Source organism: Carettochelys insculpta, chromosome 7 (assembly GCF_033958435.1).
Source record: "Carettochelys insculpta isolate YL-2023 chromosome 7, ASM3395843v1, whole genome shotgun sequence".
Taxonomy (NCBI): domain Eukaryota; kingdom Metazoa; phylum Chordata; order Testudines; family Carettochelyidae; genus Carettochelys; species Carettochelys insculpta.
The window spans coordinates 31,237,792-32,391,224 of record NC_134143.1 but is presented as its reverse complement, the minus strand read 5'-3'; the positions used below and the strand labels follow the sequence as shown (position 1 = coordinate 32,391,224).

At 46.1% G+C, this 1,153,433-nt stretch overlaps 10 protein-coding genes and 1 long non-coding RNA gene across 24 annotated transcripts; 6 read left to right on the top strand and 5 right to left on the bottom strand.

Annotated features, from left to right (window-relative positions):
• Positions 1 to 33,170: 33,170 nt before the first annotated feature.
• On the top strand, positions 33,171 to 189,284 carry UNC5B (unc-5 netrin receptor B). Of its 4 annotated transcripts, XM_074999486.1 has the most exons (18): positions 33,496 to 33,590; positions 108,602 to 108,675; positions 144,720 to 144,941; positions 155,100 to 155,243; positions 158,260 to 158,363; positions 163,332 to 163,512; positions 164,999 to 165,166; positions 165,831 to 165,995; positions 170,273 to 170,305; positions 172,129 to 172,323; positions 174,353 to 174,742; positions 175,591 to 175,678; positions 177,357 to 177,525; positions 177,894 to 178,127; positions 180,874 to 181,023; positions 182,690 to 182,854; positions 186,260 to 186,438; positions 187,755 to 189,284. In XM_074999486.1, the coding sequence occupies exons 2-18, from the start codon at positions 108,624 to 108,626 to the stop codon at positions 187,918 to 187,920; spliced, it is 2,805 nt and encodes a 934-aa protein (XP_074855587.1). In that variant the 5' UTR covers positions 33,496 to 33,590; positions 108,602 to 108,623; the 3' UTR covers positions 187,921 to 189,284. The 4 variants fall into 4 exon arrangements, with proteins under 4 accessions (XP_074855586.1, XP_074855585.1, XP_074855588.1 ...); XM_074999485.1 differs by lacking the exon at positions 108,602 to 108,675 and having other exon boundaries at positions 33,171 to 33,590; positions 165,834 to 165,995; XM_074999484.1 differs by lacking the exon at positions 108,602 to 108,675 and having other exon boundaries at positions 33,171 to 33,590.
• Positions 189,285 to 209,303: 20,019 nt separating this feature from the next.
• Positions 209,304 to 243,714, top strand: SLC29A3 (solute carrier family 29 member 3). 2 transcript variants are annotated; one of them, XM_075000262.1, is made up of 6 exons: positions 209,304 to 209,535; positions 210,905 to 211,203; positions 231,709 to 231,791; positions 236,297 to 236,484; positions 238,246 to 238,408; positions 239,963 to 243,714. In XM_075000262.1, coding segments are annotated over exons 1-6 (1,389 nt in total). In that variant the 5' UTR covers positions 209,304 to 209,534; the 3' UTR covers positions 240,618 to 243,714. The 2 variants fall into 2 exon arrangements, with proteins under 2 accessions (XP_074856363.1, XP_074856362.1); XM_075000261.1 differs by having other exon boundaries at positions 236,297 to 236,523; positions 239,963 to 243,713.
• A 27,042-nt stretch (positions 243,715 to 270,756) lies between these two features.
• Positions 270,757 to 820,427, top strand: CDH23 (cadherin related 23). Of its 2 annotated transcripts, XM_074999481.1 has the most exons (70): positions 270,757 to 270,847; positions 297,775 to 297,846; positions 310,779 to 310,856; positions 368,039 to 368,181; positions 396,805 to 396,852; positions 397,377 to 397,469; positions 494,556 to 494,750; positions 498,828 to 498,956; positions 505,589 to 505,597; positions 516,138 to 516,216; positions 549,982 to 550,094; positions 553,734 to 553,922; positions 574,331 to 574,480; positions 576,849 to 577,007; positions 626,682 to 626,746; positions 628,524 to 628,761; positions 631,391 to 631,496; positions 632,581 to 632,708; positions 641,732 to 641,804; positions 643,830 to 643,946; positions 646,316 to 646,428; positions 652,949 to 653,056; positions 657,397 to 657,586; positions 659,543 to 659,688; positions 660,529 to 660,748; positions 661,935 to 662,087; positions 664,613 to 664,726; positions 666,177 to 666,325; positions 681,217 to 681,277; positions 682,769 to 682,917; positions 684,446 to 684,581; positions 685,205 to 685,593; positions 685,694 to 685,795; positions 687,293 to 687,295; positions 689,915 to 690,064; positions 692,786 to 692,914; positions 693,859 to 693,987; positions 695,923 to 696,150; positions 775,682 to 775,903; positions 776,008 to 776,127; positions 780,777 to 780,957; positions 783,852 to 783,985; positions 785,249 to 785,458; positions 785,682 to 785,789; positions 787,426 to 787,528; positions 788,689 to 788,814; positions 789,029 to 789,232; positions 790,244 to 790,702; positions 791,844 to 791,960; positions 793,586 to 793,810; positions 794,585 to 794,754; positions 795,705 to 795,842; positions 796,186 to 796,305; positions 798,223 to 798,400; positions 799,575 to 799,786; positions 803,213 to 803,407; positions 806,089 to 806,199; positions 806,882 to 807,011; positions 808,997 to 809,260; positions 809,906 to 810,067; positions 811,097 to 811,353; positions 812,317 to 812,414; positions 813,143 to 813,263; positions 813,708 to 813,787; positions 814,321 to 814,361; positions 814,797 to 814,857; positions 815,509 to 815,638; positions 816,318 to 816,440; positions 816,969 to 817,082; positions 819,356 to 820,427. In XM_074999481.1, exons 2-70 carry the CDS (start codon positions 297,780 to 297,782, stop codon positions 819,677 to 819,679), a joined length of 10,086 nt encoding a protein of 3,361 aa, XP_074855582.1. In that variant the 5' UTR covers positions 270,757 to 270,847; positions 297,775 to 297,779; the 3' UTR covers positions 819,680 to 820,427. The 2 variants fall into 2 exon arrangements, with proteins under 2 accessions (XP_074855582.1, XP_074855584.1); XM_074999483.1 differs by lacking the exons at positions 270,757 to 270,847; positions 297,775 to 297,846; positions 310,779 to 310,856; ... (43 more) ...; positions 789,029 to 789,232; positions 816,969 to 817,082 and having other exon boundaries at positions 789,950 to 790,702.
• On the bottom strand, positions 673,969 to 677,787 carry C7H10orf105 (chromosome 7 C10orf105 homolog). The gene is made up of 2 exons (XM_075000130.1): positions 677,567 to 677,787; positions 673,969 to 674,574 (listed from the first exon to the last, which is right to left on the bottom strand). Exon 2 carries the CDS (start codon positions 674,567 to 674,569, stop codon positions 674,150 to 674,152), a length of 420 nt encoding a protein of 139 aa, XP_074856231.1. The 5' UTR covers positions 674,570 to 674,574; positions 677,567 to 677,787; the 3' UTR covers positions 673,969 to 674,149.
• On the bottom strand, positions 704,131 to 770,641 carry VSIR (V-set immunoregulatory receptor). Its single transcript, XM_075000260.1, has 7 exons — positions 770,453 to 770,641; positions 749,245 to 749,700; positions 747,830 to 747,886; positions 742,181 to 742,288; positions 723,980 to 724,007; positions 710,992 to 711,173; positions 704,131 to 709,863 (listed from the first exon to the last, which is right to left on the bottom strand). Exons 1-7 carry the CDS (start codon positions 770,535 to 770,537, stop codon positions 709,826 to 709,828), a joined length of 954 nt encoding a protein of 317 aa, XP_074856361.1. The 5' UTR covers positions 770,538 to 770,641; the 3' UTR covers positions 704,131 to 709,825.
• A 15,564-nt stretch (positions 820,428 to 835,991) lies between the features above and the next one.
• On the bottom strand, positions 835,992 to 876,884 carry LOC142015831 (prosaposin-like). The gene is made up of 15 exons (XM_074999684.1): positions 876,783 to 876,884; positions 875,826 to 875,947; positions 853,581 to 853,718; positions 851,376 to 851,446; positions 850,149 to 850,274; positions 847,916 to 848,110; positions 845,417 to 845,560; positions 844,345 to 844,401; positions 842,836 to 842,952; positions 841,150 to 841,245; positions 840,563 to 840,746; positions 840,162 to 840,331; positions 838,400 to 838,480; positions 837,744 to 837,851; positions 835,992 to 836,085 (listed from the first exon to the last, which is right to left on the bottom strand). Exons 3-15 carry the CDS (start codon positions 853,714 to 853,716, stop codon positions 836,050 to 836,052), a joined length of 1,521 nt encoding a protein of 506 aa, XP_074855785.1. The 5' UTR covers positions 853,717 to 853,718; positions 875,826 to 875,947; positions 876,783 to 876,884; the 3' UTR covers positions 835,992 to 836,049.
• A 10,139-nt stretch (positions 876,885 to 887,023) lies between these two features.
• On the bottom strand, positions 887,024 to 917,112 carry PSAP (prosaposin). Of its 2 annotated transcripts, none has more exons than XM_075000259.1 (14): positions 916,995 to 917,112; positions 904,750 to 904,883; positions 903,378 to 903,452; positions 902,960 to 903,085; positions 902,210 to 902,404; positions 900,992 to 901,135; positions 900,343 to 900,399; positions 895,246 to 895,359; positions 895,008 to 895,106; positions 893,854 to 894,037; positions 893,491 to 893,654; positions 890,594 to 890,674; positions 889,832 to 889,939; positions 887,024 to 888,385 (listed from the first exon to the last, which is right to left on the bottom strand). In XM_075000259.1, exons 1-14 carry the CDS (start codon positions 917,032 to 917,034, stop codon positions 888,350 to 888,352), a joined length of 1,557 nt encoding a protein of 518 aa, XP_074856360.1. In that variant the 5' UTR covers positions 917,035 to 917,112; the 3' UTR covers positions 887,024 to 888,349. The 2 variants fall into 2 exon arrangements, with proteins under 2 accessions (XP_074856360.1, XP_074856359.1); XM_075000258.1 differs by having other exon boundaries at positions 904,750 to 904,886; positions 916,995 to 917,091.
• Positions 917,113 to 968,084: 50,972 nt separating this feature from the next.
• On the top strand, positions 968,085 to 1,010,491 carry CHST3 (carbohydrate sulfotransferase 3). Of its 6 annotated transcripts, XM_075000246.1 has the most exons (5): positions 968,085 to 970,145; positions 976,231 to 976,353; positions 978,946 to 979,023; positions 1,002,821 to 1,003,112; positions 1,004,543 to 1,010,491. In XM_075000246.1, the coding sequence occupies exons 4-5, from the start codon at positions 1,002,976 to 1,002,978 to the stop codon at positions 1,005,783 to 1,005,785; spliced, it is 1,380 nt and encodes a 459-aa protein (XP_074856347.1). In that variant the 5' UTR covers positions 968,085 to 970,145; positions 976,231 to 976,353; positions 978,946 to 979,023; positions 1,002,821 to 1,002,975; the 3' UTR covers positions 1,005,786 to 1,010,491. The 6 variants fall into 6 exon arrangements, with proteins under 6 accessions (XP_074856347.1, XP_074856348.1, XP_074856351.1 ...); XM_075000247.1 differs by lacking the exons at positions 976,231 to 976,353; positions 978,946 to 979,023; XM_075000250.1 differs by lacking the exons at positions 978,946 to 979,023; positions 1,002,821 to 1,003,112.
• A 34,525-nt stretch (positions 1,010,492 to 1,045,016) lies between these two features.
• Positions 1,045,017 to 1,049,000, top strand: LOC142015789 (uncharacterized). The gene is made up of 2 exons (XR_012646226.1): positions 1,045,017 to 1,045,092; positions 1,048,010 to 1,049,000. It is a non-coding gene; the product is annotated as an uncharacterized LOC142015789 (long non-coding RNA).
• Positions 1,049,001 to 1,059,417: 10,417 nt separating this feature from the next.
• Positions 1,059,418 to 1,085,414, top strand: AIFM2 (AIF family member 2). Of its 3 annotated transcripts, none has more exons than XM_075000254.1 (9): positions 1,059,418 to 1,059,620; positions 1,062,330 to 1,062,521; positions 1,065,268 to 1,065,383; positions 1,068,463 to 1,068,582; positions 1,075,787 to 1,075,879; positions 1,076,321 to 1,076,429; positions 1,080,369 to 1,080,521; positions 1,083,337 to 1,083,537; positions 1,085,260 to 1,085,414. In XM_075000254.1, exons 2-9 carry the CDS (start codon positions 1,062,347 to 1,062,349, stop codon positions 1,085,412 to 1,085,414), a joined length of 1,122 nt encoding a protein of 373 aa, XP_074856355.1. In that variant the 5' UTR covers positions 1,059,418 to 1,059,620; positions 1,062,330 to 1,062,346. The 3 variants fall into 3 exon arrangements, with proteins under 3 accessions (XP_074856355.1, XP_074856356.1, XP_074856354.1); XM_075000255.1 differs by having other exon boundaries at positions 1,059,418 to 1,059,735; XM_075000253.1 differs by lacking the exon at positions 1,059,418 to 1,059,620 and adding an exon at positions 1,060,159 to 1,060,328.
• A 1,320-nt stretch (positions 1,085,415 to 1,086,734) lies between these two features.
• On the bottom strand, positions 1,086,735 to 1,137,703 carry MACROH2A2 (macroH2A.2 histone). The gene is made up of 9 exons (XM_075000256.1): positions 1,137,557 to 1,137,703; positions 1,123,195 to 1,123,431; positions 1,114,390 to 1,114,496; positions 1,113,486 to 1,113,683; positions 1,109,699 to 1,109,809; positions 1,107,770 to 1,107,869; positions 1,101,351 to 1,101,440; positions 1,091,308 to 1,091,482; positions 1,086,735 to 1,086,913 (listed from the first exon to the last, which is right to left on the bottom strand). Exons 2-9 carry the CDS (start codon positions 1,123,364 to 1,123,366, stop codon positions 1,086,748 to 1,086,750), a joined length of 1,119 nt encoding a protein of 372 aa, XP_074856357.1. The 5' UTR covers positions 1,123,367 to 1,123,431; positions 1,137,557 to 1,137,703; the 3' UTR covers positions 1,086,735 to 1,086,747.
• Positions 1,137,704 to 1,153,433: the final 15,730 nt, after the last annotated feature.

Below are 1,153,433 nucleotides of genomic sequence, written 5' to 3'. Positions count from 1 at the left end.
CTATATACCACCCTCCCTTCCACATTATCATCAACCAACAGGCACACATCCCAGTAAAAATAGCGGTGAGGGGAATGTTGATTTGGTCTTAAGACGATTGCCTTAGGCTAACACTAGGACTAAGTGCTAGACCAAAAGCCCTTGTCATCCTAGACTTGCATGCCTTGTTTTAGCCAGCAGAGTTCTGATTCTGCCTTGCAGGGGACTCTTGAGGCTGCATAAAGGAAAGCTTGAAGGGGAAAAACAATGGAGAGAAACAAGATGAAAAACTAGCACTTGGAGCAAGGAGAGACAATTTTGTTAAAAAGCTGGAATTCGAAGGCACAGAAACCTAAGGAGTTAACATGTTCATCTTCTGTTTTCTCATCAACCCTGTGTAAGGCTGTAGATGAAAATGAGTTCAGTTTCTCAGCCTATTTCCTAGGGGATGTTGGCTCCCAGGGTAAAACACCACTAAATGGGCACAACTATTAGCTTCCTCTCAGGAGAAACTCATGGATGGAATATTAGGGAAATGCTGGATCAGGGCTATGTGTATCGGCTAGGTTAGGTGGAAATCCAGGCTTGGAGGGGAACAAGGGAATGCTTTACAGTGGTGGAACAGTTGCATTGGCAGAGCTGGACAGGAGCCAGCACTAGAACAGCATGGAAGGCTGCAGCTCAGTCAATCTTACAAGAGATTCCTACTTTTCTCTATTTGACTTTGCCACCCATTCAGTCCAAGGCTCCTGAGTCTATGTCAGTGTCCAGCAGCCAAAGGCTATGTGGCCATCCGTTGCTTCATGCAGCAAGCAGAAAGGAACTAGTTTCTACACAAGATGAGACTTTTGTAAGGGTAAAAGTGCAGTGCCTTGACAGTGGCTAGGGAAGCAGATGTGGTATAATAGCTCCTCCCTGACAAGTGTAATATCTGTCCAGGGCCTCTAGCTTCTCCTGGCTGAGTGCCAAGGTTTTAAAGCAGATTTGCTTGTGATGATCAGCTTTGCTCATTAACACCCATTTAAAATAAAACCAACCCAACGCTTTAACTACTTCTAGTCAGCTCTTGGTTCTTGAAAAAGAAAATTCTGCATTCATTTATAGATAGAAATAATCACCTCGTGTATGGCACAAAGACTGTTTTTTGTGCTGAAGAAGAGGGAACACTGCACCTACAAAGGGAATTTCAGAGGGAAGGGGAACAATATTGGCATTTTTGTTCTTCAGGTAAAAATGAAAAGACACCCCTGGTGCTGAGGGTTTCTCCCTCCTGCTCCCCCACATAAAATGAGATTGGGTGAAGGCTAAGATCAGGCAATTTATGGCCGCGTCTACACGTGCATGCTACTTCGAAGTAGCGGCGCCAACTTTGAAATAGCGCCCGTCACGGCTACACGTGTTGGGCGCTATTTCGAAGTTGAAATCGACGTTAGGTGGCGAGACATCGAAGTCGCTAACCCCGTGAGGGGATGGGAATAGCACCCTACTTCGAAGATGAATGTCGAAGTAGGGCACGTGTAGACGATCCGTGTCCTGCAACATCGAAATAGTGGGGTCCGCCATGGCGGCCATCAGCTGAGGGGTTGAGAGATGCTCTCTCTCCAGCCCGTGCGGGGCTCTATGGTCACTGTGTGCAGCAGCCCTTAGCCCAGGGCTTCTGGCTGCTGCTGCTGCAGCTGGGGATCCGTGCTGCATGCACAGGGTCTGCAACCAGTTGTCGGCTCTGTGGATCTTGTGTTGTTTAGTGCAACTGTGTCTGGGAGGGGCCCTTTAAGGGAGCGGCTTGCTGTTGAGTCCGCCCTGTGACCCTGTCTGCAGCTGTTCCTGGCACCCTTATTTCGATGTGTGCAACTTTGGCATGTAGATGTTCCCTCGCAGCGCCTATTTCGATGTGGTGCTGCCCAACATCGAAGTTGAACGTCGACGTTGCCAGCCCTGGAGGACGTGTAGACGTTATTCATCGAAATAGACTATTTTGATGTCGCTACATCGAAATAAGCTATTTCGATGTAGCGTGCACGTGTAGACATAGCCTATATGTGTTAAATCGATGGGTATTAGCAGCAGTTGCATGTATAAATGAGCCAGAAGTCCTGTTTGCACCTTTCAACCATTGGGCCATATCTGAAATCCAGTCTCAAACAGGCTCAAGATCTAACCGGGCATTTCTAGGTAGCTGCCATAGGAGCCCAGGGCCACATAATGGAATCTCCACCAGTATTCTGAGCATGTTAATCCATTTAGAATGAGGAGGAAGAGAACGGCACATGGATTTTTTTTTAAAGTTCTTTATGTGCATTAGCATCTGGGAACAGCCTGTGCCCTCCTGGAAGCACCTCTTGATCCCAATTTTCGGTTATAACCTTGACTCCTGACAGTCTAGAGAGGAGCTATGCCAGAGGTCCAGGATGGAGACAGCATAGGGGTACTCTGGCCAGACACCTTTCCCACCCACACCGCCTAAGTGGGGTGCCATGGAAGGACTGGCACAGAGCTATTGTGCTGGGTCTCTGCCACCCAGGAATCCCAAGTAAGCCAGTTAAGTTGCCTTTGTGGTTCCTAGCAGGGATGAGTTTCATGCCTTTACTTTCTTCCAGTGTTTGCCAGCTCTGCAGTATGAATATTCCTCATTACCTCATGAGGGAACTGCCATGGTTTTGATACAGCAGATAGTAGCTCTAGCACATAGGCTAACAGAGGGTTTTTTCTGCATAGCTCATCTGCTAGAAGCTCTGCCTCAGACGAGTAAGTCAGAGCTATGTAATGAACTTTTCTCATTTGAAAGCAGTCTATACTGCTATCCAGGGGGAAGGAAACTCTGGTTCATTTTAGTCTTCTCCGGACACTGTCTTTAGCAAGAGGTCCCCATCCCAGCAGCTCCCACCTGTTCTCCTGGTAGATTAGCCAAGGGAAAATGGAGTAGGTGCTGGTTCCACCACATGCTAAATCTGAACCTGTGTGAGGAATCAGTGGTGCCCTCCAGGAGCAGTGGTGCAATCGGTTTAGGGAGTGTGGGGAAGGTTAGATTTGAACAAGATAATTGATATTAAATTAAATGGAAAAGAAGAAATTGTAGACAGGCGAGTTGGTAAACACATCTATTTTTCATCATCTGCACCAAAATGATTGAAGTCAGTGGCAAGGATGATATGTGACAGAAAATGGATAAAACATTGATGACAGAGGATTAATATTTCAGCAGGGGTCATATAGATTGTGTGCCACCCTTGGTAAATCTATAGCCAATGTTGGATAACCTTGAGAGATGCATTTATACATTCTTATTTATTTAGTGGCAAGGCAGGGGTGGGTGTTTAGAGGACAGTGACCAGGGAGGGTTTAGGCACTTTTGTTATCCCACTGGGGAAGTCCAACTGGTGAAAAAGAAATGTGAAATAATTGTTTAGGCTCAAAGCAACAGTTTGCAGAAGAGTTACTGATTAAGTAGCATTGCAATGCAACTCTGCCAAAATACCCCTTTCTGTGCAACTGGCCTGTTCCACAGGCAGATGCAGGAACCTGGACTCAGGGGCGGGCCTGTCTCTACCTCCCTTCCTCCTTATCCATTTGAGATGTCATAACCCTTGACAACACACCAGTGGAATGATGTCTATGCCCAGGCAAGTGCAGAGACTGCAGCTGTGACAGACCCTTAACCTATTCATGTGAGAGAGAGCAGCTACTTGCATGCTTCTCCTATGCCAGCCATGGTCAGGGTTTCTGACAATCAGCAAGGTGACAGCCACCCCAGGCCCTGGGACAAGGTGGGAGGGGAGCCTGGCTCCACACCCTCAGAAGGGGCAGTGCCTTGGACAGTCAGCAGAGCTGGGCTCCCCCACTCCCAGAGCCATGCAGACTGGCACAGCAGCACTGCCACAGCATATCAAAACGGCTCGAGGCAAGTGCCCCCTTAGCCTCCCCCTCCCCATCAGTAGGCCTGATGACAATTTGACCTTCATGTGGAAATGGGCCTGAACCACTCTTCCCCTCCCTTCCCCCAGACTTTGTGGGATTACAGTGACACACCAAGCCTGTCAGTGTGGTAGAGAGACTGCGAGGGCTGGACCATACAGCGACACTCAGCTTTCAGGTTTGTTTAAATAATTGAGAAGATCCCAGAATAGTGGCAGGCAGCCCACAACTCAAGGCCTGCACGTGGCCCACTGGGGTTCTATGTGTGGCCCACAAGACATTTTGGTTACCATTGCCCATGCCCAGGGTTGCCAGATGCCGCTGGTTTTCATATGCATATGTTTTTTCCTACTGGTATTATAACAGGGACACACATTTAAAGCAAGGGCATGTGAAGAGAGGTGCGTGCTGATTGCACACAACGTTGTGAGAGCTGCGTGCTCCTTCTGCATCCAAAGTGCCGCTACGGTTCATTTGGCACACCCTACGTATTCTAGCAGGTAGCAAAACTAGCCTGTCCTGGGAAACTGTCTGGGTAATGACAATCTTGTAGTCCACTGGGATGGAGGAGAGCCACTCATATGGCCCATTCACTTGCCTACATTGCCCCTCACTGCCCCAGGAAGAGTTCTGGGTAATTGCTTCTCTGCGGTGTGGGTCCTTTCATGCAGAGTTGTACATGGTTCTCCCTCATTTCCCACTTCTTTTCCACTCATCTCTTATCCTGTGGGACTGACACCATCACGTACTTACTGGTGTCTGAGTGGAATGTTTGGTGTTGATTTTGCACTATAAATATCTGAATAGCCTGGGACCTGCCTAGCTATGTTTCTGTCTCTCTCCAAGTCCCTTGCCAATGCAGCTGCAGTCAGTAGGAGCACTCAACCACAGGGATGAGCTGGGAGCAGAGCACTATCCCAGAGGGAGCTTCAGCTGTAGAATCCAGGCTCATCCCCCTGGATCTGGAGAAGTGGGTCTACCCCACGAAAGCTCATCACCTAATAAATTACTTCCTCAGTCTTTAAAGTGCTCCATGACTGCTGGTTTGTTTTTTTAGAATACAGACTAACACAGCTGCCTTTCTGTTAGTAGTCATCCCCCTTGATGACCACTCTACAAAGACCACCTCTGTAGTCTAGGTTTCAAGGACAGGCTAAGCTGAGGAGACCTGGTGTTTGGGAGGTATTGTTTTGTGAGGGGTTTGAGTTGGGTTGGGTTTTTTTTAAGTTTAATAGTAATAAATAAAATTACAATTGGGGGGTGGAGGGCATAAACTGAGACATTCATAACAATCTAGAGGTTTGGATGCCCATTTTCCATTAGTTTTAATGAAAGTCGGGCATTCAGATCCCTTTGGCAAGTTTGAAAGTCTCAAAGGCTATGCTTATGGTTTTTCTGTTGGACTTATCTCAAAGCATGAATATAAATGCAGCCCCTGGAGAAATAAATGCTGCTAACAGCTAGAGCAGTGGTCCCAGCATTTTCAGTACACGGCACACTTCAACGAGACAAACAATTCCATGGCACACCCACTTTTTTCAGCTGAATCGATTGCTCACAAGCATCACATTTACTTACGTTTACTATGGTTACAGTCTTACTAGAGAGGCTTGCAACATAGTAGTGCCTACGACAAGCTAAACTAGGACCAAAGGGGATGTTGAGTAATCGTGTAACTGCTGGGGCTACTCGATTACTCCAGGTGGTTGTGGGGAAGGAGGCAGCTCCAGAGAACAAGCTCCCTCCTTGCCACCCTGTCAGAGCTGGGACATGGTATTTAAACCACATTCCAGCTTCAGCAGTGTCCCTCCCTCTCTCCCTCCCCACTTACCACAGCACAGAGGGAGAGGGGGGCTCCCCACCAGCTCATTCATCTGCCTCCCAGCGTGAATGGGATCCTGCAGGGTCAGCATTTCCCCCCACAGCAGCTCTGCAAACAGCCGCAGTGAGAGGAAACTGACAAATTTCACGGCACACTTGGACACTGCTCCTGGCACACCAGCTGAGCTACAAAACAGCATCAGGGATAGGATGTTAGGTTTGCCAACTTTCCCAACTGGATAGTATTGCCACAAAAGGCATCTGGTCCATCCAGTCGGGAAAAGCAGCAATCCCCTAGATGGCTTTATTGTCAAAATCTTTCTAAGTCTGCACCCACTGAACGCCATGGCTTATGCTGAGTGCTTTCCAACTTCCCACTCCTAATGTGTGGAATTAATACTGGAATAAAATTCTTTTGAAACTAGCTTAGAGACAGGAAGAAGATATTAGATCACAGATGCACAGGCCAGTCAGAGAGAGGAGAGGAAGGCATGAGGCTGTAACAAGGAGACTTGGGTTTTCAGTCTGCCCCAGCTAGAACTCAGGGGGTGTTACTGAAGGATTTAGGAAAAGCTTGCCAGCAATCATCAAAACACAAAGTATGAGGGAAGAAATGATGAGTAACATGGGAAATCTGGGGCAATGGAGATAACTCTGATGTCCTAAATGCTGATGAGTAGAAAAGTCTTGCTGATTTGTAGCTATTTGTGGGTAAAGAATGCATTTAGGATTACAGGGAGAACACCAAAGTTGTCTCAGAAACTGAAGCCATTGAAAAGTTATTGCTAGGCTAAGTATATAGAGTCACAGACCCAATCTTTTTGCCTCTGAATTCAGAATTTCCATTGATGTCAGTGAGAGCAGAAGCAGGCCTCATGTTTGTACTGCTTATGTGGGGTGCATTTGGGCCAAATTTGTTACTTTCAGAAATAGTCTCCCTAAGTACAAGGCACCAGCGTTTGCATGGAACCCACGTTAATCTCCAACATACCGTACAATGTGCCCTTGCAGGCATTAGGCCTCATTCTCTTCAGTGACATTTAGACATAGCCTAAGGGGTCCTCTGTATTTGCTGCTCCATATGTTTTCCTGTTTACCTGGAAATTTCCACTGCCCTAAACTTCTTTGCTTTAATAAAACCTTTCAGAAAGTTTCTCCCTCAGATGAGGTTGTCTTGGAATGTAGGAGATTCTCTGCTGTTGTCGGGCTGTTTCATGAACGCAAATTATTATATCGTCATCATTATTATTTGTTTGTGTTGTGGTAATGCCAAGCAGAGGCAGTCGTGGAGAAGGGCTTATTTTGCTAGGCCCTCTGTCCCATAATTGTGAATTAAACACCCAGAGGCCCATTAAAGGAGTACAGTGACATCTTTCCTCTCATGACCTATGCAGATGCCAGAACTCCAACATGGAATTATAACCTATCAAAACAAAAAGCAGTCAAGTAGCACTTTAAAGACTAGCAAAATAGTTTATTAGGTGAGCTTTCGTGGGACAGACCCACTTCTTCAGACCATATCCAGACCAGAACAGACTCAATATTTGGTCTGGTCTGGTCTGCATATGGTCTGAAGAAGTGGGTCTGTCCCACAAAAGCTCACCTAATAAACTATTTTGCTAGTCTTTAAAGTGCTACTTGACTGCTTTTTGTTTTGATAGTGTATAGACTAGCACGGCTTACTTTCTGGAATTATAACCCATTATCTTACACCCACCCCGCCAAAATATAATTATAAAAAAAGCAGGATGAGCTCTTTTGAAAGAGAAGACACATGGAAAAAGAATACCCTGCAAGCAAAAGAGAAACACAGGGAACCTTCTCTTGATTCCGGCAATCATGCCAGTTATCTCCTTGTCACTAGCTTTCCCTTTTTAGAGAAGGCAGTTCAGATGGTAACCAGGTAGCTCTATAGGAGATGTCTGGAATCTTCACATTTCCTCAATTCCATTTCAGTCTAGCATGTGGCTAAGGTGTATAGTTCCAGAGAATTTGCTAGTCTCACTGACTGTTGATCCAACAATGGAGAAAGGTAATTTGTCCATCATGCTGATTCTCTTAAATCTATCAACAGACTCTTCTCTCATTCGCCATGAGGTTTTCTTTAATTTTTTGGGCTTACTATTGGTAGAAAATAATACATCTCCTAAGGGGTTAGGTTCTTTCCTAAGGGCACTGAGGGAAGCCCTATCAGTAGATTTTTCACCCTCTTTTTGAAATAAAACCAGGCTACATGTTAGAAAATGTGTTTCATCTATTTATCTGTGTATCTATATTGTGCCCATTACTGGGATTTCTGATTCCTTAAAGGACTATACTTCAGTGATTAGCTGGATTATCTAATAGTTCTTTCAGCTATGTCTACAAGACAGCCAACACTCAGCTGAGTAGCTTATTTCGAGTCAATTTTGAAATAAAGTGCTATTTTGAGGCATCCCTTACTCCTCCTGTGATGAGGTGTACAGGGATGTTGAAATAGCATGCCACTTATTAAAAAAAAATTCAAAATTATGGGAGCATTGTGTAGAAGCGAGACAGCTATTTCCTGATGTGTAGTCATAGCCTTCATGTCTCATTTTAGACTTCTATAAGGTTCTCCCCATGCCAATTTCTACAGTAGCACCCACTGGAATTTCCCATAGCAATGCTGAACTCCCAGATAACACAGAAGGAATTCTGGATAAGAAGAGCTACTGGTACTGTAATTCCAAAAATTACCTCTGTGCTTGCTTCCTTCACACAGGTAGAAAAATGGAACAGAAGACCGGGTGGGGCAACAGTTGTCTCTTTGTAAAGAATAGATTTTTGCTTGCATCACTCATATGTCAGAGGTTATTTTGAACAGAATCAGTGTCACAGAAAAAGACCATAGACCAGGAAACATTTTTGAAACATAAACGCAACAGCTGTTTAAAATTATTTTTAATAATAGCATTGAATTCAGAAAAGAATCACATCATTTGAGAAGATCCGACGTTGATTTAAAAGACATCACATATCTGTGCATGGAAGCAGCACTTCTTAATTTGTGACAATGATATTCTTCAACAGAATCCAGATGTTTCATTTCTCACCTAGGTGTCAAACGTTTAGCAAAAGACAAGTGCTCCATTATGGTGCCATGTTAACTCTCTTGAACTTCTTGGTGAGGTTACATGTGTATATGAACATATGGACCCAGATTCAGCAAAGCACATATGTGCCTGCTTCACTTTAAGCAAGTGTCTCAGTCCCAAATAGGACTTGACAATATGTTTAAAGTTTGTCGTGTATTTAGGTAACTTTTTGATTAAGGGTTAATTTAAGCACATGCTTAAGTAGTTTGCTCATCCTGGGCCATAATCACATTGCCTTTATGCATCAGTTTAGACTTGCAAAATCTAGATATAGCAAAATCGTTTGCTGTGAAAAGAGAAATCTAGTACCTTTGGTGTCCTGTGCTGAAGGAGAGCAAGACCTATCAGCTGTGACTTGCATGATTTGCAGAAGTGTACAGCTTTGAGAAGTTACAACATCATTTCAGGAAAAGACAGTAGGATGCACTTAGGAAAATACAATGAAACTAGACAACCTTCCAGTCCATTCCCTAGTGCATTTGCAGTGTCCATTTCAAGGTTAGTGAACCAATAAAAATACTGAGCAAAGAAAGTTAACCTGTGGTCCAAAGCACTTAAACAAATACAGTATGTATAAAATAACTACAGTGGGCCCATTGCCACTCTCCCACGTCTTGTAGCAGCGTCACTGAAATGCAATGACTAACGCAGCCTGCTCACTTATTATTTCAACATTAATTTAATATCTTATTTCTAGCCAACACCTTTTTAATTCTAGATCTTTTAATTTATGTCAGGCCAAGTACACCCAATGCCCCAATTATGCAAAAGACAAAGAGCACATACTGCAAAGAGCAGGCCTATACTTCTGGCTTAGCATCATCCTCTTCCCACCAAACCTTTCACATTGCTGGCTGGGACAGATTGTGGAAGTCGCCTAGTGGTTAGTAGGGTTGCATGACACAAGATCCAATATACTCCTGAGATGAAAGATTTCCAGCCTGTAGCCAAGTGTGGGGAAGCAAATGATCCTTTGCTGTTAGTGCTTCTTGCAATATTACCAACAAGAAAATCCGCTGTGTTTTCATGAGTTAATGAGCATCCTCCTTGGAGTTCTGTAGCTATAGCCCTCAGAGATTTTCCCATGGTGTGTGTCTGACTAATAGTCTGTGGCACATGACAGCATTTTACAAGTGTTGAAAAAGTGATGTCTTACATTTTGGACTTTTCCCAAATGTTGCTACATATTTCCAGTTGATGGTTTTAAAAGGTGTGGACCTGTGTTCTCTCTGATCTTTTTCTTCGTTGTGGGGATTTTTTCCAGTCATGTGCAGAATAAATTTTATGTGCACTGGGGCATATGGGAATATGCACCACCAGTAGGAAAAAAAACCCACTAGTTGTTGGCGCTCTGCTAATCACCTGGGCTGCATTGTAATCTCTCCTGAGTGGCCACACAAGTGCCCAGCTTACAGGAAACACTGGCACGGACACAGGAATTCTATTCTCCTAACTCCTAGACCTAGGCTCCCTCCTTCCTCTTCTCTAGACAGCTCTCAGAACATACCTTCTCTCTATTTAACTGTCTTAACAGATATCATCAGTGGCATGTTGTTCAGTCTCTGATATAGAACTGTTACTACACGCCCTAGTTTATAACACACTTTATAAATGCATATACCTGTCATTGGCATATGCCCCACTGCACAAAATGTTCTATAACTGTGGTCACAATGTACTGATCTACTGCAACTGTTATAAGATGGGCTGGCTTTTGAACACCAGATGGCAGTGAAACCCCCACAGATGTCACACCTACATCACCGCTCCCTCTCTGTTACTATTCTACATCAAATAACCTTCTCTGTTTGTCTCTTGCTGAAATGACCAAGTGCCCTTGTTCATCGATTGAGTGATGGCAAGTACCATGAATCGCAGTTCATCGGTTCTTCAAACTGTGCAAACAGAAAGCAAGAACGCTTCGTAATTTCTGAAATAGGCAGGCAGGAGTGCCCTTGTAAATCAGCTCTGCACAGAAACACAAAGCTACTGTAAGAGGTCACAGGTGCTCCCTTTTCCTCCATGTGCCTTTGTTCAATGTTGTAACTGTGCATGCCACACCCACTTGTCCTATGATATATTTACAGTACAAGATAACACCTCTTATGGAGAGAAGAAAGGGAGCTGAAACTGTTGTTATGTGTTACCTTGTGTTTGGTCGAAAGGGTTTCAGTAGCGTGCAATGGTCAGTAAATGTACAGTTTTAATTGCCTTATTTAACTTTACACACAGATTCCATTTCAGAACAACACAAAGCTACTTGAGGAACACGCATTGCAGAGTGATAATGGTATTTCACAGAGGATTTAAACTGACTTGGCTTTGTGTCTTGGAACACCCCAAATGGGGCATGCTATAACTGCCCAGAAATTGACTCCTGTAATGTTTGCCTGTAATGGGTTGCTTATGAATCTTTGTTAGATCCACTCCTAGATAAAAAACCTGCTTGTGTGAGATGAAAGCTGTCAGTGGGAGAAAACCTTCCATACAAGGATTTCAATGAGCTGTGAAAGCATCCAGGAATTGTGGCTCATAACACCCATATGAAGTACCCTGCTGAAGTGTTATGCTAATTTGACATCTTGGAAAACAGACAGAGGGAGGTTAATCGACATGCCCTATACCACTTGGTAAATCAGTAGCAGAGCTGGAACTAGCATTCAGGTGTTCTTGATTTCCCCTGCTCTCCCCCAAAACCAAGCTGACAGACTGCCTTTTGGTGCCTGGAGTGCAGTAGTGAACTACGAGCCTGATTCTGGCAGCACCCAAGAAAGCGGCATACATTCACAATCACACAATGCTCAGTTTGAACTTGTGGAACATTATTGCCCATTAATTATTGATAGTTATTGTACCCTCTGGACATTAAATGATTGAGGTTACACAGTGAATGGAGAATGAGAAGCAGATTGCGTTCTGTTTACAGCACAGCAAAGCTCTACTCTTTTTTCCTCTTTGCCTTTCCTTCTGCACAGGAGATTCCCAGCTGAAGTTAGATAAATGCCAAGTCTCTGACCACAGTCAATGACAGAAGTCATTGGGCCAGACAGTCCGCCTGCTGGAGTGCCCAAAGAAATCCTGTGCATCTGATGAAGTGAGTCTGTGCTCACGAAAGCTCATGCTCAAAACCTTCCTGTTAGTCTATAAGGTGCCACAGGACCCTTCGTTGCTGTTACAGATCCAGACTAACACGGCTACCCCTCCGATACAAAGAAATCCTGGTTGAGGAAGCTGGGGAGCCCTGAATCTTGTGATGAGTTACCTTCTGCAATACAGTGTGCATGTAGGTTTGAGCAAGTGGTCAAGAGGTGGAGAGGCCACGTCACATACCCACACCCCCAGTTCTGCAGCTCATCTTCACAGCAATTAAAGTCCATGGTTGAAAGTCCCAAATGCAATGTCTGTGGTAACAGAGATTTGAGACACTCTTATTAATAACTGCTTCTTCCCTTTGTCAGTGCTGAAGGAGAGGACCTGGTTAGCCCTGCTAACATGTTCATCCTCTCTGGGTGCATGTGCATGACAGAGGGTATTACATTTTGCACATATAGCATTTGTTATCTGAAGCACTTAAGGCACTTGATGTTCCTTAGGAAAATTGTTGCCCAGACAAAAATCTGTGCATTTTCAGTGAAGTGGGTTGGGGGGTTCAGGAGGGGGCAGAGTCAGGAGAGGAATCTTCATGTTTCCTGCCTGTTCATTTCACTTTTTTTGTCCTTATTGACTGGGAAAAACCAAACATTTTCTGTGTTTAGACCCACTCCCCACTTTCCACCAGTCCTCTTGCTTAGGGAAAGATCCCTGATGCTCCATTGCTTCTCTCCATTTACATCTGTGCAAAATGAGTGCACCATTGTTGGAGATGTGTGTTGCAGAGACAAATATGTTTTCTTGTCACAGTCATCTAGCCATGTTCAGCAAAGACCTTACTGGGCCTGGTTCTGATGAAAGCCCAGGCTAAGACTTTTATCGAGGCTCTCTGATTAATGTATATTATAAATATTAATCCTACGGCACCTGTATGGAAGAAGAGATGGTTTTACACTCTTTTTTGTGTTGGTAAACAGAAGCACAAAGAACTCATGTAAATTTGCCTGAATCAGACAGTGAAAATGTTCCAGAAATGGAAGCAGAACCCTGGTGTAGCGACACCTATGTCCCATTAGAAACTGTTCTCACTTCTTAGGAGGGATCTCAGACTTTGCATAGTCTTATATGCAGCCAGATTTATACAAAATACATAAATACTTCCTGCTGCATATTAATACTAAAAAAGGACCAATTCTGCTAACATCATTTCAGGAAAACACAGCATTTTAAATATTTGTATACATATAGATATACATGGCTCTACTTTTAGATGTATCAAGGTTTCATCAGATATCAAGGAGAAGGACTTGGATGGGAAGCACCTTGTGCTTGGTCAGCTTTGAATTGATACAGCAGCTAAATTCTCCACATTGACCTTAAACTAACCACAGGGAGACTAAGCTCATGCAGCATTTCCTGGGAGTTTTCTGTTAGACTGCTTGCCTCTTTGGCCAAGTTTCTATTACAAAGGCTTTGCCTGCATAGCCATGCCAGCAACTGGAGGCACAGCATATATCAGCATAATCCACTCTTCATTTGGTACAGTTAACCCACCTTCTCAAATGACAGGAACTGTTGCCAGCACAAGGACTCCTTTGCTGTTATGAGCCTGAATCTCTGCTAGACTTTTTTGCCAGCATAGCTACATTGGTCAGGGGACTGACTGATTTTTTTTCACACTCACATGGCTATGCCAGCAAACTTTGTGGTATAGATCTGACCTCATGCAAAGACTGCAAGGTGGTGTTTATTATGTGGGGTTGATAAAGCTGGTTCTATTCCTTCTCCATCTGTAGCCCACTTTTAAATGATTTTGCTGCCGTCTGGTCTCCTGCAATCATGCAGTCACAGTATAACAAAATGCCCCTGCTTCCTGTATTCCCTCCACATAGCCCTGAAGCATAGAGCTGAGGTGAGGATCCATTCTGTCTCCTCACCCAAAGCTTTGTTTGGAGCTTGTTTCTACATCCCTGCCATATCTTTCCGCTGCAGCTTGTTGATATGCTTGGCTGAGACAGAGATTTGGCACACCAGGAAGATGATAATTAATCATCTCTGACATCCATTTACAGTTTGGCCTCACCATAGTTAGGAAGAGCCAGGTTCAGGAGCACCATCACTTCCATTTCTGCCTCTAACTCCATTGACACTATTCAGACCTAGCCCGGTTACTGGAGACGGAGAATGAGGAATGGGAGGCCATGGGTATAAGTGTTCTCTCTGGTGCTCCATTGCTTTTCTCCATTTACACCTGTGCAAAATGAGTGTAAAATGATTCCACTTTGATTAGGTAGCACTTTCACTCAACTTCACACAGGTGCCATTAACAATTTAAGGTGAAAGCCAGGGGGGAATCAAGCCCACATTACACACTTTACCCTCTGCAACCGAAGTACTGCCTTTGGCAGCATGCAGCCAGCTGTACTGAGATGGCAGCAATATTCTGCACCTGTCTGTGCCTGGAGACTCTCCATCCCCTTTCCTTGGAGGATTTGGGGAGCACTCTGTTCACATGACAGAACAAGGGAGAAAGAGAAGGAGGAGAATCCTAGGACCATTATCGTGAGACATAAAAAAAATACCTATTTGATCATAGAGACTATTTCCCTGCTGTAGTGAAATCTGATTTCTTCATGTGACAGATGTTAAGCTGAGTTTTAGACAAGTGAATCACTCGTCCATCATCATCTGTGAGCAAAATAGGATTCATCCCATGCACTAAGCAAAGTTTAGTAACAAAACTTCTTGGTTATTTTTTCCCCATAGATTGCTAAGAGGTACAATGATGTCACCTGGAATAATCCTCAAGAACTATATACTTAAGACGTGGGAAACAATAGTAACTACATGATAAATGGTTACACTACCCAGTTACGCCTATATTAATGCAGTTCTTTAAATAGCTTGTATCATCACTTTTATGATGTTGCTAACCTTCTCTTTTCTTTTCTTTTTTCTTTTGCCTTTATCCATATGTGCAATTTTCCACACTCCTCCTACAAGCCTGACCTGTAGCAAATGGATGCATGAGTCAGAAAGTTCTTTCACTTGTTCTTCCATTGTTCCATTTTTCTCCATTCTCCTTGCTGATTCTTTATTGTTTATAGGTAAGGGGATAGAATCTCTGCAAATACTGCTTCCAGACAGCACCATGTCCTGGCTTGTGTGCGATGAAGGCTCCAAAGGTGGGAAAGATTTTCAGGGGCTGGCTGTCACCAGGGAGGAAGTTTCCCCCACAGCAAAGTTTTTGAGGGTCTGGCTGTTGCTGGGAGGAAGTCTCTCCCCATGGCAAAGATCTAGAAGGGCTGGCTGTCACCACAGGGAAGTTTGGTGACTGTACCATGCTAACAGGAGCCTTTCTGGGGCTGGATGGCCCCTCATAGGCAACATGAGCTGGGGAACTTGGTCTTCAATACGTTTTTGGTGGGGCAACACGCCCCTGGGAGTTGGCAGAAAATCCCTGAAGGGACCATGTCAACGGTCCCTCAGCTACAACCCCCATCCATCAATGTATGTAGGGTGGCGGTCCTCACAGTCAATGATATTCGGGGCTGGCCTCGCCACCGGAGAAAGACTCTGAAGGAACCTGTCCCCTGCAGGGACCATGTTAACTGGTCCCTCAGCTTCCCCACCCTCTAGAGTGAACCATCATACCAAAACAAGCTTCAGAAAGTTGGCTTCCATTCAAGAAAGCACTTTTTGTTTTCAGTGAACTGAATTGTTTCCATTATTGTCTGCAATTCAACCAGTGAATCTACAGCATGTGATTTTCAGTTGGATTAACAGTTAGTCCATAGCTTTCTTTCAACCAGTAACTCTCAGAAAACCAAGAGATGTTTAAATGACCCCCTCTGCTTTTCTTCCAAAGCTTTAACAAATGACAGAAGAAAGATATCATATCACAAAGCTGTAATTTATTCCCATAATATTTTCAGAGATGATGTTTCATATGCTTTTTGTAAAAATTTTTGATAATTCAGTAATAAAAGCAAGAGATTTCAGTTAATTTGGTGATCTTTTTTGATGCTGTCTTTCCAATCTTCATTCCTTTTGGCAAATTCCTTATCAAATGGCTTCTTTAGGGCAGGTTATACTATACCGTGGTTTCAAGGGGGAAAAAGTAGCTGAGGGACCAGTTGATATGGCAGTCACCTGGGTGATCCCAGAGCACATACACATTGTGATTCCCTACATTACTTTCTTTCCTTCTGGAAAAATGGCTGTTTTTTTTTTCACAGGAGGGGAATGAGGGCAAAGCAATGTGGGAATTTGACATCACATACCCACAACCACCTGTGGGGCATTTTTTTCACATACTACACCAAAGAAAAAAACCCAGAATGCTATAGCGCTGAGGAAACTGTGGGATAGGTTCCCACAATGCACTGCTGCAGCAGTTGATTTTTGGCAATTTAGTGTAGTGACACTAACTCAGCTTTGTGGGGACTTTGTGGGGAGGTGACAATACTCAAATTCAAATTTATAAAACCCAGCATTACAAAATCAAATGTAATAAAATCGAATTTACCTTGTAGTGTAGATGTAGCAGTAGTATCAAGTGAAATTAATTTAGAGCTCTCATTTTCATCCTTTCTGGATGTTTGATATTTGTCATCCTGCCCACACAAAGTTGGTGCATACCTGGAATGCCTGCTTATGTCCTGTACTCCTGCAAAAAAGCAAGAAGTCCGGTAGCACCTTAAAGACTAACAATTTTATTTATTAGGTTACGAGCTTTTGCGGATAAGACCCACTTCTTCAGATTATCCTTATTATTGTTATTCAGATTATCCACTTGTGGAGTTATTTACAAAGAAATGGTATGAGACGAACTCAGTCACCACGGTTTCAGCTGTGTTGTTTTCATGCATTGTCCTGGGGCATTTCTAAACTACCTGACCCACTGGTTGGCTCTTAATCACCTCAAATGACAGAGATGAAAAGAGGAAAGGGACAGAGGAATAGGGTATTCAGAACTTCTCTATACTTCAGAAGTGAGAATATAGGTAACCCATTCAGTTGACAATGGAATCACTTCTAGCAATCTGAGATCAAAATCTGGCATGGCTGTGTTACCTCAGCTGATTAGAGTTGGGTTGCATTGACCAAATTGCAACCTATGCAGTTGCAGTGGGGGGCCAGCACTGAAGTAGTAAGAATATTGCAGATCTGGTTTGGAGATGCATTTCATGGAGGAGCTTGCAAAAATGTGTACTTGACTCTATGGATTGGATTACCTCCACCTCCTGAAGTTCTCAAAGAAGAGTCTCTGGAAAGTAAAATGTTGGTGAGGTTCTCCTAGCAAGGTTTCACCAAAGTCATTCCCAGGGAGGAGATGGGATTTGCTTCACTACCATGCAATGAGATGGTTTCTCTACCGAGCCCAGAGGTGTTCTTGGGACCACCCCTCTTGCTTTGTGCTGGCTGTCACAATCCCAGCACCACCTGCCTCCATGGTTCCAGTGACTATCAAGGCTTCTTTAGGATGCAGCTGCCCTGAGCTCCTTGTTTAAAGGGGTTTCCTCAGTGTGGAGGACTCTGCACACAGGGCAGTGCATCCCTCCATGGCAGAAATGGAGGGAGTGCTGTGCAGCTGGCTGACCCTTCTCCTTTCACTCAGGGCAGACCAAGGGAAGCCAGCATGTGATAGGCCATGTCCATGTGCAGATCGAGGGCACAGGAGCTGTGCGTCCATTTGGCTCTAACCAGAACAACCAGACTGACTTTCATTGCACCAAAATTCAAATTAAACAAACCACTGCCCCAGAAGCGCTAGTAAGTCATTGCTCCCTGAGGCAGTGATGCATTACTTCACATGCAATTGCTCTTCACTGCCTCTTTTCCCTCACACATGTACAGTACACTTGTTCCCCTTCTTCTGGCCCCCCAAGCCGCATGCAGGGAGTGGTTGCAGCAACTGCATGGGGCCGAGAGGGAGGAAATGAGGTAGGGAGAAAGTGAATACAAAAACTGGGCCTTTCCTCTTTCTCCTCTGCTGCCAGCTGTTGAAGTGGATTTACATCACAATTCCAATGAAAGCCAAGTAGACTCTGGAATCAGTAGAAAGTGAAGCGCTTTCCCTAATCAAATCACACGCCGGTGTCACTTGTGAAGCTCTACAAAGCAGAAAGAACTCTGAAGCCACTGAACCGCAAACGCCGCCCCCTCCACTTCATCAACATGTGCCTTTCTTTTCCTTGTCTCTCTCCCTTCGCCATGGGCAAGCTTGTAGGGAGGGGCAGCAGTAATGCCACGTTACAGACCTGGCCTCATGCTCCATGCCCCTCCCTCCTCTGTGGTGCTGCTTCTTGCCCCTCTCCACACCACTCACTCACCCACAGCTGAGGGAAAGCGAGAGACCAAAAACACTGCACTGTCTGTCTTGCGCTCCCTCCTTATTGCTTCTATTAGACCAGGGCACCTCCTTTAATTCCTGTGTTTGGGCACATCCTGTAAAGCAAAGGGCCCGAGCTCGATCACACGCCAGTGTAAAGCAGGAGCAATGCCAGACAGCAGACTTCCATTGCATATGAACACACATAAGAGAGACTGGGCCCCATGGGTGCTGGGGAGTTAATGGGGTTACAGCCTCCAGGAAATATAAATGGCGTTTTTGCTAATCCATCATGCTCTGCTGCCCCTCATTTAGTATGTGATGGTGCCTCATTCTGTAGGGATTTTTGCCCAATCCTGGGAAGTGCTGAGTGTCTCTCAGGATCATATCCTGATCAATACAATGGACTCCCTGTCCTAATGCGCCTTCCTCACCTCAGTCTTCTATGCCTCGTCTTGTCTTCTCCTCTCACTCACCCACTCATTTCCAGGCAACTACCAAGCACGGCACAGGATGAGTTCGCTCCTGCCACAGGTCCACCGGTGGAGATGAGTTGCTATCAGTCTGTTTGAAGCTGGTGGAGTGGGATCTGGGACTGGTACATCACCTGCACCAGCCATGGACCAAAGACCATGGGCCTCCAAACAAAACCTAAACTGGGGTTGCTGTACAGTTCCCCTAGTGCCCTCTGGCCCCTTTGCTTTATTTGGGAAATGCAGAGCAACCATAACCTTCAGCACTGTGGAATCCTGCACTGGTGAAGAACTGCTGTAGTAATTCCTGTGGCACTCTTCTGCTCAGTGCCAAGACCAGAGGATGTATCCAGGTGAGCAGAGGAGGGTAGGGTGGGGGCACTGCTATACTTAGCTTGGGGGTGGGTGCAGCATATCCCTTGGGTGAGTTATAAGCCATTTTTGCTCCCCTGGCTCCTTCCCCTGGGCTTGTGCTGAGAGTCTCTCAATTAGTGCAGGGAATCTGGGCCCAAGGGCCCCTAATAACTTACATGGGTCAGCCAACAGCATCTTGTCACTCAAGTACTCTGCCAGCCACCACTGCTGGCATGAGGTTCAGCTGTCAGCTAAGGTAGCCATGAGGGAACTGGGGAGATAGATGAATGAATCATGTTCTGGAGACAGCTACATTCAGATGCTTGGGATGAGAGAGTTGTTCAGTCTCCAGGCTCAGTCACTGCTCAGCCTCTCTGCTGAGGCTGCTAATAAGGGTACCTATTGCCCTGGGCAGTGGGTATAAGATGCAGGGGAAGTAGAAACTTGTCTACCAGGACTGGACTGCTACACCAACTAACTCATATCACACAGTTTACTTAGGAAAATGGATCTCACTGATTTCTTCTTATCTTTAGGCCATTGCTTCATTCTCATCTTCTCTGTTCAAGAAAAGGAAGGGCAATTAACTTAAGATAACCTGTCATCCCAGCAAGTGTCCCTCCCACACAAATTCTATGGCTTCTCAGAGACAATAAACAGCATCATTTCATCAGTCTGTCAATGGCTGGCATGGCAAAAGAGGGGATGTGAGGATAGAAAATAGGTTGAGACTGGTTCTCAGTCCTGCCATTCCAGCAGTTCCCTTTCCAGCCTGGTTTGAAAGCAGCAGGTCACCATGTGCTTCCAGGTCCTGTCCCATCAATCAGCCAGGGGTGTAATTCCTCTCCTACAGCCAGTTCCCTGACAATAGCACAGCTAAGGGAAAGAAGAGGGGGAGATATTGCTAATACCAGGTGTCTGCCAACTGCAACACAGAGGAAAAAAACATTACTAATATTTGAATGTCACTGTGTTTATTTTTACATTTATCTTGTGTTCAGATTTGTCAGTAACATCCTTTTTATAACTTATCTCTACAAAAACAAAATCCACGTCAGCACTTATCAAACCCAGGAGACTGAACTCGTGACAGGGTTAGTCTTCTCACACAGGCCAATCTGTGTGTATTCTTACCTGCTCAGGAGGGACCACTTTTAAGTGTGATATTCCCAGGTCCATTCAGCTTTTCTGGTGAAACTGTAGAAAAGGATGCAAGTGATTTTACAACACGGACAACTAGAAACAGAGAGGGAGTGAGTCTGTTCTGGTCTGACTATGGTCTGAAGAAATGGGTCTGTCCCACGAAAGCTCACCTAATAAATTATTTTGCTAGTCTTTAAAGTGCCGCTTGACTGCTTTCACAGACAACTAGGAATTAAAAATTGAAAAGACCACAAAATCATTTGACACTGGCCTCCAATCAACTACCAGCTGGTAACACTTTCTTGTCTACCAACTCGGGCTGATCCAATGACCACTTTCCTGAATCACCATTCCCCTATTGTCAAAACAATACATTATTAAAAGGGAGAAAACAGTTATCAGGCATGGCCCTGGGAAGTACAAATGAATACTTCACACTCCGCACACCCACCCCACAGCATTCATCATGCAGTGTTTTGACACATTTCCCCATTAACCTTTCAGGCAAAGCTATAAACCTTCCCCCAGCCATTTCCAGGGGTAGCTGTGAGATATACATACACCTCCACAACTATCATAACATTCCACGCCACTGGTTTGAGTGTATTCCACCACAGCTGACACAAGTACACCTGCTTCTTTCACACAGTATTTATTTGGGAAGTGGGTGACGTGGGGAAATGGTAAAAGAATAATGAGCTTCTTGCCTGGTAGTTGACTGGTATGAGCCTGGCTCCAACTGCCATTTAATGTATGTGTCATCACTGAAGCCATGGCGGTCACAGGATATTAGGCAGACCAGTTGCTTCAGTGAAATGAATTGTGGGATTCAGTCCACAACTGGATACTGCTCCACATCACAATAGTCACAAATCGCAAGCAGACTACTAGTTGGCAACCCCAGCAGAGGCCGAAGAATGACTGACACAAAGAGCTGTGCTATCTTCTCACCTCAGAAGGTGACTCCCCCAAGTCAGACATCAGTCACATTGGCAGGGCAATGGATTGACCTAGTGCTGCTCATGCTATATTGGTTGTGTAATGAAATGGCTTTGGAGTCTAGGGCTTTCCTCTTGGCAGCTTTTCCCCAGTGCTGTAATTTATCCTCCGAAAAAAGGAGAAAAACAAGACAGCTATTTTTGTAAGGGAAGCCACAGCCTACGGAACAAGTTGCTGTGGAATAATTTCCCTTATGCAGGCAATCTCCAGCATAGCTTTGTCTACAGTAGTTCTTGGTTTGTCCTCTTCGTATATTGTATCCAGCATTATCAATATCTCTACCTCACATTCCTTTTTCTTCTTCTCTGTGTTAATTTCTCTACGTTCCTTCACCTCACTAGTGCCTAATTAAGTTGGAGGGACTGTCAGACATGATAGCGTAGTTGCACATAATATATGCAAATTGTCTTGAAGTCCAGAGAGATCCCGAAATAGAATGGACAAAGGCCTACAGCTAACCCAATACATAGCCATTAAAGGGTCTTTTCAGCTGACCAAGGCTGAAGATAACAAGCATGGTGTAATCTTCCTCTGAAATCTTGAATTGATAAACTGAGTGAAGGCAGGGAGACTGCTAAAAAGAAACAATGGTTTAAAAGAGAAATTGAAAAGTATATTTAAAAAAATCTTTCTCCATTATAATCATATCTGTATACTAAATATACCAACCAGATCTCTCCTGGTGTCTCAGGGCACTCATTTCTGCACAGACTTAATTTCCGGGAGGAAGATCAGCTGTGGTAAAGTTGAAGTGTTGGAGTAAGCTTTTCCAACTGACTGCTGACCCTGCTCTCCTGGCAGGCAGGATGTGATGTGCATGTACAACCATGAGTGTATAAGTACATATGGCAAGACACTCTTGCAGTTAGGATGGGAAAAAATAAACTTAATTTCTTCTCTAGGGGATGCAGTGGTATGATCATGTAACTGGGGTTGGGAAACAGGCTCCATGGTAGAAATGAACAAGAAGAAGTCCTGTGGCATCTTGCAGACTAACAGATGTTTTGGAGCATAAGCTTTCATGGGCAAAGACCTGCTTCATCAGATGCATGAGTCGGGGGGAGGGTTTCATGGTAGAAATGACCTTCATGAATGCTTTGCTTTTCCTACAGGTTAGGCCTCAGAGGAGCTGTTGTTTCTTCGCCTCCCTTTTCTTCATTTACATTTTTCTTTTGATTTTTAAATAATACTTAAACGATATTTTAAGAGCACTGGCCCGTCACTATAAGTAACATGTGGAATAAGGAGCTGAACAGCTGAGTCATGCAGGCTTTAAACTGGGAGTGCATCACTGGTGAGATGTGATTTCTGACCTCTTTGGAAAGACGAAAGGTAGGATGCATTCTATAGGGCTGTTCCAAGTGGAGTGATCAGCATTAAAGAAGGAACAAACTCCAAAGTGGTAAAAGGAAATTGTCAGAAGAGAAGGCTGGCTGAACCACAGGGAAAGAGCAGGAGTATGATGAAATATGAGGTTGGAGCTGTGGGCAGGGATTAAGTTAAGGAGGCTATGTGGAATAACATAAGCTTTCGTGGGCAAAGACCCACTTCAACAAAGTCAGACGAAGCAGGTCTTTGCCCAAAATAGCTTATGCTCCAAAATATCTGTTAGTCTATAAGGTGCCACGGGACTTCTCGTTGTTCTCGAAGATACAGACTAACATGGGTACCTCTCTGATACATGAAATAAGATATACAGTGGGCAAAGAGGGGAAGACAGGTTCAGATCAGGCAAAGAAAATAATCTGGGCAGAGGCACTTTGGACAGATTGGTAGGGAGACTGAGAGAGGTCATGGACAGGCAGAGAATAAGATGTGGAGCCATAAGAGGAAGACCCACTATAGGATGTGGAGTGACTAGCAGGTCTCAGATGGCAGTGAACAAAGCCAGAGAAGCCCCAGGATGGCCAAGACAGTATTTCAAAAGAGCTTTTTATTTTCTTCCCTGGAGGGGTGTGCTCAGTAACAAAATCCAGTAGATGAATTCTGGTAAAATCCAGTTGGTAAACACTGGTACTTGGAAGATAACTGTGATGCTTCTTGGGGCAGCAAGGGATGTGAGCCACCTATTGCCACCTAGTTCTAGCATGAGGGAGTCTTACTGGTGCTAGTTGGTGTTCGCTCCTGAGCACAACCGGCCTGTCAGCCATTCAATGGCTCTCTTCTGGGCTATAGCCAGCCCAGCCTTTGTCCTGAAGATTCACAATAGATGTACAGTCCCAATCACTGAGTCCCTTCACAGTGTCCTCCTGCGGTATCTAGCCTGTGATAACTGGACAGCCACAGAAATCCAACACCCTTTGTCCCAGTTTGGTAGTTTTGCTTTTGCTCATTCCTCCTATATCACACGCAGCACTTGAGTTCAGTTATAGTAAACCACATGATGGATTTAAGAAAGACTGGAGATTCCGTGAGAAACACATGCCATGGTAGATGCAAATTGCTGCATGTAAAACAATCATAAAATGAGCACTAAAGGCTACACTTACTAACAGTTACCTTTTCTTCCTAGAAACATAGATTCTCACCCTCAAAGGTCAGTCTTTTGCACCACTGCTAGTCCCAAGGAGCTAAGCCCCAGTTTTTCATGAAGCATTTTCAATCATCACAGTACCCCTGGGAATGCAAAATCAATCCATACTGGCCTTCTGCAGACTAAATCAGTCTTGTGTCTTTATTCACAGACATGGCTATCCCCTGTGTGGTGTCATGCTCCTTTTCACCTCCAAGGGGTGTTGAGGATTGTAGTTTGTTTCTGATGGTTTCCTTGTTGACCTTTCCCCCGGGGCGTGGGGGTGGAGGGTGGTGTACAAAGGTAGACTACAGAGCAATACATTATGTAATTGGCTAGCCAGAGAAGTGTGACTGACAGCTGCCTCCTACTTGAATGAGCCATTACAGATATTTGGGATTCCCTGGTGATGCCATCTCATTATAAGATCATAGTGCCATCTTTTCCAATATAGTTTATACTTGCCTTACATATCACCTGTACACATATCTCACAAATATTATAAGTTACAAGCTGTCAGGAGAGACCTCATGTACTATCCTTTATCGATAAATCCCATGAAAGCACTGTAATATTAGAAGTAGTGAGTTTGTTGAGTCTGAAGAAGGGGCTGCTTGTAGAGAGCAGTGAAACCTTTGTCAGCTGGCACTAATACAGTGTCACAACACACAACACCTTCCTTATTCAGTCCCCATTGGAGGTTGGAATCAAATCGACAGCTTTCCCTTATACAGTAGACCACCTTACTGAGCTTCACTGCCATAGGTACAAGTGGTGGGGTGGAGCAGAACATTTGTGATCTTTGTTTGAGCTCATAGTCCCTCCCAGTCAGGTGTAGAAGTCATGGAAGTACTAAAGGCAGAATAAGGCTCCTTGGTTTAGATAATATTTGTGTTGTCAGTGGGATCTGAACTAGTCAGGACGATGGAATTCTGACTTTTGACCTGCAGCCACCAGGCTTTGGGCCTGCTTCCAGCCAAACAGTGAACTGCAGCACACCATTTCTACAGAGGTAAAGGCCATACAACATTGTTGGACAGGGAACTGCTTTGTGCATTGAGCATCCTTTAAGCAATGCTGTGCCTCTTCCTGTGCTACAATCATATTCCTACTCCCTGAAACTGGCTCTCATTCCCGTACTAATACCATCCTCTGGGACAAATCCTAGTTCCAAGGAGGACAGTGGGAGTTTTGGCAGTGATTTCAGACCAATAATTACCTCCTTTTCCACATCCCCTGGAAAGGGCTATGAACGAGGGGCTTCATTTCTTTTTACACAGAATGCTCATGGTTTGAACATCCTGAGTGAGGACACTGGGGATTTGGGTCTCTGTCAGCTTAGTACCTCTGCTGTTCAGTCCTTCAGCTAGTTATGGGCAGGGAGTCAAAATAAGTCTTCTGCACTGAGAAGCACGGTCCTGGTGAGCTACTCAGATGAGGCTGGTGAGGGTGGCTTGGAAGCTGCAGTGGGGAGGCCTGCTGTGACTGGGAGTGGCTGTCTGTCAGTGTATGATATACAGAAACAATCAAGCACGGGGATTTTCCGAGTTGCTGCTGGCAGCTGTCCCCTGTGCAAACTACCACTGCGTAGCAAAGGTCTCGAATAATATGTTGCACGAGCCAGGTTAGTCCCCACATTGGCAGGGCAAGCCCTAGATAGGGACTGGGAAGCACGACCAGTGTGGCCTCAAGTAATATAGCACTGGGAAAGCTTCAGGAATGCCCTGTAGGAAGAAGAAAGTCCTGAACTTACCAGGTTTTCAACCATTTTGCCTGGGGCTGAAGCAAAGCCGTCCCTGGGGGGGGGGAGGGGGGCTGCAGGGCCCAGGCCAAATCCCCTCTCCTCCTCAGACTCCACCCCTGCACTGCCTCTTTACCTCACAGTGCTCTGCTCCCACTTCACATGTCCTCCAAGCCCTGCCCCTCCTCCACCCCTTTCCGGCCTCTTCCCACCCCGCTCGGCTCTGCCCTGCTCCCACTGCACCCCTTCCCCCAAGCCCTGCCCACCCCTCTCGATTCTTCCAACCCCTGATCTGCTCCCTCCCACCCCCATTGCACCTCTTCCCCTAAATCCTATCCCTCAAGCGATGCTGCCCAGGGAATTAGTAGGGGGCCTGGCACCAGAAGGAGGCATCAGGCCACCTACACACTTACTGCAGCAGTGGGGAATGAAGCAACCTGGCCCCAGTCCACTGCATTCCCCTGAGTCTGGCTGCCAGATGCATCACTGTGCAGAGCGGAGTGGAGCCAGCTGGTGCTGAGTTGCTCTTCCTCCTGTGGCTGCCACTGTCACTGGCAGGTCCAGGCCCTGCTGTTGGGGAAAGTGTCCACCTGGCAGCCACCAGGCCTCCCTGGAGCCCACAGGTCTCCCCAAAGCATGGGGCTCAAGGTAGCTGCATTGAACTGGCCTATGGATGGGATGGCAGTACAGAAGCTAGGCTTACTAGCCTGCAATTGCCAAGATCAGCTTTGGAGCCTTATTTTAAAAACCAATGTTATATTAGCTATCCTCCAGTCCTCTGGTACTGAGGCTAATTTAAGCAATAGGTTACATGTCACAGTCAGTAGTTCTGAAATTTTACATTTGAGTTCTTTCGGAATTCTTGGGTGAATACTATCTGGGGCTGGTGACTTATTACTGTCACAGGTTCTTTCTTTTCACCTCAGCTGCAGCATTCATCTTTAGGGAATTACTTTCTCCCGTTCCTTGGCTGCTTTTGCCTGTTTGGCCAAATCTTGCTTCTCCTCTACTCTGATATCAGTCAGCTTTGCTTCATTTTCAATCCTCTTTTCATCTGCTTGCGTCTGCAGATGGACAGCTTCTGCTATTGCCTTTTGTTTTTGTGCCAGACTCACGGTCACTGAGCTTTAATCTTTCAAACGCTCAATATCAAATTTAAATTTGGAAAAGTGTGGGGTTTAGTTCCAAAGCCCAACTGACCTGATTCAGTGCAACCTGTCCAGACTACACCAGTGTGACCTTGCTGGTGTGGGTCACAGCTAAAAATGACAAATTCAGGACAGATTGATAACAAAACAGGCAAACCCCAAACCACTGGTTATTTTAACATCAGAGTTCACTAGGCCCTTAACAAAAGAGAGATGCAGCATCACCACACTGGTTAATACCACATCCCGGATCTCTAGTCTTTATGATGAAAGGTTATTGAAAGCCACATACACCCTACGTAAAATTATTCCAATAGAGGGCTGAAAGTAACTTAAATGTTTTACTGCTATGCAGGGATGCTGGGCCCCTTTGCAAGGTGGGAGTAGCTCTGGGCCCTTGGAAGGGGCGGGGCCTCAGACAGAAAGGGCAGGGCTGGAGGAAGCCACCACCAGTCCACCCTTGACCAGGGCCCAGCCTGCACCACCCAGAGCTCCAGCTGCAAGCCTAAGGGCCTGGGGCTCCAGCTGCTGCCACTGCTGCAATAATGGCTGGGAGTCCCAGGGCCTTTTAAATCACTGGGACCTGGGGCACCTGCCTCTTCTGCTCCCCCATTGCCAGTCTTGCTAGTACAGCCTTTAAAGCATTTCCATGGCCCCTCCTTAACATCAGCTGTGTACCAGCCTGTACCAGTGGCCCCTTTGTTACTGGTAGTTGTACCAGCTCATTTGCACTCTGTTCTAATCCCAGAGGACCTGCCACTTCCCCCAGAGTTTTAGATCTTACCAGATATTATATATGTGCCCAGTCCTTTGGTAACTAAAAACTAAAGGTTTATTAACAAAAAGAAAAGAATTATTAAATATTTCAGGAATCATAGACTTTACAAGTGATTTCATTGTCTAAAGCTCTGATTCATAGGAGTGATGGCAGTCTGCTGGCATGTAACAAGTCTATCACCTTCACCCAAACTGATTTAAAAGTCATGATCAATCACTCATTCAATGTTCTCCTTGTTAGAAATCATGTGCTGAGATGTAGCACAGAAATGAAGACAATGATTTCACAGTCTCCATTTATGCTTTCATTCAGAGTGCGTGCAAGCTACTAGAAAACGTCCTTACACATCGTACTGCCATTGTTTCAGCACTCTTTGCAATGTTTCCAGGAGAGGCTCTCTAGGGCCATGTCTAAACGGCAGCCCTATTTTGAAAAAAGATATTGTGAAACTGTTATTTTGAAATCTCTTATTTCGAAATAACATGACTACACACAAAATGCATTTCGAAATAGCATATCCCGGTTCATAGCGCTATTTTGAAATAATGACAATGGTGCCCATTATGGCTTATTTTGAAATAGTGCTATTCTGTGGCTTTATAGCTTCTATTTCAAAATAGCAATTTCAAAGTAGGAGTTATTCCTTGTGAAATGAGGTGTGCTAAAATTGGAATAATGCACCTGCTATTTAAATTTTATTTGAAAATAGCGTCTGCATCATTTAGACATTGCCAAAGTTATATTGAAATAACAACAGTTATAACTTTGCCATATAGACCAGAATGAGCGATCTGATTGCCCTTAATGGGCTAGCAAGCAGGCTGGCTAGTTTAGATGCAAATCTAGCTTGGGGAATCATCCAAAACCACAACATGTTTGAGATACAAATACAGACAATATTCATACCATTGGATACAATGATGACACATGGATTCAGACAGGACAATCTAATTTAACAGATTATAACATGTCCCTTAATATTTTACATGGCATATTTTGTACAAGCCTAATTGCAAATTTGTCAGACTGGTGACTATTAGCATACCTAGTTATAAAATATTGTTCTCCAAGCTCTGCCCCCAAGCACTTTGGCAGACACGACAGCTTCGTCTACACTAGACACATTTGTCTACAGAAGATACTGGCAGAAGAGATGTTCCATCAAAACTTCTGTAGACAGATTGCATCTACACATAAAAGCAGACCAATCTTTTGATCCACTGTTGACAGAAGGGACCCCCGCAGCGTCTACACAGCTTTACTGCAAACAGTTTGTGTTGAACAAACTCATTTTTTGTGTAGACACTCTTGTGTAAACACAAAACCCCAGTTTTGTCTACAAAACTCTCTAATGTAGATGTAAGCAACAGGAAAACACCTCCCAGCACCAGGGGACTCCCTGGTCCAGCTGACATAACTCTTACAAGAAGACTTTGCTGGGGAAAAGAATCTTTTAGTCATTGCAATTGTCAGGGGGAGGTGCTGCATTCCCATGTCAGCAATGGCCAAAGGCACGGTGGGCTGGAGATTTGCAAGCACAGCCCAAACACTGGGATGGGCACAGGCATTTTCCACAGGCCAGCTCACTTCAGGGCCTGTTGGAAAGCTGGCTGCCTTTTTCCACCTCCTTTTGGGTCTTTGCCCAAAAAAGCTTATGCTCCAAAACATCTGTTAGTCTATAGGGTGCCACAGGGCTTCTTGTTGTTTTTGAAGATACAGACTAACTCTCCTACCTGTCCAATACTTCCAGAGAATGCAGCCTGAGGCCACCACAATGACGCCTATTGCGTCTCCTCCCAGTGTGGGAGAAACTACATGCGTTGCAAGTACAAATCTACGGGAGGGAAAGGAAAATCCCCCCTCCTCCCCCCCCCCCCACAGGCGTCCCACCGCCAGATACACTGCCGTGCAGAAAGTTGGAGAGCTCCCCCTGGAGCTGATGTTTCGCTATTGCACATGAGCAGTAGAGGAGTTTTTAAACCAGGGAGCGCTTACTTTTCAGTGATTCTACTTAAAGGAGCAAGTGCCGTTTCTTTTAGCGGAGACCAGCCCCAAGTGGAGGACCAAGAGAACTGCCGGCCCCGTGCCCCCACCCACTGATCACTCCGGCCCCGCGTTGTTCTGCGTTCGGGCGGCGCCTGATTGCCGCTTTCTCTCGGTGTGACTGCAACAGGGCAGAGCTTTACAGCGCCCCCACCCCCCCGGGCCAAACTCCTCATTACCGCTAGCGGAGCTGACGCAGCGCTGGAAGCCGGTCTGCGGCAATACCCCCTTAGCTCTTCTCTGTGCACCAAGTTACTGGCCCACAAGGCGAGGGCAGCGGCTGCTTCTTCACACGGCGCTTCCCAGCGCGGGTGGCGGGGGTCCCAGGGCGCGCCAGGGTCGGGGGAACCGGGCTGGTCCGAGCCGCTGCTGTAGTGCCCTGGCGGGGAGGGGGTTGGAGCAGTTACACATCAGTGAGGACGTGCGGCTCCTAACTAAGAATTGAAGACCCAGATGTTCGGGCCGCGTTAAATGATCGCGGAGGCTCCACATCGGGAGAGCTGCCCCCCCCCCGCCCCCGCAGACTTGGCGCTCCGCTGCTCACGAGCGAGTCGGAGCGCCCGTGTCCCGCCGCTTATCCCGGGGCAGCGAGCCCGGCCTGCCCGCGTAGGTAGCGCCGGGAGGAGAGGCGGGTACCCGGCGCCGCGCGGCCCAGCAGGGGCAGAAGAGGGAAGGCTGCAGAAGCTCCCGAGCGGCGTGCGGTGTACGGTCCAGTCCGGTCCCGCCGCGGGCTGCCCGAGCGCTGCCGCCTCTGCTGGGACCAGCTCGTGGGGGGACTGCGCCGGGGCAGGGACGTGGGGCGGGCGTGTCGGGCTGCGGGTCAGAAAAACTGTTCCCCTTCCCCCAGTGGTTGCTTGCGCTCCCGGCTCGTGTGTGCGTGTGTGCGTGTGCGTGTGTACAAACACCCCCCTTTGAACTATGCTCCCCCTGACCCAACGCGTAACGGAAGCTCGTCGCCCCCGACCAGCCCGCAGGCTCACACAGACACACACACGAGGTGGGGGGTGGCGGGTAGGTGGCGGGGAACGAAGCCGCCGCACCAAGTTGCAAGTAATTGTCTAGTTTCTCCTGTCCTAACCTGCCCTGCGCGGCGCCAGCGCCATCGCGTCGTTGTGCACTAGGACGACGCCAAGGGCAGGCACTGGATCGCTGCGCTGGTAACCAGCGGGCACCCTGCCGGCCGGGAAGAGCCGTTCAGGCCCAGGGGGAACGTGGCGATCTGATGTGGACGGGCGGGTTGGGGTCTGGGGACGTACACCTAGCGGGCCGGGCCAGCTGCTCCTGTCGCGTCTGACAGCACACGCTGGAGACTGAAGAACCAGGCCAAGGCCTGGCCTTTTGCTGCCCCCCACTCCCCCAGTCTCGGGTGGCGCCGAGGGATTGTGGTGTGTCGCGGGGAGGTGCAAGGGAACTTGCTCGCCAGTCCGCTGGTGGCTGGGAGGGTCCAGTTCAGAGATGTTATGAGAGAGAACTTCAATCCAAGGGGAGCCGAGGAAAGATGCCCCTCGCCCCCTTCTCATCAAACCACAGAGGCTTTAGAATCATACAATACGAGGGCTGGAAGGGACCTCAGGAGGTCATGGAGTCCAGCCCCCTGCCCAAAGCAGGATCGCCCCTAAGTCATCCCAGCCAGGACATAAAATCCTCTAGGGAAGGAGATTCGGGTGGAATCTCCGTCCCTAGAGGATTTTATGTCCTGGTGAAATAGTTTTTCCTAATATCCAGCCTACACCTCTGTAACTTTAGATCACTGCTCCTTGTTCTGCCATCTATCACTACTGAGAACAGCCTCTCTCCACCCTCTCTAGAGCCGCCCTGCAGGAAGTTGAAGGCTGCTATGAAATGGACCCAAGCCTTTCCTTGGGTGGCGCTCCAGCTCCTCTTCCCCTGAGCACTAAGCCGCAGAAGACGCCCCCTATCCGCTGCATTATCTCTGGCCGGGGAACTGGAAGAACTAAAAGTAACAGCTCAGCAGAGCTTCTCAAGCATTCAGAACAGCTCCCTGCGGATGCTCACTCCGGCCACTGCTGCTGCCTCTCCCCGCCCCGAATCCCCTCACAGAGGGCAACAAGCCCACTCGCAACCTAATACACTTCCATAAAGCCATCAGCGGAGCAAGCGGCCCTCAGCTCACCCCAACGGCCCTTTTCGGGTAGGGGCTGCGGGGCGGGAGATGCTTAGCTCTTCGCTTCGCTCTCTACGTAAACGAATAAATGGACATAAATCAGACATCAGGAACGGTAACATAGGTAAACCTGTAGGAGAACATTTCCGTCTCCCTGGACTCTCAGTAGCAGATTTCAAAGCAGCAGTCCTACAGCAAAAAAATTCAAAAATAAAATGGAGAGAGAAATCTCTGAGCTGCAATTCATTGGCAAGTTTGACTCCATCAACGAAGGATGAAACAGAGGCTGGGAATGGTTGGCCCATTATAAAAGCAGCTTCTCTGCTCTTAATGTTCACACCTCCACATTACAATCTGTCAGTGGGCCACATCCCCCCTGTTTTTCCCCTCTCTTGATGTATACTACCTATAAATGGCCATTTCCACCCTGACTGAACAGACCACGTCAGTTCTGGCCCTCCCCTTTACTGAGACTCCCTCTTTAAAACCGCCTCTGAACCCCCCTCTCCCATCTGATGAAGCGGGTCTTTGCCCCCAAAAGCTTATGCTCCAATGTATCTGTCAGTCTACAAGGCGCCACCGGACTTCTTGTTTTTTTTCAGCTCTCCCCAAAGTTGACTTTCAGAGGCTGCAGCCCAAGCAACAGAGGCACTTGGGAAAGCTGAGCTGGGATGCAAGGCTCTGAAACCCTGGTGACTTCGGAATCAGTGCAGCGTGTTTCAGACCTACCAGGAAAGGGAGGGAGACCACGTAGGCCAAAACAGTGCTCCCCAGCTTCTCCAGTACAAAGGGAAGGAAGGGCACCTCCAGTGGATGCACAAGGTTATTTCCCTCCCTCACTCCCTCCTTGCCGGAAGTTCCCCTCCTTGTTTCTCCTCTCCATTGGAAGTCTCCTGGAGACAGAACAATTTATGTCACTTTCCAGGTGCTGCACTCACCTGCCCCCCACTGAACAGACACGGGGCCCGCGGGGGGGGGGTTTGGGGAGCAGCCGAACGGCTAAAAGGAGCAGGAAACAATCGCACGACAAGGGAAGTTTGGACTCAAGACAAGGAGGGCCCAGGCCGCCGGGAAGAGCGGCGGGGGTGCCGGGGCCCTCGGCTAAGGGAAGGACCCAGCGGTCCCGAGTGGGGCAAGCCGGTTGCTCAGGTGCGGGGTTCAGCCCTGCTCCACCCGGGACGGGAGGACGGCGCAGCTGTCGGGGAGATTTGCTCGCAGGTGCCCCGAGCCCGAGGCGGGGAGGGGCCCCAGCGGCCGGCCGGGAGCGGTGCTAGGCGCAGGCTGCCGAGCTGGGAGCGGGCTTGAGGGAAGCTGCGGGCCTCGGAGCGACGGGACAAGCGGGAGGCAGCCCACAGGCTGACGGGCGAATAGGCTCCACGCGCAGGGAAGCGCCGAGCGGCTCCAGCTCCGGTTCAGCCTGCGGATCCAGCCGGCCGGGTTTTCCGCCGGCTTCGGCGCTGCGCGTTGCTGCGGGAGAGGTGTGGGCCGTTCCGAACTCCCTGCCGCCCCCCCGCGCCCTGCCCACGCCGCTCCTGCGGCTGGCGGCTCCCCCTCGCGGCCCCCCGCCCGCCCCCTGCGCCTGGGCTCCGGCGTGCGGGACACCTTGGCAGTGTGGCAGGAGCCAGGCTGCGGGCAGGATGCGAGCGCCGTGCTAGAGGAGCGGGGGCGCCCGGGCAGGAGGAGCCTGCAGGGATGCGCGCCCAGCGGCCGCTCCGCTGACGCGCTTTCCTCGGCCCCCAACTTCGGAGCAGCTGCTGAGCCTGGCACCCGCGGGCTCCCGCGGCAAGGGCGGGACCATTCCCCGGGCTCGCCAGGCCGAGCGCCGCGTCCCCCCGGCGCGTCGGGTGGAGGCGATCCCGGGCCGGGAAAGTGGCGGGGGGCTGGGGCGCGGAGCAGGCAGCCGCGGAGAAGGAGCCCCGAGGGGACGGGCAGGGGCGCTCAGCCGGGGCGCGATGCCTTCCGCGCCCGGGCTGCTGCTCCTGGCCCTGGCGCTGCACTGCAACTTCGGGCGCTGCCGAGCAGGTAAGGAAGCCGGAGCAACGCGACGTGGGGGTGAGCGAGCCGCGGCCGGCGGCCTGGGCGGGGGCCCGGGGAAGGGCCCCCTGGAGGCCGCCGAAGTTTGCCCTGGCGGGGCTGCTGGCTCTCGGAGCGCCCGCTTGGTGTGCGCCGCGCCGCGCCGGGGGAAGACCAGCCGGGCTTTGGTGCCAGGCTGAGCGCTGCCCGGCCGGGCACTTGGTAAGTCCTTGCAACCCCGAGGGACGTGGCAGTTCCGTTTGAAGCGCGGGGCGGATTATTCCCCGGCTGCCCCGGGCGGCTTCCCCCGGCTCCCCAGGGGGCGATCTAGGGGGCGGCAGGACCCTGGCCGTTCAGTGCGCGGGGCCGCGGAGCCATCGACTCCCACCGCGCTTCGCTCCCTGCTCCTAGCTGCTGACTGTACTTCGCCGCAGGGGTCGGTGCGCGCCCGGGCCGGAGGGGCTGGGCTGGGCTGGGGCTCGGGAGGGGTGGGCTTCTTTGCGGGTCTGTAGGGAGTTGGAATCGGTTGGCAGAAGAGACAAGCCGATGTCGGGCGGGAAGGGGGGGCACAGCCAAAGAACCACAACGTTAAGTGCAGCTGTAAGCGGCTCGCAAAGGTGGATCAGCCCCTCAGTTCCTGGAGTGCTGGGAATAAGGCCCTGCCAGTGCATTTCCAGTCTCTCACACTAGTCCGCGTCTAAATCGACAAGCGTCTCATTGAAACCCTGGAAGCGGTCCGCTGTGAGCGCAGGTATTAGAAGGGGTCTCTGCAAGGGAAGCGGGAGTACTGTATGCTCTTCTCTGCAGTAACCCAGTGCAACTTTAGTAGCTGGCTCTGCTACTCCTTTCTTTTGTTGAATAGCATCTTACTTTAGGATTAGTTCCATGTCTAGTTATGGAATATGATCATCAAGGGCTCTTGTTTATGTAGTATCTTTCAAATAAAGCCCATAACCTCAGAGACTTTCCACTAAGGTAGATAATCAATTACAGTGGAAAGAATTGGAAGGTCTAGGGAAGGGAGCAAATGAGTATTTTCAGAGAGGAAAGGAGAAAGGGGTTGGAGGACAAATGAGCAGAATTAGTTTTGCCTTGTTAGGTGCATTATTTACTGCGGAAGGCCTCACCTTTCAGGGGAAAGAGGGGAGCAGAGTTTAACTCTTTCACACTGTACTTTTGCATTAGGGAGCAGTGGAGGAGTTTTGACCCTCTGGTATCAGGAGGGTGAATCAAAGTCCTGCATCCGTGGATCCTTGACATTTTTGCCTGTCTGATTGCTGGTTGCTGTGTGTTTTCTTCTGTGTGTATGTTAAAGAGAGGTTTCTGTGGTGGAAGGGAAGAAGACAGTACATTATCTAATTAGGGAGTGTTTTTCTGCTTCTTAATCTTTTTGTACTGTGTGCTGTAGAAAAATGTAAACTATTCTAGCTTGCTGGTACATAGGGGAAAAGGGTTCTCTCAGCCCCCCCCCCCCATGCATAATCCGCTGCTAGAGTACTAGTCCTATTTGATGTATCTGGGACCTGCTTTGTGGAGGAGCTTTAGAACCACAGATGGCATATTTTGTACGTCAGGCACTTTTGAAATATAAGGCTAAATCAAAGGACAGATATGTACAGACTATGCTAGTAACAGTTTGGGTCTGGTTAAATATTCATAATTGACAATAGCTGCTGCACTGTGCAACAGCAACTAGCTGACTAGTCTCACAGGCTGAGTGCCTTTTCTTTTCTAGTACAGTATTTGATACAATTCTAAAAAGTTGCAACACTTCTAATTTGATCTGGGCTAATTATAATTTGTGCAGAGTGTGGTATTTAAAGATGTATTTTGAAGTTGCAGTTACTGATGGGGGGAAGGTTCAGTACTGAATGGAGAGCATTGTTTAAAGGGATTCAGGAATGGGAAATAGGAGCACTGGTTTAAAAACATTCAGAGTATGTTTATGAATGTGCAGTGCTACAAAATAGAAGTAAAGCGGTAGAGCAGATACGCAAACTCAGAGGCCCAATTCTGCATTCTTTGTGCACTTGAAGCACCCACTGAAATCAATGGGAAGCATGGGTATGCAAGGAGCATGGGGTTGGTCCCCAGCACAGTATGGAGACACTGCATGTAGAGAGTGGGCCTGTTTTTACTTAATATGAATAGTGTTGCATTCCCTTGAAAATGATGATTTGGGGACTGCCAATGGAGGAGAGGAAAGGGGACAAGGAAGACCAGCTGAGTGAGTTGCAAGCTACCCCTGCTATTATCTCCAACTTTATGATTCATTTGATTCTTACCGATGCTTCTTTTTAGTTTTGTTGGCAGGGAAAATCTACATCCATGCTTACCATTTCATTCTCTTTAATAATCTGGATATCTAGAAGTGCAGTTCAGTTATAAGCATCTGGGCTTCTTACTGTGGGAATGAAGACAGGCTATGGTAGTAATCATTGTGATCACTGAGCTCTAAGAATTACATTTTAATTGCGGATTCTGATCTCTTACTGATTTAGATGTGGTATTGAATCATGTTCTTCTCATACTTTGTCTTAATTTTATAAATCAGGTGTCGTGGTCAGACTTAAGTCTTTTCCAAACAGCTCCAGAATTTCCTAGGGGCATTCAAATCTGGTGATCATGAGTCATTGAAAGTCAGCCCATCAAGTTGTTTCTGTTTGTGATTTCTCCCCTCTCCTGACACCCAAATAACTAAGGAGCATGCATCCTGCTTCCTACTTCCATCTCTCTTTCCCACAATAAAATTCAGCAGTGTGCTGCCTAGAATGACTTTACTGTTGATGAAAAGTCTGGTCACCCTCATTTACCATGAGTAGGAACTTTTTTGCGGTAATTTTCTTGCGTATATATCAGGCCTTTTTATTTCCTCTCCATTCCATCTGATGAAGTGGGTTTTACCCACAAAAAGCTTATGCCCTAATCTGTTGTTTTTACTTTTGATGCCTAGTCTCTCATTTCTCTTGATTCTGCGCCACTTATCCTTTGTCACCCTCTAGCAAAAGGAAATAAAGGCATGAGTGTTTTCCCTTTAAGTGCAGATATAAAAAGACGTCTTCAGCTGTAGATCTCAGAAGTGAGGATCTATAAAGTTTGATGGCTGTGGAGTTGGGAAGAGACTGTAACTATAAATGTCAGACCTTTGGAGTGGCCTGTCAACCGGTGACAAGCAGACAGCTTGTAATCTTTGTTGAAACTTAAAAGTCTAACTAACATAGCTGGTCATTTCCCTCCCATACTGTGAAGAAGGAGGATGGCTGTGGAATGTGGTAGGTGTGTGTCACCAGAACTCGATGTTGCACAGATTTGTCTTCTTGTTAAAAGCTTTTTTTTTTTTTGGCAATGTGATCTTGCAGGAAAATGAACCCAGATTTCATTTTAAAGGGTAATTAAAGATGAGTTGGAATTTTGAGCATGTTTCTCAACTGGAAGATTTAACCCCCTCTCCCACCAGCATACTTCACTTAGGAAGAAGATTTATCTTTTGCAAAGGTACAGTTTGAAAAGAGGGGAGAGTGGTGGAATTGAGGGAGGGGCAGGTCTAGTCTTTGTGCACTGGACCTTTAGTTTTGCAGGCTGACATCAGATTTCAGTACTGGGTGAGCATAAGTGAAAACAAGTTGGTTAATTGCAAGCTGACCCATATGGCGAATGTCTGTCCATTTAGAGGATACAATGAAAAGGTAAAAAACCATGCACACATTCTGGCTCAGTTAGCACTGTGCGCTTTAGGGCGATTCACCATGTTGGAATATAATAGGAAAGTGGCGCAAGTCAGGATTTCAGCATGATGGCAAAGGTGAACAGAGGGAAGGAGAACTGGATTAGCAAGAATGTTGCAGGTCTGGATTTAGGCACACTGGCAGAGCCACAGGGCTCAGGCTGGGATTAGAACAGGGTGCTGCAGGTCAGGATTGAAATGTGTTGGCAGGACTGTGTGGGCTCCCAAGACTGGAATAGCAAACTGTGCTCAGGTTAAGGAAGAAAAGCACTGGATTAGCTCTAGATGTGTGGGAAGGTTGTGCAGCTCGGGTGCTGCTCTGTCTGTTGCGGCTAGCTGTCCTCCAGTTTTGTGAGCACTAATATTAAAATGTAATTGAAGGAGGGAAAGGAATTAAAGGCAGAGAGTGGCAACTCTCTTCCTTTTAATGACAGAGAGCTGACAGAAAGGATTTTTAAGGTTTTACCTTTTGAAAGCTTTCAATTGAGAAACAGTAGGAGCATTTGGCCCCTTGAGATTTTGTTGGTGCTCCAGAAAATGTTTCTCCACCCTCCTGATTGTAGTTTGCTCGGTGGGATTTTGTTGCTGTTCTCTGACCTGGGACTGGTTTTCTTGGGCCTTGGATATTTGTTAGAATTGGCATGTTCAACTTGGAACAAGGATCACAAGCTCTCTAGGGTATTATTTCCCTTTCCCTCTTCCCCCCCCCCTCACCTCTAGGTGGGTTGTGTAGTGGCTGTGAGGGGAAAAAAAAAGGAGTGTGATGCCATAACACTGACTATCTATTGTACCAGAAACAGCAGGCACCTCTCATTGTTTATTGCAAAGTAACACCTTTGCTTCTGTTTGACTAAGACATGGGCCAACACACAGATGGCTGTAAAGAAATAGATATGCTGGTGTTTATCCCCCATAAGGGAGATGCACTCTCTGGGAGCCTAAGATTAAAACAACAGTAAGTAGAAGGAGCCGCAGGTCAAGACTGGGGTGCATGAGCAGAACCATATGACAAAAGTTTCACAGCATTGCTTGTGTGATGCTAGGTTTACTCCAGTACTGTCAGTTTTGCACTTTCATCACATTTCAAAGGGATTTGTCCCTCGGTCTTTTGTCCATCAATATATGGAAAAGTTACCAGGAAAGAAAAGGAAACTTCTTGTACCCAGCCAGGGTTGCAGGCCCTTGCCTAGCTGATATGGGTACACTGGTGTCGACTTCTTCAGGCAGAATGGTCCCTAGTACGCAGCCAGGTGTATTTTTGGATCCCCTGAGCTAGCAAGCCTTCATTGAGGATCTGTGATTTTTCAGTTTGGCCCTTCATAGGCTCCAAGCAAACTATTGGGAGTACAAGGCAGCACCATTATCGCAAGCTGACTGAAAAGTGGATGCCTATGGAATTCTACAGGCTGTTCATGTGAATCCCAATGGAATTCCTTCCAAGTGATGTCAAAGCAACTGCAGTATATTGGAACTCTCACATAACTGGCATTTTAACCATATGTAAATTTTAGTTATGTTTTCCATAAGCACAGTATAGTGAAAGTAAATACTAATAAATACAGTAAATACAGTATGTTTACAGTGTACAGTACTACTGTTGTTGTTAAATACAGTACTCTGCATACATTTTATTTGTTTCTTAATATCTAATCTTGTTTTTCTTTAGTTTTATGCACTGCTAGGTATACCTCTCTATTATCCGGAATATTTGAATATTTGTCAGCCTCCCAGTCACATGGCCGACGGATATGAAAGAGTTTACAATGTATGGTGAAGGGAGAGACATTAGACAGACCAGTCAGTGAAGCCAGAAACTGCATAAGACAGAGACGTGATTCCATGATTCTATGTTTGTCTGGTGTTTGAAATGCTCCTGTGTTGTCTGTTTTTTTTTTTCCTGATTCTTGGAATGGGTCCCTTTCTGAAAATAGAAAACAAGTTCCCTCTTGCCATGTTGTTTTACTAAATGTTTCTAATAAGAACAGTGACACTGTGAAAATGACACCCTGGCATTCTGTGTTTGGGAGTCCAGGAGCCATTTTCTCTGCTTGCAAATCTAAAGTCATTTTTCACCAACAACTCTGAAACACAACCTGAAAAGTCAAGTTGTGTCCTGCATGGGGGGAGATAAGCATAGGGGACAGCGTCCATAGTTAGACTGTGTCCGGCAGTGCAGCTACAAACCAGGTTGGAATCCATCTCCCTTTCCTTTGGTTGCATGAGCCATGTGATGGTAACCAGAATGTAAGTTTGCAAGTAAAGTGAGATGATATGACTGGACGACTGCAAGGAACAGATCCATATTGAATTACTAGGTCTCTTTACTTAATTTTTTCTGTGATTGTAATGACATTTTAAAGTTACTAGTCCAGTATCTTTCCTCTTTATGGTGTACTTGACATGAGTTGATCAGGACGTAACACAGCGTGCAGCGTGATCGCTGTAGGTTAACGGGAGCGCCACGCTCTGAGTTACTTTTTTCTCTTTGTTAAAAAGACACCCAGGCCTGGTTGAGTGGCTTGACAGTGTCCGCAAAAGGGCACCCGCCCTGCTAATATTTGGGTTGCTGGATTTGCTGGCAGTGTGTGTGGAGAGCAGGCAGGAAGTGGCAAGCACTGAGCTGATGATGGAAGGGGATGTATGGAGTCTGGAAGGAGTTCATTACAGCAGATGTTAGTGCCATAAAGCCACAGGTTCCTGCTGTTTCTTATTGGCTTATGTCCTTTTGGTTTTAGCAATGCTGATGTTAGTGAAAACATTTGCTGAAGCGGAGGCATAAATTACAGATCTCTTCCCACTTCCCATCCTAATCCCCCTCCCCGTTTTGTCTTTCCTATCCTCTGCATCTTTTGCTCAGTTGTTTGCCTCTTTCCTTCTCTTCTACATAACTGCATCAAAGTCGGCTGAAACTTGCACATTTCCCCTCTGCAACAAAGAACGTGTATTAGCATCTGTTTAGTGATGGGGATTTAATTCAGTGCCATTCAGCAAACTCTACTCTGTTATTGTGTACATACTGCCTCCTTCCCTCCCCCTAAGTGTGCCGACACTCTTACACATGTATCCTGCACAAAACAGCACCATGACACTCTCTTCTTCACCAGCTCACAGGCAGGGATCCTGGCCCCTTTGCTTGCCTTCTCCCAGTCTTACATAGTGATTTATCCAAGGAGCTGTGATGTTATAATGATGCATGGCCCGGAAATAATTCTCACCTTGTGCGATCTGGCTCCACTAATCTCACTGTAACTCTTTATCTCTTTCATGACAGAAACACGTTTCTCCTTTGAGAGAGTATGCATGTGATGTGAGTGCATGAAAAAATAAGCAGGGAAAGCTTTTCTCTGTGGATGGGCAGGGTTGGAGTGAGGAGGGACCCAAGTGCCGTAGCTGGTGTTTGATGTGGACCTTCCATCAGAGGATACTTACATCCCAGATCCCTTGGCTGTTCTTCCAGGTGCTCAGGGTTTAAGATTTCTACAGAAGGTGACTGCTCCGAGACTAAAGTTGCAATTTGTTTTCTCATTTTTTTTCTATGTTGTCCTGAGAAGATTGTTGAAGAAAACCTGCTTTATGCTTCCCCAAAAAGGTAGTTTTCCCCTGGTGGCCTTTCTAGGCCCCATTGTGATTGAAGGGACCCCTCTCTTCTTGGGCAGAGAGGCACATGTGCACAGGCACACAAGTACCTGTTGGAGAGGAAGCAGCAAGGCTAACACCCTTCTTTATCAGCTGGATGCTATACGTATTCCTATTTAAATGAGGGTCAGCAAGAGAGTCTATGGAAGTGAGTGAGGGTAACTGGCATTACTGAACCCCAAGAAGCCCGGTTTGTTCTCCTGGCTTCCACAGTCTCTGCTATATTTTCAGCCACAGCACACTTTACACCCTCCATGTGGTTATTTTTAATTATGCCTGTCCTTTTTTTGTATCTGCAGAGGGTTTGAGCTCCCATCAGAATTTGCTGTGAGCAAGGGTCTGGATTCTAGGGATGCCATTTACAGCTAAGATTTTATCAAAGGCTTTCATAGTCCCTCATGTAAGTGGGAACACTTTCAAGTGCACTTAAATTGCTTCTGTTTAATCTTTTTTTAAGCCTTGCTCTTTTCAGTCTGGAGTAAGGTAGAGTTTTGTCACTTCTGCAGTGTTGGGAATCCAGACACAATAGCTCTGTTGTGCTTGAGAACTAGAAAAGGGCTCAATGCAAGTAAGTGAAGCTGGCTAAGTGCATTGTGATTGCCTGTACTGAGTGACATGCAGAAAGTAAACAGCACGCATTGCACTTCTAAATTCCCTTTTGTTCTAGTAATCAAAGGTAGTGCGAGGGGAAAGGAAAGAACCTGTCTTTTTTAAATCTGACAATTTATCTGGCTTTGACTGGAGTTAAAACTTATTTTCCCTCTGCAATGATGTTTAAACATAGTCTTTTTGTTTGTGTGAGAAAAGAGAAGGAGCTTGGGGAAAGAAACAACTGGAAAGCAGTTGAAAGCCAGGGAAATTTTTTGAGTAGAATTCATCCTTTTTGTCGAAATCTCAAACTTCATCACAGTTTGGAAATTCAGAAAATGTTGCTCGGCTCTAGGCCTCCCAGAAATAGGTCTTTCTTTTGTGAAAAATTCTTCCCATATTTTAATCAAATTTTCATTCCAAAATCAAAATTTGGAAAAATTCATCTACTCTAGAAATAGGTCTACATAAAATTAAGTCCTTTTTTATTTCAGCAAATGAAGTGTAGTATTTCTTTGTCCCATGGAGTAGCCCAACTCTCTTTCCAGGTAAGAAAGATTGTTTGGAGCTCCTTTCCATAGTGCTGTTGACTTGACCAGTGTACATGGAGCTAATGGCTGACTTAGGGACCTCTCTTCCACACCACACAGAGGCTACTGATGCTGGATGAATCCTGGCCTCGATGAAGTCAGAGGGTCCAGGATTCTACTTGTTCTTTTGACAAGATTTCTAGTCCTTTGAGCTTGAGGAGCACAAAATTGCCTATGACACAAATTTGGGTCTCTTCCTGAGTGAAGAAGGCTAGTTTGTATTTCCTCTGGGTGGGTCTGTTACACCACAACCATGTTTAGGCTGTGAAAAAATGGAAAATGATTTTATTTTTAACCAGCAGGGCCTATTTCCTAGTTAACAACTCTAGATCCCCCTTCCCACCATGCATCATTCCTGCATGAGCACTCCAGAGAGAAGGAAATTCAGAATGCACTCACTGTCTGTCTCCCTGCCTGACCTAGAGCTCTTTCCTGTGATGACCTCATTCAGTTCCCATAAAAGTCAATAGGAGTCTTTCCACTAATTCAGTGAAATGTGGATCAGGCTCTCACAACACTGCTGCTATAAAGATAGGTAGATTGATATGTCATCGTCATCAACAACCATAGGCTCAGCACCTGTTGGTGTCTGATGCCTGCCTCACTGTTTCCTTCTGTCTTTCCCTGTTGAGTGCTAAGTGGTTTAGTTTCTGTAGACTAGTTTGCACCAATCTACTATACCATTTACCCATTCTCTGCAAGGTCTGCCTCTCCTATTCAAACCGTTTATTATGTGGAATACCAGGGTCTTGACTTTTTGCTCATCATTTATTCTGCAGATATACCCAAACAGCTGTAGGTTCTGCAGTAGGTTCTCTCTCCTCTGTATCTTCCTATATAATTCCTCTTTGGTGACCTTCTGAATCCATCCTATTCTCATGATCTTTCCATAACAGCTCCTCTTGAACGCCAAAATCCTTCTCTTTGAATCTTTCATTATCACCCGTGTTTCACATCCGTACAACATGCTGTTGACTACACGCATTTTCAAGACACTCATCTTCATTTCTAAGGTAATCACTTTGCTTTTCCAAATCTTATCCATAGCTTTCAAACTCGGTCTTGCTTTCGCTATTCTAGTCGCTATGTCCTTCTTACAATCTAGATCAAGTCATGTTGCTCCCCGGATAAGTGAACTTCTCTACGTTCTCTGGTTTGATCCCATCTACACTGATCTTCCTTCCTATTTCTTTATCTTCAAATACCATTGTCTACATTTTATCAATGTTCATAATCAGTCCATATCTCTTTCCTTCCTCATTTAACACCTGCACCAATCTTGCTAGCTTCTCTTCCTCTTCCTCGATGATAGCTATTTCATCTGTGAACCTCAAGTTGTTAATTCTCATGCTGTGCACTGATTTTCCTTCTACTTCTTCCTTCATCTTGTCCATCACTCTCTCTAGGTGTGTGATGAAGATACTCGGCAGTATTTGTTCTCCTTGTCTCAGACCTCTACTCATTCTAAACCAATTTCCCAACTCTCCGCATGTTATCACTGTTGCCTCCGCATTGTTGATATCCTTCAACAACCATATCAGTCTGCTATCTACTCTGTATAACTCCAGCACTGCCCAAGTCACTTTTTAATCTATACTGTCAAATGACTTTTGAAAGCTGACAAAGCAAATGTAGATGTTCTTGTTCATTTGTCAAGCTTTCTCTGCTATCAATCTTAGTGCCAATATCTGCTGTGTGGTACTTCTGTCTTTCCTGAATCCCGCCTGCTCATCCACTAGATGTTCTTCTGTCTGCGATCTTAGTCTCTGCGTCAGTATCATCTTTAGCGCCATGCATAGCTAACTACTTAGGACGAACATTCTGTATACTTCTTGCATTCCAATGCTCTTCCTTTTTTGTGTATTGTCGCTAGCATGGACCTTGTCCATTCCTTAGGTGCCTTCCCTTCTTTTCACATTATATTACATAGTCAGTATATTTCCTGAATCATACTTGCTCCATCATATTTGATCATCTCTCCTGTGATCTCATCATTTCCAGGGCTCTTGTTCTTTAGTCATTTCACTGTGCTTTCTGCTTCCACCTTCAAAATATCAAGTCTCGCTCTCCATGCTTAGACGTGATGTCTCTTTCAGTTCTTCTGTCAGTCTCTCTGAGACACTCCGGTCCCACTGTGCTTTGTGTGGATCTGTGCACTACCTTGTCCATTGCTGCACAGCCTTCTCCCTTGTTCATGAGCACCTCGTTGTTCTCATCTATGATCGCCATTTGCTTCAGCTGCCACTTCCTATTAATATTCCTGATCAATTTATACGCCTCCGTGGTCTTATGTTTGCCATAATACGTCTCTATATCTTCACACTGCTCCTCTCACCATTTTGCTTTTTTCCATTCTGGTCAATATATTGGATTAATATGTGCACCATGTGATCTGTATGCCCTTGCTTCAAAATCTATCTGCAATCCACTTATTACTGCAGTGCAGATGTAAAATAAACCCTAACATGGCAGATGCATTTGGATGGATGCAGCTGAAAGTCAATATACCTGTGGCTGAAGAATGAAAGACATGCCTGTTGGCATAAGAAATGTTTTGTCATGAAGATGAAAGTATTTGCTCTCTCTCTTAAAGCCCTAGCTCCTGTTGTTCTTTCATGAGAATCTAATTGTTTTTGGAAGTTCCTGGCACTCACAGTTGTGCAGAGAAGCTTAAAAGCATAACATCCAAGTATTCCAATGTTTCGGAAAATGGAAAACACATAAGATGAACCCACAGTATGTTATGTGTCAAGTCTTATGACTTTGAGGGGACCTGACTCATGGCTTTGAAATGCCTGTGGTTGGCAGGACTGCTGTATGTATGGGCGGTGGAAAGCTCTCTTGCTCTGAAACCACTTCTCCTTTTCAAGTGCCAGACGGGGTGCAAGCACCACAGCTGTTGTGTTCTGTGTGCCACACAGTGGCAATTGCAAGAAGCCACTTCTTTGTTCTCTTTGTCTGCTTGCTGGGGCCCTCTTGACAGGGTCTTCTATCGTGTTGCTGCTCATGGCACACTGGAGCTTGTTTGGCTCCCGGGAAGCTTGACTGGCTGTGAAATAGGTTGAGGCAGGCTGCACGTGGACACTCTCCCTCCCCAGTCATATGCTGTGCACCTCTTTGTCAGTGGGAATGGGAGAGCTGGGGGAAGTGGGCATGAGCTCTGACTCTGAGGATTTGCCTGCTGGCTTGAGTCTGTGGATTTAGAAAAGCAAAAGTCCTAGCACAAACTCCAACAGTTCAAACAAGAATTCACCTGGGAAAGGCTGTAGGAAGCAACTCTTAAAATGGAGAAGGAATATAAACAAAGTATTTAATGTGAGATCTGCTCCAGTGTGTCCCACATGGCTCTCACCCTTCATTAGGTCACTTAGACTATGGTTACACTAGTGAGCTTTGCCGGCAAAACCCCGATTTTGTTGACAAAACTAGTGGAGCATCCACACACAAAATGGGATTTGTCTCCAGTATCTCGACAAAACCTGGCACATTCCTGACAACCTTTTGCCTCTCCAAGTTGAGGAAGAGCGCCTTTGTTGACAGGTTCTGTCAACCAAAAAGATGTGTGGGCACTCTGGGGGTCTTCTCTCAACAGCCAGGGTGTCGAGAACAATGGGTGGCCCTGTCTGCTGTTCTTCCGCATGCCTGTTTCATCACACGAGTGGCAGGGCAGCCTGGCTGCTCCCAATAGAGTGGAGGGCTCTTTCAGCTGGATTTTGTGTGTGGCCGCACTCTGTCAACAGAAGTTTTGTCGGGAAATCTCCTCTTCTGACAGAGAATTCTGTTGACAGATCTCTGTAGTGTAACCGTACCCAGTCTGTGGGTGCTTCCTTCCCCATTCCAGCCTATCATGCGTAGCTCACAGTCCTATTAGGTGCACCCTGTACTGTACTGTGCTTTTGCAATCATTCCATTCCATTCCTCTGGACCTACACCCTCTCCCAGGAGGACATTCAAATTTCCTGTGTTGTTTGGTTTTGGTTCCAGGAAGTCCTGGATCTGCTCCCCTTTCATCAGGTCTCTTTGCTTCCTGTTGCTCTTGTTTATGAGAAAACAGATATGGCTGTAAATACAGGATGCTTTACAAACCTGTATTAAGATGCTTCCTCTACTGCGGAGGGTTTAGAAAATAAATAAAACGAGGACAGCTCTTCGGGGATGGGCTAGTCAGTGATAAGAAGGCAGCGGAGGTTGAATAAGGAGCCTGCTCTGTTTTGAGGAGAAAGGTGTGTTTTACAGGTAAGGACAGACAGACAGTAGAGGGCAACACCTAAGAAGGAAAGCAGCCAAGAAAGAGAGGAGGAGCCAAATGGAGGGGTAAGGCTAGCGGGTGGAGGAAGAGGTAGGTGAAGGGAAAGGGGATAGGGCAGAGCCATAGGGGAGGGCAAGAGGACATAGAGCCTTGCAGGTGGCACAGAGGAGTTTGTTTTCCTGTCTCTTACAGCATCAGATTCAATAGAGAATTTCAAACAGGAAGAAAGAGGTGATTTTAAAGGTGGGATTTTAAACAGACTCTGTGACGAGAGAGCTGCAGTGATCAAGGCAAGAGGTAACCAAGGTGTTGCAAGGGGGCATGTGAGGAAAGGGCAGATTTTGTCTGCTACCTATTTTATTTCCCCTCCCAGATTTCCCTATAGGACCCACACCCTGTCATTAGGTCACTTAAAGAATCTGTGTGCTTCTTTCCTCAGACCAGCGTGCCCTGCGGGACTCGCACCCATTTTTTACTACCAGTAGGTCAGTGTGACTCCCTTTGCAATGCTGACTCCCCAGCTCCCTTGCTGATGTCTCTTTAGTGGGCCCATAATCACCTTTTTAGACCCTGGAAAATAACAGGAGAAGAGATAATAAATTGCTGATTTTGTTCCTTGCCATCATTTGAATATTAATATGGTCTTGTGGGAGAGAATATCAATTCTCAAATGCCCTGTGAGAAATCCTTGAAGTTGCTGGATGTCCATGTGAGATGCATGTCACCCCTGTGCCTGTGTGTGAATATCTGCGGCTCCACCTGAAGGCCTGGATTATACTTTGCTCTTTTATGGCTCTTTCCACCTGAGTCTCTTCAGATGCTTTACCATCCTTCTCCCCTAGTAAACATCATCATTTTCATTCTACAGCTGGGGAAACTGAGGTCAAATAACTTCTTTAGAGTCCTGTGGAAAGCCTGTGACAGAGCCAGAAATAGAACCCAAGTGCTGGTTCTGTGCCTTCCCCTTAAGATCGTGCTTCTTCCTGGAGTTCCATTTCTGCAGATGAACTATTTCCTGTGAGGTGGTGGGGGAACCTTTACTGTCATTGAAATGTTGGGCTCCATTCATATAGTCATGAGAATTTCCTCATGACTGCAGAGAAGCATTCTTCCTTCCAGTCCTGGCCCCTCCTCCCCTCCAGCTTAGTTAGCAGTGCATGTTAAAAGTACAAAAAGAAAAGACCCAAATCTGATGAGGAAGTGGGACTTAGACGGCAAAGTACAGAGTGAATGGAAGCCCATCTAAAGAACATGTATCTGGTTATACAGTAGGTAGACTTGGAAGGGTTCCAGAGGATCTGAACCCGTAAGCATTGATTGAACAGCTATACTCTCCCTTCTCTTTGGACAAGTAGGGTTTCTTTTGTTAGTGAATAACAATGCCACAGATTGTAAAGCTTCTTTCTCAGTCCTTCTCCCTCCAAGTCTAGTCTGATGCAGTCCATGAGTCATTCACAAAAAAGCGAGACGTATAATTAATGAACCCTAACCACCCAGGCGTGTTTCCATTTTCTTTTCAATGAAGTCAAATGAGAGCTGGGGAGGGGCGCTGGTTTCAAATCATGGCAGCTTCAGCTAAAATGCAACATAAAGGAAATTGCCTCTCTTCCCTGCAGCCAGCATGCCTCACCCTCCAGTGCAAGAACTCACAGGGAGATTCCCCTGCCTGCACTTTTGTTCCCCGTGTATTTTCTAACCCGGAGACTTCTTTGCAGCAGAGAGGGCTCTTTGCCAGCTGGAGCTGGGGGTGTTACTGCAGGCCACAGAAGGGATGGATTGCCTTCCTAATCACTATGAAACTTTCATCGATCCAGATTCCATAATTGCCAGTGTTCCCAGGGGGTCTCACTAGTGTGATTTCTTCAAGGGCCCTTTGAGCGACCTTTCTTTCCCCAGTTCCCCTTCCTCACACACATGCAGTGAGCTCCAAAGTGAAGGGATTGTTTTCCTTTGAAAGAGCGTGGCAAATCTCATTTTGGGACGTTTAATGCTTGTTATATCCATCTGCCTCTGGGGTGAGCTCCCTTTCTCTCATTTGGAGGCCACCAAAGAGATGAGCCAGAGACCCTTAAGCATAAAGCACAGCTGGATGCAGAGTGCTGGGTTGGGGAGGTCTTTTTTAAGGAAGCAGAACTGTGGGCAAAACCTGTTAGCAGCAACTAACAGCAGTTAATGCACATTCACTTTGGCCGTGTCTACACTAGCCAAAAACTTCGAAATGGCCATGCAAATGGCCATTTTGAAGTTTACTAATGAAGCGCTGAAATTGCTTCATTAGCATGCGGGCGGCCGCGGCACTTAGAAATTGATGCGGCTCGCCACCGCGCGGCTCGACCAGACAGGGTTCTTTTTCGAAAGGACCCCACTTACTTCGAAGTCCCCTTATTCCCATCTGCTCATAGGAATAAGGGGACTTCGAAGTAGGCGGGGTCCTTTTGAAAAGGAGCCCCGCCTGGACAAGCCGCACGGCCACGAGCTGCGTCAATTTCGAAGTGCCGCGGCCATCTGCAGGCTAATGAAGCACTGAATATGTATTTCAGCACTTCACTAGTAAACTTCAAAATGGCCATTTGCATGGCCATTTCGAAGTTTTTGGCTAGTGTAGACATAACCATTGGTAGTTAGAGAGTTGGCATGCCAATATCAAAAGGAGAGATTTCTTTTTTCTGCACAGGTACGTGAATATTTGGAAAAAGTACAGAAATGCTGCAATTGCTAAACATAATCACATGGTTTAGCTAAATAACCATGTGTGCACATACATGTGCATGTTCACGCTCTCTCTCTCTCTCTCACACACACACACACACACACACCCCCATCCAACACTTCCTGGGGTGACTTGGCTATTTTATATAGGTTATCTTAATATACTGGGCTATATCATGCAGCTTTTTCACGGACAAAACTTCCACTGACTTTTCTGGGAGATGTTGTGAGGACAGAAGGATTTGGCCCATTGACTAGAATTTCTTTATATGTGTTGTTAGAATTGGGCTGCTTCTAAAGCTATTTTCCCCCATTAAAGGTATATGATTTTGCTTAAGGTGCAGCTGCTACCATTGTTTCCGATCGCCGCAGGAGGAAGGAATGCACCAGCACTGGAGAATGGATGCTGCTGCCTGGCTACTCTCCACCACTGGCTTTGTATTACACTTCTAAGCATTTGCATATTTGCTGGCCTGTGTGATCCAAGTGGCTAGCCTCATAGTTCTGAGCTGTGCTAGGGACACTGCCTACGTGGACGTGCCAGCCAGGGTGCCATCTTTGATAACGCGGTTGTGGTCCCATCTTATTCCATTGCCAATGGGCAGTAACACTAGACCTCTCTAACTGCCCTTCCCTAAATCCTGCTTCAAAAGCCACACTTCATTCCATCTTCTGGCTTCCCAGACTTTCTAACACTCCCTCACAGGACCTGCCTCACACACGCAGGTGGTAGTTTGGGCTGGCAGGAGGTGGCCAATATGGGTTCCATGAGTCCAGGAAGGCAAGAGGACCTGGATGTAAGTGGAGAAGCTGCAGGATGGTGTTGTCCATGAAAACTTTTGCAGGGTCCCACAAGACCCGGAACTGGGCTTTGCTTTTCATCCTGTTGGCTGACAACCCAGGCCCCAAAATAGTCTTGTCACATGGAAACAGGTCCATTGGTACGTTCTGTTTGGTATATTCTTCTTTGGCAATAGGTTAGGCTTGATACTTGTTAGTAACGATTTAAAAAAAAACATAGAAAGCATTGGGCAGATAGCGTACCCTTTGGGGAGTGGGGTGGGTAAATTCATCTGTGACTCAAGATGTTGTCAGCTGATGTCCCAAAAGCAGGAGAGTTGAACAGCCTTACTGCTTTGTAACCTAGCGAATTGTGACTGAATGGGATATGGGACATACAGGGTAAGGACAGCATTGGTCGGTGCTCGTTGAGAGCAATATGAATGCAGCCCATTCTGTTCCCAGGGAGAGAACCCTGGCTTTGTGGAAGTACTCTGACTGAGACAGAGTCCTACCTAGTATTGTGGTACAGTGATGGTGACTTCAATAAAAAGGAGGAGACTTAAAGTAAGCACAATGATGGGAGGGTGACCTGAGGACTCTGTACAGAGGTTGGAAGGTGCTGGGGAAAGGGAGAGGGTGGAAAAATCTTTTTCCACACCTAACTTGACCACCTTGGATTTTCCGTTCCTTTTCCTGACTTGCTTTTCTTTCAGTACCAGCTTTTCTTAGTTCAGCTGGACTCAAGTCTTCCCTTTTCTGCAGACCCTCTATTAGGTGCTCTGAAGGTGGGAGGGAGGGGCAAGAGGGTAGAAATCTGCTTGTGCTTTTTTCTCCACTTGGCTACTTTCTATTCTGATACCAGTCCTTCTCATTAAGCCTATTGTCGTGGCTCAGCAGCACATGAGTCAAATTCCCAGACTTGCTAAACGGATGTCATCTTTCTTGTGGTTTGATTGTGTAATACATTATAATCATTTTGAAATACAGGTAATCAAAAACAAACATTGAAATGGCAGCAAGAGACTTCTGTTGTCCCCACAGGAGACACTCAACCTGTGGTATTGTTCTGACCCAAGACTTTATTTGTTATAACCCATGGAAACTTACTCATTGCATCGGATTTAGGAAAACAGTGAACTTTGCTGTACTTTTGACATGCTGTATTTTCTGTACCACTGACTTGCTATATTTTCATTGGCTTACAGAACAGACTTGTCTTTCAACCAACTAGAGAGTGGTTTATCCATAACATTACAAAGTAAAACCCTGTGTTTATCCACAGAGTGGATACAGCACAGGCAAATGTTAGGGTAAGCTTCCCTACTCTGATTGGTAGGCACAACCTCTTGGGGCAAGGAGGTAGGCCATCCTCTGCAGAACCTGGCAGTTAGACTGCTAATTAGTGCCAATTATGGTGGTGGTTCCTGTCATGTGGACATTCTGTGCGTGGGGATTTGGCCTAAAGCCACCAGCTCGTTTCACACAGGCCACTACCCTGTCCTAGATACAAGCTACTTTGTCATTTCCTCCACCCTGTTTACCCTAAATAGTGATTTGGCTGATTTATTTTTAAATCCCTTCAGATGCTGCTGTAGTGTTTTGCTTTTGGTTTATATTTTGCAGGGATTTTTGTTCTGCAAACACAAGGTCCAGAGACTCTTTTTAAATGAATGCTGAGACTCCCAGCACAAGTATGCATTAGTAATGTGGCTGCATAATCCTTCTATGGAGGCCCTGTCTTCAGTATTTCCTCCCTTGAATTTGGTCCCCTGGACCCATTCTCAGCAGGGCTCACCTAGACTTTTTGTCTTTTCAATCTTAAAATCAAGCCAGAGAGCAGTCTCCTGTGGTGAGTTGGTCTTGAATGATATAAAATCCAAATCCACTGCAAACAAGCTGTCTTGTTATGGCTGTGAGGTGTCCTCTAACCAGCATACTCTGTCTCCAATATTTACATCAGGCGTCCCACATTCCGTCTTCCTTCAAGGGGTGTCTTGAAAGCAGGTAGTGCTAAGTAACAACTTGAAATGGCCACTCACTAGGTAGTGAGTGGGGAAGTGAGAAGTTAGTTAGGAAGAGACTAAGTGCTGTCTTTAAACCTCTTTTGCTGGTGGATGTTATCACTTCTTCCTTTCTTTCAGCCAGGGAGAGAGAGATCAGACTGTAAGGTCACTAACTGTGTGAGAGAACATGAGGTAGAAGACCCTGGTCAGTTTTGGAGCTAATGTTTGCTTTTCAGGACTGCTGAAATCCCATTAGACCCACCCAGTGGATGCCTGGAGAATGTGTTTTTTGCAGTTGTTTCTGTTAAACCATTTACAAAGGGCTTTGTCCTTTTATGGGAAGTCAGGTGATACATATACTAGGCTGTTAAGTGCCTGTCCCTGCCATCATTTTGTGGAACTCTTTCCTGGAATTTTACATGTTTTGGGGGAAGGATTCTCTTCTTAGTTCCTTGTTCACTGGAATTGAAACAAACAGCTTTAACGCAGTGCCAGCCTGCACTGCAGGGGGAGGGGAAGATGCAAGAGAGGGGGAAAAGGTATGTAAAGAAGAAGAGGAGTTAAAACTGAGAGGAAATGACACTTCTGTTCTTGTTTTTTTTCTTTAATTTTATTTTCCAAAAATATTCCCAGCAGCTCCTCCTCCTTCCTCCCCATTCCGAATGGTTTGACTGTTAAGATTATGTCAAGAACAATTAGTGTACGTGATGGATTTAGTGCCATTAGAACAAACCCACCATCTGCTGTTGCCCCCAGAAATTTCATAATCTTACAAGAGATTGAGCATCCTGGTGGATTAGGGGGACAGGAGAGTGGGAAACAGAGGGAATTCTGCTGGCAGAGTCTTCCCAGGATGCCCCTGGGTGATCACACTGTTACATAGGATATGGCCCCCATTGAACCCCTTCCGTGGCTTGTTGGTTTTTACTGTAGTATAAGTTCAGAGATAAGCATTAAGTGACCATTGGTAAATCTTGCCGTTCTGTATGGTCATGTGTTCCAGCTTGATTTGCGTTTATGAAAACAAGGAACCACTTGCACTACCAAGAGCGGATCATAGCCCAAGCCATGTGTCAGCTACCTACTCGCTGTCAGGCCACCTCGGTCCTGGCCTGCAATACCCAGGGCATTCCAGTCCTAGGGCCCTGCAGTTTAATTTGTGGTCCTCTATGTTGTATTCTAATGGGGACAAACTGTCACTAGGCAACATCAGATTCCTCTGACCTTTTAACACAAATCAGGTTTGAACCCTGGGCTGTAGAAGGAAAGTCCTTATTTATCTTATGTTTTTATATAGCATCTGCTAATGTGTACCCTGTTAGTAACCGCCCAGTGAGCCTCTCCTGAAGTCCCACTATTTTGGATGTTTCCTTTTTTTTTTTTTTGGCTGAGGAATCTTGTGTGATTTGTGTCTACCTGCTCACAAGCTCATCTCTAGTATGTCTTGTGAGTGAAATGAAAATGGCCGCCAGTAAGTGTTTGGAAATGGCTTATGTTGAATTTGGGTCCTGACACTGGTCTACACTACCAACTCGTGTCATCGGTCTGGCTATGTTGGCAAATCCATACCTCTAAGCAGCTCAGTTCCACTGAGTGAACTCCTGGCAGAATGAACTATGTTGATGGGCAGTCCTCTCCCATCAGTATAGTTATGGCCCCAGAGGAGGGGGACGAGTACCTCCTGTACTAATGGAAGAAGTTCTGCCATCGGCATAGGTGGTGCTCTCACTAAGTACTACTGTGGCACAGCTGCAAGAGCAAGCTAGTGCAGAACTAGAACTCATGGAGCTGATGGTCACCTTAAAGAGTTTGAGGATGAATAATCCATGTTTCCAGGCTGGTCTGAGACTGCCACCACCTGGTGGCCCTAAGCCACACACAGTCTAACTTTGATAAGCACCAGGCTTTGTTTGTCCAGCTTAACTGATGCCTTTAATTGAAGCTTGGCACAGATAGTAACAAGCTGTGCTCTTCTGTGCTGCGTGAATGTGTGTTCCTGAAGCACTGTTCTGATTACACTGTCCTAGCACCCCATGTGGATACCCACATGGTCAGAACCTTCATTAGCCAATCAGATTCCTGCTTTCATGGACCAGATCTTGACAATAATAGAATTTCGGATATAAAGAAGTGGGTCTGTCCCACAAAAGCTCATTTTGTTAATTTTTGTTTTGTGATAACAGAAGGACGTATTTCAGACTGGGGGGTTTTACTGAACAGACATCACAACATTTAGCTCCTGCAGTGCCACTTTGGGACAGTTCATAGCGCTTTCTCTGATGTGGAGACGGAGCATCTATTATAGTGTTAGACTCCAGTAAAAATGCTGGCATCAGGCCCTAGGGGTGTGTAAGACAACTGCACACACATTTTTGCTTCTCTGGTGGAAAGAGCAGAGCAGACAAAGAGCTACTACTTAGCCCAGAGCCTAGTGCCCAGTGAAGCAGGCTGGGAGAAGTATTTTGAAGGTGATTTATCCAAAGGACAAGGCTGGTCTGAGAGTTGGTCCTCTGTCAAAAAACTGCGATTGTCACAATTCTTTTGAATCATGAAATTAGTCTTGTCCTTGCTGCTTCAGTTGCAACTGTGAAAGCTAGAGGGTGGATTGAGCAATATGGCAGACCTAGTGAGCGTACCATCCATTCCTTTTGCTGTTCACTGGGTTTGCAAGAAAACCAAAGCAGGCGGTCCACATTTTCATTTTTAGCCTAGGTAAAAATCTTCCAGGTACCTCATCATGATTTTTAAGTCACATCCTCCATCTCCTGTGGTAGACATTAAAGTGAACTCATATCCCCCTTCCATAGCCTAAAGGACAGAACTACTCTATGGCTCCCTTTGCTGAGTCTTCCTCAGGCTGATTTGCTGACTAGAAGGGGAGGAGGGTTTCCAGGCACCTGGTATTTGACAAGAAAAGCAGGGCTAAAAGGGATCCTGGTGGATCGGGCAGCTAGGAGTCCAGCTCCACAATGGGTGACTCTTAGTGGCTCCTGGAATTGGCCCTGCAGCTTCCAGGTGCAGAGGCAACCAGGAGGCTCCACATACTGCCTCTGCCACAGGCACCACCCTGAGCACCAGCTCCCATTGGCTGCAACATGAGGCCAATAGGAGCTGTGGGGTTGGCACCTGCAGACAGGAGAAGCATGTGGAGACCCTTGGCCAACTCTGCACCTAGGATCAGAGGGACATATAACTACCACACAGCACCTACACCCGGAATTCCCTCCTGCATCCCAACCTCCTGCCCCAGCACAGAACCCTCACCTGTGCCCAAATTTCCTCCTTGAGTCCGCACCTCCTCCTGCACCCACACCCACTGCTCCAACCTGGGTTCCCCTCCCACATCGACATCGCTTAGCCTCAGTCCCAAGGCCCCTCTTGCACTCCAGAATCTGCATCCCCTGCTGGAGTCATCATCTGAGCCTCCCAAACTCCAACCTCCTGCCCAAGCCTGGTGAGAGTGAGCGAGTGAAGGAGGATGGACAGACTCAATGGGTATTGGATTAGGCATTTATTTCCAGTGGCCTTTGATTCACTTGGAGCAACAAAGCATGTTGGAGTCCTACTTACAGAGTAGATTTTCTGTGTAGCACTCATTTATTGCCTCTCTCTCTGTCTCTCCCTCTCTCCACACACACACACACAGACAGACACACATGACTTATTGGAGAGGTTTTCATTAGTATTTATGTACTAGCTGTAAGGGAATGCAGCAGCTCCAGCCTGACTGTTAATGACCCTTTCATGCAATAGCAAAGACCACTTAGCTGACTCAGTTGGAAGAGTTTTACTGCCTGCCTGTCCATCCCGTTTTGCTTATGGCTGTCTTATTCTTATAGAGAGTGATATAAAAATGCCTGATTTTCATTTAGAACAAGTGTGTGTGTTTAGAGAGCGAGTGCAAAATTTGTGCCTACGCAAGTTAAGATGTACAGTTAAAACAAAACAATCAGGAATTGGAAGAAGTTACGGTTCCTACACTTTAGATGCGCTGTACTGTTTTGTGAGCATTGCATTCTGCCTTTAGTCCCCATGAAAGTGGGGATGCAGAACCGGGGCCCTAATTATGCAACTTAATAGGTTGAGGAGCATTTACCCATGCTAGGGTCCACTAAATGTAAATGATACTTGTATGAATTAGTGATATTGAGTGTGAGTGAAGGTTGCAGACTTGGTCTCTTAAGGAAAACAGAAATGTAAATAACCGTGCATTATGCTGATTCAGTGTGATAGGATGTTAACTGTGTAGCCTTCATATCACAGATGCATAATTGCATTTATTTAATTTGCCAGATATATTTACAAAAAGAGACTGCAGCAAAGGACTGTGTGGGCCTTTTGCTAATCAGGGACTGGTGGAGCCAAGAAATGCTAAGAAGCAGCAATGGAAACCAAGGATGAAATCAACATTCCTGAAGGCCAACATTTAACTCCAAGTCTCCAGCTATTCATCTTATATGTCCCCAGAGAATGTCCAGGCACTACCAGCACTCTGGGACATAGTTCTTTAGGGTTAGGGAAGTTAGAACTGAATGTGTATTCCAGCGAGTGGATATTTAGATAGATAGATGATAAATATTAACACTTGTACCATGAAAGATGGACTTGTCCTTATTGCACTCTAATTCTATTGATGGAGTTTATATTAGCTCAAAACACTGTTGAGAGGCATAGGTTTTGGGCACCTCCCTGTCATCCACTTAGCCTCTGCACAGCTTTTATCTGGCTTTCCCCAAAAAAAAAAAAAAAGATGCATTTAGTACAATCTGCTGTGATGTGATAACTGATTGAAGTTCAATAAGAGGAGAAACAGCTGGGGACAGCTGCCTTGCAAGTTGCAAAGTGATACAAGTTTTATCATCCCTGGGTGGTTATTTTTAAACTCAGTTGACCATACTTTTTGCTATAAATTAAGATCTCTGTTGTTCATGTGTTACTGATGTTCTTCCTTCCTTCACGTGTGCATAGCATGGCATGGGAATAGGATTCACCACTGCACTTGGTTCTGTGCTTGGATCATTAATTTCCCTGGCCTGGCCTGGGTTTTGACAGGGAGTGTGACATAAACTCTCTTCCATGCTCCCTCACTCCTTTCAGTGATGAAGAACAAAGTACTCTAGTCTTTCCTTTTCCCTTTGTGCCTGCCTACTTCAGCGGCTTGCGTCTCTCCATTCGGTGTTACTTGGATGTTACCCCTTCTCCAAAGCCTCTGCCAGGTTTTTAGAAAAGTTCTATTTCTCTTCCCTTTCCTAATCCTTTGTTTATCTGCCTTTCCAAGTAGGTTTTCACTGAACTGTGATTTATTCCTGAGCCTAGACTGAGTCCCACGATTCTTGGGTGGAGGCAGAATCTCCTCTAAAGAGTTTTGGTGACTGGTACCACAGCAGATTGGGGAAGTGAGAACACACTTCCAAAGAGGAGGCTGAGGACCAAGGGCATTTTTGTAGGCTGGAAAATGCTTTTTTTCTTAGAGGAGAGAGAATATGGCATACACAGTAAGTGGAAGGCTCTCTTTGGTATGATGCACAGTGATGATGTCCTTCTGATCCATATGTTGTGTAAAGGTCTAAGACTTGTGTTACGTGTGTGTGGGCCCTGCCCTTGTAAGTTCTGGTACTCCCTGAGCTGGCAGAACTCAGTTACAGGTTGAACCTCTCTTGTCTGGCATCCTTGGGACCTGATTGGTGCCAAATGAGATAATTTGCCAGCCCATGGGAGGTCAATAGTTTCTAACTTATTACCAACACTTCCACTGCTTACTGGGCTCTTAGAAGACATTTTTGGGAAATTACAGCTAAATAGCAGCACAGAACTCTGAGAGCCAGGACGGGTGGCTGTAAACAGGCTTCGTGGGACCACAGGAAACTCGGACACTACCATAGTAAGTGGTCATCCAGCTAACTGAAAATATGCCAGACTACAGATGTTGCTGGATGAGAGATTTGCGGATTAGAGAGGTTCGATCTCTAGTGCAAAGCAGTTCCTGCTGGAACTGTTTGGGCACACTTCTCTATAACAGTGTTTCATAAAATATGTTCTGTGGAACACTGGTGTTTCATGAACAACTCGCAGCTGTGCCGCAATCATCTGACATTTTTTTGATGTTGTGCACGGCTGGTGTATATTTTCTGTTATTAACACCAAATAAAATGTTACTTATTCATTGCTATGGTATCAGATTAAATTACTTCATTTTGGTTTTGCTCTGTATGTTGCTGTTTGTTTGGATTTTTTTCTTGGGGAGCAGGGTCTGACAAATAAGCATTCCACATTAAAATATTGTTTGGTGTTCTGTGGTTTCAAACAGTTTAAGAAACACTGCTCTAGAACATACAGTGGCTGGATTCAGCTTATGAACACGAACAGTGTCATGCTGTTCTTGATTATTTTGTTGTTGCTTTATTGATTTATTTTCTTGTTTTGTTCCAGGTAAAATCCTTGAGGTTAATTTAAGGGCATGGCTGGGTAGATTGGTTTTTGAGGGACATAAGAAAAACAAATGGCAAAGATGAAGTATTTTTTGGAAACAGCAATCTGATGTGTGATGCAGCATTGAAGAAGGACAAGAAAGTAAAATAATAGTGAAAGTTACTATATATGGGGTGAGGGGGGATATATGGTTTCCACTGTAATAAAAAAGTGGGTTTGTTTTGTTTTTTCACCACAAAAGGTGTAGATTTTTATGCCAGTAACACAGGAGATAGTCACATGAAAACATCCACTATGTGTGGCTGAAAAAGAGGTATTTGCAGTCCTGACATATATATGTGTTTCCCAAAGTGAGTATTGTGAACTTGACTAAATGCTTAAGAACAAAATCCCGAACAGCAAGTTCTCCAAGCAAATGTCCCAACTATGAGAGACCTTTTATTTAAGAAAAGGGTAGAACCAGTGGGATGAGGGAAAATATTTCATTTTCCTGGTGTGTCCTCAAAGGCTTTCAGCCCTGTCATCTTGGTAGCCATCTACTTCCACTACAAGACCTCAGGAATCGTTCTGCATCTGGGAACTGAGTCCAGAATTAAGAGAGAGGCTGTGGAATATTTTCACAGAAAGAAGCTGAACCTGGAAACAGTGGTGGATATTGCCTTTCTGGTTACCTCCCTCAGATAGATGTATTACAGTTCAAGAGAGCTTTTATGTGTCACATAAAGCAATGGCTCTCAGTCTTTCCAGAGTACTGTACCCCTTTTTAGGAGTCTGATTTGTCTCGCGTAGCTCCAAGTTTCACTTCACTTAAAAAACTACCTGTTTACAGGATCAGACAAAAGTACAAAAGTGTCACAGTACACTATTACTGATAAATTGCAGACTTTCTGAGACTTACCATAAAATAAACCAATTGGAATATAGTACAATAGTCCCCAGGGAAACACAAGGGTTGCGTTCCATGCAACCCTTACATATTCCGAATTATGGGTAAGTCAGGGGTGGGGGGCTTGGGCTGAGGGGTTAAGCCCGGGGTGGGTTAGGACTGCGGGGGGGGGGGGAGGAGGGAAGAGGAAAGTGGAGTTGAGCTGGGTCGGTGGAGGGCAGGGGGCTGGAACCCAAGCCCTGTGTGCCGTGCCAGGGGCTGGCACCTGAGCCCCATGTGGGGCTGTAGTATGCAGGGGACTGGGAACCCTGTGTGCAGGTTGGGGCTGAGCTGGGACCGCAGGGGCTGATTCTGGGGGGAGAAGAGGGTTTTAGCCCTGCTAGCTGCCTGCAGCAGTGGGCAGCTAGGAGGGCTAAAACACTTCTCCCTACCTTGCCAGAGTGGCACCACTGTCAGCTTGACAGCAGCGCCGCTCTGGGAAGGGGGTGTTAGCCTGCCTGGCTTCCTGCAGCGGCAGGGAGCTAGTCAAGCTAAAAGCCTTCCCCCTACCTTTCCAGAGCAGAGCGGTGCCTAGTGTCGCTCTGGGAAGGGAGGGGGAAGGGGCTCTTAGCCTGCCTAGCTTCCAGCAGCTGCAGGAAGCTAGGCAGGCTGACAGCCACAAGTCTTCAAGTTGTGTGAAACTCACATTAAAGCAAGTTTTGTGCAAACTGAAGACACGTAAAGCAAGGGTTTACGGTACTTACATTTCAGTGTGTAGAGTAGCATAAACATTTAATTGTATGAAATTTTAGTTTGTATTGACTTGACAAGTGCTTTTATGTAGCCTGTTTGTAAGACCAGGCAAACACCTAGATGAGTTGATGTATCAGGTGGAAGAACTCTGTGTACCCGCTGGGGTATACATACCCATGTTTGAGAAACAGTGACATAAAAGAAGGAAGCCCAGGGGCAAGGAGGGGACCAGATCCCCAAGAAAACATCAGCAAGCTGGAGGAATCTATTTTTCTATTGTTTGGATACAGCACATCATCCAGAGCAGTGATTTTTTTTTCTATAAGCTAATGTCCAGGTTCTGTGATAAAAGGCTATACAGCCTATACAGGGACTGGAATAAAACCAATTCTTGCATATTATTGCATATGTGAATACAGCATCACGCCAGCTATGGCAATCTGAAGGCAAAACCTATGCCGGTGCATAATGGGATGAGTTGTGATTTATACCACTTCTGAGAATTGTTTGTGGTACAGGATCAATGGGATGCTAATGTTCCATATTGGGTTAATGTAAATATAAATAATGTAAATACAAGGATGGATATTGACATAAGTGCTTGTATAGCTGTAATTTCTAAAGAAATGCATGCACCAAAATTTCCTATTATTAAAATACGAACTGAAGTCATATTGAAAAACTATAGTCAAGGTGAGATGAACACTGTAGAATGCTTTCCAGGTCAGTGTAAAATACAATAATACTTGGGTTTTGTTTGATACCATTAGTTATTACAGAGGCAAATGGTCCTTTACTAACTAGCAGAAACTGGCTTCACAAGATAAATGTGAAGTGGAGCCCAATACACATGTTTTAGATCTAGTAAAGAAATGAAGCAAAAAAAGGTGAATCTGTTTTTATAAAAATAGAAATGGGGTCAGTGCGATGATATCACCCCCCCCACTGGCTTTAAGAAAATTGGCTTATGAATATGCCTAACTCAGAGATACTTATAACCACTTAAATTCTACTTTTTGTGCGTAATAAAAACTCTTTTGTTTATGATCAAGCCCAGTGTAAATAACTGTTACTGTGGGCGGGGCACCACTGCATATCTCCATTTTATTGATAACGGGGAGTTTACCTGAATAGCCTTCTCTGTATCAAAATTTTGCAGAGAGAGAGAGAGAGAGAGATGTATCTGGGGTTTTGATCCCTTTGGGGGGGTTGGTTTCCTGGGTGCATCCTCTCAAAGCTGAAGTGGATCAGTGTCTGCATTGTTCTGCAGAGGGATCAGTAACCCCAACTCTGTTCCTTGTCTGGAGGAAACCGGAGGATCTGGCCTAGAAAGACAGGGTGGTGGGGAGCCTCAGTGAACACGAAGGCAGGTGACAGTGATGTGATCAGCACAGTGGGGAATAATCCCAAGGTATTTTCTGTGACCACAGCCCATCACAGTTACAGAAGAGGTAACAAAGAAACTGTTCCTTACATTGCCATCCCAAAACTATGTAAGGTTCATCCCATGCTCTGTGTTTAGTGAGTGTATGTAAAATGGCAATTAGAATTGGAGAACCATGGAAAAAATTCACCTGCAACTCAGTGAATGAGTTACGCTGATTGTGTGTTTCTACTACAAATGGAAATGCAAGTTGGAGTGGCTATTAAAGCCACACAATTTATTAGGTTTAGATAATAAACTCTTAGGGACAGAAGTTATCTATTATTTATTTACTTACCTACTTACAATGTCTACATTGGTGGGTCCTTGTTCTTGGCTGGTCCATGGGTGCTACCATAAAACAATTAATTATGATAAACTGGCAGAAAAAATGAAGTTAATAAACTTGACCTATCTCAAGCATTTTGACAGGTGGTAGTAGAATCAGTGCCTTAAAAAAGCTTACAGTGAATGTATACAAAAGGGTTACTCAGATAGAAAAGTGTAGCTAAAGCCTTGCCATATTTCAGAAAATAATGGAGTGAGTTCCTCAATCTTTGAACCATGTTGTTGGTTGAGATGGCATTAAGAACACTTGAGAAACCTTGAAGAGGTTCTAAAAACATCACAAAAATATGCCTTTAAAAGTAAGGAAGTGTGCTTTCTTCCAGCAGCAAGCTGATTATTTGGGGGTATAGCATATATAGTACAGAGGAGCTCAATCTCTTAAAAGAAAACAAAAACAAGAGGCTTCTGAGAATCTGACTGTATTCCATACTGTTTCAGAGTTGAGATTATTGTTGGCTATGTTAAACGATTCTGAAGAATTAATACTGAAATTCTCTGCCATAGTAAGCTCAAAGACTTAATTTTTATAGAAAAATGCAAAGTGGGCTTGGACTGAAAAGTAAAACTTTTGAGGAATCAACAGCAAAATAGAATAGGTGACATGTTTTTGTTAAACTTTCATGCAGAGTATCCCTGCTGATACATGTAATATTTCTCCAGTAGAGTAGAAACTCTTAATTTCCAACAAATGCAAAAATAGAACAAGAAACCCACAGCATTTACTAAAAGAGCATTACGGAAAGCTGGAAAGAATTCACTCAAAGGGAGGGTTAATAGATACTATTTTTAAAGTAATTCTAAATAAATGTTCATTAAATTTAAATAAAGTTATCGTGTTCACTGATCATGAGCTTTGGGAAAAGATGATAGGCCTGAAGAAAGCATTCTGTCTTTCGTAGTAGCAAGGATTCAGAGGAAGGCTTTAATTTCAGTGACATGTTAGTACAGAGCAGAGTATAAACGTTCAGTACAACTTAAAACCAATGATTTATTAACCCACTTGTTTCTAAAAGAGCTAGATACATAATAATTATATAACAGCAGCTCTCTCTTAGGCTGCGTCTAGACTATCCCCCAATTTCAAAGGGGGAATGGTAATTAGGGTGTTGGGAGATTACTAATGAAGTGCAGCAGTGCATATGGCTAAATCTCCCCCGTGGCAACCTCGAAGTGTAAAACTTCGAAGTGGCAACTTGCGTGTAGCTGCGGGTCAGCCGTGGGTGCTTCGACAGGCTCGTGCTACTGCGAAGTCCCTTTACTCCTCAGAGTTTTCCAAGTACCCACAGCTGACCCAAGGCTTCACGCAAGCCAGCAATTCAAAGCTTCACACTTCGAAGTTGCTGCGTGGGTGGGGGGTGGGGGATTTAGCCTAATGAAGTGCTGCATATGCACCTTAGCACTTCATTAGTAATCTCCCAACACCCTAATTACCATGTCCCCTTCGAAGTTGGGGGCTAGTCTAGGCACAGCCTTAGAGGAGCTTCTCATTACTGCAAAAGAATCTGTCGACAGAACGCAGCAGTTTTCCCGGCAGAGTTTTGTCTTGACCATACACGGCATAGTGCCTCTGTCAACAGATTCTGTATATGAAAAAATACTGTAGACGTTCTCGGGGGGCCCTCTGTCGACACAGAAGGATTCTGGTTCAGCAGGCTGCCCTGTTGGCAGAGCTCCCGGTTGGCTGTCGTGTCGACAGAGGGTTGGACAGTGTGGCTGCTCTCTGTTGACAGAGAGTGTTGAGAGGGGGAGCCCGTGTGAGGTGTGGATGTATTCTGTAGAGAGAGGTTCTGTCGGGAGATATCTGTTGACGGTGACTTCTGTCACCAGAACCCTGTAGCATAGACACAGCTATCGTGAAAGACAAATTTTATCTTTGCTCTTCTAGGAAAAATTGAGTGTTCAGAGAACCATTGTTTATGACGAGGTACAAGTGTGATGATGGCAGAAAGCTTTCGCAACAAGATACTGTTCTAATTTTCTGACTGTCCCCAAGGCATGCTGGAAAGAGAAGGGTTTTCTGGATGTTTTTTTTTTTTTTTGGAGGTGAAACTTAGATCAAGATATTGAAGTAAAAATGAAGCAATGTGACCTCTCTCTAGTCATCACTGAAATGTGTCTCAAACTGTTTAATGAAACTGCATAAGTGGGCCACTAAGCCTTGGCAGAGAAAACGTGCTGATTTTGGTAGAGAAGAATAACCAAAAGGTATCTATGGCAGTTGCTATTCATACAAGGTGGCCAGAAGTGGTAGTGTTGGGGATAAGAGGAAACTTTACTTGGCAACGTATTATATCATAACTGCGTACTGCAGAGTTTCTTGTGTCTCTTCTAGAACATTTGCTTGTGGTCACTGTTGGAAACAGGAAGAAGACAAGATACAGCACTCCTCTGATCTTGTATGGCAGTTTGTGTGTAACGTTAGCTTCTGCTACCAAGATTATGGAGACATTGTCCACTGTGTCTGCTGCACATGATTTCCTGAACAAACAGTTTGGAATAACAGATCGAATTGTTTCACAGAGATTTCAGATTTTCCTCATAAAGAATGTAGTAAAACATTCTATCTAGATCATCTACTTCTCAGTTAGCATCTTATGGGCTAACAGACTGCTTTGTGTAGACATTTAAAGTTATTAGAGAAAAGCAAGGGTGGAACCCTCTGAAACAGTACTGCAGCCTGTGTTTTATTGTACAGGTCAGCACCGCAGACCACTGCACAGAAAGCTCCAACAGAGTTTTTTAAACATCATTTACAAGTCAGATTCAATTTACTTGGACCAGACATAGCAACAGAACTCGATGGAAAAACAACACAGAGCAAGGAACCCACAACATAAGCCTCATAGATTTTTATCTAGAGCAACAGATACTTATTTTTAATTACAAGGAAGTAAAGAAATGTGGATGAAAAAGGTTAGAAAGGTGTTGTAAGAAAGGTATTGAGATCAGATAGGTTAAGGTAAATGGGGCCATAAGGAAGAAGTGTATTGCTACTGAAGGCTCGGAAAAAAGAAGAGGAATTTAAACGGCAGCTTACCATATAATTACTATGAAAGAAAGTTTTTCTCCTCATCATTGGCCTTATGATGGTATAAATGCCAATATTAATGCAGAAAATGGATCTACAAATGCAACTATTACCGTAGAAATGAATCTGAAAATGTTAGTGAGGAACTAGAAAAGCAAGTGACAATTACTTTTCCAGATGTACCGTTCCAAACAAAACAAACTCCAAACCCTTCCAAAAGGCTCAACCTATAATTTAAAAATGATGAGGGCAGAGAGTGGTATGTGAAGCTCTAAGAACTGTGGTTACTGCACCTTTAAGGCTTGGAAGATTCTGGCTGCAGAGCTCAAACCAAGAAGAGTGCCAACTGGAAACAATTGTAGCGGGGGTTAGTTAAACCCAAACCCAAGAATGAAGCAAGGAGGGATGCAAGCAATGGCCATCTCACTGGGCTGACTGAATCAGAGGAAGAAAGTAAATAAAGTCCTGGTAGTTGAATTAATGCTGTAGTTGGCTGAGTGTTTTTGGGAGGAAATAACAGCTAAGTGGGACAGCAGGAAAGGAAGTCATGATAAAAGGCCACTGTGGTAAGGGTTGGAGCAAGCCAGACATTTCTTTCGGGTCTTGTCCACGTGGGGAGATGTTACCAATTGTACACAGGATTACTCCCACCCTGTGTGAGAACTTTTTCTCCATGAGAGTGAGTTTTTTTTTTTTGTGGCTTCACTTAAACTCCTTCCCAAGAAACATAAACTGACCTGAAAAAAGAGGCTTTACACCAGAAGAAGTGTATCTGCATGGGATGTGCGATGCCTGCCTGTGCATTTATACCTATATGGCTGCTTCAAGTCGCACTCTTAAGTTCTGACAAAAAATCTTCCTTGTGTAGACAAGGCCTTAGAAGATCCTTACTGTACCGTGGGCGTGGTGGGAATGAGGTAGCCTCACTGTCTGGCCGTGCCTGCGGAGAAGAGGAGGCCACAGAGGTCAGACAGCAGCCTGTGGAGCTCTTGAGGTGGGGAGCAGGCCACACAGCCAGAGCTGAAGGAGTTTGGAGTGAAATGGGAGCACAACTCTCCAACTTCCTCTACTCCTCTCAAAGACAAATAGGAAAGCAGGCTATTTACAAATTTTCTAAACCTGTGTGAACTTTGCATTGGTGGAAGATTGACAGTCCTGGAGTCTTGAATCCTCTACCTAAACATGAAATAGGTGGTGCATGGATAGTAATGGTGCAAGCTGTCCTACCTTTAAGTCTAGCTACCAGCCAGGAGGGGTCTCTGGTCTCCAGCCCCCCTTAGCTGACATTTCTCATATTTGTTTTTTAAAGTCAGTGGAGTCGCTCAGTAGGACTTACTTATGCACTTACTTAACTTCCTGGTACAAATGCTGAAGGAACCGACCAGGGGCCACGTGCAGCTTGACCAGCTGCTCGCAAACCAAGAAGAGCTAGTAGGAGAAATAGAAGTGGGTGGCAACCTGGGCTGCAGCCATTATGAGATGGTAGATTTCAGGATCCTGACAAAAGGAAGAAAGGTGAGCTGTAAAATACAGACCCTTGATTTCAAAAGAGCGGACTTCAACTCCCTGAGAGAGCCCATGGGCAGGATCCCTTGGGAAATGAAGATGAAGGGGAAAAAGGTTCAGGAGAACTGTCAGTATTTTAAAGAAATCTTACTGGTCAAACCATCCCGCTGCATAATAAGAAATGCAAGTGTGGTAGGCAACCAGCATGGTTGAACAGAGAAATCCTGGGTCAGCTTAAACTAAAAAAGGATGAGTATAAGACGTAGAAATGAGGACAGTTGACTAAGGAGGTGTATGAATATATGGCTGGAGAATGCTGGGCAGTAATCAGGAAAACAAAAGCACAATTGGAACTGCAGCTGGTAAGGGATGTGAAGAGTAACAAGGCTTTCTACAGGCATGTTAACAATAAGAGGGTTATCAGGGAAGGTGTGGGACCATTGCTGGATGAGAAAGGTAACCTAGTGACAGTTGATATAAGAAAAGCTGAAATACTCAATGCTTTTTTTTTCCCCCTCAGTCTTCACAGACAAGGACCGGTCCCACACTATGGTGCTAGACAGTGAAGTATGAGAAGGTGGAGGGCAGCCATTGGTAAGGAAGGAACAAGTTAAGAGCTTTCTAGAAAAACTAGATGTACACAAATCCACAAGCCTGGATTTAATGCACCCAAGGGTACTGAGGGAATTGTCCAACGTCATTGCCAAGCCTTTGGCCATTATCTTTGAAGACTCTTGGAGATTGTGAGGGATACCAGATGACTGGAAAAAGGGAAATGAAGTGCCCATCTTTAAAAAAGGAAAGAAGGACAATCTGGGGAACTATAGACCAGTCAGCCGTACCTCAGTCCCTGGGAAAGTAATGGAGGGGATCCTCAAGAAATCCATGTTGGAGCACTTTGAACAGGAGAAAGCAATCAAAAGTAGTCAACATGAATTCACCAAGGGTAAGTCGTGCCTGACCAATCTGATTAGCTTCTGTGGTGAGGTACCAGGCTCTGTGGACCTGGGAAAGTCTGTGGATGTGATATACCTTGACATCAGCAAAGCTTTTGATAAACAATAGTCTCCTGCAAAATTCATGCTCATAAGTTAAGGAAGTATGGATTGGATACATGTACTATAGGATAGATAGAAAGCTGTCTTGACGGCCGAGCCCAACAAGTAGTGGTCAATGCTCAGTATCTGAATGGTGGTTGGTTTCAAGTGGAGCACCCCAAGTCTCAGTTCTGGGGCCAGTGTTGTTCAACATCTTTATTAATGATCTAGACGAAGGACTGGATTACATCCTCAGCAAATTAGTGGATAACACTAAGATAGGAGTAGATATGTTGGAGGGTACAGATGAGATCTAGAATGACCTGAATAAATTGGAAGATTGGGCCAAAAGAAATCTCATGTGGTTCAACAAGGAGAAAAGTGGAGTCCTGCACTTGGGTCAGAAGAATCCCAAGCATTGTTATAGTCTGGGGACCAGCTGGATAAGCAGCAGACCGGCAGAAAGAGACCTAGGGATTATTGTGGATGAAAGGCTGGATATGGGTCAACAGTGTGCCCTTGTAGCCAAGAAGGCTAATGGCATATTGGGGTATATTAGGAGAAGCATTTCAAGCAGATCTAGAGAAGTTGTTGTTCCCCTCTATTCGACACTGGTGGGGCCACATCTGGAATATTGTGTACAGTTTTGCCCCCCCCCTCAGTATAGAAAGGATGGGGATGTGCTTGAGCAGGTTTAGCAGAGGGCAACAAAAATGATTAAGGGGCTGGAGCACATGACCTATGAAGAGAGGCTGAGGGATCTGGGCTTATTTAGTTTACAGAAGAGAAGACTGAGGGTGATTTAATATCAGCCTTCAACTTCTTGAAGGGGAGTTCTATAGAGGATGGAGAGAAACTGTTCTCGATGACAGACGGCAGAACAAGAAACAATTGTCTGAAGTTACAGAAAGAGAAGAGTAGGTTAGATGTTAGCAAAAACTACTTCACCAGGACGGTGGTGAAGCACTGGAAAGTGTTCCCTAGAGAGGTGGTGGAATCTCCATCCCTAGAGGTTTTTAAGTCCTGGGTGGACAAGGTCCTGGCTGGGATGACTTCATGGGGATTGATCCTGCATGAAGCAGGGGGCTGGACTAGATGACCTCCTGGGGTCCCTTCCAGCCCTAGAATTCTATGCATCTTGCGTGCATGCTGAACATTTTGGCTCAGCTGACATGCACTGTCAGCATAGTATCTGATAGGTCCTATGCCACAGAGTCTGTGAAGCCCTTATGTGAGGTTAGGTTAGTAGGTTTTTGTCCCTACAACTGCATGAACATGCTCTATTCTTATCCCTCAGATAAAGAACTTCACAGATATTGATATACATTCTGCCACTGTACTTACAGGTTTATGGTGTTTTATTCTGTTTTAAATGTCCACAGAGTGGTTGCATGGTCTTTTTTTGGCAGAGGGCAGCAAGGACATAATATGCATGTGGTTGCATGCTGCTATTACATTATATGCCTCTAAACATGTATCAGCATTAGCCTGTGACAATTAAACATCCACAGCGTAGCAATGGAAGATTTGCCTTCATGGACTGAGGAATTGTTGCTCCTCTTCAGGGAAGAATGACTTTCCCTGGGGAGATAACTGGAAAGGGCAGTGCTGGGAGTCATTGTGGTTTTACATACATATGCATTAAACTCCAGCTGGGAAACTGGAGACCACAAGTAAATAGCGTGGGCCAGGAGAGAAAGGTTTTGAGGACAGTTGGTGAAGCTTGAACAGGTCATGGAAAATTCTTTGTGTGTTCTGTGAGCAAAATGGAAGGTTGCAGTATTGGGAGACCAGTGTTGTGGATTGGCAGAAGTTTGGATGATTTTTCTTCCATTGTTTAGTTGTGGAGCTAGCAGAGCTGAAATATCTTAGCCTAAAGAAGGTGCAGGTACTTCTTGGGCAGGAGCATTGGGCTCTGGCCTGTAATAAGGGTCTTATAGGTTTGTGGACAGGAACTCGTGATTTCCAACTGTTGCATTCTCCCCACCCACAACCCTGTCAAGACGAGGACTATATAACCTCACATTTCAATGGCCCTTAGGTTGCTGTTGGCCTGGGCACTTTGTTCCCTTATGGCTTTGCATGGAAGGCTCAAGTAGCAGTACCTCAAAGAAAACCGTATCGCAACAAAAGAGAGAGTATAGCAAAAGATGAAAGAGAATTCCCCTTTAATAATGTGTTCTAGCTCTCCTGATCCCAGCTATCTCATGTCTCTCTGAGCTTCCCATTCTCTCCATTGTGGCATGTCCCTACTACCACCCTGAGCCTTTGGCTCAGATAAGAAGGTTCTGATGCTCCTCCAAATGTGGTGGTATATTGTGCCGATGATGGACAGGCAGGCCTGGCAAACCTTTTTGAGCTGTACTTAGAGTTATTAGACTTCCCTCTACTGATGTAGATGGAGAGAGTCTTGATGGCACAGCCATTTGCTTCATTGAGGTATTTCTGCTGCATAGAGGGAGGAGACAAATCACCTTTCTGGTACTCATGTATCACTAGCAGTTTGAAATTTGTACAACTCTGGCCCTTGCTGCACTACACCTACATTCTCCCAAGGATCTTTGTGTGATCCCACTGGATCTCTCAAGCTGGGTGTGGCAGCAGCAGATGAGTGCTGTGGTAGGAGGTTTTGAAGGGAATATCTACAAGCTGTAGAAACAGGACTGATGGTTCTGCAGGTGGGATGCTTGTGTTTTAGTGCTGGCCTGCTGAGCTGGTTTGGTGCTAGGGAGTGTTCAGTGCTGCTGGAGGTGTCCCCTTTCAGAGGAGATGTAGAATTGAAGTTCTGATGAAGTGTGCTGTTTTAAAAATCCCCCAAGTTACTTTCCACAGGGCAAGGGGTGGCTAGCTCTGATTTAGCAGTGTCACCTGCCTCCCATCATCACCGCAGCACTTTCATCTGAAGAAAAAATATGTTCCCTTTCTTGCCTAGAATTGTTGGAGTGTGTTGCATTGTTAAACTGCTGTCATGCTCCACCCTGGAGGGGACTGAAGTGACTTTTGTGTACAGTGTTCATAGCACCCAGTTTTGGGGGATTCTTTGAGATGAAGGGAACAGAGAAAATGTAAGCTGGTAGTAGTGTTAAGCTGGTATCTAAAGGCCCCAAACCAGGTAGGGGTCCCTTTTTGTTAGGCATCACACGAGCAAATTACAAAATTAAGAGGGAGTCACAAAGAGCTTACAATATAAGGAGCTGTACAAAGTCCACTGCTGGTAAAGGAAGAGCGTCTTGCTGTGGATTTGAGTGGGCTGTGGATTTGGCCCTAAGGGAGGAAGGCTGACCAAGTTTGGGTGAAGATAAAAATTATACTTCATAAGACAGCTGGCTGTGTGTTTCTAAAGGTTTGAACACAACCACTGCCTACGACAAAAAAAAAAAGCCCCCAGAAGATTTAAAAGAATATGTCTTGGGAGTCATGGCATCTATTGGACTGTCACATGACTGAGTGCCCTGTTGTTGTAGGAGATGTAGGGGATAGCTGTTGTGTTTTAAGTATTCCCCCAAGAAGAGACAAAAAAGCATTGGATGCCAAGGCAGCTGTAGTGAAATAAAGCAAACTTCCATTTCCTTAATTAAAGTGTCTGTAGCTCCCATTTCAAGAGGGGTGAAACTATAAAAAAAATGCAGAGCAAAACCAGTCAATCTGTATGTATCCCAAGCACTGTAATATACAGAGGTGCAAAAATACAACCACTGTGCCCCTGTTGTCTCCCCCAGTTCTTGGTTTTTATTTGCTTTTGGATGCCCCTTAACACAAGGAATGGGAAGAAATGGCAGCTATCAAAATCCAAATTGTGTTTGCGTGAGGTATTTCAAGATACCTGACACTCGAAAGCTGCAGAGCCAGTCCCACCTTCTACCAACACTGGCACCTCTGGTGGGAACCAACCCCTTCTTGCAGACGGTATATTCTTTAATCAGCCCAATGACAGCGGGGGTGGGAGTACAGTTTATAAAAGGCATTCCCCCTTCTTCCCCAATGTGAAGGAAGTTAAAAGTATCTTACTTGCTCTGTGTGTGTTGGATTATTTTTTAATAAAATGATCAAATCTTTGTGACATTGGGGCGACCTCACAAATGGACTGAGCTGCAAAAGCAGAAACAGTCTTTGCCCCTCTTTGTAAGGTGAATGGGAAGCTGCACGTCTGCTCTTTGAAGGTGAACTAGGGAATCCTGGTTGAAGTACCAAACTGAAGGAAGCCCAGGGCAGTTTGTTTTGAGAACATCGATTGGAGTTTGCTTTCACATCATGCTGGAGGGAACTGCACTGCTACAATCAGCATATAAATAAAATAGGAGCTTTGTTTTAAATTAGACTCTTTCTTCTGTTGGTTAATTAGATGAGCTCCTACCTGCAGATGAACTACCTAGAAACCAACTGTACTATGCATATTCGAGGCATATGGCTGATGCCTATTGCTTCCAAACTTCATCAGCCCCCTATTATTCTTTTAAATGCCCCTTTTAATTGAATGCAAATTCCTTGGGGTCTGCTAGCATAAACAGAGCCCTTTGTAGATAGCGGCACATGAAACCATCCAACATTTCTACACAATCTCTTGCAAAGATTAAGCAGCGGGTTGTTACCACAGATTGGGACACGGTGGCAGATACTGTTGTTAATGGGAACAGCATATCTAAATAGCCATGCACGGTGCTGGAAGTGAATTCATCACTGGCATGAATTTACTGTCTGTGCTGGAGCGAGGAGTTCTGGCCAGCGGGTAATGGTGTAGGTTTCTAATTACAAGAGCAATTGCTTAGAGTTTTCAAGTTTGTTAAAACGTGGCTGTACTTGCACCAGAAGGATTGCACAGAACGGAGGAGGGTAAGATGAGGCCAGACTCCAAGAAATTGTTTGTATCTTCACTTCCCTGCTTCTCCCCCACAAGAAATCTTTAACCACGTGGCCAGTCAGACATTTTGGAGTTCACCATGCTGGTTTCAGGGCTCTGACTTTCTTGTGTGTGCCTTCAAAGCACTCTGCCTCTCTCCTTCAGACTTGCACTGGCCTGTAAAACTCTCCATGGACTTTTTCACCTCTACCTCTGACCTCATACCCACCTGCTCCTTGCCAGCTCATTCCACTTCTGAGTTCAATTCTCTGACTTCTGCCACTGCTGGGAATTTTCTCACCCAACCTACTCTATTGCCTTTTCTCTTTAAACTGCTATTGGACCCTGTCGGGCATTTTGTAGAAGTCTTTGAGTGATGCCGTTTCAAAGTACTGTTCATTCTCTGTACTAAGTGTGTTACAGGCTGGGCTCAGCTGAGGTTCAGAGGTGGCTGAGAGGCAGCCAGCCCCCAGGAGGAAAACCCTTGGACTCTCTCCACGTCTAGGGTGTGCGTGTGGGCGGAGGAGAGAGGGGTAAATGGTGTCCCACAGGATTTCAGGAGGAGAGTTACTATGCTAGCAAGAACCTATGTGTGTGCGTGAGAGAGGAGTTCATGTAGTCATGGATGGACTCACTATTCGTGACCCTGTTTCTCTGTTCTGGCTGAGCTGTTCTTGTTAAAGGAATAAAGGGACACAGAAGGCAAAACTGTCTTTCTTTCACCATTGCACTCTCCTGTTATGGGGCAGGCTGTGTGTCCATCCAGTCCCAGGCATTCATTAGATCAGCATCAAGGCAGCTCGAGCTAGTGCCCAATGCCAGTAGTTCCCAGCGCTGTTTTTTTCAGCCAGGAGTAACTGATGCAAGGCAGCGCTCCACCCCTGCCCTGTCTCCCCAGGCCCTGACTCCCCACATTTTCCCTATCCCAGGGTAATGATGGTGGCCCAATATTATGGCCCCTTGGAGCCACAGGAGCAAGGCCATTTGTCTGGTTTGGGATCCAAGTGCAGCACAGGCCCCTCCAGTACTGCTGGATGCATCTGGGATATGCTAATAGCTGTTGTACTAAAAACCTGCTATGGGGCCAACACACCGTCTGTCCGGTGGTGAAGGAGTTAACTTCTGTCCTGTGGTGGCTGCTGCCATGGTGACTCCAATAGACCTAACCTAACCTCTTTGGACTTTTTATTTCCTGGGCATTAAACTGACCCTTCCTAAAGCAAGCAAGGAGCAGGGCATGCTCCTAAGTGAAACTCCTCCTCTTCGCCCCCACCGCTTCCTCAAGAAACCCAGTTTCTGGGAGGAGCTGAGGAAAACTCTCTGGACTGTCACCCTGGGCTCCCTACGTCCTGCCAACAAAAATAAAAACCGTCAGCGGTTGCCCCTGCTTTTCCAAAAGAGTTAAACTTTTGCATCCTGCTGGCGCGTGAGGCACCTGAGCTGCTTTCCCCACGTTTCCTCCCTCTTGCACCCTGGCCAGCTCCAGGAGCGTGAAGATGAGGAAGGGAGGGCTTAACTCCATAGGAAAATGTAGCAGACTAATGGTTCCAGTTTAATGATACGGCTACAGTTGTTCTACTGGTAAAACACCTTCTGTGGGTACTCCTACTCTAGAATTAGAGCACCTTCTTCCAGTTTGTGCAGCTTTAGGAGCATGGGGGGAGGGAGGGAGAGCTGTTACTCTGGTATAACTATACTGGTATAATTACACAGCTTATAATTATGCCAGTAAACTCTCCCATGTATAAAAGGAGCCTCTCCCCTGCTTCTGCTAAGAGCAGCTCCCTTCCTCTCTCCTTTGTATGTGTGTGGTTTTCCCCCTCTCTGAAAATGTTGTACTAGTTTCCCTGATCCAACATTCCTCTTTACAAGGAGATAAGGATCCTGTCTGGCGCCTGGATTTCAAAACTGCTCCCTGATTATCTGCAGACACCCTGGTATGAGAGCCCCAGGCAGCAGATAGAGAGAAGGGAAGGCATTCTTCTGACCACAGCAGCAGTCTGTCCCCCAGCCTGTCTGCTCTGTTAGCTGCAACAAAACAAAACCCACTGGACTATTGCTTAATGCCACCATTGTGCTGAGGAAATTGTTAGCCCTGGTAAAAAGGGCATTTTAGCCGATTGGCTTTGTGAGAGGCAATGGAAGGAAAACCAAAAAATAAAATGAACCCAGGAGGAAGAGCTTGACTGGAACTCCTTCCTGCTAGCAAAAGGACAGGAGATACCAGGTGGTTGAATGTAACTTTGGGAGTGAAAAGACTGAACGTCATCACCACTGAACCACAGAAATAATTAGATGAAATCTTGTTAAGGAAAACTACGCTGGCCAGCGGCCCTCCGCCCCCCACTCCTGTGAGAAACTCCTTCTACAGCTGGAAGTGAGGAAACCAAAGCCTTAATGAAAGTCAGCTGTTAGAATTCTTTGTGTTTGGCATGAGGCTTTGATCTCTACCTGCCAGGCTGGGAGCTGGCAAATCCAGGGCTGGAGAGAGAGTGTATTCCTCCTGGTAGGCAACTTGGGAACGGAGGAGGGAGGAGTGGGATTGCCTGTGCGTTTCAAGCTGGGGGTGGCAGAGGAGAGAGATTCTGTGGTCATTGCATTAGTTAATCATCACCACTACAATCCAGAAAGAAAATGCAGGGAAACCTACAATCAAATGGTTGGCATCTAGCAAAACTCTGTTTTCCAGGAGCCAAACCAAAGCGATGTAAGCCTTTCGGAGAGCTAGTGCTTCTCTCATCCCTCTCCAAAAGCAAACAGTTGAGTGGTGTGTTTCTTAGGATTTTTTGTTTTTTGTCTGCTTCCTGCAGTCTTTACCTCAATCGTAAATTTCCGTTACCTAACTAGCAAGACAGGTTAAAAAAGCTCTGCCTTTATTTTAGGCCTGATGACACTGAAATGCAGTGGCACAAGGTTGCATCTCAGGATCAGCATGCAATGCCACAAAACCTTAGCTGGGCAAAAATATATGTCGTGTTCAGGCACCTGACCTAGTAAAATTTCTACTGCTCCATTTAAAACCCAGATGTCCCCTCTGTGCTTTGCTAGGGAATTCAGCAGCAACTGAAGAAGCTGGCTCTACTCATTTGCATGCTGATAACTGGAACATTATTTCGGCTCACAGTTATTTCACAACTGTGGTAAGATCTGAGCTTTGGGAGCAAACCAAAGAGTTATTTCCTCCCACTCTAATGGAATTTGTAAATACTTAGTATAACATTCCATTGTTTATATTTCTTATTATTTTCCCTCTCCGTGATCTTCTCCACACCCATCTCTGTACTCCTAAAAATTCCCCACACCGCCAACTTCCTCTGCAAGAGGGGTGCTGCTCCAGCTGGAAATGGAACTCTTTCTGACATTGGCCTCATGAGGAATGTGGTGAGCTGCTTCCCCATTCAAGTAGAGAAAAACGTCCCCTCTTCCTGCTGGGTCAGGAGGAAGAAATTCAGCTTGGATTGATCCCCTACTCTGTGTCTGTGTGTCTGTGCCTTGTCTGCAAGTCTCATGATTTCATCATGAATCTTGCAGTACATGGTTTTTTCCTTAAAGCCCTAGCTCTGAAGTGTCAGGTGATCTCAGCTTTCCTTTAAGAAAAGAAGGTTTCAGGTCCTCATTGTTGTGAAGAAAAGAGTGGAAAAGTGACCTGTAGTGGCTCAAATTCCAGAAGATATGTAAAAGGAAGCCAAAATGTGTTGTTTACAAAGAACCTCATTGCTGGCCATTTAACAGTTGTACATTTCATGATTTCAACTGTTTTGATTATAGGGGTCTTGTCCCCACAGGGAGTTGTGCAAGGGTTACAAGGTTATTGTGGGGTAGGGATGTGGTACTGCTACCCTTACTACATACATATCTCATAGAGCTGGAAGGGACTTCAGGAAGTCATCCAGTTCAGTCCCTTGCCCTCTTGGTAGGGCCAAGCACTATCTTCCCCCTCCCCCCCTTCCATATTTATTTATTTGCTCCAGATCCCTAAATGGCCCCCTCAAGGATTGCGCTCATAGCCCTGTGTTTAGCAGGCCACTGCTCAAACCACTGAGCTATCCCTCCCCCCTTGGGCAGTGCTGTTGCCTTCAGAGCTGAGCAGCTGGAGAGCAGTGGCGGTTGACTGGGAGCCCAGCACTGAAGGCAGAGCCACTGCCAGCAGCATCATATGGTATTGCCGCCTTGACTTCTGCTGCTTGTGAGGCGCTGCCTTCAGAGTTGAGTACCTGGCTAAATGCTGCTGCTCTCTTGCTTCCCAGCTCTGAAGGCAGCACAGAAGTAAGGGTGGCAGTACCGCGCCTCCCTCTCCACCACTCCTGTAACTCCCTTTTGGGTCACGATCCCCAGTTTGAGAAACGCTGGTCTCCCTCTGTGAAATCTGTCGTATAGGATAAAAGCACACAAAGACCAGATTTCACCGTCCGTGACACATTTCTCATGGCATCGACTTTGGTAGGGCTCTACTCATTACAGTTAAGCCAATCTTATTTTTGAAAGCTTGGGTTTGATCTGAGTGTGTATGTCCACAGATAAGGAGGGAAGCTCTTTATAGAAATACTGGCTCTCTGAGAAGGTAGCAGGTGATAAACAAACCATCTCTTTTCACCTCCTTCTGTCTGTAGCATGAACTAAGCTAAAAAGAAGTTTCTCCCACCTTAGTTATGAAATTTGTTTGCCAAGGGAGATTCCATGAAATACGTCCTCCTCTGTTACAGAGCAACACTGAGTCTTCTATGGGCATTTTTTAATATTGGTTATTATTGACTGTTTGATATCAATACATATTTATAGCTACAACACTTACGAGAAAAAAAATCTGAGGGTGTCTCTTAACCTGCTGCACTGCATTGTTCAACAGCATCTTTGGATACCTCACAAACTATTGATGTGCTGTAGATATATTTTTAATCTAATTCCCTGTAGTAAAACCGTAAACACTTGTTCTGACACAGCAGCACTTCCTACATATGTGGCTTGCCCGGTTCATGGGGTGTTGGCAACATAACGTTTCAGCGGAGAAGTAGAAAAGGGAGCAGCCCACTGTGACAACACCTGTTCTTTGAGGGAAGACCATCTGAGGGTGATGAGATAGCCTTGTAGGGGTGGACACGTTGTGGTGGGGTAAACTCTCTCTCTCTCGCTCTCTCTCTCTCTCTCTCTCTCTCTCTTTTTAATGGCCAGATTTCCAGATACTTGGTTCCCATTGTGACCTGTTGAGACCAGAGCATTTAGCAAAATATGATCAAGTAATTTGGTAGCTAATTGGGAGCTGAGCTCCTTTGAAAATCTGAGAGGACTGGAGTGAGGGTCAGACCACTTTTTCCAAGGTCTCCTGTCTGGCAGTGCAAGGAGGAGGGAAGCTATTGTGAGAACCCGCATGCAATTTTGTTGTATGCTTGAGACCAAAAATAACTCTATTGATTTTTGTTTGTAGTTTTTGAAAGAGGTTATCTTCCTTTGTAGCACCAAGCCCGGCATCATAGCCTTCATGTTAACTTTCATCCCAGACTGTGGCCTCAGTCCATCAGTAACCCTCCTCCCAACCCTCTTTTTTTAGCCAATCAACCATAAAATAACTACTCTGAGATAACAATGAAGATGAGCTCTCCTGTACTATGCATTGGGGAGGGTCTGGAATGCACACATGCTCTTGTTTCCGGCGTGGTTTCTCTGAAGCTTCCCAGCATTAATATTTGATGTCTTTCCTTGGGGCAAACATTAAAAAGAAATGGCCATTCTCCCTCCCCCACCCAAAAAAAAAGTTTTGAAAGAAAATTAACTGAAATGAAATCGTTTTTTATAGCTTCCCGGAGCTGCTTGGATGTGGGTGGGATGGCAGTAGGTCAGGAACAGGAGGCCTGATAGCCCTGTGATTGTCTGCCTCCTTGCATCTTTCCTTTTCAGGTCGTAAATATCAAACCACTGTTTGGAAAACAAAAAGGTCATTAAGCTGTCAGCGGGCTCCTTAGAAGGCAGTAAATGTTTCTTTTAGCAGGGCCTCTCCCTTCTCTCCCAGCTGAGGCCTTAGGAGCCTTCTCTTGCCTGAAGAAGCTGTAGGATGCTGAGGAGCTTGGTTTGAGCCTGTAATAAACAAGGAAGGAGGATTCAGATCCTATTTACATGTTCACCCCAACCCCCAATTCTCTGAGGAGACAGAGGACTGTTCTGCCTCCTGCTCCCCTGAAATCTTCAGGTGTCAATTCTAAGAAGTGCTTCTGTATTCCCCCAGTCTATGTCCCCTGACCACAAGCATGGCTGCCCCCTCTTTGAACCTTTCCTGTGGGGGTTGTGCCTTCACTCTGTGCACAGCCTTTCCAAGCACCGAAACAGCATCCGTCCACATGCAGACAGCACAGTGGAGTCATGACTTGCCATCCTAGCAGGCTGAGACTTGAAATGAAAGTGAAACTTGCTCCTCAGCATACAAACTGAGCTTCAGTGGCTAGATGGGTGTCTACTCATTGCTGCAGTCTTATTGCCCTGAGGAGTTGCTGCTGAGCCATGCAGGGCATTCTGCATGCTTGTGCTGGGCCAGAACCAGACAGAGCTGTGAACTCTACAGGGCTGTCTCCTTTCTGGATAAACGTTCACTGAGGATGGCACAGTACCCCCTCCAGTTTGTGTTTCTTTAGGGTAAACATGGAGTGGGCCTTGCACGTAAGGGCAGCGCAGGTACCTTACGCATTCATAGAATGTGCATCTTTAAAGCGTCTTCCGCCCACAGCTGCCCTGATGGGGCTGCTTCAGAATTTTCTGCGGCTGCTGTCTCCTTGGATTGCACAGTGATGGCGTTCTGAATAAAGCTTTTAATGCCTGTGTTGATGAAGATAATAACATCTGATATTCAGTTAGCTTTCCTTAATTATAGGGAGTTGGAAAGTGTGTGTGTTGGTGGGGGAGTGGGGTAGAAAAGGAAGAAGGAATGTTAATGGGAACCTGATTTCTGAGCCAGTTGAAGTTTACAGCCTTGCAGGTAATTACGACAGGCAGCTTTCATTTGCTTTCCTGTGTGGGGGGAGGAAGTCGGAGGGGGGGGCGCAAAGCAAGGACACGGAATCTTGGCAGTGTACCACCTCAGTAAGTTAATTACAAATAACTTGACTCTGGTGCTTATTACTTGCTAAGGCCAGAATGAGGGACAATTCAAATAAATACATAAACATGGTAAGTCCCAGTGAGAAGGAAGAGATTGTGACAGAGGTCACTACAGGAAAGAGCGTGCGTGGCTAACAATAAAGCCTCACTTACTGATGTGTGGGAAAGCTGAGAGGTGGTATATTGTCTGAGGATCCTGGCTGCTGGTTCCACTCCTGGCCCCACTTGTGTGCTCCCAGCCTTGGCTCCCTCACCCGTCTGGGTCTCCCTTTCATCCACAGACCTGCTCCTGGCCCCAGCTTGGAGGGAGGTGAACTCAGACAGGGCCCACCTGTGGGGGGTGTCAAAGAAGGCAGTTTCCTCAGGCTGTTGTGTGGATTGGGGAGCAAATTCCGTGCCTGCTGGACACTTGCAGTTCTGCCAAACTGAACTGAACTGGCCAGGGCCCAGGTCAGATCACTCCCAGGCACAGGTATCTCATTGACCCTGTCTGAGCTACAGCTTGCCCTGCCACTTAGTTTGTGCAAAAGTGCTGCATGCGCCTGAAGCTTCCTAAAGCCTCCGAGTGTTTGGGTTTACCTACACTGCTGTTAAAAGTCAGTGGCTGGCCTGTCGGCTGATTTGGACCTGCAAGACCCGCCCCCCCCCCGGGCTAGTTATGCCTAATGATAAATTTGCTGCATGGAAATAAAAAGAGGGACATTGTGCAGGACTTATTTATGCAAGGGGCAGTTTCTTAACAGCTCTTGTTCAAGTGTGCTGCCTCAGCAAACTCCCCCCAACCACAGTGGGACTTTTTAATGCTTTCTCTCGGGGTTCTGAGAATACAGCACTGACACCTGCACTCCTCACTCTTAGCTAGGCATCTCAAGCTTGTCTGGTTGCATCCCTTAACTCTAGGCTCTACTTATGCACTGCCTTTGCTCACAAAGCTGCTTCCAGCTCTTATTCCCACCAGACTCTCAACCCTAACTCTGGCATCAAGCTAGACATCCTCATGTTTAGCTGAGTCCTCACTAGTCGACGCATTCACTTGTTGCTGTTCTGGCACACTGCTGTAGGCAGAAAGGCTTCCTTTTATTAATAGGTAGACATGGGTCTGATGGAGATTGATGCACTTGAATCTTGAAGGATGTGCCATGATGAGGGAGGAGAGAGAAGCAGTCGTAATGGAAAGTAGAACCAGGCAGCGGAAAAGGATTTGCTGGGGAAAAGGAGGAAAGAGGAGGAGAACAGAGGGGAGGGAGAGAGTAAACGGACTGTACACACAGTAATTTCTTCATTCTTTTATCCAAAAACACTCACTGATCTCAAAAAATACATAAATATTTCCCTAATGTTACTTTGCCATGTAAGCAATTGCTTTTGGCTCAGGGATGAATAGCAGTTGACAGGGGACTGTCCACTCAGCAGGGCGTAAGAAAAAAGGTGTCTCTAGCAGACAATCCATGCAATATTTTTTGTCTCTTATGATCCTGATTCTTTTCCTTAATTGCAAACTCCTCAGATTGGCTACATGCCACATACTGGGGCGGCGGGGGCGGGGGAATCTCCTGTCATGTCAGTGACTGTATTTAACAGCAGCTACAAAGCCATGTTTGAAATAGGAGAAGGAAAGGAAAGGAGTGAGAAATTAAAGAAGGAAAACACCTATTAGATCATCTAGGCCCTGCTCTAGGACTTTTTCTATTGCTTTGTCCAGTCTTTGTTTTAAAAGTCCCTTGGGTTTCCACTACTTCCCTTGGTGACGATTCATTGTGTATTGAAAGAGACCTGAGCTCTGATAAATTTAAAAGCTTTGTACAATAGAGTTAAAAGAAACTGTGTGTGTCACTGCTGTTGCATTGTTTTTTTGTAGCCAGTTCTGCTTTTCCCTTTTTGTAAAACCTATTTATCTGGAATTTTCAAAGGAGGCTGAGGAAGTCAGATGTCCCGTTCCCATTGAAATTCACCGGGAGTTGCATTCTCACTAGAGAGGTTCAGGCCTGGAACACATGCTGGCAAACTATATTTTGGCTTCTAGTTATCCTAAAGAAGCTTCTGAATTAAGCTGAGCAATGTGGGAAAGGTGCTTCCCACCGTGTTGTCTGTTTTTCTGTAACCTTGCAGCGTTTTGGAGAAGATAGAATTTGTGTGTGTGCGTGTTGCGTGTGCGTGCAGGGCGGGGGGCGGTGTCCCTGTCCTCCTTTCTCCCTCTTTGGTCCCCAGGTGGTGGTTTAGTATGGCATTCCTGGGTAGTCCTTGAGAGTCTCCTGAGGACCACTCTGCTGATTAAAGACAGTGGCTGTGTGAAGAAATCCCAAAAGCTGTTTCTTGGTAGTCTGTCTCACTGTCTAGTGGTCCTGGCCATGAGCAGTGTTCCCTCTAATATTTATATGTTATGGCCATGTGTGGAATGAATTTTATTATGCACCATCATGGAAATGATGTGCACCACATCACATCCCTCTTGGTGCACATAACAAAATTCATTCTGCGTGTGGATGATCTGTGGTGGGGGGGTGAGGGGTTTAGCGTGTGTGAGGGGGCTGTGGGTTGGAGGAGATGAGGGCTCTGGCTGCCAGTGCAGGCTCTGGGGTGGGACTACGGATGAATGTTTAGAGTGGAAGGAGCTCTGGGCTGTAGTCAAGGGCTTTGGAGTGCAGGGGCAAGCTTGGGGCAGGGGGTTGGGGTGGGAGTGCAGGGTGTGAGCAAGCGCTATGGGGTTGCAGGGGACTGAGGGTTGGAGTGTGGGGTTTAGGAGGAGCTAGGGTGATGGAGGGGGCTCAGGGCTGGGCCAGGGTTTTTGGTGCAGGGAGCTTAACCTGGAGTAGCTCCAGTTTCATGGTGTCGGGGAGAGAAACAGGTAGCTCCTTGCTGCTGCTCACTGACCTGCAGGCACTGCCCTGCATGTTTCCCTGGTTCCTGCCCAAGGAGAGCTGCAGGGGCAGAGCTTCCCTGCACTAGCAGTGATGTGGCTGCAGCTGGGGGGAAAGTAATGGAGCACAGCTTTCCTCCCCGACTAGCACTAAGCCCAGAACACAGGGCTTTTACACAGGGTTGCAGCCCCCAAATCCTGCCTCTCCCCCATCCCCAGCAGCTTTATGTGCAGCACCCTGGAGCCCCTGCAAAAGGTTTATTAGGCAGCTGTGCAGCCGCTCAGCTTTGAGAGAGCTTTAGTCCTGAATATTGTCATGAATCAGCTTGTCCCTGTAAGCGTGGCATCTCGCATGCCCTCTCAGAGCCGGCACCTCACCCCTTTCTGCCCTGAAACTCTCTCCCAGATCCTCCACCCCAACCCCACACCCTTCCTCACCTTTTGGAATGACTCTGGATCCTTGCCTGCAGAGGAGGGCGGGAGCGGCAATTGTGCTTTGGTCAGGGAACCAGTGCGTGGCTCACAGGTTGAGGGAAATGGCTTTTTAACTATAAACGGCTGAAGCAGAGCTGTTCCATAGCGCCCGACTCCATCCAGCACCTGCTATTTTTCTTAACTGAAATCGTCTATTTGCCCTCCTGCTGTACGTGTTCAGATGTCTCCAAGAGACAGTCTGCCTGCTTGTCTAGCCAAATATAGCTGTGGTGTCAAGTGCATGTAACATCTTCAGTGCTGTTTTACCTCCTTGGCCAGGGCTGAGCTTGTCAGATTTCTCCAAAAGAGAAAATGGCCTGTGGGGAGAGAGCATAGTCTTAAGTTCAGTTTATCTTACAACTAGAGCCGGTCTTCAGATCCTCCTCGTGGGCCAGCGGGTACACCTCTCTGGCACGGCTCCGTGCATTTCTTTACCACAGCTCCCTGCATGCAGCTCCCATCCGCTCCTGCTGGCCCATGTGTTCCCCCTCGCACGTCCCTCAACCCCGCTTGCTGTGCCCCCCCCCAATTTAACCCTCCCCTTCCTCCTGGAGACCCTGCTGCTTGTCTCAGTGGCCCAGGGGAGGTGCATATAGAGCCAACCCACCTGTAGGTGTAAGCTGTGAAATTATGAACTGATTTTCGTGCCAACACTTCTGATTGGATCACAAGCCTCCTGATAATTGGCCCCACGCACACCCCCTGCCCTCCCGGGAAAGCCCCAGCCACATTATTAGAATTAAGCCAGATCTGGGAATTTCACTGCCAGATGCCTCATGCCTCGCTCTCAGCTGTGACTGCTCGGACTTAGGTTAATACTCAGGGGACCTGACCTGGGGGACACGGCAGAAGAGAGCAGGGAGAGTAGCTCTCCTCACAGGCCTGCTGCACTGCCCCCTGTGAAAGGGATCCTCTCTCTGTGCAACACCCCAGCCAAGCAAAGCCAGGGGAGTTACTACTGAGTGCTTTGGCCTGAAGTAACAACCAGCTAGAGCAGTCGTTTCCCATAGGAAGTGTTGTTTCAGAAGGGAGAAAAGTCTCCCAGTGGCTGGACAGAGCTGCTGCAACTTAGTGATAAGTGTGTGTGTGTGTGTGTGTGTGTGAGTGAGAGAGTGAGAGAGAGATTTCTGTGTGTGTCTCAGCAGGACAATCAAGGAAGATGAAATAATACAAAATGCCACTTGATTCACCTCATATGATTTTGCTGTTTTAATGTCTCTCCCTAATTAATTCCAACTCATTGTTTAAAGCTCCCCCACAGAGCCAAGGCATCACCCTGTGGCTCACATTCTCCTCTCTTGTTCTTAAACCTACAGCAGGGAAACAGTTAAGGAGTCACTGAACCCCACCCCACCCCGCCGGCTGTGCATCCACATGGGGATGTCCTGCCCTTGCCCCAGATAAAGAAAAGCAAAGTCCCAGCAGGTGTGTAACTGCAAGTGGGATTTACCCAACTGAAGTAAATGAAAATGAAACATAGCTCAGAAGCATGTCAGCTGGGGCGGCTCCCTGGCCAGTGTGCTTTGCACCCCAGCAGAAGTAGCCAGCGTGGCTTCCCAGACCCAGCAGTGCCCTCTGTGGTGGAGAGTATGAAAATGTCTGGGGGCCTGGATGCTGCTGCAAGCCGCGTGCATCAGCGGGTCCCTGCATGCCATCTGCCCCCCTCCACACTACCACCCTCTCCCCAACCCGCAGTTGCACAGGCCTGAGGGAAAACTTTTTCTAGAGTTTCTGTGGCTGGACTGGGGAGGTTCTGTGGCTGGAGACGGCTGGCAGGCCAGGACTTTGAGACCCCGCTTTCCTCCTTTTTCAGGAAGAAGGGTTCTTTTGGAAGCGGTCTTTGTTTGCCAAGGAACTCCATCTACGCTGGGTTTTTTTTTTCTTCCGTGAAAACAGCACTTCCGGAACAGCGAGTGGCTGCCATTGTGCCATATGTAAATCAGCAGCTGCATCTGCATTCCCATTCCAAATGTGGAACTTAGTATAGACACACCCCTAGAGAGGGAGTTGTATTTCTGTACAGCAAAAGGCTGTTTTGGGAGCGTCTTTCGGTGGGGAGGGCTCCCAGCCACAGCCCACCATCATCAAACCCTGGATTCAGAATCTCTTCCTCCTTCTATATCTGTGTCCCTGTTTTCTCCCCAGTCTCTGTCCCCGTTTCCACTTCCCCCAACACCAAACCATAATTCTTGCCACTGTTACCTCCTAAAACATCTCTCCTCTTTTTGTGAGCCCCTCACCCCCCATTTTTATCTTCAGGGATTTTTTCTCCTCCCAGCTCTTATCTCTTCCCTTCCTGTTCTCTATTTTTCCTGCTTCTCTTGAGGCCCTCTTGGATCCTACCTGCCCTTCAAACGAGGGTAGATTAGAGAGAGCCACTCTTAACACAGGCAAGCTGTCAGGACTGAGCTTGTAGTGACTCAAGTGAATGCAACAGTGTTTCCTTCTCAGCATCTTCTGTACCTGTGGGATGCCACAGTGCTTTGCAGAGCAGGGAGTCCGAGCTAGTGAGTTAGTGTAGTGGGCCAGTGCTGTAGCCATTATGCACTTGTTGCATACAACCGTGAACTCTAGAAGCTGGTGCATTAAGAGAAGGAATGTTGGTCGGGTGGAACACCAAGGTTATCCCTTGGCACCTCATAGGTAGCATCTGAGAGCTCAGGTGAAGGGATCTTGGTTTAATCTATCGTCTGGAGGATGGCCTGTGCCCCAGTTGCCATGTTCCCAAGGGCATCAGCTGCAGTGTCCTCAGGAGCCTCAGTCCTGAATGGTGTATAGCCTTGGCTTCTCTTGTTCTGTAGCTTCTGAGAGTTTACTTGCAGTAGTGATGTGCTGAGCTTTGCACACAGAAATTCAAAGCAGCCGCTGTCTGCATACGCATGTACAGCATTGACAAATGAACAACCGTACACCAGATGTTCCGCAACTTGGCAGCATGTCTATCACTTTGACACCTGTTTGGTCCAGCAAAGGTTTGGCTGTGAGATCAGGGAGCTATGTTTAATCCTCGCTGACAGAAAACACAAGCCACTAATTCTGGGACTTTTCACAGAATGAGTGGGAACCTTCTCTTCCTGCTTGGACAGAAAGCATGCTAACAGCAAACATGAGAACCATGACTTGCTCTGAGCATCTTGGGCAGCTTCTCTCCCAAATGGTCTGCAAAAATATCCCACTCTTATGTTAGCTGCTGACTTGCTTCTGATCTCACCTTGTACCTAAATTACACATAATTCACTGAAAGTTCTACTTCTGTGTACAGCACCTTTGGCCAAACTCCTGCTGTTTAGTACAGCAGCTCCACTCATGGCAGGTTTAGTTTTCCTCTCAATTGCACCTCTGTAAATCAAGCATAGATTTTCTGAAGTCAGGGAACTGGTGTAAAATGAGCTTCCAATGAGCATCCCTTGTGGGATAAGTGTCCCTAAACAAAAAGGATTAGAACCTCAACTGTAGTTGAAATATATTCAGCAGATTTGGAGCAACCTTGGGGCTGCTCTATGTAATACATAGCTGCTTGCAGCTCTCGGGGGACCTGCTAAGCATTAAGGGGAGAGGGTGGTTTGCCAGGGTGTTAAAATACCTATCCATACTCCCCTTCTCCCAGGAACACCCTTTTTGCCTGGGAGCGGAGACAATGCAGAATTCCTACACTGGGTCTCTAGCACAGAGGTACACCCTCTCAAAATGAATCCACAGGGAGATGATTAAGCCTCCTTTCTGACTGGCTTGCTCCACTGGAGTGGACTCAGGAATCAGGTCCATGTCAGCATCTAGAGGTTTCTGATTGTGCATCTGAATTTATGTTTAATGGGCAGTGAGGTGAAGAAAGAAAATACACACTGCCCCCAGACCCTCTGGGTAGGATCCTCTCAAACCCCCATAGAGGGAAACAGGGAGCATCAGGGCAATGTGTGGCACTTCCATGTGTCGGCTTCGTGGGGGGGACATACGTGCTTGGAGAAGCTGAGGGTTCCATGAAGCTCACAGGTGCTATACCACTGGGGGAGGCTGATTTCCCCTCCATCCTCCACTTGCTGTTGAGGCCCGAACCTAGTATGCCTCGTCTCAAGGGTTGTTGGAAGTGGAAAAAGCTGGATGTGCAGTTGCTGCTGTGTTGCTCACCAAGGATTAGCCCATGGGGTGGGGTTTTACCCCTGTCTGTTTCTGAAGATCTTTCCTGGTTATCAGAGACATATCACATGCTCCCCCCATCTCAGTACGATGTAATAGCAAGGCTGTCACGGCTGCTGCCAACACAGTGTGCCACTAGTCCCCTTGCTGCCTCTGCGGGGCCGTACACAACAAAGCTGTTGCAATTGTCTGAAATACACCATGCACCTTCCGTTATTCCAGAGGGTCAGTCTGCTTGCTGCAGATATACCACGAGCCCTTCATCTCATTCTCCTGTGGGCTGTAATCATGGTAAGTTATTTTAGACTCAGACCCATTGTTACTGATTGACTTGGCAAGACAGATGCTGCAAAAAGAGATGTCACTGTGCACAGCTCTCTCTGGCCTGGTGCGTGTATGGAAATGTTTAAGCAGATGAGTGTGTATGAGTGTGGGGGACAGAGCACTTACTGCTTGGCAGGGCGAAGGGAAGGATTTAGAGAGGGTGAGGGGCCTCTGGACAGAAGGAAAGATCTGATCTGGTGTGTAGGAGCTGCTGCATAGTCACCCCTACCCAGTGGGTGTATATCCTATGAGATGGATCGATCCAGACCCTGTGATGGGTGACAGGTATCATGGGGTAGGGGAGGCTGAGTATCCCCAAACAGCCCGGCATGGCCCCGTCCACATTCTGTTCACAGGCACCCTCTCTCTCCTGGCCCAGGGCAGACTTGGGCTGGGCTGGGATGGGCTGGGCTGGCCTGCCGCTGAAATTTGGAGCAGCTAGAGCTGGTACCCTGAGTGCCTGGTGCTCAGATCAGGAGCACTCTAGAGATGCCAGCTGCCCGGTGCTCCAGGGCTGTGGGCTTGGTGGCTGCACGGCCCACCTCATGTTCCAGACTGGGACTGGGGGAGTTGTGGCCACATTGCCCACCTTATGCTGTGGGGCTGAGGTTAGAGGCACTGCAGGTCCTGCCTACCCCATGCCCTGGGGTTGGATGTGCTCTGGCAGCTGTGCCTACACCATGTTCCAGTTGGGGCTGGGGGTCTAGGCTGTGTGCTCTGAAGTTAGAGTCAGAGGTGCTGTGGCCATGCAGCCCTCCTGGAGCTCTGAGGCTGCAGGGGTGGGGCCAGCAGCACTGGGAGTGGTCCTCTGGCCTCCAGCAGGGAGAAGAGGGGTCAGAGGATGGGGAAGGGGCTAGCCTGCTGTAACTGCTGGTTCACCTGCAACCCACAGACCTTTTGAACAGCAAGGGCCCCACACATTCTGTGGTGCCCTTCAGAATCCAAAGGGGGAAGGGTGGGAGTTTAGGGAAGAAGGAACAAGAGGAAACAGAGACCTATTATTTATTTATTTACCCTTTCATTAGTTTTGGTACATGGCACCAGGTACCCTGAGAACTCACGCCGCTGTAGGCTTGCAGTGCAACAATGGCCAGATGTTTTCCAGACGGTTTTCTCTTCCTGTCTGGCTCCTCCACAGTTAGCTTTTCAACTATGTATTTGTTTTGGACCACAAACAAAATTTAAAAGGCTTTTCTAACCCTGTTCCCATGCAGGGGACAAGTTCAGGATATAATCTGAAATCTATTCACTATTGTCTTGAGGGATTTTCATCCCTCCCGCGCCTTCTAACACCATACACGCTTCTTTTGTTAAAAGAGTTTTTTTTCCTATATGACTTTTTTTCTCAGAGGGCCCATGGGACATTTTGTGTTACTCTTCCAGCTACCACGAAAATGGTGGGAATATCTCGAGGTGGTTGAGAATGAAGCATGTTTCCCATGTAGGCCAAATATTTCATTAACCTGGTTCTGGCTGTTAAATAGGAACTGTGGCAATTAAACATACACACACAATACTTTTAGTAACAAAGAGGAAGCCGTGCTAGTCTATACACTATCAAAACAGAAAGCAGTCAAGTAGCACTTTAAAGACTAGCAAAATGGTTTATTAGGTGAGCTTTCGTGGGACAGACCCAATTCTTCAGAAGTGGGTCTGTCCCACGAAAGCTCACCTAATAACCCATTTTGCTAGTCTTTAAAGTGCTACTTGACTGCTTTTTGTTTTGACAATACTTTTAGGTAGGATTCTCCTTCCATATGGGTAGGGAAAGCTCCATCAAAATGTAGCAGGAGTATTTTTTGCTGTTCTTCATATGCAATGTATTTTGTGCGTGAAGGTGTATTGTGTGCAATTATGAATGAATGTATACAGTATTTAGAACAACTCCTCTTATCCGAAATGCTTCAGTGACATCCAAACCAAGTAGGAAAATAGGATAATTAATGTTGTTTACAGTCCCCACCATATGCAATGCAGTTTGAGACACTGAGGGACAGAGAAATAAGATAGCCCTGGAGAGAGGGTGAGTGAGAAGAATAGCACGTTAAACCATTTTAAATAGGATCTGTGGCCGAAGTATTTTGATTTATTTGTTTATGTGAATAAAGAGGCTGCTGAATAAGATACCAAGTAGGAAAGGAAGAATGAAATGGAAATATCGAAGGGGCTACCACCAACTTGAAAAAAAGAATTGTCTGAAAATATTGTGCCTACAATCATTACAAATCATCCATAAAGTTACTATAAATATTGGCTAATTCCTTTCAGTTATCGTAATTATAGGGGCTACTTGTAATAATTGTGAGTTCTCATTCTCTCTGTCTCAGTTTTTAGTTTGACAGCACTTTGTGTCTAGTCAGCTTCACTGTTGCTCTGCATACTGAACTGAGTGGTAATTTTTTCCATGCTGAAAAAACTCTGATAATGATCAGCAAAAAGGAGAGGAGCCTTTTAACATTTAAAAATAATCTCAACTATTCTGAGACATTTTACTTAAAAGATACCCTGGCTGAATCTGGGGAAAACAAAATTGACACTATCCCTGTTTGTAAATGATTGTCAGCTGGTTCTTGTGCCCAAGTTAGCCTTTTCTACTGTGTGGAGTGAATCTTGCTTCTGTCCCCTCCCTCTGCCTCCCTTAATTGCCTGTTAAATAATTTAAATATTTAGGACTAAAGGGCTTCAATTATCCATTAATTTACATTAGTAATTTATATATCAGACTGAATGGACACACTGTTAGTATAATGGGCCCCAGCGGACTGGCAGAATCCACACTGCAATGCATTTTCCTGGAATATGATCTGTTTCTTTACACCTCCAGGCCTTTATTTTAAACACATGTGGGCACATGTATTTGGCTCCACGCAGTCACACCCCGTTTGCATCTGCATGCACACGCAGAGTTGTGAATGCCTGCTCTTTTAATCCCCCGCCCCACTCCATGCCCCACCCCCACACGTGTACAGAAATTTTCATTTCCACAAACACACAGGTACTGACAGCTCACTTGCACCCATACAATTTTTACATGCACACGCATCCACTTGTGTTAGGCTACAGAATGCCCTTCCATGCATCTCTTGAGCAATTCCAGGCCGTCTTTTCCAGAGAACTGGTGCTTTCCTGACCTGTATAATTCGTGCAGGTTTGCCTCAGTGTCTGTTAATCAGCATCTCACAGGCCTGATATCACTCTCTTGGCAGCAGGATAGCAAAGTAGGGAGTATTTATTGTCTATTTAATAGTAAAGGGGACCTAAATCATAGTGAAGGTGGGAGGGTATTTTTAACCCTTCAGTGGCACAAGCCACTTCTAATGCCTTGAGGGTTGCACACACCCCTGCTCCCCCTTCCCTCTTTGCACTGTTTCTTGCAGTTCCTCCCTTGGAGTCCACACATCATGACCACCCTCTGTGCCATCCCTCTAAGGATAGCTGTAGTTCAGTGTAAGGCATTTATTACTCCACCTTTCCTGTCATTCGCTCTGCTATCCCCACTCTTCTGGGTGAGAACTGCTTGTCCCCACCCAAGTGACTGTATGGCTATAACTTGATTGCCGTTTGTCTGTCCTGACATGACTTTCTCTACAGTCTTACAATTCACAGCTGTTATACCAAGCCAGTGACCTCTAATGCATCTTTTGCACTGTATGCTGAAGAGCTGTGGCCGGACTCTCTGTCCATCTCTGCAGCAAAGAGAAATCTGGTTTTGAAGGCAGAAGCTTGGTCTTGGCAATGGTTCTGAGAGGAAAGCTGGGCTCTAAAGCCAAAAGATTCGCTGTCAAAGATCTGACTCTGTCTTTGGAGATAGAGTTCCCCATTGCAGCTGTAAAGAGGTGTGTGTGTTGGGGAGAGGGGAGTAATAATCATAGATTCATAGAATCATAGAGTACTAGGACTGGAAGGGACCTTGAGAGGCCATCGAGTCCAGCCCCCTGCCCTCATGGCACGACCAAATACTGTCTAGACCATCCCTGATAGACATTTATCTAACCTGTTCTTAAGTATCTCCACAGATGGAGATTCCACAAGCTCCCTCGGCAATTCATTACAGTTTTTGATCACCCTGACAGCTAAGAACTTTTTCCTAATGTCCAACCTAAACCCCCCTTGCTGCATTTTAAGCCCATTGCTTATTGTTCTATCCTCAGAAGCCAAGAACAAGTTTTCTCCCTCCTCCTTATGACCCTCTTTTAGATACTTGAAAACCGCTATCATGTTCCCCACTCAGTCTTCTTTTTTCCAAACTAAACAAGCCCAATTCTTTCAGCCTTTCTTCATAGGTCACATTCTCTAGTCCTTTGATAATTCTCGTTGCTCTTTTCTGGGCCCTTTCCAATTTCTCCACAGCTTTCTTGAAATGCAATGCCCAGAACTGGACACAATACTCCAACTGAGGCTTAACCAGTGCAGAGGTAGAGCGGAAGAATGACTTCTTGTGTCATGCTCACAACACACCTGTTAATGTATCCCAGAATCATGCTTGCTTTTTTTGCAACAGCATCACACTATTGACTCCTATTTAGCTTGTGGTCCACTACAACCCCTAGATCCCTTTCTGCCATACTCCTTCCTAGACAGTCACTTCCCATTCTGTAAGTGTGAAACTGATTGTTCCTTCCTAAGTGGAGCACTTTGCATTTGTCTTTATTAAACTTCATCCTGTTTATAATATGGAGATTCAGAATCTTTCCACTCTAGTACCTTAAATTGTTCAGTGTCCACTCCCCTCTGAGTGCCAGGAATGAAATCTTCTACACGATTCACACAGCTCATTCAGTGTATCGCTTGTTCCGTCATATAGATACATCAGTCCTCCCCTGCCCCCCAATTACTCTTTATCATATAGGTTGTGTCTTCACTGTACCATTAATTCAGGTGATTGGCAGCTGGGTCTGAGTGCCTGGTTAGCCTAGTGCTCATGCAACAGCCACATTGCAAAGTCACACTTGAGTTTTTGTGTCTTCATGGTGCTGTACTCCCCTATGTGTGTAATTAGGCCTTTGGGGTGGGGGGAAAGGTATGGCCCTCAGGTCTCTGTGCTGCAGTGATGTTATCTATATTGCAGGACCCCATTGTGCTAGGTGCTGTACAAACAGAACAAAAAAGTGGTCCTTACCCCCAAAGAGCTTACCACGTAGTGGCTCCATGACTCCTTCCCAGTGAATTGTGGGGAAACTTGTCTGTCCTGCTGGGCATGTGGGAGAGGGGAATTGTGGGAAGGGATCAGAGGTATCTCAGGGCTTGAGTGGTTGACCTTATGCTCTCACTCCAAAGGGGGGCAACTTCCTAATCCAGGTGAAAGCCTCACTCAAGCCAGGGGTGCCCTTGAAGGCAGCAATGAAGAGAGCATTCAAGAAGAGGTTTAAATCCTAAAGTCAATATTTTCAGAAGTGGCTAATGTCTCGGTTAGCCTGAGTTTACAGCACACCCACATTCAGGTTAGAGGGTTTTGTGTGCAGAAATGAGGCGATGGTAGCACCCCAGTAAGAACCTGCCTCAATCAGCAATGAATATATAGCCTCAGGGCTCCTTGGTAGCCAAAGTCTTGATTGTGGTGTGGTGTGGTGAAAAGGAAGGCACGGGTACTGTAGCAGGATGGCTGGGGGTGAGCAGGAATCTCCTCAGCTGACTATTCTGCAGAGCAGGACTCAGAGCTTCTTTGCTGGATGAAGAACAATCGCCAGGCCTAATGAGCACCACAGAAAACAATGTGATAGAAAGCAAAGCCATTGTGAGTATTATCTAATGTTGGCAGTAGGGATGTAAAATCTCATTTAATTAGTTAAATGGTTAAACATCAGCTTTAACTGGTTGACTAATAGAAAGTGGGGAAGCGGGTGGCTTGGGAGGCTGCAGACGGGCTGCGCTGGCCTGGCTGAAGCATCCCTGCCCACAGTGCTCTCACAGGTGGTGATGTGGGGAGGATACTCCAACCTGGCCCTCCAACCTGGCCATCGCAGCCCCGGTCCTCAACGACACTCCAGCCTGGCTGTTGTAGCCACTGTCCATGGTAAAGGGGGCTACTCCAGCCAACTGGGGCTAGAGTGGCCTCTGCAGCCACACACACGTGGTGGGGACCAACACAGACAGGGACAGTTCCAGCCCAGTGGTAGCACCCCTGCCCAAGGTGCTCCCAGTCTGGTCCGGTATGGATGGGGGCTGCTCCAGCCATGTTGGAATGCCTCCCACCTGCGGTAGCCCCCACAGAACTTGAGCAACCCCCTGACCATGGTGCTTCCAGTCCAGTTAGCTATGGACAGGGACTGCTCTGGCTGCGATGGGGTGCCCCCCACCCACGGCAGCCCCTACTGGTTAACCATAACAGGAGAGCCTCATCCATAAAGAGGGAGGGTTACCAGTTAACTGGTTAATCTTTAACATCCTGAGCTTACAAAGAACTTGTACTCTGTCTCCATGTTTATGGCAGGCTTTGCAGCTCTGGAACAGTGGCAGCCATTCAGTGTCTGAGATGGGTAGACAGAGAGATTACTCTGATAAGCCCTTCTCACAGAGAAGTCCCAGTGCCGTGACATGTCCATTGGTTTGGGCAAGCGCACGAGGCCTTGGGCTCTCTGAGGTTCCATTCTTCTAGTTTACCAACCAGGAACTACTTATACTTTCACTTACACAAACACATAAATGTCATCTTCCTTTGTACTTTGTTTCCTGCTTGTCCACTGCCCTGTGGTGTTCAGGAGCAGGAACTTCACAAGCATACTGCAACAGTGGGATGAAGAAGCAAACTCCCTATGGCAGCACTCCTGCTGGCGGTGATTGGATTGGCACTTGAGGCATTCAGTACTGAAAGGCTTTTGATAGGCTCTTTATGCACTTGGGTGTCTCATCTGTAATGCACGCGTAATCGGCTGCTTTGAGCATTCCATCATGCACTTGGCTTTATTAGCAGTACTCTTGATAGCAGTTGTTCTCCACTATAAAACTCAGCTCCAGCCATTCTGGGTTATACTTGCAAAGAAACTTCATGTTCTGTATTAGGACTAGAGCTATGACTACTGTTATACAGGTGTGTCTGTGCAGCAAAAGGGGAAAAACAGATGCTAACTCAAGTTAGCTAAGTCTGCCTCAACTGGCAGTAAAAACACAATTCTCTCCTGACCTTGGGTTGGCAGGAAGACTTCAGAAGGCAGCCTGGGATTAAACTCACTCTTGTAAACCAGGTTAAAAGCAGAGCTGCAGTGTGTTCACTGCCATTTTTAGTCTGAAACAACAAGAAGTCCTGTGGTACCTTATAGACTACCAGCTATTTTGGAGCATAAGCTTTCATGGGCAACGATGTGCTTTTAGTCTAAATTAGTTAAGAATATCCCTTTCTGGACAGCCTAGTTAGAGGTGTATTAGTTAGCACTAGTTTAGGAAACAGGCCAACATAGACTCAGGAGGGTACTGGAATGGAACGGATAGCACTCTGGTAGAGTAGATCCCTTCAGGGCCTTTTATACGAGGGATCGAGATATGGCTTTACAGTCTCAGGAGTTCTAGACAGCGCTGTGGCTGGATAGACGAGTACAGCAGCCATCATGAGTTCAGTGACAGCTCACACACAGCATTAGAAATCTGTTTCAAATGGAGAGGTGTCAGCAGTATTTTTTATTCCCTCTGTTGTTGTCAGAGGGTTGTTAGCTTGCCCCAGAGACAAGCAGGAGGAGTCTGTTTGCTCTCCTGTCCAGTTACTACAGGTTGAACCTACCTGGTGGAGCACCCTGCGGACCCGAATGGTCCTAAAGGAGGGAATATGCCAGACCAGAAGAGATCAGGCCTCCACGCTTACCTGGGGAGGAGGAGCCCTCGTGGCAGCCACTGGCTCCTTGCTCCCAGGTTGCCTGGGGGACTCCTCTCCTGGTGGAACTTCTTGCCCCTGGGCTTGCCCCTGGCCTGGCTCCCTGCCACCACAGGGTCTGGCAGGGCTCCCAGGCCCCAGCCTGGCTTCCACTGCTGTGGGACTACCTGACATTTACATCCACGCCTCATTAGCATTTTCTGGGCTGCTCATTATGTGTAGAAGCGGCCAAGATGACCAGTATGTCCCCAGTTCCAATCAGATAACTGAGGTTACTCTGTGTCTGATGAAAAGTCTCTAACGACACGTCTATACTGCAGTAAAACACTCGCAGTTGGCCTGGTCCTGGGCTATGAGGCTGTGAAATTGCAAAGTAGATGTCTCGGGTCCCGTAGCCCCATTTCCATTCTGAGTTCGGATGTCTTACAGTTTTATAACCAAGCAGCCTTAGCCCATCCGCCTGTGCCAGCTGCTAGATATTTACTGCAGTATAGACATTCCTGAGCAACCATCTCACTTGTTTATGGCTATTCTTTCCCAATTAGTGGGAGCACATTGCTCTGATGCAGATTTTCTTAGCTGAGTTGAATGCAGGTATTCTGTAAAGTGCTGGTATAATGTAGACAAACAAGTACAGGGATCTGTGCTGGCCAAACTTTTCCTGAACAAACCAGATTTCAGCTCGGGTCACTAGAAGTGAAAGGCCAGCATGTTTACTCCCTTTACTGCAGCAGGATATTACTTAACTTGTCAGGCTGGGTTTAGCATTGCTGTGTTTCTTACCCGCTCAGCAGGCTTCTCTGCTGCAGAATCCCTGAGATGAAATTCAGAGATGTCAGCCTCCTTCCCGTCACAAATGAACGCCAGATAATGTGAAGTGCAGGTCACCCATTAGTTCATTGTTACAGAGATGCTGGCTTCTGATGAGGAAGATTCAGGCTGGCAAATTGCCTTGCATTTAAATCGTAACGGCTAATGTCCACTGGACACTGACAGCCATTGCTCTTGTCTGCTGTCATAGAAATCCAGCTCAGCACGTCCTGAGCACAGCGTTCAGACTCCACTCTGGGAGGGCAGGTTTCCTCCTGGAGGTGGCACACAGATTCCACTCCAGATGAGCACAGAAATCCAGGTCTTGTAGTGACTCATGAAATCCAGTTTGGCTCTCTTGTCGTTCCCAACCCCACAAAGGCTTCCTGGTCTATCAGTAGCTATATTTTTTTGCTTTTCAACTGGGGACCCGCTAAGCAAAACTCTGGATTAAATTTTAATGACTTCTTGGAATGGATTTTGTATCTGCTTCTGGAAGTAGTAGGAGTAAACTAAGGGAGGACGTATCTCCAATTATTTAAAAAAAAAGAATGGAAAAAGTACCTTTATGGGACAGATGAGCAAGACTGTGATCAGCAGATGGATTTGAAAGAAAATGGTGGAGCAAAATCTCTTAAATTAGCTCATCTGGTGTCAAGGGAGATGGGGGTATGTGGGAAAATGAAGCTTTGGATAGAGAGAACAGTACCCACAGTTGTGTTGTGGTTATCTGGACAACCAGCTGAATTTGGACATACCCAGACTGAACCGCTACAAATGTCAGAAGTAGTTGTTTGTACTCCTGCTGGGTTGTCGTAATTATTTCCATTTGTACAGTCTTGCTACCACTAACCCATCCATTATGGCAGAATCTCTTCTCTCAGCCCAAAAGGCACCAGACCAAAGGTCTTAAAGGACATCTGCTGATTAGCAGTTGGTGGCTTATTCACATCTCTGGGCTTCATACCATCTAGGTTGCTCATGCCCTCTGTGAGTACCCGCCCTCCGGCTATCCACAGAAGAAGCAGCAGAGCAACCAGGGTGTGATTACACAGCAACTAGAGTTGTGACTGCCTCACGCTTAGCCATAGCTGAGCTCGCTTTGATCTAGTTAGTTTGAAAGACAACGGTAGTAGTGAAACCCTGGCAGCATGGAGGGCATCATAGCTGTACAACCCCACAGGGGAGGGTGTGTAATCAAACAGCTGTTGCGTAATCCACGCTGCGGCAGCTTCAATGTTGTTGTCTGAGCTAACTGGAGCAAAGCTAGTTTAAAGTATGTCTACAGTGGCTGCAGCCACACCTCTGGCTGGAGTACAGATACCCCCTAGAACAGGAGCAGTCCATTACTCTTCCGTTAGGTCCAAATATCTTGCTTAAAATAATGATGATCATAATAAGTAAATAAAATGACTTGGGGATCCATTCAAAAGGCCGGCTGGTCTGGATTTAGCCCACAGTCTGCCTGTTGACTACCTCTGTCGTAGAAGGTGGTGGAAAGTCAGCAATACCAATGACGTTTGTGTTTATAGTCGTGCTCGTGTCTGTCTTTCTGTAGATTCAGTGGAGCTTTGACAAGTACCTGTCTTGAGGCGTTATGGGAAAACAAAGCATTTTCCTCTACACCTTGTCCTGCCAATGCACCTCCTCCTTTTCTGATTAGTAAATTACCATGAAGTGCTGACGGGAAGGACATGGAATGAACTGTCGGGGCCAGAGCGGCAATCATGGCTCATGTGTCAACATGAGTTGATCATTATCATTCCAAAATGCTTAGCAGTTCTCATTTTGACTCTCCTAAGCAAACTGACCAGGCAGGTGAGGAGGGCGTAATTTGCTGAATGGGCAGATGCAGGGATGGAAGTGGTAGAGAGTTATTCCCTGGAAAACCTCAAATGGCAAAACTGTCCAAACATGAAATATGAAGTGTTCTGTGTTCTGTACTTTCTTTCCCACCATGGTTGATTAGAGATATGTGCTCTCCTTGTTAATTAGTCTGCTCCCTGACTGCTTTGCTGATGTCATAGTCTAGTATCTGTGACCTCACAGTTGTTACCGTGGTGACACATGGCAATTGACTAGGAGAAGGAGAGGTGAAGTAGAAGACAATGTCAGTTGGTCTTTATTGTGGATTTGGACTGCAAGTGTTGGGTTGGGCCTGGCTGGAGGTGTATTACTTGCCTTTTTTCAGCCTTGACTGTAAATTAGTCAGCATTTCCACCATTCTCTGAGATACAAAGCAACATACTTACGCTAATTATTACTTAAAATCCCAGTTAAGTAAAAAGGAACCAATCCAGTAACACTGGGTGAAGCCCCTTGCCTCTGTCTTGTCCTTCTCAGGGAAGCAGTACATCCTTCCTGTGCAGGATCCCTCTCTGAGGGAGAATCTATGAGCAGCCTGTACTCCCCAGCACCACATAAAGAACGCTTCTAGATCAGCAGTCACTTCATGATCTCAGGTACGTGAAGTATGGCCTTACTTAAGGCAGTTCACTGTTGCCTTCTGCTTCTACTCCTGTGATGACAGCTCTTGCGGTTCAAAATTGTGCGTCCTTTGTCCGTCCTCTTTCCTGAAATACTTTGGATGCATTCTAATGTAGGGGAAAGTTAGTGGCTACGGGCATCATGGAGAAGCTGGAATATGCAGATTAGGCACTACACAAGCTGCTGGCACATAGGTACACTGGAAATTGCATCTCTCAGCACTGGCTTGCAGCACACTGTGCTCTACCAGTTGTGGCGGTGGGGGAGGGGGAGAAAGGTGGGGCAACACAGCTACATTAATGCCCTTCTGTTTTGAATAAAGCCATTTCCTGCCATTCCAGCCCAGGGATTTAGCAAATCTCTGCTGGTTTTCAACAGTCCTGACCTGCAGCACCTCCATCCCTCCCTCCGCTGTCTGTGCTTAGCTTTGATTTTTGAAAGTAAACACAGCACCCTGGGAAAAATCCCTTGGATCAAACTTGCAAGGGTTTGGCAGTGTAGGAAGGTCCCTTTTGGGAGATGCTGATACTGATGCAATGTGCAGTAACTGTGGGAGAAAGTGGCCTGGAAGCTTTTCCTTTGCACTGGGATACCTGTGCCAGTAATGTAAGGTTTTCAGTGCAGTTCTCAGGAGTGGGAACCTGATGTAACTGGCTCCTGGCTTTCTTTTTGTTTTGGTTCCAGCTGTTGCCTGTAAAACACAAACATATTCCCCACTAGCTTTTGAGTTTTGAGAATGTTGTGAGATGCTTGATTTTATTTCAGCAGGCTGCAGTGCTTGTGGCTAGCCAGAGTTCTAGCCAAATGACAATACTGTACAGTAAACGCCTTCATATCTGGCAGCCCCAGGACCAGAAGGTTGCCAGATATTCACATATTCTGGATAATAGAGAGGTATACCTAGCAATGCATAATACTAAAGAAAAACAAGATTAGATATTAAGAAACAAACAAAAATGTCTGCAGAGTACTATATTTATCAACAACAGTAGTATTGTACACTGTAAACTTTTACTGTATTTGCTCAATTTAGTTGTATTTACTTTCACTGTAGGGTACTTATGGAAAACGTAACTGAACTTTACTTATGGTTAAAATACCGCTTATTTGAGAGTTCCAGATGATGGAATGCCGGATACAAAAGAGTTTACCGTATTACTAATCCGAGGCTACCTGGAAGGTACAAGGGTATCATGTAACCTTGGCTTCAGACTCTGGGGATGGTGAGCGTTACCTGTGTTGTCATGTTCAGAAGCTGAGTTTGTCGGCGGATAAGTGTGAGGGGCAGTGCTCCTTGACAAGTGGTACATTCAGTGGTATTTGTCACTGGTGAGTGCGAAGCAGAGAAGCAGGGCCTGCTGATGACAGTTTCCCAGCATGTGGGATGCTGTAATTGACTGAACTGTACCAGTGTCCAAATAGCACACGAAAAGGCTCTTAAAGTGACCTTTGGCTTCCTCTTCTCAGTTCTGCTGAATGCCCCTCAGCTGCAGTTGTGGACCTCACCCAAAGATTAGCTGTGGATCCATGCCAGGCTGGTTTAGATCTGGAGTTCCAATGTACAGAACAAGGCACTAAGCGTGTGCGTACCTCTGTGCATTTGTAATAATAAAGTGATTAACGTTTCTGGAGTCTCCGTACCAAACTTTTGTTTCGCTTTCTTCTCTTTTCGCCTAGCCAGAAACGTCCCTCACTTTCTTCTGAAGTTTTAACTGGTAACTTGAGAGTCTGTAGTTCACAGAGAAGGTGGCTACAGCACTCTTAGAGCACTTTAGTGGGAGGGACAAGCAGAGCTGTCCCACCCTTAGGGCAAGGGGAGGCAGCCTCCCCAGACCCTGTGGTGGCCCAGCAGTCCTATGGATGGGACTGGGAGGCTTGCCTGGGGTAGGGCATGGCAGCGGGTGGTTTCAGCAGCAGGGAGTTGCCTTTCCTCAGCCCCCCTGCACTCACAACATGGGCAGCCACAGCCTGCTCTACTTCTCTTTGCTGCATTGTGCCCTCCCTGCTCACTGAGCCCCACTTTTCTGAAACAGCGAGAGGAGGTGATCCCCTGAGAAAGCTGCCACCACCTGCTAACACCCTGCCCCAGTATTCTCCAGCCCAGTTGGCTGGGGAGCATGTAAGGGGGCAGGATGGCTCTGGAGAGTTGCTGGGGTCCCTTGCCTGGGGCACAGGGGAGTTGCCTCAGGTCGTCCCCCCCCACCTTGGGATGGCCCTGTAGAGTGAATGGTCCTTGGTCAATGTATTCACGAATGCATCCATGTCACAACCTCCTGGAGGTTGGTGTGAATTTGTGCACAGCTCAATGATATCGTATGGCCCAGCGGTAATTGTACAGGTAACTTGCTGTAGTGGGCCCTCTCCTAACATGAGTGGGATTCCCTGCCACAGTTGTGTGGTGGCGTAGTGCTGCTCATGCAGGTCATAGTCATTCAGGGCGTGAGAGCCCTGGATGCCACTGACCATCATGAAAATGAAAAATGTTTCCATGGAAATAGGGGGTGCTAGTTAGGCTTGGTGTGCAAATGGGAGCTGTTGTATGACAAGATTTACTCTTGTATTGATATGGGTAAGAGCCAGAGTATGTATTTCCGCTCTCACTCATTCTCAGGAGTGCCATCCTCCGTAATGACTGCCTGCAAAGTGCCTTTGGCCAGCAGGCATTATGTGCTAAAAGCTTCATTACCTGCAGTCACCACCGTTCCATGTGCAGTGTGTTCCATCAAACAGGTCTTTATTCTTGAGTGGCACGTGGAGGTGGAGGGCATTGGGCCTGAGCAGTGTGGGGCTAGAATGACTTTATACAGATGAGGTGTATGTAGGTAGCCTGCTGCTGCTGCTGCCCATCTGGTCTTCAAAGGCCTGCGTGGGGCCTGTGGTGCTAGCAACATCGGCATTACGCATGGAAATCCGTGCAGTTAGAACGGGGGCTCTCATGCTTTGGCTGTGTTTTGAGTGGAGGCTGAACACCAAGCATTCCCAGGTGTGCGTGGAGTGCCCACGTGGCCTGGATCTTCATCAGCAAATCAGCCACCTGTTTTCTTTCTTCTCCACGTCAGTTCTGTTTTGTGGAACCTGAATTTGGCACTCCTGGACAGGGAGGGACCGGTGGCGCTAGTTAAAAACAGGCAGGTGCTGCCCAAACTTCTGCAGCACAACCCTGCCAAAGCACCACAGTGCTCATTAGAGCCCTCCTGCTGTCCTGGCTTTGGACCCACCCTGTGCAGAGACTGTCAGTCTGAATTACATTTTTCTCCCATACTGCTGAGCAGCTATTGGCCTGATCTCAGAATTACAGGGAGTGAAGATGCTGCTTACTTGGTGTTGGGCTCTGAGGGTGCCGTCTCCTCTTAACATATCTCACTGGCATGTTTCTTTTGATTCAGGGTCTCTTTTTCCAGTGTGATGCTAACTGCCGTGTTAGCACTCAGTTCATTTCTCCCAGGTGTCTGGGAGTGCTGCCACCATATCCTGTCCCATGGAGGTGCTCTTTGCCATTTCACCTTTTGGAAAAAGTGACCGTGCATTCTGAAAAAATGGACCGTTGAGAAAACTCTGTGTGTGGGGAGGGAAACAGGTTTCTGCAGTGACCGTGTGTGAACCTAGGAATATTGAGAGACTATGGGAGGGAATTGTTTATTCTGTGAAAGCCTCTTCCAAAAAAGTAACACAGAGTGCCACAAGGTGAAAATGAATTTACAATAATGAAAACAGGAAAGAAATAACATTACGACCGGCTGCAGGATCTGTGTTTTGAATATGTATTTTTGAAAGAGTGTTTCTTTGGTATATTTTGGAACATCATCCATTAAAAAACTTACCTGGCTCCCTGTTTCCAAAGTGGCAAAGGCCAGGCATGCACACAGGGAGAGTGTCTCTTTATAGCTCTTATTAGGAAGTAATCCAGTGGCACATGAAGTGTCTGGAGCCAGTTCCTGTTTTGTAAGTGTTAATAATACATGGTGAAAGCATAGATGCCACATATCGCCCAGCTGCTTCTAGTGTGACTGTGGGGCTGGGAGGGAGGGAGCCAGCTGCAAGAAAAAAACCTGAACAATTCAAGGAAACTCCCAAAGGAAACCCACAGTCTGCAGGCAAAGAGGGTGAGGAGCTAACTATGAATGGTGGAGCTTCCCACAAATGGTGTGAGCAAGCAGGCACTTTAAGATCAGTTGCAATAGTGGGAATGGAAGTGGAGGGAAAGGACTTTTTTTTCAGTATAGATTTCCTTTCTTTCAGTACCATTTTTTCCTCCCCCTTCCGTGTCTAGCCAACAAACAACATGAATGAATGAGCTTTCAGGAGCAGGTGCCATTAGGAGGTATGCTGCAGTGAAGTACCTGCTCTCAGAGGAGCCATCACAAAGCCCAAGAACAGAGAGCTATGGGAAGAGTAACCAAAGGACACACCACTGGATAGTGTTCTAGAGCAATAGTGATGTTGAGTGACTTGTAACACACACCCAAGTGTGCGTGGAGTGGTGAGGTGGCAAGAAGGCTTGAGCAGCGTGACTTTGGGATGGGCCTGTTACTTGTAGCTCAAAATGCCACCAGTGCACAAAGCAGTTCTGATATCATCTGTATAGCACCTTGCATCATAACAAAAGATGTGTCAGACTTCCTCTCTCACATAAGTCTTCAGGAGCTTTTAGACTGGGATTTTCAAAGGCATGTCCAAATTGCTTGAGACTCCTTGAAAACAACAGTTATAAAGCACTGTGTGTGTCTTGTGCATCCTCTGATGCCTGGCACAGGTTCCATAGACCACATGTGCAGGGCTTAAAGGGAAAGGGAAGAATGGAACTAATAACTAAATACCTCTGCCAGTGCCCTAAAATTGCTTTTCTGTACACAATCAAGGTGAGTATAATACTGACTGGAGGTGAGGTTTATATCTGAAAAACTGTTCCTCCCACAGGTGTAATAATTGACTGACAGCGGGAGAAAATGTCCTGGACTTCATGCTGACTAATACATTCATACTCAGATTGTAAACCCTATGGGGCTGTATATTTTGTATTACAAGTGAGCACAATGGAGCCCTGCTCCATGGCTGGGGCTCCTAGGACTACTGCGATATAAGTAATAATGGTATTTGTGTACACAAGATATCCAAAAGTCGAGGAGGTCATTGTGCAGCTGTGTTTTCAATTCCCATCGTGTTCCATATAGTTGAGAACCTTCATTCTCTATGGATGTTATCACAGCTCCAGCAATAGCAGCAGCAGCCATTTTGGATACACTCACAGGAAATTGTGAGCAATTTTCAGTTTGTTTCCCTTATAGAAACGGTGAAATTTTAGTTTTGTTCAGAATTTCTTGGTACCCCGGGAAGGTTGAAAAGTGGATTTACTTAGGGTGAGTTTTCCCACAATATTCTTCTTTATGATCTTTCTAAGAGACCCGAATGGATATGGTAGAGTTAAGGTATGTGTCCCCAAGTACTTTATTTAGAGTAGTCAGATCATTGGCAGCTGTAATTATTTCTAGGAGTGGGACCTTTGGGTGAAATAAGTTTATTTCTCAAATACACAGGGGCTTTCCCCTTCAATGCACTGCAAAGTTGCCATACGCTGCAGATAGCCATTCAAAAATATGTGTAGATGTGTCCATATATTTATTTCTTTTGAAACTTTTTTTAAACTAAAAGCTGAAAAGTCTTTTGGTTTTCAAAAAACAAAATTTTGAAATATTTTTGGTGGGTTTACAGTTTTTTAACCTTTTTCTCTTTCTTTTTCCCTTTCCTCCCTCCTTCCATGCCACACGTTTGCATATTTATTTTTTCTTCTAATTTGCCATTGGGAAAAAGAGAGAGAGTGTGGGAAGAAAACAGACAACAGGAAACTGAAAATGGAAATTAAATATTTTCAGCTTTCATTTTTAGTTTCTTAACTAAAATTTCAGCTTTCTGAAAAGAAGTGTCAAATTTCCAGCAACAAACAAACAAACAAAAACAACAATAGGCATTTTCCAATGAGCTCTACCTTTGATATTGCTCTTTGAGAGATGAAGGGTCTTTGTCAGGAGATCAGTTTTGGGCACCAGATCTAGTTTTGTTTCTAGGATACTATTGCTGCTAGTTGTTTCCCAACATCTAGCTGTAATGTTTCCCATAGCCGGAAGGGGAATCACCCTGCTTAGCATATGTGTGTTTTCTTTCCACATTTTAGGAGAGGCTGTATAAATCTCCGGCAATGGTGGAGCGGAATGAAGTATGTCACGCTGGCCATTCCTACACGTTCTCTTTATACCACACCAGAGAGGACGGCTGCAGAGCAGCACTAGAGGATAAGGCTTTTGCCATCAGTGTAGTTGTTCACGTTATCAATGTAGTTTCTAGTAGAAATGTAGAATTCCTATGATTTATTGATAGCTTTTATTCCCTGCTGGTGCTGTTTAGTTGTATATTTATGCTATAATGGACAGGCTGCACTGAGCCACAAGAAGATAATTCTGTCACGAGCTCTGGTGACAGCAAAAATCATGAGAGGTAGAAAAAGGAGCCTGGGAAGCTCTGAGTGTGTTGGGCGGGAGAGCGTCATCCCCAGCATACCAAAGTAAAATGGAGTATCTCTGCAACACTCTCCAAGGGTAAGAAACTGTTGTGGAGCTGGGACCAGGCATCCAAAGCCTTGCAGGGACTTTAGGGACCAGGTCACTCTTAACATGTTGGCAGTGTGAGCGGAAAAAACGGGCAGGAGGCAATGAGAAGAGATAAGTAAGGTGGCAAAAAGCAGCGATTGCCTTTCTTTAGTGACGGTTCTAACACTTCTCTTCCCACCCTTGGACTAGAGGAAATGCACGCACTTACCTTGCCCATGCTGCATGGAGTCTGTAGCACGTGGTGGTTGTGCCTCTTGTACCGTTCTCTGAATGTGGTGCTCAAATGCAGATTGTCTCTAGGCCTCACTTCCTAAATGTGAATGACTGTCCTTCTCCTTCAGAGTGTAACGCTGTCCTTGGGGAGCTAACGGACAAGCCTGCAAGACCTTTTATAAAAAGGTGGTTTTAATGGGGCTGACTTGTGTGATTAGATGCTGAGGTAGAGCAAGTAGTCCTGCCTCAGGGGGATGATAGAACTTCAAGACTTGTGTGACACAGAGAGCAATTACCCAGTGTCTGGTTATTGTGCTGTACAACAGCAGAGGCCTTGTCTCAGTGGCTATTGGTACATGGTAAATGCCATGCAAGTGAGCAGAGTCAGGAAGAGAGGTAGAGACTGAACCTCTGAAAAGGAATCACTTGAAGTCAGTAGGGCTCTGCATGGAGCCTATGGGAAGGGTTTGTTTGCTCAGATCACTTTGTAGAATAAGGATGAGGTAGATGTTCAGGCTTGGTTATAGTCATGGTATATCAGTTTGTGTTAGCGAGACAATCAGTATGTTTGCATGCAATGAATGAAAAGAAAGGATCCTCGTGATGGCACCTCTTCTCTAGCACAGCACTAGTCTGCTGCACAAGTATACAGCTGGGGCCAACAGCATTTAAAAGGGAGCGGGCTAAAGTACATCATTTATAGAGTTTGCAGTTGAACCAGGCATATTATTAGGGCTGGTCAAGTTAGTGCGAGCCACATACGTTTCTAGGCAGACAGGAAGAACCTTGTGTCTAGAATATTCTGGCAGTTACACAAAATTCAGAATTGCTCCAGGTTGTATTGGGTTGTCCAGAGCTGTTAGAATACTTCTAGAGAGCTAAAAGAAAAAAAAAACTCTCTCTCCCTCCTTCCTAGAGCTCAGAGGGCTTTAGATTACCGTTTGCAGGTTGCCCCTTATTTTTATAAGTCACCAGCTTCATTTGCTGTTGGATAGGATACAGCCCACTTTGCCCTCTGTGGTACAGTGATGCAGTCTGATCCTTTGCCATTTGGCTCTCCTGAGCCACTTTCAGTGGAATGAAGGACCCTGGCAAGTCCTGAAGCTGTGGGCAAGGCAGGAAGCAGCACTGAAATTCCTGGGTAAGTATTGCTAACTTTAGTCTCCTTTAGTTTTTCAGTTGAGATCTCCTCAGTTAGAAGTGACATTTACAGTGCGGTATCCATTCCTTTTACACATAGAGCATTTTTGGCTCAGCTGGTTTAAAAACATCAGTTGCAGCATTTCAAAGTCACCTGACGTGCCTGAAACAAAACATGATTACTGCCTCTTTTCCATGTGAAGACAATTCATTGCAAAATCATTTCTTTGAATTATAAATTCAATTGAATATATGGGCATTTAATTTTTTTAAATATACATGTAATTTCCATTACTGTAAGACCACTTTGTGTATGCAGAATGGCTCCATTGTTTCTCATGTAGTGTTTTTAAGAGTGTTGCTCTTTAAAAAGAGAACATTGTTTTTTGTCTGAATAATTTGTTTCAATGGTGTGCTGGATGATAATTAACAATGTTTTGGACCTTCTGACATCAAGTTGAGCAGTCACTTCTCTTTATTCTGTCATTCATTTCACAACAGAGTACAATATCAATGGTGCAAGTGAAGAAGACAGGGTATTACTGCATTAGCTACTGCTGGATTTTTTATATGGTATCATGCCCATATAATTATTGTAGCCATTAAAATAATACTGGGGCTCGATAAATGGAACAAATTATAAATGAGTAACATGATGGTGGAATTAAAACAGCACAAAGAGAAGGTACTTTGCCCATAAGAATCGGCACCAGATGAAATTTTGAGATAGTTTTCAAACATTACTGCTTCCCTGAAGGAAATGTGTACAATAGTACAAAAGACTCTAGCACAATAACAGAGTATAATATGGATAAACTAGATAGTTTAGTCTCCCTTCCCTTGGTTTTTATGGAGACTCACATAGCTTGTGGATATGTGGTGTTAAAACCAGAAATAAGGAGTAATTTGCTCCAATCTGCCTGAGATACATTATAAATCTGTGTAATAAAAACGAGCAGGTTCATACCAGGACAAATCTCATTTGTTTACACTTCTCTGTTGGTTTCTGCTTTGACTATCATAATCACAAAGATAAACCAAAGAATAGTACTACAGGTTCTACCTCCTTGGTCCAGCCTGGCTGGGACCTGACCAATCCCAGACTGCCAATGCTGGGCACACAGCTCCAGCTCTGCCCAGATGCTTCCGCCGCTGCTGAGCTTCTGGGGGAAGCTGGACGCAGGGCTGGCAGGGAGAGCTGGCTCCATCACAGTGGGACTCCCAGCGGACCCCGGCCCCAGCCCCAGCCCCAGCCCCAGCCCCCGCACCTGCCTTCCCACCCGGGTTGCTGGGGGGAGGCAGGCTCCACTGCAGCTTCCCCCTCCCCTAGGCTTCCAGAAGATGTGGACTGCACCCTCCTGCCCGGCTCTCTGGTCCACTGACATCCTTCCAGACAAGGGACGTTGCTGGACCAGAGTGATGGATTTTGGAGTTCCAATCTGTAACGGATCCATAAATACTAAGACCTAATGCATTATAAACCATTACTCTTCCCCTAACTCTGAACGGGGCCCAGTGCTGCCAGTCTCTTGTTTTTGTCCTCACTGGGGGTGGTTTTTCCTGATCCCTGTTCTTGTGCGAACTACCTTGTAGTTGTGGTAGAGTTGTTTCCTTTTTCATGGATGAAGTTTTGACTTGTATACTGGGAGCTTTTGGTACTGTTCGTTGTGGTTTGAAAGCCCAGAACAAGAAGTTGCAGACCCTGTGTTGGCAAGGGGTTACCAAAGAGATGAGTTTCTCCATAGGTAATGTAGCTGCTCTTTTGGGCCACACACTGAGAGGTCAGTAAATCCAACCACAGAAACTTCAAAGCAGAAGTAAGTTCTGTCAGTTCAGCCTTTAGGAAGAGTTGGAGTGTTAGATATATCAAGTAGAACCCTCAGCATGTCTGAGTCCCAAGATACTGTTTAAATTCTTGTCAGGATCTCGCCTAAGGAACTTACTGTGGAAACTGGAGGGGAACTTAAGCTCATGTCCCCTCAGAACCCAGAGTGTCGTGTAAGAACGGGACCTCAGAATATGCTGAGGTGCTTAGATGCTGTTTTTGCAATGACAATAAGGGAATTTTTAGGACAAGCCTGTTAGCAAGTCCCATATCTGTTGTAATGTCTGCTAGTGGAATCCTTGAGCAGCTGAAAGCACCCTAAAGCATCCTGGTTGGGCCAAGCCTGGAAAGGAGCCGGGTACTTGCAGTTCTACTTGCTTTCCAAGAGAGTTGCAGATGCTCACCATCTCTCAGGGTTTGGTCCTGTGTGAACAGGTACTGAACTACGTTCTGGAGCAGGTTCCTCTGGACCTGCCAACTGATGCCCCTTGCTATAAAATACCTGGCCTATGTGCTCAGTGCAGGGCATCTGTCATGCCCACAGTGAATGGTGAGCTCCCATCTCATGGTAGCCATTTTGTCATTCCTGCTGCAGCTGAATATTTATTTATGCTCTTTGCCAGGGTTTAATGAGCCAAAGGGCACCAGGTTATAGGTCTGTCAGTGGTGTGTGTTGGACCAGAGCTCCAGTATGATGGGTGGTACCATCTCAAACCTTTAAGTTATAAAGTAAAATGAATGTGGACTCCCCCATTCCTCTAGTGCTCCCTGAAGAGATGGTGTGATGCTCAAAGAGGATGCTGGGACCAGACTGGAGCCCCAGTGGAAATTTCCAGGTAGGTGGGTGTGGTGTATCCCCATTGGTGTCAGTCTGAGGTGTAGATTTCTTGCTAGAAAGGCTAATAGCTAATGACTTGAGCTGTGAGGGGGAAGGTGAGAGGAAAGGGCATGGTGTATGATACCTAATCGATATACACCCTTCATTAACACAGAGGCTCTCAGGCTGTTTGTACTCATTCTTTCCGCCTCCGAGAGCAATACAAGGTCAGTTTCAGCAGACACAATACACCTATTTTACTTTAGTTGTGTGTTTTAAGGTGAATGTAGAACTCGTGAAACTAAGAGAATAACTTTGTTGCTGGATGCATTGGAGCAGGTCCAGCGGAGGGCAACAAAAATGATTAGGTGGCTGGAGCACATGACGTGTGGGAAGAGGCTGAGGGATGTGGGCTTATTCAGTTTGCAGAAGAGAAGAGTGAGAGGGGATTTGATAGCAGCCTTCAACTTCCAAGGGGGTGGGGGGGGGCTCTAAAGAGGAGGGAGAAAGGCTGTTCTCAGTGGTGACGGATGGCAGAACAAGGAGCAATGGTCTAAACTTACAAAGGGGGAGGTGTAGGCTGGGTATTAGGAAAAACTATTTTACCAGGAGGGTGGTGAAGCACTGGAACGCGTTACCTAGAGAGGTGGTAGAATCTCCTTCCCTAGAGGTTTTTAAGTCCTGGATTGACAAAATCCTGGCTGGGATGATTTAGATGAGGTTGATCCTGCTCTGGGCAGGGGGTTGGACTTGCTGACCTCCTGAGGTCACTTCCAGCTCTAGGTTGCTATGATTCTATGAGTGTTGGCACACTCCTTTACAGATTCCTGTGCATACAACTCTCCTCTCCCTCTGCCGCCGAACAGCATCTTTAGTTCATCCAGTCCTGGAAGTCCCACTCCTACCTGGGTTTGTGCTTTTTATGGTCACATCATTCTGGGCTGCTCATGGCCCAGGTTTCTTCCACGCAGAATGGTGTTGATCCCAAATTTTGCAATGGTTTCTGATATTCTTGTGACAATGTTGCCTAGACCACAGCTGAAAGCAGACTCGTTTTGTGCTGTATGAACACGGCAAGAGGAGTCCCTTCCCAAAGTGCTTATACTCTGTAGATGACTGGAGAAAGGTGGGGAAGAGGGCGTAAATATTATGAACCCCCTTTCACAGAGGGCACAAGGCCCAGTCACACAGATGTCCATACTAGAACCGTTAATTGAACGCAGATCACCTGAGCCCCTTTCCAGTGCCTTAACCACAAATCCGTCCTTCTTCAGTAAGAAGCTAGTGTATATTAACTGTTCTGGATGACCGTCAAAACCATTTTATTTATGTCCCGAGGCAGTATTTGCATCCAGGCATCCAAAGGTGAATGACCCTTGCTGTAACTCTTCTCCCAGAAGCAGGAATAGAGCTCTGAGCCCGTCAAAGAAGCAGGGGGCTTTGTGTGGAATCTACGTTTATCCTAGGGCCTGACAGCTGCAGATAGAGCAGTGGCAACATAATGTGTTTTATTTTGTGCTTTATCTTGAAACTGTTAGATTTTAAGCTGTTCAGGGCCGAGACTGTTGAGGCATCATGGGCATGTCTGTTGTGGACATTTACAGTGCTCTAGCAAGTATCAGAGGGGTAGCCGTATTAGTCTGTATCCACGAAACCAAGGAGAAGTCCTGTGGCACCTGGTAGACTAATAGATTTATCAGAGCATAAGCTTTCGAGGGCAAAGACCCACTTCGTCAGCTGCATGACGTAGCTACAGCCTACATCTATGCTATTGCTGGCAGCGACGCTCTGAGATCAGACCACCAATGGCCGATTTAGTGGGCCTACGCTATTAGTCTACTCTGGATGAGAAGAGTAAGGGAAATTTAATGGCAGAGACCAGCCTAGACCCTCTGATAACTTGAAGAGAAAGGGACTGCAACAAGCTTTCAGCCAGAGCCCTCAGCTCATCCTTGAACTCTCAAAGTGAAAGAAACCAGTGCGGGGAAGAACTCACCCTGATTAAAGAACCAGCCACTCCAGCCAGCACAGCTGAGCGTCAGCTCTCCCTATTTGGTTGGCAAACTTTTTTTCTCTTCCTTTCTACAGGCGTCCCTCTCCTTTTTTCTCAGCGTCCAATCCACATTTAATAAAGGTGCACAGCAAGGGAGTTCATCTGCAGACTTTTAATTTTGCTTGGAGAAGAATCTGCTTATTTTAAAACTGTATAATTACTGCTGGCTTAGAGTACCCCCTCATTACCGCAGTCTGGAAGGAATGCTCTGTAATTACAGCATTCATCTACTGCAGGGAGGGAGGAAGGGGGAAGGCGGGATCTGCTAACAGGTCGCAGAAGCTGGATACAATTCATGTGTGAAAAGTGTGTTAAAGCACACTCAGTTCTTGGCCAATTGGATCCAGGAAGTAAAAAGGAGAGATTCTGCTAGCTATGCCTATGGGCTTGTCGGGTCGATTGGGTGGGTCAGTCCAGACAACCAATCGTTCTCCGGTTGACTCTGGTACTCCACCAAAACAAGATGAATAAAGGGAGTCCATGAGAGAGGTTTTCCTGTTGACCCAGCACAAGGTGGGCTCCACAATAAGTAGGTCTAAGCTATGCTGATTTGAGTTACGCTTCTAGCATAACTCAAATTGCATAGCTTAAATCGGCCTGTCCCCATAGTGTTGACCTGCCCTAATACAAGGAGAGCATGCAAAGGTTCAGGATTGCTGGAGGTCCTTGTTGCTCATGAAGGTGGAATGAAATCCTGGCCCTGTTGAAGTTCAGTGGAAGTTTTGTCATTGACTCCAGTGGGGTCAGGATTTCCCCTTTGAAAGCATAAAAAACCCTTGGCGTCAAATGGTAGTAACAACAGTTGGATACTTAACAGTCATCTGATGCTTTCACCTGCCTATCTCAAATTACCTTCAAAAGGAGAGCGAGCATTCTAATACTTGTTACTGGAGCACGGCGGAGTGGAGTGTCCTGCGCCCATTGAAAGTGGTTCAGAGACAGTGCTGCAAATAAAAACCAGGCCTCGTGTGGAGGTAGTTGCAAGGCAGTGAAAGTGAAGGAATTGGGAAGGGAGGATGTTTCTAAGAGAGCTTCTCAGGGTGGAGCTTCTTCATAGTGTAGCAGGGGACAAGTCAAGACATCCTGAGGAAATGGAGCGATATGACTGGTGTCGTCCTCAAGAAGAAGCCCATGTAGGTGAGGTTCTACAGCAGCCAGCTGATGAACCCGCTGCTGGCTGGCATCACCTGCTTAATGCTGGAGTTTAAATAGGCTCTAGCCCAGGAGTAGCCAACCCATGGCTCTCGAGCTGCATGTGGCTCTTTGAGCCTTTAAATGTGACTCCTCAGAGCCCCGTGCTGGGAGTGCTGCTCACCTCCTCCAGGCACATGCCCCAGCGTTTAGGGGGAAAAGCACATGCTCCAGTGATGGCAGCTTCAGTGGTGGCTCAGGTGTTGCCTAGCTGTGGGGGTGCTGGGTTCCTGGGGAGCCTGGCTCTCGGGGATGGGGAGGACATTCATTTAGAGTGAGGTGGGAATGGGAGTGCCTGTTTTGGGGGGAGGGCGTTCATTGCGGGAAGGCTGGGGGTGTCTGGCTCTGGGGGAGGACATTCATTTAGAGCAGGGGATGGAGGAGGCTGGGCGTGCCTGGCTCTGGGGGGTGAGATGGGAGGGTGAAGGCATTCAGTTAGAGCGGGAAGGCTGGGGGTGCCTGGCTCTGGGGGAGGGGGAAGGCATTGAGCCACTTACTATATATTTATTTTTATCGCTCTATAGCTATATATATAGATATATACAATATAAATATAAATAAATATATTATACATGGCTCTTTGCACTCTATTCACTGCTATTTTTGGTCTGTTTTGGCTAACTGGTTGACCCACCTCTGTGCTAGCCAAAGGAAGAGGTTAGGCAAAGCCAGCTGTGAGGTGATACGCATCAGGAAACAGAATCTCCTGCTTCTCTTCCCCCCACCCCGGATCAGGAGAGAGACTGTATGGCCCTTTGCTTAAAGGAAATAGAGATTAGGTCAGCTGCAGGGGGATTTCACACAACAAGTGATTCTAGGTTTGACAGGAAGGGACACAAAAGGGACCATGAAACTCCAGGAAAAGTGCAATTGATGGAGGAAAATGAGCCTGTTAGTCAGACACAAAACCTTCTGGGAAATAGTTAAGTGTTTTTCTAAAATTAGTTATTAAAGAAAAGATTATGTAGAATAGAAGACGTTGTCCATTGTTTTGTGTGAGCTAACCTGAGGGAGGAGGGGAAAACGATATTTTTGGAAGGCGCACTTAAATGTAACAGTGGCTCAGACCACAATGCCAAGTGTGCTATCAGGAGCTATTCGTGCTTACAACTAGAACCACCTTCCCCAGTACTAGGTGTTCTTCACTGTATTTAGTGTGCGCACAGTCAAATGCAAACTGAATTATGTGTTGAAGGCAGGCTGACGGGACATTGGTGTAAAGCTGAGGGTGTTCGAGTGCTATCATAACCGTGTGTGCCACAAGCCAGCCCTGACAGAAATGGGTTGGATGCCTAGGTCTTGAAATATGAAGGTTGTTGCTGGCAAAGAGGGAGATGTGCTGGGGGTGGGGTGCGGAAAGAATCTGCAGGTATACACGAAGCTAATAATTGTAACAGCTTTGCCTTTGTATAACACCAGAGCCATTGCGCCTGCAGGAGGGCTTAAAGGGGACAGATGACCTGGGGCCCAGTGATTCAAGGGGCAGGGGCTCCTGACCTTAGGTTGTTGAAATTGCCGCTGGAGCATCATGGTGTGCAGTCAGGTGGAGGCAAGCCACATTCTGGTAGTGTTCAGGTTCAGGGCTGCCTGGGGACCTGCATGGTGTGTTCCAGGGGACCGGAGGGCTGGCCGCAATGTTCCCTGTATTTTTTTTCCATCCCTGTGTGGTATATATTTTGTTCTGTGCATCAAGGCACACGCAGATGTGCCGCACCCGTAGAAACACACACTGCCGGCTCTGGGTGGCTGCGAGCGCTCTGCTAATCAGCCAGGCGGCACCTGAATCTCAACTGGGCAGCCGCCCAAGTGCTCAGCTTACAGGGAACGCCGGCTAGCTAAGCTCGAGGGCCTGCCTTTTCCGGGAGCATGGAGCCAGGGCCCTCCTCCCCACCTTGCCCAGGGGGGCCGTCAACTCTCCTCCATAGCACCTTTCACGTTCAGCCATCAAAGCTTTCGAAACAGTTCCCCTTGCAGTTCTGCTTTGGTCTGTGCAGGCCAGGAGTCGCCAGGGTGTCAGGAGCGCTGCAGAGCAGGGCTGAGGTGTGTTGGCAACGCGATGCATGCTGCATTAGCACTCGCTCTGCCTAATGCTACTCATCTTTTATTTCTTAAGCCCTGAACCTTCCCTCTTCCCCCTGCCAGAAAAGTCAGTCTAGGCAGAGAACACATTCTCAGGGGTTTAAATCTATTTGGCTTCCTGGTGTAATTGGTGTGTTGCACAGCCTTTGGTGTTCCTCGCGGTCCGCTTAGATGTGTTTAAAACACCGGTCACTGGGGAGGTTTGGAGGGATACACAAGAGGATCATGCCCTGCTGCAAGGCATGAGACCTCACTCCAGTGATGTTCCCTGGGCCTCTGCCAGCCTGAGAACAAAGATACAGTGGTGTGTTTATGTTGTCGTTTCCTGGTCTTATGGGGCTAGGTTGTGATCAGGAGGAAAAGGGGCCACAGAAAAAGGTTCCTGCACCATGAATGATTAAGCAACGTCTGACCACACTGGCAGCCCCTTAGCAGAGACTGCCCAGCCATTGTGCCCAGAATCTGGTGTGGATAATACTCTGCCCGATTCCATACAAATGACTCTATTGATTCCATAGAAATTCAGGTTTGGCGGTGAATTGAGCTGGAGAAATGGATCCCTTTTCTGGATGTGTGGGTGTGGTGGTGCTGTAGCCCAGGCTAGCAGGGAGAGGGGGTTACAGAGGAGCCAGAGGAGGCTTATACAACCATGGTGGGAAGCACAATCAAGGCGGGGAGCAGTCAGCCAGTTAGGGCCAGGCTGGGCCCTATAAAAGACCGTGGGGCTGAGAGGATCTCTTACTCTGTCCAGGAAGGGAAAGAGAATTGGCAAGTTCAGGGGAGCTGGAGAGAGGCTCCAGCCTGTTACCTTGATACAAAGGCTAAGAAAGTACAAGAGTCATGGGGAAGTATCCCAGAGAACAGGAGTAGAAAAGGGGAGAGGAGAAGGAAGGCAGGATAAGACTGCCACCATAGGGTCCCTGGTCTGGAAGCTAAAGTAGTGGATGGGCAGCGGGTCCCTCTCCCCAGTCTTCCTCCTTGCACCACACCTTACCACCCAGGAGCCTGGCCTCTGCTGATGGTGACTTGGCCCTGAGGCAAGGGGCTGGACTTCGGGGCTGCAGTTGGCCACCGTGGCAGGTGAAGGACTGAGGACTGCTGATGCCCCCACCCCACCCCACCCGCGTGAGAGAGCAGAGCACAGGACTGTGTTGTTCAAAGTACACCGTGGTCTAGGGAGCAACACAGGCCCACAAAGAGAGATCAGCATGGAACACAACGATGTGTGAGACACAGCCAGAAGAGGGCGCCCTGCTGAGGAACAGTGCTAGTTGCTGGGGAGACCAGCAGGAGGTGCTGCATTGGTGAGCTCCATCACCACCACAGTGGGGTCATTGGCTCCAAGCTCAGCGGCTTGAGACACACTGTTCTCCCTTGGTGCCCATTCATACATGCTAATATTAGAACAACAGAAACTGATGCTCCATGTAGGTTGAGCCTTTAATCAGAGAGCAGTATGGCCCAGCCACATCCGAGAAGCCAAAAATCACAAGTCCGTCCCCAGAAATCAATAAGAACTTCAGTAATAATAAATGTAGGGGTTCTCTTTCTTTCCCGTCTGGTCTTCAAGTCTTTCAGGTGCTTGCAGCCCCGAGGACTCAAAACTTGAGGTGTTTGGGGGAAAGTAGTGAGGGCGGTTAGTTAAAAGTGGCGATTCCCATGTTATAAGAGGGCAGCAGAAGTTGGTGCATCAGGGAAGACACCAAATATCCTGAGACTTGGCAACAGTGGTGTGCAGAGCAGTACGTTGTAAGACTGACCTTTTCAGTCTGAGGAGCAGCTCATGATCTCAGGTAAAGGCCCAGTAACTATACTGCAGTTGGGAGCACTACTCTGCATTTACACCAGGTGAGAATGTGGTGTTTAGAGCAGAGTGTCTCATGTCTTTGTTGCAGTTGAGATCACAAACTCATCTTATCTCCCTAACATGGAGATCGCCATGTCTCTGATTTACTTCCTCTCGGCCCTTACTTCCTCCCTCTCCTCTGCTTCTCTTGTGTCCTTGAGAGAGAGAACTGTCCTGGGGAATGCACGCCTGGGCCAGTCTCCACTGAGCCACCACTCACTGACACTGGGGTGGTGTGGTGAGCGCTGGGAATGTGATTGGCACTACCAGGTCTCTTACGCTCAATTTCAGTCAGTAGCTGGGAGGGAAGGTATATATTGTTCCTCCTTCCCACCTGTCCTTCCTCCTCCAACTTCTCCTCTACCGAAACTGTCTCTCCTCCCCAGATTCTCTCCCTCACAGCTCCTTCCTCCCCAGGCAGTCTCACATCCCCCACTTGTAATCACATCCCTTTTTTTCCTGTCACACAGACACATTTGTTTACCCTGTTGCACTGTCAAGTCCTCCATGTCCTCCCACTCCTCACTTAGAAGAAGAGGTTAATGTACTTAGCACTGAGTTAATGAGGGCTAGGGATTACATCAGCAAAACTGCAAACAATGGTGAGAAGGTAACAGCAGCTCTCCCAGGAGAGCGGTGACAAGGCCCCATTATATCCTCTGTATCTCTATTTCATCGACTCTTTCCAGCTTGCATCAGCCTTTTGCAGCTCCTTTTCATCAGTGGGCAGGGGCAAGCGCAAGCACATTGCTCACAAATGCTGCTGTATAGCCATGTCTTAGAAGCTGGGTGCAGTCACAGACCCTAAACTTTGCCAGGCAGGATTTCTTAGTACCCAGGCATGGCCTTCCTTACACATAAGCAATCCTGGCATTCGAGTGAAGCTGCCCTCTCAGGTGGTACCATGGTCCTGCCTTCTCCGCTCACAGACCAACTCTCCACACACTTTCACTGAATCACAGGGAAGTGGGATCACAGGCGGAGACATTTTCCAGGCCATTACTCCCCCCTGGCATCTTAGATGCTCTGCTCTTGCTTGGAGCCCTGCAAATTGCAAAGCCTTCCCTGAGGAGTCTGCAGGTCTGCTGTGCTGAGGGGTAACAGGCTAGACAAGCAATCCCTGAGCTGGTGCTGTGGTGCACAGACTAGGAGCGTGTATGTATTTACTGGAAGAGCAATATGCTGGCGGTCAATCTTCTGGGGTTGGATTCAGTGCAGCTAGTGGGATCGTGCTAAATTGAATGATAGCGCTGCTATGGACCCCAGCACTCCTTACAGTCACAAGGAGTAAGGGAAGTCGACTGGAGAGTTTCTTCTGTTGATCTCCCGCTGTGGGGACAGCAGAAAAAAATCGATTTCAGATGTGTCAGGTAGCTGGAGTTTCTTATCTTAAATCGATTTTTTTTCTCCTAGTGCAGACCTGGCCTAGCTAATGCTGGGGGATCCCCACTGAATTCTGCTCTGGGGACATAGGAGATCTTGTCTTATGAAGAGTTTCAGGACTCCGTGGAGCATCGAAGCAGCATTGGAAATGGGCACTGAAGGAGGAATTAGTTTAGCTGACACTTGAGGTATCCAAAATAACCACATGCCTTACACAGACCTTGACAGAGAAACCAAAGTGGGAGAGACTCATGCTCCTGCTGACTCCCTGCTTGTTCAGTTACGGCAGCATGGTATAATTGGGGATTGTCAGAGCAGCATCTTGCATCTATGTCTTTGCTTGTTGCACGTGAATATATATACTTCCAATGTGGAGATGATAGCCAGATGGTAACCTGGAGAGCCGTTCATCATGCACTGCTGGGCCCCTCTCCTGCCTTATGCCCATTAATCCATCTTCCCCTAACATCCCAAAATCTGACTCACTCCCCATCCTTTCTCTCCCCCAGATGAGTCACTTTTTTCCCAGAATGAGCATCAAGGCCAAGGACCATCAGCTAGAAAAAGGTGCTTCTAAGATTGGGAAGGAGAGAGTCCCAACATCCATATGGGATCCAGCATTCACTCAGAGTCCTGGGAGGTCCAGTGGGATCTGTTGTTAAAGTCATGGCATACATAGGAAAGCTATTCTTAGTCTATTTTTGGAAACATTTTACATGCATTAGGAACCCAGGTGGCTGGATTCATATTCAGAGAGATACAAAAATGTCCTCTCTAGCTCAGTGGTAAGAGGTTTTACTATAGCACATGAGACATATTCATGGGGATGCCGTGTGGTATGAAATTTTTAATTACACAGACTTGGGAGAACTGCAGAACTCACCTGTAACTTTGTCACATAAGGTTAATGTGACCATCCCAAATTCATGACCTTTTTACTATGCCATATCCTCACGCATTTTCTCTCTGTGTGCCAAGATGTATTAAATCAGCCTTGCAAAGTTGTCACAAGAATTTACCAGCTTATGAACAAAACCTATTTATTTTTCCATACAATTTGATATTGATATTAATGGGGAAAATGGTTACCATAAAGTGGATAAGTAGAACTTTACCAGGTTGATATTGTAGGTATGTAGGGTTAAGGACTTGTGGCACAGAAGTTTTCTGTTTGTCCCACTGAATCACTCAGATACAAGGTGTTAACTAACTCATGCTCTGTAACTATTTCCTTTAAAGTTGACTTCAATTTCATTCTCACATCCTCTTACTTCCTCCCCTTTCTCTTTCTCTTTCTCTGTTTCTGCAAGTGAGAAGTCCTGGACACCCACCTTATTTGCCAGCAGACACTTGTGATTCCTCAGAAAGAAAAGTGATCGCTGCTAGAATGTATACTGCTCTGTCTGCTTGTGGTTATAAAACACTACTTGTTAAGGGCACGATTTCCCTTGACACTTGTAGTTCACTCAAGAAGGAAAGGACAGCTGAGGGCAACCGGATCTGAAAAGAATAGAAATTAATGGAATAATTACAGCTGTAATAGTTCCATGCAACCAAACACAGCAATCAATGATCCTGGAACTGTGAAACCTGACACAGAGAGCATTATGGCCTGAAGTATTTGAGCATCGTGCAATTCTAAATCGCCTGTTTTTATTTATCCGTATTATTCTGGTGTTCAGTTCAGAGCAGTGAGGGGCTGTCTTGGCGTTTGCCCTGCAACCTTTGGTGCCTCACCATGTTGCAGTGCTCTGGTCCATGGAGCAAAAGGGCTTTTTCCTGTCCACACATGTACCTTCACCCCACAAAACGGTGAAGATTGGGTAAGAGTGTAGTTCAAAGCCCATGAGTTGTACTTGGTCAGAGAAGAAATTCACATGTCCAGACCATGAAACTGAGGAAGACAGGGAGAGAAGTTCTGTGGCTTGTGCTGTGCAGGAGGTCAGACCAGATGATCACAACTATCCTTTCTGGCTTTGGAATCTATGACTCTTCTAGGTTTCATGGAGCAGACTCAGGGGACTTTCTGTCGATACTGTAGGCCTCTGACTGTGTGTGCTTTCGTGTCTGATAGAACCCCATGCCTTGGAGATGCTGTGAGTCACAAGGTCCAAAGAGGTAGCTGTGTTAATCTGTAGCTTTGAGAACAACAACAAAAAGTCTTGTGGCACCTTATAAACTAACAGATATTTTGGAGCATAAGCTTTCATGGGCAAAGACCCGCTTCATCAGATGAATGGGTCGGGGGGTGGTTTCAGAGAGGGTATTTAAAGAGTGGGATCCCAGTAAGAGGGAGGGCCAGAGCTGACAAGACCCTCCCTCTTACTGGGACCCCACTCTTTAAATATCCCTCTGAAACGCCTCCCCCCACACTCATGCATCTGATGAAGCAGGTCTTTGCCCACGAAAGCTTGTGCTCCAAAATATCTGTTAGTCTATAAGGTGCCACAGGACTTTTTCTTGTTGTTCTCAAGGTCCAAAGAGTTTGCTTCTGTTGTCCACTCATGTTGATGACAGAGACATGATATGGGGGTGTTCCATGTGCAACTTCATTTTCAAAGTCGGGCAAGTAAGTGAGATCAGTTGCATCAAGTGATATGCTACAGAAATAGCAACAGAAGGGCAACAATGACGAGCCGCCCAGCACAGGGGAGACAACAGCTGAGGCACTCCCAAAAGCTGCTACCCTTTCCCTATTCCCTCCTCTTTACATTTCCATCTAAAACAAGGAATTATTTGTAGTGGGGATTCTGAAACAGCCAGTCCACCAGAGACTAGATTGTGCTGTGGCATCACAGTAGGTACCACCCACAGAGCATCTAATGAGAACACTATGCAATTAAATAAGGCTTTTCATCTGAGGATTTCAAAGCACAGCTTTACTAAGTAAGCCTCATAACATCCAAGTGAGCTAATATGAGATAAGGAGGGTTAATGAGTTACTGTTTGTAAAGCACTGTAAAGGGGAAAATGTGAGTGCTAAGGAGAGATGTGGACCAGAAACAGAGTTTCAAACATAAACATCATCCCATAACGGGGAAGTTCACACTGGGATCCAATCTTAAAAGTTAGCTGCCAAGTCTCAGATCTTCAAAGACATGTAGGTGCCCATCTCTCAATATGAGTTGGGTGCCTAACTGCTTTTTAGGATCTGAGCCCCCTAGCTCTTAAATGAGCCAAATCAAAACTCAAAGAGCCAAAAAGCAACCCCAGGCTTTGAGTAAAGCAGAAGGCTAGTGTCTTCTTTTTGTGTTGAAGAGGAAAATTGTTTTTTTCACTCTCAAATGAAATTCAGCTATCCTTCAGGTGAGATGTGGTGATGTACGTAGGAGTACATGGTAATATTACAATAACATAACATTGGGCGAAAGGAAGGAAATTATAGTCTTTAAAACTTCAAGTAAAATTTAGGTTGACAAATGTGTGGGTGATTTAGCAGAGTTAGAATTTGGACATTACACCAAGAGTTAGATCTCTGCTCTTGTAAAGAGTACCAGGAGATTTAAATAGGCCCAGGGGAGCCAGATCCTCTCTCCAGAAGACTATATGTCTAAAAGAAATGGAGCTTTGATTGAGTACTGAATCCTAGTGAACAGACCCTCCGCAACTCTTTCCACAGCACCTAGGTGACTCTTGGAGGGGCCCAAGTATGTCCGAGTGCTAAGCTGGCCAGAGTTTGCTTAATGTGTGGGAGCTGATAGGTCAGCAGGGCTAATAGGCACTGTGGGCCTGGGGACCTGGCTTTGCACCCTTGGAAGGGGCGGGACCGAGGGCAGAAGGGGTTGGGCTTAGGACAGTGAGACCTAAGCCCCGCCTGAACCCCAGCACTGAGGCCCCCTCCCCATTCCTCAAAGGGGTCTGGAGTAACTGCACTCCCCTCATTGGTGGGCCTGCGACAGGCTCATGGCAAAAGACAGTGTGACAAGAGGTTGAGATTCTCTGGAATGGACAAACAGAATGGAGCATGCCAGAAAGGGCCAATGCGTTTAGTACAATGTCTGCTGCTAAAGCAAATTGATTTGAATAAACATCTTGCACAAATGGACCGAAATATGAAATGTCTGAAGTGTGTCAGAACACCAGCCTTCAAACACATTCAAGTCGGGCAGTCTAACACTGCCAGTATAGATTTGTCAATCAGAGTATCTGATGGTCACCTACGTGTCATGTAACACAACCTGGTGTGATACAGAGCTGGTTGTCGGTGACCGTTTTGTTGCCACGTGGTTCACGTCCCACATGCGTTCCATCACCTTACACTACTTTGCATCCATCGTCATCCATTTTTCTTTTAAAGGTAACCCTTGACTTTGGAAGGTGCAAATTATGTGTCTCCTTCAAGAGTCGTGCTGGAGCACCACTTCAAATTCCAGTCCAGTCATGCGGCCGTAAAAGGCTGCATTCAAAGTGGGCTGGATCAGCATATGGCCAGCCATCCTAACCACCCCCTGTCCTAAAACCATGCACTGTTGTGGCTGTGATAGCTAAATCAGAGACTGTTTGGAGAGGGAAGTACATTGGCAGGGAGGAGGTAATGGTGGTCCTCTGTCCTCTGGTAACGGTGGCCTTACTTATAGAGGGAGAGGATTGTTTGTAAGATGTGTTGTTTTTGCACTGCAGTTTGCTTGAGCTGAAATGCCAGCAGTGGTAATCTCTAAATAAGTGTTTGCTTCTCCAAAGGTAAGAAGGATGGTGCAGGTGGAGAGAGGATGGGGGTGGGTAGTGTTCTGCTGCAGACTTTCCACTGATACCGTGAAGAATCTTTGAAAATAAAACCAATATTTGGCATGTTTGGCCCTGAAGAGAACAAACCTATCACCTGTTTTTGAGAGCAAGGTGCATCATGCTCAAATTAAATAAATTACAACAATACTGTCAATTTCTATAGGGATTCTGTTTGAAAAGCTCAGAGTGTTTTACCACAAAGAGTAACTTTAGCCACAGCCTCACGGGGTGCGGTGAGGAATATTGCTATGGTTCATATGGGGAAATTGAGACACAGAAGTTGTGTCCAAGGCCACATAGGAGATTTAGCAGAGCTGGCCAGAGGTTTAATGCTTAGAGTATGTTTGATGTTCCTTTTCTCCCTGTGGTGCAGTTGGGGGGTCGGGGGAGGGCAGGGAGAAGAAGTGGGGGATGGGCATTAATGCTCTCATAATCTCCCAAATATTTTGATGGATAACAATTGCAGAAAAGAGGGTTTTAACGCTTTACTGCTGATGTTTTTATGTGGCAGAGAGACAATTGCTGTGAACAGTCGGACAAGCAAACAGGTGTGGGGAAGTTGCTTTTCTGAATCGGTCTCTTGTTTTTGTTTAAACTGCTTCCCCTCCAGACCCTTCCCCAAAGGCTCCCCTCCTCCACCCCCAGCAAAGACTCATCGTGCTATCTCTCATTGTATGAGACCGTCAATCTTGGAACAAGTTGAGAGAGCTGGCTGCAAACATTGTCAGATAAGTCAGTGAGGAACAGATGTTGGGGCTAATCCGGATCAAGTCCATGAGATTAAAACGTGTGACATGCCTCCCATCAAATGTACTGTGCGCCTACATTTCACCTGCTGTCAGAGAGAGAAGTCTTCCCAGCCAAAGGAGAAATCTGTGCTCCTCCCCCTCTCAGTCTCTGACTGGGCCGTGTAAGAAAGGGGAGCCAGACAAGGTGATTTGGACCGAGCAGAGCCAGGGGGCTCTCTGTGCACTGTGTGAAGGAGGCCTTGGATGGGTCCCTGGTGCTGCTGGTAAACCCAGACTTTGACACGCTCTGCAGGGTGTTCACTGATGCGTCAGACCCAGGACTGGGTGTGGTGCTAATGCAGGTGGATGAAGAGGGGAGAGATGTGATGAAGTGGGATTTGTGAGGGTTTTGTTCCCCTGGTTGGGTTGCATGTGTTTCCTGCTATCCTGTAGTTATGTCAGGTGGGTGCCTCCGTTTCCCTAGACGCAGTCTCAATGCGTAGTTGGCGATGGGCATTTCAGTATGATGACTTCTCACATGCGCACAGTAGATTGTTTGTTTATTCTCTGGGCTGTGCTTTGGTGTATCAGACACTCAGCAGCACGCAGCCGCTTATGTCTACAATTCCATCCCCGATCATCCCTTTACATGCAGTAATTTCGGCTGACAAGACAGCAGCAAAATGTGTGAGAGGGAGGTAGTGTTGTCAGCCTGAGTTTGCCTCCTGTTGGTCCAATAGCAAAGCAGAGCACATCAAGTAAAGGGTGGGGTGTCTCAATGCACACCATGCCCCTGACAGGTGACAGCAGTCGGATTGATACAGTGGCCACAGGAAATAGAACGTCTGTGGCAAACCGGGCAAAGAGTGACAGAGAACATGTGGCCATGAGTGTTTAAGGAGCCTTCAGAGTGCGGTATGGTGTTGGCACACAGTAAGGTGCCAACGTCAGCAGGTAAACCAATTCCCATTTGAATATGGGCCATGTACTGTTATGCAGCTGTGAGGAAATGGCACCTTTTGTGCGTGTTGTGATTGGATAGCGGCACACAACCGCTGGTGCAGGAGAAGCATGCTTGCCAGAATCAGAGGTGGATTAGAATTTTGTGGTGCCATGAGCCAGAGCAAATGGGGGTCCCTCTCCACCACTTCTGCCTGCAGGCCTCCCCTGCCCCCAGCACTCCTTCGGGGGAGCTGGTTGGGATGTGGGGACTTCCTCTTCTCCCTGGTAGGTGTGCTAGACAGAACAGGGTAAGCCTTTGCACCCTGACCCACTGGGTAGGAGAGGGGGTCCAGGCATGGGGTGTTCATTTGTCTGGATCCCCCCAGTTGGCTGAAGCTCCAGGCATGGTCCCTGTTGGCTCAGTGGCTAATGGTCAAAATAGTTCTCTGTTGGCCTTTTTGCAGCTGCCATGTGCTAACCATAACGTCCGTGCAGCCCTTTGTCATTGCAGGGATGGACAGGGTGAGGTGGCCTGTGTACAAGCCATCTTTTGTCTGATATGTCCCTGGCCACCTATGACATAGTGTTGTTGCAGAGGTAGGTCCCATGTTTAATGACCGCATGAGTTCTGTGTTGACTTGTATGTGTTTGTATTTACCCTGATCAGTGTCCTCATTAGGCTGAGGGTGGCAAGGGGCCTGCCTGTAGCTATACATATTCCAAAATATGTCTATTCATATGTTGCCTGACTGTCATAGTCTGAGCAGCATTAGCAAAGTTGTGTGGAGGACCAAGGCTGGTGTAGAGTTGGGGTACATTGGTCAGTTTTAAGCTCCTGAACAGAGCAGTACAGTGGAATTTGCTCACACTGTTTCTGACATCAGTTCCTCATTTTCGATACCACCAACCAAAGACTGTTAATGAATTGTATAAACTTTTGCAGTGACCCCTTTCTCAGGCTATGGCTACACTACGAGATAAATTCAGATTTATTAAAATTGATTTTGTAACGCGGGGTTTTATAAATACGAATTTGAATATCTTCATCTCCCCACAAATTCTCCACAAACTCCACTTATTGCTGCCACACTCAATTGCCAGACACCAGCTGTTGCAGCAGTGCATTGTAGGAACTTATCCCACAGTTCCCTCAGCCTTGTAGCATTCTGGGCAGCATGGAAAGAAATGCCCTGCAAGTGACTGTGGGTACAGGATGTCATCTTCCCACACTGCATTTCACTGCCCTCATTTCCCTCCCATTGGAAGCAAATGGCCATTTTTCCAGAAGGAAAGAAGGAAAAGTAGGGCATCAACAAAGATCCCAAATGAACTGCAGTCTTACTTCTGTAACTGAATTGCTTTTTATAACTGATTGATCAAAGATTTTACAAACAGCAGGAGGTGTCTGTGTCTTCTTAACTGGTCCTCCAGCCACTGTCCTCCCTCCCTTGATTACAGAAACATGATCCCTGAAAATAAAACAGGAACAGTGCAAAGCTTGAAGAAAGAGGAGGATAGAAAAGGCTGGAAAAAAGATTTTTGGCTTCCCACTTTGCCAAATTTCAGCAAGCAGTGTTGCTCAGGCGGGGAGGGCCATCTCTGACTGACTGTTAGGGGGCCAGCCCCTATCATCCCATAGGGTGGGGAGGTTTCTGGGATTGGAAGATTGCTTAAGTGGGGGTGGGTGAAGCCCCCACAAATCTTTCCCACTGGGAGAGACTTCTCCCTGGTGGCAGCAAGCCCCTGTAAATCATTGAGGCAGGGGCATGTGGGTTCTGTGGCTACAGAGCCAGTTGACATGGTCCCCCGCCATGGCAGCAAGCCCCTGAAAATCTTTCCCACCTTCGGAGCCATCACAGCACGCAAACCAGGACATGGTGCTGCCTGGCAGCATTGTCCACACTAAACAGGGGAAAGACCCCGACTTCATGGCACCTGGGGGGGAGAGGCAGAGGGCCCTGCACAAATGTTAACCGCAGAAAAGAAGTTTCTTGTGCAAGCATGACCACCCCGCTCCTCAGCAGCCTAGCTGCCACATGGTGCAGCAGGGCAGAGGCTGGCACCAGCACTGAAAAAAAAAAACCCCAAGTGGTCAGCTTGCAGAGATAGAGACAGAACCACGAACTCCGTGTTGGGGCTATTTTTAATGGGTAGATACACTCACAGCACTGATAGCAAAGGAGGAAGTTCCTCAGCCTTTCATACAAGCATGAACCCTCAGCCACGGGCCTCCTGGTGCCGAATTCAAACTCGTGGGCTTCCTGTTACTTAATTCCTGCACACCTGGAGAGCAGCAGAGATGGAAGAGGCCAGATCGGAGGACTGTGGGGCATTGTGGAATGCTACTAAAGTCAATTAATGGACATGATGTCTCTAATTTGAACTTTTAAAGTTGAACTTGACGCTACACCCAGCCACTTTTGACGATGCTATGATACCAACCTTAGCGCTCCCGAAAGTTGAGCTAATGGTATTTACAGTGGCGTTGTAAAATGGAACGAATGGTCTTAAATTCAACTTATCATGTAGTGTAGACATAGCTTCAGTCTCACCTCCTGCTGCTGGTCAGGCCATCTGCTGGAGCTGCTTGGCCATGCTGCTACGGGCTTGTTCCCTTCTGTACAGGAGGCCATGTGGCATGGTTCTCAATCTACTCATGGTGTAGACATAATGCCCATTGGGTGGGGGCAGGAACAGTATTGCCTGTACAATGAGCACTTGAGTAGCCCCTAGGGGAGAGTCACATGCCGCCCAGCCGATTAGCAACGCATCTACAGCCTCCCACAGCCAGCAGTCTGTGTTTCTATTGGGGGTGTACATCTGCACACGCCTTGGTGCACATAACAAAATTTATTCTGCATCTGGATGGAAAAATTGTCGGGTGCATTGGGCAGGAGTACGGGGAAGTTGCTGTGGCATGTGAGCTTTTGCTGTCCATCTAGAGCTCTTGAGGGTTGCGTGCTTGAGTGAGGCCAGCATGGTAAAAAGACTTTGTTTACAGAAGCCAGACGGCCTTTTGTTGGCACTCTGTAAAAAACCCCAAATTGCTAAATGTAGCAGAAAGTGCTGAGCAGTGTCTATGGATACGTGTCACGTTCTGAACCCTTTTCTTCTTCCCTCGCTCCCTGCCTTCCAATTCTTTTCTTTCCTTTATTTTGGTCTTTCTCCTCCCCTCTCCTCAAAAACATCCCATGACAGGACAAAACCCAGTCCTTTTCCTTTTCTCAGTGCCCCTTGCTGAGGGGATTGTCCTGTGGGTTGAATAGGCTGATGGCAGGCAGAGGAGGAAGGAGGCCTTGACCTGCTGGTACTAGCAAAGCAAAAACACAGCGTAGGGCAAAACAATCAAAACTCCACCAATACAGAGGACCTTTGTAATCTCTGGTCCCAGCTGAATAGCTTGTGTGTGTGTTTTCCTTTCAGAAAGGAGGGTGGAAAGACTCTTCCTTTCTATTAAACTCACTACCCCCTCACAAAATAAATAACCCTGAAACAGAGGGAGTGCAATAATTTAACCTATTCGCAAACTTGAAGAAAGGAAGTCACTCGGCCCGGGTTTTGTGACTGCTGCAAACTGACTCCTCACAATGGAGAGCAGAACATCATTAAGGCCTTGTCAGGGAGACTGTAATTGTTGTGCGTTTTGAAGGAGGACATCAGGCAAGAACAGTCACCCTTTGATTTAGTTTAACACTTTATTGTCTTGTCAGCTGTGATGATTAGCCCGGACATACCTTAGTTCAGCACAGATGTAGGAGCAAGCTCCTTTGAAGCATAAGGTGCTGAATTCAACCTTTTGACTGATTTTTTCTGATATTGATTTTTTGCTGGTAAAAGATATGTTGTTGTCAGAATTCTAAAGTGGGAAATCTTTGTCCAAACAAGGACGGGGAAGGGCCTTTTCCACTTTCTAGCCCCATTTACTGTAACTGCTTCAAGTCAGCGTCATGCTTGGAAACGTGTATTCATAGCTTGGAAAAATGCTGTCTTCAAAGTTCTTCTCGCTCCTGCCCCCTTACAAATGTAGGTGCAGTAGCAGGAAATCTGTGTATTGGAAATGCACCCTGTTTCCTACCTACTGGGTCATTTTGGCTTATCGTGCTGGCTGACATTTCTGTAGTACCTTCCATCGAGATCCCAAAGCACTTTGTACACATGGCTCTTCCCTCTGAGTGCTCAGTTCAGCCTGACAAAATGTTTTTTGGTGGGGAGGATCAGAGAGATCATTTAAAATCCCGCGGCTCGTAGAAGGCACTGCAAATGGAACCCTTTCGCGTTATGCCCGTGCCCCTCCAGTAATCAGCAGTGGGCTTGAGTCTCCACTGCCTTGTGTGACGGCCACCCATGTGGGTGGCAAGTGAATGCGGGGCTGAGGGAGGCTAGCTCCTAGTCCTGCCCTTCTGCCTGAGGTCTCGCCCCTGCCATCCAGGGCCTGGTGGGACACAAGTGCTCCTCCCCCTTCCAGTGTAAGGGGATGCCACTTCTCCCCTGGCAGGTGGCAGCTAGCACAAGCCTTTCTGGCCCTGGCCGGAGCATGGGGGAGAGGGAGGGCCGGCAGCACACAGCCCCAGTCTTCCCCAGCCCTGATGGGAGCATGGGGGGGATAGTGAGAGGAGAGGACAAGCAGCACGTGGCTCCGGCCCCCGTGGTGGCATGTGGGAGAGGGAGGGCCCACAGCCCCAGCCTTCGCCCGGGCATGGGAGGGGCTGACCCCAGCCCTAGAGGGTGTGCAGTGGGCAGCTCCTCTAACCCCAGAACATGGACGGTGCCCAGCTCCAGCCTCACCAGCCCCAGGAGGGCTGATCGCATGGTGCCAGCCTGTGCGAGGCTGAAGCCCAGACAGCCCCAGGAGACAGGGGGAGATGTGCTGGAGGGGGGCAGGGGCTGGAGCGCTGTGTACCTCTTATATGTGCCACCAGTGGCCATCAGTACACTGGAGTCTCCCCAGTTTGAGCTGAAGAGCCAGACTGTGTCTTGCACTGCAGGGCTGGTCCTAACTAATTGGCAGCCTGGGCAAATGGGGGCCACCGGGGTGGGGCAGGGGCAGGGGCAGCAGGTGCACCCTCCTGCTGGGGGGGATGGCAGGGGGCCAGTGGGTGTGCCCTCCCAGCTGCTGTGCCTGCACATGGGTGGGAAGGGCGGGGGGTAGATGCACCCTCCCAGCTTCTGCACCCCCAGCTGCCCGCAGCGCCCCCTGGCTGTCAGTCCGCACGGCTGCAGCCGTGCCCCTCCCCTGTCCCCCCACTTCAAGCACCTGCTGGCTCCAGCCCCATGCGGGCTGGTCCATTTTGGCAGCGCCTTGAAATTGGCGGCCCTGGGCAACGGCCAGGATCACCTGCCCCTAGGACCGTCTCTGTTGCAGTGTTACGGGCTCTCATCCTCTGTGGATAGGGAAGGAAGAAGAAGGTGTGTAACTGAGCAGGGGGTAACACTTGGACCATCTGTAATCTCCGAGATGTGCACTCATGTGTAACAGCCTGGGGAGGGGAGCGGGGCATGGAGTAGAGTGGCCTGGCTGTCTACTAGCCACATTCATTGTCTTGTATTTCTGGACTTTTGTGGGCTGGATTTATACCTGGTGTCACACTTCTGACTTCAGTGTAATGACACCAGCATTAACTTGGACCTGTGTTCACAGCAAACCTCTCTTTTCTAGAGACAGAAACGAGGGAGTCAGGAGCCCTCAGGAGTTCAGATACGGAGAAGCAGGGGCTTTCCGGCATTACCCTCTTCATCCCTTTCCAGCCATCATTCGGGGAGTCCCCCCAGCCGCAGAGGGAAAGGCCCTGTCCTCACCTCTGCTTCAGTATTGTGCAATAGGGACACCTGGCTGCCCAGCAGCAAACGGAGCTTTGCTCAGGATTCCAGCAGGGGAAGTAAGGGCAAAGAGAAAAATGCTGGGCTTGTCCTCCAGCCACACTCCCCACGCCCCCCAGCTCCACATAATATTTTGGCTTCCAGGGCAGGGGGAGATAGGAATCCCCGTCAGTGGAGGTTTTTAAAAACAAATTGTACAAATGGTCTCTGATTACTGTGCCCTGCTTCAGCACATCCCCTTGAGGTCCCTTCCAGCCCAATATTTCTATAATTCTGCGGCTTCTTTGCATGCCTCTGTGGCTGGGCCCTTGTTCCCTTTTCCCCGTTCCCTCTGTAATCCTCCCTGCTTCTTTACCCTCCTGTTTCTGTCAAACATCTCCTTTTGTTTGACATTTCTTGAAAGGCAGGAAACTGACTAAATCCTGCTGTGCCAGGTGGAGGTGACAGATCAGGTAAAGGAGCTACAGAAAACTTCCCCTAGGGAATCTGCCTGTCCCAGGAAGAGGGTGCTTCTTTGCAAATAGGCCTGCTTGTTCCATATCAGTCAGCTTCCACTTAACATGAGTGGTCTTTGTTAAACTAATTCTTAGTGTTTCCAGTTTTATATTAAGAGGAGCCAGGAACATCAAACTATTCAACCACTATGAAGCTGGTGTAAAAGGAAAGTGCTTGTTTTGTGTGTTTGCTTCCCCCCATCCCAAATCTAAAGGGACTTTTTTCCCCTGTGGAGAGAGTGTAAGAGATTTCCCATGCGGTGGGTGGCCAGGCTGGCTAGAATTAGCAAGTGTCAGGAGTGGGTATGAAAGGCTGTTTTGATTGCTTATGATAAATGTGCCCAGCATGGTATTCTTCCTTCTTTCCAACAACATCCCGCCGCGCCCCCGTCCCAAATCTCAAGCTCCCGGTCTCCCCCTCATCATAGCTCAGTGAAACACCAACTTATGCAACCAGCTGAGAAAGCAAATGTGCTCTGTCCAGCTGTGGGGTCTTTCTTCTCTTTCATGCACACTGTTTGGGCCGCATCCACAGATGTAGCAGAGTTGTGGTTGGCAGAGCTGGGCGGCGGGGGGGGGATGGATGGTGGGGGGATGGAAGGGGGTAGGTGGCCTGCAGCACTTTCCCGGTAGCTGGGGCTTACCAGAACCAGTTTGACAACTGTTGTAAATCAAGGCTGCTAAATTTCACCAGCTGCAATGGCTTTCAAGGGCCTGTAACTCAGGCTGAAAAAACAGTGAGAAGTCCCATGGCACCTTATAGACTAATAGATTTATTGGAGCCTAAGCTTTCATGGGCAAAGACGCGCTTAGTCAGATGCATGACTGAGGCTGGACATCCACTGGAGTGTGGTCCCTTTCAACCCTACTCCTGTGCTGGCAGTGGGAGACCATAGCTTTATGGTCTGTGCGTGCTGCTGGAGTGAAACAACGGGGCAGGAGCCAAGGGAGCACTCTGGGGTCTTGTTTCAACAGAAAAATCCGATGCAGATATTTCACCCAGATCCTGTGCTGCTCATTGGGCAGCATCCTGAGCCCAATCCCCATGGCCTTCTTTGGTCTCCATAGGATTCTTCCAACTTACCCTCTCCCACTGGGGCAAATTCCCAGGTTTGAAACCTGCCTGCCTGAGCCCCTGCTAGGTGTTACCCAGTTTTGATAGTCACCTTTTAAAAGTGTTTTTGGCTCTTTGAAGACAACTGTAAAACCAAACCAGATTTGAAAGCAAAAGTCTGTTGCTCACCACTGCTGTCGGGGTTCAGAGTTCTACCTAAGAATCATGCTCAGTTCTCTCAGGAGGACTCCCAGTGCTTAACGATCAGAATGGTAGTTGTCACCTGATTGCAATGAAAGGGGTTCTATTAGGGAAAAAGTAGGGAGTCAATGGTCCAGAAAGGACCTTGTGGACCACAGCCACCCTATCCATAGCAAAGAACAAATTTCAACAGGGACCAAACAGTTGATGGTAACATCCCACCAATTACTGGTGGAATGCAAGACCAAGAGAACCCTTCCACAGCTGCAGCTTGTTGTTTCACATTCTTTGGTGCTGCAATGAAATGAGAGAGAACTGGAAGTCTCGCGTCTGTGCTAGGCTGGAACAGCCTATTAGATTTGTGGCAGTGAAAGAAGAAAGGTGGAGGTTAATGACAACACACTCTCCCTTCCCCTGAATTGTGAGGTGGCTGGGGGCTGGAGCATTCTGCTCTTTGCTAGCAATCTTTATTACCGTCAGTTATTTCTTTTCTTTTTTTGCCTGGCCCCCTGCCTGGTTCACTTTAAGTCCTAGAGAAATAAGAGGCACATTACATGGGCCAGGGAATCTGGCTTGAGCTGCCACTTCTGCATATTCAGTCTTCTTGCAACTGGCTGCAAGCAGCAGCGGAAATGGAGAGGGAAAGGGAGCTGTCTACCTGGAAGCGGAGCTGATGGTTTATTTTCTCTTCCTTTCTTCATCTTCTGAGGAAAGAGAGGACTCCCCTCTTAGAGCAAAGTTCTCACCCTGTGTAAGATGACACTTCAGTGGACTGGGATGATGTGAGGGATCCACAGGGAACCCCATGTAACATCCACTATCCGTGCCCCACGCACCCACACACTCACCATCACCATCAATGCTGCACCAGAGTGGCATGGCCGGAGTGCAGTGTGAGCTTCCTAGCTCACACTGCTCTTGGGACATGCTGCTCCACAGGAAGAGGGGACTGCCCTGCAATAACCGGAAGCGGTGAAGGGCTTCTGGAGGAAGGGGGCAGAGCAGGGGTGGGGAAAGGGAGAGACATAGGAGGAGCATGGGAGGGGAGGGTAAAGCTGTTCTGTGCTGTCACCATGGCTGCAGATGTTCCTCAGACTTAGGTGGTCTCTTGCATGCAGGGGTATATTAAAAACAGGTGGGGCCATGGGACAACACAGTCACAGGGGACTCCCCAGTGTATTAAAATATTAATGTAACACCATTATTTATGCTTTAAAATCTATTCATGCTTATTATTACTTCTGATGCGTAATAAAATTACACTTAATTTTAAAATAAGAATGACGTGACACATTTCTTTTGTTCCACCAAAGCGAATTTTTCAAACAAGATGGAGTTATGGAGCCTTGGGGCTCCTCATGCCTGGGGGCCCTAGGGCAACTTCTCCTTTTGCCCGTATGTTAATCCGCCATTGCTTGCATGAAGATTTAGTTTGCTGGGTTTAGTGCTGTGCAGGTATCTTAATTAACCGAGGCTGGGAGGAGTGAACACTGCCCAGCTCCAGATGCTAGAGATACTTGGTGCAAAATTGCTCTTTGCCCCTTTGCATGAATGATGTGTACAAGCTTTGCATAAGGAATGGAGCAATAGCTGCTCTCCTGTTGTCACATCCCAAAGAGATACCGAGCACGTGAGGGCACATATCCCATTACCCAGAGAGGGATGTGAAAGAATATGCTATTGTGCAAATCCCCAGCATCAGCAGCCTCCTTATTCCCTTGCAGACATAAAGGAAGGCCGGCCACTTTGGCAGCATAGCTACAGGCTGGGTCACGGAAGCAAAAAGGGATTGATCATGTGATCAGACAATTAAAACAAAAGGCAAATACAGAGGTGGACCTGTGTTCTAATCCCAGCTGAGCTGCTAGCTCCCTGTGTGACTACACTTGGCATGTCCTGCAGATTCTGTCTGTGCTGAGTAACTGGGATGTGAAGAGCCTCCCAGAAAATGCTTCATCTCGGTGGAGCTGCCTGGAGGATGTATTTCTTACACCCCCATATGTGAAAACACACAGGGCCAGGCTGAAGTGCAGGAGACAGTATGTGTATTTGGTACTATGTGTCCTTTATGGAGCAGACTATTGCTGCGCTTCTCAGTTCATGCCCAAGGAGGGGGCTAGATGGGAAATGGTTCTTGTGTATTAGGCACTAGTGGAATTCGGTAAGTACATCAGAAAACAAAATATGTGTTTTGGACTATGAGTGGGGTGTGGTTTTGTTACAGGCGGTCCAGGGAGTCACAGACTTTGACTTTCCGGTTTTACGGGCTCTTCTTGCTGTTGAGCCCGGTGCAGAGCCTGATGGACTGTCTGTGCTCTGCTCCTGGGCGGGGACAGTTCAGATAATTTTGCAGATAATCAAGGGTGAGTCAAATCTGTGACATGTGTATCCACTTTTGTCATTACTCATATGTAAATTCCACCCCCGCCCTCCCGCACAAAAAAATCCTATCTGATGACCCAAAGCCCCAAATACAATCAACAGAGAAGCAAGGTATCTACTACGGTAGGAAACGTGTCTGGATTTTGTTTTGATTAATGATGTGCCCTCTCACGCACACCAGAAGGCTTTGCATGGTTCCCCACAGCATGGAGGTGAGCCTGCTGTCTTAGCTAGCCTGAGCCCTGGGACAAAGCAATCACACGCAGTGCCACAACAGAACGTAGAGATGTTTGCTTTCGGAGTATTGCCTTGGCATTTAGTGACGTGAGGTAGCACCATCTTGTGAGCACGCAGAGTCTCAGTGTAAAAGGTCTCCAAGTTGTGATGTGTCTCAGCCCCCAGTACTGGAAGTCAATTTGTCGTTGCATGAGCTGGGTTAATACCACACGGGGAAGGCTGGAGACACTCAGGATCTTCCCATGAATTTTGGGTGGGAAGTGATCCTGTTCATAAGCTGATGAGGAAAGAATATTGCAAACTAGAAGGCCAAGGTCCCTTTCCAAGCCAGTCAGTGCCCTCCTTGGCGGAAGTTGGTACATGTACAGTTTGTAAATTGCAGTGCTGTTAGCCTATAGTGCAGGGTTTTAAATCTGACTTTAAAATAAAGTGAAATAAAAAACTAACTGGCACATACGCAGTGGAGAGAAACTTAATCGGTAGCTTCGGGCCTGCATTACAACTCTGGCCAGGGATAATATATCTTTAAGTACTTGTAATCCTCTGAAATTCCCTTCAGCCATGCCTGGGAGAGGACTGGAGATTACCAGGAGGGCTAGGGTGGGGGAGAACTCTGCCAGACGCACTTTAAGAGCCTAATGGATTTCTAATGTTTACATTTGGTATATACAAACCTACTTTATAAATGATCCTGGCATTAGAGTTGTAAAACAAAGTCATAAAAACAGCCGGCAGCAGCGCAAACGGCTCTTTCCACAGGCAGAGGAAGGGGAAGCTGATCACGACACAGTCAGTATTTATGTGTATATCCATGTTTCTGCAGTACAGCAGGGAGGTGGAGCATGTGCACAACATACGCCACGAGCCATTACGGTGGGGCAGGGGGATTGCTTTTCCCCTGCGTGAACGTTGGTCCTCGGGAAAATGAGGGACAGGAAATGCTGTGGGTGGGAGCAGTCAGGTGCTGTTCAAGCTTCCCCCACAATACTCTGACAGTGCGGCCTCTGCTTGACCTTCAAACTCTTCCAGCCCCTAGGTGTCCCAGTGTTGGTCCAGCTTTATCGGTGTGCCTCACTCATGACCTGAAACGCAGCCAGACGCTCCAGTCTCTTGCTTCTCCAAGGCAGTGGCTGCTCATGGGCATGGATCGTGCCATACTTTGTAATATTTTTGAGATAGCAGGAGCTGCCCTGTAATGACTTGATTGAAACCACCATAGACTTTGTGAGTGGACAGCCAGTGCATCCATCCTGGGATCATCTACTTTGAGCATAGATTATTTAGCAGTGGAGACTGGGAGTCTGGAAACCCGGATTCTGTTCATCCCTCTGCTCACAAGCCAGCTGCTCTGACGCCACAGCCAAGTTACTCTTCCATTGTGAGCCTCAGTTTCCCCATCAGTGCAAGGGAGGGATAACAAAGCGGTATCATTGCAAAGACAGAGATTTTCTTAATTATTTGAAAGACAGTTTGGAACCCTGGTAGGAAAGGTGCTGTTGACAGGCAAAGTACTATTTTAAGACAGGTTTTCACACCATCCACCAAAATAGCTTCACTGGCAGATGCTAGAAAGATACTCTTAACTCAGTCTCTTTTGCCAGGAAATCTAGGTTATGTTGTTTTGCAATAAAGCCTAGTGATTGAACCACTAGTGAAATAGGTGGGACTCCAGGAGCGCGTGACATATCTGACAGCAGTCCGTGTAAGAAGAAGTGATCTAATACCATGGCAGCCACTGTATTGCTGCCGCAGAGTTCTTGGAGGAAGGAATAACTAGAGGCAATGGAAGCTGAGCGCTTAGGCCTGGGAGAGCCTCCTATGACCTAATTAGTGGCAATGGCACCTAAATAACGGTGTTGGTGACACAGTGATACACAATGGCATGTTTACTGCATGCATTGGCTTTTTAAGCATGTGCATGTGGTTAAGAATGTGTTGATTTATGGCACATATGGAAAGTACCCAGGAGTCACTGGGAATTCAGTCATGAGTAACCTGGCACTTTCCATCTGTTGTATCAGCTGCTATTACCTGCTGTTCTGTGAAGATCTCTGCAGTGCTGTGCCTGACCATCTCTTTGAATCTGCCATGCTCAGCTAAAGGCAGGGTACAAGCCACTGCAACACTGTGCTAACCCACCCTGTTGCTTGTAGGTGTGGTATCTTACTCCATGATTCTCATCAGCCCAGGTTAGAGAACAGAATATGGTTAGGCCAGTGCCTAGATGGGAGATCTCCAAGAAACGTGCATGTTCTGCAATAGGTAGTTTTGGCCATTGAGTGAGAAAATGATGCTGCTCCCCCTTGCAAGGGTGCTGAATCAATAACACAGCACGGTCCACGGTGTGCTGCGGTTTTCACATACGAGGTATTGACCACTTAGAGCTGATAAGAATTCCACACCACAAAGTATCAAATTGTGAGAACATGTGAATTTTACACTCAAAGCCAAGTTCACAGACCTGCTCTTCTACAGCATGTTCCCAGCAGCACCTGGTCTGGAGAGCATTGAATGTGGTGACTAGGGAGAGTGGTTATAGCCAGGTAAATGGATTGTAACATGGCCTTTAATTTTTGACCTTGAGCATGTGTCTTAGGTGCAGTATGTATTCCATTTCACCCTGTTTCTGTTGATCTAATGGACTTCAGAAATTCCTATAATACTTTTTGGGTATGTCTACACTAGCCAGCTACTTCAAAGTAGCCGGCACAACATCAAAATAGCACGCGTCACGTCTACACGCGCCATGTGCTATTTCGACGTTGAAATCGATGTTAGACGGTGAGACATCGAAATCGCTATTCCTGTCCGAAGATGGGAATAGCGCCCTACTTCGACATTCAACGTTGAACTAGGGCGTGTGTAGATGATCCGCATCCTGCTACTTCGAAATAGCGGGGTCCTCCAGGCAGCCATCAGCTGAGGGGTTGAGAGACGCTCTGTCCAGCCCCTGCGGGGCTCTATGATCACCAAGTGCAGCAGCCCTTAGCCCAGGGCTTCTGGCAGCTGCTGCTGCAGCTGGGGGTGCATGCTGCGTGCACAGGGTCTGCAACTGGTTATCGGCTCTGTGGATCTCATGCTGTTCAGGGCAAGTGTGTCTGGGAGGGGCCCTTTAAGGGAGCGGCTTGGGGCTTTGCTGGCCCCTTATTTCTACAGGGAGCACTTGTGTGTGTGGACGCTCCACATTTCCTTCCGGGGCGGCTCCTTTCGACGTGGAACGTCGACGGCACCAGCTCTGGAGGACGTGTAGACGATACATGTCGAAGTAGCCTATTTCGATGTCCTTACTTCGAAATAGGCTACTTCGACGTAATGTGCTAGTGTAGACGTAGCCTTTACGATCTGAACAGTTTTTAGGCATAGTGTCTTGGCAAAATTTTCAGTTCTAATAGCGTCTGCTGTTGTGTGGCTGTGTGGTTGTTTTGTTTCATCCCAGAGGTAGCAGCATTTCAGTGATGTGATGTATAAGATGATGTCTACCTGATGAAAGGTGAAGGTTTCTTCTTCTGTGCTTTTCCTTTCCATGCAATTGTATCAGTTGGGCTCTACTCGCAGCAGGTCAAAAGCCATTTTTGGTCTTGTCCTATCCTTCATGCTCCGTTGTCAGCCAGAACCTTGCTATACCTCTCAGCTGTGCATTATCCAGAGATGGGTGTTAGCAAAAGACCGTGGTCTAATGTCAGGCCCAGCAGTGAAATCATGTACTCCATAGATAATGTTGCATGCCTATTTGCCTGTATTCTGACAGGCTCTCCCCATCCCGCTTCCTTGCTCTTTATCTTTATAACTAGTGGGGTGCTTTTGTCACCCCGCAGCATTAGTTGTCCTCTCAAGATGCTGCTGAGCTTTGTACTTTGGCTTCTTTTTAAAGGCCAAAACAGAAAGCTGTGAAAATGCTTGTTCCTGAGTCATCACTCCCCTCTGATTAACTGGGATCTGCACTAAAGAAAACTTAGTCATTAAATCCTTCAGTCCTCCAGTATTTGCATTTTCCCTGTGCTGTGTTGTGTTCTTCACAAAAACATAACGCTTTTCTGTCCGCTTCTTCCCTTCCTACCCAATGAGGGCATGGGGCACCAGCCGGCAGCCTGGTGTGTGAGTTGGGCAGCAGCTCGCAATAGCTCACTAGGGAGGGCATTGTACCTCCTAATTATTCTGTGTCCCAGTGCAATTGGTAGGGTGCTGAGAAAATTACAGACCTGCAAATGAAATCGGGGAGAGAATGGCGGATGGCAGCAGCCGAGAGGGGAAGAGCTGGAAAAAGAGAGAGAGGGAAACTAGCCTGGAGTTTAATTCATTGTTTCCAAAAGAGCAGTTAATGGATTATGACAAATGTCCTACTGTTCTTTCTTAGTGTTGTGTTAAAATGGAAATGGAAGGTCAATTTTCCTAAATGGATTTTAAATGATTGACCTTGTGTGTTTTTTCACTCACTGATTTTCGCTCAGGAGGCAGCTTGGTCATTTTGCTTTCTTGGTCTGCTTAGTTTTTGTTTGCTTTTTACTCCCTATAACGCTTTCAGTGTTCTGTGGCCCTCTTTTGTACCATAGCTTTATGCTGGGGTGACAGGAGTGGGCTCACTTCAGCATGGCCAGCACTCAAGATTTTATCACCAATCAGGCAACATTTATTGTGAAAGCCCCATACCTGCAGCTAAGAACCTCAACTTTAACTGACCAGTTGGAAAAGCATAAGCTTATAACTCTCAGGGTTGCAGAGAAAAGGCTGAAAAACTGACTCGAGTGTTGCCTAAGGCTCTGAAACCTGGAAGTCAAATGAAAGAACCTTCACATTTTAAAATTTCATGATTTTTGCAGGGCCTGACTCATAATTTTATGACTCATGAGTGCTTGGGATTTAGTGATTCTTGGTTTAAATTTACAGCTCATGAAGCTGACGGAGTGGACAGCATTGGTCAGACCTGTACATTGGGTACCCTCACCCACATGCAATTCTGTTCAAGCATCTCAAGCTGGGCCTGCAGCATCCTCTGCTGTTTCCTACGCATGCAACAGCTGGGCGCTTACCCACATCGCATCTATTCCATGTCACTACGTAGCCTGAACACAAGCCACTAATTGTCCCTTTGTGTCAGCTTTTTAAATTGTATTTGTGTGTAAATATTCACGCAGGTCAAATCTGTCAAACTCCCTACAGTTGGGACCAAAATGGCATGTCTGAACTCGGGTTTGTAGAGAGGAATCTAGTGTTTTAAATCCTCACTCGACTGGCGATGACTCTAGGATCTTGCTTTCTTTGTAGCTCTTGATTCCTAAAGCAAATGGCCGGCTGGAAGTGGTCACGTTTTTGTGCCAGGGAGATTGTGAGTGTAGCGTCCAAGTCCATTACCAATTCAATGGTTTTAGTAATGGAAAAAAGTCAGTGGTGCTTTTGATTTTATATGCAGCTGCCACAAAACCTCTGTTGTTGATCATTTGTGAAATACTGTGAGCTCTGTGTTGGAGTGTCTAATCTTCTGAGAGGGATGAGCAGAGCACGGGTAGAGGTAGTGGAATGTGAGTGTTATGCAAAAGAAGCAGAAGAATTGGGTGGTGTGGGGACCCGGGAATCCAAGACAGAGCAGTGCCTGAAACCTGAAAAGACAGGTCAGTGTGATTTATGCTGTAGTCCTAGTCAGCTTCTCCGATGCAAGCCCTTCTGGGGTTTTGTTTGGATCATACCAATGCATTCCTTTAGCCTGTGGGATTGGCGGCCCTGGGGCAATGCCAAACCCTCTGCTTATTGTAACGGAAAAGAACCTGGGAAAAGAGTTGACATGGAGTAGCAGGCTGGGAAGAAGATGGTGTGAACAGCTTCCTTTTCATTTTAGTGGCTTCATTTTCTTTAACCCCTTTGATTCTGATCCAGGTTTTGAAGGTACATTTTCCAAGCAGTTAAGAGAAGTCTCAGGTGTCTTGTGTGTCCTGATTCACGTTGCTGTTTAGGGCAATCATGAGGCAACTCTTGGATTTATCGTGTGTTTTCCCTACTGCAAGACACTCCATCCAGCCAGAACTACAGTATTGGTATGACTTTGGAGTGGCGGGATGCCAGTCACACACTGTGTATCAGGGTGGATTGATTTACATCAGGTTTCCAAAGAAGCTAAAATGGCTTGTGCTCAGAGCGCACTTAATTTTGGAGTATGCCCGGCTGAACTCACTGGCACTTTTTTGAAAATAAAAAGTAAAGGATGGGTTTCCCTTAGAAAACCTGAAGTATGCTGAAATAGAATAGGGATCACCTATTGTGGCATCACCATTATGGTCTGTGTCCATGATGTTCCAAAATAAGGGGCATATATTTTTTATGTAATATAAAATAAGAAAATGACATTGTCAACTCTAGGTTTCTCTTACTGTAGTTTTCTGTACTGTATACTTGAGTGACAGATTCTAAGCGTAGTGACTAATTAAGCAAGCCATAAGGATTAGCTAAACTAACTTTTTTTTCTTAGCAACATCCAACACAGCAAACAGCTTGGGAATTTACTTGTCAAATCACACTTATGCAGTGAAAACAGTGTTATCCAGCACCTGGATAGCTGGCAAGTTCTGTTATCTGGCATGGGGGTCCGTTAGGCTGGTGGCTGCAGGGGGACTGCCCTGCCAGCAGCAGCAGGGCTGGATTCCCTGCTGGGGCCAGCGTTCAAATAACTGGAAGATTTGATTACCTGTTCCCTGTGGATGCCAGATAATCAACCGCTTACTGAAGAAGTGGGTCTGTCCCATGAAAGCTCACCTAATATATTATTTTGTTAGTCTTTAAAGTGCTACTTGACTGCTGTTTTGTTTTGTACTAAAGAGCTTAGACTAGAGAGAGTCTTGAAGAATGAAGCATTACAAGATGAAGCATTTAAGTTAGTACTCCGTTGACTCACTCAGCCATATCCAGAGGTCTGCAACCAAAATAGGGAGAAGAGCCATTTTTTTCCCGAATTTGGTTACAAAACCAATACTTAGAGAGCCTCAATGCATGTGTATACAAGGCAGTCCTTAATAAATGTCAAGCCGTACTTTTTATCACCCTATTTTAAGAACATTACACACAACGTTTTGTTCCAGTTAGAAATTTTAAGTTATTTTCACCCCTGGATTGGAGAGCAAATGAGGACAAGGAAAACACTGCACCTGGGGATAGCCTGTTAAGCAGGAAAGAACAATGTTCACATCACCCCTCCTTGATGAGGAGAAGGAACTGGGCAGCAAATTCCCTGCAGGTGGTGCTCTGTGTCACACCTGCTTTCCTGGCCAGAGCCGAAGTGCTGGCCCAGCTTGGTGTCCCAGGAACTAACGCTGCTGCTGGTTCAAGGCAGCCCAAGTTCCTGCTCTCTCAGCTGGAGGAGCAGGGAATCCGCCCTGAGGTGAGCGCTGCGGCTGGGCCTTGCCTGGGGGGCATTTTTCACCCATGGCAGAGGCAGGCAGAGGGGCCAATTCCTCCTCTGTCCCCCAACATCTGTCCCACCTTCCCCTCCCTTCTCAGACCCCAGATCCGCTGACCTGCACTTGCCAGGGGCAGAGAGGGAGCCAGCCAAGGCGGACGATGCAGGTGGGCGGGAGAGGGAGGAGCTAGAACCGCCCCCTCCAGTTCTCTCCTCCAGGGCCAGAGGAGTCTCTCCCAGGGCTGAGTGGAGTCATTGCAGGTCTGGATGCTGCTGTCACTGACTGCTCTGCAGCTCCCTGCCCTGCTGCCTCCCTGCCGGCCGCTAAACCCGCTGAATTTAGTTCTAGTGTTTCAGTAGTGGCAGGGCTGGGAGCTGTAGAGGAGTCAGCAGTGGCAGCCTCCGGAGCCGCCAATGACAACTCAAAGAGCCGTGGGTTGCTGAGCTCTGGCCATATCTGTATCTTCATCCAGATCATTTTCTCCCAATAAGAAGTTTCCCTCATGACATTTCACTCTTGGAACTTGGCCCTACATCATCTTCTTTCACTGCTTACACTTGACACATTTTCCTTTTCTACCCAGAGAATGAATGTCTTCCAAATGTTCCCAGCAAAGGGCTTTCTTGTGCCCAGAAAGCGTGACAGTTTTTTTGTGGCTGTAGTGTGGGGGTATACAGGAACCTGTGTGTGTGTGTGTGTGTGTGCGTGCGTGCGCGCGCGCACGCGCGCCGCTGAATAATGTCTTCTTCCCTCTTCCTTTCAGTCCGCTCCACTGTTCCTTTCTATGCTGCCTACTTCCTTTCCTGGGTAAATTGTCTGTCTATCTCTAAGACAATGTCTTAACTAACTCCTCAGCTGTATTTGGCCAAGGTCCACCACCACATGAGCACAGAAGAAAAACAATTCCATCCAGCTTGTGCCTTTTTATACACGTTACTGTTTAGTCTGCTGAGAAACAGAAATTGAGAGCCTAGAACTTTCAAGAAGCACAAGTTAATAGTTAGGCTGGACAGACTAGAGCCATTAATTCATTTTTACGAGACTGTAAGTGTATGTGCAGCATGTTTGTGATGAGATTTAATGGTAAGTGTTATTTTTAAAAGAGGAATTTAGTTTTTTATTGATTTAAAAGATAAAAATCTGATATAAGTAAAAAAAAAAAATCTGATGGGGGGTGTTATTTTTAAATTCATTGATTTTTATCCACCCTGCTATAGATGCCATCAAGCTGGTTAGCAGCAGCGTGATGGAATGTCACAGGCACATGGTTGAGGTGGAGGTTTCTCATGGCTCCAGTGAAGGGTGGGAGAGCACAGGGCACGTCATAAGTAGATTTAATTTATAATCTAATGAAAAAATGTTCTCTGGATTCTTAATATATGCTTTTTGTTCTCAGAAGGCCTCCAAACCCTTCCCTTCAGGTCTTACACTGTAGCAGCTTTGCTCCCAGTGGATGAGGTCAACACACACAACTGCTTTTGAGCTACTATCAGCCAGAGAACATCACAGTAGAGTGATGAACGAAGCTCACTTCCACTACAGCCTGACCACACACCCTCTGTAGGGCTCACAGCCTTGAATTGATCCAGCAGCAAGGCATCCGTACCTGGGTTTCCTCTGTTGTCTCAAGTCTGATAGGCTGACCCCTGCTGGATTCTGTTTCAACTACTTGTGTGTGATGCGTTGAACGTTATTGAGTACTGGCTGTGTTGTCAACAGCGAGAATGGACATTTCCCTGCTCCTCGCATTGCAGATGAAGGTGTCTGAGAGAGAAGGAACGAAAGGGCAGGTACAAAACAGTGGCACATGAGGGATAAAAGGAGAGGAAGGACAAACTCTGGGACAAAGTAATCTTTTTCAGCTCCTAAGTGCATTTGGCAAGTGTTTTGGAGTGGAAGTAATGGTCATGAGGTAGTTAGCAGTGAAATTTTACATAAGAGCAGCCACATTGTGTCTCACTAATGGTCCATCTAGTCCAGTAGCCTGTCTTCTGGCAGTGGCTGGTACCACATGAGTTCTACAGGTTGACTGTACATTATAGGAAGTAGTACTTCCTCATGTCTGTTCTAAACCTAATGCCTATTAATGTCCTTTAGTGACACCCAGTTTTTATGTTATGTGATGGGGCAGATAACACTTCCTTATTCACTTGTTCTAAATTTTATTGACCACTATCAGATCCTACCCACCTTCCTTCAAGACATCTCATTTCTAAGGCAAAGCATCCCAGTCCTTGTAATCTCTTCTTCTGTGGAACCTGATCCAACCCCCTGATCATTTTTGTTGCCCTTCTCTGTAGTTTTTCCAGTTCAAGAATAGTATGTGGCATTCAGATGTAGGCATGTTATGTATTTACCTACTGGCATTATGATATTTTCTGTCTTCCTATGTAGTCTTTTTGGTTCCTAATGTTCTGGGGGTTTTTTGTTTTGTTTGTTTGTTTTTACTGCTGCTATGCAATGAGTGGATGTTTTCAGAGATCTATCTGCAATCACTCCAAGATCTTCCTTGAGTGGAAACAGCTAATTTAGAACCCATCATTTTGTGTGTGTAGTTGAGACTTTCCGGTGTGCAATACTTTCCATTTATAAACATTGAATTTTATCTGCCATTTTGTTGCCTGATCAGCCAGTTTTGCGACATCCTTTTAAAACTCTTTGCAGTCTGCTTTGAGCTTCTCTACCTTTAGTAATTTTGTATCATATGCAAACATTGCTGCCTTCCTGTTTGCCTCTTTCACCAGATCCTTTATGAATATGATGAACAGCACTTGTCCCAGTACGGATCTTGGGGGCAGAGCCATCCCATCCTTGGTTTTCAGGGCTCTGCACTTCAGGGGGATGTGGGGCCTGGGTGGCATGGGAGCTAGTGGCAGCATCACCAGCCTCACTCCACTGTTCCCACTGGCATTACCCAGGAGAGGAGGGGTCGAGGGCTTTGGAGAAGGAAGAGGGCAGGGGCAGGTGTGAGGGGGGGTTAGGGAAGGGGCAGAGTGGGATGAGACAAAGCAGGGCCCGGAAGGAGGTGGAGCAAGGGCAGGAAGAGACAGGGAGGGACAGGGCTTGGTGGGTGAGAGGTTGCCCTGCGCTCTGCAACTCCCTAGGGATGGTCCTACTTGGGGGACCCCACTATTTAACACACTCATTGTGAAAACTGAGGATACATTCCTACCTATTGTTTCCTGTCTTTTAAGCAGTTACTGATCCATGAGACAATCTTCCCTCTTATCCCATGATAAGTTCACTTTGCCTAAGAACCTGTGGTGTGGGATCTTGCCTTTCTGAAAGTCCAAGTACACTATGTTCACTGAATCTCCATTATCCACATGCTTGTTCAGACCTTTAATGAATTCTAATAGATCGGTGAGGCATGATTTTCCTTTACAAAAGGTGTGTTAACTCTTCCCAACATACGGTGCTCATGTGTGTGTCTGACAACTCTTAAATAAAGAGCTGGTTGGTGTAGACTCTGGTTACACTTGCAGAAGTTTTTGCAGTGTATGCGCAACAGGAGTAACTGTTTTCCTCATTCTTTCTTTTTCCTTTCAGAAATTGAGTACAGCGATGTGCTTCCAGATTCCTTCCCATCAACCCCTGCAGAGACGCTTCCCCATTTCCTACTGGAGCCACAAGATGCATACATTGTAAAGAACAAGCCTGTGGAGCTGATTTGCAGAGCCAACCCAGCCACTCAGATTTACTTCAAGTGCAATGGCGAGTGGGTCAACCAGAACGACCATCTCACTAAAGAGAGCTTGGATGAGGTGACTGGTAAGAAACCATTGCAGATCTGACTCTCTTTTTAACTTCTTTCCACTATCCATCCTGCCTTCTCATTTCTTTCTGACTTTCTCCTCTGCTGCTTCGTCCGTCCACACTCTCTCTCTCTTTTGATGGCTCTATAGTACAGAACACAGGGGTATTTAAAGTATGTTACTTTGCAGACATGCTTGAAATGGAGAAATAATTGGATCCTTTTCCACTTAGGATGAGGAATGGTATGACTGCCTTTTTTCATCCTTGCCTGACAGGATGGGTCCTCTTTAATACCATTTTGTAAGCCCTGTCTCTGGCGCTGTTGTAACATTTTGCGAGTTCAAGGAAAAATAGGAATGAATTTCCTCTGCCTTCTTGTTGCCTCCCCCATATAAATATTTGTAGACGGATAAAATGCCTCTCCAGTACGCCTTGCCTGCTAAAGCTACGTGTATTTATCTTTGTTTAATTTTCCTTCAAGCCGCAGTTGATTTTTGTTGGCCTTTGCTGAAGTCTGAGACCAAGTGCCCATGTGGGGAAGCAATATCGAAGGGGCATTGACGCCAGAGCCAAGGAAAACAAGAGTCTCAGCACCCTTCCCTCTGTTGTGAAGTGTCTGCATGTACCACCCAAAATTGAATTAATCTTTTCTTTTGCCTGATCTTTCTGCCAACTCATGGCTAATTTGTTGCCCACTATTGCCCAGAACTCTGTTTCAGAATATATCACTTTCTAGTTTTCCTCCTCCCATTGTATGTCTGTGTTTGGGATTATTTTCCCCCAAGGAAATTAGTTTGATGTTTCCAGTTTATTTGGTTATTTCTGTTACTTCTTGGAACAGCTAGTTCTAGACAACACACAAGGAGACAATGTTCTAAATTTACTCATAAGTAAACAATAGAGTCTAGTCAAGATGTAGTGCTAGTTGAGACGCTTAATGACAGTGACCACAACGTAATTAAATTCAGTACCCTTTTGGAAGGAAACATACATGACCTTTTTAGATGGAAATTACTCCTCTCCAAGCTACAGAATAGTGTTGATAGAGAAGAACTATAAGATGTGATCAAGATGGACTTTCCAAAAGCACTTCACAGGAGGTGGCCGAGAAAGGGAGGTACTTCAGGTAAGGCATACAATATCGATATGGATTAGAAAGTGGCTGAGAATGAACACCAAGAACAGGAATAAATGGCCAGTTTTTAGCACTGCAAAAGGTTAACAGTGAAGTGTACAAAGGAGGCCTACTAGAACCCGTTCTACTTGATCCGAGAAGGTGGGAAGTTTGGGGTTTGGGATTTTTCAATGAGCCTCAGGAAGGCCTGCAATTCCTATTTGGTTTCAGTGGGATTTGAGTGCCTAACTCCATGAGGCTCTTTTGAAAATTTCAGCCCTCAGCAAAATAGTTTTCTGAAGGAAAAGCAGTGCAAATTTTCCAGCACAGATGTTTTTACAAATGGTTCCTTTTTTTTCCAGCTCTGTTTAGTGTCTATGTTAGGTGCTTGTTTCACCCCATTTCTGTGGTATCGGAGACCCATTCAATCTTTCGTGTGCTTATCCTCTCACTAGCCTCTAAAGAGTGAAGTGCTATTAATCCCATTTGACAGATGGAGAAGTGAGGTACTAAGAGACTTTCTAAAGTCCATGGCAGAGCAGGGAACTGAGCCTGGGTTTCCTAAGTCCCTGCCTCGTGCCCTAAGTACCGGACAGTCCATCCTCTCCAATTGAATATATTCACTAGTTAGCAAATTGTCCCAGCATTGCTTGGGTCCTTAAGTCAATAATGATGTGTGCGGATGTGGGGTGGTGGGTTTTTTCTTTTTGAAAATGCGTGTAAATGATTGTGCTTTTCAAAACCTCCGGTCCCCTGTCCTGAGCCTGACTCCTGCACTCACCCACCCTTGGCCCTGAGTGCACACACACCCCAGCCCTGCCTTGACTGCTGCTATCCTTCACACACACACACACACCAGTTCCCTTCTCAGAGGACCTCCTCATGCCCAGCTGCTTGTTGTTCCCCTTCCTGTCCCTGTGAGAGAGCAAGAGCAAAGTGCCCAGCTTGCCTGCCCCTGCCTCCCCAGCCAGAGGGAGGAATGCAGCAAACTGTGCACCTTTCCCTTGCTCCCTAGCAGTGAGGGAAGGGGAACAATAATCAATGAACCTGGTGGTGGGGAAGCTTCAGCCTCCCTCCCCTCACCACCATCCCACCAGGCACAACCAGACCCTTACCTTGCTTTAAGTTCTGAGAAGAGGAGGCTGTACGCCAAATGTGGTGAGCCTGACTCTTACCATTTAGGAGGAGTTCTTGAATAGACAGATGTACAGACAGACTGACTCACAGACAAACTCTCTCCAATGTATGGTAGATGGTGTGGAAAAGGGCTGAACAAGTAGGTGGCAAAGTTTGCCGGTGACACAACTTTATTAGCAATAGTCAATCTAGAGAGCCCTGAGGAGCGTCAGAGGGACCTAACAAATGAGTGAATGAGTGCCATGATGTCAGATGAAAGTCATTGTTGTCAAAGACAAGGTAATACGCATTGGAAGCCGCAATGTGAATTACTCTCACATTTTGCTGAGTTCTAATTTAAGTGGAATCACACAGGAAAAAGAACTAGGGGTCAGTTTATTGAAAAGCTTTGTTCAGTGTGCAGCGGCAACCAAAATAGCAAACAGGATGCCTGCAGAATAGGGTAGAAAAGAATATTGAAACTTTCATAATGTCGTTATATAAATCCTTGATGTCATCCTTACTTGGAATACTCTATTCCGTTTAGCCAACTGAAAAAAGCAAAGCAGAAGTGCAAAGGGGTTCAGAGACTGGCAATGAAAGTGATTATAGGCAGGAAAAAATAGATGAGGTAATACTGGAAATACCAAGATTCTTGTTTAGAGAGAGAACAGATGAGAAGGGGAGATTATATAAAATAATGTCTGGTCGAAAGAAGGCAGAACAGGCACTGGCATTTCTGTTTCTCATAATCCTGCAATAAGGGGACATTTAACGAAAATGAAGGTCATCTGAAACTGATAAAAAGAAAATACACAACACATGATCAGTCCATAGGTCTAATGGATAAAGGGAATGAGAGGCAGGGGCGATACATACCAGGGGCATGAGGAAGGGCACGTGTTCTTGCCCCGAAATGCTGTAGGTGGGAGGGGCTAGCCAGCAGCCTGCAGGGGGACCGGCAGGGCTGGAGCACTGGCAGTGGCGTCAGGGATCTACCCTGCCCCACCCCACACTTAGTGGCAGCAGCGAAGTAAGTGGAGCCAGGCAGCCCCAGCTCCCTCTGCTCTCCAGCTGCAGTGCTCCTGAGGAACTGGCCCTCCCCAGCAGAAAGCAGTCGCACAGCCCGTGAGCATGGAGAGCTGGGGCTGCCTTGCTCCGCTCACTTGCTGCTGCCAGTGATATGGGGTGAGGCGCAGACCCCTGCTGCCAGTGTTGGCTTCCCAGCCCCACTGTTCCCCCAGGCTGCCTTGGGTGGGGAAGATATGGGGTAGGGATGAAGAGAGGCAGGGTTTGGGGCAGGGTCTGGCGCAGAGGGGGGTTGTCCCTGCCCTGGGCTGCTGGGGCAGACATACATGGCCACCTCCACCCACCCCCTACCAGTCACTGGTGGCTGGGAGCTTAGTTCGATTCGAAAAGCAATTTGTTATTTAATGGACAGTGAGAAGGTTCACAACTAGGATTTAGAATGTATGTAAGTAATATCAAGGCTCTTGTGCTCAGAGCATAAATCAACCAGTCGCTGCCCGGACTAGGAAGAGTATCTCTTATGGGCATATTGTTCCATAATTGTCCATCACAGGATTTTTTGTGCTTTCCTCTGAAACCCACATGGTTCTGGTCAGTGTTTGAGACAGGATAATGCCTTGATGTGACCTAATTAAATGATTTGCTAAATGTAAAGATTATACACCCACTCCCCATCACTTACTTTGTAACTATGTCCTGGAAAAAAAAAAAGCAATCAAATTTCTCTTGTAAAATATTCTGGAATAAGCCCATGAATGAAGTGAATTGGTCATCACTTGAGGTCTTTAAATCAACAGGGAGTATCTTTGAAAATAGATGCTGTAGCTCAAACAGAAGTTAAGGGCTCGATGCAGAACTTATAGGATGGGATTCTTTGACCTGTATTGTGCAGGGTGTCAGACTAGATAACCATTATGGTCCCTTGTGTCCTTGAATCTGTGAACAATGCTTGTTGTTCATGATCCCATTAGCCCCTAGATAATGATTCTCTCCCCTCCCAGTGTTTTTAAGCACTTTACTAACAGCACAGTAATTAACAGGCTCACTCTTCTTGACTTTTTAAAGTGTTAGCATTACAGCTTCTCTTCTCCAGTCAGTCAGGACCTCCCAAGGTATCCATTGCTTTTCATAATCAAAAGTCAATGGTACATGACATTTGGGTCAGCTGATTTGTACATGTTCACAGTCTCCCAAGTATTCATTCACCTGCTGTTATGAAGAGCTTCCCAGTTTTCTTGTTCCACCATCCTCATATCACCTTGTAGTTTTAACTAGGGAGTTCATGCCATTCTGTGAGTTCTAGCTTGTTTGCCTTTCCAAACCTGCTCTGTAGAGGAATAATACTTATTTTAACCTGAGATATTTGAGCAGTTCACCTGGAAGCCATTTTCCCTAGTATGTACCTTTTTATTCCCAGAGGATTTGCTGTCTACTATTCCCTACTTGTGCTCTGCCTTCAGGATTTCCCAACTTTCTAGTGAATTTGAATACTCCTTCCAGTCCCAGCTAGTTTACTGTGTCCCACATTTTAAAAGGTACCTAGGTACTGCTGCACTCCATGTTGTGGGGCCTAGCTAACTTAAGAGCCAAAAATCTAATTTTAGTCAATGGTTTTAGACAATGGAATTAAAGTACCCAAGGATGTAAATCACTTCTGAAAAGTGTGATTTAGGGTCCTAAATCTGTTAGGCACTCAGAGTGCTGAGAGTCGGAGTGAGCAAATACCTTTAAAAATCTGGTCCTATATTTTTCTAACAAATACACTCAAGATTCCTTATTTACTTTGCATCCCGAGTTTACAAGTTGCAGGACAGACCCATAAAAGTTAGAATAGATGTGCCAGTTTTGGGGTGAGCAGCTACTTTGAGGGGGATGGGCTACGTCAGAAGGCAGACATCTCATTTAACCTCCTCTCCTTCTGAATTCATGCAGGGCAGCTGTCTGAGGAGAGGGGCATGTGAGGGTGAAGCAGAGTAGTTGTTCTATCATGAATGAGTGATTGTAGGAAGGAAAAGTGTATGTTTGTTTTGATCTTGTTTGCTGGGTTCAGTTTTCTATCTAGAATGAATGTATAACTTTAATTAAAGCATCCTTTAAAGAAATCGTGCACTGTTGAACTTCTGCAAAAGTCCATATGAAATGGCTAAATTATTTAATTGATGTCTAAATTACCAGTATGAATATCAAATGAATTCAGAATGGCAAGAAGAGTTATGTTTCCAGGGGGTTAGTTGCTACGTACTGTTCTTAATCACAGCTGTGGGACCAACATACCAGCTAAAGGAGCTAAATGTCCAGTGTGATTCAGAGATGGTAGAGCCAAGAGGCATGGAAAGGAATTTAGTGAAGCTTAGGTTAAAATGAGCAATTTGTATGAATATGAGATGGAGTGACAACAAATTAAACCTTCTAATGAAGGTAGCAATGCATGGGGCTGTAGGCAATATCACAGAACGTCTAATCCTGTCGTGTTTTACTGTAGCTGGCTGGCAGTGTATTGTGGGGTTTATAATTCCATCATGGGTCTTTGCTCAGGATTGGAGCTCTACATACTACAGAAAACAGAAGAAGCTGATTGTGTACCCAGTGTTTCTTCTATGCTCTGCAGTTCAAACTGGGCTTTGTTTTCTCCTGAGCGAATGTGCAGAATCTTTAGTTTGGAACATGGGAAACATGCACCTAAAAAGCCCATTGAGAGTTATTTCATTGTAGCAAAGCAATGACTTCTAGAGTCTTCTCTCCTCTTGGAGGCATTGACATGGGGTGACCGCTTTCAATAGGGGCACACCCCATATGTAGTGGTCACCTTCACTGGGGACATGAATTTATTGGGCAGATTGCACCTTTGGCCACTCTTAGTCTTTCCAAGTGCACTTGTAACCCCCACACCAACATGTGGTTCACTCCGTCCCACTAAGCGTCAGGTCTGTAGTTTTCATCCCTCTCTGGGAGAGGAATCAGTTCAGGGGATTGGACTAGAGCTCGCGAGGTCCTGTCCACGCCGCTGCTTCTGTGAGGCTCCCACTCTAACTGGGCCCTGCGTTGCATTCCTCCAGGCATCCAAGCCTGACTTATGTCCAGACCCTGCAGCTCTGGTCCCGCCAAAGCAAGAAGAGTGGTAACCAGTGACCAAACAACCTCTTTACCTCCAAGTATTTATTTAGAACAAAAACACTTAGGAGAAAATATACCTTAAAAACACTAAATGGACTACACGCCTGTATAACTGCCCTGAAGCAGACTCAAACCTGGGAAGTCCGGAGCTTAGTGCAGGCACCGCTACAGCTTGAGCTAAAACCCAGGTGGCTCTCAGCCTAGGCTGTAGAGGACAATTATTTTTTTCTCTGTGAAGTGGTCTCGGTACCCCTACGTGGGATAGTTAACCACACACAGCTGTGTGGGTTACACCTGTCCTGAGCTTAGCAGCTGTACAACCATTTTGCACAGGGGGCTCTTGGGTGAATTAACTGTGCGCACTTTTCCTTAGGGCTGCTCTGTTTCAGCCCTGTACCTGGTCAGTGTTCACTGACAACTCCCTGGACAGCTCCTGGAAACTTACCTGCCCATTCCACACTTAATAGGAATCAAGTTCACTTTTTAACTCTTCCCCAGGGAATCCTCCCTGAAATGAGTGGTGGGGCACTCCCTGGAGCACCCCAGCCACTGATGGTAGCAGGAGACCACACAGATCCCAGCAAACAGTAGGAGACCCCAGTTGCCAGTTGCAGCAAGTGCTACCCTACTCTTACTTCCTACTCCCAGTTCTGCAGGGCCACAGGGAATTCGCCTCACCCTCTCCTGGCTCCCAGACTCCGGTCAGGGGTCCCTCCCAGCCAGTGGGGTGGGGGGGGGATTCAGCTACCTACCACTCCAATCAGAGGGACAGGATGCTGCACCCTCTTCCCTGACAAAATGGGGACAGGTCACAGCTTCCATGATTTTTTGTTGATTGTCCTGGACCTGTCCATGACTTTTACTAAAATGATCCAGGATGGAATTGTAGTCTGGGTTGTCAGTGCCTGGTACTGCCGGGCAACAAAACAGATTCCGTATCCCCACAGACAGTAACTTGGGCTTTATTTTAGACAAGACTGAGTCCAGGTAGGAACTCCCCACATAACCTGTCACACTCTGGGATGGCTCAGAGCAGTCCAGCAGGCTAAGGCAAGTTCATGTGACCAGAAATCGCCTCGGAAGCTGACTCCCTTGACCACTTGCCACGACCCTGTTGAAATCAGATGGATTGTGTCAGCCTCCTTCTTTCGTCTCTTCTCAGCAGCACCTGCTCTCTCCCAGACCAAGGGGCTGACACACTGTTCTGGCCACTTCTCCACACTCCCAAATACGAGCAGTCACACAATTTATTTCTAAGCCCTGTTGTGTCTTCAGTTCCTCTTTGCTGTGTGCAACGGGACACATGCGCCATTGAATCTTTAGTATGTCTAAGGGTTCTTGTCAGCTGCACACAGGCACTTTAAAAGGACATTGTCGTGGATGAAGGCTAGGCCCTCGTCCTTGCCAGTTCTGCCCCAGGCCCACTGCTTCCCTGCCTGCCAGAGCCCAGTCCCCACAGCTGGCTGCTGCTGCACACCTCTAAGTCCCCTTTGCCCTAGATTAGTGCCCCAAATCCCCTCAGCCACTCAGCACTGGGATGCTGGGCAGTGTGACCCCAGCAGCATCCCCAACCCCACAGCATCAGGAGGCCCAGCCTACTCTCCCAAGCCATGAAACATCAGGGCTACGTCTACACGTGAAGCCTACTTCGAAGTAGCTTATTTCGATGTAGTGACATCGAAATAGGCTATTTCGATGAATAACGTCTACACGTCCTCCAGGGCTGGCAACGTCGATGTTCAACTTCGACGTTGCGCAGCACCACATCGAAATAGGCGCTGCGAGGGAACGTCTACACACCAAAGTAGCACACATTGAAATAAGGGTGCCAGGCACAGCTGCAGACAAGGTCACAGGGCGGACTCAACAGCAAGCCGCTCCCTTAAAGGGCCCCTCCCAGACACAGTTGCACTAAACAACACAAGATCCACAGAGCCTACAACTGGTTGCAGACCCTGTGCATGCAGCATGGATCCCCAGCCTCCGCAGCAGCAGCCAGAAGCCCTGGGCTAAGGGCTGCTGCACACAATGACCATAGAGCCCCGCAGGGGCTGGAGAGAGAGCGTCTCTCAACCCCTCAGCTGATGGCCGCCATGGCGGACCCCGCAATTTCGATGTTGCGGGACGCGCAATGACTACACGGTCCCTACTTCGACGTTGAACGTCGAAGTAGGGCGCTATTCCTATCCCCTCATGGGGTTAGCGACTTCGACGTCTCGCCGCCTAACGTCGATGTTAACTTTGAAATAGCGCCCGACACGTGTAGCTGCGACGGGCGCTATTTTGAAGTTAGTGCCGCTACTTCGAAGTAGCGTGCACGTGTAGACACGGCTCAGGAGGGCAGGCAGTGTGGAGCCAGGAGCACCTGTGGGGGCATGATGGCACAGGGGCAAAGCCAGCCACTGGCAGAGCAGGAGGGGGCTGTGATAGAGCGTGGGTGGGACCACACCTGGATGTTTGGGCAGACTCAGCCTCCATCAACCTGTGACACCCACCGCCCATGGACATTGTGAACCTGAGATACATTTAGTTTCTGCAAAAACAGGGTTTAATGGGGGCTAAAACAAGATCAGTAGAAATGTGTGTGTAAATTAAAAACCATTCCAAAGGAGAAAGCTTTTTTAGTTTGGATTTAGACCTTCTCCTGTGTTGTTTTGGAACCCAACCCTCTTGGCATTGTGGTAGTATGTAAAATCCCGTAAAGGAACCTGACGAGCTTTGCTGGAAACAAAAGTAAAACCAGCTACTTCTCTTTTATTGCCGTGCCTGAACAAAATGTAAAAAACAAGCAAGCAAAAATCAACGTTAAAAGGCAAAGGGATTACAGTGGATGAGAGGCTGGATATGAGTCAGCAGTGTGCTCTTGTAACCAGGAAAGCTAATGATATATTGGGGTGCATTAGGAAAAGCATTTCCAGCAGATCTAGAGAAGTTATTATTACCCTCTATTTGGCACTGGTGAGGCCACATCTGGAGTACTACATCCAGTTCTGGGTTCCTGAGTATAGAAAGGATGTGGATGCATTGGAGAGGGTTCAGTGGAGGGCAGTGAAAATGATTAGGGGTCTGGAGCGCAAGACCTATGAGGAGAGGCTGAGGGAACTGGGTTTGTTTGGTTTGCAGAAGAGAAGAGTGAGGGGTGATTTAATAGCAGTCTTCAACTTCATGCAGAGGGGCTCTAGAGAGGATGGAGAAAGGCTGTTCTCAGTAGGGACAAATGGCAGAACAAGGCGCAATGGTCTAGAGGGGAGGAGTAGGTTGGATATTAGGAAAAACTATTTCACTCAGAGAGTGGTGGAGCTCTGGATGTGTTACCTAGAGAGGTGGTGGAATCTCCATCTTTAGAGGTTTTTAAGTCCCGGCTTGACAAAGTCCTGGCTGGGATGATTTAGATGGGGTTGATCCTGCTTTGGGCAGGGGGCTGGACACAATGACCTCCTGAGGTCCCTTCCAGCCCTAGGATTCTATGAAATTAGATGTTTATAAATCTTTCACTTGTAATAGGATACAGTGGTGTTAAGATCTCAGGATGCTCAGGGATGACATTTAACAAAAAAAAAAAAGGTGGAACAAAAGAAGTGGGTGCACGGGGGGGAGGGACTGACATCAAATGCATCCCTTTGTCAAGCTCCTTTTTTGAGTTGTAGGGCCATCATTGTCCTCCCCTTCAGTCAGCGTGTGCGCGCGTGTGTGTGAATACACATGTGCACACACAATGTGTCCATACGCATAAAGATTCAGCAGTCTGGGCTTCTCTGTCCCTACCCTCTGTTACCCTCTGTTTTGTTTTCTTCTTCCAGGGATGCTGGTGCGGGAGGTCCAGATCGAGGTCTCTAGGCAGCAGGTGGAGGAGCTTTTTGGTTTAGAAGATTACTGGTGCCAGTGCGTGGCGTGGAGCTCTGCTGGAACCACAAAAAGCCGAAGGGCCTACGTCCGAATAGCATGTAGGTGTAATACACACTCATCGTTCATCACTGTCCCAGTCCCTGCCTCTCACTTCCTTCTTCTTGCCAGCTTGTTCCCACAACCTGCATGGGAAATTCTTTTCATCTGCCTTTGCGAGGATTCTTTTGGTGGGGGAAGAGTTCTTAACAGGGGCTTATCCATTTGACAAGCTGTGTGAACTGGCAGAGGCCCCCACCTCCGTTTCAGGATTCCAAACAGGGACAAAAAATCTCCTCCCTTATTTATTGGCTGGTTTCCTCCCAATATAGTCCCATGACTTCATCTTTCCCACTGGCTACCACCATAATCAAGTTTATCCATGACTACCAGTGAGGTAGTTTAATGAGCCAGTGGGGTTCACAGAATGTGGAAGAGCCAAATTCCCCCATCACACCATCTCTGCCCTGCCTCTTGGGCTTAGTCAATTGAATCAGTATTGTCTAATGGCTACAGTCAAGCATTAGTGCCAGGAACTAACTCCTGAGAACTGCTCTCAGCTCTATCACTGACTCACTGGATAAGTCATGTACTCCCTTTGTGTTCCCATCTGTACATGGGAATAATTTACCTTTTCTCACCAGGGTGTTGTGGTAATTAAATAGTTAATGTTTGTGTGGCACTTTCAACATGCTGTGCACTTACAAGGTGCTTCATTATTTTTAGCAGCCTGACAGGTTCACACCTCATCCTCAGAGGCGATGTGCCTGATTCAGCAACTTTAAATCCTCCATCCTGGGTTGTTCTCCTGGTTTGTTTCCTTTTCCAAGTGAATAGTTTGAGTTCTTAGGGTGTGAGCAGTCCACAACTGGGCTATTCTGCCACCCAAAGGATATTCAGGGTGATTCTGTTGACAAGGTGATAGCTGGGGAAACAGTGTCTTGCAGCGTGGAAATACCAGTTCTGCCAATAGGGAAGTTGTGATTAAAGATGCTTCACTATAGAAGCATCATGCTGAACACTGAAAGCCCATGTGGAATGTGCTTTAAGAACATGTGACACTTGCATTCTGTACAGCTTGCATGAGGGGGCCCATTCCCTGTGTGCCCGAGCTGCTCAGCAGAGCAAGGCCATATGCACCTTCCCTTTCTGCATAGCTCCGTGCTGCGTCTTAGAGCATATGTCCACTGTAGGACTATAATGACATAGCAATAGTGCCATAGGTCTACCCATATAGACACTGCCTGGTGTGTTGGAAGGGGATTTTCTGTTGCTGTGGGCACAGCATCTCCTCGAGCACTGGGAGCTAGGTTGGTGGAAGAATTCTTCCATCTCACCACATCTCTGCTGTGATTAGGTCGGCCTAACTACCTTGCTCAGCGGTGTGGATATTTCATCCCCTGAGTGCCACATATATGTTGACCCAAGTTTTACATTTGGACCAGTCTTAGTGGGCCTCCTCTGGCACACTTTGTAAAGGCCATTGCAGTCCTTTTGTACCTTTCCAGGAAGCAGCTGCATTAGCTGTGCGGGCACCTGCAGTGCTGCCTGTCTTCAGAAGACTCGGGGGACCTGAAAATAGGGCTGTTTATGGTGGAAACTGTTATGTCGCTTTATTTATAGCAGATGCTTCTCTCCAGCTAAAGCCACTGAAGTGTTCTCAGCCTTCAGGGCATCTTTGACACAAAGCCAAGCTTCTTGCACTCCGTTGACAGTGCAAGGCCACAGCTGGGAGCAGAGCCCTCTAAGCCCTCTGTTATCTTGTTTTGTTTTTCTTTAACTTGCCTCATTGAGGCTACAGAAAAGCCTTCTCTTGTGTCCTTTCCAAAGTGGACCCCAGCTCAGTTAGATTTGCTAATGGACCTCCGAGTGTCACAAAGAAGTCCTGTCGCACAACTACAGAAAAGCCGTGGGGGGGATGGGAGGGGATACCGAAAAGTCGGTTCCCGGTCACATTTAGCTCAAGTTGGAGCGATGCTTGTTGGAAGCAATTCTATGGATTGCAGTGCCATCTAGTGAGGAAGGGAAGGACTAGTATTTTTTGCTTCTTTTTCACTGCTGAGCTTGGTCCATGAATGGTCAGTATTTCCTCATGTGCTGTTGTATTGGGCTGTCTGTCCTCTTTCCTCTACCATCCCATGTGATCAGGAGTAAGGACATTTCTGTTCCATATACATAAGGCCCATTTCTCCTGTCCTTATTCACAGTGAGTGGTTCCTTAGTATGCAAGGGTGCCATTGACTTCAGTGGATTTACTCCTGAAGTAAGGAGCTGTTCAACGTAAGAATGGGGAATTAGGCCCATGGATAGCAGGTTACATAGAGTAATAAATGGCCACTTTTATATTAGCCATATAGGTATGTAACCCACTATGTGATTGTATATTGTGTAATGGCAAATGTTAACTTGTACAATAGTTATGCATAATCCACTTCAGATAAAATAAATGCAGTTTAAATGTGGAGAAGGCAAAAGACCTGTCCGGATTTGCAAAAGTGCCCAGCTTCCGGGACTGACTGGGATATGGGCCCTTTTGAAAATTCTACCTCTTCATTTGGGGGCCTGAATGGAAGCAAAGGTCTACTGAAAATATTGTGTCTCATTTAAGTGCTTTAGTTGGAGCTTTTGGGGGCTGAGAATCTGGCTTGGAGATTTCCATGAAGCGCATAGTGCCAACCAATTGCCTCCATTGGTTCTGCTCTGCATGCACTGCCAAATATCCAGTCCCTCTTTTCACCAGTGCTGAGACATCCTTTGGAAGACTTGGCCTTTTTCTGCTGGAATATGACTTCATCCAGAAGATCAGAAAGCACCTCGGAAGCAATGATCCTTACATTGCCAAGGCAAAGTGAGGGTACAAAGAGCCCAGCAGTTAGTAGTACCAGGAAGGATGGCTGGAGGTGGTAAATAGGAAGTCCCTGGGACTTTTGAATGACTGGTGAACAGGTTATGTTACATTGAATTCCAAAGAGATTTTCTCTCCCTTCAGGCTCCTCTGTCTGTACATGTCACTATATTGTGAGTTGCTCCATTTGTGTCACTGGCTGATGACGCTTGGGGCTCATTTTTCTTTCCCAGACTTGAGAAAGAACTTTGACCAGGAGCCCCTCGGGAAGGAGGTTCCCCTGGAACACGAGGTGTTACTGCAGTGCCGCCCCCCAGAGGGAGTGCCAACAGCAGAGGTAAGATGTACTCTCTTGCTCATCTCTCAACAGCAGGGTGGGCCTGAGTGGCCACACCAGGTGGAAGGCGTCAGCATATGTTGGGGGTTATATTTTACTCCTGCAAAAAAAACGCCATTCACCAGAGTTCTTGTGCATTTCAGAGCAGCTGTTCTCCCCCCATCTACACCATCCTGTCCTCTCCCCTGCATCTTTGGCCAGTTAGACCAGATTTTCCATCCACACCCACCTTGGCAGGTGACCCTCAGCAGCAGCACAAAGCCCTCTTCCTAATGAGGGATTACTACCAATGTTCCCTCTGTTTTTAACATCCATGTGTAGAATAAATTTTCTTACATGTGCTGAGACATAGGTGAATGTACACCAACCGTAGAAAAACGTATTGCCCGCCAAGGGCCTTCTGCTAATCAACTGGGTAGCATTTGAATCTTTCCTGGTGACTGCCCAAGCATTCAGCTTAGAGGGAACACTGATTACTACCGGGGAAGGCTGTACCTTCTCCATCCCTTGGGGGCCTTCAGTGGCATGCCCAGAATGAGCAGCACTGAGAGCAGGAGGAGCATGGACCTATCAGAAGAGGGAAGTGCTAATTTACCCCAGCCTGTGGTGGTCTGGCTCTTCAGCATCTCTTAACAGATGACTAGAACTGTCCTCCCTTGGCAGAAAACCCTAGGGAATGCTGCCTCCCTTCAGTTGGCTGCATACCCCGAAAATGCAGTGGGCTAGATTGGGCCAATAAACCCAATTTCCCTGCCCCAGCAGGACTGACACCTTTCAGAGCCCTAGTCCCAGCTCCTCACCCCCCGCTATACAGGCTGATGCATGAATACACTCCTGCAGTCAAGTGGGAGGCACTGAATGTTAAGCACATTTCCTCTTCCACCTGCAGTCTCTGACTGTGGCTGTCTTGGTGGGTGTTAGTCTGTGGGAGCTCTGGTTTGTGCCTGAGAGCACCTGTAATTGCCAGAAGTATCTTTCTATGTGCTGAAGGCAGATGTTGGAACAGCTTTACAAGGCTCCTGGCACTGCTTTTATTTTGCCAGTTTTAGCAGGCACACAGCTTTCTGTTGTTGATTTCCTGCTGTGGTTTTGTTTGTCTTTAACCAGAGGGTCTGGGAATTTATTGGTAACCAGCCCAGCCCACCTGTCCTCCCTGCCCCCTCAACTGGATGCAGTGTGGTTTCAGTGAGGTGTTTACACATGTGAACAATTGCTAGCCAACCTGCTACATTCTCCATTGTGATCCCTTAGTAAAACAGCACAAGGTAATTCCAAGTCACCCTAGGGGATGTGACTTAACTTGATTTAAGCCCTTTTACTCCAAGTGGAGCATAGGTCATCTATAAGTCTCCTCCACTTCACTCTGCCTCCGAACAAAACATCTAGCTGACCGCAGAGGTACCCAGTTTTTGTCCTTCAGTCTCAGTAGATCATCTCCATGTTGTCTGAGGTCTTCCTCTTCTGCGTTTTCCTTGCGGGTTCCAATTGAGAATTTGATGGACTATGCTGGGTGATGATTTTCTGAAAATGTGGCCTGGCCATCCCCACTTACTTATCTTGATTTAAACATGAGGTGGTTCTTGTCCTGCTCTGTTCCAAAGCTCCTCATTTGTGAGAGAAGTCTTGCCATTTGATGCAAAGAATGTACCTCAGGGATCTGTTTACGAATGTCTGTAGCCTGTGATTTGAAGACTTTTTAGTACGCCCGTTCTCGCATCCATACCAGAGCACACTCTTCATGTTTGTGTTGAAGATCCACAGTTTCTTCTCCGCAGATATTATTTGTGGGCTCCATATGGAACGAAGAGTCTTGAGTCCAAGCTGTTGCTTTCCCTAGCCTAACACTGATATCTTTGTCTGTTCCTCTGTCTCTGCCCACAATACTCCCCAAGTAGGTGAACCACTCCACATCTTCCAGGTTACCCACTGCCAGTGTGATGGTGGTGTTGGTGGACTGGCTGATCCTCATTGTCTCGGCTTTTCCCTTGTTAATGTTCAGTCCAGTCACTGAGGCAGTTTTATCAGTGTTGTGATCTTTTCTTTCATGCTTTCATGTCAGTGTGAAAGGAGGGTGATATCATCAGCAAATCAGTGTCCCCTAGCTATTTGAAAAGTGTCCACTGGATGCCCCACTGATGACCATCTCTTATCCTGCTCATAATTCAGTCCACTGTGCTTAAGGAAGGGTGATAATGGGCACCCTGAGAGTATGCTGAAGGATTCTCTCACGACTCCACTGTGAACAACTTTGCATATTGAAGACTTGTACGGTGAACGGATCAGATAATAATTTTGGGTGGGATGCCATGGTGTTGCAGCGGTTTGCACAAGGTGTCTCTAACAGTGCCATCGAAGGCTTTTTCGAAGGTGATGTGAGCTCCCGCAAATTCCATTCAACTCCCTGCACTCGCATCTTCCCCATTGTTCTTTGCACCACCTTTACCACTCTAGCTGGGGTTGCCAACAGCTTGGCTGTATGCAAGTTAAACTGTAGTGAGGAGCAAGGGAGAGAATGTATGAGGTAGATTGGGCACATCTTTGCAGGGGGTTTGGGGCCATGATGGATGGTCTCATGTAGGCCATCAGCATCCTTTATTCTGCAATGCTGTTTATTTTAGGTAGTGGATCTGTTATTCTGACATCTAATAACACACTTAACCTCAACACCTGTTCAGCTTATGCCTCCCCCCGAACATGCTCATCTGTCATTAACCCCTTGCAGGACGGATCTGAAAGAAAAGCGAGTACAGAAAGATTTGTTTCAACACTTTGGGTAAAAATGAGTTAGTGGAGCCTGGAAAGAGCAAAGTTCGTGGTCTCTCTCCCCAAAGCCAGTCACCTTTCCCCCCCTTGTTCCAGTAACCAGAGCAGTACAATTAGCATCACCATGAGCACTCTTGGTGTGTAATAAGCTTATGGCCTGTCATCTCTCATATTAAAAGCAATTAGTTGGACAAACCAGGTTAGTGCCAGTCCCGTATGCCGTGGAGGTGAGAACAGCTGAGGATGGGGTAGGATTCTGCCCCGGTTCTCAAGTGGTAAACGAAACACTCCTGCCTTGTGCTGTCAGCATCTTACTCCAGGTTACACAAGACTTATTCTTGTATGGAATTTGTTGGCCGTTGCAACCTTTTTGATAATGTGTAAATAAGTGACACCTAAAAGGCCTAGGAAATGTTATTGTAATTTTTTATTTTTATTTCTCTTTCACACCTGCATGTACTGAAACACACAGATCAACACAGAACTGTGTACACGCTTTAGAGAGGCAGCGTGCTCCACTGGGAGGAGCACTGGAGTGGGACTTGGGGGGCTGCGTTCCATTCCTGTCTCCATCACCATGCCTGTGAGCTGATGCATGGCTGTGAGCAGGTCACTCTACCTCTCCATGTCTATCTTTTCCCTCCAGCTCTGTTTCATTGGCTTAAATTGCAAGATCTTTTCAGAGGGGACAAATCGCTCGTGATATGTTTGTACGGTGCCTGGCACAATGGAGTTCCAGTTTCTTGTCGCAGCCTTCAGGTGCTACTGCAATATAAACAGTGAATAACTAACCCTCTCTGAGCCCACACTCCTGCTTGTACAAATGATCTCAGAGAAAAACACACACACAGGCACACTCTCCATCACACACAGTTGATACAGACCCCTCCCAAATAGCCTGCACTAATGCACAGCAGAAAAGAATCAGCCACACTACAACCCAGGTGGGATATATGCTGTGTAATCAGTTGTCTCCTCCACCCTGCTGGTGTGAGGATGAGCTAAGTGAGTGCAGACTGCCTAGACATGGCACTGCAAATGCTCATGCAAACAAGGCTCAGGGCAGCAACTGGGCAAAGCAAGCAAAAGCACCTGTAGTTATCGGGACACTCTTGCTGCAGCAAACAGAGCAAGCTTACCTCTCGTGATTGGCAGGACACCTGAGTACAGAGAGATGTGCCAGTTCGTGCTCAGGAGTGTGACCACCATGGACACCTGGGCCTGGCATTGGACACGTGGAGGAGCTGCGTGGTGACACACGCCACACAGAACTGTAACTTGCTCACTCCTAGTCATAGATTTCATAGATTTCAAGGCCAGAAGGGGCCATTGTGATCATCTGCTCTGACCTCCTGTACAGCACAGGCCACAGAACTTCCTAAAAATTAGCCAAGCGTCCAGTCCTGGTGTACAAATGGGCAGCGATGGAGAATCCACAGTGACCCTTGGTGACTGGGTCTAGTGGTTAATTACACTGTTAAAAATGTAGCTCTTATTTCCAGTCTGAATTTGTCTAGCTTCATCTTCAGCATGCGTTTCCCCCTCTCCTTCGAGTCCTCTTCCGGCTCATCTTCTGTGTGTCAATCAAATTCCCTTCTACTTTGCAGTTTTCCTTACCACCCCAGTGTGAGTTCTCCCTGTATATTTAAAGCAGCAGGGCCCTGATTTGGCTTACACCTTTCTTCCACTCTTTGTAAGCCAGCATTAAGGTGGGTACCGTATGGCATTCAGATTTCTTTGCTAGCCCTTGCCCCCGCCCTGTGTTAATCGCCCATTCATCCCTGCACACACTGCTCAGCATTCCTGGTGTGCTGGGGAGAACTGTAGCTCAGGTAAGAGCCAGTGTACTTCCCAACTTCTGGGCCACCTGTCAGAACAACTGCCCCTTCTCTCATCCTCTGCAAGGAGCGGCATGGCAGAGGTGACCTGCTTATGCATCTGCCCAGCTACTTATCATTTCTTTTCCTGGATATGCAGTGATGGATTGGAATGGTGTTCTCAGAGATTTAGCAAGGAATTTTCTATAGCACGCACTGGGTTTTTAACTACGAGGCGTTGCTTTCTACCAATGAGACCTGAGTGCCTCTGGTTCCCTTTCTCTTTTTATCTTCTTCCTCCGTTTTCTTTTACTCACTCTCCCAACCCTTTAATCTCTTTTGTTCCTCTCTGTCGTTTCCACCCCTTCTTTCTCCCCTTCTTTTGTAGGTGGAGTGGCTGAGGAATGAGGATGTAATTGACACCAGCCAAGACACCAACTTCCTGATAACCATAGATCATAACCTCATAATCAAGCAGGCCAGGCTTTCAGACACTGCCAACTACACCTGCGTGGCCAAGAACATTGTGGCTAAGCGCCGGAGCACCACAGCCACTGTCATTGTCTATGGTACCAGCGCTTTGCTCTTAAGGGAGGTTGGGAATAGCCATTATGTGTGTCCACATGTCGAGGAGAATCTAATGTGATTGTCTGTGTCTGCATCCTTAGAAGTGCCAGAGTGGTCAGCTACCACACATGCATGAGTTTAGGTGCAGAACTTGTACCGCTCTGCACCAGAAACACAAACCTTTTGAGCTGAAGGAGGATCTTCTTCGGCTTATTACAGTAGTAAAGTTTAGTCTTAAGTTTTTCAAGCAAACCTGAAACTAGGGCGAGGGGGAAAAACCAATCTTGCCTGATTGCTAGTTTTGGTACAAATCTGTCTGTTTCACTGATGTACACACTTGGGCTGTGTCTACACTAGCAAGTTCTTTCAATTTTTTTTTCAAAAGAAGGGGCTATTTTGAAATTTCCAGCGGAGCGTCTCCACACGAAAAGCGTTCTTTCGAATTAAATTGGAAAGCATGTGGCGCTCCTTGCAAAAGCCCTCTTCCACTCCCGTTTCAGGAGGAGCACCTTCTTTCAAAACCTTCTTTTGAAAGAATGTGTGTGTAGATGCTCTGTGGTCCCTTTTGTTTGAAAGAGCATTCCTCATGGTGCCTGATTTTTCAATCTCTTGCCCGTTCTTTCAAAAAAGCGTGGGCTGGGTGGATGCTCTCTTTCAAAAGAGCAGGTCACTCTTTTGATTCACTTTTTTGTGTGTGGATGCACTCTTGCAAAAGTTCTTTTGGAAGAGATCTTCTGGAATGACTTCTTTCGAAAGATTGCTGTAGTGTAGACATAGCCATGGTGTTTCAAGTGAAGTTGGGCTGTATTGCTTGAGCAAATCTAGACAAGTTTTGGAGGGAATCCAGATGAAATGCAGGATTTGGCTGAGTTTTGCTTTGAGTTTCACATATGGAAGCCAGAAGAAAAACTCAGAGGCTGTAAATCACAGAGAATCAAAATGGAAGGATAAAAGTCCAACCAAAACCCACAAAACTGTCTCCATTCAATCTCTGGAGCAAAATAGCAGCTCTTTTCTGCTCTGACCCACTGAAAACCTCTCTGAGTCAAAAGTACTTGTGTATTTGCAGCTCTTGGGCCAGTAGAGCTGGGGTGAGGTGAGAAACCAGGAACATTTCAAAAATGTTCACTGCTCTTCAGCCAGTTGGAGTTGAGGCGCACTTGTATAGAAGGTGCATGTTTATTTGTTGGAGGGCATTGTGAATGGGGTAGGTGAGATTAAGGTGCCTGGTGAAAAGTGGGTGTGGGTCAGTCTAGGAAGCTGGAAAAGCGTAGCTACAATCTTCAGCTTGTTTAGTGACCACTCCCAGCAGGTCTGTGAAACTAGAGTTCACTCCTCCAGCAGCTTTCTTTGTTGGCTGTAGTGACTGCCACGATGGTAGAGGATGAAAGTGACTGGGCGGGTGCTGGGCCATGAGAATGAGTGTTGCTCCAGGGCTCTGAGTTTTTAAGCAGCGTGTTTGTTACTATTTAACGTCTCTGTATACAGTGAATGGTGGCTGGTCCACCTGGTCGGAATGGTCTCAGTGCAACAATCGCTGTGGCCGTGGCTGGCAGAAGCGCACCCGGACCTGCACCAACCCAGCACCGCTCAATGGTGGCTCATTCTGCGAGGGCCAGGCCTTCCAGAAAATCACCTGTACCACCATGTGCCCAGGTAAGGGCGATTTGCTGGAGAACGTGAGGCCAACTGGAATCATGGGTGTGTGGACTGTATAGCGCCAGGCAGGGGTTTTGTGGGGATGGCGAGTGTTCTAGAGGGGGATCTGAAGGAGGTGAGGGGAACTGTGTGTCAGAGCAACCGCCTTCCAAATAGTTTGATGTGACTTTCGCCTGGGGGAAAACTCTCATTATGGGCTGTGAAACTGAAGCCCTTAGACCTGAGAGCGCCATGCACCTTACATTTCCCAGGCCGCTGCTGGACTGACTAAGCCAGGCAATGGGCCACCACAAGGACCCCCTGAAATACCCAGGCTGGTGGAGCTATCTCTTTTTCTAGTGTGCTCTTCTCCCAAATCGCCTGGTGAAGCCTGCCCTGCCATTTAGAGAACAAGCCGCTAGTGAGATGGGCTTCCAGTTCTCAGCTGCCTGGGCCAGTTCAGATCTCCGTTTCTGTAACGCCTTACCCTCCCAGCTGAGAGGTTGTGCAGCAGCTGCCTCATCCCAAGGTTGCTTTTGATTGGTCTCTTAGGATTAGAGAAGCCGAGTGACTTTTGTACGTACAGTGCTGATTCGAATCTCTCTGCTCCTTCCTCCAAGCCTTTAATGAATTGTTTTCTCTCTGTATCTGTGTGTGTGGCTGTGCTTTTCCTGGAACGCAGTAGATGGAGCCTGGACAGAGTGGAGCAAGTGGTCAGCCTGCAACACGGAGTGCACCCATTGGAGGAGCCGGGAGTGCACTGCCCCTTCCCCGAAAAATGGAGGCAAGGACTGCAGTGGCATGTTACTGGACTCCAAAAACTGCACCGATGGGCTGTGCATGCAAAGTGAGTGAGTGCGCTAGTCAGGGGACAGCATAGGAAGGAGGGTGAGGGAGGAAAGGGATAACCTGGGGGCAAAAATAATGCTCGAAAGGTTTATAAGAAGGGAGGACATTGCAAGCAGGCGAGTATATTCTGCCTTTTTCTAGGTCTCCCCTAGATACTTGGTCTTCCCCTCTGGGTGGATACAGAACTCCAGCTCAAATCCACCTCAGCCGCTCCCAAAGCTCCTTGCAGGTGGCCCCAGAAACCCAACCCCCGTAGAGCTCCTCTTACGGCAAGTGAATAATAGAGCAGAATTGCTCTCTGTTTGTCCAGCGGTATTGCCAACTTCATAAGCTTTTCACATTGAACAGCCACTGGTAAATTCCAGACTGGATGTCCAAGCCTGACTGGAATGGATTCTGGTTCCAGTGCTGCATAGCACACAGCTGAGGAGAGGCAGTGACAGCAAGATGCACAAAGCCCTTTGATGAAGGAAATGATGGTTATTCACAGGGTTGGATATGCTCATTTAGGTGGAAGTGGGATATTTTCTTAAGCTCATACTGACTCCCCACTTCTTGCCTGTGCTAGCACAGCGTTCTGACACAGCCCCTTCTAGTTCAGTCGGAGCCTTGCTAGACTACTTGCGAACCTGAAGATTCAACATGGTTAGTGTGGGCAACTCAGTCCGTCTTCTAAACATTGATGGCGAGTGGGCTGCCTGGGTCCCTGGATGAAGCACCAGCTTGTGGCATCTGGCTTCAGATCTCATTGAGATGAGTGCATTGGGCCTTAGCTTAGGCCTCCTAAACCTCACGGTACACATTATCATTCAGAACACTTGGCGTGCTCCCTGCTGTGGAAAGACCTAGGAATGAGCTGCTAAAATAAAGGCGAATGTTTGTCATTCCTGGCCGAGGTGACTTTGCCATGGCAGGGTGGAGGTCACTGTCTGTACCAAGAGGGTGAACGTACCCTGCAGCTTCCTGGCCCGTGCATGTAAATGCAAGGCATCAATTTCCATCGCTATGGAGTCCATTAACCTTAAAAAAGCATGCGTGCGCTGTGTTTGTTGCCAGAGGAAAGGAAACTGTGTTTAGAGGGATAAAGGGAGGGGAACAGATACCAAATTGCCTTTTTAAATATGTCCCTTCCAGGGTGGTTATAGTCCAACATTTCCCTTGTGGCTCCTGGGTGTATTTTTCCAATCTGCATACCCGCACACCACCTCTGGAAGTAGAAGGGTTAAACACAGGCTTCTCCCGGACAGACTTGAGTGCTTCCTGGCCCTCCCAGGCCCGGGGAAGTCCCCACAGGAAGGACGTTCCATTTTGGGCTACAGAGTAGGGGACCATTTAGCAGCAACAAGAGGCTTATTTCACCTCCGATGTACTTCACTGATGTGACAGGTCATGGCAGAGCTCCTGGGCGTTCCCATCTGGAACTGGCCTTTGGTTCTAGCAGAAATTGTCTTCCACTCCCCACGCTGTTCCAGCCCCACGCAGTGGGAGCGGTGAGCACCTGCGCCTCTCTTCAGAATTCATTAAGGCTGCACAGGCTCTGTACCTTGCTGGATCCTGCTCTGTGCAATGTTTGTGTTGTGATGGTGAATGAGACCCAACAAACTCATTGTAGTCATGACCTAAATCCACCAGTGAGAAAAGACTGTAATCATTGTCTTGGGTTTTTTTTCTTTCAGTCAAGTGTTATTAGTCTACGTCCTAGGCCCTGGCATGAAGCCCAAAACCTGAAGTCTTTAAGATGCTCCTGCTTTAAACCTTTTCCCAGAACCACGATGGTGTGGAGAGGGCCTTGAATGCCCACTGGGCCCCATTTGGGATCTAAATGGATCTAATGATTATTCTGAAATACTAAGTCCCCTGTGTGGAAACAGTCTGGCACTTTTCATGAGGCAGTCCAGGTGGAATTCCTTGGACTCCCTGGATTCCTTCGCATCACTCCTGACCAGCAGCCACAGAACAGTCCCAGCTACAAAATGGGGGAGGCGCTCCAAGAAAAACTCACTTTCCAGAGCACTAAAGTGTCCTCATGAGTCTGTTTAGCTGCCGGGAATAGTGCGAGTGCCGCCACCTACTTGTTCTATAGCACTGTCTGCCCTCGTACCTTGCGGCTTGCTTGCTTCGAATAACCCCGAATGCCCCCTGTGCTGTAATCTGCTTTCAGGAATGAGTTAGGAGACGAGCACACCATAGCACCTCCCCTGCTGTACGACTGCCTTCGTGTCATCTTAAATAAACTCACTGTGTCATTCCATGTTGGCAGTGAGCAAGTGGGGGGCGGTGGTTTGAACCACAGATGTGGTTTCAGAAAAGCATCTTGCAAGCCAGTGCCCTCTGGGGTTGGTAGAAGCTCATGGTTGGGAAAATTAAGGCATCATGACAGCAGCGGTCGGGTCTAGCTTGCAGGCAGAATCAGGCTATGTGTGGTGCCAACCTGGTGTTGGCTGTTAACTCTTAGCAGGCGGAAAGCACCTCGCAGAGAAAAAAGAAAGAGCCGAGTATGGAGCAGGGAATTGGCAGGGTGCAGAAGGGCGTGGAGAGGATTATTGTATGTCGATGGCTACCAGTTATTGTTCCCGTGCAGGGGACTTCATGCTTTAGACCACAAGCAAAGGGGTGACCTTGGAAGGGGTTTCCCTCTTGCATCGGACTTGGATAATCTGAACATGAAGGGGAAGGATCTGCTGGGTTCCAGTGTGAATTTGGAATGTGATTATTTGCCCGTCATATGCCTGAATAAGAGTCCTTCCTCCTGACACAGAGCCAGCTTGATTCTGGCTGTAGTTGTCTGCATCTGCTGGACCTATTGTTCTGTACCATTTTGTGTCTCAAGGCTTCAGTCCAACTGGAGTTAAATGGGGGCTGGGCCAGGAGGGAGAAAGCTATTGTTATATAAGGCTAATAGCTTTGATAATCAGCGAACAAGACGCAGGGTAATTTTGACAAAGCCCAGCATGGAAAAGGACAATGATTTTGTTTCAACCACTGATTTCTAGTGGCCGGGGGTGGGCACAGGCCTGGTGGGGGAGAGAGGAGGGAAGGAGAGCAGTGAAGCTGGGGGGCAGAGGGGGAAAGAGGTTTTAAGAATCCAGATCCTCACCACTGCAGATGTTCTATAAGTTTCTCTCACCTCCCGCACACTCCTTGGGGGGTCCCTAATGCAGATTCCATGAGAGAAGCTCACATGTACTGGCTCAGACAGTAGCTTGGCAACCAAGCTTCAGTCTTCATCAGCGCAGCCCTGAAAGGTAACATGTGGGCTCCTCTGTGCTGCTGGGAGTATGTAGCCATCTGAGGAGAGAGGAGCAGGTACACTGGGGATAAATACTCCCTGTCTCTCCCCCACACACACCAAGAACATGCAGAAGAGTTAGAGTAGAAAGCAGACAAAGGGGGAAAATGGGGTGGGAGAGAGAATGGGTATAGGAGAGAAGAGGAGGAATGGAGAGCGAAAGAGAGGTGGCAAAACTGGGAAAGGGGCATGGTAAGTGGGAAGATGAGTGGAGAATGGGTCACTCACCTGTCAGTACACCACAAGGGATTGCCAGCTGAAAGAACAACCAAAGGATGGGAATCACTGGCTTTAACAGAATGCATGGTTCTCCCTGGGGTGCCGAACTCATGCAAATATCTCTGAAACCCACTGGGACTTTCTCGAAGCTGGGTTGAGCCTAGGAGACCCCTCACACTCTCCACTACACCTAAAAGAGACACTTTGTCACTAGGGCCCAAAGTGCTTCGGGCGTTTTTTCTGTTCAACCCCTTGGGAAGCGAATTAATTTCATTAGGTCAGACGAGGAAGCCGGGCAGAGGAGAGCTATGGTCTGCTCCCCTGAAAGCTCAGGTGAGCACTGGGTGGAAGGGCTTGGGAAGGTGTCCCCCACTCACCACTTTGAAGTGAACAATTTAGTGGTAAGGGGTTATTGTGCTCTCAGTCTCCTGCAGCCTGTTGGGAGTGGAGGTCAAAATTCACTATTCTGGTTGTGCAGCGTAGGCCCCTTTGGCAGGGCAGCAAATCCAGCCAGTCTGCTGGGTGGGGGAGTGGTCACATACTTGCTTCCCTGAAACCACTGCATGAGCAGGGCTTCTGCATGGCTTCATAGAGCTGCAAGGAGCCCAGGGCTCTTTGTTCTCTCTAAACCATTCCCTGGTTTGTGTGTCTCCAGGAACCCTTCTCTTTGGTGTGCTAGGACTGATGATTGTCATTTGTTTCCTTCCATTAGTATCATCACCATCGTCATTTTCACCTTTTGTTTTTAACTTTGTATTTCCTAACAGATAAAAGAGTTCTAAGCGAACCCAAAAATCACTGTAAGTCCTCATTTCATGGCCATTTTACTTCACTGTGGTACATCAATTTGTTTTTCCTGTTGTTGGGTTCTTGGCGCCATTGAGCGCTTCTTGGTATCAGGCTGGGACTAGACAGCTCCATCTCCAAGGGCTTCTCTGTGGCGTTCTCCAGCGAGCAGAAGAGCAGAAAGCAGCTGAAATACACCGCGGAGGGTTAGCGGGTGGTAAAGGGACAATTACTCCATCAAACTTGAGAGACCTAATTGTAATTTCCATTCTACCCACCCACTTCTCTATTTATCCAGACTAAACTTTATGCTTAGTTGCAACAAAGTCCTTGAAGTTATTCCAAAATGAATAAAAACAAAATTTGTCTGCAAATACACCCCAGGTATAAAAACAATCATAACAAAGTGGTTTTGGTTCTGATCCACATATGTGGCTCAGGTCCTGGGCAGGTTAGAAACTGTGAAACTAAACAAAAATAATCAAAGAGCTCCTGGAAATCAGGAAAGGAAGAAAGAAAAGAGAAGATGAGTGTTCAGGCGAAGCTGCTTGATGCATCTTGAGTAATTTTTCTGGAGGCAATGTTCAAATAAGACATGTGTATGTCTCAGAGACTGCAGCATCTGATTCTCTAATCTGGCATGTTACCAAGCACTTGACACCAGGCAATGGTGCGTGCACATCCTGGCTTTGACACTAAAATATGCTGGAGGTGAGAGACTGATGCTGCAGGATCCTTGGGGAGCTGGAATTCCTTCCCTTGGCAAAGGCGTGTAATCTGAGATCATTTAAAATCAATGGACCAAATGCCCTGGATAAAATAGGTTTAATTTGCTATTGAAGGATGAAAGGAAGTGGGTCAGTGACAGAGGCAGAGATTCACAGGCCTGGTTCAAGCTTTTTCAAGCCTACCAGTCTACATTCTGAGGCTAACATGACGCAGATTGGCTGATGTAACCCTGCCCCGACCAAATCACCAGAGCAGCCGTTCTGGAGTGGCTAGCACTTACTTTCTGTGAGGAAGAAAATTCATCTACTAATTTGAGATGGGAGTAGATAGAAGAATGCCTAGTGGTCATTTTGTGGCCTCTCTTCATGCACTATCCTAGCTCATTATCATCTTTTCCATGTACATGTGCATTATCTTTCAAGGCAGATTTCTTCCTTCTCTCTAGACCAGGGACCATGGGAGTCACATTGCAACTGAGGTGAAGATTTACATATCTTGCACTCATTTGCATACTCTTCTTTGAAATAAGAAATGCAGTAGAGACATGGCTCTTTCAAAAATAAACCCCATCTTCAAAAGAACCCTTCTTCCTGAAACAAAATAGGAAGAAGGTTTCTTTCACTAATGGGGTTTACTTTCGAAAGAGCCATGTTTACACTGCTTTTCTTCTTTCAAAAGAAGATGTTTTGAAAGAACAACATGCAAATGAGGTGCCCGATATGTAAATATGCACCTCATTTGCATTTTCAATTTCCCTCATTTGCATGCCTCTTGAAAGAGGAATGCAAGTGTAGACACAGCCATTGGGTGTGGGTGTGACTGTGGCTGTATATGTACATGAACTGTGACTCTTGATTTTAGGGATACAGTATATATATCCAACATGTTACTCTCACTTTTGGACTCCATTTTGAACCTGCCTGTTACCTCCTTGTTCCAGCCCATCCTCCCCCACTTAGCATTTCCTAAAATTTTGGGAAAATCCTGGAAATAGCAGTGTTTTTTGCACACAGACAATGGGTAGACCAGGCAGGGATCCAGCTCTGACTGCAGATTTCTGCAAAGCCCCCCTTTCCTCAGGTTTCCCTTTCTCATTTCTCTCTCCTAGCATTGGAAACCACAGGGGATGTGGCCCTGTACGCTGGCCTAGTTGTCGCCATTTTTGTTCTCATCGTCATCCTGATGGCCATTGGAGTGGTTGTGTACCGACGCACCTGCCGGGATTTTGACACTGACATCACAGACTCCTCAGCTGCTCTGACTGGAGGCTTTCACCCAGTCAACTTCAAGGCCTCTAGGCATGGTAAGAAGAAAACATCTGACCTGCCCCTTTAGAGTATGCCCAACGGTATCTTTGAATCCCCAGAGAAAGGAGGCTGCGGCAGGAAGGTTAAAACAAACAGGCTCAGACTTAGGGGGAGAATGTTACTGAACTGAGAGAGGTACATTGAAGTTCTCCTTGTCTCACATTGCCTTCCTGTGTGACAGCCACAGTCAGTGCTCCCAGTGTGAGAGAATCCATGTTTATGTTATTTATAATTTTGCTCCTGCTGTGCCTAGAGGCCCCAGTCAACATCAAGGCCCTACTGTACTGTACAGTCATGAGCTCATTATCTTGCTTGATTTGTTTCCTTATTTTTAAAATATGTGATGGTTTCAGTTGCTCACGTCACCAAAGCCGCCACTGCAGCTGAAATCTATCAATACCTATACACCGGGCCCCTGAGTTACGCCAGGGTTGCACTCCTGGGCAACCTTGCGTAACTCAAATTTTGCGCAAGTCAGGAAACTGACCAGCACACCAGCACCAGTCAGTTTGCTGACTCCCAGAGTGTCAGGGAGCTGGGAACCAGGCAGCAGCCTGGCTCCTGGCTCCCGTTCACTGGTGGGAGCCAGGAAACTGACCACTCTGGGAGCCAGGAAACTGACCAGCACTGGTACTCCCACAAGCCCAGCTGGGGGAAGCCAGGTAGAAGCCACGCCACCGCATCTGTCCTCCTGCTCCCACAGCTGGGGGAAGCCAAGGGCTGGACAGGGAGCTGGCAGAGGAGCTGTGCTCACATCAGTCCCCAGTCCTGGGACCCCCAGGATTTCAACTCACATTAACGCAAGTTAAGCGCAAGTTTTCTATTTCTATTTGAAATAGGCAACAGGTCCTTTTGGCGTCAAGCTGTCGGAAGCATTTTCTCCTGTCCATCCCTTTGTCCATAAATACAGCAGTACCCATGGGAGAGGGATTTCTGTCTGCCCTGCACACTGACCTGACAGATCAGATTCCATTTCATTCCTGCCCACTAACTCTCCTTGGAGACAGAACATAGGGCAAGAGCTCATGGTTCTGGAGGCTGAGAACTAAAATAACAGGCAAGGTCATAGGTGAAGTTGGCCGGATGAAATTGTGAGAAAACAGTTTTTCATTGGAATTTGCTGAATTGTTGAAATCTGAACCACCCCCACAGAACACTTCCTTTCAGAGAAGTGCTTTTGGGAACAAGGAGGTGTTTGAAACCTGCCTGATTTCTTGCTGGCTTGCCAGCCCCACCTGCATGTTCAGGGCAGCCAGCCAAGTGCCCCAGTTGGTGAACTCAGGGCTTCCAAAGTCCATGGTTCTGGGGCAGCTCTCCTGCCTCTGTATGTGGACTGTACCACTTGCCTTTCCATGGAGATCTTTGAATGTTTGGGGTTAAATTCACAATCAGAAAATAAATTCAAAGTATTGCAATCCTCTGTAAAACGGAGTTACCCAACTTTGCCCAGATTTGCTGACAGGTCTTTTTTCCTCTTGGTTTGAAAATAAGGGAAAAAGCAAGATAATGAGCTTGTGTTTATATAGTACCTAGCACAGGCACAGGAGGGCCTTGATCTTGATTGGGACCTTGAGGCACAACAGCAACACATACACACAAATAATAAATAAGGAAAGAGAACTGGTACAAAGTCTAGAGAACGCAAAGGGTTTCAGCTGTGTGGCATGGGATGAAGTAGTGGCTCCTTTGTGTGAGTTACAGGAGAGGCCAAGTACTTTCAGATTTGTGTTAAACTTTCTGCACATACACAATGATGCAGTTTTTCCTTCATTCTTAAGGGAATTTTTATTCTGATTTTTAGTCCAGGCAGTTTCCTTTCAAGTAATTGATAAAAGGGAGAGAGATGTGTTCAAAGCCTGGGCTCACGCCTCTTGCTTTTATAAATTTCTCCCAAGGAAATGTCTTGCACATCCTTCGCCTGTTGTTTCACTGAGGATAGGTTTCCAGTCAGGTCTCCTTTGATTTAAGGTACATTTACATTCACATGTTACTAAAGTTTCTGCCTTTTTCATCTTTGTCTTGCAGACAATCCCCAGTTGTTGCACCCTTCAGTGCAGCCTGACCTGACAGCCAATGCCAGCATATATCGCGGCCCGATGTATGCCCTGCAGGACTCCTCTGATAAGATACCAATGACCAACTCCCCTCTGCTTGACCCACTCCCAAACCTAAAGATCAAAGTGTACAACTCCTCCATAGCATCCTCCTCCCCTAGGCTGAATGACGGGACAGATCTGCTTGGGACAGTGCCTACGGGCACCTACCCAGGGGACAGTGCCAGGGACAATCACTTTATGAATATAAGGAACAAGGCCCCGGGCTCTCAGCATCTCCTCACCCTGCCCCGGGAACATGGGAACAGTGCCACGGGCACATTTGGCTGCTTGGGAGGAAGGCTTACAATCCCAGATACAGGTAAGTGCAGGAGTGGGAGGTGTAGCTGAGGCTGGTGCTGTCCCAGTTGTTCTGGGTAACATCAGCTGCTTTTAGTTGAGTGGTGTGGCCTTGTGATGTTGGCCTTTGGCTTTGAAGACAGTCTGCTGCTGATTAGGAATGAAAGATGCATGTAAATATCCCTTTCTACACTGCATCCCTGTTAGGCTGCCTGCCTAAGTATCTCCTTAAGATAGAGCTGTTGGGAATCGGTCACCATCGTGTGGTGACTGTCACATATTTTTATTACTCCAGATGTAACCTGGGGGACAGCAATGGAGAGCACACTTCCTGTGCCCAGGGTAATCCTGTCTCTGAATGCTGCTTGGCTGCACAGAGTCTGGAGTGATTTCTGTCTTGGAAGGCCAGAAAGTCACTTACATCCTGCCAGAAATTCTAGTGTGGCTGCTTTCACATCACCTTGGTGAAGGCGACTGTGCCAGAAGCTGAACCCCCTCTCCCCTGTCCCAAACCTGGTCATTTCACTGCCTTTGCCAGCTCCCATGCCTTATCCAGCTGCCAGGCTCCACAAAGGCACCCACTTCTGACACAGACAGGTAACACAGTGATATCTGACTTTCAGCAGCAGCAGTCCCAGGTCCCGGTCCACTTTGGCTTAGAACAGCAGAGGGCTTCAAGCTCTCATGCCATCGTTTTTCTCCCACGCAAGGCCCTCAGTTCAATTTGCAGCATTCCCACTATTTGCAATTAATCCATGAGGAAACTGGCTAGTCCTGGGGAGGGGCAAGGGGAAGGGAAGGTTCAGGCATCATTTCCTCCCTGTAAAGAATCCTATCTTCCCTTCCCTCTTTTGGTTTTCCTTTCCCCAGGCGTCAGTCTGCTGGTGCCTCATGGAGCAATCCCACAGGGGAAGTTCTATGAAATGTACCTGATCATCAACAAGGCGGAAAACACCCTGTAAGTAGAATGTGCCGTACATTGGGCTCCAGTGGGCCATCACTGTAACTATTACCTGAAGGTGATAGCATACCTTCATCCCTCCGCACTTTCCTGCATCTGAGCTCTCATTTCTTGCTACTGTCTCCCTTGCTCTTACTCAGACCAGGCCTCATGCCCATTCACACTCCTGCTGGTCTTTCCTATCCTCTTCACAGCTTCTTCAACTGTACCTCTTATGCCTGGAGCACCCATCCTTCCTTTCTCAGACAAGCATCTACCTTTTCTTCATTCAAATGTGTCCCTGAAGTATTTTCTCCACTAAGCTTCTCTCTTCTAGCTGCCAAACAAAGCTGCATTTATTTTACTCATCGCTAACAAAAACAAAGCTGTACTTCCTCGTGGTAAATTTCACGAGGGATGTTCTCCTTCTGAATTGCATTGGTTTGTATGTGTGATTGTGGGCACTCTGAGTCACAGTCTCCCTCTGTGCTTTATGCATCATTGATCATTGTCTCTGGTGCTCAGTAAATAACGACTGCAGCAGTGGTGTCCTATAGTAGCTCAAGGCTTGCCACGCTTGTGGTTGTTGTCCTTCTGTATTCGCCATGCCTCCCCCCACCACTCTAAATAAATTCTCTCCCCCTCCCCCAGAGCCAGGCTCCTCCAGCCTCCTCCCCCTGCTCCAAATAAATGCCCTCCCCCAGAACCAGGATTCTCCAGCCCCCTCAGCTGAATGCCCTTCCCTAGAGAAAGGTCCCCTCCAGGCCCCCCCCCACTCTAACTGAATGCCCTCCCCCTCCCCCAGAGCCAGGCACCCTCAGAGCTACACACACACACGCACACGGTGACTCACCAGAGCTACCGCTGCAGGAGCTGCACCGGGGCCACATTAGGGCCAAAGCCACAGCAGCAGGATGCCCGACCACACGGCGGCATGAGCCATGACAGCAGGAGGCCAGAGCCATGTGGGGCCTCAAGGCAGGAGCCGCTGTGGAGGGGCCCAAGCTGCCTGGTGGCCCGAGTCACAACCTGTGGAGGGGCCCAGCCACACAGTAGCAGGAGGCAGGAGCCGCATGGGGTCCTGAGCTGTGTGGCAGTAGGAGGTGCAGGAGCTGCTGCCACCACCCACTTGTCCCACCAAGTGGCGGGGCGCATGCGCGGAGCCATGTTTAAAGGCTTGCTGTGCAGTTCGCTAACGCAGGGCAGAGCGAGGCCTTTTCCTGCCTGTGTTTTTTGGTGACCCATTGTTGGGGGTTTCTGTGCAGCACCCAGGCTTCTCATTAGGGCAGCGAAAGTTCCAGAAGCAATGGCTGCATAGGGAACTTGGCATCTTTTGTCCTCTCTTCAGCAAGTGCCCTCTGCCAAACAACTCCCTGGCTAGCTCGTCTGGAGTATTTCCCTAGGCCAGCAGAACTCCTGGTAGTAAACCCAGTAGTTCGCTTGCCAGTAAGTGTCACTGGTGTCTGCAGGGGAACCCCAGTGCCTTTGAACACAGTAGAGCTGGTCCTCCACTCTAGGATGTGTTCGAACACCACTGGTTTCTCAGTGTGGGAATTAGGCCCCTTAAGTGTAGAGGATGTCCTCAGCTGTGAGCAGCACATGTCAGCACTATGCAGGCTCATCTTCCTTCCCTCTTCGGGTGCATGATGTGGCTGGCATCAGCAAGTCATTTGCTGTGTTTATTCGTCCCCCGCAGCTTACCATCAGAAGGCACGCAGACAATACTGAGTCCCATGGTGACCTGCGGACCCACTGGGTTACTCTTGTGTCGCCCAGTCATTCTCACCATCCCCCATTGTGCGGATATCAGCTCTTCAGACTGGATTTTCCAGCTGAAGACACAATCCCACCAGGGAAACTGGGAGGTAATGTGCACTTTATTGATAAATGGGAACAAAAGGTCATTGCATTGCTCTGCCTCGGTCGGCAGGAGACACTGGAGGGGATGTGGGGAGTGCAGGCTGCAGGGCAGGTCACAGCAGTTCCTATTACAGCTTCCTGAGGACCGTTCACTGTCCTGGAAAAGGCAGCTTGGGTGGGGGATGGGCAGACTTCGGCGGGGTGCCAGAGGGGCACTGGTGTTCTCAGAGCTGTTCTTGTGCTCGCATGCTGTAGTGTTATGGAAAGCACCAAAGTGAATGCCAGGTAGAAGCTTTTCAATGCCTGTGCTGGACAAATTACTTGGGAGTGAAAGGTCTGACCAGGAGCCTTCCTTTTTAATCCCTCCCTTTAGGAGGTTGTGACTTTGGACGAGGAGACCCTGAGCACTCCCTGCTACTGCCAGCTGGAGCCTAAGTCTTGCCATGTTTTACTGGACCAGCTTGGCACCTATGTTTTTGTGGGAGAGTCCTACTCCAGGTCAGCCGTCAAGAGACTCCAGTTGGCTCTCTTTGCACCTACCATCTGCACATCCCTAGAATACAACCTCAAAGTGTACTGCTTGGAGGACACACCAGATGCACTGAAGGTAACACTGCCTGAGTTTGTGGGTCATGAATAAGCAACCCCCCACTGTCACATTTCCCCATCTCCAGTCCCCTTTTAGGGCCTGGGGACTCACTAGATCATTTCACCGTACAGCGAATAATGAATAATCACTAAGCTATAGAAGCGCTTCTTTGGGTCGTTGTACGGAGAGTGTACGTTGTATCACTCTCCAGCTCACCCCTCCTAAGACTGCAGGGAAAAACACTGATTAACAGTGAGCGTGTCCTGCTCCATGACAGGGGAAAGCAAACTAGCTCAGAGCCTGCCAGTCCCAATGGGCTGGAGACATAAATCTGTTCTCGTTAGTCCGGCACTCACATTAATCAGTATATACAGCAGAGATTTTTCAGGTAAGTGTTTCTGTTGCACTTGATCCAGATCTGGTATAATCCCAAGGGCTTTGGAATCTTTCCATGATCGTGTTCAGGGTCCATCACCAGCACACAGGTTTGTTTGTCCTTGCCCATTCCTAAATGGATAGAGCCAGACCACCAGCTGGTGTAAATCAGCACAGCTCTGTTGGTGATGGTTTATAGCCGTTGTGAATCTGGCTCACAAGAGCTGCTTAACATCAACCATGTTGTGCATATACGTTTATTTATGAATACTGCTCTTCCAGCTGCCTCAGTCTCTCTGTTTGGGCTGCAAAGTGCTTCAACCTGCTCCTGCAGTTGCTTCTAAATGTGGTCACACTGGCACACAAGATGCTGTGTGGTGTCTCTCGGAAAGGTCTGGCTCTAGGGAGCAAACAGCCTGATGCAACCTCATGAAAAATGGCCAAAGTTAAATAATAAGCGTGTTTACTGTGTTCCCTAGAGATCAGCCTTAACATTTTCCATGGCCCTTGGAGGAAATATCAAGGGGAAAGGGGAATGTCTCAGAGCCTGTACTGTGTGCCTTCTTTCTGCAGAGATTGCACAAGGGCTTTTGTTGTTGTCACTGCTGAAAGATTTTTCTCTCCTTCCTGTGCTAGTCAAACCTAACTAGAGAAACCAGGATCATATTTTGTTCACCAATTTGTCCCTAGCTTAGACACAGTCTGTTATTTCTACTCAAGTATTCCTTGTCTGTCTGCAGTATAATAATAATAACAATTAATAATATTAAACTTAGTTGTTATAAGCCATGGGACCTTAGTGATTGTTCTGTTTATTTCCTGTGTAACTTTTGTGCTCTTGTTGTGATCTCTCTTGAACTTCTAGATGGTGTTCCATGCTTGGCAAATTTATTGGGTCTTATTTTCCTTATAAAAAAAAACATTATCTTACATTGGTAAACGAAAGTTTAAAGTGGAAATGGAAAAAAGAATATGCTAGAAACCAGCTAGTTCTCTTGAACTGTGAACAACTGCTGTGTTTTGGGTTATTACTGAAGCACAGCAGCGTGAAGCACAGCAGTGGTGTTAACACTGACAGGCGCACGTGCTTGATAAAATGCCCCACCTGTACATGTTAATGAAAGACGGACTTTCAGGTTTCCTGAAAAATGTGACAGATTCCACTGTCCAAAACCAAAAACAATATTTCTGGCTTCACTGTGTTGTGTGCTGTCTTGTTCACTTTTGTATCACAATCAGCATTGTTCTGTTTTCAGATTCCAAAATATCTGTGGGCTGACCTATGAGGATGCACAGACTTCCACATCTCTTCTCAGAGGGATAGCTGTGTTAGTCTGCATCTCTAGAAACAATGAAGAGTCCTGTAGCACTTTAGAGCCTAATGTATTTATTCAGGCATAAGCTTTTGTGGGTACAGGTTCATCTGACGAAGTGGTTTTGCCCATGAAAGCTTATGTCCTAATACATCTGTTAGTCTCTAAGTTGCTACAGGACTCCTCATTGTTTATCCACATCTAGCGATTCAGCTCTAACTCAGGATGATAGTTACTGATGACTTTTTGATAATCTCTATGAAATGAGTTGGTGGACTCTGGCCAGTTTCTGGTGAAGGTGTTAACATCACACCATGCACTGTAAACGCTTCTTAGCAGAGAGGCCAAGAATGGAATGAGTGAGAAAAGTGAATTCCTGTCTCCCTCTTAGAGGTGATGGTTTGAGTCAGGGGTTCAGTTATATTGCCCAGGCAGTGTTGGGAATATTGCACTGTTTTGCCTCTTCTTTCAATAAGTGGAAGACCTTATTCTCCTAGACTATCAATATGGCATGTTTCCCCAGCAAAGAATTTATTTCTGAAAACTGTTTGTTCATTGTGGAATAGATTAGAGAGAGGGTATTCTGTAGCATTAGAGAAACTTCCAAATGATGAGCCCTTTATCAGGGAAGTAACTGACCCTGAAGAAGGCCATATGGAAGCACAGGGACTGTAAGTATTGTCTAGTGTGTTGTGTATTAAAGTATCACTTTAGTGCAGGATGCTGTATTCTTGCTTTTTCTTTGCAACTGTTGTAATTCTTAAGTTCTATGCCACGCTACAGATTTGAATTTCCCTGGGTTTTGCTGATTACTGGGGCTAAATTTGGTGTCTATCTTGTTATTTCTTTTCTGTGGGGGTGGGTTGCATGTGGCACCAACCACTAGCCACTATGTAATATCATCTGCGCAGACTGAACTCAAACATAGTTTTTGTTCCTGTTTTTTGTATGTTGTGGCATTATTTTGGGCAGAGTTTATTGAACAGCGTGGGCCCTGCATTGACACAGAGCTGCATTAAAACCTCCTGTGCTCCACTTCAATGCCAGGGCTTCCCCCTTCTCTGTCTGCCCCACAGGAAGTGCTGGAGTTGGAAAAGACTCTGGGTGGCTACTTGATAGAGGAACCCAAGCCACTACTCTTTAAGGACAGTTATCACAACCTGCGCCTCTCCATCCACGATATCCCCCACTCGCTGTGGAAGAGCAAGCTGCTGGCTAAATACCAGGTGGGTGGCCAAGTGGTAACATGAGTCACGTGTAAGTGCACTGGAACTTTAGTTAGTATGCACAGATGGGGGAGACCAGGGCAGAGTGATCCGAAGGTGCCCCTCGAAGGGAACTTTCACTACAAATGTCCCTGTAGAAGCAATAACTATGAAGCAATTATTCATTCATCTCTTTGTAGCAAAGGACACAGGGGCACATACATCATGCTCACTTGTATATTATTAAACAATAACATAAAAGACAGTGTATATATGCTGGGTTAAGGGTGAGGTGGGGCTCAAGGCAGGGGGCCTTAGGGTAGGGTGTGGGGCAGGCAGAGTCAGGGCAGATTGTGAGGCATGCAAAGTCAGGGCAGGAATTGGGCGGTATGGGGGGGTGTTGATGGCAAGGCATGGAGCATGCAGGAGTCAGGGCAGGAGGCCAAAAGGTATGGAGGGGCTCCCTGGAGCTGGCAGGTCCACTTAGGTATTCTGGGGTTTAACTGTCCTTACTATTAGAGCCCTCCCTTTCTGTTTGATGAGAAACAATCAGATTCCAGGCACATCCCATTGTCCTGGCACAACCAAACCTGACCTTGCTTTAAGTTTGATAAGAGAAAGCTGTGTATCGAATTTGGTGTTCTTAGCACGAACCATTTTAGGAGGCGTTACTGAACAAACAGACGCACGGACAGTTGGACAGACACACTCGCAAATTCTCTAAATATATGTGGTAGGTAGAGCAGTATAAACAAGCAGTTGTCTGTATGAATTTTGAGTTTGTACTAGTGCTTTTTATGTAGCTGCCTGTAAAACTAGGCAAATGTCTAGATGAGTTGATTTACCCACAAAAGATCCCTGCATTTAATATTCAAATGTTCGCCAAGCTTAACAATTTTAATTACAAATGTTTTGTTACTAAATGAAGTAACATTATCAGTGCCTAGTGAGAGATCCTCTAAAACCGGTCTTTATATAGTCCTTTTACATAGTCCTAATCAATGATTAGTTCTTAAATGGTTACTCATGCCTTCCAATTTAAAGCGATTGCCAGTGACCACATTCTCATTCGTTGTTCTTCTTCTGTTGATCTCATGGGTTCAAACACCGGGTCCAAGTCAACATGCCAGTTAATTGCATCGTTTCCAGAAAACCGTGCCTCCAAAAATTCTCTTCCCTGGCTAGATCCAACTTGTCCTACAACCTTCACATTATGAAAGTCAATTTTATCCCTGCATGTTTCCCATGGTTCATGTACCTTGGGCTGAGAACCACTGTTCTGAGTGAAGTAAACAACAGCGAAATTTTCACCTACTATATTTGACTCAGGGTCCCACCGTGGCAGCTGGGTCACTGTCTGTCAGCTTTCCCTGTTCCCCAGCCTGCTGTCAGCACAGAATGACCACCCTCTCCTGCCACTGGAAGCAGAAGCTGGGAAACCTAGAATATAACTTAAAAGTAAATTGGTCAGGTCACCTGTGTGGTCATTATTATGGCTGTTGTGCAGTTAATTATCAGGCACCTAGCACCTTTTTGGGAGGTGTATGAAAAAATTGCCACTTAAATAATAAAATAAATTATTTCAAATTGAAAAACCGCAGTGGGCGTATGCAGGAATCCCTTCCTGCACTTATGAGGGGTTGTTGAGGTTTGGCTAACATTCTACTGAATTAATCTGCTGCTACAGGAAATTCCCTTTTACCACATCTGGAGTGGCAGCCAGAGGGCTCTGCACTGCACCTTCTCCCTGGAGAGATACAGCCTGGCTTCCACAGAGCTCACCTGCAAGATCTGTGTCCGTCAGGTGGAAGGAGAAGGGCAGATCTTCCAGCTGCACACAATGCTTGGAGAGGTAAGTGAATAGAGCAGTGAGGCTGTGCATGCTCAGCAGAAGAGAGGAAGGTTGATCTGATAATCTCTCTTCTGAGGCTCCCAGGGCCTGACTCTAATCTGAGTTTTACACCAGTGTAATTCTTTTGACAGCAGTGGAGTGAGTCCTGATCTGTGTGGTACAGGTGAGTTTGGAATCAGGTTCTCAGCTAGCTCAGAGAATGACGATGCTGTTGCCTCAGGGATACAATTCTTTTTTTGCCACTCTTGTTAAATAGAAGAATAACAAGAGTCTGTTTCTTTATACATCCATTGCTGTGTTGCAACTTTTGCTATAGATACTAGCCTCGGGGTCCCCATGGCTCAGCTACAGCCCCCTCGCATGTGTCCATTATGCTAGTTACTAAGGAGGAAGTCCCCTATCCACTTAAGTTGCAGAAACGACTGGAAATAGCCTTCAGATGTCCTCAAGGAAGTCCTGGGAAGGGAGCTTTTTTCCATCTAACCTGTCTAATATATCTATTGTAGAGGTTGCCCATCACCAGAGCCTCTGAGCCCCTCCCAGTACTCCTCAGTGTTTTATCTGCATGGATGCCAAGCTACATTAACACCTGTGTTGGCCATGACCCCATGTTTCTTTCGAAAGATCCTGTAGAGGATCTATACACAAAATGCGTTCTTTCTAAAGTAAATCGAAAGAACACAGTGCTGCTTTCGGAAGCACTCTTCTGGTCCCAAATCAGAAAGGCCGCCATCTTCTGAAAGAATCTTTAGAAGGAAAACGTGTGTAGACATTCTGCTCGCTCTTCTTTTGAAAGAGATACCTTGGCCAACACAACTGGAGCTCTGTGCTCCCTGCATCCAGACACATTTAAAGCCTCAAGGTCCCAGAAACCCTATGGCAAGAAGATGAGAGCAAGCTGGCAGTAAAGGCACAAGCTTCCTGCTGCATGCCTTCGTGGCCACCCCTTGCAGCTGCAAAGACAGCTATGGCCACCAGCTAGCCCCCACATGAGCCCCTGAGGCCTCCCAGAGCCCTCACGAGGCTCGCAGGAGCCCACACAGTCTCCAAAAAAATGGGCACTTTCATGGACAGAGCCAGAGCCCCAGGACCTCCTTGGCCTGTGGCAGGATGAGGAAGTACTCTGGGAAATGGCCAGGAAGTGGCAGAATGCATCTGCCTTTGCCTGGCTGGCCACCATCTTGGCCGCCTGGGGACACCCTGCTCACGCACATGACCAAGTGCAGTTAAAAGTAAAGGAGCTCCGTCAGGGGGACACCTGGGCTCATGATGCAGCTGGACGGTCGGGGCAGGACCAGCCACCTGCCCTATTACCAGGTGCTCCAGAGCATCCTTGGCCCCAGAACACCTATCCACCACCCACAACCCTGGACACCTCAGTGGATGAGACACACCCAGAGGAGGAGATGGAGGCAGTGCCAGGACCCTGCTGGGCACTGAGCCGGAGCCACCCTCAGAGGACTTGAAGGAGGGGGACCTTGTCACTGAGATGGTGGGGCACCTGGGGGGTTGGTTTCCAGTGGGGCCCTGGGGAATAGCACTCCATGGCCCTGGCAGCAGGGCTTGCCCACCAGATGAGATGGAGGGCGGCCACGACCACCGTGGCCAGCAGGCCGACCATGGTGTCGGTGATGTCCAGGTCAGGCAGCTGCTGGGAATCCATATCCCTATAGGCTAGGCCTCTGGTCCCTGCACAAGATCTGCACTGCTGTCTGCAGGATGTGTGGGGCGAGGGTGTTTGGGAGGGACACTTTAAAGGAGCGGTTGGCTGAGGCCCCCGAAGGGCTTGGCAGCCTGTGGCCCCATCCATGGCATTTCCTGCTCTGCTCTTTCAAAAGAGTGGCCTGGGCTGTGTGGCTGCTCTCTTTCCAAAGTGCAGCTCGGTGTTCCAATCCATTTTTTGTATGTTGACGTGCTCTTTCGAAAGACACTGTTCCGGAGGGTCTCCCCCACATGTGTCTTCCATAGGAGCGCTGAAGTGCAGACGTAGCCGGGCTGTTTTGGGGGTGGCACTAAAAAAACAGCTGGTATTTCCCCCCTCAAAGCCAGGTGCAAATGTGTGCTACCCAGTGAGATGGGAGTGACAGGACAGGCTGAGGGCTGGCTTTAGGAGCCAGTGCACTTAGAAGAGTCACTGGGAATTTCAGGGCTTTAATATTTATGCAGCCCTGAAAATGTGCTTGGATGCTGCTGGCTCGGCTCCAAATTGTTCAGCCACACGCACTGATATTTGGAGGTTGCTTCCGACTGGGTTCACTGAAGCGACCCTTGGGGAAAAAAACGTGGTGTCACTAAGAACTAGCTGCTTTACTGTAATTCTTTGTGGCATGTTATCTACCTCTCTTTTATTGTTTCTCTTCCTAGACATCCATATCTACTGCAGTTTAGAGAACGTTACCATCTTACATCTCACTCTCTGGCTACGTCTACACGTGCACCCAACTTCGAAATAGCTTATTTCGATGTTGCGACATCGAAATAGCCTATTTCGATGAATAACGTCTACACGTCCTCCAGGGCCGGCAACGTCGATGTTCAACTTCGACGTTGCTCAGCCCAACATCGAAATAGGCACAGCGAGGGAACGTCTACACGGCAAAGTAGCACACATCGAAATAAGGGAGCCAGCCACAGCTGCAGACAGGGTCACGGGGCGGACTCAACAGCAAGTCGCTCCCTTAAAGGGCCCCTCCCAGACACACTTTCATTAAACAGTGCAAGATACACAGAGCCAACAACTAGTTGCAGACCCTGTATATGCAGCACGGACCCCCAGCTGCAGCAGCAGCAGCCAGAAGCCCTGGGCTAAGGGCTGCTGCCCACGGTGACCACAGAGCCCCGCAAGGGCTGGAGAGAGAGTATCTCTCAACCCCCCAGCTGATGGCCGCCATGGAGGACCCCGCTATTTCGATGTTGCGGGACGCGGATCGTCTACACGTCCCTACTTCGATGTTGAACGTCGAAGTAGGGCGCTATTCCCATCCGCTCATGGGGTTAGCGACTTCGACGTCTCGCCGCCTAACGTCGATTTCAACTTCGAAATAGCGCCCAACACGTGTAGACGTGACGGGCGCTATTTCGAAGTTACTGCCGCTACTTCGAAGTAGCGTGCACGTGTAGACGCAGCCTCTCTGTCCTGATCACTGCCCTCTTTTGGTTTTCTTTTGGTCTGCCTGAGTGTCTGGATGATCCCTGCTTATCTGGGCTGCTGGGTCATTTGTGAAAGCACTTCTGAAATCCCACATAAAGAAACACAGGCATCTCTGCTCTTGGGCAGGAATGCACTGACCCTGAATTGTGAGCTGGGTGAAGTAACACGGGGTCACACCAGTGCAAGCTGATAAGGGAAGCGTCCCCCACTGGAAACTTTTTGCTGAAAACATTCTGAAATGTTTTTTCTCCCAGAGTGCCAGCTCCTTTGATGCCTTCTGCTTGCACCAGGGCAGTGCTGTGACTACCCAGCTGGGTCCCTATGCCTTCAAGATCCCGCTATCCATCCGGCAGAAAATCTGCAACAGTCTTGACGCTCCCAATTCAAGGGGAAATGACTGGAGACTTCTTGCTCAGAAACTTTCCATGGATCGGTGGGTTTCAATTCACTGTGTGGCATGAGATGTCCTGCTCTCACCTCCCTGCCTCAAGCCTGTCATTTGGGAAAAGGGAGTTTTGTCTTTCCTTGTTGCCTTGCTGTCTCCCCACATTCTCCTCTGAGAAGGTGCAGGGAGCTGGGTCGGGGTGACCTACGTGTAACACACTTATGTGCTGCACATTTAGTGCCCACTGGTTTACATTTGTCGGAAATAACCGGAGAGGGGATTTGCCCCAGCGCCCCAAAGGTGCTCTGGCAGCATTGCTGAGCCAGAAAGGGCAGTTAGTGACTCACAGGCAATGTTCCCTGTAATCTGAGCACTGGGGAAGCTGCCTGGGAGAAATGCAGGTATCGCCCAGCTGATTAGCAGAGTACCCACAGCTGGCAGCACCTTTCCATTGGTGGTGCACATCCGCACATGCCTGGGTGCACATAACAAAATGCATTCTGCCCTGGATGTTAAAAATTCGAAGCAGCACTGCTCACAAGGCCAACCGTGGGAAGTGTTCAGTTTGCACATAATGCAAAGCCTCGGCAAGGGTGTCTAAGCAGCAACACCAGGGGCAGGCAAGATCTGGCCCCTCGTGCAGAGGGGGCCTCAGCCAGGCTCCCTGCCAGCCCCCCGCCCCGCATGCTGCTCAGAGCGGCTGTCTGAATGCTGTGAGCCTGGGGAGGCTTCACGCGCTGTCCCCATCCCCAGCACAATCTTCCCGCTCCCATTGGCTGGAAACCTGTTGGGTCCCCCCTTCTCCCCACTCTGAAGGATGTGCATTCCATTAGGCCCAGTGTTCCTTCTAATTTGTCCACCCATGAGCAGAATAAATGTTATGTGCATCAAGGCATGCGTAGATGTTCATCACCGGCTGTGGGTCACTGTGTCTGCTCTGCTAATCAGCTGGGCAGCACCTGAATCTCACCTGGATGGCCACCCAAGTGATCAGTTTACAGGGAACGTTGGTTAGGTCATAATGTGCAAAGGAAGTGTCTCAGACTGAGCTTCCTGGTTTAGGAACTCACTTTGGGGGCAGGGTACAGAGAAGATTTAAATAAACTGTCTTGTTTTTCCATGAATGTTTGCTGCATCAGTGTAGTATAATACTTCAAAGGATGCCTTACGGGGCCCTGCACTTCTGTTCTGGCACTTCCACTTCAGTGCACATCGAGAAAATTACTCAGATTTCCTCCTGTGTCTCTGGCCTCCTTTTCCAACACCATCTTCTGCTGCCCCCAGACCATACCAGTTGGGATACCTGCCTAACAAGTAAACGTGTAAAGCTAGACACTACTCATACTCATTCATCTCCTTCACAGGTATCTGAACTACTTTGCCACCAAAGCCAGCCCAACAGGGGTGATCCTGGACTTATGGGAAGCCCAGCACCAGGATGATGGTGATCTCAACACCCTGGCTAGTGCCTTGGAAGAGATGGGCAAGAGTGAGATGCTGGTTGTTATGGCAACAGAGGGGGACTGCTGATGTAACTTTCGAACAGCCAGTAGTCTTCAGGCAATGGATGAGGAGGATCGGAAGGAAAGGGTAGACGAGGAGGAGGAAGAAGAAGATAGGGAACAGCCTTTCCTGAACTGGTGGGGAAGGGTTGTAGGGACAAGGCCAATTTCTGCTTTGTGATCTGTAGCTCCTTCTCCCACTCCTCCCTCACCAAGTCACCATCCGCCTTAGCGACCCAACCACACCGTTTATAAGCAATCCAAGTGTTAAACAGGCTCCCTCCTCCTTTTGGCCATCCTCTGGAGTGCGGCGCAAGAGCAATGCATCTTTGGTGACCATGATGACAGCCATTGGTGGAAGTGGGCAGCTGCTTCTGCCACAGCATGCGGAAATTAGGACTTCTAGAGTCTGGGTTGAGGTTTATTTTTGTTTCATTTATTTGGGTTTCCTCTTCCACCCTCCCTTCATTTCTCTTCTGTAATGGCATTTATGCTTAGAAGACGTGAGTACAATCTAGACAACCTGCTTTCTTCTAAGTGCTTCAGACAGTTTATTAAGGGGAAAAAAGAAAAACAGAAAAAACCAGTTTCTTAGGAAACGCAAATAATTTATTATCCAGATCTTTGGATGAGTCCTTTTTTAAAAAAACAAAACCATTGTCTTTTGTGCGTGAGCAAGAGCATCGATCCACTTTGTGTGAGAGTGAGAGAGAGAGAGAGAGAGAGAACTTTAAAGTAAAACACTTTGAGAATTAGTAATGAAAACACACACACACACGAAGTCAAGAACAACTTGTTTCCAAGTCTCTGGACCTTTGCTGAAGTCAAATTGGTTAAGTGCCTAGAGACCTACATGGCACAGAAAGGACAAGCTGAGCCCTCCCTTAACATGTTGCTTGCAAATTCTCCTTTATGGCTGTAGCACAATGCAGAGGAGGCCACTCAAGCAGCCAGCACACAGAAGAACAAACCCATAACATAACTCTATTGGCTTCAATAAAGCTACACCAGTAGAAGATCTGGCCCATCATATGTAACACTTGACCAAAGAATGCATACGCCAGGGCATGTTTGAGGAGTATAATCACCAAGGAGGGGAAGATGAGCTGTTTATGGTGGCTCAAGTGGCTATAAGTAGAAGTAAAGAAGAAATAGGAAAGGTGAGGAAAATTCCTAACTGAGATCTATTAGGCTGGGGGACTTGAGGACCATTTAAAACTACAGTGGACAAATACTAGAACAGGTGTTGGCAACCTGCGGCGCCGGAGCCACATGTGGCTCTTTAAGGAGCCGACTCCAAGCACTGCCGCCCTGACTCTTCTTGCGGCTCTGGAGGTTGCCGCCACTTAAATGGAATTTAGGTTTTTTGTGTAAGTGGCGGCAGCCTCCAGAGCCACTGATCGGTCAGCTGCAGCAGGGGGAAGCCGGCAGGTCAGGGAGCCACTCCACATGGGGGGAAGTCAGCCTGCAGGAAGCTGAGGGGAGAGGTAGCTGAGCCTGCCCTGCAGGGATGAGCAGCAGAGGGGAAATGGGGTTGTGGAGGAGCAATGGCAGCACATGGAGCTCTGGTGAGGCAGGTAAATCCAGGGGCTGAAATGGTTAACCCTTGGGTTGGGAGGGCAGGGTTGGGGCTGAGAGGGGTTTAGCCTGGGGCAGTTTGTGGGATGGGAGGTAAAGCTGGGGATGGGGGAACGGATTTGGGGGTTGAGGCAGATAAAGCCTGCAGATGGGGGTAACTTAACTTTCTAACTGATGCACATAATTGTCTGTGTACTGTTCTTAAAATAGGGGTGACCAAAATTACCATTTGACGTTATTTATTAAGGACTGTCTCGTATTCACGACTCTCTCGCCACTCTTGAAGGATTGATTTTTTAACTGAATTTGAAAAAACAGCTCTTCTCGCTATAATGGTTGCAGACCCCTGTACTAGTATATGTATAGTAGGGGGCAATCTCTCACTGATCTGTCTGGGTAACCTAATTTGTCAGGGAGGGATGGCATGATGGATCTCAGTGGCTCTCCCTCCCTCTTCGATCTTAGCAGTTCTTTTCTTCTTTAAAAGTGCTCTTTTGAAGTGAAGGTTGGCTACACACCAAAGCTGATTTTAATTAAGGGGTATCCATGAATATAGCCTTAGTTTCACTCCAGGATGTGGTATTGCAATGAAGGAAAAAATTCTGAAGAGTACTTTGAATAGCCACAAATGGAAATATTTTACTCTGGTGCTGCCTCGTAAAAGTTTGTCCTCCAGGAGAAACACATTATTACACAAAGAACACCACGGCATCATTTGGCAATGCTCCTGCATCTGCTCTTCAACCTCCAATGCACTTACCACAAATCTTTGTGGCCAACAATTTAAAACTTTACAGCATACAGTAAGCTTCCCATCATGCATTACTGCATACTGCTCCCTCCAGTCTACCCTCTGTGGTATGATTATAAAGCTAAAGAAAAGTAACCACAAAACTCAGGGAGCAAGCACATACATTGCCTTTACAGGGTAATTTGGTATTTCCTCATCAGCTGCATGTCCAGTCACATAATTATTTGGCACACGGGAAGTCTTTTTCCATGTCTTAACACTTCTAAATTGGCAGCAGACAATAGCAGAAAGGATCCTCCGGGGAGAACCCTGGCAATACTTGTTCCTCTACTTAACCACAATGGGAGTGGATGGATTCATTGTAGAGAGGTACCATACAGCAGCAGAACAAACCAACCCAGTCTTGAAACGTAACTGAAAAGGATATTTTCCAAACTTGAGGCCTGGACGTGTAGAAGAGACTGTAGCTATTGCTTGATTAGTCAGATGGAAGCAATACTGGGGTTTGGATTTTTTTTTTTTTTTTTTTTTTAATACTTGGACTATTTTTATGGTGCAAAACACAATGGACTTCCCTACACTACCACCTTCCTTCGAAGGAAGGATGGTAAGTAGGGTGTTGAGAGTTTACAAATGAAGTGCTGTGGTGCATACGCATCACTTCATTAAGCAAATTTCCCACCCCCACCCCCCACAGCAACATCAAAGTTTTAAATGTCTAAGTACCAGCTTCCGTCTAGCCGCGGCTCACCCACCAGTACTTCGAAGAGCCAGGGCAACTTCATAGTCCCTTTACTCCTCAAATGTCTGAAAATACTTTTGTATAGCTGAGTTTTGTTTGCTTGTTTGTTTGTAAAGATTCTCTTAAGGGCAAACACTGTGCCAAGAAGTTTGTCCAACATGACTTTATTTCACAATTCCAGACACTGCATTGGGAGGAGAGCTGCAAGTTTATCTGACCTTTCATTGTGGCTGCATCTACACTAGCAAGGGCTTTCAAAAGAGTTTTTGAAAGAAGGGGGCTCCTTCGAAAGATCCCATGGAGCGTCTACACACAAAAATTGTTCTTTCAAAAATAAATGGCAAGAACATTGCACTCCTTTAGAAAGCACTCGTCCACTCTCGTTTCAGTCTTCTTTTGAAAGAAAATGTGTGTAGACCATCCTTGGGACCTTTTTTTTCACAAGAGCCATCCTCATGGCACCTGTTTTTTAGATCCCTGGCCTGTCCTTTCAAAAAAGTGGGGGCTGTGTGAACACTTTCTTTCCAAAGAGCAGATCACTCTTCTGATCCACTTTTTTGTGTGCGGATGCACTCTTTCAGAAGAACTTCTTTTGGAAGAGATCTTTCAGAAGGGCTGCTTTTGAAAGATTTCTGTAGTGTGGACGTAGCCTGTGTTATTATGTCAGGTGGTTTTCAACATGTGTAGACTTGGCTAGAAACTGAGGGCCTAATCCAGTTCCCCTTAAAGCCAGTGAACAGACTAACAGGGATTTTTTTGGTGGGAGATGAATAGGGCTGTACTACAGGGTGGGTTTTACCTGTGTGACTCCATGTCATAATCCGATTTGTTGAAATCTTGCTTGTAATCTGAATAATTAAGCACAGGCAGTAATGTAGGAAGTGATAAAGCACTGAACAGATAGATATATGAAAAGCCACCATAAATAACCTGCTATTGCTTATTTTCTTAGACATACAGCGGTGTCCATTAAATTTATCCTAACTACACTTCTCTTGGAACATAGGGTTAGATTGTCAACATATGTAACCCTCTCTCTCTCTCTCTCTCTCTCTCTCTCTCTCTCTCTCTCTCTCTCTCTCTCTCTGGTTAAGGGATCATTGTGTGTCTGTCTCACTCTCAGATCAGTGTGTTTGTGTCCCCTTTTCTCTTGACTACAAACCCAGAATGTCTGTGTATGTGCTTTTCTCTCTCTCTCTCTCAGATCACTGTGTGTTTGTGCATATGCACATACACATTTCCTAGAATAAGGGAGGGGGGGGTGCGTGTGAGGGAAGATGCTTGCTTCTCTCCGATCAGTGTGCATCCCTCTCTCTCGCTCTCTATCTGTCCGTCTTGGATCATGGGATTATAGTGTATGGGTGCTCGGATCTGGGCCAGAGCATCCAGGCCTTCTCCTTTGGTCGTATGTGTGTGGATCTCTGCCTCATGGAGATGCACTACACTGTGGTCACACAAAGTGGGGCAGCAGCTTTGCGATGCTGCTCAGGCATTTCAGAGGGTCATTGAAAAAACTCAGCTGTTGTTTCTCTTGTTGAGAGCGTCCATTCTCTCGCTCTGCATTCTGTTTGCGTATTTATATGTCCAGGGGATGAGTCTCGCAGCATCCTCCAACCACACATCTGTTTATTCTGTAAACTAAGAACTGTAAATAAAGTTTAGCATTCCTATTGTAACAAAGTAATTTTTATGCAATAAATTATATTTCCTAGTCTAATAAAAATGAAATGTTGTTTTGCCACTTTTTTCCTGTTTCAATTCCAGGTGACATTGGCTCCAGCAGGTCTTATTTCTGAGAACATTTAATCATGGTTTCACTGCCCAGAATTCTCTTTCTGCTGTCTCTGAAAGCCCTTTCCAGCCCGCCACTAAGCAATGGCCTTCCAACTCCTCCTGCCCATCCCCTCTGCACCTGTCAATCACTGCTGTAAGATTATCTCCTCAGTGTCATTCCAGCCATGAGATGGACGGGAAGGGTGGACTAGAACTCAACTGAGAGTGGTCAGTGGGGTGGTGGGACCCTGTGACCGCAACACCAGTCTAACTCCTTCCCATATCTTCTCTTGCCACTGAAGCTCTGAGGGGCTGGCTTCACCAGTCTCACTCTAGTTGTCTTCTCTTGACTCTGGTTCCAGAGATCCCCTTGCCATCATCACACTCTGCAACCAGGCCCTGGACACCTGACCAACCATCCCACTCTCAGGTAACTCCCAGCTTCCCTTTAGAGGTCAAGGACAAGTGCTGCTCAGTAGCTGCTTGCACCGTGTTTCCTTTGCCCAGGCTGTATTGCACTCCAGACTTGGCACACAAAGCGTCTGGTTCATGGTGACTTAGGTGCATGGGTGCAACTTGCTGCTCACATGGGGGGAAACACATGCAAAATATGACTTTGGGCCCCCTCTCACTGCTCACCTTTTGAGCATTACTGCTCAAATAATTATTTTAACCCATGTTCTTAGTGTATTACAGAGCAATTAAATAAGTGTCTGTAGTTTTAATTGTGCCTCGTATTTCCCTGGGGTGAAGTAAGATACAAAACTGTCATATTGCACCCCTGTGGAGGTGTGTGCAGGGCTGGGGCTTGGAGGGGTGCAATAAGACAGTCCCTATAAAAATTTGAGTTGGGGGGGTTCAGGGCAGAGAGATTTGGAGGTTCTGGAGTAAGGGCAGGAAGCTGGAGTTGAGGGGGCTCAGAGAATGTGGGGTATAGGGTTGTGTGCAGGCATTGGGGCTGGGGCAAAGGGGTCAGCAGGAGGGTTTAGGGTGTTCAGGAATAAGGGCAGGGGACTGGGAGGTTTGGGGATCAGGCAAGGGATATGAGGGTGCAGGAATTGGGGTTGGGTAGGGACTAAGGGAGAGGGTGTAAGTGTGAGGACAAGGGTGTCATATTGGTAGGCCGGGGGCGGGGGGGGCTGCAGACACACACACTGGGTTGTGCTGCTCTTCCACTGAGGATCAGGGAGAGAGCGGAAAGTGCACAGCTTGTGTGTAAAGTCTGCTCTTCCTCTACCTGAGCAACCAGGAGGCAGGGGAAGGCACGTGCGCTGTGCAATTTGCCGTCACTCCCTAGTCAAGCGAAGAAGAACAGCAGAGTTCCAGATACTTGGAGCTGCAGCCCCTAAGAGACGGGGCTGGTCTAGGGGCTGGGGCAGTGCAGGAGAGGGGTGATGCACACTCCCAGCCAGCCCCTTTCACCGGCCTGCTTCTTAGCAAGATAGCATAAAGGAGAGCCCCAGCCCCCTGGCTTCTGGATTGCCCTCCCGGCCCCCCCACCAATGGCCATGGGCCTCTGAAAAGGGAAGTGGCCTGTGGAGACTGAGAAAGTAAGGGTTAGCACTAGAGCTGGTCTAGATTTTGTGGATTATTTTTCACCAGAAAATGTCTGAAACCCAAACTGTTAATGAAACAGGGTCAACTATGACAATTTCGTAACTCAGAAAAGATGTCAGAACCATTTTAAAATTGTTAAGGTTATAGCATTTTGTCTGACATTTTACAAATGAAAAATAATTTTCTGGTTTGAAATTAGTTTGTTTTAATTGTAAGCAAATTACACAAATATGTTTTAAAATCAAAACAAAACATTTCAAAAATATACTTATTTATTTATGAATATTTTACTGACCAGGCTGAAAAGGGTTTTGATTTGTGAGTACTTTTGAGATTTTGGCTTTCTGCTGATTTAGGAGGGGAAAAAACTATTTCTAACTCTCAAAATATTTGCATGGAATAAAACTGGAAATCAGAAAAACCAACTTCATTTTTTACAAAAGCACTGGCTAAAAGTCTGGAGTAGACACAGCTCCTGAGCCAATATGCTGTTCATAACTTTACTAACAGTGTTAATGCACCCATCTCCAAGGTGGGAAGTGGCAGCTGTTCAACAGTGAGGAGAAATACCATGACTTGTTTGGGGCAGGAAGTGAAGGAAGGATTGCCCAGTTGTGGAGGTGTGTGGAATTCCAATCACTGGATACTTTTAAGAACAAATTAGACAAGTATCTGTCAGGAATGATGCCAGGTAAGTGCAGGGGGGTGGGCAACCCCTGCTGCTGCATCCTTGAGGGAGGGTGCTTGAGGGGGTGGGCAGAGCCAGGGCAGGAAGAGGTGGGGTGGGGTGGGGGCAGAGCAGGGGCTGGGCTTGGGGGAAGGGTACAGACACGCACCTCCCATGGCCACAGGGACTCACATTCTGGCAGCTGCATGCAGGCCAAATTGCGAAGCTATGTGGGCCATAGATGGCCTGCAGGCCATGCATATGAGACCCCTGCTGTACCTGACTGAAGGTAAAGGAGGAGGTGCAGGCAGGTAGGAAGCATTTAATGGAACTAAAACGTAACTAGGCCATCAAGGGCAACAGCCCTGGCAGCGGGATCTCCATGCAAAGTTACTGCTTTGCCTAGACACTTTGCTTGTTTGTTTGTTTAAAAGAAAAATAATGGGATTGTTCTGCATCTCTTGTCAGGGAGAATGCAATGACCAGCAAAACTCCCAAGGAAAGAGTCCTACATAAGACCCACAGTGACCTGCTTGCCCTTGGAAATGTGCGCCCAACTTCATGGGCATCGTTTTAAATGGCTTATACTGGAACAGGATTCCTCAATTGTCTAACGAAGCTGCACCCCCGGCTTCCTCTGGGCAGGTACTTCAGAGGCTGGATCTTTTCAGAATGTTTTCCTCTCCACCTGCCATGAGACGTGTGTGTCTCATATTAAAGCTGCCTGGGCGCTCGTGAGGAGGGGAGCACAGTGATTGTGCTGGGTGCGCTGGTAAGTGTGCTTTTTCTCAACATGAGCTTTTCAGTTTGAAAGATCCCAGCCTCCAAAGAGAGAGTGAGAGAACTGGAAACAGGTGACCCCTTGTTACCTTTACTACCTCCTATCTTGTGTGGATCCATTTTCTTAATGGAACCGTGGGAGTTCAGTCTGGTGGCTGCTTACTGCCCTGCGCAGCCTTTTTGAGTCGTATTTAAAAGCAAAAAGGCTGGATCCCAAAGCCTTTCGGAGTGGCCAAATGCAATGCATTTTTAAAAGCGGTTTTCAGGTTGCAGCATTTTATTCTTTCCAGGCTGCAGTAATGAGGCTAGTTCTGCTCCTTGCTTGCCTCTGTCTTCATGTTCACTTCAGGCTGTCAGTCACTGAAAATCCTGTTCCTCCATCCCACTCTCCAGGTCTTCCTCTTCCCTTAGTCCCGGACTCTCGAGCCTTCAAGAATATTTAAGTGCACTCTTGCTTCTTGTAAACATCACCTCTGCTTTCTTTGGAGAAGAATCTCATGCTGTTTCACCAGCTGGACGGTACAAGAACAAACAGAATGTCCTGATGGGCCTCCATTCTCTGGAAGGGTACAGATGTCCTGCTTGCACTGCTGTGACTGGTCCATTAGATGGCAACATTGTTCCTCCAACCTGGAGCTGGCATCTGAAACAGCGAGCCTGATGTTTAGTTAGCTGGACAGGGCGATGTAGGTATTTTCCATCACTCTTATACACCTGATGAAATGTCACTATGACTGTAAACAACATAGTAACTACACCAAGATCGCCTCATGATACAGTTAGTTAAGAGATGAACTGATCATTGTTACTGCCTGATCAGGCAGTTGTTGCAAGTTATTGTCTCAAAGGCAGATGCTGAGAATAGTGCTCTTTTTCTCCTTCTATTAAATCAACTCAAACAACCCCAGATGGCCTGGAGCTGAGCAGAAGACCTGCTCATATTCAGGCAGGTGTTCCAGTACCATGAGTCTAATAGCCCAGGCTTCTGAGGGAGAGGAAAACAATAAGTCATATATTTAGAAAGCTCCAGATGTGACCTAAACCATTTTTTTCTAAACATAAGCATGCCTGGCTTTAGAGGTCTGATGTCCTGGGGTCTCCCAGGGCTAGTGCCATTTGCCCAGTGGCAGTCTGGGGCTCTGCTCTTTCCAGCAGTATACAGCTCTTGCTTTTCATGCTTAAGGCTCATAAAATGTCCAGCTTAAACCTGATGCTGTTTGAGTTCTGTACATGGCCTGTGTAAGATTTCAGGGCGGTGTGATTTTAGATGGGTACCTTGCCTGGGAGAAGTGACTGGGTGTCACTCATGTAGAGGACTTAAAGTCATGTTGTGCTGTAGGATTAACAGACATACACCTTGAGCCTCTCTTTTTCCCAGCCCACCATTCTCTGCCTTCCCATGGGCTGGTGGTCTTTTTTTAGAGGTTGACAGGTACGTCAGTCCCCCCATGCTCCTGAGCAGAGTTGCGTATTGGGTGCCTCCCAGCAAATCACCTGAGGGTTGTCCTGGTTTCCACCTATAGTCTTGTGTGGAACCCCCCTGCTCCAGGACATTAGACTGCCCTCTCCCAGGAACTCTTCCTAGGGGTGGGTTGATGGCTCCTCTCTCCAGATGACAGGTGGTAGCCCTTGACTCTCCTCCTCTCCTTTCCTGACCACACATGGAGAATCACAGCGGCAACCAGCAAGTCCCCATCTGTCCTTATTTGAGCACTTGCTTAGGTGGGGCTTCCCCCTGCAGATCAAACTGCCCATGATGCAGGCAGTCTGCTCAACCCGTGCTCCTCGGCTGCACAAGTGACATTTGAGCCCATTATCAAGGCTTGTCGTGATAAACAAAAGCAGCAGTCGTATTCTGAGCTCCACCCACAAACCAGGCCCCACCCACTGGAGGAAGCCAAAATGAGACACTGCTCATAGAAGATGTGCAGGTGTACGGACTTGGTGCCATCTTTTCTGCTGACTTTCTCTCACTTGGCTTCCTTTCAGGGGTGGTGCCAAACACACCCCGGGGCAATTTGGGTTTGCATCCCTCTTGCTGGTATCTGGAAACTTCCCTTTATACCTTTCCTTTTGCTCTTTATTTCTTGGCTCTGTGGCTCATTTGGGGAGGAAGGGGAGGAAGGAAACTTGGTGGTGTTCCCCCATGTGTCACCTGCTCTCAGCACCCAGATGAATCATTTGATAGTTTATGCAGCTCTCCAGAACATGATTCTCCCTTACATGCTGTGTTCAGAGGTGAAACAGTTCATGTTGACATCATAATTGGACACCTGAGTGTATAACCCATTTAGAACTTCATTTGTCTCAAAGCTATTTTTTTCCAGGTGTTTGCAAACTCAGGTAGACATCACTCCATCAGCTTATACATGGCTGTGATAGGACGGACCAGCCCCCACACTGGCACTGAAAGGACTAGCCCCACTCTATGGGCTGAGAAAGCCACACCCCCATTGCCCTGCTGGGTATTCTCCGCTAAGAAGGCAGAGGAAATGGATTGGGGGAGGGCTTGCAGACTGGTGTGGAACCTTTGGGTGACCATCCATCCTGTATTAGGCAGGACAGTCCTGTATTTGGGATGCCAAAAAGGCATCCTGACTTATCTTTAAAAAGGGACTAATTGTCCCATATTTGGGCCCTCTGCTGCTGACCTTTTCTGCCAGCAGCTGCTGGCGGAAATCACTTCCCCTAGCCCTGGGGAAGCACGGGCGGCTTCCGCATCCCTGCCATTTCCCCAGGGCTCTGGGAGAGGGCCGGCAGCTGCCGCTTCCCCAGGGCTTCTGGGGAGCACTGGGGGCTGCCACTTCCCCAGGGCTCCCAGGGTGTGCTGGGGGCTGCTGCTTCCCTGGGCTCTGTGGGAGAACCAGCAGCTGCTGCTTCCCCAGGGCACACTGGGGACTGCTGGCTCCCTCCCAGCTCCCTGGGAATTGGTGGAGCTGGGAGGCACCACCTTCCCCCATATGTCCCTGTCCCCTATTTGGGAGAGGGAGGTACGGTCGCCCTAGGAACCACAGGTACCAGAATGGGAAGACCCCTTGGGCCCAGAGGCCCCAGAACTTGGGGAGGCCCAAAGGGTTCATTTCCCAGATGAAGCCAATGACCCCTGCAGCCACTGACCCCAGGTACCAGGGTAGGAATGGGCCCAGACGAGGGGAGGTAGCGGTACCCTCCCTCTGGTTGTCTCAGTGCGTTGTGGTTGGATTCCCCCCTGAACCAGGGCAGGGAGACACCCCCCCTGCTTGCAAGGCTATAGGGTTGGCCTGAAGCGGTATTTGCTGTAGAATTTGCCTGTTAGATCTCTGCCCTGACTGCAGGGGTGCTTGCGACTGCTCAGGACCAAAGGCCACACAGGACCCCCAGGAGGGCTGAACGAGAGAGGGGAAAGGCCAGGGACCATTGGACTCCTCAACCCATGACAGTGGCTCAAGCTTTTTTTCTTTGCAAGGATAAAGGACAGGGACTTAACCTTGGAAAAGAGAGCTTATTTTCTGGAGTACAAGATAAGCCCCCCAAACTGGGGACTAGATACACTGTTGCAGTGGTTAAGATTGCCCTTCCAATATTGTATCCCAATTCCCGAATCACTAACCCTATTAAAGTGCTCAAGTAATTATCCTCCGAGTTGAGCATGTAATCCTGTCCAACAGTACACATAGCAGTGATAGCCACATGCTAAATTCTTTTATCATGCACCTTTGACCATTTCACTTCTTTTGTGTCCCCTAATCCATCTTTCTCGGAGCTTAGTGCAAAAATCCCAATTGTCTGATCAGCTTGAAATGCCTGGCTCTTAATTTCAGTTTCAGTTTGATACTCAAATACCTCCCAGATAAATGTTTCCATATCATAGAACAGGAAGGGACCTCAAGAGGTCATCAAGTCCAGTCCCCTGCCCTCACAGCAGGGCCTATCACCATTCCTGATTGATTTTTTTTCTTTTAAATCTAACCTGCCCCAGGCCCTTGAAAGGTTTCCCCTGACCCCAAGAACTGGGCTCACAACCCTGGGTTTACAAGACCAATGATCTGCTACTCAGGTATTCCATTTGCCCTCTGAGGGCCTACACAAGGAACATACAGAATTCAAACATCAGCATGAAGTGGGACATTTTATGAGCCTGAAGTACTAAAAGCAATAGATTTATGCCACTGCAAAGAAGACACTCCCAGACGTCCAACAGGCTAAATGTACTGGCCCTGGGAGCCCCCCACCCACCCACCCCAGGACAGTAGACCTTTGAGCAAGGCACACATGTTTAGAACAAGTGTGTTAGCTCCCTTCTAGAGGTTTTTAAATGTGTGAGGTACTGTTTTTCTTTCCCTCAGTAGCCTGGACAATTAGGTGCGAGGTGCTCAGGCACCTGCCTGCGTAAGCACCACAGGGATTGGGGGGAAAAAAAAGCCACAGTAAATTTTAATTGCTTAAATATTATTCATATTTTATATGACATTTATAGCACATACATAATAACCATGTGTCATACAAAGGCTTTACCAACATGAGTTTGGGGTGGCTGAACTGCAAATGGTACAGCAGTTATGGACGTTATCCTACTGAAATACCAATAAAAACTTTATACCACATCACATAGCAATGCACATCCGAATGGCCATGTGGCGTCAGACCAATGGCTCATCCAGACAATATCTTGTCTTCCAATAGTGGCCAATGCCAGATGCTTCACAGGGAATGAACAGAACAGGTAATTATGAAGTGATCCATCCACTGTCAGCCCTTCCCAGTTTCAGGCAAAATGTCATTTCTATTCCATTTTTTATTTTACTTTTTATTGGTATTGGGGTAGCACCTAAGATTCCCAGGACCCCATTGCAGTTGGTGCTGTACAAACAACAAAAACAGTAATGCCACAATCAAAACAAAAAGCAGTCAAGTAGCACTTTAAAGACTAGCAAAATAGTTTATTAGGTGAGCTTTCGTGGGACAGACCCACTTCTTCAGACCATAGCCAGACCAGAACAGACTCAATATTTAAGACACAGAGAACCAAAAACAGTAAGCAAGGAGGACAATGCCACAATAATCCTTTAACTGCGCTCATCTGCTCTTTGCTCAGATCAGAGCAATATTTATTCAGCTCTTAGAATCATAGAATTCTAGGGCTGGAAGGTACCTCAGAATGTCATCTAGTCCAGCCACCTGCCTAAAGCAGGATCAACCCCAGCTAAATCATCCCAGCCATGATTATGTCAAGCCGGGACGTAAAAACCTCTAGGGATGGAGAACCTACCACCTCTCTTGGTAATGCATTCCAGTCCTTCACCATCCTCCTGGTGAAATAGTTTTTCCTAATATCCAACCTACACCTCTCCCTCTGTAACTTCAGACCATTACTCCTTGTTCTGCCATCTGTCATCATTGAGAACACTCTCCATCCTCTTTACAGCCCCGTTTTAGAAAGTTGAAGTCTGCTATCTAATCGCTCCTCACTCTTCTTTCTGCAAACTAAATAAGCCCAAATCCTTCAGCGTCTTCTCATAGGTCATGTGCTCCAGCCCCCTAATCATTTTTGCTGCCCTCCACTGAACCTTCTCCAATACATCCACACACTTTCTATAATGGGGGGCTCAGAACTGGTCTCAATACTCCAGATGAATCCCAAGCATTGTTATAGCTGGGGACCCACTGGCTAAGCAGTAGTACAGCGGAAAGGGACCTAGGGATTATGGTGGATGAAAGTCTGGATATGAGTAAACAGTGTGCCTTGTATCCAAGAAGGCTAAAGGCATATTAGGGTGCATTAGGAGGAGCATTTCGAGGAGACCTAGAGAAGTGGTTGTTCCCCTTTATTCGGCACTGGAAATGCCACATCTAAAATATTGTGTCCAGTTTTGGGCCCCCCAGTATAAAAAGTATGTAGATGTGCTGGAGCAGGTTCAGCAGAGGGCAACAAAAATGATTAAGGGGCTGGAGCACATGACCTAAGAGCAGAGGCTGAGGGATTTGTGCTTGTTTAGTTTACTGAAGAGAAGACTGAGGGGTGATTTAATAGCAGCCTTCAACTTCCTGAAGGGGAGCTCTAAAGAGCATGGAGAAAAACTCTTCGCAGTGGTGTCAGATGGCAGAACAAGGAGTAATGGTCTGAAGTTACAGAAGGAGAGAAATAGGTTGGATATTAGGAAAAACTACTTCACCAGGAGCGTGGTGAAGCACTGGAATGTGTTGCTTAGAGAGGTAGTGGATTCTCTATCCCCAGATGTTTGTGAGTCCCAGCTTGACAAGGTCCTAGCTGGGATGACTTAGTTGGGGTTGATCCTGCTTGAAGCAGGGAGATGAACTAGATGACCTCCTGAGGTCCCTTCCAGCCCTGTGATTCTATGACTGTATGATTCTATGTGTACTCCTGCCTTCAGTTTATTTTGCCATCACCAAAAGGGGAGGGAAAGAAGATAGAATTGGCTGAATTTGGCAGAAAATCCAACAGAAGCTCCTTATACAGGTGCTGATCCACCATTCACTGAGGCTGGTGGAAAGACTCCCTACTCCCTAGACTCTGAAATGGGGCCATAACTCCCACAGAAGGAGAGAAATGGGACTGGGGAACAGCAGGAGAAAAAACAAATCACAAATGCAAGAGAGTCTGCAAAATCTCTTCTAATCCAACATGTAACTGTTGTACTGAATAAACATGCCCATCTTTTAAGACTGACAACATGATTTATTTGGTGATAAGCTTGAAGAGGGTCTGTCCCACGAAAACTCATCACCGAATAAATCATTTTGTTGAAGTGCTACATTTCTGCTGTTTTGTTTTTTTGGGATACAGACTAACACCACTACCTCTCTGTTATGATGCCCATCTTTTGGCTTTTTAAATATTTTAATAGGTACTACTTACCTGATAGACCATGACAGCTTCAGTTTAATACAGACTTTCTTACCAATACTAATTGTATTGTTTACTCTAGTAGGCTGTCATTGTCTCTTATGCTAATGTGCTCAGAGGCACTTTTTAAAGAGTGGGGTTTTTGACATTATAGACCATAGCAGCTCAGAAATATCAGGCAAATGCTTCTGAGCTGATGGATTACAGACCCAGATAGGCTGTAAAAGCTCCTCGGGTGCTTTCATGGTCTGATATGTCAATGCAGATGAAAATCCCCAGGAAAACCAGGGAGTGAAAGAACAACACTCATACAGAGTCATTCAGTCTTAGGTACATTCCATTTGATACTGTACCTCAAGGGTGGTCACGTTTCCTTTTTGTTTGCTAAAAAAAAAAAAATAGAGCCCAGGGTTGATTTTACATCTGGATGACCAAGCCAGTCAGATTTAGCTCCCTAAAGGGCTATGAAGAAGGCATTGCAGTTGTGTTAGGGACAACATGCTTGTTTCCAGATGGCGGTGGAGTTTTTTATGTATGCATGCAGTGCCGCTGTGAGTAGCTGAGATGTTTGCATAATGTCAATTCTGCAGTGAATGTTTTATCGCTGGGAAAAAAAATAAGCTAGACTTTCTCAACTCTTTCTGCATGTATGCATCCCAGCGGAGAGCTCTGCCATTTCTTTGTCAGTTTTGATGCATGTTGACTTTCAAAATCTGTAGACAGGTAAGAAGTGGCAGGAGCCACTCGGACCTAGAGACAAGGCAGTCTTGTGCAGGCAGGCTCCCATACTCCATTAGAAACAAGATACTGAACAAGATGGAAAATAGGTCTGAGCAAAGTTAATTCCTGTGTTCCTCTCCATCTTTACCTGTTTCCATACAGAGACACTCCCAGGTGCTGGGGAAAGAAAGCATAGTCTCTCCCTGCACCTCTCCTTCCCTCCCAGCCTGAATGGAGATACCCAGATACGCTTTCTCCTCAAGCCTGAAACCAGAGGACACACAGCCCGTGCTCATTTGGTGCAAACTGATGTATCTCTGTTGAAGTCAAGGAAGGTATGGGTTTGATACTTCAGAGGTGCTGCTGAGAAAAACATTCCACAGTGAATTCTGTGGGAACTGTAGGTTCCCAGCACCTATGAAAACCAAGCCCTTTAGAACGGGAAAGGTTACATGTGATCAGCTGCAACTTGTACTTTCAGACTAGGGCTTTGGTGGGCCAGGGAGCAGCAGGGGACAAAAAGTGCCTGGGGCGAAAAGACAGTGGATTAACACATCAACAGTTGGAATGGAAGTTGCGCCTAGTCTGAATTTAAATTAATTCAGTTTGTTAAAAATGAACCTGACAGCAATAAGGTGGAGAAGCAGGTGGACATAGGTCTTGATTTGCTTTTTTTAAAGCAGGCCTAGTCTTTAATCTCAAATATTTTAACAGGCTAGGCAGTATTTTCTATACAAATAGAAAGAGGGCAGTAGTAAAACATGTATTTTAAACTGTATGGCAAAGGTCAACTCATGAAAAAGATCATGTTAACTATCAAGAAAAATTGGATTTGAGATGAACACAAACATATTCAGTAAAAAAATCAAGGTTTAAATTATTTTAGAAATTAAAATATAGGAAATTATCACTACTAATATTTAAACAGAAAAATAGGGAATAAGATATGTGCCTGATCACTTTGGGCCTGATATTGCAAATATTGGTAAAGTTGCTCACCTGTGTAGTCCCATTAATTTCAGTAGGACTACTCATGCTTAAAATTATGTTGTAAAGAGCTTTGAAGAATCAGGGCTCTGAGTAATCCTCTGGATTTCATATAGGCAAACTCATTCAAGTGCTCATATCTTTGCAAAATTGCCCCCCAGACTCTAAAGTGTTTGGCTACAGCTACACAGGCAGCCTCTGTCAACAAAGATCACTATCATCAAAGAAACCTCAGCAGTACCTCTGTTAACAGATTGTTTCTCCGTGTAAAAGTGGCTTGAAAGAGCAAGCCTCTCTGCTGACAAAGAGCAGCCGGATCGCCCTGTCCTCTGTCGACAGAATGTCTGATCGGGAGCTCTGCAAATAGGGCTGCCCGAGAAACTGGAAGCGCTGTCTACTGACGTAAGTGTCTACATGGGCACTCTGTCAACAAACTACTGTCAACAGAGGCGTTATACCTGATGAGGGAGAGGTATAACACTGCCAGCTGAACTGTTCAGTTTTGTCAACGAACTCTTGATAGAGCACTTTAACCACGTAGATGCTCAGCAAGTTTTGTCGACAAAGGCCCAGGTTTGTCAACAGAGGCTGACCGTGTAGCCATAGGCTTTGAGGCAGGAACCTTTTCCTGTGTGTTTATTCAGTACCTTGTACAATGGGGCCCCATTCTTGACAGAGGCACTACCAAATGTAAAGTCATGATAGTAATACAAATAAATTATCTTTGACCTTTTTTCTTTACGATAGGAGTGATCTCCTAGAAATCACAATCCATTTTTATTGTGAAGAATGAGAAACAGATATGACAATGCTATTGTGACAGAATATACCCTGTGCTGACATGTTACACACTGCTGTAATAATGTTTGCATACTGTAATGTCATTTAAACACTCATAATTTGCTGCTCAGTAATAACATGGCAAAACGCACATAGCACAGTTATAAGCTGAGATTGTGACCAAACATATGTTTGCTGGATAAGTCTGGTGAGTGGCCAAGCCATTATTTTACAGGCAATGGCAAGAATATGCCTCAGTTGGTTGTTAACAAGGCTGATGGACCATTACTGGCTAAGTGGCCACTTTTTGGCAGGACAGGGGCAAAACATCCCTATTTTAGCCAAATAACAGCATGATGTTTGCTTACACACCTACTACCTGTCTGCCACCTTGCTTCCAGATGGAAATGCTTCTTAATAGGCAGGGCCACCCCTAGCGGGGGTGTGGGCTTGGTACAACCGCACCCCCACCCCCCTATCAGCTCCAGACTCCATGCCTCCTTTGTGGCCCTGTTTCTCCTTGCCCCCCCCACTTCACTATTCCTCCAAACCTGCTCTGCAGCCACCCTGCCCTTTTCTGCCCACATTGCACCCTTTCCCAAATCCCCCTCTCCCGAATGACACAACCTGGGGGATTAGTGGGGGGCAGGTCATTCCATTTGCCATCACTAGGGTGAAGCAGAGCAGCCCACCTGGGAGATGGTGGTAGAGTGCAGCACACTGCTGCATCTCTCCACTTCCTGTGGCTCCTGCCACCAAGGCGAGTGCTGGCCCCAGATCCCCCAGGTAATCTCTTAGGCTGCCCTTGGCCCTGTGGGCTAACCTCTATAGAGGGGACTGTCCTGTCCATAGGCCAGTTGGAGCAGCTGACATGACCCCTCCCCACAAAGCACGGGGCCCAGGACAGCTGCCCAAGCCCTTCTATGGATGGCATGGCACTGTCAACAGGGGGCCAGGACTACAAAGTGGAGAGGGCAACATTCCAGGACTTCTTCCACACTCCCTCCCCATCACAGGGTCTGCACCTGAACAGACAAAGGAAGCTACTGTTAGCGTGACATAGTGTGTGATCAGTAAGACTGCTGCAAGCTCATGGTGCGAAAACTTTGCTTTGAATGTAATAAAGTTTGTTGAGACAGGCAGCTGTATGCATTTTATTTTTATTTCTCTTGTTACCATTTCTGACTTCTATGCTCCATTATTCCACTCGCTCAAAGTCTCTCTCTTTGTAGTTAATCAACCTGTTTTACTATTTTGCCTAATCCAGTGTGTTTAAGCTGAAGTGTCTGGATAACTTCAAAACAATAAACTGGCATATTATTCCCTTGAAAGGTAGGGTCATCATTGTGGCGGGGGAAGGGTGCAGGGCTCAGGACAACCACCCCTCTGCCCCAGGCCTCTTCCACACCATTGCATCCTTTCTCAAAACCCCTTGCCCCAATCAATTTAATATATCTGTATTGTTCAGAAGCAGGTGAGGCAGCGCAGGACATACATTTCTGTGGGAACGTGTAGGATGGGGATGTGTTGGGGTCACCCTGCAACTAAGGCAGGCTTGGCTGCAGCGCGCACACATAGACTAGTCCTGGAGGAATTCTGCAGTTTTACTATGGCTCCAAATGTTGCTTCCTGGCCCAAACGAGCTTGTGGGGTGCCTGCCGCCACTCCCTGCTATGGCCAGTGGGGCAGGGAGGGAGGGATGGCGGGAGCTTGTTGGAGACGGGATATGGTTTACATGCTGAGTCCTGGCTCCTACAGGCTGGCAGGGAGGGGAGCCTGCTTTCTGGAGCCACCTGCCTTACCCACAAGAAATCGAGTAGCCTCTGAAATTTCCGGTGGGTTCTTGTTTACTCAGCATCCCTAGCATGGCTTTGAGCAGATTTTGAAAATATGTTTGTGCTCACTAAGAGAATGCATTTGATCCTTGCTTAGCTTATTGTATGTTGCAAACCTCTCTAGTAAGACTGTAACCATAGTAAATGTAAGTAAATGTGACATTTGTGAGCAATTGATTCAGATGAAAAAAGAGGGTGTGCCATGGCCTTTGTTTGTCTCATTGAAGTGTACTGTGTACTGACAAGTTGGGAACCACTGCTCCAGTGGCACCCACCCTTACCTGTTTCCAGAGTTCGGGTGTAACCCTTTCAATATATGCATCCACACCCACCCTGCCACGGGCTCAGTCACAACCCTCTCATACAGGCATTCATCCTTTGAGCTCAGGCATACCTGCTGTGGGTTTTACCAGTGAGGGAATCTTATACAGTAATATTCTACTTAACTTCTATCGATTAACAATCACCAAAACCAGAAATACACACGTTCACCACACCCAAATAAGACAGATGAGCTTTCTCTTGCGCCAGTCAGGATCAGGTCCATATGGGGGACTCCAGTTCTACACACTGTCATCGGCAGAGTGTTGAGATCTGGCAGCTCAGATCTTGGAGCTGTGTCCTGGTGGTGGTTCCCAAAGGACTTCTCTTTTGGATCCCAATTAATATACTGAAATTTGAATCCTGCTTAGCTATACCTTAACCAGTTATTTTACTAAGCAATCCTAATGTGACATAATTCTCTAATAAGTTATATTCCACCACCTTACATGATTTATACCTAGCAAAATTAATTATACGACAGACCTATAAAGAAATTAAGACTGGTTTTGTATGAGAAATTAAGACTGGTTTTGTTTCACTCCTCTATGGTTCTGTTTTGTTTCCTGTTCTTTGTTGGTCTTGTGTGTGAGTAATCACAGTAAGTAAAGGCAAATGTGTGTATCTTTGCAACCTCAGCTGTGCAACATGTAAGATTTTTGAGACAGAGGACTTTCTCATGCTCTATGTCTGTATAATGCTCAGCACACAGGGGGCCTCTGGGTGTTGAAATAAATAACGCTTTATGCTACAAGCAGGGGGGCAGTTCTGCAGTGGGCAATTACCTTCCTGCATTTCCCAGCTGTGTGGACAGCAAGTGAACTTTGAAAGGAATACAACTCTTTCCCTGAAAGGGGAAGAAGTAGAAAACTAAAGTAGCAACAGTAAACAATAACTGGAAAATGGGACTATTGTTTTGCAAATAATGTTTTTATGTTTGTACTTCTCTATGCTTGAACAATTCTAAAGAGTATTGCATATTGATGTACAGACTGGAGAATGGGATCGCTTTGTCTTCCAACCTGTGGTGGAATGTAGAATTTCAATGGTTGTGAATAAGCAACACCGCACTTGGTTAAGACAGGAAGTGTCTAATACTGTATCTAACTGAAATTTCAGGGTATTCAGAGAGCTGAATGTTGTAACACATGCACTGGTATTTGGTCAGGATGTCAAGGTGAATACTACTGTCTTTGCACACATATCCCAAGACTTTTGATGACCACAGGCAATCAGAATTCTGGTTTCCCCTTTCCCCTGTAAGAAGGTGCTTTGAGCATCCCTACCATTGGTTCAGTACCAATGCAACTGTCTACTTCTCATCCTTATTAAGGACCACTATGAAAAACATAGGGCATCACTTAATTTTAAAGGCCAGCACCACAGCATGCTTTATTTGTGTCAGCCAGGGAAACAAGTATGTCTGATTCTCGGCTTATGAATGGCTCTTCAGTGGATGGTGGGTGTCTGGTACCAGCTACAAGCATTAAAATCCAGGATGGGTAGAGACTCTGTTTGGGGCTGTGTCTGAGAGGTGCCAGTCACCTGGGGTGTATTACGCATGGACTTATTCAGGAATAAGTATCCCTGCATAGCGCCCCGTGGTTGCTCCTACTTGGGCTGATAAGTTCCCAGTGGCTTTAATCCAGTAGGTTTTTTTTGTTTTGTTTTTGACTACCCTCAAAAACTGCCCCATGCCCTTCCAACAGCTACCACCACCTGCCTCTTCCGTGGTAAGACCTGCAGCTCCAGAACTGGGCTGACCAGCCGGCAAGGGACTCACACCTAGGTGGGTGACATGAAGACATCCTACTTGTTATTGAGTGACCGTCAAGAATCCGGCGGATGGCGCCTGACTACACAAACTGCCCCCAATGTGCGGGGGGGGGGGGGTGGCGGCGAGGGGGCACCACGGATCCAGGGTAGGTGGGCAGCGCCCCGGCAGCGGCGCCAGGACGGGGGTGGGCTGAAACAGGGGGCGGGGGCTCAGCTCCCTTTTTAAAAGCGTCGCCTGCTGCCCCACAACCCATGTTAAAAAGTGGGGCCCTGATCCCCGGCCGGTGCTCCCGTCGCCTCCACTGCCTGCGAGCGGGCGGGAGGCGACAGCCGGCCCGGCACAGAGGGAGGAAGCGGGCCCAGCCCGCCCCCGGGCATGGCCCAGCGCCACATCCCTGCCCGGGGCGGCGCGGGAGGCCGGGCCTGGAAAGCCGGAGGGGCGGGCTGGGCGGTGCTGCCCCGGCGCGGCCAGGCCCTGCCGCGCTCCTGGAGTCGGTGGTGCCCGCGCGGGGCTGGAGCCTCGGCGGCAACAGTGAGTGGCTGCTGCGGCCGCGGGGGGTGGGGTGGGCTCTGGCTGGCGGCAGCGGCGGTGGCCGCCGTGCGGAGCGGAGCTCGGAGAGGGGCTGGCGGGCGCGGGGCCGAAGGCGGCGTTTGCTCGCGGCCTTGCGGGAGCTGAGCCGGCCCCGACTCCGGGCCCCAGTGGCCTTGTGCGGGGCCGGCGGCTGCTCAGAGCTGCCTCGCAGAGCCGGCCCGCCCGAAGGGGCCTGCGAGTGCTAAGGGCCGCTCTACCGCAGCGCTCGCTTCAGAGCGGCGTCAGGCCGCGGCCCGGGGTGTGAACCCCTCGACAGCGCCGTGGAGTGGGCGAGCACCTCCCAGCCCCATAGCGAGCGTCTCGCAGGGAGGCGGGTTAACTGTGCTCCTGGGAGAGCTCTCCCCCTCCAGCAGGAGTCCCTCCGTGAGAGCGCTGCGGCCCCACTCATGCGGCTGGGCTGGCGCGGGCCTGCCCCCAGCGACTCGCTTTGTTGGCCTGTAACTCAGAAGGGCCCATCAGCTTCCATTGTGCACTTGGTTCTGGGAACAGATGATGCCCCTTGTATGGGTCACGGAAGATGTTTGCGTCCTAGTCAACGTGGTGGTTTGTGATGGAAACACTGACATTAAAATAATATTGGGCCACACCCCGGGTAGAACAAGCTCAGTGACTGACAGTGAGACATGCCCTCCCTGCTGCAATGGGTAGACCTGCCTGACTGGATGAGGGTTGTTTAGATAATTCTGTTTGGGGTTAGTGTAGTTGACCCAGTGCTTCCTTAGCCCTAGGGGGGATCTACCTACTATTGAACCTTTAACCCCTCATGCATTGGTTTACATCCTTCAATGTATCACCTGGTTCTTTGTTCCATTGTTTCTATCCCTATGTTAAACCCTTCTAGGATGTATTGTCTCCATCTTTTATTGTAGCTCCTGGTGGCTGTGTGGTGTTAGTGATCATGTCTCCTGTTTGTCTTACTACCCAACTCTGGAATAACACCTTTGTTCTTTGCCAGCAACCTACAAACAAACTCATTAATCCTCAGTGTATCTGTGACATACGCTTCCCCACTGTATGGGTAGAGAACTGAGCACAGAAATCAAGTGTTTTGCCCAAGGTTGCAATTAATTGTTGGCTAAACTGGGATTAGTACATAAGTGTTCTTTATTCCCAATCTCTTTCTGCTTTTCTTTGGACCACGCTGTTCCTCTTTTATCTAAGGGGTGAAAGAGAATACTAGCATGTGTTCCTCTACACGCTGACAGGAAATGTGTGTTTCTTGGCTTCCTGAGGTATCTCATCCAGCTGGCATATAATTTGATCATATGTAATAATCTCTCCCCTTTTTTTTTTTGCTTTCATCTGAAAGTGGCTGTTGACCTGGAAGATGGAGATGATGGATTTCAGCACAGTGCTGACTCCATATATAAATCAGTGAATACCTCTTTCCAAGAAGAACCTCTGATAGACGAGCCTGTGGGGAACAGATACAGCCTCCAAAAGCCTAAGGATCGCTTAAATGGTGCCTATGTTATTTTCTTCATCCTGGGTATTGGCTCTCTGTTGCCTTGGAACTTTTTCATCACAGCAAAACAATACTGGATTTATAAACTTCAGAACTGCTCCAGTCGTCAGGATCCGGAGGGAAATGGAGTCTCTGATCTCCGTGTGAGTATGATAGGTTCCCACTTAATATCAATGTGCTAATGTCCACATCAGCCACTAAACCCAGTGTGACTGGGTTCCCTGTACTTTAATTATAATAATGGTTAATAGGAATATTAGGTATGGGGGTCCTCAATATATGTCAGGGATAAGGACTGTAAAGGTGCGACTTAAAGCGAAATTACATATAATGAGGAATTTTTCCACTTAAGAAATAATCTAAATAATTTTGCCTGTGAGACCATTTAAACCCTGATGTACCACTCACTTACTGGACCATACATTTAAAGCATTTTAAGCAACATTTAATGAAATGATCCTAGACCCAAATACATTTTAAACCAGGTGTGTCCAACCTGCGGCCCGCGGGCCACATGCGGCCCCACAAGATCGTAAGCTTTTAACATTATTATGTGATTTATATACCTTAACTATATTATATATTTGTACGCGGCCCAAGACTATCTTCACTCAATGCGGCCCAGGCAAGCCAAAAGGTTGGACACCCATGTTTTAAACCATTTTTCCCTATGTGCAGTATGAGACAGAGCAAAGTCACAGAGGCTGCTGGGAGGTTATGCTAATCTAATGTTTTCTGAATGATTTAATGCCTTAAGTGTGAGGAATTTTTGTGTTGTGTTCCTTAAAGTGTGAATGGTGTAAGTGCAAAACAGCTTATATTGGAGTAACTTGTGTGGAGGACTGACTGTGGAGGGAGAGGCAGAAGAGTTCTGCTTTCATGTGGTTTTTAATTGCAGTTGTGTTCTCTAAAATGGGCCTGTTAGTCGTCCAGAACTAGGGAATGGCAATTGCTTAGCTTCCTGCATTTCTTAAATTCTGGACTTAGGAATGCTTGTAACAATCTCATCCCTGCTTACGTTGTCACCACAAAATAATGGCACTTAAAGCTGGGAGTATACCTCTCAGGAAGCCCACTGACGGAGGGCAAAGGGACCACTGCCCCAGGGCATGGTGATTCAAAAGGGCCCAAAGCTGCCCACCGCTGTCACTGCTGCTGTGATAGTCAGACCCTTGGGACCTTTAAATTGCTGCCAGAGCCCCACACAGTATGTTTCAGAGGGCTGTGAGGGCTGGGGAACAATGGCATGCTGAGAGCTGGCTGCCCAAGGCCCTGCCCATTCTGGGACCTCCGAACTGGATCCCCCCAACCTTGCCCAGGGGTCAAGCAAGAGTGTCAGCCCCTGCTTCCCGCTTCACCCCTACAATTGTCACATTTACTGACTATGCAGCTTACTTTGTAATGGTCAGTTTCTATTAAAAATGAAAAGCAGTCCTGTAGCACCTTAAAGCCTAACAAATTTATTTATAAGGCAGTTTCTATTTATGGGACCAAAATCTTTTTCTTCAGGCCTTCCATACCTTGAGAAATGCAAAGCCAGCCAGCCTTCCTCAGATCACCTTCATCAGATAAAATTAACACGTTTGAGCTATAGTTTGGAGCTGGATTGCTGCTGCACTGTGGCTTCTGCCTGCATTCAGAATAGACACTTTACAGTCAGACTGACTGTATCAGATGCTTCACTGTGCATGGGAAAGACAAGAGGCACAAAGTATCTGTCTGCTTTTCTGAAGACAAGATGGCTACGTCTACACTAGCCCCAAACTTCGAAATGGCCGCACAAATGGCCATTTCGAAGTTTACTAATGAAGCACTGAAATGCACATTCAGCGCTTCATTAGCATGTGGGCGTCCACGGCACTTTGAAATTGACGCGGCTCGCCGCCGCACGGCTCATCCCAAGGGGGCTCCTTTTCGAAAGGACCCCGCCTACTTCGAAGTCCCCTTATTCCCATCTGCTCATGGGAATAAGGGGACTTCGAAGTAGGGGGGGTCCTTTCGAAAAGGAGCCCCGTTGGGACAAGCTGTGCGGCGGCGAGCCGCATCAATTTCGAAGTGCCGTGGACGCCCGCATGCTAATGAAGCGCTGAATGTGCATTTCAGCGCTTCATTAGGAAGCTTCAAAATGGCCATTTGCGTGGCCATTTCGACTTTTGGGGCTAGTGTAGACACGGCCGATAAGTACTAACATGGTCCTATAAAGAGGCATTATGCTGTTTTCTTCATCTTCTCTGCTCCTTGTGATGAAGCATGTACCTTGGGGCAAAAGGAATCATGACAGCAGGATTCTGAAAATGTCAGTTACAGCTCAACTTCTGTGATGCTAAGCCTATTCCAGGGCCTGTTTTTTTACAATTCCTGCAGACCACCTTCTGATGCAGTACAGCTTTTTTCCAGATGCTGGCAGGTGTGACCGTAGTACCTGCTACAGCATTAAGCCTTTGGCTTTAGGCACGTGAGATGAGAAATGTGTTACCTCTCAACTCATGGTCCAAACCTTCAGAAGCAAAGTTACCCCTGGAGGACGACTGCTTTTTGTCTTTTGTATTGCATTTTTCTTCTTAATTCCTTGGTCTTTTCACTTCTCATTGCTGTTGGATTTTGAGGTCCTTAGAAGTGCTGTTGCTGTGATGCCCCTATATGAAAGCTCCTATGGGTGAACACAAACATATGTGGCACCAGAAACAGAAGTACTTGCAGTCAGATCGCTTCTTCGCTCTAAAATGAATTCATGCCAATTTTGTTTTTGAGTGTAGCTTTCCAAAAGCAATGTTGGCAAGAGAAGCTCCCCTGAGACAGAGCACTCCTGAGAGTTTGGAAGTCTTTGTAACCCACCTACGCAGTACAGCTGGCAATGACTGGTGAACTCCTAGTCTGGATGTAGTCTGCTCCTTCTTGCTTTCTTCAGGAAGAACACATTTTTGCCTACTCTTTTTAGCATGTCCATCAATAGCTAAATGTCTCTTAATCATAATGATTTATATGACTTCCATCCCAAAAGGTCACAAACTGCTGCCTAAATTTAGTAAACTGACACAAAAATTATACGTGGATCTCCTCACTAAGTACTCAAAGGTAGCATCTGTAGTTAGAAACATCCAGGCCCTCCTCTTGCGCCATCTTGATTACTGTAAACTCCTCTGGCACCCACATCACTCCAGCCTAGTTCTTACAAAACACAGCTGCTGAGATCTTCTTTGCCCATTACCCTGAATATATCATCACTTTCTTCAACTCCTCCACTAGCTTCTTATTTTCTACCATATCAAACTCAGGCTTCTTATTTCATCCTTTGAGGCCCTTCTCAACTCTGCACCTCCTTACTAATCTGTTACAGTATCCCATTGCCTTCTGCTCCTCCAAAGCCTTGAACACCTCTTTGCCCATTTCTTCTTCTGCCTTCTTCCCTGCCATCTGACATGTAGGGAAAATTTTTCTTGAGTTAGGTATCAGAGGGGTAGCTGTGTTAGTCTGTATCTGCAAAAACAAAAAGAAGTCCTGTGGCATCTTATAGACTAACAGGTACCACCGGACTTGTCGTTGGTTCTCCTTGAGTTAGTTCTGAAGTGAGTTTTCATCACCAATATTGACATGACTGCAGTGCAGTAAGGATAGCTGCTTTGTTCATAGGGAACAAAACAATCAAATACAGTAGTCCCTCAAGTTATGCAAGGGTTGTGCACATTTCAGGGGATTACTGTAGATGATTTTAAGCCATGCCATTGTGTATGCAAGAGGTCTTGGTAAATGCGTGTTCTAGTTATTACCCAAATCATTCCTCTATTCTTCATATTCTTCTGTTTAAATTAGGCCCTGATTCTGCAATCTGATCTGTGTAGCCAAAGCCATATTGACTTCATTGGGATTCTATGCAGGATGGACATTACTGTCTTCACATACAAAACAAAGACCTAGCTCTTTGTCATGATTTTCTCACAGTAGTGTCGTTCGTTTGTTCGTTCGTTTGTTCGTTCGTTCGTTTTAAAACACCCTAAGCTTGCTTCTTAGTGGCAGGGGAGTGTGGAGGAACTTAAGTAATGAGGCATTTGGTAACTGGTGGTGAGGGCTACAGAAGTATCCATGTACATAGGGAGATCAGAGGATGCCTGTGTAAATCAGATTGCAGATCAGAACCTTGGATTATAAACTCTGAAGCAGGGGTTGTAGCTTCCTATGTGGTTGCACAGCACCTAGCACAAAGGGGCACCATGTGGCAGATATATTAGCCTGCATTTCCCCAGATAAAACCCCATTCAGTTATTTTCTTCCCATATTTCTAATCTAAAGCCTCCTTTGCACTCTCTCTCCACAGTCATATTGGCAACATCTTCCAGCTCTGTATTATCTGTGAATTTCATCAACGTGATGTTTACTCTCGTCTTTCAGTGTATTAATCAAGATGTTAAAAAAAGATATGATGTAATATGATTACTAGTGTGGCACACTATACACCTCCCCCAAACTTTTCTCATTGCCAGTTTATTAATAATCTTTGACTATAGTCACTTAGCCAGTTTTCATTCAACATGAGAGTTCTTATCCAAGCCAATTTTAATTATTTTTCCAAGTAAAAGAAATTGCTAGATGTTGCGTCTGCCTTTGCTCCAGAGTTTAACATTGTGCTAACACATTAGGCTGTAGCACATTCCTATCACTTTGAGAGAGAGGAAATGGATAGAGTAGGTGAGCCATTCCAGAAAGTTGATGACAGGACTTATCCAAAGGAGGAAAAATTGCTCTGTGTATTTGCAGCATGGCTCAGAACTTTTCAGCTAAACTTTTGTGAGCTCCTTTTGTGATACACACGCTGTCTTACTGGCTATTTTCTCATTTTGTGTGGGCTAGGACAGTGGTTCACAAAAGTAGAGGTCTTCCGGGGACATCAACTCATCTAGATCAATTTCTCAGCTTGGGGGTCACAAGTAGTGGACTGGCAGTAGGCAACGGCATGCATGCTTGGGGGCTCCGCAAAACTGAAGTTACTTGTTTCAAACTTAGGCATCGGGGCTCAGACTTCAGACACTGGAAGGGGGTACAGTAGCCTGTGAAGGTTGAGAACCACTGGGTTAGGATTTCTCTTAGACTGATCTTCGCTGCTTTTAAGTCAAGACTCATCCCTAGAGCACTATTGATTTACTGGTGTCATTTAGTCTCACTTTGAATTATCTTTCTCTCTCTTTTATAAATAATTTAGTATTCATGAAGCTGCCTTGCCAAGCCTGAAGCCTCTACTTATCCACACACCAGGTACAGCAAAGACAAGAGCAGTGGAAGCTTCCCCAGTCAGTGCCCCCACCCATAAGATCATGTCTAAACTCCTAATTTGGAGGGACCAACCTTCTAGGGGTGAAGTCATTACATCCGTCTGACCCCAGTCCCTCTGCCAGTGAGAGAATAGTTGCATTTTTTCTGAAGTGGACATCTGTCCACTAGGAAGTTGACTGAAATCAACAACTTATTATTTAGGCCTCGAAATATCTCTTAAGTGCAGTCTGGCCACTGTTCCTTAGGTGGCTTTGGAAGGTGGCGACTGTATTTACGTTTTTAAGATCCAGGCTACTTACTTATCCATTACTTAACTCAGTGTCGTTCACAGCTTCTCCAGCAGAGTTCCCTGTGAATGCCTTCTGGTGCAGGTGCTGATTCAGTGACCTCTTGTGATAAGGCTTTCTCATGGAGAGCAGAGAGGGTGTGTGAGCAGAAGCTGAGAGGGAAAAGTAAAATTGCCTTTGGCTTCCTTAAAGTTATCAATTCATTGCAACTATAAAGAAGATAATCTGTCAAAATGAGGAAAGGTCTGTATGTTTTCTTCTTTCTGAAAACTTACCCCACACTTTAAAGGACCAGAGTATTCTTAATTGAAGGACACAGCTTGCTAGTTTAGCTTGAATGTCATGAAGCTTTTTGTTTCATACTTTATTCTTCACATAGGAAATCTTGAGTTTCTTCCTCACTCCTCCGTATTAACTGGCATAGCAATGGACCTGGTTTTGTTTTATTTAATTCTTTGGTGATGCACTAATATTAGAATTTATACAGTAGAACCCTGAGATACACGCACCCAAGTTGTGTGTATCTTGGTTTAACGTGACTCAGGGTGTTAGGGAGCTGGTGCCTGGCTGCTGGCTGCCCACCACTCAAGGGAGCCAGGAAACTGATCAGTGTTTGTGTAACTCCTGTGCAGTGGAGAGTTGGGTTTCCAAGCCTTCAAATCACAAAATTGTGCTACTCCATCTCCATGAGATGGTAAATGAGGCTAGTCAAAAATGAATTTTGGACTCATTTCACTTTCTGTGGTGTGGAGTGTGACACTGACTTTGAGAATTGTGATGAGATTTAGCTCGGATGTCTTCATCTTTCAGATTAACTTTAAATGGTATTTAAATCCATAATCTAAATTTCCAGAAAAGCAAATGCATTTGTTAGTTTCATTCATCCATTACAGTGAAATGACTTAACATGTTTATGCCAGAATAGCAACATTCTTCTCCATTTTTACGCTGTGAACCCACTGTGCTCGTACATTGTGGGATTAGTGCTATGGATATGCCTATAAGTAAATAAATTAATGTTCAGTCATTTGCAACTGGCTTTCTGCAAATTGTCCCAAGAATAGTGTGCAGAAGTCCTTGCAACACTTCAGGAAATGGTGCATCAGTTTCTGGGGAGCTCTTTGTGTGTGGGGGGGAGGGAGGACTGGTTGCAAAGTGGCTGAGCAAATCCATCTCAACAGATGCCTGTGGACAAGGAATGGAGAGCAAGTTTGAGCTTATCAGTGATGGCTGAGCTTGGAAAAGAGCAGAAAAGGTTTGCATCAGTTCTCACAAAAATCTAGCTCTTCCCCATCAACTAACTTAATTTTGGTTTAACTCCCTAGCCGTGTCTACACGTGCACGCTACTTCGAAGTAGTGGCACTAACTTAGAAATAGCGCCCGTCACGGCTACACGTGTCGGGCGCTATTTCGAAGTTAACTTCGACGTTAGGCGGCGAGACGTCGAAGTCGCTAACCCCATGAAGGGATAGGAATGGCGCCCTACTTCGACGTTCAACGTCGAAGTAGGGACCGTGTAGTCGTTGCGCGTCCCGCAACGTCGAAATTGCCGGGTCCTCCATGGCGGCCATCAGCTGAGGGGTTGAGAGACGCTCTCTCCAGCCCCTCAGCTCAATGGTGGCCTCATGGAGCGGCCCCTTAAAGGTCCCCTCCCCCTCCCTTCCCGTGCAGGAAGCTGAGGGAACGTGCAGGCGGCAGCCCAGACACGCGGCCAGCCTGCACGTCCCTCAGTCACCCACCCAGCTGCGATGGCTGCCCGGCAGCGCCCACAGGGGCCCCCCCCCCAAGGGGAGCCAGGGCAGCCAGCCCAGCCAGAAGGGCAGCCAGGCTGGCAAGCGGCAGCGGGGCCCCTCCTGGACGGAGGCCGAGCTGCGGGACCTGCTGGGGCTCTGGAGTGAGGAGGAGGTGCTCCAAGTAATGGGGAGCAAGAGGCGGAACGCGGATGCGTTCGCTCGGCTGGCCGACGGCCTGGCTGCCCGGGGTCACCCTGCCCGCACTCCTGATCACGTCAGGAGTAAGGTGAAGGAGCTGCGGCAGGGTTACTCCCGGGCCCGGGATGCGGCCAGCCGATCTGGGGCCGCCCCCGTCACTTGCCCCTTTTACAGGGAGCTCAGGGACATCCTGGGCCCCCGGCACACCTCCTCCCCTCCGGCCACCCTTGATACCTCGGCCGACGAGCCCCAGCAGGCCCTGCAGCCGGAGTCCGACCCGGAGGTAAGCCCCGCACCCCGGGGGCCCCCCCCGGAGCCCACCCCCGGGACATCACGGCAGGAGGAGGAGGAGGGGGGCTCCTTCTCCGCAGAATCCGGGCTGCAGATCCTCCTCCTGCCATCCCGGAGCAGCAGCCGGGCCTCCACCCCCCGGGGATCTCCGGACCGTGGGAGCTGACCGACAGGTAGGTACCCCCCTCTGGTGTACACCCCTGGGCTTTTGGGGCGGGGGGTAATAGATATGTGTCCAGGGCCCCCCACATGCTCACATGGCCATGGCCCCAAGGACAGCAGGGCCATGGCCCTCACAGCAGTGCATCAGACCCTGCCCCCGCCCACCCCGCACGACAGTGCCATGCCCCATCCCCGGGTCAGGGGGGAGCGGAACCTCGAGGGGCCCCCGGGAGGAGGGGGTGGGACACCCTGCAGCAGCAGCATGTGATGGAGTGGGGGGAGTGCAAAAGGGAGACTCAGGCTAGATATGAGCAACAAGAGCCGAATAGCTCCCAGGGGCAAAGAATGATCCTGGGGCTACAGCTGGCAGGTGACACCTCTGCCCTGAACAAAGAGGAGGGAGGAGCCGAGCTGGCTTGGAATTTGGGGGGGAGGGCGGGGGCCACAGGTAGAGGCTAGGGGAAGGGAGAGCTGGAAGGCAGCCAGCCTGAGGAGGGGGAAAGCTGCATCCCAGAGGGGCCCCCCTTGGGGTCTTCTCCCCATGACGGGTTGGAAGGACTGTCTCTTCCGACAGCTGGTGCTGTCACTCCTGGGAGAAACTGGGCATCTGTGGCCTAAGAAACCTCTCCTGCTGTCAGACCCTGCGGGGTGAAGTGAGAGTCGCTCCCACCAGGGGACAGGGTGCAGGGCAGGGGGACCCCTGAACCCCATCCATCACAGCAGCATCTCCCAGGGACGGGGATGGGGAACCTGCAGCACAGGGCTGGGGGGACAAAGGCCACGGCTCGGGGCCCACACTAACGCCTGTCTCCATTCTTCTTCCCCCCCTCCTCTCCTGTGTCCCGCACCTGCACCCTCAGAAGGACCGGAAGAGAGCGTCGGCGAGGCCTCAGTGGTCCCGGAGAGCCCTCCGGGACCATCGCTCCAGGCCAGCCCCTCGGCCGAGGACCGACCGGCCCCACAGCGGGGTAGACGGTGGACCCCGCACCACCACCAGCCGACGGCGACGGACCCCCAGCTGCTGGCCATCCACCGACGGCAGCTGGAGGTCGCGGAGCAGCAGCTGCAGCTGCAGGAGCGGGCGCTGGCCTGGCACCAAGAGGCATGGGGAGCCTACATGGAGACTTTTAACCGCCTGGTGGACTACCTGGCCCCCCATGCTGCGCCGGCCGCTGCAGCGCCCGCCCTGCCTGCTCCACCAGCCGCACCACCAGCTGCTCCGCCTGTTGCCGTCCCGTGCGCCGTCGCCCCGCCACCCACCGCCGAGGGCCGGAGCGCCGAGGGACCCCTGGAGCCACCTGAGATTCGCCGGGCATCATATCTTCCGGTCCGGCCCGCCCCCAGCCAGCCCCGGACAGGGCTGCGACCGTGGCGGGGCTCCCGGCCGACCACGCCCAGTGCCGGACTATAGGGGCGAGGGGCCCGGGACGTGGCCCCCCCCTTGTATATAGTTTAAACTTATTATTTGGTGCCCCCCATTTGCCCCGTCCCCCCCATGTAAATAGTTCTCCCCTTTATCCTCCCTGGTTTTCTTTTTATTAATGAGGACACTTGCTTCTTAGTATTGTTTTATTTGTACATATTAGTTTGTTTCCACATGTTTGTATATAGTTTGTTCTTGTTTCATATATTTACAGTTAAAAAAAAAAGTTCTGAAAGAAAAAGAAGTTTAAGTTCAGCCACAAGTGCATGCTGTCATTTGTCCAGGAAAAGTGGGAGCGGGGTGCGGTGGGGTGCTCCATGGTGTGGGCGTTGGGGCAGGAGTGTGGTGGAGGAAGGGGCGGGCAGTGGGGGGCCTGGGCAGAGTTCACCCCGCGGCCTCATCATGGAAGTGGGCCCGCAGGGCCTCCCGGACCCGGGTCCCTTCGGGGTCCACCTGCCGACTGGGGGCAGCAGGTGGCTGGACGTCTGCCCTGCTGGCCTCCGCAGCCCAGCCCTGGAAAAAGGTCTCCCCCTTGCTCTCCACCAAATTGTGCAGGGCGCAGCAGGCACCCACAATCTGGGGGATGTTGTTGGGGCCCGCATCCAGGCGGGTCAGGAGACATCTCCAGCATCCCTTCAGGCGGCCAAATGAGCGCTCCACCACCTGGCGCGCATGGTTCAGGTGCTGGTTGAAGCGCTCCTGGCTAGCGGAGAGATGGCCCGTGTACGGGTGCATGAGCCACGGGCGGAGGGGGTATGCTGCATCTGCGATGACGCAGAAGGGCATGGTGGTGTCCCCCAGAGGGATCTCCCGCTGGGGGATGTAGGTCCCCGCCTCCAGCCGGCGGCACAGGCCCGAGTTCCGGAAAACCCGGGCGTCGTGGGTGCTGCCAGGCCAGCCCACATAAATGTCCTGGAAACATCCCCGGCTGTCCACCAAGGCCTGGAGGGCGACAGAATGGTAGCCCTTGCGATTCAGGTATCGTCCTCCACTGTGATGCGGGGCGCGGATGGGGATGTGAGTCCCATCCAGAGCCCCGAAGCAGTTGGGGAAGCCCAGGGTGGCAAAGGCCGCGATGGTGGCATCTGGGTCCCCCAGCCTCACGAGCCTGTGCAGGAGCATGGCGTTGATGGCACGCACAGCCTGCAGAGAAAGCACAGGGGACAGCACCAATGAGGGGTGAGCAGGGTGGGCGTGGCCCTGCCCTGCCCTGCTCTCCCCTCCTCTGCCCGGGCCCCCCTCCCCTGCCCTGCCCTCCCCCCGTGGGTTCTCTTACCTCCATGAGGACAGCCGTGACGGTGGCCTTGCCGACACCAAACTGCTGTCCCACGAATCGGTAGTTGTCGGGAGTGGCCAGCTTCCAGACAGCGATGCCGACCTGTTTCTGCACTGTGAGGGCACGCCACATGGCCGTGTCCTGGTGCCTGAGTGCGGGGGTGAGCCACTGGCACAGCTCCATAAATGTCTGCTGGCTCATCCTGAAGTTCCTGAGCCAGCAGTCGTCGTCCCACTCCCCAAGCACCAGCCGCTCCCATCAGTCGGTGCTGGTGGGGTAGCTCCACAGCCGCCAGCGTGTGAGGCGGGGGGGTGGGGGGCGGGGTGCTGCAGGGTTAGGGGTTGAACCCTGCTGCCCTGGGGGCAGCTCCTCCTCCTGTGTAGCAAGGAGGTGCTCAGCTGCCTCCCGCATGGCATGGAGCAGGGCGGGAGGGCTGGGTGGACCTCTGGCTGCTGCTGCTGCTGCTGCTGGGGGTCCATGACTGCGGCGCCCGGGGTCTGTGTGCCTATGGCTCCTCAGACCGCGTGCTGTGCAGGCTGAGTGTGTCTGGGAGGGGCCCTTTAAGGGAGCGGCTAGCTGTTGCCCCGGAAGCGCTAGTCTGCCCTGTGACCCTGTCTGCACCTGTGCCTGGCATCCCTATTTCGATGTGTGCTACTTTGGCGTGTAGACGTTCCCTCGCTGCGCCTATTTCGATGTTGGGCTGCGCAACATCGAAGTTGAACATCGACGTTGCCAGCCCTGGAGGACGTGTAGACGCTATTCATCTAAATAGCCTATTTCGATGTCGCTACATCGAAATAAGCTATTTCGATGTAGGCTTCACGTGTAGACGTAGCCCCTGTGTAGTAAATATTTCAGTTTGTAAAGCTCCTTAAATAAAAAACCCTGAGTTTCGGAGTAAGTGCTTATGTCATGATTTATTAGAAGCTCGTGGGTGACTAACTCGTTCATGTGGGCAAAGTTTAAACAAGGAGAAATCACTAGGGTCAGGTGATTGCAGTATTATTGCTGATGGCTTCATATTTGCCTGGAAAACTTTCCTGTCTGCTGCATTCAACCGCCAGTCTGTAGGAGAATCTAAATCGAAAAAGGAAATGGATTTTCTTTTTGAATTCTAGGGAGATTTCCAGAACCTGCTAAGTGAATTTGGAGTACAGATCCCCTTTGCTCATGCACCTAAATAATTGGCCCCATTAAGAAGCAACTGAATGTGCTTCTTTGTCACTTTTGAAAAGCCCACTTGGAATGAATTTTGTTGACTGACAGGTGGTGGCTTGCCAGACTGGAAGGATGAAATCCTCTATCTACAGAATAAGTGCGCCATGGTCAGCAGCAATGCTGGCTTCCAGTACCTTGGCTTGGGATGTCATGAGTTGGAAAAGAAGATGGGGGTGGTCCATTTTCTGTGCCCATTCTGTTCTTGTGTGTCTGCTAAGACTGTAATGAGTGCAGAATGTGGTTGCCGCCCCTTATTGACTATAGAGCTAGATTAAGACGACAAGATATACCTCACAATACCACCAACCATCGTCAGATACAGTAAACCCTCGAGTGACACGGGTTGCATTCCTGCAACCCCATGTAACTCAAATTTTCACACAAGTCAAGGGGAGACAGAAACCAGGTGGCAGTTTCCTGGCTCCCAGAGTGGTGGGGAGGCGGGAGCCAGGAACCAGGGAGCAACCTGGTTCCTGTCTCCCTGCTGCTTGTGGGACCTGGAAAACTGACCAGCCATGTGCTGGTCAGTTTCCTGGGTCCTGTAAGCAGTGGGGAGGCCGGAACCAAGCAGCAGTCATGACCTGCTCACTTTCCTGGGTCCCACAAGGGCTAGGATCTGGGAACCAAGCAGCAGCCTGGCTCCTGGCTCCCCTCCCCTTGAAGAGCTGGGAAGCTGACCAGGGCAGCAGCTTTGGTCAGTGTCCTGGCTCCAGCCACTGAAGGGGAGGGGGGAACCAGGGGCAGCCCTGGTGTGTTTGCCAGCTCTGCAGGTGGAGGGGAGCTGGGAGCCAGGCTGCTGCCTGGTTCCCAGCTCCCAGCCACTCTGGGGACTGGTAAATCACTCCTCTCAGGGAGAGCAGCCAAGCATCGGGACTCCTGGCTGCAGCCCCTGACAAGAGTGGTTTTCCGCTCCTGCCAGGGGCAGCAGTCGCATTAACCAAGGGTTTACTGCAGTTGGTTTCTGCCAGTATTCTACCATGGAGCCTTAAAATCCCACCTTTCTTGCGTGAAGATGCCTTTTTACAATTGTAAGGGAGGAATCCCCTTTCTGGACATGTAGGCCAACATTTTCAGAACATAGGTGCCTAAAGCCAGGCTGCTAAATTTCTATGTAGTCACCTAAATAAAATGGACTGGATTTTTTCAAAGCACTGAGAAACTAACAATTGCTATAGTTATCATTCAGACATTGTTAAGAAACTCTTGGCTGTTGAATTTTAAGGTATCAGGGTTATGGGCTGGAGTCAAGTCTGTAACCCAGAGATAAAAGTTTCTGTCTGGTATTTAGCTAAAATGTGATTCATTACACTGACTTCTGTCTGAAGGTTTTAAAGCAGCATATAAGCCTAAATTAACCTTTCCCTTTGCCTGTCAGAGAAAAAGGTATTGTTTTCTAGGGAGTACAGCACAGAGAGGTTAACTTGACAGGAGGTGAACCCTAGTTTCCTTGACTCCAGTCCTTCGCTTTAGTCCTAGGACCATCATTGCTTTTTTGGTTGGATATTCATTTCTGTGTGCCCCATTTGAACAGAGCCTGGCTTAGAGCGCTGGAGGTATGAGTCCTCCTGTGAGACAAGTGGCATGGTGTTTGATCCCTTGCTACAATGTGTCCCAGTGTTGCCTGATATTACGCAGGCTTTTGGGGGTGGGGATCATGTGCTACCCCTGCAGAGGCATCAGAAGCAGGACTGCTATCAAAAGATGAGTCTACAACTGCAAACCATTCTTGGCTCTAACCTGTTTGCTGCTGCTAATTTCATGCCCTGTGATCCAGGTAACGCTCTAGTGCCTTGAGCCGCCACCCTGGGCCTGAATTGCTTTTCTAGCCCAGCAGGAGCCAGATGCTTCTGCTGCCGAGTTTAGGCTGTAGCTGCATAAAAAGTACTTTTGCAGAAGCATTTTGGCAGCACAGAACAGAGTCTGTTGAAGCTGGTGACTCATATGCTACTGTAGTGTTGTGTTGTATTTTAAAGTACCCAGTATGGTGTTCGATTAACGTCACACCTATGCAAAGATCACAGTCTTGTGTGTGAAGATGCTGTGTTAATATAGGTCATCCTCTCCATTATAAACTCAGTGCTCATAGATTAGAGAATGCTGATGATTGAATTCCTTCTGGGTTGATGTGTACTATATGGGAGATTGGAGAAAAGTGTTTTGTTTTTGTTTTCATTTTTTTTCACCCTTTTGTAAATGTGATTGAAATCAGCCCAGCTGGCTGCTTGGCATTCTCATTTTGTTTTGAAGAGGAAAAAGCTTGTTTTCTGCTGCTTACGTAATCATTTCATCACTCAGTGGAGAGGTGACTGCCCTCCACTCCCCTCTTTCTTGTGACACCAGGACTGGAATATTGTATTGGGCTCTGGGCTAGGCAAACTAAAGGAAGCTTAGAGAAGAGAAGCACATGTATGTGGCTAACTAGGAAACAGTCAGAATTAAATGTATACGCTGTAGCTAAACTATGGAACTGAGAACGGGTAGAGGAATAGAATGGCTATGGTACAATCTTTTGAAAGAAATTTTCTGGCAGATCTCTTCCAAAAAAGCTTCTTTTGAACGAGTGCATCCACACACAAAAAAGTAGATTGCAAAAGCGATCCGCTTTTTCAATAGCGAGCCCACACAGCCCTTGCTCTTTCAGAAGAATCAGCCATGGATTGAAAAATCCAGTGCCAATGGGGACTGCTCTTCTGAAAAAAGGGGCCTGCGGCACATCTACACAGGCTTTCTTTCAAAAGAAGGCACTCTTCCTGATCCAGGAGTAGAAGAGGGCTTCTGAAAGGAGAGCCACGTTCTTCCAATTTCGGATCAAAAGAGCGCATTTTGTGTGTAGACGCTCTGCATGTTCTTTTGAAAAACGGACAGATTTTCTGAAAGAACTTGCTAGTGTAGACGCAGCCAATGAGTCTGCACATATGTGAAGAACATAAACGCTAATGCTGGTGAAAGTTTATTTAGCTATAAGAAGGGGTTATGACTAGAAGGAAGTCTGACATTCAGAAAAGGAAGCTGTTTGGCTGATTTCTGGGTCATAGAGGACAATTATTTTTCTACAGCAAAATTTAATAGTCTGGGGAATAGTCTTCTCTGGAAAAGTCACTAGGCTGATCGGGGTCCTAGCAAATGTTCTGAGAGGTGCCATCCTTATTCAAGGAGCATGGATTTGTTGATGTAATGCTGTAGATGTTTTGTCTCTCTAAGTTCTGTGATGTTATCACTTATTATAATATATTATGTTTTAAATTAAAACCATCAACTGTTATGTTAATAACTTCTTAGATTATTCAGAGTGAAAGAATTTGAAGAATTCAATGCACAGTACCTGGTAGTGTTATATATTCACTTCATGCAGGTTTTTGACAGGGATGCTAGCAATCAAATTTCTTTTACTATCAGGTTTTAGGACCTTAAAAGGCTGGATCTGGCTCTTAGTGAGATAGAGTAAAATTTTCAAAAGCATCTAAGTCAGTGGCACTGAAGATCCTAAGACACTTAGGCACATTGAAAATTTTACTCTGTGTGTATATAAAACAGGTGTGTCCTTTACTATTGTGTTTTGAAATCCAGGTAGATTTTCTAAAATGTATAAATATTTTTCTGGTCTAGAGTTTAATAAAGGGTTTGTTTTTACAAAGCTGAATGTGAGCATGATAGTTATGGTGACAGCATCCCTTCAAAAATCTACAAACAAGGCTTAATTTTAACAATTAAGTTGACATTTTTCTTGTAGCTGTACTCTCGTGTGTCACCTCCCATTTCCACAGCATTGTGTTCGGGGTCTGTTCTTTCATCCTGCAGCTGTAGTAGGTTCTTGTATTTGTTGAATAGTCTCACTCTTTTGCTGTATCTATCTCCATATGATGACCAACGTATAAGACAACCTATTAGCTGAGCTGTCAAAGCTACATAAAGCAAAATAATTAATTCTGCACTCTAAAACAGGGAGAAGTAATGATTGTTTTAACAACGTAATGACATACAAAATGAATTCAGATATAAATGTTGGTCTGTTTTGGCACAAAAATCATGGCCTTCATTTAGTCCTTGCTCTCCATGCCTCTTCTCATTGCATTTGTTCCCAGGTATGATTTCTCTGTCAGACCTGCAAATAATGACCCAACATGTCAATCAAGTTGCTCAGGGAGTGTCTATACAAACAACATATGTCCACCTATTTGCTGCAGAAGTTCATGTCTGCACTACCCTTCTTTGATCAGTGGCTTGCATCCTCACTAGGAGCACTTCCAGCAAGGGGTAGTGTGGAAGCTGCCTTTATCAACCCATCTGTATAATGTAGATGAGGTTCAGATCAGGCATTCTCAGACTTCATTGCACTATGACCCCTTTATGACAACAACAAATTTCTACATGACCCAAGGAGAGTGGAGCAAAGCCTGACCCTGGGCAGGAGGACCAAACCATCCTCAGCTCCAGGAAGGGAGCCTGTAATCTGGGCCTCGGCACTCAGGACTGACACCAAAGCCCTGAATATTGCCATGGAGGGCTGAAGACCTTGGTCTTAAGTCCTGTGTGGTGTGGCTTTGGCTCTGAGCAGCTGGGCTCAGGCTTCTTTCTGGGGTCCCTGCAAGTCTAAGCCAGTGCTGGCAATCCCATTATAACCACTTGGGAACTACTTACTTAAGTGACACCTGAGCAAATTCAATAAAAGTACATTTGAGTCTGAGTCTTTGGCCCTTTCATGTAGTGCATGTGTTGCACAGGTACTTTGTATAACAATGTGTGTCCTCTGGAGGTCCTGAATAACAGTGGGTGAAGAGGGAAGAAACAAGTTTGATTAATCATTGAAAACTTTCGGTTTAGTTATTTAACAATAATGTTTTTGTATGGTTTTTTCGTATAAACAAATCCTCCAACACGCCTGTGAATCAGGTAAGTGTCGTTGTTCCCATTTGTTAGGTGGGAAAACTTAGGCAAAGTAGTTAAACGATTTGCCCATGGTCCAGGAGAAATTATATATCAGAGGATTAGAAACTGCAGATTGTGGCTACCAGTTATGTGCTCCAGACAAAATACTATCTATGTCCTCAGTTGCATCAGTGTCCATGAAAGGAAGGAAGTTAGGTCCAATGATTAGTCTAAGACTAAGGTTACCCACATATCTCTCTGCCTCAGTTCTCATCTACAAAATAAGGATAATAGTACTTCCCTACTCACAGGGATTTTATGAAGATGAATGCATTAAAGATGGTGAGGTGCTCAGGTACTAAGGTAGTGGGAACCACGTATGTATCTGAGATAGATGTTGGATTAGTTCTCAGTGGGGCATATGGAGATGTGTGTAAACAGGTATAGTGCTTTTAAAGGAGATGATCTTTTGATAACAACCACAATTCTTCTGGGGATGAAACCAAAAGGGACACAACCTAGTGTTGGGTGAAGAGGCTTCTTAAATAGGCAAGGTATAAAAAATGAAGGAATTCTAACAAAAGGCTTCCACTCTTCTAGGAGAGCGGGGAGAAGGAAGGGCAACAAGAAATGAACTGGGGTTCTGTGTCTTTTCTTACAGTCTTCATTCTGCCATGGAAATTCAAAGGTCTGCAGTTAAAAGCTTCAGTTTCTTTCCTAGCCACTTTGTTCATCTTTCTGTCTTTGGTAAATAATACACTCACAGATTAATAGTTGCTAATTTTCATGGATGTGGAAATATACTATGGTAGACAACACTGGCCTTTAACAAACAAATTGACTTCTGAGAGCCTGGCATATAACAACAGTTCTGTAAATTGTTCCATACCAGAGCATTACCAGATGAAGTGGAGTGAAAGGAAAGTGCTTATTGTCCAGTGTTGGATAAAATCAAATATTTAAAAATAGATTTTAAATTAAATATAGTTTTTAAATATACCTATTTAAAATTGTATGTGAAACGATGACAAAGTATGTTAAGACTGTGATCTGTGAAAATCCATTTCAATTAAACTCAACAAATAATATTAGTAATAATATATAATAATATAATAAATATAATAGTAATAATATATAAAGCAGTATTATATTTAAAAGAAAATCCCAGCACCTAAGTGATGGAAGTCACCGGCTAAGCGCTTAAAACCAGGGTTTCAAGTGCTAAACCAGCTGTGGACAGCAGTAGCCTCTTTTGCAAGAGGAGAGAGAATAATTTCTTCATTGCAATATGTTCAACTGGTTCAGTTCACTGACTAATTAGTTTAAAGTTGAGGAAGCCAACTGGAAGTCAAAAAAACAGGAAAGCTTGTTTTCTTTTCCAAATCTGTGAATAAAAACTAGGAGTGAGAGGATGATATCTGTATTAGCTGACTTACAGATAATACTTTCTTTGTTTAATACATCAGTTAGTTTTAAGTGTACAGCACATTTTGGTAAATTTTCTGATAAATGTTTTGGACTTATCTGCCACATTTAAGGTACTTTTGTTCAACTAATCAAAATAACTGTTTTTGTGCAGTTTAGAATGAATTTAAATTTCTATCCAAAGAGAGTTTGTGGCAAATCAGAGGGGAGAAAAAGCTAGTCACCTTGTCACTTGGGAAATGCATCAGTTGCCATTTTCTTATATGATACAAATGAAAAATTAAAAATTGGAATCAATGTATGATAAGCTCCATAATTTCTTAAGTTAATGTGTATAGCTATAGTGTTGTAGCTATTGTGTATCATCCTGTCTAGCAAAAAGAAGCACCATAGGTCATGTAGAAGCCACGTTTATTTGCAAATCAGCATGTTTTACTGGTTTGCAATTAAAGAGATGTAACTTCTGGGGGGAAAAACTAGAAGTACCAGTGCAAAGCATGCCTAAAATCAATTATTTAATTCAAGGTTTCTTGCTTTGGTGATTTTTAAACATTGTTAAAGTTAGTGATTTAAAGCACTTTGATTTAATCAATCTACCTTGTCATTGTCAGTCCTATTTATGCTCCTGGCCATGGGATTTGAGGACCTGACAAATCTACTGACTAATTGTATACAGACACAGAGGCTTTCCACGCAAATACAGATGTGCTCTAAATCGCTAAGATTTCTTGGTGAGGTGCTCAGTCATTCTGTTTGCAGTGCAGGAGCATATGGAAATTCCCATACTGTATCAGAACAATAGTCCACCTAATACAGTGTCCTGTTCCTGCCACGGGGAAGAGTACAGGAAACTGTTATTATCAGATACGGGATTAATTGCCCAGTAAAACTGAGTTTCCTCTTAACCCTTTGTAGTTAGAGGTTGGGGTAAACCCTGCAGCTTGAGGAGTTACAACCCTTTCACAACTCGTTTACTTTTATGCTGAATATTTTTGTTAGTCACCTAAATGTCTTCTTGTTTTCTGAATCCTACTGAACTCTTGGTATTCATGACAGTTTGTGGCAATGAGTCCCACAACCTCACTATGTATGTATGTTCTGTTTTTAAAAAAAAAAAAGCTTTTGAATTTGACATCTTTCAGTTTCATTAAAGCCGTGTATACACATGCACGCTACTTCGAAGTAGCGGCACTAACTTCGAAATAGCGCCCGTCACGGCTACACGTGTTGGGCGCTATTTCGACATTAACATCGACGTTAGGCGGCGAGATGTCGAAGCCGCTAACCCCATGAGGGGATGGGAATAGCGCCCTACTTCGAAGTTGAACATCGAAGTAGGGCACGTATAGACAATCCGTGTCCCACAACATCGAAATAACAGGGTCCGCCATGGTGGCCATCAGCTGAGGGGTTGAGAGACGCTCTCTCTCCAGCCCCGGCAGGGCTCTATGGTCACCATGTGCAGCAGCCCTTAGCCCAGGGCTTCTGGCTGCTGCTGCTGCAGCTGGGGATCCATGCTGCATGCACAGGGTCTGCAACCAGTTGTAGGCTCTGTGGATCTTGTGTTGTTTAGTGCAACTGTGTCTGGGAGGGGCCCTTTAAGGGAGCGGCTTGCTGTTGAGTCCGCCCTGTGACCGTGTCTGCAGCTGTGCCTGGCACCCTTATTTCGATGTGTGCTACTTTGGCGTGTAGACGTTCCCTCGCAGCGCCTATTTCGATGTGGTGCTGTGCAACGTCGATGTTGAACATCGACGTTGCCAGCCCCGGAGGACGTGTAGACGTTATTCATCGAAATAGCCTACTTCGAAGTAGGCTTCACGTGTAGACGTAGCTTAAATGTCCCCTTGCTCTCTTGTTATGAGCTCAGGCAGAGTTTCCAGTCTGCCTTCACCTCTACTTTATAAAGAGCTTTGGAGCATGCACCCTCACAAAGAGTGGACTGTGTTTGGTGGTTACCTTTCATGCCATGTTATAAGTAATAGAGAGGACAGCTTTGTTGGGCAGTATATAGTGATAAAGCTGCAGTGGGTCAGGAAATAACCAGAACAGCCATTGCTTGGCCTATCAGTCTACCCAGGCTAATACACTAGAGATCAGTTTAACCACTCTGTAATTAAACCCTTGGTAGATTAGGGGGGGCTGACCTGTTGTGTTTCACTTCCTCAGATGTGCATTCTTACTCTGCCCTGCTGCCAGGGTTGAATGAATCACTATACAACACACATTACAGAGGGAAACTCATGCAGTCAATATTTTAGTAGCTCATAACTACTTACTGTAATGGCCACTGGAACTGGAAGATTAAGGCATATGTTAGAAATAATTTTTGTAGATTACAGCTCGGTCTGTAGGCCCATAGAAAATGAAACCTGATGGTGGGATGGCAGCTGTCTTGGGGTTCTTGGAGTCACTCACTGTTATTTGTATGAGAAGTTTCTGAGGTTGTGTGTAGCTAGATTTGTTTCAGATTTTAATTTTTACATGCTTTTATTGCTTTTTCCAGGACTTCTTTGAAAGTTACATTTCCATTGCCTCGACAGTGCCTTCGGTGCTCTGCCTGATTGGAAACTTCCTGCTAGTCAACAGGTAAATGGAATTACATCTCCAGTCCAGGCTGCATTAAACATCATCCTTTCCAGGCTTTTCTGCTGCCTCTGTAATCCAACCACTCCACCCTTTTCTGTAGTCTTTAATAATGGTAGAGCAGTGGGTTTAAAGTCAAGCTGAAACATGTATAACCAGAAAAAAAGATGTTAGCTAAACTGCTTAAGAAAGTGACTTTGTCTGTTGTTCTGTCTCCACAGCAAAGCCCACTCAAGACACCTCTGAGGGGTTTGATCTAAATACATTTCTGTGCTCAAACCCATGTGTATGTTTTTTGGTGTGATGCGAGTTTTTTTCAGAGAAATATAGCCTGTCATAGTAAAAGATCAAATACATTATTAAGTTCATCGTTACATTTCCCTGTAAAAGCTGTGTTCGGAATGCTACTGTTGTTTATAATGTAGTACAGGTCTCTGGAATCAATGATGCTTTTTGAGTGATGGTCCCTACATGTATTCCAATCATGGGGTGTGCATGCGCCAGAAGGTTTACCTACCAGTAAGGGTGCTGACAGCCATGCTGAGCCCCTGGGCAATATGGGGAAGGGGACGGTTCTGTGCTCCTGGAAGGGGCGGGACCTCAGGCAGAAGAGGTGGGGCTGGCAGCAGCAAGCACAGCATGCTGGCACCCACCACAGCCCTCAGCACCATCTGGAGCATGGTACAGCCCCATCCCCAGCCTTTAGAACCACCTGACACATCCTGTGTGGTGCTCCTCCAGAGATTTAAAGGGCCTGAGGCTCCGGCTGCTGATACTACTGCAGTAGCAGTGATGGTGGCGACAGCCCCTGGCCCTTTAGAATCACCAGCCCCTAGAGCAGTTGCTTCCTTGTTCCTCTGTGCTCTTCAACTAAATCTGTGATCTGAATGCTACTGTAGTTTGTAACTAGGCCCTTACCAAATTCACAATCCATCCTGATCTATCTCACAACCATAGGATTTGAAAATTAATCAGGTTCACATGCTCAGATGTTTACAGCTGAAATTTTAGTGTTGTAACCATGTGTCCTGACCAAAAAGAAGCTATAGGAAGGTTGTTGCAAAGTAGTTGTAGGCGGGCTTGGCGATTGCCATCCTCAGTTCTGTGCTGCATTCACTCCCACCTCTGGGTACCTTCTCCTGCTGCAGGAAGCTTCACAGCAGTCCCCGAGCTTCCTGCAACTTCAGGAGGTTCCTGGAGATGGAGCGTGAGTCTTATCTCTCCCCAAGAGCAGCTGTGCAGAAGAAGAGCAAGTTCCAGCCCTCCTAAGCCTGCACACTAGCAGCTGGAGCTGGTGGAATAGTAGGACACCCCCAGTTCTGTCCCTCTCCATTCACTTCAGTAGCTGGATTTTACAGGAGAAGGCTTGTGACATGGTCTATGACATGTTTTTCATGGCCCTGAGTTTCATAAGGCCCTAACTTAGAGGTCCCTAGAATCAGTGATTGTTAGATACATAGTATGTTCATATTATGCTTATCACGATAAATTGCCTGTCTTTGATCTTAGAAACTGCCCATCCTAGTAAGAACAAGGGGTCAAACATATGAAACATTACATAGGTATGCTACATAAATTGGCATATGTGTAAACTAAATTGAGTCAAAGGATTTCCCCCCTCCCCCAAGCAGACTTGAAAATGACCTACCCTTGAAGCCTGGAGATACTTGAACTAACAGTCAATAAAATTGTGTTCCCCTTAGCATTTGCCTATGTAGGAAGTTGGTCCCATATGTGGGTTTTTTATTTTTCTGCCCCATTCTGTAAATTGAGATCAGAATTTGAGGGCAGAGAGTTGCGGGAATACTCTTTTGTACCCATTGACCAGTTTGCCCCCTGCCAGGAGATTGTGAGATACAAGGGGAAGGTTTTCCCACCCAGTCGGTGAAAATCTTTTAACAGGAACCAAAGCACTGTACTTGTCCTGACTCCCTGGTGACTGGCAACTACAGTTCTATTTTCTATACTTGTGGTGTTTGCCAGGGTGCCAGTCCTTCTTGCCTGCCTTATTTGGCAAGTTCTAATCATGGAAATAAGAGTGGAAATTAGTTTGAAGATGGAGTGTTTGTAAGTATAGTATATTTCATACTGAGTAGGCATTTAATGTTCACCATAGAAATTATTAGCTGAGAGAGAAATTCCTAAAATAGGTGCTCATTTGTTACTGATATTTGCACATTGTATGCAAATAGGAGAAAAGGGAAAGAAAGCAAAGGAAAACTTCAGAAGATAGCTCACATTTTTCTTGCATATCCTCCAGATTGCTAATATATCCATTTCACTAAACTAGTTTGTATTTTAATGCATTACATTTAAATGTAGCATCTATTGCCAGCATATCACAGAGTTTTCTGACTGGCACATCTATAATCAATAAGTGTTTTATTATGGTAAATTTACATTATCATAAATACTCATGAGGAAGATTACCATTATGAGGAATTTGGAGCAAATCAGTTCCTGGAGTTCAGATACAATGCAGATTGTCTGGCTAGCATATGCTCCACCCTCTGGATAACAGCATCTTTTAGACCTAACTCTTATGGTTGTATTAAAGTGGAGGCATTGTCTGTAGCAACACACATGAGATCATGGAAGTTTTTATTGTACATCATTTGGAAGAAAAAAAATCAGTTAATGCTTGAGAGGGTGCATGAATATGCTTGTATTCATATTGGTGCTCCTGTTCAACCAGAGTTCATTTTCAGAATGGTGTTCTATGCACACAAGACACGTTTCTCGGGAGTCCTTTCTTCTCCTAGAAACAGGCCAGTCAGACTACTGTATTTTCAATTAAGGTAACAATGTAGCATGATGCACTGTATTGTGGTCCTCAGGGCTACAGCCACACGGCCAAGTTATTCTGAGATGATAGCTGTTAGTTCAAATAAATTTGGTCTCATCTACACTATGCACATGCTATTTCAATAAAAAAAATTGAAATAGTGGGTGTGTTGTTTTGAAATTGGTCAATGTCATTGCAGGAGGAATGCCTAACTCAAAATAGCTACTGTTAGGACGTGGCATAGTGCTTATTTTGAAATAGTTATTTGCAAATAGGCTCTATGTTTGTAGACTATATATTTCAAAATAGCAAATTGCTGTTCTGAAATACATTTTTGTGTGTAGCTATTTCAGAATCTATTATTCTGAAATAGGGCTGCTGTGTAGACTTAGCATGGGAGACCTGCATAGGGAAATGAGGTTTAGTGCAGGAAACCTTGTGTCTGAGGATAAAGGGAATATATTTCAACACTCCACCTCCAGATCTTGGTGCTAGCTTAGCTTTTCTTTTTCTTACTTTCTTTCACCCTTCTCTGCCCCAAAGAAGAGCTGATTAAAAGTATTCCATCTCTATAATAAGTAATGTTCCTGTTCAGGTAACTAATTACAAACATGTGATTTCTTTCACCCAACCTGCAGTATTCCTCATGCAGGCTTTGCTGCTGCTGTTGGTGTGGCATTTGCTCTTCTGAGAGGAGTACCTCCTATTTCTGATAGAAATAGATATTTGAAGGTTGGTTGGGTTTATAGATTGACTGACTGAACTGAATCAGCACTGATGGAAGATGTGGAAGTCATAAGCTTGATATCAAAACTCTTTAAAATAATTACATTTTACTTCCCCTATTTTTCTTGGTTCTTCCTGCCTCACAGGAATTAATTCATAGCTTCTTCTTCACTGGCTCTCTTATTCTAGCCACCTGACTTTCTTGGTGCTCTTGTATTACCTTCTAGTTGGCTGGCACATCAGCAGCTGGCCTTAGCCAGAACAAGCATTGCAAGGCTGTCACTTGTGCTTCCAAAGCAACTACATTGTCAGTCCCCAAGTTCCCATGTGTCGTGTGACATCTTGAGTGTCTGCTCTAAAAAGTAAGACGGCAGCAGCTACCCACTAGCACACTACCTTCTGGCGGCAGTCATCACTGCACATGGTGCTTCTTAGCTACTTTGAAGCAAAGGTCCTTAGTATGGGTTGTGAAATATTTTTTGTGTTGTACTTGGAAATTCTTGAATGGGAATGGGTATAGAAAACCAAGGCTACAAAACTTACTTGTATGTGTCTGGAAACTTTTTGATGACTGTCAGGTTTTTAAAAATGAAATATATAGAACCAAGTAGATCATTGCTAGACTGTGAACATTTGATGAAGAATTTAGTGTAAGGAGAGGCAGGCTGGTCTAATGCATATATAGTGTACTACGCTGTACTCAGAGCCAGGAGACCTGGTTTGTTCTCTCAGTTTGTCAACTTGGGGCAAATCACTTCACCTTCCCCAGCTCTGTTTCCCCTTCCCCTTGTCTGTCTAATAAGACTGAGCTCCTCGGGAATTGCCCCTTACCATCTGTGTATTCAGGGCTTGGCATACTAGGAACCATATGTCAGCTGGGGAATCTAAGCACTACTGTCATAGAAATACTGAATAATAATAGCTTTTGGGATTAAAGTAGGAAGGTGAGGTGGGCCTCCTTTTTGAAAAAAGCCAAACCATTGCCTTTCTTCTCTAGGGTATCTGCCAGCATCCGCATTCTGTCCTCCTTGGCTGTGATGCTGGCTGTCTTCGTGGTGATCACATTGCTGGTGAAAACTGACACCTCCTCATGGACACAGCATTTTTTTGTCATGACCATATTTTGTGTGGTTATAGTCAGCAGCGCCTCGACCATCTTCTCCAGCAGCATCTTTGGCCTTACAGGTTGTTTCCCCATGAAGAATTCACAGGCATTGATTTCAGGTTAATCTTCCTCTGATACTTCAAAATGCAATTGGTAGAAGTAAGTAAATGATTCACTTTACAATGGAAAACTGCCCATGTGGAGAGAATCAGATGGATGAGAGTTTAGAAGCTGCTTAGAGACATGCATTTTAGTTTTTTAACCCATTTAGTGTTGTGCTGGGTTCTGCAGCACGTGCTCCATCTTGGTGGAGGTTTTGCTGCATCTAGCAATTATGCATGTGATAATGAGTTCTGCATGTTGGCTGAAGTAGCTTGTTTCCTTTTTTTATTAATTTTTTTTAAACTGTGGACTATGACAAAGGGAAGTTGCCAAGGAAGAAGCAGCCAGTCATGTGAGCTGACTCTCTAGTTTCTGTAAAAGTGTTGTACACAGCTGTACTTCATTGTGTAAAATACCATTTGTTCTCTCAAGAGAGGCAAGAAGACTCGCAGACCTTTGGTATCCGTATATTTTAGGTGAATTCCCACTAAGGCAATCTGAGTCAATGGACCACAGAGCTGATTTTTCCACAGAGGGAAAAGAACAACTCTTAGTTCCACCTTTGTTTATATCTCAGAAAATATTAAGCTTTGCATTGTCTCTCTTTCAAGATTCCACATGTACACTCATTACCATAACTGATGAGGGACATGCTGAGAGTCATAAGTGATGAGGTCCCTGGAGGTTTGGCTGTGGTTGATAGCAATTCTAAATGCACTTCAGGGTAGGTAAGAGAGAGGTGAGGGCAAGAAATCAAGACAGAAATGCTTCCTTGAGCCCAGGCAGAAATGTTTTTAATGATTTTTTTTCCCTGATAAGTGAGATCAGCTTGTCTCAAAGGTGCCTGATCGTTTTGTAAAAATATACATGTGGTCATTGGCAATTTGATTCACCTTTGTGGAGGCAAAAGAGAGAAACTATCCAACTCCCAAAGTAGGCATAGGAAATGCACATTAGAGTCCAGCACACCAGACCACCTGGGCCTTGCAGTATGCATTTGTGTACCCTTGCTGGAGAGGGGGAGAAGGATGGATGGAAAGCAGGGCTCCCATTGCATTGTACAACAGTATATAGCAGGGACTGTGATCCAGTAATTAACTGGTTTATATAATAGCCAAGGAGAATAGGCAGTACCAAACACGCCAGTCGATGGCTTACCTTCTCGAGGCTGCTGGCGTTGAAGCCTCATATCTGGGGTAAGTAGATGATCCAGTACAACAATGCACTAGTTTTACACCTCTGGAGGCCTATACTACAGTAAGTACTGACCCTACTTGAGTCAGAGACGAGAGGAGTTTAGAGGTTTACACCTAGGCAAATATATGTCCCTTCCTGCCCCCCATCACAAAACTACCATCCAGAATACAACAACTGGCTGCCTTGTGTTGAGAGACCTGGAGCTAGAATTCAAGCTGGCTTATAGGTTAGGTTTATAGTGCATTTGCAAAGCTATGTGGGAGCACTTGCACAACACATGCCATATCCGTGTCTGGCTCTGGCCAGAGCGATCAGTGGTTGTGTTCCAAGAACACTGACACTTGCCCAAAATTGCAGTTAAAAATTATTTCTGAAATTCCAAGGTGCAATCCTCTTATCCTCACCTCTCTAATTCCTGTCCCTGTATTTTTGATTTTGGAGCTACTGTCTACCCAAGTGTCTGGGTCTGTCTGACCCAGCATAAGTTGCCCATCCCTGCATGCTTCTGTGACTGAATTCTTGCTTTTTCTCACACCTTGTAGGTCAGGCTATGGGGGGCACGGTCAGTGCCGTGGCATCAGTGATAGATCTGGCGGCAGCAGCTGATGTTACAGACAGTGCCCTGGCCTACTTCCTGACAGCAGATGTCTTCATCATCATTTGCATTGTGGTATACCTGATTCTTCCCAGGTTGGAATACTCCAGGTAAAGCTAGTCAAGCCACCAGGCCATTGACTCTACAGCTACCTTAAGCAGGGTTCACCTGATGTAGTCTTTGCATGTGGTGAATATACCTCACGTGCAGGTAGAGAGGTATTTTTCAGCAATAGTAAGAGTTACAAAGTACATGACTGTGGCAGGGTGAGGAGTGACAAGCCAGCAGTAAGAAGAGTGGTATAAATGGCCTAGCTGGGGACCCACTTTCACTGCATAGCATAAAGGGTGAGAAGATCACTCTATGATGCCCTTTTCTCCCTTTTCTTGCCATTTGCAGTCTCTGCTCATGTGTTTGTCTGATTGTTGCAAGAATCCAGCTTGCCTCCTACCATGCTCAGTGGGCCATGCCGCACACCCTCTGCTTTGCTCTTCTGCTACTTGTGTTCAGTTCCTTTGCTGGCTCTTTCATCGTAACTTCCCGATTTAACAGAAACCACAGACAGAAACTGTGGGATTTGCAGTTTGTCTTGAGTTTCTGAAAAGCTAACTTTGTGGGAAAGGGGGGAGGTGGGTGACTGAAACCACATATTCAGATCTCGAATTGCTTCACCAGAAGTAGCTAAACTAGCTTTTATTCAGATTAACCTCTGAAACATACAGATAACAACTAGGCAGGTCTTGTTGGTTCATGCTGTAACCAGTGGGACATACCAATGTTTTGGACTCCCACATGCCTGGATTCTCCAAGCCCGATTGGTTTGGAAGTGTCTGGCGAGCCCTCCTGTGAATAGCTGGGCATCGGTGACATCACTTGTTTAATAACGACATATTCAGGGTGGGGAAAAAGGAGTTTGCAAGTTGACAGGATTTCAATAAATCCTGTAGGAGGCCATAGCAAGAGTATGATTGAGGTGATGTGGGTAGGCTCATATGGGAGCAGGAGATTATGTTTGTGTTTTGTTCACAGCCATCTTGTTGTGCAATGAAGAGTTTAGGAAACTCAAATGACGTGTTTTAAATCCTGAGGTTGTTGAAGTAATCTCTGTCTGTGGCTCTTTATTAAAGTAGAATTCACTGACAGAAACTGTGGGGCTCGCCACAGCCTGTGCTGAATTTTTGTCCTCTTTCTCTGTTGACCAGGGTTCTGGGAGTTTGTGTACATCAATCTCCTCCCTGGATTTTGGGTTGTGGGGGATCAATTTCTGATGAGGTGGGCATCACAAGCAATATAATCTAAATCAAGGTTTTTCAAAGTCTGGGTCATGGCTTGTTAAGGGTAAGCAACTGGCTTGGTGCGAGAGGCTTTGTTTATCTTAGCATCTGTAGGCATGTCCATTCACAGCTCACAAATTGTGGCCGCTGGGAGCTGTGAGCAGCTAAGCCTGTGGATGCCGAAGGGAAGAAAGCGTTCCTCTGTGGGCCAGCGGCTAAGCCTAAGAAGCCACAATCAAGATTTTGAAAATCCCAACTCTAAATACTGAATTTCTTATTTATTGTATGCCAGCAATTTTTCCTGTCAGCCAAGTTCTGTTCTCATTGCAGCTGTCTGCCTTGATTTCACTGGGTTGTTGATTTTTTTTTCCTTCCTCATTTTTTTTTCAGGTACTACATGAGATTTCAGAAGGGTAGCACACAGCCAGCTGGTGCATTTCCTAGCAGATGTTTAGAGGAAGTGGATGAGTCACAAGACATGGCCAATAGCGACCAATCCATCCCACCCCTACGTCCTATCCTGAAGACTACTGCTGTCCTGGGCTTCTGTGTCTTCTGTGTTTTTTTCATCTCTATCATCATATTTCCTTCCATCTCCTCCAGCATAGAATCTGTTAACAAGGACTCGGGGAGCTTATGGACTAATAAGTATTTCATCCCCCTCACCAGTTTTCTTTTGTACAATTTTGCTGACTGGTGTGGACGGCAAATCACTGCCTGGATCCAGGTCCCTGGCCCAAAGAGCAAACTGCTCCCTGCTCTGGTCCTCCTGAGGACTGTGTCACTACCTGTTTTCATGTTATGTAACTATCAGCCTCGGAGCCATATCAAAATTGTAGTTTTCAACAAAGATGTCTACCCAGCTGTTTTCATTGCACTCTTAGGACTCAGCAATGGTTACCTTGGCACCTTAGCCATCATCTATGGCCCCAAGATTATGCCAAAAGAGCTGGCAGAGGCAACAGGGGTGGTAATGACATTTTACATGACATTAGGTTTGGCGCTGGGATCTGCCTGCTCAATTCTTGTAGTGCATCTCATATAGAAGAGCCATTAGGGAGGATGAACTGTCACTCCCGTCACTTAATCACCTTTGGAAGTTTCCAAAAGAAGGCAGAGTACAGTTGTATGACCAGCACCCACATTTCTTCAAAGGGCATAAGAGCCCTATCCAGCATTGAAGGAAATGCCTCTGTGGCCTGCTGACCAATGATTTGCTGCGTATTCAGGGCAGGGGACTATCTGGCTTCAGTTACAGTGTTCTGATGCTGTCTGGCTGCTCTGTTTCTGGGTCCTCGTTAAAAGGTCCAAGCGTCTGGGTAAAGGCAGAGCTAACACCAAATTGTGTTTCATCAATATGAGAGAGAAGTCCTAGATCTCAAATATTCTTTTAGTTCATCGTTCCGTTGCTGGCCTTTTAAGAAGTAGTCATTGTTTTAGAGGGATGCTCTGAAGGAACATCGAATTTGCCACATTTGTAGACCTATGCTGACTCATTTTAGGGCACACAAACAAGGAAGTAAACGAATAAGCCAGGTTAAAATCCAAGCTCCCTAAAAAGAGGATGAAAATTAATGTTTACTCATTTAATATTGGATGATCTCAATGGGGAAAGAATTATTTCCAAGCAGAAAAGTTTGCAGAGTGAAAACTTAATTAACTATTGACAATGTCCTTTACAGCAACAAAACTCAATGAGTAGGATATTTCTTGGGATTGTCTTAGGTAAATTATAAGGCTGAAGGCCAAAGGACCTCAGATATCAGAAAATAAAAATGTGAATGTTATGATGAATTAAAGGAGTGGGATGGGGTGGCAGGTGGGATACTCATGCCTGTGTAGTTGTAGAGGTTAGTCACAGTGTTTACTGTCTGGAAGCGATTGTGTTTACTGTCAGTAACCCAAGAAATTAACTCAGGGTTGTGTTTAAAATATGTCCTTTTTTATCAGCTGCCAGGGGCCTTGCTATAGCACCATGCAGCCAATACCTACCACCTCAGGGCATGGGCTCTTAATTTCTTGAAGAGTCATGCTATGCGGTATTGCAAAATGTGACTGCCAGTGTTTGAGACTTCCACTGTATGTCTCCAGTGCTCCTCTAATGTACTATTGACGCTGTAGCTGATGACAGAGCAAAGGAAGGCATGCAGGGGCACAGGTACATAAGTCTAACAGGAGTGGCCTCTTGTCCATGATATGCCGCACTCCCACTCCAGTTTTCCTTTTAGGGTAAGAGTTTTCCTTCTGTTTGGGCAACACCAGTTTGAGGCCACCAGCAATTAAAGAACCACCTCCTTTCTCCAGGGAATCTTTGAAGTGATGTTCCTGAACCTCTGATCTGGGTTAGGTCTAGCGGGGTTCAGAAGTCAAGCTCCTGAAAAGCCGGTGGACAGGAAGGGTCAAGGGAAAGCAACAGAGTTACTTGTTGAACCTGAAAGTCAGATGAAGTGAATCCCTCATGAAGAAACTTGTACAACAGGTGCCTTTCTGGTGTGGGAAGAACCAAAGCATTTGCAAAGATTGTCTAGGGCTAGGCAAAAAAGGAGCTTGATATGTACCCTATTGCAGAGGTGAGCAAACATTTTAGGTTGAGCTGCACTTTTTGTCCCTGCATTTAGCAGTTCCTCATCCCAGCCCCAAACTGACTGTTGTAATCCAAACTGGAGGAAATTGCAGTTATGTTCAGAGGAAAAAAAACATTTTCGGCATGTGTAAGAAGATAAGCCTGTCAAATGTAAAAACCTTGTTAATCGGTATATAAATGTGAATACCCCAACATAAAAACAGTAACGCATTTCAACATTTTATTGAGATGAGTGACCCTAAGACCCAGCAGCCGATCGTGCTGTGCCCTCCTGGTGAAATTTCACGCTCCCCCATCCTCAAGGGGCCTGCCCTCTTCTGTGCAAACCCCTGCTGTATTCATTGCTATAGCCATGCCTGTTATTGTTTTGCTCTTATATGAACTATTTGCTGGCCTCCCAAGAAAACCTCTGTCTAAACTGCTTCAAGTTACTGCTCACACTAGAAGTGAACCCATAATGAATTTTGTTAAACAAACAAGCCCCTTCCCCACTCCCCATCCTGTGGTTTGTGGGCGTTAGTCCAGAATGCCAGTTTTGATGGTGTGAAAGTTTCATCTCCAGGAACAGCTCAGTAGGTCAGGTGGATGTGCATAAATGTTGCTCTCTGTCTTCTATTCATCACTATGCCTTCTTTCGTACATCTGCTGAACTAGGAGGTGGTTCCTTTTGCTTTGGGGTCAGTAATCTACAGAGTTTTAGGGTGTAACATTTTCAGGTGCTTCAGTTAGCCCTACTCTTTTCTGCTGGACCACTTAAAAGGACACTCTGGGAGCATTTGGTGGTGTTACGTTACTGAATTTATGCTGAGGGACCTTGAAACTGAAATGTCTTTCCCCTTGGAACATTTCTCTCATATATATACATAAATATTGGTTTGATGTTTAGGATTGTTTATTAAAGTTGACATTGGGTACATGTGTAACTTTTAATGTTGTTTGTATATAAGTGATGTGGAACAGAGCACTGAATTTTACTCCTAGGGAGGCGGGGAAAGGAAATTGGATTTCATACACTCTAAGAAAAGGAAAAACTTTGAATGCTGGACATAATGTCTGAACACTCTGAGATCTACCAGACTGTAAAATGGTTTTCTTAGGGATGGAGTGGAAGTTACCACTGCCTTCATTCCGAATTAGACTGGACAAAGCACAGGCAAAGGGATGTTGTAGATCTCATCATACGTGGATCTGTTGGAGAATGGGTAATACTTTGTGCCATATTAAACTTGACGACATTCCTTTACTGTGACTAGCATAGTAGATCAATGAGTGGCTTAATGTTTATTTAAAAAAAAGAAAAAAACTTTCCCTGCTCTTGTCTTAACTGAATCTTTGCACTGGTTCATGTTGTGATAACTTTCCCACATTCACGTGAATGGCTGCTAAATTTTTTCTCAGACCTACAAAATGGGGACCTAATTAAATCTTAAATTGAAAAGGATCTAGTGATAATAAAATTTGCTGATATTTTAAAAAGTTCTATAGTGTGTATTGGAAAGAAGGAAATGTTATGAAAAATAGATTTATTAGAGAGCATCAGTTAATTCATGTCACTTTTTACCTCTGGGTGCATATCCATTTACTGGAAGATAGACTGCCACTGCTTTGATCTTCCGGGGTTCAGTTTAACATGTGTAGTGGGGCCACGTTAAAGCAAACCATCAGGTCTCCACCATTAACCTCAGGAAGTCGATGGCAGAGTCTTTCCCATTGACCTCCCTCTGTGGTGGGATGGCAGGGAAAATCAGTTAAGGATAAGTCGACTCCAACTACGTAATTCACATAGGTGGAGTTGCGTATCTTAAATAGATTTTTTTCCCTCACAGTACAGTATAGACCTGGGCTCAGTTAAATCATGACTGGCTGTGAGGGAAGATAGCGATTACCCTGGTAATCGGGTATTGGGTAAATTTGGCCTGTATTGCTATCCAAATGAGACGTTATAAAGCATAAAATGGTCTCCAAATGGGATGGCTTCTAAAAATGTCAGTATGAAACTGAGATGATACACAAACCAAGCTGAATAGGGTTCTGATTATATTTTTAGTCTTCAAATTGAATGGATTTATGCTTTGAAAGGAGATTAAGTAGCAGGTAAAAGTCTAATTTTATAATTTGTCATTACAGAGGAATGCATTTGGGGAAAATAACCAAAGAAAATATTTCCTTCAGGATTTGATGTCTCAAAGAATTGAAAGAGGGATATCAAACCTTTGGCTTCTAGGTCACAGTTTCAAATTCTCCCTCAACTGATTTCTTAGATTTTAGTCTTTGTATGCAAAGAAAGTGCCACAACAACTGGTACTCGTGGCAGAGATGCTAAGGGGAGAAGAGTCTTGGGAGTCAGAACTCGCCTAGTTATTGCCAGTCATTCAACAGAGTTTGTCAGTGTGGTGTGACCAGATGCGGAGCTGCTGCCAATGCAGTGCCATTTCTCTGATGGTTGTTTAAAGGATTTCAGGCTTTGGTGTGGACAGTTAGGAATTAAAACATGAAAGATTTAGTTTTTTACAGTGTAACATTTGATAGAACATTAATTGGAAAGTAATCTGGTGTGTGCTGTCATGGGCTGTAAAATAGACGACAAGATTTTAAAAACAGCAGTTCAGTTTTGATAGCTGTGAGTTTCTCAAAGTGTCTACCCACTGCTGACTTTCATTACTTTACAGAGAATAATACATGGGTAACATGTAAGCGACCATGATTGACAACAGTTACAGAGACTGAACTAAATGGTTTTTTTTTTCACTATTTAGTTTGGGATTATTGGTAATACACACAGGCTAAGACTAGAGTATTGTTTCCATTTGTATCCTGAAATAGAAACCGTGCAGTTGTTTCATTCCCGGTAACCCTCGTCCTACAAGGGTTGCTGGGAAGCTCAAAATAAGCACTTACAGTCTTTTTTTTTTTTTTTTGTAAAAACAGACGCTGCTATGGCTCCGAGCCCTACAGCAGCCTGCCAGCCCACACACTGCTGCGGGGCTGGCAGGGGATCCAGCAACCCCGCAGCTGGGAGATGTCTTGGGCGCTGAATCTGGATGGCAGCTCCAGCTGCGGGAGCCCTGGCAAGGAGGTGCCAGTATGCAGTACCAACACATACCACCACAAAAAAAAAGCCCTGACCACTTATTTCGAACTCCAGTGCAGTGTAGCAGGTTTGAAATAAGATGCCTCAAAATAAGTTATGCAATTTGTACAACAGAGATTGCGTAACGTATTTTGAGGTAGAGCTACAAAATAGCCCTAGCCACACAGTTCAGCTTTGTAGGTAGTTTTCAAACATAAAATCCAGACATGAGTGGAAAATGTGCAGGGCGTGTGATGCTGAACGAGAAGGTTTGCAGCATGTGACTGTGTATGACCCAGGCTTTAAAAAACTGAAGTGAATACTGTCATTTCACTCGGAACTATTTCTTTGGCCTTCATTGCCTGGAAATATAGCATGGCCTGGCCAAGGCTGATACATGTTGAATTTCTTGCCTGCTTAGATTGTAAAGGGTAGCTAAATGACTAAGTGGCGCAGTTTAAAGGCACTGCTGCCACTGCCAGCCATTCTGCAAAACGTGTGGGTGTATACTTGTTTTAAACTGCAGTGTGACTTGGTTTAATCTGATTCCTGTCCCTACAATGTTGTGAAGATACAGGCCTTGTCTACACTTACCATCAATCTAATTCAGCTACACAAATTGCAGAGTAGCTGAAGTCGGCATACCTACTGCGGCGTGGGCCACATGGTAAAGTTGGTGGGGCTGCTCTCCTGCTGATGCTGGCTACTCTTCTGGTTTTTCTGGAGTATTTCGGTCGATGGGGGCCTGTTCAGGAATCGATTTTTATTGCATCTTCAGTGACCTAATAAATCAAAGCCTGGTGGATCGATCCCTCCCGGGTCAGTCCTTGGCATAGTGTAGACATACACTTGGGAGCCTTTGTGAGGTGTAGCAGGGTACTCCACTAGTCTCATCAGTGGAGTGTGCTGCATTCAAAGTTAGATTGTTTTTTTTGTTTGTTTAAGGCTTAAATTCAGTACAAAACTAGTTTTATACCTGCAGTCAGTTGTACAGACACAAACAATGGCATTAGCATTTCTAATTAGCTGATTGCAACTGCAAATCTGGGAGATGCCTAAATAGAATCCCTTGTGTCTGCAAATTTAGAGCCATAGTTAAAATATGGCCTGTTGATAGCTCTGGGCGGGATCTGAACCTAAGAGACTGTTTCTAATGCTGAAATTTACTCTCAAATACCCTTTCAGATGCTTAAGGACTTGAGCTGAAGGGTTGCTCTGCAGTTTTCTAGTACTCTTGCTGTGGGTGTTGGAAAGTGTACTCTGTGGGCTTCTAAAATATGAATCTGTGCTCAATGTTCCTTCTTTTAGGTCTCCCTAATTGTGAGGAGGGTTCCCAGTATTAAGAGACAACATGATCGGTGAGAGGAATTGCTCATCAACTATTTTATACTTAGAGTCTGTCCTCCATGAAAAAGGGAAATGAGTTATTATGTCTTGAAACAGAACCCTAATTGTCTCACACTGTTGCTAATAACATTAATTTGGTACTGAACAAATGCCAGAGTCTGAAGTTTGTAAGTTTTATTTTGACATAATCAGATTCTAAGCAAGCTTTCTGCTTCCAAGGCTGATCAACAAGGAATGCAGTTTTAGCCACATCTTGGGATTAGTTTCTTGCATTACTGGTTATGCATTTGGTGATGTCTTTACTGAACCAGAAGCTCAGAAGCCTAGAATGAGGGCTTATATACATACACAGCCCAAATACGTACTGAACTCTGATTTGAACCCAAATCCTCTGTTTGGTCTTGACAGAGCTTTTAACATGTGACCTTTGACCTCAAGTAAAGTGTTGGCACTTTCTTACCGTGATTCTCTCCTGTATCCACTCTCAATTTATCCTCCGCTACTGTGTGTTTGTTTTATACCTCCCACTTCTGTAATACCTTTTGTATAGAAGGCTCTCTACGATAGAGAGGAGCGAGAGTCTATGATGACTCAGTTTCCTTACAAGCATGTACAGTATGGTGCCAATCGTATATCACAGAGAGATGGTGAAAAGAAATAATTAAACCTGGCCCCTGATTTTATGCCAACCGTTAATGGTTAGAGCAGCTGACATCATTTGCCTGATTGTTGCAGTCAAAACTGCCCACAGAACTTAAAGGCAAAGTCTGATGGAGCAAGAGAACAGTAAGTAGTAACTAGAGACCCAGTTGCAGCTGCGCTTGCAAGCAGAACTTGGGCTGGAAGAACGTTCCAGATGAACTTCTTGTAATACACATCCAAAGTGTATGGGCCAGCCCCACACTGGGTGGGGGAGGGTCTGGCAGTGTGTGGGGGCTTGTTTTGGGGGCCTGGGCTGGGACCCACACTGGGTGGGGGTGGGGGCTGGGCTGGGTCCAACACTGGCAAGGGGGTGGGCTGAGGCTGGCACAGTGCAGGGGGGGTTTCTCTTGCGGGGGAGGAGGGATAGGCTGGGCCCTGCAGTGGCCAGGGAAGGTAATGCTGCTGGCATGGTTTGGGGGAGGTTGTGTCAGGGGGGCTTGGGGAGGAGCTGGGTGGGACGTGGGGAGCATTTTGTTGGGTGGTGGAGCTGGAGCTGGGACCAGTGGGGGGTGTTCCGTTAGGTGACTGGGCTCGGGCTGGCTGGGGGAGAGGCTGGGACCTGCACAGTGGCAGGGAGGGAACATAGCAGAAGACCCTTGCCCAGACAGAAAAATGGACAGACACAGCAAAAATAATACGTATGATGCAACACACAACTGCTCACTGTGCTAATCCCCTTCAGATTATTACACCAGACTGCATCTTCCATAAAAACATTATTGAAGGTTTAGAGTAATTTCAGGAAAAGTAGTGAGGTAGGCTCAGAAAGAGATTTGGTGGCAGGTATAATGTAATGCATTCACATGACATGGAGGAGGATACAGACTGCTTACTGAACTTACAGGTGACGCAAACAAGCAGGTATTTCATTCTTTTTTATGGTGCTATTAATCTAAGGACATTAGATAAATGAGGGGAGAAGGGAAATCAATAGAGGCTCTGTTTAGGAGACAGACTCAGACATAAAATGGAAGAATCCTGTTCAGAATACTGCACCACAGAAGATCTAAGGCAATGACAATTTGAGCCATGTGATGCAGCTGCAAAGAGAGACAGATAATTTATAGGGTATTGCATACAACAGCCGGGAAATAATTCTGAATATGGCACGGGCAAAACCACATGTGCTGCATTGTGTGCATTGTTTTGCAGTCTAAGAGGGGTCAAACTGAAGCATATAGAAGAATGGTAACAATAAGCACAGTGTCTTTGAAGACAGGTGGCTTTGCAGAGCAATGCATGGAACTGGCAAGCAAGTTTATACATCCACTGTTGTTGGAGGTACTCCATGTTAACCTTGACACCCACCTATCAAGAAGGATAATTAGTTGGGGGAGGGCTGAAATATTATTTAATAGCAACCTAGAAGTTCCTTTCAACCCAATGGAGCCAGTGTTGGTAGCACAAATCAAAAGGCTACAGTTCACTTTGTTTCCTTTACGTGCCCTGAGATGGAGAAAAAGGAATTCCAGTTTGCCAAGCTGAGGTACCTAGATTATTTTCAAGCTTCTTAGAGTAAACTGCAAATAACTGAGCATGAAAGCATTACAGAAGGAAGCTTGTCTTCTAAACAGAAATAGAGGAAAGCTCTGTTGAAGAACCCAAGCAAAACCCAAAGCACTAGCCTAGAATGGGGGGGGACTCAAATTTAATTCACTGTTCTGACATAGATTTACCATTTTAAGGCAAGCAAGGCAGTTAATCATTCTGTGCCTCAGTTCCTCACCTGTAAATAGGATAACAGCAGTTCCTCACCTTGAAAGGATGTTTTGTATCTTAAAGATCAGGAGGTATTCAGATACCATTGTGATGGGGAAGTAGGGAGGCTGTAGGTACTGAATATAGAATAATTTATATTTTGTAATGCCAGACAAACCCATTGTTGCAGATGTCATTGTGGAAACAGTAGTAACAATGACAAGTGTAGTCTTGATTTTGTTTAAACAACATTTTTGGCACTTCTAAAACTATATAAATGTTCTATGTGGAGTTAAGTTGTTAAGCCCCATTTTCCCAGTAAATCTAAGTCTACAACTAATCAGTAGACTAGCATCCTTCCAATTAAAAACAAGCAGTCCTGTAACACCTCAAGACTTAACAGTGTTATTTATTAGGTTTCAGCTTTCATGAGTAAGACCTGCTCCATCACAGTTGGAACAAAAATAAGAATTTGTGCGTGTGTGTATTTGTGTATGTATGTATCTCAGGGAATGGAGGAGTGGGGAGGAAGAAAGAGGGGAAAATAAAGGTGGGGGAGACACCTGCCACTAATGGGATCTATGGAAAGGACTAGATTAGGTAAAGCTTGTTTGCGGTAAATACCATGCCAGTACAAGTGTCCCTATCATGGACAAACAAGGAAATCTACTTATAAGAGAGAGGGAACAAGAGGCTCATTGGGCAGAATGCTTTCAGGAAGTTCTAAACAGTCTACCACCAGAAGAAGAAGCCAATATTCTAGAAATGGAAATGCACCCGACATAAAACAGATCCACCAAAAATGGAAGAAATTAGCATAGCAATAAGATCCTCAAAGAATGGTAAAGCTTCAGGACAGAGCAACCTCAATGCTGAATTGTTCAAGGCAGACCCAGAACTTGCAGCCACTATTCTCCAACCGCTCTTTACAGAAATATGGGGAGGGAGGCAGGTGCCAGAAGAATGGAGGAATGGAATTATTGTTGATACTCAAGAAAGGAGCACGTAATGACTGTAACAACTGATGTGCCGTTACTCTCCTCTCAGTGCTAAGCAAGATTCTCACTAAGGTCATTATTCAGTGGATACCAGATGCTGTTGAAAAATCACTGAGGAAAGAACAAACTAGCTTTCACAAAGAAAGGAGATGTGTAGATCAAATTTTTGAACTGCATAACATCACTGAACAATGCATTGAATGTCAGAAGCCGTTGTTCATCAGCTTTATTGATTTTGAGAAAGCCTTTGACAACATTCATAGGGATAGTCTTTGGAGCATTTTGAGAGCATATGGAATACCACAACAAGTAGTGCAGCTCATTGAGAGTTTTTATATCAATTTGCCATGCACCGTGGGAAACAATGATTTTCGCTTCAGAGTTAAGACTGGAGTAAGGCAGGGATGTGTCATGTCTCCAGTGCTTTTTTAATTTAGTCATGGACTGGGTTATATGACATACAGTAGACGATGAGCCAAGAGGCATCAGATGGTCCATCTTCTCCACACTGGAGGACCTTGATTTTGCTGATGACCTCACACTGCTGTCCCATACACATCGCCATATGCAAGAGAAGACAATTCGACTCTGTGCTTTTGGAAAACAGGTCGGACTAAGAGTTAGCCTGAAGAAGACAGAAATCATGACCCTAAACATTGAGGCACGAGCATCAGGCAAGGTTGATGGCCAAGACCTACCTGCCACAGAGAGCTTTACATACTTGGGTAGTATCAGACAAAATGGAGGTGTCAGAAGTGATATTCAGAGCAGACTCAGTAGAGCCAGAAATGTCTTCATGAGCCTGAATGCTGTATGGAAGTCATCACGGGACAGCATCCATACCAAACTGAAATTTTATCAGAGCTATGTCTTATCAATATTACATTGAATATTATTATAATGGATCAAAATGCTGGTGGATGACAGAGTACAACCTTTCCCACCAGAAGCCTTCAGAGGATCCTCCATATTTTTTGGCCAAGAATAATTTCAAATCAGCACCTTCTTGCTCAGTGCAAGCAAGATGACATGGCCACCATCATTATGAAAAGACACTGGAGATGGATTGGGCACATGGTCAGGAAAGATGGAAGCTCCAACGTGAAGACTGTGGTGCACTGCACTCCTCAAGGGAAGCAGAGACTAGGACAGCCCAAGACAACATGGCACTGGACTGTTGAAGTTGAAATGGAGAATGTGAATCACACTTGGGGCACTGTTGAGAGGCTGTCCAGTGACAGACAAAAGTGGGGGACCTTTGTTGGTGCCCTACACACCAATAAGGTAAAGGAAAATGATGATGATGAAAGGTGGGGAAATTGTCCTTGTAATGCTCAAGATAATTGAAGTCTCTGTTAAGCCCCAGGTTAAATGTGTCAAGTTTGCAAATTAATTCTCCCAGTGAACATTCATCATATGGACCCATGGTAAGAAGATCTTTGAAAAATTCCACAGGGATTTCAACAGTTTTCGCTCTACCATCAATCTCAGCCTGGACCATTCCACCCAAGAGATTCATTTCTTGGGCATTGCAGCACAAATCAATGGCAGTCAAATTAATGCCACTCTATACCGGAAACTCCCTGACCACTACGCTTAACTACATGCCTCCAGCTTCCATCCAAGACACATTGCACTATCCACTGTTTACATCCAAGCCCTAAGATACAACCATATCTGCCCCAATCCTACCAACAGAGACAAAAAACTACAAGATCTTTACCAAGAATTTGTAGAACCTAATTATCCAGTGGGAAAAGTAAAGAAACAGATTGACAGGGCCAGAGGAGTACTTAGAAGCCAGCTACTTCATGATAGGTCCAAGAAGGTAAACAACAGAACACCATTTGTCACCACCTAGAGGCCTCATCTTAAACCCCTCCTGCCCATTGTTGACAATCTACAAGCTTGTACTTGAACATGATCTCTCACTCTCACAGCCCTGGATGACAGGCCAGTTCTTTCCTCAGACAGCCACCCAACCTCAAGAAAATAGTCACTCACAGCCAACGTCATACCACAGAAACACTAACCCAGGATCCTATCCCTGCAACAAACCCCATTGCCTGTTCTGTCCATACATTTATACTATTGACACCATCGCTGGACCTAACCACATCAGCCACACTATGAGGGGCTCGTACACTTGCATGTCCCATAATGTGCTGTATGCCATCATGTGCCAGCAATGCCCCTTTGCCATGTGCATTGGACAAACTGGACAGTCCCTGCACCAAAGGATGAATGGATATAAATCAGACACCAGGAACTGGAATACACATAAATCTGTAGGGGAACACTTTAACCTTCCAGGGCATATAAGAATGGACCTTAAAGAGGTCATCCTGTTACAAAAGAATTTTACCACTAATTACAAAGGGAGACATCTGAATTGGAATTCATCTGCAAGTTTAACACATTAAACCTGGGGTTTAACAGAGATCTCACTTATCTTATGCATTACAAGGGCAATTTCCCCATCTTTGATAGTCACAGGAATGACACACACAACCTAATTTACTTCTTCCACAGCTCCTATTAATGTCAGGTGATGCCTCCCCATTTTTTTATGCCCTTTCTTTTTCATCTTCCTTTCTCCACCCCACTACATATAAACCCCAGATTCTTATTTTTTGCTCCAGCTGTGATGCAGTAGGTCTTACCCCTGAAAACTTATCACCTAATAAATAAAATTGTTAATCTTTAAGGTGATCACCTTAAAAATACAGGACTGCTTGTTTTTGTTTGTTTGATCTGTGACGCTACAGTGTAACATGGCTGCCCCTCTGAGATTATCTTTCTAATTATCATCCTTTATTCTTTAATCATTTAACAAAGACTAGCAGGGGACTTTATTGTCTGTTGGTTAATCTTCTTTTGTTCACTGACCTCCTCTGATGCTAGGCTTGTAATGGGATTTGTGCAAACTTTTGTCACAATATCCAAAAATGGAGATGGTGGAATTTTTTTAAATTTCCAAAATTCCATTGAAGTTTTTTTCCATGAACCCTGCCCCTACCCCCACCACAAATACTCACTTTTTGACCAGCTGTATCCCAAATCATGGGATGTTATTCAAGTCTTGTATTTCTTTGTCATCTGTGAGCTCAGCCTACGTTCTTTGTGAGGATCCGAGCTCATGACCCTGTTTCAATTTGTGATTTCACACTGCATCTGGCAAAAGCTTGTCCTTTCACATCATTCTAGGCAAACCCAGCTGAAACATTGCAGAGTTTCCATTTGTTTCATGATGGATGTAAAAGTGGGAATGATTTGTATAACATTTATGAGTGTGAACGCATGTGAACTGAAACCAAATAAAAGATTCGCATGAACCCTTGCAAACTTCCAGCTGATATAGTCCAATTTTGCACAGCATTCATACATAGTGTGGCCTGTGGCCAGAGGATTCAAGTCACTGACCCCCCACGCCTCTCAAAAAAGAGAGAGAGAGAGAGAGAGAGAGGTATACCTGAATCTGCTTCTTCTCTGGCAAGGACCAGCATGGAGTGGAAAGAACGCTGAGGTGTAAATGGCCTGTATTTTCAGTTGTCCCCAGCCAGGCAAAACTAGACTTTTTCTCAGAAAAGTGAAAAGGCTGGAGGGGAGGGTGACTGCACTGGGAAGGAAGTTAGCTGAGAAGTGGGTAGGGTGTGGAGGAGACATGTCCACTTGCAGAACAAAATGCGTGCCCGTGGCCCCAAGCAGTATGACCCTGTTCCCCTCCCCCACCAGTTCCTTACCAGCATATTGCCTTGTCCAAATGTTCAGAAGTCTCAAATCCCCCCTCCCCTGCATGCAAGGAAGGTAGTAAAAATAATTCAGGGATTTTAAAAATAAAAAAGTCATCTGGTTTTTGAGGTGGTTTCGGTCCTGCTTTGCTCATATATTCAAATTTTTCTGTCTATGGGTTGTACCTCCCTGGTCCAGATTCCCTGCCTCCATCCCCAGTGGCCCCCTTACCTCTGGCCTCAACTCCTGGCCCAGGGGCCTTACTAGGCTGATGCTGGCCCTGGATGATGCTGGCAGCCCTCATGGGCTTCTGAACTTAGCCCTTGTCACCGGCCCCATGGTTGCTGGCTCCTGGCTGGACACAGCCCTGGCCCCACAGACACTAGCTCTAGCACAGGCTGGGCTGCTGCCTCTGGCCTTAGCCCTGTGGACCCCAGCCCCAGGAACACAAGCCCACTGAACTCCCCTGCATGGGGCCCCCTGTCACCATGCACTTGCTTCCAGCTGCCAGCCTTCCTGCTACTAGCCTCCCAGCCCAGAGCTCTTTGGTACAGTAACCTCCATGTTCCTGCTGCTGGGGATGTTGCTGGGGCCAGAGAACCCCAGCCAGTTTTAAGAGATGCAACCTGTACAGCCATGAGAACTAAAAGATGTCAGGTAATCACATGACTCCAGAAGATGGGGAGCCACCTACCATAAAAGTGGGCCCCTCTGTTTTAATGGAGTAGTGGGGCCATTTGCCAGAGTTATTCCTGTAACTTTTTAGAATGAGGCAAACGAGCAGCGTTGTGCATGCTGGTGGCAATCTTTGTTCTGGCTGTGCAGGCTACTTGCAAAGTTCACATACTCTCTAACGAGCTGTATGCATATTTCTTTCCATGCAGGTCCACAGGCCAGCCAGTATGAGCTCACTCCTAATTACCACTCTCCTGTCAGCTTGATTCATATGGGACGAGAGCCCCAGGGAAGTGTCAGTGTTTTTCATCACCACGCTGATTCCAGCAGAATGTTAAGAGATCTCCCTGTTACAGGTGGGTGTCTCAAGTCATTGTTCTCTGACCTTCCTGCAGCAGCTGCACTTCAAGACTTTGCTACCTTGACCTCTGCAGTCAAGGGCAGTACATGCACCTGGGACACTTCTGTTTGTTTCAAACACTGGCCCCCAGGGTTTCTTGGTTCCACTTTTTAAAAGCTGTAGTTGCTTGGCAGTTGCATGCCCCCATTGCCATGCCTCAGATTAGTTACCTGCCTCCCACATCCATATATAAATGTGCACCTAAGCCAATGTTCTAAAGTGCTAATGGTCTCTTACATGGACTGAGGGGGTGCAAGACCTGGAGTGGAGCTCCAGCTGTGAAATTAGGCTAACTCAAGGCCTGATCCAAAGCCCATTAAAGTCTATGGAAAGACTCCTAATGTCTTGAATGGGCTCTGCGTCAGCTCCCAGTGATGGAGCATTCCAGAGCAGCTGGTCTGATCCCATATCACTCAGACAGGACTGTACTAGCGTCTCACTCTGCAGAAATAACCGTGCTTTGAAATGTAGACAGCCAGCTGCAAGCTCACCCTCTGACTCTCTGCTCCTGCCCTCCTTCTGAAAGTTTTATGGAGTGATTTGTACTATATTTACACAATGGTGATAAACAGTTTTTAAAATGAAACTGAAGAAAATGCAGTTGAATGAATTGCTACAAAAAAGCCCTGCTTACCATTTAAAAAAAAAAAGGTATAAAAATCACCATTATGGGACATTCTGTTAGTCAGATGTTGGTGCTTTTCCATTGATTTGTGTCTCTAATGTGAGGAGAAGAAGCCACAGATGCATGTTGAATTCTGCAGGGAACATATGCATGCATTTAAATCATTTACAGCTTTTTACTGGTGCAATTGTAAAGCACAGTATTTTTTTTTTGCATTTGTAATTAGGTTCTAAACAGATGGTGAAGGACTGTAGCTCCCAGTAAGATAGGTTTGTGCTCTGTTGGATTGCATTGGACAAACTAACTGAGTTAGGAAAGTTTTCTAATTTATTACACCATATTGAGATATAACAATGTAACAGGTTGGCTAAGTATGAATTTCAGTGTGTGTCTATCTATCTGGGCAAAATTGAACTAGTCCATTCATTTGTTTATAATGTAATCAGTACATTTCTATGAATACAAAGTCTTCACCCCCCAAAACTTAGCGTAGATTCCAGATTTTATAAAAATGAGTGATACCCACTAGCTACCGCGTGATTTGCTCTGCACAGCATAGCTTTTATTATGCACCATCATAAGACATAATATCTGCTTTGACAAATGTTTTTAATATAAAGCAGAAGGTTTTGATTTGAAAAGAGACTTTAGAGTTAGAGCAAACTTGAAACACGAGATCACATACAAAGGCCCACTGTTCTGTTTATGGTTTTCACTTGGCTTTTCAGCAGTGCCCATGCTGTTTGAAGACATGGTGTAGACGTCTTTTAATCCTCTTCTGAGTACAGCCCTTGTAAGCTGCAGCAATGTCACAGACTGGGGCTGGGGCTACACAAGAATAGAAAGTCGATCCCAGATATGCAATTCTAGCTGCGCTATTACCGTAGGTAGAACCGACATATGAGGATTGACTTCCCGTCCCTTTGTACATCCGGGCTCTTTGGGCTCATGCTGACATCCCTTGCTCCTTGCTTCCACAAGAGCATGGAATACCAACATCGATAGCCGAGCCCAGAGAGATCGATTTTGCTGTGTCTTCAGAGACACAGCAAAATCGAACCCCAGAGTATCAATTGAGGTGCACCGTCCCTCGCCCCACATAAGTGTAGAGTTTACTTCCTCCATTGCAGGATTAAGAACAAGTCACTCAGTGAGCCATGAGGGAGAAAACCCTGCTTTAAGCTTCTCTTGCTACAGGCTGGCAAAGATGTTCTGAAGAACGCATCACATGGATGGTTAACTAATTATATGTATAAGCATGCTCCATGTCAACCACCCCCATATAACTGTCCGGTACAGGGGATCCTCATTATAAGTCACATTGCTGTAAGTCGTTTGCATATGTCATTAATTAATTCAGGAAAGCAGATGCATTATAAGTCGCACTGATCGGCACTTGCGTCGTTTAGGGGCTGAAGTACCAAAAGCCAGGAACACAGCAGAGCTTTGTGGTGGCTGGGCGGCAGGTGCTGTAGTGCAGGGCCCTGGAAGTGAGCCCTGAAGTCATGGGGGACTGCTGGGGAGCTGGCAGGTAGCCGGGGGAGTGGCAGGAGGCTTCAGAGATTGGCAGGGAGCTGTGGAGAGCTGGTGAGGACTGACGGGGAGCTGGCTTATCTTTTTCTATTTAGTTATTTATCTTATTGTTTATGTATCTACTTATTTATTTCTATTTATTGATTTTTGTGGGTTATAGGTACATTATATGTACCACGAATGTGTGAACTGTGTGTGTTGGGATCGTATCTCAAGCTAATTACATTATTCCTTACGGATGTTAATTCCCCTTTCTAAGTTGTTTCACCGTAAGTTGCATTATTTAGGAATGTAAGGTAGACTTATAACTAGGACCCCCTGTACTCCGTTAATCACAAAGGATATGTCTGCACAGGGATGATAAAGCTGCTGCTAGCTCAGGTTAGCTAGATCAGGCTCGTGCCCTGGCCCACCAACTGGGGAGGCAAAGGGGATAGTTGACCCAGGGCTTGGAGATTCAAAGAGGCCTTGGGCTCTGGACCCTTTAAACTGCTGCTGGAGTGCTGTGCCAAGCGCTCCAGGCAGCGCTAAGGGCTGGGGAGGGGAGGGATCAGAGTGGTGGGCTCCACCGCTTCGAGGAGGCACGCATCCTTGCCCAGGTGCCCATGGAGTCAGTTGGCTCCCTTGCTCGTGAAGGTCAGACTCTGGAGCTTAAAAACTGCTATGGAGATGTTCTGGCTCGGGCTGAAGCCCAAGTTCTGGGCCTCTGTGAAGGTGCAGGTTTCAGAGTTTGGGCTGTAGCCTGAGCCTGAATATCTACACAGTGATGTTTAGCTCTGGCTCCGCTCCCACCTTGCCCCTGGGCCCACAGTGGCTGTTGGCCCTGCTGCAGTGATGCTCTGGTTACAGGCAAAGGAACATCTTGGAGAATTCTGTCTGGGTCTTGGAGTTCTTATTGCTCTCAGAGGCACATCCAAGTGAGGGCTATGAGAGGGGAGCAAAAGAGCTCCCTTCTACACCAGGCTCGCTGGGATGAGGAGACCAGGGGCCACTTCTCCAACTCTCCCAGGTTTGGGCAACAGGGGAGCAATGGGGTGGAGAGGTGAGCAGTGCGGATTGAGACGAGTCCTGGCGTCATCCTCTTACTTTCAGCCACAGTGGTTGGCTGGGCACACAAAGGGAGGGGAGTAATTTACTTCCCTACCCAGCCCCAAAGGAAGCGGGGGGAGGAGATGAACTGAGACAGACCATTCTCTGCATGGTTCCTTAGCATCATGGGAAACAAATATTTGTTAATGGGCTCTTCAGTCTCACAGAAAAATATATAACATGATCCGGTGGCTGGAAGATGAAGCCAGATGATTCAGACTGTAAATAAGGTGTAATTTTTTTAATGAGGAGAGTAATTGACCATTGGAACAATTCACCAAGACCTGTGGTAGATCCTCCATCGCTGGCAATTTTTTAATTGGGTTGGATATTTGTCTGAAAACATCTGCTCTAGGAATTATTCTGGGAAAGTTCTTTGGCCTGGGTTACACAGGCTCTCAGACTAGATGATCACAAAAGATGGAGCGCAGGTTGTCGAGTTCCCCCGTCTCACAGCCATCATCTCTGCAGCAGTTCCTGACTGTTTTCGGGACGCAAGTGCCAAGTGCCAGTCTCTCTCCCTGTCTGCCTGACACATCCAGGACAGAGGGATGGCATCAAATAAGTGAATGATCATTACTTTATTATCCAATGCTCCTTTTGGATTTACACTCCCACCCAGAGAGAGAAAAGGAAGTAGGGACCATGTTCCTGGAGTTTATGACAGACGGCTCAGCTTACTGCATAGAACACAGGCCATAATTTTGCTCCAGTTAGGCACATACTAAGCAGAGCCTGACCTCTCCCTGGCAGGGAGTGCTTCCTGCATAACGCCCACAATTTTAGAAATAAGTCACAGAAATCCTGTGTAGCCAATCCCTACGGTGCAGGTTTATTGTTGCTATGCAGTTTAAACTGCAGCAAGCGAAGTTTAGGTTGGACATTAGGAAAAAGTTCCTAACTGTTGGGGTGGTCAAACACTGGAATAAATTGCCAAGGGAGGTTGTGGAATCTCCATCGCTGGAGATATTTAAGAACAGGTTCGATAGATGTCTACCAGGGATGGTTTAGCCAGTACGTGGTCCTGCCCTTGGGGCAGGGGGCTGGACTCGATGGCCTCTCGAGGTCCCTTCCAGTCCTAGTGTTCTATGAGGCTATGGAACTAATCTACCCCTCAACTGCTTATTCCAGTCACTTAGTGCCTGACTATGCAGACAAGTCGTTACCTGGTGAGCTCTTTGGGACAGGGACCATCTCTTTGTTGTTTGTGCAGCATCCAGCACAATGGTTTGGGGCTGCTAGGTGCTACCACAATATAAATACTAATGTAAGCATCATCTCAGCATACCTAGCTACCCCAAAAATGCTTCTCTAAATCCCTTTAAGCACACACATTTATTATTAAAACAAAAAAGCAGTAAAGTAACACTTTAAGTATATAGACTAGCATGGCTTTCTCTCTGTTACTACCTTTATTATTGGTTAATACCTACATTATCATGACATGCAGAGAACCCAGTCAGGGTTAGGGCTCTGCAGTGATAGGCACTGTACAAACACAGGGCCATGACTTACAAAGAGTTTCTCTGCAGTAGAAGGTGCCTCCAACCTCTAACATTAGTGTCCTTAGCCAAGAGGCCAGCTCATAGGACACACACCTTGTTACAGGAGGGGAAAGGAGCTTCTTCTGGGAAGCTGGAGAGCCAAAAGGCTGTAGTGTTTATGGTCGGCCTGTAGATGGCACCTTTTACTGTGTGTGGGACGGTGCTGGACCTAAATGGTGAGAAAAGTAGAGCTCTTGCAATGCAGGGCTAGAAATAGAGGGAGACGGGGAATGCTGGGGCTCCCCTAAAGCATCCTAAGAGGCATCTAATCTAATTGGGAGTAATGGCCCCAGGGTGCTGTGATCCAGAGCCAAGTGAAGGGACCTGGACTCCAGCTCTACCTTTCCCTGCCCATGAATCCTTCCTGACTTGCAACTTTTATTCACTGCAGAGTTGCCTTTGGGGTCAATCTCCTAACGGTCCCCTTTATAAGACGTTATTACACCAGCTACTTCAGAGGCCAAATGTTCCCTGCTGTCTAGTTGGACACAAACACTTTCAGGCTTTGGAGTAAAGTTATGCTTTTGAGTCGGCAGTAGCAGCATTTTCAAAGCTGTTGTTGCAAGCGCATTCCATGTGCGCTCAGAGCTGCTGTCCTAAGCAGGTGACATCTCTGGGTATGTCTACACTTACCACAGCCTTGACACCGCAGAGATCGATCTTCTGGGGTTCGATCTGGTGCATCTAGTAGGGACGTGCTAAATCGAGGGTGACCATATCTCCCTATCCCAAAGATGGGACAGGGGGACATGGGGGGCAGCTCCCAGGCTGCGGTGGCCAAGGGCTGCCCCATGCCTTGGGCACTGGGAAGGAGGCGGCAGTCATGCTGGTGCTCTTCACGGTTTCCCCAAGGCACAGGGAGCTGGGAACTGGGCAGCAGATGTGTGGGTGGGCTCCTGGCTCCCCACATCTCAGGGAGCCGAGAAGGAAGTGACAGTGGCGCCCATGCTTCTCCCGGCTTCCCTGAGCCTCAGGGAGCCAGGAAGGAGGGAGCAGCCATCCCCAACATACTGCTCCCTCTGCAGGGCCGCCTGCAGGCTCCCTCTGTGTGGCCAGACGGCAAGTGAGTACATACACTCCATGTGCTCTCCAGCCAGCAGCTGCACCTGTGCCCTTTGTTAAAATAAGTCGCCTTTCTGGCACCCAAAATACGGGGCTGTCCTGCCACAAACGGGACAGATGGTCACCTTAGCTAAATCGAATGCTGAGGGTGTCCCCATTGACTCTGGTGTCTCTCACAGGCCTGAGGAGTAAGGAAAGTCAACAAGAGAATTTCTCCCATCAACCTCCTGCTGTGGGAATGGCAGAGAAATTCGACCTAAGATACGTGACTTCAGTCCAGCTATTCCCATAGCTGGAGTTGCATATCTTAGGTCAACTTTCTCCCTAATGTAGAGCTGCTCTCTGTACCTCTGGTTGCATGGTACCATGCTCTGTTGCTGATAATGAGGCATGTTACAGAACATCTAGCTCCCATTACCAAGGGACTCTGAAGGCTCCCAAAAGCAGTGTAACAGAGATTGTACCAGCTGCATGTGGAATGCAAGCTGTCTAACTGCTGGCCAAGAATTACAGGATCCATTGGAATACATAGTTACCACAGCATGAAGGTCTAACAAGCCTTAGTCTTTCCATCATGTTTAAATAGGTGCGATTTTTACAATGGGCTCTTTATTACATTTTAAAGACAACTACCTTCCTAAAGAATAAAAATATTACGTTTTCCAGAGCAGAAAGTTCAGTTTATATCTAGTATCCCTTTAAGCACCAGAGTGGACTCTGCCTTGTACAGGCTTCTTTGCCTCACTCATTTATAATTTCCCAAATAAATAGTGTGATGTTAATATTGGTCTTAAAATGCTGCATAAAATTAACCTAGAAATTAATTTCATGCAGGAAGAATGGGTCACTGTCAACCATAACATTCAGATGTGTTGCATGGACTATCAAATCAAGAAAGTTCAACACAAATCAGTTTGCAGCATTTAGTGAACCTGACTTGATAGTACCAAATGGGCTGTTTCAGATAGGAGGGGCTGAAGCAGCATACCACCCCCTTTTGAAGGTGCTGTTGTATGAAGAATATCATTAATTCTGGGAATGTCTATTGCCATTGCTCTAGCCACTTTTTGGGTAATGCCAGGTCTGCATTTCTTGCTAAGTTGGGGAAGATGTAACTTCCTGGTGCTCAGGGTGATCTTCAGCTAACAGCGCTGATGAACCTGGATGGGTAAACTGACCATTTGTATAGAAGCAAAGAACAATGCACAATTTCTTCTTGCTCAAGCCAGTACCCTCCTTTTGTCACCAAAATGAGGGGTTATGATGATTACAGATGGTGGAATTATTAATAGCAAATAATTAGCTGATCAGTTTAGCTCTTTTTTCTGCTCCTAGTCAAAAAATTCATTCATACAGTTTTTCATCTGTTTTTCTTTCCTAGTTGATTTCTTATGAATTATTATTGTTGGAATTGCAGTAGTAACTAAAAGCCCCAGTCAGGACCAAGACCCACTTAGTACACTGAAGTGTTTGCATTCTACAGAGACAAAAATATGGACGGAAGTTAGAGGAAAGGGCTACAACATAAAAGAAAAGGAATCTGGGAAATGGCAAGACATGACATGTGTCCCTAGTTGCTTGGCTTTAGTTGAATAGGTTATTGATTTTACAAAAACATTTTTGAGGGTATGGAGAGTTGACTGCTCTGGGCTGGAAGGGGTTGAGTAAGAGATTATTGGACTAAGAGAACAGAGTTGGCAAAAGAAAGGTAAGACAAATAAGGGAAAAGTGTAGTTGCAGCATTATTCAGCAAATAGATGTCTCTGGATACTGCATGGGGTTCCAGACAAGGTGCACAGAAACAACAAAGACAAAGCTGGATCTCAAGCTGTGTGGGAGTGTGTTGGTATTTGCAGCTGTTTTCTTTAATACATTCTTCCTGTTAAATACAGGTTCTACATGGTATGACAGGAAGATGGATGAGAAGCATCATGGACAGGGATAATGAATTTGGACACCTAAAGGACTGCAATAGTAGGAGAAATATTATATGAAATGGGTGTGGGGGGTGGGAAATGAATTTCAATGGCCAGGCAGCAAATGAGAAAAATATAGAGTTCAAATTTCAGGGTTGACTGATTTCAGGAGGCTGTGAAGGGTTTGGGTTTTGTTTTGTTTTTCATTAAACTGCTGCTGTTCTCCATTGTGAAGGGAAGTTACTGGGACCATTGCTACCAGGATCCAGAATGGGGTAGGTGAGAGATTAGGGACATTTGGAAGGTTAGGGTCTATCCCCCACATACCTTTGGCTGTACCTCATGCTAGCTGCTTTGATTATTTGTGTAATAGTAAGATGGTCACCTGAGTCTCATGGTATCGATTCTGTTCACAGTTTGAATGATTCAACCAGATGGCATTTATTATTTACAAGTTTTCTACAAAGATTAATTCATTTCAGTGTCTCTCTCATGCCAAAGATAGTTTTTGAAAATAGCCACAATGGCACATCCTCTACAAATATTTTGGTGGACATTTTTTCATTATAACATTCACAACACCTTTTGTGTTTTTTTGAAAACCAGAGGTCATGAACCCATCAACAAAGAAATATTGTCAAAAATTCCCTGCCCCTTTTATTCATATTGCTTGAAGACTTAATTTAAGGTCCATGATGAGCACTGAGCTATGACTATTTCAACCTGGGCCCATACGGCCACCTTGATTGCAGTGCTGTCGCCTGGAACTATATTAGGTCTGAATTTGCTTTTATATATAGCAATGAGTTTTTAACCAAGTCCAAGCGTATGACTGTTTGGGAACAGGCGGCTTCCTGCAAACAAATGAGGTAAAGGAGCTGTTCATATGATACAATATTTAGTCACACCATAGTATCATGACGATCCTTAAGACTGTTTCCCAAACAGTGGGTTGCAGTCCGGCAGTGGATCATGGGAAGGTTCTGGGTGGTCTGTGGAACAGTGTGGATGAGAAGCCTTGGGGAAGGATGGAGAGCAGCTCTCCAGGCCTGGGCCAACATCCCCCATCCACCCACTGTGATGTGACCTATGCAAGGGATCACACCACCCCATCATGATGAATGGCCAGCCAGGCCAAATTTGAATGAGTATTGTTGTAACCTCTTGCCGGACTTGATTGGCACCATGAACCTGTGCATCTGTTCAAAATGTGTAGAGCGGAGAGGTGGGCTCAACCCCTCCCTCACTGCACTGTGTCTTTGGGTTTGCTTTCCAAAACCTCCACCTCTGTCTTCCCCTCCACATTCAGCCACAAATAGGGTGTGGTGCCAGGGTGGATGGTGCTGCTGCAGGTGGTTGATGGCCCTGTAGTGGGGCGAGGAGGAGGGAGTGATGAAGAAAGGACACTGCTCTGATTTGTAACTCCCCTCAAATTTCAGAGAGGAAGCCGAGTTAGTCTGTATCTTCAAAAACAACAAGAAGTCCTGTGGCACCCCTCAGATTTGGATCCAGGGGACCATTGACTTAGGAGGATACTTAATAAAAAGACCAGCTGGCTGGCTTAAATTGACCACAGCTGTGCAAACTGGTGTGTATATGACCTAAAACAAGTCAGTCAAGGTTACAGGTTGAATGTGTTCTGTGGCACTGTAGCATATGAGCGAGAGGAATAGGACAGTGATTCTTAAGTGTAAGAGAGCTGCACTTTAAATAGAAACTCTGGCCTGAATTTATCATGGCAAGTCATTAAGTGAGCCATCATCTGTGTGAAGTCAGAATGACTGCAAATGACCAATCAGGAGCCTTGTCTGCAAACAGCTTTTCTTTTTTTGCCTAATTATTTTGTCTCTTCTTGTCTCTACTTTAATTATTTGTCTGTGTTTTATGGATGTGACTGGAATCCATTTGTATGGTTTATTTGTATATTCCAGCAACACTTAACTTACATTAAAGGCTGTACAAGACACCACTCCTGCACCACAGGGATCCAACCTAAGAGAACAAGCAATATGTGAAGGATGCAGGAAATGGTCACAACCTAGCATGCAATTCAAGTCAGTATCAGCAAGGCTTAACTGCCCCTTATCACATGTATTATTAGCTGGTGTTTCAGTTTAGACTCCCTCCTGAGTCTGGGTGTCCAACTGAAGGGTAAGGAGATGCTATGCTCTTGATCCAACCCTTGAAAAGGCTTTGGGTGACCACTTGTCTGCAGTCCCTTCTGCAGAAAGGGGCTTTTCACTCGCTGGACACCTGCTGGACACCCATGAACATAGCATTGCTCACTCCAAGATGGGCAGTGCTCCCTATGACAAACGACCTTCTCTCTGCACTGCAGGTGTGTAGTCTGCTGCTGCAGTACACCAGTTTCTACCGAGGGAGTGATCACTTCTTCCTGCACTATGATTGTTCTCCCAGTCCGGCACAGTGAGGATTGATGTGGGGAAGGAAGTGTTCCCTGTACACTGAGTGGCTGCCCAGGAGAGAATCAGATGCTGCCTAGATGATTAGCACAGTGCCCACAGCTGCCCACAGCCAACAGCATGTGTTTCTATTGGCATTGCACCTCTGCACATAACTGAATTTACTCCACACATAGATGGGGAAAAAATTAGAGGAAACATTGAGGGTGGAGGCTTGAATAATGCTAAGAACTCCCTTTACCTTCTTCATAAGTAAGAGGGGAAAGGACAGTCTCCATCCTATTCAGATTGCCCAGTGCTCCTGTAGCCACTGTGAGGGCTAGTCTACACTTGAAACACTACAGTGGTGCTTCAGGGTTAGCCACTCACTACAGCAATGGGAGGGGCTTTCCCCTCAGCATAGGAGATCCATCTCCCTGAGGTGCAGCGTTTCCCTAGGATGATACTGCAAGTATTTAAGCCTTGAAACCACTGCTCAGGGCTGGATCTGTGGTATTTGTTTTGCCCACTAAAGCCAGATCAGATTATTGTATAGTTCTGATTGTTGGAGAGGTTCACAAGGGAGGCATGAAGCTGGATGCAAAGAGCCAGGAGGTCTTGCCCAACTTTGTCTCCACTCCTTATCACTGGAGCTCTGAGGAATCTTCTTGCTGCAGGCAGCTGTTCTTGAGAGGATGTTTATAATGCTGGTTTCACAATTCAAGGTTTAACAGGTCTGGTAACCGAGAAGCTTAGCTTTTCAGTGTGGTTTGCTGGAGGTACAACACTGTGGTATGAAGCCCTAGAAAGGAAGGTTCTATACAGGCTCCCCTGCTCATGCCTCCTCCTCCTGGACTAGGAACACTAGCCACAGTGTCTGAACCTGCAAAGTGAACATCTGCGTCACAGCACAGAAGCAGATTAACCTGAGGCCGTTATAAACAATGACTTGTGTGATTTCCCTACAGGAGCAAGTATTGCACATGTGCACTGTGGAGAGTAGACTGCGCAGTTACAGATTATCGAGAGAAATCACCTCTGATATTTTATACCGGAGTTGTTTGGAGGGTTGTTGGTGATGTATCATTTGCAGGGTTTTTTTTTGGGGGGGGGGTGGCGGGAGAAGAGGGGCAGAATAGGTTTTCTTCTATGCAGATTACCAAAAGCAAACCAGCTTGTGGATGTTAGCAAATATTTGATGACATCTAGTTAGATGAAATGTTATTTTGTGCTTTTGAAAAGCCTGTGTATTCAAAATGCTTAATTAAAGAGATCTCCATGGTGCAGCAAATGAGGGCTCTAGCCTTTCACCTTCAGTTCAAACTGCTCACAGGCAAAACCATTTACTAACTTCAGTTTAAGCCACTCCAAATCAATGAGCACCACCCCGTTTGGTAATGATATAATTGTCCACAGATGTTCAGGAGAGTCCCAGGATTAATCAATGCTATCAGACCCTGACTTCAATAATCTGTATGAGTCACTCATCCAAAGATGTTCTTAAAGGAGGAGGGAGCATTGAGTAACAAAGCATGCAGGATGAATTCTGTAACAGTCCAAAGCTGAATGCAGATATAAATTCACCAAAATGACTAGGGTTTATTGGGGGCTCAGCTAAAAACCTTTTCCATGGGCTGGTGCTCACTGCTTTCTGAAAATCAGTCCTCTTCAAGCTGGGCATCCAAAATTCACTATTGACTTTTGAAAATTAGGGTATAATTTTTAGAAAGAGAAATATAATTCTTCTGAATCTGATGGGCTACTACAGCAATTACAGACCGGTAAGTTTAAAGTCACTATTGGGCAAACTAGTTGAAACCATAGTAAAGAATATAATTGTCAGACACGCAAAAGAACATAATTTATTGGGCAAAAGTCAACATGGTTTTTGTAAAAGGAAATCATGTCTTACTAATCTGTTAGAGTTCTTTGAAGGGGTCAAGAAACATGTGGACAAGGGAGATCCAGCAGATATAGTGAACACAGATTTCCAGAAACACTTTGACAAGGTCCCTCACCAAAGCTTCTTAAGTAAATTAAGTTGCCATGGGATAAGAAGGAAGACCTGCTCATGGACTGAGAATTGGTTAAAAGACAGGCAACAAAGGGAAGGAATAAATGATAAATTTTCAGAATGGAAAAGGGTAACTAGCGGTGTTCTCCAAGGGCCAGTCCTAGCACCAATCTTAGTCAACTTATTCACAAATCGTCTGGAGAAATAGGTAAACTGTGAGATGGCAAAGTCTGCAGATAATAACTGCTCAGGATAGTTAAGACCAAAGCACACTGTGAAAAACTTAAAAAAACCAAAACAAACAAAACTCACAAAACAGAGTGATTGGGCAACAAAATGGCAAATGAAATTTAATGTGTCTAAATGTAAAGTAATGCACATTGGAAAAAATAACCCCAACTATACATACAATACCATGGGAGCTAATTTAGCTATACCTAATGAGGAAAGAGATCTTGCGGTCATTGCAGATAGTTCTCTGAAAACATCCACGCAGTGTGCAGTGGCAGTCAAACAAACAAACAAAAACCCACACAAACAGGACGTTAGGAATCATTAAAAAAGGGATAGAGAGTAAGATGGAAAATATCTTATTGCCCTTATATAAACCCATGGTACACCCACATCCTGAATACTGCGTACAGATGTCACCTCATCTCAAAACAGATATATTGGCTGTGTCTACACTAGCTGAAAACTTCGAAATGGCCATGCTAATGGCCATTTCTAAGTTTACTACTGAAGTGCTGAAATACATATTCAGCGCCTCATTAGCATGCGGGCGGCCTCAGCACTTTGAAATTGACGCGGCTCGCCGCTGCGCGTCTCGTCCAGACGGGGCTCCTTTTCGAAAGGACCCCGCCTACTTCAAAGTCCCCTTATTCCTATGAGCAGATGGGAATAAGGGGACTTCAAAGCTGCCGGGATCCTTTCGAAAAGGAGCCCCATCTGGATGAGCTGTGCGGCGGTGAGCCGTGTCAATTTCGAAGTGCCGCAGCTGCCCACATGCTAATGAGGCGCTGAACATGTATTTCAGCACTTCATTAGTAAACTTCAAAATGGCCATTTGCGTGGCCATTTCTAAGTTTTTGGCTAGTGTAGATGTAGCCATTGGCATTAGAAAAGGTTCAGAAAAGGACAGCTAAAATGATTTGGGGTTTGGAACTGGTCCCATATGAAGAGAGATTAGAGAATAGGGCTTTTCATCCTAGAAAAGAGGAGACTAATGGGGGATAAGATAGAGGTACATAAAATTATGAGTGGTGTGGAAAAAGAGAACAAGGGAAAATTGACTTGTTTCCATAAGAACTAAGGGACACCAAATGAAATTAATGGGCAGCAGGTTTAAAACAGAAGGAAGCTGTGGAACTCCTTGCCAGAGGAGGCTGTAAAGGTTAGGACTATAACAGGGTTTAAAAAAGAGCTAGATAAATTCATGGATGTTAGGTCCGTTAATGGCTGTTAGCCAGATGGGTAAGGAATGATGTCCCTAGCCTCCGTTTGTCAGGCTGGAGATGGATGGCAGCAGGGAGATTGTAACCTGTTCAGTTCACTCCCTCTGGGTCACCTGGCATTGGCCCCTGCTGGCAGACAGGATAGTAGGCTGGATGGACCATTGGTCTGACCCAGTATGGCCATTCTTATGTACCATGCTATTCCAGATTTGTATCCATCATTCCTCTGCTGACACCAAACGTGGGATCAAAGGGACAGACAGACTTGGCAGTCTCTACTGAAAAGGAACTGAGGGCTAGCACAGTGAGGCTATTAAAGCTTAGGAGTAAAGTTTGTTAAAGCTGCCATGTGCAAGAATTCAATACTGGAACAAGAGAAGTAATACAGAGGTGATAGCAGGTTTAGCTGTTGTGTAAAATGTAAACTTTTAAGATAGAGGTGCATCCTCAGAATGGAGTGGGGAAGGCTGCCCAGTGAATAGAGATTTTATCATGGGAAACAAATGAGTCCTCAGCTGCATTAATTGCATCCTGAAATGCTCCTTCCAGCTTGATTCCCTCTAGTCACCTGTTGCTTTTGCTCATGTGATTAAACTTGGTTCTTAGGCGCAAGCAGACTGACTCCTATTGTCACGTTGTATCCTCGCTGTGCCAGCATGCACGAAAACACATTGACTGAGATGGTTTCACTGTACGTCTGGCTAGTCCTCAGACAAGCCATGTTTAGTGGATGCAATTTAGCATCATTAAGGGAGTAACTTGTCATTAAATGTAAAACTAAATCTCCATTACTTGGATTGAGAGTTACAGGAAATAACTTGCTTTGTAGTATTCATGAAGCAAAACAGGTGCAGAGAAGATTTAATTGCCCTCTTCCTTAGTGGAAATCAGGTGCCAAGACCATAAACTGCCAGTACCAGGGAAGATAGAAATAACAGCCCCACACCAAGAAGGGTGGCCTTGTCCAGGCAGGTCAGAACCTCAGGCACCAGAGCCCAAGGAAGAGGCAAACGTTGAACTATTCCAGCCCTGTGCCACGCTCTGCTAACCACTGCTAGTCCATGCCAGGGTTTGCTATTTCATGTTCATCTATGATTCATGCCAGTCCTGGTAATCCAAGTCATTCTGTGCCCATTTTCATTTGCTTTTAATATCGTGGTTGGCGCAGGGAGTATAAATAGATAATGGAGCAGCGGCCAAGGGGCCCTTTATGTCTGTGCACAATGACTAGTTTGCAATTGTGAGAAGAGAGGTTGGGGGGAGGTCGCCAGAGCGATTGTTTTCCTATGCTGCGAACAAAGCCCAGCCCTTTGCTAGGGGGTTTCTGTTTCGAATGCCGAGCGAGGCGCCGGCAGCCGATCCCGAGGCTCTTGCCAAGAAGCCGCTGGCCGCTTTGGCTGTGCCAGGCTCCACAACTCAAGGCCCGCTCCCGCTGCTACTCGGCTGACTGAGGCCGGGGCAGCTCGGGGTTAGGCCAGGGCCCGAGGTTTAGGCTTAGGCTGCGCGGGAGCAGGGCCGGGCCCCCGAGGAGCGCCGCGAGGGAGCTGGGCTGTCACACACGTGGCGCTCCCGGAAACTGCGCACCCTGGCGGCCGGGCGGCGGCCTGTCCCGGGTGATTGCCCCGGCTCAGCGGGGGTTTGCAGCCCGCGCTCCCTCCCGGCCGTGGGCAGGAGGTCCAGCGCTGGAAGCGCATCGCTTCGCCGCGCGCGTCGCTCGGGGACCTGCCTGCGGCTCCGGGCTGCGCGCTGCACCGGGGCGATCGCTTCCAGCCAGCGGCCTTATTGCACCCTCCCCCCCGCTGCTCCTTGCCGGGGGTGGGGGAGCAGCGGTGAGCTGCCAGCCCACAGCCCCAGCGGCTGCCACGCTCCCGGGGGAGCCGGGCTCGCCGCCGCAGCGGGGGCCGTGACATCAGCCGAGGGCAGCGCTGAAATATTCATCACCTGGCAAGGAGGCGCCGCCGCCGCTGCTGTGCAAAGTGAGCAGCAGCAGCTGGGCTGCCCGCGTCTCTCCTACCCGGCTCCGCTGCCTCCCGTTGTTTCCCGGCCGGGGCGCCGGCCCCACCCCCCGTGGCACTGTCCCGGGGAAGCGCGCAGCGCAGCACAACGCCCCGGGGAGCTGCTCTAGGCGGCGGTGGCGGCAAGAGGCTGAAGTTGCCGGCTGACGCCCTGGCCTGGGGCGGAGCAGGCAGCGGGACTCGCCCGGGCAGCGCTGGCCCCTGAGGGCGTCGCCTGGTGCTGAACCACGCCGCGTGGCCGCCCCAGGAGCGCGGCGCAGCGCCGGGCGATGGAGCGGGGCTGGCAGCGGCGCGGCCGGGCGCCCGGCGGGAGCTGATGCCGGATCTCGCCCTGCCCCGTCCACCGCTTGCCAGGGACTCGCCAGCCCGGAGGAGGGAGCGGCGGGGCCCCGCGCGGGGCGCTCCCGGGCCTCAGGTAAGCAAAGTTGTACAGCCGCCGCCGCCGCCCGGCGGGATCCGGCCCGGGGACACTTGTTGCGCGCAGCCGGGCCCTGCGGCAGGAGGGTCTCCGCCGCCGCGGGAGGAGCGCCCCGGGGCGCTGTCCGGCCCGGGAGAGCGATGCGGGGTTTACAATGGGACGCGGAGGCGCCAATCGCCGGAGCCAGCAGCCCCGCGGGGAAACTTTGCGGGGCCGCTGCCGCCGCGGCCGGGCCCCGCGCTGGGCAGCGGCATCTCCCGGGGCAGCCCCGCGCCGGAGCTACCGGCGAGTTGGGAGAAACTTGCAGCGCGCGGGCGGCCCCGGCTCAGAGGGTCCGACCCCCGCTCGGCCCTCGCCCCCCCACACTCCGGGAGCCTGGCAGTGCGGGGGCTGCCCCGGCCGGACACCGGGGTCCCTGGCCAGGCGGCCTGCTGCGGCGCTGGCTGCGCGCCCGAGCGAGGGGAGAGCGGCCAGCCCGGCGCGGCCGCAGCGCAGAGCCGGCCGGCGGGGTAGCCTGGCTCGCGACCCCTGGTGCCGCCCGGCGGCGGGCGGGGATCCGCTCTCCCAGCCCTGCCCTGGCCGGCCGGGCGCTGCGCACGGGGCAGGAGCGGTACCAGCTCGGCCCCGCTCCTCCTCCAGCGCAGCCGGCGAGGACCCAAGGGCGGCTTCGGAGCTGTGAGCCGCAGGGGAGAGGGCGGTTGGCGGGGCTAGCGTGGGAGCCGGGCTTCGCTCCCGGGCTTGCCGCTAGTTCAGGGTGAGTCGCTCTGGTAACAAGAGTCCCGGTTGCTCTAGTGCCTCAGGGCCGCGTCTACGCTAGAGAGTTTTGGCAGGGGGTCTGCACACACAATGCGTGTTGTCGACACTAACTGTTAACAATAAAGCTGCGTAGGCGCGCCCGGGGTCTCTTTTGTCGACAGAGCGGATCAAGAGATGGATCTACTTTAAAGCCTCAACGCCATCTGTTGACAGAAGTTATGTCGGGACATCTGTTCCCACAGTAACTTCTGTAGAGAGGTATTTCTAGTGCGGAGGTAGCCTTAGGGATACCTGATGTTCTAGGGACAAACTGCCCCAAGACTGTGTGCACGTGGGCCCTGATTCTTCAGTGGGAACCAGGAAGTGGTACCCTGCCTGCATAGTACTTGTGACAGGATCAGGACCTTGGGTGGTTTGTGGTTGTTTGGAGTATCTTGTTTGCCTGGGGGAAGTGAATTTGAATTAATAACTCAACATACTATCCGATTGTGAACTCCTAGGAAATAGGAGGACAATAAGTAATAGCCAATCTGGGTTTATCAAGAATAAGTTTAGCCAAGTCAACCCACTTTCCTTATTTGATTGGGTTAATGACCAACTGCATAAGTGGGAAGCCATAGCTGTGGTGTACCTTGGTTTTTAGTGAGCCTTTGCATGCAGTCCTAGATGATATTCTCAGCAGCAAATGAGGGAAATGCAGCCTAGATGAAATGACTATAAAGAAGGTGTATAATGGTTGAAGGAGCACAGTCCAAACCGTTTCTGTCAATGTTACTGTCTGACTGGGAGGATGCAGCTAATGGGGGCCAGAGGGCTCTTTCCTGTGTCCACTATTTACCAGTATTTTCATTAGTGACTCAGATCATGGGAGATAGAGGGTGATTAAATTTCTCAGATTACTCCAAAGTGGCAGGGTGGCAAGCATTTTGGAAGACAGGCTTAGACTTCAAAATGATCTTGACAAATTGGTAAGATTGTCTGAAATCAACAAGATGAAATTCAGCATAAAAAACAAAACAAAACTCACAAAGAACTCCAGTTCAGAAGAAAAAATGTCAGCTGCATAACTACCAAACAGGGAATGACTGGCCAGGTAGTGGTACTATGGAAAGGGAGCTGGGAGTTAGAGTGGGTCACAGATTGAATATCAGCCAGCACAGTTGTGCAAAAGTATAATTCCGGGGTGTATAATGGGAATGCCATTGGTGAGATATGCGGGAGCTGCTCTGCTCTCCTAGGCACTGGTGGAATGTTTGCTGCAATTCTGCATCCAGGTGTAGAAGCTGCAGTTTAAGGAAGATAAGGGCAAAGCAGAGAGACTCCAGAGGAGAGCAACAAAAATGATGAGAGTTATAAAAGATTTACAAACCTGGGCATGTTCCATCCTGAGTAAAGAAAGCTGAAGGAGAGGACAGGCAGTGGGAGGGGAATGGGACCTAATATGTCCTCAACCATGTCAAGAGCTGTTTATAAAGACAACAGTGATGGAATGATTTCCATAGCCACTGGAGGTAGGCCAAGAAGGAGTGAGTTTAACCTGTGGCACGGTAGACTGAAGTTAGATAGTTGGAAAACCTTTCAAACTGTAAGGATAATCAAGTTCTGGAATGGGGTTCCCAGGGAGATGGTGGAATCCCATCATTTGGTGCTTTTTTAAAAACAGGTTAGATAACTAGCAGTCAGGGATGAGCGAAGTGTGTTTTGGTGCTGCCTTAGAGCAGGGGCCTGGGTTATCTGACCACAAAATTCCTTTCAGTCCAAAATGTCTGCTACTGTTTTTGCTTATATATTGTATCCACAACCTCCATCCTTCACTGGTTTGCACCTTTGATTTTGTAAATCCTCCAGGACAGGGATTTCCTCTTCTATGTTTTTGCAGCACAATGGGGTCTTGCTCCTCCTCTGAATCTTTGAGCACTACCATAAGTTAAGTATTTACTGCTAATAATTAATATTTGAGAGGGAAACAGGGTCTGGCAAGAAGTCAGCCAAGGAAGGATAACTGAATGAAAGACCTGTTTAAAGGCTACATGGTACATAGAATCTTGGAGGTTATGCCAACTCGGAGGGCAAGTGGTGCAGTCTGCCAGTAGCAGTTTCCAGAAAGAACTGCCCAGTGCCCCAGGGTCCAATTGAAATGGAGATATCATTATTTGTAGGTGCATCCAGCATAGCTGTACCATTATGTGAAAAATGCATGGGGGCCAAAACAATCACAAGACAGAGAAGAGTGTTTCCTCTTGCCTGAGCTCACCGAGACAAAGATGAAGCCATTAAAGCACCTGGAGAAGTTTTAAATCGCAGTGCAGAATAGAAACGTGAAAGAGTTCTTGCCTCAGGCAGTGGTCGTAATGGAATAATCAATCTATTGTTACTATTGCATGAGGCAACTTCTTGTTTCCTTTAGAAAAATATCAGAAAGTTGATTCACTCAAACGGAGGTCCCAGAGAGCCCAATGTTGTCCCACAACTGAAGATCTCTGGTTGGGTGCCAAAAGCCATAGCTATAGATTTTTATCTTCAACTGTGAGCCTTTCTTGGGGATTTTTCCTTGTAATGATAAAGGCTAAGTAAAGAAGTCTCTCCTAGTGAGACAGGGTAAGTGCTACCCTCAGTCCTTCCTGCACTAGGTGTGTATAAGCCACCACTGCAGCTATGACAACCAAAGGCTTACACCCACTTTGCACTGTGGTCAATGACCATACAAAGTGCAGATAGACTGGCAAATCAGGCTGGTAATGTTCGGCTGTGGAATATGAGATGGCAAGCTGAAGCATCCAGGAGGTGCTTGAGGGAGAGGACAGACTAGAATCTGGCATATCTATTGACATGCTGAGGTACAGTGGTACCTGCTTAGTGAAAACCTTCACAGGGAAGAGTGTGGGACAGACTTGGAAGAATACACCTATCCCAAGCCTGCAGCAAGCTGCTTGGGCCACCCCCAAGCAATGGTGCTGTATTGATAAGTGGAAGAAATGCTCAGGAAGTACAAGAACATGAATAACTTAGTGAAAATGTCAGTGTGAGGACTGCTCAGCATACCAAGAAGGCTACTGTTCTGGTCCTGCAGTGCGTGTGTGTGGCTTAACATTGTGTTTTTAAAACACACATTTGCTGCCATGATATGTGTTGGGAGTGTAAGTTCCTTCTGGAGTGAGAACTGAGGTGAACAGAGCTGCCACAGGAGTAAATGACCAAGACCTAGATGAAGGGGAAGATATACAGTGATTGCAGAAGAATTACATGGTGGTTTTGATTTTGACAAATGTCATTGTCACGTCAATTTCCCTGCAGCCAGCTCATTGTGAATCAAAGGCCAAATGCTTCCTAGTTTTGATTGTGGGTGCCAGGCAGGAAGCAGCCGAAGGCTCCAACCTTTTAAGGGCAGAAAAGGGAAGATGGCTGAACTTCCAGAAAGTACCAGGTTGATGTGCATGTACGCCGGGAGCCAGGCTTTGAATTAGGCCTCCTCTGCAATGACTCCTAAGAGCTGGTCAAACAAAACTGCTTTAAAGCTATAGTTAAAGGAAATAACATACTTTATTGAAATAGAAAATGGCTTTTTTGGCAAATGAGTTTTTACCAAAAATTGTTGGCCTTCAGGTTGTGATCTGAAGAATAAGAGTTTCTTTATTGCCATTCAGTTGCCAAATAAAGATAATTTGTGGCAGTGTCAGTTTTATTTTGCGTAAGCATGAAGCAAGAAGTCAGTGGGCGGAGGTGGCCCTCCTGATGAGAAGAACGCAGAGCTGTGAAATGCCATACTGCCTCTGTTGGATTAACACCTGAACCACGTGAGGGAAAACCAGCAACTTAGAAGCTCTGTTGCAGGCAAAGAGGAGAGGAACAGGTGACTGAAAGTCAGCTCTGTGGATACCCAGAGTAGAAAGCTGGAGAGGGGAGGGGGGTGGCAAAAGCCCCATGTTTAATTAGCGGCAAAGGCCCCATGTTTAATTAGCTCCATCTAGAGTCCCTGGGAGTCTGGTGCTGAACAGTAAAGAAGGGACAACATAGTTGAACTAAAAACCGTGTGCAGAGCCTGGTGACTCCTCTATGTAACTCTTGGGTTCTCTGGCATAGTGCAGGTCCCTTCTGTAATGGGAGAGTTGACAGTTAGAGCCAGATTTCTCTATGCAAAATGACAGATTGACTCTTCAGAGAAGTCTGGGGTAAGTGGAGAGGAGAGTCCCCTTCCTTCTTTCTCTCTGCTTATTCCCATCTGTCTCCAGTTTGTCTGGCACTGCTCCTCACTACAGCTAAGTGGGGCTGCAGATTTCATCAGTTGTCAGACCCATGTAAATGAGCTGTTTCTAATTTTTTTGAATACAGCTATGGCTCCAGAAGAGGGCACTTTGGTTCTGGGTTCCTCGGGATTAGGGTGAGGGAGGGTTTGGCGGCCCCCATCTCTAGCAGTGCTGCAGGCAGAGCTTGAGAGACCGTGTGTGTCAGGGAGCAGCCTTGCTTTTACTGGAAGTATGAAACAGGGTGAATGTCATCAGGGCCTCTAGCTCCCTAGCACTTGCTCTGGTCCTCAGTTATTCTGGCAGAAGATGTTACCTGCTCCGTTCCTTCCCGGCCGATCCCACTTGACATGTTGCCCAGTAACCAGGAGTCTGTGAAGGCAGCATAGTGTAATGAGCAATTACAGCTGACTGAACGTCTCCCAGTGGAACATTTTCCCATCAGAAAATGCCTATTCATCTAAATCAGAGTGCTGCTGCATAACAGTGTTGTCCTGTCCCTGGAAGGGCTAGGAGGCCTTGGGTCAGCCAGTCTAGTCTAGTTAGCCCTGCCCCGCTAGCAGTGTTCCCTCTAATTTTTTCCATCCATACGCAGGGGGAATATGTGCCCCAAGGCATGTGAGAGTGTGCACCACCAATAGAAACATAACCCCAGCTGTGAGCGCACGGCTGGTCAGCTGGGGGCATTGGAATCTCTCCTGAGCGGCCGCACAAGCACCCAGCTTACAGGGAACACTGCCCACTAGACCTGTGTTGGGTGTGGGAATTAAAGAGGTCCAGAGTGAGAGCCAGGGAGACTCTAGCTTGGAGCCATCAGGAGTTCCACACCAGGCTGATGCCTGACAGGCTGCAGCTGGGCTCAGGGGGCAGCTGTAGGTAAGTACTTCATGGGTCAAGAATGGCACCTGAATGGAGGAAAGGAACTGAAATCTGCTCTGATAAGAGCAACTGGGGTCTCCAGACTCAGGTGGGTGGGGCAGGGGCTTGAGTGTAAGCACTAAAGAGTTTTAAGTACCATTGGACTCTGAGGTAGCCTTCTTGAGGAGCTGTGTGAGAAGATACTGGGGTGAGGTGCTGATGTGCTGCCTCTGGCAAGAAGGGGCTGTGTGGGAGGAGCCTGTGGGAATGGGCTGGTTTAGAAGAAACTTTGTTTTAAAATATCAAAACATCACATGCTGGAATCTTTAACAAAGTTTTCATTCTGTAAAAGTTTTTATAAAGGTAACATAGAAATGAAATGGTTTTATTGTGATGAAATGGTCTCTCTTCAATGATCTCTCCCCACCTCCCCCAAAATCTCATTTAATGGGAAATGTCAAAATTTAACATTTCATTCCTTTTGGAATTAAAACAAATTTCAAAAACATGGAATTTGCTATGAAATGGGCATTCCAATTTCCACACAGCCCAGAGACTCAGTGTGAGGCTTGCTGCTATTGCCTCTGCATGCCACTAGGCCTGACTGGTTTGAGGGAGAGAACCTTGCTCCTTTGATTAACGAGGGACCCAATCACCAGGTGCATTCAATCACCCCTTTCTGCATGGGAAGCCCATGGAAGGTCAAGGTTGCTCCACAACAGTACATGAACGCTATATGTATGTTGCTTTTTAAACAAAACAGCAGCAACGAAAACAATATGTTTGTTCACATCCCCATAGCCTCCAACAAGTACTGAGAATTGTACATTAAAATTGATTTAATTTGTCAAGTTTCATAAATGTTTTGGCTGCCCTTTGTGCAGCTGACATTAAAGGCTGATCTCTTTTCAATTCAAATAGTTTAGGTACAAGATTTCCTTGACGTGGGAGTGTCCCTTTCTCTTTTTTTAGAACAGAGTCCCAGGGCATGCGTATGTGGAGGGGCAACAGATGTCTTCACCTCATCCGTGTAGAATCTCAAATGTATGGTTTGGTCTCATTTCATGCCCTTTGAGAAAATTGTTCTCAACAGCCACTGGAATTTTCTTGTGTAAAATTCCCTTCACTGTAATCATAGCAACTTATGGTGTGCACAGGCCCTGGGTTTGCGAACAGGCAGGTTCCCACTTAACTTCAAACAGTTGTGCAGCCCCTAGCACAAGGGAACACTGGGCCATCACTAGGGCTCCTGTGCTCTTTGGTAATGCAAACAATAAAGAGTAGTTCTGCTGACTTTCATAGGACTATTCAAATGCTGAAAGTAAGAGTCTGTGTTTTTGCAATAGGGAGCCCCTCCCTATAGGCTTCCCAATGGGAATTTCAGTGCACTGCAGAATTCCATTGATGCTCTATGAACTCATGCAGTTTCCTTGACTTTCTTTTCTTCCCGAGCTTTGCATTTTTCCTTTTCCCCATCACTGGGGAGGGAGCAGTACACTTCTGACCAGTCAGAGTATTTGTATGAACCCGTGGTTCTGGGTGAGGGAGAAAGTTACATTCCTCATGCTGATTCCACACCCCCAAGGGACACTGGTGTCCAGACTGCAATGAAATCACACAGGAGAACAAAGGGGACCCCTAGACATTACCAAGGGGGGGCAATGAGCCATGGGGTGCAACCCTACCAAGGGGGAGTAGGCTGGACTCAACTTTGTGTGGGGGCTGCACCATCACAGTATGTGAGGCTTGATGTGGAAGTCTTTGTGTTCCCTGAGCAAAGTAGCTTCTCTGACCATGGTGAGCTAGTGGGAACTGTACTGGGCATCTATTACAGCCATCCTGTTTTTTCCCCCAATACTTTTCCAGAAGAGAGAGACACAGAGACATTGGCACATTTGCTGCTCTTTCCTAGATGGCATATATTGGAGGCTGCAGCAAATTCCTTGGCTGGATGTTGGGAGAAGGGTGGAGGGGGAGTTCTGAACAGGCTGATCTTGTACAGTGTCTGTGCTGGACTAAAGGGACAGAAGCAAGGATCTGAGAGTCACTGAACTGATACAGAAACACTCATGTTTCTGGTATATCTGAAGTACTGGGTTCTGGAGCTGCTGGGTGGGCAGATGTGTGCCAGAGCTGCCTTAACATGGGATCACTTTCACAGAAGTAGTAAAAGCCATCCAGTGAAACATTTAACTAAAAGTACAAGCCCAGCCTCAGAAGCAACCTGCTCCTGAAGGTAGGTTTCTTCCACAGACGCTGCAGCCAGTGCCAAACATTGACAACTCTTTTTAATGAAAACCCATGGATCCTTCCTGCTGGGTGGGTGTGATGGCTCGTTAGCCACTGAACATTTAATAAGTTGCCCAATAGTTTGTTTCATGGCAGGTATTTGATTTTTTTTTTCCATTTTATCTCTCTCCTCCTTTGAGCGAGCAATGGGTTTGCCTGGGTGTGACTGTCCTAAGGAGCCCTTCCTATCCTCCCTCTCGCTACCCCCACCTTTTCGAAGGTTTCAACAAACAAGTGATTAGTCTCAGCGTGTCCTCAGTGGTATGGTATCAGGCAGCGTCAGTTTCATTAGCGTGAACAGCTAGTGGGCCCTGGAAAGGTCTGCAGCAGAAAAGTGCCACTCCCTGGAGTTAAGTGAGCTTTGGGCAAAACCAGCAAGGACACTCAGGTGCGCTCCTACTTGATTGGGATGATGCAAAAAATGGGTTGAAAAAGCTTTTGCCTTTGAGACTGCCAGAGAGACTTTTGCTGCTGGAGCAACCTTGCAGGGTTGCTGAGATTTGCCTCTTCGGCTGCTGGCTCCACTGCTGGAGGAATGGACAGTTGGCACAGTACTTGTTTATGTAGCAATGCAAACGCCAAGTAGCTGGAGATGGTAAAGAGTGATGACATCCGTGGAGTCCCTCCCCCTGCAACATCTGCCCATGTCTGGTTAGTATACTGATACTGAAATGCATTTCGGTGTAGTCTGGTTATTCTGGGGAGAAGAGGAACAAAAATTTGGAAGGGCTTTAAAATGTAGCTGATTTTTGGTATTTGTGAATTTCCTTCTTTGAAATCAACAAAGGTTGTTACTGAATTTGCTGGTTTTAGCTTTTGCATCCGGACTTCTGCTGAGGGGTAAAGCACAACATAAGGAAAGTAAGAGAGGCTGTTCTTTTTGTTGGGAAAGAAGAAATATTGGTGTTTGGATACGTGTACTCTAGGCTAATGTTGCCTAACAACCAGTGTGTGGGCCTGTGTCAGTCCCCAGGATCTTCCTTGCACAGTTAAAAAAGGCAGCAAGCCAGCTGCTGGTATCTAAAAGATTGAGGAACAATACTTAAGGCAAATCTCCCCCACCCCTGCTGCCAGTGGACAGCAGTCCTGGCCTTCAGTTTTCCCTGCTGCTGTGCATGCCAGTAACCGGCAGACTACAACTCTGTGCAGTAATGAGTGATCAGACTCATGTGCATTTGAAATTAAAGCAACATTCTTATTCATTACCTAAATGAAGTTGCTGTCTCTGAATCAAACTCCCAACTGCAGATAAAAGTTGCAAAATAATTGTTGTGTGTTTCCTATTCAAATGTGGAGTACCCAGAATTTCTCACCATAGACAGCTTTCAGGCTGGGTGCATGCATAGAAATGCTCTGCACCACGGTGGCAAATTCTAGGCCAATCTATGTGCATTCAGGTCTCCACTTCGAGTCATTCTGATGATAGCTGCTTGAAACCAGTATGAAAGTGCAGTGTGATTACTGATGCAAGCATGTGGAACTTGTTATATCCTGAGGAACCTAAGAGGGAAGGATGTAGGGTCTGGAACAGAGAAGTTCTGCAGGGGTAATGCTAGGAACAGCTATATATATATAAATAGGGAGAAAACTCAGTCTGAAGTCTGTATTCTGGAAGTGGTGGTGTGATCTAGTTGACAAGACACTGGGGTGCAACTGGAAGTCTGAGTGACAGTGGTGCTTCCATTTCTCCAGCTGATGACATTGAATTCTTTGGTAACCCTTAGATCTGTGGCTGCAAAGCTGACTGTTGTGATTTCTCTCCCCCACCCCTCTGCGTATACTACCAGAAGAAGCCAAATCTAACTCTTGAATCAGTTGTGTCTGTCTATTACACAACTTTGGATCACTTCATTTGATCAGTTCTAAACTTTCAAGCAACAATGACAAAAGTTCAGTTGCTTTAGCAGAATCAGCCCCTTCAGCCCCCTGCCCTTATAGGTCAAAGAGCCGGATGATGGCAGCTATTAACATCTTCTAATGTAGTACTATGCCTATCTCTGCCCTTCCTCCCAATGCAGCTTTAGAATGCTGATACCCTGAATGTGGGGTGGGTTGCACACAGTGCCCCTGGCAGATGTGAGAATTGGGGTTTCTTGATATGGGGGGTTGGGTGGTAGAGTGGGGTGCATAGAGTCCCAGGCATGGGTCGGGGGGGGAGAGTGAAGGGAATGGTATGGAGGTGGAAGGGACATGGGAAACACAGAGCCTTGAAGTGAAGGGGAGGGCACAGATGGGGGTGTAGAAAGGCCCTGAAGCAGAGAGGGATGGGAGGGAGAGGCACAGGGAACTTGTGAGGGGAATGGAGGTTTGCAAAAAATGTGTGCGAAGAACTTGGCTGATATATGCTACCGTGTGTGTGACACTGCAATGAAGCCAAAGCTCAGGAAGTGAGAGTTGGGACTCCCTGCAGTGCCTGTGAGTGTCCAATTCAGAGCAAGCAGGGCATCGACCTGTGGTCTGGTAGGATTGGATCCTTCATGCCGCAAATAATGAAACCTCCACTAACTGCCTTTAATCAGCACAGGTTTAAGTTCTAAGAGCCTGGAAAGTCTCCCATTGATTTTCCTGTAGCCGTCTGCCTCTCTCTGCCAGCAGCACAGTGCCTGCTTGATGTTTGTTTTAACAACGGCCTCCTTTACTGAGTAGGGTCTGCCCACCATCCAAAGTGCAAACAGATGCAAGCTGCACGCACTGACTTCATGTGTGTGTTCATCTTTGGAGGGAAATGTTTGCCTTCCCCAGCAACGGAGGTTTCCCAACTGGAGGGTGATTGCTAATGACAGTAGAATTAGATGGTAATTAGCAGATGAACTGCAGACACACTGTTGGCAACTTTGAGAAGGAATTGATCTTCTTTCCTTTCTGTATTGTGTTGCATTCGCAGCTTATGCACAAAGACATTAGGGAAAGTCAGGAATGCTCTTGCTGGAAGCTGCAACATGACATACATATCTCTTAGGGTTCAGAATTGCACAAGAGCCCGAAAACAAAGAGAGGGAAAAACTGGCTGGTCCCTCAAGAGTGAGGCACTATTCATACCTCCTTGCTTGAAGATGGCCATTTAGAGGTAGTCTCTATGGGGCCCTATTACCTGGAAAGCAGCACCAAGACCAGGAGTCCCTCCCATTTCTTCTGTTGCCTCCCTTCCCTGCCCCCAGCCTCTGCTCTCACAATCAGTGGGTCGGACAGCCACCATGAGCCCAGGGCAAGGTGTGAGGGGGGCCCAGCCCCATGACCCCAGGAGGGGTGGGGCCAAGGGTGGAAGGAGTAGGGCCTAAGTCAGTCAGCTTTAGCCCTGCAGACAGTGGTGCTGGCTTCCCTCCCACCTCAGAGCCTCTGAGTGGCAGAGCTGTGCTCCTGCAATGTTTCAAAGGGACCCAGAGCTCTGGCTACTGCTACTTTGGCAGTGGCTGGAGCTCTGGACCTCTTTGAAACACTGGGCCCCAGGGCAACTGCTGCCTTTGAACCCCCTCTCCCCAGTGTTCCTCCTGTCCCTGTCAGCAGGCTTGCTTATGGTAGCTTACAAATCCATCACAGTGGCATTGCGGGTGTATTCACATTTAGCCAAAGATTAATCTCTGGTTCCTGGAGGAATGGCATCCTTAGCACAGTATTCAGTACACCGCATACTGGGACAGGGCTGGTCTTTTCTCATTCTGTGTATATGTACAGCACCTGACACAGTGCTGCTCAGACCCCTGAGTGGGGCCTCTAGGCACTGTCCCAGTCCAGATAATGAGAAGTAGTCCTGCCAATGTGGCTGACTGGAATCCTGTTGCCAGCCATCTAGCACAGCAAGGAGGTGGCTCTTTCTTACTTCCCTCAGTCTCCGTTTGTAAGTAGTGCAGTGATTGGGGCGGGGGCGTGGAAGGGGGAGGAGAGGATAAATCTTACATTTAGCAACTGAGCATTGCAGAGAGATGGCTGTCTGGAAAGAGACTGCTTCTCAGTCTTAGCACAGTGGTGCAGCCGATTTCGGGTCCAGCGCTGTGGCAGGAGGTCATACGCTGCAGATTATACCAGTCTCTTCTGCCACAAGGGGCAGGGAAAGGTGTCTCTGTGTATGTTCTCTCTGCCCACCGTAGAGTGCTGATGGGAAGAGGCAGCAAGGGAGCTGAGTTTATAAGACATTTTCAAAGGTACATTTCTCCCATGATGCGTGGGACTGTCTGCCACAGCCGCATGCCCTGACTCTGTTTGGAAAGACCAATCTTGGCAGGTGTGCTCTGTTGGGAGAGTGAAGGGAAGATTGCTGCTGCTCTGTTTTGCCAGGTGCTACTGAGGAGAGGACCTGTTGCTGTGTCACCCCCTGGACTAGCTGCTGTTCCCTCCTTGCTTCCCTAGTGGCTTGGCCAAGTTGGGACAATTTTAGAAGTGGCTATATCGTGGTTGGTCAGCTGCTGGGGATCCCAAGTCTTTTATGAAACTGTTTTTTTTTTCTACCCAAGAGAGATGTCGCAGTGAATTGTTCATAGATGAGACTGACTCTGTCTGTATTAAACATTCCCTCGCCATGACATTAACCAAAAATCATTGCATTCTGCCTCCTAAAACACACTGCTCATATTCATGATCCTCACAACCCTGTGCCTGGCATCCCCAACAAATAGCTACAGATAGGTTGGCCCCTGAGTATTTCACAAATAAAGGTTCCCCCCCGCCCATCATGGGGTGGGAGTGGAGGAAGAGGGCAAAATTCTTCACTGGGAACAAATCTCATTTTCAAGAGTCCTGACAAAATGAGCCATAAAATTACAATATTTCAAAGCGCTTGGTAATTCCAGTGCAGATGGCTCTTCATCATGGAATCTGAAAGCTCAGAAAATCTAAAACTCATTAGATTAAAATAAACCACCTACTGCGGGGAAGAAAAGCTTATTTATCAATATCAATTTACTTCTGATTACCCTGCTCCACAATTTGTTATTTTCAGGAATTATGATTTGTGTATTGCTTATGCCACCGTAATTTTTTTAAAACTTTAGTTTACTTTTCTGTTAAACGTATTTATTTTAAACATCTATCTAGGAACTACTGGTAGATTCCAGAGCAGCAGAAGCTACTAACAAATCATGACAACAAGTGAGCCATTAGTGTTGTAAAAATCAACAAGTTATTGGAGGAAGTGCCAGGGGACTTTGTGTGTGTGTTAGTAAGACCTGCCTTTGGAAAATTGACCAAACGCTTGTGGAATGACCATGGTATTAAACTCCATACCAGCGTAGAAGTTTATCAGGCAGTTGTCCTGAATATCCTGTTGTGTGGCTCGGAGACAATATATCTCCACCATATTTTGAAACTCAGTTCCACATGCACTGTCTGAGGCAGATAATCCACGTGAATTGATGGGACAAAACTCCTAACATGGAGGTTCTTAAGTTGTGTGGTGCCATGGGCATGGAAGAATGCTCATGAACAGACAGTTTATCTGGATTGATCATGTTCTGAGGAGGGAGGATACGCAGATACCAAAGATGGTCTTCTATGGCCAGCACACTCCTGGAAGGTGCCCTATTTATAGTCAGTATAAGAACTATAAAGTCGCCTTAATGGCCAATGTGAAGTCATGAAGCATGTTTCCCAATGATCTGGAAATTCTAGTTTGCGACAGATTGTCCTGGTGGCAAACTACTGTACATGCTCTTAATTGCTTTGAGAGTCAGAGTACCCAGGCACTAGAGGAAAAGCATTGGATCTGAGAAGAATGTGCAATGCTTGTAGTTGGTGGCTTTTTATGTGACATCTGTAATGGGTTCTGCCAATCAAGGATTGGTTTCATTGCTCACCAACAACATCATAGAAGATGATCCATTGATTGATGGCTCAGTCCAAGAAGAAGTAGTAGTAGTAGTAAGAGCTGGGGCTCTGATTCAACAATAATATAATGGGGCAGGGATTTGATTAGGGAATCATGATGGGTGCAAAGTAGAGGTGTGAGAAACATTCAGCTTGTAGAATCATCTTTGGTTGGAAATGGACTTGCATTTATGCAGTGGCAGTGTTTTGTAAGAACTTTGCCCAAGTTGGAAGCTATCATTTGCTGGTGCTAGGAATACAGCTTGAGTTTACAGCTAGAGGTCATGTGGAAACTGGTGCCTCTCAGAGAGACCACTTTGTAGTTCTCTCAGTTGACCCTTTCCCTGTATACTCTCAACAGGTTTCAAGGTGAGGTTAATTCAAAGATTAATAGTTTGAGCAAAGCAATGTCCAGTTGGACTTGATCGTGATTGCATGGCTTTAGTGTGAACTGACATTCTTTATGTGTCTGTATCTATACTGCATAACTACACTGGCATAGAGATGTCTACACTATAGCAGTTGCAGCAGCAGAGCTAAGATACTGCAGTTGTGTTACTGCAGCCTATATGCATTCCACATTGATGGAGGGGTTCTTTCCAGCAGGGCAGACAATTCACCTCCCTGATGGAAAGTAGCTAGGTCAATAGAAGAATTTTTCTATCAGCCTGGCTGCATTTATAATGGGGGTTAAATTGACCTGACTAAATTATGTACACAGCATGGAATTGTTCACTGCCTTCAGCCATGTGGTGAGGTTGAGCTGAATTTTAGATGTAGACTAGAGATTTGATGAATCCATCAGGAAGATGAGTTCTGCCATTGTAGTTACACCACCTCCCCTATGCACTGTTAAACATGCTGACAGAAGCACCCCCTGTTGGGATAGTTGTGCCTGTGGTGGGATTTTGTGGGCATAGCTATTCAGCTGGCATGGAAGAGTTTGTGTGCTAACATAGCTACGCTGGCTTAACTCTGTGGTCTAGATATGGCCTGAGGTGCATCACTTCAAGTTTCCAAGTTTATCTCTTCCTCAGTTAAACCTGGCAGCGTATAAAGTTGCTGTCTGAAAGTACTTGATTTCCCAGTGGTCATCAAAGCATTGGGCAAACATTAACTGAGGCAAATGTCTACAGAATTGTTAAAGATCAAGTGATGTCCTTCCTTTAGGTCTGAAAGAGGTGCTTGCAGTTCAAATCTGGATTCAGATCCGATTCCAAACTTCTCCCAAGTGTGAGGATGTTTAGGGTTGTTGCTTTGACTCAGCCCATTCTAGAGAAGCTTGAGTAGCAAGGGAGACCCAAAACATGGGGACCAAGGGAGGGGAAGAAGCTGGAAGAATAGTGCATGCCTAGAGGAGAGCAAAATCTGACCATAAATATTAAAATATAGACTAGAAAGTGTTAAAAGCCCAATTCAAAATTGTCTTTTGTCCATCTGTCCCTGAGTTCTGTATGTGGCTGTGTAATATAACCGAGTTTTACAAAGGAAGTTCTTCTCTCTTAGCCTCAAGCTGACTGATACTCTGCCTCTTTTGTGTTTAAATCCCTGCATCATGCCATGATTCCATGGCGGGTATTTTGTTGTTGTCATTGTCAATGTGTTTCCCTGCGTGGGGGTCTTTCTGTCTACCTTTTCCCATCATCATGTTGAACTCTCCATGGGTTAGGAAGAGGGAGAGAGATGTTTTCACTCCCTTTGTTCTTGAATAAAGGGGAGCAGAAGGGGGAGAGAGAGAGCCAGGTGTGACGGGAACATCATTGCGATGGTGGCAGTCAGAATGCCACCACAGAAGAAGCCTCCTTGACAGGTGGATGAATGCCACATGCACACGCACAGATCCCTATTGGGTTGCCAGTGATCTTTTTTTGTCTTTTTCTAAAAGGAAGCAAATACCATTAGTGGTAGCCCCAGCTGTTGTTTCCCAGCTGCAATTATTGTGTGAATGGGAGGTGGAGGACAGGGTGTGGGGCCATAGCTCGTTAATTACTTGATGTGTGCGCAGAGAGGGCTTATGTAGCAAGCCGTTCCTCGCACAAAAGCCATTTGAGAGATGCTTTGATTTATACTTTCATTTCTTCTTTATGCTCTTGGAACAGCATGAAGCAAGCAGCAAGACTGACACTGTAAATTAAAGACACAAATATTGTGGTGGTGTTTGGGAAAGAGAAGACCAGGTGGGGGAAAGGGAGGATGGGATCATATGGTTGGGATTATAAAATGCCAGCAGCAGCCCAAATGTTTCTGCATGGCTGCCAACAGGGCCCAAGCAATGTAGAAACTGCTGATGTTCTGATGGAGGCAATTAAGGGTACTTTGTATGTACAACACCTCTTCTCCCTCAGAAGTGTCCCAACAGTGCATTTAAAATAACCAATACAGGTGCACAGCCCTATAAACTGCCACTTCCCAGCCTGATAGCAACACACAGAACAGCAAATCCAAACGTGGTGAAAGCGAGTGTATCAAGTCCATCATTTTTCTAGATGAAATGCTGGCAGCTTCACCGCCACTTGTTGCCAATTTCACCTTGATTAATTTTTAGGGAGTGCATGGAGTGGGGAACTGGAGCATGTACCCCTGGGGTGACTGCAACTCAGTGCAACAAAGTTTAACTTTTGTGCCAGGAAAGATAATGGAGCAAATAATTAAGGAATTCATCTGTAAACATCTGGAAGAAAATAAGGTCATAGGTAACAGCCAGCATGGACTTGTAAAGAAGAAATCATGCCAGACCAATCTGATAGCTTTTTCTGACAGGATAACAAGTCTTATGGATGAGAGAAGTGGTGGATATGATATACCTAGACTTTAGTAAGCATTTGACATGGTCTTGCATGATGTTCTTATCAATAAACTAAGCAAATACAACTTACATGGGGCTACTATAAGGTGGGTGCATAACTGGCTGGATAACAGTTCTCAAAGAGTAGTTATTCATGGTTTGCAGTCATGCTGGAAGGACGTAAGTGGGGTTCCATAGAGATCTGTGTTGGGGCCAGTGCTATTCAATATCTATTTAGGTATTGGCATGGAGAGTACACTTATTTAGTTTGCAGATGATACCAAGCTGGGAGGGGTTGCAACTGCTTTGGAGATAGGGTCGTAATTCAAAATGATCTGGACAAACTGAAGAAATGCTCTGAGGTAAACAGGATGAAGTTTAATAAAGACAAGTGCAAAGTAATCCAGAAGGAACAATCAGCTTCCTACATATAGAATGGGAAACTACTATCTAGGAAGGAGGACTGCGGTGAGAGATTTAGGGGAGATAGTGGACCATGAGGTAAATGAGTCAACAGTGTGATGCTGTTGCAAAAGGAGCAAACAAGATTCTGGGATGTATTAACAGAAGTGTAGTGAGCAAGACATGAGAGGTTATTCTTCCACTGTACTCTGCACTGATTAGGCCTCAATTGGACTACTGTGTCCAGTTCTGGGCACCACATTTCAAGAAAGATGTTGAGAAATTGGAGAAGGTCCAGAGAAGAGCAACAGGAATGATTAAAGGTCTGGAGAACATAGGGTATGAGGAAAGACTGAAAGAGCTGGGCTTGTTTACTTTAGAAAAGAGAGGACTTAGTGGGGACTTTCAAGTGCCTTAAAGAGGGTTACAAGGAGGAAGGAGAAAAACTGTTCTCCTTGGTTTCTGAGGATAGGACAAGGAGCAATGGGCTTAAACTGCAGCAAGGGAGGTTTAGGTTAGACATTAGGAAAAAATTCCTAACTGTCAGGGTGGTTAAACACTGGAATAAATAGCCTAGGGGATTGTGGAATCTTCATTAATGGAGATTTTTAAGAGCAGGTTAGATAGGTACTTATCCAGGATGGTCTAGATGGTGCTTGGTCCTAGTGAGAGGGCAGGGGGCTGGACTCTATGACCTCTCGAGGTCCCTTCCAGTTCTACTGTTTTGTGATTCTATGAAAATGGAGATCCCTGAAAGAGTGTTTATATCATTTGGTTTTCTACACTCTCTGTCCCAGACAAAGGTTTCTGAACCAAAGGTGATTTCTAGGTAGGTGTGAAGGCAAGACCATAAACCCAGAGGATGCACTACTATTAATTGCAGCCACAGTCCTGCCAGTGGCCCACGCAGACAGAAAATTTAAGGGTCTACATGTGAATGCAGATCTGATTGCAGGGTTGGAGCCTGTTCTCTAAAGCTGCTTCTAGCCCAGGGAAACAGGGTGCTGCACATGTCACAATAAAACACTCGGGTTTCTTTGACTATTATCCCATGCTTTATGAAAATTGGCTTATAAATATAAATAGGCATAACTTGTGGACAAAATACCTCATGTAACCTATCAATTTTAATGTTACACTCTCTGGATCTGTATATTATATTTTGGTGCATGTATCATTCTTCTATGTGATGTTAGAAATGTGACATGTCTGTTTATAGTTTTAAATTAGTTAATGAGCCATAACTGGTGCTCCTTCCCCCAGAGCCTTAATGATTGGTGGAGCAGCTTAATGACTTGTAAATACCCTTGTTTGTCCTGTAAATCTAGAAGGTGGTTCGTGCTAGAAAGATGTGACCATACCACATGGTACTGAAAACCATTTTGATCCTTTGTTTTTCCATGGGGCTGGGCAGTTTTAGAACAAAGGTTTCCCACTGTATGGGAAAGTCTGTCTAAGCAATAGGTTTCGGTCTTCAGCGTGCCTTGGCATAGGCTTGACAAACCCTAAGATGAAACGAAGGATTTTGAAAGGTCATTGACCCAAATCAGAGCAATGAACAGCTCTGCTTTGAAGATTTTTACCTGACACGAGAGTAGCTATCTGTGTAAGAATTTACGTGTGATCGGTTTCTTAGGAAAATTAGAATTTGCTATGTTCTCTTTTAATTTCAATTTAACAAATTACATTGATCTGTCTGTTTTTACTTATAACCACTTACATTCTCCTGTTTATGCTTAATAAAAACTCTTTTGTTTTTGATCAAGCCCAATGTAAATGTTACCTGAGGGGGATGTGAGGGGAGGCATCGCTGTGCAGCTCTCTCTTGCATTGATAAAGGTGGCTTAACTGATCAGTTCTCACCATGCAAAACTTCTGCACAGAGAGAGGTGGATTTATTGGGGGGTTTGGTCCCTTTTGGGGGTTAATTTGCTGGGTGCTCTGCTCCAAAACTCTGTCCTCCCAGAGCTGAAGTGGATCAGTGTCTGCATGTTTCTCCAGGAGGCAGTAATCCCAACTCTGTGCCTTGTTCGGAAAAGACAAGAGGACCTGGCCCAGCAGGACAGGGTGGTGGAGAGCCCTAGAGTGCAAGAAGACGGATGTCAGTGGCATCATCAGCACAAAGGGGAACAATCCCGTCTGTGATCGCACCCATCACTGTTTCTCTATTAAAATATGCAGCACAGATATGCCACTTGAGACTTAGGAATGACTAGAGGAAAAAGGATGTGAGTAAGAGGATGATATTGTCTCACTAAAAGTCTTTGTGGGAGCCCAGATTGATGAGTGTAGAGAAAGGGTGTCACTAGGCAGTGAGCTGCACATCCTTGGAGCATACCAGCGTTGGGTGGCCAGAGCACCAAAGTCTGAGCAGTGTCAAGTAACAAGCTGAGCAGGTAGGTATATGTCGCCCCCCAGTGGCTGGATCCTTAGTGGCTCAAGTCTCCTCTTGCCCATTAGCTAATGGAACTTGTCACTAACTTAAATAGTAGCACCTCAAAGGGGTCCCAGATTCAGTTTTCTCACATGACCCATCTAGTGCCCTTATTAGGCTTACATGTATAAGAACTATATTTCTGCAATGAATCCTTTTAGCAAAGAATAATAATTGGAGATGCCCATCTCCTAGAACTGGAAGGTCATCTAGTCCAGCCCCCTGCCCTCTTAGCAGGCCCAAGTACCATTCCTGACATCTATTTGCCTCAATCCCTAAATGGCCTCCTCAAGGAGTAAACTCACAACCCCAGGTTTAGCAGGCCAGTGCTCAAGCCACTGAGCTATCCCTCTCTCTAGCACTGAATTTTAAAGTTTTCCCTTGAAATTCCTAAATCTGCAATAGCAAAACAAAGTCATCTCTGGAAACCAGGGTGGAGAAGTACAGTATTAATGAAGACAGACAATCAAAATGGCATTTCAAGTAATTGCTTGTGTAATGAAAATGTGACATGGGATATATAGCACTCAGACGATTATTCAGTTTAGAAAGGAGGCTGTCAACTGTATTTATGTCTAAATAATTTGAATGGTTTTTCCATTGCTAGTTGTTTCAGAGGAATGCTCTGAGAAGCTGGAAAATAACATTTCACCCTTTCTGGTTGTCGTGGCCCTGGTTCAAAACCACAAGCTTGGCTTTCTCCTCCTACAAGTCTTGTACAACAGCAAGATGGAATGTTTTGTTGGTGTCTCCATTTGGGCCACAGCTGCATCCTTACGGAGCCAGCAGAATGTGCACTCTTCTGGGATTAGTGACTTGGCCGTGTTCTGGAAAGGGGCACACATGCTTTGGTTAGGATGTGTCACATCAGAATAGCTATGCTTTAAAGTGGACCTTCAGTGGAAGAAAATGGGCTTTGGGGCTTCCTTCAGCCCAGCCATGGATAAGCCTGGTAGGGTGTGTTGGTGAGGAAGGGAGTAGGAAGGCAAGGGGTGGGGTGTGTGACAGAGTGCTGGGCAACAGCAGCTGAGCCAGCACTCTGGTCACTGCAGCGCTAATTAATTACTGCAGAGCAGGCCTCATTCAGGAGAGCTGTGCCTACGTGAGGGGTGAGGAGAACTGACTGACTAGACCATCAGGCAGATGGTACAAAAGGCACAGGAATGAAATGGGATGGGAGGAAGCAGATTGTTTTCCCTGCTTGTCTGAGGGTGGTAGATGTAAGGCTCCTAGTGTACCAGGGTTATGGGAACCCACATGGTAAACTGCATGGGGTATTTTACTAGCACAAGGGTTTTTGAGCCCTGTGGGGATGTGAGCACGGACAGGAGCAAGCAGGTTGTGCTACATGGTTTGGTGTGTGTTGATTGTCTACTCTGTTATCTTTGTTGACTCCATGAGGGACTGAGCTGGTAAGAAACAGCACGTAAGTGAAACCTGATGAATTGAGAGAAGGAATTTGTTTTTATTAGAACTTTACAGACATTATTGGAAATCTGAAACTCAAAGGACTGAAGCTTTTGGGGAAAATATTTGATTCAACATCCCTGCTCCTTCCGTTAGAGGCAGAGGCCTTCACTTTTGAGGCATCCACTGAGGTTCATCATTTCCAAAGATTACATTTTAGAAAATAAACAAAAAGGCAGGATTGCTCCCAGATTTTTCCTGAAGAAACTTTTCAGACCCACTTTGACTCTCATACCTAAGCGCCGGAAACTGCCCCCACCAAAACAAGTGGGCACACACATTCGCCTACACCTCCCTACGTAGATCTATAATTTCTTTTTTTTTATAGATCACTTTTGAGTACTTCAGCAAGATCTAGAGCGCCTCTCCACAGAGTACAACAGTGTTAATTTCAAAATCACTCGTACACCTCTAGTCAGGGATTATTGTGATGAAATAGTTACCTTGTTACCATGAAAATGAATGATCTCCCCCCTCTGTCCCCTCACTGCAGAGGTAGGTTAAACATTTTAGCTTTATCCCCCCAAGCAAAGAGCAAGGCTTTGTGCATGCTGCCACGTACGCTGATCTAGCTTACATTGCTCAGGGTATTAAAAAGCCACCTCCGCCAAACTCCTGAGCATTGTCAGCCACAACAACTTAAGCACCAGTGTAGACAGTGCTTTGTTGGCAAGAGAGCTTCTTCCATGGACATTGCTGCAGCTGCTTGCGGGGGCTGGAGTAATTAAATCGAAAGGATATCTCTTTCCTTTCAGTTTCCAGCACAGACTCTGGTGCAGCTGAGCTGCTGTAAGCTCTGTAGTGTAACCACAGCCTAAGTGAGCCACCCTGGAGGAATCCCCTGTTCTTTTGTATTCCTGAGGCTAAGGGCTTGATCCCAGTAGGGTCAGGGAAATTAATAGATGTCTTTCCATTGGTTTGGAAGGGCTTTGGATTAGGCCATATTTCTCTTGGGTCATCTTGTCCTTTGCCCAGGAGCCAGTGTTACTCCATGACTGAGAGGTTATACCGCAACTGAGAGAGTCCCCTGTATTGCTACCTGTGGAATATCTTTGAGTGCTCTAGTTTATGAATCAGATAATGGTGTCCCAGTCACTTCCCTTGGAGGGAGCTGTTGCACATCTTTGTCTGATAGTGGTGAGTGAGCATCATAAATTTTTGGCTTTTCAGATTAGCTCAGATCCTTTACCAAGCTCACTGGACCCTTTTAGTTCTGTTCTGCTGGGCTGTAAATCTCCAAAGAATTAACCTCCCAATGGGTTCTGAGTTTCCACTCCCAGCTGAAGAGGTGAATGGAAAATGGGAAATATGTCAATGAATTCTGACATACCTTTCCATTTTTAAATTACTGCTGGTAATGACTGGACTGAGCATTAACAAGGGAAAGACCAAGACGATGAGGATCAATGAGGCTAATAACCACACCATCACACTGGAAGGGGATGACCTGGAAGATGTGGAGCAGTTCACCTACGTGGGGAGTATTATGGGCAGAGATGGAGGAACAAATGAGGTTAAAACTGCCAGGACAGGGAAAGCAACAGCAGCATTCAAGACTCTTCATTCCATATGAATATCACAATATCTGTGAAGACAAAACTGTGGATCTTCAGTACAAATGTATATAGTGTGATCTTGTATGGATGCAAGACCTGGCGTACTAAAAAGTCTTCAAATCACAAGCTATACACATTCATAAACAGATGCCTGAGGGACATCCTTCCCATCAAATGGCAAGACTTGGTCACAAACGAGGAGCTTTGGAACAGAGCAGGACAAGAACCAATGGACATTGAAATCAAGAGAAGAAAGTGGGGATGGCTAGCCCACACTCCCAGAAAACCATCATCCAGCATAATCTGTCATGCTCTCAGTTGGAATCCACATGGAAAACACAAAAGAGGAAGACCTCTGACAACATGGAGAAGGTTTACTGAGATTGAAGGACAATAACTGGGGTACTTCTGGAGTCAGTCAGACCTTTTGTCCCAAGACAGAGTGAAGTGGAGGAGACTTGTAGATGACCTATGCTCCACACAGAGTACAAGGGATTAGTAGTAGTAGTAGGTGGTGCCCAAACCTGTCTTGAAACTGGGCACAAGTTATCTTTTGCTCATTTTCATTGTGTTATTTCTTATCATCTTTGGTCTGTGCTGTGTTGTGATTTTATTAAAGGAGAAAGGTGGGAGGCTTTTTGGCTGAGGATGTATGAATATTATCCTGGTAACTTACAACACAGTTGCGGGAGAAGATCATACAGGTTACTCCATGAACGGAGAGTCCCTTGTATGTTCATAACTCTGGGTCCCTAGGACCTGGGTTGAAGGTGTTGACAGTGAAGCTATTCCTGGCTGCCCTTTCAAAGGATCATAACAGAAGGCTCCCTTGTTGCATTGTGATCACACTCTACCTCTCCCGCCCCAAGCTGCTAGTTAGAAGCACACAAGCTCACCCTGCTCCTTGGTCACAACAGTGGCAGTTTTGGAAAAGCTACAATAAGGAGGTAAAGGATTCAGGTGCACAGGTTAGCCAGAGTGGGGAAATTTGTACCTTGCATTCCCCTGATCTTCTATTCGTAAAGACCAGGCATGATGAGAAGTAGTTGTTGTTTGGCCTGTGATAGGCTCACACACATGGAATAGCTGTGGAAGTTGCTGAACTCTTTGGCAGCAGTTGAGAACACACTGAACTTTTCAGCACATATATGTGTGTGCTTAAGTGATATACTGTATCAAGCAGGATTCAGTTCAGTGTATTTTTATGGAGGTATGAACATCTTTCCAGAATTATACAGCTCTCATTGCTTGAGGCACAAGTTACGGCAATTTTGGCAAGCTGGTGGCACCCTCCATAGCAAGTAACTTCTTAATATTAGTAGAGATTCATTTGCATGTACACTGAGCTGCTGTTACGAGGTGAAGAGGTGCAAACCAGATATGGATATGCAGTCCTGGAGCTAAGCAGAAAGTGAGGATGGGAAAAGAGGCTTTATATGATGAAAAGCCATTTCACAGAAATGTCATTAAAAGAAGGTCCTATCTGTCTGTTTGTGGGGGTTGCAGTCCAAGTGGGAGCTCCACATACCCAAGCACTTCCTCCAGGATCCCTGCTTTATTAATCAACCTATTGAGTACAGCAGGGGCTACATGAAGTGCAGTGTGGTGCATATTTGTAGCTTTATGCATATTTTTATGTCAGACTCCAATTATTGCCCCGGGTCGCATAAGCCAGTGTAGCTCTGTTGGAGACTGCAGGCCAGTGCTGATTTACAGCAGCTGAGGACCTTGGCCTTAATTTGACAGTGTCCAGAAACATGGTCAGTAGTTTGCAGACAGATCAACCAGACATGGGGTATATTCCCGAACACTTAAACTAAGTCCCTGGTCCCTCAAAAGTGAATCCTTACCCATGCTGAGATAGCGAGACTGAATCTGCCTGATCAGATTGTTCTGAGGGATCTAAAATACTAGACAAGATAGAGCAAGTGCTCGTAAGAAATGAAGGAGTGGTAGTCTGGGATGGAGATTAAGAATGGTTACAAACAAGATCACCTGCTGATTATATGCACATTTTGATTTTTTTTTCTGTTTATACATACTCTGTGTGCACATACTTGCTTCCAGGACAGTACATATTTTACTATCCATCATATAATTTAATTTCATTTTGATCTCATTTTTAAAATATACTTTTTCTGTGGTTTGGAGGTTTTTCGTTTTCTTAACCATCTAGAAATAATGTGAGCATCTGACCATTCTAACCATTTGTTTTCTTTTTTAATCCTGTGGCTTCATTGTAGAAAGCCATGTGCTCTGTTAATGCTAGCTTGGGAAATTCTAGAAGCTAAGTGGGGTGTTGGAGTGTTCATTTGCATGCTAATGTACTCAGAATGTTCTTCCAGCTCATAACTATTTCACAGCAGTGCTGGTGTTGGAAAGCTTTGGATGTGCTTATATGTTCTCGGTTATTTTCTGCATTGTACTTCTCAATTCCTAGTGAATTTTTAGTTATTCCAACCCTGGTCTCCACACAGCTCTGCCAGTACAACTAGATAATTTGCTTCTATAGCAATACTGAGCTCCAGTATCACATCACCTACACAACTTTAATCCTGACTGTCAGTGTTTCACTGCTGTCCTGATTCACTGCCTCTTAACAGCTTGTCCTGTGCATCTCAGGTCAGATGTCTCCCAAGCAGACATTGCCAATCATGCCGACCTGTGTAATGATTCTTACGATGGGAGCAAACATCCACTGGATAAAGAAGAATAAAAACATTGATAAGCATAAAACATTGATCTTGTTTTCATTTGTGACATCAGCAGTCATTTGACCTAGGTTTCTAGATACAGTGGGACAACTTCATCCTTGGTGTAACTCCAAGGACTTCATGGAATTAAACCAGGGATGAATCTAACCTAATAATTTTAATTGTTTGATTCCCACACCTGGTTTGCCCATTGGAGTGAGAGGTGGGGGTGAGGGAAAGAATGGGATCTTTTATAGAGCACAAAGTTATATGCCATACAATTGTAAGGTTCCATGACTGTCATACTTCTAGGCATACCTGGATCAAGACAGATAAGGGTTATAAAAACAACAAGAAGTCCTGTGGCACCTTATAGACTAACAGATATTTTGGAGCATAAGCTTTCATGGGCAAAGACCCACTTCATCAGATGCATGAGTGGGGGTGGGTCTTTGCCCACAAAAGCTTATGCTCCAAAATATCTGTTAGTCTATAAGGTGCCACAGGACTTCTTATTGTTTTTAAAGATACAGACTAACTTGGCTACTCCTCTGACAAGGGTAATAAAGACGTTCTTTTTGTAGTACTGCTATTCAGATGGACCTAATTGATGAAAAGCAATGACTTGCCAATCATAGTGGAATTTTGTAAAGATGGCAGGTTTTGGACTACCTGAGCAAGGAAGGTGGTAATTGTTCTATTTGGCTCTAGCAAACCTGTTCTTGGAATACAGGGTTTCATTTGGGTTACAGTAAACACTAGACCAATTCCAGTAAGTATTGTAGAATAACCAATGAAGCGAAGTTTAAATTACTAAATATAGGTGGAGATACTTGAGAAACATGATGGCTGTATGGGAAGTATTTAAAGACAAAGAGGGAGAGGAGTTGTTTAGAATAATCCAAACTTCTATAAATAGGAGTAATGAAATTTAAAACAAACAAAAGAAAATTATTTGGGCATCAGCAAAGATTTCCCTAACAGTGAGCTCGCTTGGCATTTGCTTTAAGAGATTTTTTTCCCCACAGTGTGTAAATCCCATCATTTTAAACATGTAGAGTTGCTTTTAACATATTTAACTCTAGGGTCCAATCCTATGTAGTCACAATTATGGGCAAGATAATCTGGTATAGGTCTCTTGTATCTCTAAATTCCATTAAGCTGTGTAATTTTGTATCATGGACCTGATCAGTACTACTTGGGGTTTATAGAGACTTTTGCTCGCCATCTTCTGAATGTCCACCAAGAGACATCTTTCTGTTTCTTGTGCCCAGCATATGCCCATACTCTGCTAGCTGTAATCCATATGTTGGGTGAGGTTGATGATGATTGCAAGATGGGCAGCAGAAACTGTCAGTTGGTATTTTCCCTGGACTGTGTTTCTCTCTGTCTCTCTTCACTTATGTGGGGTGGAGGTTAAGGCTTTCAGGGGTTTCCCCTCTCCTAACAAAATGACCTTGGTTTGTTCACTTCAGCCAATATGTTCTGGGCTTCCTGCATGGATGCATGGTAACTGCGTTTGCAATGTTATTGCTGTAACCCAGCCTGGGAAGGGATTTTGCCTCCCAACCCTCCGTATGCAAGTGTGCACTGGGAGAAGGATGTCCTTTAGAAAACTCACTTACATTTGCCTCTTTTCTTTGTTAGGAACCATGAAGTGTCACATTGCTGCCAGCAACTTTCTGCTCTCCCTCTTGCTCTTGGATTTTGTCTGCTTGGGTAAGTAAAGTTTTTCTCTCTGTTCAGTTATCCTTCCTCCTCTTCCATGACCCATCTTTGAGTCAAGTTTTGTGGTAGCACTTAAACAGCTTAACACTTGCATGTCTGTGGGTTTCTCTCTCAGGGCAGAAAGGTTTCAGCCTTCTACTGAGTACATGATCTCTTGCCACTTGTGCTGTGATTGAGCCTATTGTTAGTTAGATGCCTTTGAGAAAAGGCAAAAAGGAACCAGTCTCCACTCCAGAAAATGAAGGCTGGGCAGTACAAGATGCTAAGCACTAAAGGGCTGGGACTGTCTTTATGGGTTTAGATGCAGAGGACGACGGGGCCCTGCTCTGTGACTGGGGTCCCTAGGCACTACTGCAAAAAATAATGGCTATAGTGGGGGCCATCAGTTCTGATCGAGTTTGTCAGTTATTGGTGATGCTTGTCTGTCAACAGAGTTTTTTGTCACAATACTCCTTTAAAAGAATCAGGACACGCAGCGTTAAGTCAGTTTCATGCTGTATATGTAAGACAGAGAGGGAAATATGTTCCCTTATGAAAATAAGAGCTATTGAAAAACTACATGCGGCAAGTAGCTTATTTGTTGCCTATTGTTCTGCTGGAAGGTATTGAATGAGGAGTTGCAATCCTTGCTGACTTTTGCTGGTTAGATACCTGGAGCCCTGTGCAGGTATGGAATTTATATCCACATCTGATCTGCAAAAATGGTCTGCAGCTATCTAGTGGTTATTCATGGATTTGCAGGGTTTGGTAGATATATGCCAAGCCAGCTGTGATCTCCTGGAGGCAGCTTTTGTACCAGTGTTGATGGCAAGTGTTTACTCTCTGTTGATGCACTATGGACTAGCTTCAGAGAGGGAGCTGTGTTAGTCTGTATCTTCAAGAACAACAAGAAGTCCTGTGGCACCTTATACACTAACAGATATTTTGGAGTGTGAGCTTTCGTGGGCAAAGACCTGCTTCATCAGATGCATGAATGGCGGGGTGGGCAGGGTGTTTCAGAGGGATATTTAAAGAGTGGGGTCCTGGTAAAAGAGAGGGCCAGAGCTGACAAGGTCTATTCAGTCAGGGTGGAAGTGGCCCATTATCAGTAGTATGAATCAAAAGAGGAGAAAGCAAGTCAGATGTGTCAGGGGAGATGTGGCCCATTGTCAGAATCTAATGTAGAGGTGTTAACACCCAAAACAGAGAAGCAGCTTTTGTAAGGGGCCAGCCACTCCCAGTCTCTGACAATGCCCCCCCCTATCCCACCGACTTGTTTTTTCCTCTTTTGATACATACTACTGATAATGGGCGATTTCCACCCTGACTGAATAGACCGTGTCAGCCTGGCCCTCCCTTTTACAGGGACCCAACTCTTTAAATACCCCTCTGAACTGCCCCCCGAATCATGCATCTGATGAAGTGGGTCTTTGCCCATGAAAGCTTATGCTCCAAAATATCTGTTAGTCTACAAGGCACCCCAGGACTTCCTATGGACTAGCTGCATCCCACCTTCCATGCGCTCGTCTGTCACATCTCTCCCACTGACCAGCTTTCAGATTTAGAGAGCATGTTTCCTTTTCCCTAGGCTGCCATGTGACTTCTGCATTAAATCACTAAGGATATGTCTACATTGGGATAAAGATCCAGCTTGGCCAGCAGAAGCCAAACCCAGAAGCAAGACTTGTTCTTGGAGGCTGGACCAGAGTGCAGGCAGACAGGGAGAGGCACCAAGGCCATGACAGTACAACCGTGAAGGAGGGGGGCCTTCTGGGTGAACTGCTGAGTGGGGAGCTGTGGGAAGGGCCCAGGAACAAGGGCTGGGTCCCCTCGGGAAGTTCCCCGAGCAGGGCGGCGTGGGGAGTGGAACACTACAGGGAACCCACTGCAAGGAGATGGTGGCAAAAAAGACGTGTGGTTGGAGCCCTGGAGCCAAGTACAGTACAGTGCAGTGCTGCTGTGACTCTTGGCTGGGTGATTTGGAGGCCGTGTCCCTGGGGTGAGGAATGGAAAACGTGCCATGTTTGTGTCTGCTTCCTGTGGGAACTGGAGAGTAGCTTTACCGTAAGGGAATTACTGTATTGGTGTCTGAACAGATCATGCCCAGCAGCAGGTAGACAGTGAGCGATTCAGTTCTTTCTGTCAACAGGCAGAAAGGGAAACTAAGGCTGGGTGCACCTGTCATCCTGCTGCCTGACCCTCTAGGGTGCCCCAGCAGGTCTGTCCTCCTTAAGTAACTAGAGGGTACAGTCATGTCCTGCTGACTGCTGCCTCGTTTTAATCCTGCACTTTAATTCCAGCACGTCGGCAGCTCCTACCCTAGAGTTAGGATTATAGAGATTGCAAACATCCTGATGGCACGCAGCATTCGTTCTCGCTCCGGGTTCTCAAAACAGCACTCGCTGCAAAGCTGCTGAGACCCGAAGGAGCAGGGAGCCAAGGGATGTGGAGGAGGAAGTGCCAGAAACACAGGCCTCCCTGTGGTGGCAGAAAGGAGCTGATCCCCAGCCTCAACCAGTTCGAAGAATCTGGAGCTGCACTTCAGGGAGCCTCTCATTCTGTCCGGTAGAGGGCAGTGGGGGACACACACACAGACCTAGGGACAGGGCTTTCACTGTACTGGGATTAAACAGAGGACTGGACAGTTGTGCTAGAACTACTGTCCCTATGATAAGGGTCCCATTAGCCTCATGTATCTCAAAAATTAATTTCACTGAATGGGTAGTGCGTATCTAATACTAAAGCAATATTGCTTGAGGGGGTGGAGGGGAGGGAGATGTGGCAATACCACTGGCTGTGAAAACTGATTTTGTTTTTGCTTTTGTGTTTAGTCCCTGAATCTTTTACCTTTCTGAACACATCAGCTACCTGTACGCTCCTGCATCACAGGCTTTAACAGTACTGTAAAGAACTTGCCTTAGAAGGGAGCAAGCACAATATGGGCGATTCCCCCATTTACTCCCCCGCCCCCAAATTAAATTCAGAGCCATTAATGTTCCCCTACCCTGCCTTTTGGAAGGAGGTTGGTGGGAGTGCACAGAGATTTAAGGACCAGGAGAGACTTGTAGCCGAAGTCAGCAATGGCAGAAATCTCTAACATGCTTGAGGTTTTTGAAAGGTTAGCTCAAAATTTTTCAAATGTGGGCTGCATATACTCATGTAGCTCACCTATAGCTACAAATCTGAATATGTGGGATGATTGTCAGAGGTGCATGCCCAGCCCCACAAATTGTCCTAGCACACAAGCATTCACACCACAAAAGGACACACTCCTAAAAGAACCAGAACCCAGGTTTCTGTCTAGTGAAACTCACAGCTCCCTTTCCCAGCTTTCTCCTATGACAGCCTCCACCTTAATCATACCTGGGAACTTCCAAAGAAACAGGCAGAAGCCTCTATAGACAAGAGTAAAGCACTAAATCCCAGAATTGGGACTCTGACAGACTCTTGTCCTCTGCAGCTCAGACGCAGATGGGATTGTATGATGCCCAGTGACCATTAACATGCCTAATTCCACACTTACCTAATTGTGCTGACTGTGCCCCTTAATAGGGTAGGAAAGGGAGAAATTTGGGGATAGCATTAGCTTTCTCACCTCTTTATCACTTCTGGTCCTGACCGAAAGCTTCTAGCCAGGAAACCTTTCTTTAATGGTGTTAGAAATGGCTTTGTCCATCTAGTCTAGGAAATGATCTTCAACCGGGGGGAGGAGTGGTCGGGGGTAATGCTTTCAAGTAACATATCTTCTGCTCCCCCTCAATGGATACGGGTTCAGTGGTGAACTTTAAGTGGCTGAGGAGCCATGCAGATTTTCTTATAGCAGTGACAGGTGTAATCTTGGAGGAGTCATGGCTGTAGGCTGGACTCTTGTGCCTTTTCTTTCCTCCTGTGTTGCTGCTTTGTCTCGTGAGCTTGCCCGTTCTCCTGTGTACTGTTCTGTGGCAAGTCCTCCCTATCTGTTGGGTTGATGGCTCCCTTTTAAAGGCATACAGGCAGTATGGCTTTGAAATGCTTCTGCTGCCCTGGGAGCCCTTCTTACCTGACTTAACTGAGAGAAGAGTATTTGTTTCATGAGGCAAGCCAGGTCTACATAAAGAGCAGCCAGCCCAGCAGAGTTGGTATTTCATGACCTGGGCTTCTGTACTGTTAATGTTGGCTGCACCGAGGACACTGATGTTAGTGTTGGTCTTCCTGTCTGATCCTGAGAGTCCTTCCTGGGGCAATATGGTTGGAACAGCTCCAGCTGTCTGTAGGTTACCCAAATCTCACACCCAGAGAGAAGGCTGGGGTGACAACTACCTTGTGAGCCAAGACATTGGTACCTGTTTTCAGATCCCTATCATTGAAGTCTCATCTTCCAAAAGATGTGCTAGCTCAGGGGTCCTGTATTCAATTTGTGTGTCAGTGCTGGCTGTTTAGGAGTTGGGGTCATTGAAGTACGGAAAATGGTCCACATTTTCTACGGGTTCTCTGCTGAGGGTAGTTTGTGCAGGTGAAGGCTGCTACAGTACTTTGGTTTTCCCCATGTTGAGAGGAGGACCGCGGTAGGGTACTTTGTAGGTTGGCCTCTGTGCATGCAAGTCATTTACATAGTGAAGGCCAGTGCCGCCAATTCTGATTATCTTAAATTTCATGTGGAGATGTGAAGACTGAGGAGTTGGCCATCCATACCATTCTCAACCTGGATCCCATTAGGAAGGTGATTGCAGATGAGAATCAGAATCAGGGCAAAGTACATGGCAAAGAGTGTTGGAGCAATGCCATAGCCCTGCTTGACACTGGTGCAAATGGTGGCTATCCACAGAAATTCATTTCCATCACCAGATTCCTCCGTGATGGGATGTCTGCCACCATTTTGTGTGACAGCTCTCAAGTCACAACACTTGGTAGCAACAGGTGATCATTTTCCTTGGGGAGATAGTCAAAAGTCCTTTTCCAGTAAGAGAGTAAGGCACAGAGTCCCCCTGATGACCCTGTGGTAGGTAAGTCCTATGCTGAGGGAGTGTGGGTGGGAGGGAAAATAGTTTCTTCCTTATGCAGTTTATTTGTCTGTGTGGCAGCGTCACCACCATCCTATCCATAGAATGAACTGGGGCGGTTGCCCGGGGCCCTGTGGCGGTTGCCCGGGGCCCTGTGGCAGTTGCCCCAACCATTCTATGGATGGCGGGGGGAAGGGGAGGTTACCTGCGGCTGAGGGTCAGGTGTAATGTAGGCAGCAGGGTTGCCTCGCCTCCCTCCTGCACTCACCATGGTGGGAGCGGCTGCCTGCTCTGCCCTGCGCGTCGCTGACCTCCTGAGAGAACATCTCCAGTTCCCGCTGCCTGCGGACAAGCAAGATGCAGCAATCTGGGAGGGTAGCCAGGAGGAGCAGGGTGGTACAGGCTGCTGCTCCTGATGATCATGTGGTGAGTGCTGAGGTGAAGGGCAGGTGACCTCTACTGCATTCACCATGCCCAGCTCTTGGCCCCAAGTAATCTCTGGGCCCCATTGCTGGAGAAGTTGGGGGCAAAGGGGCAGGGCTGGAGCAGGAGTGGAGCAGGGTCTGTGGTGGTGGCAGGGGTGGGGTTGCCCCAGGCTGTGGCCCTCTCAGGATGGCATTGGGCAGAATTGAAGAGTGAGTAAACAAAACCTACAAGAAATTAAAACAAGCAGACAAAAGGCCAATATTTAGAGTGGAAGGCAACGGTGTCCCTGTGAGAGTGGGACCATTACCTCAGCATGTGGCAGCACTTTCTCCTCACTCTTAAGCAGACTTCAGCAAGAAGATTATTAAGCTAATTGTTTAATATATTCCATGCATTAACACCCATTCCTCAACTGTGAACCAGCTTTATAGTCCCAGTGGGATATTTGCAGGTACGTGTAAACCTCGCAGCAAGGAAAGGAAAGAATTCTTCTCTAGCTCCCCCCCGAAATCACCCACTTTCCTGCGAAGCTAATGATGTTAGCAGCGGTTTGGCTCATTTCTCACAGGCACAAACAAGGTTAGTGACACAGTGTCGACAAGATCAGCAGCCCTCTGAAACACCCACCTGGCAAAACGCCCACATGGGAAGGTAACAGTCTAACGCAACACAGATCCCAGGCAAGGTGAGAAGGCTCGCAAGCTTTGCAAGCAAGTTATTTCTGCCTGCACTTAAACAGGGTCCATGTGATAGCCATAAGAACACAGTGGTAGTAGCCAGCTCCTGAGAATAGCAGAGACATAGGTCTCATTCTTCCCCTGGCGTATTGTGTCAAGAAGCACAATGGCTGTGACGTTGCTTCCTAGCGTAAGCTTATGATCTCTGCGTTGTCCTGTCTGGAGCCTGCTGCAAATGCTATTGTGTCCTATTAGACTCAGATAAGATGGCTTATTTGAGGTGGCTTGTTTACTGTTGTATAAGTGTATGGAAAAGGCTCATGACAACTGGAATAGACGCATAAATTGGTGGAGTGGAAACTCCTAGCGTGGGGGTTCGTTTCCCTTTATGTGACACACTCTGAGAAACAACAGTGAGCCTGTCTCTCTTTGGTACCGCTGGACACTCCCTTCATGTGTGGTTACCCCACAAAGACATCATAGCAAAAATATGCGCTATATATTTGGCTTAGATTAAGTCTCCTTTGCGCCACTCCAGTGAGGTTTTAAAGCCAACCTAAAGGGAAAGACCAGATTTCCCCCACAGTAGCATAAAGTCTGACTAGTTTTCTGACACTGGCTGTCCTTCAGGCTGCGGCCAGGAGAGGGTATGACCTGAGAGCGAGAGAGGACTATGAGTGCAGCCCCAGCCAGACCCCCCTACTCAGTAGAATGCTCTGCAGATCAGGGGTTCTCCACCTGTTTTCTTTCTGAAACACCCCCACCTTCCCACCAACAGGCTAGAAAACCTCCACAGCCCACCAGTGCCACAACAACTGTTTTTCTGCAGCTAAAAGCCAGCACGGGCACTCCAAGTAGCAGACAGGGCAATTACCTGGGGCTCCATACTACAGGGACCCCTGAGAAGCTCAGTTGGTGAGGTGGGGCTCAGGACTCCAGGCTTCTGCTCAGAAGTGAGACTCTGACTTTTTGCCCTCGGTCCCAGCAAATCCAGTGCTGATCTCGCTTGGTGAACCCCCTGAAACCTGATTGCAGCCCCCCCCAGGGGCTCCGGACCCCAGTTGAGAATTGCTGCCCTGAGTGAATCTAACATGCGCTGGGGGCCAGTTTTACTCCTGGCTGACCCCTGTATTTAGGGGAGTGGAAAGGTGCTTTTCAGCCACCTTTGCTGCCTTCTCCTGCCTATGGTGAGTTGGGCATCAGAGCTTCAAGCCCATATGTATGCATTTAAACAGCTTTGAAGTGCTTTCCAGATGATTCCTGTTCTTCAGACCCTTTATCTTTGATTTATATCTTTGTGCATCCCAAGTTTCTTTTCCTCCCCCTCAGCACTTGTTTTTCTTCCTCTTCTGAATTTTGACAGCCCATCTTCTTGGTGACAGCCGTCTTTATACTGCTATGCACAGAAGAAGAGACAAGTCCTATTTCAGGACCCAATTTCTTGCCCTGTCCTAGCTCTGTCTCTCACAGGTGCCTTCCTGTGGGCATCTGAGCAGTGTAGCTGGATCATGTAAATTCTGTGATTTGACAGCTCAAACATCCTGATACAGCTGCTGTAGGAGCAGCAACCATTATTTCTAATTGACTGTATAATACAAATACGGACATCACGTGAATCAAGATGAATCTCCTCTACAGAGACAAGGCCATTCAGCCTTTAGAAAAAACTGCCCACTAGGGGCTTGAAATGAAATGCCTGTTACTCAGAGGTCTGCTTTGTATGTGGCAGGTAATCTCAGAGAGCTGCTGCCCAGCAGGGCGTACAGAGACTTCAGTGGTCGATTATCGGCAAGTACTTTAAACTACAATTTTAAAAAATTGCATGCCACGCACACAGTGTTTTGGGTCTTGTGAATCTGATCTGACTCTCCCATCTCTCCCCCCTAAAATGCCTACCCTGGAACACCAATCAGTGTACACTGACTGCTAACCCTCCAGACAAGTAATTAGCATAGAACAAATCATTTTGTCTGTGCAAGTTATTTTTCCAAGTGCTTATCACTGGAATCCTCAAGGCACTTCACAAATACTATTGGTGTAACTGTCCCAACGTCCCTGCGTGAGGTCGTCACGGGAAAAGCGTTGCCCCTATCCTAGGGGGAATGTAAAGGACCCAGGAGATAGCTGTGGGGGCTGAGATGTGTAGGTAGGTTTCCTGACTCCATGTCTGTACCCTGAGTGCCTGATGCCCCTTAGTTTGCTTTCGGTTCTGTATTCCTAGAGGTGAATTTTGGCATTTCAGAAAGTGTGCATGCCAAAGCATCAGCTAGAGCCAGGCACATCGCAGCTTCCAACACTGCTTTCTCTGGGCTGCTGGCACAGCCTGGATAGTGGAGGTGTTGAGAGCCATTGAACCCCAATCTGTAACTCCTGTGTACCCTGGAAACACTTCCAGCCAGAGGATGTGGCAGCACCCTTTCCGCCTGCCAGCACCTCTAGTTCCATCACCTATCTAAACTCTGCCACTTCACTGGGAGCCTCTCCCAAGCAGGGTGTCTGCTGTGCTTGCTTGTGTAGTGATGTCAGACGCTTGAAAATAGACTGAAACCACCATACTTGTTTTGGCTGGTGTGGTGACAGCCTGAATTTGAATCCAGTCTTCAGAGAGGTACAGTGTTTGATATTAACTGTTGCCACCAATCCCCTCTCCACTCTGTATCTTTGAGTGCTAATCTGTGAGTGCTAAAGCCTCCTCTTTGGCCTTTTTCCTTCCCTATTATAAGTTTGTCACCTTAAGGCAGCTGAAGCTTTTTGTTTTCCTGCTTGTTCTTTCTCCCTACATGTTTTGGCAGCTTGGCTATCCATCACTCTGCTGCAGACCCTTGACTGTGAACTTTCTCCCTCCAGTTGCCCCTTTTGCCCTTTACCTCCAGTGCTAGCAATTCACCACCCGCCCTTATTAAACACCCCAAGCTCAGAAGCTGAAATCCATGCACCTTGTCCAAGCTAGTGGGTCCCCTGCAGAAATGTTATTTCTGCCTTTCTTTTCCGTCTAGTTTTTGCTGTGTGCACCTTTTAGTAATGAAATTAGTGCTGCATTTCTGCCCATCCTTTCTGCCAGGGTAAGACCAGCACCAGTGTTAGCCAGCCAGCCAGCGTGGAGTACTCCATATTATTCCTCCTACTCCCATTAATACTTCATGGACATTGTTTTGTTGAAAGCTCACAAACTGACCTCACAACTGAGTAACCAATGGAAAGACTAGGGCTAGGGTAGCCACTTGGCCTGGATCTGCTTGTATAGGTAATTTTGATTTTTGAGGGGCTGCTCACATCCTGCGGAGTAGGTAGTAGCACTCTTAAAATAGACTGGAAAACTGTCAGGTTTAGGCAAGCTGAGAATGTTATATTGTGAAATCCAGGCTAATGTAATTAACACTCCCTAGATACGTTCCCCTCACTCCCAGCTTATGTGAATTACTCCCCTGTCCCTTTCCCTCATGAGTGAGAAACTCACACAAGCTGTGCACTTTCCCCTCACTCCACAATAGGGGAGTGGGAAGACGAGTAAGCAGCTTCCCAGTGCACGTGGCTGTAGCCTCCACTTTGGCCCTCTCAAAATGGCCCCCTTCCAGGGACAGTGTGTAGCATGACCCCAGGGGCCGGCACGGGCAGCAGGACCTGTGGCTGGTGGGGCAGGCAGTGGGGCTGGCCCCTGGATTCAGAGAAGCCAGGTGTGAATCCTGGGGATGCTGCAACACCCCTGCTTCCCATGCCTGTGCACAGCCAGGATTTGATGGGCTCAGCATGACGGACAGGGCACCTTTCTGTTGGCTTCTCTTTAACCAGCTTGCCACGTGCCCTTCTGAATGCAGACTCCTGCCTGTGGGGCCCTCCTTGGGACAGCCCAGAGAGCTTGTATTTAACACTATTCTTTTTATTTAATCCCGATATAAGTTGAACAAATGGCAGCCATCACGGCCTGGTGCTTATTGCAGAGCCCTGTCTTGCAGCTCTGTCTTTGTGGCCACACCCTGACTCCCAGTTGCCAGCCCTCATGATTTTGTCACAAGGCTTGATTTCCTCTAAAGCGTGAGGTCCTGGAGTCCTGGCACTATTGAGAATCTCAGCTTGCCTTTTTCAAAGCCCACTCCCTGCTAAAAAAGCTTTCTAGTCCCCACAGTTAAGAAGAGCCTGAAAATGTGACCCCAGAAGGCATATAAAGCATCCTTCAGTGTATTATTTACAAAAAAAAAAAAAAAAGCCTCCTGATTTTTGGGGTGTCTGACTCATGGTTTTTGAACACCTGCTGTTAGCAATACTGCTTACGCCATGTGGCCGCTTCCCACAATCCCCAGTTCATATTTCAGCATGCAAAGCTAATGGGCCATAGGACAGAGGATGCTGTGAGAAATCCAGAGGCAGTCAGTATTCCAAGGCACTGTAGCCCATCCCCCTTAGGTCCTCTCCAGCTTTTTGCTACTTGCAGAATAAACGGCCAGTAGAAGAATGGAAGTATAATTATTCCCATTTGTAAGGGTGGGGGGGTTGAGGCACAGAGAGGGGGTGGGTATCAGGTCATTCAGGTGGTCTGGGCACAGCCCAGAAATTCAACACAGACTTCTTCAGTCTGAAGCTGGGCCATGCTCATCATTCCCCCACAGGGCATCTGTGGCACTTCCTTGGCTTTGCCAGTGGGCAGCTGGGTTAATGATGGAGGCAATGATCTGAACTGGCTGAGCTGACCCCAACTGGTTTGCTAATTGGTTTTGGGTCTGACTGCTCTGTGTTCCCAGAGGCAGCCAGGCACTTATTCAGAACCCACCACCGCTTTCCAGGTGAGCCAGAAACTGGCACCCCAGAATTCGGATGCAAAACACATCTGACAAGCCAATTAAACTCTCCACTTCCCTTGTTCAGTAATGTTTGGTGTCTGGCAGTTAAACTGCGTCTCTTAATAAGTGAGTGAATGGCTATATCAGCCCTGGCTGGAAAACCCATCTGTCAAATGCAGTACCGCCAACACTAGGCCCTCTTGGAAACTGGCTGCACGTCTCTCCTTCCCCCTTCCATCCCATCCTGCCCCTGCACCCACGACAAATCCCTAGTAGTTAATTTCTCCCATGCCTCCAGCTGCAGTTTTTGGTCCATGTGGTCTGGCCTGACCTGTCTCAGAACTAATGAGCCTCAGCCCTGGGGTAGTAACTGCTGCAGTTCTGGGGAGGGGCATGCACACCTCCAGCCCCACTCTCATGACATAAACAGGGAGCTGAAATAACTGAGCCTGGTTACTGACGGCGAAAGGAGGCAATTAGAAGGGAATGTGATAGTGCGACGGGGAAAAAGCGACGCTTTGGCAGAATTAAGGCTGACGAGGCAAAAGGCTCTCAGCCATGGGAACAATGTGAGATATTAATCATGTGCTAAAACAATAATTGCTGTCTCCTGTTCCTGAGCTGCTACTCCCACTGCCATCACCCCCCTGAGTAAAATAATAAAACGGCACTGGTCACCGGCTGCACTCTGAATCCCTGTCTCTGTGCCCTGTGGAAATCCACCTGCTCTGAGTCAGCAGCCGCACGGTGACGGTTTGGGGTACTTGGGTGTTCGCTCCTCTTTCTCATCATGGGCTGCTATGGCTGCTCTGCTCTGCATCTGAGCCACGGGGGCAGGAAAGAGACATAAATGGCTCAGAAGACTCCTGGCCCACTTCTTGTCCCCACCAACCTTCCTCTCCTGTCATCAGTTTCCTTCATGTGTTGTCTTGGGCTATTTCTGCACTACAACAGCTGCAGCGACATGGCTGTAGTAGAGACCTACAGCAATGGAAGGGTTTTCTCTGGGGTTGGAGTAAAGCCATGGTCCTCTCCATGACAATGGCAACTAAGTCTAAGGAAGAATTCTTCCATTGAGGTAGCTGCGTCTACCGTGGGAGTTGGGTCAACCTGAGTACATTGCACTGGGCATGGCATTTTTATAAGCTCTGAGCAATGTAGCTAGGTCAGCTTCAGTTATAAGTGTAGACCAGGCTCAAGTATTGCTGCAGTTCTCACTGGTACATCTGAATGTCCACTGTGTAAAATGGAACTTCCCCCCCGGTTCAGCAGCTTCAGAATTGATTAGCAGCCGTTTTTGTTTCTCAGGAATGAGACAGTGCAACCCAAGAGACCTGGTGGGTGAGGCATTTGTTGGACCAATTGCTGTTGGTCAAGATTATGTAGTCAGAGTGCTCTGTTAATATCTTGGCAGTTCTAGGGCAAACCCCATAAATCCAGTTTGTCTGTTCAGCCCATGTGTTTTAGTCACACAGGAGTAACACGTGTGCAATTCCAGTAATACGTGTGCATTACCAGCGTTGTGCAGGTTCCCTTGGAGGCTGGAGACTGATAGGTCAGGTATGGAATGATCTGTGTACTAGGATCACAGTGGTGTTAATGGGTCACTCAATCATGAATGGCTCCTTATGATATGTGCCAAATGTTTATGGAAGACCATCTGCTGCCCCTTGCACTTAGCTGTGATGCTGGGAATCCCTTTCCCAGATCCACCATAGAGCTCTGTGTAAGCTCGTCTCTCACCAGCACCTTTTGATCCAATACAAGTGATCACCTCACCCATCTGGTCCCCCTCTCTACTGTCCTGGGACCAACATGGCTACAGCTACATTGCATACATTGTGACCCTGTCTGCTATCACAGGCAGTCTGGAGAGGGAATGGGACCAGCTGGCTCCCTCAAGCTGTATTGATTTAAGGCACAGGAAGACTGAGTGGCTTGCTGCCGGCCCTGCACAGAGTGAGGGCTGACCCCAGGGCACTGCCAGCTGTTCATTCCAAGCACTCTTTGTCAATAATCTCCTACCTGCCAAATGAAATGGGATAAACCTACATTTAAAACCTTATTTTTCTCCTTCATCCTTCCAGGTCTGAGCAATCGGCTGCCATACTTCATCAACTATTTCTTTGACACGTACCTGCTGATCAACGAGGATACCCCCGTGGGTAAGTGCGCCTCACTCGTGTGAATGAACAGAGTGCACTGTGTTCCCAGGCCTGTTTGGGGCGCCTGGCGGAAGTGGGGAGGAGGAAGAGCACAGCATGGCTAGCAGGCTCCCATCATGAGGGCTGTGAATGGAGTTGCCTACTGTTGGTAAACTCACTGACAGGTCATAAAAAAAGAGGTGAAATTGGACCGGTCATTTAAAATCTAAAAAATAGATATCAGTAACCCCTCCCCTCCCCTTTTCCCCTGGGGTTTGCAGTGGAACTCAGAACTCTTTCCCACTTGGCCCCAGGGTGAAGCCTGCGCCACGGGGAGCTCCAGGGAGTCTGCGGTTCCCAGGGCAGGGGTGGACAGGGGAAGCCTCTTGGCAGTCTCCCTCCAACCTGCTGCTGGTTGGCAGGAGCTGCTCTTCTCCACTGCTGGCTTTGAACGCTTCTTCATCACTAATGTCAGCACAGCAGCAACGTGTGGTAGGGGTGCATGCAGCGCACACCCCTGCCAGACTCCCCGGGGAGAGAGGGGTGGTGCAGAGGCCTGGGTGTAGCAGACTCCCTCAGGCTCTCAGCTAGTAAGTCACAGTGGGGTGGTCACTGGTGGCAGCCCTTGGTCCCAGCTGTGTGAGCGGCTCCTGGGCGTCCACTCCCAGGGTGGGAGGAGGGCTGGAAGGGCGGATAGCTTGGACTGGGGCAGTGTTCCCTGTAAGTGGAGTACTTGGCCAGCCTCCCAGGAGAGATTCAGGTGCTGCCCAGCCAATTACCATAGCGTCCATAGCCAGCAGCAGTGTTTCTATTGGTGGTGTGCATCCATACATGCCTTGGTGCACATAACAAAATTTATTCTGCTTAAGGATGGGAAAAGTTAGAGGGGACAATGGCCAGGAGGGCTGTAATAGTAGCTGGATTGTGTACACCTACCTGGCCAATGTGCTGCAGATCCAGCTGCCTGTGCTGTGGGCTCCCCTTTCCCCTTAGCCAATTGCCTGCTCTTTGGCTTGGCTCATGGCAGCTCAGCTGAGAGGCAGGAGTGATGTGATCTGTGGATAAAAACACTAAATATGTTTCACTTTTGTCCTTTTGAGCCACCTTTATATTATGTAAGAACATGTCCATAAAACAGTTTTTGTCCTATACTGTCCATAGAAATCATTCTCAGCAGTTGGCAATCCTTGCTGTGAAGTGAGCTGGGAAGTGTCTGACTGGGAAAAAGATCCAGACCACCTGGAACAGTGGAACTTTTTTCCAAAGAAAAGAAGTGGAAAAATATTCAGCTTTCCCTTGGGAAGTGTGTGTGTGTGTGTGTGTGTGTGTGTGTGTGTGTGTGAGAGAGAGAGAGAGAGAGAGAGATGAGGATGGCAGACTAACTAGTTTATCCTGCATTGTGTGTGTGTGTGTGTGTGTGTGTGAGAGAGAGAGAGAGAGAGAGAGATGAAGATATCAGTTCAGGATGGCAGACTGACTGGTTTATCCTACATCAGAGCTTGTGTGCCTCCTCTTCTGAAGAGATGCTAGATTGGCTGGACATGCAAACAAGGCAGGAGGGGGAGTGTCTTTCTGCCCTGACATCTTCCAGAGCAAGGAGCTGATGGAAAAAGTGCTGCATGCCCTCTGCTGTCAGAGTAGCACAGCCCAGGGAGAGCTCAGAGCAGCATAGCACTTGGAACTATCAAGCTTCAGGAGAACTCCCTGGGGAGCCCAGTTCTCCATTGCCCAGCAACATGTTTCATCACTCACCCCAGTGCACAGTGTAAACTGTTACAAGACTAGAATGGTAGTGCCTGGCACCCACTTTGCACCAGTTTCACTCACTACCTACACGAGGTGCAAGATAACAGAGATTCAGGGTCCTGGGTGTTAAAGGGTATTGTCTAAATACATTACAGGGTGGAAAGGGGCTGTCATATAAAACTGTAGCTCACACCTTCCACTTGCTCCGAGAGAGCCAGTGGAGGAAGAATTGCGCGCGGAAATGGATTGGAGCCCAATTGCGCTTGATACTAAGATAATGTTCTGTAATAGACAAACTGCATGTTTGCGCTGGGGTTTCCTCAGTCCCTCTTTAATTCTGGCTGACTTTTTCCATGGATAGTATAGTCAAATAAATGTGTGTTTACAGTGCTTAGCACAGTTGGGTCTGGACACAAGTAAGGTGTCTAGGTGCTGTGGTAATGCAATAAATACTAATAAGCAAACACTTCCCCTTGGCTTCTTGTAACTTTTGCCTGTTTTCTTCTCCTTTCCTGCTTCTCACTGGAGCAATTATACAAGTCCTAGAAGCATTCACAGGAGCAGTTACAAGAAATCAAGGGTGGGAGGGAGTGTGGGACAGAGAAATTAGTTACATCAGGGTGGGTTACGAGTTTAGATTTGGAGAGGGGCTCTTGTTGGAGAGTCGTAACTTCCCCCTCTTCTCAAACGTGTGTGCACACACAGCCGCTCAGGCCAGCTGCTAGAGTCAGGCACCGAAGAGCTGAGGGTTGAGTAGAGAAGCAGTTTTTTTTTTGTACAGTGCCCTTCCAGGAAAAAGGCAATCTTTGATTGACAGATGTGGCTTTTTATTTTATTTATTTGTTTTGCTAGTGATCAGTTTTAGTAAATGTAGAAATTGATCGGGTCTCTCTCGCCTCTTTCCAGTCTCTCAGTCCATTAAACTTGTGCTCTTCAATCAGGGCTGGTGGCTGACTTTTAATGCTGAAGGAATTGATTGTAAGTGGAGTGTGGGCCTGGGCCTCCATCTGCAGGCTAATAGCTGTGATCTTATCAAGGCCCCATTTACACTGGTTTCCTTCACCTGCTTCTTCCACCCTTCCTCACATTTATACGTTACAGATCCACACAGCAGGGACCTAGCAGCTACTGAAACTTCAGCAGGACTTTCAAAATGTATCTGGGGCCCCAGAGAAGGGAGCTTCTGTGAAGAGATTGAAGAGCACAGGTTATCAGAATCAGGTCTTCACAGCCACCTCAGGGAGGGACCTCAGTTTTGCATTCAGATAGTCTGAGGACCAGTCACAAAGTGGGAATTTTCTGTGATTGTTTTTATGAATCTGGTGTACCTCAGTTTCCCTCTGTGCTTTGCACAATTAAGAGTGACGTGTGCTCTTTGGGGGCAAAGCACGACATGAGGCAATGCTGTCGCTTTGCTCCCTTGGTTGCAGTGAATCAGGATGTGAAGAAACTGGCTGGAATATGCTGGAAGCTACCCATACCAGAGCAGAATCTCCAAAAGACAATGGAAAAGCTCACTCAGTGCCAAGGAAAGCCACTGAGGGCCCAGGGCAAGGTGGGAAGGGAGCCTGGCTCTGCACCCTGGCAGGGGCGGATCCACCGACAGAAGGGGCAGGGCCCTGGGCATTCTGCGGCACTGCCCCCTCACTCTGCAATTCAAAGGGGCCCAGGGGCAGCTGCCCCCTTTGCCCTCCCCTGTATGCGGGGCTGGCCCCACTGATTAAACACAGACACATGGGCCGTACTGAGCAAGAGGAAGGAGGTTCTCCCTCAACTCCTCTGCAGGAAGGTTTAGCGGAGACCCCCGAGCTCAAGTGCAAACAGCTGAGGTGCGTCAGGCAGGGAATAAGCGGTTGGCTCCCGAAGGAAGCAGGCTGCAAAGGAATCTGAGAGATGCGATCCACTGTTGCCTGTCTGGTAGTCTGTGCTGGTTTGGCCAGACTGGACTGTGCTTTCACCTTTATTTCTCTGTGCTAACCTAAGGAGTTCCAGTGCTGTGTGCCAGCTGCCTACGAAATGCTGCTGTGTTTTGAAAATGCTGCTGGAGTGCCACTGTAAATACCTGCTGAGGTGCATTGGTCACAGAAGAGTTTACAAGTCTCTGTCAAGAGTCTGTTTTATCTGGGCACTCTGGGCAGAGCTCACCGCATGACAGTGGAGTGCTGGAGCCTGGATGCTCCTCTGCAAAGAGGTGAGGCCGCATGGCCTATACTGAATAAAGGAGTGGGACCCCTTGGAGGTCTGCACCACTAAAGGGGTTGTCCCAAAATACTGCTTAAAAGGTGGGGCATAGCCAGATCCTGTGAATCCATGACAGGCCCCCAAACTGAGTCCTGCACATGGCCTGTGGTGTTGCACTTGATTTACAAGTGGTCTGGGACAGTGAAGTGGCCCAGCCCTCCTCCTGGAGTACAGCCTGGGAAGCCCACGGACCTGTGACCCCTTGCGAACCACTGTCTTAGAACTTCTCCTGTGAACTTTTCCAGCTGCACTCCTGTTATTACCAGAATCTGTTCCCACCCCCCACCATTAGGGTACAGTTGCCACTTCTCAGCAGCTGGCCTTGGGTTGCAGGTGGAGCAGGACTGAGGCCACCAAAGGAGATTGGAGTCACAGCTGGCCTGAGGGTGGCACAAAGCTGGAAACTGGAAGTTCTCCCCTGCCCCACCAAGGGGCTGGCCCAGGTACAGAGGCAGAGCTGGGCTGGTGGCAGAATGGGGCTGAGAGCATGGTGCTCCTTCCCTGTCCTCCAGGGGGGCTGGACTACATCTGGAGAGTAGAGCAGGGCTGGAGGCTGAATGAGGTTGGGGCAGAGCAGGGCTGGAAGCATGGTGCTTCTTCCTTGCCCCTTCTCTCTCCTTGGGAGGGTTAGCCTGGGCCCTGCTGCGAGCCTCCTCCTGGAGTTCCTTTTTGCCTCCCACAGCCTGGAGTCCACTGCTCTAAGATAATCCATCCCCAAATTCATAGAGGACTGACTGGAAGAGTCCAAGGAAAAATGGTTGCCTGACTCTTAGGGAATCAGAGCTTTCTATTTTAGCACCAGTTTTAACTTGGTGACTGTGCTGACCAAAAGAGAGGGTGCTTTGGTTGTGTGGGCTACCTGAAAAATAGCATCTCATGAAGCTGAAGAGCCCCCTGGTCCCACTGAATGAGTCAGTACCATGGTGGAATGTGAGCATTAGGTGTGATGGATAGTGGTGTCCACATCAGTGCCTATCAGTGGTTTAGTAGTGCAGTGAAATAGAACAGAATTGGGTCCTTGTGATTCTTGGTCTGCTGGGAATCTCAAACTTTTCCACGTGGTAGATGACCTCGTAAGAGATCTTAATGGGCATTCCATTTCACCACCAAAAGAAATTAAGATAAATTTTAATATGATCTGTTGTTTTGTACCTGTGCTACTGTTCTTGTTTTCCTTGTATAGGACTTAGTTTGCAAAATTGTGTAGATTTTTCCACAATTTTGTAAGAAGTATTTTCACATTTTTCCTAATGTCAAAATGGGATGTCCTGATAGCAAACTAAAACATACTGACTTCTTTTCTTCATTTTGGAATTATTTTTCATGTCTACATTTTTTGTTGTGCATTAAAGGCAATCAGTCGAGAATAACAATTTTTTGGAATTTTTTTATGGAGAATTTTGAAAATTTCAAGTTTCATTCCTGACCAGAATAATAAAGACAAGCATCAAAATCCTTCGCAAAACAGAGTATCAGTCACTCTTGCTGGTATACTTGATATTTTTTTTACTGCATACATTTCTCAATTTTTTAAAACGTAGTCTGGACGTCATAAAAATCCTGGACTGGGGCACAGCCAGGTAGTGAAGCACTGATAAAGTGCATATCATACTCCTGGAGCCCAACTGTTCTATAAAAAGGTACATATAGAGGGATGTACTGACTGTAGACAACACAGCTGTCATTATGTGCTTGGCAATGGAAGCCAGGTTTCCTGAGGGAGTTTTGATCATGGTTACCACCACTGCTGCTTGCTCCGCTTTGCCAGTCTATCTCTAAATTCTCCCCGTTGTAGGCCTGAGGAACATTGCTTGAGCATCACATACAGAGGACAGTCTAGCAGGTCAGTACCCCCTTCTCCCGCATTGAGGTGTCACTAATGGACATGCAGTTGTTAAGTGGGGGGTTAGAACCTGTGCTATTTTGACATGGAGGCAAGAATGCTACTGATGGAGACTTAGTGAAGAATGCAGTAATCATTCCTATAGTTGCACTTGTGCAACAGAAACTGACCTGCAGGCTGCATCCTGGCATGGTACCTTCTAAGATGTTCAGTTGATTCAAAAGGTCAGTGAAGTCAGTCATCCTAGCCACAACAAACCCTCTCCAAACTGCACCCATCTTGGAATACCCTAAAGAGGGTGAGTGGAAGCACCAAAATATCTGCAACATTAATTTCTCTGTCAATCCTCTCCCTCCCAAGACCCCCCTACCCGGTATTTTCACTTACCTGACCAGAAGCTGTCAGTCTCGTCTTCCATGTGATACCTAAAAGAGTGTTAAGCAACAATTAAAGAGATCATTCCCTCTCTAATCACTTACATGAGCAAATTAGTCTTGTCACGAGCTATTAAGACAGAGCCCTTGGAATTCATTAGGCTAGATTGGGCCTATGGTGCTCCTGGCACTGCCACCAGTCCAGGATGATTAATTTCTCTGAAAACACCATCAATGCCCATCTGTTTCATTTAAGTCCAGGGAGAGCAATTTTCAGGTGGAGTGATCCCCCTCATCAGTTATTTCACCCAGCTAGTAATGAAACACACACACACACACACACACAGAGCAGAATTGGGGAGGGGGAGAACTGGAAGGGGAATATAAAACACAAATATGAAGAATACAAAAGCAATTGAATTTGCTAGGCAGCAGAGAAGAAATTGAAGAACAATAAAGAAATGAGTGAAGTAAAGGAATATTAGATACTCTATGATGTACATGACGCAAGGGGCTGGTTTAAAGTGAGGAAAGGAGGAGGGGATCACCAAGCCACACAGAGCCATTGTAGAGACTTCTTACTTGCAAACAAGAAGTGGATTGAAGGCACACAGGGACCAACGAAGGTCTGTTTTGAAGTACTGTATGTGCAGTGGGTGAAGTTACAGAAGCTCTGAGCTAGATGGCAGGGAGTGTTTGCAGATGCTTAGACTTTCTGGAAGACAAAGTAAGAGACCAAACTATGGGGTGTAAACCTGGACCCAGATGTTTAATCCAGGACTCATTTGGTTTTACCTTGTGGGAGGCAAGTTATAGAGACCCAGAATATCCTATTGACCATTCTTGTACCCTTTAATGCAAAGTCAATAGCTAATGAATGATGGGCATGGCCCCTGACTTTGCATGTATGATGGAGACCAATTAGTTGAAGATGCATAGGACAAATATTTGTGTAGCTGTCTGTGGCAAAGTATACGGTTGATCATGAGATTAGGGAGGATTGGGTTGGGGGTGCTGCTGTGTTTGCCTCTGCCTCAAAGTGAAATGGAATTTGCCATACTATGGGCATCCACACATATAGTGAGAATAGGTGGTAGCTGCTTTTACTCTTCAAATTACATAAAACACTTGACAAGAAGTAGGAAAGTGGTGTAATCCCTCTTTTGTAAAAGGGAACACTGGAGGAGAAGACCAGGACAGATTATTAAAGATATTTAGGTGCTTAAAGTTCCACATCAGTCCCTCTGAAAGTCTTTTCGGTAACTAGCTGCATCTTTATTTGCCTTTAACACCCCCAAAATGCTCCTGGCTGCAAAACAAAAGCCTCACCTTTAAGTGTTGTGCTCAGAACTACAAAGGGAGTCAATGTTATGATGGGATTAGAATCTGGTAGATCTTGCCTCATCTTTCTCCCATGCTATCAAAACAATCAAAAACAAAACAAATCTCCCCCCCCCCCCAAATCAAAAACTTTCCTTCACTGTAAGAAAGGGGGAACATCGCCCCTGGTGTGACATTTGTGGGACAAAATAATCCCATGATGCTGGTGCACAATTACATGATTTTTTTTTTTCCACATTGCCCTGGAATTTCGTCACACACTCTTGTGGCCTAGTTACAATGTCATTGCTGAAAATCTGGCCATGACTCTCTAATTTCCTTGCAGGGCAGGTTTACAGGATGTGGGGCAGACATGTGAAAGCAGAGATTTCCTTGCAAATTTCAGAAGAGCAGCCTTGTAATTAGCTGTATTGGCTGTGCAAAAGTTTCAGGGAAAGTTGCATTCTTTGGCGACTTGCAGAAAAGGTAATTTAGGAAAGAAATATGATGGTAATACTTTAAATGAGTCTGGTCCTGAGTTCCCTTCATCTTAGCTGCTGCACTTGAACATAATTGGGAATAATGACATCTCCAAATAGCAGTAACGGATTATGCTGTCAGGATGAATGCCAACAATATACCTATTCTTATTGTAAAAATGAAGATCTATATGGTTTGATATCGGGGCAAACGATGGGAGATGTGGTCAACTGTGCTACCTTGTGGATACTCTAGTTCTATAAGCTCCTCTGACAGGTTGGGAAGTCTATTCAAAACATAGCTTTAACACTTGAGGTTGAAACTTCTATAATAGAATGGTAAATGATGACGAGTACTCTGGAGTTTCACTCTGTGGTTTGATGGTCCATTGGTAATTTTGGTGTGAAAAAAAACAGGGTGTGGTACTTTTTGTTCTTGCATGGGACAGTCTCATCAGCTGTGTTTGGCTCTGGAGGAGAAACCTGTCTGTGGCTGGAAGTTTTGCCCAGCAGAATATAGTGAGTTTGCCTTGTTTCAAACTGTAGAAAGAGAGAGACGTGCCCCTTGGCTCTTCAGCAAAAAGCTCCTTATATTTGAGCTCATCACATATTTCTGAGCAGAGAGAATGAACATGGCTGATGTTTCCTGGCCCTAGCTTAATGCATGGTGTGGTAGAAGCTCAAAACCTCTAGCTTCACATGTCAAGGCTCAGGTCTCTGTGCTCCGTTCAGGAGCAAACTCGTGAAACTGCTGGAGTATGCTAGATTGCTCTCCAGGAAGAGGCAGCTGTGAGGACAGCGGCTCAGGACTTACTGGACGAGGGCAGTAACTGTGTGACAAATGATGTGGGAAAAGCTGAAGTACTCAGTGTTTTTTTGTTTCTGTCTTCATGGACAAGGTCAGCTCCCGGACTACTGCACTAGGCAGTGCAGTATGGGAAGGAGGTGGGCAGCCGTTGGTGGTGAAGGAACAGGTTAAGGGCTATTTAGAAAAGCTAGACATACACAAATCCATGGGTCCAGATTTAATGCATCCAAGGGTACTGAGGGAGTTAGCAAATGTCATTGCAGAGCCTTTGGCGATTATCTTTGAAAACTCCTGGAGATCAGGAGAGGTCCCAGGTGAATGGCAAATGTAGTACCCACCTTTAAAAAAGGAAAGAAAGGCAATCCAGGGAGCTATAGACTGGTTAGTCTTACCTGTAGGTGGTCTTCCCTAGTGCTTGCAGCTGGGCTGAAGTCTGTGCACCAGAGCACTGTTGTAGCTAGGCCGGAGGTAGAGGAACAGCAAGAGCCAGATTACATAAGTAAGGGGTGGGGCAGGCTGGAGTTGAAGATTGGGGATCAGAAGGTCAAGCAGGGCTTGGGTGTTGCAATAGGATGAAGTCTGTGTGCTCCCCAGACAATTTTCTGGGGCCACCCCTGGCATTAACTTGGGTGTTTGGCTAATCAGAAGGCCACTGGGTACTGTCAGTCTGGGTCTCTGGCATTTTCTCTCCATAATGATCCTTCGAAGTGCCTCTGCATGGTCCCCCAGTGCCACATCAGGGCTAGCAGCCATCCCAACACCACAGACTGGGGTCCTTGTCCCAGGTCCTCATATGTAGGCTGCATGTATAGGCTGGATATTTGACATCTGGGCAAAGGTCTCCTGAGCATCCTGTCTTGTGGATGCTAATCCCAGCTCCGTCCTGCCCGAGGCTAGTGCTCCGTGACCCCTAGAGTGCCAAGCAGTCAGATCAGCCTCTTTGCCCTCCTCCCATGTTTTTGAGCTCACTAGCTCAGCAATTCCTGCTTGCTGCTCTGAAAGTTGAAGGATAGGCAGCTGTGAGGCTCAGAACCATTACTTAGCTGAGCTCATGTTGAGGCATAGGCCTTCTTTGTAAGCTTATTGGCTCATTTCTAGTTACCTGAGCTTGTCAAGCCTCAGTGAGATCTTTAAATCAGCACACAGTTTGCTGGTCTTTCATGAAAGGGCAGACCTGTGAGGTTGCCATGTTATCTTTAGAACGAAAGTCTGATGTCAAGATATAGTAGACCTTTGTGAGATTATTGGCTCAGTAGCCGTGGTTAAAGTAGATCAAAACTGGAGGATGATCTCATTCATCTTGATGTTTACAAGTTAGAAACTGTGCCACTGAGAGGGTTTGAATATTGAACCAAGGAGGTACATAAGGGCCTGGGCAAAGCACCTCACAAGGTACTTGCTGAACTGCTAGAATTCCCTGGAACAGCTCAGATGTCTAGCAAAGGACCCAAAACTTCAGCTTACTTTGACATGAAAGGGACTTGGTAGTGCTCTGCCTGTCCCAGAACTGGGACTATACTTCACAGTCTGATAAGACCTATGCATGGATGTTGCTATTGGTTCCTTATAACTGCATGAAAAGGGCTAAAAGCTACAGTGTCAAGGAAGTGCTGCAGGCATACTCTTAATGAGATACTAAATGGGTGCAAAGTAAGTGAAGCACAGAGGATGGTTGTAAAGCTATTGTAAACTCAATTTTTCGGGCAAGCTGAACATCTGTGTTGGCAGCAGTTCTTGTTAGTGTGTGTATTTGTGGGCATGGTCAACACAAGAACACCCACTTGTGGTCCAGACACCCTTTGTTCTTTGCACTGTTGCTTTGGAACTTGCCAGGAAGGACAGGTTGTGCTTTGCTGTGAAGAAATGTTTAGCAAATTTCACAAAACTGTTTTTGAAGATGCAAAATTGATGAAACTGAAGGCAAAAACTGAGACACTTTAGAAAATATGCCTGTTTGTAAGAAGATCCATATAGATGAGCACCGCACATCAAAGCCACTTCTTCCCCGAGGCTAAATACCTGCACAGTGTATTTAAATATTCTCCAGTAAAGGCTCCAACTGCGCTACAAAAGAAGCAGATTAGAGGGCCTAATTATAATGTGGTTAAAATGTGTTGTGTGGATAGTCCCTAAACATGTTGTAACTCATTTTACAATGCAACTGGGGCAGTTCCACCAGTGCTGACAATTGAGAGCCCTAATGTAGACCATCTCTGCTGTCTTTTCTCACCTTGCCCACAGCTGGCCAAGATCAGGGTGTGCAAACGTTTTACGAGGGGCCCACTTTTTGTCCCTGCACTTAGCAGGCTCTCCCCAAGTGAATGTAATCCAAATCGACAGACATTTTGGTTATGTTCAAATGAAAAAAAACAAACCCAAAAACTGTTGGCATGTGTAAGAAAATATGTCTGTAGAATGTAAAAACTATATTAGTATATAAATGTAAATACACATACATAAAAACAGTAGCTTATTTCAACATTTTGAATGAGATGAATGAACCCGAGGCCCAGCAACTGATCGTGCTGTGCCACCCCGCCGTGAAATTTCGTGCCCCTGTGAGGGTGCCTGCCCCCACTTATACACCCCTTGTCTAGATGGCAAGGTGGTTAATGCACTGTCCACTGCCAGCGCCTTGGCTGCACTGGCAGTTTTGTCCCAATCACTGCAACTGGTGGCCAGTCATGGGTATAGGTGCACGAGAGCAAGCTCCAACTGTAGGTCAGAAAAGCTGTGCTGTGCAGTGATGCAACTTCTACTACTTTTGGACAAGAGGAAAGCAAGCAGCTCTAGATGTTAGTGCATGGGGATGGAACTCTCTCTGAAAAGGAGAAAGAAAAGCCAGCTGTGTCCAGTCCCTGAGAGCCACCACGGTGGTCCTCTCTCACTAGCATGGAGTGTAATTGTACCTGTGAATAGTGGTTTAGGTGAGGTGGGATTGTTGTATGACTGAGGCTGTCTACACTAGGCAAAGTATGTTGACGGCAAATATGCAATTCTAGGCGTGACAATTGCATAGCTAGAATTGACCTATCTGCTCTCAGCTTGCTTGGCCGTCCCTACTGGACAAGGTCAACCAGATAGTTTCTCCTGTCGACCTCCCTTAAACCTTGTGTCTCGTGAGTTGTACAGAAGTTGACTGTGACCCTAAGAGGTTGATTTTGCACATCTCTACCAGATGAACCCTGGAAGATTGACCCTGAACAGCCAATCTTCTGGCCTAGTGAAGACATAGCCTGAGAGTGCTAAAGTTCCACGAGCTGGACAATTACACTGAACTTTGGGGGGTTGGTGGTCCTCCCAAGCCATGAACTGAGATTTGCTTATTTGGTTGTATGTAAATATGTATGTGATTACAGTACTATGTTTCTTTTGTTTGTATTCTCTTGTAGCTTGCAGGTAGGTATGCATCACCTGGAAAAGTGGCTAAGGAGGTTACCTTTTAAGTGCTCAGAGCCAGAACTAGGATTGCACCTTTGAGTAGAACATTCAGCCATCCTTTTATTTACTGTAGAAAAGGACCACATAAAGATGGAACTGGGCCCTTTGCTGCTGGCACTGGCACCTCAGAGGAGAATTTCATAGTGGTCTAGGAGGAAAAGGCCTTTGTGCAAAGTCACTAGGTCTCAAGTTCTGAGCATCTCCTTGGAGCTGAGCCATGAGGCAGAAATGAGCAGTCTCTGCTCCTTGGATATGGCTTTCTGATTCCTAGGAAGTGACACCAGTTATGCCAGCAAGTGTTTATAATCTATCACACCCTGCACGTGTGCCATTACTCTGAATGTGTGAGAGTATGCATTTGGCATTTGCAAAGAGTAATTCAAGAATAATAGGCTGGTCTCTGACTGTGAGAGAGATTGAGATATTACTGAATATGAAGTCTGCTCCGATGGTTTCACAAAATACGTTTTAGGTATATCTGAAAAAAGTTATAAATAATCTAGGCATTAGCTAGCAGGGAATCAGAAAAAACACAATCCCCATTAATGGTTATAGTCTGTCTAAAACTACACTGCAAACACTTAGGCAGTGCCCACACCCTCTTATTTGTTCTCTAAAGCACCAGGCACACTTGTATTTAAATTGAATTAACACTTACTATAAATACAAATTTTTCACACACGTACTGTGAAACAGTGTAATACATGGATATTCCATTCCAGTGCTTGGGATGCAAGCTCTTTTTCTGATATCAATGGAAGGTTCCTTATGCCATTACCTTCTTGTTCTTCTAGGGTTCAAAAGGTAATATAGCTTTTATAATCCATAAAGATCTATATGTCCTTTTAGGTTAACTGACTGACCTTTTGGGGATGTCTGTCTTGTTCCCAAAAACATTTTGGCTGTGTCTAAACTAGCCCTCAACTTCGAAGGGAGCATAGTAATTAGGGTGTTGGGAGGTTACTAATGAGGTGCTGATGAATTTGTAGAATTTCATTGGACAAAATCTCCCCCACAGCAACTTCAAAGCGTGACACTTCAAAGTGCCGGCTTGTGTGTAGCGGCAGATACTTGGAAGTGCCCACACTACGTCAAAGTTCCTTTACTCCTCAGATGTGTTCACAGGGCCTTTTGTTGACATATTTTGCTGAGAAAGACATTCTGCCTTGTGAGGGAGAGGCTGAAGTCTGACAAAGGTGCTGCATTCTGTCAAGTTACTGTTGACAGAATGTATTTTTAGCATGGCTGCTCCATCAGTTTTGTCGTCAAAACTATCTAGTGTAGACGTAGCCACAATTATCAATTTATCAGTGAAATAATGCAATGATGTGCATCAAACCTTTTTTGTTGCAATGCTGGCACTCTAGTGAAAATAACCACTACAGCTGAAAACTAGTTTTACTGGCACTCATTCCTACACACTTTTTGCACACATAATTGTCTGGAAAATTCACCTTATGATGAAACTTGCATATGCTTGTGCTAAATTTAAATGTGTGGGCTTCTCTTTTAAAGCTTAGCAAAATACTTATATTTGCTTTTTAAATTGTTTCCCACTGTGTCTAATTGAAGATCACATTTCTTGTAACAAGACTCAAAGATGGGTGAGCTTTAAAGATTGAAAATTAGAATATGACTAGTCTTTGTTGAGGAGAATGACCATAATCAGGTATAAGAATAACTGGGTGATCATCAACAGTTGTGAACACTTGAGATGAACATTTGAAAATATTTTCTACTGAGGATATTCACAAAATTTCTTTGTCTGATAGTTATTCTCATAAAATAAGCCACACACATGATTAGTGCATCTCTGTAGATATGGATATTATACTTTTAATTTCTTATACCAGTTAAAGTGAATATGCCACCATCAGTATTTAAAGTAGCTTTATGGTAAATGTTAACCCTTTTCCTTTTTAAAGAAAGGAGAACATGTAAACTTTTTAACAGAATATTAAAATTTTACAATAATAAACATAAAAATTATAGGGTCCAATAGCATTTTAATTTGGCCATACTGTGTATGGGTTATCTTTTATTTCTGTTTTCCGTGCTATTGCATGACCTGGAAATACAGAAAGTATAATGTGCCCATGCCAATATTGCTGTATAAGTCTGCGTTTCATAATTATTTTAACTGTGCAACCTTAACACAAAGCTAACATACTCTTTTGCTTTCAGTAGATGATTGGCAGTATAAATTAATAAATTGGTTCCTTTTGTCAGACTCCTAATATACACTGATGGCTTTTGCATTAGCTGTAACCATTTGGGGAGCAGGGGGAGATTTAGTCAGAATTGTGAACACTGCAGTGAAAACATCTCCTCAGTTTGCAGCTTCTGTTTGTTTTTCCTAAAGAACTAATAAGATGTGTACAAACAACGAGAAGTCCTGTGGCACCTTATAGACTAACAGATTTTTTGGAGCATAGACTTTCATGGGCAAAGACCCGCTTCGTTGATGCATCTTATAAAGCGGGTCTTTGCCCACAAAAGCTTAGACTCCAAAAAATCTGTTAGTCTATAAGGGGCCACAAGACTTCTCGTTGTTTTTGCGGATTCAGACGAAGACTGCTACCCCTCTGATAAGATGTGTACCCATTTGTTAAAGATGCATTAATATTGCATTTTACACAAGGGGAAAAGAGTTCAAGCACTTGACCATTAATGGTGAGTAACTCAGTTTTATTCCATTCATCCGTATGGCTTTGTCGAAAATTACTGCTCTTTGGTGTCTCATGTATTATACTGTGTAGGTTGTCTTTCTGTGGCTGTGCAATTAATTAAGGTAATTCAATCTCATTTTTGTCTTGTCTGCTTATTTAAACATGATATATTTAAAAATGAACATTCAGCTAAAGACTATGAGGCAGTGTGTTCCCCTTATAGGCCTTGAAGGGGTTGATGTGGTTCTGAGAGGCCAGTTATCATTCCTGGCTAAACCCGGAGGAGGAACCAGACATAAAGGAACAGGAAGCCCAGCTAGGCAGGCACATACTGGTTAGTATAATGCTGGGAAATTGACAGCACAGAAAGCTGCAATCACTCTCTGGGAGCAGAGGTGGGGAGGTAAAACCTGAGAGCAAGAAGCAGCCCTCGAATCTTAGTCCTAGAAGAAGGGTTAACTCCAGAGCAGCTGGCATGGGAAGGCAAGGTAGGAAGAAGCCAAAGGAAACAGGAGTGAGGAAAGGGGACCATGTAGACATTGGCTGCTTGGAATAGGGTCCCTGGGCTGGGATCTAGTTTAGAGGGCAGACTGGGATTCCTCTGTCACACACTGGGAAATGGCACAGGGTTGTCAGAGGTGACAGCTGGTCTGGAGGGTTTTTGATTCCCTGGAAGGGGAGGAATGCACACTGACTTGCTCAGAGGCTTGAGTCACAATGAGAAGCACCCTGAGTCCAGAGAGAGAGAGAGACTATTGGGTGAGAAACTAAGGGACAGGGCACCAGGTGGGAGAGAGCTAATCTCCAGATGAAGCCAAAAGTGACACCCCATAGTGAATGAACAAGGAAAGATGGAATTAGGTCGTAGTACCATTATAGAAATCTACTTCAGCCTCACCTTGAATACAGCTGGTAAATTTTGGTCAGGTAATTTTAAAAAACAAAGCTAGAAAAGCTAGAAAAAAGAGTCTCCAGAGGAAAATAACAAATAATTCAGGCCAGGGAAGGAAGGGGCTTCCATACATGTAGAGATCAATGAATTTAGAAAAGAGTGGAGAAAGAATAGGTGTGGCAAAGAAATATAAGATGAACAGTGGCATACAGAAAATCAGTCTGGTTTCTGGAATTTACCTGTTATCATAATACAAGAGCAATCAAATTTAACCACATTTTAAACAGTGAAAAATAAGCACGTCTGTTTGCAGAATTTTAACATGTGTAATTCAGTGCAACAGGATGTTAAGGCAAATAGATGAAAGAAATAAGCAATGAACCCTAAAAAGTATCAAATAATCCTGAATAATTTCAGCAGAGTACAGGGGCACATGCTTAACTTGAAGCATTTGAATAGTCATATTGACTTCAAAGCTATGTAAACATGTGCTTATAAATCTGGCTGGTTCTGGGCCTAGAACTGTGTGTTTATCCTCTGTCCATGCTTTAGTAGGTGCTAGTGCACATGCTTCAGAGAAGAAACTACTTAGGAAGAAATAAGGGACCGGGACAAAATTTCCTGTGGTATAATGAGATGTGTTCTAGGATTAGACCGTTCAATGTTCCTGATGTTGGCAGGTGTCTTTGGCAGTTCCTTAGAGCTAAGATCCCTGAGACATAGCTTCTCAGCTGATGAAAGTAGTTCCGGTTCCATTGAAATCACCCAGCCAGACTAGATAGTCCATGAACTTTGAAAGACTTTAATCTCTTTGTGTTCACTGAGAGTAAGATGGCAGCACAGATATGGATTACCTTTCTATCTTGGTGTTGAGATATTCCTCCTTTATACTAGTGCTAGCACCTGTGGACCGGGTTAGCAAAAGTCCAAGGTCATCTTAGAGTTGTCTTCCCACAGCACTGCCTCCATTAATGCAGCCTGTCTATGAGATGCTTCTATCAGTGAATGACACTGCATAGCTCCCATAGGCCTAGGTTAGAAGGGGTATTATTTTGAATTCCCCACATAGAGCTTTAGCTGGTGAGACCTTGAAAGTCAGAGTCTTGGATACATACAGAACAAGTTCACCAAGGAGCCTGGGGGCTCAACTCGGGTGAAACCCACACAGATTTTCTGCTTGTTGAAATGATGTATGCAGTAGAGCGTGTCAGACTTGGGGTCTTGGGGTCTGATAATCTTCATAATGTCTCAAGTTGGCTCTGCTGAATCACTTAAGTATGCAAGAGACTCCTCATGCAGACTGCACAGTCCTTCTGGTTATCAGTTTTTTCAGCTGTTTACTTGCCATTTTGCTGGAGAGAGGGGAAAAAAATCTCCATGGCGGATATGAATTCTTCACTTTCCTGGAGAAATTGCCCCTGTGATTGGAACATTGTCTGCAGTCCTGTCAGGTACATAGCCATGAGTGGCAGGTTATAGAAAGCAAATTGGCTAAAAGCTATTACCCTTTTACTTCTGTGGAGTGGGAAAAATAGTCCTAAATTAATCTTCTATGCCCGAGAGGAGAAGTAAAGTAAAATTTCCAAATGGATAAACCACAGTTTTCTTTGGGGGAGGAATAGGATGTTCCAAAAACAGCTTGAAACTTCTGATGCCTCTTCCAAATTTACTTACAGTCCTCTTAGTAGGGGGCATAAAAGGATGTGGGGAGGAGCCTATAGGGCATGGGCCACTTCTCAGCATTCCTGTCTTCTAGGAAACTTGTGTGAAGAGGTTTCTTGTGGCAGATGACAAAGGTGGGGGGGTTGCCCGACTATTTGCGTGCTTTGTATTTGTATTCTCCCTCACCCCTTATGCTCTCCCTTCACATTGTCTTCTCTTCCATTACATGTAAAGCAAATAGTGTATTCTGGTATGTTACAGAGCAAGCATTTGGCTTATCTTAAATACTTTTTGCTGGTTTGTGTTTCTTGATCTGCTGAATAAACGACGATATCAGTGTTCTGTCAGGTGGATTGTATGAATTTCAGTGTTTTCTTAAAAATGTTGCACTGTGAGCAGGTATTCCAGGCCTGGACTGGTCTAATGGTGGCAGATTTTACAATACCGTTTGTGGCGATCAAGTCTCAAAGAATCTGGACCTTTTTCTGTTAGGAAAATCTTCATTCCTGCATCTGTCCACTGCATATGAGGAGGGTGAGAGTGAGTGCAACAACTTTGTCATTAATCTGCGGTGATACTTCATCTCTCTATGCTTCCATTTCCCTTTTCAGCCTTTGTCTGTCCTGTCTGCAAAGAATGTAAAACTCTTTGTAGCAGGGACTGTCTTTCATTTCATGTGTCTATTGTATGGTATCTAGTACAATGGGCCCTGATATTACCTGGAGTCTATGTGCTACTTCTGAGAAAATGGGAAGTTGTTCTTTACTCTGCAGGCCTTTATGCATTTGGTTAGGATGGGTTATTTGGAATGGAGTTAAATCAAAGGAGGCAGTAGATGGGGAAATCACAGGAAATGAAACAATGGCAAAGATGAAATTGCCTCAGGTTATTAATTCTTCAAGGCTGCTAAGGGTGGGTCTACACTTCAGTTAAAAACCTGTAGCTGGCCCATGTTGGTTGACATCTGATGGTGGGGCCTGGGCTAAAGGGATGAATTAAGTGGAATGTAGATTTTTGGATTTGGGTTGCAGTGTGGATGGTAGGACCCTGTGAGGTGGAGGTGAATGGAAACGTACAACTTGAGGTTATACAAAACCCAGCCTTTTGAAGCAACGCGTTGAGGAGAGACCCAAAACCGGTAGAGCATCCGCACACAAAATGTGTTTTGTCAACAGTACATCAACAAAAGTCGGCACTTTCCTCAACAACCTTCTGCCTCTCCCACATGAGGAAGAGCATTTTTGTCAACAAATTCTGTTGACAAGAAAGCTTTGTTGATGCTGTGTGTGGCCCTTCTGTTGACAGAGAGGGCTTCCCGTTCGCTGGGCCACCCTGTTTGCTGAGCTTCCAGTGTGCTGTCCTGTCGCGAGAGGGCTGGGCAATCAGTTCCTCTGTCAACAGAGTGGATGGCTCTTTTAATCTGCTTTAGCGTATGGCCTCACTCTGTCAACCAACATTTTGTCAGAAAATCTCTTCCAAGAGAACGTCTGTCAACAGATGCTTCCAGTGTGACCATAGCCATTGTGTGGCTGATTACCTAGTTGTGATCTCTGCAGATCAGAGACCCAGGCTGTGTATAAGAAAGGCTGGCTAACTTAAGCACAGAGGTAGTTGTTCTGAGCTACATGCTGTTGTGAAGTTGTAAACCACAGAAAAGCTCATTGATCGGAGAAAGCTAACTCTTTGCCAGAACCCTTGTTAGAGCTGGGGTGATCTTTGGTAAGCTTATTAACATGTGTAGGTTTTTATTATTTTAATGTATTTTCTCTGTAATGCTTTCACCTTTAAGAATAAACATGCTTGTACAGAAAGGGCTGTATCAGGACTGCTGATCGGGTGGTGGTGTTAAATGGGACAGTTGCCCTGGGGCCTGGTGATTCAAAAGGGCTTGGGGCTCCTGACTTCCGCAATTGCTGCTGTTGCCAGAGAAGCAGCCCTAGGCCCTTTAAACTTCTTTTGGAGGCCTGCACAGTATGCTCCGGATGGCTCTCAGGGCTGACTGACTGGTGGAGGGGGAGCATAGCTTGGTCTGGACACCTCTGAGGGCTGGCCTCCCTAGCTCTACCCCTTCCACCTGAAGCCTGGTGCCTTCCTGGAAGCATGGAGCTGCTGCACCTCCCTTTGCCCAGCGACCCCGCAATTCTGTCAGCTCCTCAGCTGTGTGGTACTTTATAACTGTGTCTAGTTACGCTATTTGTAGCCTTTGAAGTGCAAGTGAAGCAGGCCTGCTTTTGCACTCTGACTTATGGGAGGAATCCTTATATAGGTAGGGGATTGTGCAGCCTGTGAAAAACTCTAGTCAGGAGAGGGTAGTCCACAGGTTTCTGCCCAAGAGACCTGGCAACTGAGGAGCTGGGAAACTAGAGTGGGTGCCTTTGCTAGACCACAGGGGGATGTTACCCCAGGTGTAGGTGTAGCTGCTCTGAACTGGGATAACTACTTCAGAAAACCAGCATGCTTACTGCTACATCTTGGTTTGCTGTCAAGTGTGTATTAGGATGAGGATACCCTATCCTCCTTCCTGAGATAGAATGAACTGCCTTTGTTCACTGTATAAATGATGATTAAATATTAACGTGGGGATATTTCCTGTACAAATCTGTTGAGTCCCATTTTCAGGGAACACAAGCAGGTTGGCATTCCATTAATCCTAGATTAGCTAGGACAAGAGTCTGTAACTTGTGGCTCTGGAGCTGCCTGTGGGTCTGTAAGGACTTCTTTATGTCTCCCAAAGCTAGAATTGTAAAGTAAAACAAGCAAACAAAGCAAAAACCCTTCTGATTATTTTCAATAGACAATGAACATCTAAAATCCCAACCATGAACAAGTCATCTCATAGAATCCTAGGGCTGGAAGGGACCTCAGGAGGTCATCAAGTCCAGCCCCCTCCCTAAAGAAGGATCAACCCTAACTAAATCATCCCAGCCAGGGCTTTGTCAAGCTGGAACTTAAAATCTCTAGGGATGGAGGTTCTACCACCTCTCTAGGTAACACATTCCAGAGCTTCACCAGTCTCCTGGTGAAACAGTTTTTCCTAATATCCAACCATCCCTTCCCCCTCTGTAACTTGAGACCGTTGTTCCTTGTTCTTCCATCCGTCAGTACTGAGAACAGTCTCTCTCCATCCTCTTTAGAGCGCCCCCCCCTCCCCCGGCTTCAGGAAGTTGAAGGCTGCTGTCAAATTGCCCCTTACTCTTCTGTTCTGCAAACTACATAAATCCAAATCACTCAGCCTCTGCTCATAGGTCATGTGCTCCAGCTCACTAATCATTTTCATTGCTCTCTGTTGGACCTACTCCAATGCATCCACATTGTTTCTATAATGGAGGGCCCCAGAAATGGACACAATACTCCAGATGTGGCCTCACCAGTGCCGAGGAGAATAATAACTTCTCTAGATCTGCTGGAAATGCTTGTCCTAATGCACCCTAATATGCCATTAGCCTTCTTGGCTACAAGGGCACACTGTTGACTCATATCCGGCCTCTCATTTACTGTAATCCCCAGGTCCTTTTCTGCTGCACTACTAGCCAGTCTGTCCCCAGCCTGTAACAATGTTTGGGATTCTTCCATCCCAAGTGCAGAACTCTGCACTTGTCCTTGTTAAACCTCATCATTGAATACTTCAGCTTTTCCCACATCTGTCACCCGGTTACTTCCCACATCCAGTAACTGTCCCACACCCTCCCTGATCACCCTCTTATTGTTAACGTGCCTGCAGAAACCCTTCTTGTTACCCTTCACATCCCTTGCTAGCTGAAGTTCCAATTGTGCTTTTGCCTTTTTGATTACTCCCTGCATTCTTTAGCAATATATTTATATTCCTCCTTAGTCATCTGTCCAAGTTTCTACTTCTTATTCATATCCTTTTGAGTTTTTGCTCACCAAGGATTTCCCTGATAAGCCAAGCTAGATGCCTACCATATTTGCTTTTCTTACTGCGCATTGGGATGATTCGTTCCTGTGCCTTCAATAAAGCTTCTTTAAAATACTGCCAGTTCTCCTAAACAGCTTCCCAGGGGATCATGTCCGTCAGTTCCCTGATGGTGTCAAATAGCAAATGCTATATGATCTCAAAATGATGGATAACTTCTCCTTTTAATGTGTGTAGTGCATTGTGGTTACAATACCGTATCGGTTTTGATTGTGTTGCTAATAAAGCTTTGATTTTGAAAAGGAAAAGGAAGCTTGATCGTTTTGTGTGGGCTGCTCTTAAAACAGAGGTTACAAAAAGTATGGGTTGACTTCACTAAGGACCGTCTTGTATTCACATGCATTGAGACTCTTGAATTATTTGAGGTTTTTACGGAATTTGAAAAAAGTGGCTCTTCATGTTCTTTTGGTTGTTGACCCCTGAGCTAGGCCAACACCAAGTGAAGGATTTTTTTTTTTAAACCAGAACACATCTTTCAACCCATTCTCCTGGGTTCCATTTTCCCTGGAAGCACAGGAGCAGTTGCCCAGAGCCGGGGGTGGGGGGATATAATCAGGCACAGTGCTAGGAGAATTCCACACAAGTTGTCCTGTGTTATATGGAACAGCAGCGGTAGTGCTGTCTTGATAGATCACAAATTAAAATTTCTAGGCACTTTTTGACCCTGCGTAATAAAACACTAAAGGTAGCCATTTTCTCAAACTTTACCTGTCCTCTTCTCCATTGCATGGCTAATTTGTGAACAGCGGCTTTGTCCAAGTAACCCTGATCTAGAAGGGACACGTTCTTCCCAGGATTTAGCTGAGTTTTTCTGTACTTTGCAGCACAGGGAATTCCACAGTAATCAAATCATCCTGAATTTAGTCTTTGTGGTTGGTGCTTTCATGTACTCTTTCGCAGACACTGAGCTGAGAATACCAAACTCAACCAGCTATTGTTGATTTTATTAGCCACCCCAAGCAGAGAGAGCTTGGCTTTCCTTTTTTATCTGCAAAATGCCTATTATTTGGTATCCAAGCACTAAAATTAGTTTCTCAATGGGCACCTAGATGGCGAGTTGACCAGAAACCTGTGAAAGTCTCTAAAATGAGGGACATTTTCTGGTTCACAGAAACTTATGATTGTTCTAGATACACAAGATGGCTATTCTGTCAGACCAAAGATCCATCTAGCCCAGTAACCTGTCTTTGGACAGTGGCCAATACCTGATATTTCAGAAGTAATGAATAGAATAGGTAATCATTGAGTTATCCATTCCCTGTTGCCCATTCCCAGGTTCTGGCAAACAGAGACACAATGTGGTTTAATAATATCACAAGTAATGTGATGACTTCCATAGTTACCCACAACTGATAGTGTTTGAATCACCTGCACCAAACAGAGGATTGTGAGCAGCTTCCCCCAAAGCAGCTGAAATTCCATGCGTAAAGAGAGGGTCAGCTGGCATTCCTTGTTGTTGAAAGCAGGCATCTCTTAAATGATGCTTTCCTGAAGTCATCCTCTGAGTATCATTTTAGCTGTGTATGTAAGTGCTCACCCTGAGTAGCTTTGTTAGTATGATTTCTGTGAGGGAATTGTTTTGACAAATAGGAAAATAAATATTTTGCTGACTTGGCTGGAGAGAAGCAGTTAACGATTACAAGGGGCTCTGCTGCTCAGTCTGGTTCTCATCTCTTCTATCTATTAAACCTGCTGTGTTATAAAAGCAGAAGTGGCCCCGGGTGGCAGGATAATCACTTTAATTGTGCTCTGAGTGAGACTAGCTTCTTATCTGACAGGCTGACATCTTTATTATTACTAATATGTGAATTATGCTTTGGTATTTTTATAAACTTTGAGGTGGCAGTTATTTCCTCTTTGTATCAATGTATTGGTTATGTCCTTAGTTATCCTAGGCTGAATTCTGAGCCTGACACAGAGGAAGTAACTGGGCTCAGCTGACATTTCTCTTTTTTTCTTTTTTATTTCATGGTCCCTGTTGCTCCTGCTTTTGTGAGGTGGAGGTGCTGGCCTGAGAGAATGCTGGTGCTAAAGCATAGCAATGCTGGACTGTCTGAGACTAATCAAAGGAAGTCACAGTACATGTGTTTCTGGCTGGCTGAAGCATCTGTGAGAGCCCTTCGTGCTCTCTTCCATGTCCGGTGACACTGTTGGGACATCACAACTGTGGCACCCCGAATGGGATTCTGGTTGCAGAGCTTCAGGCACTAGTGGTATGGATGGGGCTCTGGCTGACTCATCCCAGCTATTATACATGGTGCTTTGGCAGTCACGTGGATAGAACAACACTATCAGCACTGTAGCAAATGTCAGAGCAGGGACTGAATATAGGGAAATGGGACTGTGCTGCAGCTTGCAGCTGATTGCCAGGCAAGGGCTGTTGACATGTGTATATCCCACTCAGACCAGTGTGGCTACTTAACTAGCTGCTTGATGGAATGACAAGGTCAATAATGCCTTTGTCTCTGTGAGCTTTAGCCAACATCTCTATCAAAACCAACATTAATTTTCACTAATTAAGAGCTGCTACTAATGAATGTCACAGCTAATTAACTCATCTGTAATTCAGGCAAGGAGCAGATCACATGCCCAGCATCCGAGAATGAGAATCTGGCTCTTCTCTGTCTCTCCTTCATCTCTGTCATGCTTTCATTTATCACTTGCCTGGGTTCTGCATCCATTCATTCCAGGAAGACAATTCTGTGCCCGTGTGTGAACTGACTGGGCTTTGTGTGTGTGTGAGCGTGTTCCTACCGTGCTCCAGTGTGGCAGGTTTGGGAAGGAGGCGGAGGAACTTTATTGACCTGCTGCAGACTGTAGGTGTTGCCTGGCTCAATATGAAAAGAATTGGTGATTTAGCAGTTGATCAGGTGAAGCAAGACAGGCTGTGAGGAGGGGGCTGGGAAGCTGTGAAAAGGACTTTATAGATGACTTCATTTAAGGGACAGGGCTGGCCAGCTGTGAATCAACAGTGCTTGACGAAACAAAATTAGTGCAGAGGGGGATGAGAACAGGCGAGCCTGCTGGATTTCATTGTGGCTGTAGAGCTACAAAGTTAATTCTCTGCAAGAAGTTTAGGGAAACTTCTCACCCAAAACATGACTGCAGTAGGAACCACGTGAGATGGGAGAAGAATTGGAAGAGTTCCTCACAAAAAGCAAGGGTGGCGGGGTTGGATGTGTCCCTGAAGGGGAATTTTGGTAAAATATTTTTTTTCTTTTCCTCACTTGTACCTCTTGAGGTATATTTTGAAGTCCTGCACTACGTAGCCTGTATTGCTCCCACCACCTCTGCTCAAATTAGTGTCTGATGCATTCTGGTTGTCAAGAAGGCTCCCAGACACTTTGGCCTTCTTGACCTGCACCTCACGAGCCATCCTCCTATCAGTGACTCGAAGCTCTCCTCAGCAGGCAGAAGAGAGAAGCCACAGACTGAGCCTTAGCAGTTATGCCACATTCTGCTCTGCTGCCCCAAGACAGCTTCTGAAGCCAGTTGCTCAGCTGTTCAACACAAATGAAGTGCTATTGTTGAAGGAGAGAGGTAGGTTCTCAACTGGGCAGGTTCCAAGCCATTTAAGCGTTTATAGATTGAAAGCAACAGACTTAACCCCACATGAGAACCAAGGTTTCCCTCTTGGATTGACCACAGCTAGAGGACATGTTTTAAACATCTTCAGTCCTGTCTACACCTCTGTGAAATGCAGTGTGTTGGCTGACACACATTTAAAATACACAATTTTTCCTGGTCTGGGTATGGTCTGGAGGTGATGAGGAAGCACAGAGAGCAGATGAGCATTAAGAAGGTGTATTTCTGACTGCAGGCCTTTTTGATTTCTGCTCCTATTACATAGGCTGGTCCCTTTCCAGAATAAAATCAGCCAGTATGTTAAACTAGGGTCTCCCTTAGTCCTGAATGCAAATGTGTCACCATGTTGGCTGGAGACTATCTGGAGTCAAACTTGAACTGGACATATGCACAGTTTAGAAGCAGAGGATTTGCTTTACCAGAGCAAATCATGGGTCCATCAAGTCTGGGGTTCTACTCCGCCAGAGTCCAACACCTGAGTCTTTTAAAATTTAGGAGAAGAAAACCCTCTAAAATGCACTTAGCAGATTGTGCTGACCTCTGCAGGCAATCAGCTTCAAGCTCTGAAGTATGAAATCTGAAAGCTTTACCTAGATCAGTTATTGACAGTGTGATTGTTCATCTTAAAAAAAGGCAAAATGAAATTCAGCTGCAGGCTGCGTCAACACCAAGATTTGTTTGCTAAAATTTCATGCCACCACAGTCCCTGTCAGAAATAGTAGTACTGGTGAAGAAACTAACATACACTGGGCTCCAGGTCACTGCATGTTTTAACTACCACTTTGCTGCACCTTACAGCAGGTTGAGGCAACTTTAGTAGTTAGACCACTGCCACCTTGTCTATGCTAGAACTCACACTAATGAGAATTACAGGAAAAAAGTTCTATTATAGGCTAACCCACAGAGTTTGATGGGGATGTACAATTTGGACTATGGCCCCTATGCTTGGGAGGTGCTATAACTCCTCTGTATGGGCATTGGATTGGAACTGAAAGGGATTGCCTCTGCATAGAAGTAGTCCAGTTTGAAGGGAGGCACATTAGTGCAGAATAGGAACCTTTTAGTTTGTGGCCAGGAGCCACATGGGGAAGATACGGCCCAGCATGTTAGAGGGTACTGCTGCCCCTGCCCCTGTAGTTTGAACCGTGGGGCAGCGTAAACTTGCCTGTGGTTTCCTTTCACGGTGAATTCCTTAGGATGATGTACACTGTGAGATGTATTTCCAAGAGCCACCTAAGCTTCTATTGCGTCTCTTGGTTTTAGAGAATCTCAGTGCCAATCACAAAAGCAAATATACTGAGATTGCAGAAGTGGCATATAACTAACTACAAGTACCTAATGGGTTAAAGCAGTCTCCTGTAACTAGTAGCACGCACAAACATCCTCCTGATGCATCCAATGCCCTGTGGAAATCAGTGTTTCCTTCCTGAAAACACAGAGTTTGTGAGCACTTACACCAACAGAAGGCAGAGTGCAGTAGCTGCCAGCATGCCCCTGTCTTTCCTTCAGCATACTGACGCACTCTTTGCTTGAGGGAGTGGCGGATGAGAAAGTTACTTTGCACTTCATACCCTGGAAAAGCGACCTTCAGGCCGAGTAGTTCTTTGGAAAAACTTCCCCATCCGTGACAGATTTGACTATAAATCTCCAGTATTAATGCATCGGTTCCCAAGGCCTGTCATCCTGCATGCCGGTTAGGCACTCAAGTTGCTTGAAAACAATGTACTGATTCATCAGTCATTTCTCAGACACGTCGGATCCTGTTGCTGCTACCAGGAGGTTGAAGGAAGACTACAAGCTGTGTTTATCTGTGCATGGGAGCTAGAAAGCTGCCTTGGGGTTGCAACCGCCAGAAAGAGGAAATAATGGGGTGTACTTGTGTACTGGGAAAATTATTACTGTAATGCAAGAAAATCTGCCTTAATATAGGAGACTCCAATTTGTATGAAGTTTTGATGCACACACCTTACACCTGGCTTCTGATAAGAGATTGAGGTTGAAACACTGGAGGAAAGCTCTCTGGCTTTCCAAACTGAAGTGATAAGACTGAGGCAGAGCAGTCCAGAAGTGCGTAGGCATAACTACCTCAGGGCAGTTTATGCACTACTTTACACTAAACCCAGCTCCAATCAGAGCTTGTGTCAATGTCTGTCTTTGATTTGTTCTCCAAACTTCCATGCTGCTCCAGGTACTAGTCATTTCCATCTATTTGTTTGGTTTTTTCCCTTTGTTGCCTGGTCAATAAGATGCATTGGGTTTCCTCTTGTGAGGAGTCACCATGTTGCATTAATGGCACTCAGAGACTGAGTAGCCTGCCAGGCTCCTTCAGTGACTTATTTTATTTTAACCAGAAGGCTATTTTTTTTCCAGAAATGCTTTTGTGAATAATTTCCCTATAAAGGAAGAGAGGAATGGGAGCATTTTCCTGTTAAAGATGGAAAGAATAAGGTTGATTGCAAAACAGATGCAGCGAAGGTATCAGTTTTATTTGTATAGGCATTAAGAAAGTTATGAATCTCTTGCAGTTCTTTCTGCAAAGAAAATCCTTTCTTTATTCCTTTCTCATTCACTGCTGGTTAATAGGGCTTCTGACTTCTCTTCAGTAATGAGGGTGATAATCTCGGGCGTCAGGCCAAATGTGAGGCAGTTTGGGGGGTGCATAAGCAACAGTGCTTTCTGTTCTCACGGGGCAAGGGCCAGAATCAAGAGGCTCCAACCATTCACTTTTTGCAGTTCTCCGTATCTTAGTTACTTCATACTAATACAACTGTCCTTTAACGGGAGGCAGGAAAAGGGGAGAGTTTCATGTTGATAAAACCAAAGTGATAATGGGTTAGAATGAGGCACTGCTCAGACAAGCAATGGGTAAGTTTCACTTTCATTGAGTGAAGCCAATGTACCTCAGTCCTGCCAAGAAACAGTAACACAAACAGAAGTCCAATAGGGGCTATGGACAGGCTGAGCCTGCCGTATTTATTGAATGTCTGATCTTAAGTCTCAGTTGTTAGCCCAGATCTCTAGAGGTGAAAAGTTAGTGCATTAATTTCTTGTGCCATTTAGCCTCCTGCCAGTGCATTCTGCCCTCCAGCAAAAAGAAGACGACTGCGCAGGGGACATGATAGCAGTCTTCACATATATGGAAGACTACAATTAATTGGTCTCTCTGTCCCTGGAGGTAAGACGAGAAATAGTGGGCTAGGTCTGCTTCAAGGGAGTGTTAGATTTGATGTTAGGAAATATTTTCTAACTATAGGAGTGGTGGTGGTTGTTTGTGACTGGGCATGGTGCCGATGATGGGATTCCATTCAGAGAGTAGTTTGGTTGTGGCTAAAAAGAAAGGTGCACAAGTGGTGATTGTTCCCCCAGGAAGTGCCCAGGCTGCTTAATGCCAAGAAAGGGAGTACAGTCCACTCCTGCTGAGTCTGCCACTGTTTGCAAATCTGTGCCTCATAATCCATATGGCAGTTAATCTTGAACTGGGTAATTCTGATATTGGCTATTGCGCGTCTGCCTGTTTTATCTGGGGCTGACTGCCCCAGCTGTCAGTGTTGCATTTTGCACATTGTTTTGGTGTGTTGAAACATTTTTTCTGGCTGCCTCATACGCAGCTGGCCACTTTCAGATTACCACATGGCAACCCTGGTGGTGATCTGTTGTCTGTCATGGCTGGGATGACTTAGATAAGGCCGTAGTTGGGTGGAAGGCTGAGACAGGCACTGAGGTTGGAGTCCAAGACAATCAAGAGGTCAAACAGTCAGGCAACAGGAGACAGGCAAGGTCAGGTTACTAGGAGATCGGGGCAGGCGCTAGATTGCTCCTCAGTTTCAAAGCAAAAAAGCAGTCAAGTAGCACTTTAAAGATTAACAAACTAATTTATTAGGTGGTGAGCTTTTGTGGCTGCAAAGAGACCTTCTGAACTCTTTTATATTCAAATTCGACACATTAACACGTGGTTTGAACCGAGATGTGAATTTTCTGGGTTATTATAGGGGCTCTTTTACATACTTGGCTTAATCTAATTCTTGACTCCCCCCCACCCCTTCTGCCCCTCTGCTCTCTGATTTGTTCATCTTGATAATTTTTTTTCTAATTTGTCAACCCTGATTACTTTTTTGGTTCTCTGTGCCTTAAGTATTGAGTCTGTTCTGGTATGACTATGGTCTGAAGAAGTGGATCAGTCCCACGAAAGCTCACCTAATAATTTATTTTGCTAGTCTTTAAAGTGCTACTTTACTGCTTTTTTGTTTTAATAGTACATAGACTAGCACGACTCTCTCTCTGTTACTCTTCAGTTTCAGTTCAGGGTCCTCGTTGGGGCTGGGGTCGGGAAGGTATGGTCAAGGAGGGATTGTGGTGGTGTCTGGGGCGGGGGGGAGGCTGGGGCCAGGGGGAACAGAGGAAGCCTGGGGGCCAGGTGTAGGGGATGTGAAAGTCTCCCATAGGGTCAGGCAGGGCTCCAGGATGCCATCTGGGAGGGCCTGTGGGTGCAGGGAGGCAGGGGCAGCCATAGGTAGCAGGGACAGCATGTCCTGCCAGACACTGGTGAAAGCGTCAAAGCAGGACATGAGCTGGTGCCAGGCCCATGACTGCTACTCTGTGTCAGCCCTGGGCCAGTGCTCCATCGTGCCCTGGATGGCCCACAGGGCAGCACTGTGGTCCCATTGGATATCCTTGAGGTCCTGCTGGCGTTCCTCCTCCACTCACATCTCCAGGAGGACAGGGACTTCTGCCCTGCTGCAGGAGTGGGCATGGTGTTTGGACTCTTGGGGTCGGTCCTGGGGTCCCTCAGTCTGCTCCTTTGTGGGCCCAGGGGGCTCCTGGGGGGCCTGGCATTTGGCCATTGCTGCCAGCGTGTGTGTGTAAGGGCGTATGAGGGAGAGACATGGCCTCCTGCTGCTTCCATGCTCTCAGCTTCCTGCTGCAGGGTTACCCAGGCTCCCTGTGGCTTTAAGAATGGCCAAGGCAGAAACCATAGAGCACTGACTGCTGTGGACAGGGTGTCTGCCAGGGCACTCGCCCGGCATTCCAGAGGCCTTTTCTGTGGGCAGAAGTCCCCCCTGGAGCATCAAGACCAGCATTTCACTGACAGATTTCTGTCGACAGCAGCGTTCTTCCTCATGGCAAGTGCGGTACAGCTGTCAACAAAACTGCTCTGTTCTGTCAACTTGCTGTTGATAGAACGTGCTTCGTAATCTGGGCGCTCTGCAGTATTTATTGACAAAATGGGCATTTTGTTGACAAAACTCTGCAATGTAGACAGAGCCCTAGTCTCGTGACAGTGCCGTGGCCCCATATACGCAGTCCTAGGGCTCCACCTTTAACCTTAACGTGTTTACTATCATCTTCTGTATGGTTTTTACATAGGGACAGAGAGCCAAGCCAGAGCCACGTCTGGATTTTATACCAGACTTCAGCTTCTGAGCTCAACCTTATCTTCCAAGTTTTGTGGCTTCTTAACCCCTCTGATAACTACTTGAGCAAAATCCCAGAGTACCTATTGGATTAATATTCCCTTCAGTGACTCCTTCTATGAACTACTGCCAACAGCATTCATGCACTGGAAGTTGTCGTAGCAATTGTGAAAGAAGCTAGGTCTGGAGTCACAGAGATGATAAAAAGATCAAGTACTAACTATGGGTATGCACGCTACCAAACTCGTTATCAGATTTTTCTCTTCAAGAATCGCTGAGGAGCAGAGGAAGGGCTCCGTTTCCAGCCAATATGTGTTTTCAGAATTAAAATCTGTATTCAGGACATTTTCTCTTCCTTTCTGCTCATGTGACGTGTGGATGAACTCATTAATTCAAATCCCATTTTAAACCTCTCGCTGTTGGGAATGGAGCAGGAACCGAGCCAGTACAGGGAGTTCATATAGACCCTAGTCCTGGCTTCTCACCTTCGTTGGCAATGTATGTACAGAGCAGTGTTCGTAGTGTGTTAAGGAACTGGCCTATAGAAGTTCACAGAACACTGGCTTAGCTGAGAGTCACTTCAAGATACAGGAGACTTATGAGGTGCTAGGAGTGAGCTGTTGGACCTGTGAGTCAGTGGTGTTATGAAAGCATCGGTACATAGACTGCTTTGTCTTGTACTTTTCTCCTCTCTGATATTTAGAAGTGTCTGTTGGCAAGTATACGCTGAATTTAGTGGTCAATACCCATCTCTCTCCTTTAAAAACAAGCATTTAGGGTTTCAAGGGGAGAAAGATTTACTCTGAAAAAATTGGGAAAAAAAGAAAAAGGTCAAAACCAGTGATTTATTGAATCATTTTCCCCTCCATAGACTTCCACTTTTAGAACAGCTGATGAAACCAGTGTGATTACTCCCCCTCCCCTTCAAACATTTAGACAGCTGGGATTTTGCGGGGTTTTGGTTTTTCACTTTGTGGGGGTTTTATGGTTTTGACAGAGGCAGTTTTTATGCTGTGGCTGAGTGGGAGGCAAGTGACAGTCACGTGCCTAGAATCAAGCCACACATTGGAGCTGCAAACCAGAGTGCAGTAGAAGCTGCATGACTTGCTTCTTCTGCAGTCTGACTTTCCTGGGTCACCTTGGCCATTGAACGAACGTTGGCCTGAAGTACCTCACCTAGTTTAGTTCATATTTAGGGCTTGTCCACACTGTAGCTGCAGCACTTAATGAAGACGCTACCTCTACTGCTGGGTGAGCTGCTGCCATCTGCATTGGCACTCCACCTCCTCAGGATGTGGTAGCTGTGTTGATAGGAGAAGAACTCCCATTGACATTAGCACTGTCTACACTGAGTGTTGTTCAGAGATGTGGAACATCAACATGAGAATGCAGTATAGACTACGCTTCAGTGCCAATAGAATCTAACAGCGCTAGACTGTAGTGACTCCTTTACTCTACCCTCTCTGTCTCAACAGGGCTGAGAGGAAAGATCTAAACCAATCCCATTGCTCCTGGGCCCTTATTCTCCTCCTCTCCTATTTAAACTGCTGCTTCTTTTCATTCTGTAATAGCCACATTCCTGCCTGTTCATGGGTGTTATGTGACGTATCAGATGTTGCTGAATTGTGAGAAGAACCTGATTGGGTAATAACTCTGTCCTTCAGTAGGCATAAGGAATGGAAATGCAAAGTGAGGTGTCTCTTGCACATAATCTCTGTAAGGACTGGGCACTGTGCTACTTTTTTAAGCCATCTGTGTAACCCGTGGCAGTTATTTTTAATGAACTGTGGATGTACAGCATGGATTTGCTGCTTGTGAGTGCTAGGACTAGAAAGCTGTGAGCTTCACTATTGTCAGTTTCTCTTGTATGTTCTTCAACAGCTTCTGGAAGGCCTGAAGAAGCAGTCAACTTTTCCCGCAGATAGGCACACTCCCTATAAACATTAAATTCTGGCCCTGTTGGAGCCAAAGGGTAGGATTTTTTCCCACTTTGAGGTATCTTTACCTTCAGCTTTTGATATAATCATGAAAATTTACCAGTCATGCACAAATCTTTCTGCATCTTTTGCCACAGTGATGAAGATAATGAAAAAGCAAATGAGTTCATTTGTCCTTCCTAAATAATGAAGTTCATTTGTTCCAGGATAGTAATGTTTTTCCAAATCTGCTTGCAATGCTCTACAAGTCATAGAAAAATAACATCACCTGCTCCTGTGAAGCCTGGTAATCAGTTGGGCAGCTGGCATAGGGCAACAATGTGCAAAAGGTGCAATGGAGTTAATTAATATCTAGGAAGAGGTTACAGAGCTTCAGTTTTTAAGGTGTCTTGTAACCTTCCACCCCGTATGTATCCCTAGGCAGAGTGTTAACTGATTCAGGGAAAGGAAGGGCTAAGTCAGCCCTCACATTATTAGTACAGTGGGAAGGCTTGCACCCCTAATGCAGGACAGCTGTTAGATCCTGATTGTTGTTTTAGCCGGATGGGTTTTCTAGATATAACTGTAGGAGAGAGGGATGATAAACTCCCTGTCTGTCAGGTTTCAGAGGGCTTGTATTTTGTCCTGCTTTTAAGCATTACATTTATAAGTGGAATTGAGGTTTTCTATGGGATACGGAAGGAGGGCTCAAACATGAAGCTGTTAGAAAGGTGGAATGTCCTGGGCTTGATGTCAGCCAAAGACCAGAACTCTGACCAGCCACCTCTCAAGGAAGTTCATTAATTTATCAGTTTGTTAGTGAGTCACAAGTCTAGTATAATCCATTAATTTCCCCCAGTTTTATTTTGTTTGTTGCTAAACACCCCAAGCTGGTTTTTAAAGTCCTGTAACTGAGCTGCCCCATTACTCATATGTTAGAGGACAATAGAACACCAGGCTGCTCTTAAATGTCTTGACACATCGGTGTCATTAATAACCATAATGTTGGCATCACTCGTTCCTAAATAGCCTCATTTATCAACAAGTAATTTACTGTGGAGTGGTGGCAGGGATGCAGATAAGCAGTTGTGACTGAGATACCATGTGCCACCTGCAAAGTCTCTCTCCCTGCCATCTCCTTTGGCACTTGTCTGCCAGAGAGGGAAATACTGGAAAAAACCTCAACTTAAAACATGACTTCCATTTTGAACACCTATCTCCTCCCAGCTGCTTTGGAATTAGCTTCTGCTTTGTGCCAGGCTACTTGAGAGCTAGAACAGATAGTCTGGGGTGCCCTGAATTGCATGCGGCCCACATCACAGTAGCATAGAAACATCCATGTGCAAGGTTTTGGTTTTCATTAAAGATGGTGTACGCACATCTCCCTACTTCTGTAATCTCCATCTGACCCTCTCAATGCTGTCCCTGTTAGATGTTCCTCTGCATTGCAATTTGTTAGTTAACTGCCCAGTGGTTGGTTGTTTCTGTTGTTCTTTGGTTGTTTTTGTGGTATGTGAGAAGGGGATCTGGAGAGTATGTAGCTGATTAATAAAGAATCAACTCTTTTTACAGGGGAGTCCTGCCAGCTCCTTGTCTGTTCCCATGGGCCCCACTGATAATAAAGCTGTAGCTTGGGGATCTTGGGTTGTAGACAGACAGTGTTTCCTGTATGCTCTGTGCTTTGTCAGCTGCTGTGGAGAAGGTCAAATGCCACCCAGCTGATTAGTAGAGTACCACAGCCAGGTTTTGTGTTTCTATTGATGGTTCAATTTGCATATGCCTTGGAGCACATAAAATATTTATTTCATGCATGGATGGAAAGATGAGAGGGAACATTGGTTGTAGATGCTCATCTGTGCAGTGCATGGAGGAAGGCTGCAAAGCAGTCTTTTTGTTGTATCTGAAATACATATTCTTCATAATAAATGGATTAAATCATCTAGCTCAAGTTCATGCACTGAAACCAATTCAATAATGGCCACTCCTTGCAAAAGCCCAGTTTGGTTAAGGACTCATAACCCTATAGGACAACTCTGGCCATCCTCCCTTTGACTTCAACCAACCAGCATGACTTTGATTTCTCTAGAGGGCTTCCCCAGCACTTCACTATTATACCAGTGTCCACTCTGGCCACCAGACCACCCTATTGGACAGCCTAATGATGCTGTTGCAGATTTTGCTCAAAAATAGGGAGTTTTAGCTGCTAGTTGAACAGCAGCCCCCTGCTGTGAGCAGAAGTGACCTTATCCAAAGCACAGTGCCTGTACCTCTAACACTATGCTATATGGCTGATGATAGACTATACCATCCACACTGGATGGGAACCTGCCTCTTGGTTGGGAACACACGTCACAGCTTTCTGACCAATGGAGCCCCTTTTGAGGTGCCCTGAAAAGTGCCAGGGCATGCTTGTATCGGGAGCAGAATATCACAGATAAGCTCTGCCATCCTGTGGTTTTTCTTCTCTCTGACAGAAGTGGAAACTAGCAAGCTCATTCATCTTCTTGCCAGACAAAAACTAAGATTTCTAGGGGTGCCCTTGCTTTGGAGCATGTGTAATAAGAGCTGTGTATGGCCTCCAGCCACAGCATCTCCAGAAGGTATCCGCTTGCTTCCTCACCTTCATGCACTGCCGAATCTTGGTTAATATTCTGAGAACCTGAGGGTGCCAGATCAGTCTGTTCTTTGCAGAATCCATTTCACGTTGAATGGAAGGTTTCTGTGACTCCCACCATCAGGAAGTCCCCCACCCCCCTCAATGCAGAGTACCCAAAGCATTGTGATATGAGAAAAGTGACCTCCAATGGGGAGAACTGGTGGTTCAGTATGCTAGTGGAGATAGTGGGGGTCTGGGAATTAGGTCTCCTGGGTTCTGCTTCCAGTGCTATCCCTCGCTTGTTTGTTTTACAACAGCTCATGATGTGCTACGTGTTGTCTAAATAATAGAAAGACAAAGTCCTTGTCCTGAAAAGCTCTGTGCTCAGTTTCTAGAAGGGATAATCACTTATTTTGCAGGAAATCTGAGGCTAAATTATTTGCCCATAATTCAGTTGGAAATACTCAGGTAGCAGATGATGTAATCTTGCAAATGATTACTATTCTCCTTTCATTCACCTGGTAAGGTTGCGACCTCCAAGTTTAAGGATCCTGGCTTTGAGTTTTGGTTGCAGATCTTGTAATCAGGAGCCTCTGGGTCCAAAGTCCTGTATTTGCCCCCCTGGTCTTGCTAGTTGGAAGTTACAATAACAAGCACAATCTGAATTTAAAAAACTTGTGTGTCTCATCTCTCCAGTTTCCTCCGTATACTTTCAAGCTGTAACCCTGAATAAGTGCTGCAATTGTGCACATTAATAATTTCTCTTACAACTAGCCTTATAGCGAACTGAATAATTTATACAAAACATTTGTGTTTCTGGACACTGTTGCATAATGAATCTAAAATAGTGTCAACCACCACAGAACCCAAGTCATTTTGGAATTTCTACAGAGAAACAATCATTCTGCAGTTTTCAGTGGATTGATGTGCCTCATACAGAGAAAAGTAACCCAGCCAGAAAGCTGCTGTGCTGAGGCAGGAAGAACTGAATGCACATGAAAACTGAATGAACCCCTGCTTCGGAACTGGAAAAAGAAGGATGCTCGTATTCCTCTTCCTAAAGTAGGGGTGGACAATAATTTTGATGCAGGGGAGGGCTGCAAGGATTTGGCAAGTGTCTGCACTCGTCCATGATATTAATGGAGGAAGTGTAAGGTCTGGGGTGGAAGCTGAGTGCCAAAGGGAGCATGGGGTAAGGGACTGGGCTGTAGGAGGGGGTGTGGGGTCTGGGAGGGAGTTTGGTGAAGAACGTGGTTGTGACCTGGAGCAGCAGCCTGGGGTGCTGTGTTTGGGTAGGGGTATGGTGCAGGAGGCAGGGCAAAGGGTTTGAGTTATGTGGGGTAGGGGGGCAGGAGTGCGGAGCAGAGGATTGCGGGGAGGAGGGCCTGGGTGCCAGAGGCCGGCTCAGGATGGGAGACTTATCTGGGTGATTCCTCACCAGCAGTGCAACGGAGTCTCAGGCAGGCTCCCTGCCTGCTGGCTATGGCCGAGGTCATGTGTGTCTGTGAATAGCTACAAGCTGGTGGGAAAGAGGAGGGGTGCTTCAAACAAGAAGCTCCTACTGTCCAGAAACCAGCCAATGGGATTGTGCTGGGGGCAGGGGCAATACATAAAGCTCTTTTCCCACTCCCTCCCAGCTTGCAGTGGTTGAAAAACAAAAGGGACCCTGGAGCAGCTTTTCTAAGCAGCATTGGGAGGGGAAGACGTGGAGGGGCTGGTCAGGGCAGGCAGGGACCCTGTGTCCATGGGCAGGATCAGGCAGCTAGGTGGGGTGGATCTGACCCATAGGTCGTATTTTGCCCAGCCCTGTCCTAAGAGCTTGCTTGGCTTGGCTTGGCTTGGGCAGTCTCTGGATTCCTCTTACTCTGTGGGAGAACCTGCCCTTTCTTTGCTCTTCCTTCCCATTTCTGCTCAGGAAATCAAACAAAGCAGTGCTTTATAAAGTGAGGCTGGGATTTCTCAAGGGGCTGAAGTCAATGGGAACTGTGCACCCAACCCCAATAGACTCTATTGAAAATCCCAACCGAGATGTTATTTACAGTAGGGGCTCGACATCTGCGAGTGCCACATTCATGAATTCAATTATTCGTGAGTGGTCTCGCTTCACCATGTTAGTCTGTAGCGTCACAGAAAACAAGCCATTGTGCAGCACATTAACTTCTAATGATTTTATTTATTAGGTAATGAGCTTTTGTGATTAAGACCCACTTCATCAGTTTTGGAGCAGATAATATAAATCACAGGTTTATATAGCGGAGGAAAGTGGGGAGGAAGGAGGAGGATAAGAAAAAAAGGAAGGGGAGAGAGTTGCCTACAATTAATAAGACCCATGAAAAAAGTGAATTAAGTGGGATGGGTGCCATTCCTGCAAATATTAAAGATGGGGAAATTGCCCTTTTAGTGTGTAAGATAATTGAGATCTCTGTTAAGCCCCAGGTTAAATATGTCAAACTTGCAAATGAATTGCTATTCAGATGTTCCCTCTATAATCTTGTGGTAAAATCCTTCTGTAAGAAGATGTCTACTTTTAGATCCTTGATTGAATGTCCAGGAAGGTTAAAGTGTTGCCCTGTAGGTTTGTATGTATTTCAGTTCCTGATGTCTGATTTATGTCTGTTCATCCTTTGGTGCAGGGACTGTCCCATCTGTCCAACGCACATGGCAAAGTGGCATTGCTGGCACGTGACGGCATATATCACATTAGTGAATGTGCAGGTGTACGAGCCCCTGATGGTGTGGCTGATGTGGTTAGGTCCAGCCATGTTGTCTCTAGTATAAATGTATGGACAGAGCTGGCAATGAGGTTTGTTGCAGGGAATAGGTTCCTGGGTTAGTGTTTCTGAGGTATGGTGTGACACTGCTAGCGAGTATTTTCTTGAGGTTGGGTGGCTGTCTGTAGGAAAGAACAGACCTGTAACCGAGGGCCTGTGAGAGTGAGGGATCATGTTCCAGTAGAGGCTATAGATCAGTGGTTCTTAACCTGGGGTGCACGTACCCCCTGGAGGTGCATGATGCCCTTTCTGGGGGTGCAAGACATTCCAGATTTTTTTAGAAGGTAAATAATCGACAACACAAATTAAGCACAGGCATGTAAGTACAACTACATTGTTTAATCAAACCTATATTTATTAACTATATTTTTAATGATTACTGTAATATACAAACATAAAATTAGTTTAAAATTTTTAGGCGAATTGTAGTGAAATTATCTGTCTACAAAATACAGTGTACCATCACGTTGCAGGGTGTTTCTTGACGCATGCGCAGATGATGATGTGGCAGGACAGCGGCTTTGTTTGAATTCAGTTAGCCGCTAACTGTTAGCACGTTGGTTGCAGTTTACTTCCACAGCAAAACTCCGTAGCATCTCGGGGTAGTACTTGCATATTTTTGTATGGCTCTGTACTATTGTTTTTGGTGAGTAATAACATAAAGCTCTCTTACATATATTTAATATGCATTTAGAAGTGTACAGGCCCCCATCTCCATTTTTGAAAAGGGGTGCAAGAACATATTTTGAGAACCAAAGGGGTGCAGGTTGCAGTAAAACTTAAGAACCACTGTTGTAGATTGTCATTGTGTGCTAGAGGGGTTTAAGCAGAGGGCTATAGGTGATATGTTATTTTCCTTCTTGGACCCATCATGAAGTAGCTGGCTTTTGGGTATTCATCTGACCACGTCAATCTGTTTCTTTACTTCTCCTGGTGGGTAATTAAGTTTTACGAATACTTTGTAAAGATCTTGTAGTTTTCTGTCTCTGTCAGTGGGATTGAAGCACATATGGTTGTATCTTAGGGCTTGGCTGTAAACAATGGATCATGTGATGTGTCTTGGATGGAAGTGGGAGACATGGAGGTAAGAATAGCAGTTGGTGGGTTTTTGGTATAAAGTGGTATTAATTTGACCATTGTTGATTTGTACTGTAGTGTCCAGGAAATGGATTTCTTGTGTGGAATAATCAACGCTGAGATTGATGGTGGGCTGCCAATTGTTGCAATCAAGTGTCTCTTTACCATGGACCCATATGATGATGGTATCTTCAATGTAGTGTAAATAGTGGAAGGGTGCTAGGGGATGGGAGCTGTGGAAATGTTGTTCTAAGTCAGTCATGAAAATGTTGGCATATTATGGGGCCATGCAGGTGCCCATAGCATAGATTTCTTGCTCTTTTTTCTCCTCTCCCCTCTACCATTTTTCTGCCGTACCCTTTTCTGTTCATCTCCATTCTCATGCTGTTGTGGGGTGCATCTTTTCTCTTTGAACAAAGAATTCACCTTTTATCCCCTCCCCCAGTTTGTTTACTCTGTTTGTTCTTTCACACACTCAAATACTTTCTCCCTCACGACTTTCTTCTACTCTGTTTCTTCTACTTCTTTTCCTTCGTGGTCCAGTCTCCTACTTTTCCTGCCTTTGTCAAGTCAGCCCATATTCCTCCCCACACTTAGTTTCTTTTTCCTTCCAGTTAGAGGAAATTAGAGAGGGTCCAGAAAAGAGCAGCAAGAATGATTAAAGGTCTAGAGAATGTGACCTATGAAGACAGGCTGAAAGAATTGGGCTTGTTTAGTTTGGAAAAGAGAAGATTGAGGGGAGACATGATAGCAGTTTTCAGGTATCTAAAAGGGTGTCATAAGGAGGAGGCAGAAAACCTGTTCTTTTTGGCCTCTGAGGATAGAACAAGAGGCAGTGGACTTAAACTGCAGCAAGGGAGGTTTAGGCTGGACATTAGGAAAAAGTTCCTAACTGTCAGAGTGGTCAAACAGTGGAATAAATTGCCAAGGGAGGTTGTGGAACGTCCATTGCTGGAGATATTTAAGAACAGGTTAGATATGTCTATCGGGGATGGGTTAGACTGTACTTGGTCCTGCCATTGGGGCAGGGGGCTGAACTCGATGGCCTCTCGAGGTCCCTTCCAGCCCTAGTATTCTATGATCCTGCTCCATCCCATGCTCTGGCATCTTCCTGAGGGCTGCACAGATGAACTCAATGCGACCCCTCCACTGGATGTCTCTGCAGAATTCCACTGCTCAGTTGAAAGCAGCCTTGTTCCTGTCACCTTTGCAGGCCCCTTCAAACAGCTCATCAGAGGATACCACGGGCCCACCATGAGAGTCTCCATCTTTTTCTTTGTGCCCCCTTACTGAGAAGATGAGCTTAGAATGGTTCCTCACAGCCAGAAGCGCTGGAAATGGTTTCTTCCTTACAGCCATGGTTGATCCCGCCCCAGAGTGACTTGCTGCAGGATGCCTCAGCTGGCAGCAAGCTCCTGGGCTAGGGGCAGCCTCCCCACATAATTCAATGTGGGGAGTTTGTGCCCCCCCAACATAGGGTAGGGGCAAACTAGGATGGGGGCTGCTGCTGGAGCTGGGAGATTGAGTGATGGGGAAGGGTCAGGGTCAGTCATGCGAGACATCCAGGGTTTTCAAATAGGGAGACCAAGGCACAAACCAGGGGCAAGAAGTGAAAATGCATGAGCCTTGCAGTAATTCTGATGGAATACCAGCAGGGCAGGAGAGATTGAAGACCACTACAACCGTTCTCTTTCAGTGGTTGTACCTCTGGGTTGAGTTAATTTCTCACAAGCCATCTGATGTTAGGATGTCCCAGTTCTCACAGCACTTTTCTCTGTTTTATAGATCACCCAACAGTCAGACTTCCAGAATGGTTGGCAACTGTGTGTGCTCACCAAGGGTACAAATTATAGCCATTACCATTTATTTTCACATTGTCTGCAGTATGCACATGAAGAGCAGGGTGTGTGGTTTTTCCTCTCCTAAGTAGCTCTAACCGTGAGATTCCTCTCCTGTTTTTCTATCTATATACAGAATTTTTTTCCTCCCAGGTGCCAGAATGGCATCATCATGTCAGTCTGCCACAAGTGGACGTGGAGATGAGGGGTGGCCAAGGCAGGGGTGGAGGGAGGCCCTGGAAAGGGAAGGGCTGCTCATGTGACTCCCCAACCCGTCCCCTCCTGTGAAGACTGGGGTTGGCAGTGCTGCTCCCTGACCCTTCCAGGGCCTCCACCAGTCAATAGCAGCAGCTGGAGCTCGCCTCTTACAGGTGGAAGCTCTGAGGGGAGCTCCAGCTGCAGCTACTGTCAGGAGCTGCATCCTGCTGCCCAGCCTGGGGGTGGGAGCTCTGAGAGGCATCTTCCCTCCCTGCAATGGCCTGGTGGTGGCAGCTGCTCCCAGCTCCTCCCCTCACCCATGGACAGAAGCAACCCAGCTTTGCCCCACTGCCCTTATTACTCTGCAGAGCTGCCCAATGCAACCTCCCCCAAGCATTCCTGGATGGCAGACAGACGTGTGTGCGTGTGTGTGTGTGTGTGGAGGTGGGGAGAGGGACAAAGATTGGGGAGGGTGCATGAAGGCTTCCTGGTCCCCTGGGAAGAGGCGGGCTTGGCAAATGTAGTGAGCAGAGGATGCAGCCCCCTGCTATATTTTAAAGCAAATGTATACTTAGCCATTTGGATCGCTTGATTACTTAGAAACCTTTTCTGCGGGGGAGAAGGAGGCTTTTTTAAATCCTTTCCAGCCTCTTTCCTCAATTTCAAAATTAAATTTCAAGAAAGGATATTCTGTGGATTTAGGGTTTAAATTTTGTGTCAGAAATGTTAATTAAGACTTTATCTAGATTTGCCGAGAGAAATGAGAAGGTGTGTACGTAGGACATGTAAGCAGGGTGCTTGTAAGGTTCTGTTGATGTAGCTGTAGGAATATATGTCTGTATATGTATGTGCACATTTACAGAGAAGAGGGTTTGTGTGTTTACAAGAATAGGATTTGATCTCTGAACATGTCGTCTTTGTCAACTGCCAAAGCCATTTCCAGTAATGCAAGTTAGCTCTAAAATTCATTGTATTTCTTTTCCTCCAAAAGTCCATCCAGGTGTAGAGGATTCTCCCCATCCAAGCTGTAGATAGTAATGGGTCCCTTATTTGGCACTGTGGCAGGGAAGGTTGAACAAACAAAAGTGCAAGCTGGCCATTCCTTGCCCAGCAAGTGTTTTGATTTAACATTTCAAACACTAAAGAGGGATTTCCATGTTCATGTTGAGTCAGTCCTAAGATTACCAACCTCACGCAGTCACCTACTTCACAGGAAAGATGCTGCCATGTCTTGGAGGACACACAATCTACTTCTGGGTTGAAAGCCCGAGGAATTTCATTCTCCATGCTCATATAGTGCCTAGGCAAACCCTTCTTTCCTCACTGCATCTTCTCTGGAGACCCCCCCACCCTTGAGCTGAAGGGGTGGGGATCTCTACTCTCTTAGTGAGAGAAAGGGATTTCAATTTCCATGCCGATTTTATTCCTGGATTGCCATTTCTCTATCCTGTCATCCCCTCCTCACTGTGTAGTAGAAGTTAGAGATGGAAAAATTTTATGCCTCTAGTCAGTGGTTGTGGGGCCAATTGAGGATTATTCCCAGTGGTATGTACTCTGGGTTTTGTCTCTCTTGTTTTGTTCTCATGCATCCCTCACCCTTGTCTCGTTTTAGAAGTTACAGGTGACTAGGGCTTCTCCCACTGCCTCCAGGAAACCCTGCAGCACTTAGCAGTGACTGCCTCACAGTGAGATCTGTTAATACCACATCCACTTTTTTCCTTCCATCACTCTCCTCTCCCCAGCCTAAATACTACTACTTCCTCCTTAGTGCTTCTGCCTTGCAAACAGCGGTACATGGCCATGGTATTTCAACATGATGACCCCACTGAAGCCAACCTATATGTACTGCCTGACTTTTTTAAAGAGAGCATGTTATGCCCAGACCCCCGTCACTTCTGATACTCTTCTCTGCACATTATCAGTGCTTAATTTGAGCCTGTGCTGAGCGCTGGTACCTCTTTATAGCCTTGACACGTCTGGGCTTGCCGCATCTGTTATGCAAATAAAAGAACTGCTTGAGCCCCAGCACTTAATTACTTGAGCTCCAGCACCTCTTTTGTTATAAATTAAGCACTGCGCACTGTCCAATTTAAGATATCCAGGTGCCAATGTAGAATTCCAACTACACTTGTATTAAGGATTATCTCACCCTGCTTGGTTGCCTGGCCCATTGTCTATACCTTTCAAAATTACATTTGCCTTTAAGAAACCTTAGGAACTGCTAGACCTGGGAAGAAGCTTAGGCTGACACTTGTGTTCCATCATTGTTTGGGTTACCAGACATGACAGCCCAAGCCGGGGAGAACATCTGACTGTATGTAGCATGAGCAGACTACCTGGAACAGACGGGAGGTAACACGTGTTCACAATATCCTTCTGTGAGTTTTCATGCTCTGAAACAGTGCTTATAACTGAGCCACTGTGAATTAATTTTCTTGGACTTTGTAAGACAAGTACATGCTTTTCTGAACTGATGATTCATATCTTATACATTCCTTTCCTCCACTCATTTTATAGTTCTGTCATAAAAATCAAATTTTTCTGGTGTGATTTTTTTCCTTTATAACTCAATGATTCTCATTGCTCATGTTTCTTTATATGGTTACATCTTTTCTCATAATATTTATTCTATTACTTTACTGGGGACTGACTTTAGACTTTCCAGAGAGTAAATATTTGTTTTATTTTTTTAATTCTTTGGTACTTCTATAGTTTTCCAACCCTTCTCCAAAGTGATTTGCTAACTAATTTCTTTCAGGTTAGTTTAAAATGTTATCCTGAAAGTCACTCAAAATGTTGCTTTCATTAAGGAATCCTACCTTATCCCGTATGTGCCACCGTCCACTGATATGAGGACAAAAAATTCATACTTCTTTATGGCTCATGTGATCATTTTGTGATGCACACTAAAATCTCAACTATGGTCATCATTTGATCCATCATCTTTGTAAGAGACAAAAGGGGCAATGCTGGCTATCCATAAAAGTGAATGAGATTGTTTGACGGTGCAGCTTCTGAGACGGAACTTTTTATGGCACAAACAATGGATGGAGCAATATTTGCATAAATCTCATTAGAAAATGTGGAAGTTTCATAAATCTTATGATAAATTAGTGTGATATCATTCCAAATGTGATATATTAATTTTAAGGTAAAATGTATGGTTCTGTAATCATTGTTGGTAATTAGCCTTCCAGGCACTATGGAGAGGAAATGATCTTTTTTTTAAAAAGGGCATTTTTAGCATTGGAACCCCTATCAGTCTGGGGATGGCTAAATAGACACAGATGTCAGACTTCTACAATGTTTCATTTATTCTACTCTTCATGGTTCTGTATTTTGATCACATTTTTTGTTGTTCCAGCTTTAAAGCTAATAAGTCTTTCAATTTTTTTAACCTTTTTCAATTTAGCAACATGTTCATATTCTCGCTCAATCCTGCCCCAGTATGGCAGAATGCTTCTAGTGGAACTGGAATCAATAATGCTACCTGTTACTTCCTGATCTGTGGATCTACATCATTGATAATCCTATCAGGAATGTGCTATCTTGGGAAAAGGGTTCCTTTACATTTTGCTGCTGCACAGCTAGCAGCACGCTGGGAAAATGAGCAGGGACTGCGTGATGCTTGGAAATGATTTGTTGCCCAGTGGATACTTGATCTAGAATTGAAATTGGCATGAGTGTATATAGGTATATGCAACCGCTTCCATAGGCCTGCTGAACTTCTAAAATCTGTGATACTGTGGTCCAGCACAACCACAGACATTGCTGGACCAGAGAACCTCGGACCCTTGAAAGTCGGGGGCTGGAAGATAGGGGGAATGGCAGTGTCTGGCCACATTTTCCAGGCCTCACCACAGGGTGCCGCTTCCCTAGCCCCAGCCCTGGGCCGTGGCTCTCCAGCAGGACCAGAGAGTGGTGTACTGTGGTGGGGCTAAAGAAGGGCGGTCTGCAGCCAGGGCTGGGGCACAGTGCCCTGTGGCAGGGCTGGGGAGCTGTGGGTGGGACTAGGGAGCCACAGACTGTTGTGAGCCATGGTCAGAGCTGGGGAGCAGCAGCCCGGGATGGGGAACAGAGGCCAAAACTCTTGGAGCTTTGCTGGGTTTAATTACAGCTGGGCTTTTCCTATTACACAGCATCTCCCTAAGAATGGGAGCCAGGATGATGATGAGTGGCGTTCTGAGGTTTACCACTGGTTGATCATCTTATCAGAAACGTGCTAGTTTGGGAAAAGGTTCAGATCCATTTATGTTACGCATTTCCAGACTGGATTCTTATTTATATTAACTATCTCCAGTTTTTAAAAAAATATACTTCTGAGAACTTAAGTACTCTTTCTTATTTTCATTCCCTCTCCTGGTCTGGGTCCAGATACCTAAACAAATGGAAGCAATCTCTGTCCTTCTCCCCCCATAAATCTTACTGAAGTTGCCATTTTTTTTGAACAGCATGGATTTGTCCTACATCCCCATCAGATCCCCCTTTCAGAGAACAACAGAAGTATTGGACTGGAAGGGACCTTGAGAAGTCAGCAAGCCCTGAGGCAGGCTGAAGAGTACACCTACACCCTCCCTTTCACATGTTTGTCTAACTAGTTTTTAGAAACCTCCAGTGATGGGGATTTTCTCGCCTCTCTTAGAAACCAATTCCTGAGTTTGACTACCATTCTGTTTAGAAAAGTATTTCCTAGTATCTAGCCTAAATCTCCTTTGCTGGAAACTAAGCCCATGCCCAATGGACCTGAAGCACGATGGATCAGTCCTTTTTGTAAGCAACCCTTAACATATTTGAAGACTGTTATTAGGTCTTCCCTCAGTGTTCTTTTTTGAAGACTAAACACAACCATTTTCTTTTAAATCTTTCCTCATAGCTCAGTTTTTCTAACCCTGCTATCATCTTTGTTTGCTCTTGTCTGGACTGTTTCCAATTTTCCCACATCAGTCCTAAAGTTTGGCATTCAGAACTGGATACAGTACTTCCATTAAAGCTTCACCACTGCTGAGTAGAAGGGAACAGTTACTTTTCACGTCTTACATGTGACATTCCTGTTAATACCCCCGCAGAATGGTATTAGTCTCTTTTGCACTTGCATTGCATTGCTGACTCATATCCAACTAAACAAAACAGCCGTCATGTAGCACCTTAAAGACTAACAAAATGATGAGGTTTCATGGCACAGATCCACTTCTTCAAATCAATAGCATTTCCAATACAGACTGACCTGGAATGCTACTGATCTGATGAAGTAGGTTTGTCCCACAAAAGCTCATCACCAAATAAATCATTTCATTAGTCTTTAAAGTGCTACATTTCTGCTGCTTTGTTTTGCTGGAGTACAGACAAACATGGCTACCTCTCTGTTACTATTCATGTCCATCCAGTTATCCATTATCTTCTCAGGTCATTTTCAGCAGTACTAACACCCAGTTAGTAATTCCCTATTGTGTAGTTGCGCATTAGATTTTTTTTCCCTCTTTCAAACAGTATTCCCTCTAATTTTTTCCATCTATGGGCAGAATAAATTTTGTTATGGGCACCTAGGCATGTGTCCCATCAGTAGAAACACATGGGACCCACTGTGTGTGGCTGTGGGCACTCTGCTTATCAGCTGGGCAGCTCCTGAAACTGTCCACTCAAGCACTCAGCTTACAGGGAACCCTGCTTGCAAAATGTAGTAGTTTGCATGTGTCCATTGACTTTTGGCTTGTTTATTTCATACCCCTTCCCCAATCTGTGAAAATCATTTTGAATTTTAATCCTACCTCCTTCAAAGTGCTTTCCTCCACTCCCAGCTTGGTGTCAGCAGCAAGTTTTATAAGCGTGGTCTGCATTCCATTAGCCAAGACCAAGAAAATTACTTGTTAGTACTGGAACCAGTAACAGGACTGACCCCTGTTAATCCCCACTAGAAGGGCCCTCCCAGTTTGACAGTGAGCCTCTGACAACTAATTGAAAGACCATGTAGTTGTCACACATCCTATACAGGTCAAACCTCTCCATTTCGGCACCCTCAGGATCTGACTGGTGCCTTCTGAATTTGCCAGACCATGGGAAGTCAATATTGTCTAGCAGCATTACCAACACTTCCACTGCTTGCTGGGATCTTAGAAGACATTTAGGGGTAAATTAGAGCTAAATAACAGCACAGAAGACTGAGAGCCAGGACTGGTGGCTGTAAAGAAACTTTATGGGACCATGGGAAATGTGGTGACACCCATAAGTGGTCATGCCAGATTACAGATGTTGCTGGATGAGAGAGTTCCAATTTAATGAAGTAATTTCATTTAGACTACATTTCCCTCATTTTGGCTATAAGTGTCATTTGCAGCTATCAGGCTTTGTTGTTAAATATATCAGTATCCTTTCCGTAGATTTTACCACCTGGTCTATTCAGTTGCATTTGCCTAGCAGTCCAGTGGAAGTGTTGGGATGCCTGTGCTCGATGAGCCCCCTGTGCTGATCTCACACTCCTGAGGCATTTTTTGCATCTAGAAGGGAAACCCCCTTTCTCCATGCACGCGTCTCTCCGGCTGTCATGCCATTCATCTCTGTGAGCCTGACAAAGAGCAGAATAAATCAATGTACACATTGTGGGAGCATTTTTTGCTTGCTGTGTCATTTAGCTGGAAACCAGATTTTTTTAGTTCTCCCCTAAGAGAATTGTTGTCCTCTCCATCCCTCATGTGCACACAGTTAGGCTTGTGTAGGATTGCCCAGTGATGCAGAAACGTTGGCATTACATTACCTGTAGGGAAAACATCAAAGGAGCATTTTTCTTAAAGGTGAGGGGAGGAAGCATTTTTCAAAGGTATGTGTGTGGGGTGGGGGGATTGTGAATTACATGGACTGTGCAGACATACAAGGAAAACAGAAAAGGTGAAGAACTAGGAGCATAGGAACTAGGAACTTGCGTGCCTTTCATGATTAGATCTGGCAAAATCATATCCAAGATGGAGGTGTATTAGAAGCCTCCCTGCTATAATGAACTGGGCTAAGAAATGAGGGTGGCTTCCTCACCCTGGCAGTGATCATCCTACGTCCTAACACCCGAGAGGCATTTGCTTTGGCCATAGCATGAATAACTAATACTCCGGTCTTGCAATCAGATCCACTCAAGCATGGTCCATCATGCCAAGCTTGGATTGCCACTGAAGTCAATGGGGGTCTGCATCAAGACACAAGCCCTAAGTGGTGGTTTTCATTATCCAGTCCTAAGAAAAGAAATACTGAAAACCGAGCATCAGTGTGCAACTTGCTGATTGTCTCCAGCCCATAATTTTGCTGACTGTGCCACCCCCTTTTAGCTTTACTTTGACAGGAAGCTTTTTACTGGAACAAGCTATTTTGAAATAAAATGAAGTTCTGAGACCTGGTGCTGTATGTATGAAGTGCTCCTTGGGACCGTCCTTTGGTAGAAGGACCACATAATGATGACATTATATATGTCATATGTAAAATTGCAAAAAGACCTGAAGTATCTTGAACTTACACGTATGCTTATTCAGAATATTCTAATAGTTGCTGAGCTCTCAGAGACTGTGGCTACATGGCACTGTAAGCTGGAAATAAGCTGTCAAAATGGTGCCACATGCTGAAATAAAACCCTATTTTGAGGCATCCCTGTACGCCTCATGCAATGAGGCGTACAAGGATACAGGAATAGTGCATCCATTATCTCAAAAACTCTTTTGGGACAATGGGCATATTGCTTAGATGTGGACAGCTATTTTGGGATACCACAGTATCCCAAAATAGCTCCTGCCATGTAAACATTGCCATACAGTCCCGCTTGGAAAGTAAATATGGGAAAGGCCTTGGTACAAAGAGTTGCTTCTGCCTTCTGAGAGTCTTCCACTGGTTCGAATGGGCTTGGGAACAGGCACTATGAAGTTTTTTGTTGTTGTTTTGTTTTTGTTTTAAACACATAACTAAAATCCCAACCTTTAGTATTGGTTCCCGCATCCTCCCCAGTCTCCTCAACAGTGCCCTGTCCCACCTCTTGTAACCAGTTCCCTGCATTTTGGTACTCTCTCAGGTGTAATTCTCTGTGTAGTACTCCATGGCCATCTGGCTGTTTCCTACTTCAGAAGTCTAATGAAACTCTGCTGCATTTTGAGGATCTTTATTCTCCTCAGGGAATTTAATTGTCTATTTTTTCAAATATCTTATTCTAAAAAAGAGGGAAGTGGCTAATGGTGATGTTAGAAAGCAAGTCCACTCCAGGCAATCAGACACAAGCAGTACCTTTTTCTCACTCTCCTATAGACGGAGAGAGGGAAAGTTTTATAAAAGCATTGAGTTACCAAGTGAGGCCTTGCCAAAGAAAATTTGTAGTTTCCAGAGAGAAGGGTCGGGGAAGGGGGAAACTTGGCAACCTTTGAAAGGTCATTCTGCTAAGCCTGGTGATCTGTGGTCCATGATAATTGGTATTTGCTGTACTAGAAATCCCCACATTTAGAGATGAAAGCAAGACATTGAGGTAGGAGTTTTCTGCTTGAAAAACTAGAAATCTCCAGGAAGGGAGGGATCTCCTGAGGTCAGGCTAAGTTCAAGAATCAGAGAAGAAGAAAGTGAGAGAGAAGGAGCCATGATTGAAAGAGGGAAAGCAAAAGAAGACAAGATAAATTGTGATTATCTGGAGAAATCAAGACACTTAACTGCCCTGTCAGATACCTGAGGGGAAACAAATGGAGCCTATAACTTTGCACTACAAAAAGATCATTTGTCCTTGTTTTCTTTGTCCTTCTGCGGAGGCAGCTGATGCATGTAGCCTACTCTGGTCTTCTCAATGTCCAGCACGTTTCTGGCGAGATGTCATGTTCCTTTTTCACTCTAGCTCCTGAAAAGCGAGCTTTGCAGGTATCAGCGTGTGCAGACATGGAGCTGTGCTCGGTGCTTGCATTGCCCATCTATGAGCCAATCGTGCTCCTTGTCATGTATCGCTGTTAAAATGGTCTGATGTTACAGGAGCCTGCAGCTCATGATCTGGAGCCCTTCATTAAATATTCATGAATCATGCCTCCCAATGTCCCTGTCCAGCAAGGAAACATTAATATCCCTGTATTCCACTGGAGGTAAGGGAGGTGCAAAGGGAGTTAGCATCTGGCCTGTAACCAGACTGGAAGTCTGTTGCAGAGTCAGCAGGAACGGGTAGCTATCCTGAAAGGCAGTGCTCTGCATTACCCCTCCCCATCACAACCCTTCTTCCTTTCATGTAGCTGGTGGAACTTGGGAGCTAACTAGGATTTTCTCAGACTGGACAGTGTGGGTTATTTAGCATTTGAGCTGGCTTACCAAGTGTCACCCTTTGCATTGCTGGTAACTTTCCTGTGCTCAGCAGCCTGAGAGCAAACCTACCAGCAGGCTGCAGAAGCACCTACCAAGTACAGCAAGCGATGTGTTACAATAAGTCCATAAGTTTAGTACCAGGCACTAGTCAAGCTGTTGTTTAGCTGTCAAAGTCCCAGGTTCAACAGCAGCTCAGAAGGCCAAGAGGCAGGATTAGTTGTTGGTTTGGGGAAGAATCCTGTCCAGATTTGCTATAATTGTTTTTAGATGCAGGCCCCTTCTGGTGCACCCTTGTTGCTAGAAGCAATAGTATACCTGATCTCGGCTCTGTGGCCCACCATGGGCCAAATGCGCCATGCGTTCCCTGTGCCTTGCTTCCAAGAGCAACTAAAGGGCTGTGTCTCTTCCAGTGAATGGAAGCTGCCTTCCCTGTAACCTATTCCTGTCTCCCAAATGCCATGCTGGCCTAATCTGAATATTTGTGGATTAGGTGATCTTGTTCTACTTCACTGGCTGCCACGGTATGTCAAACTTTTCTGCCCCACCCCCAGGATGGCTGTTCATAACTCAGGCACCGGGGTAAGCAGATTTTTGGGATACTGGAGGTCATATTATCCCTGGAGTCACTACAGTAGCAGGAACCTAAGCTTTGGAAAGGAAATGAACTCTCATGCTTTGGGACACATGAATTTACAAACATAAGAATGGCCATACTGTGTCAGACCAAAGGTCCATCTAGCCCAGTATCCTGTCTTCCGACAGTGGCCAATGCCAGAGGGAATGAACAGAACAGGATCCATTTCTTGTCACCCATTCCCAGCTTCTGGCAAACAGAGGCTAGGGACACCTTCTCTGCCCATCCTGGCTAATGGCTGTTGGTGGACCTAACCTCCTTGGATTTATAGAGCTCTGGCAAAGAGTTCCACAGGTTGTGTATTGCTTCAAGAAACACCTTCTTGTGTTTGCTTCAAACCCGCTGCCTATTAATTTCATTGGGTCACCCCCTAGTTCTTCTGTCATGAGAATTCCTTGTTTACTCTTTCTGCACCAGCCATGATTTTATAGACCGCTCTCCACCATCTTCTCTGTTCCAAGCTGAAAAGTTCCAATCTTACTAATCTCTCCTCATACACAAGCTGTTCCATATCTCTAAGCCAGTCTCTGGGTTTGGGGTTTGGGAGGAAACAATCCATGGTGCTGGTTATTCTTTTACTGTCTATTGCAGGATTTGTTGCATATTCACCTGGCGTATCCCATGATGATCACTGTTGGAGACAGGACACTGGACTAGATAGTTCTCTGGCCTGATCCTGTTGGCAATTTCTATGTTCCTAAAACGGAGAGATGCGGAGTCCAGTCTGAAGGCTTGGGGACCATTAGAGGGGAGCAGAGAAGAATGCTGTGTGATGGAGAGCACAGAGGAGCACACATTTCCATGGGGAAGATGATCATACGGCCTGTCATGCAAGCAGGAAAGCTTGGGCCACGGAGAGCTGTACTGGCAAAGAGAAGCAACAATGGATCAGAAAGATGTAGCTACATTAGCTTAGTTGGATCAGGACCCCATCACCACAGTATCTGGCAGTAGAGGCAAAGGAGTACAAAGCACTATTGCTTTGCAGTCCCATTTCCTGTGGTCTACAAAGGCACCAGGTGGGGGGGGGGGCCTCAAGTTACTGTTATTGTAGCACAAAAGTGCAGTGGTGAGGGGGCACTGGGAGCCCACTGTTATCAGCCTCTCCACCTCGGACCTCCTGTGCAGGAGGCAGTAGTAATTAGGCTGCTTGTGTTCCATGATGGCAATAGGGTGGCTAATTCATGATGCTATGGAATGTGTGAATCTTGACAAGGCCATTGCCGCTGGTAGGTGGTGGGGGCAGTGGCTCTGGTGACAGGCTCTGGAGGTAGGCTGGGGGTGGTCCTCTCTGGGGGAATGGTGGGGGTTTGGGTTAGAGCAGGGCCTGGGGATGCCTGGCTCCAGGGGAGGGGAGGGCGTGGGTTAGAGCAGGGCCTGGGGATGCCTGGCTCCGGGGGAGAGGAGGGCGTGGGTTAGAGCAGGGCTCTGGGGATGGGGGAAGGTACTGAGTTATATATATTGGGTGTGCTGTGAAGTTATGAGTGCTGAAGTGTGCCACGAGGTCGTGAAGGTTGCTGAGCTCTGCCATAGGGGCCCCAGGGCAGACAGTCAGAGCAAGCTGTGGCATCAGTTGCAGTGAGCAGGAGATCCTTGACCAAGAAGGGTTTGGGACTGAGAGCCAGAACTCTGGGCACTTGTGCACTGTTGTTGGACCGATTAGAAGTGTGCGCTCTCTCTCTTTAACATGTAAAAGATGGGAGCACCTACACGGATTGAACCCTTTGGACCCGATTGTTCCTTGGATCTACATCCACTACTGCTGTTTCCCAGGCAGTTGCAAACAAGCCTCTGAGGGGGCATCCAGGTCCATTAACTATACTCTGAAGTTAAGCCAGAGTGCTCTCTTCTTTTCTGCCTTCTTTTGTCTTTGTCTTTTGTCTTTTCCTGCTCCAGTGCCACTCTTGGCACCTTCCTTCCTAACCTCCACCCTAGAAACCAAGTTTGACCTCTCCATGGCACACTGATCTTCTGCCATTGCCTCAAAATCCAGCTGTCCTGAGTGGCAGTGCAGTGGGTCAGTGGAGATGAGCCAGAGAGTACCAGCCTCCTTTAGGGTCAGGTACCTGTATAAACAGTGCTGCAAACAGATGTACAGGTTAGGGAAGAAGCAATTTAGCTCCCTCCATGACATCTAAAACACCGACAGGAAGCAGAGATCTTTCTGCAATGTCTTATGCAAGGGAGTTTTCCATGCAGGCGAGAATTAGCAAACTCCACATGTTGGGCACGGGTGGTGCTTGGAGCATCGGTCTCCACTGAGATGTGACCTTCCTGACTTTTTTTCCCATGAATGTGAGGGGGAATCTACACTCCCACTTGCGCACATAACCCCCAGGCTGTTTTCCCTTGGCTGAGACACGGCCTCTGGCAATACAGGGAGCTTGATGTTCGTCACATGGTCTGACTGAGGGCTGGAATTCCTCTGGGCTTCCCTGGCTTGGATACAGAAACAGAGTGTGCATTTTGATCCACTTCATTCCTGCTCCTGATGTTTTCATCTTCTCTTTACCAAGCATCCGCTGAGGTTTCCTTTCTTACAATGATGAAATCAAAGTCATGGCTGTGTTCCTCTTGCTTCTGCTCTTCTTTTAGAGTCTTAAGACTCTAATATAAAGTATATCAAACTACTCTACCTACTCCTAGGTCAGCATTTTGCTTGGAATGCATGAGGGAGAAGGTTTGCAACCTCCAAACCTACCCCTGTGCACAACTCACATGGATGGTAAAGCTTGTATTTTCATATATGCATTGCCCATGTAACCCCTTTTCACCCTCAAAAGCAGATCTGTGCAGCCTTTCATACATGTCACATTGATGGTGCAAGTGTAAACTCATATGCACCTGGTGCATATATGCCACCAAAATCTCTTTCTACCGCATTACTGGCCTGCACAGAAATAGCCATATAATTTGACCATAGAGCAGCTGCTGGAAGCTTTTCATTTTTAAGGTGCGATAGGGTTTTTGAGGGCACAGGGGAGTGAGGCATGGGGTTTTTGACAGCGTAAATGCGAAATAATCTCCGTTGCATTCAGTGGAATTACTCTTCTGCATGTTTAATGCAAATAAAGGGCGAATCAGACCTATTATCCCCAATTGCTTTTTAAATGTAGGACATTGGGTTGCACAAGTATAACTCAAGGCAGGATTTTGGCCTTGTGCTGTAATTCATCAGCAACATCAATGGACAAAGTTCTGAGCTGCTTAATGACAACTGCAGCTTTCCTGGAAAGTGGATTGTTTGATTAGAGAGACTGCCATATGGGGAATCTAGTGAATGAAACTGTGAATAACTGCTGAGTGCTTGTTAGCACTTTGGATAATGCCTCATCAAAATAACATCATGAGCCTTTCACTGTGCAAGATCTGAGTTATGTGTGGTAGGGTTAAAAATACAGTCCTCAGTCCATTTCTTACATGTCCACATCATAAAGCCAATGCCAGATCTGGTCTGACCTCCAGTTCCCGGTCTGAAGGTGATCGAGTCCGGAACAGCAGACAGTGACTGAAGGTTGGGGCAGAGGTGCAATGCAGAAGCTCAGACAGAGTCAGACTTTAGCACTAATTGTCCCTCTCCAGTTGATCACTGGAGTTCCCTGAGACTGCCCAAATCTCATCTGTAGTTAACAAAGACCCCCCTGCTACTCTGTTGCTCTCAAAACCACAACCATGTTGTTACCTATGTATCTGAGAAGGAGGAATGGCCCTTTGTGCGCCAGTGCTGACACTCCGATCCTGCTTGTTGGTCCTGATCCCTGACGCTAGCACTTTGGTGGAAGGTGCAATTGAGGGGCTGTGACATTCGGCAGGGTGTAATTTGGATTGCTGTGTTTCCTGAGCTCTCCAGTTTTTGGTGCCATTTACACTGCTTAACTAGTGAACAGCAACTCCTTGGGGCTCTGCTCATTCATAGTCACTAGCATGTAAAATCTCTGCCAGAGATCATGAATGCTGTGCTCAGCCATCCAAAATGTAGATAGAGGGTGAAACCTCGTATTCCCAATCCCAACCTGACTCCTCAGAAATGTGCATATTGTACTATTTAGTCAGTCCCTGGATAGTACAAGCTCATTGACAGTTTGTCATTCCAATAGTAGTAATGATTATATCTCAGCTGTATGGGAAAAGTAGAAGTTCTCCATGCACTTTAATCAAAAACACACATTGGTTAACAGAAACCAATAAAATACATTTAACTACAGAAAATTTTGAAGAGATTACAAATGATAAGGCATAAAATTCTATTTGGTTATAAAATAAGTAAAAAAAATAAAAACATGATCCAATTAGTAACTTAACCAAGCCTAAGGGAAGCTTTTCGTCACCAAAAAAGCTGGAAAACCTCCAGGCCAGGACCACTCCCCCATTTCGGTATGTTTCTTCTGTCTTTTAAGTAATCTATCTACTGGGAATAAAGATGCAGGGGAATAGGGGATCAGGGATACAGACAAAGTCTCACCTGTATGTAAGAACCGAAGTATTTCCTGGAGGAAATGTAAATGTTTTTGTTTATACCTGCCTCCACTCTGTCTGTTGAATGGTCAATTAAACATGCCCTTTAGCACATTGCTGGCATGCTAGGATGTGTTCGTCTCTGAGAAATAGATTTGCGGGCATTACTCAGAACTACAACATTCTTTGGTAAGTATCATACAGTAAAATCTCATAGCTTTATGCACAGTGTTGTTATACACATCCTAACAGGCCAGTGATGTTCATCAGATTTTGTTTTCAAATGATACCTCACAAGGCATACTTTGTACAAAATATATCCTGACATTTTAAAAGAGGCACAGGGTGTCAGAGCAGGTTAGGTACTAGACAGATGAGAAGAAATGAAGGAAAAGTCTATGTTCCCAGCATCCTATTTGTCTAACACCAGCAGGAAATGAGCAGCAACTCCAGGCAGGTAGATAATTTTAAATCTTAAATGTAATATTAAAAGTCAACCTCCATTTCATGTATTCAGGAAAGGTCATTTGCAATTACATACACAAAGATAGGTAGGAGCGAAGGCTCGGAGTACTACGCTAGGCTATTCAAGATGCTGAAAAGACTGGGTTCTGGCAGTGGATAATTGAGTGCTGAAAAATGTATAAAAGTAATAAAAATTATGGGGTTGGTGACAATTTATGATGATCTTGTCCTAGCTCCCTTCACATTCCTGAGGTGTTTGGGTGCTAAACCATCTAGAAAGATCTGCTTTCATTATGATCATTCTAACAGATGTTTCCATTTGTCCCTCTCTACCTTCCTGTGTAAAACCAACCTGCTGTGTGCTCTTGCCTCAGTGACTAGCAACGCACCTGAGAAGTGGGCGCATGTGCATCACTTGTTTTGTGCTGGTACTCTTAGCATGGGATTGTTAATATATTAACTGTTATATAGCTTTTCTTGCTGTCCGTGGCATGGGGAGCGGGAGGGATGGAAGGAAGAGTTGTTTTGGGTGAGTGGATGGGGGGGATTGTCTTCCTCCTGTTGTGTTAGAGATGCTGGGCTGCCCTGAATTGTGGGGCAGCCTCTGTAAGGCTGCTGTAAATTACAAAAGCCCCCAGTCTGATGTAATTTGTTGAGGGGACCACTTTGTGCTCCACCAGCCCAGAATCTTAGTAGCACAAAAGTGGTTCAAAACCACGTTTGCCCCCTACCCTCTTGAGCTCCACCTTCAGTTCCTTGAGTTTTAATTCTGTCTCATGCATAGTAAAGGTTAGTCTGCTGTCCCTGTAATCCCTGGTGGGTGTCTGTCCACAAAGTCCCCTCTACCATTTGGCACAGTGTAAAGTTACAGGCAGTCTCTGCTCAAGGCCCAGAAAGGCAGTGAGCGTCGGTTGCAGGTGGAGACAGAGAAATGCGTCAGCAGGTGGTTGAAGGGGACCGTAGGCTGAAAGGAGAGTGAGTGCTCTGACAGATCTATGCACACATAGTAGCTGTGTTGACAGAGGCTTGCTCCTGCTGCTGTTTTAAATTGTTGCTATTGGGCTTATGAAAGTAAAAGGAACAAGATAAAAGTAAAATGCCTGACAACTCTGAGGATGGATGATGATGGCAGATTGGTACCGGAAAGATGCCTGGATTATCTCTCTTTCTAGTGATTGGCACAGCTGCACGCTGTCACTTTTACTGAACTAATTTGACTTTTCCATATGCAACAATTCTTTCCCTACAAGGGGTGCAGCTTTAGGAAATGTGGACTCGGCATGGCAGCCGTAGCTTTGCTGACGACAGCAGTAAAACCATCCTCAATTCCAATCTTGCTACTGAGGGCATGGATTGTTTGTTTGAAACATTACACCATTCATCAACATTTTTGAGGGTAAATTTGGGAAGTGAGCAGAGATGGGGCTGTGACGCAGGCTTTCTGAAGACAAACAATGCTGTTCAGATATAAGATGTTCATTAGCTCCACGAGTCTGACTTTTCTGCCTTTCCTTCTGTCATCTGCTCATCCCTTTTTGCTTGCTTATGTTGTTCTAGGCTCGTCAGTGACCCAGTTGCTTGCCCGGGACCTTGACAATGACCGTCTTGTGTTCGGTGTTGTCGGGGAAGAGGCCAGCAGGTTCTTTGCTGTGGAGAGCGTGACTGGCGTTGTATGGCTCAGGCAGCCCTTGGACAGAGAGGTAATGCCACTTGCTCATGGAAGACAAGCTGCTACACCTTGATGTTTGTTTTTTACAGAAATATTCCCTTTCCCCCTTAGATTTACCTCTTGTTAGTCAGATAAGTTCTTTCCTTTTCCTAAACCCTCTAAAATGTTTTTTTTTTCCTTTCTCAGTTTTTCCTAGCTGTGCATGCTTACTATGCCGAGCTGTCTAGGTTTTAAGCACTACACTGCATGCAGGGACACATGCCTGCATCAGACGGTCATTCAAGAAGTGTTAAGTGTTTGGGGGAGTCCCACATCCCCCAAACATGTGCACATTGCAGCCAATTAAAATGTACAAAAGGATGGAGAACTCCAGCATAAACTGTTGTTAATGCAGAAGTCCCTTTGATCTGCCTCTGTCCGGGGAGCAGCCTCCTCATCGAACTACAGCTGCGACCTCCCGCCCTGGAAAAGGGTTAAAAAAAACCTCAAAGAAACATCTGCCTCCCTCTTCTCACAGAGACCTGCCATGGGCAAAAAGGTCACTTGGCAGGTCGATCTGCTCCATGCTGATTGCCTCATGGATCGGTTCCTTTGAACCACTGGGCACCTCTGGCACTGTACAAACCCCAATGATGGCAGCGCCTCAACATCTTGGTGCTGAGGCTTCAGCTTTGCGGTTGCTTTCCTTTCATGTGGCACTATCGGGCACCATAAGCGACTCTGTGCTGACCCATTTGAGCCTGGCTGTGCCCCTCTGGAATGTACTTGCTTTCCAGTGGGCATGATTAGGTCATGCCTTCGCCTCGAAGGAAGAGAGAGCTTTAGTGCTGTCTGACCTCCCAGCACTGCAAGTGTCTCTACCAGAGTGTAGTCGTAGTAGTAGTAGTAGTAGTAACATCCTTCAGTCTACATAGACTATGGAACGCGCCCTTCATAGTTCCGTTTGGCATCCTCATTTGCAGCGTCGGCTGTGACTGTGAAGACCCACACGAGAGTGACAGTCCTTGCTGCATCTGTTGCGTATGTAATGGGTGTCTGGCAGGTCCTTGCTGTGCTTTCTGTGGGCTCGCTTCTGCTTTGCTAGCTGTCTGATCCTCATCTCACCCTTCTGAAGGCCCTTGTATAGTTCCTGCCTCCATCTGCTGCGATCGTCTGCTAGCTCCTCCCAGCTGTCTGGCTTGAGGTCTACTTCCCTGAGGTCTCTCTTGCAAACATCTTTGTAGCGCAGCTGGGGGTGTCTGGGAGGTCTTTTGCCAGAGGCTAGCTCGCCATACAGGATGTCTTTTGGGATCCTTCCATCATTCATCCTGTGGACGTGGCCAAGCCAGCGGAGCCACCGCTGCCTGAGGAGGGTGTGCGTAGTTGGGATTCCAGCTTGCTCAAGGACGGCGGTGTTGGACACTCTGTCCTTCCATGATATTCCAAGGATGCGCCTGAGGCAGCGTAAGTGAAAGACATTCAGCCTCTTTTCCTGGCAGGTGTACAGGGTCCAAGTCTCGCTGCGGTAAAGGAGGGTGCTGAGGATGCAGGCTCTGTAGACTTGCATTTTGGTGTGAGTGTACAACTTGTTGTTATTCCACACTCTCTCAACGAGTCTGGACAGAGTTGTGGCTGCTTTACCGATCCTCCTATTTAGCTCAGTCTCCAAGGACAGGGTGTCAGTGATGGTGGACCCAAGGTAAACGAATGCGTGGATGACCTCTAACGTATAGTTGTCAATGCTGATTGATGGAAAAACAGCAACGTCCTGAACAAGTACATTTGTCTTCTTTAGGGTGATGGAGAGCCCAAAGTCCTTGCATGCTTTGGAGAACTGATCCAGCAGCTTCTGAAGCTGTTCTTCTGTGTGTGACATGACAGCGGCGTCATCTGCGAACAGCATGTCTCTGATGAGGACTTCCTGCACCTTAGATTTAGCTTTCAGCCTTGCAAGATTAAACAGTTTCCCGTCAGATCTTGTGTGCAAAAAGATGCCCTCTGTTGAAGACCCAAAGGCATGTTTAAGGAGGAGTGCGAAGAAGATCCCGAACAGTGTTGGAGCAAGGATGCATCCTTGTTTGACGCCGCTCCTGATGCTGAAAGCATTCAGTAATGTGCTATCGTATTGGACGGTTCCTCTCATGTCTTCGTGGAAAGACTGGATCATCTTGAGTAGCCGTGGCGGACATCCTATCTTATGGAGCAGTTTGAACAGTCCATCCCTGCTGACCAAGTCGAAGGCCTTGGTTAGGTCGATGAAGGCAATATAGAGTGGCTTCCTCTGCTCCCTGCATTTCTCCTGCAGCTGCCTCAGAGAGAAGACCATGTTGACAGTAGATCTCTCTGCATGGAATGCGCACTGTGATTCAGGGTACACCCTCTCAGCAATCTTCTGGAGTCTGCCAAGGATGACGCGAGCGAACAGTTTACCAGTGATGCTTAGGAGAGAGATTCCACGGTAATTGTTGCAGTCGCTTCTGTCTCCTTTGTTCTTATACAAGGTTATGATGTTAGTGTTGCGCATGTCCTGTGGAACCTCTCCGTCTATCCAGCACAGGCACAGTAGCTCATGTAGGGGTTCCAGGAGAGTGTCCGTGGCACACTTGATTACCTCTGGTGGTATACCATCCTGGCCAGGGGCCTTTCCTACCGCAATGCTGTTGATTGGCTTTCTTCAGTTCATCCACAGATGGTTCCTGGTCCAGTTCGTCCATTACTGGTAAGAGTTCGACGGCATCGAGGGCTGAGTCGACCACAATGTTCTCACATGAGTACAGCTCGGAGTAGTGCTCAATCCAGCGCTCCATCTGTTTGGCTTTGTCAGTGATGACTTCACCAGGTTTGGATTTCAGAGGTGCCATCTTGTTCTGGGTGGGTCCTAATGCCTTCTTGATGCTCTCGTACATTCCCCTGAGGTTACCGAAGTCAGTGTTGGTCTGGATGCTGCTGCATAGCTCAAGCCAGTAGTTGTTGGCACAGCGCCTGGCTGTCTGCTGTACTGTTTTTCTGGCTGCTCTGAGAGCTTGCAGGGTATTCTGGCTTGGCGAACGTTTGTACTCCAGGAGTGCAGCGCCCTTTTTTTCAATGGCTGGAATCATCTCATCGGAGTGAGCTTCGAACCAGTCATTTGTGTTTCTAGCTCTTCTTCCAAACACCAACAAGGCCATGTTGTACATTGTATCCCTCAGATGCTGCCATCTGGATGTCACATCAGCATCCACAAGGTTGCTGCGCAGATTCTCCTCAGCTACGTCTACATGTGAACCCTACATCGAAGAAGCCTATTTCGATGTGGCGACATCGAAATAGGCTATTTCGATGAATAACGTCTTCACGTCCTCCAGGGCTGGCAACGTCGACGTTCAACTTCGACGTTGCGCAGCACCACATCGAAATAGGCGCTGCGAGGGAACATCTACACGGCAAAGTAGCACACATCGAAATAGGGGTGCCAGGCACAGCTGCAGACAGGGTCACAGGGCGGACTAGCGCTTCCAGGGCAGCAGCTAGCCGCTCCCTTAAAGGGCCCCTCCCAGATACACTCAGCCTGCCCAGCACGCGGTCTGAAGAGCCATACGCACGCAGACCTTGAGCGACGCAGTCATGGACCCCCAGCAGCAGCAGCAGCAGCAGCAGCAGCAGCCAGAGGTCCACCCAGCCGCCCCTGCAGGAGCAGGGCTCGCCCTGCTCCATGCCATGCGGGAAGCATCTGAGCACCTCCTTGCCACACTGGAGGAGGAGCGGCCCGCAGGGGAGCAGGACTTACCCCCCAACCCTGCAACACCCCAACCCCCCCCCGCCTCACATGCCGCCCGCCTGTGGAGCTACCCCACCAGCACCGACTGGTGGGAGCGGCTGGTGCTTGAGGAGTGGGACGACGACCGCTGGCTCAGGAACTTTAGGATGAGCTGGCAGACATTTATGGAGCTGTGCCAGTGGCTCACCCCCGCACTCAGGCACCAGGACACCACCATGCGGCATGCCCTCCCAGTGGAGAAACAGGTCGGCATCGCTGTCTGGAAGCTGGCCACTCCAGACAGCTACTGATCCGTGGGACAGCAGTTTGGCGTCGGCAAGTCCACCGTCGGGGCTGTCCTCATGGAGGTAAGAGGACCCGTGAGGGGAGGCAGCCCTGGCAGGGCAGGCGGGCCCGGGGAGGGGAGGGGAGGGGAAGGCAGGGCCACGCACACCCTGCTCACCCCTCATTGGTGCTCTCCCATGTGCTTCCCCTGCAGGTCGTGCGCGCCATCAATGCCATGCTCCTGCACAGGCTCGTGAGGCTGGGGGACCCAGATGCCATCATCATGGGCTTTGCCATGCTGGGCTTCCCCAATTGCTTCGGGGCTCTGGATGGGACTCACATCCCCATCTGCGCCCTTCAACACAGTGGAGGACGCTACGTAAACTGCAAGGGCTACCACTCAGTGGTCCTCCAGGCCTTGGTGGACAGCCGGGGCCGTTTCCAGGACGTTTATGTGGGCTGGCCTGGCAGCACCCACGATGCCCGGGTTTTCCGGAACTTGGGCCTGTGCCGCTGGCTGGAGGCGGGGACCTACATCCCCCAGCGGGAGATCCCTGTGGGGGACACCACCATGCCCCTCTGTGTCATCGCAGATGCGGCATACACCCTCCGGCCCTGGCTCATGCACCCGTACACGGGCCATCTCTCTGCCAGCCAGGAGCGCTTCAACCAGCGCCTGAACCACGTGCGCCAGGTGGTGGAGCGCTCATTTGACCGCCTCAAAGGGCGCTGGAGATGTCTCCTCACCCGCCTGGATGCGGGCCCCACCAACATCCTCCAGATTGTGGGTGCGTGCAGCGCCCTACACAATCTGGTGGAGAGCAATGGGGAGGCCTTTTTTCAGGGCTGGGCTGTGGAGGCCGGCAGGGCCAACGTGCAGCCACCCACTGCCCCCAGTCGCTAGGTGGACCCCGAAGGGACCCGGGTCCGGGAGGCCCTGCGGGCCCACTTCGATGAGGCCACAGGGTGAACTCTGCCAGGCCCCCCACTGCACCCCCCCCTTCCTCCACAACACTCCCTGCCCCTACGCCCACACCACGGAGCACCCAACAGCACACCCCCCCCCCCACTTTTCCTGGACAAATAAAAGCACGCACTTGTTTGTAAAATCAAACTGGTTTTCTTTGAACTGTTGTTTTAACTAATACCAAACTATATCCAAGAACTTCTAACTATTATAAGTGAAAAATAAAAAAGTATGCATATATTTACAAAAAAAAAACCGGGATTGCAAGGAAGGGGAGAACTATTTACATGGGGGGGGGGGCGGGCAAATGGGGGGCACAAATAAATAAGTCCAAACTATATACGGGGATGGGGGGCCCACGTCCTAGGCCCCACGCCCCTATATTCCAGCACTGAGGGTGGGCGGCCGGGAGCCCCGCCTTGGCCGCAGCCCTGTCCGGGGCTGGCTGGGGGCCGGGCGGACCGGAAGATACATCCGGCGAGTCTCAGCTGGCCCCAGGTCTCCCTCGGCGGTCCGGCCCTTGGTGGCGGGGCAACGGCGGACGGCGCGGCGACGAGCGGAGCAGCGGGTGGCGTGGCGGGTGGAGCACTCAGGGCGGGTGCAGCGGCGGCTGGCGCGGCATGGGGGGCCAGGTAGTCCACTAGGCAGTTGAACGTGTCCATGTAGGCCCCCCATGCCTCTTGGCGCCAGGCCAGCGCCTGCTCGTGGAGGTGGCATTGCTCCACCTGCAGGCACTGCTCCGCGACCTCCAGCTGCCGACAATGGATGGCCAGCAGCTGGGGGTCCGTCGCCGTCGGGTGGTGGTGCTGGGTCCGCCGTCTTGCCCGCCGTGGGGCTGGTCAGTCCTCCGCCGAAGGGCTGGCCTGGAGCGATGGCCCCAGAGGGGATTCCGGGACCACTGAAGCCTCGCCGGCGCTCTGCGGTCTTTCCGATGGTGCAGCTGTGGAACAGAGGAGGGGGGAAGAAGAGTAGAGACAGGCGTTAGTGTGGGCCCCGAGCCGTGGCCCTTGTACCCCCACCCCTGTGCTGCAGGTTCCCTATCCTCGTCAGATGCTGCTGTGATGGGGTTCACGGGTCCCCCTGCACTGCACCCTGTCCCCCGGCGGGAGTGACTCTCACTTCACTCAGCAGGGTCTGACAGGAGAGGTTTCTTAGGCCACAGATGCCCAGTTTCTCCCAGAAGTGACAGTACAGCAGTCAGAGACAGTCCTTCCAACCTGTCCTGGGGAGAAGACCCCAAGGGGTGCCCCTCTGGGGTGTAGCTTTCCCCCTCCTGAGGCTGGCTGCCTTCCAGCTCTCCCTTCCCCTAGCCTCTACCTGCGCGCCCCCCCCACCCCGATTCAAAGCCAGCTCAACTCCTCCCTCCTCTTTGCTCAGGGCAGAGGTGTAACCTGCCAGTTGTAGCCCCAGGATCATCCTTAGCCCCTGGGAGCTATTCAGCTTGTTGCTCATATCTAGCCTAAGTCTCGCATTTGCACTCCCCCCACTCCATCACATGCTGCTGCGGCTGCTTCTGCTGCTGCTGCTGCGGGGTGTCTCATCCCCTCCTCCCGGGGGACCCTAGAGGTTCCGCTCCCCCCTGCCCCGGGGATGGGGCATGGCACCGTCGTGCTGGCGGGGGGGGGCAGGGGCTGATGCACTCCTGTGAGGGACATGGCACTGCTGTCCTTGGGGCCATGGCCATCTGGGCATGTGGAGGGCCCTGGCCACATATCTATTACCCCTGCCCCTCAACCCCGGGGGTGTACACCGGGGGGGTACATACCTGTAGGTCCACTCCCACAGTCGGGGGACACCCAGGGGGCGGACGCCCGGATGCTGCTCCGGGATGGGAGGAGGATCTGCAGCCCCGTCTCAGTGGAGGAGGAGTTCTTCTCCTCCTCCTCCTGCTCCGGTGCCCCGGGGGTGGGCTCCGGGGGGGCCCCCGGGATGCAGGGCTTACCTCCGGGGCGGACTCCGGCTCTGGGGTCTGCTGGGGCTCCTCAGCCGAGGTGTCAAGAGTGGCTGGAGGGGAGGAGGTGTGCCGGGGGCCCAGGATGTCCCTGAGCTCCCTGTAAAAGGGGCAAGTGACGGGGGCGGCCCCAGATCGGCCGGCCGCATCCCGGGCCCGGGCGTAACCCTGCCACAGCTCTTTCACTTTACTCCGGACATGGTCCGGAGTGCAGGCAGGGTGACCCCGGGCAGCCAGGCCCTCGGCCAGCCGAGCGAACACATCCGCGTTCCGCCTCTTGCTCCCCATTACCTGGAGCACCTCCTCCTTGCTCCACAGCCCCAGCAGGTCCGGAAGCTTGGCCTCCGTCCAGGAGGGGCCCCGCTGCCGCTTCCCGGCCTGGCTGCCAGCCTGGGAGCCCTGGCTGCCCTGGCTCCCCTTGGCAGGGGGGGCCCTGGAGGCGCTGAGGGGGCTGCCGGGCGGCCATCACAGCTGGGGTGGCTGGCTGTGAGGCGTGCAGGCTGGCCGCGTGTCTGGACTGCCCCCTGCATGTTCTCTCAGCTTCCTGCACAGGAAAGGGAGGGGGAGGGGACCTTTAAGGGGCCGCTCCACGCGGTCACCATTGAGCTGAGGGGCTGGAGAGAGTGTCTCTCAACCCCTCAGCTGCTGGCCGCCATGGAGGACCCCGCAATTTCGATGTTGCGGGACGCGCAACGACTACACGGTTCCTACTTCAATGTTGAACGTCGAAGTAGGGCGCTATTCCTATCCCCTCATGGGGTTAGCAGCTTCGACGTCTCGCCGCCTAACGTCGATGTTAACATCGAAATAGCGCCCAACACGTGTAGCCGTGACGGGCTCTATTTCGAAGTTAGTGCCGCTACTTCGAAGTAGCGTGCACGTGAAGACACGGCTCTCCAGGGTTGCTCTGAACTTTCCAGCTCTCTCTGAGTTAGCCGTCTTTCTGGCATTGATTCGGGGCCTTCCAGTCAGTTCAGAGTGGTGCAGCTTCTTGGGAATCACCTTGAGTTTGGAGCAAACTAACGAGTGATCTGTGTCGCAGTCAGCACTATGATAGCTGCGTGTCAGAAGGACATTTTTGAGGTTATCACGTCTAGCGATGACCACGTCTAGTTGATGCCAGTGTTTTGAGTGTGGGTGTCTCCATGACACTCTGTGCTGTAGCTTGGTTTGCAAAAATGTGTTTGTGACGCACAGATTGTGGTACGTGCAAAGTTCGAGAAGCCACTGACCATTTTCATTCATTTTTCCCACACCAAAGTGGCCTAAGCAGGAAGGCCATGAGTCATGATCGGCTCCAACTCTCGCATTGAAGTCACCCAGAATGTACAGTTGTTCGCGAGTAGGTATTTGCGCTATGGCAGCACTAAGCATGTCATAAAACTTGTCTTTTACTTCTGGTGCGGCGTACAGGGTTGGGGCGTAAGCACTGATCAGGTGGACAGGACCAGCGCGAGTTTGAAGTATGACCTGAAGGAGTCTTTCTGATCCACCCATGACTAATTCCACCATTTGTAGAAGGGTGTTTCTGATGGCAAAGCCAACACCATGCTCCCTGGGTTCTTCTCAGGCTTTACCCTGCCAGAAGAAGGTGTAGTACTTTTCCTTTAGCGATCTCGAATCTGCAAGACGTGTCTCTTGCAGAGCAGCAATGTCAGCTTGGAGCCTCTTCAGTTCCTCATTGAAGACAGTGGTCTTTCGGGTGTCGCTGATATCCTGAAGATCTTCAGTCAGACCTGTCAGCATGGTCTGCACATTCCAGCAAGCAAGCTTGAAACTTTGATGGTTTCTTTTTCTTGTTGATTTTCTTATTGGTTTGCCTGGTGCTCAGATTTCAGGTCACTTGTCAGGTTTGGGAACCTTAAGCCTCACGCACCCAGTGAGGCAGGTGAACTGTGGTGGGACAGTACCCTATTGGCTGGGGGCTGCCCGGCTTGAGGCAGGCGGTGACTGTCCAGTGAGATGCGACGATGTCTCCCACCATCAGAGGCAACCCCTGGCACTTGTTCTCCACGCCAGTCAAGCAAGAGCTTATAACTGGTATCTGTTACCTCCCGTGTTGGTTCAACGCTGTTAGCGATGCTGGAGTACCTCTCCAGTCGTGAGCTTGGGTGATTATTGGGACCCTGGGCTGCCCAGACACCAGTGTTCCCCTCTCGGCTTTACTGCTATAGTCCAAAGGAGAGGATAACCTCTAAGTCTGGGACCCGCTCAGCTGCAGGAGTTGCAGGGTCAATGCCAGAAGTTGGCACAGAACTGCCTTAGGACTCCCCTCTGGATTTTGTCAGGATTTACTCCCTTAGCCTTGCTCCTTTCCAGGATAACCCACAAGGCAGTGGGGCATGGAGAACGTGGGTACGGTCCCACTACCTCTTGCAGCTCCCTGGTGCCACATGCCCCCAAAGCTCCCCGTGACGACCACCTCGCTTCCCCAGGACCCTCCTCCCCACCCCTCTGCCTCTCATCGGCTACCATCACCCCCCAGATCCTTCCTCCCTGTCCCCTTTTCCCCCATCCACTCCCATGTCTCCTGACTGCACCACACTACCCCCTATCAGTTCTCGTTGCCCCCAGGTCCCCCTTCCCCTGGCCTCTCCTCACCTGGCCACATGCTGCTGCAGCCCCGTGTTCTCCAGGAAAGCGCCGATCTCGCAGCCCAGCCGCACCCTGAGTCCCAGCCAAAGCTACCAACTCTTCATCTGGCTACGGCTGTCCCTCTTCTCACTTCTTTGTTGCTGCTGCTAGCAGAACAAAGTTGCTCCCTCCTTCTTCTGTTGCAGCTGCACCTCACGACTGCTATTGGCTCAACTGAACTTCAGGTTTTCCCACTGCCCGCCAGCCCCGGGCTGTTGCGCCGGGCAGAAGCAGGCGCCGCTCGGCCCGCTCTGGCCTCCAGCAGCGGTGCAGTGCTCAGCCTCCAGCCCCCGCTCTGGAGCTTTATAACAGAGCGTATCCTTACTACAAGCACTGGTATGCTACAGCATATGCATTCCAGGAATCACCTACCCTGGAATCACCTCTCCTCAGTACTGATCCCTGAGCTGCTGAGGCCATGTGAAAATGTCCAGTATCTCCTAGCTCCTCTCACTCTGCTAGTGATGAGGAATCTGTTGTTCAAGGAGAATTTTTGCTGTACCAGTCCTCTCATTTACCAGGGTGGATTGATTTAAAGCAGGGTGATTTAAATCACAATAAAACTGATTTTAAATCAAGTTACCAGAAAGCTACCAAAAACTGACTGTGGCTAGAGAGGACTTACTTTTGGTGTAAGCCCTACTGAGATCCCTTTTTTGTGCTGCTTTTTGGTTTTTGGAGAAAAAAAGTACAGAATGGGGTCAGGGCTGCCTCCTCCCTCTGACGCTCTGGCTACGTCTACACGTGTACGCTACATCGAAATAGTCTATTTCGATGAATAACGTCTACATGTCCTCCAGGGCTGGCAACGTCAACGTTCAACTTCGACGTTGGGCAGCACCACATCGAAATAGGCGCTGCGAGGGAACGTCTACATGCCAAAGTAGCACACATCGAAAGAAGGGTGCCAGGAACAGCTGCAGACAGGGTCACAGGGCAGACTCAACAGCAAGCCGCTCCCTTAAAGGGCCCCTCCCAGACACAGTTGCACTAAACAACAGAAGATCCACAGAGCCGACAACTGGTTGCAGACCCTGTGCATGCAGCATGGATCCCCAGCTGCAGCAGCCAGAAGCCCTGGGCTAAGGGCTGCTGCACACGATGACCATTGAGCCCCGCAGGGGCTGGAGGGAGGGTGTCTCTCAACCCCTCAGCTGATGGCCGCCATGGCGGACCCCACTATTTTGATGGTATGGGACGCAGATCGTCTACACGTGCCCTACTTTGACATTCAACTTCGAAGTAGGGCGCTATTCCCATCCCCTCATGGGGTTAGCGACTTCGACGTCTCGCCGCCTAACGTCGATTTCAACTTCGAAATAGCGCCGAACACATGTAGCCGTGACGGGCGCTATTTTGAAGTTGGCGCCGCTACTTCGAAGTAGCGTGCACGTGTAGACACGGCCTCTGAGTGCAAAAAGTCTGCAGAAACCTTAAAAACACCTTGGTAATCTTTGCCACCACCAAGTGATGAAGACTCCCTCAACAGCCAGGGGAGACACTTGGATATCTCCTTGTGAAGTAACCACCAAGCTTCACCCTTTCCTTATGAGATAGGTTGGAAACAAAGAGTTGTAATCCAATAGCTCCCCTACCTTTAGGCAGGCATTCACAGACACTTCTCTAGGACACAGAATTCAAATCATTGCCTGGAAAAGTAATTTATTTGCAAAACAAAAGATCGAAAATACCGAGAAAGTAAGTAAGCATACTTAGTTGCTAGAAGTAATTAAAGCAACTAAAGATTGTCAATATTAAAGCACAGAGAATTACTTTGTTGGGATTCAGTGTAGAAGTTACAGAGTACGGGGGGGAAGAAATCACCAACCAGCCTGAGTAGTCCCACACCAAATCCAAAATAAAATAATTAAAAAAAAACTGATCACATCTAACTAAACATATTTTTCTACGTACAAATCCATGCTCTGATTATAGTGGGGCCAGGATATTTACTGGATTCATCAGCATTTTTGGTCTCTCCCTGCTCCAGTCACGGAACCTAAAGACCCCATAACCTGCAATTATTCCCATTCAGAAAAGAATCCCTCTCTCCCCATTGGCTTACTTGGCTGCCCCACACGGAGACCCTCTAAGGGTTAACCCTTTACAAGCATGACAAATCGGGTTCCCTTGGAAAAGCTGAGTTATACTGATATAAAATAGGGAACAGACTTATAGAACACCATTATGGTCTGTGACCAAATGGTCCACAACAAGGGGCATATCTTATGTAGTATAAAATATAAAAATGATACCCATTGGGATCTGGCAACTTTAGACTTTTCTTACTGCACCTTTACATACTGTATACTTGATGAATTATAAACCTAGTAGCTAATTTCGCCAATCTTTATGGCTTGCTTAACTAAACTTTCTTTTTTCTAGCAACATCCAACACAGCAAACAGTTTGGGCATTTACTTGTCAAATCACACTTATACTGAAAAGCATAACAAGAGTCTTGAAGAATGATGCATTGTGAAGTAAATTATTTAATTTAGTAACCAGTTGATCCACTCAGCCATATCTACATCTTCATCCATATCATTCCCACAAAGCAGTTTTCCTTATATTTCATTCTTGCAGTGAAGCCCTTCATCATATTCTTACACTTGACACATTTTCCTTTTTTACCCAGGGAAACGAGTTTCCTCAAAATGTCCTTTGAAGGGGCTCTCTTAAACCCAGCAGCCATGACAATTTTTCTGTGACAAAAGTGCAGGTGTGTAGAGGAAGCTGTCTGCGTGCTGAGTTACGTCTTCCCTTTTTCTTTGTCTGCTCCACTGTTCGTTTCTATTCTGCAACCATTCTTTGCTATATATTGTGTCTCTGTCTTAAAACAATGTCTTAACTAACTCCTTTGCTGAGCTTGGCTAAGGTCCACTTCCATATACGAACAGAATAAAAACATTTGCATTCAGCTTGTCTCTTTTTTCCGACGTTATTTTTGAGTCTGCTGAGAAACAGTAATTGAAAGCTCAGAACTTTGAAGAAGGAAGAGCTGTTAGTTCACTTTTATGAGACAGTAAATGTACGTGTAATATATTTGTGATGGGATTTAATAGTAACTCATATTTTTAAATGAGAAATTTAGGTTTCAAAAATTAGTGTGATAAAAAATCAGTTTTACAGACCCCAATCCTTATCAGTTACAGGAGATATTTGCCCTTGTACCTAAGGACCTCCCTCCCCGGTATACACACCTGTGGATGTCACCACCCACGATCTTCCCCAGGCCCTGGCAATACTGGGACCCATGGGGATCATATAAGGGCCATCATGCTGATTTACAGTCCCAGAAGAGAGGGTTTTATGTCTTCTCTGCTACTGGGGCCCAAGTCAACAACTGAATTATGAGAGCAAACTACACTTCCACAACTGGAAGAGTAAGCACCAGACATCTCCCCACACTGACCCATTATCTGCATGGGAAAAGGCTATTGTGCTCCCTCTCCTACCACCAAACAGATGAAGTGTCTAAAATTCAAGACCTGTTCAAAAGACTTGCCAATAAATTGAGATTGCTCTGGAAGAAGTTTCTGAAATCCAGCATGTGCTGACCACCATCCTTCAACCTTCCTGCACAACCAAGATTGCCTTGCCCATAAATGCAGGCATTATGGACCTTGCCAAGATCATATGACAAAGGCTGGCCACAATCATCCCTTCCTGGAAATGGACAGACCAAAAATGCTTTGTCCCTTCTAAATGCTCTGAGTTTTTTTACTCACCCAGCATCAGATTCACTGGTTGTTGAAGGAGCTAACCAAAGGAACAAACAATATCCTCGGTCCAATCCATCTAATAAAGACAATAAAAGATTGGGCCTGCTAGGCAGCAAAGTTTATGAATCATCCACGCTACAGTACAAGGTGGCTAATTAAGGACCTTACTGACCAAATATCACCACAAAAACTACAATTGCTCCTCATGTCTTTTCCAAACTCCTTGCAGTCATGACAGCTCACCTCAGAAAGCAAGGAATCCAAATCTTTCCTTATGTTGACTACTACCTCCTCAAAGCCAAGATCCTTGTTGAGGAGGTCATTCAATTCACACAGCTGACTGTAGAACATTTCCAGGCTCTCAGCCAACTAATAAGCGAAAACAAATCCACCCTGACTCCTACCCAACACCTGGAATTCAAAAGGAGTGAATAGTGTGTCTCCTGCACACTGTTTGGACACGATAAAATTTCTGGTTGCTAAGTTGTACAACAGTCCTCAGGTCATTACCCAAGGCTTCCTGCAACTCCTAGGTGACATGGCCTTGTGTACTTTCCTGGTCAGGAATGTACACCTCTACTTGTGGTGCTTCCAAGGCTAGATGACCATTGTCTACAGACCAAATGTGCACGGTCTAAGCAAACTTCTGTCCATAACTACCTGAGTCAAGATTCCTTATGATGGAAGCTTCCTTGCAGTCTGTGCTCCAGAGTCCTTTTTCTCCAAGATGTTCCCTCGATCATAATAGCTAACAAAACTTTCCTCTCAGGATGGGGAGGGAGCACACACATCCAACCATATCCCTCAGGGACTTTGGTCTCCTACTGAACCATCCCTGCATGTAAAGCTCCTAGAATTCTGATCCGTATGCAAAGCCTGCCTCCCATTCTGCCCTTTTATCCAAAATCAACATATCAGGGTAATGCCCAACAACATACCCTGCATGTTTTATGTAACCAAGAGGATGGGGGTGGTTGGTCCTACTCACTTTGCACTGAAGTGATGAAGCCTCGGAATTGGTGTCTTAAGTGCAATGCCCAGATATTGGCTTCTTACCTTCCCCTTTCTCTGAATGCTTCCAAGGACAAGCTCAGCAGAAAATTTCATCTGGATCACAAATGAAAGGTAAATGAGTGTCATGCAAAATATAGTCTATATATGGAGTAACCCAAAACTGGACCTCTTTGCAACTACAGTGAACAAGAAATGCTCTGAATTTTGTTCCAGAGCAGGATTAGGAAAACTCTCTTTGTGGGATGCAGTGGAACCATGAGTTATGTATGTATTTCCCCCAGTACCATTTCTCCATAGGGTGTTGATAAAAGCATGGACAGACCATTCCAAGGTCATGCTGATAGCCCCTATGTAACTCAGGCAGGCTTGCTACCCCTTCCTTACTAGGATGACAATTTGTACATTAATTCCACTCCCCCACCATCTGAACTGCTGTTGATTACTTCACCACAAACTAAGCATGTTACACCTCATGGTTCTCTCATGATGAGTTAACCTGTTCAGAAATGGGTTCAAAGGGTGCTTTTACATTCTGCATTCTACCACCTACCTCCTTAAGTGAATGAAATTAATACATTGGCATGCTGACAAACCACTTCCACTTCTGTATCTCTTTTCTTCTAATTTCTGTTAGAGCTTAAACTCTCTGGACTCTCCCTCAGCTCTATCAAGGTCTAGGTACCTGCAATGATTTCATTTCATCACAAGATTGGAGACATTGCTATCTTTGCTTATCCCATTACTAAGCTGTTTCTTAAGCATCTTCATTCCCTATACCCAGACATCAAACTGCCCACTCCGTCTTCGGATCTGCTCTTAGTCTTCCCATGCTCGACTCAACAACAATTAGCAACGTGCTCCCTGTTACACCTTTCCATGAAAACTTCATTTTTAGTGTCAATTACCTCTGTCAGGCCTTCAGGAAAAATTGGAATACTCACCATATGTGATTTTTTTTTTTAGGACAAATCCACCCTATGGTTACACCCCAAGTTTCTTCCAAAAATACAGTTGTCTTTTCATGCCAATGAACCTATCTATAAAGCTTCCTTCTTCGAGTGGTCCCCGTGGGTGCTCCACAGTAGGTGTCGGGCTCGCCCGGCGCCGCAGATCGGAAATTTTTTTTAGCAGTCTCCATTGGGTTGCGCATGCGCCGATGCGCGCCGGTCCTTCATGCGCCTTTGGTCACATGCGCGATCCGGTCCCCACCAGTTCCTTCACCCGCCAACAGCTGCAGATGGATTACGCTTTGGCTCCAACGCCTGCGAAAGATAAAACTGTTTTAATTTTGTTAATAGTTAGTAGTTGATAGTTTTAGTTAGCACTGTTAAAGTTGTTCTGTTTAAATGTAGATATAGTTTAAGAAAAAAAAAGGGAGAAAGAGAAGAATGGAGGCAGCCGCCTTAAGTGATCTGCTATCCTAAAAGCTGCGAACGTTATCTGTTTCCAGGACTGATTAGCTGTTAAGTGCCCTATTAACATTCAAAGACTTAAACACTTGGGCCGAGATGTCCTCGCCGGGGTATAAGAAATGTGCGTCATGCCGCGAGGCCATGCCTGCCTCAGATGGGCACAGCGAGTGCATTTGTTGCCTCGGGGAGACCCGCATTCCACAAAAGTGTCCTCACTGCTCCAAGCTCACAGCCAGAGCCAGAAGGAACAGGGAAATGAGGCTGAAAACTATTTTATTCGATAAGGCCCTCCAACCTGGACCATTGGAGAAGCCCCATAAAGAGGGGCCCTCAGGGTCGCACAAGAGGAGGGCGGCTTTCCTAACCTCCTCTGTACAAAAGAAAAGGAAGCTTTCTCCAGCTCGATCCTTGCCAGTAACGCCTGCGAGAAGGACGAGCGGAGCACAGGGCTCTGACCTGCGGGCTGCTCAAAGCGGGATGACTGTAGCGCACACAGCGGCGCTGGGGCCTCCGACCATTAAGCAGTCGGCGCTGAGGGTACTGCAGGCACCAGAATCAGTGGCACTGACTCCCACGGCACCGAGCACTGCGGCACTGACAGCACCGGAGCAGGGGTACCCAGCACAGGCCCCAATGGTGCTGGAGGAAGCTACCCGTGCAGCGCCGTGCACAGGGGCACCGAGCGCAGCACCCACAACGGCGCCAAGGTCCCCGGCACGGGAGGGGGTGGCACCTGCTTTGCAGGGACGGGGAAGAGTAAAAGCCAAAACCTGGCACCACAGCCCATCCCCAGAGGTCACCGTGTTGCCGTTATCACCTAGCTCCGCCCCCGAAGTACACCGGGCAGCAACTCCAATGGCCTGCTTCAGACCTCCATCACTGTTCCTTCAACCACCATCCCCCTGGCTCAGACAACCTTCACCAATCTCCAGTAGGGACCCCTATGAATACTATCACAGAGTATCTCCGCCACTGTCAGCGTCATCACGGAGGTCACGCTCATCTAGACCCCATGCATACGTTTTCCGATCGTTGTCCAGATCCCCATCACCGGGCCCTTGCCCCTGCTGTTATGGTTGTCCCTACCATACTGAACACTGGCACAGGGGGTCCAGATCCAGGGGTAGATCCCCAACCACACCTCGCCAACACCCCTTCACACAGTCTCACTCCGTGAGAAGGACACAGCCTTCCCAGGCGGATGTTGGTCCTCAGGCCCTGGACCTCCCCTCTGAATCCTCAAAAGGGCAAGCATATGAACAAATCCAGGAATCGGAGGAATTAGAGGAGGTATATCATAGCGACGCCTCTTCGTCCTCCCCATATGAGGGGATTGTCCCCGGGGATATTTCCCCCCGGGCGACCTTAGGCAATTCCAAGAACTATTCAAGAGAGTAGCACAAACACAGGACATTCACATAGCAGAGGTGCAGGAGAAACATCATAAACTTCTGAAAAACTTAAGACCCCCGGCTTCATCTAAGATTGCTATCCCACTAGATGAAGCGATTATGGAATCAGCCACCAACATATGGCAGACTCCAGCCTCCACCCCTCCTACAAATAAGAGGTCGGATAAGAAATACTTTGTTCCAGCCAAGGGCATGGAATACCTGTTTAGCCACGCTCAACCAAATTCCCTGGTAGTCAAATCATCACAGCAGAGATCCAAGACACCCCAATATTGTAAATCAGGAGGATCAGAAAAAGATGTGAGGAAATTAGACACGTTCGGTAGGAAGGTGTATTCCTCCTCCACCTTACTACTCAGAATGGCGAACTATGCAGCACACCTGTCAAACCACAACTTCAACAATTATTCCAGACTTACTTCCCTCATGGATTTTCCTTCCAGAGGATAAGAAACAGGTGCTAAAAGTGATCGTCCAAGAGGGCTACGCGGCCTCACGAACAGGAGTTCAGATTGCCCTGGATGTGGCAGACACGGCAGTACGCTCCACAGCCACAGCAGTGGTTATGTGTAGGGAATCGTGGCTCTAGACGTCCGGCATTCCCAGAGATCTGCAAACAAAAATCGTAGACCTTGCATTTCATAAACAGAAGTTATTCACAGATTCAACTGACTCGGTCCTACACTCCAGCAAGGACTCGAGAACCACACTTAGGACCCTGGGCATATATACCCCTCCGTACAGGAGGAAGAAGTTTTACCCCCAGCAAAGGTGCTACGCTTATCAACCTCAGCGTACACAATACCAACGGAGCTATGACCAAGGGCGCCACCACCGGTAGCAACAGTATAGGCCCCCCAGACGACATCCCCAGCAGGGTCATGCACCCTCAGGGCAAGCCCTGAGACAGCAAGTTTGACAGGTATGTCGAGGACTGCAATATCAACACCATCCCCCAATGCCAATCCTAGCACACGTTCCATCATTGGCTCAAACCGTTCTACTCTCAATGGCAAAACATCACCACAGACAAATGGGTACTGGAAATTTTAACCATGGGATGCACGATCCCCTTCCAATCACTACCTCCGCCAAAACCACCCACCCAGCCATTCTTCAAGGACCCCTCCCACGAGACAAGGTTAGAACAGGAGGTAGACCATCTCATGTTCATAAGGGCGGTGGAGAGAGTTCCGGAACAATTCCAAGGGAAAGTGTTCTACTCACGGTACTTCCTAACAGAGAAGAAGACAGGAGGCTGGAGACCAATCCTGGACCTATGGGCCCTCAACTGGCATCTGCGCAAACAGCGTTTCAGGATGATTACAATTGCCTCCATACTTACGGCATTGGACGATGGAGACTGGTTTGCAGCCCTCAACTTGCAGGACATGTATTTTTCATATAACTATTCACGCGGCACACAGACATTTCCTCTGCTTCACAGTAGGCAGGGAGCATTTCCAATACAGAGTTCTTCCGTTCGGTCTCTCTTCGGTGCCCAGAGTGTTCACCAAAACACTGGCGGTAGTATCAGCTTACCTACACAGACAGGGTGTGTTCATTTTTCCATATCTGGATGACTGCCTACTGAAAGGGGCCTCAAAGGCGGAGGTCCTACGCATGATACACGTCACTACAAACACATTCGCCTTGTTGGGCCTAGTTATCAACCTCTCCAAATCAAAGACCAAGCCTACGCAGAATATAGAGTTCATAGGGGTATGCATAGACTCTGCTACATCAAGAGTATACCTGCCCGAGGCCTGTGTCCACACCATCAAATCCCTGGTACAAGTGATGACATACAGCCCCACAGTGCCACTCCTAACATGCCTACAACTGTTGGGGCACATGGCAACCACCACGTTTGTGGTACAGAATGCCAGGCTGCATATGCGGGGCCTGCAGCATTGGCTGGCGAGTGTTTACAAACCAATAGTCCATACCATCCACAGGACAGTATCACCCACAGCGGAGGTGCGCAGGTCACTGGCATGGTGGGCAGACCCCAAGAACTTACTAGTGGGGTGCCCTTCCAGCAACCACAAATCTCGATTTTTCTTATGACAGACGCATCCCACATAGGATGGGGAGCGCACATCGGCAACAAAGTAACTCAGGGGCTATGGTCCCCCACGGAAAAGACATTGCACATAAACATACTAGAACTCAGAGCAGTGTTCAATGCATGCAGACGTTTTTGGAAATACCTGCACGGCAAAGTAGTCGGGATAAATACCGACAACACCTCCACCATGTTTTATATCAACCGGCAAGGAGGGGCCAGATCCCATGCACTATGCGCGGAGGCAGTCCGGTTGTGGAACTGGTGCATTGTCATCAATATAACACTGAACGCCTCATACCTACCCAGTGTCCGCAACGTGAAGGCGGACCAGCTAAGCAGGTGCTTTGCGCTCATGCACGAGTGGCAGATCCATGCTGATCTGCTTTCACAAATGGGGGGTTCCCCAAATCGATCTGTTTGCCACTTACAACAACAAACAATGCTCTCAGTACTACTCCAGAGCGGGCATAGGACAGGGATCCTTGGGGGACGCCTTCACGGTGCCGTGGAAGGGCCCTCTACTCTATGCGTTCCCTCCCACAACACTCATTTACAAGGTTCTAGAGAAAGCCAAAAGAGAGAGAACACGCATAGTACTGATAGTCCCAACCTGGGACCGACAGCAATGGTTTCCTCTGCTTCTGCGCATGTCGTGCCGCCCACCACTCCCCCTACCAGTAGTGCCGGACCTTCTCACCCAGGCCCAGGGGTCCATAGTGCACCCACACCCTCAAAGACTCCGCCTACAGGCGTGGCTAATCCATGGCTCAGCGCCTTAGAGAGCACGCGTTCGGAGGGAGTGAAACGTGTCTTGGAGTCCAGTCGAAGGACTTCCACCAGAAGGACTAACACGCAGAAGTGGAAACGATTCATCTCCTGGTGCTCTTCCAAGCAGTTGGCTCCTCAGGGTGTCCCTATAACTGCAATTCTAGAATACCTGCTAGAGCTAAAACAAGACGGACTCTCCCTATCCTCACTAAAGGTCCATCTTGCGGCTATAGAAGCGTTTCAACATAAAGAGGAAGGGCCAAATATGTTCACCCATCCTATGGTCACACGGTTCCTAAAGGGACTGGTAAACTTGTACCCCCCTCGGAAACCGCTGTTGCTGTCATGAAGTTTGGACTTGGTCCTCCACACGCTGTCAGGACCACCCTTTGAACCATTGGCCATGGTACCCCTCTGGCTACTTACCCTGAAAACAACCTTCCTTCTCGCGATTATGTCAGCCCGCAGGGTGAGCGAACTTGCAGCAATAATGGCAACGCCACCCTGCACAGTCTTCTCAAAAGAAGCAGTGATCTTACGATTGCACCTGGCTTTCCTTTCAAAGGTTTCCTCAGAGTTCCACATTAACGAACCAATAGTATTACCCTCATTTTATCCTAAGCCTCACAACTCTAGAAAAGAGGCGCGGCTGCACCTGCTAGACGTAAGGAGGACGTTGGTCTTTTACATAGACAGAACTAAGCCCTCCCGGAAAACGGACAGACTCCTGGTGTCTCTCGCACCCGGGTTGAAAGGGGAGGGCCTATCCTCACAAAGAATTTCAAATCACATCGTATCCTGCATGAGATGAGTAAGACCCCTCTGCTAGTTCTGCCCAGGGCTCACTCCACCAGAGCGATGGCAGCGTCGACGGCCTTCTTCAAAGGCATCGCATTAAAAGACATCCGCAGAGCAGCAACTTGGTCATCTTATGACACCTTTGCCAAGCATTATGCCATGCGCTGGGTGTTCGACGAGGATACATGCCTATCAACAGCAGTCCTATCAAGGGCAAGCTGCACATAAGCGGACACCCACCTCCTTAATTGGGGTCACTGCTGGGTAGTCACCTACGGTGGAGCACCCACAGGGACCACTCGAAGAAGAAAGAGAAGTTACTCACCTGTGTAGTAATGATGGTTCTTCGAGATGTGTCCCCGTGGGTGCTCCACTACCTACCCGTTCCTCCCCGCTTCGGAGCTCTGTTTTCACATTTTTCAGAAGCATCTGGAGCGGTTGGTCAAGGAACTGGTGGGGACCGGATCGCGCATGTGACCGAAGGCACACGAAGGACCGGCGCGCATCGGCGCATGCGCAACCCAATGGAGACTGCTAAAAAAATTTCCAATCTGTGGCACCGGGCGAGCCTGACACCTACTGTGGAGCACCCATGGGGACACATCTCGAAGAACCATCGTTACTACACAGGTGAGTAACTTTTCTCTTTTTTCCCTAAACCATAAGCAAATTCCTTGGAATTTACAATGCGCACACTAGATGTGTGCAGAGCCTTTTTCTTTTACTTGTACGGGGCAAAACCCTTCAGAGTTCTATGAAACTCTGTTTCCATTGTGAAACATTCCAAAAGTACACCCATCTCCACTCAGAGACTTTCCAGCTGGATTTCGGGTTGCATTTGCCTCTGTTATCAATTGCAGAATGTGATTCCTCCGACTTCTATCAGGATTCAAATCACAGCAGCTTGGGTAGATTTTCTATGTAGCTTTTCCTTCATGGATACTTTATAAGGCTGCCACTTGGCTTCTGAACATATTTTTGCAAAACACTATGCTCTTACCTAAGGACTCCTCACCAATACATGTGTGGATAGAGCTTTCTTGTTCACCACAAGATCCGATGTCTTACCTCCTTGAGAGAGACCGCTTTTCAGTCGCTTAGAGTGGAGCACCAATATGAACATCTCTTTCAAAGAGGAGGTTACGCACCTGTGCAGTAACTGGTGTTGTTCAAGACAGGTGCCCTTATGGGTGTTCCTATCCACTCTTCTCTCTGTGGAGCTGTGGTGATCTCCATTGTAGAGAAGGAAGCAAGGAGACTGGTCGCACACATGTGCTATTGAGACATGACAGGCTGAGTGAGGCAGGCTCTGTGCATGTGCAACAGGTACAAGTACTGCTGTAGAAATCTCCAAGTGAAGGTGTAGGGGCACAGTGACAGCTGAAGTGGAGCAGTCACTGGGACATCTATCTTTGAAGAATGTCAGTTACTGCACAGGTGAGTAACCACCTCATCCCAAGAATTTTGGGGAAGAATGGAGAGCAGATCACATCAAAGCATATTATCTCTTGGTGCCTTCGGTCACTGGTCCTGACAACAGGACTGACCCGTCAATCGTCTGCATCAGGTCTGATGTGGGTTTTGGAGAGAGAGATTGAGGTCTGGAGGGTTTTGGTTGCCTTAGCATCTATAACTTTGCCTGCAGTCTTGGAGTCTCACTGCTAGTTGGAGGAGGGGGGAATTTTGTACCTGCTCTAAGGTCCACAATCAGAATAGCAATTGGGAATGTTGGCAGAGCCCCTGGCTCCCATGTCACGTTCTGGTTGAGGGTATGAGAGTGAAGGGTTCCAGAACATGGAGCTCTGGTGATTTTCAGGCCTTTTTTATCTCCTGAGCCTTCACTGGTCCATTTCCAAAGCTCTTTCAAGCAGCCTAGGAGGCAAAGGTGTGTCCTGCGGTATAAAAACAGAAGCTCAGCTGCCACCAAATTCTGACTTCTCTGAGGTCAGGTATCAATGATCCAGGTCAACCCTGCTGGCTCAGGACTCAGTTGAACAGGGTTTGGCAAAGAAGGTGGGCATGGGGGGCATCAGGTCACCCCTTCTTTCCTCTTTCCACTTGAATATCTAAGAGTCAATGCACAGGACAACATCAATAATGGCCTTTATGTGGCTGGGGTTTTCAAAGTGGGCTAGCTGAGCTTGTTCAGCTTCACCAGAGTGATCCTTGGAACTGGTTTATTTGGGCTGCCTCATTTCATTGGAGCTCAGCTACAGGCTGTTGGGAATGAACAGCATAGGAGCCGGCTCTTGTCCAAAGGAAGCGTCATGGGGTAACCTCTATGGCAGGGGTGGGCAAAATGGGGGGCAGGCCCCCTAGGTGGAGAGTGAAATTCTGTAAGGGAGGGATGCAGCATGATTGGCTGCTGGCTGTCAAGCTTGTCCATCTCATTAAAAATACTGAAATATGTTACTGTTTTTATGTATGTATATTCACATGTATATACCGATTAATACATTTGTTTTTACATTCTACATATTTATTTTCTTTCTTATGCCAAAAGGTTTTTTTTTTCATATGAACATAACTGAAATTTCTGTTGGCTTGGATTACACTAGACAGGTTGGGGAGGGATGGGGGACCTGCTAATTGCAGGAACGAAAAGTGGGTCCTGACATAAAATGTTTGCTCGCCCCTGCTCTACAGAGTGGATGTGATATGGGCCATTGAAGATGGTGGAGCAGGTATGCATAAAGGCATTGCAATTGGAAAGTACAGGTTTGGGCACATAACAGCTGCTTCTACCTGTAAATGTCCTCTCTGTCCTCGTAGGCCCTGTGCTTCAGCAGCAAGATGTGTAATGTGGGCCTTGTAACGTGAAATTCTCCACCCAAAGCTAGGTGACCTTGGTTCTGGTGATCCTGTGACCTAGGGGAGCTACTGGTCTGAGTGGGACGTGCCCCATCTGCCAGCTGAGTTGCAGCTAGATGGGGTTGAGAGTGGGCAAAAGTGATCTGAGCAAACTTTCCAAACCAGTCTGTGAATGACTTGTGTATACCATTTAGTGATCAAGTTGCAGGCTGGAGATGAGTAGAGGGATCAGGACTGAGTCAGGGCAGGATACCAGGAAATCAGGTCCAGCATCTTGTTGCAGGCATATGGCAGAGTCAGGGTCTGACTAAGGTCAGAAGTTGCACTATTGGCTCCTCGACAAGGCAAGGTGAGGAGCAAAAGGCACTCGTTAATTCTGCCTACGCTGGATTTCACAACTCGTTGTCTATTATAATGTAAACAAAAACCAAAATGAGAACTAATTGCCGGAAAGCAGAACACAGCATTCAGAAGCTCAGGCAGAATTATGTGCTCAGCTTGTCCCCTTTTAAGCCAACACCTTGAGTCCTATTTTCACTTTTAAGGAAGATCTGAACCTGCATTTAAGACCTTATTTAGCTTCTATGATGAGGTAACAGGCTCTCTGTACATGGGGAAGTCAGTGGATGTGATGTACCTTGACTTCAGCAAAGCTTTTGATACAGTCTCTCACAACATTCTTGCCCATAAATTAAGGAAATATGGATTGGATTCTTGAACTATAAGATGGATAGAAAGCTGGCTTGACTGTTGGGCCCAACGGGTAGTGTGGTCAATGGCTCAATATCTGGATGGTGGTTGGTTTCAAGTGGAGCTCCCCAAGGCTCACTTCTGGGGCCGGTGTTGTTCAACATCTTTGTTAATGATCTGGATGAGGGACTGGGTTGCACCCTCAGCAAGTTTGCCAATGACACAAAACTAGGGGGAGAGGTAGATACGTTGGAGGGTAGAGAGAGAATCCAGAGTGACCTGGATAAATTGGAGGACTGGGCCAAAAGAAATCTGATGCAGTTCAACAAGGAGAAGTGTAGAGTCTTGCGCCTGGGGCAGAAAAATCCTAGGCATTGTTATAGGCTGGGGACTGACTGGCTCAGCAGCAGTACGATGGAAAGGGACCTAGGGGTTATGGTGGATGAAAGGCTGGATATGAGTAAACAGTGTGCCCTTGTAGCCAAGAAGGCTAACAGCATATTAGGGTGCATTAGGAGGAACATTTTGAGCAGATCTAGAGAAGTAGTTGTTCCCCTCTATTCTGCCCTGGTGAGGCCATATCTGGAATATTGTGTCCAGTTTTGGGCCCCCAGTATAAAAAGGATTTGGATGTGGTGGAGCAGGTTCAGCGGAGGGTAACAAAAATGATTAAGGGTCTGGAGCACAAGACCTATGAGAATAGGCTGAGGGATTTGGGCTTGTTTAGTTTATAGAAGAGAAGACTGGGGTGATTTAATAACAGCCTTCAACTTCAACTTCCTGAAGGGGAGCTCTAAAGAGGAGGGTGTGAGAAACTGTTCTCAGTGGTGTCAGATGGTAGAACAAGGAGTAAAGGTCTGAAGTTGAAGAGGGTGAGATGTAGTTTTTCCTAATATCTAACCTACTTTACCAGGAGGGTGGTGAAGCATTGGAATGCGTTGCCTAGAGCAGTGGTGGATTTGAAGGCATTGGACTGGACCGCAAGAGATTTTTGATCTCTTGTAGGCTCTGCCACAGACTTCCTGTGTGGCCTTGGGCAAAGTACTTCATCTTCCCCATGTCTTAGTTCCCTGCCTTGCTCAGGTATTAGGCTAAAATCCATTAGTGCTGGTGGGATGCTCAGATATTATGGGGAAGAATACCAGAAAAATCCTGTGTGGTGTAGGGATGGAAAGGGTTTTGCAGGGAAGGGAGGGGTTCTTTACAGAGGGCTGGATTCTGTGCTGTCTCTCACAGCAGATGCAGCCTTTGGTTATGGTGCAGAAGAAGGAAACAAAAGTTAGTTTTAGAGGGTCCTTCATATAAGACATAATCCTTGGGGAGTCTGCAAGTGATTGTGTTGGCTTGGCAGTTAGAACTGTTTGGGAAGGGCTGGCCACCCTGGGTCCTGCAGTGGCCAGCTCAACCGTCCTATGAATGGGACCCCGGGGCTTCCCTGGGGGACCTGGAGTGGGGTGGCAGCAGGTGTCAGCCCACCTTCCTGCACTCACCATGGTGTCAGGAGCTGGCTCAACCTAACAGCCTGGCCTGCTCCACCCCACTGCCCTCTCTCAGGCTGCTGTGCTTGGCTTCTTTGCAGCAACAGTAAGCAGAACGCCCTAGCTCCATCTCCATCCTCCAGGTGCTCTTTATCCTGTTGCCGTTGTGAAGCAAAGCACAGCGGGCTGGGAGAGGGAAACGGGGCAGAGCAGAGCAGGTTACCAGGTCACTCCAACTCCCACTGCTGTGGTGAATGGGTGGGTGGGTGGTGACCTCTGCTGCCATCCTGTGCCAGGCACCCTGGTTATCCTCCAGCTCACGTTGCTTAGAGGAGGAGTCTTCAGGCAGGGGGCAGAGTGGGGCAGGGTTTAGGAGAAGGGGTAGGGAAGGAGCACAGCAGAGGCGAGGCAGGCCCAGCAGTGGCTGGGGGAGGATACCCTGGGCTCTGTGCATGGGACACTGTGGGATGGGTAGTTGCAGACCCCATGCCCCCTGCTAGGGATGGGGCTGGTGAGGGGTAGTCTGTGTGTGAGAGGAAGAGTTCTGGGGGTGCAGGCAGGAGTGCACATGTGGTTTCTGTATTGAGGGAAGAAGCAGAGATATGAGTTTGTGTAGGAGGATGAAGATGGGAAGTTACACAGAGCTCGGAATGAGGCATATGAGAGAGGAAAAGGGAGAAAGGGAGAGAGATTAGCAGATGGGAAGAAGAGAAAAACATGGAAGAAAAACCAGGTGGGAAGCAAAGGAAAGGTATCAGTTGTTGCCCAATGTAGGTTAATGAGCTGAGGGTGGGGCAAAAAGACAGAAGGCAAACTAATATAGTACCTAGCAGTGGAAAAGGAGAGAACAGTGAAAGGAAAAGAACTTCTGCCAGGGAGCCAAATTAAGCTGTAAAAGAGTCATGTAATACAAAGCATTAGATTCAGAATGATGCAGTTAATAACTGAGTCTTAAAAGGAATATGATTGAAATGAGCGATGGGAAGAGAAATTAGGCTGGGAGCAGCCCTGTCTGTCCTGTCTCTTCCGGGGCTTATCTTTTTTATATTCAACAAAATCTGGTCTTGGTCCCCACTCCTCAACTTTCTTTTTCTCCTGTGATTGCACTTGGGGGTATAGGAGGTGATAAGTGGTGATGGAAAAGCTGATGAAGAGAATCTTACACAAGGAAAATGGGTCTCGCTTTTATGTCCTTGGCATTTGGGCTGCTCAGACTGGCTACAGGCATTGCCCCAAGACTGCCACAGATTGCATTACCTGAGCCTTCATGGAGGGGAATTTATGCTTTGGTAAAGCATCCCCAAAACCCCTTCCAAGGTGACCAGCTATCCTGGTGTAAGGGAGGTTAAGTTGCAGTTTGGGGAACCAGAGCCTTGCGGCTATTAGTAAGAATAAATCAGTCTAGTCTCTAACACATAGACTTGTTCCAGGCTGCTTTCAGATCGTTCCCATGCAATGCTTTCAGTGCACTTGTCGCTCCACTCAGCAGCCATGGTTAGGGGGTAGAGAAAATGTAAAAGGAGGAATCAGGGAAGGAAAGAAGTTGTTCAATGGCTGGCGGGGACTTCAGGTTAAATGAAACCAGATGGTACCCACGTAATAGTTCTGTTTTAATATTTTGTCCAGCCTCCCATGATTTCTTTGGGAGGACTTCATGGTTGTCAAATGGGACAGGCCTGGCTGAGGTGGAAAACATATGGTCTGGAGAGAAAGTTCCTCCCTACCTCCTTCTTAAGTATCTGACTCCAGCCATTGCTTGGAGACAAGGTGCCAGAGTTGACAGACCAATAACCTCACCCAGCTTAGCAAACACATTCTGTGTTGTTGTACAGAAGCTGTCCATGCACCCCCATGCAGGGCTTGAGGAGTGGGGGAGTGGGGAGGGGTGTGAAAGGAACATAAGGAGGGAGAGCTGAACTTTTTTTTTGTTTTTTTAAAGTGCTATGGGAAATGGGTGGAACTTCATATGTCTCTTGTCTCTAACCTGTAAACTAGGGCAGAGATTTGGGGACTTTGCTTCCCCCTGACTCTTTCAGTCCTTCTGGATTAAAGCCATTATCAGAGCCAGTTTTGGGGTTTTGTTAATTTATTTTTGTTAAATTAAGCTGTTGAATTAACTGGGATGCTAAGGAGTATTAGTGGCACAGGGCATTTGGCTTCTGTAATCCTTTCCCTTACGGGGTCTCAGACCTTTTTACACTGCAGACAGTGTCCTGTTAGAGAGCTTGTCTCATGGATACCTCCCCTGGCAGTCCCAGCTGCAGAACACCCCAGCAGTTGCGGTGTGTCAGAGTAATATTAGGAGAGCAATGCTGTGCTTTAGCGGTCTTTAGTGAGATAAGGGGTGGTCCCCTTTTAGATAAAATTTTTCCACATTCTTTGCATTTACTTTTCACTTCATCTCCCCATCACATCAGTGTTTTCTCTCAGCTGAAACACAAGAGGACAGGCAGCTCTTTGCAGACCCCCTCATGATCCGTCAGCCACAATTTGGGAGCCCCTGGCCTAGCACCTCTATCTTTCCTCATTTACTCCTCCAGACCACCATTGCAAAGAGCTGTTGTTGCTAGGGTTACAGTAGACTTCTTTGATCTGTATGGTTTTCATGAAGTACCCCTCTGGTTAGAGTGCTCAGCTGCCAGTTGGGAAGCTGGCTGAGTCAGTACCTGTCACCTATTGATGCAGCGGCAGAGCTGCCACTTGCATTTAGATAATGTACGGGAGTCCCATGTTGTTAATTTTCTGAGCCATATGCACCACATGCAATGTATGTAGATAGGCTTGGAACTTCTTCCTGTTCTCTTCAAGGCCTTGGCGGTGTTTAACAGGTTTAACAGGTGTTTACTCAGCTAAAGTTCAAATCCTGTTCAGATAAATGCCACAGTACCTCTAATTTTGTGTTTTTCTTCTTGTTTTCATTTCAGACTAAGTCAGAGTTCACGGTTGAATTTTCTGTCAGTGACAGCCAGGGGGTAAGTATGACTCTTTTCATTTATGGTCTGAGCCAGGAGACACGTAGAGTGGGACTGGAGAGCACATGCTGTTGAGGACATCACAGCCACTTTCCAAAAGGATTGAACCTATCACCACAGGGGCTAAAGCCCTGTGCTCTATTACATGAGCTAAAGGCCAAGGCTGTTCCGAAAGGGGCATTAGAGAAGCATCTACCAGCAGGGGTCTTTGTAAGTATTATTGGACCTCTGCTGTCTGGGATCTAAAGAAACAGAACAGCAGTCAAGTAGCTGTTTAAAGGCTAACAAAATAATTTATTAGGTGATGAGCTTTTGTGGGAAAGACCCACTTCTTCAGATCTATCTAAAGAGACTGATGAGAGTGCTATGGCTTTAGGGGAGCTGACAGTTGCTGAAGTTCTAGTCTTTCTCTCCCCGCCTGGGGGTGTGATTTTACACCTGTCCTTTCTATGTAAACCTTGGGGAACAAAGAAAATACCCAGTAGCCTAATTCCTGCTGTATGCTTTTCTCCTTCTGGCCACAGGTAATCAAGGGGACAGTGAATATTCAAGTGGGGGATGTGAATGACAATGCTCCGAGGTTTCACAATCAGCCCTACAGTGTTCGCATTGCAGAGGTAGGAGTCTGGATTTCCTCTTGGAGAGATCTTCTCCTGGGGGACACTTTCTTTTTATGGGCAGAGTTTGCCCATTTGTTTGTGAACTGTAGAAGGAAAGGAACTCCTTGTCTGATTGTGTGGTGATGGCCCCCTAAGGTGTGTACTAGATCCATCTTGTCCACCTGGCACATTGTTGGGGTTCAATGAAGGATGGAACCCCTGAAAGTGAGGGCTGTTGGTCTCCAATGGAAGTGGTGGTGTGATAATACATCCATTGGGAAGGGTGGTGGAAGAGCAGGGTGTGAGCTCACAGAAGTGTAATATATGCTCCATGTGGGGCTTTAAACACACAAGCAAGCTTTGGGAAGGAGTGAAGACTGAGAAGGTAGGAATCAGGTTTTTGCTTCTCCTTTCTTTTGAAGCCAGAGGAAGAGGTGTCTCCATGGAGGCAATTTTGTGTTGAAGTAAATGTGCCCTTGAACCCTCTTAGATTAGTGGTAAATTCTGGGAAGAGTCTGCCTAAATGGCTCCACCCTCTCAACTATTCAGTTTCCTTGTAAGCTGCCTGGGGAAATCTTCTCCCCAGAAAATTGTTACACTCCCTCCAGGGTGGCTAGGCTGTGCTGACTGCTGGGAAGAAGGTAGGTTCTGTGTCACTAAGGGGAATGGCAGGTATAAAGTCAGGCAAGTAAAATGATGAAGGAGCTTCTACTTCTGGAGATTTCAGGCCGATTTTAGGATTCTTGATGACAGTCTAGCTGCAAATGTTTAGTGAGGGAGAGGATGGAAACCAACAAGTGGCACCCTGGCTGGAACTGGTCTTAGTGCAATGATTAACAGTCTTGAAGTGAAGAAATGATCAGATGGAGCTGTCTTCCTAGCTGATACTAGGCCAGATCCTGCTTCTCCCAGGCCTCTCCCTATCTGACCCCAGGCAGGCTCGTGCTGTTCCTGAAGCACCTATCTGTGTGCAGATAAAGGAGTGCGTCTCTGTATGTGAAACTGAGCAGTGTTTGGTAACTGAGAATTACAAAATGGTTGGTTAATATGCTGGCTGCAGGCTCTTTGCTACGTAGGAACTTGGGTCTTTCGCTGTCCCTCTCCTGTGCAGGAGAAGTTTTTCATTAAGCCACTTGTGATAAATTGGCTTGGAGTTTGTTTCCCATTTGCTTTGTCAGCTTCTATGTGAAGTAAATACTCTGAAATTCTCTTTTGAGAATGTCAGTAACTCAGAAGCTTTTCCTCTCCTTTTTAGAGTGTAAACTTAAAACTAAAGTCAAATCTCTGTAAATGAATGAGGACGTGGGCAGTGGGTGAAACTGCTGCTTGAAAAAGCAAACTCCCCAGCCAGTGGTCCTGCCTGTCGTTCACCCCTGCTCTGCCCAGGCTCCATTCCTGCCTCATTATCTCCCTTTTCCTGTGCTCTCCCCTTCCAGCCAAATGTAGCAAATGACACTTGAAACAATCTTCTAAAATGTCTTTCTAAAGAAATTGGAGCATGTTTTCCAATGCTTACCAGGTTCTGAAGACTGGATATGGAGAAGGTTCCTAATTAAAAGCACTAAATATGGGAATAAAAAATGTCACTCATTTTTTTTTGATATACACTGAAATTCATCAGAGATTTATTTGCAAAAACTGTGTAATAAGGGCAAGTCAGTTGTACTGCTGAATACAACAGTAAATATTATGGAATACATGGTGCAGCACTTCTCTGTTTTATGTTTTCTTCAGTATTTCTAAGACTATTTTATACTTTAAATATACTCTTAAGACTACAAAAAGTAATCATTCCAGATTACTACATATTTAAACTCATTTAAACAGGCATTATTTTGAATTAATCAGCCAGAGCAGTTTAGTGTGCTCATAGCAAAGTTCATTGTTTGTAGAAAAAGGGAACATTAGTTTATTTTGTGAGATTTTCATAACAAGACATGTTTATGAAATTTTACTGTATGTTTATGTTAAAATCTCTGGAAGCATATTTTAGGCATGTGAAAGGATTTTATATTTTAGTAACGTACTGAATTTGGTGGAAAGTTGTCTTAAAACTAGTTCATCAGATAGTCACAAGTAAAAGGGAAACCCATTTGTTCAGCTGTCTGGAAGAAAAGGAATGTTGTCCCTTTAAGGCATCTCTGAAAAGGGGAGCTGAAAAGAGAGTAGGGATCGATAGAAAGAATGGGAAGTTTTTGTACTACAGTAATTATCATTAATTAAAATTAGTTAAAATTAAAATGTGTATTTTAGGTAAGGTTGGTCTTTTGAAGAATTTATTTTAAAAAATCTACATGCCTGAAGATCCAAGCACTTAAGGTTGAGCTGGATACTCCAGTTGTGCATCTAAATATCTATGCAAGCATTTTTAGAGATGTGACTTTTATAATCTTCAGCAACAAACTAACTAAATACTTAAAGCAAATTTTATGTTAAGGTTCTGTAGATGCAGTAATGCACAACTGTTTTTGACAGTAGATTCAGGGTTGGCAGCATGCCTGTTAAATGAGTTCATTACCACTTGAGGGCTCTTTCACAGGTTCAGTGTTATGCTAATATGTCTGGCAAGCTGGAAGGCTTTTCTCTTTTAAGTTAACAGATCCACTTTGAAGGAAGAGTCACCAGTCTCCAAGCTGCAACAGCCTGCTGTGGGAGCTTTCAGGAATGGTCCAAATAGGGATGGGGAGACATTGCCTAATTTTGCCTCTTACATCTGCTGCCCGTGAATGAGTGACTGGATTGCCGTGCTGCAGATCTTCTCTATACAGTGATATAGCTGAAGGGGAATCAGTATTGGGATTACATGCCCTGTCCCTACAAGGCCACTCTAGGATATGGGAGAGGAGGGAATTAACTTTTAGGTAACTTCACTTAAATCCTTGAACACACACACCAGTAAGAACATGAAAACAGCCATACTGGGTCAGTCCAAAGGTCCATCCAGCCCAATATCCTGGCTGTTGACAGTAGCTAATGTCAGGTGCCCCAGAGGGAGTGAACTGAATGGACAAGGATCTCTTTCCTGCCACCCATCTCCAGCCTCTGACAAACAGGGGCTAGGGAAAACATTCCTTACCCATCCCAGCTAAGAGCCATCAATGGACCCAATGAATTTATCCAACATTTTTTTTAAACCCTATTATAGTCCTGGTCTTCACAGCCTCCTCTGGCAAGGAGTTCTGCAGGTTGACTGTGCAGTGTATGAAGAATTTCCTTTTATTTGTTTTAAACCTGCTGCCCTTTACTTTCATTTGGTGTTCCCTAGTTCTTCTATTATGGGAACAAGTCAATAATTGTTCCTTGTTCACTTTCTCCACGCCACTCATAATTTTATATACCTCCATCATATCGCCCCTTAGTCTCCTCTTTTCTAAGATGAAAAGTCCTAGTCTCTTTACTCTCTCTTCATAGGGGACCAGTTCCGAACCCCTAATCATTTTAGTTACCTTTTCTGAACCATTTTTAATGCCAAAGTATCTTTTTTTGAGATGAGATGACCACATCTGTACACAGTATTCAAGATGTGGGCATACCATGAGTTTATATAAGGGCAATAAAATATTCTTCATCTTATTCTCTATCCATTTTTTAATGATTCCTAACATCTTGTTTGCTTTTTTGACTGCTGCTGCACACTGTGTGGCTGTTTTCAGAGAACTATCCACAATGACGCCAAGATCTCTTTCCTGATTAGTTGTAGCTAAATTAGCCCCCAACCTAACTAAATACTTAAAGCAAATTTTACATTAAGGACCTGTAGATGCAGTAATGCACAACTGTCAAGTATAGTTGGATATATGTATAGTTGGATTTTTTTTTAATTTTTATTTTATATTGCTCTCCTCTTCTTTTTAAACTGTTTCCCTATCTACAGCAGCACTGTAGTCCTCACAGAACACAGGTAAGACTTGAAGAGAATGTTCTGTCCTTCTTCCCCATCCCAGTTTCACCTATTAAGAGCTCCCTCCTGGTCCTGAAGAAATTAATGGAACCTAGATTTCTGTACTGCCCTCCTTCCCCCAGAATAGGAAGCTGGAGCAGCCATTCCATTTCTCCTCTCACTTGTCACCTCCACTTTGAGAACTGGGATAATAAATCTCTAACCTTTCCTATGTTTGTATTTGTATTTAACTTACTGGCATTGTGTATGGGGTGTAAGGAGATGAAGGGTCAGGAGTAGATGTGAACATTAAGCTTGTTTGGCGAAAAGGCATTGTAGCAGCAGGGCTTGAGGACAAAAACAAATATCGGCCACCCTCTTTGTCAACTGTCCTCTTCTGGGTATGAGTCACCTGCTCTGCTCTTTCAGTCCATCTTGTTGTGTTTGGTTGTAATTAGCATCATGTTGCCCATAATGCACCAACATCAAAACTTGGTTTTCAGAGCTCATGCGTTTTTGGAAGTTGGCCTAATGTAATTGTGTTCATGTGCCAGTTTGCAATTTCTATCCATGCTCTTTAAGCAAGGACATGGATGAGAGCTAATGAGCCACAAACTCGTCATTCAGCCACTGTCCTGAAAGCACTTCTATTTTTCAGCTAGGAGATGACATTTCCATGGCGACTTTTAATGTGTGGTAAGATACTGAGAAGAAAGGGAGGGGGTGTTTCTTTGTATCGAGTGGGACATTCTAAAGGTATCAGTATGCTAGAAAGGTCATTATTACTGTTCATCCTCCTGTCTTCCATCACAGCTTACTATCTTACAGCTTCTGGGTCTCCTGAGTGGCCACAGACTGGCTTCAAGCTTATGTTTTTTTGTGGAGGGTATTTTCATTCTGTAGTAACTTTGGGCTGGCAGGAATATGTCCATCCCCCTCTACCACAATATCACTTTACATTTTCTATACCTGTTATGTGGGAATCCCGGTGGAGTCATCACATACTCATTCCTAATGGCTAGAAGAAAACAAGCAAAAGAGATGAAACCTCCTAATTTTTAAAGCTGACCATTGGATGTACTGCTACATTCAGCTGGTGCTGAGCTGCCATTGACTTCACAGGGACGTATACTTTTCTCTTCATCTTGGAAAATCAGGCCCTTGGTATTAAAAGGTGGCTTTGCACATCACAACAAGTTCCATGCTTAGTTTGACATGCTGACATTTCACTAAAACAATAGTAACAGCAATGAAGGGTCCTGTGGCACCTTATAGACTAACAGAAAAGTTTTGAGCATGAGCTTTCGTGAGCACAGACTCACTTCATCAGATGCTGGTCTTGGAAATCTGCAGGGCCAGGTATAAATAAGCCAGAACAAGGGTGGTGATAATAAGGTTAGCTCAGTCAGCAAGGGTGAGGCTTACTACCAGCGGTTGATCTGGAGGTGTGAACACCAAGGGAGGGGAAGCTGCTTTTGTATTTAGCCAGCCATTCACAGTCTTTGTTTAAGCCAGAGCTGAGGGCATCGAATTTGCAGATGAATTGTAGCTCAGAAATTTCTCTTTGGAGTCTGGTCCTGAAATTTTTTTTGCTGTGGGATAGCTACTTTTAAGTCTGCTACTGTGTGGCCTGGGAGATTGAAGTGCTCTCCTACGGGTTTTTGTGTATTGCCATTTCTGATATCTGATTTGTGTGCGTTTATTCTTTTATGTAGAGACTGTCCAGTTTGTCCGATGTACATAGCAGAGGGGCATTGCTGGCACATGATGGCATAAATTATATTGGTAGATGTGCAGCTGAATGAACCCACGATGGTGTGGCTGATCTGGTTAGGTCCTGTAATGGTGTTGCTGGTGTGGATATGTGGGCAGAGCTGGCAACGAGGTTTGTTGCATGGATGGGTCCCTGAGTTAGAGTGACTGTGGCGCGGTGTATAGTTGCTGGTTAGGATTTGCTTCAGGTTGGCAGGTTGTCTGTGGGCAAGGACTGGTCTGCCTCCCCAGGCCTGTGAAAGTGGGGGATCATTGTCCAGGATGGGTTGTAAATCCCTGATGATGTGCTGTAGAGGTTTTAGCTGAGGACTGTAGGTGATGGCTAGTGGTGTTCTGTTGGTTTCTCTCTTGGGCTTGTCCTGTAGTAAGAGGCTTCGTGGCACACGTCTGGCTCTGTTGATCTGATTTTTCACTTCCTCAGGTGGGTATTGCAGTTTCAAGAATGCTTGGTAGAGATCCTGTAGGTGTTTGTCTCTGTCGGGCTACGTCTACACGTGAAGCCTACATCGAAGTAGCCTATTTCAATGTGGCGACATCGAAATAGGCTATTTCGATGAATAACGTCTACACGTCCTCCAGGGCTGCCAACGTCGATGTTCAACATCGACGTTGTGCAGCACCACATCGAAATAGGCGCAGCGAGGGAACGTCTACACGCCACAGTAGCACACATCGAAATAAGGGTGCCAGGCACAGCTGCAGACAGGGTCACAGGGTGGACTCAACAGCCAGCCGCTCCCTTAAAGGGCCCCTCCCAGACACACTTGCACTAAACAGCACAAGATACACAGAGCCGACAACGAGTTGCAGACCCTGTGCGTGCAGCATGAATCCCCCGCTGCAGCAGCAGCAGCCAGAAGCCCTGGGCTAAGGGCTGCTGCACACGGTGACCATAGAGCCCCACACGGGCTGGAGAGAGAGCATCTCTCAACCCCCCAGCTGATGGCTGCCATGGAGGACCCCACAATTTCGACGTTGCGGGACGCGGATCGTCTACACGGGCCCTACTTCGACATTGAACGTCGAAGTAGGGCGCTATTCCGATCCCCTCATGAGGTTAGTGACTTCGACGTCTCGCTGCCTAACGTCGAAGTTAACTTCGAAATAGCGCCTGACGCATGTAGCCGCGACAGGCGCTATTTCGAAGTTAGTGCTGCTACTTCGAAGTAGCGTGCACGTGTAGACACAGCTTCGGAGGGGTTGGGGCAAATGCGGTTATATCTTAGTGCTTGGCGGTCTGATTGCTACGCCTACCTTCATGCCTCCAGCTTCCATGCCAGACACACCACACGATCCATTGTCTACAGCCAAGCACTATATCTTAGTCAGACCGCCAAGCACTAAGATATAACCGCATTTGCTCCAACCCCTCCGACAGAGACAAACACCTACAGGATCTCTACCAAGCATTCTTGAAACTGCAATACCCACCTGAGGAAGTGAAAAAACAGATCAACAGAGCCAGACGTGTGCCACGAAGCCTCTTACTACAGGACAAGCCCAAGAGAGAAACCAACAGAACACCACTAGCCATCACCTACAGTCCTCAGCTAAAACCTCTACAGCACATCATCAGGGATTTACAACCCATCCTGGACAATGATCCCCCACTTTCACAGGCCTGGGGAGGCAGACCAGTCCTTGCCCACAGACAACCTGCCAACCTGAAGCAAATCCTAACCAGCAACTATACACCGCGCCACAGTCACTCTAACTCAGGGACCCATCCATGCAACAAACCTCGTTGCCAGCTCTGCCCACATATCCACACCAGCAACACCATTACAGGACCTAACCAGATCAGCCACACCATCGTGGGTTCATTCAGCTGCACATCTACCAATATAATTTATGCCATCATGTGCCAGCAATGCCCCTCTGCTATGTACATCGGACAAACTGGACAGTCTCTACATAAAAGAATAAACGCACACAAATCAGATATCAGAAATGGCAATACACAAAAACCCGTAGGAGAGCACTTCAATCTCCCAGGCCACACAGTAGCAGACTTAAAAGTAGCTATCCCACAGCAAAAAAATTTCAGGACCAGACTCCAAAGAGAAATTTCTGAGCTACAATTCATCGGCAAATTTGATGCCCTCAGCTCTGGCTTAAACAAAGACTGTGAATGGCTGGCTAAATACAAAAGCAGCTTCCCCTCCCTTGGTGTTCACACCTCCAGATCAACCGCTGGTAGTAAGCCTCACCCTTGCTGACTGAGCTAACCTTATTATCACCACCCTTGTTCTGGCTTATTTATACCTGGCCCTGCAGATTTCCAAGACCAGCATCTGATGAAGTGAGTCTGTGCTCACGAAAGCTCATGCTCAAAACTTTTCTGTTAGTCTATAAGGTGCCACAGGACCCTTCATTGCTGTTACAGATCCGGACTAACACGGCTACCCCTCCGATACTTAAAACAATAGTGGTTCCAAGCAATGCTACTATGGGACACAGCTGTGAAGGGTATTAAACAGTGAGTTTACTTATCAGAAGAGACGATTGCCACCTCGAAAAGCTTATGATCCAGGTTTAAGACCAGACATGACTAAATACAATGAACAATTGGAACTAAGAAGTTGCAGAGGGAAGCCAGTAATGCAGATGAGGTTAGCAGTTGGCACAACTTATAGATATTGAGGGATTTTTCTGGTTCTTTTCATGTATTTATTTTGAGCTAAATGAAAATCTTGATAGCAGTAATCCCAGCTAAGCGCTGGAGCATCGGGGAAGGGCTATTTAAAACTACTAATATTGCAGGGCAATAGAGAATTAAAAATAACGTGTAACCCTTCTGCCAGGTGGAGAGAGCAGCAGCCAGGGCTGGGTTCAATACCTAGGGCAGGCCTTTCTGAGGCACAGTGCCAAAAGTTGACCTTTCCCACTCACAAGCACAGAATCTGAGTGTAGAAAAGAAACTTTTATTAAATGAAAGGAAGTAAGTTGGTATCAATTTGGGAATATTATTGCAAGTAGGGTTCATAGACACAAACCATGAGTAAAAAAACCCACCCTGAATAGGTTGGGCATTTTTCTTTTCCTCTCAGGTTATTAAGTCCAGCAACCCAAAAGTCCCCTTCAACAGCCCAATCCTTCTCTACACCCGGCTCACAGGTGCTGCCCTTGGTCAGTGTAGACTCAGAGTTCAGAGCTAAAGAGGTATCTTAATCACTCTAATGGCCACTGGTTGGGCCTCTCTGTCACGACCCTGCTGGCTGCTTGTCATGCCTCTTTACCACCAGCTTGTTCCATGCTCTTGCCAGCAATGCCCGTGGGCTGCTGCTTGCTGCTCCTACCATTCTCCCTCACCAGGCAGTCTTCTAGTGATTTTAGCTCTCTGTAGGCTAGGCAGAAACACAACCCTCTCACAGATGACTTCTGATTGAGCAAGTTAAAAATAACAGAGGAGGATCTTAATGAAGCCTGTTTAGCTCTATTAATTGGGACATGGAGAAAAACAGATTGAAGCTGTGTCTACACGTGCACGCTACTTCGAAGTAGCGGCACTAACTTCGAAATAGCGCCCGTCGCGGCTACACGCGTCGGGCGCTATTTCGAAGTTAACTTCGACGTTAGGCGGCGAGACGTCGAAGTCGCTAACCTCATGAGGGGATGGGAATAGCGCCCTACTTCGACGTTCAACGTCGAAGTAGGGACCGTGTAGATGATCCGCGTCCCACAACGTCGAAATTGCTGGGTCCTCCATGGCGGCCATCAGCTGGGGGGTTGAGAGATGCTCTCTCTCCAGCCCCTGCGGGGCTCTATGGTCACCGTGTGCAGCAGCCCTTAACCCAGGGCTTCTGGCTGCTTCTGCGGCAGCTGGGGATCCATGCTGCAGGCACAGGGTCTGCAACCAGTTGTCAGCTCTGTGTATCTTGTGTTGTTTAATGCAACTGTGTCTGGGAGGGGCCCTTTAAGGGAGCGGCTTGCTGTTGAGTCCGCCCTGTGACCCTGTCTGCAGCTGTGCCTGGCACCCTTATTTCGATGTGTGCTACTTTGGCGTGTAGACGTACCCTCGCAGCGCCTATTTCGATGTGGTGCCACGCAACGTCGAAGTTGAACATCGACGTTGCCAGCCCTGGAGGACGTGTAGACGCTATTCATCGAAATAGCCTATTTCGATGTTGGCTTCACGTGTAGACGTAGCCTGAAAGAGTCTTACATCAGGGCCTTACAGGCACGTGGCCTGCTGTTGGAATCCTACCCTCTCTTCTCACTTCCATGTGGCTCTGACACTGGAGCCCTGCTCCATCCAAGGCTCTTTCCACTGAGAATGGTTTCTCCTTTGGGGCAGATTAAGTCCAGTCTTTCCTGCATTCCTACAATAATTACAAACATTGGTGACCGTGTTTCACTATCCATGAATCCTGTACAAAGATAATTTGTGACTCAGTACCAGCCAAGTTGATTACAATGAGCAAAACACCACTCCACTAGCTGTATATCTAGCAAATCTAAACAAAATAGGATCAAACTGTATTTGCATAAACACACCCAGAGTCTCTCCCTCCTTCCAGGTAGGTGTCAGAAAAGCATTCATTCAGACCCTGTCTATATGTGCACAAATAAATGGAACGTGAAAAAACACTGTTTAAAAATATCACTTCCGATTACATATACAAGTGTTTTACAAAGCCCATTTGTTACAGGAACGTGAAGTATTTGGGCATGAGTTTTATAGTGCAGATTTTGACTGTGTATGAGTGAGGGAATATGTGAATGCTTTTAGTGAGGAAGGGAATGCACCATTTAACGGTAAACCCTCTGTGTTGTGCTCTTTATTGAACTGGCAATCATGCCTCTTTGCCTTATGCTTTGATATGGTGCTTATGGCATGGTGGTCTTCAGTTCTTATCATGTCTTAATTACATCACCATCACCTGTTTGGAATAGCAGAACAGGTGTGTGTTTGTGAAGGAGGGGAGGGTCTCTCCCCCAGCACCTCACTATGCTGATCCTTTGTAATTATCTATTTTATCTTGGCAAAAGGACCTGCAATTCACCTGTCAAACTCTAATGAGGCAGCACTGATGCTTTCAAGTCTGCAAAGAAAGGGGAATCCAGCTAGAATTGGCAACTTAATTCACCAAGCTGGCCTTGACAGACCTCATTAAGTTCCCGTGTATTCATTTCAGGCTAATGGCCGTCATGCTCACTGCTGTTTGATTTGCTATAATAGACTTTTATGGCTTTCCAATTTGCTAAAACGTGTTTGACTGTGTCTGTGCCTCGCAGTGTTTCGGTAGTACATTAGTTAGGCACCCATGTGCATGCCACACTGACCTTCAGCATTTGTTCTCTAAGATTTTTCACTTCGTTCTCCTTGACCCTACTACAGGGAATCACAGACCCATAGAAGCATTGGGCTGGAAGGGATCTTGTAAGATTATCAAGTTGAACCCATTGTGCGGAGGCAGGATCAAGTAAACCTAGACCACCCCTGATGTGTTCTTGTCCAACTTCTTCTTAAAAACCTCCAGTAACCAGGATTCCACACCCTCCCTATCAAAGTTACACCCTGCTTGTAATTGTGCATTAGAATTTTCCTTCGTAAGCATAGTACTTTCACTTTTCGTTATTGAATTTCATCTTCCTGAGTTCAGACCAATTATCTAATCAGTCAAGATGATTTTGAATTCCAACCCTGTCCTCCAAAGTGCTTGTAACTCCTCCCACTTAGTGTCATAGACAAATTTTATAAGCATACTCTACAATCCATTATCCAAGTGCAGAATGAAAATATTGATACAGATCCAGGGCTGATCCTGGGTTCATCCCAGTAGATCTTTTCATCACAGTGAACCATTGATAAATACTTAAGTATGGTCTTTCAACCAGTCATTCATACAGTTTGGAGAGATTTCGTAGTCATTTTCTTCCATTCTTTCTCCGTGGTTTTATTGCCCGCTTTTTCCAGAATCAGATTTTTTAAAAAAGTGGAATGCTGAGCTCTTCCTCTGTCTATTCTGTGTTGTCTGGAATGAGACAAGGCGTGTCAATAAATGTCAGAAATCCAGTTTCATGTGTGAAATCTAACCAAGATTTGGGATGGTCCAGGCTGTTCTGGGGAATAATGGATCTTCTTGATGATCTTCCTGATCCTGAAAACTCTTGTGCATCTTTAAATGTAAGATAGCCATCTATCTTTTCATTGTGCATAATATGTGGGAAAATAAGTCTGGTCTGCCAGTCTGAGAGAGTATAATGATTCTATGTAAAACAAGCTAACAAAGACAGAACAGAACCAACACTTCTTTTTGGCGTCCGGTCCAGGTTTGGTACCAGCCTAGACACGGAACATTTCCTATAAGTACAGCAATGCCTCTTCACTCCAGTTTGCAAATACATAACTTTCGGGGGCTGTTGTCTCCCTATACAATGGATCAAGTATCACATTTACAGGAGGAGCCTTTGTGTTTGTAAAATAATGTGGTTCTGCACACCCAGACTGTGTGTGTGTCTTAACTTCATATGCATTCAGTATCAACAGGATTAAGTCTTTGGTCCTACAAGTTTCTCACAGAATATCTTTACCTGGTGGGATAACAGGGTTAGGTGTAGAGTAGTTAAACCGCAGTAGGTCAAGTATACTTTAGCAGAAGTTATTGGTCTATAGTCTGATTTCCCTAAAGCCAATTGGTGCTCTTAGTTTCCCACTGTTCTGAACCACTCTTACCTTGGCAAGAATGCCATGGGTCTCTGTAACCACTGGGGAATCGACACAACTGATTGGATGACAGAAATGTCAATTGATTGCTTCCTTCATGGCTGAACCTTCCATCAAGTCATTTCCAACAGGGATTTTCTCTTCTGTAGCAGCAATTTCCACATCTTCTTTCTGTTGTAGCCAATGCACTGGATGATTTATAGAGTAATGTGTATTACTGGGTTACTTCTTCTGGCATAAGATTGTCTTCTCAGTCACGCTTTAGGTGCCAGACTGCCACTTAGTACCTCAACCACCCATGAGATGACACTTACACCAAAAGGAGTACTGTAACTTGACAGGGCATATTAATTTATACTAGGGCTTTGTTTACAAGAGGCTCCCACTACATCTATAACCGTCCACCTATTGATCTGTGAGAGAGAGGAGCAGAGACTGATAAATCATCTCCAAACTCCTCTGCTGCTGGATTGAGCTGTTCAGCTGCAAATTCCTCTGGGCCAAAGAATATAAATCTCTCTCGTCCATGCCAAAGGGCATTCTGTAGGCTAAAGTTCTTTGACTTTTCCCTCGTGTTAGTGTGGTGGGGAGGCTTCTCAAGGTGGAGGCTACTGTTTCCATTCCTCGCTACCTGAACAGAAGAATGTGCTGTTACCCAGGGTAGGGGCTGCAGTAAAGGGCCATCGTTGCACTGCCTTATCTGAATGAAATAGTGCTAGGAGAGGGGGATGGAGACAAAACCAGAGCCCCAGATATAATTAAGATGATTTTTGGATTTGATGGTAATAATGTTAGTAATTACATCAGTTTCCCATCCGGTCCTGCACCAGGAGTCTTTGGAGACACATACAATTCTATTACAAACACTACAGTGCCTGATGCTATGAATATGAAGCAGTTAGAATGAATGTGAACTTCTAGTTCAGACACATTAGTAATTCTCTTACATACTCCAGGACACTTTTTTTAAAATAAAACACCTTCAGATTGAAGGAGAAGATGCTCTGTTAAGACAGAAATTCCTTCTACTCTGTACTGCTGTCAGTAATCAGAGTGGGTGGGTTTACTTTCTGTTTTCCTTTTTTAAAATCCCAGCTTGCTTTCTTCCTCTCTATTCACCGTTATGCACCCGTGTGTTTTTGTAGCTGCACAAATAATTAGCCATGAATAATTTACCTCGTAAATCTGTTCTCCTAAGAACATAAGAACATAAGAATGGCCATACTGGGTCAGACCAAAGGTCCATCGAGCCCAGCATCCCATCTGCCGACGGTGGCCAATGCCAGGTGCCCCAGAGAAGGAGAACAGAAGACAATGATCAAGTGATTTATCTCCTGCCATCCATCTCCTGCCCTTGTTCTGAAGGCTAGGGCACCATACTTTATCCCTGGCTAATAGCCATTTATGGACCTAACCTGCAAAAATTTATCAAGCTCTTTTTTAAACCCTAATAGAGTCCTGGCCTTCACAGCCTCCTCGGGCAAGGAGTTCCACAGGTTGACTGTGCTCTGTGTGAAGAAAAATTTCCTTTTATTAGTTTTGAACCTACTACCCATCAATTTCATTTGGTGTCCCCTAGTTCTTGTATTATGGGAAAAGGTAAATAATTTTTCTATATTCACTTTCTCCACACCATTCATGATTTTATATACCTCTATCATATCGCCCCTCAATCGCCTTTTTTCCAAATTGAAAAGTCCCAGTCTCTCTAGCCTCTCCCCATATGGGACCCTTTCCAAGCCCCTAATCATCTTAGTTGCCCTTTTCTGAACCTCCCCTAGACTTGCCCCTTGATAGGATACCTGTAAGCAGATCAAGATTTCCTCAGATGTTCTCCATATGCAAAATTATCTGATGATGTTTTTTCTTTTTTTTAACTTTCTGGATTGATCACAAGTACATTCTTCAGAGTCTCTTGGTTAATTGCAATTGGTCAGAAATCATGTGGTTCTGTTTCTCAGATTGGGATGCCATTCACATTTCAAGCACCTGTACTCCCTTACGTTCATGTAAATTTTGACTTATTCAGTTACTCACCTTGCAACTTTGTAATTCACTTTGGGCCAACACTCATACCAGTAACACTGACTGGCACAAATGCTCATGGGAAGTGAACACTATACGAGGATGCAAGCACAGCCTGAGAGACTGAGTTTAAACATTCAAAAGAGTATTCATTGGGAAATATTTTTGTAGAATCCACCCATATTGCATATATTATGTAGCTAATCTAGCATATTATTTAGAATATGATAATCTCAACTCTGTTGCAGAGGGATTTAAAGAGCCCGATGATAAGGGAAAGACATTTGTTTACTGGTCAGATAAGTGAATTTCTCTCTGTTTTGATGTCACTTTCCTTATGAAAGAGTGAATTCAGTTCTGGTAATAAATGCCAGAGTGCTAGCCCTTAAACTTGATTTCTTCCATGACAGCATGTTCCTCAACCCTGACCAGGTGCTGAGAGGGGAGGTCTGGTGGTTCACTGCAGAGACGTAGCTGTAGCGTTGCTGTGTCTCGATATGAACACCTCTCCTCTAGGAACTGAACTGAGGCCTTTGGTTCATTTTAGACACAGGCTACGGAAGAGGGGCTGGAAAATAAATTTTGTACTTCTGAACTAGAGCCATCCGGCTGCAAGAGCTTGTATTTCTTTACCATCCCTGCTATCACACACAGACCCCTGACGGTCAAGAGACTTGCTGAGTTCTTGTAGCATTCGATCTCTTGTATCATACAGTGAACTAAATTTCTGTACTGTTAGAAATTCTAGGTTCAAAGGTTCTGTGACTTGCTGACATTACTGACCCAAAACGTGTCCTCAGCATTTACTTGAAAACATTGCTTGATTTTTTTTTACTACACATGGAAATGAGGAACTATATTAGCTGAACATGCTCTGGACAGGTCTTAGTTTTGACAGCGCCTTTTAATCCTGGTCTGCAATTCTTCATTTTGCTTCAGTTCTAGGAACCGTTGGAGCTCTGCAAAAATAGTTTATTTGTGACCTGCAACACCGCACTCCTGCTAATTCAGTTATAAATCTCACTCAGGCAGAGACTGCCAGTCCTGCCAAATTTTGTCACTCTGAAGTGGTTTTGGGATGCAAACATGGGACAAAAAATTTGAGAGAGTAATTCTGCATAAGAAAAACTAGAAAGTGGGATAGTTTGGAGTTTTATAAACTTTACACAGAGATGTGTGCACAAGCTGTTATGGAATCATTTATACAGCTGGCATTGTCACACACTGAAAGTCTCAGAAAGAGCTGGAAGAAATCAGCTTGCCTGCAGAAATCATAGGGAGATCAGCTAATAGCGCTGGTTCCTTGTGATGGGCTGTTCACCACGCGCCAATTGTAAAAGGGTTAAGGTGGCTCACAAAAGGCCAATTAACATTATAGGCCACACTATAGTGGAGAGTCAGGCTTGACTGATAAAGCTAATTGATGGTGAAGCATGGGTGGGCAAGGGTTGGCCGAGCTTGTATACAGCCAGAAAGTTTGCAACAGAAAGGGGTTGCTGAGAGAGAGAGAGAGTCCACAGAAACTCTCTTTGTACATACAGGTAGTTAGCATATGAGCTTTCATGGGTAGAACCCACTTCGTCAGATTTTGGCACAAAAAGAGAATGCAGAGTGAAGTGTGTGTGTATCAAGGAGGGGAGGGTAAGAAGAAGAAAATGTCGGGGGGGTGGAACAAAAGTCATTAACAGGACCTGTGGAAAGAATAAGGTAAGTGGGATGGGTGCCATTCCCGTGAATATCAAAGGGGAGGAAATTGTCCTTGTAAATCCTTTCCTCTACCCCGCTATACATAAATACCCTGTATTCTCATTTTTGTTCCAAAATCTGAAGTGGGTCTTCCCCATGAAAGCTCATTACCTAATAAATAAAATCGTCAGCTTTAAGGTGCTACAGGTAGGTAGGAGTAAACCCCAGGAGGAGCAAAAGCCCTGGGGTTCTGGCCTGTGAGAAGCATTTGTCCATCGGGGAAGGAAAACCTGTGGAAGGCAGAGTATAGAGAAAGCAGCAAGGTTTGAGACTGTTCAGACTTCGGTTACTGCTGCCCAGAGTAAAAGGTAAGCCTGAGTTCCCTTACCAGCTGCTGAGAAAGTGGCAGAAAACCAGGAAGTGCTACTGAGGTCTTGCTTGGTGTGATGTACAGACAATAGATCTGGAGAGACTTTAACACCCCAGAGAAGAGAACTACATAGTGACTTGGCTGGAGAATGGAATCAGAAATAGAAAGCACCTTGAGCCCTGGGCAGTGAGAGAATCGTGGGGAAAGCAAGCATGGGAAGGGGTCCTTCACTGCATGAGACCTGATGTCCAGCCACAAGGGGGTGTGCTTGTGGGGAGTGAACTTTGTGTTCCCGCACTAGCCTTTACAGCTGTAGAAAGAAGCACTTGAGAGTTACCAGTGCCATAATGCTTGCTCATTGCTCTTTGGCAGCTCCATGACCACAGTTAACAGAGCTTCTCTGTTGAGCTAGAGACGAAGGTAGCAGAGCATCTTCTAGGGAGATGCTAGAGCTCCCTAGACCTTACCATCCCCAGTACACATTCTAGATATGAGTGTCTTAAATGGACCTGAAGGGCAGCAGCTTATGCTGCTCCATACATCTACACTAGACCCCCCAGGCTTGAGTGCACAGCCCTTTGGTTAGTTTGTTGCTGGTGAAACATGAACAATTCCAGTGTGTTTACTCTGCAATAACACTCACACAATGAAGTGAAGAGTGAGGATCTCTAAGCTGGATTCAAACAGCTGTCAGTGGGAGAGGCCTTCCAACTGTCCAAATTTTTCCTGACCATCTGGTAGGCCTAATAACTCCTGCTTTGTAGTTCGTATTCATGGTTGACACCTTTTTTGATACTGGGTGACTCACTGACAGTGTTGGTTGTGGAGTTTTTTGTTTTTGTTTTTGTTTTGGTTTGGTTTTTTTTTTTGACACTCTAGACAATTTCTCTTTCCATCTACAGACTGACCTTAAAGCTCTGTCAGACAGAGGGAGTGTAAAGGAGTTACCGTCTTTAGATAATTTACAGTGAGCTCTTACAGTATTAGGCAAATTGTTTACAGTGCCTGAGGTGTGTGTGCTGTGTGTGTGAGAGCACATGGGGTGCTGTAGGCACAGTGTCAGGCCAAGGAGTATATTTAGATTTTATTGCCCTCAGACCCTCTAGAAAATGCTACAGGTGGCTGCAGTGTCTGTCTGTTAGTCTCAGGTCTGTAATTGCTGCTTTGGGACTACAGCCCATGGAAAGACCTTCACTTATGTTTTGTGAAAGAAGGTGGAGTTGTATGAGGAGAAACTCTGACGAAAAGTGTATCCACACTGTAGTTACGTCCTTGGGTTGTGCTGGGAGGCAAGAGGTTGACTGTTGAGAACACTTGACAGGTGTTCATGTGTGTGAGACACACAATGTACTAGTACACCCTGAAGAGCATTATTGTTTTGATAAAATATTTCCACAGCTCTCCTAAAGCTCCCTGACACGTGCAGGCTTTTGTGCTTCTCAGCTTGGAAATCCTGACTGAATGGTGCTGTGTCAGTCTGGATGGTTTCAGAAACCAAGGAAAGTGTCCCATTCTTAGCTGCCTGGAACTTACGTAGGAGGGTGGGACAGTCATGGATTCTGCTCATCCTCACAGAACTCTGCGTTGTGATGTGTCACCTTTTCACAGAACAAAAAAGCTGTCCAGTAGCACTTTAAAGACTAACAAAATAATTTATTAGGTGACGAGCTTTTGTGGTGCAGACCCACTTCTTCAGATCATAGCCATACCAGAACAGACTCAATGGCTATGATCTGAAGAAGTGGGTCTGTCCCACGAAAGCTCATCGCCTAGTAAATTATTTTGTTAGTCTTTAAAGTGCTACTGGACTGTTTTTTTGTTTTGCTAGTATATAGACTAAAACAGCTCCCTCTCTGTTACTTTTCACAGAAGTGTAACAATATGCTGCAGCAAGTGAATGTGAGCCATTGCCAGTGCCATCCATTCAGAATGTGTGAACTACAGACAAGTTGTGAAGCTTAGATTTATTCGAGTATTTTGCTTAGACCCTTCCAGGCGTTGGGCTTTTTTAAATCCTACACTGTGTACAGCTGCTGTGTTGCTTTTAATTGATGTTTATTTTGCTGGATTAGATTCCAGCCCTCATCAGCTCTGACCAATAAATTTGTGGTCAAAACTTACAGGATAGATCTGTATCTTTTCTCTCCGGCATTTGAAGAGCAAGCCACAATGGGCTCACTTTGATGTGTTTTCAGGGCACCAAGCTCTCCTCTTTCCCAGCTGGTGAGATGATGATAATTTCTTTGATTTCTCAGCAACCTTTAATTACTCCCCAACTTTGTACAGCAAACTAGTAGAAGCATGAGGCATCCAGTGTAAAGTGTCTGCTTTCCTTTAATAGTCTTATCTGATTACCCAGTGTCCAGATGTAAAAAATAACATCTCTTAGTTAGCTAAGATAACCTCTTTGAGAACATTTCATCTAGGCTGTGTCTACACTAGCCCCAAACTTCGAAATGGCCATGCAAATGGCCATTTTGAAGTTTACTAATGAAGCGCTGAAATACATATTCAGCGCCTCAATAGCATGGGGGCAGCCGCGGCACTTCGAAATTGACACGGCTCGTCCAGACGGGGCTCCTCTTCGAAAGGACCCCGGCAACTTCGAAGTCCCCTTATTCCCATCTGCTCATAGGAATAAGGGGACTTTGAAGTAGGCGGGGTCCTTTCGAAAAGGAGCCCCGTCTGGACAAGCCGCACGGTGGCAAGCCGTGTCAATTTCGAAGTGCCGCGGCCGCCCACATGCTAATGAGGTGCTGAATATGTATTTCAGCACTTCATTAGTAAACTTCAAAATGGTCATTTGCATGGCCATTTCAAAGTGTGGGGTTAGTGTAGACATAGCCCTAATGTGTAATCGCTACTTGGATCCAAATGTCAAAAACTCAGAAGTGGGTAAAGGAGACTATTACAATGTGGTGAATTGTTTCACACACAGAAAAGAATAAATGGGGGGAGTTTTAGGAATGGGGCTGGATACTGGAAACAACAGGATCTTGCTCAAGGTTCAGAGGTTATGGAGTATCTCCGTCATTTGGGTCCTGTTGTCTATATAAGAAGCTCTGGCAAGTCAAAGTACCTGATGAAACAGGTTTTTCTGCCTCTGAATATCATTACCATATAGGTTTCCTTTTCTCTCTTCGTGGTGCATGCTCTAATAAATCCTAGAAAAAAACTTCAAAACCTTTCTGGAAACTTACCCCTCCTTAAATGAGCTATTTCTTCAAAATCAGAGGACAACAATGCTCCACCTCTGGGAGCCCTGCCGTTTGTCCCAGTTCACTGACATGTACAAGACCCTGACTCTTGAAAACATGTGCCCAAGAAGTGAAATGAGAAATGCAACAGAAACTACTGGGGCGGAAAACTCCAAATGGCGTGGAAGTAATGTCTAAAGTGCGCTGGAGATTACAGTCATTTCCAGCAGACAACACTTTGACTGTGTGGGGATGGATATGGCAGCAAGCGATGAGGGGAAAACAACCTAAAAATCAAAAAATAATCTTTCCATTCCAACCAATGTTGTTTCCCTGGGTGGATGAAGGGGGACAGAGAAAGGTAGAAAGGGGAGAGAAGAGCAGATCTGGATGTTAGTGAGAAGTGCATGTGTGATTCTGTGTAATTCTATGCATCTGCAAGGAAGTTGTCACCTTAGGAAAATAAGATTCCTAGAGCCAAAGGAATAATTTCATGGGAGAATAAGAAAAACTATGCCCAGAAGAATTGTTCACACAATGCACACCTAAAAGTGAAAAGGGAAAGGTGGGAGCTGAACCTGGATACACAGCCAGCAGTAAGTAGCATAGCGGGGCTAAATGTTCTTCTAGGTTCCTCAGCCCTAGCACGTATATGCTCCACATTAATCACTGCACATGAAGCTAGCCCCAGTTCCTCCCTGTTACTGTCTTCCAAACCTGTGACAAATATCTCCTCCCCATAATTGTGTTGAGACCTTGTACATGACTCTGAACACTTGATTTTTGTGGAGTTGCAGTTGCTAGCAATGTTGGCTTTTTAGGAAACCCTCCGCCCATTTGGATGCAAAGCAGACTTCTTAGGACCTTGATTTTGGAGCCTGGGGATCACCTGATGATCACTCCATCATTTGGGTCCTGTTGTCTATATAAGAAGCTCTGGCAAGGCAAAACACCTGATGAAACAGGTTTTTCTGCCTCTGAATATCATTACCATATAGGTTTTCTTTTCTTTATTGGTGATGCATGCTCTCATAAATCCTAGAAAAAAAACTTCAAAACCTTTCTGGAAACTTACTCCTCCTTAAATGAGCTATTACTTCAGAATCAGAGGACAACAATACCTGTGGTATTGATACTTTCCATTAGTGAATACAGGCCAGTTCACGCTCATGATGTTGAGGTAACACAGCACCAGGAAAGATTTCTCTAGTCTAGAAAATGTTAGAGATGGAGTGACTAAATAATGGAGAAGTGCTGCCAGCTATTAATTTTGCTTTTACATTTTTACTCTGCATTGTATAGTACAGGGGTTGGCAACCCCCAGCATGCATGCCAGGAGTGGCATGTGAGCTGATTTTCTCTGGCACGTGAGGCGGGAGCTCAGCCTCATCTCTCCTCACCATCTGTAGCCCCCCACAGGCTGCCATGGGCCATATCTGCCTGCTGCTCCTACCCAGCAGCAGCTTCTCTTCTAGCAGAGCTGTGTGCCTTCCCCACCCCAACCAGCAGTGGCTCCATACTTCCAGTGGGGTGTGTCTACCACTGTGGCTCCCTGCCCAAAGCTGGCAGCAGCTCCACTCGCAGCCAGTGGCGTTGCCTGCCAGACCGACTGAGCCCTCAGCCCCTAGCAACCTCTGTGACTGGAGCTCCCTGGTTCAGCAACATCCGTGGACCTGCTGGACCAGAGAATCTAGGATAAGAGAGGTTCAACTTGTGTTAAAATCCTGGACAGTTTTAGGTATTCAAATAATTCAGGGATTTAAAATTTGAAAAGAAGGACATGTACGGGAAAACCCGGCTGTATGGTGACCCTAGACAACACCTTTGGGCCTGCTTCCTGTTCATGTGATGGGTTAGTAATGGGGGTGACTGACCCCCACAGCTGGTGAGTGGGAGAGAGGGTAACTGGGCTGCTCCGCAGCCCTGGTGAGCAATTCACTTGGGTGTAACTGGGCCAGGGGAGCAGTTAATGGAGAAGGGGGTAGAACCAGGCTGCCCCACTCAGCTAAGAAGAGCATTTAATGGGGGTGTAACTGGACAGACCCCTCCCACTCTTGGCACTGGGGACTGATTGGAGTGGGAACACTTGACCTTTAAATACCCCACCCCAAACAATACTCTCTGCTCCAAATCTGACTGCTCAGATAAGCTTTCATTTGCTGGTTCCCACCTATATTTCCTCTGCCAAGATTGGCATTGTGATTTGTGAAGGGTTGGGTGTGTAACTGCCTGATTTGTGGATGTAAATGAGCATTTTGCACATGTGGCAATTGAGGTAATTATGTATTACGAGTGTATAGCAAGTAAGAAGGGTGGGCGTGCTGCCTTGTGTGCGTTGCAGGTGCAAGAAAAGGCTGGTTGTACACGAATGCAAGAGGAAGTTCCATCTGTAATGCATGGGGAGCTTTCACATATGGTGGCTGAAATCGTGGAAGATTTTTCAGCATGTCTTGGGCACAAGTGGATCCAAATGTGCCATTCAGTAAGTGGTGAAGCTCTGCATCTCTGTTTATTAATGCAGTTGTCGTAAGTAGGACTATTGGTGACTTTAAAACGTATCACCGGCCCTTGGACTGTACATGAAGGTCAAAAGGTCAAATTTCAGCACTCCGCCTCAGAGAGATTATTGACCCTGGTGTAGAATATTGTCGTAATACAGTAAACTCTTTCATATCCAGCATTCTGTCCAGAACTCTCAAATAACCAGCATTTTAACCATAAATACATTTTAGTTGTGTTTTCTGTAAGTACAGTATAGTGAAAGTAGCTACAAATAAATACAGCAAATACAGTGTAGATTTACAGTGCACAATACTACTGTTGGTTAATACAGTACTTTGCATACATGTGTGTTTTTTTCTGAATATCTAATCTTATTTTTCGTTAGTGTTATGCATTGCTAGGAATACCTCTCTGTTATCCAGAATATTTGAATAATCCACAACTTCCCGGTCCCTGGCTGCTGCATGTGAAAGAGTTTACTGGAAACTGGAAACTGAAGTATCTTTTCCTACAAAAAGTCCTTTTTCTAAAGTCTGAGTCTGTGCACTGTAGTTTTTAAAGGAATAGAAATGACATTGTTCCTTTTTGTTTACTCCTCTTTTTGTGCACTGGCAGGAGCATTTATGTAGACAGGTGTGTGGCTCCCTCTGGAGACATACTTGGTTATTAACTGTTTGTTGCAGATCAGGCAGCAGAGGGAGCTCACATGTAGTAACTACATGGTGTGGAACATCAAATAACTTTACCAAAACAAACAAACAAATCTCATCAAACAAACAAATCTCATATGATTTATTCTGATGAAAACATATACTTCTGGGATATCTTTTCGGGCTTCAGGACCACATTGGTTGCACATAATGTATGTGTGCATACACACTGACATAGGCCCACCAACAAAGGTGGTAACTGCCCCAGGACCCAGTGATTTAAAAGGGCCAGGGCTTCCGAGTGCTGTTGCTCTAATCCAGGAGAATGGTGGCCAGAGCCCTATGCCCTTTAAATCACCGCCGGCATGCTGCATGACATGCTCCTGGTGGCTCTGAAGGCTGGACGAGGGGAAGATAGCGCAGCATGCTCTGGGTGGGGTGGTGCTGAGGACTGGTTGCCCTGGCCACACCCCTTCCACCTGAGGCCCGGCCTCTTCCAGGAGCATAGAGTGGCCCCACCCAGCTTTGCTCAGGGGCCCAGCCAGTCTGCCAGCCCCCTTGATTGACGTGAGAGTCTATGAATTTAACAGATACTTGGATATAGAGATCAGTACCTGACCCATGTATGTGCAGCTATATGGTCAATGTGAGTGTGTACTTGGCAGGACTAACTTAGGTACCAATTTTGAACATTTAACTGTAGAATCAACAAGGAGTCCTGGGGTATCTTAAAGACCAGTACAGGTTGAAATTCTCTAATCTGGAACTCTCTCGTTCGGCAAACTCCATAATCTGGCATTATTTTAGTTAGCTGGATGACCATTTATCGTGGGTGTGGCCAAGTTTCCTGTGGTTCCATAAAGTTTGTTTACAGCCAACAGTCCTGGCTCTCGGTGTTCTGTGCTGTCATTTACCCCAGATGTCTTCTAAGAGCCCAGCAAGCAGTGGAGGTGTTGGTAATGTGCTAGGAAATATTGATCTCCCATCATCTGCCAAATTCTTTCGTCCAGTATGGGTCAGGTCCTGAGGGAGCCGGATGAGAGTGGTTCAACCTGTACATTTATTTGGGCATAAGCTTCTGTGGACCTCATTCATCAGATGCACAACGTATGTGTCATTCTGGGGTGGTCTCATTTGGCTTGAAACCCAAACCTGGAGCTAGATTTGCCTGGGCTTGCCCCTCTTTAACTATGTTTTTACTTAAACTATTGATTTTGTTTTTAATCATGCCACCTTCTGCAACTCATCCCTTCAATATTTCCAAATGTCTAGACTTCTACCCCTTTGATTATGAATTCTGTGCAGATATGTACAGTGTCTTCCATCTTACGATGTCAAAGTTCATGACAAACATTCATGAATTGAGGCTCACAATAGTTTTTTGAGGTAGGTACATATTATCTCCATTATCTAGAAAGAGAAGTTGAGCAACAGTGAGGCTGAGGCCAAAAGCTTCTAAAGGGCCTATAATTTTAGTGTGGCATCTTTCTTAGGTGCCTGTCTTGGGACAGATCCCTCACTTTCAGGGGAATTGCACACTCACAACTTAAAGTGACTTCAACTAGGGTTGGGAAAATCAGGCTGTGGCTCTTTCTTTTTGAGTGCCTAAGATTAGAAGTCACATTTGAAAATGTTTTGCCTTTAGCTGTGAAGTCACCGTTCTTGTATATCCACTTCTCACAAATACAAAACTGTCTTTGGCGTTCATGGTCACAAATACCCTCTCACAAATCTCAGTCAGCAGAGAATACAGTGGGTTATTGCCTGTTGCTGCATGTCAAGAATAATTTCTGTCCTTAATTTACTGCTCAGTTCAATCCTGGCTTGTTTAGGTCTCATTGGCTGAATAATTTGTTGCCTGCATTAAGGCAGGAAAAGTCCTGCCGTGATACTCAGCGCACACGAATACTGCACCAGCTTTCAAACAGAACCTGGGCTATACAAGCAGAAAACATTTTTGACTCGGTTCTTAGGATTTCAGCTGCCTGTTGTCATCTTATTGCTCTACACCCCCGGCCTGGTTTGAGGAGCCTTCTCTAGATTTTCCCCATGACACATCTAGCTCACGCTGGGCTTCCTGGCCTAATTCATTTTCAGACCCACCCTAACCCGTTTGTCTGGTATATTTATTTATTTTATAAATAGAAAAATGTCAATTAGAGTGCAGACTGAACCAAAGTGACTGTTCAAGCTTTACTTAAATGGGATTGGATGTAACGTCAGATGTACTGTTTCCTACAAGAAGACCTGTTTTCAAATTTCCTCCCCCTCCACCACACCCCATGGCTTCGAGAAACTTTGACCCTGGGAAGCAGTGCACACATCTTTTTCATAGAATCCTAGGGCCAGAAGGGACCTCAGAAGGTCATGGAGTCCAGCCCACTGCCCAAAGCAGGATCAACTCTAACTAAGCCATCAGACAGGACTTTGTTAAGCCAAAACTTAAAAGTTTCTAGGGAGATTCCACCACCTCTCCAGGTAACACATTCCAGTGCTTCACCACTATCCTGGTCAAATAGTTTTTCCTACTATCCAACCGACACCTCCCTCTCTCTAACTTGAGACAATTGCTCCGTGTTCTGCCATCCATCACTACTGAGAACAGCCTCTCTCCATCCTCTCTAGAGCCCTCCTTCAAGAAGTTGAAGGCTGCTATCGAATCACCCATCACTCTTCTCTTCTGCAAAGTAAGCAATCCCAAATCCCTCAGTTTCTCCTCCATAGGTCGTGTGCTCCAGCCTGCTAATCATTTTCTTTTCCCACCACTGGACCTGCTCCATTGCACTCTCATCCTTTCTATACTGGGAGGCTCAGAACTCGATGCAGTATTCCAGATGTGGCCTCACTAGTACCAAATAGAGAGGAATGATAACTTCTCTAGATCTGCTGAAAATGTTCCCCTAATGCACCTCAATATGCCGTTAGCCATCTTATCTACAAGGGCACACTATTGACTCATATCCAACCTCTCATTCTTTGTAATCCTCAGGTCCTTTTCTGTTGCACCTCTACTTATCCAGTCCTTCCCCAGCCTGTAACAAAGCTTGGGATTCTTCTATACCAGGTATAGGACTCTGTACTTGTCCTTGTTGAACCTCGTCAGATTACTTTTGGTCCAATCCTCCAATTTGTCCAGGTCACTCTGGACCTTATCACTACCTTCTAGTATATTTACCTGTTGCCCTATGTTAGTGTTATCTGCAAATTTGCTGAGGGTGCAATCCGTTCCCTCATCCAGGTCACTAATAAAGCTGCTGAACAATTCTGGCCCTAGAACTGATCCTTGGGGAACTCTACTTCAAACCGACTGCCAACCAGACATAGAGCCGTTGATCACTGTCCATTGGGTCAGCTTTCTATCCACATTATAGTCCATTTATCCAATCCACACTTCCTTAACTTGCAGACAAGAAAATTGTGAGAGACATTATGAAAAACTTTGCTAAAATCAAGGAACATCATGTCCACTGCCTTCCTCATATCTACAGAGCCAATTACCTCATCATAGAAGTTAATTAAGTTGGTCAAACATGATTTACCCTTCGTGAATACATGTTGACTTTCTTCTCTTCCAAGTGCTTCACAAAAGATTCCTTGATGATCCCCTCCGTGATTTTTCCAGGAACTGAGATAAGGCTGACCAGTCTATAGTTCCCTGGATTGTCCTCCTTGCCTTTTTTAAAGATGGGAACTGTTTGCCCTTTTCCAGTCATCCAGGACCTCTCCTGATCTCCATGAGTTTCAAAGATAATGGTCAAATGCTCTGCAACCACATTTGCCAATTCCCTCAGTACTCTTGGGTGCATTAAATCTGGACCAACGGAACTGTGCATGTCTAGCTTTTCTAAATTGCTCTGAACCTGTTCTTTTCCCACTGACGGCTGCCCATGTCCTTCCTATTCTGCATTGCCTAGTGCTATAACCTGGCAGTGGACCTTGTCCATGAAGACAGAGGAAAAAAAAGCATTCAGTACTTCAGCTTTTCTGACATCATCTGTCATGAGGTTACCTCCCTTATCCAGTAACAGCCCCACACCCACCCTGATCTCTCTCTTATTGTTAACATGCCTGTAGAATGTTACCCTTCACATTAGTTGCTAGCTGCAGTTCCAGTTGTGATTTCGCCTTCCTGATTACTGCCCGGCATTCTTCAGCCATATATTTATATTCCTGCTTAGTCATCTGTCCAAGTTTCCACTTCTTATACACATTCTTTTTGAGTTTAAGCTCACCAAGGATTCCCTGTATGAGCCAAGCCTGAGCATGAGCCTGAAAGTGGTTGCTAACTCCACTGGAATTGGAGATATCTGTACTGGTGTTCTTCTTCTGGAGCTTAAATGCTTCCAAGTTTCTTCCTTGGTTTGTACTGCCATCACTGGTTGCTCAGCCTGCTGTGCCTGCAGGACTAAATCCTACCTTCTGTAGAGGAAGTCTTCACCTATAGTTTCCCTACTATATTTGCTTTTCTTACCATACATCAGGATGGTTAGTTCCTGTGCCTTCAATAAAGCTTCTTTAAAATACTGCCTGTTCTCCTGAACTCCTTTCCCCTTCATATTAGCTTCGCAGGGGATCCTGCCCATCAGTTCTCTGAGGGAGTCAAAGTCTGCTCTTCTGAAATCAAGAGTCTGTATTTTACTGCTCACCTTCCTTCCTTTTGTCAGGATCCTGAAATCCACCATCTCATGATCACTGCAGCCGGGGTTGCCACCCACTTCTATTCTCCTACTCGTTCTTTCCTGTTTGTGATCAGCAGGTCAAGCTGTGTGTGGCCCCTGGTCAGTTCCATCAGCACTTGTACCAGGAAGTTGTCCCCAGCATTCTCCAAAAACTTCCTGGATTGTATATGTGCTGCTGTATTGGTCTCCCAACAAATGTCAGGGTGATTAAAGTCTCCCATGAGAACCAGGGCCTGTGATTTGGAAGCTTCTCTTTAGTTGTCTGAAGAAATCCTTGTCTACCTCATCTACCTGATCTGGTGGTCTATAAGCAGACATCAACCAGAACATCATCTCTGTTGCTTCTGCCTCAAAGCTTAACCCAAAGATGCTCAACTGGCTTTTCTCCCCCCATAAAGTGGACCTCTGAGCAATCAGACTGTTCTCTTACATACAGCACCACACCTCCTCCTTTTTCTCCCCTGCCTGGCCTTCCTGAACAGCTATGCGAGTCATCCCAACAACTCTCCATTATTCCAATCAACTCATACTCCTTTGACTGTGCCAGGGCCTCTAATTCTTCCTGTTTGTTTCCAAGGTCTCTTGAATTTGTGTACAAACACCTTAGATAATTAGCTGATTGGCCTACTTTCTCATTTTGAATCAGGGCTCCTCCTTTGTTGTTCCTTCCTCCTTCCCCACTTACCTCAGGGCTTGTGTCACTGTCTCCCAACAAACCAAGTTTAAACCCTTCCTCGCCAGGTTTGCAAGCTGGCCCACAAAGGCGCTCTTTTCTCTTTTTGTTAGGTGGGTCCCGTCTCTTTCTAGCAATCTTTGTTCCTGAAACAGAATCCCATGGTTAAAGAAACCGGAGCCCTCTTCTCGCACACCACCTGTGCAACCAAGCATTTATTTCAACAATTTGACGATCCTTCAACAGGGAAGATGGCCAAGAATACTACTTGTGCTCTATGTTCCCTGATCTTCCTTCTCAGAGTTACATAATCTTCAGTGATCTGGTCAAGGTCATTCTTTGCTGTGTCACTAATTCCTACTGGGAGAAATAGGAAGGGGTAATAATCCACAGGTCTGATGATTTTTTGGAAGACTTTTCTGGAGTCTAGCTCCTGGTAAGCAGTAAACTTCCCATGATTCCTTGTCGTGATGGCAGATAAATAACTCCATCCTTCTTAGGAGGGAGTCCCCGACTACCACCAACCGTTGTCTTCTCTTAGGGGGAGTAGTCATAGAAGCCCCATCCCTAGGACTACGCATCCTATGCCTTCCAGTTAGTGGTGACCCCTTCCCTGAGTGGTCTCTGCCACAACATTTTCCACTGTAGCATCTATGCAGAGAGCATGAAAGTGGTTGCTAACTCCACCGGAATTGGAGATATCTGTACTGGCGTTCTTCTCCTGGAGCTTAAATGCTTCCAAGTTTCTTCCTTGGTTTGTACTGCCATCACTGGTTGCTCAGCCTGCTGTGCCTGCAGGACTAAATCCTACCTTCTGTAGAGGAAGTCTTCACCTTCTTTGTTGGACTGGAGGGTTGGTATTTGCACCTCAAGTCCTCTAATCTTTTCTTCCAGGTTAGCGACCAACTTGCACTGGGTACGTACAAAATCCCTTCTATCTTCTGGGAGGGAGACAAGCATGGCACATGCTGATCATTTTTGATCATTCTCAGTGCTGTAGTGCTGATATCATACCTGTTCCCTTCTGAGGAGCAGAACAGAGCAAATATGTGATAAATGAGATTTGTATGCATGATTTTTCCATTTTCGTTTTTCACTTTCTCCTTATTCCTGCTGCATCTCCACCACTCTGCCCTGGTCTCCAAATGTCACTCTCTCCTTTCAACTCCAGTGCTTCCCAGTCTATTGGCTCAGTCCCAGCACCAGCTCGCTCCCCCCTTTTGGCTTTTTTCTCTTAGTTTAATTATGCACAATGAGCTTCAAAGGTAACCTTTCTCAACTCCCCTGCTCCCTAGTAACCTGAACGAATGGCTGAAAGCAGCAGAGATTCAAGAAACCAGAAAAGTGCAACCGCATGCAAGCTGTGCCACTAGCATATTGCCATTGAAATAAAATTATTAAGCCACGTGGAGGTGGAGATGGGTTTTTGACTGTAATTTGCAAAAACTGTCCACAAGATGGTATTTGGTCTTTTCTGTGTCAGGTGGGTCTGTTCCTTCCTCTGATCTGGCAATGAGCAGCACTTCCAAGTCTTTAGATCAGAGTCTGTGCTTTTGGAGGTAGAACAGAAGCAGAAAGACTGTAATCAGTGGGAATTCTGTAGGACCTACTGCAAGGATAGTGTAAATCAATCCATGGGGAGCATGGAGGCTAGGGAAGAGGAGCAGAGGTGTAATGAGGTGACCACCTTCTGTTCAGTCAGCTCAGTGTTCAGTGGCTTCTGCCACCCATATATATTTGCACACATACTCTACGTTGTGCTTGAGGGCTAGAGCCTAGATATACAATGTCTAGCGTAAGCCAGTGTTACCATGAGCACTAAACTGACTCTCAGAATGAGGGAGGCAGTAAAAGTTCGGAATGAATATGTGGGTCAGCTGATCATATAATTAACTTCCGTGCTGGTTTATTTTCCAGAGTAGACTATGTGCCAGTAGAGAACAGTTGTATTTTTGTGTTAGGGATGGGTCCAAGATGACCTCCCAGGATCCAAGCCCGTTTGAGCTTTGGGAAAGCATGGATCCACAGCAGAATTTTGCAGGTTGGGCCTATCTCTGCTTCATACCATGACTTGGAATAAGTGAACAAACTGAGTGGCTAACAAACTCTGTCTAATTATGAGAACCAAACTCAACATGGGTCAGGAACAACTGAGCTGACACATAAAAACAGCTCCTTTATGTGCTAAAGACACATGGCCAGATGTGTGGTTATGGAATCTCATTTGCTCTCATGCCTCCCTGGATTAAATGTTGCCCACCATGAGAACTGCAGGCCAGTCATTGTTTTTGAAGACTGGTCAAGGGAGAATGGATTGTTAAAACATAAGGCTGTTCCAGTGCTGTGGGTAATTTATAGTCTGTAAAGCATCTGCCCCAGCTTGTGGTTTGTTGGTGGGCTGAGAAGACATGTGGTTCTTTGTTTGCTGTGTGTATTTTATGCATTTGAAGAAGGAACTCTGCTACCTCAATTAATGAATACACAGGACAATAGGACATCAAAGAAATTGCTGCAGCTGCATCTCAGAGCATCAGAAATGCTTCCGTTTATGTAGCGTCTTAGCGCCCCTAGCCACTTAGACTTGTATTATAGTGGCTCAGGGACAGATGATGTCTGCTTGGGATGCGGGGTGAGAGACAGGAAGCAGAAGGAACCTGCCCTCCTCCTCTGTGCCCTTGCACAGACAAAAACTCGGTCCTTGACTGTTGGGGGTTAGTGCCAATAGCACTGCTAGCCTCCTCAGAGGGAGTCCCAGTTCCCAGGGGCAGGGATTGGAGCTGGCCCCATCTTTGGGAAGTACATCCTGCAGTCTTTAGAAAGTTGTAGTAGGAGCTCCATCAGCATGTCCGGGGGTGCAGAGCCTTCAGTGCCATGATTCCAGGATCTCCTAGAACTGGGCCGTACTGGCTTGACTTCAGGAGACTCTGGATCAGGCCCTAAAAGCACAATCTGTTTCTAACTGCCCTTCAGCTCACGCATTTTTCAGCCAGCTTGCATCTCTAAGGCTCATCACACTGGGCATGAGTCCTTGTCACATACTGTTCCTTATACTTGCCCTAGAGTAGGTTTTTCATAAGGACACTAGAAGCTGCCAGCAAGGACTTAGCACTCACTTAGAAGATGAAAGAGCCATTTCTTTCTTTTAGAAGTGTGTTCTACTTTTCTGAAGCATTGCCAAGCTGTGAAGGGCCCAGCTGTGCTGGGTTTCCTGGCCTACCCCTTCTACCTTGGTCTGAACAGTATAGAATGAGCGGTTGTGTCCTGCTGGGGGGAGAAGCCTTGAAACATCCCAGTTGGGGTTATAATTCTCTCTTGGCTATACAGGCTGCTCAGTGCCAGACTCATTACCCACTCCATACAGAGGGGAAGTCCTTCCTTCCTTCCCCATCAAAAGACTTGAACCATGTGTTTCTAGAACCTGGTTCTTCCTATTTCAGGTCTGAGTCAAGGGGAGAAGCAAATGTTGGAGTGTGAGCAAAATGATTCCTTTCTGGGCTCCCCCTGAAGGAAGGGACCCCTACAAGGGGCAGGGAAGAGAAGTGGAGAAATGAGGCAAACTGGATAGAATAGACGGCAGCCAACTCTGTCCAAGCCAGTGAGTGGCGAGGTCTGTTAGTCACGTCCATTCTGCACGTTTGCGCTTCAGGCTGGGCTGCAGCAGACATGCTTTTTTTGTTTTTGGTTAAAAAGCCTCATTGGAGTGTTATGGAATTGGAATGTGAAGGGTAATTGAGCTGAAAGCCATTCTCTTCCTGCAGTCGGCGCGATAGGAGTGATTGAAGCTCCCTCAAACACCAGCCCTGGGAATCCTGATGGAAGACTGTGTGGCAGCTGGAAAAGAGGGTGAAGGGAGGAATAGGAGTTGGGGAGAGGGAAGCACAAGTCTCTCCTGTACAGGGGCTGTTTCCCACTCAGAACTGCAGAATACCACCCAGGGTTTTATTTTCCAGTCTCTCCTGTCCCTGGAGGTCATGCTGAGCTCCGGGATCCTAACTTTCAATTGCACATGAAAGATGATCTTTAAGGGAACAGAATTCAGGAGCAGCTGGGTTAGTGACTGATGGGAGTTTGATATGTAATACAGAGGCAAATAGACTCCCTGGACTGTAATTTCCATTCCTTCAGCCACAGGCTTTCCAGCATTCTCTTAACGAGTCCCTTCTCCACTCATTGCATTTTTCCTTTGCTCTCTTTTTAGTGATGGTGTAGTTTGTTCCTCACACCATTTTCAGGGCCTCCTCTTGACATCCTTGCACTGTTCGTGCACCCCTACAGTCATACACGTTCTGTAAACGGCTGCAGAAGATTGACTAAATGAGCCAGATGCATTCTATTTGAAATTACTGGAAGGACGGGAAAAAGAGATGAACCTGACCTGGACAGGTGCTGTTATCGGGTGAAAGGGGTGGAGGCCAAATGAGGTAGTCAAATGCCCTGTCTTTAATAGTGGCTATGTCTACACTAGCCAAAAACTTTGAAATGGCCATGCAAATGGCCATTTTGAAGTTTACTAATGAAGTGCTGAAATACATATTCAGTGCCTCATTAGCATGCGGGTGGCCACGGCACTTCGAAATTGATGCGGCTTGCCGCCGCACGGCTCGTCCAGACGAGGCTCCTTTTTGAAAGGACCCTGCCTACTTCGAAGTCCCCTTATTCCTATGAGCAGATGGAAATAAGGGGACTTCGAAGTAGGCGGGGTCCTTTCGAAAAGGAGCCCCATCTGGACGAACCACGTCAATTTTGAAGTGCTGCGGCCGCCCACATGCTAATGAGGTGCTGAATATGCATTTCAGCACTTCATTAGTAAACTTCAAAATGACCATTTGCATGGCCATTTCAAAGTTTTTGGCTAGTGTAGACATGGCCAGTGAGTAGTGCACTGCAGCAAATAGGGTTACACAGCTATCTTCATGATGTCAGAAAACTCCTGTCCATCAAGCCCACCCACCGACATGCAAACACTTGATATGACTCTCTGTCTTGCCAGGTGTTGTTGATTGCAAAACAGGCAGCGTTAAATGTGTCTCATTAATATTTGTTTTGGTCCCTTTCCTAAACTCTGCTGTGTGTAGAAGATGCTGCTTATCTCTCTCTGGCAGGTTTTATTTCTGGAGGGTTCCACTTGCTGGTGACAAACCTGGTCGATATAACCGTTGGGCCACTTGCCCTGATTTCCGAAGGCAGGGTGAGCTAGAGAAGCTGACAAAAAGCACAGAAATTCAGATGAAAGGCCATTAAGGCTATTTTTTTAAATACAATGTGCAATTTGTGCAGCTGAAATATTGATGGCCTTGCTTAGTTAGATTAATAAAACTATCAAAATGGACCATTTGCATGTGTAGTTTACTTGGGGTAAACTTTTAAGCATATGCACAACGTGCCTAAGGTGGCATCTGACCAGGATCCATCATCCAGTTTGGTCACTGGGGCTGATTCAATCATGGACACTGATCCACATATTCCCCCCAGTTTCTGAATGTATGTGCATGAGCTGGATGGCAGTGTAGCTAAGAACTCACTCATTATGTTTGGGTCTGAGTCACTTCCCGTCTACAAAAGATCCCTTTTGGTTTGCTGTCATTCCTTTTTGGTTCCCTTATTGTATCTATTGGCAGGAGGCTTGGCTGACCTTTTTATGTACTTCAGTGACCACTGGTTAGCTCTTGTTCTGTCTTTCTGCTGATGTCCTTGTCATAATTACTGATGTAACTACACCTCTGACCCCACTGTGTTCTCCTTTCGGGCACCCATCTAAGGCTCAGGTCTCTGGCCAGCACTTTATTGGGACAGGAACCTGTACTGTCTCCTTCCAGATGGTGGGAATTCAAGCTGCCATTCTTCTTGCCATTCACTGTGCTCACCTGGGTGGGCCTGACTTGAGTTCATCCCCTGTCGACCTCTTGTCTCCTGGGCAATGACGAGGTTAGCCGGTGAGCAGCCAGCCTTCACAAAGCAGAGTACTTTCAGAACATATTCAGAACACAAACAATAAGAGAAAGTGTATAATAAGACAAGAAAGCGCTGATACACATATTTGCCAGGTAGTACCTATCTATGACATAGGAACCTTGTAGGTTTCAAAATACCTCAGGCCATATCTTCAAAGTCTGACCCAGTAGTCACAGTCTCCTGTCAGCTCTTTCATCAGATAAGAGCAATCCCATCTCCTATATCAGACTACTCGCTTTATATAGCTTTTCTGTTCTTTGTGAGGTTTCTCTAACCTTGGCAAACTAGTCTGTGCAATTTCCCCCAGAGTGTGTGATACTTCTCCTGACTTATTATCTGTCTACTAATTTGCGTTAATTATTTCCCATGTCCGTACACAGACAACACTTACCAAATTGATACAGTGATCTTTGGATATTCTGTAGTTCATTCATGATTACTTGATTTCCAGTCCATACCTTTATGTCTCATGTAAACATGGTTTGTTGAATAGTCACAGAGAGGTAGCTGTGTTAGTCTGTATCTTCACAAAACGAAAAAGCAGTTACATGGTACTTTAAAGACTAACAAAATAATTTATTAGGTCATGAGCTTTCATAGGGCAGATCCACTTCTGCAGACCTGGAAATAGTGAACTGGCATGATAAACATATAACAGAGAGAAAACAAACAAACTAAAAAAAAAATGAAAACTGACAAATAGCTGTGGCAGATGCGAAGGGTCGGGAGGAGGGGGAAGAAAATTACTTACTACAAGTGTCTGTTAAGTTATGTGACTTGCCTGAGATCACTACAAATCTCAAAGATGGGGAAGGTGCCTTTGTAATATGTAAGGTAATTGCTGTCTCTAAGACCAAGGTGCAAAATATCACGTTTGAGATTAAATTCCAGTTCAGATGTCTCCCTTTGTAGTATGGTGTTAAAGTCTCTTTGCTGTAGGATGCAGATTTTCAGGTCTTTAATACTATGGCCTACTCCATTGCAGTGCTCACTGCTATTTTTTTCCATGTTTTGTTGCTTTACCAATGGAGACCTGTTGTAACAAAGTTCAGACTCACCACTGTGGCACCTCCTGCTGGCGTCTTGCTCACCATTACACTCACTAGCTGTGTCTACACGTGCACGCTACTTCGAAGTAGCGGCACTAACTTCAACACAGCGCCCGTCGCGGCTACACGCGTCGGGCGCTATTTCGAACTTAACTTCGACGTTAGGCGGTGAGACGTCGAAGTCGCTAACCTCATGAGGGGATCGGAATAGCGCCCTACTTCGACGTTCAACGTCGAAGTAGGGACCGTGTAGATGATCCGCGTCCTGCAACGTCGAAATTGCCGGGTCCTCCATGGCGGCCATCAGCTGGGGGGTTGAGAGATGCTCTCTCTCCAGCCCCTGCGGGGCTCTATGGTCACCGTGGGCAGCAGCCCTTAGCCCAGGGTTTCTGGCTGCTGCTGCAGCAGCTGGGGATCCATGCTGCATGCACAGGGTCTGCAACCAGTTGTCGGCTCTGTGTATCTTGTGTGGTTTAGTGCAAGTGTGTCTGGGAGGGGCCCTTTAAGGGAGCGGCTTGCTGTTGAGTCCGCCCTGTGATCGTGTCTGCAGCTGTGCCTGGCACCCTTATTTCGATGTGTGCTACTTTGGCGTGTAGACGTACCCTCGCAGCGCCTATTTCGATGTGGTGCCGCGCAACGTCAAAGTTGAACATCGACGTTGCCAGCCCTGGAGGATGTGTAGACGTTATTCATCGAAATAGCCTATTTCGATGTTGCTACATCGAAATAAGCTATTTCGATGTTGGCTTCACGTGTAGACGTAGCCACTGTCTCCATAGTTGGACCTGGAACACCATGTCTGCTACAGGACACTGATCTCTGGCTATGCCTACTCTGCTGGCTCTCCCTGCTTTCTGGGGACCAGCAGCTCCTGGTTTTATCATCTGCCTCAGTGGTTCACTGCAGTCCTCACTCAGTCTAGCCCCTTTCTCCAAGGGCAAACTGTAGTCTGGCTTAGTCGCTTTCGTCATCAGCAGTTGGTGGGACAGGTGGGGTCAGATCTGCCTGCTAATCTGAGTCCTAACCTGACAACGTTCCAGCGACAGCCACTTACTGCCCTCCTCTCCTCTACTGTTTGCTTTCCGGGACCACTTCTCCATAGCCCCAGAACCTCCTCTTGCCATTGCATCAGAGCTCAGCATAGTGCTCTCCTAGTGTCTGTTTGCCCTGCCCAGCTCTGCTCTGGGTACCTCACTTAATCAACCCTTCTCCCCACAGGGAGAGACTACCCTCAGCTCTGCTGAGCTGCCCTTTTTATATGGACTCTACAAGTCCTCCTCTTGTTGGGCAGGGTCTTGCACTGCCTCTCCAAGAACTGCTCCAGCCCTTCTCCACCAGTGTGGGCAGATGCCCCATCACACCTATCAAAACCCTTTTTAAGCAGAGTCAGAGTGTACTTTTCATGGCACAGTGAACCTTCCCATCAAGCCCTAATTCCTTTCTTTACCCCACTCTTTCCCCTCCCTTACACTTTGACTCAGTTCTGCTTGGTTTGGCAAGCTACCATCTGACCCAGCTGGCTATGCACGTCCTCAGCTTCTATATCTTCCCTCCATTAGGATCTTTTCCTTATTTGGCATTTATGGTGTGGGCAATGTTGGTATTCACTATGTTCATGCTGAGTGCACATGAGTGAGGAAGGGGAGGTGTGCTGGAATGTGGATGGTAAGGATTCTGAACCACCCAAACATAAGCAATTTAAGCAATTATTTTGTCATCTGCACTCAGCTTCTTCAGGGAAAGATTTGCTTAGCCACTTGGTATCTGCAGCTTTCATAAAGGGCATATGTGTGTGCAAATTCTCATTCCATCTCAGGGCAGGGCTGCACTACAGGGGAAGGTCGAATTAAGGTATGCAATTTCAGCAACGTTAATTATGTAGCTAAAGTCAATGTACCTTAATTTGGGCTTCCATGATGTCTCCACTAAGAGAGGTCAACAGGAACCTGCATTGATAGGGCACCCTGTGAGTTTGATTTAGTGCACCCCCCATAGGCATGCTAAATAGAACCCCAGAAGATCGATCGTGGCAGGGTTGATCTCCCCTGTAGTGTAAATGTACCCTCACAGAGAGAGACACCTCTTTGTTGGCAATAACAGGATGTCATTCCTGGATGGTGTAATTTACCTAATAAGCATTTTTGACACCAGTACTTTATTCCTAGAAGTGTTGTGAAAACAATGTGAGAAATGTGGAGGCAGCCTCAGTGGTTGGCTAACCCTGTACCTCAATTAACCACAGGAATCCATCACCGCTCAGGAGGCTGTGGTGTGCACTGTTTCCCCCACACACGTGCCCCTGAAATGTTTGTTGCTCTGTCCTGGGCAGCTGAAATGCTGCTCTCTGGGCAGCTGTGGGCATGGTCACATTGTGCAACCTGTCCCAAACTATGTGTAGCTCCTTTGTCAGAGTCGGTGAGGTTGTTTATGCCCTTTGTCCAATAACTCAAATAGTGAAAGATGTCAGGCTGGGAGTCTTGAACACTGTCTATTCACACAGTAGGTACAGAAGGTGCCACAGCAGAGAGCCCCAAACTTTATTTGGATGGACCACCTCTGGTTCAGGGCCAATCTGGTTATGTTCTCTAAGCAGGGACTGCCTGCAGGAGCACCAGCTAGCATGGTGATTCTAGTCATGCGGGCCCTTGTCCTCTGAGAACTGGACTGAGCCCCACCAGCCAGCCAACAGGTGGTAACAACTTTCCATCACTGCCTATCTCAGGGCAATTCAACCTCTTAATCATCAGCGAAAATTCTACCTCTCATCTATCCCTCCTATCCCGAGAAATAAGTAAAATAAGAAAATTTCCCACCTTAACAGCCGGATGCATAAGATAAAATATGGTGTCGTCTTACAAATAATGAGACATTTTATTGAAAGAAGAAATGTTCACCTCCTGCTCCCTGTGCTGTGCAAAATACCCAGAAAAAGAAAAATTCTGTAGCTTGGACCAACTGATTGTCATTTTGCCCCACCTCCCCTGAACAGTGGTGGGCTTTGGCGAGCTATGTTTGTTACTAGCAGAGGTGGAAGTAATCCAGCGTGCTCCTCCAGCAACAAAGCAGCAGCTGGGGAACTGGCGGCTGGAGAAGGCGTGGTGCTCCCCAGCTGGGCTCCTGGGGCTACCTGCTATGCAGCAGGCAGGGAAGTTAAGGGGACTGGCTGGGAGGTGTGCTTCCCCCCAGTCTGGGACTACCTGAGCCCTGCGATCCCCCAGGAAGCCATTTAGGGAGGGCAGAATGGTGAAGTCGCTGACCCCTGGGGTTTATACTGAGAGGCGGTTTTGTTCTCCTTCCCTTCAGAAAGCAAGAGCAATGTGCTCACAGGGTGTGCATCCTCTCTCTCCTGGCTGGGGAAGGGATGGGAGGGGGCAGAGAGGGACTCCGGTAAGCGTCCTCTCGCTCCCTGAGAGGGAACAGCAAGTAGCCTGGTAATGTGACTCTTGGGAGCGGGGGACTCGATTTCCACAGACCCCCCATAGTTCCCTTGCCCCTATTGCTTCCTGCATCCATGCATACCCCTGCCTCTCCTCACACACTCCCTACCCCGAGCTCTCCTCACACACCCCAACCCTGAATGAGGCACCCCACCACATACAGCTGGTCCCCTGTCCTGAGCCCACACATCCCTAAGTCCTGCACCACCCCAGTACCCACTTTCACATACCTACTGCTGCTTCCTGCCCTGAGCCTGCCATCCACACTTCAATTTCTTACGGGTACTGTAGTATGTCAACTGCGCCCCAACCCCTCGCCTTGACCCCCTTCCCTGAGGGTGGGGGTACAGTGCAACAGCACCTGCAAGAAATGTGTTGCTTTCACCTCTGTTGCTAGCCTTTAGAGCTAGCCTGCTCCTGAGCAATGTGCCAGTGCTTTCATAGTGACATTGCAATTACTTCAAACCATTTTACAAATGCTAGGCTATGACATCACTGAATGATTCAGGATAGAGCATGAAGCAGAGCAGAGCTAGTCTGTCGAAAAATACCCTGGCAATTAGCAAAACTGATGAAGAAAATACAGGGGAGAGGAAAGGGCAGTTTAGTGAAATGCTGATTATTCATTTTACATTTTCCTGACTGTAATGAAGGCCGTTGCAATGGAGGAGGCGATGTGGTGTGATTGTTCAGGCTTTCTAACAAGCCAGTGGGAATCCATTGACTGGAAGAGTGCATGCGGTGGCAGAATGCAATCCCCTGAAGAGCTGAAGAAAGTATGCCTTAATTCAGTGGTTCTCACCAGGGTTACTTGCACTCCTGGGGGGCGTGCAGAAGTCTTCCAGGGGAACATCAACTCATCTAGATATTTGCCTGGTTTTACAACAGACGACATAAAAACCATTAGCAAAGTCAGTACCAACCAAAATCTCAGACAATGAATCATTTATACTGCTCTATATGCTAGAAATATAAGTACAATATTTATATTCCAATTGATTTATTTTATTTTATCTCTGTATGGTAAAAGTGAGAAATAAGCAATTATTCTGTAAGAATATGACGCTTTTTTTGTATTTGTTCATCTGATTTTGTAAGCAAATACACGTTGTACCTCCTTGGTCTGGCATCCTCAATGAGGGATTTTGCAGGACCAGGGGAGATCATTGCTCCCTATCTCCCCTCCTCAAAGGTGGCTGCCAACCCAGGCCACTGGGATCTACTTTGGGTCCAGCAGGGCTCCTGGCCACCTAGCCCCCGAGCCACCAGCCTGGCTAGAGCTTCCCTTCCCCACCCCCCGGCTCTCCACCAACAGCTTCCCAGCCCTGCTCCAGCTCTCTCTCTGGCCCCTGCCGTCAGTTCACTAGCTCCAGCTGTGGCTTGCTCCCCAACTACCACCGTTGGCTTCCTCCCCGGTGGCTGCCATCCCATCCTCAGCTGTGGCTCTCCAATCTCAGCCCTGGTCGCTGCTGGCTCTCTGGCCACCACCAGCTTCATGGCCCTCACTGGCCCTGCTATGGCTGGCTGAAGTGCCTAGCTGCTGGGCTCCCGGCTGGTCGCTGCTCACAGCCACTGCAGCTCTCTGCTCTGGCAACATCTATGGTCTTGCAAGACCATGATTGTTGCTGGACCCCAAAGAGTGCTGGATTTTAGAGGTTCAACCTGTAGTTGACCCTCTAAGAGCTGTGAGTCCCCAGAGTAGCAGCAAAAGGCAACTGGAACACTTGGGACTGCCAGTACAGTCAGGTTTGAGACAGTCCAAGCACAATATACCCATAGCTCATGAGGTCTGGAGCAGCTGGTCCTCTTCCTGTGCCTAAAGATCTTATTGGCATGGGCACAGGGTCAATGATGCTGGTAGACAAGGACGGGAGAAGGGAACATACTATTAAGATACTACTGTTATGCACCATACCTTTAACACTGTCAACTGTGAGTTATCCAACACTGGAGTATTTGCTACAGGTGAGATCCCTATCTCTTTCTATGCTTCCTGCATCACTAGGTCAGTCAGCACTGCATAAGTTTTAGCACTCAAGAGCTCAGGACATCTGAGGTACCAGAATCTCCTTTCTTGGGAGTAGAGCTTTGGTACTGAATTTACTCCAGACATCAGAGTCTTCTCCAGTATCCTGTCATGCACCTCTACTTTCTAGTGGTGATGCAGTGAGTGGCAGGAAGTTATTTCTCACTGCTTCTCTGATACTCCTTAAGTGCCCGTTATCATGGGGATCATCAGCCATACCCTCAACCTGCTCCTCCACCACCATAGTACAGCCAGCAACTGGATACTACCAAAGGGCTCTATCCCATTGGGTTAGTGGCTCTACTGGGATCCCAGGCAGCATATCACCCCCATGCTTTTCAGGCTTCCAACCTGACTCACTGTGAACCACTGATATCATTGGCTATGGCATCCAGAAATTTGGAACCTCTAGAGGAGATTGTGGAGGATCAGGAGAGTGGAGTAGAGGAGGAAGTGATGCAGAGAATCAACATCTCTTCCTCCCCAAATGAGGCAGTGATGTCCTAGCCACCACCGTTGGTCAACAATTTTTTTTCTTTTCCAAGGTTTGTCTGAGTGTAGCAAACACAGCACAGATACCCTTGCAAGAGGTAAAAATACCCCTTACAATTTTCTTGACATGTTGCACTCTTCCTTATGCTCCAGAATACCCCTGCCCATCAATGTGATCCTTCTGGACCTGGACAGTTCTCCATGGCAAGCCTTGTCCATGGCAAGTATTGCAGAGGCCTATTGCAAATGGGCCAATGCAAAATATTGTGTCCTGGCTAAGGAGGCAAGTCCTTTTTTATCATCCTTCCCATATGTTTGTAATCATGGACGTAATAAACTCCTGGAGCCACCAGCATCCCATGAAATCCATCCACTGCGATACAGATTGGAAACAATTGGAGCTCCTCAGGAGACAGACCTACTCCTCTGCCATGCTGCAATTTAGAATTGCAAATTATTAAGCATTAATAATGAAGTATGACTGTCAGTTATTCAAAGCTCAGTGCCTTCATTGACGCTGACCAGTTCCAAGCTGTTATCCAGAAGGGATAACTAGAAGCCAAAACAGTGCTCTAGTTAGCCCTCTGTGCAGCTGACATAGCAGCAAATCCATCTCCATGGTGGTGGTTATGAGTTATGGTCACACCTATCTGACTTCCATAAAGAGGTGCAGACCACCACAGAACCAATTTATTTGCTGAAAAGACTAAAGCACTCCTCTATACTCCTTGAAGATTCCAGGGCCACTCTTCCACTTTTTAAAAACCCTTGCCCCTTCCCCATCCAACAAATATAAAATGATAGATTTCACCTAACTTCCATCTGATGGCATGTCCTGGCACACTGCATTTCTCCCCCATTGTTGTTTATCACTCTTAGTTAAATTTCTTGATGTCTCCATGATCTAATTCCAAATTCTTGAATAACTGAAGAATCTGCATAATTGATTACTAAGCTAGTGGTATGTATATACACATTTCTTCTTCCTAATTGAATTAAACCCTTGTATTCTGGGTTGAGCATAGCTCATCTATAAGTTGCATCCACTTCTTTCTGATTATTCTGTCCTAATTCCTTCAGTGATGTCAAGAACTGCTGTTTGTAGTATCACATTCTCTGCTGTAGTGATAATTTCCATTGCCCCAAAGAATGATCTGGGATCTAACTAATTGGCTAAGAGGGGAGACAACTGAATTAAATACTTTAAAACAAATTTTAAACTAAGGTCTGGGAGACTAATACAGTAAATTCAGAAACTGATACCTGGGATTGGCAAATGCCTATTAAATGGCTTCATTACCTCTAGAATGGCTCTTGCAAAGGTTCAGTGTTCTGCAGTTAGGTCTGGCAGGTTCTTTACTTTTAAGTTAACTAGATCCCCTCTGAAGGAAGCAGGGCCACAGATCAGGAATAGGAAGAGGAAGGTGGCTGGACATTAAGATCCATTGGTGCCCCAAGTTTTCAGGAGTGCTATGAAACTGGACATTCTGTGCCTGGGTAAAGAAGGCTCTGCTGTTCTGACCAGGTATGGGGGGTTGTATGCCACTTATAATGGCTTTCTTGGGGGAAAATGACAGAGAGATAGCCATGTTAGTCTGTATTCTATCAAAACAAAAAAGCAGTCAAGTAGCTTTTAAAGGCTAACAAAATAATTTATTAGGTGATGAGCTTTTGTGGGACAGACCCACTTCTTCATATCATAGCCATACCAGAACAGACTCAATATATAAAGCACAGAGGTCCAAAAATTGTTATCAAGGTTGACAGATCAGAAAAATTATTATCAAGGTTGGCAAATCAGAAGAGCAGAGGGGCGGCAGGAGGGGATCGAGGGTAGGGGAAGTCAAGAGTTAGATAAAACAAAGTATGTAAGAGAGTCCTTATAATGGGCCAGGTAATTTGTGTCCCAGTTCAAACAACGTGTTAATATGTCGAATTTGAATATGAATGAGAGTTCTGAGCACTCTCCCTGTAAACGATTGTAAACGTTCCTTTTCAGTAAAACACAGACTTTCAGGTCATTAACAGAATGGCCCACTCCATTAAAGTGCTGGCTGACAGGTTTGTGAGTTAGGAGTTTTTAGATGTCTGTTTTGTGTCCATTCATTGTCGAAGAATGTTTACAGTCTGTCCTATATACATGCTGTGTGGGCATTGTTGGCACATGGTGGCATATATGGTTTTAGTTGAAGAACAGGAGAACATGCCCATGATTCTGTGAATAACATGGTTAGGTCCAGTGATGGTATCTCCAGAATAGATATGTGGACAAAGTTGGCAACGGGGCTTGTTACAAGGAAAAGTTCCAGGATTGGTATTATTGTGGTATATTCAAATTTGACACATTAACAGGTGGTTTGAACCGGGACAGCAATTACCTGGCCTAGTGTAAGGACTCTTTTACATACTTTGTTTTATCTAACTTTTGACTTCCCCACCCTAGGCCCCCCTCCTGCTGCCCCTCTGCTCTTCTGATTTGCAAACCTTGATAACAATTTTTGGACCTCTGTGCTTTATATATTGAGTCTGTTCTGGTAAGGCTATGATCTGAAGAAGTGGATCTGTTCCACGAAAGCTCATCACATAATAAATTATTTTGTTAGTCTTTAATGTGCGTTTTTGTTTTGCGGGGAAATGATTAGTGCTTGCATGTTTTTTAAAAATCTACGCATTGCAAAGGGACTTGTAAAGATGTGATGGAAAAGCCTTGATGAAAGCAAATCTGTTGGATTCTCATGGGCTTGCAGTTGGCCAGTCTGTGAAATAGAAGACTATGTAACAAGAACAGAAAGAGTCATTTTTTAAAGCATCTCTCTATTCCCCACCACCTTTTTACTGCTCCTTACAAATTTTACAGCATGAATCTTTATGTTTATGAGTAAGAAGAAAGACAGCCTTGATAGTGAGGGAAGGGCAGGATTGTTTTATTGACCTCTCAATGGGATGGAGACACTGTGTAAATTATACCATTTATGTATGCTTTTTAAGGTCACAAATGGCAATGTTGCAACTACCATCAAAATCCCACCAAACAGATAACCTCTCTGCCCCAAACTACTTTCTTCACTATTTTTCCAGCAGGAGTTTCTCTCAGAAGGCTTTCTTGTTTTGTGTAATATATTTTGCTTTGGCACATGGAATGTACTTTCATTTAACAGGTCTCTTATTGGGTTGATTTCCTGTTGCTTTCTTCCTTTGGGCACATTTCTGGCAATTTATTTGTTTAACAGGTTTATTCCTGTGTCAGGTATTTTATTTTAAAGGGCTTCTCTGTATCTTTGTGGACAGTTTGGTTTTCTGAGTGTAAAATTTATTCTGTTATTGGCTTGCTTCTGGGACAAAGTTACATCTAAGAGGCTTTCATTGTGCTGCTAGTTAATTTGGTGTGCATTTTACAAAATGGGTGCCATCAGAATTGGAAGACAATGATGACCTTATATTAGGCCTTTACAGCCTTAGGATACATCTGCACTTACCAGAATACTGATGTGGTGGTGGTTGATCTGCTGGTGTTCGATTTAGCATGCCTAGTGAAGCCATTCTAAATTGAACAGTCAGGACTCCACCGTCGACCCTAGTACTCCTTGCAGTTGCAGGAGTAGGTGAAGTCGACAGGACAGTTTCTCCTGTCAACCTCCTGCTGTGGAGACAGTAGGAAGAATTGATTTAGGATATGTTGACTCCAACTACACAATTTACATAGCTGGAGTTGTGCATTTTAAATGGAATTTTCACTGTAGTCTAGACCTAATCTCCAGTAGGGTTTGTCCAATTTGGGTAATTGTAGTGTAGCATATATGGGGAAGGGGGAAGAGTTTAAAGGGACACTCCTAAGTACCTTTCAGACAGTTTCTTAATGGATGTTACAATCACTGGAGAAGTTGGAAAATACAATTTAATTCTTCAGAGATTCCTCCTTGCTTTCTGAACATAGTAGATGCCTAATATGTTTGTACATTTCCTTTATTTGTTCACAGAGAAGCTCTGTATTCGCAAATGTGTGGAATTAAGAATTTTCGGTGTTCTCGAGGATCTAAACATTTTTATAAAACAAGGTTTTATCCCTTCTCATTGCATGGAAGAGGCTTTTGGGGGGTGTCTTTTACTGAGCTTTTATGGCCAATATTCTCCACCATTGTCGCTGTCAGTTTAGCTCCACTGGTGGTTCTAATGTTGGGAATTTCAGGCACTGTATTCTCCACTTTGTGCAGAGCAGCTGTATCTGACCAGGTAGTTTCAGAGTATCAGGAGCTGCCGGTACTACTCACATTGTTACTACCCGGCTGCAGCTAAACTGATGTTGTCAATAGCAAGCATTGGTGTAGCAATAAACCTGTCATGTCCAGGGCTTTTCAGATGTTTTCTGAATCTTCACACAGAATATAATCAAGAGAATTTGTTCTTTTTACCTAAATGTGCTGTTAACCTTGAAAGTTAATTATCAAGGAGAATGCAAGTAGCAGAGGTGCAGTGTCTTCACACTAGCCATGCAGTTTTCGGTATAGTTTTGCTGCCTGTTCAAACTGATGCTGTATTACACCAGTGCAGTCATTCTTCCACTCTACTCTGCGCTGGTTAGGCCTCAGCTGGAGGATTGTGTCCAGTTCTGGGCGCCACACTTCAAAAAAGATATGGAGAAACTAGAGAGGGTCCAGAAAAGAGCAGCAAGAATGATTAAAGGTCTATAGAATGTGACTTATGAAAAAAGGTTCAAAGAATTGGGCTTGTTTAGTTTGGAAAAGAGAAGATTGAGGGGAGACATGGTAGCAGTTTTCAGGTATCTAAAAGGGAGTCATAAGGAGGAAGGAGAAAACTTGTTCTTCTTGGCCTCTGAGGGTAGAACAAGAGGCAACGGGCTTAAACTGCAGCAAGGGAGGTTTAGGTTAAACATTAGGAAAAAGTTCCTAACTGTCAGGGTGGTCAGACAGTGGAATAAATTGCCAAGGGAGGTTGTGGAATCTCCATCGCTGGAGATATTTAAGAACAGGTTAGATAAATGTCTATCAGGGATGGGTTAGACTGTACTTGGTCCTGCCATTGGGGCAGGGGGCTGAACTTGATGGCCTCTTGAGGTCCCTTCCAGTCCTAGTGTTCTATGATTCTATATTTCTCTCAGATGCTACCTTGCGTGCCTGGAAACCAGTGTTATTTCCATGTTACCTTCTGAAATTGAACGCCAGAGTGGACACCCACCTACTCCCTTGCTGAGGAAGAATTTTGCTGTCTAAGCCTTTGAAAAGCAATCTCCATGCGGCAGAGGTTGTTCTGCAGAGTGTGCTGCAGTGCTGCTACTCAGCAATCTGTGCAGATGCTGCAGTGGCCGCACATGCCACCCCTGAAGAGGAGCCTGGTTTCTGCAGCACCCGACGATGAAGCTCACTCGCTAGAGTGCCAGTCTGGAGTCTGGGTAACAATGACAAACATGTTGCATTGAGCTTCTCTGAAGGTGGAGGATGAGCAGCAGTGAATGCAGAATTTCATTAGAAGGAAGAGTCTCTTCTCAAGTTAGCTAACCCTGACCTTGTGGAACTGGCTTGCCAGGGTGAGAGTTCTGCTTATCACGCTGTGGAAGCCGGTTTTCCTGTATCGGAGGGGTAGCCGTGTTAGTTTGGATCTGTAACAGCAACGAAGGGTCCTGTGGCACCTTATAGACTAACAGAAAAGTTTTGAGCATGAGCTTTTGTGAGCACAGACTCACTTCATCAGATACTGGAATTCCTGTGTTACTCACCGGTTGAAGTGCACAATAAATAGTGTTTCCGTGGAGGATAAGGTTGTCCATACTGGGTCAGACCAAAGGGCCATCCACCCTGGTTGCCTGTCTTCTGCACAGAACAGATGATCATCAAGTGATCCCTCCCTGTCACCCATTTCCAGCCTCTGGTTAACAGAGTGAACGGCACTACAAATTGTTTTGCAGGGATGTGGCAGGCAAGAGATAAATCAAGGATTCATGCAGTTGGGATCTCTTGTCTTGGAACTATTGATGGGAACTGTGTGCCTGGCTTGTGCCCTTTACTTCTCCTCCGCCAGCTCCAGAGGACATTAACAGGAGGGGGTATTAGTCAACAGAGACAAGGGCCTGAGTAGATCTTTCTGACAGGTTGAGGAATGTGTATGTAGGATGGCCAGGTGAAGTGCTTGACATTGGAATTAAAAAACACTCTTGACTTTTCAACAGAAGTAGGAGGAAGACTCTCTTCCCACGGCCTGATGTTGACATTAATGGCATTTCAGCTCCCACTGTGATTCTTGGAGACCATTATGTGCTTAATGTGCTTTTGCCATGACTAATGAATGAGGATTACACAGATGTGAAGAAACATCTATTCATCCCCATGCACAGTGGGTGCTGAAGTAGGGGTGTTCCTTACACAGTGGAGGGTGGAAGTGTCAGGATAGGACGCAAAGCAGCTTAACACCTCGCCACACAGACAACCTGTAGCACCTGTGATTGAGCTGATTATTGGCAGCCTGACGTCATCATGCTTCAGGCCCGTAGACAGGAATTTATGTTTGGGGTGTTTTGTTTTTTTGTAAATGTGGAGACACCCCCCTGCAACACACCCACACATGCGCAGTGGGCCCTGTGCATCTCCCCCTACCCTGGCCCTCCAGCTGGCCCTGCACCTTGCCCTCCCTCCAGACAGCCTGGTTCTGCCCCTCTCCTCCAGCATCTCTGTTCCTGGCAACCATGCCTGTGTGCACCAGAGTTCCTGTTACCCTACCTCTCTCCCTCTTCACCCCACATGCTGGGGTCATGGCTGCTGCACACCTGGGGCTCCTGTAGCTGCCCCCAGCCCTGTGCACCCACTGGAGCTCTGCTGATGGCAAGCAGAGCAGGGGATTTTCCATCCTTGGATGGATTGAATTTTCTTTTGAGCAGGTTCAAATTTCTTATGTGCAACACCAATACTGAGGCAGTGTGTGGCTGTGCACCAACAAAACAACCTATATAGGGTTAATGGTAAACAGTCCCTAGGTGTGGAAGAAAACATTTTAAAATTCACAAGGAACAGTGCTTATGCATTTTATTTAATATGAAATCAAATAAACAAAATGAACACCACTCTTGGAGTTCCTGTATTATCATCCTTTCTAACAGCTCAAGGTGGTGAACACAACAAAGTGCATATTAACTGCACATAGTTCAGCTTTAATATCCTAAACAAATGTACAAGTCCTTTAGAACTACTCCAGAAGGTATGGGTGTGGGGGTGCAGGACTCAGGGTTGGGGGCATATGAAGTGCTTAGGGTTTGGAATTTGAGTGTGTGGGGGTGCAGAAGTGAGGGCAGGGGGCTGGGGGTGCCGGGGGTTCAGGAGTTGGGGGGTGTGCGAGGCCCAGAGCAAGGCACCAGGGTTCATGAGAGGCTCAGGGCAAGTTGTTGATGTGGGGGGACCCCAGGCAGGGCAGAGGGCTGGCAGTGGGGGGTAGAGTACAGTGTGTGTGGTGGGGAGGACAAACCTGGGACGAAGTTCTCTTATATGGCCACTGGGGCCCAGACTGCCACAGCTGGGACCATGTCGCTGGAGCTGGGTCTGCTGGAGCTACACAGCAGGTCCACCCACTTGGGCGAAAGAGCTGCTCACCCCTGCTCAGCCCAAGGACCCCACAACCCCCACTCAGACTGATCCCCCCCCTCGGCCCAAACACCCCACCCTCTGCTCAGCCTGATGATTTCCCCCACCGCTCAGCCTACTGCATTGCCTGATTTGCTCCGGAGGCCACAGGGAACACCCTCTTGCAGCTGTTGCTGATGTCCAGGAGTCTGAGGCATGTGACAGATGTCAGTGGCAGCCGAGGGAGGTGGTTCCCTGCAGCCTCCCTAGCACTGTAAAGTACCAGCTAGGCTGGTAGGTGACTTGGAGGGAGACGGGCCAGCAGCCTGGGGCGGGGGTTATGGGGCAGGGGGCATTTGCACCCCTCGCACTCTCCCCTGGCATATGGGGCTTTGCTTTGTGTCCACATTTCCAAAATCATGGTGGGAAAATTGGCAGTGGCTCCAGTGATGGGGCTGTTACTGTTTCATGGCATCTCAAAATTATGCAAATGAGCGCCATAGCTCACATTGCAATTTTGCTATAAGTAAGTGGCTTCTGGCAGCAGTGTGTGGAAACCAGCTCAGACAGGTCACTTAAGGAATCACTGTTGCACTGTGGGAGGACTCTTTGTATTGTGTGGCTATTAGAGAAGTGTGTCCTGTCCATGATGGTATTGTACAGTGTAAATTGACATGGTGGCAGACAACACTAGGCTGAACCTTGCTTGAAACAAATCTTGTGCAAGTGACAGCATGATTGACTGTGTGCTGTTGGGAACATCATTGTACTTGGATGAGCATGGCCTTTTACAGGTGTCCAGGACACCAAGCAGTGGTGGTAATGTTTTCTACAGTGCCCAGCATGGTGGATTCCCGCTTTTGACTAGTATTTGTAGGTGCTATTGTAATATAAATAATCATGCATTTTGGATCCCAGTTTTGTTAATGTAGACAAGGGGAGACAGAATCCAGTTAGGTAGGGCATAAATTATGCTTTGTTAGTTTTTTGGTTAGGGTACTTACCTTTGGATCATAGAATCCTAGGCCTGGGAGGGACCTCAGGAGGTCTTCAAGTCCAGCCCCCTGCCAAAGCAGGACCAATCGTAAGTAAATCATCCCAGCAAGGACTTTGTCAAGCTGGGACTTTAAATCCTCTAGGGATGGAGATTCCACCACCTCCCTAGGTCAGGGTTTCCCAGACTTTGTATAGTTGGGACCCTTTTTTTCCCCAGTACCTTTTTCTTGCAGCTCAAAAATATAAATGCCTATAAAAAGAATGAAAAATGAATATATTTTCACTGTTCATTATTTATTCACAATGATACTAGTGCATAGCAGTAATCTGTATATTTTCTAAGGACCAGTATTTTTTTCCAAGGACCAGTACTGGGCTGTAGACCACACTTTGGGAAATGCTGCCCTAGGTAACAGATTCCAGTACTTCATCAGTCTCCTGGTGAAATAGACTTTCCTAATATCTAACATACACCTCTTCCCCTGTCACTTGAATCAGACCATTTAAAACATCATTGCCAGTTTTTCTTCCATTGCCCATGAAACTTCTTGCAGTAAGATGGGATTTGTCCACACGATAGAACAAGCAGCATTTGGATGTCCATTTTCCCCCATAGGAAGGCAGCCTTTGTTTCCTGATGGGGTTCCATCAGAGCCTTACTGGTGGCATGCTGCAAAAGAGATGCTGAGCAAGGAGCTGGGCTGCTGCAGAGTTACTTGCTGCCCGGGGAACTACATGGAGAGGGTTCCAAACAGTGGGAGATGCTCCCTGGTAGAGCTGTGTCAGGACATAGAAAAGCCAGGCTACTTAATGTTGACATGGGACAAGGTTAACTGAGGAAGGTGCTTCACAAGAACACCTGTTTCCAGTTCTGTTGTGAAGTCACCGTAGCCTCCCATGGAGAGTTATGGGGCTGGGGAAGCAGCAGTTCCTTTTCTGGGCTTTCTCGTCACTGTTTTTCCCCCCTGCTCCATTGTTTTCTTTAATCTTGGGCTTTCTGTGCGCAAGAGGCAGGTCTGTCATGGTGATTTGGTTTGGTGATTTAGCTAAATGACTGGTGGGGTAAACTGAGACCCATTCCACTCATCTCCCTAGAGAATGAAGGTCATTGTAACCTCTACTCTAGTGCTTCCTGAAGCTGCTTTATCTGAAAATGAATTTTGGCATCCAGAAGTTCAGGCATTTGTCCTGAGCCAGAAATATACACAGATTTGCTCTCTAATTTAATAAAGTCATCCAAATAATATGATTTCTCCCATAACCATCATTTATTTCAGAGCAAAATGATAATGAGAAAGTCATTAGAAGTAATAAACAAAACAAAATCCACACAGCATTAATCCTTCACTGAGCCTGACTGATGGGGAGAAGAAGAATGCTTGAATCTCAGTTAGCCAGTGCAACGTTTGCTGGCTGCTGCTGCTATTTTATAAGACAATGTAAAATGATGCTTCAGGAAGATGGGTTTTTGTTTGTTTTTTTAAGGGGATTTTTGGTGCCTCAGCAGATCAAGACAGTGAGTCCAGAACGTACTTTCCCTTTTGCATCAATTTTTTTTATTTTTATTTATACTCTATTGTTATGGTAGTTCCAGCACCCCTGCACTGGTACAAGAGATGATAAACCATCATCTGTTACTCCCCAGAAAGCTTTCCTTTCCGTGTTATTTGTTAACTAGTTTTTTCCTCACTTGTGCCAACAACTAGTGTTTTAACCATCACACCTGCAGGAATGCCTGAGGGTGTGTACATGCACATGCTACTCATGTTATCTCCCACTCTGATCGTGTTAATAAATCCTTATTTAAGGCTCAGTTGCCTTTCCTTTGCTTGACCCATATACTGTGAAACGGCTCTTCCTCTAAGAGCCTGATTTTTTTTTCTTTGTAGATATTTAAGGGAAAAAATAAATAATTCAACAGAAATACAGGAAAACCTTTTGAGTGGGAAACTGTGTCTCCAAATCTCCGAAAGGTTTTCTCTTGTTCATGCACTCTCTTACTGCTTGTGGCTCCATTTGTTAGATGCTTGTCAGGCCCCATGAACTAAATGATGCAAAACCAGAGATAGAACAGCTCCTTTTATCTCTCTCTCTGAAAAACGCAGTTTGCCCCTGCCATCTCTAGGCAATCCACCGTGAACTCTTGCCTTTTTTTTGTGGCATTTCAAATATCACTCTGTTTGCCCCTTCCCTCCTAAGGGGAGAGCGTTTTATCTGTTTTGCATGTCCAGTGCATGAGCAAGCGTGCATGTGGTGCACCTGCCAGCATGATTGCAGAGGGCTTAACGAACCATTTTTAACCCTTCTTCCTCCCAAATGTTGTCCGAGCATGAAAGTTTCTGAGTTTTATTCATTTGAGTGGAGAGAACATCCTGTCAGAAAATGCTCCACCCCCAACCTCCTGGCCACTTTCTCTCCCAGTGGAAACTGTGATGAAAATACTTAGTGTTAAGTTGAACACAGATTTTCTTTGATGCATGGGAAGATTTTCTCTATGCAAATTTAGGTAATTTTTCTAATGTACCTTCTGTGAGATGAATGACTGTGAGATGCTTAAATCCATGGAAGGGGATGTACCTTGCTAAGTCTTCCCAGCTCCTTGTGAGTGGGGCCTCAAACACATTGGCTGTTTGTGTTTTAAAAAGATATTTGCCTCTTGCTGCAGTCCTGAAGGACTGTCTCAGCAGATGACATTTTTGCCTTATAGTACTTTTTTCTTCTTCTACTGGGACATTTATTTCTTTGATAATAGGTTCTTGATGGCACTAGAACCCTTGTACTTCATTCAGGGGTAACTGGGCAAAGCACGAGCTTGTAATTATTCATCTTTAAAGTATTCATCTAATGACATTGCAACATCATTCTTCCAGACTGAGAGGCGGGAGGCACTACAGTCCCATTCTCCAATGCACTGAGGTGCCGTGGCAGGGCAGATACCCACACAAGTAAAGGCATTAAAGAGCCCTTATGGGAATTAGCCCCAGTCCAGCATCCTTGTCAAGCCTGGAGTCCTTAAGGGAGGATGCCTGCATAGCTTAGCATGGCACGCAGGTGGAGTAGGGCTGTAACTCGGTGCTCTCCAGGCCATGGAAGCAGGCTTGGCAGGCTTTCAGAAGGGAGATGAGCCTGTTCCTTTTAGTTGTCTGAAAGCACTGGTCTCTGCCTTTTGTGGGGCACAGAAGCATGTGAACTTTGTTTGGACTGCTTTATCCCACTAGTGGACAGATGCTCTGAGTAACACAGGTTGAGGGCTGAGCCCCAGACTTCAAGGCAGCCATACACCAACGCTGCTGCGAAGGAAGGGATCTCCCAAGATGACAACAGTACTCCTCTTGTTCCCAGGAGGGTGCTAGGGAGGTATAAGCTACCACAGGCCCACAATGGGGTGTTACCTGGCACCATGGAACATTACCTGGCATCCTTTCAGAGAGCAAGAAAGTAAGCACACCTAGTATGCATGACATGAACTTGGCAGTGGCAGCCACTAGATAGAAATGCTCATGAAAGGGTGGCTGGGTGCAGGGGATGACAGCTCTCATTCTTTTCACTAGAGATGTGAGTGACACAGTTCAACTGTTGTGCCCTGCCACCCTTATGCAGGAAGGGCTCTGGCACAGCTCTGAAGGCACTTAGCATTCAGCTGATGGCTTTTTGGAAATAGTTGGTCATCAGACACTTATGGATCTCTCAAGCCCCTTTCTCTCCCTAATAATCCCACCTCTTGGGAGGTATTGATTCCCCACTGTGGGCTGTCTCTTGGTATTCCGTGGCCCATTTTTATCTGTATAAATTGCTGTGCTATTATTTTCATGCTGCAATTACCTGCTCTGATTTCTTTTATTCTGAGCCCTTTGCCAGAAATCTAAACTCGGTATTGACAAATCGGAGCAGCAGAAGAAGGGGCTAAAAGGTGGGAAGAAGTTTAAAGAACAAACTTTGGGGATGGATTACTCCCATGTAAAATAAATGTATGTCGATACAGAGAGAGATAATAAATACCCATTCTTTGGATAGGAGTCAGTGAAGTTGTCATACGACTCTTGCCACTGGATGGAATCTTATGACCAGTGAAAGAGGAGCAGAGAATTGAATGAGGAAAAGACCCCGAGAGATGCCTGTGAATCAGGTTATTGAAACCTTCTCCCCTTCCACCTCCCTGTTTATTACTGAAAACATAAGAGATTCTTAAGTTTCATGATTGCAACATTCTGCACAGGATCTGGCTGGAGACTTTGAAGTTGGGATTCCTCCGGGGCACTCTCAAACTTAATTGGCTTATTTTGTATTAAAATATGGGGGGAGACTGATCAACAGCTGATTGCAGCTGCAGAAGGAAAGGAACCTGCTTCTTGTGGTCTGTGCATTGCTGCCACCTTCTTGAAGTGTTACGCAAGGGGCAGTTATCCAGGTGCTGGTTTTGTAGGTCACTTGAAGAGTGCTTGGAGGATAGTATCTGGAATTCCAGCATGTTGCAAGAATTAATCAATCAATACACTACTTGAGAGACAGTCCACACCAAGTTTTCTGGCCAGAAATTTCCCATCCTGGCTCATCTTCAATTGTTTTAGCAGAGATGGGACTCTTGGCAGCTGCTGGTATTTTCACCATCATGTTGTCTTAACTTGCTCAACGCAAGACTAAAGAGCACACAGGGATGGACTTCTGGGTTTTGCTGGCACCTTTGTCTACAATAGAGCTTCCCGTGGTGTTTTTTACCATTGGTTGAGTTAGACCAGCAATGGTGAGATAATTATCCATGTTTCACACAGAGCTGGAAAGGACCTTGAGAGGTCATCAAATCCAGTCCCCTACACTCACAGCAAGACTTATCACCATCCCAGACAGATTTTTTTTTTTTTACATGTGACTTGCCCCAGGCCTTTGAAAGGCTGAACTCTCAACTCTGGGTTTACAAGACCAATGCTCTAACCACTAAGCTAGCCTTCCCCCTTGTAAACACACCATTGAATTGGCTGGGAATCAAACCCAGGTCAACTACTTGAAAGGCAGTTCCAAGCTCACCCCACACCACCAATGGCTCTGAAATAAGGTGAGGAAGTAAAGGAAGTAAAACTAAGTGGCCTGACTGTCTTCACAGAGGGAGCGTGTGTCAGACCTGAGTCCCTGGCTTGAGCCACTAAACATACTGACTCTCCCACTGTCAAGTGAAGATACTCTCTTGGCTTGAGAGCATGCTCACTGCTCTCAGAGGTCCTGAGTTAGCTGCAAATGGTCTGAGGGAGCTTGCAGCCCCCAACAGCTAAAAACTGAAATGAGGTCCAAAGTGAAAAGAACATCTGAATGTGGATTTTTCAGGCAGGAAGGCCAGCCTGGGAGTTTGGGTGGGAGGGAGATTAGGAATTTGAGTAATCTCGGATATTGAGGAAGATATTCACACACACTTTCAGTCCTTGTGATCGGTTCACATTTTTACTTCAATTACATGGGAAAGGGCTAAAATTTAAATTTCAAAATAAACGGAAACTGAGATTAGTACTGACAGCTGTGGCTCCCTAAAGTCTTGCATGGGTGTGTGGTGTCTACTGTTGCAGGTTTCCTGGGCTTCATTGCCTTTCCTGATGGAAGTCATTTGCCTGGGGAGATGAATGAACTTCTAGTTAAGTCGAAAGTCATACACATAGTGAGCAGGAAGTGTTCTCCTCAGGGCTTTGCACAGCAGATTTGAACTTTTAACCAGTGATGGTAACTGGTATTAAGAGAAGACTGACTGAATAAATACAGGGCTCATGTTTGTTTCTCAGGACAAGGTGGTCCCTTCTGAGCCAGGATTAGGGTATAGCTGTGAAGTAGATGGGGGGGGAAGACTGACTTTGGAATGATTACTGTACAACTGCTATTGAGATGCATTTTTTCAACGTAAATATAGTAGAAGACAATAAAGTAAATGGAGAAATAAGGCAGTGGGCTTTGCTTTATTCTTTGTATTTCTATTCCTATACTTGGTATCACATAACTTGCAGCCTTCTAGAAGTGACACGAATTTTCCTAGCACAAAGTTCCGCTTCCAAACTCGGAGGCATTTTGTTATTAAAACGGTACGCCTGGCCAGTGAGAGCACTCACTTGAACAGAATCCCCATCCTAGCAGAGAATAAATTAAAATGCCAACTGGCCGAGTCTGCCTTAGGAGTGCAGGGAGCAGAGATAGGACCAGAAGTCAGATAACAGTGTCCGGAGTGGTGATGCCTGGTGCAAGGCGTGAAATTAAAACCTTTTCTTCCAGCTGCTTTGCCCTGTAACAAAACAGTTCCTTCCACTGCCTGCCGATGCTCAGAGCAAAGAGGAGAATAATTAATAAATGGAGAATTTGTTTCTGAAGGCCAGTCTTCTCAGGGAAATGTTCCTCCTTCTTAGTCTCTTCTTTGGCCTTCTGCTGCTGATGTTGTAGCATTGCCCCTCTGCTTAGCATCCTTAACTCAGGCACTGACTTGTGAGGAGACCTGTTTTCCCATCAACAAATGATAGAGAATGCTCTTCAAACAGGCAAGCGCCTGTTTTAGCCCTGCACTTAATTAAGGAGTGTGTTTCCACAGATAAAGGTGCAGGGTACACAAAGCTTTGGAACCAGAGTCCCAAGCCCTCCAAAAACAAGCCAAAGTGGTATGCACTTTGTATCAGACTTCATTTCCAAACCCTTTAAGCCTTTTCAGAGCTCTGAGAGGATGAGCTCCTGTTGCTTCTGTGAAGTTACCACAGAGAAGCGATGAAGCAAACAGCACTTTTTAATCAAAGTTACATTAGGTGAAGCCTTATATTATTCACCCTGCTTTATTACAGCTATTTTTACACCAGGGTTAGAAGTTAATACTATTCTGCAAGCCTGGTTTTACAGAACTCTGGCAGCTGCAGAAATCCATCAGCAAATCAAGACAGTGGAGGAAAGAGCCAGAGTGGAAAAATAAACTCACTGACTGAACTGAAAGAGCTGTTAAAAACAAACTTTAAAAAACCTTTAATAATAGAGGGTAGGGACTGAAGTGGCAGGAACAAACTAGGGACATCAGTTCTAATCAGCAGCCCTAAGAGGGGCTGCAATCACTGCCGTGTGGGAAACAGGAACTGTAATGGGAGTGGTGAAAGGGAGGCGAGGAAAGGGGATTTCATTGCTGTTGCATAGGCAGGGTGCTTTTCATGGGCTAGAAAATGAATCAGAAGTGCGTTATAGCCCTCAGCTACACACCTGGCTGAAATGGTGAGGTGCCAGCCTGATTCTGAGAGTGGTACGTCAGGACTCGGGAGACTGAGATGTTGGCTGCAGTTAACTGCTTCATTTCAGACATTTTTTGTCAAGTAAAGTATGATGGGGCATATGGTCAAAGCTCTCCACAGGGTTTCAGCAGAACAACTTCCTTTGATTTCAGCAGGGCACTAACTGGGCTAAGAGCTGCACCATTGTTTGAAGAAGCAGGAATCCTGGGGCTGGGAATGGCAAGTGGAACCCCCCTGTATTTTAATAGAGGAGCAGAATGCAGTGTTCTTTACACCCAGAGAGCTCGACCTGGAACATTTATACTTCCCAGGTCAGTGCTTCAGTGCTGTCGTTTACAGTTCAGACATTCCCAGCAAGAGGGACTCTCGCAGTGCAGGAGAACTATACTTGCCCAGGCTCTAGCCTGATGTCTTGGGAAGTTCTGGTGTCCAGGTGAGTTTTACGGGGAGGGGAGGCCACTTTTGCACACTGAGCACTGTTTAAAAAGAGCCTCAGCCTCACTGTGTCATCAGCTGACTGTATGATGCTCTCCTTCGATACCAGCTCAAAATTAGCTTTCTGGTCTTTTCCAGAACAATCCCTTTCATACATTGCTAAATGCTTCATCTCCCATTTTTTCCAGTGAGTGCCCGCTCCCATTTTAAACCAACTATCTCATAAAAGCAAACAACATACTTTTGCCAAGGCCTCAGCCTTCAGCTTTCACTCCCAGACCTGATTACTCACTAGGCAGCAGGTCATGAAAGTCAAAGCTGAAGCCCAAGGCCCACCGCACAGGGCCAAAGCCCATCCCCAAACACCAGAATGGCAGGGTTCAGGTTATAGGCCCTCTGCTGGTGGCTGATGCCCTCAGGCACCCTCCCCCGACGTGGGGCTCACGATATGACTTCATCCCCATCACCTGCAGCAGTGGGGTTGGGTGGCTCAGGTCTTGGTCTCCCCACCTGGTGTTAGGCATTTTTTGCAAGGTGCAAAGAAGTTTGAGGCCCCCTGCTCTACGGGTAGTGGTGGGCAGAAGCATGTGGTTCGAACAGGATGGAGAGGGGGACATTGTATAGTGACTATTGAAAAATGTGCTGCCAGGTGGAAGAAATGTAAAGTGGGTGCTGGAAGCATGAAACTGTCTTGTTTAAGAGGTTCCCTTCTACCTGTGCATCCAGTGCAGATCTGTAGAAAGAGAATGGGGTTGCCCAAGAGAAGTGGAACTCATTACACTTCAGGTTTGGAGGGTTTATATCAGCTAACATCAAAGAACAACCTGAGAATATGGCCATCTGTACCTTCATGACTGTCCATACCTGGTGCACAGTCCGCCATTGCAGCAATGAACTCTGGCTGCCAAGGGGATTGTAGATATCCCTGCCTCAGCCTCTCTTGGTAGTACACATTTATAAGAACACTGGCTTAGGAATTCACAATTATTTGTTATTTATATTGCTGTAGCCACCTACAAACCTGAGTCAAAGACCAGCTTGTCATGATGGTAAGCATTGTGCAGATGCAAAACAAAAAGATGATTCCTGTCCTGAAAGAACTAACAATTTAAGTGTAAGACAAGAGAAATTTGGTGGGTACAGATGAGTGAGTCCAAAAAAACAATTAGATATCAGTCCATCTGATAGGCAGTGGTCAGAGCACTCCAGAAGCTTAACCGTGGCCAAATTTCTGGAGTCATCAGACCAAATGAGAGTTTTAAGGAGGGTTCTGAAGAAGACTAATGAAGTAGATCTTTAAAGTTTGTTGGGAGGTCCTTGCAAACATGAGAGACATCATGGTAGAAGAAACAGAGGTACTTGCTTGGAAGTGTAATGAATGAGCAAAGGAGGTTGACATCATGGGTTGTTCAGAGACAGAAGTCAACGTCTTCGTAATGAATGGAAGGCTAAACTTCCTTTGAGCATAGACGGCTCCGGTACCATCCTCTCCTAGCAGGCTACAGCGGATTGGAATAGGGAATAATACAGGGTTGGTGGCTGTGAGAGAGTTCACAATTACTGTACTCTGATCCAACTGGTCAGGTCAAGAGTACCTTGTAGGGGAGGATGAGTGTATGAAGCCCTTAGTTACCTCACTCTATCTTCTTTGGTCAGGGATGATCCTTTACAAAAGCCCTCTTGTTGTAGGTGGAACTGAGAGAGAAATGAATAATTCAAGCTGTTTGCTGTGTTAGTAGCTCATGCCCATGGCTGTAGCCTGGAAATGAATAATATGAAAGAAAAACTGGCTGCTACTTGCTGCTTGTTATTGGCTTTATGAACAAGTGCATCTCTCACATGTAACAGATATTTTCTGAACAGTAGGTGCTGAGTGTCTTCTTTGTGGCATTCAGAACAGAGCACTGGGCAATAGCGGGTGGGATAACTGGGGGTGTGTATGAAAGAGATGAGGAGAAACTGTTTCCTTTTTTTAGTCAATGTCTTGGCATACAGCTAGACTGACTAAATCCACATTTTCCTGAATCATTACTACTGAAAAACCTGCAGTCACCTGCACCTGTCCTAGTGTTTCATGCCACTTTATTGTCCCTTGGGCTGGAGACCTCTCCCAGGGGAAAGGGAAATGATGGAGTTGGAAGGAAGAAAACAAGGAAACTTAGTTGGCGGTCGAGAAATGAAATCAAGAAGACAAGTGTGCATATGTGTGTGTTTGTGTGTGAGAGAGAGAGAGAGAGAGAGAGAGAGAGAGTGCCATGCCCAACACACAACCTTTAAATACTGTGTCAGGGTGTTCATGATAACTTCTTAACAAACCAACATTCAAGCCTTGGAAAGTCCTCAGTATCCAGCCATAGTGATTCTGGTGTTTGTGGACGTTCTTTCCACACTACTGGCATGCCTGCAGCTGCTTTGCCTTAGCCTTAAACTTCAGTAATGTTTTAAAATTCTCCCAAGCTTCTTGGTTTGTGCTCTGGAGACTTTAGATCGATAGTAAAAAGAGCTGTTGCTGTTGATGTTGAGTTTAGTGCATGCAAGAAGGCAATGTTGTACCTCTTTTTCCTTTCTTTCCTCTGCCACTTTTGAGAGGCAGGGAGGGTACATTCAGGCCACCTGTTGTAACCACCCAAACTTTCCCTCTTAACTTAATTTCCCAGCTCTGTAAAACCAAGTACTGATGATATGCCTCATTTTCACTTCCACACCTAATCCCATCCCATAACTGTTCTTCCACAGCAGGAGCCTGCTCCAAAGCTGGGGGAAGGAACTACAGCAAAACTCACTTACTAGCAGTGTGAGGGAGTACTGCTGATAATGTAATTATAAAGATCAGATCTCTTTGTCCATGTTGACAGATAGATCCAATGCCAGTCACTAATGGGTTACTTGTCTCTTAGTGCAGCCTTCAGAGGGATGCTCAGAGTCAGAGTGCACAGGATTAAGTGTCTATGAATTGGAGCAGCTATATGAGACAAATCAGGTTGGTACAGGAACTTTCTACTTTCAGGAGCAAATGGGCTGAACACCCAGCTGCTCACAGTTGAGTGAGCGAGCCTCGGGGCTTTGCAAAAATAAAGCCATTTACACAAATCCTGGAAGATGGACTTAAGCACCTAACTTTTGTCTCCCATTCTTAAGAAATCATTTCATGCAGAAGTAGCCTATGGTGAGAATTAGCCAAAATCTGTTCAACATTGTTTTGAGAATTAATGCCCAGAAAAATGCTGGATTTGATCAATGCTAGTTAATTGTGCCCACTGCCAGTCACAGGACAGACCACAGGGAGCTGTGTGGAATCCTGTCTTTCTTCACTCGGCAGTGGTCAGTGATTGGAAGAGAAGGCAGAGGGGGAAGATGCGATTTATTTATGGTAGTTGAACCTCTAGGGTTTGTTAACTTCATAACCTACAGTAGATTTTTTTGTCCCCTTTGTCTGCATTTCTGATGATATATTATTCTCTGGAGGGAATCCCGTGCATATTTGACATACAAGTGTGAGTCGGAGCACATCTGAGCAAAGGTGAACCTAAATTACCTATCAAAAAGAGTAGTGTTCACCCTGGTTCCTAAATGGGCTGAAGACGACATGACACCCCACTCGCTGTTCTGGCAGGGCCAGGGCTGGCCTCTGGTGAGCTGTTCTGAAGGCCACTGATATAGTGGCCCTGGGTCTGTCAGCTGCTGTACCCTTACCACAGCAGAAGTTATGGAGGGCCCTGAGAGTAACTGAATCTGTGACCAATGTGGCAGAATCACATTCTTATCAATGATTTATAGGAGTAAGTCAGTGTGTTGGATCCTCTGAACAGAAATCATGTTACAGAAGTAAGGCCCAGAGAACACAGTTGTCTAAAGTTCTATTCATCCTATTTGTGTTTTTGGTCCCAGGATACTGGAGAGACAGCGTGGATAATGCATGTAAGAAGTGGAAACCTGGACAGATGACTGAGGAGGAGTATAAATATGTAGCTGGAGAATGCAGGGGAGTAATTAGGAAGGTGAAAGCAGAGCTGGAATTGCAGCTAGCAAGTAATGTGAACGGTAACAAGAAAGGTTTCCACAGGCATGTTAACAATAAAAGGGTGATCAGGGAGGAGGTGTGGCCATTACTGGATGAGAGTGGTAACCTTGTGACAGATGATGTGGGAAAGGCTGAAGTACTCAATTCATTTTTTTGCCTCTGTCTTCACAGACAAAGTCAGCTCCCAGACTACTGTACTAGGCAATGCAGTATGGGAAGGAGGTGGGCAGTCCTGAGTGAGGAAAGAACAGGTTAAGAGCTATTTAGGAAAAACTAGACGAAAAGAGGCACGCCTTTTGGAACAGTCTCTCACAATATTCTTGCCTGCAAGTTAAGGAAGTATGGATTGGATAAGTGGACTGTCAGGTGAATAAAAAGCTGGCTAGAAGATCGGGCCCAACGAGAAGTGATCAATGGCTCTTTGTCCTGCACCTGGGATTTAAGAATCCCAAGCATTGTTACAGGCTGGGGACCAACTGGCTAAGTAGGAGTGCATCAGAAAAGGACCTGGGGATTACAGTGGACAGGGAGGCTGGATATGAATGAACAGTGTGCCCTTGCAGCCGAAAAGGCGAATAGTATCTTGGGGTACATTAGGAGGAGCATTTCCAGCAGATCTAAAGAAGTTATTATTCTCCTCTCTATGGCACTGGTGAGGCCAGATCTGGAGTATTGCATCCAGTTCTCGGCTCCCCAGTATAGAAAGGATGTGAATGCATTGGAGAGAGTCCAGCATAGAGCAATGAAAATTAGTAGGGGGTTGGGGCACATGATCTACAAGGAGAGGCTGAGAGATCTGGACTTATTTAGTTTGCCAAAATGAAGAGTGAGGGACAATATGATAGCATCCTTCAGCTTTCAGAAGGAGGGCTCTAAGGAGGTTGGAGAGAAGCTGTTCTCATTAGTGACGGATGGCAGAACAAGGAGCAATGGTCTCAAGTTACAGACCAGGAGGTGTATGTTGGATATTAGGAAAAACTATTTCACTAGGAGGGTGGTGAGCCACTGGAATGTGTTACCTAGAAAGGTTGTAGAACTTCCAGTCCTAGAGGTTTTTAAGTTTTGGCTTGACAAAGTCCTGCCTGGGATGTTTTAGTTAGGGTTGATCCTGCTTTGGGCAGGGGACTGGGCTCGGTGACCTCCTGAGGTCTCTTCCAGCCTTAGTGCTCTTTGAATCTATGAATTCTAAAACATAGTTTATTGGACCAACTTATGTTGGTGAGAGAGAGAAGCCTTTCATCTTACACCAAGATCTCCAGGTGTGGGAAATGTACTCAGAGTATCACAGCTATTCACAAGGTGGAATTGATTGTTTAGTGTAAGTTCTTAAGTTGTATTTCAAGAAGACATGTGGTGGCCAGTTGACACATCCTCCAGTCATTGGAGGGGAAAGGAGGGAAAAAAAGCTTGAGCTTGTGGTGGTGGTTATTGGCCAGTTTACAGATTAGTGTAATAAGCCATAAAGCCAGTATCTTTGTTCAGTCCATGATTTTTAGTGCCTAGCAAAATTGTGAAGTTAAACTTCCAGGCTTGTATTTTGAAGGCATTGTGCAGATTTTCGATGAGGAGGACTGGGAGGTCATGCATGGAGTGAACATTTTGTGAAAAGCGCTCACCCACACTGAGTTGATGGTTTTGATTTTTATCTCTTTTAATCTATGTGAGCTCATTCAAGAGCATAGGGATTTCCTTTTCATTCATTTAGCTCTTGTTGAGGCACTTAGTGTCCTGCTCTGTGGGGAGCTTGCTTCTGATCATGAACTTAGAGAGGTTGATGGAAGGTCACAAGAGGAGATTCAGGAAAGATTTTTTTTTCATAATGTGGTCCCCATTGAGTATAGATTGCAATTGTTTAATGATACTTACCACCAACACTAGAACCTGTATGGGTAACAACTGCATGTGTGTGGGCAGAGTGGGTTGTATTACTGTGTTGGAAGCAATTTTTCTTGGGGTATGTGGGTGCCTTTTCCATAATCATATTCTCTGAAAGTGCATCCTTGCTTGGTGAAACTGTTGTATGTGAAGGTATATATCCTGGACTTCTCCGCAGAACATGATCCATGGTACTTGAGTGTAGATAACAGATTTCTTGGTGCATTTGGGGTAGATTCTGGATCTGTGAAGATAGTTGTAGTGATCTGAAGTTGTAGTCGTTTGTAGGGTTTCGCTATGGAAGCAGGTCATGGTGTCCAGGAAGCTGATGTTTGCATTTCAGAAGTTAGTGGTACTGGTGGTGGTTGTCAAAGTTGCATTGAAAATCTGTGAGAGAGTTTAGCTTGTCTGTTCAGTGGATGAAAATAACGTTGATATATCTGAAGTATATCATTGGTTTCATGGTAAGAACCTATCCTAGTTAGAAAACAGGAGTTTGGTTCATTCAAAGAGTGTTGTTGCCCTACAGAAACTTTCCATGTGCCAGTCTCAGCCTGAAGGGAGTGTCGCTGACCAGGCCGTGGGGGAAAGTCCCAGATGGATTGCTTGCCCAGGGGCAGTTGAAATTTTACACTAGGTTGTCTGACAAGGAAACCTACCTGCCTGTTTTCAGGCTGTTGGATCACACACTCAAATTCAAAGGAAGTGATGTTCTTGCTGAGGTTGCCTGAGACATTTCTCTGATTAGCTTGTTCAGTTGGGCCAGAATCTGGTCCTGTTTGAGACTCAGCTGTTCACTTTTCCCAAAGCATAATTTGTATGGCTGACATCAAATAGGATGGTAAATTCCTTCTCCCCTCTGACTGGCAGCTCAGTTTTATTGCCCTCTTCAGTCACTCTTCCTTTCACTACTTCTGAGACAGCTCAGTTCCCTTTGCTCCGTTTTCACCCATCCCTCTGACCATTTTCCTCTTTGACTGATAGCTCTTGCTGTTGTCCCTGGGGTCATCACAATCCCATGCCCAGTCTTCCCTGGCAGTAGTGTTATCTGGGACTTCTGACACTGGCTTTCGCTGATGTATGCAGTGAATGTCATCTGTGGAGCTGTAGAGTAGGAGGAGAATACTATACTCAGATAACTTGGCTGGACACGTGGCATCTCTGTCAAGAAGCTTTGCTGCCATGCTGGCTCCACTTCAGTACTGACATGCAGCCCCCACTGATCTTCAGGTCCTCGCTTTTGAGCCAAGTACTTGCTACCCAAGTAAAACTGGAGATTGTGCATTGAGACTGTCTTATACAGGGGTTAATGTTATAGTAGAGGCTGAAGTCCTTAGACTACATGGCAGGACTTCCTGATCCATGCTTTTCAGACCGTATGTACTGATATTTATAGCATCATATTTTTTTCTGTATATTGTGGCAGACCACAGGCAACATGCTACAAGAGTCAATTCCTAATGGAGAACTGAGAAGTGCCATAAACTATAAGATCCTTCCAATGGGGATCCACTAGACCTGGGACCTCAAATAATTAAGGGGACAACTAAAAAGAAAAACAGGGACCAGCATGGAGGTCATAGGGCCAAAATGAGGGAGCTGAAAGAGGACACTGAGCAGAGAGCCTGAGACAGTGCCCACTGGGCCCCACAGATATTGAGGGAGCTGGTAAATGCCACCCAGAGGAACTCTGTTTGCATAGGTGAGCAGAGCAAGGCACCAAAACAGGCCTCACAGTCACAGTCCCCCCACCTCAGCCAGCCTGCTTTCCCTGGTCTGATAAATGGCCATCTTGGCCATGGCCAGGAGGAGGCTGACGAGGAGGTTCCATGACTTCATGGGGTCGTAAAAGGGAAAGGCAAGGATCAGTAGGTGTGGGGAGAAGGGCAGCCAGAACCTCAGCAGGAGGTTCTGGAGGAGCCGAAAGAGGGGCTGTAACCTGGTGCACTCAAGGTAGATGTATGTCAGGGTCTCCCTCATACCACAAAAGGAACAAGTATTGGGGACAGGGGTGAACTGTGCCAAGTGCACACCCATTCTCACTGCGCTATGGAGGATCCTCCAGCTGATGTCCCTGGCAGGCCATGGGATCAAGGCAGAATATAGACTGGCCTACTGGGTCTCGCCACCTACTACCACTGGCAAAAGGTCCCACCAGCTGGTGTCCGGGCAGAACCTGAGGGTGGGGAAGTGGAGTGTGTAAAGCATGAGCGTGTACAGGTGACGACTTGGCATGGTTCAAAAGGGGACCCGCTGCAGTGTATGCACCTAGCTTGGGCAACGAGGGGGAGGAGGTCAGGAAGGCATGCAGGGCTGGGGACCTGTAGAAAGACCCTGAGGGCAAGGGCAGGGTCCATTCACTCGCAAGACCTGGTTGAGGTAAACTTGAGTAGCAAGCAATAAGGCGGCACTCATCTCTTGAAGTACTGCCGGGGGTATGGAGAGTGCTGAGTGAGTGCTGGGTGAGCACTGGGGGTCCACCCAGTCTCCCTGGCTATAGTCCAGCAGGTCTCTGATCCTGGTGACTTTTGCCAGGACCAGCTCTGGTGCACCGAGGGAAACTCCACCACCTACACACGACGGTACGGATTGTTTAGCAGGGATCTGCAAGAATACAAGAGTCTGGTGGAAGGCAACTATACTGGGAACTGGATCAGTGCCTTCTTGTTTCCCACCTAGGCTCACAAAGAGTGTGGCCCAGCGACTGAGGAAGGAAGCTGGGGCTCATTAAGAACCAGCTTGAAGCAGAAGGTTAACTAGACATCTATGGCCAGTTAAGGTCAGCTGACCCCCCTATGAAAGGTTCCCCCCCATGCAGTGGGGAGAGAAGAAGAGGAACAGATCAGGCAGTGATGCTGGAGGCCTGAGGTTCGACAGCAAGAGGAGGCTCAGCCAGGTACAAGGGAGAAGGTGCTAGAGGGAAGCAGTGGGCGTAGAGGCCCAGGAGAAGGCTGCTGTGTTTGAGACAGGGAAAAAGCCCCCATCAGCTGCCACTATCTAGGGTCCCTGGTCCAGAGCCCAGAGTAGTGGGTGGGGCTGGTCTCCCACCCTTCCCCTGAAGAGCTACCTTAGCAGAAGAACGTGCCAGGACCATTTGAAGGGTCTTGTCCTATACTAGTGACTTGCATATGATGAGAGCAGCTTGGCAAGTGAAGACCCTTGCCTCTGGAAAGACCGGAGGCAGTGGAAGGCACTGTGAGTCTTTGAAGCATACGACTAAACCTGCCAAAAAAAGCACAGAACCCATAGGAGGCTGGAAAGGGACTTGTCGCAATATGAACAATTTCTTTGCTTTGTGCTGCCATTTGCATTATTCTGAATATTAAGTCATCCTCCTTTGTGCTGACTATATGCTCATTTTTATTCCCCGCTCATCAATGCCCTATCTTCCGTTCCCCGTCTCACCTAGAAACAGTGTCATTCATTATACATGTATTTTGTAACACTTATTTAAAGAAAGCTTTCTAAGGCTATTGGCAAATCTGCTGGATGCTGTGAATTGGAGTGCGTTGGGTGCCAGCTCTTTCTTGTGTTAGACCATTGGCTAGAAGGAATTTATAGAACACACCTGCTAGTCTGTCAGGGTATCCAGAATTTACAAATCTGACAAGGAGAGGATGTGAGAGTTTGTGAAAATGTTTGCCTGAAATATCCCATCCTCTTAGTAGGAGTTGATCCTGCTGGGACCAGATTATGTGTGTGCATGTGGCTGAGCTATTGAGGCAGGTGGTTCGTTACTCTACAGATACAAGTAGGTAGGAAAGTGAGCAGGGAGAATGAATAGCCTAGGGTTGGCCCTTTCTGAAAAAGGTATCGTGGGAGCAATTAAACCTGGTGAGAAGGCCTGAGCTGAATTTTACTGATAGCTTCTTTGTTAATAAAGTCATCCCCAGGAATCCGTTTTCTGACCCTACTACGTGTATGGTTAGGTTTCAGTTACAGTATCTTGCAAGTGGCATCCGTTTTGTCTTCCAAAGATTTCTCAGTTTTAGAGATTTTCTTCAAACTGGTTTATGAAAATTTACAGGCTTGACACGTTGAATAGATTTTTCACCTTCATGGCCAGAAAGCACATGTTCCACCCCGATCAGAGATGGAACATCTTTGTACATCTTCGTACAGCTTTTTGCTAAAGTGGAAGACAGTTTTAGCCTGTGCTATGAGAGCATGTAATTTATTTTAAAAATAGTGGGGGTATGATTCTTCACTTTTTGTAGGTCTGGAAGAAACTTTGATGAAAGAAATATGGAAATCATAACTCATTTCCTGCCGTCTTGTTTGTTAAATTCCTTAGTCACCTCTGTTTAGAAAACACCCTGAGATCCCTCTGGTTTTAGTAACCCATTCTGATCTGATGGTTCTCCTTGTGTCCCTCTCACACAGGAACAGACCAGCAAGGCTGGGGAGGCTTTGGAGGCTGAGGTGGGGGAGGTCCTGGGACCGAAGTCAGAGGGGCAGCAGGATGGGATCTCTGCAGTTTGTGTGGAAAAAAGGAGTGCTTGTCTTGAGGGGTAATAAAGGCAGTTAGAGGGCTATGAAATAGGTGTTGGGGGAAGGAAATCCTTATGGGCGCTTCTTCTGAAAGGAGACTTAACTTGTTTCTTATGAGTTTGAGTTGTGATTAAAATGTATCACCTGGTGCTATTTTCAGTTAGTACGTAGAGAGCCCTGCTGGACGGGAGACCAGAGTTCAATTGCTGGTCCCATTCTCTCTCAGCCCAGATGAAGACGGGCCAGGAATGCTGCCCAGCTTTCAGTGTACAAGTCCTTGGCGAAGAGGGAGAAGTGCCTTCCAGGTTTATTGACAGTTAACTCCAAACGGAGTTGAAATACTCCTCAGGTGGAGGTTGGAACCTTAGGAGTAGGAGAGGGGAAAAGAAGGAATAGCCTCAAAGTGCAAAGGCACTTTTCAGGACAAGCAAATGAGATATCAAACTACTGTGTAAAGGAAAATGTGTTCACAAACGTCCTTAGATTTTATGTATATATTTGTAATATGTTGCATAAATGAATGTAGTACCTAATGATTCGTGATTATTATTGGAAGGGTCCCACTGTTTCAGATTTATTTGTCATTTCTTATAATAACACAGATGATAATGAATTCATTTGTATTAATGTAGGTGTCATGTGGACTTCCGCTGAAATTCTGCACTAATTAATGTACCATTAAAACAAAGTGTCACCCAATTAATATCAAGTAGAGTTAATACTGCTAGTGTCCTGTCATTAGGAATTCATTTGTAGGCTATTGTATTAACACTCTACTTAATGAAAGTCATTTGCAATCCAGACTATCGCCCCATAGGCTTCTATGGGAGTGCCAGCATTAAACATGAGCTAATGGACCTATCAAAAAAGGGTTACCCAGATGAATTGATAATGCCAGAACACTGTTAAAAGTGATACTCATTGTTCCCTCACCTCAAGTCTGTGTCAGACGGTTTAGAATTCCGATTCTGGCTTTCTTCCCTTTCAGGAACTGTGCCAAGCATCCATTTCAGGTGATTAGAGAAAACCAGTTCTAGTTTTGTTCTGTTTTAATTGTCCATCATTCCTGATCTGCAGCATCACTGCTTTTTGAGTTTGTGAAATTAACCCATTCTTGCTGAATCGTGCAATTATATTGGTATTTGTTTACATATCAACTAGTAATTAGGAATGGGCCCATTCCTTATTTTGTATTTGTGCTGCAGAAGTATCTGTTGTCCTTGTACTAGGCACTGTGAAAATGAGCAGTAAAGACAGTCCTTGTAAATGTTCCCTCTAATCTTTTCCCTCCATGTGCAGAATAAATTCTCTTACGTGCACTGAGGTGTGTGCAAATATGTACCACCAGCAGAAACAACAAATCTAGCTATGGGTGCTCTGCTGATCAGCTGGACAGCGCTGGAATCTCTACTGAGCAGCTGCACAAGTGCACAGTTTACAGGGAATGCTTCCCTGCTTCAGAGAACATACTATATAGGTACAGTAAAACCCCGAGATACACACAACTCATGTTAACATGACTGCTACCCTGACAGGAGTGGGGAAACCGGTCCTGTCAGGGGCAACAGCCAAGAGTCAGGCTGAGTCCCTGACAGCCACTCCTGTCCTTAGTGGCAGCTGAGAGAGTGAGGCTGCCACCTAGCACGAGCAGGGAGACTGCTCCTGTCAGGGGTGGCAGCCTGACTCTTGGCTGCTGCCCCTGACAGGAGTGGTTTCCCTGTGTCAGTCTTCTGCACCCAAAAACCTGGGTTTTAATAGTACCTGCTTCCCTAAGCATCATTTGACTTCAGTGCAGGTGTTCATCATCCCAGGTGAACAAGAGTGGGTGAGGGGAGAATGTGATGCTGCTAGCCCAGACTGCAGTGCCACTGGGTTTATAACAAAGCTGACTCTGAGACCAGGGGTTCTTTTGTCAGACCTTTCCTGGCCATGCATCATTTCTGAGGTAGGTTGTCTATGAGGTCAGAAGCTAAGCCAGAGACAGGATCTCTAAAATCTCTCTCTCGGACAGGGTTCTACCTAGGAAGGGGTTTGGTTTGTGAACGATTGCATAAATGAGATAAAGCCATTGTGATATGACTGGAAACCTAAATCTGGAGGCAGAAGCTGAAGGTGGAAGGAGGACTCCCTTTGCCCATCTGAGCTGAGGGCTCGCTTGGACAGTCAGAATGAGTTCTCAAGCAGAGCTTCCCAAAAACTGAAAATCCATTCCCTCGCTTCTACTAGGGGACAAGAAAGAGCAAATGAATTGCCATTGTGAGGCCATGAGCTTTGTGACTGACAGGTTTTCACATTCTCAGCATTTGCTGCTGACTTTCAAATGTCTCATTAGCCAACCTGGGTTCCCATCTGTCATGTCCTAAATCAGGACTGACATGATAGCAATTCAGAACATTAAAACAGGCTACCCTTACAGTTCTCCCCGACTCCTCCCTTCCTGCTTCCAACTTCTCAAGGGCTGCAACCTTTTTATGGATTTCACCTCAGAACGGGAATGTTTCCTCAAATATGCTAAACATGAGGGCACCAGGAGAGCCAGCCAATTAGAGAACTTTCCTTTAATCTGTGGTGGCTTTGGTTCAGTTAGGTCAAAACTGATATGAATCTGGAGACTTCCACCTCATCCAGAGTGCAGGCCAGTGCAGGCTAGCATCATGTACATCTCGACTCATTATTCACTCTGTCTTCTGGAAGGAACTCGGGCACAGAATAACAGAGGTTGCTTCCTGTCAGTAGTAAGGCTGGAATTGGAGAGGCGATATAGAAACCAGTAAAGTGGGGCATGCTGCAGAGAACTGTGCTGGAGGTTGCTGCCCATCCTCCTAGGCTTGCTTCAGTCTGTCACCTTCACCATCATGAGAATGCATCTCTTATTACAGAAAAAATGCTTAAAATTATATCAATGGGACTGGTGGAAAGGAGATCAAGATTTGCTTTAGTAGTATGATCAACCATCTTGGAGAGCCCATTGTTTGTAAATCTGAATGGGGTAACTTATTGTCAGGGGTGCAAAATTACCTACTTTCTAAGAAACCCTACCTGGGCTCTGTTCATTCACAAAAGTATCTGATGCTATGTCTTCAGGGAACTAGAATTATATTGATGCTCCAGACAGGTGGTCAGCCCATGCTGATGTACAGTATGTGAGGGATGTTGTGAGGGTTAATTTCAGGGAGGCTGCCAGCCCAGAATTTCCCTGTGGCTGTTGCAAGTGAGAAATGGTACCAATGGAAGGCTGTCCTGCTGTGAGAAAGGGAGTGGGATTTCCTGGTCTGTGTGGAAAAAGCTGATGTACTAGTTTGAGTATTAGCCTTGTAAACACAGGGTTGTGAGTTGAATATTTGTGGGGGCTGTTTGGGGCAAATAGATTTGGGGGGAAAAAATGTTGGGATGGTGTGTGGTCCTGCCCAGGGGATAGGACTCAATAGTCTCTTAAAAGCAGGGGAGAGGGATAGCTCAGTAGTTTGTGCATTGGCCTGCTAAGCTCAGGGTTAGGTGCTCAATCTTTGAGGAGGCTATTTAAGGATCTGAAGCAAATAGGTAGGTACTGCTGTATGGGCAGGGGACTGGTCTTGATGATCTCTGAAGGTCTCTTCCAGTTCTATAGTAGAGGTATATCTCTACTAGCTTTGCAACTGCCTTTAAAATAAAATTTTGAAACTCTCCATAAAAGAAAATTCTGGGGGAAAAATATTTTGGGTGTAGATAAAAGAGAAACAAAAACAAAAACAAAAAAAACCCAGTTTGGATAAGATGAAATGTTTAGCTTTGATTTTTGACTACATATTATAAGACAAAATTTAAAACATTTTAAAAATAGAAGTTGTTTATAAAGGCAAAAATGTAACTTCCCAATATGACATTTTCAAAACAGGCCATTTGAAGTTGTCTTTTGACATTGATGGACATCCTCCTTTTTCTGTCCAACATGAAATGTCAGCAAAATCATCATGATGTTGTGTGAAGTATTTAGATTTTTATGGAAGTGAATTTTCTGATGGGAAACCTGTTCCACTGAAAGTTTACTGGTGCAGCTCTAACCGTGGGTTTGGTTGTATGTGCTCATATCTATTTCTATGCACATTTTTGTAGGTTTGTGTAAATATTCAGAGAGCTCTGAAAATCACATTCATTTTCTGCATAATGGGGGAGAAATGAACTTTGACAGGCAAAGCTGACTGGTCTGCTTAAATGCCTGGGTACAGTGCAGAGGTAGGAAATTTTAAAAAGCTAGTACCTCTCTTTTGTCCTTTTCCATTTGACCACACCAAATGATTTTCCCTTTGGCTGGGGTCATACTAGCAGGTTTTGCTGACAAAGCTGGTGAAACGTCCACACACAAAATGCCTTTTATCGACAGGCCCATTCATGGGAAGAATAAATTTTGTTACGTGCACCCAGGCATGTGTGGATGTGCACCACCAGTAGAAACACATGCTGCTGGCTGTAGGCACTGTGGGCACTCTGCTAATTAGCTGAATGACATCTGAATCTCTCCTGCGTGGTCGCCGAAACACTCAGCTTACAGGAAACACTGTTCACCGGGTGAAAGTAATTTACAATTTCTTACAGGTACTGTTCTGCTGCAACCTGAGCCCCTGCCAGCTCTTTAAATAGCTCCCTACTGGCTTTTGTCACAGCTCTCCCAGCTCTGTGCACCAGAGAGCACCTGCTGCTTTCACCTCTGGTCTTCACCTCAAATATTCACTGTTATTGGAATCCATCTGGCTCTCCCTCTATATTGCAGCTCCAGTAATGCACCTTATCTATTCAGTCATGACCTGCAGGATCCTAGAGACCTGAGTCCTGTGCTCCCACAGGTACCTGTTAATGCATCTCTGTCTTGACCTAGAGCGCCCAGCTATTCTGATTTTTAGCCAACTTGAGCAGCATCTGCCAGTCCTGTTGAGTAGTTCATAGCATGAGGTTTGTGTGATGTGGATGACACTGAAACTACCCAGCGCATTTCATTTGTGATTTGGGCCAGACTTGAAACCAGGCCTACAGTGTTGCAAAGCTAATGGTGCCAACTCCCTTCTTCCTTTCTGCTCCCTTCCCTTTTCACTTCTAGAATTGTAGCTTTTCCAGACCACACAAGACTTAACACTGGAACCAGCAGGCACCACACTTGACAAGCGTTGGACAATCGTGCTGCAATCTTGGCTAAACAGGATCCCTCTGAAGATGCATTGCCAGAGATCTTCATTAACGATTTAGATATTGACATAGAAAGTACACTTATTAAGTTTGCAGATGATACCAAGCTGGGAGGAGTTGCAACTTCTTTGGAGGATAGGGTCATAATTCAAAAGGATCTGGATAAACTGGAGAAATGGGCTGAGGTAAACAGGATGAAGTTTAATAAGGACAAATGCAAAGTGCTCCACTTAGGAAGGAACAATCAGTGTCACACATACAGAATGGGAAAGGACTGCCTAGGAATGAGTACAGCAGAAAGGGATCTAGGGGTTATAGTGGACCACAAGTTAAATATGAGTCAACAGTGTGATGCTGTTGCAAAAAGTGCAAACATGAGTCTAGGATGCATAAACAGGGCTACGTCTACACGTGCAGCCAACATCGAAATAGTCTATTTCGATGAATAACGTCTACACGTCCTCCAGGGCCGGCAACGTCGATGTTCAACTTCGACGTTGCTCAGCCCAACATCGAAATAGGCACAGCGAGGGAACGTCTACACGTCAAAGTAGCACACATCAAAATAGGGATGCCAGGCACAGCTGCAGACAGGGTCAACGGGCGGACTAGCGCTTCCGGGGCAACAGCTAGCCGCTCCCTTAAAGGGCCCCTCCCACATACACTCAGCCTGCACAGCACGCGGTCTGAGGAGCCATATAGGCACACAGACCCCGAGCGCCGCAGTCATGGACCCCCAGCAGCAGCAGCAGCAGCAGCAGCAGCAGCTAGAGGTCCACCCAGCCCTCCTGGCAGGAGCAGGGCTTGCCCTGGCTCATGCCATGTTGGGGGCAGCTGAGCACCTTCTTGCCCCAGGGGAGGAGATGCCCCCAGGGCAGCGGGGCTCAGCCCCTACCCCTGCAGCACCCCGCTCCACCCCCCGCCTCACACGCCGGCGGCTGTGGAGCTACCCCACCAGCACCGACTGGTGGGAGCGGCTGGTGCTTGGGGAGTGGGACGACGACCACTGGCTCAGGAACTTCAGGATGACCCACCAGACATTCCTGGAGCTGTGCCAGTGGCTCACCCCCGCACTCAGGCACCGGGACACTGCCATGCGGCGTGCCCTCCCTGTGGAGAAACGGGTCGGCATCGATGTCTGGAAGCTGGCCACTCCGGACAGCTACCGATCCGTGGGGCAGCAGTTTGGTGTCGGAAAGGCCACCGTCGGGGCTGTCTTCATGGAGGTAAGAGAACCCACAGGGGGAGGCCAGGCCAGGGCAGGGGGCCCAGAGCAGGCCAGGGTAGGTCAGGGCAGGGCAGGGGGGCCAGGGCAGGCCAGGGCAGAGCAGGGTAGGGCAGGGCAGGGCAGGGGGGCCAGGGCAGGGCAGGGCAGGGCAGGGCAGGGGGGCCAGGGCAGGGCAGGGCCACGCACACCCTGCTCACCCCTCATTGGGGCTGTCCCATGTGCTTTCTCTGCAGGTCGTGCGTGCCATCAACACCATGCTCCTGCACAGGCTCGTGAGGCTGGGGGACCCACATGCCACTGTCGCCGCCTTTGCCACCCTGGGCTTCCCCAACTGCTTCGGGGCTCTGGATGGGACTCACATCCCCATCCGCGCCCCGGACCACAGTGGAGGCCGATACCTCAATCGGAAGGGCTACCATTCAGTCGTCCTGCAGGCCTTGGTGGACAGCCAGGGACGGTTCCAGGACATTTACGTGGGCTGGCCTGGCAGCACCCACGATGCCCGGGTTTTCCGGAACTCGGGCCTGTGCCGCCGGCTGGAGGCGGGGACCTACATCCTCCAGCGGGAGATCCCTCTGGGGGACACCACCATGCCCTTCTGCATCATCGCGGATGCGGCCTACCCCCTCCGGCCGTGGCTCATGCGCCCCTACACGGGCCACCTCTCCGCCAGCCAGGAGCGCTTCAACGAGCGCCTGAACCGTGCGCGCCAGGTGGTGGAGCGCTCATTTGGCCGCCTCAAGGGACGCTGGCGATGTCTCCTGACCCGCCTGGATGCCAGCCCCAACAACATCCCCCAGATTGTGGGTGCCTGCTGCGCCCTGCACAACCTCGTGGAGAGCAAGGGGGAGAGCTTTCTTCAGGGCTGGGCTGCCGAGGCCGGCAGGGCACACATGCAGCCACCTGCTGCCCCCAGTCGGCAGGTGGACCCAGAGGGGACCCGGGTCCGGGAGGCCCTGCGGGCCCACTTCGAGCAACAGGCCGCGGGGTGAACTCTGCCCAGGCCCCCTACTGCCCGCCCCTTCCTCCCCCACACACCTGCCCCAACGCCCACACCATGGAGCACCCCACCGCCCCCCCCCACTTGTCCAGGAGAAATGACAGCACGAACTTGTGGGTGAACGTAAATGTTTTTTTTGTCTTAACGAATTTTTTTTTTTTTTGTAAATAAATAAATATGTGAAACAGAAACCAAAAAGGAGGGACAAACGTTCAACAAAAGCAAGATGTGCACAAATAAAACAATATACAACAACAAAGCAGAGAACTGTGCGCCATCAACAAAAAAGAAAAGCAGGGAGGAGAACGGGGAGAACTATTTACAGGGGGGGACGGAGCAAACAGGGGCAGTAACATAAAGCAGTCCCCAAAGTCTGTCCAACAAGGGGGGGGGCCACGTCCTGGGCCCCTTGCCCCTACAGCCCAGCACTGGGCGTGCCCGGCCGGGAGCTGCGCCGGGCCTGCAGTCTGGTCCGCGGCTGGGTGGGAGCGGGCTCCACTGGAAGGTAGCAGCGCCGGCGAGTCTTGGGTGGCTCCAGGGGTCCCTCGGCGCGGTGGCCCTCGCGGGGAGGTGGTGGGGCGACGGCGGACGGCCCGGCGACGGCTGGAGCAGCTGGTGGTGGGGCTGCAGGAGCGGGCATGGCGGGCGGTGGCTCGGCCGGCGCGGCATGGGGGGCCAGGTAGTCAACCAGCCGGTTGATGGTCTCCATATAGGCCCCCCATGCCTCCCTGCGCCAGGCCAGCGCCTGCTCCTGCAGCCGGAGGTGCTGCTCCGACACCTCCAGCTGCCGGCGGAGGATGGCCAGCAGCTGGGGGTCCGTGGCCGCCGGCGGTAGCAGGCGCGGGGTCCGCCGTCTGGCCCTCCGCGGGGCCGGTCGTTCCTCGGCCGAGGGGCTGCCCTGGAGCGAGGGTCCCGGAGGGCTCTCCTGGACAACCGAGGCCTCGCCGGCGCTCTCTTCCGGTCCTTCGGATGGTGCAGGTGCAGGTGCAGGACACAGGAGAGGAGGGGGGAAAGAAGAATGGAGACAGGCGTTAGTGTGGGCCCCAAGCCGTGGCCTTTGTCCCCCCCGCCCTGTGCTGCAGGTTCCCCATCCCCGTCCCCGGGAGATGCTGCTGTGATGGATGGGGTTCAGGGGTCCCCCTGCCCTGCACCCCGTCCCCTGGTGGGAGCGACTCTCACTTCACCCCGCAGGGTCTGAGAGCAGGAGAGCTTTCTTAGGCCACAGATGGCCAGTTTATGGCAGGAGTGACAGCACCAGCTGTCGGAAGAGACAGTCCTTCCAACCCGTCGTGGGGAGAAGACCCCAAGGGGGGCCCCTCTGGGATGCAGCTTTCCCCCTCCTCTGGCTGGCTGCCTACCAGCTCTCCCTTCCCCTAGCCTCTACCTGTGGCCCCCGCCCTCGCCCCCCAATTCCAAGCCAGCTCGGCTCCTCCCTCCTGTTTGCTCAGGGCAGAGGTGTCACCTGCCAGCTGTAGCGCCAGGATCCTCCTTTGGCCCTGGGAGCTCCTCGGCTCTGGTGGCTCATATGTAGCCTGAGTCTCCCTTTGGCACTCCCCCCACTCCATCACATGCTGCTGCTGCAGGGTGTCCCACCCCCTCCGCCCGGGGGCCCCTCGAGGTTCCGCTCCCCCCTGGCCCGGGGATGGGGCATGGCACTGTCATGCAGGGTGGTGGGGGGCAGGGGCTGATGGCTGCAGTGCTGTGAGGGCCATGGCCCTGCTGTCCTTGGGGCCATGGCCACGTGAGCGTGTGGGGGGCCCTGGACACATCTCTGTTCCCCCCGCCCCTCAAGCCCCGGGGTGTCCACCAGAGAGGGGTACCTACCTGTGGGTCCGCTCCCACGGTCCGGAGATCCCCGGGGGTCGGAGGCCCTGCTGCTGCTCCGGGATGGCAGGAGGAGGATCTGCAGGCTGGATTCTGCGGAGGAGGAGCCCCCCTCCTCCTCCTCCTCCTCCTCCTGCCGCGATGTCCCAGGGATGGCCTCCGGGGGGGGCCTCCGGGGTGCGGGGCTTGCCTCCAGGGCGGAGTCCGTCTGCAGGGCCTGCTGGGGCTCGTCAGCCGAGGTGTCAAGGGTGGCCGGAGGGGAGGAGGTGTGCCGGGAGCCCAGGATGTCCCTGAGCTCCCTGTAAAAGGGGCAAGTGACGGGGGCGGCCCCAGATCGGCTGGCCGCATCCCGGGCCCGGGCGTAACCCTGCCGCAGCTCCTTGACCTTACTGCGGACGTGGTCAGGAGTGCGGGCAGGGTGACCCCGGGCAGCCAGGCCGTCGGCCAGCCGAGCGAACGCATCTGCGTTCCGCCTCTTGCTCCCCATTACCTGGAGCACCTCCTCCTCGCTCCAGAGCCCCAGCAGGTCCTGCATCTCGGCCTCCGTCCAAGAGGGGCCCCGCTGCCGCTTCCCAGACTGCGTGGCCCTCTGGCTGCCCTGGCTGCTCTGGCTGCCCTTGGGGGGGGTCCCCTGGGGGCGCTGGGGGGGCTGCTGGGCAGCCATGGCCGGTGTCAGGGGCTGAGGGCTGTACAGGCTCGCCGCGGGTGCAGGCAGGAGCCTGCACGTTGCCTCAGCCTCCTGCAGTCAGGGCGGGGGAGGGGACCTTTAAGGGGCCGCTCCACGCGGCCACCAGTGAGCTGAGGGGCTGGAGAGAGCGTCTCTCAACCCCCCAGCTGATGGCCGCCATGGAGGACCCGGCAATTTCGATGTTGCGGGACGCGGATTGTCTACACTGTCTCTACTTCGACGTTGAACGTCAAAGTAGGGCACTATTCCTATCTCCTCATGAGGTTAGCGACTTCGACGTCTCGCCGCCTAACGTCGAAGTTAACTTCGAAATAGCGCCCGACGCGTGTAGACGTGACAGGCGCTATTTCGAAGTTGGTGCCGCTACTTCGAAGTAGCGTGCACGTGTAGACGCAGCCCAGGTGTGTTGTGAACAAAACACGGGAAGTCATTCTCCCGCTCTACTCTGTGCTGGTTAGGCCTCAGCTGGAGTATTGTGTCCAGTTCTGGGCACTGCAGTTCAGGAAGGATGTGGAGAAATTGGAGAGGGTCCAGAGGAGAGCAACAAGAATGATCAAAGGTCTAGAGAACATGACCTATGAAGGAAGGCTAAGAGAACTGGGCTTGTTTAGTTTGGAAAAGAGAAGATTGAGGGGGGACCTCATAGCAGTTTTCAGGTATCTAAAAGGGTGTCATGAGGCAGAGGAAGGGAACTTGTTCTTCCTTGCCTCTGAGGATAAAACAAGAGGCAATGGACTTAAATTGCAGCAGGGGAGGTTCAGGTTGGACATTAGGAAAAAGTTCCTAACTGTAAGGGTGATCAAACACTGGAACGAATTGCCAAGGGAGGTGGTAGAATCTCCATCACTGGAGCTATTTAAGAAGAGGTTAGATAGATGGCTTTCAAGGATGGTCTAGAAAGTGCTTGGTCCTGCTGTGGGGGCAGGGGGCCGGACTCGATGGCCTCTCGAGGTCCCTTCCAGTCCTACTGTTCTGTGATTCTGAGATTTACTTTGTTCCTCTCTTCCCTGGTTATCTTTGAAAATGCACGTAGATTCCAGAGGAGTGTGTGAGCCTCCATGCATCTTTGTTGTTCCCAGGGGTGAGCATGGGCAAGTAACAGGTTCCCTATAGAATGTTACTTCCCAGGAGGGGCAGCAGCAAGAGTTATAAATAATGCTTTTTTGTTTATAAAAAAAATGGTGGAGGTACTTAGCCTGTGCCCCCTTCTCCTGCCCCCCGCAGCCAATCCTGTATCTGGGGCTGCTGAGGTGCCAGTACTCAGTACTGGCACAAAAAAAGCACTGTAAATAAGAGACATTTTTATTTCTTCCTCTTCCATCTGCCCTCTTTCTTCTTCCCGTCCAGCCTCCGCAATACGCCAGACAACCACATAGCAGATGGGATGTGGTGTTTAGAGTAGTTTATCTGCCTCCCCCACAAATAAACCAGTGAGGTGCCAGCAATGGAGGAGTCATGTGCCTTGTGTACAAGAGTGTGGCTTGACAGTGATTACTATTGCTGTCCTGGACTTGCTTTGTGAAGGACTGCACAGCAGGCTAAGCACGTGAAAGCTGTGCCATCAGGGACACAGAACACTTCGTTCTCCTCCAGAAGAGGAAGTGAAGGGGCTGCTTATGGCTGATGGAAGAGAGATGTTCTGCCCACGCAGTAATGGACCCAAATTAACCTTCCCCCTGCTTGCCTTTAGGCGGCCAGCCTACCTACTAAGTGCTGCTGCTGTTGGTATCTGTGAAGCGAGTGGCAGAGCAGCGTGTGGTTTATGTGTTGAGAAGTTGTTTGGGAGTGTGGGGAGACCATTTATCTTACTACAGCAATTTTTCCTTTGCCACCGCCTCCACAATGGGATGCTTGTGAGAAGTTATGCACATGTTACAATATTTCACTACGTAGGGGACCATTATACCCTTGTAATCCATGACTAATTGCCCGCATGCAGTCAGACGTTCTAGTAATTGCTCTGACCAGTGCACCATAAGCAGCATTCCCTGACACCAGATGCAGAACAAACTGGCTTCGGGTGTGTCGAATTCCTGCTAAGGCCTGCTCATTATGCCTCTTTCTTTAACATTGTGCATTGAATTGGGCTGTTTATGTTTTGAATAACAGCACACAGAGATGAGAGCAGTTGCCCAGGCTGTAATTCAACCTCCAGTTTTGCTAACGTGTATACTCCAGCTGTGTTTATTATGTTTTCAGAAGCTCCTCAATTGAATTATTGCTCTATAATGGCTGTTTGCCAATGTCACCTTATAAAGAGAGAGGTCACTTAGCAGAGATAACAGAAGATACATATTAAATAGAGCCTGTGCGAAAAAAGGGACAAAATAGTCACCAAAATATTTGCTCATTTTCCAATCAATTTTGTTTCAAAATTTTAAATGCTTGACCAGGTCTAATATTAATGCAGGTGGAATAATAACAAATCCTTAACAAGTAGACTGGAAATCCTGGGTAAGGGGAGCATGTGTATTTTCAATGTACTGTATGATGCTGCATAATGCTAATTCAATGTGACAGGCAGGTGAGCTCAGAGATAGAACCAAGGAAGGGAGATGACTCTTCGGGTCAAGACTTGTTTGTCCTATCTGTGGAGTGTAAAAAGAGGGATCTCAGGGTAGAGGTGATTCAGATTCACAGTAGAGCTCTCCCTGTGCCTTTGTTTGCTCACCCATCCAGGACAAGGGAATATGGAGATATAGAGTGAATAAAATCTGCAAAGGTTTAGCTGGGAGCTGAGGTGGATATGAACATCTCACCAGTCAGCTAGGAACTCTTAAGAAATAGAAAAATAATCCCTTCCCCCCCCTTATTTTCTTCCTTTGTTTTTTTCCTAGTCCCCTCTTTCTTTAAAGATAACAAGCAGCCCTGTGGCACTTTAGAGAGTAACAAGTGTCTAAGGCCTTGTCTGTACTAAGCAGAAGATTGACCCAGTCAGGGTTGATCTTCCGGAGTTTGATTTTGCAAGTCTGGTGAATACGCAACAGAATTGATCTCTCTCGGGTCGGCAGTCGAACCCTGTCCTCCACACTATTGCATGGAGTAAGGGAGGTTGACGTGAGCATATAGAGGCTAGGTCTTCACTAATGAAATAAGTCCAATTCTGATGCATCAGTTTTAGGTATGCAAATGCCATATCTAGAATTGCATATCTGAAATGGACTTATTTCCCTAGCATAGATCTAGTCTAATGTGCCACAGGACTGCTTGTTATTTGTGAAATAAACTAATATGGCTGCCCCCTGAGACCCTCTTTGTTTCGTTCATCACTCTAGCTAGTCAGATTAAATTTCTGTTCTGCATGATTTGGGGTGGGTAGGTAGATTCTGTTAATGAAGCAGCATGAGTCAAGAATTCAGTTATCTGTTGTACCTCATAGTGTGCATTCCAGGAACCTGAATTTTGGCTAAAATGCCTCCTTCTGCCTTCTGATTTAAGATGAGACATGCAACAAGAAAACCCTTCAGGTGAGCACTGGAAGGTCTAAAGTGTCGTTTAAAATGTTCTATATCACCTTCATCCTCTCTGATCCATGGCACTATGGTAAGAAAAGGGAAGGGCTGAAGGAGATAGCAGGACCAAGAGACATAGGGAAGGCAGAAAATCCCCTTTTATTTTAGAACTACGTTATTTATAAATGTAAAATATGTGATCTTTAAAAGAGGGACAAAACTTCTGAGGGTTTTGAATTAAAGGAGTGATCAGTTGTTCCCCTGATTATGCGCGATTGCATCAGGAGGGGACAGGAACCCAGTACAGGGTAGAACCGGCCTGGCTGAAAACCTCAGCTGGACAGAAGCCTGATTTTCAAAGAGCAGCACGAGAAGTCCTTCAGAAACTGCCTGTTCTAACCCCACTGCCCATCAGTATGCACCCATCAGTCCATTTCTGTTGCTCTCTCTCATTTCATTGACCTTCAGGCAGCTGTTTGGCCAGATTGCCTGTAGTTTTGACACATTATTTGCATTGGTACTGTGGGTACGTAGTCACATCCTAATCATTTTAACCAGCTTCTGTTCCTCCATTGGTGGGTGACTTTGCCCTGGGCAGTCATATGCTGGACCCGTGAGTTCCTCTGGTCGCTAGTGGATGATGCAAGCCACATTTTACTAGATCCTATTCTTGCTGGGCTGGATAAAACACTGACAGTGAGTCTGCTGCAGGAAGATGTCCAATCTCTTACCCTGCCAGGCTTCTGGCCAGTGATCTTGTAATTCACTTTTCAGCCCAGTGCTCAAACAAGTTCTCGCTCCATTCATCAAACCTTCAAGGACATGACTCACATTTGTGCTGGCAATGAAACCCCAAACCACATCTATAGACTCCTCCATTTGGGCGGCAGAAGGTGGGAAGGATGTCTGAATAGGAAACTGATCCTGAGCAGAAGCCTCTCTCCTCCCCAGGCAGCGTGCATACATGGCATTTATCTTCTCTCTTTCAGCTTTGGCATGAACCTACGTTTCATACTACATAGGAACTAGATGAGGTGCAGATGTGTCTAGTTAGAATATGGGTCTGCCTTATGGGCTCAGTGAGGCAGGGTTGACACCTGTCTTTAAGCGTTTGTAGACCTGGTGGAAGCAAATCTGTTTTTTGTAGTCATCAAAGCACAAATCGATATCTGCCGGCATGTAAAAACACGACACTGTGGTGCACACTATAGCGCACTAGGCTGTTGTTCTGCAGGAAAGGATTGGGACTGGGGCTCCAAGACTTCACAGCTGAAGCCCAGAGCCCTGAATGGAACCAGGATGGGAGTTCTGGGAAATACTGTATGAGAATTTACACCCTGTGCAATGCAGAGTACTGAAATTCAGGGTTATGGTGCAATGACAGAGCTGTGTGAGGCAAACGACTAGAACAGCAACTGGGTCTTCGAGATCAGGACTCTGGAGCATTCGCGAAGTTGTGTAGAAAAATTTGCAATATAGTCTCCTGACATTCTACTCACTTCAGATTGGTATTATCTGTTCCTCATCATCATGAACATTGTATTTCCACAGAAAAATTGTGTGTGTGAATGTGCACATGTTTCTCAGGGTCATCTTTATTGTTTTGGGGAGTTCCAGGGTTCTTTATCTACCTAGGGGTAGATTGCCCTGAAGGATTTTTGAGTGGCTAGCCAAAATCTCAGTCAAAGTTTGTTTTAAATTAATTCTTGCATTTAATGAAAGAACAAACTGAGAAATTTACTTTTCAAAGTCTACCTCCTCTTCCCCTACCTTTATTTGGATCAAATACCGATCTTGTTATAAAAGAGTCATCTCTCTCATTCTCTCCTCTTCACACAGATGGGCACTTGGCAGTAGGCCAGTTGGCTGAGACTGATGGATCCAGTCACGTTTTAGGTGTTTGTGGCTTGTGGTCCGTGAAATAGTTTTGATACGGTGGAAAGCTCTTAAAAGCATAGTGTGACTCTATTTCTTTAACAGGTTTATTCATTTAGCCAGGGTTCCCTTGTTCTTCTCTATCTACCTTAGGTTTTATTAGATAGTTGGAGTTTTGCCACTGCAAATGTCTTGGGCTTTACGAAGGATTCTTGATGCCAGGTTTATATTGTGAAAGGGTTTATTGTTTTAACCCAGAGCTGCCCGTTGTCAGACTCCATGGCATGTGAAATGCTGAAAGCGAGAGACAGAAGGGGGCAAATGTCAGGAAGGAAATTCTGACTCCTTGTTCAGTTAGTTTGGTTCAGGTTTTCATAGCAGAAGAGGTCAGCTTCAGCACTAAAGCTGACAGCATATCTGTATGGTTTCCCTTGTACCAGAGTATCTAAGTTCCTCACAGTCTGAAAGCCTGTGCTATTACATGCATATATGTTTAAAGTTGTGTGTATAAAAGATTGAAAATGGTTGAGATGTTAACAACTGGGTAACAGCAAGCTGCAAATCCCAGTGATGATTGAACCTGATGATATGCAGAACAAAAAGAGCTCTGAACCCACTTTCCCTCACTTTGTACAGATATTCAGGCTTCAGAGTGACAATCCAGGAATCTCAGTACATAGATCTCCACTTTTATCCTTATTTTACAGATGGGGCACTGAGGCACAAAGAGGCTGTGAGACTTGTCCAAGGTCATACAAACAATCCTCTGCTCCATAAAAGACTGAGACCAGTTCTTCTGAATCCCAGGCTAAGGTTCTAACTACTGGACCCTCCTCCTCCTCTTGTCTATGATGTCTAGTCTAGTCTAGACCTTGATTCATAAAGAAATATTAATGGAAATATTTCTCAAAAAAGACCCAAAATAGTTGTGTTCTAGACTAAGTGAGGAGTAAGCGCAACAAATTTTCTGATGTCTTGAGGAAATTGACCTCTGAATTTTCCTTCAATTTGCAGTTTCTTCTTTGAAGAAATGCTGGCATCTTCTGGTGTGCAATTTAGAGTATTCTGTTATCTTTGGCTGTTGTTATTGGAAGGAGGTTGTGCCTGATTTCTGGGTTGGTAGACTCCACCCCCTTACTTACTTGGCAGAGCTAAATTGGATTAAAAGATTTTCTTTCCTGATTTTTCCCTTTCCTTAAAAAGTGTTTTTTTGCTTTTGTTTTCGTTTTTGGTATCCTAATCCATGTTTTTCTGGTTCACGTGAAGGTAGGACTGTGTGGACAAATCAAAATGTCCCATCACTGGTTGTTCTTGATTTGCCAGATCGCTATGCAATTTACCTTTCAGCAAAGATGTCCACTTGGAATGATCTACAGGTACAATAAAGCACAGAGATGAGAGAGATCAGAGGGGCATGCCACAGAAAGCTCTGGCAGGTAGTGAGATGGCTGATGTGGAACAAGAACCATTTCCAGCTCTTCCTTGAGCTTATTTTGAAAGCTCTGGATATTGTGTAAAGCCATATCCTGGTAGCTATTCAATCAGAGGCTATGAAAATATTGTACTTTGCTAATTCACTGCATATCTCCTCTTTTGTTGCACTGTAATCTATGGTTAGCCTTTGAGAGATGAGTCAATTTTTAACTTATCTGTGCTTCCAAGTGGTTCAGTCTGCACCATTTCAAACAACATTCTTGGGCCACTCCAGTCATGGTGTGTTGCGTGGCACGGGAACTTCAAGAAAACCCTTCTTTGACCTATCTCCAAATCCATCACCTCCAGTGGATCTACATGCTCAGTGTAGCTGGTACTTGTTACTCCTGATCAAATTTGCTCTGGACAGCGCAGAGATTGTCAAGGTATGTTTGGCATAAGAACGGATGGATAAAACTTCCAGGGAAATCTTTGATATCTATCTAAGCTATTAAATTTGAATTATGTAATCTATCTGGTGTGATGGCACGTGCATGCTGAAAGGGTGCATTTTATAACTGTAGTAACCTGCTAGCTATACATTGTTACACCTTGTCAGAATAGCTTCTGTCATAATTGATTACTAATGCAATATTAGAAAGCTTGATAATAAGATATTAAACTGTAGCTGTCTCTCCTGGGCATGTCATAAATATTTTAAAAAGGTCTGTGTCCGTAGCACCTTTGTTGAGTGTCAGTTTGCAGGTGCCTTTGTGTGTAGGGTATGAGATAAAGCTTTCAAATCCCAGATTTTAACTTACCTGTGTGCCTTGAAGTGATTTGCTGATTCAGGGTATGGACTTACACAATGGGAGGCTATGTCTAGACCAGAGGGCTTTTTGTTAACTCCGGCGGGAAGTGGGCTGGCCGCAAGGGTGCCGGCTTGACCCCAGACACACCAAGGAGTGCAGCACCTGGGACGTGGACATGCCCACAGGCAAGAGGCAGCACTTGCTCCTGCAGACTGCACTGTGAGCTGCAGGTGTGGTGGGGGGGCGTGCACCAGTGAGGACCATGCTGCTCCTGGCTCACCCACCACCCAGGAGGGGACCTGTCTGTGGCCAGATACCCCCATGGCTGCTAGTCCATCGAGCGGGAGCAGGTGGGGAGCAGCTGCTGTGGTCAGCCTGGTCCTGGAGGCGGTGGCTGCGTGTGGCAGGGCCTGTTGTGCAGGCCACACAGCTTTGTTCCCAGGACATTCCCAGCCCTTGGCCCTGGGTGGGGGGGTGCTGTTCACTGCTCGCAGGGGGGGGCAGGGCCGTAGGGGCTGCATTACATGAATGACTCACTGTCTCTCCTTGTCCTCCTTACAGCTGCACCTGCACCACCCAAGTGCCGGACAACCCCCATCTCGCCACCAGGGTGTGCCGGCCCCACCTCATTACTAGCTGGAAGGGCCGTTGGGGTGTCCAGGAGAACCTCCCCCAGGACCACAATGCTGCCCTCTGGAGGATGACCCCGAGGACAGGGTGGTGGCTGCGGGCTGACACGAAGTAGCAGTTGTGGGCCTGGGAGCAACTCATGTCCTGGTTTGATGCCACCACTAGTGTCTGGCAGGACATGATGGCCCAGCTGCTCAGAGCTGCTGCCCCCACCCCTGCCACCATACCCCCGATGGCTATCCTGCAGGGCATTCTGGACCTGCTTCAGTGGGTGGTGGCCATAGCCACCCCCATGCTCCCCCTGCCCACCCAGACCCTGCTGCAGCTCCACCTCCTCCGTACTTCCCCCAGGCCTGGTTCCATCCCAGCCCCAAAGGGGCCCTGAACCGATGGTAGGAAGGGATCCCAAGGCCAATGCTGTTCAGGGTCCCACTCTCCCTTGGGTTTATCACCCCCCACCCACTCCATGTTTTGAGGCCCCTCACCCCCTGTCCCAAGCCCCCCATCCAAGTTCTGAGGCCCCGCACCCACTGTCCTAAGCCCCCTCCCACTATATGTAGTCCACTGCACGGCAGTTTATTGTAAATAATTTTGAACTGCACTGTTTATTTTTTGCACAAGTTTATGTTGTTGTTGAGTAAAAGGCACTTCACTGTTCACCACACCCACGTCCCTCTTTATTGAGAAGGGGTCGAGGAGAGGTCATAGGGGGTGGGGTAGGTCTGTGGGGGTCTCAGGGGAGGGTTACTGTGGGTTGTGGGAGAAGCTCTCCCTCAGGGCCTCATGGATCCACAGCCTGTCCTGGTGGGCCTGGCAGATGGGACCTGAGACTGGTTGCTCATACACACAGCCCTTGCAACTGGCATCTACCCTCCCCAACCCCAGGAGGAAGGCCTCTCCCTTCCCTCCATGGTGCTGTGCAGGGCACAACAAGCCCTCACAACTTGGGAGACATTGTGCTCCCCCACATCCAGGCAGGTGAGCAGGCACTCAAAACGTGCCTTGAGCTGGCCAAAGGTGCACTCAGCCTGCCTCCTTGCCCAGTTGAAGTAGGCATTGAAGAGTTCCTGGCTGGGGTCCAGCTGGCTGGTGTAGGACTTCATGAGCCATGGCCTGAGGAGGTAGGCCACATCCCCCATGATGCAGAGTTGGCATCTGCATATCCCCAACTGCCAGCTCATGGAGGAGGATGAATGTGCCCACCTCCAGCACAGGCCAGAGTTGCAGAACACATGGGTGTTGTGTACCCGGCCTGCCCACCCAACATAAATATCCATGAACTGTCCACAGTGGTCCACCAGAGTCTGCAGTACCACAAAAAAAAATCCCTTGCAATTGATGTACTTGGCTGCGCTATGCTCCAGGGCATGGATCATGATATGGGTCCCATCCCTGTCCCTGATGCAGTTCAAGAACCCCAGGGCAGGGAATCCAGCCATGACTGCATCCATCTCTCCCATAAGGATGACCCCCCAGCAGGATGGTGTTGATGGCCATCATGATCTGCAGAGGGAGGGGACCGAACAACCACATCACAGAGGGAGGGAGGGAGGGAGTCCCTGGGCCCCAGGGGGGAAGGCTGTCCCCTTCCCTCGACCCCCAAACTCTTTAGGAGCACTCTCTGTGAGGCCACCCCTCAGGCAGCAGGGCTGTGGAAAGGTGAGACTGGGCTCCCCCGACCCACAACCCCACCCCTCACACCCTTTACCCCATGTCTTGAGATTCCCCCTTGGGCAGGACACCCCCAACCCCCATGCAGGGACTGCAACCTGAGAGTGCCTTACCTCCATTAGAAGGACCCCAGTGGTGGACTTCCCCACGCCAGACTGGTTGCCCACTGAGTGGTAGCTGTCAGGGTTGGCGAGCTTCAAGAGGGCAACTTTGATCCACTTCTCCAGGGTGATGGTGGGCCACAGCCAGGCGTCCTGTCTCTGGAGGGAGGGGTCAAGCCAGGTACAGAGCTCCAGGAAGGTCTCCTTCCACGTTTGGAAGTTCTGGAGCCACTGCTGGTCATTCCACTGCCCTATGACCAGCTGGTTCCACCAGATGTAACTGGTGCAATGTCTCCATATCTGGCTCATGCCCCTGGGATGGGGGGCGGTGCAGGTGTGACCATACTGCAGCTATAGTAAGGTCCTTGATGGTGGTTTTGGGCTCTCCATCTGTGAGGAAGAGGATGACCGTCAGGAGGTGCAGCAGGTGCTGAAACACCTCTGTGTGGGGCCAGTGGTATGAGCTGTGTCTCCCAGAAAGAGTCAAAGCCCTGCTCTGGGTGTGCTGTCCCTCAAGGAGGTAGGCATGCCTGCAGCATAGGCAGCGAACAGGTGTTTTGGGTAGGGGGGCCTTTAAGGGAGCATCTCGATGGGACTCCCAGAAGGCAATGGTGATCTGTGACCCTGTCTGCTGTCGTTCCAAGAGGCCATTTTGCTGGTAGAGTGGCCAGGCAGCCTGGCTACTCTCTTTCAACAGAGTTCATCACTCTTTCGGTCCACTTTGCTGTCTGGACGCTATCTGCTGACAGAGGCTTTGTCGCAAATATCTTCTTCAACAAATTGCTTTAGTCTAGACATAGCCTATGTGAAATCATTCCCCAGCTGAAGTCAACAGGAGCTTTGCCATGGATTTCAACATGGCCAGCAGGATTTCATTGTATATACCCAAACTCAAACCTGTCACCTAAGCTCAGTCTGTTTCCTCAGTTGTAAAATGAGTCTTTACTGTGTCAATTCAGTCTATTAAACTTCGTTGGCAGCACACGCTCTCTCAGTATTGCTGAAGTGTAAGACACAGACCCTGCACCCTATGCTCTGCCAGAGAAAGGTGCAGTCTGCTTGGGATGGGGCTTTTACTCTGCATTTTGATTTGATCTGCTGTGTCCATTTGTCTCTATTGTCCCTTCCTTATCCAGAGGGAGGCTGCTGTATAATATAATGTCATCTCTGCTGGGCCTCCCCTTTCCCTCCTGGCTAGACACTACCTTTTCTTATAGCTTCTTGATGAGAACTCTTTTTCCTGCTAATTTAAAGACATACCATCTCCTTGTATCGGTGCTGTATCCCTGTTGGGTTGCAATGGAAAGTGTCTGTCCCAGTCTCTCCTCAGTCAAGTTGCTTGTTCTATCACTCTTCGCTGGGTTTGTATTGTTGTACATCTCCCAGGCTCCAGCTCTAGCTTGCGGTCACTGATTCTGTGTTTGATAAGTCTGCCCTTGCTTTGCATGTTTCACTGCACTGAGGTAGACTGCTATGTAATAGTTCTGTTTGGAGATCTGTAATAGTGTAGCTTGTTGTTTTTTGATGGGGTCTTCCCAATGACTTACACAGTCATGTGTTTCAGTGTAGGGTTTTAGTCTCCAGATCATTGTTCAGTATGGAGTGGATTGTGCGCTTCCTTTCGTGGGAGGTTTGTGTCATTGATGACAAACCAACAGAGTATGCTTTTATCTGTGTTTAGTTTTTGATCCTTTAGTGCTTTGCTGTGGAGTGTTTGGCTGCTTTGGTTGAGAGGATACTGGAAGTTCGGTCTTCTTTTCTCTGCACTGATATAAGATAGGGTATGAATCCAGTTTAGCTCTGCAGTAGGGTGACCATCTGTCCTGTTTTTCCAGGACAGTCCCTTATTTAAACTGTCTCACGAGTGTCCGACTTTTTTAAGAAAATGGACAAATTGTCCTGTATTCTGCAGAGGGCTCCTGTTCCCTGGCGCTCCATGTCTCAAGGTGGCTGCCCCCGCTGTCAGGGAGCTCCTCCACCTGGCAGCTGCCCCATTCCCTGATGCCCCCCTGCTGGGAGGTTGTGGAGCCCCCATCCTCCACTCCCCCTCATCAGGAGGCTGCGGAGCCCCCACCTCTGGTGCCTCACTGTGGGGCACCTGCCCCCATTGCTGAGGAGCCCTGGCATGGAAGAGAAGCCCCCCACCCCCATCCCCAGAGGCCATATTTGCCATAGGGCACTGTGGTCACCCAACTCCGCAGCCACTGTTGCTGCAGTTCCAGTATACACACAGAGGTATAATAATACAGTTACTGCCTTTATTGGCTGGATATCGCACAAAGATTGGGGTCTGGAACCCTTGTGGAGAGAAGGACAGGCAGCCTGTGAATCTGGCATTGAAAGGCTGACAGATGGCCTGGAAAGCAGCTTTTCCTGGCAAGGAGGGCCTCTGTAGCCATAGCCAGTGGGTTATCAGAAATCACCTGCAAATGGAGGTTGTGCAGACTGTTCCACATGGTATGGGGAAAATAAGGGAACTGGCCAGGGATTGGCAAGCTGGTGTCTGATTGCCTCTGGGGTGGAACATCACTGCATTATGCCAGAGGGACTGCCTGCAGGGGCTCATCTTTTGCGTGTAACTTAGTCATTGTGCTGAGGGTAGTTGCATTGTTTTTCTGACAGCCCTAATAAAACAACTCTTTGTTACACACCAAAGGAAGCATTTGTGGGAGGGTTAAAACCTAACGCTAGATGTGCCTCCTGCACTTGTTTCTGAGTATCCAGTACACCCAATTTTGCCGGACATCTAGGGACATCCCCGGGTTACATCCCTGGGTTGGAATATTTATGTGTATGTTGAGGAGGGTCAAATTTAGGATACATTCCTGTTTAGACCTTTTTATTGCCTGGAGGAATCTGTTTGCATGTGTTTTTCTATCCTGCATCTGGTGGAATGGTATGTGAATTCAGTGATGATGTGAATGCTTCCTACCAGTTCCATTTGATCGTAATTTTCAGGTTCAGTTCCAAATGACCAACTTAGTAAAAAATTGTTTAAAAATTTGTTTTTTAAAAAGTTGTTTAAAAAGCGGGCAAATGTTGTACCTGTTTTCAGTGAGCATCTGTGGGGTCTAGACACGGTCAGTGATTTGATTCTTTTTTTAATATATTTGACTTCTTTGCATTTACTTTGAGCTGAAATAAACAACTCCTAAATCTACGCTGAGAAGGCGGAAAGTTACAAGAGAAACAGGTAAATGTTTTGTAATGGGCCAGGCACTCAAATGTAGAAACATGATTCATCTTGTGTGATTTACTAATTGCTCTTCCAGCTAGCTATAATAGGAGATTAGGGTTTAAAAAAGAGCTTGATAAATTTTTGCAGGTTAGGTCCATAAATGGCTATTAGCCAGGGATAAAGTATGGTGCCCTAGCCTTCATAACAAGGGCAGGAGATGGATGGCAGGAGATAAATCACTTGATCATTGTCTTCTGTTCTCCTTCTCTGGGGCACCTGGCATTGGCCACCGTCGGCAGATGGGATGCTGGGCTTGATGGACCTTTGGTCTGACCCAGTATGGCCATTCTTATGTTCTTATGAGATACACAGCTCCTAGAGCTGGAAGGGACCTTGGGAGGTCACCTAGTCTAGTCCTCTGCCCTCTTGGCAAGACCAAGTACTATCCCTGACATCTATTTGCCCCTATCCCTAAAGGGCCTCCTGAAGGATTGAACTCACAGTCCTAGGTTTAGAAGGGCAATGTTCAAACCACTGAGCTATCCCTCCCACCTACTTATGAAAAAATGCTTAACCGTTCAAAAATGTTTACCCAAATGCATCACTCCATTGTTTAAACATTGTGATGTCTCTTTGCAGACACAAGATGACACCTCTTGCTGTGAACTATTCCAGTGGCCTGTTCCTTTGTCACTCTTGAGAGGGAATGGAAGAGAATTTTTGACATGTTTTTGTTTATTTTACAAATGCTAATCGAATTCCTCCATGATCTGTGTATTCTAGCTTACATATCAATGCCACAGACAACATCCCCTTTCTTAGTGGAGTGCCTTTGTGTTCTCAGTCAATGCCTCTTAACTGTTTTGGTCTCACCAGAACTCTCATTTCAACATACTCTAATATGAAAGGACACATTTCCTGGATTACTTATTGGGCCAAACCAGTGTTCCCTGTAAGCTGAGTTCTTTGGTGACCACTCAGAAGAGATCTAGGTGCCACTTACCTGATCAGCAGACTGCCCATTGCCAATAGCATGTTTCTATTGGAGGTGCACATCTGCACTTGCCTTGGTGCACATAACAAAATTTATTTAAAACATGGATGGTAAAAATTAGAGGGAGTGGTGGTTCAAACCCTTGACTTCTGAGCAAGCCTGAGTAAGTAGGCTTTGGGCAGGGGTTCTCAGCAAAGCATGGGGTGATGGATCATCACCAAGATGGATGGCCATGGAGTCCCAATGGACTTGGTCTGTAATTTCTCTACAACCTCAATGAAAGCACTAGTATTGGCTTTGGTGCTCCTTTTTCCAAAGGGTTATTGGATCAGTTGGCTCATGCAGTTGTGGACCTACTGACCATTCTGTTCCCACTGCCTTGCTCCCAGCAAAACTCTTTGTGGTGGTGTGGACACGGTTCTATGTTTTTCTTTTCAAAATGGACTTCAATTTAATTTTTACAAAATACATAGATATATATTTTTTGTTCAGAAAAAAACTGACACTTTCTGTTTCATCCAAACAAAGAAGCGGGGGGGAGGGGGAGAGAGAGAGAGAAACTTTTGTTTTTGATTGAGCCCCACCCCCCACCACCCCCAAATTTCCCCCCTTATTTGGAATGAACAGTGGATGAAAAATGCAGGTATGTTGTTTTCACAGTTATTGTTACCATGTGGCAGTGGCAGGGTCTGTACAATGTCATGTTTGAAAACCAGATCATGACGATAAATGTCAGTGTAACTTGAAGTGAGTTAAATAAACCTGCATAAGGAGCTCAGTTGGTCTGTTTCAGGCTGCAGCTCTGCTATTCAGCTTGCTTTCTAGCCATACCTCTCCCCTCATTAAACCTCACCAGCAGTTTGCCTCTCTCCTGCATGTCTCCTTTTGTCTTTATAGTGGTAACATAGATGTGCAGGGTCCCCTTCCTTGTGGGTAACAAATAAAAATGCAAAGTCTGAAGTCCTATTGAAATGTAACTTTTATACAGGCCAACTGCAAGAGGGGAAGCCTGGCCACTGCATTTGTGAGACAGGAGGATAACTGACTTTATCCCCAGTCAGAATCCAGACTTCACAGGTGTCTTGATTTCAAACTATTTTTCAGTTTGCTAGAGGCTTAGATGACAGAACCAAAATTTATCACAACCAATTCCTCAGTATGGCTTCTCTTTTGGAGCAAGTGTGCTGCCTTGGGGACATGGAACGAATTCCTTTCAAAGCCTGTTTTTGGCTATTGTATGAAATACAATACTAGCTAAATCAAACTCTCCTTTTTCACAGCCAGCCGTGCAGCCTGATAATTGTTGGTGACCAGAGCAGATTTGCATGTTAAAAGGAGTGACTGGGGACACTTAAAAAGAAGAGGAAATGTATTTGTCAAGGCTAGCTTTATCTTTATGGACATTATTATTCCTGGGGACAATACCCCAGACCTCATCAGAGCAGGCCTGCATTTATATTCCTGTTTTTCCCCATTAATAGTTAATTTGTAATGGTTGGAGTCTTAACATTGATCCTGTGCAGCTCCCCGGTAGGAATTAAAGGAGGAGCCAATAAGGAGCACTGCATTGGAAAGGCAGCTGGCATTGAAAAGATGCTGCTAAGGGGAAGGGCAGGCTATGGGACAGTGCACTGGAGTGCTGCTGTTTGGGAGCTCATACGCTGAGGATTATAGATGGCACTGGTAAGGATATCGTTTTCGAGAGGCGTATAACCGGGAGTTGTAGCTGATGCAGATGTGAAGTGGCTGTCGGCCTATCTTCCTGTTAGAGAACAGGGCGGTGCAGAAAGGTTTTGATAGGTGGTACAGTGGGATCAGAATGGAGTCTCTTCTCATGATGGCAGTGGTGCCTGCTTGGCAGTCGTTGGGCCCCGTCCTTTCCCCAGTCTTCGCACCCAGCAATCTGTTCTTTCACTTACTATCTGCAGTTCCCATTCCTGCCTTCAGAGATAAATGTGGAGCCTAGCTTTGCCAGCACTGGGGGGTGACATGGCACCTTCTCACTGAGTTGCTGCACACTCTGCTACGAGGGTTTCCATCCATCTAGTTTTCCCTTGGCAAGTCCAGGTTTCATCTAGTGCAGGGGGCGTAAAATCAACCCTGGGGGCCAGATCCAGCCTGCCAAGCATTTGTCTCCAGCTCACCCAGCTGATTAGCAGCATGTGTCTACTTACAGCTAGCAGCATGTGTTCAGCTGCCCCTCACTCACTTTGCACCATCTTCAACTGAGCTACTCCTAGGATGCTCCTGCTAGCCATGCAGAGAGGGAAGAGTGGAGAGAGAGGATAGTGTTGAAGTCAGAGTGTTTCCCCCTATCCTCTATGCCATCTCTGCAGAGCAGGGATCAGGGAGATGGAGACATACAGCAGAGCTGCTCCAGTCAGAAGGCTGGAGTGTAAGTGATTCACTCAGGTGTGCAGAGCAGGGGACAGGGAGACAACAGAGTGAGACAGATTTCCCTTGAAGAGACAGAGAGGGGGCTTCTCTCAGAAACTTACCCAGCAGCAGCCAGCACACATACCCGGTCACTGTCACACACACCATCTGTGCCCCCACACACTCACTGTCACATATACACTGCAGCACACACTCAATATGTGCCACAAATTGGTTCTCTTTCACACTCACTTTATCTCTCTGTAGCCCTCGCCCCACCCCAACCCTTCTGCCTGAGGCCTCATTCCTTCCACAGGGCCCCGAGCCAGCCCATGACCAGTACAAAAATTTGTGGAGTGGCTCCTTTACAAAAATTATTGCCCACCCCTATGTAGTGTTTTTGGCAGCTGGTTGACAAGTCATGATGTCTTGGGCTTTTTGATCTGTGGAAAAGGTGGTGGGCCTAAGCAGAGGTACCACAGCACCTTTGGGGTCAGGCTGCTCGTGCAGCTCACAGTGGCCTTGAGCAACAGGAGCCAAGAGGTGGAAGAAGACCTCTTGTTCGGGGGAAGAGACAGAGCAGGAGGTGGGTTAGAGGGGTCTTGTTACCAGCCATTGAGAAGGTGGCAAACCTGTCTAGTGTAGAAAGGAGTCTGGAAAGCTGCAAATCCCAGAGTGCAGGTATCATCTTAATGCAGAACACATGTTCCAGAGGCACAAATTTCATGTTGATGGATGGATTTCTAGCCAAAGAGAGCAAGCTGGTCTTCATGACTCTTACCACAGTTGATGGAAACACTATTCATTCAGCCAGAATTTCTTTCACAAGCCCTCGCTGGTCCCAGAAAACCAGGCAATGACCCCTAAGCCTTCTTCAGTGTTTTGATATTTAGAAATGAAAAGAAAAAATATCCAACTGGGAGCTGCGAAGAAGTGAGGCTGTCTCAGAAAACTCTCTCATTTTGTTTGAGCTGAAGACAAGTTAATATATCAGGACACTTACAGTAATGGGAAATCTGTCCTGCTCTGCACTCCTGAGTGATCTTTTGTGCCTCTAGCCCTACCTTCCTGTCAGCAACGAAGGGTCCTGTGGCACCTTATAGACTAACAGAAAAGTTTTGAGCATGAGCTTTCGTGAGCACAGACTCACTTCATCAGATGCTGGTCTTGGAAATCTGCAGGGCCAGGTATAAATAAGCCAGAGCAAGGGTGGGGATAACAACGTTAGCTCAGTCAGCAAGGGTGAGGCTTATTACCAGCAGTTGATCTGGCGGTGTGAACACCAAGGGAGGGGAAGCTGCTCACACCTCCAGATCAACTGCTGGTAGTAAGCCTCACCCTTGCTGACTGAGCTAACGTTGTTATCCCCACCCTTGCTCTGGCTTATTTATAGCTGGCCCTGCAGATTTCCAAGACCAGCATCTGATGAAGTGAGTCTGTGCTCACATAAGCTCATGCTCAAAACTTTTCTGTTAGTCTATAAGGTGCCACAGGACCCTTCGTTGCTGTTACAGATCCAGACTAACACGGCTACCCCTCCGATACTTGACACCTTCCTGTCACTGACCCCAAAAAGCAGATGAGGTATATTTGTGTGAACATCTTGCTAATGGGCATTCAGGATGTCTTGTTAATGTCATAGGAGCCCAAATGTAAGCTCCAAGTAGTGTCCTAAATTACCATTCTCAGCTGACCGGGTCCATGTGAAATTTTGTGGGTTTCGATGAGTGTAAAGTCAAATGCCTGAATTCAAATTCTTTTGTTCTGAATTGTTAGTTCAAACCAGCCCCAGAAATAAAATAAAGCTCAGCTGGACCCCTTGAGTTTTGCCTGATTTTCTCATCTTTTCAATCAAAACTCCCTGACACTGAGTGGGGTCTCTGGAAACTCATCTCCAATTGACTGGGTAGTTTGTGAACATCAGCCTTGGCCTGAGGAGGAGATTTGGCATGGGATGTGACAGTGGGTGGATTTGTCACAAAGCTCTGGCAAGTCTGCATTTGAACAAAGGACCAGTATCAACTCAGGTTCAGAATTAAACCCCACCTTCCAACATGTGTCTTTCCCTTTCGGCTCTGCAGTCATTTGCACTGTACAGTACCCCCCTTTGGGTGGAGGAGAAGTGATTTGATGTAAGTGAGGTAACAATAAAATAGCGAGATTTTAGAACGGTTTATAAGAAGTTATTTGTATCACCCACCTGGTCATAATCACCCACTATTATGACTGCTTATGTTATGCCCTTTGCTGTCCCCTTCCAAGGGTTAAATCATTGTTAATCCTGCTCAGTGTTCGTTTCTTAACACAGCTAGGAATGTGCAGTATAAATGTGTGAGCCTGCCTCACTTAGTTGCTGTGGTCTCAGAGTATTTTTAAATTGGCCCTCTGGCACATATGTAGCATGTTTGATTGCTTCATACAATATAACTCTTCTGCCCTTAAAAATCCACTTTCAAGAATGTGCAGCTAAATTGCATGTGTACAAAATGCAGCAGTTTTTCCCAGAAAGGATAATTATGCTCCTACAGCTAATCAACACTAGAAAGTGCCAAACTGTATTTGTAGTTGCTGGTTTTGTATGCTTAACTATGTATATGCAGGTTATTTACTCATTTATAAAAATGTAAGCTTCAATATTCATGCAGTCTGGCCAGGTTTCAGTTACTGTGGGAACTATAACTGTGAATACCTTATAAAACCCAACCTTAGTGTTACATTTAATACATTTTTTGCTTTGTTTTTAAATGCCAGAGGTGTAAAAAAAAACATTATGTAATGTTGAAATAAATGTTCCTTTGGACTGAGAAGAAATGAGAAGTTTTAGCCAACGGAGTGATTTTCCTGGAAAGTTCTGTCTGAAAATAGGCATTTATAATGAAAACATCTTCTCGACCACAACTGTGTAATTATTATAATAACGACATTAAAACTTTTATAGTTACAGCAATGATGTAATCAAAGAAAGAAACTGTATATCATTTAAACATTCTAAAACGCAGAGAGCTTGTTTATTGTATTTGCATCTTTACTTCCAGAACACGCCAGTGGGAACTCCAATTTTCATAGTGAATGCCACAGACCCAGACCAGGGGGCAGGAGGCAGTGTGCTTTACTCCTTTCAGCCTCCATCCAGCTTCTTTGCTATTGACAGTGGCCGCGGCATTGTTTCAGTAATACGAGGGCTGGATTATGAAACCTCTCAGGCCTACCAGCTCCAGGTCAATGCAACGGTAAGGCCATCTGCTTCATTTAATTTTTATGCTTGGCATTTGAGACTCTTCAGCTTCTGTGGAAAGAATGTATTATAGCCTTGTTTTACCTCTCCCCATTCTACTTTTCCTTTTGAATCCTGGTTTCGGCTGGATTGCAACAGTAAAATTCTATTTTAGAATATTGTAGGTGGTCTCACAGGTGAGTTTAGAAGGATTTTATCTAAGCAAATGCCAAGTGCCTCCATCCCTTTAACCATGTGCATGATATTAAAACACACATTTCTTTCAAACATTTTATGCTTGTAAAATCATTTTTTTAACAAAATGACTGGTGACTTTAGTGCCAACTCACATGAGGACTAGTCTCCAAATTGTAGTGTTCAGATTCTTTTGCTTGCACATATGCAGCATGCACAGATAACTCCCTTCATTCAGAAAGCCCTGTGACAAGCTGATCGGTCTCCTTTGGGTACGTCTTCACTGCAGATAGTACCCCAAGGCTGGCCTGTGCCTGGGGACTCTGGACAAGCAGCATTTTTTTTAATTGTGGGGTGGATGTTCAGACCTGGGGTGGAGCCCAGGCCTCGGGACCATGTGAGGTGGGAGGGTCTCTCAACTTGGGCTCCAGTCTGGACGTCTACATCACAATTAAACAGCCCCTTTGCCCAAGTCAGCTGGTGTGGGCCAGACATAGTTTTCTAACTGCAGTGTAGACATACTTTTTAAGGGCAATGTGGCCCAGGTCATCCAGCCTCTGTTCCAAGATATGGCCCTTTCAAGAAGGGTGTTCCATGAGGGGATCAGTAACAGCAACGAAGGGTCCTGTGGCACCTTATAGACTAACAGAAAAGTTTTGAGCATGAGCTTTCGTGAGCACAGACTCACTTCATCAGATGTTCATGAAAGCTCATGCTCAAAACTTTTCTGTTAGTCTATAAGGTGCCACAGGACCCTTCGTTGCTGTTACAGATCCAGACTAACACGGCTACCCCTCCGATACTTGACATGAGGGGATCAGTGGCCCATCTGGGAAAGGGGACTGGGTGTTTTGTCAAATGAGTATAAAACAGTTCAGACTGAGTCTGTAAGGAGCACAGAGAGAGGAGCCAACACTTTAGAGAGATGTGGTAGGGGGAGACTTGCTGGCACAAAACATGAACCCTAATGAGGGAGAACTAAGGAGGTTAGTGCAGGCCCACTGAGGGGGCAGGGAGCAGGGAAGGGGCAGTTTCCCAGGGGCCCAGAGTTTCAAAGGGGCCCGGAACTCCAGCTGCCACTGAGCAGCGGCAGCCGGGGCGCTGGGCCCTTTGAAGCGTTGTGATAACACTGCTCCATCACTCTGTGTAGCTCTGAGACAGGGCCCAGCACTGTGGTCTGGTTGGTGCTAAGGGCTGACTGCCCTAAGCCTCACCCCTTATGCCTGTGTAGCCATCCCCCCACCCGCCTTGCTGCAGGGCCCCTGGAGGCTGTTAGTGAGGGCCATAGCACTGTGTGAGAAAGCAGGGCTGTGACTAACCTGTCCCAAGGGAGACGTTTGAGCCCCCGAGTGGAGGCAGCAAGCAAAGGAAGAGGCCCTGAGAAGGAGAAGCAGGAAAGGGTTTGGGTTTTTTTTCCCCAAAAGCATTTAAGCAAGTAAGCTGAGTGTCTGGGAGCCCCAGCTGCTGTAGAGTTATGTGCAGGTGCTAGTTCTTTTCCTGCAGGGGAAAGGCTGAATTGATATTTGACCAGTGCCCCAGGTTGAGTGTTGAATACCTAGGCCCAGCGTTCCCTGTAAGCTGAATTCTTGGGCAGCCACCCAGGAGAGCTTCAGTTGCTGCCTAGCTGACTAGCAGAGCGCCCACAGCTGGCAGCATCTGTTTCTACTAGTGGAGCACATCTGCACATCTCGGTGTGGATAACAAAATGCATTCCACCCTTGGTTAGAAAAATATCGCAGGAACACTGCCTAGGACCGTTTCGGCTCAAACGGGGCTGTTAGCGCCCATTGAAGAGTTGAGCTGCTAGGTTCCTCCCTGGAAGTACCCAGGGCTGGGGCAGGGCAGAGAGAGAAGAGAGACTGTGAGAAATGATGTCGCAAAGACAGAAAATTATACTTAGGCATCCTGATTCTGAGCCATAATCTCTGCCTCGGGACATGTCGATCAGTGATGCTGCAAGTCACGAGGACACAGTGACATGACATGAACGTTGCAATTCAGCATCAAAGCCATGCGATGATTACATTATGGCATCCCACAACTCAGTTTATTAATGACTGGGCTTTCCAGCGCCTTAAAGAGATGTGCTGCTGCCCAAGCATTCCCTATCAAGATGCAAGTGACGTGAGTTTAGGGATCTCATCCTAAATTCAAAAGTGCTGTAGATTAGGTTTGAGCTGTACCGGCACAGCTGCATGTAAGTCAAGCTTTGGGACGCAAAGGAGTATTACAGGTGAGCGCTGAGGTGGGAGTCCGGGCTTGTATTTGCTGGAACAGAGGTTGGCCTGGCAGAGCCTGTTCAGATGCAAAAGCCTGTGCAGTGCCTCCCTGTGCTGTGCAGGCCACCTCATGGTACAGTCAATCCAACTTCATCAGACTCGAAACCAAACTCCAAAAGTAAAAGGTTGTTTCTGAAGAAAATAAAATCGTCAAACCCAATAGTGATAATGGCAGAGTAGCAAGAGAGTGTGAGTCACTAACAAGCACCCAGCCAGGCCATAAACACAGGAGCCTGTTTGTTAAGAGGATAATGTACAAGCTGTGCTATTGAATGCAGGTTAAATTAACATTCATCTCCTGGCAATCAGTCCTTGCTGCTGTTCAGAACTATTTGCAGAAATGTGCAGTAACCTCTCATGTTTTGCCTTTCACCACTGTGCTTGATGGCTGGGTAGCAAGTGATTTACTTACCTCCCTTCACATTCTCATCCATTGGCCTTCTCTTCTGCTGAACATGTTGTGCATTAGCACTTTGTCAGGCAAGGGCTAGGTGAGCTAGCATGGCTTTGGGCTCCCACTGGGAGAGGACAAGTTCAAGAGAGCTCCCATTATGGCAGATGTCATGTGATGCAGGGCAGGGCTGTGAGAGAGCTTCCATGGATGTAGATGCAACTGCTCGCAAGACAGTGTTAGGAAGCTCCCTTTTGTGGCATTTCAGCCACAGCGGCTGTAGTAGAGAGCATACTGCATCAGCCCTGGTTGGCATTAGCAGGATCCACTGGTAAGGGTGCCTGCTTAACTATTTTAGGACCATTGAGGGTTTTTTCTCTTGCAAGCAAAGCCATGTTTGAACCCAGACTTCCAGCAGTGAAAATCATACAATAGCCCAATCACCCTCCAGCCTCCTGGTTTGAAATGTTCCAGGGCTGTGGCTTCAAAGGCTTTCATAATAAGACCTCCTGCATACATCTTCCACGCACTCACCTCTCTACAATGCACAAATCAATTTGCTGTACATAGAAAGAGAGATGCAGTTATACTAATCTTGCCCAACTCCTTTAGACTAGAATAGAAGTGGGTGACTTTTGACTGACTTAAACTAAAAATGTAACCTACTTGCAAACAATTTGACTAACATGAGGGTATGTTCTCCCATGGCTAAATGCTTTGTACTTATTTTTAACCCATTATACCCCGGTGGAAATTAAAATTAATGGTTGCTATTTGTGGTGCTCACACAAGTGACCATGTTAGGAGCCCTTGTTAGTCATCAGCTGGTGCTGCACCAGCAGTTAGCCTGAGTTAAAGCTATAGATTTTGTTAAGACATTACAAACTATGAATTGAAATACTTATTAAACAAATTATAGCCTCTGTTCTGTTCAAAACATAGAGGAAAAACACATGATGTGGACTAAATCGTATAGGGCAAATCTTTGGGAGAAAAACATATTATTTTCCAGCTCAGAGATAAGTGCTGCAGACAATAAAGTCACAGGACAGTTTTAGGAAAAATATGGTTACCTGAGTATTTACAGAACCTGACTTACTAGTGGATGAGGTGGCAGGAATTGTGTAATTGCAAATCTGAGAGACTTGACCATTGTGTGGGATGAACTATTGCTCTAGGTATCTCTGTTCCTGCCATAAATGATTTTTTCCCCTCTCTGGGTTTCCAGGATCAAGATAAAACCAAACCCCTGTCCACTTTGGCTAACCTGGCAATCACCATCACGGATGTGCAAGACATGGATCCAGTCTTCATCAACCTGCCTTACAGCACAAACATCTATGAAAACTCACCTCCGGTAAGGGCCTCTCTTTCGTGCTATGAGTTGGGAAGGGAAGTAGGACTTCAGGCCCATACACACAAATTTGTGCGCATATGTGTGCGCGCGCCTGTGTCTGTGTCTGTGTCCGTGTGTGTGCTCACGCACGTGGTTATTTTGTAAATGTGAACTGCTCTGCCCATCTCCCCAAGCCCCTGCTCTTCAACTGGCCCTGCCTCCCCTTCAGCTGGCCCTGTCCCCCCCTCAAGCCAGCCTGGCACAGCTCCTCTCCCCCAGCATCTCTGCTACCAGAGGCCATGTCGGTGTGTGCTGGGGCCCTGCTGCTCTACTTTTCTCACCTCTTCGCCCCACCTGCCCTGTGTGGCAGGGTCCTGGCTGCTGCACACCCCGGACCCTCCTAGCTGCCCTCAGCCCCACACACATGCCAGGGCTCTCCTGGCAGTGTACTGGGCAGGGGAGTAGTGTTCCCGCTGAGATTTTCCATCCTTGATGGGTTGAATTTTCTTCTAAGCGGGTTCAAATATGTGCAACGCCAATACTGAGGCAGCGCGTGAATGTGCACCAGCAATCTAGATATAAATATATATTGTTAACAATACACAGATGTGGAATAAAATATATTAAAATAAGAGATAATTAACCAGGAACAATGCTTATGATATTTATTTCATATTCAATCAAATAAAAAGAAAATGAACACCACTCCTGGAGTACCTGTATTATCATCCTTTCTAACAGCTCCAGCTAGTGAACACACCAAAATGCATATTAACCGCACACAGCTCAGCTTTAATATCCTAAACAAATCTATGAGTCCCATAGAAGTAGCCCAGTGAGCTGGGGATGTGGGGTGCAGGACTCAGGGTTGGGGTATATGAGGAGCTTAGGGCATAGGATTGGAGTCTGTAGGGGGTGCAGAGGTTAGGGCAGGTGCTGGGGATGTTGGGGGTTCAGGAGTAAGGGATGCTGCATGTGAGGGGCCCAGAGCAAGGGGGTGGGGTGGGGGATACAGGTAGCAGGGCAGGGGGCCGGAAGTGGGGTTTAGAGTACACTGTATGTGGGGACTGGGGGAAGATCCAGGTGTTGGGTTGTCTTACCTGCTCACTGGACCCAGACTTCTGGGGCCAAGCCCAGATTGGAGCTGGGCTGCTGCCACAGTTGGGAACATGGTGGCAGGGCCATTCCTGGTTTGGTCCTCGTACTCTTACCCTCCTCACACCCCTCTGCTCATCCAAAGGGCCCAACACATCCCCTTCTTGGCCCAAGGACCTCCCCACCTCCATTCAGACTGAACTCCCCCTGCCCACAAGGCCCCGACATCTCCCCCTGCTTGGCCCAAATACCCCAAACCTCCCCACTCAGCCTGACCCCCACGTTTGACCCAAATACCCCACCCATTGCTTGGCTGAAGGACTCCCCCATCACTTAGCCCGGCAGGGGGAGGATCACCTGGGGCAGGTGCCACGTAGCAGGGGACTGGCAGTGGCAGCAGCGGCCCCAGGTGATTGCTCTCCTGCACACTCACCACACAGCATTCTGCCACAGCCTCCTGGCCTGCTGAGCCCCACTTCTTTGTGGGCAGCTTGGAGGCTTCCAGCTGCCATGGAGAAGCAGGGCTTAGCTGCCTGGGAGGCAGCAGTGGAGCACTGCATGGTGAGTATGAGGGAGTGGAGGTGATCCCCTGTAGCTACTGCTACCACCCCGCCTGTCCCTTGCCCCAGTGTAATCTCCAGATGGCTGTTCGGGGAGGGCAACCACGGGTCAGGGTGTCAGCAGGGAAGGGACGGGGCAGCCCATTGGGGAAGTACAAATACACTCCTCGCACTCCCCCTGCCTAAGGGGATAAAGAACCCTAGGCGTCCTAATGCTGGGGATGGAGCATCGTCTCCTGTCAAGTACTGTGGCTCCCTCCTTTCAAGATGGTTTCCTTTGGTTCCTCTGTCCCAGGTGTTGAATCTGGGCACAGAAGGAGAACTATCTTCATTGCAGCTTCATGATGTCCAAATGCAAACACTGTAGCATAGGGTTTGTTCTGCAGAACACAGGGGGAATGGCAAACAGTCCTACATCTGAGGTTTGCAAAGAATGTTAGTTATGACAATAACAAGGGATCTGCTCATTCTGTGGGGAAGGACATCTTGACACACGGTAACATTTTAAAAAATCTCTGCATCCTACATGCCATTGAGAGTCAATGGTACTTACATTCCCAAGGAACCTTTGAAGATTCTGCCCATAGAGCATGTGTTCTTTACACTTTGGAAACTATATTCTGTCCTAAGATCATCATGTGCTAGAGCTTCCATGCACTCACACCTCACTTCTCGAATCCTGTGTTTGAATACTAGATAAGATCATCGTTTAATATCGTCATCTTATTAAGTTACACAACATAGCATAAAGATGCTCAAGAACAACCATGGAAGAACGTAAAATGTGGTGCAAGACTGGCATTGAATATCTATGCTGTATAACGGCTCATTATTGGAACAGGAGCAGTGGCTGCAAAGTTGAGATAGATTGGTGATGTTGGAAAATACTTATCTAGTGCCAAACTCCACTGTCTTTAACTTAGGCTGGGGTCACATGTGCCTCATTTTCGTAGCTCTGCATTCTCAATCCTCCCCCACTCCCAAGTAATTCCTTCTGCATGTGTTGTATGGTCATACTGAGGAATTTCCAAAATACTTAATATTAACTAGAACATTTCAAAGTCTGTACAAGTGGGCCTTGTAGTCCTGCACACTGCTCTGGAAATGTAGGGTAGATGGATTTTTAGCATCTCGTGAGTGCATGGTGAGATTGTCTATGCCATCAGAAAGTGCACAGAGGAAAAAAAAAAGTGTAAATCAGATTGGAAAGAAGATGTAAATCTTAACAGCGTGGGTAATTAATTAACTAATGGAACAATATACCAATGGTTCTAGTGGATTTTCTATCACTGACAATTTTTAAATTAAGTTTGGTGGGTTTTTTTCCTGAAAGATCTGTTTTAGGAATAATTTTGGGGAAGCTCCATGGCCTGTGTTATGTGGGAGATCAGACTAAATGTTCATAATGGACTCTTCTGTCTTTGCAATATAGAAAGATTTTTGGAGTGTTTCTCATGGAACAAATGCAGATGTCATGACAGTCTGATGTTATGTTAGCAAACTGCAGTGAAATGTATATGTTTGGGCAAATGTAATCCATGTTGTAAGGATTTTATGAGCAGTGCTTGGGAGAGTCAAATCACTCCTTTGAAAATAGGACAGTCCTAGAAATACTAGGACCTGTGGTGGAACGCTAAATGCATTTTATTTTCACCAAAAGGCTTAGAAGTGATACAAGAGGAAAGATGAACTTGATAGATACAAATAGCTCCATGAATTGCACTTATTTGAAATACTGTCCTGTTTAGATTAAGCATTTTTCCAGCACAAGACAGTGTACACAGTAAAGAAGAAAAGTTCACACTTGGAGTGCTATTGAGAAAAAAATGAAATGAAAATCCCCACTATCATGAAAGATTATAGACTGGATAACCTTCACAGAGTGACTTTGTATCCATGAAAGGACTGTCTCAAGTTAAATGACAGTATAGTAATACTGAAGCTAAATGGTCCTTTCTTGTTGCTACTTACACTAACATACTTAACAATTATTTTCTGAAAGTATAGTAATCAGTTTGGATAAAATAACCCAAGAATGCATGTCCAAGGTGAAATATGTAATCAACTCACAACTACTAAGCATAGTCTAACAGATTCTAGTTTGTTAAATATTTAATGTCTCCTGTGTTTATTTTTGCATTTGAAAAAAATCATATAATAGAGTTAAAGAGTAAAAGTGGTGGGGAAATAATGCTAATCTATCAAACTGTCCTCATCCTCCATAGAAAATATATGAGTTTATCAAGTGATTTCCTCTTCACTTTCTCCATCATATGGGTGTGTGCAATAGAGGTGAGTTCAGAGAGGATCTGCGTGATGAAATGTAAAGCATATTTTTCAACTTCTGACATCTGTGAAGAGCATAAGAACACAAATCTTTGTGCACATGCTGACGTTTGCCTGTGCCACTTCTGTAAATCAAGAAATGGCTCATTGAAGCATCAGCCAGGCATTGTTGTTATCTACAACACCTCTTGACTATGTTTATTTTCTTTTCATATCTCCAAGATATCTCCCTTAGCTCTGGTTTGGAGATTCTGTGACCGAATAGTCTCAATGCCTGTGAGATCAGGAGGCTAGTGTGAAGTGAATTCTGATATAATCATGAATAATTTTCTACTGTTAAGGTTCAAACAGAATTTTTTCTGGCAGGAATAGTGATCATGATTAACAGTGGGAAGAGAATTTTTTTTAAAAAGTACCAGTACAATAGCTTGTCACTTACATCTACTTAGTTACCTTTGAGCCTCATGAAATCAGGCACTAAAATAGAGTATAGAACAGTGGTTCTCAGTCTACCGCCCAATCAGCATGCACCCGTGGCCTATGCAACATCCTCAGGATATTCCAGGTAGCATTGGATGTGTCCCAGAGTGGTTGAAAACCATAGGTTTAAACTTATTATGATGCAAATGTGGACTGCAAAAGCCTCCCAAGCACATCTCCTTCCTGATCTATAACACCCTTGACATTCAGCTGTGGATGAGCTGAATTAAAACTGTCAAACTGCACAGTAGTTTTGTGGTGTGGAGAAAAAAAAACGTCCACTGGGGAGTTTGAATCTGATGAAGCGGGTCTGTCCCACGAAAGCTCATCACTGAGTAAATCATGTTGTTAGTTTTCAAAGTGCTACATTTCTGCTCTTTTTTGTTTTGGGGTGTTTGATGTGAAATTTGGGCTTATTAAACTTCTCCCACCAAATGGGCTTCAACTTAAACTGGACACTGGTCTGTGTGCCCTGCACTCTGGCCTTGATGATGCATCCCTCTTCTGGCACAGTTGGCTAATATACACACAAGCTGTTTCTGCTATTGTAGGTATAAGGATGCATACAAGGTTTGAACCAGGCTCCTGTTAGTTTCCCCAGCCTCTCTGACGCTCTCTGTCTATCTATCGGTGGTGCACAGTGCAACTGTTTCTCTATCTACGCATCAGGCTGGAATAGCTAATCTAAAGTGTATATGTTACCTTATAAAATGTTCTTATTTGGGATTACTGCATCAAATTTTAATTTCCTCACTCAAGTAACAGCATGTCAGCCAGCCTGTCAGTGAAGAGCTGATAGAAGGTGAATGGAGCGGATAAACTGCAGCAAATTACTGAAAACAGATCCCTATCGGTCCTTTGACTAGAATTGACTGGAAATAAGTAGTGAGAAATGTGATTTTTTTTCAACCTCATATTTTGCCGTGGCAACTTTCTTAAGGACGCCCCCTCCCACTGTCTCTTCCTGCCTTGAGACAGACTTTGGTTCTCCTTCCATGTCCTTAATCCTGTGACAGAAGAAGAAAGAGAAGAGTGCTGCTGCAGTACTTTTTCTGTACTCTGGATGCATTTTGCACATATTCAGACTCTGTGAAGAAAGGAATTTCCTCCTTCCTACATTTAGAGTTCAGAGGGGGAGAGTATTTGTTGTCTTGTTAGGAATGTTGTATTCTTTCTTGATACAATATGCGTTCTCAAGGGGAAAATACGAATTTCCCCTGCCTCCTGGACAAACGAAAACAGAACTCATAATTACAGTAATGTTCAATATTTGCAGAGTTATTTTCTTCAATATGCATTGTACGCGTTAATTCCCACAACCTGTATCAGTCAGTATTGGCCATTTTATAGATGGTAAATGGCAATGTAAAGAAGGGATTTATCTGCTAGCCATAAAGAGGGCTCACTGACTGATAACTCAGGATTTCCAGATTCCTGGTTTTTTCTCACTCTTGTCCAGCAACTTTAAATCAAGACCCACCAGAGCTTCTTTTCCAGAGGGGACATGGGAGCAAAAAGGGGTAGGCTGAGGCTCATCTCCAGTATTCTACACTGGCAATCCAAGCAGGAAACTGTGCAACAATGAGAGAAACATAGAGATCTAGTAATTTTTAGTCCTTGAATAAGTTTTCCAAGGTGAGTGCATAATATGTTCCTTATTGCAGCATGGCATTTATCTCCCTTAAGATACAATTAAAATACTTTTAGGAGTTTTTTCCACCTCCAAAATCCCTAACCCACACACCCAAAAATCAGTAAGTCAAAGAAATAATGCAGAAATAGTACAAACTTGGCTCCAGAGTATCAGCAGCTCTCAGTTAATTCCTTCTTAGACTATTTTCAGCCCATCAGTGTGAATGCTTTATTAAAAGCTCAGGGTTTTATTAAAAAGGGATTTATTTACCCTTTCCCAAAACTCTCAAACTTCATTTGGCTAAAGTAAAATTCTTTTTTGTTTTTAAACATGGGGCTGTTTCAGATTATTGCTTTTTAAATCTTCTCCTCCCATCCACATAGGAATGGGATATTCTGTATTCCAGCCCTTTACTTCCCATTTTACACTCTCTACTTTGGGGGCTTATGTTATGGCCTCATTGCACCTTGATGGTCAGAGGAGTATTTAATCCAGGTAAGACTATTGGGAACTTTCAAGAGTATCTGAAACCACCAATTTACCTGACAGATGCATAGATGAGTACATCTGTAGGCCTGAACTTCATGATTTAGCTCTAGAACCTCACTGTGGGTTTGCCCACAGTGGTTTCTTTTAAACCCTTTTTAAAAAAGCAAAAGCAACAACTAGAACAAAAAAACCCAAACCAAAAACCGCACGTGTTCACTCAGCCAAGTTTGATAATCTGGAATAAGAGGGCTTTTACCTCAAAATAATTACTCCTGCACAACCAACAACTTTTACCAGCCTCCAATTTTGTAAGGTCAAAATTGACTGTTTGTTTACCAGGCAGAGGTACTGTTGACTTTATTGGCCTCCATGAAGGCTCCCCATCATGCACAGGTAGATAGCCACTCTAGTTCAGGGGCCAGCAACCAAAATAGCAAGAAAAGCCATTTTTTCCAGTTCGGTAAACTCAGTTCAGGAGCCTCAATGCATGTGATATGAGATGATCCTTAATAAAGTCAAACCATACTTTTTGTAACCCCTATTTTAAGAACAGAGCACAGACAATGATTTGTAATGAGATCCATGTTTCCTGCAGGACATTCACAAACTTTTTACATGTTCTGTTTCCTCACACTTCACTTTCAGTGTCAATTGGTTCTTGCCCTGCTCTGTTCTAAATCTCTTCATTTGTGATGAAGTCGTTTGACATGAAGGATATACCTCAGGCATCTATTTATGTATGTCTGTAGCTTATGATTCGAAGACTTTTAAAAAGAAGTAAAAAGGCTGTAAAATGGGACAAGAAGAACTTTGTGAAAAACCTTGCACAACAAGCTGAACAAGCTGCAGGACAGAGAAACTTAAAAGAGCTCTATAACATCACACGGAAGCTAGCTGGGGCACAGTGTACAGGATAAGGAGGAGCGTGTGCTAACAAACCCAAGTGAGTAGCTCAGTAGATGGAAGGAACACTTTGAAGAGCTATTGAACCACCCTGCCCACATGGACCCTCCCGAGTTGCCACCTGCAAATATACTGCTGCAAATTAGAAGCAGCAGACCTACGAAAGAGAAAAATCAGACAAGGCATTGACATTTGAAAAGCAGAAAAGCACCTGGTCCAGACAACACCCCGGAAGAAGCAATCAAGGCAGGTAGTGAGACATCAGTCAACATGATGTATAATGTATTGGGGAAAATTTGGGACACTGAAGAGATCCCACAAGACTGGAAACATAGCTATCTTATCAAGCTTCCAAAGAAGGGCAACCTGAAGGTATTCAAGAATGGGAGGGGCATCATGTTACTGTCTATTGCAGGAAAAGTGTTCAATAGGATTCTCTTGAAGGGAATGAAATCAATAGACACCTCAGGGAAGAACAGGATGGCTTCCGAAGCGAAATATCCTGGACTGACCAAATTGCAACTCTGAGGCCGTGTCTGCACTAGCCAAAAACTTCGAAATGGCCATGCAAATGGCCATTTTGAAGTTTACTAATGAAGCACTGAAATACATATTCAGCACCTGATTAGCATGCGGGCGGCCGCGGCACTTCGAAATTGACACGGCTCGCCACCGCGGGGCTTGTCCAGACGGGGCTTCTTTTCGAAAGGACCCCGCCTACTTCAAAGTCCCCTTATTCCTATGAGCAGATGGGAATAAGGGGACTTTGAAGTAGGCGGGATCCTTTCGAAAAGGAGCCCCGTCTGGACGAGCCGCGCGACAGCGAGCTGCATCAATTTTGAAGTGCCGCAGCCGCCCGCGTGCAAATGAGGTGCTGAATATGTATTTCAGCGCTTCATTAGTAAACTTCAAAATGGCCATTTGCATGGCCATTTCGAAGTTTTTGGCTAGTGTAGACACAGCCTGAGTGATCATAGAAGAGTAGCTCAAGTGGAACTCCCCCCTGTAGATACCTTCATAGACTCTGAAAAAGCCATTGACAGTGTTGATAGAGACACTTTGTGGAAACTGCCGCAACACCATGGCATCCTGTCCGAAATTATTAACTTGATTTGTTCAATGTACGAACCTTGACATGTGAAGTTGTTCACAATGTTGTCTTGACAGAATCCTTCAGCATATTGTCAGGAGTGTGACAAGGGTGCCTATTGTCATCTTTCTTGTTCTTGATCACAATAGACTGAATTTTTAACAAGACAACAGATAGCCATCAACAAAGCATTCAGTGGACACTTTTCAAACAGCTAGAGGACATTGATTTTGCTGATGATGTCAACCTCCTTTCACACCAGTGTGAAAGCGTGAAAAAAAAGGTTGCAACACCAGACAAAACTGCCTCAATGACTGCACTGAGCATTAACAAGGGAAAGACCGAGACAATGAGTATCAACCAGTCCAACAACACCACCATCACACTGGGAGGGGATAACCTGGAAGAAGTGGAGCAGTTTATCTGCTTGGGGAGTATTATGGGCATAGATGGAGGAGCAGTTAAGGATATCAATGGCAGGGTAGGGACAGCAATAGCTGCATTCAAGACTCTTCGCCCCAAATGGAGTTCACAAATAATATCTGTGAAGACAAGACAGCGGATCTTCAACACAAAGGTGAAGAGTGTGCTCTTGTATGGATGAGAGACCTGGCGTAATAAAAAGTCTTGAAATCAGAAGCCTCCACGGTTAGGGAACCCCATTTCTGCAAAGCCAGCCACAATCTCATTCACATTCCCCGGTCACAATGCAGTGCATCAAAATGCGATTTGATTGCCCCACAGACCTCCAGAAGCACTGTCCCAACAATAGCCTTCCCCACGCCAAACTGATGCTACCACTCGGTTGCCAGTCAGGGCGAGCCAGCTTCCACAGGAATGGAAACATGCAGCTCCACGGAGAGAGCACGGCTCAACTGGGTGTCCTTGCAATGCAGTTCTGGTGACAGCTCAGCACAGAGCTCAAGGAAGATGTCCTTATGCATACCAAAGTTCTGTAGCCACAGTTCATGATCCCATATCTGCAGGGCAATGTGACCCCATCACTCTGTGTTGGGCTCAGAAGTGATGGTCCATACTGCAAAGGCCCTGTGACAGAGCAGGAAGCATCTGCTACATTCTGAGACTGTGGGACATGAGGTGGTTGCAGCTCTCTTCTTCCTCATCTGCCTTTGTCCGCTCAGAAGGCTCACACCACCACACCACCTGCTGCGCAGCATCCCAGATCTGTGATTGCTCCGACGGGAAATCTTGGAATGCAAGATCCATGACTCCCACTTTAAAATTGAACGCAGAGGAACCAGAAACTGCTGCGGGAGGAGGGACTCCAGGAAGAGCATGGGGTGAAGAGACATTTTCCTCATTTCCCAGGAAACCTTGTGCTTTCTGTTGGCTTCCCACAATGGGATGCCAGGCACAGTGGGATACATGCCCCAGAAGTGTTGCTCTTTTTTTGAAATTGGTCTCTTTCAATGTGAACACTCCTTTTTGAAACAGTATGGCTATGTGAATGCAATTTTTTTATATTACTTATATAAATGTTAGAATGTCAGAGTAAGTGAAGTCCAAAAGAACTTGCAGTGTAGACAGAGCCTGGACAGAGGTTATAATAACAAGGAGTTCTCCCTGCTGACAGTGGCAGAGTTATCTCTGATTTAGAGATGGAGGAAACTGCCTGCCTGCTACTGCTCGCTAATTACTTTGAATTTCTTTGTATAAGGGAACACCTAACAAGGATGGAGCTGTCAAGCTTTTCGCTTGTACACTGTATGCCTACAATGAATTGCTTCTGTATTTATTAGCACGCTGTGGGTGTTTCTGGGTGTGGGCCCCAAAAGTATCATGGAATCATAGAATCCTAGGGCTGGAAGGGAGTTCGGGAGGTCATCAAACCCAGGCCCCTGCTCAAAGCAGGATCAACCCTAACTAAATCATCCCAGCAAGGACTTTGTCAAGCCAGGACTTAAACACCTCTCTAGGTAAAGCATTCCAGTCCGTCACCATCCTCCTAATGAAATAGTTTTTCCTAATAGCCAGCCTCTGTAACTTGAGACCACTGCTCCTTGTTCTGCCACCCATCACTACTGAGAACAGCCTCTCTCCACCCTCTCTCGCTTTCAGGAACGTGAAGGCTGCTGTCAAATCACCCCTTACTCTTCACTTCTGCAAACTAAATAAGCCCAGATCCCTCAGCTTTTCCTCTTAGGTCATTTGCTCCAGACCCCTAATTATTTTCATTGGCCTCTGCTGGATGCTATCCAGTGCAGCCACGTCCTTTATATACTGAGGCCCACAACTGGACACAGTACTCCAGATGTGACCTCACCAGTGCTGAATAGAGGGCAAAAATAACTGCTCTACATCAGCTGGAAATGCTCCTCCTAGTGCACTCCAATGTGCCATTAGCCTTCTTGGCTATGAAGGCACACTGTTTAACTCATATCTAGCTTCTCAGCCACTGCAATACCTAGTTCGTTTTCTTCTACACTGCTAAAAAGGCCAGTCAGTCCCCAGCCTGTAACAATGCTTGGGGTTCTTCCATCCCAAGTGCGGAAATCTGCACTTATCCTTTTTGAACCTCATCAGATTTCTCTTTGTTTTTGCCAGATCCTCCAATTTGTCTAGGTCACTCTGGACCTTAGCCCTTTCCTCCAGCGTATCCACCCGTCCCCCAGCTTAGTGTCATCTGCAAATTCGCTGAGGGTGCAATACATCTCCTCATCCAGGTCATTAATGAAGATGTTGAACAATACCAGCCCTAGAACTGATCCGTGGGGCACTCCACTTGAAACCGATTGCTAACCAGACATAGAGCCACTGATCGCTGCCCATTAGACCCGACCTTCTAGCTAGCTTTCTATCCATCTGACAGTCCATGTATCCAAACCATACTTCCTTTACTTGCAGGCAAGAATGTTATGACAGACGGTAACAAAAGCTTTACTAAAGTCAAGGTACATCAAGCCCACCACCTCCCCCATATCCATAGAGCTAGATAGCTCATCCTAGAAGCTAATCAGATTGGTCAGGCATGACTTGCCCTTGGTGAATCCATTTGGACTGTTCTTGATCACTTTCCCCTCTTCCAATTGCTTCCAAATGAATTCCTTGAGGATTCCCTCCATGATTTTTCCAGGGACTGAGGTAAGGCTGCCTGGTCTATAGTTCCCTGGATTGCCTTTCTTTACTTTTTCAAAGATGGGAACTGTATTCGGCTTTTTCCAGTCATCCAGGACCTCTCCTGATCTGCATGAGTTTTCAAAGATAATGGCCAAATGCTCTGCAGTGATGTTTGCCAATTCCCTTTGTACCCTTGGACGCATTAAATCTGGACCTAAAGATTTGTGTACGTCTGTCTTTTCTCAATAGCTCTTAACTTGTTCTTTCCCCATTGAGGGCTCCCCATCTCCTTCTCATTCTGCATTGCTTAGTGCAGTAGTCTGGAAGCTGACCTTATCCATGAAGACAAAGCCAGAAAAAGAATTGAGTACTTCAGCTTTTCCCACATCCTCTGCCACAAAGTCACCTCCGTCATCTAATAAGGGCTCCACACCCTCCTTGAATATTTTTTATTTCCCTTTGATTTTTGCAGCAAATGAAGAAATTACATTAATTTACATTTTTCTTCACCTTATCTGAGAAGCAGTAGCATATAGACAGATGTAAACAGAACCTGCTCCAGGTTGGTGCCAAGTTTCTGATTGGAGCATCAGAAATTAGGTGTCATGAGTTCATATATGTCAAACCTTCCTGAAATTTACCAAAAAAACATGGCATGGATTAAGGAAAATTTTGCAGGGAGGGGTTTCTTGCATTTTGCAGGGCATGGGAGATCTACAAATTTCTGGAGGTTAGTTTCACTAGCCACAGGGATTTTTGTGAATCAATATATAAACAGGACTACATGAAAGATAGTCATGTAGTCTGGTAGGCCATAAAGGGACATTTAGTGGTTGCTGTCTGTTCTGTGCTTTCAGGAAATGGATGTCTGAGCAGAGGCAACTGTATCTACTGTAATGAGTGTTTCACTGTCATGGATAAAATGTGAATTGCTTTCAGCAAGACATGAGGAGGGCCTCGTAAACAAGAGAACAGAGAAGTTAGAGGGTTGACCTAGAATGGCAAAAAATTCCATGAAAACCCTATGTCTCTCTCCAGAGCCAGCCAAAGCCCTGGTTTCCTGTGCTGCCAGTCTTTTAATCCTCATGAAATACCATCTACCCTGTGGGCTATCCCCTAGCTCTTGCAGATGGTTTTTTTCTTTTTTTTTTTTCCCCAAAAAAGACAATCCCTAAACCCTCGTGGTAGCGTTGGTATTCTTAGCTTCTGCCTGTGGCAAAATCATGTCACTTGGCACCCACAGAAGATGACTTTTTGTAGGATAAACCTGCACCACCGTAAACAGAGCCATTACTATTCCTGTGCCATCCTTAGCCCTGCTTCCCTGGCAGTTGCTTTCCCTTTGAAATGTACAGCACGGCTTGTGACACTTATCATTCTGAGCTGGTCCTTCTCTCTGACAGGCGATGAGTGAAGTGTCAGATAGGCCAGCACCACAGCCACTGTCTTTGGAATAGAGAAGCACTTTAGTTTGCCATTGAGCAACTGGAGGTTTGTCTCCCACGGGAGAAGTAAATTGAAGTGTACCACATTTGGGAGGTGAGCAGTGAATTGTGTGCGTTTATGTCTTGTTCTCTTTCGCTCCCCCTTCCTCTTTTCTGCCTTCTTCACTCTCCTCTCTAAATCCCAGCTCTTGGCTCCCATCTGCCTCAGTTTCCCCTTTTCCCTTGTAAATAACATCTTTAGCTCTTGCTGATTTGGAAATTGCAATTACTCCTGGTGATTTAAAGGCTCTCTACTGGCTGCTCAAAGGTCAATGCCTTGGGAGTTATGCTTAATGCTATGAAATAAACGTGTAGATTTACTTAGTTTAATGAAATACCATGGGGGATTTATGAGAGAAATATGCACAGTCCAGAGAACTTCCCTTTTGACTATTGCCAGTTCCATACAGTCTGCTCTCACTCCCTCTCTGCTTCTTGGAGTCAGACTGTTGCTCTGAAAGTGAAGCACTGAAAGTCTGAGTTTCTCTCTGAGCAGTTCTCTCAGTGCTTTCTCCAAGGTAGATCAAGGCAGATTTTAATTTCTAAATGAGATTATTTTGTTCACTTCCGTCTTCTGTACTATTACTGAGGATCCCTTCTGTTTGGCAAAGGTACTTGTGTGTTTTGTGCACGCACATATACACTGAAGAGTATTTCATCTTTGCATGCTTAAATATGTGCATATGCTTATGCAGGCGTGCACAGACGCTCACAGGTATGCAAGCGCAGACACAGGAGCAAGTATATCTATCTGCACGTTCCCATCCCACACCTGGAAATTCACGTGCACATTACTATACTTCTAGGGACCCAAATATGCACCTATATGCAGTGCAAATGCAGGTGTGCATAGTGGCAAGACTTTTTTTTTAATTTGGTACCTTTCATTTAAAAAAAAAAGAAAAAATGAACCATTATGGTTTGTTAAATAAATAGTGGAAACTCAAGGGCCCTCACCTTGAGTCTTCTGCTGGTGAATTGCAACATTGGTGGAATTAAGGCAAAGCCAGTGTGTTTCCTCATTAGACATGCAAATGCCACTGTTGACATTTTCGCTCAGGGTGAAGTAAACGCTTCTTTTCCTGCTCTCGATAAACCAATGACAAGAGAGCAGCTTAAAGTCATAAATACGCTCACACTACATTAATTACTGTTTTGTGTCTGTGCAATGTGCCCAGGCACGGACTCACTGCAGCCTCATAAATGAGGCCAAAGCTGGAGAAACCAGATAGTGAATTCATATACACGCATAACATTTCTATTTCAAAAAGTAAAACCAATCCTTGGTCAGTGTTCGGCCAGTTACTGTTTGCTTGGGGCTCTTGGGGTTGTATATTCTTTTGGCTTTTCATGGGACAGCAAGTTGTATGACCGTTCCTGAAGCAGGTTTTTGCATCAGCTGTCTGACAGAGACGGTTACGGCTGGTTCCCCACCCTTGCATTTTGAGTGCAGGTAATGGGGGCCAGCTAGTCAAATAAAACACTGCTCAACACTGCCTCTGCAGTTTACAGAGACAGAAAAATTTTCCTGATTTCACATTTCCCTGAAATCAGTCAGTAGCTGCCACCACCAAGTGTACAAAATGCCCTTTCTAGGAAAGAAATCACTTGGAATCTCTTCCCTGAATGCAGAACCCCCAACCTCCTTTTCCCAAGGAGACGGAAAGAAGAAAACAAGAGCACCCCCCAAAACCATTCAGGGAGCTCTGAGCTCTCTGGTAATATGTCTGCAGGCAGGCATGTAGTTTTAACCCCCTGTAGGACACAAAGGATCAACTAGTACTTGTTAACAAAGAAAAAGCACTTTTATTATTATTAAAACGAGGCTATGGCAGCTTTTACACTTGCCCCCTCCTGTTGGAGAGGGCATGGTAATGAAGCAGTTTGAAGCAGGCCAATGAGGTGTCAACATGCATATTCAGTGCCTTGTAAGCATAAAGGCAGCCATGTGAATTTCAAAGTGCAGACTTCACAATGCAGACTGGCAGTGTAGGTGTGGGCAGCTTCGAAATAAGCACCCCACTTTGACATTCTCTTACTCTCACAAAACTAATTGGGATTAAGGAATGTCAAAGTGGGGCACTTATTTTGAAGCTGCCCGCATCTACACTTCCAGTCTGCATTTCAAAGTCTGCACTTTGAAATTCGTGTAGCCACCATTATGCTAATGAGGTGCTGAATATACATGCTGGTGCCTCGTTAGCCTGCTTCAAATTGTCTCATTACCATACCCCTCCAATAGGAGGGAAGGAGTGTAGAAGCAGCCTATCTTTGCAAGTATTGTAAATGACTTAGTGTTAAAAATAACCCTATAAATAAAAGCAAAACACAGGGATTTTTCTCTGGGTCAGATTCTTGGTTACATGAGAGAACAAAAGGAACAAATATCCAGCTCAGATGTAATTTTCAACTCCCCAAACAATGAAAACAATAAGCCCTGTGCAACTACCTAAACTTTTCCCTATTCACACTTTCCGGTGAGCTCAGGGCATCTTTTCTGGAAGAGCTCATTTCTTCCCCTCTTTTCTCTGTTTTCTAACAAAGGAAGGATGCTGCTGTGATTCAGTTTCAGCTCTGAATTTTCCTGCTAGCACCTATTGGTTCTTTGCCACCTTCCCCTAAACTCCCTCCCTCCCTCAGAGGCAGGTTAGCTTAACCCTTTTCTAGCTCTCCAGGAAAGTTAAAACTTTCCTTTGCAGCTCCCATTCATAACAAAGGCAACTATCTATAGACTGGCCTCTCCTCTGAGGTTTATTCTAATCCTTGTTCTCTCTATAGTTTTTATTAAAATGTAGTACATCTTTTTAGTTCTTCCAGTCAATTAGGTAGCTGGCCAGCCCTGATCAATATCTCTCGTTTTCAAGAAAGCTTCATTCAAAGAACACTGAAGACAAAAGTAAGCAGAACTGAAAATGAAATGGGCAGGTAGAATCCATGTATTGACTATTGTTGAAATGTATGATGGAAAAATTGCCTTCTGGGATATGAGACCTGAAGCCCCAAGCTGAGGAAGCTATTGCTAAATGGAAGTCCTTTTTTCTAAAATGAAGGAGCTCGTAGGTTTCTTTTTAAACTAAAAACCCCAGTCTGTATATCTCTTCCAAGTTTAATGTCTTTTTGCCTTAAACGTACTACGGCTTCCTTTATCCTCTGCTGGGATTTCTCTAGTTTAGTTTCCAGTGTTAAGGAGCTCAGGCATTAATTGCAACATTTGCCTTGGTGACCTAGCTTCAAATTAATTTACTAAAGGTGTGGCAAGTGACAGTGAAATGAGTTTGTTGGTGTCATCATAGTCCCTGGTGGACATTTGCTCTCTTCATAAAACTACCATGTCTGCTCAGATGACCTTGTGTGTTGCGGAGCTAGTTCTGCCTTGGGTGTTACAGATCGAGATCAAGGTATCTTGACAGAGCTTAGTGGAAAGCAAAGGATGTTGCAGGACTGAAGGAAGCTGCTTTAGTGTGGTTGTCTGTGGGAAGCTTAGCTAGGGCCTTTCTACACAGTGACTTGTCCTGTTCAAAGACGGGCCTTGATTCTCTCAAATACTTAGCACACAATAAAAGCAAATTACATTAGCAATGTACTCCAACTCTTATACTTGCCTTACCATGAATTTCTCTGACTCACTCTGCTGTTCTTGTTTCCTGAGAACATGAGAGGTCAGTCTTATGTACCATAGAAATGCATGCACAGTTCATAAACATCCTGCAGTATCATAAAGCTGTGCTCAGCAACCTTTATCACCTCCTGGCACACTTCAGCGCTCGTAATTTCATGGCACACCCAATATATTTAACCCAATTCCCTCCCTTCTCCCCCAGAGCCAGGCGCCCCCGACTCCCCCCAGCTTTAACTTGATGACAGTGACTCACCAGAGCTGCCACTGCCGCCACACGCTTCCCCCACCGAGTGGTGGGGTGCGTGTGCAGAGTAGTGGTGGATGGTGCTCCCGGTGTGCGGCTTTGAGGCACACTAAGCACTGCTGTGCAGCACACCAGAGTGCCATGGCACACCAACTGAGGAGCTCTGTCGTAAACCACAGGAAAATGATACAATGGAAAGTCTACAGGATCTGGAATGCTCACATCTTCCTTTCCTTCTTAGGGCACAACTGTGCGTATGATAACTGCAATTGACCAGGACAAAGGACGGCCCAGGGGTATTGGATACACCATTGTCTCAGGTAAGTCCCATGGAGACCCTATAACGAGCCCTTGGTCGGCACTGGTTGAAGGTGAGGGAATTAGCTTTTTAAAGAGGGTTTATATTCCCTATCCAGACCTGAAAAGCTCCTTTTCATAAACTAACTCCTTAGCTGCTTTTTTTTTTTTTAGATCTGTAGTCAGTTCTTTTATTCTAATCAATCACTGCTGATTACCAAAGCCTGCTGATATAACTGAAATTCCTCTGCTTTCCGATGAACCTCTTTTGCCTCCAGTGATGTCACAAACTCGTCAGTGACCTGTAACTTCTCTTGAGTGGAAATGGTTATTTTACCTATACAGTTTGCCAGTGTTTTATGTTGTGTTACAAGGGCATATGCAGGGTGACAGCCGCGTGCATTTCCATGTTCCCAGCACTGACTCTGTGCTGCTTGTTCTGCGCACCTTTGGATGTGTCTGGCTAATAATGGAATGCAGTTTACCATTCTGGTGTATCTCACTAACTGAAGGCTGTATGCCGTTCACTTGATACAGAGCAGCAGTTCTGTAAAGGAATTCGGACAGTCCTTAGGCATCTCACCAGGATGGTGTTGCTTCTAGAGCAAGAGTTCATGTAATGGTGGACAGTCTGGTACACACTTTCATGAGTTAATGATCACTGTGTAACTCACAAGTGATGGAGCAAAGCCAAAGTTTAAGTATTAGTTATCACAAAGCATTAGTTCCATTTCACACCACTCCTAAAAGGAGGTCTGCAGGTAGCTAGGTATAGGCATTTTGTCATTGTTAGTTGCCATGTTATTGATGTAGTTATGGAAATCATGCAATTAACTATTGAGAGCATTTTTTGCAGCACCTATCTGTTTCTTAATTATCTTCTCTGTTAAAGTGTTGCCCTGGGATGGCATGACTCTGCTTAACTTGTGAGATTCAGTAGGAACATAGTACCAGTTGGTACAGCTACAAGCTAATATTTGAATGAATTTAGTACTAGTGAAATAAGCAGAATGACTAGTTTAAGAGGTGGCTTTCACACACCACCAGTATACCTTAACTCAGGGGTGAGTAAACTTTTTACATTGGGCCCCACTTTCCATCCCTGCAATTAGAACCCTCTCCCTCCTCCTGTTTAATCTAACCCAGACAGATGGAAATTTTGCTTATGTTCATATGAAAAATCCTTTCAGCACGTGTAAGAAAATAAGTATGTAGAATGTAAAAATCTTATTAATCAGTACATAATAAATGTAACTACACACACACAAAAACAGTCACAGATTTCAAAATTTTTAACAAGCTGGATGAGCCTGAGACCCAGCAGCTGACTGTGCTGTGCCCTCCTTAGGGAGTTTCATGCCCCATCCACCCCAGGGGGTCCACCCCCCCACTTGAGGCACCCCTGTCTTAACTCTACCTAGAGGTGCCACCTTGAAGGGTGAGCGAGTGGTTCACTCCACAGTGTGTTCTCATTTCTCTTGGGACAGCTATCACATTGTACCCTGAGTTCTTCTCCTTAGTCAGTGGGCATTTCCCATGCTGTACTGGGACAAAGGGCCAGAAAACAATTTCTTGTGGGAGAGGTCTGCTTGATATGTGCCTTTTAATTGCTTTTTTAGAGTTATCTTTGTGAAATTCCCACACAATCTGAAGTGGCCTAAGTTATAGTAAAACTTAATAAAGGTAGACTCTGATTTCAGAAACAATTGAATTATTTTCTTTTTTTCTGCATGGATTCCACTAGCTCAAGGTTAAGATACCTAGAACAAAACTCTGCCACATGCAGGTAGTTACAAGTTCCCTTCCATTTCCTGTACATATATCTTCTCTCTTCAGGCAAGAACCCTTTTGTAGGTGCCTGTTTGCAGGGACATGGTCATGTCTCAGGAGTCCCATCTTCTTTCTTGTTCTTCAGGATTCCAGCTGTTTACCCTTTGTACTGGCTCAACTTCCCTTGTCTGGCACCCTTGGGACCTGACTGGTGCTGAATGAGGGAATTTGCCGAATGAAGGGAAGTTCCCTCCTCTGGCTGCCCAGTCTGCTGCCCCTCCCTGCTGCTAGCTTCTCTTTTGCCCCTTCCCTCCAGCCCCACAGGCCCCTTACCTCCGGTCCAGACCTCACCCTCCTGGGCTGACACCAGCATGGCCACCTCGGGCTGCCAGCTGTGGAGTCTGGCTTCAGCCCGGCCAGACTGCTGGGCATGGCACTGGACCACAGGTGCCAACTCCAGCCCAAACTCCACGGGCACTGGCTGTGGCCCACCTGGGCTGCTGGCATGGCCCATGGCCCATGGGTGCTGCCAAGGCCCCTTCGGATGCCAGCTCAGCCCTGACTGGTGTGCCAGACACTGCCTCAGCCCCGTGGGCACCAACTCCAGCCACTGGGTTGCCACTATGGACCCGGCACCTGACTCTGGCCCTGGCTGTGCTCCCCACATGGCCATGCCTGACGAAGGTTAACTCTGGCCCCCGCCAGGCTGCTGGTGAAGCCCCAGCCAAAGCCCTGTGTGCTCTAAGTGTAGCCCTAGCCCTTTGGAGACTGGATCCAGCTGGCTGTCACCTCTGCCCAGCGACACAAGCCCCATGGGCTCACCTGCCCAAGGCAGCCAGGCTCCCCCGACTCACCTCCAACCCAGGGCCTCTGGTTGGGTACCACCCATTGCCATGCCAGACCGCAAATGTTTCTGGACCAGAGAATTCTGGTTTTGGGAGGTTCAACCTGTTGTACTTTTTAGTAATGGTCATTTGGGCAGAATCCAGTGGCACATCAAGTGTGCAGGGCCAGGCTGCAGCACCATGTCAGTGATGAAATGTTCAAGCAGGTGTCTCCTCTTTGGTGAAGTGTAACAATCTGTGTGCTTCGTGCAATGACCATTGTACCCTTTGCCTCCGAACAGGTCCCAGCCAACCCTCCACATCTCACTCTGGAATTACTTCAGCGTTTTCTTTCTCCTAGCCCAGTTTTCCAAATATGATTTCTGATGTTGCCAGCATCTCAATCAGTCTGAAGGGTCAGGGTCACTTGAGCCTGGCTTTCACGTCTGTTGTCCCTGGCTGGAAGTTTTAGTCTGAATCCAGCTCAATCTGCCTTGAAAGATACCGGGATTATAGATATGTATAATTCCCTTTTAACTTTTTTCTGCTCTACATACAGTTTGTATAAACAGAGCGATTGATGCTGACCTATCACCAGGGATAGCAATCAGAGCAAATTGAAGTGGTGGGTTTTTTGTGATGTAGACACTGATTCACTGGAAACTAGACCGGGACCACAGCATCATTTCACAGAGGCCGTTGAGCAACCTTCCAATGGTAAAGACTTTCTGCAGCTACTGACCTGTGATACATTCAGACCCATGACCTAGAAGTGAAGGGCTCTTTTATCCAATTATTCCTCTCCCAAGCTCCATTCTATAGGCTAATCCTCCAGAATGTTATTTTCCGAGTGCTGTTCAGTGAAGAGCTCTCACCTTTAATTTTCTCCACTGGTTTGGCTGTTGAGTTGGTCTTGGGTTAAATGTGTATCCCCATTAATAATGACCCTGGTTTCCTACTTGCTAAACTGTAGCTTTTGCTTGTGTTCCTAAATGGCAGCTTTGCTACTACTATTTGGTTCATTCATTCCTGTGTGGCCAGCTGGAGGCTCGGCGACATCAGGGGGAGGAGCGGGTTCCTCCTCAGCTTTCTGTGCACTAGACTTGCAGGGGAGATTTCCTCTTCATGTTGGCACTGCCTGGAACACAAGTGCAAACAAAGGCCCAATGATCAGAAGCATTTTTATCTGCTTGATCTCTAGGCCTGCTCTAAGAAGCATTAGTGGGGTGCCCATATTTCCCCATGCTGAATATGGGATACCTGGTAACATTTCAGGTTGAATCTCTCTTGTCCAGCACTCTGTGGTGCATCATAATTCATAGTCTGGCATGATTTTAATTAGGCCAGTGTCTGCTTACTGTGGGTGGAGCCTAGTTTCCTGTACTCACTCTTGCCCATGTTTGTGCCCCTTACTAATCCAGCTTCAGACACAGCGGAGGTTAGTGCAGAGCTCCAGGGTCTGCAACTGGGAGCTGAGCAGCAGCAGAGGGGCTGGCAGCTGGGACCATGGCCCATGGTTGATCTCTTATCATCCAGCAAATTCTCTAGTTTAGCAATGGTCAGGTCCTGCCAATACCGGACTAGAGACTTTTAAGTGGAATTTGTATTCTAGTGAGTTCAATGGCAATCAGTCAGAACTATAAATTACAAATACTCATATTGACATCAAATTGAGAGGTTGCACTCTCTGTCCCGCCGCCCAGAGCTCTCTCACACAAGGGGGTGATTGACTGACCCTTCTGACCCTTCCGTCCCTGTCCAGCACTCTCTGCCTTCATGCCTGGCTGAACTCCTGGGATAGACCCACCTCTCCTGGTATCTGGTGCCATGTCTTAGAAGGCAACACATGGAGGTTGGCACCACACAGGGCCATATACCCCCTCCCCAGCTGCAGCAGTCTTTGGCACCGTGTTGTGGGGAAGGGATGATCTGGCCCCTGTTTTTGCAGAGCTCATCTCTTCTCCTCTCCCCTTCTCCCTACAAGTGGAAGCAGTTTGTCCATTCCTGTCCACACAATGTTGAGAGGCAGTTAGCACCTCCACGCTGCCACTGGCCACCCACTAAGCCAGCCAACAAAACCCAGCCACCCCCTGCTTCCTGGCTACAGAGGACACTAAGCCCTAATGGTATGCATTGCACACCAAGGCCCAGGAAACCTGACTGCAGGGGATTCAGAAAAGGCTGCCATGAAGGCAGTCCAAGGCGCAGAGAAGTCCCATGCTCCCTGGGAACAGGACTCAGACATGCACGTTTGTGTACATGAGACCATTTCCCTTTGGGGGGACTGCTGTGTAGCTTGCAAGTTCATGGGTTGAACAGGCTGGAAATCAAAGATGCGCCCTGCCCCTATTCCAGATGTTAACTGAAGGGCAGAGAGATTACCCTGTGCTTGGCTCCTCCTGGCTAGCAACCCACTCACTGAGGTGGAGTGCCACGCCAGTTGCTCTGCTCTGTCACCCTCCCTCAGTGGGGTCACCGTAGCTGCGGGAAGCTGAGATCCTCAGCACTTGCCTCCTCTGTTCTGCTGCCCCAAGCCTGCCTCACACGGGCAAACCCAAGTGTCCCGCCTGGGAGAGGGCAGCAAAGTGGAGCGATCTGTTGTGGTGCTCTGCTAACCTCAGCTCCCACCACTGCATTGAGTGCAGGGGAGCCTGCCCCCTGCTGCTGCCCCAAGTCAGACCCCCCATGTAAACTTACAGGTTGCCCTGGGCCCTGCAGGCTAAACTCAGTATGGACGAGCATCCTGTCCATTACACAGTTGGAGCTGCCATTGCAGCCCCACCCCCCCCCCCGACCCCTTCATCAAAGTTTGTGGTCTGGGGAGGCTTCTGTGAACCGTCCTATGGATGGGACAGCTCTGTGTGGTGCCATCTGGACTTTTAATGGCCTGTTCAGCTGCCAGGGTTCCTTTTCAACTGGGCGTTCCACACCTGGTCACCACAGATAAAGCCTCTAGGGTCCCCAGTTCTGCTTTTAACTGAGTTGTTACAAGTTACTGATGTGGTTCGTGCCCACAAACAGCATGACTTAAGCTTGGTTAGTAACCTCATCTTCTCACAGTGTTTCGTGCGTGCCAGAGGCCTAGGGTAAGCTCATGGGAATCTATCGTCAGCACAGCATTCTGTATTTGTACTATGTGACAAGCCACTCCCCCCGCCAGCCCCTGGGCAGCACCTATGAAATGGAATTGGCTGGAATGAGACATCCTGGAGTGCATTGTCTCATGTTTTACTGGTGCTGCTCTATGTTCATGTGTTCAGGAAACTATCACCTACTGAAACATTAGGGGATAGTTACCCACATTTCTGCAGAATAATACAAACATAAGAATTGTAGTGTACGTGAGTGCATACATTTAGCTTTAACAGCAGAAAAACTATGATGTGGCTACAGCCTGAACTGTTACTTGTAACTTGTTAAGATGATGCTTCCTCTAGCAGGATACAAATCACAGTTGTAGATGACTAGCCCTCTATCTGTTCCACTTAAGAGAAGGGTACTTTGAATTCATGCATCATTAAACTGATGCTGGCAGGTCAATTTAAGCTCAGAATTTAAATTTTGTAAAAATACATTTTTGAGGGGAAAAACCAAAGAGAAACAGAAAAGACTGACTCCTTTGGAATCAATTCTGTTTAAAATTTCATGGCAGTAGCATGTAAAAAATGTTTCTTTATCATGCTTTATATTCTAAATACTGAAATCTTTTAATGCATCCTTGCAAAATTCTACTCACAATGCAAATAGTTTTCTGGCAGTCAAATAAAACATCATTAATTTGTCATTATCCTTAATCATTATGATAAAAGTCAATGAGTATATTTTGTGCCTATGCAGGTAAATTTTCATGACAATTTTACAAAGCTGAATAACATGGGTTTCAGGAAGTTAACTGAATTCCCAATTGACCATAAGCCAAAGTGAGAATGAATAATAATAGGTAGCTAGATCTTATACAGCACATCTCATCATTAGATCTCAAGGTGCTTTGCAACAGAAGATGAACCTCCCTGTCCTCATTTGACAGGTAGGGAAACTGAGGCTCAGGGCTGGGAAGTGATGTGTCCCAGATTAACCTGGGAGCCAGTGACAGAACTAGGAATAGAATCCAGGTCTCCTGAGTTTGCCAGTGGCAATGTCTGTGTAATGCTGTCTATTAGCTACTAATTTAGTTTTTTTAATTACTAGTATTATTCACACTGTGAAACAGAATCACAGAATCATAGGTCTGGAAGGGACTTCATGAGGTCATCTAGTCCAGGTCCATGCTTCAAGTAGGATCAGCCCTGACTAAGTCATCGCAGCCATGACCTTGTCAAGCTGGGACTTACGAACCTTGGGGGATGGAGAAACCACCATGCATTCCAGTGCTTCACCGCCCTCCTGATGAAGTAGTTTTTCTGAATGTTCAACCTACACCTCTGCCTCTTTAACTTCAGGCCATTACTCCTTGTTCTGCTATCTGACACCATTGAGAACAGCTCCTCAACATCCTCTTTAGAGCTCCCCTTCAGGAAGTTGAGGGCTGCTATTAAATCACCCCTCAGTCTTCTCTTCTGTAAACTGAGTAAGCCCAAATCCCTCAGCCTCTCCTCATAGGTCTTGTGCTCCAGCCCCTTAATCATTTTTGTTGCCCTCCACTGAACCTGCTTCAGCATATCCACCTCCTTTTTATACCGGGCGGCCCAAAACTGGACACATTATTCCAGATGTGGCCTTACCAGTGTTGAATAGAGGGGAACTTCTCCAGATCTGCTCAAAATGCTCCTCCTAATGCACCCTAATATGCCAGTAGCCTTTTTGGCTACAAGGGCACACTGTTTACTCATATACAGCAACAAGTGCATTGGATATTTATCTTTCTTTCCATTTTAATAAGTTATAGTGTAAATATCACTGAGGACTTTTTTTAAAAAAAAATCCCAACTCATACATTGACATTTTCTATTTCAGTTCCACCCCTCTGTTAGATGTGCATTAAATTGCGTCTTCAGAATATACTGCACACTCACTTATTTATGCAGCTATCTACAAGCACAAGGTTCTCATGACAGGAAAACAATACAAGATTAACCATAGACATATAAAATAAGTCTTAAGATGTAATCTCATGCTGTTTGCTGACAAAGATATTAAAATTTGAAATCCTGCAGAATCCAATGTTCTCATCCGTATCCCTTTCTTGGTTGGCATGATTGAATGGAGTCCACTGTTTCCTGCCAGCTGACTGGTTTGTGTGTAATTTGTAGATTTCCTCCCTCCATTAGACCATATAGAAGTTCTTTCTTTTATTTGTTTTTCCAAATAAATTAATATGCCACTCTCCATGAAAATCTTTACTTTTTTGATGATTTATGTTGGGGGGGCAGGGAGGGAGATTGTTAAAATCAAATTGCAGTGAATAATTTTATTGAAAAATCCAAATTTTCAAACTTTTCTCTAAACTTTAGCCTTAACCGTTATGAGGTAGCAAGGTCAGAGGCCAGAGGAGGTCTGTCTACACTGGGGCTTTCCATTGTTGCAGCAGAACCATTGATAGCAATGATGGGAATTTCCCTGGAGAGCTCATGTCCATATAAGCAGTATAGTGAAAAACTATAGGAGTGGGGGCAGCAGGGGAAGGAGCCTGGCTGCAGGTTGGTTTTTTCCTAAAATTCTGCATGTGGAGCTGCATCAGTGCATTGAAAGTTTTGCAGTTGCTTTTGGTTTTATTCAGCACTGTTCAAGGGACTAATAGTGATCCCTGTGCATATTATAAGTGAAATTCAGCTAGGAAAAAACTGTTCTTGTGTAAGTCCGCTTATTTTTCTCTTAGCAAGCAATTAACACACTCAAACTCAGTCAAAACTTTTCTCGACTCCTCACAAACAATGCTAAAAGCAAGAGAAAATAAGTAATGTCTGAACCTGAAAGCACAAGAGGGAGCTTCTAGTAGGGAGCAGTAGTGAAAGTACAGTAATGGTGGTTGTGGGTGTGCATGCCAGTTCTTGCTGTACACCATCCAAAAATCAAACTGCAAACAGCCTCCTCTCTCACTGCTGTACAGAATCACTCCTTACTGAAGTTCACTAGCTGCTTTGGCAGGTTGGTGATGTTTAGCAGTTGAGGTCAGGGCTTTGCTTGAAGGACAGATCATTAATTCAGCAAAGTAATACACGACTCCTTTTTTGGCAGATTTATGGAGATAGCCTCTGTCCCGAGGACTCTGCCTCATCATCTTTCATTTTCCAGGCAAAGCAAGTGACTTGTTATATAACATGACATGTTCTAGATAAGACTTTTCATTTAGGGGAGCTCTCTGGACTAAGGGAGATTGATTTCCTGGAGCCATTTGGGGTGCACCAGGTGGTGAGAAGGCAGCAGAGCTAAAGTTCGGTGATCAGGGCATCCCTTGCCTCCAGAAAGAGATACACTAAAGCTGGCTGTGTGTTAGCTGATACGTTTACAACTCACACAAGTGCATTGGGCCATTTTAAATATTGTTGTTCTCCTCCTTGCTCTGTTACCAGCAGCCTGCCCCCCCTTGAGGGAACAGTAGCCCCAGTGCTCAAGACTGCAAGGTACTCAGTGATGGCTGCTGTTCCAGGATCACATGCGAGAGAGAAAGCGTCTTGCTTGGCCCCACAAGGGCTGGGCACAGTGTGACCACCAATGTGTTGGGGAAATGCTACTTGTGTGAGAAGCACAGTTTTCATTGTAGAGGTACCCTGATATGTGTGGTGGGCAAGGTCAGAGACTAAGGGTGTGCTGGCTGAGGATCTGTCTTTGTGTCTTCTGTGCTTGACCTCAAGCTGTTCTACATCTTCACCACATGACCTGGCAGGAATGAACTTTTTCTCCCCTACTGTTTCACATTGGCTTCTTTCTTCCACTGCCTACCAGCTGAACTCAGTTTTCACCCACAGAACGTTTTTCCACCCAGGGATTGGTTGTCAGTCTCTGTTCAGTTCTGAGCTTCCATATCTGCTGTTCCACGAGTGGGAGCCCTTGTTCCCCAAACCGGCAGCTCCTGGAATGACACAGTATGTCGCACTTTGATGAAGAACACCTGTGGGTTTGCTAATGAGAAGCTGAGGCTGTCAGTAGAGCTGTGTAAGGCAATGCTCAGCACTGTTGTGTCTGGAAAACAATCCCAGGTTTGTGGGGGTGTAACAAAAATGCCGAACGCCCGTTTTCACCCAGAGTCTCTCTGAAAAATGAAAGACAGCTTTTGCAGATGGAGAGCTATCATCTTGCCACAGAAACTGGTTTTGCTACGGTGGTGCTACTGAAATTTTGCTGAAAAAAATTGGTTTCATGCATCTCTGACTTTACACACTTTTGCCAAACACTGAGAACTGAACAGAGAGAAGGAGGAGCTGCATTTCAGAACCGAACCCTTACCTCCCAGTTCAGAACCAAACACCTGATGCTGAGCACCCCCTGTTGGATTTGGAGCACCTTTAATTCCTGTGGGAGTCAGTGGGAGTGGAAGTTGCTTTGTAGTTTGCAGGATTAGGTCATTGCTGAACAGCATATTTTCACACTAGCAGCTATTGAATCCGCTGATGTGATGATTTATATAGCATTTGAGCAGAAGGATTTTCATAAGTAGATAACAGAAGAGCTTTGATGCTATTCAAGCTCATGAGATGAAAATTTATTGCTCCCCTTGTATGTAAAACCCAAATCCAATGACTTATCCATCAGTGGGCATCTGTTTTCCTCACATTTCCTCATCTGCCATGTGTTGCTATGTGTATGTTATTTACAAGAAGTGAGAATTACAAAGAGGCTCCACTCTACTACCCTAAAATTTGTGTAACCCTTCTGCCAGGTAGCGCCAGCAGCTGCCAGGGCCGGGTTCAAGTGGAATAAGTGACTTATTCTAGTTTTTATGTTTCATTCATGGGCCTGCGTCCTGAGGTATGGTGTGGAACAACTGAAGAGGAGGTGAGTGCTGGGGCTCTAATGTGCTTGGCCAGTCCCCCACCACAGGTGAGAGCATGCTGAAGACAGCTCTAACTTACAGTGCTTGCTAGAAACCCCTGCTAGCTGTTAAAGTAATTTGGGATAGCTGGTAGGCAGGGATAAGATGGCCAAGATGTTCTTTCCCCAGCCCCTTTACAGGCTGTTGGGAGACGAGTAGTATAGAAGCTGCTATTGCAGCTCGGTGCTACCTGAGAAATCTGTTACACAGGGCAAATCTTTCTTTGGCTGGCTAAGCAGGCTTTTGGGCAGCTTGGTGGTGGTAGAACAGGTCAAGGCTGCCTTAATGCAGAGCAGGAGAGAGTCTATGGTCTGTAGTGATGTGGTTATATTTTATTCTTTCCCAATGTTTCCATCCTCCTTTGCAGTATTATTAAGCTAAAATAATAACTTCTCTTTCCCATTTGAATCACTTAGCTTGTGTTCTAAAATGGAGAAGTTTGAAATAAACATGCAGGACCCTGACTACTAATGTACATAGTCAATAGGAGACTGCAGTAAACCAACTTTCATACCCCCAGCAACAAACTAAAATCAGGGATTGGCCCAGGCAACAATGTGTGGGTCTAAAGTAGGGGTCAGCAAACTTTCTGAGGCAATGTGCTGAAATTTGGCCTTTTGACCTCTACATATCTTCCAAGTGCCAGTGATACTTTTTAAAGACACTGATAGTCCTACTTACAGCAGCTTCATTAATCCATAAATGAAGATGTAAAGCTTTGCCTTTTAGGTGGTGGTTGGTAGCATCAGCTGGTCTTTTGTTAATCCCCAGGTGGCATGGCTTTGAGCAAGCTCCCAGCTGCATGGGGGTGGGACTGAGCTCCCGCCATGTGCGCCAATGAAAATCAGCTCATGTGTCCCTCTAGTAACCTGTGCTGGGGTTGATGACTCCTGGTCTAGACGTTCCTTGCCAGTGAGTCTTCCCTCCCCAAGTCATAGCCCCATTCAGGATCTGGATTGGCGCAGCAGATATCAAACTGGTGGAAAACCTCACATGAATATTTCCTTCTCTTTTCTACATGCTTCCTCCCATCGTTCCATTTACCAACACTTCATACATTCCCTCTTCCCCTGAGATCTCCTGGGATATCACAGAACTGCTTCCACAGGTAATGAGGACTTTTGGGATGGGGGTTGCAAAGTGCTTCTGAGCTCTCCTCCTCAAATTGTTGGGGAGTGGCACCCTCCTGGGATTACTCGGAAATTATACAAGAGATGGGAGTTAACTGTAATGAGAATTGGGACTGTTCCAATCTCTGCCTGATTGGAGGACATCTATCACTCACTCAAAACAGTTGGGAATGGAGATGAAGTGTTTGGTAGTCTTCCTACAAGTCCTAAAGGAGTAGTCATCTGCCTCCTCAATCACAAAGTGGAAGGAAGGTCGGGGAATAATGATCATTGTCACTGATGGTTGGAAAGCGGAGTGGAGGAAATCCAGGCCTGTGTTGTGGTGGCAGAAGGAGGTGGTATCAGGCAGAAGAATGATATGTTGGAAGCCAAGAAGACTGAACGTGCTGAGACTTGGGTCTAAAGAGTCACAGCCTGTATCAAGGGCTTCATACCAATTATCCAGATCAGACCCATTTTCACAGGTTACTCAAGGCTTGACTTTTGAACCCACATCTCTACAGGTGAAAAGTAAGTCCTACCCTGCATGTTCCTAATTGTTCCATCCCTTTTGCTCCTCCCAAGAAAAAAGCCATAGAAAAAATGCCATTTTGCTTTTTTCAAAAGATGATCTTAAAATTAAAAAAAAAATCTGTACAAAACTTTTCTTAATGTGGTACAGAAATGTAGGATTCTTGGGACAGATATACTACTGACTTGTATTTTAAGTGTAGACACCACAACAGTAAATCAAACAAAAGACCTCATAAGCTCTGGAAAAGCAGCAGCTACCACTGATGCCAAAATGTCAATCTTCATGTGATTGACAAATTTCAGGTTCGGTGGTGGATGGACAGCAGGGAGATTACACAAGGACAATCAATATGCCCTTCTGAGTACATAAAGAACCTTTGTAGAGGACAGTAGAAGAACAAGCCAGAGGACTAAACGGAGCAAGTGGAACTTAGGAGTTTTGTGAAACCTTTTTTTTTAAAAAGTTGATTTTTGTGGAACTTGCTAGCTTTCGTAAAAAAGTAAAAAAGAAACAAACAAAAAGTATTTCTCACCTGAATTAAAGCTGGTCTACTCCAAGGGGAGTGTGAAATAGAAACATGAGATGCCATGTTTTCGTCCAACTAAATAGAAGTCTTTGATATAGAAGCAGCATGGATTCTGCTTGAAGGTAGTTATTTGCTGCTTCTTGTCCTCTTGGAGAATCACAGCTTTAAAATCACGCAGGAGCTCAGGAAGCAACTTTCTCCAAAGGTAAATAGAACTCAAGTCCCCTTATTTTCCAGGTGTTTTGCAAGTTTTCAAGTCAGATGATTGGCCAAATGAGATTGTCCATCCCCAGATGAGGAGATTGTTTAGTTACAAGGCACCCATCTGCATCTTTAGGTGTCTTACTACCTTTAGAAATTTGGCTCTGAGTCCCTAAACTGGGCATTAGCAGGGATGGCATGTCCTCAAAATGAGACCTATTAGTTTAACAAACCCATTGCTAATTGACTTAATTGTGCTGGCTTTTCCCCTGTATTCAAATCACTTCAATTACTGTGTGTTAAATTTTTCTCAAATTATACCTGCCAGGAAGGCCTTCCTGTGTGATTTGTGTGATCAAAGCAGAACTTTTTTGTAGGAAGACCTGCTGGTGGGTAAAAATACTCTTCACACCATGTTATTGATTGAAGACTGTTTTTCCATACTGCTTTGGCCTTAATTTATTGGGGAGCTTTGGCATTTCTCTGGCACTGTGAGCCAACAGGCTGTGTTGTTACTTTGGCATTTTACTTTGGCTTGCTGTCAGACCAGAAACAATCATAGTAAATATGGCTTCTGTAATAGCTGCTTTCATTTCAAAGTGCTTCCCCAGCAAATGGTCTTCAGTAATTAAATCTATAAGTCAGCATCAGTTTGGGAAATGACTGAAAAGTATTTGAAAGGATCTGGAAAGCTTTTGGGAGGGAGAACTGGGGCTGAAGTCTGCATCTGGGAAGAACTTCATTGTTAACATAGGGCCAGCTGACTGCAGGTTTCGTGGGAAATAATACCAGGCAGTACCCCAAACCTCTTTATTATTTGAACATGTCAGAACTACTCTGCCAGGAATTGCAGAACTGAGAAAAGGAGACACACGAAGTGACAGAAAAAACAAAGGAGAGTGTGTACATAATCTGGATTGGAGAGAGACTGCACATTTTTGGTAGCCAAGACAGAGAGCTACGTTAAAGTGTTTGTTTTTTCACCTTCCCTATGGAATTCTGAGTGTAAAATGGGTGAAGTTATCGTACAAGGAGGACAAGAGTCAAATAATTACAAAGTGAATCAACTAAAAGTCATAATCATTCCATCTGGTATTTTAAATGTCAAATCCCTCAATAGAGATTTGGGGTGTTGGATTTTGTGTGTGTGTGATTTTCTTTAAAAGCAGTACCCTTGTAGAAGAAATATGAAAATATCGATGACTGAATCATAGTGAGATTGCAACATGTGTCTATATGTTTCAGGGAACTAGCAAGAGTAGAAGAGTTCTTATGTTATTTTCATGGGCCTTGACTGGAAGAGTGTCCAAAAAAGTTTACCGAGGAAGTTGTGTTATGTTAAACATGTATCCAGAGAATCAATGACAAAGTTAAAAATACAACCTGGAGGTTATGTTAGCTCAGTTGCCCCTACCCCAGCCCCAGCCCCAGCCCCAGCCTGGCTTCTGATGTCAGCAGCTGGAAGCTGTTAATGGCTTTTTGGAAGTGCAACCCATCCGTAGGTTTCTGTATTAGTGTGCTTGGAGGGGATTGAGCAGAGAGATTTGTGAAGCTCAGGTGTTGCCAGAGTTGTTTGTTACTCTGGGGTAGACTCAATTGTTTGGGATTACAGGGTTGTATGAATAATTCTGTCAGTGTGCTGCTTGTGCTACTAGCATTCCTAAGGAGCTTCATGTCTCCCTTCTGCCAATTCCGTCAACGGAGTTATTCTGCCGACCAGGGTCTTTAGGATTAAGGTCTTCCCACCCTGGACTCAAGTGTAATGTGCCTGCACATGCATACACACACACGCACATGCACACACACACACACAGGCTACATCTACACTTACTAAAAACTTCAAAATGGCCATGCTAATGGCCAGATCAAAGAATACTAACGAGGTGCTGAAATGCGTATTCAACGCCTCATTAGCATGCCACCGGCAGTGGCGCTTTGAAATTGCCATGTTTTGCTCCTGTGCGGCTCGTCTACATGGGGGTCCTTTTCCAAAGGACCCACCGACATCAAAATCCCCTTATTCCTGTGAGCTCATAGCAATAAGGGAATTTCGATGGTGGTGGTGTCCTTTCAAATAGGACCCCATGAAGATGAGCCACATGGGAGCGAAATGCAGCAATTTTGAAGTGCCGCTGCCGGGGACATGTTAATGAGGTGCTGAATATGCATGTCAGCACCTCGTTAATATTCTTTGATCTGGCCATTAGCATGGCCATTTTGAAGTTTTTGGTAAGTGTGGACACAGCCACAGAGTGCCAGAGCTCATCTGAGAGGACTGGTTAATCAGCACTTACAAATGACACCTTATGGCTGTGTCTACACGTGCCCCAAACTTTGAAATGGCCACGCAAATGGCCATTTCGAAGTTTACTAATGAAGCGCTGAAATGCACATTCAGCGCTTCATTAGCATGCGGGCGGCAGTGGCGCTTCGAAATTGACGCGCCTCGCCGCCGTGCGGCTCATCCAGACGGGGCTCCTTTTCGAAAGGACCCCGCCTAGTTCGAAGTCCCCTTGTTTAATTTCGAAGCGCCGCTGCCGCCCGCATGCTAATGAAGCGCTGAATATGCATTTCAGCACTTCATTAGTAAACTTCGAAATGGCCATTTGCGTGGCCATTTCAAAGTTTGGGACACGTGTAGACATAGCCTCTATGTCCCTGTACTCAGTGGGCTGGGTTGCACAGCAGTGCCAAGCTGTGCCCCTTATGTGCCCTTGGGCTCCAGGGCTGGGTTAAACAGCAGTCTCAGCTGCCACCCTCATATGCCACCCAGTTCAGCACTCCCCTCCCCGATTCCCACCTTCACAGCACAATCATTCTCCTAGTAACCCACTCGATGGGCAAACCCCTCAGGACTTCTGAGTACTACAGTGATCTTTAGCATAGGTACAAGAAGACCTGTTGCACAGTGAATGGGGAAGCCAAAATAACACCCGGCAGGAAGAGTGAGACAAAGTTATTTCTTTCTGGGTAGTGAATATATATTTAACAGTTACAATAGTAAATAAACTGATTACAAATGCTAGGGTTAGCAAATCACGTAACTGTTTACATAAGGCAAGGTCAGGAGGCCATGCCTAGAGAGAGAGGGAGAGATCTCTCACCACTGATTGGGGGTCGTCCTAGATGGTGATGGGAGCTGAGGGTCCAGAGGGCGGGTGATAAGCAGAGCCTACAGCACAATCAGGCAGGAGAGGATGAAGCTTCAATGGAACTGATGCAGAGTTTACATCCAGGCATCAGAACAGTTTCTTGAACAGGGTAGGTGTTTTTGTATGGACAGGACAATAGTTCAAGAACATCACTGGATTTGATTGTGGGTAAACAGAGGCCAGACAATGGAGACTGATCATGCCTGGCTATGGGTGACGTTCCTTGGACAAGCTCACAATGCAATTAGGTGGTTTCCGTATTTTGGATATCAGTCGCATCCATTACTAGAATTGATCTGATACTGACTAACTTGGGTGTGAGCAGGCCTGGGTTCATTAGCATTTGGAGTAGATATTTCCCATCAGGCAGTGCTTTTCTGCTTTTGGTATCCCGCAGTTCAGTATGGTTCCTGCTCTGGAAAAGCTGTTCTCCATTCACTATGCCAATGGAGATGTCTTTCTGTTCTATCTTCAATGCAGTGTGTCCGTAATCCAGTTACCCTTGTTGGTGGGATTTAGGTGTGTCTTCCCCTGCCAGTTTCAGTGCTTTGTCTTTGATTCCAGCAGAGGCCACAGGGAAAGGGATTTGTTTTCCATGAGTGTTTCTCCCCAGCTTCCCAAGAGCACAGGGTTGACAGGTGGTCATGCCCCGGTTCCCCAAAAAAACAGAGCTGGTAGGTAACACAGAAGTCCAGTGCACAAATAGTCTGCATAAACCCATCCCAGCAGGTAGGGGTGTGTGTGTGTGTGTGTGTGTAAATAAGTGTAAGCAGGCTTGTGAAAATACATTCCATAAACTCCAGTCAAGCTATGAATTCATGAAAATCCAAATGTAGAAGGCACATACCTCTTTGGGAATATATTTGCCTTCTGCTCCCTATTTACTTGGATGAAGCCCTCTGCAAGTTAAATAGGAGGTTAAATAAAAAGGGGAAATGAACATTTATGAGAGTTATGTCATCCTGTGGGAATGAGAGGGAACTGTTTTATACTGAGAGGAACACAGAACAAAAGTGAATGGAATCTTATGTTGTATCACAATGGAATGCTGTGAACATTAATTGTTATTTTTTTCTTCTTCCTGTTATAATGTAGTTAAAACAGGCTTGAACTCATTAATACTTTTTATACCATTATGGTGTACTTTTTCATTGTCCCTTATATTAGTGTCACAAATGTCAGGGTGACTACCAGTGACAGAAGACACAAACTGCCCATTGTAAAAGATAATATTTTATCTGTATATAAATTCTGCAAGCTCGGGGAACCTTCAAGTTTGTGGGCTGAGCAAGTGACTACAGTTTTCCTGCAATAGGTTTTCATTGCAATTTATGGGACCATAGAGCTTAGAAGAGAAAAACTGTTGGTCTTGATTTTTAAAAGCTTTGAGGTGAATATTTGGTTATGCAGGATTGCCCCACTGAATGGAGGTCTCTTTGTGGCTTTCCTGTGTTTTGAAAATAAAACTCTGCCTGAAAAGAGACCCTGGGGCCACCAAGTCATTTGTGGGCTGGGAAGCAGCCAGCACCTTGCAATGATAAACTAGGATTGGGACTAGAATTTTATCACAGAGGTTATAATAGTCATGGAAATTGTGAATTTGAATAAAGTCCATGAAATAGGGACCCTGCTGCTTTGGAAATGGCTGTGAAAACACATTTGGTTTGAGTCTCAAACTGAGTGGAATTGCAAACTTGCGCACAGAGTCACAGTGCCGCACAGAGGCAGAGCAGCTGCAGGGCTAAACCACAATGGCACTGTGACTTTGTGTGTCAGGTTGCAATGCCCAGTGCAGGAAGCCAGACCTACCAATGTTGGGCCCACTCTCCCTCCCTCTGAACCAACTCTGCTCTTCAGCAGGCTGAGGTAGTGAAAACTACCTTATTTGGTGACCTCTCTGTGACGGATAGGATTTTTTCTGTTATATCTTTGCTGTGAAATGTATTTAAAATTATTATTAAAATGTTCATGCCAGAAATCATATTTTAAATTAGGCTTAGTTTAGATAGCCAATATTTTCTGAATTTATGGGTTTTATCCTTCTCTCCATTACATGACTGCAGCTCCTTTTAACTTGAATGGGAATTGTCCATATTTAAAGTAGTAGAATTGATTCTTGTGTGTACTCGTGACTCTGCACAAAGTAAATGTTACCTATACTTTGTTGCCATGAAGATTTGTTCTTTTTAGAAACCACAAGGTTAGAAATTGTGGCTCTGTTAGGTTAGAATGGGTGAATTAGTTCTCAGACAGGGTCTAAAATGGAAGATTCTAGAAGCACATGTGTGGGTTTTCTGCAAAAATTCCCCTCCCCCCAGATCTGAGTGCTATGGCAGGAATCATTGTTTCTAAAAACAAACAGTAATCTAATTCTAGATCCCAGAGAACAATTTTTTTTCCTAGACTGGAGGACTTGCCATCTCTATTCTTGAGAGTGTGGTTTATGAAGTAAAAAGCAAGGCATAACTCTCCTCCCTTCACAAATGTTCTTGTTCCTTTCAAAACTCAGTGGGGGGCAGAGACTGAGAACAGTTCTTACTGATAAGTTTTGGGAGTGTTGAGGAGAACAGAGGGAAACTGCCCTACAGCACTTGTCTCCAGAATTGCATGGGGGCAAAAAATCAAGGTGAAAAGCAGTGAGGTGCTCAAAGCAGCTGATGGACTATTTATATAATGATAACTGTGTCTGTTGCCGACTCTGTGAACCACATCCAACAGCATTTATTTCAGTGCAGAGGAGCCCTGACAGAGCACATTATGATTCATAAATTATCCAGGACAAAGAGGCTGATGGGTTCCCCTTTCACATCTCATGAAAGTCATTCACTCCCAGTTCAATGTCTCTGAAAGTCCCCAGCATTTTGACAATGCATGTCTCAGCCACAATTGTCCCTTCATAGGGGGACTGTTGGAACATTCACCTAGGCATAGAGGGTTGGACAGTGCTGCCTGAGAGGCAGTCCTTAATTAATGATGGAGTGGCCAAATCTTTCTCTTTGTGCATAATTTGCAACTTAATGAGCTTCCAATAGGAAAGGAGGCGGGCGGAAACTTCAATATCTTTCTCCTTTTTCTGGATTCTGTCCAGTGTTTTTATATAGCATCTTTAAACCGAGAGAGTCAGCAAAAATTAAGAATCATGGGCCTTACCTGCAAAAATTCCATTTTATGTCATTGTTTCTCTAAATATGGCATCTACACCAGGATCCATTCTTCACAATGAGACTAGAAAAGAGCTGAAACATTACTACTGTGGTATAGCCCTTCTGCTCCTGGTCTGGCTTCATTTCTGTGTTTTTTGTTTTGTATTTTTCCCTCTTCATCTCATTTTTCCTCACTCCATCTGGTGAAAGGAACTCATGAGTTGGGTAGGATTTATAACTGACAGTTCCAAAGATGAATTCTATTCTAGCCAGTTTTGATCTGATCCTTGTTCTTGTTGCTGTGTTTTTAAATTTGCAAACCCTTCTGGAAAAGTCTTTGTAAACCAAGAAAATCAAAATGGTACATGAAGAATTTAGCAGACCACATGCTTATTATACATACATACTGCGCTATGGTCATGTCTACATTAGAAGCCTCTGTCAACAGGGATTTCCAGGCAATCTGTTGACAGATTGTATCTACATATACAAGCAGATCGAAAGAGCAATCTGCTCTGTCGACAGAGAGTAGCCAGACTACCTGGCCCTCTCTTAACAGAATGGCTGACTGGAAGCTCTGTAAACAGGGCTGCTCGGTGAACTGGAAGCCCTGTCTGTCAATAAAACGGCCCTAGAGCATCTACATGGCTGTTTTGTCAACAGAACACTATCGCGAGAGGTGTTATACCTGAACGGGGAGAGTTACAACGCTGCCAGTGGATGTGCCAGGTTTTGTGAGCAAACTGTTGAAAAAGTGCGTTTACCATGTAGATGGTCCCTGTTTTTTTTTTTTGGCAGAAGCCTGGTTTTCCTGGGAAAAGCCCTTTGTGTAGAGGTGACCTATGTATTTACAGTGTTGTAACCATGTTAGTCCCAGGGTAGTAGAGTGACAGCATTGAGGGCAGATCTTTTATTGGACCAACTTCTGCTGGTCAGAGAGACAAGTTTTTGAGCTACATGGATCTGAAAAAGAGCTCTGCATGGCTCAAAAGCTAGCCTTTTTCACCAATAGAAGCTGGTCCAATAAAAGAACTTACCTCACATACCTTGCCTCTCTCGGGGACTGCATTGAGAGAGAAGGCAAAGGGGAATCATATCAAGAAACAAGTATCAGAGAGGTAGCCGAGTTACTCTGTGTCTTCAAAAACAACAAGAAGTCCTGTGGCACCTTATAAACTAACAGATATTTTGGATAGTAACAGAGAGGGAGCTGTGCTAGTCTGTATACGATCAAAACAAAAAAGCAGTCCAGTAGCACTTTAGAGACTAACAAAATAATTTAATAGGCGATGAGCTTTTTTGGGCAGACACACTTCTTCAGACTATAGCCACACCAGAACAGACTCAATATTTAAGGCACAGAGAAATAAAAATAGTAACAAAGATTGACAAATCAGAAAAATTATTATCAAGGTGAGCAAATCAGAGAGCAGAGGGGCAGAAGGAGTGAGGGGGAGTCAGGAATTTAGGTAAAGCAAAGTATGTGAAAGGGTCCTTATAATGGGCCAGAAAATTGCCATCCCAGTTCAAACTAGGTGTTAATGTGTCAAATTTGAGTATGAAAGAGAGTTTAACAGACGTTTGTAAAGAGAGCGTGTTGAACTCTCTTCTGTATTCGAATTTGACACATTAACAAGTGGTTTGAACTGGGATGGCAATTTTCTGGCCTGTTATAAGGACTCTTTTACATACTTTGTTTTACCTAATTCTTGACTTCCCCCCTCACTCCTCCTGCCCCTCAGCTCTCTGATTTGCTCACCTTGATAATAATTTTTCTGATTTGTCTACCTTGATTACTATTTTTGGTTCTCTGTGCCTTAAATATTGAGTCTGTTCTGGTATGGCTATGGTCTGAAGAAGTGGGTCTGTCCCACGAAAGCTCATTGCCTAATAAATTATTTTGTTAGTCTTTAAAGTGCTACTGGACTGCTTTTGTGTTTTTATAGATATTTTGGAGCATACGCTTTCGTGGGCAAAGACCCGCTTCATCAGATGCATGAGTGGGGAGTTTCTACAAATATAATATATGCCGTCATGTGCCAGCAATGCCCCACTGCAATTTACATGGGCCAAACCGGACAGTCTCTACATAAAAGAATAAATGGACATAAATCAGACATCAGGAACAGAAACATACAAAAGCCTGTAAGAGAACACTTCAGTCTCCCTGGACACTCAATAACAGATTTAAAAGTAGCAGTCCTACAACAAAAACAACTTCAAAAATAAACTACATAGAGAAATTTCAGAGCTGCAATTCATTTGCAAATTTGACTCCATCAACCAAGGATTGAACAGAGACTGGGAGTGGTTGGCCCATTATAAAAGCAGTTTCTCCGCTCTTGATGTTCACACCTCCACATTAGCAACTGACAACGGGCCACATCCCCCTGACTGAACTTACTTTATTTCTCCTCTCTTGATGTTCACAGCTCCACATTAAATGCCGATAATGGGCCATTTCCAACCTTACTGAATAGACCGTGTCAGCTCTGGCCCACCCCTTGACTGAGATCCCCTCTTTAAATCCTCCTCTGGAACCCCCTTCCCCCACTCATGCATCTGACAAAGTGGATCTTTGCCCATGAAAGCTTTTGCTCCAAAATATCTGTTAGTCTATAAAGTGCCACAGGACTTCTTATTATTCATATTAGGAAAAGACTCGTTGGTCAAAGGGCTACAAAACAGAAAAATCAACAATGAGTTTATCTTTGAAGGAAAAGGAAGAATTTTTGGATGTCAGGAATGATGGCATCTTTGAGCTCAAATTTAGAGAGATTCCATTGGATCAGTTTTGGCAACAAGTGAGAAATGAATATTCATTGATTTCAAATCACGCAATAATTGTTCTACTGCCATTTCAACCACCTACCTTTGTGAACCTTGTTTCTCTTCATTATCACTTATTAAGAGAAAAAAAGAGAGAAGAGATCATGCTTAGAAAGTGTGGATCAGGAGCTCTGTATAGCCCTTTTCAGCATTGAACTGAATATTAAACAGTTGTGTTCATTAAAATAAGCTCAAGTTTCACATTAAAATTTTAGTAAAAATCTGAAGTCAAATATTGTTTTCATTAGTGTTGTAATATGTGTGTGTTTCATTTTGAAATAAGAATTATTTCTTGTAATATTTTATGCTGACTATTTTTTAAAATTTTGGTGTGCCATGAAAAGTTTGGGATCTGAAAAGTGTGCCACGAGATGAAAAAGTTTGGAAAGCATGGCCCTAGGTTTCCTCTTGCTGGGTCTGCTCCACCCCAACCTCTTCCAAGACAGCTGGTTTTCCTTTGCGTTTCAGTGTAGGGGAGAAGAGTGGGAGCTGTCTATCCCAGGAGGGATAAGGATCTCTGCTGCCCCTGGAGTACAAGTGTCCTTTTCATTCTTCTGTTGCTGGAACCATCAGTTCTTGAAATTTGCCTCCTCACTCTTGACTGTACCAGAAAAGCCCCTGCCTATGGTAGATGCTCTGCTCCCAGGCAAAAAGAACATCTTCTTATTACAGTCATGAGCTCTCCAGGCCCTTTTCACGGAAAGCCACTGGTTGGCTGCATTGCTTGTTTCAAAATGTGAATGATACTGGGGATTGTCGTCCTTCTCACATTTTATTTCTTCCTCTTTCTGTTTAGTCCAGAGCTAGACCTAGATCAGTACTACTGATTCATTTGTAGGTGCAGCCCTGGAGATCACAAGGCCCCAGAAGAGCACAGTCCAGAGAACAAAAGCAGTCAAATAGCACTTTAAAGACTAGCAAAATAGTTTATTAGGTGAGCTTTCATGGGACAGACCCACTTCTTCAGACCATAGCCAGAAAGCTCACCTAAGAAACTATTTTGCTAGTCTTTAAAGTGCTGCTTGACTGCTTTTTGTTTTGATAGTGTATAGACTAGCACGGCTTCCTCTCTGTTACAGCCCAGAGAGTGAGTCTGAAGACTCTTGGGCTACATCTACACAAAAGGGTTTTTCCGGCAAAACTGGGCTTTTGTTGGAAAAACAGACGGAGCATCTACACACAAAATGTGCTGTGTTGACAGTCTGGACAAAACTCGGCACATCCGTCAGCAGCAGTATACCTCTCAACATTCAGGTATAATGCCTGTTCCAACAGTTTCTTGTCGACAAAACAGCCATGTGAACGCTGCAGGGCCTTTTTGTCAGCAGAGAGGGATTCTGGTTCACCAGGCAGCCCTGCTTGAAGAGCTTCTGGTCAGCCATTCTGTTGAGAGAGGGCTGGGCAGTTTGGCTGCTCTCTGTTGACAGAGAGGATTGCTTTTTTCATCCACTTTTATGTGTAGATGCAATCGGTCAACAGAAGTGCCAGGAAATCCCCCCAACGGTCACTTCTGCTGACAGATGCTTCTCGTGTAGATGTAGCCTTGCAGAACTGAGATGACAGAGATTAGATAATTCTTTTTCCAAAAATTCTTTAGAGCTTCAGAACAGACTCAGAGCTAGTGGAAATGTGTTAAGCATGAAGCTGCTACCTGCTAGTGATGCCTGAATGTGTTTGTGATGACTTAATTGTCTGGGCGACGTATACATCAGAGGAATGCTAGCTCTCTGGCTGACTGGTACATTGAATGGTACTAGAACTTTTGTTAACAAGGGAACGTGTTGTGTGAAGATTGTAGCACAAGATGTTAATAGAAATACAGCAGAAAGGGCTTTGAACAGTGCCATTCCCCTTGAAGGGGAGTCATCTTTGAACACTTTGCTTTCAAATATTCATACGATCATTCAGTATTAGGTGAAGTTTCAGTTTCAGGTGCCGATACTCTCTGTCTGGGTCACAAAGGGTTTGTGTACTGCACTCTGAGATAGCAATTACAAAGAGTGAAAGGTCTGCTCTATCGTATAGCTACCATGCAACAGGATTATCTTGGCAGATTTGCTCCATTTAAAATACACTAGAGAGGATTCTGCGTATCCACTATGTCTTTCTCAGGTCTGGGTATTCATTGCTGCTTCAGAAACATAGTCATCAGAGGAACAGCAATTCATCATGTTGGCAAACCTGTTAGTGTCAGGATGGCAGGTTAAGATGAATAGCGCTAGCAGCATCAGTCAAACAAGACCAGGTCAGAAGGACATGACAATACAGCTAGTATAATACAGGGCAGATAACAGTGAACTGACCAGCAAGGCAGGGCCAAAAAACCAAGTGTCTTTGGACAGGCAGGCATCACTGAGAGCAGCAGGCGAGGTCAGAGTTCAGAATGGCATGAGACGGGCATTGAGGTAAAGGCATAGAACAATGCAAAGAACATTGCCACCAGATCTGCAACAGATCTGTTTGATTATGGAAGTATATGGATGAGTTACTTGCCAATATTATGTAATAAAGAGAAAAATCCTTGCTAGCCCTTAGGAGTTCATTGGATACTTATCTGCTTCAGAGGCCATTGGACTTATCTTCAGGTCAGTGTCCAGCAGCTAGCAATCCAAGTCTGAGCAGTAACATGTCAGACTGCCATCCACGCTCCTCCACATCCCACACCGTGTGGCTTTGTTGCATCCATGGAATCCTCCGCCTCTGAGGCTTTGTCTACGCAATGCAGTGGTTAGCAATACAGTTGTGTCACTAAAAGTCAGCTGTTGTTTGCCAGCTCTTTGACTGACAAAGTACTTCCACCCCCAACAGGTGGAGTTAGCTTTGGTAGGAGAGCACCCGTGCCAACAAATCGCTCTTCACACCCGTGCTTGTCATTGGCAAAACTTTTGTCTTTCAGAACGTGTGTGTGTGTGATTTTCACACCCCTGAAAGATGAAAGGTTTGTTGTTCAGCTGCCAGTGTAGACATAGCCTGAGGGAGATGATGCAGCAGTGCAGAGCAGTTAGTGGTTTGGAATGGTTTCTTTGCTTTCCAGACACTGAGGAAAAGGAGAAAGAAGAGTGAATGTAATTGATGGTAGAGCAATGGAGCAGACAAACCAATTGAAAGCCATCAGCCTGTGTTGCAGTACATACGGTCAGCCACACGCTAAACTGCAGTTAGCCCAGGCTGGGACTTTTTACTGAGTCAAGAAACTGACAGATAACAAGAGGACAAGGGATGAAGGAGAGATTTTATAGCAATAAGGGGTGGAGAAAGCGGGAGTCTGAGTGACAGTAAATGGGGAATGAAAAGCAAAGATGGCTATTTTTCTCCTATGAAAAAGATGAAGAAATTGAAAATGCAGAGATAATGAGTTTCCAAAGAGAAGTACCAAGCAGGAGTTTGCATTGTACTGTGGTGCAGTATTTCATGGACAGCCATTGGGCAGAAACTAATGATTTGATAGTTGAAGAGGCTGTTTAGAGAAAAATATGAAAAGACACTGACAGATTTGAAGGTGTCATTCCTACTCTAAAGGCTGTTTTAGAGCAAACCAACTCTGTGTTAGCAAAAACGTTCCCAAAAGTATAGCCAATGCAGGTTTTCAGTTGGAACAATATTTGGGAGTCTGTGCTAAATGAAAACATCTGATGTGCACAGCAGAAGAATCATAGAATCATAGAAATCATAGAAACCTAGGTCTGGAAGAGACCTCAGGAAGTCATCAAGTCCAGCCTACTGCCTAAAGCAGGATTATCCCTAACTAAATCATCCCAGCCAGGACTTTGTCAAGCCAGGACTTAAAAACCTCTAGGGATGGAGATTCTACCACCTCTCTAGGTAACGTATTCCACGGCTTCACCACTCTCCTGGTGAAATAGTTTTTTCCTAATAGCCAACCTACACCTCCCACTCTGTAAGTAGAGACAGTTGTTCCTTGCTCTGCTGTCCGTCACTACTGAGAACAGCTTTTCTCTATCCTCTTTAGAGTCCCCCTTCAGGAACTTGAAGACTGCTATGAAATCTCCCCTCATTCTTCTCTTTTGCAAACTAAATAAGCCCAGATCCCTCAGCCTCTCCTCATAGGTCATGTGCTCAAGCCCCCTAATCATTTTTGTTGCCGTCCGCTGGACGCGCTCCAATGCATCCACAACCTTTCTCTAATGGGAGGCCCAGAACTGAGCATACTACTCCAGATGTGGCCTCACTAGTGCCGAATAGAGGGGAATAACTTCTCTAGAGCCACTGGAAATGCTCCTCCTAATGCACTCCAATATGCTATTAGCTGTCTTGGCTACAAGGGCACACTGTTGACTCATATCCAACCTCTCATCCACTGTAATCCCCAGGTCTTTGCTTTTACACTGCTGCTTAGCCAGTCCATCCCCAGCCTGTAACAATGCTTGGGATTCTTCCCTCCTAAGTGCAGGCCTCTGCACTTGTCCTTTTTGAACCTTGTCAGATTACTTTTGGACGAGTTCTTCAATTTATCTAGCACATGCTGGACCTTATCCCTACCCTCCAACATATCTACCTGTCCCCCTAGATTAGTGTCGTCTTCAAATTTACTGAGGGTGCAATCCATCCCTTCATCTAGATCATTAATAAAGATGTTCAACAATCCAAGCCCGAGAACTAATCCTTCAGGCACTCCACTTGAAACCGACAACCAACCAGACATTTAACCATTGATCACTACCCTCTGAGCCTAACCATCTAGCCAGCTTTCTATCCACATTACAGTCCATTTATCCGATCCATAACTCCTTAATTAATGGGCAAGAATACTGTGGGAGACTGTATCAAAAGCTTTGGTAAAGTTAAGGTACATCACATCCATTGACTTCCCCATTTCCACAGAGCTAGTTACCTCATTGTTGAAATTAATCAGATTGGTCAGGCATGACTTGCCCTTGGTGAATCCATGCTGACTACTCTTGATCACTTTCCCCACTTCCAAGTGCTTGAAAATGGATTCCTTGAGGATCCCCTCCATGAGTTTTCCAGGGACTGAAGTAAGGCTGACTGGTGTATAGTTTGCTGGATTTTCCTTCTTTCCTTTTTAAAGATGGACACTATATTTGCCTTTTTCCAGTCATCCGGGACCTCACCCAATCTCCATGAGTTTTCAAAAGTAATGGCCAAAGGCTCTGCACTGACATTTGCAAACTTCCTCAGTTCTCTTGGACACATTAAATCTGTTCCCGTAGAATTGCGTATGTCTAGCTTTTCTAAATAGTTCTTAACCTGCTCCTTCTCCACCGAGGGCTGACCACCTCCTTCCCATACGGCATTGCTAGTATAGTAGTCTGGAAGTTGACCTTGTCCATGAAGACAGAGGCAAAAAAAGCACTGAGTACTTCAGCTTTTCCCATATCATCTGTCGTGAGGTTACCTCACTTATCCAGTAACAGCCCCACACCCACCCTGACCTCCCTCTTATTGTTGACATGTCTGTAGAAACCCTTCTTGTTACCCTTCACATTCCTTGATATCTGTAGTTCCAGTTGTGCTTTCACCTTCCTGATTACTCTCCTCCATTCTCCAGCAATATATTTATACTCCTTGGGCATCTGAGTCCTTAAATTGTTCCCTTTCTCCTTAAAAATCACCATAGATTTGCTCAGATTCTGTTTGTGTGTGGAATGCATGGTGACTCCTGGAGTGTGGAGTCCAGCGCTCAAGCGGAAGGCCTTTGTTTGGTCTTTCATGCTCTGTCCAAATTCAGAACAAGCTCCATTGACACTTTTTTCCATTTGAACATATTGGCCTGAAATTGACGTTGGTAATGGTACCAGTTGGTAGCTTGTTGGTGGTAGGACAAGATTATTTGATTAAAATATACATTTATTGCAGGTAATGTTAGGGGACAGTACAAAGACTGCCCATATATATATATATATATATATATATATATGTATGTATGTATGTATGTATGTATACTTATTTATTTATTTTACCAGGGCACTACACAGCCTAGGAAATGACTGATATCTTAGGACAGTTAAACTCTTTGCAGTACAATATATTTTTATGCATTGCTCTTCAGACATAGGATCACAAAACGATTTTCAAAGACAGACATAAGTGAAGAAAAAAAATACCTGACAATCAAGTTTCAAATGATTCTGTGTCTGGGGGAGGAGGTCAGCGTTCCTTGGAGGCAGCACAAAGTGAAAACATAAGCCCTCCCTAGCTTATCTCACTCCTTGCTGTTGGAGGGAGCCCGGACTGCACGGGCACAGTGAGTACAGGGAGTTGGCAGATATGAAATTGGTGAGGTAGCATGAAGTATATGAAGACTCTGAAAACGAAGAGGACAGCTTTAGTTTCGATTTGGAGGTGAGTAGGCATCCAGTGAAGATGAAGGAGGTACTGGCATGGACAGGGATGAGATGATTCAGTACTGTTAGGTCTTCTCTATCTCTGATTATGGTTGACTGAGCATAGTGAGCAGGGGAAAATCTGAAGATTTTCCAAGGGTCCCAAAACATTAGAGAGAAAAAATCTAGGAAGGTAAGTGATGGGTAATTTCAATGTCTCTAGGTAGGAAGTGAGTTAAGGCATTCACTTAAGAAGAAGGATTTTAACCATGATCAGGACAAATTAAGAAATGCGTCCTGTAATTTCTCATGATCCTGAATTTTCTTCCTTCCACATCTTTTGTGCCTAAAATTATAACATTTCTAGCCTTGGTAACATTGCTTGACTTAAAATAGTTTAAGTAGAATTGCTGAAGTGGGCACGGGCATCTTTTCTCACCCACAATTTTGAAGAGAATTTAACCAACCATGCAGCAGCCAGGAACTGACAATCATGACAGACAAGTAGATATTCGATAAAAAAGTCAGAGAATAATGTCCCCACCCCGCCTTCTTTCTTCATCTCTCCCTACAAAAAAAGGTAGAGTTGGGTGATGGCTATATGGCAAAGTCCAAGGCAGAAACTGCTGAAAAGGACACCAGGATAAAGAATGCAGTGCCTTGGGCAGAAGCCTTAGAGCTACAACCCCATACCAGGGCCAAGAAAGAACTTAGACTGTATATACACAGGAAGAGAAGACAATGTTGGTGGCTTGGCCAGAGGTCTCAGATGCTGAAGACCCACTGAGAGAAAACTGATGAGGGCAGGGGCTTGCAAGAAGCAGGTGCCAATTCTGTTACAGTACTTTTTATAATTTACTACTGAACATCATTAATATTTGTAAGTAGATACTTAACAATTCATTAATCTGTGAACTCTGTCACTGAAGCAATCAGTGGGTCAGTTCAGGTGGAACAGAGAAGAGGACCCAAGGACAGAATCATGAGTCACTCTGTAATTGGAAATTTGAGGGAAAATGTAAACCCTCCTCTATAAGAGTTAAGACTTGGTCCAGGACAAGGAGGACGCATTTCTCTCCTCATGATACTCCTGGAGGGTAAAATGTCTGAGAGGATTGAAACCTATACTGGGAATGACTAAAAGCAAGAAATGAGTTGCTAATCACCCAATATAAGGGAGCATCAGTATGATGAAAGTAATAGTAAAGTGGCTAGGCTGGGCAGGCAGAGGTAGAGGATCAGAGTAAAGCAAGTTGGGCGAGAGCTAAGGAAAGGATACTTTTGTAATGGCAAACTTTCTTGAAGTGCATTTTCAAAAAGTTGGCGAATAGTTTTTAACTTACAAGGTACTGAGCAGGTGGTGTTTTTTTTTCCCTGCTTTGTAACAGTCCTCCACTTCCTCCTTTGTCTTGGTGCTTGGGATCAGGAATTCTTACACATTGTGTGTGCAGAGAAGGTGATGTGTCTGTGGAAGACCCTGATCATTAATTCATTAGCCTCCTTGGATATCACGCAAAGTAAGCATCAGCTATCCAAGGCTCCGAGTGACAACTGGTTTCTTTGACTCAGCTGACAAAGGTAAAGGAGATGAGATTATAGTGAGGGTAGCCTCAGTCCCAGGAGATTCAGCGTATTAATATCTGCTGGCAATTGGGCTGTAAGACTTAGCAATACTGTTTTAACCTTCTGCCTGTGTTTGTTTCTAAAGGAGAATGAAAACAGGCTTGGGTTGCCATGAAAGCGCAGGACATGTTCTCCTGGACAAGGCACAAAACAGTGAGGCAGTAGGACAGTTCTATGACCAGTCACACATGTAACTTTTGAGGATGCCAAATTTACAAGTTTGTTGGAAGTGTCTCCTCTGCAGCTAGGTGGGAACGAAGGCAGAGGAGACACTGAGAAGAGGCAATCTGGCCTTCAGGGACATAGTGGCAGAGTTCAGTGGAAGGGACATGAGCAGGCCCATCAATGGGGGTCAGGGGGTGCAAAGGGAGGAATTTCCCTGGGGCCCAGTGTTTCAAAGGGGCCTGAAGCTCTGGCCCCTGCCACTGCTACTTTGGAAGAGGGAATGTTGAAAGCTCCTGGCCCCTTTGAAGTGCTGCACGGTGCTGCTCCTGTGCAGCTGTGAGGGAGGAGGAGGGACGCTTAGTGCTGCTGTCTGGCAGCGCTAAGGGCTGGCAGTCCTAGGCCCCATGCCTCCCTTAGGCACAGAGCTGGGCCCCCCTCCCACCTTGCCACAGGGTCCGCGGTGGCTATTGGCCCCAGTGGATGTGGGGGAAATGGGAATGCAACACTTCCACTAAAGGAGTCATCATCTAAATTAACCCCTGTTCAGTTCAGTAACTGGATCTTGACTTCTGGTTGTGCTGCTTTAGCTCTGTCCTAAAACCATGCGGGACTACAGCCTGCGAACGCTGTACGAGATGCCTTCACTAAAGGGCAGCATTTGCTCCTGGCGCAGTCACAGGCCGGCTCCCAGCTAAGTCCCTGCTGTGCCTTTGCTTCACAGGAGAGAGAAGCTGTATTAGCTCATCCTTGCTGGCTGGTGCATGAGGGCAGGGATGGAGCTAGGCTCTGCTCATCCCTAGTCTCGTCCCTCCCCGTGTTCCCTGTGAGATGTGTGCGTGTGTGCCCACCGCACAAGGGAGAGTTGCCCTCTGCCTGCAGATTAGCAGAGCGTGAACAGCCAGCAGAGTTTGTCCAGGTGCCCCTCCCTCCACCTTGCTTCCTCATGCAGATACTCCCTGGATGGGCCCTCGTAGTAGCTGTGTAGGGGGGGAGGGGAGCGCTGATGTCAGGGTGTCCCTCTGCCACGTACCCCAGCTCCACAAAGCAGGGGAGAAGTGGGCAGGGGACAGTTGCAGGCTGAATGGTGGGTGACCACTTGCCTTTTTTAAAGAGACAGTGCACTGTTTCTGCACTTTTCCCAGCAACTGGCTCAAAGCATGCTCACTCACAAACCCTGTCCTGCCCATCCACCGGCCCCTCTACCTCATCCCTTGAGAGCATGGGAGAGGTGACAACCTGGCTCAGAAAGACTCGTGCTATGCTCTGAGATCTACTATGAAGGGTGAGTCCCTTTCTTAAAGAAGCAGTGCACTATTTAATCTCTCACACACACACACACATACTACCTCCCAATGCATAGTTTTAGTAGTATTGTTGTTATTTCTTGGTAATTCCTGCAATGCACATATAGGCTACGTCTACACTAGCCCCAAACTTCAAAATGGCCATTCAAATGGCCATTTTGAAGTTTACTAATGAAGCGCTGAAATACATATTCAGTGCCTCATTAGCATGCGGGCGGCCATGGCGCTTCAAATTTGACGCGGTTCGTCCCGATGGGGCTCCTTTTCGAAAGGACCCCGCCTACTTCGAAGTCCCCTTATTCCTATGGGCAGATGGGAATAAGGGGACTTCAAAGTAGCCGAGGTCCTTTTGAAAAGGAGCCCCATCTGGACGAGCCGCACGGCAGTGAGCCGCGTCAATTTCGAAGCGCTGCGGCCACCCGCATGCTAATGAAGTGCTGAATATGTATTTCAATGCTTCATTAGTTAAACTTCGAAATGGCCATTTGAATGGCCATTTCGAAGTTTGGGGCTTGTGTAGACATGGCCATATTCTCTGCAATGTTATTCTTTCAAAGTGTGTTTTTAGTGCTTTAACTGGTCTATGCATTTCATAATTTTTATTTCTCTTTCACTTAAATATAATTCTTTTGAGTGGTGAGCTCTAAAATTCCTAACCTGTCCTGCCTGGAGTAATTATCCATATGGTAACTTTTAAATAGATATTTAAAAACCTAGGGTTTATATAGCTATATATACACATGTAACCGCAGAGCAGGGTTGCCAACCTACAGAAATTTCATTTACGGACAAAATGGGAAAAATTTAGAGGCAGACAAACTTTTTTACGGACATAAGTTTTATACTATATTAAGATGACATAAATGGCCAAAAGTGAAATGTAAGTATTGTCATTCATACATCACAAGAATGATATGTTATTTAACTCACTTTCATTTAGTCAGTCATGATCCTGGAAGTTTTCCGTTTGTGATTGTACACCTGAACACTGAGGTTGTTAACCATAGCTGAAGTAATTGTCCCAGACCCATTTCTGACCGTTATTAATCCTTCAAGCATAGGAAAATGGCTGAAGAAGCACAGAAGAAATTTAATTCCTATAGAATAATTGCTGTTTTTTGAAATTTTATTGCACTTCTATGAAGTTTACAGCCAATTAATTTTTTTTACAGACTTTATGGAGATGTCCAGTTTCGGCTAATTTTTTACGCACTGTTCGTACATTTACTGATGGGTGACAACCCTGCCTCAGGGGGACTGAGACCACATACTAGGGAGAGTGAAGTTTCTGCTATCCAGCCTTTCTTCAGCACCGGGTGGCTTTTAGTTCATGTGGTAGGCCACAGGGCTTTAGTCCCTAAGGTTACAGGTTCAGACCCCTCTGCTGATAACCTGGGTCTGTTGGTGTTTCACACGCACGTACTGGCTATGTCTCCACTAGAAGCATCTCTCTGCAGAAGTTACTGTTGGAAAAGATGTTCAGACAAAACTTCTGTCGACAGATCATATCTACAAATAAAAGCGGATTGATCTTTTGATCTGCTCTGTCGGCAAAAGGGCCTCCGGAGCATCTACACAGTTTCTTTGTCAACAGTTTCTGTTGACAAAAAGCATTTTTGTGTAGATGCTCTGCAAGTTTTGTTTACAAAACCTCAGTTTAGTCTACAAAACTCTCTAGTGTATATGTAGTCACTAGGTTTTTTGTTTCTACTGTAGCACATTCTTCAGTGCATATAGCAACATGTATTCTGCATGTGGATGTAAAAAATTAGAGGGAACACTGTTTCCTACCCACCTTCATGTAACGCATTAGCTGCTTCAGTGTGGCTGCTCTGTGCTCAGACTTCATGCTCACTAAGAAGTGTGCTGCAAAAGCATCTGTCTGTATACACTGACATCCCGCCTCTGTAACAGGGTAGAAGTGAGGATAAAAATGATGAAGACATTTACATTTTAGCAGAAACTCTTTGAAATTCTTACACTGCCTGAAGTGTTTGTGGTGCTGTCAGCTCTTGCAAGCAGGGTGCAGTTCTGAGCCCAATCTTGGTAGGTAAGTAAAGAAGAAACTGAAAAAAAGTCATATAATTTTAAAATACATTTGCAATGCTTTGAGTCTACACATACTAGTACAGTGTTACTTGACTGGGAGTCTTAAACCAGACTGCAGTTCTGAATTCTAAAATTGCTTTTTGCTTCTGATCAGGCCACGCATGGAGGGTCAGAAGAAGAGGGTTGTCCCATCAGTGTTCCTCTGTGTTAAAACCATAGCTGTCTGTGTCTTTAGCAATATGAGCTGCTTCTGCTCAATTTTTTGTTTTTGTTTTCATTGCTAGGTAACACCAACAGCATCTTTGCACTGGACTACATCAGTGGAGCTTTAACCCTGAATGGGCCACTGGACCGTGAAAACCCTTTCTATGGCTCTGGTTTCATTCTCACAGTGAAGGTGAGGTACTGAGAGTGATATCTCTTAAGGTGGAGGTTGCGAGGGAGGGTTCAGAATAGCTGAAGGGAGGGGAATGGCACTTCAGTCAGAGGATCACCTGTGATTGTGTTGTTGTGCTATACCAGGGGTGTTCAGAATCCAGCCCACGGACCATTTTTTTTTCCGGTCGGTGGAGCCGACAGCAGTGCCATTGTTAAAAGGCAGCTGTGTAGCACCGAGCTGCTTGTGGCTCTTGAAGGAGCCATTTGCAGCTTCCACCTCTGCTGCCTGACTCCTTCTTTGGCTCCTATCCAGTGCAGCAGGAGCAGACAGAAGTGACAGGGGGCACGTGTGCTGGAGCAACAAAGTGCTCGCAGCCACATGAGCCCTGTACACCACTCTGCACACGTGTCCCTCCCCAGCACTTCGAGGGAGAAGCGCATGGCAGAGGTGATGGCGGTGGTGGCAGCGGTGGCTCCGGTGAGTTGCCAGCATTGGATTATACCAAAGGGAGGACCTGGCTCTGGAGGAGGATAGGGGACTTGTGTTCAAGTGTGGGAGCTGCGGGTGCTCGGCCCTGGGAAGAGAAGAGGGGGATTGGGTTAAAGTGGTGGGGACTGGAGGTGTTTGGCTCTCGGGGTGGGAAAAGGGGATTGAGGTAAATTGGAGTGCTGGGGTTGCCTGGCTCTGGAGGAGAGGAAGGGGTTTGGGGATTATTTGTGTCTGAAAATTGTGGGTACTGGGGGTAATTACATTTTTTTTTTTTTTTTTGGAAAAAGGGGTACCTTATTAAAAAAAAAAAGTTGAGAACCCTGGAGTAGAACTCAACTTAATTGGTTTGATGGCTGGGAGGAGGGGTCTGGCCATTAAACCAATTCAATTGAGTCCTATTCTGTCACTGTGGCAGGGCGCTGGTAACTGCCCCTGCTGCGATGTTCATGGGGGCGGATTAGGAGGGTTGGGAGGGTTCTTCCCACAACCGTGGTGGGAAGAAGAGACGTCCCAGTCAAGAAGCAGTGGGGCATGGCAGTACGCAGGGCTTCTGGGTTGAGGGGGGCAGTTTGGGGCTGTGAGGGGGTAAAGTTGGGGGGGTAGGATGGGTTGGTTTGGTGCTGTGGGTGGGAGTTTAAGCCTGGGGGCAGGGGGATGGTTTGGGGCTATTTTGTGTTTGGCCCCCAGAACATGTAAAAAATTACCATGTGCCCCCCCCGATGATGAAAGGTTGGACACCCCCAGTCTACACTGAATTATTCCCAGTGAAGAAGGGTAGTGAAAGTACTCTTTCCGTGTCTGAAACGGAGGTAGATCTCTGCTATTCCCAGTGCAGGGCCTCTCTCCCCTTGTCTGGAATCAGAGCCAGACACCGTTATCCCTGGGCTGGAGGAGAGGTATGGTGACAGTGGGGTCAACAGCCACTGTGTACTCTGGGGCAACATGGTGGGGGCCTGGGTCCAGGCCCCCAGAAGAGACGGGGCCTAGAGCAGTCAGTTCTTCGCACCACTTGGATGTAGTGCTGGGTGACCCCCAAGCTGCATGGAGTAGCATTGCCACGGCTCTTCAAACCTGGAGCTCTGGCCACCAGTGCTACCAAAGTAACAGTGACGGGAGCCAGAGCTCCAGACCCTGGGGCAGCTGCCCCCTTTGTTGTCCCTCACCCCCGCATCAGCAGGCCTAGACATAGACTTAACATGTCCTGTTTCCTGTCATTCTCCCTGACTCTTGTTAGCTCAGTTGGCCCGTCCCAAGCTCTGTGAACTCTGGCTCTGGAGTAGTGCTCTGTTGGTGTGCTCTGTCTTTGGCAGGGTTTGTGCTGCTCTCTTCTGGCTCAGTGCTACTCCCCCTGGTGGGGGGAAGCTAGACACACACTGCATGCCTCAACCGCTTTGAGCAGCAGGATGAGCAGAGTCTGCGGGTTAATGAAGGGGGAATGTGATGACAGAGCTAGTAGTGACTGTGAGAGGCAACAGAATTAAAGGCAAAGGGAGATACTGCCATGACAAAAATGGGTCCTTTTTTCATCTCTCTGGGCACCTGTATTTTCAGTGTGCAGCATTTCAGCTGCACGCGTGTCTGACTTGGATTAAAACGAAAAGGCTAAAAGTCACTTCATCATGAAAATGCATCGAAGCATAACATTCCGAAGCCCCACCAGAGAACTGCTCCCCAACTCTGTTTTCAGTCCTTTAATCAAAATCAATACCTTGCCAGCCAGATGGTTGGAAACACATATAAAAGTGTGGATTCCAATGGGCTGTGGGGGCGGGGGGCGGGAACCCAGCATGTTAGAGGGGTCATTGACTGGCAGGATGGCAGCCAGCACTGAAAGAGTACAGATCACCGCCTTACTGTGTTAGGGGCAACGCTGTGTCAGGGAGAGAAAATGGCATGTAATTACTCTGCTTGACCTCTGGTGAGGGTCTTTCTGTGGAGTTCTATGTGGTCAATACACTATTATCATCCTTTGGAAAGCTGCTTCTTTCCCTTGATTGTCAAGTGTGGGGAGCAGCGTTGATTTTGGGGTTAAAAACTAGAGACTATTTATACAGAAGGAAAAGGCCCAGATGCCAGTCTGTGGCAAAGCAGAATTATATGAACTCCACAATCTCAAGGTGATCTTTAGCAGGTCGATCTGCCTGCTCTCCAGTGCTGGATGGAGCTGCAGGGGGCTCTTTCCCCCCGATGCCCCAAGTGGCCGTGTCTCTGTTTTTGGAGACTATGCAAAGGAAGAATGCTATTTTCAGTGTCCTTCACCACTCTAGTTTCTGTGACAGTAGGAAGGGTCATCCTCCAGCCCCTTCCTCACACACACACCAAAATGAACCCCTCTAAGTTAAGCTGTCTGATGGGAACTGATGACACAAAATGCCAGTGCACTGCCCCTTCACATTTGCAGCCAAACCTGTTCTGAATCACAAGTGAAATGAACTTGCTGGTCTTGCACTATTTTCTAGTGGGTGTTTGTCTCCATCACCTCACAACATAATTTTCACTGTTGCTAATCACAGTTGAGGAGAGGCCCAAGAATTAATCAGACGTGGCCACCCCTCCCAGATTTCATGGGAAAACCCTGCTTTTTAGGAGTCTCTCTTATGTCTTGCTAGGCTGTTTTGCAAGACGCTGATGATCTTGACATTAATAGCAGTGGAGGAAAAACATCTTCTGCAAGCACCACATGGTTATGAGTTTATATCATTACAGTGCACAATATCATAATGAGAAACAACAGTTTTAGTCCCATTGGTCATGTCGATAAATGTTGCAGGCCAGATGAGAGGCCGACTTGTATGTCGGTATAATCAAAGTGATAGGAGCACAGCAGTTGGGGTGGTGCAGGTAAGAATTCATGTGTGTCCATCCTTGCAAGACCTAGGAGGTGAGGGAGCTTGCACAGCTCCTGGCTATATTATGCCTGACAGAAGCCACAGTTATCAGTCTATCACTTTGAACACTAAACTTGGACCACAAATGCACACTTAAAACCTTGGTCAAATCATGCAGCATCCATGAAGTGAAAGGCAAGGTTGGGCTATTACTTTGTCTCAATGACAGCAGTCAACTGCACTGCCTGTATGCAATTTCTGTCTGATGGTCCACAATCTTCTGCGTTTCTCTTATGCTTGTTCTTTGAAATAAAGGCCAAACTGTTATTTTCCCTTGCAGGGTACAGAGCTAAATGATGACCGCACCCCGTCCAATGCCACAGTGATCACCACCTTCAATGTCCTTGTCATCGACATAAACGACAATGCCCCTGAGTTCAACAGTTCTGAATACAGTGTTGGCATCCCAGAGCTGGCCCAGGTGGGCTTTGCCCTTCCCCTTTTCATCCAGGTGCAGGATAAAGATGAGGTAAGACATCAGAATGAATGTCAATAGCCACTTGCTGCAGATACACCCTGTGGGGTATCCTTGTGGGATTTCATGAATCCTCTGTCGCCCACTTCTCATAGCTTCTGTTTCTGTATATCACACGTTATATTAAGAATGATACACAGACCATGGACAGGTAGGTGGGCACTAATAGGCAACAGGTGCATGGGCATACCTATGGTATTTGCATGCCCTGGGTATTTTTCAGGACCTTTTACAGCCATCGCTCTAGCCTGTTCATCCCTAAAGTGCAGATGCTTTCATGAGTCTCTGGTTGCTTTTGTAAAAGAAGCATAATGTGACTAATGGGTGTCAACAAATAGGGTTGTACCACAGGCCAGTTCTTGTGACTGTAGAGCACCTGTCTGGTAACCAGAGAACATCTTTTCTCCAGCCTGTTGATTAAATTGGCAACTGAGTCACCAGCATCCTGTTGTATGGGTATGTGTGCATAAAAAAACTACACACACAATATGATTGATGACCATTTAAATGGTCAAGAGTTGAAAAAGCCGAAGATACATTTCGTGTGGTAGTGTATATTTACACCCATGTGTCTGGCTGGTCTTGGTTGTTTTGTGGGGTTTTTTAAGACAGGTAAAGGACCTGGTTTTTATCAGTGCAGAGAAGAGGCTAGAACTCAGTAATATGGAACACATTTTGTGACAAGTATCAGAGGGGTAGCCATGTTAGTCTGGATTTGTAACAGCAATGAAGGGTCCTGTGGCACCTTATAGACTAACAGAAAAGTTTTGAGCATGAGCTTTCGTGAGCACAGACTCACTTCATCAGGTGCTGGTCTTGGAAATCTGCCCAGTAATCTGTGACAGTAGTTCAGTCATTTTTGGAAGAAAAAGGAACAAGAAATTCCCCTAGGTGCTGTGGTAGGAAGTGTATGGATGGCGGTAGAGACTCTCAACGTATTACTGTAAAAAGTACAGAGTTAAAACTTCATCCAAAAGACACAGAAATGCAGTAAAGTCTAGAAAAGATAATGAACAGCCTTTCAACCTCTTTATTAAGGCACTTTCAGTTTTCATTGTAAAGAAGGTGAAGTTAAGATAAATATGGAGCAAAGAAAGTTCATCAGTAACCAGAGACCTTCAACAAATGAATAGACTCTCTGACTCTTGTTTCCTTTCCTCGGTCGCACTTGTTTTGTGTTTATCCATGTAACAACAGAGATTCCAGAAGCAGTTGCAAAGGGGTGTCTATGTACCCCATTCTCCATCCTATTAAACCTTTAATTCCAAATGATGACTACTTGGTGTAGTTCTTAAATGGCTTGACAGGAATGGGGATTGGAATACTTATTTTCTTACTACTCTACAGTGGCTGCAGTTACCCCGGTAACATTTGCCTACAGCATCTGTGGCTTGTTCTTTGCTGCTGTTAATGGACCTTCAATTTATTATAGCACCGAACCATTTCACTTAGGAATTCCATTAGGTTTTCCAGCCCTAGGGTTACACTCTTGAATTACTCCTCATATATGACTCATGAAACTCATGTCTTTCTTCCCCTACTATCTTAACCTACAACCATACCGCAGTCTACAATGCATTCTTTAAAACCAAAACACAGGAAAAAACCACTAACCCCTCATGGAAAACTTTCTAAAATATCTAAAGCCAGCGCTGGTTCTGTAGCATAGAGGATCTTTATCTTCAACCACACACCCACACATACTTTTTTTTTGTCCAAGTATGAGGAATATTTGCAGGAAAATGTAATCTTCATTTCTTTGAAATTATTGTGTTCCTGGCATTCATTCAATCTTCCTGAAACTATAATTAAAGAATTGTAGAAGGGAAAATCAGATGGTTGATTAAAGTGTACAGTCTCTCTGTAAAAATAGCAAAATTGTCATTTGTGGCAAAAAGGTGGAGGGTTAGAATTTGTTTTGATGATATAACTGAAGCATTGCTTATCACAAAAAGTGCATTTGCAGGTGGATGCGGCAGATTTCCCCCTTGGTGAAATTCACAAGTTCTTGAAAGAACTTTCCAAATATTTGTTTTTTATGTGTGAAGCAATTCTGAAAAAGCAGTAATCAGAATAGTGTATTTGTGACATACATCACAAACCAAGCTATAACTTCATCTGGGAGACATGCAGGTGAGTGCTTAAGCAGCTAACGGGATCATATTTTCTTGCAAATGTCCTTAGCAAACAAAGAACAGAATTAGAAATATGAAGATGAGCAGTCAGGATTGTTTCTAAATTGAATATTGTCATGGTGTTCCATGAAGTGTCACGAGCTCTTCAATTGAAGAACATTATAGTATGACTCTTTGTGTCAATAGAGAGAAGGCTCTGTCATTGTTTCTGCTTAAAAGCTCTGTTTATAGGAGGTTATAACACATCTCTCCAAATTCACTCTAGTCTTTCAGCTTCACTTATTTTAAGAAAGGGGAAAAATCATACATCCATTTAAGTAATGAGAGCAGAAAATAAACTAGTTTTGTGGTTTGCAATGGAGTTTCTTTCAGCTACTGTAACTCCCAAGCAGGTTGGTTATGGTTGTCACAATCATTTGGCCCTTACCTAACTCTTCTGCTATTGAAGCCAATGAGATTCTCACTGCTGATTTTAACAAAACCTGTGGAATTATTGTGTGTAGAAATGGCACAACATGACTGTGTACTCATCCCATTTTCCGAAAGTAGTTATTCATGTTCTTATCTGCAGCACGTAGATTAATCAGAAAGTTGGTACTTTAAAAGTCTCTTGGGACATCAGTGAAGTTGAGAGGGGTTTCAACTGAGGGGAGATTGGAGTGGTCAGTTCAGGTCATGCTTCTTAGCATGGCCACAAATAGGTGCTTGCAACCTGTGAAACCACAGAGCTGGAAAAGGTAAATTACACAGGCTCTCATGATAGGTATGCATTCGAAATGACAAGATTACTCATCTGAACAGCCCTCCTGGGGAAATGAGAATCATTTTAGAATCTTTCATGAGCAGTTTGTTTACTCTGCTAAAAAGCCCCCAAACTTTTTTGTATTAATAGTAGAATATTAACATTTGTGATGTACATAAACACAGTAGTTTCAAGGTACCAGTAAACCTGCTAGCTTTGAGCATTCCTACCCATAAGCCTTTAAGTTAAGAGTGGAGTGTTCACTTCGTCCTACAGGGTGAAATCCTGGCTCTATTGAAGTCAATGACAAATATCCCTTTGATTCCAAGGGTTGGGATTATGCCCCCCAGTCTCTTGGCCTGTTGTGATTCTGTCACAGCTATAAAAGTAGCTAAATGTAATTGTCTGCAAAATATTGAAGTCTGAATTTTCATTTTCCCCTTTTGTTGTTTTCCTGTTAATTCTTTGTTTCCCTTTTTGCTCTCCTCTGTTTGCCTCCTCACTGCCTGAATATATCCAGATGTGTGTCCTCTTTGAGGCCTTCTAATGGAGAAAAGGAGGTCCCCTTCTTTTAGCAAGTCAAATGGCTGTAGGGCTGACTGAACTACATGCCCCTTCTCCCAGGGCTTAGGGTAGGGACAGCAGTTTTCACTAAGGGATTGTCAATACAAACATTTAGTTCCTAGCAGGGGCATTAATATACCCCATGCTATCCTGCTATGTCCAGCTGGACCCTGCTGATATGCATTAAGAGTTTGCAATTTCATCCAGTGCCATTTCAAAGGAGACTAGGACAAAGTGCATCAATGAAGTGTGAATGCATATCAGCAGGGTCCATGCAGACAGTGCAAAGCTGTTTAGTTGGCTTGGATTCACTCCCCAGCACAAATTGTTTGTGTGGGCAAGTCCTTGATAGGCCCCACTCTTCTGTGTCCCCAATGTCATCATTAGCAGGGGGGATTGCAAATGGGAATGGGAGGAGTATGAGGGGAAGATATATTCAGGCAGAGAGGTAAATGAGGATGCATCTGACAGAAGCTATTTCAACACGATGGCCTTCATGCAGGAGATGACACAATTCATTTGTATGGGAGGTAAAGGAAAATAGAAAGAGAATTCTTCAACTCACTGGGGAAAGAGGCTAAATAAAGAAGTATAGAGAGAGACAGACAAAAGCAAGACAAGACTTTTTAATACCTTTAGAAAAACCAGGGTAAATCCTTATTATATGCCACATCACCCACCTCATTTCATAATTCCACAGACTGTCTTTTGGTTGTTGTTTAAACCAAGTATAGCAGCTATGAGTCTTTGTTAGTTTTTTTTAATTCTTTCCTCACATCTCCAGCAGCTTTGTGGATTTTTTGTTTGTTTGCTTGTTGTTGATATTGGAATTCCCTTCAGTTTAACATTTCTGTCACTGGAGTGCCAAGAGATGAGTGCAATATGGGTTATAAAGGTGCAGTCTTGATATATTATGTGGAGCGGGGAGAGAGAATTACCCTCTGTCTGATTTGTAACATGGCTGCGTAAGCAGCTCATAATCACTGTTTGTTTATTTGTTTGTTTGTTTATTATGCCGCACCAGCTACTTCGTGCGGGTCACGACAGCTTAAAAACTGTACAAATCCATCCCATCTCTGTTAATGCCTGTGTGTGGCAATGCCCATATTGGACCAGTGGTGAGAGAATTGCCTGTTATTTTACGTCTCCTTTCTCCTAGCTTACAGAAAGACAACCAGTGCGATTCTTTTCCTTGCATGACAGTAAGGGCGCAAAGGGTAGATGAAAGAAAGAGTTCCTATCAAAAGGCCTAGTCAGTCCTTCCCTTCCTTCCATTTTAAAAGCAAACCTCGGCCCTGCCACTGAAAACAAATTGTCTCAAGTTCCCTGCCGACATGGTCAGCCCTTGTTGCAAATCACTCCCACACTCTTCCTCTGTTTACAGGGTGCCTTGCTTTGTGTTCGGCCTTTGAGCACTTGTAGAAAGGGCTGTTGTGTGGGGTAGCCCCTTCAAAAATTCTTTAGGTGCTAATATAATCAGGAAAGATTTTGGTATGTTGGCATGTTTCATAACTAGAACCGCATGACATTTAAAAAATTGCCAGTTCCTGCTATCCCATGTGATTTTACACAAATAATGTTGATACAATTATTATGGTTCTGATTCAATAAAATATTTCAGCATGTGCATAAGTTCATCTGAAGCTGGGTATATATGCATATGCATAAAATTAAGCATGTGCTTCAGTACTTTGCTAAATTGGGGTCTCTATTAGCATCAAAATATTACAAAGAGAAAATCTGGGTGTTTTCAATCCAAAGCCACCTCCATTAAAGCATCAGTCCATTTCCATATTGAAAACCCACTCACTGTCACATAAAAAACGGGATGTTTATCTTGAAAAAGACTTGTTCCTTAGCAAAATTTTCCCAAGTGGGCTCTTTGCATGTGCACGACTACATGTATATCTGTGCACACACAATGCACATTTTTGCCTGCAAACAGGAAATAGTGACTGTGGTTCAGGGAATGATAAAATAAAGTATCAGTTTGCAAACATTGCCATGAGGTTTCTCACACACAGATTTGGTGCATGCAATAACACCGAGCATGTTTGTGCTTAAATGGATGTTGGTTTGAGATGTCATGAAAGTGTGAACGGTAGAAGAAGCATTGGCAGGCGTAGCCAGTACTGTATAGGGTGATATGTAATAAATAACCTACATGGATTCTGTTTCAAAGTCAGCGGTAAAATATTTTTTTTCTGACTTCCACTTCCTGCTTAATTTAACTCCAATCTCTTCACCCCACAGAAGAATTTGAATGTGTGGAATGAGAAAATTGTTTCTGCACCAGAAGAAATTATATCAAATTTGGAAATAAAGGAAAAACAGCCGGGTGCTAGGGCACATCAGATAAGAAAATCCATTCAAGAATGGTGGGTGAACTCAGACATGGATTCTGGGCACAACCATGTGGTGTTTATTGAGTTGACCTATAGTCGCTCTGCAAAGCAAAGAAGGGGATGGAGATTCTCATCTGATGAGATTCTGTAGGAGCATGACTCAACCTCTGCCCATAAAAGTGATAGTCCTGAGACTCATTAGCTGGGGATTTCAACATGTGCCTAACACTCACCTGTGCTATCTTACATCAATTGGCCCCATTTGCTTTTCTACTGATTGCACAAGTTCAGCCATAAAATCATTAAGCAGTCTCCAATGTGGTCTATCAATAAAACTGGGTCCTGAGCATCAAGAGACCTGCATTTTATTCTTGACTTTTCCTCTTGGTTGCTAAGGACATGACCCAAAGCATGTTAAATTTAATGGCAATCTTTTCACTGACATCAGGTTTTTTGGGGTCAGGCCTATGTGAGCTTGGGAAAATGAATTAACCTCTCTGTGGTCAGTTTGTCCATCTGCAAAATGGGGAATGATCAACTTGACTGTTTTCTAAAGCTGATAGAGAGCCTCTTCTGAAGAGCAATGAAAGTCATTCCCACAAACCCTGTACTCTAAGCACTTTACAGAAGAGTAACCATATATCCATGACATAGTACCAGAGAGATAGCCATGTTAGTCTATATTCTATCAAAACAAAAAGGTACTCCAGTAGCACTTTAAAGACTAACAAAATAGGTTATTAGGTGGGGAGCTTTCCTGGGACAGACCCACTTCCTCAGACCAGAGTCATACCAGAACAGACTGTACCTTAAATATTGAGTCTGTTCTGGTATGGCTAAGGTCTGAAAAAGTAGGTCTATCCCACGAAAGCTCCCCACCTAATAAATTATTTGTTAGTCTTTAAAGTGCTACTGGACTGCCTTTTTGTTTTGATATACATCACATATATGCCTTCTGCTGACTTCTCCTCTCACTTGCTGGAGTAGATCAGTATTGACTCACCAAAGGAGTAAAACCTATATGAGTTAAGGCAAATTCAAGCCAAATATTAAGTATTACAGAAAGGCCTGTTTTCAGTTCCAAGACCAGGAATCACTCTGTGTGGATCAGGTTCCAGTTTATAAGGTTGTTCAACCAACACTGGTCCCTAGAGAAGATGAGGAGGATGAAGGTACTTTTTAATACTGTATCATTACTCTTTAATACAATCGGTTTTTGTGACACTTCACAGAGATTGAAAAGATAAAATTGCTGCTGCAAAAGGCTTTGCCTAAACTAGGCCAACCTAAATTGTGGTGATGGGGGCGGAGGTTACAATAGCTGCAAGCAAAGTTCAGGTATTTCACAACTGCACAAAGAAGACAGGAACGGGGCAAATGTGCAGCAGAGGGGGGTAGTTTTTGAGGAAGGTTTCAGGAGGAATGAAGATGTTTGGCACACAGGAAGGGGGTCAAGGGCGTGTTCCAGGTGTAGAGAACAGTGTGAAAGAGTGGGCAGAGAAGACAGAAGGGCAGAGCACTGAGGGTGAGCAAAGAGATTGGCAGAGCTGAGCTGTCAGACTGTGTGGACAAAAGGCTCAAGTTTTTAATGTGGGGAGAAATGGGAGCAAGTGATAAAGCTTGAAATAGGGTGGGACCCAGGGGGACCAGGAGGTAAATGGGGATTATTTTAGTTGCTGAATGCTGTATAGGTTGAAGAAAGGAGAATGCATGTTAGGAAACCTAGAGATGCGGCAGTCTTTGTGGTCTGGATGAAAGGGGCTGAACTGTGGCTTTGGTAGTGAGCATGAAGAATAAGGGTTAGAAATGCTAAGAGGGAGAAACAAGAGGATTTGGCCACAGCTCAGTGTGAGGAGAGAAGTGAAAGCAGAAGTACATGTAATCTTTAAGTGTATAATAATTGTCATGTACAACACAGCCCTTATATCTAGCTATTCGCCTCAAGTATTTTGTACAGCCTTTATTTGAACTACACATTTTTCTTCCTGCTTTTCTTATAAAGGAGACCATCGGAGGAGATTTTGCTAACTGAAGGAAATTAAAGAGGGTGGGATTTTTCCAAAATCGGCCCAACTTTGCTCCATCAAAGTATTCTAGTTTCAATATGATCTCCCATAATAATCAGTTTAACACATGCAGCATCTCTTGTGTAGCCATAAATCCTTATTCTCACCAATTTGTACGTGGGGGGGATCTGGTGGGCTGGGGGAAGCCATGCAGCAGTGGTGAAGAGGAGATGGCAGCTGGTGAATGAGCAGCAGGGGGTGGCAGCCTGCGGAGCTCCTGGGTAAGGTAAATGAATCCTGGGTTTTGGGGGCAGCAATTTTGGGCTGCAGGGAGTGGAGGTGGGGTTAAGCCTGAGGGCAGGTTCAGGGTGGGGGGAGTTAAGCCTGGAGGTGGACAGGGCAGTTTGGGGCTGTAGGGAGTTATGCCTAGAAGTGGTTCAGGACTGCAAGGGGGTGAAGCCTGGGCCTGGTTTGGGGCTGTGGGGGGGTGAAGTCTGGAGACGGGAGGTAGTTTGGGGCTGCAGGGAGTTTGGCACCATTTTTTCTAGGGGAAAAAAACTGTATGTACGTAATGTATGACTCTTAGATATATAGTATATGTACACATATAGACCAACACACACTATAAATATGATATGCACGGTACATAATTATAAAGGAAAATTGACAGCTCTCCAGTATTCTTTCCCAAAAGTGCCATTTGCCAATAGGACTGAATTAGATTTCGCAGGGTTTTTTTGTTTTTGTTTTTTTTTTTTTTTTGCAATACATGGAATTCACCAGCAAATTGCCCTTAAAGAGGGAAAATCAATCATTTGGAGCAGAGATAAGCTGAAGGCGAGTCAGCCTCAGATTGATCCCGTCTGTGCAAGCGTGTGTGGAATTCAGCAGATAACCGGGGGAAAGCAAGAAAGGAGGGAGAGCGGGGGAGGAGGGGAGAATGAACAGCAAGGAGTGTGTAGAAAGAGGCACTTGACACAGGCAAGGCTGCAGAAAAGGTGTGTATGAGGGGCAGCTGGAAGGATTAGCAGGGGCTGGGAGCGAGCAGAGAGGAAATGAAAGGCTGAGGGAAGCCAACACATGCAGTACAAGGGGAGCAGTCCCTTTTGGAAACCTTGAGATCTGGGAATAAATGTGGATTCTTGTGTTCTCTGCTGGCAGCCAGATGACTACAGCACTGAGCAGTGCAGACCGTTTCTTATCCAAACCTCAGACTGCCCAGCCTATGGAGAGAGAGAGAGTTTCTTCTTCTTCTTCTTCTCCACCACCCTCAGTTCCCTTCTCTCTGGGCACTGTGGTCAGGACAGTGTTGGGAAGGGGAAATGTGCAAATGCCTTTCTGGAGCAGGGGGGAAAGTAGTGACCTTCATGTGTAATGTACCTTGTGAAACTGGCAGAGAGCAGTGGAGGAGAAGGGGCTTAGAGAGGAGCAATGAGGGGGTATGGATCGACTAGGCCATGGTGTCAGAGAAGAGAGTGGAGAGGAAAGTGGAAAAGTAGCACGAGGGATAACTGGAAAGGCACCAAAATGTGCTCTGGCCAACGAGTGTTGTGAGAGAAACTGAGATGAGAGGCTGGGTGATGTAGGTGTGTCTCTGGAAAGTCGAAAAGCAAACGGTGATGTGCTGCTCCAGAGGATGGGCGTTTTCTGCCAGGGAAAAGGGAATGCCCTCTTCTGTCCAAGGAAAGAGTAGATGATGATAAACCAGGGACCCTTCTCTGCCCCCTGGAATGCTGACTGAGAGGCAGCAAAGACACGGGGTCGGGGGGATGAGAGACAAGGGTAGCAGAGCAAGAGAAATGTCAAAGTGCATAAAAAAACTGTCAGCAAGTGAGTCATAGTGATGTCAAGAGAGAAGTCTAAATGATACGCTCCCTAGAAAAGTGTACCAGCTCTGGAACTGTATCACCACCAACCCCACCCTTTACCCCCAGTCTTCCCAAAAGGAGACATCAGACAAATAGATTAACAGCTTTTCCCAGCCTGTGTACCTCTGTCTCTGGCACACGCAGCTACATAGAGATCAGTAGACCATCTCCCTTCCTCATCCCCATCTCTGTCTCTCAATACTGGGTCCTTAAGTGCAGAGAGCCGTGTCTACACGTGCACGCTACTTCGAAGTAGTGGCACTAACTTCGAAATAGCACCCGTCATGGCTACACGTGTTGGGCGCTATTTCGATGTTAACATCGACGTTAGGCGGCGAGACCACTAACCCCATGAGGGGATAGGAATAGTGCCCTACTTCGAAGTTGAACGTCGAAGTAGGGACCTTGTAGTCGTTGCGCGTCCCGCACCATCGAAATAGCGGGGTCCGCCATGGTGGCCATCAGCTGAGGGGTTGAGAGACGCTCTCTCTCCAGCCCCTGTGGGGATCTATGGTCACCGTGTGCAGCAGCCCTTAGCCCAGGGCTTCTGGCTGCTGCTGCGGCAGCTGGGGATCCATGCTGCATGCACAGGGTCTGCAACCAGTTGTCGGCTCTGTGGATCTTGTGTTGTTTAGTGCAAGTGTGTCTGGGAGGAGCCCTTTAAGGGAGCGGCTTGCTGTTGAGTCCGCCCTGTGACCTTGTCTGCAGCTGTGCCTGGCACCCTTATTTCGATGTGTGCTACTTTGGCATGTAGACGTTCCCTCGCAGCGCCTATTTCGATGTGGTGCTGCGCAACGTCGATGTTGAACATCGACGTTGCCAGCCCTGGAGGACGTGTAGACGTTATTAATCGAAATAGGCTACTTCGATGTAGGCTTCACGTGTAGACGTAGCCGAGGTGTCCCATATGCTTCCTGTTCCCCACATGTTGTGAATGGGACACCGAGACATGATGAAAAGGAGCATCCTCTGCCCGCTCTGCATGTGTCCCACCAATCAATGGGACAAGCGCATGGCAGTCGCTCCAGCTGTGGCCCAGAACAGGCTAGTGCCACTCCAGCTGCAGCACCAGCCATGGCACCTGACGCATCTCCAGCCATGTGGCCCAGTGCATCTCCAGCCGTGGTGCCCATGTGATTCCTGCATTGCCAGCGGCAGGGCCCAGCATGGCTCCAGTGGCCTAGCAGCTCCAGAGTGTCTGGCTTTGAGAGGAGGTGCCTGGCTGGGGGGTGGGCCTGGTTCTGCAGGGGGAAGTGAGTCTGTGGTGGTCCTGTAATTTCTGTTGGACACCACTGCTTTAGTGCCTTATGCAAGGGCCAGTCTGTAGTTCAGTGTGGATGCACTGCAATCATTGGTGGGGAAGGCTAGTTCAGGAAGATATCCTGCCACTGGGCAGACACTAAGGCAAAGGCTACACTATGGTTTCTATTTCTGGTCACATTTCTATCCTGCAATAGAAACCACACAGCAAAAAACACTGTTCGAAATAGCAGGACTATTTTCGAGAGTGATGTTTTCAGTCCCAGTAACCCTCGAAAATTGTGTAAGTTACTTCAAGCTAGGGCTACAGTGTATAGCGAATAGGCCAGGTTATTGCCGGCAGCCATTCCTCTAAACTATTCCGTCGCGTTTCTGGTGTTAACCCTTTGTGGTCTGAGGGTGTGTCTACACTTAGAGGAAGATCGACATGCTGGCAGCTGATCTTCTCGGGGGTTCGATTTAGTGCGCCTCGTGGGGACAGGTTAAATTAAACTGTCACATCACTGCTGTCAATCCCGGTACTCCTGGCAGTCATGAGGAGTAAGGGAAGTCGATGGGCCAGTGTCGCCCTTTGACCTCCTACTGTGTGGGTGGTGGCAAAAATTGATTTTAGATAAGTTGATTCCACCTATGCAATTCTCATAGCTGGATTTGTATATCTGAAATCAATTTTACCTCCCAGTGTAGACCTGGCCTGAGTACGCCTCGAAGGAGTGCCGAAGGATTTGATCGTGAGGAAGGGGAAAGGTATTCTCACGCACGGGCAACTGTTTTCTTACCCTCCCTCTGCCCTCAAGAGATCTGATATTTTTTCTCATGTGTCAGAATATCTTCAGCAAACTCTAAAGATGGCTCAGCAATTTGTTTGAGCCTGGGCATCTCCTTCACCTCTTGCTGGAGACTGACTCCTTGCAATAGTCTTGTGCCTAGGATATGCATGTCGCCATCGGGAGGCTATGATAGGATGAAGAGTGTGAACTGCCCTGGAGCTCCAAAAACATGGGCTCTGACTTGTGAGCTGAGGCAACAGCTTGCTTAATGTAGAACAAATTTGAGTGTTACATTCAATTGGTATTTGTGTGTGTGTCTTTTGAAAGAAATATAAATCCAAGAAAAGATCTCATGCTGTTTTCCCCAGGAGCACGGATGCTGACTCCTGTGTCCTAACCATATTCTGGTGTGGTAGATAAGTTTCCCTACCTATATTTCCCAGTAATTTCATTTAGTTACAGGATGGTTTGTTCTATTATTAATCTTTTAAATTTTATTATTTGCACGAAATTCTTGAGTAGTGATTGCTATTTGCTGTTAAACTGTGCTGCATTTTACCCAGAATTTTACTGGCAAATAATCTATTTGTAAAGCATTTTCCAATCCTTAAGTAAGATATCACAGAGACTGTGTCAGCATGCATTGATATGCTGGAGCTGGAGCTGGAGCTGGGTAACAACTGAAGCACAGGGGCTCTCTCATATATATTCTTTGAAGACCGAATACGTTAGCAAGCAAATTTTGAACACTTTATAAAAAAGGTCAGAGCAACGTTACCTTCTCAGATTAAATTGAAGCAGTGGGACTTTACAGACCCTTTGTGCCGTCTGCTTGAGCACAAGCCTTAGCAAGGGAAGTTCCATGCAGTGGAAAGTGGAATACCAACCCAGGATTTATCATGGTCCTCAGAGACCAGAATTTTGTCCATGACTCGCAGTGGGAGCTGTTATGTTAACTAGTCTCTTATTCTGTTACAGAGCACTTGTGTACACTTACATATGCATAGAGGCACGTCAGTGTGTCACAGACTGAGTGCCTGATTTGAATCCTTTCCTCTCTCTCTTTCTTAGGAACAACAGGGGCTTTCTATAAGCTAATCACCTCTACTTTGTTACTGAACAAAAGAAAAAATAGCTGGTCAGGAGTTTGGGAGAATGAAATGCTGCTTAGGCAACAAAGGGGTCCAAAGTGGTCCTCCTAATTCATTCTTTGTTTACCTAAGATGTCTCACTTCTTCCAAGGCAAGATCGTTTCCTGTTTTTCAACTCTGTGTGGTGTCACTCTGGGGCTGCGTCTACACGTGCACGCTACATCGAAATAGCTTATTTCGATGTAGGAATAACGTCTACACGTCCTCCAGGGCTGGCAATGTTGACGTTCAACTTCGACGTTGGGCAGCACCATATCGAAATAGGCGCTGCGAGGGAACGTCTACACGCCAAAGTAGCACACATCGAAATAAGGGTGCCAGGAACAGCTGCAGACAGGGTCACAGGGCGGACTCAACAGCAAGCCGCTCCCTTAAAGGGCTCCTCCCAGACACAGTTGCACTAAACAACACAAGATCCACAGAGCCGACAACTGGTTACAGACCCTGTGCATGCAGCATGGATCCCCAGCTGCGACTGCAGCAGCCAGAAGCCCTGGGCTAAGGGCTGCTGCACACGATGACCATAGAGCCCCGCAGGGGCTGGAGAGAGAGCGTCTCTCAACCCCTCAGCTGATGGCCGCCATGGCGGACCCCGCTATTTCGATGGTGCGGGACGCAGATCGTCTACACGTTCCCTACTTCGACGTTCAACTTCGAAGTAGGGCGCTATTCCCATCCTGTCATGGGGTTAGCGACTTCGATGTCTCGCCACCTAACGTCGATTTCAACTTCGAAATAGCGCCCAACACGTGTAGCCGTGACGGGCGCTATTTCGAAGTTGGCGCCGCTACTTCGAAGTAGCGTGCACATGTAGACACGACCTGGGTGTTTGATTGAACTTTAATTAAATGAAGCAGAGAATGGCGTGAGGAAGAGCAGAAGTACCGTATGGTTTCATTTTCTGTCACGCTGCACGCTAGATTAGGAAGGAGGAAGTTACGTAATGAGCACCAGACGGAGAACACACGTGGACATGCCCCCACTCACCCCCCATTTTAGATAATCAGAGATGGCCACTGCATTCCTGTTCATTTGTGAACTAAATCCAGAGTTTTGAATCCAAGGCTCATGTCCAGAGACAACATGTGGCTTAGACCCATTAGCCTTCTAGATTTGGTGCAGGACCTCCAGAGGCCTGGCCTAAGAGATGTGAGTGGTCCCCCGTTGTGACAGAAGCAGTCAGAAGAGGTGCTCAAGGGGGAGGCTGCTGGCAAGATGTTCTTCATGAAGGTGTTTTTGACTCTGGAACTCATTTGCCCCATTGGTCCATCAGAGTCTCCTTCCCTCCTCTCTGCGTACATGCCAAGGCTCACATTTTCCCCCAGGAATGTAGGGCCCACATTCCAGGGGGTGGGGGCAGTTCACTGGTTACTGCCATAGGATAGATAGTTATTTCATTTGATGGAATGAGTGATTTATTATTTGTTGTTGTTGGATGAGATATGGGACTGACAACTGTAACTATTGCAAGGACCCCAGAGCATGAGATGGCTCTGATAAATCACTCAGAAGAGTTACCATCTAAAGGATGTCTAATTCAGTGTCCCCAGCCTGTGGCTCTTAAGCTTGACACTCGTGCATTCCCTTCACAACAATTTTGAAGAAGGTGGTGTGTGAACCAAGAAAGTTGAGTAGCCACTGCACTAATAAATATGCTCTACTAAAGCCACATACATTTTATTTTTAAAAAAGTAGGATTTATGCAGAAGAGATTTTAATTGCTGCAACAGCTGCTACAACCTTTGGGTGCCCACTTTGCTCATGGAGCTGCAGATGGAGGTGAGAAGTTCAGATACCAGGTTGTGAGAAGAAAAGTCTATGCAAGAAGAAAGTCTTTGAGTGCAGTATTGTGCAGCCGCTCCCATGGCTTGAACCCATTGTAGTGACTTTTTCTTAATGTTTTTTGGTGGGGACAAGCGAACACCAAGAATGACCTCTGACTGTCTGATATCTCACATTAGGTGGTCTAGGGACAGAAGCTGATGCCCTGCCTCCTTCTTTGTATTCGGCATGCGAAAGTCAGGCTAGTCCTAGGGCAGGAGAAGAAAGCCAAAGGACCCTGTGCTATGTTTAGGGAGTGAAGAGTGTCACAGTTTAAATTAATTGCACATCTTAATTTTGCATTAGAACCTACCACAGACACTAGAGTGATTGAATGTGTTTTGAAAATAACTAACATATTTTAAATAAAAAATACATTTCCCAGCTAATATCATATTTCTGAGATCTGTTTCTTTTTGGAATGATTTGTTTCCTCTAGAGGACATAAAGGGACTGGTTTATTTATATTATAGGGTTACACATAAGCACTGGGCTATGTGTGGTGGGGTTTTATTTTACAGTTGTTTGTAAGCTGACCTTGATTTATTTTTTCTTTAAAGAAAGAGCACTGACACGTTTACTTTGAGGGGTGAAAAGACTCTAAAGCATTACATAGGCTTTGAAAACAAATAAAGTATAAAGAAGGGAAAACTGCAGAAAAAAATGTGGGCCTCCAAACTCAAGAAGCATTTCTTTACAAGCCAGAGCTGTGGGCTAAATCCAGATGGACTCAGGTCACACAACTTGTTGCTTCTAATATCCATTTCCCCTTTACCCATCTTATAAAACATACGTAAGTTTGTCTGCCAGAGCTGATCCATTCATGAATCTGCCTTTATAGGTGAGAATCTTGACACGTCTGAAGAGACCAAGGTTATTTTTGCTCCTCTCTCCATGTTCTGCAAGTCCTCTCCTTGCTTCATGTATTGGATGGGATGGGGAAGGGAGAGGATGTATTTTTTAAAAATTGAAAAACCTCTTTCTCTCAAGTCTCCCTCTTTAACTGTAGGGAAATCTGTGTATTGGGAGGAGAGAGCTGTGTTTCTGTCTAAGGCCGCCCCTTCTGGTGGGCAGCTGATAACAATGTGAATATTTGGATTTGATTTCTGCCATCCACAGGGGTTCAAAGGCTCCAGTAACTCGGAGCAAAGAAAGCAGCGTGGGGCACAAACCAAAAATAAATAACAAAATAAATAAATAATAGGAAAATTAGAGCGACTTTCCCAATAGGCAGATGAATTCCAGTCCTCAAGACTTCATGTGGGGAGGCTCAGCCTAGTAATTAGGGATGGCAAATATCAACAGATGGATCTACTTCCCCGGCTGGAGTGGAATTAATCCACCCATCTCCCTGTCACACATGCTGGGATTCCTTTTGATGTTCAGCATTATCTTGCATCCCGACAAAATCACTCCTCTTCACTCCCAAGCAAATCCGCAGCATCTTACCGTGATGAAAGGTGCCTTGGTGCATGGTGACAATGGTACAAGATACCAGAGAAAGGCTTCAGCTAGATGTGGGGAAAGGGCTTTCTTTGACATTGCGCTGGCTGCAATGGCCTCCACAGTAATGGACAGCTGTAGAGGGGAAAAATGGAAGCTGCAGGTGTGCAGCCTCTGTATTTCTCCCAGTCTCCAGCCTGGGACCCTGCATGCGCAGGTATGGGTTGTTTGGAGGTGCTGTGCTGCTAAGCACTGTGAGATTGCCAATAAACACATACTTGCAGGTTCAAAACTAATAAAATAAAGTTCTTTTTCCACACAGCACACAGTCAGCCCGTGGAACTCCTTGCCAGAGGAGGCTGTGAAGGCTACGCCTATAAAGAGAGTTCAACAATGAGATAGATAAATTCGTGCAGGTTAGGTCCATAAAAGGCTATTGGAATGGTGTTACTGGCATCTGTTGGTCAGAGACTGGAGATGGATGGCAGGAAATAAGTCACTTAATCATTGTCTTTAGTCCACCCCCTCTGGGGCACCGGGCACTGGCCACTGTGGACAGATGGGATGCTGGGCTAGATGGACCTTTGATCTGAGCCAGTAATGGCGAGTCTTATGTTCTTACTCTTTTAAAATTAGACTGTTTATATAGGTGCTTAGTGCAAGTGAGGAACTACTGAGAAAAATAATAGAGAGCCGGACCATGATACCTTAGTCAGAGCAACCATATCTCCCCGTCCCAAATACAGCACAGGCATATATGTGGGGGAGGGGCAGCTCTTCCCAGCTCCACCAAGTCCCAGGCAGCCGAGAAGGAGGCAGCAGCCCCCGGCGCTCCCCCACAGCTCTGATGAAGCAGCAGCCCCCAGCACTCCCTGCGCGCCCCAGGGAAGCAGCAGCACTCAGTGCTCCCTGGGAGCCCCAGGGAGGTGGCAGCTGCTGACTCTCCCCGGGAACCCTGGGGAAGTGGCAGGGACATGGCAGCAGCCCATGCTCCCCCACAGCTCAGGGAAGTGTCTTCCCCCAGCAGCTGGACCTGCCTGGCTGCTGGTGGATAAGGTCAGCAGGGGGAGAGCCCGACTATGGGACAATTAGTCCCTTTTTAAAAAGTAAGTAGAGATGCCTTTTTTGCATCCCAAAGACAGGACTGTCCTGCCTAACATCGGATGGATGGTCACTTTGACCTTAGTGCATGCTGGATGGTACACAGCTCCACATACAGCTCTTGTGAAGGCCAGGGAACCACTTGTGGAGTAAGCTGCTACTAAATGTAAGGCAGGACAGCAGATCTAGCTGTCTGTCCTGCGTCATGCTGGAGTAGGCAAATCACTGCTGTTCCTCCATTAGTAATCCCTGTCTGAACTGCAAGGAAGAGCTTTGCTCAAATGTGTTAGGACTGAATGGGTTGTCATGCAGAAATGTCTGTCTTAAGTGGTTGCCCCATTTTACTCCTCCATTAGTAGCCATCCACCTCTTCTGACCCCCTCCTGCAAAAACCTGTCCTTAAAAACTGGGCTCAGAACCAACCTGCATAGAAAGTCCTAGCCCCTCACTTGTTTGTCTTTAACAGACCCTTTATCATTCCTGCTCTATAGAGCACATGCCCAGGAACCTCAAACACTAAATCTACCTTCTTGCACACCTAGAAGGCTGAAAGAAAGCTATTGACACATCCGTAAGTTCTTTGTAAGCTACCTGCACAGGAAGGAAACCACAGAAGCTAAACAAATCTTATTTTATGCTAGTCATGCCTGCTGCAAAAATTAGTGCCTGACCTGGTCTCCCTTCCTTGTCCTTGCCTCTCTCCTGCTGCCCTTCTCACCAAGCAAAGAGCAAATAAATGTAAAGCTCACCATAATTAATGGGTACACATTGCTGATTCCTCCTTAGAACAAAATAGAGTCAATAAGCCCATCCAATGAGATTAGTGATGCTTGTATTTTAACGAGATCAGGCAGCAGACACCATGCATACTGTAGATACCATAGACATGGGCAGCTCCCAATGATCCAAATCTATTTGATTTCAAAGCATTTTCCAATTCCTAGACCAAAAGAAACAGAAGGGTCACCTGCTGAGTTACTTAGCAGCCCTTCTCATTTTGAAGTGTTCATTTCCTTCCAGAGCAACTGAAAGGTTGTCTTCACTTTAGGTGGGAGCAGAGCTACTGTAGGCATAAGCCCTGTTAGTAGGATTGGCTTTGATATGAGGCCTGCAAGTCATCATAAAGCCCTTTGGCTTCTTTTCTCTCTTTTCTGGATGCACCTTCCAACCCAAGTGAGAAGACCTCAGAGTAAGGAGTCTGTTGATAACTTTTATTTGTTCTTGCTAAAAGTTTGGCTTCCGTTTGGGATATACATGATCTCTTTACCTTTCCCCACTTCCTCCAAATAATTCACTTCTGTCAACCTTGTCCTCTTCTTAAAGAACTCCATTGGCATCCAATTGCTCCAGCCAATGAGGAAGACCCCCTTATCTTCCCTCTAACTTCTCCCTTCTTCCAGTTAACCATACTTTGCCAATTTGTACTCCAGCACAAATCACATCTCTCCCTGTGAATGTAGTGTTGAAAAATCAAATGAAAGTAGGTGCACTCCAAGTGCAGGACCAAATCTTTCCTCAGAGCAGGCTTTCTTTGTTCCCTATCAACTGCCACTGTCTAACAGTTTTCATCTCATTTAGCTTGTTGGATCCTTGAGGTGGAGGTCTTGTCTTCTTAATTTGTCCTTGAAGTGACAAGTGACATGCTGACCTCTGGTACTATCTAAGTACTCTATCGCAAATACTTGGATCTTGCTCCTGGTCTGCATGGGATATTTTTATTTTTTGGTAGGAGGAGGAGGAAACAGAGACGGGACTTTCTAGCATGTCATCCACTCTCAGCAGTCACACTCAGCAAGCTTTTGCTATTAGTGGCCCTTCGTGCATTTAATTGGTCACTCCTTCTAACAGGCCAGAGACCATTTGGGGGAAAATTGGAAATTCAGCTTTGGCAGTTTTTGAAATTTATTATAATGTGCTCTGCTGGGTTGCAACTTGGGAAGGAGCTTGTTGTTTGGTTGGAAGGTCCTGAAGTGTCACTATCAGAGTTTGGGAAAGGCTCCTGCTTGCCTCTGAAGGAGGCTTGGAGAAGAGGGGAACTTTGAGCCTTCGATTTCAGCTCTATGTTAGGAAAGCGAAGCTTTGTCTATAGAAATAACTGTTTGGAGTCAATATTTGCATTTTCGGAGATTAAAAGGTCACCTCAGTGATGTAGAGGGCTATGTTTTGAATGCATTCAGCTCAGCATGCAGGCTATACCCTTAGTATGCATGGGCAGCAGTCTGGATGTGTGACATCTGTGGATACAGTTAGTATGGTGAACATGTGATGTCTGTGGGCCTGGCATCCTAGATATGTAGCATAGCTGAGCTCAGTGTGAGCATGGCACTCTGGACATGCACTGTCTTTGGCTTGGTATATGATTGGCACACTTCAGTGTGTGCTGTTCATGTGCTATCAGGCTTCTGTTTTCCCTGGCATCCTGCCACTTTGGCCGGGAAAGGTAGGACTGGTCATGAAGACCCATGCGGAGGTGGTAAAAGCTGGTCAGGACACACAGAGGCCAAGAGGTGGAGAACACGGCTTGGAGGGGAGTGCAGGTCTCCAACTACAGGAAAAACAAACAGGGAAATAAATCTGCTGCACTGAACATGGTGTTTGTAGGTAAAAAAAAATGTTTGTGGTGTGTACAGAATCATCGTGAGTCTTTATCTACAGTGAGTTTCATTTCTTACATTTATGTACTGTGCAATAAAATCAGGATTATACCAGCCACATATTTTTGCATCCTGTTTATGTGCAATGAGACTGATGAACTATTATTATTATTTCTAATTTGTATTACCATAGTGCCTAATCATGGACCAACATCTCATTGTGCTAATTGCTGTACAAACACAGAACAAACTGACACATGCAAACAGGGAAGAAATAATGTGTTCCTGCTAGGTAGGCATCCCTGTCCCTGGCTCTGCGTTTTTTACCCATTAACTATTTGCCTGTCTTTCCATTCTCCTTTCCTGTTCCTGACTGGCTCTTCCATACCTCTGTCTATTTGTTGGTCTATCTCTTCTCTCTACATGTCTCTTGGTTTCATTTCCACTCTCCTTTTATTGGTATGTATTGTTGGATATACCACTATTGGTTTCCCTTTCAGCCCATCATGCTTTTAGTCTAGGCTTTCACTGAGCTGGTGACCCATGTACCACGTGTCATTGTTAATGCTCCTCTCTTTGATGTTTTGAAATGTTGTTCTTAGGGACTCAACAGTGTGTTTGAGGTTTACCTGGTGGGAAACAACTCCAATCACTTCATCATCTCCCCAACCTCGATCCAGGGAAAGGCAGACATCCGTGTTAGAGTTGCTGTGCCTCTGGACTTCGAGACAATTCCTCGCTATGAATTTTCTGTAAGAACTTTCTTAAGTATGGGTGGGGAAAAGGGGCTGGAGATGGGAGGATTTTGGGGCTACGTTTTGCAGTAAGATAATGTATTAGCCCACTGGTGGCAAACTCGGTGAGACACCATCAGCCTGGAGTAAAAAGTTCACTGGCAAGAGGGTAAAATGCAGTTGTGTCCAACTGAAGAATGTGTCTCTTTGCCCAGCAAAATTAAATCCTCCTTTTAAAAGCCATTTAAGACCAATCACATGCCTTATCAGTCTTTTGTATGTCTGTCTGTCTCTCTCTCTCTCTCACACACACACACACACACTCTTATGTAATGTAAAGATGGCTCAAAAGGACAAAAATGAACAACAGTCAGTGTTTTTATCCATACATCACAACAACAACGTTGTTATGCTGGTTGAACCTACTTACTAGCCACCCACACACATGCACCTTTGTCCCCTTTCCTTGCATTCTACTCTTTGGAGATCCCCTTCCTCTCTCTTTCCTCCTGACCCACCCCCTCCTATCCTCCAGGACTGTCCCTTGCTTTCCTTTATTTTTCCTTCCAACCCGGAAGAGTTACCCCCTTTTTCTTCTCTCTTCCTTCTTCCCTGAACCAAGTCCTGCAAAGCCAGTAGCGGGGGTAGGGGTATCTGTTCTGAGCACAGGCCGTGGATTGCTGGAGCTCTGCAAAGGGGCTGCTGTTGGTGAGGAGGAGGAGGAAGGGGAGGCATGAGGGGCTCCGTTGCCTGTGCCCCCCTCCGGCTCTGTCTCCAGGGCCTTCCTGGCCTCTTCAAGCAGCATTATGCTGCAGCTGCCAATTTTGTATGTTGAAGAGGGATCTAGAGCCAGACAAATGGGTCCCGAGCAGCAGGACCGACAGCCACCATGGGCCCGGCTCCATGCCCCTAGTGAAGAAGGGGCAGGGCCTAGGACAGTTAGCCCTTCGCACTGCTTTGAGCATGGCACTGGGTCTCACTCCATCAGAGCCAGGCAGAGTGGTGCAGTGGTGCTGCCAGCACATTTCAAAGCACCCCAGAGCTCCAGCCTCCATCACTGTTACTTTGGTGGCCAGAGTTCCAGGCCCCTTTGAAGCCCTTAGCCCTGTGGCAACTGCCTCCTTCCCTGCCCCCTCTCCTATGTCCCATTGATGGGCCTGCTCCTGAGAATGAGACCCTGCCTACCTACTGTCACCTCTGTGGAGCCAAGTCCCACATCAGACTTCAGTGGTGAGATTTTGATTGTGTCCATTGTTTTGGCTGGTGGTTGATATAGGTTGACCTCACAAACCTAGCAGAGCTGCCAAGGTTCAAGGATGGAGTGCACGAGTGGAGTTACATTTGCAAGCTTGGATAGTACTCGCCCAATCCTCTCCTGCCCCTAGTCAGATCCTTCAGATTCCAAATCGTTAACATTTACCCAGCCACCCCCTGAAAGAGAAGAAAATACAAACATATTTGTTCTGAGCCTTCTCTCTTTTTCCAAAATTTAGAGCCTTGGCTACTAGAGCTTAAACAGAACATGTGTTCTCCCCCTCGCCCCCGGCTGTGGGACCGTAAAGCTTTATAGAGCATAAAACTTTATTTTAAATGGACCTATCAGGAGCAAAACTCTTTCCAGCCGCCTACTTGAGCTGCGTCCCACTGTCTGGTTCAGCTATAAATTCTGGCAGGCAAAGCAGCTTCCTGATCATGCCAGCAGCTCCTGTTGCTATTAGTCCTGGCAGTGGGGCTTTTATACACCAGAAAAGAAGCAAAATAAAATCCTGCTTTCCTTGAGCAGTGCAAAGTGTCAATTGAAACTCCAGTGCTCCAGTCCCATTTAGGTAGCTGGCTAGGTGGTGAGACAGTGACTGCTCTTAATGCTGTGACCTGCAGGGTTTGAAGCTTAGATACATCGTACTCAGGGTACTTTTTAAAGAGTGAGAATGAGTAGAGAAAAGTGGTGGTGCTTTAATGTTCAGAGGACAGATGTTTGCCACAACTTGTGTGCATACCCATATTGTTCTCTGTAATACGTGATTATTCTAAACTCCTCACCATTGTCTCACCAGCAGTGGAGCTCAGTTCTCAGGAATACAAGGCTGAAGTTTGGTGCCATTGCTAGTTAGAGCCCACAAAAGAATGGTGGTGAGGAAATATGATCTGACTACTACCAAGGTCTTGTAACCTGGTAAACAGGCATGGTTTCCTGGAAAGCCTAAGAAAGATTTGTCTTGAACCTTTCCAGCATCACGTTCTGCGTGGAGTTAGTTGCATTGTTCATGCATGGCCTACCACCAGAGACATAGTGCTGAGAGTCTCAGAGGAGATCTCAAAAGAACTGATGTTTTTCTCACTGAAAAGAAGCCTCCAACTGTGTTGCATACCTCTTGTCTCTGCTCAGCTGTTTGCAAACGAGAGCGTGCCAGACCATGTTGGCTTTGCTCGTGTGAAGATTAACCTCATCAATGAGAATGACAACCGCCCCATTTTCAGCCAAGCCCTGTACAACGTCAGCCTGTATGAGAACGTCTCAGTGGGAATCTCAGTTTTGAAGGTTCATGTAAGTAGAAACCGCTTTGAATTTTCATAGTTTCCGATATACATTTTATTATATCTTGTCCTCAAAGCTGGGATATGGTGACCTCACAGAGTGCCATCAGGCTATGTTTAAACTTCAGGCTTCAGTTGGGAGACCGTGTCAATAGTGTTCTGCCGACATTCCTGTCTTCCTCGTTCTGTGCGTGGACGGACCAAATGTCAGGAAAGCCCCTCTCGACAGAACTGTTGGCAAGTGATATGGAAATGCAGTGTGCAATTTGGCTGTCCTTTGCTAGCAGGTCTCGGCAATGTAGACATAGCCTCAGTGGAAACAATAGCTATGTGTACTGCGTTCTCAAAACAGATGGGTCATGGATTGGCCACATCCTGGGGCAGGGCACTGTTATCTAGCTATTTTCTGTTGTGGGTGCCACATACACTACAAGGCTGTCTGAAAAACTGTGCCCAAACACAGAAGACCTGGCTGACACAAAGGAGCTGTAAAGCAGGTGCAAGTGCCATCTAGGGAACAGTGCTATAGAAGCCCTAGGCACAAGAGTTGTTTTGGCACAGGCTATGGGCAGAGCAAGGGTGGGTGTAGGTGTCCCAGATGAGGGGTGGGCGTATCAAAGTCTGGAGGAGGAGTAGCTGAGGTGGAACTGAAATTATGTGGCCCTGCAAAGATCCCCTATAAGGCTTTGTAGGAATATCTAATTTCAGGTCCACCTCAACCATTCTGTGGAGGGGCCTTTTTAGCAGAACCAGTTGCCTTAGCCTGTACTAAGTCAGTAGACGTGCAAGCTGCTTTCCTTCATCCTTACCCAGACACCTGCATTGGTGTAGAGATGTGTCTGGCTCATGCTCCCAGTGTGTGGTGTAATACAAGACAAAGCAGGTGGTGCTAGAGGCAGAGAGACAAGGTATGTGTATGCATTTCCTGATGGCTTCCTCCCAAAAATTAGCTAACAAATACCATTGCTCGATCAAGGCATATTTCGAAGGATCCCTTAGGTGGTGCAGATGCACAAAGGCTATGTCTACGCTTTCAGTTGGGGGTGAGATTCCCAACGTGAGAAGATGCTTTGCTCTCTCCCACCGATGTAGTGCGCTAAATAAGAGCATAGCCACTGTGGTGAGGGAGGTGGGTGCAGCTAGTCACCCCACGTACAGGCCTAGGATTTGTAGTGTGCACTTCCTTGTTATGGCTGTCCCTTCCCATTCTGTGCACCCCTGCAGGTGTCTTCTACTTTTAGCATGCTAGCTTGATGAGATCTAGCCTGACTCTGTCTCTGCAAGCTGGGAAGCTAGACATTCCCGAGCAGAAAAGTTACTAATAGTGTGGTAACTGTGTTCTATGCTTCATTTCATCAAAATGGGAATGAGGAAAATTCGCAAGGCAAGAAAATGCATTATTGAAAAAATAAGGATGGCCCAGATTCAAGTGGTCAAACCAGAAACTAAATCCCATCTTTAAAATGAAAAGAGATGTTAAATTCCATTTAGGAAGAATATTGTCACTGGAGACTGTCAGAAAGTTTTCCTGGTTGGTGGGTGCTCCTATATTTCTTTAGTTAAATGTACATGGATTCATCCACTCACATGTGTTTGGTTCTCTTTCATTTCCTTCCCTAATACTTGTTCCCTTCGTCTGCCTCCTACATCTCTGCGTAGGCATTGTCCCCCCAACACACAGGCACTCGCACTCTCACACGCACACACACAAATGAAAGGCCTGACAGAATGATTTGGGGTGTGGAAGTGTGTTTACTCTACAAACAGATGGTGTGAAACTGTATAGAGCCCCTGAGCCATTCCCATCTGACAGTTATTAATATTTCAAACAGATGTTTAGCTAGTCAGGCCATCAGACACTAAACAATGAGATTGTTGCTGCATCTTTCTTCCAACTTCCAGCTATGCCAGCATTTTGGAGCAAACAGAAAATGCCAGAAGTTGAATCTTCAATGATAAATCAGAATGTATGCAATTAGCACTGAAATCCAGATTGTCCTCCCAGCTGATCCCAAACTTCTAATAACCCTCATAAAATATGACTATTTCTTATATATGAGATGCAGCACTCTGTATGTGTCAGAAATACTGTTTGCTTAACATATTTGTTCCAACTGTCCCATGCTCCATAAACAAAATGAGCCCTGTGAGGATGCTATGCTCTGAATGCTGCCTTTCATAAGAATAAACTACTAGTTCTCAAAGAGTTTCCTGGGAACCTCAAGTGGACGATTATTAAGAACACATTTCAAAAACTGGCCGTCTAAATTTAATTTGTATTCCTTATATCTCCCCCAAAAGCACATACAGTGGGTTACATGAGCAAAAGGCGCTTATGTTTATTATTCCCAATTCTGTATTGAAAAATGTCTTTTTGTACAGGCGGGCCTATATTTTGTATTTGCAGTGAATGAGCACACAGATTTTATAGGTGCATTTTAGACAGCTAGTTCTGGAGACATAACTTCTCTAAAGATAAACTGTCCTGTACTTTAAAAGGTAGATAAAAAAACACACCATGTGGTCTGGAGAGTAGGGAAAAAATGGTCTCTGGGGGATTAGCCCTATAGCAGTGATAGTTGGCTGCTGAGCCTGGGTTTCCAAAAGGGTTACCTTCCATTCTGGACAAATCAGCACTGAGCAGTGGTTTCTGGAGGATTCGTCTTCAATCGTAGCCTGTCTTGCACTGAGGATAATAATCCCATTGGCATTAGCCCAATATCACAGACCAGGACAGCACTTTCAGAGGGAATGGCCCTTTGTCACTAGGCCTTGGGTATACACTCATCCCTCGCTATATGAGCACAATTGGTTTCCAGTTTTCTGCTCGTAGATGGGATGCTAAATTCCCATTAAAATACATGTAAAAGTCTCTGATTCGTTCCAAGTGATCCTAATTTGGCGAAGTAGGGGCAGCATGTGGTGCTGCTTTTGAAAGGTAAGTGAACTTTGGGTTTGCTGGGGGGGGTTGGGGGGAGTAAAGGCCGGGGGCCATTTGGGGCTATGAGTGGGAGGGAGGGTTAAAATCTGGTGGCAGGTTGGGTCCTCAGTGCAAGACAGGCTATGATTGAAGGCAAATCCTCCAGAAACCATTGCTCAGTGCTGATTTGTCCGGAATGGAAGGTAACCCTTTCAGAAACCCAGGCTCAGCAGCCAACTATCACTGCTATAGGGCTGTGGGTGGGGGGGTGTTAAGGCTGCGGCAGGTTGGGTCCATGGGGAAGGCGGTGTGTTAAAGCTGCAGTGGGTTGGGTCTGTGGGACGAGTGGTGTGGATTCAGGCTGCAGTGGTGTGGGGGGCGGGGGCGTTAAGACTGCACCAGGTTGGGTCTGCGGGACTGGTGGTGGTGTGAGGCTGCAGCAGGTTGGGTCTGTGGGGAGAGGGGTAAGGCTCGTCTTAATGGGAGGGGGGAGTTCACTTGTCTAGTGAACAAAGGTAGGTGTATGTGTCCCTCATTTTAGTGAGTACCCGTAAGTAAAGTACTTGTTTAACGAGGGATGAGTGTACTAACATTTTTCCTTATGTTTTCCACCTTTGTACTGCAATTAATGCAGCCAGTAGCAAGCAGCCTCCAGAATTCAAACCACCATGTCATCAGACCTGCTCAGTGGAGATTTGGCTCAGGGTGTTGAGAGAGCAGAAAGGGTTGGTTTCGGAGTTAGCCCTCAATCCCTTTACAACCAGTAACAGAAGATTTGTACTTTTCAGGAGAATACCCAATGTCTAGACAGAAGCAAACTGACACGTTACAGGAGCGATGTGAACAGGAATTCTTTTGTTGCTCCTCCTGTGTTCTCAAATTCTGGTGTTTATCTGATTCAAGTAGCTCTGTGTCCTCTCTACGGGCTTCTGTGAGAGAACATAGTAACTTCCTCTCTCTCCACTGCAGCAGCCATTGTGGTGAGTGCGTATTCCCTGCCTTGAATAATGAAGCATGGTCTCCGGGACCCCGAAGCATGCAAGTTAGCCTTTTTCTGAAAGCTGCAGAATGGCATCTGGCCCTTCAGTCCCTACAGCTTGTTCCAGGCAATGACTAGGGCTGCTCAAAAATAGGGAAGGTCTAGGGAATAGGAAATCTCTGATCTGGATGATAAAATAGTGATTAAAAACCACTTCTCTCTACTTCCTGAGGAGGGAAGAGTTTACTCCTGAATGGCCTGGAAATTCTGGGCTTTCCCAGGTCCCCATTGTGATCACGGTAAGTTGGCTCTTGGCCATAGGGGAGGGAAAGCGGGGTCCTTGGTCAGCCCACAAGAAAGTTGAGCCTCCTCCTCAAAACACGCACAAGCTCCTTACTGTAATTCGCACTTTCCTGGAACATCCTCCCTAGGCTTGAACATGTGAAAATGTAGAAGAAAGAGACTTGTGAGGACAAATGATCATTCATTTCTGCAGTGTTTGACCTCCTAATGTCACTGAATGCAGGGATGCACTGTCTAGTATACGTATCAATCATCAGTAAGTACAGGCAGCACAGTCAGAGGGTAGGCCTACACAGCAAAGTTATTTCAAAATAACAGCCGTTATTTCTAAATAACTGTCCTATATCTATATATATTGTCAAATAATTTCGAAATAGCAGTTGGCTTATTCTGAATTTGGTAAACCTCATTTTATGAGGAATCGTGCCTATTTCAAAATAGCTATTTTGAAATAGGGGCTGTTAAGACAGGGAATAGAGCCTATTTCGAAATAAGGCATAGTACGTCCAGTGGCTCTATTTCGAAGTAGGCTCTCTGTGTGTAGGCACCATATTGCAAAGTAGCTAAGTTCAGAATAGCTTATTGCAAAATAAGGCTACTGTGTAAACATACTTATGGGCTCCTTTTATTTCTGCTCTCCTTCATCCTGTCTCTGCACAGGATATGTGCAGGTTCAAGCACGTCTCCACATAAAGCTTTCGGGGAAAGCCTAGCTAGCATTGGAGAGCCCCCAACCTCCTCTTCGGTTGCCACGTTATTTTGTGCAGTCTTCTATTTTGTCCTTGCATGCTTCTCTCTTTCACATCCTCTGACTTCTCTTCCCTCTCCCATCAATTGGTTTAATTCCAGGCACATAATACATGTATCATATAAATTCAGGGAATGATACGGCAGCATGTGAACAGCTGGAATATACAGGCTTTGTGCAAGCAGCTCCTCGGTGTGCACAGGAACCTTGTATGTGCTGGAAGGCAGCCCCTCAGGGCATGAAAAGGATTTTGTTTCAAGAGAGTAATTTGTTTATGGAGCTATATTTAAGCAGAGAGACATACTGGGCCAAATTCAGCCTTGAAGGAGCATGCTACAACCCCCTTAAGTCAAGGGAGCTGCTTTTCTTTACAGTAGGGCTGAATTTGGCCCATCTTATGAATTGTTCCTGACTTGAAGGGCAATAGTAATGATATGTAATCTTCTTCATCCAGAAATATAAAAGTGCTTTTAAAAATGTTTAAGAAGCAGAACAGTCCAAGGAGAGGGCACTGCATTGGAACTCAGGAATCAGGGATTCTGTTCCACACACCGCCACTGACTTGCTGGGCAACCTTGGACAAGCCACTCCACCTCCCTAGGCTATTTGCCTATTTTGCTCTCTGTCTCGTCTGTTTAGATTGTAAACTCATTGGGCCCAGGATTCTCTCTCCCTGTGTTTGCACTGTGCCCAGTACAAAGGAACCATGATTCTAGTGTTTTGTTTAGATGCTATTGTAATACAACACCAAAGTATTGTTTATATTCATTATACAAGGGGGGAAACTGAGGCACACAAAAGTTATGTGAGTTGTCCAAGGCCATAAAGTGCCAGCCTGAGGAACAGAGCCCAGATCTTTTTATTTTGAGATCAATGAATTATCCTCTGGACCATGGTACCTCTTACAAACATGTGAGACTGATCTTCAGTCCTTTTCAACAATAATGTATTTGCAGAATGTAGTTTTGAACTGGACCTTACTATGGGAATGTAATTTTGCATCTGCACATTTATTCATGCATCAACTTGGCCATTCAATACATATGTAAAATACATTGTAGGTGGTATTAGTGCAAACACCAAACTGCAGAAGAAGGAGTCATTGTTTGAAAGAGAGACTCAGCATCTTCTTAGGCCTTTGGCATTAAAATATTTAACAAAGGGCAAAGCACACAATGATGATGTATGTGGTGAGAGATGAGACTGTATGTCAAAGTGTTCGGTTCTCCCCGCTGAGGGCTGCAATTATTTCTGTCTATCCTTCTCTCTGACTGACTGTTGGGAGAGCTCATAGTGACCTCAACTACACTGCTTAGTTCTTCCGAAAATAAGGCTCTGGGGATTTCAGAGCTTAGCCTGACTACGGAGTCCTGGCCTGTTACAGTCACTCCAGGTACCTGAATGCTGAACATACATATGTGTGTGTGTGTGAGTGAGAGAAGGCAAAATCTATTCCCTCATCATCTTTAAATGTATCCTTGATTCAAAAGAAAATGACATTCCTTTGTCACCCTAGATATGGGGTACTTTTTTTTTTAAGGGTAACTCTCCTGCTGGACTTTGCTCAAGCAGTTTTGGGTCTGCTGAGAAGTGTACAGCTGAAAATGCTGATAGTGCATGGATAGCAATATGCCCTGTATCATTTGCACGTGATTCCTGGATGTATAACTTCCCCTCTGGATAGTGACAGAGAAGTAGTTCTTATCACCTTGGTAACACCTGAAAATACCTGCTTTACAGATACTAGCAATGAAACAATGGGGAGATTGGCCAAACAATCCCTAGCACTTGGTTCTGGGTGTCAAAAGACCCCAGTTGATTTAGGGAACTGTATGTGTTCTCAGCACCTCTTGCTTCGTGAGGGCATGAAGTTATACCAGACCAGCTTGCTCAAGAAGTGTGAAATTCTTGCTCTGACCTTTTCTGTTATGTTATTAAAAGGTTTCACGGCCAGTTGTTTCAGAAAAAAAAAAAGACTTCAATATTTGCTGGTAGCTGGGGCAGAACCTACCAATCCCTCTAGCCTAGGGATTGGTCAGCTGACTCTGCACACACTGTTAAGTTTGCTCCTTCCTCACTGGGCATAGCATTGCTTTTCAGTTTAACTCATTGTCCCCAAGTACAGATTTCTACAAAGGAACACAGTTAGAGGTAGACTGACAGAGAGGGCTGATCAGGGAGACTTGTTGGAATGTGCCATGGGAAGGAGCAGAAGCAGTTCCACTGTCGTGAATGGAAGCCTGCACTTTAAGTTTGTGGTTGTGAGTGTGCCTGGTGACTCTGCTGTGTGTGACTCTTGACTGAGAGCACCAAGTTGCAGGTGCTAGATAACACCAGCTTTAGAACAGTTTTGTTCCTTAGTGGGGCTCTGCAAAAGGAGTCAAGAGAGTTTGCTAGTTGCTGTCTTCTCAGACAGAGTCTGGCTGTGTCACATGAGAACTAGCTCTGTGGGCTGTGTGACTACTGGAAGATAGGCTTGTATAATAATCAGAGTTGCATGTGGCCCTATGACCCTAAGGATGCGTACCTAGGGTCCTGGGATCAAGTCACTGGTATCTCTCCAAAACAACTGCAATGCCTATAAGCATCAATACAGAAGAGGGCTTGTGTGAGTACTGGTATTGTGACCATCCTCAGAGGAATTCCCAGCCTTATGTTGTTTTTCCTGCTGCAGGCGTATAGCAAGAAAGCGGGGTGTGGAAAAGATTTTGAAGCACTGCCCTGACCAATTATAAATCCATGAATGTGTACACTAGAAAATAGTTAGTAAGACATGAGCAATTTTAGTATTAAAGAAAAAGCACATAGACAGACCTTAGAGCAGATAGGAGGAACAGCTCGATAGACAGAGGAAAGAGGAGTAAATATAACTGAATGGCCACAAATCCAAAACTCCATCAAATGATATCAGCCTAAGCTCTGCAGAAAACAAGCAATAGGCCTAATGGCAAATTTCCCCCATCATAGGCTGTTTAGATATGAGGGCACCTAGTTCATGGAAAAAGGAAAGACTCAGAATCAGAGGTGGATGGAGCACAGAAGCCCTTAGGAGAGCAGAATGACCGTTCTTGGCAGTGTGGAATGTAAGATCCCACAATAAAATGTGAAAGAGCAGAGGAGGGTAGTAAGGTTGTAGGACTGTCAGGTGGGTCCTGCTGCATGCCAAGGCTGAGAATTCAGTCCATGCCAGTCTGATCAGAGTCCAGTGCTGTAATATCGTGTTCAGTTGCCGAGCTGTCTGGGTCTCAGCAAAGGACACCGATGATTGGCTCTTGCCATTGTGTGAGGCTGAAAAGTCTGGGTCTCTATCCACTCTTAAACATGACAGTGCTGCAGCTGCACCAGTGTACCACTTCACTGTAAACATTACAGCAACAGGAATGGCTCTCCTGTAACTCTAAACAACAACCTCCCTGAGATACTGTAGCTAAGTCAGTGGAAGAATTCTATTGACCCAGCACTGTCTCTAGGGACTTGAGTCCACCTAGCAGTGTGTCTCGGAGAGTGAATTTTTCACACTTTTGAGGGATGTAACTCTGCTGCTATAAGTTTTCCACGTAGGCCAGCCCAGATCACTATTCCAGACTGGCAGGTGTGTAGCACCCCTCAGCATTTTTCTTCCCCCACCCCTCCAAATAGCATGAAGAGAAACACGACAGTTTTAATCTATTCTGCTCAGAAACTGTAGCTCCTATCACTAGTGCCCTGAATCAGATTCATGGTAAGTGGATGCTGCTAAGTTTCTATCCAGCTGCCTAGATCTTTGCCCTGCTGTACCACTGCTTACAGGCACAGAGGCTGTTTCCATAGCCTTTTTTCCTCTGTAGCTACCACTTCTCCAGCTCCATGCATGGGAGCAAGGATGGGAATACATGCTAGGGTAGCAGAGCCACAAACATTTTAACCTATGTCTAGATAGCTCGCTATCGCAGTGGCTATGGTTACAGTTGTCATTCTATATTATCACGATCCCTAATACCACCACCATTGAAACTGCACTGGTAGCCACAGTAGGGTAGGTAGTCGTGCTAGTCTGCATCCACAAAAACTCTGAGAAGTCCTGTGGCACCCGAGTTCAACACTTGAGGGGCCATTTAGAAATCTGGTGCAAATAAATTAAAAAAAAAAGTCTGTCAGGGATGGTGATAGGTCCTGCCGTGAGGGCAGGGGACTGGACTCAATGACCTCCGAAGGTCCCTTCCAGTTCTATGAGATAGGACTAACAGATACATCGGAACATAAGCTTTTGTGGGGAAAGACCCACTTCATCAACACATCTGATGAATCTTATGTTCCAATGTATCTGTTAGTCTACCAGATGCCACAGGACTTCTCGCTGGTTCTTCAGTAGGGTAAGAGGGATAGTGCATGCGAGCCCCGTCCCAGCGCTGATACCGAAGTGTGAGCAGGAATACAGACCTTCCTTGTATGATTATTTCTACATTAGTGGATTTCCTCTCTTCTCCCTTTCACTGAGGCCAGTTTTTCCTTGTGTGTGATCAAGAACTGTAGGCCACTCCTTCCCTGTTCCACATCTGCGATACACAGATAAAACTCTGGTACAGTTCAACACAAGTCCCCACTCTCAGCCTGTCTCTCTTGTTTCATGAATGAGAAATGCTTTGGGCAAAATGGGATTGGCTACACAACAAACCTGCCTTTGGTGCACTCACTCAAGACATCGTTATCCAGTGAGTCAGGGGTTGTCAGGAGCTGAGGCCAATTAGGAGCTTCCTCTCTATGGTTGGGGTGAACAGGATAGCCTAATTTGCAACCTTGCTAGTGTTTGGCAATAACATTAGCAAAGCCCACAGAGATGAGGAAGGGTTGTGAGAGAGCCTCTGGAAGAGGAGAATTAGTGGGCAGGGAAGGGTCTTAATACTTTAATTACCTTAAGATCTGCCTGGTTGGCTCTGTCTGAAAACTGCTGCCAAGTGAAATATTTAAAACTGAGATGAAGAAATGCGGTTTATTTCGAACACAATGTGCATGTAATTTGCTTTACCTGAAGGGTTCTGCAGAGAAACGATTCCACAAGAAAGGGTTAGATGCTAGCCGGGTCTCCAGGATCTCTTGCTAGGATTTTTAGGGCGTTTAGGCTCAAATCAGTTGCTTTAGGCTGCCTGCATCAGCTGATACCAGAGAGAGTCAGCTGACTGGCTCTTTAAGCCTCCAGAATCTCTGCTGTGCATTCCCCTTTCAGCCTATGTCATCTTCTTAGTCAAAAATAATGACAAGTTGAGAGAAATTACTCAGTCTGGAGAAAGTAAGAGGGTGGGTGACAGGGACAGAGCAGGAGCTTCAGTGTTCCTCTTCTTTGACCCCAGTTTGTTACTGCTCTTATTGAAACAGCCCAAGTGTCTTACCATCATGACCCAAAACTTTATATGTTACAAGACACACTCCAGACTGCTTAGGACTGTTCTGATAGAAAACGCTAGTACGTATAGAAATGTAGGAACTGCTATGCCAGATTCAGACCAGGAGTTCATCCAGTCCAGTAAAAGCTGTCCGACACTGGCTGGAACCAGCTGGTTCAGAGGAAGATGCAAGTCATTCCACAGAGAATGATTACGGAATGATCTATCCTTATGAGTCAGAGGCTGGGTTTTATCCTGAAACAGGATGGCTCATCAGTCCAAACTTTTAGAGTTTTGTTTTTTTTTTAAACTAGGCTCTACTAAAGTAACTCTGGCTGTTATTGTCCATGTAAATGCCCAGTAATTGTTTGAATTCTGCTAAGGTCTTGGCCTCAAGGGTATCTTGTGGCAATGAATTCCAAAGGCAAATTCTAGGAAGTAGTTTATCTGTTTGACTTGATGTGTTAATGACATTCTATAGCCTGTGTGAAACAGGACGTCAGACTTAATTGTTGTAATAGGCCTTTCTGGTCTTAAAACCTTTGAATCTAGAATAATGTTTTATGTTTAAACAAAAAAGTTATTCTTTATCTCAGTTTTAAATGTATTGTCTTTCGGCATATTTAACTGTTGCCTGGCTCTTGTATGATGGAAAAAGGATACATAGAAATTCCAGGTAAACCTTCTTTACACTATTCATTATTTTGTATATCTTTATCATTGCCCTTCAGATTTGGTACACCTGCAAACAGTTGCAATCTTTAAAATATCTTGTTGTGGAAGGAGTTTTCCATGTATCTGATTATTCTTCCGCTTATCACTGAAACCATTCTATTTCAGGTATATCTCATTTGAAGCAGAGAGGCCAAAGTGAAGTATAGAGTTCTATGGGAGGGCATCTGTCGATTTATATAATGGCTTTCTAATATTTTCAGTATTTTTTCTGACCCAGTCTTCCTGGATACCAATATTTTTCTGGGTTTTGACAGCTGCTGCACATTCAGCAGAGGTTTTCATTGAGCTGTCCACAATGATGTGGAGATCCTTTCTTGAGTTGTTGCAGTTAATGGAAGCCAATGAAGTGTATGAATAGTTCAGATTATTCTTTTCAGTTCACATTGCCTTGAATTTGCCAACATTGAACTTCCTCTGCCATTGTTCTGCGTATGCATAGTGGCTTAGTTAAGCCTCTGAAATCACTCATCATCCTTCCCATGTGCAGAAGCCTAAATAAATTTGTGCTGCCTATAGCTGGATATCTGCTACTCTTGCAAATGGGCTGAATACAATGGACTTTTCTTATGTTTTTGCCACCTCATTGCTCAAATGATTAACTGCATTAAACAGCCTTGGTTCTAGTACAGAGATGTGGGGATACCCCACTCTTGTTATTTCACTCCTTGTTTGGAGCCACCCCCCTAAATGTGCTCCAGATCCTTCCAGCATTCAGGCTTGTAATCTACTACACCCACCAGTGTCTGAATGTACCCACACTTGCACAGTACCCAGAGTCATGCTTACATGTTCACCTTTCTCCCTGTTCATGTGCCTAGTCACTCTCTTATACACGCGCGTTCTCCCATAGCTAAATAAATACCTGCTCATCCGCTCATATTCTTTCATTTCTCCTCCCACCCTCCACCCCTCCCCCGCCACTACACATATAGTTGGGAGACACCTTGTTAGATGCTAGTGCACTAAATGTGTTAATTAACTGCTCATTCCTCCCCTCATTATGGTATCTTTAATTCAGTTGACAAAGTCTCTCACTTTTACCATTTTGGCCATCACTTTCCTTTTTTCCTCTTCGATCTCCCCTTGGCCTTCTGCCAGAGACAAAGAAATCGATCCCAGTCCAATTTTTTTCTTTTCTTTCCAGCCAGCTGTAAAAGCCAGTCAACAAGAAAGTAATAATGTAGTCATCCCACACTGGGAAAGAGAGCTCCAGACATCAATAAACTTGTATTTAAAATGCAAATCATTTTCTCAATCAGCTGTCAGTCTGTTATCGGCTCTTACTTCCTGACAGCTGCATAAGGGGCTTTTGTGGGTTGGTACTGAGTTCTGCAGAGAGCGGGCAGAGTCTTAAAGCTTCCCTTGGGACTTGTTCTGTCCCTCGATTGTATCCAGCAATCTCAACTTGGTGACTGACGGGCAAATAAGACATAGTTTAGCACATGGGAACAGGGCTGCTAGATATCAGCTATTCCTGAAAAATGGGCTTGATACAATGGATTTTTCTTATATTTTTGCCACTGCTCTGTCTCCTGTGGTCCCAGATTCTCATCCAGTGTTTCATGTGGTCTCAAGCAAGCATGGGAATATATGCTTCCAGGGCAGCTACCATTCCCATTCTGTGATCATGCTTGGCACCCTTATGGTAGTGCAGTTCTCTCTTTGCCTGCTCTGGTTCTCTGCAGCTTTCTTTCATTCAGGCAGAGGGAATCTCACTTTCCTGGCTGATATTATGTGCGCACACATTACTGTTTTTGTTCAACATGACTCCCAAGAACACATGGAAGGAGAATCCCTGGCCGGTCTGAGCTAGCAATTATATCTCAAGGAGTTATGACTTATAGCAGGTAGAAATTGCATAGAATGCTAAGTACTAGAAGTAACAATACTATTCTGCGGGCAAAAGTCCTAGCAGATGGGCTGAGTGTAGCCTGTCTGCTGATGAGTTAAGCATGTGATCTGTGGAATCACTAGAATTTCACTGTATCTGTTCCACTCTGCTGTTTCTTCCAAGTTTTTTCCCCTCAACAAGGATATCTCCCATCTTACAGGACAATTATATGATGGATCGGTCCTTTGAGACCTTAAGAGAAGCCTCTGGGGCTAGCACTAGACCATTCCAGGGTTTTCTGGAAGAGTACTGAGGGATGAAGAACGTGATCTCTGTGAGAAGTGTTTTCAAGAAGGCTGTGCGAGTTTGTGGGGGGAAAAAAAACAAAAAACAAACCAGGTTGCTGTTTCTTTTCAGGGTCAGTGGCCACAGTTCCCATGCATGGAGTGGTGAATTGGAGTTCTTCCCACTTCTCCGGGCCCTCTGGGAGTTACAGTTCCTCCAGTTCTGGGGCTGTAGTTAGTGTTCGGCAAAGCATGCTGGGAAAGGACAGGTCATTTAAGAAGTTCCTTCCCTTCAGAACAGGGAGAGGCCAAGAGAGAATTAAACCGTCTCTCTCAGAAGAAGAGGATGCAACTCACTGTTTGGTTTGCTTGTTTGGTGAATTTTTGTATTATTCTGGGAGAAAGGAACTGTTCGGTAAGGCCTTCCAGCTCAGGAGAGAGAGAACTGGAAAACCATGAAAGGGAAGTTCTGTTTATCTTTGGGAGAGAAGCCCTGGCTGAGGCTTTGCTCTTTGTTCAGTCTTTGTTCAGTTGAGCCTGCTTGATTGTCCAGCAAGGAACGACCTGAGTTTTTATCACAGCAGATGTGCCTCTGCAGGACACCATTCCTTGCCGTTGCCTCAGCACGGAGCTTTTGATGAAACTTGTTTCTCTTGCATATATCCATCAGAGAACGAGGCTCTTGTATATTCAATGCTGCTGCTAAGAGCACTGCATTGAGTACATTCTGGAAAGTTGTTCAGCGCTCTCTGTTCACATGCTATGGAACTTACATTCCTTTCCGGTGTTCACCAAAACTTTTGCTTGAAATCAGTTCTTTCTGCCCCTTGGGTATTGCAACTTCAAGACTCTTGTTTTCTGGGTGCATTAGGAACACTGAAGAAGTGAGTGGGTCAGTCTGGGAGAAAAGTTAGCTTGACATTCTCAGAGTTTGCTGGCAGGTATTTCAACTTCAGAACTGGCAGAAAATAGAGAGAATCAGCAGTATGATGGACAAATACATTCTATGGGAATTGTTAGGGAGTGTGGCTGTGAAGAACGTGATTGGTAAGAGGCTGGGTGACTAACGATCGGGGTGATGGGGCCTGCTTTAGATGCAAGACCTGCAGTAGACAGGACTGGGGTGAGGCTGAACAGGGTTAGGGACAGTAGCATATAACGTGAAGACCAATTTAGGATGATAAAAAAAATCCTGGTGTGTTATGGAAGGTTGCTGGAATGCTCATAGCAGGACAGACAGGAGAAGGATGAGGAAATGTGGTTGCAGATTAGAGATAGGGTGGGATGATATAACAGACTAGCTTTGAGGTAGCCTCTGGAGGCACCGATAAGTAAAATGATTTAATGTTTTTCTACTATCAGAATGAGCCCCTGGAAATCTCGTGGAAAGGATAGTCTGACTCCTCTACCGCAAATAGGAAAAACGAAGGTTTGGGAATGGGTGGGGAGGGGCCGTTCTGCTCAGATGTCCTCTGGGCTGAGTTCTTCCCCCCTCCCACCACCTCTTCTATCCTTTCTGCCTGGCTCTCTTCACCACTGGCATCTTAATTGATCTCATTGTTCTCAATCCCCCTGAGTCCTGAAACTCCAGCTGTGCTTAAACAGAACAAAATCTCTTCCAATTTCCCCACCATTAAAAAGAAAATTGAATTCTTTATCTGCAATAGGAGAGAGAAACTGCAAACACGTGAAACAGTAAATAGTTAAGTAATCAAAGCAGAGATTCCAAATTGTCTGAAAAGTTAAATGCAAATGTCTTTTGTATTATGATTTGGTCAAGCACCTTGTTCTTTTTAAATATTCTTATCAATTTATCTTGGTAAATAAAGAGAAGGGGGAAGCGTGAGTGGGGAAAAGGAATTACTAGGTAGCAAGATGATTGACAGATCTGAAGTTCTCCTCTGTCTGTCAGGGCCCAGTGCTCTTTGGTTGTGTTTATCTCTTTAATCTAAATATCAATCCGTAAAACCAAAATGGGATGGAATAAGAATCAAGACAGCCCAAGCGCTAAAGAGAGAGACACTTATTGCAGCCTTTACAGCCGCCCGTGTCTCCTGAAGAAGCTGTCAGGATAAATACACGCTTTCACAATGCATAGGCAGAAAAAAATGAGATGGGAAAAAGAATGAAACAAAGCAACAAACACACATTCGCACCTGTCCAAATTATATCTTTTAAAAAACAAACAAGTGAACAGGAGTCACTCATTGAGAATTGTGATTTGGAGGTTGCGTCGCATTATGATTTTTTGCTGTGCTGGTAGTTTGGGAGCAGCTGGCAGGTGGAAGGAATTCTTGCTGAAGAAGAAGTGTTGCTCTATTTTAGGCTGTTGGTTGGCTAAAAATTACCAAAACTCAGGCTTCAGAAATACAAGTAACGGTCCTATATGGCAGTAATAATCTTTCAATAGCTTTTCCTCACCCAGATTTATCTGTCCCTTTGTCTTGCACCAGGGCTAATGTATGATATTCTCCCTACCACCATACACACACACAGGGCCCCAACAGCACCACCACTATTACTTATGCAGAGATAGTTATTGGCTTGAAAGGCGGGCGTCTCTCCTTAGGGGCAGGCAGGCACAATGAAGAGCAAGTGGTTTGCAGGGTTTCCCCTTCATTCTGCTAGTGTATCTCAATTCTGACCCGCAACAGCTCTTTGCGATGAGGCAACTCATAGGCAGCCTGCCAAGTGTACTGATACATTTGTGATGTGGACGGGTATCCACTACTGAGATACCCACAACACTCATTTACGCTGATCATAACTTGAGCCCAAATCTCTACAGGTTCGGTTAGTACATTAGTGAAATAGAAGGGAAAGGGTTTATTGTCTAATTTATAGCTCCCAGAGCTCCCAGACACAATGTTTGTGTTTCTGTATTCTGCTGTTCTTGCTCACTGGTATAAAAACAAATCAGATCTTTATTTTAGAAGAATTCCTTCAGATAAACATGCTGAAAAATTGCAGTGCTACTGCAAGTAGGGTTTAGCTAAGAGCATTGTGATGTGTCAAATATCTGCATGATTAACTCCTGTTTTGGCTTGATAAAGGAGGTGGAATCGAACCTCCGAAGACAAAAAGTACTCAGGGACCTACCTCTCTTTCTCTGGGCTTTAGACCCTTCCTGGAGCAAAAATCCTAGGTGAAATTCTTCCACAGCACCTGATGTTAGCTTTCTTTGTGGGGCAAGACTGGCTTAATTGGCTTCAGAAGGAAAGGTCACCCGTGAAACTTGTCTGTAGGAGAGGGTGACCAACTGTCCCATTTTCTCTGGGACAGTCCTGTATTTCAGATGTCGGAATGGCGACCTGACAAAAGGATGAATTGTCCTGTATTCACACTCCCTGCTGAACTGCCTTTTCCCCAGGTAAACTCGGTCACAGCTGCAAGTACCAGATGCTAGTTAGAGAGCACATGTAGCATGTACGGACCGGCCAGATGAGCAGGCAGCAGCAGGAGAGGGAGCCAGTCGGGGCCATGTCAGAGGTAAGGCAGGGTATGTTGGGGCATTGAATGGGGGATTGGTGTCCCCCACAGTCCTTCTTGCTGCCCCTTTAACCAGGGGAATCTCCCCACTAAGCAGGGCTTGCAGCCTTGTTCCTGGCTTCCAATGGCTTGGGGCAGCCACAAGCCACACCTGCGGGGAAGCCGCACCCGTGGGGCTGCAGCCCCATTCCCACCTCCCTGCTGCATGAGGCGGCTGGGAGCCACACCCATGGGGCTTGCAGTCCCATTCCCGGTGCCTCACAGCATGGGGCAGCCAAGGGGTGCCCCACCCCCGCGGCGGTATCTTCCACAGGGCAAAGGCCCCTGGAGCTTGGGAGCTCCCCCACAAAATGGCAGCCCCAGTTGCCAGCAGCAGAGGGCAGCCAGGGAGCTCCCCTGCAGCAAGGAGGCAGCCAGTTCCCAGCACCCTGCAAAGGGCACTCTTTGGTGTGGGGCAGCTGTGGAGGAGCCCTCCCCTCCTCCTCTCTGGGGTAGCAACCCCATTCTTCTTCGAGTGTCCCCGTGGGTGCTCCACATTAGGTGTCGGGCTCGCCCGGCGCCGCAGATCGGATCTTCCAAGCAGTTTCTGCTGGACCGCGCATGCGCCGGTGCGCGCCGCTCCCCTGCGCACTCCTGGCCACGTGCGCGATCCGGTCCCCGCCAGTTCCTCTCAACCGCCATCAGCTGCAGCCGGAATCCGACTAGGCTACGGCCAAGTTAGCGTATTCAATGGTTTTAGCTGTTTTCTTTAAAGTTTTTCAAGTTCTTAGTCTATTGTTAAGTTACCCAGTTGTTATTTTCAAAAAAAAAAACCAAAAACAAGTGGGACAGAATTCAGTCCAGTCCTAGTAACAAGCGGAGCACCAGAGGCCAGGAGCCTAGGGCCATTAGCCCTCCTGCCGCGGCAGGCTATCCGAGAGGGGAAAAACAGCACAGAGAAGGTGCTAAGTACCCCATTAACAACTAAAAGACTCACCAACAATGTCCTCTTCAGGATTCAAGAAATGTGAGTCTTGCCGAGAGGCAATGCCAGCGTCTGATGGGCACAGTCACTGTATAAGGTGCCTTGGGGAGTCACATGTCACGCAGAAGTGCTCCTTCTATGCAAAATTAACAGCCAGAGCAAGGAAGGACAGGGAGATGCGGATTAAAATGCTGCTATTCGACAAGGCCCTCCAGCCAGATGTGCCGGAGCGGCCACAGCAGGAGGGACCCTCTGGGGCCCATAAAAGGAAAGTTGCCTCCCTCACCCCATCAGTGCAAAAACGGAGGAAAGTCTCCCCAACCCGATCCCTGCCAGCAGCAACAGCGAGCGGGACGGGAGGAGCACACAGCCCCCAGCCGCAGCAACAGCTGACCGGTGGCAGCACGGAGAGCCACGTGGAGGTGGCTCAGCCTCCGATGATCAAACAGCCGCCCCGCACCGCAGGCAGGGCGGCGGCTAAACAAGCGCCGGTACCGGCAGCACTGCAGGCAGCGGCACCAACCTCTGGGGAACCAGCGGTACAGAGCGCGCAGGCAGGCAGCCTGCAGGCACCGGAGGACACCACCCGTGCAGCACCGCCCGTGAGCATGCCGAGCGCGGCGCGGACGGGGCCGAGATCCCCTGCACGTCAGGGGGCGGAGCCACCCCCTCAAGGGAGAGGGAAGGCAGCACAGAAAACAAGGCACTGCAGCCCCTCTCCAGACAGGGCTGCAGAGTTGCTTTCTCTCAGCCCTCCGCTCATGCTGCAGACTCCAACTAGAAGGCAGCGGTCCCCCCTAGCCTACTCGGAGCCCCCGTCTCCATTTTTACAACCAGCCTCGCCCTGGCTGGGACCACCTTCACCCTTCTTGGGGTTTGAGCTGCTGGAGTACTATCATAAATCGCTCTCTCCAGTGTCCCAGGTCTCTCGACAATCTCACTCCCCCAGACGCAGAGGGTACGCACCAAGGGAGTGGTCCAGGTCACCTTCCCAAGAACAGTGCCCATGCTGCCGTGGTTGTCCCTATCACATGAGGCATAGACACCACCGGCAGTCTACCAGGGAAAGATCCCCACAGACGGTCCCGTATCCCTGAGGGCAATCGCGAACGGGGACAGAGACTCAAGTATCTCAGGGGGAACTGGTTATGGAACCCCGAGATTTTCCCTTGCAAGCTTCCAGCGAGCGGATGTACCATCACCAACAGGAACCAGAAGGGTCCAGAGAGGCGTATCCTAGTGGTTCCTCGCTCTCCTCCCCGGACGAGGCTACGGCCCCGGGGGACGTCCATCCTCCGGACGATCTCAAACAGTTTCAAGAGCTGTTTAAAAGAGTGGCCTTCACGCAAGGCATCCAGACAGCAGAGGTGCAAGAGAAACACCATAAGCTCCTCAAAAATCTGAGACCTCCGGCCTCCTCCAAAATAGCAATACCGCTTGATGAGGCAATCTTGGAGTCCGCCACTATGATATGGCAGACACCTGCGACTATTCCGCCTGTCCACAAGAGAGCGGACAAGAAATACTTCGTGCCGGCGAAGGGCATGGAGTTCCTGTTCAGCCACCCACAACCAAATTTCTTGGTGGTAGAGTCGTCGCAACAAAGATCAAAGACATCTCAATTCAAGACAGGGGGAACAGACAAAGATGCCAAGAAGCTAGAGCTGTTCGGCAGAAAGGTCTACTCCTCCTCCACACTACTGTTGCGAATGGCAAATTACACAGAGCATCTAGTGAACCATAATTTCGACAACTACACTAGGTTAACCTCCCTCATGGACTCGCTTCCAGAGGACAAGAAACCGGTGCTCAAGGCCATCGTGCAAGAAGGCTACGTGGCCTCGAGGACGGGAGTTCAGGTCGCCCTGGATGTTGCAGACACAGCAGCACGCTCCACAGCTACGGCAGTGGTGATGCGAAGGGACTCCTGGCTCCAGACTTCAGGTATACCGAGCGATCTGCAGGCAAAGATCGTTGATCTTCTCTTCGACTCGCAGAAGCTGTTTGCTGAATCAACTGACTCGGTCCTTCATTCCAGTAAAGATTCAAGAGCCACATTTAGGACTCTGGGGATTTACACCCCTCCATACAGAAAGAAAAAGTACTACCCTCAACAAAGACGGTACCGGTACCAGCAACAGCGTCCCCAGTACCACAGGGGTTACGAGCAAGGGCGACATCAACAGCACCAGCAGTACAGAACTCCCAGGCGACGTTCCCAACAGAGCCGTGCATCCTCGGGGCAGGGCCAAAGGCCACAAGTTTGACACACAGATCCAGGGCTGCGCCATCGCTACCATCGCACAAGGTCATCCGAAGCGGCTATTCCACCATCGCCTCCGACCATTCTATAACCAGTGGCAAAGGATCACCACAGACAAATGGGTGCTGGAGATCATAGCCATGGGGTACGCCATCCCCTTCCAGTCGCTCCCACCACCACGACCTCCACCCAGGCCCCACCTCCAGGAGGCCTCCCACGTAGCGAGGCTCAAGCAGGAGGTAGACCATCTCATGCTCATAGGGGCAGTGGAAAGAGTGCCGGAGCAACTGCAAGGGAAAAGGTTCTGCTCGAGGTACTTCCTCACGGAGAAAAAGACAGGAGGCTGGAGGCCCATCTTAGATCTTCGAGGCCTCAACCGGTACCTGTGCAAGCAACGCTTTCGGATGATCACAATCACCTCCATCCTTATGGCACTAGACGATGGAGATTGGTTCGCAGCCCTCTACTTACAAGACGCGTATTTTCACATAACTATCCATCCGGCTCACCAACGATTCCTCCGGTTTATGGTAGGCAAAGAGCATTTTCAATACAAGGTCCTACCGTTTGGCCTCTCCTCGGCCCCCAGAGTCTTCACCAAGACCTTGGCAGTGGTGTCAGCCTACCTGCACAGACAGGGGGTATTTATATTTCCGTATCTGGATGACTGCCTACTCAAAGGGGCCTCGAAGGAGGAGGTACTACGCATGATACGCGTCACAGCAGGCACATTCTCTTCGCTCGGCTTGGTTATCAATCTGGCAAAATCAAAGATAGACCCCACACAGGACATAGAGTTCATAGGGGCACGCATAAATTCTATTACAGCGAGAGTGTATCTACCAGAGACACGCTTTCGGGCCATCAGCTCCCTCGTGCAAGTCATCACCTTCAGTCCTATGGTGCCAGTTCTGACGTGCTTACAGCTGCTGGGCCACATGGCGGCAGCAACGTTCGTAGTACAGAACGCCAGGTTACACATGCGCAGCATGCAGCACTGGCTGGCGAGCGTATACAAACTGGCAGCACACACCGTTCACAGGGTGGTGTCGCCCACAACAGAGGTGCGCAAATCCCTGCAATGGTGGGTAAACCCCAAGAACTTGTTAACAAGGGTACCCTTCCACCAACCACAAATATCGGTTTTTCTTACTACAGATGCCTCCCTCATAGGGTGGGGAGCACACATGGGCGAAGAGGTGACGCAAGGGCTGTGGTCCTCCACGGAGCAGTCACTGCACATAAATATACTGGAGCTCAGAGCAGTGTTCAACGCCTGCAGACACTTTCGAGACCATATACAAGGCAAAGTAGTCGGGATCAGTACAGACAATACCTCCACCATGTTTCATATAAATCGGCAAGGAGGAGCTCGGTCCCGTGCCTTATGTGCGGAAGCAGTCCGGTTGTGGAACTGGTGCATCGCCAACAATATAAACTTGAAAGCCTCATACTTACCAGGCACTCACAATGTGAAGGCAGACCAGCTGAGCAGGTGTTTTGCACTCACGCACGAGTGGCAGATCCGTCCCGATCTGCTACGACCGATTTTTCACGCATGAGGCTTTCCCCAGATAGACCTGTTTGCCACTCAACACAACAAGAAGTGCCCACGATTCTGCTCCAGGGCAAGACTGGGACGGGGGTCCCTGGGGGACGCATTCGCGATCTCCTGGAGAGGCCCCCTGCTTTACGCTTTTCCTCCCGCAGTGCTGATCCACAAAGTCTTGCAGAAAGCCAGGAGGGAAGGAGCCCGAATGATCCTGATAGTCCCAACGTGGGATCGACAGCAATGGTTCCCCCTACTCCTGCGCATGTCGGACCGGCCACCGATGCCCCTTCCGGTGGTGCTGGATCTGCTCACGCAAGCCCAGGGGTCCATACTGCATCCGCACCCCCAAGGCCTGTGACTACAAGTGTGGTTAATCCATGGCTCAGCTCCCTAGAGAGCACATGTACGGAGGAAGTGCAACAAGTCCTAGAAAGTAGCAGGAGGACTTCCACCAGGAAGACCTACAAGCAGAAATGGACTCGCTTCACGGCATGGTGTTCTACCAAACAGCTAGCCCCGCTTTCGGTGCCTATACCTGTAATGTTAGAGTATTTACTGGACCTCAAGAGAGGAGGACTCTCACTATCCTCGTTAAAGGTCCACCTTGCCACCATTTCGGCGTTCAGACACGAAGAGGAAGGGCACATGGTGTTCGCCCATCCCATGGTTACCAGGTTCCTCAAAGGGTTGGTAAACCTATACCCCCCTCGGAAACCGCTTCCACCTTCGTGGAACTTGGACTTGGTGCTTAATGCACTAATGGGACCACCGTTTGAGCCTTTGGCCACAGTTTCCCTCCGCCTCCTTACGATAAAGACGACCTTTCTTCTCACAATCACGTCAGCTTGCAGGGTGAGCGAACTTGCGGCAGTTATGGCAACGCCACCCTGCATTGTTTTTTCCAAGGAGGTGGTAACCATACGGCTGCATCCAGCCTTTGTTCCTAAAGTTTCTTCTGAGTTTCATATTAACAAACCTATTGTTTTACCCTCGTTTTATCCAAAGCCTCATAACTCTAACAAAGAGGCGCACCTACATCTCCTGGAGGTGAGGAGGGCACTAGCCTTCTATATAGACAGGACCAAGTCCTTCCGGAAAACGGATAGACTCCTAGTCTCTCTCGCTCCCAAATCGAAAGGAGAAGGTCTCTCTTCGCAGAGAATCTCGAAGCACATCGTATCCTGCATAAAAATGTGCTATGAACTCAAAAAGACTCCTTTACTGGCCACGCCCAGGGCTCATTCCACTAGGGCGGTGGTGGCATCAACAGCCTTTTTCAAGGGCGTTGCACTAAAAGACATTTGCAGAGCGGTGACCTGGTCATCCTATGACACCTTCGCCAAACGTTACGCCCTTCACAGCGTATTCCAAGAGGATACCCGTCTCTCGACAGCGGTCCTCTCGGGGACAAGCTGCACATAATCCAATTACCCACCTCCTATCTTGGGTTACTGCTGGGTAGTCACCTAATGTGGAGCACCCACGGGGACACTCGAAGAAGAAAGAAAGGTTACTCACCGTAGTAACGGTGGTTCTTCGAGATGTGTCCCCGTGGGTGCTCCACTACCCGCCCATCCTCCCCGCTTCGGATCTCTGTTTAGTGTTTTGCAGGAGCATCCGAGGTGGTTGGTCAAGAAACTGGCGGGGACCGGATCGCACATGTGGCCAGGAGCACGCAAGGGAGCGGCGCGCACCAGCGCATGCGCAGTCCAGCAGAAACTGCTTGGAAGATCCGATCTGTGGCACTGGGCGAGCCCAACACCTAATGTGGAGCACCCACGGGGACACATCTCGAAGAATCACCGTTACTACGGTGAGTAACCTTTCTTTGTGCTCCATTGCTCGGGCAGCCCCCTCCTTCCCAGCAGCCAGCCCCCTTGTCTGTCAAGCTGCATTCCTGATCCTCCCCCCTCCAACCAGGGAGGACCCCCACCCACAGGCCTGCAAGCCACAACCTTCATCCCCAAGGTCCCCGCCCTCACTGGGAAGTTGCAGCCCCTATGCCCAGGGCCCCCACTGCGGGGCAGAAGCTCTCCCCTTCAGTGCCTCATTGCGGGGCAACAGCTGGGAATGGCAGGGCTTAATCCTGCATTCCCTATGTGCTCCCTGTGGAGGAGAAGCCTCTGGAGCCCATGGGGCAGAGTCAGGGCCAGATTAACCTCCTGTGGGGCTGGCGCCCAAACATGCATATGGACCTTTAGGGGGACGATGGAGCATGGTGCAGGACTGAGAGGCAGGCCCTTCCAAAGAACAGTAACCATTTACTCGGAAATAGATATTTGTAATATTTTACCTATTATTAGTTATAAAAGGTAGTATGTCTTTTTAATGAGTGCTCCGTGAACAATGTTATATTGAACGTGTGTGTGGCGTAGGTCTGACTGATTTCCACTGAACTTGCTGAAGTCCGGGCAATTTTACCAGGTGTCCCATATTTGACATAGGGAAATATGCTCACCCTACTTCAGGACAATATGATGTATAGGGATACAAGAGACCTAACTCTGGAAGGATGCCAAAGGTGCTGCCCTTTGGACATTACGCCAACCCCTCACTTGCCTACTTGTCTACTTTCTGAGACCTGCTTATACACAGTCTGTGGCTGTATAAGGGAATTTAAATTATGCACAGGAAACCCTCGAGAAGTGCAATATCAATTTGCGCTAAGCTTGCATTAATGCAAGTTAAGCGCAAATCAAGAACCCCCACCTCCAGCTCCCCCAGCTGGGAGAGTCTGGCAGGCACACAGCTACTTGTGGTGCAGTTTCTCCCATCTGGCACAAGCATCTGTGTACGCCCCAGCTGAGAGAAGCCAGGGGCCCCATGTCTGCCCTCCCACGCTTCCCCCAGCTGCCCGCTCCCCTCAGCCAATCCCCCCCCAGTTTATGCGAAATTCAATTTATGCTGAGTTGCCCAGGATGTAACTGCCATGTAAATCAAGGGATTACTGTACACTAAGGAAATCCGAAGAAGCAAAAATTAAATGGAGGACTAATATAACTTGCACCAGCTTGTACCTTCTTCCAGCTCCTCAAGTTATATGTTATACCTGTCCAAATGACTTCACACTTCTGAGTTTGATTCAGGGAACTTATTCCGTTATGAGTTCCAGGCTGGTGAGTCCAGTAACTGGGCTGCTTTTTGGGGAGGTGACCAATCATTGAAACAAACCTAAAGCCAGCCCCTCACCTGAATGACAATGGAAAGTGTTGGGAAGAAGTGTCCCATTGCCAGAGGAGATAGTGAAGTTGAAGACTATAACCAGTTTAAACAAAAAAGCTGGATGAATTCATGGAGGACAGGTCCATCAGTGGCTGTTACACAAGGTGGCCAGGGGCTGTGTCTCTATCCTCTGTTTGCTAGAAGCTGGAAATGATGATGGAATGGATGACCTCATGACTGGTTCTTCTGCTTATTCCCTCTGGGCACCTGGCATTGGTCAGTGTCAGAAGACAGGATACTGGGCTTGATGGACCTTTGTACTGACCCAGTGTGGGCGTTTTTATGTTTTCTCCCTTGCTTCTTCCCTCAGATATTTTGATACTACCCACTCTGCTGCTTGGCAGTTTCTCCGTGTCCTCAGTCAGGCCAGTTCAGACATTGCTGGCAGATCTGCAACTAGTGGCACATCCAGCCCACCACTGAGCCTGAAATGTATATGGTCAGGTTGATCCTTACTGCATGTACTCGAGTGCTATTCAGTGTGCAGTTCAGGCTGCTTCATGTATGACTGAGACTTTGTGTGGATAGTAGCGTCAGGCCCTTGGGAACTCAGGGGAAGCCAGGCTGTATGCTTGGCAGTTCCACTGGTGCCTGTCCTGTGTAGCATTAAACTTCCATCTATGCTCTCTCTCTCTCTCCATAAACACACATTCCAGTTCTCTAAACATACTTTCTCTTGCCTTTCTCCCCTCCCTCTGCAACTGGCTTGGCAAGTGGCTGTCAGTTGACTCCTGGGCCACCTCCTGGATGTCTGTGGAGGGAAATGGATTTGCTTTGTAGGAACCCCATCTTTTCTTGAAGCAGGCCTGGCCATAATACAACTTCTGTTTCTCCAAGGGCAAACAGGTGTGTTAATGTAGACATTAAATGATAATGTTCCTATCACAAAGTGTGCATATGCGCATCTCAACATAATGCAGAGTTATTAGTCATGGGTGATACCTGGCTGAATTGTCTTAACTTCTTGTGGACAAAGACTGAGCCATGTGGGTTCCTTTTGTCCCTACCAGAATCTGACCCGTTCACACCCACCTGGATCCGGTCCTAGGCTTCTACTCTTGTTGTAATTTCATTCTTCCAAAATGGGTTGCCCCTCTGCCCACCCTCGGGCCCAGACAGAACTGCTGATTCTAAGTGTTTTAGCTCAGCTCTGTTCTAGAGCTAAGGTGGAGTTGCTAAGGGTGGCAAAGGGAAGAGAAAAAAGCTAAGAATTATATGTACGAACTCCCCTGAATATTTTTAAGGTTGTTGTTGATTTATATTTCCTGCATCGGACTTTGACCTTAATTTCTGTCGTTTTGCTGGGCTGTAACATTCATTAGAGACCCAACAGCAGAGTGATTGAGATGTCAGCCAGACAATTGTGTGGTTATTTAATCTATCAGATGTGCTGCTTGCCATTTAGGTGGACAACAAGAGAATATGAAATCAATACGGTTCATTAGCAAATAACTTGTGCCTGGTCCAATCACAGAGATCCAATAAAACCTAGTGAGCCGAATGCCTAAATTGTACTGGTGTCACCTTGGGGGATAAAATAAAACAAAAAAGAGGGAAAAGACTGAGTACGTGGAACCCCTGGGTAAATGTCTGCTTCTCTGCTAACAGGCTGCCTCCAGTGTAGCACAGCTATTGAGTAAAATTTCAGACCATTATCTTCCACCACAAAGAGCCTGACTACAGGAAATTACTCTGTGCAAAATCGAGGCTGTTGCTGCATGGATAACAGTGCTGACTGCTCTGGCGGCAGGCTGATCTGGAGGGGACTGCTGTTATAAAACACAATCAAGGGAAGCTGTGTTTTTTCTGTTTTTTGATTTTTGTTCCCTAACAGCTGGGGGAGAAGGTAAAAGAAGCTTTGTAATTCCCAGGGGGGTTGATTGGCCTTTCTCCCCCTGCCAGTCTCAGCAAGAGCTCTCTTGGGCTGTTAGTTTAGTTTTAACCCCCCGCATCCTTTCAAACTCTGCACTCTCAGGCTGCTTCAGAACCACTTTAAGTTTTCACCGTATCCTGTTCTTAGCATCCCTCCATCTCCTTGATTCCCTGCTTCTTTCATCTCTGCCTTCCTTTCCCCACAACCAATCACCTTTACACAGCTCCAGCTCAGTAATTCTGACCAGCAGGTTACCTCTGGTAGGCTCCTGATTATAATCTCCTGCCCAGGTTCCACTCTTTAAAGAGCACAAGAAGAGCCTCCTGAAAGTGATACTGAGGAAGATGCAGCTTTCATTTGCTGAATTTATAATAGTTTAAGTGGAATTCCTACCAGGTATTGATCTGTTTTTGTATCCAAATGATTATGTCTACAGTTAGCTATTTGGTCTCACTTTCTAAATATCCAGTTGTGTTACAATCAGTGTGTGTGCTGCTTTCCAGGGAGTACAATATTGAGTGACTATCACTAGAACTATTTGCTAGAACACCAGCTTCTGACAGATATTTTATGGGAGAGCCATTTGTTTACTAACATTCTAGAAACAGTGATGATGTTTGGGTAATGCTGGAGACTAGCAGCAGGGCATAGAAGAACTCATCATCACTAGACCCTAGTTCACTTGTGGCCAGGGTCAGGGAAGTGGGTGGCTGGGGAACAAACCATAGCCTTTTTGAATCTGGTCTGGTCAGTTGTGACCAAAAGTTGCCATATAAAATGTTTAACCTTTCAGATATTGCTTTCAAGCTGCCCAGTGGTGAGGGACTGGGTGGCTTGGCAGTCTTATTTAGGAGTTCAGAGCTTTTCATTTTTAAGTCACTCTGGTGAATTTGGCTTTGATCAGTAGTGCAAGGTATTAGTATGGGATGGTGAGTCATTCGCTGGCCAGAATGACTCTTAAAATCTATCAAAACAAAAAGCAGCCAAGTAGCACGTTAAAGACTAACAAAATAATTTATCAGGTGAGCTTTCGTGGGACAGACCCACTTCTTCAGACCATAGCCAGACCAGAACAGACTCAATATTTAAGGCACAGAGAACCCATGAAAGCTCACCTAATAAATTATTTTGTTAGTCCTTAACGTGCTACTGGACTGCTTTTTTGTTTTGATAGTATATAGACTAGCTCGGCTCCCTCTCTGCTACTCTTAAAATCTAGTTGCTGATGGGAAGATGTTCATACCATGAAACCCTTCGTTGGAGCTGGTACTGATTTGCCCTTTTGTTGGCAGCCTCAGAGGAGTGTTAACTCCTCATGCATCTCTGGAATTGGTTCCTCTGGTCAGTATTGAATCACAGAGCAAAATGTCTGCGGTCTGGAACACAGCTGCCTGTGCTGTGCATCTCAGTGAATATGAGATAATGCCTTTGCCCAAGTTACTTCCTAAAAAAGCCCACCAAAGAGGTGAAGGGAAATCTTCTTTTTGCCTTCTTCTACTCATAGCTCAGGTCCAACGGTCCATGTTGAAGATGCAGGTTCTGTGAGAGGTGAACTAGAGTATTTTCAGCCAGGAAGGCAACATGGCATATTGTACACAGAGTGCTTCCTTTTCCTGCTCCCATTTTGCTGTTTCTCACCCTATAGAATATAACCAGGAGGCTGGCAGGTCACTCTGATGCCTTGACAGGTTTTTGACATTAGGTAATTGCTTTCTTGCTACAACTCTTTTAAGCAGAGAGCTTCTGGCCAAAGCAATTTGCTCCCCATCAATTTTTATGTCCTGATTTTTAAATAAAAAAGAGAATAACCCCATGCACAGACACAATAACAAACACAAACAAACCTAGGAACTCCTTTATCTAACAACCCTAGTGTCAGGCTTCATTCCTGTTGCCTGACCAGCCCAGTCCTGCATGCAGAGTGACGTCCTTACATGGAATTCTCACATCAGCTAGGTTTGTTGTGGCTACCAGAAGTAGAAACGTACCCAAAATTTTACCTGAGTAAAAGTGCATCTGCTTAGGGCATGGGGTGGGGGGGAATGTATTTAAGTACAAGCTACTAGTGTCCCTCTGGAAAACTACTGGAGTAAAAATACAAGTACGTGCATGCACGTCACATCTAGATTGTACTCAAGTATCCAGAAGTGAAAGCAGCCTCACTTTTACTCAGGTAACTTTTTGGGTACTTTTTCCACCTCTGGTGGCTACTGTCTTGCACCTCTCTCTCCCAAGCCCCACACCTTTTAGTCTCCAGCTCTGGTTTGAAAAGAATCAGCAGAACTTTTCCAAATGGCTGTTTCAGCTGGGAATAACATCGGGGAATTCACCTCCTCTAAATCCCCACTTTCTAAACAAATGCCATGGCCATCTTCTCAGCAGCCAGAGGCTTTCAGAATGTGTGTGTGTGTGTGTTTAGTTGAGATGTGTTGCATAGGATTGCTATTGATTAGGAGGAGAGGCAAGAAGGAGAGCAAAGATACACATACCTCTGCAAAGATCATTCCTGCCTGGGACATTTGCCACACCTGCACTGATAGCTGCACAGGAGGGGCCAAAAGTGTTATTAATTTGTTGTCTCTGTCCAGCAGGGGTTTACTGGGTATGACAGTGCATGTTTCCTCCTCCATGCAGACTGTCTCTCTTGCTCCCCTGGAGAATGTTTGAACTAAGGCTCTCCAAAGGCAGGAACAAAAGAGTACATCTCCTTTGACTGTCAATGTGCTGTAGGCTCCTGAGTCACTCATGCCCTTTTTAAAATTTTACCCTTAACATTTCTGGCTGATAGTTCCAAAGCTTTGTGATCCTCATTCATATTTCCTCTTGGGACATCTTTTCCCCTTATAATCTAGCTCCTCCTCCCCATTTGCCTAGCAGCTGTGATCATCACCCTACCCTTACGATTGTGGTGTTCATGTTGTCAGAGCCTTACACAGCTACCCCTCTGAGACTTGTCATTTGTTATTAGGTAGCTTGTTTGCATGAGTATTCCAGTAACACTCTCAGTCCTGGATTATTGAGTCCTCATCATGCTGGACAGAACAATGATCTGGAGTCAACTAGCAGGCGCTAGCATTGCTGACAGGCAAATATGTGTGTGTTGCTGTTAGAAGCGAGGCTCCTCAGATGAGGTGACTACTCAGATGGACATTTCCTGTGCAACAAGATAAACCATTTTCTGATGTGTACAACCCTGTAATGTCAACATGAAAGAAGACACCAAGATGATTTTAGAAGTGGAAAGGTTATTTCGACCCCCACGAAAAACAATGATGCCCCAAAGTTCTCCTCCAGTCTTCATATTTTTCTGTCATCTTTCTTCCAGCAGTTTCTGAAAGGCAAAAGAGTGGAGAGCTGGTATAAGGATGCTGAGTCACAACATCAAAGAACTCTACTCTTTTATAACAACAGTCTGTGTTAGGCTAAGTTACATGGTCAATGTCCACTGACTGGTGGCTCCTGTTACATCTACTGGTGGAAGCCTGTGTGGGTTATGTTCAGGGAGCAGTCAGTGGAAACAGGTAGAGGGTGAGGGAGAAAGGTTGTGTGACTTGTAATGCAGCCTTCCCCATTTCTTTAAGCTGGACTCAGCTGTGGCCATGCCCTGTGGGGTAACAGAAAAGAGAAACACCAAACTCCTTATGCTTTCAAACACCAGAGATTCAGCTGGTGGGAATGGGCTTTTCCCACTGGATGGAGCTGAAATGGTTGAAAATAATTCTTTCCTCTGAGGCTGAATCTACACTAGCAGGTTCTTTCAAAAGATTTTTCAAAAGAAGGGGCCTCTTTCAAAAGATCCCAAAGAGTGTCTACCTGCAAAATATGTTCTTTCAAAAGTAAATAAAAAGAATGAGGTGCTCCTTTCGAAGTTGCTCTTCCTTTCCCATTTCATGAAGAGCATCCCCTTTTGAAAGCGTCTTTCGAAAGAAAATATGTGTAGACACTCTGCAGACCCTTCCCCCCCCAAACGAGCAGTGCTGCGGGGCCTGATTTTTCGATCCCTGGCCTGTTCTTTCAAAAGAGTGGGGGCTGTGGTTGCTCTATCTTTCGAAAAAGCAGCTCACTCTTTTGATCTGCTTTTTTGTGTGTTGACACACTCTTTTGAAAGTTCTTTCGGAGGAGATTTTTCAGAAGAGCTTCTTTTGAAAGATCTCTGTAGTGTAGACATAGCCTGAGTCTCCCAGCCCATCCTGTCTTCTCTGTTTCTCTCTGCTAGATAGCAAGTTTGCCAGAGCGGAGACTAATTTGACATCTCTGTTGTACAGCACCGAGCCATTTGATAGCAATTATTACTAGCAATAACATCTGAAGCTGGACCCTTTTCCTCAAGAGTCTATGAGCCACAAAGGGAAGGTAGGTTTGGCTACCTTCCCTCTCAGAAAAACACGCATTTTTAATCAGGTTCTGCTAAAGGAGTTGCTCGTGGGTGGTTAAATTTCATTTGATTTGCTGAATGAGATCTCCCCGAGGGAAGGTTTTATTTATGGCCTCATTATGCAGTATGTGCGCTGTTCCAGGTTTGGTAAGGGTTTTTTTGGGATTAAATTGCAAATCTGCAGCAAATCCCTCCCACTTCTATCTCCTGCCATTTTCTCCCTCTTTCTCCCCATCCTCTCTGTCCTCCCTTCCTTCTCCTGCTTTCACCTCTTCCATTTCCTCCCATTAATCCATCCTTTGCCCTTTATATGCCTACCCCATCCTACACACTTGCATCTTGGTCTGTCCTTCTCCCCAATCCCAGTCATGGGGATTCACTAGGAACGGGAACATTATTTCCCTAGAAAGATTTTCTCCTTCCACCTCCTCAGGGCTTTTATCATTTCTAATTATGAGAACATCTTGTAGCAGGACTCTACAGGCTCCTCGTTCACTTTTGCTTTATAGCATATTCCTTCAACGTAAAAGGTACTAATAACTCTGCCACTGTGTTTCTGCTATTCTCAAAGATCCATTTTTACTGCAAACCAGTTTTGGCTTGGGACGGGGCAGGGTGGAGGGTGGTGGAATTCTCCTCTCATTCCAGAAAAAGTTTGCTGCAGAAGGTTTCTCTCTAGGTTACAGCTGAAAACTGTAAACATAAAGAGGAAGCCGAGACAGAATGAGCACGTAGGCTGAATTCTCTCACCCTGGGGCAAGTTGCTCCAGGGAGATCATCTGTTAGCTCAATGAGGTTATCACAGGAGTTTCAGCAAAGCATCAGGGAGCTCTCTCTTCAGTATGCCCCAAACACAGTGGTATGCACCAGCACTGTGTGCCTCCTGGGACTCAAAGGCCCACAATAGGGTTGAGTTCCAGAGCCCCAGTGTCAACACGGCAATTTTACAGCCCCATAGACTTAGCCCCAAGAACCCAAGTTAGCTGACACTGCCATGGGTGTTCGATGGCAGTGGAGGCATAGCAATGGGCACGACGCTGGTTGCAGCAGAGCATTGTGCTGTGGCTGGCTGCATCTTTGTGTCTTTGTTCTGAGGTATGTACAGTGAATTCCCCCTTCCGCCATGTCAACATATTCCTGAGCGTTGGGGAACCTCAAGATGGAGGTTGTCCGTAAGCATAGGTGACGCATAGGAGTGCACAAGGGGCCTCATGCAACCTTGCGTCACCCCTCCCCCCTTACCCACACTCCCCTGGAGCACTGCACTGCTTCTGATGAGTACGGGAGCCGTCCCACCTCTCCCTGGCAGCAGCACGGCCTGAAAGTGGTACTCCAAGGCCACGCCGCTGCAGGGGAGGGGAGGGAAGGGGAGGGCTGCCCCTGCATCCACCGGAAGCAGCACAGTGCTTCTGTGGGAAGAGGCAGGTGTGGCATGGGTAGAACGGGTTGGAGTGGGTAGGGGCATGGGTGGGCCAGGGGTGAGGGGGCAGGGAAAGGGTTGGACAGGGGCGGGGTAGGAGCACTTGATTGTGCACACACTGCGGTTCCCACACCGGTCGCCTCTGTCCGTAAGAGATCTTGTAGATAGTCTTCAGAGAGTTGGCCCCAAGAGATTCAATTATTAGCAGGGAATAGAAAGCAGCACACTCCAGATTCAGCATAGGGCTATGAGTCAGGTACTCCTGGGATGTAATCCCCACTTTGAAGCGTCTTTCCTGATCTATAAAATGGGGGTGGGGATGATCCCTCCTTCACAGGGCAGCAGCAAAGATTAGTTGATGTCTGGGCAGTACTTTGAAAACATCAGGTGCTCCCCATTGTGGCCACATGAAGGTTAAGTGTTAGTTAGAGGACTGTTAGTTTAACTTTTTAATTGATGACCAATGAGCATAGCAGAGGAGGAAGCATTTAAGAAGAACTGTCAGAGCTCAGAGGGTATATTTTAAAGGGCTCTCATCATCTAGGCACTCTTTTGCTTCCATTGTTTGTAGAAAATGTTCCTGTATCTTTAAACTCTTCCCTTCCCCATCTTTTTGTGCCTCCCTGAAGCTGCCGTGAGTAGAGTTAATCTCATGTAGTTTAAGGAGCTACTCAGTGGGGCTCAGAGGATGATTAATGTTGAAACCATTACCGGCAAAGCACCAGGGCTCTGTGGAGCTGTTTAAGTATGCATTCTCCCATGTAAATTTCTGCTCCATCAATCCTTATGACATGTCAAACATTGCTATTGTTTCCTGAACAAATTGTACGACATGCCCTTTTCCACAGATTTGTGCACGAGAGCAGAACTACTCTTCAGCTTTGGCTTCTGCTTTTGTCTTGTAGCAGGTCTAGAGCAGCAGCTGCTCTCATGCTGATTCCCATCATCACAAGCCTCCTGCTGATGTGTATGGGTGATAGATGCCTAGGAATGGAAAGGAGTGAAGCATATACATGTGTCACAGGTATAAGGTGTTGCACATGTGGAAGATAGGTATATTTAAGAGGGGGGTGCTTGCGCATTGCCTGCGATGTAGCCTGCGATGTATGTGTGAGGGAGTATTTTTCAATGTATGTATCAGATTGTGTGTGGGGTCTGCAGGAGAGTACAAGAGATATTTATATATTGGGATAAAAGTGAAGGGATGTGCCTTGGTGTAAATGTTTGTGTACATATAGGCTTTATGCACACATCTAACATTTGTTTGTATTATAGTAGCACCCGCAATATACTAGCCTCTATCCACAAATATAACTCACGGCACATATGTAATATAGTGTAGCTGCACAGTGTCTCCTGAGTGTATTAATTTACTGCAATGTGGCTCTGAGAATTACTCTTTATATCTCTTCTGGAGTTTGGTTGTACATAAATGGTCTCTAGAAATGGACTGCTGCAGTGATAGCTCATAAAAGTATAGCTATAGACTTGTGTTTTCATTTTGACCTTTGCAGGCTACACTGGGTAAACCCTCTTTTAATGTTCTGCGCAGGAGATGAACAGCCATAAAAACATGTGATCGATTCTTGACATAGAGCCCCCACAATCTTCCACCCAGCTGTTTTTACTTTGATGTCAAATTATTACAACTGAGGGTGTGTGGATGGGGCCAGGGGAAAAGTGGCAGAGCTGAAGCCTAGGACTCATGTAGGGATATATAAACTGATTAAGTGATTCTCTGTTTTTGCATGTCCTCCAGTGGGAGTGTGTGGTTTCCCTATTAAGTTCTTGTGGTAGCTTTATTAATCAGATATAAAATCCCCACTAGTTCTGGGTCCTTTTCCAGGGCTTCCGAACCACTAAGGAATTTCATCGTTAAAATTAAAGTTTCTGTAGGGGCCAAATTATGGCAGCCACAAAAATTAAATATGTCCAAAGTGTGTGTTCTTACCCCTCTCCTGTCTCTTGTCATCCACAGCAGTAACCTGTATTATTTCCCTGGTTGCCTCTATGATATATGAGTGTGCATGCCACATGACATTGGCCTGTCATCACCAGAACCTCCACTGAGACTGACTTTCCTCTCCTTTACCTTGCTGTAAATTGGAAGTAATTCCATTGAAGTTACTCTGGGAAACTCATTTAAGGGAAAAGAGAATTAGGCTCATTGTTTCCATTAGAAACAATTACAGCTGAAAGTGCCAGCTTTCATTTATCTCAGCAGTTTGCTTGTAGTTTAGCCTGGTGATAACACATGCTGTCACTGTCCTGGAGTAGTTAGCACATGTAACAGAAGCTACTATAATACTAATTTCTGAGCCAGCAAGTGGTCTGGGTGCATGAAAGTTGCTACCTGGCCTTGCACTTCTGCCACTCCCAGGCGCAGAAGATGTGGGAGAAGGTAGAAGTCTTTTTCAGAAGGAGGAAATCAGCCATGACAATAATCAACAACTCTTTCTCCGGGAAATAGTGGTTTTCTTTCACATACTGAGAAATTGCACAATTTGGCTCTGTGTAGAGCATGATTTTGACCCTTTTAGGGCAGCAGTGGGTAACCTGCAGCTCACCAGGGCTCCACCTGTGGCCTGCAGACCCCCTGTCTGCCCCTCTCCTCCACATGCCTTTCGCACAGCAGGGTACAGGAGCCCTGCACTTCCTACTCCTCCACCACCCCTCCCAACACTTCCAGAGCTGTGAATCACCTGATTCGCTCTCCATCTCCCCTCCTACCGCACCCTCCCAGAGCTTGAACAGCCTGGCATCACCTCTCTGTGGTGTTCCAGCTCGGGAAGGGAGGAGGAGGAGCAGGCATGGAGTGCAAATTAGGCAACTCGGGGCACTCTGAACGTGCTAGGAGGGAAAAGTGGGTAAATCCTGGGCTCCAGTGCCCCAGTGCATGGGGTGGGAGGCTGTGGGACCCCAGGTGGAATCCCAGTGGAGTGGCGGGCCGCTGCGGCCCCCTGAGGTGAAGGAGGACCACTCATGCAACCCACTCACCATTCGTGGTTGCCCACTGCTGCACTATGGACTGGAAAAGTTCCCATTCAAAATGCAGGGGGCCCTGTGGAGCAGCTCCTCTCACCTTGTACTACACTAACTCTCTTTTCACTTTCTTTCCCCCCCAGTTGCTTTTTGTCAGCAGAAGGACATTACACTGCCCCAGCGCTGCTCATCACTGAAATAAACACTTGGGAATGCAATTATGAAGGGCCAAATGAGGGGATTAGTTTTGCTGGTAATACCAGCCCTAGGTAGCATTGTCAAGCCTCTTATAAACCCTTACCTCCTCACTGGCCAATTCCAGCACTTTGAAAAGCCGCCTTATCCGGCTCTTGCTGTCCTTTTATCAGGCACTTGGGGTTTGAGAAGCACAATGCTGATTGGTTAAACAATGGGCTCAGGAGTGGGGGGAAAAACAACAACAAAAAAGTACCTCCTTGTCTCTAAGAGTTTATGGGATGTTCCATTATTCTCATCCCTGAGAGGAATCTCTGAGGGGTGGGGTGGGGGGGATAAATTGTTTATTCTTTGAAAGATTTTATCAGAGCAAGCTGTAAATTAATATCTAAAAGTTCGTGCCCCCTCGTATCACTTGATTGGCAGGCCGGATGGGAGGGCTGTTCAGCTTGGCTCTGTAATTTTCTCGCCTAAACTACTACCAAGATGACAACCATACACAAGAGTCCTTCCCACCCCCACCAACACACACAAAGCAAGGCATTAATGAATACAATAAATTTAAAGATCTTGGCAGGATGAGGGAAAGCCAAACATTGCAACTGGAGAGCGAAATGATTTGAAGAACATGGGCACCCACGGTAAATATCCTTTGAAAATCCTTGCCATGGCATACTGAGAGAAAATCATTTTCCTGTATTGGAATGGCAAAAATCTGCCTTATGGATGTGCACACTTAAAACTAGAGTGGATCATGTTTTCCCATCCTGTAAAAGGACAAGAAGTACCCAGATCCTAGGTTTTGGGGTTATCTCAAGTCTGTTGAAAACCACAAGTAGTAACTATGTGTATATGGCATGTTTATGGTCTGATCTTTTCACAATAACATGGAGGCATACAAGATGATACAGCAATGATAATATCTGTACTCTAGATGTTTTAGTGCAAAGATTCAGTTGCATCGAAATGTTCTGTTACTAAGAAAAGGAAAAAAAAAAGAGATTGGTACCAAAATGTTTTCGAGTGTGATTTTCCCCCCTAAAGCACCTGAAACTAACAGAAACACAAACCCTATTACGTGTTTTTAGAAATCTCACTCTTAAAAGCACATTAATACCTAATATAACTGAGTTTAAAAGGTTACTTTTTATTATGCAGCTACACACACAAACTGTAGTCTAGGTTGATTCACTTGACAAGTGGAGTGAGAAAATTCTATTCTAATTGTGCTTCACGTATGCAAAAGGTGAGCTTTTGTTGGATCCTAATGTGTTGAATTTAAACCTTGTTGTCACCAGAAACGCACGAAGGCATTCATTTTTAGCACTGTCTTTTATTTCCAAGTACAATAACAAAAATAATATAACAAAACAAACAAACCCCCTAACTACAAGATTTGTGTGTGCTTAAGGGGTGGAGGCATTGCTTTGTTAAGGAAGGCAGAGTCTAATTTGTCACTTTTTATTCTTCAATAAAAAGTAATAGGCTTTTGTGCGATTTACCTTTGAACAGTGACCACCCTTGGAACATTTCAGTGCAATATGTGAAAGTTTTGGAAAGTAATAATCAAATGGAAGAAGGTTCAGTTGTGGGCATGTGTCATAAAGTGTAGTATTTCTCTGATGGGGCCTGCTTCTGATCCCAGGGTCACCATTTTAACTCCATTTACTTCAGTGAAGTTACTCCTGATTTACATCAGTATATGATAAGGATTTAGCCCTGTGAATTCACTCTACAGGTTAAGTATGACTGGCAGTCTGTCTGCAGGAGAGACCTAGGGCCAGAACGATAAGAGTGCTAAAAATGAATATGCATTGGGGAAGATGAGAGGCAGTCCAGGACTGAAATAATAGTGGGTATTGCATGTCACAATCCAGGTGTAATATCAGAGCAAAGTGTGTGAAGCTTGAACACCATTTGCCCACACAGTGCCTACTGTTGATACCGTCTCACACTCCTCAACAGCAGTAAAAATCCACCAGCCTTACCCCGTGAAGAGAGGGGAAATAATAAAACTTTCTGCTGAGCATGTGCAACTTCAGATCTGTTCCTTTCCTTTCCTTAACACCAGCAGAACTGATGTTCTTCCCACCCCTGAAGTAAAGCTGGTGTCTCATCCTGAATTACATTTTTTACCAGAACCGGGACCTGTGCCTGTGATAACAGGAATCTTGAGAGCCTAACAAAAAAGATGTTTTGTTTTTTTTTGCTGGAGCTGGGTGGCTGCTGTGTGGTTAGAATCACCGTGACACAGGATGTTTTCAGTGACTGTCCAACAGGCAGATTTTGGAGATCTACTCTGATTCATGCTGAATCCATCTTCCAGGGGCCCACAACAAATGTGGCTGGAGTACCTGCCCACTTAATCCAGCTAGCAGAAAAAGACACTGAGCACATGGTACGCTGGTGAAACTCCATTGGTTTCAGTGGTCTGAATTCATAACACGGATATGAATTGGCTTTTATTGTTAACTTATTTTATATTTTGAAAATATTTTCTTATTAGACCATTTGTAACAGTATCATCTCAAGTATGCCTGGCCTGAGTAACGTCTGAAGCTAAAAACAACGTACAAATCATGGAGATTCTTGTGTACTTCAGGTTACAGAAGCTGGTATTTCTGGAGCGTGTTCCAGGGCTCTGTTCATTCCTCATGCCACCTTTGTGTTACGTAGCTGACACCCATGGTGGACTTGTTAGAGAGATTGACAGGGAATGACGCTGAACAGGGCAAGAGCCAGGAGCAGCAAGTGGTTAGAACAGCGGGGTCTTTGATCAAAATAATCATACAGATTGGACCTCCCTGACCTGGCACCCTGAGGATCTGATCGGTCCTGAAGGAGGGAGTTTGCGATACAAGGGGAGATCCCCCTGCTTTCAGCCCTGCAGTCTGCTGCTCCCACCACCCCTGACTCTGCTTCCACCCCACCTGATCTCCTTGCCTTCAGCACCCCTACCTCCAGCCCTGGCTGGTCCCCTACCACTGACCTGGCTGAGCTGCCAGTCCCACCCCTGGCCCTGCTGCTCCCAGCTCCAGTTCCTGACATAGCTAGGATGCCAGGTGATAGCTCCTGCCCCAGCTGGGCTGTCAGATGCTGGCCAGAGCTCCAGCCCCTGCCCCACAGATGCCAGTGCTGTCCCCATCTGGGTTGTTGGACACCAGCCTCATCCCTAACTCCAGCCCTTCAGATGCTGGCTCTGGCCCCAGCCATGCTGCTGGAGGCTGGCCCTGCAGAGGCCAGCCCCACCAGGCTCCCAGCTTGGCAGGGCCACCAGCTCCCTTGCCACCAGGCTCCTGGCCCCAGGGCTCTCTGGTCCTGGAACAGTTGCTTGACCAGCGAGTCACAGATCTGGAGGCGCAACATATGTTAATATATACAGGGAACCTGGAGTTTGCAGAGTTCACCACCTGGTGCTGTTCTGCTTGTGCACAGCCTGTTAAAGCAGACCCTGATGTGCTGTCTAAAGGTGTATCCAAAAATCCATTCCTCTCAGTGAACAACTTGGGCTCTGAAGCTGGTTTAGTGGGGGGCCATCTGGATACCAGTGGATAGATGTACTGGCTGCATTAACTCAGGGGAGCCAGAGAGCTCTCTCTGCAAAGACTAGGCTGGATCAAAAATGGGGAATCCCTGCTTGTGCAAGCACTCCTTCGCCTTCTCCCCAATGGGCTGGAAAGCAGTTGGGCTAAGAGTTCAGAGAACCTCTTCCCAAAGCCAAGTTCTGAGCCAAGGAAATCTGAAGCCTGATGCTGAAGGGCCATGCTGTGCTGATTACCCCAGCAGGAAATTGCAGCCTCTCAGCTCCCAGCTGGCAGGGGAGGATAAACACCTGGAAGGCTTGCTGGGAGGTACTGAGCTGTTGCAAATTGATAGGTTTGGGGGTTTCCTATGGGGTAACCCTGAGCAGACCAAACTGTGGCTCTGCTGAATAGAGGGATGGCAGCTGGAAAGAAGGAAAGTGGAGTCAAACAGCAATATTTTTGTTTGTCCTTCCCTTCTGACAAAGCTCAAGTCTGCTGCACTGAGGGTGCCTTCTTCCTGCAGAATGATTAGGAATCCGGGTGCAGCACTGTGATGTGCCCTTCAGGAAGTGGGATGCTGCGTATTAGAACAAAACCAGAGAAGTTTCCTGCAACCATTTCCCTTTTGTTGCTTCGTACTCCTCCTCTAGGTTTTTCATTTGTAGAAGGGGAAAATAAGCAGGTGGTCAGGTGAGGAAGGAACCCCTCCTTGCCTGTTGCCTGTTGTGGAGAGAGCTGTGCTTGTAATAGAATAGGTGTTTTGTGTCAACTGTATCTCACTCAGGGGAAATATTAAATGAGACGCATGCTTGGACTAAGGAAGGGGAGAATGACTGTCTCCCTCTCCTGTTACATGTAGGGATCAGGTTCCCTAGCCTCAACAAAGAGGAACTTAATGCAACAAAGAACCCATTTCAAAGGAGTTTGCCACTGCAACTTCAGTGTAAATGTCATCTCCTGAAAGCACCGACTGCTGGGTTCTCCAGGGCGGCTGGTTTACCCCACATGGTATTTGCTGTGTGCAGTTGAAAGATTCACTCTTCTTTCTAGAGGCAGGCTCTGGGCGTAATAAGAGGCCTGTGTGATGCCAAATTGGAAAGATCTTTTCAGATCTTTTAGAATTGCTAGTCTCTTGGGGGAATTCTCTGTGGCTACTGGCCTGAAATTAAAGGCAGAGGGTGATTTGTTTAATCAATCAGGCTACATCCACACTAGAAAGTTTTGCTAACAAAACCCACAGAGCGTCCACATTACCAAGGCATTCTGTCAACAGCAGATCGACAGAAGGCAGGACTGTCGTCAACAGTGTTCTGCCGCTCCCCCATGAGGCAGAACACCTCTCTCAACAGAGAGCTGTCAACAGAAAGCCAGTCCGGACATTCTGGGGGTCCTTCTGTTGACAGAAAAGGCCTCCATGGTGCTGGGCAGCTGCCCTGGGGGACACCCTGTCCACAGCAATCAGTGCTCTATGCTCCCTGCTTCTGGCCATTCTTAAAGCTGCAGGGAGCCCCTGAATACCTGTGGCAGGAAGCTGAGAGCATGGAAGCAGCCCAACCCATGTGCCTGTCCCCACGCCCTTGGAGCCACCCCAGAAAGCAGAGCTTGGTGAGATGGCAGAGAGCCAGGCCCCTGGTGACCTCTCTGACCCTTCCAGGGAGCAGGCTGATGGGCTCACAGGACTCCCCCTCTGGCACAAAACATCAAGTCCCCTCCTGGACCATGCCTGAGGTCCAGGACCTACTGAGCACATGGGCTAAGGAAGAAACTCCCCCTGCAACCTCTCACTAAAGCCAAGGAAAGCCCCTGCATATGCCTGACTGGCCACTGCCCTGGCGGCATGGGGCCAGCCTGCCCGCACCCTGGAGCAGGTGCGGGTGAAGGTTACAGAGCTGTGGCAGGGCTACACCTGGGCCCACGATGGCAGGCAGAGCTCAGAGGCAGGACTGGCCACCTGCTTCTAAAACAAGGAGCTACATGAGATCCTGGGAGTGGGTGACCTCTCCTCACCAACCTCCCACATCACCACTGTGGAGGAGCCTCCGCCCACCGCAGCCAGAGCCTGAGGAGGAGGAGGACCTGCAGCACCCTGGGACCCAACACCCACCAAACCAGAGGTGGACACAGGGTCCAAGACCAGTGGGCAGCATCCTGGTCATCGCCCTGTACTCAGACCCCTCCAGCCAGGCCACACCCATGGCATTCGAGGGACCCTCTGGTAAGTACCCCACACATCACACACCCCAGAGCATGGGAGGTGGGTACAGATGGGGCATGCTGCAAGCATCGGTTGGCTGGCTTAGGTAGAACCTCATGCTGGGGTCCTGGCATGTGGAGCCATGAGGAAGGTAGCACATCCCACCCAAACCCAGCAGGCAGCCCCCCTGGGCATGGGCACAAACCCGCTGCCAGCTTCAGGGGAGGACAGATGAACCCCAAGCCCAAGGGGGGTGGGAGGCACCCGCTCCTGCCGTGGCTGGAAGTGGACTCACCACACGGGTTCCAGCCTGAACCTAGACACACTGAGGAGTGCAGCTCCCAGCACGCAGGCAAGAGTCAGCATCCTCTTGCATGGCCAGCACTGCGAGCCACATGTGTGAGGCAGGGCTGAGGAGGGCCAGGCTATGCCCAGATCACCTGTCACTCCTGCGGGAACCCCTCTGGAGCCAGACGCACCTCCTTGGCCACTAGCCCATTAAGTGGTGGGACGGCACTTGGTCCCTGAGGTACCATGGTGTCCCTGTGCGGCAGAGCCTGTTGTGCAGGCCATACATGCCTGTGCTCCCAGGACATCCCCATCCAGTGGCCCAGGAAGTGTTGGTTGGTGCTCAGGGTGTGGGGCAGGGCCTTAAGGGCTGTGCGGTGAGAGTGACTCACAATCTCCCCTCCTTGTCTTCCTTACAGCTGGACCTGCACTGAGCGAGGACCGAACCAGTCCCACCTCCTGCAAGGGTGAGCCAATCCTGAGGCAGCACCAGGGTGAGTCAGCACCCCCAACCGAGAGAGCAGGCCCACGACTGGTAGGGATGTCGCCGGGCACACCCCAGCCTCCAGAGGGCCCACACTGCTGCCCTCTCGAGGCTGGCTGACCTCCTTGAGCGGCAGCTTCAGGACAACTGGGAGTGGCTGCCACAGGATCGGGACTGGTGCTCATGGGCCTGGGACCAACTGATGTCCTGCTTTTATGCCATCACCAGCTCTCCCCACTGCTTTCCCCCTCCCCTGCCCCCACTGCCATCCCCCAAGCCTTCCTCGCTTTCTGGGAATGGATGAGGGCCATGCCCCACTCCTGCTCACCAGGCCTTCCCTGCTCCCCCTGTCAACCCAGATCCCGCCACAGACCCACTGCCTCCATACCTCCCCATGCTCCCAGCCCCATCAGGGACCTGAACCTGTGGCAGGAGGAGATCCCAAGGCTGATGCCACTTGGGGTCCCACTTCCTACATGGATTGATGCCCCCACCCCACCTTTCCAAGCCCTCTCACTGTACATAGTTAATGGATTTTGCACATTGTACATTGTGTTTTATTCCATTTATTTTTAAACCATATATCTATGTTTAAGTAAAAAAGTTGTTTGCTCACTACCACCCTTCTCTCTCTATTGGGGAGATATCAGGGAGGGGTGAAATGGGGGGATGTGGTTGGGAATGAGGTAAGGCTGTGTGCCTGAGGCCCCCACTGCAGGTGTCCTGGGGAGGGTTATTGGAGGCTGCAGGAGAAGGCCTTCCTTAGGGCCTTGCAGACCCACAGCCCATCCCTATGAGGCAGATTGGAGTTGTTCCCAGCTGCTCGTAGCCATGGCCGGTGTCAGCCCCCAACCCCAGGAGGAAGACCTCCCCCTACCTCTCCAAAATGTTGTGGAGGGCACAACATGCTGCCGCTACTTGGGGGACATTGTGCTCCCCCCACATCCAGATGGGTGAGGAGGAACCTGAAGCATATCTTGAGGTGGCCAAAGGTGCGCTCGGCCTGCATCCATGCATGGTTGAGTTGGGCATTGAAGAGTCCTTGGCTCAGGTCCACCTGCCCTTTGTGGGGCTTCATAAGCCAGGGCATTAGGGGTAGGCGGTGTCCCCCACAATGTACAGTAGCATGTGCACACCTTTGAGCATCAGCTCCGAGAGGTGTACAAAGGTGCCTGCCTCCATCCTCCAGCACAGGCTGGAGTTGTGGAATACCCATACATCATGTGCCTGGCCCAACCCGACCTCCTGACATACCCGTCAAGGAACTGTCCATGGTGGTCAACCAGGGCCTGCAGCACAATGGAGAAATATCCCTTGTGGTTGATGAACTTGGTTGCAGTGTAGTCTGGGGCATGGATGGGGATATTGGTCCTGTCGATAGCCCTGAAGCAGCTGGGGAGCTTCAGGGCAGCAAATCTGGCCACAACCACATTCACATCTGCCAGATGGATGACACCCTGCAGCAGGAGTATGTTCATGGCCGTCATGATCTGCAAAGGTAGGGGACCGAAAACCCACATCAGGGACTGAGGGAGGGAGCCCCTAGAGGTTCCCCTGGCCCCTCCTATGCCCTCCCCCCAAGCTTTACAGGCACCCCCACCCCCACCGGCAGCCGATTTGTGCAATGGTGGGACAGCACAGTACCCCAGGGATGGGGTTTCCCGTCACTCCTGGCACCGCCTACCCTGGTCTCTGAGGGTCCCCCTGGGGTGTGGCAGGGTCCCCCCATGCAGGGTCTACATCCAGATAGTGCCTTATCTCCATGAGGATGGCCTGGATGGTGGACTTCCCCATGTCAAACTAGTTCCTGATGGATCAGTAGCTGTCGGGGGTGGCAAGCTTCCAGCGGGCCATGGTGACCCTCTTCTCCAAAGGGATGGTGGGCTGTAGCCGGGTGTCCTGTCTCTGGAGGGTGGGGGTGAGCCAGGAGTGTCCTTCCACATGCAGAAGTTCCAGAGCCACTGCTGGTCATCCCACTGTCCCATGACGACCTGGTCCCACCAGCTGGAGCTGGTGCTGTGCCTCCACACTCACTTGAGCACCCAGAGGGGTGAGTGCCTGTTGGCCCATGCAGCGGCAAGGGTGTGCTCCTCAATGATGGTGTCTGGGTCAGCCTCCCTGTGGAGCAGGAAGAGGAGGTGCAGCAGATGTGGAAGCACCTCTTGGTGGGGCCAGTGTAAGCCCAGGGGCTGCTCTGGCACCGTGGCTATTCAGAAAGTGCTGTGTCTCTCTCAGAAAGCACGTGAGCCCTGCTGTAGCAGCTATGCTGTCTCACATGGAGGAAGGCATGCCTCAGCATAGGCAGGGAACATGCGTTGGGGGGACCCTTTAAGGGCATGCCTCACCGGGGCGCCCATAAGGGATTGAGAGCTATGTGACCCTGTCTGATGGGGTGCTGGGAGGCTGTTCTGTCGAGGGAGCAACTGGGCAGGCTGGCCGCGCTCTGTTGAGAGCAGATCAAAAGAATGATCTGCTTGGGGGTCTGGGTTCAATCTGTCAACAGAAGGTTTATCAGAAGATATCTTCCGACAGAACCTTCAGTCAACTGATCGCTCTAGTGTAGACGTAACCATAATGTACAGAATGAATAAATCAAACCTTACAGCATTAGTAGACGGAAGGCTGTTCTGCTAAATATACTAACAGGTGTTAAAGGTGTGCACTGCTGGTATTTCAGTCAGCTAGCATTAGGCATTCACAGCCAGGTTTGGGAAAGTATTTGAGCAGTACATGATTCTTCTCCAGTTAGTTTTCTCACTTTCTCTTCTTCCTTTCTGTGCCTCTTTCTGTGCCTGTGATACATTCTCTAGTCATGCCCCCTTCTTCCTCTCCACTCCCATAATTGTTAAACAAGCTAAGCACGCTTAAAAGGGTTTCCTCCCCCATGATGCTCTTGGACATCTTTTCTGGCAAGAGTAACCAAGGAAATATAAATGGTGAATGTTGCAGGAATGGTTTCTATGTCACATCAGACCAAAATACAGCCCTTTGATGACATTATGAAATGAAATGCATTTCTGCCCCTGCCTTTCCCTGTTCTACAGAAACCCAAGAAACCCAAGCAAGGGCTCAATTTAGGGAAAAAAAAAAGATAGTTTTGGGGGTTTATTCCACTTTTCTCATTTTAAAATAAAATGTTCTGGTCCTTTTCCTTTGCTGCCATTCATACATATTTGATATATTCATTAGAGGAAAGACTTTAAAATGTCTACAAATCTTGCCTTGTTCACCCAGAATGACACTTTGAGCTTTACACATTTTGCTGGGTCGCTTACTATTATTTTGCCATGGTCAGCTTGGGAAACCTGTCACAGCTTCCAGCGATTTACATGGATGGGCTACTGACGGTGGAAGGCCTCAAATTCTACTAGGAGCTAAAAACACAGCACTAGAGGTTCCGTCTCTCTTTCTCCCGTGTTCCCTAACCGAACTGCTTCTTAAATAAAGAAAATTCACCTCTTTGCATAAAGAGGCACGTGCAGCATTGCATAATTGTGCTTTCAGAACACTGGATGGAGCTCAAAAGGGTGGTGAGCAGGTGCTTCTCATACAGCCAGGCTGTGTCTTCACCTCCACTAGCTCTGCAAACTTATGTCGTTCACAGGTGCCTAAAGCTGACCAGGTTTTGCTGCAGCAAGTGCCAATGTGAATGCTGCTTTGTCACCAGAAGCACTGTCCTGATGGCAAAGCCAAAGCCACCTGTTGGCTGACAAAAGGCATTCACATGCGGTTACTTTTAGCGACGGGGCTGTGTTGACGCTCCCTTGTTGGTAAAAGCTGTGTAGAATAGACAGACCCTCAGCCAGGGGTGCTGACACAATTGCCAAGCCTCTAGGCCTGGGAGTTGAGGGGGAAGGGCTGGCACTGCACCCCTGGAAGGGGCAGAGCCTGAGGTGGAAGTGGGGGGGCTGGTGGTTAATCCCCCCGCTACCTCCCCTCCAGCCCTTCAGTGCCACCTGGAGCATGACCCCTGAGCTCCAGCAGCAGTTTCAAGGGCCCAGTTTAAAGCAGCTGTGGTGATGGCCAGGAATCCCAGGCCCTTTTGATTCACTGGGCCCAGGGGCAGTTGTCCCACCCCCTGCCAATTGGCTGCTCTCAGCCACAATGAAGCCTCTCTCTCTTTATGTCATCATTCCATGATAATGAAAAACATTGTTTTGGGGTAGTTGATGCCAGCATTTGGCAGTGACAGATGTCCATGAAGTGTCCTGTTGTATCAAGCAGGCCTTGGAGCACCACCTTCCAGTTGATAAAATGGCCCACACTTTGGTCCAGGCACGGACTGCGACATGGGTCTTGTCCAGTGCTTTGGGAGGGGTCCTTCAAGAGAGTGGCTGGCTGCGGCCCCCAGAAGGGCTTGACAGCCATGTGACCCTGTCCACGGCTTTTTCTGGCTTGTTCTTTTGACAGAGCATCTGGGACTGCATGGCCACTCTCTTGCAAAAAGGCAGAGCGATCTTTTGAAAGAGCAGATTGAAAGACTGATCCACTTTTTGTCTGTAGAGGCGCTCTTTCGAAAGATGATCTTCCAGAAGATATCTTCCGGAATAGCTTCTTTCGAATGGTCGCTGTAACGTAGATGTAGCCAGCGAGAATTTCATGTCACTCTCTTCCACCACCTTGGTATTGTAAAAAAGCCGAGTTGACCCTTCTATAATTTGAGTCTTTTGTTGTAGTGAGATTGCATTTTCCATCCCGGCCTTTCAGAGTCTGAATGGTGTGTACCGTTGTTTGGATAATTCAGAAACATAAGAGTGCAGAAAAAGTGATCATGAGGGCATTGAAATAGACTTGTAATAATTATCCTATTGCTACTACAAACAGGGAACTTCAAGTATCCACTAAAGATTCTATCTGTGCCTATTAGATGCTCATTTGGCTCCTATGAGCCTAGTCTCTGAGAGCTTTTCATGTACTTATCCAGTGAGGTTGAGGAGTACTAATAGTACTGTTTCAAAGAAGGAGCTCTGAAGCCATGAGAGACTAAGTGGTTTGCTGAAGTCTTATATTTCCTCTCTCTGCCACTGAAGCCCTGTGTTTAGGGTGTCCACAGTGCCAGGCCCTAGCCACTGGAGCCATCCTTCTTTTCCACTTTTCAGGAGTGGGTTTCCGCTTGTCTGAGAACTGGCATTTTGGATCCAGGACACTCATTTAATAGGGAGAAGAAATGATGGGTTCAGCTGAATATTTAGCTCTGACCAGTGGTGACATCCAGAATTTAAGGGGGACAATTGATTGTCTAATCCTCAGGTACTGAAAGAGCTGTTGATTGAAAAGGGACTTCGGAGGGTGAGCAGGGAGATTACAACAGCAGGAGCCTTCTAGCCTCCAGTAGGAATCAGAGGAGCCCTGGAATGGGTATTGGAGGAAGAGGGAAGCAATGCCTTCTCAAACTGCCAGGCTCTGCCCACTCAGCTCCGAGGCCCCCTGCTTTAGCACAACTTCCTCCACTCTCCTGGGCTTCAGCTGCACCAAGGCTGCAGCCACCCGCCCCTCCCCCTGCTCCAGGGCCGTGTGGTCTGCAGCCGCCTGCCCTCCCCCTGCTCCAGGGCCATCTAAGTTGGGGCTGCTGCCCACCCCCACTCTGGGGCCAGGAAGCCTCTGCTCATCCTTCCTTGCCCTGCTCTGGTGTTGGCAAGACTGGACCTGTCTGCCCTCCCCCTACTCTGGGGTTGCCCACCCTCCTGGGGCCTCCTGCCATCCTTGTGCTCTGTGGCCAGTGAGGTTGGCGCCATGTGCCACCCACTTGTAGGTGGTGTGCTGGGGGCTTTCCCCTACAGTGGGGGATGTGGTTCCCATGGGGGGTGGCCTTGGGTGGCAGGGGCAGGGCCGTGGATTTGCCTCCCCCAGCCCTAGGTTCATCCACTGCTCATAGAGAGCAGGGTATGATTTCATAGTTCAGATGCATGAGTGGATTTTGCTTCTTTCCTTTATATGGCGGCATGTTCTACCAGGTATTTGTATCGAATGTTAAACTGCAGAGATCCCACCTGCTATCATGGTAAAATTAGAACACTGAGACAAAGGACTTATACCAAAACACATTGAGCGCCAGTCCTGTTGGTAAGATCTGGGATGAGAGAAAACCAGATTTCACGTGCTTGACCTACCTACAGGGTCTCTATAGGACACGAGAGTTGTTTGAAAAGCTTGGGGAATAAGAAACAAAAATGACAGAAATTATACAGAATGATCCACTCTGCTGTGGTACATGCCTGTTGGTATTCTCCATTGACTTCTGTCCATTTGAGCCCAAGTAAAGTGGGTTAGTGTAAAAATCAGAGCTTTAAATTGTTCCCTTCTCAGGATTTCCTGTAGTATCTTTATTTTGGATGGTCAGAACTTTGGATCAGAGTCTGTATTTGTTTCTGTGTTATGTACGGTCCTAACCCTATTGTCAGCACTAAGTAAATAGTAAAATTGTGCCTCGGTTTCTATTTTGACACTGCAGCATCTTCACTTGACTGTAGCTGGCGACAATGGTTATTGCCATTGAACATAAGAACTAGGAGAGTGTATGGTCTAAGGATGCAGTGTGTTGGAATGCCCTTTTGCCTACTTTTCACTGAGGATTGGTTGATGCCAGTTATATGAGCTGTGAGTCCCATCTGTAAATGCCACATATATTTCCCTTCCTGGGGCAAATTGGGTTTTGCAGTTTTCCTGGGAAACATATCCACCCTGCCCCCTCATCTCACCATCCCATGTTAGGGTAACTGCTCTTTGTTATTGTGTGGATTTGTATGTTACTTTTCTTCTACAGGAATGCATCATGTACAATTCAAGCAACTGGTCTTTCACAATTACCGTATTAATTTTCGTTTCAATGTTCTTTGGCTTTTATTGTCTCACTGTCCAGAGATATATTTTTGTGTGTTCTTACCATGCTAGTTGCTCTTGGTATGTAAATAGTCTCAACGGAGTAGCCGTGTTAGTCTGCAGCTTCACAAATAACAAGCAGTTCTGTGGCACCTTAGAGACTAACCAATTTATTAGGTCAGGAGCTTATGTGGGTAAAACCCACTTCCACTCTATTCATGTGACCTAATAAATCTGTTAATCTCTAAGGTGCCAGCGGACTGCATGTTACCCTGGTATGTAAGTTAGACTATGCGAAACATTTCCTACTGCTAAAGTTTTGTGGAAGTGGTGTAAACAGGATTTGATGGAGTGTTGTTATCTAGGGCAGACTCTGAGTCAGGGACATACACAGAATATATTTCAGGAAAGCAAAAATATCTGAGCCTCAGATTTGTCAGATGAAAAATGTCAGCTAACAAAATCTACACTGATATTAGCCTATTAATTCACTTGTAAGGTGAAGGGGCAGAGAGCAGCCCTGGATTTGTATACCCACTTGCAATGGATTTTGGCTGCAGTTCCTGCTATAAGTGGTCATGGCAGTTTATAGGATCAGAAAAGCAGAGTTAAATTGTTATGCCCTCAGAGTGAGTCCTAGGGAGACTGTAACGTCCCACACCTCCAGCCCCTCTGCGACATTGTAGAGAACAGAGAACATATAGGTAACCTGGAAGAATGTCAAATAAACTATCTGTTCACAGCACAACACCTGTGTGTAGAAGAGGTTGAATTCCTACAGATTTTTTCTAGGTTTTCTTAATCAGAATTTACTTTTTATGTTGAAATTTCTTGTAATCATCTTTGTTGTTGATATGCCTTTTGTACTTAAACTTTTTAGGCAACTGACAGTGACGTGGGCACCTATGGGAAAGTCAGCTATTTTTTCAGTGATGATCCTGACAGGTAAGTGTGACACTTCTCAGATTGTTTCAGTTCCTTTAAAGTCACCTTTCAGTCTTGCCATGAAGTTGTGAAATTGGAGTGTTGGTAACTTTAATCTGTGAAGCCTTCCCTGAGAGAGTGAGTCTGTTGTAAGCGGCTGAGGGGTAGCACAATGACCCCAGTAGAAAGCTTATTCCTGTTTTTACAGGGCTTGTTTTCCATTGCCATTTCTCTTGTGATTTGGGTGCTCATAAATTTGAGACAGTGGTTAGTGCTGGATCATACCAGGCTTACTTCCTGTTGAGAAAAATAGCAAAACTGCCATGTATTTCAATGGGATCAACCCTATACTAAGTGCAGGTACTATTCAAGCCACTCCCAGCATCTGTGCCAGTTCAAATCTGAGTCTGGTTTTGGTTTCCATACTTGAAAAGGGATAATGAAAAATTGGAGACAGTTTAGACAAAAGCCACACCGGTGGTTTGAGGTTTGACAGGCACAGTTTACAATGAGAGATTTGCCAAACTCTAGTTAGTTTATGAAAGAAAAGACTCAAGAGTCTGCAAGTACCTACACAGAAATTTGTTCTGATACTAGACTGAGATTTAGCGTATCAGAGAAAGGTATAACATTACCCATAGCTAAACATAGCCAAACTAGAAACAAAGTGCAAATGTAACAACAAGGTTTGTTCTCTTTTGGAGAAGTTGACCAAGAGATGTGATGGATTGTACACCACTTTGAGTCTTTAAATCAGGTGTTGGTATTTATCCAAACGAGAGGCTCTTGTTCAGCCACAATTTATTGGCTGAATCACTTGATGAAGGTTTACGGTTTGCAAGATTAACAGGATTTCAGCCTGTGCTTAAAGAGAAACACATGCTCAATTGCTTTGCTAAATCAGAATCCAGCTGCACAAGTATGTCTCTTGAGACTAGCACATATATTTAATAACAAACAGGCCCATTGGCAGGGGGCAGGGCAATTGCCTTTGGAGCCCATGATTCAAAGGGGCCCAGGGTTCCTGTCTGCTGCTACTGCATCAGCTGCTGAAACTGTGGGTCCATTTGAGTTATTGCTGGAGTGTTGGAGTGCTGTGCCTCAAGCTCTGGGGGAGGGGGATACACTGCAGCCCAGGTAGCACTAAGGGCTAGCTGCCTCATTCCCTCCCTATCTGTCTTCTTGGGCCCTAATGGCCCCCGCCACACCTGGCCCCAGGGTCCACAGTGGCTGTCAGCCCTGCTGATAGCAACTTGCATGACAGTTACATGATGCCAAGGATGAATGACCAGGAATCCTTTCCTAGACTGGAAGGAATATAGTATTGAATTAAGGCATAAAAGGGGCAAAATTCTTCCCAGGTTTGCTTCCACTGCCTTAAATGGAAGTCCATTTGAAAATCAAGTTGCTTATTTAAGTGTTTTATATGTGGATTCGATTGCCAGAGTTTGAAAATTTTGTCTCTGACCTCTTCACTCCTCAGGTTCTTCAGGAGTTTGGCTTTAACTTTCCTGGTATGTCACTTGCTCGGTCTGTAAAATGGGGTAAATAACTCCGACCACCCAGAGGCTGAGGGTGAATTGGTGTCTGAAAAGTACCATGAGATCCTCAGTTAGAAGAGGCTGTAATACTGTAAAATGTTGAGGTCAGACGGAACCAGTGAGATGATACGTACAGCATAAAACCTTTTCCAATTTCACTTTTTATACCTTTTTCTTACAGTGCTGTTTCCTGTCTGCATGCAGTGAAGGTTTTATTTGGTAACTCCTCTGCTCCCCCTCTTTTATTTGCTTGTCAGGTTCTCCCTGGATAAAGACACAGGCGTGATCACGCTGATTGCCCGGTTAGACTTTGAAATGACGCAGCGCTACACATTGACTGTGATTGCCAGGGATGGAGGTGGGGAAGAGACCACAGGACGAGTGAGGATTAATGTTCTGGATGTCAACGATAATGTCCCCACGTTCCAAAAAGAGTCCTATTTGGGAGCTCTCCGGGAAAATGAGCCTTCAGTCTCTCAGGTGGTTCGTCTCAGGGTAAGAAATGGGAGCACCACTTGACTTTCTCCTCTGTTTCCCTTCCTCTGGATCCACAGTGATCAGTGTTATTAGGGAGACCCGAGATCCAGGATTTCCCCACCTAAGGTGAGTGTCAGATGCTCCGTGAGGAGGAGTGAAACAGCATAAAGTGCATTGTCCATCTTTTTTCTCCTCTTCACGCTTCTTTTAATTTCTCGTCGGCTCAACGCTGCTCTGTCATCCCCTCCTGTTTGAAAGCCAGGGTGATGCTACTGTGCCTCAAAGAAGCCCTGCAGAGCTAGCAACAGTAATCCAACTTGTTATGGATGCAACAAAACTGGAGTATTATTGGGTCAGGAATATTGGGGAGAGGGGGGCAGAATGAGAAGGAATTTCAGGCCATCTGCTCCTATGAATGCTTTAATTACTCCTTATTGTGAAACTTAACTGACTCTGCTGCTCTAGCTACCATATTTACTTTCCCCTGTCCCTCTTTCCTCCTCCCACCTTGGGTTCCTTGGACATGTGCAGGATTTACTGTATCAGACTTTATTACACTGAGTAATTGGGACTTCCCTGAAGACTCTCTGGATTTTGTGACAGAATTGGAAAGATGCTAATGAATGCAGCTAAGTAAAGAGAAGACAGTGTGCGAGGCTGGGAGACCTGAATTGCCTTTCTGAGTGTCTGTGTAACCATCACTTGGGAGTTCCTGTGAAATACAGGGCTAGAGAAGGACAGAAATGTTCTGCTAAAGGAAAATGTAGTGGAATTTCCATTTTGATAGGTTTGAAATCTGACACAAGCTTATTCAACTTCAAAATTCATTGGGGGCATGACAAGCTGTACATATGTTGACAAGCTCCACAAACGTAGACAGGCCTGGCTTAGCAAAGATGAGACTTGCAGGAATTTCCCTCCCAGCTGTCTCATGGCCAGAGCCACACCTGGAGTGTACCATACTCAGGAGCAAAGCCTGCTCCAGAATGCAAACTCATCTTCATCATCATCAGATCTTTTCCTGATGAAATTTGCATAAGCCTGTGGGAGTTGAGCAGTTTGTTGTTGATCGGATCATAAGCTTTTTCTGCTTAAAAAAAGGAAGGCTGGAACTCACTTGTCTCCTTGAGCACGACAGGAATAAAATAGGCCTTTTGCAAGTTTTCTCTGAGCTGGTATCTGTCTTCAGTAAATTCGGGCTGTGACTGCTGTAAGAGCATTGTGGTCATCTCTTAGGTATTTTAGATCTAAGTGGCTATTCCTTATAAGAGTGAGCAAAGCAAGGAGTAAAGAGGAGTCACTTAACACACAGTGACTCTTCTCTCTGAGGAGAGATATGAAGAGAAATGATTGTTTTAAAATCCTGTCAGCTACAGCTGCTTACCAATTCATGGAGCAAGGTGGTGTCTATCATTAGTGAGTATTTCTGTCTTGCCCTCACAAACTCTGGCAAGCAATCCGGAAGAAAGGAGGGTACATTATCCAAGGCACAAATAAGTGAGATAAGGAAAGGATGTTTAGCATAAGCATGAGGATGGAAGGATAGCCCAGAAGAAACCAGACATTGGAAACTCAGCCTGTGTTTGTTACAGTGTAAGGGATCCTATGATGCAGTGTATAAACTTGGCCCTAGTGTGGAATGCGTTAAGGAACTGCTGTGGACTTGGGGGGCCCTTTCTTGTCACACCTGCAGACCATGGCAGGACTGGAGGAGGAGTTTAAAAGAGGGAACTGCGCTGAGAGGACTGAGAGGGAAGGCTCCCAGGCTGCGGGGCCCTGCCCTTGCAGAAGGAAGGTACAGAACCCCGGAGTTTCAGGGGAAAAGGACTGAGGATTGCACTGGAGCCCAGAGGATTCTGAAGTGGCCATTGACACTTCCAAGCCACTCGGAAGCAAGAGAAGCCCCTCTGCTGGGGGCAGCTACCTGCGAGGGCTTTTTGCCTTTCTTTTGATTAAGACCTTTTGCTGACCATGGGCTGTGTGGTCACTTGGACAGAGAGAGGAAACTGGAGCCCCAGCCAGAAGATGAGCACCAGGCTGCCAAAAAGACACTCTGCACAGCACCTGTGGAGGTGAGGTCGGAGTAACGAGACATGCATGCGTTCTTCACATAGCCTAAAGAGGGCATCCTTCTACAGACAGTAACAGAGAGGCAGCCGTGCTAGTCTATACACTATCAAAACAAAAAGCAGTCAAGTAGCACTTTAAAGACTAGCAAAATAGTTTATTAGGTGAGCTTTTGTGGGACAGACTCCTGTTCTGGTCTGGCTATGGTCTGAAGCAGTGGGTCTGTCCCACGAAAGCTCACCTGATAAACTATTTTGCTAGTCTTTAAAGTGCTACTTGACTGCTTTTTGTTTCTACAGACAGAGCTGCGACAGAACCCCCCCACTGCCACTCACCACCTAGAATTAGTTATGACCAGAAAGCTGGTATAACCTTAGGAAAGTCCACTGACAGATGTCCATTCCCTTACTACTACTACACCCTCCCTTGTTCATTTCCTGCTAACCCCTTCTCCTCCCCTCCTGTCTCCAAAATGCTTTGCTTTCTTTTCTCAGTGTATGAGGCTGCAGCATTTCTCAGAGACGGCATCTCTCTTTATAAGGTAATACTGTTTCTTTTTTCCCCTCCTGTTTTAACTTAGGCAACTGATGAAGATTCCCCTCCAAATAACCAGATCACCTACAGCATCATGCAAGCATCTGCCTTCCGAAGTTCCTTTGAGATTAGTGTCTCTGAAGGATATGGAGGTGAGCAATGCTGGGCACTGACAGGGAGGGTGCTCCATGAGGCTTCCAGAGGTCAAGTGGCACTCAGGTGGGAAAGGTGGCTTAGTTATATACACTGCACCTCTGTTTGGGCCTGGGGTGGAGTCTGCAGCATTGGCTGCATATGGAAGGTGCTGTGTGGACAAGCTGTCTAGTGTTGTTCTGACTCCTGGTGTCAGGAGAAGAATCAATCAAGACATTGGGAGGTGACTACTGATTTTGAGCAACGAAGGGTCCTGTGGCACCTTATAGACTAACAGAAAAGTTTAGAGCATGAGCTTTCGTGAGTTAACTCACTTCTTCAGAGCATCTGAAGAAGTGAGTTAACTCACGAAAGCTCATGCTCTAAACTTTTCTGTTAGTCTATAAGGTGCCACAGGACCCTTCGTTGCTCTACAGATCCAGACTAACACGGCTACCCCTCTGATACTGATTTTGAGTACTTCAGGTATTGGACTCCCAGCTTGGGCCACTTTCCTGGAAAATGGGTCCCTGCCTCACCAGAAAAGTTACAAATTAGGCTCCTTTAAGGTATCTCAGGTTTGGAGTTCAGAACTGAGATTTCCCTGCAGCATTTGTTACTTGGCCTTAGTCAGGGCGGGTCTGCTAAGAAATTCAATTGCTTTACTGGCAGGGGTGGGAGCTGGTGCTTGCTCTAAAGATGGCAGATTACGACTCCAGTGAGTGAGAGAGGCTGACTCACAGTAAATGCTTCTGTGACTTACTAAATGACAGCCCTGCATCAGCCCTGGGAACACTTGTGGTTGTCTGCACTGGAACAACTGCACCAGTGTTAGCCTTCATGGGTACTGCAGAGTGGACAGGTTTCTGCCACTGTAAGCAGTGTGACCAGCTGCTGCCAGTGGTAGCACAAATGCAGTTATACCAGAAAGGAATGAAAACTCACAAAGTTTCCTATTATAGACAAGTTCTACATGGAGTGCACCAGACGGAGTTGTTCTGATGCTGTTCAGTGTGTGCATAAATACATGAGTTTGGGTATATGTGTATCCATTATGTGGGCTACTACCAGCTGCATTTACTCCAGTCCTCTATTCCATTGCAGTGATAAGTGTGACTCGTCCTCTGGATTATGAGCAACTGTCTAATGGAGTTATTTATCTGACCGTGATGGCCAAGGATGCTGGCATCCCACCACTTAACAGCACTGTTCCCTTCACCATAGAGGTGTTTGTAAGTACCAGCTGGTCCTGCCATTGTACTCTTCTCCTCCCTACCAATCCTACCTCAAGCAGGACATTCTCACCATAGCATACCTATAACTAGTAGCACTGGCACTGCCAGATGAGTATGTCCACATGCTTGATGCCAATACTCTACAGACACTTTTCTGCTTTAGTAAGAATAATGCTTTGCATTCAGTTGGCCTCTCTCAGCCAAGGATCTTAGAGCTTGAAATAAGAACCGAGATTCTGCTCATGATTTGCACATGTAATATGATACAGGTTAAGTAACCTGCCAAAGCCCATGGAACAATTAAGTGTCAGAACCAGAGTAATGCTCAGGAGGCCTGACTTGCAGTGTTTTGTTGTAAAGGTAACACCTGGTGTTTACGGCAGAGAGCAAGATCACGCAGCACCTGTTGGTATATATGTAATAATTCATATGCACACAATCCGGTATATATGTTGTATTTATCTGTATAACAATGTAAGTATGTTTTCACAAACATACATTCTTTTCTTCAGCATTTGAAATTCCAGCAACTTAAAAAAATAGCATTCCTTTCCCTCTCAAATGTGTGTGTGCTTTTTTAAGACAAAATTCACTTTCCCCCACACTCTGCACTTCGAATTGAGAAGTAGTATTGTACCAGACTGGATTAGTCACTGATGTTAGGATGTACATGCCCATCTCTGGAATAATTTTTGTTTATAATCTTCTCTTGCAGAACTAAGGAATCCATTTGCAAACTGGTTTTGGTGTGAGCCACAAGCAAGTGAAAAAATTCTTGCTGAGAGGGAGTTCCTTTACATGATAAAATTAGTTATTCAGGGCTGGATTTTCCACATGAGAAAGGGAGTGAGGAACCCAGTTATTGAAAGTTAGGTAGAGTGCCCAATATCCTCAAATGCTTTGCAACCCCAAGCTAAGAGGCCTACGGTATACTCTGCTACACATTCTAGTACTTTTGAAGAGAGAGTTGAAATCTGGTGACTAAGTCTGTGTCTACACTTGACCAAAATTTTGAAAGGGCCATGCTAATGGCCAAATCGGAGAATACTAATGAGGCACTGAAATGAATATTCAGTGCCTCATTAGCATGCTGATGGGCATAAGGGGATTTTTGTGGGCTCCTTTCGAAAAGAGCCCCGTGTAGATGAGCTGTGCATGATTGGCTGGCTCACGCTAAAAAGGCATTGAATATTCATTTCAGTGTCTCATTAGTATTCTCCAATTTGGCCATTAGCATGGCCCTTTCGAAATTTTGGCAAAGTGTAGACATGGCCGAAATAAACTAAGGCTGGCTCTAACATTGAGTATGTTTGAGTGACAGGGGTGAGTCAGTGGAGAGATCTAGCTGCATGCTGAGGTCTCATGTTAACAGTGAAACAAGTATTGATCATCAGAACTCCATTCACCTGTTCTCTTCTCCTTTCGCTGCGCCTGAAAGCCATTGAATCCCAGGCATGCAAACCTAATTGTGAATGGCTTGAACTTAGAGAAGGGTGACGAGCACAAGGGAGGGGCGGAGGAATGGGTATGGATCACGGATATACTTAGCAATTATAAAGCCCTGTCTTCAAAGAGCTTTAACAACAAGAACTGAGAATTTAAGTAATCTTGGCCAAGTCTACAGAAAGAGTTTGTGATCACTCAGGGTTAGACATAGTTCCTGGCTCAGAGAGTGTTCTCAGTCCACTGGACCATACCTGTTTCTTGGTATAGACTCTCTAGGTCACGGGTTGGCAACCTTTCCGAGGCGGAGTGCCAAAATTCGACCTATTGACCTCTACTTATGGTCCAAGTGCCGGTGATACTTTTTAAAGTCACTAGTAGTCCTATTTACAACAACTTCATTAATACTGAAATTAAGGTGCAGAGCTTTGCCATTGAGGTGGTTGTCGGCAGCATCCGCTGGTTTTTTGTGATACCACAGGCAGCCTGGCTTTCAGGTGCAGCAGGGAGAAGGGGCACGGTTGAGCTCCTGCCTCACGTGCTGATGAAAATTGGCTTGCGCACCACTCTTGGAGGTTGCTGACCTCTGCTGGGGGTTGCTGACCCCTCCTTTAGGGGTCAGCAACCTATTCAGCACCTGATAGTGACTGCTTTGGGAACCTGAATCTTTGTAGAAACTGCTGCATGTCCCCCAGGTGTATCCTCCATACCCTGTAACTCTCTCAATTACTCATGCTGTGGGCACTCGGTATGAGTGAAATAGAAGATGTACGTTCAGCAGGGTGCAGGATAGAGGCATTCACCTGATAAGGAATTCATATTGAAAGTACCCCAGGAGCTGAGTGGTAAGAGTAATGTCTTCCTTTTCTCCTTATGCCAACTAATCTGACAGGCAGCCCTGGGAGACTCTACTGCTGACTCACTTGCAAAGCCATGGCACACGGGGCTTAGAACAGGGTGAGGAGAGCAGATATCTGACAGAAGAGTGACTTCATTCATTTCCATCTTTGCACAATTCAAGAGAATTAATAAAGGCTCTTTTTCTTTTTCTTCCTCCACTTGCTTCATTTTTAAAGACCTAAAGGTGCCTGAAACCTATCGGCCCGGATTCTGACATGAATATCAAATGCGCATTAGCACTTCCAGCACCTGAAATTATCAGTCACTGAATCAGTCACAGTCAGTTGTTTATTTTATTTTATTCAGCTGTCTTGGCTGAATAACATTTGGGTTGCTGTGATGTACCACCAGATGCTTTCCTTTGCCTTCTGCACCCTGATCTTCTCAGAAATGGTATGTGTGTGCTGATGGGGGAATTAGCTTATAAATGTTCTGCCGGATTAGATCAGATTGTCAGTTTGCAACCAACTGTGATGTGACAAAGGCTTGAGGAAGGGATCTGCAATGGGAGTCTGTTCACTTGATAACCCTTCCATCTTATTGTGATCTATCTTGCTGGGAAGTGGCATCAATGCTGACTGACCAGAAGATGGAGGAATTCATTGCTGTAAGAACTGAGCGACTTCTTCCTTCTCCTTCCCCCTCCCCCAACTCTTTATACTATTATAGGGAGAATAAGAGGGAGACAGAGGGAATTTAGTAATGGCTAAATACTTCCTCCCCTGGCTGTTCTATGGGCAGTGTAATCACATCTGTCTAAAGACCACTCTTGAAAAGGTCAAATCCTTCTGGCTGATTTTGTACATTGGTGATTTTTAAGTCGCTGTCACTTTCACTCCTTTCAACCAAAGGGATTTTCTCTCAACTGAAAAAAAAGATGATGATGATGAAGCAGCTCACAATGGCACTTACGACCAAAAAAAGAAAAAGAAAATACAGAACAAGAGAGTGACTGAGTGTGTGGGGGGAGATACATTTTTTCATCCTTTGCTTGTTGGTTTTTAATAAAGAAGTCAAACTCATTTTGTAGATTTCCCATTAGGGGACAATAAGCTTTTGTAGAGGGAGCCGCTGAATTAGAACTAATAGCAAGTGTGATGCCAGAATCCCAGGAAATATCACCACTAATAAGTTTCTGCCTAGCTCTCCGTCACTGACATTCTAGACATCGTTTTGTGCAGTGAGCCAGTAACTCTAACTATATAATAAAGAGGTTCTGGTGACTGACAAAGTCTCTCCTTAAGAGAGGATGCTAGCACTGGCTGCTTGCTTTGAGAAGGGGAATAGAGCCTTTGGTAAAGCAGTTAGAGTGGTAGGGAAACATTTTAAATTAGTTTATCTGAAGCCAATGAGGCAAATATAATGAGTCAAGAAGCGGGCTGGGTGGTGGACAGAAAGTGGGCCTCTTTCTACACTGTCTGAGTGAAGCAGTTCTCTTGAAGGATTTAGAAGTTCCCATACTGCTCAGACCAGTAGCTTTTTTCAGTCTCCAACACTGGTCTGCACAAGGTGATTTGGGAGAAAGTGCAGAAAACCTAGTAGTGAAAGATAACAGAATGTGTTTTCTGGGGGTTGCTGGGAATTCATTCCATAATCTCTCATTTTTAACTTGTTTCCACCATCCTTCGTCAGGTACTCAGTTCCACCTCCCCTTCCCCCCCATGGGAAAGGTTGTTACTGAGTTCCCTTTCCTAAACACTACCAGTGCATCTACATGTGCCCCCTCCTTTTGGAGGGGACATGTTAATGAAGCAGTTTGGAAGATGCTAATGAGGTGCTGACGTAAATATGCAGCAGCTCATTAGCATAATAGGGCCTGCAAGCGATTCAAAAGTGCTGCTTTTGGAACACATGCCACCCATATAGCCAGGAGCCTTTCGAAAGGACGCCCCCCCAGTTCAAAAGCCTCTTCTTCCTGTTTGGTTTTAGGAAAAAAGTGCTTCCAAAGGCCCCCATCTACATTACATTTTCATGCCCATAGAGCAGAGTAATAAAGTAAAAGGCTATAGAAAAAAACCCTGGGTAGGTTTAGTTTAGATTAGAGAAAACTGAAGGGGGAATTGATAACAGTATTCAACTTTGTAAAGGGCTGTTAGAAAGAGGACAGCTTAATTTACAGGAAGGGGGATTTAGGTTAGGAAAAATTTTCAAACTTTAAGGATGGTTAGTTACTGGAATAGGTTACAAAGGGACTTCCCATCACTGAAAGTCTTCAAGAACAGCTGAGATGTGGGGTTCTGAAACGTCATTGAATTGCAGCTCCCTTTTGACAAGAAAAATTACTACGTAACTCCAGGCTGGGGACCAAAGCCTGAACCTTGCTGAGCACCATTGTTGGAGGGTGGGGAGAAGAGAATAGCAAAGCTGAAGTCTAAAGGCTTAAGTCCCAAAAGGTGGGGGCAGTAACTGAGTCCCAGCCATGCAGGCTTGAAACCCTCAGTCTTCAGCCTTGGGCAGTGGGGTTCCAGCTTTTGCTTTGGCCCCGATCCCCCTTAAGTCTAAGCCAGCACTAGTAACCCTATTGAAATGGAGTTACAATGCACTTAGTGGTCCTGACCCCCAGTTTGAGAACCACTTGTTTGGACAAACACCAGTTGGGAAGATCCTGCTGCCAAGACTTCTCAAGGTCCTTTCCAGACCTACATTTCTATGATTTTATATTTCATCACCAAACATGCTGGACAGAATTTTCCAAACTGGCCATTTGATTTTCGATCCCAAGTGGATATTCCTTGCTATCTAGTTTTCATAAGTGCTGAGCACCCAAAATTTCAGATGAAGAAATAGAAGCTGTGTGTACTCGGCATCTCTGAAAACTAGACCAGTGTGCCTTAAGCTGTGTGTTCAAAATGCTGTCCACTTTTTTGAAATTTTGGGCTAAACCATTTTAAAGTTAGAGGAAAACGTGAAAACATAAAAGGGGGTTGGATAGCTCAGTGCACTGGGGCTGTTCAGGTCTCCAAGTTGGTCACTTCTGTTTCATGATTCCAACCTGGCACAGGTTAGTTATTCCTTAACATTTGACAGCCATAGGCGACATCTACAATACAGCAATCTTTCAAAAGTTCTTCCAGAAGACCTCTTCCAAAAATACTTCTTTTTTGAAAGAGTACTTTCACACACACACAAGTAGATCAAAAAATGGATCTGCTCTTTCAATAGCGAGCATCCACACAGCCCCTGCCGTTTCTAAAGAACAGGCTGGGGATTGAAAAATCCAGTGTCGTGAGGATTGCACTTTCGCAAAAAGGGCTGCCAGCGTATCTACATGTGTTTTTTCCAAAAAACTCTTTTGGAAAAAGGCATTCTTCCTCATCTGGGAGAGGAAGATGGCCACCAGAAAAAGTGCTGCGTTCTTTCGATTTCAGATTGAAAAAGCACATTTTGTGTGTAGACGCTTTGCGGGTTCTTTTGGAATAAGCCTGGCTTTTTTTTTTTCATAAGAACTCGCTAGTGCAGATGCAGCCATAGTGAAATAAGTCCATGATCTTCTCTTACTATTAGACAAGTATCCAAAGCACAAATGGTGCAGAGTTTTTTTAGTCAAACTTTTCTTGGACTTTGCACTACTCTCTCACCATTACAGGTGATCTCTGCAGGTAGGTTTACACAGCAAAGTTATTTTGAGGTAATAGCCCTTATTTCAGAATAACTTTGCTAGTCTCTACACAATGCAACCACAATTCTGAAATAATTTTGAAATAGTGGTTGGCTTGTTTTGAAATAGGTAAATCTCATTCCACAAGGAATAGCACCTATTTAAAAATAGGGGCTGTATAGATAGGGAATAGGGCCTATTTTGAAAAGAAAAGCCATAGTGCATCCAGTGGCTCTATTTTGAAATAGGCTCTGTTGTGTGTAGACATGCTATGCTATTTCGAAATGATTTTTTGTGTAGCAGCATTATTTTGAAATGAACTGTTCCGGAATATCTATTCCATAATAGCTTATTTCAAAATCAGGCTGCTGTGTAGACATACCTTGCATATTTAGGTGAGTGGGGCAGTATGGGAAAAATGGCACTGCCTCTGTCTGTGCCGCGGTTGTCCTGGAGATGTAGGATTTACTTGCTACAAAAATGGCATTTTTCATCAACACTGCAGTAAGGTTTTTTTCCCTCAAAGAAGTATGATTCCTTCCCTCCCACTTGCAAAGAGGAATCAGATTAACTTGTTTTGTGCTAAATAAAAACTTAACATGACTTCCAGGATCCTGTGTCAGTGGCCAGCGTGACCCCGAATGATAAAATCTCTGTGTGCTGCTCCGAGGGGAAAGAGGAAAGAGATGCTGCTCGTATTTGTTTTTCACTTTTGAAATGATATCATAGAATCATAGAATTCTAGGGCTGGAGGGGAAGGGAAGGGAAGGGACCTCAGGAGGTCATTGAGTCCAGCCCCCTGCCTGAAGCAGGATCAACCCCAACTAAATTATCCTAGCCATGACTATGTTAAGCCACGACTTAAAAACTGATAGGGATGGAGGTTCCACTACATCTCTTGTAATGCCTCTGTCGGTACATCCCTTCCTCTAGATCTTGGCCTAGTTTTGCAACAAGTTGCAGAAATTCACTAGCACAGTCAGTACAAACTAAAATTTCATGCAGGCAATGACTTGTTTATACTGCTATGTATACTGTACACTGACATGTGAATACAATATTTATATTCCAATTGATTTATTTTATAATTGTATGGTAAAATGAGAAATTAAGCGAATTTTTTCTGCACTACTGGGCTGCGACATTTTTGCATTTTTCTGTCCGATTTCATAAGCAGTAGTGCTTCAGTGAGGTGAAAATTGGGGTATTCAACACAAAGCAGATTCCTGAAAGGGATTCAGTAGTCTGGAAAAACAACGAGAAGTCCTGTGGCACCTTATAGACTAACAGATATTTTTGATTGTAAGCTTTTGTTGGCAAAGACCCACTTCATCTGGAAAGCTTGAGAACCACAGTTCTTGTCTGCTAAGTGGATTCATGGCCAATGGTCCACATGCAAAACAGACAGAAATAAACTCACAGATTTTTTTTTAATTATTTTCTTCTGTGAAACAAAATCAAAGCAAACAAAATGCTCCCTTCTAAAACGTGGAGGAGGAGGAACACACAAGACACTCCTAAGTAAATGCTGGTGTATGTGTGTGTGCATGAGGGGGGAAACAGTTTACAGAACCAGGCTTAACTGAAAATGTTTAAATCAGAGAGAGAATTTCGTAAGGATACTGAGCAGAAGTTTTCCCAGTCCAGCCCTCCAAAAACTGTAAGCTTGATCAGTAAGAAAGCAAGAGAGAAAAGGTAGCAGTTGTATAGAGTCACAGTGACTCTGCAGAGGCAAATAATTAATAGACATTCCTCTTAACATCTTTGCTGATACTTACGTACATCCAGAGTGAATGCTAACAAAAGGAAACCACTGTGGATTCTGCTCCATTTGAGACATATCTAGTGCAAGGTTGTGAGTGCCAGCAGGAATCTATATTCATCTGATGTGTTTATCTTAAAAATCAGTTGGGAAAGATATTTTGGGTTGGAATCCCATTTCCACTCCACTTTGAACCATTCAGACAGGCTGTGTTTAGACTGTTTCCCTATCTTGAAATAATTTGCACAGTTTGCACAGTGCAATTTTGAGTTACCTTCTTTCAAATTTGGTGCAATCCAAATGGCACTGAAATTCAAAATAATGAGCTATTTCGTGATTTCTGCTATCCCTCTCATGATGAGGGCTAGCAGAACTGGAATATTGTGCTCAAAATACCACTGCTATTTCAAGCACTGGGATTAGCCTCAGAGTTGGTATTTTGGGATACATTTGTGTCCCGAAATAGCAACTTTACAGCTACTCCCAGTGCTTAAAATACATTTGTATCCCAAAATAGCATCTATAGTCTAAATATAGTCACAGAGTGGCCAGACCAGGCCCAAGTGTCAAGCAGAATTCCCTTCGGGAGAGGTAAACTGCCTGCTGGCATAAAACACAAAAGCTGGCTTCTCTGCCAGCTGTGTACTCCTGACTCATGACGTGAATGCGGAGAAGGAAGGAGCATGATGGAACTATGTTATGCCATGTCAATACTTTCTTTGACTGGCATAAGGTCTCCAAAACACACAATTGGGGTGCTGTAACTGGCTCCCTTATGCCTTCCTGTTCCTTTTGTGCTGACTACAATTTGCAAACATGGAAGATGTGAGTAGTCATTTGTTTTTAAGTTTTTTATGAGGGTAGTAGAGAAAATGGAGTAGAAATGTACAAAGTAAGGTGTATGCCTGGCCTCCAGACAGCGTTAGCTGGTAGTAATGCCAATCATTTACATAGCACTCTTATCTCTAAACAACTTTCCTGTCATAGCCAATTAACCTTCACAACACCACAAAGAGAGAGCTGTTATTGTCCCCATATTATGAACTAAGAAACAAAGGCACTGAGAGACAATGACCAGAGTCACAATGGATTTCTGTGCACAGATCTCCCTGGTTGTAGCCTGGTGCCTTCACCACACAAGAATCCTCCCCCTCTGTTAAAGTGGCAATGTTCTCTTCAAAACAGGGCAGCAAGTCAGTAGGAGTCAGACATTTCCATGTCCTCTCACACCAGAGTTTTGTCATTATTCTGCTTTTGGTTTTCTTTTTCTTTTTCCAAGTCAGTGTTGTCCAACATCTCTTCTTCTCTCTTTTTTAGGATGAAAATGATAATCCACCCACCTTCAGCAGGCCCTCCTATGTCATCACTGTCCTGGAGGACATCATGGCAGGTATGGAAAAGTGTGTTCCCTATCTCTTTATACGGCTTCCCATTTGTGGTGTCTTACTGACACTATTTTATGTGACAGTTTACTCAGCCAATGGGGAGATGACACTAGATCTCAAAAGAGCCCCAGTAGCTGGCAGAGGGCATCAGCAGCCCATGGGAAGCAAGTCTGCGGAGAATAAAAATTATTTGCCTAATGCCCAAGCATCTGCTTTCAATACGTACCTAATGCGTTACACACACACAAGGTGTATGCTGTCATGCATGCTGCCTCTCGCCACATGTATGCCTGCAGCAGCTTAAACCACTTGGGTGTTTTAACAGCAAGCAGCGAGGGAGGAGAAGCTGAAGGAAAGGCTTTCAGAGAAAAGGCCATTGGCTCTGGGTGAGGTACAACACATGCTGACGAGTGGGTTGCTGACGCTGGGCCAGGAATTGGTGTGATGGGCTCTGTTACAAGTTGAAAATTAAAATGCATCTATTACATGGAACTCCTACAAAATGTGCAAAGCCCACCCTGTACTTGCCTGAGGCGTTTGGTGTGATGTGTGTTGTTTGTGTTGCTGTAGTGCCTATGAGCCTTGATAATGAACCAGTCCCCAACTCCCCATTGTGTTAGCCCTGTACAAAAAGCAGTCCCTGTTGGACTAACTCTGCTCCCACTGGAATCAATGGTAAAACTCCCCCAGAGTTCACTGGAAGAAGACACGGGCCAAATCTGAGTACTTTTGAAAATCAGCCCACAAATGGATAGTGCACTTGTTATATCCGCATGGGATTCCCAGCAGTTTTCTACAGGTAAGGTGACAGTGAGTGGAACTGTGCCACCTGAGCAATGCTAATGGTGACATTGTGCCTCCCAAGGGCAGAATCTGAGATAATACCCCCAGGAACACTAGTAAGATGACACATTTTTGACTGAGGTGCATTGCTGCATTGTTGGCGGGGGGGAGGGAAAAGAGTTGCTTGTATTTCTCCCAGTGCCATCCTCCCAAGGCTCACCAATTGATGCAGGGGCACTCTGTCCATACCTGTTCTCTCCTGGATGCTCAGGCCTGCCAGTGGGCTTGGGGCACACTTGATGCAGAAGTATTACTCCCGCCTGCATGGTAGCATTAGGCTGATAAACTCCCAAAGAACCTGTGCTTGACACAATCCTAATTTCCCACACCATGTATACATGCATATTGTATCCATGGAATAACAGGTCATCTGCTCTCACTAGTCATTTGAGTTAGAGATCAACATCACCATGTTCATAGCTGTGCTGGCAAATATCAAGTAAAACATTGGTTTGTATTTATATAGTGAAAACCAGCAGAGGTAGAGTAAGCCCATAAAAAACAAATTGACTTTCTCTCCAGTTGGAGCTCAAGCTTTTCCACTCTCCACCTTCCCATACAGTTCACACCTGTGTCTTACCAAGAAAACAACTTGTGAAAGCAACAGCCTCCCTGCTTCCTTCCAGCTATGCAACCAGAAATCCTAACTGTGGCACTTAGATCCCTTTAACATGAAATACTTTTTTGTTAAAGAGTTTCTTTGCCTGCTTTCTTGAGGCAAGTAAGTAACAAACCCATCACTGGTCATAATCAAGCTGGTAGTAGTAGTGATTACGCATCCATCCAGAGATGGCCTCCCTCTTTGTTTCCCTGGATTAACATTGAAATGTCACTAACTTGGCACTGGAAATCCTGGAGGGTCTGTGTACTTTCTTCAAGAGCTGCCAGGTGATTTAAGCCTTGCACCTTGAGATTGCTGGACACAGTGATACATTTGAATTGGGCATGAGAGCTGCCAGCAATACAACAGTCGGCTCAGAGGGATGGACCAGTTAGTAGGACAGGAAGCAACAGACCTATCAGGAGCAACACGGGAATCGATATGACCATACTTCCTGGTTTGGAGTGACCATGAGCCAACTGTGTTAGGTATTTTGGGAACGCTGTGCTCTCTGTGCCAGCTCTTATCCATGTCCATGTGCTAATTAACATGACACTTTGATTCCTCATTTCTGGTGTTTTCCAAGGAGCCACAGTGCTATTTTTAAATGCCACTGATTTGGACCGGTCCAGAGAATATGGTCAAGAGTCAATTATCTACTCCCTGGAAGGTTCCTCTCACTTCCGGATCAATGCTCGCTCAGGTAAGCCTGCTCATGGGATCTTTCTCTCTCCCCTCAGCATTCTTTCTCCTTCCAGCATTGTTTTTATTCACTCTTTCTTTCTACTTCTCTCACATCTTTCTTCCTCGTTCCATCCTTTTATTGTCATTTTCTAATCTCCATTCCTTACCCCGCTCCAAATGTTCCCCAATGTGTTTATTGTAGGAGATACACAGCCTAAAGGAGTGCACCTGGTCCCAGCACAAGTATCCACCCTGACATGATAGTGGATACTTGTGCGCAAATCCAGAGTCATTTTCTAGAAGGAAGTAGGAGAGTGACTAACAAACAGTGGGCCATAGCCTAAGGTGGGGTTATTAGCCAGGGCTGCTTTGGGATTAGTGTAGATGACATAACTGGCCACTATTCTGAAGCTCTCACTGCCTTGTTCTAAGCTGCTGCTGATTTAGCCGTGCCGAGAGGAAGCTCTTTGGAAGAATCTGAGTATCCATTGTGAACCAAGAACACCTTTTACCCACAGCCTCACCTCGAATCAAGGTGCACTGATGTATACATTGATACAGAATGACAGAAAAAGATGATACTGCAAAATGGTGGGTGCTTGCTCAGTGCCTTCAAGAAGTATGTCTATACTTACCATGCATTTGACACTCCACGATCGATCCTCTGGAGTTCAGTTTTGCCGCATCTGCAAAGATGTGGCAAAATCAATCCCTCTTGGCTTAGCTGTCGACCCTGGTACTCCATGCTATTGCATGGAGTAAGGGACGTTGGCACAAGCCCCAAGAGCCCCGGTCTTCACCAGGGAGCAAAGTCAATCCTGATACGTCCATTCTAGCTACTGGTGTAGACTGGGCCAAGGTGTGTGCACTTTCTACAGAAGTTCCTGTTTCAAATTAGCTGAACCTGCTCTGTAAAGGTGCACTTAATCAGATGCAATTTTGTGGACAGGAGTGATCCATCATTACAATACCTTCATATTTAGCACTTTCTTACTGATTAACTTTTTTCAGACTGTGAATTAATTGATGCCGCAAAACTTTGGAAGCAAATATATTTTAAGAGGACCTTTTAACTTTTTAAATTTCTCTCCTCTAGATTACTTTTCCCTCTCCTCCTGCTGCCTTCCATTTCTGCCGGGGACAGACCCTCACTTTAAAGCTCCTCCATAATGGAGCACAGTCCTCATTACTGACATGCACTACGCTTCTGGAATGTTGAGCAGTGGGAGGAGAAGTGAAGTGGAGGAAGGTGATTTGGCCCTGAGGGCGATTGCTGATAGTTGATGAGATAATGGAAACAATGTCACAGCATGAAAAAATTCTGGCCAAATCAAACTGAGGCTTGGCTCCTTGGCATGAGTTCCTGTTATGTTGGGAATATCAGATTTAGATATCTGTGTCATATGTCTATACGTATGTTAAGAAACAGTGATGTCATCATAAGGCTGTGAAGTCACTGAGCTCAATCCAGGTAACATTACAGTGATGTCATAGAATACTTCTTGTCCTAATAACAAGCAGTCCCGTTGGTACCTTAGAGCCTGAATTTACCCAGATTCTTCCCAGATTGTGCCAAAGCTGATTCCTAAGCTCTGTGCAGCCCGAGCCCACAATTGCAGTGCAAAGATGACAACAGTGTAGCAGAATGGAACTGTTTGTACAAGTGTCCTTCGCAGAAGATGCCCCTAAACCCATCTGTGATCTGGTTCTTACCACAGCTGTTTCAAAGGGGTCATCACTGTTGTCACGATGCATTGTCCCGACGTCATGACTGGAATCTTAAACTCCAGTAGCAAACTACTAGAGTCCTGCAAATCCATGCACATAAGCACTCATCATTATTGAGGATTCAGCTGTATCATCACAGTGCTCCACTAACTACAGATATAGAGAGGTGACTCATCTAGTGTCACCAAAGTGAGAGGATAATTTACTTCCCTCACACAAAATTTAAAATATGGCTTTTCGTAGGATACTTAAAACATATTTGAGGTGGGAGGGTATAATTCTCTTAAGTACCTTGGCATTGCTGAGGGCAAGGGTGGAGTGGACCCCTGTTGAGGATTAATAAAGATTATTCTAGAGTAGTATAGTTCTCTGTTTTAAACATAATCAGAGAATTGTGGTTGCTTCTCTTTTAATGTCAATGTCTCTCAGCCCTCCCTGCATGTGCTCATTGGAAGAGGAACCTGATCATGTTTCCAAATCTGAATTTTTCACCCCTGCACAATGCTCGCTGTCTCTGTGTACACACGTTGTGACTCGAGTGCATTTTGTTCATTTGTATTTCCAAATGTTCATACCACTCTCATCATCCCAGGCATGTGTGTGTCCAGGATTCACTATTATCCTATGAAATCTCATTTCTCTCCCATTTTAATTCTGCAGGTGAAATTACCACAACTTCATTGTTGGATCGGGAGGCCAAATCAGAGTACATACTCATTGTCCGGGCTGTGGATGGGGGCGTGGGTCACAACCAGAAAACAGGCATTGCCACTGTGAGTTCCATTGTGTCTCTTCTCCTTTTAAGAGGTTGTCATAGATTACTTCCCTTAGAAACCAGACAGCTGAGTGGACGTACACTGGAGATACCAGGACCTTTCATCTGTGGGCCACTGTACCCGGAGTCAATAGTGATTGAATGTTGTTGTCTGACAACTATGATAAGTTTGGTGGTCCTTGATTCAGTTGCTAGTGGACAATTGTCCACATCACAGAAGCCACTAGCTTCACTGGAAACTACATGTGGACCAATTCAGTAAGGGAAGGAGGACAGAATGGGTCTGGAGTTGGCTGAAATACAGTGTTAACTCTAATAGGCCGTGTCTACACTAGCCCAAAACTTCGAAATGGCCATGCAAATGGCCACTTCGAAGTTTACTAATGAAGCGCTGAAATACATATTCAGCGCCTCATTAGAATGCCGGCAGCCGTGGCACTTCAAAATCGACACGGCTTGCTGCCGCGCGGCTCATCCAGACGGGCTTCTTTTCGAAAGGACCCCAGCAGCTTCAAAATCCCCTTATTCCTAACAGCAAATAGGAATAAGGGGATTTCAAAGTTGCCAGGCTCCTTTCAAAAAGGAGCCCCATCTGGACAAGCCGCGTGGCAGCGAGCTGCATCAATTTTGAAGTGCTGTGGCTGCCGGCATTCTAATGAGGCGCTGAATATGTATTTCAGCGCTTCATTAGTAAACTTTGAAATGGCCATTTGCATGGCCATTTCGAAGTTTTGGGCTAGTGTAGACGTAGCCATAGTGTTTCATTATCTCCTGGAGGCAAATGTTGGACGGGGAGGACAAGACAGCTTCTCCAGAGTATCTGTGCTGTGACTGAAGAATTCAGTTCCCTCTACATCCGATTCTTTATTTAGATTAGTACACATGCCAAGTATTTATCAGTATACATGCTCCAGGCAATTCTGACATAACTTTAAAACTAAAACACAATTAATACCCAAGCATAATAAAACACTTCTTTAGATCAGGCTCCTTTCATGCGCAACACGTTTTCCTTCTGGTAATTTGACTGCTCTCTATCTCAGTTTCTTCATCAATAATACGGGGCCAGCTAATATATCCTCACCTTGCTCTGACGACATGGGTTCCAGCCCATGACATCTTATGCCCAGATAAACCTGTTAGGCTAGAGTAGCTCTAGCCTAACACAAGTTATGCAATTTGCACTGCGCAAATTATGTAACTTATTTTGAGGCATATTATTTTGAACACAGTGCAGACTACACCGTACCAGAGTTTGAAATAAGGGCTTATTTTGAACTTCCCAGTAACCCTCATTGTGCGAAGGTTACCAGGAATGAAATACCACACTTGAAATAGCTCCACTATGCAAATATATCCCGAAATAGAAACAATAGTGCAGCCTCAGTCCTGGTCTGTTAGCTACCACAGGACTCCTCATTTTTATACCCTGCTTGCTTCTTGGTGAAGGGGCACAAATGCCTGTCTTTAAAACATGCAAATAGCCAATCATTGTAAAAGCTTTAACAAAACTTGGATGAGGTTTTATGAAAGTAAGGAAACTAGCAGCCGAAGACACCTTTTAATTATTGGAGTCAGTGTCAGCATGTGTCTTTCTAGGCCCTTTGGTCTCAGTCAAATGGCTCCTTGCTCTCATAGTACAAGAGATGTAACAAACGGCAGGTACTAATATAAAGATGACAGGTGTTCTTCAATGAGTTTGTTCTTCCATGTGTGAGCCAATGGAAAAAAATTGCAGTGCTAAAGGAGAGAGCTCTCTGAGGTTGTTCTCACTGGTGCTGGGTAAGCATGGTCCCTTGATAGCTTACTTTTCCCTCTTGAATATGGGGCAGGCAGTTTGCAGTCCTCCCCTGCCCAGCCTGAGGTGACTATCGTGTCTGCTGCTCTGTCCTCTCTGGGACTCCAGCGGGAGAGGACCCAGGTCCTAATTCACGAAAAGGCAAGGAACAGGTTCTGGAATGGAGAAAAGTTACCTTAACATATTTCCCTATTAGATTTCTCGATATAGAGAACTTGAAAATCTGGTAGGAAGTCGGTGTCTAATGGACAGTCTGAGTATTGCCCATGACAGGAATATACACCTGTCTTTCATGAGCCATTGCACCACGCTGAGTAACCAAGAAAAGCTCAAAGCCTTGTGCTCCCAGGGTCTCCCCAGGGGTTCCCTAACACACCACATTAGTGCCCTTTCAGTAGCAAACATGGCCTGCCACCCTAGCAAATGCACGTGCTGGGATTCACACATGCCAACAGCTACTGTACCACCATTACACACCCCCAGAAATCCTCCCAGGCGGTGCCTGCATGCCCCAGAATGAGCTGACATGCCACTCTGGTGTCTTGAAATAGAACAGCACCTGGGAGGAAGGGACCAGTTTGGCTGTGGAGTGCTTCCCCAAGGGAAGCACCGTTAGCTTGGGCCCTTAAAATGGGACTGGAAAGGACAAGGAAGAGAGAGAATGTGCTGGAGAGAACAATTCTGCCTCGGCCCCTACGAAGTGGAAAAGTAGCTCTGCTAGGTCTTTTCTTTCTTGGATGTTATGAATCAGCCCCTAAAGAGCCTATACTTGTGATTCAGCATGTCAGCAGGCCCCATGTGCACATCCTCTGGGATATCCATCCGGAATACACACCTGACCTTCAGCTAAAAAACCTCTTCTGTGACTTAAATAGAAAAATCTACCAGGTTTAGCCCTGGAGACCACAGACTTGAGAATCTCCTGACCTACCACTGGATGGCACCTGTGCTCCACCTGTATGTGTCTGAAAGAAGGCGCATCTCTTTGAATTGCATGGTCTGACCCAGTCTCCTTTTGAGCTGAATAGATACACACAGCCTGCTTGTGGGTTTTTTTGAGAATATTTGCTAATATTAAATGCTGATCCTGACTCAGCCTCTCTTGGAGCTTTGGAGTGATTTTGTAGATGTGAACAGCAGTCTAAGCCCAAAATGCTGGGACAGATGGGATAGCATTCTGTGTCCCACTCTGCATTTAGTCAGCCACCTCTTGCACATGAACAATATAGAGAGAGTTTGTGAGAGCTGGTTAAAACCAGGAGTGAAAGTAATTTAAGTTTCTCACAGGTACTGTCCTATCATAACCCCCAGCCCCAGGGTAAGTGTGGGGGAGTTCAGCTGTCAGAGCAGGGAGCTGGAGGGCTCAGGACAGGAAGTTGTTTGGGGTGGGGAGCTGAGGCCTGGCTGTGCGTATGGAGGAGCTTCCTCCGAGCTGGGAGTGCAGGGTCAGATCCCTCAGGTGGCAGAGACCACACTACCCAAGCGCTAGGGCTGGAGCCCGTCTGCTCTGTTGCCCAGCATGATGGCAGCGTCCAAGCTCAGCCTGCAGCCCACCAGTCTCTTACCGGCGCACTGGTTCACGTTCCCCTTTGGTTAAAACTCAGAGCGTTTAGAGTCAAAAACTGGTTTGCTGTCACTGTCTGTCTGTATGTTTGCTGTCTGGGGTGTGAGGCTATCTCTGCACGATGGCCTAACCTTGCAACAAGCAATGCAATTTGTGCTATGCAGGTTGCATAGCTTATTTCGAGCCACTTTCAATATGGGAGATTTTGGCATGTGGCACTGTTTAAACAAGGAAATGAAGTGCTCTTTCGAGGCATCCCTGTGCCCCTCCTGCAGGTGGACAGGGATGCTGGATGTGCATGCCTGTTATCTCAAAAACTGTTTCAAGACAACAGACACATTTGTTAGACATGGGCAGTTATTTTGGAATACCGCTGTATCCCGAAATAGTGCCGCTGTGTAGACATGGCCTGAAAGGACTAGCAGAGTGGGATTTGGCACGAAGGTTAAATGTGCTGGGGATTTTAGAAGCATTTGTGTTTAAAAACTAGGGCCATCCAGAAAGGGGGTGCAGCCCAGGGCAACCCTCCCCCCAGGGCCCTAGATAGGGGCCCTGAGCAACCTCCACCCCCATGCTGTAGGCCCTGCCCCTTCCCACCTTTGCCCCCATCCTGACCACAGGCCTCGTCCTCTGGTGTGGGGGGTGGGGAATATCTGGGGTAGGGGGCAGGTGGTTGCCTCTCCCTGGCTTCTTGCCCACATCCTCACACTCATCACATGCACAGGGCTACAGCCTCGTGACCTTCTGAGCCCCACTTTTCCACAGCCGGCTGGTGGTCTCCCAGCTGCCCATGGAGATGCAGGGCTCAGTGAGCTGGGGGGCAGCAGCAGAATACCATGTGGTGAGTGCTGGAGTGGGAGGCATTGAGGGAGAGGCCAGGAAGAGGTGACCTCTATGGCTGCTACCTACTGCCTCCACCACCCACACCAGGTAATTCCTCCCCCTCCCCCATCCATAGGATGGGTGGAGCAGCCACCAGAGGGCCCCTGAGAGCACGGGGCCTGGGGCAGCTGCCCCACCTTGTCCTATGCATGGGACAGCTCTGTTAAAAAGAAAGGTGCCCCATGAACCAGGGCTTGAAATTCAGTAGAAGCATTTACCTGACATCGAGTTGCTGTGTGTCTGCCCAATTAACCTCGTGTCCCTCCACAGTTACACTACACTTTGGTTCAGATCTCCTCTGCAGCAACATTCTCCTTCCCTCACAGATCAGCAGAGATGTGGGACCTTTCTATCCGACTTCAGGGTGAAGCTGGAAACAGATTGTGCACAGAAATGTACAGATGTAATTTCACTAGCCAAGAAGCTGCGTGGGCCTTGTCTCAATCCCTCCCCATCTTTATTTTTTGTACTTTCCTTGTTGGGCTTTTTATTCTGAATTCTCTTGATACGACCTGGATTTTAACCAGAGAGTCAGTCTGTGAAAGGCTCTGCATCCGACGGCAAATTGCAGAAGCCATCTGGGCTCTGTGTGTCACCTCCGGCCACCTCCTTTTCTCACATTGAAAAAAAAAATAGTTAACACTTTGGAGTACCATTCTCTTCCTGCTTTCTATTCTGCACCCTTTTCTGCTTCTCTGTCGCTCACGACTCTGAATCCACCATCCATGTTCTTTTACCACTTGCCTACCTCTCCCTCTTCCATTCTTGCTTCTTTCATTTAATACTCTTGTTCTATACTTTTTGCTCCCTTTCCTAACATTCTTGCTCTGAGATCCCTACATCCTCCCTCAATGACTGAGACAGGTGTCCTGCTGGGAGAATAACTTTTCAAAAATACAGTAAAGTGTTCGATAAGCAGCAGCCTTGGGCCACTAAATTAATGGGAATTTTGAAATCTGTAAATAATTTACCAGGGTAGTGAGAGATGGAGGAAATTGCTCAGACTGCATCTTGTAGGTTTCTGATCAGCAGGTACGAGCGAAGCAAATGCTGTCAGCCCTGCCAAAAACTGTTTTGCATGGAGACTGGTTGAATTTGCTACAATACAACTCTAACAGAGCAGTTGTAAGCGAACGACAGCATCCCAGCTACAGCCTCTGCTTCCATTGTGCTACCCCCCGTGGGAAATCAGGCAGCTCCTTTGGCCTCCCTCAAACTGTAAACTAGAGGGCTAGTTTAGGTTCCTGTCCTCCTGGCTTTATTCATGGAAGTAGTGCCATTAACTTTTTGGGACCATTCATGTGAGGTGAGCTGGAATTCTTTGGTTCTGTTCCATAGCCAGGAGTGGGCGGGCCAGAGCCCAGCCAAGACAGAGTTTGAGGAAGAGTGTAAAAATGTCCTGCAAGTATTTGTATGAAAGTTTAAACAAATTCTGTCTCCCTGTGCCTGCTGTGTCCATTTTCCATGCATCTTCTCGTGTGGTTTTCAGCTCAGTGATCCCAAGAGTCCTCCCTGTATGTCTAGGCATTAGGAGTTTGGAAATTTTCTTCTATTGTAACATAGGATCCCAATATGGAACATGCCCAAGCCATTGTCCTAGTGAGATCATAGATAGGAGTATGTATGGAAACAGCAACTTCCTAAGGAATGTAGAAGAATAGTCATGCAAAGCTCACTCTAAATTCACAGGGATTCACACTGTAAACCTGAATCAAAGAGTTATGCTTATCCACTCAAGGAAAGGAAACAGCATTTGACCTTTATATCCTTATAAAATGAATCAATTTTCTTTGGATTTCAAACAGTGAATGTGCCACCCAACATACAGACTGACACTGTTCAGCAAATAATTTCAAACAATGAAAACATGGAGAAAGGGAGGAATTGGTCAGATTTACATATTTACTGCAACTGTTTCACTTGTGCCTAGACAGCACTGTTCGTGGAGAGGAAAGTGGTTCTTCGGGCACTCAGCACAGTGCTCCTGAAAAGATTCATGGTGAGAAGCACCCTCTTGTCTGGTATAGGCAATGAGCTGGATTTAAGGAGTGCTTTTCAGTACACTCCTCATTTCAGAGCCAACCAGTGGGACAACTGTCTTGCTAAAATGACATTATTTGTGACAATGGCTTCAGAGGGGAAGGTGAAGGGACCAGCGTCAGATATTGAAAGCCCAACCCTATCTGACATTAATAACTGGATGCAGCTACTCTAGGGTTACAGTCTGCTTGTTACTGGATTGGAAAGTCCATACTCTCACTTGTCATTTTGCAGGTGAACATCACTTTGCTGGACATTAACGATAACTATCCCGTGTGGAAGGATGAGCCGTACTTCATTAACTTGGTGGAAATGACCCCCCCAGACTCTGATGTCACAACGGTATGTGCTAGGACAGTCAACAAAATGCACCCACAGAGTGCAGAAGCACAAAGAACTTGTTTTAAAGTTTGTGCTTTGTAGCCCAGCTTTCAGCATATGTAATATGAAGGGCTGATGCCATTAACAGGTGACAAAGATCTGTGCAAGCTTCTGCCTCAATGTTGCAAGGATGCCTCAGTCCTGCTATACCAGAGTCCTGAAACACCTTTGGTCATTCATCTCCATTTTGGCCTGCGAGCTGCTGTCCCCTCCATCATTCCAACCCTGTCACTTTCCCAGGCAGGAATTGGCACACTCTGCCAAGTTCATTTTCTCCCCATTCACAATGTTTGGCACAGTGCAGAGAACAGTTCATCTAAGAATTCTGCTCCTTTAGTCCAATGGTGTTTGCATGACAAGAAAGTGGGTTACAGGCAGGAAGTCCTGATGCTTAAAGTCATTGAGCTATAACAGGCCTTTTTGGAAAGGAGAACAGCAGCTTGATTTTAAAATGCAGTAACCGTGACATCTGATTATGGCAATTTGTAAATCACCAATACGGCTGGCGACATATTTCGCTGGGCCTTGGGCAAGGTGGAGGGGGGTTTAGCTTGGGACCCCCAGATGGGGCCAGGCCTCAGGCATGAGGGATGGGGCTGGGCCTAGCTTCACACACCCTAAGCCTAGACCATGCCATGCAGGGCTCCAGCAGAGATTTAAAGGGCCTGGGGCACCAGCCACTGCTGCTACCATGGCAGCATCTCAGAGCCCTGGGCCCTTTTCAGTCACCAGGTCCTGGAGCAGCTGACCGCTTTGTCAGCCCCTGCCAGTGGCACTGTTCACCAGTTAGCTTAAATGGTTATTAACAATAATTAATGGGATCACCACTATCTTGCATGTCTGCTGAGAAAGTTTGTGAGAATGGCAATGTTGCTAAGCAGGTGAACACAAGAACAAGGTTAGAGGCTTTCATGGCTGCATAAAAGCAACTTCCACTGTCTTTTAAGGGATTTTCTTGGTAATTTGACAATGTTTTAAATGTCTATACAATGTGTCATACCATTTTCTAATATCAGTGTTGACCTGAAAACAGGAGCCCCTGGCCATTTCACTCATTTATCTGCTGAACAGCAGTTCCTTTGTCTCCAGCTGACTCCATATTGGCAATGAAGTCTGCATGAGCAGATCCTCCTGCAGAAGTGGGTACTTTATGAGCTGACTGGCTTTCTTGCTGGAACGTGCCAGTGAGATGGCAGCTCTCAATCAGGGACCTCACTATTATTTTAAATGATGAAGATCTCAGCACCATGGCAGACACTTCTCTTTTTGAAACAATGAACATTGAAGAGAGGGTCATTAGCTGGCATAAATCAGTGTAACTTCATTGCCCAACAAGGATTTGTCCCTCTGCACCAGCTGAGGACCTAATCTGATGTTATCCCATGTGCTTGCTGCTTCTAATAAATATTCATTTTCTTGTCTAAAGCCCTGATCTTGCCAAGATTTATACATGTGGTTAGCCTTGTATTCTTCCAGTTATTTCACTGAAGTTAACAGGACAATTGTAACAGCGCAAAAACTTAAGCTTTTGCAGGATAGGAGCGTAACAAGTTAAGACTACAGGTTGAACCTCGCTAGTCTGGCACCCTTGGGACAACAGGAGGTCAATATTGTCTAGTAACATTACCAACACTTCAGCTACTTACTGGGCTCCTAGAAGACATTTAGGGGTAAATTACAGCTATGTAATAGCACAGAACACTGAGTGCCAGGACTGGAGGCTGGAAACAAAATTTATGGGACCACAGGAAACTTGACCACACCCAATATAAGTGGTCATCCAGCTAACTAAAATCATGGCAGATTATGGATGTTGCCAGACAAAATTCTGGATTAGAGAGGTTCAACCTATACAGCAATCACTACAGTTTCCTTACAGATAGCACAGGCTCTCCATAACATGAGCCTGGCAGCTGATTCATGTGCAATAGGGGACTTGAACTTTGTGTCCTGAGCTGTGCATCTGGGCCCTGATATGGTTAGAAAAGCACAAAAGTTCATTTAGAGATCATCCTTGAACTGCAGCTACGCTTCCCACCACAGGTGTGTTGCAGTCTTTCCTCCATGTGCATGTGTGTGTTTCTTTAAAACAATGTTTTTGGCCAACTTCTACTTTTCTAGCCTCTCCGGTGACCTCTCTCAAGGACCCCTCTGAAAGGCATTGATTTAAAGTCTTTCAAATCTCTTCAGCAAAATAAAAGAGAGGAGGAGAGAGAATTATTTTCCATCATGTTTGGAGAAAAATGACGGGCGTGAAACAGAAAATAAATGAGGGAAAGTGAAGAGAATCCACAAAATCATCAAACAGAAAAGACTTAAAAGAACAAAACTCTGTAGTGAAACATTAATCTTGGAGGGGCAGGGGAATGGATTCCAGTCCAAGCTCACCATGGAGAAATTCACTTGCCTATCTGCTTCCCTTTCCCCATGGGTGAGCAAGCTGTGCTTTTTGAGTGCACAGTTCACTTTGACACAAGTCTCTGGCTCGTTCTGCATCTGCGTCTATTGGGAAGACTCCATCGGCGGCAGGATAAGGGGAAGCAGAGAGGATTAATAATGCATTAAATTGTTATTAATCCTGATAAAATATTTTTTCCTGTGTAACTAAAATGAAGCATTGTGGCTGATAAAGGCAAACTGGGGTGGTGGTTTCTGTTGGTGTGTAACCCTTTGCTATGCAACTGTATCTCTTCACCTGGAAGTATATGCCTGGAGAAGTTAGAACAGATACTTAGGGTATGTCTATACCATGTGGAAGATCAACCCAGTCAGGATCGCTCTTCCGGGGTTCAATTCTGTGTACCTGGTAGAGACACATGAAATTGAACTATCTGGGGTCAGCAGTTGACCCCTGTACTCCTCAACTCTCCCATTGACCTCCCTCCATGAAGACGGCCAAGTAAGTTGATTGCACGTAAATTGATTCTAGCTACACAATTGCAGTAGCTAGAATTGCGTACCTAGCCCCCATTGTAACCACTGGCACCAGTGTTGCCCTCCATCCCCAGGTCTACAGCTTCCTTTCCCACATAGCACTGGGCACCCGCAGCTTTCTTGCCCCGCAGTCCTGGCCCAGGAAGCAGCCAGACAGCTCTATCCACAGCTCCAGCTCTGGCCCCTGGGAGCAGGCGGGCAGCTGCACTGCCCTGACCCCAGCCCCAGCTCTAGTCCTGGGGTGGCCACACAGCAAATGGAGCCCCAGCCTTTCCAGCTGGCCCCAGTGTGGTGGAGAGGGCAGTGTAATCTGCCATTTGTGCTATGATTGTTTGTCAAATGGGGGTAAGTTGAGAAGAAAGATTCAGGGTTTAGAGGTTTCAGGGCTGGCTCCTAAAGATTAACGATTTCCAGTAGGCAAATCCCTCAGCTTTTGTCTCCCAAAACCAGTGAGTTGTAAAACCAATCCCCTGCACCGCTATGACAATTAAAACACTGAAGCCTTTTGTGACCATGTCAAATTATGTGGGAGTAATTTGTCTGTCTGAGTCCCCCCTGCAGTTTGAATTGGATGTCATGGTCTTTATTTAATCTCCTAAATTGTTGCGTAGGGTTGCTGTGCTCTGTTACACAGCCCCCATCTTCCACACAAGAGAGCCTCTGCTTTTAACTGATTGGCAAATAATCTTCATCTGTCTCAGTAAAATTCTCTGTGATTCTGGACGGAAAGTAACCGACGGGGGTTCTATATTATTTTTCATCGGTAGGGATGTCTTGTAAGTAACACAATCTGTATTTCTTCAGCACACCACTGTTCCTGGTGCTTATTCTCCACTGAGAGACATCTTGCATTTAACATCACAATCAGTTGCTGGGAAACTAATATCCCAATACTAATTCAGGTGAGGGAGAAGCAAAGTCCTAAGTAACAAAGTTCTTATTTTTATGTAAATGTCCCTGGGAATTAAAACTACAAGGGAGAAAGATAAAACAGAAGATGTTTGATGTACAAGAGAATGATGCCTAAAGATGGTGATCTTCAAAAAGACAAAAAAGCAGTCCTGTAGCACTTGAATGACTAATAATATAATTGATTAGGTGATCAGCTTTTGTGTGACAGACCGACTTCTGTGGATCTGGAGAATCCTGGCAAGTAACTGAGATGAAGAGAATTTAGCAGAAAGTTAGGGGGGAAATTAAATAAAAACTGACAAATCAGCTAGTGCTGTTAATTTTTATTCCTGTCTGGTTGTTTTAATTTCTTTTTCCAGGTTTGTCTCTCTGAGCCAAAAGCCGGCGGTGTAGCTGTGCTGTATGGAGCAGTTCCTCTGATTTAGCTGACTGATATATTCACTTGGTCTCACCAGGTGGTTGCTGTTGACCCTGACCTCGCTGAAAATGGCTCCCTTGTGTACAGCATCAGGCCACCAAATAAATTCTACAGCCTCAATAGCACTACGGGGAAGATCCGGACCACGGGGGTTGTGTTGGATAGAGAGAACCCAAACCCCCAAGAAGCTGAGCTGATGAGGAGGATCGTGGTCTCTGTCACTGACCGTAAGCTCCAGTTTCAGTTCTTCTGCTCCACGCTTCTTCTCTTCACTTACTGTTTTCCTCTGTCATTAGTCTCTCCTGTTGCTCCATATATAGGTTCTATCGATTTCTGATCAATCCATTTTCTCTTTCTCCCATCCTTTATTAAGCAGATCGTGGGTTACCAGAGTGGCATGAAAAAATTCCCTTAAATTACCATGTTGCATAATTTTTTTCTCATATAGTAGAGCTGGTAGCAACCACTGTGCCTAAGGTTATATATGCGTTTTCTTTCTAACACTCTGCTTTCACTTGCATGTGCTTTTCTGAAGCTTTTGTGTTTCAGGATAAAATTTTCCTGCTCTGATCTCTATTTGAAGGTGACATAGAATTTTTTTTGTTTGCTTTTGTTTTATTTGGAGTAAAATAGATCATCCATTTCTGAGGAGAAGAATTGGGAGGGAGTGCAAATACTTGCTCAAGTACAATGTCTGGGACTTCATGTAATAGCCCAGGCTAATTAGATGAGAGCAGTAAAATGTGGTCTGGAAATAGCACTTATTGAAGAGAAGCACTTTTGAGCATTATGGTGAAAACTTGCTTGCTTTTTTGAGTTATGGCCAGATTGATTTTTTGCATGCACAGCGTGGTTCAGTGGGACTTTCTCACTCACTGTGTAGCGTGTACTCATGGTGAAGGCTGTGGTGTGTGCACATGTGGTTAATTTAGCTGGTCCTATAAGGCAGATGTTAGGGAAACTTCAGGGGCCTTTGCCCCAGCTCAGGCATTCTCTCTAAGGGTTTGAGGCCGGGCTCGAGGATATAAGGATATGAGAGAAGTGAGCATCTCTTTTGCAGATTGTAGGTCAGCAGGAGGGGACCTCTGCTTCTGCATTCCATATAAGGGGAGCTGCTGTCACGCGCAAGAGGAAACCCCTGTTCCTGTGCTGTTAGCCACCAGCGCTGCAGTCCTAGGCTGGTGTTTCTTCTGCAGGACTTCTGGGGGGGAGGGAGGGGGTAAAAGGGGTAATTGCCTCCAGGCCCAATGTTCTAAAGGGGCCTGTAGCTCCAGCCATCACAACTCTAGGCCCCTTTGAACTGCTGTAGCAGTGCTGCTGTGCGCAGATGGGAGGAATCAGGGGCCAGCACCCTGGTCTATGGCACTGCTGAGGGCTGAATGCCCTCAGCCCTGCCCCTTCCGCCCTGGCCCTGCAGAGAGTTGGGTCCCCCTCCCAACAGTACTACTGTTCTTCTGTGAGCCTTTAAAGATCCCTGGAGCACAGAGGACTTTATACATTTCCTGGAGCACAGCCCTTGCAGGACTAGTAAGATACATGGAGCATGAATGACATTCCAGTGATATCTAGCAAAATGCAGGGGGAGAAGTAGCTCACTGGTGAAAGCATCAGCCTTACAAATACAGTGTTGTGAGCTCAGCCCTGGGGGGGAGCCTTCCAAGGGTGTGGGGCAGGTTAGATTTAAAATGATAATAGGAATAATAATAAATAAAAGTCTGGCAGGGGTGGTAATAGGTCATGCTGTGAGTGCAGGGGATGGGATTCAATGACCTCTCAAGGTCCCTTCCAACTCTACAAGATGAGATGCACAATATTATCATGTAGGGGGGAAAGGGCTGCTAATATAAAATAAATGTTTTTTGTCTGAAAAGACTATCTTATGAGAACTGTTTGTTTTTCAAATTTAGTTGAATGAACATTCTGTCTGCATGGCCAAGTACTCAGAAGTTAGGGAAAGACTAAGTAAGGTTGTATGTAAGAAACCCCATCTCTCCCATGTTTGCATTACTACTGCATAGATCCAGCTAGGGGAGAATCTTCCTACATCACTCTCCTGCCAGAAAGAAAGGTGTCCCCATAGACCTGTCAGTGGCATTCATCCTAGGGAGACCGGGAAATTGGGGGGAATTTCTACCATTAACCTGCATTGTAGATTGAAGTTGGGCCTTTCCTGGACTCTGCAGGTGGGAGACCACCTTTACGAGCTACTAGCAGTGCCACGGTTTTTGTGAATTTGCTGGACCTCAATGACAATGATCCCACCTTCCAGAACCTGCCTTTTGTTGCTGAGGTCCCTGAAGGCCTTCCAGCAGGCTCCTCCATCTTCCAGGTAAATCCACAGCTTTCATCATTTCCTTTTCAATGTGTATTTCGCAGTCGTGGTGGGGCCAACTTCAGTTGTAGAAGTGTGATGGAAGTGTTTAGTGTGGTTATTTTATCATCACTGCATTTAGGTGGGTGCCTTCTGCAAAGTCAGTACCCTCCCATGGTAAATATGGCCAGAGACTGCTTTGAATAAACTGGAAGTGCAGTAAATGATAATTTGCAAGGGACAGCATGCCTTGAGCCCCAGACTCCATAAGACAGGAAGTATTGGGGCCTAACCAAACACCAGGAGCACAGGCTCAGGTTCATTTACTTGTCATTGGAAGGTGAAGAAGGGATTATTTTCTCCTCACCCAGCTTCTGGCTCTTGCTGGCCCCATTCTCTGCATGAGAGAAATGTGTGACATTTTTTAAGCACAAGCGCTAAAAATAGGGAACTCCTGAATTCAGCCCTGTCACTGACTTTGTACCTACATTTCCCTATAGGTAGAAAGGAAATATACATATTGACCACTCAGGAGCTCTTCTGGTATTAGGGAATGTTAGAGAAGCACCCTGTGTAAGCCCTAAGTAGCTGTGTTCACATGGGAAATGTCTCCCCACAGATGTGACTCCGATAATGTAACTCATGGGGAACATGAGCCATGTTATCGCAGCATGTATTTTATGTCCTGTAACCACTATCAGACGTGATGTTCAGACTTTTCTTTGTGCTAACTCTGTGTCTGGGGGAGAGGGCATCTGGCTGGCTGGCTCTGAAGTGCATGTGTTTTTATCGTGATTGTTTAAGGCAACTCATGTTGACCTCTTTTTCATGCTCACTTCTCCCCTCCATCTTCACTAGGTGTTGGCCATAGACCTGGACGAGGGGCTGAATGGGCAAGTAACCTACCGCATGCAGGTGGGCATGCCCCGAATGGACTTCCTCATCAACAGCAGCAGTGGGCTTGTCAACTCCACAGCAGTGCTGGACAGGGAGAGGATCTCCGAGTATTACCTCCGAGTGGTAGCGAGTGACTCGGGAGTGCCGTCCAAGAGCTCCACCAGCACCCTGACTGTCAGAGGTGACTGCAGGGTTGGGCATCCCAAGGCTGTTACATTCACACCTGCACTTTCCTGGACCTGGTTGGTGAGGCAGGAGTTCTTTCCATCCCCCCAGTCCCAGAACCCCTACTGCTGTGGATTGGGAGGAGGCTACCCTCATGTTGCTGTCCCCACACGGTTTGGGTGTATGTCTTCCTCTTAAGTGAGATCAGCTGGGGCGTTCATGCTAACAGTGCCCAGATATGAGGGCACTGCCAGTGGGGTGAGGAGACCTGGATCTGTGGATCTGTTGCTTCCATTGCTCTGACAGCCCTAGCATTTCTGTCCCTCTTAGGGGCTGTTTAAAGGGCAGTCATTTTACCTGGGCCTTTGCCTGAATGGGACTTAGTTTCTGTGTTGCTTGGGTCCAGTACAGGGGAGGTTTGGGTTCTCAGAGCTGACCTTTTATTAATTAACCTTGTGTTTTAACTTATGAATGTTTACTTAATAGCCAAACATAAGCTTAAGAACAGCCATACTGGGTCAGACTAATAGTCCATCTAACCTTGTATCTTCTCTCTGCCAGTGGTCAGTGCCAGGTGCTTCAGCAGGAATGAACAGGGAAGGATAATTACCAAGTGCTCCATCCCCTGGCATCCAGTCCCAGCTTCTGGCAGTTGGAGATTTAGATGTTCCTGGAGCATAGAGTTGCCTCCTTGATCATCCTGACTTACAGCTATTGTTGGACCTATCCTCCATAAACTTCCCTAATGCTTTTTTAATCCAGTTATTGTTTTGACCCTTACAACATTCCACGGGAATGGGGCCTATCTCAGTATATCCGTCCATCAGAATGTCTCCTGCCCTATGCTGATCGAGAATCTACATGTACTGTAAACGCTTGTATGCCTTTCAAGGCAGATATAGTGTTTTCATTCTGAATTTGTACAGCACCTAACACAATGGGGCCCCAGAATACAAATAATAAATAATAACATTAAAGTAATTGTAAAAGTACAATGTTCATAACTGTCACCAGTGAAGGGAGGTGTTTGAGAGTTAGTAGTTAGCAGCAACGAAGGGTCCTGTCGCACCTTATAGACTAACAGAAGAGTTTTGAGCATGAGCTTTCGTGCGCACAGACTCACTTCATCAGATGCAGTAGTTAGCAGGTTAGCCAGGGTACATAGGCAAGGGACATACTTGACCCTGCACTGTCTGTTACAGTTCTGGATGTGAATGATGAGAACCCCACCTTCTTCCCAGCCATCTACAATGTCTCCCTACCTGAGAACATACGCCGAGATTTCAAAGTGGTCCATCTGAACTGCACTGATGCTGATGTGGGTCTGAATGCTGAGCTCAGTTACTTCATCACTGGTACCAAATATTTCTAAGCCTTCTTATCTGTGATATATCTTAGCTGTGTTGTTAATCTCTGTGCAGTAGAGAACTCCAGCCCATCCTTAAATCTGTCCCAGAATCATGGTGCAAAGTACTGTGGGTAAAACTTGTGCAAAACAGACAGCTGAAGGGGTTTTTCATCCTGCTGTTGCATTGCAGGGCTGATTTGCTTACATTTTCCTGTGATGCTTTGCAATTGTCTGAAAAACTTTTTGGGGCTGATTGAAGCTGAGAATTATCTATGCTTCATCAACCTGAACATGTAAAGAGCTGTGAGTGTCTGAACAATGTGAGCATGAGGGCTTAACGCAGGAATTGTTGGTCTCCTTTGCAAGGTCAGGTGAAGCATTGCCAAGGGAGCAATGTTCAGGCAGGCATGGAAGATGACATGAAAACGTGCTGCCTCCAGTCTCAGGGCACCATTGATATAGCTGGTAGATTCAGGTCCCTTTCTATTACCATTTTTCTAGAATGCTTCTGGCATAGCTCCAACTGTTCCTCGCACTGAGTAGATCGAACCCTCTGGAAGGGAGGTATAAGCTGCGGCTGGCCACAATTTCCAGTGGTTTCGAGGCATAAGTGCCTACTCCATGAGTGCTCTGGGACTAGAGCACCCACAGGAAAAAACTAGTGGGTGTGGAGCACCCACCAGCAACCAGCTATCCCACTCTCCCCCAGGGCTCTCACCCGCTGGTGGCCCCACTGACCAATTCCTGGCACTCCAGCACTTACGCAGCCCCACAAACAGCTAACTCACTGGATTCAGGAAGTTCTGGGAGTGGGAGGGAGAGGGAGAGGGAGGAGTGGGCATGGGGCACACTTGGGGGGGGAGGCAGGAGAGGCTGGGTGAGTGTTCTGTATGAGAGAGCTGGAGGATGCTTTGATTTGCAGCAGTGCCTCTTGTCTGTTTGATGGCAGTGTTATGGCATTTGTAGACATCCGAGAACGGTGCCGCTGTGTCGTTCTAATATACAAGATGTTTGCAGTTCACGCTTCCAGGAAGCTTTGGAACAACGTTCCATTCCTAAGTTCTGCTTTCTCCAGAGATTCCAAAAGCTGTGCAGTATCGCCCTCTTCTGTGCACACATGAGGATGATGCCCCAAATTTAGCTGTTAAGTACTCCCATCCTTTAGCTGGGGAAAGCGATACACCTGCATTACTTTTCTCCTCATTCTTCTTATCCGTTGTGAGTCTCACTTCGGTGGTTTGGATTGAAATCCGACCTGAAACAATTTCTAGTTCTCCCTCTGCCATATCTTGCTTCTCAGCATCATGAATGCAAGAGGATTGGTTTAGTGCAGCTGGCAGACATGTGACTAAGTCATAAGACACAATTCATGTAAAGCACATTTATCGTTGGAAGTATCATGTCTGTAAAAATGGCACTTATACAAATTTTGTACAAAATACTATATTTCCCTTTCCCAGTCTGAATCTGTTCACGTTATTGAAACAAACATGCTTTTATTTCTGTTAATACTACAGAACCAACAGAACAATTGGAGAACAAACTGGGTTATAATCTGCCTTGTGCGCCATCACCAAAATAGTCAGTTGAGTTCTAGTTGCAGAATCTCTAATACCGAAAGTGAAGAAAAAGGCCAATTCCCCACCCCAACGTGGTCTTCACATCCCAACATGAGTTTCTGCACCTGCAGTTAAAAACATCCCTTACAGTACTTGGACTTGCAAATTGAGCACATGTGATTCAGACAAGAAGAGAAAAATGCAGAGAACTCAGTCACATCACATTATGATCACCCTTTGCACCATAGCTGTGCTGAGGTCCATCCCACATTCCATATGCTCCAGCAAGAAGAAAATATGTATTTTTCCCTATGAATTCTATGAAACTTGTATGAATTAATTTTCTTCAGGTGCAGAAAGTCTCCATTTGGGTTTTAACACTGCATTTCCCATAACCAGTCGTGGTTTGTGACCTGCCTAATAAAGACTAGGGATGATAGTTGGTGGGATGGGGGAAAGGAAGCCAGTGGCTTCACAATTATTGGCATGCTCCTTCTTCAGCATATAAAACACTCTTATCTTCTTCCAAAGAGTGCAGCTATTGAATTGTTCTAGTGTATCCAACTGAGTCATAGATCAGGCCCTTCTGTGCTGACTTACTCTGGTTAACCAATAACATTGTAGCATTTGGTTTGTTACATGGGTAGCAATGTGTTTTTCTGAGTAGTGCAAGGAACTGGGCGAATTGCATCATGCTGGGCAGCTGTGCAGGTTGTGGGAAACATGCAATGTTTCATACACTTGACATAATTTGGTTGTGTTACCTTATCCATTGTGCTGAAGACATGGCCCTCCTCTCAAGAAGCAAACAGCACAATAATCATGTTGTCATCCATTAGCTGGAGACCTAACTAGAAAGCACTCTTTTCACGGAGGGTGTTATCACAATTAAATATACTGGTTAGGTTTCCAGTTGCTTTTTGATTTATTTGTCTGTTTTCTGTCTTTGAAATTTTCATTTGCTTTCCCACAGGTGGAAATCAGGATGGTAAATTCAGTGTTGGCTTCAGAGATGGGGTAGTCAGAACAGTAGTGAATCTCGACAGAGAAACTGTGCCGTCATATACCCTAGTTCTGGAGGCCATAGGTAAGGATTTCCCTTTGTTTTTGTTGTTCACGCAACCTGTTTAGGTTGTGTGCAAATCTTTGGGTTGTGTTGGAGAGAGAGAGAATTGTCTGTTAACCCTATATAAATCAATGTTAGTAGATGTGGTTTTAGTAATAATGAGTCATATCCCACGTCTGTTAAAGTTTCTCAGGCCCAGGGTGAGGGACCTGCCTTTACTGGGTGGCAGGGAGATTTCTTCTGTGTGTGTGTTAAGTCCAGAGCTTTCCCTGCACTATTCTACTGTGGTGGGGAGGAAAAAGCCTTCCTCGGGTAAGAAAGCAGCTCATGTCTTGTTACTATGTATGCCACTGTAATGAAAATATTCACTATGGATTTATGGTGCAACAAGATCAGTCTCAAAGTATTATGGTATAACCTGGTTTACTTACTGCCAATTGGAACTGTGGAGCCAGCTGGCCTGAGCAAAGGACTCGGTGCTAGTTATTTTCTAGCATTATCACCAAGGACTTATAGGGCTGTATTAGTTTATAGGTGTCTTGTCATTGGTCTCCCCTCCCAAACAATGCCAATGTAGAGATTTTCTGTCAACCGCACAATTGTTGGAATGTATTTGAAAATCAGCTAAAACTGGGGACTCAACAAGGTGAGGAGAACTAGCAGTGCTCAGTGTTTCATCTTGGTATATCATCTCCCATTTATGGATTTTGGTCCCCTTCAAGCTCCCATCTCCAGAAAACCCCGTGGAGGGTGATGTTGGCACTTTTCAACTGGATATTTGGTTACCATATTTGAAATAACAGATTAAAGCCCTAATTCTCAGGCAGTTATCAGAGTATCTGTGCTTCCAAGTTACTAGGTCTCCTGGCCCCCAGTTTATGGTATTTTAAACTGATAAGCATTAAGGTATTTTTTTAAAAAAAATGTTAAATTCTTATTTCTCATTGTGCATTGTTACCTTTGGGGTCTTAAAACCAAGCTTCATTTTTATGCCATCTTTTTGTTTCCAGCATTGTCATAAATACTCACTTATGCTGCTGCATCAAAGCTAGGTATCTGACCCTGTTTTCCTGTTTTAATTTTGATTAATTAAAAAACAAAGAATTTAGTTCGAAAAGGAAAAATAAGTGCATGGGTTTTGAAATTGCATAGATGAAGGAGGAAAGAGGATAAAATTGGGTCTTTCACTGTTTATGTTTCTGTTTAATGGGCAATTAATTGGCCACGGTGTAGAATAAGGATGTGTCTGCATTTTTTATGATGCCATAATCTGTTTCCCTGTGTCAGGTGTGGCAGGACTGGTATCTCTCATGTGTGGCCCAGCTCTCCTGTAACAAGAGGAAAGGCCTTTTAATCTTGTAGAAATGTAATCCTCCATGAATAGTCCATGTCTGATGAGAATTATCTTTGTGCTTCCTGTCCATGAGAAGAGTGGTCAGAGGGACCACCTTGTGTTTTTTGTTCTTCACAGACAATGGCCCCACGGGGAACAGGCGGACTGGGACGGCCACCGTGCACATCACTGTACTGGATGTTAATGACAATCGACCTATCTTCCTTCAGAGCAGTTATGAGGCCAGTGTACCTGAGAACATCCCAGACTCCAGCAGCATAGTGCAGGCACGTATCCCTTCTGTTCACCAAGGTCCAAAGGAAGCGTGTTACTGTGTGAATAGAATCTCACCTCCCTTCCCCCTTGCCACATTCCAGCTGTTAGCTGCAAAGACACTGACATATCAAACTTAACAGGTATTTCTATCTCTGGCTAGGATCCATTTCCCTGCCAGTCTCAGATTATTCAATGCTGTACACTTGCTAGCCAGTCTTCCCTCTCCTTTTGTGGACCAAAAACATCGAGGCTGGGAGAGAGGAGGCTGAGCAAGTGGCAATGAGCAAAGACAGGGAATGGGAGGCAACCCTGGAAGAGAAAAAACAGGAAACTTCCTCACCCCACTCCTTGATGGGGAGGGGGAAACAACAAAATCTGTGTGTGTGAAAACCTCTTCCTTTCTTTCTTTGGCTTTTCTTCTTTCTTGCCCAGTTGGTGTTCTGTGGGGTGTGTGACTAAGGGCTCAGCAGCAGCAGCTGAGCTGCACTTTGCAAGATTCCATTCTCTTTGGGTAAAGTAACATTTTCCATGGCGGGGAGCGAACAGAGACAGGCCTCAAGAGCAGGCAGCTAGTGCCTCAGAACAGAGGCGCTTTCATTGCGACACTGGCTGAGGCTGCAGTGTCCTTTCTCTCTTCTCTGTGAGCTAACAGGCTGAAAGGATACAGAGATCTTCAAAGAGAGAGTGAGAGAGGAGTTTGGAGTCTCGTTTTATTTTTGTTTCCCCTTTGGAACTAGCCATCAGTAGAGCTGAATGAGCCAGGGTATGAATGCATGTATTCACTCAGCCTCTGAGAGTTTCCAGTCTTTTCTGGAGCAGGCACCAAGTGTGCTCTGTGAGGCCTTTTTATGCCTTGAATACTGAAAAAGGAGCAGTGAGGTGACAGGGCTTTGTCATGTGAAGAAGGAGATAGCAAAGTGGGTCACTGGGGGAAAAATAACAATGGAGCCTTTCACCTGTTGGTCTCTGGTTGAATCGCACCCAGGTCAGTAACAAAGCTGCCATCTGTGAAAGGTGTTTGGCGTGAGTAGTTCCCAGTGAACATGTGACGCTCCGGGCTGGGGTTGTGGGGGGAGTGCGGAATCACCACAAGTGGTGCCCTTGGTTGTTGGAGTTTTAGCTTTTTGTGCAGTTGGTTCTGGGTTGTGCTGACTGGCTTTGCTGGATTGTAGCCGTGCTGGAGTGTTATGTCCAGGCCCACCAATGGAGGTGGGCACAAGGGACAGTTGCTCCCAGGCTCGCTGTTTCAAAGGGGCCCAGAGCTCCAGCCGTGGCCACCTGGGCAGCAACTGCAGGTGCTCCTTTGAAGTGCCAGGGGAGTACCACTCCACACAGCTCCAAGGGAGGCCTCCTCCCACTTTGTCCTGGGGGCCATGAGGCTTGTCAGCACCACCGGTTATTTCTGATGTGGTTAGTTTTTTAATTAGGCCAGTGAGCCCACAGCACATCAGTAGGGTCCCTTCTTGTTCTGTACCTGCATCGCTAACTACAGAAGCAGAGAATCTGAGGCGTGAACAGGCCTTTTACCCTAGGGCTGATCCCTCCAGATTAGGTCCAGTCGCATTGACACGGCAGCATGGGAAGAAGTACTGGGCTCTGTTGCCGCCTGTGTTGTGGCTGATCTCTGGATTCATATGGGACCTGGCTCTCCAGGCTGTCGAGTCACCTTCAAATCCAGAAGTAAACCTTTAAAAGATATCATCAGTAAAAAATGGATAAGTTGAGCACTTACCCTTCCTCCCTCCCTCCCCACAACTCACAGTGGAAGTGGAGATTGCAAGGCATGTCTGGGTGGCTTGATGGAATAATGACAACAATCTTAGTTATGGGGCTAGTGGCCCAAAGGTCTGTTCTTAGACACCTGTAACTCCCATGTTCTTCCCTCTGTTACTGTGTTCACGTACACCTACAGACTCCACTTCAACCTCCCCTATCCAGGCAAAAGCCAAGAATTATAATGCTGCACTCAAGTACCATGAAGCTCTGTCATGTCCTATCCTGATGTTAGGGTTGGCTGGAGGACAAGCCAGCCCCAATGAAGTTAAAGCAGCTCCTAACTTCCAGGACCTGGGGATTGTTTTGCTGGCCCCAGATTCCAAAAGCATAGTGCTCCATCTTGGCCTGCACCGTCTCTCACAGGCTCAGCTGAAACTTCTCCCATGCAAGGAGAATCCTCAGTTTCCCACATAGGCCTGACTTCTGACTCCTTTTGTGCCACTCTGAGAGTGCAAAGGAACCTTGGTACAGGTGGAGCCTCTCTCGTCCAGCACCCTTGGGACCTGAGCAATGCTGGATGAAAGAATTTGCTGTTTTTTGACAGTAACATACTATGGAGCAAAACAGTAATGGCCAGGAAATAAAATTGACACTGGTAGATATGGCTTTCCTACAGAAGACAATACAATGTTTTCTAAAAATACTCCCTTCAATGAAGTGCATCTGAAAGTTGGGAAAGGAAAAGAGATGGTAACTCCAGAATATTTGCCAGTAAAACTGTCTTTATGACCTTCTAGGAAAGCTAGTTTCTCTGAAACAAAACATAAGGGAAAAGAAATTTGTTAAACTGGGTTTAAATGTTAAAATTATGGCATAAACAAATTATTCTGTGTGTTATGAAGAAGCAGCGGGACCAGGTAAATATTTACAGTAATTTAAGGAAGAGGCATTCTCCTCCCTCTTAGTGTTTCCCATGGTTTTCACTGCATGTCATAGATTTATTGGAGCATAAGCTTTCATGGGCAAAGGCCCAGTTCATTAGACCCACATGCATCTGATGAAGTGGGTCTTTGCCCATGAAAGCTTATGCTCCAATAAATGTGTTACTCCATACGGTGCCACAGGACTCCTCATTGTTTTTGTGACTATAGACTTATACGACTACTCCTTTGATAATAATGTATCATGAACACTTAGGGCAAATGAAAACCTTGCAGTTCCCATTGTTTGCACAGCTGTGGGTGTAAAGAAGGCTTCTCTGTTTACTAATGGGAGCTGCTAGCTACTGAGCACATTTGAAATTATGACCTAAATGGGAGCTCTTGGGTTGGAACTTTCTGGTAAATCTGGCACCACCTTACCAATGGTGACTTTATTTTTAGGTCTGCTACTTTTTTTAGGTGGCCTCTTTGTAAAAGGGAAGGCAGATACCCAGGCCAGCCTTGTAAGTCCCTCACGGCAGAAACGAGTAGTTAGCCGTTTGCAACTTGCTCGTGGCTAAACCCTCGAAAGGGCCTTGAAGTACATTCACAAGCACATTTACCTGGTCCCGCTGCTTATTCAGTGCAGCAATTTTCCAATGGAGATTTGTGGATTTCATAATTACACATAAACACGTAACAATCTATGGATTATGACGCTGGGATAAGTATGTAGATGCTAGATGGTGAACAGAGGGTGTTGCAGTGGAGTCTATTTAGCACACACCTGCTTAGGAACAGGCCAGCTGAGAGAATACACTTTCCATGCACATGTTCCAAACCATCGCAGAATGATAATGAGGCTCCAGGTCCAGGGTGAATCAGTTAAAAGAATACCCTTTTAAGGGTAATAAAGTGTAAAATACAATAGATAACAGAAAGGAAAATATCTGCTTAAAAGGAATATGCATCATTTTAGGGAACATACTTCTGTAATATATTTACACTGGGTCACTCATCGGTGTTCGTTGTACCAGTGAAGTGGTGCTTTCTTGCCCAAATTATTAGTTTCTGATATTACATGACTTGCCCAATGTTCTTCAAAAGAAACCAAGCAGCACCTTGTGAGCTGTCTGTGAAGGTTTCTCATGGGTGTCATTTGGACCTACCCATTTCAGACCAGGAAACAGGAGCCCAGAGCATTTTAAGTTGCAGGATTCAAACACACATAGGAAAACTGAAGTACCGCAGTTTCAACTCCTCTTTCACCTATCCACAAGCTCTATATCCCACTGCATCCCAGGAAGGGCATCATTAGTGGTTAAAAGACAAAAGATCTCAGGGCTCCCCTTGTTAGAAATTCTGCAGACGGCCAGCAGAAGTGCTTAACATAGCATTTGTTTAGCTTTCCTTACTAGTTATAAGGCTTCATGCAGATGGTGAAAATGAGTCCTCAAGAAAATATTTTAACTTGGTGTATATGGGCCAGGTGTGTGTTGGGGGTGGGGGGGGACATAACGGAGTTCCCTGTTCTCTGTGACCTAGAGAGGGATACACCAAACTCAGACAGCTGGTAGGTAAGGTCCCATGGGAAGCTAAACTGAGGGGAAAAACGGCTGAGCGGAGTTGGCAGTTTTTCAAAGGGACATTATTAAGGGCCCAAAAGCAAGCTATCCCACTGTGTAGGAAAGATAGAAAACATGGCAAAAGACTGCCTTGGCTTAACCAGGAGATCTCGCATGATCTCAAAATAAAAAAGGAATCATATAAGAAATGGAAACTAGGACAAATTACAAAGGACGAATATAGGCAAACAACACGGGCATGCAGGAGCAAGATTAGAAAGGCTAAGGCACACAATGAGCTCAAGCTAGCTACAAGCATAAAGGGAAACAAGAAGGCTTTTTACAAATACATTGGTAACAAGAGGAAGACTAAGGAGAGGGTAGGGCCATTGGTCAGTGAGGAGGGAGGAGCAGTAACAGGGAATTTGGAAATGGCAGAGATGTTTAATGATTTCTTTGTTTCGGTCTTCACTGAGAAATCTGAAGGAATGCCTGATATAGAGAATGCTAGTGGAAAAGGGGTAGGCTTAGAAGTTGAAATAAGAAAAGAACAAATTAAAATTTACTTACAAAAATTAGATGTCTGCAAATCACCAGGGCCTGATGAAATGCATCCTAGAATCCTCAAGGAGCTGATAGAAGAGGTATCTGAGCCTTTAGCAATCATTTTTGGTAAATCGTGGGAGACGGGAGAGATTCCAGAAGACTGGAAAAGGGCAAATATAGTACCCATTTATAAAAAGGGGAACAAGAATAACCCGGGAAACTACAGGCCAGTCAGCTTAACTTCTGTGCCAGGAAAGATAATGGAGCAGGTAATTAAAGAAATCATCTGCAAGCATTTGGAAGGTGGTAAGGTGATAGGGAACAGCCAGCATGGTTTTGTTAAAAACAGATCATGTCAAACCAATCTAATAGCTTTCTTTGAGAGAATAACGAGTCTTGTGGATAAGGGAGAAGCAGTGGATGTGGTATACCTAGACTTCAGTAAAGCATTTGACACGGTCTCACATAATATACTTATCAATAAACTACGCAAATACAACTTAGATGGGGCTACTATAAGGTGGGTGTACAACTGGCTGGATAACCGTACCCAGAGAGTAGTTATTAATGGTTTTCAATCCGGCTGGAAAAGTATAACTAGTGGGGTTCCACAGGGGTCTGTTTTGGGACCGGTTCTGTTCAATATCTTCATTAACGATTTAGATATTGACATAGAAAGTACACTTATTAAGTTTGCAGATGGTACCAAGCTGGGAGGGGTTGCAACTTCTTTGGAGGATAGGGTCATAATTCAAAAGGATCTGGATAAACTGGAGAAATGGGCTGAGGTAAACAGGATGAAGTTTAATAAGGACAAATGCGAAGTGCTCCACTTAGGAAGAAACAATCAGTGTCACACACACAGAATGGGAAAGGACTGCCTAGGAATGAGTACAGCAGAAAGGGATCTGGGGGTTATAGTGGACCACAAGCTAAATATGAGTCAACAGTGTGATGCTGTTGCAAAAAAGGCAAACATGATTCTAGGATGCATTAACAGGTGTGTTGTGAACAAGACACGAGAAGTCATTCTTCCGCTCTACTCTGCGCTGGTTAGGCCTCAGCTGGAGTATTGTGTCCAGTTCTGGGCACCGCAGTTCAGGAAGGATGTGGAGAAATTGGAGAGGGTCCAGAGGAGAGCAACGAGAATGACCAAAGGTCTAGAGAACATGACCTATGAAGAAAGGCTGAAAGAATTGGGCTTGTTTAGTTTGGAAAAGAGAAGATTGAGGGGGGACATGATAGCAGTTTTCAGGTATCTAAAAGGGTGTCATAAGGCAGAGGGAGGGAACTTGCTCTTCCTTGCCTCTGAGGATAGAACAAGAGGCAATGGACTGAAATTGCAGCAGGGGAGGTTCAGGTTGGACATTAGGGAAAAGTTCCTAACTGTCAGGGTGATCAAACACTGGAACGAATTGCCAAGGGAGGTGGTAGAATCTCCATCACTGGAGCTATTTAAGAAGAGGTTAGATAGATGGCTTTCAGGGATGGTCTAGAAAGTGCTTGGTCCTGCCATGAGGGCAGGGGGCTGGACTCGATGGCCTCTCGAGGTCCTTTCCAGTCCTACTCTTCTATGATTCTGTCCCCTTTAATTTTGTCCATTCGGTGTATTCTCCCTCCCAATACCCTCTACCACAAAGTGAGAATAGACAGCACCCTCTGGAGCCCAACAGCATGCTTATGGATCCTTGTTTTAAAATGGCACATCTGTTGCAAGTGAGGTTTAAAAGACATTAATGTTGCCTAGAAAACCTGCAGACTGACACAACATCAGCCTGTTGTTACCTAAGGTGGCTTTGATGTTTCACAACATTGTGGGGTGGCCGTGTTGATGGTGGGGAGGTGACCCTGTGGCTCAGCATCAGACCATGACTTTAACACGGTGGCAGCCAAGTGCAACTTCTAAATCTGCCAGTGATTCATGTATGAAGGGAGATCTGGTCTGAATGCAACACCTGCAAGGCACTTCCTCCCATCACTTCCTTGCAGATTGAACACAATACTTTGCACTGTGTCTGCTTCCCTCCTCCTCTGCTGGCTCAGTGCATACAGCGTGAACTGAACACAGCCACTTGACCACTCCTGGCTTACATGCACCTTGTGCTTCTTCACAAATAAAACAGCTGAGTTGGGGGGGTCTTTGTCTGATGTTGGCAAAATCTTTGAGTTCCTGTTCTCAGTGAACTAAGAGTTGTAATGACTAAGGCTTAATCTGAACTAGGAAATTAGATAGGTATAACGAGAGCCCTGCAAATCTGTGGGTATCTGCATCCACAAATGTGGACGTGGATATCCACAGCTCATTTTTATGGATGCAGATGCAGGTGCACATACAAATTTTATATCCTACACAGGGCTCTAGGTATGACTATGTTGCCCTTTAATAACAAACTGAAACCAACTTAGCCCCTGGCCCTAGTCAGCACTGGGTCAATGGGAGAATCTCCTGTCAGCCTAGTAACTGCCACTTTGGGAGGGATCATACCTAGACCAATGGAAGAACCCCTCCTGTTGTCGTAGGTAGTGTCTTTACTGAAGTCCTATAGCAGTGCAGCTGCAGAGGAGTCATACCTCATGTGTAGCCATACCCTACTGCTGCTGTCTGTGAAGAGAGGGCGGATGTTTTAACATCAGTTTTAAAATACCCTTGGCCTTTATGCTAAAGGGGATTCAGGAAAACTTAAAACTACAAAAACTTGCAGAAGTAGACACCTTAATTCCAGGACGACACTTTCCAAGGAGCTCCAAATTAGTGATGTCTTCTGTCAAGTGTGTTTCTTTATGTCACTCACTGCTGGTGAGGTCCAGACTGTAGGGCCCACAAGAAACAGTACCACATGGGTGTAATCTGATTCCATCAGCCAATCTTTACAAACTTCATGATCCAAACTTGAGGGTTGTGGGACTCCTTCTGAGACTATTATAGGCGTGGAAATTGCTGCCACTTGGCTCTCCCTAGCTCTCCATCCTGATCCTATGCTCCACAAAGGGATACTGGACAATTTGAGATCTCATTTATCATAGTGAATGGAACATTTGTGCAATGAGGTGAATTGTTTGTCACAGCAGAATGATGGGGAAGCAGCGGTCACATTTTAGTGGACTCCATGAAGTCTGAGTCCTGAGTGGTGGGTGGCATTCTTGAGCATGTCCGATGGCACTGGGAGACTGGCTGGGTTCGCCTGAAGCTGTTTATGGAACGCCTTAGGGAGCCCAACCGCTTCCAAAACCTTAGCTGTGGTTCACTGGCATCCTCTGGGTGGTAGGGCATGCACTCGTGTGGCTCATAGCGGGCCTGGTCAAGTGCTGCTGGTTTGCAGAGAGTGACAAAGATAAGACAGGTAGCCAGGAGGACGAAGATGCAAATGAGTGCGATTATAATATGCAAAGGATCTGGCTTCTCCCCTGGAGGCACGGGACTTAGTGGGACCAACTTGGCAGAGGTTACAAGGAATCCAAGCATACCAGGGGTTGGAGAGGTCTCGTTTCCAACATCGTCGGTGTTCATCCTTCCTGCAATGCACAACATTAACAGAAATTAGGTGATTTAAACTATTACCATAGAGAAGTTGTTCCATCACTGTTGTAAAATTGACTACTGGCTTCAGTCCACAGAGGTGCGGACATCACCAGAACAACCACCATAATGGGTGCCAGTTGGAGCAATGTGACCCTCCAGCATCAGCAAGGAGGACAAAGACTGTTTGGGACTAGAGGTGGGATGACTGTCTAATCCTTAGAGAAGGTTTCCTCCAGAACTGGGATGAGGCACATCAGTGGGCCAGTGTGTGAGATTCATGTTCCTTGGATAAAGAAAAGACTCAGTTCACCAGGCTGCCAATCCAGCATCTTCAACAGTGCTAAAATACACCTAAAACGTGATACAGGACTGGTCCCAGTAAAAGTGAGGGTAGGTGAAGGTTATATGAAGCCCATCACACAGGCAATGTGCACCTCCTTGCATTCCTTTCATAACTCTGACACCTTCTGACAAGCAGCTGGATTCTTATTTTTAATAAATTGAATGACCCTGGCTGATATGGCAAAGTTTGGACTCTCTAGAAATGAAGTACAGGCTGCAAGCCTGTAACATGAGGTTATGAAATTGTTTCTTACAATATTCCAGCAAGGTCAGTGCAACAAAAGATATCCTATTGTGGGATTTAAATCTATTAAATGTAGTTTCTGTGCATTGAACTAAATTATGTGATATAACACTACAGAGCCCACTGATCAGAATATATTTTAAAGGAACCATATATCCACAAACAGGCATGTGAAGCAAAATGCACCACCTTTCTTGCCCTAGGTAATTAGCATATCACAAACCTAGCACTACTTGAAATATGGCAGGAAGTGGCTTTTCTTTCAAGGACGGTGATTTGCCATCCTCATGAAAATCTGTCTTGATTTGGCCATGTTATAAGCCTTTCAAAAGTCACAGATGACCCAAACTGAGCATATGGCAAAGTGAAAGGTCAACAGTCATTTTTGCAAGATTGAGGTGGACTTCTTGAGGTTTCCAGCTACCTACATTCAGTGGGAAAAGATTTCATGTTAAAAAATGAGGCAGGTTTTTCTAGACTTCACTCTCCTAACCTTGGCATCACCACAATACTACCATAACACCACTGAAGAAGCCGCTGAGTGCCCCCTGTGGATACATCAGCATTACTGTCAGCATTCACCAGAGTGTGACCAAAGCACTCCTTTCTCAGAGCTTTAGTGGCAATTCCATTCCCAGCCAGCTAGGGAAATAAGGGAGGTTTTGAGTCATTTCCTTCTTCCACTGATTTAGTGATTATGGAATCAGTCTGATTTCTAGAAGGATATTCCCAGCGTGATTTATGGGGTTCTGGCACAGGTGAACACCACTTCATCTTGCCAGGTCTTTTAGGTGTTGTTGCAAATCTTGCAGTAGTTTTTTCTTTAAGGATTCAGTCCCTGGATTTAAGTCATCTCATGACAATCTCAGCTTTAAAAAAGAGAAAAAAACCTACAAAAAAACAAAGTGAAGAAAAAAGAAAATTCCTTCACAGTTACAGAGCTAAGCTTGAAAACATGAACCCACCTGTAGCACTGAGGTTGAAAAACGAGAAGATGAAGAAAAATAAACCAAAACATGTTAGATGTTAAACCAATTTAATTTTTGGAGACCTGCTTTGTGAGCTTTGAATGCTTGATTTTGACAGTATAGTGTGCTGCACAGCCAATATCCAGTACATCATGCTGCGACTACACTAAGGGATGTAGAAACAAATGTCGCTTGGGCTATCATTTGGGGGCCATATTCTTCCCTAAATTACATCCCATGTCCTGTAACTCCACTCATTTCAATGGAGCTACTCCAAATTCACATTGCTGTAAGTGAATGCATTTGGTCCTTGAGCTCTGAACTGAAGAGTAGAATCTCTCTGATAAACCAGACAGCTTTCTGCACTGTTTTGCCATTATCTCTGTTTCCATTTCTCAAATCCCCCAATTTAATGTCCTCTATTGTTAAAGTGACCATCCATCCCATATTGGATGGGACGGTCCTGTATTTGGGATGCCAAAAAGGCATCCCAACTTATTTTTAAAAAGGGACCAATTGTCTCATGTTCAGGATGTCTCCCCACTGACTTTTTCTGCCAGCATCTGCTGGTGGGAGTCACTTTCCCCAGTCTCGGGGAATCAGGGGGAGTGTGGGCAGCTGCCACATCCTTGCCACTTCCCCAGGGCTCCTGGGGACCTCCGGTGGCTGCTGTTTCCCTGGGCTCCCAGGGAGCCCTGGCAGCTGCGGCTTTCCTGGGGCTCTGGGGCAGGGCCAGCAGCTGCTGCTTGCCCAGGGCTCCTGGGGAGTGCTGGTGGCTGCTGCTTCCTTCCCAGTCCCTGGGGCTTGGTGGAGCCAGTAGGAGCCACCCCTCCCACCCATATCTCCATAGCTCTCATCACCATTTTTGTTCTTTTGCCAGGACAAAGTCATTTCCAGTAGCTTCTGCATGTGACATAGCACCTCTGAAAAGGGGCTTTCCTCTCCTCCTCATTCTGCCTTGAAATTGCTGAATGCTAAGAAAGTGTCCCTCGCGCTCTCTAATATGCAAAACAAAAACAAAAGAAACACCTTTCACATGTTAGGAGAAAGATGTAGAATTCAGTGGCTCAGTTTAGTATTAACAAGCACAAAGTTCCAGTTAATGCACAACAATCATTTAAAATATGTTTCCATTTGAATACTCTCCTCAATCCACTGCCCCAACACCTCACCAGTAAGTGAGACTATTCACAGAGCTGTTTCTCATCCTCTCTTGTTGGGGTCCCCAGCAGACCGACAGTGACAGTGATCAGGTTTGCCTGTGAAATCACCTTATTTCAGCAACATCCCAGACCATCTCACACCCTCATGCCATGGCTGCTTTAAAGCTATAAAGAGCCATTTGCTTTTCGCCAGATCTTTGTGAAATGACGCTTGAAAGATGGGAGAGGGGATATGCTGTCCAGATCAGAAGGACCTCAGTGCACTGACCTTTCCCTTAGAAGCTGTCAAGAAATGCTGCATAACACAAGTTGCAGGGTATCTCTTCAGAGTTAGTCCAGCTCATTGATCATTTTCCCCCTTGTGTGCTCCAGCAGCTGCTGGTATCTTTCCAGGACAATCCCATGAGACTGCAGCTGGTCCTCTGGCTTTGTATCTCATTCACTAATACTCAGCCTGCACAGAAGTGTCTACTTTCTCCTGTTTTTTTCCCTCTGACTGTGCATAGTTCTCTGCTGTCTTCCAGTCCCTTACTTCTTGGGGGAGGGAAAGGGCGGGCATGAGGGGTCTTAAGGAAGGATAGCGGAGAGATGGCAGCTAGGATGAGAATAGCAGGAACAAACAAAGCCACAACAACTTAAATGAAGCAGCCAACCATGCAGAGCTCCTGCATTTTCATATCAACAATCTCATTTGCTCATTCCTTAGAATTGTGTGGTGTTTTTTATTTGGTTTTGAGGTTTGGAGGTAGTCCTTTTAAGGAAGGGATCTATCAGACTAAATTGTAATTCTTTGAGCAATTCTCACCTTCCCCTGTGGAAAGTTTCAATGGTACAGTCTGGTGGTGGATGCTATTCACTGAATGCCAGCCCTTAGGTTACTCTGGGAGCTGATTTGGGATCTGCAGCTGGGGGAGGGGCAGGACTAGAAGCAGGCCCCTCTCTTTTGCTCTCTCCTTTTCCCTCTCAAACATGCTTTTTTCTCCCAGTTATTTCATTCTTCTGTTTCCCTTTACTCAAAATAATTCCTTAATCTTTCTGTTCTTTTTTTTTAATTTCACCCGCATACCTTTCTTTCCTTTTACTACCCATTTTTGGCCTCCCTCTTCTGTCCTTTATCTATTGGTCCCTCTTTCAAAGGTAACCTGCAAAAGGGAGATGCTTTGTGTTTTCTTTCTGCTTTTTGATACACAAATAAACACTGACAGGCAGTTTCTAAGTAGTTTCTCCTGCTGTCTACTTTAGAAAAACCAGGAATAGTTTGTTGTAGAGCACTAACCACAGGACTGGCTGCAAGAGAAGGAACGTTGAATCTTTCACAAAGAGAATTAAATGGCTTTAAACATTTAATTGGGGTAACTAAATAGCCCTTTGCCTCCCAGCTGCTCAGCTTTGTCTATTACTTGTGATGTCCTAATTCTGCTACCTCTTCAGTCAGCAACAGTCTTTCAAGAGAGAGCATGGAAGACCAGACCTAAATTTCTGATGTAGAAAACAAGAAGGAAAGATCACAAATGGTTGTGAGCAAGTTGCCTTTAGTAGCTTTAAAGCAGGATTTTCATACTCTAGAAATCTTTTAAATCTCTCGTTAGGAAAGTAGATTTTGGTCCTGTACCTTTCCTGCATTTTGAGAGGCATTAACTATATTTGGACCAAGTTGTTCCACCGTTATGCCCCAGTAATAGTAGCTTACTGCACAAGTAGCTAGGTTGAAATCCATGGAACTATTTGAGATGTAAATTTCTTCTGCATATTGGGAGAAGAGGGGTGTGTGTTTCTCTCCTGGAAAGGAAATTAGAAAAGTTTGATTCAGTGGGGGCAGGAGGCATTAGCCGCTGATGCACCCCACGCCCTCAGTATCCTGCCTCGAGTCTGCTAAGACCTGCAGTGTCCACAGATTTACTGTAGCAGCTCTGTAGGTCAGGCAGAGGCGGGACAGGAAGGATGGTTGGGGGTGGGTTCCTGGAAAGTGCTCACGGGGAGAGGAAACCTTGCAATGTGCAATTGGAACAGCAGGTGGACCCATTGTGTAAAGTTTCCCCAAGTGTTTGGCAACATTTCATTCTTTGATCCATCCAGCTCTGTACCTTGTCTCCGATACTGGTCAGAACCAGATGGAGCACAGTGAAAAAAATTCTAGAGTGGACAGTTTTGTAAGAACCAGCCCAGAAAGGACATTTCTTCACAATCCCCTCAAGTACAGTTTGTTTATTCCCTAAATTATGAGGGGCTGTATTACCTGTATAAAATACAATATAATATATCCTACCTAATGTAACTGTGGATGGTCTTATCTGCTTGAAACTTTTGTGATAGCTCTGTGATATGAGTCCATGAGTTCCACAGCTTGCTGACTCTATTGCATCGATATTTCTTTGTCAGTTTTTAGCTTTCCCGCCTTTTAAGTGAATTGAATGTCTTCTTTATTTTGCATTATGCAAAAGGTCAAGCGCTGTCTGTCTCTTGCAGCAGCTGCTTGCACCTTGAGCAGAGGTTTTCATTAAGCTGTCCATTGTGGCACCCACATCTTTTACCTGAATCATTACAGCAAGGTGTTAGAGAAACTCAACTTATTGCTTCCAATTTGCTTTTCTCTGTGTGTGTCCGGAATACATTTCCTCCTTCATCAAGCTGCCAGTTCCCTGAGCTTTATTAGGTCTCTGTCTGAAGTTCTCTGGCATCTTTGCTAGTCTTAGCTAACATAAATTATTTCCTGTCATCTATAGATGTTCCTTCCTTTTCCTGATCATTGACAATTGTATTAATTAACATCCATGATGTGGGACCTTGGGGTACAAATTAGCTTACACTGATTAAATCAAGGGTGAAAATTAGTGCCAGGTGTGGTGGTGATGTTGTGCTATGGGCACTTGTCCACTGGTCTGTTGACCCACTGATTTCACATAGACCGGAGAATATTTGTCAGCTGGAATGGCTTTCAATCAAGGCTGAACTGGAGTTGGTTTGAACTGATGACCAAGAGATGAAAGGCTCCTGACCCCTTTACATATTCTGTGACCATCCAGTTCCCTTCTATGGAAGCACTAGAAGCAAAGGAATTATAGCTGTAAAACTAGAGAGCTACATCAAAGGTAAGTCAAAGGCAGGAGTCAGCTGCACCGGACAGAGTCACATCACACCTGTAATGACCTAAACTCTGCTGGATTTTTAATATGTCAGTTGGACTGGGGCAGGGCTGCTGATGGGGTAGTCGGGAAGGAGAGTCAAAGGTGGTCACTCCTCAAGATCCTGGCAATTTGAAAGCCACCTGTACCTTGGCAGCCGTGGCCAGAGCCCTGTACCCTATAGACTGTTGCCTAAGCCCAGAGCTGGCTCGCTCCCAGGACCTGGCAAAGTCTCTCGTCCACCCCTAGAGGGGGTAACTCTAAACAAGGGCAACATCCAGGTGGGGAGAGAAACAGAAAGGTGACTATGTACACTGAGGATTTTTTGGTCAAAGTTTCCATTTTTTGTTTCTCCCTGACTCAGTTGTGTATTTGGTTATTGAATGCGGTGTGAGCAACTAGACATTGTGTCCAGTGCAGTCTAGTTCTACATTCCCTTGATGTTTTCTGTCAGTGATACATGTTTTACTTCCTGCCACAGGTAGAGCAGATCAAGGAGCAACGTTTCCCAATTCACGTTGTGGAGTAACAGAAAGCTCTATCCATGCACTTAAAACTTAAACCATAGTTGAGGGGAGATTTCCAGAGGGGAAGAGATCACTGATTCTGGACTTGTGGGGAGACAGGGCCATTCAGAGATGTGCCCGTGTGACTGAGAGGGTTTCGGGAAACAAGACAGCCCTTTGTATCTGGAGGCTGTTGCTTTTGGCCTTGCATAAGGGGAGGAGAAGGAGAGGGCTTTTGGTACCATATGGAAGTCACTGGCCTTTACTGGCTTCTCTTTTTCTTTCTGAAGGTGAAAGCCACAGATGCAGATGAAGGTGTTAATGGGAGAGTGTGGTACAGGATTGTCAGGGGTAAGTCTAGGTGACTCTGCATCAGGGAATCATGTATCCATGTGATTTGGTTAGCTGAATTTTTCTGTCACCTTTTGACCACTGGCAGTCTTGCACGATGTACCTATTTCATCACATTGTAGCCTTCTTTGGCATTCCCTATGGCTCACACCCCTTTCTCTATGTATTAACTTCATTGTTCTCTCCCCATCTACTTTAATATTCATGGTTAGAAGAGAGAAGTCTTTGACGTTATGGCTTACACTATGATAGCTGTAGTGAGACCATATTTACAGTGTAGTTGTGTTGCTGATTTGCTTCTTGTTTAACAAGATTGGGACTTTTCAGCTTGGAAAAAGGTGACTATGGGGGAATATGGTAAAGTTCTTTAAAATCAGGACTGGCATGGAGAAAGTGAAAAAGAGGAGTTATTTACTCCTTACCATAACACAAGAACTAGGGGTCACCAAAGGAAATTAATAGGCAACAGGTTTAAAACGAACAAAGGGCAGTCTTCTTTACGCAACACACAGTGAAGCTGTGGAAGTCCTTGCCAGAGAATGATGTGAAGTACAAGACTATAACAGGGCTTTAAAAAGAGCTAGATAAATTCATGGAGGCTTTAATCAGGGTGGGCAGGAATGGTGTCAGGAGCTGGGAATGGGTAACAGAGGGAAAATCAATTGATGATTACCTGTTGTGTTCTTTCCCTTCAGAGCACCTAGCATTTGCCATTGTCATGCAACAGGATGCTGGGCTAGATGGACCTTAGGTCTCACCTAGTATGCCCATTCTTATGTTCTTGTGATTCCTTAAACAGCTATCAGAAAGGTATTTTTATCTGTATCAGAAAGGTATTGTTATCTGAGAAAGATGACATCCCAATAATGTAGTTAATCCATCTAAATTCCAACAACATATGTTTTAAGTATGAATCCAAAGAAGTAAGGATATGTAACTGAATATTGATCTGAAACTTCCAGTTATGGGATCAGTGGTAGTTAGCTCTCAAAAAGCACTTCTCCAGTGTAATTACACTGCAATCCTGGACAATTACAGCCTGGTCCACATTACTAATACTTACACCATTTTTATGCGATTAATGTGATTTGCATCAACACAACGTATTTCTCAAATTTGTCACAACCATGTTCTGTAGCCGTGATTGGGCCGTGAGGAGGGGAAGGATGTCTTCTGAGCACAGTTTTGTTGAAATTGGTTTAACTAGTATGTTTTTTTTCCCCATAGTGTGGATGTGGATTAAACTCTTTTAGTTAAACCAGCTTCAAAAGTTGTTCTAAGTTGTGCTTTGTTTGGATGTGACTTGACACTTGAGGGCATTGAGTAAACACTAAGGGGATGTAAGTCCATTCCAATGCTTGACAACACATACGTGTCACCTCTGATCCATTTTTCCACAATGCTGCTTGTGTTTGGTGATCCCATGGTGTTTGTTCCATGTCGAGAACTGATTAATATGTGTTCTGTTGTGTTTTGTTTGTTTACTGATAGGAAACAATTACAACCACTTTCGGATCAACCCCAGCAGTGGACTGGTCATGCGGGGCTTACGACACCTGGACAGAGAGCACAATTCTTCCCATGTCCTGGAGGTGGAGGCCTACAATAGTGAACAAGGGTCAATGAGGAGTTCTGTTAGGGTAAGGACATCACTTAGGTGGAGCTGGGAAGATGCAGCAGAACCCATGTGAAGCTACACCAGAGGAAAGTTAGCACTAGGGTAGCGAGAGGGATCAGAAGTGATGGAAAACTGGTGACTTAACCTTGAATAACAAGTGGGTAATGGTAAAACCGTATGAAACTTTGTGAAAGGTTTTTTTAGTGCAAAATATTAGTGGTTTCATCAAATGTTGGTAATTTCCACACACTGCAGTGCAGCGTCAGCAGAGATGGAAATGTCAGTAAAGTGCTGTAGATATGACTGATGGAAATTCTATGGTTAATGCATTTGGGTGCAGGATATTTTTCTGTGCCATTTCATAACACAATTAGACCTGAAAAATGGCAAGAGAATCAGCAGAAAAGGGAATTTTTTCAATCGGTTAGAAATAGGGTATTCTGAATTTATTTATTTACAAGTCAGAAAAAAGATGATATAGTATACAAACACGAACAACTTGATACTGGAAAATAATGTTTGCTATATGGCTACATTTGCCTGATATTTGTCTATGCAAATTTCCCTTCTTTTTGCTATTTTTGCATTATGGCTTTGTAAGGCATATGTACTCTTGATCTTTCTGAAAATGTGGGTGTGTGGCTTGTGACATATCTAAATAAAATGGACTCTATTAGTTGTACTATTTGTTATCAGTACAATTTGATTCTTCTTGAAGAATCCCAAAAAATTCATGATCCAGGCCCCAGTTCTGCAGTCAGATCCTTGTATGTGACCCTCTAAAGCATGAAGAGCCACTGACTTCTGCAGAGTTCTTCATGGATGCAGGAATCTTCCAGAGTGAATATGGGATTGCAGGATAGAGGGTTATATACAAGCTCCCATTCAGCTGTGGAGGAGGAGGCCCGGCACAGGCTGGCAGATAGGCAGTATGCAGTGCATCATTTGTGAAGAAAGAATATTTTGGTCTACACACTGGAGTGCACCCCAACACTAACGTAATTTACCATGGGGTCATTATTATTTATTTGTTATAAACAGGATCTGACCTTTTTAAGGCCTCATCCTGAGGACTCTCAACCAGGAAAGTGCATAGAATTCAAATTGTTCCTTATCACAGGAGGAGGAAGGATTGAGTCAACTCTGTGACGATGTGTATTAGTGGTTGCATGGGTTTCAGGTATTTCAGACCACAAAGCCATCTCCCCAGCAAATAAAGCAAACTCACAAAAGTGACATGTGGTAGCAAGTTGGCAAAAACCCATAACATTGGGCTTCCGCTTTCTTACTCTATCAACTTCCCAGCTATATATTTTTTTTCTTTTCTTTTTATTGGAATTATGAGAGTTGGAATCAGGCATGGGGGACTGTCACGATTTGCACTTATAATTTTTCCTTCTGATGTCCATTGAGGTGGAGGAAATCTGGAGCAGCTCTTGCCCTTGAAGTGGAAGAGAGCAGCTCCTTCTGCCAGGGAAGCCTCTTGCTCATTGATTCTGAGGACAAATTACAGGCAGTTCCCTAATGGTTTGTTTTGGGGATTCCCCCAGGTGATAGTGTATGTAGAAGATGTAAACGATGAAGTACCTGTGTTTACCCAGCGGCAGTACAACCGTCTGGGGCTGCGAGAGACTGCAGGGATAGGAACTTCTGTTGCAGTTGTCCGAGCAACAGATCGAGACGCAGGTAAGGAGGTTGTGGTGAGCTGCAAAAATCTGCCACCGCTGCTCCCCAGCCCACTCTGGGATCGAACCTTCTATCTCTGGTTGTACGAGTGTATTCTCGCCTCCCTTTCCCCACTTTTGGTATGCAGATTAGTGTCTGAAAGGACCAAGAGAAGTTGAGAGACTAAAGCCCACCAGTCCAGTTCTCTGATTTGGGGTTCTCTTACTCCAAACAGCAGAGGCCAGCCCATTGGTAGACGGAGAGTCAGTCACTGCTTTGTCCCATGTGTTCTCATAAGTACCTAGGGCAGCAAAAAGGGAAAATCACTACATTAAAAAAAGGAATGCTAAAAGCAGTTGTGGTTCGTCGGCGGGATGAGGAAAAGGGAAGCTACCTGTTTTGTCTTAAAGTGCTTTGCCTAATACAGCTTAAGAGGGAACATTACATTCGTGCACTTGGAGACTCTATAGGCTGCACTTCCATATGGGGTATGAGAATATCTGCAACCTCTTTCATTTTAGGTAGATTAGGGGCACACTTGAGGCTTTTAGCAAGTTGACCTGTTGGACAAAGTCTGGGACCTTTGGTCTTGTCTGCTGCTTTGTGAAGCCCAGTCTAACCCTGATCATTTATTCCTCCCTCAGGGAATGGAGGTATGGTGAATTATAAAATCCTGTCTGGCTCTGAGGGGAAATTTGAAATTGATGAGAGCACTGGCCTCATCACCACCATCGATTATCTGGACTATGAGACAAAAACCAGTTACTTGATGAATGTGTCTGCCACAGACCAGGCTCCCCCCAACAACCAAGGCTTTTGCAGTGTCTATGTCAGCCTGTTGAATGAACTGGATGAGGCTGTGCAGTTCTCCAATGTCACCTATGAGGCGGTGATCGTAGAGAACATTCCAACAGGCTCTGAGGTGCTACGTGTCCTGGCGCGCTCCATTGACAACCTGAACCAGATCACCTACAAGTTTGACCCCAATACCAATGCTCAGGCACTGTCCCTGTTCAAGATCGATGGAATCACTGTACGTAGTGAACAATGGCTCGTCTGGCCGGGCCGTAGGTGCTTGGGCAGTAAGCACCACATGCGTATTCACAAACTTTGTGGTTATTTGTTCTCTGTAGGGTGTCATCACAGTCAAAGGCCAGGTGGATCGAGAGAAGGGGGATTTCTACACCTTAACTGTAGTGGCAGATGATGGAGGACCAAAGGTTGATTCTACTGTGGTGAGTGGATTTTAGCTGCTTTTGCACTAGTCCTTCATCCTAGACCTGGTATAAGCCAAACAATGGCTGACAGCATGAGAGCATCCTTATATTTCTCTTGTTTAGGAGGGAGTACCCCAATCCACCACCATTCAGTTCTCCTTTGGAAGGGTTGCCTTTGTTTATTACTTCAGACCCACTCGGTCTTCATCCACCTTCCCAGAGTGCAGCTGTCCTGCTGCAAGGACAGACATTGGCAGCCTCCTCAGTCTCTTATTACTACAGTTCCTCAAGGAGCCAGCGCTGTAGTAGTTTTGCAACACACAATCTCCTCTCTCTTCCTTTCTCCTCTTTACTTCCACAAGAGCCACATGAATCTCCACTGCAATGTGCCTGATCTGCATCCACTCGAGTACTTTCAGACATGCATTCTCTACCCAATCACAAATCATTTCTGTGGTTGTGCTCTTCCTCTAGCAGTACGAAGATGGGTCTCTGCCATGGCAGCACCATGCCCACCACACCAAAACTGGGTTCTCCATCAGACCAGCATGATTCTCGCCACACTTCCTGGAGTGTCCTCCATACCAGCAGAATGCACACACATGCTATAAGGATGGTCACAGAACCTTCTTTTTTATCCCTTTTCTCTTTGCCCATGCCTTCATCTCTCTCTCTCTGCTAGCTCTCAGCAGTGTTCTCTCCTCAAGTGCTCACTTGTGGCTTGTATGGTGAGGTGATTGTCGATCTGAAGTTTCCTGCAATAACCTCTGTGAGGTCTCTTGGTTGGGTCCTATGGCATATGGTCTTGATTCAACTCCCAAACCGAGCCATGCATGCTTGCCAAGCCCTGCAGAAAATTGAGTGTAAGAGTCCTGTATTACAGGCGCAAGTACATAAATGTGGGGTGTTGTGTTTTAATTTCTGCATGACAGAGTGCTGGGTTTTTTCAGAGAAGGAAATATTTAACATTTGAAAGAGGTAACTCACCAAATTACAGCAGTTTTCAGGTAGGTAAAAATTGGGATCTAAAATATTTGATCTGTGTGACTGACACGCCTTCCTGAATATCCCAGCTGTTCTTGCAGTTGCAAAGAATTACCCATGGAAAACACATTGATTTGCAGAAATTGGTGGGGTGGGGTGGGGGTGCCATTCTAATAAAATAATCTGAATCTTGATAGAAGTGTTTGCCTTTCCCTTTAGAGGGGGAGGAGAGTGTCCCTGCCTCCATGTCCCCAAGCTATTGCAGAAAAGGGAACTCCACACAGCACACCCTAACCTGCAGTCCCTGCTCAGGAATAGTATTCCCTGTTCTGGGCTTGCATTCAGGTGCACTGGTGGCAGAGCTGTAGAGGAGGACTTAGCACAGCCCAGCCTGCACTGCTCAGGGGCCACTGACCTCCCTTGCCCTGGCCTTTCAAAAGCACAGAGCTCATGACATGTTTTCTTTTTAAAAAGGGAAATACCTGTTAATTTTTTTTTCTTTTCCTTTCCCATTCTGCTTCCCTCCAACAGAAGGTAAGAGCGTTCATTCCTAGTGCTGCATGTCTCCCTTCTGCCGCTTGCCTGCTGTCCTCTCTGGCATTCCCTGCATAGGCAGCTTTGCAAAATCTGGTATAGCATAAAAGAACTGGGCACCACATGGAATGGAATCGTCAATTCTACCATTTAACAGGGTACAGCACACCCTCCCCGGTATCCCTGCCCAGCCCCGTCAGTCAAGGCTGGGGGACAGAGGGGGATACATCATGTTGTCTTTACTCCTGTGGGGTTTCTAGCACGGCTGCTATCACTAGTGTTCTTGTGCTTTGGAAGTTCAAGGACTCTGATCAAACCTGGCTTCTGTGCAGAAGTGAGGGAGGTTCTTTGACCGCTCTGTACCCTTCCCCCCCAGGCATTCAGCCTCAGCTTTGCTGTTTCGTGACTCATGAGCACACAGCAACGAAGCTTCTGTTTTTCTCTTCATATGGTTTTTTGATTGTGTATTTAAAAAAAACCCACATCTTGGGACAGATTCTCACCTGGCACAAATCAACATAGCTGCCCTGAAGACCAAGAACTCTACTGATTTTTACCAGCTGAGCATCTGGCTCCAGTGTGGTTATCCAAGTAGGTGCACAAGGGAAGTAAGGAGACTCAGCGGGGTAGCTGTGTTAGTCTGTACCTCCACAAATAACAAGCAGACCTGTAGCACCTTAAAGACAAACAAGTTTGTTAGGTAATGCGCTTTTATGGGTAAGACCTGCTACCCATGAAAGCTGATTACCTTGTGAATTGGTTAGTCATTAAGGTGCTACCGTACCGCTTGTTATAAGAAAAGTAAGCCAAGTTACTAGTGAGCCTGGGCAGTGGTTAGCCAGCTCCCAAGGTAAAAGGCCTCCCCTGGGTAGTGGCACATGTTCCAACCAGAAAGGTTTGGCTGTGGTGAACAGGAGGATGCCTCAGCAGCTGCAGATTTTCTTCTTGAGCTGACCGGGTTTTCCCCTCTCCTGCCTTCATTTTTAGGTACAACAATAACAGTGTCACCCAAATTTAAAAAAAAAATAACCACTAGTTTCCTCCAGGTCATTATCACATTGACTCTGGGACTGCACCTGGAGACTGTTAGCACCCATAAATAGAGCCTTAAGAACAAAAAAGTTCTTCCTCTCTTTCTCTTCTATTGTATATAGTGTATAATATTTTAATTTTGAACATGATGACAGCATTTCCTCTGGCTAGTCAGAGAAAAGGCAGCACTTGTCTCCTCTTTGAATTGTTCACCACAGCTGAGGAACATTTGCATCTACTACTTCTCTTTCCTGCTGCTGCTACTACCGTTAAGTCTTAATACTGCATTTATATACCTGAATGCTAAACCACAACTGATTTGATTTATGGAGCTTTGTGTGTTGGGCTTCTCTCTGTTTATCCCTCCTGCCTCTCTGCATTGCTGTTTACCCGGCAGAACTGAGTGGTACACAGATTTCAGCTTAGGCATGGAAACCCATCTTTGAATTGTGGATTCATCTTGGGTGGACCAAAATATTATTGCTTCTAACTGGGGAAAAAAGTATCTATCGTCCCAGGTATCATCATTCTGGACATGGCCAGGTTGTAGCTTTTCGGTTAAATGATGCAAACTTTCGTGTGAACATTCAGATCAGCTTATTAAATGACTCGCATTGCTTTATTTCAAATCCTTCCCACGCAAATTGAATCAAAATATACCAGTACAATTTTGTGTGTAGAAAAGGCCTATGAAGTCTCATAAGTTTAACAGGAAAAGCCCAGCCCTGCACAATTACTACCAGACCAACCCCTCCAGGGTGGCTCTATGCAGTTTCTGGTTAGCCAGTTGGGACTTACCCCCCCTCCCTGCACCCCTTCAGGTTCCACACTGTCTTCCCCATCTCACACCAGCCTTTACCCCTCACTTGTCTGACTCACATGGATGTACAGAAGATTCATACATTATGGGTTTTAAGGCCCGAGGGCACCAGCGTAGTCACTTAGTATGGCCTTTTTTTCAACTAGACACCTTCAGTACATTTGGAGGAGTTAGGGCAGCAACCTTGCAACTCTTGAGACCTGAACTTAAAACGTAAGATGTGTGTCATGGGTCCCATCCTTTCCTTAGCAGAGCAGACACTTGTCTATATTCCTAAACAATAATGTTATCACCATTGTTCCTCCCTTCTCGGGCGAGACTGTGGAGTGCAAAAGGCACCTCAATGAATCAAGCCTGAGATCCATCATCAGCACCAAGTGGGAAAGGATCACAAAGGGCTTGCTGTCATCAGTGTGTCTGTCCCTCCCTTCCAAGAGCTCTCAAGTGCACTTAACGCTAACCATGGGCTGGAGATTGTGTAAAGGGAGTCCTCAGCCACCCAGCAGGGCCTGGGTTTCTTAGCCTTTCCCTGAGATCCTGTGGGTCTGCTGATGTTGTCTGCACACCTGGGCCTGAGTGGTAAAACTTAATACAATGGGGTGAGAAGGCAGGACTGGAATACCAGTCTGTGATCTTTGTGATGCTCTACACATACCTGACTGTCACCCTAAAGGCTCTCCCATCTGGCATGGTTGCCTTCGGGAAGGTTTATCAAGAGCCGTGCTCCAGATAAAGCACCCGTTAACCTCTGCACTCATGTCCAACAGGTAACAATCGCTGTTCTGGATGAGAATGACAACAGCCCGCGGTTTGACATCACCTCCGACTCTGTGGTGAGCGTAGCAGAGGACAGTGCCATTGGGAGGCAAATTGCTGTAGTCCTGGCCAGAGACCCAGATGCAGGAAGCAATGGGCAGGTACCAGTGCTTATGCAGATACAAGCTATGCTGAGACCTATGAAAAGGAAGATGGATAGGATGGAGGAGGCAGATTTGGCTTATTCTTACCAATGTGGGAATGTTTCCCTTCAAGTTCTGAGGCACTGTGGGCTACTGGTGTGAGCACACACCAGACAGCCAGGAGCTCCTGAATTCAGATACGTGCTTTGACACTTTGCAGACCCAACAGCAGATGAAGCTTCATGAAGAGGTGGGGAGGATGCAGTTCCTAATTTATACCCCAGTGTCTTCTTCCTTCACACCGTGCCCATATTCCCAAAGAGCAAAAGCTTTTTCCAGCAATTAGGCCCCATAAGTGCTTCTTATGCCAGACTTTAAAATGGGTTAAAAAAAAAAAAGAACCGAATATATTCACAGGGGATAGATCCATCAGCAGCTATTAGCCAGGATGGGCAGTGTCAAAGTTTGACTCAGACTCACAATTTATCAGACCACTCTGTTTTATTAGCAAAGCCGCTCTGCTAATACATTTAGAAGTGAGCCCCCCGAGTGGGGCTTGTGTCTCTTAATTTATACAGTTTTTTTGGAGAACAAGTTACAGAGAAGTTACAGACAAAAGAAGAAAAAGATTTTAGTCACCACCCTTCAAGATCCCTGAGACCAGTCACGTATCTTCAATTACCTGCCACCCTTAACAATCTCCTTTAACAGCTTCCAGTTAACTTAACTAATTGCCCTTCACACCTTCCATTCTGATGCCTGCTTCTTAGACGTGCTGGCTCCATCTTAATTGCTTCTCCATTCAAAAGCTAACTGTCCCTACGTGTGCTCCCCCAGATACTTTGTAACATGTTTTGGCATGCCCTCTCATATACAATGTATCCAGCATGTCCCCTTATACAACGTTATACTTATACAATGTTATACTTCCACAGCAGGAATGGTGTCCCTAGCCTGTGTGCCAGATGCTGGACATGGGTGGCAAGGGATGGATCACTTGATGATTATCTGTTCTGTTCATACCCTCTGGGGCATCTAGCATTGGCCATTATCGAATGACAGGACACTGAGCTAGACGGATCTTTTGGTCTCACCCAGTATGGATGTTCTTTTGTTCAGATTTATCTAGAACATCCTCAGAAAGCTTCTTTCAGCTACTCCCCACGCAGTTCTCTAGGATCCTAGACTCTGCAGTCTGATCCTTATGAACAGGGTAATCTTTGATAATGGGGCTGCTCTTAATTTGGGATGGATAGTGTAAACGCACTCGTGGTAGGGCTTGTTTGATCACTGTGAAGTGTGTCCTAGGAAAGAATCATTAAGCAAGTCCCTTCATTACCAAGATATAGTGGGGCAACTGCCCTGTGTGACAGTGGGTCTATAAATATGGTGGAAGAAAAAATGGACAGCAGGGAATTTCTATCCAGATTAAAATAGGGAGCTCTGTCCCCTTTGTTACTTCCTTTAATCTGCCAGAAAAATTAATTAGATGCTGTGAGATTCCAGCAAGTTGTAATTCAAAATTAATCAGCCTAATGCTTTTCTGAGTGGCAGCTTTCTATATATGGAGTAAAGTTAGCTGCATCCATCAGCTAGATAGATGTGTTGAATTCAGATACAACTTCACACTTACCACAGTCAAAGCCTAGTGGAGTCAGAGACTTCTTTTCTTAAGATTGTCAGGTCTTCTGAGGTGCAGCCATCTTCCTTTCATGTTTGGTAAGCATCTAGCACTCACTTGGGGCTACTGCTAATACAAACGTATGTAACCCACACACCTGGGGTGTAGTTCACTGTCCCACATAGCAGCACCTAGACCACTTACACAGAGAAAGAATGAGGCTCCTCTACAGCCATAATTGAGATCCAGCTGGCTTTTAGCTTGAACTGTAGAGGCACCTGCACTGAGCTTCAGAAGTTCCCAGGTTCAAGCCCACATGTGGGCAGTTACACATACATACTTTATTATCATTGCCATCTTATGATAGCAAGTTGTTCTCGTGTCTGTATGTGTCTGTGACATACTCAACTGTGCCGAAACCTGGAACATCTGGTCAAACTGAGTAGAGATAAATAAATCAATTTATAGAAAGTAAATTTTTTCTGAAATTGAGAACTCTCTTGGCACCTGAATGGGAACTGGAATTGGAGTTAGAAGTTCAATTAAGAGCAATTTTTCTGAACTCTTTCTAGTTCTCACTGAAACCAGCAGCATACTGTACAAAATGCTCTGAGAGAGACTGGTGTGTTGGATTGTCAGCCCAAGAGCCAGCAGGAGCCAGATTTAGTAAGTCCTGGCCATATCGTAGGTCTTGTCTACACTAGCATTGTACTTTTGAAAGAGGTATGCAAATGAGGAAATTGAAAATGCGAATGATGTACAGATTTCCGTATGTGACACCTTATTTGCATATTCTTCTTTGCAATATGAAGTGCACACATGGATCTTTTGAAAGTAAACCCCATCTTCAAAAGAACCCTTCTTCCCAATAAAATGGGAGCCGTGTCTCCACTGCTTTTCTTTTTTCGAAAGAAGAATATGCAAATGAGGTGTCAGATGGGTAAATCTGCACCTCCTTTGCATTTTCAGTTTCCTCATTTACATGCCTCTTTTGAAAGAGAAATGCAACTATAGACACAACTGTAATGACTGTTTCTCTCTCCCTTTTCTTCCTTCTTCCGTAACTCCTGTGCTCCTCACTTTCCAACACTTCCCATTGCTTGTTTCCTTCTCCTCAGGTGACCTTTTCCCTGACTTCAGGAAATATAGGCAGTGTTTTTGATATCCGCACTACCAACAGCACCTATGGAGAGGTGTTTGTGGGAAGACCGTTGGACAGAGAACTGCTAGATCAGTACACCCTGAAGGTAACCCAAAATTTACTATCATCCCAGCTGCATTTTCTGCAAAGTGCACCATTCACTAGGCTAGACAAACAGTCCAGATACAGAAACTCAATCCCTATCTAGGTAGTACGTCAGATAACACCTTTAGTGGATGAAGTTTGATTGCCTCAAACTACAGTTTCTCACCATCATTCATGTAATGCTGCAAGTATCCTTGTGTCTGGTTAAGCTAACCAGGGGGAAATTTTCCACACCAAAAACATTATAGTTTTCCTATATGTGTTCGTTATTTCATACAAAGTATTGCACATCTGTGTATGTGTGTGAGTGTAAGGCACAATGCGCTACATTGCCGGGTGTATGGTGCTAGAGCATATATTTCAGTTGTCACAAAATAGGCAGGTTTTGTAATATTATAATTACTTACAGCTCAGTATTTTTAATAGCTGGCCCTCCAGGTAGAGGGGCAAAATTATACTACAGCAGCAGTTTCAACATTCTATTCCAGTTTGCATATGTTCTTATAATGCACCTAACACTGCAATATCTGAGTGCTTTCTGTGCATTCAGCAATGACACCTGTCACGTGTTCGTTCTGCCATCCTCTCCCAAGGTGATAACCCTTGTAACTCTGCTCAGAGCTAGCTAGAGGCAATGGTTAAAAACACACATATATAAATATAGTCCCTACCAGTGATTCACAAAGTGTTTTAATTAGCATCATCATGTTAAAGGAGGATCAAAGGAAACAATGATGGTTTTGTTCCTCCGTGCTTTCTTTCATGCTGCACAAAGACAGCTGCGAAGGTTTTATGGTTTGTTTGTTTGGTGGAGCATACAAAGAGTTTTTTAAAATCAGATAATTTTTTAAAGTTCAGTTTGTTTCTCATGGCTACACTTTTTCAGAAAGATTTGACCAAAGAAATTAGCTTCCGCCCAGATATAACCATTGTGCTTCACTGTAGATCCAGGCATCTGACAGCGGAGTCCCACCTCGGAGAAAAGAGCACACCCTAAGAATTAATATCCTGGATGTCAACGACAACCCACCAATCATTGGAAATCCCTTTGGATACAATGTTAGCGTTAATGAGGTAAAAGCTCTGCTGCCATATATAACAAATTCTCAGTTCTCTCCCAACATGAAACATGAATGGCAGGTGTGCACACTGGCCCTGCTGCAGCTATATGGGCTGGATCCATGGGAGCCCAGACTAGGGGCTGTAAAGCCAGGAGATTTTCTTACTGGGAGATATTCTCAGCATCATTAGGATTCCCCAGTGGAATAGGGCCAACTGTATGGCTCCACTATGTCTCTTGCAGCCCTCAGCATAGGTAGTTGTCAGAGGAAGCATGGCTTGAGCACGCTGCCTCTTGTTACTCAGGTCCATAAGGAGATGTTGAAGGCAGTGTAAATTACACAGCAGTCTCTGGGGTGGCTCTAACTTACAACAGGAACTTCTCCAGTCCCTCGCCATCTGTAGGATCCGAGAGGCAAAGGTGGTCCACAGCCCTATTCACCCCATCACATGTCACTCTGAGCATGACCATAGCCTGGAATCAGACTCTTGACTCATATCCCAATGTGTGCCAAGATCCATGCTGTGACTTTGGTCTGCCAAGAAGGACCATGTTTTCAAATAATTTCCTCCAGAAAATGCCATGTGAATTCCTGATCCCTCTCAACAAGAGATGTGGATCACTTCTTCCTTTGGAACAAAAAATTTTGGAAGATATTTTGAAACCGTTAAGTGACATTAAATAACTGCCAGGAAAAACTGAATGACCTGATGAAACTTCCAGAAAGCCACATGTGATTAAAGAGAACTGCCTCCCCAGAATATAAATTGCTATTAGGAAACAGTCTCTGACAGTTTGGTAATTAAGCAGTAGAACTCACCCAAGTATGAAAAAGGAAAGTTATTTCCTGAAGTGGGGTATCTTAATGTGATTATGAAACATAAAATAAAAATGATGTGTACGTAGCCTGTGACATCTTGTTCTAGCTGCTGGAGTATATGACTTGTAGCTTTGAATTAAACCTCAAATATATCCATACTCTTCTCTATTTTAATTTGTATCTGAATCATTTGTACCACTGGCCCTAGGAAATCATCTGCATGGCTTTGCCTTTTGTTTGGCCTGAGCTACAACAGAAGTGTTACCCATGGCTGACAAGAGGTTCAAAATCTTTTCAGCTGCACTCTGCTTCAGTGCAAGCATTGAGTCAGAACAAATGCTCTCAGCGTTAGTCCAGCAAACGGAAGCCGTTCTGTGTGATGGGGGGCTGCTCCTGAGAGCTCTCCTCTGCACTGTCCTTACAGGCTGGTCCAGTTGGGAAAGGGATCAAGTAGATATGAAGTGACACTAAGTTAGAGTCACACAAGGGGGAGGATTTGTAATAAGGTATAAAGCATTTCCATGCCAGCCCATTGATTTAACTCTCAGCTGAACTGGTAATGGCAAATGTTTCCATCTGACTGCCCTGCAGGCCTGTGAGAAATGAGCTGATAGTCTTGTTCTCCCTTCCTAAGATGAAGCTGTCTATACTAGAAGAAACACAAGCACAACTGGCAGTGCAGTAATGATCATCTTTGTTGACATGTCTCAGCAGCTGGCCTGGACTGATGTGGTAATTGAACTGTCTTTCAGCCCAAGAGAAAATACTTCCAAGTCATGGTTGAAGCACATTGACGGAGTGGTGTGGGGATCTGTTTGTGCTCTGTCTTCCCCAGAGAGCTTTAGTCCCTGGGGCTGGCAGGTGCCATGCAAAACTATTGAGAATGTTTTCCAATTTCCCACAGGCTGACTTTGTCAAGTTTTCATCTGGAGTGGAGCTATGCAGCTGAGGCATCTGGAGTTTAACAATGAAAATGCTGGAGGAGCCTTCCCCTTCACAGCATTTAAGAGCACTACTAAGAGCTGTTTTGCTGGGAACACTCTTGCTCAGGTGAATCTGCACCAGAAGCTGACTTCTTTCTTTCTTTCTGTTCTCTCTCTCTCTCCCCATCTCCTTCATGGATCATCAGAACGTTGGAGGAGGCACAGCTGTGGCTCAGGTGCAAGCAACTGACAGGGACGCTGGACTCAACAGCATTCTTTCCTACTACATCACCCAGGGGAACGAAGATCTCATTTTCCGTATGGACCGAGTCACTGGGGAAATTGCCACCCGCCCATCCCCACCAGACCGTGAGCGGCGGAGTTTCTACCAGCTGCTTGTCACTGTGGAGGATGAGGGCAACCCATCCCTTTCAGTAAGTGTTGGTAGGATGGCTCTCACGATTATGTGTGGAAATGTGCTTGGAAGTGTTAGAAAGTGCTGTCTGTTGACAACGATATCTCTGAGAAATGGTGTGGATAAGAGGGTGCATCTCTATATCCAGGCCTGAAAATAAGAGCTTATTTTGTGGATATTGATCAGTGTGAGTGAATCCAAGTTAAAGGTGTACCTAGTAACTGGCTACCCCTAATCGCCCACAGCACACCCACACCAGTGGTTATTTTCATTTCTGTGATTTACCCAGTCAATATACAGGGAGTTAAAGGAAGCAGGAAAGCTTCACTTCACCACTAGGGGTTTGTGTATGTCATGTCAGGCCTGGAACAAAATGAGGACTCCCGCCCACTCAGTCCTGAGTCACAACAGCCTTTTGCTTCCTGTGTGTGTGACTATCAGAGAAGGGTTAGGGAGCGAGGTGAGTTGAAATTACTATTCAAGTTTATGATCTGCCAAGTGAACAGCCTGATTCAGTGACACCAAAAGCCCTCAGTGTGTCCTTTCTGGAGAGTCACAGTGAGGATCCTCTTGACAGCTGGAGAGACAAAGGCAAATGTTTTCTGCACTATATTTTCAATGGGAAGTTTCAGCTTGGCCCATCTGCAGGAAAGCAGCAGTTCTCTGTGCATGGCCAGGGTCCCCATATGAGTTAGTCCTCACGTGGAGCTTTCAAAACAGAATCCACTGAGTACTGTCAGCACACAGCTGCAACATTATCATTTAGTCTCCCAGCATGCCCTGCTGTTGCTGCTTTGAACCTTTTATAAATCTGCAGTGGCATGGCTCCAGTGTAAGCCTTGAATTGCTTACCTTCTCTTTCTGAATACGAAAAACACAAGCAAAGTCCCTGACGCGCCAGTGCTGCAGGGGTCACCCTGCCCCATGAGAACTGTTTGTGCTGTATCAGACATTCAGGCCTGTCTATCCACAGCTTTTTTTTTTTTTTACTTCACTGTGCAGAACCCTGGGGATAGGAGTGGGCATTAAAGTCTTTCTTAAGAAAACATATAGTCTGTCTGCTTCACAGACTGCAACATGTAACTCAGAGTCAGTAACCCAGAAGCTGACCACTGTGGTTTATTAGTGGAGCTATCCTGATGCCACTTTATTTATCAATCTCATTTCTGCCTGGTATTAGGAAGCAAGTCACTAATCCTGAAGACCGTTATAAGCAATGAGTGGAACAACAGCAGTATGCAGATGCTGTTCTATTTGTATAGCACCGTGGGAATCAACAGCAGGAGAGAGTTGAAAACTGAGTTATTTAATTTATTTCAGCTTAGAAGCTCAAAGTATTTCCCTACATTCCAGTGCTTGTACAGTGGTTAAATCCACATGGAATAATAACTATCCTGATGCAAATTAATATATATTAGATTTCTCCAGATATCATAAACCCTGCTCAGGAGGTGCTCTCTAAAGGATTAGCACACACTAGCTGTGGTTATTTTCTGTGCCAAGCTATGTCTTTGCGTTCTGGTGTCCAGCTTGTCATAGAGTGTTTGCATGCCTTTCATATCTGTCCATTCCCAGAGCACCAATATAAGAGTACTCATTTGTGGCTTATATGAAGATTTCTTATGTATATAAAATTTGTTCCGTAGAATCTCTATAGATCGTAATTCCATGTTCTAATCATAAGAATAACGCAGTTGGGATATATTACCGACCACCTGGCCAGGATAGTGATGGTGACTATGAAATGCTAAGGGAGATTAGAGAGGCTATCAAAATAAAAAATAATAATGGGGGATTTCAACTATCTCCGTACTAACTTGGTACATATCACCTCAGGACAGGATGCAGAGATAAAAATTTCTTGATACCTTAAATGATTGTTTCTTGGAGCAGCTAGTTCTGGAACCCACAAGGGGAGAGGCAATTCTTTATTTGCTCCTAAGTGGCGCTCAGGATACGATCCAAGCGATAAATATAGCTGGACCTGTTGGAAATAGTGACCACAATGTCATAAAAATTTAACATCCCTGTGCAGGGGAATGCATCTCAGCCGTCCAACACTGTGGCATTTAATTTCATAAAGAGAAACTTCACAAAAAAAGGAGGTTTAATTAAATATAAATTAAAAGGCACAGTGCCAAAACTAAAAATCTGCAAGCTGTATGGAAACTTTTCAAAGACACCATAATAGAAGCCCAACTTAAATGTATACCCCAGATTTAAAAGCACAATAAGAGAACCAAAATAGTGCCTCCATAGTTTAACAACCAGGTAAAAGAAGCAATGAAAGATAAAAAGGCATTGTTTAAAAAGCAGAAGTTAAACCTCAGTGAGGAGAAAAAGAAAGGTGCATAAACTCTGTCAAGTTAAATGTAAAAACATAATAAGAAAAACCAAAAAGGACTTTGAAGAACAGCTAGCCAAAAACTCAGAAAGGGATAGCATAATGGTTTTCAGTACATCAGGAGCAGGAAGCCTGCTAAAGAAACAGTGGGGCCACTGGATGATCGAGATGCTAAGGGAGCAATCAAAGACTCAGGCCATTGCGGAGAATCTACATGAATTCTTTGCTTCAGTCTTCACAGCTGAGGATGTTAGGGAGATTCCCAAACCTGAGACATTGTTTTTAGGTGACACATCTGAGGAATTGTCCAAGCTTGAAGTGTCATTAACGGAGGTTTTAGAACAAATACATTAACTAAGTAGAACAAGATGCCAGGACCAGATGTCATTCACCCAAGAGTTCTGAAAGAACTCAAATGTGAAATGGCAGAACAAAGACCTTAAGAGCTTCAAAAAGCTCTCACAAAACTAAGTGATTGGGCAACAGAATGGCAAATGAAATTTAAGGCTGATAAATGTAAAGTAATTCACACTGAAAAAAATTAATTCCAACTATACATACAAAATCGTAGGGACAAACTTAGCTATAACCCACTGAATAGAGATCTTGGAGTCATTTTGGATTGTTCTCTGAAAACATCCAGTCACTGTGCAGCAGCAGCCAAAAAAGCAAACACAATGGTAGGAATCATTTAAAAATGGATAGAGAGTAAGACAGAGAATATCTTACTGACTCTATGTAAATCACTGGTATGCCCACATCTTGAATACTGCATTCAGATGTGGTTGCCTCATCTCTAAAAAGATACATTGGCATTGGAAGAGGTTCAGAAAAGGACAACAAAAATGTTTAGGGGTTTGGAATGGGTCCCATATGGAAAAAAAGATTTAAAAGACTGGGACTTTTCAGCTTAGGAAAAAGGAGACTGTGGGGATGTGATAGAGGTCTATAAAATTATGACAAGTGTGGAAAAAGTGAATAAGGAAAAGTTGTTTGTCCCCATAAGAACTAGGGGTTACAAAATGAAATTAAGGGGCAGCAGGTTTAAAACTAACAGAAGGAAATTCTTCTTCATGCAGCACATAGTGAGCCTGTGGAACTACTAGCCAGAGTATGCTGTGAATATCAGGACTTATAACAGGGTTAAAAAAAAACTAGATAAATTCATGGAGGTTAAGTCCATTAATGACTATTAGCCATGATGGGTAGAAATGGTGTCCTTAGCCTCTGTTTGTCAGAAGCTGGAAATGGATGACAGGAGTGGGATCACTTTGATGATTACCTTTCTGTTCCCTCCCTTGGGGGCATCTGGCATTGGCCTCTGTTGGAAGATAGGATATCTTTGGTTTGACCCAATATGAACGTTCTTGTGTTCTTATGATTTAATTCCATTTGTTTCTAGCAAAAGAGATGATGCTAGATTGTGGGAATCAAGAAACTAAAGTACCACTGACAAATATTAAATCCAAAAGTCACTTTGACCATTTGATGCTCCTGAACTTTTGATTGGTGCATATCTGGTTATGTGTGTGTGCGTGTCTGCCTCTGATACTTTCCCCTTCTGGAAGAAACATTAGATGAGTCCATATTATTTCACCACAACATCAAATGGCTGTACTAGGACACACTGATAACCTAGTATTTGTCAATGAGAAATAAAAATATTCTACTATGTTTTCACTTTCCTGCCCTCCTGGGAGCTGAACATCAAGAGTGGACTCTGTCACATGGAATCTTTTCCTGTGACAGATCACTGTGGTTTTTAGATGTCTGTACTGAACTAAATCACTCATGCATTTTTAGTAAACAAGTATTCCTCATGATCACACCCTCAAACCCACACTGAACAGTGACAAGCTTCTTTCTTTCTTTCTTTCTGTGGCCCCATCTCCTGTTATCTTTTACCATCTCTCTCAGATACTTGTGAGGCTCTCCAAGGTGCAGAAGCCTGTTCTACTTTTGGAGGAACTGTTTCAACAAACATGAATGTTGTGAGTTTGCAATACTTACACTGTGACTTGCACTTACACCAACTTTCCATCACAGGCATTTGACAAGTCTGTTTGTCAAAATATAGGAGCTGCTAAAGAGGGTTGTAGCAAACGGTTGCACGACCATTTGCTGAAGTGCAGCTCAATATGCATTTTTGCATAACTATGCTGAACCCTATGGGATTCCCAGACTGCATGGGTACATGCATTTAGAATGAGGAGTGCTGTGTATGGAGGTACCAAAACAGTTCTGGCAGAAACAGTATTGCTATGGAGAGCCGTGTCTACACGTGCACGCTACTTCGAAGTAGCGGCACTAACTTCGAAATAGCACCCGTCACGGCTACACGTGCCGGGCGCTATTTCGAAGTTAACTTCGACGTTAGGCGGCGAGACGTCGAAGTCGCTAACCCCATGAGGGGATAGGAATAGCGCCCTACTTCGACGTTCAACGTCGAAGTAGGGACCGTGTAGTCGTTGAGCGTCCCGCAACTTCGAAATAGCGGGGTCCGCCATGGCGACCATCAGCTGAGGGGTTAAGAGACGCTCTCTCTCGAGCCCCTGCGGGGCTCTATGGTCACCATGGGCAACAGCCCTTAGCCCAGGGCTTCTGGCTGCTGCTGCGGCAGCTGGGGATCCATGCTGCAGGCGCAGGGTCTGCAACCAGTTGTCAGCTCTGTGTATTTTGTGTTGTTTAGTGCAACTGTGTCTGGGAGGGGCCCTTTAAGGGAGCGGCTTGCTGTTGAGTCCGCCCTGTGATCCTGTCTGCAGCTGTGCCTGGCACCCTTATTTCGATGTGTGCAACTTTGGCATGTAGACGTTCCCTCGCAGCGCCTATTTCGATGTGGTGCCGCGCAACGTCGAAGTTGAACATCGACGTTGCCAGCCCTGGAGGACGTGTAGACGTTATTCATCGAAATAGCCTATTTCGATGTTGCTACATCGAAATAAGCTATTTCGATGTAGGCTTCACGTGTAGACATAGCCGAGATGTGTTAAATTTTTGTAAGGACAAGTGAGACAACAAATTATTTCACGCAGTAAGGGCTTCCCAGGACACACTCCAGGAGAAAATTCACAGCAGCCATTTTCTGTGTTTGGCATTACGTGATGATTTTGACTTGTGATCCTTGGGCATGGGACAGCAATGAACTTAATTTAACCTCACTGAAGGCATAAAAAATAGAAATAAAAAGATCTTCTGAGGCCAGAACTCTTCCTGCTCAAGTTTTCATTCTCTTCCCAGTCCCTACACCCTTTCCTGGTCAAGTCAGCGATAAAATAATGAGTGGAGATGTAATCTTTTCACTTTTCATTTCAGTAGCTTTAAGAAAGCCAGTTTAGAGTAAGTCTCCAGTGAATCTGGTTTAGAATCTTTCCTTGGAACATAGTAAACCTGCTCAGGAAAAAAAGTGAAAGCCCCTTGTGTATCCTGATTTGAATACACAAGGGGCTTTCACTTTGTTTCCTGAGCAGGTTTACTATGTTCCAAGGAAAGATTCTAAACCAGATTCACTGGAGACTTACTCTAAACTGGCTTTCTTAAAGCTACTGAAATGGTGATTTGTGTGCGGACAGTCAGCGGTTTGGAGTGAAACTAAGTATGAGCCCAGGTTTATAATGTAATGTAGACATACCTATAGAGGTCTAGGAGTCAGAGATTAAATGTGGCTGCAAGGCCCAGTGGATAACTGGAACTGTTGCATGTGACCAATTTTTCCCCTTCATTTATTTTTCATTTTCCCTCTTTTTATGGTCAAGTACGTTGTTTGCTTCCTTGGGCGGGGGCATTGTAAGAGCAGCTACCTACTGATCATCTGTGACTAGATTTTCCTTGCAATCACAGAGCGCAGCACCCTGAGTCAAACTTCTCTCCTGTCCCATACTTAAATTGCCAAGTAACAACTTAGCTTCTTTAAAATGCACTGAAAGCAACATTTGGTATCAGGAGATTATGTCCAGTGCCTTAGTGCCAGTATTAATAATGTACTGTCTCTGTTCATGAAGCAGGGACTTGGAGTGGAGGTGAGGAAAACAGGGACCAAGGCAGGGGAAGCAGACATGGATAGCAGTAGTGGGGACTGGGGAATTGCAAAGGGGGAAGGGGAACAGATACCATGCCATAGGAGGGAGTCGGGGGAAAACAGAGCCTCTGCTTTGGGAGGGCTAGGGAGGAATGGGGAACAAAGGTTGAGCTCTTGGGTGTCATTTCCCACACTGGGACAATGAGGAGTTAATATTTAGGCTCCATTGCCACTTGGCGAGAGGGCGGCATAGTGCTGACACCATCTTAATGCAATGCCTCTTGCTAGAAGTACAAGGTCCCTGTGCCCCAGAACAGATGCTGTTGCTGCTTTTATTAAGCTTCCCTTGCTGCAAAAACAGGATGTGAAAGTCCAAGGCTTTTGCCAGTCACAGAGCACATTGCTGTTGCCATTGTGCTGAACTCTCCTTTGTGGAATATTGAGATGTTGCAGGCCAGGTAGGGTCAGCCTTAGGGCCAGCGTCAGGCCAGGTAGGGTCAGCCTCAGCTAAATTTGTATATTGGTGCCCTTTCTTTGAGGTTTCAGAACAGCACTATGGCTGGGGCAGAATACAAGGAGCAGTTCCTGGCCCTGAAGCATGGTCAGGCTTCATAGGGAGGAGTTTTAGAGCTGGGAGACTCGCCTGATAGTACATCCCCTGCCCACCTACCAGGTGGAGAGCAGAATTGTGGCCACTGCCCCTGTCCTCAGGAAGAGGGGACCCGGTGGCTGGCCCACTGGCTCTGCAGGGTTGAGCCCTGTTGCCTGTGACTCCCTGACAAGCTGGCAACTCCAGGCAGCATCACCTGTCCCTGTCCACACTCACCCCCCTCCAGCAGCCCAGGCCTGGCAGCTTGCCACACTCCAGCATGCCCACCAGTAAGGTCATGTCCTTGTGCTACAGAGAGAAGGGGTACAGTCAGTACCCCCTTTCAGAAGTTACTTGTCCGAGCAATAGCAGAAAGGAAAGTGGCTGGAGACAGTCAGGACCACAACGAAGACTTAGCAGGGCTGAAAACAGGAAACCCACGGTGCAAAAACATGCTCAAAAACAAAAGAGGAAATAGAATAAAGGAAGTATGGCAGCACTTCTCTTCCGCCCTCCTCCCTACACACTTAGCACAGTTGTTGCAGAAGTAGCATAGTGGATTTTAAACTGAGATAGCTGGCAGGTGAGCCTGAGCGTAGAAAGGGTTGATTCCATTAAAAGACAATTGTTTCACTCAGGCTGCTGTGGTTTGCAGAACCCTGACACAGTTCTCCAGCAGGCTACAGGCATGCTACAGCACCCCAGACAGACTCAGAGGCAATCTTGTTCAGTTTTGGCTAACGACGTTGTTTCTGGGAATGATTTAAATTAATAAAGAAAAACTATTCCAGCCAATGACCTTTTTTTTTTTTTTTTTTTACCATGCAGGCCACTGTACTGTGGCAACTTGGAGCTTGTCTCTTCATGGTTCCCACTCCATTCTTCCTCCTCTTTGGCCAGCTCACCTAGCATCATCCCAGTGCTGTTGGTAACCTCACCAGCCTCTTCATAACCACTGATACTTGATGGCATGGGCCTTTCCTTCCCTGCAGCTTGCTAAATTTTGAGCTATTAGTTGTGACTCACCTTCCGTTATATTAAAATATTGAAGTTCCAATAAATCTTTATTTTAACAACCAGTATTTTTACAAACAAATGCAGACAAATCTGGAAGAAAGTTCAGAGCAATCAGAATGTACAAATAGCCCAAAGCAGTTGATTATACCATATTGTAGCCATTACCTTCATTTTATACTATTCACCCCACCTTCAATCTCAAAACTTGCCACCTGGCTATCAGTGGTCTCAGGAGACACACCATGTGAGCATTTTATGCTTGCCATGGAGGGAAAGTTGATTTTTATGGGTTTGTCCATTTTTGCTTTTTTAAAATAAAATATCAAAATTACACCATGATTCAATATCAAGAGCCACTTTTCCAGATCTAACACGGAGTTTTTTTAGTCATGCATTGCGCTCATCAGGCTCATGTCCTCCTTTTAAAAGCAGATACACTATCATGCCTTTACATGCTTCCCACATGCTTTGCTCTTCTTGTCTCTTGCTCTGGAATGATTGGCAAAACCTTGAGAAAGAGGGGATTTGTCCCTTTCAGCCCACCGTGGGCCCTTTATGAAGTGACATCACAGAAACAAGGCTGGCTTACATGGCCATGTGAACCAAAGGGATTTAGGCCCCCCAGACAGAGTCTTTTCCCTGAATTTTGTTTTGGGTGGCAAGGAGGAGAATTGGGAATTTAGACAGCTAGAGGGTTTTGTCAACAAAACTCATGGAGAGTTTATACACAAAACCCAGCACTTTCTCCGGCAGCATTCTGCCTCAAACTTTTGATGCATAACGTTGCTGTCAAAAGATTTCTGTTGACAAAACAGCAGTGTAAATGCCCCCAGAGGCCTCCCTCAACAGACAGGGCATCCACAACAATGGACAGCCCTGTCTCTTGTGATTCTGAGTGCCTGTCTTGTTGAGAGAGCAGCCAAGCAGTCCGGCTGCTCTGTTGCCAGAGCAGAGTGCTCTCTAGATTGGCTTTTGTGTGTCCACGTGATCTGTCGACAGAGGTTTTGTTGGGAATACTCTTCCAACAGTGACTTCTCTCGACAGGCAGCTATCGTGTAACCATAGCTCTAGTGAAAGCCTTTGAACTCAACCTTGAGTTAGGAGACAGTCAGTGGGTACGAGCACACAGCTGGATACTTTGCAGCCAGGAAGTTATTTTGCCACTGTGGGGACCACTGGTAGCTGCTTTGCACAACACCTCCATGTTCCCAGGGCTTCTCATTTGCTTCTATTTTTAGATTTCTAGCCATGCAAGGCTTGTTTCTCAGAACCATCCACTGCCCTGCTCAGCAAGAAAGCCGTTAACAGCTGGCACAGGGATGAACTCACTACGGAAATAGTTGCCCAGAGCAGCTATGTATACGCTTGTCATGCCAACGTCCCCATGCTGTGGGAGCCACAAGATTGATGATCATGTAAAAAAGTTTGCTAATCAACAGAAGATTTCAGCTTTTACACAGATTTTCAGATTCCCTCAATGACCCCCTTTAGTAAGCTTATTTCAGCTGTACCCCATGTAAAGGAATTAGCAGGTTTTGCCCCTAGTCATGTTCCATCAAGCAAGGGAGCCCACAGGGTTGTCAAGCCCCTGGGCAAGGTTGGAGAGAGGGCCGGCTCCATGCCCCCACAAGTTTAGAGCCTCAGATGGAAGTGGTGGGGATGGGGCCAGCTGGCTGTCAGCACTGTCCAGGTCATGGCGTCCTCAGTGTTGCCTGAATCGCGCCACACTGCACTCTGCTAGCAATTTAAAGTGCCCAGGCAGGCCTGCCAACCAGCATGGGGACAGTTGCCTCAGGGCCCAGAAATATAAACGGGCCCAGAACTCATGACAGCTGGAGCCCCAGACCCTTCAAATTGCTGCTGGAGTGCCATGTGGTGTGCTCTGGGCAGGCTGTGGGAGGGGTGGCATGCCATGGTCCAAGTGGCACTGAGGCCTGGCTGACCCCAGCCCTACCCCTTCCACCTGAGGCCCTTCCCCTTTCTGCAGGCATGAAGCAGCCCCCTCCCACCTCCCCCGCTCTGCCCAGGGACTGGGTGAGCCTGTCAGCCTCACTGGGCCCCAGGCTGCTACAATGGCAGCAGCCAAGAACCCCCAGCCCCTTTGAATTGTTGGGCCCCTGGGCAGTTGCCCCCTTCAACTCCCTCCCCACATCAAAAGGCCGGCCAACATGTTAACAAAGAGTGGGACTGTGGAAGCTCTAAAAGGCTGCAGCTTTTCAGGTGGGCACAGACACACAGCAAGGTCCAGGAGTATCTTTTTGCTGCGGTGTAACATGATGTACTACAAAGAGGCCTTTTAGTTTGTCTGTTTTAATTATCGGGGGTTTTTTCTCTGAGATTAATCAAACCCTTTTGTTGAAGAGACATTTTGCTCATCCTAGTTTGTTATGGTAAATGCTGGGCTGCGACGGCTGTATACATGAGGTAGTCAGCTGTACGGGGATTGTAGTCGGGATTGTCTCAGCTGCTTACCTGACATAACGTGAGATAAATCGCAGCTGGATTCCTAATGGTCTGGAGCAAGCCCACACACCATGACAACTAATGAGTCACTGTAACAACAGTCATCACAACAAGTAGCTTTCAAGTTTAAACTTTTCCAAACTTGACAGGAGGCTAGAAATCTACCCAGGAGCATATTCTGTTCTCTACATGATGTTTTAGATTATTTTATTTTTAGTGTCTGCTGGCATGGCAGTCACCTGGGCATGAGATCACATGTTGTGGGACTCATTTTGCTGATTTCGGAATCATTTCGGACACGCAGTTTGTGTTTTGGTGGTGGACTGTTTGTGTTATGTGCTTTGATCTTGGTTGAACTCCATTTCCTTCTGATCACCTTCACCCTAAACTGGACACTCCGAAGAATTTTCCCTCCTGTGACATACTAATTTTTCCATCCGTTGATGGAATAAATTTTGTTACGTGCACCAAGGCATGTGCATATATGTACCACCAGTAGAAACACATGCTTCTGACTGAGAACTCTGTGCGTGCTCTGCCACTCAGCTTGGGTGGCTTCTGAATCTCTCCTGGGTGGACGCCCAAACACTCAGCTTTCAGGAAACATTGCCTGTGAGTAACCAGCTTGCCTATCTATGTTCCAGGTGGCAGGGAAGATAGAGTCTAGGTGAGGGATAGAGATGTCTGGCATTCCTCCTGACTGGAGGACCTAGGAAAGCTGCAGAGGGAAATCCCTCAGCAACAAAATGTAGAGTATGCTTTTAAACAGATGGTTCCTGCACTACTTTCCTACCTTCCTCTTGGTACAAAAGGTATGGGGGAAGCTCACCTCCAAACTGCATGTCTCATTCCACAGTTTAAACAAGTTTCTAAGCTTTACAAAGTACCAAACGGGCCCCTCCTCACCTCCAACTGGGGAAGATGCCTTTGCCATGAGCCTCTAGTGCATGTCACAGACTCATCACCTGGAAAGGGTTGTTTTGAAAATATTTTTATGTTACAGCTGTTTGGGGGGGGGCTGTATTTTTTAAAGTCGCCTTGATCGTCTAATGAGGCCTCTTTGGTTGCATAGGTCCAAATTCACATCATTAAAATGTGTGAGAATAACTGACATGCCATCTCATTTGAGGGTATGTTTAATGGCTGTTAATTTGAGATAACTTTGCGAGTGTCTACGCAATCCAACTGCTGTCTCAAAATAATTTCAAAATGGCGGTTGGCTTCTTTTGAAATTCATAAACCGCATTGCACGAGGAACAGCGCTTATTTCAGAATAGGGCTGTGTAGAATAGAATAGAGCCTATTTGGAAATAAGCCATTGTGCGTCTAGTGGCTCTGTTTCAAACTAGGCTCTATTATGTTTAGTTGCTCTATTTCGAAGTAGCTGAGTGCTGTTTTGAAATGCACTTTGTGTGTCGCAGCGTTGTTTCGAAATAAGCTATTCTGGAAAAATTTCTTCTGGCGTAGCTTATTTTGAAATAATGCTGCTGCATAGACATCCCTGATGGAATACAGGTGGGAGGATGGGAGAAGAAAACCTTGGGACAGGGACTGGATCTTACTGCATCTAGCCTCAGTATCCAGAACATTTTCACCATCTCTTCCCTCATTTTAGCAGGAAGGTCCTGATTATTCAGGACACAGAAGCTGTTAAAATGTTATGAGGCTCATCTTCCCCCATCATATCCTGACTGGATCCTTGTCTATGCAGCCATCGCAGCCCACCACTCAAACACAGGTCTTCATTCACAATTAGCAGTGTGTATTCTTTCTGCGACCAGTCTAGATCTAGCCTGAAACTCTCATATATGCTGGGTCATTTACAGAAAGTTAATACGTGATTGTTTCGTGAGACTCATGCGGTCCAATTGTACATCTACCCCAAAATCAGACAAGTGATCCTGGAACTAAAACTTTTTTTTCCCATAGTTCTCTCTGTTTTTCAAATCTCCTTAGCCCTATCCACATTTCACCTTTCAACCACATTAAGGAACCCAGAGTAACAAATCTGAAAATGGTTATGGTTTGTGTCATGACTGCAGGTCGTAAAATCGTTTTAGGAATTGCCAGTTGTCATCTGACATTTCCATGAGAATGCTGATAAATACATGCTACTTTAATTCAAGATGATTCTCATGGGTGCACCTTTAACTGGAGTGTACTGCTGAACAGTATGTATTAGGTCTTGCAGTCAGATGATAAACCATGCTAATAGGTTGAACCATTTCAAATGTTTGCTGGTATGGTTGGTTTGCTCTGACTCAGGCTCTCTGTTTGATGTTTGCCTTATTTATATCTGAGATGGGCTCAGGCTGGAAAACCAGATCCCCACCCATTTGGGTTTTTGGCAAGTTGGAATCTGAATCTTGGTTCAAACTCCCCAGCTCAGGCCCATGTCTACAGTAGGTCTGAGTCTGAGCAGTGACTCCACAAACACTCCTGAACTTTTCAAAAGTTTGGCTGTAGATTTAAATTTAGATCCAAGCAACAAGACTTAAACCAGTCTTTTATTCCTGACTGGTTCCTTACACTTTAGATATTATAGGCAGCAGTCAATATTATTTTTCATCCAAATCTTCCCATCATACATCTTTTCAGACTGAAATACAAATTCTAAACCCATCACACAGTTTTTATGCCATGACATCAAGTGGTGCAGGCAAAAATAATACACGCGTGCGCGCGTGCGCACACACACACACACACACTTACTTGTCTAAGAAAATAGGTAGCAAAATTCTAAAACCATTGAAGAGGGACTTGTTTTCCACTTCATGAATTTCCATGGAATGTGGAGAGTCGTTCTTACACTTCAGTTCAGTTTGTAAGCCTTCTTTTTTATTTTATTTTATATTATTTTTGTTCAACATCTATCTCCAGTTTAATAAGGCATCTTCTTATATTTGCTGTAGGTGCCAATGTGTAAAAAAACATGGTGTTGGGAACTGCACACCAGCAGAGAGACATTTGGCAATGCATTCATAATTAAATTGCAAGCTTCTTTGTTCAGTGAAGTTAACAAGCAAGAGTGTTTGTTGTGCTTTTTTTTTCTTTCTTGTTTTTTTCATGAGAAACAGTGTAAGGCAGATGAGTGCAGTGATGAATCTGAGGTGTCAGGAGAAGCACCAAATGCCAGAGAAAGCGTCTGTGATATTTTTCCCCCTAAGAAGTGGCCTTGTTTACAACACCTTTACTTAAGTAGTAACCAATGCCTTTTCCGTATTGCTGACAACAAATTCAGTAAAAGCTGTTCTCCTTTCACAATTTCATATTTTCATGGAAGTTGGAGAATCAGGAACAGGATCTGAAAAAGAGAGATATTTCTGTTAATGATTTGTTTCTGGTTGTTTGTGCATGTGGAGCTCACGGTGCACTTCTGTAGCCATGGTCTGAGGTGTTTAACAGAAAATACTCCTCCCCCCCATAGACAAGTTTCAAGAATAATTTAACTGCTGGGGTTGTATGTTGCCATTCGTGGACACCTTTAGCAGGACAATTCAGTCAAATGTGGGTCAGCTGCAAAGATGCTAGAGAAAGAGGACTATGGGCCTGACCCAAAGCATGTTGTTGAAGGTAATGGAAACACTTCTATAGATTTCACTGGGCTTTGGGTCAGTCCCCAATGTTCCCTGACAAACAATTTTAACCCCCCCAAAGGCAACATTTCTTAGGGCAACTGGCAGGATTTTTTTTTGTCTTCTAGCAAATATTCAGTATCTGCTGTGTTGGTAATAACAGGGTGTAAAATGGCAGCCTGGCTCTGAGCGATTAATACAGAGAGACTCTGGGGGAAGAGGCAATGGACTGACAAGTGGGGCCACCAAAGTAACATTGTTAGCCCACACTCTGGAAATCAAAAGTGCTGCAAGACTGACCTGCTGGTGAGAGCCCTCTACATGGAAGAAGGGCAAACCCCATGCTGCAGAACAAACAGCCAGAGCCAGTCACACCACTGCTGTGTTTCTTACCCGCCCCCTAAAACTGAGATCTTGTCAAGTTCCCCTATTCATCTTCAAGCCACAGCTTTATTATTTTGGTTCATATCAGCAGTTTCTCTTGAGACACGAAGGAATTATGAGTAAGTGTCAGTTGGCCAAGTTCTGTTTCCATTTATAGCTGTGTACGTCTGGAATAACTCAATTGGCTCAAATGGCATCACCCCCTGTCTACATTTGTGTAATTGAGATCTAAAACAGGTCCTGTAAGTGTAACATGAGACAGTATAGCAGGATTTTTCACCACCCCAAAGTCGCAAGACTGTTCAATTCATGATGAGTAAGGTTAGATTTAAACTGAATATTTAACAAAAGATCACTTCCCTCCCTTTTTGGTTTCTTTTCCTTTCCCATGCCCCTCTTCGATGGCTGATTGCCTGGTGCCTCGGTCATGACACTGTTAGCCCAGGAACTAGTTCTGTAAAATGGATGCTTACCCAGTGTTGGGAAGAAACAATCCCCTGTGCCAGGAGGAGACAATGGAGTGTTTGGTTCTGAGAGAAGGTGTCGGCCCGATTCTGACTGAAGGCGGCTGGTAATGTATGTCATCTGTGGCTTGGGTCTGGACTCTGTGGATGGAGCAGCTTCAAAGACAGGGTTTTCAATGCCTTGAGCATTACTGCAAGAAAAAATATAGTGTCCATCTTTGTTCTCACTCTACTGTTTTCTCTCTCACGCTCTGAGAACTCCAGAATTACAGACTTTCTTCCTTTCTGACAATAGCACTTATTGTCCTTATTTTGGAGGTTCCTAATTATCTGCCTTAAACATTAGGAAGTGGGTTTCTCCTATATTTGCCTTCAAGACTTCTGCTCAGTGACCATGCTCTTTATTGTTTTTCTAGGGCTTGCTTCCTAGCATCTTGTCTTTCCTTTATAATACCACCATGGTGCTGTACAGCAAATAAATATAAGAGATATAAGCACAGGCTTAGAATCTTGCTGGAGGAAAACCTAGATTCTGAGGGAGGGAGGATCCTGTTAAAATATAATAATGAGAAGAGAGGTAACACTCATCATGGGAATGGTTTAAGGGGAGTCTAGGCCCAGGTTACCATGATGATCTAATTTAAGGGGGGAAAAATCCATCTAGGTATTCAATTGAATAATGAATACCTGGGCCTAATAAAAGGCTATCAGGGCTCAGTTACAGTGACATGCTTATAGAGAAATTCTCCCAATGGACAGGAGCTTCCAGAGGCACAGGCCCCCAAGGAGTGGGGCTGTGCACACCCCTGAGCCCAAAGAGGGACCAGGACTGAGGCAATGAGTGCTTGCAGCACTAGGTCAGCAAGAGGTGCTAAAGGTCAGGCATGCCCTACAACAGGTACCACAGGGGGATTCTGAGACCCCACCCCCCCATCAAAATATGATAATGGAGCAGTGTAGACATCTGCTTTGTTTGTCACATTTTGACTGTCCCATGGCAGTGTAGGGAGAGGCTCACACAACTGGAGGAGTTCCAGCTCCAGTTTTTGGCGGGGCAGCGGCTGTCAATGATGAGAAAGGGTCAACTGCCAATTGCCATCAATTACCACCAACAGGGAAGAAGACCTAGGCTCAAATGGCTGGTATATATTAACTAAGAAGAGGTGGGGCATGTGGGATGGGGAACCCAGGCACATAGAATGGTGTTGCCCTGCGAAAAAATATCTACTTTCTACTTTGGTTGGGTGGACTATAATTATGAGGAAGCAAGACTCTACAAGAAAAGGCAAATGTAGCTTAGACAAGGAAATAGGCCCCAAGTGTAAAATTAAAGGTGGGAGGCTGTGGAGTTCACTGTTCCCATTAGCTAGAGGAGAGACACTCGCATGACTTTTAGACCCTAAGGTTACGTCTACACATGCATGCTACATCGAAATAGTCTATTTCGATGAATAACATCTACACGTTCTCCAGGGCTGGCAACGTCGACGTTCAACTTCGACGTTGGGCAGCACCACATCGAAATAGGCGCTGCGAGGGAACGTCTAAATGCCAAAGTTGCACACATCGAAATAAGAGTGCCAGGAACAGCTGCAGACAGGGTCACAGGGCGGACTCAACAGCAAGCCGCTCCCTTAAAGGGCCCCTCCCAGACACAGTTTCACTAAACAACACAAGATCCACAGAGCTGACAACTGGTTGCAGACCCTGTGCCTGCAGCATGGATCTCCAGCTGCCGCAGCAGCAGCCAGAAGCCCTGGGCTAAGGGCTGCTGCACACGGTGACCATAGAGCCCCGCAGGGGCTGGAGAGAGAGCGTCTCTCAACCCCTCAGCTGATGGCCGCCATGGCGGACCCCGCTATTTCGATGTTGTGGGACGTGGATCGTCTACACATGGCCTAGTTCGATGTTCAACTTCGAAGTAGGGCGCTATTCCCATCCCCTCATGGGGTTAGCGACTTTGACGTCTCGCCGCCTAACGTCAATTTCAACTTCGAAATAGCGCCCAACACGTGTAGCCGTGACGGGCGCTATTTCGAAGTTGGCGCCACTACTTCGAAGTAGCGTGCACATGTAGACGCGGCCTAAGTGTGAGAACTTGAGGAATTTGAATAGAAGAACCAGAGCAGACCCAGGAAGCAGGAGTTCTAATCAAGGGGATTCAACTAGCTTCCTAGGATGACAGGATTCTGGAGTTGCACAAGCCAGAAATGAGGTGGAGGGAAAGCAAAATGGAGGCAACAGAAGTCAGGATGTGACTGTTGAACAAGCAAATGAACGATAGGTCCTAGTGGTAGATTTCTACCAAGTATTGGATGGCTGTACAAAGCTGTAAAAGTCCCAAATTCAGATAAGCTGCAAACACTCTCAGGCTATAGAGGAGTTCATCACACAGTAGGAACAAACCAGGCCAATAGAAGCAGAACTGGAAAGGGCAAAGCAACCATGGCAGAGCAAATGTGTAAGACTGACCAATAAGATAAAAATTCCTCTGGTTCTACCGGGCAGAGGAAACAGTTGACACTCATGAAAAGAAGTAACAAAGCCCTAAACTGTCTTGATGTGATTCAGGGTGGCCAAGCCCATTGCAGAGCAAGTAATTTAAGCCAGTAGATAAAGTGGTGGAGCTAGGAGTAAGACAGTAGTCAATATAGGAGTTACTGCAGAAAGCAAAACACCAGAAACTGAGACTCTATACTCAGGTGGAAGAGATTGAGGGTGAGAAGGTCCCATGTTAAACTGAAACCGTGAGAAAGAGGTTTCCAGCCTAGCAAGCAGACAGGCAGGAATTGGAATAGCTGCTTGTTTTGGAAAGGAAATGCTACATGTACTTCAGTGACAAGTGGAAACATATTAAAATAAAAGTTCTGGAACAGGTGAGCCCAACCCTCTTTTTGAACAGAGCAATGGAGGAGCACTTGAAACAAAAGCCGGTGCTCGAGACTAGCAAGCGTACATTGGAGCAGCAGGTTATTCAGATGGAAAAGGAACTGGAAAGTGACTAGTGAGCTCCAAGAATTGGCCATTGAGGTAGTAGCCTCATATAACTGCACACAGGCATACTTGAACTTGGGACTTCTGGAGCTCAGCGTATGAGCCTCATATGAGCAAAAAGCCAGCTGGCTCTCAGCTAAGGCTGTAGAGGACACTCATTCTTTCTCTCTTTAAGTGATCTAGGTGCCACTGTATGGCACAGTGAACCACACTTAGGCTACATCTACACCAGAGTGTTTTTCTGACAAAGCCCAGTTTTTGTTGGAAAAAAACCCATAGAGCATCTACACACAAAATATGCTTTGTTGACAGACTCTTGACAAAACCCGGCACATACACCGGCAGCATTGTGCCTCTCCATGTTCAGGAATAATGCTTTTGTGGACAGTTTTGTGTTGACAAAAAGCCACGTATGGCTACGTCTACACGTGCACGCTACATCAAAATAGCTTATTTCAATGTAGTGACATCGAAATAGTCTATTTCGATGAATAACGTCTACACGTCCTCCAGGGCTGGCAACGTCGACGTTCAGCTTCGACGTTGGGCAGCACCACATCGAAATAGGCGCTGAGAGGGAACGTCTACATGCCAAAGTAGCACACATCGAAATAAGGGTGCCAGGAACAGCTGCAGACAGGGTCACAGGGCGGACTCAACAGCAAGCCGCTCCCTTAAAGGGCCCCTCCCAGACACAGTTGCACTAAACAACACAAGATCCACAGAGCCGACAACTGGTTGCAGACCCTGTGCATGCAGCATGGATCCCCTGCTGCAGCAGCAGCAGCCAGAAGCCCTGGGCTAAGGGCTGCTGCCCACGGTGACCATAGAGCCCCGCAGGGGCTGGAGAGAGAGCGTCTCTCAACCCCTCAGCTGATGGCCGCCATGGCGGACCCCGCTATTTCGATGTTGCGGGACGTGGATCGTCTACACGTGCCCTAGTTCGATGTTCAACTTCGAAGTAGGGCGCTATTCCCATCCCCTCATGGGGTTAGCGACTTTGACGTCTCGCCGCCTAACGTCGATTTCAACTTCGAAATAGTGCCCAACACGTGTAGCCGTGACGGGCGCTATTTTGAAGTTGGTGCCGCTACTTCGAAGTAGCGTGCACGTGTAGACGCAGCCTATATGTTCTGGGGTGCCCTCTGTCAACAGACAGGACTTACAGTTCACCGGGCAGCCCTGTTTTCTGAGCTTCCAATTGGCTGTTCTGTCAACAGAGCAGATTACTCTTTCAATCCACTTTTGTGTGTGGACGTGATCTGTCAACAGAAGTTTTGCGAGAAGATCTCTTCCGCTAGTAACTTCTGTCAACAGATCGCTGTAGTGTAGACGTAGCCCTCTATAGATTACTCTTACACACTGGCAGAAGAAGCTGATTTGCAGGGGAAACTGGCTGAGGATTGTGTAGGAGTGCAGGACCTGAGTGCTGAAGCCCATGGAGAGACAAGCAATAAAATGACAAGCACAGAAATCAGCAATAGGGAAGCTTGTATTGATACAAACAAACAGGACCTCCAGAAGGACCTTCCAAGAGGAGCAGTCAACTGTTTAAAAATGGATTGGGTGTCCTGTGAGACAAAGTTTGAGATCCAAAACACAATAGAAGCTTCATTGTTCCTAGCTGCCCTGTCTGGTTTGCAGCAGACCTCCCTAGTAAAGGACTAGAATGAGAGGAAGGCTGCCACTGCTGATAGAATTCACACTGAAATCCTGGAACTGCAGATGCAGGTGGCTGAAGAACAGGAGTTGGAACAGACATGTTTCTCAGGGGGGAGGATCATACAGCAAGTTGTGAACCCGCAGCAGCAGATGATCTGCCTCAGGGTTGAAAAAAAAGACCGTAGAACAGTAGTGTTTGCTGCTGCAGATGGAGTTGAGTGAGCTCCAGAGCCTTCTTACAACCCAGGTGGGTTTAGGGTCCAACTTGCCAAAGGATAAAGAGCTGTAATTCTCTGGGCTGAGGTCACTAATGCAGGAAGATGAATTGAGCAGGAAGGGACAGCAGCCTTCTGAAGCCAAGAACTGCCCTGCTATGGCATGATGAAGTTGCAAGGCCAAAGGTACCGTACATCTGGCAATTGCAGAAATGCATGCTGATTGGATTGTTAGGAATTGTAGGGAAAAGAGTCCAGTCCTTAGAGTCTGGAAACCCTAAGGAAGTGGGATTTTGATAGGACTGTTTTTAATCCCAATGATGGTGCTTGGGTTTATCTCCAGGGAGGCTTCTATCTAAGAGGCCAATTAGTAGCCTTAAGTCAGATCAACTGTGGTGAAAGTTTTGTGTTGTTGACCATACCAGGACTTGGGAACTTGGCTTTCGGGGCGTACAGGATGTGTTGAACTATGAGATGTGCTGCTGAGAGCTAAGGAGAAGTAAGTTTACCACATAAAGTGCTTGCACCATAGTGGAATACAAGTCCTGATCACGTCATATTTTATGGAGGGGGACAAGAATATTGCCAAATATTTAATAGATTTCCTAGTTGCTGCTAACCAAGAAGCTCCCCTTGGTTGGAGAACGTGACCAAGAATTAGCCATTTAGAGGTTGGCTTTGCTGGGAGAAGGTATGTCATGGGGTTGTTGGCCCTTTATTTGCTGAGGCTTAAAGAGAAAGACACTCTCCTAAAGGAAAGGGTCTTTCAGAGACTAAGGTCCCAAAGAGGAAGGCTGACCACACCCCCAGGAGCAATGGAAAATACTTTATTTCGAGTTTATTTGTATTAAATAAAGTAGAACCCCAGTGGTAGAATTTTGTCTTACATTTTTTGGACTGTGTGGAATTGCATCCCTGAGAAAAGGGAAGCTGAGGAAAGAAGTACCTGCAGCACCACACTAGTTAGCAGGCAGTGCTACCATGTTGGTACATCTTCAGATACCCTGTCACTGGCTGGTGGGAATTTAAGCTCTGTTTAATGTGTGTCCTAGACCCAGTGACACCAACAGCCACCCCAGGGCAAGATGGGAGGGGGGCCCAGCTCTACACCCAGAAGGGGGTGGCAGTGGTGGAAGAGGCTTAGGGCAGTCAGTCTTCAGCTCCACCCAGACTGCAGCACTTTCTTCCCTGCTACCCTGATACCACTCAGACACACACATACTCCCTCACAACTGCAGGCAGCCGGAGCAGCACTGCCCTTGCGTTTCAGAAGGGCTGCAGCTCCGGCTGCTGCTGCAGCCAAAGTAACAGCAGTGGGAGCCAGTGGTGGTTGCCCCTTTGAAACACCAGACCCCAAGGGCAACTGCTTCCTTTGGCCTTTCTGTTGGCAGATCTGCCTAGACCCAACACTGCTAATGGGAAATGGAGATTTTTTTTTTTTTAGCTCAAGTTGTGGAAGCCTGAGTCTTTGGAGCCTCAGGATATGCGTTCTAATTCCACTGACAATGAAAAGTTCCAAATGAGCACAGCATGCAGCATGATCACAATCCTAAAGTTCTAGTTGGCCCTAACTTAAGTATAGTATATCTATAAGGGCTCAGTTGCCTCTTTCTAGTGATATAAAGTGTTAACACAAGCTACCCGAACACCACCTGCAACCAGAAAATGCAGCTGAGCAGTTCTTGCAATTACTGGTATTGTCGTCGTCTTCTTGGACTGAGCCATTGATCAATGAATCTCATCTTCTATGACACCATTGGTGAGCAACTAAACCAATCCTTGATCGGCAGAGTCGATGACAGATACCACATAACAAGCCACCAACTACAGGCATACATTCTTTTTGGATCCTGTTGTGCCTGGATACATGGATTCTCAAAGCAACTGAGAGTCTGTACAGTGATTTGCCAACAGTACAATCTGTCCTGAACTAGAGTTTCCAGATCATTGGAAGATATGCTGCATGACTTCACGTTGGCCTTTAAGATGTCTTTATAGCACTTATACTGGCCACCAATAGAGCACTTTCCATGAGCAATCTGGCCATAGAAGATGATATTTGGTATCTGTGTATCCTCCATCCTCATAACATGACCAATCCAGTGAAATTGGCTGTCCATAAGCATTGCTGCCATGCCCATGACATAACTTAAGAACCTCCATGTTAGGAGTTTTGTCCCACCAATTCACATGGCAGTCTTCCTCAGACAGCGCATATGGAACTGGTCGAGTTTCAAAACATGGTGGTGATATATTGTCCATGATTCCAAGCCATACAGCAGGATATTCAGGAGGACTGCCTGATAAACAGCTACCTTGATATGAAGTTTAATACCATGGTCATTCCATAAGTGTTCAGTTAATTTTCCAGACTTTGGGTAAGTGAGCAGATACATCATAATCCACATTTATCCTAGAGGAAAATACACTTCTGAGGAAGCAGAACTTGTCATCAGCCTTAAGGACTGTACCAGCAGCAGTGATCACTGGAATGCTGGGCTCTTTCCAAACAGGCTGAGGCATAACATCTGTCTTCTTGAGGCTCACTGTGAGTCCAAAGTTGTGAACAGACATAACAAAGCAATCAAAAAATGCATCCTCTACTGAATGAGCCAACAATGTACAGTCATCAGGAACAGAAGGTCATGGATAGTTGTAGTAGCCATTTAGTCTGAGCCTGAACTCTCTGGAGACTGAAAATACTGCCATCTGTTCGGAACCAAATAGGTATTTCCAATGGGCAGTCCTTAAAAGTGACTAACAGCATCATTAAAAAGCATGTGTTGAACAGGCGAGGAGCAAGGACACATCCTTGCTTTGTACTGTTTGATATTTCAAAAGATGCTGATATTTCTCCATTGTTTAGGATGTGACCAAGAATGCCATCATGAAAAGACCAAACAATTGATACATTTTTCAGGACAGCCAATTCGCTCTAATATTTTCCAGAGTCCATTTCTGTTGACTGCGTTGAACGCCTTGGTCAAGCCAATGAAGATGTTGCGCTCTACATTTCTCTCACATGTGTCAGGCTATAAATATCATATTGGAAATGCCTCAGCCAGCATGGAATGAATCTGTGCTGGCTTTCAGAAACGATGCTGTTTTTGAACATATGTAGTGAAAGCCGGTTGCGAAGGATGTAGACCAGGATCTTACCACCTATGGGGAGCAGAGAGATGCCCTGATGGTCATCACAACACACACGGTCACCTTTTCTCTTGTATATATGTACAATCACAGCATCTTTGAAGTCCTGAGAGACTAGCTCCTTCTCTCAAATAGCACTAAATAAATGGGTGAGATGGTATATCAACTGGCCACCAGCAGCTTTATACATTTCTGATGGAACTGTGTCACTGCCAGGTGCCTTTCCATATTTCATCTGTTTAACAGCTTTTTGTACATCATCAAGAGTTGGTGGTCTGACCAGCTGTAAAGCATTAGCCCGCTGAGGAATGTCTTCGGGAACACCACTGTCAAAAGTTGAGATCTGGTTCAATACTTTGTGAAAATGTTCAGCCCATCAGTCAAGGATTTTAGCACTACCTGTGATCAAAGTGAGGCCATAAGCTGAGTGCACTGGTGAAGAGCCAGCAATGTGTGGCCCATAGTCATGATCTCAAAGCATTCTATCAGCCCCATTTTGGAGTTTAACTGCTTGATATTTCCATCACTCCTCTTTCATTTGCAGTAATCTGACTTGTGCTTTCTGCTTGGCTCAAATATATGACGACTTCCTGGAGGCATTCTCTTTATCATTGATCCAACCCAGGTGTGCCACATGCATCTTATCAAGAAGAGGTTGGGCATCTCTGTCCTTGTCATCAAACCAGTCCTTGTGCCTGCGTTTTTGGAAACCGAGGATCTTGACAGCACTTCAGTAGGTTGTCTCTTTGATGTTAATCCAATCATTCTCAATAATGGGTGACCATTCTGGACCTTCATTGCTTATGGAAGCATCAAGACTACATTGAAACAGCCTTTGTATCCCAGGTATTTCAAGTTTACCCACATCCAGCTTTTTTTTGGCGTACAGCAGAATGATGACATTTTGGTGGACAAAGGTTCAAGGAGACAACACACACTGCAATATTACAGCATTGGGTTGTATCCTCAGGATGAGAGGTTGAGGAAGCCCTCCATGGAGCGATCTCGAGGGGCTGCGCCAAATAATATGGGATAAGGTGCCATGGACCAGCGGTACCTAGGAGAAGGGAAAGTCTGATTCTAAACAGGAGTAAACAGATCAGTTTATTTAGGTGCATCAATCTAGGAGAAGGTAACTCTGATCTCAAACCTGTGCGCTCTCCTTCCAGTGTACATGTTGCAGTTCTTGCGCCTGTGCACAGTGGCTGGTGTGAGAGGAGAGAGTGGGCCTGGAACTCACAAGCCAGCCTCACTTAAATCCATTCCTACATGAAGGTATCTCTCTTGATGCTAAAGATTTAACTCTTGATGGAAGTCCCACAGCAATGGGCAAGTGACATCAAATGCAGGTGGAGGATACCGCTGGAAGCATCTAGTCACAAACCTGCACATAGGCGGCCCAGGTGTTATGGTCGTCTGTTTGCTGAACTGGAACAACAGCAGCTCCCATGTCCCACCTGGGTGTCAAAGCAGCCTGATTTAGGGACAGTGCTGCTTTCTTTGAAAGAAGAGGGGGAGAGAAAACAATCCCTAAACACAACTTGTTCCAGTTGCTCCCTGTCGGTTAACTATGACTGACTAAATATCCAATTTTTGCAGTCACAAGAGAAAATCAATGACTAAACAACAACTGTGCTTTGCATTCTGGAAAGTATGCACACTTCTTGATCCCAATGATCACCATGAGTGCAGGACAGCAGTCATGGTTAGAGAACGTGCATGTTATAAAATTGGTGTTGCAGCTCTAAGTGAAACACGTATTTCTTGTACCAGACAGGTCACGGAGGTTGGAGCAGGCTATTCATATTACTGTGTGGGCTGCCCTGAGGGTCATCCAAGGCAAGCAGGAGTTGGCTTCACCATCAGGACACCACTAGTCCCCCCAGCTTGAATCCGAGCCACATGCCATCAGTCCTCGCCTTATGACTGCAAAGCTTAGCCTGAGGCTGGGACAACGCCTCGTACTTGTTAGTGCATATGCACCCACTTTGACTGCTGCAGATGTTGAAAAGGAGTCTTTCTACGCTAGCCTGAATTCAGTGATCTCTTCAGTACCTTTCAAATCTAAGCAATATATACTCGGCAATTTTAGTGCTAGAGCTGGTCAGGACTACACCACATGGCCAAAGGTGCTTGGACATCGTGCTATAGGAAGTGAGATCTCAAATGGCATTCTTCTTCTTCAAACTTGTGCGCAGTAGGAGCTTCCTATTGCAAGCACATTCCTCCAACAGGCGAACAAATGCAAAGCAGTTTGAATGCACCGGTCTAAGCATTAGCATATGACCGAACACTTCATCACAGAACAAAGAGATCTTTTTGATTCATGTTGACTCATGCAATGCATGGCACTGGCTCCTGGTCTGACCACTATATTGTACTGGTATTATAAATGAGAGCCATTTATAGTACCTGAAAGAGAGAGACTGGGGAACCCTTAAAAACATAGTGCAATAAAGCACTGAAACACAGTGAGAATTGGTAAATAAGTTAGTTTTCTTTTGCAGACTAGGAGAGAAGGAAAATAGTAATTTTAACCCTTTGTTGCCGTTAGTGACTAAATAGGATATCACATTTGCTCAGTTTCAATCTACCTCTCTTCTTATCAATTACTACTTCAACCCAAAGTCGCTTTTCAATTTCTTTCATGTGATATACCACCCCTCGGAAGAAAGAAATCATGTAGCTCCCTACTGTGTCCTGTGCAATGATTATCTGACTGGGATTTCAGCACTTTTATTAATAATCAAGACAGTTACAGAGGATTACAGGCCAACTAAATGTGTAACTGTTGCTTAAATGTTTCTTCCTGACATTTCCCCCACTATGAGAGATGTAGTCTTTTGTAATGCCAGAGAGGCCAGATGTACTTTGAGGATGCAGCAATGTCAATAAACAAAACCAAAGTTAATTTGCATTCTTATTTCAGTTTGATTTATGCTGTCAGTTTCAGTATTTGCTTGAAACAGCACAAGAGAGCAGGCAGTGGGTTTACTATTTTTGTCAAGGTCAGTCTGGCCCAAGTTGGTAAGACTTTTGAAATGAAAAAAGAGGGAAGTCTGTCACCGGTAGAGATGAGTGAGGGGTTAGCTGCACGTCGGACAGTGTGGATGGAGAATACCCTCCCCAAGCTACCTGAGCACAAAATGAAAAGCCAAGAAGCATTAAAATAAAAGGTGGCATAGGTGGATACTATGATTACTTCTTGCAGATCAAGAGGTCAACCACACTTTCTGTACTAGGCAGTGAGTATAGTTTGGCTCAGTCTGTCACAACAGATCAAGAGGAAGAGACTACAGATATCCAGTAATCCCACAGGCCTCTGAATAGTCACTGTGACCACAGCTCATTGCTCTTCTTTTTCTTCCCACAGCCTAATGCAGTATTGCCAAACACAAGCAAGAGAAAATCTGACATCAGACTCTCCCAACACAGGCTTTTGTTTAAAAAATCAAATTGTATCGTCTGTCTTGGGGCTTGTTCAACTCCCTCTTCTTCTCTGCCAGCACATGTGTTATAGTGTCAGGTTAAAAAGTCAGCCCTTGCTGACTACACAAATACACACCTATCCACACTGCCCAGATGTACACTCCACTCAGCCTCTCCTCACCGCTAAGACAGGGAACTGCTGGCCACTTCCTATTGCTGTCCTGGCCCAGCAGCAATGCCTCGCTGACGCCTGCTGCCCCAGGGCTTCGCCTTCCATGGGTCAGGAGCACCTGACTGCTCTCCTCCCCTGCCCTGGGTTTCTCCTCTGCTGGGGTCCCAGCAGCACCACTTCCTTGCCTCTCCATGCCCCAGGTCTTTCACTCTACCGTAAAGCCGTTACCTGAAGGCACGGCCCAGTGATTGGGCAGGTCTGTGTCCCCAGACCCAAGGCTCTTGCATGAGCTCCTCCCATGTGCTCAGCCCTGACAATCAAATGGGTCACTGCAAGAGCCCCTCCTGCAGGTGCCAAAATCGCACGACACGCAATCAGTCCATGAGACTTGGCAACACTGTCTTCTCCCGGCTGCACAACAGGGACTTCCCTCTGCCACCACTGCCCGCAGGCTGGGGGAGCTGTGAATCTATCCCCTTGATTCCCACCCACTATTATATCCCCCTACACTTACCAGGCTCCCATATCTCCTGCCTCTCACATCCTCCTGCACGCCAAAATCTGCCCCCACATTCCACATCATTCACCTTTCATTGAGTCTCTTCTGTTTGTTGTATTCACCGTGCCCTATCATCCCCTTGAACTACAGAGCAGCAGCCGTATTGCCTGTGGGCATAACTTCAATCCCACTGGAAGAAACAATGGGAGGTGGCAGGCAGTGCTGTTCTGGGCAGCTTTGCTGCCCTCTGCAGACGAACTGCAGGGAAATATTGGCCATTTTGAGCAAAGGAAAATGCATCAGTTAGCTGCCTTGGTTAAGAATTGGAAACAAGACCTAAAATGGCCAGAGAGGGGATGAAATTGTGAGAGTTGGCACTACTGCTATTGCTTTTAACATTCCATGCCTCCCCCTCTCTCCTCACTCTCTCCCTCCCTGTTTGGTCTGGAAGCCAAAACACTCTATCATGCTGGAGTCTGGAGGCCTCCCACATCCTTGACATCTCATTCTTTGGATATGTTATCAGATACCAGCAGGAGCAACAGACATTGACCAGTTACCTTGAAGCTTTAGGAATGGGGATTTGGGAGTTTCCACAGTGAATGGGGACTCTGACGGTCACTTGACACAGTGACACAAAATGTGTGGTTTCCATTTGGGAAAGTGGAGTAGAAGTTTGTGATAATGGGGTGGGTATCTTAATGTGGATCCCTACCACCATGTAGGAACATCAGTACAGCCCGGAACCACTGGCAGTTTGCCAAGCTAGAGGCTAGGTTAAAAAATCAAAGGAAAAGCAGGTGGCTTGCAGAGTCACAAGGAGAGAAGGAGCATGAACAGGCCAGTGGAAAATGAAAAGACTTGAGATTTCCTCACCTCTCCATTCTTACAAGTTCATGAGCACCTGCAAAAAAGATTACAAAAAAAACTTGTGTTATAGTAGTAAAAACAATGGTTGCTATTTACAATCAGATTTAATGGAAAAACTATTAATACTGAAAATTCAGAAATCTGTCTGCATAGTTTCCCACTTGAGGTGAGTTCTTCCACTGCTTGATACCTGAGACTGTTGTCCAGGGCTCTCATTTAAGGTGTTAGATATCTGAGTTCCATGTTACACAACAAAGGCCAAAACATGGGCACATTCCCTCAGTAGTGAAAGGAGTAAGGGTGGTTATGTGACGTATTCCAGTCCTAGCCATGGTGACCAGAATACATTGCTGAAACTGAAGCAATAGGCAATGCAACACAATGGAAATGATGTGCAGCATGTGAGTGGTAAAGTCCTCAAGTTCCTGTCCTTTTCTCTTTACTGCTTGGCTTGTGTGTTGTTTTACTAAGCAACTTTTTCTGTTCTCATATATCTGAGATATGGTGGTTTGGACGAGTGGAACAGAAACTGCCAATTCATCTGGAAAATGGATACCAAATCAAGTGCTCTGGAGTTTGCTAGGATCTATCTCTTTTTGTTCTCTTTGATTCCTTTCTTCATTTAGATGTTTCAAAGGTGAATACAAGTGGAAGCAGAAATAGCACAGGCCTTTTTACCTCACAATGCAATATCCTGACCTGCAGCTTTTCCTGCACCCTCCTACAGCTTTACCAATGGCCCTTGAGTCTGACTTGCTGAGTTTTCCACTTGAGTTTTCCACTCTAGGCTGTCACAAGGAGGAGAACAACCCTATCAACGTGCAAAAGCAGAAAATACTTTCTCTGGAGCAGCCTGAGACCTCCACACTCTCATTGTGCTGCTGATCGCAATCACAGGATTCCAGGGGGGAAGAGAGTCTTATAAGGCATAAACCCTTCTCCCAGGTTTGCTGGCTCCCTTTCCAGAAGGCAGGAACTCTCTGCTATCCAGGCACAGAAAGACATAAACAGCTGTTTCTCTGGTGTTAACCTTTGAACATAGCACTTTCTGTAAGCAGCGCTCAATGGAAAGCATCCAAATAAGGAGAGTGGCCCCTGGTGATTCTTGTGTATGTGGATATTCTCTGGCCTTTTGTTTTGGATTTGATTTCTGTACTATGCCCAGTTTCTTGGGTGAATATATGCAGCTCCTGCTTAGTGCAAAGACAGCACAACAACTGACTTCCGTAGAGAAACTAAACTGAAGCATAAACAATGAGGAGTCCTGTGGCCCCATAAAGACTAACAAATTTATTTGGGCATGTGTTTTTGTGGGCTGGAACCCACTACATCAGAGGCACAAAGCGTATTCTAATTCAGTGGCATTGGTGCTCAGCCATAGCAATCAGAGCCATCTTTTCAAAGCAATGGCATTTTACAATAGTTGCTCTTCACTCGACACTTATTGGTGGAAGCATCTCACAATGTGGCCATGCTCCCAACAGGCTCATGGCTAGAGCCCTACAGAGATATAAAACTGGCATTCCCATCTGCCTTTGTGTCTGAGAAAATAATCCTCAGAGATCTGCATCCACATCCATGGGTGCAGATACCCTTAGGGTATAAAGCAGATATCTGCAGGATTGTAGGGCTCCACTCATGCCATCAGTGGGGTTTTTTTCTGAGCTTGGACTATAGGATTGCACCTGAAGTCACTAATGTCAAGTATCAGTATTAACTGATGTTGTGATTAATCTCTCCGCACCGCCCCTCCTACCAGTGGTAATGAGTACTCATACCATCACTGTTAAAGGTGAGTCTGCACCGCAAAGTTATTTAGAAATAACATCCATTATGCTGAAATAACTAGCCTATTGTCTACACAATGCGACCACTATTTCAAAATAATTTTGAAACAGCAGTTGGCTTATTTTGAAATTGGTAAATCTCATTCTGGCTTTGTCTACACTAGCCCCTTCCTTTCGGAGGGGGCATGGTAATGAGTGAGTTAGGAAGATGCTAATGAGGTGCTGCCATGAGTATGCACTGCCTCATTATCATAATGGCAGCCACGCAAAATTCAAAAGTGCCACTTTCGAATCGCATGCTGCCCGTGTAGACGGGGGACTTTCGAAAGGACCCCCTGGATTTTGAAAGCCCCTTCTTCCTTAAACCAAATAGAAAGAAGGGGCTTTTGAAGTCCAGGGGTTCCTTTTAAAAGGCCCCTATCTATATGGGCAGAATGCGATTTGAAAGCAGCACTTTCGAATCATGCGTGGCTGCCATTATGCTAATGAGGCACTGCATATTCATGGCAGTGCCTCATTAGCGTCTTCCCAACTCTCTCATTATGATGACCCTTTCAAAAGGAAGGGGCTAGTGTAGACGTAGCCTTTATGAGGAATAGCAAGTCCCATGGCTCTATTTCAAAATAGGCTCTATTCACATAGATGGTGTATTTTGAAATAGTTAAGTGCTATTTCAAAAGCATTTTTGTGTCTAGCAGCACTATTTCAAAATAAGGTATTCTGGAGTAGCTCTTCCAGAATAGCTTATTTTGAAATAAGGCTGCTGAGTAGACATATTCTTTGGCTGTGGCTACACTAGAGTTGCTATTTTGGGCTCTGTGGCTAAACATCACACTCGAAATAGCACTGCTTTTTGAGCACAGTATTCCAGTTCAGGTACCCCTCTTTGGACAAGGAGTAGTGGAAAATTTCGAAACAGCCACTTATTTTGAAGTTCAGTGCCATGTAGACAGGATCAATTTTGAAATAAGTTAACGCAAAATAAATTTGACAATTTGTACAATGTAAATTACATAACGTTATTTTGAATTACGGCTACTGTGCAGTTATAGCCTAAGTGTTTCATCTCCACATCATAGTAACATCAGTGGAGCAGATGCCTGGTTTGCTCTGCCGGTTTGGTGGGAGAGGATTCACACTCAGCACTGCGTGGTCACATCCACGGTTCTGTGCCTTTGCGGCCAGGTGAGCGTGCAAGGCAAGCAGAACAAACTGCAGAGAGCTCCCTTGGCACTGGGGACATGAAAGAGGGGGATCTTTACTTTGCTGACACACAGCTTTGCTTTCTGATGCAGCATTCACTCCCTCTGAAGGTTTTTCAGTCTAGAAAAGAGGAGACTGAGGGGCGATAGGATAGAGGTATATAAAATCATGAATGGTGTGGAGAAAGTGAATACAGAAAAGTTATTTACTTGTTCCCATAATATAAGAACCAGAGAACACTAAATGAAATTAATGGGTAGCAGGTTCAAAACTAATAAAAGAAAGTTTTTCTTCACACAGCGCACAGCCAACCTGTGGAACCCCTTACCAGAGGATGCTGTGAAGGCCAGGACTCTAATGGAGTTTAAAAAAGAGCCCGATAAATGTTTGAAGGTTAGGTCCATAGATGCCTATTAGCAAGGGGTAAGGGATGGTGCCTAGCCTTTTGTCGAAGGCGGGAGATGGATGGCAGGAGACAAATCGCTTGATCATTGTCTTCAGTTCACCTCCTCTGGGGCACCTGGCATTGGCTACTGTCGGCACACAGAATACTGGGCTAGATGGACCTTTGATCTGACCCAGTATGGCCGTTCTTATGTTTTTATCACAAAGGTACTGCTGCTTTTGGAGTTTGCTTTCAGTCCCTGCAACAAAGCCTCAATAAAAGATCTCTTTTCCCTAAAGATATGAATAGAGGAGTTCCTCTGTGGTATGACCTTTACACCTGGTTTATACAGAGGTTCCTCCTCTGGTATGACCTCTACACACAGTTCATTGTCTGCAGTAAATATAGAGCAGGAGTGATGTTTGGCTAGAATTGCTTAGTGTGGTGAAAATGGAATGGATTTCATTATACATCAAGTGTAACAACTTTATTTTTTGTCATAAGAGCAACTTCTATTCTTTTCACTTTCTGCTCCCTGTTTTCTCTCTTGCTCTGTCTCCTTTTGTCTATTTTCTATACCACTTCGCTGTTTCTCTTTCCGGAATCTTATCCTCTCTTTCTACCATTTATCCATCTATTCTTCCCAATCTCAGTTACCGTAGGCTGCCTCTTGGGCCTCATCCTGCTGATCTTTCAGGCCTGGTCTTCCATGGGGTTGCAGAAGTGAACTCTGGGAGGCAGATTTTCTACTACTAATCCTGAAAGTTTTGTGCTTTAATTCCATGATGCACAATTCATCAGAATGAACTATTGTGTCTTCAAGAATCCCAACCCCAGTGCATTAATCTAAAGTGTAGCTGTTGCCTGTATTTTCACCTGCTATAACGATAACATTATCCTCCAGCAGGAAATCTGTGTTCAGAAGTGTCCTGAGACTTTTATCACTCCCTCCAACCTTGTCTTAGCACAAAGGAGTGTACTCACTGCTGTCATAGAGTCCTTTCTAGCTTGGGGATTAGTAGTAGTAGTAGCATTCTTCAGTCTACGTAGACTATGGAACACGCCCTTTGTAGTTCCGTTTGGCATCCTCATTTGCAGCGTCGGCTGTGACTGTGAAGACCCACACGAGAGTGACAGTCCTTGCTGCATCTGTTGCATATGCAATGGGTGTCTGGCAGGTCTTTGCTGTGCTTTCTGTGGGCTCACTTCTCCTTTGCTAGCTGTCTGATCCTCACCTTACCCTTCTGAAGGCCCTTGTATAGTTTCTGCCTCCATCTGCTGCGATCGTCTGCCAGCTCCTCCCAGCTGTCTGACTTGATGTCTACTTCCCTGAGGTCTCTCTTGCAAACATCTTTGTAGCGCAGCTGGGGGCATCCAGGAGGTCTTTTGCCAGAGGCTAGCTCACCACACAGGATGTCTTTTGGGATCCTTCCATCATTCATCCTGCGGACGTGGCCAAGCCAGCGGAGCCGCCGCTGCCTGAGGAGGGTGTGCACAGTTGGGATTCCAGCTTGCTCAAGGACGGTAGTGTTGGACACACTGTCCTTCCACGATATTCCAAGGATGCTCCTGAGGCAGCGCAAGTGGAAGACGTTCAGCCTCTTTTCCTGGCAGGCGTACAGGGTCCAAGTCTCGCTGCCGTAAAGGAGAGTGCTGAGGATGCAGGCTCTGTAGACTTGCATTTTGATGTGAGTGTACAGCTTGTTGTTATTCCACACTCTCTCAACGAGTCTGGACAGAGTTGTGGCTGCTTTACCGATCCTCCTATTTAGCTCAGTCTCCAAGGACAGGGTGCCAGTGATGGTGGACCCGAGGTAAACGAACTCGTGGATGACCTCTAATGTATAGTTGTCAGTGCTGATTGATGGAGAACCAGCAACGTCCTGAGCAAGTACATTTGTCTTCTTTGGGCTGATGGAAAGCCTGAAGTCCTTGCATGCTTTGGAGAACCGATCCAGCAGCTTCTGAAGCTGTTCTTCTGTGTGTGACATGACAGCAGCGTCATCTGCGAACAGCATCTCTCTGATGAGGGCTTCCCGCACCTTAGATTTAGCTTTCAGCCTTGCAAGATTAAACAGTTTCCCGTCAGATCTTGTGTGCGAAAAGATGCCCTCTGTTGAAGATCCAAAGGCGTGTTTAAGGAGGAGTGTGAAGAAGATCCCGAACAGTGTCGGAGCAAGGACGCATCCTTGTTTGACGCCACTCCTGATGCTGAAAGCATCTGATGATGTGCCACCGTATTGGACGGTTCCTCTCATGTCTTCGTGGAAAGACTGGATCATCTTGAGTAACCATGGCAGACATCCTATCTTCTGGAGCAGTTTGAACAGTCCATCCCTGCTGACCACGTCGGTTTAGAGCAGTGCAGCTTCTTGGGAATCACCTTGAGTTTGGAGCAAACTAACGAGTGATCTGTATCACAGTCAGCACTATGATAGCTGCATGTCAGAAGGACATTTCTGAGGTTATCACGTCTAGCGATGACCACGTCTAGTTGATGCCAATGTTATGAGCGTGGGTGTCACCATGACACTCTGTGCTGTGGCTTGGTTTGGAAAAATGTGTTTGTGAAGCACAGATTGTGGTACGTGCAAAGTTTGAGAAGGCGCTGACCATTTTCATTCATTTTTCCCACACTGAAGTGGCCTAAGAAGGAAGGCCATGAGTCACAATCGGCTCCAACTCTCACATTGAAGTCACCCAGAATGTACAGTTGTTCACGAGCAGGTATTTGCGCTATGGCAGCACTAAGCATGTCATAAAACTTGTCTTTTATTTCCGGTGCGGTGTACAAGGTTGGGGCATAAGTGCTGATCAGGTGAACAGGACCAGCGCGAGTTTGAAGTTTGACCTGAAGGAGTCTTTCTGATCCACCCATGACTAATTCCACCATTTGTAGAAGGGCGTTTCTGATGGCAAAGCCAACACCATGCTCCCTGGGTTCTTCTCGGGCTTTACCCTGCCAGAAAAAGGTGTAGCCCTTTTCCTTTAGAGATCCCGAATCTGCGAGACGTGTCTCTTGCAGAGCAGCAATGTCAACTTGGAGCCTCTTCAGTTCCTCATCGATGACAGTGGTCTTTCGGGTGTCGCTGATGTCCTGAAGATCTTCAGTCAGACCTGTCAGCATGGTCCGCACATTCCAGCAAGCAAGCTTAAAACTTTGATAGTTTGCTTTTCTTGTTGATTTTCTTATTGGTTTCCCTGGTGCTCAGATTTCAGGTCACTTGTCAGGTTTAGGAACCTTAAGCCTCACGCACCCAGTGAGGCAGGTGAACTGTGGCAGGACAGTACCCTATTGGCTGGGGGCTGCCCAGCTTGAGGCAGGCGGTGACTGTCCAGTGAGATGCGACAATCTATCCCACTGTCGGAGGCAACCCCTGGTGCTCGTTCTCTACGCCAATCGAGCAAGAGCTTATAACCGGTATCTGTTACCTCCCGTGTTGGTTCAACGCTGTTAGCGATGCTGGAGTACCTCTCCACGCGCAAGCTTGGGCGATTATTGGGACCCTGGGCTGCCCAGATGCCAGTGTTCCCCTCTCGGCTTTACTGATATAGTCCAAAGGAGAGGATAACCTCTACATCTGGTACCAGCTCAGCTGCAGGAATTGCCCGGTCAATGCCAGAAGTTGGCACAGAACCACCTTAGGACTCCCCTCCGGATTTTCTGTCAGGGTTTACTCCCTTAGCCTTGCTGCTTTCCAGGATAACCCACAAGGCAGTGGGGTATGGAGAACATGGGTTCGGTCCCACTACCTGTTGCAGCTCCCTGGCGCCACATGTCCCCATAGCTCCTCGTGATGACCACCTCGCCTCCCCAGGACCCTCCTCCCCACCCCTCTGCCTCTCATCGGGGCTACCATCACCCCCAGATCCTCCCTCCCTGTCCCCTTTTCTCCCATCCACTCCCATGTCTCCTGACTGCACCACACTGCCCCCCATCAGTTCTCCCTTCCCCTGGCCTCTCCGCACCTGGCCACATGCTGCTGCAGCCCCACGTCCTCCAGGAAGGCGCCGATCTCGCAGCCCAGCCTCACCCTGGGTCCCAGCCAAAGCTACGGCTGTCCCTGGAGCCCCACAGATCTGGTGCAGCGCGTGCATGCAGGGAGCGCAGGACTGGGCCTGGAAGCCATGCAATCTGAGCCAGCACGTCGCAAGCAGCCTCCGTTGGTGCTGCCATCCTCCCAGCTGTACCAGACACCCCCAATCCACTTGCCCACCACTGACATCCCTCGATCTCGCCCCCCCTCCCCCCCTGCTCCTCATGCTGCAACGGGTCCCTCAGCTCCAGCCAGCAGTTGGGGATGATGCTGCCCCTTACACCTAAAGAAGTAACTAGCTCCCTCTAAGCTCCCCCTCTAAACTCTCCTCTCAAAACTCCCTCCTGTTAGCAACCACCCTGGTCGCTTGCCAGCAGGGCTTTAAAGCTCTGGCCTACCTGAGAGAGCCCCTCCCTCTGACTACCGCAGTTTCACCATGAGCCCTTTATAATCTATTTGTCTGGGTTTCACACAACAGTAAGAGAGAGAAAATAATACATAACAAAAGTGAAATGTGGTTTTAAAACTAAAACAAGCTTTCAGTACAGCCCAGGGCAAGTATAGTTACCTCTCCCCTCCCCAGGCTTTAAACTGACACAATATCCTGATGATGGGTCTTCTTAACAGTGAATAGGAGCTGAACGCACTCTGCATCCCATAAAATTAGTCCCATGTATTACTTTTTATCCAAAGAGCCCAGAATGCTTTAAAAAGGAAATTGTGAAGCACTATCTGTGTTTCACAGATGAAGGAACTGAGGCACACAACGATCATCCCAGGGCCGCAGAGGAAACCCTTATCAGCTTTTCTTTCTGTAGTACAGAAAAGGGACGGATATATATTTTGCAGTACGAATGAGTGATTGGTAGCAACTTTGAAAGAGAATTGTGAACCACACTAGTTGAGAAAGACACGATACTGTGGCAAGGGTCAATCTGGCTAGAGGGAAACCCTGCTCAGTAAAAGCCTGAAATACAGGGAATGAGGGGAAGAGAGTAGTTGAAAGGCAGGTCCAAGAATGCAGGAGTTGATTGCATTTGCCAGGGTCCAGTTAAATGCCCTGACATTCTGCACTGGGGTGGCGGGAGAAACAGGATGGGTTGGAGGTGTGTGGAATGGAGTTGGCAAACGCTTTGAGCCAAATCAGCAAATTGCTGGAAGTACATGCATCCCTCACTATACAAGCACAATTGGTTTGCAAATTTCTGCTCAGAGGCAAAAACTCGTAAGAGCGACACTAAATCCCCATTAAAATACATGTAAAAGTCTCCAATTCATTCCAAATGCTTGTAACTTGACATAAACCAGTTGATTGTAGGTACTTTTCTGATGTATTTGACTAGTTGGCGTCAGAAATAGGATGTAGTGTATTTATGTAGAGCAGGGATTCCCAACCTATGGGTCAGGAGCCAAACTTGGGTCCCATTAGATTTGTTAAGGGTTGCCAGCTGGGCAGTTCCCAGCTGCATGTGGCTGTTAAAGAAGTCATTTGCAGTTTCTTAACACTGCTGCCTCAGTCAGATATCTATAGAGAGAGAGCTGCTGGAGAAGGCAGCTATGTCTGTCACTAGGGAGAGCAATTACCTTATGCCCAGGTGCTGAAACCTTAACACTTGAGTTAATTGCTGGGAGCAGGAGGGCTGGGGGAGCCACCCAGCCTAGCAGCCTTGATGAAGAGGCTGGGGGAGGAGGAGGAGTGTCTAAGGGGGCGGGGGTCTAAGACTGGGGGAAGTTTGGTGCTGCGGGGCGGGGGTGTAAGGCTGGGGGCAGTTTGGGGCTGCTGGGAAGGTGAAAGGCTGGAGGCAGTTTGGGACCTTGCGGGGGGTTAAAACCTGGCCGAGGGTGAGGTCTGTGTGGTGGGCACGGGGGACTAATACAGTAAACCCTCAAGTTACCCAGGGGTTGCCCTGCAGAACTCACGTTTTCCTGCAAGGGTAGGGGCTTGGTCAATTTCCTGGCTCCCAGAGTGGCAGGAGCTGGGAACCAGGGGCAGGCTGGTTCCAGTCACTCCATGGCTTGCAGGACCTGAAAACTGATCAGCTCGTGGCTGGTCAGTTTTACGTTCCCATCAGTGCAAGGGAGGGAACCAGTCTAAGAGCCTTCTCCCTCTCTTCCCCCAGCCACAGGGCTGTCAGACAGCTGCATGTCTGAGGGAAAGGAAGGAGAAGGCTTCGGCCAAGGGGCTGCAGGTCTCCCTTCCCCTGGCCAGGGATCTCACTCATATAAGCAGGGGAAATTCACTCATTTAGCGAATAAAGGTAGGTATATATGTTTCTCATTTTAGCACGTACTCGTTACTAAAGTACTCGTTAAATGAGGGATGAGTGTACTGCCCAGGCTTGCGGATTCTTCCCCTCTGAGGAAGGCAACTCATGCCTTGATCTTCCTCCCCTCACTCAGCAGCCTGGAGTCTCAAGTTGCTTGGCACTCCACGGTACATAAAGGCAGCTTATGAAGGAGGGAAAAGGAGGAACATTGCAGTACAGGAGTTGTCACTGTTGGGTTTTTGTTGTTGTTTTGTTTCTCTTCATCAGTATCGTCAGATCTTAAAGCCTCTGTTGTTCAGCTGCAATCTCTTGAACTCTCAAAGGAAATGAGAGGCCCTGATATTTGTGGTTTGCTGTGTTGTTTGTTCTAGAAAGTGGGGCCAACCTGGACTGAAACTTCATAGATGGGGCAGGAGGCACTTCCATTTTCAAAGTTAGCATATCGTGTGCAACCAGGTGCAGCTAGACTGTCTTGGACTTGTTTGTACCTGAGTGCATCTCTGTACAAGGCATTTATCCAGGGCCTACCTTATGGGTAGGTGAAAAAGTCAGAGCGAGGGGAGGGCACTTTCTGAGTGCCAGAAGCTGGCAGGCCTGCAGTGGAGATGAATGCAGGTGGGCCAGGGGCTGGAGTCCATGACCAGCTGGGCAGGAAGCAGACAGTGCCACAAGCCTGATAAAGAGGGGCAGGCAGCAGACTTGTCCGTGTGGAAGCAACAGGCCAGGCCCTGGATCACCCGTCCCATGCTCACATACTCACTCTCCTCCTGCTAGGTGTCAGGGTCACGTAGCTGAGGGACCTCCAGCCTCAGAAACCTCTCACTGTGCAGCTCAGACAGACTCCAGGTCAGGACTTGATCCTCACTCTCTGTGTTTCACATTGCCTTTCACAAACTCGAAGAAAAGGCACCAAATACACGTTCTTCCAGCATACCATTTTCCCTGAAGCCAGCCTACATTTATCTCTGCATGTGCAATCAGTATTTTAACAGGGGGACTCTGAAATATTTATGGCCGCCTTGGCCAGTGATAAACTTCAGGTCCCTGAGTTGTCTGGCCATGTGCCAGGGAAATATATTAGTTTGTTTTCCCACTTAAAAAAAAAATCTCATAACCACACTAAAAATGCAGCACATCTTGACAAGCACACTTTTATGTTAAAAGCATGTGCTACAAATACTTGTATTTTAATTCTGAGAAATATGTTGGTAGGTAAGGCAGGACAAAAGGCCTAATGAGATATCAGAGGAGTAGCAGGTTATCTCTTTGAGCTTTCTTTCTAAATAAATATTTGACACTTGGGCAGTCTGGTGCATTTCAATTTCAAAATACTGCCTCTTCAGAAGTACTTTTATTAGTCCCAGGACTTAGTGACTTATGCCAGGGATGGTTTAGCCAAACACATCCAGGGACTGGTAAACTCATTCACACACAGCAAAATCATCTCACCCTTCCCTTTATATTGTGGAAAGTATTTTAACAATCATTTTCAGAGAAACTCTATTCATATCTTTGTATGCACACATTCGTACAGCTTCAATAGGTATTCTGCATACAAATAGAACCATAGAACAGTAGAGCTGGAAGAGACCTAAGAAGCCATCAAGTCCAGCCCCCTGCCCAAGGCAGGACCAAACCCCATCAGATCAGCCCAGCCAGGGCTTTGTTGAGCGAAGACTTAAACACCTCCAGGGATGGAGACTCCACTACTTCCCTAGGTAGACCATTCCAATGCTTCACCAGCCTCCTAGTGGAAAAGTTTTTCCTAATGTTTAACCTGGACCTTCCCAACCGCAACATGAGACCATTGCTCCATGTTCTGCCATCTGTGACCACTGTGAACAGCCTCTCTCCATCCTCTTTGCAACTTCGCTTCAGTAAGTTGAAGGCTGTTATCAAATCCCTCCTCAGTCTACTCTTCTGCAGACTAAACAGACCCAGTTCCCTCAAACTTTCTTCGTAGGTCATATGCTCCAGCCCCCTAATTATTTTGGTCGCTCTCCGCTGGACCCTCTCCAGTGTGTCCACATCCTTCCTATAATTGGGGGCCCAGGACTGGACACAGTACTCCAGATGCAGCCTCACCAAAGCCGAATAAAGAGGAATAATCACTTCTCTGGATCTACTGGCAACACTCCTCTTGATGCAACCTAATATGCCATTAGCCTTCTTGGCTACAATGGCACACTGTTGACTCATGTCTGGCTTCTCGTCCACTACAACTCCCAGGTCCTTTTCTGCAGAACTACTACTAAGCCAGCTGGACCCAAGCCTGTAACAATGTTTGGGATTCTTCCAGCCCAAGTGCAGGACTGTGCACTTGTCTCAACCTCATCAGATTTCTTGTGGCCCAGTCTTCCAATTTAAGTCACTCTGGACCCTATCCCTACCCTCCAGCTTATCTACCTCTTCCCCTAGCTTAGTGTCATCCACAAACTTGATGAGGGTGCAATCCAACCCCTCATCCAAGTCATGCATAAATATGTTGAACAGAACAGGACCCAGAACTGAACCTTCTGGCACTCTACTAGAAACCGACCACCATCCTGACATCGAGCTGTTGATCACTACCCACTGGGCCCGACCTTCTAGACAGCTTTCTATCCATCTTACTGCCCATTTATCCAATCCACATTCCTTTAACTTGCTGACAAGAATATTGTGGGAGACCATATCAAAAGCTTTGCTAAAGTCAAGATAAATCACATCCATTGATTTTCCCCTATCCACAGAGGCAGTTATCTCATCATAGAAACTAATCAGATTGGTCGGGCATGACTTGCCCTTCATGAATCCATGCTAACTATTCCTGATCACTTTCCCCTCATCCAGATGCCTCAAAATTACTTCCTTGAGGAGCCCCTCCATGATTTTTCCAGGGACTGATGTAAGACTGACTGGCCTATAGTTCCCTGGATCATCCTTCTTCCCTTTTTTAAAGATGGGCGCTACATTTGCCTTTTTCCAATCATCCGGGATCTCTCCTGATCTCCATGACTTTTCAAAGACAATGATCATGGGCTCGTTAGTGACATACGCCAACTCCCTCAGAACCCTTGGATGAATTAGCTCTGGGTCCATGGATTTATGTACTTTTAGCTTTTTTAGATAGCTCCTAACCTGTTCTTTCCCCACCAAAGGCTGTCCACCTTCATCCCACAGTGCATCACTTATGTACAAAGTTACTGTTGGCTGTGTATGAGTACATCTGTAAATGCTGCACATTGTGTGAAGGTCTGCATGCAAATGTTTTCATGCCCATAGGCCAGGAGTCAGCAACCTTTCTAAGGCAGAGAGCTGAAATTTGACCTTTTGACCTCTATGTACGGTCTGAGTGCCGATGATATTTTGTAAAGTCACCAGCGGTCCTACTTACAATAGCTTCATTAATACATAAATTAAGATGCAGAGCTGTACTATTTAGGTGATGGTTGGTAGCATTCTTTTGTTAAGCCACAGGGCAGCATGGCTTTGAGCAAGTTCCCTGCAGCATGGGGGAGGAGGGGGTGGGACTGAGCTCCCACTTCTGTGCTGATGAAAACCGGCTCACGCACTGCTCTTGGCACACATGCCAGGGGCTGCTGACTGCTGCCCTAGACACACAATCTTGTATGTTCAGGGTGATTTGAGAAAGTGTGTGGTGGTGGAAAGAGCTGGCCAAACACTGTGAAAATTGCAAATGATTCATTTGGCCTTTAGAGCATTTGGCTTTGGCCGTGCACACACTCTTCTGTGCTCTCTTCTCAGGAGTATTCCCGCAGTGAAAGTCCCTGGCAGGAGTGTTCACAGAAAAGTAACAGAGAGGAAGCCGTGCTAGTCTATACACTATCAAAACAAAAAGCAATCAAGTAGCACTTTAAAGACTAGCAAAATAGTTTCTTAGGTGAGCTTTCGTGGGACAGGCCCTGTCCCACGAAAGCTCACCTAAGAAACTATTTTGCTAGTCTTTAAAGTGCTACTTGACTGCTTTTTGTTTTGTTCACAGAAAAGTATGGATAGGTGTGTACTGCCGAGTGCTCAGAGGAAATCCCTTTGTAACTGCGAGTGCTCCGTTCAGAAAGCTGGGCTGCATACAGACAGATGCTAGAATTCAAATCTGTGGAACACAACACAATATAAATGGCATAAAGCCTTAGTCATCCCTTCTTTCTGTTTATTGCGGTACCACCCTTACTGAATCATTGCCAGAGGCTATTACCAGCTACAGAAGAGCAGCACTGAGGCTGGGTGGAAACAGTACTATGCACCTTAACTTTGTTGGATGGATTTTTTTTTTTATTTCCAAACTTTCAGCATAGGTGCATCTGATGTTCTAGAAGAGAAATCTCGCCAATCCAACAGAAGTTGGTATTTATGAAGTTTTGGGGCAGGGCATTTCTGTTGGTGATGGTTTGGGTTTGTTAAGGAAGTGGTGCTAGTGAAGGCCTGTGAGTGTGGGTCACCTGTGTACAAAGTTGTGTGATTTTTATTTCCATACATTGGCCATGTGGGAAAATATCTTTACTTTAACCCCCAATGAATTTTTTCACATTTTTATCAAATGAAAAGTTTTAAAAAATTGCTTTGGGTCAAACAAAACATTCTCAGAATGCTGCCTTGGCTCAGGGTCACAGCATATCAACGGTACTCAATTTCAGCAGTGGCTACAGCACATCACCTTCAGGCACCTAGCTACGCTGATGGCAGCGTGCCTGACAATGCTTGTTTGCAACAGAGCCCCAGTTCTTTTGCATAAACACAAATGACGCTTTCTGCTCTTCAACTCAACTTGAGCCAGAGTGATGAGCCAAAATTATTATCTTGAATAAATTTTGAAATATTGCTTCTGTCAAGGGGCCAAGGGCACTGAACACTAATTGAGATAAAACTTTAGGAAATATAATTTTGGGAAAATCAGAGCCTCAGTTTGAGCTCCAGGCATGTGCAAACTGTAATAACTGAAAAGCTTGATGCTGTATTTTTTAAAGAGGGTCTCTGGAGCTCCATGTCCAAATGACCCCAGTTTTTGAACACTAACTCTACCCAAAACCCAGATGAAGCAGAGAAAATTTCAAAGCAATTTGGATATGCATGTGGATTTTAGAGCACTCTAAAAATGGTCTGTAAATAGTCTCACCCTTAACTAGAGGGGAGCAATTAACCTGGCATAATTCCATAGGGCTTGTCACCCTGGTATGTGTGCCGCTGTGTGTTTAAAACAAAAGGATTTGAACAACAAATTCTGAGAGTGAGAATAAACTAGAGAGCAAGAGCTGAGTTCTAACACTTAGGGTAAAACTGTCATGCATTGAGGAACTGTGAAGAGTCACAGTCCCTCAAAGGACAGATGTGGAGTCATGTTTCTACCGCAGGCTCACAGATGCCTGTGCTAGCCTGCGGCTTTTAAATACTGTGTCTTAGCCATAGGCCATTGCCTATAATACAACAAATAATACAAATTTTAAATTGGCTCAGCTCCAAAAAGGAGATTCAAATTCAGATAAAAACCCAAGGTTCCACTTCCCAGAATCAGTCACGTCTTTAAAATCGCCAGCTCCAAATAATTTAGGAAAGTAAAACTTAAATTAATATCCACAATTTCACTAAGATCGAAAGTAGCCTTTAATGGACATACTTCCTTGTTTTTATGGCCAACCAGGTAAACAGGACAAGAGCCTGTATTACTGAAATATCTATACTACATAGGAAGAATTCTAATCTCTGAGGCAATAGCAGGAGTCCTGGCCAGGGTTGGAGATAGCCATTTGTTTCTCAGACAGCAGTACAGGTTACACGTCCATAAACAGTGTGGCTAGTCTTTAACTTGGCCAATCTCATGTGGACAAAGACTATGCTTCTCCATGGAGCATACCGCATACCTCCCTTCCAAACAGGCCATTGGCATAGTTTGAGAAAGAAAATTATGAACACCCTCCTTAACCTACTGCAGTTCCAAATTCATAAATGTTCCACATAACTGTGACAGACAGGTAGCCGTGTTTGTCTGTACTCCGTCAAAACAAAGCAGCAGAAATGTAGCACTTGGAAGACTAACAAATGATTCATTTGGTGATGAGCTTTCGTGGGACAGACCCACTTCTTCAGATCAATTTCATTGGTTATTCATTAAAAGAGAATGCCAAGGAGACATATTTGTTTTATGGAAAAACTGCCATCTGTAGTAGTTGGCATTTATCTTCTGTTCTGAGGTTACATAAAGTTTTCATGCTTTTATTTAGAATCCTAAAGAAGTTAGGTTCAGAAAAGTCCAAAGAATAGAGGAAAGGGTGAACTTGAAAAAGACAAGGGAACTTTAGAAAATGTGTCTTGTTGAACTATTTCTCCAGACATAACCTTGGAAGCTGCTTCGTTGATTCACATTTCCCTACCTCTGCCCAAAGTAAGGCAGCTGATGTGTTATTTGGCAGGCAGAGTATCTCATTACAAATTTGTTTTGCATAACCTCTAACTTACTAAGAATGTTTCAGAGCTGAATTTCCTCAAGATGGGACATTCACCAAGTCAGACTCTATTAAGGGAGGGTAAGATTACACTAGGCAGTACAGTTGATTTCAGATATGCAATTCTAGTTATGCCATTTGCATATCTAAAATTGATGTATCAGAATCAACTTTCTTCCCTAGTGTAGTCCAAGCCTCAGCAGTCTTGTGTCAACATCCCTTACTACACACGATAGCAGAACGTCGATCTTCTGGCAAATATAGACATGTCCTCAGTGTTGGTTTTTGCTTTGCCATTCATTTTAAAACATCCCCACGTTGTGCACAGGGGTGGGGCACTACTCGATGGGCCAGAGGAGAACTCCTGCACGTAGGGTTATTGAGACAGTGGTAGGGAACCAGCAACACAGGACCCTCCTTTCAGCTAGGGATCCATGCTGAAACTTGCTGCTACACTTCACTAATTACATTTCACCAGACTGTGCAACTCAAAACACTTCTCTAATTTATATTAGTCAGATAGTTACCCACTGGCTCAGACAAAGAAACTAGACAGCTCCCCATGTGATAAAATGTCACTACAACCTGGACTTATATAAGCTGATGGGAATAAGGGGACTTCGAAGTAGGCAGGGTCCTTTCGAAAAGGAGCGCCGTCTGGACGAGACGCGCGCCGGCAATCTGCGTCAATTTCGAAGTGCCGCTGCCGCCCGCATGCTAATGAAGCACTGAATATGCATTTCAGCACTTCATTAGTAAACTTCGAAATGGCCATTTGCATGGCCATTTCGAAGTTTGGGGCACGTGTAGACGTAGCCAGGGAGTGGGGTTTTTTTAAGGAAAGTTATAGGAGTAACTAATTGTTTCAATAATCTGAATAGAAGAAATGCAGAATAGAAAAGCTATTTCTGTTATATAATGAAATGCAATTAGGGGAAAATTATATTTCAGTAAATGTTGCTGCAATAGTGTAACAGATGGTAAGTGACCACCAATTGGTGTCATTGTGTAATCAAAATACCCTGCCACCACACCCAGGCACACTTTCAAACATATTTACAGCCCTACCCTCCATCTGTGCTCCCCACCCCATCACTAATCCCCAAGAGATTTACATAAACAAGTTTGTTTTCTCCAGGCTAGACAACATCCTCCTCATAGCTGACAGCTTGCTAGGACACAGATGTGGAATGCTGGCCTTTCAGATGCTTAACAAAGGTACATAATGAAGGCCACCATACAGAGATATTGGAGGAGGAAGCTGAAACTGATGAGCTGTACTTCTTTAGAGTATGGTATGTGCAGCTTTCCAAAACCACTGTTGCAAATTAGCATTTCTTTTGCACAAATGCAATCACTGGGAGATGCAAGAATGCGTTCCCTTCCCCCAGGTTTTATTGGTTTCCCACCATTTTTAACATGCTTCCTCCTCCTACACCCTGATGTAAAATTACAGTAAGAAGCAGTAAGAAATACACACGCTTGTGCGGAACAGAGAGGAACGTGGTTCTTGCATGAGTGATCACCATTATTAAGAATGTGGCGACCAGAAGTGTCTTCCTGATACCCAACTCATTGTGCTACAGCCAGCATCTCAATATATCACTATGGACTTGGTACTGAGCATTTGCCTATTCTAGCACTGAATGGTTCCTCTAGGCAGTACAAAAATGGTGTCAGAGGGCCTCATGGTTTGTACACAGAGATGATAAATGGCATATATTTTCACAGCTCTGTGTGTGTGTGTGTGTGTGTGTGTGTGTGTGTGTGTGAGAGAGAGAGAGAGAGAGAGAGCGCGCACCACATAACTTTAATGTTGTCTGGGACCATTCAGCTAACTTCAGTTCAACCCCTAACAGGCTCAATGGTACAGCAGGCTTATTGGCTTATTACTGCACTGTGCAGCTATTAAAGCTTTCAGAACGTAATGTCCTTTTCATGAAAGGCCCTGGCATGAGCCAGCGAGGAGAGAGAACCCAGGAAAACATTAATCTAACATCGGTTAATGGTAATCATTTCAGCCCTCAGGCCTGTGAATTCTTGAAATAAAGGTGAGAAAGGAAGGAGCAGGACCATTATGATACGTACGCCTGTTGTTGACTGCTTGTCTCTGCTTGTAAATGAGGATCAAGATTAGGGGCAAGCAGAGAATGCCGACAATGCATGCCCCTGTTGCCAGCGCAGCTGCTGTGATGTCTGAAATAGAACAAAGAAGGAAGAGGTGAAATGAATGAACTAATGAGATCTGTTTCAACCTGCATTGCCTGACCCTCTTATGAATGAACAGTTACGAGCTCCAAATTCTCAGGAGCCTCCTATTCATGGGAAGGCATTCAGGAGTAAAAAGAAAAAGGTTCTGTGAGTTCAGGTCTTGTTCTGTGAGTTCAGGCCAATGAGGGAATTCAGCATTGAAACAAAATTTAATGTACCATTCCTGTTTTTGAAATCCTCCAGAACTTACTGGCTTTCTCAAGTTACCCCAGAAGCATTCTGTAATGATGCTTTTGAGGTCTGATGAAAGCAGGATACCATAACTTTGGATAACCCATTGAATGTCTCACAGCAGAAGGCTTGGTATTGCTTTGGAAAAGTAGCGAGTGACATTATCTCTTCTGTCTGTGGGATTGAGGTGGGGCTAAGCCATGAAGTGAAGTTTTGTTCCTAAACCAAACTTTTCCAAGTTCTGGGAATGCTCAGATATTCAGTCCCAGCTCTACTACAGATACATGTAGAAAATAATTTAAAAAGTGATAAGAGCCCTGATCCAAAATCCATCGAAGCTTCAATGAGCACTGGATCAGACCCCCAGTCAACTATACAAATTAGTCACTCTTTGTCTTCACAAGCTACTTCATCCTGGGCCTTAATTTTCAGTGATGGCTGCTTTGTGCTTACAGAATTCTGAGCCTGCAAATAACTGCACTACCCATGAATACTGTGGACAGATATTACTAAGTAGACACCTGTTTACAAAGTTATAATTGCAAATTAGATAGATAAGCAAGTATTAGTAGTTGCATGTGGTATCATAATTGTGGTATAGTTACTTACAGACAAATAACAGTACCTGCAAAATCAAAGACCAAGGTTCAGACTTGCCTATAAATGGATGTCTTTCTGTATATTTACCTAGAAAAGCAGATTTCTTGCATAACTTAGGTCTCTGAACAGAAATGGAAAATTTTATCATTCAACTGGATAAGGAAGGAAATTGATGTCAATAAACAATGGTCTTCACTCATATACCTTAGTGCTGTTTTTAATATGGGGAAGAGGTACAGGAACACTCCAATATTTGAATTTGAGGGCAACAAGAAGTAAACTGTCTATATACTGAAAAGAACTTTGTAATACAGATTCAGCTAAGGAATTTTCTTGATTTTTCTCTGTAAAGATAAAGATTTGATGTATGTCCTTTATAATTTTTAGTGAAATTTACTTTAAGTTCAGCAAAGGCAGTAGGAGTTAGTCAGGACAGATTAGTGAGTTACAGAATTGAGAGGCAGAGATTGTGCCAAAATATTTAAGTAATTCGATTGGGATGTGGGTTTGGAGGTAATTCAACAAAAGATTCCTTTCAGGTCAGGCTAGCAACGCAAAAAGCTGCATATGATTCAGAATCAGTCAGTGGTGGTTGTTGGACCTGCAGAAAAGTGAGAGCAGATTAATGTATCTTCTCTGGATATGTTCAGAGATCCAGAGGAAGGGAGGAGAATCATGCAGGTGGTGATAACTCAAGTGATCTAAGGTGTGGGAGGCTAGCCACAGAAAGCAATTCATTGCAAGATGTAGATACAGACCATTCCTGCTGAGAACATCTTTTTTAACAACAGTAACAGTGAGCAAGTAAATATCAACATCTGGGCTAAATATACCTGAGTGTTATAGTGATATGAATGCTCTGATTTCATGCAGTATGACAAGAGATTTTTGAAGTTGGTATGTGTATTTGAGCTTTCTGATTATAGTAATCTTTCTCTTAATTATAATACAGGATATATTTAATTCAAAATGGACCATATTCAGCTCTTGCGCAAGGGTTAAGTTCTGCTGAAGTCAGTAGATTTCCTTAGATTTGAAACTGACTCATGATTTTTGACCTAACTCATGATGTTTGAATGCCTGGAGTTGGCAGTATTGTAAATTCACAGCATGGAATAGAATAGAATGGAACCAGTACTGCGGGCCTGACAATGCTAAGAGTGACTGTCCTAGGCTCTTTCCCTTTAGCTCTTGGTCCCACCCCTTCTGAGGACATGGAGCAGCGCCCTCTTCCCACTTTGCCCTGGGGCCCGCCATGTCTGTTGGCCCCAGTGACCGTGAATCAGGCCCAAAGATCATGAGTGTGGCTTAAAATAATAAATTAAGTAATTTTTATTGGCATTCTGTTTTTGAGCCTTCAGGGATCATGTTTTCAAACCTTTCTCTGCAACCATCGGGTAGAAATTAATTTCTTTTTTAAAAAAATCGAAAAAAAGAATCTCACATTGTCACAGAGACCCCTCCCCGACTCATCTTACTGACTAGTCAGATTTACTTTAAAATGAATCAGAACAAAATTCTGATAGGCACCATTATCAGTAAGTAGTCACATGCATTACTGGAGCATGATTCTGTTGAATTCAATATAAGCAGGTTTTCAGTAAGACAGTGCTTTCCCAGATATCTCTCTGTAGCGTCTGGTTCAGGATTAGCATCGTGGTGCTCATTTAAGAATGCTAGATGGCGGTGGTGGGGTCTGTCGTGCAGGATACAGTTTAGTTTTATATAGTGTCTTCCATTCTTAAGGTGTTTTTAAAGCAAAAAGTACCTGGAGCTCAATAACCATGTGGACAAACAGATGAATTATTTTGTGCCCAACAATAGCTCAAACCCACAGGGCATTAGAGCCCTGTTGAGAGAATGAATGTTGGCTAGTGCACATTGGTGACTGTTTCTCCATCCCTTCTGGGATGTGTCATGGGATAGTTCCATGTCCATTTCCACAACCACTAAAGACAAGTAGCAGAGGCTTTGTTTTCCCAGTCTAAAGGATGACAGCTGAAGGCATGAGAATGGAAGTTCCTTTTGGCAGGCCTATGACTGAAGCAATTGCGAAGCACATAGTGGTTCTGCCTTCAGAATGACGAGGCAAAATGAAAAATAAAAAGGTCTGAAAAGTACTGGGGGTAAGTGAAGCTTTTCTTGAAACAGCTCTGTGCAGCCATCTTAGAGGCTTTTCAGCCCTGCAGGATGCTGGATTGTGCTTGAATGCATTCTGCCTGACAGTGGAGGTTTAAAGTCAAACAGGTTGTCCCCTGGCTGCCATGAGCCTTTGGATGCTTGATAGTGGAATTTGCCCAGTGTGAAAAAACTGCTGCAAAATCTGGTGTCCTTCAATGTGAACACCAGTTCTGCCACATTCTAACACAGAGACTTCATTTTTCAATGTGGACATCCTTTTTTAGGACACCACACTTGAGGGTTCAATGGGAAATTAGGTGCATTAATATGTCATTTACTAATGTGTGGTATTGGTCTGATCACTCATATGAGATTGGGATTTCCTCTTTAAACACTCATATTTTCAAATTAAATTAGCCTCCGTGTCAGAAGGAATATTGCTCAGTCTCAGAATAGTAACAGTTTTCATGGTATCACACAGGAAAAGTTTCTCTCTGACTCTCTTCAGCTCTCTAAAATAATTCACTGCTCAACTCTCTGCTTGTGCAGTAGCAGCTAAATCTCAGGTTTGTGTTCTGTGCTTCCCTGAACTGGACTTTCACGTTTACTCCGTCCAGCCATGTTGTGCGGTTTGTGATGCTTCCGAAGAGTCACTGAACACGGCAACATTCCTCTTTCAAATGGCTCACTTCCTGCTTTCACTCTTTGCAGTTTGGGAACTGGCCCAGTAATCACAAGCTACATCTACACTACAAGATAAATTTGAATTTATTAAAATAGATTTTATCGTGCTATTTTTTATTTGATTTTGAGTATCCTCACTTCCCACAGGCTCCCAACAAATTTGACACATTGCTTCCACACTGAAATCACCAAACATCGACTGTTGCAGCAGTGCATTGTGGGAACCTATCCCACAGTTCCCTCAGCCCCCCGTTCTGCGCCAGGAGCCAGGTGCAGCAGTGCTGTCCGTTTTGCGGGTCCCCGCAGCTTGGGGGACCTGGGAAACTGACAGCGCAGCAGCCCTGGTCAATTTCCCAGCTCCAACAAAGCTGCAGGACCCAGGAAACTGACAGTGCAGCAGCGCTGGTCAGTTTCCCAGCTGCCACTAGTAACAGGGAGCTGGGAGCCTGGTGCAATGCATAGCTTTGTGGGGAACATACAGGACACTTGTGGAGGCTAATAAATACAATTCTAAGATGCAGTGCTTCCATGCTGGCCTTTCATCAAACTTCTGAATTCGAGCTTGATGCTGTACCTGTCGGGTAACTGTGATATTGGAATCTCCATATTGGTGCTCCCAAAATCGAGCTAATGGTATTTACAGTGAAGACAGTCATGGTAATATTGAGCTAACTGCCTTAAATTAGAATTTATCTCATAGTGTAGATGCAGCCACAGATTGCTGGATGATGGTAAACCAGTCCAGCCAGTCAGACACAATGAGTTTCTCCCAAGATGGTTCCTGCTCTTCTGTATCATATGCTCCTCAGAAAAGGACTTTTCTGTTTTATTTCTCTGTAAAGCACGATGCACATCTCAGGTGCTACAGCAATACTGAACACTCTGGGTGAAAAAGTGAGTATGCAGAAGACACTCCAAGATACAATGAAGTGAAGAAAGGGGCAAAAAAATAGCTGAAGGGAAGAAATGTTAAACGAGGCATCATTTTCACATTAGATTCAGCTAGTCCTTTGGGGCCTTAACCTGCCATTGATCTACAGACAGAGATATGTGAGGGAGTTGTGTGTAAAACGAAATGGCTGGTTATGACTTTAGGTGCAGGGTTTTGTAATGCAAACTCGGAGACAGAATGGACATGATGGGACACTGCCAGATGCACAGAGAAGGGAGAAAGCACTTCTGTCCTATCTCTTGTTCTGGAAAGACCCCCCCCCAATTCTTTACCAGGACTTTGCAACAGCAGGCAAAACCACCCTCATGGAATTTATCCCAGGCTTTATGTACGTGCTGGGACTCAGCTTTGGAAATGTTCTCTCAATGCATGTTATGAGTGATTTCCATTGACTTCAGGGGAGTTATTTGTAGTTTGCATGGATAGTCTGGGCCTGAGCAGATTCCAGGAACCTTGGATAAAACTGTCCTGCAGATTAAACAATGTCCCAATTGCTGTTTCTCTGTAGAAGCTAGGGAATAGCCCTCCCAGGAACTGAACTGGATTTTGTCTCTTGCACAGTACTATGTCTAGATTGCTGAGAACTCAGGAAAAGATACACAAATTGCACAACACATTTGTGTATCTCCTGCCGGCAGTTCTGTCGGGAGACACTTTAATGACATTTGGCCAGACCACATGGGGTCAAATGTCAGGAAAACCCCCGATCTTTTTCATTCCCTGACGAAGAAGGGATGTCAGCAGAACACCCCCAAAGCAGCAGACTTCTGTCAGGAGACCTCCAGGCTCCCGACGGAAGCCTGCAGTTTAGACATATCCTTGCAGGTGGATTATTCTGTCCAGGTTTTCATAGAGGTGTAAATGTGTAAAGTGAACACTTCTGCCTAGGAAAATACATAGAGCAGGATAACAAGCAGGGCATTCTAGAGGAGACTTACTTTCTTTCTCTGTGCTGGCGCCAGCATGAAATGTGCAGTTTGGAAATGTTTCTCTGGCTGCAGAATGAAAATGAAGAATTAGTTAAATCTCCTGAGCTTCAATTCTCAAGAATCAGAAAGAAAATCCTACTTAAAATTTAAACAAGGAATTTCATTTCACTTTGCTTTATTGTCTTTCTTTTTCATACAGATAAAACCAGCACTGCAGATTCCAGAAAGTAGGGTTTAAAGATGGCAATGACAATTAGTTATGACTGCTATTTCTTACCTACCCTCCCTCTAATCCACTTACAGTGGGGAGAGATGATGTGATATAAAAGATTTATTAACACACATTTGGAATATCACAGTTCAAGTTGCCAGTGGCAAAGCTACCAGTGTGTCAATTGCCAGGAGCAATGTGTGTAAGTGCCAATTGAAATAATTGTACCAGAGATTCTGAAATGATTCTGCCTTGAGGCCCACCTCTTAATGGAGGGATTGGCTAGTGATGACCTTCCACCTTAGCTGTGATCAAATGGATTACAGGACCCATTCTTGACCATCCAGACCTCTTAACTACTCATTGGCAACTGCGTAACATCTATGTGCAAGGACAGTAATTGTTTGCATGAAAAAGTAATTCTGATATTTAGTTGTCTTTCAATGCAGTTAAACAAGTGATATATATTTTCTTTTTTATGCTACATCCCTCTCACTGTGACTGTGCTTATAAACCCAAATGATCTTAGTTGCCAGGAATCATAGTATTTAAAGCAAGCAGTTAACTAATTTTTTCTTAAATCTAAAAAGAAATGATCAGTCAATGTTTGCAGTTCTATAGATGTTTTTACTGTTGGAATGTTAGGCCTTCTAGCTGTCCAGTAAGATACACCTTAAATTTCTTGCCCTTGATTCTTGCACAATATTGGACCCTCACACGGTCACTAGTTCAGGACTCTATACAATGTTTGTATCCAAAAAGTTTGACATTTCTCTGTCATTTTTTGCCTGAAAGTGAACTTTTTTCCAACATGAGTTTGAAGAAACTCAATGTAACTTTCTTTTTATTATGTAAGTATAGAAAAAGTGTTTTCCAGATGCTTATTTATTTAAAAGTTATGATCTTTTCTTCCTTTAACCCAGACCTGTGACATCTGTTGCTCTTCCAGGCTTGGGCCACACAGAGTTTTACAGCACCCCATGACCTTCCAGTTGTGAATGCTAAATGAACTGAGGCTGTCCCCCTCAGTGCAGATATATAGAAGCACCATCTTTGTCTATTGACTTTGTGTCCTGTGTGGTTCCCACTAAAGTCAGTGGGAATCTTTTTACTGCTTTCAACATGAGTTGAAGTTGCACAGAAATTTAGCTGATATGTTGTCTTTGTAAAAGTTCTACCACATGCATTCTGCACACTTCCCAGTTACATCTACCTTTCTGTATGCGGAGTTCCATGAAGCCATGAGACACTTGCTGGGTATGCAGTTTGCCGTGTTCCCTTTTAGCCTCTATGACATAACAGCAGTAATTGCCACTGTCCTGCAGAGTCAGATTCTTCATGATGATATGAAATGTTCCATGGTGGTCTGAGGTGGTTTCCACCCCATGGTGGTTTGCTCGTTCCCCATGGATATACCGTTCAGTGATATTGCCATGTGTCCCATGATGTTTCCCTAGCTCGTGATGTGGGTCCCTTTCGGTGATGTTGCGGATATGGTGCTTCTCAGAGCAGCTTTGGTCTCCATTGCTGCTGAAGTACCAAATTTTGTAAAGTGAATCATGCAGAGAAGAGAATGTCCCAGTGAGCTTGCAGGTCAAGGTGACATTCTGTCCTTCTGGGCAGACGTAGAGTGAGTAAGGAGTCATGATCGTGAAAGCTGTTGCCTGTTCTACATGGAGAAAAGAAAACAGGATAAATGGCGAGATACTGAAGAACCACAACCCTTCACACTGCTTGGAAGGTATAATTAAACACACTCCTGTAACTGCCCTATGTGTTACATAACCACTATGACTATTTTTCAGAGCAGTAAACAGAGATATACAAATGTTAGTTAAGCAGTTCACACAAAGTTGCACTAAAAGCTGTTATAGCTGGTTTGGGGTTAGACTCCAGCAGTTCTGATCCCCAGTTCTCTGCTCTAAACACTAGTTTAAGTGAATTAGATTGGGCAAACATTGCTCTTGATCAGGTAAACACTCTTTACATTACATCACCAATGTTCACAACTCATCTTTGCCCTAAGAATCAGGCCTGAGGTCTCACTGTGTATCTTGTCATTCCACTATTCCATAATCCCTTCATCTCAGACTGACCAAACTATTCCACACTTACCTTCCTTCATTCCATGCAGCTGTTATGGCTCTTTGGTGCAAACTATGAAAGAAAGTCTTTAAAAAAATGTCACCAAGAGGAGCTTAAACTGTAAGGTATTGCCTGTGCTGGCTAACTCTCCTCCTATACCCACCTGATCATTTAGGGTAGTTTTTCGCTGCACTAATATGGGCAAGTTAATATACTTTGTGTGTGTGTGTGTCTGTTTGTGTGTGTCTGTGTGTGAGAGAGAGAGAGAGAGAGAGTGATACTCTTGGGAAGGGGAAGAGTGAGTGAGAGAGAATAGGACAGGGTGAGCTTATACTATAATATATATAAAGGAAGTATGTCTTGTGGTGCAGAATTTTATAAGAAACCTTGAATCAGTAAAAATGAAATTCTTTTCACAGCAAATAGGTCTATGAATCAAAGACATTAGAAGGCAATGGATATTTCTTTACAGACAAGTGACCCTGACAATCCAATTAATGTTCTACCTGTCAGATATTTTGAATATTTTGCTGCCATTTCATGCTCATAGAATCAAAAATATTGTGACAATATAAAATATTTAATGCATGTTTTAAAACAAAATCTGGCCACTAGGACCACCAGGATAGTGACACATGCCCTGTCCACTCTGAGATTCAAATACACGTAAAAGAAAGTGCGCTTTGAACAGACAGCATTTTATTTGTACAGTTTATAATATACAGAGCCCAACAAGTAATCAGTTTTCTTTTGAGAGTCCCCATAAGCAAGAGGAGGAGAAATGTCTTCGATATTAAGGCTAATGCTTCTTTCCTTTAAGTTGGTTGCAAAACTCCCATTCAATAGCAACAGATTTGATGGGCACGAAAGTGTTAAAGTTCTTGCTTTTTACGTAAATAATGTAGCAGAAAGGTTTGAAGTGTACCTTAACCTCATACTTAAGACTTCTTTTCCGTAGGCAGTAGGTGTAGTGCACTTGAATTATAATACATTACTATTTTTACTACTGTTAGGTAGCCAGGAGCTGTTGCCTTCTTCCTGGTTGTGTTATTCAGGTCAGTCGCTTACTGAAACGAGGCCTGTGGGACACAGTTGTGTGATGTCTTAGCACTGTAACATTTGCTGATGGAGATCAAAGTGGATCAGCAGCCTCTGTGTTTGTGGGGGAAGGATGATAGGCGGGGAAATAGATGGTTCTGAGATGAATAAATTTCAAAATGCCTATAATTTAATTACAAATCCTAATCACCATTATTATATTCAGGCTTCCCCTCTCCCCCCACCCCCCCAGCCAGGGCTCTGTTAATACTTGTTTAGGAAAAAACAAAAAAACAAGAGAGAGAAATAACAGTTATGACACATCTCCACCCCAAGATGAGACTGTTTTTAACCCCACCCTGCTTACACAAGACTGTGTGTTTTCCATTTTCTCTAGAGGCAGAGGTGGAACAGGCTGACACTCAAATTCCTTAAAGGGAGAAACTGCTCTTTGCAGAGTTCAGCAATCCCTCATCGTTTACAGAAAATTGTCCTCAGAAGAGGCCCAACAAAGGAAAAGCAGGGAATGTTTGGAGCTCCAAATTGAGATATATTAGCAGAGCTGTTTCTGGTGCTTGTGTTAGTCAGGATTAAAGCAGATGAAGACTAGAATAGCTAGGGTGTTACTGGTCAGGTGGTAGTAAGCTGGCAAATCTGTGAGGTACCAGAACTACATGGTGAGGCTGGGCACTGCAGTGAGTATATAAATACGTGGAGGAAGACTAGAACAGTGACCCCCCTAGGATCTGCCTAACTGAGCCTTCAGCGGGCTCACTGTCCCAGAAGCCACAGGGTTTCCTCCAACAACTGAAGAGCAGGAAAAGGAGGTTTTCTTTATTGTCTTTTTTAAACTATTGATAAAGAGGAACCGCTACATGAGCTGTCTCGGGGGTTTAGTTTGTTATGGAGGTGATGCCCTTAAGAGGACAAGATGTTCTCTCACTGCGGTTACGTCCTGTTGTTCTGCTGGATCCATATTTATTTGGTTTGTGGCTTTTCATTTGATATACTTAGCAGGGGCCAACAGAATACATGGCTCCAAACTGCTACAAAGGTCTTTCAGGATGGAAACAGACTCAGGTACACTTGGCTTCAATACTATGCAGCCCCTCCCCTCTTTTCAAACAGAGTTTGAAAACTAGGTTCTAGCCTAGGTCCCTACGTCGACAAGAGCTCAGTTTCTAGTGCAGAACTGTCTCTATTAACCTATGGAGGGTTGTGTGACTTTCTCAGCCAATAACAGATCTCAAACTCAAACTGCAGGGTGGATCTTGGATAAATGGAAGTGGAAAATGCCCATAATGTCTTTCAGGTTTTTGCCCATTATTTGTTGTATTTAGAATATAGTTGGACTTTGAACCTCTTGGTGCACCTGAATCATTTATCTGTATTATTTGTGTAAGCAGGGTCTGAAGTAATGCTTCTCTGCCAGCTAACTGGGACGGGTGAGACCCTGTATCTTAATAGAGTTTGCTTCTGCTTTTGCTCGGATTTGCTAGATGTTCAGCAAACGGAGTAATGTCCTCTTGATTCTAAACAGCTTGGCTGGGATTGGATCACACATTATGTTAGTCCTGAATGTAGAGGTAGTGAAATATTGTTACCAGTGTTGTAATTATTGTGGGAATACAGAAAAACAGGACTCTGCTTAAACCTGTCCTGAAGGAGGGAGTCGCTCATGGTTGAAAGAACCTTGGTAAGACAAGAGCTCAAATGTCTGAGCCTGGTGAAAGAAAGATGGGGGGACAGGTATTCTGGTTAGGAGGCTGCACACCCTCCCGTGGGGGCATTCCTGAGGCTGGTTTGACCTATTTCTCCCCACTGTTGAAAGAGTACAGTGAAATAGGTTTCCTTTGGAGCCTGTTTGTTATTTTAATTGCACTTCAGTCAGAGCTGAAACCAGTTGTGGCAGAACTGTGTTTCTGCCCTGCCTGCTAAGAGCTAAACTCACAAGGAGCTGAAATCACTTGAGCCAGGGCAGTGTTTCTTCCCAGCCTGAAGAAGAGCTGGAAATTACATAGAGATTTATGTGCAGAGGTCACAGGAGAGTTGGATGGCAGCAGGTGGTGGCTGGCAGCCAGTAAGGTGGCAGCAGAGATGTGTGATGCGTGTCCAGCAGGGTGGGCTCAGAGAGCGATGAGCATGTGTAAGCCATATAGCTACAGGGTGTGGGTCACTGTCCCATGCAGTGGCACCTAGACAACTTGCATAGAGGGAGACTGAGTTGTCTCTACAGCCTTAGCTGAGAGCCAGCTGGCCTTTAGCTCTAACGACAGAGGCTCATGCACTAAGCTCTAGAGGTCACAGGTTTGAGTTTACCTGTCAGTGGTTACAGCTAGTGAGTGGCCAGTGGAAGAGGATGGGGCAACATTGAGAGGGTTAGAGGGGGCACATGCCCTCAAATGCTGTGGATGAGTGGGGCAAGGAGCAGAGCCTCTGGGTGGCCCTGGGGACTAGTAAGGGAGCTTGGCACCCACAGCAAGCATTTTGCCCTCCCCGCACTCACCAGCAGCAGTGAAGGAAGGCAGAGGGACACAGCTGAGCCCACTGCACTTGCCCAGCTTCTGCCCACATTGCTCCAGGTAGACGCAAAACTGCCCCTACGCTCACCAGTGGGAAGCGGGGAGCAGAGTGATGTAACCAGGAGCTGGGAGAGTGGAGCAGGCTGAGGCCATGTCACTGCACTTCCCCCTACCACCACCGCTGGAGTGTGCTGGGCTTGCTTGAGCCCTGCTGCCAGCACCAGACCCACTAGTCCCTGCATTATCTGGAAGGGTGTGCTTGGGGGAAGGGGTAAGAATGGGAAGTGGTGGGAGGGGGCTGGATAGGGACAGAGCCTGGAGCAGAGACTGGTTGTCCCAGCCCTTGAACAACCTTGGGATTCTGTGGGCAGGAGTCACATGGGGAGTGGTCACATGGCCAATGGCTCCTCCTCCCCACGTCCCTCCTCCATAGTCACCCCTGTTAGGATGTGACTTTTGCAGATGCACCTCTGAACTCTGGGTCTGCACTGACTAAGGGCAGCAACTGTGAGTGGGAAGCAGAGAGGGGTCAGGCCTGTGAAAGGGGCATTTGGGTTGCTGGCTTTAAGAACCTGAAAGGAAAAGGACATTGCCCAGCCAAATTGGGGTGGGTCTTTTGCTCATGTTTTATGTTTATGAGCCCTGTCTGCAGTGTTTTTCCAACTTCATGCCAAATTAATCCCCCCCACTTCCATTTTAAGTTTCTTGCCGAGACTCAGTCTCTGTGCTTGCAACTGGGAAAGTACTGCCATTCACGGGCACCCAGGCGTGATGTGTGAATTTCCCACATTGCCAGATGAGGACTTGAGTTGGTTCTGTCTTGGGCCAGTGGAAAGGAACCCCTAGATATTGAACCTCTGGCAGCTGCTGGCTGCACCTGGCAGAAGGGCTATGTTTACTTTTATTTTCACTCTGTTTGTTTCCAAAGTTTCATCAGACAATGCAGGGAGTGGGGGAAACAAAGTGACATTTCTGGATGGGTCTCTGCATGTCAGTCTCGGTAACACTGGATATTTTTGTGCAAACTTCGAAGAGTGTTTCTTACTGTGAATTCTAGGGGTCTTATTACATGCGGGTCCTTCAGGGAGTGACAGGAAGGGAAGTTAGGACTCTATTGGAAGAAACTGTGCTGGCAGTGCCTTCAGCAAGTGTCCATAGGATTGTTTGTGTTTCTTACCCCCTAATGAGGTCCCCTGAAAATCAGCGGAGTCCTACATATCCCGACATATTTTCTCCCTTTAAAGTTGGACCCTCAAACTGTGAGGTCGCCCATCAGATGGACTCACAGCTGGCTTTCTGTCTCTCAAGGTTGTGTTCATGCTGAACAGTAGTTGTTGGGTGCTGAGAAATGGATGACCACTCCACCCAGAACCATGGTGTCCAACCAGTTATGAAGCAGTAGCCACTGTAGTGACTACTGCTGTAGCGAACTAGCCACATTATTCTGAAAATATATTTATAATTCAAGCCAATTAGCCGTACTCAATGGGTCAAACAGTCACATGTGACAAGCAGCTAGTGTGCCAGACACCACAGACCTAGAAGTATCAGCATGGGTCCCGAGTCTGCATTGCCAGCATGCAGTGTAGACTGGATGATGACCTAGCAGGGATTTTCCATCCTTCCTCCCATGAATCTGCGATCATAGCTGCAGTCTTTGGTGTGGGTAACTCTCAACGGCTATGCTAATATTTCATATGAACAATGTACTACACTACTCCTGGGATGTTGCACTGTTTGAGGTACCACCCTGCAGAAGAGGCAACATCTCTTATGGTGGTGGCTACTGTCTAGACAGACATTAGAGAGCGTGTGGCATTTTATTTTAAGGCCTGCATGTTTGCCCCAGGTCCAGGCTATTGTTGAGCATCTTAAAGCAGCTGTTTTTGCCTATACAGTCGCTTCACTGATAGGAGCTACCTAACTACTTTGTGATACTTGTCTATGAAGAGGGCTAAGGAAGCCCACATAGCGTGGGGGTGAATTTTTGGTGATTTTTTTTTTAAAAATACCAAAACTAAAGTATGTATTTTTAGCTACTGTGCATCGTAAAAGAGTTCTTGCTTCACCCACAGGATGTGATGGAAACCATCTCCAGTGGAAAATAAACAAACCCACATATTTGGAAAGAGCTGCTATACCAGCAGTTGTCTGGCAGAGCTTACCCCATATGTTAAGCGCATTTGGCTTAATGTGTTTTCCTCTCTTGTCCAAGCTCATAGGAGAGTTATCTAAAGCCATCTTACGCAGCAGTTCCCAAACGTTAACAATTTGAGAACCCCTATTTTGATTTAGAAAATTTTGGGGACCCCTGCCCTGTCCCTTCAAGGCCCCAAACCTGAGGCTCTGCCCCTATGTGTTTCATCACCCCTTCCTCTGCCACTCACTGCCCCCCCACATTCACTTTCATCAGGCTTTGGCAGAGGACTGGGGTGCAGGAGGTGAGTGGGGGCTACAGTTGGGGGATCTGGGTTTTGAGCTGGGGCCAGGGATGAGGGATGTGGAAGGGGCTCTGGGCTGGAGGAGAGGGTTGGTCTGCAAGAGGGTTGTCAGGGCTCTGTCTGGGAGTGCAGCCTCTGGGGTGGGATTGGGGTTGAGAGGTTTCAGGTGCAGGGGGGGTTTGGGGCTGGGGCAGCAGGGTGAGGTGCAGGGAGGCTGCAGGCTGTGCAAGGAAGCTTGAGGTACAAGCTCCCATCTGTGCTTATTGCAGTTCCCAGAAGTGGCCACCAGGTCCTTGAAGCCCCTGGGCACATGGGCCACCAGAGAGGCTCCTCCAGCTGCCCTTGCACTTGCAGACACTGCTGTTACAGCTCCCATTGGTCATGGGTCCCAGCCAATAGGAGCTCTAGAACTGGCACTTGAGTGAAGGCAGTGCACAGAGCCTTCCTAGCCACTTCTATTTGTAGGGGCTGCAAGGACTGTGGAAGCAGGGTATGTAGGGAGCCTACCTTAGCCCCAAGCTGTGGGCCCTAGGAGGTAATGGAAGGGAGGAGGAAGAGTTGAGTTGATTAGTGAGGTCTGCAGACCACTTGGAATTCCCTCAGGGACCCCCCCGCCCAGGTGTCCACAAACCCCAGTTTGAGAAAAGATAATCTAATGTACTGTGTGCCTTCTTTAGATAAAGCTGGAGAAGGGTAAAAGGGCAGCTGGTAACACTGGTTATTCTTTGCATTCTGCCTGTACCAGTAGCACGAGAAGTAGACTTTAAGAAACTCTGTTGTAATAGGTGTTTTCTCCCCATTATGACGCATGGCCTCACCAATGCAGAGAATTCCTTTTATAATTCAACTGAATAACAAACGTCATCTACGCTGCACAGTCTGTTATCATGCTTCTCTCTTCCACATGGCATCAAAGGCAAATGTATGTTTAAATATCCAAGCATGCTCCCCTTGAAGCTCTCACTTGTCTCTATTACACCGCCCTCTAAGTGTATATTTGATGTGATAATATTTCAAACAGTCCTGAATGATGGAACAATTCCTGCTTGCCTCTGAATGGGGCAAGCGCTTTTCATTGGTCTGAGTCTTCTCCTGCCTTCTCTGCTCACTTGGGCCGTGTCTACACTTGCCCCAAACTTCGAAATGGCCACGCAAATGGCCATTTCGAAGTTTACTAATGAAGCGCTGAAATGCATATTCAGCGCCTCATTAGCATGTGGGCGGCCGCGGCACTTCGAAATTGACGCGCCTTGCCGCCGCGCGGCTCGTCCCAACGGGGCTCTTTCTCGAAAGGACCCCGCCTACTTCGAAGTCCCCTTATTCCCATGAGCTGATGGGAATAAGGGGACTTGGAAGTAGGCGAGGTCCTTTCGAAAAGGAGCCCTGTTTGGCCGAGCCGCGCGGCAGCGAGGCGCATCAATTTCGAAGTGCTGTGGCCTCCCGCATGCTAATGAAGTGCTGAATATGCATTTCAGCACTTCATTAGTAAACTTCAAAATGGCCATTTGCATGGCCATTTCGAAGTTTTTGGCTAGTGTAGATGTAGCCGTGGAGTGAAAGGCCCAATGCAAACAGAAAGGACACAGCCGAGCAGCTGAAGATACATATTCACCCTCAGGTGTTGCCATCACACTGAACAGATTAGGCAGTGAAAAGACATCAGCTGAGCCATTGCTCAAAATTTTTCATATAAAATGAGCTTTTCATTGAAAATTGTCTTCTTTTTAAATTAATTTTTCACAAAAAATTTGTGTTCGCAAATGCTCCACTTTCTCTAGGTTTTAAATCATTATTTTAAATTGAAATATTTTAAACGTTTTGTTTACCAAAACCCTAGTTTTTAGTGAGAAAACAGTTTTCAGTAAAAAAAGCATTCTGTGAAGATTTTAATAAAAATCTTCGTAAAATACTATCGTGGATAATTTTCACAAAGTGGAAGACTGATCCATTTTGGAAGCAGATTCAATCTTGATTTTAAAACTGTCATTATTGGAGAATCCAGCACAATCCTGGGGAAGTTGTTTCAGTGGTTAATTACTACCACCATTAAAAATGTGTGCTTTATTTCCATTATTAATTTGTCTCCATTCCACTTCCAGCCATAGGATTTTCTCGTGTGTCTTTGTTCTGGTAGATTGATTTGTTCCTCATGTAGATACTTATAGTCTGTCATCCTGTCACTCCTTAACCTTCTCTAAGTTAAACTAGATAGATGGAGCTCTTTGAGTTCATGACTATACAGGAGGTCTTGTAATCCCTTTACTCATTCTTATGGCTCTTTTCTGAACCCTCTCCAGTTTATCAACATTCTCCTTCAACTTTGGACACAAATATTCCCACAGCAGTTGTACCCATGCCAAATACAGAGATAACACAATCTCTCTACCCATACTTGAGATTCTCCTGTTTGTGCATCCAAGGACTGCGTTCACTCTTTTGGGCACAGCATCAAACAGGGATCTCTTTTTCATCTGATTATCCCCCACAACACTTACATTTTGCTCAGAGTTGCTTGCTTTCTGGAATAGATGCCCCTACCCTTTAAGTATGGCTTACTTTCTTAGTTAGTAGATGTCTACATTTACCCATATTAAAACCCATATTACCCATATTAGATTGGTACAGAGCTAATCTGCAGAGACTAAGCCACTCTGCACTGGACAGGAAAAGATGGAAGGAAATAGTGAGGGAGGCATCAGACACCAGCGGGCACTGAGTCCCTGTTTGTTGACGATGATATCAAAACCCATGTTGTTGCCTTGTGTCCAGTGTACCATGCAAACTAGATTAAGCTGAGTCAGTGAGCTGTCCACTCTCCAAATTTTTGTGTCATTTCAAACTTTATCAGCGATGGTTTTATGTTTTCTTTCAGATCATTGATAAAAATTTCCAAAGATCAATGCCTGCAGACCCTCTGGAAACACACTTACTTGATGAGAATTGTCCTTTTGCAGTTACATTTTGAGATCTATTTAGCCAGTTTCTAATTCATCTAACATGTGCCACTTAATTTTATATTGTTCTAGCTTTTCTTAAAGTGTCATGTGATGCCAAATAACTTTATGACATACTGACATGCCTGGGTGAAGCGTGAACTTAGGGCTGGGGGAGGCAAGCCCCCAGTTCTGTCCCTTCTGCCTGAGACCCCACCCTACTGCCTATGGCCCCATGGGAGCCAACCTTCCCCTACTGTAGGATCAGCCTCATCCCATGCCCCCACCCCCCCAAGCCTGGGCAGTTTGTGTGCCCACCCCCTTACACCCAGAGCACTTATGGCCTGGGCCCCTGGGCAGCCCCTCTGTCCACCCCAGCCTCTTCGGCCCCAGAATACAGAGAGAGCTGGCAGCACACGGCCTCAGCATTAGCAGAGCTGAAGCCCCAGTGACCCCAGAAAACTGGGGTGCCACACTGAATTGAGGCTGAGGACTGGGGGTGGAGTGCAGGCAGGGTCAGCCTGGCAGTTTGGGCAGACATTGTTTTCTCCTGGCTCTTATAGTCACCACCTACACCGACAAGGTGTGGGCCACACAGCAATTTCCAGAAGCTGACAGAGTGTGGTGCTTCCCCATCCTCCTCAGGACTTTCCCACTGGAATCAGCGCAGGTGGTAGATCTGACATAAATGTAACAGGAGAAAATGTGTGATGTTCACTAACCCCTACTCAGTCCCACTTTTAGAAGAAAGGGCGCAAAATGACCTTTGCTTTTGCCCGCCCCCAGGGAGCTCTGCTCTTTGAAGGCAATGAGCACAATACAGTGCAATACAAAGCCATAAAAGCCCCAACTTACAGGGTAGCATCAAGTGGTGTCTAGACGAAAGGAATAGCCTGCTAGCATAGACAATACTGAGGGGTTCCTTCATCACAGCTGACAGAGCTTATGCCTAGAACTCACAGTGGTCCTCGTTCTCATGGAGTGAGGAGCAGGCCATAAACTGAACCTGTCCAACCCAGGAATACAGTGAGGCTGGTGGAGTCTCTGGTAGCTGGTTGGGTCCATTCATGAGCATCTGGCCAGTGGTTGGAAGATTCAGGCTTCTTGGTGCATCCCACATAGTGCACACTTCAACTCCAGTATTTTGGTCCTAATAGTTTTGCCTCAGCCCAACCAACACACAACTTTGTGGCGTTGGTTGTGAAACCTAGTTCTGTGTTCCTGCAATCTGTGGTGAGCCACTGCAGCAGAGAATGATGCAAGCATCCTGGGCGCTTCAAGGAAGGCACGATTTCACCTCACCACTAAGCTCTAAGACTACAGGAGTTTGTTAAGACAGTAAGTAAAATGAAGAGGAAACCCCCTCCCGTCACTTCACTAACTTTGTTTCACTATTAAATTTCTTAAAATAAAACTCACTTTATTTCATCTAGAGTTTTGTTCAGACAAGTGAAAGCTCCTCCCCTATCTCCCTGGGAAGATCTGTGCCCTCTAAGAGATCTTCCAAAGCTCTCATTTTCAATCCCCCTGTTTTTGTCCTATTCCTTTCTCTCCCAGTGCCAGCATAGCAATGTTCTGCTCACTTATATTCCCAGGGTGAGTAAATACAATGTTCTATTTCTTTTCTTTTGTCAAAGTTGTGTAAAACATCATCGGGTTTTTTTTATTACTATCTTCTCCATGACCAGTGCTTGAAGTGGAGTTTAACAAGCTGGTGATCCCTTAGCCCACCAGCAAAGTGGAAGGGTAACTGTGAGGAAGCAGATCTTTGACTAGTCAGGGATGGGAGGGGAGTTCTTTCTCTCCTGTTGTGGAGGGGGGAAAAGTGTTCTGCACCTGCTCATCATGACAGGAATGGTAGGTAGGGAGATTTTTGTGTCCAAGCTGTGCATTTTCATGAGTGTTGCAGGTATCTTAATTTCTCATCACTGGGCTTCTGCATTTTCACCCCAGTGAGACAAATGTGGGGAATTCATACCTCTGTTGGCACACATTGGCCGTGTCTACACGTGCCCCAAACTTCGAAATTGCCATGCAAATGGCCATTTCGAAGTTTACTAATGAAGCGCTGAAATGCATATTCAGCACTTCATTAGCATGCGGGCAGCAGCGGCGCTTCGAAGTTGACGTGCGTTGCTGCCGTGCGGCGCGTCCAGACGGGGCTCCTTTTCGAAAGGACGCCACCTTCTTCGAAGTCCCCTTATTCCCATGAGCTCATGGGAATAAGGGGACTTCGAAGTAGGCGGGGCCCTTTTGAAAAGGAGCCCTGTCTGGACGCGCCGCGCGGCGGCAAGGCGCATCAATTTCAAAGCGCCGCTGCCGCCCGCATGCTAATGAAGTGCTGAATATGCATTTCAGCGCTTCATTAGTAAACTTCGAAATGGCCATTTGCATGGCCATTTTGAAGTTTGGGGCACGTGTAGACGTAGCCATCCAGAGGTGAAAGTAAGCGGGTGCACCCAGATGTGCAGCTCTGGTAAGAGCTGGCTGAGCTGTGACAAGAGTCAGCAGGGAGCTATTTAAAGAGCTGGCATGGACCCAGATTGCAGCAGGACGATCCCCGTAGGAAACTGTAAGTTACTTTCACCCCAGCCATATCTGCACTGGAAAAAGAATCTTGTATTGACAATGCTTCCCTTGACTTCCTCTCAATTGTGTTGAATACGGATCAGCTACCAGCAGAGATTGGATCAAATCAATTTTGGAAGTGAAATTGTATTGAAAGGTTTAACGGACATACACTATCAGCCAAACTGTTTTCAAAATCAGTAGGAAGGAATAGGGATGAATCATTGTTAACTACACGTCATGTTCAATGTTCAGATAGTCACTTTAGATCTATTCTCTCTCTCTGTCTCGGGGGCAGTGTGGTGCTGCCAGGGCTTTAAGCCTGGGGGATGTGGGGTTTGGGGCTATTTTGTGTTCAGCACTCCAGAACACGTAAAAATTGCCATGTGGTCCCCAATGCAAAAAGGTTGGACACCCCTGACCTAGTCTGACCTCTTACACCTCGCAGGCCCATCCCCCTATCTGCACTCCTGAGTGAGTCATTTACCATCCATGCTTCAGGCTGGAGCCACTCCACCATGTCTCCCTCTCCGGAAGAGATGGGTTACAGGAGCAGGGGAACACCCTGACTTCAGCACTAACCCCTCCCTTCTTCCTCCCTGCCCACCCCTCCACCCACCACCTGCACAGCTAGCTGGAGAATCCTAGGAGCAGCTCAGCAGCGGGCAGCTCTAGGTGAGTGAGTGGCAGGTGAACACAGGCTGCCAGCTCCACATATGCATACCTGGCCCCCAGCCTGATTTTGCCCACCCCTGCCCTAGCTTCTGTTTGCCACAGTCTGGGAATATGTGACAGGATCGATCACTTAATGATTGCCTATTCTGCTCATTCCTTCTGAGCACCAGGCATTGCCCACCGTTGGAAGACAAGATACGGGACTAGATGAACCGTTATTCTGACCCAGTATGGCCACTCTGATGTTACTGTATAGAACCCAGGTGTATCTGTCCCATTCTGTAACCCACTGATCCACATGTCCCTCCCAGGGCTGAGCTAGAGCCCAAGAGTCCTCACAGTGTCTGTCTCTCTTGCCACAGAATTAGTAACGAAGTAAGAATATACAGTAAACTTCTAAACTTAACCAATGTCCCTTTAGTGATTTGCCACAAGATGTTAGAATATCTTAGTGCTGGAACTGAGTGGGTCTAACATTTATTTATTTTTCTTTCTTTTATATAGCATTTAGATCCAATGCTCCTGTCATTTAACTGCTACGTTATCTGCCAAAAACTAGCGGTTTGCAGTGCCTTAGTAGCCCGGGAAAGGAGCGATGTGTGTGTTTGGGGGAGGGCCCATAAGATCTGTGCTCCCCTTCCCCTGTCCTGATTTGCTGCTTGTCTTGTACTGAGCATCCCCAGTACTGGCCACTGCTATCCTCACTCTGCCCTCCCTCCATGCCTTCAATCTGCCCAGCTACATTAGCGCAGCATGCACGGGTTGGGTGTAGCTCCCCTGCTTATCCATACATTCCTTCTGAATGAAAGCACTGACTGCATCAATCCAATTTCAGAAGAAATCCTGCAGCCAAAACTTAAAATCCTTTTTAAATTCTTCAGTGGAAACACACCAAATCCACACAGATGCTGCCCATGACCCAGCAGAGAATTTTCCATGGGCTGTATCACTGGTGGCCTTATCTTTGAGTTCTGCTTTGTTTCAGGTTCCAAGAAAAAATTCAGAATGAAACACTGCTGAATCTACACGTGAACCCACTAACTTTCTCATTGTTTCCACCTTAAGTGTTCGCCTAGCTCACAGTGCTGCCCAGGCTTGGCGTGCTGAAAGGTTAATGAGCCCTAGTGAACGTGACCTGGTGCTCAAGTCTGTGGTGAAATTTTCAGAAACAGTGACTAACTATTTTTCAGCAAAAAGTGCAGATTCAGTTGCATGAAAATTATTTCTGAATTCACGTTGGCTTTGCCAAATTATTCATGTAAAAAAAACATTTAAAAATCACCACAAATCTAAATGTGGTTTATTCAGTTTATGAAACTTTTGTTTTTAAATGTTTAGGTTCGAAATTAGGTTTTCTTTCAGAATTTCCAGTAATATAATTTTTTAAATGTCAAACATTGTAAAATGGTCCCAACGGAAACAAAATGTTTCACTTCAAGCAAACGACATATTGCATTTCATCTAGTTTATGTTTTTAAAAGCTTTTCAGTTCACAGAAAACTTTCAGTTTCTGTCCACCCTGAATTTTTTGACACTTTTAAATTGCCAGCAAATCAAAAATATGTTGTTTGCTTGGCACTAGACAGAGATCCCTTGGCCATTAGAACATAAGAATGGCCAGGAGAGGTCAGACCAGTGGCCACTGAGCCTGGTATCCTGTCTCTGAAGGAGCCAGTGCTAAATGCTTCCAAGAGAAGGAACAGAACAGCCAGTTCTGAGTGATTCATCCCTTGTCATCTGGTGCAAGCTTCTGGTAGTTGGTGGTTTAGGGACACCTGACACATAGAGTTGCATCTCTGGTCGTATTGGCTAACAGCCATCAATGGACATTTCCACCATACCCTTCCTTTAAACTCTATCTATTTTTATGGCTGCAAATTGGGGTGCACATCTGCCTTGCTCTGGTGTACCGCACACAGACCACCCCTGGGAATCCTGCTGCCTCACACTAAAAATTCAGTTGTGCGCTTTAATTTATCCCACTCTGAAACATGAGTTGACCAAACTGCACTAAGGATGTTTTATTGCACAGCACAAAGGCACTCACTGGGTCCGAGTGCATTTACAGTTGAGCTTGCTGTGCCTAATTGTCTGATTAAACAAGTAGAGACCTGCACAGGTACCGAATGTGTATCTGCATGAGATCACAAATATGGTCCACAGATATCTGCATGTACGCAGAGCTCTATTAAAAAGTCCTTGGCCTGGCATCCCCTCAGGACAAGAACTACCTCATCTCATCTGTCTGAAAAGCACCCAGCCCAGGATGAGCACTACAAAAGATGAATAATAGGAAACTTGAATTACCATCTTATTACTTTAAACGTGACATGAGGTTTAGCTTGCTAGCTGGCATATTGGAGCTGAAGTGAATCCCTCACTTAGAGCCTAATCCAAAACCTACTAAAGATATTGCTCAGATTCCCTTTGATTTCAGTGAACTTTGGATCAGGCCCATAGTAACGAGCATTTGAATCTACACACAGCACTATAAGCAGAACTTTACTATCCTAGGCTACATCCACACTCCAAGATAAATTTGAATATATTAAAATCAATTTGGTAATACCAGTTTTTTAAATTCAGTTTTGAGTATCCTCACTTCCCACAGGCTCCCAACAAATTTGACACATTGCTTCCACACTGAAATCACCAAACATCGACTGTTGCAGCAGCGCACTGTGGGGACCTATCCCACAGTTCCCTCAGCCCGGGGCTGGGAGCCAGATGCAGCAGCGCTGTCTGTTCTGCAGGTCCCCGCAGCATGGGGGACCTGGGAAACTGACAGTGCAGCAGCCCTGGTGAATCTCCCAGCTCCAGCAAAGCTGCAGGACCCAGGAAACAGACAGCGCAGCAGCCCTGGTCAGTTCTCCAGCTCCCGCAAGTAGCTGGGAGCCAGGTGTGGCACATAGCTTTGTGGGGTATGTACGGGACACTGGTGGAGGCTAATAAATTCGAATGAAAAACATGGCGCTTCCACCGCAGCTTTTATTCAACATTTTAAACTCGAGATTGATGCTATGCCCGTCTGTCAATACCGACGTTTTGTTACCGATGTTAGGGCAGACTCAATCGACCTAATGACATTGACAGTAAAGACAGTGATGTTTTAATGTCGAGCTAACTCCTTTAAATTCCATTTTGTCCCTTACAGGGAGGCTAACAGTTTTGCCAGAGCCCAGGCATGGAGTGGAGCGGGAGGCGGTGGCTCCCTGCTCCCAGAAGAGGCAGGGCCTGTGGCAGCACTGGGGCAGCCAGCCCTCAGTGTTGCCTGGAGCACACCATGCTGGGCCCCGTCCCAGAGCATGCTGCACAGTGCTCCGGCAGTGATTTAAAGAGCTTGGGGCTGCTACTGCAGTAGTGGTGGCAGCAGCCAGGAGCTCTGAGCCCTTTTGTATCGCTGGGCCACAGGGCGAATGACCCCTTTTGCCCCCCTCGTCAGCAGACCTGCCTGTGCCTGAGACAGGATGTCCTTGCTCTGAAAGGCCACCCCCAAAGTGTGACTAGCAGAAAGGTTATTTAGAGGTGCAGGTCAGAAATGGTATGTTGGAATCAAAGGCTCGTGTTAATTTCTGTTGAGCTTTGAAAACCGGTCTTTGTTAGATTGCTTAAATACCCAGGTCAGTTTATCCAAAGGATAGAGCAACTGGCCGGCTTCCCCAAGGCAAGCACCCCTCTTTCACCAGGGCAATGTTATTACTGGTGTTATATTAACATTCAGAAGGCCCGTTCAGAAACAGGGCCTGCCTAGCTTGCTGGGCATGGTACAGACTGCTCAGCGCACTGGCACCTGTCTGTCTGTAATGGGAGAATTAGACTTTGCCTTCAAAAGTTAACTCCAAAATGTCAGGGAACCTTCTGGGTGTCAGTGGGGAGAATCCAGTTGATTTTTGGTGACAATGAGGAAACCAGAATGCAGAAAAAGTTCTGATTTCTGCACAGTGCCATTTGTTGCAACGTTGTCACCTCAGTGGTAATTCAATCTGTCATTAAGCTCCCCTTCCAGGTTATTTGTGTACTTCAATCCCATTGACTGAAATGAATCAGCAAACGAAACTGCAGGTCTGGGCTGAAGTGCTTCAGTAATGTTGGTGGGTGCCAGGATTCAAGACTGGACTAGCACGGGTCTCCTTCAGCTCAGGAGCAACACTGGCTGAGGTGTGAGGCTGGAGATCCTCACCCAGCCAGCTCAGGCAAATTCTTTTATCTTTGCTTTATTTTATGAAGGGGAGCTCTAATAAGGAGGGTGAGAAACTGTTCTCAGTGGTGTCAGATGACAGACCAAGGAGTAATGGTCTGAAGTTGAAGAGGGAAAGGTGTAGGTTAGATATTAGGAAAAACTACTTCACCAGGCGGGTGGTGAAGCATTGGAATGCGTTGCCTAGAGAGGTGGTGGATTCTCCATCCCTTGAGGTTTTTAAGTCCCGGCTGGACAAGGTCCTGGCTGGGATGACTTAGTAGGGGCTGATCCTGCTTGAAGCAGGGGGCTGGACTAGATGACCTCCTGAGGTCCCTTCCAGCCCGGAGATTCTGTGATTCTGTGATTTCCTGAAAAGAGAGTCCTCTGCCTGCCACACCAAATGGGCACAGGGAAGAGGAGAGATGGCTCTGAAGGCAGCAGGGTTAAGTCTTGGATTTAATGTTGGGGACAAAGGTTTCTGGAGGGAATCGATGATGACTGGCTGAGAAACCAATGATATTCCATTGCTACTGCTCAGGCTCCTTGTTGTTAATATGAAACTGATAAAACAAGGCAGAGAAGAAGAACTGGACAACTAAACAATAAAATGCTAGGTTAGTGGAAGTATGCTGTATAATTAGGGTCATTTGTTTTCAGGTTTTATTTTGTTAATTTTTTTCCTGGAAATTTATCAATATTTGTTACCACGACAACAAAAACAGGTGGAAAACAGCTAGTGATAATGTTTCTAGGTGAATATCAGGGTTTATTTTGGTAAACAGAAGGATAAGGAAAACTATTCAGTAGATTAATACTTTGATTAATGGAATTCATTGTGGCTTGCTGCAGAACTAACAGAACTCAAAGCACAATGCTGCCTCTGAGTTTAAGAAAATCTCTAATCCCCATATAAAATTTTTCATGTGAATAAACGGTTTACTGTTAGACATGGAACTATAATCCGATAAATATTTATGTTTAATAACTGGACCACACCATTTGGAGCACATTCACTGAACTTCATCCTTTTCTCCTGGTTTTGTTTTTTAACTCAAGCGTGGTCCTTGTGTTGTGAAACTTATTCTAATACAGATTTTTAAACCATTCTCGTCTAACAGCTTGGAATGTCTGCATGGACCTGTGAGATTCATCCGTATATTCAGATGCATGCGTCCGTCAGAGCTTGCATGCATGCCTGTTTGTTTATTGTGGGTATCTTCTAGCCCAGTGCTCAGCAACCTTTATCACCTTGTGACACATTTGAGCACTTGTTATAATTTCACGGCACACCCAAGATATAACGCAATCCCCTCCCCATCCCCCTGAGCCAGGCATGCCCAACCTCCCGCTCTAACCCATTCCCTCTCCCGTCCTCCAGAGCCAAGCACCCCCAGGCCTCCATTATAACCCAGTCTCCTCCCCATCCCCCAGAGCCAGACACCCGCAGCCTCTTGCTCTAACCCAATCCCCGCCCCTCCTCTAGAACCCAGCACCCCCAGGCCGCTGCTCTATCCCAATCCCCCATGCCTCCCTCAGAGACAGGCACCCCCAGCCCCTCCACCCACTCTAACACTATGCCAGCAACTCACCAGAGCCGCCACCACTGCTGCCACCATGCGTTTCTGCCACCAAGTGGTGGGGCGCATACACAGAACAGCAGACGGCACTCCCAGCATGCAGCTCTGAGCCGTAAGTGCGGTACACCAGTGTGCCACGGCACACTGGTTGAGGATCATTGTTCTCAACTAATACATAGCCTTACTTCAAGAGGCAGGTTTGTATATACACAGAAACTAGTGTGTTATCATAATACATGTGTCTCATGCAGTGAGTGTCTTGTCTTTTCCTGATAAAACCAACTTATTTTTGTATATTTGAACGATACAAAAGTAAAGTAAAAATGCTGGGCTGGGGGCGAATACTTCTTGAAAATCTGGAGATTTTTTTTCCGTAAAAATCACTTGAAACTGAAAAAATAACGGGGGGGTTCTTACGCATAATTGTTATAGGCTTGAGGTTAGATAACGTCCGTGCCCTTTCAGCTATCAGCCAGCTCCTCTCCTAAACCCCTGGTCTCCTTGTGTGTTCTCTGTTACGTTTCCTTCCACATCCCCACACTACGCTGCTCTGACTGGCATAGTTAGAAGCTGGAAAGCACGGCAACTCTGTGGCTTGATCTTGCCTTTTATTGATAGGTGCCAGTATCAGATCAGTCTCCCACAAGCTGCAAGAGTTTCTAGATATTGACCTTTTTTTGGCTGAGCAAAGCACAGCCTTGCAATCAGCTCCATGTATTTCTCAGTTTGTCTACAGATCAAAGAACCAGCTGATGGCAGTGTTTAAGGTCTCCCAGTATGACAATACCCCATTTCAGATCCACCACTGTTCCGATACAGTTTCAGATGTTGGCTGTCTGAATGACTTATCTCAGAAAAAAAGAAAAGAAATGAGGGGGGTGGGGAGCACACCCAGGAGTTCTGGTATGGTGAGGGAAATGCAGGGCCCTGGAATGGAAGGGAGACGAGAACTAGGAATATGTGGAGTCCCTAGCATAAGAGAAGGGATGGCCATGTAGAGAGTCCTTGAAACAGAGGGGATAGGAGGGTAGCACAGGGAGGTTAGAGGGGAATGAGAGGGATGCCAGGGGGCTTTTGTGTGTGGCATGCAGAACCCACTAGGTATATCTCAGCCCACATCACCAGTGACATTCTTAGCAATTATTGTCTGACTAAAAATACTTTTATTTTCTGGCAGATTTCTCCCTTAGCACACGGCAGCCATCAGTCAATCTGCCAGCTAAACATTTGTGGCTGTCCAGTGTTAAGCTGATGCCAGATCTGGGGTCAGGGTAGACTCTTCCTCAGGTCACACTGGCAGCAAGAGAGCAGGGAGCATGTGTTAGGCTCAGAGCATCATGTTCCATGTAATTATTTCCCTGGAGTTGGAGGCATCATTACAGAGCTCCACTCCTTACCTCCTTCAGCTTGTATCGCTTTATTTGTGAACCTGTTGTGCCCTTAATTTTCACTGAGCAACTTTCCTGGCAGACATCAGAAGCCCCAGTTACAAAGCTTCTCTCTCTCTCTGCCTTCAGCAAAGGCCCTGAGATATCATGTGTGAGATAAATGACCCCAATTCAAGGCCAGCTCAGGGCACCAAAGCACTGGCTGAAGGCCGGCAACTTGGCCGGTATCCAACTTATCTGGAAATACTCAAAACTATTGGAGTAGAGAAAATGTCAGAACCCAACCGTGATCTTTCAGAAGCTAAATTTCTGGAGCACCTAGTTACTAGATCAATGCAAAGTTCACACTGGTTGAAGTCCTGCATTCCCATAGAAGCAGCAAAAGTGGCAGCTTCCTAGTGTGCATACACACACATGCATGCTGCTCAGTAACAAGCATCTCTATAGACTGCAAAGATGGTCTTCTGTGAACTCAAACAAACTGCCTCTATCTGCCTCCCTGTTAATAACGAAAGGCTCCATTCACCTAAGTCCCAGAACAAATGTGATGTGCTTACACCTCCAAAAGCACTGGGAATAATCAATAAATGGAAGATAATAAACCCTGCTTCTCTGTACATTCTTGACAGTCCTTTTTGGTGCTCATGCTGTTGTTTTGTTTATGACTTGACTTTGTTCTGATGCATAAATTAGTTCCAAGTGAAGGAAAAGGGAAGACAATAATTGCAGGAAAGCAGAAGTTGAAAAATACAGCAGCTCCCCTTCGCACCCCCACACAAACAGCACTCCTTAACAATCCCCAGACCAGAGCCCCCTCCTTAGAAGTCTTTGAGAAATCTCCCTTGAACCTTAACCCCGGAAGGAAGGTGAGAAAGTAAATAACAGATCTCTATCTACTCTGGAATTCCTTCGATTTCTCCTCAGACTGAAAGAGGGTGAATACAGAAAGTGGATAGAAAATTAGGCTTTCCTTTCCTCTCTTGTTTGAGCAAAGGAAAACCAATCTGTCTTTACCTTGGTAGAAAGCCAAGTAGAGAGCTGTCAACAACACCCAACCTTTCCACACGCCGTCCATTGCATGACTGGGGTAAATATCCATCTTCACTCACTGAAATTGGAGCTAACCCTTCTCCAGGATTTTTCTCTTCTCTGTCTCACACGCACACGCTGAGCAACCCTGAGATAGTCAGAAGGAGCCAGAGGGTTGCATACACAGGAAATTTCAATGAGATAATGCATACTCTAGTTTGTGAGAAAAGCTGAGAGCTGAGAGCACCCTCACGAGGCCAAAGGAAGAAAAACTTTGTGCTGCTTAGTACAATGGGCCAATCCCTGCAGGTTTTCTGAAATCAACAGGGAACTGTGAGTGGGACTAGGATGGCAGGAGGCTGGTTTGTTATAGTCAGAGGTAGCCAGCTAGCCACTTCAAAACCTGCTTTTCTTTACAAGACCTCAGATGTACTGTCAAGGTTTCACTGACATTTGTACTTTTAAAAAAGAAATCTGATTGAAACATAAGTTGGGTGAGAAACTTGTTCAAAGATGAACCATTCAATCCAGGGCTCATTCAGAATCAGAATCTAGAGTCCACCATTTGGCCTGATAACTGGCCCTTTCCTATAGCAATCCTGGTCCCCCACCCCCGGAGGAGATACTACTGGATCCTATCAGGGTCTTGTATTTTTGGACTAGGGACTCCCCCTTTGGTAGAAGCCAATAATTCATTCTTGTTCCAAGTTGATTTGTCAGGCACCTGAATTTGTGGCTGAGACACTGAGCAAGCGATAGCTCAGGTCCCCTGGCTGGCAGCGGGGAAGGGCTGCTCAGAGGCGATAGTCATTCAGTGGATCAGGCCTTCAGGCTTAAGGGGAGTATTTAAACCCTCTTGTCTGAGGACTAAGCAAACAGCAGTCAATGGCTTATCCCCAAGTGAGGGGAGACTGGGTACTGCCGTGTTCTGCCAGGTCCTAGCCCAGGGCCCTGGAAGTGACAAATATTTTTTTTAGGGAAGAATGGAGTCTCTGCCTTGCCTCCTAGCAACACAGATGAGTCAATAGCCTCATTTCCCTGGGCTACTTCTTATTATTGTCTCATGGGACTGTTCGGCAGCCTCAAGGACTTGGTGCCTCATCCTCGCAGTTGCTCATCCTGCAAGGCTCGAGCACAGTCTTCTGTCCAATCAACTCATCAGCTGTTGTCCTTCAGAAGTTCTGTCAAGGGCACCAGGATCAATGAGAAGTTGGGAACAAAGTGGCAGTAATAACCTGCTAACTCCAAAAGCTTTGTGGTTGACAGCCATCAATAGGGCTGAAAGGCCTGGACTTTACTCACAAGCAGTAGATCTGACCATGCCACAGGATACGTCCTAAATAAGTAAGCCTCCTCTCAGCCTGCTTTGCATTTGTTGGGATTCACCATGAGCCCTGCTGGGTGTAAGGCTTGAAGGATGTTCAGATGGTCTCTCCCAGTTACTGCTGTACTTGATCACATTGCTAAAGTGGCGACTGAGAAAGGGCCTAATTGGTGCATGGTGTGAGATGGTGAGCAGGCATGGGAAAAATACAGCAGCAAATAAACCTGGACTAATCAACCTCGCCTTCCTCCTCTCCAACCTCCACTGCTTGTAATAGTAGTGTCAAGAAACCATATCCCTATGTGTGCAGTATTCGCGTTTTAATATCTCTGTTGTTCAGCCACATTCATTAGCTTTCTCCTTCGATGCAGATAAGTTGAGTTTTGATCGTCTCTACTGTAGATGTTGAGAGGGGCTTGGTTTCTTTTCTCCCTCTTTCTGTCCTTCATGTTCTGTAATGTTTCTCTTTAGCTGTCTGAACACTATGGTTGTACAGTGAGTGTGCACCCGTGCACAGTACTTCATAACCCAATTCTCACCTCAGAGAACTACCTCTATAGCCCATCCCCCAGTGGTAGACAAGTACTCATAACAAAAAGCATCGTCTTCCCAGACCTGCCTGGGATGGTGATCTGGTAGGTTGGTTGGTATGCTTGGAATGTGTGTGTGTTTTTTTCTTTAGACTGTACATGAGGTGCCTTTGTAAAGAGCCTCACACGTGCACAGCAAATCTCTGCGTCAAAGAACAGCACCATATATCCTCTCTTTTACTGGAATTTTTGTATCCCACATGCTGACTTATCCATCAGATAAAAGCTATATTATTACAGGCTGTGGCTTCAGTTCTCCCCTCATCCTACATGGTGAGGTAATCTCTCTGGCAGGCTCTGCTGTTTTTCCCCTCCTGATGCAGTTACTCCTCCATCTTTGTAGAGTGCGCAGGGCCTTCACCATGTTCCCAGTCGGAGCAAAAATCTCACTCTCAGTGCTTTGCTTCATGTCATATTAAGAAAACATATTTTGATGTACTAAGGTTGGCGACTTCTCCTTCTGGCATCTGAGTTTTGTTTGAATTTCAGATTCAAACAAGCTCAAAATCTCAATTCAAAATTTAGCCAGAATTGCCAAGTTCCGTTTATCTTGTGTCAAAATTATGACCAAACTAATCAGCAGGTGTTACCTAGAAGCTGAGCCCACAGCTCAAACAAAATTAGCAAAGCTAACCAGCCCTGCAATGTGGAGCCTAGCCCTTAATTCCTGAGCATGTCTCCCTTTGTCCTTCTGTCTGTAATGCCATAACTTTAGAAGACAAGTGATGAGTCGACTCTAAAATGCCAGGCGCCGTTCTAGGCGTCAGCGAGAAGAATCTCATTGATTTTGATGACAAATCAGAATGCTGGAAGAGTGAAAAACCCGAGGCCGGGTTGTGTCATTTGGGGCTCCAGGCAAAGGAACACTGCAGCAGCAGAGCTGCTTGTCTCTCAGTCCTTCTGGTTACTTTGCATACTTCAATGCCATGGGGTTGAAATGAGTCAACAATGACAGTGCAGGTCAGGACTAAGGTGCTTTGAGAGATTTGGGGAGATGTAGTAAAATAGCAGAGGCTGCGGCTGATCATAAGCAACACTGGCTGGAGGTGGGCACCATGGCTCCCTCCATAGAATGGCTGGCTGGTCAAAACAGCATAGGGTCATCTACACCGTGCCTGTCTGCCTCCCACACCAAAGGGGTGCTGTCCAGAGGAGAGGTGAGTAAGGCAGAGGCAGAGTGGGAGTAAGGTTAGTGTTTGTGCAGCAAGCGTCACTGGAGAAACAGAGTGATAACTGGCTGTGTCTCAGAGCTCCTCTGCCTGGAGCACCAGACAGACACTGTCAGGAGAACATTGTCGATGAACCTGATAAAAGAACGAAGAAAAGTGGACGAGCGGGTCATGTAGCTCAGTAGTAACATGCAGGTTTCGTGGCAGCATCCTGTCAAATGGCGAGAGGTTATTGAGTCAAGAGTGCGTTCCTGCCCCTCCCACTGCCTGCCAGCTTGACTGCATAAGCAACAGCATGTGCAGCCTTGTAGTGAAGCTCTCCAACTAACCTGCCCCAAAGTTTGCTTCTGTAATGGAAAGAGGAAGTCACCTGACTATTGTGTGGTTTGAGGTTTTGCTGCAAAATTTTTGCAGAGCTCTTGTGAAAATTATTCCCTGAGGGACAAGAGGCTTCTGATTAGGGAGGGATTTAGGTGCAAAGTCAAGTGGATTTTACAGCTAAAATGTGGTCAGAGAGACCCTCGGCTGTCTTATTTTAATTTACCCTATTGCCTTCCTGTGTGGCATGCATAGCTGGGGTGCTAATGTCACAGTTTCCCCCACCACCACCAAGAACAACCTATCCCAGAGTGAGACAGGCACACTCCACTTTCACACCTTTCTTACAGAGTGAGATTTCCTGTGGCGGCAGGTAAGAAGACAGTAAAAATGTGTCTTCACCCTTCTCTGTCTCAGAGATGGGCTGGTGAGGACAGGAACAGTCCATTGAGACCTGGGTGAAAGTTAGCCACACTGTCAAGGGTCCTGCTTAAGAAATGTTCTTGTCCAGCACCAGCTGATGGAATAAAAGAAACTCATCTCTGTGTGACTTATGGTGCATTTGCCATTTGTCATGTTTTACTCCTGTTAAAAGAGAAAAGAGCATAATGAAGAAGATTGATGGATTTACAGTTCTTATGACTTCATGCTCTTCAGTTATTGTCTGCCAGAGAGATGTGTCTGGAAGAACTTTTGGTGACTCACTGGCCACAAAGACCTCAATAAAATATTCCAGACACTTGGTCACTATTATTAAAAGATGGAAGAGTCCCAAGAACCCTCTGTCTAAACACTGAAGGAATATGGGTTATGTAGTACCCAGAGGTACTGAGACCTCATCAGAGATGAGTGAAGTCTCTGGTCTACAGCTCTTAGCTAAGAGCCACCTGGCCTTTAGCACTTGTGGTAGAGTGCAGGGCTTTGGACCCTGTACTCACAGGTTCTGTCCCTGGTGCTGGTAACCAGGGCTGTCAGCATTACAGCTGGGGGCTCATCCAAGATTGACTTCTGGAAGGTCTCAGAAGCTCAGGATGTGCTTCCTCAGTCCAGAAAAGCAGGTAGTACCCAGAGGCACTGAGACCTCATCTGGGGGAGTGAAGTCTCTGCTCTATGGCCTCACCTGGGAGCCAGCTGGCCTTTAGTTCATGTGGTAGAGTGCAGGGCTTTGGACCCGATACTCACAGGTTCTATGCCTAGTGCTGGCAACCCAGTCTCTTGGCATTACAGTTAGATCAGGGGACTGGAACTCCAGCATTGTTTCCAGCTTCTCTCTTGATTCACTCTGGCAGTGCCTGCACAACCTTTTTTTCCCCCCTATCCATTGTTGCTGCCATTATTGGTGGTAACAGTAGAAGCTCTGGTGCAGACTAGTTCCAGCCTTTGAATGAGCAGGGCTAGACAACAGCTAATTTCCAGCAGAACTCCCAGTATTACTATCACCAAGAGTAAAATATCTGAAGAAACAAAGTAGGCAAGGTCTGTGTGACAACAGGCAGAACACTTAGTCTCTCTGGGTCTCAGTTCACCTGTTTGTTAAACAGAGATAACAATGCTTATCTATTGTGAGGCTTACTTAGCTAATGTTTGTAAAATGCCTTGAGACCCTCAGATGAAAAGTGCAACAGGTATGAAAACGTTGGTTGGCAGTAATTCACATGTACCACTACTATATCTACGAGAATTCTCCACCCTGTGGTCATTGCACTACCAGACCCAACCCCACTCTAGCTAGATCATCTGCAGCCAGGACTGAAGAGCAAATCTCCATTTCTTTTAGTGTGTGGCAATAAATTAATTAGTTCTTTGCCCACAGGCTACTACTACAGTGTGTGTCATCATCCTGGATGAGAACGATAATGCGCCAGTGTTCCAGCAACAGCCGTATGAAGTCACACTGGATGAGGGCCCAGCCAGCCTCAATGCCATGCTCATCACCATCAAGGCACTGGATCAGGATGAAGGGCCCAATGGCACAGTTGCATACGCCATCACAGAGGGGAATATTGTAGGAACCTTTCACATGAACAGCACCACAGTTAGTAACAGCTCCAGCTCTTCATGTTGCTACCCTATTTTTCCCCTTTGATTGGTTAATTTCCCTCACACTAGTCATCCCACCACTCTCATATGTCTTTTCAGGGGCAGATCCACACAGTGAAGGAGCTGGATTATGAGATCAGCCATGGACGCTACACTCTGGTTGTCACTGCCACCGACCAGTGTCCAATCCCATCGCGCCGTCTCACGACCACTACAACGGTATGTAGCTGCCATGGGAGCAGTATCCCACAATCCCTCCAGACTGTTAGAGAGTGGGGCATTATGGGAAGTGAAGGGGCTTGCAACATACCATGCAGTAGTCCCCCTTGGAGAAGTTTTATATCCTCCTGCCACAGAATGCAATACAGTCTAAACTTTTGGGGTGGTTAGGTAATTTTGTCTGATAGTCATTGCTCAAGAATGTGTGGCAGCTGCACTCTGTTATCCAAAATGTTATTGCAAAACATGGGAAGTAAACAGGAAGGGGGCAGGTTCATTGTGGTGATCCCTTTCCCTGCAAAAAGGAGCAGCAGATTCACTCTGAATAAATGAGCTGAGGTCTGAGCTATTTCTCTCCCGTCATCAAAGCACCCACATTTTCTACCATGATCCCCCAACTCACTTTGCAGCCCCTTGTTATATTAAAATGCCCCCTGACTTTTCAACTATCAGCTTCAATCTCCATCACATCCTGAGCTAAGCTGTTGTGCACCATTGTTGTGCCTTGTTAAACAGCTGCTGTGTTTCCTTGATGAAAGGAAGCGTTTTTTTTACGTCTAATTAGTCTGATTACTTGTAAGTTATTGTTCTTTTGGAAAGAAGTATTTCATTTCATCCCTTTTTAAATTGACCCTTTTCTTTTCATTGAGTACCCCCTTATTCTTGCATTGGGGGTGGGGAGAGCCTGCCTGACTTTTTCTACAACATCCGTTGGTTTATATATGTCTACAAAGTCACCTATTTGTTCATCTTCTTTCTAACCCTACTATTCCCATTTCTTTAATCTCCCCGTGAGAAAGTCTGTCCAGCCTCCAGTCATTTGTTGCCTTTGCCTGAATTGTTTCTTTTTATGCAACCTCCTTATTGACCAGAACTGAGCGCAGTTGTCAAGGCAAGACCATGAAGGAGCAGCTTGTGGTGAGAATGTTTCTGCACTGGAACTGAAACTAGTGGTTCTAGAACAGAGGTTCCCAAACTTTTTGGCATCACACCCCTCCTTTTGATTTTTGAGAAACCCTCACGCCCCGCCCCCGCTGTTCTTTACCATCATCCGACTCCCCGTTAAGAAACAATTAAATTCGTAATTTAAAATAAACACAAAAGCTTGATATAAAAATGTTATTTAAAATTAAAAATAAGCATAAATAGTTTGTCTTTGTCCCTTGTGGGTGCCTGGTGAAGTCCCAGCTGACCAGATGCCTGAGCCCCATGCCAGCCACCAGAGCTGCCTGCGCTAGCTGCTTGCCCACCTGAGACCTGCCCTGCCTGATCCACCAGCCACTCGCCCAGCCAGAGCAACCTGCCACTTGCCCAGCTGCCAGGGCCAGCCACCAGCCACCCAAGCCTCACGCTGCTGGGACCAGACGCCCACCCCAGCCCCAAGCTGGCAGAGCCAGCCCCCTGTCTGCCAGCCCAAGCCACCCAAGCTCCATGATGCTGGGGCCAGCCAGCCACCCGCCAGCCTGAGCTGCCTGAGCCCTGCAATGCCAGGGCCAGCTTCAAAAGTACCGCAAGCCCCATGAGCCACCCACCTGAGCCCCTCCCCTCCCCCAAAGCCAGGCACCATCATCCCCCAACTCTTACCTCATCCTCATCCCCATCTCCTGAACCAGGCACCCACAGCACCCCATCTAACCCCATCCTCCTCCTCCTCGTCCTCCTCCCCCTCAACCCACACTCATTCACCTTTGCATGTGGGTCTTCACCGGCTGCCTGCTTTTTATAGCAGCTGTGCCAGGTCACCCACATAAAATGGCAGGAGCTGAGAGCCGGAAGCAAACTTTGGCTCTTTCTTCAGGTGGGGGGAATAATGTGGGGAGACTGGGTCACCTCACGCCCCCCCTGGAATTTCTTCACACACACCCCCAGTTTGGGAAACCATGATCTAGAACCTATTTGATTGTGCCCCGCTTCTTTGTGGCTGTAATCATTTGTACCTCACACCAAAAGACAAATATACCACGACCTAGCTCTGAGCAGCCGCTGCTGGTTGGCTGTCTTGCTCCCAAGGCAGTGCCATGCCAGCAGTGGCACAGAAGCTGGGGTGATAATGTGAAAAGTGATGTTCGTCAATAGCATTTTCCATAGCAGACAGTCACCCTCATTTTTGTGCTGCTCTTGCCACCCCAAGGCTGACAGCTGGAGCCCTGCTGCATCCAGGCAAAGGATTATGGGGTGAGGGAGAACCCAAACCCAGCTAGTGGGGCTCTGATTGTCCCCTTGAGCCCCACCTCCTGGGTATGCACAGCACTTCTGCATGAGCTCCAGCCACCTGGGGAGGAGGGAGGAAAGGAGGAAAGCACACAGCTCGTGCCTCCCCTGACACATTCCTCTGCCTCCCTGGGGGGGGCCCACCCCATAGCTGCAGAACCACAGGAACACTCCATCCGGCTTTCTTTTGTAATTTAACACAAAATTCAAGGAGTCAAATAGCAGCATTCCCCTGTGACCTTCAACCACCATTCTTAAACTGGCCACATCACTGTTTTCACCATGCACAATGGGAATATCTGCTTATTTGTATTTCAGCATGTACTTTAAGGATAAGCTCTTTGGGGCAGAGGCCGTCCTTTTGCTTTTTCTCTGTATGGTGCCTAGCATAGTCCAGATCCGTGACTGGGGCTCCTAGGTGCTATCACAATGAAGCAATGAACTACAACCATAAAAATAGCACTGGGAACCCCAGCCATCCAGTCCTAGATTTCCATTTCCCTAGTAGTATTTTAAGGTGCTAGCACATTAATGTTGGGCTTTTTACCTAACAAGGGCTAAGTTTCTCTTGTGAACAACTTCTTATAACTATTCACTGCACTTTGAAAATCACTTCACTTCAGCTGTATTCCCCCACCCATAGTGTTCATTTCCTGTGACTATTCTGGTGAACAATTTACTGGCAAGACAGGTTGTGTAAACAGTGAATTTTAAATTTATTCTTTGCCAAGTATTTGGAGGAAGTGAATTTCAAATTTGTGACCTTTGAATTTTTGCACCAGAAACCAGACTGTAAGAGGAAGGGTGGGCTTGCGGAGAAGACGCTGGACTGAGACTGGGGGATTCTGGGCTCAGCTACCAGCCCTGTGATCACAGACAAGTCCTTAATGTCTCTGTATGTTAGCCATCTGTAAAAAAGCACATAGGGATGATAATACTTCCTTTCTTCCATCCTTTGCGAGTCTCGTGTGTAAGCTTGTCATAAGCTTTTGCTATACCTCTTCTCACAGTTTGGGCTGATCCTGGCTAGAGGCTCGTAGATAGTGCTGTAATATTAGTTAATACTAATCATATAAATAACTCAACGAATTGGGCCAAAGAAACAGACGACACCAAGAGATGCAGTAGTGAGATACGCTTCAGCAGAGTATCCAGGCCTTCGGGGCTGGTTTGGATGCATACCCAAACTCCAGCTGTTTTAAGGTTTGCACAGTGCTAGAGAATAACTCTACAGTGTATGATGCCACATACCAATGCTGGGTGTGGGGGGATTTGCCCCAGGGCCCAGTGATTCAGAAAGACTCAGGGCTCCTGTCTGCTGCTACTACAGCAGTGGTGGTGGCCAGGAACCCAGGTTGGCTGTAGGGTTAGGAGGGTCAGTGTGGCATGCTCCAGGCAGCGTTGAGGGCTGACTGCTCCCAGCCCCACCCTTTCTGGGAGCATGGAGCCAGCCCTTCCCCCACACATCTTGCCCAGGGGCCCAGGAACTCTGACAGCTCTCCTGCATACAGAAGAAGTAAAGCAACTGACTACCAAAAAGACTGCAGCAGGCAAATCCATACAGGGACCTGGACTTCCATATCAAGCTGATGACCACTGCTGTCAGATGACTTTTTGAGATTGTTACTCTCTGTCTGTCAGGCAGAGATTCCACATTGCCCACCCATTTCTCCACGTAACTCAGATAATCAGTTTCTCCAGCTTTGTGTCTGTATGGACTGCAGAAACTTATAATTCAGCTGATTTTTCCTTTAATGTGCTCCAACATTTAGACTGGAGTTGAGGTGTCTGCTTTTCTAGTATCAGAATAATATGTCAGTGATTTGAAGGAGGCTGGTACTATTTTAATCTCAGCCTGGCAGGCTGCAGAGCCCGTCAGACAGCAGTGCACCGATTTACTTCGATTCTGCTAAACAGCAAAAGCTCCAGGGACATCACAAATTTGTGGGATCCACAGAGTCTCTGCCTGCCTATACTGACTTTGTTTACTTCATACTATGTTTAATTTGGCTAAGAACACAGTCAGTAATATTACCTGCATGCTCAGGGTCGAACCAGCATGTTCATTTTGAACTTCGTGACTCTGCTGAATCTTCCAAAATTCAGTAAACCAAAAAGACAGGAAGATAATTTGCTGTCTCCTTGGTCAGCGTGTGAAAACAGGAAGTCTGGAAGCATTTTACTTATGTTCCTAAGTGAATATAGCAATATAGCCTAGGGAACCTGACATGTTTAAACAGTCTTTTAACAAATAAGGTGCCAGCACTTTAGTCTAAGAGGACAATCTGGGGCAGAATGTCCCTGAATCCTCTGTCATGGTGCCTCTTACCAGGCCATTCAATATCACAGACCAGAACTGAGACAAAGAGGTGGGGGATCTGCTTTGACTGCTCCCCATGGTTTCTCTATTACTATGTGTATTCTTGCCTTAACTGCAGGTGTTGGTGAACCTGAATGATATCAATGACAACCAGCCTACTTTTCCAAGAGCTTACGAGGGACCTTTTGACATCACAGAGGGCCAGCCTGGCCCAAGAGTATGGACTTTCCTGGCCCATGATGGGGACTCAGGGCCCAGTGGACAAGTGGAATACAGCATCATAGCAGGGGACCCTCTTGGTGAGTTGGGATGGAGGAGAGAAGCTAGTATCTGGAATGCCTTTGGGTTACTCCCACACCTGTCAAACACACGTACCTGTGCACTACCTGTTGCTCACCTGTGTACAAAGAGGTAAGTACAGGCTGCAGAGGAAAGATGGCCTTGTGGGTAAAGGGCAGGACTAGTACTCAAAAACTGTCTGGATGCTATTCTTGGCTGTGCCCCAGGCTTCCTTAGGCAGCTCACTTCAACTGTGCAGGCCTCAGTGTATAAACAAACACCGTTTCTCTGATCACTAGAAGTGCTGGGAGGGTGTGAGGTGCTCAGCTGCTGCAGAAATGCTTGTACGTAAGTAGAACGCATATTCATGCTTCTTGGTGCACATCGCAGGCGTGTATATCTTTGTGTCCACTCCCACAGCTCCCTGTTCACACAGAGTTGTTCACTGACAACTGCCTCTCTGCATATACACTCTCTTGTGTCCTCCTTGGGGTACAGGCCCAACTCCTGGTTTTTAAGGCCAGTAGAAAAGCCAGCTGTACAATCTGATCAATCAGTAAAAGGGTCAAGCTGAAGATCCAGATCCCAGCTTTGTATGAACAGCTGCAGGCAGCGGGAGGGCATGGATGACAATGTCCTTTCCTAGAGATCCAGACCAAACCAAGTGGAACAAGAGAAAGCATCCAGGATTTCTTCCTACTCCTCAGTCAGATGACCCTGTTACCCTGGGAAGAGAGAGCCCCAGGGTAGAGCTTTCCTTCAGAATACACTTTTTCCCCCGACACAACCCTTCCAGAGAGATGGGGAGAGAGTGGAAGGGGCTGAGAGGGTTTTGGAAAGCTCAGGAAGCATTTCAAAACTTTCTCAACTTGTTTCTCTGAGGAGCTGGAGTTTCTGCATCAGGAAATCCTGTTACAAGAAGCATCCGCTCTGCAAGGAAACATTTCAGCTTGTTATTGCCTATTTATAGGGGGCTTGGCCTGGATTTAACTCAAGGAACAAAAAGAAGGGCACCAGCTAAGGAGGGGCTTTGGGGAAATCCAAGACGGGCACAGAAGCTGTTTACAAGAAAAAGACAGCACCGGTCTACAAATACACAGTAAGATCTGTGCTGATGGGCATCAGGCAGGCGTTATGGCTGTGCTTTGCAGAGCACCAATCTGAGATCCCTAACTCTCCACCTCCAGTAGCAACACCAGACAAACCCACATCTAAGGAGAGAAGAAACATTTCAGTTAGCCTTTGGGCTCATTTGTCATTCAGCCACTAGACTGTTAAAGGAGGGAAGGGGAGTTTCTCAGCTGTCATTGTAGGGGCTGAATTTCAATAATCTTATGGAAAATGAGAGTCTTTAAGCCCTTGTTCCATCCAGACCTGCTGCATGCTGCTTTCGTACAGATTGCCCACAGATATGCACAGTTCTGCCAATCTCCCCGAGATCAGAACTACAAGACACCTGTTATACCAGTTCTGGGCCATCCCTCACCACAGAGTTCTAATCAAGCCAGACTGTGTGTGCAGCGATGTGGATTAACAGCACCGTGGAATAAATTTACGTCACCATTTTCATAGTTGCTTAAGTCAGGTTTCTGGAAAGCTTACAGCATACTGGGCTGTATCAGTAGGAGTATTGCCAGCAGATCTAGGGAAGTGATTATTCCCCTTTATGCAACACAGGTACGGCCACATCAGGAGTATTGTGTCCAGTTCTGGGGTCAAAAAAAGGATGTGGATTACATTGGAGAGAGTCCAGTGGAGGGTAACAGAAATGATTAGAGGGCTGGAGCACATGACCTATGAGGAGAGGTTGGGGGATTTGGACTTGTTTAATCTCCAGAAGAGAAGAGTGAGGGGGGATTTGATGGCAGCCTTCAACCACCTGAAGGGGGTTACAAAGAGGTTGGAGAGAGGCTGTTTTCAGTGGTGACAGATGACAGAAGGAGGAGCAATGGTCTCAAGTTGCAGTGGGAGAGGTCTAGGTTGGATATTAGGAAAAACTGTTTCACCAGGAAAGTGGTGACACACTGGAATGTGTTACCTAGAGAGGTGGTGGTGAATCTGCATCCCTAGCGGTTTTTAAGCCCTGGCTTGACAAAGCCTTGACTGGGATGATTTAGTTGGGATTGGTCCTGCTTTGAGCAGGAGGTTGGACTTGATGACCTATTAAGGTCTCTTCCAATCCTGTGATTCACTGATTCTAAGGAAAGACAGTCCAAGTGCCAGCTGGCCTATGCTCCAACTTCCTAAATAACCTGGGTATAGTACACTTGCCCTTGAGAGATGATGGTACCGCTTGCAGATCACTTCACAAATTTCCTGTGCCTAAGGACACAATAATGACGCCATTGTCACAGAACTGGATTTGAGTCATAAAAGGTGTTGCAGGCTAGTTTTTACACCTCTTGCTCACACAGATCCCAGGTGGGGATGCCTAGCACATCAGAGTGCCCAGCCGCTCCAACACTCAGGATCAGTCTCTAGGCTTGGCCACAGGGGTACCCGCCACTCTCTACAGTAGCTGTTCCTGACTGCAGTGCTCAGTGTGGACAAGAGGGTGATGGATACTGGCCCCCTCCCCTGCATTAATGTTTTAGTTGCCTGAAGTAAAGTAGGATAAAGGAGGCAATGATTTCTTTAATTCCACAGACCCAACTTGCCTCTACACTTGTAGATGACACCTTTTCAGAGCCTTAACTTCCTGGTGCAAAGCTTATAAAAGACAGTCAAAGAGACTACAGGCCCCAGAGCCTTATCTACTCCCCTCAACACAAGGTCTCACCTTTCTGTCCAGATGTGAGTCGGGTCCATGCAGGCTGCAGCTTTCCTGTGTCTCATTCCTCCCTGCTTTGCTAGCAAACTTCCTTTTGAACACATCCTGACTCCTTCCCCTGCCCTCCTCTGCTCTGTCTTGCAGGAGAATTTGTGATCTCTCCTGTGGAGGGGGAGCTACGTGTTCGGAAGGATGCTGAGCTAGACCGAGAGAACATTGCCTTTTATAATCTCACCATTGCTGCCAGGGACAGAGGGACGCCTCCTCTCAGCTCCACAGTGAGTCCTGCTGGCTGGGATGGCGGGACCTGCCTGACATATGTAGTCTGTCTCCTAGCATGGAATGGAAGAGTGAGAGAACAAAAGAATCCCTGGTCCACTCTCCTTGCCTTCCTGTCCTCCCTCCCCCATTTTCCATTCTTTTTCTGACACTTGTCAGCCATCACCCCTTTCTTTTCTTCCCCCAGGCCTTAAAGAGGGGCTTGAAGAGGTTCTTCCTCCTCGTACTTACATCAGCTAATAAACTGCTGGCATTGCTGAAGTTGGACACAGAAAGCCCACTGGTCCGCAAACTAGAGCTTGTGGAGTCTTGTGATTCGGAAATCACAAGCCTCTGTGGTACAAAGCCAGCTTGAGTTCTGAACTGAGGCTAATTGTTCTGGGACAAGCCAACTGTCTAGTGTCACGTTTTGCTGAAATGTGGCAGCATTTTGTTCTTATTATAAAGCAAGGCAAGGGAAGTAGCTTCTGTAACCCTCTAATTTTAGAGGTAGTAGACATGGCAGTAGTTTCATAAATATGGCCTCGGTCTTGTCACTGTGTTGCAGGAAACTCCCTCCTCCCACCTCCTGAGAGATATGGCCTGTCTCAGATGGGGCTCAGGAGGCCACATTGACAGAGTTGGGCTCACCATCTGAGTACTCCATTCTTACTTAGGGTTAGCATTTGGTGCTCTGCTCTTTCTATTGTTCGGCATTAGGCCAAATCCCATGGTCCTCAGACACAGTCAGGAATGTGTGAAGGAGATGAAGGAAGCTGAAAGTGAGTCTGGCAGGGGAGAGTTCTGAAGGGGATAAGAGCTGAGATGGTGGTGGTGTAGAGTCATGGATGCTTTGACATGGAGGAGAAGCAGCATTAACATTATCTATTGAATATCCTTCCACATGCCAGGCAAAATACAGATAAACATGCAGGCAAGTCCCCGATTCAAAGAGCTTGCACTCTAGCGAGCGAAAGGGGGAAGGGGACATGCTAGCACCTTCCTTGTAAAATCCATGATTTTTTGTTTAGAATTTGATTTCTGTTTTATTTGTCTGTTCCCTTTTCTCTCACTGTCCCTGTGTGGTAAGGGCGAATTGAAGGAGGTGAGGGAGGTGGTTGTGGCAGGTTTGGTAGCAAATTCCTGACATAAAAGGAAGCACAGAGCTTGAGTGTGGGCTGGAAGAAGAGAGGGAGTCCTTTCAGGAATCCAAGCCATGAGAAGACATTGACATGCAGATGGCGTTTGCCTGACTATCCAGGATCTTCTTCCCTATATCTCAGATCATGGTGGGAGTGTGCGTGCTGGACATTAACGATAACGATCCTGTGCTCCTCAACCTGCCGATGAATCTCACGATCAGCGAGAACACCCCTGTCTCCAGCTTTGTCACCCGCATCCGTGCCCATGATGCTGACAGTGGACGGAACGCCCTTCTGACCTTTAACATAACCTCTGGCAATGCAGAAAACACCTTCCACATCAACGGCACTGTAAGTGTCATGCTCTCATTCCTTCCACATGCAACACCGCGTGTAGCTGTGTATAGGCCTCCCCACACTGCATGTGCTGGCACAGACATGAACTCTGCAGAGGGCTTTATTTGCTGCACAGTAACAGGGGAACCCTCGGGCTGTGACATAAGCTGTTCTCATCAGTGTGGCATGGGGAGGCCCATCTCTAGTTGATATTTTTCCTTCTCTTTTTCCTCACCAGACTGGTATAGTCTATGTAAACCGTCCCTTGGACAGGGAGCTGGTGGCTGAGTACAGACTGACTGTCACAGTGAGGGACAATCCTGAGAATGCGCGCAATGCCAGGCGGGTAATTATGGACAGTACTGAATTCTCCATGGAAGCAGCAGGGGAAGAGACTTCTTATGGTATCAGGGGATGAGTGGACTATTCACTGAAAACACTGTATATGGCAACCTCCACCCCCAAATTAACTTCTGAATTCCAGAGGCAGATGACCCAGGCCTGGGCATTTCTCTGTGAGTTCCCCCCAAGGTCAGACAATCACACCAAATGTTTTCATGCTGGTTAGGAAGTTCTTAGTAGACTTTTACTCAGCATTTACTTCACTAATGGTCTCTTGGCACCCACTTGCTTCACCTGGCCTCTCTAAAACGGAGTGAGATACGGCAGATTGGAAATAGTAGGGAGAACTAGATGCTGCATTCCAAGTAGAGATTAGGCAGCTTTTCTGTGCTATGAATTTCTAGGCATCCCTCTGGAACAAGGTGATATACTAGCATGCGGCTCTGTAGTTCCAGGATTCTGTGCTGTAATTGTGGCTGAGTAGCATAGTTTACTGGACCCACCACTGTTAGGACACTCATGGGATGGCCTGCATGCCCAAGTTCTCATGTCAAAGGTACCTTTGGGGTGGAGGCTGTTGATGGCCTGACCCCTCTCCTCTCTAAAGACATGAGTGGAAACTGCAAGTGGCCTGCTGCCATCTCTGCTAACAGCACATTCCTTCACCGGCTTGACCTCATAATCTCCCCCACAAGGGCACAACAGAAGATGTTTAAGTGGAGGAAAATATTGTTACATAAGAGTATCAGTCTGAAGGTAGCCAGGCTGTCTTTTATGATAGGCTACATTCTGCAGTCAGACCAAGAGTAAGGTAAAGTAGGATTGCAGATGGCATTTGCTCATGGTCTGCAGAGCCGGATGGGTATAAGAGGTTGCTGGGAAGTCACATTTTCCCCCTTATTAACTCTTGAACTGCTGGAAATAAAATCAGGCATGGGAAACAATATTTTCTCTAATTCCACAGACACTGTGTGCATGGCTTAAACCCTTTCATGTTGAGAGCCTAAGTTCCCAGCTGTGAAGCCTGTATTCCAAAGGGCATAATATAGAAGTAATGCAGAATCTGGGCTGGCCAGGGTCAGCCAAGGAACTGCATTTAAGGCATATCATAGACTCAGAGAATCACAGGGCTGGAAGGGACCTCAGGAGGTCATCTAATCCAGCCCCCAGCTTCAATCAGGATCAACCCCTACTAAGTCATCCCAGCCAGGACCTTGTACCTTGTCAAGCCAGGACTTAAAAACCTCGAGGGATGGAGAATCCACCACCTCTCTAGGCAACGCGTTCCAATGCTTTACCACCCTCCTGGGGAAATAGTTTTTCCTAGTATCTAGCCTACACTTCTCCCTCTTCAACTTCAGACACTTATTCCTTGTTCTGCCATTTGACACCACCATGATATTATAGACTGTGTAATTCCCCTACCCTGCTCTCCCAGACTGGGAATGAAGCCCAGATGTCCAGGTAAAGGCATTACAGATGCTATGGTATGTTTTGGTGTTGCCGTTCCATGGTTGCACATGACCTAGGTTCTCCATGGTGCTGAATTGGGGGAGGTGAGATGCAGGATGAAGGAAGTGAATTGAGGTGCCGGTGTAATAGTCGCTATCCCCTTTTCTGTTTTTTTCATACACCCTTAGGATTTTGACCTGCTGGTGATATCAATAGCAGATGAAAATGATAACCGGCCGCTTTTCACTCAGAGCTCCTATCAGGCAGAGGTGATGGAGAACTCCCGGGCAGGTGGGTATCTCCTCCCTTTAATATATGATTCTAAACTTGCAGGAATTTTCTTTAATTCTCAACCCATCCCAGTTACCTCCATCTGGAAGAGGGGAAGGCCACTGGAGAAGAAAGTCCCTCCTTCCTGGGCTGTGCTATAGAACATTGTTAACTGAAGGCCGACAATGTCATTGAGCAGGGACATGTTTTACTTTCTGTAAGGGAGGGTATTGATGAGGGGCTAAGATGTTACAGGGTGATGAAGATAAACCTGGAGAAAAGACTGGATCAGTTTATGAAAGTGCATATTTTTCCAACTAAGGTAACATGCTGGTCACCTGGTTGTCCCACAACAGGACAATCCCTTCAGAAATCCGACTTCTGGGTGGCATTAGGCAAATGTGCTATTTTGTCATCTAGCTGATGAACTCCACCTGTCCAGAAATCACCAGCTGTGTGGTGCAAAACCAGCTTGAGTTCTGAACTGAAGCTAAATGTTCTGGGACAACCAAACTGCCCAACTGTCTGGTGTCATGTTTTGCTGAAATGTGGCAGCATTTTGTTCTTGTTATAAAGCAAGACAAGGCAAGTAGCTTCTCTAACCCTCTAATTTTAGAGGTAGTAGAATAAAGCATCTGGCCTCTGAACTTTATAGCAGAAGCTACTTTGTTTGGATCCCCTGACAGCTAGTAATATTCCCTTTTTCCCCTTAAAATAATTTCCATGCTGAAATCGTAAGTGTCTTTGTTTTGGCAGGGAGCATAAACTCCTTAAAGGCTCTTGGCTACTGGTAATGACACTGAGACTAATATACTCCAAAGTAGCTAGCAAACTCCAACAAGCCCTAGTCCGTGTACCTGCCACAGATGCATACACACAAACACATACATCCACATGAATTCAGGAGCAAATCAAGTGAGCATGCTGGGAAATACCTTTCAAGTCACTGGTTTGGTTCAAAGGGTCTGATGGCTTTGTTTGTTTTTAGCAGGGTGTTAGACTTCTCCTGATGGGTTTCTTGAGTCAGTCTGCCAAGGCTGCAACAGCCATTACTTCACTGTCTCATGTCGCCTCCCTCTGTTTGTCTCATTCATTTGTTGCTATCAATCACAAGTCACTGGGGGAGGGGGTGTCCATGAGGGGCCACGCCACCAGTTGCTAACACTTCTTATTTAATTCAGGAACTCTCATCACAGTGCTCAATGGGCCAGTTCTAGCTCTGGACAATGACCAGGGCGTCAACGCACTGGTGAGGTACCAGCTGCTGGGGAGGCCAGCGGACCTCTTCAGTGTCGACCACAGAACAGGTAAGCAAGCCATGTGCTCCTTCGTTCGAAGTCTTCCAGTCACAGCAGGCTCTCTCTGAAATACAGAGTGGCTGGCCACCTTGTTAGTTGCAAGGCACAGCTGTCTCCAGCACTTGAAAGCTGTTGGATTACACCTGAATCCTGTCTGCACTCGCACTTGATGATGCCGCTTGGTTGTTTTTTTTTTTCCTGTTGGACTTTTACTGTCCTCCAGGTGTCATTTTGGTAAAACCTGGGAGAGTGATTGACAGGGAAGCCTTTCTGGACCCCAGCCTTGAGCTCACACTGGTGGCTGAGGATATTGGCAAGCTGAACAGCACGGCTAGGCTCACTGTGACCATCCTGGATGACAATGACAACAGGCCAACGTTTAACCCGGAAGTGGTGACAGTGCGACTGCAGGAAAACAGCCCCCCAGGTCAGACTGGTACCACTGTGTGGGAGCAAGCTGGAACGGCAATGGGGACAGGGCATGGGTTGACGACACTAGGCATGGGGAAAGCAAAGGGACACAAGATAGCAGGGTGGGGGGGATCCCGGGGTTGGTCTGTCAGGGTCTGTAAGGGACTATATATAAAGGGAGTTGCGGGAGCTAGGGCTGTGTTTGCCATCTCCCTGCCGGTAGCACAACAGCTAAGACAGGAGGGGAAGAGTCTCTTCTTCTGTAGTGAGAGTCACAGGCTGCACTCCCTCAAGGAGCCCAGCTACCGAAGTGAAGCTCAGTTCCATTCTTTGGTTAGCGTTGCACATTTCCTCTTTTCATAATGTAGGTGTGATGCATGTATATTGTGCACAGTCTGACATCATGGGATTGTGCAAAGCAGGGCGCTTCTGCGTGCTTCCAGTGACACAGAGAGCAGGATGTTCTTGTGGCCCTCTAGATAATGGTGGATTTGTTCAAGTAGTTCTGGGCCTGCACATCAAGCACTTGCATCTGAGTGGCTCAGTTGTCTCTCCATTGCATGGGTCAGACCCAGGAAGAAGAATTTGCCAGTCATCTTTACAGAGTTGTCCTGGTTCTAATCTTGTCTTTGTTGCCCCCCACAACCTTTGATTTCCTCCCGGTGCTTTACTCTGACACCTGATGAATAAGCCAGAGGTCACCAGTTTGATTTTATGTGTGCCTTTATTGGCTTTGCTTGCAGCTGTCATGTGATGAGTACTTGGTGCTTGCAAGGGCCCGTGAGGTGTTCCCCATTCTTCAGGCACAGCTGTGAGAGGAGGAAATTTCCCAGAGTACTATAGTATTGCAGAGTTAGTTGAGTTAAAGAGGTACTACAGCTTCACTGGCAGCCTGCAGCACTGGCCACTCTCACCAGAGGATGCTGGACTTTTCTAGCCTGGAGGTTCACGTGGTCTAATGCCTAGATGAATGAAAAGCCTCACGTGTTAGCACATGGTTTTCCTTCTTCCCCCACCCTCCCCCCAGGTTTTTCTGTCCTTCAGGTAATGGCTACAGATGCAGACAGTGGCCTCAACCAGCAGCTGAGCTACCGGATTGAGGGTGGAGCTCAGGATAAATTCTTAATCAATGCTGATTCCGGTGTAATCCAAGTGGCCAATATCACACTGGATAGAGAGGAAAGGGACACCTACAGGCTGACAGTGCTGGCGGTGGATCGAGGCATGCCCCCTCTCTCTGGCACTGCCACCGTCAACATCCTTGTGGAGGACATCAATGATTACCGCCCAGAGTTCATCAACCCAATCCAAACCGTCAGTGTGCCCGAGTCGGCAGTTCCCGGCACCGTCATCGCCCAGGTCACAGCAATAGACAAGGATCTCAGCCCTCGGCTGGAGTATTACATCATTGAGATTCTGGCAAAGGATGACACCAATGCTCTCGTGCTGGGCCAGCAGGGGTCATTTGCCGTGGACTTTAAAACAGGTACAAGAACCAGAGGAGCTGTATAACTGTGCCTCTCTCGTCCCCCTCTGCGTCTGCCCGCCCCGGCTGCTCTCACTCCCTGCCCTCCCTTGGTCACCCCTCTCCCCCTTTGTCTCTCTCTACCCTTTTCTTGCTCCTGCCACTCTTCTCTGTCTGTCTGTCCCTTTCTCTCCAGTCTCCCTCACTCTCCTGCCCTCTCTGCGAGCTGCACTTTGACAGCACCACGCTGCCAGCTAACTAACTAGTCCTTTTCTTTTCCTTACGGCTGTCAGCGAGGCAGGTTTGATCTCACTGTTTCTGTGTAAATCTGTCTGTCAGTCCTCACTCTGCTTCATCCATTGTCTCCTTCCATCTCAGTTGTAACCATGGTCACCCTCACCCTGAGCTGGTGCTTGGCTGCCCCTCGCTGTGAGGGAGAGGCCCTGACACATGCAGCTGGCTGTTGTTAGCCTTCGCAGACTGACTGTGGACACCTCCTCGGCAGCATCTTGCTGCTGGGGCTGGGGGGAGCCTTTGTGGTAAGTGGTCCCTTGCTCGCAGTGTTTTGGCAACGGAGAGGTGGACAGAAGAGACGGCTCACTGGTGGCGAGACCGCATTCCGAGAGCGCACGCCTCTTCACGACGCAGGGCCTTGTGCTGTGAAACAGCTGGGCTGACTTAGTGCCTGCTCAGCTTTGGAGAGCTGACGGACAGGAGGGGACACAGCTTGAGGAGACCTGCCTAGCTCAGCATGGTGGCCATGACGAGGGCGTTGCATGAAACAAAGAACAAGGTGGCTCTGACGGCTTTAGCGAAGCTATTCACTCGACACCAGCTGAAGTTCAGAATTCACCTTGCCCAGCACAGACACGCCCAGTTTCTATGGCCGACTAATGTCTACTTTGCTCCGTTCTGGGGCAGGGTAGGAGAGTGGTGAATTGCATTTATCAGTTGGATTTTCACCTGTTGCCTTTTTACTCTTAATCTATGAATAGCATAGGGGATGCCAGGAGGCCGCTGCACAGAGGCAGAAAATGTGGAGTAACTAGAGGGTTTCAGAGGTTGGTGCTCTGTGCCATGCTGCCTAGAGGACTCCGGCAGGGCCTCGGCGGAGTTTACAGTCTGTGTGAGTGGTGGTTTTCTTTCCTTCTCTGCTTTGCAGGAGCTGTGAAGGTTAAGTCCTCCCTCAACAGGGAGCTAGTGGCCACCTATGAAGTCACCATCTCTGTCCATGATAATGCCAGCGAAGTCGTTGATCGTTCAGTCAGCACACCAAACGGTAAGAGAGCTCCTGCTGCAGACAGGCCCAGCTAGCTCATGTTCTAGTGTGAACATCCGGCTGGGCAGCCAATCAGTTCAGGCTCTGGCGTATTTTGGTTGAGAAGCTGGCTTTAAAGCCGGTTGCATATGCCCAAATGAAGTAATAGATTCTCAGGCGAGGCCCTGAATGGTTGTGTTTCCACATGATCAGATCAGGCTGCAGTTTGGCACGATTGCAGCCTCTGCCAAGGGGATTCCCAGGAATAGAGTAAGCAGGTGTGCAGGTCAGGACAAAGTGTGGACTCAGAACTAGATAAGCAATGAATGCTTCATGATGGAGATGACTGCCAGAGGTGGACGGGCACCCAAAAACTGGGCTAGCAGCGGGTGCATCCTCCGCTTCAAAGCTGCATTATTTCTGTTACTGTCCCCCTGGGGCTTGTTTTTAAAATCTGTTTTTCTTCATAACCAAACAACCCCCTGCTAATATTGTAGGCTCCATGCCAAGAGAAGGCTGCTCACGTACACTGTAAGAGCAGTCACAGAGAGGTAGCTGTCTTAGCCTGTATATTCACAAAGCAAAAAAGCAGTCCTGTAGACTAACAAGGTAATTTATTAGGTGATGAGTTTTCATGGGGCAGACCCACTTCTTCAGATCAAACTGCCAGTTTCATTTATCAGAACTTCCCAGATCTGAAGAAGTGGGTCTGTCCCCCAAAAGCTCATTTCCTAATATGTTTTGTGACTAAGGGCAAATGCTGTTAGCCAGGAGGGTACAGTGTGATCTGAGGGTACATTTCATTGTGTCTCTGTTTCTGCAGGCTGCTGGGGATGGTGTCTACTGGTAATATAAGTGCTTATAATTGATCGAGCCAAATATGACACCCCATTTCAGCACTGTCAAAAGATGGCCATGGTTAAGGCAGTGCTAAAATGAGTGGGAACTGGACTGATATTTAGCTTTGTATAAGTAATGTCACACAGCTAGTAATGCTCATTACTGAAATCAGTGGTCAGGAGTTCTGGGATGCCGTGGCGGCTTGCTACCTGTTGAGTAGGAAGACTCCATTGTTCTGTCTAACTGCAGCTCTTTGAGAAAGCTGTAAGTGGTGGCAACCTTGCAAAACTCTGGCAAGAGTTTAGAAGCTCAGCCCCAAGTGTCTTTACCAGAATGGTAGTGATGGGAAAACTACTGTCTTTTTTCCTTCCATCTGAGAAAATTACTTGCTCTAGGGAATATGAATGACTAGAAATTTTCACCTGCTATAGGGTCTTTGAATGAGTCAGGCCCTTATTTCTGGAAGCAGCCGGTGAAATGTCCCTTCTTGTCTCCCAGCAATGATCTAGATATGAGAAACAGACAAAGTAGGGCTTCAACCTGTGTGCAGAGCAGCTTCTGCAAAAGCCCAGTGCCCTCCCTGAAGTTATGGGGATAAATGTAAATTTTCTGGCCAGATCCTCCTATCGGCTGAGCCCTGATGACTTCAGTGGGGGTGCATAATTCCATCAGCTGAGGCTCTGACACTCCTCACTTACCTTCCCTCCTTTCTTTCTCTCTCTACCACTCTCCACTTGTCTATTTTTCATCTCCTCCTCCTCCCACTTCTACTCTCATGCCTTTCCCGGCCTCCCCTGCCCTCCCAGCTAAGCTGACAGTGAATGTGCTGGATGTCAATGACAACACTCCCCGATTCCGTCCTTTTGGGGCCAACTATTTCACCGAGAGGATCGTAGAAGGGGCCACACCAGGCACCACCCTGATTTCTGTGTCTGCGGTGGATCCAGACAAAGGTGCCAATGGGCAGATCACCTATGAGTTGCTGAACCTTTCACCTGAAGGGTATGCCCGACTTGAAGACCTCTCAGCAGGTAGGTGGGTGGAGGGGAGGGGAAATAAGGAATTTCTGTTCTCACCTGTGAGCTTCTTAATCTAGCAAAGGAACAGTGGGGAAGGAATGAAGGCAGATGCTGAGGTGAGGCCCAGTGGCCCTGCTAATCTTTTCCATCTATGTGTAGAATAATTTGTATGTACGTGAGCCATGTGTGACTGCGCACCACCAGGAGAAACACAAACCTAGCTGTGGGCACTCTGCTGATCAGCTGGGTGGTACCTGAATTTCTCCTGAGTAGCTGCACAAGCACCCAGCTTACAGGGAACGCGGGTGAGGACTAGTCTGTTGGTGGCTTTTGTACAGTCGTGACACAGCCTGATTCAGAGAGGACCAGATCACGGCCATCCTTACTCACATTGAACGGCACCTTACTTCATGTGCCAAGAGATCCGGGAGGGCATGTGCCTGACCCGCCAGGCGGTCTCCTTACAGCTGTCAGCCTCGGCACTGAACAGCTTGCACATTCTTATCCCAGCTCTTCCTGCTGTCCCCTGCCACCCACACTGTCTCCCTCAGCCTTGTTGATTCTGGTCCCAGTGGTGGTGAGGGAGAGATTGTCTCAAGCAGTGGACCCTATTCTCTGGGAGTGTCCAGGATCCAGGCCTATGTACAACGAGGGGAACATCCTCTCCCTGGCTCCATAATGGACATTACAGCAGTGAGATGAGAGTTACTGACCTGTGTTTTGTATGATATTGCCGACGGTGGAAGGGCTTAGAAGGGTTCTTGTTTCAGAGTCTGCTCTCTCTAGGGAAGGTTATTGCAAATAGCACAGTGGACTATGAAGAGGTGCAGTGGCTGAACTTCACTGTCCGGGCCTCAGACAATGGCTCTCCACGGAGATCAGCGGAGATCCCTGTGTATCTCCAGATCGTGGACATCAATGACAACAATCCCATCTTCAGCCAGACCTCTTACCAGGTGAAGGGGATTTAGATGTATGAATAGGTGTGTGGTGCTAGGGGTTGGCAGATGGGAGGGGCACATACCTGGCCATTTGGGTAGATTGGATGTTTGCAGGCCAGAATATCGCGTACCACACAGTGCCTGCTACTTAAAACCCCATGAGATCCATACACAGGGGAGAGCAATAATACTAATAATAAAACTAAGGGCAAAGCTGCCAATCTGACACTTCTTAAGTGGTCTTTGAAAGCCAGGCCCAGACTTACTGCATAACTTATTTCAAGGCATCTTATTTAGAGCCTGGTGCAGGCTACACTGGACCAGAGTTTGAAATAAGTGCTTATTTCCAACTTCCCAATATTTCGAACATCGTATGGTGAGGGTTACCGAGAACAAAATACCGTGTTCGAAATAGCCCCAATATTTTGAGTGCGGCATTTGGCTATGTGATTTCTATTTCAGGATACAAATGTATCCCCAAATAAAAGCAATAGCCTGAATGTTTAGCTAAATCTGCACTGGAAGAATGCTAAGTGTATACTTCTGCTCAAATGGTAAGCAGCAACGTAGAGGACAAATTTTGGTATTTCCCTTGTCATCATTAGATTCCAGAGTGAGTGTCAAGTCCAGTATATGTATTCCATTTCATACCTATCTCCAGGCTATTATTTCAATATCCCTCTCTGTGGACTCAGGATTGATAGGTGCTGCACAGAGTTCAGTTTTGCAGGTTTTGTTCTCACCCAGAAAGGGTAAATATTCCCAGATTTTAAAGGAAAGCTTAAAATTTGCAGAATCTGATGGTTAAAATTCAGAGAGCATTTTAGACCCCATGCCTCAGAGCTGCACCTTCCCTGCATAAAATGAACAGAGACCATTCTCTAATCCTCCAAACACACTGATTCTTCTGAATGCTTTGTTGTTTTTACTTGTGTGTCAGTCTCCTGTTCTTCCTGCACTTGCAGAAGTCAGTCTTTGAGGATGTCCCACTGGGTACGGTCATCCTGAGGGTCAGAGCCACCGATGCGGACTCTGGGCGCTTTGCCCTCATCCAGTACAGCCTGGGAGATGGAGAGGGCAAGTTTGGGATAAACCCCAACACGGTAAGAGGTGAAGAATGGAGCTGTACTGCACTAATAATGGGGATGTGGGACCAGAAGCACTTTAAATGGAAGGGGGTCTGCTGCAAACAGAATGCGCTCTGGGGTCCAAATCGCATGATATGGCATGTGGGAAACTGTGGGGAAGAGAAATTTCCAATATTCCTCTGCCCCTTTAGCAGGGAGTAGTCAAGCCTGAAGAAGGTAATTCTGTCCTGTCTGTCCTCCTAGTTCTGTTAAAATAATCATTTGATATTAACAAGTATAGGCCAGGACCCCATGTCAATGTCCCCACAGAAATGACATGCCAATGGCCAACAACTTTCTGAAGGTCTGTGTGTTGCAGGGTGATATCTATGTCCTGTCGGCCCTGGACCGAGAGAAGAAGGATCATTACACACTGACTGCTGTAGCCAGGGACAACCCTGGGGCTATTTCTAGTAACCGACGAGAGAACTCTGTGCAGGTACCAAAGCTGGCTTGGGATGGGTTTAAGACACATCTTTATGCCATAAGTGTAAAGCCCCATGTGTTTGCCTGTATATTTTGGGCTGCCGCAAGGCATTTGTTTTCTAGAGAGTAGGAGAAAAGGGAGCAGCCAAAGACATACGTGTGGGTATGAGACCGAGTGGCCATGCACAGATGTGTTTAAGAAAGTGGTGCAAGTGAATGGGGAAAAAAGCAGGAGAGCCCAAGAAAGAGACAGAGGAAGGCAGTATAGAAGAACGCAGCCCACAAGGAAGTGCCAGCAATTCAAGAATAAATCTTTTGGTGTTACCTTGGAGGAGAGTTGTTAGAGTTTTATACTGTGGGGACAAAGTGGCATTTGAGTGGTTACATTCTAGTCTCCAGACAAGCCCAACGGTGCGGTTGCGATAAATGGGAGCAGCTGCGATCATATCCTGTCTCCTCTCTAGCAATAGAGGTCCTTTGTTTCAGACAGCCTCAGAAAATACAGTATGGCCAACAGACAGGCGCATGTAGAATGCAGATGCCCGTGGGCTCTGGAGTGATTGTAATAAGATACAGGTCTCAGAATATAAACTGGATTCTTTTTGGAAGACACTGAACACAGACAGACCCTTTAGTTCTCTCAGGTCAGGTCTATACTAGGCTTTACAGTCTAGTATAAATACACAATTCTAGCTACCACGGCTGTGTAGCTAGAATTGACTTATCTACAAACAGCTTACTTGGCTATCCCCACAGAGAAAGGTAGATGGAAGAAACTCTCCCATCAACTTCTCTTACTCTTCACAATATTAAGGAGTACAAGGATCAACTGCCGACCCCAGATAGTTTCGTCTCACGTGTCCCTACGAAGGGTTACCATATTTGGCCTTTCAAAAAAGAGGACACCCCTGAAAGGGAGTGTATCTGTATCAGTATCTACCAGCTCACATTGTATTAATGTACCATATATACTATAACACATGAATACAGTGTGAGTTGGTGCACCCTGATACAGATACATTCCTTCCCTGAGATGTCATCTTTTTATATAGTAGCCCTACTACTAAGCACACCAAATTGAACCCTGGAAGATCTGTAGTAAATAAATGCCCTTAGGGACTCTAGCTTCCAGAGCTGAATGCAGCCAGAACTGCCTAGAGTCACCACACAGACTCTCTCCAAGGCCACATCTTGGATTGTAGACGGAAATGCTGCCCATACCATAGGCTGCAGCTTCTTGGAAGAGAAGAAACTCAGAAACTCTGCGCTCTCAGTTCTGACTAGAGCATTTGCCACAGTATATGGAGCTAGCTCCTCTGCCCTCTCCTCCTCATGTCTGCCTGCCAATCAGTTCTATGTGCAGCAGCTTCAGCTGCTTAGAGGGACAGGGCCATGTCTAAAAGGCCTGCAATGGGCAGAGAGTTTTCCGGGCAGGGCCTTCTGGTAAGGCCTGCTTCTCTGTTCACTAGTAAAATTATCTCATATGGTTGTCCCTAAGCAATAATCCACCACCCGACCCCCTCACTGGAGAAATCGGTCATGCTCCAAATGCCATTGACAAAGCACAGTTGTCCATGGTGTGAGTAGAGCGGCTGCTGCCCAGCTTGAGGAGAGGCCATGATGTGGAATCTGGGCTGTCTAGTAACTAGACGGGACTTTCTGTTGAAACAGATATTTCCATTCCTGCCAGGTGTGGGCAGCTGTAATCATTGTCCCAAGGGGTGCTTGGAGACCTGGCAATGGCAGTTGTTATTGCTGGAGTCAGGCTGCATTTTGTTTGACAAAATTAAGTAGCTAGTGATAAGGAAAATAAGGGTATTAGGGTAGAGGAGTCGATAGTCTGACAGGGCCACTGCAGCTGCTTGGTTCTCCAGCCCCTTGTAGGATCACCGGTGTCTCTCTCCACGTGACCAGTTTGCTTTTGCTTAAGGTGTTGATTACAGTGCTGGACATCAATGACTTCAGGCCCCGGTTTGCCAAGCGACAGTTCAGCACCAGTATGTATGAAAATGAGCCAGCGGGGACATCTGTGATCACCATGACAGCCACGGACCTTGATGAGGGTGACAACGGAGTGGTGACCTACAGCATCGAGGGCCCTGGCGTGGGTATGCAGCCCCACTAGCAAAGACACAAGAATGTTTCAGGAGTGATAGGGGGAAAATGGAGTTAAAACTGGAGTGATCTAAGAGAACACAGAGATCAAATCATTTTTCCCATTTCACATGCTAATAACGTAGCACTCAAGCCGCACCCACACGCAACGACTACACCAACGAATATTCTGCTCCCCTCTGGGTCGTGCAGTGCAGTTCTGCAGACCTTTCCACTTCTGCTCTGTCTCCGATTCGCTCGTTGTCTACCACACCCAAAGCTGCTGCTTCCCAGGCTTCCTAGTTACACAAAAGTGAGCCATTTCCTGAGTTCCTGCTCCTGCAGTGGGCCCACTACACATCCTCTTACGTAAATAAAAACCAGGAAAAGGTGGAGGGTGTGTTGTTTTTTGAGGTAGCTACGGACAGCGCATGAATTCCAGAGTACTAAGTCTCACTGAGAGGTGATAGGCACAAGGTCAGAGGCCACATATGTATATAGGAAAAAGAAGGAACGCCCACTTTGAAATCTGTGCGTTCACCCTCATTTTTCTGCAGCATCAAGGGGGCTGCAAGTGGACTAGGAAAGGAACTGAAAATAAACATAACTCCTGTGAGTTTTAAATCTTCACTGAGAACAGCCACAGCCTCTGCGGGTTTTAAGGGATTCTCTGAAACTCCAGCATGCCACTGGGATGTCGACACTTCAGAGCAGATGTACCTGGAAAGATGATGTGCTCCATAAACAGTACTCGTCGCTGTAGGCAGGCCTGACCAACTGGGGGTTGGGGGACAAAGAGTGCAGTTGCCCAGCCTTGAGGTCTGGGTGGCACTCAGGGCTGACTGCCCTTGGCCTCACCCTTCTGGTCTCGGCCCCCTCCCTTTTCAGGGGTGCAGAGCCATGCCCCACACCTTGCCCTAGGCCTGGGGTGGCTGTTGGCCCCACTGGTTGTAGGGTCCTTAAGCTTAAAGTGATTGACACTTAGTGTGTTGATATGACCAAGGGTTCTGCAGCCAATAATTTTCAGCCAGTGAATTATGGTGTATTCATCTGTTCACCAGAGGCTCTTAGGTGGCTATATGACTCCACTCCCACTGTCTGCTTGCTAATTTATACCATACAATAATTCATGTCACTCTTTGTCATGCAGAGGGCCCCGAGTGATAAATTTGTCTCTTCTATCCCCAGAGGCCTTCAAGATAGATAAAGACTCTGGGCTTATCACATCCCGAAGACACCTGCAGTCTTACGAGAGGTTCAACCTGACAGTGGTGGCTACTGACAGAGGCAGGCCACCTTTATGGGGGACCACCATGCTGGAGGTGGAGATCATTGACATTAATGATAACCGGCCAGTGTTTGTTCGGCCACCCAATGGCACCATCTTGCATATTAAAGAGGTAAACTCCGCTAACATGGAGCAACGGTGCAGATGTCTGAATTGACGATTACTAGCCCTGTGTCATTTAGGTGTCCACAGAAATGCTGAAAGATGCAAAACCAGTTGAAGCAGCTGTGCCCCCACTAACTTGGACTGCAATGCCATGTGACGAGCCGGAATTCCAAAGGAGCCATCCATTAGCTATTGCAATTCCAGTTTGGGCTGAATGATCTGACATCTCGCTCCCTGTTCTGGTGAGCACTGAGCGTGATGCCAAGGTAGCCCTTCCTAGCTTTCTTTCACTGGAGAGAATCCCCTCACCTGACCCAACAACTCACCCAAAGGCTAGTGTACGGCATGTGCCAGTTTTCAGGGAAGTTCTCCCAGTCCTCCTTAGGACCAATAGGAATTGGTGCCTATGTCTGCATCTGTGGCACTCCTGGATCGTACTTTTGAAAGTTGCTGTTTCCCACTGTAAATGCGGGGCTGGCAGGGAGAGAGGACGGCTGCCAGCCTAAGGGAAAGAGGGGAATGAAAAGTCTCGTTTGCCAGCACCAGGATTCCCTTTTCTAGTTCAGGTTGTTAGTCACAGTTGTGGGGGTGAGGGGCTCATGCAGGAGCTGCTGGTACTGCCACCAAAACCTTTCATACTCACCCCCGGGATGGATCGCTTCCACCCTGCTTAAGCAGGGGAGCTTCTCCCAACGGTCATGAGAAGGCTTGACTGAGTCACCTTCAGAGGCTGCCCTGTGAAAGACCTGCCTTTGCCCTGACCCCCTCCAAAGAATGCGGTTCTCCTTTCTCTAAAAACCTCCATTTGAACACTGGGAGAATAGGTCCCTGTAGCCTGCTGGGGCCTGGGCCCATCACAGGATCACACGAGAAGTTCAAGGAGAGCAAGTTAATGGCGATTCTCAGAGTAGCTTTGGGAAACAGAAGCTTCAGGAGGCAAGGAAAATAAGTAGAGTGACCGTATTTCCCTATGCTGACAACAAGGCCCTGGTGAAATTACAGGTTGAATCTCTCTAGTCCAGCACTCTTTGGTGTGGCAACACTCATGTTCCAGCAGAGCTGTAGTTAGCCGGTGGTCCACTTATCATGAGTGGGGCCAAGTTTCTTGTACCCCCCTTTTGCCCCTGTCTTTGCCCCTCACTGGCATCTGCTTCAGATCACAGCTATGGGTGGCTGCAGAGCTCCAAGCTGAGGCCAGGAACAAAGCCCCAGGCCTGGCAGCTGGAACCCTGGGTGACAGCAGAGGAGCTGGTGGCTGGGACTCCAGGCCTTGATTAACTTCCTGTGGCCTGGCAAATTCTCTAGTTCAGCACCACTTAAGTCTCAATGGTGCTGGACTAAAGAGGTTCAACCTGTACTCATATTCAAGTCAGTTTGATTGCAGTCAATCAGAACTATAAACTACAAATGTTCAAATCAACATCTGATTGAGAGATCTCTCTCTCACACACATGCTCACTCAGCTCTCTCACACAAGGCGGTGATTGACTGACCCCTCCCTCCCAGCCCAGCACTCTCTGCTTTCCATGCCTGGCCTGGACCCAGGGACAGACCTGCTTCTCCTGGTACCTGGCAAGTACCAAGTCTCCTGTCTTCCGAGGCAACATGTGGGGGAGGAGTGACACCACGCAGGATTAGGTGCCTCCTCCCCAGTTTTCTGCCAGGCTTCCCACCAGAATGTGGCCAGCAGCAGTCTTTGGCACTGTGTGAGACGGAAGGGGTGGGGTGGGGAGGAATGATCTGGCCCAAGTTTTTGCAGCGCTCATCTCCTCTTCTCCCTCCTCCTCACAAGTGGAAGCAGTTTGTCCTTTCCTGCCCATACAGTGCTGAGAGGCAGCTACAACCGCCAGACCACCACTGGCCACCGGCATAACCCAGCCACCTCCTGCCCCATGCCTACAGAGTGGGCAGGAGGGGGTTGAGCCCTAAGGATGCATTGTGCAACAACACCCCGGGAACCTGATTGCAGGGGCTTCAGACAACCAGGCCAGGGAGCTGGCTCATCAGAGCAGGATGCCCAGGCAACAAAGCAGTCTCACTCTCCCGGGGAGCAGGACCCAGATGTGTGTGTGTTTGTGCACATGACACCCCTCTCCCTGGGGGGCTGCTGTGGATTCTGCAGGTTCATGTCTGGAACAGGCAGTAAATCACACACACCATTCCAGAGCTTAGCTGAGGAGCAGAGAGACCCGTACCAGCTCTCTGATAGGCTTTGGTATGTGCGGGCCTTGGCTCTTCCTGGCCAGCAACCCAGGCTGCTCATGGGCTTTCCTGGGGTGCCAGCCCAGCCTCAGGCAGTGGGGAAAGGAAGGAGCCTGAAGGCTAGGCTGTTGGTGAGCTGAGTGCTCTGACCCACCCAGCACTGGGCGTGGGATGTGCTCTGCTGGGGGAGATATGGAAGAGCAATAGGGGGTGGGACCAAAGGGGCAAAGCAGAGAAACAAAAGTGAGGGTGGGAGAGCAAGTAAAGGGCTAATGGGTGGACAGCAGGGGGGACGTGTAACTGGCAACCTGCATCCACTCACCAGTCACCACAGCTCACGGCGTCAGCCAGAGCTTGCCAGGAAAGGGATGGGGGGTGGGCAGGGCTCTGCTGGCCCAGAGCCAGCTTACAGCAGAGGTTGCACTGGCAAAACATCAGGAAGAAAAATCTGACTCCATGTGCTGCACGTTTTCCGCCCTTGCCAACCCCCACACCTCCAGCCAACACCGCACTTCTGGTGAGTGGGTGGCTGGTGAGCAAGATTCTGTGCAGCAGGAGGACCTGCCAGTACTGACTGAGGAGGCCGAAGGGAAGAGAGACAGAAAATATGGGACAATTTGTCCATCCTTAAGAAAAAAGCCACCCACAGGAAGGCTTAAATATGGGACTTTCCTTTAAAAATGGGTCATCTGCTCATCCAAAAAATAAGGATCAGAGTGTGCGTCTTTATAAATTGTCTTCTTCAGGCCGGGCACTGAAACACTGATATTTGAACAATTTTTTGTCTATGTGACGCTCTTGGCTCATACAGACAAGCAACGAGGGTGTGTTTCATGTGTCATAAATGACGCCTGTGTGTTCCCAGACTCCTTTGGAATCTGTCTGTGTATACGTCTGAACAGCCAAATCTATCGTAGCAGCCCTGGCCACCAGAGAGCAGCATTGCAAAGAAACAAGAGAGCGAGAGGCATAGTCAGCCGTGCAGCCGTACAGTGGAGATGTGCATGAATTTTACCGCTGTGATTTAAGTCAGTATTTTGTCCTGGGTCACCTGACAGGGCTTAGCAGGGACATTTTTGACATGATTGTGGATGCTTACAGAAACGCACAGGGCTCCCGGTTAGTACTTTGAAGGCCACTCTTCTTGTCACGGTCTGCAGCGAGGGGAGTTGGGATATTTCGCATGTTTCCCCTGGACGGCGATTGATATTCTGCTTGTGTGTGTGAACAGGAAGTACCTCTGCGGTCCAACGTATATGAAGTCTATGCCACAGACAAGGACGAGGGGCTCAATGGAGCCGTACAGTACAACTTACTAAAAACTGGTGCAGGGAATAAAGACTGGGAGTACTTCAGCATCGATTCCAGCAGTGGACTCATCCAGACAGCAAGGAGGCTTGACCGAGAGAAACAAGCTATGTACAGTGTAAGTCCGGGAAAAGGTGTGGAGTGATTGTCCATATCCCAAAATAGCTACCAAGTGAGTCCTCCTCTGTCTCAGCCCTGGCATCACAGGGGCTGAAACATATGGGGTGCGTCTACACTAGCCGGCTACTTCAAAGTGGCCGGCACAATGTCGAAATAGCACGCATTGCGCCTACACGCGTCGTGAGCTATTTCAATGTTGAAATCGACGTTAGGCAGTGAGATGTTGAAAACACTATTCCTATCTGAAGATGGGAATAGCGCCCTATTTCGACATTCAATGTCGAAGTAGGGCGTGTGGAGACAATCCACGTCCCGCTACATCAAAATAGTGGGGTCCTCCATGGCGGCCATCAGCTGAGGGGTTGAGAGACGCTCTGTCCAGCCCCTGCAGGGCTCTATAGTCGCCGCATGCAGCAGCCCTTAGCTCAGGGCTTCTGACTGCTGCTGCTGCTGCAGCTGGGGGTCCATGCTGCGTGCAAGGGGTCTGCAACCAGTTGTCGGCTCTGTCGATCTTGTGCTGTGCAGGGTGAGTGTGTCTGGGAGGGGCCCTTTAAGGGAGCGGCTTGGAGCTTTGCTGGCCCCTTATTTCGACGGGGAGCACTTGTGTGTGTGGACACTCCACATTTCCTTCCAGGGCGGCTCCTTTCAACCTTCTCCATCGCTACTTCGACATTGAAAGTCAACGGCACCAGCCCTGGAGGACACGTAGACGATACGCATCGAAGTAGCCTATTTTGATGTTCTTATGTCGAAATAGGCTACTTCAACGTCGTGTGCTAGTGTAGACATAGCCATGATTGCAGAAGAGCCATGAGAAGGCTGAGGACTGATCAGTAATAAAAAGACAGGGATACATTAGCAGAGCTGTGGATGGCGACAGGACTGCAATAGATGGGGTTGTTAGCAGGTGAGAATTGGACCCTAGTCACAGAATGATGTGCCTGAGTCCTGCACTGTGGTTGACCTCACTGTGTTAGGCTCTGTCTCTGCATTTTCCGCTTTGACTGTTAAAAGCTCACCTCTCAAATAATAGAAATAGCAGGAAGCGGTAACTTAGAAACTGCAAGCCCCAATGACAGCTGTTTCTCTGACACTTAGTTTATTCCTCCCAACCCCTGTCTCTCTCCCAGTCCAGCTGGAGTTATGGACAGCTGTTTGCCACTGCAACTTCCTCCAAAGACATTATCTTTTCCTGAGCAAATCAATTACATTTAGGGTTATACACATGCCTCACTCAGACCTGTTGGGGGGGCATTAAATGGTGAGCTATATATTTGTAGGTTGTAGCAATTTTAGATCTACAGCTCATCCCAAACTGAGCACAAACCTACACAGGTCATCAAATATATCAAAAGATTCACCAGCCTGGCAGCTGAGGGGAACACGATATTTATGCATTGTCCAATTCCACTCTGCTCCAGAGAATAGCATCGCTGTTATCTTTCATTTTCTATTTCTAACCCAGAAAACATCTCTCTTCTAGCAACCATCACCTTTTACTCAGTCTCTATCACTGTGCCTCAGGGGGCCAGATTCAGGACAAAGTGCTGAGAAATAGGGCAGACTCATCCCAAATGGCTGGTGATTCTATCACTGTTATACCAAGCCAGTAACAAAGGAGAACTCGTGCATCACCCCACCAGTTTGCAAGAAGCTAAAAATGCAGCTTCCTTAGCTATTCCAGCCATTGTCTCATCAGCAGGATGCTGGGCTCTACGTTGAGTAGTTGCTGAAAACAAGTTTCATCCAGGTAGGGTCCTTCAAATCCCAACAGATAAGCCACTTAGCCAGGTCAGTATATAACTCCGTTCTTTTTCATTATCAAGCTGACACCAATTAATTTAGTAATTAACTAACAACTAAAACCAAACATTAAAGAATAAAAGAAAAGAAGAAGAGAGTTAATAATGATTAATACATACAAATAATTGCAAGGTCCTTACATCAGGTTTGTGGTAGTGATGGAATAAACGTCTAACTTGTAAAGTCTCTTTGGTAATTTCCAGAAGATTGGAAGGTCCTCAGGACATAATTCAAAATCCTCCTTTTAGTTTTAAGTCCATAATGCAGAGAATCAAGGTAGGAAAGACACAAAATTAAGATCTGAGCGGGGATTTTATATCCTCTATCATATGCCTGGAAACTTACTGTCTCAAGACTGAGAGCAGGGTCACCTGACATATCACATGTCCTTACAAGGCTTGATGACTCACAGAGTATAGCCATGCCTCATAATCTTGCTGAGGCTTCCACATGAGGATCTGCCTGGGCAGACTGTGTTTCTTTTATGGCTCATTGTAAGAACTAAGTGTCTTTAATGGACCCTCAGTACGTAGCTCTCTGACCTTAATGTAAATTTTACCTGATGGGTATTACCCAGGAATGCAACTCACCAGTAAGATGCAAGGACATAAGCAATATTCATAACTTCAGATACAAAATTCATACAGGATAATTGCATTTTGTGAACCATAACCTTCCCATTGACACCTTGCACATATTTTGTACAAGATATGTTGCACTTGCCTAACGGGGGTAGTATCAATGATATAAATGTTCATATGCAACCTTGCAGCACTAACCTCTTGGCTTGCGTTAGGGTCCCCCCATTTGCTAGTGTTTTGCAAAGTTTTAAGAGGCAAATATGTGACCAAAGTTGCATATGTGTTTCTCATGCAGCTGATCATCGTGGCATGTGACCAGGGCCAGCCCGCATATGAGACTATGCAGCCGCTCCAGGTGGCGCTGGATGACATTGATGACAACGAACCCATCTTCCTGAGACCACCTGTAAGCAGAGCTAGCATGTGTCCCTGCAGTAGATAGTTCCAGGCAAAGAGATGTGGGCTGCTGGAGTGCATCGTCAGAGAGATAAAAGTCTGGCAGCACAGCCACAGTTAGTCTGGATCAGCAGACTCGGGCCTGGGCTGCGGAGCTAAAAATCTCTGTGTAGACACATTCAGGGTCAGGCTGTAGCACAAATCCTGAGACCAATCAGCCTCAAAGGGTCCCAGAGCTCAGGCTCAAGCCCAAGCCTGGATTTTTTTCACCTCCAGAGCCCAAGCCCCACAAGCCCAAGTCAGCTGGCTCTGGCCGGAGGTGGGTTTTTAATCCCTGTGTAATCCCAGGGACATACTGGAGTTAGTGAGACAACAGACAGTTAAAGTGTTCAGTGAAAATGACCATCAGCCACAAAATTCTCAATTTAGTCCAGCTGCCAGTCCTGAGCCTGCCCTGTGGTGTACAGGGAAGCAGCAGATAGTATATGCAGTGAGTGATACCATGCTGGGGTTGACTGAGGCCGTTGGTGTAAATTAATGACATTTGTTCTGATTTGTCTGTTATTAGCATCTTAAAGGAGAGTCTGTGCGTTCACAGTGAGCTCGATAGCATTGTGATCATTGAATATTTTTAGTCCTCTGCTGCCTTCCCTGTAACACTCCTTCTCTTCTCCCTGGGCCCATTCTGGCAGAGCGGTAGATTCCAGTACCAAGCTCTGTCTGTTCCTGAACATTCCCGCCCGGGTACCATTGTGGGGAACATCACTGGTGCTGTGGATGCTGACGAGGGCTCCAATGCTATCGTCTATTACTTCATAGCAGGTAGGATTGCATCCTCTGGGGGCAGGGGGTTTGTTTTGTGCTGTTGCTTTAAGTCTGGCTGAATTAAGGGCTTGTCTTCACTTAAAACACAACCGTGACACAGCCGCACTCTGTAGCGCTTCAGTGTTGATGCTACCTAACCAAGCCTCTCAGGAATGGGGGTATTTTACACCTCGACAGACATCATTAAGCTGACCTAACTTTCTAGTGTAGACATGGCCTCAATCTTGGTGAAGGTGCAGGACAGAGAACGCTGTGTAGAATGATGTGTAATGACAGCTGGCTTGCCATCTTCCTCAGCACATCTCTGGCCCAACATCTAAATCAAGACCTTCCTGTCCCTCTGGCTGTTCCAGCCTTGTGACCCCTAAATTCTGCCATTGCTTCATAATCTTGGCTGGAAACATAGCCATTATTCTAGGCCCGGGACCGTCACACAACCCTGAAGATGATCCTTGATCTCACCTTGCAGCTCTGCTGCTCTTCCAGTAGTGACTTAAACGGCTTCAGATCCAGGCAGATGGACACTTATGTCAACTCGCTGCTTTTAGAACCACAGCATGTGTGTCCCAGTTTCTACCTACAACTCTTTAGGGGGGCTTCTCAGAGTCCCCTCTTCCCCACGTCCTGCCACAGGGGGCAGTGCTGTTATTTTAGCTATTGCAAGGGCATATGGCATCCCCTGTATCAAAATAAAAGCCATGTGGTATTTCTTTTCCCATGTAGGAACACAACATTGCTTCTGCTGTACATGCACTAGCGGCAGTGCAGATCTCTTTACCCTGTGACAAATTCAGCTGTCACGCAGAGCAGGTTACTGAAATCCGTTCTCTCTGGCAACGTGACACTCCATATCAAGGACTCCAACACCTCTTGCCAGGCAGGAAGCTGCATTGCTAAGCCAGAGAAACGAGAACCTGCTCTTTCACAGGTGAATTAGTCACTGAAAAAGAGTGTCAGGAAAGGTGCTTATAGCAGGATGCCATAGTAAGGCAAGTGCTTCTGTGCATTTGACAGCTATTTAAACCTTTGGTAGGGGGGTGTGCGTTCTTACATGAACTCAGTGCTGTTTCACACACCACTTGCCTATACCGGTGAGCAATCTTCTAAGTGAATCATTTTTGAACCTCTTTCACAAGATGAGAAACTCAGCTCGGAAGTTGAATTAAAGAAAATGAAGGAAACAAAGACTCCCGTTCAGCTGGGAGTAAGGAGAAGAAAGGGACAGGGAAGGTCATGTGGGAGAAAGAGAAGGACAGACATTCACTTTATCAGCACGTACACATCCACCTGCACAAATAGTGAGCCTTTACCCAGCACCCTCTGTGCCACCCAGACCATCCCAGGCAAGAGCAGTGATGTTAGTCAGATGGCCTTCATGTGTACATCCCATGGGGGACTTGTGAACCCCTCGCATCTGCTTTTTCCAAGCAGGTTTAGAGGGATTTATGCCATTGGCTATTCCCACGTAAAAGACTAGCCAGAGAGGGGCATTACCAGTGGATGTGAGACAGCAGGGTAAGGACAGCGTGAGGAACCATTGGCAGAGTATCATTGGTGCTCATTTGATTGGGCACAGAAATAGATCCAGAAAGTTCCATTTATATGTTGTCCTAGGTTAAAATATTCCCAAGACCTGGTGATGGTACAAAGCCCAGTGTTGGCTGGCGTTAGTACAACCAGAATAAGGAGTCATTAGCTGTTCAGAGTAGGGTGCTGGTAAAAGCTCTGTAAAAGTATGCTGCTAGATACATTACACTGAAATGTTTTCCTGAGGGGAAAAGGAGACCTGGATGCCATTTCTGAACCTGCTTAGAATGGGCTCAGTGCAATCTTGTGGGATATCTGGAGGAAGGCCATGTTTAACGACTGAACTGGATTTCTGTGCCCATCTGTGCTCCTCATCCATATACCAACCTTGAAGTCCAGAAGGGCAGTTTTGAGGCACAGCTAAGACTGACTTGCATTCCCTTTACCCTTCCTAGCTGGTAACAGGGACAACAATTTCAAGTTAAGCCAGGACGGGAAGTTGCAGGTGCTGCGAGACCTGGACCGAGAGACACAGCCCTATTATTCCATCATTGTCAAAGCCTCCAGTAACAGGAACTGGACACCTCCCAGGGGTCACAGGGCAGCCAGAGTCCAAGCCTTGGACCCCAGCACAGACTCCACTCTGCAGGAAGTCCGTATCTTTCTGGATGACATTAATGACCAGCCTCCCCGGTTCTCTAAGTCAGAGTACACAGCAGGTAAGGGGTGGTGTTACAAGAAGATGGCTTGTTGGGTGGGTGACTGTTTTCCCTCCAGTAAAAACAGAGGCTGCCATTCAAGTATACAAGCTAAGGTCCTGAGCATCCTGGGCTGGTGAGGGATGAGGTGCCATGGCCTGGGATGGGGACTATTGGAAGGAAAACTATACGAGACGAGAAACCCAACTTCTCCAAGGAGTTACTTAATGAGACTTGGGTTAACTTGCCAAGCTAAGATCCACCCCCAAGAACAGCCATACTGCACAACCAGTCACAGTTCACCAGCAAAGCCCTGGACAGCAGCAGACAGTTCCACTGTCAGCTGCAAGCTCCCAGCAAGCTCCATAATAGTCATGACTTCTCTCCCTCTGCAGGAAGAGTTACTGGCAAAACCAAGTTAACTGAGCAGGCTCGGGGTCAGATGGACATCTCGTCTGTTCTTCCCTGTGGGACATACAAGACTGATGAGAAAACTTCTTGGGGAGGGGTTATTTGGGGGCATGCTGGGAATCCCACTTTGCCACAATGGTATTTGACATTTTCAGGGGAAGCTCTTCCTTACCATACCATCTGTGTGGCCCCAGATTCAAGTTACACATTGTACATTGTTTCTTTTCCTTCCTTTCTCCCCTGCCAAAAACAAAGGGGTTGCGACAGATGCCAAGGTGGGTTCAGAGCTGATCAAGGTAGTAGCATTGGACTCTGATGTGGGGAACAACAGCCTGGTCTTGTACAACATCCTGGGGATCCGTTACATCAAGCAGCACTCCAACGACTCAGAGGAGGTGGGCAGTATCTTCAGCATTGGTAAGTACCTGCTTATCACCACAGGCACCTCAAGTAGAGAAGTCCTCACTAGACAGCCCAGTGATCCAATGTCCAGTCCAATCCAATCCCCACCACAAGGCAGGGACTTGATTCACAGTTAGATAGTCCAAGTGGGGAAGGTTAGGGGAGCCCTGTGTTTACAGACAGACTATTTTCTCAGATTTCTTTGGTCCCATGTGTGTTTCACTTGTAGCAGTGGCTGAAACTGATGTTGTTTCAGTGACTGCAGGGCCATCTCTCGTAAGCAGAATAAGCAGCTGCATAGGGCACCCCAAAATCTGGGGCACTGTTGGGTCTTAATGTCCACCCACCTGCCACTTCTTGTTCCTATCTGTGACTCTGCTTTCTCTGGAGAGGATCTAGTTAATTTCAAAGTGAAAAGAATAGCCTGCCAGCCCTATTAGCAGGACACTGAACTTATGAAAGAGCCATTAGAGTAGTAATCAAGCCATTTAACAGGTATTTGCCAACCCCGGGTATCAGTTTCTGAATGTTCTGTGTTAGTCAACAGGACCTGAGTTTAAAATTTGCTTTACAGATAATTCATGAGTGTGTTGCTGAAGATTATATAAAATCACATCTCAAAAAAACCATCACCACAGCCACCCAAGCTGCCATGGGGAATAAGGGGCATCAGGTTAATAGTACTGCATAGACCTATAAATCATAAAGGACATCCCTGTGTGTCTGAGAGTGGGTACACACTGCTGTCCATCACACAGGGGGCATCTTTTTCTTCCTCTTTCTTCTTCTGTTATTGTTGTCACAATCCCTTCCTGGGGATCCACTGGAGGTTTGAGTGGGTTTGCATGAGGGGGTAACAGCCTTCAAAGTATGAGAAAAGAAATAACATTGACACTGAAGAAGACGTTATAAGCCAAGCTGTTGACCATGGAGCAATTTCCAGCAGCCAAAACAGCACAAGGGAAGCAGAGAGTCTGTTTACTTACTGAGAGCCATCTAAAACGATCGGGCTAATTGTTGACTTCTGATTGGTTCTCCGTGAAGGTAACTTGGATGGGATCCTGCGAACCTTTGACCTTTTCACAGCCTACAACCCTGGCTACTTTGTGGTGGACATCATGGCTTCAGACCTAGCAGGGCATAATGACACTGCCCTTGTTGGAATCTACATCTTGAGAGATGACCAGCGGGTGAAAATCATCATCAATGAGATTCCAGACAAAGTGCGGCAGTTTGAGGAAGAGTTCATCAGTCTGTTGTCCAACATCACAGGTGCCATTGTCAACACAGATGACGTGCAGGTAATAACAGCTCCTGGGCCAGGCTCATACCCTGATGTGCAACAATATGGCTCACTCTGCTCAGAATCTGGGCCAGCATGATGAGGGTGGATCATTTGAAATTGCTCTTTTCTGTTCATTATATCTGCCAAATCTGACACGGGTTCCTTTTGGAAGACAGGATACTGGTCTAGATGGGCCATTGGTCTGACCCAGTATGGCTGTTCATATGACTTATCACAAAAATCCAACCACAGAGTGATTGATCTACCATTGATGGTTCAAGAAACCCCCCTACTTTATTTTATACTCATCTGCTCTGAAACAGAAGCAGGATGTGTGTCCTGTTCCTTTCCTCTCTCTTCATCATGCCTCACTCCAGTGGCCTCAGAGAAGGATCCAGTCCTCAGCAGCATTTCTGACTGACATCTAGGGACTCCTTACAGACAAGTTAGCATGTTCGGATCTAGCCAGACAGCAGACACTTGATCATTGTGATTTGTTATAATGTGTCAGCAATGTGGGGGAAGCTGCAGGATAGAGCCAACAAACATAGCGGGTTGTCATTGCTCAGAAAAAGACGAGTGCTTATGTGAAAGGTGACACCTCCCCCCACACTTTAAGCTGGTCTATTATATGAATACTTCTTAGCAGTTACATAAAGCCTGGGCATCTTCAAAGTGCCTTGCAGACTATTCTCTTAGCATTGCTGTAGGAGAGGTAACTTTAAAAGACTAATGGGGTGTTGAGAGAAGCCCCAGCATGCAGTCACCTTTTGGCGAGAACCTTCCTGGAGTATGTTCTGAACTGGGAGTTCAGCCCCACTTCTGAATTCTTGACAAACTGTGCAATAAAAGAACAGATACAGACCTGGCCTGACAGCATGTGCATAGCCTTCTTGCGTACTAGAAATGGGAGTGGCTGCCCCGGAAGGTGACGTGTTCCCTGTGGCAATATCATGAGCATCTGTTTTCTCGTTCTCAGTTCCATGTGGACAAAAAGGGCCGTGTGAACTCTGCTCAGACAGAGTTGCTGATCCATGTGGTGAACAAAGAAACCAATAGGATTCTGGATGTGGAGCGGTAAGTTACATTCTTTTTGTAGGGGTAGATGGTCAGGGAAAGGGAGCAAGAGAGTGTGTATACATGCTTTTGTAATCAATAAGGCAGTTTTATCCCCCAAGTCGGGGTGCTTCATTTCGATGCACTGGAAGCTTGATGCCAGTAATGCTGGGTCGAGCATGTCTTCCTGTATGAATGGGCTTGCACTCCCAAGGAACTCTGACTGTGTCTAAACAGGTGTTAGAGAACCCACATCTGATCATGATTAACTGGTCTGCATAAACCAGGAGAAATCTTAGTCATCATTGTGTCCAACTTAGGCATCCTCCCTCCCACTCCTACCCCACCAGACAGTGGTGACAATGAAATAACATTTGCAGATATTCCACTTTGCCCTGACAACTTGGGATTTCAGTCTTAGCTCCATCAGCAAAGCTGGTTGCCGGCACCGGAAAAAGTGGCCATCAGACTCCATAACTGACTTCTTAGGAAACATCTGCTAGCTCTGAAATCTGGTTGGCTTGCTACATAGCCAGGCATTTGCAGATCACCTCAGATGAAAAGACTCTTCTGACAGCATACAAGCTGCACAGAGCAGTGTGCACTTCTGCCTTCCAATGCCATTGTGCCCTGGACTATCTAGAGTGGGGTTCATATTTCCTGGGACAAACTGTTAAAAGGTATATGTGATCTGCAATGAACGAGAGGTGCCCATGTTTAAACAGCCACTCTTTCTTCTGTCTTCCCAGAGTGATTCAGATGATTGATGAGAATAAGGAGCAGCTGCGGAATCTCTTCCGGAATTACAACGTGTTGGATGTGCAGCCTGCCATCACAGCCAGGGCCCCAGACGACCTCTCAGCCCTGCAGGTAAAGGACAGGGACACTTGCCTGCAGATACTACCAACCCTTCCACATCCCTACAAATGACTTGGTGTGGCTGTCCAGCCACTTCCTGGGTGACGCTGAGGGAAAGTGCCTCTTGCATAATTGCCTCCAAATTGCCGTTGGTTTTTTTTTAAGAGGAAAATGGTATTTATAGCTGCCAGCACGTTGCAGAAGGAATTATTTCTCCACAAAGCTACCGTCACCCAGGAGACTGGAATGAACTGATAGCAGTACATGTTAAACCATTAGGCTAAGTTGCTTTACTGAATCCACTAGCAGGTGATGGATTGTTCCACTTCTACATCATGTGCTTTCTTTCTGTGGGCCCAGGCTTGCCTAAAACCTGCAAACATTTCTTCTTGTATTAATATCCTGCTTGTTTGCACTCTCTTGGCGGGTTTAAAACCCCACCTTTCTCTTTCCTAGATGGCAATTATCATCCTGGCTATTCTCCTCTTCCTGGCTGCCATGCTCTTCATCCTAATGAACTGGTACTACAGAACAGTGTGAGTAACCCAGAGCGCTTGGCACTGCTTGACAAAGTATATGAATAAGCCAAAACTTTTGGATACTATAGGGCAGAATAAATGACAACAGCTAAAAAAGGGCAAGACATCAGGAGTAGCCCTGGCAATCTGGGAACAAGAAGCCAAACTAGCTATAAGGTCTGAGGTACTAAAAGGGTGCGATGATTTAAAAACACCTAGTCTTTCAATGGAATTGAATGGCCTAGTTCCCAGTCGCACAAAATATTACCTAAGATTCCAAGAAGCACAACCCTTTGATAATGGGTCTTTCTGCAGCGACTGGAATAATATGCCTTAAAGAGAGAGACTACAGATATTATTGCTCCAACCAAGAGAAGAAGGCTCCACCTGAGCTAAAAGATTGTTTTTGTGAGTGTCCTCAAATCATAGGCCATATCCTTGCTGGCTATGACTGTACAAGGGAAGAGATTTGCAAACACTGTCCCATTTCACACGTTTGTTCCTTTAAGGCTCTTTCTTTCTGTTAATTTTTTTCTCTTTTTTTCCCCCAGACACAAAAGGAAATTAAAAGCTATCGTGGCTGGCTCAACAGGTGGGAGAGTTTGGGGGTTCTTTGTTGGTATAACAACACGAGATTCTTCTTAAAGGCATGCAGACTAGTAAATATGGGGTGTAATAGTGTGAAAGCCAGATACTGGGTGGCGAGGAGAAACCCAGAAATCTGTTGAAACAGACTTGATGCTGCTAGTGGTCAACACATGAGAGATTAGTTTGCCTTGTTATTGGTAGTACATGTATTGATATAATGTCTTCAGTTGCCAGACCTTTGAGTTATCAGCCCCATGATATCTTACCCATTTAAGCTACAGCTGTTTTCTTTAAGATGCAGAGTGTTGGGCTGTCCCTTCCCCATCTCTCCCTCCAAATAAAATTGTGGATTTGTGCCCATGGCCATGCTGGTGTTTGTGTTGTTTGTTACCTCACCTATATAAAAGTCAGTGTAACATACAGCTGCTGCCTTCCACAGGGAACCGAGGCTTCATGGACATCATGGACATGCCAAATACAAATAAATATTCCTTTGATGGGTGAGTTCACAGTGTTTTGGGGTGTTTTTTTCTTTTCATGGTTTATTTTCCATGACTCCCTGCTATGTTTTAGCCCCGCCATTGGCTTCTGCTAGTACTTCCAACACATATTATCTCTAAAGCCACTTGCTACTGAAAGCTAGGATTCCCCAGCTTGTTAATGTTAGAAAACATCCTGACATTATTTAGACCAGGACATTTCTTGCAAGAAAGTGATCCTTCATATTAATCCAGCACCGTCAGTCCCAAAGCAGTGCAGACTTGTGGCACCTATTGATGTAGGGCGGGTACAACAGCACTTTGAAAATCACATATGGGCAGTTGTTGCAAATTCTCATTTATCACCTGTAGATTCTTACAGGAAGAGGCCTGGGTTGGGTGGCATTTTCTTGAAGTTGTGGTTTAAATGCCCTACAGAAATGCCTCTTAATTTAACTATGGCTTGAAGGCAAATAGTGGATTGAAGCAAATTAATATTTTATTTGTGATAGAAGGAGGAGGTATGACCTTGTCAGAATCTGGTTGTGGAGGGAGAGTGGTTACAGTGCATAAAATCTCCTAGAACAATGTGTTATTTTCAGAGAAGCAGCTATAGCAGGCCCATCGTACTGTCTTCCTTCCTTCACCCCTGCCATTTGTGTGTCTGTATAGGGCTAACCCTGTGTGGCTAGATCCTTTCTGCAGGAATATGGAGCTGGCAGCGCAGGCAGAACATGAAGATGACCTACCTGAGAACCTGAGTGAAATCACAGACCTCTGGAACAGCCCAGCCAGGACTCACGTGAGATATTGCCTGCTTATTCTGACCTGGGGTAGGGAAGAGTGGAAGTTCAGACAGGCCTCAGATGTACTGGATTCACATCTCATTTAGACCAATGCCCAACCATTGTTGTTAATAGAGCTACCCCGGAGTGAGTGAGGAAAGAATTAGTCCTGTGTGATGCCCTGTTTTGCTTTGGTGGAGACCAGACACCCACAGAACTAAGCTAAGATTCTGGTCAAGCTTCTCCCAGTGGTTTTGCCGGTATATCAATTCCCAACTCCCACTGGCAGGTTCCACTCCTGGCCATCTCAACCCTGATTATAGCAGTACTGCTATTGTAGACCAAAGCGTTCCCTATCCAGAGACTGCTAATCACAGCAGATTTGCTGATTGCTTTATGCACAAGTATCTGCCAACGGCCTCTTGAATTCTCCTTGCTGTGATACAACTATTAACCCCTGATGTTGGATTTGTTGGCTATTCGCTCACAGTATTACCATGGATGTCGTGTTGACTCGCAGCACCTCCACCAAGGTAGACCTACAAAGGATGGGCAGCAGAAAAGGGAAAGATAGCTATAGAAATAACCACGACAGGCAAGAGAGCAATGTGAATTAAGGGGGGATGAGGACAGGAGTTCCAACTTCTGTCCCGCTTTTGCTGAGATTTTGTTTTCAGAAACTCATGTCCATTGTAGGGCACATTTGGAAGAGAGCCCTCTGCTGCCAAACCCGATGATGACCGTTACCTGCGAGCAGCCATCCAGGAATATGATAACATTGCCAAACTAGGTCAGATCATGCGAGAAGGACCTATCAAGGTGAGTGGAGCTGGGTTCATCCATTTTTGTCCGATAGCCTTCAAATTCCTCTCTTATGTCATCTTAGTCATTGTCTTTCTTCATGAAAGGAGCAGGAGAAGGTGAGGTTTCCAAATAGTTCCATATTACCTACAGCTGAGAGGACTGTTGTACTGACACAATCTACTTCAGGTTGGTCTTTGCTGTGTCATATCTGTTGGGAACCTAACAGGAACACACCTCTGAAATTAACCTAACTAGGCACAGAACAGCCTTTGAACTGAAAACCAGCCTTGGCATCTAGCTTTTGGGACAGCCATAATAAATACAATATGGCCTATACCATGTTTAAAATGTGATTGCGCTAGACTAGCATGAGAGCACATGGTTTCTTTTGAGATTGTTTTTTGTCTAGGAGAAAATGTCTGCCTGGGTCCTCTTGGCTAGAGTTAGGGACACATCTGGACTCCCTCACTGAAGTAGTTTCAGAGTTTGGACCTGGCGGGCAGGGTCCCCTGTATAATCACTCCTGTTGCCCCCTCCTTCCAGGGCTCTCTCTTGAAGGTGGTCTTGGACGATTACATGCGGCTGAAAAAGCTTCTTGCCCAGAGGATGGTGCATAAAGCCACCACCAGTCAGGGGGACCAGTCCTCGGTTACCGAGGTAGAAAGCATGTGCATGGACATGAGAGGAAATGCTTGCTGTGCCCTCTGGGATGGAGTGTCTGTTCCCAGGCCTTTGAACTTCTCTAAATGCTGATGGGTGACCCTTTTGCCCACTAAAGCTGTGTGAGCTCGTGGCTGTTGGTTTGGCCACACATGAGGGCTGGGTCTCCCTCCATCTGTTACTGGAGGCCATACTCACGAAAGCACTCTGACTTGGCACAAAGAAAGATTCCAGCAGTAGCCACGTTCCTGGCCATCTTGTCACCAGGGTACCAAATGGAATGGCGCAGGAACACACTGGAGTTGATGGCATGCCACTCGTCAGTGTATGTCTCCCACAGGAAGACATACTCTGAAGAACTGGGTCTTACCCACAAAAGCTCATTACCTAATAAATACATTTGTTAGTCTTAAAAGTGCTACAGGACTGCTAGTTTTTTGTGAAGCTACAGACTGACATGGCTGCCCCTCTGAAACTGTCCCCCAGGAGGTGTCTGACAGCAAGACAGTGTCTTTCTTTCCTCTCTAAATGTCCACATGGACACTTTTCATCCCCTGGTTAACGTCACCACCACCACTTCTCCCTTCATCCTGTTTGCTTGGACTATTTTCTCTCTGGAAGGAAGCCTTTAGAATATATCATTCCAATAAAAATAGCTATCTCATGAGCCTCTCCATTTCTGCAGTGCTCTGTTGTCCTGTTCTATATGGTTGCACGCTCACTCAGCATCTCATTTGGTGGCTCTCCTCCTCTTGGCCCCAGGTGTGTTGATTTGACTCAGAATTGTGTCCTCTTTGCTCATGGCAGCCTCTTCTGCTTCCTTAGTTTCTATCTGCATCTCCGCAAAAAGTTCCCAGGCCTGGTTTTTAGTGGGTCTTGTCTCACATCTCCTCCTGCACTTCCAGTCAAAATCTCAAACTCTCTTCAAAGCAGGTTTTCATTTTTTCCTCCCCATGCATGGCCGTTTCATTTCCCACGCCCACTACACCCCATCTTCCAGGCTTGCCACCCCTGTCATTCAGCTCCTCCTCTTCTGCCCTCAAGCCAGGCTCATACTCCACCCTGCTATTGTTCTGTAGGATATTGTCAATTATCCACCCTTCCTTCTTTGTACTCACCACTCAGTCACAGCCACTGGAAGCTAATGCCACGAGTGAAGGACGGAGCTGCAGGTGGCAGAGTCCAGTCCACTGTTTTTTTCTACCCACTCACCAGGTCTTCCCCCATTGCAGGTTAAGCCGATTTTTGAGGTGGAACAATCTGAGGCATGGCTGTGGGGGGACATGAAGGGTCTTGGGGTTGGAGGTTGATGGACAGGTGAGAGGAAAAGGAAGAGGAACCCTCTTCCACCACCTTCCCTCTTTCAGAATAAAAATCTGGGAGAGCTTGCAGGACAGAGTGGGAGACAGCTGGAGTTAGCCTCCAAGTCCCAGCCTCTTCCTGTGAAACTCCGAACCCTCATTCAGACATAGCCCCAAGTACCTGATACAGCCTCATTCCTTCCGTTCACCTTCCCTCAGGAATCCAGTCACTTACCCTGAGTCCCCCTGGGTACCCAGGGTGTGGTAAGTTGCTGCTAAACCCACTCCTCCTTGAGGTTTCTCCATTCTCAAAGTCCCATCAACTCCTTTCAGTCCAACACTATATTGTGCAGAAAGCTCCTTCCTCTGCACTCCCTATCCCATGTTGGCCTTTGCTCCCCCACTCTGTCCCAGAACTCTAGCCCTAAAACCTGAGGACTCTCTTTCAAGTTAGTCAGAAGATAAGTCTATTGTTGAAATCTCCTATATGAGCTCACCCCATTTGAACTCTCCCACTGCACAGTATTTTGCTCCAAGACCAACACAGCTCAAAAACCAATTCCATGTTCCTACTGTAATACACAAAATACTTTATAATTTAGGCTGCAAGCTCCTGGGGTATGCAACTTCTAGCACAACTTAGCACTGGTCCCAGCTGAAACTTCTGGGTGCCTCTGGCATGGAGCAGAGGAGTTTGTAGTGACAGATTTTGTGTTAATGCCCTTAGACCATGTAGGATCCATCTCAGATTCCAGTTTAGCTTTAAGATGTAGCAAAGAAAAAACTGCTGAGAAGCTGCCTACAGGCAGTGAAACCTGCCGCTCATGGTGACCCCTGCTTCATGGAAAGATTGCTAGGACGTTCAAGGGGACAGGTGGTAACCAACAGTAATGCTAAGGGAGGTAGAGGAGGGAAAGTGACACAAGTATTTGAAACCATGTTGCTGATTTGTGCTTGGGCTTCTTGCAGCTGATCCAAAATGACCTGGATGAAGAGGAAGAGCAGAGTCCGAGCCAGGGGAGCCTTCGGTTCCGACACAAGCAACCTGTTGAGCTCAAAGGCCCAGATGGTATCCATGTGGTACATGGCAGCACAGGTACTCTGCTAACTTCTGATCTCAACAGCCTGCCAGAGGATGACCAGAAGGTGCTGGGTCGGTCCCTGGAGACACTGAACACAGACTGCAGTGGCTACAATGACCGCAATGCTCGCACCGAGTCTGCCAAATCTACCCCCATGCACAAGATGAGGGAGGTGATTATGGAGAGCCCACTGGAGATCACAGAGTTATGACTAGAAGTGGCATCACTTGTCTAGCGTTCCAAGAAAGTATGGCCAAGCAGGCTTGTCACTGCAAAAAGAAAACAGACTTGGGGCAAGAGGGTAGAAGAGAACCTGGTGGCCTAACCATGGTCCCCAAAACTAACCCTACTGAGAGAGCCAACTGTTTTGTTTTCATATGGCAGCCTTGGGGAGCCTTACCTTGGTGCAGGGTTCTCAGGATCGTGCTCGCATCATTTCATCATTAAATTCACATTTTTTATTTTTGTAATAAATATGGAAGATGAAAAGTTGTAAAACAGAAGAGGGGAGCCTTGGGAATTGAGGCACAAGCTACTAATGTTTAGGGTTGCAAAACACCTGCACCAAGTGCATGCAAAGACTCAAGACTTGCATGTTTCCTGGCTCCTGAGCTCACCCATGGCTGCACCAGTGCATCCTCCTACAGTGCATGGGACAGGATCACGTCGCACCAAGGTGGGGGCAGAAGGTTCTGAGGCTGGTGTGACATTCCAGGAAGCCTATAAAAGGGAGTCTGAATCTGTTTGGCATTAATCTGTGTCATCACCTTTCCAAGGAGAGACAACTGAAGACATTTCTCCATGTTGCTGGCTTACCAAATCATATAATACGTCGACCAGAAACAGATTGACATTAACTTGAGTTTTGAATGTAGAGTGTTTGTGTGTAATTTTTTGTTTGTTTGTTCCGTTTCAGATAGTAACTTGTTGAAAGTTTTGGGAATGGTCTGTTAAATGAATCAGAAATACAGTACGGATTTGGTTAACCTGTTCATCATTTGTTCTTTCTCACTATCTGGGACAATTCCTTGGGGAAGGTGTTTGGTTTGCATAGGTCTCAATGCTCACTTATCTGGGTATACATTGCTATATAATGGCAAAGAACAACCACGACTGAATTTCTTGTTGTGGATTGCACACAGAGCAGCGCGTGGCCTCACTCACTTCTGTTCATCACTGATATAGTGTCTAAATTCTGCAACCCTGCACAGAATGGCAAGAATACCTTAATCTTCCACTACCCCCGCGCCCCTCCCACACAAGCCCGAACAACACTACCCAAAGATGTTCCTTTCTGAGCGATTTTTAGCAAAGGAACGTAATCCCTGTGAAGAGGTCAGTGCTATTCCACTGGCCAGTGGATATCCCACTAAGCAATAGCATGCAACTCATTCTTACTGGAACCATCTGTGTAGCACAGGATAGGATTTGATGTGGGAATTTTCTTGTGAAGTTCTGTGGCCAGTGTTATGCAGGAGGTCACACTCAATTATCATGTTGGTCCTTTCTGGTGTTCAGAGTCTTTGACCACATTATTAGCCTGTAGGACACACGGTAAGATTCAGCTTTCTCTAAAGTCAGGCCATAATGGGGGCGTATTACTGAAGAACATGGCAATCACAGCAGATGCAAACCAAACAGAATTTCAGCTATGACTGCATGTGACTTGTGGGGCGGGGCGGGGGCACAAAACCACAAGGCTGCCCACTTGCAGGAAGTTTGTTTTTTTTTTTGTGAGAGAAGTTTTAGTACAAAATCAAGAGACTGTAGAAATCATCTGCATTTACTGCCACACCTCGCCGCCACCACCTCTAACGTGGAGCAGCTTATGATCCAGGCTCCTGGCTTTTGTGGTAAAACACACCAGCACACAGGTAAGTTCTGCATTCCCCTTATGTAGCCAGGTGCACTTCGCTGTGGTATCTGAGTGCCACTAGCATGGCATTCCTGCCACAAACGTTGTGCCATTCATTTGTTACAAGGCAGAGAAATTGAAACCTCCCCTCAGTATGATTCTGTCCAGTCACAGTGAAAAAGGACATGGAGGCTCAAAAGCCTGGTCCCTTTAAAGGCAGCCGGGAAACTCCGACTCACTTAATGGCACCAAGTTTCAGCTGGGTTTGTAGTCTCTGCCATTTGAAGATCCATTTTCTAGACCTGGGTGGGTAAAATCAGGCCTGGGGAGTGGATCCAGCCCACCACGTATTTCTCTCCAGCTCGCCCATCTGATTAGCAGTGTGCGCACGCTTACAGCCAGCAGCCTGTGTTCAGGTGCCCCACACTCGCTGACCTTGTTCTGTCTGCAGCTGAGCTCTGCTGATTCTCCTGCTGGCTGTGCAGAGGGGGAGGGGCTGGAGGAGAGAGGTTAGTGCTGAAGTCAGGGAGGTCCCCTCCCCCTGCTCCCCATCTCTGCGGAGCAGGGATCAGGGAGAGGGAGACATACAGCTGAGCGGCTCCAGTCAGAAGCCTGGATGGTAAGTGACTCGCTCAGGAGTGCAGAGCAGGGGAGGGGGAGACAACAGAGCGGGACAGATTTCCCTTGAAGAGACAGAGGGGAGTTTCTCTCAGAAACTTACCCAGCAGCAGCCAGCACACACACACACACTGTCACCGTCCCACATTCCCCGTCTGTGCCCCATACCCACTCACTGTCACATATACACTGCAGCGCACACAATCTGTCACCAAGTCTGTCTGTCTCACACACAAAGTGTTTCTCTTTCAGACACTCTCTGTCTCTGTCTGTCTGTAGCCCTCAGCCCCACCCCTTCTGCTCAATGCCCTGCCCCTTTGGGGGGCCCGGAGCTGGCCCATGACCAGTACCAAAACTCATAGAACCATGGAACATTAGAACTGGAAGGGACCTTGAGAGGTCAAGTCCAGTCCCTTGCCCTCATGGCAGGACCAGGCACCATCGAGACCATCCCCAGTAGATGTCTGTCTAACCTGCTCTTAAATAGCTCCAGTGATGGAGATTCCACAACCTCCCTAGGCAATTCGTTCCAGTGTTTAACCACCCTGATGGTTAGGAAGTTATTTTAATGTCCAACCTACACCTCCCTTGCCGCAGTTTAAGTCCATTGCTCTTTGTTCTATCCTCAGGGGCCAAGGAGAACAATTGGGCTGGGTCTACACAGCACTCCACCCAGCACTGCTGCTGACAGGTCAATGCAAACTCAGCTTCTCAGGCTTGCAAATGGCGTGCCTGAAATGTCTGAGGCATAAGGGACTGGTGACAGACGGGGGGTTAGCCAGTAGAGGCAAGTCCATGTGGCCTCTGCAGCGCTGGCACCCCCTTCTGCCGAAGCTGAGCTCTTGCGGGGCGGTGGTAATGAGCTTCGGGAGCATGCAAGTGGCACACCATTTGCAATCCTGAGAAGCTCGTTTTGCATAGCTTTGCCCACAGTGGTGCTGGGCAGCGCGCAGCGTAAATATAGCCATGGAGTGGCCCCTCTGCAAACATTACTGCCCACCCCCGCTCTTGCTTGGACTGAGCAAGATCTCATCTTCTATGATGCCGTTCAGCAGAGCCGACTGTAGAGGTTACATAGAAACAACGCCAATGGTAGGCATTGTACATTCTGTTACATGCTTTTCAGATCTTACTCTTTTCCTGTAGTGTCTGGATACGCTGAGACTCAAAGCAATTAAGAATCTGTACAGTGGTTTGCCTCCAGGACAATCTGTCTTGTACGTGTGTTTCCAGGTCATGGAGAGAGATGCTGCATGACTTCACGTTGGCCTTTAAGATGTCTTAACATTGCTTGTACTGACCGCCGATAGAGCACTTTCCATGAATAAGCTGGTCTTAGAAGACCATCTTTGGTATCCATGTAACATCTGTCCCCCCGTTCTAGACAAAGGTCATATTCCACATTTGAGTTACAGAGGGACTCCCTCCCATGCCTCTTGTGTGCTGGTAGTCCCTCTGACCAACTCCTCCCGCTCCCTCCTAGTGCTTCCAGAGCACCACAAATCACCTGCTTCATGGTGTTCAGAAAGCTCCAGGAGGGGAAGGGGGAGGGTGGAGATAGGGCATGCTCAGGAGAGGAGGCAGGGAAGAGACAGTGGCTTGGGGGAAGGGATAGAATAGGGCAGGGCTTGGAAGTGGAAGGAACTGGCAACCTCCTGGCTCTAGAGGAAGTCAAGGCCTATGCCTTTGCTGTCATGCCACATAGGCAAATCCGTTATCAGGCAGCCATTGTAGTCTCGTCCCAGTCCTGCTTTATGAGCAGAGGAAAATTGCAATTGCTTTGAACACAAAGCTATGAATCGCTATTTGCTATCCCAAGGTAATGCAAATGTTACTGTAATATCTCAGCCACCAGAAAAAGTAACAAAAAATCAGGTAAACTCTGCGCTAACCTGAATAAAGAGTTTATTTACTTAGTTAAACCCTTGTGCACCGGGCAGAGCATAGGTCATCTACAAATCTCTTTCACTTCACTCCATCTCAGGACAAAACTTGTAGCTGACCCCAGGGTACTCCAGTTGTTTTCCTTCAATCTCAGTATGGTGTCTCCACATTGCCAAAGTTTGCTTATGGCTAAGTTGTTCACATGAAAATCACACTCTCCAGAAAAACAAATGCACAATTAAGCTAATGGAACATTTGGGAAGAAGACAGACAAAGGCTACTTCCTTCTTAGATGTAGGTGACCCAACTAGAAATTGCCAGAAAATTGATAAAATCCACAACCTGAAGGTTTTCTTCCTGATCTAGATCTGAGTTGAACCGAGAAAGTAGCTGTGAGATTATTACAAGAAATGGCATCTATTGTGATGTTCTGTGAACAATTGGGATCCCAAATTATTACCAATATTCAGAGAGCCCTCTTGGTCTAATTTTATGCCCTAATCTCATGCCTGTTAATAGCAACGCTCCCATTGATATCAGTGAGGCAGGACCAGGCCTTTAATGAGCACCAGTTGGTGCTTCACAAAACTAGATTGGAATAGATGGACACCCAGGTGAGGATCCTTGGTTTGAATTCAGATTCTGGTTCTGAGTCTCCATTTTGCATGGTGTTAGGAGTGCAGCCAAGGGACTGCACCATCAAAGCAGGGCAGACAGGAACAGCAGTCCCTCAAGCTGATTCATGGAGGGCATCAAGTGACACCAAGAAGGCCCTGGGGCCGACCTGCCTTGGCTTCTGCAGAGGCTTGATTTATACCTTAATAAACATGCAGTTATGATAAATTGGCCTCCAAGCGGTATCTCCAAAGCGTTCTGTGCAGCGCCAGACTCTGTCATACCACATGCTTACATACCCCTGCCCACACACACACACACACACATTTGTCTTTTTTTCTTCAATTTTGATCTGGTGTTGGACTCTGTTGCCCACACTCTTGTCAGGACACTGCCCACATGGCCTCATTTCATTGATTTACCAAATTCATGGCTGTAAAAAACACACTGTGGACCACGAAATCTGCCTCACGCTGACCCCAGACTTGGGAATTGCCTGTGGTGTGTGCGTGCTCATCTTTACATCACACAATTTTATCTTGTGGCCTGGATTGCCCTTCCAGAAACGCTTAACCCCCTGTCACCAATGGCATCAGAGAACAGTGGGGTGGATTGGCTGGGCTTCCCAAGGGTTTGCTCACTTTCTGTCTTCTACACTGCTTCTGCACTCTCCTTGGCTCTCTCTTCCCCAGCCTGCTACTACAGCTTCTCCCGCCAGGCAGCAGGAAATGACGTGGCAGAGCCCATTATCCCTAACGGGATTGAGGTTTAGCCCACTGCCACACTTAGAGGTCTGAAAACAGCAAGCTTTGTCTTTGTCTGCCTAAAGAAAGCATGAACGGGGTGCAAGGCAAGGACAGGAACACGGAGAAACACAAGGCCAGTTAGAGCGCAACATTTGGTCTTTGGTTTTGTGACTTGGCCCTTGCCAAACTGCTGGAGAGGCAGGAGCAGCTCCACAGGCCAGAGCAGCTGTTCCTGGCAGTGGCCTTAGGGCTGCAGCAGTTCTGCTAGTGAACCAGAGGGAGACTGTGACAGTGGGGACATCGTTGCTACCCCGGTACCATAGCGGGCGAGGCTGTGTCCAAGAACACCAACAAAGAGCCAGCTCAAAGCTCTCCACCAAAGCCTGCTAACGCGGGCTCAGGTTTGGAGACAACATAGTTCAGCTGCGCCCTGGGAAGATGTACAACCCCCCAGGAGGCGGTTGGTGGTGACCAGAATGACACCGTGAGGAGCCAAGGGGCAGTGAGCGTGCCAAGCACACAGCAACCACCAGGAGTGGCAGGGCTGCTGCACAGAAACAGCACTTGGAACCCCCCACCCCACTGAGCTCAGCACCAATCCCCCGGGTGCAATTTAGCTTGGCGCAGTAGCTGTGAGCCAGGGCCGCTAAGGCTTGAGGGCAGTTATTAATAAGTTCAGCCAGCCTCACATATCTGGCCAGGTGCAGTCACAGCTGCCAGGCCAGCCTCCGAGAGGCTAAACGGCCCACCAGGCCTGAAAAGCCCTGAATTACTCAGTTCTGCCACAGCCTAGGATATAAAGGGCCTGGCCATTCACTGGTGACATTTACCACAGTGACCGGTGGCAAACTATGCGCTACAGCCTCAATGAACCATTTTCACATGCCCCAGTGGCCAGAGCAGTCCAGGCCTCAGTTCAGCCCCTGCCTGCTTGCTGTGTTACTACCAGTTTCAAAGGCCAGCATGGTACTTAGCACTACGGTGACCGGATGGCCCATTTTAAAGGGACAGTCCCATATTTAAGCTGTTCCGCAGGTGTTACTATTTTTTTCAAAAGAAAGGGTCAATTGTCCCATATTTGCTGTCTCTCCCTCCCTTCAGGAGTGAGGGATCCTTGCTCACTAGCTGCCCACCTGCCAGTGGCAGTGGTGGGGGCAGCGCTTAATGATGGGGTTGGGAGCTGAAGGCTGCTGAGTGGGCACAGCATCAGCCTGTGGGACCAACTTCTCCCCACCATTAATCCAGCTGTGCAGGGACAGGAAAAAAGCTATTTGCAGCCTGCTTGAACCTCAGCTCTGCAGGCTCCCTGCTTGTGGCAACACTGCTTTCCAAGCTGAGCAGCTAGAGAGTGGCAGCTGCTGGCAGGACACCCAGCTCAGAAGTCAACACTGCCCTCAGCAGCAGTGCAGAAGGAAGGATGGCATGTGGTTGACATCTTTCCTTCAGCTCTGCTGGTTGTGGTGGGGCTGTCTTCTGAGATGGGCGGCTGCCGAGCAATAGCCCCTGGTGAGGAGCCCAGCTTGGATGGCAGTACCACTGCCAACAGCAGCACAGAAGGAAGGGCAGTGTGGCATTGTAGTGCCACCTTTCCTTCTGTGCCACTGCTGGTGGCCTCTCTACTTTCCAAGTTGTTCTGGCCTTTCCAAAGGGAACACTCACAACCCAAAGGCCCTGCAGCTGCAGGTCCTACAGCCTATCAGAGCCCCACAGATAGAGCAGGGCTTCTTAGCCAGCGTTCCTATAGCTGGTGTCCCGTAGCTGGGGTCAGAAATCTTTCCTGTCAAATCTGGGAAGGGTGAGGGCAAATCAGAACAGGGCTATTCTGCTATTCATTATTTCCTTGTCTCTCTCCTGGCACATTCTAGAACTGACGCAAATTTGACACAGTGCCGGGGGAAGGAGGCATCTCAGAATCAATAGACCCTGTGCACATGTTGTGCAAACACTGCCACCCCGCCCCCGCCTGCCCCGGCAGGGCTGAGACCTTGTGCTCAGGGTAGAATAGTTGATTCAGTGATCATAGCACTTAGGAAGGTGATGATCACAACTGGTCTTTGTTTCTCTAGGTTGAGACACTTTCAGTATCTGGGTTGGTCCCATGCTTCCTGAACTCCTGATTTATGACCATCATCAGGATGGAGACCGACTGCTTACCCCTCACTGGCTTGAGAGCACTTGGTCAGAGGAAAGGCATGACTGTGAGGCGAATCCCCCGCCCTCCCCCCCCCCCCCTCCCCCCCCATTCCACCCAATCTCAGTGCTGGTAGGTGAGAAGGCTGATTGCCTTTGGGCCCGTCTGGTTCTCTAGGAAGGAATCTGGAATTCTTCTGTGAGCACCCGCTCCTGGATCTCATGATGGGAGGTTGGGCATAGGAGCTGGATTTGTGGCTCTGACTTGCCAAACTCCTGACGTGAAAATCTGGGAGGCAGAAAAGCACAGCAGAAGTCCTAAAGGCTGGCCCAGGAATCAAATCTCCAATCACTCTGCTAGCCCCACCTCTTTGTGAGGGATTTCTGCACGCACGCGCACGCGCACGCACGCACGCACACTCTCTGCTCCTTGGTATAGGAAAGGAGTGAAAGAAGCGAGAGAAGAAAAGAAAGACGAAGGAAAAGGAAACCTAAAAAGACAAACCTCAAGCCCCAGTGATTATATGGGACCAAGTCCTTGGTAGTCAATCAAATTTCCTTGTGTCACCTTATGTGGGCCGGGGGGGGGGGGAATCAGCAGGCCCAGGCCCTGCAGTCAGCTGTGCTGCTCATTCAGCATGTAGAACAGAAGGGTTATTAGGTGAGAGGGACACTGTGTAGAACAGCTTTGTCAGCGTGAAGACCAGAAGCCACCAGTACAATCCATTTTGGGGACGGGGTGGGGGTGGGTGGTCCCAAGGGCGGTCCCTGAGCCAGGGCCCTGGCCCGCCTTTCCAACCAGCTGAGACTCCTGAGCTCAGCCGCCCATTTCCAATTCAAAACCTGCCAGGCACATCCTCCCTCTTTTGTCCTGTTTCCCCAGGGAAGAAAGGTGTTGCCAATGGCAAAGGCAGCCCATTGTGTTCATGGGTGAAGTGAACACACCAAAATGCCCATCACAACCATGTACTGATGCTGTGCCTAGCAAAACTGAGGCACCCACCTTGAGGTCCTATAGGACAGCAGGAAATACATGCAACTTAACCAGGGGAATAAAAATCTTCATGCAAGCACTTTGTCACACCTTAACCAAGTGATGTCTGTGCCTAGAATTCAGCTGGTACAAAATGGCTCAGCCTGAACAAGTTCCAAGCCTGTTTAAGGCGCTTACCATCTAAAAGGGAACTACAAAATCAGTAGTAGGAAAGGTGAAAATGCTGACAAAATGCCACCTCTTGCTCATGTGCATTAGTCTCTCTCGCTCTCGCTCTCGCTCTCTCTCTCTCTCTCTCTCTCTCTCTCAGTTCCCAAGGTGAGACCTTGAGATGGTTCCTTGCTGTTGCAAAGCAACAGGTGCCTCTAAGGTTCCTCCTCCCTTGCACCTCTGTCTAGCCTGGCAGCTGCCACGCGCACGTTCTGAAAGCCAAACTTGCCCACCACTTGCCCCCTCCCCCGCATAGGATGAGGGCCTTGCAACAGGCCTTTGTGTGTCCTTGCCATACCGGCTCTTCCCTTGTAAGCTTGGCAGCCTGCCCCGGCTAGCCTCTTTGGCTACATGAGTGGCTTTGGCACAGTGGCATCCGTTGGCGATTAAGTAGGACCTCGCAATTGGCTCTGTGAAACCCTGTTTTGGTTGCGTGGCTCTAGCTTCCCCAGGGCATCAGCTTGCTTTAGATCACTGCCTGGGCCTGAGTCTTATTCACCTCTCAGCTCAGCTTTTTGTCACCCACCTGTTACCAGCAGTAACTTTCATATTTGCTTCCAGTGTCTTGCTAACAGTTATTTAACCAGTTCTTGCGAGCCTCTTTGGCCGTCTCCCCCACCACCACCCTAGGACAAACTACTTGCCCTTCTCTGAAGCTTTTCCAGTTCCACTGGCTGCTTTAGGAGATGTCCCCCAAAACTGGATGCAGGTGCAGGCGTTCTGTGGTGCCAAGATGGCTTTTTTTTTTTTTTTTTTTTTTGGTCTTACTGTCTATCAGTTTCTAAATACTCCCGAATCTGCTGGTAGCCTTTGTGGTTGCTCCTGCACAATGAGTAGAAGCGTTCAGAGACTTACCCATGGTGACCCCCCCCCCCCACCGACCCCCAAGCTCTCAGGCTGGCATGCTAATGTAGAACCTTCCTTGCATATGTATAGCTGGGCTTAGCTTTTATAGTGCGCATCACTTTGCACTTTTCGATGTTGACTTTCAGCTGCCATTTTGTTGCCCAGCCACCCAGGTTTGTGAGCTGCTTTTGTAGCGCGTCACAGTCTGTTCTGGAGTTAACATTCTGGAGCATCGTTGTCATATCTGCAAATTGTGCCACTTCCACGTTCACTTCTTTTTCTAGCTTATTCGTGAGTATGTTGACGAATGCAAGTCCCAATTCCAGAGCTGTCCTGTCCATAGGTCAGTACAAGATGGTCACTCCTGGACCCACACTTTGGGGAGCCCTATAGCAGTTGTCCTATGGCTGGAAGGGTCCACCATATGGCACTTGGCCCACAGGGGCCACGGTGATCCAGGGAATTACCTGGGGGGGGAGGGGCTGGGACCAGCAGGAGGGGTCTGACCCCCCCCCCTCCCCCCCCCAATGCACTCACTACAGCAGCAGGATCCATGGGAAGCAGATCAATGCATGCAGCAGCCTGCACCACTATCTCCCACCTGGAGCTCTGCTTCACCATGGGAGGTGGCGTGATCCGGCTGCAGATGCCCCTCCCCCACACACACCAGCGCACACGCACGCGCACACACGTTACACAGGCTCAGGGGAATGGAGTGCAGAGGGCTGCACAGTCGCTCTGGCTCCTGAAGTAAGTGGGGGGGCGGGGCTGATGCCCCGCTACTGCCCTACACCAGGGCTCCACTTTCCAATAATTCCCCAAGTCAAGCCACTCAGGGGAGGGGGCTTTGGAGTAGGGGGTGTAGTGGGAAAGGCCGAGGGGAGCGCTTGTGGAGAAGGGTGGGGTGGGAAAGAGCCAAGGGCAGAGCAGGGGTGTTGTGGGTTGTGTGGGGCAGGGCCTGAGGTAGAGGGTAGTGTCCTTGGCCCTGTTTCCCCTAAGGACAATACTGTCCAGTACAGCTCCTTGAGGGACCCACTGGCTGCCTCCCTCCTTTGTGAGTTCCTGTCAGCCATCGTCCCACTGTCATCTGTGTGTGACAGGAGTACGGGGCTCTGTAATGAGGACAGGGACGACTGGTGCAGCTGTGCTATTGGGGCAGGTTGCCAGAGATCCTGGAGCAACAGAAGTTGGGCTCTGTAACTTTCTATATGATCAGCCGATCTCTTTCAGCAATTTCCTTTCAGGTCAGCAGTACAGGCCATCTGTGTGTGCCCACAGCAATGCCCTGTGGTGGCTATTGAATCCCCCAGCCCCGCCCCACATCACCTGTTTTGTACCTTCCACCATTTTTTGAACCCTACAAATCCCACCGAGAAAAGCCCCAATAGCCACCAGTGCCATACAGTGACGCTTTTGCAAATGTCATTTTCTCGCAAGCAGACAGGTGATGGTGCGTGGACACAGGGAGCAGAAGGGGTGTTGCTTATACTTTCACTCAGAAATGCAAGTCCAAAGTCAACTGGTCTGTGCAGCCTGCTGGGGTAAGGGCCCTTTGTTGTGGGAAAGACAACCAGAAGGCCCAGCTAGCCCTACACTGTGCCAGTGCCTTATGGCATAGGCCTACTGCTCTGGCCATTTCCCACACTCGGAGCCAGGCTGGTGCCTGGAGGAGGTAAAGAAAAAGAAAACAGTCCCAGTGTGGCTCTCTCTAAACTGGTGCCTTCAGGCAGTGCGGCAGCAGGCGATTGTGCTATTGTAAGTGCCTTCTCACAGAAGGGGTTATAAAACTCAAGGTCCTGACCCTCTGTGTCCATGATGGATCCGGGGCGTCACATCCCATGACAGCAAAGCCCTGGTCAGACACCAAACCCCTCCATCCTCCAGGCAGTACCATAATGTCCAGAATAGAAGCAGAAGCACAAACTGATGTTGGCAGGCACGTGGAAACGGAGGCAAGGTGGCTGCCTGAGTGTGACAGGTGATTAACAAGTTTCCTTCTTGAGACTGAAGTGAGGACAGGCTGGTAGAGTTGCACTAGTCTAGCCTTGCACAGCAACCTGTGATTGGCCCTGAACCCACCTGGGGCCCTGAGCTAGTCCCAGAGGCGGATGCAGCAAGAAGCTCAGAGTTGTAGGACCTGGATTAATAGGCAACGTCTCATGGATGTGCCACAGGCGCAGGTGGGGCCAAGAAGAGGGAACATGACGATGCCGGGGGCTGGTTGCTGAAGATCTTTGCTTATGTCACAGTCTTGATTTGCTGATTCCTTTTTAGCTGAAAGACGCAAAAAAATCCCAGTTCAACCAGCCAGCCAAGCGGGGTGGAGGGGGTTTGCCGCTGCTCTGTGCTGGCACAGCCTGTTGCTAAATCTGTCCCCAGCCATTTTAATGTGTTCTCGGCCTCACTAACACAGCAGTGAGTGCTCAAAACTGTGACATTTAAACACCTCTGTTTCCCACTGGTGGCCTTTGTGCGTTCTGTGGGCAGAAACACAGACTGAAACTGATGAATCGACTCTTGCCCCCCCCAGAAGGGGCTGAGTGGAGTTTCAGGTAGTTAGTGGTGTCCATGAACTCAACAAATGCAGCCGTGTGGAAGGAGGCAGGGGAGGCGCAGGGCTTTAAAAGAATAAATTCCATGCGCCTGCTTCAAAGAGTACATGGAACCAGCTTGGGTGCTGGAAATGGCTCAGTGAGTAGGACATGAGACAGGCACTCACAGACACAAGCGCTTCCTGAACTGGTTTGCTGACTGGTTTGGTCACATCCCCTCCCGGCACCTTGTTTGGCCCATCTGTAAAATGAGAAGAATGACCCTCCCTCTTTTGCACAGCCCACTGAGGCTGTGTGTGAGCTGAGAGCCACACACGTGGCCACACCATGCTCCTGGAAGAGGCAGGACTTCAGGAAGGGGGTGGGGGGAGTGGCTGGGGGACAGCCAGCCCTCAGCACCACCCAGAACACCCCATACCGACACCCCCGCCCCAGCCGCAGCTATTAGAGCCCCCTCAGAGCACACCCCTCAGCACACTGGAGGCAATTTAAAGGGCCCAGGCCTCCAGGTGCCCCTGCTGCTGTAGAAGCAGTGACAGCCTCAGGGCCTGGCAAGTTTAATTACCCACTTTGCCCTTTCCTCCCACATCAGCGGGAAGGGCAATAAATGAGCAGCGCTTCAAAGAGTGACTGGGCGTGGCTGACATGGGTGGGGTTTGTGCCTCCTGGTGCTACTGCTCAGTTAGTTCCATGTTAGGCAGGCGTGACCTGGGGGCTGGACAGCATCGTTAGCATTGGGTTTTCCATGCTCCCTGTTGCGTGCGCCTCTTTCTCCCTTGGTCAGACCTGCCACCAGGGAGGGGCAAAGGAGGCAGTTGCCCCCCAGCTCCTTGGAAGCGTTGCAGCTGCAGTGCTCCAGCTGTGGGGAGGTGTGGGTGTGGGGGGGGGGGTTGCATATTGTGATTCAAGTGCCGCTGAAGTCTGACTGCCCTTGGCCATGTTCCTTTGGGTTGCAGAGCTGGGCCTACCTTGCTCCAGGTCCTGCCGTGGCTATTGGTGCCACGGAGGTTGGTTTATTGCATCTGGCACCTTGTGCCTGCCCTGCGCAGGGCCCAGCTCTTAGTTTGTCCAAAACCTGCTCGGCCTGGCTGGGGCAAAGTTGCAAGACAGGCGTGTTTGAGCACAGCCATGCTCGTTACATGGGGTAGAGCAGTTATGGGGCTATTTTCCTGGGCCTTATGCTCCCCAGGGTTAATGCAATGATCGCCAGTTCTCTCCACCCCAGAAGGAAACCATCCATAGGGCTTGCACCATCAGGTTCGCTCCTGCAGCCAGGCCATGTTAGTGGGTGAGTTCCATTGCCTTCCCACGGAGGAGAGACAATGGGGCTTATGGAGTAGCCTGGGCAGTCCTGCTCTGCAGCGTCTTTTTCCACATGATCAGGATCAGTGGACACCGCTCACTGGGATGCCAGACAGATGAGACTAGGCAGTTCTGTCCTTGGAGCGCTGTGTGCGCTAGTGAATGGCACCAAGAAAGTGCCTGTTCAATGCAAACACTGCAGCACAATGCCACGCCTGGAGTCCAAAGCACCACACACACACACACACAGACACATCCCTGGTGCCAGAGGGTACAGTGCTCACTGGACAGCCCATGTGTTGGCTCTCAGGCAATGTAGGTGGAGCCCCGGTCTTGGGGCTGAATTTAGTCAGAACAATGGGCAGGATAATTGGGAATTGTTTAAGGCTCCTTCACGACATGCCGAAAAAGGCAAAAACTGAGGAAGGCGGCCATATTGTTTAACCAAATCAATCTGATTGAGAGGAGAGTTGGAAACAGTTGTGGTATATGAAACAAATGGAAGAAAGGTGACATGGAGGGACTAAAGTAAAACAGAAGTTAAGAATGTATCAGAAAAATATGACTATGACGTTTTTAATGTCCTACAGTGTTATTAGTAGAATGGAAGGAGTACTATAATACAGTAGCTACTGAAAGAGCAGGTCCAGATAACTTCCATCCAAGAGTTGTAAAAGATTTGGCTGAGAACGTCTTTGGACAGTGAGTGTGATTTCAGTAAGTTCAGGACTGTTTCAGCAGACTGGAAGAAACATATTGTTTTGCCAGTCTTTAAGGAAAGTAAATGGTCTGACTCGGGTAACTATAGGCCTTTCAGTCTAACATTAGTCCCATGAAGAGAATGGGGTGGCTGTTACAGGACACAATTAATAATTAGAGGAAGGGAATGCAATCAAGGCCAATTAACAGGGGTTTAGGGAAACTAGATCCTGTCAGACTACGTTGATACCTTTTTTTGGGGGAGGTTGCAAGTTTGATTGATTAAAGGAACTTGGGTTGATGTAACACACATAGACTTCTGTGAAGCCTTTTTATTAAAAAATCTAGAAAGGTGAAAAATCACATGGCACATATGCAGTCAATTAACAGCTGACCAACATCCTGGGGTCAGATTTGCTCCAGAGTACTAGAAAACACATCCTTCACATTCAAAGCCAGCCGTATGACACTTTCAACTCTTAGGAGTTTACGGAGCAATTTGACCTTTATCTAAATTCAGGCACTCAGAAGGATCCACAGCAAAAGAATGGGCACAGCACTAATAAAAGCAGGTAAGAGGCTCCAGGAACTACTGTGTACAAAGGGAAAAAGCACAACGATGTCAGGTTCACAGGAAGTCTTTATTTTTAATTGCAGAAGTTTTCATGCATTATCATGTTTTACTGAAGGCAGCCACACGTCTCCCCTTTACAGCTACAGCAGAGCAGAAAGGAAGGTCAAGGCTTCTGCTCAGAAATAAACTGGCTCCTCTCACAAATAAGCTCTATACAGCTATCCAGCGTGAGCTTGCCAGAATAGCATCTGAAGGATTTGCAGGAGTAGCCTTGCCCGGAAGTGTAGTAGGCCAATCATTCCTGACGAGAAAAGGGGATATTTTAAAAATTCTCAGACTTCAGCAAAACCAGGAATGGGGCTTAGATCTAGTTTAATAGGCATCAGGCTGCACTGCCAGGATAAGTGTCATTCAGCTAATAATGGTCAGCAAGATGGGCTAGAACCGAAAGGAACAGGATATTCTCCCCACTGATGCAAAAGGAAAACTTCCCATATGCGGCAGATGCTTCAGTAGGCATTACAGAGATGTTCATGGCATGGAGTGAGAACCTCTGGCTGCTTTGTGTCGTTCTATGCCTTTTGACCATGAAGCATATTCACACCCCACACTAATTCCAACAGAAAAGCTATGCAGCATGGGTTTGACTCACATTCAACTTAATTCCCCGCTCCCCCCAAGTATTGAGATGGTACCACCTGAGAAAGTAATGAAAAGGTAAGACTTACAGAGCCATTCAATAAGAGCATTTCCTACGACGCCCCCAACAAACCTTTAGCCTGTCTGCACTGCTACCACTCCTGGCAGTTCTGCACTTTTAGACTGTCATTTTCTTTGCTACCATGAGTAGACACTTAGGACTAGATCCTCAGCTGGTGTAAATCAACTCCACTCCACTGACTGCAGTTGAGATCTACCGATTTACACCCGCTAAGGCTCTGGCTCTTAAAGAGTATTGCCAGTTGCATGTGGACGCACACCCCAAGCCTTCCTTTTCTAGAGTACACAAGAAGCATTTCTAAAGGACAGTTTTACTCTCCACTGCCCACTTGGTAGAATTTAGGGTGGGCTGTTTAAATAAACCCAAGGGATTGAGATGGGCGCGTCACATTCACTTGCAATCACGAAGCTGCTTTACAAATCTGAGCCTTAACTGTCTTGCCCCAGGTTAGGGCAGAGTGTTCACGAACACCAGACTAAAATTGATACCAGACAACCACAGACTTTCAGTTGAGTCAGCCAATTCAGGTTTATTTGTTTAATTAGCCATCGGGTTGTTAACTAACAACAAACCCCACTCCCCACCCAACAACCCCTCACTTCCCAATGCACAAAGAACAGTACAGTTTTATGGCTTTTGTTAGGTCAGCACTGCAGAAAAGTTGCCTAAAGGGCATCAGCACTGCACACAAACCTGAAGGCAGAAGACCGTCAGAAGGGAGAGGAGAGAGACAGTTCTTGAACCAGCCTCCCCACCCCACACAACCCCCAAACAAATCCCAGGATGTTTAATCAAAACCATGGCAAGCATTTTCAGCTGGAAAGGTCTCTCTCTTCTAGTACCATATATGACTCCTGCAGTGCTCAACAGCCTAGGAGAAAAAGGGGGAGAAGAGAGCAGTGTGAAAAAGCCTGTATTATTACATTATAGCATAGCCAGTGTCAACACGCATGAGCAGCTTAGAACCCCAGCATCAGCTGGAATTTCAGGGCAAACTGATATTAAATTGAGTTTTCCTGCTGTCTTTAGTGATCCTAATTAGCACCATCTGAGCAGCTTTAACAGGCAAGACTAGGGCAAAGCAAATCCAATACAGGAAAGCCCTGGTATGTTGTATCATTCTGCCTGCTCCATTGAATTGGCTAAGGAGAACTGCATCCCACTGCAGGAACCAACTCACAGCTCATTGGCCTGCTTGGGATCTTGCACTGCTCTTAGCAGCATGGTACCCGAGCATCTCTCATCAGTTAACCACCATCCATTCAGCTCCTTAATGGCTGGTATCAACTAGCTCCAGAAAGGTACATCAGTCCCCCTTGAGTGGAAAGATAGACAGCCAGTCAGCTAAGTTTCAATTTATACCTTGAACAAGGAGTCTGAACATGGACAAAGGGATTGGGGAATGGGAATGGAGACCTCTCCCACACTAACACAGTTAAACATTAATAGAGCTAAAATTGGCTGCTGCACATGCCAAAGCTACATGTCCACTTTACACAGCTCACCCCTCTTTGCTACAAGGTAACAGTCACTAAGTGCTTATGTCACTGCGTTAAGCCTTTGTGCTTCCATTAGTAGGCGGGTGGAGTTTCTACAGGAAGCGCTGTTGAAATTAGTAGGCTGTATCAGCCTCTGCACGCATCAGCAACCTCTCTGACTGAAACAGTCATCCAACCAACAGATAGCACATAGAAAAGAATATGGAGACTTGATCACACATGTGTTCAGCAACTGAGAGGCTTGCTACCTAACCAGGAAAGAACAGTGGCTCATGGGAATTAATGTGACGTGCTATGTCATCCAGTACCCTCAACCTCTGATGAGGGCAGGGCAAAAATCTTCTCTCTCCGCAAAACTCCCCACACTTGCTGGTTCCTGGGCAGAGCCAGGCCATTGTCACAGGTCATGAAGACTTTTTTTTACTGTGGATTGTCCTTTCAACAGGTAAGAGGTCAAGTACTAGAGGAAATGGCCAAGCCAGTTCTGGGCAAAACTAGCTCCTTCGACTTCATCCATAGATGTGACCAACCTTCTTCCCAGCTCATCTCATTCCTTTAGAGTGAAATGGTTGTCCTATAATCAAAGCTCTAAGCTAATTCCTCCATATTAACATTTGTGGATTTCTCCAAAATAAAATCAGGTTCCTGGCACCTCACGGGTTAAAAAGAATCCTTGATAGCCAGTTACAGCACCTCAATCTCTCAGCTTAGGGCCAGCTCGTTGACACTGCACCAGTGAATCAACAGTGAATCATCAGGTTTTAGAGGCAGAAGAGCCTCTATTCCCACAGTTAAACCTCCTTTTCCCAACAACCAGAGGCCAGGTGTTTGCGGTTCTGTCTTACGCACATGGCATGATTCTCCTCTCATTTATACCAACAAGACAGAATGAAAATCCACTTCATTCAATGGCATTATGCCTCCTTGACACCCGTGTCAGTGAAAAGAGGATTGGATTCAATTATGGTTGTTGCCCATTGGTTGAATAGCACCTCTGCTCTCCCCTCTGAGGGAATCTCTGGTGACTTACATTGCACTGAGCTGCAGTGTCCATGTTCTTACACCAGTAGCTTGGACCCCACATGCATGGATCTTCACCCACGCGCTCCTCTCCAGAAGACCGACAAACCCCTATTTTCTGTGCAGCAAAAGAAGCGAGAAAATAGAAGGTGCAGTTAAATCTCCCTGTTTACAGCTGGCATTCAGTGACCTCACGTCCTCCCCCCGTGAGTCATAGCCTCGCCTCTTGGGCAGCAATGACCGTTTCCAGTGGGGGTTGGAGGAGGTAGACAAAGCAGAGGCAGTGCTGGGAGCTTTCAACCCACAGTGCTACACAGCTATAGATAGTTCGGTCTGTAGCTAAATAAGTAGGCTCACTAAGAAGCCTCTGGAGAGGACGCTGACTTTCAGATGCTAGACAATTTCTACTTCAGTGCTAGCTGCAAATTTGTTGATTTACCACCGAAGAGCCCATCCAAAGCAGGGACACAGCACACGCCGCATGACATGAGAGTTACATTTCCTGCGTTTGAATCACGGGGCCGGGAGGAGAAGGATTTTGATGTTAATGTCGGCAAAAGGTAACTACTGTAATTCTCTCTCTTCTGTGTCCTTTTGTGAGACAGTACAACAGGACAGCTAAATCCCTTCCCCAGCCCCATAGCATACTCCGGCAGGATGACTTACAGTGCACACAAACGAAGGTTCCATTATCTGTACCAGGAGGCGTATGGCTGCCGGTTCATACTGCAAGACCATCTCATCGCACTGTAACAAGAAGAGACGACATGAGACTGAACACTCCATTAGACCATCGCGAGACAAAGCCAAAGTACATGGATTCCAACAGGGAACATCAGACTGTCTTGTGCCCTATTGGTAAGGCGACGTTTCCACTGAGACTGGAGAGGAGGTGCTCAGGGAGGTTCTATTCCCACAGGTAAACCTCCCTTTCCCAACAACCAGAGGCCAGGTATTTGTGGTTCTGTCTTATGCACATGGTCTGATTCTCCTCTCATTATTACCAGCTGTTTAGAAATGTGTAGGGCATCACTACAGAGCAGCAAATTTCCCAAGAAATGTACAAGCGAGCACGTTCCCTCCTTCCCCACCACACTCTCTGTATGCAGCGAGGCCGGCAGGAAAGGTGGAGGAAGAAGGGATGTTCCTATGATCTGAGGCTGAAACACAAAGACCAGCAGCAGGCCCTACACGCCCATGCTTTGAATATGCTGGTTACTCTCAATAGCAGCTCCATAGTACTGCAACAGACAAATGCTCTTTGTGCTGGTAAAACCTCCCCCCAGTCCCCAGCCCTTGAGGTGACACTGTGGCACCAAGGCAGTATTCATGACAGCTTTTACCCAGCAAGCAGAGAGCAAAAGGCTACACAAACTCATATAGCCACATACCAGGGGATTTTTACACAGTGGACAGATACCAACTCCTTTTACCCTCAAGAGAAGAGTTTGAAACTTCTCCATGCACATCACTCTGACTATTATTGCAAATGGCTGTTGTCATTGTACCTTCGCCGAGCTGTTTGATGTGCAGTGTACGCTAGATTTCATGGCATGAGGATGTATACCTGAGTTAGAACATGAGGTCTTTATCACTAACAGTACTCCTGGGGTGCTGGGCAGGCTGCTTTGTCCATTTTGTGTTATGCTCAGATTATGTTCAGGACCAGTCTCAGCTGCACTGTGGCTAGTTTCAAAGCAGTTACCAGATCACGAACTGCTGACTGATCCTCCAAATACCATCTGCTCAAGATGGCGCTGGAGACAGTCAGCCGTTCAAAGCACAGCAGCCAATGCGAAGACTCTGATACTAATGCCCATCCTCTAGTAGATTTTAGAATAGATAGATAATAGACTAGAATAGATCATCTAAAACACAGACAGGTAAAGCATTGGGTGAGGAGCAGCAGCTAGGTGGCAGGCACTGGGGATGGGGTACAAGAGTGATTCTCAGCCAGGGATACTCCTGCCTCAGGGGTACACAGAGATCCTCCAGAGTACAGCAACTCAGCTAGATATTTGCCTAGTTTTACAACAGGTCACACGAAACAGTACTAGAGAAGTAAGTACAAACCTAAGGTTCATACAGGTGATGGCTTGTTTACACTGCTCTGTACACCATACAGTGACGTACAATACTTATATTCCAATTGATTTATTTTATAACTATATGGTTAAGAATTACAAAAGTGTGTAAGCTTTCAGTAACTGTGTGCTCTCACACTTTTGTGTGTTCTACAAAAATCTAACTGGTTTTGTAAACAAGTAGCTCTTAAGTGAGGTGAAATATGGGGCATGTAAGACAATTCAGACTCCCAAAAGAGTACAGTAGGCTGGAAAGGCTGAAAGCCATTGGGGTACAAGATGTGTTTTAGCCACCTGGGTAGGGGCATCAGATCTTCCATCCCACAACAGCTACTTGCAATCACCTTGTTTGTCAAGGTCTTTGGCAGGAAATGGCAGCCCTTCAGAAGCAGAGTCCCAATCTGCGCCTGTGTGTCATTCTCCTCCAGCTCATTGTCAATATACGTTATAACAATCTCACACACGTTGCACAACTCGTCAGAGTTTATCGGTAACAGCTCCTGAGCACTTCTCTCTAGCAGACACACAGAACAGTAGAGTGTTAGATCACCAGCATTCCAGTGAGAGTTCTCAACAACTTAGTGTGCTCACCTCCCAGACCTAGGACCTAGCGAAAGGCCCCCGCCCTCCAACCCAGTAAATGGGCTCAGACGAATACTGCACTAGCACCATCTATATGCCCAGACAGACTCTTCACAAGTGAACAAATGTGCTTTGGACAGGATGCTGGTCTCCCGGTGCTTACCAGTGTGTGAAGGGTGACTGTTGGGGCAGACTTTCATTATGATGCATATAACTTCAGGATTAGTTGCATCCAACAACATGACTACAACAGCCTTGCCATAGGAGTCCACGAAGTCCTTACACTGCCCTAAGACACCATGAGGCAGCATGTAGCAAACCTTCTCCATCTCATGGACTATTTGTTCCTGGAACACAAACACAGCAGGTGTAGGGAGAAGAGCAACTAAATCTATGCAGCTTTCCTCTGAGTTCCTCTACAGGGAGCAAAGAGATATCATTTCGGTCTTCTCTGCCATGCTTCCCTCTGCTGCCAAGTTTTAGTGTCAGTTCACCGAAACCTATATAGTACCTATGCTAAGGCCTAGCCAGCACCCATCCTTGGGAGGAGTTTGCAAGCAGCATTTAGTCCTTCGCAGGACTCTCTCTCCCTAACAACCCCTAAGCAATGGAAATGGGAATACCGGGCACAATTGCCAGCTCCCTGCCAGCTGTCTTACGCTCCCATAACAGCAGGACATGCTCCAAGCTGGGAGCTACACGCCTAAATAGCCTGAACAATCTCTGTGTCACTGAAAAAAGGTCACGTACCTCTGTCATGTTGTTCTTCAGCAGGCTCTCTGCTGCCTTTATCATAATCTCACACACTATGCACAGGGGAGGTTTATTTTCTGGTCCCAGGTTTTCCTGTTTAGTGCATCACAATAGAACATATAAAACAAGGGTCATATGGGGTAGGAGGTAAAGGCATTTCTAGCGAACATGCTTGCTTTCATCCCTATTATATTCCATGCAGTGTTTCCCCCAGTGACCTGAAAGACGCTACTTTTGCATTGAACTCTCCCAAATGCTGAACTGGTGAAGTGATCTGACATCAGGATGAAATTCAATACAGACAAGTGCAAAGTAGTACACACCGGAGAGAAAAAAATCAAATGTCTGACTACAGCATGGGGAACGCCTGGGCAGCTGGATCTGGGGGTGCGAGTGGCTCACAAACAGAAGGAGTTCACCACATGATGCACTCAAGGAGGAGGTTAATAAGCGTGCTGGGCTGTGTTAACAGGCATGCCATGTGTAAGACATGGGAGGAAATCGTCCCATTATGGACAAGTTGCTGAGAACCCACGGGAGAGTGACCAAAATAATAACTTTAGAAAACCTGGCCTCTGGGGAAAGATTTAAACACCTGTGTATATTTAATCTAGAGAAGAGGAGGCTGGGGGTACCAAGAATAGACTTCAAATATGTCAGGCGTCATTATGAACAGGACTGTTATCAGTTGTTCTCCGTGTGCACTGAATTTAGGACCAGGCATGCTGAGGAGCGGAGGGGCAGAGGGACAGTTGCCCCTGACCCCTTTGTAGTGCTGGTGGTGCTGCACCACTGCCTTTGGGAGGGGAGGGTGGGCAGTGCTGCAGTCCTGGCAGTGCTAAGGCTGACTGTCCACCCCTTCCACCTTTGGCTCTGCCCCTTCCAGGGCATGGAGCCGGGTCCCCCTCCCACTTTGCCCTGGCACCCCTGGCGGCTGTCAGCCCTACTGATTAGCACAGGAAGTCATGGGTTTAATCTGCAGCAAAGGAGATGGGGAGAACTTTTTACCTACAAGGAGAGTCATGCACTGAAATAGTCTTCCAAGAGAGGCTGTGGGACCCCCAACACTGGGACACCAGGGATGCTTTAGGTTACTTGGCCCTGCCTCAGCTAGAGGATTGGGCCAGAGGACTTCGCAAGCTTTCCTCCAGTCCTGCTTTTCTAGGGTTTTCAAACATCATCTGGTCAAAGTTACGTGCATGTGAGTGCTGTACATTTACAAAAACATGCAGCTGGGGTTCTGACAACGTCACACTCAAATGAAACTTCTTCAGCTTTACCAGCGATCAGCCCTCAGTAAGGATCACTTTCTCTGATGTTTGTAGAATTATATCTCACAGATCAAGTTATAAGCAAGTGAACGTGATGGCATGCGTAGAGATTGGAAAACATTTTAAAGGCAAAACAATTCAGCTATCACCATTTTTATAATGGGAACATTTTGATCTCTTCTAATCCTGACTATGCCCTACTTCTGTACTGCGCTTCATACCACCTCTATAAAGCATTTTGCAATCTAACAGCAGAGCAATTAGGAAATCCGTACTGTACACCAGAGATTCAGTGCACATGGAAGTCTGCACTCATTGCCTGACTGACTTGTGCTCCTGCTCACACTGAGACCACATGAGTTTTCCTCTTTCTGCAGCAAAGCAGCAGAGGGCGCTGAAAGATTCATTTTACCTCCGCAGGCTCCTTTGTATTGGACATATGCATTACTTTTGCTGGTACCAGAGGCTGAAGGGGCTCAGATTTCAGGGAAGGACAGACTCCAGCTCTGCCACAAATATCTTCTGGGCGCTGGAGAGATAAACATAAATCAAGTAAGTATGGGCCCTATGCAGTTATATCAGCTCTATGAAGAATTCACCAAAGAGGAAGGAGACAACCCAAACCATTATTACACTATCAAAACAAGACAGCAGTCCACTAGCACTTTAAAGACTAACAAAACAGTTTATTAGGTGATGAGCTTTCGTGGGACAGATCAAGAAGTGGGTCTGTCCCATGAAAGCTCATCACCTAATAAACTATTTTGTTAGTCTTTAAAGTGCTACTGGACTGCTGTCTTGTTTTGATAGTATATAGACTAGCGTGGCTACCTCTCTGTCATTATAATGGTTGTAATACACCTGGTACCTGTAGTTTTCCCAGACATTCTTGGAGGAAATGTTGATTGAAGGTAGGTTACCAGACTAGCAGTCTGAACAGATTTTCGTTGTAATATACTGTCAAGATGACAGGCTCTCCCACTATCTATATTATTGCTCTGACCCATAAAAGTTACCATTGAGGAGAGCCAGTCAGAGCATTCAAACACCAAAATGAAACAAAAAGTCAACTCCAAACCAAACAAAAAGCCTTTTCCATTTCATATCTTTTTCCCTGAAAAGTCAAAGTGGAACAGTTTTAGCAAAACAGCACGTTTCATCCCTCCCCACTCGAAAACAAACCCAAAAAAGAGGAAGTTGGAAAATTGCACTCAACTAAACTTTAGGGACTTCTTCAGGTCAAAACAAAAGCAAGGAAATGACTGGCTCTGGCAGGGCAACAACCATATGTCCTCATCTTTATCAGAGGAAAGTTTTCATATCTGCATTTCAGGTGGTCTCATTACCATTAGGCTGAAATCTTAACTGACATCTGGCACCGGGAGCAGGACGTGATCTCTTCCTAACCCTGCAAACATCCCTTACATCTGTCAGAGCTGACTGATACCACACCACACCCACCATTAATTAGCAAGCATTGAGCTGCAGCATTTTAGTGCAAAGTACTACACTAAGGGCAGATCTACACTACAGAGGAAGGGTGGAATTTCAGCTATGCAATTTCAGCTACATTAATTACGTAGCTGAAGTCGACATACCTTAATTCAGGATTCTGCATCGGCTCCCATTGATTTCCTTTAGTATGAACAGGGGCTGGAGTACCCGGGCTCACAGGGGTGCCCTGTGAATTCTATTTAGCATATCCCCACGAGGTGCTCTAAAGCAAACTCCAGAAGATCAACCACGGTAGGGATTCATAGGATATTAACCAGGTAGTTTTTACATTGCCTTGGGATTCCTCAGGGTCACTCTGAAGGTTTAAAGGTAATAGGGTAACTTTTGCCAGAACAAACTCTGATGAAGAACCAGCACCAAGAATAGAAAAGCTCTAAAGAGGATTTGTATCCTGTATTCAGCTTACCATGTGCATTAGCAACTGGGTCGCAAACGCTGAATATTTACCAACATAGGTCTTGCACTGTTGGAGAGATACACATCCCAGTAAGTACCGGCAAACCACAGGCCACTGTTAATACCACATTAACATTGGTTCCCACAGAAGCTAGCCTCACCTCAGCATATTGAATTTGAATGGCATTTTGAATTATATGTTATTTTTTAAACTCTAGCAGAAGTGTGCAGTGTGGCAGTGACATAGTCCTGGGGAGAATCAGATGTGAAATGCTGGACTTGTGAATACAATGTAATTTTTGGACCTACTTTTTCAAGAATCCCTAGTATTTTAGGTGCGGGGAAGGAGAAGGAAAAGGAAGCTACAACCTTATGAGTCTAAGGGAGTCAGGTGACCTACACTGACAGTGTTGACCTCTTACCAAAGACCAAAGGAATTGAGCATTAGCTCCCTCAGATGCCTTTGAAGATCCCAGTCTTACCAATTTAGAACTTAAAGCCTAGTGTTTAATGAGTGGGCCCAGTAAATAAAATTGTATCACGGTATCTACCCTCTCAAAAGTACTATTATTTATATGTATTTCATAGCACTGAAGAGCGCTAGGCAGTCTCCTCACACAGAAAGACCCCGTCTCTACCCCAGAGAGACCCAGTCTATGAACATTAGCAAGCAAGCAAGGTGGTGGAGAGGGATAACACAGAGTCAGAGTCTGGACAGTTTATTTCAAACCCATTTCTCATTTTCACCTGTCCCCAGTTCACCCTCAGATTAGCTAATGCTATTCGAGTAATTTCTTGCTGGGATCATAGCAGAAGTGGCTGGAGGAAGGCTTTGCAAAAGGAGGCAGCAGAGGTCATAAAGGCTTTCATCCAGGATACAGTTCAAGCATTTTCACTAGGAACAAATAGAGCCCCAAACTTTCTGTGCACATGGAAGAGCAGGACGGGAACAGATGTAGATGCTGAAAAAAAGACTCAAGACAGAGCACCTAACGGCCTCTGCCAAGCAAACAGCTGTTCAATTTCCCCAGCCACAGCCGGAGGCAGTTCAGTTATCTTTTCAAAAATCAAAATTCTATTACCTCCTCAGCCAGGAGGGGTCCCAGGTGTTCACAGAGCTGGTCGGCAGTAGCAGTGAAGGTCTGGATGAGTAAAGACTCACTTCTTGCTTCTTGCTGAATGTCAATGACCAGCTGAACACAGTCTCCACACAAGTGGCCTCTCTCCTAACAAACGAGATGGAAAGAACCAAAAATCAAAACACGTGGCCACCCATGTTCCCTCTGTTTTTGTTGTCCATGTGCTGAGTAAATTTTGTTCTGTGCACCAAGGCAGTGGTCAGAAGTGCACCACTAGTAAAACCACACGCTGCCAGCCGTGGGTGCTCTGCTAATCAACTGGGTGGCACCTGAATTGCTCCTGAGGGGCCAGCCAAGTGCTCAGCTTACAGAGAACACTAACAGCTACTGACTAGTGGCACTGCCATGTCCTCACTACTAACCGAGGAAGCACTCGCAGCAGTTTTGTCTTCACAGCACGCCGAAGACGTGGGTATTCTCCTGTCCGACAAGTGACAACACCATTTGTCCAGGAAACTGAGTGTGGCCATGTCAGTGTATCAAAACTCAGAATTCTTTCCTTCCTCTCCTGTGCTCAACCCATTTCTCTCCCTCAGAAGGCTCAAGAAAGTCAGACTCTTCTCCCAGGCTTGCCTCCCATCCCATTCAAAGTCCATTGCTGCCTTGCTTGGGCACGTACAGTGCCTGCTCGCTAAGCCCTGACATTCCTGACTTTAACAAGCTGCTGACTTCCATCTTGAATTGTTGTGCACAGGGTGGAATTACTTTCACACACTTTCTGCTTGTTGCTCCTCGCTGCAGTGGGAGAGCTGAGAATTAGTGCCTGATTGGATATTATCATCTGTAGATAGCGCAAAGGGCCATACCACCTGAGTGACTAGCTATAGCCGATTACATAGGAAAGCTGTCTCTCCATCCATTTGTCCCGCTAGAGTCATGAGCATGTTCTGGAAGAGTCCGGAATGTGATCAGCTGCCCCACACTCAGCTTCTGCTGCCTCCCCTGTGGCCTGCACTGGTTCCCCCCTCCTCCGCGCCACCAGCCTCTGCTCCCCCGCACCCCCCATGGCCTCCGCCGCCACTATTGCCAAGGGGGTGTGGCGACCAATGGTGATGGCACCCTGCCCACCACAGTGCCCACTGGGCCTGCCTGCAGAGCTGCCAAAGGTAAGTCTCGCCCAGCCCGTGTGCTCACTGCCAGTAAACACCCACCCCACCGAGAGATCCCGCCACTGCCAGCACCCTGTAGGGACCGGACTGGCCATCTTACCAAGCCAGGAGCTCACTGGCTGCCCCCCGCCGCCTGACGCAGGGCCTCCCTGCGACACCTCCACATAGGCCCCCATCGCCTCTGCCGCCCCTCCTGCTACAGACACCAGTTGCCCTCCTTGTCCCCGCTCCACAAAGGGGTGGGCCCTGCTAGTAATCATATAAAACTGAGGCACATACAATGCAAAAGAGCTAGTAAAAAGTACAGCATAACTATGCGTAGAGCCCTGTGCAGATACAAAATCTGTACCCGCAGAAATGACACACAGATAATACGCAGATCCCTGCACACAAGTAAAGTGGATCTCTGCAGATTTGCAGGGTTCTAGATACAAAATTTGTATCCTCATGCATATCTGCAAAAATTAGCTGTGGCTATCCACTTCCATGTCCATGAATGCGGACATCCATGGATATAAAGCAGGTATCTGCAGGTCTGCAGCATTTGGGAGCTGGGGCTAGAGCTGGCAGCTGGGACCCCAGTCATATCCAGGGTCAGTGCAGTAGAAAGGGTGGCACAGCAGCTCCAGCATCTTCTGCACCCCTACTTTCCTGACCTATGCATTTAGCTTGACTAGATTTGTAGATAATTCTTGCCGTTTACATGTGATAAAAAATTCAGGGAAAATCCAAATTGTATGGCAAGCAATGTTGTTAATTTTCTCTGTTATTGAAACCACCTTCATTGCTGATTTTATTTATTTTTAAATAGCCACTAATGGGCACAACACTCTTTATGGCTGGCTACTGCACAGGGAAGGAAAGAGACCCCATTAGGTCAAAGGGCTTTTCTTCATTCTAAACCAGAACTGAACCAGTATTCCTGCCTGTCAGTCAGTGCAGGTCTGTTGCCTTCAGTGGGGCTATGTCAATGTCCAGCTGCTCAAGGACTGGCCAAATAGGTTTCTGAAGATCGCTGGCATCTTGGTAGCCAAGTGGGGTTGCTGTCCTCTTGGAGGGGGGAATATCTCAGTGATTTGAGCATGGGCCTGCTAAACCCAGGGTTGTGAGTTCAGTGTTTGAGGGAGCCACTTAGGGATCTCAGGCAAATAGATTTAAAACAAAACTCTGTCAGGGAAGGTGCGAGGTCCTTCCAGCTCTATGAGGTAGGTGTATCTCCATATGTTTATAGCCTCATCAGTTTGGTATGTATTATAGAGAAGCACTGTGACACTGAAACAGAGCACAGCAGCTGATTGACTGAGAAGCTAATCTGCCCATATTGCATCCTCACCTTGGTCTCTTGCTGGGGCTTGTTCTGGGGGTAAAGCAGAAGAGGGACATTAGCAATGAAGGGAGATGCCATTTCAGGGAAGTCCATCGCAGGTATCTTATTGGACTGCGGGGGCTTCTGGAAAGTTACAGCATCTTCATGATTCTCCATAGACTTGCACAAGGTGATGGCACGGCACACAACTTCAGGGTTGGACTAAAGAGAACAAAGGAGAGCAAGTCATTGCTCCATTGACATCCACAATCCATCCTACTCACTCAGCCTTGCAGCTTGCTGGGAGCGGGAGAGGGACACAAATAAAAACCAGCAGTATCCTTCCCTGCTATATAGTGCTCCTCAGAGAAGCAAAATACCTAAGGAAATAAAGCAATAGTTGCTTTATTACCCAGCAAGGAAATTGTTTACAGAGTAGAAAAGTTCATTCCCCACTTTACAATCTGCACCCTCCACTTTTGTAGGGGGAGAGCCTATTCCATTGTAATCCTGAGACAGCCCCATACGGACTCACTAACTTTCTTCTGTATATAAAAGTGCAACTAGCATATACACAGCAAGCCAACCTAAGTGCTTTTAAAACGAATAGAAATGAAACTGTAAATACAATAAAAGGGTAAAATGTTTGGTGCAGGCAATACATTTTTATGCATAAATAAACATTAGAGATAGAGGAAAACTTAAGCTTAATCATTTTCACCACTAGATCCTGCTACAAGACACCTGGTCTCTGTGGTGCTCTTGCAGTGGGCTGGTGGAAAAACGACAAGCATTGTACATGAAAAGTATGGAACCAAAAACATTTGAACTAATTTGAAATTCTGCTAAATTTTCTGGTGGCTTGCTTTGTAGATTTTTGTTTGTTTCAGGGGGCTTGTACTGAGTTTTTTTGGGGCAGGGCAGGAAAGATAATTTTCAAACTGAAACTAAATTAAATGAACATTTTTGTTTCAATTTTTAAAAAAAGATTTTGAAGGAATCAGAAATTATCTATTTCCTGCAAAAGGGCATTTTTTCATCACAAAATTCTTTGATCAGCTCTAATGATAAGTAACCCCACTAAACATAAAGGGAACCTGCACAGAGGGAACTGAGGGTGTTTTTGTTTTGTTTTGTTTGTTTGTTTTTGGGTTGGGGTGTTTTTTTTGTTCGGTTGTTTGGTCGTTTTATTTTTTGGCTTAGTTACGCTGTATGAAGAGGCCTGGAAAGATTGTTTTAACATTAGAAATGCTAATATTGTGTACCCTGGAAGTATCCATGGTAGCTGGAGAACATAATGACATCACAAGTACTGAGGACATGAAACATGACAAACTGGGCGGGGGGAAGGTGAGTTTCTGCAGGCCATTTAAAAACTTAAATAACTAAGAAATACTTTAAGAAGAAATTTGGAAAATTAACTGCCTCCACCTCCAATTCTCTGCACCTGAGACCCCCAACTTGTCTGCCTGCAAAAGAAGAGAAGGCTGGCCTTGACACCCCTGGCATTTCTAGTGCTAAGACCAAGAAGTTGGTCTTGTAGAAACTTTTTCAGGACCCCTTTATACATCATAAGAAGCCAAAAATGGAAAAAAACTATGCTTTATTTTCCTTTGGTCGTTATCTTTGAGGATCCTTTCTTTAAGTAATTTAGGTTTTAATAGTGTCATCTATTGCTGCAGGTCAAATTGGGCCCTGAATTCAAATTTTGGCAGCCTGGCTGTCCCTACACATAAATGGACTATGTGGCTACATAGGGCACCTGGAAATTTATGGCACCACCAGGAAGAGTGGGTTGGCACACGTGGCAGCAGCTAGGAGCCCTGGGCCCTTTTAAATTGCTGTGCCCTGGAGCAGTTGCCTTTTTGCTGCCTTCTTTGGTTGCTCTTTCTGGGCTTGGATTCCAGCTCACTAAAGGCTAGAGTGCCCAGGAGCTCTGTGGCAGCCTCTGCAGAAGGCAAGGGAGGAATTTAACCCCATCCCTGCAGGGCTCTCCCAGGTAATGTCCCATGAGCAGGGGATGGGGTGGCGTGGATTGGGGATGGGAACAAGTCCCTGGGAAGAGATGCATGGGGGCGGGGCGGTGCATGTAGGGCCTCAGAAATTCTAAGTAAAGCCTACTTGGAAGTAAAGTAGAGAATTTGTTTACTGACTATCTATAGTTTTTGGAGTTGTATTACAGAAATTAGTGAATTTTATGTCATAAATCTGTACCATTGATTCCCCACCCCCAACGTCACCCCCACCTCCAACCAATTACCAATATTTGTTTGCTCAGCTCTACGATCATTATCATGCCAGTATCCACCATCTTCTTGCACTTCACAGTCCAGTCCTGGTAAGGAAGGTACTGGCATGACTTGTTCAAGAATGCATGGAGCCTTTCCTAAGAGATGAGAGGAGAGTGCAGTGTTATGGGCAGCGTTCGCATACACAATGACAAAACGATGCATACATTTTTCATGTTCTTAGGAGAGATTCTGAAAAGTTTGGGACAACCTATAAACTCCACCCTGGGAGAAGACAGACTTCTAGCAGAACTGGAGCAAGGTTGCATAAAATATCTCCAGCCACAAATGCAAAAACACAATCACAGAACTTCTGGGGGATGGGAGAATGCTGGTGCTGGCTGGCACCTACTACCTGTAGTAAGAAGAAGATTTTCTGCAAGACCCATGAGAACTTCTACAGGTTTAAAGGCTTCATAAGGCTTCAAAGCTCTTTAGCTTGTAACACTCCAACCAGGAGACCCAGTAACTTTTCCTCTCTGTTTCCTAGACACACAAAGTCCAACTAAAGATAAGAAAGTAGGCTCTAAAACCTGTCTGTGTGACTGGCCAGCTGACCAGATGGAATGGCTCTGGCACCAAAGAGAAAGTGGGGAGGGTATTGTATACCAGCTCCAGAATTCCCTTGCCACATCACACCACAGATCTCTGTAGCCTCTTCAGAGGTATCCCATCCTTATCCTAACAAGCTAAATGAGAGCTCCAAATGGGTTAGAGGAAGAAAGCACAAAAACGTTCAAATGGCTGAGTGTTTTACAGTAGGTTAGGGCATAGCAGAGATAAGCAGGAGCTCTGACTCTCCTTGTGGGAGAGCCAAGGAAAAGAACCCCATTTCCTAGAGATGCTGAAGCCCAACCCCTCCCTGTGTACTATGATTCTCACTTACACTAATTCCCCTTTTGGCACCTTACTACTGCAGCGCAACTCTTTGCCCTATCAGGGAGCGTACAGTGTAAAGGGTCCTTAATGTAGATGAGACTCTCAACCAACATCTTCATGGAAATTCCTGACTAGAAGGAAGATAATAATAGTGCAGATCTACTACCAACCCTGAAGTTGTTTGTGAACATCCTGATCACCCACCAACCAGAGGACCTTATGGTTGCTTTCCTTTTCCTCCCTTTGTGAAACTCACATAACAAAACCTCTGTATCTAGTACCCAAAGCCAAAAAGCCTGCTGATCCTTCAAGCTACTTACCTCTGTACGATTGTCCTGAAAGATCGTCCCAACCAGGGACACCATCATTTTACACATATAGCAAGAGACACCTTCCTAGGGAAGAGAAAAGAGAAAAATGTTACTTGAGAGGGACCTGCATGTTGTAACATAAGTGAAAAATTTGCTTTTCTTTCTTGTCTTTGTAACATATAGTGAAGGAGGAAGCTGGCTTCAACCTCTGCTCCCCCCTACTTCTAAAAAAACCTCCATTCTCCACCTCAATACAGAACAGAAGTTTTCTGGGCAGCGTTGGTGTTTTGGAAAGAGGAAGGACAGAAAAGGAATTTTAAAGCTACTCTACTTCCAAAAATTCCTGCTATCATTAATTCTGTAGTACCCAGAGGCACTGAGCCCTCACACTAGGGTGAGTGAAGTCTCTGTTCCACAGCCTTAGCTGAGAGCCAGCTGGCCCTTAGCTCATGCAGTAGAGCACAGGGCTCTAACTGCTATGATTGCAGGTTCAGTTCCTGATGCTAGTGACCCAGCTCCATCAGTGTTAGAGTGAGAAAGTTTTCTTCACACTTTTTTATTCTCCTGTTTCCCAAATGTCTTGGCTGCCAGACTCATGTTTATTTCACCTGTTAGTGGCGAAGTAGGGGTCCAGAGGAGGGAATGACATGAACTGGTTTTATTTCCAAGCATAGACAAATGTGAACATTTCTAAATAGAAAATACTTTGCAGTACATGGACCTGCTGCAGGCAGAGGCAGGAAGGCACAGGTGGGGCTCAGGGAAGGAGACAGGGTCAATGAGAAGGGACAAGTGATGGGGTGGGGTGTAAAGAAGGAGGCACAGAGGGGGTGAGTGGGGGCTGGAGGAAGAGGGGGTACTGCATGGAGCCATGCTCCTTTGTCTCGGAGTGAAGGGGGGAGATTTGCTTCACAGAATAGGAGCAGAAGACTGAAAGGAGGGAAATGCAAAGGGAGATGAGATACCTGAGGAAGAGGCTAGGAGGAGGTGCATGAAACAGGAGCAGGAGACAAATGGCATGGAGCTGGTCTAGGTCACTGCAGGAGACAGGAAGATGGAGTCTTGCCCACTTAAACCCTTTACATCCACAGACATTTCCCATCTAGAAAACTTCAAGTACGTCAACTTGACAGCACAGATATAAGACACCCTGTTTTGTTCTCCATTTCCACCCGCAGCCCCAGATTTTTACCACTCCCATCCCCTATACATGTGTCTTGCCTCCCACTCCATGAAATCTGCCAGAACAGGGACCTACCTGCAGACTAGCTTGCATTTCTGGCACTGAACCCCAACAACCCATAGAGAAGCTCTGAATCAAAAAGTCTCATTAATTAAAAAGAGTGAAGGACAAAAGCACATGAAATGCAGACCAGAGGCATGAAAGGAGTGCAATGCTTTTCAGCTATTCTCTGCCTCCCAAGGATAAAGGACCCTGGGGAAGCAAGGTGTAACTTTAGAGCAGCCCCAAGACCAACTCTAGCTTACAGCAGAGACTGAGCAGTTCCCTGAACAGACCCATAAAGTGGAAGAGACACAGGTAGCTTAAAAGACATTTTAACCATCAACCCTGTTCCTACCCCACATGAAAGGATGGGGCAACTGAGAATCTGATCCTCACTGATAATGCATACAGAACCAAGCAAGTTTTATTGGCCATATCAAGTTTCCAGCACATACAGTGATAATTGTGTAGTTAGAGAGCTCTGGGCTACTCCAATATTTAGCTTCAGTTTCCATTCCATTCATGGAAACGCTTGGGAAAGTGCATAGGCATCAAAACATACTCATAAGCATTTTTAAGACCTTAAAGTCCTCCGGAATAAGTGTTACAGAGTTTACAGTGGCCTAATGTGACCCCCTCAAATTATCCATTTTTTCTGGCAGGTGTGAGGGTTGCATGGTAATCCCTGTTAATGTCTGTTTGAATGGTGGCAGCTGGTCATATGGGTATGATCCATGTAGACAGACACTGAATGAGAGATGTCAGCCACTCACTATGTGCCATAAGTTCATTCACATAGCACGAACCTCCTGGCATTAAAGAAAAACATGGTACAACATATTTGCAGAGCGCACACAATTATAGAAAATTGTGACTCTGAAGTCAGCTCGTTCCTAAAAGTAGGAGGGGCTGAACTTTCCTTGCAGCTGCATGTGGACACACAAGGGCTATGAGAGACAAGACCAAGCTTGTTCAGTTGGACTGCACACTTACCCGAGGAAACCTGTTCCAAACAGTCTGCTGACAGTGCTCCACAACCCCACACCGCAACGCAGTCTGCAAATCCTGACACCAGTTCTCAGGGCCTTCCCCGCACTCCTTCTGCTGGGAGAGGGGACTTGTCATGGCTGCCAGTCAGAGAAAAAGAGAAAGTCAATCTTCTACTGCACAGCTAAGAGGCTATTCAACCCTTGAAGAAGCATTAACGCATAGTGTTCCACATGAAGGCCTTGGCCATATGTCTCCCTTGCAAAACATCTGCATTACATTTTGCCCTGAGGTATTAGGCAGCAATGCAGGTTGATTCAGTATGTGTTATATGGGCTGCCCCACATCTCTCTCTGAGTCCAATTAACCCCACAAGTCTAAACTCTGATTTGTTCCCTTCTCCAATTACCAGATTAAATTTTATCTCCAGCCCAGACGAAACCCCTGATTATATAGGTTGAAACTCTCTCATCTGGAACTCTCTCATCTGGCAACATCCGTAATCCAGAATGATTTTAGTTAGCCAGATGACCATTTATCACAAGTGTGGCCAAATTTCCTGTGGTCCCGTAAAGTTTGTTTACAGTCATCAGTCCTGGCTCTCAGTGTTCCATGTTGCTATTTTGCTGTGGTTTACCCTTAAATGTCTTCTAAGGACCCAGTAAGCAGTGGAAGTGTTGGTAATGCTGTTAGACAATATTGACCTCCCATCATCCAGCAAATTCTCTCATCTGGCACCGGTCAGGTCCTGAGGGTGCTGGACGAGAGAGGTTCAACCTGTAGTATGCTAAAAAACATGTAAGAATCAATGCAAAGGAGCTCAAAAGAATCAAGGAGATAAATTAAATGAACTGTAGGAAGAGAATTCCAGAAACTTGAGCCACAAAGTTCCTCCATTAGATCTAAGTCCCCCGAGGACTCTATGTCACTGCTTTCCCTCACATAACGTATGCCTTGAAGAGTATAAATGTTTTGTCCCTCTTACTGAAGGACTCGCGTTCCTGGCTGGTAAGCCTTTCAGCACTGAACTAGCTGCTTAGAGTACTAGTACTAGAGTAACATCAGGGAAGTTTCCCTGACATCCTCCTGTGAGAGGTACCATTTTCTCATGGGGGGGGGGATGAAACCAATGCAGGATCGTTCATTTCAGGATAAAGCGTGCTCGCTGCAGGTGGATAACATCTGAACAGCATTGTGTGAAACTCAGCCATTTTATATGTACCAACTCGACCACTTCCCTTCCACAGCTGCTCTTACCCAAAGCTCATCAGTAACCAGACAAGACTACCATGTCCTCAGGGTGACCTGAAATCAAAATTTCTAGTGGGAAGCTTTTCAGGGCTGTGAATAAGCACATTAGCTGGAAGTTTCAGATAAGTGGTCAGCAATGAAACTGTGCAAAAATTTCACTTTGTTGTTTCTAAGCTTCCCAGAGATCTTGGCTCAGACTTTTTAAAATGCAGAAAGACATATCCAGAGCAAAGGCTTCATGTACTGCTGTAAGATGTGTCCCCAATACACAGAATATTTACCTCTGAGTCAAACTGGCTAAGAAAAATCCACACTTTGAGGCCTCAAACCCACTTCTTACCTTTCCCCCAATACATCCGCCTCCTCTCACACACAATTAGCACCTTAATGTGTTACTCACAGAAGGTGTCTCTCCTTAAAACTGCTACAGACTTATCAACCCAGTATTAACACAAATACCAAATGTATGTACTAAAAGTTGTGGTGGGATCTCTGGATCCTAAACCCTCTGCTGCAGCAGACTGGAAATTTTATGAAAGTTTCACATTAAAAATTATTTTTAATAAACTAAATGAATAATGAGCTCCTGGCCATGGTCCGATGGTCCCTGCATTATTTATTTGATTACATCCAGCTTATTTTATGGTCTCTAGACATTTTTGTATTGACAAGCTCTAACTACTTTATAGAAGTTTTTGGAGACAGACAGGAGATTTTTGCAGCTAAACTGTAGTGGGATGCAGTTCAGGACCTTGGAAAAAGCATGTGTTTTGGATAAGTGTTCCACAGTGAAACCATGAACTATATTTCATTTAAATGGTCATCTTTAAGCTTCAAGATAATCTCCTTCTGGGAGCCATTGGTTTAGACTCCCTGCATCCTGTTCTGCAAATTTTGCCCTTAATCTTGCGATGCCCCAAGCTATAAATGCACATCATAACCCCTATCTTGCAGAAGTGTTATGAAACGAAGTTCCTCAAGGTTTTGAAGCATTCCTGTACAATGCTGACCAAGCAGTACAGAAACGCTCATTAAGAAATTAGTAATTATGTACTCAGTATATCCTGTGAGTGGTGTCCACTAAGTAGCACACATGGGCAGGCACTGAAGGAGGACAAAATAAAATACTGAACAATTGCTTCACTCTCTGAGCCTAGGTGTGGTTTGCTGTCCTGTGTAGTGGCACCCAGCCCATTTACACAGAGGAAGAACGAGTCTCCTCTACCGACGTAGCTGAACACAAGCTGGCTTCTAGCTCAAGCTGTAGAGGTTCATGCACTGTGGTCTCAGGGTCAAGCCAGCCTGTGGGTGTTTACAAGTGGGACCTTGTCTGGGATTTCAGCTGGGTTGCTGAAGCTCAGGATGCACTACTTTACCTAGGAGATGTATGTAACCCATACACCCAGGGGTGTCATTTAGTGGCACCTAGGCCACTTACAGAGAGAAAGGATGAGTCCTCCCTACAGCCTTAGCTGAGAGCAAGTTGACTTTGAGCTCAAACTGTAGAAGACCCAGTTCAAGTGTGTCTGTGGGCAGTTATGCACAGAAGGAGGGAGGGGTTCTGTACGTAAAAATATTATATGATCATGAATACTCTAGTGGTGCATGAGTCTTCACTTATATAACCTACATGAATAGAGAACTAAGGAGCTGTAAGAAAACACAAAGCTGACAGTTCCTAATGTGAGTGATTGTCTTTCCAACCTTACAAATGTCCTTCTTAATGTAGTGGATTTGCATGAAACGTGCATAGAACAATGCAAGCACCGAATAGTTGAGCTGCACTAAGTTGGTAATGTAGTCTTTGATCTAGCAGGCTCCTGCCGCAGATAAACAACAGGAACTGGAATGTCAGAAGTTACAGGAATTTAGAGAATGTAACCATGGTTATTACTGTGATTCCAGACTCTCCCATACTCCAAGAAGAGGCGGTGATTGAGGACAGAAGACACCTCCCATCCTACCTCTTGGCTCTCCTCTGGTGGTATTACGCATAACTGTAAAATAAACCACCCAGTTAGCTTGTTCCTCCTCTTAGTCACATCTGGTTTTCCCTGGCCCTTTCAGCATTCTGTTTGAATATTATAACTCAACCTCGGCTAAGAACAAGACGTAAACCCAAAATATACAAAATGAGGTTTGCATAAGCCAGAGTGGGACTGGCACATAGGAAATTTCATGTTAAACACCACAGTGATGGTAAGTAAAGGACAAAAGTCCACTTGACCCAAATCTATGCTACAGGTCAATTATCAGGGCTTGGTCCCCACCACAACGTCCTTGCACAAAGTGAAGAGGATTGGACCTACTAACAAATTGCTTAGCCTTGACACAGGCAGTAATTCATACAAGTAGCTCTTAGATGAGTTAGGTGGTATTACTGTGATTGCTCCTGTCTCAATTAGGTGCAATGGGCGGGACAGAATTATGAGTTTATTCAGAAATGAAGGATGTGATAAGCTATAAATCTTCTGGTCAAGTGTGACAGATAGCTAGTTGTTTTATTCCTTAATTTTAGGAGTGCAGTACAATGACTCAAATCCTTAGATACCAGGTTATGCAGGTATCTAATGAAAAGTCTTTTTGACCTACTGTGACAGTGACTGTATCATGAGTCCCTGTTCCCCAGATTAAGTCAGGTGTGGTAGACATACAAGATACCCCATTGCTCATCACTGAATAATCTGTTCAGAAAGCATCATTGTCTGAAGCTGAACTAAGTGGACTGTAGAAACCTGGATTAAAAATCCTGGCCCAGCTGAAGTCAAGAGCCCAACTCAAAGTAAGGTGAGAATGTCACACCAAATATGCTGCTGGTTACTTCTGGTTTCAATCTCATAACAACTCCATCCTCAGTAATTTGTCTGTCCTGATCCCAGGATGTTTGCCAGTTTGCTTTTTACCTTGGAGACTGGATGCTGAATCTACTTTGAAAACCAAACAGAGTGTTAACTGCTCTTAGAAGTGTTAACTGCTGCTTAGAATAGTAAGAGAGAGGTAGTGGAGTTAGTCCGTACTTTATTTTGCTGCTTAGAAGTTACCCCGTTCAGTTAGGGCTAGGCAGAAAGTTAAATGCTTTGGGCAGGGGCTGGACTTGATGACCTCCTGATGTCCCTTCCAGCCCCCAGATACTATGATTTTATGAAATATTAAATACAAAAGGAAGATTTAGAGTGAAACTGAGAGGAAACAAATTAATATCACAACCTGACACTTCCAGGTTCTGGGTTCAGAGAACTATGGGAAGTAGGCGGGGCTTAATTTAGAGAATGGGCATCACTCACTGGGCTCCCCCCTCGCATTGGATTTGCGGCTAGCGGAGGGATTCTTCTGTGCCCCACCATGTTTATAAACAAGAAAGAAATTTAAAACGTGACATGCGATCCTGACCTGACTGAAGTTTTACCATTGACTTCATACTGACCAAAAACTGATTTCACTGGGACCAGAATTTCATCCCTTATGTTTACATTCTGTTAATCTCTGACAGAGTGCTAGGTGCTGTACAGAATGAGAAGACGACAAAGACCCTGCCCTCGGAATTTACATACCAATGAACACATGAAATGTACTGTATGATGAAAACATACTTCTGCTCTCAACATTCAACAGGTCCTCTGCCTCAGTAAGATGTCAACCCACAAGCCTAGTTAGGACCCCTGAATGTGCTATTGCCTTCAGTCTCTTTTACATAGCCTCCTGTTTTGCTCAACAGGAGGCATTCTTGAGTGACTCATTCTCCCCAGTAAGCATTTCCTGTCACAATAGCAATGCTGGAAAGAAATTACAGGCCTGTACCTGTTTATGTCATTTGCCCCACCTCATTTTCAAATCTCCTGTGTAGCAGCTGGAGCAAATATTGGGAACACAGCTAGCTGGTGGCAGTGGGATATTATAGGTTCCAAAGACCTGCCTCATAACCCAAAGGTTCACTGGAACTGGTTCCCAGGTCTTCAGCAATGAACATGGCAGAGCCCAGAACCAAGGCTGGGCCTCACCCTCACTCTTTACTGCATAGGAAAGGTTCCACTAACTGGTGCTTGTGCTGAACGGACGTAGGGATTACGTCTGTGGATGGTCCATATAAGTAACCTTCCTAAGGCCAAAGCCATCCCTGGTTTCACTCCGATGACTCTGATGTGTTTCTATGAAGGATAAAATTGGTCTGCAACACATAACCTGCCTCCCTGGCTATTGCACTTGCACTGAAGCGACCATCCATCCCATTTTTGATGGGACTGTCCCGTATTTAAGGCAACTCTTTGACTAAAAAAAAAAAACAAATCGTCCTGTGTTTTCACCTCCAGCGCTCCTGCTGCTGGGCAGCCAGGGTGAGTGCAGCTGCAGCAGAACGCAGGGCAGGCTGCGGCTAGCAGGTGGTGCTCTCAGGCAGGGCTCAGGGGTAGATGGACACAGAGCCCGTCAGAGGACAGGTGGCCGGTGTTGTTAGAGTCAGGATGTGTGGGGTGTGTCACCCCTTGCCATGGGCACCCTAAAGCTGCACTTCTCAAGGGGGGGTAGAATCTGCCAGCCCTTTTAGGCTGTGGGGCTGAAGCCTGATCCCTGGCAGCCCTCCGTTGAAGCTAGGGCCTGCAGAGGTGAATGCCCAAGCTGGTGCCCCCACAGGGCTGAGGACAGGAACTGAGGGCTGAAGCCCCAATCCTTGGTGTGCCCACCCCCACAAGCTAAAGCCCTGCTCCCCAGTGCACCATTCCTCCCAACCCACCCCCCGGGCTGGACCCTCAGTCCCCAGAATGCTCCTCCCCGAGGCTGAAGCCCTGATCCTTGCTGTTGCCCATCTCTCCTGCCAGTGAAGCTGGGAGCTGTGGGACTGAATGCCAGAGCCCTGGCAAGCCCTGCGTGTCTCCCACTTCTCAGACTTCAGTAAAAGTGAAGTGCAGTCCCAGGAACAGACCCGCTCCTCCTCTCCCCCTGCCTCTGGCCAGCTCCCAGCCCCGTTGTTTCACATAGCCAGCAAGAGCTGCAGGGGTGAGGGAACCAGCTCCATAGCTGGCAGAACGCTCAGAGAGCAGGGGCTGCAGGGGAGCCCTTGTGGCATATAGACTCTACTTACCCCATCCCTGCCCCCTCAGCTATCCCCTGCCCACATACAATTTCTAGTTACATCTGCCTGCAGACAGCCCATAGCTGCTTCCTGCCGGCACCCTGACCTACCCACTGCCAGCACACAGCCCCTAGCTATGCCTTCGCTGCACCATGAGCTACCCCTTGTTCACATACTGCTTCTAGATAACCCCTTCCCTGCAACCTGGCCACATATCGTCCCAAGCTGCCCTCTGCCTGTCCCCTGAGCTCTCTCCTGCCTGAATCCTAAGCTATGCCTGCCTGTACCCTGAGCTATCTGCCTGCCCACACACAGTCTCTAGCTGCCCTTCCCAGAACCCTGAGCTGCCTGCAGACAGCCCCTAGCTAGCTCCTGCCTGCACACTCCTCTCTCCACACCCCGAGCTCCTCCTCCCTGCACCCTGAGCATTTTCTAACTTTTTGAGCTCAGCCTCCCCCTCCTCCCACCCCACCCCACAGCCAAGACAAGCTGGGGCACTGCTAGCAGGAATGAGGTGGAGGTGGCTCTGCCTCCCTGGCCCTGACATATGGACCTGGCTTGAGCCTGCTGGGCCTTGCCTCAGAACAGAATTCATACTACACTCGTACCTGAGCCTCCCCCCTCAGCTCAGACTCTCATGGCCCCCATTCTCTGCTAGGCCCTAGAGCTTTTAAAGTGTCTTGGGAGCAGGGCCTCTCACAGGGCCAGAGAGGCCTAGGCCACCCCCAGCTTTTGCATTCACACATCATAATACAAAGTAAAAGACAAAAGACGACACATGAAAACAAAATAAGGGTCCAAAAAGAGCGGGACAGAATTGGAATTTTTTTTTTAATTTAACAAATGCTTTTCTAGCCTATCAAATGCCAAAAAATTAACACCTGTCAAAATCTGAGGCCCTCTTTGAGCTTGAGGTCAAGGTCAAATGGCGCTTTGCCCTTTTCTCCCCCCACCCCCACGGCCCTGGTTGTGGGACGGTATCGTGTAGCTCTGATTGATTGACATTGAACTCACTTGAATTTGAACAATTTTACCAGGTGTTCCGTATTCACCAAAGGGAAATATGGGCACTCTAACTCGTACCCACAACAAGAGCAACTGCCACAGTGGTACTAATGCAGAGCAGTAACAGAGGAGCTCCCATACTCTTTGCAGAACTCAGTGCTTCACATAGTTGAAGGAGAGAGTCAGGAAGTCAGGTCAGAGCTGGTCCCAGGCTGTCTCCTTTGCTCTGGTGGCTACAAAGGACTTGACAATGGTTAAGCAGCTGGTGTGCTGAGATCACCTCCCCACAGGCTGATCAGTAAAGTTTCAGGCTTTCTTGGGCTCCCCTTGCTGCCTGGCTACATCCATTCTGTGCCTCGTGTCTTATATTACCCCCTGTTCCAACCAGCTTACCAGCTCTCTTTTTGTTCTGTATTTGTGCATCACCTAACACAATGAGCCATGGCTAGCTCTTCTGGGTGTGCCACATGACATGTAAATAAACAACATAGCTGTGCGCTAAATTCTGTCTCAAAGGGAGGGGCAGAAGGCAGCGAGCAAGTGATTGTAAATGGACCATTAAGATGATCATGTCACATTCCCAACCAGATCTCACCAGCCAGCTCTACTGAGGTGGCCCATGTGCATGTTTGTGACATCAGGCTACTGCCAAGTCTAATGAAGCAGTAACTGACCAAAGTGGGCAAAGGCAAGAGGCAGTTTTAGTTTATAATGCAGTTTGAAAAAAGTACGAGAGGTGGCTGAAGTTAGTCTGTGTCTTCAAAAACAACAAGAAAGCCCGTGGCACCTTATAGACTTACAGATTTTTGAGCATCAGCTTTCTTGGGCAAAGACCCGTTTCATCATCTGACGAAGCAGGTTTTTGCCCAAGAAAGCTGATGCTCCAAAAGACCTGTAAGTCTATAAGGTGTCACAGGACTTTGAAAAAATTGTAACTCTGTTGCTCCCATCAGTGTAATATGAAAAAAAGTCTTAAATTTGTGTGAAATGAACCTTTTCCCCGAAGCCTCTCTGGGCTATTTCCATTGCTGCAGCAGAGTTTGCAGATTTGTGACAATGAAAGATGGCCAAGCCAGGGCAAAGGATAAACTTCCCAGCCCCCAGACCATAACCTATTTGCTCAGTCACTTGACCTTTTGATTTTAGTGGTGTGCAGCATAAAGACCACAGCTGTCATGTCCCCACCAAGGCATTACGGAGGTCAGTCGTTGCACACCTTTGGCAGTTCACACAGAATAACTAGTGATTGAAAATGCAAATGCTGTGAAATAAAGACAATGTCCTTCCATAGGCCTTGAAATCAAAGCATGCTAGAAGTACTCCAAAAGGAAAGCTGTAGGAATGGCATCATAGGCCTCCCTGTCTCTCACTAGCTTCCTTACCTGATAGCGGTAGTGTATGAGTACAAATGTTTTTCCCTGTTTGTCTGTGTTGAAAACTCTCCTTGACTTTCAGAGCCCAAGGTGAGCTGGCATCTCTCGTATTTTATCTATCCCCGTGACTAAAAGGGACTGAAGTCCAAGTAACCCTCAGTTACACTTGTGCCAACCTGGTGCCAGCACTTGGTTTGCCCAGGTTTTCCCTAGGACTGGAACTTGGTAAATACTTCTGTTGATGACTCACAAAGAAGACAAAAGTCCAGCTCACTCTCCAGGGTTGCTAGGAATTTGCCAGAAATGCATGTTGGTTTCATTGTAGGAGATGAGTTTGTCTACAGACACTGCTCTGGCTTAAATAACATTCATCTCTTCTTCATTCTTGTAAGTCTCCCACATTCTCTTACTGGGGGAGCAGCAAGCCCTTCCATTTGTTTCTCACTCCTGAATGTCCCTCTTCTCTTCCCTGACTCCTCGTTGCGCCTCCTCCCCTCTTGTGATTTTCATCTGTGTCCTCCACTTCCTCTCAACCTGTTCTGCATTCTGAGGACTCCAAAGGAAGACCTCCTGCTGACATGTGAAAAGCAGAACAGGAGTGGGAGAGAGAGAAGTAGCAAACCTCACAGCACTGTATGGGGTGGTAGAGGCCTCATATACTGGGTTACTCTACTGAACAAGTATATTTTAGGAGCCCCTATATTTGCATGCACACCAGCTCTGGATCATGCAATGGGAATTTCAAGCCTTTGCTCTAATTTTATTTGGTTCTCTTTAAAATGGCTAATGTACACCCAAAGGCTGTGGTATTTGCAGTTCATATAGTCCACCCAGTTACTTTACACCCCACCATGGGGCCATTAAATAATCTTCCAAGTAAATAACAAATGCAACATTTTAAAAAAGGCATCATCCATGCCCACCCCTCACAGAAATTGGTGGACTGTCAGGGACTGCCTATCAGATGATGCAACACTGGGCTAAATTCAAATGGATCTATCCAGCGCAGGATGGTGGAGACTGCAAATTACTGGCTTCAACATGACTCACATGTTAGCCCAGAGCTCTGACGGATACTGACATGCTACTGCAGAGAAAAAACAAGTTTAGCAACAAGATTCCTTTGTTATGCTACATTGGAGCATCCGCCCTGAGCTTTTAGAGCCAGCCCTTGGTCTAGTTACAAAGAAACTCCATGTAACTGTGGATGTATCTGAAGTTATCTGAGGGCTGCAATGTGACACCCTCAAAACAAATTTTTGTCCATAATTTAAAATTAAGGATGGGGAAGATTAGTTTTCAAAATCAAGCAAATTAGCAAAGGCCAGTTGAGAAAAGTACAGAAAGGCTGCCAGGTGCAATTCCTTGCCCCCTCCCCGTGCTCTTATTATTGCTTCCCCTCCTACCCTCCACAGCCCTCTGTTAGCTGTACATCAGGTGGGAATTGCTATGACTCCTAAAGAAGCATGGCCCTAATGTCTCTTAACGATGGGCTGCTCCAGTCCTCGGCAGATTAGTTTTATGTGTTGGCAAGATTTTAGTTATCCACACCCCTATGGAGGCAAATGATGATGTGTTTGCAAGCTGTATATTTCAGTATCCAAAACCTGCTAAAAAAGGTAGAAGCTAAGCAGCATTATGGAGAGGTATGAACATATTTGCAGAACTCGCATCAATATTGTAGTTCAAATATTTATGCTGCCTATACTTTTCACATACAAAAAAATTTAAAAGCTCTCTCCTGCTCTTACTGTATTATTTAGCTTCTCAAAAACAAATCAGGAGAGGAAAAAAACCAAACACAAAAAAAAAATGCAGTGAGGCAGAGGAGAAAAGTGTAAAAATAGCAATTAAAAATCTTCCCACTGTTTATGTTCAGAATGCTGCACTGGGGAACCTGACTTGGGATTAGTTTATAGAAGAGCCTAGCACAAAGGGATCTGGGTTCTGGGATGGAGCCTCCAACTACTAGTGTAAATACAACTGAAATAATGTTGACAATATTAACAGTAAACAACTAGCTAGAAACTCCAGCCAAAACGTCTAAGCTTTGGATGCTTAAAATGAGGTGCTCTAAATCCATATTTAAGACTTGATCTTCAAGAGGTGCTGAATACCCTCAAGCCCTCTAGAAGTCAGATTTGAAGTCAGTGGGTACCTTTCAAAAACCAAGCCACTCTCCGAGCCTGTACGCACCTAATTTTAGCACCCACGTTGGAAAGCGTTCATTTATCTTCTCTAGGTTTACATGCTATCTGCTGGTAGATTTCAAATCAGGATGAATTGCATCACAGCTCATACTGAAGCATCCATAGTGGGATTAAGGCTCCAGGTCAGAATTAGTAGTTCAAATTTCCCAAGGAAACCTCTCACACACTTTTCTTATGAGTGGCATATTTAAGTCTCATCAACTGATTCTTCTGCCTGGGCCCCAGTGCTGGGGGAGGGGAGTAAATTACCGATTAGTTGAAAGATTAAAAATTTGAGAACACCTGCAAGAAAAAAACAAAAACCTTAGGATGGAGGAGAGAGGAGAAAAGAACCAAGGTTTGTTTTTCTAGTTAATTGAGTTCTCACACTGGAAAAGGGAGTAGGACATACCATGGCTCGGTCTGGTTATAAATACTCACCTGCAAGGGTGACACCCTTCTTCACCTGTTTCTCCACCTGTTATACAGGGGAAGGGCAAACTAGCTAATCAGTGTTACCCATTTGTTTTCAACCAGCCATTCCCACCAGTTGGATGCCAAAATCTGTGCTGTGCTCAAGCTGTCCCCCACAAAGTCTGACGAGTCTGCCTTGGCCTTACCGAAGCAGTTCATGTTTTCATGCACTCAGTCACCTGCTCACTTTGTATTCTTGATGGGGCTCATTTGCCAGAAACAGCCAAGGCTTCTAGCAGAGATGGAAATAGTAATCCAATAACAACGAGGGTCAGAGGCTCATGGCCATCTAGTCTGACCATTGCAGGCCATGGAACCTCACACACTCCTGTAAGAGACACCTGGCTCTGGCTCTCATCTTGTATTTTGTTTAGAAGTACCTGTGCCATTTAACGGTTACACAAATGGGCCGCATCTACACTAGCAATTTATTTTGGAAAACCAGGCCCTTTTTCAAAGGAACACACAGAGCATCCATACACAAAATGTGCTTTTTTGATCCTAAGTCGAAAGCAAGCAGCTCTTCTTCCAGAAACCCTCTTCCACACCCGGATCAGGAGCAGCACCTCCTTTTGAAAGCATCTTTCTTAAAAAAAAATGTGCAGATGCTCTGCAGGCCCTTTTTTTCCCCCAAAAGAGCAGCCCTCGGGTTGCCTGATTTTTTGATCCTTGGCCTGTTCTTTAGAAAGAGCGGGGGCTGTGTGGAGGCACTCGATCAAAAGAAGCAAATTCATTTTTCAATCTGCTTTTTTGTGTGTGGATGATGTTCTTTTTTGAAAGAAGATCATCATTTCAAAGATTGCTGTAGTGTAGATGCTGCCCTGGATAATACAATAGCACCAAGAGTGTTATTTTTTTTACAGATGAAGGGCCAGACGTTTATCCTGTCAGAGTCTCTCTCAACATAGCTGGGGGAAGTGGCTTGAGCAAAGATAGAGTTAAGCCACTTTAGTGCTCTGGTAGTCAACAGGGCCAGTTTGGCCTCTGATATTTAGAATACCTGTATGGGCCCTTAAGGCAGCTGAGTATCATTAGCGTACTGTACTCTCTAGTCATGTCCCCTTTCCTTTGGTCTGGGATTTGGAAAAAGCCGAGGAGGGGCTTTATAGCAGATTGGAGTGCTTCACACCAGGGTAATCCTCAACTGGCCCTGCTAGGGCATTTTTTCCAGCCATCTTTGCACAAGTAAAGTAGCAGGCAGAATCTGGCCTTCAATCAAGTTCTTCTTACACTTCTACAGAGTATCCAAGTCTGCCTCTTGGGGAGTGAGTTATTTCCAGTTCCGATGGTTCCAGGCTTTGTGCTGCAAATGGTGCACTGATCATTGTACTTGCTACCTGTCAGAAGTCCTAGACCTGGAAATGCCTTACTCACCGCAGCAAATTTGAGCAGGAACAGGGGCAGGGGAGTGACTTCCACTCCACTTATTACAGAGAGAGGGTTGGTCACTTAGGCTATGTCTAGCCTAGGGAGTTTTGTTGGCAAAATGGCCATTTTATTGACAAACCCAGGGGAGCATCCTGATTTCCAAAGGCGTTCTGTCAACAGAATGCAGCTTTTTGTCAACGGCCCTACCCTGCTCACCACAAGGAAGAATGTTTCTGTCGACAGATCTGTTGACAAAAAGCTGGTCGGGATGTTCTGGGGGGCCTTCTGCTGACACAAAGGGCTTCTAGCACGGTGGGCATCCCAGTCTGTTGTGCTCCCAGTTGGCTGTTTTGTCAAGAGACTGGCCAGGCACTCCGGCCACTCTGTCAGAGAGGATTGAAAGAGCGGAATCCACTTGGCAGTCTGGCCACAATCTGTTGACCGAAATTTTGTCGGAAGATATCTTCCAACAAAAACTTCTGTTGACAAATTGCTCTAACCTAGACATAGTCTCAAATTTGGTTAACAGTCGAGCTAGTTGAAATACAATAAACCTTTCCACAAAAGTTTTAGAATGGACCCATTTTCCATTAAATTTTCTTTCTTGGAAACTCAGATTTTGGCGAGGAAATGCACCTATTGTTAAACAAAAACTGAGAATGAGTGCAGTAAAAATTATAGAAGAATTTCTTAAAGACACTTCAGTAGTGTTGCCAATTTTGTACAGATAGTGTCACTTGGAAAAGATGGGCTTCTACAAATAAATTGTGCAAAAAAATCTGATCTCCTTTACTTAATATTCTGCAAGAGGCTGAAACATGGCTTATGACAGATAATAAAATGACCCTTGTCAATCCAGAATCTACAGAAAGGCTCTGAGCTACATAGAGACATTATTAGGGCAACTTCTCGACAAAGCAGGATCCAAATATACAGGGGCTAGAGAGTAGCAGAAACCTCCCTCCAACTCCTAGGAAGTAAGGACAGACGATGAAAACAAACTCAAGTTTGCAGCTCTCTCTCATTTCAGTGGTCATACAATTTTTTTTTTTTTTTTTTTTTTTTTGCAGATTCTGAATGTCAAGACCATAAATTCAAAGAAACTGCCTGCTGACACCATGTCACTGCTGAACACTTTGAAATAGGTGCCCATTACCAACCCCCTTCAGACTTTTCAGTGATGAAAGAGTTTTTATTGAATTTCAATTTTTTTAAATGAAAGCATCACCATAATACTTTTGCAGGGAACATAATTAGCTAGGAAGCAGACACAGCCATAGTGTATTAATAGTATGTCCCACTAGTACCCTCTCTTGTCTCTGGTCTTCCACTCCCAAAAGAAGGTATAATATGTTTTCTTGTACTCTCAGAGCATATTCACTTCACTTCCATATTCACTCATGAGAATTAATGTCAAATACCAGACAATTATAGACAGTAACAGATTATAAATCAAATCAAATGTGGGCAGCAGTTGGCTTTTACTCTGTCTTTCTTTTATGCTTTTCATTGCTGATTTTCCATGCCAACTACCAGTACCTGCTTGCAGTTTGCAGCTTGCTTGCTGCTCATGTGTTACATGTGTTCTGCTTATAGTCTGGCTTTCTTTGAAAAAGAATTTGATTAGAACAACACAGGCTCATTGAATCTGTGTTTGTAATATATTTGCACAAAAATGATAAGTATACAGAGATGCACTTTTATCTTCTCAAAGTTTATGATTGATTTTTCCAGAAACAGAGTGATTTTACAAATGGATGTTCAACTGCCAACCTAATACATGAAACCTGACTGAGACCAGGCAATGTGAATAAAGACAAACATCAAATGTAAGGGTTTTAGTGGTGGCATATGTGAGCAACTCCAAGCATGATCTGATGCAGGAAGATTAGATGCTCACCTACGTCACGGAAAGTGTCCACTTACAGGTTATCCATGCAAGCAGAGAGGCACCTCAAAAGATAGAAACAAGAAAAACATCCCATGCTAAGCAGTGTTCCCTGTAAGCTGTGCACTGGTGTGGCCATTCAGGAGATGGTCAAATGCTGTCCAGCTGATTAGCAAAGTGCCCACAGACAGGCTTTTTGTTTCTACTAGTGGTGCACATTCCCACAGGCCTCTGTGCACATATTAAAGTGTACTCTGCACATGGATGAAAAAAAATCTTCCCATGGATAGAAACGATTGGTGGGAACATAGTTAGCATGTCACAGTTAAAACTAAAAGAAGCAGCTGCAGAAAGAGGTGAAGCAGCTCTAGAGAAAACAAAAAAGTCCCCTGCACAGTCATTTGTGGTTCCACAGTTGTGCGTGAGTGTGCTGGCCAACGAATGGTATCATCAAGGATTTAATGACCAAACAAACGTTAGCAGCAGGTGATGTATTCCCTGTCTTAGATGGGGACAAAGACTTTAGCTCAGAGTGCTACAATAGCAAGCAGAGTGCATCAGATGAAGATAAGCACACAGCTACCTGCACGTAGAGTAGTCTTGACAGTTACCAAATATTAGAAAAATTTGATTGACATCATTTGTACAGCACTCAGGACAAGAAGTTTCCCTACCAGCACACACTAAAGCACTGGTCGTGCAGAGACACAATGCCCCAGCTAAAACAAACCTGTGACACGTGGTGAGCAAAAAAGAGGAGAGACCCAGCTTGCATGAGCAAGCCAACATCCTTGTACAGTAAATGGCAATGGTTGTGAAAGAGAAGTCTGTAGGAGTATCAGATGACAGATCCATTTGTCTTACTCTTGCATCATTCTCTTGTATACTGCCTACTATCATTTGCAATTATGGAACCATCCCTCTGAAGGAGAGCTGTAAGCAACATGTGGCTGCAGAGAAGCACAGAAATGTTGTGCCTGGTCTGTTAGGTGGCCCTGTACAGTAGCTTCCTATTTTGGCCTCTACACAGATTCTGAAGATTTTGTGAGCTGGGAACGGCCACTGTTTGCCAACTGGCATCAATGCAGCAAGACCAGATGTCACTGAAACGGCAACCAAATTCATGGCTGCCTCTGTGAACAGTAAATAGTTCCCCCAAGTCAGAAGCTCAACAAAGATTGGCAAAGGCACCACATCAACACCGAAGCCAGTTCCTTCCCGTCACCCACTGAAGCACTGATAGAAAATGAGAACGTCTGCAGGTATGGGTATGGAAAGGTTGTCTGGACCCACGCATCCCCAACTGAGCAACTGCCGAATGGATGGATATACAACACATAAGCCTCTCTTTCCAAAAAAACCTCACCAAACAATGTCTTGCTAACTCCTCCATATTTTGAAGTTATTCAAGTGCTATTGCAATGCACCTTGTAAATTTATGAGCTGTGTCAGAGCACCAAACTGCCATATACCATATTGTGTGTATACTGAGCTGTAGTATGTTGCAATGACCTGACAAAATCAGCTTCAGCTCTTGCCAGTGAAAACAGCAATGACAAGTAGCAACATGTATTACTTATATATTAAGACAACTGTAGTCTGAAGGGGCGAAAACACCAGCAATAATTTATAAGAGCTCCAAAATAAAGTATTTGTTTAAAAATTATAGTTTTGTTGAATATACGTATTTATGATTTGTTGAATTTTTCCATGTTAAAAATAGTTACTATCGAAAGAAAATTGAGGCCCCTACTATGCCCCCAACCCAGCTCCCCATTTAAATATGTATCACCACTGATCAATGTTGGAATCCTTCAATATACACTTTTCATGGATTAGAACCTTTGTTTTCCCCAGGTCATGTGAGCTCTTAATGATTATGGATGGGAGTGGCAATGGTGCAAACTCAACATGCTCCACAGTGGTAGTGTATCATTAGGCTGATCCTTAACGGGTGTGGTGTTGCAGTATAGAACCCCCCCTCAAAAAAAGAGCACAACCTTGTATGGCCCCAAAGCAAGGCTAGTCAGAGTGGCTGCTGAACTAGAAGCCCCTTGCCCCTTGTAGTCAGGGTGAGGTGATGGTCTTACATTGATCGGACACCTAATAGCCAGACGCAGCTACCTAACATTGAGTCTGACCTGGCAATAAGGGCAGCAATGTTGCCAGAGTGCCAATATCCTCATCGTCCAGCAGATGGGAGAGGTAGGGGACATGGGATTTTCATTAGGGCACTGCTAGAGATGCCTCATTCTTATTTTTACAGGGGTCTCGGTAAGTGTAGGAAATGGTGTCAGATAAATTTTCTAAAACCCTGGCTTTGAATTTCATGCTGACCTCCCCCTTGCTCAGTGAAGCAATCATACCTGTTGCTACACTGGAGAGCAGGACGTGGTTCATCTTGCACATCACATTATATAGGTCTCAGTCTAAAATGGATCCCTTCAGTCTAGTTTCAAAGTCGTGTCCTGGCTACAAACTATCACATGCTATATTATGACCAGGATGAAAGAGGAGGTCAAAGGCAACAGAAATCCAGAGCAATTTCTCAGATGAGCGCCCTGTTTTCCAATCCACTTCCAGCTTCTAGCAACAGCCAGGGTGCTGGGATTCCTGCCAGGGGCATGGATTAAAGTTATTTAAAAAAACTGGATGTTATTTAAATTAAATGCTAATTTTTAAAAATGTTTAAGATTAAATTCAAATAATGGCAGCCTCTGTTAAAAACAGAAGACTTATAACAGCTGTTAGAGTCACTTCCATACCAAAAACTAAGATTGAGAAGAACACATTTGGTGTCAAGTTTTAAAAAAGTTTGAACTGGCAGAAGTCAGTAGCTAACTCAGTTCCTCCCCAGCATCCACAGACCCACTGCTAGAAAATGTAAAATGAAAACATTGTCAGGTATGTGTGGGGCAAGGTGTTGGTTGAAGAGCCCACAGAGCTTTGAATAGCAGTTACTCAGACAACACAGACGAATTAGTCTTACAAAACGGGCTGTGCTCTGTTGTTGGTGTCAGATGACATACTCCATCAGTGACATTATTAGGGAGAATATGCCTCACACTCTGAGGGCTCAGCTGTGCAATAAGATCAGCATGAAGCTGACCTACTTTTGTACCTTGTTTCTATATGGGAGAAGCTATGCCAGTATTAGAACCTTTGTGAAGGACAGGAAGTTGAAGTGGGGTGGGTGGGAAGAATGGCCTTAGCTTTTTACTGGCACTAAGGGTGAGCAATGGCTGGGGAAGGAGAGGGCAAGAGGCCGTGTAGCTCCGAGGTGGGGTGGCACAAGGATAGGTGCTCTTGAACCCCCACATCTTTAAGGAGCTTCCACCACTCCTGAGGCACGCAGAAGTGCATCCATACTAATAGATGCCACAGTGCAGCTTTCTAGAATGGCTTAGCATTTGGTAGCCACAGTATTTTACAGTCAGTCCCAAAGGCGAGTCCTCATTTGCTTTTCAGCAAATCCATGGAGATAGGCAACAGGCTGATTTACATCAGAGTTTTAGCTCTTCAGAAAAAATTATGAAAGTAGTACATTGAACTGGGATGTGAATTTTCTGGGACATTATAGGGGCTCTTTTGCATACTTGGCTTAATCTAATTCTTGACTCCCTGCCCCTCTCCTCTCTGATTTGCTCACCTTGATAATTTTTTTTTCTGATTTGTCAACCTTGATCACTATTTTTGGTTCTCTGTGCCTTAAATATTGAGTCTGTTCTGGTGTGGCTATGGTGCGAAAAAGTGGGTCTGTCCCCTGAAAGCTCATCACCTAATAAAATTGTGTTAGTCTTTAAAGTGCTACTTCACTGCTGTTTTGTTTTGTTACGAAAGATTTGAGAAGGTGACTTCAACGCAGCCTCAAACCACCCTCAAAGCAAGGCAGCGGAAAGAAACCATTTTGGAGAGAAGACAAAAGCCAAAGTTATTTTCATCAAAGCGAGAGGGAGGGGAGGGATATGACTGTCATGAACACCTGCTTCGGGAAAAATAGTGAGGCACAACTAAGGCTGCGTTCACACCAGAGACATTTTACTAGGCATTCCAATCGTCTGTACAGCAAAGAGTCCCTAGTATGGGCAGAGCTGTCCCAACAAAGCTGCTCTTTGTAGTAGTCTAGTAAAATTTCAGCCCCCCAAGAGGTACAATCTACAATGGGAGAAGTGCCAATTTGCCAGAAGAACTACATATACACTAGGGACTTCTGCCAGCCCAGCTCTGAGGGTTGGGAATCCCACCTCTTTGCATCCTCACCCACATGGCCATGCTAGCAGAAGGCTGTAGGGTAGACCAAAACCAAGTATATGCTCGTGATGCTTCCTTTCCCTACAACAGGGCTGGTAGCCATTGTAGGCCCCAGAGCAGCACTTCTGCCACTTAAAAGGGGCCTGGAGCTCCAAAATAGCAGCAGTGGCAGCTGGAGCTCCAAGCCCTTTTGAAATGCTGGGCCACCCTATCAGCAGGCCTGTGTCCATGCACCGGGGTACCATGAACACCACAAAATTTTTGTGCTTTGAGAGCAGTTTTGATTAGTGAGGGCTCAACTCCACTCTTTTGATCTTTCATATGTGGTATTTGACCAAATATGACCAGGCTCTTTGAAGGCAGGATGCATCTGTTCAGCTTGCAAAAGCACTGTGGGTATAGATGGTGCAATCTCGTGTAGGTAGGAGTGCAGCTTATGCCATACAGAACCCTCAACCTTCAGTGATAGGCTCAGAGCTGAACATACACCGCTTCTCAAAAAGAAGCTCAAGGAGATGATTTAATTACAGTCTATGTGAAACAATCAGGAACAAATATTTCACCATAGAAAATAATCTAATGGCTGGAAGTTCAAGGTAGACAAATAAGGTGGATGTTTTGACAGTGAAGGTAATTAAATCATTGGAAAACTTACAAAGGTTGTCATGGAGTCTCCATCATGTCAGTGTTGGTATCAAGACTGCACTTTGTTAAAGATCTGCTGCAGGAAGGATTCTGGGGAGAACTCTGTGGCTTGCGTTCCCCAGAAGGTCAGACTAGAGGATCACAGTGCATCCTGCTGGCCTCAGAATCTCTGACTATGAATGATCAATCATACCCCAGAGTTGGCTCTGTATAAACTTGACACCCACCCCAACTCACTCCATGTCTATAGAGCAGTGCTTCCCTTTAGCCCAGCTACATGTCATAAAAGTGAACCCCAAAGGGCCCCATATGGGGCAGAGATGGTCTCCCTCACTTAAATAAGGGAACCTGACTGCCTGTGCCAAAGGCTTTAGGCTTAAGGGAAGTAGAAACAGAAAATTCAACTCTTGGACCTAAAACTACAGGTAACTCCAAGTTTCTCTGTTACCTCGAATGTCTGATGGGTGCAAAGCCCCAAACCCGTGAGCTCAGGTTCCTTTGGGTTACAGGCCCAACAGATACACCAGGTAGGCCAGACATAAGGGATATCCACTATTGTGTTTGCCCTATCCCATCCCATATCAAGACCATGTTAAGTCCCCAAGGAGTCCAATGGGAATCAGACACCCTGCATAGTTCCACGTCTGGCACCTGCACCACACTAAACGCCTCACTCCCCAGTCTTCTTTAGATAGGGGCTCAGTAGGCCTGCTGACATGGAGGGGCAAAGAGCAGCTGCCCTGTGGCCCAGGTATTTCAAAGCTGTCAGGGCTCTTGGACACTGCTGCTGCAGCTACAGTGGCAAGGGCTGTAGCCCCAGGCCCTTTAAATCAATCACCAGAGCCCTGGACAGCACGGAAGGACTGGCTGGAGAGGAGCTGGTCCCTAGCACCACCCTTCCACTTGTGGCCCTGCACTTTCCAGGGCCCAGAGCCAGCCCCCTCCACCTTGCCAAGGGCCCAGCGAAGTCTGTCAAGCATCCTGGGGCTCAGAACAGTTAAAGGGCAGATAATTTCGTCAGCCCCTGTGTTTGTAAAGGTGCTGGCTAAGGTTTGCCTACACACTTCCCTGGAATAAGAACACAAAGGGTAATTATTGTGCAACAGTCTTCTGTGTAGAATCATGGGCTGGGTTTACAGAGACAACCAAAAAAAGTTAACCCAAATTAACTAAAAAGGAATTTTTTGTGGGATTTGTCAAACTGCATTAAACATCTGCATCAATGTTAAAGAACTGGAATGGCCTTAATTTAGGTTAGCTTAATTCACTTCCTGAATCACAGCATCCTGCATAGTTGTGTTACATGATGCCACCTTGCATCACCCTGCAGGCCAGACTAGCCCAGAAGTGTGAAAAGCATCCTCGCTCTACAGATCTGCTTTGCAGGCACTGACATGCCAGCAGCTGGGAAACTTTCCCAAATTTCCCAGCTAGCTGGTTCTGACTCTGCTTTTGTTTTTATTCCCTGTTCCTCAAAGGAGGGCAGATGCCCTTGGTGATTGTCCTCCTGTTAAGTTCTGAGCAGAGCACCACACCCAATCAGCACCTTCCCCAGACTTCAGGAAATCTTACTCCCAAGTCCAAGAAAATTAGATTTAAATTAAGTATTTCCACCTACACAGTAAAACCGATTGCTGACTTCTGTACTGGATGGATTTTCCCTAAGGGAAGTTGGCAAGGACCTTGGTGATTCTTTGCCTCTCCCTAGCTGCTGCAACTGAGATCATGTGTTCAGGTCAGATAAACAGGTCTTGCAATCAGTGTCTGAGGAGTACAGTAGGTATTGGTGAGTTTGGATTATTCTCAGAGTCTATTTACTGGTAAGTTAGGACCTTAATATTTACTTTGACTTTTACTAGCAAATATTCAAAGATCCAGTCCTGAGATTTCTCTATAGCCAATGAAGATGTGGTGATGTCACACGAGATAGTAACCCTAGCAAATACTCACCCAAACATCAACTGAAATTTGGCAGCATGGCCAATATTACCTTACATGCAATTATGTACTAATCCAGAGAACAGCTTCCGAGTTTTTTGGCAACCATTTAAAAAAAAAACACAGAGTAGACCATTCACGGATCTGTGTAAAGGCAGATTCTACCTAGAGGCAGATGTGCCATCACCTAACAATCCTACAATCTTGTATGCACTATATACAAAAATCAGGTCACTCTAGACTGCAATGAAAGTCTACTCTGACCTCCGGCACCATTGTCCCTGCTCTGCTGCACTGGAAACAGATCAAGTACATCCTTCCCCTTCAACGCAGGGCAAGCGCGCTGTGCTCACTGCCTACCTGGGCAAGGGTTAAGCCACAAGTAGAAGCTATAGAATGTTGCAAACCTTTGGTATCTGAGGGTAGGATGTGGAGAAGGGGAGCTGGGAAGGGGCCTGAAAGCAAACACCCCTCTTTCAGATACAACCAGGGTGGCTGGGGATAGGGGTCTTGATGCTCTCTTCTGAAAAGGCCAAGCCAGCCTGACCTTACCTTGGTAGGAAGCCAAATAGAGAGCAGCCAACAGCATCCAGCCCTTCCACATGCCGCCCATGCTGTTTCCAGATTAAAAATCCTTCTGCAACTGGAACCAGAGCTTAACTTTCTCCAGGGCTTTATTCTCTGCTGTGTCTCCAACACTGAGCAACCCTGAGACAGCCAGTGAGTACTGATGACACCCACACAAGATTCTCACCACACCCATTCATCTGCACATCCTTATAGTAATTACCAGTAATTACATGTATGCTGCGGAAGGAGTGAGAACAGAGCATGTCCCCAGGAGAGCTTGAAAGAACCCTGATGCTCATCAGTGCAATGATCTGTTCCCAAAAGGTGGAAGGAGATGGTCCTGTCACGGCTCCTGCAGTCAGTAGGGGTGTAGAAAAGAGGTGTTAAAAACCCAACTGGCTACTGCTTATATACTGAACACAGCAGCACACAAGCTTCCTGGTGCCTGATGCCCTCCCCTGTCCATTGACAGGTCTCTCTCCAGATTTTTTGTTGCTGGGTTTCAGAGTAAGAGGATTTTGGGTGGTGAAACTAGGTGCTTAGGCTATGTCTATACTAGCCCAGAAGACAGACCTGCTCAGGGTTCATCTTCCAAGCTTGGATTTCACACATCTAGCTGGACATATGACCCCTCCCCTCTACTCCTTGTGAGACACAAGGGCGGGGGGTGTCAACAGGAGAAGTTGTCAACCCTCCTCAGCATGGGCACCAAGTTAGCCAAACGCAGATGCACAGCTTTTAAAAAAAAATTGCCAAAGCTAGAATTGCACACCCGTGGTTGACTTACTTTGCCTCATGGAAACAGTCTTAGAGGCAACTAAGTCAAACACCTTCTAGTTGGAAGTTGTTGTTTTTTTTGTTTGTTTGTTTTTAAACGCCCCCCCCCCCCCACACACACACACCCAGCTGGAGTAGGGGGGAAGCCCATGAAAAAACAGTTCAAATGTTTGAAAGTAACAGCATCCCTCTTACTAGGGCACATCCGGCTGAAGAGACAGCAACGGGGAGAGGACAGAGAAGGGGACAGTGACTTGAAATTCAAGCCTGGTGGGTAGATAGATATTGTCATTTGTCTCCAGCAGTCCCCCCCTCACAGAGCAAAGCTATGGCATTGTACCACCTTAATGTTGCTCTGACATCTTGTAACAGAAGTACCCCTGTTGACAATAGCAGTTGAGCCAATTAACCTGCAGGCTTCTCTGGCTCAGTATGGAAGATCTGGCTGGACCTTGTGACACAGTGGACTCCTGTCAACCAGCCTCAGCACCGGGAATTCTTCAGCACTTAAGCACAGAGGAAGGGACAGCCTGTACTGACTCCTGTTGCTGTTTGTATCCCTGGGGAAGTCTGCACTCCTAGAGTGAATGGATACGACAGATTCAGCTTGAGACCCCAAGAAAGAGAAGTTACTCACCGTAGTAACAATGGTTCTTCGAGATGTGTCCCCGTGGGTGCTCCACAATAGGTGTCGGGCTTGCCCCAGCACCGCAGATCGGAAACTTTCCAGCAGTTTCTCCCGGACTGCGCATGCGCCGGCGCGCGCCGCTCCCTTGCGCGTCCCCGGCCACATGCGCAATCCGGACCCCGCCAATTCCTTGACCAACCGCCTCAGATGCTCCTGAAAAACACTAAACACAGATCCAAAGCGGGGAGGATGGGTGGGTGGTGGAGCACCCACGGGGACACATCTCGAAGAACCATCGTTACTACGGTGAGTAACTTCTCTTTCTTCTACGAGTGTCCCCGTGGGTGCTCCACAACAGGTGACTACCCAGCAGTAACCCAAGTAAGGAGGAGGGTAATCAGTTTATGTGCAGCTTGCCCCTGAAAGAACTGCAGTCGACAGACGGGTATCCTCTTCGAATACCCAGTGCAGAGCATAATGCTTGGCGAAGGTGTCATAGGATGACCAGGTTACCGCTCTACAGATGTCTTAACGCGATGCCCTTGAAAAAGGCTGTTGACGCCACCACCGCCCTGGTGGAGTGAGCCCTAGGCAGGGCCAGCAAAGGAGTCTTTCGAAGTTCATAGCACATTTTTATATGGACACAATGTGCTTCGAGATTCTCTGTGAAGAGAGACCCTCTCCTTTCGACCTGGGAGTGAGAGAGACTAGAAGTCTGTCTGTTTTCCGGAAGGACTTAGTTCTGTCCATGTAGAAGGCCAACACCCTCCTCACATCCAGGAGATGTAGGCGTGCCTCCTTGCCGGAGCTGTGAGGCTTCGGGTAAAATGAGGGTAAAACTATAGGTTCGTTAAGGTGGAACTCTGAAGAAACTTTTGGAACAAAAGGCCGGGTGCAGCCGTAAGGTTACCGCCTCCTTTGAGAATACTGTGCAGGGCGGCGTTGCCGTAACTGCTGCAAGCTCGCTCACCCTGCGAGCTGACGTGATTGCAAGGAGGAAGGTTGTTTTTATCGTAAGGAGACATAGGGAAACTGTGGCTAAGGGTTCGAAAGGTGGGCCCGTTAGTGCGCTGAGCGCCAGGTCCTAGTTCCACGATGGTGGAAGCGGTTTCCAAGGGGGGTACAGGTTTACCAGCCCCTTCAGGAACCTGGTAACAATAGGATGGGCAAATACCATGGGCCCCTCCTCTTCATGCTGAAAAGCAGATATAGCAGCGAGGTGGACCTTTAGCAAGGATAGGGAAAGCCCACCCCTCTTGAGGTCCAGTAAGTATTCTAGTATTACAGGTATAGGAACATCAAGGGGAGCTAACTGCTTGGCAGAACACCATGCAGTGAATCGAGTCCATTTCTGCTTGTAGGTCTTCCTGGTGGAGGTCCTTCGGCTACTCTCCAGGACTTGCTGTACTCCCTCCGTACATGTGCTCTCTAGGGAGCCGAGCCATGGATTAGCCATGCTTGTTGGCGCAGGCCTTGAGGGTGTGGGTGCACTATGGACCCCTGGGCCTGTGTGAGTAGGTCTGGTGCCACCAGAAGGGGGAGCGGTGGGCGGTCCGACATGCGCAGAAGCAAGGGGAACCATTGCTGTTGATCCCACGTTGGGACTACTAGAATCATGCGGGCGCTCCCTTCTGGCTTTATGCAAGACCTTGTGGATGAGCACTGTGGGGGGAAAACGCGTGAAGTAGGGGGCCCTTCCATGAAATCGCAAATGCGTCCCCCAGGGACCCCCGCCCCAATCCTGCCCTGGAGCAGTACTGGGGGCACTTCTTGTTGTGCTGAGTGGCAAACAGATCTATCTGAGGAAACCCCCATGTGTGAAAGATCGGTCGTAGCAGATCGGAACAGATCTGCCATTCGTGTGTGAGTGCAAAGCGCCTGCTCAGCTGGTCTGCTTTCACGTTGTGGGCGCCCGGCAAATACGAGGCTTTCAACGTTCTATTGTTGGCGATGCACCAGTTCCACAGCCGGACTGCTTCCGCACATAGGGCACGGGATCGAGCTCCTCCTTGTCGATTTATATAAAACATGGTGGAGGTATTGTCTGTATTGATCCCGACTACTTTGCCTTGTATGTGGTCTCAAAAGTGTTTGCAGGCATTGAACACTGCTCTGAGCTCCAGTATATTTATGTGCAGTGACTGTTCCGTAGGGGACCATAGTCCTTGCATCACTTTGTCGCCGATGTGTGCTCCCCATCCTATGTGGGAAGCGTCTGTAGTAAGAGAGATTTGTGGTTGGTGAAAGGGTACCCTGTCAGCATGTTCTTGGGGTTTACCCACCACTGCAGGGATCTGCGCACCTCTGTTGTGGGCGACACCACCCTGCGGACAGTGTGGGATGCCGGCTTGTAGCTGCTCCCCAGTCAATGTTGCAAGCTGCGCATATGCAATCTGGCGTTCTGCACCACAAACGTTGCCGCCGCCATGTGGCCTAGCAGCTACAAGCACGTTAAGACCGGCACCGTGGGGCTGAATGTAATGACTTGCACCAGCAAACTGATGGCGCGAAAGCAGGCGTCGGGTAGATAGACCCTTGCTGTAATAGAGTTTATACGTGCCCCTATGAACTCTATGTCCTGTGTGGGGTCGGTCTTAGGACTTCGCGACGTTGATGACCAGGCCCAGCGAAGAAAACGTGTCTGCTGTTACGGGTATCATGCGTGGTACCTCTGCCTTCGAGGCCTCTTTCAGTAGGCAGCCGTCCAGATATAGGACTATAAATACCCCTTGTCTGTGCAGGTAGGCTGACACCACTGCCAGGGTTTTGGTAAAGACTCTGGGGGGCCGAGGAGAGGCCGAACGGAAGAACCTTGTATTGGAAATGCTCCTTGCCGACCATAAAATGGAGAAAGCGTCTGTGTGCCGGGTGGATCGTTATATGAAAATACGCATCTTGTAAGTCGAGGGCTGCAAACCAATCTCCATCGTCCAGTGCCGTGAGTATAGAGGCGACTGATCATCTGAAAACGTTGTTTGCGCAAGTACCGGTTGAGGCCCCGAAGATCTAAGATGGGCCTCCAGCCTCCTGTTTTCTTCTCTGTAAGGAAGTATCGTGAATAAAAACCTTTCCCTGGAATCGCTCCGGCACTCTTTCCACCGCCCCTATGAACATAAGGTGGTCCACCTCCTGTTTGAGTCTCGCCTCGTGGGAAGCATCCCTGAGGTGGGGCCTGGGTGGAGGTTTCGGCGGTGGGAGCGACTGGAAGGGGATCGCGTAACCCGTGGCTATGATCTCCAGTACCATTTGTCTGTGGTGATCTTTTGCCATTGGGGGTGGAACGGTTGGAGGCGATGATGGAACATCAGCTGGGGATGGCATTGCGCGATGGTAGTGATAGTGCAGCCCTCGACCTGCCCGTCAAACTTGTTGCCTTTGGGCCTGCCCCGAGGATGCACGGCTTTGTTGGGAACGTCGCCTAGGAGTTCTATACTGTTGCTGCTGTTGATGTCGCCCTTGGTCGTAGCCCCGTTGGTACTGAGCACGCTGTGGTTGGTACGGGTATCGTCTTTGTTGAGGGTAATACTTTTTCTTCCTGTATGGAGGGGTATAAATACCCAGGGTTCTGAGTGTAGCTCTTGAGTCCTTACTGGAGTGAAGGACCAAATGGGTTGAATCTGCAAACAACTTCTGCGTGTCAAAGGGGAGATCAACAATCTTCGCCTGCAGATCCCTCGGGATACCCGATGTCTGAAGCCAGGATTCCCTGCGCATGACCACTGCTGTAGCCGTTGAGCATGCTGCCGCGTCCAGGACGATCTGGACTCCTGTCCTCGAAGCTGCATAGCCCTCTTGCACAATCGCCTTCAGCACCAACTTCTTACCTTCCGGAAGCGAATCCATGAGAGAAGTAAGCCTGGAGTAATTGTCGAAATTATGGTTCACTAGATGTGCTGCATAATTTGCCACTCTCAACAGAAGGGTGGAGGAGGAGTATACCTGTCTGCCAAACAGCTCTAGCTTCTTGGCATCTCTGTCCGTACCCCCCGCTTTGTACTGGGAAGTCTTTGATCTCTGCTGAGATGATTCTACCACCAACGAATTTGGCTGTGGGTGACTAAAAATGAACTCCATGCCCTTCGCCGGGACGAAGTATTTCTTATGCGCTCTCTTGTTTGTAGGTGGAGCAGAAGCCGGGGTCTGCCATATGGTGGTGGCTGACTCCATGATGGCTTTGTCGAGTGGGATAGCGATTTTGGATGAAGCCGGGGGTCTCAGATTTTTGAGGAGTTTGAGATGCTTCTCCTGTACCTCTGCTGTTTGGATGCCTTGCGTGAAAGCCACCCTTTTAAACAGCTCCTGAAACTGTTTGAGGTCGTCCGGTGGAGCAACGTCCCCAGGGGCCGTAGCCTCGTCGGGGGAGGACAAGGAGGAACCACTAGGGTAGGCCTCCCTCGAACTCTCAGGTTCTTGCGGTCAATGGTACACCCGCTCGCTAGAGGCTTGCGAAGAAAAGTCTCAGGGTTCCAAAATCAACTCCCCTTGAGACAACTGTGTTTCCATCCCTGTCCGAGTGTGTCCGCAGGGGTATTGGACGGTCGGGGGGGGACCTGCCCCTAGGTGTATGCCCAGGTTACCCCATCCTTCCTGAGCTAGATTCTTTTCTATGTCAGGGAAATCTGAGTTGTTTATCATAACCGGTTTCATTTTGTCACTGCGGTACAGCCTGTGTCACAACCCTGCTCGCTGCACCAATTCTGTTAGCCGGTGGCCGGTTAATGTGCGGTAAGGTACCAACTATGCCCTTGTTATCATCTGAGTTTAAAACTGCAAGAGCAGGGAGCTTGTCCCTGCAAGCAGCCAAGACAGGCTGACAGATTCCCCTGCGTCCTCAGCAACCCAGTTTTTTACTGTTAGAGCAGGGAGCTGCTAGCACTCTCACCCATGGCCAGGCTGTAGTAACCAAAAACAGTTACAGTTCTTTTGTTGTGCCGGCTGTGTTGTAGTGACAAAAGGATAACAGGGTCAGGCTTGGATCTTAACTAGTTACAAGTTTATTAAGCTACAGTTATAAGCGTGTGGTTACAAAAGGCTATTGTCTACTTCTTATATGCTAGCTAAGTACAGGTGTTAACAAGTTATGTTACAATCCAATACAAGATATGTTACCATCTAACACAATGATATCTTGATACAACAATGTCTAGTTACAGAGCTCTAATTCTTTAGCTGTGCACAAAAAAAACAGAGACTAGCATAGGTATATCTTACCCTCTCTGCGTCTCTCGATACCAGCGTAGCCAAGCCGGATTGGTCACTCAATTCCACGGAAAGACATATGAGGTTGGGCGTCCCCAGTTGTGGACCTCGGGAGGCAACCACCTGACCTGACCAGCAGGTAGTTGGTGGAGATGCACTCAAAGTTAGAGTTCTGCTGGGCTCATCTTTTATACCCCCTTTTAGGTTACATATTCTCTTTCTTATCTAAGGTGCCAGATCATACTGGTCTATCTTTTGTGACACCAGTTTGTTACAAGGGCATTTCTTACTTAATTTGCACTTGTAAGACAGGAGATAAACAGTTTAGGAGTAAAGGACATTCTTTTTGTGTGGGCGGGGACTTCCCCTTCTGGGATGGCTGTGTGGTCATCAAATTCATCAATGCCAGCTGGGGTGATTTCCTGAGGGGTCTGCCCCTTGTTGACAGTTTGGCCTGTTAGCCTTTTATCTGTACTTTCTGCTTCTCAGGGTCACAATGAGCTAGCACATCTGGGCCTCAATGAGGGCATCAAAGACTCTGCTGTCAGCAGCCATTTCTGTGCCCTGTGTGCTTCTCAGTGGGGGGTGGGGGGGCAGTGAGCAAGCTGGCTTGTAAGGGGGAGACTTTGTCTGGCTACACATGGTAAGAGCGACCATGGCAGCACGGGCACGGTTCCTGGGATGGAGACCTGTACCACTCTCGGGTGTGTACCCTGGTGTCTGGGAGAGCGAGATCTCTGCGATGATTCAGACAGTGGTGAAACTAGTTTGTTATAGTACTCCAAGGGATCCAATCCCAGAAGAGGCAAAGGTGGCCTAAGCCATGGTGACGCTGGTTGGAGGAATGGAGAAGGAAGCTCTGGGTAGGCTGGAGGAGACCCATGTCTTCTGGGTGGCGTGCGCAGCATAAGTGGAGGGCTTGTTGAGAGTAGCATTGCAGACCTCTCCGGAGAAGGGCTGCGGTGCTGGGTTTTTGCTCTCACCTTACCCCTCCCCTGCAGGACTGGCACTGCCCCCTCCCCTGCCAGGGATCTCAGCCCTGCTGTCAGCACTGCGCTCGGCACGCTCAGCTGTGGTGCCGCTCAGATAACATCCTCCAGTGCCTGCAGGCTGCGTGCCTGTTGGCCCTGCACTGCTGGCGCTGCAGGGGTCAGTGCTGCTTGTGGCGGTGCTGCCAGTTCTGGCACTTGCCTGGCCGCCGCTCAGAGCTGCGTGTGCTGGCTGTTCAGTAATCAGAGGCTCAGCCTCTGCCATGTGTGCTGCTGCTTGTTTGGAGCTGCGGCTGGGGGCTGTGTGCTATGCCCATCCCACTCGCTATGACGGCCGGCAGGGATCAGGCTGGAGAGCACTTCCTCCGTTTCTGCACTGAGGGAGTGAGAGAAGCCGCCTTCCTTTTATGGAGCCCAGGGGGTCCCTCCGATTGAGGCCTCTCCAGCACGTTGGGCTGGAGGGCCTTATCAAGCAACAGCATTTTAAGACACAGAAATGTAGCTGTTCTGGCCCTGGCTGTGAGCTTTGCACAATGGGAACACTTCTGGGTAACATGTGATTCCCCCAGGCACCTAATGCATTGACTATGCCCATCGGAGGCTGGCATAGCTTCGTGGCAGGACTCACTTTTTGAATCCTGAAGAGGACATTGTGGTGAGTCTGAGTTGTTAATAGGGTACTTAGCACTAGATTTATGCCCATTCCCCTTTTGCGGGCCGCAGCCTGCCGCAGCCAGAGGCCTACTGGCCTTCACGTCCCTGTGTCTTCTCCGCTCCCCTCTCTCTTTACTAAATTTTACATATATATTTTTAATCCTCTCTCTTTTTTTTTGAAAGAAAAAAAAAAAAAAAAAACCAAAAAACAAAAAACAAAAACAGTTTACACTAACTAAGCTGACTCTGGCCATAGCCTGAGCAGATTCCATCTGCAGCCGATGGCGGTTGAGAAGGAACTGGCCGGGAATTGGATCGTGCACGTGGCCGGGGACGTGCAAGGGAGAAACTGCTGGAAAGTTTCCAATTTGTGACACCTATTGTGGTGCACCTGTGGGGACACTCGTAGAACACCCTTTCCGTTCTAGTAAGAATTTTGATAACGTCCCATGGCTCAGTGTACTTTTTCCTCATGTAAGCTGAGGTAACACTGACTAGGATAGCTGCTCTTTGTGCTGGTACACATCATTTGCTGTGGCAGGACTTGTGTTAGAAACTACAGGAAAAACCAAACAGAAAGTACCACACCCCCATCCCTGCTCACTAGAATGGTAGGTCTGCTTAGACTAGTCAACTTACCCATGGACATGTGAAGTCTAATATTGCCATGACATTGCAAGAGGTAAAGGTGAAGGATTTGCATAGCTCAAATCCTCTGTCTTGGAGTGTATACTGCTTAAATAGCAAAGAACCAGTCTCAGTGGATTTTAGGTCTAAGGTGTTATTTAGTGAACACTTGAAACAAAGTCCAGCCTCACTGAATTCCTCCACTAATAAGTGTATAAATCCCCCTTCCACAGACCTTGCGTTTCTGGTAGTGTCAGAAGAAAACCTCCATCTTGAAAAACATAATATTGACAGTTTGAGGTTTATCTTCCTTCCAGTAAGGATGGGGGGGAACCCCCCCCCAATCAACAAAGTTGTTTCAAAAGCTTTTGTTCATGCTAGAACTGCTGTTTGCAAGACAAGCCTTAGAGGCAAGATCTGATGTTAAAAATTCAGGCCCTCCTGGGAACTTCTGGAAGAGGAACACATGAAAGGTTTGGTTCAAACCAACCAAAGTCAGCAAAAAGTTTCAGGAACTAATTATACTAAAAGCAAAAAGATGTCAGGTTTTCATTAAGTCTTTATTATTAATTACAGACACTTGGGGGGGGCGGGGAGGGGAGAAATCAAAGACAACATTCTACATAAAGCAATTGCATGTTTTCTCTTGTCCAGTCTAGAGTAAGGCACTGCTTCCATTCTACAGGAAGAAAGCAAAACCTAGCAGGTCCTTAACCCTAGAATTGAAACACTACACAAAACAGCTTCAAAATTCACTTTGACCCAAATGTGATTGTTAATCATTTGTTCTTTAAAAAAAAAAAGAAATGAACATAAAGCCTTGCCATTTCTAGAAAGTTAGTGCGTTATCCCCAGTCACAGTAGAAAGGATGCCATCTAGTTTCAAAGACTCACAGAGTGTAGTAGTACACATCCTAAAGTTCTATGGTAAAATGCTGCTGTTTAGGAGAGCCTACTGTTTCCTGAAAACATCTCCCCTACCCCACGCCTCAGACCTCCCAGTCCTGCACAGGGAAACCCCAGATGAAACAGAAGCCATGGTAGTCACTGCACAAGCCTGCAATCATGGAAAAAACCTGCAAACGCTTGGTATTTTATAGCCTTTGTTTCAATATAAACAGCAACTCAGTGTTCTGTACAGAACCAAACAAAAAAGAAGTCCTTGATCTCAGCCAGCTAGGGTGTACAACTAGAGACAGTAAAGATGCAAGAAAGCAGTCCTAAGTTAACTCAAAACGATTAGTTTGCTTGTTCCTGAAGCGTGTGCTGCTAGAACTGCCCCCCATTGGGCACACCCCAACCCTCAGAAGAATGGAGGCACCGAGAAGTGGCCTGCCACTCTGAAGCTGCAACTAGAATTTTCAAAGTTCTATGGATGCCTAGCTGCAGTGGTACTCTTTCCACCAACAGCAGTTTTAACCTTTATTTGTGGTGCCTCTTTTTATAAGTTCTGTTCTGAATTATGCACTCTACTCTGCTAGTTATTTGTGTGGTCCAAAGCTGAGCGTTTGGGGACCTCATCAATGCCCAGTGGGGGCGGGGGGGTGAACAAATCCCACTAACATGTTCATGCTCTCTAGGAAACAGAAAGCTACGGTCTTGTGCTTGTTTTTCCACTGCAAACTAATTATTGAGCATGTTCTGGGCTCTAAGCTATTGAATATGAAAAAAGCTACAAATAAAAAGGAACACAGTAGGGTCACAACTGTCACAAGGGTTTAGTGCCAAGAGCCCTCACAAATGTTGAGTTTCGTTAACACCTGGAGGCACTGCCAAGCCAGCTAGGGTGCCAGCAGCACTGTGCAGCCAGCTAAGGCCCCCTTCTCTGCCTGGCCAGCCACTCATGAACAACTGAATTTGCAAAATGTCACAACCTCGCTACAGTTTAATCTACCCAACATTTATGAAGTGTTTTTCCCATTGTTCTAATGCTCAGGTTATAGAAAGGACCCCTTTTGTTGGTGTGCAGAGAATCAGTGCTATAACAGTACCATTCCATTATTTGTGATCTGTGCTAAACGAGTCCAGGCAGGGATGTGATCTGCTGCACAGGCTCAGTATCAACACAGGCTGGCAGCTGCCAGAAAACAAATCCATTGTATAAGTGACCCACAAGCAAAGCGCAGCTGCGCCTTAATGGGTGCCTGTAGGGTTTATCTGAGGCTATTCAAGAGGATGCTGGCTTTGGTGAGGCTGACAGACTGAGGGGCAGGTGAAAATGAGCAGCAGCTCTGGGCAAAGCCAGGGAGCCTGGTGGCTGTTCTGCAATCCTGGGTCACGGGGGGGGGGGGGGGGGGGGCCCACAACAACCCCCCCCCCCCCCCCATGAGCTGTCTGGGTGAATCTCAAAATCAAGGTTCAGTGTTATCGCTATTCCCACCCCTTAGATCGATCAATACCCTCTTCTCTCAGCCCTTTCACACACCCCTCTAGCAAAGCGTGCTAGAGCCACTCGCCGATTTAGCTTATGGGACAATTTTGTTAGTTGATATGGGTGCTACAAGGCTACTGAAAGAGTAGAAGAAAGTTTGAGTTTTTCAGTTGAAGTGGGATGACTTGTGCCTTAAGCATTTGCTCACTGCCTGTGAAATGGGTACCCTGGACTGGAGCCTCTAGAATGGGTTCCCAAGGAAATGGCCAGAACACTCTAAGTTCATGCAAAATGGTTCTTCCACAGAAGGGTCCTGCACACCACCATCTGGTGACTTGGAAACATACAGAAGAGGCACACGGAAAGTCTAGCAAATCCACCTCCTGACAGTGTTGGCACCAAAATGCCCCAGATCATTACTATTTCCAGACTTGAAGAGGTGGACACTTCTGGTTGCCCAGCAGATAAGAGCTTCCCAGGACACCAAGACATCACAAACCCATGGAAGAAAAACAGGAGCACTACTCACTTGCAGGACATTGGGGGCAGGGGGAGGTGTCAAGACCTAACTTCAATCCCTCCTCCCCGCCACCCACCTTAGACATTTTTAGCCAGAGCTTACTTTGATAGTTTTGCTTTTGTTTTCTCCCATTAACTCTACCTCAACAGATCATAAGATATATATTTGAAGTTCCTTATGGGCCATCTCTGTAGCGCTGGGTAGGTCCAAGGAGGACCCAATGCCCAAATGGTTAGGCATGTTCTAGGACTTCTGAATTTTTCACTAAAGAAGCCTTATGTGGCTCCTCCCACAGCTTGTTTGACTTCAGTGGACTTTAAGACTTGGTCTCATCCCATCTATTTAGCCACCTTTAAACCTTGCCAGGTCCTCAACAAAAAAGCCCCCCCTCTGCAAAAAAGGCATTTCAGATGCTTATTAGAAAATTTGTAGGTGGATAAATTCCCTTTAGGCAACTCTAAAGCTTGGAAAATGCCAACCCAAGAGATTCATGGGCTTAGGTACCTTAAGTTCCCTCTACAGATTACAAAAAGAGGAGGAGTGTAACTCTTCATAGTCTATTTAATATTTGCAGAACTCTCAAAAGCATATGGTGGTCTTCCCAACCAGCGACTACAAGAACATTTAAGATGTTAGACACTGTCCTGATCTTTTTTAGAATTGACTCAAGTAGGTTTGGTCTTCAGTTCACTAACACTGCATGCCACACCTCCTGTAACTAAATACTGCACCCTACCGGTGAAACACATTCTTTTAGAGTACAATCAAGTAAACAGTGTACTATCAAACAGCCTCTGTTAAATCAACAGTACAGATCAGAACCTTCAGCAGCACTAAGATAAGTGACAAGAAAGGAACTTCAGGCTTGGGAAATTAAGAAAGTAAGGAGAGGAGACACTTCTGAGATTCAGCTTCCCTGCTAGTCTCACTCCACAATTTAACAAAAAACAAAAACCCTGGGCAGACATTTTCAGAATGTAATATTTCTTCTAGTTCCACACGTGATATTTGCAGTGCTCAACAGCCTAGGGAGAGAGAAAAACAGTGTTAGAAGACATTCAAAAAAAAGACAGACAGCCTGTTAGCTTTAAATGCCACCATCACCAATATGAACATGCAAGAACAGCTTGAGCCTCTCCACACACACACACACACTCCAGGGGGTGGGGCGGGGGGAGAAGAGGAGGAGGAACAGATATTGGTTTTGTTTTGCGCAGAATCAAATTCACTGCAATGGGCTTCACAAGGACAGGCTGGTGGACACCAACTTAAATCTAATTTAGAGGCCTCTGGTGTTTAAGTGGCTGATTCTTCAATCATTTTCTTATTGAGCCCCAGAGATGCCTCAGAGGAAAGACATCCCCACCAATGAAGAGCAATAGCTCCCACCTGCTTTGGGACCCAGTTGAATCCATCCATTAAGGAGCCATGTTATATCCTCCTTGGCTGGAAGCAGCTTTGTATTCAGCCAGGTATTGTTTTGTATCAAAAGACGACTTGGGAAGTGGAAAATGAAGGTGGTGGGCCACATTCATGCTGTAAGTCAGCAACAGCTAAGGAAGTGCCTATAATTAAACCCTGGAAACCCAATACATCCCCTAATATTTCCCACCCATGTGCAGAATGTTTTGTTATGTGCACCACCAGTACCAACCAAATGCCTACAGAGAAGACATGGTTTTTAAGAAAGTTACCAGTAGGGATCATTACTCCAGCACGTTAGGCATTTCACAAAGAATTTAGTTTCAGATGCGAGAAAATAAAAAAAAAAAAAAAAACATCAACCAATCAAAAAAAACAGACAAAGAATAAAATGACAGAGCATGTACATGCATTGCAGGAAGTAGTGTTGGGGGCCTGTGACAGTGTCTCCATGTGCGCTGGTTGTGGTAAGGTATAGGGGAGGGTAAAGTGACAGAGTGTGCACATGGATATGCTAGATGCGGGGGTGGTGGGAGGGCAACAGGGAGACTGCACTGTCTCTTTAAGGCACTCATTTCCTCCAAAGGCTTGTTCAGACCTCAAAAGCTGCTGGAGTCCTGAGCCCTGTCCCCTCTGCAGAGATGGGACACAGAGGCTGGGGGAATGGAAAGGGGCAAGCGGACATCAGCACGCTCCCCTCCCCAGCGCAGCCAGCAGAAGGGTCCCAGGAACAGCTGCAGCAGCAAGGCTGCAAAGGAGTGGAAAAGAGGCACACCGGAACACATGCAGCCAGGTGAATGTGCATGGCTGTGCTAGTCAACTGTGTGGCACTTTAATCTCTCCTGGGCACCCCCCCACCCCAAGCATGCAGTTTAGAAGGAACCAGTTATTTGCTTTCTGAAAGTGGGATTCTGGATTTGAAGGTGCTGCTCTAGAAGTCAGGGCACAGTATTTTCAAGTGCCGTCAACAAAAGCTGTTACATTTTTTCCTCCTTCAAATTTTGAGAATTAGGTTTACAGCACTGAAGAGGAAATCCCCACACACTTACATTGCACTGAGCTGCAGTCTCCATGTTCTTACACCAGTAGCCTGGGCCCCACACACACTCTTCTGACCCTAAAAGATGAGGTTTGGACAAGACACAGACTCCTAGTTTCTGTGTAGTGAAAGAAGGGAAAGGCGAGTTAGGTCTTCTCATTTACAGTAAACGATCTCACTTCCTCTCCCATACAGATATGGCTGTTGCCAACAAGGGTTGGACTACGTAGCCAAAGCAGAGATAGCGCCAGAGGCTTCCAAGCCTGCTGTGCCAGACGGTCACTGACAAGTCAGTCCATTAGTGAATGAACAGATTTCTGAGATTTCCCCTTTGAGAGAACACCAGGTCTCACACAGACCATTTCCGCTTCTGTGCTATATTCTGGTCTCTTGACTTACTACAGAAAAATCCCACTAGATGCAGGAGACCTCACACTAGCACATCTGAGTTATACATGAATGGTAAGTTTCTCATTTAAGATTTGGGAAACAGATTATTCATTTCCCTTAGACAAAGGGGAGACAACATAACCCCCATGGCTCCCCTTTTTCCTTGCTGAAGGCCAGCAGACTACACACTGTCACATATTAATGCTTTAAGCAACAGTCATACAAGACCCAATGGACTTAGCTGGTGGTGCATGTAAGTGTGTTACAGTGCAGCCCATGCATGCTCAGCACTGTACACAAAAAGACACTACAGTTGTCTAGTCTCCTTACCTCAGAGAACTTCTGCTATACTGAACTTGCATTAGCTACATGCACTACTTACACTGCACACAAAATTTGGGTCCATTATCTCCATCAAGATAGTCACAAGCGCTGGCTCATACTGCTCCACAAACTGAACACACTGAAATGACAAAGGTAGTTGAGACATTAAGTTTAGATGAAATCCGTTAGCTAAAACCTGTCACTGTTTAACGTTAAACCTGTGTTGAACAAGATTTGGGATTTGATGTGGAAAGAGACAATTCTTTAGTACTCAACAAGCAAAATAAGAGCCTACTTTTTTTTTTTTCCCCTTTTCTGACATTTATTTTTTTAAAGAGGATTGGTTGTTCCCTTTCCTTTTAGGTAGAGCATTTACAGAAGGAAAATTCCCTTTTACTATCTTTTAAATATTACCATCTACAGTACAAACTGCCCATCTGAGGACAGGAGAAGTAGTCAGTTGAGCAACAGCTCCAGCCCATCCCAAGTAGGATATGTTTTCAAGATTAAGCAAGATGAACACAGATCAATGAAGACAGTTACATGTAAAAAAATAATATCAGTCACGGGCAAACCTCACACCACCATCCAGCTGGTTTTTTGGTTACATACCTAAGCTAGACTTTTGATAGAGAAAGAGAAATAAGGCAAGGAAGGAAAAAGGATACACCGAGATAGTAGGAAGAGACATCTTATGTCTCTACTACAAAAAAAAAAAAACAACCACCACCCCCCCCCCCACACACACAGGCTGATCTATTTAGGTCTACTTACAGCCACTGTGTTAATTACTGCAGTGGCTGATGCACACCACTGACCCATGGGAGGGTACTGTGCACATCCTCAGAGTGTCTTCACCAACCTAAGAGCTCGGGCTTCTCAGCTCTGCTGGCAGCAAGCTGCCAGGAGCCACAAAAATAGACAAGACGACCAGTGTTCCCCACCAGCTGTGGGATCCAGACATCCCAGGGCTCTCCACAGAAACAGGGAGCAGATGGATTATGGAACTATGAAACTGACAAGAATGATAGCCAACATCCAAGGTAGGGAGCACAGTATCTACACAAGACATTATGTTACCCTAACTATACCAGTTTAAGCCCTACACCTTTTGTTGAGGTGGTTTTATTAGGTCAGCATAGCAGCCAGTTGTCAACATTTCAGCGAATACTTCTGTTAAGCAACCTCTGTAGTTTAGACAAGGCCTAGTTTCACCCCCCAAAGGGTGTTTCATGGTTCAGCTACAGTTGGAGGAGTTTGCAAAGTGGTCCCTCACTTTAGCTTCATCCTGAAGTCAGTTTTCCTTCCAAAAATCTTCTTTAAGAACCCAAATGTGGAGCGATGTGCAGATTAGCCCAGCCTTTCATTATTCTGCCTTCCAGTCAGGTCTCAATTTCCAGTGTACCAGTGATTCTGTATTGGATTTTTGCTTATTAATTGCATTTAACACTGGTCACGAGCTGTATTAGCAGGCCCTTTTGTTTGGTCTAATTTAAAAATTCTCCCACTTTTTTTTTTTTTTTTTTTAAAAGATAAAAATTTGCTGTTTTAGGCTGAAGGGTTTTATGGGCAGTTTTACAAGATGCTCCTTCCCTTTCTTCAGTGTTCAGCAAGGTAATAAGTTCCATCCAAATGGAACATACTACCTTGGTAGCTGTGTATTATTTGGAAGGAGCACAAAAATAATTGCACTGCCACTGAAGATGAAACTCAGAACAGCAGCTTAGAATATATAGTCACAAGACTTAAGAACCAGGGAAGAGGCAAAGTACACACAGAATTATTCTACAGACATTGACAATATGAGGAACAGAAAAAGAGTCAACTCAACATTTTTAAACCAAATTCTAGTGCAAGTAAAGAGATTTTGCAAGATTCTGAAATGGAAACAGGCTGTCTCCGTGACCATTAATTTATGATCTCTACAGAGCAGTCCAATAAGGAATTAGCCCATTGCCAGCTGCGACATGGGCTAGTTACCAGCTCACACTGCAGGAGTCACTGACCAGCCAGCAACTTTTAACTGCTTTAGTCACAGATCCAGTAGTGGATTTGGACTGGTAACCTATGCAAAAGGCTATATCCCTCTTCAGCTATCCAATTAAGATCTGCCAGAGCATCTTCAGCTGTGTGCTACCACATGCTGCCTTTTGCTAACTCACCAACAAGCACACACTGAGAACTTTGTTAATCCCCACACTGTGCCAAAGCTGAGGTTGTCTACCATGACCTGTTCCAACCTCTCCACCTCAAAGACAGGGCATCAAGGTGTAGTCAGCAAAAGTTTCCCAAGGAAGCTAGAGCAAAAATTCAGCAGCTTGCATCTCAGTATAAAGAGGCAGATTTTTAAATTGCACTCAAATTCACAATGGGACTGCAGACAATTCCTACCTCCTTTACCCTCCAGAGAAGGGACAAATGCCTTCATTTTGACCATATTTATTGCAGCTGACTGATCAACAGATCAATAGGCAGTATTTTCATACTATCAAACGTGATTTCTCTCGTTCTACTGTTTTGCTGTGCTATATGGTTTTATACATTTATTCAGTTTGCACTGCTCTGTTCCCGATTGTAAGGTAGTCTGGCACATATCCAGAAGCAGGTGCTGCCATCTGATCTGCCAGAGATCAAGCTTCTTCCTCATGTGGCCAGTTTACCACAAACGCTTTGATACCAAGCATGAAAAAAATCCCAGCAGGGATCAGTCTGCCAATTTGGAGCGACAGGACAGGCCTTCTCATGCACAGAAGTCACTGAAGACTAAGGCTAACATCCCGACAGTGCACAAGAATTTGTTCCCAGCTGGGTTTAGAAAGGATTTTTTTTTTTTTTTTTAAAGAAAAAAAAAAAAAAGCAGCACATACAGGTGACAGGGCACCTATTTTAGCCCTCAGATCCCCTATCCTCACTAGAAGATAGCGTATTTACCCTCCCCTTTATGATGTAACTTACCTGGTCGCTGACAGATTTTGGTAGGAAGCTACAGACTTTTTCAAGGGCAGCCTCAATTTCAGCTTTTGTAGCATTCTTCTCTAGTTGCTTCTCTAAGTAAGCTATAGCCATCTTGCACACATCACAGAAGTCACCAGCCTGTAACTGCTCTGGAGCAATTTTCACTGACCAGAAAGATTGACAATTAGGATTTTTTGTTAGTGTATATTAAAAAACCTGTATCTTACAGCAGATCTGGTTCTTAGGCTAAAGGGTGGTCGACAGGCTAACAATGAAGGACTAAGTAAGTAGAGTTGTAAAAAAGTCCCTACGGGGAAGCCGATCACACTAACAAGTTTGGTTTATGTTCAGTATCGTTCTTACCTTCATGAGAAGGCCTCTGGCTACTGCAACATTTCAGCATGATACATACAGCTTCAGGATTAGTTGCATCCAACAACATCTCAATGACAGCTTTGCCATAGATGTCCACAAAATCCTTACACTGTTCTTTGACACTTTGAGGGAACACAGAGCAGAGCTTCTCAATTCCATACATTATTTCCTCCTGGAATGAGAAAGTTGGAAAAGGGAGAAAAATAAATCCCTGGAATCAATCCCCTTAGTATTCATTTGGGCAACTGAGTCCCCGCTGGGATGGAATCTCACTGTTATAATATCAGAAGGAACCCACTATGGTTTCCTCTAATTTTTCATCTTTGGGTGTACTAAATGGGATTTTATAACCCTTTTGCACATGCCTTGGTGCATATAACAATTTAAGCAGTTAACATTTAACCAGTTAACCATTTAAACAGGTGCAGGGATGTGGGTCTGGGAGGCCACAGACAAGGGCTGCTACAGCTGGGCTGGAGTGCCCCTCCCAGAGTGTGCCAGGAACCAGGGCTGCTTCAGCCTGGATGGAGCGTCCATGCTCATGGCACCACTGCTGGTGGCGAGTGCACCAGTGCATCCAGGAAGGCTACTGCAGACAAGAGCCAGGTGCAGGAGCTCTGTGGGCAAGGGTGCACCAGCTGGGCTGGAGCAGCCCCTGTTCCTGGCACCCTGGGTGTGCTGGAATGCTCCAGCTTGGCTGGCTTGGAGCAGCAGCCCCCTCACCGAGGCTGGTGCAGTGAGGACTGCTTCAGCCACACTGGTGCACCTCCTACTGGTGGTGACCCCCTGGGGCTGTGGCAACCCCTCTGTCCATGCTGGGGGTGGGGAGAGGCCTGCTTCAGCCCCTACCAGTTAGTCAGTAACAGCTCTAGTGCAGATGTGCACAGCCATAGAAACATTTGCTGTCAGCATGGGGTGCTCTGATAATCAGCTGGACAGCACCTAAATCTCTCCTGGGCAGCTGCCCAAATGCTCAGCTGACAGGGAACCCACAGAGTACTACTCAGACAACATGAGTAACCATACATCAACTCCCCCTACACCCTGTAACAGCAGTGGTACATGCTCCAAGAAAGGAGCTGCATTGTTCCAGGAAGTTTTTAGTACAAATTCAAGAGTTGTCCTCTGGATCGACACCACACCTCTGTCCTGTTGCTCTCCAGGAGGCTGGTCACTTCTTTCACCACAATCTCACATATCTCACAGACAGAGTTTTCTGATTGCACCTGGTTTTTCTGCACCTGAGCATAAGACAGCAATGAGAGAAGACTTATGACAGTTTGCATACATCCATATCATTTTCCTTCATGTACCTCAAGCAACCAACCATATTCCTTTCACACACACACACAGGTGTGTGAAGCCCAGCCTCCCCCTTACCTCCACAGCCTCCATCTTTACTTCTGGCATCACTTTGGCAGGCACAAGGGTCTGGAAGGGCACAGATTTCAGGGAAGGGCACAATCCAATTGTGGCACAGATATCCTTCGGTTGCTGAGGAGAGGCACACAAGATCAGCTGGTGACAGAATTTATCTGCACAGATTCTATTTAATCTCAGACTCCATAGATTATGGGAAGAAAACATGCCAGAACTGAAAAAGCAATAATACAACTATGGGCATTATAAAAAAGGTCCAAATCAAGTATTGTGGAATGGAACTGAAGTTTTGACCATCACTGTTATAAGCAGGACAAACTGATCACATTAGTGAGCTTTAATCCAAAAAAGTCAAATGTGACTTTATGGCTGGTTCTTAGGTATTTTCAAATGACCTACCATTAAAAGACATGCATCTTCAGTAGCCAATGTGACCACAATAGCACTCATATTCTGCTATTTCCCCTTTAACCTTATGAACATTTGAGTGAAGATACTACTCTGCCTGGGCCCCATGGAGTTTGTGCAAGATTCAAGAAATGCTGGGAAGTCCAAAACTGACTGACATCCAGGAAATCCACTATTTTCTGTAAAAGACTAACTGGCTACCATGTTAGGCTATTAATTCTGTAAATGAAGTGTTGGCATAGAGAAATGCTTCCAACAAGACCACATTTGTGCAGTTATATATAGTGTATAATCCATACAGCAGCAGGGAACAGCCCATATTTCTCTAAAATATCAAGAGCTGCAAAAGAAAAAAAAAAAAAAAAAAAAAAAAAAAGAGGCAGAAACCTAGTGGTTTGAGTACCTACAAGATTATACTAATCAAAACAAAGAGGAAGGAGCAAGCCACACAGAAATTAAACATGTAAAGACAGCCATGTAGCAATGCTGCTGACAGAATTCTAATGGGTTATATGTTTAGCCTGGGGATTTTGACTGCCTCCCATTGTTTCAGCATTCCAGCATGCGTGGGAGCCTTGCTGCTGGCCCCATGTGGGGCTGGAAGCCAGACCCTGGGGACAGTTTAATGGTTAAGGAAAATGAGCATCAAGCACACCAGTTAACTAGTTAGATTTTTATGTCCCTAATGAAGCAAAAGCTCTTGACCATGGGTAGATAAAGCTCTGCATAGGTAGGTTCTTGTAATAAAAGCCCCACCCTGTGGCACAGAAGCCATCCTGCTATAGGCCGCCCCCCCAAAACAGTGCAGCTATTTTATCTCAGCAATCCCAGTGACAGGGAGTAGGTTACAACAATCTGCTGCACTCTTATTGCAGCGCAGAGCAGTGAAAATATTCAAAAAGGAACACCAACAATTGCCACGATCAGTTTTAGGTAGGGGAGTGACTTAGTATTACTATAAATAGAGAATGCCTACAATTGTGTGCATTTTCCAGCACTTACCAACCTCCCATTTGTGAGGATTCTTCACAAAGCAATAGAGGACAGAGGTTTTTCTTTAGACTGTTTCAAATTGATGGTGCCCCCTTAAGAACTTGCACCAAGATGACAGCAGCCAAGTAACTGTGCATAGTTTAGCCAATTGGATGCTCTATGCTCAGACCACTATTGGGGGAAAAATAGTTAAGACCTGAGCTACTGTATCCAAAGCACCACCCACCACCAGCAATGAACTACAGTAAACTCTTCCATATCCAGCAGCCCTGGGATCAAGAAGTTGTGGGATATTCAGATATCCTGGATAACAGAGGTATACCTAGCAGTGCACACCACTCAGGAAAAACAAGATTAGATATTAACAAAGTACTCTGCATACCTTTGTTTACCAACAGCAGTTTTGTACATTGCTTTTACTTTCACTATACTGTACTTATGGAAGAAACTAGTATACTTCTGGTTAAAATGCCAGTTATGAGAGTTTACTACAGAATTCACTCCAGAGTGATTATGTTCTCTCCCCTGTCCACCCACTTAATGGGCATCTCCCACATACCAGAATCCAGGAAGAATAGTTTTGTGCAAGGCTGAGGGACGGAGCAGCCAGATGAGAGGGGGAAGTGTGGAGGGGTTGCTTAGCCTCATGTCCCAGAATGGACTGGGCTGCACTACTTAAAGTGTATTCTCTAAGGAAAATATTTCCTGCCTATTTACTCTTCTCCCTTAATGGGCTCTCTGTTAGGCTAATATATGGTCACAGAGAGGTGAGGAGGAACAGCTAAACATGCAGAACTAGGGCACACAGCCATAAATGCACTTTTGCCACCAAAGTGCATTAGAAACATCCAAAATATTTCTGCATTTAGAAAGGAATGTTTTCAGATGCCGACTTCCATTTTAGCAAATCTCAGCAGACACCCTCTACAGATGTACCTAGAATCATGAGCCTACTAAATATTAAAAACTGGTGCCTGACATCTGAAACAAGTTGTTTCAAATGGATACTTCATGCCAACACAGATGTCGCTTAAGACTATTGGAAACAAAACTCTAGTGTTTTTTTTTTTTTTTTATCCAAGTAAATTTGCCAAACTATCTGAAAAAGCAGTCTGGATAGATGTGGTCAGACTGACCTCTTCCCCCACCACACACACACACAACCTGTCTTTCAAGTAGAAAGCAAAGGGGGGAGAATGTTTTCCCCATCTCCTTACTAACACAGGCGTGGGGAACCCCCAGACTACAGTCCAGCTTGCCTGGACCTGGACCCCAAGGCACAGGGCTCCACACCCTATCACCCAGTCCACAGGATGACAAGCCTCACAGCTCTGATCAGGAAGTCACAGCAGCAGGCAGGCCAGGGCAGGGGAGGAGAAAAAGAGAGGAACCCACACTGAATCCCCCTCCATTTTGGGCCCCACCCTGGGCACCCACAAGAGAGTTAATCTGGCCTACAGGAAGCCCTGAACCTCAGTCCCTCCTGCTTCTCCACCCTGTTGTGGTACTCGAGCACGAAGGGAGTGAGGCATCAGTCAGTGGCCACGTCAGTAAGGGCTGTGCATTTGTTTTTGCTTATGTGGACCCCAACTGGATTTTTCTGTGGATCAGTGATCCCCAACCCAAAAGCGGTTCCCCACTCCTGCTCTAAGAAGAGAGGCAAGCTTCAGACAATAGATCTTTACTGCTTCAGTGGAACACACTTATTTATCATGCCAGTTGCTTATAAGGCTTCCATGCATGTTTATAAGCAACACCTCAGACGTACACCACCACTACAGCTCACATAGATTCAGGTCAGTCAAGGCACTGCTTTAGTAGAGCTCCTTGGTTCATGCACTGTAATAAGCATTTCAAGGCACTAATACTACAACAGCACCATATACATGCAACCTGTCCTTGTTTAAACATGACAGACACAAGGTTTCCCAGGACTTTTCTAAACAGGAAATTAAGAGGCACTGGAGGAGTGTAAATATGAAGATCTCCTGTTTCTTCCCAATTCACATCTTGTGGTCATCAACAAGCAATGGACCTATAGAGATTGTGACACGCTTTCCGATAATGCTGACTTCACTTTTGAGCTCAAGGACTCAGATACCAGAAATGGATTACAGGCCCCATTAAGATTTTCCCTTAGCCTCACTTTTGCCCCTCCTCCTCCCCCCCCCCCCGGAAAGCAATCTGCTCAACTAGTGGGTCCCCCATTAGTTTGGGCTCTTAATGAAAAGCTGGCATCAGAAATAAGACCTATGACCTCTTTTGGTCTTCCCTTTTCTACCTCACCCCCAAAATGTCCCTTGTATCTGTCAAAGGCAACAGCAGTGACACCACAGACAACTAGTTAGCAAGAGGTAAACTACAGGCCTGTAGCTGGAAAATATAAAAACCCAAGACACCCCCGCACGCACATTTCTCACATACCTGGTCCTGCTGTTGACAGAGCAAATTGGAGACAAAGGGGGGGAAGGAAATGAAAGACAAGGTTGATTAAAGAAAAAATCCTCAGACAGTTGAAGTGTACACAGTTTTTTAAAAAAAGCTTGCTAGAACCCCTAACTATATACTTGGAGATCCGCAGTGCCAGATTGACACTTCATTTAGTTTGCTGCTCTCTCCTGAATAAATAGCTTGAGAAACGCATGTTGTGCTATGAGTTATCGCACTGAAAGCGCCTTGGAAAAGACAACATCTGGACAAGATGCGAACACTGCTCAGAGCAAACCAGAATAGACAGAGTGTTCATGTTCCAATCTGGCAGGTTTTTTTTTTTAGTATGCAATCCTTAAAGTGGTCTTCAAATTTTGAATTGTAATTAGAACGAACAATTGCATAACGTGTTCTTAATTTACATATCTATGCTTCTAACTAACAGTCCCATAGCATGAGGCTCACAATATGCTGTTAAGTTTAAGCCTTTGTGACTTGCTGAACACAATGTAAAGGATATTTAAAAGAGAAACAGCACATCTATTGCGCAGAACAAATGTTCAAGTCAGTCATGGGCTCTATTCACAGACCCACCCTGCCAGCCAATGAGTCACTTGGCATACATTCCAGTGTCTCATTTCTTCCATTTTAAAATGAGAGAGAAGAGTACTCATGAGTTGCTGTAAAATGCTTTGCAATCCCTGGATAAAGTGCTACATACAAAACATATGCACTTTTGCACACAATACCCATACCAATGGGTCAGGTTTCTTTACCCTATCTGAATTCCCACTTATCTGGCAATGCTTACTACCCTTGGGATGCACCAAATCCATTTAGTTAACCAGGCTTATCATCTGGGCAGGCCCCTGGAAAGGACCACCTCTGGTAGAGGTGAAGAGTATTTTTTGGCATGGAGGTTGAAAAGTAGCTGTGTTGGAGATATAATATGCAATGGAAGATTTAAAAGCCATTTATTCCATGTACTCTGAGGTCTGCAAGAACAAAGATGTCTAGGTAACTTTAGATTTGTTGTGATATATATGGGGAATAGCAGAAGAATGAATTTAGGCTTTAGTTGCCAAGTGCACTTGATTAAGGATCAGGACTTTAGCTATGAAATTTACACACTACATAGAATTTATCTGCAAAATCCTGATGACCTTTAGAAGACGACTTAGGATATTAACATTCTCCAGGCTACATTAAGAGGAAGCCACACACAAAGAGAATTATAACAAGACATTTGAGGCCATACTATCTTACCATGTGCATCATCATTTGAATAGCCAAGTCTGAATACTGGGAGATGTAGTCCTTGCACTGTGGGACAGAAACAGTCCAGTGAACAAACTAAACAACTTTACCTATGCATGCAGCTGTTAATACCACACTGTGAGATTATATGTATCTTGGAAAATTCAAAGTGATGTTTGCCACAATTACTTTGCCCTTAGCATATATATTGAATTTTGCCATCAGTTCTGCAGTTATCTACTTACACTGTCTTGGTAAGCAGAATGGCACTTCTAGTCAGCCTGAAACAAAGTTTAACTTGTGCACATCATGGGTTCACCATCCCATTTTGTTATTTAGGGAACAAAAAATATATTCAAAGTATTGCAGCATTACCTCATATGGTAATTGCTATTGATGTTTTGAGAAGCCTGGAGAATACCGGCAAGCAATCTCAGAGCTAAGATGCTTTCCTTAGAAAGAGGGCTTAGTTTTGGGAGGAGGAAAGAAGAAAGCTTTTTAGCTTGTGGTTTTGTATGTGCTGGGCTAGCAAGTTAAATTTAAGAGCCACACCTCACATTATCTGCCTTGTTTCAAACAAAAAACAAATAAATCCCAGTGAAGAGAGAGACATTTACAGAGATTATTTCCCTTAAAACAGGGAAAGGGATTTTGTTACCAGGTCAGCTGTGCCAGGCCCCAAGCGTTCACATTCCTGCTTGGCATGCTCGATTAAAGAATTCACAAAGGAGGAGTTGGTCCTTACAGCTTCCTGAACATCAGTGATTAGTTTAACACAATCTTCGCACACACTCGCATGCCCCTGAAAAGGGAGAAAAGGCAAATACTACATTAACAGGTGTTCCTGCATTACAAGCTCTAGACTTTTGTGGCTTGTGTCATTACCATTTGTATGGTAGGATCATCATAAAACCATAAATTACCTTTTATGATTAGTGTTAAATTCTCCTTCTACACTTAATGGAAGAAATAATAGGAATAGCAGGTCATCACTGTGCATGCCAGCCACTTGAAGAGGATGAGGTACCTATTTTGTCAGCAGGCGTCCAAGCTAACAGCCAAGGAACACAGACTCAGGAATCGTAGGTTCCATGCCCAGCTCTGGACATAAGTGTTCCGACAGTCACTAGTTGGCCAGCCTCAGGTTCTTCCAGTCTGTCCCCTAAGGCTCCCTGTCGCAGTCTGCTCCCTTCTCCGCAGGGCAGCTCTTGTACCTCATCATTGCACCCATGCTGCTTCCTCTTCACAAGGCATGAGTAGGGAGATTCTTTTCTAGGGTCTCCATGTCAGATGCTGCAGCCATAGGCTGCAGCATGCTCAGGACAGACAATGTTCAGCAAATTTAGTTGCTAAATTTTAACAAGTCTGAGCACTGCAAAACTTGATTTTGTCAGAGGCTTTTAACTTGGCTGGAGCTGGGTGGCGCTCTCATTGTGACAGCAAAAAGCACCCCCCTCTCCCTACCAATGCTCAAAAGTGCAGGGAAGTAGCAAAACTTCACTAAGGTCAATACTTCTCACCCCACCCTTTCCAGAAAGGGAAACACTTTTCCTTCATCCCATTCTCTGAAACAGTTAAGCAACTAAAGAAGCAAGATCCTATACTGGAAGAAGTCAGACAACACTAATTTTAGTCAGTTCCATTACCTTGTATTATAACTGCTATTGCGTAGCTAGCAAGACAGCTATTTCACCCTAAAATGTGAAAACAGAATTCATTTCTAGTGCAGTATCCACAGTTAAAAGCACACCAGTTCTCCACATTTCTAAACTTGCCTGTTAACCCAAGTTACCAATAGGCTGTTATAAAGATCGCTGTGATATTAGCAAGGAACGCACTTATCATTCCTATGCCCAGAGACATATTGCATCCTTACATGAGACTCTTGCTTGGGCTTGTCCTGAGGGTAAAGGAGAAGAGGCACATTAGCCATGAAGGGAGATGCCACTTCTGAGAAGTCAAGCTCAGGAATCTTGTTTGACTGGAGCTGCTTCTGAAGTTTCATGGAAGCAAGGTGCTTCTGGAGGGACTGGCATAATGAGAGGGCACTGCACAACACCTCAGGATTATCCTGAATGGAAGGGAAAGAAAGACCAAGAAAGCATTAGTCTGATGCCATATTCAGCCTTAGAAAGAAATTCAGAGCTGAGCCCCTGCCCCCTCCCCAACTCCTTAGAAGTGACCCAATATTCACTGCAAGAAAGTGGTTTTAGGATTTAAATCATTTCCTTGCAATCCCTAAGCTGAACCTTTGTGAAATTGAAAACTTTTCCATTGGATTTATAATGCAACATCATATAGGCATGTGAACAGAACTTTTCTGCCTGTAATTTCTATCATATTAACCCAATTTGTATCAAGAGACAGGTCAGGACATCAGAAAACACTTATCAGGAATAGTGAAATTGTGAATTGAGGACAAATTAAGGGCGATTTGGATAAGAGGGGTTAAAAAGAGATCCAGACACACTAGACTTTTTTCCCTTGACTTTTTAAACTGTCTCAACATTAGAGAAGTTACAAGTCAGATTTAGTATTTGCTGTAAGGATTAAATCTACCCATCAGGGACAGGACTTTTTGAAGTTTTAAATTGGAAAAAAAAAAAAGAAACTTTAGTCAACTTACTAACTCTTCCTTGATAAGGTCCATCACAGCTGGTAGGTAGGCATCCACAGTCTCCTTGCACTCAGACACCAGGCCTTGGTCAGGAAGGAACTCACATACTTTCTCTATGTAAGAGCGGATCTCACCCTAGGAGATGAAAGGAAGTTTACCAGCAGTGTTCATGGATTCAGCAGCAGAAAAATGTGTACTTTTCCAAAGACTATACACAGTCTGGAAACCCCAGAAGTCTGAGGGGGTGGGGTGTGATGGAAATCTCTGCTGCTCCCCATTGCTCCAGATCTACTCAGATGTCATGTTGACAATCACTGCACTAACACTTTCAACGTTAGTTTTTATCGTGTGTTAAGTTGGAAATTGCTCCCTCTACCTGGTGCATCACCACTACTACAATGAAGCCACATAATGCCCTTAAACTTACCTCTGTGCTATTATCTTTCAATAGATTCCCAACCACTGTTACAACCTCTTTACACAAGTCACAAGGGATACTTTTCTGAGGAAAGAGAAAAAACAAATTTACTCAGCTGGGGGGGGGGGGGGGGGGAAAAAAGAGAGAGACATGCATTCTGCTTTACTTCCTCTTCCAAAAAAAAAAAAAAGAGTCTGACAATTCTCTCCCTACTTGACAGCTTTAAAATGGCTTAGATTTTTTTCATGTCAAGTTCCAGTTTCTAAGATGGCTTTGTGTCAGACATCAGTCTAAATATATACTCAGTGGAAGAAAGCAAAGCAACAGCACATCTGTTGAAGTAAGACATTTCACTTTAATACATGTATTCTGATGAGCCTGTGAAAGTTTGCTTTTGATAGGACCATTTTTGGACTCTTATTCCACCTCCCATTAAACACTCAGACTTGTGAGACTGTTTTTGACTGCTGTGTTTATGAATTAGGGGATAAGCCTGCCACCATTTGATTTTAATGTTTTGTATCAAGTAAGGACAGCGTCCAGGCAACTCACTAACTGTACTTCAAACTTAGTGACAGCTGGAGGGATAGATCTTCCCATAGCATTTTAGTTTGATTAAAATAGTTCTGTGGGAACAGTAATTAGTTTTTGGTCCCATCTGTAGAAAAGGCTAAAACTAGAGATGGAAACAGATTGACTAGTCTTACTGGACCATCCATATCTTCCAGCACATTTCCCAATGCTTTTAAAGCCACATGCGTTAAGACGTTCTTTCACAAGCAGAGATCTGAACCATGCACTGATTATACCATTATGGTGAAAGCCGTTACCACAGTGTAAGATTCCATAGGAAACACAGTACATGTTAAGTTTCAGGAAACACTGCAGGCATTTATGCAAGTTAAATGTTTTAGTTATTTTTCCCCCACTACGACACCTTTGAACTTAGTGAAGCTCAATGCGATTCTTGTGGGAATAACAGACATTAGATACAAGCACTATGCAGATAGGATTCTCTCCTGGAAGCGTAAGAGGAGCGAGAGTTGATGTAACTCATTCAGTCTCTTTCCAGGACTTACTAGGTCTAGGTTATTTTCTACTTCTGCTGACCTATAAAAGAGTGATGGGACTGACATAGGTAGAACATAGTGCTCTGTCTTTCTATAGCTTGCATAAGACAATCCTGTTTTTAAAGGTCCAAGTTAAGACATCATGGCCAAGTCTTTGGTGAAAGAACACACATTGGTCATCTCCAGAAACACGGGTTTCAGATGACACCTTCCTCTTCCAAGTCAGAGACAAGCTCTAGAAACAGTTAAGCCACACATGGAAAGATAGCTTAACTGAACAGTAAAGCAGAACAAATTCCAATTACACTCACCACAGTAGGCTTGTTCCACACTGTTTGCTGACAGTGTTTCACAGCTCCACATTGGGATGCAGTCCGCAAATTCTGACACCATATCTCAGGACCCTTCACGCACTGCTCCCAAAAAATGAGGGGGCTTGCCACAGCTGCTGAAAAGGAGTACATTTTCAAAACCAAAACATCTGAAAGTCTCATACACTAAGTAAACAGTTACTCTGAATAGCTCTGCAAGAGATTCCCAACCTTTTCAGCCCCCAATCCTCATTTCTGTTTGCAGACCTCTTTTAAAGTCAATTCTAGTTGCTATGTAAAATTCAGCAAGTGGAAAAGGAAGCCACAACAGATTCAGACAGCAATTATTATTGGAATATATTTAATTTAAAATTAGATTGTAACTTTGCAATCAATCAATTAAAACTTCCTATTTCTACAGACCCCATTCAATACCCCCACAGGTCTGAAAACCTCAGGTTAGGAACCACTGCTCTACATAACTCCGATGAAGGATGGAGAACAGCAAAATAAAGGCAGCAAATTCAGGAAGCTGGTAGGAAAGATCCTATGACAAGAAAAATTTAAGGGGTGGCAGGGGTGAGAGAAGAGAATCAAAGGCAGTTGGTAGTTTTTCCAAAAGATATTAAACACACTAGATCAAAAACTATTCCACTTCACTGTGGAGTCAGGAAGTATGGTAAAAAAGACCATGGATTTACCAGGAGTTCTTCAAATGAGCTGAAAACAAAGAAGAAGTAGACAACAAAAAGCGGAAGCTAGGTCAAATAACCAAAGATGAATAAGACATAAGTATGTAGGGGCAAAGTTAGAAAGGCCAAGGCACAAGACAAGCTCATACTAGCTAGGAGACAAACCTAACAAGAAAAAAAAACAAACCAAACATTCAACTAATACATTAGAAGAGGAATGCCAGGGAGAGGGTAAGCCTGTTGCTCTGAGGAGGGAAAAATAAATAGAAAAAAGAGTGATAATGGTTAAAGTAGTTAATGTCATCTTTCATTTTTCACCCTAAAGGATGATGGGGGATTGGATGCCTAACAGTGAAAATGGGGTACGTTTAAAAGCTAAACTAAGTAAAGAACAAGATAGATGGCTTTAAGTCACCAGAGCCTGATGAGATTACTGAGTCATTGCCATTAACTATTATCTCTGAAAACCCATGGAATATGTGCAAGTCCAGAGAAGGCAAACATAGCATCTATCAAAAAAGGAAATAATGACATCTCAGGGAGTTACAGACCAGTCAGTTAATTTTATACCAAAAAAGATAATGAGTAAATAAGACAATAAGGTTAAACACAACAGTCAGAATGGATTTGTAAAGAATAAGTCCTGTCTCACCCAATAGCTGTCTTTGACAGGATAACAAGCTTGGTGAATAATGAAGCAGGGAAATAAAACCTAGATGATGGGTGGAATATTTTTTGATGGAAGAGAAGGAGGTTAATATGGAAGCGAGTAGGAGGCCAACATTAGGAATTTAAGTAATCCATAATATATCAGGTTACAAATTAATAGAGACTGAAAAATAGCAGCAATAGCAGAATTAGATTGATAATTCAGTAAGTCTAAATTGAGACAGCCCTGACTCCTTCACATTGAAGGAGTTCAGATGTTCAGTGGCCTGAGGTTTAACTATTGGGTAACCATATTTTTCTATATTGAGTATGGGACACCTGATAGCTTACTCATAGGTTAAGTTTATAAAAATCTAGTCGTAAAAAGTCAACTTCAATAAAATGAAAGATGTGTCCACAAAGTCAACATTAGTGTCTCCATTGCCTTAGCTAGGTTTGACTATCAGCAATGCATTGTGGGTATCTGTCCCACAGTGCCTACAGCCCCATTGCATTCCAGGCTTTTTGCCAGTGTCTTATTGGGTGCGGGGGGGAAGTGCCACAAGTGTTTGCAGATGTTTGTCCTGCATTGCTGAGCATCCCTTGTGCACCCTCTCAATCATGCCCTGGGAAACATTCCTGTAAGTGTCCATTTCTTTTTCTGGCCTGCAGTTTGCTCAGCACAGATCCATCACCCCACACAGGAATGAGCACCTGGATTTCCTGATGGCTCCATGCTGGTGCTCTTTTGCAGCTGAAAGCTCTCTTCAAAACATGAGCCCTGAGAACTCTTGATAGCTACAGGCAATTGTTCTGGCTTTCACCTCTGCTGCTCTCTAGATGTGTACGAAGTAGGTAACAGAGAAATAATTTTGAATTCCCTGGCTACCTGACCAGCATGGATAGCACACCTGAGAAGCAGGCACATGGAGGCCAATAAAACAGATTTGGAGTAATGCTGTTTCCACACCACCATTAATTTCATCTTTTATATTCCAGCTTGGTGTTACTCTGCCTGGGAGGTACAGTGCAAGAAAGTCAACCTTTGTGCCCCATAAAATTGACCTAATGGTATTTGCAGTGCAGGTAGCCACACTGTAAAGTACCTTAAAATTGATTTTTATGCTCTATCGTAAACAAAGCTGCAGTCAAGCAAGTTCAACAGCAATCAGAACTATGCGGTATAAGCATTCATTAGTGTCAAGTCGATTGAGTTTCTATTAAAAAAAGTATCATGTAGTTGTGGGCCGCTTTTCCTTCTGTAAGATTTGGGTGAGGAAAGGAGACAGTCGCACTCTTTCATGAGGGTGGGAATGGCTGACCAACCTTCCCTGCCCAGTGCTTTCTAACCTGCATACCTGGCTGGGCCTCACAGATGGAGATGGACCCACCTCTCCTAGAACCTGGTGCCACACCTTCAAAGTAATATCTGAGGGAGGGGGTATATAAGTTCATTGGACCACCCTCCCCAGATTTGTGTGAGGGTTCATGCCAGAACACATGAGCAGCACCTTTTTGACACTGCAGGACGAAAGGGCTTCTAGGAGGTGAGGGGAAGATTGTCACCCAATCTCTTCCCTCCCCTCTGACTCCACCTCCCCTCCCTTTGCATTGGGGCTACAAGGAGCTTGTTCCTTTTTGCACTTAAGTAGGTAGTCTGTCATGTCCCATGATGAGGTCTTAGCTTGCACAGGCTCATTGGTTGTGGACTTGCATGTGGCTGAAGAGTCTAAGCTTTGAACGGCATGGGTGTTCACTGGGGGGGCAAAGGAACTGTCCTAGCTCTGTTGGTGCGGCTGCCGCCTTCTTCCTCTCACGAGCATCAATGAGGCGTACGCATCACTGCTCTTCAAAAGCAGTCAGTCATACACGTGTTGTACGAAAGCACACCAGCCTGTTCAGTCTTTTGCATGCTGCTTTAGCTGCTTTCTATGGGCAAAAAGCTAATACCTCCCAGCTGCTGCTGGCCACTGACAATCCAGCCACCTCTTCTCCCATGGCCACTGTGTGATCAGGAAGGGATTAAGCCTGAAGGACGCATTGGGCGCTGATGCAGACACCCCAACTAGTGTTGGATTGTCCACAGAAGCGTCTCACCAGGGGAGGCTGCACAGGGGATGGAGCACCCCAGAGGCTGCATGGGTGTAACATGCACTCCCAGACTGTCATGCTATGTCCCTTTGAGGAGTGTGGGAGACATCCCACCTTTCCTCTGGAGAGGAACAACTGAAGAGCAGAGCAAGCTTCCTGCCTCATGCTGCTCTTGGGCTGTGCCACTCCAGATGGAAGTCCCCTGCATTCCCTAGGAGGGGTGGTTCTTCTTTCTCTACCCCCACCCCCACACTTCCTGGCAGCAGGACCTAGAGAGTGGGTGGCATATGAAGAGGGTGCAAAGCACCCCTGCCCAGGGGGCTGCTGAGGAGCTGGCAGGGTTAAGATATGAACATGTGGGAAATAGCTTCCTTCCCACCACTCCAGAGCTTAGCTGAGGCAGCACTGGCTTTGGCACATGCAGGGCTTGGCTCCTCCTGACTAACATCCCAGGCCAGAGGGTCTCGAGCTTTTTGCAGCTACCAGTCCTGCCAGGAGGCAATGGGGGAAGGAAGCAGTCTGCCAGCCAGGCTGTTGGCTTAATTTGGCTGTTTCTCTGCACAGCACTGGGAGCAGGATGCCCTGGCTTGTGGTGGTGGTGGTGGTACAGAAGTACAGCAGCTATAAGACTGCAGGAGTGCTCAGCTGTTTGAGCACTGGCCTGCTAACCCCATGTTGCGAGTTCAGCCCTGGAGGGGGCCATTTAGGGGTCTGGGGCAAATAGATCTCTCAGAGCTGGAAGGGGCCTTGACAGGTCATCGAGTCCAGTCCCCTGCACTCACAGGAGGACCAATTGCCACCCCGATGGATTTCTTCTTTTAATTCTATCTCCAGGTATGCGTGTGTGGGTGGTGAGCAGCTTGTGGCAGGTGATCCCAGAGGCTCTCAGAGTGTTCTCTTGTGCCTTGCCAGGTGCCTCCAGTCTTGCAGATTCAGATTTAGTGTACTTTTGGCATTAATGGACACCCCAGCCTTCTGTTAAATTGAGGGCTTACTGTATAAAGCTCACCTCATGTCTTGAAAAAATGGATTTTAAGTCCAGTACAACAGTCTCCACGCACTCCTAAGCTGTAAGCTCTGCATTTGTTCCGGAAAAAGTCAAATGTTGCTCAGCTGATGAGCTGAGTGCCCACAGCTAGATCTGAGTTTCTACTGGAGGTACATTCACACACATCTTGGTGCATGAAAAGAGTTTATTCTGTACAGGGATGAAAACAAAATCTACGCACTGATGAAGATTGGAGGACTACTGCTAACAACCAATGCTTAATTTTGCCAGGACTGCACCTCAGCACCTCTAGTCTTGGTGATTAACTGCCTTAGGACTCTGGGTTTGCTGCATCAGTTATGCAAATAAAAACTTCTGTACCCGGCACCTCTTTCAGTACGAATGCAACAGTGCCAACATACATGTAACACCTACCCTAGAAAAAAGTTAATTAAGCTAGTAAATGCCCCTGTGTAAATACTCTCATCGATAAACCTGAATTATGTTGGTTGGTTTAAACAGAATTATAAGTCTCTGCACAGGATTACGCATGGGTTTAAAAAATGTAACTTTCAGCTGGTGGGGGGTGTTGATTAGACTTTAGCCAAACTAGGCAGATGGATCAAAGGCTTGTTACAGGTATGTCTTAATACGGACTACTGAAGAGCAAGGAGGTGCAAGTCAGTCCTTTTTGATATCCCTGAATAGCCAGTAGGAGACACTGCATGGCAGAAACCTACTGTCTTCAGAGTGGGAGACAGGGTTTTCCCTGAGCAGCCATCTTCCACCCCAGGAGTCAGTCAGGGTTAAGCTAATTTGTAACTTGAGCCTGTCATTCCAAAGAGTGTTGCTCAGCTATTGGGGGCTTAGTACTTTTAACTCAGGCTTTGAGGAAGACAGACTAGCCAAAGGGATGATTTGGCCTGAAGCTGTCACACCACCTTTTATCTGCATACCAGTGTCTATCAGCACAAGCAGCTTGCTCTTGCACCGCCTAGCCCAGGCAATGCATTCAAGTTAATAGTTGTACTGCCAGAATTTGTGATGGCCACATATAACAGGCACATATACAATACAGCCAACAATTAACCATTCTACAGACACAAGTTTGTTCAACGGACCTGATGGACATATCCGAGTTCTCACTAAAAGCCTTATCTAAACATAATTAGCCCTGTTAAATGAAAGATGGCTTAAAAATAGAGTTAACCTAGTGCAATCCCTTCTGCTATGCTTTTGGTTTGAAGGTGGCTCATTGCATTTCAGTTTAAAAATTCCTAATTGATATAAGCTAAACAATAGTAAGCCTGGTTTTAAGTCTTCACAGAAGCTTGCACAGACCTAAGTCATGTTTTATGTGCCCCCCACCCCTCCCTTTACTGTTGACATCCTCCCAGTCTAGTGAAACAATAGTCAAGCTTCATCCAGGAGGCTTACTGGTTATAATTAACCAGCCTTAGCAAGAAGGAACAGAAAGGACTGAGAAACTGATTGTAAGTTGATCTCTTCAGAATTTGCCCATCACGCTCTAATTTACTGCAGTGTTCAAAAAGTTATTTTTATTTTGTCTATCACAGCTAATATAAGGTTTGCGGAAACAGGAGCAGCTCATGGGAGCAAAGGCACTCAGCAGTAATAGCTCTCATACCCAATGGGTTAAAAAACAAACAAGAACTTTGACACACACACGGGGAAAAAAAACCTCATTATCTGAGGCACTGGAGACCAGACTTTGGCATGTAGAGTTATTGCCAGCTGTAATATCAAAAAAGGAGATCTGCTTCTAGTCATTTATTTAATCTTCCACCCCAAAACAATGTATAATTTCTGCTAGGGTTATACAAAAGCCAGCTGAAGAGCCTAAAGTGTCAAGCAATTCTGCATAAATGACAACAGTTCACCACACATAAGTAGCCAACAAGTTGCAGGGCAACTTTGCTCTGCAGTATCAGAGAGCTAGCCATGTTAGTCTGTAGCTTTGAGAACAAGAAGTCTTGTGGTACACCTTTTGACTAACAGATATTTTGGAGCATAAGCTTTTGTGGGCAGACACCTGCTTCATCAGATGCATGAGTCGGCGGGGTGGTTTCAGAGGGGTATAAGCCACCCCCACCCCCCATGCATCTGATAAGCAGGTCTTTGCCCACAAAAGCTTGTGGCACCTTATTGACTAACATTCTGGAGCATAAGACTTGTTCTCTTTGCTCTTCAGGAAACTCAGTATATGTTGTCTAACTTCACATTTCTGAACAACCTTCAGACCCACCATTTTTTAATAAGAGGCATTTTGAAGACTTGTCTACCTACAAGTTGTTTTTTTTTTCTTAAACTATGCCACTACAAATACAGTACAACTGTCTCAGTTGCCACAAAGGTTTTCAAAAAGAGGTCAGTGGCTGCATTTTAACACGCACACCACAGTGTGAGGTGGCTGGCTTCTGGCCCCCCAACAGGAGCTTGGGGGTGGGGGTGGGGGGGAGATTGTGCTCACTGGTCTTAACCTCACCAAAACCTCTGTTTCATTGGTCAGTTTTGTGCATCCAGACAAGAGGAGCGGAGATTTTGCTGGGGTGGGGTAGTGCAGCCCAGTTTCTCAGTTCCAATTGGTCAGGTTCCAGGAGCTGAATTTCCTAAGGGGGCCATGGCCTCACCTTCCTGAAGCCTAGAGAGGGGGCCTGATTAAAAGGCTTGAAGGACTGGATCTTGCCCGCTCCTGATCTAGAGGAAGTACAGTCTCTAGTCAGCCAGCTTCTTCACTCCCCATTACCAGCTACTTCATCTTGCTGAGTAAAAAAAGTCTTATAAGCAAAGCAACATACATTGTTACACTTCAGCCAAATGCCCAATTCTTCACAATGCAGTTGAAGTGCTTTATCATATAAATTGTGCCACCGTAGCACTTCGGTGAAGACACTACTATTCTGATGTAGTTAATCCACCTCTCTATGTCAAATGGAAAAACCCTCCCTTGACCTAATAAGGGTTAGGTCAGTATAACTATGTTGCTCAGAAACTGCATTTTTCACACTCATGACTGCTGTTGGTCTGTAGTGTAGACAGTTAACTAGTCAGATGTGTGCCTCATAGGCTACGTCTACACTAGCCGCAAACTTTGAAATGGCCACACAAATGGTCATTTTGAAGTTTACTAATGAAGTGCTGAAATGCATATTCAGTGCTTCATTAGCATGCGGGCAGCCGCGGCACTTCGAAATTGACACGCCTCACAACTTGTCCTGATGGGGCTCCTTTTCGAAAGGACCCCACCTACTTTGAAGTCCCCTTATTCCCACATGCTAATGAAGCACTGAATATGCATTTCAGCGCTTCATTAGTAAGCTTCAAAATGGCCATTTGCATGGCCATTTCGAAGTTTGGGGCTAGTGTAGACACGGCCATATACTCCCATTAGGAGGCACCACATTGGCTGTATACTACCAATAAGTGCATCAAAAAAAAAAAAAAAGCCAGAAGGGATAGATCAAGGATTGAGGAAGAAAAGCAGTTGTCAGAGCTATACAAAAGCAACTAAGAGTGCTAGTGGGGCACCCAGTTTAACAAGTTTATTAACAAGCAACTGGCTGGGAGGAAGGCAGGGAGAAGCAGCCAGGAAACTAACCAGCCCATTTCTCAGTCTGGTAAGTGGCAGGGAACTGGGAACCAAGCTGCAGCCTGGCTCCCAACTCCCCTGGGCTTGCAGGAGCCTGGAAACTGACTAGGGCAGTAGCCCTGGTCAGTTTCCTGGCTCCAAGGAGTGGAAGGGAGCTGCCAGGCTGCCCCTGGTTCCCTGCTCCCCTTTACTGGATGGAGCCAAGAAACTGACCAGGGCTGCTGGCCTGGTCAGTTTCCCAGCTCCAAGGGGAGGGGAGCTGGAAGCCAGGTGGCAGCCTGGCTCTAGTCTCCCATCTCCCTTGCTGCCTACAGGACCTGGGAAACTGACTTGGTGGGTTGGTCAGTTTCCCAAGTCCTGCAAGCCCAGGGGAGCCAGGAACCAGGCTGCAGCAGGACTGCAACCCCCATGTAACTTGAGGTTTTACTGTACTTAAAAAATCCAGTTGGAATCATGCAAGTTTGGCCATGAAGAAGTTAGTGACCACAGCAACACTCTGTGCTTGCTCATTTAAGTCATGAGCTGCAGGTCTAAACAGAAGTCCTGTTGTGCTCAACTGTTTCAGACATAGGCAGCAGACCATGTCAGGGTGCACTTCCCCATCCCCCAAAAGGGCCTAGCACTGTTTCCACACAGACAAGCCAAAGCAGAACAAAGGAGGGATTGGAATGGCCACTCACTGCAGAACTCAACATCAGGCCTTTCTGCTAGAGAGCAGGTTGAAATAGCCTACGAAGGGAGAGCTTTCAGCCACTGTAGTCAGATACCTGATTCAGGGAACAGGCAGGCACAGATGGGTGGAGGGGAGAGAAGAAGAGAGAGTTATTAGAACTTGGTACCTTGGTGTCCCACACTCACAAAATGGCAACAGGTACTACTTGACTACTCATGCCTAACCTGGAGGAGGCCCCTCACCTCCCTCTGGGCAGGCAGTCAAGTGGGCACACAAACATGATATTTAGGGTACACTAAGTTTGAAACTTAAGAAAAGCCTCAAAACAAAAACAGGTTTTTTAGGCAAAGCATTAACATGGTCCATGGTGGTTTTCTGGCACTGCTAAAGTAAAAAGCTAGTTTAGACCAGACAAAGCCTCCAAGCCTACTGAGGGCCACACAATGAAAACGCAACAGCTTTCAGAGCCACCAAAGAAAATGCACTTCTAGACAAAAATTATAATTAGAGAGACTATGTTTTGGGTATTTATAACTTTCATGCTTTGACTAGAGTATAATAATTTTAATTGAGAATACTTAATTATTAAACAATTCCTATTAATAGTTCAATTTTCACTTCCACTATTCATAACCAGCTGGGCAGCTCCCAAAACTGACAAAAATGTTATTTTCACTCCCCCACCCCCCCCACTGCTAGGCCAGACTAACAGTTGCAGAGACTGACATGAAGCCTATTCACTTGGGGGTGACTGCTAAACCCTCCAAACCACAGAAGCTGATTGAAGGTTAGACAGTGCAGTATAAAATTTTTAGTTATATCTAAATTTAAGATAATGTTGTAATAGTCTACCTGTATCAGATGTTGATTTCAGTTTTAAAATAAATATTGTAAAAAAGAGAGTATGATGGTTAAAACTAAACAGGCTATGTCTACATGAGCACAAACTTCAAAGTGGCCATGCAAATACCCATTTTGAAGATTAGTAGTGAGGTGCTGAAATGCATAGTCAGTGCCTCATTAGCATGCAGCCAGCCACAGCTGTTCAGAATTGCCTATCAGCAGATAGGAATAAGGTGATTTCAAAGTTGGCAAGGTCCTTTCGAAAAGGACCTGTCTGGATGTGCACCACAGCAGTCTGAAGAAGTGGAGCTTTTGTGGGACAGACCACCTAATAAATTTTGTTATTCTTTAAAAAGCTACTTGAGTACTCTTCCACAGGGAAGTCAGTCTGGGCTGACTGGCACCTGATCCCAATCCCTCCTCATCAACCAGACAGACAACATGCAAAAGATGGTGCACATAACTGAACTGCTATTTTTTTTTTTTAAATGTACCCTCAATAAATGCTGCATATTGCCTTTTCTCCTTGGAAAAATCATGTCCTCTTCAGCCGCACAGGTAAAGAGACCACCACATACCACCCCAACCTAAGGCCTCTCCAATGCATCAATGATCTGCAACCCATCCTAAACAGTGATCTTTCACTCTCAGACCTTGGAGCCAGGCCTGTCCTTACCTACAGGCAGCCTGCCAGCCTTAAACAAATCCTCACCAGCCACAAAACAGTAACTAAGCCTGGAAACAATCCCTGCAACAAACCCCACTGCCAACTCTGCTCACATCTTACACCAGCAATATCATCACAGGACCCAACACAAACTGTACCTTCAGGGGCTCCTTTACCTGCACATCTACTAATACAATATATGCCATCATAGGTCAGCAATGCCCCATTGCAATTTACATTGGCCAAACTGGACAGTCCCTACATAAAAGGCTAAGTGGACATAAATCAGCCATCAGGAACAGTAATGTACAGAAGCCTGGGGGGGAACACATATCTGCTACTGAGTGTCCAGGGAGATTGAAGGGTGGCAGCCCTGAAACAAAGAAATCAAATAGAAAGAGAAATCTCTGAGCTGCAATTTGTTTGCAAATTTTACTCCATTAACTAAGGATTAAATAGAGACTGGGAGTGGCTCACATCTTACAAAAGGAGCTTCTCTGCCCTAGGTGTTAAGATCTCCACATTAGACTGAGAATGAGCCACAGTGCTCCCACCCTCCCTTGTCTGACCTGTTGATGCCTCTCTTCATACATACTACTACTGATAAAGGGCCTTTTCCACCCTGACTGAATAGACCTTGTCAGCTCTGCCCTCCCTTTTACTGGGACCTCACTCTTTAAATACCCATTTGAAACCCCAACTCATGCATCTGATGAAGTGGGTCTTTGCCCACGAAAGCTTACGCTCCAAAATACATTAGTCTATAAGGTGCCACAGGACTTCTTGGTGTTCCCTAGGTCTGTGTTAAAAAGCCAAGATCTTGAAGAGTTCTTTTGGGGTATGGGGAGAGAAAGGTAGTGAGGAGGATTTAAGCTAAATCTTTCACAAAGTCATGCGATGACCACCACTCCTCAAGTCCCCCCCCCTTTCTTCACCTATTACTTTATGGGGAAGGGCAAGAACACTTATTTACTATTGTAAAATACTAAACACATGCTAGGGCAGCACTGAATGTCAAACTAAATTGCATTAGGGCAAGTACTGCAGTATCATTAGTACAGTAATACAAGGCTTTAGGCAAGACCTAATTTTCTCTCAACTCTCCACCCACTACATTCTTCTGTATGCTTTTTCCTTTTCCTCAGGGTTTTGGCAGCTAGTACAGGATTACAATGCTGTGTTATTCATGACAATATGCACCTTTAACTTATTTTTGTTTTAATTAAGACTATAGCTTTGTATCTTACCTAGTCAAAGGTTAAGAGCGTAGTGCTTGGTAGGGATAAATTTAATCTACGATGTTATGGTAATTTTGGCACATTTGTTTTATTATGCAACTACTGAACACCACAGACACAGTACTGATTTTAACAGCCAATATTAACAGTGTTTCAGGTGTCAGCTGAACATTAAAATAATATGCCGAACTACTCACTGGCTAGAAGCAGGTGAATATGAACAACATGATCAAGGATATCACAAGAACTACAGCGGTTTTCTTCGGAGAGGGAGGGATGCGATCAGGGATCTAATACACTGCCCCGTGCCCGGGAGGCTGCTGAGCCCCGACCAGCACCCGCGCAGGGCGATGGGAGTCCCCACCTGCGCACACCACGGGAGGTCTTCTCCCTTACACGCCCAGGACCATGAAGCTGACGACGGCGCAGCGCCACCCGCTCAGGTGCGAGGACAGCGCTGCCTGCGGCCCGAACCAGCCTGCTCAGAGACCGCCCGGGCCCCTCGCTGCCGCCTGTCTGCTCACCGGCGGCGAGCAGGGGACGCGCGCGGCCCAGCACCGCGCAGGCCTGGCCGGGATGCGGTGACTCTGCCTTGCCCCCTACGCCCGCCCCGGGCAGCTCGCGGGGCCAGAGCCGCTCCCCAGACTCTGGCCTGCCTGGGCCCCGCTCCCCGAACCCGCAGGGGTGAGCCCAGCCCGGCAGCAAGGAAGGCGGGGGCGCCCCAGCCCCAAGCCTGACCCCGGCTACGGCAAGCCCCCAAGAGGAGCGGAGCGGAGCAGGCCCGGTCCGGCTTACCGGCTGCCAGCAGACACGGGAGGAGAAGCAGCAGCTGCATAACCGTATCTGCAAGAATCTACTGTCTGCAATGCAGAACTGTATCAGCTGATCGCCGCCTATATAGGGCCCGCCCAAGCCCCCACCACTGCGCATGCGCTCAGCGCTCCACAAAGGAACCCCCCCCCATCCCCTGCCAGCGACTTCAGAATCGCGCATGTTTTTTTCCCCAGGCCTCCTGACGCTGACTCATCTCGCCGGGGGCGGGGGGCCCGCCAGCCTGGGAGAAGGCGCGTGCGCAATAGCGAGCAATGTGAGGCGATCGGGCGGAGGACGCGCTCACACGTCACGTGACGGGCAAGCCGCTGGTTGGTGCCGGCCGCCGCGCACTGAGGTGCCAGTGTTGCTGTTAGTGGGGCAGGCTTGGCAACAGGCCTGTTCTCAAAACGTACAGAGCCCTGTATCCGGACACAGCCCAAGACTCTTCCCTGGCCCCAGCCCTGGGGTCCCCTGCACTCGCTCCCTCCCTCCCTTAAGGGCGTCCCCTGGGGCGTCCAGCCGGGTGGGGGTTGATGCGGGGGCACCCTTTCAGATTTGGGTGGTGGTGACTGGCCTGTGCGTGCTGTGATGGGAGGGGCAGGGGAGCCGTGAGCGCATGCGGGGGGCAGAACGGGGATGGCAGCTTCAGCTGCGTACTGAGCATGGTCGGTACAAGTACAGGACCAGGCAAGCAGCGAAGCGGGGGCTGTGTCCGTCTGTTCTCCTGCTCGCATAGGTAGCACTTCTTCCTGAAAAACGTTAGGTGGAGATACGCATCTCATAGAGCTGGATGGGACCTCAGGAGGTCGTTGAGTCCAGTCTCTTGCCTGCTTGGCAGGACCAAGCACGATCCGTTTTTTTAATATCAATTTGTCCCAGGTCTCTAAATGGCCCCCTCAAAAAGTGAACTTGCAGCGCTGGGTTTAGCAGGCCGATGCTCAAATCACTTGGCAAATAATTTAGCAGTTAGCTGACAGGAGCACTCTCTTCCATTCCCATATAAAAGAAAGAAAATCAAATATTAGATTTGCCCCACCAGACCTTTAGCTGGCACCTGGGCATCGGCTCACAGGTGGCAATCAGATAACCGCACTCCTTCCCAACTCCACATGCACGCTCATGTCTCCAAGACTCACCTGTGTCCCAGCGGTGCCCCAAATTATGGTAAGAGTGGGTCAACTCCCAGCATGCATGTGTGGGAGCCAGCCCACTCTTACCCCCTGTCCCAGTGGTGCTCCAAATTTTCAGTCATGTGATCTGTGTATGTGTAGGGACAGCCCTGTTTGACTAGGGATTTCAGTACTAACATGTCCTGCATTGCTAGCACCCAGGTGCCTCCTGTAGTAAGATGGAAGGCCTAGGCCCATAAAACACAGGCCTGGTGTGAGGCCTGAGGCCTAGCAACAATGGACAAAACATGGCTCAAAGCAAAGCTAAGGTGTGAGCAAGAGGCAGGCCTCAGCTAACAGAACTTGGCATAGACAGGGCTGAGAGTACAAAACATGAGTTGTTAATTGGTCCAGGTGCAGAACAATAATTGGTATAATCACAAGGTCTCACCAGCTCAGTGAAAAAGACTGTGATACCTACTCCTCACAGATACAGACCCAGGCGCAGGAAAGGGTCTAAAATGACAGCATGTTGGATAGAGATGACCTAACTAAACCATGAGGCACAGGGTGATGGGGGTGTCTAAGCCATGTCAGAAGTTGGTAACCTGATACATCAGCAGTGAGGTGCTCTTTGTTTGTACCTGTATATAATGTGATGTCTGGGGGGGGACCATCTTTATCTGATCTGGGTGGGCAGTGGAATTTTCACTGTTTGTGTCAGTCCCTTGCAGCAGGTGCATATGTACAGGGTATCAGTACACTATAATGTACCTAACAGCTGTTATTTGTACCTTGCTTGATAATAAATCCTGGCTGGGTGCCTTGGATCCTTACCTGGTTTTTGGTTTTTGGGAAGGCTCGGCTGCGGTCAGTGGGTCTGTTTCATTGAAAATACACACACACACTAACATGCATAAGCAGCCTTCTGATTATCATCAACATAGCCAAAGTCCCATGAGGACACAACGGCAGTAAATCCGCCAAATTACACCTCTTACAGAAACATACAATCACAAGTCTTTCTTGTCAATCCCCGAAAAAAGAAAGTGAAAGGGTTGTTTTGTTCTACAATTCACAAAGCCAGGTAGTAAAGCTTATTAAGAGGTAAATCAAAATGATTAATTCAGCATTTGGTTCTGAACAGTCAGAGGTTGATGCTCATTCTTATCTCTTTCGTAGTCTAGGCTTGCTCCTGGGAAAGTTGTGCCTCTCTTCTGCCCTTATAAATCTCTGCCTGTTAGCCATCTGTTTCATTGTTTTAACAGCATATAACTGCCATGGGAGTATGGACAGACAGGCAGGCAACCTACAGAAGCTTTGAATAGTAAGCAGAATCCTTAAATAAAAATCTGAGCAGAAGGGAAAATCATGTCAGCTTCCCCCCCAACCTCTTTTTTTGTTTCCAGCCCCCACATACAGTGGTTTAAAAATAGAGATTTAAAACAATAAAATTAGGTTTTATGTCTTCACATTCTTGAGCCTGAGAAGTATGTTTTCAACCTTTCCTCTGCAACTTTTTAAAACAAAACTGAGCAGTAATTCTCACACACGCAGAGGAGAGAGGGGGCCTTTAAGAATTTTTCTTCAATGAAGCTTTAAATAGAAATAAAAACCCACCAAAAGTGGTAACAGAGAGATAGCCGTGTTAGTCTATATTCTATCAAAACAAAAAAGCAGTCCACTAGCATTTTAAAGACAAACAAAATAATTTATTAGGTGATGAGCTTTCGTGGTCTGAAGAAGTGGGTCTGTCCCATGACAGCTCACCACCTAATAAATTATTTACCAAAAGTGGTAAAACTCATTCCCAGGAGTGTCAATATGCAGAGCACCAAGTCAGTATGTTTATAACAGCTCATACTGCTGAGCAGGCAGTCAAGTGCTATACTAGCTGATGCTCCTTTAGGCTGCCTGGCTTCATGCCCAGATAGGTGAGTTGCAGTTACCAAGCCTGGAAGTCAAAACTGTGGATCACTGCTGCTAGCTCTATGTCTGAGATAAGGGAGCAAATTCTTCTGGCGCAGTGCAAGGGGATGTGATTGTGTTTAGACCTCCAGGCTTAGGAGTACAGAGGAGCCTGAGACCTGGTCTACACTAGGACATTAGGTTGAATTTAGCTGACTTAGGTCAACTTTCAAAGTAATCAGTCCACACTACTGGGTCCATTCCTCTGACTTTAAGGGCTCTTAAGGTTGATTTTGGTACTCCTGCCTTTCATTGTTTACTCTAGGGGAGTACAGATGGAATGTTGTGAAATGTTATGTTCTTGGCCACCTGGAAGTGTCTCACAGTGCCCCAGTATAACCACTCTTGCCACCACTTTCAGCTCCACTGCTCTCCAGGGCTGTGTCTACACGTGCCCCAAACTTCGAAATGGCCATGCAAATGGCCATTTCGAAGTTTACTAATGAAGCGCTGAAATGCATATTCAGCGCTTTATTAGCATGCAGGCGGCAGCCGCGCTTCGAAATTGACGCGCCTTGCCGCCGCGTGGCGCGTCCAGACGGGGCTCCTTTTCGAAAGGACGCCGCCTACTTCGAAGTCCCCTTATTCCAATGAGCTCATGGGCACGTGTAGACATAGCCCAGGTGTTCAGGAAACAGATCAGGAAAGTTTGCATTTCATTTCCTATTTGGTCAGCATGATTAGCAGAGCAGGCAGCACACCTCAGCAGTACAACTCAGTGACAGGGTTCCCAGGGACGCACAAGAGCTCCAGCTTAGGTCATGCAAGAAATGTGGGGGGGGCAGGACAGGAGAATGAGACTGTGTTGGCAGAACTACGAAGCAGTAAAAGAACAGGCATGGTGGAAAAAGGATACACCAGGGATGCCCAGCAGTGTTGTGCGAAAATAGTAGGGCTTGGGCAGATGTACCAGAAAACAAAGAAAGCAAACGGATATTCTGGGTCATTGTTGCAAACATTCTGCTTCTCTGAGCAGCTGCATGGGATTCTAGTGGGTGGGACGCAACCGCTGTTCCCAAATTGTCTGTGGATACCTCCCAAGAGATTCTTCAGGTAGCTGCTGGCAGCAGTGGGGAAGACGTGGATGAGGAAAAGGAGAATGGTGATCACGTAATCAGAACAGCTGATCTCACAGACAGCCAGGACCTTTTTTCAACTTTGGGAGCCGATTGGCAAAAGGCAATTAAGTGTGATCTGTGGCTGCTGCTCTACCTACGCAGCCTGGGCAGCCAGAAAAACTTGTTAATGTGTCTGGGGAAGGAGTAGGAATCCTCCGCTCACATCTCCATAAAGCTCTCAGACATGTAGTCTTTAATCCTTCTCACAAGGTTTCTGGGGAGGCCTACCTTATTCCAGCTTCCATGGCAAGATACCTTGCCACAACAAGCCAGAAGTAAGTGATCTGACTTCATTGCAGCACAAAGCAATGCAGCATAACAAAAAGCCTCCTCTCTACATTCAGTCAGCATCCATTCCTTATCATTGTGTATTATTCTCACAAGGCTGATATTGCGCATAGCAACCCAGAGGAAGCAATGCACGTTCACTGTCCCATCAAAGCAGGGAGAGGGAAGCAAGTGGCAACTGCAAGAGCCACACAGCCCCAATAGCACAAGCTACCCTCCTATGCCTGGTCCTCGCTCCCCTCCCTTCCCTGGGTTCCTGTCTCATCCTCCCCACCTCCTGCAGTGTGCACAGATGCAAAATGTGCTTTGTGAATCCACTATCCCACACATGGCTTGAAATGATACCTTACCATGCCTAGAAGAGAACTGAGCCAAGCAGGCCCCTGAAGATCTCTGTATTGTACCTGCTGCACAGAAGACACCTAAAAGCAAAATTTGTCCTTGTACATAACACCTCCCTATTGTTTTCCACAGACATGCTTTCATGAAATTACTTTGTGCGTTCTAAAACTTATCTCATCCATAGGGAATGTATCTCCCTAATGTCTGTCCTTCACTTATTTTTGTTGCAGTATCTGCAACAATGATAACTTTCAGAAAGCCCTCCCTGACACCTGCAGCTGATAGACTGGCACAGATCAGAAGGTGAAAATGGATGCAGGAAGGCATGTTCCTTGAGCATATACAATTCACTTATATGGACAGGGCACAGCTAAATCCGTGAAGGAGAACCACAATGAAGGAGAGGAGCATGGATCAGGAGGAGTAGAGAGCACTCTGGGAGCGTGAAGTCCAGATGCAGAAGGAGATGTTGAAGCTCATGGTGCAACAAACAGAACTCCTGAGGTGCCTAGTAGAGGAGCACAGAGCCCCACTATGGTCCTGGCTGAACCACATGCCCTCCTCATGCCAGGGAGGAAGTCAAGGGCAGCCTTCCATTCAACCCCCAGGTACGTTTCCCAGAACAGAAGGATGTCATACCCACACCTAGGAGCATGTAGGTTCAGGTTTATGAATATTTTGTAGAGATATTGTAGTTTTTGGTCTCTGTCGGCAGTATCAGAGCAAATGTGATTACAATTTTTCTGATTTGTCAACCGTGATAACTCTTTTTGGTTCTCTGTGCCTTAAATATTAAGTCTGTTCTGGTCTGGCTATGGTCTGAAGAAGTGCATCTATCCCATGAAAGCTCACCACCTAATAAATTATTATGTTAGTCTTTAAAGTGCTACTGGACTGCTTTTGTGTTTTGATACCCACACCTGCAATTGCAAAATGCCTCTTGCTCTTGTTCACCACCCTCCAAAGCTCCTTCCACGAATTTTTTTACTGTATACTTCATTTTGTTCCCTAAATAAAAAGGCATGACCTCTCAACAACAGTGTATTTATTGCTTATGTTGCACAAGTGGGGTGGGAGTTTTACAGGGCTTACAGGCCAGCACACATCATACAGGGGGCTCTCCTTAACAGCAACAGACATAACATGTTCCATACCTTTCCCCCGTTGGCAACCCAGAATTCAGGAGGGAGGGAAGGAAGTCAAAGGCAACCTTGCATTCCATTCCCAGAGACACTTCTCAGAGCAGAAGGCTGACATTCTCCCACCTGTGATGGCAAAACACGTCTTGCTCTTGCTTACCCACCTCCAAAGCCCCTGCCATGAACTCTTTTACTCTGTGCTACATTTTGTCCCCTAAATAAAAATGATAGCTCTCAATCAGTGTCTTTATTACTTGTATTGGAAGTGGGGACATGGTTTACAGGCTAGCACACATCATACAGGGGCACCTCCTTAACAGCAAGACATGACTGTTATATTGCTGTCTGGTCATTCAAGAAGGCATTTTTCAAAGCCTCCCTAATTAGCAGTGCCTCTTGCTGTGCTCCTTATTATCATGGTGTCTAGTTGCTCATAATTTCTGACCAGTTGATCTGCCCCTGCCCTCCAGCCTGGCATTACATTTTCCCCTGGATTCTCACATAACTTATGAAGCACACAGCATGCTGCCACCATGAAGGGAATGTTGCTTTTGCTGAGGTCTAACCAAGTCAGCAGACTTGGCTATTAGCCAAGATAGGAATGGTGTTCCTGGCCTCTGATTGCCAGAGGCTGGAGATGGATGTCAGGAAACAAATTGCTTGATCATTGTCTTTCATCCACCCCCTCTGGGACACCTGTCACTGGCCACTGTCAGCAGACAGGCTACTGGGCTGCATGGACCTTTGATCTGACCCAGTATGGCCGTTCTTATGTTCTTATGACTCCTGAACCTGGCTTTTATATGGCCAAATGCATGTTCTATTTCCATTCTGTACTCACTGAGCCTGTAGTCAAACTGCCTGTGTATGGCTCATGAGCCAAGGGAGCATGGGATAAGATGGATTTCCCAGGATCACTATTGGCATCTCTATGTCTCCAATGGTTATTTTCTGACCTGGGAAGAAAGTTCCATTCTGCAGCTTTCTGAGCATCATGCCCTTTCCCAACCATCCCACGTTGATGTAGGTACAAAAGCCCTTGTGATCCACCAATGCATATTACACCACTGAGAAATACCCCTTGTGGTTTATACGCTTTTTGGCATGGTGGTCTGGTGCCAAGATAGGAATGTGCATTCCATTTATCGCCCCGCCGCAGTTAGGGAACCCCATTGTAGCAAAAACATCCACTATGTCCTGGACATTTCCCAGAGTCACTGTTCTTTGTAGAAGAAGGGTACTGATTGCCTTGGCTACCTGGATCACAGCAACCCGTGCTGTAGATTTACCCACTCCCAACAGACTGCCCCCGGCCAGTATCTATCTGGTGCTTCAAGCTTCCACAGAGCTATTGCCACTCATTAGAGCAGGTCTCATTCTGGTATTGCTGTGCTTCTGGGTGGGGAAAAATAATTAACAATTTCCATGAAAGTCGCCTTACACACACACACTGCTGATCATCCCATACCTGCATAACAGTGCAGTCTCACCCATATAAGCTTGTTTCACAACACCAAAATCTCAGTCCCACTGTGTACAAAGCATTTAGTGCAGTCAGCATCTCCCTGTTTCTTCTCTCCAGTGTCTCATATTCATATATGTCTGTGTTGTAGGGTGTGAGAAGCGTTTGTAACGGTCCCATGAGAGCAGATCGACCCGTCTGTGAATCCTCAGGAGAATCTAAACAGACCAGCCTGTGCAAGGTGAAAGCTGCAAAACTAACTGCCATGGGAACAGCTGCAGAACAAGCCGCGCTTGCCAAGATTTCAAGGCTACGCTGGCAGTAGGCCACAAGAGATAGTGATAAGGAATGCATAGGCAATTTTAGGCAATCTTATGTTAATGAGCTCAGCTTTATCAGCTAGTGTTAGGAGGCCTGTTACAGAGCCTCTCCCCGAGCGAAGCTCTGGCGCGTCGGGTTTTCCCCCACGGGTGACTGCGGTGTCTCCGGGGCTCCCGCCGCGGGTGTCACGCGCTTTCAATAAACCAAATATAGCACTCGCCTTCTGGGTGCAGCCTCGTCCCTGGGGAACCCGAGCCTGGTTGGCTACATGTGTCTTCCTCAGAATCTTCATCACTCTGATGGGTCCTTCTTAGACTCTGCACATACTACACTATAATGCATGAGGTGTTCACAATACTTGCCACAACAGCAATAGTGTCTGCCTGGACACCCCATGAGAAAGGGTGCAAAAACACTGTTTGCCATTGCTTTTTAGCAGGAGGGTGAGGAAATAAGTGCCCTACGTAAGGCTAACAAAACATACTCAGAACCACACGTGAGGCTGTTTTTGTCCTGTCAGACACTGGAAGTTTAACCAATAATGCAAGGGGCCAACAGGTTCTGTGGAATAGGTACGCAAAGTGCATTGCTGGAAAAGTTGAACCTGCTCACTTAACTGGGGTTGCACTCCATCAACTTCATGTGCCAGTGGGAACATACATCCTTGACTTTACAAAATCGGCCTCTAAAAGTCAGCCTTACTAAACTCAACCTAATTTCCTAGTGTAGAGGTACTCTGAAGCTGAAAGTGCCTCCTTACAAAGTATTACTTATGATGACTTAATTGACAAATTTGTAAAGAAAAAAATATAGAAAGAAAGCTATTGGAACATTTTTTTTTCAAATTGAATAAGTTTCTTCAGAGGAAGGTAACTTTTATTTTTCCATTTGTGCATCATCTATACATTTTATTTAAACACATTTTTCACGTTATCGTCATGCAAACACAAGCTTTCATCTAGATCAGAAGTTCTCAAACTGTGCTCCAAGGACTCCATTCAGGGGGACTGAGGAAAGGCTTTGTTTTGTTTTGTGTTGTTTTTAAATAAAACACTCTTATTCAAAGCACTGTGCAATAGTTAGCTAATGGTATAAACAGTATTTGGAAAGATCATTAAGTAGTCCAGAGACACCCTCAGCAATTTTCAAGTGATTGTGAAGAAAAAAGACTACAAAAACAATCAAGACACATCACCTCATTTTCATTTACTTCTAATTACTTGTATAAGAGGACGAATTAAAAATAATTAAACATGGGACGGGCAGGAAGGGTGAATGTTCTTTTCCTTGGCTAGGTCCTCAAGGGGACCCCAAAAATAAAGCTGAGCAGAAGCCCTACTAACTCCAAATTCACTCCTGGCCCAGAGGTATCACAATTCCTACAGCTGGTATGCAGCTGGAACCAGACAGATTCCTCTCCCCAAATGCTGATGAAGTCCAGCACCTCAGGCTGGCTCCAAGTAGAGGATCTCCTGGTGCTTGGAGCAGACATGGTTGCCTGTAGAAATGCAGCAAGAGCACTCCATTTATTCCTGAGCAATCTCAGATCGGATTTTCAAAATTCCAAAGAAACGCAAGGAGCAGGTCTGAGCATTGGCCACCTGAAGGGAAGACGGTAGAGTTCAAACCGATGTAACCAAAGGGTTGAGAAGAGGCTTTGTGGGACAGGTACTGGAGGCCTGTAACTGTGGCATCCATGCTGGCACCCCAGCATTGTATCCAGAGTGCAGCAAGTTCTACTCTTCTCATCAAGGTGGTTGACCTAGAGTACAGCCATGTCACTGAAGAGCAAGCATGCACTAAGTGCCTTCCAGCATGGACACCTCACGAGTTACAGTGCTGCGAGCTACTTTACTGCCTTGTAACTTGCCAGAGTAGGCTTGGTTTTAGGTGAGTGGAAACTGAAGTTCTCGTCGCTTTCACTTAGGCATAGCTGAAAGTTTTCCCAGGATGACCTGAAATCAGTTTAATTCAACTACAGTTCAAGCAACAGTGTGATTAATAAGATATTTAATTGTAGATGTGAAACATATTTTGGACACCAACTTATCAAAACATTTAGAGGGTTTGTTTTTGTTTTTTTATTTAATAAAAATACATTAATAGGCTGTTGTGTAAAAAAAATCCAGTTGCTATTTTAATACAGATTGACCCTAATCATGAGAGAAATGTCATTATTTACCATTTTCCAACATCCTACGAATCTGAACGTATTAAGCTTTATCCTACACAGAAAAGAGACATACCAAAAATAATATAGAGGCTCCATTTGCTAATCAGCATGTTTTAATAGTTATATCAACCAAGAAGATTGCACCTTTCTTTAGAAAATAGGGTAAGTGAACATATCAAACTTGATTTTAAAATAATTTAAACTGAGGTTTCAAATTAGCAATTTTAAAAATAATCTTTCTTGATTTAAATCACATATACCTTGATGCAGACTCATAAGGTCAACGATAGGTGTGCAATGGTTCTCTGCAGCGAGTCATAGGTGGTGGGTGAAGGCTCATCTGGTGAAGGCAGATTCTAGCCCCACCCCTTCCATCCAAAGTTGTGCCCCTTTCCTTAACCCCATGCCCCACGGAGCCAAGCCCAGCCCCTACACCAGCTTACATCCACCAGCCCCAACCCCTTGATCTCCCTTCCAAGAGGGTAGTGTGGCCCCACCTCCTGGTGGCTGGATGGCCAAACAGCCCTGGTCCCAGCCTGCCCCCAGCCCCAGCTCCAGCCCCATCTCTCCTGGGGTGGCTGGGTGGTTGTGGCCCAGGATGGCGAAAAGGCCAGGGACCCAGGTCTGGACCAATCCCCGGACCTTTGTGGGTGTCTGGAGAGCTGCAGCCCTGGCCGCAGGCATCTCAATAGCCACAGCCCTACCCCTGGGCACCTGCAGATGGCCAGATTGCCATGCTCCTGGACAGCCGCAGCCCTAGGCCTGCTGGGATAGCCATGGCCCTGGCCCTACTCAGGTGGTGGACAGCCACAGCTAGGTTCTGGGCCTCCTTGAGTGTCTGGGCTGTCACACTGTGGCCCCAGGCCTAGCCCTTGCTGGGCAGCCATGCTGCAGCCCTTGCCTTCCTCAGGTGATCAGTGAATGTAGGCAGTTTTGGGAAGACAATGCCTTCCCTTGTTGACGTTACCTGACGCCCATGTCACTAGTGTGTGTTCTACGCAAGTAAAGCCTTCCGGGGGTATCAGCTGCAGAAACAGCTGAGTGTCTTGTTTGCTTTTGCAAGACATAGCAAGTCCACAAAGCAACTTTGGTTTTGACAAACATTTTGACACTTCCTAGTACAGCTCCACTTACAATTGTTAGTTGAGAAAGGAAGCGTCATGCTGTCTTCCATTATGCTGCTCACCTGTTGCTGGGAGCAGATGCTCAAGAACTCCGTAGCTGTTGTTGAGAACATGGAACTGTCAGGGGCCTTCCAACCCTGAGGCACTGCAACATGCGTTAGATCTCATTGAAAAAGGAAATTACATTCAGTAAACCCTGGATTTAATGGACTGATAAGGGGGAAGGGGTGTCCAAGGATGCTGAAAGTCCATTACATCCAAATGCTTATGCTGTGTGATGAAGCACTGACCTTTCCAGCTCGTCACTCACTCCTGTCCTTTGCCTCCCCTTTCCTTCCCCCTCCTGCCCCATTCTACCCCTCACACCTCCATCTCCCTCTCCCAATTACCAGGGGAGGAGCTGAATGCCGGCCTGACTTCTTCCGCTTCCTGAAGCTCTCAGCACTGCAGCTCCTCCAGTCCCCAGATCTGAGCTGCCCACACAAAGGTAGAGCTTGGCTGCCCCCAGCCTGCCAGCAGGCAGCAGCCTCCAGTACCTTGGCTGCTGCTCAGTGCCATTGCAGGCAGCGGCAGCTGGGCACTGACATGCACCGCTGCCATGCTCCATGCACACAAGACTGGGGGAGGAGAGTTCCTGCACCGTACCTCAGTGCCCCCTCCCCAGCTCCTCCGGCCCCGGTGGCCCCAGCCACTTCAGTGGCCCCTCCAGCTCTGATAGCCTCAGCTGTTCTGGCAGCTCCTCCAGCCCCGACAGAGGCTCTGGTGAGTCTCCAGCATTTATCAGGGGGGAGGCTCCGGGGGGCTGGCAGACAGCGTCCATTGTTTCCAAAGTCTGTTACACTGGAGTCCATTAAATCAAGGGTTTACTGTACTTGTAAATTCTTGTCTAGAAAGGGGCAAAACCACTGCAGACTGCACAAGTTCCACCAGACTAAACAAAAGACCGATGCTTTGGCCTTGTCTATGTTTACCTTGACCGTCGGTCCACATCAGCTACACAAATTGCATAGCCAAAGTCACCATACATACCGCAGCGTCTTCTGCAAGGTAAGGTGGACAGGGGCTGCTCTCCTGTCTACGTCAGCTACTCTTCTTGTTTACCGTAGAATCAGCATCAGTGGGAACAAGCTAAGAGATTGATTTATTCCATCTTCAATGACATGATAAAATGGATCGACCCCTGCCGGATCGATCACTGGTGTAGTGTAGACATACCCTTAGGCTTTACAGTCAGGGCTTGTCATAGGCTATGGATAACGGATGTGTTTAGAAACAATGAGTTATATTGATATTGCTGATTAATATCCCTTGAACTTTCAATTTGTTACAAAGCCATTTTTCCCTACTTAGTGCAGGAAAAAAAGGGAAGGGGAAGGGAGAGGTTTTCAGACAGAAGTTGAAGGAAGACAGAGTGCTTGGAACACAGGAAGCAGCAGAAACAAAGAGGAGTGCTGTGGCACCTTAACTAACTCATTTATTTGTGCATAAGCTTTCGTGGGCTACTGCACGCTTGTCAGATGCATGAAGTGGAAATTTGACTTTGGCAGGCATATATTATACATGCAAAGATGGGTGAGTTATGTTCCTTTTGGTATTCGCACCTGATGTTGGGAGGGGGCCACTCCACCATGACTGAAATGACTTCATTAACACTGGCCCCACATAGTAATGTAACTCACCCATGTTTTCATGGGCAATATGAGTGCCCCGCTCCATCTTTTCATGTGTATCTGCCAAACTCCAGTTTCCACGTCATGCATTTGAGGAAGTGGGCTTCAGGCCTGAAAGCTTATTCATAAATGTATTTGTTAGTCTTTAAGTGCAGGGAACAGACACCCTCACCAGGCCCCTGAGCAACACGGGGAAGGAGCAGATCTGCACAACCTGATGAGGCAGGGCCTTGGCAGAAGAGGCACAGGCAGCAAGCCCTCAGCACGGTTCAGACTGAGGCCATCTGAAGAATGATACCAAGCCAACAGTAGGGTGAGTTTATGTGGTACAGGACTTACTACTCTTGGATTCTGAAAGTAGCAAGTACAGTATATCTTGTCCCCCATTCTGCCTCATGACAGAGCAGTACTCAGCACTGCTCCACAGTCCCATAGGCCAGGGTCAGCAATGAGAATGAGGTCGCCAATAACAGTGAAGATGACTTGCAACTCTGCCAATCCAAGCATCCCTTCAAACAAAAACAAAACCATTCAGTGGGAATCCCACACGCTATTGTCCTTCTCTATCTCGCAGCCATCCTGGACTGATGTTCCCTTATTTATTTTAAAATGAATTAATAAAACCAGAACTGGTTTAAAATCCTGGCAATGTCCCTTTGTCACAGCGTGTCACAGCATTTACAAACACAGTGTTCAATTATATAAATCACCTCGGCTATGTCTACACTAGCCCCAAACTTCGAAATGGCCATGTAAATGGCCATTTCGAAGTTTACTAATAAAGCGCTAAAATACATATTCAGCGCCTCATTAGCATGCGGGCGGCCGCGGCACTTCCAAATTGACGTAACTCGCCGCTGCGCGGCTCATCCCGACGGGGCTCCTTTTCGAAAGGACCCCGCCTACTTTGAAGTCCCCTTATTCCTGTGAGCAGATGGGAATAAGGGGACTTCGAAGTAGGTGGTGTCCTTTCAAAAAGGAGCCCCGCTGGGGTGAGCCGTGCGGCAGCGAGCCATGTCAATTTCGAAGTGCCGCAGCCGCCCGCATGCTAATGAGGCGCTGAATATGTATTTCATGGCTTCATTAGTAAACTTCGAAATGGCCATTTGCATGGCCATTTCGAAGTTTGGGGCTAGTGTAGACACGGCCCTCATGTGTTACCAAAAAAATCACAAGCCCATATGCAACCCACCTTACAAAACACACATATTGCACGTTCTTCAGATATTCTCCTGCTCAGAACTAAGTTGCACTTTAGCACCAGCCTTTTGGGGTCTGCTGTCAGTCTCATCTGGTTAGGGCTTTTTAAAAGTTAAGTATATTGGTGAAATGATTCTTCATGAAAGAGCCTATATGGTTTGATTCAATATATACAGGTTTTGGAGCAGGCATCTAGATAATTATATTGCACCCATTATTGAGGTGTAGTACTGAGCCCTTTCCAAGTGATCTCAGCCACAGTTATGGCAAAGGACAACCTTAGGGCTTGTCCTCACAGGGACAAGTTTAGCAACCTACTGTTGAAGCATGTTACCCTCCTGGCCCACACCAAGATTCGCTCTCTCCTGGCCCACCTCTCTCAATGTAAGAACAGGCTTTGATTACTTTGATTTGCAGTTGGTGAGGGGCTGTTCCAGGCGACGTTCCGTCTGCCAAATATTCAGCATAATAAGAAAGGAGATGCAAGTGTAAGGCTCCGAACTCTTGTATCAAAACAGAATGAGCCCTTAAACTGATCCAAAGCTCCTTTTCGAATTCTAGGCTGGTGAAGGAGCATCAACAGAGTCCCAGGTTCAGAAAATGCCTCATTCTCATGGGATGAATTCTCATGGGATGAATTCAGCAGCACAGCCTCCAATGTAATTTTCTACTAAGGCTGATAGGTCCAATGCAAGAGATCCCAGCCACCATGAGGAAGTAGAGACAAAGTAATTTGGTTTGTGCTGAGACTTCACATGCTGCCTGCCCAAGGGCATTCAAATTGCTCTTGTTGTCTCCCTAAGCTCCAGGTGGTGATCTCGCATATCTGTTTATCCAGTAACAATGACAAAGCAATTTGGAAAACCTGGGAACCCATCCAAGGACTTTTGCAGCCTGTCTCAAGCTCTTTGCTATCTGCACTTTAAAAAATGTCTTCAGTCAATGCAATGGATTGACTTCTCCTACAATGAAAGTGTTCTGCGGTGACCACACTGTACCAGCAGGGGGAATAGGAAAGAAAGAACCACAAACACTGGAAAGATTGTCTTTAATTAAGAGCCATCCTTGTACTGAATTTTCAAAACAGTAAACAATATCAAACAGAATATGCCAAACTAGCCATGCGACTCAGATTTTTTGACAACTGAAGTCATAATAGTTGAGTTGTAACAGAGAGAAAGCTGTGCTAGGCTATATACTATCGAAACAAAAAAGCAGTCAAGTAGCACTTTAAAGACTAACAAAATAATTTATTATGTGGTGAGCTTTGTGGGACAGACCCACTTCTTCAGACCATAGCCATACCAGAACAGACTCAATATTTAAGGCACAGAGAACCAAAAAAGTAATCAAGGTTAAAAGTTTGTGTTGTAATGAAAGGGAATTTTCACAACAGTTTGCAAAGAGAGGCTTCTGAACTCTCTTTTATATTCAACTTCGACACATTTACACATAGTTTAAACTGAGATGTGAATTTTCTGGGTCATTATAGGGGCTCTTTTGCATACTTGGCTTAATCTAATTCTTGACTGCCGCCCCACCTTCTGCCCCTCTACTCTCTGATTTGCTCACCTTGACGATTTGTTTCTGATTTGTCAACCTTGATTACTCTGTTTGGTTCTCTGTGCCTTAAATATTGAGTCTGTTTTGGTATGGCTGTGGTCCAAAGAAATAGTTCAGTTGTACATGTAATCAGCTCAGACTCCAAATTCTTGCAGAAGCAAGGTGTATTAAATTGCTTTGTGCTCCACACAACTCTTGTATCCAGTTAGCTACAGGACCAGGACAAAGTTTAGCTAAGGCACCAGTCACAGACATTTCCCCACGTTAATTCTGTCGAATTTGTCTGGTACTATTAAGTTCCAGATATAAGGAGTAACAACAGTGTCAGCAAAGGGCTGGGTGAATCCTATTTCAGCTCAAAGCATTTGCTGGTTAAGCAGAGGAAGATAGACTTGAACCCAAGCACCCTTGATAGGCTCAGGAACATGTAGTACAAGGTTTTCTCCCTTTTTAACTCTGTATTTTAGCAACTCAACTGAGTCTGCAAGGAAAAAAAAGGCTTGAGAGTTAGCCTTCATGATTGGCTCATAGTCTGCCTTTAAAGGTGAGCCAAAAAGAGAAAAAATAAGTTTAGATTTGTTTACCATGGGAGACTTTACGGGTGACTAAGAGGTAGCAGTACTGTGCCATCACAGTGCCAAAGAAGCGAAGCCTGAGCAATTGAAGGATGAGATTTTTATTAAGACATTTTAAACCACAATTTTGTTTATACATTTAGAAGGAAAAAAATCCCCAAAGGAGTCAGCACTCCCACTTCTTCATTTGTTAAGAAAACTCTCAGTACATCCTGAGTCATCCAAGAAATCCTCTGTCAAACCTTCCCCTGGTTTTTGAATCGTTCTTGAACTTCATAATGTGAAATACAAGCACAAAATATAACTTCAAATCTCTGTAGCTCTCAAGCCTCCAGAGCAGATCATTTACAAAGCAGACTATGGCACAACTCTACTTTAACCCATTGACACGTCAACTGAAACAGTGTATAAAATCTGTTTAAAGGGGCATATTTTCAACCACCTTTCAAAAGCAGCTGCTAGCTTCGTTTCTGCTGAGCCTGCCCTTTCCTTCTTATTTGCTGAGGCTTCAACAAGGTAACTGTCATTCTGGAGTTATCACTTAATGCACACCGTGTCCTGTGGTATTGAGAAAAGGGCCCCTAACGCATACCACAGCTGCATTTTGAGGAACAGGGCCAAACAGTGAATGAGCTTGTAACTGCCCCAGACAGGTATTAATGGAGTATTAACATGGGCCCAGAGAATGCTGTGGCTAACATAACGTGTGTCTTTTGTGCTTAAAATGAAGTTTTACAAATGAAGTTAAAGAGTCACTCCTGAAGTCTTTGCCACTATCTCCCACTGAAATTTCAAGAGAGTGAAGCCCGCACAATCTGACCCAGCTGGGGGCAGAGTATATGTGCTTCTTCCACTACATTTTTCTGCTCTTGGGGGTGGGAAAGGGGATCAGCTGAAAGGCAGAAGGAAACAGCGAAATAAAGGAATTAAATGCCTTGTCTGTGGTAGGTATAGTGTTTGTTTCCACCAAAAACAGTTCTCTTTATGGGAGAACTTCACTCTTGCTCAAGGCCCTGGCATTCTTTGGGTAAGTAGGGCTCCAGGGGTCTCTCTTCAGAGCCAATTAATAATGCCCCTGGATCAGTCCAGAGCAATTCCCACTCCGAATTCTAGGAGATTTATCCCAGGATGTGTTTCACCTTCAAGGAAATTGGTTTTAAAAACAAATTGCTTTATCTCGTCAGGCCTCTCTAACCTGTGGATGAGAGACTGATTTTTGTGTGACGGAGCAGAGGATCAATCAAAAGGTCACCAGTCCAACCTCCCCCAGCATTATTCACTCCTTTGTTCCTCTTCCTCCACCTTAAAGTACAGCATAGGTACCAGCCTTTTCTGATCTAATTGCTTCTGCTGTTGCCTTTTACAGCTCTCATCGGGCACTGGCCTCATTTATAATCATCTCCCACAGCACTACTTCGCATTGTCAGGGCTATGAGCCCCCACTCTCCTTTTCAAAAATAGGGAGCCTTTCCCCCAATGTTATATTATATGTATGTTTGTTTTCCTTCTGGTTTGTGAGGGTTTAGGAGTTATATTGGTGCATCTTGAAGCTTGATAAGGTAGGCTAGAAACCCACTTAATGAAAATTAAGTTTACATAAGACTTAATCACCTGACTCCAGAAACTGATGCATCACAGAAAATAACATGGCAAATATCAAAACAAAAGACGGATACTGGAAGATATGCAATAAAATCGCCAGAAACTGATGCATCACAGAAAATAACGTGGCAAATATATAAAAAAAAGACGGATATTGGAAGATTTACAATAAAATCGAAAGAGTTGACAACACTGTGAAAAAAGGTATGATCAGTAGAGCCTTTACCAAGACTGGGTGATGGGCAGAAGTGAACACGGCTCTCCTTTCTTCCATCTGATTTGTCACCCAGGCAGAAACCTTTGCTTTCTGAATCATCAGAAAGGAAGGGTAAGAAATTTTGCTATGAAGAGGATAATCCAAACCAGGGGACCTCAGATAGCTGAACTTCTATGTGTATACTAGCACATTTGTTGGTGAAACTTAGATTTTCCAGGGTGTGGGGAAACAAAAACCCAGCACTGAGTGACACTCTTGCCAGAATAAGTGACAATGTGCACAGTGTTATGTCAGTAGGAAAGTTTCTCCTTCCAACATTACCGTCTGCCACTCATTGGGAGTGGTTTAATTATGCCTATAGGAGAGCTCTCTCCCATCCGCATAGAACTGCCTGACAGATCTTCCTGTAGTGCAGCACCATAAGGGCTCTTGGTTTTATTTTTAAGACTCTGTCTATAATAAGTAACTTCCCTATATCACTAAAACAAAGGAGCAAATAAATCCAAACAATGAGGCTGATTTTCAGAGATATGACAAGTTAATCATATGGTCTGAGAACTTTCAAATAAGAGGTCCCAAGGAAGGAATTTGTTTGACCTGTCTGCTTTTGTCTGCAAGGCTACTGTGAAATCTGCAATCACTTCATTTGGTCAGGGCTAAGCTTAAAATGTAAATGGGGTGACTCAGAAACACAACAGCACATTATCAAACATTGTAAATTAAAGACTTTCATACAGATAACAATGTTCACTGGAGCCTGTGAAAATAAATGGATGTCTAATGGCCAAAGCTCTGACATGAGTCAGAATAAATCAAAGCCGCCCGGGTAAAATGGAAGAACTGATGATTCTAGATGTTTACCACAACCTGCAAAATATTTTTTCTTGACAATTATTTCACAATGTCACATGCAATACACACTCAAAGGATCTAAGCCATAAAAGTGTAGGAGGTGTCAAGCTCAGCATGTCTGTAGGGACCTTTTAAAGATACAGATGTGTCAGCAGCCAAGTTAGTCAGAATTTAATCTGGTGTTTTAAGCAAAAGAACTCAAACCAGAATTCTTCTGGTATTGGGGCAGTCTATTTGCTTTGTCAGGTGAAGGCCGTGTCTACACTAGCCAAAAACTTCGAAATAGCCATGCAAATGGCCATTTCGAAGTTTACTAATGAAGCGCTGAAATACATATTCAGCGCCTCATTAGCATGCGGGCGGCCGCAGCACTTCAAAATTGATGCAGCTTGCAGCCGCGCGGCTCGTCCCAATGGGGCTCCTTTTCGAAAGGCCCCCAGCTACTTCGAAGTCCCCTTATTCCCATCTGCTCATAGGAATAAGGGGACTTCGAAGTAGCCGGGGTCCTTTTGAAAAGAAGCCCCATCTGGATGAGCCGCGTCAATTTCGAAGTGCCGCGGCCACCCGCATGGCTATTTGCATGGCCATTTCGAAGTTTTTGGCTAGTGTAGACACGGCCAAAGTGTTTTACCATCCAGGAAATCCATTTTAAAAAGAAGAAACAAACATCTACAAGACCTTTACCAAGCTTTCCTCAAACTACAATACCCACCTAAGGAAGTGAGGAAACAGATTGACAGAGCCAGACGGGTACCCAGAAGCCACCTGGTACAAGACAGGCCTTGCAAGGAAAACAAGAGAACACCACTGACCATCACATACAGTCCCCACCTAAGGCCTCTCCAACGCACCATCAGTGATCTGCAACCCATCCTGAACAATGATCTTTCACTCCCACAGACCTTGGGAGACAGGCCAGTCCTTGCCTACAGACAGCCTGCCAATCTTAAACAAATCCTCACCAGCCACTACAAATCACAAACCAGTGACTCTAGGCCTAGAACCAGCCCCCGCCACAGTCCTCGCTGCCAATTCTGCTCACATATCTACACCAATGACATCATCACAGGACCTAACATCAACCATACCATCAGGGGCTCCTTTACTTGCACATCTACTAATATGATATATGCCATCATGTGCCAGCAATGCCCCACTGCAATTTACATTGGCCAAACTGGACAGTCTCTACGTAAAAGAATAAATTGACATAAATCAGACATCAGGAATGGTAATACAGAAGCCCTTGTGGGAACACTTCAATCTCCCTGGACACTCAGTGGCAGATTTAAGGGTGGCAGTCCTGAAACAAAGAAATTTCAGAAATCAAATGGAGAGAGAGATCTCTGAGCTGCAATTTATTTACAAATTTGACACCATTAACCAAGGATTAAACAGAGACTGGGAGTGGCTCGCAGCTTACATAGGCAGCTTCTTTGCCCTGGGTGTTAAGATCTCCCCATTAGACTCTGACAATGGCTCATATCCCCCTATCCGATCTGACTTGTTTTTAACTCTTTTGATACCTACTATTGATAATGTGCCATTTCCACCTTGCTCAATAGACCTTGTCAGCTTTGGCCCTCCCTTTTACTGGGACCCCATTCTTTAAATTCCCCTCTGAAACCACCCCCTAACTCATGCATCTGAGGAAGCGGGTGTTTGCCCACGAAAGCTTATGCTCCAAAATATCCGTTAGTTTATAAGGTGCCACAAGGCTTCTTCTTGTTCACACAACACTGTAGGTTGTTCCCTTTAAATCTCTAACAAAGCAACATTCCAAATTTCAGTTCTGCGGTGCAAAAACAAAGTTGAAATCAGGAGAAAGTTGCTCAGTGACAACACAAATAAGGAAGCCCTTTGGAACTCAATAACCTTCTGTTTGCATTTCATATGATAGCGTGCAAAAAACATCAACTGAACAAGCAAGAGCAGGAAAGCCATACATATGCTCTGCAAGCCGAGTCCCTTGTATATAGATTTATAATTAACCATTTAATTCAACTGGGAGAATTTGAAGGGTCCTTTTTTCATGAAGTCTGAAAGTAAGCAGTACTTGAAGTCTGAAAGGAGAAGTTCTAAGGCACCTGCTTATGTTATTTGAAATTAATCCACTCTGAAGATCTGAAGAAGTGGGTCTGTCCCATGAAAACTGATCACCTAACAACTTATTTTGTTAGTCTTTAAAGTGCTACATGAGTGCTGGTTTGTTTTGTTAATCCACTCTTTCTATCTTCCCCAGTCTCTATCTTGGATAGTCTATCTGCAATTACTCCTCATTACCAGATGTGCAGACAATGAATGATTGAGGAAAACACCTTTCCATAGAAACAAAAGTTACTGGGCTTAAACTCTCCTGTTTAGTGGGCACCCTCAGAATGCAAGTGTATTTTGCTCTGATTTGCTTGTCCTGACATGGATGGCCTTGTAAACCCAGGCTTGTGAGATCAATCCTTGAGGAGGCCATTCAGGGATCTGCGGAAAATAGATTTAAAAAAAAAAAGAAACTGTCAGGGATGGTGCTTGGTCCTGCCAGGAGGGCAGGGAACTGGTCTCAATGGTCTCTTGAGGTCCCTTGCAGTTCTATGAGATATGTATATATATGTATGGCAGTCAAAGTTCCTTGGACCATTTCACCAACTATTTTCATCCATCTTTCCCTGTCCAGCACAGGATGGCTTTGTTTCTGTTGACTAGCTCCACACCAATCTACTATTTCATCTACCCATTCTCTGTGGGGTCTGCCTCTCCTGTTCAAACCGTCCATTATGCCAAATACCAGGGTCTTGACTTTTCGTTCATCGTTCACTCGCCCGAATAGCTGTAACTTCTGTTGTATAACCTTCTGCAGTAGGTTCTCTTTCGGCTGTGTCTTCTTATATAATTCCCTGTTGATGACCTTCTGCATCCATTCTATTCTCAGGATCTTTCTATAACAACTCCTCTCAAATGCCAATATCTTTCTCTTCAAATCTTTCATTATCACCCAGGTCTCACATCCATACAACATGCTCTTGAATACACATGCTCAGCTTTGTTCCTAAGCTAATTGCTTTGCTTTTCCAGAACTTATCCATTGCCTTCAAACTCGCTCTTGCTTTCACTATTCTAGTCACTACTGCCTTCTTACGGTCTAGATCATACATTATTTTGTTTCCCAGACACATGAACTTCTCTACATTCTTTAGTTTGGTCCCGTCTATGCTGATCTTCCTTCCTATTGCCTTTTCTCCAAATACCATTGTTTTTGTTTTATCAAAGTTCATAACCAGTCTGTACCACTGCTGATCATTGCCAGTCCCCAAAAACCACGCAGCAGAGTTAAACCCTCTTTAGCAGGATAGAATTTGTGGCTGATATTTGGGTGCTGAAGCTAAGCACTGTTTTAATTGTCATGCACACCTCTTTCCACTGCTGCCTGACTATTGGCCAGTCTCATAACATACACGGAGTCATAGAAACCCAGAGCTGGAAGGGACCTCAAGAGGTCATCGAGTCCAGCCCTCTACCCCAAGCAGGATCAACCCCAACTAAGTCATTCCAGCCATGACTATGTCGAGCTGGGACTTAAAACTTCCCCAGTACCTTAGTCTTCGCTGCAATGTCAACAAACTTTGGATGGCAAAGCCTATCTTTTGTGCAGCCTCTGTGGCATCCAGTACCTTTGGGTGTCTCAAGCAGAGCTTCAGCTCCAGCAAAGAACTTCTAACATTATGGAATATGCTCCACTAATGAGATTGTTTTAGGGGTTATAATGAAGTCCACACTAATGGACATTAACAAAGTGTACATAATGGACCTAGGCATGCAGAAAGTCTCAGAGGGTAGCCATGTTAGTCTGTAACTTTAAAAACAACAGGCAGTCCTGTGGCACCTTAAAGACTAACAAATGACCTAAATATTCGTTAGTCTCTAAGGTGCCACAAGAGTGCTAGCTGTTTTTATAGGCATGCAGAGTTTATAAAGTAGTTCTGGACCTCTGGCATTCCCAAGTCATTGGAACTAAATTGGTATGTTAACTTAGTAAACGTGTTAGTTGTAACTACTGATACTCTGCCCAGAATGGCAGATCATAACATTGCTTTGCTGTTAGAGAAGGGACAAAGTTCTCCCAAATTATAGTTTTGTTCCCAGTTTTCAAGTCTGGATTGCTCCAGATAGGTACTTGTGCATGACAATAAGGATGAAGTTTCTTAATGAAGAGAGCAGAGAACTTTCACACAGCCACCCTGATAAGCTATTTATTTTTCCTCTTTGTCCAAAAAGGAACTGTGGAGAGAGACCTTCTCTTTCAAACTTCTCTTTGAGATGCTCCACGTTCACATAAAATTCACTTCATTCATCTCCAGTGATTCCAGCCTTTCTGCTACTACATTCAGGATTGCAGCACTGACATCTTCCCCCCACATCAAATGGCTCCCCGGGCTGACCACGTGCCCCTGTTTTCAAGTCCTATCCCAGTGGGCTGTCTGTTTTATACGCGAATAGTCTTGTCTCATGTCATGGTTAAGTGCACCTGTGACCTCCCTCCGTCTCTGGAGAGTGCACTCTTTCAAGTGACAAGTGTTGCACCTTCACTCCTCTCAGGGAGGAATCCCATAATACTCCCACTCACTGGACAGGAAAGTCATCAGACCACAGACAGGTTTCCAGGAGAACTTGGCTGGTTTTCTGTCAGCTCACCTGGCAGGCTGCTGGAGAGCCAGGGCTTCCAAGGGAGTTGGGGGCAGCTAGCTGCTCCATTTTAGCAGTGGAGAGGGTTGAACTAAAACTGTCTGATTTCTCCAAAATGAAAAATTTTGGAGTTTCCTTCCTGTGAGAAATGTGTCTCCACTTACTTGCCAGCAGACCACTTCCCCTTCCCCAAGCCAAGCATGGCATCTCAGCATTGCCTGAATAAATGCTTTAATGCCATTGTCTGTTAAGGTACTGACTTATCCAAAGTCAGTGTCTGCCTTCTCGCACTGGAGTCCTGAAAACCCAAGAATGTTGCTGCAAAAAGGCCCCCCGGTTACACGGGTGGCTGCCTTTCCAAACCAGCAGTTTTGAAGCATGTGCGGTTGCCTTTATGCTAATGAGGCACTGCATATTCATGGTAATGCCTCATTAGCATATTCTGAAGTGCCACATTACCATAGCCCCTCCAAAAGGAGGGGCTAGCGTGGCCACAGCCATGGAGCATATCCCTGGTCACAAACAATTCCACTGAGAAAATCTTCAGAATCAAAGAGATGTATTTGACAAGCCGGGAGAGCTTCAAGTCAGGATATGAAAAAACATCTTGGTTCATGTAGCTTTGCCACATGGTACACTGAGAGACATTATCATTCCAGACTGACTTCTCTTAACCTTTGCAAATCCTGTCCACGCTTCTGTGTTAAAGGACTACAGCAGGGAAAAGTCACAAGCAAGTAGTGTAGGAGGCGTTGGCATTTGCCTTTGGGTTCTGACACAACTTTTGGCTTTCTCATTTCAGCTGTGGTTTGGGAATGTGTGTTGCAGAAAAAAAGAAAGGGGGTCCAGTGACTTCTGTATTTTCACTGCAACAACCTTAGAAAAGCAGAAATGAAAACGGAACAGAAACTCTACTGCTGTGACATTTCAAGATCATACACATGGGTGTGCGGCTGTTTACAGCTAGGAGAGGACAATTTGCAAAGTTGAATTAAAGACATGGTCAGTGATAATCGCATGTGTTAAAATTATCTTACCCAAAAATGTACATTTAAGAAAACACCACTCACACATCAAAGCAAGACTTGCTGCAAAACATAAATCTTGCTGGTGAACTTATGGGATTTGTTTGGATTGCAAATACAGGTAAAAATCAGCAAGGTGAGAAAGAAAAATAATAACCAGAGACTAGATCTAGGATATCCCAGCATGATCACACTATAGTCAGCAACTATTATTTACTTGTTTTGCATTGTGGAAAAAGAAAAACTATACTGAACAGAAGTCCTGGGGAAAATAATCTTTTGCCTGGAACATGGAACTGAAGTCCTGACAGCTCCAGATCCTCAAACATCCCCCCTGAGCTTTCCACAACATACGTGCCACAGTTTGGGGCTCTCTGCATCTTTGACTCCCCAGCCTCTCAGTTTGTGGAAGTATAGTCTTTCCAGGTGACTAGCCTCCTGCCTTCACCTCTCAGGGTGGTCTCCCACTCTTTAAGTCTGGGTCCCAGAGTAACAACCATATTAAGCAGAAGGCCTAACTTCTTCCTTGAAGTCGTTGACCAGTGTTTCCTCTATTTTCCATCCATGTGCAGACTACATTTTATTACGTGTGCTGAGCATGTGCAAATGTGCACCACCACTAAAAACATATGCTGCTATCTGTGGCTGCTCTTCTAATTAGCTAGGCAGCTTTACTATCTCTCCCAGCTGGCCACCCCAGAGCTCATCTTATAGGGATCTCTTCTGTGGGCTATGAGGAATACAGTGCCATAAAAATAGCTCAAGAAAATTTGATTTGATTTTACAATTAAGAAGAAAGCACAATAAGAAAAAGGCGGTTCAACACAGTCTAAACACATCTGTCTAACCCAGCAGTTCCCAACCTTTTCCAGACAGGGACCCATTTTGACAGGTCAGGAAGACTCAGTAACTCAAGTATCAGAGAGGTAGCCATGTTAGTGTGTGTCTTCAAAAACAACAAGAAGTCCTGTGGCATCTTATAGGCAATTGAGAAATGCAGGGAGCAGGGCCATAACTAGCTAATTTTGTGCCTGAAGCAAGAATATAAAACTGCACCCCCCCAGGTTTATATATTCATGCTAGTTATTTCATAGAAAAAGGGAAAATGTATTAATAACAATAAAATAATAATACTATGTTTATAATAATTTATTATTATTTGATTATTATATTTGATCTGAGCTGTGGTGGGGGAAAGACCCTCATCCCCAAACCACTTCCCTCCCCCACTCCCTCAGTTTAAACCCCACATACTGAGGCTGGAGGAGCTGGGGAGGAGACACACTCAGGAGCTGGGAGGGCTGGGGTTACACTCAGTGGCTAGGGGAGTCACACTCAGAGTTGGAGGGGCTGGGAGATTTCCACCCAGGGGATGGGGGAGTCATATTGGGGCTGGGGTGGTTGGAGGTCACACTCAACGGCTTGGGGGAGATACAAAAGAATGAAAACTGACAAATCAGCTACACAGAACAGAAGGGAGGCAAAAGGGGGAGGAGGGGGAAAAAATCACTGCAAGAGTCTATTAAGTGGCTTGCCTGGGATGGCTACGAATATCAAAGGGGAGATTCTGTCTTTGTAATGTATAATTACTTCCCTGTTGAAAGCAATAGCTGCTAGATGTGGCCCCGTAAAGAGCTGCAAATGGCTTCTTAAAGAGCCACATGCAGCTCCAAGCTGCTGGTGACCCTTAACAAGTCTAATCACAACCATGTTTGGGTCCTGACCCATAGGTTGGGAATACCTGGTCTAACCTAAAGCTTAGGCAGTTCAGTGTTCTCCAGATCTGCTCCCTTTCGGGGTTTATTTAGCTTCCCTACCATTCATGTCCCTCTCTCTGTCCATGGTCTCTAGGGAGTATTTCCCTAATATCCACTACCAAAATCATTTATCCCCCAGTATACTGCTTGTTCACACTGGTTTCTACATTCCACTGGGTGTTGGGGCAGAGCCACAGCCATTGAGAGGTAGCCGGGTTAGTCTGCATCTTCAAAAAACAAAAAAGCAGTCCTGTAGCACTTTAAAGACTAACCAAATGATTTATTTATTTAGGCGATGAGCTTTCCTGTGGGACAGATCCACTTAGGTCTCATGCATCTGATGAAGCGGGTCTTTGCCCATGAAAGTTTATGCTCCAAAATATCTGTTAGTCTATAAGGTGCCACAGGACTTGTTGTTTCTTCAGATCCGGATCAGATTATAGCCATTGTTCTCTAGATTGTCTTTTAAGTATTGTAAAATAGAAGGCTATGAGAGGTATTTTGTCTGCTTTCTTATATGGGCTGTGTGCTCCTGTTGGAATGAACCCTTTTGTAATCCTGCAACAGCTAAATAAAGAGAGAACATGCAATATTCATAAAACACAGGCAGCTTCAATACCCTTCATCATAGGTGTTGTCCTGACCGAACTGGGTAACTACATTCTGCCCTGAATTGTTTTTACAGTTCCACATCTACCCAGTTTTCCTTTTTCTCCTGGCCTAATCTTCTGCACAGAATCATAAGTAGTTACTGCATTCCTCCACCTCATTTACTTGACAGTTTAAAAATGGCTTTTGGTAACCCAGAAGAAGGAAAGTCATTGAATCCTTCGGCACAGGTCCATAATCAAGGAATTTAAAAGCCACACAGTGGAAAGTGGAGGAGCTTGTAAATCCTTTGATTTGCATCTATTATTTAGCTTAGAATTTTTACAAGTTCCAAGTATCTCCCAGCAGACCCTTCTTGTTTAATCAAACAATGAAACTAAATGCACAATATTAGCATTAATACAACATTAAGTTGGACTATCAAGTATCTACAAGTGAAGTCATTCCAAAAGTTAAGGCAGCTCCCATAACATTAATTCAGCTGTTTTGCACATATGTAGCAGTTTGTATTCCTGTTTACTTTAAATGTAAGCTTTAATGTACTGTTCCCTACTAAGGTAAATTTACCAGTAAAAAAGGCTCCTGTTGACCTTAAATCAGACCCTAACAACAGGGGTAATACTACCCAGTCAGTTTACACTGTAGCAAAAACTTGAGTTTGCATGGAAAGAACAAGCAGCTTCTAATTTCTCCTTGTAAAGACGTCATCCGGATTAATGAAGGAAGCAGCTCTGAGCAGCAATGCTACAGCAGCCGTTCACCACACAGCAATGGGAAGTTGTGGAGATACATGGAGATTAATAATTAATCCTTCTGCTATCTTCACCTGTTGGCTAGGCTGCTGCAGTTAAGGATAGGAAGTGAAACAAGGAAATGTTGCAAAACTGTTAAGTTCCTGTCCAGCTTTTTGTACCCAACACTTAAAAAAAGAGAAAAAAAAAAACCCAAAAAACCAGTAATAAGGGTGCACTGTGCTTTGCCATAGTTAAAATGTGCTAGACAATTTCCTTGCCCCAAAGGTCTTAGTTACTAAGGCCTGAACACAGGCACAGTGCAACACAACACAATCTGTGCAGAATAAAAATTAAATCTCAGATTAAAATTAAATGAAATCAAGCTATGGTCATAGCTGGAGTGCAACAGGAAACAGAATGGGGAGGGGAAAGAGGACAATTAAAGAGGTACTTGGGAGAAATGCTCGGGCAAAATGCAGAGAGAGGAAGGCATGGGATGAGTTGAAGTCACTATTATATCTACCTCCAGCTATAAAATCAGTAAGCATTTGTATAGCTCATCTCACAGGTTAGCTCTGCAGAAGAGTTAAAGCACAGCAAGGTGCAGGCATGAGCTGTGCCCTAGAAACAAGTTTGCAAATAAGGAAGGGACTCTTGACCTTTACATGGAAAAAAAAATGAAGCAAGAGAAAGTAGGTGGTGACATGTTCAGGAGAACAAGTTAAAGAAGTCTCAATGCGTGGATGAGACGATGGTGTAGGGAAGAAGGGTTTAGATTTATTAGGAACTGGGGACACTTTTGGGGTAGGGGGAGCCTATACAGGAAGGATGGGCTCCACCTAAACCAAGGTGGATTCAGGCTGCTGGCATTAAACATTAAAAAGGTCACAGAGCAGTGTTTATACTAAGAGATGGGGGAAAGCCAATTGGTGCGGAGAAGCACGTGGATCGGATGGAGACTTCTCTTAGGCAAGACTCCATTGATAGAGATTCTCTAGAATTCAGTCAGAAAGAGAAGAAGGGAGATGATAGAGTATGGGCCAGATCAGATGAGAAAATATCACATGTAAAAGAATCCAATACGTCAGGGAAGGGCAGGCATATGAATAGTGGTAGTTTTTTAAAGTGCTTTTACACAAATGCTAGAAGTCTGTCTAATAAACTGGGTGAATTAGAGTACCTCATATCAAAGGAGGAGATTGACATAATAGGCATCATGGAAGCCTGGTGGAATAAGGACAATCAGTGGGACACTATCATACCGGGATATAAAATATATCGGAAGGACAGAATGGGTTTAGTGGGTGGTGGAGTGATACTGTATGTGAAAGAGAATATAGAATCAAATGAAATAAAAATCCTAAATGAATCAAAATGCTCCATAGAATCACTATGGATAGCAATTCCTTCCTCTGATGGGAATATAGCACTAGGGATATATTATCAACCAACTGACCAGGACAGTGATAGTGATGCTGAAATGCTCAGGGAGATTAGAGAGGCTATCAAAATAAAAAACTCACTAATAATGGGGGATTTCAATTATCCCCATATTGACTGGGTACATGTCACCTCAGGAAGGGATTGAGAGAGAAAATTTCTTGATGCCTTAAATGACTGCTTCTTGGAACAGCTGGTACAGGAACCCACAAGGGGAGAGGCAATTCTTGATTTAGTACTGAGTGGAACACAGGATCTGGTCCAAGAGGTAACAATGACAGGACCGCTTGGAAATAGTGACCATAACATAATAACAGTTAATATTCCTGTGTTGGAAAGAACACTGCAACAGTCCAACACTCTGGTATTTAATTTCAAAAGGGGAATTACACAAAAATGAGGAAGTTAGTTAAGCAGAAATTAAAAGGTAGAGTAACTAGAGTAAAATCCCTGCAAGCTGCGTGGAAACTTTTCAAAGATACCATATTAGAGGCCCAACTTAAATGTATACCCCAAATTAACAAACACCGTAAGAGACCTAAAAAAGAGCCACCATGGCTTAACAACCATGTAAAAGAGGCAGTGAGAGATAAAAAGGCATCTTTTAAAAAGTGGAAGTCGAATCCTAGTGATCAAAATAGAAAGGAACATAAACACTGCCAAATTAAATGTAATAAGAAAAGCCAAAAAAGATTTTGAGGAACAGTTAGCCATAAATTCAAAAAACAATAGCTAAATGTTTTTTAAGTACATTAGAAGCAGGAAGCCTGCTAAAAAAGCAGTGGGGCCCCTGGACGGTAGAGACGTAAAAGGAACAATCAAGGAAGATAATGCCATTGCTTCAGTCTTCATGGCTGAGGATGTTAGAGAGATTCCCAAATCTGAGCCGTCCTTTATGGGTGACAAATCTGAGGAACTGTCTCAGATTGAAGTACCATTAGAGGAGGTTTTGGAACTAATTGATAGGCTAAACAGTCACAAGTCTCCGGGACCGGATGGCATTCACCCAAGGGTTCTGAAAAAACTCAAATGTGAAATTGCGGAACTATTAACGGTGGTTTGTGACCTATCCTTTAAATCAGCTTCGGTACCCAATGATTGGAAGACAGCTAATACAACACCAATATTTAAAAAGGGCTCTAAAGGAGACCCTAGCAATTATAGACCGGTAAGTCTAACGTCAGTACCGGGCAAATTAGTAGAAACAATAGTAAAGAATAAAATTGTCAGACATGTAGAGGAACATGATTTGTTGAGCAAAAGTCAACATGGTTTCTGTAAAGGGAAGTCGTGTCTTACTAATCTATTAGAGTTCTTTGAAGGGGTTAACGAGCATGTGGACAGGGGGGATCCAGTAGACATAGTATACTTAGATTTCCAGAAAGCCTTTGACACGGTCCCTCACCAAAGGCTCTTACGTAAATTAGGTGGTCATGGGATAGGAGGAAAGATCCTTTCATGGATTGGGAACTGGTTAAAAGACAGGAAACAAAGGATAGGAATAAATGGTAAATTTTCACAATGGAAGGGGGTAACTAGTGGCGTTCCCCAAGGGTCAGTCTTGGGACCAATCTTGTTCAACTTATTCGTCAATGATCTAGAGAAAGGGGTAAGCAGTGAGGTGGCAAAGTTTGCAGATGACACCAAACTGCTCAGGATAGTCAAAACCAAAGCAGACTGTGAAGAACTTCAAAAAGATCTCAGCAAATTGAGTGACTGGGCAGCAAAATGACAAATGAAATTTAATGTGGGTAAGTGTAAGGTAATGCACATTGGGAAAAATAACCCTAATTATACATATAATATGATGGGGGCAAATTTAGCTACAACAGATCAGGAAAGGGATCTTGGAATTATAGTGGATAGTTCTCTGAAAACATCCACGCAGTGTGCAGCGGCAGTCAGTAAAGCAAATAGGATGTTAGGAATAATTAAAAAAGGGATAGAAAATAAGACAAAGAATATCTTACTTCCCCATATAAAACTATGGTACGCCCACATCTTGAGTACTGCGTGCAGATGTGGTCTCCTCACCTCAAAAAAGATATATTGGCATTAGAAAAGGTTCAGAAAAGGGCAACTGAAACAATTAAGGTTTTGGAATGGGTCCCATATGAGGAGAGGCTAGAGAGACTGGGACTTTTCAGTCTAGAAAAGAGGAGACTGAGGGCGATGTGATAGAGGTATATAAAATCATGAATGGTGTGGAGAAAGCGAATACAGAAAAGTTATTTACTTGTTCCCATAATATAAGAACCAGAGGACACCAAATGAAATTAATGGGTAGCAGGTTCAAAACTAATAAAAGAAAGTTTTTCTTCACACAGCGCACAGTCAACCTGTGGAACTCCTTACCAGAGGACGCTGTGAAGGCCAGGATTCTAACATAGTTTAAAAAAGAGCTCGATAAATATTTGGAGGTTAGGTCCATAGATGGTTATTAGCAAGGGGTAAGGTATGGTGCCTATCCTTTTGTCGAAGGCAGGAGATGGATGGCAGGAGACAAATCACTTGATCATTGTCTTCGGTTCACCTCCTCTGGGGCACCAGGCATTGGCTACTGTCGGCAGACAGGATACTGGGCTAGATGGACCTTTGGTCCGACCCAGTATGGCCGTTCTTATATTCTTATGTTCTTAATAACATAACTGAGAAAGAGAGGAAGAAAGAAAGAACGATGAGGCAAATTCTGTGCACCTTAACTTTGTCCTTAGAACCTCCACAGCATCAAGGGAGAAGGGGACAGAGCACAGAAATATTCAGAATCAATAATAATGTAGATTTTGTGGAGCATCTCGGAGGGGTCAAAACATAATCCCACCACCCTTCAGGGAGAACTCCTTTTGGAGACCATCAGTACCAGTCTTTACATTAGCCTGAAGGTGCATTGGAAATGGTATTAGCCTATTCCCAGGGGTCAGGGCTGAATATACCAACATTGAATACAGGCTGTAACAAGTTATATTACGCTAGGTCAGACTGAAGGAAATGGAATCTTGATGCATCAGGCTTCACAGGACTAAACAAGCCTGCGTGTGACTGGATGAAGTGTTATATCTCCATGGAAGTATCATCTCACAATCACTGGCTTTGGCCTGCAATAAACTCAAGCATTGGGGTGTTACCAGAGAAGATCCCAGTTTGGGGCTCATACTAGTAAATGCAAGACCATTGGCAAATAAAGTTCTAGTTGCACATGACTTATTTAAGGACAGCACCCTTGACTTCGCATATAACACCTGATTGTATGACAAGTATCAGAGGGTAGCCATGGTAGTCTGTACCTGCAAAAACAACGAGAAGTCCTGTAGCACCTTATAAACTACAGCAAGGTCGTGACATTGGTGAGTGCCAGATTCACGAATTCAGTTATTTGCGAGTGGCCACCACTTCCCTCAGGCTCCGGGCAGGGAGCGCCAGTAGCCGCTTCCCTCAGGCTCCGGGCAGGGAGTGCCAGCAGCTGCTTCCCTGGGGCTCCTGGGCTGGGAGCACCGGCAGCTGCCGCTTCCCTAGTTCCCCATGGCTCTGCTGCTGTTCTCCGCCCTTCGCCCCCCGCTGCTGCCAGGCCTCAGGACAGCAGGTCACAAATTCAACATTTGTGAGAGTTCTCAACACTTAACCCCTCGAGATCGTTGCAACCCTACTGTATGAGTCTATAAGGTGCCATAGGGCTTCTTGTTGGTTTTAACTGCTTGGGTGATTCCACTGGGTCAGTTTTGGCACAATCGATCCCAGCGTATTCAGTGCAACGTGATACTCAGAGAACTTGGCGGCAGAGTGGAGGTGATGTGGCTATGTTGTGTCGATCCACCCTGAAATCAAGGGTGCCATTTTGGAAGGGAAGGGGGAGAGGGCAGCAGCCACGTATATGGGACTTGCTCTTTCTCTCATTCCCAACTATCAGGGAGTGAGGGGCAAGTACACAGATTGGCTGAATTACCCTCTCCCCATCTCCACACCAGCCAGCAGGGAGAGGCATGTATGCAACTGCGTACTTGCCCCTCACTCCCTGATCGTCAGGGAACAAGAGAAAGAACAAGCAGCATCCCAGGATTTTACCCCCCACAAAACGGTGTCCTTGCTGTGTCTGAAATGTAGGAGGTGGCCCCACACCCGCCAGACTGAACATGGTGCATCCATTCACAGTCACAGTTAGAAAAGAGCAAAGGTAACATCAGTGACCAGGATGTGGACAGGAGTTGGGACTCAGTATCAGAACCAGAGTCAGAGACTGGCTGCCAGAGCTGGGCTACCGTGAGTGAGATGAGGCTGAAACAGGGAGGAAAGGCTCAGACTGGAGTTAGCACAGCCATGGGCATGTGTTTCGAGCTACCACTGAACTGCTGCTGGGTTTAAGAGCCTGAGATTGCCTGCTGACTCTTCAAGCTAGGCAGGCAGCCTTTTGCAGTCCAGCTGCTCTCATTATGTTGTCTGTAGATCAGCTCTGCTGCCAGCCCTCCTTTGTGACTGGTAATCAGACTGGAGACCCTTTGGTTAAACAGAGGGTTACCTCTCAGACGGACATTCCTTGTGAAGTGCTTTGGAATTGCCTCCTGGCAGATTTAAGGGTGGCAGTCCTGAAACAAGGAAATTTCAAAAGTCAAATGGAGAGAGAAATCTCTGAGCTGCAATTTATTTGCAAATTTGACTCCATTAACCAAGGATTAAACAGAGACTGGGAGTGGCTCACAGCTTACAAAGGCAGCTTCTCTGCCCTGGGTATTAATATCTCCCCATTAGACTCTGACAAAGACTCACATCCCCCTGTCTGATCTGACTTGTTTTTTCCTCTTTTGATAAGTACTATTGATAATGGGCCATTTCCACCTTGCTGAATAGACCTTGTCAGCTCTGGCCCTCCCTCTTACTGGGACCCCACTCTTTAAATACCCCTCTGAAACCACCCCCCCACCTCATGCATCTGATGAAGTGGGTCTTTGCCCATGAAAGCTTATACTCCAAAATATCTGTTAGTCTATAAGGTGCCACAGGACTTCTTGTTGTTCTCGAAGCTACAGACTAACACGGTACTGTTACTTTTCTGTCTCTCTGATACTTTTCTTACACGGTAAACCAAGAATTATAGAGCTTCCTAGTGCCTGCATCAGTCACCAGATGGCAGCAGAGCACAATTTCATTCTATAGCCTGGATGGATTTTACTCTGCATGGAAGGGCAGTTCCCCTGCCTAACAGAAAGATCTCTGAATAGTCTGTTCTGGTATGGCTCTGCTCTGAAGAAGTGGGTCTGTCCCACGAAAGCTCACCACCTATTAAATTATTTTGTTAGTCTTTAAAGTGCAACTTGACTGCTTTTTTCGTTTTGATCTTGGAATAGGTTTGGGAAGCAGTAGTCTAGTGGTAAAACCTTGGCACTGGGTGTCATGGCTGTATGTTAGATTTGGCACAGACCATGATCATCACGCTGCATAGAACCTGCCTCCAAATCAGGCCCTGGCTAGAGTAATAAATGGACAGGGGAATACGTCCCCAAGCACCCCATGTATCACAGGGGTAGTCATGTTAGTCTGTATCTGCAAAAACAGCAGGAAGTCCTGTGGCACCTTATCTGTTAGCCTATAAGGTGCCACAGGACTACTGATTGTTCAAGCACCCCATAAAGCCTGTCCTGAGCACACTGTACCTATCTTTGATTGGACAGCCAACAGCCTTCTCCAGGCCCTGTGAAAAGGGGTGGAGGCAAGGGAGCCTATGCATCCCTGGAAGGGGCAGCACACTTCGGGCAGAAGGGGCGGGACTGGGTACTAACTTTCCCCAGCCAGCCCTTCCGCCCTGCCCTGTGTGCACTGCCTGGGGCTGTGGTGGCAATTTAAAGGGGCAGACCTCCCACTGCTGTCACTGCTACTATAGCGGTGACCAGGAACCCTGGGCTGTTTGAAATCGCCAGGCCTCAGGACAGCTGCCAGTGTTCCCTGTAAGCTGTGCACTTGGGCAGCCACTCAGGGGAGATTCCGGGGCCACCCAGCTGATTAGCAGAGTGTCCACAGCCACCTGTGGCCAGCAGTATGTGTTTCTATTGGTGATGCACATCCACACATGCTTTGGTGCATGTAATAAAATTTATTCCTCACATGGAGGGAAAAATTAGAGGAAACGCAGAGAGCTGCCCCCTTCTTTTGCCCCTTCTGTGCTCCCTCCCCTGCTCTCCGCAGTCAGAGGGTTCGATCTTTGACATATGTATCTTTGGCAGAGTGCCCCATTGTTTTCACACTTTCATGGCTTGTCATGCCAATAATGTACAACTGAGCCGTGAGCTTGGACAAACCACCACATCTTGGAGCTCAGTTATAGTAGAGCTCACAGGGTGTTGTGAGGCTCCCTTCATAGTAATGAAGTAATGAAGTAATGTCTTCAAAGCACTTGGAGAGCCTTAAGGGAAAAGCCTTTATGGAAGTGCAAGGCATTAGGAAATGTTGTTCTAGTCCAGAGAACAGTGTACCAGCTCTGGCTGTAGCCTGTAGAAAGAGCTCAGCCATCCTTCCCCCAGCAGCCGTCACTGAAGGAAATGGGCTATGCACTGTGGTAGATAACATTGCTGCCCATCCTCCTACGGCTGGAGCCACTGAAAAAAAATTATACTTGGGTCCTGGAGAGCAGTTGCCAATGATCAGCTTACAAGGATGAGCCGTCTCTCACTTGATTATCTGCCTTGTTGCTGGATCACTTAGATTTGAGTTAGAGATGGATCAAGACACCGTTGTATGCCAAAATGTTATTGCCTCTATTTTTTTACTTCTGGAAGGTCCTGAGATATTGTGGCTAAAAACCCTCGATGGATGGATGGATGGATGCCAACAAGAGTCATTTCGTGCCTCAGTCCCAGGTGTTTGGGAGGGCCAGGTAAAAGGAGACTGGTATGTGACATCCTGGGGGATTTGCAGACAAAAAAATTTGCAGAAGTTCACCACTTAAGTCACTTGTCATTTTACCATCTCTGCTTGGAGTACTGACTTGTTTTTATCCCTCACCTTATCACCATTCTTGTACAGTTATATGCACAGCACACATAGATATTTGTCTATTTTATTATGAGTGGCTCATAGTTAAAATATTACATTCTTGACTAATTGCAGGGTAGCCAAAATAAATGTTAAGATCAGACAGGGCAAATATGTTTCAAGATACGTATGTTCCAACTATCTTTCTGCAGACCTCACTTTTGGAACAAAATCTGCTCACAGTATTCAAGCAAATGGCCCCACTGATCTCGGGTTAAATTTAGCCCTAGGCAGAGTCCAATACTGGGTCCTTGCATCACTTGAGTCTTCCCAGTTATATGTGAGGCATATGTGGTATATAGATATTAAGTGGGGCCCTGCTGCACAGAGGTGAACCCCCCCCATCCCCGCCAGATAAAGGCAAGCAAGTTTTGGTTATTTAATCTGACAGTGACCAGTTTGGCAACATTACACTGGAGAAGTTGTTGTGATTATATTTCCATTATTATCCCATATTCTAGTTGGTTCTAATGTCTGAAATTTTTCCCCTTTGGAGTAGATGTTTTCCATGCTTGGTCTCAGCATGAGAGTGAGTTGACTTAGAAACATTAATTGAACTGGCAATAACCAGCACTCTTCAAGAGACTATGGACTAACTGGCCACCAAGACTGAATTCTTCTCTGGACGAACAAATGACCATTCCAGGCCCAGCACAGAATTGAGACACATTGACAGCACTGCTCTAACCAAAGTATGATGTGTGTATGATTTATACAGTATTATATTCATAAAGTAAAAGTAGAATATTTTAGGATCATATACTATTCAGTTTTGTACGTGGTACCTTGTCAGCCACCTTTTCTGAGTAGCAGGAAGGAACAGCCTGGTGCAGTTGGTAGATAAGTGTATACCCTGATGTTAAGTCAGGAAGAAACCCTTTTTGTTTATGGTCATATTTGCTATAAGGTCTTGCTGTGTGTCTGCATTACAGATTAAATTGTGTTTCTTCGCTACATTGCAAAGTAACCTGTGTAAGATACTTTTGTAATTTCTGTAGTAACTATGTAACTATATAACTATATAAGCCTTTCAAAAATTTAATCCTGTCTGAAATTCTCTGTAAAATTGTTTGGTGTAAGTGAAGGATGTGTGCATAGCTAAGGGTAAGCATGAAAACTATCACAAATGTCCAGATGGCAAAGAAGGAATGAGGGACTTGGGAGAAAATCATGAAAGATCCCTCACGGTGCCCAGAGCCAAACAAATAAGCAGACTGAGGACCCTAATGCATAGTGTCATGTAACATGCCAAAAGACCCATCTGCAGGCCTTAAGGCCTTAAAAAGCAGGCAGCAGGCCTCAGAGAGCAGGAGTGGGAACTTCCATTCCTGTGACACAACAAAGTTCCCAGCTCTGTGTTACAGCCTGTTACAGCCTTGGACCCTGTAAACATAAACATGAGATAGCCATATCATCTCCTGACACCTGCCTTTCGATGTGGGAACCAGAGAAACCAGTAGCCAGGGCAACCTTGGCTTCAGCCCCGTGAGAACATTAAAAGTGGTGCTGAGCCAGTGTGCTCACACCCAGTAAATGTCTAAGGAATAAAATCACTGTGAGGTCCCACCCTAGCTGAGTTTTACCCGGAACTCTCGGCCTCAGGAGTGCCCCTGACTTTCCCCCAGCTGGAGCAGAGTCAACTGTGGCCCTGATGTGAGGCACTTTGGGACTGGAACTTCCTGCAGCAGAAAGGGATGTAAGCATGCCAAATAGCTTCTTGTCCAGACACATACATCCTGTTGTACTTCACTTGTTAATGTGTACCTTGTAAATAGTTTGCAGTAACTTGGAGTTGATAAGCTTAATAAAATACAGTTATCCCTAATGGGCTCTGGGTTGAAGCAAATCCCATAAATCCCATTTGGCCTTGGCCTTGTGACTTAACACACGGGTATACACCCCTGAAGTCAAGGTTAACAAAAGAAGCAAAACCAGATGTAGGAAAACCTCCAGTGGCAATCATCTAAATGCTGATGAAGGATTATGATGGGGGACCCCTAGCTGATGATGATGAGGGAATCCAACTCCATGAAAGAATTAAAGATCACAGCATGGCATTGCAAAATCCATAGACTCAAAAGGGAATTTAGAAATATAAAAATACAGGTCATATTGCCATGGTTCTTTGGGTTCAGTCCCGCAAAACCTCGGTGCATCAGATCGTAATTGATAGAACCCAGCTTCTCATTTGTATTCATTCTAATTGGCCAATAGATTGACTCGAGCCACAACAGACTGGTAATTATAAGACCATCTGCAGAACGTGTGTGTGAATGAATGCTGATTCTCATGTTGTATTTTCAGTAAACATGGCATTTTGCCTTCTCTGCTGAAAAAAATCCTGTATTTCTTATAAGCATAACATTGTAGCCATGAAGCTCCCTTGACCAGGCAGCTGAGAATTCCCCTACTGCAACGTAAAGGCTGGTATAGCCAATTCTGTGCCTCCCTGTCACAATGCGCCCACTTACACAGCACTCCCTTGTGGTCACGGATCAGTTTAGAGGCACCCAGACTCAGTTAGCCCCCTCTTGCCAACCCTTTGGCCACTCCAAACAGTCTCTGTTATGGGTGACAGAATCCCTTTTTGGAGCTAGTTTAATAACAAATAAAGTTCACACAGTCCTCAGAGTCCTTAATCACAAAGTAATTCAAACGGTCCTCAATATAAAAGTAAATCCTAACTCAGTTTGCACCTAGCTCCAATTCTTCAGCCACACTCAGCTCTTCTCTGGGACTGCTCCATCTGAAGCCACCAACTCTTTTTAGATAGAAAGCTCAACCCTCTGGTCTTGCTTCCTTTTTCTGTTAGTCTCTCCTAAGTCCTGAGCTTCTCTCATCCTCCACTCCTTTCACTAGGAGCACCTGATCCAACCCAGATGTAGCTTAGCCTGTAATCAGGACCGGTTTACCTGAGGGTCTCCAGCTCACTGGCCACGCCACCCTTTCATACAACCCCCTGAAGCAACACCCCTGTGTGGGAAACATAACTAGGAGCAAGTGGTGTGTGCGACTGTGTGACTAGAGTGCTGGTGTGCTGTGGTGTTTCCCCACTGATGTCATAACCCCTTGAGGGACATTACCAGCTGGCAGAATTTAGAGCAGCCCTAAAATTGTATTAAATTGCAAGCAAAGGACTCATGACAAATTGTCCCCAGAAACTGCTGGGGTTAAGTGAACACAGAGATGGCATCCAGCCATCTTTGTTCAGTTTCCTACCACCATTGCCACCACCAGTTGTGCCAAGCACAGCTCTGCTGGATACCAGGACTAGGCCCAGGTATGAGCTTTGCCTTTTTACAGTGGTGACATAACAGAGTATCTGAGCGCCATGAAAAATATTGGGCTGTAAACATCCCGTAGTACTGAAATGCAGACATATCTGTTGTGGAGTGCATTAAAAAATAATATAATGCAGAATAGTGCAGAAAGAAGACAACTTCTGGGCAAATACCTGGGCAAACTTCTACTTTTACAAAAACTGCTATGGGATCTTTAATGTACAAACACAGTAGACAAGATCTGTATTGTAAGATTTTCATCCCAAAGACCCTCTCAAACTAAACTGGTTGGCACTCCATGTATCTACACAAAAAGGACAGGTTCCAGAGAGCTCACCCTGCCAAACTATTTGTGAAACAGACTTCTTGGTGAAAGGTCCCCTATTGCTTTCACCTAAAACCTGATGTACTCGCTACACCAAACACGTGTCTTACAAGATATCTATCCATAAAGACTGACATGTAAGGTATCTAAAGAAAGCTCAGAACTTTTCAAGATCCACAATCATTTTGAGATAGGTATATGAATAATATTTAAGGAAACACATGTTCATATTAAAATCATGCTTTATGGACTTGGAGTAGTAACAGAGAGGTAGCCGTGTTAGTCCGTACTCCAACAAACCAACGCAGCAGAAATGTAGCAGTTTAAAGACTAACTAAATAATTTAGTTGGTGATGAGCTTTCGTGGGACAGACCCACTTCATCAGATCAATTTCATTTGCAATACAAGCATCATTGATGACATCATCATTTGAACCCATAGGAAGGAGGCTCTTGAAGAGTTCCACAGTGATTTCAACAGTTTCCACCCCACCATCAACCTTAGCTTGGACCAGTCCACACAAGAGATTCACTTCCTGGACACTACTGTGCAGGTAAGCGACGGTGACATAAATACCACCTTATACCAAAAACCCACAGACCGCTACGCTTATCTACATGCCTCCAGCTTCCATCCAGGGCATACTACATGATCCATTGTTTACAGCCAGGCACTAAGGTACAACCGTATTTGCTCTGATCCATCAGACAGAGACAAACACCTACAAGACCATTACCAAGCTTTCCTCAAGTTACAATACCCACTTAAGGAAGTGAGGAAAAAGATTGACTGAGCCAGACGGGTACCCAGAAGCCACCTGCTACAAGACAGGCCTCTCAAGGAAAACAAGAGAACACCACTGACCATCACATACGGCCCCCCCCAAGGCCTCTCCAACGCATCATCAGTGATCTGCAACCCATCCTGAACAATGATCTTTCACTCTCACAGACCTTGGGAGGCAGTCCTGTCCTCACCTACAGACAGTCCACCAACCTTAAACAAATCTTCACCAGCCACTACAAATCACAAACCAGTGACTCTAGGCCTGGAACCAGCCCCTGCAACGGTCCTCACTGCCAACTCCGCTCACATATCTACACCAGTGACATCATCACAGGATCTAACATCAACCATACAATCAGGGGCTCCTTCACCTGCACATCTACTAATATAATATATGCCATCATGTGCCAGCAATGCCCCACTGCAATTTACATTGGCCAAACTGGACAGTCTCTATGTAAAAGAATAAATGGACATAAATCAGACATCAGGAACGGTAATGTACAGAAGCCTGTGGGAGAACACTTCAATCTCCCTGGACCCTCAGTAGCAGATTTAAAGGTGACAGTCCTGAAACAAAAAAGTTTCAAAAATCAAATGGAGAGAGAAATCTCTGAGCTGCAATTTATTTGCAAATTTGACTCCATTAACCAAGGATCAAACAGAGATTGGGAGTAGCTCACAGCTCGCTAAAACAGCTTCTCTGCCCTGGGTGTTAATATCTCCCCATTAGACTCTGACAATGGCTCATATCCCCCTGTCTGATCTGACTTGTTTTTTTCTCTTTTGATACGTACTATTGATAATGAGCCATTTCCACCTTGCTGAATAGACCTTGTCAGCTCTGGCCCTCCCTTTTACTGGGACCCCATTCTTTAAATATCCCTCTGAAACCACTCCCCCCCCCACACTCATGCATCTGATGAAGTGGGTCTTTGCCCACGAAAGCTTATGCTCCAAAATATGTTAGTCTATAAGGTGCCACAAGACTTCTTGTTGTTTTCGATTTCCAATACAGACTGACATTTATATGTACAGAGGACCGAAAAAAATTGCAATAAAAACTGATAAATCAAATAGGTTTGAAGGAAGGGGGTTAGAGGTGTGGGGCTGTTAATTGTCCTGTCTGAGATAATTACAAACATCAAAGGAAGGGAAGCAGTCGTTGTAATGTGTGATGTAGTTGATGTCTCTGTTCATACCATGTGTCGAATTTGAATATGTACTCTAACTCACAAAGCTCTCGCTCTAATCTGTTGTTAAATTCTTTGTGTTCCAGGATACAAATTTTCAGGTCTTTAACAGAATGGCCCACTCCACTAATTGTTCACTTACCAGTTTATGTGTATTGAGTTTATTGATGTCTGTTCTGTGTCCATTTATTTTTGGTGAAGATTTTGCCTAGTGTGTCCAATGTATGTAGTGTCAGGACATTGTTGGCACATAATGGCATATATAATGTTGCTGGAAGAGCAGGAGAATGTGCATTTTTTCGGTCCTTTGTACGTATAAATGTCAGTCTGTATTGAAAATGAAATTGATCTGAAGAAATGGGACTGTCCCACAAAAGCTCATCACCGAATAAATCATTTTGTTAATCTTTAAAGTGCTACATTTCTGCTGCTTTGTACTTAGAGTAGAAATTATTCTCCAGGAGGTGATGTGCCTCTGTGATGACCCATTCAAGCAAAAGGCATTGACACCCTTCCCTAATCAGCTAGAGAGAGAATGCCATATTCCATTCCCTACTCTCACCACTGCCAAGGGGACTCTGTGGACACATTCACAGAGGAAACTCCCGGGTGAACTGGGTGCTTTTCTGAACATGGGTCTCCTTGTCCACAAGAACCCAGCTAGCTCTGCAATGAATTGAACTTTGCTGGGAAAATCTATTTGATTAGACGGGCAAGATGACTATTGATATTTGTAGACACAGATTCATGTTTTATGATTTTGGTTTGCATTGTAGCTACTTGTTTCCACCATACTCTCTTTTTAATTTTTATTCTTTCTTAAATGAATCTTCTTTTGTTTTATTTTAAGTGCACACAGGTTCTGTCAACAAAAAAGCTGTTTTGATGCTCTGGGGGAGCCTTCTCTCGACAGACAGGGTGTCCAAGACAGGCTGTTTGCCATGCTTCTGGGTGCATGTTTTGTTGAGAGAGCAGCCGGGCAGCCCAGCTGCTCTGTCAACAGAATGAAGCACTCTTTCCACTGGCTTGAGTGTTTGGCCATACTGTCAACAAACGTTTTGTCGGGAAATTTCTTCCAACAGCGACTTCATTCAACAGATCGCCGTAGTGCAGGGGGTTTCTCAACCTATGGGACCCAAACACAGGTTGCAATTACTGTGTGGCTCCACAGGTGGCTCTTAAGAAGCAATTCACGCACCTGAAGTGGTTCTCAACTTCTTAATTGGATGAACAGCCATCAGGCAGGTAAGCCAATCAATTAACCTGAGAACCATTTCAGCTTCAGGGCAGAGAATTGCATATCCGAGGAACAGCACCCAGCTCAGTGAGGTGGGGGCCTGGGTCCGAGGTTGGGAGGGAGAGAGAGCGAGCAGAGCTGATCATCTCCCTGGCTTCCAGCCTCTGCAGGAGGTGGGATTCCCCCAGCTAGATTTCTGCGAGACTCCTCTAGCCCCCTCCAGCCCAAATGAGACTCTAATAGCCCCTGAGTGTGACTCCCCTAGCCCCCTGCAGCCCAAGTGACTCCGAGCCCTTGAGTGTGACTTCTCTAGCTCCCTCCAACCCGAGTGTGACTCCCCAAGCCCCTCTAGCCTCCTCTAGCCCGAGTGTGACTCCCCACCCTCTCTAGCCTCCCCAGCCCGAGTGACGCCCCTAGCCCCCTCCAGCACCTCCCCAGCCCCCCAGCCCTTGAGTGTGACTTCTCTAAAGCTCCCTCCAACCCGAGTGTGACTCCCCAACCACCTCTAGCCTCCCCTAGCCCGAGTGTGACTCCCCTAGCCCCCTCCAGCCCGAGTGACTCCTAGCCCCATGAGTATGACTCCCTTAGTTCCCTCCAGCCTGAATGACTCCTAGCCCAAGTGTGATTCCCCTAGCCCCCTCTAGCCCGAGTGCTATGCCCCTAGCCTCCCCAGCCCCTGAGTGTGGCTCCCCTAGCCCCTCAATATGACTCCCCTAGCCCCCTCTAGCCCATGAGTGTGACTCCCCAAACCCCTGATTGTGGGGTTTAAGCCAGGGGGAGTAGTTTGGGGATGTGTCTTTCCACCACCACAATGCTGACTAACTATAGTAAATGTAGTGTTATTATTTTCTGAATATATTTCCCCTTTTCTATGAAATAACTATTATAAATATTTAAACATGAGGGGCACAATTTTATATTCTTGCCTCAGGTGCAGAATTAGCTAGTTATGGCCCTCTCCTTCCCCCCACCACCCCATTTTTCAATGGCCTTAGGTCACCAAGTCTTCCTGAATTGTCAAAATGGGTCCCTGTCTGGAAAAGCTTGGGAATCGCTGGTGTAGTGTAACCACAGCTATAGGAAAAAGGAAGTAATAAGGTGACTCACAGTCCTGGATGCTCCAACAATTCTGACACTATCTTTCCTGCTGTTACATGTGATTTAACCCTTTAACCAAATGCATGGCGTTTCTCTGAAAAGCATCTGAATGAAAAGAACTCCTCAAGCATCTGCTCCTTGCATGTAGTCAGAGTCACTTCTAATGATTCTAGTGTCAAATGTACATTTTTAGTACATTTTACTCTTCTTAGCCCTGCAGAGCCAATATAGTCAAGAGAGCACAAGCTTGATTCTGTTCCATTGGTGCATCACCCACAAAACTGCTTGCTAAATTCCAGTTACAGGTATAAGGCGTAACCCTGTGCAGCAGCAAGGAAGGCAAGCAGAGATTGCACAGTTGTCTGTGCAGGTATACTCTAAAGATAATGGAGTTGCACTTTCATGAATATAATTTGGCCTCCAAAACCTTTATTACTGGTGATGATATATGGGAAGAAACAGCCTGACTCTCCGATCCCAAGGTCAGTTTGTAGGGCTGATCATTACAAAAGGAAATGTATTTTATTATAAACCAACAACATTTGATATGGAGATTATTGAGAGAAAGTAAACAAGGAACCTCATGATGGTAATTTTAACAAGTTGCTGTTTAGAGCAGAACTTCTATTTAAACATCAATAAGTTAAGCTCATCTTTTCCTCCATTCTAACCAGATTTGAAATTGCGTCTGCAGTTTCCATACCCATAAACTTCTGCACCAGACACAGAAAGACAAGTCTTCGTCATATTAGTGCGAACTGGTCAGCACCAGAAGACAGTTCTCAAAGGCTTTGAACAAAAATGTTCTTGTCTAATTTGTTCCTGCCAATGGTGAGTTAGGTATCAATGGACATTTGCATATGCATTTGTGGTAATCAGCTATTTGCAGCTGCGCTTATGAAAATCCAATATGGCCAATGTGTCTTGTTTAAGCCACTAATGAATTTCAATTTTTGGAGCATATTATGAAATACTGTAAATCAGAAAAAATGGACATATTTGTTCCATTTGGTACTAGTTCTTCATCAATATGTCCTAAATGCTGACACACCACTCTGAAACGTTTGCTGGGGACACCTGTTTCAATGAGGAGGACCATTGATTGCACTGTACGTTTGATTGGTATGCTAGCCATCCTTTGGAGCCAATGTGAACCTATGGGCTTGTCTACACAAAACAAACAAACAAACAAACACGCAAAAACACACCATGGGGCATTCACATTTCCATGCATGAAAAGTAGAGCTAGGAGGGCTTTTCCCCTCAGAATAATAACTCCAGCTCTGCCAATGGCTTTCATTGATCCCCTCCCCCTGAAGATTGAAAAGGAATGTGTGTAAACAAAGCACAGCTATTATTGGCTTTTGTGAACACTCCTTTTGCAATGTTGTGGCTGTGAGCTGTGGTTGTAAATGAGAAAATTCTGTTTCTCAATGCTGTGTCTGTGTGTAACACGCTATTACGACTTTACTTATTTCAACCTTGGGATGCCAAAAAGAAATAAAGTATCGTAAAAACACACCCACGCAGTGGAGACATAGCCTGAGATGCATGAGTCTTATACAGGTACTTCCTTTCATGTGAATGTCACAAATTCCTCTCTCTCTCAATCTCTGTGTGTGTGTGTGTGTGTGTGTGTGTGAGAGAGAGAGAGAGTGTGTGAGAGAGAGAGAGAGAGAGAGTGTGTGTGTGTGAGAGAGAAAGAGAGAGAAAGCCAAGCCAAGCCAAGCCAAACTTGCTCACAAAGTTAAGTTTCAGAAATACGGAGTTAATTTTACTCATTTAAATCATCAGGTTGTTTTCAAGCACATAGTTCTGAGCTTAGCTGCGTGTCCCCCCCAACACACACACACACTGCCCATGAACTGACTTACAGCCCTGGTGGGTTTGCTTTGGCCAACTGATGTTCCAATGTTGATGATGAGAACTGTCAACTACTGATGCAAAGTAGGGAAGTGGATACAGAGTAAAAAAGTTAAGTTACCTACTTCAGGCTTGTAACTGACCTTTTTAATGAATGTACTGAAAATAGAACATGCCCAATTGGCAGATCTGAAATCCCCTATCCACAAGAATGTACAGTAAAGGGAGCAGCAACAGAGCATGATCCTACCATTCAAGCCTGCTTCACCCCTTATCTGGAGGGAACTTACTGCAAGAAAAGCCAATAATTCCCTCCTGTCTTTGTTTACTTTTTTGACTTCTTTGATGAAGCTGCCAATAAGGCAGCCAGCTGTGATGTGGGCAGCTCTTCAGCAGGGGAAGAACTTATACTATGAATTATAAACAAGCCACTGAGCAGCCACGAAATGCTACGTGATTTGCTATCGCTACTGCTTTGGGCTGAGTGTACCTGTGCAGGTTCTATAGCTCATTACCAAATCCCAGAGCTAATTGGTTCAGAAATATAGCATTCCTTTTTGAATGCCTGAGTTTCACTAGGTGCCTGCCTCTGTAGACACACTACCATCCACCATAGATGTAAAAGCCAGGACAACCATAACCTTTGAAGTGATAGAAGCCAGGAGGGGAAGCTGGGTGGGTTACTTCAACTGCCCTGTTCTGGACAGTCCCCTGAAGTTCTGGCATTGGCTATTGTCAGAGACAGGATACTTGGCTAGATGGGCAATTGGTTTGACTCAGTATGGCCATTCTTATGATCTCAAAGTGAAAAACGTGGGTGGAAAGGAATTTAGCCTATCCTGCATTTTTATATATGCATTATTTCCAAATGCATTATATTAACCCTGTACTATCATTTGACACCAAAAATTCTTTTAAGGAATGTATAGAGCGAAGACCTTATTTGGGTGTATATCATCTGTTCTACTATCCTATGTAATTGGTAGGCAATGCAGATTCCTGTATCTGGACAAATCTGTGCAGTATCTTTGATAATATTAAATACTAGCTGGGTAAGGGTTAACTTAAAAACTCCCAGAGCTTTTAAAAATAAAACTGAGTGATGCTGCAGACACATCATCAGCTTGGACCAAGTGCAGGTATCCAGAGCGCCAGTAAGTTAATTGGAATCAGATGCTCCCCCACCCCCACCATCCCAATGCATTCTGGTTGCTGTAGCAACTTGTTCCCCTTGCCTCTCCCCTGATGTCATTCTCGGACCGCATTACTTTGGAATGTAAAGCCAGTGGCTGGGATAAGAGGTGTGAGGACTGGAAATACAGACCATGAACCCATTCTCTGGGCTTTGAGGAGATTGTATGTTTGAATCCAGACTCCTCACAAGCTTTCCAGACTACTGTACCCCTTTCTGAAGGCTGATTTCTCTTGTGTGCCCCTAAGTTCCACCTCTCTTAACAACTGCTTGCTTACAAAAATCAAACATAAAATACAACAGTGATACAGTACACTAATATTGAAAAATTGCTTCTAATTTTTACCATATAATTATAAATCAATTGGAGCGATTATGGTACTTGCATTTCAGGGTACAGTATAAATGGTAATGTAAAAAAGCCATTCTCTATATGAAATTGTAGTTTGTATTGACTTTGCTAGTGCTTTTTATCAAGTCACGTGGCCAGTGGCTCTCATTTCCCCTCTCACCAGCTGCCCTTTCCCCAAGGGTACAAGCACCCTGGTGGAGAATCAGTGTCCTAGGGGAACTGAAAGGTGATCTCTTTGTCAGGCACACTGAGGGTGTATCCAGCATAGTGCAGAGCTGTTGTTGTCATAAGAAGGATGAGCAATTTAGAAAAGGAGCATGATATAGATCGGGGGTGTTCAACCTGCGGCCCATGGGCCAGACTCCAGCCTGCAGAGCCTTTTTATCTGGCCCTCACCACCAGCAGCACCGCCATTTTTCTGGCACAGCTCACATGGGCCCTGGCTCAGGTCATCGCGGCTCCTGCTGTTGTGCCTCATGCCAGCCCCAGCTCTGGCTGGTGCAGCTTGTGCAGACCCTGGCTTGGGCCCTGGCTCATGCAGCTCCTGCTGCTCTGGAAGTGCCGGCAGCTGTAGTAAATTGCCACATTCAACTTGGGCTGAGGGTGCCTGGCTCTGGGGGATGGGATGGGGGACTGGTTTAAAGAGGCGGGACTGGGGGTGCCTGGCTCTGAGGGAGGGAGGGAGGATTGGGTTAAAGCAGAAGGCTGGGGCTGCCTGGCTCTGGAGAGGGGAAGGGGAATTGGGGATTTTGCATATCTGAAAATTGTGGGTACCGGGGTACTTACAATTTTTTTAAAGGGGTACTTTATAAAACAGGTTGAGAAACACTGGAGTAGAACTAAGTTTAATTGGTTTAAGAGCCAGCAGGAAGGATCTGGTCACTAAACCAATTAAACTGGGTCCCATTCTTTCAGCGTGGCAGGGAGCTGCTCCTGCCATGATGTTTGCGGGGGGCGTGATTTCGGGCTGCACGGGGGGCAGTTTGGGGCTGCGAGGGATTTAATCCTGGTGGTGGGGAGGGTGGTGGTTTGGGGCTATTTTATGTTTGGCCCCTGAAACATGTAAACAATGGCCATGTGGCCCTCCCCATGAAAAAAGGTTTGACACCCCTGGTGTACACGTAGTGGACAGAAAAAGAAAACAGTAGAAATCCAAACTCCTGGGGTCTTGTCCCAGATCTAGCCCTTAGCTAGCTTTTGGAGAAGTCACTTACAATTTCCTGGGCTTCATTTTTACTCATCAGTAAAATGGGGGAAATTACCTTTATCTTGCCAGGGAGATTGTTAGAGTTAATGCAGATTGTACTTCCCTCATCCAGCAACCTTGGGACCAGAGTGCTTCCAAAGGAGGGGATTTTCTGGCCGAGTGGAGGTCATGTTCCCAGGCTGCCTGAAGGCGGGCTGCAGGGCTGCTGGCAGGGCTCTGTGCCACAGCTGGATCCCTGCCACATGGCTGCAGGGCTCTTCCCACCCCCATAGGGGTCCCTGTGACTGCAGGGTTTCCAGCAGAACTCAGTGCCAGAGCTTGGCTCCCCTCTGGCTCCCCACCACAGCACTCCTGGTGGGGCTCCCAACTGCGGCTGGGATCCGCACAGTGGGGCTGCCCAAACCCAGCCAGGCTCTCAGTAGTGGGGTCCCCAACCTGGCTCCTTGCCCTGGGGCTGCCAATGGTGCTTCCTTCCAGCAACAGAGCTCCAGCTGCGTGGGGTGCAGCAGAACCATCTGGTGCAGGTGCTCTCTAGTCCAGCAACATCCATTGTCCTCCCAGATGAGGGATGTGTGGGGACAAGGGAGATTGCACCTTATTTGTTTGTGAAGCACTATGCACCCCTCAGAAGCAGGGTTCTATAGATGAGAGATATCGGCGAGGGAGCCGTGTTAGTCTGGATCTTCAAAAACAACACGAAGTCCTGTGGCACCTTATAGACTAACAGATATTTTGGAGCATGAGCTTCTGTGGGTAAAGACCCGCTCCGTCAGACGAGATGATAGATGAGAAGAGGGATACCATTTTTATGAATGAAAATACATTGAGAAGAGACTTGCTCTCAGTATTTCTCCTTTAAGTGAGTTGAAATCTGGCAAGAAGCATGCAGGTTGAAAAGTGAAACACAGCAAGGGCATCCCTCTGACTTGAGGCAACCCGAGCACCGAAAGATTTTGGCTCTCCTCCAACTCCCTAGTGTATCACTACTGTTATTGATAGTACACTAAAAGCCTACACAGGCTATTATGCTCAAATAACGTGTGGTGAATTACAGACCCTCTTCATATTCATTTCAACATTATCATCATCTGAAATCTACTTTAATGAGAATCTTCTTTGACCTCAATATGTAGGCAACAGCCTCTTGTTACAATGGAAATAGTTCAAAAATACAGCAAGCTTGCTTAACTATGTCTGGAAATCACAGATGGATCCTAATGGTGTGCAGTTAATCCAGACAAGCATCATTTTTCACGTGTCTAATCTCATTATCTGCATAGGCCCAATCCTGCAAGGCCTCTGCATAACTCCCACCTGTTTCAATGGGAACACCATATATAAAATGCTTACAGGATCAGACCACATATGTCTTCTGTTCTTTAAATATAAACCTAAAAGGATATATTTGGTCTCTTTCACCCATCACGCCAGGATTCTGTACAAGACTCTCATGGCAGCATAGCTTCCAGGCACACTATTACAGTACCAGAATTTGATCTGGGTTACCATATCTAACTGCAATGTCATCCAATATGAGCATTTTGGCTCCATGGCTTGAACTGAAGATGAAAGAAGCAAAATAATACAATCGGTACTAAACAAGGTGGGTTTGACATGAATGAAGGTGCAAGATCTAAGCAAAAGTAGTCAGGAAGGGGAAAGAAGCCAACCTAAGGAGCAAATGGTTGTTGCAGGATGTGGAAATGTTTTGATACTTCCCTTGTAATACAAAATGCCCTTTTTCTAACATGCCCTTTTCTCATCACCTGAACCCACTTAACAGCCTTCTTTGTGGAAGACTAGTAATGAACTTGTAATAACCAACCAGCACGGACAGATGGAGACTATACCCTGACCTGCAGTATGTGGAGCTTGTTACACACACTCTCCCATTCATGAATAGTGACCGAGAGGTAGCCGTGTTAGTCTGTATTCTATCAAAACAAAAAAGCAGTCATGCAGCACTTTAAAGACTACCACCTAATAAATTATTTTGTTAGTCTTTAAAGTACTACATGACTGCTTTCTCCCACTCGTGTATGCACTCACCAACCCTCTGTATGCAGACACCTGAGTACATGTACAAACTTAAAACAAACCTTCATACATAAGAGCACACTCTTCTTAAAGGGGCACTTGTACACACGCACATGCACACACGCACATTTTTATCAGCCTGACTTGGAATGGAGGCCCTACTCCCAAGAGAAGCAAGGCCACTAGTAAAGTAAGCGAGTCATTCCAAATGAATACCAGTAGAGTAGACCCTTTGTTCCTCACCACATCAGTAGGTGCTTGTATTCTGCATATGCCACACGTGAAACAGAAAAAAATACTTTCAGAATAGTGAAGAGCACTTCAACATATTATTTTGATTATTTGCTCTATTCCTCTGCAAGTCAGACACCTCAGTTACCATGAATCCAACTACAGAGAGCTCACTAAATAAGATTTAAAATGTCTTTTTTTCATACAGAGAAGCACTGCAGCTTTAAAATAAGCTACCTGTTGGCTCTGCAAGGCTAGAAATGAGTGCTGCGACACCCTCGCCCCCCCGCCCCAACCCTCCTGCCATTAGTAAGCAAGCATCTCCCTTTCTCAGAAACTAATAGCTCCCATTTAAGCCTCTGGGATTGCAACATTTTGTATGTACAGAAAAGCTGTAACAGCTCAAGTCTTAATCTCTCTTGTCCTAGGCCTCAGGCTAGAGTACTTTGGCTGGAGGAAGGAGAACATTTTTGTGGCACATGGATTTTTTTTTAAATGGTTGTTGGCAACTGTTGGATGTTAGAACAAATCGGGGAGACAGATTAGTGAGCTGAGAGGATGTCATGCAGCTGGAGGTGGATGACAACTAAGTTTGTCACGTCTGCGCAGTTTATCCCATGGGTGGCACTGCCACATTTAAGGTATATATTACACTCGAAAACACACATTCACATACAGACACGCTCAAATACACACACTTGCATACTCCTGCACACACACACATACAGTTACAACAGCATTTATGTATACATATACAACACAAACATGCTCACAAATACACGTGTACACACAAAACTGCAGATGCATTACTGCCCACACAAATCATTACACAATCTCATTTACAATGAGAAACTGATAACAGCAATTTCAGAAAAGAACCCAATATGTTTTAGGAGCTTGATTAGCTTCCGCATTTGGAGCCAGAAGCTAATTTAAATAGATGCTAGGGAGAGAAAGTGAATTTCCTGATCTCTTGGTGAAGCAGTTTTCCATGGACATTATTTCTTCCTTTCTTTGAAGATCTCACCCCATTGTGGGATTGCATTCAGGTTTACAGGGAAAGGGAGACTGGCAGCAAGTTCTGAAGGGCTTTTACAAAAACCACAGGTACCTGAGGATCCTATGTTCGCCAACTCTGTGGTATCCACCCAGCTGTTCCAAAATAACTGACCCGCTGAATGCCATACAAATCCATTCCATCTCCCAGGTGATCTGAAAGCTGCTTTATGCTTTGCAGGTAGTGTGAATGCTCCAGTGGACTTGCAGACGCGCACACACACGGCTCTGTGGTGTTAGTCCCCTGAAATCTTTTCAATCAGTGATCTGCATGGACACCTTGGAGGGCTAGAACCATAACGTGGCAGCAGCTGGATGTTTTCAAGGAGTGAGTCACACCATCAGTAACTAATAAAAATGCCTCCGAACCTACAGGCTGCATCTAAATGCCCACGAACGGTGGCATGTTAGAAACTGAGATCCGCCGCTGCTCCCTGCGGGCGAGGTGCTACACTAGAGGGGCGCACCTGAGCGGAAGGAAATGTCCCCTGCCCAGAGCGGCTGCTGATCCGAGATCAGCTCCCTGCGCCCCGCTGAGGGAAGGGGCTCTGTGTTCAGACCCGCTGGCTCTGGGCTGGAAACGGGGGGAGGCAGCCGCCCGCAGCTGGGCAAGTCCAACAGAAGAGCCACAATGCAGAAGGGGAAGACTATTGTGGGAGCCGCTCGGCCGCTAACGCAGCGCCCCCGGAAAGCACCGCGAGCCCAGCATGTGCTTCCCTTCCCCCCTGTGCTGGCGGCAGCCAGACGGGCGGCAGGTCCCCCCGCGTGCACAGAGCCCGGCTGCAGCTGCCCGGAACGGGCCTGGCGGGACTCCGACCCCCCTGCTGAAGTCCGCGTCCCGGCGCGTTCCGGAGCGCGGGGCTGCGGGGGGCGCAGCGGTGCGGAGCCATCGCAGCCCGATCCCGGCCCGGCGGCCTGTCCCTGTCCCCACCCCCGGCCGCTGGGCCAGCGCGGAGCGCAGCGCGCCGGCGAGCCCCGAACAAAGCCAACAGAAGGGTCCTTGTTGGCGGGTGGGGGCCGAGAGGCGGGGCGGGAGGCGGCGGCGCTGTCTCCTCCCCCGGCCCGGGCCCGCTGCTGACTTCGGCTCGCCGCCGTCCCGCCTGCCCGCCCGCCCGCTGCGACTTGCTGAGGGCCCGGCCCGGAGCCAGGCGGCGACGAGCTCCTCCACCCGCCCCGCCCCGCCCCGCCCCGCCTGCAGCCCGCGGGCATCCCGCCTGGCCGGGCTGGCTGCGGGGAGCCCAGCGGCGCCGGGAGCGGCGAGCGGACGGTCCCCGGCGCAGCCGGGCCCGGGCAGGGTAAGCCCCGCTCGCGTGCCGGGGGGAGGGGGGCGCTGCTTTGTTCAGGGCCGGGGCCAGGGGCACGTGCCGCGAGGAGGGCCGGGACGACGGCCGGGCTCGGGGGGGACGGCGGGGTCCCACTCCGCAGCACCCACGTGCGCCTGGCGCTCCCGGGGGCCGAGCCGGCCGGGCAGGAGCGAGCGGAGCCCAGCGCCACCCGCCCGCCCGGGCTGTGCCGAGGCCACGCTGCAGCCCCGAGCCGCGGCCCCCGGGGAAGGGGAGGGGCCGGCAGCGGGAGCCTCCAACTTCGGGGACAGCTCGGGAAAACTTGGGGAGGCGGCGGCGGCGGCGGCGGCGGCTCGGCCCGCCGGAGATGCCGGGAACCAGGCGGGGAGCCTCCTTCCCCGGCGGATCTGCCCTGCAGCCGCGCCGCTGGGGGTGAAAGGCCGCTCGCAGCGCCGGGCTGCGAGGCTCGCCATCAGTTACTGGGGCGGCCGGCTCCGAGCCACGCTGGGCTACGCCGGCCGAGGAGCTGGCCCGTGTGCTGTCTTTAAAGATTGACTCGCACCTCCAGAGAGGTGGAAACAAAGGGAGCGGGGGTAGGTCAGGCTCCTTTTGCCCACGGCCTGAAGGCTAGGGAGCTGCAGCTGCCTCAGAAACCCAGGGGTCAGGCTGTCACCACTAATGCAGCATCCAGAGAAAGGTGTAAAACCTCCTTGATGCACCGGTTCCTGCAAGGCATGGAGAGGGGGAGAGATTTCTTCCTGCTCCCGCGGGAAGAGCAGTATCTACGCTGCAGCAGGAGAGCTGGTGCTCCTTGTGACTGTATCCCAGCTGTGCATGCTATTCCTGTTTTGTATCTGAGAGGTAGCCCTGAGTTTGTATCTTCCCCAAACAAAGCAGCAGGCCTGGAGCCAAGGGGGAGCATACACCATTGGAGCTAGTGCCATGAAATGGAACAAACCAGCAGTCATGTCACGCTTTGACTAACAGAATAATTTATTAGGTGAAGACATGGGTCTGCCCCATGAGAGCACCTTACCTAATAAGTTATTTTGTTAGTCTTTAAAGTGCGACATGACTGCTGCTTTGTTCCGTTTCACATCAATAGCTACAACGCTGTATGTTCCCCCCGGCTCTTTACATTCTCCATTTTCTGTCCTGGGCTCCCACACCCATCCACCTCTGCCAGCTCACTTCACTCTTAGTTACAGCATCTTTGCAGGCCCTGCATGGGCTTTGACAGGCCACCTCAGGCGTGCAGCACCCTCTGCTTTTGTCTACACTTACTGGCACCATCCATATACTTCAGCTACGCTCTACATACTTAATGCAGGGTCTCGCATTCGGTAAGGTCACGGGAGCTGCTTTTCTGTCAACTCTGGCTGCTCCCCTCATTTTGGTAGAATACTGGCATTGTCAGGAGTGAGTGCAGAGATCTATTTATTGCATTTATAGCAGACAAATTGACAGCTGGTGGATTGATTGCTTCAGCATCGATCCACTGCATAGTACGGACAAGGCCTCTGATAATTCCTGGGCTTGTCATAAGCAGCTGAGTTTCATGTACCAAAACCCACGTGAGATTTCATTTCATTACTGGCTGCACCTCTGAAAACCAGCACTCTCTGGTCCAGCTCCATCTCTCATCCCTCCTGGACTAGAAGGCCAGGGCAAGAGGGCATCCAAGCTGGCCTCAAAGCAGCCCCACAGAGACAATAGAGCCAGAGGCAGCATCCCCTGACAGCCCTGCAGTGGGCCAGGGCTTGGGGGCTGGCAGCTCCTTGCAGCCCAGCAGAGGGCCAAGGCCCTGGCATCCCTGTAGGGGGCTGGGGCAGAGGAGCTGGCTGTGGCCAACTAGTGGGAGCAGGGCGTTCACCTCCCCTCATCTGGCAAAATCCCTCATCCAGGACCAAGGGCGCTGGACCAGAGAGGTGCAATCTGTACTGGAATTAGCCAGATCTGAACACAGTTTTCCAGGAGAGGAGATTTTGGAGCAGTGTCGCCACACCATATAGCTCTTCTGATTACTCTGTTAAAAACTAAGACAAACGGTCCTGCCCTAACAGTGAGCTGCTGTCCCAGAAAGAGCAATGTGTCCAGCTCCGGAAAATGGGCCTTACTCTAAATATCTTGGAATTGCATCATCTTTCTTGCCAAGCCTGTTTTCTTGCTCAGAGGTGTGGAAAATTCTCCTCACTTATTTTCCTTTCTCCTTCAGGAAGTGGCAGTGCAGACTGGGGCTAAGCACCAGTCCATGTTTCAAAGTTCCATCCAAAGAGTTCCAATACAGAGTTGGCATTGGCATCTCCATCACATTTTGGACATCCGCCACAGTGACGGGAAGCCCTGGCTCCTGTTGACTTAGCCAGTGGCCAAACTCTGAGATGGAGAAACAGACACATAGGTGTATTCTGTCAAGCACATGAGGCTTTTTGTGGATAATTCTTGTTAATAGTCAGAGGGACTTATCCACATAAACCCCTCATTCATCAGCAAGCAAATAGATCTGTACATTTATAAACTACAGGATTTCATCTTGACTTAACCTCCTTTCCCTAAGGGATCAAAGTCCTTTTCTGCATTATTTGTCCTTTCCCCCTACTAATTGGGATGATTTATGGGTGTGGAAGACTATGTTTCCTGGAAATGTGGTATTTGCACCTGGATAGTCATTCCAATTCCCTAGGAGCATAACAGGTTTATTTATTAGCTGGAATTCTCTATTTTTCACAATACTTCCTGTTTCCTGTCCTATCTGCAGGAGCTTGGATAGTGGGATTAGACTAACATAGACTTTGTTTACATAAAACTGGAGCACAGACAGGTCTCATACTAGCCTATTGACCAGGCACAGTACTCAGCACTTTTTTTTGTTCTCAGTGCGGCAATGGTGGGTCGGGGGATTATGAGAAACAGAAAAAGGACATTCCATTCCCGTAGACGCTGGGTGACTGTCTAGCAGGGTATTTTCCCAGTGCGGGAAAGGAGGAGCCTGAGGCATGGGAGAGTTTGAAAGCAATACATGAAGTGCATGTCCTTGAGGAAGAACTTACTGAGCCAAAGACACACACTCCTGGGTCCAAACGTGTCCTGAGGGCAGAGTGGGTAAGAGCGTGCACACAGCACACATTGTAACTTGAGCTATAAGCAGCAGCAGCCAGGCACAACTCATTCCTTCTTTTCATGCACAGATGCTGGGATCTAAGCCAGTAATTCTAAGGCCTCCTCATGGCTCGGCAATGCTCCCAATTGCCCTTTTTGGCCATCTGCAAAGTGAATCTTTCCTGTAACCAAGTAGGCAGCAATTGCCTGTTGGGCTGCAGGGGAGGGGGATGGGGAGAAGAGGGTGCCAGGTGGTGATCTCTCTTACTAACCAGCCTGCAGAATAACTAACTATACACTGCATTGTTCTTTTCCCTTCCAAAAGGATTTCTTGTATCGCACCATTTTAGAGAAGTCCCATGCCTTGGCAATTTCTCCAAGGGCATTTAGGTTTTAAATCCTGTATTAAATGTTCTAGATATATGGAGATACACATCTCGGAGATGGAAGGGACCGCAGGAGGTCATCTAGTCCAGTCCCCCCTGCCCTCTTGGCAGGACCAAGTGCCACCCCTTTTATTTTTAAATCCATTTTGCCTCAGATCCCTAAATGGCCTCTCAAGGATTGAGCTCACAACCCTGGGTTTAGCTGTCCAGTGCTCCAACCACTGAGCTCTCCCTCCCCTCAACAGGTGATCCTGCTACCCTGGCTTTCTAACAGGGAGAACAACTCACCAGGTCTCTCTCAGTCCACCCCTACTGCACCATTTGGCCCACAGAGACCTCACAGTTGTAGGGAGTTACATTCTCTATTACATCTGTGTTTTTTTCCCCTTTCTCCCAGTTAAGAGCAGTCTGATGGTAGAGCCATTTGCCAAAAAGCATCCCAGTCATTGAAGGGATGAGGTCAGGTCAAACTTTTTGTACTTGTAAAGTAAGGGGAACACAAAGGCACCAGGCCTCAGTTTCTTTCCTTACCCCTACTCCTTCCGAGTAGAAGTTTGAGGATGTAACTACATCACCTGGACTTGTAATGTTAAGTCATGAAGTGACATGCCCAAGCATGAGCTGGAATGGCGCAGTGTGTTTAGTGTTTTGTTTGTATGGATGTGGATTTGAGATATTGAAGGATCTTCCACAGTTGTAGTTCTGTCAGGGTTTCTTAACATGAGGCATCGCTTAGCCTCTACCTTTTTGATTCCCCTGTATACCAGGGTTGTAACATAGCAACACAATGGATGTCTACACCAGAGGATTTTTAACTTGAATTGGTTGATTAGCTCACTGTGACTGATATAAACTCATTGGTACATATTCTTCTGGGCACTCCATCGACATTTGTTCTAGGACACAAACATTTGCTATAGAGTAAACCACAAACATTTGTGGAGTCCAGGCTGACATGCACAAATGTCTTTTACTCACTTGAGTTAATTGATAATGCCCATGAAGGCAAAACCAGAGTACAATCTGCTAAGGACTGCCTCCTTTGCACAGCACCAGTTGGAAGGTATTCAAAGAGCCAAGAATGGGAAGAAATGTTGGAGAGCTGCAAACCAGATGAGACCCGGAACAAGCCCTCTGCCCAGTGTTGATGTTTTTTCCCCCTAAAATTCATCTGCGTGTAACTATGATTGAGTCAAGGGAGTATTTTTGGAGGCATCAAAAATATCCAGTGAGGCCCTTCTCTCTTACAGTCAGAGCCAGCAAATAACAGGGTTCTGCTTCATTTCAACAGATTTTCCTGGCAAAAAGCCCAGAGGAGGCAACCAGAAAAGGCAGGGGGGATGTGACAAGCCAAAAAAATTGCTAGAGAAAGGCAAAACTGCTAAAAGGGAGAAAGTGCCCCTTCTCAGGTGTGCACTTTGGGTATGTCAACACAGCATTTTGGAGCAAGCCTCCCAGCCCAACTTGAGTCAGTCAGCAGGGCTACCATTCACTCTCCAAACACAGAAGTAGAGACAGGCTTTGAACTTGCAGCTTATGCTAGGGGCAGAGTTTGGAAGCCCATCCCCTTCCCTGGTCATCAGACCCAGAGCTCCAGCCCCTGCTGCAATTTTACAGCACTGTCTAAATTCAAGTTCTGGGTGACCCTTCCTGCCCTTGTCAGACCCATATGCTTCAGCTGCAGAAGAAAGAGAATATAGGTTGCTCCATCTGAACTACATTGCCATGGCAGCATTACCATAATTGAACACTCCATATCTAAATCATTGCTAAGTGAAGTCCTTTGAGATTCCATGAGTATAAATGGAATGATGGATAAGAAAGTCCCATCCTTGTTAAGTGATCAGTTCTTATTTCAAGGCACACAATAATAATGGGCCTAGAATTAAGTCAATACAGAAGGTTTTCTAAAAATACCAGTACAGATCTGCCAGGTGCTTCCAGTATGTTTTCCTTCCCCTTGCCTCCCCGACATCTGTTCTGGGGTGGCGAGCCACCAGAATGCAGCTGCTTTTCTCATGATGCTCATCTCACTTGCTTTTCTTTTTGGTGTGGATGCTACTGTCCCCGTCGTACTACTTCATTTAACAGGGCTTTGAAAAACCTGTCTGGAGTGGTCTGAAGGAAGGCCCTGAGGCAGCATGAGGAAAACAAATAAGCAAGTCCCCAGTTTGACCTCTCACGAACTCCAGCTAGTAAAGGCAGAGAAGAAAACTGCTGGCATCTGTTTTAAACAGAACGAGCTGCAAGGGTGATCCCTTGCGATATGTTTATGCACAAGTTATGGAATCCTTACTTAGGCACTAAGTCATTGGGATGGAACTGTCCGAGTTGATTCTCCATGTGACCCACAACAACGATAAATAACGATGATAAATAAGTGAGCTCCTAAATAGCAGTTTTCATCTGTAGGTCTGAAAGGACGTTGAAGATTAGCATCTTTCCCATTTTACAGATGGAAAAAAAGGAGGTTAGAGGGGGAGGAAAGGACTTACATCAGCAAAGCTGGTTATTGAACCCAGGCCACTTGTGGATAAAGCACTAGGCTGTAACTCAAATTTTGGTATGTGTGCCAGAAACAAGTCCTTCCTTTTCTCTTTCTAAACCTGCAGGGCCAAATGTGTTTGAGTACAAGAGGGAAGTAGAGGGCTGAAGAGCGAACCATAGATTGCCCAAGTAGTCATCTGGGAAAACTGCAAAGCATCAGATGCTGTAAAAGAATACGGTGTTTCATGGTTTGTGAGCTTTATTTTGTGTGATATAATAGGTAGAAGTGAGTTATTTTAGTTGTGAGGAATGTTGGGATGTCTGCTCTCTTCCTCCCTCTCTGGTAATTGAGACTTTCCTGTCACACAGCAGGTGGTAGCTCAACCAGGACAGGAACATGTGCCATGTCTTTCTTGACATGCTTCTCCACCCATCTCCAATCCTGTTTAGAGGGGATTTCCGCTGCAAATTTAAAGTTCCTAAGAGTGGAACTTGTAATGTGCTTTTGTCACCTTTTTCATTGGCCCTAAAGAAGTCTGCAGGCTGTGGAAGTGTCAGGGAAGGCCTGAGCTGGATCACGTATTATACTAGGAGAGAGAGGTGGGTGGCTTCTCCAGGTAGTACTGCTAATAGCAGTCAGAAAGGCATGGGTGGGTAATGAAGGCTCTAATAGCATCTGTGGTGTGGTGTGGGGTGCACCTGGAAGGAGAAGATGCCATTAAGCAAGCAAGTAAGGAGCCTTGGCAAGGCTATAGCAGACATGGGGGAGTGGGCTAGAGTTTTCCTTTTCTTTTACCATCACACAGTTTAAAGCTTGGCTGGGCCACTAGATCTTATGGTCTGACACCCTGTGTAGCACAATGACCAGCCCCACACTCACCCAGCAGCTGACATTACAGCAATGTATCCCTGCTGCCTGGAGAACAGACTGTTATGTTCCCCAGGCAGAGGATAGGGTGGACCAAGCTGCATCAGTGACTGAGGCTCCCACAGTGGCAGGGAAACAATTTAGCAAGATATATCAAGATGATCTTGGCAAGTGACCTTCATGCTGCAGAGGATTGTGGGGAAAAACCTCCAAGTAGGGTTGCCAGCCCTACGTAATTGGCCCAGAGCCTCCTGGAATCAGCATCAATCTCCTGATGACTATTGAAAACAATCCTGAGATTTTCATGCCATAAATGACATTATGTCACATTGGCAGTGGGGTTGCCAACTGACTGAAACCATTTTGGGAAGTTGTGGGTTTTACTTTCCAATGTTACTGGTGGAAGGGGAGATTTTTAACTCCATAATGTGATCCAGTTAGACCCTGAACATGTGACCTTGCCAGCCAAGCACCAGAGAGAGAGATTATGCTTAGTGCCACCTCAGTGTCCTGGCATTGCCCTCTATTCCCCCAGCATCTCATTTCCTGCCATGGCCATCTCTGGCATTTCAGAGAGATCCATCACAGACCTCCAGAATAGAGTTTTAACTTTCAAGGTTCTCTCCACAAGCCAAAGGCTTAGAAAAAACAAAGCTTAAGTCTGCATCATTCAACTGATAGCTGTTCATATTCTGCTGGAGTCTGACACCTGGTGCTGAGGGTCCTTATTTTACCAGTGAATCGCTTATGCCTTTCCCTGTGTCAGATTTGATTGTACGCTCTAGATGTTGAAGGCTTCTGAAAGATTTCAGATGAAGTTTTAGGAGCTGTTTCTGAGATGAGATATGGTCAAAAATGTTAAACAAAATTTTATAAACAGGATTCAAAATTGAGTTCATCATCTTAAAAATGGCTCAAGTCTCCAAGTTTGAACAGTTTATCATGTGAAAATCACTACCATGTAGTTTTAAAGTAGGTAATTATAGTAAAATTGGTAGTAGTAGTAGTAGAAGAAGAGTAGATACAGATATTGGAGTTGACTAACTCAGGATATCAGGATTTCCATCCCCAAGGCTATGTCTGCACTAGCCCAAATCTTTGAAATGGCCATGCAAGTGGCCATTTTGACGATCTGGCCTAGTGTAGACATGACCCAGATCTGCCACACTTCTCACCTAACCCTGGGCAAATCCAATTCTCTGGGCCTCAACCACCAATTGTGAAACAAAAGCCAGATCTGACAACCTCATCTCTCCCTAGCATTTTCCTTTTAACAATGGTTGCTGCATGTCCAGCACACTTAACAGGACCATGGAAGACTAATTCAAATGTTATCTTCCTGTCTCCATTGTTTATCTCTTGCCTATGTGGTGTGTAAATTCTCATGGATTGTCTTTTGCTTTGTGTACACAGGAGTACTGGCATAGTGGGGCTCTGGTCTTAAGGGGCCTCTAGCTGTTACCATAATTAGATATATTTACCCTAGCAAACTAATGGAACAAATATTAAGAGAAAACAGGTGTTAGTCTGTATTGGATAATGGGCAAATGAGAACAACCAATATCAAGGAATTAGTAGATTTTTTTCCAAAAGTGTAATTATCAAATGAATAAACAGACCACAACAGGAATGACTTATAAAGCTGTTAATATTCCGTCTCCATGGTTTTCTTCTGTCCTCCAGAGTACTGAAGAGAACAAAGAAAGCAATGGCCCATTCTTCTCCTTTGTTGCCTTGCATGGACTACTTTAATTTGAAAAAAATCAGAAACAAATGGAGCTGTCTAGATGCCAGAGAACCTATGACTCAGCAGAATTGTTAAGCTTGAGCAAGTTTAGGGGCATAAACAGGGGAAGGCAGAGTGGTGTGTGGGAAGACAGAAGATTTGGTTTAGTTTCTTTTTCTGCGTTTGTAAGTAACAGTTCAGAAGTGACAAGTCTGCCTGTGTTGATATCTGCTGTACTCTCACCAGTGGGTATACGTATGCTGTCACTGCTGTATATCTCTGTGAACAAGGCTGCCTTTGATCATCCTGGATGTAAGACCACAGGTATGTGCAGCATCTATATAAATTGTACATTCCCACGCAAACCCATCCCACGCCCTGTATACACACCTATGCATTCCTTCCCCATGTTCCTGTCCTACACATACACGTCACCATCCAACCCTCTATCTGGCTGTCTGGCAGCTAGGAGAGCCAAGTTTAACTCATGCCAAAGCTGGGTCCAAACAGAGGAGTCACTGAAAGTCTGAGGATCTCCTCAGACTACATTCTGACCCTGTGCTTACTGCAATCAGCATTGTAAGTGATGTGTAGGAAAGGAATGGAAGGAGCTGGGGGAAACAGAGGGAGTTCTTGTTTGCGTGGGCTGGCCTATACCAAAATAGGTCAGAATTTTTTTGCTCAGAGAAGAGATGATATAAACTCATCCAGTTTCTCTCCCTACATACGCTATCAGAATAGAAATAAAAATGCTCTTAAGATAGAATTACTAAAAACTGGGAGTTTTTCCAGGGATGCCACCTTGAAAAAAATCTGAACATCTGCCTCTGATACCCATGCTGAAGAGTCATAGGTAGTGTAGGGAAGCAGTTATATGCATGCTGGCTCCAACCTTTCTGCTGTGGCTGAGACTTACCAGGGGAATGCTGGCTACTTAATCTGGATGGGAGTGGGTGTCATTTCAGGATGCTTTAAAAAATGAACAGTGAAACAGCTCTCATTCACATATCTAGTCTTTGTTCTTAGTTTTTGAATAATTTCCGTCTGGTCACCATCTTAAAACACAATGGCCCTGTGAGTCAAACACAGCCCAAGGCTTCCACCCTGTGACAAAGCAACATTGGTCCCAGGTGCATGTTGCTTCATGTCATGCATTCCTTAATGAAACATTGTGTGGCTGCTCACCGCTTCACTGGCCAGGATGATGGCTAATCTGTAGATTATCTACCTAACAGGGAGAACAGCCCAGGGTTTAGAAAGTCAAATGCTCATCCCTCCCCCACATCTCCTAGAACAGACCTTGGGAAGTCATCTAGTCCAGTCTCCTGTCTTCTTGGCAGGGCCAAGCACCATCCCTGACACCTATTTGCCCCAGGCCCTAAGTGGCCTGCTCAAGGATTAACTCATAATGCTGGGTTTAGTAGGCCAATTCTCAAACCACTGAGCTACCCCTATACTACCCTCATTAGTGTTTGTATTTCCAAAGCACATTAAGGCTACATCTACACTACAGCAATTTTTTGAAAGTTTTCCAGAAGATCTCATCCAAAAATATTTTTTGGAAGAGCGTGTCCACACACAAAAAAGCAGATTGACAGATCGAGCTCTCTTTGGATAGTGCATCCACACAACCCCCACTTTCTCATAAGAACGGGCCAGGGATCCAAAAAAAATTCAGCACCATGAGGACTGCTTTTTCAAAAAAAAAAGTCCCTGAAGCAGCTCTTCCGCATCTGGGAAGAGAGAGGGCTGCTGGAAAGAGTGCTGTGTTCTTTGGATTTCATATCAAAAGAGTGTATTTTGTGTGTAGATGCTTATAGGTTCTTTTGGAAAAGTGTCCATTTTTAAAAAGAACTTGCTAGTGTGGATGCAGTGCAGGCAAGTGGCCTCAGGGAGCAGCCACACCTATGTCCTACACAATTTAGCCCTGGGGCTTAGTCCCATATTCAGGCCTTGGTGGGCCAACACCCAGCCAAAGTCCTGAGTCTATGCCCAGGCCCTGGTGTAAGGCACAAGGCAGGAACAACAGTCAATATACCAGGCAGGCCCAGCCCTGATGCAAGATGAGGCAGGAACAAACAAACAGTCAATATCCCAGGCAGGCCTAGGCCCTCACATGCAGAGAGAGCAAGACCATCCAGGCATGTACCTGGACTAGTGAGAAGGGGGAAATGGCCACCCATAGGTTGGGGTGGCAGGGGAGGGACACCCATCCACCCACTCCACTGCATCCCAGCCCTGGGCACTGTTGGCAGCTGTGGTCTGCAGCCAGGGTCAGTGGGGCTCCATACCAAACCACACCAACCCCTGTTATACCTGGGCCACTTCCATATCGCCCCACCTCATACCTGGTGTGATGCAGGTCAGTTTCTCTAGGAGAGGCAGGTTACCGCAGTGAGCAGTTTCTCCAGAAGGGGTCCTGGTGGCCCAGACCAGTTCTCAGCCTCCTGACCCAACACTGGTGGGCTCCTCAGGGCTGCTGTGCCTCAGCCCCAATGGGGAGCTCCTCCTCAGAGTCACCTGGCAGGGGTCCAGGCCAGTCCTCAGCCTCCCAGATCAAAGGAGCCTCCTCCTAGCCCAAGAACCCGGAGCTTTAGTCTGACCCCTCTAGTGGCTAGGGCCCTACTAACTGCTGGCTGGGGATTTTATACTGGTAGCTCTGCCCCGTGCTTGCTGGGCAAGTAAGGGAGCGGGGACAAATTCCATTCCCCATGGTACAGGGAGGGATTCTTCCCTTTCTGCCTCAGGGAGCAGCCACACATGCTCCCTACCCGCAGCCTTAGAGTCCCGAAGTCAAGCTGATATTTCTGAGGATGTGTTTTGAAAACAAGCTGTGCATTCCACCCAAACTTTTTTTTTTTTAAATCTTTACATTCATAATATCATAACTCAAGGAACTGCAGAGACAGCATCAAAGTTTCGTCTAGAGAAAGAGGGTGGAGAGAATTTGTCATGTGTTTTTGAAGGAGGCATAAGAGTTTGGACAAGTACTAAAGTGCCTAATACAATATAGTGAGACCGAAGAGGCAGTCAGAACAGAAACTGCTTATGGGCTACAAGTGTTTCTTCAAACTGTGAACTAAAAGTATCAGAAATCACAGGAACATCAGACTGGCCATACTGAATAAACCCAGTATCCTGTCATCTGACTGTGGCCAATGCCAGATCCCCCATAGGAAATGAACATTTCCAGCCTCTGACAAACAGCGGTGAGAGACACCATTCTTACCCATCCTGGCTAATTAGTATTGATGGACCAATCCTCCATTATTTTTTTTAGTTCTTTTTTGAAACCCGTTAATGCCCTGGTCTTCACAACATCCTCTGGCAAAGAGTTCCACAGGCCTACCATGTGCTACATGAAGAAATAATTACTTTGTTTTAAACCTGCTACAGCAGAACCCCAATTATCCAACTTTAACAGGGCCAAAGAATGGTTGGATAATGGAAATGTTGAATAATACAGAATACTAGTGAAAAAACAGGTACAAATATCCATAAATTCAGTTTATTACTAATTCTAGTGAAAACCCAATACAATCATTCTTCAAAATTCATATATTCGTCATGTTGGATAAAATGGAATGCCAGATAATCAAAAGTTGGATAATCAGGGTTCTCCTGTACTTATTAATGTAATTTGGTGACTCCTAGTTCTTATGTTATGAGAACAAGTAAATAAGTCTTCCTTATTCACTTTCTCAACTATGACTTCACTTCTTGTTGCATTGCTATTTCCACAGTGTTTTACTTTATTAGCTCTTATTGATATTTGTTTTAATCAAATCAAGTAAACAGACAGTCACCTTGTCTGGTGTTCTCCATGTAAACTTGTGAGTTCTCTTGTGCTGGAAGAGTCTCCTCTCCCTGGGGTGTTTGTGCCACAGAGTTTCAATAACCTTTTGCTATTATCAGCATGGGTACTTTCCACAGCTATGCCCATGACTCCTTTCCAGCCGGTAGGGTTGTTGATATGTGTGTTGAAATCTCCTGCTTAGGCTTGTCATCCAGTATGTGATGCACCTGCTCATAGAATGTGTCCTTTTCACTGTCACCTGTCGCATTTATTAGTGTATATACTTGCATATTGTACACTTAGTATGTCTTGTTTGCGGTTTGACTTATGGTTCTGTTATTAATTGGCAGGTAAGTCAGTTATCCAGCATAGCTTCTTCACTTCTTTCATGCATCGCTCCACCTGAGTATAAGATAGTCATACCATCAGGCACTCCCTGCCCATTTGATCTCACTGCCACCAAGGATATTCAAAGAGTATTTTTTATTTCTTGGGTAACCTGTGTCAGCTTTTATGTACCATACAAAGTGCACGTATTTCCTGTGTCTACTCTTGTTACTGATTTGGTTGCCTAGATACTTGCTTTGGAGCTCCATCTGCACGTACCATTCTCAGGTTTGGGTTGCAGCAAGATTTTTTTTTACCTGAGCAGGTTGCAACCACAGCTGCAGAACCCGTCTCTTTTATCCAGGCGTGGGACTGGCCCGTTTTATCTGTTTTTAAAGAAATAAAAAGTAGACACATAAAGAAACCCTCCAAATTATTACTCTGTGTCAGCTGCTCAGAACAGCTCTTGCAAAACTCAGCTCTTCTCAGCCCGGTGTAGATACTGCAGTTTGGGCTGCAGCACGAACTGTGACCTTTCCCCATCCTGGGCTACAGAAGCCAAGCTCCAGCCCAAGCTTGAATGCATACATGGTTTTAGCACCGTAGCGTGAGGCTCACAAACCCAAGTCTGTAGATCTGCACTTGCAGACTTACTGCCCTGGGTTTTACAATTCAGTGTGGACATACCCTTTAGGCTGTGTCTATGTTAGACAGCTCTGGTGACATGGCTGTGCCGACAAGGCCATGTTGCTAGCAGTTGGGTAGCATACATGCTGTTTGTCAGCACTTTTGCCAACGGACTGCTCCCAGGTCCATAGCACGTGATCTGAAGAAGTGGGTCTGTCCCACAAAAGCTCATCACCTAATAAATGATTTGGTTAGTCTTTAAAGTAATCCATGACTGCTGGCTTGTTTTGTTAGAATACAGACTAACACGTCTGTTACTTGTCAGTGTGGACGTAGCCTTTGATGCACTATCACGCAGGTGCCATTCTTTCTGGAGGAAGTTCTCCCTAATATGATGGCAATAATTCTCAGCTTTAGGCTTCATGTTTCCATATGAGGAATTCAGCTTATTCTGAGTGCAGACTCTGCAGTGAAGTGAAAGGACAGGATCTGGACAGGTTGGAGGTGTGGTCTTTCAGATGAGATGTTTGGCAAATGCCTTCTCAATACATTGGCTCTAGTTGCTGTGTAGGTCGAAATTGGAGAATTCCCAGTGTGTTTCAGAAAGTAGAGGCATAATCCATGTGGGCAGCGTGCCCAAAATTCTCCCATTAAGAGCCTGCAATTCTAAGCATCTAAGCACCCCTCAGGATCAGCCTCTTAAACTAGTTTTGATGTTTAAGGCAGCACATGAACTATGGCAAGATGAATAATAGGGTACTGGCTGTGCCTGTATGGTCACTGCACACCTAGTATCTTTGAAAGATACTTGGACATGATCTATGAAAAAAAAAGGTTTCATTCAAACATGCCCTCCCCTGCCACTCTCCAGCTGTGGCTAAAACCAGTGACATCTGTTTCTTCCTATCATCATTGTTACGTTCAATGCCAACTCAGACAGACAGAGCTCTGTAAACCATAGAGACCTATGAAGGGTTATATGTTGTGGTGGCTGGTGTGGGTTATGCCTATTCCTAGTGACCCATTCCATGAATTACCACAATGATTTTGTGCTGTCTTTAGTAGCAAGTGTCAGTAATTTTCCACAATGCCACCTTGTCAGCCTGTCTTGGAGATATATAGCTGTGTGTGTCCCTAGCAGCAGGTTTGCTTGTAAGTACCGCATTTCTTTGACTAGTGTTTATTACCCGTTTTATATCTGGAAGTTTAAGTCTTGACCTTCTTGTCAGTGTCAGTTGTAACAACCTGGGCCATAACTGAAAAACATTTCCAGGTCTAACTGTGGAGCGAGCAGTAGGCAGGTCAAGCCGAGGGCCAACCCAGAAGCAGGAGAAAGCTCACCAAACAACCTGAACTTAGTTTTGGGGGTTTTCTTTTCTGTTTCTACTGTGTGTTCTTTTTGCTTGCTCTGAGACACCTTGAACAATGTGCTGTGCGGCAGAGGAAATCTAACAATGGCTGGGTATTTGAGCTATTGAAATAAAGGCTGTGCAGCCATTCCCTCTAATTTTTTCCATCCATAGGTTGAATAAATTTTGTTATATGCAGCAAGGCCTCAGCCGATGCGCATCACCGTAGAAACCAGCTGTGTGCACGCTGGTAATTGGCTGGGTGGCAACGGAATCTCTTCCGGGCAGCCACCCAAGTGCTCAGCTTACCAGGAGCACTGCTCTGCAGTGGTGTAGGTGATGTGGCAGAAGCATTTAACAGAGCTAGGTGAAGCTATTTATTTCTCTAATCTTCCAGGAGGTAGGAACACACACTTATTTCTGCTTTCAAAACCTGGGAAATTCCTGTCATCTGCTGCTCCAGGATGCGGTGTTGTCTAGGGCTTCTAAAACCTCTGCTCTTAGCAGCAACACAGCCGAATACAAGGTGAAGAACTGGAATCAGTTCAACTTGCAATCTACCAGGTAGGGATGTTAATGGGTAATCGATAGCCTCACCCTGAGCAGATGAGGTTTATGGATTATGGTTAACCTGTGGGGGCAGGAGCCGGTCTCTGCCTGCCACAGATAGGGGGCTGGTTGAGCTCTGTGGGGTCCTCTGGCTACAGGGGGTGCTCCAGCATGGCTAGAGCAGCCCCCCCCGAATCTGTGGTGGAGGGAAGCTGTTCCAGCTGGGCTGGAGTGGCCACCCCGGCAACATCCCCTATGTTTAACTGATTAACCTATAACTGGTTAACTAATTAATTAAACAGGATTTTACACCTCTACTGCCAGGATATCCTGTGAGCTCAAGGTAGTACAGGTTGAACCTCTCTCATCTGGAACTCTTTCATCGGGCAACATCCGTAATCTAGCATGATTTCAGTTAGCTGGACGACTTCTTATCTTGTGTGTGGTGAAGTTTCCCGCGGTCTCATAAAGTTTGTTTACAGCCACCAGTCCTGGCTCTCAGTGTTCTGTGCTGTTATTTTGCTGTACTTACCCCTAAATGTCTTCCAAGGGCCCAATAAACAGTGGAAGTCTTGATAGTGCTGCTAAATAGCATTGACCTCCCATGGTGCAGCAAATTCTCTCATCCAGCACCAGTCAGGTCCCAAGGGTGCCAGACGAGAGAGGTTCAACCTGTATTAAAAATTTCAAGAAATTTCAAGAAAGAAAACACCAGTGGCCTTTCTTTTCTACGAAGAGAGATTAGAGAAATTTTTCATGTATTTTTCATATAGAAACAAATAGGAATACATTCATACCTCTTGGAAGGTGCTGAAAGTAGTTTAGAAATTGAGTACACTGAGATCAGGTTGAAAGAGAAGCGGAGCACAGTGCATCCAATTTATTATCCCTTTCAGGGTGCAGTTTGATATCCCCCAGCCTGACCTGGATTAACAGAAGAAGCATTTAATCAGGTTAGATACAGCCATGCACATGCCCGTCATTTTCCTTGTCTGCTGAGCCCAAGCTGGCCAGCCCATGAGGGTTTACGGAGCCACAGATCTGTTGCATTGCTCCTCCAGTCTGACTGAGCGACAAAGCCTCCTGCCCCCGCTCCTGACGTACTGATTCCAAAACCGTCATCACTGACACGAATGGACTTCGAGTTGCAAGAAAACCCAGCTCTCCTCCCCCAAGAAAATGTAAGTCTCATGGATAAAGCTGAGCTAGTTAGGAGATTGAACGTCAGCTGGGAGCAACTTATCCAAGCGGGAAGGGTCAAATGGTGCACAGAGACCCTCTCTGTTTCAGCTAACAATGGGCCATTTATGACTTTTCATTCTGCTTGGTTACCCAGCCAGCAGGCAGGCACATATGCTCAGGGTTTACTTCCAGCACTGAAAACGAGGAAGTAAAAAAAGCAAGAGAGTCAGAGCTGGGCCTGGCACATTCTGCCGAGGGTGTCTGTTAGGGAGACCATCTGTCCCTTTTACCTGGAATTCCCTGTGTCCCCAGGTCCTCTGCTCCATCAAGAGGGCCTGGTGTGCCACAATAAGCACGCTGGTCCTCTCAGCAGTTCTTCCCCTACCACATTACTTGTGTTACCCCGGGCCTGGCCTCCCCTTTGCATACTATCCACATAGGTAGGTTAAGTAGGGGAGGAGAAGGGCAGGAGAGTGAACAGTTACTCTTCTGCCTCTCCCCTGCACTCACAGGAACAGCAAGGCCCAGTCTAAATTGGAGACCCGGAACCTTTTTTAGGTCAGGGGCTACACAATAGGGAGAAGCCAAAAACAAACAAGAAAAACAAAAAGACCCTTTGCTGATGTGGCTGCCAGCTGAGAAGCGGGAAGACTCCCCTTTTCTCCCCCACATAGCAGCCCCACAGCCGGCAGGGTGTGCAGAAGCGGCACTGGCACTTGTAGTGCTGCCACCTGCTCCTTCCAGCCACCGAACCTGCACACGGGCTGCTCGCCTGCCTGTGTGCCGGCCAAAGAGCTGGAAGTGTCCGTGCTGCAGGGGAGTGGGGTGGGATGGGGCCAGCGTCCTTCCCCGCATGGTCTGGATTCAGTGGAAGCCCCTCAGTCCCTCAGCCAGCTGGCTCAAAGTGTCTGGGCCTGGGGTTCCCCAGCCCTGCTCTAAATGATTGTGACTGTGGTGTGCCTTGTGGCTGTGGCTGTCAGTACAGCCGTGTGGGCACTGGGGCTCAGATCTCATACATATGCAGACATATAATTTTCAGTTTCCTGGAAGTAGATGATGTAGTCGTATTAATACGAGAGCACTCTTTCCATTCCGCTGTTCTCTTAGAATGGTGTTAAACAGCAGCTACTAGAATTAGACAGTTTTTAAATCAGCAGGTCTAGCTACTTTGTATCCATGAGTTCTAAAAGAGTGGCTGGGGAGCTCACTGGGTGTTAATGTTGATTTCAATAAGTCTTGGAACAGCTGGGAATTTCCAGACAGTTAAACCGAGAGGGCAATAGTTTAGATAACTTTTCTTCCCAACAGTACCCGATGACTCTCCTTTTCTGGAGTATCAGCCTAATCTTCCTCCTGATGGGTAGAACTGGGTGCATATTTTGCAGCAAATAATTTAAGTATTGTCTCTTTTTGAGTTTGCAACTTATCTTTGAATAGATCTCAGGCTTCTCAAACATAGTTATTTAAAATAATACATTGAACAATCCCAGTGATTAATTTTTGGCCCTGCCTTATTTGCAAGGAGTTTGCTATAAGTGTCTGAAGTTGAAGCATCATCTGCTAATTTTCGCTGGCCATCCATGATTTATGGTAATGGTCAGTTCCCTGACTGGATGTGCTTCCCCCTTAGAATTAAGTTACTGGTGCGGATAGTTGTGTTTAGGGGTTTGAAATTTATTTTCTTTAAATAGCCCCCATGTGCACGCAGAATACCTACAAAACAGTGGATCTCTGCCAATAAACTCACAGCGGTATCCTCCACAAGCAAACAAAAAGCACCATAAACACAGCAAATATGATTATTTTATTTGAGCAACCACAAAAAATGCTCTTGTATCTTTTCAGACTAGGGGATGTGATCTCTTTTTTCTGCTCTTTGGCCACATGAGAAAGACAGGAGGAGTAAAGCACAGTGGTCTCTTACCCTGTCTTTTTAACTGTAACTCCAAGGTGAGCTATTTTTATTTTTTTAAATAACCTAGTGGAATGGAAAACAAAATTTCTCTCTGAGCAAAGAAATAAGAGGCTTAAAAGAGATTTTTGAGCCTCCTGAAATTTAAGGGCAGAAATGGAGTTGAGAGGATATTGAGACGGGGGTTGTATATTTTGTTCCTTTTTCAGTTGGTCAAATATTCTGACAAGTTCTGTCATCACTTAGACGCTGAGCAGAACATTGCAAGCTTTACTGTCTGGCTGAGATGGACTGGTGGCAACCCTAGAGTCTAGAAAACCGAAAGGCAGCTGTCTCGAAACACACATTCCCTCTGAATGCTTTGCTGACAAATTAAACTAACAAAAGCTTTAAATACACAAACTGGTGCATGGTTCTTTCACTGCTGATCACTACAAAGGTAAAGCAACCAAAACTTCAGACACCATGTAGCAGACATGCTCTAAGCAGTTCCACAGGCTGTGCTTTATGCGCACACGGCCAGGAAGCGGAAGCTTTCTAACAACCTTTGGATCCAGTTGTGTTCAATTAACTAATATGACCCAAAGTAAAATAACTGCATATTGTTGTTTCTGCTGCAGTTCTTAAGTGAAGTGTTTCTTGAAAGGACCAAGTGTTGTGGATTTATTATTGGGTAGTTGTGCTGTAGCCTTACGTTTGAAAACTATAGAGTGTGATCTGCATAAATCATTTAGGTGTATGGAGAACTTGTCCTATACCCATCCAGTGCCTGTATATTAAAAATTAGAGCCACAAGGGCAGATTTGCACTTTGAACAAAAGCACTTGAATTAAAGGGTTTTTATTACCAATGGAAATAATTCTTTTGTCAGTGAAAATATAAAAAAATTTAGACATATACACATCTTTGTCACATCTGCAAATCTCCCAGAATACTTTATCTCCGAAATGGATGGATGTCTGTGTGTCTAAAGCTAAATATGAATTTGTGCCAAGGTCGTTCCATTAACTGAAATGCACTGCACCTAGTTATATCTTTGATGCAGAGCAAAAATCCTGAACTGTTCCCATCCATCGGAATGTGTAAAACTACAACAGCAGTACAGGGAGCCTTTACTACTAGCTGTTATTTTATGATAAGATTGGTGTAAAAACAAAAGTAAGCAACTCCCTCTGAGCCAACTGATATTCAAAAGTGTGTACAGGAGACCCCCAACTTACATGATTTTGACATATCCATTACTTGCAATAATGCATGTCAAAATTGTGAGTGGTAGGGAGCTGGGAAACTGACAAGCCTGACTCCTGGTTCCCCTCTGCTCCCAGCTCCCCACCACTCCCAGAAGCAGTGCTAGTCAGTTTCACAGCTCCTGCAAGCCGAGTGGGAGCCAGGTGCAGCCAGGACCGGGCCCCTTCCCCACACAGTCCCAACTCGCATGAAGTTCAACTTACACGTGGTTACCCAGGAACGCAACCTACGTGTGAGTTGATGGGGGGGGGGTACTGTATCTAAATATAAGGTATAAACTTAGTAAAAACAATCTGTGCAGTTTAGATAGTTACATAACACTCATCAATCAATACTTACTCCAGTGTTACAAAACACATTGGCTATGTCTACACATTCCCAAGGCGTTTTGTCGACAGTAAATCGACAGAACATGGCACTGCTGATGACAGATTCTGTCAACTGAAAGCCATTCTGGACTTTCCTGGGGGCAAACAGGGCATCCAGGACACCAGGCAGCCTTGTCTACTGTGCTTCCAGTTGGTCGTTCAGTCCAACCACTCTCTGTCGACAGTGCAGATCGCTCTTTTAATCCGCTTGGCAGTCTGGCCACAATCTGTTGACAGAAGTTATTTCTTCTGACAGAAACTTCTGTCAACAGATCACTCTAGTGTAGACATAGCCACTGTGTACAGTTCTCCTTTCTTAGGAGCAGCCAGACTTTCCATGGCATCAGTACACAGTGACACCGATTCATTGATTGATTTTACCCCTTTCAGTCATGAGTGACAGCTATTTGAAGAGAAATAGAAAACAAAGAATGGTTGGGTATTCAAAGGGCTTGATTCTCCCTTTTCCTGCACAAGTGGCTTTAGTGTTTTACACTGGCACAAGAAGAGAATGGTTTTGGATGTGAATGGAAAGACAGTTACTTGGCTCTACTTACACCAAATACTATGTGTTTTGCACAGAACTGAACAGTGATGGGAAAAGAATGGGGAAAAGCTTATTGGATAAGGAGGAAAAAATGTCCACAAAAATAGTTTTGTTTTGGTTTTTTGCCTTCCCCAAAATTATTTAGTAGGAAATCCTTTTGCACAATGGAAAACAAAGGCATTACCAGGCATCACACATCTGGGTTGAGAAAAGTTGCCTCTCACAATCGGGACTTCTTCATTTCACATGCTATGAAAATCTTTTTGTTTTTTGTTACTAAAAGGCAGATTGACTATTATGTGAATTTTCTACATTACAAAGGGCTTTTCCATCACTGACTATATTTTGAGAGAGAAAACTTGTGTGTGTTTGTTTTGTTCATCTTACATCCTCAGCTTCCTGTTTACTTTTTCATTACTGACTGGGGCTTGCTCCTACTTTTTGTTCATTTCAGTGGCCAATTTCCCCTGGACTTCACTCACACTGAATCAAAACTCTGACGCAAAAAATTCTCAGGTTTGTCTTCTGAGGAGAGTGAGAAATCTTCAGAGTTCTGGAGAATTGCAGTTAGTGAATGGACCTTTGTTCTTTCCCCAACAGCTCAAAACATGTCTCTCTCTTTTTTGCCTTTTCTATGGCCTTAAAATACATATTGCTGCCTTCTAGGAATAGCTGTTTTGCACCAGCCCTTTACCTCAAATAGTTCTAGCTTCTTCTTACATCCTTCTCCATCGTCTCCTTTGTTCTCTGCCTTGTTTTCTTTCTCTGCTTTGTTTCTCTTTCACAGCAGGAAGGATATGTAGCAAGTGACAGCTGATACACATTGAAATGTCTGTCCTGTGACGTCTGGTAGGGTTCTTTTAATCCAAATTCTGTTGCGAGCCACACACAGACAATAGTCATGCAGGCTTGGTCCTTCTCCTACAAAACAAAGGGAATAAGTTACACCCAATTATAACTATTTCAAGGCAGTGTTTCATCAGTGGAAACAATATAAACCAGAAGTGTTTGGTAGGAACTGAGATGAAACTGAGACCACATGTTATATTCAGTTTGCGGATGTAGGGTAATAGTGGAGTGCCAACTGAAAATAGACAAAGTCAAATGTATTTTTATTTAGAGAAGTTAGGGGAAGATTTTCAGACATGTAATGGAAGCATAAGTCCCACTAAAGCAGGTTCGGAGCACTAGAAAATCCCACCATTTATAGAATATAGCATCTTAATGAATTTACATTTATTTGATCATGCACACATCCTTTCCCTTCCCATCCCCAGCCTATCCTCTCTCTCTCTCGCTCTTGAGAAAAACTGCTAAATCTGGAGATAGCTGAAGATGTTTTATAAAAACTAACAACACTTTACGCATTTCTAGCAGTTTTAATGTCAGAGAGCCCAAAACACTTTACAAAACAGAAACAAAGCGTCAGTGATCTGTCTCTGAAGTGGGAGGGGATATTTTACTGCAGCAGAGTGCTAAATTAGTAACTAGTAATATCCCTAGGAAAGAAAGATCTATTGTGTGGGACACATAACTAGACTGCTCAGAGCACTAAAAGTACAGTAGGAAGAAACCCTGCCTAGGAAAGAGATGAAATAGTCTTTCCCATCTCTGGAATTTCGATTCTCATGTAGGATAAAGTTCAGAACTGCATAATGTGCTAATTATGACATCCTTTCCTGTAGCAATTGTTGCTCAGTTGCAGTTTGTCATATCAAGCTGCAAGAGTATCACTTAGATCTGCTTATATAGATCGCGTTAGTTTTTGTAGTCATAGAAACTAGCCTCTGTCAATAACTTCCTGGCTATGTGTCAGATTTTCATAGTCTGATTTTGCTGGTATTTCTGAAGCCCTGCCTGCTAAATCACAGAGGTTATGGTTACACTACAGTGCTGAATTGACAGAAATCACTGTCAAAAGAGATTTCCCATCAAAATTCCTGTTGACAGAGTACAGCCACACACAAAAGCCAATCAGAAGAGCACTCCACTCTGTTGACAGCAGCTGGACTGCCCAGCTGTTCACTCCACAAAACAGATACCTGGAAGCACAGCAGACAGGCCTGCCCGTTGTTCTGGATGCCCTGTCTGTCTCCCCTCCCAAGCATCCACAAACCTTTATTGAATCTGTCAACAGCCGCGTTTATGCCTCGTGGTTGAGAGGCAGAATGCTGCCGGAGAAAGTGCTGAGCTTTGTTGACAAACTGATGTCAAAACACATTTTGTGTGTGGACGTTTCACCAGTTTTGTCGGCAAAACTCGCCAGTGTAACTGTAGCCTCGTTCTTTTGCAACAGTTATTATTTTGCTTCACACATCGTCTCAGTTGTCATCTGGAACTTACCTTTGTCCCACCTGGCAGCTGCTGTATCCTGGTTTCATTTACACCTGTTCATGGTTAGTCAGGGTAGTGCGGAGGTACAGTACCTCCTAGTGGGCATGCTGATGGTGGTACATTGGTGGAGTGGTGAAAAGGAACTGGAGGCTCTGTTTGCAGGCAGAAGAATAATAGCTCAGGACCATTGGAGGAGCAACGTGAGCAGAGCTGAATGAACATGGAGAATGAATCTTCTTTGACCACAGCAGAGAATCGCTATGGAATTGTGGGGTCCCTGCTAGGAAAATGAGGAGACACTTGGGATTCTCAGAAGAAGAGCTGGAATTTGCCTGTTTGAGGAGCATAGGAATTCACGACACAGAACTGCTAACAAAACTTGGCCTTTACAGTCAGTGGAACAAGGGCATAGGGAAGGTTCTGTCTGGTCAATTGTCCTTGACTTTCCTCTTCTTCCTGGGAGAAAAGCTGTGTGGAAGAACATCTTCAACCAGCAACTCAGTTTAAACCTCAGATCATGTTGGTTTGTGAGCCACTTCAGGTTTGTGACAATCTGTAGTATAGCTCAGAGATCAAAATGTGACTTTTAAAAGGAGGCCTGTGGTGAGACAGAGGTCAGAGAGGCTGCTTTTCTGGGAAACCTTGCCATGGATTATCAGACCAGGCAACAAAGGTGTGGGGGCAGAGGGGCTAGTCCAGTTAAAAAGCTTTGGTGAGGTGCAGATAGCTAATTTTCTCATGCTATAGTCTCCTCTCTCCAGAGCTCTATATCTCACTTTTGATTTGCAAACTTCCCAGTGAACAACAGCTGTTCCTTTCCTGAGCTGAATAAAATATTGGTTATGACTTTGATTGTGCAGGAGACCTGAATTCGGAATTCATCTTCTAGTGTCATCACTTTTGATACACTACCCACATTGGACATGTTCTGGCAAGACTGTGAATGGAAAGAAGTAAAATGTTCTTGCTGGTTTGTTTTTTGTTCCATCCACAGAGCCGCTCCTCTGAAACAAAGCAGAAGGCCAGAGTTAATTCAGATCACACTCACAAGGAACAAGCTGTCTCACCTTGGAACAAGTCCACATTTCAGCCCTGACACAGGAGACACTAACTAGCTCCTCTTACAGAATTGGGAAAGAGAGTCCCCCCATCCATTCAGTCCTACTGTTCTTCCCAGCTAACATTTGTGGGGATTTGATCTTTATGCTAAGATATTCCTGAAGTTCTTGTGCTACAGGTGTAGAATTTAAATCTACAAGCCACTGCTGTCTGAGCTTCCCCCCGACCTCTCTCTGTTACAAAACAGTTCCCTCTGAAAAATTAGCACAGTCTAGACAACATTTCTAGTCTTTTGGGTTTAGCTCTTGCATGAAGCTAAGCACTAGGGCAGTGTTAGAATTAAGGATGGACAATATTTGTATTGATTCTTTAGCTCTTTTGTGTGAACCTGGAGGGTATCGGAAAAGGTGTGCATATGCACGCATGAGAGAAGTGGCAGTAAAGAAACTTGCTGTCTATTTTTCTGTGATAAAGAGCATTACACAGGGCAACAGAAAGGGTGACGTAGGAGTGAAGATCTGAAATAAGAAAGGTAACATTTCAGTTGCTCTCTTTTTCTCTCCAAATGGCTATTCACAAATGTTGTGTGTAACACTGTCTATTACAGTAGGCCTACACTCCTACCGTAAATCAATGTGAGATATACAACTCCAGTTATATGCCGAAGATCAAATTACAGCAAAGTGTGACAGTGTCTCCCCTGGATCCCACATGATGCACATCAACCTACCTTACTCTGCTCATTGGAGATAGAGTACAGGGGTCAGCTGCAGAGTGATCTGTGGTTGATTTGGTGGGTCTTCACTAGACCCACTAAATTGACCACTGGTGCATTGATCTCAGAGAATGGATCCCAGCTGTAGCGTAGACTAGCTTGAAACAGGGGTAGCGCAAAGCCAAACAAGTCAGCAAAAGAGGCTGCTGAATTTCCTGTTTCTGTACTGCTTTCTAAATGTTTGTTTTAAGGCCAGGCTGTATGATTTTATGAAAAGCAAGAGTTCAGCCTGGTAGAGGGAGCACAAGCACAACCTACAGAAAGGAATGTGTGCACATAACTATTAAAGAGGGGCTACCCATATTATATGCGTTAAGAATGCAGGTCTGATGTTCAGTGGTAGTGCAAAAAAGGTAACAAAAATCCCTTTTAGCCATGAGAGCATTGATTGCAGGGGAGAAGGGATTTAAAAAAGACAAAAACCTCAGGATGTTTGACACATTTTATTCTCTTCTGCCAAACTCCTTGTTTTAGAGATGAAATTATACCCATTATGCTTTTGATGCCAAATAGAGGGTTTTGGCTCCAGTGTGGATTTCACCTGGATTTATTTTGCCTTTCCTCAGGCTATCAGGAACACCTGGAATTCACTTAAAGTGCAAACACAAAGCTATGACCACAATATGAAGGTGGAGGTCTTAATGGCACAATAGCCAATGTAGTCGGAGCCATGGCTTTCACAGCACCTGGAACTATGTATCATTGCATATGTTCTGTACAAAATGCTCTTTGACTACAGAAGTTGGCTGTGTCACCAGTCACAGTCCAGATAAGCTAAAAGTTGGTTCCGACTGAATCTCGTGATTAGCAGAATGTGTTTTTTTTTTAAATAAGTATTTTTAATGTAGATTAAACTTGAATTCCCCTGCCCCATTCTGCTTGATGGTTGAAGCAAAGACTGGAATAATAAACATGAGGAAGGTGATAAGAATGGCATCCAATGTTCCCTCTTAACTTTGTTCATCCATGAGCAGAATACATTTTGTTATGTACTCAGAGGCATGCAGAGATGTGCCACACCAGTAGAAACACACGCTGCCAGCTGTGGGTGGCTGTGGGTGCTCTGCTAATCAGCTAGGCAGCACTTGACTCTCTCCTGGGTGGCCGCCCAAACACTCAGGTTGCAGGGAACACTGGTTGCATCCAGGAGTGGAAAAGCAGTGTCTAGTCCCTGAGGATAGGGTCCAATGTGGGAAAGGGCAGACAAAGCTGCTCTAAACATTGGCAATTCCAGCCCAAGGATGAGTTTCTGAGAAAGTTGCAGGTGACTGGAAAGCTGGGGTGTGGAATAGACGTGTCACTGCAATTAGCCTATAACGCAACTCCTGAGATGCTGTGATAGAAAGTGCACCATTCACTGACTAGATGGGGCAGTAATAACTACGCATTAGCTCTCAGGTGCAGTATTTCAGAATTTCAGTCATTTACCCAGGCTCTTCAGATTTGAAGTAAACCAGTCTTGGTGCTGTCTTAGCCCAGGTCCAGCCCTTGCTGAAATGGGCTGAAGAATGTAATAGCCATAAAAATCAATAATGCCATATAGCCTTTAATCAAGAAAACTCTCCTTCCCGTAGACTGTTAACCATCCTGCATAATTTTATATCAGGGATGTAACTTTCTGTTAGATTCTACCAGATTATTCTCAAAATTACTGAAAGTTTATCATTCTACTAACTTTCAGTCCAGGACTGAAAAGTCCTCATTTTAGAGCAGGTATTACCATTATAACCCTGCACCTTCTAATTAACTGTGTAGTTTGTTTCTTTGTTTGAAAAAAGTAATTGAAATGAGGTTATTTGAAACTCACAAAATCATAGCTGACATGGTTAGAAGGAATTTCTTTTATTATCTATTGCTACTACGGAACATAAGGAAGTTTTTGCCTTTCTGTGCACCATAGGGCCTGGGCCCCTCACAGATGTAGACAAGTGTAAATCATGGATTTGCTGTAACTTAGAAATCTTTAAACCTTAATTTGAGGGCTTCAGTAATTCAGTCAAAGGTTGTGGGTCTATGACAGGAGAGAGTGAGTGGGCAAGGTTCTGTGGCCTGCCCCATGCAGAGGTCAGACAAGAGCAGGAGCACCCTACAAATTTTGATAAGGTGTCAGGGGCTGCACAACTTTCCCATCTTTCATTACTCCATCTGTCAGGGGGAGGAAGACATGGGCCCAGAGGCAGATCCAGCTTACAGGCGGCATCTGGCCCACGTACTATTTATATCCTGCTGCCAGGGTAGTGGTGGGGCTGTGAGGTGTAAACGTTTCAAATAACTGCAGGAATTCTAGGTGGTAGCCAGGCAGCGTGTTAGTGCTGGGGACTGGGACCCCTTTAAATAACACTAATTTAAAGGGCTCTAGGCTCATTGCTCCCAGCCCCCACTACTGTTGCATTGCCTGGCTGCTGCCTGGGTTTCTGAAGCTATTTAAAAGGCCTGCAGCTCCTGGCCCCCACTGTTACCCTGGCAGTGGGATATGAATAGCATATGGGCCAGACCCAAGTGTTAGATGGGCCGGATCCAGCCTGCAAGCTGTATCTTGTCCACCCTGGACTAGAGGATTATGATGGTCTCCTCTGAACTTAGTGACACATAGACATATGGACATTGACTTTTTCTCCAGCAAATGCATCTAACTCTTATTTATAGATGGCTAGCAAGGGACTGAGGCAAAAACTGTTCCACTCTCTGTCCCTATGTCCTTAACACACTGACCCCTTTTCTCTTAGTTTTCAGTCGCCCTGTGCTGGCATTTACACCAGTGCAAAGGTGGGTGCAAAATTCAACCCGATCCACTTTTCAAGCACATTGCACTGGTGTGAACAATGACACTTAATGCAGGACAACGGAGACTCAAGCCTTTAAATAAAATTAAATCTAGGTGAAGTTTGTCCCCAGTACACACAGTTTCCATTATTTTCTTGGTTATTTGTGTATGCAGTAGAAAAGGGGAATAAAAATACAATGTGAAACGGTTCTAAGTAAAGTGCATTTGAGCTATTTTGATTCTGTCAGTATTCCTCTTCCACTACAAACAAAGCTGCTGCAGAAAACGAACTGCTTTTGCTCTTGGTTGCTGCTCAGCTAGAAACATTTCCTGTGACTGAGGTTTCTCATCAAAGCCACATGATCTGAGAAACTGACAGGAACCTATAGATCTGGAGGAGGCTGTGCTGTAAGAAGTGGGTAATTGAAAGTGTGTCGCTGGCTCACCATCGTACTGTGGAAGAAGGCACCTATCTGTGAAATAATGAAACAAAATGATTTTCAAAGTCCAACAGCACAACAAAAGTCTTTGTGAGAGGGTAATTGCAGGAGGCTTCCTGTTCTGTGCAGTTGTGAAGCAGAACAAATCAGAGTCTCAACAAAGCAGAGCATGTGATCTTTCCAGGCATCTGTTTCATGATCTTGCCTGTAGGGACAGTGACACAAATGCACATTTCTGGTCTCTGCCTTTCATTAGTTTCCTCCCTGTTTCACCTAATGGAGAGAGACTGAACGCAGACAACAAATCTCACACGCACGCTCCCCCACCCCCCAACACCTTTATTCAAAGAAAAGCCAAAGAGAAAATGCTCCAGATGCTTGGTTTGGCGACTGAGATTTAACTCAATGGGCAGCAGCAGCCAGAAAACAAACAAAATATTGGGCACCGTTAAGACAGAGTTAGATAATAAGTCAGAAAGTATCTTATTGTCTCTGTGTAGATCCATGGTACGCTCACATCTTGAATACTGTGTGCAGATGTGGTTGCCCCATCTCAATCAACCTGTGGAACTCTTTGCCATAGGATGTTCTGAAGGCCAAGATACAACAGGGTTCAAAAAAGAACTAAATAAATTACTGAAGGATAGGTCCATCAATAGCTGTTACTCAGGATGAGCAGGGATGATATCACTACCTTTGGTGGAAGCTGGGAATGGGCAACAGAGTATGGATCAGTTGATTACCTGTTCTGTTCATTCCTTCTGGGACACCTGGCATTGGCTACTGTTGGAACTTAGATTGTTCTTAACTGTTGTTCATGCGAGTGGAAAGACTCCCATTAACTTAACGGAGTGTTAACTAAATGAGGCTGGACAGTTTGCCACTTGCCTGGATCACCTTTTGCAAATTTCAGAAATCAAATGGAGAGAGAAATGTCTGAGCTGCAATTTATTTGCAAATTTGACTCCATTAACCAAGGATTAAACAGAGACTGGGAGTGGCTCACAGCTTACAAAGGCAGCTTCTTTGCTTTGGGTGCTAATAGCTCCCCATTAGACTCTGACAAAAAACTCAGATCCCCCTGTCTGATCTGACTTGTTTTTTCCTCTTTTGATAAGTACTATTGATACTGGGTCATTTCCACCTTGCTGAATAGAACTTGTCAGCTCTGGCCCTCCCTTTTACGGGGACCCCACCCTTTAAATACCCCTCTGAAACCACCCCTCCCCCACTCATGCATCTGATGAAACGGCTCTTTGCCCACGAAAGTTTATACTCCAAAATATCTGTTAGTCTATAAGGTGCCACAAGACTTCTTGTTCTCAAAGCCACAGACTAACATGGCTACCTCTCTGATACTTTTGCAAAGGTGACAATCCCTTTAGGAACATATGGGTGGGGGAGGGGAAAAATCAGCATAACCACTGGGGACAAGAAAATATTGAACTGAGAGTTTCCACCATAATTAGAGAGGAAAACACTACGCAACAATTGCTAGATTAAAATCACTAAAACAAAAAGCTGCTGTTAGTTAAGAAAAAGTCTCCTTTAAATCTGCTAACCACAGGGCTGTGACTTGCAAGATAAATGCGTGTGTTGGGCCTACCCTACAATATGGCTCATCCCCAGGGGATAAACATGCTTCATCCATAGCACTTGTACGTAATTTTTTTAAGAAATACTGTTAATCTAAAGTAGGAACCATGTACGGTGTAACGTCATGTTTGTGATCATTATAAGTCTGTAGCTTGGAGTAACTATTAGTGCTGCGAACACATTTGTTTTGAAAACCCAAACTCAAGCCAAATCTGCCAACTTTGGGGGTTTCATTACCAAACCCGTACTTGGGGGTGATGTTCACGACAAAGTTCGCTAAATCTCACAAACCTCTTGGTGAGCCTGGGCAGATCTCTGCTGAACTGAAGCTACAGGAAAGGTTTCTCTGAAGCCTTAGCAACGGGAGATGAAAGTCACACACAGCTCCAGTCACAACAGTATAAATTTGGGCACGCGTATGAATTACAGCCCTTGTACAGGTATTGAGGTCTAAATTAGCAAAGAATCCATTTTGAATGATCATAGGGTACTTCTACCCTGCCACTTGACTGTACTGTAACTTGCTGGCTCAGGGGTGTGAAAACACACCGTCCTTCTCAAGCACAAGAAGTTACAGTGCTATGACATGCCAGTTTAAACAGGCTCCCAGCACTGGTAGCTGCCCCTATTGTGGAAGTGGTTTAAATAGAGCGCTGGTGCCATAACCGTACTTTCACTTTAAAGCACTGCTGCAGCTTGCTTTAATTTTAGAAGTACAGATAAGGCCTTAGAGAAAAAATAAAAGCCCAAAAGGACATTGTCTGAATGACAGACAAAGACCTGGTGAAATGTCTTAGGAAGTGAGACTGCTGGGTGATGCTCTAGGAAATAAGAGAGAAGGATATGAGCAGAGAAAGCTTTTGACTGCCTATGCTGTTTCCTTTTAATGGCTCCCTTCCGAAAGTACATTGCCCCAGGCTGGGGCCTGAGTAAAAAATAACTGCATCAGGCTGGAGTGGTGACTAATGTTATAGAAATTCCATTTGCATCAAGCCTGTGTCAAGATCTGGCACTTTCAGTTGCTCTCTCTTTTCCAGGACTAGTCCTGGCAGGTAAGGGGAAAGGAAACAGGGCCCTTACTTGAACACAGAATTTGTTGGGTCTGGTGCTGTTCCATCAAAATACACAAAATATTTCTTGTCTTTTGTTCTCTTCCAAAGAGGCCCTGGCTGTTGTCCACTGGCAGGAGGAAGGAGGGCAGGCTGCCGTCTTCCTTTGCCTGTTCCATTCTGAGATTCCCCTTTTGGATCATCCCACCACCTTCTCCTGCCCCTCCTTGGTGATTGACATGAAGTCTCTAGGGCACAGCAGATGAACTGAGATTCTGCTGGGGCAGTGGGGGATGCTGCTAGAGGGGATGTAAAGCACAGGATCTCTTTTCACAAGATGTATTTTGGGAACAGGGAGAGAACGAGGGGCTGAGGTTGGTGGATGCTCACAATAGCTGTGCCTATGGAGCGGGGTGGAGGTTATAAAGAGGAGGTGGCCCCTTGCATTTTTCATTGCTCTCGTTAGTGGAAATCTTTTTCGTACAGCAGAAGGGAATTGTCCATAGCGCTGACACCAGCTCTCCAGATGTTGAAAGCAGCAGATGTTTTCCTGGTTGTTAGAGCAGTTCTCTCCAGGGACTACACAGAGAGCAGCATGTTTCCAAACCATTAAGTCCTGACATTTGTGACTCATATCGATTCACTTCTCCATGTATCTTCCTACCTTTCTCTTAGCATAGTATGACAGACATCAACAAGTGACAGGAAGCATTATCAGGGCTCCGCAGTGTTTTCTCTGCCTCCTCATATCTGACGCCCAGATATGTGCTTCATTTCCCTGACTTCTCTTTTCTATTTATATGAGAGGTGGAGAGTATTTAAACCAATCCATCCGAGGCACTGCAGCGAAGATAGAAAAGGGATCAGTTTAGCCCCTTGCATTTAAGATTGGTGTTTATAGAAAGGTCAGCCTCTGCAGGGAAAAGGTGAGGATTCCCAACAGCTATATTTGATAAGTGCCCAACTTGGAAAGTAAAGTAAATCCACTGGGAAAAAACATCACAGTTGCATGATGTCCTTTCAGTGCTGTTGGCTTTGTATCTAGAGGCACAGTGGTGCAAGCTGTTACACATGGGTTTGACAGCATGCTCCAAACCTGACCTGAAAGGCCTGCGTTTTGGGCTGAGAGTGGGGCCATGGGAGTGAATCATGCAGAATCCTTGGCTCCCGTACTGAGGCGTCTGGAAGTGTGCCATTTTGTGCAAGTTGTGGGGGTGGGTTTTTGATGCAGACCCCTGATCACTGGATGTAGGCTGCCAATTGTTATCCAGAAAAGCTAGACAGGTGTCCTGGTGTAGTGACGTCTGATATTACTGACCTGGTCCAAATTTCCCCGATGTGAGCCTCTGTCAATATATGATATATGATCTATAGAGCCTGCTCTCCCATGCTTAAATTCCCAAGAGTAGAGAGATGCTTTAAGGACTGAGTCAGCAGCTGGAGAGTAGGAGTAAAAGTGTTTTGTGTTTGGTGAGTGAGCTAGTCCTCCTTCCGTTTAAAATTCATCTTCATTACCCCCGAGCACTGCCCCTTTTCTGTACAATCACAGAAGGGGACACATTGGCTTAATTCTGATCTCACCCCAGTCCATTGACTTCAGTGGAATTACTCCTGATTTACGCAAGTGTAAGATCAGTAAAAAGCCCTCCGTTGATGTTCTTAAGAGAACACAATCTCCTCTAACCAGAGAGAGATGACGCTAGGGATGCTTTACGGACTCTTCCTTGGTTTACATGATTGGGGAAGGATGTCAGACAATTTTTGACTGCAGAGATAGCATTTGTGAGCTAGGCAGGAATGAGTTTATTTTAATTTAATTTATTTAAATTCTTTATTGCCAATTGTAATCATCAGTGTTACTTGAAATTCTATTCCTATAGGGAAGTAGGATTATAATCAGGCCTTCGATATAGAGCCTGGCTTTCTCACACTTAAATTCCCAAGAATAAAGAGATGTTTTATTGACTGTCCGAGTCAGCAGCTAGTGAGCCGGAGAAAAAGTGCTTTGTGTTTGTGTGGTTCTGTCCAGATACTGGAGAAATATCACACTGACTGGCAGAGGTCAATTACAATGGAAATTTCCCTGAGTCGGCCTTTTCGAATCTGACCAGAGCATCCGTAAAAGTTAAATTCTTGATTTGGTGCATTCCATGTTCTCATTTCCAGTGCTAACATTCCCACTTTTCTCTCTCTGTGCAGGGCAAAGGTGGCACCAGCCCAGTCAGGAAGTATTAAACTGGATGATGCCTTCTAGATAGCTGCAGAGCGCTAGGGGCCAGGGCGGTGCTCCATTATTCTCCTTGGAGGGGGAGAGTCTTTCTGAGGCAAAACCTTGGACGTCTGGGTCTCTCCCCATGGATAAAGGTCACGCTTTACCCCAGGAGATCCGGGAGGTGCGACACTGCCTGAGAATGAAGAGCAAGTATGCCATTCTCCTGGTGTTTGTTGTAGCCCTTGTCATTATCGAGAAGGAAAACAATATCATATCGAGGTAGGAAAAAAGGGAGAGCAAGCTCTTGCTATACTGGGAGGGGATTTCTCTTCATTCTTGATGTAGCCTGCAACCCGCCTTTCTGCAAACAGCCTTCCAGAACTGGATACATTTCTTCCCCCTAGAATACGAAGTCCACTAATGCTGCTTCTGAATTCAGGGCTTTAGATGGAGGGATTTCTCACTCACACATTCCTACATGCCTTGACACCATAGTAATGAGCATGTTAGCATTGGAGTGACATCATGCAGTTAATTAAAGTATCTTCCAGAAGATTCTCTGGTAAGGTTTTCCATTTCTTTATCTCTTTTTTCCCCTTATTGCTTTCATTCTCTTCAGTTTCCCTTCTCTTGCTACCAGCCTGTCACCCGTCTATTAAAATCTCAGCCTGGCACTACAGCTATCTACAATGAAAGGCCTTTTGCCCAGCAGTGCTTAGCATGAGCTCTTCCAATTCTTTCCCTGGGTTCAGTAAGCAGCCTGTCCCATCAACCCAAACCTTTTTATAGTGACCCCCAGATAGTCAGATTACTTTATCAGTCTCACATTTTGAGAATGTCGTCCAAGCAGAAACATGGGAGATGGCCATCATAGAAGTTTGTTGCAAGGTAGACTATAACAAATGAGGCAATACCAATGAGGCAATACCAAAGTGGCAATACCAAATGAGGCAATACCAAAGTGTCTAGCTGAAACTGCCAACTTGCCTTTACTGAGGGAGTGGGAAAGGTTTTTATTTAGGCTACAACAACTCTTGGAAGCTATTGTGATACACCTGCAGCAGTGCAGTCGCAGCCACATTTCAGTGCAGACACTGGTGACAGGAGGGTTTCTCCTGTCACTCTAGTTAATCCACTTCCCTGAGAGGCAGTAGCAAAGTCAACGGAAGACTTTTTCTGTCTACAGAAAAAGTGAGTTAGGTCAGCTTAACACTGTTTTTCAAAGGCGTGATAAGATGTAGCTATGCTAATGTAAGTTTCCAGTGTAAACTTGCCTGAGGGCTTTTCTTTTTTAAAACCTGATAAATGGTACTGATTGAGAAAATGAAGGGTGAATAGAGTGGACATGTGTGATGCAAACTTCCCTTAAGCAGTTCTACCAGCGTACCTCAGTTCTGACCTGCAGCAAGCCCTGCTGTTCCACTCCTTGGGTCCCTTGCTGCTCCTCTGCCAATGCTCATTAATCCCAATTTGCATTTCTGACTTGCTACTCCAAAACTTGACCTCACCTGAGGAAGCTGCCAGTTGTGTTAGTCTGGGTGGGCTTTGCAACACTGATATAGGGGTACAAGGGAGTAAGTTGAAACCATTAAGCTAATTAGGCCTCAGGTCAAATAAAACTTGAGCTCAGAGGTGAACATTGTAAAATTCCCCCTTTTTAACCACGGCCTCATGGTTTGTCTTTGTGGTTTTGCTCTCTTTGTTCGCAGGGTATCAGACAAGCTGAAGCAAACCCCACAATCTCTGATGGAGGTCAACAGCACAGATCCTGGCCTAGTGCTATCAGAAAACGGGTCCCTCTTGTCCCTCAGTGAGCTGGACTCCGCCTTCTTGCAGCTCAAGAGTCGGCTTCAGAATGTCACCCTGCAGCTGGCGGGGAGCAGTGAGCCTGCTGTGGCACAGGGACCCCGGAGACATGTGCTCCTGATGGCCACCACCCGCACAGGTTCCTCTTTTGTGGGAGAATTTTTCAACCAACAGGGCAACATTTTCTATCTCTTTGAGCCCTTGTGGCACATCGAGAGGACAGTTTCATTTGAGCCAGGAGGTGCAAATGCAGTAGGGTCAGCCCTTGTTTACCGGGATGTATTGAAGCAGCTGTTCCTCTGTGACCTCTACATCCTGGAAAATTTCATTACCCCATTCCCTGAGGACCACCTGACCCAGTTTATGTTCCGGCGGGGCTCGAGCCGCTCCCTGTGCGAAGACCCTGTGTGCACTCCGTTCGTCAAGAAGGTCTTTGAGAAGTATCACTGCAAGAATCGGCGTTGCGGCCCCCTCAACGTGACTCTCGCTGCAGAGGCCTGTCTGCACAAGGATCACATGGCACTGAAGACCGTGCGAATTCGGCAGCTGGAGTTCTTACGACCCCTGGTTGAAGACCCTCGCCTAGACATGAGGATCATCCAGCTTGTGCGGGACCCCCGGGCGGTGCTGGCCTCTCGCATGGTGGCCTTCTCGGGCAAGTATGAAACCTGGAAGAAATGGGCTTCAGAAGGAGCAGCGCCCCTCAATGAGGATGAAGTGCAGAGGCTGAGGGGGAACTGCGAGAGCATCCGTCTCTCAGCTGAACTTGGTCTGAAGCAGCCAGCCTGGCTGCGGGGCCGCTATATGCTGATCCGCTATGAGGATATTGCTAGGTCACCCCTCCAAAATGCCAAGGAGATGTACAAGTTTGCTGGCATCAGCCTCACCCCACAGGTGGAGGAATGGATCCAGAAGAACACCCAGGCCCCTCAGGACAGCAATGGTATCTACTCCACCCAGAAGAACTCTTCAGAACAGTTCGAGAAGTGGCGCTTCGGTATCCCTTTCAAGCTGGCCCAAGTGGTTCAGAGTGTCTGTGGCCCAGCCATGAGCCTGTTTGGCTACAAACTGGCCAGTGACCCAGAGATGCTCACAAACAGATCCATCAGTTTGCTGGAGGAAAGGAGGGCCTTCTGGATCACGTAAGATCCCTCGTCGCTGGCTTTCCATAGGGAAACATATGGTTAGACTGAGAAAAGTAAAACCTGAGCCCAAGAACAGCTGGGGAAGCTGGAAAGGGTCAAGTGGAAAGTGCCCACTGTGTCCTGCTGACACGTATCACATCCTCGTTTATAAGGCTTGTGTTTGCCATGCACTCTTGAACCACGTGAGGTGCTTTCCGATTCTCCAGAGGACAGCAGGGGAAACACGGTAACATCTAGGAGCTGTGGCTTAGCTAGATGGATTATAGTATGGCCACCCTTTGAAACTAGAGGAGGTCATAATGTAGCAGTGGGGAGAACCAAAGCAGTAGGTACTAGTATCCATACCTCACCTCTTAGCTTTCTTCTCTGCACAAGCGCTACCCTTCTGTCAAAGGGCACTTATGCACTAAACAGCCAAAGAGAATCGTATGTTTTAAAAATGTTCATACACTTTAAAGCTCCTCCTCTCACGGGGCATGAGAAGAGGTGAAAGGAGCCAAGGGTTGCACTGATATTGCCTTGGGCAAACTTAAAGACCTCACTTAGCTATATCGGTTGGGTTGACGGAACTGTCAGACACGGACTTGATTGGGATTTGTTGCCAAGAAACCTTTTCGTAACTCTCCAGTGTGGGGAATTGGAGGAGTGAGGGAAGAGACACCTCCCTCCTCCCCTCCTGACTGCTGCTGCCTTACGCTGACAAACACTCACGGAAAGGACACTTGGCGCATGTCTGCAGACTTCTGAATATACCAACGGCCTGTTAACCTTGTGAGATGTAACTGAGCCCTACGAGGGTGAGCACACTCCCTCCGACTGTGCTCGCACAGCAGCAAAATGCTGAGGACATCAGGAAAACACGTAGCAGAACCAGCAAACAGCCACACCCTGATCACTGGCCGTGGTGCAGTATTTTCCTTCTCACTTGTTTGTCTGATTATCAGATGCACCACAGCCAGCAGCTGAGAGATGGCAATGAAAATATTGTGTGTGTGTGTGTGTGCGTGTGAGTGAGAGAGAGAACACACAAGTGCGCAAAGCTTTCCATCCCTAGGGACTCAGCTTGTCTCTGCCCAAGCTGGCATCAGCTGTTTTGTCTTCCACCACCATAAGTCTGCAGGCTGGGTTCCTCAGTGATCATTTGCTGGTGTCTAGAGGTCGATAGTGAATGCTTTCTTGGCTGGTGGTGGCAGGGGGTTTCTGTAGTTATATTTGGGGTTTTTTTTCCCTTGCTGTTGTTTGTATATCTTTGCAAGTGCTTGGTGGAAGCTGCCAGCAATTCTCTTCCCCCACCACCCCCGCCACTCCGCCCCCTCCGGCAGAAGGAATAGTTTGTACCAATTAGCTTTTTGTGTCAGGAAAGGGGAGAAGGGAGAGACTGGGAGGCAGGCAAGAGGGAACTCGTCCAAAATTAGACAACTGCAATAGTTCTGGAGCAGAAAAATGGTCTCCGATTGCAACAGATGAATTCTCAGCCTTTGCCACCCCTTGTCTGATCAACAGTTTGGTTTAGTTTTTGTTGGAGTCTGAACTTTTCCCAGGGCAACCCAGAAACTGCTCCAGAAAAAGGGTTCTCAGATTCCCCCACAGCCCCATAACTATTCTGAGATACCCGTCAAGTCCCCTCATCCTTAAATACAGCCTCAGGGAAGAAACTTGGAACAAGGCCTGGCCTGGGAGTGAATTTTTTAAAATAATTTTTCAAGGGGAAGTATCGGGTTTTTGTTTCAAATCACATTTAAAGGGATACTGTCAACAAAGCAGACCTCTCTCTGAAGCTTACCTTTGCTTACTGTTGTCACAGGCTAGTGCTTTAGATTATTCAAATGTAGAGAGATTGCAAGAGTCGTTTCTATTTTTTAGCTTGTTTACTTTGTGCATTTACCTGCATTTTGGGCAATCAGTTTCACTTGTGGTTGGAGTCACTTCCTAATCTCATGAACAAGCATGAGAGAATATCAAAATTCACATGCACAAGGGTGGGGCTAGGCACAGCTGGGCAAGGGAGCAGCGCCCCTCATCTCTCATGAATCCATGAGCACAGTCTGGGTGCACTGGTAAACTGGAGCTGCACAGCAGATAAAGAGTAAGCTGTTACTGACATAGGTGATCAGCCTAGGGGAGATTCAGGAGAGGACTGGGCACACTTTTTTATGGCTGTTGTTCTTGAGCACACACCCCAGGTTGTGCACTCTATATAAAATTGAGAAGGGAAAGGGAAAAATGCAAAAACCAGTGCAGGATAATGGCTGAAGCGCTCAGCCCACAGTGTATTTCCCCACCCTGCACCCAGGCAAAAAAACAATTGCCAGTGTAACTATCCCAGAGACACCTCCCCACGTGGGGCACCTTCTCCTGCTTGCTCTGGGGCTCAGCAGTTTCCAGCTTCTTCTGCAGTTCGCTGCATGCCCTGCTGTCTCTCTCGCACCCTGTGATCTCCAGTACTCTTATGCCATTTCCCAGGTAAGAGGACCCAGACCTGCCTACTACACTGGGTTCTGTCCCAGGTGCACAAGAAGAAGAAACCACAGTCTCCATAGTCCTGCCCCTGGCTGCTGTTCCCTTTGGCTTCTTCCTACCTAGCTCTCTCAGGCTTCCTTTCTCCCCAAGACCTTGGAGTTTGACCCTTCTTCTAGGGTTAGAACCCTGATGGTTATTCTCCCTCTTGGATTTTCACTTCACTTCCCCTCTCCTCTGCTTCCTCAGAGCAACCCTGGACAGTCTGCCTGCAGCCTCCTCCTGTAGCAAACATCCTAGCTTCATCATCATCCAGCCTGCTCCAGCCCAGCTGAGCCTTTTGTTCAGTTAGATCTGGTTCTCACTCCAGGTGCAGCCAGGTACCCTAACTAGCATCCCCAGCTCCCCACATTAACCATTTCAGAGCCTGGGTGGAGTATGCACCCCATCACAGTACCCTTTTAAAAAAAGCAATAAAGCACCTCTCCCTCCTGGGGTTACTAGCAATTCCTTACATTGTGAGAACTGAAATCGGTTAATATATTTTACCCTGGTTTTGCAGTTGGGTTACTTTCTCCACCTCAGTTGGGCAGTGAAAACAACCCAGGCATCAGGGGGCCTAGACGGTTTGTAAAGTGGGGGTGTTAAAAGCCAGTGACCCAAACTAAACCTGTATCTGATGGCAGCTCAGGGCTGTGGCCAGGGGTGCCGACTGGCAGGGACACAAATGGGGTGGCTGCCCTGGGACCTGGAGATTGAAAAAGGCCTGGGACTTTGGGCTGCAACTGGGGCAGCAGCAGTAGGTAGAGCCATAGGCCCTTTAAATCGCCGCCTGAGCCTTGCGCAGAATGGGCCAGGCAGTGCTGAGGCTGGGTGAGGGAGGCTAGCCCCCAGCCCCACCCTGCCACACACACCTCCCACCTTTCCCAGGGCCTGGCAAAGTCTGTAGCCAGGCCTGGCTGTGACAGCACCCCTAATTTCATCACCTATGCCAGACAGTTTCACTTTCCATCTCCCTTGTACTAGCACCGTCCTGCAGTATTTGGGTTTCAGATAGTGCAAAGGATGTTGATACAAGAAACTGAAAATTGTTTCTACAAGTGTAAAAAGCGCCATGAGAACATAGATTAACAGCAGGTTTTCTTAAAAGAAAAACTTGACTTTTCTAACCCTAAATTTGGGGCCTAAACTACCTTAATGTTTTTGCAGGTTTTCAAAGAATTACTTAAGGCTAAGTGAAGCTTAGAGAAGCGAATAGAAATCAACAAACACCTGTTTCAAAGCTGTGTGTGCTTGCATGTGCCCTTGCAAATCACATAGGGAGTGGTTTGCAAAAACCAAACTTTGCACCCATGGAAGAGCCTATTTGAAACCCATAAGTATATCATGGCTTCCTTCTCCAAGTTTTTCCTCTCCTGTAACTGCCACAGGCTGTATTATAATGTGTTTACATTTAGAAAGGCAGCAGATTTAGGCCTCAGTTCAGAAAAGCACTTAAGCATGGAATAACTTTAAGCCCACTTCAGTGTGCATAAAAGCTCTCTTGCACAGAGGTGTTTTCCAAAGTAGTCCCTAAAAGCCTACTGGAACATTTCTGTGATAAGCCCAAAACAGAAAGAGCTGTAGGTACAGCCAAGGATCCTATTTGCAGTTGCCCTCTTCTACCTTGTGTCATCATTTGCATCAGTATAAAGTGGCTGTAAAAGGTCTCCAAAACAAAATGGTAATGGTCTACACTGTAGGGCCCTGATCCAAGGCCCATTTAAATCAATGGAAAGACTCCCACTGACTTTGCCAGGTTTGGGATTAGTACCAAGGTGCAGAGTAACTATGAACCAGTTTCATACCTTTTCTTGCTCAAACCTACTTTGTAACTCCAACAGGAAGCACCCAGTGGAAATGGTCCTGCTGCATTTAGTAGGGGAGAGAGTGTTTACCTGGAGCTCCAACCAGCACATGGGTTCTGATGAAAAAAGGCATTATTATTGCTATTGTTTGTCATTTGCGCTTTCCTAGTTTATTGCTTTTCAAAAGTTTATTTTTATTTTTTTACCTACAAGGGCTACAGTCGGGCAGGAAAGAGGCTACCTCTTCCTGCAACACACAGAATTGTTCAGAGAATGGAGGATTTAATATTGTAACTGCAAGGGGAATTTATTTATTTATTGTATGTAAAAGAGGGAAAATATTTTATTAGCAGGGAGTCTGAGCTAACAAAAGGCAGAAAACAAATATCCCATGAAATGGACAAAAAAGGTGGGTGGGTGGGAGGGAGGGAGGGCAATTAAACCTGGAGCAATACAATTATGGTTGGTTTTGAGAAGTCTTTTTTAACACCCAAAACAAACAAATAGCACACTTCTACCTAGAATCTGTTAATTGCTGTTGTTACAGTGAACAGTACCCACTCATTAACTGAACCAGGTTGGAGAACTATATTTTTGCACGGCCCAGTTCCCTGTTAGCGGAGTGGGGGCTTTATACAGCAGCAGGAAAGCAGAAAATGTCCTTTTTATTTTTAAAGAAAAATGTAGTTGAAAAAAATCTCAAAACTGGGTGGACTTGGGACATGGGCTGTGGGACAGGAAACTGTTTTTAGCCCTGGCCCTTTGCCCAATCTGAGGGTTTGCCTGTACTACAGGTTATGTTGCTATGACTTAGGTTGCAAAGGTGTGTGAATTTGTGGATGTAAAATTCTGTTTAGTTAGTTAACTGCTTAAACCTTTAGCCAGTTAATTGTTTAAACAAGAGGGCGGGGGGGCGCTGTGCTGCCTGGGGCACTCCCAGGCTGGGCCTGCTGCACACCAGGACTGCACCAGCCACTGTGGTTCCTGCGGGGTTGAGCAAACCCTGCTGGTGGCAGATGGGCTGCTCCAGCCCGCTCTAGTTAACTATAACTGGTAAGCCTCATTTGTTGAGGGTGAGGCTTCCCGGTTAACTGGTTAAACATCAACATCCTTGGCGTGAATAAGCCACCTGTGCCCCCACCAGTACACGCACACAATATAACTTACACCAACCTACGCACCCGTGTGGAGAGCACTCTGGCTGCCTTTTGTGGAGGTGGCCATCTGACAGCAGGAGCGCGCCTTCACCAGAGGCTCTGCCGCTGCACTGCTGTAGCCTGCTCCTGTAGACTTGGTCTGAGAACACACTACATTCCAGACAAGACCGAGGCTTGGGATGTAATTTTGTGGCCTGAGAAAGACCAGAAATGCAGGAGCGAAAGGGCACGTGCCTCCGTGGCGTAAACGAATGGATGTTGGCCTCTGGGGAGCCCCTCTGGAACCAGTCCAGTACATAAGGAAAAGTAAATACGGAGGTTTCAGTCTGTTCTCCCCCAGAATGTGGAGCTTATGCCAGGTCCCCTCAGCCTAGGAGATGGGGAGGAAGGTTGCAATAGTCAGAGCTGAGGTTATTTGATAGATGAATGTAGGATATGTGAATAAAATGTAATTGAGAGGTACTGAACAGGGAGAGTGAAGTCTGCTCTACAGCCTTTGCTGGAAGGCAGCTGTCTTTTAGCTCACATGGTAGAGGCTCCTGGCTTTAACTGCTAGGGTCCCAGGTTCAATCCCACCTGCTGATGACCTGGATCTACTGGCTTGACATATGGAAGATCAAATCCGGCCACAATATACACCTATTACAATCCCTCTTGATTTCAGTGGGTCTTAAATTAGGGCAGGATTTGGCCTAGCAACTGGAATTCTGTCTCATTCCAGGAATGGTCCCTCAGGGAAGGGCTGAATTCAGTAGCAGCTCATGGGGAGCACACTGGATGGCTGTCTTCTCTGTACAGAGCCCTGGGACAGACAGAGAGAGTCAGTTCTCTGCTCAGCCAGTCACTTCACCTCCCACAGCACAAGAGAGCCATTCACCAGTTGTTTATGTAAAGTTTTTTTTTCCCCCTCTCTCTCACTCCATGAACACATCTTCAGGCTAGGGGAGAGAGACAGACCGACCTTGGCAAATAAAGGGACTATTCCACTGTGCTCTGGTCACTGCACATGGAAAGGCAGGTTTCTCCACATCACAGTTACTCTCTCCTGGCTCCCTAGGGCTGTGCGCTCTCTGCCTCTGTTTTGTCCTGTCAGACAGCGGCCAGGCTGAGGTGCCAGGAGGAAGCACTGCTTGCAGTCAGCCTGTCGTGCCATCCTGACCCCCAGCTCCCCTTCATGGAGCAGCAGAGCAGCCTCCTATCAGGCGAGCCTAGACAAGGACATTTTGTGGGTGAGGAAGGGCCCTTCATTCACTAATATTTAGGGGTGGGGGAGAGGCAGGGAGAAATGAGGCAGCAGCCACAAGGTGTGAATAGAGCCTTTGACTTGCAGCCATGCTGCCTGTCAGCACAGCAGAGCAGGAAGTGGAAGGCTGAGAACTGTCATCAGTGTGCCTTAGGCTGTAAAATGGAGTCCTGCTTTATTACTTCAGCTGTTTTCTCCCTTCACTTCTGTCTCCTCTCATCCATCTTTGCTTGCCAGCACAAAGGAAGGACCCTCAGGCACCTGTCCCTCTGGCTGACAAGGCGCAGCCCCGGAGAGCTGTTCAAAAGTCAGCGTGCCCACCTCCAGCATGGGAAGCAGACATTGTAACGTTAGCCATAGGGCTCTCCACTTTGGCAGGGAAAATCCACGGGGACAGGCCGCCAGAGAGGATCGGCCAGAGCAACAGCCAGGCCTCAAAGGAAAATACAGTGGCATGGCACCCCTGCGACAGCTGCAAGTGCATGCCCAAGGGAGTCCAGCCTCCCTCACTTACATGTTGGGATCTGGGGAGCTCTGTGCTGCCACCTAGGAGCTCTTACAAAAAAATAAGTTAACCCAATGTCCATCTGTTTTCCTACTAGCCCTGTGGGGAGGTTTTAGCTTGCAGGCAGCCCTGGCTCCATAGCAGTGATGTTAAACTAGCCAGGGCACTATGGTCTGAGAGTCCCTGGATGTGCTGCCAGACGCATCCTCTGAGGAGGGTACTCAGCACTCCAGTTTGAATCTTTCTTGCACAGAAATGAATGTGAACCTTGTAACCTGCTAGAAGATGGTTGACTTGACTTATTTAATTAAAAATACAATGGAACAGAATCCAAAAAGGCGCCTCCTGTCTCTGGCATTTCTTCACTTGTTATTTTTGGCAGTGAGTGAAGTGTAGCCATAACAGCAGATGCAGCAGCTGGTAAGTCTGTGTAACGTGCTCCCCTGGGCCACTGCCGTGCTGTCCTCATCCCTATGGCAATGTCTAGATTACAGGGATTTGTCGGCAGAAATTTGTGTTGGACAACATCTTGGGACAAAGCCTCTGCTGACTGATCGCGGCCAGACTGCAAAGGTGGGTCGAAAGCGGGCTGCCTGGCTGCTGTATCGGCAAAATGGCCGCTTGGAAGTACAGCAGACAGGGTGGTGCAGCATCCCAGAAGTCTTTTCTGTCGACAGAGAGAACCCCCCCCCCGCCCCGAATGTCTAGACCAGCATTTTGTCAACAGGTCTCTGCCAAGAGCAATGTTCTTCCTCGTGGTGAGCAGGGTACATCTGTCAACAAAAGTGCTGGATGCTCTGCAGGTTTTGTCGACAAAACAGCTGTTTTGCCAACAAATCCCCCTCCTCTAGACATAGCCTAGAGCAGCAGGAATGGTGCTCAGGGTTGGCACATGGGAAGACGCTTGGGGAAAAGATCTGGATGAAAGAAGAAACTGCTTGGCTGAAAAGCATTTAAAGAAGAGCGAGTCACTGGTTTCATTGGGTGCTCTCCCCAGCCCAGTGGTACTCAACACCCATTCACACTCATGGAATTGCAAGAGCTCATTTCCAGGCTAGGTTAGGCATTTGGAGGCTGTGCAGCAGCTATTTAGCAAAACCGAGGTTGCAGAACTGTGAGCACAAAGACTGGTGCTCACTCCAAGACTGCAGCGTTAGAGATGTTGATTTCAGTTCCATCAGAACCACAGAGTGCAATATTACCACTGAATAAAGTGAGGGTGCAGGGAGACAGGCTAAAATGAATAGTGGAAATATCTCTAGGTACCTCAGAGGACTTTACAAACCTAATGATTAGGCTCCACCCTGTTTCTTTTCCTCATCCATAATCTGGCATCCATAGTGGGAGTCGCTTTATCTTAAAGGTAGCAGGAGAAAGGCAGCCGGGGTAAACGATGGAAGAGAGACGTCCATTGGCTCAGTCTCACGTTGCTCAGGGACTTTCATACCCTGGAACTGATGTAGGAAGATGCTGCAGTGAAATGTTGGAACTCACCCATCCCCCCACTATGCAAACATCTAGCTTTCCCAAGAGACCAGTTGCTCCAAATCTACTTGTAAGTTAGATCTCCCACCACAGACAATGTCTGTAGTCAATTCTCTGATAAACTAATTAAAGGCTTATTAAACAGGAAAGAAATGAGACAGATGTTTGCAGGTCAGAACAAACAAGCATATACACACAAATGACTTCCCAACGGTGGTTCCTAAAGGTGATTGATGTATTAATCTGTCAATTCAAAATATCATTCAGGGTGGACTCAAAGATAACCCTTAGGAATCACTGCCTTAATTTAGTGTCTCTGTACCTGTGAGATCTCAGATGGCACAGCGGAAGAATTGTCTTGTGATCGTGTTTTATCTTTTCACCTTCCAGCCTGCAAGCTGCTCTGCACTACACAGACTGATGTGAGGCAGGAGCAGTGAAACTGACAACAAAGCTGAGCAACTAGAGCCCAGATGCCCACCACTTCTACCTGGGGGCTGGATGAGAAGCCCAAACTATTCCCCTCTGCTGCCCCCTCTCCCCCAACACATTCCTGTGGGAGCAGGGGAGAGAAGTCCTAGCAGTTCCTCTCCCCACACAGACTCCCGCTGGGAACTTTCCTCTGGCTGTCTTGTCCATTTCAGGGCTCCAGACAAGGCTGCCTGGCTCCCAGTTGGTGGAGCAGGGAGACAGAAGCTGAGGCAGTTGGATCCAGTTTCCAAGGCTGGGGGAGGTCGAGGCAACTTGCCCCTGCTTTTTTGTTGGAGAGTGGGGGCAGCTGCCCATGTCCGTATGGGACAGCCATATTTCCTTATGCCACAAAATGCAGACATGCAAGTGAGATTAACGCATGCAACACCTATCCGCATTGCATATAGTCTAAATATTAACACTCTCCTACATAACGATTTTGAACAAAACTAACATACAATAAGCAGGTTTGGTTTCCAACTATGAGCATGTCAGTTCTTAGCATGTGGCCTTGGTCACAGCTGGCACTTGGTGTGGCAGTATCACAGATTTTCCAAAATGAACTAGGGCTCATCAGAAAGTGTAACAAGAGCTCCTGGCTCTTACTTTGTCTTCACCTCACAAATGCAACCAAAAGCACAACGGAACTGGACCATTCAAGAGCCTTGAGATCAGAAAAGCACACACATTCCTGTCGTTAGATTGCTAAGCTAGGCCACTCTGCAAACATTGTCAATAACATTCAAGCACAGGATAACACCACAGAAAGTATTTGTGCCAAACTTTGTGAAACAATAATTGTGAATTTTTCATACATCTAGTAATGAGCTTGATACAAATGCCCATAAAGGGTACACATTTCAACACAGCCAGCCACAGGCTCCAAATAGTTAACAGGTCCCCTGGAGGTGTAATCTTTTAATAGCTAGTAAAAGACTTGATAAATGCAGGCCTGCAGTTTATTGAGAGAACAGGCAAGTAGTAAAAGCTCAGCAGGACAAGGCTTACGCAAGCACTCGTAGCTTGGAGAAGAAAGGTCAAGCAGGTCTCATTCACTGGGACAGGTGGACACACGATGGCTATACACGATCATACTCTTTGAAAGACTTGTGAGGGGTTCCCACTGGGGACAGGGTGGCCTAGTAGCTAGACCCCTGGCCAGGGCCTGGGTCTTCAGCCCACCCAAGCATCTATGGGATAAGTTTGGGGCATGGCCCCAAAAACCTAGTTCCCCCTTTGGCAGGAGGGGGGCTCCCTGGGAGGGGCTTCCCACTCCCTTGTGTACCTGGGGGAGGGTCCTGAGGCCATGCCCTCCAGTGGCTGACTGGGTAGCAGCTCTGGCTTGGGTCCTGCTGCCTCAGAACCAGCTCCTGCCTTTTGGCTAGGCAGCCTCAGACTGGGCTGGTTTTCCTCCCTTTATACACCTTCAGGCCTGACACTGGCTGCAGGTGAACTGAGTTGGGGCTGATTGGGCCAACAGGCCCTGTTTAACCCCTGCCCTGCCTGGCCTCCGTCTCACACTCTTACAGACTGTAGACATGGACTTGCCAGCAAATGGCTACATGTGCTCAGGTGTTTGTGTGTGGGCACATTGTGGGCCTTGGTATAAGAATTAATGCACACTAAAAATGTCTGTAGTGGTTCACACTGCGGCACTAGGAATTGCTTTCTCTGCAAGAATGGAGGATGTCTACAATATGAATGGCAATACCTCATTCAATGCCTGCCTCTGAAAATCACAAACCATCTCTCCGCTGCCTGGTAACACTGCAGCTCAGCCTCAAAAGGGACTTGTGTGCTGTAGAAGACTAGCATTAGCAGGCCAAATGGTGCAGACTGGGCACAGGGCAAGTAATTCCTTTCCCTAAGACAGGTCAGGCCAAGACAGATTTGATGGTTGCTGAGAAAATGGCTGTGATGTCGGGCAGAGAGGATTATGACTTGAGATATAGAGTACGCCCCAGGGAAGACAGCCTTTTCCTGTGCCACTGCTCCTCTCTTCCTGGACCCTGTCCCATTTCCTTAGACTAAGCTGCCTTGCACACACTACACTGACTGTCTGAATCCCTCCTGGGGAACTCCAGGTTATTTTCTGAATGCTCCAATTGTAGATCCTATATGCAACAGCTGAGCTTTTCAGGAGTGAGCCTGGCCTCCATGAAGAGCCACTGACTGGGTCCAAAACATATTTACATGGGCAATTTTCCAAATACACTGAGTGTCTCAGTCTCTCACATGCTGGAGAGCTCTGGGCTGCAGTCAGGTGACTGTCAGATGACTGTTATATAAATGCAGGGCTACCCTCTCTTGAAATTTCATCATTAGTCTCACGATATTTAGTGTTTTCTGAAAGCTCCACCTCCTGGATTCATGTGACTATAATAAGCCCTAAATATTGCTAGTAGAGAGCCTTGTGCAGTTGCACGGTAAAGCTAAACAATGTGACCAGAGCATGCACTGCAATTTCAAAAACCAAAAGGTAAATAAAAAGCACCCCATTTAAAAAAATCCCATTATTGTTATGCCAATCCCATGATTCCTGGAGCCCAGATTTATAGTTGGAATGCTTTCAATACTGGCAGTACTGTGACTCTCATCTCACAGGACCTCACAGAAGCAGTTTTCCAACTAAAAAAAAAAAACCCACAAACATTTGTTTTCTTTCCAACCCATATGCTGTGCAGATTGTGCTGCGAATTATGTTTTGTTACAAGGAGAGTTGCAAAAAACATAAACTCATAGAACCGTAAGTTTGGAAGAGACCTCAGGATGTCATCCAGTCCAACTCTCTGCTCAAAGCAAGACCAATCCCAGCTAAATCATCCCAGTCACACTTGACTGCTTTTTCCTGGTGAATTAGTTTGTCCTAATAACCAACTTAGACCTCTCCCACTGCAACTTGAAACCATTGATCCTCATTCTGTCATCTGTCATCATTGAAAACAGCCTCTCTCCAACCTCTTTGTAATCCCCCTTCACATAGCTGAAGGCTGCTATCAAATCCCACCTCACTCCTCTTCTGTAGACTAAATGAGCTTGTCCCTCAACCTCTCCTCATAAGTCATGTTCTCCAGCCCCCTAATCATTTTGTTGCCCTCTGCTGGACTCTCTTCAAAGCACCCACATCTGTTTTGTAATGGGGGCCCCAGAATTGGACACAGTATTTCAGATGTGGCCTCACCAGGATTGAATAAAGGGAAATAATCACTTCCCTAGATCTGCTGGCAGTGCTCCTACTAATGCAGCCCAATATGCTGTTTGCCTACTTGGCTACAAGGGCACGTTGTTGAATCATGTCCAGCTTCTCATCCACTGGAAAGCCCACGTCCTTCTCTAAAGAACTGCTGCTTAGCCAGTTGGTCCCCATCCTGTAGCAGTGTTTGGGATTCTTATCTCCTAAGTGCAGGACTCTGCTCTTGTCCTTGTTAAACCGCATCAGATTTCTCTTGGCCCAATTTTCCAATTTGTCTAGGTCACTCTGGACTTTATCCTTACCCTCCAGCTTATCTACCTTTCCCTGTATCTTAGTGCCATCCACAAACTTGCTGAGGGTGTAACCTATCCCCTTGCGCAGGTCATTAATGAAGATATTGAACAAAACCAGACGCAGGACTGACCACTGGCGAAGTCTGCTTGATACCGATCGCCAACCAGATATCAAACTCTGGATCACAATCCACTGAGCCAATGATCTAACCAGCTTTCTATCCACCTAACAGTCCATTTGTCCAATCATACTTCTTTAACTTGCTGTCAGGACTACCGTGAGAGACTGTATCAAAAACTTTGCTAAAATCCTATATCCCATCCACTGGCTTCCTCATATCCACAAAGGCAATAGAAGGCAATCAGTTTGGTCAGGCATGATTTGCCTTTGGTGAACCCACGTTGACTATTCCTGATCATTTCCCCCTCTTCCAAGTGCTTCAAAATGGATTCCTTGAAGATCCCCTCCATGACTTTTCCAGGGACTGAGATGAGGCAGACAGGTCCATAGTTCCCTGTATCCTTCTTCTTTCCTTTTTTAAGGATGGGCATCTCATTCGCCCTTTTCCAATAATCCCAGGCCTCCCCTGATCACCAGGAGTTTTCAAAGATAATAGCCAATGGCTCTGCAATCACATCAACCAACTCCTAAAGCACTCTCAGATGCATTAGATCCAGCCCCAGGAATTTGTGTATGTCCAGCTTTTCTGAACAGATCTTACCCTATCCTTTCCCCATTGAGGGCTGCCCACCTCCTGCACATACTGTGCTGCCCAATGAAGCAGTCTGGGAGGTGGCCTTGTCTGTGAAGACAGAGGCAAAAAAAGCATTGAGTAATTCAGCTTTTTCCACATCATCTGTCACTAGCTTACCTTCCTCATTTAGTAACAGCCCCATGTCTTCCTTGATCTCCTTCTTATTGATAATATGCCTGCAGAAACCTTTCTTGTTGCCTTTCACATCCATTGCTAGCTGCAACTCCAATTGCACTTTGGCCTTCCTGGTTGCATGCCTGCAGGTTTGAGCAATATATTCATACTCTCCCCTAGTCAACAGCCCATGGTTCCACTTCTTGTAAGCTTTTTTGTTTTTGTGCTTAAGCTCACCAAATATTTCTCCGGTAAGCCAAGCTGGCCACTTACCATATTTGCTTTTCTCACAACACATGAGGATGGTTTGTTCCTGTGCTTCTGTAGGGCTTCTTTAAAATACAGCCAACTGTCCTGGATTCCTTTCCCCTTTGTGTTAGCATCCCAAGGGACCCTGCCATTCAGTTCCCTGGGGGAGTCAAAATCTGCTTTTCTGAAGTCCAGGGTCCATAGTCTGCTGCTCTCCTTTCTTCCTTCAGTCAGGATCCTGAACTTATCCATCTCATGATCACTGCTGCCTAGGTTGCCATCCCCGGCCAGTTCCTCCCTGTTTGTGAAAAGCAAGTCAAGCTGTGCATGGCCCCTGGTTGGTTCCTTCAGCACTTGCACCTGAAAGTTGTCTCCAACATTCTCCAGAGACTTCCTGGACTGTCTCTGTATTGCTGTATTGGCCTCCCAGCAGATGTCAGGATGATTGAAGTCCCCTACGAGAACCAGGGCCAGTGATCTGTCAGCTTCCATTAATTGTCCAGAGAAAATTGTCCAGACCTGATCCAGTGGTCTGTAGTAGACTCCCACCACAATATTACCCTTTGTTACTTCCACCTCTAAACATACCCCAAAGACTCTCAACAGACTTTTCTCCTGTTTTATTTTGGGGCAGTCTTACTGCTCTCAAACATACAGTGCAAAACAAGAGAAAAAACTGTAAAACAAGCAAAAACTTGAACAAAATGGCAAAGATAAAGCCTGCCAGCTGTGACAGGAGAGTCCCCAAAGCTTGGAGACCCATCCTCCTCATCAGACACCTGTTTCAATACATGGAGACCTGCCCCCAGCCTTTTGTCATGCATCCTCCCCATCCCACACAACAGATCATTGCTTCCCCCCTATAAACTGTTGCCTTCCTGTGGTGACTGGCCTGGTGGACAGCTAGTTTCCTTCAATGCAGCTGAGACAGCACCTTGCACCTTTGGCTGCACCGTCTCCAGGAAGAAGGATGGCAACCCCATTCAGGCACCTGCCTTCTGCCAGCTCTGAGGTCTGCCTCTTCCTTGCCTGAATCCCCCTCTCCCTTGTGTTATGTGGGGAGAAATAATAAGTCTGCAGAGGGGTCCCCTAACAAACCAAGCTCTCTGTTCAAGTCCTGTGACAGCTAGCATCTATCAACTGGTGGCTGTGACCCAATAAAGCAAAGGACCGACCTTTATGTGAACCGAACATATGACAGGTTTATTAAGGGTAAATTTACAATAGGGGATTCAAGGGGATATGCAAGAATAATGAAAACAAACAATAAATGGTACAATAATCAATTCCCAAACCCACATGGAAAAGCATGATTTTGGCTGAGTTCAACTGGTAAGGTCAGTAAAATAATAAAAGTTTATAGCAACCTTCTTGCTAGTTCCCAGATGGTAGCTCAGGACCTCAATATCCCTTGGGTCAAGGGGAGCCTCAGGAGAGGAATTCTGCATGACCCCTGGTAGTCCTCTTTGGAGTTGCTGGTAAGCAGTGGTCAGGGTGGCTGGTGATGAGCTCAGTGGAGTATTCCATATGGCTGCAGATGTCTTGAAACTGGAGTTCAAAGACCTGCAAAGGAAGACCCCATGCACCCTGCCTTTAGGGTGGGCAGCCTCAAGATGTCCATTTGTCAGCCTTTTATGCTCTCTAAGGCAGGAAACCCCTTCAAGGGAGACCTGTAGAATCTGCCCTTACTAGGGAGACCCCATAGAGATTTTCTGAGGTAAATACACTTTAAACTGGAACTTTACCACTTTTCTCTGCCAGTGGTGGGAACATCATAAACTGACAAACACAGGACATGTGACCTGTCTTCCATCTTGTTTTACAAAATGGATGATTGCTATAGCCTATAATACCAAACATTAATACACAACCTTTAAATATTGAACATTAAACTTTAAACCAAACCTTAGGGTTTTACCCTAACACCTGCAGCGCCCTCCCTAGAGCACCGGCCTTTCCTGTGCAGGGTGCGTAAGCTACAGCTATCATCAAAAGTCAAGTTCAGCTTCCTCACCCTAAAGTGTGCTCAACTCAGAGCATGGAAGCCATTAGGCTGGCAGCAGACGGGGCACACACTGTGGTTCCCAGCAGCCGTGCAGTGACCAGAGAGGAGACTGGCAGGCACAACCCCCACCCACGAAGCCTTTGTCCTCCCCGTCCAAACTGCCCAGGAGAGAGAGGGGCCACAGTGACATGGGGATAACAACAGTCTGGCCCCAACGGTGGCTGCGACCACTATATCGTGTGTGACACATGCAGGTGAGTTCATACGACTAAAGCGGCAGGAGGGGACTGAAGACACTATGAAAGGTCTCGTGATCATAAGGAAGAGGAAGAGTATGAGAGGTGCCACTGGGCATCTTCTCTTCTGGACCCCTGGAGGGGCTGAGTGGTGCTGCTGACATTGTGCAAAGATATGCCTGGAACTGCAGAGTGCAGAGGCGGAGTCAGAGGACTACAGGCAGTAGGTGCCAGCAGGCTCTGATTCCTGGGTTGAACACCAACACGCACTGCTTTCATGCATAAAACAAAACAGGGCATCTGCGACAACCTGGTCCCCCCGGGTCCCTGGCGGGGAGGATCAATAGCTTGCAGTCAGCGCAGTTCAGGAATAGCATAGCAGCTGGCTATCTGACATTTCAGTAGCCACAGAAAAATTCCTGTGACAGTGAAGAAAGCCTTTAATCCCCTCAGCACTTCATGGACCTACCCCGGAGTTCTCCATGCTGTTACAATTGATATGGCCCAGGGACCAACCACAGCAGGGAGGCCAGCACTAAGGACTTGAGCAAAAAATACAAAACCCATGTGGTTACAGTCATGGTAAGGACTTTATTATGATCACCCTGGGGTGACATAGGCAGTCAGCACTACTGCCGGTGTAGTGAGACCTGAAATAATCACAGAATCCTGTGCAGAGGGCTACTGCATATTTTCCCCACAAGCAATTTCCACATCTCTCCTCTTCTAATGTCAGAAGTACTCTGTATAAGGATGATTAATTTCAAGGGCTTTGGGGGGGCAGGGTGGGAGGAGTTAGTTAGTTAGTTAGTTAGTTAAAATAGTTTTACCCTGCCTCTCTGTTTCAAATATTCGAGGCAGCTTATGTTTTTTTTTAAATATAAACATATATAAAAAGATTTAAAAATATGAAACTCCAAAAGGGTATAAAACCCACTAAAACGTCTCAAAAGAAGCCAAGCACCAGGACGTGAGGTCCAGGTTTCTGATGCGTGAGGTGGGAGAAATGCTAGATGAATTCATGGAGATAGGTCCATCAGCAGCTATTACCCAGAATGGGCAGAGATGGTGCCCTTAGCATCTGTTTGCCAGAAACTTGGAAACCATCACTTGATGAATGCCTGTTCCAGTCTTTCGCTCTGAAGCACCTGGTGTTGGCCACTGGGAGGATACTGGGCTGGATGAACCATTGGCCTGACCCTCTCCGGCTGTTCTTACGAGAAACTGAAAGGTTTGGAGACACCATCTGGAGCCTGGTTGCTCAACTAAATGAATGAGACCCTATAAGACCACACAGCCTTCTAATGTAACCATTCCTCCCACAACACAACACAGCTCAGGCTGTCTTTCTCCAGGCCCGGTTCAACCTTACCCCAGAGCTGGACTTAGTGCAGGGCCTGTGGGGAGGACAGGCAAACATGGCTTCCTGCCTTAATGAAGGCTAACAGCTTTGCTTTGTACCTTGCTGCCTAAGATCCCAGGCACCATTGCAGCAGCCAGTGTTCCAGTTGTGCCCCTGGGTGTGCATCTGACATATTCCTGTGATGAATTAGCCACTGCATTAATTAAGGCCTGCCCCTCGCTCACTCGCTCACTTTTTTGTTTTTTTCTGGACACCCAAGATCCAGCAAAGAGCAAGGCTGGCCTGCTAATTCTGGCCTCCAGAATTAACGCCTCTTACTTTTAGTTTAGCCTGTCTCAGCTACAGAGATGATCCTTCAGATTAGAGCTGAGGGATATTAGCAGACAGTGCAGGGATCCTTTAATGCCCCTCTGCGAACCATCAGGAAGTTTCATTTTGCGGAGCTGAAAATCCAGCACCGGCCAAAAGCCTGAACGCCTCATTTATACAGAGCAATAAGCACGAATGATTACAGCCTGCCATCACCTGTCTATCTGCCCATCAGCTAGAATCCCTTTAACATCGTGTGAGTCTATACATTCATAGATCACACTACAGTGACTGTGACCATGAGTTTTGATGCTCTAGGGGCTGGAAAACCAACCAAATCGTGTGATTCTGTAGCACAGGTTGCTCAGAGCAGGGGAGACTGTCTACTCCAGCGAAAAAGTCTTTGACTTCCATGAGATTTAGCAGCAGGCTGAAAACTTCTATAGAAACTTGCAAGGAATGACTGGGAATAACCAGAACTTGCAGTACAGCTGCAGGCCAGGAACAGCTGCTGACCCTGTGCAGACCCTGGTATTGCAACAAGGAGATACTGGTCTTGTTCCAGCACAGAGTCCTGGAAGTTTTCTGGGTCCCTAGCTGTGAAAATGCAGCACGTTGAAGAGGCATTAAAGCATCTAATGGGGTGCCAGATCCAATGTTCCCTCTAATCTTTTCTACCCATGGGTGGATTTTTTCCATCCAAGCGTGGAATAAATTCACACTGAGTCTTGTGTGCATGTGCACCACTGGGAGAAATGCAAACCCAGCCGTGAACGCACTGCTAATCAGACGGGCAGCACCGGACTCTCTCCTGAGCAGCTGCCGGAGCACAAGTTGCTGACTACTTGGCCACTTTTTTGTCTTCTAGGGCCCATCCCCTGGGGAGAGTTGTTTGAGAAGGTTTTGCAGGCTCAGCTCCTTCGTGGTTCATTCTGAAAATACACCAATAGCTCACTTTGCTTAGCGTCAAAGCCCCTCCAGAATTACTGATCTGAAAATATAATTCACTCTTGGTTATTATTAGCTTCACCTAGGGCAGGGGTCTGCAACTGAAATAGTACGAAGAGCCATTTTTTTCACGTTCAGTTACAAAATCAATACTTCAAGAGCCACAATGCACATGAATACGAGACAATCCTGAATAAATAACTTCAAACCGTGCTTTTTATCATCCCAATTTTAAGAACAGCTCACACACAATGATTTGTACCAGTCAGAAAGTTAAGTTACCCCCATCTCCAGTTACCAGCCTCAGCCCCCACATCTGACCCCTAGCCCCAGGGTTTACCCTCCCATCCCACAATCCCACCTCCCATCCCCAGCAGCCCTCTGAGCCCCAACCTCCCCGCTCCCCCCGCCAGGCTTAGCCTCTCCAAGCCCCAACCTCCCCCGCCCCCCGCCCACGGGCTTAACTCGCCTCAGTGTGAGCAGTTCTGAAGCAGCTGTGGCTGTCGCCTCCCCACACTGCTTCCTGTCATCTCCTACTCCTAATTGGCACAGCTGCATGGCTCTGGCAGGGAAGGCTCATCCACCCTACCCCAGCTCTCCTGCCGGCTGAGACTTCCACCCATGTGGGGCGGCTCCCTGCCCGGCCGCCTTTATCTTCCAGGGCTCCCTGCTGCAGCTGACTGCTGAGTGGCTCTGGCTGCCATCACTTCAGCAAAAAAAACTAAATTCAGCAGGCTCAGAGGCGGGTGACTGAATTTATATTTTTGTTTAAGCAGCAGCAGCCCCTGGAGCTGCAAGAGGAGTCAGCAGCAGCAGTGTTCGGAGCCACAAGTGGCTCCTTAAAGAGCCGCATGCTGCTCCGGAGCTGCAGGTTGCCAACCCTTGCTCTAAGGAAACAGAATATGCTTGAACTGCCTGGGGTTGTGTCATTAGCTGGTGTTTGAGTGACAAGTGAAAGTTCACAGAAATGTGTTTTAGAAACATGTTATTGAATAGTTAAGCAGCAAAAAAAGGTGAAGTGCCGAAGAAATGTAAGGAGAACTAAGTGGAAAAAGCAAACCAAAATATATAGAAGGCTCTCCTGACATGCCTATAAGTTTTTCACTTCCCCTAACCATAACTGCCTCAGTTGTTGTGGAGCATCTGGTTTCTATATGTAAGTTATTTTAATAAACTCTACACACCGTCTTTATTCTGGAAGGTTTAGAAGATCCCATAGAGAGGAATTTCTCTTTTAATTTAACTGTGAGAGAGTCAACATCTTCCTTTTCTAATTTTCTACCTTGGGCACTTATATTGTTCCCATTATCCCCCTCTGGGTAAGTCTATACTAGGGAAAGAAATCGATTTTAGATACACAATTTTACCTACGGTATTTGCGTAGCTAGAATCGACATATTGGAATCAGCTTACTTTCCCAGTGAAGACTGAGCCTCTATAGTCTCATGTCGATGTCCCTTACTCCACGTGATAGTGTGGAGTACAGGGGTGGACGACCGAGCCCAGAGAGGTCTTCACCAGCTGTGCAAAATCAAACTTTGGAAGATGAACTGCCAGCGTGTTGATCTTCCAGTAAGTACAGACAAGCCTCACCTCGGCAATGAACAATCATTCGTGTATTTATCTTCATAATACCCCTGTTATTATCCTTATTTTACAGAAGGGGAACTGAGACACTGAGGGTGAAATGACTCATTCAACCTCACTAAGGGATTCTATAACAGTGCAGGAATGTGAAACCACATCTCCTAAGTGCTAAGTTTTCTCCCTAGGCACTGGATCAGCCTTCCTGTGCTCGCTCTTCTGGAAAATGACCCCAGCTCCTCAGCTGACGTTGATCAGCATAATATCCCTGAAGTCAATTGACTTATGTTGATTTAGGGTCTCGGTCCTGGAATCTGTACAAATATTTACTCTCAGAATTGTGAAGGTGTTCAGATACCACTCTGATGCAGGCAGTAACAAAGAAAAGATAACGCAATATCCCTTGTGCCTCTGGCTCGGATTGCTCAAATTAAGCGTTTTTTTAATTCGAGCTCACTGTTCATTTTGTTTGCACAATGAGTCTTCTGAATGCTCACACAGAGTTCCTGAATTCTTTTGGAAATGACCAGCAGCCATTTCAAAGCACAGCTTGCTTCCCAAAAAAAACCAATTTTTGTCTTAACCTTCCTACTGTGGGAGCGGAAAAGTCGTTGAGTTCAGCTGGCTGTGAACAGATGTGTTCAGGGATGGGAAGAATTTGTAACTATGTCATTTGAAATCTCTTCTGTTATCCTGGGTGGAAAACACTGCTAACCCCAGGACAATACTTGTGGGAAATACAGGATATGACTCATAGACAAAAAATGAAAAAACAAGGGACACATTCCCCAGAGATTAATAAAAAAAAATAAAGGGGTTGTGTCTCAAGTAAAAGATTAAAAATTCACAGCTTAACTTTCTGAAGCAATGCCTAAAAATGTGGCTAAAATCCCCCGAGTTGTGAAGGATGTGCATGAGCAAACCCCAAAACAGCAAAGGCACAGGTCTTCCCCTATGCCCAGCGGCACAGTAAGAAGCCGGATGACCAGTCCTGCGGAAGATCCTACGGCAGTTTTTCCAGGCGCACAAAGCATGGTCAGGGTGCTCCTGCTCTCTGTCAAACTCAAGCCACCAAAATGGCCCTTGTGGGTTGAAGTCAGAGCAGTTCTGACCAATATTACTGCAAATGCATGTGTGGAATAAATTTCGTTATGCACGTGCAAGTATTCTGCAATATCTCCACATCTTTCTTGAAATGTGGTGCCCAGAACTGGACACAGTATTACAACTGAGGCCTAATCAGCCTTGAGTAGAGCAGAATAATTGCTCACAATACTCCTGTTAATGCATCCCAGAATCATGGCTGCTTTTTTTGCATCGGCATCACACAGCTGAATCATATTTAACTTGTGGTCCACTACAACCCCTAGATCCCTTTCTGCAGTACTCCTTGCTACACAATTGCTTCCCATTCTGTATTTATGAAGCTGATTGTTCCTTCCTAAGTGGAGTACTTTGCATTTGTCCTTATTAAACTTCATCCTGTTAATCTCAGACCATTTCTTCAGTTTATCCAGCTCAGTTTGTATTATCACCCTATTCTCCAAAGCAGTTGCAATCCCTCCCAGACTGGCACCAGTTGCAAACTTAATAAGTGTACTTTCCATGCCAATATCTAAATCAATTATGAAGATACTGAATAGAACTGGTTGCAAAACAGGCCCCTGCGGAACCCCACTTGTTATGCCTTTCCAGCATGAGTACAAACCGTTAATAACCGCTCTCTCAGCAGAGTTATGCACCCACCTTATAGCTGTCCCATCTAAGTTGTATTTGCCTAGTTTATTGATAAGAAGATTATGCAAGACTGTATCAAATGCCCTTGCTAAAGTCTAGGTATACCACATCCACCACTTCTCCCTTATCCACAAGACTTGTTACCCTATCAAAGAAAGCTAACAGATTGGTCTGGCATGATTTGTTCTTTACAAATACATGCTGGCTGTTACCTAACACCTTATTTTTTTTTCCAGATTTTTGCAGATGAATTCCTTAATTACTTGCTCCATTATCTTTCCCGGCACAGAAGTTAAACTGACTGGTCTGTAGTTTCCTGGATTGCTCTTATTCCCTTTTATGTAGATGGGCACTATATTTGCCCTTTTCCAGTCTTCTGGAATCCCATCTGACTTCCAAGATTTCCAAAGATGATAGCTAAAGGCTCAGCTACCCCTTGATCAGCTCCTTGCTCAATGTCACACCTTGCAGCATCATTTGTGCCCACATGGATGAATAGCATGGGGCAATAATCAGAAAGCCAGATAATCCCTGGCGATGCCAACATAGTGTCTAGCATATGGGCTCCTGGCAGGCAGCATTCCTCCTGAGATGATGGAGAGAGTGTCCGAACACCAGTACCCTACACTTCCTCCTCATAGTGGTGGCAGCAGACCTCCCAGCCTTGGAGGTACAAGTCTTCTCTTCTTCTGCTGTAGCGGGTGATTCCTAAGCTCACATATCCAGAACGGCATAATGGTTTTCCAGCACCACGGTGAGAGGGCTGGAAGCAGGAGTGGAGAACTGCCTGCTGCTAGAAGTGACCATCTGCCAGTGTCCCCCAAGCCATCTCCTCCTCCACCAGTGGTATGTCAGAATTCCTCAGTAGTGGACTGTTACCTCCACCTCAGAGGTCTTCACATGAATGCTGTCCAGGAATTGCTTGTGGATTCAGATATTCCTCAGTATAGCCTCCTCCTGTAGCTCTCCCACCTGCTTCCTATGAGATTCCACTAGCAGGCACCCCTCACACTGGATGGTTCCCCCAGCCTGGATTTCAGTAAATGTGAATGGTAAGTCACAGTCCCCAAAAAACCACACCAGGGTCTGGAGTGGCCAGTATATGTCTGCATGAGCCAGGGAAGGAGGGAATAGGCTGCATCCCCAACTATACACAATGGCATGGTGACATCCCTGACCACTAGATTGTTGTAGGGGATGCAGGTCCCTGTCTCCATCCTCCATCACAGGCTGGAGTTGCAAAAGGCCCATGTGTCATGGGTCTGGCCTGACCACCCGATGTATACGTACATGATCCATCCCCGGCGTCTGACCAGGACCTGCATCACAATCAAGTGATATCCCTTCTGGTTTATGTACTGAGCTGCACTGTGGACTGGGGCACAGATGGGGATGCGGGTCCTGTCAGTGGCACCAAAGGTGTTGGAGAAGCCCAGGGCAGCAAAGCCGGTCACGTCCACATCCACATTCCTGAGGCAGACGTCCCTCTGGAGCAGGATGACTTTGATGGCCTTACGATAGCACTGAGGAGCATAGCTTTAGACAGTAATAATGTTCATCTGAATGAGACTGCTGTGCTAAGGCAAGACAAACATATTTGAGGTACAAAGAATCATTGCAGGGAAAAAAGATTTTCTGGTTTAAGCCCAGGCTTAGGAGTCAGAAGATCTGGATTCTGTTCACGCTTCTTCCACAGACATCCTCTGTGATCTTGGGCCAGTCACTCAGCCTTTGTTTCATCCCTCTTTCAGGGTGATACTATGGCTCTCCCCCTCGCATTATTATGAGGCTTAATCCATTAGGTATTAAGGTATGATGTTCTTCAGCTAGGTTCAGATTCTGCTGTCACTTAAGTGGGTCATGCCTATGAAAGGTGACATATAAATGCAAATTATTTCCTTAATCATGTGTACCATGCATGTCAAATTCTCTGTCAAAGCATACATCTCACAGTTTGGCTACGTCTACACATGCAGGCTACATCGAAATAGCTTATTTCGATGTAGCGACATCGAAATAGGCTATTTCGATGAATAACGTCTACACATCCTCCAGGGCTGGCAACGTCGATGTTCAACTTCGACGTTGCGCAGCACCACATCGAAATAGGCGCTGTGAAGGAACGTCTACACGCCAAAGTAGCACACATCGAAATAAGGGTGCCAGGCACAGCTGCAGACAGGGTCACAGGGCGGACTCAACAGCAAGCCGCTCCCTTAAAGGGCCCCTCCCAGACACAGTTGCACTAAACAGCACAAGATCCACAGAGCCGACAACTGGTTGCAGACCCTGTGCATGCAGCATGGATCCCCAGCTGCAGCAGCAGCAGCCAGAAGCCCTGGGCTGAGGGCTGCTGCACATGATGACCATAGAGCCCCGCAGGGGCTAGAGAGAGGGCGTCTCTCAACCCCTCAGCTGATGGCCACCATGACGGACCCCGCTATTTCAATGGTGCGGGACGCAGATCGTCTACACGTGACCTACTTCGACGTTCAACTTCGAAGTAGGGCGCTATTCCCATCCCCTCATGGGGTTAGCGACTTCGACGTCTCGCCACCTAATGTCAATTTCAACTTCGAAATAGCGCCCAACACATGTAGTCGTGACGGGCGCTATTTCGAAGTTGGCGCCGCTACTTCGAAGTAGCGTGCACGTGTAGACACGGCCTTTGAGAGCAGCTGTTTTTTCATTCTCATGGGCAGTTTTTCTTGTTGCTGCACTTAAAATAAATAGCAAGTGTTTTTAGAAGAACTAATCATACATTGTTATGAAAAATAAACTATGGCCAAAGGTGATGGTGTTCACAATTAGTTCCGTGAAATCCCTTTCCAGAAGTAGTCACTATAGGAGATGGTGTGGGATTGCTAGCTGTGAGGAACTCACAAATACCCTTGTTCCAGTGCAAATGTAACCTAATTAGTGTTTTTCTCTTACCAGTCTACTTCACACTTGACACTGGACCAGCAAATATCCCCTGCCTTTTTCCACCCTCTTTCTCTAAGACACTCAGGGTTTTGTTCAGGAGATGTCCTGGCATTGCTAGGTTTGCCATGATGTGGACAATTCTTGTTTAAATTGGCCTCAGCAGCAGGTTCTAGAAACAGTTCCATGGAGGAACCTGCAGGAAAAATATCAACAGACATTTATAAAAAACCTAATTAAACAACAAAACGAAGCAGCTTGGAGAACATTAGCATTTTCCTTTCCCTTGAAATCCAAGTTGTGTCCACATGGCTTTAAATTAGCAGTATATTGCTTTCACTAATATTATTTATTGCTTGAACCCCTTTCCTACCAGGATATGAAAAGGTCAAGTCAGGTTGATTCTGAGCAGTACAGGGAAGGTGGATGATGAACAACTGTCTGAGAAGGGAACAGGGTCAGAACCAAAAACAGCATAGGCAAAGACTAAGTAAGCCTTGATCAAGAAAGGAATTTAGGAAAACCTTTAGACACAGGGCAATTAATGTGCGTGATACATTCTGCCAAAGGCAGCAATTATACATAAAGGAGTTATGCAACCAAATGAAGGCATAACATTAGCAGATGCCAACACTGTGTGAGATGAGTAAACTATATGGAACACCTGAAATGTTATTCTAGGTCTACAGGTAGAGAGAAATATTGTCTGGGCAATGTAGAATGTGCGGGAGGCATGGAGAGATAGGGGGAAGTGCTGATGCACAGGGCCTAGTGGTGGGTGGCAGGCAGTGGGGGGGTACCCCAGGGTGGGGGGTGTTGCTGATGAGTGCTCAGCACCCGCCAGTTTTTCCCTCATGGGCACTCCAGCCCCAGAGCACCCATGGAGTAAGCACCTCAGTGTACATTAAAACAGCTAGTTGACTATGCTGGTTTATTAATGGCGTTATTTTAAAAAGGGAGATGTCGTGATCCATAGAGATTAGTGCTAGAGGTAGTATTCTTCTCCACAGCATGAAGGAGAAGATAAACATAGCAGCATGATAGACCACAATGCATGGCACATACCAAAGAAGATTATAGCAGTGAAAGTGTGGTAAAGTTTAACTTTTACATGATGCATTATTACAGTTAAGTATTTGAGTGTGCATGTTTGCCATATTAGATGGTCAAAAAGAGGGTGATCCTGACAAGCGAGGGATTTTGTCAATCTTGTGTGAGATAAACAAAAAACAAACACTCCACTTCACTCTCCACCCTGCTTAATTAAGAATGGACTAGGTCTGGTTCAACACCATCAGAGTGGGTTTCTATATGGGGTAGTTTGGTTAAACACTTTCTGAGAAGCAATTTATTTATTAGCATCTGCCAGAAGCAAAGAGCAGTTCAAGAGCCAGCACGAGGCCAGAGGATGATGGAGATTTAGCTGGAGCCTGTTCATTTCCCATACTCAGCCTGCTTTGGATGCTGCAGGAAGTGCCCTGGGGAAACACACAAAATAAGGATTATCAAGCATCATGTGACAAGAAAGACAACTGTTTGCCCAGCTTCAGTGTCAGCTCTGTTTCCAGTTAACAAGTCTAGGTCTGTCTGGCCTGGAATATCACTTTGTTTCCCATCTAGTTCACAGAACAACTAGAACAGGATCTAGAACAGTGTCTAGGATCAACAAGCATGGGAAGGAGGAGGGAAAGAATTGCCTGTAGGCAGTTGGGACATGCACTGCCTCGCCCCGCTACATTTTCTATTCCTTTTGGTTTAGAAACAGAAGGGGCATGCTATGTAACATCTTAAAGGGGAGCATAAATGGCCTCACTCTTGAGAATGCTTAGTTACTCCTAGGCAGAATTGGCTTTAAAAGTGCATTACCCCAACTAGAGTTCATGTATTTATATAGTAACACCTACCATCACTGGGCTTTTGCTTTCTGCCATGCACCAGAGAGTGGACCTTTGTGCCAAAGAACTGAAGCAAACAGGAATGTGCCAGAATTAAAAGGTAAATTTATCATTTAAAAGAGACTGAAGGACTCACCAGTCCATGTTCCTTGGTCAGCATCCCATATTTATTCTGTAATTACACCTTTAGACAAAGGCCATCTGTCTGTGAGGCTGACTTTCCTTGTTAAAAAGAACACAGTTTTTGTATATGTCCTGTGTTCACTGTAATGAAATGCTAAAGAAAAAAAAAGATCCCTTCATTAGGTGAGTGGAAGTTGCTCTTACTGAAAACTTTCTGTCTGAAGAGAAGAAGGAAGAGCAGGTACCTCAGTGTGACCTTCTCCCACTTCTCTACACATCAGGGAAAAGCATCCACTAACTCACTTTCCCATTTTCTACCTCCTAAAGAAAAGTAATGACCAATATCTCTTGCACCCACCGTCAGTTTTCTGTCCCTGAAGGAGAAACATCAGCTAACTAGTCATCAGCTAACTTCTAGTTCTTCACTTGTTCAGTAGGACCATTTTCAGAACTTCCGCTCACCCACCTCCTCTCAACCCTCCCTGCTCTTTGTCCTTAATCCCAGAGAAAAAGCTCCTTACCTACCCTACAGACAGGAAGGGGAGGATCAGGAATGGAGAGTGTTCTGGGGAGGCAGTGGAACGAGATGTCACATTTGCAACAGTGAATTGGCCTGGAACTCAGATGCTCATTACAGCACAAGGGAAGCTAATACCCATAAAATAGATATAAGTTCTCTCCTGATTTGTGTAGTGGAACAGAAAATAGGAGCGGAAGGGCCAGCGTAGAGATGAATGTTGATTTTATACCACATGTTTCACAACACGGAGTGGGGACAGGCAGAGTGGAGGGACTTCTTAAGAGCCTTTCTGTCTCAGCAGTCTAGGCTAGTCAAAGAGTATACAATGAGCTCCTTCCTACATCCATCCTGCTGCACAAAGCCTTTTTCATAGCAGGGAAATAGGAAGAATAGTTTTGTGGTAAAACTGAGGACAAACCAGATTCCTGTTGGCAAATAACCCAAGTCATTTTTTCCCTGCATATTAGACACACAAAGAGCCTTGATTCATCCTTTGGATTTTACTGGGTCAGAATCCTTTTTCCCATGGGATTTCTGCAACACTGTATGACCTCACACAGACATGTTCCGTATAAATAGATGTACCTACACATACTGCATATAAATACATGTACCTATGCTAATCCTGTCCAATACAGACAGGATGATTTTGGCCAGGTTGTGTGGGATGAGGAAATGAACTCCTGGCTAGGAATCTTTCTCTGATGTCACAGAAAAACTGCAAATGAGAAGCAAGTTGTTTGGGCAAAGGGTACATAAATGAAGTTTGTTAGTTTTTGTTAATAGTGGGATTTATTTATAAAGTAAAAATAGAGATTCTGAGAGAACAATCAGAAACTAGCCTGAATTTGTTTTTTTCTAGAGAAATTTCTGTCCTGCATTAATCAGGTTTGATCCTCCCAGACTGTGAGCACAGATGCCAGGGATAGGCATGACCTATTAGATCATCATATCAAGTCCCAGGCAAAGGAGGATATAGTCCCCTGACAGATATATCAGACTGTAATTGTCATCATAGCTAACAGGCCAAGAAAAATGATGTAGTTAGTCAAACAAAATTAAGCGTTACTTGATCTCCATCCCCAGAAGACACAAACCCTCCTTGTGCCCTTCCCCCAAAGTAATTTCCATACCACAAAATGCACAGACAGATTATCAGACAGTATCCTGTTGTGATGTTCACTGATGAACCTGAAGTAGTAGTTCATTAACAAAATGATCACTAGAAAGGGTGAAACATCCATACTTTATATTGGTGAGTGGGCTGTTTTCCATCTTTTCTTCTTCAACACAGGAAGTGATATACATTTGAAGAAGACCCTTGCATTTTTGCTGCAGTGAAGTCTATAGATCATCAAGCATGGACTCTGATAGGTAAGTTTTAGCCAATCCTAGGAAGTAGTATTATAGGGATGAAGGCTGTGTGAAAGCCCAATCCCTTGAACGTTGCTAACAATGACGCACAAAAGGGGCAGCTCATTTCAACATTAGGAAAAGAACCATAGAAACAAAGGGCTGGAGACGACCTTGAGCAGCCATTTTGTCCATCCCACTGAGCTGAGGCAGGACCAAGTAAACCCCAAGACCATCCCTGACAGGTGTTTATCAAAAATGTTGTTAAAACCCTCCAGAAATAAGGATTCCACAACCGCCCTAAATAATCTATTCCAATATTTAGAAATATTTTCCTAATATATAACCTAAATCTCCCTTGCTGCCCCCTGAGGATAAGAAGTAATCAGCTGCTTGTGATGGACATGAAAAACAACTGAGCACCATCCTTTTGTGACAGCCCTTAACATATCTGAAGACTGTTATCACGTCCTCACTCAGCTGCTCAAAGCTAAACATATCCTAAAAAAAACCTTCCCTCATCAGTCAAGTTTCCAAACCTTCCACCCTTTTTGTTACTCCCCTCTGGACTCGGAGCATTTTGTCTCCATCTTTCCTGAAGTATGGTGCCCCACACTAGCCATGGCACTCCAGCAGAGGCTTCTCCAGTGCTTAGTAGAGTAGAACCAGTACATCCCATGTCCCTCAGGCAATTCTCTTGTAAATGCACTCCAGACCGATCTTAGCCCTTTTTGCACCAGGATCACATTGTTGACAGAGATGCAATTTGTGATCTAGTTCCTTTTCTCAAGTACAGTACTACTGCCTACCAAGTTGTTCCATTTTGTCGTGGTGCACTGATTGTTTTTCCCTAAAAATGTAGTACTTTGCACTTCTCATTTTTGAATTTCAGCTTGTTGATTTCAGACCAATTCTTTGATTTATCAAGGTCATTTTGAATTCTAATACTGTCCTTCGAAGTGCTTATAACCAGCGTTCCCATAGACAGAATACATTTTGTTATGTGAACCAAGGCACGTGCAGATGTTCACCGCCAACGTGAACACATGGGGTGGCTGTGGGCACTCTGCTAATCAGCTGAGCAGCACCTGACTCTCTCCCAGGTAGCTGCCCAAGCCCTCAGCTTGCTACCTTGCCCAGCTGATATTATGTGCAGATTTTATAAGCCTACCTTCCACTCCTTTATCCTAGTCATTTATGAAAATATTGACTAGTAGTGGACCCAGGACAGAGCCCTGTGGGATCCCACAAGATACATTCTCTGGCTACGTCTACACTAGACCATTTTGTTGACAAAACTGGCAGAGTGTCCACATTACAAATGTGTTCTGTCCAACATGTTCAGTCTGTAAATCGACAGAATGCAGCACTTTTGTTGACAACATTCTGCCACTCCCCCAGGAGAAAGCAAGTGTGGATGCTCTGCGGGGGGCCCTTCTGTCAATACATAGGGCTTCCGGGACACCGGCCACACCTGTCTGCCGAGTTTCCGCTTGGCTGTTTTGCTGAGAGAACGTCCAGGCAGTCTGGCCGCTCTCTGTTGATAGAACAGAACACTTTTTTGATCTGCTTTGCAGTCTGGCCGCTATCTGTCAATAGAAGTTTTGTTGGATGATCTCTTCCGATAGTAACTTCTGTCAACAGATTGTTCTGGTGTAGACATAGCCTCCTAGTTTGACAGAAAATCATCGATAACTACTTGTGCACCCACTTCATTGTAATTACATTTACACTACATTTCCCCAGTTTGCTTAGGACACTACCATCTGGAACTATGTCAAAAGCTTTATAAAAATCCCAATATATTACATCCACTGTTCTCCTTCATCCATTAGGCCAGTAACCCTTTGAAAGAAGGAAATTGGGTTGACTCGGCACATTTTGTTCTGGACAAATTTATCTGACTATTCCTTATCACCTTATCATCCCCGGGTGCTTACAAAGTGATTGTAATAATTGAATAATAAAAGGAAAGAAGGGTTCTTTTGAAGATGGGGTTTACTTTCGAAAGAGCCGGGTCTACACAGCTTTTCTTCTTTCGAAAGAAGAATATGCAAATGAGGTTCCAGATATGTAAATCTGCATCTCATTTGCATTTTTGATTTCCATCATTTGCATGCCTCTTTCAAAAGAGGCATGCAAGTGCACACACAGCCCTGGAGTTTGTGTAAAAGAAACAGGCAGATATACATGTTTATCTAACAAGGAACAGGTAAGAAAACTATGGTGTTCAGCAACCAGACTGAAAACAAGGACGGGGTGACAGAAAAGGGTGGGAAGGACAAAAGCGGAGTAACTGTGCTACTATACCAGATGTAGTGTATGCCTGTGTGTGCTTGTTCATACATCGCATGGGCTGAACCTTGTAAAGAGAATGAATCCAACTCTCCCTGCTGAAGAATTTGGCATTTTATTAGATTGCTAGTCAGATATTTTCACTAATTTGTGAATTATTAAGACAAAAGAGATGATCATTTAAAATAATTTAATCCAAACTCCTGTATACCACAGGCTACGGAAACTCACCAGGTAGTTTCTGCATCAAATCCATAACAGGTATAATTTGCACGTCTGTTGGTTTGGTGCCAGTTCATACGTTCAGTTGATGGATAAATTGGAGCTGGTTTGAGAATCTGGGGTAGAGTTAGTGGCAGTTCATAGGGTTGGGTTAATTTGATGGTGAGATCTAGCCTCAGAGTGGGGACAGGATTGTGGGTCTGGCTAGAACTAAAGTTGGGGCCAAACTGAAAGTCCACGGTAGGGTGAAGACTGAGACCACCTTGAGGGGTCAGGCTAAGATACAAGTGAGGCCAGCTGGAAAGTCAGGGTGAGGTACAGAGTTGGGACCAGACTGTCAGCTTAGGTGACTTTTAGTGTTGGATCTTGCTTGTGGTTTCGGGCTAGGGTGATGGTGGGATCAGTGTGTTTCTCCAGGCTTGGATTTGAACTAGTTTGTGGGCATTGGCTATGGTTTCACTGGGCAGTATTTGTGGGCCTGGGTAAGTGTTAGCATTAGCCCCGGCTGGAGACCCCATCTAATGTTTAGTGCTATCACCAGTCCATAGGCTCAGGAAACGGTTGAGGCTGGGGCCGGTTCACTGTCCCAAGGTAAGCTGAGGCTTGGAGCCAGCTCATGGTCTCATACCATGTTCTCACACAGGCTCACACTTGTAGCTTGAAGCAGAGAGGAAGGAAATGAGGTGGCACAACATTCCTCCTCCTTTTTTCTGAGCTAAACATGGAGGTGCCATCTGGCTGGTTGCACCTGTGCTCTCAGTGTCAGCAAAGAAGGGGGCAGGAGTGCTCCAGATATAGTCCTTCTGTTTGCCTCACTCTTTATCTCTGATTGGCTTGGATCTGCACAGTGGGGAGCAGGTTGAACAGAGGGGAGAAGAAGCAGGTAGCCCGGAATTTCATGTTGTGGATGTGACCAGTGCGGCACTGTGGGATTCTGAGCATGGCAAATATGAGTCAAAAATAGATGGCTACTCATTTCCCCTCAAATCTCTTCCTCATCTCACTTGAAGTACAAAAATGTATTTATGCAGTACTGCAGATCATTGAAATAAGACAAAACTCTGTCTGAAGCAGACTGGCCATTACTTATGGCGTCTTGTTTGCCAACTGCAGGAAAATCGACATCAAAACAAGTAGGTATGCAAAAATAGTTGAAAAACCATGGAAACACACCTGCAGAGTGCACAAAAAGTCTTCAATCCAACCACACTGTTTTCTGCATTATGAATTCCTTACCACTGGCCTGTAGTTTGAAGCTTTGCCTCAGAATCTAGGTTTCCTCTTCCTTTCATAAAGGTTCCTTTTACATTAACTGTTGTGTTTGGGCTCATTTTTGACATTGGCCCTGTCTCCTTGCCTGGTTATGCTCTAGACCTACAGCATGCAAACTTCATAAGGTTGTTTTGACACAGCAAAAGTTGACCTTTGCCAAATGCTGAAAGAGGGCACTGTTGATTGAGTAGTTTTAGTTTAAAGTTTGATCTAATTTAAAAGGCTTATTATCTAGTTGGAGAAATGCCTTCTGGGTTCTAACAGTCAATTTTTCACTTACATTGCGTAGACATATTATTTCACTTGTATTTTATAGAGAGGAAAAATAGCTTGGTGGTTTGAGCACTGGCCTGCTAAACTGAGGGCTGTGAGCTCAATCTTTGAGGGTGCCATTTAGAGATCTGGAGCAAATGGGGAAAGGATGGTGTTTGGTCCTACTAAGAAGGCAGGTGCCTGGATTTGATAGCCTCCTGAGGTCCCTTCCAGCTCTAAGAGATGTGATGTGACTTCAAATGCAGGTTAAACAAAACACATTGTCAATACACAAGTGTCTTTGTACCAGTTAAATATTGGCTCTTATATGTGTTCCCAGGTTGGAGAAGTCTGCCATGGGCTTAGTTAATAGGATTACAGGGATATGGTTGAATTAGATTTGAAAACTCTGTGGGGGCAGAGATTGTATCCCTTTATTCAACTCAGGTAGTGTAAATTGTCAAAATGGAGCTATGAAAATTTATACCAGCTGAATATCTATCCTGTGAAGTGCCACACATAGAGTTATATAAATATTAAGATTAAAGCCTTTAAAGCAGCCAGTGATTTGGCATGCCTCATTTTGTATTTGGTGTATCTCAATTTCTCAAGCAGGAGAGCCATCAGCAGAGTTCTGAACACTGCTTACTTCAGGAGGATGGGCATAAGTGCTGTGTACATAGGCACTGGAGTATCAGGATGGGGGAAGAGTTAGCCCCCAAGAAACTGCAGTTTCTTCTACAACACTGTCATCCTTCCTGACCAAGCCTTAGGATTTCAGTTTCCTCAGCCTGGAAAGGTTACAGCAGGGTGAAATGTTAGTGCGGAGTTTTGAAGACAAGGGCAAACCTATTGTTCAAGGAAATTTGTTAAAAACACAGGATGGAAAAATTGTATCAATTCTCTTTGTAGAAAAGATGAACAGCTTACACATAATGTAAACTCTTCTTCCAAAGCTCTGAAATGCTTCAGAAATAGTTTTCGGTGGGTTTTTGTTAATCATTCAGTAGAAAGCAAAGCCAGACCTTTGCTTTCAGGGCTCCTTGACACTTAAAAAAAAATACTGTTATACAACAGACTATTCCAAAAGGCTCCTTTCAACTAAATCATTGATCATATGAAACAGGCAGACAGATAAGAAAGGTATTTGTAGCAATGTTTTCCTGATCACATCAAATCCCTTTTGCACTCAGCAGAAATTCCTTAGTGCAGTGTTTCCCAAACTTAAAACATTTGTGTACCCCTTTTGGGACTTTGGCCTTATTGGTGTACCCCCACCCCCATCCCCTATGCCATCCCAGTGCTTATCTCCTGATGTTTAGTGATTTTATTTTCTCCCATGTACCCATTAAAATCCTTTCGCATACCACTGGTGGTACACGCACCACACTTTGGGAAACACTGCCTTAGTGAATATACCATTGCCAGTTGTAGCAGGGGATTATGTACCACAGCCCGAAGAGTCTGGGGCTAAGCCAGCCCTAAGTACATGATGAGCACCCCTCTATTGCCAAAGGGAATCAAGTATTTCAAATATAAAAGGCTGCAGGAAATTCATGGGGCGGTTGTGGTAGGGAGAAGCTCAGGAATTAGAAAATACAGGAGAAGGGAGTCAGGACACACAGCTGAGCTCTCTGGTCAGGAAGGGCTGGTGTCTCTCAGCTTTGCATGGAGCAGACTGGTGCAGAAAGGGTTCTTGATGTGGCTGAAGGCCTGGACCTGGCTATGAACTATTGCATTATGATTTGGAACTTTATTTTAATGATGTACTGAGGAATGTTGGATTTTTTGATTAATGACTCTGAGGGTGACTTTTATTTGATATACAGCCAACCCCAGCTGGAAGAGCTGTGAGTTATAAGACTGACATCTCTCCGGAGTGCTTATGGGGTCTCCAAGAGTGGGAAGATAAGGGCAGGGTACCTGCTAAGAGGAGCACTCACTTAGGGTATGTCTGCACTTGCTTTCGGTGGACAAGCTGACTTTTAGCCACGAGGCAGTTTCAACACAGCCTGGTTGCTAAAAGCTACAGAGTGTGTAGGCAGAGCTGTGCACGGCATAGGGCAGCTGCCCCAAGGCCTGCACTTTTGGGGCCCTTGCAGCAGCTGCCGCAGCCTTTCTAATGATGGGAGTGACCAGAAGATTACCTGCAGCCAAGGGCAGCGGCAGCAGCTGGGGTTGCCTCCCCTCTCCCCCACCGCCCACCATGCTGGATGTGAGGCTGCGCCACCCTCCCAGCCTGCTGCACCTTGCTTCTCTGCAGAAGCAGGAAGTGGAGCATCTCTCCTGCAGAGAAGCGAGGCTGGGAAGATGGCACGGTGCAGAAGGATGGAGCAGGCTGCCACTCCCATATGGTGAGTGCTGGGGGAGAAGGGGAGGTGACTCCCGCTACTGCTGCCGCCATGCCTGGCCCTTGGCCTCAGGTAATCCCCCAGCCCCATTGCTCAGGAGAGCAGGTAAAAGGACAGGGCAGGGGTGGGGACTGTGGCACAGCGAGGGGGTGCCCTGGGCCTGGGCCACTGTGGAGAGGGTTGCCCCAGGCCCTGCCCTGGGTATAAACATACCCTAACTGGCCACATTGCTACACCTGGGAGCTCACACCAGAAATGACTCTTCCCCAGCCCAACCCAGCACACTCCACTCATTCCAATCCCTTTGCTTACAGAAATCACAACCCATCTCTCGCCCCTGTGGGAGCAGGTCACCCCCAAGGCTTTGTTGAAAGGAGAGGAGGTGGGTGGAGTGGTGAAAGTTCCCCAAAGCCATCTTGTTCCTTCCTAGAAAGCCTGCTCTTGAGGGCTTAGGAGTGCCAATAATGAACCAGACCCAGGTCTGGGAGGGGTGGGGTGGGCAGAGCAGAGAACAATGAAAGGAGAAGATACAAGAGGTAAGTGGGGAGGGGGCGGGAAGTGCTTTGCTCACTCAGTGGCTAAGAAGGAGATATGGAAAAGGCTTGCGCCTGCTTTGTAATTCTAACCCAGGCATTGCCTCCAACTCTGTATCTTTGCATTGAAAAACAAAAGCCCTCCACAGAGAATGGACACCGGACATGCACCAGATTTTGATTTTTGACTGACAAACACAGACCTGAGCTGCCCTCACCTCACCTCTTTCCCAGGCTCAGCCTGCCAAGACTGGTGACTCTGCTGCAGATGGGTCAGTGGCGCCCCCTGGTGGCCACGCTCCTACAGCTCTCCTGACAGCACAAGCCTCCCTATATTGCAAGGGTGGGGAAATTTTTTCTGGTCAGGAGCGTCTGACCCATAGACAAATCAGCAGGGGGGCCACACAAGTGAGCAGCAAAAGCAACAATAAAAAGAAACCCACAAAAACCACACTGACGTGGTCAATGATTGACCAAACAAACAGACAAAAGGAGACACACCTTTCAGTCCCCCCACACGCCAGCCCCAGAGCTTGGAGGGACAGGGATAGTACATTTTGTGGGCCTCTCTAGGCTCTGGGATAGGGCCAGAAGTGAGGGGTTCAGTGTGAGAGGGGATCTCCAGGAAGTGGGCTTGGGGCATGGTGGGGTCTAGGCCAGAAGAAGGGTGCAGGACCAGGCTGGGAACTGGGGGGTCTGGGTTCGAAGGAGGGTGCAGGAGCGATCGGGGTGTCTGACAGAAGGGGGTGCAGAAGCAGGCTGGGGGTGTGGGGTCTGGGTGGGAAGAAGGGTTCAAGAAGGATTGGGGTGTGGGGGCTGGGTGGGAGGCGTCAGGATGGGGGTGAGAGGTCTGAGAGGGAGGATGCAGAAGCAGGGTATGGATGGGAAGCCGGGTGGGAGGGAGGGTGCAGGAAGGGGGTGGGAGTGGGGGTCTGGGTGGGAGGAGGGTACAGGAGTGGCCTGGAGGGGCTGACCAGGAGCAGGTGAGGGAGAGGGATGAGATTCTGGATGAGAGAGCAAGAGCAGGCTGGGGTCGTGGGGTCTGGGTCTAAGGAAGCGTTCAGGAGAGTATGGGGAGTGGAGTCTGGAAGAGAGGGGTCAGGGAAGGAAGGTGCAGAAGCAGGGTGTGGGAGGGGAGTCAGGTAGAAGGGAAGGGAGGCAGGAGCTGTCTGGGGAAATTGGCTCTGGGGCCCCCCAGGCTCCCTCAGAACCACATGGGGAGCAGCGACATGACACAGAACTACATGTGGCCTTTCAAAGGGGCAGCGGTGGCTCTGGAGCTCCAGGCCCCCGTCAATCCACTGCTACTCCACTGGCACAAGTGAGGAGGAAGGGGACAGAAAAGAGGAGAAATGGGAGCAGGAGGAACAGCCAGAGTCTGTACTGACTTAGACTTTGTGCAGCTCTCTGGGGTCAAATCCTAGCTGCACTGAACTCTACGGTGGCCATGGTTTGGCCAACTGCGAGTTTGCACAAAGCTTAAGAGCAAAACTTGGCCCTTGGAAATTGAAGAGTGAGAGCGACAAGTGCCTCTGCAGTGTGAGTCACACAGAATGAGCAGCCCCCAAATAACTGCAGTGTAGATGATAGCCGTGTATCTCTGAACGCCACAGAATCTGGATCTCTGAGATAACTGCAGAACAATAACAAAGACCCACGTTTACCACTTCAGGGTCTCACTGTGCCCATTATTGTAAACGCTGCCTTCCCTGTCCACACTGAATGCCTTCAGGACCCTGCAGAGCTCTGGCCTTTCCTCTTTATCCACCTTGTTCCTGACTGTAAAACCACATCCCCTCCCTTCTGTATATTATGCCAACCTCACTGCACCCTCCCACCCGTTTGCCAGTTTTTTTTTCCAGCCCTCTCGTTGCTTTCTTCCCTAAGTTCCCTGTGCTTACTCGACCTCTCCTGAGCTGGTCCACAAAAGCTCTATCTTCTCATTTCAATCCCTCCTGATGCCTCACTTTTTCTAACTCGGCTGGTTACCCTGCTGATACTTGTCACTTCTTCTAGGTTGCCAGCAAGCAACTTAATTTTTAAAACAAAGACACTTTAACATCAGAGAGAATGTTTGGAACTAACAGTCATATTCATATTCGACACATTAACATGTGGTTTGAACTGGGACAGTGTTGGCACGGGAAACGTTATTATATTCTGATCTCATAGAGACATTGTTTTGTAAATGAATGCTTATTGATGTTCTCATAAGGTTCAATATTGAATTTAGCATTGTTAGTGAATCCTCCTTAATTTTCAGTATTGTTTTGTTAATGAGATCCTGTTCATGTTCTATACGACCGAATAACTCTACCTTCCTGTAATTTACTTTTTGTTAATAATCTATTGGTACTTGACCTCCTGCTCAATAGGGAATTACCAGAGCGGAATGGCATAAGACCAGTAAGAATTCAGTTTGAGCTGGGAGAGTGGATAAGGGAATTATGAGAGACTCTCCCCTGGTTTGTGGGGAGGGGGTGAACAAAGGAGGAGAGAGGTATAAGTATTGCACACTGCTTGTTGCAAGGTGTGCAGGCTTTGAGGAGAGATCCCCCTGCACCTTACTTGGCATGCCAAATAAAGATTCTTCTTCCACTCTCGGTGTGTTATTGGGCCAGCGTTGCATACCGGGCACGAACTGCCACTGTGCCACCTTGGCTACGTCTACACGTGCACCCAACTTCGAAATAGCTTATTTCGATGTTGCGACATCGAAATAGGCTATTTCGATGAATAACGTCTACACGTCCTCCAGGGCTGGCAACGTCGATGTTCAACTTCGACGTTGCTCAGCCCAACATCGAAATAGGCACAGCGAGGGAACGTCTACACGGCAAAGTAGCACACATCAAAATAAGGGAGCCAGGCACAGCTGCAGACAGGGTCACGGGGCGGACTCAACAGCAAGTCGCTCCCTTAAAGGGCCCCTCCCAGACACACTTTCATTAAACAGTGCAAGATACACAGAGCCAACAACTAGTTGCAGACCCTGTATATGCAGCACGGACCCCCAGCTGCAGCAGCAGCAGCCAGAAGCCCTGGGCTAAGGGCTGCTGCCCACGGTGACCACAGAGCCCCGCAAGGGCTGGAGAGAGAGTATCTCTCAACCCCCCAGCTGATGGCCGCCATGGAGGACCCCGCTATTTCGATGTTGCGGGACGCGGATCGTCTACACGTCCCTACTTCGATGTTGAACGTCGAAGTAGGGCGCTATTCCCATCCGCTCATGGGGTTAGCGACTTCGACGTCTCACCGCCTAACGTCGATTTCAACTTCGAAATAGCGCCCAACACGTGTAGACGTGACGGGCGCTATTTCGAAGTTACTGCCGCTACTTCGAAGTAGCGTGCACGTGTAGACGCAGCCCTTAAGAAGGAGGCAACAGTTTTGGCGTCCCTGGGTGGGCACTCTAAATTAAAGCCTTGCCCAGCTCGCCTCTTGGCGGGGGTAGCGGGAGACGGCGTCAGACTTCCAGCGCGCACCGGTAATTTTACTGGGGAACTCGGCGTCCGGGTTCCGCAGCCCCTGCTGGGGACGACACAACGGTGCAACGCAGCAACGTGGAAGAGAGAGAGGAAACAGAGGGTGGAGCGGCGAGAGCCGGACCTCTGGACAGGTAAAACCCAGTCCCTTTTTGTGAAAGGGACTTCCGGGACGCCGGACGGCCAATACAGGGCTGGGGCAATAGGTTGTGATAAGGATGGGACTAGGTCAAAGTAGCCCCAAGGATAATACTCCCTTGGGTTGTGTTTTGAAACATTGGAAAATTATAGGGGGGGACCCCACGACCAAATCTAGACTAAGGAGACTGTGCACAGTAGAGTGGCCACAATATAACTTAGAAGGGCAGGAGCGGTGGCCACCAGAGGGATCCCTAAATTATAACACCATATTGCAGCTGCTTTTGTTCTTACAACGTACCGGTAAATGGGAAGAACATATGAATGGCCAGTGTTTTGAATATCTTAGAAATAGACCAGACTTGCAGGAAATGTGTGGATTAACATGTGTAGTACAACCAATTGTAAATAAGCCTAATGTAAACTGTCACCAGGACCCCCCTTCGGCTTCTGCACCCACACCCCCTCCATACAGGGAAAGGGTTTCCCATAATTTGGGAATAGCCCCCTCAGTTAAACTGTATCTATTAGTGACTGAAACAGTGGTTGACAGACTGGGAGCTGCGGATCAACAGGCTACTACTATGCAGGTGTAGACCCATGTGCCCTTTAATCCGATCGATTTGGCAACTTTTAAACCCCAAGCCAGGGAGTTTTCCACGGATCCTAGCCGCTTTATTTCAATTTTCAAAGGGTGTTTAGCCAGTCACAAGCCTGATTGGAATGACTGTCAGGTCCTAATGAGAACCCTGTTGTCTGAAGTGGAGCGTAACCAGGTTGTAACAAAAGCCAGGGAGGAAGCAAGACAAAGGCATGAACTTGGCAGGAGCGAAAAAAAAAAAAAAAAAAAAGCTATTTGTCAAATCCCTGAGCCCAGCAATAGGAAACAACTGCGTGCCTTTTTGGGAATGGCAGGATTTTGCAGATTATGGATACCTGATTATGGGGTACTGGTTAAGCCTCTGTACGAGTGTGTTAAAGAAAGTGACAGAGACTTGTTCCGTTTTACAAAAGAGGCTCAACATGCATTTAAAGCTTTAAAATTATTGTGCGTGTAATGGAAGCTCCAGCCCTAGGTCTATCAGATGTTACTAAACCATTTCAGCTGTATGTGCATGAAAGGAAGGGAGTGGCCCTGGGAATATTAACTCAAAAGGTGGGAAGTTGGAAGCGACCTGTGGCTTACTTCTCTAAACAAATAGATACTGTTGCTAGAGGCTGGCTAGCGTGCCTGCGGGCGGTGGCGGCTGCAGCCATCGTCTTAGAGGAGGCAGGAAAACTCACTTTGGGAGGGGAAGTTGAGGTCAACACCCCACACGCTGTCCAAGCCCTGCTGGAGGCAAAAGGAGGGCTTTGGCTCACGCAAGCCCGACTCACAAAGTACCAAGCGTCGTTGCTAGAGAATGCAGAAGTTAAGTTGGTAACCAGTCCAACTTTGAACCCAGCCACCCTGTTACCTGAAAAGGGGACAGAGGAAATTGAGTATGACTGTTTAGAGACTATTGACACTCAATATTCGAGCCGCCCTGACCTTAAGGACCAACCACTTTTAAATGCGGACTTAGAGTGGTTCACAGATGGCAGTTCCCAGGTGATAAATGGAAAAAGGAGAGCTGGATATGCGATAGTCAGCCTGCACAAAACTATTGAGGCCCATCCTTTACCAGTGGGTACATCAGCTCAGCTAGCAGAACTTATAGCCCTCACTCGAGCCCTGGAAATGGCTAAGGATCTGCGAGTTACAATTTGGACGGACTCTAAGTATGTATTTGGGGTAGCACACGCCCATGCTGGAATTTGGAAAGAAAGGGGAATGCTCACAGCTCAAGGGGAGCCTGTCAAATATGGAGAACAAATCCAGGCTTTCCTCCAGGCTATACAGGAACCAAAGGAGGTAGCTATTGTCCATTGTCGAGCTCACCAAAGGGGGGATGGAGACGTAACTAGAGGTAATGCCCGGGCAGACCGAGAGGCCAAACGGGTAGCGAATACAGAAGATATTGCTCTTTTGCCTCTGATTCCCACTCTCCCAAATCCCCATGAGAAGCCAGAATACTCTGCCCAAGAACAGCAGTTAGCTGAGCAGTTACAGCTGAACCTGCGAGAAGGATGGTATGTAAGTGAAAAAGGACAAGTGTTGCTTCCCGGACCCTTGATAAGGCCAACGGTTCAAGGAACACATGCAGGTCAGAAGGCCCTAATCCAATTATTAGAGAAGTACTTTATAGGAGATGGAATAAGAAATGAAGCCAGACGGGTGGTTAGAGACTGTATGGTATGTCAGAAAAATAATCCCCGAGCAGGAAGACCCGTGGTACCCTCCCCACTACCATCAGCCCCGGGACCGGTACTCGTGTGGCAAATTGACTTTACTGAACTACCTCGCACCAGTGGGTTTCGGTACCTCCTGGTACTTGTGGACTGTTTCACAGGATGGATAGAGGCATTTCCATGTAAAAATTGTATGGCCAACACGGTTATCACTAAAATTTTAAAGGAGATAGTACCTCGGTTCGGAGTACCAGAATGGATTGAATCAGACCGAGGAACCCATTTCGCAGCTCGATGTGTGGAGAAAATAGCAGATGGACTCAAGATCCCATGGAAATACCACATTCCATATAGACCGCAAGCCAGCGGAGTGGCAGAAAGAGAACATCAGACTTTGAAAAGACATTTGTCAAAATTGTGCCAGGAAGCTCAGCTTAAGTGGCCAGAGGCCCTCCCCTTAGCCCTCTTAAGGACCCGAATATTACCCAAAGGGAGGTTAGGATTAAGCCCATTCGAAATCTTGTTTGGGCGACCATGGCCAATGAATGGGGTGCCTGGTACAGGTATAGAATGGGGAATAGGGGAGGGGTTTTTAAGGAAATATTTGCTGTCGCTGTCATCTGTTATGTCTTCAATCCACAGGTTTGTTCGTGACAATCAGCCCATTCCGTTGGACCAACCCCTTCACGATATTCAGCCAGGAGACAGCGTGTTGCTTCGGACGTGGAAAGAGGAGCCCCTTCAAGAGAAGTGGAAAGGACCCCACCTCGTTTTATTGACCACAAAAACTGCTGCTAAACTAGAAGGAGTCAAACTGTGGGTCCATTTCACTCGATTAAAGAAGGTCGAACCGGCTGAGGAAAAGGAGTGGACTGTGAGCCGTGTCACCCCAGAAGCTGAAGAGGATTTAGGACTGAAATTGTTGTTTAAGCGAAAGTAATTCTGTATGCTGTAGCAAAATGCGTTATTTGCTAATATGTAACTGTTTGTTAGGATTCAAGTAGGTTTGCCATTATTTAAAGGGTGTGTTGACTTTTTCCACCAATCAGTGGGAATGCATGTATTAAGAGATAACAAAATGGGAATGCTACCTATGAATCAGGTTTTAAGTAAGGAATATGAGAAGACTCAATATGGGACATCTTGAGTGTTCTCAAAGGGGGGAAATGTTGGCACGGGAAACGTTATTATATTCTGATCTCATAGAGACATTGTTTTGTAAATGAATGCTTATTGATGTTCTCATAAGGTTCAATATTGAATTTAGCATTGTTAGTGAATCCTCCTTAATTTTCAGTATTGTTTTGTTAATGAGATCCTGTTCATGTTCTATACGACCGAATAACTCTACCTTCCTGTAATTTACTTTTTGTTAATAATCTATTGGTACTTGACCTCCTGCTCAATAGGGAATTACCAGAGCGGAATGGCATAAGACCAGTAAGAATTCAGTTTGAGCTGGGGGAGTGGATAAGGGAATTATGAGAGACTCTCCCCTGGTTTGTGGGGAGGGGGTGAACAAAGGAGGAGAGAGGTATAAGTATTGCACACTGCTTGTTGCAAGGTGTGCAGGCTTTGAGGAGAGATCCCCCTGCACCTTACTTGGCATGCCAAATAAAGATTCTTCTTCCACTCTCGGTGTGTTATTGGGCCAGCGTTGCATACCGGGCACGAACTGCCACTGTGCCACCTTAAGAAGGAGGCAACAACAGCAATTACCTGACCCATTTTAAGGACTCTTTCACATACTTTGATATTTGACCTAACACTTAATTTCCCCACCCCACACTTCTGATTTGTCAACCTTGATAACAATTTTCGGACCTCTGTGCTTTATATATTGAGTCTGTTGTGATGGGGCTGTAGGTCTGAAGAAGTGGGTCTGTCCCATGAAAGCTCATCAACTAATAACTTATTTTGCTAGTCTTTAAAATGCTACATGACTGTTTTTTTGTTTTGCCAGATAACGAAGGGAGACATCTGAACTGGAATTTATTTTCAAGTTTGATACCTATCATCTGGGACTCAGCAAAGACAACAATTACCTTATGCATTATAAGGACAATTTCCCCACCTTCAATATTCGCAGTGACCCCAGGTATCCCAATTAACTTAATAGATACTTGCAAGAACATTGTTTCTTCCCCCCATCCCCCCTTCACTTCTTTCTGTCCTATCTAGCTGAGTTGTCAGTTTTTATGTCATTTTTTTTCTATCTTTTTTTTAAATTCTCTTTGCTTCAGTTGTCAGTTATTGAGATTCTCCAGCTCTGAAGAAGTGGGTCCGTCCCACAGAAGCTCGTCACCTAATAAATGATACTGCTAATCATAATGATATCAGCTAGATAGGACAGAAGGAAGTGGAGGGGGGTGGGGGGAAGAAAAAATGTTCTTGCAAGTGTCTATTAAGTTAGGTGCTTTTTGTTTTGTGAAGATACAGACTAACACAGCTACCTATATGAGACTATGCAAAGAATGAGTCTGATCCAAATCTCTGTGAAGTCAATGGGAATTTGTATAAGAACAGTGGAAGTTGGAACAAGCCCCCACTTCTTGTCTGAAGTAAACTGCGTCTCTGTATCGGGGATGGAGAACTTCCAGTCTACAGGACACACCTGGTTCATCAGGGTCGGCTGCTGGTGAATTGCCAGACGAGTGTCCACAGGCTCAGCTGCTGAGTGGCCGTGGTTCACCATTCCCAGCCAATGGACAATGCAGGAAGGGAAGCTGTGGCCTGGCCGGCACCGCTTTGCATAGCCCCCATTCTCCAGGAACAGCAAACTGCAGCTACTGGGCATTGCAAGCAGTTCTGCCTCCAGATGGTTCTGTAAGCAAAGCATCTGGTGGCCCACCAAAGGCTAACCATGACGAACTATGTGTAGCTGGTGCACCAGAGGCTCCCCCCACACTTCTGGGGGAAGGAGGCTGAATTAGAGAATTAGTGTCAGAGAAAGAGAAGAGCTGAATTATGGGGGGAAGCCAAGCTCAAGATCAGTAAGCTTATTATATGCTGACTGTCTTCTTTTTCCATTGTGACCCTAGCCCCACCCTCTGCCTGGCTTTCTGTTTTGCTTCTCAAGTTGTGTTGTCTCAATATTTGGCATAATCTAAATAACACCTTATTATAACAATATTAGGGCTCACTAAAAAGAGGTTCACAACTTCTCTATCACAGAGCAGACGTCTATACCAGAGTCTGTTCTACTTAGCAGAATTATGCAGGGTCTTTTGCAGGGCATAAGGTAAAACACCACATTTATTGGTAATACATATATGATATATTGCACTCAAACACACACACAAGCACACTCTGTCTTGTTGTAGTTACCAACTAGTTGCTCCCACTAACTTCAGTGATTAGTATTAGAGGACAACAAGAAGTCCTGTAACAGCAACGAAGGGTCCTGTGGCACCTTGCAGACTAACAGAAATTTTTGAGCATGAGCTTTCGTGAGCACAGACTCACTTCGTCAGATGCTGGTGATGAAGTGAGTCTGTGCTCACGAAAGCTCAGGCTCAAAACTTTTCTGTTAGTCTATAAGGTGCCACAGGACCCTTCGTTGCTGTTACAGATCCAGACTAACACGGCTACCCCTCCAATACTTAAGAAGTCCTGTGGCACCTTATAGACTAACAGATATTTTGGAGCATAAGCTTTCGTGGGCAAAGACCCGCTTCATCAGATGCATGAGTGGTGGGGGGGGCGGGGTGGTTCAGAGGGGTATTTAAAGAGGGGGGTCCCAGTTAAAAAGGAGGGCCAGAGCTGACATGGTCTATTCAGTCAGGGTGGAAATAACATATCATCAGTAGTATAGATCAAGAGAGGAGAAAAACCAAGTCAGATCAGTCAGGGGGATGAAGCCCATTGCCAGATTCTAATGTGGAGGTGTAAAACTTCCAGCACAGAGAAGCTGTTTCTGTAAGGCGCCAGCCACTCCCAGTCTCTGTTTAATCCTTGGTTGATGGAGTCAAATTTGCAAATGAATTGCAGCTCGGAGACTTCTCTCTCCATTTTAAGAATATAGTATCAGATAGTATCAGAGGAGCAGCTGTGTTAGTCTGTACCCACAAAAACAAGGAGAAGCCCTGTTAGTCCTTATAGACCAACAGATGTATCGGAGCATAAGCTTTTGTGGGCTTTTGCACAGCTGCATCTGACAAAGTGGGTCTTTGCCCATGGAAGCTTATGCTCCGATACATCTGTGAGTCTATAAGCACAGTGTCCATGTTGCAGCAGAGTGTGGTGAAATGTGGCTCAGGAGAGCTGCACACATGTGGCGTTTCTCTGGCCACTCCGCACACATGCCCCACCACATGCTGGGACAAGCACATAGCTCCAGCAGTGGAGGCAGCTCCTCCGGCCCTGACGGGCTCCAGCCATGGAGTGGCCATGCCACAAGGGGAGGGGGCGTGTCTGTGGCTGGCAGGAGGCAGCACCTGGCTGTGGGGTGGAGCTCCTGTGGCGATCGGTTACATTTCTTTTGGACACCACTAGTCTGCAAGGCACCACAGAACTTCTTCTTGTTTTCACGGATTAGATGACTTAAATGGGGGAGAGGTGGAGCTGATCTGGATCAGTGCTCCAGTGTTAACAAGACGAGACCAGGGACCCCTCTGCAAGATACCCTGGATGTATAGTGGCCTCTCTCTACACCAGTCAGTCATCCCATGCATATGCAAAAACCTATGCGCTCTTGGCTGTGTCAGTTGGTGCCTTCTTCTGGGTGCTGCGTCAATGTTGCCACATTCGTCTTCCTCAATATGCCTAGTCTTCCCCCATTGATAGGTCTTCACTGCCCTTGGATCCTCTACAACTGTTGCAAATATCAGAGCGGTAGCCATATTAGTCTGTAGCTTCGAGAACAACAAGAAGTCCTATGGTACCTTATAGACTAACAGATATTTTGGAGCATAAGCTTTCGTGGGCAAAGACCCGCTTCATCAGATGCATGAGTGGTGGGGGGGTGGTTACAGAGGGGTATTTAAAGAGTGAGGTCCCAGCAAAAGGAAGGGCCAGAGCTGACGAGGTCCAGTCAGCAAGGTGCAAATGTCCCAGCATCAACAGTACTTATCAAAAGAGGAAAAAACAAGCCAGATAAGACAGGGGGATGTGAGCCTTTGTCAGAGTCTAATGGGGAGCTAATAACACCCAGGGCAGAGAAGCTGCCTTTGTAAGCTGTGAGCCACTCCCAGTCTCTGTTTAATCCTTGGTTAATGAAGTCAAGTTTGCAAATAAATTGCAGCTCAGAGATTTCTCTCTCCATTTGATTTTTGAAATTTCTTTATTTCAGGACTGCCACCCTTAAATCTGCCACTGAGTGTGCAGGGAGATTGCTGAGTGGATCTTGTCAGCTCTGGCCCACCCTTTTGCTGGGACCCCACTCTTTAAATACCCGTCTGAAACCACCCCCCCATGCATCTGATGAAGAGGGTCTTTGCCCACAAAAGCTTATGCTCCAAAGTATCTGTTAGTCTATAAGGTACCACAAGACTTCTTGTTACAACTGTTGCAGCTAGAGGCAGGTGTCTTCCACACCTCTCATTCACACCTCATTTAGTCAATAGGGCAATCAATTAAGTAAAAGGGGAGGGATCTATTCTAGTACAAAGACATTTCCTTTACCTTAATTATTCTTAGAGACTATTAGATCACGATTTGATCTACACACATTCATACACAAAGCTAATAAGAAAATGGTACAGAAATTACAAGGTTTCCATATCAAAAGACTCCTAAGCAAAGGTTATAGAAACTTAATACAAGGTTATAAGAAGATACAGAAATTTTTCTACATATCGATTATGCACATGGGTCCCTCTGACAGTTTGTTCCCTCCCTTGGAATAACTCTCCAGCTAAACAAACAAAAACAGCAGTCATGTAGCACTTTAAAGACTAATAAAATGATTTCTTTGGTGATGAGCTACCCCTCTGATATCAATTTCATTTCCAGTGCAGACTGACATTTATAAGTACAGAGGACCAAAAAAAAAAAATGCAGTAAAAACTGACAAATCAAAGAGGATTGAAGGAAGGGGGTGAGAGGTGGGGAGATGTTAATTGTCCTGTAGCAATCTGGTACTGCAGTTCCTGTTTCTGGAGAAGATTTAGTTAATTTGAGTTGAAAGAGCCTGCCAGACCTAACCTGTGAAAGAGACATTCAAGTGGTAATGAAGCCATTTGACAGGCATTTGCCAACCCCGTCAGTTTCTGAATCTACTGTGTTAGTCTACAGGACCTTAAACGTTGTAAGAATATCTCATTAGTTTATTGCTGAAGATTATACAATCACATCCCAAAAAAACATCCCCCCCACCAGCTGCCATTGGGCACAGGGGCATCCCTTCAATAGTAATGTGCAGGGCTCCATAAATCCTAAGGACAGCCCTGAGTCCAGCAGCTCCTTCTCAAGGCACACATGACTTGCAGGTGCAGTGCCTGATCTGATAGCATCAGGACTTTCCTTGTGTAGTCCGGCTTCTGCACAAAGGCTTGACCCTCCCAAGTGTGTGAATGACTGAAAACTGACCCCCTCATGCAGGTCCCATACTCATCCTAAAGTGTTAATTGTCACATGAACTCTCTGCACAGCGCTGCCAACTGTACTGTTCTCATCACAAATCTTAGGATATTTGCTTTCATTAAAAAAAAAATAATCCCAATGATTGCAGAGAAAAGCCTGAAAGTATGAAGGAGCAACACATGGGGGTGCACAAAGGGTTACGTGCACCAGCAAAGCCTTTCCCCACCTCCCTCGCCCGCTGCACTCATTCGTAGCACTGCATTGCTTCCAGAGGAAGAGACTTTGGGGGTGGAACAGTGGAAGGGGCACAGCAGGGGCATGTGGCCCTTGCCCCCGGAACCTGACTCACAAGCTACCACTGCCTGCAGGCTCAAAAACCAGGAAGCAAAACTGTAAGAACCCAACTTAACAACAAACATCTCCTACCCACACATTTGTGAACACCTGAGGTTGGCAATAGTGATTACATGACGCAGGTATGAATGAACCCTGTGTCTCTTCCCTCAGGCCATCCCCAGGACAGGGCAAACAAAGACCTGGCTGTGGCTTAGCAACTGTGCATTCTCTCCTGCTGGGCGACTACAATGCAGGAAACTTAAACACCAGCAGCATTTGGGCACTTCAATCTCCCTGGACATTCAGTGGCAGATTTAAGGGTGGCAGTCCTGAAACAAAGAAATTTCAAACATCAAATACAGAGAGAAATCTCTGGGCTGCAATTTATTTGCAAATTTGACTCTCATTAACCAAGGATTAAACAGAGACTGGGAGCGGTTCGCAGCTTACAAAGGCAGCTTCTCTGCCCTGGGTGTTAATTGCTCCCCATTAGACTCTGACAAAGACTCACATCCCCCTGTCTGATCTGACTTGTTTTTCACTCTTTTGATTTGTACTATTGATACTGGGCCATTTCCACCTTGCTGAATAGACCTTGTCAGCTCTGGCCCTCCCTCTTACTGGAACTCCACCCTTTAAATACCCCTCTGAAACCACCCCCCTACTCATGCATCTGATGAAGCAGGTCTTTGCCCACGAAAGCTTATACTCCAAAATATCTGTTAGTCTATAAGGCGCCACAAGACTTCTTGTTGTTCTCAAAGCTACAAACTAACACGGCTACCCCTCTGATACTTGGGGACTCTTACTGGCATTTCCTGATTGGCACTAAAATAAAATGCTTAGTTTCAACTGTGGATTATTCAGGCTATGTCCACACTTAACACATGAAAGTGCTTTAAAGCAGCACTGTAATATGAAAGCATGGCCACTGCATGAGCAGTGTAAAGCACTTAAATGAGGGCGTAGTTCCCAGTGCTGAGATCCCATTTACATTGGTACTTTGCAGTGCCATAACTTGCTGTGCTTAAGGGAGGTGTGTTTTTTCTCATCCCAAGCTAGGATATTGCAGCACAGTAAAGTGGCAATATAGATATGCCTTCCCTAGGATGTCAGGTTTGGTTTTGGATATTCACATTGTCACTTAAGTAAGGTGGGCATTTCCCCACCTAAGTGCTGATTAGACTGTCCTACCTGTGGGACAGCCTATTAAAGATAATTTGGAAAAGTACAGAAAATGTTTGTCCTTTTGTTTTATTTATGATCTATAAAGAGGACCTGAAAGGCCTCTACACTTGTCTCTGACATGAGGAGTTCAGATCTTACTCAGGCTGTCTTTCCTGCAGACTCCTTGGATGCAGCTACAGTAGCAAAGTCAAGTATCGGAGGGGTAGCCGTGTTAGTCTGGATCTGTAACAGCAACGAAGGGTCCTGTGGCACCATATAGACTAACAGAAAAGTTTTGAGCATGAGCTTTTGTGAGCACAGACTCACTTCATCAGATGCTCAAAACTTCTCTGTTAGTCTATAAGGTGCCACAGGACCCTTCGTTGCTGTTACTAGTAAAGTCAGCACCCATCTTACAAGAGAACTGGCAGTGATGCAACCTCAGCAGTATTAAGGTGTTACTGCAGAAAGGAATCTAACAACCCGTTCATTTTCATCAGCTGGTAGAAAAGAAAACAGATCTGAGTTCTGTCTACACTGACATTACAGCTTTGTTACATGGGTGCTGTGACACACAGCAGAAATTAGTATGTGCATGAAGACAGGATATGCTGAGCTCAGGATATGATTGGAGAGCTAGCAAGTTTAACACCTGAGAGATACCATGGAACTGGTGATTGGAGAGGAAAAAGGATCACTAGGCTAATAATCTTCCTTGTTTTGGGTTTGCTTTTAAGGCTTGAGTGAACAGCTGGAAGGACTGGAAAGGACCTCAGGAGGTCATTGAGTCCAGCCCCCTGCCCAAAGCAGGACCAACCTAACTAAATCATCCCAGCCAGGACCTAGTCAAGCCAAGACTTAAAAACCTCTAAGGATGGAGATTCCACGACCTCCTTACATATTAAAGATTTAGCACTTTAGATCCAGCTCTAGTTAAATGTTGAGAGTGCTCCCAGTGCACTGACAAAGACCTCTTGTACACCAGGGAGACGCATGTCCTGACTTTTCTGCTATTTATAAATGGGGAAGGAGGAACTTTTACCTTTTGAAAAAAAAAGATCAGATCTCTTTCATCTGTGTAGCTGCTCTGGTGCTGGCTGTCAGCATAAGCAAGGGAAAGTCCAGGCTGGCAATAATTGAGTTAATCCTGCCTAATTAGCTCAGCTCATGCAAGCTTCTGTTTGACCTTGTTTGTACTATGGGGGCAGCACCAGTGCAGCTACAACAATTACTGAAACAGAACTGCTCCTACCTGGCTGTCCTCATTTAAGCAAAACAAGGTCACAAACCCAAGCTTGCCTCTTTAGGTTACTTTAAGGTACTCAAACAGTGCAATGAGCCTAATGTAGAGGAGACTGCAGAGCCCCCAGTGGTATGGTTTGACTTCCTTAACATGGAAGCCTTTTAAAAAAGCAGAGGTGGTGAAGAAGATATTCCACTCAGGGCATCCTGAAAGGCCATCACATGGGTCAGCCTCCTCACTTTCCCTTCTGCCTGGGGCCTTTCCACAGGTGACTCAAAGGAGGCCAAACTATCTGGAAAAATATTTAATATACAAGTTTTCAGTATTTACCAGTTATATTTTCACTGAAAGCGAGAGCAAAGTGTCCATTTATGTTCCTTCTCTCAGGTTCTACTGTCTTTGAGACAGTTCAAATTTCCCTGGCAGGGCAGCCTTAGAGGTGGGGACCTTAGTGTGCTCTAGCCTTTAGCATTGTAAAAGAACTATCTGGCCTGCTGGCTAGCACTGGAGGTGTGATAAGAGCAGAAAAAGCAGTGAATACAACACAGGATCCAATCAAATAAAATTAATCTGCTCCTAGCTGTGGAGGGACGAGCATGAGCTGCCCTGCTGTTTGACCTGCTTCCTCCCTGGGCAGGCCTGGAGTTCTTCCCACATACCTGATAGACAGGATGCCATTCACAAGACTGTATGGCTATGTCTACACTAGCCAAAAACTTCGAAACGGCCATGCAAGTGGCCATTTCGAAGTTTACTGATGAAGTGCTGAAATACATATTCAGCGCTTCATTAGCATGCGGGCGGCTGCGGCACTTCGAAATTGATGCTGCTCGCCACCGCACAGCTCGTCCAGACGGGGCTCCTTTTCAAAAGGACTCTGGCTACTTTGTAGTCCCCTTATTCCTATGAGCAGATGGGAATAAGGGGACATCGAAGTAGGCGGGGTCCTTTCGAAAAGGACCCCCGTTTGGACGAGCTGCATCAATTTCAAAGTGCTGTGGCCACCCGCATGCTAATGAAGTGCTGAATATGTATTTCAGCGCTTCATTAGTAAACTTCGAAATGGTCATTTTGAAGTTATTGGCTAGTGTAGACACGGCCTATGTGTCATATAATAGAAAGTGAGGATGAGGTAGACAATGTGAGAAAATATTGGATGGTATCACTTCATGGTTGCATTGCCACAGTACTGTGGAGATGCTCCAGAGCACTCATAATAGACAGGGGTGGAGGGCCATGAATGCCCATGCTATGAATGTGTCATATGACAACTGCTCTTTTGTAATAGCTTGTGTTGCTGAAGCCAAAATTACTTGCACTTGAGTACAACCACTAACTACATAAATGGCCTCAGTATCCTTTCTCTCTGAAAGGAAACTTAGGGGCACAAGAGAGAGGCACAGTGCTGCTCCAGCCCCTGTGAACTGCTCTGTGCAGCAGCTCAAAAGGGTCAGGAGAACCCAGCCACCCTTGAAGGGCTTGTCAGGAGGCAATTTCCCCTCTTGACTCTCATTGGTGTGTATGTATGTGGTTGGGCTACCCGCTTCCCTGTGGTGTGTGTGTGGCTGGGCTGGGGCTCCCCCCTTCCCTCTGGGTGTGTGTGTGCAGTTAAACGAACTGAATTTAGTTCCATTAGTCCAGCGGTGAAAGGTCAGGGAGCTGCTGAGAGCCCTCACTTGCCCCACTACCCAAGTGGCCACAACTCCGGTGGGTGTGGCTCGGCTCACTCCTGCCAGCGGAATACCTCCATGCCAACTTCCTTCTGCTGGGTGCATGTGGCCACCCGGTGTGGGCTTCCCAGCAAGCACCACGGATGGGCTAGTCCTGGAGGATAGTTTGGTGATAAGGGGGGTTAATCCTGGAGATGAGGGGGGCAAGTTTGAGGCTGAGAAGGGTTAAGCCTGGGGACAGGGAGGTGGATGTGCAGGATGAGGGGTTAAGATTGGTTATAGGAGGTGGATTTGGGGGCTTAGATCTGAGCAGGTAACGCTTGGAGATGCGGGGGGTGGGGCCCAAGGATGATAGAGCCTGGGAATGGGGGTTGGGGGGAGCTAGAGAGTTGATGCAAACATTGCCCCATTCTGCTTTAGAGCCTATTTCCGCATACAACATTTTCCCTGCCCTCATTTGCTCTCCAGTGCAGGGATGAAAGTAACTTCAACTGTCTGACTGGTACAAATCGTGTGTGGGCTGTTCTTACATAGGGGCAAGGAAAAGCACGTTTTGACGTTATTTACTAAGGACTGTCTTGTACTCATGTGCATTGCAGCACTTGAAGTATTGATTTTGTAACCAAATTTGAAAAAACGGCTCTTTTCGCTCTTTTGGTTGCAGTCCCCAGCCTGGGCCCTACCTGGTAATCTGACCTCGCCCATTGTACAGGAGTCTGTCAGACACATCAGAAGTGGAACTAAATGGAAGGATATATTCCCTGCCCTCCCCCACTGGGAGTACTGTCATTCCCTGCAAATGGGAGAGTTGGAAAGAAATGGGAAAGTTTTAAGGGTAATTTAAACAATGTTTGTACTTGTTCCTCTAGGGCAGGGAAAGATCCCAGCAACTGGTCATTCTTTAGCTGGCTGTGCTTCCAGTGCAGCTTTCCTAGGGACAGAGCAAAGACTCGCCAGCGCTGGGAGGAGAGAGAGGAGTGAAGCAGCCTTCCAGTCAGAGTGGCTGGAGGAAGCTGCAGGAAACAGCAGAGTCAGAGCTACATAAGGGAAGTGGCCTACACACCTGCGCAGAGGGGAGCTAGGAGCCGATGTCTTGTAGTGGCTGTTACCTCCCGCAGCCATGACTCACAGGGGCCTGACCCACAGCGGTCAGCCCGCCTCAGAGCAGCTCAGCTCCACTCTGGTGTGAGCGCGGGGGCCGGAAGCAGCTGCACCGCGCAGGACTCCGCCAGAGGGCGGCTGGAGCCGGCTCAGTAGAGGGGGGAGCGGATTGGGAGCCAGGGGCTGAGCCGAGTTCGTTGCGTGGCCGCGGGAGGTAAGGCCAGGGCTCGCCCCGCCTGGAAGGAGCTGACCGGCGGAGACAGTGGTGGGCTTCCCCGGGCTGTGCCGCGGAGCGCCCAGGCCCTGCGCGGCTGGCGGGGAAAGCAGAGGTTGGCGAGTCCTGGGGAGAAGCTGCAGGGCGGGTCCGTGCAGCGCCTGTGCTCCGCGGGGAGTGCCGGCTCGGTCTCTCGGGTTCTGGTTTACGCAGCGCTGCACAGAGGGGCCGGCGGGCAGGAGGCTTCCCCCCCTTGCTCTCCGGAGACCCAGCCGCTCCCGGGCCCGCCGCTCCGGCGAGGCGGGGCCCGGCCCCTCCGCCTGCCGCCACGGGCGGCGCGCGGCTGGAGGAGAAGTGCAGCTCAGAGCGGGTCCCCCGCGTGCCGCTGCGGCCAGCCGCCTGGGAGCCGCGGAGCCTGGCCCTTAGCCGGAGCCTGTGAGCAGCAGCACTGCAGTGCCGGCCGCCCGCTGCTGGGACTTCCCAGCGTAGGAAATCTGCCTTCTGTCTTCCGCAGTGGGAGTGTTTCCTGAGCCCATCTGGGGGGTGACCGAGCGCACGCACCTGAGCACCAATCTGCTGCTGTTACTTAACCCTTCTTTAAAATAACCCCCCAAGAGTCGTCTTGGGGTTTGACTTGTGTCCAGAGGCGGGGTCTAACCATGCAAAGTGGTGGTCGCCGTTCTGCCATGACACGTGACCAATAAATGAGTAAGACGTGGGTAAACATGGGAACTTACAGCTGGTAGCACCAGCCCTGTGTGGCTCTGCTGTCCGCAGGAGGGCCGGGGAGGGTCAGTGGGGTGCGCTGGTTAGGATCTGAAGAAGTAGGTCTGTCCCACGAAAGCTCGTCATTGAATAAGTCATTTTATTAGTTTTTAAAGTGCTACATTGCTGCTGCTTGGCTTTGCTGGAGTACGGACTACCAGCGCCACCTCTCTGTCGGTATTTAGCTTTTAATTAGCTCTTGCTTCAGGCTGTTTAAATAGACAGCCCCAATCCAGAATTCTCCCCCGGTAGAAAGGCTGTTCCTGTCCCTGGAAAAGGGCCTGTAATTCCATGGCACTGTTGTTCAGGTGCTGATCATTTCCCTTCTGTCTTGCTTTGACCTGGGGTTCTTTTATTCCGGGGGGAAGTTTGGTTTGCTACATCGCTCTGTCCTGTGCCATTTCTTTCTCCCTTTGAGAGGGTGACATGAGAGGAGGGAGAGAGAGGCTAACCTTGGTCTTTGCCCTGACTCACTGAAACACGGAGAGGAGAATGGGGACTGTGACTATGCAGAACACGTGAAGCAAAGTCAGAGGAGGCCTTGTGGCTACTGGCTGCTCCCACGGTCTCTCCTGCTTTGCCTTACTGCCAAGGGGGGAAACCTTTTTTTTTTTTTTTTTTTGGGTTGGAGGCCACTGGCCCACAGAAAAATCAGCCAGGAGCCTACATAAAAGTGAGAAGCAAAAAACAAAAATTCCAGCCCCGTTCCCCACAGAACCCTCACAGTTGTGGCCTGTGACTGAGACATGCCGCTCCTCCTCCTCCTCCTCTAGCTATGGGAGAAGGGTGGAAGTTCAGGGCTCTCTGCAGGCCAGATTAACTCTTCTGCAGGTCCAGGGTGGGTGGTTCAGATTCAGGGTGTGGTAGGGAGCTGCCAAGGAGCAGGTGTGGGGTCTGAGTGGGGGAGAAGGTGCAGGAGTGGGCTGGAGTTAGGGGATCTGGGTGGTTGGCTGGCTGAGCAGGAGGGGAGCAGGAGAGGGCTGGGGGCAAGGGGGTCTGAGTGATGTGGAGGGGCACTGGAATTCTGGTCAATCAGAGCAGTGTGGGAGGCAGTGCCTGGGAGAGGTGGGGAGAAAAGCTTTTCCAGGTAGCTGGGGGCAGCTGTTCACTCAGCCTGGGGGTGGGAGAAGGAGAGCAGGAGTAGCAGTGGCAGCCGGGCAGCACAGGTGGCAGTGGTGATGGTGGTGGTGCTACCGCTTCCTGCCCATGAGGCAGAGCCCGTGGGCAGATCCAGCCCTGGCTTGTTTGAGGCAGCCTGCCAGGCGTTGGGTTGCCCAGCTTCTGCAGGCTGGATGCTAGGGAGGGGAGCCGCAAGCTGCAGGGGCCAGATCTAGAGAAGTTGTGGTCCAGATGTGAACTGCAATCTGGAGTTCCTCACCCCTGGGAGAATCCCACAGGGAGAAAAGGTGAGGCAGGGCAGGGAGCTCACTTTAATGCGCAATGGCCCCTAATGTCTGGAGGCAGTCTTGTTCTCTAACCTCCGGGCTGCTCTGAAAAGCCCAGAGTGGTATCGGATCAAGAGAGACAGTTGACATGTATGTTAAGGACTGCGGGATCTCTCCCCATCATGATGTTGTACACCTTTTCTAAGGTACCTGTGCCTCAGGTAATGCTGTACACTTTGAACTGTGCCAGATGTCTGAGTTGTTGCCCTTGCAGGAAGCAAATAGGAATACAATAAAGAACCTAGTGCCTGGCATATGATCCTTTCGGTTCCACTACTAGCTCTTTGCATTGGTAATTCTCCGGAACACACCATTGGCCATTGAACCTACAAAGACTTGACTTGGAGTACGTAATTTGTCACAATTTTAGTGGGATTATTAAGTCTTTGTGGGATCAGTGATCAAGTGCTTATTTTTCCACAGGTTAGGAGCTCTTGTTAACCACTCTTTGTTTTCCTTCTACTTAGTGCATGTGTTTGTTTGGCTTTTTTCCCTGAAGGAGCTCTGCTATCTAGGATGGGATCCAAGCTGTCTGTGGATGACTCAGTGCACGTTGTGATCATTGGAGGAGGCTTCGGGGGAATTGCAGCTGCCACACAACTGAAGTCCTGGGGAATCCCCTTTGTTCTGGTGGATATGAGGGATGCATTCCACCACAACGTGGGTGCTCTCCGGGCCTCTGTAGAGAGCGGTAACATATTTGCTTTTTCCTAAAGTGCTTGTACCATCTCTGGTGCCTTGTGGTCTGTCGACCATGCTGGGAGATGTGCAGATCATCTTTCAGAAAGGAGCTCCACAGGCTTAAAAAGCTTTTGCAAGATTCCACAATAGAAAAAAATGTCTTCAGCTGTGGTTAAACAAAACATTTTCTATATGTTAATAAGTGTGAGACCTCTCCTGCCTTCTGAGAAACTGGAGCTGGAGACTTTTGATTCACTTCCACAGCGACTGCACAAATGCAAGTTGTTCCCAATAGTACTTGTCTGAAAAAGCAAATTTATGAAGTTATGGCAGCTGTGAGTTTCCCATGGCATGGGGAAACACTGTTTGTACAGGTATTTGTGAAGATTTAAAGACAATCACTGTACCATGCCCAAGAACTTGAAAGATAAGTGCTACTCTGAATTGCTATTTTAGCCTCTTGGACAGTTAGAATGTTATTCTAACAGTGGAGCATAAACCTCATAGCTAAGATTCTCCAGGATCTTAGGCTTATCTTCACTGGCGTTTTAGTGGCAAGATTTTGCTGAGACCCCTGCAGTGTTAGGTTTTTCCTTTAGAGCTCCAGCAGTCATGGAATTATTAGAGAATCTGAGCTTCAGTTTCAATGTATTTTAGTCCCTGAGGTTGGAGAGAGGTTTGACAATGTAACCTCAAAAGTTCAAAATCCCATAAACAAATAAGAACTTTCAGCTCAACTTCTTTAAAAAACAAACAAACAAACAAAAAAAACCCAAACAAACAACAACAACAAAAACCCCAAATAATTTCAAAGCCATCTTCAGGCATGTTGTCCTTTTTGTTTTTTTGGTTTGGCTTTATTGGGGAGGATGGGAGGGAAGGAGAGGGAATGGTGGCAGGTGATATGTGTAGCATGGGTATGCCTGTGTTCACGTGAATGCTTGGGGCTGATGTAGCTAAGCCAGTTACATCCCTACTGAAGATACGCTGCAGCGTTGTAATAGATGAATGACAACTTAATGACTTTCTCATCACAGCATTGATCAGCTAGTATGAAAAACCCACTTCCTTTCCTTTCAGCTTGCCTCTATGTTCTCATACTTATCCTGGTACTGAACTTAATGTAAAAAGTCACAAAATAAATGCTGTCAAATAGCATGAGACCAAATTTAGATCTAAGTTAAAATGGTGTGCCTCCTAACATCTAGTATCTTTATCCAATACATTAAGAAAATAAGAACAGCCATGCTGAGTCAGACCACAGGTCCATCTAGCCCAGTATCCTGTCTTCTGACAGTGGCCCATGCCAGATGCACCAGGGGGAGTGAATAGAACAGGTAGTCACTGAGTGATCCCTCTCCTGACATCCATGTCCAGCCTCTGACAAGCAGAGGCTAGTGACACCATTCCTACCATCCTGGTCAATAGCCACTGATGGACCTAAACTGCATGAATTTATCTAGTTCTTTGTTGAACCATGTTGTAGTCTTGGTCTTCACAGCATCCTCCGGCAAGGAGTTCCACAGGCCTCCCATGCACTGCAGGAAGAACTTCCTTTTGTTAGTGTTAGACCTGCTGTCTATTATTCTGCTGCAGCGACAGCTCCTGTAATGCTACTCATTACTCTGCTGTGGAGAGAATAGCTCCTCTTGTGGCCCGTGATTACCCTGCAAGGAATAGCATGTTTTTTCCTCCAACTCTTTCATTCCGACACCAGTGGCACACCTTGAGGGATTTTCAGGGAGCCACCTCGCCTCCAGACATCTAGTATCAATATTCATTCTGTGGTTTGCCATAGAGGGCTCTACTAGGAGTCCACGGAACATAGTTGTAAAATTGCTGCTCTATCCTTAAAGTTAAGGTGGCTTAGCCTTGTCGGCTTGAGTTGTGTTTTTCTTATGAAACACACATTCCCTCAGTCACTTGATTCCACATGAGATTTCTGGCTTGTCTGCATGTGGACTTCAAGGAAAAACAAGGCAAATTAACTGAAGGTGTGAATTTGAAGTGGATCACTTAAACAGCAATGAAACCCAGTGCGAACACTGTCGTTGAGGACAGGTCTGTACTGCAGACCTACACTGATCATCAAATGAATGAGAAGTTCACTTCCTTGAGCATCAAACTTAAACTTACTGAAGCCCCCATGTAGCCGGCACGCAACTGATGAGAGATCTTCTTGTGTGAACATAGCTACTGTCTGTCTGGGAGGTGGCTTAGCTGTGCCAATGAGAGGAAGCGCCCCTGTAAGTGTACAGATATCGTCACATGCAGCTCTACAGCTGAACCAGTGCAGCTGCACCACTGTACATGAGAGCAAGCCCTCTGAATGAAAGTGGTCTTAATTCCTTTAGTTTAATTCACTTTGAAAGTGAATTAAACTGAATTAAAGCTACTTTAATAATAGCTTCCACAGAGGGGCTTAATGCTTTTTAAGTAAGCATTCATACTTTTCTTCATTTGATTAGTTTTCCAGGATGCCCCTTTGTAGAGACATCTGTAATTATATGCTTTCTTTTGAAACGGAAGCAAAACTTTCTGGGTCTTAGTGTGTGGTGGAGAGAGTAGATGCCAGGACACTGGTTTCCTAGAGCAGGCCTTTATGCTGTGTGACAAGAAAGCAGATTCTCAGAAGTGGGCCATTTGAATAGGACTTCTGGAAACAAAGTGGAAAATACGGCTTTCTAGTCCCCCTACTTTTCTTTTTTCTTTACCAAGATATATATATATATGGCATTAACCTCTTCTTGTTTCAGGATTTGCCAAGAAAACCTTCATCTCTTACTCTATGACCTTCGGTGAGAGCTTCCGACAAGCCAAGGTTGTTGGAATAGATCTAGTGAGGCAGAAGGTCTTGCTGAACAATGATGTGGTGAGTGCACTGGGGACAGAGTTAACTGACTTCTGATGGATAATTTTACTGTACAAATGAAGCAGTGAGCAGATGGTTTCCTTTTCACTCTCTCATTCAGAGTTACTCTGTTTCTTAAGAGGGTTTCTCTCTCCGGACGGATCACAAATTACTGGCTGAGGCAATGCCACTTGAAATTCAAGCCGTGTTGGTAATTTGTGATAATTGATGTGATAGTCTTCCATTGCCCCATTGGATAAGAAGCTCAGAATCCAGAAAATGTAAAAGAACTTCCTGGGCTCTGAATGTGGAAGTGGTAGCCGATAAGAATGAGAGAGGAATTTTTTTAGAGTATTGAACTTCTTTATTTCTGGGCCATTCAAAGCGTGCCTGAGGCATCATTCCTGGGAAAAGTACCATTCTGTACTGCAGTGGTTATTTGATTGAACCCCCTTCTTTGTGTCTGCAGTAGTTAATGCCCCTACCCTCAAGCCAACATATCTAGGATGGAAAAACTGGATGAGCAGGCAATGATGGTGGACAGGAGGAAGGGGAGCTTACCTACCCCCAGCCCCCCAACTGACATTTATCAATCAGCAGGCACACAAAGATGAGGCTGCCTGGGGGTATAGGCTGCAGAGTGTGCCCATGGGGTGGTGGGGAACATCACCAGGGCTCAAACTTTGCCCCAACATGGTTCACTGTCTGGATGCATGGCCATGTTCCTGTGGAACTGGCATCATATGCTGCTGTCCTCCAGCCCCCATGCTACCCTTGCCCAGACACTCCCTCACAAGGCACATTCCAGGTATTGGGGCCAGAGACCTGGACAGCAAAGTGTGGCACCGGCAGGAAAGGGACGCAGCTGGGTAGACAGACACACAGCTGGGGTCGGGAGTCTCAGCCTATGGATTCAGGGGGCTTGGGTCCTGATTTGGCTGGACCTGGTTGGATGCTAAGTGAGTGAGCTGCAGCCCATCCAGGCCCTCCAGTGGCTATGCCCCCTGCCTCTTCCTGTCCCTGCTTGTCTCAGCCTTTCCTGCACACTGCAGAACAGATGATTAATGGTGGACAGGAGGTGCTTGGGTGGAAGGTGTTGACCTGCAGGGCTGCCAGTGCGTGCTGCGCACTCACTTTTTTTTTTCCCATGGGTGCACCAGCTGCACAGCACCTGTGTAGTCAGTGCCTGTGAACTGAGATAGTATTAGGCTCTGTGCAGACAACCCACTTGTTGTGCAAAGTGACCATAGCAGAGCGTGCCCCACGCAAACCCACTTTAAAGCTCAAATCTAAAATAAGAGAAGCATCTGGGGCATTTGCCCAACTTGAATTGTAGTTTTTCACTGGGCAGCCTCTGAATCCTTCATTCCCAACGCACATCTTGTGAGCTAGCTTCCTGCTTATCAAAGTGACTGGACACTGGGTTGAACTGGGAAGCAGAACATAGCAACTATGCAGTAGGGGAGGACTGAATGCTGCACCACAGGTCCAATCAGGTCCTCAGGCTAACCATTCCCTTCCTTATTGCTGCTAAATTAACTGTCCAGAAGCCTCAATCGCGGGATAAATATATGGACAGCAGCAGCGTAAGCCTCCCGCCAGTGCCCTGCCAAAGCTTTTTCACCTTTTTCTGCATGGGGCACCCGGAGAGTGTATCTATGTCTGCATCACTTCCATTCAGCCTTTAAAGTCCACAGAGATGGCCAGTGAGAGAGGCAGATTTGGTGATAACTTGTCATGTGCGTATTTGTCTGTCACAACTTGGACTGAAGCCACAATGCCCATTTTGCATACTGCTCACACCTAGAAAAGATGCTGCGATAGCCCATCACATTTTAATTACTGCAGTACAAGAACTTGCTTCCAAAGTTTTCCTGTCTTTGCTATCCAGCCCTACTCTTGTTTTCCTCCCTTACACGCCACCCCCCCGCCACCATTGAAGAGAGCCTTAAACAGGCAACATTCCTTTTCTTCCAGATAACTGGACAAATGTGTTTCCCTTTTACCTCTGGCTATTTGGTGAACTATTTTTAAGAGAATCTTCCACCAAAATCAGTGGCTTACTAAGCTACAAAATCCTTTGTTATGCTTGAAATATTTGGAAACATATTTTAATGTAAACATACAATAAAATTTCATAAACATGTCTCGTTATGAAAATCACAGAAAAATTAGTGTTCCCTTTTTCTAACAGCAATGAACTTTGTTATTAACACGCTAAACCTCCCTGATTAATTTAAAATAGTGTCTTTGTTTCAGTGAGTTTAAATATGTAGTAATCTGGAGTCACTAACCTATGAGGTCTTAAGAGTATATTTAAAATATAAAATCAGTTTAGAAATACTGATGAAGAAAATATAAAACAGAGAAGAGCTGCACCATATATTCCATAATATTTACCATTGTATTCTGTGGGACGAGTGACTTGTCCTTACTACAAAGATTTTGCAAATCTCTGACAAACTTCAGGGTTTATACTAAAAAAAAAAAAACCTGTCTGTGACGAAATATTTTTTAATTCCCAAATTCAGTGCTTTTAATCAAGTACCTTCTACATGTCCAGTCTTCACAATCTGGCATGCTGTGGGAAAAAACGTTCCATTTTCTTTAGAAGCAAATTTAAAAGAAACAAAAGACCAGAAATGTAGCACTTTAAAGACTAACAAAATGATTTATTGGGTGATGAGCTTTCCTGGGACAGACCCATTTCATCAGACCTGATGGATCTGTCCCAGGAAAGCTCATCACCGAATAAATCATTTTGTTAGTCTTTAAAGAGCTACATTTCTGCTCTTTTGTTTTGTTGGAGTACAGACGAACATGGCTACCTCTCTGTTACTGTTCAAATTTTAGAAGAGTGGGTTATTTCTCCCCCAAATGTCATTTGCTACATTTGGGTTCAAGGATTTGGCTGCAATGGGTGAGCAGAGAGATGAAGGAGACAGTGGGGAAAATACGCTACAGTGCGTAGCGGGCAGGGCCTAGAAAGGTTGGAGCATGGGCAGGCACACAGACTGGGGAGCTTACCTCCCCCAGCAGCAGGTTCACCCAACCGCCCATGTTCTCAAGTGATGTCTGATTCCACTATCTCCCGTTGTAGGAGCTTTCCTACTCTCACCTCATCCTGGCAACAGGCAGTGAAGGGCCTTTCCCTGGAAAGTTGAACCAGATAATTGACATGGAAACTGCCATTCAGACTTATGAAGACATGGTCAAAGAGGTAAGATTGAAGGCTACCAGTGGAAAAAGTGGTGGGTGGCGTTGTCCTTTTGACAGAGATTTCAGAAATTATAGTTATGGTGAGAGCTCTTATTGGTAAAATTCTGGCAATATCCAAATTTGGAAATGAGGGATAAATGGGAAATTATAATGCAGTAGTGCGTGGATCAGAGATGGGGATTGCAAAATGGATAAATTTTATTGAAATAAGATTATTTTTCTATTTAAAACTGACCTTTGAATGATAATTTTAGACCTTAACACATCTGCAGTATTCTCAAAGGTTTTAAACATGCAGTAGAGGACTTCACCTTGAACCAAGTCTAGGGTAAGTTTTAGTACTAGGAAGCATTTCATCTTGTAATTTTTCATCCCTCATGTTTGTGCTCAAAACTATCTGATTTTGGTTAAACCTGTTCTGTTCTTTAATTTATTAATCCAGTGGTGTCTAAACTGAACCATGTGGATAACTCCATTTATGGCAGAAAATTATTGTGCTGGTCTCTTTATGGGGGCTGGCAACAGACCTAGTGTCTGGACTGTTAGGAGAAGACTGGATGGGGCAGAATATACGTTTTTTGGGGAAATACAGGCCTGGGATTATACTGGGGACACTCTGCAAGTGGGAACGACCACTAGTGGAATCCAGAGTGTGACTGGTAGGCTGCAGCTATACACAGATAGTGGGAACTACAGCAGCAGAGCACTGTGAGGCACCCAGGTTTGCAGAACAGGGGTGACTCAGCCCCTCTCTGGTCCAGAGTGTTCCCTGGAATGTCATAACTTTAGGTCTGTAACCAGGGGGAAGCAGCAGCGTGTGGAAGCAGAAAGGAGTGACACCGGGGCCAGAATAGGATTCTGGGGTAGGGGACGAAAAGGGGATAGCACTCTTCAGAGTGCAGCGTCTAGTGTTGATTTCAACACCTGGGAACTGTGGAGTGGAGAGACTGGGAAAGGCCACATGGCTGAGGATCGTAAAGAAACAGTCTCTGGGAATATTTTCATGACATTCATGCATCTCTGAGTAAAAAGGAAATGTAGAAGTGCAACAGACCTTGCAAGGCTCATTTGTCAGTATGTGTGACTGTTCAGACATGTCTACAATCAGGATCAACTGTTAGTAAACTTCATTTTTTTTTGCCCTATTTTTATGGACTGCCTGCCATGTCTTACTGTGCTAGTAAACAGTTTAGATGGTCATAAGCTTAACTTTTGTGTGGATTATTTATAATGTTTCAAAATATTTGCATTTGGAATATAGTTGGTAGGATAACTCTTTGTGGGAGTCTGTCAATTTCACTGTTACGATTACTGTTCAGCTTCTGAAACGATCTCATTGTTCACTATAATTCAACTTCCAAGTTTAACTCTACTGGTTTAAAGTTTTATTAGGCACATATGAACTTAACCAGTTAAACTCAAGGGCTACCTCTACACCAGAGGGTTTTTCTGAAAAAACTGGGCTTTTGTCAAAAAAAACTTGTGGAGCATCTACATGCAAAATGTGCTGTGTCGACAGACTGTCGACACAGCCCAGCCCATCTGCCAGTGACATTGTGTCTCTCTGCATTGAGGAATAAAATTGTCGACAAAAAACTGTGTAGATGCTCCAGGGGCCCTTTTGTTGACAGACAGGGCTTCCAGCCCACTGGGCAGCCCTGTTTGCTGAGCTTCCAGTTGGCCAATCTGTCGAGAGAGTGTCTGAGCAGTCTGGCTGCTTTCTGTCGACAGAGCAGATTGCTCTTTCGAGCCCCTCTTGTGTGTGGACGTGATCTGTCAACAGAAATTTTGCCAGGAGGCCTCTTCTGAGGGTAACTTGTGTCGACAGCTTGCCGTAGTGTAGATGTAGCCAAGCTGTTTTATATTCCCAGAGTTAAGAATTTAGAGATGGATAATCTTTATTTAATTTCCCTACAGATCTGGATTTAGAATAAATCATTTAAACAGTGGGTTAAACTGCTGCACTAGGAAGGATCTCAAAATTATTTTATGAAGTAGTACACTGAGTAATACTTGATAACGGACACTACCAATTTTTTTCAAGCCCTAGCTTAGACATAAGAGGTAATGAACTTCCATCATCTGCTGGTACAACTAAGCAGTGTTATAACCAAGAAGATAATCAGTTTCCTGTATCAGAGACTTTCTTCATCCCATAAACCCATGAGTTTGAAATTAGGACCAGCAAATTGGAGCAAAATTACATAAGTGAAAAGATTACTTGTTGCAAAAATGAAACAGGTTAACCCTTTCATCTAGTTCACAACAAACTCTTCAGAGCCTTGTTCCATAATGATTAAATCATGTCACGCTCCACCCATTACAGCAGACATTGCTATGAGACTGCTGCATATTGTGTAGGAGAAGGAAACTGAACAGTATGCAAAACACTGACAGGACGACTGTTAATCTGAGTCTTGATGGGTGGATCAATATATACAAAGATCCAGTAATATGTGCTAAAGACTACTTAATCTTCTGATGCCATAAGAGTGGCCATATTGGCTCAGACCAAATATCCATCTAGCCCAGTATCCTGTCTTCCAACAGTGGCCAATGCAGGTGTCCCAGAGGTAATGAACAAAACAGGCAATCATCAAGTTACCCATCCTCTGCCGCCCATTCTCAGCTTCTGACAGAGACTACAGATATCATCCTTGCCCATCCTGGCTATTAGCCATTGATGAATCTGTCCTCCGTGAATTTAGCTAATTCTTTTTTGAACCCTGTTATAGTCTGGGCCTTCATAACTTTGTCTGGCAAAGAGTTCCACAGGTTGCCCGTATGTTGTGTGAAAAAATACTTCCTTTTGTTTGTTTTAAACCTGTTGCTTATAATTTCATATGGCGACCCCCCCCACCCTTCTTGTGTTATGGGAAGGAATAAGTTTTTCTTGTCTTTTTTCTCCACACCACTCATGATTTTATAGATCTCTGCCGTATCTTCCCTTCGTCATCTCTTTTCCAAGATGAAAAGTCCTAGTCTTACTGATGTCTCCCCATTTAGCAGCCATTCCATACCCCTAAACTTTCTCCTCCCCTCCCCTTTTCTGAACCATCTCCACTTCTGGCTCCAGTTGGCCACCCTGCCTCCAGCCTGGCTAGCCTGCCAGATGCAAGTCCTAACACTGCTGCCTCTGGGTCTGGTCCCGCAGCTGCCAGACGCCAGGCCTAACTCGCTGTCAGCTCTGACCAGGGTGCTGGACATTGGGCCTGGCCTAACTTCTGCCAGCCTGGCCTCGCTTCTGCCAGCTCTGGCCAGTCCCTCTGCTGCTAGCCTACCGGGATGCTGGCCCCAGCTAGGCAGCTGGACTCTGGCCCCTCAGGGCTCCTGGCCACAGGAGCGTTACTGGCTGCTAGCCCTCCTGCAACTGGACTCTTGGCTGCCAGGGCTCTCTGGTCCAGGAACATCTATGGTTCTGTTGGCCCATGGATGTTGCCAGACCAGCGAGTCCTGGCTTAGAGAGATGCAACCAATATGTATTACTTTGTATTTGTTAACATGGAATTTCATCACCATTTTGTTGTCTGCTCACTCAGTTTTGTGAGATTCTTTCGTAGCTCTTCCCATTCTTATGTGGACCTTACTGTCTTGAGCAATTCTCTATCATCTGCAAATTTTGCCAAATGTTATTGTCGAACTTACAGAAACAATTAGATGCTGCTCATACAGCAGAATGCTTTAAAATAGCAGTAAAATCTATAAAAAAATTGAACACAAATTTACGTTTCAAATGCATAGTTTTATCACAGACTGCATTGCAAATGTATCAAATATAAAAAGAAATCTAGAAGATAATGAAGGGAACCTGAAATTGATAATGTGCAGTGCTCATTACCTTTTAAACACCTTTTAAACAAAGGAGTTAAGGAAAATGTTGAAATTGCAAAATACTCCCATAATCACTTTGTTTAGGCTTCACTTAAGAGAGTAGGAAGATTCAAATTAATTCTCCAAGATATACAGTGGAGTTCAGTGGTTGACTGGTTTGAGCTACTTATTAAGAACTGGCCTATTCTGAAAACTTGTGAAGAATCATAACAAAGTAGATAGAACTGGTGCAGCCACAGTAGTTCACATTGGACTAAAGAGAAACACAGAAGATACGTTGGATAATACTGAAAATAGTTTCCATAACCTTGGACAAATGGCACAAAGACTGCCGATACGGTTGTTGTTTGGAAAGGAATTTCAAGTGACATTGAAGGAACGCCCGGCAATGGTTAGATTCCAGGCAGTGAAGAAATGGGGTGGATCAAGCACTTACTCCACCTCAGTGTCTTGCCAACATTCTCTGCCAAAAGTACCAGGGTAGATGACTAACTGCAGAAGATGGTGCTATGACATACACACCTTATCGCTCTCTCCTCCCCTCCCCCCAGTCATACCCAACCACAGTGCTTTTTTTTCCCAACGAAAAAGGAGCCACTACTCAGCTGACTCCCCACCTCCTTGATCTCTGCCAGGGTCCCTGGGGCTCGAGCTGCCAGAAGGGCTCCCGGACCCAGGATTGGCAGTGTACCCCCAGCCATGGATGGCAGGGCTCTGCACCCCAGCTAGCTCCCAGCCTCAGGGCTGCCAGTGTTCCCCAGCTGGGTCCCCGGGACTGGATTTGCTGGTGGGGCTCCACACACCTGCCAGCTCCCAGCCATGGGGACAATGGGATTCCCACCCCCACCTTGTCGGAGATCCTGGCTTAGGCTGCCAAAATGCCAGTATGGAGTACCGGCACAAAAAAAGCACTGCCCTACCACAACACATTTCAGAACGGGAGGTGAACCGTTGAAGCAGTATATTTTGATTGTTTTTCAAGTCACAGCTAAACTGGAAGTTACTAGTTGAGAGCCTGGAACCAGAAATGAATGTGCCAAGCTAACTTTTTGACAGCAAGAGCCTCATTTGGAAGCACAGGAAATAGTTACTTCATTTGGACTAATTTACACAAAGCTGCAAAATAGATTGGGAGTTGAATCAGTAGGAAGGCTTGTCTCTTCCAGTCTGTGAACTAAAATAAGGGAGTGGATGAGACGTACTCATTGTAAAGGTTTGAAGGGTGGCTTAAATAACTTGAGACTGTCTCGTTTTGAAAAGACTTAAGCAATAAGGAACTTTCGCGTAGTGTATATGAGAACTTTTCCAGGCTGACTTGAAATTGGTTAAGTTCCATGACTATATGAAATGCCTTTGTTTAACAAATCATTTAGTTGTAAGTATGAAACATGTTTTGATAAAGTTGCATATCTGAAAGACTTAAGGTGGCTTTGTTGCTCTGTTGTATGAGGGATTAAATTCCAGTTACCACCTTACCACCTTGTCACAGAATAGCTGGATAACTCAGTCTGTGTTACTGACAGAGGTGGAAAATAAGCAGGTGCACCCAGATATACAGCTCTGGCAAGACCTGGCTGAGCTGCAGCAAGAGCCAGCACGGAGCTATTTAAAGAGCAGGCAGGGACCCAGGTTGCAGTAGGTCAGTACCTATAAGAAATTTTAAGTTATTTTCACCTTTAGTTACTGACTAAATGTACAGTTAAGGATCTGGAACTATTAAGCTATATAATATCACAAACATTTTTATATATTGTAGTTATAAGATATGAAATTGAGTGTAAATGCTCCATTTAGTTGTAAATCAACCCCCGGTCTCTGAGACAGCGCCTTTCTGCAGAAAAGTACAAAGGGAAAAGTCAGTTTCAATCGAGGCTTTCTCTGTGGTTATTTAAATCACAGTGGAGCCCTGCAGCATTCTGTATACCACAGTTGAAGAACTGTGGGTCAGAGCTCCGAAGCGTGTTATAAGTAGTGACACTCCTTGTAATACAAAGCTATGGTCAGAATAAACTGTTGGACTTTGTAACAGGGCAGCTGCCAATAGCGCAGCTCTTTGTGATGAGCAGTCACTCTGCAGAACCATTTCTGTTTCTTCTTCCTCCTCAGGAAACACCACCTGTCCATTCCCCTTTTGGGGACCAGTTTATTTAGTCCTACAACAGCTCAGTGCATCTCTTTTCCTTACAGAGGAGTCCCTTCCAGCCCTCCTCGTCAAAGCTGCCTCTCGTCAGTCACCACTCCCAGGCTTTACCTGGCTGAAGCTCAGCTCTCAGGCTGTGATGGCCAGGCCTTTGGTACCAGGTTCTTGCTCCTGCTTTAGCCAGCTGCTCTTAGTTATCCTACAGCTCCCCAGCCTGTCTTCTCTGAAGAGCCTTGCCTCTGCCACAATTAACTCAGCCTCCTGCTGGTCCTGTAATAGAAAATATCTTATTCTCTAAGGTGTGACAGTAGTGGATGGACATCAGGCCATATATCCATAATGGGAAATCCAACCTGCTAAACACCTTTCTGGTGATACCACAGCCACACATCTGCCCAGGTAGCAGATTTGGGATCTCATCCTGGAAGAAGAAAATTCCACCACCCAGTATGTTAAAAATGGTGTGACAATTTTCCAGCACATGTAAAATGCTGGGCCTACCTAATTCTGTAACAGCCACTTCCCTTTTGACTATTAATTTATCATTCTCCATATACAATTTTTCTCAGTAGAAAGACATATTGTGTGGCACTCCTGCACCCTTCCTGCCCCACTTCCCAGGGTTGTGTGGTGGTTTTTGTTGTAGATTTAGATGAATGGGCTTTGGAGTCTGATGGCAATAAGCCACTCTGAGGTTTACTACCTGAAGGTTTTTTTATGAAGTGACAGGTGCACTTCTTGGGCAGATGAAACATGCGCCCTCACACCTCATAACATATTGTAGGCTACAGTGTTATCCCACTAATGTGCACTGTGGAGAGGCTATTTGGTACAGTAGAAATTCATCTGAAATCTGGTAAACAAGGTGTGTTTGATGGTTGCCAGCCCTTTCCTAGGACTCAAGTAACCAAAGCATCCCACTGAAATACAAGAGTATGAGTTTTTGAGGGCCAAAATTACCAAGGGTGTTTCAAGATTATGATGGGATTTGCAATAGCTCCACCTCTCAATTCAGAGGGTAGAAGACCAGGGATGCCTTGTTGCAGACAGTTTCTGTGTGGACTTAATTTTAACAAGAAGGCTTTCTCCAAGGGCTTAGAGAAAGTTGGAAAGGTGCACAACTAGTGGTGCCAGAATGAGTCTTCTGCTTGAGTGCCTCATTCTAGGTTGCTTTATGTATGCAGTCATGTCACTTAGGGATACTATTTCCTTGTTTGTTTTTTGTTCTTGCAAGCTCCAGAAATCTCCACGTATTGTGATAATAGGTGGTGGTGCTGCTGGCGTTGAGATGGCTGCAGAGATCAAAACGGAATACCCAGACAAAGAGGTAATAAACAACTAACACAGTAATTAATGCTCTACCCACTGCTTCTTTCTTCTGGTGACTTCTATGTATTCTTGCACAGTACTTTCTGCTAGATCAGTTTGGGATTGCTGTAGCTATGAATTCCCTCACAACCGGAGCTCCTTTACCGCCAGCATTCTTGCAATATCTCCTGGAGCTGAGACTTATTGGAAGCAGTATAACTTAGTGTCCTTCCAGTGATCTTTCCCTCACCTGGCTACCCTACTCTGACTTTGTTGCCATGGAAAGCATGTTGAAATCCAGAAGCCTACCTAAGGCTTGTCCATCAGTTTCTTTGCCTGCTTGCTGGGACAGCAGTCACACACTCCTGTTTAAGTACTATTTGTTCCTGTCTGGCTCAGGTTAGTTTTATGTTGATTTTTGTTCTTTCTCACTAAGCTGTCATCTTGCAATTTTCCACAGGTGACTCTGATTCACTCAAAAATCGCACTGGCTGATGAGGAGCTCCAACCTTGTGTCCGGCAGGAAGTGAAGGAGATTCTTCTCAGGAAACGAGTGCATCTCTTGTTAAGTAGGTTCTTAAACAATTTCATTTAATATTTCCCTAACTTAGATGGAGTCTCTAAAAATTCTCAAAGATTCCATTTTTAACTTCCTCCCCTGGAAGGAACTCTGGCACTTATTTTTGGCAAGGAAGACTGAACAGGGCTCCCTTCAGTACTTGTTCACCCAGATCTGTGAGGAGCAGCTGCGTGAAGCAGGGTTCACAGCACTTTCCCCTGCATTTCCAGGGCAAAGCAGAAGACCCATCAGTTGCTCTTGCAATGGGATACAACACAAATTCCCTTTGATAGCTTTCTTGGAGCTGCATTAGGCAAACCAGCATAAAACGCTTCTCTGGAGCACGGGTGAGTAAAATATGGCCTGCTAACATCCTGTGGCCCAGCAGGAGCCTTGGACAGGCTCCCTCCTGCTGCATCTCCACACACCACTCAAAGCAGACAGCTGCAGGGGCCGTGTGCTCTGTGTGCACTTGGGGGAGCTTTATGCACTGCCCGTACCATCAGCACAATCTCGCAGCGCCCATTGGTCAGAAGGCAGCATGTAGAGAGCACATGCCTCTCGCAGCTTGGAGTAGCATGCAAGGACGTCGCAGGCAGGCTGGAAGCCTTCCTGAGGGTCCCACTGGGCTGCTGTCTGGGAGCCGCCTGAGGCACCTCACCCCCTCCTGCACCACTGTCCCAGGTCACAATTCAGACCCTCTGTACCCCTTGCACCTATCCCGCCTCTTAGACCCTGCAATCCCTCCTACACCCCATCACCAGGTTAGAATCCACTCCTGCACCCATGCCCCTCTCCCAGACCCTGCACCCCAATCACTTGCCTGAGGTCACAACCTCTTCCTTCACCCAGACTCCCTTCCCGACCTTATGTCCCCTCCTTCACCGCACTCCCTCTTCTACACCCAGCCTGCATCCCAGACCCCGCACCTCCTCCATTAATATAATGCCCTTGACTACCTTCCAAATTCTTGGCGTGTTCCCCCATCAAAAATCATTGCCCACCCCTGTTCTAGAGCAGTGGTTCTCAAAACTTTCTGGCCTCCGGCCCACCCTGCTCAAGGTAAGCCTTTCAGCAGATCACCACCAACCACCCAGGGTGACAAAATGTACTTGCTTATCTCTAAATACCTTAAATACTAAGTTATTTGTATTAGGTACTGGAGCATAAAAACAAATGCACAGCTATAACAAAGGGGTCCTATATTTAGATGTTAGTGCATATATCATGTTAGTTTACAAAACTTAGTTTTAAATAAAGTAAAATATTAATGTATGTCCAAAACAAAATATTTCAAGATTGTCTTTATTGATGGCAGGTGTGGGGAACTTCTTTTGGGTTAGGGGGTCACTGCCCACAGAAAAATCAGCTGGGAGCCACACAAAGTTGAGAAGGAAAAACAACAAAACAAATCCCTGCCCCTCACTGAGATACCTCACTCTCCTGGCATGCCAGCCCCATGGGGGTAGCGGGCGTAAGTAGGAGAGAGAGGACTGTGGTCGGGATTTCCTCCAGGCCAGATTAACTCCTCTGTGGTCCCAGGACTAGTAGATTTCATGGGGCCCCTTAGACTTTGGGATGAGGCCAAAAATGAAGGGTTCTGTGTGTGGGAGGGGCGTGCTGGGGAGCGGGAATGGGGGTGCGGGAGCAGATTGAGGGTGGGGGCTCTAGGTGTGAGGTTCAGTACAGGAGTGGTTGGGGGTCTGGCCAGGAGTGAGGATGCAGGAGGGGCCTGAGAGTGGATGGGAGTTGTGTGCAGGAATGAATAGGGGATTGTGGGGATGGGGTGTCAGAGCAGGAGGGAAGATGCAGGACTGGGGTGGGGGTCTGGGCAGGAGTGGGCAGCAGGTGCAGGGTCTGGGAGGGAGGGTGTGTGCGGGGGATGGGGGTGTAGGGTCTGGGCATGAGGGGAGTGGGATTCGGCGTTTGGGCATGAGGAGAATGTGGGGCAGCTCATCTGGCTCCGCACTCGCTGCTGCCGCCACGTCCTGCCCTTTCTTGCTTCTGTTGGCTGCAATTCTAGCTATTGGAAGCAGTGTAGAAAACCTCTGGCAAACAGGGAACTGGATCCACTTCTTTTCCCTGGGAGCTGGATCTAGCCTGTGAGGCTTTGGGGTTCCCCGCCCCTCCAGTGGGAAGCTGGCTGGCAGTGGCACTCAGCTTGAGGGGTGGGAGGCAGTGCAGCCAGGCTGGAGCACTGGCGAGGACTCCCTGCTTGTTTTTGCAGGGGAAGGGGGAGCCCCAAGCCTGTGGCTCACCTGCAAGGTAGCCATGGACCACTAGTGGTCTGTAGACCACACTTGAAGAACCGCTGTTTTAGAACGATCTTTTGCTCATGGAGCAATGACAATGTACATGCCTCAGTATGGTCTTGGGGATGAGAAGAAGCTAAGTTGGGGGTGGGATAAAGACTCCAACATTCACGAGTTGTTGCCAAAGGCAATGCTGGGGAACAATTTTTGCACTGCCAGAGCTGATCCTGTGAGCCATGCAAGCCCTCTTCATTTCTCATCTCTCTGCATTCCGATCATCTGCTTCCTTTGGCTGCATGGGTCTATCAGCAGAACTGAGAGTGCAGGAGAGAAGTCTCTTTGTTTAGTTTCTGAGTCTGTGGCACCACAGTGTCCCAAGGCAGCTGGGAGGAGTAATTATAGACGAGCCCTGCTCAGGTCCTGTAGGCCTGGAACAGAGTATGTCCAGAACTGATGCAGCCTCAGAGAATGGAGCTGGCACACTCTTAAGGCTCTACTGCCCGTAAGCAAACTGAGCTTGTCAAAGGTATATAATGATAAATTTGTATGAATTTTCACAGGAAAGGCAAAAGACATGTCTCTGACAAATGCCTGCTGTCCTGACTAATTTCATGTTCCTTCTCCAAAGCACAGAGGCTGTAGAGTGTCACAACAAAACTGGTTAACTATTTTCTTTTAACACTGACAAAACAATGTCTTTCCTCCTCACCCCCCTCAGTCTTATTTTCTGAAATTGCATGAACAGTTTTAGTTGAGGCTTTCAGGTGGAAGTGGGGGTGTGGGAACGCCTGTTTGATGGGGACAGCCAGCATGGAAAATTTCAGCCTGAGCAGTTTGACAAAGCTATATTTAAACAGTTGAAAAGAAGGTCTTAAAACCGTGTCAGGCTACCAGCTATGTCCATAATCATATACATTGGTCAGCATTTTCAAACTTTAAGTCCTGATGTTAGGTTCAAAGGTGCTGAGCATTAGCTTCTTTCAATGACTTCAATGAAAAGGAAAAGCATTCAGCAGCACCCGAGAGATACTCAGCATGCTACAAGATCAGGCCTTTCTGCATAATGAAAAAGTGACTGGATTTTCTTTGCCATTGGATGTGAAGGCACTCGCAGAACATAATAAAAAGGACAATGGGAATTCAGGAGGAAAAATATGATAAGCTCTCAGAAAGGAACAAATGGCGGAAACATGATTTTCTAACATAAAACTTTGGGAGATATTTTAGTGTGTCTTGCATAGAACAGATATTATAATATGTGTTCTAAATGTATAGTATTTATGAAAATATTTTTATTAAAAATGACCCACTTTGTGCTCCAAGGAAGTTCTCAACCAAGGGTATGCAATGTCTTCCCAGGAGTACATCAGCTCATCTAGATATTTGCCTAGTTTTTATGACAGTATACCTAGAAGCACTAGCTAAGTCTAATACAAACTAAAATTTCAAACAGTGATTTGGTTATACTGCTCTATGGACTATCCACTGAAAGGTAAGTACAATATTTATTCCAATTGATTTATAGTTGTGTGGTATCAGTGAAAAAGTAACCAATTTTTTCAGTAATACTGTGCTGTGACATGCTTGTAATATGTCTAATTTTGTAAGCAAGTAATTTTTTAAGAATCTTGGCCATGCAAGGCCAATCAGACTCCTGCTGATGATCATGAAGACTTCTACACTGCTTCTTCTGACAGGTGAGAGAGTCAGCAACCTACATACGCTGACATTAAACCAATTCCAGGAGAATATGGCAGTGAAGACAGACAAAGGAACTGAGGTTACTGCTGACATGGTGATTCTCTGCACTGGTATAAAGATCAATTCATCAGCATATAGCAGTGCATTTGGTAAGTTAAAACCACAGCACAGAGCAGGGCTAAGAATCTTCAGCACAGGTTATAAAACATTTTAAACTTTATCCCAGTTCAGTGATTTAGAGACCAAGTGCAAGTGGTATTGACATTTAACTTGGTATAGTTAAAGCACATTTCATCTCTGTGGTTAAAGCATATACTTCAGAAAAGAAAGTGGCCCTTTGGTGAAAGTTTCTGGAAGAGGGTGTATATTTATACACTCAGGCTATGTCTACACTAGCACCCCTTTTCAAAAGGGGGGTGGCTAATGAGATGCAATGGGATATGCTAATGAGGTGCTGCAATGAATATGTAGCACCTCATTAGCATAATGGTGACCATGCCACTTTGAAAGTGCTGCTTTCAATTGCACATGGCTTGTCTACACGGGGTCCTTTTCGAAAGGACCCCGCAGAGGTCAAAATCCCCTTATTCCTATTTGGTTATAGGAATATGGGTATTTGGATGTCTGCAGGGTCCTTTCGAAAAGGACCCCGTGTAGATGAGCCGCATGCCATCGAAAGCGGCACTTTCGAAGTTCTGCGGCCACCATTATGTTAATGAGGCGCTACATATTCATTGCAGTGCCTCATTAACATATCCCAATGTGTCTCATTAGCATCTCCCTTTTGAAAGGAGGGTGTTAGTGTAGACATGGTCTAAGTGGTTTGCATTAGCTTTTCACCTTCCCCTACCATTAACGTTAGCCACACTCCCAATGTATCCTACTATTGTAATCCTGGTTGAAATTGTACCCTCATTGAAGTTCTCCTTCAACACTCCTTCCACTTCAGTGAAGCCAGAATTTCATATCCACTGCTAAACTCATTTCTCTGAGCACTGCAGTCCTGAGCCGCCACACTCATAGCTCTGGGACAGGAGCAATCATACATGTGCTAAATTGTGATTGGTGGCATAAGAACAAGTATTTTCCGTGAGTGTGATGAATCCATCTATGTGCTGATAATAGTGTTCTAGACAGAAAGCAATTGGAGATGATTGGGGGTAACAAGGAAGGAACTTTTACTAGCTGGCGCACCTGGCAGTGGGCCTATAACACTTGTTGGACTTTCCACTTTATATGGGAAGAGTTAATACTTGCATTTTAAAATGCCCATGTATAGATCCTCAGCTGTTATAACACTGTCATGTCAAGGGAGTTATGATACATTATGCTGCTTGCTGATCTGCACCCTGGTGTTCATCTAATCCTACTTTGTTAATTATTTAACAACCTATGCAACAAAACAATCCCAAGGGCATTATGTTTCAATTAAAGTATTTTATGTCTTAAAATTAAAAGCCAATTTCATTATATACTAAATTACATGTCTGGTCTCCCGTGTTTTCAAGAGGAAGACAAAAATGTGAGCATTAGTAGAGCTGCACGTGATAGAAATTGAAAAAGGGATTTGAGGAGCAAATTCTGCCTGTTGATCCAGAGTAGGTTGGCTCAAACTATTTCAGGTGTGTGTCTGGAGAATTATATCATGTGTGACTAAAACAGAAACTAGTGTGCTGGTACACATACAGGCCACATCTACATTAGCAAGTCCTTCCAATATTTTTCAAAAGATCCAGCAGAGCGTCTATACACAAGTGATCTTTCTAAATTAAATCAAAGGAACGTGGCTCTCCTTTAGAAAGATATCCTCCACTCCCGGTTCAGGGAAAGTACTTTCTTTCAAAAGAAAAAGTGTAACCACTCCACAGGCCCTTTTTTTTTTTTTTTTTTTTTTCTCGCAAGAGCAGTTCTCATGGTGCCTGATCCTTTTGATCCCTGACCCATTCTTTCGAAAGATATGGGGCTGTGTGGACGCTGTCCTTTGAAAGAGCAGATCGCTCTTTTGATTGGCTTTTTTGTGTGTGGATGCACTCTTTCAAAAGAAGTTCTCTTGGAAGAGATCTTCTGGAAGGACTTGTTTTTGAAAGATATCTGTAGTGTAGACATAGCCACAGTGAACAGCTTTCAAAAGAAATTCCTTCAAGCATCTGAACGGTACATCTTCACTGGATAAAACCCATTCTTTATCTCCTGTTTTAAAAGGGTAACTGAGTCATTTAGGGGTGGGGGACGGGAGTTCAGTTGCCTTTATTTAAAACGGAATCAGGGAAATCGCCATTTGTTCATGGAAAAAGATAGATAGTAAAATTCTCCCCAAACTTACCTTTTAGCTGAGAAATTTCATAAAAACTTTCAGTCCAAAGTATAACTTATCACCCAGAAATATATAGGTGCCTGAAAATAGGAGCAGGGATGCGTGTGGGTTAGAATTAATGTGCTATAATGCAGTCTTAAAATTCTATAATTCTCATTAGAAGGACTGGTTACCATTTGACAAAGATTGGATTGTTCATTATTCCTAAACAACCAAATCTATTCAGGCTTTCCTTTCATTCTGGCCCTGAAAGTTAATTCAGAGAACTAAACGACTGAGAACTGAAGTTGACATTTTCAGGTCAGGTTCTCGACTTGTGTAAGTTGTCATAGCTCCACTGACTTAAATTGAGCTAAGCCTATTTATACTAGCTGAATATTTGGCCCAGTCTTTTCCAGGTTTGCATACACTGTTGCCTCTGGGATGATAGCACCAGCGGAAACATCAAACAAATAGCATTTATTATGCATCATGTCTGAGTGACTTCTTACAAGCCGAGTGTCATTCCCTTGCACAGTGGCACAGAAGTTATACAACTGTTGTACTGAACGCTTAATGATATAGCTGTTGATATTGATTCCCCTGGTGCTCTGTCATTGGATATGCAATGTCATTCAAAGGCAATGCACCTTTTTGTAATTTTTAAACAGGGGACAAGCTGGTGAGCAATGGTGCTTTGAAGGTCAACCAGTACCTCCAGGTGGAAGGGTATGATAACATATATGCTATTGGTGATTGTGCTGATGTGAAGGAACCAAAGATGGCATACCATGCTGGGCTCCATGGCAATATTGTGGTGACAAACATCATCAACAGTCTGACACAGAAACCGTTTAAAGCCTACCAGCCAGGTAAAACTGGGCTCTGCTCATAACAAGTGTTAATTGATGAGATCCTTTTATCATCTCCATATAGAATTGCTTTGTAAGAAATCTGGTAACTTGCACAGGACTGTATTTAGAGATGAGGGAAATAATTTGGATTTCAGTATTATTTCACTGACAGTAGTCCTTTCTTCCTCTTAAAAATGTTCTTGTCAACTCTTCAGTAAACCTTTTGACACAAAACAAAACAGGCATGCTGTTTGATTATTCTGTACTTAGAAATGTTCTTCCCTTTGGTGCCTACTGCTTACTTTTATACCAGTGGGAGGACATGGTGGTTCATCTTTAAAGAAAGATGCTGTCTTAATATTTTTTAATCAAACTGTGATATTAAGTCATTGGAACAGCAAAATATCATGACTTAAACTCTTATGACCAGAATTTGCCAAATCTTAATCACATGAATAGTCTTTTATCATGCAATTACTGTTCCTATTTAGGTCAGTAGGATTTCTTGTGTGAATATCTACCAGTGCCATTACTTTGCTAGTTGCTATAGCGGTGGGACACTAGACAACCAGAGTGCCGTTGCCCACTTGATTTTGATGCCAGTCTGTGTACGTATTTTCCAGGCACTCTGGGATAGCTTTCCAGTGTTTTCTTAAATTACATCAGGGCCTTGGATTGACCCTTTTTAAAACCAAGGCTTAGGAGGAGAAGTGCATACATAACACAATGCCATGAATCGGGAATAATTCAATTGAATTCATGGAGTTATACTTATGTGAAAGATAAGAATCAGTTCTCTGTAAATGAAAACATCTAACTCAAAGGTTAACTGTGGTGTCAGGGAAAGGGAGAAAACAAGATTATCTTGTTCTACTTCCCACCCTTTTTTCACATATAAGAATAAAGGGAATAACAATGCAAAATCATCATCAGAATCCTGTGCATTCTATGGTTCCTTGACATTTGGAGCAGAATTTTCCCTCTGTTGAAGAACTCTGCTCCACAATCTCAGCTTTCATAATAATAATAAGCATTTATACCCTATGGTTGTGAAAATGTTAAAATTTAATTTGAGCACAACTGATGCCCAGCTAAGTCTGCAAGATACTTGAATCTATCATTGAAAGGTTGTGAACTGACCCATTTGGCTAAGGAGTTTGTGATTCCACAGCTGTGGAATTTAGCATTTGTCCATGATGCTACAGAATTCATTCATTTTGCCACAGTGTTCTGCTAACTCTTTTGGGTTTTTCTTCCTTGGCCCTGAAGGACCTGTTTGGAAGTCCTTCTTGCTCTGTGCTGGGTGTGTGTGTACACGTGTGGGTGTAAATAACTGTACAGCAGTGCATGTTTCCTTCATTGTTATGTAGAATCGGCCTGGGTGGGGTTTGTGTGCCAGAAGTGCTAATTGGACAGCTAGAGAGCTCAGAGAACAGAGGAGTGGCTGAGGTCTCTGGAGATGAGAAGATAAACTGCAGAAATGGTTAAGTTCCCCATTTTCCTGGCATACATGAGAAAGGAGATTCTAACACTGGCTGCCCAGAAAACACTACAACTGAATCCCTCAGACCTCTGCATTCTACAGAATTGGAAAAACATTGGGGGAAAAAAAATCTTGTATTTATTGCCATGTAATTTGGTCCCATTGTGCTATGAAGTACATGGGTGTTGATTATCATGCTGTTTGATTTTTCTTGCAACTTTTTTGACTGCTGACCTATGTATGTTTCTCTCTTCTAGGATCATTAACCTTCCTGTTGTCAATGGGCCGGAATGATGGGGTAGGCCAGATTAATGGATACTATGTGGGACGTCTTTTGGTGACTATTGCCAAGAGCAGGGACCTTTTTGTTTCTAAGAGCTGGAAGACTATGGGACAAACTATGCCCTCCTAGATAGAAAGGACAATGATGAAGTGGCAATGAAACACAGGTATCAGATAGCATTAACAAAGCTGGAAAAGTGTAAATGATGCATCATTAGCAAAATGACACAAGCTATATATTGCGATTTGAGCGATATCAACATCACACCAAAATACTATGTATTATGAATGCCAAAACATGCTCCTTTTGAAGTGCATTTGTATTATGTTAAGTGTCTCCGCACAGAAACTTTCTTTCTTGCTGGAAGTTTTTCAACACTCGGTTCACATGCAAAGATGGAGCAGAAAATGGAATTCAGTTTAAATGGGTTTTAAATTAAATAGCAAAACACACTCTTCTCAAAAGTTCATTCATTTTTGGCCTCCCATGCTCCTTTTTGAGTGAAATGTGTGATACATTATCCCTGCATGTCCATTACCCTCGTTTGCTATTTTTGCTCAGTTAGGATTTGCAGTTTGTCTGAACCAACCTTCCCACAACACAGAGATCTGCTTTTACAGAATTTATAGTCCAAGTGAAGGCCTTGGGTTGCCTCAGTCTTCATGACAATAATACTGAGAGTCTGTGCTGGAAACACATTCAGAACAGATGGCTGCTATCCTGAATTAATGCACAGCATTGCATCCATTACCTGGCAAAAATTCCACACAGGATCTAATTTAGTGTCTTTTATATGGAAGTATTTTGTGGCCAGATTTATTATTTGTACCCTATGTATTCATGTGTCAAATATTTCCACCCAGTAGAGGTCACGCTGACTTTCATTTTAGGGCAAAAGTGTCTGCAGTAGGGCTTGTTTTTATAATAAGTACACTTGACACATTTTTTTTTTCTTATAAAACAAAAACCAAGATGAAATATTCTCAGTAATTACAGAGATTATGGGGTAAAACAAAATAGAAGGTCCAAGTACATCTTTAAAATTCTCTCTCCGACATGGAATGTAGACATAAAAAATTAACATTTTGTCATCTGCCCTCAGAAAAGTAAAGGGGAGCAAAGTGTGTGTGTGTGTGTGTGTGTGAAATTCAAAGCTACAAATCTAAAATGGGTCCTAAACTAAAAAAGCAAGACACATTTAAATGACCTTTTGAAGAGAGCTTGCAAGTTACCTTCTCAAGATTTCCTTAAGGTGATTATAAAATGGCAGAGGGTGTCTATAGCAAGAATTAATCACAGACTAAACCCTCTTTTCCATAGCAAAGCTCTCCATTAAGTCACAAAACATCAAACTACCACCATTCCTCCTCTTCACCACATTTTAAAAATAAAACCCACCTCTAATTCTTTTAATGCTACTCAAATTTATGCAGAAAAAGAAGGATTCATTTGGCTGCTATAGCTACTTGGCGTCTAGCTTGGCCATTTCTTGCACGTAGATTCCGATGCTCTCACTGTCAAAGAGCAGAAAGTAAATGTTCTTCAAGGAGGAAGAACTAGCGTCATCAAAATGAGTGGAAATGGCTTTGAGAGTCACCTGGGCTGCCGTCTGTTTTGGGAAACAGTTTCTATGTAGAGAAGAAAAGGAGAAGATGGAAGTTACTACATTCAGTCATTCTGATTGTGTATGGAAACACTACTGAAACATTAAACTGAAAAGAACAAAATACATTTGCAAAATGAATGTATATACACTATGACACAAGGAATCCTGCATTAATACAACAGTAGTTGAATATGTAAAACACACAAGTCAAGAAATAAAACTCTGGCTATGTCAGCAGATGGGAATAAGGGGATTTCGAAGTTGCCAGGGTCCTTTCAAAAAGGAGCCCCGTCTGGATGAACTGTGCGACACTGAGCCGCGGAAATTTCGAAGTGCTGCAGCCGCTCGCATGCTAATGAGGCACTGAATATGTATTTCAGCGCTTCATTAGTAAACTTCAAAATGGCTCTCTATGTTCTTATGCTCCCATACGGAGGACACAAAGGATGATTTGGGCCTAGCCATTACCAGTTCCTTTGCCACTGCAGAATCCCAGTGCAATAGGACTCCATAGCAGTGGGAAGGGAGGTGACATACATATAAATAATACATCTCAAACTCCATTTACCTGTAAAGGTAAGTAACTTTTTCTCCTTTGAATGTTTGTCCATGTATATTCCATTCTTGGTGACTTCCAAATAGTGATCCTATGTGTGGAGGTAGGTGTTCAGAGTCCACTTAAATAAAGATTGCAGCACAGCTTCCCCAAAGGAAGCATTAGACCTCAATGCTTCCACTCTGGAGTAATGCTTGGGGCTATGACTACGCTAATTAGGGTGATGGGAGATTACTAATGAAGTGCTACAATGAATATGCAGCACTTCATTAGACAAATTCTCCCCGCGGCAACTTCGAAGTGTCGGCATGCATGTAGCCGCGGGCACTTCAAAGTGCTTGTGCTACTCCTGATACTTCAGAGTTGATGGGGGGAAGAATTTGCCTAATGAAGTGCTGCATTTTCATTGCAGCACTTCATTAGAAATCTCCCATCACCCCGATTACCATGCCCCCTTCAAAGAAGGGAAAGTGTAGACAGACCCTTGGTAAAACTATGTACTAAAACCCCAGTAGCTGCCTGACAGACGTGCAAAGTGTGAATACTTTGCAAGGAAGCATTGGAAGCTGGCAGCGCCCTAGCATGACAGCTCTTATACAACCAGGGATTCTAAACTAGTTAACTCATAACTAAACTTCATACACCCTGACACCTATACACTGGCCTGAAATCAGTTAACCTTTTTACTCTTTCAGCTAACACTATAAATGATTTTTGGAAAGCTCTAAAAGTCTTGGTCCTTTACACGGCTTCAGCATTTTGCTTTCAAACCTCTAAAGTGTGCCACCTGGACCCTCTTTGATTAGAATATGGTTTGGGAAAGAGTACTGGTAGACAGATCATTTGATTCAAGTGGAAGTCTGAAACTACTGTGGGTGGGAACTCAGGGACTTGTTTTCTCTTGGTAGCAGGTGCATGAACCCCAAGACAGTAACGTGATTTGGAAATCTTTCCACATGTGAAGCACGTCCATAGTCATACAGCTAAGAAGGTCTGAGCCCTCTAAAATAAGATCCTTCACAGTTGTGTGCCAAAACTTTGGAGCCAGAGTGCCCACCTCGTAATTTTTGGTGTTGCTAGGGATTACAAAGCTGGGTCAGAGGTGCCTCAAGCTCCATGTAAGGATGTTCTAGGTATTAAGTCTCCTTTTGTAAGTAAAGGTTTAAATTTCTGTCTCTGCTTTGTTGAGGTGGCTTATCAGTAAAATCCAAAAATTGGTTTTAGTTCAGAAGTACATAACCAACAATGCTTGATGATTCAAAATACTGAGAATTGTCAGATGGTAGAGAAACACTCATGACTAAGCCAAGGAATTTTTGATTTTTTTTTTTCCCCCACTTGGAGCAATGGTGCTTAAAGTAATCTCTGTTGCAATAGTAGTGAGGCAGCTGGCTTTGAATTGCCATATAATACCAAAGTCTCACACCATTCTCCCTCTTAATTGCCCTAGTACTTAAGTGGGGCTGTGGAACCTCTTCTGAATGGGAGCAATAATACATAGGCATCGTTTTTGGAAGCTCCCATAGCGGATTTCACTTTAGCAGAGCAGCAATACTCCTTTTCCTTTGAGGATTAATAATCATCCTACCACAATCAGAGGATGTCTTGAGTTGAGTGGATCCATAACTCACTGGGGCATTTCTGTATTATGATGGAATTTATCCAGTTGTGCCCAGATCAGAGGCTAGTCCCATGAAGAAGTCTAATAAAAAACATTTGGCCGTGTCTACACTAGCCAAAAACTTCAAAATGGCCATGCAAATTGCCATTTCGAAGTTTACTAATGAAGCGCTGAAATACATTAGCATGCGGGCGGCCACAGCACTTCGAAATTGACACGGCTCGCCACCGCGTGGCTCGTCCAGACAGGGCTCCTTTTCGAAAGGGCCCTGGTACTTCGAAGTCCCTTTATTCCCATCTGCTCATAGGAATAAGGGGACTTCGAAGTAGCCTGGGTCCTTTTGAAGTGCCACAGGCGCCCGCACGCTAATGAGGCGCTGAATATGTATTTCAGCGCTTCATTAGTAAACTTCAAAATGGCCATTTGCATGGCCATTTTGAAGTTTTTGGCTAGTGTAGACGTAGCCTTTGAGATTTACCTCCCTAGATTTTAAAGTCCTTTCAGAAAAGGATTTGTACATCAAACATTTTATTTGAGATGGGATTCCCCAAATAAAAATATGACAGCTGGAGAGAGAGGAATTGCTGTCTCACAAAAGAAGCAATATTTAAAAGCATTTCCACTAACAGGAAAAAGATCTTAGGAAAATAAAAAAAGGAACATAAAAACTTCCTAAATTATCAACAAAAGAGAGCCTATTCTGAATATTCTAACAGACACTTATCCTAATAAATACTTACAGTCTCTAAATTTAATGAAAGAACTGATACACTGAGAGAGAGAGGGCAAGACCTCGGTTTCAGTTGTGAATGGAGAGGCTTTGAGAGAAATGGCATTTGAGCCCTTCTGCCCTTCGTGTCTTTAGGACAGGCACGCAAGGACGGTTGGCATATGTGCTGCTACTGGCTAAAACTCCAATCTTGAGTGCTTGAGGGATGAGCTCCAAGCATGGGATATATACGGACAAGCAGTCTAAATCAGAGATTAGGGGCACAATGGAGATTACACTATTTTGAAAACTAATTTTTTTTCAAATTTAAACATACATTTATAATAAAGAGAACATTACTGACCTATCAATAGAAACAGTGATGAAACAAAATACATTAAAATTCTATCAAATCTCCTGTTTTACTTCTATCTCAAACTGTGATCCTAGTTTGAAAAATTATGTAACAATGGCATATTACTTAGCAAATCAGCTATTTCTGTGCATTTAGAGACACATCTACTCCTTTTAGTGGTAGAAATAAGAGGTTTGTTTTTTTCATCTTTTTTTCCTATTATTACAGTAGAGCCACCATAGTGAGAGAGAGTAGGATAGAGTTTACTCTTTTTTGTAGGTAATCAATAAAATCTTTACTTCAGTCCAATCATTTAAAACTGTATACACTAGAACATAAATGCTAGTGCAAGTATATGGACATATGCTGCAGCCAGCCAGGTTGTGTAAGTGTAAATGAAGCTTAATTTGGCTTGTATAAGCTTTGTTGCTGACAGTCCAAAGTAGATTAGTAGTGGGCAGGCAGTTAAAACATAATAAAACATCATTTTATACTTGTCAACCAAGCACATTTGATATGCACATTATTGGGATACGAATTATTTTTACAGTTGATTTTCCAAGAAGAATCATGCTCTAAAAAGAAAACAATTTTTATCTAAAATAAAAGAATCTGAACAACTGATTTATTTAATGGGTTCTCTTGGGAAAACCTATATAAACAAAGCAAAATGTATCTGTTTCTAGCAAGCTGCTCAGGCATAGAATGCTCAAATAGACTACCTACGTGCTTGAGTCACTATTGTTAATGTCCAATTTTATGCTGGCATTGAAGCCAACATAGCTTTGTAGTGAGATGCACCACGGTGAGATGAGGTAGAATAAAACTGAAGTAATGCAGTTGTAAATCAGGCCCAAAGAATGAGAATTATTCATCAACACAAAACATAAGTGGTAGGCCCCAGGTTTGATCTACCAAATTTGAGTACCCTTTTTATGTCTACGTAATTTATTGTAAAGGTTTTTAAAATAATAAAATGGCACTTCATACTGTTTTACTCTAGAAGAGCTGTTTATACCTGAGCCTGCTCCACTGATGTCAACTAGAGTTTTGCCACTGACTTCAACAGAAATGGAATCTGACCTCTATGACAATTCCCCTTCCTGCCATAGCTGCCCCTTAACAGGTGTCAATTTGCAATACTGTATTAGCATCTGCTGGGTATAGACTCATACCTGCCACTAGGGAGAGGGGGGAAAGCCACAGACTTCAACTTCTTGTCTTCTGCAGCTGTTAAGCAGTTCTTAATAGTCTCCTCAAGTTGCTCTTCACATTTGTCTGAACCCCACTGTGGGATATGACAATGGATCACAAACTTTGCTGCTAGTCCACTGGACTGGCTGAGGGCAGCTAATACATAAAGAAAAGGCAATGCTTAGTTTCTAATATAATCATTTATCATGCCTTCCATTCCAAAGCACTTTACTAGTAATGCTAATTATAGTTCACTCCAAGAATGGTGTTACGAAAACATTAAGGATGCAAAATCAATCACTCAAAAATTAGGATATATTCCAGAATTAAAGTTGCACTTCTAACCTTATTTGACCCCCTTGTGCTATATGTTAAAATACAGCTGTTAATTATATGCTCAGATTCTTTTCTCACAGGATCCATTTCTCATTCGCTGAGGCTGGGTCTACACTACAGAGTTCTGTTGATGGAAGGGGCCTTCTGTCAACATAACTCAGGGAGTGTCTACCCACTTAAAGCATTCTGTCGACAAAGTCTCGACAGAACTCTGCATTTTCCTCAACAGTATTATCCCTCAAAAACTTGGGCTAGTGCAGACAGAGCCTTGAGGTATAACAATCTCTGGAGAGAGTACTGTCCACAAAAGTGCAGGGTAGCCACTTCTGTTGACAGAGCTAGTTGGGTGTAGATGCAATCTGTTGACAGAGGTTCTGTCGAGATTACCCTGTCGACAGTAACTTCTGTTGACAGATGCTTCTAGTGTAGACATAGCCTTACTGGTTAGTTACTTCTGTTTGTCTTTTTCCTCATTCAGTGTGTGGCCTCAGGCCTTATTTAACACACATTGTAAAAACTGTACTGAATATAGTATTACTACTTTTGATGGTGATTTCTATGGTGCTCTCTCAATTACATCTGAGTGCTTCACTGATTTTAGTGAATTTATCTTCACAGCAGCCCTGTCATATTAGGTATTTTTATTATTCCCATTTTATAGCTGGGAAATAAAGGCACAAAGATTTAAGGCCAAAAGTGTTAAACAGTTTTGAATGTCCAATTTGAGACACTTGGGAGGTGATTTTTCAGAGCATGTAATATTTTGATAGCATTTTATATGTTGAAAGTACAGTTTACAATCAACTGCAGTTGCAGTTGTGAGTGCTTAGCACTTCTTCAATCAGTCACTTAGGCTGCAGCTATACTTCATTCCCCTTTCTGAAGGGGAATGCAAATGTGGCTGATCAGAAATGCAAATGAGGTGCTGATTTACATATCATATGCCTCATTTGCACAATAGTGGCCACTCGCTGTTCTGGAAGTGCTGTTTTTGGGAACAAAACAAGCAGTGTACACAGGGTTCATTGGAAAGGAAACCCCAGTTTTGAAAGTACCTTTCTTTCTCATTTATCATAGATTGAGCTCCTCCAATCTATCAGTATAAGGCATATTTGGTAAACTTTCAATTATTTTTGTGGTTCTTTTCTGAGCCCTCCAGTTTATCAACATCCTTCTGGAATTGCAGACACCACAACTGGATGCATTATTCAAACATGGCCACATACAGAAATAAAATAACATCTCTACTCCTTATCCATGTTATAATGGAATTGGTTGGGAAACCTTACCTATAGATAGAGCCACCTAAAATGTACATAAGTATTTTCTGAGCCACCACCTGACATACATCCTTTGGGATGGAGCACAATGGGATGGAGACTTCCCCATGTTTTATGAAAATATACTTATGAATATGCATAAGTGGAAAATAAGTGGGTAAAATAATTCTTGCAAGATATCATTGGAAAGTTTGTGATCTACTGAATGTGTGTATTCTATTTGTGTGTATGTACCATTTCTGAATCTGAAATTAAGAATATTGGCGTTAGATTTATTATCAATGTGTTCCTGATACATAAGGGCTCAAGATAGTTAAGTCCATACAGTATTATGAAGAGCTTCAGAAGGATCTGCCAAACACCAAGCAGTGTGGCTTACCAGCCAAACTGACTGCTGGAAGTAGATAAGACTGAACAGGGGGAAGATTGAAGCCCAGGTTGAGAGGCTTTTCAGCCTGTGAGAAAAGATGATTAGAACTACTGTTAGGGTAAGATGTTGCAGTAATAAGTTCCTTAGCAGTAAGTTCCCTAGAGTATAAGTCTTAGCTTGTGTATATTGTTTTATTTTGTTTAGTGATCTACATTGTTCTGTCTTCCATCTCTGATAACCACTTAAATCCTTTTTATGGTTAATAAAATCACTTTTGTTTATTAATAAACCCAGTGTAAAAGAGAAGTTACTCACCTCTGTAGTAACGATGGTTCTTCGAGATGTGTCCCCGTGGGTGCTCCACAGTAGGTGTCAGGCTCGCCCCGGCGCCGCAGCTCGGAAATTCTTCAGCTGTCTCGCGCATGCGCCGATGCGCATCAGCTCTTCGCACGCTTACGGTCACGTGCGCGATCCGGTCCCCGCCAGTTCCTGATCAACCGCTCCAGATGTCTCTGAAAAACACAAACAGAGCTCCGAAGTGGGGAGGAACGGGTGGGTAGTGGAGCACCCACGGGGACACATCTCGAAGAACCATTGTTACTACACAGGTGAGTAACTTCTCTTTCTTCTTCGAGTGGTCCCCGTGGGTGCTCCACAGTAGGTGACTACCCAGCAGTGACCCCCCCCGAAAAAGGAGGTAGGTACCCGATTTATGCGCAGCTTGCCCTTGAAAGGACTGCTGTCGACAGGCGTGTATCCTCATCAAGCATCCTGTGCATGGTGTAGTGCTTGGCGAAGGTGTCATAGGAAGACCACGTCGCCACTCTGCAGATGTCTCTCAGCACGATTCCCTTGAAGAAGGCCGTTGATGCCGCCATCGCCCTAGTGGAGTGGGCCCTGGGCGGAACTGGCAGAGGAGTCTTGCGAAGCTCATAACACAAGTCTTACGCATGACACGATGTGATTTGAAATCCTCTGCGAAGATAGTGCTTCCCCTTTTGACCTGGATGCAATGGACACCAGGAGTCTGTCCGTTTTCAGGAAAGGCTTAGTTCTATCGATGTAGAAGGCCAGTGCCCTTGTTACGTCCAGTAAGTGCAACCATGCCTCTTTGCTCGAGTTGTGAGGCTTAGGATAGAACGAGGGCAATACGATTGGTTCGTTGATATGAAAATCTGAAGAGACCTTTGGAACGAAGGCTGGGTGCAAACGTAAGACCACCGCCTCCTTTGAGAATATCGTGCAGGGTGGCGTGGACATTATGGCTGCGAGCTTGCTCACCCTGCGAGCTGACGTGATTGCCAGGAGGAAGGTCGTTTTAATGGTAAGTAGTCGAAGGGGAACCGTAGCCAATGGTTCAAAGGGCGGTCCCGAGAGCGTGTGTAGAACTAAGTCTAAACTCCATGACGGCGGTATTGGTTTCCGAGGGGGGTACAGATTGACCAACCCCTTTAGGAAGCGTGAGACAACAGGAAGGGCAAATATGGTTGATCCATCCTCTTCATGCCGAAAAGCTGATATAGCCGCCAGATGAACCTTTATAGAGGATAGAGAGAGTCCCTTTTGTTTGAGTTGTAGCAGGTAGTCCAGAATCATAGGTATAGTGGCGTCCTGGGGTGTCAGTTGCCTGGAAGAGCACCAATCGGAAAAACGCGACCATTTGTGTTGATAAGTCTTTCTGGTGGAAGTCCTCCGACTACATTCAAGGACTTGCTGCACTCCCTCTGAGCATGTAGTCTTTAGGGCGCCGAGCCATGGATTAACCATGCTTGTAGCTGGAGTCTTTGCGGGTGCGGGTGCAGTATTGACCCCTGAGCCTGTGTGAGAATGTCCGGCACTGTTGGTAGGGGAAACGGCCGATGCTGTGCCATGCGTAGAAGCAATGGGAACCATTGTTGCTGGTCCCAGGTCGGGACTATGAGTATCATGCATGCTCTCTCCCTTTTGGCTTTCTCCAAGACCTTGTGTATGAGTGTTGTGGGAGGGAACGCATAAAGTAGAGGGCCCTTCCATGGGATCATGAAGGCGTCCCCCAAAACCCCTGTCCCATGCCCGCTCTGGAGCAGTATCGGGGACATTTCTTGTCGCAAGTGGCGAACAAGTCGATTTGGGGAAAACCCCATCTGCGGAACACTTGGTGAAGCAGGTCTGAACAGATCTACCACTCGTGTGTGGGCGCAAAGTGTCTGCTGAGCTGGTCCGCCTTGACGTTGTGGACACCCGGTAAGTATGAAGCTTTTATGGTTATATTGTTGGCAATGCACCAGTTTCACAGTCAGACCGCCTCCACACAGAGTGTACGAGACCTGCCCCCCCCCCGCCGGTTTATATAAAACATGGTGGTGGTGTTGTCAGTATTTACGCTGACTACTTTTCCGCGCAGATAATTCCGAAAATGCCTGCATGCATTGAACACTGCTCTGAGTTCTAATATGTTTATGTGCAGTGTCTTCTCTGCGGGGGACCATAAACCTTGAGTGGTTTTGTTGTCCATGTGTGCCCCCCATCCCGTGTGGGAGGCATCTGTTGTAATGAAAACAGTGATTTGTGGTTGGCGGAAGGTTACCCCTGTTAGTAGATTCTTGGGGTCTGCCCACCATGCTAGTGACCTTCGTGCCTCCGTTGTGAGTGACACCATCTTGTGAACGGTGTGGATTGATGGTTTGTATACGGTTGCCAACCAATGCTGCAATCCTCGCATGTGCAGCCTGGCGTTTTGTACCACAAACGTGGTGGTTGCCATATGCCCCAGTAGTTGTAAGCACGTTAGGACTGAGACAGTGGGGCTGTATGTTATTAGTTGTACTAGAGACTCGATGGCGCGAAAATGGGCATCGGGCAAATATACCCTTGACATGACAGAGTCTATCCGAGCCTCTATAAATTCTATATTTTGCGTGGGGTCGGTCTTTGACTTTGAGAAGTTGATGATGAGGCCCAGTGAGGTAAATGTGTTTGTGGTGATGTGTATCATCCGTAATACCTCTGCCTGGGAAGCTCCCTTTAGCAGCCAATCGTCCAGGTACGGGAAGATGAAAACGCCCTGTCTGTGCAGGTATGCTGACACGACTGCTAGGGTCTTGGTGAAGACTCTGGGTGCTGAAGAGAGGCCGAATGGAAGGACTCTGTACTGAAAATGATCTGTGCCGACAATAAACCGGAGGAAGCGCCTGTGCGCTGGATGAATTGTGATACGAAAATACGCATCCTGTAAGTCGAGGGCTGCAAACCAATCTCCGTCGTCCAGTGCCGTGATTTATTGAAGCCATCGTAGTCATCTTGAAGCGCTGTTTGCGTAGATATTGGTTGAGTGCCCGTAGATCCAAAATGGGCCTCCACCCTCCTGTCTTCTTCTCTGTCAGGAAGTACCTGGAGTAGAAACCTTTGCCTTGAAATTGCTCCGGTACTCTCTCCACCGCCCCTATGAATAGGAGGTGGTCCACCTCCCACCTTAATTCCGGTAGGTGAGAGGGGCCTCTGAGAAGGGGTGCGGTGGGAGGATTTGGTGGAGGTAATGATTGGAAGGGGATCGTGTATCCCGTGTTTACAATCTCCAATACCCACTTGTCCGAAGTGATGCTTTTCCATTGTGGGTAGAACGGCTTGAGTCGGTGATGGAACATGTACTGAGATTGGCACTGAGATACGGTCTTGGTTTCGCGACCCTCAACATACCGTCAAACCTGCTGTCTTATATTTTGCCCTGAGGAGGCATTGCCTTGTTGAGGTCGACGTCTAGGGGCCTTGTAATGTGGTTGTTGATGACATCCCTGATCATACCCCCGTTGAAAGTGGGTACGTTGCGGTTGGTAACCATAACGGTGTTGTTGAGGATAAAACTTTTTCCTTCTGTATGGTGGGGTGTATATCCCCAAAGTCCGAAGTGTCGCTCTGGAGTCTTTGCTAGAGTGTAAGACTGAGTCGGTTGATTCGGCAAATAATTTCATTTTGTCAAAGGGAAGGTCTGCTATTTTTACTTGTAGCTCCTTGGGAATGCCGGAGGTGTGAAGCCATGACTCCCTGCGCATTACAACCGCAGTGGCTACGGCACGGGCTGCTGTGTCTGCTACATCTAATGCAATCTGGACATCTGCTCGAGAAGCCGCATAGCCTTCTTGTACAATTGCCTTAAGGACCGGCTTCTTATCCTCCGGGAGGAAGTCCATGAGGGTGGTAAGTTTGGAGTAGTTGTCGAAATTGTGGTTCGACAAATGGGCAGCATAGTTAGCCATGCGAAGCAACAGGGTAGATGATGAGTAGGCCTTTCTACCAAGGAGATCCAGTTTCTTTATATCCTTGTCCAGTCCCCCAGATTTGTACTGGGACGTTTTGGATCTATGTTGAGAGGATCTGACTACTACTGAATTTGGCTGTGGATGACTAAATAAGAATTCCATACCTTTAGCAGGGATGAAATACTTTTTGTCTGCCCTTTTGTTGGTAGGAGGAGCGGAGGCTGGAGTTTGCCATATGGTAGTGGCTGCCTCCATAATTGCATCGTCCAATGGTATAGCTATTTTAGAAGAGGATGGGGGCCTGAGGTTTTTAAGAAGCTTGTGGTGCTTCTCCTGCACTTCCGCCACCTGAATGTTCTGAGATTGAGCTACCCTTTTGAACAGCTCCTGGAATTGTTTTAGGTCATCTGGGGTGGAAATGTCCCCAGGAACCACCGCTTCGTCTGGAGAGGATGAGGAGGTATCACTGTGGTATCTCTCCTCCAGTTCCTCGGGATCCTGGCTGTATTGATATGGTTGCCCTTTTGAAGCTTCGAGGTGAGGCTCAAAATCTTTTGATCCAGCCTCTGATTGGGAAACTTGCGGTGTTCCCCCAGGTGGAAGCTGTGCACTGTGGCGTTGAGGAGGAGTTGACAGAGATCTATGATGAGATGCAGACCTCCTTTGTTGATGTCCCGTATAATGGTGGTGGTCATAGCAAGAGGGACAGGGGCCCGGTGATGGGACCTGGACCACGACCCAAAGATGTAAGGGTGATGGAGAGAATGCCGTGACCGTTGAGATGACACCGAAGTATGGGGAGAGCCTCTGTGAGAATACTCATAGGGGTCTCTGCTAGATGATGGTGAGAAGTGTGCAACTTCATGAGATGGACTTTGGAGAAAAGGAGATGGATGTCTATGGCAGTCTGAAGGTGTTGCTGCTCGTCGAATCTCCGGTGGGGATCACGGTGATAATGGCAGCGCAATTACCTCAGGGGAGGGACTGCGGTGCTGGGTCTTTGCTTTAGCTTTTGCTCTTTCAGGCATCACTCGTGGTCTTATCGGTGCCGGAGGGCTCGGCACCATAGTGGGTGCCGTGCTAGGTTCCGCTGCCCCCGGTGCCGTCGTTCTTGGTGCCGTTGTTCCTGGTGCCGCTCGGGGTGCTTCACTCGGCCCCGTAGGGCTTCGTGCCGAGTGTTGCTCCGGTGCCGTCGGAGCCGAAACGTTCGGTGCTGCAGTAGCCAGTGCCGGTCTGTCCAGTGCCTGCACAGCCCTTGGTGCCGTTTCCTTAGGAACCGTAGGCCCCTGCGCGGGTACACGTGCCGCGGCTTTCTCAGCAGAAGAAGCCAGCGTGCCTGAGCCCTTTGTTTCGCTCGTCCCGCTCCCAGAGGTAACGGGCAGGGATTGAGCTGGAGAAGCTTTTCTCTTCTTCTGCACAGAGGAGGTCAAAGAGGCAGCCTTCCTCTTGTGCAATCCGGAAGAGCCCTCCTTATGGGGCTTCTCTGATGAGGCAGATTGAAGTGCTTTGTCAAAGAGCAGCATCTTTAACGTCATCTCTCTATCTTTCCTAGCTCTATTCGTTAATTTGGAACAATGGGAGCACTTCTAGGGAACGTGGGTCTCCCCTAGGCACTGGATGCATCTGCTGTGGCCATCCAAAGCAGGCATGGCCTCCTGGCAAGATTCACACTTCTTAAAACCGGGGGACGACATTGTTAGAATTTAACTCTCTGAGTCCTTAAGTGCTAACAGCCACTTAACAGTCTATTTGCCAAACAATAGCAACTGTTGGCCTTTGAAGGCTTGACAAAACTAGCGGGCCCGCCTGGAGGCGGCCGCTCCGATCTTTAAAACAGTTTTGTACTTCTAAAACGAACTATAAACAGGGTAAACTAATACTATAATAACTATATAACTGCTAACTATTAATATTATAACTATTAACACGAATGAAATGAGTTTATCTGTCTCGGGCGTTGGAGCCGGAGAGGATTCCGTCTGCAGCCGTTGGTGGTTGAGAAGGAACTGGAGGGGACCGGATCGCGCACGTGACCGTAAGCGCGCGAAGAGCCGACGCGCATCGGCGCATGCGCGACCCGACGGAGACTGCTGAAGAATTTCCGAGCTGCGGCGCCGGGGCGAGCCCGAGACCTACTGTGGAGCACCCACGGGGACCACTCGAAGAAGAACAAGTGTTACATGGAGGGTATGGGAAGAGCTGTGCATCTCTCTCTGATTGATTAAAGGAGTGACTTATGAGCTTGCTCTGTATAAAACTACACAGAGTAAGATGGATTTATCTGGGGTTCTGGTCCCACGGGAGCTTTTCACGTGAGTGCTATGGTAAGTCCCTTTGACTGAGCCTTCCCTGTGCAGATCTGGGCTGTGTCTACACTTACCAAATACTCTGAAATAGCGATGCTAATGGCCAGATCAAAGAATACTAATGAGGTGCTGAAGGAGCTCATAGGAACAAGGGGATTTCGATGTTGGTGGTGTCCTTTAGAAAAGGACCCCCGTGTAGCTGAGCCGCGCGGGAGTGAAACACGTTGATTTTGAAGTGCCGTGGCCGGTGGCATGCTAATGCATTTCAGCACCTCATTAGTATTCTTCAATCTGACCATTAGCGTGGCCATTTCGAATTTTGGTAAGTGTTGATGTAGCCCCGATCTCATTGTCTGTCTTACTCTGCTGTGGGCTGTGACCCCCAATTCTGTGTCGGTGCAGGAGGCGGGGTGGGGTCAGAGGGCCTGGCTCAGCATGACAAGGTAGTGGGGCTCCCTGAAGGGCAGGCAGGTGGGCTCAGTGGTATTTCAGCACATCAAATGACAGTCTCAAGGGGATCTCTGTGACTGAACCCATCAAACAATATTTACTGGACAATTTTAAAAACTTTTAATATCATACATTAGCATCTAAAACAATGAAAATGGCAATTTTATGAATATAGCATATGGCAAAACGAATGGTAAAATACATTAATTTCATAGGGATTGTTATCTTCTCTAGCAAAGAGTCACCTGAATGAAAAGCATTTATCTTCCACTGTATTAATGGCTAAAAAAGTAGTCTACTCTTTTGCTCCCCCGCACCATGACTCTGGGCTTTGGCCAAAACTGTGTGGTTCAGTGTGCAGGAGGGAGATGCTGGAGAGCAAGGGGTCTGGACAGAATGAAGGATGCAGAAGCAGGCTGGTGGTGGAGGTGTGGGGTCTGAGCATGAGGGTGTGGTGCAGAAGTGGTCTGCGGGGTCTGGGTGGGAAGAAGTCTGGGTGTGTGAAGTCAATAGGGGATGCTTACCTACACAGCTCTCTGGGGCCACCTGTGACCCCTTATTTCCCTGCCACCATCCCCCCACAATTGCCTTCATTGTTTGCAATTCTGGCCAATGGGAGTAGGAGGGGGAAAAACCTCCAGGCAACTGGTTCCCTGTGCTCCCATTTCCCCAGCTGGGGAAGGGCAGCATGCAGGGCTGGTTCCTCCTCCCACCAGGAAGAGTCTGCAGGCCAGATTCATCCCCAGCTTGCCTGGATTTGGCCTGCATAGCTCATGGCCCCCTGGCCCGTGCAGCCAGCAGTCTGTGCTGGTACTCCAGCCACCCAGAGGGGCTCCCCACTGCAGGGGAGGGGGGAGAAGGGCAAGATGTTTGAGTTTTTCAGGCCAGGTCCAGGCAGGCTGTGGGCCAGATCCAGCCTGTGGGCCATAGGCTCCCCACGCCTGCCCTAGATTAACCCAAGTACAGATCAAAGTGGCAGGAGAAAGGAATGAATACTTGGGAGGAGGAGATGATGTATTCAAAAAGATAGTATAGCACCTCTTTTACCTTCAGCAACTTCCAAAGGTCCTTGTGATTTGCGTAGCTCTTTTACTGTTTCTAAAAATTCTTTCCCTCCAGCTTTTTCCAAGGCCTTGCCTGCAAAGAAACAAAGCAACAAACTTTTATTTGAAACAAAACAAACTGTATTTTTAATAGAAAACACAACTGGAAATTGTTTCAAGAATAAAAATTATACGTATATTATCTTGAATCATGCTTATTGGCCAGGATTTATCCATCCTAAATTCTGTTTTTATTAATGCTTATTTTTATTTACAGTTAATCATTTTTAAAAGAGCCAAATGAATAAATGTTTGTCAATATGTGTGAACTAAATATGTATAAAATAAAATTGTATGTTTAAATCATATGGAATAAACATGTATTCTTCAAGTTATACAACCTAAAAAATTTCATCTCTCCTACTCCCTAAGCAAAGTGGTTAGTTAATATTTAAACAATCAAAAGGACATAATGCGCTATTGATATTAAATTTTGTACATGAAGCCTCTTCAGTTCTCAAGATACAGCATAAAAAGTAATTCTGATATCACAGGCACAAAGACATTGCAATTTTTTCATGATACGATAATGAAAAAGACGGTATGTGTGAATGGGAAATTAAAATAGAATCATAGAATCATAGAGTCAAGAGTAGGACTGGAAGGGACCTCGAGAGGCCATCGAGTCCAGCCCCCTGCACTCATGGCAGGACCAAGCACTTTCTAGACCATCCCTGAAAGCCATCTATCTAACCTCTTCTTAAATATCTCCAGTGATGGAGATTCTATCACCTCCCTTGGCAATTCGTTCCAGTGTTTGATCACCCTGACAGTTAGGAACTTTTTCTTAATGTCCAACCTGAACCTACCCTGCTGCAATTTAAGTCCATTGCCTCTTGTTCTATCCTCAGAGGCAAGGAAGAACAAGTTCCCTCCCTCTGCCTTATGACACCCTTTTATATACCTGAAAACTGCTATCATGTTCCCCCATCAATCTTCTCTTTTCCAAACTAAACAAGCCCAATTCTTTCAGCCTTTCTTCATAGGTCATGTTCTCTAGACCTTTGATCATTCTTGTTGCTCTCCTCTGGACCCTCTCCAATTTCTCCACATCCTTCCTGAACTGCGGTGCCCAGAACTGGACACAATACTCCAGCTCAGGCCTAACCAGCGCAGAGTAGAGCGGGAGAATGACTTCTTGTGTCTTGTTCACAACACACCTGTTAATGCATCCTAGAATCATGTTTGCTTTTTTTGCAACAGCACCACACTGTTGACTCATATTTAGCTTGTGGTCCACTACAACCCCTAGATTAGTTTAAACGTACTAATTTTTTGTAGATGCTAGTTATATTTGACCATCAATCTTCTTAATATGCATAATTAAGTCATCTCCTGGTAATATGTGATACCAGCAGAATGACCTTTTACTTAAAATCTTGAAGTTAAGGTATGCTTTTAAGGGACTGTCCAACTTGGAGGCTCATTATTTGAGTTCCTGAAAATAACACAGCAAGCAACACTTTTTAACCTGGTTTTGGTACAGTGAATTAACATTTCATTATTTGAAGTGAACTTTAGTTCTCTGCAAAGGACACCGCCTTTTTGCAGCATAGATTTAAAGAAAACTCTGTAGTAGGGTTTTAAGTACTTGTGCCTCAGATAAACCGGAGAAGGATGAGAGGATGGGAACCAGATCTCTCATCCTAAAATTGATCATAAAAAGAGAAGCACAATATATGTAACCATTCTAATCAAAGTACAAAATGCACCATGCAAGAATTTTCTAACAATCCCCAAAAACTGCTAACCCTAAAAGTTGGGGTCAGCAATTTAGAAGATGATACAGTACTTATTGGTAGAGAGAGATATCTCTGATGTGCATCTTCACTTCGGTTCCCTGGTGGAGAAAGTGGACAATCAGGAAAATTGTGTCAGCAGAAAGTGTATTTTATTAGACTTCCAGAATCAGCTGCAGTAACTGATCCAATTGCTTTTCTGCAATCATTTGTAAAATAAAAGAACAGCTGAGATTCAGGTGGTGATGAAATTCTTGGTGAATGAGTGTATAAAGCCCTGACCCTATGCCTGCTTCTGGGATTCTGATGGTATCTGATCTCAGGCAAGTAAGTTCACTGCCCCATGCCTCAGAGTCTCCACATATAAAGTTGGCTAATGGTACTTATCTCACAGAAGTGATGTTAGGCTATGTTTACAAAGCATGTGAGATCCCACAATAAAAGACATGACAAGAAGTAGTATGAATACATGTAATTTCCTTCTGAGATTTTCCAAATGCAAATACAAAAGAATTGCAATACAAAAAGGATATACAAAGAGGTGACACACCTTGCACAGTGATTGCTATTCTTCAAGATGTGTGTTTCTATGGGCAGTCCACTTCAGGTGCACACGTGCCTGTCTAGCCCTTGACTGGAAATATAGCGAGCAGCACACATTCAGCATGCGTATGCACCCCGTGAATCCCTGTGCTGAACGCCAAGGCGATGCTGGGGTGGGTGGGCAAATGACCCTCAGGTGCTTTGTCATCCAACTATCCCTTAAGGAACAATCTGTAACAGAAGGGAAGGAGGGCAGGCAGGGCTGCTGACGGGAGGACAAAGGGGATAGGTTGCCCCAGGGCCCCTTTGAAGTGTCACGGCAGCACTGTTCCATCTGTACACGGCTGTGAGGAGTGTTTGGGTTAGGGGAGAGCCAGTGCCATGGTCCAGGAGGTGCTGAGGGCTGACTGCCCTTGGCCTCGCTCCTTCTACTCTTGGCCATCCCTTCTGGCCCTGCTCCCAACTTGCCCTGGTGCCTGTGGTAGCTGTTGTGCCACTGAGGGCAGGCAGTGAAGCATCCGTAGGGAGACATATCTTGAAGTACAACAATTACTGTACAAAGTGAGTAACCTCTTCCTGTAGTAATGTCCCTCTTGGTGGTCTACATCTGAGCAGTACTGGATCTGACAGCCTGGAGACGGCTATAATGTTTCAAAATTGTATGTGTTGAAGACTGTGTAGTGGCTCTACCAATTTCAGATATTGGTACTGGTTGCACCTCCCTAAATTGGGATTCTCTTGTCCGGCAACATCTGTGGCCTGGTAGGACCATGGATGTTCTCAATCCAGAAAGCCCCAGTGGGCAGGACTCAGTGAGCATGAGGGCTGGCAGCTCAGGGTTGCTTCGGTGGCCCTGGCTTCCAGCCCACATCAGGGTGGGGACAGCCCAGATGGGGCTAGTGGCAAGGGGGCTGAGAGGGGCAGAACTGGGGCCAGCAACACGGCTGGAGGGTCAGCAGCAGGGAATCACCCCCGTTTGGCAAAATCCCTCATTCAGGACTGGGCTGGTCCCAAGGATGCCAGACCAGGGTGATCCAACTTGTATATTCTTCATCAGTAACACAGAAATTGCTTGTAATCTGGCTGAGTATGTTATAACCCTCTGTGGGAATGAACACCTGTCCAAAAGTCCATCGCAATAGTCAACTAGAAACTGAGGGTGTTTGAGAGGTAACCTCCTTATTTACCTTAGCTTCCTGTTCTTCAATTGTCTCCTTCGGGGCGGGTGGGAGGGAAACAGGAATGCGGGGGTGGGTTGAACAACTCTGGCCTCACTATAAGAAGGTACCAGTGGTCTGGCGAATAGCTGTCAATAGGCACTCCAGTATGCCCCATTGGGGGGGCCATATAAAAGTGGGTGTGGCATGCAGGATTGGTTCCACTACCCCGATAGCAAGCATGATCTTTCTTGTAACTACCAGGAAAAAGGGTTCCTGAAAGGGCATGTCTGATGATCCTGAACAGAAATAGAAGAGAATTTTAGTCATCTTCCTCCACCTCATCCAATGGGGGAACACCCATATAATATAGAGGAAAGTCCTGCAGTATTGGAGGTGCTAATCTGGAAATCAGGATTCCTACAGATGGTTGGTAATGGAGAGTCTCGCTCATCCATTGAGAGGTCTCTTGTATACCTACACTTCTGTGGTATTGAGTGAGAGATTGATATTGAGGCAGTACCTGCACTGACACAGTTTTGGATGGTACCATATATGTGAATACCAAAGATGATGTCACACATGTCAAATGCATAGGTTTCAACAGCTAGGTAGAATACACAGGTAACAGCTGGGATGAATGCGAACGTACCAATGGCTGGACTAAACCCAATAGTTCCCATCCTGAGTATCTGTGCTTGCCCTCATTGTGAGCAGGGTCCTTGTTCTTGGAGCTCACAGAGCAAGGAGCTTATCAAAGTAATGATCTTATTCTTGGAGCTCCAGGACTACATGGATCCACCCATACCAGAGTCCTTTGACTCAAGTGTACCAAGCCAAAAAGCTGAGGCTTCAGAGACTGTGGATACATCCAGAGACTTGTTTTTTTCAGAGCTAGCTAGTTAAGGTGAAAATCATTGGTCTTGTGTTTGGAAGTCTTCCCTGACACTTCCAGTGTCTCCTCTTTGTTAGGGGAAAGTTGTTCCAAGATAGAAGTGATGCTGGATCTATCTGCAGAGAGATGAACAAGGGTGGTGTATGGGGTGGAGGTCTGTAAGTCTCCTCACCTGGCTCAGACAATGACTGAATGGAGCACTCCATCATAAACAGTCCAGCCTTAATCTCACCATTATTCCTCACCTTGAACTTGAGGGCTAGGCACAAGTTGCACTTCTTGGCAACGTAGGATTCCTGAAGCAACCTAAGTACTTTGTGGTGCTGTTGCCATTAATTTGGCCTCTGAGCAGGAGAGGCAGTGTTTGAAGCCTGTAGAAGCCAGGCATGCCCTGCTAGGAGCAAACAAGTCCCACAGAGGCAAAGAAAGGAGAAATAATCCTCTACCTATTTAACTATAGTATCCAACTATAATAGTACTAAAATTAATAACTAACTGCATTGAGTATTCTAAGAAAGATAAAACTGAGGCAAGGGGAACCCATCAGGATTTCAACTTAGACCAAGGCAGCTAAGAAGGCACTACTAGGACTTTACAGTAGACCCCGAGTTACATTGGGGTTGCATTCCTTGCTCACATTTCATGTAAGCTGGGGGAGATGGGAACCAGGAGGCAGTCTGGTTCCTGGATCCTCTGGGTTTGCAGGACCTGGGAAACTGACCAGACAACCAGGGCTGGTCAATTTCCTGGCTCCTAGAGTGGCAGGGAGTGAGAACCCCAGGCAGTGCTGGCTAGTCAGTTTCCTGGGTCCCACCAGCACAGGGGAGCCAGGAGACAAGAACCAGGCTGCTGCCTGGTCCCTCCTCCCTGCCACTAGCAGGACCTGGGAAACTGACCAGCATATAGCTGGTCAGTTTCCTGGGTCCCACAAGCTGGCAAGGAGCTGAGAACCAAGTGGCAGTGTGGTTCCTGGCTCCCAGCTGCTAGTGGGAACCGGCGTGGCTTCTCAGTGGTTCCCCCAGCTAGGGGAAGCTGGGGGGAAATTGCACCACCATGGCTCTCTACCTGCTGGGCTCCCCTATATGGGGGAGCTGGGCAGGCAGACAGAGGCAACGGTGTGGTTTCTCTTAGCTGGGAGAAACCATGCTGCACCAGCTCTTTTCTCTTGCTCCCCCCAGCTGACGGGCTGGAGCACTTACAATTTGCCCTTAACTTGCATTAATGCGAGTTAAACGCAAATTGAAATCACACTTACTGGGGGATTACTGTATAGATTTTGTGGCTTCTTTGTCAGCATAAGACACTTGTGCCTGGATCAAACAGACACTGCTAGCTGAAAATCTCTGATAAAGAGCACCTATAAGGAAACTACTTGAACCACATTTGTTGAACTGCATTAGCACTCATGAATTCTAAAAAGATGAAAACTTTCAAAGGCTAGTAATAAAGGAGGAAAGGCAGTAATAAAGGACCAACTAAGTCCAAGCGTGGCTGATTACACCACAGGCTGTGGGCATAGCTTATGTAGCTCATAGTGTGAATATCCCACCTCCTCAAATTGCATAAATTCCACCAACATAACCATTCATGTGCACAACCCTATGCCGATGGAAAAGCTTCTCCTGCCAGCATAGCTTATGTAACTCTCAGAGGTGGGATTTTGATGCCAGCGTTAGAGTTTTTGCCTGTCAGCATACAGCTTTTTCACCAGGCACACTACAGCACTGTACATACAGATGTACCATTAGTCTTAATACTATGGACCACAGAAGATTTAACAAGCCTTCACTCAGAAAGGAAAATAGCAAACCTACACTATTTTGATCACGGCATTTGACATCTCATCTGTAAGTTAGCTATTATTAGCAAGTTACTGGTTAGCTGCAAATGCCTGGAACTGCCATCCCTGCTTAATTCCAGCCCTGTGTTCATGACAGAAATGAAAGAATATTAAGTTACAGCAGTTAGTAGTAGAACAGATATCTGTTCAGTGCTGGATTTGCCTTTGCTGCTTCCAACACAGCCTTACCTACTTCCTCCTTGAGATCTATTTCAGCAGTTGTTGGGTGAACAATGCCTTCTACTTTCATGGAGCCAATATGGCTGACATCACTTTGTGTCAGAGAAAGCTGCAAGATGAGAATGAGAATGTAGAAAGAATTAAACTAAAAATTTTAATTGTGGACTTTTCATACCAAAATACTACAGGAGAAGAAAGATGGGCCCCACTTTCACCAGTAATTCATTTGATTATAATCAAATTGTCTGAATCCAACTTTTAAACTTTATTTCTGTATGCTCTCAGCATAGATCAGGCCTAATTCCCCACTCACACATAAATCAGAGAACTGGAAATAATAACTGAAGCCTTAATGAGAATTCAAGAAAGCTATTCTACAGACTCTACAGTCTCATTTCACTCTTAGTTCACTCTCGCCAACAAAAAACAGAAATATTGAGATTATCACACAAAAAGGACATCACAGCTCTGTAAACTTTGGAAACATGTTAAGCAGAGTTTACTGAAGACTTGCTGTTAAATTCTGTGAATACTTGCTTTGCAGTAAGCAAGCTCCCTAACCTGAGTCTCCCTAGTTCATTCTGAAGCAGAAACACAGGCCTGAATTTCTAGATGATACACAATGGATTCTTCTGATGCTGAGAAAAACCTTTAATCTGGGGAAAATAAGCTAGGGTGGTAGCCAGAAAACAATGAGTTTTACCCGTTCCACTGAGTGGTGTTAACAATTTTGTACACTTCACAAGGGCTACTAGCTCTACTATAAGAGCAGAGTAAAGTATCAGCCCTCCATTTTACACAAGTGAATGGGAGGTTGCTCAGTCACATCTGGTGGAATTTGGAACTGGCTCTATATCTCAAATAGAACAGACTCAAGGCTCATCCACTTAGCTACACTATGGCTCCAAAAGAAGCTGCCAGATTCATGTGCTATGGAGCAACCTGTAATTCAGAGCTACTCCTTCACATGCAAAAATACTGACATAGCAGGATCTGAAGAACCACGGTGTGTGGGGGACAATATATCCAGTTTGTGGTGAATCAAACTGACACTGGTGTGTTGGAACTTAGGGGAGGTGCTGGTAGCTTGGTGCCAATACATAAGCCATGCACATAGTCCCCGTGCCTAAGGGAATCCAGGCCAATAACCTAGGTGCTGATCTCAAATGAAGCCAGTGCCAAAGAGGGCCTGACAAAGCATATTTATAGCTCCAGTGATGGAGTACTTTTAAATGGTTCTGAGATTCATAAGGCAGGACATGCAACTCCTACAGGGAGATCTGAAGAAGAAATTTAAAGAAATATATTTTTCTTTGAAAAATCCTAACCTTTACAATGAAAAAGCTTGAAGAGTACTGCCATAGTAAAGTCTGAAAGAAATTATGCAGTATCTTTCAAATAAGATGATAAGAGGCTATGGAAGCTTAAGAAAAATCCTGACCACCATGGGAAAAAAAAGAGGAAGAAGAAAATTTTGTTAGACAGCTTTGCTGGACAAAATAGACACAGCAAAATCTTTTTAGAATCATTTTAAAATTCTGGCCAACCAGACTGTTAGAAATCACGTTAGCTGATTTAAAATGTTTTTTAACATAACGAGACACAGTATAGCTAGGCTGCAACTAAACAGCCTCCTTTTCCTCACCCCCAAAGCTATACCAGGAGACTCATTTCAGCATTTCATTCTCACCAGGAAGAAAGAATATCCTGTCTTGAATTTGTAAACCTTCAGTCTGCAGACAAATCTTAGAATGGCCTGATCCAAAACCAATGGACTTCAGTGGGATTTGGATCCAATTTTATATCTCAAACAACTAAGTCAGAATGCTGGGGAACAGCTTGTGTCCATGCAGGATGGAAAATATACTTTTGCTGATGTTCAGCTCCATGATGTGATCATATCTTACTATATCACAACTGTTCTCTCACTTCTGTTACCTTCTGTCCTGGAATGAGGCTCTTAGAAGACAGAATTGTGAATCCATCCCCAGGTCCATCCTCAGATGTTGAATTTGAGGCCCCTTCTTTTTCATTTTCCTTCTGCTTGTTCTATTGATTGTGGAGGGAGGCAAAATGAAGTATTAACAGTCAGGAAAAAGAAGTTAAGAAAGTTAAAAGTAACAGCCTTTTCATCTAAACTTCACACAGTAACAACTATACCATAGCTGTCTATCATCCAAAAGTTATGTAACAGAAGACTTCTCTACTATTTATTAAAGAAAGTAAAGGTAAAGCACAATGGATATTTGTGGCACTGTAAGATCAAGTAGTATGTACAACTAGTAGTAAGTCTGCGGCTTATTGAGAATTTTTTGCTTCTGTTATTTTATTTATACTCTATTCAAGCATTAAAACTAAATAACTAAATGCTCTTATGTATATGGAAAAACACATCTGTAGCAGCCCTTAGTCTTCTATCACATAATTATTCACATCACAACTGCTCAGATGACCTAAATGGAAAGTTACTTACCAATAACTGTGGTATTTCAGGAGTGTTACATCTAGAAATTCCACATGTGGGATGCACCTCTTGGTGCAACCTAGATTCAGGAGTCTTCTAAGAAACAAATCATGCCCATTGGGACCATATGAGTGCACCTCATGGCTCTGAACATTCACATCAAAGGGCGTAAAGAGGCCAAGTAGATTAACACATCACCTCTTCCTGCTAAACTCCTGAGTTTTGAGAATGTAAAATTCAGGTTAAGAAGGGAAGGTGGCTAGTGATGTACGTATAAGTATTAATCTGAGAGACCTACAGTTATTAAATAATTCTATTTTCTTCTTAGAGATCGTCTCCGCATGTTCCCAGCTCTGGCAGTATGGCAAACAGTACAAACCCAGAAAGATGGGCTGAGTAGACCTAATTAAGCAAGGATTGCAAAGTGAGTATTGCATGTAAGTGCCAAGTGAAGAAAATAGTGCTGCATAAATGTGGGAACAGAACTCCAGGGAGTGGCTCTTGTATTTTTCTATGATGAAAACTTTACATATGCATGAATTGAAACCACTGTAGAAGGAACCCTAAAGTGTTCCAGTACGCTACTGGTATACTAGCTAAGATGTAAATGTAAAATCTCATCCATTTCAAAGGATGATGGATGGAAATCGCTTTATCTTTACATTACCCCCATGGCTCCAAAAGTCTAGGTGATGACCTAAATGACTTAGTCTTATCCAAACAAAATTTCATAGCTCTTAACTTGCAGAGTATATAGGGTCATTATCAAAACAAACACGCACTTTAAAGACTAACAAAATAATTTCTTAGGTGATGAGCTTTCGTGGGACAGACCCACTTCTTCAGATCATAGCCATACCACAACAGACTCAATATTTAAGGCACAGAGAACCAAAAATAGTAATCAAGGTTGACAAATCAGAAAAATAACCAAGGTGAGCAAATCAGAGAGCAGAGGAGCAGAAAGTGTGGGCGGGAAGAGGACAAGAATTAGATAAAGCAAAGTATGTAAAAGAATCCTTATAATGAGCTAGGAAATTGTCATCCTGGTTCAAATCACTTGTTAATGTGTCAAATTTGAATATAAAAAAGTTCAACGGACTCTCTTTCCAAACGGCTGTTAAAGTTCCTTTTCAGTAAAACACAGACTTTCAGGTCATTAACAGAATGGTCCACTCCTTTAAAGTGCTAGCTGACATGTTTGTGAATCGGGAGTGTTTTTATGTCTGTTTTATGCCCATTAATTCTTTGTCTAAGAGAGTTTGAGGTCTGTCCAATATACAAAGCATGTGGGCATTGTTGGCACATGATGGTATATATGATGCTAGTTGAGGAACATGAGAATGTGCCTGTGATTCTGTGAATAACCTGATTAGGTCCAGTGATGGTATCTCCAGAATAGATACATGGACAAAGTTGGCAACGGGCCTCATTGCAAGGAAAAGTTCCAGGATTGGTATTCCTGTGGTATAGTCTGTGGTTTTTGGTGAGAATCCTCATAAGGTTGGGAGGTTGTCTGTAGGAGAGAACAGGCCTATCACGTAGGGCCTTCCGGAGTGTGGCACCATCATTAAGGATAGGTTGTAGGTCTTTAATAATGCGTTGCAGTGGTTTGAGTTGGGAGCTGTAGGTAATGACCAGTGATGTTCTGTTATTGGCTTTTTTTGGGCCTATCTTGGAGTAGTGGGTCTCTGGGTATTCGTCAGGCCCTGTCAATTTCTTTTTTTATTTCTCCTGGTGGGTAATTCAGGTTTATGAATATTTGGTAGAGATCTTGTAGTTTTTGATCTATGTTACATAGTCTCATTATGTTTTAGAAAAAAAAGTCAAAGGAAACTATAAGAAACATTTCTTGAGTTAGTTGAAAGCCTTCTTCAACCACTAGTAATCAGCAAAAACAATTATAGATGTGCTCTGTCTGTGCAGTGATTGACTTATTTCCTATTTGCTAGACAGGAACAAAGGGAGCCGATTATCCATTAGACACCTGGACCTTATTAACGGACTAAAGAGGCTCAATAGGGGACAGCATGCTGAGAAGGCAGGACTCTCCTGCAGGCTGTGAGACATACGGGAAGTAGAACAGGCTCCTGTGGTGGAGAGTTTTAAACTCAGTGATTTTTTTTGTGCTGGTACTGACACCTTGGCAAACTCAGCCATGGGATTGGCTGAGGGGAAGGGAGCCAAACAAGTACTGGCTCCTCTTTTTTTTTTCCTTTTTTTACAAAAAAGGCACTGCTTAGACTATAGCCTACACGTAACAGGAAGATTCCTAAGAGAAGCTACTAGAGTCCCCAGAGAGGGGACCCAGTGGAAGGAAAAGCCTGCTAAATAAGAAGCAACAGTGAAAGTACTATGCAGAAGGGGATAAGGGTCCAGTGGGGGAGGCCCTGAGGTAGGTCCAGTAAGAGCACTTCAGTGGACCCTGAGAGGGGTAGAAAAGTTACTAGGTTTAAGATTTACTTGGTCTTTTTTGCACCCTTTAGCTACCCTGAAATAGTTTTGAACCGTTAAGTGACTTGACCAGAAGACCAAGCCAGACCAAACCCTAGAGGTGAGTGATATGCAAAGCCTGGTGGCCTGCAAGGAGGGCTAAAAATAAGGATTTCTGGCAGCACTGTGCTCTAACAAAGGGGACAACTGCTATGGGGCTGGAAATTCAAAAGGGCCTGGGACTCCCTGGAATCACTGCTACTACTGCAGCAGCAGTCCCAGGCCCTTTAAATTGCTGCCAAAGCCCTGAGTGGCACTAAGGGCTGGTGGTGAGTGGGGCAGAGAGGCAGCCTGAGAGCCTTCTGGGAGCATGGAACTGGCCCTGCCCCCCCCCCGCATCTTGTGCAGGAGCTCGGCAATTCTGCCAGCCTCCCTAAGGATGTGTATGTTGCATGCTAGAGCATCCCCTCCAGAAAGCTGCTACATGATCCTAGTGACTGTACCAGTTTTTGTGAAGGTATCATACAAAGTAATGTGAAAAGACTGAAAAAGTATCTGAAATGTCTCCTCTAATCATTGTGTGCCACAATTCTGGAAGCTCATTTCAGAAGTAATCTGATGGCCCATTCCTCCACCCACTTCTCCCATTTTGAGAGAAAATCCTGCATCATGTACTTCTCACTCATTATCACTCTCTAGCTCCCACTTCCAATTGTCACAAACAAGATACCAATCAACTAATATGTAATTTTTCCTATTTCCATGTATCATTCTTCATTCTTCCAATCTCCCATAACTTCCAAAACACCAAGCCTAGTTCCTGCTTACCTTTTTGGGTGCCCGGGCTTTGGTAGCCTTTGATTTCTTTCCACTCTTCTTGCTTACCAAGGATTTCCTCCCTCTCTTCTCTGGAGATGGGGAAAGGATGGTTTCAGATTTGCCTTTGGCACCTCGTTTTTTGGCAAGAAGCTCTGGCTGAATTCTGGGCAGGACCCCTCCGCTTGCAATGGTCACTCCTTTGAGCAACTGCAGAGAAAAGTCATGCTTCTTTACACCACCTATCTCATTAAAATCTCTTTCTTGATTAGAACGGTTCAAGACCACACTGCACTATACACAGTACAGTATACATTCTACTATTTGTTGCACTTGAACTGCAATGCTCACGCACAAGTAACAATGTACTTTACAATTATTTAACAGCAAAGGTAACCCTGCTGTGTAGGGATACAGAATTGCAAACAAAAGCAATTAAGGAAATCTCCAGCTGGAAAGCTTAGTATGAAAAATACTCAGCTATGTATCCAATTAATAAACTATAGATAAGAGTACTGCTGAAACTCAAAGTGCCAGTGATAGATTCTGGCATTCCTTATACGGCCATTGGAAGAATGAGGTCCTGAAGTATGCCCAATAAAATCCCTCCCACAAAGTCAACTACACATTTGTATATTACTGGCAAAGCACTTGACAGAACATGCAGGTGGACATTTTAAGACACAAAAAGCAAGGGATTACCTACAGTGTCCTTTTCCATTCATTACACAAATAAGAGTCCATCGCATGAAAGTAATTTTTGTTCTTATACTGGCAGGCAGCTTGTTTCATCTTCTGGTGTGGGAACTACTTCATATTCATCTGAACATCTTATCCGACTGCTTCTAAACTATTATGCCACTGTATGTGAGCTACAGTGTACAGACAACCATACACTGAAATACTGAAAGCATACCTGGTTCAGTTCCTCATCATTAGCAACTGCCAGGAGGATGTGTCGGGGGGCAATTCTTCCCTTTTTGTTGTCTCTTGCTGCATTCCCTGCTAGCTCTAGTATTTCAGCTGCAAACACATTGGGGTAAAAATCAGCAACAGAAAAGCTAGAAATCTAGCAAAATTGCAATGCAGACTTTCTTGAGGGAATAATTAAGTATCTTCTTCCCACCCCAGAATCTGATGTGCAGTATCAGAGTAACTTTATAACTTCTCCTGCGAGGTATCATTTTCAGATGTTGGGTTTTTGGCTGTTTGTTTTAAAGGACAATAACAAATAACTGAAATCCCAGCTTTGGTCTGCTTAGAAATTATCCTTTTATGTTAATAAATCTTCTTAAGAAGAAAAGTGTCTCACTTTCATTTACATCAGGAGAAAGAAAAATATGGCCCATGGAATGGATCTGGCCCGCCTATAAAAATTGTTGCTCACCTATTATTTATACTAATGCTACTTTACATTGCCAAAGCAACATAATGTGTCCTTAGTGTGAAGGAAAATTGGTCTAAAAATCTTTTTATTACAAATCCACAACTCCTTACTGAAAACACAGAAACAAATAAAATCAATGTTTACATAAATTTAGAAAAAAATTGTTAGTGATCTTTCCTACCTATCTTTCCTATGGACAGTGTAGAAACCTAGGGTGATAAAAATTGGTTCATATAATTCTTTATTGCTTTCGTCAAATCTCAAGTTAAAATAGCTCTTTCAATAAATGTCAGCAGCCCAAAATTCACAAGCAAACCTACAACAATAAAACAGTGTGAGCATTCAATGGAAAAAACAAAAATCAAGTAAAGAGAGTACTGATAGTGAGGATCCTCAGCACAACGAATAAAAGTGCTGGTGGCAAGGACTGAGACACATTGAAAGAATTATGTTGAAGGCCAGTAGAGCGGAGCAGAAAGGAAATGCTTACAAGTCTAGATTGAAGGGCACTGACCAATCTGCCTGAAGTTTCATTTTACGTAAGAAAGACTTTTGGTTTGGATGCAAGTAGGTATCTTAGAGATTCTGATGGTAAGTAGCAAATCCCTTCCAGAAACTCCAGGGATTGACTATCATGCCCCATTTCATGTGAAAAATAATTTCTCCAGATCTCCAATGAAGTTTTGGCTGTGACTGACAATCTGTTAACCTTTTTGTGATCTATCTAGAGGTAACATTCAGTCAGATGTGATTTTTTTCCCATTATTGGCTACAATTTTTGTAAAGATTTTCAGCTCAATCAGTGTGACTCATTAACTTCCCAAATTTAAGTTTGTATACAGCGAATATACCTTGGGCAGGTACCTCTAGTAGTACATTGAGGGAATGGAAGGTTTTCTGGTTGTGTATCCTTTTGCATTAAAAAAATATAAAATTGATAGTGGAGCATTTTTAGAATATCCAATGTCCCTTTCTTCTCCTGCTTTTCTTTTGTACCTTGGGTCCAAGGCAAAATTACATTTGTCCTTCAACCTGAACTTGACAACCTCATCGCAAATCTTCCAGAAATGTCTGAGCTAGATGCAAAGCCTATGGAGGAGCAACTTTCTCAAGCTCTGATGCTCTCTTCAATGGAAAAGCACCAGAAAATAACAGAATTCCAGCTGAAGTCCTGAAGATAAACAAGGCTTTGCTCTTCACCTTCCTTTATGATTTACTCCTAAAATGTTGGAGAGCAGGACATGTCCCACATGACTTGAAGGATGCAAACATCGTCACTCTCTATAAAAACAAAGGTGACAAGGGTGACTGCAACAAATACAGAGGCATCTCGCTACTGAGCATCACAGGCAAAGAGTTTGCCTGTGTCATTCTCAAACGCCTGCAAAAACTTGCAGATCCAGTCTATCCAGAAACATAACGTGGCTTCAGGGCTAGCAGATCATCAATGGACATGATTTTCTCACTTCAACAACTACAGGAAAAATGCAGAGAACAAGGAAAGCCGTTATTCTTAGCATTTGTGGACTTAACAAAGGCATGAGACACAGTTAGCAGATCAGAACTAAACAGAGTATTAAACCAAGATTGGCTGCCCACTGACCCTACTCAAGCTCATAACATCCTATCACGAAAACATGAAAGCAGCAGTACAATATGATTGATCTACACTGGAACCATTTGCAATGAACAGCGGAGTCAAACAAGGATGTGTTGTTGTCCCTACCCTCTTCAGCATATTCTTCTCAGTCCTACTAAATTGCACATTTCAAAACTCACGCAGCGAGGTATTTCTCCACTCAAGATTAGATGGCTCACTCTACAACCTGGTAAGACTCCAGGCCAAAACTAAGGTCAAAAAAGTCCTCATTAGGGAACTCCTCTTTGCAGATGATGCAGCTGTCATTGCTCATAATGAAGAGATGCTACGGTCACTGATGGATTCTCTATCCAGAGCCTGCAAATTCTTTTCCCTTGACAAAAGCATGAAGAAAACTGTTTTAGTCACTCAAGGTATATCCAAGGTCATTCTGGATAACAGCCCACTAGGTGTGGTTCAACAATTCTGTTACCTTGGACCTACTGTCACCACAAACCTTCCCATGGACAAAGAACTGAACATCAGAATCGGGAAGGCTGCTACTATTTTTGGCAGACTTATGAAATAAGCATGGAACAATCCTAAGATGACGGTGAAAACAAAGATACTAATGTACCAGGTATATGTATTGAGTATCCTGCTATGTGGTTCTGAGGCACAGGCCTCTGACATGAACCACTAGAAAAAATTGAAGAGCTTCCATCTTTACTGCCTCTGCAGAATTATGAATATCAACTGTCAAGATAAAGTTTCAAATGCAGATATCCTGTCAAGATCTAGCATACCTAGCCTCATAGTGATCCTCAACAGCGGAAGACTATGATGATTTGGTCATGTGAGAAGAATGGGTGATGAACATCTTCCCAAAGAAATCCTCTTTGGTGAACTGTCACGCAGGTTGAGAAGAAGAGGAAGACCAAAGCTAAGATTCAAGAATAGATGTAAAAATGCCATGAAAAAATTCATAGATCCAAAATCCTGGGAATCTACATCCTCCGACCCAAATACCTGGTAACAATTGCTACAACAGGCACATCATCCCCCGGTAGTATATGTGCAAGCCAAGCAAAAGAACTTCATCTTAGAAGGAAAAGCTGTCAGACTCAAAAATTTGGAAACAGACTGACGTGAGGTTATTGCAATCGACCGTGCAAATCCAATATTGGACTGATAAGCCATGGGAGAAGCTGCCGACTCAAACTGCCCATAGATTCTCACTGCCACTGCTAACCACTGTTTCTCAAGATGAAAAGGGGCCAGAGTATGACCTTAATATGGCCCCCTTGTGCATAGGCATTCATCCCAGAGCAGATTTATCCTGTTTACTGAGAGCTGCACAGGCAAAGGCAACTTCATTCTGGTGTTTCCTAACTTCTGATTCCTTGAATTTGCAACTCTAATAATGTTATCTTGATGCAAATTTTGTATGTCTGATTTCCTCAGTAGTAGTAGTAGGCATCCTTCAGTCTGCATAGACTATGGATCGCGCCCTTTATAGTTTCAATTGAGGACTTCATTTACAGCGTCTACTGTGACTATGAAGACCCACACGAGAGTGACAGTCCTTGCTGCATCTCTTGCAGATGTGGTGGGTGTCTGGCAAGTCCTTAGCATGCTTTCTGTGCGCTCACTTCTCCTCTGCTAGCTGTCTGATCCTCATCTCGCCCTTCTGAAGGCCCTTGTGTAACCCCTGCCTCCATCTGCTGTGGTCATCTGCAAGTTCTTCCCAGTTGTCCAGCTCGACGTCTACCTCTCTGAGGTCTCTCTTGCAGACATCTTTGTAGCTCAAGTGGGGGCATCCGGAAGGTCTTTTGCCAGAGGCTAGCTCGCCATACAGGATGTCTTTTGGAATCCTTTCATCATTCATCACTGTTTATTTTTTAAAGCAAACTAAGAAAACCCAAATATTCCACCATGTGATATTGTACTAACACCAAAAGGGTCATCAGCAGGGTTGGAACCCTTCAATCCTTCAGCCAGGCACGAGCAAATGGAGTAGTAGGTTGTCCTCTTCTATGAAGACTCGCAAATTAGAGGCAGAGAAGACACACTTAGCCAGTGGGTTTCAAAGATGACTGATAGCAGAGGAATGGTAAAACTCTAAAATTAGGTTCCATTCTAGGATCAAGGCAGAGGGAAAAGTGTGCACAGAAGTTTATGCTTGTTCTGTCACTGTCCTGTCTCATTCTTATGCCTAGCTCTTTGCCTTCCCAGTCTTCACTACTTAGACTCATAGTCCGAATATCCGTATCCAGCCGTTTTTAGTTCCTCCCTGGTTCTCTGTCCCTCTGTCTCTTTCCCCCTACTCCACTTCCCTCACTGGCTCCCAGTTTTTCTCATTGGGCTCCTTACCCAGTTCCAGTCTCCCCTGGTTCCTTGTCTCAATGGCTCTGCCTAATTAGTCTCATTTCTTCCCTGAACACTCCATCTCCTTTTCAGACATGTCTCTCCTGCCCATTCTTCCTGACTAGTTCCTAGCCCCAGTCTCTTTGTCCAGCCAGTTCCACTTTTTCCACTTCTGTCTGCTCGGAGCGCCTCCCTCCTCAGCCAAATGCCTCCTAGTCCCAGACTGCCCCCACCCCCATTGAATTACCGTTCATCTCCTGATTCAACCAGTCCAAACCTCCCTCTAAATTTCATTTCCCATCTTTTTCCACAGCTGCCTCCTAAGTCTGTTTTCATTCCTCCATCTCCTAGTTCCAGTCCCTATCTTCCCTGCCCCTGCAGTCCCAATGTGGCCAGATTGCTTGTCCCAGTATACAGTAGAATCCTGTATATCCAACCATCTGGTATTTGGCTCTCCTTACTAATTGCACAACCTGTGCACACAGGCCCAGAAATGGGCAATCTCTCATGTGGCTGCTGGATGGTGCTGCAGCCTGGCACATTCACATTCTCTAAATGATCTGAGTTTTGATGACCTTGGTACCAATTAGATCAGACAAAGAAGTTTCTGCTATACTTCTTCCCCCTTCAGTCCATCTTTTGTATCTTCAGTTAGCTCAGATCGCTTTCTCCTCCCTGCAGCCTGGGTTCCTGGGTACAGGAGAGACAGGTTCCTTGTTCTTCATTCCAGTACATATCGACACCCTGGCCAGGAGCAGCAATTACAGTAAAAGCCCTTCTGAGCCTCTGTAGCCCTGAGCAGTAGCAAGCTCATGGGCAGTGTGTGGATTGTGTATGCACAGTCCGGTCATGTGTAGGAGCTGTGAGACTAGAGCATGCTCAGTGAGAGTGGACTCTTCAAGGATTTTAGCTGTTAAAAATCAAACACTTTTCTAGTGATCATATGAAAAATGCAGTTTTTCAAAGGCTTACAACCTGGCCAACTTTGGAGAGATTTTCACAGGTAAAAAGCCACATTCCTGACATAAAGTTCTTCCACTGCCAAATCTCAAGCACCTGCTCCAAAGAACTGGAGTATTTACAAAAAGTCTCATGATTTTTAACATAGGCAGCAACACAACATTGCCACCCCTCTTCCTCCTCCCCCCAGAAATAGATAAGTTATTTTGGTTGAAATTAAAAAATAAAAATCAGCTGCAGGCAGACAGCCAGCATGGAAAATTTCAGCCTCAACAGTTAGTTTCCTGTTACTAGCCTTTTTGTCCCCATTTGCTTAACTTTGGAAAGTATCAGGCATTCTTAATAATAATATCAACCCCATCTATAATTACTTATTTCATGACCGGTTCATAGAGATCTACTTTCCAAAGACATCCTAAAAACATAGATAGGATTAATGTATGAGTATTAGGAGTTACCACAATAATAGCATTAGAAATTATAATATCCTCTTTCAGCTAACTACCCCTCTTCATAAACCTGACTAATAAAACTCCCTGCACAGGGCACAGGAACTTAGGTTTGGAGACACCAGCATCAATATAGATGCTCGTTTAATGTCCTAAACAACAAGCTGAAATCCTACTTCTCTCTGTTGGATAAATGTATTATCTTGCAATTACTGTTTATTTAATCTCAGTTTAATCAACCTTCTTAAAACTTTCCTTTGTATATTTTGGGGTACTAAATAAATTATCTTTCCATTTACTTGATTGGTTGATTATAATATTATTCCAAAGTATGACAGACTCATGTATTTCAAGCCCCTCAAGTGAATATTTTAAACTATGCTGAAATTGCTAGCTATCAAAAGAGACGATATGTCAATTGATCTAGCTCAAAGGACAAGTACTTAGTAGTACATCATCATAGCTCAATATAAGGCACTCTGCCTTGCGAAGCTGGAAGCCTCTTGTGCCAGATATTTTGCTAGCAACATACTCCTACTTCCTTGTAATGGCTGTCACAGATCAGGGCAGGATTAAGTGCTTAGAGAAAAATCTACAGAGAAGTGGACAGTGAAGGAATCCTCCTCAGGCAGTAGGTAGTCAGAAGAGCCATTGTACAACAGTGATGCTAGCCTAATGGCTACAGCATCCTCAAAAGACTCAAGGCAACTGCTATGCAGTGCAGGGAGGAGAGACTGGAGGATCCATGTAACACTGGATCTTCTTGACCTCACTCTTCCCAATCCCCCTCTCAGCCAGGTAAACATCCCTTTAGAGCTATGCTCCATGCCACAGAGGAATAAGCATGTTCTTCAGGGTCTTCCCAAATCATGGCCCTGCCCTCATGAAGCATAACTGCACCAGCTCGACTCCAAGAGGGATTTTAATGCCTACAATAGTCAGGGAAATTATTTCCCTTAATATATACAATAGCACTCTGGAAAGTATGGGTTTATTTGATATGCACATTCAAAAAGTCCACACTAAAGAGATTTTGGAATAATTAAATTGATAATATATCGGAAAACAGAGGAAGGTGCACACCACATCAGACTCAGTCTGGTTTTCTGGAAGTTAGCTTTTATCTGTGGCACTTACTTCTTAATTAATTTTTCCGATTTATTTCTTGTAGTTGAATGAGCTATAAGTGAACAGAAATGCTTAATTGTATTTGTGCCATATAAACAATACTTTTCCTTCTAACTTCAAAAACAGTTTCAGATAAAGGTGGATTCTGATTCTTGAATTGCTGCATGACAAATGTGTGTCACTGGCACTTTGCTCCCTGCTGTTTACACATAATCAAAAACCTGGAATCTAGAAGTCCTGTGGCGCCTTATAGACTAACAGATATTTTGGAGCATAAGCTTTAATGCACAAAGACCCGCTTCGTCAGATGCATCTGCCCATGAAAGCTTATCCTCCAAAATATCTGTTAGTCTACAAGATGCCACAGGACTTCTTGTTTTTGAAGATACAGACTAACTTGGCTACCCCCGATACTGGAATCTAGAGTTGCTTATTTCTTCACTGTGTCAAAATAATCCTTCTGTAGCATGCATTTGAAAAGGACACCTATTCCTTATGCGTTTTTTGAGAGGGAGCGTGAGGGGAGGCAAGGAGAGGTGTTGTAACAGATAGTGCATCAACTATGTGTAAAAAGTACTAAATTGCAGTAGCTACGGATGGATATGCTGTTATGAGGGCAGGCAGGCTGCATGTAAGTTGCAGCCATGTAGAGCTTACAATAAATTGTAATTACAAATTGCTGCATATTTAACTCGTCTAGGCCTAAGGATCCTCACATTCTAACACACCTCAGTCTTCGTCTGTGACACTCCAGTAATTCCAACCTAAGCTCTCCCTCCCCCACAACAGGTACAATAACAAATTGAGGGGCTATTTTGTGATGTGGACAAATTTATATTATGGTCAGTGCTTCTTTTGTGCTGCTCCTGAGAACTGGCACCTCGGCAGCCCAAGCCATGGGATTGGCTGGTGGTGAGGGGCAGGGAGCCAGCCAAGTAATGGCTCCTCTCTTTTTGTTTTGTTTTGTTTTGTGTTTTTTTTTAAAAAAACCCCCACTGATTATGGTGAAAAGAGGCTGAATTCTTTTTAGGTCTCAGATGTCATCACAGGGAAAAACCTAGTGCAATAACCCATGTCACCTCCCCCGGATCCCCTCACCTCCCCCACCCATCCTTGGTGCATTATATTCAATTTCATGGCATGACATAAAGCTTATGTACTTTCTAAGGTTAAAGCACATGCTCTCTAACTTCACTAAAGGTGTGTGTACGAAAGGGAATGGGATGGTTGTGGTTTTGTTTTCTGGCCATGTAAGTAAGCAGAAATTGTAAACAAGCATACGTTGATCTACAACCACATTTCACAGTCACTTTACCAATTTTGGGGTTTTTGTTTTGGATTGTTTGTAGATTTTTTTGTTTTTTGTAAGGATGGAGGAGGTTAAAGAGAATGTAGTTTAATTTAACTAAAACATGCTATTAGAGTAACGTGAATTCTGTTTTTTCTCTTCTGGTATGCACATCCAACTCTCTCAAAATCCTGCATGAGCACATTTGTCTCTCATTTGTAATAAATAAATAAATAAAACATTGAGCAATTCTGTTTATGTCCTGTCACACTTTTAGCTGAGGCAAAGATTTCACTCTAGAACAGTAACACAATCCCTCCAGATAGAAACAACATACTGCTCCTGCTTCTCCAGTATGTGAAAGAATCTACCTCAGCCCGTTGAATGCATTTTGATATCACAGAATCATAGAATCCTAGGGCTGGAAGGGACCTTATATATAATATATAAACATTATATATACTTTTAGAGCCACCCCCCCGCCCAAAAGAGCTGCGTAGCCTATGGATTTCACTTGGCTCTGTACATGATCAGCATTTCTCAAAATGAGTCTCTTAATTTACCTGCTAGGTATTCTATGACAGCTGCCATGTAGACTGGCGCTCCAACGCCTATCCGGTACTTGTATGTTCCTTTTCTCAAGTAGCGCATCATCCTCCCCACAGGAAAAATAACACCTGCCCTGCTTGAGCGTGACATTTTGGACATTTTCTTTTTCCCACTTCGGGCAGACATCGTGTTGCTATGTTCCTTTCAATTTGCTGACAGAAAGTTTTTATATACTTTCACCTATACAAAAGCTGCAAGGAAAAACAGATGGATTCATGGTGAGCGTAGCAGAAACTTCTATAGAGCAGTATCAACATAAACTTGCTTGTGGCTTCTCATAGAGAAGACAAAATCCAAGATCACAGAACCATTGCTCTGGCTACAATAAACACAGATATTAAAGCAGAAGTATTATTTTTCAAACAGCATACAATCTGAGCACTCAAAACACTATAATCTGTGTTCTTTTGAACGCTATATAGTAAGACAGAAATAGATCAGAAAGAGCAGTTTGGGGAATACAAGGAAACTAAATGCACATTAACTGATTGTAATATAGGGGAAGAAAAAGCCTGCTGCTATTTACAATATTGGTAAACATCTCTGTATTGTGTATAGTAGGCAGTGATGCATTTGCACTGAATTTCATTCTTGCTAAACCTTGGAAAATGAAGATTAATTTACAAAGCGAGAGCAATATTTTCAGCAAACCATGGACATCAGCATGTAACATTCATCATTATATAAGAAAGCTGCATTTGGTTTTGTTTGTTACAGTAAATAAAACTACATAAAATAAATTACATTAAAAGAATGTTATGGCTATGAAGAAAAACATGCAAAAATTAGACAATGCCAGAAATGAGGTTGCCCATACAACCTTAATTCGGCTGCCTTATGTGAATGCATTCTTAGTACTGGTCTCCACTATGACATTAAGCCACAGTGAGCCATATTACATCGATTTTTACAATGAATGTGTCTCTACCACTAAGTCCCTTCTGCTGACCTAAAGGGCTTTTAAAACCAACTGTAGTCAGAGGGCCTAATAGCCATGGTAGGTCCAGAGCCAATGTGTATAGGGAGGCCCACAGCTCCACAACCCCAGAAGGGGGTGGGGCTAAGCGCAGTCAACCCTTAGTGCCACTTGGAGCATGGCACTGGGTGCCTCCCCAACCCTTAGAAGACAGGCAGACCAGAGCACAGTGATGCTCTGGCAGCTTTTCAAAGGGGCCTGGAGATCTTGGCCATCACCGCTGCTACTGAGAGACAGTGGCAGCCAATCCAGCTACAGAGAGAGTGATCCTCAGAAAAGTCTATTCCCTCTCCCCAGCCATGAAGCTGCAACCTCGTTTGTAGGACCTGTCCCGATACCAGCTGTGAGACTGTCGCAGATTAGAAAGCCAAAAAAAAAAAAAAAAGAAAAAGAAAAAGAATACACACGACTAATATTTAATGAACTCTTGCAATCCTCCTGCACTGGACAGGACACAACTGAATGCGTGAAAGTAAATGCTGTGAGAGGTCATATATGGCGAACAGGAAGATAGGGAACATGTGTAATATGTAAGACCAAATGTTAAGGCTTATGGGGAAGCAAACAGACTTGATGAGGTAACCAATAGACCTAAACGAAAGGCAGCTAAACTACAGAATGCTGCTGCACCCATTGATAAACCAACTGCTTGCGTCAGTTAGTTCCAAAAGCTACTCTTTCAGACATCCTAGAATGGAGGGTATGTGTGTGCGTGATTAGGTATACTCTGGGAACTCTTTCACTCAAATCCAGGGGATGGTTCATGGAGAAGAAGGGTGATATTCTCACAGCTTTGATTGCTATACAAAGCAAGTATAATAAGGCACATGGACTACAGGCCACCCCACATACTTTATCCGATCCTCATTACACCCGAGTTTCCTCTACTTTTTCGTTGGTGCCTGTGTTCACTGTTTTTCAGCCTAAATAGCAATGCATTATTTCAGAACAATACATCTCCGAACAATACTCTCTGATGTGCAGAGTGCCTCAATATGCTCTTTTTATTGCACTGGTTTCTAGTTGCTCAAAATTAGCTGCCAGGCTACCTGCCTCAACCCCTCCACCCTGCCAGAAACTTTTCCCCCTTTCTTTCACAGATATTATGCAGCACACAACAAACAGCAACATATTGCCTTTGCTGAGGTCTATCCTAGTCAGTAAGCTGCACCAGCACCCCTTTGCAGGCCCAAAGGGACATCCTACCACTATGCTGCACTTACTCAGACTACAGTTGAACCATAGTTCAACTATAGGTTGCCTAGGTACAGCTTCATGAACCATAGGAACAAGAAGAGGTAGGCTGGGTTTCCAAGGATAACTCTTGGCATTTCAGTATCAGCAAATGTAATGTTCTGTTTGGGGAAGAAAGTTCTGTCTTGCAGCTTTCTGAAAAGATCAATGTTCCTGAAGTTGTGTATGTCATGAACCTTTCTCGACCTTCCCATGTTGACGTCAGTGAAACGGACCTTGTGATCCACCAGTGCTTGCAACACCATTGAAAAGTAGCCCTTGCAGTATATGTATGCTTTGGAAAGGTGGTCCGGTGCCAAGATAGGGATATGTGTTCTGTCTATCAACCCATCACGTTTAGGGAAACCCGTGGCAAAGCCATCCAATATCTTACATGTTTCCAAGAGTCACTATCTTTCCTATCAAAAGGATATTAACTGCCTGGCTACTTGGATCAGAGCAGTCCACACAGAATATTTACCCACTCCAAACTGGTTCCTGACTGACCAGCAGCAGTCTGGTGTAGCAAGCTTTCAGAGTACTATCACCGTTCGCTTCTCAGAACAGGTGTCATTTTGGGACTGTTGTGCTTCCGGGCAGGGTGAAAGGGCAAAGTTCCATGAAAGTAGCCTTACACATGAAAAAGTTTTCTAGCCATTGCTTCTCATCCCATACCCACATAACTATGCAGTCCCACAAGTCTGCGCTTGTTTCCCAGGACCAGAATCAGCACTCTAGTGTGTCATCAAGCCCAACTACGACCAGCTTCTGCCAATTGCTCCATTCCATGGCTTGCAGCAAATCTGCATGTGTGGTCTTCTCACATTCTTACTCATGCTGGTGACTCCAAACTAAGATCTGGACATACCATAGGACAATGTACAAGGTTTCTGCAATGCTCCTAACAGCTTTGTGCAGCAGAGCAGGGTCCATGCTTGCCATGCTATGGCACCTGCACAGATAACCCAGGAAAAAAGGTGTAACATTATTTGCCTTTGCTTTCAAGGAAGGAGGGAGGGAAGAAGTACACGGATCATGGGAGGCTGACACATGCCTAAAACTACCCACGATAATGTTTTTTGTCCCATTAGGCACTGGGCACCTAAGTCAGATGCTAAAGACTGACTTTAGTACATTCAATCTAATTTCACAGTGTAGAGATTCTCTTACGCGGTCTTGCATTAAATGGCCACATACTTAGACACACCCTCATTAGTACACAAAAAAAAAAAACAGAGGTGCTTACACAATGGACAAGTGGTATTTTTTTTTATCCTGACTATTCAGTGTGTGGATATATCCTTTAACTATTTATACCATTCAAAACCTACATTTGGGCTTATTTATGGCATTCATCATGGCATCTGAGTGATTCCCAACAATTAATTTCTTTATAACACACATATCAGATGGGGTATCATTACCATTTAATACAGGTTTAACCTTTTTAGTCCAGCACCCTCGGGACCTTACCAGTGCCAAATGAGAGAATTTGCTGTAACTGAGGAGATCAATTTTGTCTAGCAGCACATGGGCTTACTGGGCTCTTAGAAGACATTTAGGGGTAAATAACAGTTCAGAACAATGAGAGCCAGGACTGGTGGATATAAGCAAACTTAATGAGACCACAGGAAACTTGGTCACACCCATGATAAATGGTCATCTGTTCAACTACAATCATGCCAGATCACAGATGTTGCCAGATGAGAGAGTTCCAGATCAGAGTTTCAACCTGCCGATGAAGAACTGAGAGACTAAGACTTATGTTGCCAAATATGTTCACTAATTTTGCTGCCCAAATGGAGATGCTTAAAATCAGATTTTTCAGAGTAGTTGGCATTTTTATAGCATTTCATATGTTCAAAGCGCAGCTCCCCTTAACTTCTTGTCATTGTGAGGGCTCAACACTTCCTCAAACGAGGCTGCCAGTGTCCCAATCAAGTTAGGTACTCAGCAAGAAGCACACAAGAGCCACAAATTTTTGTGACCTGCCCAGCATTTGACAAGAGCTTTAGCAGAGGTAGATAAAATTCAGTTCCCAAAAGTGGTGATTAGTTACATTAAGCATAAAACTATCATTCCTCTTCTTGCAATTCTCTGCCTCATTCACTATACACTTTCTCTTACAATAAGTATGGCAGGGGTTCCTCAGAAAACAGCCTCATTCACTGCTGAGCCCTGATCCATTCCTCGCCCATCATCTACTTTGTGCACTAAATTAGTGTCTAGTCAAAGTTGGTTGGATTTTCAAAGGTCTGTTGGCACAATAGCAATCTTCCTGCCACACCTCAGAGCATGGAATAATTAGTTTCTCAGTTAAAATGCTGTAAGAGTTTATTTATTTATTTAAACTCAGGCAAAAGCATTGTGTTTCTCACCAAAACTCATTCTCTAAAATGGCTGAACCACTTTTGTTAAAATATCATCCTGATGTGGACACTAGCATGGAAAATCATAGCCCCAATGATTAAGTTTAGCAAAGTTATAGGTACCTGAATGCAGGATGGTAGGGCAGAAGGCAAGCTGGACTCTCGGCACCACTGTCTGGTCTGTCTATAGTAACTACAGAGAGCTGGATCATCACTTGTGCACATGTACACAGTCAAACTTGGAAGGATTAGATTTTTAACAGTGAATGTTGGCAAATGTTGATTTCTACATACTCATGCAAATGATTAAAAACATTTCCATCAACAATTTACAGGTCGGCAAAGTGAGAAATACAATGCTGAGAACATATTACTTTGATTCAATTTGTCTTTTAACAGTTTTAAAGCTTTAACCTTTTAAAATTCAACGTCTACTATCACTTCATAATTACTGACAGCCCCCCTAAATTCCTGCAACTGTGAACATTTAAACTGATTACATTAACTTATAAATAAGCATTGATTTTTATCCATGGACATTATATTTAAAAAATCAAATTCTGCCAGCCTATCTTTAGTATTCCTCCTTTACATGTGGCAGAGTGGGAGAGCCATGTATGTAACACTATCCCTCTTCCTCTGTCTTATGAATAGAGGTCCACTAAGTTCAAGGGTTAGAACTGAGGCAAGATAGGGAGGAACAGGCTGTATTCTACCGAACTACCGCTCCTTGTTCCACTCCTGCTTTTTAGGTTGCAATTCTGCGATGCTGATTATATGGGTCAGCAGGAGGTGTCCTCTTCACAGCTGCTATTGAGCAGGCACTGGAGCCGAAATCCATGGTGCTGGGAGGAGTTCCCTTGTCTATCACCCAAAGGTAATGATTACCAGTTTTTCTGCTCCTTTGGCTTCCTGCTGAAGAAATTTTCCACAGCAGAGGTCAAACTAGGCTCCCACCTAGCTTCTTCCTGTTCTGTGGAAACAGTAAACTAGTTTCCCAGGTGTGACAACTCTGCAGTCAGCATAATATGTTGTTAGCTACAGACACAGCTTCAGCTATTAGTCAAGTATGTGCTACATTTGTAAAGACAGGTGCCTATCTTAATGCCAAAATCTGATCTTAGTTACACCACAGTAAATTCAGTGCCATTCTTCTGAAGTATAGGAAGAATCTGGCTGCAGCGTCTGCTGCGTCTGCAGATGAAGACATAAGAACAAAATTTCTCTCATATACATTTACAATAATGGAACAAGAAAAAAAGAAAGTGTTAAATTGAAAAGGATTGTGGTGACATGTGAAGCACTGTTGAAAATCTAGACCATGGCCAAGTTCAAAATCATGGCAAAGGCACAACAGAGAAGTCTCTCCTCATGCCCTTCAAATCTTTTTATAATACCCACAATTTTCAGCCTACTTGAAGTTTTTATGCCCCAACAGGGGGCTGCCACATGCTCACTGATCTTCTCCATTTTTACATGTATAGTTTCACTGTCCTACGTTGTCAGGACTGAACTAGATGAGGAGGCCTTATGTGGAGCCCTAGATCCCTTGAATTGAGGCGAGAGTGATGTTTTGACTTGTTGTTCACTCACTGCAAGAGCTAAGTCTGTTGCCTCAATAGCTTTTGCAATCCCTGACAGCCTGGTAGTGAAGGACAAAACTATAACTGGAAATAACAACATAATGTATTATCCTATTGTGATCAGGATCTTAACAGCCCTTCATATCACTACAAAGTCACAAAGTCACATTCAAAATCCACTTGAGAACAGAGAAATCCTGATTTAATGCCACTGTTCATTCCAACTGAGCATCTATATGAAAAGGCTCATCTGTCCTGAATCTGGATATTAAAAAAATGCTCATCTGCAATAGCCACAAGGAAATCAGACACACTTTCTCCAAGACTCTAAATTCTGTTCTGGCTACACATATACCATGCTTTAAACAAAACACTTTATGTATCCTATCAATTTTAATGTTACACTCTGCCGAATCTGTATATCATATTTTGTGCATGTATCATTCTTGATGTGAAATTAGAAATATGAAGTGTAAATCTGTTCATAATTCTAAATGTGGCAATGAGAGCCATTACTAGTGCCCCAGAAGCCTAATTGCTGGATGATCAGCTCAACAACTTGTAAACAGCTTTGTCCGTCCTGTAAGCTTGAGTAGTGGTTAGTGCTAGAAAGACATGTGACCGTGCCACCTGCTACAGAAATTCATTTTGAATCTGCTATTTTTCCATGGAAGGGGGAAATGCAGAAAAAGAGAATTCCTATTTTGGGTGAAAATCTATTTAAACAATGGAAAGCAATCCCCTTTTGTCTTTGGCTTGCCTTTGAAACTGTCCGGAACACTCTAAAAGGATCCAAAAAAGTTTAAAGGGCACGAGAGACCCAAGTCAGAATAAAAGAATTTGTCTCTGACTTTAAATTTATATGTGAAGTAACAACAGCTGTTTAGGGTTAGATTTTACATGTAACAAGTTTATTGGTGTATTAGAACTAGCTACATACTGTTTATTCATTTTAATTTAGTGACTTATTTGATCTGCCTGTTTTTACTTGCAAACGTTTAAATCCTACTTAAATCCTTCTTAATAAAACCACTGTTGTTTACTATCATGGCAAAAGACTATTAGAGGTATGTCCTGACATGGAAAGAAGAAACCATCTTTGGCAGAAGAACTGGGTGGGGTCTCAGTCTAACCTTGTTCTTATGAAAGACTGTATAGGGCAGATCCACCATGAGAGTCCTAACCTCAGACACCCTTCTGGCAGAAGTGATCGCCACTAAGAATACCACCTTGTATGAAATCTATAGGAGGCTCAAGGCTCAAAAGGAGGACTCATAAGTTTGGATAGTACTAAATTAAGGTCCCATCTAGGTAGCAGGTATTTAACTCAAGGGTGTAGCCTTTCTAAGCCTTTGAGAAATCTGCTGACCATAGGGTTATCAAACACTAAGCAGCCCATCACTCCTGGGTGAAAGTCTGAGATAACTAAGTGAACCCTAGTGGATGCAAACAACAACCTTTGCTGGCTGAGGTGCCATAGATAATCTAAGAACATAGCAGCCATCGAGACCTCCGCAGGAGATACACCTCTCTGATTCGCCCACGCTGTGAACTGTTTCCACTTGGCCATGTAAGTTGCCCTTGTGGGAGGTTTCCTACTATTTATAAGGACTTCCCTCACCAGATCCAAACATGAGAGCTCTGAAGCATACAGCCACAAAGCTTTCATGCTGTTAGGTGGAGGGACTGAAGGATGGGGTGTCACAGCTGACCATCCTCCCATGTAAACAGGTCTGGGAGTAGAAGGAGTGTGATTGGATTCCATATGGACAAGTCGAGCAAGCAGGTGTACAAATCTTGCTGTCTGGCCCATGTTGGAGTTATAAGGATCACTGTGCTATAGTCCAATCTTATGTTGAGGAAGACCTTGTGGAATGGGAGGGGACATATATAGACAGTGCTCTACCCAAAATGTGTTGAATGCATCCACTAGCAACCCAGGACTGTGGTTCTAGACTGAGCAAAACCTTCCGCACTTCCCACTGAAGCGAGCAGCAAAGCAGATCTATTAGGGAATGCCCCCAGGACTGGAAAACTGATTTTATCACCTCCAGGTGAACAGCCCATTTGTAATCCTTGAAGGATCTGCTGAGATAATTTGCTATGATGTTCTGCGTGCCACGTAAATAAGACACTTAGAAGTGGAGAGTGTTTCATGCAAAAATCCCAGCGTTTCAGGGTTCTTGACAAAGGGGAAAGGAGTGTGCACCCCCATTTGTTGATATAAAATGTTGCCATTGTGCTGTTTGTACTCTCCTTGACAGAAGTGCTTGAAATGTTCTGCATGCCAGTCAGATTGCCTCAGTTCCCTCACATTGATATGAAGGTCAAGGTCCAACCAGTCCCAGGTGGCTTGGGTCCATAAATCACCCAGGTGGGCTCCCCATTCTCGATTTGACATGCTGGTCATCAATGACAGGGATGGTTGTGGGGGCCTGATCAGAACCCCAGCACATGCCACTTGAGTGTTTAGCCACCAATGCAGGGACTCTACTAGTGACTGGGTAAGTGTCACTAATGTCTATATCATCTCTTGTAGGGCGATACACAGTCACCAGCCAAGACTGGAGCGGTTTGAGTAAGGGATACTGAACCACGAAGGTGCAAGCTGCTATGTGCCCCAGGAATTTCATGCAGCATCTGACTGTGGTGGTGGAAAACCTGATCAAGTTGTTTATGATGCTGGACAGAGCTTGACACCTCGCATCTGGGAGGGCCTGTGTTGAGTCTACAAGAGCCCCTGCGAACTTGATTTTCCAAAATGGACTTTGCAGCATTTATGAGTGGCACCAGACGAGCAAAGGTCTGTCTTATAAACAAGAGATGTTCCTAAACCTGGGCTTCTGAGCAGCTCTTGATTAACCAGTTGTCCAGGTATGGAAAGAACTGGATATGTTGTCTGCAGAGGAAGGCAGCTACCATTGCCATTCACTTGGTAGAAACCATCAGGGCTGCTGAGAGACCAAACAGGACTGTAAACTGGTAGTGCATACCATTTACCACGAACCTGAGAAATTTCCTGTGTGGAGAGTAAAAATGTGAAAATAGACATCCTATAAGTTGAGGGCAGCAAACCAGTCCACTGGCTCCAGGGAAGAAATTATGAGAGCCAGGGAAACCATACAAAACATGACTGGCAGCAAGAAGGAACTGGTGAGGAGGTGATGGGTTGGCAGTGCTTAAATTGGGTGCCATAAAGGTGCCTCTCCAGGGAGCACCGCACCAACCTGATTGCTACCTGCTTGGGGAAAAATCTTCGGACAACTGTGCACATATGTGCACACACTCTTCACGTGGAACACACAGGAACAATCACTTGAAGAACTTCCCTTTATTTCATCCTGTCCCAATGAAAGTATGTTAATTGAAGTGAGCTCCCTCTGAGTTGCTGTTTCTCACCCTGCTTTGCCAGCATGAGCTAAGTTTATAGGATTTTTACCTATTGCATTCCAAAGATGCATTTTCCTATTGCATTTCTCTTTCTACATATGCATTGCAACATCCAACATCACAACCCTAAGTTCCATCTGAGAATGTACTGCCATATTTCATCTGCTCAGGGATGGATATGAACAAAATTTTGGAAGCCAAACTGGGTACAGAAAAGGTGTTCCAGACAGTGACTTTTATGTCAAATGAGCATGTAGGCACCAATCCAGAAAGGTACGTAGGTACCTAAATCTATGACGTGAGGGCTATTTCTACACTAGTACTTTTGTCAGTAAAACTTCTGTTGGTCACGTTGTGAAAAAACAATACGAAACAAGTTTCACCAACAAAAGTGCCTCTGTGGGAGAGCTACATCACAGGGAGAAACTCTCCTGCTCCCATTGCTAACATCACTTGTTGGGGGTGGTTTAATTATGCCAATAGGAGTACTCTCTGCTATTGACATACAGTGGCTACATGGCAGACCTCACACTGGCGCAGCTCCAGTGGCATGGATGTGTTGCTAAAAGGTGCCTAGTGTAGACACAGACTTAGTTTCCACTCGAATCTACAAAATTTGTGTATAATCTGTCAGTTCCTAAACTAGTACAGTAGCTATATTTTTGAGTCAGTTTAGTAGGTGTATTCAGAAGCTGCCTGCCAAATTTAGTCCCATTTAAAATATGCTGGCAGCAGCTACTGCCACCCCTATAAAATTTTTATTCCAGTCATAAAAGCACTCACCTGAGATATGGGGGATCCCCATTCAGGGTTCCCGTTAATTTTTTCCATCCATGCGTATAATTAATGTTCTTATGTGCACCCAGGCATACAGGGATGTAAAACACCAGTAGAAACACATGCTGGCTGTGGGAGCTCTGCTAATCAGCTGGGCATCACCTGAATCTCTCCTGGGCAGCAGTTCAAGTGCTCCACTTACAGGCAATGCTGCCCCCATTCAATTTCCACCTCTGGCTGAGGACAGTGAATTTGCACTGGAACATCCCAACTTCTCAAGGCAGAACTTTAAACATTGAACCCCATACTCCTGAAACTGTCCCACAGTTATGGGGATAAATAATGAGTTATGAGAGCAATAGGATTGGACCTAGGTTTCTCATCTCTTATTTGAGTGTCCTAACTACCAGGCTATGGCGGCCTTCCTTCCTCATGGCAAAAATATCAATTTAATTATTTCTCCTCCGAGGCACACGTTCAATAGGAGACCGGGTATCAGTCATCAAAATATTCAACAGCTATGCGACTGAAACAGACCCTTAAATTCTTTCCTGCCACAGCCTGACGTGGGAATTGAAACTGGATCTACCGCACACCAAGCGTGTGCTTGAACTATTGGGAAAAAAGTTAAGTAGGGGTAGCTATTTGTTTACAGAGTGAGGCAAATACCTTATAGCAGCATTTCCCAAAGTGTGGTATATAGCCCAGTACCAGTCCTTGGAAAAAAAATACTGGTCCTTAGAAAATATAGAAATGATTGCTATGTACTATTGATATTGTTAATAAATAATAAACAGCGAAAAATTATTCATTTCTAATTTTTTAAAATATGTGTTTATATTTTTGGGCCACATAAAAAAGTACTAAAAAAACTGGGTCCCAACTATATCAAGTTTGGGGAACCCTGACTTATAGTCTTCCACATTCTCAGGTCAAATGATTCAGGTACTTCCCTAAGGCCCAGACTCAAATGCTCATCTCCATGGAAGATGAAGTGGTCAGGACGCTTCTCCTCAGTATCTCATGTTAGCTATCTTAGCTGCTGTGATGGCTTTTGTGTATTACATTCTTAGGTACCTGTCTTTCCATTCATTGCATATGAAACATGGGTGCCTAACAGTCAGGCATGAGGGTTGCACTGAGGGTTGCAATTTTGAGGTCCCCTTATACACTACACACACAGCTCTAACACTGGAACTGAAAAAAGGATATCCACACTAGTACAGAAAATTTACTGGACAATAGGAAGGAGTAAAGTGGAAAAGGGAAAAAGTTCAAAGTGTATCTTGAATAGGAGGGAGATTTTATAGTGGATTTTAGAACAGACAAAAAAACTCTGAAAATTTAGCAGGAAAGGAAGATATTTTGTATTTTAAGGCACCATTAAGGAAAAAAAGTTGTTGAATGTATACTTTTGGAGAGCTAGGACAACTACAACTATTCTTTATCTGAAAAAATGTTTACCTACTGTTGTTAAAAAAACCATCCAATTATCTAATCTAAAAGTGAGTCAGAAATATTGCCTAATTTATGTACTTGGCAACATATTGTTTTTATTCTAAAAGAGATTGAACCTCTCTAATCCAGAACTCTTTTATCTGGCAACATTTGTAATCTGACATGATTTTAATTAGCCGTCCAACTACTTACCATGGGTGCGGGCAAGTTTCCCAAGGTCCCAGAAAGTTTGTTTACAGCCACACTCTTGGATCTCCATTTTCTGTACTGTTATTTAGATGTAATTTACCCTTAAACGTCTTCTGCGAGCCCAGTAAGCAATGGAACTGTTGGTAACATGCTAGACAATACTGACCTCCCATAGTCCAGCAGATTCTCTCGCATGGGTAATGTCCCAAGGGTGCTGGACTAGAAAGGTTCAATATGTATTTAGTTATTTTCCCTTTTTATGTCTGTGTGCTTTGCACATGCCAACAACAGTGATAGAAACTTGTAAACAGTTAAGCTTATAAATCCACACAAATTTGTAGAGGTACACATGGGGCAGGTATAGCAACTGCACTTACTTCTAACTCAGTTTTAAAAACTGGATTTCAGATTGTGGGCTGTGTTTTAGTGATGTGAATTCCTACATCCAGTGTCCAATGATTCCCATTCCCCACATGTGGCAAACTGGACATTGCAGTGTGGCGAAATGCATCTCCTTAGAGCTGCACACATATAGTGCCCTCTGCCTGTTCCACACACATGCCCCAATACTTGGTGGGACAAATGTGGCAGCAGCAGCAGCAGCAGCTCCTGCCCAGAGCCCCACAGCTCCTGTGGCCCCAGCAGCCACAGCTTGGTGCAGCTCCAGGCGCAGCTCCACGACTCCGATCCCCTTCTTGTGGCCCCAGCAGGGTGCCCACAGGGCCTGGCAGCTCCAGCAGCAGTTCTGGTGAGTCACCAGCAGTTTTTTTGGGGGAAAGGAACTGTTGTGGCCCTTAAATTTCTATGGACACTACTGGCCTACATTTTAGAGGTGAAAGGTGGGTGAGGCAATAGCTTTTTTGGACCAATTGCTGTTGCTAAAACAGACAAGCTTCAGAGCTTAAAGAAAGCCCTTCTTCGCCTCTGGAAAACGTGCAACATGTCACAGCTAAATATAGGAGCTGCACAGATGGATTAGGCAAAGTAATTACTCCATATTTCAAAACAAAAAACAGTTTTGTTTTGATAGCGTATAGACTAGAAGGGATCCCTCTGTTACTACTCCATATTTCAAGGGACTGCTCAGGGTTAATCAACTTGAGTGGCCCCTTGAAATGTGTGCGGAACATTTCCCCGGGCGGAAGAAGCGCCCTGTGTGAGTTCAAAAGCTGGGCTCAGGCTATGTGTGCACTGGGGACTTTGCGGCCTCCCACTAGCACTGCTGGGGCTCGGGGTAGGGCATGTTCCCATTGTCCATTCCGCGCTCCCGAGCTCAGCGCAGGCGCGGAGCCGGAGATGCGGCGCAGGGAATGAGAGCAACAGGCTCTGCCACCTCCTTGCAGTAGAGCCGCGGCAGAGATTGTTTCCCCCGCTCGGGGCACCCTCTGCAATACGCGCCGCTTGTTTCTTTAAGGGGCCGGGCTCGCAGTCCAACAGCAGCCTTTTATCAAACCGGAACCCGCCTTTTTTTTCAAACGCAAACTGCCAAAGCTGGTCTCGCGCGCGCGTCAATCGCAAGACAACCGCCCCGCCCCCTGTCCCCCACCCACGCCTGGTGCGCGCGCTCATTGGCCAAGCCGGAGAATAAAGCTCCGGCGCGCACGCACCCCTGGAGGACCAGGGGCTGGGCGCGCGAAACGATTGGTCGGCGGGCTAGGGCCGTAGACATGCGAAGGACATCTTCTGACGTCGGTGGCGAAAAGCGCGCGCCGACTAAGGCACGAGGGGGTCCTCGGACTGGGGCGCGCTCCGAGTGGCTTGGGACCGTACCAGCGGCCCACTGGGGCGCGCGCCAGAGGAGAGGGGGCTGCAGAGGGCGCGCCCCCCGCCGGTCGGAGGGAAGGAATCTTCCCGCGCAAACCCCCAGCGCTGGAGTCTCCGGTGCCTATGGGCTGCCAGCCCCGCCCCCCTAAAGCGCGCCTCCCGCAGGGCCCGTGGGCTTAGCTCGATGGAGGCTGCCATTAACCGGGTCCGACCGAAAGGGCGTCCCGGAAAGGGAAGCGGAGGGGGAGTGCCCTCGGCTCGCCCCACTCCCCCGGGGAGTCTCACTGGGAGATCACACCCCCTCCGGACCGACTCGCTCGGGGCACAGCGCAGCTTGCAGGGCACCGGCTCCCCGCCCCTGGGCTCCGGGCACCACCCGACTTCCCAAGCCGGGACCCACCCGCAGCCAGGCCTTTGCTGCCGGGGCGCGACAGCCTTGTGTCGGCCCCGCGGGAGCCGTTCGCTCCCCGGGCTTGCGGACGCGTGCAGTTGCCCTGCCCCGGCTCCTTCGCTGTGCTCGCCGTGCGCATCTACCCTCCTCCGCAGTGCTCAGCGCCTGCCGGGCCGCTCTCCTCACCTGCCCGCAGGTCGCCGCCGCCTTCCCCGTTTCGGGAGGCTCTTGCTGCCGCAGAGTCCCCTGGGCTGTCTCGCCCGCCGTTAGCTTTCTCGGGTATTGTATGTTTCAATGGCGGCGGCAGCTCTCGGGGGGGGCTCCTTCTCCACATACCGCCTCTAGGAGGAGTCACTGCAGCTTGCCTGCAACAGCCCCTGCTGCCTGCACACAGCGCGCTCCCTCTCGCTGGCCGGGCCCGAGGGCTCCTGTCCTCCGGAACCAGCGGGCCCACTGCTGATCAAAAGGCGATGGGCTGCAGGCGGGGCCGGGCTCCGTACATATATAAAAGCCAGCTTTCCTGCGTGCAGGAGCAATTTGGCCTGCCAAAGGGCGCCATTGTGAGGTTTAGGGGTCCTTTAAATGACAACATACAATAAATAATAGCCAGAGTACCTGAGCATCCGGATCCAAGGCTGTGTTTGATGCCCTAATTGGTATTTAATATTTTGATTGTTTTCATAAGCATAAAAGCCAAGCTTTTTTTCCCCCTTAAAATGAAAGCTGAGCTGTTCAGTTACACTAGCTGAGCTGGGGTTTTGAAAAAGGAACAAATAGTGTGTGATTTGTGATGCTGTCACAAGAGTTGGCAACAGTGTGATCACATGGACAAACATAGGATTCCTTTATTTGGCATAACTTGCAAGTGAGGCAAGTCACTCCACCTCGTTTTCAGTTTTACTATAGCTATCATGAAAATAGTAATGCTTTTCAGTGGGTTGAGACCTGTAGACAAGACTATGTAAGAGTTAAGTTATTTTCTATGAGGTACCTTCATAATTATATTTTCTTACTGTCTTGTTGCCACTCTAGATTTAAAGAGCAGGGTTATCTATTGAATAGTTAGAATGTATTATTTAAGAGTCAGGATTAGAAAAGTTACACAAACCTGTAGGTGTAAATGATAACCATCTTCAAAAAGAAAAAAAATCTTTTTTTCATCCTAGTTGCACATACAAATTAAAGTCCAGTGTTGCTAGTAACCATAATGTATATACTAATTTTGTAACTAAACAAGAAAGGTTGTAAAGGCTATATAGTAAACCCCCAGCTCACGCATAGGTTGCATTTGTGGGTAACCACCGGTAAGTTGAATTTTGTGCCTCAGGACTGGGTGTGGGAGGGGCTGGGTCCTGGCTGCTGGTGGCTCCCCTCCTTGTGGGAGCTAGGAAACTGACCAGTGCTGCTACTGGGAGTGGCAGGGAGCCAGCTCCCCGTCACTCACGGCTTTGACTTGCAAGTAATAGGTAAGTTGAAATTATGTAAATTGGGGTTTTACTGTATTGAGACAAGAAAATAACAGTTTAACACCAGGCTGGTACTATGCAAAAACAATGAAAAAAAGTGGGAGATCGGAACAGAAAAACAAACCTAGGTTTCCTGTGAAGCACCACAGACTTTTTCTTCACCATATTTTATTTTATTTCATTTGTATTTTTGGGGTTTTTTTTTTGTATTCTGAATTATGTACAAACTATGGATACAGTGTTTGTCACAAAAATGCCATTCAAATAGACTATTAAAAAAGTGTGCTGACATGCAGTTTATCAGTGCCTGCCTTTGCATGAATATGGAGTCAGCAATAGTATCCAGATATATAAAGTTTAAAGAAACATTCTTACTGTAACTCCTTCTTTTATTTTATTGCTTTTAATACTTAAAATTAAGAAAACCCTTTTTCTGCTGTGTTCTTGTCCCCTTTCCTCTCTTCTCTGCCCTCCAACGATAAATTTTTACAAAAATGTTGAGGATAATCAAACAATTTTTGAGTTAAAGGGTTTTTTACTTTTCTCATCTCAAGAAACTGCTTGTGCTGGCATCAACTCCATGAAATCAAGGGCACAGGAGGGGTTTGTGTTTGAGAAACTGACATTAAGCAATTTAATATTTTACAGTAGTATGAATATATAAACTTATTAAAGAAGCACTGGTAAAATTGTGATCCTATTGAAGTAAGTTATAAGACTCCCGTTAACTTCAGTAGGGCCAGAATTTCCCCTAAAGAGTTATCTTTTATTTGTGAAAGGGGAATAGCGAAGATTAGTCCATGTTAGGCATTTGGGAATGTTACACATCTTGAACCAACACAAAAACAGCAGTCATGTACCACTTTAAAGACTAACAAAATAATCTATTAGGTGATGAGCTTCTGTGGGACAGACCCACTTGTTCAGATCATAGCCTTACCAGAACAGACTCTATATATATAAAGCACGGAGGTCCAAAAATTATCTATGTTGACAAATCAGAAGAGAAGAGGAATGGTGGTGGGCGGGGAAGTTAATAGATAAAACATCAACGTATGCAAAAGAGTCTTTATAATGGAACTGGTAATTACTATCCCTTGAAGCAGTTACCTATCTCCTCCAGCATCAACTAACAAATGTTACAGTAGAAATCTAGACTGACATAGTATAATATTTGCAAGTGTTTTTAGAGAAGAACTGGCAGCCTCTGGAAAGCTTGGCTCTGCCCTTTTCAGGAAGAGAGAATGCAGGCTCTAGCATGATATAGGAATCTGGGAAGGGCATGAAACTGAAGATCTTTATAGTGTGTCCCTGGTATTCTTGAGCTTGTCCTAGGTCTGGGAATCTTAACTGAGACTTCCTTGGCTTGTTAGTGTTTTAACAAATAGTAAAAGTGTAGCAAGTTTAGATTTTGGTGGGTACACCTATTTTCTTTCATAAATCTGCATTAATAAGGTCACAACTGTTACATGCCTGAATCCATTTCTAGAAGGCAGTCTAACTACAGAGAGGAATGTGATATAAGAACAGGAATAGAATAGAATAACTAGAAAATTTATTTGGGGATGAGCAATGTGTTTTCACTGAGTTAAAAGCAAACTGCATGATCTATGTCAGCAATAGGGAGAAACAAGATTTGTTGGCTTATTTGGTGATGAATTTCTCTAAGCAATGATCCTCGAGTCTTGGCGGACATCTTCATATTGGCTATTCTGTGAAATTTCATCAAGTATTTAGGGTTTTCGTAATACAACAGCTTCAGTACAAAGAAAAAAGGCAGACAAAAACACAGCATTTGGCTCTCCACCCAAACAAATGTTTCTTGTCAGTATCTCTATATTAGGGAAAGATGGTACATTTTAATCTTAAAATATTGCTAAATTTTGGATAACAGGAGAAATTTCTCTTATTCACACAAATGGTGTCTGTCCTTGTTTGTTTCTACAGAGACCATCTGCCAGTTGACTTCCTAGTACAAGACAGATTTGTTTGCAAAAATAAAATGTATTGAAGGGGGATTTATGAATTGCTGATTGCCTAAGGTACTGGAGTCACAGTATATATGACAAATTTACTTGTGGATATAAAGCTACTTCTAAAGAATTGTGACAACGTTTTAATAATTTCAGAACCTTATTAATACTATTAAAATTACTTCCTTATTATGAGGCATTTTTCATTTGAAGCCCAATACAGTTTGCAGACTTAAAAATAGTAGTTGAAGATTTTTAAATTAAACTACAAGTGACCATCACAGTGAATTTGTTTTGCAAAAAATGCAAATTGGCATCCGAACTTGGTGACTTAGGCTATGTCTAGATATGAGGGTTTTGATGGCAACTATAAAATGAAAAAAACCTGGAATCTGGGTTGTCTGTTTCAAAAGTGCAAGCCTCCTAGCCAATATCCCATATCTATCACCAGCAAGGATCTTACCCAATTAATGCAATTTAATTAAAAGAAAAAAAAGCATACTAATGTTAACAGATGCATCGAGGGATAATTAACAAGTAGGAAAAATGCAGGGAGGATTAAACAATAATAAACAACCCAGCATCCATGAAGTATAAGACCTTAAACACAGTATTGGAACTATTAATCAGGCAAGAAGCCTGGAACCCACAATATTCAACTGGAAAAAGGAAAAAAAAGTACAGACCCTGGACAAAAAGGAAGTTTATATTACAGTGCTGGTGCAAGTGAAGTACAACATGAAGATTGTTTCAAATGAGCGGTGAAGACTAGAGACCTGGGACCTCAACCATTGAGCTATTTGGAAGCTTGTCAGGAGGAACACCAGGGAGATCCCAGTGCAGAGATGGGTGACAGCTGGATCCTATAATGCAGTGGTTCTCAAACTTTTTGGCATCACTCCCCCCTTTTGATTTTTGAGAAACCTCACACACCCCCGCCTCTTCTTTACCATCATCCAACCCACCTTTTAACAAAAAAATTCAATTTTTAATATAAAACTTGATATAAAAATGTTATTTAAAATTAAAAACAAGCACAAATAATTTTTCTTGGCCACTCGTGGGCCACCAGAGCTGACTGCGACAGCTGCCTGCTCTACCCACCTGAGAGCTACACTGCCAGACCCACCCTCCCAAACCCTGTGCCGCCGGGGCCAGCCACCTGCCCACCCAGTGGCTGCTTAAGCCCCATCTTGCTGGAACAAGCTGCTCAAGCCACCCACCCACACCCACATTGCTGGGGCCAGCCACCTGCCTGCCAGCCCAAGCAGCCTGAGCCCTGCGCTGCTGGGGCCAGCCGCCCACCCACCAGCCTGAGCCACCCAAGCCCTGCACTGCCAGGGCCAGCCACTTGAGGCGCCCCCTCCCCCCCGCACTGGGGCCAGCCACCAGCCCAAGCCACCTGAACCCTGTGGTGCCAGAGTCAGCTGCCCAAGCACTGAGTCCCATAAGCTGGCTGGGTGTCCAAGCCCCTTGAGCTGCCTGCCCAAGCTCCTTCCATCCCACAAAGCCAGGCACCACCAGCCCCCTGCTCTTACCCCATGCCTTCACCTGACCCAGGCACCCCAGCCTCTCATCTAATCCCATCCCCCCTGCAACCCACACTTACTCATCTTTGCAGAAGGCAGCTAGCTCCCCGTGGGTCTTTGCCAGCTGTCTGCTTTTAACAGCGGTTGTGCCAGGTCACCCACATGAAATGGCAGGGGCTGAGAACTGGAAGCAAAGGCTGGCTCTTTGGGGGGACTGATGGTGGGGCTGAGTTGCCTCGTGGCCCCCTGGAGTCTCCTGATACTCCCCAGTATGGGAAACTGCTGTAATGGTAAGTTTCTGCTGAGGAGTCACATTGTCACATTGGAATGAAAGGGAGAGAATGAGCTAGGGTGAGCCTCTGACAGGTGCAGGGCTTTTATTAACTCAGTGTGGTGCGAAAGTTCTTATGATTGACAGCTTTACAACACACAACTTCTGAGGTAAAAGAATGTTCAGGAACTTGTGGAGGAATAATCCAGTTGGAGCCATATAGACCCAGCTCTACCTATGCTGATATTATCAGGTCCCTTTCAAAATGGAGTCTTAGAGAAACCACTGCATAACATTACATTACAGAAATGGTGTCTTACAGAAACCACTTTATAACATGATGTTACCAATTGAAAAATCACTCACAGCACCGTCTTCCTTTTCATGGGATGTAAGGGTGAGTGATGGAGGATGAGTGGAAGCTGAATGAGCAAGAGACAAAGTCTTGGGGGATGATGGTCCGGAGAAAGGTCCAGATTGTAAGTGATGTAGCATGGGAGTGGGTACTAGGGCAGAGGTGGATGGGTGCGGGGGACTGCTTAGGCAACTGTGCTTCCTTCTACACTTTTCGGACATTTCCACCTCTCCTGACTGCAATGATCTTCAAAGCAATCTAAGACTCAAATTGTCTACTTAAGAATAGCATTTGTTAAGAATAGCAAATTCAGGTGAAAACAAAATTATGGTTTGTATAAAATACCTACAGAAACTAGAAGAGGTTGCTTAGATAGGTACAGGTGGGCTAGCTGCAGTAAAGAAACCAAAGCATATAGAACATATTCTCTTCCCCCCCGTGGGCAGATTATAAGGATATAAGAAATCACATACTGGGTTTGGATTAAACCACTGGTCTTTCTAATCTAGTTCTGTCTCTGACACTGACAAGTACCTGGTATTTCATAGAAAGTTGTCAGAAACCCAGCAGTAAGCAATAATTCCATAACTTTCCTTTGTTTCCTAACAACCAATAAGGAGACCTGATAATGGATGGCTTTTATCTTGTCTAAAAATTGTTCATTTTTGGTTTTGCATTTCGTATTACTATATACATATCTAGTCTATCAAATCCTACTAAGATGTTGGCTACAGTGCTATATTGTGGCAATGAATTCCATAAGTTAATTATAGATTATGTGAAATAGGTATTTCCTTTTTTGGGTTTGAATCTGAGTCTTGGTGTTTCCTAATTCTTTTTGCACTGAGCATATAAATGACACACCTTTCAGGTTGTCTCATTTGTCACCCCTCTGACACAGCTTATGGCGTAGATGTAATGTCATGTTTCTTTGTTCCTTATTCACCAGCATCCCCATGTGTCTTTGTAGAGAGCCTCAGTACTCTGCTTTACAGTCATTCATCACTAATTTTCATGTTAACAAAAAAACTTAGGGTCCTTTTCTCTGTACAAATTCCATACATGAAAATATTCCGTGAAGGTATATCCGCATAAGAGGTTTTTCCAAGTACACTTGTGCTTGCAAACATGAGGAAATTTTGAGGGGGGAGTTGAGAGGGATCTAGTTACTTGTGACATTCTTTAAAACTTTTGTACTAAAAACCATACCCCAAACTACCACATTTAAATAACAACCCCATATATAATCTAATTATCCATAGAAAATGCAGGCATAAGCCCAGTAGCAGAGTGGGGGGCTATCTTGATTATTGAATCCAGTGTAACATGTATGATTACCAACCCCACGGTCAGGTGGCATATGTGTGCATTTGTTGCAAGGAGCTCCTGGTCCTCTGAGACCAAGTGTGGCTGAACTGGAGGAGATAAGGGAGGCAGAGAGGTATGTTAATCAATCTTTCCAGGACACTAGAATTATCCCATTTCCAGTCACATAGCCCCTGCGCTGTTGAGGAGGATGACAGGCTCAGGGAAGGAGAGCAGTCAATGGAAGCAGAGGGAAATCATCCCATAATTGGGACCCTGCTTCCAGATGATGATGTGGTATCCTCTGGCACTGAGGATGCCTTTCTGGGAGAGGATGTTGGTAATGGGAGATTCAGTAATTAGAAACATAGGTAGCTGGGTTGTGATAATCAGGAAAACTGTATGGTGACTTGCCTGCCTGGTGTGAAGGTTGCGGATCTCTTGAGGCATCTAGCTAGACTTATGTGTAGTGTTGAGGAGTATCTGGTGGTCGTGGTACATGTTGGTACCAATGACATAGGGAAGTGTAGGAGAGATGTCCTGGAGGCCAAATTTAGGTTGCTAGGAAAGAGACTGAAATCCAGGACCTCTATGGTGGAATTCTCAGAAATGCTTCCAGTTCCACACACAGGGTCACACAGACAGGCAGAAATTCAGAGTCTCAATGCATGGATGAGATGATGGTATAGGGAGGAGGGGTTACGTTTAGGTTTATTAGGAACTGGGGAAACTATTGGGATAGGGGGAGCCTATACAGGAAGGATGGACTACACCTAAACAAAAGTGGCACCAGACTGCTGGCACTTACCATTAAAAAGGTCATAGCGCCCCTTTTAAAGTAGATGGGGGAAAGCCTATTCATGCAGAGGAGCATGTGGATCAGACAGAGACTTCTTTTACAGAAGAGTCTATTGATAGAGATTTTTTAGGTTTTAGTCAGGAGAAGAAGATGGAAGGGGATAAAGTATGGGCTGGATCAGAAAAGAAACAATCATGTAAAAAAGAATCTAACGCATCAGAAAAGGGCAAATGAATAAATAGTGACAAGTTTTTTAAGTGCTTATACACAAACACTAGAAGTCTAAATAATAAGATGGATGAACTAGTCTGCCTTTTATTAGAGGAGGATATTGATATAATAGGCTTCACAGAAACCTGGTGGAATGAGGACAATCAATGGGACACAATCATACTGGGGTACAAATTATATCAGAAGGCTAGAACAGGTTGCTCAGGAGGGGGAGTAGCACTATATGTTAAAGAAAATGTAGAATCAAATGAAGGAAAAATCTCAAACGAATCAAAATGTTCCACAGAATCTCTATGGATAGAAATTCCATGCTCAAATAAGAATATAGTAGTAGGGATATATTATAGACCACCTGACCAGGACAGTGATAGTGACTATGAAAAGCTAAGGGAGATTAGAGAGGCGATCAAAAAAAAATCTCAATACTAGTAGGGGATTTCAATTATCCCCATATTGATTGGGTACATGTCACCTCTGGATGAGATATGGAGATAACATTTCTCTATACCTTGAATGTCTGCTTCTTGGAGCAGCTGATACAGGAGCCAACAAGGGGAGAGGCAATTCTTTATTTAGTTCTGAGTCAAACGCAGGATCTGGTTCAAAAGGTAACTATAGCAGGACCGCTTGGAAATAGTGACCATAATATAATAACATTTAATATTCCTGTGGTTGGAAGAACATCTCAGCAGTCCAGCACTGTGGTTTTTAATTTCAGAAGGGGGGACTATGCAAAAATGAGGAGGTTAGTTAAACAGAAATTAAAAGGTACAGTGACTAAAGTAAAATCCCTGCAAGTTCATGGAAACTTCAAAGACACTATAATAAAGGCCCAATTTAAATGTATACCCCAAATTTAAAAACAATTAAGAGACCCAAAAAAGAGCCACCGTGACTTAACACCCATGAAGCAGTGAGATAAAAAAGCATCTTGTAAAAAGTGGAAGTCAAATCCTAATGAGGAAAATAGAAAGGAGCATAAACATTGCCAAATTAAGTGTAAGAATGTAATAAGAAAAGCCCAAAAGAAGTTTGAAGAACAGCTAGCAAAAAACTCAAAAAGCAATAACAAAATGTTTTTTAAGTACGTCAGAAGCAGGAAGCCTGCTAAACAACAACCCCTAGACAATCCTCCTTGCTTAATGTTTTTGGTTCTCTGTGTCTTAAATACTGAGTCTGTTCTGGTCTGGCTATGGTCTGAAGAAGTGGGTCTGTCCCACGAAAGCTCACCTAACAAACTATTTTGCTAGTCTTTAAAGTACTAGTTGACTGCTTTTTGTTTTGATAGTGTATAGACTAGCACGGCTTCCTCTCTGTTACTATTCAAGATAAAAAAGGAGCATTCAAAGATGATCAAGTCATTGAGGAGAAACTAAATGAATTCTTTGCTTCAGCCTTCATGGATGAGGATGGGTAAGGAATGGTGTCCCTAGCCTCTGTTTGTCAGAAGGTGGAGATGGATGGCAGGAGAGAGATCTGTGACCAGTTCAGTTCATTCCTCTGGGGCACCTGGCATTGGCCACTGTCGGCAGACAGGATACTGGGCTAGATGGACCTTTGGTCTGACCCAGTACGGCCGTTTTTATGTCCATTTCTTTTACCTTTTTTCACCACCTCAAAGGACCATCTGTACTGTCTCATTATGATCACACTTCTGCCAGTTTTGGTGTTAGATGGAAATGTCAACTTGAAGTCCGTTGAGGCCTTCCCTACACTTGGATCAGTGGCACCAATGCAAGTCATGGTTTACACTTGCACAATGTGTTCATGTGAGGGATTTACACTAGTGTATCTAACTGGTATAACTACAGCAGTGCAACATGCCCATAATGTTTACAAAGTCTCAGTCTGCTTTTAAAGACACTGTTTATATACTTCATTCTTGAGAATAATTCTGCTCTATATTTGGTTTGCATTGAAGACAGATTAAAACTAACCTACTGCAAAGTCTAAGGTGGTCCCCACAGCATTTCAAGATAGAGAGATTAAGTGAGTTTTTGCTTATCAAAGCTCAGGCTCAAAACTTTTCTGTTAGTCTATAAGGTGCCACAGGACCCTTCGTTGCTGTTCAAGGTAGAGAGAGTAAGTCTACAAAAATTTCAGGGTATATCTAGCTATATGTTTCCCATCCCAGGTAGATAGATGTGTTAGCTATGCTTATACTAGCATACTAAAGATAGCAAAGTAGCTCAGAATAGCACTGGCAGTGGTGCAGGCTAGGTGCCTGAGTGCAAACCTGTCCTCAGCCGCATTGACAGGCTGCTACCCCAAGCCATTGCCTGTGGTTCCCTCAGCTACGCTGGTAGTTTAAGAGCATTAGCTGAAGCAGAGCTAATCTCTCCCTCTCAGTCTCTCTCTGAGATGGAAAGTGCATTTCCAGCTTCAGAATAGACATACTGAAGAGGCATAGTACACAGAACTCACAGCCCAGGTGAGTGGGCGCTAACCAAGATGGTTTAATCAACCGTTGCCTCCTCCCAAATCTTAGGTTCTCAAGCCCCTGGTGTTGTAAGGCAACCTCGGGGCTGTCTATATCTGTCCCACCCCAACATGTCTTCCACCTTCAGCCACATCTCAGTTCACAGCGTATGCTAGACTTGCACAGGGCTCCTTATACTGGGGTAATTAATTCTTCCTTGGTTGGATCAAGATGTTTTAGAGCCCTTTTAGACAACTTCAGCCATTTTATCCAGTGTAAAGTGGCTATCGAAGGGTGAAAAATCTCACCTATAATTAATTTTTTTGCATATATGGGATCATTTCTATGATATTCATGGTTACGCATAATGCCTTATGAACCATTTTCTGTCCGTCTTTGTCCATGGAACTATTGGAACAATGGCTTCAGTTATACAGGACAAAATGCATGAGAGGGCAATGTTTATGGTTAGTGAGAGCAGGGGTGCACAAAGTAGGGTTGGGGTCCCTGCGAGGCATGAAATTTCATAAGGGGGGCACAGGATGAGCATCTTCTGGGTCTCAGGCTCATCCATCTAATTTAAAAAGTTTAAATATGTTATTTTTATGTACATATATTCATATTTATATGCTGATTAATAAAGCATTTACGTATTATGTACTTTTTTTTTACAGGTGCCAAAAGGGTTTTTTTTTCCCCCTATTAACATAACCAAAATGTTCATTGATTTGAATTACATTAGACAGGTTGGGTTGGTGGAGGGCTTCTAATTGCCAGGATGAAAAGTAGAGTCTGACGTAAAAAGTTTGCTTACCCCTTAGCTAGAGGAAATTGGCACAGGAGGGTGCTTCTGAGCACCAGATCATCTATTTTCTTTCCTGACAGACAGTGGCTGCTTTATTCAGTGTGCAGAAAAATTCTTTTATGTATGACTTTATGGGATAAAGGATTTATTTCAGATAAATTATTGTTATCTTTAAATAAATTAAGGAACTATCAGATAATAACGCACACTACTGATCTTATTAATTTGCATTATCATCCACCATGTGCTAACTGTTCTTCATACACTTCTTCATTTATGCCCAAAGCACAAATGCAAACATTTTTTGAGAATACAGGCAGCTGCTCAGTTCTTGACAGATGTTTCTGCTCAATTGGAGAATAATTTGATGTATGATTTTCCACTTTTTATGTTCATATTAAAGGCGATAGAGAAAATTGGACAGGACTCTGCCAAAATGATATTCATTTCTCCAGCATGGCAGAAGCAACAAGAGTAATCAGGACTTGCTTATGTCCTCCAATGGGAAATTCAAGATGTGAGTGAGATTCTAGGGAACCACACTGAGGTTATTTAATTAGGATAAACAGCAAAGAACGAGGCAGACAATCCAAAAAAGTTGGTTGTCATTCCAATACTTAGATCTACCAAACTAGCCACAAAACACCTTATAGAAATGCCTTACTGGTTGTCCAGAAACCAAAATACAGTTCCCGTAAAGCAACCCAGCCTTGGGCTTCCACCCAGATAACCCAGTCAAATATGGCAAGCATTAGTGAAACTCTGGTTCATCATATAAAAAAGTTCTACCACACCCAAAGGATTGACCATATTATTTCTTAAGTTAATTAATATTTCAGATCTGACCCAAATATATGCTTACAGCCAATTCTTATTAAACTAAAATTTGTTAAAAAAGAAAAAAGAGTATTGGTGAAATGCCCATTATTCATACAGACATGAATACAGTTTAAGGTGTGTTCATACTACAGAAGGGACCTGTGGAGCATCTACATACGTTTTCTTTCTACAGAAGCTTTTGAAAGGTGTTCTTCCTGAAATGGGAGCAGAAAAGTGCTTTCAAAAGGAGTGCTGCCTTCCTTCGATTTACTTTCAAAAGAACACTTTTTGGCCGTTTCTACACAGGCCACTTTCTTCGAAAGTGGCATGGTAATACACGGCCCGAAATATGCTAATAAGACGTGGATGCAAATTCCCCGTGCCTCATTAGCATACTGTCATGTGATCTGGAGTCTGGAAGACCGTTCTTCTGGACTCCAAAACGCCGTGTAGAAGCGCAGCCCCGGGGGAGCTTCCGGAAGGAAGTCCTTCTTCCGGAGGTCCCTTCTTCCCAAAAATTTTTGGGAAGAAGGGGCCTCCGGAAGAAGGACTTCCTTCCAGAAGACCCCTGGTGGCCACACTTCTAAATGGCGTTTTAGAGTCCGGAAGACTCCAAATCATGTGACCGTATGCTAATGAGGCACGGGGAATTTGCACCTGTGCCTCATTAGCATATTTCGGGCCATGTATTACCATGCCACTTTTGAAGAAAGTGGCCTGTGTAAAAACGGCCTTTGTGTATAGATGCTCTGTGAGGTCTTTCAAAAGAACCCCCTTCTTTTGAAAACTTTGGAAAGAACGTGCTAGTGTAGACACAGCCCAAAGGTGCAATAATGATATTTCAAGTGGCCTATGAGATGAGATTGTCTTCCTGAAATGTATGCATTCCAACCCAAAATAACTGCTTCAAGAAATATTCAGTCTTGCCCTGTCAACTGTATTTCCTAGTATCACAATTGCATTACATATTTTTGTCAGTCTCCCTGCATCAGCGGCTTCAGGGGAATGCACATTCAATGTGCAAAAACAATTAAAGAACTATCATCAGTTTACAATGATACAAGAGCATTTGAATGAGCTTGCAATGCATAACATTAACAGTGATGTTGCACATAAATTAGATTTTTCCTCAATTATAAATGAGTTTGCTCATAACAAAGCTGGAAGAGTATTTGCTTGCAATGGAAACTCACAATTAAAGTGACATTTTTAATATACATGTTATTGGTATAATGACTTAATTGTTAATAAATAAATATCTCACTTGTTCATTTTCATACATTCTTTTGGTTTTAGTACGATCTTGTGGATGAGAAATTAGATACATTGGGTAGGGCTGGGCCTGGTCTAGGGCCTCTGTCATTCTCTGGCTACGTCTACACTAGCCCCAAACTTCGAAATGACCATGCAAATGGCCATTTCGAAGTTTACTAATGAAGCGCTGAAATGCATATTCAGCGCTTCATTAGCATGCGGGCGGCCACGGCACTTCGAAATTGACGCGGCTCGCCGCCGCGCGGCTCATCCCGATGGGGCTCCTTTTCGAAAGGACCCCGCCTACTTCGAAGTCCCCTTATTCCCATCTGCTCATAGGAGTAAGGGGACTTCGAAGTAGGCGGGATCCTTTCGAAAAGGAGCCCCGTCTGGACGAGCCACACGGCGGCAGGCCGCGTCAATTTCGAAGTGCCGTGGCCGCCTGCATGCTAATGAAGCGCTGAATATGCATTTCAGCGCTTCATTAGTAAACTTCGAAATGGCCATTTGCGTGGCCATTTCGAAGTTTGGGGCTAGTGTAGACACGGCCTCTGAGAGGGTCTGGTTGTGAGTTAGACAGGGTAAAGTCACCTAGCCACATTAGAGCTCATTCTGCTACAACTTAGCCTCTGCAGCCTAAAATTTGCAGGGCAGTTATTTGGGGCTTGAGCCCTCACACTCTCTTTATAACACATTATTCCTCAGTAGGTGCTTCCAGACTGGTGCCTGATTTCGTAGGGCTGTCCTTCAGTCATTGTTTAAGTAGGGTGAAACGTTGCACCTTCATATATTTATGGAAATATGTTTTTGAATTTGAATATGTCTAACCTGAATGTGCTTTATGGAAAACAGGGAATGTAACTTATCAGTGGAGAGTGTGTAATCACCTGAATGCATATATTTTTGTGTGCATGTACAATTCCTGTATTTCAAATGAGAAATATGAAATATAACCTGTTTATTGAGCTAGGTATGCTAGTGAAAGCTGTACATAGTACTCAGTGGTCCAATATCCAAGACAATAATCTGTGAATAGTCTTGTTTTTCCTGTAAGCATTGGTCCTGAAAAGACATGTGACCATGCCACCTGATTCTGGAATGCATCTTGAATTTTGTTCTTTTCCACAGAGGCATGGGGAATTGAACAAAGACTTCCCACCCTAGGAAAACTAGTTATCTTCAGCTGACTTCAAAAACTTCTACCTACCACAAGAAGATATGTGAAAAGACCTAAAAACAGAAGAATTCTAAGGGCAAGAGTGGCAAAGAGCTTCTGGACCTAGGTAAGAAGAACAGCTCTGGCTTGAGACAGACTTTATCTAAAATAAGAGCTAGTGTAAGAAATTATGATTTGTAACAACTTCTCATAGGCTGTGTCTAGACTAGCCCTGAACTTCGAAGGGGGCATTAGGTAATTAGGGTGTTGGGAGATTACTAATGAAGTGCTGTGGTGCATATACAGGACTTCATTAGACTAAATCTCCCCCACAGTAACTTTGAAATGTGAAACTTCAAAGGGCTGGCTTGCATGTAGCCATGGGTCAGCCATGGGTACTTCGAAGTGCCCGTGCTCCTTTGAAGTCCCTTTTGAGGAGTAAAGGGACTGGAGTTTTGATCCCATTGGGACTGTGCTCCTGGATGTTGTTTCAAGTCACTGACACTGAGTCTTCCTAAAGAAGCAGCTGCTCATGCTATTTGTGTTGCTGTGCTGGGGGCTGTGATCCCAACTGTGTGTCTTTGCTGGGGGACAGCAAAGCTTCTGGATCAGCAGGACAGGGAGTGGGGAGCCCGAGAAAGCAGATAGGCAGGCTCAGTGGTATGATCACCCCATCAGGTGACAGTCTCCATCCTATCACACAGAGCTCCTTTTACCTGCCTCCAAGCAAATAGGCAACTACAGGTTAGAGTGAAATCCATGTGGACAATCACGTGAAGAAGAGAGAATGGCCATTTACCCTGAAATAACTGTGGTTCTTTGATATGTGTTGCTTACATGGATTTCATGACCTTCCCTCCTTCTCTGTTACTACAGAATTCTACCCTGGTGGGGTTCTGTATTGATGAAGGAACTGAGGGACAATTAGGTTCATTTTGCCCTTTATACCCTCAGATATGGGTGACAGGACAGCTAGAGCATAAATGTAGCCCAATGGACATTGCTGGCCAAAAGAACTTGATCTTGTATGCACAGTGAGCATGTTCTCTAAAGGTGGAATACATGTGGATAACACACCTCAAAGAGCCTGTTACTGCAGATAAATAACTGTTCTTTATCTTATCTCTTTGTTTTAATGAAAGTAAAATGGTTCTGTAAGAGGGTAGTATCTATCTTCTGTGGAGCCATCCAGGTATTAAAACCCTGTTCAGATATACTAATCAGGTCTTGCTGCATGACTAGGCAGGTGCAGCTTGTTAAACTCCACCCTGGATATAATAGATCTGGGAGTGGTCCTCAGGACAAAAGAATGTAGGATCTGGAGAAGAGATGTCATAAGGGAGGAATCCCAGGAACACTCAAAGGAGACAACATTGTCCAGCAGATAGGGTACTGGACTATAATTCAAATACTTTTCTGGATGAGGTCACTGGCTTGCTTTGTGATCGTTACATCTCCCCTGCGGCTCTTTTTATCTTTGATCTATACTGACTGTAAATTGTTCAGGGCAGAAACTGTCTTTTGCTATGTGTTTGCACACTACATAGCCCAATGAAGACCTGATGTCAGGAAAAGTTTTAGGTACCACTTCAATGCAAATAATTTAAACAATCCAAAAAGTTTTAAACAAAAGTTTATTTTAATACCTCTTTGTTAAAGTCAGAGCTCAGGAAGAGGTGAG

Excerpts from the sequence above, each read along its gene's own strand:
- SLC29A3 (XM_075000261.1), top strand. Across the intron at positions 231,792-236,296 it reads AACTTCCTGCTAGTCAACAG|GGTATCTGCCAGCATCCGCA; the intron begins GTAAATGGAATT and ends TTTCTTCTCTAG. Across the intron at positions 238,409-239,962 it reads CCCAGGTTGGAATACTCCAG|GTACTACATGAGATTTCAGA; the intron begins GTAAAGCTAGTC and ends TTTTTTTTTCAG.
- CDH23 (XM_074999481.1), top strand. The coding sequence starts at position 297,780 with ATGAAGTGTCACATTGCTGCCAGCAACTTTCTGCTCTCCCTCTTGCTC. Across the intron at positions 310,857-368,038 it reads CAACGAGGATACCCCCGTGG|GCTCGTCAGTGACCCAGTTG; the intron begins GTAAGTGCGCCT and ends ATGTTGTTCTAG. Across the intron at positions 396,853-397,376 it reads CTGTCAGTGACAGCCAGGGG|GTAATCAAGGGGACAGTGAA; the intron begins GTAAGTATGACT and ends TTCTGGCCACAG.
- UNC5B (XM_074999484.1), top strand. The coding sequence starts at position 33,521 with ATGCCTTCCGCGCCCGGGCTGCTGCTCCTGGCCCTGGCGCTGCACTGC. Across the intron at positions 170,306-172,128 it reads AAGCGAACCCAAAAATCACT|CATTGGAAACCACAGGGGAT; the intron begins GTAAGTCCTCAT and ends TCTCTCTCCTAG. Across the intron at positions 182,855-186,259 it reads TGCACACAATGCTTGGAGAG|AGTGCCAGCTCCTTTGATGC; the intron begins GTAAGTGAATAG and ends TTTTTCTCCCAG.
- C7H10orf105 (XM_075000130.1), bottom strand. The coding sequence starts at position 674,569 with ATGAACACCGACGATGTTGGAAACGAGACCTCTCCAACCCCTGGTATG.
- AIFM2 (XM_075000253.1), top strand. Across the intron at positions 1,062,522-1,065,267 it reads CCGGGCCTCTGTAGAGAGCG|GATTTGCCAAGAAAACCTTC; the intron begins GTAACATATTTG and ends TTCTTGTTTCAG. Across the intron at positions 1,065,384-1,068,462 it reads TCTTGCTGAACAATGATGTG|GAGCTTTCCTACTCTCACCT; the intron begins GTGAGTGCACTG and ends CTCCCGTTGTAG.
- MACROH2A2 (XM_075000256.1), bottom strand. The coding sequence starts at position 1,123,366 with ATGTCTGCCCGAAGTGGGAAAAAGAAAATGTCCAAAATGTCACGCTCA. Across the intron at positions 1,114,497-1,123,194 it reads TGTCATAGAATACCTAGCAG|CTGAAATACTAGAGCTAGCA; the intron begins GTAAATTAAGAG and ends ATGTGTTTGCAG. Across the intron at positions 1,101,441-1,107,769 it reads AGATCTCAAGGAGGAAGTAG|GCAAGGCCTTGGAAAAAGCT; the intron begins GTAAGGCTGTGT and ends GTTTCTTTGCAG.
- VSIR (XM_075000260.1), bottom strand. The coding sequence starts at position 770,537 with ATGGATATTTACCCCAGTCATGCAATGGACGGCGTGTGGAAAGGTTGG. Across the intron at positions 749,701-770,452 it reads CTACTTGGCTTTCTACCAAG|AACAGGCAACAGCTTTCACG; the intron begins GTAAAGACAGAT and ends TTCTCCATGTAG. Across the intron at positions 709,864-710,991 it reads TTGTTTCTTCCCAACACTGG|ATCCTGTTCCTGATTCTCCA; the intron begins GTAAGCATCCAT and ends TCTCTTTTTCAG.
- PSAP (XM_075000258.1), bottom strand. The coding sequence starts at position 917,034 with ATGCAGCTGCTGCTTCTCCTCCCGTGTCTGCTGGCAGCCG. Across the intron at positions 895,360-900,342 it reads TTCAAATGATGATGCACATG|CAACCGAAGGATATCTGTGC; the intron begins GTAAGATAGTAT and ends GCCTCTCCTCAG. Across the intron at positions 893,655-893,853 it reads CCAGAGGCCTTCTCATGAAG|TGAAAATTGCTCCAGAGCAG; the intron begins GTAAGAACGATA and ends CTTTCTGGTCAG.
- CHST3 (XM_075000247.1), top strand. The coding sequence starts at position 1,002,976 with ATGGATAAAGGTCACGCTTTACCCCAGGAGATCCGGGAGGTGCGACAC. Across the intron at positions 1,003,113-1,004,542 it reads GAAAACAATATCATATCGAG|GGTATCAGACAAGCTGAAGC; the intron begins GTAGGAAAAAAG and ends CTTTGTTCGCAG.
- LOC142015831 (XM_074999684.1), bottom strand. The coding sequence starts at position 853,716 with ATGACAAGTCCCCTCTCCCAGCAGAAGGAGTGCGGGGAAGGCCCTGAG. Across the intron at positions 848,111-850,148 it reads AGCTGAGCAAACAAATATTG|TCCAACCCTGAAGTTGTGTG; the intron begins GTAATTGGTTGG and ends TGTTCTCTTTAG. Across the intron at positions 840,332-840,562 it reads CAGTCACCCTTCACACACTG|AGAGAAGTGCTCAGGAGCTG; the intron begins GTAAGCACCGGG and ends TGTGTCTGCTAG.